At 43.2% G+C, this 1,153,433-nt stretch overlaps 2 protein-coding genes and 1 non-coding gene across 5 annotated transcripts; 2 read left to right on the plus strand and 1 right to left on the minus strand.

Moving 5' to 3' along the window:
* The first annotated feature begins 228,525 nt into the window (after positions 1-228,525).
* Positions 228,526-228,609, plus strand: Trnas-gga (transfer RNA serine (anticodon GGA)). The gene is given in 2 exon segments: positions 228,526-228,565; positions 228,575-228,609. It is a non-coding gene; the product is annotated as a tRNA-Ser (tRNA).
* A 111,543-nt stretch (positions 228,610-340,152) lies between these two features.
* Positions 340,153-877,679, plus strand: LOC126456466 (uncharacterized). The gene is made up of 10 exons (XM_050092217.1): positions 340,153-340,268; positions 575,840-575,942; positions 706,571-706,857; positions 736,396-736,702; positions 780,899-781,165; positions 808,596-808,760; positions 862,898-863,210; positions 863,256-863,670; positions 872,177-872,543; positions 872,589-877,679. The coding sequence occupies exons 2-10, from the start codon at positions 575,862-575,864 to the stop codon at positions 873,009-873,011; spliced, it is 2,625 nt and encodes an 874-aa protein (XP_049948174.1). The 5' UTR covers positions 340,153-340,268; positions 575,840-575,861; the 3' UTR covers positions 873,012-877,679.
* A 49,905-nt stretch (positions 877,680-927,584) lies between these two features.
* Positions 927,585-1,069,877, minus strand: LOC126458158 (sodium-independent sulfate anion transporter-like). Of its 3 annotated transcripts, none has more exons than XM_050095022.1 (12): positions 1,069,746-1,069,877; positions 983,115-983,335; positions 980,022-980,217; positions 975,121-975,341; positions 967,050-967,200; positions 962,254-962,418; positions 961,908-962,069; positions 957,444-957,584; positions 951,428-951,573; positions 946,440-946,613; positions 940,933-941,086; positions 927,585-930,337 (listed from the first exon to the last, which is right to left on the minus strand). In XM_050095022.1, the coding sequence occupies exons 2-12, from the start codon at positions 983,292-983,294 to the stop codon at positions 930,150-930,152; spliced, it is 1,878 nt and encodes a 625-aa protein (XP_049950979.1). In that variant the 5' UTR covers positions 983,295-983,335; positions 1,069,746-1,069,877; the 3' UTR covers positions 927,585-930,149. The 3 variants fall into 3 exon arrangements, with proteins under 3 accessions (XP_049950979.1, XP_049950978.1, XP_049950980.1); XM_050095021.1 differs by lacking the exon at positions 1,069,746-1,069,877 and adding an exon at positions 997,346-997,364; XM_050095023.1 differs by lacking the exon at positions 1,069,746-1,069,877 and adding an exon at positions 992,385-992,402.
* Positions 1,069,878-1,153,433: the final 83,556 nt, after the last annotated feature.

A 1,153,433-nucleotide genomic window follows, 5' to 3' on the forward strand; every position in this document is an offset into this window, starting at 1 on the left:
CTTGTTTTTGAGAGAAAAGTGCTTCGGTAGATGTTCGGTCCGGTTCTGGATGCAGATACAGGGGAATGGAGGATCAGATACAACCAAGAGCTTGAGGAACTATACCAGCATCCCAACATGGCAGGAACTGTCAAAGCCAAATGCAGTGGGCCGTGCATGTGACCCGAATGGAGGATCACTGACGGCCTCGGAAGCTCCTGGATTTCACACCTACATGAAAGAGACATCCAGGGAGATCCAAGAAGCGTTGGAGGGATGGACTCCATGAAGATTTAAACCAAGTGTCAATAGATGTGAACGGATGGCGGATAGCGGCAATGGACAGAATACAGTGGAGGAGGAAACTTGTAGATGCGTGCGGTCCACTGGGCCTGATCACGTAGTAGTAGTAGTAGTAGTAGTAGTAGTAGTTCCCTCCAACACTGCGGCACTATTGCTTGCTCGCTGCGGCACTGCAAAATATTAGGCAGCTGTACCAGTTTCTTTCGCTCTTCAGTGTATATAATTGTTTTAATTTATGTAAACCACACAAGTGGGACTTACTAGTCCCATCAGGACATATTCATCGTAGCTGGTAGGGTTATTTATTTATTGCGGTACCAGTTTACATCTACTAAAATAATACAAAACCTCGAAACATTCAAAATAATGTGCTTTCACGTCAGCGCGGTCCATACTTCCTTGTGCTAAAACGAACAACACAATCTGATTTTGCCTTCTGTCCTCCGTGAGCGAAGGTATTGAACTCTCACAGCCAGAGGGTTTCCTGTGTTGCAGCAGAGCTGCCAGTGTACGTATTCAACTCCATATTGTTTTATGACTAGAAAGCGAAGGGACTTAAGTCCCGTTGGGCGGAAACGGATAAACGAGAGCCAAAGAAAATACGTTTTCTCTCTTTAGCGTTGCTGCACACAACGACGAAGCCTGGCATTGCAGCCCTACTTAGTGATGTTTACGCCACAGTAGCCGCTTTCGACCACTTTGCGTTTCAGCTGTAGCACGCTCTTAGGAAAAGACTGAGAAAGTTTCAAAGACAGAAATAACTTGAGTTATGTTATTGAAGTGGCTTTATCAAGCACTTTAGAATGCCATATAAAAGTATTCCCTATAAAGAAAACCATATTTGTTCCAGTATGTCACAAGAGGACCATGAAATTGTTAATCACGGATTTTAATAGGTATGTTGGAGAGTGACCTGTTCTCAGTACCCTTGCAGCTGCTTTTCGTGCGACTTTCTACTTTCCGAGAGAACCGCTGAAGAAATTTTATGCGTAACGTCTATACCGGTAATGTTTGTTAAGTTCAGACCACGCGAGTGTAACGTAGTGGTTAAGGTTAACGACTAGAACGCTGGTGGTACAGGTTAAAATGTTGCCTGTTTACTTTCTTTCCAGTATCATCTTCGAGAATATAATTAAATACACCAAAGAACCAAAGAAACTGGTACATCTGCCTTACATCGTGTAGGGCGTCCGCGTAAGCAGAAGTGCCGCAACACGACGCGGCATGGACTCCACTAATGTCTAAAGTAGTGCTGGAGGGAACTGACATCTTGAATTCTGCAGGGCTGTCCATAAATCCGTAAGAGTAAGAGGGGTTGGAGATCTCTTCTAAACAGCACGTTGCAATACATTCCAGATATGCTCAATAATGTTCATGTCTGGTGATTTTGATGGCCAGCGAAAGTGTTTAATCTCAGAAGTGTGTTCCTGGAGCCACTCTGTAGCAATTTGGACGTTTGGGGAGTCGCACTGTCCTGCTGGAATTCCCGAAGTCTGTCGGTGTGCACAATCGACATGAATAGATGCAGATGATCAGACAGGATGCTTACGTACATGTCACTTGTTACAGTCGTATCTATACGTAGCAATGGTCCCATATCACTCCAGTTGCACACGCCCCATAACACTGCAGAGCTTCCACCAGCTATAAGAGTCCCCTGCTGACATGCGGGGTCCATGGACTCATGAGGTTATCTTTACACCCGTACGCGTCAGTGCGCTAGATACAATTTGAAACGAGACTCGTCCCACCACGCAACATTTTTCCAGTCATCAACAGTCCAATGTCGGTGTTGACTTGCCCTACGGAGGCGTAAAGCCTTGCGTCGTGCAGTCATCAAGGATACACGAGCGAGCCTTCAGCGGCTACGAAAATGCATATCCATGATGTTTCGTTGAATGGTTCGCACGCTGACACTTGCTGCTGGCGGACTAACGATGAGCGTCTGTCTGCCAGCCAGACTGGATGTGGTTTTTAGGAGGTTTCCCACATCCCACTAGTTGAATAGCTAGCTGATACGCAAGTCCCGCAGGCCGCTGTGGCCGAGCGGTTCTAGGCGTTTCAGTCCGGAACTGCGCTGCTGCTACGGTCGCAGGTTCGAATCCTGCCTCGGGCATGGATGCGTGTAATTTCATTAGGTCAGTTAGGTCTAAGTAGTTCTAAGTCTAGGGGACTGATGACCGCAGATGTTAAGTACTATGTGCTTAGAGCCATTTGAACCCAAGTCCCGTCTCAGTTACGTGATTCACAAACATTGATAAAACCTTCTCTCACTTACATGTTAATAACATTACATGCACACATTTTGGGCACACTTATTCGTCCTGAGGAATTGCGACAGAAAGGGCATCCCGCCAACACAGAGACTAACACGCCAAATTTGGTAATAATCATGCCGACGCTGTGCCGATGCAGGACAAAGGCACAAGAAAAAGAAAAAGACATCACTGTTCGAAGGCACCTCTCCCCATTTTCCCCAATCCTGCACATTTTCCATCAGTCCACATTTCGCATTTCATGCATCTGATTATTTCGTTCATCCGATCTTCCTCGCGTAACACGCAATACCAATCCTTGTTTTACGAATGAGTTTCTGTGGTGGCTTCCCGTCCCTATCACCCCCACCCTCCCCTCCCCCCCACAACCCACCCCACCCCCGTGATTCCAAAACAGTTATTTTGACAGGTGGAGCTATGGTTCCAGATTTATTCCGTTTTCTTTCTCTTTGTCTTTTTTTCGGCGACATTTGTTGGATGGATACCTTGAGCCAACTTTTCTGCCTGCCATGGCTTCTTCTGTATTGAAATTATGGGACGATACGTATCGTTTTGAACTATAGAAGTTTCTTACGTCCGCTATGCTTAACTCTAACATTCGCTCTTCAGATTGGTGAACATATGCTTCCAATGCGTTTTGAACTGCGTTGGAAAACACTTTCCAGCGGCCAAAAGTTTTATATACAGCTTTTGATTTTTGACATTCATTTAATTCATTACCCCTCCATTTTGTTACAACTAAAAGCAGTTCATCTGTGTTCCACTTTCCATTACACCATTTTGTCGTCATAATGAAACAAGAATTGACGTAATTAATAAATTACTATAAATAACGCATTAGTACTTTAACCACGTCATTTCTAAAGATTATGTGGCGTTAATAATGCTAAATGCATATTTTAAAAGTCGTACGACAAGAAAGTTTCTTAAATTGTACCGGTACAATAACGGAACATTATAGCCAACGTCACCATTTACTCTTTCTCAGTTTCCTCCAAACGAACCACAACGGATATAGATTCATGACCGTATGAGAACTAAAACTATTTCGTGTACATTCACTCGTAAATAAAACGTTATGTTGCCCCTTACCTTTTAATAGTAATTCTCTTCGCCATATACACAGCAAGTTAGATGAAATGTACAGCAGAATCAACGCTGCGTTTCTTAAGACAAAGAAATCATAGGCGACAGTATGGTTCCTAGAGGCATGTAAGTCACTCTTACCCACTGAATGTCTCATAGTACAAGAGCTACGAATTTTATAGTATTGGTACAAATTTGGAGCCGGTACAATACAGGCAACTCTCACCTACGACTGAAGAACGGTGATGGTTACATGGGTAGATTGTTGTATTGTACGTGAAACACTCTGTATTGTTTACAGAGCAGCATGGACGATAAACAATACAGGCAAGAACGGAAAAGAAACTCTTGAGAAGGTACGACTGGAGGACATTGAAGGTTATATTTGTTGATCAGATAACTATTGAAGAAGTATTGAATCGAAGTAGGAATACAAAATTGTATGGAATGACCAAAAGAAGGAATAAGTTGATAGGACACATCCTGAAACCTCAAGTTAATCTGGCAATGGAGGGACTGGAGGGATGTACTGTGGTACAAAAAATGGAGACTAGAATTTGAGTGCAGTGAGAAAATTCAAATATACGATGGGCGCAGTAATTTAGAAGATATGAAGAGATTTCTCGAGGATAAGAAAGCATGGTGAACTGCATCAAACTGGTGAACCTAACATGAACAACAATAGTATAGGATATACAGATTATTAATCTGACTGGGGTGATTAACCACCCCCTTCTTGAAATTAACTATACAGGGTGGTGCAAATGGCTGCACACAAATTGAAGGAGCTGACAGAGGAGTGGAAATACAACAATTTTGGAATAGGAACTTACGGTCTCAGAAGTAATGCTGAGGCAGTGGAAGCTAATCGAATGTCAGGAACTACAACAACATTCAGTGCACACCCACCTCAAGTTCACCAGTGATAACGTACCGTTTCTGTGAACATAAATTTGGTGCTAAGAGATGTTTTCTATACAAGTACCTGTAATGTTACGCATATTTAGACGAGCTAATAGGTCACCTAGAACTGCTACGAGGTAAGGTGTATCTGATGTGCGGCTGAGCGCTAGTGGGCCTGGGGCACAGGGCGGGCCAGCCCAGGACAAAGACGATCAGTGTAGCCGAATGTGGGTAAATCCATAAAGAGGGAACTGGACACTGATCGCTTGCTTAGCACGATGACCAGCAATGGTAGACTTTGAGACAAGCTAAAAGATGGTGTATTACATCTATAATAGCTTAAAGTCAAATATTAATGCAAATCTGAATCATCGGCGATTCCAGAAAGCTGATATGTATCCAGTGGCACAGCAGTAATTTCAGTATCTTTAAAACTACAGACGTTAATATTTCACAGCAAATAAACATTTTAACAATGACGCCTGAATTAACAACTTTTAAACGCTTCATGCAATCAGATTAAGGTATCTTAGATGATAGCATTGCATTATAGCTGTCATATCTGAAAGCTATGTATCTATATCTTTCTTATTTCTTGATTTATTAAGTCTTTTATGTATTTTTTACTACACAAAACACAGCATCAATGCCTCATAATTTTTCATACTTGTGATGTCATTTAATAAACAGTTCACTTTATTCAAATGTGGATTGCAAGTGCTGTTTAAAAAAACGGTGATAATTCGAAAGTGGTCAGTTGCATTTGTTGGGAACACCAAAACTGGAAACATAACCAAAAGACGTTTCTGATAAACAGGCCTAAATAATTGTTTAAGCCATATTTAACGACAATCCGTAGTCATTTGTCACGAGCACAATTGCGCAAAAAGAATAGCTTATTTATTGATAGACACACATTTGTTTACAGTTGCTGTAAACGATTGGAGTGTGATCATATGTTTATAATATTCCTTTATTTAAATGTTGATGGAATACCTGTAACAGTGTAGTCCGCAGCTCGTGGTCTTGCGGTAGCGTTCTCGCTTCCCACGCACGGGGTCTCGGGTTCGATTCCCGGCTGCGTCAGGGATTTTCCCTGCCTCGAGATGACAGGGTGTTGTTGTGTCGTCTTCATCACCATCAGTCATCCCCATTACGGTCGGAGGAAGGCAGTGGCAAACCACCTCCGCTAGAACCTTGTCCAGTCGGCGATGCGGGTCTCCCGCATCGTCCCCCTACGCTCCCCGGATTATGGATTTCATCATCTCTTGTATATTAGTATAGTCTGGGAAGCAGTCAGGAAAAGTCAAATCATGTCTGTAGCACATAAGAACGATGTATTTTTGGTACGGATGGCCTTCAGCCAATGTAAAAGCAGTCAGTAGCGGAACACTACAGGAGGCAAGCAGAGACTGAGATCAAGGGAGCGATTCTGGACACTTTGTGTCGAGTGGTGGAAGATGGCATCCTGCCTGTGGTAATATGTGTGATTCAATAGTGTAGGTGATAGATTCTGGGCAGGGAACAGCCGCTACAATTCTCTAATTTTGAAGGGTCACTAATTCACCAGAGATCAGAATGGGTCCCACAGTAGGACTTTTCTCGCTTGTATTTCGGAACTGGGGATAGACAGAGTATGTGTTGCTATTCTCTACATCATGTGTGTCAATTTGTGAATCATCATGTTGAATTCTGAAACTGTCTGGGCTGGTGAATATATCGTGTATTGTCATAACGAAATGGGCTTAGTTTTTACAAATCTTGGATGACTATTTGGTTTGGGGATTTTGCTACCATTCTTGTAACGCTATCAACATAATTTTACTGCATTTGATAAGGGTATTTTCTGTCTGTGTTTTGATTGAATATCGTAGTACCGCTTCCTGTTTATTTGAGATGCCCTCGCTTGGATAACTTTATTCAACATAACTATCTGTCGTCTATATCAATTACAGGCGTTAGAATAGAGCTCTTGTTACTAAATTATTCATATAATTTTTGTTTTGTATTTCTGTGTATTTTCTTAAGTCCCAATTCTAGTCAATGCATAGACTATTTGAGTGCAGGATCACAACTGCAAGTTATGTTTGCAGCGAATTAGTTACGGGGTATGAGAGCAGGCACGTGCGGCTGAACCCTATGACTATATCGAACTATTCTTTTTAAACAGAGTCATGCCTAGTCCAAGTACCTAAAGTATGAGCAACCACCGGTAACGACGCAACTGGTTAGCTGATATGAGTTGCTGTTAGAGAAACAGCAACACCAGAAGTAACAGTTACCGATACATACGTGTCGTACTCAGTACGACCTATCCCAGGCGTTGAGTCAGAAGAGGAGGTCCAGTTGCATGGCCGCCTCGTTCCCTTGATCTGATCTCTTTTGATGTTCTTTTGTGGGACCATACCAAATGCCTCGTGTACGTGACCAGTGTCTGATGAGGTTCGTGCGTGCGTGGTGTACTTGGTTGAGTGAGTCAGAATTTTCTACAAAGATTTTATTCCTATGCTGAATGTGGTGGTAGCCATTTCGAACGCTTCCTGCAACGTGCAACATTGTTTACTAAAGCAGTTTATTATCTTTGCTAAGTTTAAGGAAAGTCTGCATGCATTGTCCTTGTTGTTCCTTGCATTCTAAACATTTCACTGGCTCAGAATTAGTTCCAAGACTATAATTTCCTATTCCAAACTTACATTGCGTAACGTAAGTGCGACCACAGTGGAGGGGTATCTGTTGAGAGGCCTGATAAACGCGTACTTCCTGAAGAGGGGCAGCAGGCTTTTCAATAGTTGCAGAAGCAATAGTCTGGTTGACTGATTGATCTGGCGTTGTAACATCAATCAAAACTGCCCTGCTGTGCTGGTGCTGCGAACGGCTGAAAAAGCAAGGCGATACTACAGCTGTAATTTCTCCCGAGCACATGCTGCTCTTCTGTGTGGTTAAATGATTGTGGTATCCTCTTGTTCTCTTGCGTAAAATATTACGGAGAGGAAAGAGTCCTCCATTCAGCTCTCCGGGCGGGACTACCCACGAGCATGTCGTCATCAGGAGAAACAAAACTGACATTCTACCGATAGAAGAGGGGAAAGTTAGATCCATTAATCATTCAGGTAGGTTAGAAAATTTAAAAAGGGAAAGGAATAGACTGCATTAAGATGTAATCGGAATTGGCGAAGTTCGTGGAGGGAGGAAGAGGAAATCTGTCCAGCTGATACAGGGTTACAAATATAATATCAAATTCAGGTAATGCAGGAATAGGTTTAACAAAATAGGGAAATAGGAGAATAGGAATACAGTTAAGCTACTATGAACGGCATAGTGAACCAATTATCGTAACCAAGATAGACACGAAGCCCACTCCCACGACATTCCGGCGTATCGACAAGCACCGGCACGAACATGAAGATCGCAAGAGCAGAGAAGGATGTAGGACGACGTGAGCCAATAGGACGCTGACTAGGACCGCATCACAACAGGAGCGGCCTCTACAAGAAGAGAATATAAGAGCCCTTCCGCCAGCCTCCGCCGGACAGTGCTAGACCGGCACTAGGAGAGCACTAAGATAGCAGTTATTAGTGATCCATATCCATTGCTTGTATGGACTTAGTATACAGAGAAAGACACTGTTTTCCTGTCGCCCATCGCTTGCGACAAGTTCTTGTAATACAAAGTTAAGCATTGTCTATCATCTTTCAAAAATGTTCAAATGTGTGTGAAATCTTATGAGACTTAACTGCTAAGGTCATCAGTCCCTAAGCTTATACACTACTTAAACTAAATTATCCTAAGGACAAACACTCACACCCATGCCCGAGGGAGGACTCGAACCTCCGCAGGGACCAGCCGCACAGTCCATGACTGCAGCACCCGAGACCGCTCGGCTAACCCGGCGCGGCTATCATCTTTATTGTAATAAAAACTATTAATGTGATTGGCTTGAATTGTTGTATAGCATTCCGAATACACAGCATTCTTTAGGCACCCTATACGAGACGAGTGGGTAGAACCTCACACATCACAGTAGTATAAGGCTCTATCCCAACTAGCTCTTCAGGTGATGAAGAGACTGAAGGAATGTATGATGACGTAAAAGAAATTACTCAGATAGTTAAGGAAGACGAAAATTTAATTGTCATAGGCGACTGCAGCTCGATAGTAGGAAAAGGAAGAGAAGGAAAATTTGCAGGTGAATGTAGACTGGGGAAAGGAATGAAAGAGGAAACTGCTGGTAGAACTTTGCACAGAGCGTAATTTAATCATCGCTAAACTTGGTTTCAGAATCATGAAGGAAACTTCTATACGTAGAAGAGACCTGGAGACACTGGAAGATTTCAGATTGAGTATACAATACTAAGACAGATTTCGGGGCCATATTTCAAATTGCAAGACATTTCCAGGGGCAGATGAGGACTTCGATCACAACTGGTTTCTTATCAACTGTATACTAAAACTGAAGAAACTGCAAAAAGGTGGGAGGTTATGGATACGGGACCTGGATAAAAACAAAGAACCAGAGGTCGCTGAGACTTTCAGAGGGAACAGGGGAAATCAGTACAGCAGAAGACGAATAGGTAGCTTTCAGAGACGAAATACTGAATGCAGCAGATGATCAAGTGGGTAAAAAGACAAAGCCTAGTAGAAATCCTTGGATAACATATGAATTACTTAATATAAATGATGAATGGAAAAATATAAAAATGCAGCAAATGAAGCGAATGAAGGGAATAGAAAGGTCGAAAGTATGAGATTGATACGAATTGCAAAATGGCTAAGTAGGAACGGCTAAAGGACAGATTTAAGTATTCAGAAGCATATATAATTAGGGAAAAGATAGATACCGCCTACAGAAAATTAAGGAGTTCTTAGGAGAAAAGAGAAGTAGCTGTATGAATATGAAGAGCTCAGATAGTAAATCACTCCTAAGCAAAGAAGGAAAGTAGAAAGGTAGAAGGAGTACATAGAGGGTCTATACAAGGTAGATGGACTTGAAAGCAATATTACAAGAAGGGAAATGGACTTAGATGAAAACTAGATGGGAGATACGATACTGCAAGAAGAATTTGACAAAGCTCTGAGAGATCTAAGTCGATACAAAGCCCCGGGAGTAACGATACTCCGTCAGAACTACTTATAGTCTTGGGAGAGCCAACCAGAACAAAACCCTTCCATCTGGTATGCAAGATGTATGATACAGGCGAAATACCCTCAGACTTCAAGAAGAATGCAGTAGCTCCAGTTTCAAAGAAAGCACTTGCTGACAGGTGTGAATATTGCCGAACTTTGAAAATGTTGACTGGAATACTCTCTTTGAAATTCTGAAGTTAGCAGGGGTAAAATACAGGAAGCGAAAGGCTATTTACAAGTTTTACAGAAATCAGGACGGCAGTTATATGAGTCGAGGGGCGTGAAAAGTAATCACTGATTGAGAAGGGAGTGAGATAAGCTTGTAGCCTCTCCGACGTTATTCAATCTGTACACTGAACAAGCAGTAAAGGACACGAAAGAAAAATTTGGAGTAGGAACTAAAGTCCAGGGAGAAGAAATAAAAACTTTGAGGTTTGCCGACGACATTGTAATTCTGTCAGAGGCAGCAAAGGATATGGAAGAGCAGTTGAATGGAATGCATAACTTGTTGAAAGGAGGACTTAAGATGAAAATTAAAAAGCAAAGCAAGGATAATGGGATGTAGTATAATTGAATTGGATGATGCTAAGGGGATTGCACTACTAAATGAATTCAGTTATTTGGGCAGCAATATAACTGATGATGGCCGACGAAGGCTGAATATAAAAAGGAGTCTGGCAATGACAAAAAAAAATGATTCAAATGGCTCTGAGCACTATGGGACTTAACTTCTGAGGTCATCAGCCCCTAGAACTTAAAACAACTTAAACCTAACTAACCCAAGGACATCACACACATCCATGCCCGAAGCAGAATTCGAACCTGCGACCGTAGCGGTCGCGCAGTTCCAGGCAATGACAAGAAAAGCGTTTTTGAAGAACAAAATTTGTTAACATTGAATATAGTTTTAAGTGTTAGAAAGTATTTTCTGAAGGTATTTGTCTGGCGTGTGGAAGTGAAACATGAACGATAAACAGTTTAGACAAGAAGATAAGAGAAGCTTTTGAAATGTGGAGCTACAGAAGAATACTGAAAAATAGGCGTGTAGATCACGTAAGTAATGAGGTGGTAGTGAATAGAATTGTGGAAGAAAGAAATCTGTGGCACAACCTGACTAGAAGAAAGCATCGGTTGCTACGATACATTCTGAGACATCAAGAGATCGCCAGTTTAATATTAGAGGGAAGTGTAGAGGTGAAAATCGTAGAAGGAGACCAAGAAATGAATACAGCAAGCAGATTTAGAAGGATTTAGGTTGCAGTGGTTACTCGGAGATGAAGAGGCTCGTACAACATACAGTACATAGAGAGCTGCATCAGACCAGTTTTAGGACTGAAGAGCTCAACGACAACAGTAATACAAAGGGATATTTTCTCATCCCATATCCTTATTTGCGTCTGAAAGTACAGGACTTATACCAATCAGTAGTGACGCAAAGCATAGAACATACAGGGAGACAATTATTGAACCATCTGAAATAAAAACCGAGCGAGGTGGCGCAGTGGTTAGCACACTGGACTCGCATTCGGGAGGACGACGGTTCAATCCCGTCTCCGGCCATCCTGATTTAGGTTTTCCGTGATTTCCCTAAATCGTTTCAGGCAAATTCCGGGATGGTTCCTTTGAAAGGGCACGGCCGATTTCCTTCCCAATCCTTCCCTAACCCGAGCTTGCGCTCCGTCTCTAATGACCTCGTTGTCGACGGGACGTTAAACACTAACCACCACCACCACCACATCTGAAATAAAATCGTCATAACGTCTGAACGGTTTGCGGTTATTACGTTCAAACTGTGCTGCTGGCCGCGGTGCATGATGGAAATTCGTATGCACATTTGGGTTGGTTTAATGACGATGTCCACTTTCGTTTGGATGGGTTCGTCAATTAGCAAAATTGGCGCATTTGGGGGACGGATAATCCGCATTTCGCGATCGAGAAGCCTCTTCACCCTCAACGGATGACTGTGCGGTGTGCAAAGTCCAGTCACAGAATAATCGGTGCGGTATTCCTTGATGGCACGGTGACTACCGAACGGTACGAGAAGGCTTTGGGAGATGATTTCATCCCCATTATCCACAGTGAAGCTTATTTCCACAAGCTGTCAAGACGGAGCTCGACCCCATCGAAGCAGGGGAGTGTTTGATGCCCTGGAGGAGCACTTTGGTGACCGCATTCTGGCTTTTGGTTACCCAGAGGCCACTGGCATGGGCCTCGATTGGCCTTCATATTCTCCGGAACTGAACACGTGCGACTCCTTTTTGTGGGGTTATATTGAGGACAAGATGTACAAATATAACTGCAAAACCATTGCTGGGCTGAAAATAGTCATTCAGAAGTCCATCGATGGCGTCGATATTTCGACACTTCAGCAAGTCATGCAGAATTTCGCTATTCGTGTGCGCCACGTCATCGCCAAAGAGGCAGACAAATAGAACATGTCATAAGCTAAATCGGAATATCTGTATCGACGTTCACATGTTGAATAAAGTGTGTGCAGATCGTAGTTTGTAACTAATTTATATTTTTTTTCATATAGTTCAATAATTGACACCCTGTATATCTTTCCTTTAGGAAGGTCACAGAGCCAGGAACATAGTTGCTCTGTTTCTTTCTGTTGATAATCGAGGCGATCTTACGACGAACATAACATTTGCTCCGTTATCTGTCTCATGTTACTGACAAAGTATGTAATACATAGGCCAGGTAACGTCAAAGATATTTCTTTAACTTCGAAAAGATCTTCGATATTTTTCTCATTTATTAGTTCGTCATACTCTTCGGAATGTTTCATGCGTCAGAAACTTTTAGTGCGTTGTCTTTATTCTGCATTTGCTGCTGACCTTCAACAGATTTACTGCTATATCAGACCAAAGTGATTGCTCTGCTATCGTCTAGTAGAAACTGAACTTTTCTCTCAGTGTCCTTCAGATCATCGGATTGCCAAGTCAGATGATATAAATAGCTACCGCGTCCGTTGTTTAACTCAGTCGTCGTCGCAGTTCACGGTGGGAAAGCTCTGGAATTCATCAGATTTATATTTGGTGTAGGCGATAAACTCCTCGTCATTCCAGCCTTTCCACGTAGTTGACAGAGAATAATCGCCACCGAGCTACTCTTGCCCTCCAGGCTGCGACGCTGACTCAGTAGCGAATTCTGCGAACAGCAACAGTGTACAACGTGGCTATAGCTCGTTCTACTGCTGCCTTCTTGGAACTCACATATTAGCTGTTCTGTACCCGCGGCTTGGTCTTCCGCTCTTATTTCTGGGAAAGTTCTCGAGCAGCGTCTGTTTTCCGTTGTTCCCGATATCTTGTATCTATATGGCGCTACTCTACACGGTACGTGTTTAGGTTCACCATTGCTGCATTACCGCTATAAATATTTTACAGTTTCTTTCTTCTCATGCTACACAAATCTCTCATTTCACCACCTTAACAAATATGTGCATTTTTCGTACTCAGATTACAGTGAAACTTTACGATAAAGGATGAATTTCAACAGTTGCTGTTGCAGCCATGTTTAAAATCTTGATACAGTGAAACTATTAAGCCCAACTTCTTTTTTTTTTGCACTCCGTGTCGACCAACTGCGATCACAATTTAATTTCTCTTCTTTATTCCTGTATATTGTTTCGTATCTTGCGGTGCTGCTGCTCCTACTCTCCAGATGTCTTTCCTTTCTTCTATTCATATTGTCTGTTTTTTTTTTTTTTTTACCTCAAGAGCTATCTGAATTTAGTATTTTGCTGTTGAAGTAGTTTTTTGTGATTTCCGATGATTCCATGTTTCTTTTTAGTTATCTTCTTACCTCTGTAATCTATGTCACTTCGTTTTCCAGAAATATTGAATATTTGTTCTGTTACTCTGTTCCCATTTTTTCAGTAGACATGTCCATAGAATATTCTAACCATCGATTTTCCATTACTTTTGAAAATTTCTCCGTATTCGGGCAGATCTTATTTTCCAAACCTCTGTTGATCGTATTGCACCTTTTTTTCCAAATAATCCATCTTAAGCATTCACATACAGGATGTCCATAACTAAAGTCGGAGTTTCAAAACGATGTAGAAAAAGAATTACTGGTCATGATGACGTCAAATTTGAACAGCTTATCATTGACGCCGGTGGAAACGTCATGGAACAAAAAAACAATGTAACGAAATTTTGATCAATGTATGACGCTGTAATCGTCAGAATAGAAGGCGACACACAGCTGTTCCTCAGTTTGCGTCCGAGAAGCGCAACATGACACACTCCATGAAGTATCGCGCGCTGCTGGTAAAGATATTACAAGAACCGTGAGTGAGCGCCAGTAGCCCTGCAGGTCTTCCAGACACTCATGGGTATGAAAACAGGCATTCATCCGAAGTCAGATATGATTCTGGAGAAAATGATTATGTTATTAGGAAAGACAGGTTCATTTGAAGTGCAGCGTGACAGAGAGGGGAGGGGAGGGGCTGAGCAGTTGGTCCGACGTCTGTCGAAGATGTGGCTACAGCATTGCAGAAGGGATCGATCGGTGGTGTGAAAACGTACATAACACGGGTAACTGCCCCAACGTTGGAAATGCCTGCGAACACGGTGCATAAAATCTCAAGAAATATCCACCATTGCTAACCATTTTCAGCAGTTGCTTCATGTTGACCTGCCAGCAAGACAAAAGTTCCCTGTGGAAATTCTTGTTCGCAAGGAAGTGGACAACGAATGGTCATAGAACATTCAGTGCACAGACGAAGCCGATTTCCATCTCCAGGGACATGTCAATACGCAGAACTGTAGAATATGGGCCACGGGGAATCCGCAAGCACATCAACCGATACCACTTCTTTCTGCAAAGTTGGCTCTGCGGTGCTAGTAGACGGCATTCTTTACCATAGGCCCATATTTTTTCGAGGAGTTGAGTACTGTGGATCCTTTCACCTCTACCTTCACTGATAAATGCTACGAGATCTCTTGCGTACCAACGTCACTCCATTCGTTCCAACAGCATGGGTTGGATCGTTTTTGTGCAAGATGGTGCTCTTCTGCACGTTGCATAGCCAGTGAAGCGACTGCTCCAGAGGCATTTAGGAAAAGCTAGAATTGCCAGTCGTCATTTATCTACGGCCAGGTCGTCCAGATAATCCGATCTTAATCCGTATGACTTCTGGCTGTGGGGTTATATGAGAGATGTGTTCAGTGCTACAATTATGAACGTAGCTGAACTGAAGGCACGTATTCCGCCACGCATTCTGAACGTGACCCCCAAGACCCTCCAAAATGTTGTGGATTACACTGTTTCTCGATTTCAACTTTTGGCAGAAAACTTGGACAGCATATGGAACATGTCTTGTGCCAGTGTCACGAGAATTAGAAACCGATGTCTGTCAGAAACCTATGTCATTTTCGTTTTTATGCGGTTTTTGGCCTCAGGACAATTGAAAGCCGATTTTTCCCATCCGATGTGGTACGACCTTGTCGTGGTGGATGGACTTATCTAACTACAGTGAAAGAACAGCTGACTACTGAACTTGTGCAGTCATCTTTGAACAGAACGGATGGTGTAATGTGTAACTCAAACCATAGTCGTCATATTGTGATTCATCTGTCACTTGTAGCCGACCCCATTTAGGTGAAAACGCTTACAGTGCCACCTATTGTTAAAATTTTCGTTAATTTTTTTTCATTGACGTTTCCCACTGCATGAGTAATATGCTGTTCAAATTTGACGTTATTTTGAGAAGTGGTTCTTGTAAAAACTGGAAGTTTAATTATGTCCACCCTGTAGATATAAACATTCCGGTCTTACCACTGTACTATTGTCTTTTATCGCTGTTGACAAGAAATTCTGCGACAGTCTTCACCACGGAATGGAAGTATCCTAATCTTGGTGACAAAATTGATTTTTATTAACGTCTCATCATTACGCGTTTCAGCGTATGCCCATCACATCTGTGTATTGTTGTTGACAAACCTGATAATGGGGCTATTCCGAAGCGCGCAATCATGAGATGTTAATAAAAATTAGTTTGGTGGCCAAGAATAGCATATTTCCATTCCGAATAGTATTTTAGTTTTATATTTCTAGAAGTGTATTTCTTCGTATTACAGTAATATTTTTTATTCGTTACTCGTGAAATTGCAAATAAACTGGGTATAAAAGAGGTAACTGGCTGTAAAGGGGCATTGCGCTGTGTGGCGCAGGCATTAAGGCACTCGTCTCGCACTGGAAAGACGTCTGGTTCAGATCCCCGCATGCCCTTCCAAATTTAGGTTTCCCGTCGTTTTCCTAAATTAGAGCAAATTTGGGTATTGTCACTTAGAAATTACTTTTTCCCAACAATTAGACGGAAATCCAATCTGCATTTTGATCGCGCCTCCTTGACTCATGTGCAGAAAAGGGTGCAATATTTTGCTGCATCCATTTTCAATAATTAGAATAACAATTGAAAAAAAAAATCTTAGCAGTAATCCACGCACTTATAAGAATAAACTGATGAACTGCCTCATTGGCTCAAATGGTTCAAATGGCCTGAGCACTATGGGACTCAACATCTGTGGTCATTAGTCCCCTAGAACTTAGAACTACTTAAACCTAACTAACCTAAGGACACCACACACATCCATGCCCGAGGCAGGATTCGAACCTGCGACCGTAGCAGTCGCGCGGTTCCGGACTGAGCGTCTAGAACCGCTAGACCACCGCGGCCGGCGAACTGCCTCATTGCTGAGTCCCTCCATTCCTTGGGGAGTCCCTGGAAGAAATCAGGCAACTTCCTGCGGTATGTTGTTGATTAGCGTATACTCAGCAGTTTGTCGCCTGCACAGGATTGGTTTAAATCTGATTTTACCTGTTATTAATTTTTCTGGTGTTAACCTCATGTACTGATTCGCTCCATGGCCATGCAGATTTGCTGTTCAGTTTGGTTCTACGAAGCTTAAACAAGTAAATATTAACACGTTCGATTTGGTATCATGTCCGTACGCAATCTTATGCTGCATCTCTAACGACTACGTCGTCGATGGGAGGTGTAACTATAACTTCCATTGTTTACAAGCCTGTGATTATCCCTCTTTGCTTTTGTTTAATGCCGTATAATGATCAAAAGCATAAAAACTGCCACAGATGGATAATAAAAATGTCATTGACGACTGTTTGTTAGACTGCGGTCACATGTCACGAAATGCGGGGACTCCTGCTTTGCTCACTGGCGATCCTATAGCTGACATGTAACATGTCAAGACATGAAATAAGCTCTGAGTTGAAGATTCTGGATAAGACACCTGTTATTCACAAACATTTCCGAAAAATACAAATGAAGTGTGTCTAGCACTGTCAGATTATTTTTTATTTTTTTGAGTGTGTAATTGTAACTAACATGTGAAGGTGAACATGCTGAATCTATTATGATCTGTACCACAACAATAAAAAATTCTTTAAGAGATGAAAAATGATTGTTGTCACTGAGGTGTCAGACTATAATAAATACAAACGATTCCCTTTTGAACAAAACGAAGGAAAATTCAGTTACCCTAAAAGGATATGTTTATTGATGGCAATATGAGACTAATGTGATGATGTAGAAAAACGTAAGCCTTCTTCTGGAAATGTCATCCTCCTGATGATGGTAATTTAATCGAAACGTGCGCTAAATGAAGTAAAAACTTTGATGACTTACGCAAAATTACATATTTTTCAACAGTCACAATCCTCACAAAATAATCCAGTATGAACAGTTTTTGTTTGGTGACATAGGTACTGTACGTGTTTAACACCATTTTACTGACAAAATTTCAGAGGTTGTTAAGGGATATTTCGAGTACTTTGGTAGAGAAGGGACCCATGGTATCCGGCAGCTTGTTACAGAGATTGCATTTAGTTTGATTGCTTACAGCTTATGTATCTTTGTATCTATGTCGCACTGAAAATATCTGAACAATAGTTCAAATGTCGACGGAAAGGGCTGTGTCTTTCGTTTGGAAACAAACTCGTTCGATTCACTCAATGCTCTTGCTGTTGACAACAGTAATGGCCACTCCACTCTTCGCTCTCAAACTTTCTTTGGTGCTGTATATAGACGATGACATGTTTACAAGAGATGGCATGTTCAATAATATGAATAAACATGTGTGGGACGACGAAGAACCACACACACTGATGTGTCGAAACCATGAACGCAAGTTTGGTGTCCGCCACGACTTCCTCTACTGTGACAATCTCTTCATCTCAGAGTAGCAGTTTCACCCAACGTTTTCATTTATCTACTGTATATATTCCAATCTCTGTCTTTTCCTACAGTTTTTACCCAGTACAGCTCTTTCTAGTGCCACGAAGGTTATTCCCTGACGACTTAAAACATGTTCTATCATCGTGTCCTTTCTTCTTGTCAGTGTTTTCCATATATTCCTTTCTTCCTCGATTCTGTGGTGAACTTCCTCGTTCCTTATCTTAGCAGTTCACCTATTTATGAACATTCTCCTGTAGTGTCTCATCTCCAGTGCTTTGATTCCTTTCGTGTCCCGTCTTGCCACTGTCCAAGATTCACTTCCATGCCATACTGTGCTGCAAACCTACATTCTCACAAATGTCTTCCGCAAATTAACGGCGTTGTTCGGTAGTAGCAGACATCTTTTGGCAAGGAATGTTCCCTTCGTCTCTGCTAGCCTGCTTTTAATATCCTCTTGTATTGGAGATAAATGAAAAACGGAAGACAGTGTCAGTCCATTCTATCATTCCCTTTGGAGGAGAAGTATAATAGCGGACGAAGAAAACTGAAGCCTTTGGTTAGAGTCCGGTCAACGACAGGGTTTTAGAAGTGGATCAGAAGCTCATACTGAGGAATATTAGGTATGAGAATTAGCCTTACTCTTTTAAAACGAAGTAATACAGCTTTCTCAAGAGGTTTATGAATTCCATGAAAAAGCAAAGCTGATGGCCAGACGGGGAATTGAACGCTGATCCTCCCACATGAGATCTATTGTGTTAACATTTTGCCAGCTCGCTCAGTAACAGCGAACGAGCACGGCATGAATGTACCGTATTGCTCTTACAGTAGTTCCTAACTGCAACGTTCTTCTTAAGAGTCCACGTTTTGATGAACCGAACGAGGTGGCAATTCCAACTTCCACTGGGCATTCCTGTTTTAGATTTACTGCGGTTTCCTCAAATCGTTTGGCACAATTGGTGGGAATGTTCATTTTCAAGAGCTAAGCCGACTTCCGCCCCCAGACTTCCCCAACACGAGTTTCTGTTCCATCTTTAATAACCTTGTGGTAGACGTGAAGTTAACCGCTTCGTGCGTTTTTCTTAACTGAGCTGTATGTTCAACCGTAAGGATAAGCCCTTCAAGTGTGAAAATGTTGCATCCGGAATAGTAATCAAATATATGTCGGTATGCACTGACTGGGAATAGTAATCAATTCATTACGTTTCTCTATGTCCACCATCAATTATGGAGTGCTAATCATTGATAGCAAAGAATCAGGAGCACAAAATCTGTGCCGAAAAATTGTGCAAAAATCTGTAGGAAATTAACAGTGTTGGCAAGCATATGCCCTTACGAATAAGACATTTCCCAAAGGCTTGGGGTTCATAACAAACTTAACACCATGCATACATTAGGTTTCTGCATAAGTTCGAAGCGTTTTTCCCGAAGTTTAATAGGCACAACAGATAAACATAAATAGAGACTTAAGTCAGCAGTAATATATTCACCTTCGCTATTTACAACAGTCTTCCAACCCTGGGTAACTTTTCAGTTCCGCTACTGTAGAAATCACGTGAGCTTGAGGTGAAGAACTCGTCGAGCATTTTCACCCTGAAAGGAAGTTCCTTGAAGGCTATTCGACAGAGAGCGGAAAAGGTGAAAATCTGAGGGCCCAAGATCAGATGAATGACGCGGGTGCGGAATGACTCTCCAACACGACTCTCGTATAGTGTTTCTTCTTCTTTTTTTTTTTCATTCAAGCAGAGTTCAAGCGGGCGTTATCATGGAGTAGCATCACTTCACTCAGTTTTCCTGGTCGTTGTTCTTGGGTTGCGTCTGCAAGACGTCTCACTTTTTGACAATAGATGTCAGCAGTGATGGTTACACTTCGGGGAAGCAATTCCTAGTACACCACACCGTCGCTGTTCCATCAGACACATAACATTATGTTTTGTGGGTTTGCACAGACCTTTGTACGGGGAGTTGCTGTTTTGTTTGGGCTGAGCCATTCCTTTATTTTCCTTACGTTAACACAAAGACACCATTTCACCACACCAGTAACGCTGTAGGATAGGAATGGTCTGTTTGTCCATGAGCCAATTAATGGCAAAAAAGCAGAGATGCTCATGGGGGTACCCACTTACAGCATGCGGTACCCGTACACCTGGTTCTTGAACCTTCCTCTTCGCATGCAAATGTCGTACGATGGTGGAATCATCACAGTTCATCGAATTTGCGAGTTCTCGAGTACACTGACGTGGATCATTGTGCATAAAGCGTTCAAACAGTCTTCATCAAAGTCGAATGTTTTCCTGAACGTAGAGAGCCACTAATGTCAAAAAGATCCTAATTAAAGCTAGAAAACCATTTTATAGCCGTGCTACACTATATGCAGTTCGGCGTCTGAAAGAGATTTCCTTCCACCATAGGTATAACATATGAAGACATACAGATCGAAGACGTTGACAGACTTAAATTCTTGGAATTACAACTCGACAATAAATTTAGCTGGGAAGGGCATACCATACAATTGCTGAAGTGCCTAAACAAGTCTGTATTTGCAGTGAGAATGACGTTATTGCAGGAAATATAAATGTAAAATCTTGCATACTTTGCTTACTTTCATTCTATTACGTCATACGGGATCATATTCTGGGGTAGCTCATCAAACCCACCAAAAGTTTTTAGCGTGCAAAAGCGGGCAATAAGAAAAATTTGTGGTGTAAATTCAAGACCATCATGTAGAAACCTGTTCAAGGAACTTTATATTCTAGCCAAAGCTTCTTACTATATTTATTCCTTAATGAAATTTTATGCTAGTAATTAATCTCTATTTCCAACCAATAGATCAATACTATGAATAGGAACAATTTACTTACAGCTCTAAAATCACTTACCTTGGTCCAGAAAGGGGTCCAATATTCAGGAACATACATTTTCAATAAGTTTTCAGCAACCATTAAAAACCTGGTTTCAGAGAAAGCGCAGTTTAAATAGAGTTTGAAAGGCTTTTTGGTAGACATCTCCTTCTACTCTATAGATGAATATCTTAACAGGGACTATTAAACCAGCTTAAGGAAAAATGGCTGTTAGATTCAGTGTTGATAGCACTTGGTCACAACAGCCAAGATTAAGTATTCTGTGTATGATAAATTATTTAAAAGTGCATAACTATGTTTCATTCTGAGAATGTATTGATTCTATAAATATTAGCAGTTCCAGTTTACCGTAATGTATTCACGTATTTTGACAATCTGTGAGTATTATATTCAAATGTTTTACGTTTTTTATGTTACAAGTTCTGATATGTTCCACACCCATGAGAATCATATCATTTTTGAGCCTATGGAACTAAAACTGAATCTAATCTAATCTAATGTGTGTCCAGTGGCATTATCCCCATACACGGCATAAATGTTTTTGACTGTCTCTGCTACTGTCACCCCTCTATTGAACTCAAACAGAAGAATATGTTGAAAATGATCCGAGCTGTCCTCTTGTCCCTCCATATTCTAGCGTCCACAACCCTATTCACTACCTCAAAATAACAAAATGACTATATGTAAACTCAAATAGCAACAGTGAACTACAAAGTAAAAAATGACAGTCGATAAATAAACTCGTAGCAACCGGAATACCAATATGCAAACCAGGTGCTACGAAGCTATGCACCAACCTAATAAATCCACATTTTCAGCCACTACAATATCAGAGTAAGTTTAACGACTTTCTTCAAGCACAGGCAAACTGTCTACCTAACCGCTGGGTCTGTACTAGACGTTTCACCCATCGGTCCACTTGACACTGTATTACATAGACTACCATGTCACTGCAGGAGTGTTTAAAAATGTAGAATAGGAGCTACATCATCTGCTTCTGAGTATCCTCCAAATTCTGAATCTTCTGTAACTTCTTCCCAACAAATCATTAAATTATCAGCCAGAGATTCATCTACTATGGAACTACGCCACCTCCGCGAAGTCATTCTCATAGACAGAGCCAGAAAGATGAAGACGCTCTTTGGTAGATAATATATTTGGGACAAAATGCTACACCGTTGCAATTTTGCGCGGTAGCGTAGTCCATTGTTTCCTCAACAGATCTTGGCGCGCGTTTTTCAGCAGATGACAGTGCACCAAAGAATGAAGTAAGATTGTCATTTGAACAACCCAAGGCTGTACTTAAGTTATATCGGAAGTACGAAAACATGATGGAGGTACAACGGCAATGGCGTAATGTGTGTGAAACCACGCCACCAACACTTACAACCATTCTCAGAATTCGGAATAAATTTGAAGCCGGCGGTCCTGTTCAGGATATGCATAAGGAAAGGTCTACAAGTCCAGCTTCCAGCGATGTTGTGTTTCAACATATCATTAAGTCACCTCAAAAATCTGTGAATCAGGGTGCACGTGAAAGTGAGAAAGCCGATGAAGCGTAGGACGAATTTTGAAGGCTGCAGAAGTGGGAAGTGTACATTCCACGATCGCTGCACGCTATGAACGAGGACGGCCCGGATCGAAGGATGGAGTACTACGAGTTATTTGAAGGCATGCTTCAAGAGGATGACTGGTTTGAGGGGATGGCTATCTAGTGTGACTAAGTGCAATTCAAACTAAACGGTACTGGGCTCCTGAAAAATCTACCGGATGTTAATTAGTGGTGTGGTCTGTCATCGCGCGGTTTCGTTGGTCATTCTTCTTTGAAGGTACCATAACTGATGAATTGTATCTTCACACGCTGCAAACATTGATTTTACCTGCCATCCGAGAGCTGTTCGGAAATGTAAGATTTTAACAACAAGATGACATTCCGTCTCACTACCACAGAGATGTCAGAGTCTACTCTGGAACTTTACCTGGACGATGGATATGTCCAAGAGGAGCTGTTGAGTACCCACCACGGTCTCCAGTCCTTACACCTCTTGACTTCTACCTATGAGGCACCTATAAAAATGAAGTTTATCTATACAAACCAGCTACACTGAACGAGCTACGAGAAACCATCAAGGCGTCCTGTGAGGCTATCACACCGCCAACACTGAGAGCCGTGGTTCAGTCAACAGTTCAGTGGTATCGACGTTGTTTGGCTGCTAATTCCCGTCCAAGAATTGTAACGGTATGTCGTTTTGTTCCATTATCATTGTATAAATTGAAGACATTAAATCTTAAAATGAGCCCGTGATCATTCGGATTGACTATCAAAGACTGCCTAAATTTTTCTGGACCCCTCTGTAATCTAAAAGAAACACTCACAAATGTCAGTGTAATTCCTCTAACTGTAGAAACTAATCAAAAACGAGTTAATAATACGGCTATTACACTTAAGCGTGTGCTTAAACAGTTTTCGTCATGCATATTTCCATTATTCATCTTTCAGGTGCATTATCAGTGGAAATAATTTGCATTACTTCAGTGGCTAACAGTTTTGAGACAAATTCTGAAGCAATATTATCTGCAATGTTCATTCTTCATTAGAAGAAGCATTGCAGTGCATGTAATCAGTAAAATTGTATGTAACTAAGAACTGCATTCACGATAATCTATATGTTTCCATGTACGGCACGCAAGAAAACTACATGTAAATATTCTTACAAACAACTCCCGCATTGATTTTATACTTTATACTGTAGTAAATTTTACTGTTGATGGAACTTTACGTCGTTTATATTATACAATGTGAGAAACGTACATCTACGTTTGACAAATACTACCTGAACACAGAACCAGCTCTGAAGATGACTGCCTCAAAGGCCAACCGTAAATATTCATACCATTACCCACTTGATCGGTGATTTCTCATGCCTTCCGACTTAGAAACATAAGGAGGAACTGTTGTGAATGAAGTAATAACGATAAAATCGATTATTTGTAGTAAACATGGTCATAAACAACATTTAAGACTGGTGGTATATATGTTTACTGCTGTCATTTAAAGGATTAACTACATAATATGTAGTAATTTCAAACAAGTTAATACGCCAACCACTCAGTCTCTCTCACTAACTGCCTCCTGTCCTCCACACACTTCGTGTGAGATTTATTTTTAATTGGCTTTCGGGACATGCCTGTAGAGCCATTTCAACAATGAAAAGTTAATTATGACGATACGAGAGTAAGGACAACACAGATCCCCTTCGTGCGGTTGGTTACCAAGCAGTATTGCATTGTCAGGCAGGAGTCCCATTTGAATCCAGGAATACAGTACCTACACAAGATACGGAAAGAGGATGTTCTGCGTAGAACTGGCGAAGAAAGGAGTTAATGGGAAACACAGAGAACAAGAAGAAGGGACAGGATAGTAGGACATATGTTAGGGTATGAGAAATTAACCTCTACGTTACGAGAGAGAACTACAGAGGGGAAAAACTATAGAGGAAGAAACCGATTGTAATAAATCCAGCAAAGAATTGAAGGCAGAGTGCAAGTACTGCCGGCAATGAAGAGGTTGGCGCAGGAGACGAATTCGTGGCGGACCGCATCAAAACACTCAGAAGACTGATGGAGGGAAAAAAAGAAACACACTAGTAGTCTAAACTCTACACTGTAGGTAATAGCGATCGATTTTCCAGTTCATCCATCACCAAGAGACTTGCCAGAACTCCATCTACGACAACTTATTAAATTCTCCCGCGTAACGATAAATATTGGTTTTTTGAGGCTGTCTTTTGTCACCGTATTTAGCGTAAGGGAAACTAGAAAGAGTGCACTATATACTGGTTTGCTGTTCCAGAATTAATATAAGCAATTTTGGCGAGTAGCCAGTATTTTCTGTCGAGGGTTTGTGAGAAACTGGCTGCTGTCAGAAAACTGATTGTCACCAAATCACACTATAACTAGAAAGGGCCTCGCTGGTCATTCGCAGACAGCACTAACTCTGTCTTGTGCTGATTGTCCTCACGCTGTGCTGTTGAGCCCGAATTTATTCATTTAGCCACCTCGTGTTTGGTCATTAGATACGCCTAATGAATCTTGTATTGACATCTTCAACTTTTGTGGTCCTGTCCTCCTCAGTTGCGCGTAATACTACGGTATATTGATAAATTTCACTTATGGACCGTCTGACAGCAACTGAATAAAACACAATTTTAGTGCCATACGCGTTTCGCCTTTATTTTCTGCAAGGCATCATCAGTGGCCTGGAATATGTACATATGTTAGCTATTTTATTTACATTTTTGTCACTGTGCCTATAGGTTATAAACAGTTCTGGTGGTTGGTATTTCCTATTAAGTAGTAATGTTTTGAACTGTACTTACAGGTTGCGTAGAGAGTTTCTTACATATTACACTCCTGTTGCATTTTTGGTGTTGTTCTTCTTCCAATGAGCGCCAATTTGCTGTTTTTCACATTCCACAGCACTATGCACTGAACGTTTGTTTTTATGCAATGTTTTGGTTTCTGTTGCCGACTGTCAAATGTTTTTGCCAAAGATCGAATATTACTGCCAAACTTATGAGTGTAACTATTGAAGTATCTGTGGTCTGTTCGTGTATGCATTTGTGTGTGTGTTTGTGTGTGGTATTAATTTAATTTAATTTTATTTTATTGTATTTATTTATTTATTTTTGTTTTTGTCCTGTGTATGTGTGTGTGTGTGTGTGTGTTTTGGTGTGATATATACTTTTTTGAGCTGTGTGTGTGTGTCTGTCTGTATTTTGGTTTTTGGTGTTACGTTTTTTTTTTTGGGGGGTGGGGGCGGGGTCTGTGTGTGTGTGTCTGTATATATGTGTATATATATATATATATATATATATATATATATATATATATATAAGTTATCATTTCCTTTATTAAGTGTAGTAGGGAGCCTGTGCTGATGTGTGTTTGTTCATTTATCACATGTTTGTTTTCTGCTATGGCTTTCTGGATGTGGAAGTTTTCTTGCATTTGTATAAGTTTGTCATGGTTGCTTATTCTCATTATTTTCATTTCTTGTTCCATGTTTGTAGGATGATGGTTGTAGTGTTTTAAATGCTCTGCAAATGTGGAATGGTTTGTTTCATACTTCCAACATCTGATATGTTCTTTGTATCTTGTTTCAAAATTTCTGCATGCCATGCCTATGTATACTGCATCACAACTTTGACATTCAAGTTTATATATTCCTGATTGTTGGAATTTGTCGCTCTTTGTAGCTGGCTGGCTTAGGTGTGATTGAAGGGTTTGCCCAGGCTTATATGCTATTTTGAAGTCCTGTCTCTTTAGGATGTTTGCAACTCTGTGTGTTAGTTTATGTGTGTAGGTCATGGTGTACCATCTGGTTCTTTTCTGTGTGATGTTGTCATTGTGTGTGTTTATTGAGTGTGTTTGTAAGTTTTCAGCTTGTGAGTTCTTTTGTATTGTGGAAATGTTGTGTTTGTTTTTTATTTGTGTTTTTATTTTTTGATTGAGCCTGTTGCATTTTTGGTGTTGTTCTTCTTCCTATGAGCGCCAATTTGCTGTTTTTCACATTCCACAGCACTATGCACTGTACGTTTGTTTTTATGCAATGTTTTGGTTTCTGTTGCCGACTGTCAAATGTTTTTGCCAAAGATCGAATATTACTGCCAAACTTATGAGTGTAACTATTGAAGTATCTGCAGAAGTATCAGCAGACACACAATAAGAACAACCAAACAGAAGCAGCTACTATGAAAAGGTTAAAACAAAAGTTAACAAACAACAACATATTAATAACAAGAGCAGACAAGGAAAATGTAACAGTACTCATGGATAAAGAGCAATACATCACAAAAACCAAGGAATACATAAACACCAGCGCAATACAAAAACTGAAGTCAGATCCAACTACACGATTCCAGGCAAATGTGAAACGAACACTGAAAAACATTGAACACACACTCACAGACAAACAGAAATACTACTTAACACAGAAAAACCCACAATCACCAACACTCCGCAGTCAACCAGAAGTACATAAAGACGGAATGCCAATGAGACCTGTTACCAACTTCAAGAAAGCCCTAACATACCGCATAGCCAAACACCTCCAAAAGTTAGTTACAAAACACTATAAAGTAGAAAACAACAGAACAGTGATAAACACAGGAAACCTAATAGAAAACATACAGAACATACAGGTACCACACACAGCATCACTGATTTCATTCAATATAGAAAATATGTATACCTCCATCCCTATCACAGAAACAATAGAAATCATAGAACAAAATCTCTCATCCCACAGCAACCTTACCACAGACGCAATAAAAGAAATAACAGATATGCTCAGACTGACAACTGAACAAAACTACTTTCAGTTTGAGGAAGAATATTATCTACAAACTGATGGACTGCCCATGGGATCCCCAATATCAGGAACACTAGCAAACATTTTCATCAGTCACCTTGAAAATCAGATATTTGATAAGATAACCATAAATGAAAGTTTCAAAATCATATATTGGTACAGATACGTGGATGACATTATTTGTCTGGTAGACGAACCAAGTGAAAAAATAGATGAACTCCATTCAGAATTAAACAAAGCTCATAAGAACATAAAATTCACACTTGAAAAAGATAAAGAAAATCAAATAAATTTTCTTGACATTACAATTAAAAAAGAAAATGGAAAACATACATTTAACATCTTTAGAAAACCAACAGCCACGGACACAATAATACATTCCACATCCAACCACCCCCAAAGCCAGAAACTTGCAGCACTAAGACACATGTTACATAGATTAAACAGAATCCCACTCAGCAAGAGAAACTATGAACAAGAAATGAACACGATCATACAAATAGCTAGGAACAACAGGTATGACACATATGTGGTACACAGGCTCAATCAAAAAATAAAAACACAAATAAAAAACAAACACAACATTTCCACAATACAAAAGAACTCACAAGCTGAAAACTTACAAACACACTCAATAAACACACACAATGACAACATCACACAGAAAAGAACCAGATGGTACACCATGACCTACACACATAAACTAACACACAGAGTTGCAAACATCCTAAAGAGACAGGGCTTCAAAATAGCATATAAGCCTGGGCAAACCCTTCAATCACACCTAAGCCAGCCAGCTACAAAGAGCGACAAATTCCAACAATCAGGAATATATAAACTTGAATGTCAAAGTTGTGATGCAGTATACATAGGCATGACATGCAGGAATTTTGAAACAAGATACAAAGAACATATCAGATGTTGGAAGTATGAAACAAACCATTCCACATTTGCAGAGCATTTAAAACACTACAACCATCATCCTACAAACATGGAACAAGAAATGAAAATAATGAGAATAAGCAACCATGACAAACATCTTATACAAATGCAAGAAAACTTCCACATCCAGAAAGCCATAGCAGAAAACAAACATGTGATAAATGAACAAACACACATCAGCACAGGCTCCCTACTACACTTAATAAAGGAAATGATAACTTAAAATATATATATATATATATACATATATATATATATATATATATATGTATATATACATATATACAGACACACACACACACACACACACACACACACACAGACCCCGCCCCCACCCCCCAAAAAAAAAAAAAAAACGTAACACCAAAAACCAAAATACAGACAGACACACACACACAGCACAAAAAAGTATATATCACACCAAAACACACACACATACACAGGACAAAAACAAAAATAAATAAATAAATACAATAAAATTAAATTAAATTAAATTAATACCACACACAAACACACACACAAATGCATACACGAACAGACCACAGATACTTTAATAGTTACACTCATAAGTTTGGCAGTAATATTCGATCTTTGGCAAAAACATTTGACAGTCGGCAACAGAAACCAAAACATTGCATAAAAACAAACGTTCAGTGCATAGTGCTGTGGAATGTGAAAAACAGCAAATTGGCGCTCATAGGAAGAAGAACAACACCAAAAATGCAACAGGAGTGTAATATGTAAGAAACTCTCTACGCAACCTGTAAGTACAGTTCAAAACATTACTACTTAATAGGAAATACCAACCACCAGAACTGTTTATAACCTATAGGCACAGTGACAAAAATGTAAATAAAATAGCTAACATATGTACATATTCCAGGCCACTGATGATGCCTTGCAGAAAATAAAGGCGAAACGCGTATGGCACTAAAATTGTGTTTTATTCAGTTGCTGTCAGACGGTCCATAAGTGAAATTTATCAATATACCGTAATCTTGTATTGCTTCAATTACTGCTCTCACCTTTCCTGTTACGCCTCCTAACCGATCCACGAACTCACCTCTCGTCTTCTTTGCTGTACAATGTCGTTACATTAATTTATGCAGCTCCTTGTTAAGTATTCTGTAGACCTGCTTTCTCCTACACGGCTCCTTCAGCTTGTTCGATATTTTCTATTACGAAATCATCAAATTTCCTCTCTCCTCGTCACTTTTTATTCAAGTCTCTGAAGCATACATGCATTGTTACTGAGCAAAATCGTACCATCGATTTGAGCACTGTATAATGAAAAGTAAGATCTCCCGCTAATATGTTTTGGAAAGACTGGAAGATAAGGTAGTGTTGTTTCAGAGCTTCAACTAAACATTGACCTAAACTCAATAGCAATCTCAATCAACATGCTGACCAACTCTGTTCCTCTCAAACGCAATTCCACTATCGTATCATTGCGATTCGTAGTTCTCTGTGACTCTGATGCTCGGATTTATGTAGCAAGCAAATGAAACGTTGACTGTCATTACACTTCCCATAGGTATTGGGGAGACCACAGAACGTAGTAGTAGGTTTCTTGCTTTTGATCATGATGAAGTAGGACAACGGAGTATTAAGCACACGAACTTATCCCGTTCTGTTTTCCTGCTCACTGAGAAACGGGTCAGATGCTGCGAGAGGAACTGCCGTTTATGGCTGGGATATACGACCAGTAGCGACATAAAACGGACGGAGAAGGGTCTGGGTTCCTGGGGAGAGAGACGTCCTCGTAACCCAACAGCTGAGCTCTCTCTGATAGCTCGAACGAAATGTGTGTAGAGAAATGACCAGGATAACCTGTTCGTCCTTCCATGAAGTACGTGATGAGAAGAATACAACAGAATTCAGGTCGAACATAAATTAACAAAAATCTCATTCGCTTCCAAAAAAGCGCAGTATGACATAGAGCTTACATCAGCTGAAGATATGAGATGCTTAAAACGCAGTACTTCCATACGCCATCATCAAACATAAAGTTGGTGAAAGTTTTTTAATCAGAAAAATTCATTATATAACAGAGAAGGTATTTGACGTTAAGAAATAACTTCGCACGTATAACATAACGGTGAGTAGAGACATTTGGGCTCAACAGTTAATAAAGTACATAATACAACAGGCTTCGGCAACAAACATTCTTATATTGTCAATAAAATTATATGTTGTTTTTAAGTGCATATTCATGCTCAGGCAACTTTTGGATTTCAAAGAACATATTTAGTGAAAGACATTATTCGTTTGACTTCTTAGATTTGATGTGAGTCTATATCAGTCATGTTGCAATGATACGACAGTTCCTACATTGAGCAAAGTCCTTGAAAAGCGTAAAAAGTTTTTTATGTAAAAAACCGTTTTCTCCCTCAGAACATAATTTTGCTGTTTAAATATACGCAAGTACTTTACTGATTCCATCAGTATATTTAGTACTTCTTATCAGATAGATCAGAAGTATCCGGGCATCTATTATTGAACATTAATATGGGGTGTGTCCATGCTTCGCCGTAAACTCCGCTGAAGAGACTTTCAATGAAGTGTCCGAATGAGTGTGGAGGAGTGGCACCTCGTTCCTCCTCAAGAGCTGAAACCAGACGGGGTAGCGATGTTGGACCCTGTGGTCTGAAACCGAGGTTCTAACTCATACATTCGGGAGGACGACGGTTCAATCCCGCGTCCGGCCATCCTGATTTAGGTTTTCCGTGATTTCCCTAAATCGCTCCAGGCAAATGCCGGGATGGTCCCTTTCAAAGGGCACGGCCGACTTCCTTCCCCGTCCTTCACTAATCCGATGAGGCCGATGACCTCTCTGTCTGGTCTCCTTCCTCAAACCAACCAACTCTCTAACTCATACCAACGGCGTTCCATTGGGTTCAGGTCGGGAATTTGGGCAAGCCAGTCATTTCAGCAGTATTCACAAACCACTGCCTCGCAGGTGCCGCTTTATCGCAAGGTGCATTGTCATGCTCATACAATCATCGTCTCCAAACTGTTCTTCTATTGTATGCATTCTTCCGCATTTAGCGTTTCTTTAAGAGCGATATGGGGTGTGGTATCGATAGCTACGATGCCACAACGTAGGTGCCCTCTGCTAGGTTGGCACTACGACACCGACACCGACGACAGCGCCCTCTAGCCGGCGCTGTGCAGCTCTACGAGCGTCCGGATTCTGCCCATTTGATTCCGAGTAGACGACCTAGCAACATTGTTTCTATTTCCTAGGGGGCAAGCCACTAATAAGTCCACAGGGAACACTGCACCTACTCCCAGCACGGCCGTAGAAGATTGTAGCGGCGCATAAACGTTGACTGCGAACGCTGACGACGTGTCAGGATAATGTTATATAGTGCTTCGAGCAATTCTCGATAGTGTATGGTCTTACAGAGGACGAGGGAAGTGTTACCGTACTCACAGTACACTAGAACGTGCTGCTGAAGAGAAGTGCCGTAATCCGGTTTCCCAGAAACTTTGCTCAATGGAAGAGAGGTCAAAATAGGCGAACGCGTGTCTCGGCTTACCCGTGGTTACTCGACCGTTTCTCAAAAAAAAAAAAAAAAAAAAAAAAAAAAAAAAAAAAAAAAAAAAAAAAAAAAAACGACGTACAAAGCATTCGAGTTATTTTATGTGCCTTTTATCAGGTGAGATGTTTATATGTTGTGGCTCAATGGTTAATGTCGCTGCTTATTAATTTTGCACCCCGTGTTCGAAACCCGATTATTACTTTCATTTTCATTTTTAATATATATACGTACATCTGTAGCACACTGGGACATGAATGTTTTTCAGTATATATTGATAGGACATTGCCTTTCTTCGTCTACTAACTGTATGTCAGATGAAAGAATTTAAAAAAGAAAATGAATGAGAAAATTATTTGAAATTGTTTTCGGTGAAATTTCTGTAGTGTATCTTAATTCAAAATCGATTTCAAGCACCAGTTTTTGGAAAAGTGATCCGTAATGCATGGTTTGTCGCAAAATAAGCTCAAAATCTTCAGTAAAGTTAACGACGTTTCTTTTCCGCGAGAGATTAGTACAAAGAAATTCCACTGTGGCAAACCTTCCTTCGCGGGATAATCGTGGTGTTCGGAATATCTGCGTTTCGAATGTTTCTACAATCGGTATCATGCAAGGGAATGCACAAAATTTTCCTGAAGAATAAATATATGAATAAAACACGTGAATACAAGAATCGATATGAGAATGAAATATCAGAATATCAGAATTTAAAGAGATTATAACCCCAGAACATACCAGACACACACATATTACGTAATAAATGTGTGATAATTATTGTGAATACCAGTTGTAATTTTACATTTAATATAAGAGCCTTGTTCCCATCAATTTGATAAGAAACATTCCTGTAGTAATCTTCAACGGACATGGGTAGATCAATGAAAACAATAAAAATAAAGTAAAATAGATAAAAACAATAATCGAGTTTTGAACACGGGGTGCAAAATTAAGAAGCCGCTACGCTAGCTATTGAGTCTCACTTACGTATGAGGACACTGCACAGTAAAAGACACATAAAGTAACCCGAAAATACTTCCAAAAATTGACCGTTGTTTTTTCAGAACCCGTCAAGAATCTGTGGATAAGTCAAGAACGCATTCACTTAATTTGATTCCTCTTCCATTGAGCGAAGTTCCTAGGAAATTAGGAAATCGGGTTGCAGTACTCGCGATGTTTTCCTTGTGAGTACCTGTTTTCGGAGTCACCTTCTAGACGGCCATCATAATCATTGTAAGAACACCGCAAAATGTGTTCACGTAGAATCTTTCGGGAATAGCATAGTTTCGCTAAAGTGGAGAGATACGTTACGGTATTCAGCCTTGCTGTCTGACATGCCTTCATTATCATTAAAAAAATCCCATCATTACAGACCCACACTCGTTGCCGAGACACTAAAATGTCAGGTCATAGTTCGAATACGATGGGTTACGTATTCTGCAAATCAGAATCCTTAGCGAAGTGGTTTGAGACTAAGATAGTATTCTGCAAGCACGGATCTCGAATCCTCACCAAGCTATCCTCACTTTAGTTTATTGTTATCGCTTAGAATTGGTAAAGGAGAATGGCGAGATGGTTTCTTAAAGAATAGCATGGCTTACTTCCTCAGCAGTCCTTGTCTAATTTCTGATGGTACTTCGTTCTAAAAGCCCTCGACGTTGACAGCTGTTTGAAAGCAGACCTACGTTGTTTTCTTCCTTCCAGCTTCCCTTCCTTTCTTTCTTTCCCGCAGATTATATATGAGACACCGGGAAAAGTGTTGTGCTGCAGCTATCATCAAGACATTTCGCGATGCTCAAATCTTAACGAGGAAGGAGCAGGTTTCTAAGTAGCGTCGTAAAGGGTGATCCTGTCGAGAACAATCCCAGATCGCGCATTAATATGAGCGGTGACGATGACTTGTTGATCTGTAAGCTCATAGTGTGACGTTTTATGATCTTTCTTTTGTTTGGAGTGAGGTTTTTTTCCACGTTCAGTAAAATTTTTGGTAGACAATTTACAAGAGATTAATTCATAGTTAATCGCTTAATCTACAATAAGTTCATTAGAAGGTGTGTCAAATTGGCACAGTAATGGTAAAGCTTTGGCTGTTGCAAGATGTAAACTTTCATGGCCCGAAATGTTACAATTAATAATATATTCCGGGCTGTTATGCTGTGGTCGGATGGATTTCACATTAAAACCCAACGTTTCGGCCCCATCTGAGGAGCACATTCTCAAGGGGGATTGTAGGTTCTCTGAGTTTCCTATTGACACCCTGGCTCGCCACTGACTGCAGCAAAATTCCGTTTACTAGTGCTCCCGAGCAGTGGGGTGACGTCACATGTTTCGAATACGCGAGGGCAATTCACCGTTTTCTCTTGTCGTCGTCCGCTGTTGCTGTCACCCCATGGTGAAAGACTTGTACGCATGTTCTTCGCACCGGTATCCAAATGGTTCAAATGGCTCTGAGCACTATGGGACTCAACATCTTAGGTCATAAGTCCCCTAGAACTTAGAACTACTTAAACCTAACTAACCTAAGGACATCACACACACCCATGCCCGAGGCAGGATTCGAACCTGCGACCGTAGCAGTCCCGCGGTTCCGGACTGCAGCGCCAGAACCGCTAGACCACCGCGGCCGGCTCCGGTATCCAGATGTCATTCAGTTTCACTCCTTTCTCCTTCCTACTGAAGTTCCTGGGTTGTTTAACAGTCTCTATGGCCTCTCTGTATAGCCTTTTGTGATATGCGCTTGAGACTGACATTACTTGAGTCATACCAAAATGCATGTTCCGCAACGGCTGATCTGTCAGTCTCTCCCATTCCACAGTTGCCTTCGTGGTCTTCTAGTTGTTTGCTCTGGATACTTCGAAGAAACCGTGTGGGCATTAGTCTAAGAAGTGTTGCTACGGGTAACATAAATTGAAATGGTCGAACAGGCATTAGAGTCCTCCGCCACGTACATCATTCAATATTTTACTTGAAATTTTTTTCACAGGTGTTTAGTTTAAGCGTTTTGTCGCTTTTTTTAGTTAAACAAGGATCTTTAAAAGAGTTTCTTTAAAATTTATTTCCGTTTGTTTCTAATAACTCCTCGAACTTATCATTGGCTGTATTTTGTAACCATGAATAACAAACATTACTGCATCGTTAGATAGTTGGTAGAGGAAAATATGTTGACCAAAACGTAACCCATGTAGCTTCTTATGGTGGTAGCAAAATACACCACAAGCCCTCTGTAAGACTTCAAGTTCATCATCTACTGTACAATAGCGTATAACAAAGCATGGAGCTAAAGGTAGACAGAAGATGAATAAACTGCATTTGACTGTCAAGAGAACCCTTAATAACCACCATAGCAGAATTTTGTGAAATGATCTTCCACAAAACCTAAAGAAATTCTGGTCGTATCTAAAGGCTGCTAGTAGTACCAAAGTTAGTGTCTGGTCACTCGCGGACGAGACAGCAACTGAAATTGTGAGTAGAAAGCAGAAGAAAAACTGCTTAGCCCTGTTTCTAATTGTTCCTTAACAAAGGAAAACCAAGGACAACTGTCCCAATTTAATCCTCGTACCACTGAAAAGATCAGTGAAATAAATGTTAGTGCCAGTGGTGTTGAGAAACGGTTAAAATTATTAAAACTGACGAAAGTTCCAGGACACGATGGAATCCCAATCAGATTCTGTCCTGAATTTGCAGCTGAGTTAGCCCCTCTCTTAATTATAATGTATCTTAGATTCCTCGAACAAGAAACAGTGCCCAGCAGTTGGAAGAAATCACAGGTCACAACCATTTACAAGAAGGGTGTTAGAAGTGACCCACAAAACTACCGTCCGATATCCTTGACACTGATTTATTGCGGAGTCTCATAAGATATTCTGAGCTCCAATATAACGAGGTATCTCGAACAGAAGGACCTACTCTATGCCAACCAGTACGGATTCCGGAAACATCGATCATGTGAAAACCAACTCGCACTTTTCTCACATGACGTAGTGAAAGCTTTGGATGAAGGTAATTGAGTAGATGCAGTAATTCTTGATTTCCGAAAAGCATTTGGCTCAGAACCAAGTCTACGCTTATTATCAAAAGTACGATCGTATAGGGTAACTAGGGAAATTTGTGACTGGACTGAGGACTTTTTGGTAGGGAGGACACAGCACGCTATCTTGGATTCTTGGATGGAGTCATCGATAGATGAAAAAGTTACTTTGGGTGTGCCCCAAGGAAATGTGTTGGAAATCTTTCTGTTCATATTACATCTTAACGACCTTGCGGACAATGTTAATAGTAACCCCAGACTTTTCGTAAATGATGCAGTTATCTGTAATGGACCACTGTCTGAAAGAACCTGCGTAACTTTTTAGTCAGTTCTAGATATCATTTCAAAGTGGCGCTAAGACTGGCAACTTCCTTTAAATGATCACAAATGTAAAATTGTGCACTTCACAAAACGAAAAATCGTAATATTCCTATAATGAGTCGCAGAAATAATAAATCAATTCATACAAATACCTGAGTGTAGCGCTTTGTAGGGATATGAAACGGAATGATCGCAAAGGCTCAGTTGTCATTGAAGCAGGTCGGAGACTTTAGTTTATTGGTGGGTTACTGGGGAAATACAGTCCCTCTACAAAGGACATTGCTTGCAGATCACTCGTGCTACCAGTCCTCGGATATTGCTCGAGTATGGAGGATCCGTAGGACTAATATTGAACGTATACAGAGAAGGGTGGCACGAATGGTCACCTATTTCTTTGATCCATAGGGAAGTGTCACATAGATGCTGAAGAAACTGAAATGGCAGGCTGCTGTAGATACACGTAAACTATCCCGAGAAAGCCTACTTACAAAGTTCCAAGGACTGGCTTTAAATGAAGACTCCAGGAATATACTACAACGCTTTACGTATTGCTTCCGTTGGAATCGCGATGATAAGATTAGATTAACCACAGCACGCATGGGAGCACTTAAACAATCATTCTTCCCGCGCTCCATACATCGATGGGACGGAAAAAAATACTAATAACAGGAACAGAGGGGCGTACCCTCTGCCATACAAAGTGTAGATGTAGATTGCCGACTTAAGGGGCCCCAATTACATATAACCTAGCATCTTTAGAAATTCCCTTGACAATTAATATTGCAATATCCATCGAAAATGAGTAACTAATAGCAATAATAACAGTAATAAAATAATGATCGTGATAATAAATTGGTATAGGAGTTAACAAAACCTGTATTGTAATGTCACCTCTTAACATTTCGATGAGCAAATTTTTCATAATCCCCATTCCTGTCAAATAAGAGAAATGATGTATTAACAAAAAGGTTTGACATTAGTGAATACAGAATTAAATCTGACGAATAAGTTAAAATATGGTCCATGGTACAGTGACAAGCTATAAGTATATTTTAGTAGGAGAGATAATGAAAGAAAATGGGATGGAGATACAAGCAAATAGAAGGGGGCACGATAGAGAGAGGGGGGGAGGGGGGGAAGAGGTATTCGTATGAGGAAATCGGTCGGGTGATTGGGTGTCACTTGTGTCATACATCTGTATGCGAGATTTCTACGCTCCTAAACATCCCTAGCTGCCTGTTTGCGATGTGATAAGGAAGTGGAAACGTGAAGGGACACCTACAGCACAAAAGCGTACAGGCCGACCTCGTTTGTTGACTGACAGACAGTTGAAGACAGTCGTAATGTGTAATAGGCAGACATCTATCCAGACCATGACACAGGAATTCCAAACTGCATCAGGATCCACTGCAAGTACTATGACAGTTAGGCGGGAAGTGAGAAAACTTGGATTTCATGGTCGAGCGGCTACTCATAAGCCACACATCACGCCGGTAAATACCTAACGACGCCTCGCTTCGTGTAAACAGTGCAAACATTGGACGATTGAACCGTGGAAAAACATTGTGTGGATTGACGAATCACGGTACACAATCTGGCGATCCGATGGCAGGGTGTGGGTACGGCGGATGCCCGGTGAACGTCATCTGCCAGCGTGTGTAGGCCAACAGTAAAATTCGGAGGCGCTAGTGTTATGGTGTGCTCATGGTTTTCACGGAGGGGCTTTGCACCCCTTGTTGTTTTCTTGGAACTATGACAGCACAGGCCTACATTCATGTTTTGAGCAACTTCTTGCTTTCCATTACTGAAGAGCAATTCGAGGACGGCGATTGCATCTTTCAACACGATCGAGCACCTGTTCATAATGCACGACCAGTGGCGGAGTGGTTACCCGACAATAACATCCCTGTAATGGATTGGTATGCACAGAGTCCTGACCTGAATCCTATAGACACGTTTGGGATGTTTTGGAACGCCGACTTCGTGCCACGCCTCACCGACCGACATCGATACCTCTCCTCAGTGCAGCACTCCGTGAAGAATGGACTGCCATTCCCCATTTATTTTATTTATTTAGCTTGTGGCATATAACACATCATATAGGAAAGACATAAAAATCATAAGACGCAGAAATAAAGAGTAGTCACAGTGTGTAACATATAGTTGTAGATATAAAAGTATTTAAAAATAGTGTATATAACAAACAAAAGTTCACAAACAAACATCCAGATTTGTGACGTAGTCTATTGCACTTTCAGTCGCGGTCAGAAACTCATTGGGGTCTCCTGCAAAACGTCTCAGAGGGCAATCTTCCACGATGTGACGAATCGTCTGCCGGTCCGCACCGCAGTCACATCTCGGGGTGGTGATTTTACCCCACCTGTGGAGGCTGTCTGCACATCTGCCGTTGTTTGTCCGAATTCGATTCAGGGTCGTCCAAGTTTTCCTTGGCAAGTTGAATCCTGGTGGTTGGACATTGATGCATGGCATATTCTGCAGGTTTTGGGGCACAGATTCTCTCCACCGCATTTTCCAGAGGTTGCCATAATCCGGGTTGAGAGGATGCGTATTTTTTGCCTTTTTTAAAGATGGGTGTCTTGAGCGCAATCTGTTCATCTCCAGGGCAGGAACATCCTTATGGATTGGCAGTTTCTCGTTGTTCAGCACTTTTCCATACTCGCGTAAGAGAGCGTTCTCTCTGCGCAGGTCCGGTGGGGGAATGTTGCTCAGTATAGGTAGCCAGTGTAAAGGCGTTGGCTTTATTGTTCCTGATATCATCCTCATTGTGTAGTTTAGTTGAGCATCGATCAAGCCTGTGTGTTTACTGTTTAGCCATACCGGTGCGGCATATTCTGCTGTTGTGTAGACAAGTCCCAGAGCCGAAGATCTCAATACAGTCGCGGAAGAGCCCCACGTGGTACCACATAGCTTCTGTATGATATTATTTCGAGTTTTAAGTTTTGCGGCTGTATTACGTAGGTGTTCCTTGAATGTTAGGTTTCTGTCAAAGGTGACGCCTAGATATCTGGGGTAATTATTATGGTTTAGCTGCCTGTTTTCGAAATGAACGTTGAGCTTTCTTTTTGCTTGGGCATTGTCGAGGTGAAAGCATGTCACCTCCGTTTATGTCGCGTTTGGCCGTAATCTCCACCTTCGGAAGTAATCTCCCAGCTTTGTTAGATCCGCAGTTAATGCGTTTTCCGTTGCCTCCATTGATCTGCCTCTTGCAGCTATTGCCCAGTCGACGGCATATCCGAATTTTTGAGAAGTGGTTTCAGGTAAGTCAGATATGTAGAGGTTAAACATCAATGGCGCCAGAACGAAGCCTTGTGGTAAACCATTGTTGAGCTTCATTTGGTCACTTTTTAAGTCGCCCATTATGACTCTGAAACTTCTATCTGTGAGCATGTTATCAATGAGGTTGGCCAGCTTATTACATGGTATGACCCGCAGCAACTTAAATATCAGGCCTTGTCGCCAAACGGTATCATAAGCGGCTGATAGGTCAATAAAGGCTACTGATGTTTTGAGTTTTTTCTGAAAGCTCGCCTCTATATGAGTTGCTAGGGAGAGGATCTGGTCGGTGCAACTGCGGTTGGGTCGAAAACCTGCCTGTTCAATCGGTACCACTTCAAGAATTTTTCCGCTTATTCTGTTGTAGATGATACGTTCCAACAGCTTATAGACACAGTTCAGCAGAGCGATAGGGCGGTAGTTTTGGGGCATGTCACTAGGTTTGCCTGGCTTTAGTATCGCTATGATCTTTGCTCGTTTAAGCTGGTGTGGGATATTACCCAATTCTAAAATATCTGTTAAGAAGTTTGCGAGCCATGTTCTAGTATATTTTCCACAGTGAAGTAGGAATTCCGGGTGGATGCCATCGAAGCCGGGAGCCTTGCCACTTTTGATTTTTGACAAGGCTGCTGCAACTTCTTCCGCTGTGATAGGCTGTGAAAATTCGGAGGTAGGCGATGCCCTTTGTTTTAAGGATCTTAATCCACGTTTGACGGTCGTGGTGTGTGTTCTGTCCCTTGGTGCTCTTGAGGTTCTGACTATGTGTGCGGCCACATTGTTAGGGGTTATCGGGTGGGTGTCTTTTATTTTACGTTTACTGCCTCCCACATTACGGAGTAGGGTCCATGCTTGCCTACTGGATTTAGTGAAATCTAGGTTCTCCACGGTGTCCATCCATTTTTCCCGTCGAGCTGCGTCTAAGCTGTGCAACAGTTCGTCCGCGATTTCTTGGTTGTTGGTTTCGGTAAATTCCTGGTACAGGTCTTCGCATCTCTCATTCCAGCCAGGGATGTACTCTTTCCGGTAGCCTCTGGGTACATTCCTCTTAGCCGTGGCGATGACTGCTCCCACAAATCTGTCATAGTTGTCCCTAGTCGGGGGTATCCAACCTAGACACTTGTCAAGGTTTTCTGCAAAGGTGGCCCAGTCTGCCTTCTGGAAATTCCATCGTGGGCGAGGAAAGGATTTTATGATTGGGATGTTAATTCCGACTTTTAAGATAACAGGGCGATGCTGGCTATGTGGGAAATCAGACAGGACTTCACGAGTTGCGGCTAGCGGTTGGTTGTTTTTGTTTTTAGTGACAAAACATAAATCAGGGTTATAATCTCGTCTCCATGCTGCTGATCGAAATGTTCCGCGGTCCTTGGCGTCGAAAATCTCCTCACTCCAGCTCATCAGGGATTCACCGTTCTGGTCGTTTCGTGCGTACTTCCAGTTCTCATGGTGACTATTAAAGTCTCCTACGTAGATAGCAGGGTGGGGATATTCTTGGAGTACTTCTGGAGGCCATGGACAGCCGGGAGGCTTATAGATGTTAACTATAGTGGTCTCGCCAATTTTGACAGCAACTTCATGTATGTTGTTGTCTGTAGATATCTTACACAGGGAAGCATTTTCTATCTTATTTCGTATGTAGGTTGCCACGCTGTAATTACGGTGATAGGTGGCTCCCAGTACCTCGAATCCAGGGATTTTTCCTCTAGAGGCCAGCTGATCTATGTTTTCCGCATGAGTCTCTTGTATCGCGACTACGTCGATTTTGTTCTGAGTGAGAACTCTCTGGAGAAATTCACATTTGCTCCTACTTATGCCTTCAATGTTTAGGTGGCAGACTCGGAGGCACGGTCCGAGTGCTCTAGTCAATTCTTCATCGTTCATTTGGTCGGTATCACTCATGATGTGTTTACCAGGAGATCCAGCACAGGATTATCTGGATTATCTGGTTGCCTTTAGTGCTTGTTCATTTAGCGTTACCCAGGGTGCACGTGTAGTATTCTACTACGGACGCGAACTAGCCTTACACCCCTACCATTCCCCAATAAACCTTCGAGCATCTGACAACGTATTCCTGCGAGAGTGGAAGCTGTCATCAAGGCTAAGGGTGGGCCAACACCATATTAAATTGCAGCATTACGGATAGAGGGCGCCACGAACTTGTAAGTCAATTTCATGCACCTGTCCGCATACTTTTGATCACATAGTGTATATTACCGTCCGTAGTGATCACACACCCTACTGACAAGGAAACCTGATCGAACCCCCCTCACATTTACTGGTAACATGGCCTAGTGGATGGCCTGTCAAAAACTGAACACAGATCAAGCATGAAAACAGGAAGAAGGCATACTGAACTATGAAATAAAAGGAAAATAGAAACAGTGAACAGCCCAAGTGTAACAAGTGCAACATTGAGGGAAGATTAAAGGCCGTGAAGTTGACGTTAAGTGGTTATGATGCTGGACTGCGAAGCAGGGGAATCGAGCTTTAAACCCCATCGGGCTATTTATTTTTACTTTTTTTCACAACGTTATGAACTGTCCGTCCGCCCATTGAGATGTTTGTTCTCTTTCTATAGTCTTGTCAGTTGTCATACTATACATTGGTTACAGAAAGTAAGTCATGTGGTAAGAGTACGTTACTGTCCCATGTAAATGTAATGAATAGTGAGAGCAGACGTGATACCACACAGACGTCTCACAGAAATGAAAACAACAAATAAACGGAGGTGAACTGCGCAAAAACAAAGGAATTCAGGAGTCGAAAGTTCTCAAACGGAACGCAACTTCAAAAACGTTAAAAACATATCTTTTGACAGAGCAGGGAGAAACTGTGTGATTGTGAAACCATTTTGTTCATTTGCTCCAACTTATATGACAAACCACTACGTTTTCATCATTTCCTAGGGAGTGATCATATTCACATTCATATGAATACCTAAATCGGATAAGGAGGCATATCTCACTCCCTCACCATGCGGACAACTTAGGTGCGTCAATAAGAGATTCCAGTCACATGACACATGAACTGTCACTAACGCCGTCTATGAGACACCAGGCGTGTTTTCCAGTGGAGGTTTTGATTGACTTGTCGCCTTGTCATCAAAGGTTTGCTGTTCCCATGCGAAAGCCACATCCTTTCTGCTGCTAATAGAGTAGTTGTGCAGAATCAACTTACATTACAGAGCCCTTCCTTACACCACGAAAACGGACGTTACATCACGACACAGACACTAATTTGATTACAGAGAACAGTGAAAGAAATGAAATTAAAAGAAGGGAGCACGAGGGATCTTTGAACACGGCTCGCCTGCTTTAAAATCCAGCACCATGACCACTACACCACAACGATGCCCTTTCTCTTCGTCCCTCAATGTTGCCCTTCTGCGCTTGGACCGTTCACTGTTTCTATTTTGCTTTTTCCACAGTTTCAGTACACCTTCTTCCTGTATTGATGCTTGACCTGTGTTCAGTTTTTGACGGGCTGTCAATAGGGGCCTCTTTCCACTAAATGTGAGGGGAGGGGGAGGGGGGGGGGTGCGATGGGAAGTTTTCCTTGTAAGAACCATGTCCCGTCTATTATAATGTCGAGAGAACCATCATGAATCGCTGGAACCTCAATGTATTTGTTGTCTTTGAATGAAAGTGTCATTGCTGTTCGTCTCATTGCGTATTTATTTCAGTTACCTTCTGTACTGTAATGTAGCAGTTCTTCCCAGGTACGGCCCAAGTTTCAGCGAGCTGTGTTACTCGGCAGCGTTACATAATAGGAAAGTTACTTTCATCCTTATGTTTTGCCCACAAGAGTGTATTACAATTAAGTTTAACCCTAAGAAAAATTATCTCAATGGGCTTATACTGAAATCATGGTATCTATTTGCTGTTACATATACCATCTCTTAGTTTTTGATCAAAGGAAATGGTCCATGCAAGAGCTACGAAAAATTTCACTATATTATGTACATTGTTAGTCGTTTAACGTCCGCGAAGCAGTGCATAATACTCCGCGTCACAGGACTCTCGACCTTACAACACTCTTCCGACGCTTGAGGAATGACACGAGCCCCCCGAACGGGTCAACGTGCGAGCTCGGGCGCCGTCGCCGGCGGGTCTTCCGGTGTTTTTGTGTGTGTGTGTGTGTGTGTGTGTGTGTGTGTGTGTGTGTCAGCCACAGCTACCTGCAGGACCAAGACCGCTCGCCGACCTGGATACCCGCCTAACTGTACACGCGATGTTTTGCACCCGCCGCCTTTAATACCCGACGAGACGTATTTATTAATGCGTTAAACTGGAATCCTGTAGCAAAGTGCCCTGCCGTGTCGCCCCAGCGCGCGGAAAAGTACTCAGCTACAGAACGTTTAAAGTGTAATCTCCTCGCCGGTCTGCGTCCCGGACCGCTTTACATAAACATTTAAACCTTGATTGGTGAAGAGGAAAGGTGCGGCGTCCCTACACTGAGGATGCAGTTCTGCGAGAGAGCCATCCATTACCCGCCTGAGCTGTATCGACGTGACGACGAAGGGCTCTCATCCATATTTACATGTCCGATCTAAAACACTGTCGTGTAACAGATTCTCTAATCAATCATAAATACGTTTTTGCCTGATTTCCTACCGTTTCTCTCTACCTTTTATTTTGAATTATTTTTTTCGTGCTTTACCGTCTTCTCAAGTCTGTTGCTGATTCCCCTCGTAATTATCTAATCCCCTATCCTGTCCTGTATTTATAGGTATCGTAGCTGAAAAACTCGTCATTGCCTTGGTATCCATTTCGCAAATTATCTATTGGGAATGAAACCTTGTTTATACTCCTGCAGCAGAATCGGTGTGAGCTCATCCTGGACAGTTTTCGTATACTGGGTGCAGCTGTTTCGTGTGTCTACAACGCGATTTTATAAAAATATGTATGGCAACGCCTCTTCACAAGTCTATAGCCGGCTTTTATTGTCGTTTGTATCCATTGCGCTTCGCAGTTGAAACCTGTCAAAATGGTTCAATTGTCTCTAAGCACTATGGGACTTAACAGCTGATGTCATCAGTCCTCTAGACGTAGAACTACTTAAACCTAACTAACCTAAGTTCATAACATACATCCATGCCCGAGGTAGGATTCGATCCTGCGACCGTAGCAGCAGCGTGGTTCCGGACTGAAGCGCCTAGAACCGCTCGGCCACACATTTGTTTACAATTATTGTAAACGATTGGAGTGTGATATTTTACTTAAATATTGTTTTTATACCTGTATATTATCATAGTCTGGGAAGCAGTCAGGAAGAGTCAAATCATGTCTGTAGCACATAAGAAAGAATGTATTTTGGGGCGGATGGCCTTCAGCCAATGGAAAAACAGTCATTAGCGGAACACTAAAGGAGTCAAGCGGAGACTGGGATTTTTGAATGAAGAGCTCAAGGGAGCCTTTGTGCCGATTAGTGGAAGAAGGCATCCCGCCTGTGCTAATATGTGTGATTCACTCGTGTAGGTGAGAGATTCTGGGCAAGGAACGGCCGCTACAATTCTCTAATTTTGAAGGGTCACTAACTTTCGAGAGATCAGAATGTGCCCCATAGTAGGACTCTTTAACTGTTTTCGCTTGTATTACGGAACTGGGGATAGACAGAGTATGTTTATCAGTAAACTCTTCCGGGCTAAGTTGCCGTGGTCGATCTGTAGAACTTCTTCTCCCTGACGTTTCGTTCTCAACTACGGAGAACATCTTCCGAGGTGAGTCGACGACTGGCTGCTAGGAGCTGGGGCCGCCGGTTATATAGAGATCGTAGGGGGCGCCACCACACGTCACGTGGCGTCGATGTGCAGCTATCTCTGGCTATCGTCTGTTCTCTCGATTGCAGGCAATCGATTGTCACGTGATTGATGCAACGTCGACCGCCATATCTTATCCAATTTTAATCCTTCTTCTTTACGATTAAAATTGTATTGATGTTTGTGGATTTCAATTGCCTCTCTATACATACGTGTATAATAGTGCGACGTCCTCGCTAGCACGCTTGTTTCACCAAATTTTATTTCGTGATCTTCATCCTTAAAAACATGTTCCGCTACTGCCGATTTGTCGATATGTCCCAAGCGACAGTTTCTTTTGTGCTCCGTCAACCGTGTATTGATGCTTCTTTTTGTAGTTCCTATGTAAACCCTGCCACAACTACACGGAATTTTATATACCCCGGGGGTGGCTAGGGGGTGACGAGCATCTTTTGTTGATCTTAGGCATTCACTAATTTTCTTAGTAGGTCTAAAAATGGTCTCTACCTGAAACTTGGCCGGCCGAAGTGGCCGTGCGGTTAAAGGCGCTGCAGTCTGGAACCGCAAGACCGCTACGGTCGCAGGTTCGAATCCTGCCTCGGGCATGGATGTTTGTGATGTCCTTAGGTTAGTTAGGTTTAACTAGTTCTAAGTTCTAGGGGACTAATGACCTCAGCAGTTGAGTCCCATAGTGCTCAGAGCCATTTTGAACCTGAAGCTTGGCTAGTACTTTTCCAATGCGATCCGTGATATTATGGATGAACGGAAGAAATACTTTTCCAGCTGATGGTTGTTGCTGTCTCCTATTTGGGTGAAGTGCTCGGTTAATCTCGTTTTTCGTATAACCATTTTTCGCAAATGCCATTCGTAAATGATTTAGTTCTTCTTGTAAGTAGCCTGGTTCACAAATATTATTGGCCCTATCCACTAGTGTTTTTATGACCCCCCTCTTTTGCCTAGGGTGGTGGTTTGAGTTCTTACGGAGGTAGCGATCAGTATGTGTACCTTTCCTGTAGACCTTATGGCCTAAGGTCCCATCCGCCCGTTTGATAACTGATACATCCAAGAAGTTAAGTTGTCCATTCTTCTCCTTCTCCATAGTAAATTTAACCTTTGGGTTGATACTATTGAAGTGGAAAGGTACACATACTGATCGCTACCTCCATAAGAACTCAAACCACCACCCTAGGCAAAAGAGGGGGGTCATAAAAACACTAGTGGATAGGGCCAATAATATTTGTGAACCAGGCTACTTACAAGAAGAACTAAATCATTTACGAATGGCATTTGCGAAAAATGGTTATACGAAAAACGAGATTAACCGAGCACTTCACCCAAATAGAAAAATGCCTAAAAATAGGAGACAGCAACAACCATCAGCTGGAAAAGTATTTCTTCCGTTCATCCATAATATCACGGATCGCACTGGAAAAGTACTAGCCAAGTTTCAGGTAGAGACCATTTTTAGACCTACTAAGAAAATCAGTGAATGCCTAAGATCAACAAAAGATGCTCGTCACCCCCTAGCCACCCCCGGGGTATATAAAATTCCGTGTAGTTGTGGCAGGGTTTACATAGGAACTACAAAAAGAAGCATCAATACACGGTTGACGGAGCACAAAAGAAACTGTCGCTTGGGACATATTGACAAATCGGCAGTAGCGGAACATGTTTTTAAGGATGGAAATCACGAAATAAAATTTGGTGAAACAAGAGTGCTAGCGAGGACGTCGCACTATTATACACGTATGTATAGAGAGGCAATTGAAATCCACAAACATCAATACAATTTTAATCGTAAAGAAGAAGGATTAAAATTGGATAAGATATGGCGGTCGACGTTGCATCAATCACGTGACAATCGATTGCCTGCAATCGAGAGAACAGACGATAGCCAGAGATAGCTGCACATCGACGCCACGTGACGTGTGGTGGCGCCCCCTACGATCTCTATATAAGCGGCGGCCCCAGTTCCTAGCAGCCAGTCGTCGACTCATCTCGGAAGATGTTCTCCGTAGTTGAGAACGAAACGTCAGGGAGAAGAAGTTCTTCAGATCGACCACGGCAACTTAGCCCGGAAGAGTTTACTGATAAAGACGCCGGCCGTGAAAGCCTACATGGAATGAGACAGAGTATGTGTTGCTATTCTCTGCATCACGTGTGTCAGTTAGTTAATCATCATGTTGAATTCTGAAACTGTCTGGGCTGGTCAATATATCGTGTATTGTCGTTACGAAATGGACTTAGTTTTCACAAATTTTGGATGACTATTTAGTTTGGCGATTTTGCTAGCATTCTTGTAACGCTATCAACATAACTATAATGCATTTGATAAGGGTATTTTCTGTCTGTGTTTTGATTGAATATCGTAGGATCGCTTACTGTTTATTTCAGATGCCCTTGCTTAGATAACTTTATTCAACATAAGTCTCTGTCGTCTATATCAATTGCAGGCGTTAGAATATAACTTTTGTTATTAAATAATTCATTTAATTTTTATTTTGTCTTCCTATGTGTTGTATTAACTCGCAATTCTAGTCAATGCGCAGACTATTTGGGTGCAGGAAAAAGCTGCAGGTCATGTTTGCAGCGAATTAGCTGCGTGGTATGAGAGCAGACAGGTGCAACTCAAAATGGTTCAAATGGCTCTAAACTCTGTGGGACTTAACATCTGAGGTCATCAGTCTCCTAGACTTAGAACTACTTAAACCTAACTAACCTAAGGACAATACACACATCCATGCCCGAGGCAGGATTCGAACCTGCGACCGTAGCAACAGCGCGGTTCCGGATTGAAGCGCCTAGAACCGCTTGGCCACAGCAGCCGGCTGAAAAATGTCAAAAGCGCTGCCAAATGTCAAGGACTTCCGTAAGCTGATTCGACTGTAAGAGTGTCTCAGCAGTAAAGGTTAAATGTATTAAAATGTCATGCATGATGCGGCATTTTTTCAGGCATTTCAGTGTTTATGGCGTGAATCATGTTATGTAGGTGGTTATTCGCCCGCCCAGCGATTGTTAACTTTATATCAGTGCAAAGCTTGGTTTAGGAGGAGATGTGGAAAACACACACATTGTTATAATATGTTGGATTCAACTGTCCTCATTCTATCGTAACTTAATATTTCCTTCTTCGAAACATGCAACGCTGTCTCGAAAATCATTTACGTGGTTCGTCTGCAACGGTATGGAGGAAATAAAGGTTGTTTAAGTCAAACAGCGTAACAGGTTAAATCAACCCACCTGTAAGAATGGGACCGAGGGAAGGGGGACCCGACGGTTAGCACTGTTAGTGACCACAACCATTACAAGCACTGGCCATGACTGGTGAGCACATGGCAGCTCGTATCACGTGTCCGATACACAATACTTTGCTAACAGTTTGCTATATTTCATGTTCTTGTGAACGCGGTATTGCGTCACCGTGTTTATTCTCTTTTTCTCTTACTCCGAGGGAGGATGCGTAATGTTGAGATGCTGGAGGATCCTCGTCCAGCCACTAGGATTTAGGTTTTCTTAAATCGACTATGGCAAATGAAGAGGTGATTCTTTTGATTAGGTTACTTCTAATTTTTCTTCTCCGTGCTTCCCAAGCTCGACCTTGCGCTTTGTCTTCAGTGGCATCATCGACGTGATGGTCAGCTCTGTTCTTCCTTTTTTGCGTTCGAGTGTTCGTAAATTTACCACCAGCTGCCATAGACATTCGTAGAAGTACCTGTCAGCAAGTGCTGGTAACTACTAAATCTAAAGGACTCGGAAGGCCAAATGCTACCGTCCGACCGCCGTGTCATCCTCAGCAAGAGATGTCGCTGGATGCAGATATGGAGGGGCATGTGGTCAGCACAACGCTCCCCCAGCCATTCTCAGTTTTCGTGACCAGAGCCGCTACTTTTCAGTCAAGTATCTCCTCAGCTGGCCTCACAAGAACTAAGTCCTCTCCGCTTCCCAACAGCGTTCGGCAGTCTCGGACGGTCACCAATCCAAATGCTAGCCAAGCCTGGCAGTGCTTAACTACTTAATCTGAAGGGAACCTGTGTTACCACTGCGGCAAGGTCGTTGCCCCACGGGTAATTACCACTCATTCATATATTCTCTGAGCCAGGTACACTGTTCTAAGTGCGCTGTTTATGTTCAAAGAACTTAGGGGAATGCAACACGATGTCGACTTCGACAAACACCAGTATTTCGATAGATTCATACCCCCTCAGTTTCAAGGCGTAAATGAGGAGTTGACACGCCAAGGAGTACATGTCCATAATTTAAAAAAAAAGATGACGTACAGAATGGAACGGTATATATAGGGTAATCATAATCTAAGTATATCACGAACTGAAATCGAGTATATGCCATGCGATAAGCCTGTCAAAATACATGGTTCAAAGCAAATATCAACCTGTTCACATATACTTTTCCGGTAAAGAAAACCGGTCCAATAGGAGACACTGATCCCAGTCTCGTGGTTTCCATTCTAGTCGCGGACAGACGTTCCCACGCAGAACAGTTGTTGGCATCAGTTTCTGCTTCTGTGTTTCCTCGTAATAATATTGCATAGTACTCATGACAGCTATTATTACGGTGATACAGTTACTTACCTGCTGACCACATTTTCGATAGAGTAGAGAGATTTGTACGACGATTGTACCAAAAAAGGAATATATTGATTTCTGCCACTCAATGGGCGAAGTAAGAATCCTAACTGAAGACTGGAGAGTGACAGATATCAAATCCCTATTTAAAATCCTACAAAATTTAGATTACATAGGTGAAATGAAAAAAGAATCAGATACAAGTACGAAGATATGAGAAACACTCATACTAATATGGAGGTCCCTGTATTCTAGATGATCCAGCAAGATGTATAAGGGCATAAGTCTTATTGTAAATGCTGATGGACCATTACGAAACTCTTTCCTTAAGAGCGAGCTGAAGTATTTCTCAGCCATACAAAAAAAAAAATGGCTCTGAGCACTATAGGACTTAACATCTATGGTCATCAGGCCCCTAGAACTTATAACTACTTAAACGTAACTAACCTAAGGACATCACACAACACCCAGTCATCACGAGGCAGAGAAAATTCCTGACCCCGCCGGGAATCGAACCCGGGAACCCGGGCGTGTCAGCCACACAATCGCAGATGACAAGAAGAAAGATGTTGATGGTTTACTATAGAATATTTACGGAGAATAGCAAAATCATGAGGACTTAAAATGGTATACAACAATCAATGACTATATACCGATGTTGTCCAGCACAGAGGCAGGAAAAATTGCTTGTGATTGTTTAAAAGATGATTCTGGTTTATATGCTTAAGTGAGCAGTTACCTCAAAGAACCGTTTTAATAATAGATAATGCCATTGTAACATCATTGTAACTATTATGGCTATTTGAATAATTTAAATAATTGTGAAGCAAAATGGTAATTTTCGGAAAAATACTGATACGTAATATCAAAGTTACAGTTGCCGATTTACGATTTTTTTCCCAGTCACATATTCAATTGTTACATCTACGTCTATATCTGCATCATTACTCTGCAGTTCACAAATAAGTGCCTGGCAGAGGGTTCATAGAACCACTTTCAAATTTTTTCCCTAACGTGCCATTCTCGAAGAGCGCGCGGAAAAAAAATGGCTCTGAGCACTATGGGACTTAACTTCTGAGGTCATCAGTCCCCTGGAACTTAGAACTACTTAAACCTAACTAACCTAAGGCCATCACACACATCCATGCCCGAGGCAGGATTCGAACCTGCGACCGTAGCGGCAGCGCGGTGCCAGACTGTTGCGCCTAGAACCGCACGGCAACACCGGCCGGCGCGCGGAAAAAATCAACACATATATCTGTCCGTGCGAGCTCTTGAAAAACTGCATTTAGTGGACATGTTCGTCTCTGAATAGCACCTCCTCAAACGTAACGAGAGAGTGATGTGCTGGGGCTACGCCGACCAGCCGACCAGGAGCCACAATGTGGGGTGTGCGCACACACACACACACACACACACACACATACACACATACACACACACAAAATCATGAACCGGCAACACAGTTCCATCTGTCTGAATAACGGCCCTGTCAGAGCACGCATATTTGTAAAACCACTTATCAGGTTTCAACTCTATTTCCTAACCTACCCTTTATGAATCTGAGCAGATGTAGATAATCTTACCTACAAAAATCATAAATACATTTAGCATTCGCAACCGGCAGTAGAATCGATGTTCAAAGATATTATCGTTCGTTCAAACTGCAGCTGTCTGAACGTGCCGGCCAAGGTGTTCGAATTCCGTTTCTTGCCTAATAACTTGTGGCTGAAACGAATTGTTACGAGGACACAAAATGTAAATACTTTTCGATTCTGCTCCCAGGTGAGACTATTAAATCGCATATTGACAGCTCAGTAGGTATTTCAGTTGAGGAAGGGATGGACATCTCTAAAAAGAACGATCGCAGAAGTTATAAAAAAAAACATAAATAACTGGTGTCCAAAATTAAAGGAACAGTCGGAAATTTCGCAAGGTTGTGTTTATTTTGTCACAAAATAGTATAAAGGGGTGGTAAAAAAGTAGAAACAATGTAAATAATACAGAACGTAAGCAACTGCAACATACTTAACAGTAGACTAACATGTTCTTCGTTTTTTTTTCCAACTTAACAGATTCACACACACATTGTGACAACTAGTTAATGTGCTCACTATGGGGTGTGACCATCTGGTAGCAATACAGGCCTGACGACGACGGAGCATACTGTGAATAACGTCATCAAAGTCATGTTGAGGCAATAACGCCCTTTTTTCCTGTGGTGCAGCTCGCAAATCTTCGAGAGTGGTTGGTCGACGCTGACGTTAGTGGATGTTGACGTGATGCTACCTGTCCTCCTACTGCATCTCACACATACACTGTTGTTGTTGTTGTTGTGGTCTTCAGTCCTGAGACTGGTTTGATGCAGCTCTCCATGCAACTCTATCCTGTGCAAGCTTCTTCATCTCCCAGCACCTACTGCAACCTACATCCTTCCGAATCTGCTTAGTATATTCATCTCTTGGTCTCCCTTTACGATTTTTACCCTCCACGCTGTCCTCCAGTACTAAATTTGTGATCCCTTCATGCCTCAGAACATGTCCTACCAACCGATCCCTTCTTCTAGTCAAGTTGTGCCACAAATTTCCCTTCTCCCCAGTTCTATTCGGTACCTCCTCATTAGTTATGTGATCTACCCATCTAATCTCCAGCATTCTTCTGTAGCACCACATCTCGTAAACTTTTATTCTCTTTTTGTCTAAACTATATATCATCTATGTTGCACTTCCATACACGGCTACACTCAATAGAAATACTTTCAGAAACGACTACCTGACGCTTAAATCTGTACTCGATGTTAACAAATTTCTCTTCTTTCCTTGCCATTGCCAGTCTGCATTTTGTATCCTCTCTACTTCGACCATCATCAGTTATTTTGCTCCCCAAATAGCAAAATTCATCTACTACTTTAAGTATCTCATTTCCTAACCTAATTCTCTCAGCATCACTCGATTTAATTCGACTACATTCCACTATACTCGTTTTGGTTTTGTTGATGTTCATGTTATATTCTCCTTTCAAGACACTGGCCATTCCGTTTAGCTGCTCTTCCAGGTCCTTTGCTGTCTCTGACAGAATTACAATGTCATCGGCTAACCTCAAAGTTTTTATTTCTCCTCCATCGATTTTAATTCATACTCCTAACTTTTCTTTTGTTTCCTTCACTGCTTGCTCAGTATACAGATTGAATAACATCAGGGATAGGCTACAACCCTGTCTTACTCCCTTCCCAACCACTGCTTCCCTTTCATGCCCCTCGACTCTTATAACCGCCATCTGGTTTCTGTACAAATTGTAAATAGCCTTTCGTTCCCTATACTTAACCCCTGCCACCTTCAGCATTTGAAAGAGTGTATTCCAGTCAACATTGTCAAAAGCTTTCTCTATGTCTACAAATGCTAGAAACGTAGGTTTGCCTTTCCTTAATCTATCTTCTAAGATAAGTCGTAGGGTCAGTATTGCCTCACCTGTTCCAACGTTTCTACAGAATCCAAACTGATCTTCCCCGAGGTCGGATTTACCAGTTTTTCCATTCGTTTGTAAAGAATTCGCGTAAGTATTTTGCATCTGTGACTTATTAAACTGGTAGTTCGGTAATTTTCACATCTGTCAACACCTTCATTCTTTGGGATTGGAATTACTACATTCTTCTTGAAGTCTGAGGGTATTTCACCTGTCTCATACATATTACCCACTAGATGGTAGAGTTTTGTCAGGGCTGGCTCGCCCAAGGCTATCAGTAGTTCTAATGGAATGTTGTCTGCTCCCGAGGCTTTGTTTCGACTTAGGTCTTTCAGTGCTCTGTCACACTCTTCACGCAGTATCATATCTCCCATTTCATCTTCATTTGCGTCCTGTTCCATTTCCATAATATTGTCCTCAAGTACGTCGCCTTGTATAGACCCTCTATATACTCCTTCCACCTTTCTGCTTTCCCTTCTTTGCTTAGAACTGGGTTTCCATCAAAGCTCTTGATATTCATACAAGTGGTTCTCTTATCTCCAAAGGTCTCTTTAATTTTCCTGTAGGCAGTATCTATTTTACCCCTAGTGTTATATGTCTCTACATCGTTACATTTGTCCTCTTGCCATTCCTGCTTAGCCATTTTGCACTTCCTGTCGATCTCATTTTTGAGACATTTGTATTCCTTTTTGCCTGCTTTATTTACTATGTTTTTATATTTTCTCCTTTCATCAATTAAATTCAATATTTCTTCTTTTACCCAAGGATTTTTACTAGCCCTCGTCTTCGCACAGCACCTTGCTACAACCGTACGTGAGGTCCCGGGACCTCGTCACGATACCACAATGTTCGAGTCTCTAAGTCGCGTTCCACATTCCCTTCAAAACCGAATCTGTCTAGAATCACTGTCCAGATCAAACTGGTGCTCATATGTTGAAAGAAGATTGGCCCGTTCGTCGACAGTCCAGGTTACATGTTGACGACTCCACTCTAGACGTTCCCTTCCGTGAAGACGCGTCAGAGGGACACGTACAGCAGATCTCCGATACTAAAGGCCACTCTGTCGATGCGTTCTGTACACCATTTGCACTCGATACAACACGTCCAGTGGATACTGCGAGCTCAGATGCCACTTGCCGAGCAGTATTAAGGCGGTACCGTCGTGCCTTTACAGCTAAATAACGGTCCTCTCTTTCTAACATCACACGTGGTCGGCCCTGCCTTGGTATTTGGGATTCAGTTTCGGTCTCTATAAGTTGTCACCACATCCGAGAAACAACGGAACCATTCGCGTTGATCCATCGGGCCACTTGAGTTTGTGACTGTCCTGCTTCCATTCTCCCTATGGCCCTCCACTGCCGATTGTATGGTAGGCTTCTTTTCTGTGTCATCCTGCACCGTCTGTGAGTGTGCACAGAGTGATCGTGGATGTGGGACTACCCAATAAACACTACGCCGTCCCCTGACGTCATCGTTGGAGCGGTTTTCCGCTGAGCGAAATCCCATATTCCGTGCAGAACACGATCGTACGGACATCTGTTGACAGTCTGTATGATTGTATCGTGAATGAGACACAGGGCGAGGAAACAGCGGTTTGTTGCTTCAATATTGGGCACCAGCGTACAAGTAAGGTAACTGTAAAACACCATGGGTAGCAGGAGAAATACTTCAGTTGATCGATGGAAGAAGAAATGACAAAAACGTTAAGGGACATTCAGAAATAAAAGTCATTTAGAAATAAAATAAATAGGAAGTGCAGGGAAATTAAGGCGAAATGGCTGCATGAAAAACGTGAGGAAATCTGAAACAAAATACTGTGGGAAGCACTGACTTAGTGTACAGCAAAGTCAAACCAAGTTTAAAAGCAAGGGCGGAAACATTAGGAGCGCAATTGGAATTACACTGTTAAATGCAGAGGAGAGAGCTGATAGGTGGGAAGAGTACATTGAATGCTTCTATGAGGGGGAGGACTTGTATGATAACGTGATAGAAGAAGAACCAGAGTCTATAGGGAATAGACAGGTGATTCAGTGTTAGAAACAGAATTTAAAAGAGCTTTGGCGACTAAAGATCAAATAAAACAGAAGGGATAGATAACCTTACGTCGCAGTTTCTGCAATCATTGTTGGGTAGTGGTTACAAAACTACTAGTCACGTTTGTGTGTAGAATGTAAGAGGTTGGCGATATACCACCTGCCGTTTGAAAAAACATCACCTACACAATTCCAAATACGGCAAGTGCCGACAAGTGCGAGAATTATCGCTTAATTAGGTTAACAACTAATGCATTCAAGTTGTTGATGAGAATAAAATACAGAGGAATGGAAAAGAAAACTGAGGATCTGTTAGACGACGATAAGTTTGCTTTTAGGAAAGGTAAAGGCACCAGAAGGCAGTTCTGACGCGATTGATAATGGAAGTAAGACTGAAGAATTCATAGGGTTTGTCTACCCAGAAAAAGCAGAAGACAATACAAAATGGTGCAAGATATTCGAAATTCTGAGAAAAATAGGGGTAAAGTATCGGGAAAGATGAGTAATAGACAATATGTACAAGAACCAAAAGGAAGTAATAAGACTGGAAGACCAAGAACGAAGTACTCGGACTGAAAATGGTGTAAAGGATGTAGTCTTTCGTCCCTACTGTTCAATTTACACATCGAAGAAGCAATGGCGGAAATAAAAGAAAAGCTCAAGAATGGGACTGAACTTTAAGGTGAAAGGATGTCGATGATAAGATTTGCTGACGACATTCATTGCTGACCTCAGTGAAAGTGAAGAAGAATAACAAGAGATGTTAAATGTAATTAACAGCCTAATGAGTACGGTAAGTGGATTAAAAGCAAATCGTAGAAACACGAAAGTAATCAGAAATAGCAGTAATGAGAACCGCGAGAAACATAACATCAAAATTGTGGATCACGAAGTAGAAGTAGTTTTCTGCTGCCTAGGCAGCAAAATAATCCATGATGGTCAGAGGAAGGAGCACATAAAAAGCAGACTAGCATTGGCAAAGAAGACATTTCTGGCCAAGATAAGTCTACTGGAATCAAATATATCTCTTAATTTGAGGAAGAAATTTCTGAGGATGTAAGTTTGGAGCACAGCATTGTATGATACTGAAACATGGACTGTGAGAAAACCAAAACAGAAGACAATCGAAGCTTTTGAAGTATGGTGCTGCACATGAATGTTTATAATTAGTTGGACTGATAAAGTAAGAAATGAGGAGGATCGCCGCAGAACCCGTGAGGAAAGGAATATACAGGGTGAGTCACCTAACACTACCGCTGGATATATTTCGTAAACCACATCAAATACTGACGAATCGATTCCACAGACCGAACGTGAGGAGAGGGGCTAGTGTAACTGGTTAATACGGAAGTATGTTTTTTAACACAAACCTAGGTTTTTTTAAATGGAACCCCGTTAGTTTTGTTGGCACATCTGAACATATAAACAAATACATAATCAGTGCCGTTTGTTGCATTGTAAAATGTTAATTACATCCGGAGATATTGTAACCTAAAGTTGACGCTTGAGTACCACTCCTTCGCTGTTCGATCGTGTGTATCGGAGAGCACCGAATTACGTAGGGATCCAAAGGGAACGGTGATGGACCTTAGGTACAGAAGAGACTGGAACAGCACATTACGTCCACATGCTAACACCTTTTTATTGGTCTTTTTCACTAACGCACATGTACATTACCATGAGGGGTGAGGTACACGTACACACGTGGTTTCCGTTTTCAATTACGGACTGGAGTAGTGTGTGTCCCGACATGTCAGGCCAACAGATGTTCAATGTGGTGGTCATCATTTGCTGTACACAATTGTAAACTCTGGCGTAATGAATGTCGTACACGCCGCAGTACATCTGGTGTATTATCGCCGCAGGCTGCCACAATACGTTGTTTCATATCCTCTGGGGTTGTAGGCACATCACGGTACACATTCTCCTTTAACGTACCCCACAGAAAGAAGTCCAGAGGTGTAAGATCAGGAGAACGGGCTGGCCAATTTATGCGTCCTCCACGTTCTATGAAACGCCCGTCGAACATCCTGTCAAGGGTCAGCCTAGTGTTAATTGCAGAATGTGCAGGTGCACCATCATGCTGATACCACATACGTCGACGCGTTTCCAGTGGGACATTTTCGAGCAACGTTGGCAGATCATTCTGTAGAAACGCGATGTATGTTGCAGCTGTTTGGGCCCCTGCAATGAAGTGAGGACCAATGAGCTGGTCGCCAATGATTCCGCACCATACATTTACAGTCCACGGTCGCTGTCGCTCTACCTGTCTAAGCCAGCGAGGATTGTCCACGGACCAGTAACGCATGTTCCGTAGATTCACTGCCCCGTGGTTTGTGAAACCCCCTTCATCGGTAAACAGGTAGAACTGCAACGCATTCTCTGTTAATGCCCATTGACAGAATTGCACTCGATGATTAAAGTCATCATCATGTAATTGCTGATGTAGCGACACATGAAACGGGTGAAAGCGGTGACGATGCAGTATGCGCATGACACTACTTTGACTCAGTCCACCGGCTCTCGCAATGTCCCGTGTACTCATGTGTGGGTTCATGGCAACAGCAGCTAACACACCAACTGCACCCGATTCTCCTGTGACGGGCCTGTTACGGACCCGTTTGCGTGCTACGACCATACCTGTTGCATACAGTTGGCGGTAGATGTTTTGCAATGTGCGGCACGTTGGATGCTCTCTGTCCGGGTACCGTTCTGCATACACCCTGCATGCTTCAGCTGCATTTCGTCGACACTCGCCATAGATGAGTCACAGTTCCTACAGCACTACACTATCACAGACGTCTGGTAACACGGTGTACTACAGTTGGTCTGCGTGCGGAGACGAATGCAGAATAACAATAGCAACAAGCGCTACATGCGGACACTGTGACAGCTAGACCAAACCACAACAGTGCACTACAGCCACACTCGTAAACACGGTCGTCATCGTAAACATGTCCCTGCAGATGCTGCTCGCCGACCGTGGCCCGTGTTTGTTACAACACGCAACTGAACGTCGGAGGTTTCAAGCGTCAACTTTAGGTTACAATATCTCCGGATGTAATTAACATTTTACAATGCAACAAACGGCACTGATTACGTATTTGTTTATATGTTCAGATGTGCCAACAAAACTAACGTGGTTCCATTTAAAAACGTAGGTTTGTGTTAAAAAACGTACTTCCGTGCATTTTTGTATGGTTTGTATTAAACAATTACACTAGCCCCTCTCCTCACGTTTGGTCTGTGGAATCGGTTCGTCAGTATTTGCTGTGGTTTACGAAATATATCCAGCGGTAACGTTACGTGACTCACCCTGTATAGAAAAAACTGACAAGAGAAGGGATAGGACGATAGGATATTTGTTAAACTATCAGGTAGTAACCTACATGGTACTAGAGGGAGCTGTAGAGGGTAAAACCTGTAGAGGAAGACAGAGAGTGGAATACATCCAGCAAATAATTGATGGCATAGGTTGCAAGTGCTGCTCTGAGTTGGAAAGGTTGGCACAAGAGAGAAATTCGTGGTAGGCCGCATCAGTCCAGTTAGAAAACTAATGACTCAAAAAGGAAAAATTGATATAGAATTCGAAGCCAGAAATAACTAACTATTTTTTTACGTACAGGACGGGGGATGTTTTTCCTAGCTACAATACGGTGGATTATGCAGATGAGAATAATCTGCACGCCGAAGTTCCATTTTCTGAGATCAGATATCTGCATCCAGGTAGTACAGAGCTCACTGGCTTTTAACCTAGAGTCGAAAAAGTACTAAAACAAAACAACGATTCTGTTTCTTAGTAAACAATTAATAGATAGTACCACATTCCTTCAACTTCATTCTGAGCCACCAACGTATTTAAAATAAAAACAAAGATTTGTGTTCCGCAGTATGGAAGATGAACAAGCGGTCATAGGCCTTAATGTATGCATTTTACAGCCCATGTTTAGTAGATCTTTCCCTGTATCGGTGTAAGTGCTGAACCCGTAATGTGAGAATTGTAACATTTAAACGATACTTTGCGTAAAAAATTGTTATATGAAGTGTTAAAATGTTGCGTGCTTCCGCTTGCAAAATGTCAACTTCTAAATAAAGCTCTGTTCATTTGAAAGGTACCATTGTTTTTCTCGCGTAATTCTGTATCAGTTTGATATGGCACACGTCTCCTTTCCATTTGAAGACTATGAGTTCCATCCAAGATGTTGGGGCTTAAAATGTCGCCATGTTGGTGACGTAGCCGTACAGGTTTCCCCATGTCCCACCTCACGTTACTTGTCTGTAAATTTATCCAGCTGCTATTCTTTTATGGACTATCCTGAATAATCTCTGCCGGCCGAAGCGGCCGTGTGGTTAAAGGCGCTGCAGTCTGGAACCGCAAGACCGCTACGGTCGCAGGTTCGAATCCTGCCTCGGGCATGGATGTTTGTGATGTCCTTAGGTTAGTTAGGTTTAACTAGTTCTAAGTTCTAGGAGACTAATGACCTTAGCAGTTGAGTCCCATAGTGCTCAGAGCCATTTGATCCATTTTTTCTTAATAATCTCTGTATATAAGAGGAAATGTCCTCACTGACTGACTCATCATCGGCTAGCCTAAACCGATAAGGATAGGAGTTTGAAATGTTGGGAGGGTGTTGATCTTACACTGTAGGCATCGCTCAGTAAGGGATTTTTCGAAGCACCACACCTAAAATGGTAGAAGAAGGGATGAAAGATTTTTGAAAATATGTAGCTACTAAGGCAATTTTGAATTTTGAACTTCAGAAACTAGTATTTTGGTTTTTCGGTGAGAAATAAAATAATAAGTACTTCAGCATTTTTGAAAATTTAGTGCGAAATGGGGTGACATAGTGGGTGAAAGATTTTTTAAATACACCATTATTAAGGAACTATTAAAATACGTTTAAAGTTACATCTACGAAAATTGGTATTTAACTTTTCGGTTGCAAATGAAAAAAAAAAAAAAACGCGTTTCAGTGCTTTTAGAAATTCAGTCCCTAAGGGGGTGAAATAGGGGATGGAAAATTTTTATAAAAATGTTTCGTTACATTAAAACGTTTTTAAAGCTAAATCGATATATTTCTTCTTGGTTAGAAATAAAGTAATATGTGTTAAGTATGAAAGTTTTTGTGTACGTTTACACCTGAGCAGTAGGCATAACAGCACATAAATTCGATTGCAGAAACCGAATAAAAGTCGTGCAGAATGTACAATCTACCGAAGCAGCGGGCAAAACATGGTTTAAATGGCTCTAAGCACTATAGGACTTAATATCTGAGGTCATCAGTCCCCTCGACTTAGAACTACTTAAACCTAAGGACATCACACACATCCATGCCCGAGGCAGGATTCGAACCTGCGACCGTCGCAGCAGCGCGGTTTCGGACTGAAGCACCTAGAACCGCTCGGCCACAACGGCCGGCAAGCAGTGGGCACTAAACTAGTATTTTATGTTCGTCACTCCGAGAATCCCTCAGAAATATCAAGTCAAGCAGGTTAACTTGTGCACCAGCTCGCTCATTGTGTCATCTTAGAAGTCAGATCGGTGACGAGGCAGCGTAAGCCGGACTGATGGAGCCGTCTCAGTGCAGGGCGTGTCTGGCTGGGCCGTTACTCGTTCGGCCAACGGGCAGGCACAGAGGCGCCGGGTCGTGCGGCCGATGCAGGCGCTGCCTCTGAAGCCGCCACTGTACCACCGAAAACCTTCACACCGTCCATCAGTTTCCTCTCCACAGTAAAAGAATAGTGCTGGGTGCACGGTTTCTGGTAGTCCAACTATTGGCCCAAAGTCTTCGAAGCCACTGTCAGTGCAAGCGAGTACCTTCAAATATCCTAGAACTCCTGCTTTCAGTTAATGGAAAGCGAAAAGCAGCACTGATTTTTTCGGCAAGATGGTGCTGCGTCCAACGCGTCCCGTTAGTCCCAGTGTCGTACGCATGAAGCCTTCACAGGAGGACACATATGCGAAATGAGTTTCAATCTGAGACGACGACATTTTAAGCGTATGCTGCAGTTTGTAACAGTATTTTGAAACTGCAGATAGACTGATGTTTTTTTACGACTGATTTTGCTTATTACTGACACAGCGCCGCTTATATCGTGGATATAATGTATTTAACTGATTTAAAAACCTCTGAAATCATGTCATTTATCACGGAAGAGAAATTCAAAAAATTACAGTAGAGAATCGATTATCTGAATATCGACGAACCAAACCTTCGTATAACCGAAAGCGTGAAAAAGGGGGAAATGATTCTCAAGGATAGATGTATACTTGAGTTGACCCATTGTACCTTCTAGAATGACGAGATCACCAGGGAATGCCATGAAAACATTCCCCAATCGATAACACTTCCTCCTGGTTGCGGGTATTTGTTTTCAAGCGTTTCACCCCATACACGTCAACCGCCAGTTGTCCGCTGCAGCATAAAACGTGATTCATCTGAGAGGACCACCTGTCGCCACTTGGTGGACGTACAGTCGCGGTATGGGCCTGCAAATTCCAGTCTTCGTCACCAACGAACAGCAGTCAGTGTGAGGGATCATAACCAGGGGCCGGCTGCGGAGGCCCACACACACCAAGTTTCGCTGAACGGTCGTCGAGGAGACACTGTTGGTAGCCACTTGGTCCATCTGGGTGACAGTGGCTAAACAGTTGCACGTCTACTCGCTCGAACGCGTCTCCGCAGCTGTCTTCCAGTGCTCTTTTAAATTTTGACTCTAATACTGAATCCCCTAAGTCGTCCCTACCGACTGCAATTTCTTCTTATAACACGTCATCAGACAAGTCCTCCCTCCTCACAGAGGCCTTCAGTGCACTCTTTCCACCTATTTGCTCTCTTCTGCGTTTAACAGTAGAATGCCCATTGCACCCTTGATGTTACTACTCTTGTGCGCTCTTTCCACCTATTTGCTCTCTTCTGCGTTTAACAATAGAACGCTCATTGCACTCTTGATGTTACCACTCTTGTGTTTAATTCACCGAAAGTTGTTTCGTATATGCTGAGCCAGTCTTGCCAAAGATCATTTTTTATCGACTTCTTTTTATCTTTCCTGCTGCTACTTGGCCTTGGATACCCTGTATTTGCTATCTGTTTCATTCCTAAGGGATTTATATTGCTGTTTTCCCGTCTTTCTCTAAACATTTTACTGCTCGGTTCTTTCGTCGATCAGTTGAATTTCGTGTGTTACGCAAGGTTTCGTCGCAGTTACCTCCACTGTACCTATGTTTGATTGTCCAACACCTATGGTAGCCGTTTTTAATTGAGCTTCCTATTCTGGTGTCACTTATCGCAGTAGTTAGTTCTATGGATCATTTGAACGATTCTGTTACGATGTGGCACAAGTAAGTTTAGAGGATATGTATAATGATTAGTGTTATAATTAATGAAAACATTATTCTTAGGCCACCCATTTATTATTATTATTATTATTATTATTACTGTACTGGCTACTACTCTTTAAGTAGAAATTCGTCAGTGTAATAGAAGAAGTTGTCCACGAGAAACGATTTTAAACTAGATTTAAGCTTGCTTCGCTACTTGTCAACATTTTATGTTATTGAGCAGATGATCAGAATTTTTTGCTGCTGGATATTGAACTCCTTTCTGAGCCACAATGGGTAATTAAGGTCATTTTTCCCTGTAGTGTTGTAGATATGGACATCAGCGTTCTTATAAAATTGTGATGGATTTCATTAGCGAATGTATGTAATTTGAAGGCGCTGTTAAAATACATAGCTTCTTGAAGAGGTACCTGATGGCGTCCATAGGTTAAAACAACGTATTATTCTTACTGTTCGCTTTTGTGGAATCAGTACTTTCTAAGTGATTAGTTACACCAGAAAATTATTCCTTAAGGCATTATGGAGGGCAACTATGCAAATGCCTCAGAATGTTGATACGTCTGTTTCCAAGATTAGCAATTATACGATGAGAAAAAGTGTCTGAAATTAACTTTTTGAGAAGCAGAGTAATACACTCCTTCCAGTGCAAGTTTTCATCAATATGTACACCCAAAAATTTGGAGCCTTCTGTACACATCTATTGGCATGCAGCTGAAAACTTGCTCCATTAAAACATGTTATTGCTCATGCAACCAAGTTGCTGACAAGAATAATATACAGAAGGACGGAAAAGAAAATTGAGGGTGTGTTATATGACGATCAGTTTGCCTTTCGGAAAGGTAAAGGCAGCAGAGATGAATTCTGAAGTTGGGGTTGATAATCGAAGAAAGACTAAAGAAAAATCAATACACGTTCTTAGGATTTGTCGACCTGGAAAAAGCATTCGATAATGTAAAATGGTTCAAGATGTTCGAAATTCTGAGAAAAATAGCAGTAAGTCATAGGCAGAGACGGGTAGTATACAATATGTACAAGAGCCAAGAGGGAATAATAAGAGTGGACAACCAAGAACGAAGTGCTCGAATTACAAATGGTGTAAGACAGGAATGCAGTCTTTCACCACTACTGTTTAATCTGTACATCGAGGAATCAATGACTGAAATAAAAGAAAGGTTCAGGAATGGAATTAAAATTCAAGGTGCAAGAATATCTATGATACGATTCGCTGATGACATTGTTATCCTAAGTGAAAGTGAAGAAATCTTAAATGATCTGCTGAATGGAATGAACATTTTAGTGAGTACAGAATATGGACTGAGAGTAAATCGAAGAAAGACGAAAGTAATGAGAAGTAGCAGAAATGAGAAGAGCGAGAAAATTAACATCAGGATTAATGGTCACGAGGTAGATAAAGTTAAAGAACTGTAATACCTAGACAGCAAAATAACTAATGATGGCGGAGTAAGAAGGACCTCAAAAGAAGACAAGCACTGGCAAAAAGGTCGTTCCTAGCCACGAGAAGTCTACTAGTGTCAAACAAAGGCCTTAATTTGAGGAAGAAATTTCTGACAATGTACATTTGGAGCACAGAATTCTTTGGTAGTGAAACATGGACCGTGGGAAAACCGGAACAGAAGAGAATCGAAGCATTTGAGAAGTGGTGCTACGGATGAATGTTGAAAATTAGGTGGACTGATAAGGTGAGGGATGAAGAGGTTCTGCACAGAATCGGAGAGAAAGGGAATATGTGGGAAACACTGACAAGGAGGAGGAATAGGATGATAGGACATTTGTTAAGACATCAAGGAATGACTTAGGTTGCAAGTGCTACTTTGAGATGAAGAGGTTGGCAGAGCAGAAGAATTCTTGACAGGACGCATCAAACCAGTATGAAGACTGATGACCCAAAAAAAGTTAGAAGGAAGGTCAGCGATGGCCGTAATATTGATGGTGTACTGATAGCAAAATCGATTTTCAATCACATAGTGATCATATATTCAGTGCTGTGGTGTACAAGTTAAACTCATAGGCACTGGTATCAAGTTATTATCAGTAACCAAAGCTAAGAATCGATCACAATTGAGTTATTGGGAGTTATTGTGATCGTTTCTTAGCTTTGGTTACTGATAATAACTTGATACCAGTGCCTATGAGTTTAATTTGTACACCACAGCACTGAAGATGATCACTACGTGATTTCACGTATATGGTCGTTGTGCACACAGCATTCCATGCAGTCGCCAATCAACCAAAAAATTTGATGATTTGTGTTCTCTTTATGTGTCGTAGTGTCCATGAAAATACATTAAAGGGATAAATAAACTGGTATAGGCACGCGTATTCATATAAAGAAATATGTAAACAGGAATAATACGTAGCAGCGGTCGGAAACGCCTAAATATGGACAACAAGTGTCTGGAGTAATTGTTAGATTGGTTACTGCTGCTACAATGGCAGCTTATCAAGATTTAAGTGAGTTTGAACGTGATGTTATAGTCGGTGCACGAGCGATGGGACACAGCATCTCCGAGGTAGCGATGAAGTGGGGATTTTCCCGTAGGAGCATCTCACGAGTGTACCGTGAATATCAGGAATCCCGTAAAGCATCAAACCTCCGACATTGCTACGGCCGGAAAAATATCGTGGAAGACGGGACGAACGAAGACTGAAGAGAATCGTTCAACGTGACAGACGTGCAACCATACTGCAAATTGCTGCAGATTTCAGTGCTGGATCATCAACATGTGCCATCGTGCGAACCATTCAACGAAACATCATCGACATGGACTTTCGGAGCCAAAGGTATTGATGACTGCACGACACAAATTTTACGCCTCGCCTGGACCCGTCAACACCGACGTTCGACTGTTGATGACTGGAAACAGTTTGCCTGGTCGAGCGGATGGACGTGTACGGGTATGGAGACAACCTCAAGAATCCATGGCTCGTGCATTTCATCAGGGGACTGATCAAGGGTGGAGGCTCTATAATGGTGTGGGTATTTGCAGTTTGTAATGGTTCTTTATTTACGTGACCATTACGGCACTCCAACTCCAGTTCTCGATACCAGTAATATCGTACTACTTTTCTGCGAAGCAACAGACATATTTTTGTAGCCGGCCGAAGTGGCCATGCGGTTAAAGGCGCTGCAGTCTGGAACCGCAAGATCGCTACGGTCGCAGGTTCGAATCCTGCCTCGGGCATGGGTGTTTGTGATGTCCTTAGGTTAGTTAGGTTTAGCTAGTTCTAAGTTCTAGGGGACTAATGACCTCCGCAGTTGAGTCCCATAGTGCTCAGAGCCATTTGAACCACCAACCAACCATATTTTTGTGACAATATTCACATTTGGTTTTATTAATGTATAGGTACTCCGATGTATCGACATATTACAGTGATATGGTTCTTGTGTGTATTCATTTCTGTGAGACTGTTATAATCTTTGACTTACTTGTAACCGTTTTGGCGCGAATGCGCACAAAGCAGTCTTTGTTTCACTTTGCAGAAGTTAAGTCGTTATTTCGCTTTGTAAAAGAACAGTCAAGTCTTATGTTTGGTTAAAGTAGAAATTAAATATATGAAGATTGATACAAAACTGTTTTCTTGATGATGTGACAATTAAGAAGAAATATATGGGAATTTACAAGACGTTTAATGAAAATGTGGATCGTGAACACCAAGTCAAAAATTATTTCTACCATACCACTGTTCTGATCTGGGATTGTTTGATCATTAAGAATTTCCTGACAAACGCATTTGTTAGATCTTCAAATATTGCTAAAATACAGATCTAGACCGTGTAGCACTCAACGAGGAATCACCCTAGAATCAACAAGATGAACCATTACAACTTCGACGGAATCTACGTGGGAATCCATTCAAGACAAGTGCCAAAATGAATTACTTTTTTATAGCGACTTCATTATTTCCATTCTGACAATACCATCCACAGTCAATAACTTTGTTGTTGCCCGATAAAGCGAACATATGCTGCGTGAGCAACATTATTAATCTGATTTCTAACCTACTTTGGAAGTGGTGGTATTGTTAGAAGTTGGAATGATATAGGACCCCTGATATGTCTAGATACGTCTCAGGTGAAAGTGACACGTAGGTACGCATTCTCTCTGATCACCTGTATACATTCATGTCCATTCTGCATTCCGACGGACTTGGCCAATTCCAGCAGGACAATGCGACACCCCACAATACAGAATAGCTACAGAGTGGCTCCAGGAACCCTATTCTGAGTTTAAACACTTCCGCTGGCCAACAGACTCTCCAGACATGAACATTATTGATATCTGGGATGCCTTGTAACGTGTTGTTCAGAAGACAGCTCCACCTCCTCGTACTCATACGGTTTTATGGACAGCCGTGCAGCATTCATGGTGTCAGTTCCTCCCAGCACTACTTCAGACATTAGTCGAGTCAATGTCACATAGTGTTGCGGAACTTCTGCGTGCTCCCGGGCCCTAAATGATATTATCCAGTTGTACCAGTTTCTTTAGCTCTTCAGTGTGAATGTGTGGCAGTAGTTTCGAAATGGCTCTCGTAAAAGTTTGTCAGGCTGCTGGAATTCCGAGAGCCGAGTTTACGGCTCTCCAGCCCTCTCCATTCACTCGTTAGTCGGGCGACGGTAGAGCAGGATGTCGTTACGGGCCGGCCGTGCGGAAGATGCCCGCTGGCGAGTGCAGTCGGCGCTCGCACGTAACTCGGTCCACCGCATTCCTCGCGCTGCTCTCGTGTCCCTCCTCTCCTGCCAGGGCTGCGTGCTGCCTCGCCTATTACTCCGCCGCTCAAAACACGGGTTCCGTTCTGCAGTAATAACTGTCCGCTACCGCGCCGCGGGCCCCACAGACGAGCCTATTGGCAGCAGTTGCGTGCTGTCGATTTTTCCTCTTCCTTCGGCCGTAGTGACCGACATTTGGGCGGTGGACCTCGTGTGACGTAATCTCCCATACCTAATACGACAGCGGCTAATTGGGCAGCACCAAAGGGTCAGTACAAGCACGATTCTGAACTATAAACACCCACGCTGCCAACGACCAGCGTTTTCCAAGCGCAGTAAACATCGCAGACATGTGGACGAGTTTCGTGCCAGGAAGACTCCCGATATCTTGTCTCGTTCGTAGGATATTCGCCTGCTGTCAGCAGAGGATAGGCACTTGGTGCAGGGAGTAGCAACTGACTCTTAACATAGACAAATGTAATGTATTGCGAATACATAGAAAGAATGATCCTTTATTTTATGACTATATGATAGCGGAACAAACACTGGTAGCAGTTACTTCCGTAAAATATCTGGGAGTATCCGTACGAGACGGCCGGTGTGGCCGTGCGGTTCTAGGCGCTTCAGTCTGGAACCGCATGCCCGCTTCGGTCCCAGGTTCGAATCCTGCCTCGGGCATGGATGTATGTGATGTCCTTAGGTTAGTTAGGTTTAAGTAGTTCTAAGTTCTAGGTGACTGATAACCACAGCTGTTAAGTCCCATAGTGCTCAGAGCCATTTGAACCAGTATGCGTACGGAACGATTTGAAGTCGAATGATCATATAAAATTAATTGTTGATAAGGCGTGTGCCAGGTTGAGATTCATTGGGAGAGTCCTTAGAAAATGTAGTCCATCAACAAAGGAGGTGGCTTACTCGTTCGACCTGTACTTGAGTATTGCTCGTCAGTGTGGGATCCGTACCAGGTCGAGTTGACAGAGGAGATAGAGAAGATCCAAAGAAGAGCGGCGCGTTTCGTCACACGGTTATTTGGTAAGCGTGATAGCGTTAAGGAGATGTTTAGCAAACTCAAGTGGCAGACTCTGCAAGAGAGGCGCTCTGCATCGCGGTGTAGCTTGCTGTCCAGGTTTCGAGAGGGTGCGTTTCTGGATGAGGCATCGAATATATTGGTTCCCCCTACTTATACCTCCCGAGAGATTCGAGCGCGCTCAGAGGGTTTCCGGCAGTCGTTCTTCCCGCGAATCATACGCGACTGGAACAGGAAAGGGAGGTGATGACGGTGGCACGTAAAGTGCCCTCCGCCACACACCGTTGGGTGGCTTGCATAGTATAAATGTAGATGTAGAACATTCCGCGGAAATTTACCAGCTTCTATCCATCCATTGGTTCGTACCGTCACATATTCCGACAACTTGAAAAGTCTCTCATCGGAGTTGCCACGGTTTAGCGCCAACTCTCACTCGTAACCGTAAACGAAATTCACAGGACATTTGTTAGGAATGAGAGGTACGTGAAACAAGTCATGTGAACCATTGCACGGCATAATCGCAATCAAATGACTATGACTAAACCCTGATCTATTAGGCTGTGCAGCAAATTTTCATTGAAAATTTGTAAATTACTTAAACCTGGGAATGTTTCATCATCAGTCTTCTGATAGGTCTCATGCTCCTCGCCACGAATTCCTCTCCCTCTCTAACCTCTCAGAGTGGCACTTCGAACTTTTGTCCTCAATTATACCTCGTACCTCGGTTATTTGCAGGATGTATTCCTATCTCTGTCTGCCTCTACATTTTTTACCCTCTTCAGCTCCCTCTGTTACTATGGACGTTATCCTTTCTGATGTCTATCACCGTCTCTCTTCTTCTTGTCAATGCTTTCCGTGGAATCTTTCCTTTGCCGATTCTGTGGAGAAACTGCTCGTTCCTTACTTTATCGATGCATTAAGAATTGCTTCCTTTATCCAGTTTATGGAAAGCTTTAATATCAATAGGAATAAATCCAAGAATAATTAAAGCAATTCAAAATTTATATAAAAATTCTATTTCAAAAATAAAAATTGGTAAATATCTATCACATGGATTCCAAGTCACAAAAGGATTACGTCAAGGATGTAGCATCTCACCTACATTGTATAAAATATATACAGAAGTAACTTTACAGAATTGGAAGAAAAAATGTCACGCTATGGGAATACCAATAAATGATAGAACAATATACTCGTTACAATTTGCAGATGACCAACTGATTATAGCCGAAGACTATGAGGACATAGAGTATATGACCAGAAAATTGATTCAAGAATATAAAAAATCAGGTCTAAATGTAAACATGAATAAAACAAAGTACATGGTAATTGGTGGAGTGAATGGAGACTTAATATTAGAAGAAGGGATGGGAACAATAACAGCTACTGAGGAATATAAATATTTAGGTGTGAAAATTACAAATGATGGGAAACAGGACAAGGAAATTAGATGAAGAATAAATTCTGGAAAGACGACAACTCTTTATTGAATGGAATTCTCTGGGACAAACACATAACAACTGATAACAAAATAAGGATTTTTAAAACAATAGTTAGGAGCATTATTACATATGGTTCAGAAGTGTGGACAGCAAAATGGCAACTGAAATCAAAATTATTAGCCACAGAAATGGATTTCTGGAGACGTTCAGCAAGAATATCAAGACGAGAAAGAATAAGAAATGAAGTAATCAGAGACAAGATGAAATGTAAAAATTCAATTATTGATTTCATCGAGCACAAACAACTTAAATGGTATGGACACATCAGACGAATGGAACAGGAAAGGATACCAAAATGCATAATCGACTGGATACCAATTGGAAGAAGAAAAAGGGGACGACCACCTGATACATGGATACAGGGAGTTCAGTCAGCAATGAGGAAGAACAACATTCCTGAAGATTTATGGACAAATAGAGAAGAGTGGAGAACAATAATTAGTGACTTTCTGTAATCTAGAATAGGTGCTGGAAAAATGTACTCACATTGTAAATCCAGAATAATAAATAATAAAGAATTGCTTCCTCTTTCCACAAATAAAGAAATGAGTGACAGAAGTTCCTTTTCGTTCTAAACTTTGGTTAGGTGCGAATCCTGATGGCAGCAGGGGATGGAGTCAGTAACTAATATCTGACTATACTCAGAGGTAATGGTCTCAGAAAGGTTGGGCACCACTGCTCGAAAAGTACACTTACAGTATACTTCAAAACATATCCCGACACTTCAAAACATATCCAGACAAAATTGTCCGACAACACTGCAGCAACATGATTTGAGCCACATGTACGATAACATTATCACCTATTGTTTCCTGTCACTGTTTACGACATTTCTGGGCCAAAAATGTTGTCACGGGGCCACACTATTGCCACAAAATGGCCGAACGTGAGATAGTGGATTTGAGAGTGGCTTTATTGCTTTTACTTCACACAGAGAATAAAGTTACAAATAGGGGTTTGAGGATGCGTTCTTCTTTAAATAAACGGAATACCTGAGAAAATTTTATTTGTGAACTAATGCTGGATGAGTACTTCTACCAACATTTTACGAGAATATCCAAACACTGATCATAGTATGAAGGCTTTCACGACCGGATGACATATCTTCTGGTAAACCTTCCGGGATGTAAGGTCGTGGTCCATGAAACTCTTCAGCTCCTAACGTTTCGTCCAGAGCTGCGCTGGACATCTTCAGAGGGGTGTTTCTCCTCCGATATCCAAACACTGTTTAGAATATCTCATACAAGCAAATGGTACGAGAATTTGCTATAACCAGCACCAATATGAGAGGGTATAGTCCAGTTTCAACCTGATTGGCAGTCACTCTTTGGGTTTTAGTTACGGGTGAGTCATACACAAGTTCCATGTACCTCTTTAATTGCACTATGCATCAATAAGTCTCTTCGCAAAAGAAGATGCAGTTCTGTTGAGTGAGGATTCAAGGATTTCGTTAAGATAAAGTTGAAATAAGAACTAAAAAAATTATTTATACTTTATTTTTGTTCTCCAGCACACAGCACTGTTTATACTATCAATTACTACTTCAGGCACATCTCGAGATACGCTTCTATGAAACTCAGGCGTCAAAGGCAAACCATGTGGACGAAGCGCTACCCGCATTTCCACTCCTTTTATCCAACTTTTGAAATGATAGGAAGTCTGGATCTGTTAGTGGTAAGGCACTGGGCATTCAAGACTTAAACATTTCATACTCTTAATTTTTTTAAATTTTCAATTTTTAACAAATGTGATTTCTCAAATGTGGCAAACATTTAAGAAATTACGCCAGAGGTACACAAAACTATTAACAATGATTTTAGAAATATTTGTTCTTTTAAATGACGCTGTAATACCAGAAACATTTAAGAAAATATACATTTAAAACACAAACACACCAAAGACCCAAAATCAGACTCATTTTCTTACAATTTCAAAAGACAATTTACAAGGAGCCTTTAATGCGGGCGTTACAATAACGTCCACTCAAATTTAAAGAAAAATCTTTTGATTCCAAAAAAATCTGAACTCAGGCATAACTTCAGACGCACTAAGAAAACAAAAATTGTCAATGTACGAAAAATTTTAAACAGATTAAATTACCACAGAGCAAAAACAAACGCCTTGATTAAGAGGTTCATAGTATAACTAAAAATGAGTTGAAATTTAATGTATTAACCTGTAACTCAGATCACACATAAAGCGGTTGTTTCGTTCAGCTTAGACCCTAAAAAAACATACCTAGGACACCAATTAAAATTATATAATAAACACAAATCAAAGATGGCAGTTGGTGCTTGCCCTCAGAACAAGAGAAACTGTGGCCATTTAGCCCACAGAAGCAAATAGACAACTGAATATACAAATATTTTAAAACAGTTTGAATACCTGATCGTTCAGAATGAAAGGATTTTAGTGAGTGAACACACAAGTGCTTTAACTACAAAAGATAGTACAAGGTTCAAAACCCTGAGCATTCAAAATAACGCACAGCTAAGGATTTTAAAGAAGCAATCTCTGTACTTGCGAGCCTTCCGATTATAATGGAACTAGAGCCAGCCAAAATGTGACCCCTTTTATAACTGCTATAAACGGGAATCAAACAAACGTCTTAGTTAATAGGGTTCAGTAAAGTACAGGGACTTACGCAAATTGCATCCAATACTCCATCACACGTAAACGAGTTGCTCACTATTTATTTCTACACTGTATACCAGAGCCACAAAGAATGGTGACAGGATCACATCCCTCAAACATGGATCCAGAAATGGGAAGTGGTCTACTGAGTCGCAACGGACGTCCGCAAGGCACAGGGGAACAATGATTCTTCAAATGGCTTCAGCACACTTTCTACGGTAAACAGCTGCCAACCACAATAAGATGACCCACCTGCTTCTTCGGTGAGAGAGCCCTCTTAACGTACGAAATAGCCAGCAAGACATGCGGCGCCTAGCCTCCGGAGAGAGCCGCGTGTGCCATTAAAATCCCATCATGCCACAGGCTTGTCCTTTAGCGGGACACCAGGAAGGCTGTTGCTAGGTAACGAAACGAGAGACGTGCAACCACTGGCTGTAATCGATATGAGCACACACGTGGCTCATCTTTTTTGCCTCGCAACTAGCATAGATTCGAATTTTTTTGTACATTTCATCAAGCGTGATTCCGAGATCATCTACAACAGCTTGCCAACTGTCATTTTTCGCATTGTGAGCTACATACACATTACTTTCGACATCCCACATGTCCGGTCGTAGATGCATCGGATACCTGAAGTTCATAGTTCTCTCATTTGCCTACTTCTCCATTCTGAACATAACAAATTTACAATAAGAAACTAACACGATAGGTGGCTATAAGCATGAACTTGAGAATTAAAAGCGAAACGATAGTTTTTTTCGCTTAGGCACATGGCTGCAACGCTGTCAGCGAGAGAGATAGGAAACAAAAGTGAGACTGAAAGGGAAGCGTTTACAGACTAGGGCAGAGATAGATATTGCCCTTCAATACGAAATATACTCCACTGTTGGTGGACAACACTGGCAACACTTCGGCAACTTCCTGCTACAGCCTGCAACATCAGCAATATTGCCGGATGACACCGCAAAATTGACGTGTATTGCACGAATGTTCACAGATAAACTATTAGAATGAAACGTTGCCATAAAATAACGGCATGTGTAAATGCACCTTAAGATGTGCACTTGTCCAAAAGATTCAAAGCAGTTTCTTAGAACTCTACGCTCTTGCAAGAGAAACACACTTGCAGTTTCTTATACTTTTCCATGCGGGAAGAAATAATTTGTTAATAATTGTGTATCACTAACTTCCTAACTAGGAATTTAGTTGTATTATCGAAACAGTACCATGCCAAAATGGACCTACGAGGTCTGCATCCTGCAGGGCTGCCAACTAACTCCTAGATTTTCGTGAGCTACCAACAACTCCTAAATTTCAAACTCAAGTCATTCACGCCTTTTTCCAGCTAAAGGCATTCCTTTGGGAAGTGCTACTTCCTGGCAAACTCTTCACAAGTTGATTTCCAACTTAAGCATCGCTAGAAGAAAACTGATTTCATGGGAAAGTCACTTATCCTGAAGCCATATTAGGAGCTTCTGATCACAACACTAAGGTGGCGTTGTGAATCTCCCTAAAGCTCACTTTATGTATATTAGTAGCAAACTAACACATCATCTCTAATGTGCACAAAATCTAAGTCCACCAGAGAGCAGAAGCCCGACGTTACGTCCCTAAGAATCAAGGAAGTGTCCCAATACAGCGGCCATCTTCGGATGGCGGAATTTATGTAATACCCTATCTACTGAATCTCCCACGATTATCGTTTGGTTTAAGATCAAGAGCATAAGATGAATTGATACATCAATGGGAAAAGTACAGGCAACATCTAAAAACCTTATAAAACGCATTTTATGCATCTTGACACCAAACGCTGCAGAACAGGAAAAAAACGAGCTCATGGTGGACAGTCAGCTGGAACACCTACTCAATGGAAATTTACCCCAGTCGGGATTGACTGAAGCAATAGCCTGCAACAAGCGTATGGCCCCAGGACAGGATAACATTCATTATTCTATGCTTCACCACCTGCTGGAGAAGGGACTAACTCCTCTACTGAACATCTTAAATAAAAATTTGGAACAACCAAATCCTTACCACAGAAATGAAGACTGCTCCGGTCGTATCAGTGTAGAAACTGGAAAGGCACCTGAGTGCACCTCATCATACAGGTCCTTACTCTTCTATCGTGTATTTATAAGACTTTGGAACGGACGATTAAACACAAATTATAATGCTGAGTTGAGAACTGAAGAGCTCTGCCCTTGGAGACACCTGTTTTTAAATGGGCAAAGACACAGCTGAAACGCTGGTACCGTTAAGACAGTGATATACAACTTAGGTTCATGAGAATCAATTCTTGCTAGCAGTTTATACTGATAGCACATAGGCTTGTGATAGCGTTCTTACGTCCCATACGCTAAATAAGTTGAAGAAACATGACATCCCGCAGTCATTCAGTCCCCAAGCTACACTGATTGTTGTCCGCTAGAAACCTATTACAAGAAACAATGAAACAATGGGGCCAAGGAGAACAACCAGATGGTTACCACAGAGCTCGGGGTTGTCGCCATTGCTGTTCATTATAGAACTGAAGGACATAGATACTTCTAGAGATAGTTTTATTGAGTGTCAGCAGCAGATGGATAACGCTATGATGTTGTTCAATGAATGGCTGAATGAGAACTGCCTCGAAGTATCACGTCATAAATCAGCTGTTTGCGTATATACAAGACTTAGGCTTACGAAACAAGGTATATAAGATTAAGAACCTTTATATTCCCGGTCAAAAGCGTGGTCAAGTACTTAGGCCTTTGTGTCGATCATAAACTAACACGGTCACAGCACATTAATCATGTTGTTCCAAAAATGTGAAGCTGCCAAAAATATCCTTAAAGTTGTGACAGGCTTTTCTCGGGAAGCAGACCCAAGAACCTGCGTTAACATATATCGGGTGCTAACAAGACCTTCCATAAATTACGGATGTTTTTAGCAATGCAAAATAGAGTAGAGAAACTCGGTAAGCGCCATTATAACGCTATCGGAATCTCCATTGGAGCATTCAAATCGACTCCAATCAAAGTTTTTCTGGTGGAAGTAAAAGAAATACCATTAAAACTACGCAAGAAATACATACAGTCAAATTCCTGTTGAAACGTTTTCACTTCTTAAATGACAATTTATTGGCAAAAATTAGAGATCTCGCTACAAAGTACTATGCAAGAAGGCGCTGTGTTAAGAACGAACTACCATCCTTAGCAGAATTTTACGTTGATACTTCGACTTTTCGTGAAGACGTTGCCACATCCCAAAATATAACCTGCTTCAGTACACCCTATACCTTAACCCGCCATGGTAGCCGAGAGCGATAGTGTCCTGCTTCCTGGACTCGGGTAGGCGCGCCGGCCCCGGTTCGAATCCACCCGGAGGATTAACAATGAGGGCTGGTATGCCGGCCAGCCTGGATGTGGTTTTTAGGCGGTTTTCCACATCCCACAAGGTGAATACCGGGCTGGTCCCCAAGTTCCGCCTCAGTTACACGACTCACAGACATTTGAAATCGTTCGCTCTATTTCATGACTTACACTAGAAGCAGACAGCGGGGGTGCACTACTTCTGTCACGGGGGGTTCGGGGTGGCGTCAGGAAGGGCTTCCGGCCACCCTCTGCCACTAACACTGCCAAATCCGTAATAACGAAGCCGACCCCGTGTGGAGCGGGACAAAGCCCCCGAGAAAGAGATAAAGTACGCCCTATACCTTAGTGGAGCTGAACATCAAGACGCGCCTTCCATTCGGCGAAGGTTCACAGAATGACAAAAGTTAAGCTGACATCGTAGCAGCATGGCCATTGTCAAGACAGATCTACACAGACAGGTATAATGGAAAAGGCTGGGCACACAGAGTGTTCACAGATGACAAGACTATTGCGTCCTTACTCATTGCAGAACTCATAGCGATTTTAGAGGGACTCGAATACGCAAAAGAAGTGCAAGAAGAAGCAGTCATAATTTTGTTAGACTCGCCTCCGCCCCCTAAGCTAAGTGATGAGCCCGTCTGCCTGCGATGCAGGTAGTCCGGATTTGATTCCAGCTTGGGGATTGTTGTTTTGTCCTCATCATCTCGTCATCATCGACACTCAAGTCGCCTGATGAGGCGTCAACTGAAAAGACTTGAAACTCGGCGGCCGAACTTCCCCTGATGGGGACTCGGTCATCAGTACCATATACGATCTTTTCATTTCATTAGACTCACGTTCAGCATTGTTGTTGTCAAAATGGTACGACCTCAACAGTGCCAAAAGTTACCTAGCATATCAAATCACAGAAGCAGTGCAGGATCTTTCTTGCGTAAATAAAACGACCATCATGTTATGGATGAAAGCGCACAGTGGAATAAAAGGAAATGAGAAAGTACATATTCTGGCCAAGGAAGCTGCATGCACTGCTTCAGTAATATATGATAAAGTACCAACCGACGATATTCTTCACGACATAAGGACCATCATCAGGACTACAACTTCGGATACGACAGAAAATTTATACTGATAATAGCACGATTTCGCTTCAATCTCGGGAGATTCCGTCCGAATCTCGTGGTCTCGCGGTCTCGTTCTCGCTTCCCGAGCACGGCGTCCCGGGTACGATTCATGGCGAGGTCAGGGATTGTCACGTACCTCGACATGACTCAATGTTTGTGTTGTCCTCATCATTTCATCATCATTCATGAAAGTGGCGACTTTGGACTGAGCAAAGGTTGGGAATTTGTACGGGCGCTGATACCGCGCAGTTGAGTGCCCCACAAACCGAACACCAGACATCTTCATCGGGAGATTCCGGCAACATCTCTACCGCCTCAACATGGTCATATCTTCTGCATGTTAACGCAGCAGTGACGAAGATGTTAATTACATTTTATTTCAAGAAACCACGACACTATTATACACTACTGGCCATTAAAATTGCTGCACCAAGATGATAAACGGGTGTTCATTGGACAAATATATTATACTAGAACTGACATGTGATAACATTTTCACGCAATTTGGGTGCATATATCCTGAGAAATCAGACCCAGAACAACCACATCTGGACGTAATAATGGCCTTGATACGCCTGGGCATTGAGTCAAACAGAGCTTGAATGGCGTGTACAGGTACAGCTGCCCATGAAGCTTCAGCATGATACCACAGTTTCATCGAGAGTAGTGACGCGTATTGTGACGAACCAGTTGCTCGGCCGCGATTGACCAGACGTTTTCAATTTGTGAGAGATATGGAGAATGTGCTGGCCAGGGCAGCAGTCGAACATTTTCTGTATCCAGAAAGGCCCGTACAGGACCTGCAACATGCGATCGTGCATTATCCTGCTGAAATGTAGAGTTTTTCAGGGATCGAATGAAGAGTAGAGCCGCGGGTCGAAACACATCTGAAAGTATCGTCCACTGTTCAAAATGCCGTCAATGCGAACAGGAGGTGACCGAGACGTGGAACCAAGGGCACTCCATACCATCACGCAGGGTGATACGCCAGTACAGCTATGACGAATACACGCTTCCTATGTGCGTTCACCGCGATGTCGTCAAACACGGATGCGACCATCATGATGCTGTAAACAGAACCTGGATTCATCCGAAGAAATGACGTTTTGCCATTCGTGCACCCAGGTTCGTCGTTGAGTACACTATCGTAGGCGCCCCTGTCTGTGATGCAGCGTCGAGGGTAATCGCAGTCATGGTCTCCGAGATGATAGTCCACGCTGCTGCAAACGTCGTCGAACTGTTCGTACAGATGGTTGTTGTCTTGGAAACGTTCCCATCTGTTGACTCGGGGATCGAGACGTGGCTGCACGATCCGTTACAGCCATGCGGATAAGATGCCTGTCATCTCGACTGCTAGTGATACGAGGCCGTTGGGGTCCAGAACGGCGTTTCGTATTACCCTCCTGAACTCACCGATTCCATATTCTGCTAACAGTCATTGGATCTCGACCAACGCGAGCAGCAATGTCGCGATACGATAAACCGCAATCGCGATAGGGTACAATCCGACCTTTATCAAACTTGGAAACGTGATGGTACGCATTTCTCCTCCTTAGACATGTCATCACAACAACGTTTCACCAGGCAACGCCGGTTAACTGCTGTTTGTGTATGAGAAATCGGTTGGAAACTTTCCTCATGTCAGCACGTTGTAGGTGTTGCCACCGGCGCCAACCTTGTGTGAATGCTCTGAAAAGCTAATCATTTGCGTATCACAGCATGCTCTCCCTATCCGTTAAATTTCGCGTCTGTAGGACGTCATCTTCGTGGTGTAGCCATTTTAATGGTCAGTAGTGTAGCATCTGATGGCCTCTGTAAGTGCCTTGCCTACAATCATTAAAACCTTTCAGCAGCAGAAGGCAGGAAAGTTTATAAGGTCCTGTACGATTTTACAACAGAGGATCAAGTAAGAATATAGAAAGAGACAATTTTTCTTACATTATAATATATGAAATATGTTAATTCACATAGATAGGTTACTTAAGTTCCGTTTAAATAGAAGTCACAGATAATTGTTGTTTTTTATGGGCAGAGGCTGGCTATGTGGGCGATGCCCAAAAGCTGTTAATAAATTTTTAAAAATGCATTGACTTTGACTTAAAAGGCATAAAGCACTGTCCAAATTTGAATTGACGCCATATTCCATCTTACCAACGTCACAACAGACCTGTGAATAATATATTTCAAATTAAAGCCAAAGGGAAATTTTGAACGGCCCACTAGCAAAGAAACAAACAGCTTAATGAGAATCAGTCATTTATGGGCTCTGTACTATCCAAAGCCTCCTCTTGTTACACAGATCACAAATCATGATACTGGACGAGAAGGTCAACTTTATGATGCAAATTTATGCGATTATCTTTCGTTTTTCTTTTTTTTCCGGGGAAGGGGTCGTTTTTCATCCTCATATAAATCTTTTTAAAAGACGTCATTGTCGCCTTCACCTTTTACAATTATTTACTTATAAAGACTACGACTGAAATTTAGGTCTTTCGTCAGTTTACATGTGGAACAGAGCGAAAATCTCTTTCTTGAGCAAATATCAAAACTTAAAAAGTCTCGGACAGTGTGTACTTATCACCATCACATGATCCATCTGCAATATCTGTATATCTGTCTACATCTAGATCAGTACTCCGGAAGCTATCTGACGGTGTTTGGCGGAGGACACTTCTGGAACCACTAACTGATAGCCCTAGGTTGTTCCACTCACGACCTTAAAACACTAATCATCATCATCCACTCACGAATGGCGGATGGGAAAAACGATTGTCGATAAGCCTCTGTATTAGCTTTAATTTCTTGAATTTTCTCATCGTGGTCATTTCAGGCCACGAATGTGGGAGAGAGTAATATATTGTCCGATCCTTCCCGGAAAGTACTCTCTTGAAATTTCTGTAGTAAACCTCTCCGTACAGCACAGGGCCTCTCCGCTGCTGGAGTTTGTTGATCATTTCGGTAAGGCTCTCGCGCCGACTAGACGAACCCACGACGAAACGCGCCGCTCTTCACTGGAGTCCTTTAGCGCCGGTCAGAATTTAAAAATATTGGACAACTGGTGGTGGATAGTGTAACGGGGACATGTACACATTTTCTAATATTTTTAAATTCTGTTGTGTACTAAAGCATGAAGTTAACGTAGTGTTCCACTTCAAAATGGTGAAAGGCGGAAATTACAAACGTGGAATTTCTAAATAAATATTTTTTACAATCCAAGGCGACAATGAAATCTTGTACGAAAAAGCATTTAGAAACCGTATCCTTCTACGATATCTTGACTGATTTAATTATTTGGACCAATATGGATGAAGATAATCCCAACTAATATTATAAACTAAATGAGGTGACATTTAGACCAAGACCCAGCGATGCTAGTAAATTTTGTTGACGATATCGACTAGTTATTGCTACAGAATACCATATCAACGTCACGACCGACATTTCCTTCCACCACACTGTTAAAAGGTGACTCACCCCACTAACTAGCGCTTGCTGCGGTGTCGGGACAGTTCACGCAGGAATAGACAGAGACGGATGAAAAAGAAATCCCATCAGTGGAGAGTATTTGCTACCGTCGTAAAGGACGGCGAAGCGGCACTGGCTGTTTTACGGCATATTCATCTGAAACCAGACAGAGAATAGCTCGCACGGTGTCCCCGCCTAAAATGTCAAGTCTGTCACGTCAACCACACCGCGGGATTGGAAAGCCCGTACGCGTAACACTCGCTGAGGACCGATGCGTTACGTCACAGGCAAATGCCGACGCACCTGCGCGTGTTGCTGCATCTCTCGCGTTGTTTATGTTGGAAAAGGCCACAGGCACACTTTGAGTGCGGCCAAATCTCTTCAGGCGTCCGCCTCGGCAGCTGTAGGGTCAGCGCGGCAGATTGCTAACCGAAAGGGCCGTGATCGTTTCGCGGCGGGGTAGGAAATTTTCCTCCGCTCGGGGTCTGGGTGTTGTGTGGTCCTGACATTCGTATCGTCGCAACTGACATGAAAGTCGCCTAAAACACGCTGTCGGATCGACTTTCCGCTACTGAGATGGCCTCATGCGTACAAACCGAAAGCCAATAAATTAAAGAAGAAAGATCTCTTCAGAAATACACGACAGATCTTCCAGCAAATACACAAGCATAACCAAACGTAGCCATAGTTCGAAGTCGCAGAAGACTTTGTCGCAGTCCTAGTACATCCCCTGGGCTCACAACTACTATATTGGTTTTGTTTCCTTTGGCACCAGAAAAGCTACGAGGCGCCTTTTTGAGACTTAAACGCACAGAAACGTCATCTGAGTTTGGCCTTTGGACATCAGGGCATCTTAAATGTATCTGCAATGAGAGGAACTCTGTTTTGTGTTTCCCCTCACACAGCAACGCATCACGTTTGCATTTTGGAACTGGAATACACTGGAATGTCATCTCAAATTGGGCTTTGTATTTTCAAAGTTGGTCTCTAATGTGTCTCAAATGTAAGGAAACTATCTCGCATCTGCAGAGCATATCGAGACCTCACGTGTAGAAGCGGTTAAGTGTGTTTTACAGATTTTTTTCAGTGGAGCAATTTTAAAGTTTGAAACCTTACAGTTTCAACGTTTATTGAATTATACTTGTACGATTTATAAGGTGCATTGAATGACCGTTCCTTAGTGTTCCTTAATTGTATTAACAAATATTTTTAAAAACTTGACCGTATGTGTCTACTTGCCTTAATGTCTATTTTTTTAGTTTCTTAGTATATTTCTGAAATCATATTATTAAATTCACAATTTAATGTTATATTGAGATAATATTTCCCTTTATAACCTCCATGCAACTCCCACGGCAAAGTTCTATTCCTCTGTGAGTCTAGTCATCTATCACATTGGTGTTACTGACTAATTGGGCTTTAGAACTAATATTGTCTACCATTTTTTTGTTATTATTTTGAATTAACTTGAGTAAATTATAATGATTAATAAGTCAGTCTGATAATTTAGTGTCTCAACTTTTGTATCCTTACTAAATCACGTTGAGTAGTACTTCCAGTAACCTTTCAGTCTGTGGTTATAGTAAAAATATAGTTAATGGAACATAAGTTCGGTTATTAAGAATAAATCACGATTTTTATATACCACAGTGTTCTTGTTTTACCTTTTAGTATAGAAAACACTTAATACAAAATGTGATTGATAAAGCAATAAATTCATTGCTAGAAAGGGAAGTTTGTAAATTATTTTTGGACTCCTCTGTCACAAAACATCATTTCCTGCAGATCACGATACTTTTTTTCGGCAATGGCTTGCAGTCCTGAAACAATGGATACGGGAGCACCTGATATCATGGTATCCCAGTGGGTTTATTATTATACGAGGGCAGTTCAATAAGTAATGCAACACATTTTTTTTCTGAAACAGGGGTTGTTTTATTCAGCATTGAAATACACCAGGTTATTCCCCAATCTTTCAGCTACACAACACTATTTTTCAACGTAATCTCCATTCGATGCTACGGCCTTACGCCACCTTGAAATGAGGACCTGTATGCCTGCACGGTACCATTCCACTGGTCGATGTCGGAGCCAACGTCGTACTGCATCAATAACTTCTTCATCATCCGTGTAGTGCCTCCCACGGATTGCGTCCTTTATTGGGCCAACATATGGAAATCCGACGGTGCGAGATCGGGGCTGTAGGGTGCATGAGGAAGAACAGTCCACTGAAGTTTTGTGAGCTCCTATCGGGTGCGAAGACTTGTGTGAGGTCTTGCGTTGTCATGAAGAAGGAGAAGTTCGTTCAGATTTTTGTGCCTACGAACACGCTGAAGTCGTTTCTTCAATTTCTGAAGAGTAGCACAATACACTTCAGAGTTGATCGTTTGACCATGGGGAAGGACATCGAACAGAATAACCCCTTCAGCGTCCCAGAAGACTGTAACCATGACTTTACCGGCTGAGGGTATGGCTTTAAAATTTTTCTTGGTAGGGGAGTGGGTGTGGCGCCACTCCATTGATTGCCGTTTTGTTTCAGGTTCGAAGTGATGAACCCATGTTTCATCGCCTGTAACAGTCTTTGACAAGAAATTGTCACCCTCAGCCACATGACGAGCAACCAATTCCGCACAGATGGTTCTCCTTTGTTCTTTATGGTGTTCGGTTAGACAACGAGGGACCCAGCGAGAACAAACCTTTGAATATCCCAACTGGTGAACAATTGTGACAGCACTACCAACAGAGATGTCAAGTTGAGCACTGAGTTGTTTGATGGTGATCCGTCGATCATCTCGAACGAGTGTGTTCGCACGCTCCGCCATTGCAGGAGTCACAGCTGTACACGGCCGGCCCGCACGCGGGAGATCAGACACTCTTGCTTGACCTTGCGGCGATGATGACACACGCTTTGCCCAACGACTCACCGTGCTTTTGTCCACTGCCAGATCACCGTAGACATTCTGCGAGCGCCTATGAATATCTGAGATGCCCTGGTTTTCTGCCAAAAGAAACTCGATCACTGCCCGTTGTTTGCAACGCACATCCGTTACAAACGCCATTTTAACAGCTCCGTACAGCGCTGCCACCTGTTGGAAGTCAATGAAACTATACGAGATGAAGCGGGAATGTTTGAAAATATTCCACAAGAAATTTCCGGTTTTTTCAACCAAAATTGGCCGAGAAAAAAAATATGTTGCATTACTTATTGAACTGCCCTCGTATATCAAGAACTGCTGTTTCAGACAATGATATGACCTAGTTTATTTAAATTATTTGTGACCAAATTCTTTAATGACTTACCTTCGCCGGCCGAAGTGGCCGTGCGGTTAAAGGCGCTGCAGTCTGGAACCGCAAGACCGCTACGGTGGCAGGTTCGAAACCTGCCTCGGGCATGGGTGTTTGTGATGTCCTTAGGTTAGTTAGGTTTAACTAATTCTAAGTTCTAGGGGACTAATGACCTCAGCAGTTGAGTCCCATAGTGCTCAGAGCCATTTGAACCATTGAACTTACCTTCATAACAGTATGATGGGTGCAAAAGCTCTCCATCTGCAAATTCTGGTTCCTGTACCATTCGTTCAGCAGGAATAGTGATAACTGATGCTATCCATGGTCCACTGTAAGTTTCACGATGTGTGATAAGACTTCGATGATGGCGCTCTACTTTCACCTCTTTTATAATTCGAGATGGAAATAGGCATTTTGGTCGGTATTTTGGATGCAATAAATCATTTCACTCACGTATAATTGAGCCATCAACTTCAACAGAGTTAAAAGGAGTGGGTTTTGCACGCGCGTCTTTAGTTATATCTATCCAGTCCTTCAGAAGCTCAGCTTTTGTTTTACGTGCGATGAGGCATATGTCTTTGTCGCATTCAAGAGGTTAATATCCTCTGACTGGGTATGTCATACGAATAGATTCGAAATGCTTTGCATGGTGTACAAGGTAGTAGATGAAGAGCGTGTAGTTTTTGTTGACTCACATTGGCGTCACAGTAGATTTCCAAATTTTTGCCTTGAAGATCCAGATTCGTAGTGACTTAATGATGTAGCAAAGGAACTACTTCATTTGAATCTTGCTTCCATGATCTTTCAGGATGAACATAAAACATTGCATTACTGACTGTGAACAGAGAAAGCTGTTGCTTATAATAGGCAACATTGATGCTCCTATCTGGACACGGAAGATTCCTTTGGAAATCCATGTATATCGATTTAGAGATTCTAAACTTCCTGCTTCTCTGTCGAGATTGAATGCATCAGCTTTTTGACGGTGTAGTTCACATTCATTCTTGTCTCTCTTATTTTGAACGTCTGAGCCTTCCTTTCTACCCGCTGAATGTGTGAGTTGTCCTCTTGAGCTCTGAAAGTTACAGAAAACTTTTCGCAAGTACAGAATGTATCACCTTGAGGGAAACCGAACGAAATATTAAATTTTGTATTAAACATTTTACGACAGGTTTCATATGATGCTAAATAGGTAGCACGTTTCTCTTGAAACATCTTAAATGTCTTCTTGATAGTTCTTCAGACGACTACAGTTTCTATGTTTTATTTATGCTAAATGATGGGATCTGCCTATAACTGCTTGATGCGAATGCAGAGGCTTTTCTCTGTTCCTGCTGAAAGTTTCTGAACTTTGTTTCTGTATTTCCACCGTTTGTCAATTGGAGACATGCCTCCATTTTTAAGGCGTTCGTAATACACTCCTGGAAATTGAAATAAGAACACCGTGAATTCTTTGTCCCAGGAAGGGGAAACTTTATTGACACATTCCTGGGGTCAGATACATCACATGATCACACTGACAGAACCACAGGCACATAGACACAGGCAACAGAGCATGCACAATGTCGGCACTACTACAGTGTATATCCACCTTTCGCAGCAATGCAGGCTGCTATTCTCCCATGGAGACGATCGTAGAGATGCTGGATGTAGTCCTGTGGAACGGCTTGCCATGCCATTTCCACCTGGCGCCTCAGTTGGACCAGCGTTCGTGCTGGACGTGCAGACCGCGTGAGACGACGCTTCATCCAGTCCCAAACATGCTCAATGGGGGACAGATCCGGAGATCTTGCTGGCCAGGGTAGTTGACTTACACCTTCTAGAGCACGTTGGGTGGCACGGGATACATGCGGACGTGCATTGTCCTGTTGGAACAGCAAGTTCCCTTGCCGGTCTAGGAATGGTAGAACGATGGGTTCGATGACGGTTTGGATGTACCGTGCACTATTCAGTGTCCCCTCGACGATCACCAGTGGTGTACGGCCAGTGTAGGAGATCGCTCCCCACACCATGATGCCGGGTGTTGGCCCTGTGTGCCTCGGTCGTATGCAGTCCTGATTGTGGCGCTCACCTGCACGGCGCCAAACACGCATACGACCATCATTGGCACCAAGGCAGAAGCGACTCTCATCGCTGAAGACGACACGTCTCCATTCGTCCCTCCATTCACGCCTGTCGCGACACCACTGGAGGCGGGCTGCACGATGTTGGGGCGTGAGCGGAAGACGGCCTAACGGTGTGCGGGACTGTAGCCCAGCTTCATGGAGACGGTTGCGAATGGTCCTCGCCGATACCCCAGGAGCAACAGTGTCCCTAATTTGCTGGGAAGTGGCGGTGCGGTCCCCTACGGCACTGCGTAGGATCCTACGGTCTTGGCGTGCATCCGTGCGTCGCTGCGGTCCGGTCCCAGGTCGACGGGCACGTGCACCTTCCGCCGACCACTGGCGACAACATCGATGTACTGTGGAGACCTCACGCCCCACGTGTTGAGCAATTCGGCGGTACGTCCACCCGGCCTCCCGCATGCCCACTATACGGCAAGTCCGTCAACTGCACATACGGTTCACGTCCACGCTGTCGCGGCATGCTACCAGTGTTAAAGACTGCGATGGAGCTCCGTATGCCACGGCAAACTGGCTGACACTGACGGCGGCGGTGCACAAATGCTGCGCAGCTAGCGCCATTCGACGGCCAACACCGCGGTTCCTGGTGTGTCCGCTGTGCCGTGCGTGTGATCATCGCTTGTACAGCCCTCTCGCAGTGTCCGGAGCAAGTATGGTGGGTCTGACACACCGGTGTCAATGTGTTCTTTTTTCCATTTCCAGGAGTGTAGTTTCTAATCTTTTCTTTGAAATCCCGTGCAGTGATATAAACGCCTTCTGACAAACAGACAATTCTGTCACAGCACTATCTCTCATTACTCTTTCCCTATAACGAAACGTATAATCACGCAAAGTACCTTCTCTCTTATGTCTGAGAGGTGTTCGGAGTTGTTACCAGTATAGATGAGTCCTGTCAGGTGAAAACTTCTCTCCGTTAGGTTGAAATTAGATATGAGTTTAGGCTTTTATGCATCAGTTAGCATATCAGTACAATTTTTCTTCCAGTTACAACTGTCTCCCACTTCGAGTCACATAGTTCTTGGTTTTTTAGATACTTCAGATTGTCTACCTAAACTGTGATTTTTTCTAGACTTACCACTGCTGCTTGATTCTGAGATTTCGGTTATAAATTAAAACACTGACCGCAACTGGCTGTTACACGAAAACCAACCCCACCACACCACAATGCAAAGAAGCTAATCTCAGGTCTGCTCTATGTTAGTAGAAATCATGAACTTCGGCAGTACCAAAGAAAAATCAACAGTTATCTTTGCTTCCACAATGTCAACAACGAAACTTTCATAAAATCAGACCAAAAACATCAACAAAACTCGGAAATCCACACGATGCAGGATTTAACTCTTTCTATCCGTGTTTTGGATGCACTTGACCCGTTTTCACAGTGTGCATCATACTTCTATCTGGCTATAACTATGAGACCAAACCTATTAAATTCAGATGACTTCACACAACTTAAAGTATGTCTGATGAACTGCACAATGACGCCAGTAACTCATTTTTATCAAATTTGGGCATATCTTGAAGTGTAGTCTTCATATCTGATCGTCTTTCCTATGTTACACGTAAGCCACACCATCCGAATGCTACATTGTTGGACACGCATCACGTAAAAAAATCTATGAAATTTTAGCATCGCAAATGTAATTCATCCATGTTACCAATTTTGTGAACTACCACTCCGTTCGAAACTCTACACGAGTCTTCATACAAAGTTATAAACATAATTTATGGCCGTAAAAATACCCACGGACAGTAAATATGACCCAATGATAAATTAACCTGACTCTCAACTAGAAACTGGCAATAGCTAACTGCACAAAGCACAACGAAAACTAGGGGAAGTTAGTCTGCAATAACACAACTGAATACTGAACACATATAGGAACTGTAAAACACATATTATACAATGTCAAAATGTGTTAAGTCGCTTCTTTAGGTATTATCTGTCAAAGAAAAATGTTTTGTCGTCTGTTACCTATATTACCTAACAGCTTGATAACATTGACCTTGTGTGGTCAATACGATGAATTTTTGCAATGACGTCTCAGTAGCACGATGCATCGGAGAACTGCATCGTCGTCAGCGTATGTGGACTTCTGAAAATCATTTACAAGGCCATAAATATTAATGGGGCAAGTTTGTGCTATGTAACCCCTGATCAAATGCAATCCAAGTGTAAGAAACACATTAAATTTAAGGATTACACCATGAAGGCAAATATGGGTGACGGAAAATGGAATGTATGAGTCAATGAATTCACAAAATCGATATTTACCAGAGAAGCAATGCCATTTTCAGGTAGTTTTGCCATGATGGCTATAAATAAACATCTAATCGAGCTGTTCTCCGAACATTTCAAAACGAGAAGGGAAATAAATTATAAATTGCTTGAAAACACCGTCGTAAGTGGGGTAAACTGCTTGTAACTCACTTGAATTTAGACAGCGAATTCTTTCGATGTGCCTCGTAGTATGTTGTGAGGTCTGAATGAATAAGGCAAAGATTCACAACCTAAATTAGTGGTTCAAATGGCTCGAAGCACTATGGGACTTAACATCTGAGGACATCAGTCCCCTAGAGTTAGAACTACTTAAACCTAACTAACCTAACGACATCAGACACAACCATGCCCGAGGCAGGATTCGAACCTGCGACCGCCGCAGCAGCGCGGTTCCGGACTGAAGCCCCTAGAACTGCTCTTCCACAGCGGCCGGCCCTAAATTAGTGGCAACTCTGTTCGGAGAGCCCCACTCACATTGCTCAATATGAATGCCGCAAGTAATGAGTATAGTAGTCAGGGCCACTACAAATGTAGTATGTGGACAGTAAGTTGGAAATGTGGATATCATGGAGAGCGTGCCAGACGTAAGTCCCTGCAGTCGCACTATCCTGTGTCCTCGAATGCTCGCAGTACCACTTCGAACGCCGAGCGGTGTATGTTATTGTTGTTGTTGTTGTTGTTGTTGTGGTCTTCAGTCCTGAGACTGGTTTGATTTAGCTTTCCATGCTACTCTATCCTGTGCAAGCTTCTTCATCTCCCAGTACCTACTGCAACCTACATCCTTCTGAATCTGCTTAGTGTATTCATCTCTTGGTCTCCCCCAACGATTTTTACACTCCACGCTGCCCTCCAATGCTAAATTGGTGATCTTTTGATGCCTCAGAACATGTCCTAGCAACCGGTCCCTTCTTCTTGTCAAGTTGTGCCACAAACTCCTCTTCTCCCCAATTCTATTATTACCTCCTCATTAGTTATGTGATCTACCCATCTAATCTTCACCATTCTTCTGTAGCACCACATTTCCAAAGCTTCTATTCTCTTCTTGTCCAAACTATTTATCGTCGATGTTTCAATTCCATACATGGCTACACTCCATACAAATACTTTCAGAAACGACTTCCTGACACTTAAATCTATACTCGATGTTTACAAATTTCTCTTCTTCAGAAACGCATTCCTTGCCATTGCCAATCTACATTTTATATCCTCTATACTTCGACCATCATCAGTTATTTTGCTCCCCAAATAGCAAAACTCCTTTACTACTTTAAGTGTCTCATTTCCTAATCTAATTCCCACAGCATCACCCGATTTAATTCGACTACATTCCATTATCCTCGTCTTGCTTTTGTTGATGTTCATCTTATATCCTCCTTTCAATACACTGTCCATTCAGTTCAACTGCTCTTCCAAGTCCTTTGCTTTCTCTGAGAGAATTACAATGTCATCGGCGAACCTCAAAGTTTTTATTTCTTCTACGTGGATTTTAGTACCTACTCCTAATTTTTTTTTGTTTCCTTTACTGCTTGCTCAATATACAGATTGAATAACATCGGGGAGAGGCTACAACCCTGTCTCACTCCCTTCCCAACCGTTGCTTCCCTTTCATGCCCCTCGACTCTTATAACTTCCATCTGGTTTTTGTACAATTTGTAAATAGCCTTTCACTTCCTGTATTTTACCGCTGCCACCTTTAGAATTTGAAAGAGGGTATTCCAGTCAACAATGTCAAAAGCTTTCTCTAAAATGCTAGAAACGTAGGTTTGCCTTTCCTTAATCTATTTTCTAAGATAAGTCGTAGGGTCAGTATTGCCTCACGTGATCCAACATTTCTACGAATCCAAACTGATCTTCCCCTAGGTCGGCTTCTACAAGTTTTCCATTAGTCTGTAAAGAATTCGCGTTAATGGATCGTTAATGGTGAAGGTCTTTGACTGAGGTGCGGCCAATTATTAATCCCGAGAGTAGTATAAACTCCCTGTGAGAACTGGACGTTCCGTGATAGGGACGCATCTGTCTTGAATTAGTAACCAAACATGTATATTTGAGGGCTCTGTTTGAAGCGATTAAAGAGATCGGACGCGTTTTATGTTGGAGATTTTGCTGTTGTTGTGCGACGCTATTAAGCTCGATTGTGTATGTTTAGTTAGTCGATGGCACTGTAAAGAAATTCAACAAATAATACGCATCCAAGGTGTGTATTTATCAATTTATAAAAGAATTGACAAACAGTCTTCATATATCACGTGACGTAGATCCGTCGGAGGTGCTGTGTGGAATGATAGTGTGAGCTTGCATCTTTTCATGGTCAATATTCTTCGAGAGAATATCTCAGAAGCAATAAACTTTTCGTTGATAAAAATGTTAGATACCAATCCATACGCATCATACGACATAGCTCATCGTTGTGCCGACCGATCTTCGTAGCGAAATAAACATTTTAGAGATTTCAGGTGGAGCAGTATCAGCGAGATCGACGCTGCGGGACATATATCTAGCTCTCCTGCGTTATTTGAAACAAAAGACTTATATTCTTTAGCTTTTAAAATACTGAAGCTAAAACCTAAATAAAACCGCTGGAAATCTTAACTAAAAAGGCAAAAAATAAATAAGAAGCAGAGAATTTTCTTCAACAAAATTTCTTAAATAAATAAATAAATTAATTAAAATATAATAGCGGGAAGGTTCTTGTTTATTTCACTTGCATCAGCGTCGCTTGTGTGAAGTTTTCCTCGTTAGTGTTGTTCTGTCAGCCGAGTTAGTCGTAGCGCCTTCGCTCCGCTCTTACTAAATGGCTCTGAGCACTACGGGACTTAACATCTGAGGTCATCAGTCCCCTAGAACTTAGAACAACTTAAACCTAACTAACCTAAGGACATCAGACACATCCATGCCCGATGCAGGATTCGAACCTGCGACCGTAGCGGTCCCGCGGTTCCAGAGTGTAGCGCCTAGAACCGCACGGTCACTCCGGCCGGCCTGCTCTTACTGTCTTTCTGTGTTCGTCTACTTGCAGCGGCGTCGGCCGCTCCGCTGTGACTACCATGCTTTCCACGTGTATCCCACGAAAAGGTACTGAGAGCTTCACTTTCAATAAACCAACGCAACATACGCAGCCTGGGTCTCTAGAAATCTACGACTGGCTTGTCGATACAATTCGTGTGAACTCTGATCAAGTGGACACCGCTTATTTTGACGCATACGAGTACGTGTTGTACGTGAAATTTATGCGCTCCTTCACGTTGAAAGGTTATTGTCGCGACATGGTTCTCAAGCCCTGTTCAAGCATCGCGATAATTCCGTTAGGACGGTGTCACTCGCAAGTGCTGAAATTCAACCTCCCGCCGTAGATTGATGACAACTTTCTAAAGGACATATTCATTCCTTATGGTAACGTGAAAAACGTCCGTCGTGAACGTTGGTCTACTCAATACAGATTACAGTGTTATAGTGGAATTCGTTCCGTGGAAATCCATGTCAAACGCAACATTCCATCACATATACTGGTGTGTTGTTATCGCGTTCGTCTCATGTATACTGGTAAAGAGTAAACCTTGCCTTTATGTAATGAAAGTGGGCACTTTCGGTCTAATTTCCCGCAGAGGGTTTTTGCATTAAAGCCGTCATTAATGCAGCGTCGCAAATTGACGGTTGCTGATCTTGTTCCTCCCACTCCCGACGTCGGACCTGCTTCTGCTTCAGCTCATAATGAACAAAAATTAAGTTTTGATAATCGTGTAACTGAAGTTCCTCCTTTACCTCCGCGACAGGTTCAGAATCCTATTGCCCCCAGGGTAGAACCTGTAACAGTGACAAACAAGCGACGTCACACTCAAGACGGTGAGGATTTGACTGTGCCCAAACCTCCTCCACATCGACTGTGTCCCCTGCTCCTCTCGATACTACGATACCTCCCTCCCATCCGTGGTACGGTGAGTGGCGAAGAAGTAATCTCCAACATCCCTCCTGCTCGCGAAGTGGCACCTCCAGAGCTGCCTGTGTGTGGAGAGGGAGCGGAGTCTCCCCGCCCCCCCCTCCCCTCGTCCATGTGTCCTCCGTTACAGTCTGAGACAACGCAATGTCCTTCTGCTCCTTCGTCTTCAGACACCGACTATTTCCCGAATTTGCCGCCTCCAACAACTCCTGACGAGAGTAAAATTAGCGACCAAGTATTACCCGTTGTATTGCCAGTTCCACAGAATGCTTCTGCCTTAGTGACTGGACGTGCAGTACATGACCCTTGTTCTGAGGGTGCCTACAACCCCTCCCACACCTCCGTTTGCAGAGGCCGCCATGCTACGCAGCCGAAAGAACCAGCGTATACAACCTGATCGTGCTGTGGCACGTGAGAAACCTAAGAAAAAACGTTGTGATGATGAGGGTTCTGGTCCCCCGATGTCTGATTCATCTGTGAACTCCGCAATGGACCTTGGCGCTCAGCTTTCTACCTAATTCTGCTCAATAGATTCCGTATATCCGTGTATAGCTGTGATCAGTGACCCAAACCTACACGTTCCTTTCTTTATATGTTAGTTGCGTGGAATTAGAATTGCGAATGGCTTCGCTGCGTCAGTTCATTTATGATCCATGTGCGGCCATAGTCTTCTTTCAGGAGGTGCTATTTAGTAATTTCTCCTTGTCCGGTTTTCGTATGATCTACAGGGTGTTACAAAAAGGTACGGCCAAACTTTCAGGAAACATTCCTCACAACACAAATAAAGAAACGATATTATGTGGACATGTGTCCGGAAACGCTTAATTTCCATGTTAGAGCTCATTTTAGTTTCGTCCACCTACGCTCAATGGAGCACGTTATCATGATTTCATACGGGATACTCTACCTGTGCTGCTAGAACATGTGCCTTTACAAGTACGACACAACATGTGGTCCATGCGCGATGGAGCTCCTGCACATTTCAGTCGAAGTGTTCGTACGCTTCTCAACAACAGATTCGGTGACCGATGGATTGGTAGAGGCGGACCAATTCCATGGCCTCCACGCTCTCCTGACCTCAACCCTCTTGACTTTCATTTATGGGGGCATTAGAAAGCTCTTGTCTACGCAACCCCGGAACCAAATGTAGAGACTCTTCGTGCTCGTATTGTGGACGGTTGTCATACAATACGCCATTCTACAGGGCTGCATGAGCGCATCAGGGATTCCATGCGACGGAGGGTGGATGCATGTATCCTCGCTAATGGAGGACATTTCGAACATTTTCTGTAACAAAGTGGTTGAAATAACGTTGGTATGTTCTGTTGCTGTGTGTTTCCATTCCATGATTAATGTGATTTGAAGAGAAGTAATAAAATGAGCGCTAACATGGAAAGTAAGCGTATCCGGACACATGTCCACATAACATATTTTCTTTCTTTGTGTGTGAGGAATGTTTCCTGAAAGTTTGGCCATACCTTTTTGTAACACCCTGTATACTGTAGCACCCCAATATTCTACGGGGACCGCCTTATTCTTTCGCGAAGGCTTTCCTATTGCTGAGGTGAAAATGTTGTATTCTGGCAGGGGCCTAGGTTGTCAACTTTTTAATCCTGCCTTGGTTCTTTTATATGCCCCTTCTGGCAGTGGTCGCGCAGTGGATTGTTCGCATTTTTATGAAGAGGACATTGTTTATCTTTTCCGTAAGAAAAAAATGGCTCTGAGCACTATGGGACTCAACTGCTGAGATCATTAGTCCCCTAGAACTTAGAACTAGTTAAACCTAACTAACCTAAGGACATCACAAACATCCATGCCCGAGGCAGGATTCGAACCTGCGACCGTAGCGGTCTTGCGGTTCCAGACTGCAGCGCCTTTAACCGCACGGCCACTTCGGCCGGCTTTTGCGTAAGAGTCCTCCGGCTATTCTGTTGGGTGGTGGTTTTAAATGTGTATTGCGTCCTGCAAATCAGTCTCCAAATTTTAATTCCTCTGCTGAATTACATGAATTGGTCCGCTCCTTACTCCTGAAAGACGTCTGGATATGTAAATAACCGACCTTAGTTAAATTTACCCATTTTACTGCGACTTCTTGTAGCAGGTTAGATAGGTTTTACTTATCAGACTGCCTGAGCGATAGTATTCTTAATGTTGGAGTCATCCCAGCTTCCTTCACGGATCACTGTGCTGTGGCCACAACTCTCAGTGTTGCACGGCAACCAGTCAAACTGTTTCGCCCTCCGTGGATGTTAAACGTCGCTCACCTAACTGACCCCTCTTTTGATGACGTGATGCAAGTCGTGTGGGAGCGTACACTACAGTCCACTGGGAAATACTCTTCCATCGTTAGTTGGTGGAAACAGCTAAAATAACCGAGGCTCAGGCAAACTTTGATACTTTTCTGTGCTGCCAAGGCGCGGGGCTTTCGGAGAACTTACGAATATTACTATTCCATCCTGCGTGAACTTTGTGCTGCTTCGGAGCACGCCCCTCAGCGAATTGCGGATGTTAGGCGTGTAAATGCGAAATTGTTGACCTTGAAGAGAATACAAATGGAAGGGTTGAAAATCCGATCGAAGCCGGATCCGTTGGTGACGGAAGAACTGACTTCCTTATATCATTTGCTTCGGTACCAGACCCGTTGCCGACGTGCTTGTATTCATTCTCTCACGACAAATGATGGACGTATCGTAATGGCGCAAGCCGATATAGTGCGTATCTTACACCAGTACTATGTAGACATCTAAGACATCAATGAGTCCACTGAAAGCTTTTACGACCCACTCGTCAGCATCTTGGATACAACAATTACACCTGAACATAACGCAACGCTCTTAGCTGCCTTTCAGCCTGAGGAAGTTTACAGACTTATTGTGGGACCGCCTTATCCAAAGTCCTCGGGACTAGATAGACTTACCAAGGAATTTTAGGTGCGCTTTTGGCCGTTGTTGGGTGCTACCTTTAGCTCCCTTTTGAATGAAGTGTTGCAGGGTAGAGTAGGGCCGACATCGTTCAAAATGGGAAAAATTGTATTAATCCCGAAATGCACTGGATCGGATGTCCCTGATAGTTTTCGCCCACTTACTTTATTAAACTTTGATTGCAAGACGGTGACTAGGGCAGTTGATAGTAGGATATCGGCTGTGATGGAGACGATTGTTGCAAAACATCAAAGCTGCGTACTTGGTCGTAGCATTCTTACCCCTAAAGTCGAATATCGTGACGTGGTTTCTGTTGTTGCTGTAACATCCATCCCTTGTGCACTCGCTTTTCTAGACTTCGATAAGGCATTTGATCGTGTTAATCACGACTTTCTGCTTTGGATTCTGGAGGCAGTTGGTTTCACTGATGACACACGGCAAGTGCTCTCAAATCTATTTACAGGTATTTCGACTTCGGTGGTTGTTAATGGCCAACTGACGCCCCCCAATAATTATCCGTAGGGGGGTGCCTCAAGGAAGTCCGCTGTCAATGACTTTGTTTGTCTCTGGAGCCCCTGCCTCGGGTTCTAGAATCCCTGCTGACAGGGTGGACGCTTTCCGGCGGAACTATAGCTGTTCGTGCATACGCGGATGACGTGATGGTTCTTCTTCGCAAGCTGAGATACCTCGGCTGAAGGCTGTAATCGGTGATTTTTGTCGGAGTTCAGGTGGAAAACTTAATGAAGGTAAATGCAAGCTTCTTCCCTTGCGAGGTTTTGATGACGCGGTTGTACCATGGAATACTGTGGTGCATCGGCATACATCTCTCGGTATCATCATTGATCGTTGTCTACTCAAAATGGCGACGCTCATCTGGAAGTCTGTTACGGACACAATTCATGGAGTGATACTAGAGCATGAAAGGCCTTTTCTTACTCTGCTCCAGAAAGTCCGAATACTGGATACATATGTCTTATGCAAAGCTTATTACGTGGCCCAAATTTATCCGCTTTCCTCGATGATGGTGAAGAAACTACAACAATTGCCTGGTCGTTTCTTATGGAAAAGACATATGTTTCGCCTATGGTATGAGGTGATCATGAAGCCTGGTTCCTTTGGGGGGCTGGACCTGACTGATATACGAAGGAAGACTAAAATACTGTATGTGTGTCGCACTGTCTTGACAATGAGTCAAGCAACTCACACATTCACGTCTCATTTATTCCTCTGTGTCCGTCCTGATAGTCCTGAACTCCCTATTGATGTTGGTCGCATAAAGTTAAAACACATTCGTTACTTCTATCTTGCGGTGAGCTATTTAGGGGCTGACATCTTATGGGGACCTGCCGTCACCATGAAATTCCTAAAGACTCGTTGGGGAGCAGTTCCTTGCCCGAACCTCGTTGAAAGTGAATCTGCCGCAAACAACCTGGACGACAGTTTGGTTCAATATCGTTCTTCCGATTTTGTCGATGAGCGTAGAGTCCTCGTGGTATAAGGCAGTAAATAACTTGATTCCAACGAACTAGCGACTTTTCCGTATTGGGCGTAGTGACACGGATTTATGTAGTCGTTATACGTCTCCAGATATGATACATCGCTTTACTTGTGGAGGTCATATGGCAAACTGGTCTTGTATCAGGACACAATTGACATTCCTTACGCAATCTTCTGAAACTGCATACACTACGGACATCATATTGCGCCCGGATTCTTCTCTTCTTCCACGGTCAAAAACCCATACTGTTATGTGGTTGCTGGGACACTTCGTTCATTATGTTGTAGAAGGCAAGGGGGAAGTTCACATGAACTTCATGCAGTAAACGATCATTGCCTATTGGAAATGCTTGCGAATGCCTTGATATCGAGACCTCTTCGCCAACTTGTAGAATCTTGTTTTCCGTCGGCACGATGGTGATTAATTTAATCTTTCTGTAATAAGTGTTTTTCTTTGTTATGTATGTTCTCATCTGATTGCTTCGGCTTGTCCTTTCCTGGTTTCCCTGTTCGTTTTGTTTTGTGTTTTGACTCAGCGTCGCTCCAGTTCTATTGCAAAATGTGTATAGATACACATGAGCGTACACGATCCTTGCAATCAAATTGGGATTTCTCTTAGTTTGCTATTTCGAATGTAATCTGGTTTCGTTTTCCTTCTACTTTTAGATTCTATTACAAACTATAAAAATATACAAAAAATACAAAATAATAAACAAATTAAAAAGTTACTAAAACATATAAAAGTAGTAGTTGATACATATCATGAGAGCTTGATGGTGGTTTTTTGGCTACGTTCTCGGTTTTTTCCCTTCCTCCTTTTATTTATTATTCTGTTATTATAATTAATATTTTCTCCTATTTGCAGCTTATATTACATGATAATTTGACCATGGTTTACTGAATTGTCATGATAGTACCAAGTCATTCTGATAAAAAAAGTGGTTCAGTTGGATAGAGCGTCTGCCATGTAAGCAAGAGATCCCGCGTTCGAGTCTCGGTCGGGGCACACATTTTCAACTGTCCCCGTTGATATTTATCAACGCCTGTAAGCAGCTAATGGTCTGGATTTCATAGTAATTTCATATTTCTGATGAGTTCCTGTGCAACCAATGCTGAATTTTTTTATGGCGAGGGCCATTTGAAATTGGCCTTCCATGAGGCTCTTTCTTGTAAATGAGAATCATCGGTCATCTACGTATTGTATCATTTTGACTTTTCGTTTCACACGTGAACGTCGATCCTCAATAGACAGGTTAAATAATAATAGCGACGACAAGGTCACGTTGCCGATAAATATATTTAGCAAGTCAAAGTCCTCGAACTGTAACGCTAAACGTGGGAACAGAACGAGCAAACAGATATTGCTATAAGTGAAATCTGAAAGTTGTAACTAAAGCGATGAGGTATCAGACGTTCCTCTACCTTTTCCAAAACCGTATTGCCTGTTCTGGAAAATATTTTGATTTTCTGCTTACAATTTCAGTTTGTGTTAGTCATGCATTCTAAGATTTCCTAAAATTATGAGAATAAAGTTATCGATCTCCTTGGGGTGAAAAGTCATGAATATTCTGGAGAAATCACGGTTTCCACACGCAGCTGTATTGTTATTTTATTACACAACCAGTTTCAGTCGTAACAGACCATCTTCAGGTATCTATATAGAAGACCAAAATAGAGAACAATGAGTAATTACAAATACAGTCGTAATATAGTACTCGCCATTCATAACCTAAACTGTGTCGTCATAATTAGCTGTCTGACAAGCCATAATCACTATCAAGTATCATGTCACAAACCAACATATCAAACTGAACTTTAAATGTGGGGCACATAAAGTATACAATAAATCTGTGGTGAACACATAGCAAGACTGAAGTAGACAAGTGATCAGTCATGAAAATATGGTCAAACCGGTTATAAAAGATATTTTGTCCTATGTCTATCTTTTCTTACCAGTCTTCGTCACATCATGTTTTCATGACTGATCACATACTTACTTCAGTCTTGCAGTGCGCTTCACCACAGATCTTATTGTATGCTATGTGTACTCCAGGTTTAAAGTTCAATTTGACATTTTGGTTCGTAGCATGATGCTTGATAGTTGTTACGGTTGTCAAACAGCTGATTATGATGTCACAATGTACACAGTCAGTAGATTATGTATGGCTATTACTATATTACGTCTATATTTGTAATTGCTCATTGTGCTATGTTTTGGTCTTTTCTTTGTATGTAGATACCTGGAGATGTTCTGTTTGTGACTGAAACTGGTTGTGTAATAAAGTGAGAACATAGCTGCTAGCAAACTACAACTTTTTTAAAAATTTCTAGAAGAAGTAAATCACCGCCTCCATTAAAATAATGTCACTAACTTTTCCCCTTGTTCAAACATTGTTTCCAGAAACGTCCCCCAGGCTGTGGCTAAGCCATGTCTCCGCAATATCCTTTCTTTCAGGAGTGCTAGTTCTGCAAGGTTCGCAGGAGAGCTTCTGTAAAGTTTGGAAGGTAGGAGACGAGATACTGGCAGAAGTAAAGCTGTGAGTACCGGGCGTGAGTCGTGCTTCGGTAGCTCAGATGGTAGAGCACTTGCCCGCGAAAGGCAAAGGTCCCAAGTTCGAGTCTCGGTCGGGCACACAGTTTTAATCTGCCAGGAAGTTTCATATCAGCGCACACTCCGCTGCAGAGTGAAAATCTCATTCTCTTTACAGAAATTATTTTTTGTAACTAATATTACTCAGCCATGAAAATGACTATTGAATTGTTAAAGGAGTGTAAATGCATAACATCAGAGTGCAAACCATGTAAACTGATAACTTCATTTAATCACGTCCAGACAGTGACACTGACTAACTGAAACCAATAAAGAAAAATTCAATCAAAATCTTCCTGTATTCAAATACATCATAATTACGCGCATGCAAGCAGTGCTGCAACAACTGTACCTGGTAATCTTCACTTCTGAAATTAATCCTTACCAAATCATGTTTCAAAATTCATCCTCCTCTGTGTCTTTCTCTCTGCGTTCCGCGTACTATTTCAGACCGCTCGGTGTTACAGCCAAGACCCGATTCACGCACTAGCTTCTTTGAGAACTCTGCTGGAACGACAGTACTACTACGAACCAAAGATCATAGGGTCTGTACACAGAACCTCTGTGGCGTAATATGTCGACTACTGAAAATTACTGGAAAATATTTAGTATACAAATATACGACACATCCAACGAAAGTATAAAGCTCACATCATTTTCGTTGAATACCAAAGATAAATTAGAAACCAAAGTTACCACTTGTCCAAATGCTCAGTACCAGTTAAAATTTGTCTTTTTCGGAAATGATAAATTTAAGCTAGTTGAGGAAAAGCTACGTTTGTTCGGTTTCAAGATACCAAACGAATAATAAGTCTGGCGATACAACCTGGCAGATTACATGAATCTGTTCGCGACGACGTGATTGGCTAACTTCACTGCTAAATAACTCTGAAACGGCGTAACGCATCCAATTTCTTTCTGAACACCTATCTCTCAGCACAACATCCTTAGAAACTGTTCGGACTATTTCTGACTACCCTGCACACACGCATCGCAGTCGCGTTACGTTGCATGTGCACCATTTGATCAAAAGTATCCGTACACCCCAAAAAATATACGTTTTTCATATTAGGTGCATTGTGCTGCCACCTACTACCAGGTACTCCATATCAGCGAACTCATAGTCATTAGACATCGTGAGAGAGCAGAATGGGGCGCTCTTCGGAACTCAAGGGCTTCGAACGTGGTCAGGTGATTGGGTGTCGCTCGTGTCACACGTCTGTACGCGAGATTTCCACACTCCTAAACATCCCTAGGTCCACTGTTTCCGATGTGATATTGAAGTGAAAACGTGAAGGGACACGTACAGCACAAAAAGGTACAGGCCGAGCTCGTCTGTTGACTGACAGAGACCGCCGACAGTTGAAGGGGGTAGTAATGTGTATTAGGCAGATATCAATCCAGACCATCACACATAAATTCCATACTGCATCAGGATCCACAGCAAGCACTATGACAGTTAGGCGGGAGGTGAGAAAACTTGGATTTCATAGTCGAGCAGCTGCTCATAAGCCACACATCACGCTGGTAAATGCCAAACGACGCCTCGCTTGGTGTAAGAAGTGTGAACATTGGACAATTGAACAGTGGAAAAACGTTTTGTGGAGTGACGAATCACGGTACACAGTGTGGCGATCTGATGGCAGGGTGAGGGTATGGCGAATGCCCAGTGAACGTCATTTGCCAGCGTGTGTAGTGCCAAAAGTAAAATTCGGAGGTGGTGGTGTTATGGTGTGGTCATGTTTTTCATGAAGGGGGTTGAACCACTTGTTGTTTTGCGTGGCACTATCACAGCACAGGCCTACATTGATGTTTTAAGCACCTTCTTGCTTCACACTGTTGAAAAGCGCCGGCCCCGGTGACCGAGCGGTTCTAGGCGCTTCAGTCTGGAATCGCGCGATTGTTACGGTCGCAGGTTCGAATCCTGCTTTGGGCATGGATGTGTGTGATGTCCTTAGGTTAGATAGGTTTAAGTAGTTCTAAGTTCTAGGGGACTGATGACCTCAGATGTTAAGTCCTATAGTGGTCAGAGCCATTTGGACCATTTGTTGAAGAGCAATTCGGGGATGGCGATTGCACCTTTTAACACGATCGAGGACCTGTTCATAATGCACGGACTGTGGTGGAGTGGTTACACGACAATAACTTCACTGTAATGGAATAATCCGCTCAGAGCTCTGACCTGAATCCTATAGGACACCTTTGTGATGTTTTGGAACGTCGACTTCGTGCCAGGCCTTTCCTCAGTGCAGCACACCGTGAAGAATGGGCTGTCATTCCGCAAGAAACCTTCCAGCACCTGACTGAACGTACAATATGCCTGCGAGAGTGGAAGCCGTCATGAAGGCTAAGGGTGGGCCAACACCGTATTCAATTCCAGCGTTACCGATGAAGGGCGCCACAAACTTGTAAGTCATTTTCAGCCATGTGTCCGGATACTTTTGATCGAATAGTGTATGTTACTGTAACGCCCTAAAACTGATACTTTTTGATCGCCCATTATAGATAGGGACTGAATGGAAAAGTTTACTTTTCAAAAACGTATGTACTAATTAGAGTAATATTTCATATTGAAATCAGCGGCGACTCAGAATCACTCTTTCACAAATATCTCTTAAACTAGTCGTTTGTGAATGTTATTAATAGGAAGACTTTTGGTTCTATTATAGTGTAATTTCACTCACTTCAGTCCTCGCTATTAATTATGTTATTTATTTGTAGATGTAGATGTCCGTCGGCTACACTGAGCAATTCCAACATTCCGCCCTTGCGTATTTGGCGTAGGTGTACCATTTACGAGGTACAGTAACTGGTCAGAAATATCAGAATATTTCCATATAATGCCGATTTGACTGCTGGGTGTCACCACAGGGGGATCTGCCAGTATACATGAACGCAGAGTGTGTTGTGTTATGAGCAGAGAAGCGGTAACAGTAGAATCAGTCGGAGACTGCGGAAGTGGACTAATGATTGGATGTCACATAAGCAACAAATCCTTCAGGAACAATTCAACCCTTGTAAAGCTGCCCAAGTCGAGTTTTTCAGATGTCATTGAGAAGGGGGAACGCGAATAACAACCACAGTGACACCAAGACCAGGAAGACCTCACGTGCAGCAACCGTAAAGATGTGCGAACGGTGGTTCTAAAAAATCGCATGAAATCAGCGGAAGAAATCACTCGTGAATTCCGAAGTGCGATCAGTAGCTCACACAGCACAATGACTGTGCGTAGAGTGTTTGAAAGAAAGGGATACAATGTTCGAGAAACTAGTAGGAAACCACGCATTTCTGCCGTCAACGCTAAGCGCCGCTTGAGGCGGTGTAAAGGGCGATGCCAGTGGACATTGGATTACTGCAGACGAGGGATTTTGAGTGATGAATCACGCAGTACACTATGATAATCCGCTGGAAGGATTTGCGTTCGGCGAATGCCTAGAGAAAGTTAGCTACTATCATGATTAGTGCCAACACCGAAGAATAGAGGAAGTGGTTTTACTGCATGAGGAAGGCCGTTTCGTGGTTAGGGTGTGGTCCTCTTATCGTCCTTAAGAAAACGCTAAATCCCCGAGGATATGAAAACATTTTCATCATTCTGTACAGCGAACAATAGAGGAACATTTCGGAGACGATTCACGGTATCATAAACCAACATCTGCGATGCACTACTCTGGGGACAGTAGCACTCCTGAAATGGACTGTCATGTCCAATCCCGACCTGAACCCATTGGACCACCTCTGGGATGCATTAGATCGCCTAATTTGCTCCAGACCCCAACATCCACAAATATCCTGTGTGGTTTAGACTCTTGAGGAAGGATGAGTGCCATTCCTACAAAGACATTCATACACCTCATTGAGATTTCTGAGCAGAGATAAAGACACAATAAAAGGTTATTTATTTGTCACACGACCGGTTTCGGGCTTGCGTCCATCTTCGGGTATTTATACAATCATGTACATGTTTATATGCTGGAGATCACTGTATAAATACAAAGAATTATTTGCTGGTGACTAAATAGATACAAGTGGGACAATTGTAAGTGGCAAGGCAGCATTTGTCGAAAATATATCTGTTCTTACATAAAGCTGAAGCATCATTATTATAGTTACTCTGTGGTGACCGTTTTCCCACTTAGTTATACACTTATTATCATTTTCAAGTCCACATTTCAGTTTTAGAAAGTTTATAGTATGTTTCACTATTACGATGTGCACTCGTGAAATACACTGTGTTTACGTACAAACATGTGGGCTGTGGTCAAAGAACTTGTATGTAGCAGGTGTAAATATGTTGCTCGTACAGAAATGTGTAGGTTATCGTCAAAGAACTTAGCCACAGGAAGTGCAAGGGCGTTTCACATATAGAAACTTGAGAAACTATTATGGACTGCGAAGTTTTTTGATATATATAGCTTTTGAAGTTTCTATATGTGAAACACCCTTGCGCTTCCTGTGGCTAGGTTTTTTGACCATAACCTACACGTTTCTGTATGAGCAACATCTTTACACCTGCTAGGTGCAAGTTCTTTGACCACAGCCCACATGATTGTACGCAAACACAGTATGTTTCACGAGTGTACATCGTAATAGTGAAACATGCAGGTAAGCTTTATAAAACTGAAATATAGACGTGCAAAAATGTGTAACTAAGTGGTAAAACGGTCACCACAGCATAACTATAATAATGATGCTTCAGCTTTATATAAGTACAGATGTATTTTCGACAAATGCTGCCTTGCCACTTACAATTGTCCCACTTGTATCTGTTTAGTCACCAGGAAATATTTTTTTTTATTTGTACAGTGATCTCAAGCATATAAACGTGTACATGATTGTGACTGTAGGATGCCAGTACATTTCACATGCGCGAGATTCGGCATAAATACCGCGACTGCACCTGGGCTCTTCAGTAGTTGTGTACTCACCTGATGATGGCCGGACGTCTCTGGGCCGAAATATCGTGGCAGAATGTCGACGGGATCCGGCTGCATACCCGGAAATTATTAGAAGATGTACATGATTATATAAGCACCAGAAGATGGGCGCAAGCCCGAAACCGGTCGTGTGATTAATAATTAACATTTTATTGCGACTGGTGGCGGAAATTATTCTACACCCTATACAGGAACAGTCACGGATTTCAACAGCATCCACTATGGATAAAATTCATTTAGAGACAAAGACGTCATAAAAGCGAAGAGTGGATGCACCCCTATACTGAAGTCAGCTAATTGGTGTTCGAATACTTTTATCAAATAGTGAACGTGACCATAGTTCGGCCGGCCGGTGTGGCCGAGCGGTTCTAGGCGCTTCAGACTGGAACCGCGCTTCCGCTACGGTCGCAGGTTCGAATCCTGCCTCGGGCATGGATGTCTGTGTTGTCCTTAGGTCAGTTAGCTTTAAGTAGTTCTAAGTTCTAGTGGACTGATGACCTCAGATGTTAAGTCCCAAAGAGCTCAGAGCCATTTGAACCATTTTGACTATAGCTCGATTCATGTTGGATAATTGGGATGTATGGTTCCAAAAGTCAACATCTGCTTCCTAAGTCATTCTTAGAAAAAAATTGATTCCAATGTTAACAGTGATCAAATAAATTGAAACTATGTTCTGTTGCCATACAAAACTCTAAGTGTAAAACTCAGAAGCACGAATAAAATAAAGTACCTATTTTATGAGTTATAAGGTCCTTAAATATGGAAATGTCACGTTTTGGAACTAATTATATAGTATGTCTCCTTTTGGAACCAACAGTATTGAAAATGTCAGGCTTTGGAATTTATGATAAAGCCATAGTCCCATTTTAGTTAAGAATGTTTACTTTATTCAAAATTTTGTACATAAAAACATTTTATAAGATATGTCAGTCTCCTCATTTTAAACTGGTTTTTATGTTTCCATTAGTTATTAATAAGCTGCAAAATACGTATATGCTCAGATTATATTCATCTTCTTATGGTTCACAAATTCTGGTTCTGGATGCACATTTTTCTCCGCCGCCGCCTACTCCTCTTACTGTTCATAAACACGACCTATTACATTTTATAATACACCAAGGATTTCATCTGTTTCCAGCTATCTTCAAAATATTTCCCAAGTAATCGCTCAACATAACGCAGCTTTTCTTTCTTGATGATGGAAGCATCTATAGGAAGATCCGTTTTTCCCTTGTTAGAAATTGTTTCCCCGTTGTAGTATTCCTGTGAATACATTCAGTTCACTTTTGTAATAACACTGCTCACGTTTACCTACAACTGCATTTCTCGATCTTTTTATCACATTCTCTTGCAAAATTTTATTTTGAAATGCCAGGCACTTGGTGGTTTGGAAACACTTTGTTTGCTTGTTTTACAATTCTTAACTGGACAGCCCACACCTAACTTGTTTTGGGAACCATGAATATATTGTGATGTTCTTCCGGTTTAATAATGGTGTAGATTTTCTTTATCCCCTTCTCAATTCTTGCAAATACTCGGTCATGCAGGATAAAAGAGTGGCAAACAACTGGAAAGACCAACTTAGCTTCGTCGATATTCTGCAGTGCTTCATTTCTCATTCAGTAGGAAACTATGCCAATAATAGTTCTGTTTTTGTTTTGTCCTGCGCAGCTGTCGGCAATTAGCTTAATATTTTTTATGGCAGAGAGATTAAGCTTGTATAATCTATCATGAAGTATCGACGCGATTTCGTTGGATCCTTTGGGGCGACATGATTCTAGTCAAACATACATGAAAGTATTGTCCTTGTTTTGGGGATCATGAGATGAACGAAAACAAACAGTGAAATTGTACAATTGACTAGAGTAATAAGCTGCCTGATCACGAATTTTCAGCAGTACCAAATTTTTTTGACAGTCATAACTAAGAACGAGATCATCCGTCTCTTTCTTTCGGAAAATGCCACTTACGTACTTTTAGAGTAGTCATCCCTACTAATTTGTCTTGGGGTGTTCCAGAGTGCTTTACTTTTTCTTTCAGCATCAGACAGGAGGAACAAACTTCAGTTGATAGACTTCCGAAGTCTATATTGTAATCGTACAAAATTAATATCGGAAATGAGCCTTGTTTAATATCGCGAGCAACGGATTCATTGAATATTTTCCAAAGTTTGGTAATATTCAGATTACTTTGCAGGTACTGGCGGCCTTTAAGCTGACCTCTGCAGTAACAGAGTTCACTTATGTTACCTAATTGTTTGATGAAATTTTTCATAGCTACCTTTTTGGTCTCATATTTCTTGCTACATTTATTACCTCCACCTCCTTCTACTAGTTGTAGCCTACTTTCTAAATGCCGCTAGCAGACAAACCCTGCCCGATCCTAAGAGACATGCAGGGTTCTTAAGAAAGTTTGCCGACACACAGGGACAACAAGTGATTTCATCCCTGGATGTCTCACCGCTCTTTTTAGAAAATACTTAATGGAGACGGTATTTTGCTTCTTTACCTGTAGTGTTTTTTTTCTGTCTTCTTGGATGATCAGCTGCTGTGTATTTCAGATTGAATGCATCCTGAACCATCTTTTTAGAAACAGTCCACCTGCTTACCTGAGTTGCAACGTGCTTGCCTACCATGCAGCGTTCCCCCGTTCGATTCCCCGCTGGGTTGCGTGTTGTGTGGTCGCCTCATCATCACCGACGCGCAAGATTCCCAGTGTGGCGTCACCTGAAATAAGCCTTGCACCTGGTGGTCGAACTTCCCCTGACGGGGCCTCCCGGCCAACAATTCTGCACGATCATTTCATTTTGTTTTTGGGAACACTATAAAACAGTTCATGAAAATGCTTTATATCATGTAGAGATAAGAGACTGCATTGGAAAGCTCCTGACTTGTCGTTACAAATTGGAGCTCTGGGACTGCTTTTCGCTGAGTGAGTAAAATAATGAATAAAAACACAATTAGAACATAAACAAACAGGCAGTGTAGTAGTCATACGTAAACAGGTCAAAAATTACAACAGCACAAAATACCTGGCATTTATCTTTCTGTTTGTTTTCTGCATTTTGTCCATTTAGTGGTATCAAGGACCCTCTCCCTTCCACGTCCTGGTGGCAATTCTTGTACATGAGATACCATTTTATAAGCTGAGGATAGCAACCAAGTCACTTTGAGAAACGTTAGACAGGTGTGGATGTGACAATAATGCAGCATAATACTGACTTTGAGCTAATGCTGCATTGTTAACGTTCCCTCCAGTGAAATGCTCAAAATAAAGATGTAGTGTTACAAATTTGTGTAAAATAAATATCACTTATCTTAAAACAACACACATCGTGTGAAGAGACGTCGGGTTGTGGAACAGTATGTGCTATCGTGCTACACAATGTAAATGCAGATGCCTGACTTTGGAACTAACTTCATATGTCGAGTTTTGGAAAGTTATCTTACGAGAACATGTCGATCTCGTTTTCGAGCCAAAATGTCAGATGTCGCTTCTCGGAACTACTGAGACAAGAAGTTTAAGATAAAACACATGGGGCTCGCAATGACGGAAAATACCGTGGAAGTTGATGACGAATGTTGAACATATGACTTCGCCAGATGACGATCATTGCTGCACGTGGAGCAGTTGAGTTTACCGGTCTGTCTCATCTGATCATCCCAACCTAAGTCAAGTCAGTGTGGCTCCGCGCCTACGTGGGCGACCTTATCACGTGTGGCTGAGGGTTCGAGTTATGCGTCTAGCAGGCAGTATTTTTTTGATTGCGTGAGACAGTATGTGTTTACATTGAGGTATCAGTTTATGATTCATTAACCGGTCTCGCGATCTCAGTTGGTTTATTACAAAGCACAGACAACGAAGACCTACTGTATTGCGTCACAAGTAAATGAGTATAAACTTCAGAATTGAGTCATAACCAGTAAATGACCCACCTTTTCCTTGCTACATAATGTCTGTAAACAGAAAAAGAAGGGCAAGAAGCAAAGAAATAAGAACAGCTTTTGCTCGGTTACAGCGAGGACAATAATTCTGTAACTTCTACATATACGCCGGCAGCTGTGGACGAGCTGTTCTAGGCGCTTCAGTACGGAACCGCGCTGCTGCTACGGTCGCAGGTTCAAATCCTGCCTCGGGCATGGATGTGTGTGATGCTCTTAGGTTAGTTAGGTTTACGTAGTTCTAAGTCTAGGAGACTAATGACCTCAGATGTTAAGTCCTATAGTACTTAGAGCCATTTGATCTACATAGACAACAGGTCACATCTACAAAAGGTTTCAAAATTTGCACCGTAGCTTGAATAAAAATATTGCATCGCGGTATATCGTCCCTTCACGCACGCACTCGAAATACCCTCCGTATTTTTTGTGTGGCGTCTTATGTTCTACATCTGTTATCCACTTCCGGGATTTTTCCCGACTTTAGTGGCTCCATGTGTCTTGTATCAAATTACTTGTCTCAGCGTTATCTACGTCGCTACGGGTTTTTTAAAACGGTAAGAAGTCAACGTATTGTGCTTTGGAAGCAGAATAGCTGACAGCCGTGGACGGTTAGTTGAGAGCAATGCGTAGCGCTCCCGCAGTGACAGGGCAGCTTGCAGTCTGCCGCCGGCGGCGCTGTATGTATGCGCCTCTCCAGCCGTACGGTGGCTCGGGTCTCTCTCCCGCAATTAGGCCCACGTTGGCGGACGCGCCGCCTCTCACCTCACCTCGGCTCACCTCTGCACAACCGGACCTGTCGCGTCATCAGGTGCGAGCCGGTGCAGCTCTCGCTGCAAAGGGTGGTGCGGAGCGTTGACTCTCAGGGAGTGCACCTCTACCTGTGCGTCGCACAACAGAGAGATGAAATGGGTGGGTGTGTTGTGCTTGGTGTAAGTTAGTTGAAGTTAGATTAAGTAGTGTGTAGGCTAAGGGACCGATGACCTCAGCAGTTTGGTCCCATAAGATCTTACCACAAATTTCCAATTTTCTAGAGAGATGAACATCTCCTTGAAACGGCGGCAGCCAAATCACGGACGCCATAAACGGGATGAACTACAACCTCACAAATATCTGGGATCGCTAAGTTGCGTAGAGCACGCGCAAGACGGGGTCAACGTTTATTCCGAATATGTACATCCAGGAAATGTTAGCTCTCAAGTTTCCTCAGAGTGACTAATTAGCCGTGTGCTTCCGAATTTCCAACAGAGCGTCTGAAACGTGGGACTTAGCGAAAGCAGGAAGAAGTGTGAACGGGGCCTAATCAGTTACCGGTGGTTGCATTGTAATCATATACACTCTATTTCAGGAAATATATTTTAAAACAATCATTTATTTAAAAAAATGACTGCAACAAAAGCTACACTGACGGATGAAGGCCTTATTAAGAGAGAATTCAAAATTATTTGTCAGCTGAAGGCCACGAGCGATACTTCAGAACATTAACGGCTGAAGGTCTGAATCACAAATGAGGAAGGCAATTACACGTTAAAAATACCAAAATAGTTTTTTAAACAATCTTTTTTAAAACATTGACTGTAACACAAGCTGCACTGACGGCTGAAGGCCTTATTAAGAAAGAATTGAAAATTATTTGTCGGCTGAAGGCCACAAGCAATACTTCAGAACAATTAGCGGCTGAAGGCCTGAATTACAAGTGAGAAAGACAACTACATGTTAAAATACCAAAATAATTTTTAAAATAATCTTTAAAAACCGACTGTAACACAAGGTACACTAACGGCTGAAGGCCTTATTTAGAACAATTCAAATTATTTGTCGGCTGAATGCCACAAGCAATAGGAATAATTTAGACAAAATGTTATTTTTAAACAACTGACACAACCAGACCAAATAAAAAAGAGGGAGTGATCCACAGACAGTGCTCCAAGGATCGACCTGAGAAAAGTCCCTATAGCTGCGTAAGCAGTGAGACAGGCAGCCAAGAGTTATGCTCACCTAACAAGATGGCAACTCAAACCAGGGACAGTTTAAACGCCGATCAATCCTCTTACCAGATCCACCTAACGTGTGATAACCAGTACAACGATGGAATAATTCAAGCAAGGGCGAAGTGACAGACAGCACTGTGTCTTCAGAATCAGGTGTTTAAATCCTCGAAAGGCAGATGGAACCACTACAACCGAGGTAGACAAAAGAAACCACAATACACACCGCAATCAAGGAGGCTGTCGGACTTCACGTCATGCAAGACAGCATAGGCAAGACGAGGAAAAGCACACTGCCGCAAACATACGCTAACTTCCAGGGTAGGTAACTGGGGCGCTGCCGGACCTCTCTCCTGCTCCATCCCAACCGAACTACCGACACACCCGACCCGGAAATCACTTCACGTCCTTCCAAAGATAGTACTCGTACTACATACCGATAAACGCTGCTGCTGCCACTCGCAGACGGACAAAGGTTAGTGGCGCCAGTAAACAGAAGAAGAAAACGAGACGCCACTATCCCTATTACACGATCCCAATCTACCAGCGGCACCAACGCGAGCCGCACACGGCACAGCGTCCATTCAAATTTTTGATAACTATATTTCAATCACCAACTGAGTCACCTTCTTCACATACTGCGAGTTGTGTGACGATGAACGGATGCTTCGCAGGCTCATAGTGAGTATAGGAAGACCACGCACACCATCTTCACGCCTCAAACTTTCACCATCCATCACAAAGATATTCAATGGGTAGTGCTCGAACGCTAAGTGCAAAGACTGACAAACTGTGCGGGCGTTGCAGTCAAAATCAACAGTGTCGAAGGATCAGGCGGAGACTGAAAAAGAAAATCGAAGGATCGCTTCTCTGCCTTATATTATACCTGTTTCCAGAAAATTTCACTTCATCCATCCTTTCTAGGAGGGACGATACACACACAAACATACACACACACACACACACACACACACACACACACACACATATATATATATATATATATATATATATATATATATATATATATATATATATATATATATATTACAAAAGATAGAAACAGAATTCCGAAGTTCCTAGAAAGAGAAAAGTTCCAAATTTTTATGCCTTCATTGTGAGCACCATCTGTTACAAATATCAAAACGGCGGTTCCTTTCTTGCCACACACGAAGCAGCTGGTACCTCATTATCTATTTCACAGCTTCAACAATGCGATATCGCTGACGTTCAAGAGTGTCGGACACATGCCGGATAAAAACGACATCTTTTACGTAACCCCACAGATAAGTCACAAGGTGTGCGGTCTGGAGACCTAGGAGGCACCCGGCGACGAAGTTCATCCGCTGCTCCTCCTCTTCCAATCTGACGGCCTGGAATGGTGTCATTCAGTAACGTCGGACGTGCTGACACTCTTGAAAGTCTGCGGCAAAGCGTATATAAACCAGCAATACATAAACCAACATCTCTGATTTATTCCAGAGGCAACTGGTTTCGGCATTCCATTATGACGTCTTAAGGCCCTCTATGGTAACATAAGTGTAAAAGCGAACCAGTATCCTCACATTCCGAGTTGCTTGGTTGCGTGATTTTAACTTCTTCGACAGTGTTTCAATCCCTTCTCTGGATTGTCCCTCAGGAGTCACTGATATTGTGAAGCTATCGCGTAATACATGTAAGACTCTCAAAGATGATCGTTCCTTATTGTTACAGTGCCATCAGCGTGTATTAGAGTCAGAAGTGCCGGGGGTCGAGGGGCTCATAACAAAATCCAGAAACCAAAGATTTATACCGAGGTACCTTCTCGCAGAGGTTTATGTTTCCCGCACGACGCGCCTGACCAGCTGCTGTCTAGATGCCTCAATAGTGCCAGACGTGTATTATCTCATAAAGTTTCTTCTTTAGTGAAGTGCAAGAGAATGTCCTTTCACACAGGAACGCGACACAGTCACGAAACACATGCATTACCTGAGGATCAAAGGGACCCACCCGTTTTGTGTTGAAGACGGAAAACTGGCACAGCTAAATAACTCAGAAGATTTTACTTCAACATTAAATTTGTCCGTGCAGTAAAGAACCATAAATATGTATTCGTTAATCTTAAATGTAGGGTTTTCCCAAGCAGCTCACTAACTGCATTTGCTCCATGTACTGCCGGGACTTCACTATGAGTATGTGTGCAATTTAGACGTTTTGCCCACAAGAATCGTACTATCCTGCTTACTTCGACCTCGGAGTCACTTTTTTAGATTTTATTTATTTGTGAAATTTTGTGTTTCCAGAACCGGTTTATACCAAAGTTCGTCATCACATAAAGTGCATTCACGTTTTGATGAAAAGATTAGCATTAAGGGGAGACGAAATGCAATTTTTATCCCTATTCTGCACTGCTATTTTAACCTTTGAATAGGTACACTTTTCAAAAGAACTGCAAGTGATAAAAATGAGATTTTTACTGCATATATATAACATATATGCCTCAATTTACAAGTAAAGTGAACATAATACCTCTTATGGTTTTGAAGAAAAAAATTATTCTTTCATTAGTAAAATTTAACTTTTTTGTACATTATCATAAAACAGTTTCTGATTGTTTGATGGTTCTCAATTTACTTGTAATAACTTATTACCATCTGCAGCAGAAATTGACCAAATTTCACGTTTCTAGCCCCATTAGTTTATCAAATAATGGCACCTGAAAGTAAAAAAAATGTAGTTTTGAGAAAAATCCATCTAAAGTTTAATATTGCAGTTCTAGTATAGTTATTTATGAGAATTACTTACCACTAATTTTTTCTTTCTCCACACTGAGCATCATCTGAATCATACTGATCTTCTTTGCTTCTCTTGGTCCCTTTTCTTTTCTATCTGGTTTCTTTTGTGCATTTTAAATTAGCAATATCTGCTTTGCAGATTCTCCCTTTATCTATTTGCACCAAGGATTTTGCAGTATTTCCACTAGATTTTATGCCCAATATGTACAAAAGATCCAGTTTTCTAATTACACCATCATTGAAGCGTAAAATAGCATCATAAACACCAAAATTGAGGATTGTAAGATGAACAAATACAGTTTTCGGTAACCGGTTCCAAATGACAGAATTCACACATTCATTTAAATTTTGGGTTTTCCCATGAAGACATTTCTTGAACAAGGTATCTTTGCAAAGGTTCTAAATATGGGTTTAATTTCATTCATTACTGATGCAGGTAAAGAATGTTCGTGGTCATATCTGGCACTTCTCCTGTACTTGCACCAAGTGTCAGGATCATTCGGGCAAAGACCGTGTACTGGATTTTCATATGTGGAAAGCTTATGGAAAAAGATAGCCCATACAGCTTTTTTTTCATATTTTCTAAATTCCCTACTTTCTTCTTATGGGAAAGCCATAATAATTCTGTAATCTATCTATTCCAACATTTGTTAAGCGACCTTTACCACCTATCTTCTTACCATCTTCCAATATTATTTTTTACTTTTCTTTCCATAATCTTCTCAACTTGGACCCCATTGTCTTCTGGACATACCGAGTGCACTCTAATTTAGAAATTGTGATATTAGGATCATCGAGTTGTTTCTGCACATACCCGGTCATAAGCCTCGCTGTCACCGTCTCCAGATTGCACAGAGCGTCAGGAAAGCCATCATATCTCACGAAAAAATTGTCGTATTTATATAAAACAAAAACTGTTTCACGCAGGAAAGACCAGGCATTTCAAATATTCTAGAATCAAAAAATCTAATTTTTGGAGCCCACTTGCTTTTCGTCTCCCCTTAAGTCCCAAAATAAATGGTTTCTATTTTCTTCCATGTCTTTGGTAGTTACCCGTAGTTAAGCGCCTCCCAAACGTCCTGAGACGTTTAAACCTAAACGACAACAGATATGAATCAATATCCAAACAACGATTTGACCCTCACTAAAAATTAGATGTAAAATATAAACACTGTATTTTTTCAATAACAATAGATAATTAATAAAAAAAAAAAAAAAAAAATACAGTGTTTATATTTTACATCTGGTTCCTGAAGAGGGGCAGCAGCCTTTTCAGTAGTTGCAAGGGCAACAGTCTGGATGATTGACTGATCTGGCCTTGTAACAATAACCAAAACGGCCTTGCTGTGCTGGTACTGCGAACGGCTGAAAGCAAGGGGAAACTACAGCCGTAATTTTTCCCGAGGGCATGCAGCTTTACTGTATGATTACATGATGATGGCGTCCTCTTGGGTAAAATATTCCGGAGGTAATATAGTCCCTCATTCGGATCTCCGGGCGGGGACTACTCAAGAGGATGTCATTATCAGGAGAAAGAAAACTGGCGTTCTACGGATCGGAGCGTGGAATGTCAGATCCCTTAATCGGGCAGGTAGGTTAGAAAATTTAAAAAGGGAAATGGATAGGTTGAAGTTAGATATAGTGGGAATTAGTGAAGTTCGGTGGCAGGAGGAACAAGACTTCTGGTCAGGTGACTACAGGGTTATAAACACAAAATCAAATAGGGGTAATGCAGGAGTAGGTTTAATAATGAATAGGAAAATAGGAATGCGGGTAAGCTACTACAAACAGCATAGTGAACGCATTATTGTGGCCAAGATAGAAACGAAGCCCACGCCTACTACAGTAGTACAAGTTTATATGCCAACTAGCTCTGCAGATGACGAAGAAATTGAAGAAATGTATGATGAAATAAAAGAAATTATTCAGATTGTGAAGGGAGACGAAAATTTAATAGTCATGGGTGACTGGAATTCGAGTGTAGGAAAAGGGAGAGAAGGAAACATAGTAGGTGAATATGGATTGGGGGACAGAAATGAAAGAGGAAGCCGCCTGGTCGAATTTTGCACAGAGCACAACATAATCATAACTAACACTTGGTTTAAGAATCATGAAAGAAGGTTGTATACATGGAAGAACCCTGGAGATACTAAAAGGTATCAGATAGATTATATAATGGTAAGACAGAGATTTAGGAACCAGGTTTTAAATTGTAAGACATTTCCAGGGGCAGATGTGGACTCTGACCACAATCTATTGGTTATGACCTGTAGATTCAAACTGAAGAAACTGCAAAAAGGTGGGAATTTAAGGAGATGGGACCTGGATAAACTAAAAGAACCAGAGGTTGTACAGAGATTCAGGGAGAGCATAAGGGAGCAATTGACAGGAATGGGGGAAAGAAATACAGTAGAAGAAGAATGGGTAGCTTTGAGGGATGAAGTAGTGAAGGCAGCAGAGGATCAAGTAGGTAAAAAGACGAGGGCTAGTAGAAATCCTTGGGTAACAGAAGAAATATTGAATTTAATTGATGAAAGGAGAAAATATAAAAATGCAGTAAGTGAAACAGGCAAAAAGGAATACAAACGTCTCAAAAATGAGGTCGACAGGAAGTGCAAAATGGCTAAGCAGGGATGGCTAGAGGACAAATGTAAGGATGTAGAGGCCTATCTCACTAGGGGTAAGATAGATACCGCCTACAGGAAAATTGAAGAGACCTTTGGAGATAAGAGAACGACTTGTATGAATATCAAGAGCTCAGATGGAAACCCAGTTCTAAGCAAAGAAGGGAAAGCAGAAAGGTGGAAGGAGTATATAGAGGGTCTATACAAGGGCGAAGTACTTGAGGACAATATTATGGAAATGGAAGAGGATGTAGATGAAGATGAAATGGGAGATATGATACTGCGTGAAGAGTTTGACAGAGCACTGAAAGACCTGAGTCGAAACAAGGCCCCCGGAGTAGACAATATTCCATTAGAACTACTGACGGCCGTGGGAGAGCCAGTCCTGACAAAACTCTACCATCTGGTGAGCAAGATGTATGAAACAGGCGAAATACCCTCAGACTTCAAGAAGAATATAATAATTCCAATCCCAAAGAAAGCAGGTGTTGACAGATGTGAAAATTACCGAACTATCAGCTTAATAAGTCACAGCTGCAAAATACTAACACGAATTCTTTACAGACGAATGGAAAAACTAGTAGAAGCCAACCTCGGGGAAGATCAGTTTGGATTCCGTAGAAACACTGGAACACGTGAGGCAATACTGACCTTACGACTTATCTTAGAAGAAAGATTAAGGAAAGGCAAACCTACGTTTCTAGCATTTGTAGACCTAGAGAAAGCTTTTGACAATGTTGACTGGAATACTCTCTTTCAAATTCTAAAGGTGGCAGGGGTAAAATACAGGGAGCGAAAGGCTATTTACAATTTGTACAGAAACCAGATGGCAGTTATAAGAGTCGAGGGACATGAAAGGGAAGCAGTGGTTGGGAAGGGAGTAAGACAGGGTTGTAGCCTCTCCCCGATGTTGTTCAATCTGTATATTGAGCAAGCAGTAAAGGAAACAAAAGAAAAATTCGGAGTAGGTATTAAAATTCATGGAGAAGAAATAAAAACTTTGAGGTTCGCCGATGACATTGTAATTCTGTCAGAGACAGCAAAGGACTTGGAAGAGCAGTTGAATGGAATGGACAGTGTCTTGAAAGGAGGATATAAGATGAACATCAACAAAAGCAAAACAAGGATAATGGAATGTAGTCTAATTAAGTCGGGTGATGCTGAGGGAATTAGATTAGGAAATGAGGCACTTAAAGTAGTAAAGGAGTTTTGCTATTTGGGGAGCAAAATAACTGATGATGGTCGAAGTAGAGAGGATATAAAATGTAGGCTGGCAATGGCAAGGAAAGCGTTTCTGAAGAAGAGAAATTTGTTAACATCCAGTATAGATTTAAGTGTCAGGAAGTCATTTCTGAAAGTATTTGTATGGAGTGTAGCCATGTATGGAAGTGAAACATGGACGATAAATAGTTTGGACAAGAAGAGAATAGAAGCTTTCGAAATGTGGTGCTACAGAAGAATGCTGAAGATTAGATGGGTAGATCACATAACTAATGAAGAAGTATTGAATAGGATTGGGGAGAAGAGAAGTTTGTGGCACAACTTGACCAGAAGAAGGGATCGGTTGGTAGGACATGTTCTGAGGCATCAAGGGATCACCAATTTAGTATTGGAGGGCAGCGTGGAGGGTAAAAATCGTAGAGGGAGACCAAGAGATGAATACACTAAGCAGATTCAGAAGGATGTAGGTTGCAGTAGGTACTGGGAGATGAAAAAGCTTGCACAGGATAGAGTAGCATGGAGAGCTGCATCAAACCAGTCTCAGGACTGAAGACCACAACAACAACAACAGATAATTAATACCTTGATAAATACGCAGGGGCTTCAGGAAGTAAGTTATACATGTCGTCCAAGCCTAAGACCACTGCGTAACCGAAGCGCACCGATTACAGAAGCTTTCCTGCAAAGACAGTTCTGCTGCCGTATCTGTAACACGTGCATCCCAAGGTGTGAGTGAAATGATGCTCCAAATGGAAACTTACTCTGCAGTCGGAATGCGAAGGACAGAATGGTTCTTCTGGATGAAACGCCTAAATTGCCCACAGATTCGCCGTGACGTTCCGGCTGTAAACAGAGCAAATTAAATGTCACGCCCAGTCGTAGTGAGATAGTGCCAGCAATTTGACCAAGTTCGAAGACGTCAGTGATTCTGATCACGAAGTACAGATGTTAGACCACGCAGTTTCGATATTCTCTGCAAACTGGAAGAACGTATGGAGAGAAAGAGATTTTTCAACGATGAGGACGTTGCACAGAGCGGTTCTCGAATGTCTGCTGTGACCCTATAGCAGATTTTTACCGTACAAGAATTTATGGATTGATAGAACGTTCCGACCGTTGTTTACTGAAACTTAGCGACTTGGCGTCGAAACATAGTCATGTATATGTGCCACTTTGAAGTGTAGAGCAGGGCTTAATAAAAGTTACCTGGTGTGCCATAAAATGTGTAACACACTTTTTGAAGTGTCCTCGTAAAATTTGACAGGTCTCGCAGTAGTATTCTTAAACCAATAAATAGGTCGATGATGCGGTTCGTCCTACAATATTCAATAAGGTTGGTTTTATCCATGATTGCAATACGCCATATTATTCCCCATTCTTTTAGCTACAAAGCCTTAATTTTCAGCACAATCTCCTTTCAGTGCGACCGTCTTATGTCATCTTACTGGGAAGACCTGTATGCCCACATGGTACCACTCTAATGGTCGACGTCGGAGCCAACGTTTTCTGCATCAATAACCACCCCGTCATCCACGTTCTGCTTTCCGCGGAGGGCATCCTTCGTTGGGCCAACTAGACGAATGTCGGAAGGTGCGAGATGCGGGCTGTAGGGTGGAAGAGAAAGAGAGTCCAATGAAGCTTTGTGAGCTGTTGTCGGGAGCGCAGCGTTGTGTGGGGCCTTGCATTGTCGTGCAGAAGAAGTTCGTTTGCATTTTTGTGACTATGAACAAGCAGAAGTTGTTCCTTCAGTTCCTGATGGTAGTACAATACGGTTCAGAGTTGATCGTTCCACCATGCTGAGGGTTCATCTTTTTCAACTTCTTCTTAACAGTTGGCGCGGCGCCACTCCATGAATTGACGTTTTGTTTCCGGGTCGAAGTAATGAACCCATTTTTTATCACCTGTGACGATGTTCGACAAAAAAATTGTCTCCATCAGCCTTGTAACGCTCAAGCATTTCCTCACAGATGATCCATCGTTGCTCTTTATGTTCTTCTGTTACTCGGCAACGAACCCAGCACACAACTTTGAGTACTCCAACTGGTAGACCAATGGGTCAGAACTACCAACAGGGACGACCAGTTGTGCAGCGAAGGTGTTTAATTGTGATCCATCGATCACTTCTAATGACAGTGTCCGCGCGTTTCAACATTGCATTAGTCACAGCTGTGTGCGGCCGGCCGCCACGTGGGAGGTCGGTCAGGTATGCGTGACATTGTTGCGATTATGACATACGCCTCGCCCAGCGACTCACCATGCTTTTGTTCACTGGCAACATTCTGCAAGCACCTACGAATATCTGCGATGCTCTGGTCTCCCTGCCTAGATAGCACTACCGTTACAGACGCCATTTTCAAGGCTACTTACAGCGCCGCCACCAATCGGAACTTCGTGAACCTATAGCGACTGAAGTAGGAATATTTAACGATATCTCACAACAAATTCAGCACTTTTTCAAGCGAAATTGGCCGAGAAAAAAAAATTTGTTGCATTACTTAGTGAACGCCCCTCGCATTTCAAACAATATATTTTGTAATACATCCGACTTGACGTTGACTTGACTTGACTGCCATTTCTGTCTCATCAAAATCTGATTTCAGTGGGTAGTCTTTTCTGAGTCTTACAAATTCTGCTTTGACTCGAATTTTGCAGTCTTAACATGTTCTTTCTTTTATGTCTCCAGTGTCCGTAACTGCTGCACAGTTATTCAAGGTATTTCAAATCCACTATGCAGCTACTGCGAAATCCACATAATTTGGCAACACTACATACAATCAAAGATACGGCTGCCAATGAGGAGATAAAGAAATATTACTTGTGAATTACTTTGTCGTGTTTTACCTAAGTCAAGAAATGTGCAGTGGCGCACGCGAAAGTGAAATTTGGTCGAAAACATCAATGCCAGACACAGCAATATATGGAAAAAATGAAAGAGGAAATTAGATAAACATGGAATAAATAGAAGTCGTCCTTCAATATTTTAAAGGAAGTATTTTTAGGTCGAGTAGCAAACCAAAGTTGTACACATATTTTATTCCAGACCACTGATAATGTTTCAACTGAATAAAACGAAACGCCTGTAGTAAAATATACACACACTTTTTAGCAGTTGCAAATACGTATTTGAAATACCTTAAAAATTAAATATATTCCTTCAGTATCTGAAAATATTCATCAAAATTAATGCACTTATTTATGAATTTTACAAATGAAGCAAACAGATGCCAAGAATATTCATTGCTGTTGACAAGCACTGGCTATAGCCAGTGTATGAAACAAATTGAAAAGTGAAAATGGCCTGAATTTCTTTTGATAAAGTGAATATGTTTGTCAGAATCTCAGAGAAATGTCGCAGAAAGTCAAAGTTTCATCAGGGTGCTTATCGACTTACGGCAGTGAGACTTGGAGCTCGAAGTAATAGACACTGCTTGAAGCATACTCAGATTTACTCAAAAATGAAACACACTACAACAAGACGAATAGATCGTGACCCACTCGTGCGGCGTCAGAATCCACTAGAGTCAATATGCAGAGACTCGGTGTAACGAGAAAATCCGGGTATCGACACACAAATTGAAGTACGCGATTAATAAAATCTACTAGCGTAGCAATCCCGTTGAATAGAAGTCCAATAGCACGGAAAGTTTTGCCGGGAAGTCCATAGATGTCACAAGGTAGCTCCTCCCGAATAGGCCATGAAGGCCCAACGTTATCGACCGGCCGCCGTGTCATCGTCAGCCCATGGGCGTCACTGGATGCGGATATGGAGGGGCATGTGGTCAGCACACCGCTCTCCCGGCCGTATGTCAGTTTCCGAGACCGGAGCCGCTACTTCTCAATCAAGTAGCTCCTCAGTTTGCCACACAAGGGCTGAGTGCACCCCACTTGCCAACAGCGCTCGCTAGACCGGATGGTCACCCATCAAGTTCTAGCTCAGTCCGAGAGCGCTTAACTTCGGTGATCTGACGGGAACTGGTTCACAAGGTAGCTAGACGATGCGCAATGGGACAGCCATTGCACTCGGTAAACACAGGCCACGCGCCATAACTGATAGCACCTCCGAGCGTGTAGCGAGCGTCCCCTAGTGCAGGTCTTGTGAGCGCCTCCTAGCGCCGGTCGCGGCGCAGCTCAGCGGCTGTGCAGTTACTTGATTAGTTACCCTACAGATAAGATTCACGATAAGAGTTGTGATATAGAACTTTTCAACAGGTTATAGAACCCTTATACACAACTCGCCAACGGCCTTGCCGAAGTGGTAACACCGATTCTCGTCAGGTAATGGGTGTTGAGCGCTATCGGACTTGGCTAACACTTGGATGGGTCACCGTAAGAGGCTGCCGAGCGGTGTTGACACGCTGGGTGCACTCAGCCCTTGTGAGGCCAATTGAGGAGCTACTCATTGCAGAAGTAGCGGCTCCAGTCACGAAAACTCATGTCCAAAGGAACTTTGCATCGTATTCCAGAATAACGCAGGCACTGCAATGTCGTACTTACCCGCCGACACCGGGCAAATGATTTTCAACTAAAAATGTACAGGAATATACGTAGTGGATGTACGAGTACAGATTGTAGACGCATGGTTGACGACATATGGAAGCTGGGGGTCTGGCCGTGAGCCGTGCGTGGATAGCCAAGTGGTAAGGCGACCGCCCGCCATAAGCGTGAAACCGAGTTCGCGTCCTTGTCCATTACAAATTTTCATTGTCGTTATCCTATTCTACAGCCGATGGTTGTCCATATTTACAGTTTTGAATACATTTAATGTAAAACTGACAACGGGCGGGAGAGTGATGTGCTGACTACAATCCCATCCATGTTCGCATCTAGTGACGCCTATCGGTTGAGGATGACACGGCGGCCGGTCGGTCCCGTTGGGCCTTCCGAGGCCTATTTCGACGGAGTCATACACAGCTTATCTCTACTCAAGAATTCCCAAATGGTATAGGAGTTGAAGGAGAAAGATCTTTAACCTACATTGTAAATACTTTTGCTATGTATCAGAAATTTTATTTCCATGGGTAGTTGTCAAAGAATTTTATAGCTGCATGTTTCACTCAATTTTGTTCCAAACACAGATTCATTGAAGGTAATGAAGATCATTATTTCTTCTAGTGTTGTGAATACCTCTGTTACTCTCAAACTTAGATGGATTGTTGATAACGAATTTCATAAGTGAATACATATACAGTGAGGCTGTAGCTAATATTCCCAGCTGCTTAAGGGGATAACTAGAAGACGTACGTCTGTGAACTCCACACATAATTATCATTTCTTTCTTCTGCGCTGTGAATATTTCGTGTCTAAGCCAGGAGTTACCTCAGACGTTTATTCCGGAAGTCACCAATGAATGAAAATGCTCACAATACGTCAACTTACCCATTCCGTATATCAAAAGTAGATAATTATTCTTATAGCAAAAGTAGCCCAACCTAAACGTTTTGGTAGAGCTACCACGTGGTTTTTCCAGTTTAAGTTTTCACCTATACGCTCACTTAATGTCAAACAGTTTTCTACCCGTATTATTATTATTATCATTATTATTTTGTGCTATGTTAATAGAGGGTGGGATATTTTCGACAACACAAAACTGGATCAACTTCGTTTTTCAAAGATTGAACCTAGTCCCTTCGTGCAAAACCATTCAGAAACTTTTACAAAAACATCATTTATTATTTTCTGTGTTGATGCTTCTTTGCTCGTGGTCACAACAATGTTTGCATCATCTGAAAAGAAGATTAATTACGCCCTGATTCAAATAAAATGATAAATTGTTAAAATATCAAAGACAGAAGCGGGCCAATGAACCAACCATGTTAGACTCCAATTGTAATTTCCCACCGTGCAAATGGTGTAGCGTCACTCTTTATGTTAGTCGAACAGCCTTGAACAGTGGCCTTCATATCGATATCGGACTCGGAGGCTGGGTCGCCGTTAAGCTGGGATATACGTGTCATTCGGTGTGGTTCAAAATGGTTCAAATGGCTCTGAGCTCTATGGGACTTAACATCTTAGGTCATCAATCCCCTAGAACTTAGAAATACTTAAACCTAACTAACCTAAGAACATCACACACATCCATGTCCGAAGCAGGATTAGAACCTGCTACCGTAGCAGTCCCGAGGTTCCGGACTGAAGCACCGAGAACCGCAAGGCCACCGCGGCCGGCCATTCGGTGTGAAAACCATTAAAAAACTGAGTGCTGCTCAGATAACAATTGACCGATTCTTATTGGGAGACACTAGGACAGAGAGGAAAATAAACAAACGGCACGTGGAACAGACTGAAGAGGAAGACGTACCTATGAATGCAGTGAAATTGAAACGGATGTAAAAGCATGCGTAGTTCCAAGAAAATAAAACAAAAACACAGACACACAATCGACGTAGATGATACTAGAAAACATGCTAGAGTAACATGCATGTGGCTGATGATTATATCCCACGAAAAAGTTTGTGGTTTTTGTGGTGTGCATACTTCGTGCGCCATTTTCTGACGAGAGGGCAGCCGTAGTTTTAAATGGGGTACTGTCCTCTATTTTAGCTAATGACGAGACGGATGTGATTCACGTTTTGAAGTATTGCGAATCGTCCTGACTCGATTCTGAATTTGTAAGTTGGAGGTTTTAATGTGGTTTAGAGTAGCTGTCTCTACCTTCATTAGTGCAGTGATCATCAGAGTACACTGATCAATGATCCAGTTAAAAGCACGTTCAGAGTAGGAAAATCCAGCTTCTCATACAATGCTTCGGTAATAACTTATTACAGCAGGCTAATGCCGTGACTGATCTTTTTCTATTCTAGTCTAAACACTGCATTGCATCAAATACAGGGTGACACAGAAAAACGGGGCCATTTCCACAATACAATACAATAAAACTAGAAGTGATGAAGAAAAGGATTGCATCCATAGTAATTGAAACCTCACAACTTTGCCATTTACGATACATTGATGGCATTTAACATTTTTTAAATCGTCCTTTACATGGCGTCCTCCTGTACGAATACATTCGTGAAATCTGAAATCTGCTTTTGAGTTTCCTCATTGAGCGCTGCAACATCTCAGCTAGGATACTGTTAACTACATCCCGAATTCTGTTTTAACTAATTCCACGGTTCTTGGTCGAGTCGTGTAGACTTTGCTCTTGAGGCAGACTCACAAGAAAAAACTACAAATGAATAAATGTGGCGATCCAGGGGGCAGGGAATGTCACCGAATCGTGAGATAACACGGTTGCCAAAAAATTCTCGCACATATGCCGTTGATTGCCGTGCTGTGTGTGATGTCGCTCCGTCCCGTTGAAACCAAGATTCTTGAACGTTTGGAAAGTTGTTCAATGCAGATGTAACGAAAATTCCTAACATCGCTATGTAACGATTGGCATTGACATTTATTGTGTTTCCCTGTTCATTTGCGAAAAAATACGCTCCGATAATCCCATGTGATGAAACATCACACGATACTGTCGCTTTACTAGCGTGTAAAGGGCGCTCATGAACGTCATTAGGAATTGTGTTTGCCCAGTAACCGTAGTTCTGTTAATTCACATAACCTTTGAGATGAAAATGTGCCTCATCTGACATCCGCAACTTGTTAAGAAATTCATCGTCATTGTTTATTTTTCTTATCATTTGTTGACAGAATCCTAATCGTAACAGGTAATCGTTATCCTTCAATTGTTGCACCGTCTGTAGTTTGTACAGATGAAATTTTAAATCAAGATGAATTCTGCGAGCACTCTGTGAGTTAACGAGCATTTTGCTCTCATTTAAGTATATGGCCGAAAGAGTCAGCCTTCGGGAATTGTGAAACGAACCCTGTCGTTCAGGACCGTGTGCTACAAAGAGAGCCGATTTGCCATGAGATGGGGAAATTCTCAGGCGTCTATAGTACTGAACGAGACCTAAGCGCTGTAGCGTGCGAGTGAAACAGACGAGAGCCTACTTCATAGGGAAACCCCGTAGAAGCTGTTTGTGGACAGGAAGACGTAGCAGTGTTAAATATGGCGGACCTAAGATCGGCCATAAAAGGAAACATTTATGAAAATTATTTAATACTGTAGTAATTCAGGGAATGAAGCCACGGTAATATCAATCTACAATTATTCATATATTTCCATGGTGATCCCAATAAAACTTGAATACTGCTTGTATCTGTAATAGTTTAGAATTTTCTGTTAAAGTGAAATTCGCAAGTTTTGTAACAAAGACCTGAATGCTAAAATCTGAAGGCTTTGGCCGATCTTAACGATCGACATTTCATATAGAAGAGCATCATTAAAATGGCAAATGTTGTAAATATCAACTCTGTAACTTTATTTGTTCAAAAGATATAGTAAATTTCAATTATCAGTATTTTCAGTTAAGCATCAGATCGTCATTTACTCCACACAGAACACATTGAACGATGACAGCAAGACACCTTATTGAAACATTAGGTAACAGAATATTTGTTGTGAAGTTTAGTGCATAATAGTTACTTTTGTTCTTTATTTATTTATCAGAAAACACACTGATACAAGCCTACTGGCCGTGACATTCAAAGTTAAGAAGGAAATTGTATTGGTTTTATGTAAAATAATTTAACGTTTATTAAGTAATGGATATTATTGTTACTTTATTTAGAACGTGTAAGTGGTCAATCTTGATTATTTAAACATGTTAAAATCTAAAATAATGTAGAATAAGCTGTAGCCAATCAGATGGACGGCTTCAGAAAAGGGAACTACACTAGTCAGTTGAGCGAGGTTGTTCGGCGAGACGCGAAAGCGGACGGTCGGTCTTTAGGTAGCTAGGAAGTGAAACGACTTAGAAAACTTCGCGTTGTGTGGTATCGCGGGACTTAGTTTCTGAGCGGTCAGCAGCCGTGTGCCTGGTGTGAACTCTAACTTTTCGCGTAGTTAACGAGATAGAGTATTGGACTTGTAATTCCCGATGAGATTGTGAATGATCGAACTGTCTCAAATGGATATGCGCTCGAGTGTAATAATAATTCTAAATACGACCACTAACGCTATTAGTTTGCTTTCTGAATAAATATTATTCAAACCAAATGGCAACTGTGTGGCCTACATCATTTATCTGTCGTTAATTTAGCTCCCGACATTATTATTACTGTTGTTATATATTACCTTAACGTTGTATGTTTCATACAGTTTCACAAACTTGCCATCAGCCAGACAATTTAACCAAACGGTCACAAGTGTGTAATTTAGGGCTTGTAATGCGACACGTGCCCTTCAACCCCTAGACGAGTTTGAGCCAAGATATTTCGACGAAGAGGAACCGCATGTGAGCCCGAACATCTCCCGGGACATCCCAACCACTGCTGCTTGCTTACGAATAGAACGCCATGGACTCCGTAAGACAGACTCGCGCACAACGCCAATGTTCGCTGGAGAATGCAGACATCTTGATCGCCCTGTTGGTCTCTTTTTGAGAGCAGATCCAGTCTCTTCAAGGTTATTAATCCAACATTTCATCGCGTGTTTCGACGGAACGGCATCACGACGTCCTAAACTATAAAAACGTCGAAAATCCCTCTGCGCTGCTACCAAACTATCTTTGTTTTTATAAAATATTTTTATGGCTAATGCACAGTGTTGTCCGTCCCAATGATCCATTATTACTGAAACGGAGGTCTGTTTACTCGCTGTCACGAACCCGCAGTGCTGCCACCTTCCCATGGCTGCCACTACTCACATCAAAAATCCCCTTTATTCTGCGTCACCTTATACATATTCATGAGGAATAGAAACAGAGAAACCTCCCTTTAAGTGTATAACACCCCCTTTCGCCGTAATAACACATCGTTGCATGGACGTCATGCACAAAAAGTGTTGCGAACCCATCTTTAACTTTGACCGCCCTCATCTCACGGAGATTCCAAAACACGCATATCTCGCTCGATGACTTGTTTCAAGTATTCAGTGGTGTTGTACGTGTATCCATGTTAATCGCTGCTGTGTCCCGTAATGAACAGTGAGTATGTCCCTGCTGACACAGTACCTTATGCAGACCACAGCGAGGAGAAGAGGAGAAGTTTCTGAACGGTACGGTTGCACACCCGTTGTTGTTGTCGTCGTCATTGTTCTACAGACTGCATTGCCGATCGATTTTCTGCACTACGATCTGTCTATCCGCAGTTACGATGTTGACGACGGCGATCCCTGTCATCACAGTGTGGGTGCGATCGTCGCCTCCGGCAGCGGCGTATTTCCTCAAATCTAAATACGGCACACCCTTCACATGGTTACACATGAACTGCCCACTCCTGGGGGATGGAGTGCTTCATTCAGGCTTTCTTTCGTTGTTGATTTTGGTACCTTAGTAGAGTATGTCCCATGACTTTCTGGTTAACACTTTCAAACATATCTTGTTCACAGTCGTTCTCTGGTCATTGAATTTCTAAATTTCTGTAATATCGAGTTTAAGTCGCTTCTAAATTCCCAACGGTTCATACTGCTATATCGATGGAGCCTAGTGCGTAGTAAAGTAAACCATTCACTGATTAGGCCTGTTCCTATTGCAATTGGCTGACAGGTACCTACTAGGCAGTATGGAAAGCTATCTACGATCGTGAGACATTAGATTAGCATACTGTGAATCCCTACAGCCGTTATTGCCTGTAGATAAATCCTGACGATATGATGATACTTCTGGTTCTTTACTTAAGCAGCTCCTAATTTAGCCTCACGAGGCTGAATGGTAACCGATGCGGATCTCTCTGCCTCAGGAAGAACCTGAGAATGTTCCGGGATTCGAACCGTGGTCATCCCACACCGAAGGCAGAGACTCTAACATTTCGGCTACGGCGGCATGGATAGGATGTATAGTAACCAGGTAAATCCTAATCATGCCTATCTTAACATATGAAGTACTTAGACATAACGCACAACCCGAAGAAACAGCATATACACAATGTGATCAAAAGTATCCGGACACCTGGATGAAAATGACTTACAAGATCGTGGCGCCCTCCATCGGTAATTCTGGAATTCAATAATGTCTTGGCCCACCATTAGCCTTGATGACAGCTTTCACTCACGCAGGCATACGTTCAATCAGATGCTGGAAGATTTCTTGGGGAGTGCTGCACTGAGGAGAGATGTTAGTGGTTGAGTCTGGCATGAAGTCGGAGTTCCAAAACATCCCAGAGGTGTCCTATAGGATTCAGGTCAGGGCTCTGTGCCGGCCAGTCCATTACAGGGATCTTATTGTCGTGTAACCACTCCGCCACAGGCCGTGCATTACGAACAGGTGTTCGATCGTGTTGAAAGATGCATCCCCGAATTGCTCTTCAACAGTGGGAAGCAAGAAGGGGCTTAAAACATCAGTGTAGGCCTGTGCTATGATTGTGCCACGAAAAACGACAGGGAGTTCAAGCCCCCTCCATGAAAAACACGACCACACCATTACACCAGAAAGATGCAGTAGCCATCCTCGAATTGCTCTTCAACAGTGGGAAGCAAGAAGGTGCTTAAAACATCAGTGTAGGCCTGTGCTGTGATAGTGCCACGAAAAACGACAGGGGGTGCAAGCCCCCTCCATGAAAAACACGACCACAACATAACACCACCGCCTCTGAATTTGACTGTTGGCACTACACACTCTGGCAGATGACGTTCGACGGACATTCGCCATACCCACACCCTGCCATCGGATCGCTACATTGTGTACCGTGATTCGTCACTCCACGCAACGGTTTTCCACTGTTCAGTCGTCCAATGTTTACGCTCCTTACACCAAGCGAGGCGTCGTTTGGCATTTACCGGCGTGATGTGTGGCTTATGAGCAGCTGCTCGACCATGAAGTCGAAGTTTTCTCACCTCCCGCTTAACTGTCATAGTACTTGCAGTGGATCCTGATGCAGTTTGGAATTCGTGAGTGATGGTCTGGATAGATGACCGCCTGTCACGTGTTACGACCCTCTTCAACTATTGGCGGTCTCTGTCAGTCAACAGACGAGGTCAGCCTGTACGCTTTTGTGCTGTACGTGTCACTTCACGCTTCCACTTCACAGTCACATCGGAAACAGTGTACCTAGGGATGTTTAGGAGTGTGGAAATCTCGCGTACAGATTTATGACACAAGTGACACCTAACCACCTGACCACGGCAGTGCTCCATTCTGCTCTCTCACGATGTCTAATGACTACTAAGGTCACTGATATGGAGTACCTGGCAGTAGGTGGCAACACAATGGATGGATGCATGACATATTTCTTTTCTTTTCTTTTCTTTTTTTTATATTTCGTCTGGTTTGGTGCTGCCCACAACGACTTCCTTTACTGTGGAAGCCTCTTCATGCCGCAGTACATCAAACATCATCAATATTTGAAACTCTGCATCCCTCTGTAGTTTTTGTCCTCTACAGCTCTCTCTGATAACGTGCAAGGTACTATGTTATGTTCTAAATGTAGAGTTCCTTACATACCATGTTTCACTTTCATAGAATCCTGTACTCCAGATGAGTATTCTCTGAAATTTCTTCCTCAAATTAAGATCTATATTTGATATTAGTAGACTTTTTTTTAGCGAGAAATACTCTCTTCGCCCCTTTTACTCTGTCTCTTACATTCTCCTTGATTCGTCGATCAACCATTGCTTTACACTCATTTGGTCTACTACGAGGTTCCAAGTTTTGATGCTAAGCTTATGCTAATCTCATTTCTGTTACTCCCCATTACTTTCCTCTTTCATTGCTTTACTCTCATTCCGTATTCTGTGCTCAGTAGGCTATTCAGTCAGTTCACCAGGTCCTGTAATTCTTCCTCACCTTCATTGAGGATAGCAATGTTGTCAGTATACCTTATCATTTACATCCTTCCACTCTCATTTTTTTACCTTTTTTCCTGGAGCTTTCTTTTACAGCAGTCATTGCTTCTTCGCTGTGCAAGTTGAACAGTAGGGAAGAGAGTCTGCATTCGTGTATTACGCCGTTTCTAATTTTTAGCACTTCTCTCTTTGTCTCCAATTCTCTAGCCCTGTTGGTTGATGAATGTTCATGTATGTTACCTGTCTATGTTTATAGCTTACATATGTTTCGTGAGATTTTCAAACATCTTGCACCATTGTAACTTGTTGAATGCTTTCTCTAGATCGATAAATCCTATGAACGTGTGTTGATATTTCTTTGTTTCTACTATCAAGCGCAATGTCAGACCTAATTCTCTGGAGCCATCACCTTTCGTAAAGCCAAGCTGTCCTCGCCAAACGGATCCTGTTTTCCTTTCTTCCTTCTTTGTTCTTGTCAGCAGTTTGTATACATGCGCTAAAAAATATCTTGAGCGATCGTCTGATTACCATTTCTCACAACGATTTTAGAAAATCCGCAAAAAATTTTATCTATTCCCTCATGCCTTATTTGACCACAAGTGTTCATAACCACTTAAACTGCAATTCTGATACTGGGCCTCCTACGTCAGCCAAACGGCATACATTTCTTCTCCTACCACGTACGCATACGCATACAGTCCCTCGAAGATACCCTCAGCATATTCCTTCGACCTATCCTCTCCCTCCCCCTCGTTCGCGTTTAACAGTGGAATTTCATTGCACTCTTAATGTTGACGCGTTTGCCTATTATTCCACGGAAAATTATTTTTACTTTTCTTTTTGCTGAATTTGTCCATCTGACAACCACTTCCTTTTAGATATTTTCTCTTTTTTTCTGCAGCCATTTCGAATTACGTACTCTGAACTTCCTATTTCATGCCTATGTGACTTATATTGTGGTAGTCCTTTCTTGTACCAAACTTTCGTGACTGATCTTTTAAAGAAGTCGATCCCCCATCTACTGAATTGCCTTGTGCAGTGTTCATTATCGTAGTGCCTGCAGCCAGCTAGCTTCAAATGCACAGAATCATTCTTCAGCACTTCAGTATCCCAATTATTTATACACCGATTCTTTCTGACCATTTTCTTAAGCGCCGCGTAGCTCAGCATTGAAATCTGTAGCAATTTGAAGCCACGTGGAGTGGCATCGCGGTTTTAGGCGCCATGTCAACGGACTGCGCGGCCCCTCCCGTCGGAGGTTCGAGTCCTCCCTCGGGCATGGGTGTGTGTGTTGTTCTTAGTATAAGTTAGTTTAAGTAGTGCGTAAGTCTAGGGACCGAGGACCTCAGCAGTTTGGTCCCTTAGGAATTCACGCACACTTGAACTTAAGCGTCAGCCTGCTCTTTAGCGTTACTAAATTGTGGCTGACGACTCGAACACTGCAAGTGCGATAACATGATTTCCCAGAAACTTCGCTCAGGCGCCAAATAAGCGAACACATGCTTCAGTTTATTCGTAGGTACCCGACCTCTGCAAAGAAAAGGATGGTCAAAGTTCTGAAGATATTTTATGTGCGTTTTACAGAGTAAGTAGTTCAAATGGTTCTGAGCACTATGACACTTAACTTCTGAGGTCATCAGTCCCCAAGAACTTAGAACTACGTAAACCAAACTAACCTAACGACATCACACACATCCATGCCCGAGGCAGGATTCGAATCTGCGACCGTAGCGATCGCGCGGTTCCGAACTGAAGCGCCTAGAACCGCTCGGCCACTCCGGCCGGCAGTAAGTAGTTCATCTGAAGCAGTTGCACTGTGGGTAGTGTCGTGGTTTCACACATTCCCATCCCGTGTTCGAAACCCGATTATTTGTTTTATCTTTGTTTTTCATCTGTCTACCCACGTCCTTAGAAGGTTTATTACATGAATGTTTTCCGCTGTGTACTGAAATAACGTTATTCTTATTCGTCTACCAATCGTGTGTCTGATGAATGAAAAAAATGAGAAAGTTATTTGATATTGTGTTCGTTGAAATTCCTGTAGTGCATCTTGATTCATAATCAAGTGCAAGCGCCAGTTTTCGTTACAGTGATGCCTTATGAGTGGTTCGCGGCGAAATCATTGCCAACACATGAAGTATATTAACGACGTTTCTTTCTCTAGTGACATTCGTAAGAAGAAAGGTCACTGTGGTAAACCTGGCTTCGTTCGATGTTCGTGGCGTACGGAATTTCTACGATTATGTCTAGAATGTTTCTACGGTTGCTATCATGAAAGGGAATCCACCAAATCTTCCTGAAACATAAACATAAAAATAAAATCAAAGAATTAGTATAAGAATTGACATATAGATGAAATTTACGAAGACTGAAAATTACACACACACACACACACACACACACACACACACACACACACACACACACACACACACATTCATTTATTGAGAAATTGAGTTGTAATTTTGCAATTAGTATAGTGCCCTTGTATCCCCTATCATAGCAAGAATCACGCGTGTAGTAACCTTCTACGAACATGAATAAACAAATGAAAGAAAAAATAAAAACAATAATTGCGTTTCGAATAAGGGGCCTCTAAAGTGAGAGGTCGTGAAGCTAGCCACTGTGCTACGATCTACGCCGAGGTTATAGCGCGCTGAAAGACATGAAAACTACATCGATAATTGTGACCGTCGTTTTTTCAAAAGTGATCGAGTACCAAGGGATAATCCGAGACTCGTGTTTGCTTATTTTGATTCCTCTTCCACTGAGAGAACTTTCTGGCAAATCGGGTTATGGCACTTGCCGTGTTCTTCATGTGAGTCTATAGCTGAACCTGAGTACACCTTGCATTCCAGCATCTGATTCTGGAATCTTTGTCTCAACATGATATAATCCAACTGGTACCTTCCCGTGTGTCCAGGTCTCTTGTAAATACATGGTGGTCCATTGATCGTGACCGGCGCAAATATCTCATGAAGTAAGCGTCAAACGAAAAAACTACAAAGAAAGAAACTTGTCTAGCTTGAAGGGGAAAACCAGATGGCAATCTGTTTGGCCCGCTAGATGGTGCTGCCATAGGTTAAACGGATATCAACTGCGTTTTTTTAAAATAGGAACCCCCATTTTTTATTACACATTCGTGTAGTACGTAAAGAAATATGAATGTTTTAGTTGCATGACTTTTTTCGCTTTGTGACAGATGGCGCTGTAATAGTCACAAACATGTGGCTCACAATTTTACACGAACAGTTGGTAACAGATAGGTTTTTCAAATTAAAATACAGAACGTAGGTACGTTTGAACATTTTATTTCGGTTGTTCCAATGTGATACATGTAACTTTGTGAAATTATCATTTCTGAGAACGCATGCTGTTACAGCGTGATTACCTGTAAACACAACATTAATGCAACAAATGCTCAAAATGATGTCCGTCAACCTCAGTGCATTTGGCAATACGTGTAACGACATTCCTCTCAACAGCGAGTAGTTCCCCTTCCATAATGTTCGCACATGCACTGACAATGCGCTGACGCATGTTGTCAGGCGTTGTCGGTGGATCACGATAGCTAATATCCTTCAACTTTCCCCACAGAAAGAAGTCCGGGGACGTCAGAACCGGTGAACGTGCGGGCCGTGGTATGGTGCTTCGACGACCAATCCACCTGTCATGAAATATGTTATTCAATACCGCTTCAACCGCACGCGAGCTATGTGCCGGACATCCATCATGTTGGAAGTACATCGCCATTCTGTCATGCAGTGAAACATGTTGTAGTAAAATCGGTAGAACAGTACGTAGGAAATCAGCATATATTGCACCATTTAGATTGCCATCGATAAAATGGGGGCCTTTCTCCCATAATGCCGCACCATACATTAACCCGCCAAGGTCGCTGATGTTCCACTTGTCGCAGCCATCGTGGATTCTCCGTTGCCCAATAATGCATATTATGGCGGTTTACATTACTGCTGTTGGTAAATGACGCTTCGTCGCTAAATAGAACGCGTGCAAAAAATCTCTCATCGTCCTGTAATTTCTTCTGTGCCCAGTGGCATAACTGTACACGACGTTCAAAGTCGTCGCCATGCAATTCCTGGTGCATAGAAATATGGTACGGGTGCAATCGATGTTGATGTAACGTTCTCAACACCGACGTTTTTGAGATTCCCGATTCTCGCGCAATTTGTCTGCTACTGATGTGTGGATTAGCCGCGACACCAGATAAAACACCTACTTGAGCATCATCATTTGTTGCAGGTCGTGGTTGACCTTTGAGATGTGGCTGAACACTTCCTCCTTCCTTAAATAACGTAACTATCCGGCGAACGGTCCGGACAATTGGATGATGTCGTCCAGGATACCGAGCAGCATACATAGCTCACGCCCGTTGGGCATTTTGATCACAATAACCATACCTCAATAAGACATCGACCTTCTCCGCAAGTGGTAAACGGTCCATTTTAACACGGGTAATGTATCACGAAGCAAATACCGTCCACACTGGCGGAATGTTACGTGATACCACGTACTTATACGTTTGTGACTGTTACAGCGCCATCTATCACAAAGGAAAAAAGTGGTCCAACTAAAACATTCATATTTCTTTACGTACTATATGAGTATGTAATAAAATATGGGGGTTCCTATTTAAAAAATAATGCAGTTAATATCCGTTTGACCTATGGCAGCGCTATCTAGCTGGCCAACCATAGCGCCATCTGGTTTCCCCCTTCAAACTAGACGAGTTTCGTTCTTTGTAGTTTTTCCGTTTAATGCTTATTTCGTGAGATATTTGGCCCGGTCACGATCAATGGACCACCCTGTATACCTCTTCCTCTTGTGGGAGCGCATCATCAGTGACTTGTTGAGCAACCTCATACACTCTGATCTTAATGCAGCATATTCTAGTCAACAGCGACTACTGTAATAGTAAACAGGCGTCCACTAGCTATTCGCATAAATCAAGATTTTAAACATGGCTGCAGCAGCAACTGTTAAAATTCTTCACAATAAAGGATGGCAGCCAAAAACATTCGCATAAACCTTGGTGAGGTACGTGACTAGAGTGTTCAACTTTATTTAACTTGAAGTAATGGATTTCCTTTGCAATGTTATCGCTACGAGATCTTGAAGTATTTTCCAGATAATCGCAAACAGGGGTTACAAATAAGCGCCTAGGTCCTCTGGAATCCAGTGCTTCATTAGCCGTGCTTCGTTTTACGGCTGCAGAGGGGAGTGTTACGATGCTGGGTGAGATAACAGGGTAACAGCGGTGAGGTGGAACAGGAAACCCGGAGGCAGCTTGCAGCGCTGCCCTCAGTTGGGAGTCGCAGATCGCCGTCCCGTTTCTCGCCCACGCCTCGCTCCTAGTTTGGCGGCTGCAGGGCCTGCTGTCGGCGCCTCATATGGTAGCTAAAGAGGAAGCAATTATCTGACCATCGTTAGCGAGAGAAAGCGACAGATTTGTAGCTTAGACAAAAATACCTTACCTTTTTCTCCGTGAAGAATGTGACAAGTCATTTGCTCTGTTCTGCTATTGCCGAATACTACACTGAACGAAGCTTTTATCATTACCGACGTTGCAGACGTTTTCTCCTGGTTACTTTTCATTTGTCAACCTACGTCAAATCATGTGAAATCGGAGTTCTTTTGTTTTCTGATAACATCGATCGCGTTACTTTGCACGATACTCTCTATAACGAATGAAGGAACGACGTGATTGTTGTGAATATATTGGTAGCAATCTGTCAGTTTCGAAATAGATGACAGACGAATAGAAAAACAATTAAAATCGATCAAAAGAGGAAATGCCGCTGGACCTGATGGGATACCAGTTCGATTTAACACAGAGTACGCGAAGGAACTTGCCCCCTTATTGCAGCGGAGTACCGTAGCTCTCTAGAAGAGCATAGAGTTCCAAAAGATTGGAAAAGCGCTCAGGTCATCCCCGTTTTCGAGAAGGGACGTCGAACAGATGTGCAGAGCCGTAGACCTATATCTCTAACGTCGATCAATAGTAGAATTTTGGAACACGTATTATGTTCGAGTATAATGACTTTTCTGGAGACGAGAAATCTACTCTGTAGGAATCAGCATGGTTTTCGAAAAAGACGAACGTGTGAAACCCAGCCCGCGCTATTCGTCCACGAGACTCAGAGGGCCATACACACGGGTTCCCAAGTAGATGCCGCGTTTCTTGACTTCCGCAAGACGTTTGATACAATTCCCCTCAGTCGTTTATTGAACAAAGTAAGAACATATGGACTATCACACCATTTGTCTGATTGGATTGAAGAGTTCCTAGATAACAGGACGCAGCATGTCATTCTCAATGGAGAGAAGTCTTCCGAAGTAAGAGTGATTTCAGGTGTGCCTCAGGGGAGTGTCGTAGGACCGTTGCTGTTAACAATATATATAAATGACCTTGTGGATAACATCGGAATTCACAGATGCTTTTTGCGGATGATGCTGTAGTACATCGAGAGGTTGTAACAATGGAAAATTGTACTGAAATGCAGGAGGATCTGCAACGAATTGACGCATAGTTCAGGGAATGGCAATTGAATCTCAATGTAGGCAAGTGTAATGTGCTGCGAATACACAGAAAGAAACATCCTGTATCATTTAGTTACATTATAGCAGGTCAGCAACTGGAAGCATTTAATTCCATAAATTATCTGGGAGTAGGCATTAGGAGTGATTTAAAATGGAATGACCATATAAAATTAATCGTCGGTAAAGCAGATGCCAGACTGAGATTCACTGGAAGAATACCCAGGAAATGGAATCAAAAAACAAAGGAAGTAGGTTACAGTACACTTGTTCGCCCACTGCTTGAATACTACTCACCGGTGTGCGATCCGTACCAGATAGGGTTGATAGAAGAAATAGAGAAGATCCAACGGAGAGCAGCGCGCTTCGTTATAGAATCATTTAGTAATCGCGAAAGCGGTACGGAGATGATAGATAAACTCCAGTGGAAGACTCTGCAGGAGAGACGCTCAGTAGCTGGGTACGGGCTTTTGTTGAAGTTTCGAGAACATACCTTCACCGAGGAGTCAAGCAGTATATCGCTCCCTCCTACGTATATCTCGCGAAGAGACCATGAGGATAAAATCAGAGAGATTAGAGCCCACACAGAGGCATACCGACAATCTTTCTTTCCACGAACAATACGAGACTGGAATAGAAGGGTGAACCGACAGAGGTACTTAAAGTACCCTCCGCCACACACCGTCAGGTGACTTGCAGAGTATGGATGTAGATTTAGATGTACTTACGTTTTCTAATTAATTCCACTTCACAGTGCTTGGTATTGAAATTGAACCGCAATGGAGACGACAAGCAACAAATCTCAAATTTGTATCTGTTGTCCTTGAATACACAAAGGGTCAGCATTTTGTGCGACCACACAAAGTACAGGGGTTGGACAAAAATATTGAAACATCGCTTGAAATGCAAACTTGAACATAAATATAGACACTAGCCAACACTGCAGGTTGCACTGTTGTATTTTACCATAAAGGGAATCTGTGAAATGTCCTCAATACCTTGCAAGCGTCAGTCGTGGTCAGAACAGTGTTCTGTGTAGTTAAGAGTGCACTATGTTGGATGTCAGTGAGCTCTAACATGGGTAAATTGTTGGTGCTCGTATGACGGGTGTTTCTGTAACAAATGGAACAGCAATGGTTGATGTTTCAAGAAGGACCTCGTCGAAGACTTGTAGCGCATACGGGGAAATCAGAGAAGTTTCATCCATTAAGCCACTATGTGGACGAAAGTGTGTGTCGAGTGGTCATGACAGATAGTCGTTGAAGAGGACAGTGACGTTACATAAAGAGGAGGATGGCTGCAAAAGTCACTACAAAAGTATATATCCCACTTGCGAACCCTGTCAGCAGCAAAGCAACACGAAGGAAATTTCATAAGTAGGGAATTCGATGGCGAGCTGGAATTCCAAAATCACACCTCAGTTATGCAAATGACCGGAACTGGAAAACGTGATGACGAAGCTATAAAGCCTGGTCTATGGGCAATGGAAGAAAGTCATTTGGTTGAATGAGTCTTGCTACACGCTGTTTCCAACTTCTGGTAGAATTTATGTCTCAAGTGTGACACCTGGCGGGGGTTTAGTGATGATTCGGGCAGACATCTCGTGGTATTTCATGAGACTCACAGGAGGAAGGGTATCTGATTCCCTTGTAAATCATACGTGACCTATATTTACCCATTTTCAGACAACATAAGGTGTTTGGAATGACAAACTATTAGGAATGATAATGCGTTGTATTTTTAGTTTTTCCATATTTTTCTCCCACCCCTATACATAGGAGTCACGGTATCTACAAAGGGCTTTCAATAAAAAAGGCAACACATATTTTTCTAAAAGCAGGTGGTTTCTAATCAGGATTGGAATACACCATATTATTCCTCATTCTTATGGTTACAAAACCCTATTTCTTAATATAATTTCCGTTCAGTGCGACGGCCTTAAGTCATCTTTCTGGGAGGACCTGTATGCCCGCATTGTACCACTCTAACAGTCGATGTCAGAGACAACGACTTGCTGTCTCAATAACCTCCCCGATTATCCACCCTCTGTTTCCCATAGGGTGCATCCTTCGACGGGCCAACTAGATGAACGTCGGAAGGTGCGAAATCTGGGCTATAGGGTAGAAGAGAAAGAGAGTCCAATGAGCCACATCACGTCTCTCCAGTCAGGCTGTGGGCTTGTTCCCAGCAAGACAAGTATCCACACGGACGGGGCGACTGCATATGGAGCACCACGGACCGTCAGTTACGGCAAGCATTTTTGCCCGTTCCTTTGATGCGGCAACAGAGAGAGGTGCGTCGATATTGGTGCACACGACGATGCCAATATATGCACGAGTAGCACAACGTCGTCTTTTCAGAAGAGCCCAGCTTCTGCGTGCAGCACGACGATGCATGTATCCATGTGTCGAGGCTCCGAGGAAACAGAATGTTGCGAAACTGCGTAAGTCGTCGTCACATAGGCGCAGCCCCTGGCGTGATAGAATGGGGTGCCATTGGCTATGCAACACACTCATCTCTGGTCCGCATATCCGGCAATTTTGGCAGCAGCTGTTAAGTCTCTGACGTATTAAAGGTATCAGTTGTGGCCTATCTTCACATCTTCGTGACGTTGTCTTTCCAACAAAACAAGGCAAGACCGCATGATTTTCGCTTGCCGTCGTGACCTGCCTTGATATAGAAAGTTGCAATGGCCATTGCATTCTTGATATCTGTCACCTACTGCAGGCATTGGTCAGGGGTTACCGAAAGAATGGTATGCCATCAATCGCCAGCCACTATGACTGATGAACTGTGGTAGAGAGTTAAAGCAGCATGTAATGATGTGCCAGAAACCGTAATCCAAGCTCAGTTCTACTTTAGCAGCAACCTGATTAGAGCATTTCTTGCTACTGAATTTTGCTCTGTGTACACCCTCAAAATTACCTACAGAACAGTGTAGGCACAAGGAGTAAAATTTCGTTATTTGCTGTTCTTCCCGATGCTGAGATTTTAATGGTAAGCCTTGAAACTCCTCAGTAATGACAGCACGCTCTTTCTTTTGTGCGGTGTCACCGCCAGACACCACACTTGCTAAGTGGTAGCCTTTAAATCGGCCGCGGTCCATTAGTATACGCCGGACCCGCGTGTCGCCACTGTCAGTAATCGCAGACCGAGCGCCACCACACGGCAGGTCTAGAGAGACGTACTAGCACTCGCCCCAGTTGTACAGCCGACGTTCATAGCAATGGTTCACTGACAAATACGCTCTCATTTGCCGAGACGATAGTTAGCATAGCCTTCAGCTACAATTGCTACGACCTAGCAAGGCGCCATAATCCTTTGCTATATATATTGTGGTTATAACATGTATCATCAAGAGCGATGCTCTACAAATGTGGATTAAAGTTAAGTATTCCAGAAGCTACGTACTTTTCTTTATAGCATTCATTACGTATCCTGTTTCAGACCTCACGCCAGCCTGCGTGAGTTTAAGCGCGTGCCTTTCGGCTTCCTCTCATTGTGTCTAGGCTGTCTTGCCTAGAGACAACATTTTGTTTTAAGGTCCTCTTGGCATTTTTTCTTGGCAACCGTCCACCCTCGAAGAATGTGGTCCAGCATACTTGTTTCAGAGTCTGCAACGTCTGCAGTGGCTGAAAACTCCCACCCGAGAGTGACAGTCCCTATTGCAGTTTGGGCACGAAAAACGTGGGGGACTTCGAACAGAAGCCGCTCTCCCTTTCCGTCTTGCGGTCTTTACGATTTTTCTTGTGTCTATTAGACACACTGTGTATAGCGTATTTTAAATACGACAGTATGCCATCTTAGGCACTGTATAACATTAAAACACTTGTTAATGGCACTTTAAAGCCGAAATCATGATCGTGTAAATGTAACACTGCAAATAAAAAACAGTCTAATGGCGGTACTGACTTTAAAGAAATATATTACGATTGTTGCTCCACATTATGAAAAAAATTATTTAATTCGTACATATTTTCTTGTGTATTCTCATCGAACATCATGATGACACTTTCAATTTTTTACTTGTTGTCAGGTGAAGGCTAGAATTTACTTTCACTGCTTGCCTCGCCTCTTCTCGAACTTGCGTGAGGTGTTCGTTCAAATGGTTCAAATGGCTCTGAGCACTATGGGACTCAAAATCTTAGGTCATAAGTCCCCTAGAACTTAGAACTACTTAAACCTAACTAACCTAAGGACATCACACACACCCATGCCCGAGGCAGGATTCGAACCTGCGACCGTAGCAGTCCCGCGGTTCCGGACTGCAGCGCCAGAAGCGCTATACCACCGCGGCCGGCAAGGTGTTCGTCATTATTATCACTAGCCTTATCTTTATGTATTAGTGTTACAACAGTATCCATTTCTAAACAATATTTCAGCACTTTAACTGATACCACAAATCACGCAAATGATTCATCTTCTATACCAGCAACATCTTCACGAATAAGAGTTCGTCATAACTTCATCTCAACTGGTCTCAGTACGTTAGCTGGGTTGATTACCAATCGCCGACCCTTCTGACCCATCACTAGACAAGTTACTTCACAAAATGCAACTTCGCATACACACTGCGCCGGCTGTACTGGTCTCGACTGGCGTAGCTGCAGGCAAAAGTCGACTTCAGTATGGAATACCCAGCGGTCTCTAATGGACGACTGCAGAGGTTTGCAGATAAACAAATTTCAACGGTACAGTATTGGGACCTTTAAATGAACCCTCAGGGGATTGTGATGTTTGTTCGAGCCCAGATAATTCCCTTATAAGTTTCGCGTTTGTAAGGGGTTAATGGAATCGTTGCGTCTACAATACTCTCCAGTCATGTAGGTACTTCAAAATTAAATTTGGATAGCACGGATGGAGACTGACAAGAGTCTAAAGTATACTGAGAGTTCATGCTGATAACTCTTGTTGTTATACAGCTTGCCATGACGGTAGATCTAGCCAGCATAGCTTACAGAAAGTCTACATAAATGTTTATACAGGTTGCTCTAAAATTTCTTTTGCATATTTCTAGGACTTATATAGGGGACTGAGTAGATAATATTCTGAATTGGAACCCAGGTTCGTAAACGTACCGTTTCCGTGCTACAGCATTTAGAAAACACTTTGGAAATGCGACAGCTTATAGAAGAAATTTATTAGGCGTGACCTGGTACATCATTTGTTTTACATCCATTGCACGCGCTATTGTTCGTGTACTCAGTGGAAGTTCTCTTTAATGTGATGCAATACGGACTCCTCCAATTCGGGTGTGCAGCGTCTCCTTGGAATACCAGTCACGCCTGCTGACGGTGAACGTACCCCTTTCTCGAAGCCATTGCGTAACTGTAGTGTAAAGGGTATGCGATGGAGCCGGACATTCTGGATAACGATCTTAATAAAGGTGACGAGCAGTCCTCTCATCACCATGAGCTTCGCCATACAGGAGGATCATGTCAGTGTATTCTGAAAGCGTATACTGAACCACATCGCTGTAACCCTCACAGACAAGTGGATGACGCTCGAACAAGGTCTCAAAAGTAGGAAAGACATCAAATGACATTAGCCGATCCGACGTAAGCATCTCTACAATAACTACTCTGTTGCATACCTACCTAGAAAAAACGTTTTAAAATAGATTAAGCACGAAAACCGAACATTTCCAGACATGGGTTCCAATTCAAACTATTGTCTACTAAGTCCCCTCTACAAGTCCTAGAAATCTGTAAGAGGAATTATAGAATATACCGTATAATGTATATGAACTTCCAGCAAGCTGGAATAGTTGTAGATCAGCAAACTCTGTTAATAAGTAAAACGAAAAACCAGCCAAAGTTGCAACTTTTTCGTTGTACTGTCTAATGTGTTGTCTGCAGCGGCATCGGTCTGTAACCGCTATGGTAGGCTGTGAAGCTGGCTATAATAGGTCGGGATGTTTGTAGTTCACCACCCTGGGCGTGGCTGCAGTGGTGTTTTTGGCAGGTGTCAACCGGCGATCAGTCATGGAAACAGTACTTGTTGAATAATCCGTTTATTTCATAACTAGACACAGCAGCCTTCGCGGGAAGGCGGGCAGTGCTGTCCGTGATGTACGCTGGACTCGGCTGGTGAAGCGTGCTGCTGTCAGCAGCGGACAGCATGTGGCGCCAGGCCTCGGGTGATAACAGCTGCCAGCATTAGTGATGCCGTCAGCTCTGCGCTGAAGCGCTGGTTCAGGGACGGGGCTGGTGTGCATCGGAGAGTGAAGGGCGCCCGCTGCAGTTGTTCTGCCCCCACTGCTCAGCACGAAGTGCACCGTGTCAGGCTGCATCCAACCATGGCCCCAGCATGAGTAATGGAGGTGGCGTGTCTACACATGGAGCAATGGCATCCAGTGACAGCGCATGCCTACACAGGGAAATGTAGAGTGGCAGTATTTGCCCTCTCAGATGGCGACGATAGGTACACTACTGGCCATTAAAATTGCTACACCAAGAAGAAATGCAGGTGATAAACGGGTATTCATTGGACAAATATATCATACTAGAACTGACATGTGATTACATTTTCACGCAATTTGGGTGCATAGATCCTGAGAAGTCAGTGCCCAGAACAACCATCTCTGGCCGTAACAATGGCCTTGATATACCTGGGCATTGAGTCAAACAGAGCTTGGATGTCGTGTACAGGTACAGCTGCCCATGCAGCTTCAACACGATACCACAGTTCATCAAGAGTAGTGACTGGCGTATTGTGACGAGCGAATTGCTCGGCCACCATTGACCAGACGGTATCAGTTGATGAGAAATCTGGAGAATTTGTTGGCCAGGGCAGCAGTCGAACATTTTCTGTATCCAGAAACATTCGGTCGTGCAAAATCCTGCTGAAATGTAGGGTTTCGCAGGCATCGAATGAAGTGTAGAGCCGGCCGAAGTGGCCGCGCGGTTCTGGCGCTGCAGTCTGGAACCGCGAGACCGCTACGGTCGCAGGTTCGAATCCTGCCTCGGGCATGGATGTATGTGATGTCCTTAGGTTAGTTCGGTTTAACTAGTTCTAAGTTCTAGGGGACTGATGACCTCAGCTGTTGAGTCCCATAGTGCTCAGAGCCATTTTTTTGAAGTGTAGAGCCACGGGTCGTAACACATCTGAAATGTAAGGTTCACTGTTCAAAGTGCCGTCAATGCGAACAAGACGTGACCGAGACGTGTAACCAATGGCACCCCATACCATCACACCAGTTGATACGCCAGTATGGCGATGACGAATACACGCTTCCAATGTGCGTTCACCGCGATGTCGCCAAACACGAATGCGACCACCATGATGCTGTAAACAGAACCTGGATTCATCCGAAAAAATGACGTGTTGCCATTCGTGCACCCAGGAGGTTCGTCGTGGAGTATACCATTGCAGGCGCTCCTGTCTGTGGTGCAGCGTCAAGGGTAACCGCAGCCATGGTCTCCGAGCTGACAGTCCATGCTGCTGCAAACGTCGTCGAACTGTTCGTGCAGATGGTTGTTGTCTTGCAAACGTCCCCATCTGTTGACTCAGGGATCGAGACGTGGCTGCACGATCCGTTACAGCCATGCCGATAAGATGCCTGTCATCTCTACTCCTAGTGATACGAGGCTTTTGTGACCCAGCACATCGTTCCGTATTACCCTCCTGAACCCACCGATTCCATATTCTGCTAACAGTCATTGGATCTCGACCAACGCGAGTAGCAACGTCGCGATACGATAAACCACAATCGCGATAGGCTACAATCTGACCTTTATCAAAGTCGGAAACGTGATGGTACGCATTTCTCCTCCTTACACGAGGCATCACAACGTTTCACCAGGCAACGCCGCTCAACTGCTGTTTGTGTATGAGAAATCTGTTGGAAACTTTCCTCATGTCAGCCTGTTGTAGGTGTCGCCACCGGCGCCAACCTTGTCTGAATGTTCTGAAAAGCTAATAATTTGCATATCACAGCATCTTCTTCCTGTCGGTTACATTTCGCGTCTGCAGCACATCTTCGTGGTGTAGCAATTTTAAAGGCCAGTAGTGTAGCTAGATGGCCCATGCTCGAACCCTGATCCATCAGAGTAGGTGACCAATAGCGGGTGAGAGTCACCCAGCAGGTGGCCTGTAGTTGGAAAGGCCCCACGCCGGCAGCAGCCAGACTTAACACTGGCAGCAGTCTGTTGCTAGTGAAGATGGCAGCTGGCGGTGGCAGCTTCCTGACATATTTTGTCTCGAGAATGGTGTAATCCTACCCTCGCGAGTTGCGACTGGTGATGACTACGTAATGCGTGTGTGAATTGTGCGGTACACACTGACGGGGAAAATATCGCAACACCAAAAACTGGCTAATGTACAGTAATGAAATTTCTGGAATACATTTGCCTAGGTAACGTATTTGAGTAATTAACATTGCAAGATCACAGGTTAATCTAAGCGCGAGATAAACCATTGCAAATTTATAATTCTGGTACATAAATAACCGATGTGACGACCGGAATGTTAAATGCAAGCGTGAATGCAATGTGTTGTACAGGTGCCGGATGTCAGTTTCTGGGACAGAGTTCCATTTCTGTTACACTTGGTCGGTCATTACTTTTAATGCTGATCGTGGATGAAGCTGGACTTGTCGTCCGATGATGTCCCATATATTCTCTACTGGAGACAGAGCTGAAGATCTAGCAACCCAGGATGACATGTCGATTCTCTGTAGAGTATGCTGCGCTACAACAGCGATACGTGGGCGAGCGTTATCCTATTAGAAAAATCCCCTGGAAAGCAGTTCATAAATGGCAGCGCTATAGGTCAACTCACTTCACTAACGTACAAATGTAAAGTTAGGGTTCGTGGGATGACCATGAGAGTGCTCCTGTTGTCAAACAAAATCACAAAAAAAAAAAAAAAAAAAAAATGGTTCAAATGGCTCTGAGCACTATGGGACTTAACATCTGAGGTCATCAGTCCCCTAGAACTTAGAACTACTTAAACCTAGCTAACCTACGGACATCACACACATCCATGCCCGAGGCAGGATTCGAACCTGCGACCGTAGCGGTCGCGCGGTTCCCGACTGTAGCGCCTAGAACTGCTCTGCTACAAAATCACACCCCAGACCAAAACTCCAGGTAAAGCTCCAGTGTGTCTAACACGCAGACTGGTTGGTTGCAGGCCCTCAAAAATGGTTCAAATGGCTCTGAGCACTATGGGACTCAACTGCTGAGGTCATAAGTCCCCTAGAACTTAGAACTACTTAAACCTAACTAACCTAAGGACAACACACACATCCATGCCCGAGGCAGGATTCGAACCTGCGACCGTAGCGGTCGCGCGGTTCCAGACTGTAGCGCCAGAACCGCTCGGCCACAGCGGCCGGCTGCAGGCGCTCAACTAGCCTCCTTATAATCTATACACGGCCATCTGTGGAACCGAGGCAGAATTAGCTTTCATCATAAAATGCAACAGACCTCCACCTTGCCCTCCATTGAGCTCTCGCTTGACATCACTGAACTCGCAAACGGCGGTGGTTTGGGGACGGTGGAATGCACGCTTCAAGGCGTCTGGCTCGGAGCTGTCCTTGAAGTATCCGATTTGTAACGGTTCGTTGTGTCACTCTGATGCTAACTAAGGCTGAAATTGCTGCTGCAGGTGCAGTACGATGCGCCAGAGCCATAAGCCGAACACAATGGCTTTCCCTCTCGGTAGTGACACGTGACTGTCCGGACACTCTTCTTATGATTGTACACTCATGTGACAATCGCTGCCAGCAGTCGTGTACACTTACTACATTCCTGCCCAATCTTTCTGCAACATCACAGAAGGAACATCCTGCCTCACGTAGCCCTTTACAGGACCTCGTTCAAACTCAGTGAGGTGTAGATGATGGCGTCTTTGTCGCCTTAAAGGCACTCTTGACTAACATCAACTCACCACATCCAATCTCAAAGGTATCTGACTCTCACGACCGTTGCAGCGTGTATTTAAAGCAAATCTCAGTTGAATCCTCATATAGGCGTCACTAGCGCCATTCTTATGCCACTGGTGATAGGCAACATCTTTCAGATGTACAAAAACGCCTACCAACTTTCTTTTATGTTGATAGGCGACTCCATAATGAGCTGTGTGCACAACGACCATATGATAAATAAAATTAGAAGAAAGCTCAGCATTGGCTTTTAAAAATTTTTCAAATGGCTATGAGCACTATGGGACTTATCATCTGAGGTCATCAGTCCCCTAGAACTTAGAACTACTTAAACCTAACTAACCTAAGGAAATCACACACACATCCATGCCCGAGGCAGGATTGGAACCCGCGACCGTAGCAATCGCGCGGTTCCGGACTGAAGCGCCTAGAACCGCTCGGCAACCGCGGCCTGCAGCATTGGCCCTAATTTCGACGATTTATTAGCGGCAAAATCGATATTCGGTCACATAATGATCATCTTCAGTGCTTTAGCTGGCGTCTAGTTATTAGCAGTAACAGGAGCTATGAAACGATGACAACAACTCGTTGTTGCGCCTTCCGCATTCAACGCAGGAACAACGCACTCACTGATACAACGTGGACCGTGTGTGCGTCTGACAAGCACTCATTTCTCTCCATGCGACGCTGCTATCGCCTGGACGGGTTTCTGTCGATAGTAGGTCGGTGGTCTTAATGTTCTGGCTGATAAGTATATGACTATGGGTAACACTGTCCCTGATTACCTTGTGTTACGTCTTGTTTTCATTTTCGATTGTGGCACATATTCACCCGTAACAGAATGTAGTCAAATTAAACCAGATAATTAACCTCCCGAAAACTCTCAGAACCGTGAGACGGGAACTACTTTCAACTCCTGTTCTCATTTTCGATGGTGGTACATACCTGTTCTTAACAGAATATAGTCAGATTAAAGTAGGTGATGCTGAGAGAACTAAGACAGAAAATGAGACGCAAAAACTTGTAAATGAGTTATTTGGACAGCAGACCAACTGATGATGGCAGGAGTAAAGAGGATATAAAATGCAAGCTGACACTAGCAAGAATAGCATTTCTTAAAAGCTATATTTCTGAAAATCTAATATAAGTTGTGTTGGGTTATTTGGGTGAAGAGACCAGACAGCGAGGTCATGGGTCTCATCGGATTAGGGAAGGATGGGGAAGGAAGTCGGCCGTGCCCTTTCAAAGGAACCATCCCGGCATTTGCCTGGAGCGAGTTAGGGAAATCACGGAAAACCTAAATCAGGATGGCCGGACGCGGGATTGAACCGTCGTCTAAGATAAGTCTTTAAGGTATTTTTGCCTTGAGTGTAGCCTTGTACAGAAGTGAAACGTGGATGATGAACAGTTCACATTAAAAGAGAAATTTTTGAAATGTGGTGCTATACACGAAGGTTGAAGGTTAAATGAATAGATCGAGCAGTTAACGAGAAGATATTGAATTAAGGTGGGGGAAAAAAGAATTTTATGACACAACTCGACATATTCAGGGGCGGCAAACTGTTAGTGGAGGGAAGCCTATAGTGTAAAAGTTGAAGAGGGAGACCAAGGCTTGAGAACAGAAATCAGATTCAAATGGAACCGGGCAGCAGCTGTAAAGAAAAGATATAGAGGTTTGCACAGGACTGACAACAGAGGATAGCTGGATAAAATCAGTCTTAGAATTAAAAGTGACAACAGCAGCACATCAACAAATTACACGTGTTAGAATATGCACTATCTGCCAATAGTTTTTAAGAATATTCTGGCACTGAAACATTAATGGGCAGTAATTTAACAGTCGGTAAGTGTACCTTCAATATGAAGTTGAACTGTACAGGAATATACACTCTAAGAAAAGAAAGAAAAAACAAACAAACGACGCACGACAAAGGAATTATCCGAATAGAAAGGAGATCGGTAGATGTTATTTACATGTGCAGACAAACAAATGATTACAATTTCAGAAAAAAATTCTGTGATTTGTTCTAGAGGAGACAGTAGAACCTCTGGCCGTGTGCGGGCGGGAATTACATTGTTTAAACGTAAGCTAACGATGGCTTGCCTCGAAGACCATCAAAACGAGACGTAAAATATCGTCTACGTACCAGTATGCTGTAAGGGTGCCGTGGGTGACAAGCAAAGGGGCCCTGCTATGAAATGAAATGGCATCCCAGACCATCACTCCTGGCTATTGGCCCATATGGTGGACGACAGACAGATTGATATCCCACCTCTGTCCGGTGCGTTTCCAGACACTTCTTCGCTGGTCACGGGGGCTCAGTTCGATGCGGGGTTCATCGCTGAAGACAATTATACTCCAGTCATTGACATTCCAGATGTGTCTGAAGACTCCCGGACAGTGGTGGGATACCAACATGTTTGATGTCTGCCGTGTGGCCCAACAGCCAAGAGTAAAGGTCTGGTGGGGGGGGGGGGGGGGGGGGAGCATTTCATTTAGTAGCAATACACTTTTGTTTGTCATCCGCGGCGCCCATACAGCACAGCGGTGCGTAGACGACATTTTACGCCTCGTTTTGATGCCTTTCGTGGAAAGGCATCCTGGTCTTACCTTTCAGCAAAATGATGCCCGAAGGCACACGGTGAGAGTTACTATTGCTTCTCCTGGTGCTTGCCAAACCCTACTTTGGACAGAAAGGTCGCCGGACTTCTCCACAGTTGGGAATCTTTGGAGCATTATGGGCAGGGCACTCCGATCAGCTCGGTATTTACACGATGCAATGCGCCAGTTGATCAGAATTTGACGCGATATTCCTCAGGAGGACATCCAACAAGGCTAAGTCAATGTCTAACCCAGTAACTGACTGCATAAGGGCCAGATGTGGACCAACGCTCAATTGCTCGATGTGTGAAGCTCTTTCTCTTGAATAAATCATCCTATTTTTCAGAAATTGTAATCATTTGTATGTACCTGTGCATCACATTCAGATAATCCCTTCGTAGTGCCTTGTTTCTTTTTTCTTAGAGTGCATGTAAGAGATGCAGCTGATACTCAGACTGTATGACCTCATCTTCGTTTATTCTAGAGTTTTAAAACGTTGTTTCCGCTTTAGCGCCTTTCTTAATGGAGATGGATATTTTATGACGTTATACAGTTGGTGCCGACGCATCAGCTCTAAATAGAAGTAGCCCTTATGAGCAGCTCTTGTTGGTAAGTGGCTAGTGAAATTTCAAACTAGGATAAAAGCTGAAGTATCATATACTTGAACCAAGATTAACGCCAAGAAGCTTAAAGTGACAAACATGAAGAACTGAAACAGCGGAAGAGTTTTCTAAAAGAACTGGAAGTTTGTTGACCGGTTCTGCTGCTTAGAAAACGTCACACCAGAGAAGGAGGCTACTACAGGAAACATAAAGAGAAAAATTAATGAGACTAGCTTTGGGTCAGCAACACTCCTAACGATCTGGTGATGTGGAAACTTTAAGCAGTCAGATAATAGCTCCTGTCTAACAGCAACGTAAAGGCGGCCCACGAGGATGACTGCAACACGTTGAAATCCAATAGATTACAGTCTAGGCGTCTGCAGGATTTCATGAGGACGTGCCAGAGGAATCTTCTGAGTACGTATTAGGAACAAGTTATATCCCAAGAATAGCCCCGGATCAGTGCAAAGTCGATAGATAACGACAGCAGAACGCGTCACAGCGGGTCGGTCCCGGAAGAAACACGTACCGTCTTACGGAACAAGCAGTGGAATGGGGACGTCAAGAAAATACACCGACGGCAATAGAATCGCAGCATCAAGAAGGAGTTGGGCGACGTAAATCTACGTTGGTAGGAGCGTTTCTACATCTGACAGGTGACCTCTATTCAAATTTCGAAGCAGTAGCGTGAGTTGGCGCTAGTAGCCACTATGTGGATGCAAATCAGGTTTGCTGCAAATATACGCTGACCGTTAGTTACCTTTGAGATTGGACGTCAGGTGGCCGAGCGGTTCTAGGCGCTACAGTCGCAGGTTCGAATCCTGTCTCGGGCATGGATGTGTGTGATGTCCTTAGGTTAGTTAGGTTTAAGAAGTTCAAAGTTCTAGGGGACTGATGACCTGAGAAGTTAAGTCCCATAGTGCTCAGAGCCATTTGAACCATTGGACGTGAGGAGTTGACGTTAGTCAAGAATTCCTTTAAGGTGATAAAGACGCTGCTATCAACACCTCACTGAGTTTGAAAATGGTCGTGTAAGAGGGCTATGATGAGCTGGATGACCCCTCTGCGATACCGCAGAAACACTTGGCAGGAATGTAGCCACTGTACATGATTGCTGGCAGCGGTGTTCTCGGGAATGTACGGTCGCAAGAAGATCGGGCTCCGAAAGGTCAATTGTCACTACCGAGAGGGAAGACCATAGTGTATGACTCTGGCGCATCTACTGCATCTGCAGTGGCAATTTGAGCCTTAGTTGGCGCCACAGCGACACAACGAACTGTTACAAATCGATTACTTCAAGGACATCTCCGAGCCACACGTCCACTGACCCCAAACCACCGCAATTTGCGACTTCAGTCTTGTCAAGGGAGAGATCACTGGAGGGCAGGGTGGAAGTCTGTTGTGTTTTCTGACGAAAGCTGGTTGTCCCTCTGTGCCAGTGATTTCCGTGTGTTGGTTAGGAGGAAGCCAGCCGAGGGACTGCAACCAACCTGTGTGCGTGTTAGACACGCTGTACCTCTGTATCTGCTGTTATGGTCTGAGATGCGATTTCGTATAACAGGAGGAGCACTCTCGTGGTTATCCCACGCATCTTGACTGCACATTTGTATGTGATTCGACTTGCAATGCTGTCATTCGTGAACAGCACTCCAGAGGGTGTTTTCCAACACAATACTGCTCGTCCACATACCGCTGTTGTAATCCAACATGCTCTACAGAGTGTCGACATTTTGCCGTGACCTGCTCGCTCAACAGATCTATACCCAGTCGAGCACTTATGGGACATCACCGGAGGACAACTCCTGTGTCATCCACAGGCGGCATTAACCGTCTCTATATTGACCGACCAAGTGCAACAGGTATGAAACTCCTTGCCACAAACTGACATCTAGCACCGGTACAACACAATGCATGCAAATCTGCATACTTTCATTCAACATTCTGGCGGTCACACTGGTTATTAATGTACCAGCATTTTACATTTGCAATGTTTTACCTAGCGCACACACTATCTGGTCAAAAGTACACGGACACCGGTTAGCGGACTTCAACATGGCGTGTGTTCGCCCTCCGCCTTCATAACTGCTTTAACTCTGCTGAGGACACGTCCAGTGAGATGTGTGAATATCTGTGGAGGAATGACAGCCCATTCTTCCTCAAGAGCCGAAACCAGAGAAGGAGTCGGGAGTCTGAAGCGAAGTCGAAGTTCTAACACAACCCAAAGGTGTTGGTTTCAGTTCAGGACTCTGAGCAGCCCAGTCTATTTCAGGAATATTGTTGTCCACAAACCGTTGCCTCACGCATGCAGCATTGACAGGGGCTATTACCATGCTGGTACAAACAATGGTCGTCTCCGAAATGTTCCTCTACTGTGCGCAATGCACAACGCATAAAAATGTGTTCATATCATTCCGCATTCACCGTTTTCTTGAGCGCAATATGGGGGCCACACTCTAAGCACGAAAAAATCTCCAATACCGTATCACTGCCACCTCTGTACTTATCTGCTGGCGCTACACAACATTCCCCCGGCATTCGACAAACCCAAAGTCATCCATCGGATTGCTGTAAGGTATAGCGTGATACGAGGTGCGACAATAAGGTAATGAGACTGATTTTCTTTGCAAGATGTGGCAACCCTGCAGGCATGCATACACTCCGTATCCATGACTTTGGTCTATAAGCTGCTTCTAGTCCAAGCGGCACATCGATGCAACTGCTCGGTCATGCTGTAATAAGTTAACACCTGTTTGTCTCTCGTCATGGAAATGTAACCGCATAATATTTCGCAACGGTATGCCATTTCTTTTTGCGTTAAATTGGGTGAAAACGCGACGACAACTTACGGTAAGCTTCAGAAGGCTTTTGGAGAGGAGGTTATGTCAAGAGCTCAAGTTTTTCGTTGGCATAAAATGTTTAGTGAAGGCAGAACGAATGTTGAAGATGAAGACCGCAGTGGACGACCATTAACCTCACGGACGGATGTCAATTTGACCAGGGTGTGTGAACTCATACGATCTGATCGAAGGCTATCGGTGAAAATGATTGCAGAAGAACTGAACATCAATCGAGAAACGGTTCGTTTAGAAATAACCAAAGATCTTGGTATGAGAAAGATTTGTGCAAAAATGGTCCCCAAAAATCTCACACCACAACAGCGAGAAACACGGAAAAATGTGGCAGCCAATCTGTTAGAGCAAACGGGAATCAATCCAGAATTGTTGAGCCGTGTTATCACTGGTGATAAAAGTTGCTTTTTTTCAGTACGATCCAGAGACGAAACCCCAAAGTTCGCAATGGTGCTCAAAGGGCTCATCCGACGTCGACTAGTAGAGTGGTACCATGCGAGCATACATTCCAGTATGATGGCTTAAGGTCGTCGCTTTGGACGGAGATTATGTGAAAAATAGGGTTTTGTAGCCAAAATAATGGGGAACAATATGATGTATTGTAATCCGGAATGAAACAAACCTGCTTTCAGAAAACGTATGTATTGTATTGCTTATTGAAGACAAGACAGGTCTTGTTGTTTTTGAGGTCATATACGTGGTCCGCTAAGTAGCGTCTAAATGTCTCGAAACGTTAGTTATTGCTCCAGCCGTGAACGGAGCTGCTGACATGGCGTAAGTGTTGAGCTTGAGGGTGTCAACAAGCATTCGGATTTCGGCATCGGACCCCATCTTGCGTCCGCGCCAGTGCACAGTAGTAATCCAGAAGATCATGGTACAAGGCGATCAGTATCCACAGCTCCGTAAGACGTGCTAACGTCCTATACCACTAGAGGCCGTTAAATGCGCAAGTAATGTCTATCGTTATGGTTATTACATATTGACGATCTGTGTTGGCTACTATGCGGGGAGCTTGATTTATAGTCTCGTCAATTGACTTGTTTTTCCGAAAGCAACATTGATGTGGGCTAAGTATCATTAGCTCCCAGTGTGACTGTAGTCCGTTGTACGGGGGGGGGGGGGGGGGGGGAGGGTTTGTTGGGGGAGGAACTAGACAGCGAGGTCATCGGTCTCATCGGAGTAGGGAAAGATGGGGAAGGAAGTGGGTAGTGCCCTTTCAAAGGAACCATGCCAGTATTTGCCTAGAGCGATTTAGGGAAATCACGGAAAACCTAAATCAAGATGGCCGGACGCGGGATTGAACCGTCGTCCTCCGGAATGCGAGTCCAGTGTGTTAGCCACTGCGCCACCTCGCTCGGTGGTCTGTCATACGGAAGGCGTTCCTGGACCTTAGCAACTGTGTCCAATAAGCAAATTTGGTCTCATGGTTTTGGATCGGTTGAATTTTTATCCTCGTCTTTCCTGAGGATTACAGTGTTTGCTGCAGTGTTTGCTACATTGTTGGCTATTTTCTACGCTGCGGGTAATCTTCTCAGGAGCAGGTCCTTGTTTAAGGTCTAAGTTAGGAAGGAGTGACGAGCGACGTGGTCTGTTGCAGGACTTCGGCGTGCATGCCATCGGGTCAGGAGCTTTTTACGGTTCTGTACCTCAATCGGTTAAAACAAAACAGTTATAGGTCCACTTTGTTACCTGTCTGTCTGTCCGATCGACTGCTAAAATGCCTCTCAGGAACGGGTGTGCATATCAAGTTGATATTTCTGCCACATACTAAGGTCTACGGTTCCTTGTCAGTGTAAAAAATTGAAGTTGTATGCAATGCAATCAAAAGATACGGCCGTTCATGTCACGTATTTTCGTACCCGCAGACTCACTCGTAAAATATTGTTCTGAAATATCAGATACGCCAAGATCGTTTGTAAATATTTTTATTCAATACCTGTTTCGACATATCTGTGCTGTCATCATCGGATCTTGTAACACATTGACAAGATCAGATTGGTTGATTTGGGAGACGGGACCAAGTAGCGAGGTCATCGGGCCCATCGGATTAGGGAAGGATGGGGAAGGAATTCGGTCTTGCCCTTTCAAAGGAACCATCACGGCATTTGCCTAGAGCGATTTGGGGATATCACGGAAAACCTACATCAGGATGGCCGTACGCGGTTTTGAACCGCCGTCGTTCCGCATGCGATCCCATTGTGCTAACCACTGCGCCACCTCACTCGGTCAGAAAGCAAGGTTTCACAGTAAAAGTAAGGGAAAAACTTAGGAAACTGTTAATTTATAATTACTTCACAGGAAAAAAATTGTCGTTTGTTGTCCGACTGTCTGTTTTGTCTGTCCGTCTGTTTTGAGGTTTTTTTTTTTTTTTTCTCACTAACGGGTAGACGTATCAAGTTGAAGTTTATATCACATACTGCGGTCTATAGTCCCTTTGTGGTGTAGTAAATGTAAGTGCCGGCCGGAGTGGCCGAGCGGTTCTAGGCGCTACAGCCTGGAACCGCGCAACCGCTACGTTCGCAGGTTCGAATCCTGCCTCGGGCATGGATGTGTGTGATGTCCTTAGGTTAGTTAGGGTTAAGTAGCTCAAAGTTCTAGGGGACTGATGACCTCAGAAGTTAAGTCCCATAGTGCTCAGAACCATTTGAAATGTAAGTTTCCAAGTGAATGCAATAGATACGGACATTTATCAACATTACCAAAACCTAGAGGTACTTCCTATTGCCGGCTGGTGTGGCCGAGCGGTTCTAGGCGCTTCAATCTGGAACCGCGCGACCGCTACGGTAGCAGGTTTGAATCCTGCCTCTGGCATGGATGTGTGTGACGTCCTTAGGTTAGTTAGGTTTAAGTAGTTCTAAGTTATAGGGGACTGATGACCTCAGATGTTAAGTCCCATAGTGCTGAGAGCCATTCGAACCATTTATTTGAATACTTCCTGTTGACCTAGATCATGTAATTTTGGAGGAAGCAAGCTTTCACGGTAAAAGGAAAAGAAAAGTCTGAAAACTGTTAAGTCGTAATTATATCACATGAAAAAGCATATATTCTATATCATATGGTACCCGAATGTTTCTCTATCTGTTTTGTTAAGAACCCTTTTTTCTCAGGAACAGAGTGGCGTATCGAGTTGAAATTTATGTTCCTCGGCGGTGTAATAAAGTTAAGCTTCTAAGTCAGTGCAATCAAAATATACGGCCACTTACGTCACATGTTTTGATGTTGGCAAACTCACGCATCATAACCCATAGGGGGCTTCCCGTTGACCTGGAATCATGAAATTTGGCAGAAAGCACAGTTTCACAGAACAAGTAAAGGAAAAATCGTAAGTTGTTAATATGCAATTACGTTGCACAAAAAATTCTTTTGTCGTGTTATCGGACTTATAAGTTAAAACTGAAACGTTTTGCAAAGTCTTGGAAGTACCGGGACCGATATATTCGCAGTATGTGTGTGTTGTCAAGAAATTTCAAAATTCTCGATTATCGCAATGGATGAACTATATTCGTACATATTTAAACTCGTATTGAACCCTCGGTGCGTGAGTCCTACTCATATGGCGGTTTCTGTCCTGTAGTGAATTTGTACTTCCGTTCGCACTGCAGTGCCTCTCCATCTATGCGATCGCGTGCCGATCATCTAGTCGTAGCGTTGACAACACCGAGTGGGGTTTTGATTTTTTTCTGTTAAAATTGTGTAAGGTAATCGCCATATGTTTTACTGTGTAATGGTGACCCAATGTCGTTCCTTAATCTGAAAAACAGTTGTTCTGTGTCTATCTTTCATCTTTCTGTATATTTGTAGTCTTGCTTGTCCGCCTCTGGCGTTGTTTGCTCTTTGATAGTTTTTGCCAGTTTGTCTTGTTTGTTTCCTAGGGTTTGTGAGCCCGTGTGACTATGGATTTTTTTAGTGTTCAGGTTTGCTTGTGCGTGCTATTGCTGTCTTTTGTACCGTCTAACATACACTCTGTCGTTGTTATGGCATATGCTTCCTTCTACGGTTTGCAGAGAATAATCTATGATTTCTCGCAGTGTTTCCCAGTCTGCTTTAAACTCGTCAGATACGTAATCTAATACATTGCAGGTCTAGATTTTTATTGTGATTACCTTTATGTCACATTGTGTGCAGCCTTCTTGAACGATCCAGTCTCCTATTTGTGTCAAGGCTTTGATGTTTACGATGAAGACATCTCTGTTGCCTTGCCGTCCTGTGTTTCCTTGAAAGGTTGATGGCTCTCCCCCTCTGTTAATAATGTGTATATTATGTTCATGTAGTGTATCGCTTACTATGCTCCTTTTATCGTCAGTTGCGTTGGAGTGCCGTAAAGGTTATTTTGCGTTAATCCCTGTGCATTCTAAAAGGCCTACGCATACTGCATATTGTGCAACGTTCCTAATGTAAAGTACGTATGTTTCTATATTAACGGAGTACTGTACACAGGGAGAGGCTTCGACCCAGCTGGTATGTCCCCACGTAAATTCTATTGTTATGTGCTTCCCACAATGTTGACTTTTTTGGTTACTACAACGTTTTTATTCAGTACTATTATGACAGCCACTGGCATTTGGTCACCAGTAATTGTTATTGTTCCTGGAGGTAGGCATGTGAGTCGACCATCTTCGAAGAACGGTCCTTGGAGACAAATTACGTCCGCAACTTTCGTTAATTCCACGCTTACTAATTTAATTCTTCCGGAATCAAGCTGCTTTATTTTCATATGGAAATTTTCTAAAACCTTAGTAATGCGGCGTTGTCTTGGTGTGGCCGAACAGAGCTTTTCATATTTAGTTCCTCAGAGCGATGCGTACATGGCTGCAATAGTAGGGCACATAGTTTTCGCGTATGTGTTTGTAGGTTTATTGCCCGCAGTTACATTCTTTCTGCTTGCCCAATTGTAGGGTACCAATTTTGTCAACCCATGAATGTATTAATCGTATCACTAATCTCTGGACAGCCTGGAAGTTGTCTTTTTTCTATTTTTTTCTTTTTCTAATCTCAAAAGTAGTTTCTTTTAACCTGTCATAGTCTGTAGTGGTCCGGTTCTAGTGGTTCTGAGTCCTTAGTTGTGTCTTGTGACACTAAGCTTGATGTTGCTGTGCTGGGGTCAGTACACACTAATTCTGGAGTTAGCAGTATCTACGTGCGGGTAGATTCGTCGCTTGTCTTTGCGTCATCTGTCTTAGTGAAATATCCTGCCGCATATTTAACAGACGTCATGTATTTTCTGCATTTGTAGACTGGCACTCTATATTAGATGATACTGTGTTAGTGGGACTTTTCTCAATTCTGTTTTTATGTTGAGCTACTATCACGCTGCTGTCTGCCCGTTTAGCTGACTGGTAACGTGTGTTTGCCTACCATGCAGCGGTCCCGGGTTGGATTCTCGGCCGGCTTGGAGATTTTTCTCCGTTCGTTCACCGATACGTATGTCGCCCAGTGTGGCGTCGCCTGAAATAAGGCTTGCAATCCGGCGGCCGAACTTCCCCGAACGGGGTCTCCCGGCCATCAATGCCACATGATCATTTCATTTTTATTACATTGATGCTGAACACTGTGGTTCACACGATGAATTTATATTTTTACACGTATATTCGATGTTCAGCTGTTCCTTATCAACTCTTAATCCATACGAAACTGCCATAGAAATGCTCGAAGAATTGAAATGGGAATTCATGGAAACAAGATGACATAGGAGACAATCTAAGTAGCCGTCTTAGATGTCATTTACCGTCTTGTAAAGTCAGCAGATGATCAAAACGACTTGCAAAATGATTTACATTAGATATCTGTATGTTGCGAAAAGTGGCAGTTCACCCTGAAGAAGGAAAAGTGTGAAGTCATTCACATGAGTCCTAAAAGAAATCAGCTAAATTTCGATTACGCGATGAGTCACACAAATCTGAAGGTTGTAAATTCAGTTAAATACTTAGGGATTACAGTCACAAATAACCTAAATTGGAACGATCACATAGATAATATTGTGGGTACAGCAAACCAAAGACTGCGACTCATTGGCAGTACACTTAGAAGGTGCAACAGGTCTATTAAAGAGACTGCTTACACCACGCTTGTCCGCCCTATTCTGGAGTATTGCTGTGCAGTGTGGGTCCGCATCAGGTGGGACTGACGGATGACATCGACAAAGTACAATGAAGGGCAGCACGTTTTGTATTATCGTGAAATAGGGGAGATAGTGCCACAGACATGATACGTGAATTGGAGTGGCAATCATTAAAACAAAGGCGTTTTTCGCTGCGACGGGATCTTCTCGTGAAATTTCAGTCACCAGTTTCCTCCTCAGATTGCGATAACATTCTGTTGGCGCCCACCTACGTAGGGAGAAATGATCATCACGATAAAATAAGAGAAATCAGGGCTCACATAGAAAAATTTAAGTGTTCGTTTTTCCCGCGTGCCGTTCGAGAGTGGAACGGTAGAGAGACAGCTTGAAGGTGGTTCATTTAACCCTTTGCCAGGCACTTTATTGTGAATAGCAGAGTAATCACATAGACGTAGATGTGTAAATGTAGTTCTGATGGTAACGTGTTGAGCCACATCAGTGAACCTTTATTCGAAGAAAACTATGCGACAGCTCTGCTGTCACCATCTCATACGAGTGCTAAGAATAAAATAGATTAGAGCGTGTATACAAGCAAATAGTTGTTTTTGCTTCAATATTCTAATGCAGTTGGACAGAAAACTGAGATAATACTGGTGTGAAGTTACCGTCGCCAAGCACTTGTCAACAGCTAGCGGAGTACGCGGGGTTCAAATGGCGCACGGCCACTCCGGGCGGCAGTACATAGGGTGACTCAGGTGCCCTTACCGATGCCGTTTTGTGCAATCTGCAGTGTTATATTTGGCCTTCAAAAACCACACACTAAATTTTCATATTCTCTCACTCGCCACGCGCAAGCTATTATTCCTGCATGAAAAATGCAGAAGACCTTTTTTTGTAGCAACTTTAATCTAGTTACATTTTGTGCTGGGATACAGTTTCGCTAGAGACTGTAATTTTCGAGTTAGTGAAGAAAAACGTACAGAAACGACCTTCAAATGCACCCACGCTTTCTCACTCAGCCGCGACAGGTTAGGATTTATAGTTTGCTGTTCGTGGCACTCCCCAATACCACAGCACAAAAATTGGTGATTGCATGAATTATTCCTCACATTTGGCCTTTATTGGCATAGTCGTTTTGTAAAAATTTATCCAACTATGTTCTGAATCTTAACAGCATAAAATAAGCAGTTTCATTGTTGCATCCGTGAGGCCTTCTGACTAGGGAACTACTGTGCTTGTAAGGGTTAAGTTTTAGCGTAACATTCACAAAAATCATTTTTCATTCATTACCCTCACAGTCGACTATGCTGACAGCGTTAGAGGCCAGTCAGTAGCAACTAAAATACTTCGAATTCAGTAGTTCCTCTAGATGGAAATTTTTGTACAGTGCTAGGAGGGAATGCCGCAAGCAACATATTGGAAAACCTGGGCGGTGAGGGGTGAGTCTGCGTTTGAAGGTCACTTTTGTAGGTTTTCATGAACAACTCGAAAACTTCGGCCTCTAGTGGACACTTATCCCAGGACTAATGGTTTGCCCGCAGCAAACGAGAGCATATAAAAATCTAGCGCGCCTTTTTAAAGGCGATATTCAACGAAAAAATTTGTGTTTGTTACTATATGTGGCTTTACTATATTCTCTCTTCAAAATAAAACTGCCATCTAACATTTGAAACGTCCCCTTAGAAAACTTATACATGACTGTGCTTAAACTCACACACAATATTTCTAGCGCAAAGCAATCTGACTTTCAATAATCCCTACAAAAGAATGGCCCTGACTAACATTAACCTATACCTTTCACAAATCACTTACCTCACAGAAAGCTTCGTTACTCGAACTACTGGCAAATGAAAGATTTTGATAGAGAACAAACAATGTATTTACCTTAACAGTGTTCAAAAGTCATAATATATATCAGTTCATGACATCCAGTCTTACAAACGTACTGTCTCTGATGGACACACCGCCTCAAAACTCCGCCATTTCTCTCCCCACATCCACCACTACTGGCGGCTTACTTCCAATTGCACAATGCTGCACGCTGTTAACATCCAGCTGCCCAACACTACAATAGCCAACAACAATGCAAACCAGCCACAGACTGCACACAGCACAGCCAGTGATTTTCATACAGAGCGCTACGTGGCGTTACCAACATAAAAACCTAAACAGCCTACTTACATAGCCCCCATGCTCCCCACAAAAAATTTTACTAATTGTTTTGAGCAGTGGCCAATACAGATTTGAAAAATTTTTTCATAATTACAATAACAAAGAAATCAAATGCACACACTTATTGATACACTGTTGGTCAAAAGCAAAAACTGTTCTCATAAAGACAGTCCTGATCATTTATCACAATAGGAATTACAGTTTTTTTCACAAAGTCTCTTCAGTAAAAGAAATTGCACACTGAAGTAGTGGATTTCCATGCAGTCTTGAAGAAGTAGTGTGGTCCTTCCAACGGAAAGACAGTGCTGACTCTTGACATGCAGACAAGTAATGGGCCACAACAGAGCAAACCCACAGCAGAGTCAGTAGAAGTTGAAGAATATTGGTTGGTAGGTCATCACAGAGCAGACATCTGTAGTCTTGTTAGAGATTACGGTATTGGTGGGCCATCAAAGATGCAGACCCACTGCAGTCCTTGTAGAAATAATGGTACTGGTGGGCCATCAAACCATGCAGACCCACTGTAGTCCTTGTAGAGATGGCCAGCAGCCATCTGTTGCTACTGTGCAGGTGCACAATCACCATCAAAGAGTCTTGCGGACAATATAGCAAGTCCATGAACCACCACTTGTGCACTCACAAAAATTTTTTTTTAAGTGTCCTTAGAACCAGCAATGCTGTTAACCAGTCCCTTGCTGAATTATTAACACACGTGCAAATGCTAACAGTCCCCTTTTTTCTCGCATATTCTGCATGTACTATGACCAACAAAAACGTGTGCAGTGTAATGAAACTTAATTTAAAGAACTGGTGTCTATACAATCATAAATTTACAACATAAGAATACAATTACAAAGGTACAAAATACATCATTAAAGAACATAATAATGCAGATAACATTTGTAGTAATATGGGCTTTACAAAAGAATCGAAATAACATATACATCAGTGTTACAGGAATTATGACATGAGTAAATATATAAAATAATGAGAATAGCTTTCGAAACATTAATTTCACACATGAGCATTGAAACAGAACAGAATTAACAATGTCTAAACATCTTTACAAAGTAAATAACATATTATTAATGCAAATTATATTTGAGGATAACAGTGTTCCTCATCATAGTGGTCCGCCGCTCGTGGTCTCGCGGTAGCGTTCTCGCTTCCCGAGCACAGGGTCCCGGGTTCGATTCCCGGCGGGGTCAGGGATTTTCACCTGCCTCGAGATGACTGGGTGTTTGTGTTGTCCTCATCATTTCATCATCATCCAGGAAAGTGGCGAAATTGGACTGAGCAAAGATTGGATAATTGTACGGGCGCTGATAACCACGCCGTTGAGCGCCCCACATCCCCAACATCATCATCTCATCATCATCATCATAGTGAATGTAGCTTAGTACTAGAAAAATTCCACAACATAAATCTTATTAGCTAAACACATAAAGACAGGAAAAACACAAATACACAAGAGTACAAAAAAACATAGCAGAATAACACAGGAGGAAAGGACAGGGTTTGTTTGCAGTGTAACATTTGGTACTGCAGTCCAACACAAAACTTCATTCCATGGATCTTTCGTCTTATTTCAACTTTTGTTTCCACCAAAAAAAACTATCAAAGCATGCTTTCTGTAGTTATATGTTCACATATTTCTTACCTCATTATTTATGTTCCATTATCTTACCTCATCATTTGTTTCCAAGAAAATCCTACCTAACCCTGTTGTCCCTAAACCCTACTTTTTGTTCATATCCTCTTTCAAAATACTTTTTTGGCCAAACCATTTTCTTATAGCTTCTCAATGCATTTCTTCCAATTCATCACAACTCGTTCTCTTATATAGCCTACCCCATCTTAAGCTAATTTAAATCTACTGAGCTCAGATGCTAAACGAAGGGACGAGGCAATGCAGCAGCAAAAAACAATTAACACAAACAGCAATGACAAAAAAATGGAAATTGGCAAAGCAAGCAGCAGTATATCTAAATTAGCAAAGCAAATGCAACATTACAACTAACATAAGGCAATGTACAGCAAATAAGAAAAATAAATCAGTAGTAAAACTTGCTAAACAGAGTAATACAAAGTGAAATTTAGTAGCACTATGCCTGGCAAACAGCAGCAGTAAATGTAATAACTTATATCTAAACATGACAAACCCACAAGGAGAAAAAATAGTACACTGAAGACAACAATGCAGATAAGGGAAATGTATATTCACATCTTAATGTCTATCTAATTAAAGTGGTGCACCACAACTTATTCTACAAAAAATATTAACAAGTACTTGAAAAGAAAATTATGTATGCAGTTACTGTTATTAGTCCCTTCTTATTGTTCTTTCCTTTCCAAGTGCTCCTTTTTCGAAGAATGTGGATCATAAAATTATTATTTAATAGATCAGTTGACAGAAAGTGTTCCCATTAGCAAATGCATTTAATTTTATTTTATAAAACCAATGCTGCAACACAGCTGGAAATCAGATATCAAATGAAATAAGAAACTATGTACAAAGTAAAGCATAAAAATATCATTCAATAGTCATATGGCATTTCATAAGTTAGTAGAAATTCTCTCAACTCTCGTAGAAAGACGCTTGTCATAATCAGGTGTGCAGATGTAAGTATCTTTCCAAGTAATGAGCGTGTCGTATTTGCAATGCTTTCTAGAAAGGAATCTCAATAGCGAGGTTAATGGCCTCTCCTTTTTTTTTGTTGTGCCTCTGAAAGGCACAGCCAATTCCAGGCGACTGTCGCATAGCTTGGCGCCTACAGCACATTACGTCCAGGTCACTTAGCTTTCTTACCGAAATATTTAAGACACCAGTTTGCACTACAGTGACAGTCTCATATAAAAATTTCACAAGTTGTGAATTTGCGTTGCAAATGTGTAGAAACAAAATCCTATAAATATAACTGTCCAAAAAATATTCGTCGACATTGTGATACATTCACGCATTTACACACATTTCATAACTCTTAAAGTACGATTCTTGGTTTCCAATATCCTTTTCATTAATCAGAGTCCCTAACCACTACTCCTTATTCCTTACCTTATTACACATATACATATTCGTTGACACTTCTTCAATATTTCATCATAATAAATATGTAGCATAAACAAATTCCTTATATAGCATCAGCTTATTGATCATAAACATACCTCAAAAGCATAATACACATCGTCGTCGTAATAATAACATCATAACACCTCAGTCAAATCTGAAAAACGTCGTAGCTTTCTTCAATAATTTCAAAACCTGAAAAAAATTCTCTGCTCATTTCAATAGTGTCATCTACCTCAAACATACTTTAAAAATCATGATCCCATACCAAATACAACATTCAAAGCTCTCATAGTATCACAATGGTTCCGAAAAAATATGAACAGTTCACAAAGTACAGACAAAATACAATTTCATAAGTGTGAAGTTATTCAACTGTGTAATTGTGTAAACATCTGTCACTGACGTGGTAAAAAATCATGTTTGTCTCTCTCAGTTAAATGATCAGATAGCTGTGTAATTTATGTGTTAGAGAAATATGGTACCGATGTGTAAAGTTGTATAAGCAAATACCATATTAGCTAGAGCTCCTTGTGCTTGCCAAACACATGGTACACAGAGTAAGCGTGTACCCCCCCTGAGGATTAATGTATTTATAACCTCAGGTGTTACAGATTACAGCAATGGAATGAAATGTTCCACGGAAAACCTTTGTATCATTGTAATTCAAAAATCTTTAAAAATAAATGTTTTAAGTACAAAATTAATCACTCAAATACGTGTCCTGTAGCGTTAAATGTGCGCCTTGCTGTAAGATAATTCTGTTGAACTGTCGTAGTTAACGTCCTCTGTAAGCAAAGTTCTGCTGAAGTCAATGTACTCACCTCCTCATAAACAAAAGTGAAATGCTTTGCTTATAGATATCTTAGTTATTAGGCTTATTGCCGTGATAAAGAAAGTACTGTGCTGTAACATATTGTTGTGCTACGGAAAAGGATGTCTCATTCTAGCTATACCACAAAAGTTACTACTAAAATATGTTTTACTTTCCAAAAGAATTCAGAAAAACTGTGCAGATATAAAACAGATGAACAGCGCAAAAGCAATAATATAAATTGTGTCACTCATTAGTAGCGTCGTGATATAATCGTGTAGCTGTCAAATAAACTAACCACTGTGTCATCTGGTATCTCTCAGAAAGTACTTTAAATCCAGAATGTATTTTCAAGTAAACCAAAATGTTGCATTAAAATCTCATTAGCAGTACCAGTACATGATCTAAGTATGTGAGCCTTACAGTCGCTACGTAATCGTGCAACTAACAAGCCAGAATGTACACACACAATAACACTGTGTCGTCGGTTCACTATAACAATGCACTCGTAAATACTGTCTAAGTATGTTCCCTAGATTCTACACTGAATAGTTAACTTCAAAACATTGTTGCATGTTAACAGTTTCTCAGTGTGACAAATTCTAGTAGTGTGAAGTGAAAAATTTTATGGCAAAGACCAAGTTAAAAAGCAAATCACCTCTCAATAAACAGTTTTACATGTGAAATGTGGTGCAATCCTTTACTCTTCCTAGTACGCAGAGTTTCAATTTCAACGCAATTATCATGTGTTATACGTCGGATTCTGTAAGGTCCATTGTAAATCAGAAAGAATTTGTGACTCAAGTGTTTCTTCTTATGTGACAATGAATGAGCTTTAATGAGAACTTTCTGATCAATATGTAATTCCTTTGCATTTGCTTTGCAGTGTAGTTTCCTCCTTTTGTCTGCTGCAGATTTGTCGAAGTTTACGTGTATTCGGGAAAGGTACAAGCTCTCTGATTCTGTTCGGTGGTTCTTCATTCTTCAGTACAGGAGTAGGTGGTAAAGCAGTGGAGTCATGAGGCATTTCATTCAGCACGTTTTGAAATAAGTACAAATATCTGTCCCAATGCTGATGCTTTCTGTGACAATAAAGTCTGCAAAGCTTGTTGATTTCTTTCATAATTCGTTCAGACGGGTTACAATGTGGTGAGTACAATGAAATAAAAACAGGTTTGATTTTATGATTCCGAAGCATGCGTGACCAAACAGCAGACCTAAATTGCGGTCCGTTAGCTGAAATGACTTTATTGACGTGTCCAACTTCACGTAAGAAATTTTTCATAAAGCCATTGGATACAGACCGCCCAGTGGCTTTACGTAACGGTGTGAAAGAAACAAATTTTGAAGTAAGTTCAACAGCGACTAGAACGTACGAAAATCCGTTCGATGTTCTGACAAGGGGTCCCAAGAGATCAACAGCAGCAAATTCTTTTAATTTAGAAGGAATGGTAGGAAACAACGGAGCACGATGTGAGACAGTAGATGGTCTAGCCTTTTGACAAATGTTACAAATAGACAAGACTCTTCGAATTCTCTTTCCCATATTGTTAAAATAACAAGTCGTCCGAAGAATATGATAACATTTTCGTGGACCAAAATGTGTGTAGCTGAAATGATTGTACCAAATGAGCTTATTAACAAAATCGTCTGAAATGCAGAGTACCCATAGTTTGTCATCAACAGTGCAGCGTTTGAACAGTATGTTGTTTCTAACCAGATAATTATGCCGAATCTGAGTGTGTGTCTTTTCATGCCATTTACTTTTGATATTTTTCCAAATCGGATCTTTATCTTGTTCATGAGTAATGTCCTTTAAAGATGTGGTGACGAAGTTTTCAAAGGCGACTTTCTGAATGTAAAGAATACTGAAATTTTTCTCGAGGTTGCCTTCTGTGTTACTTTTCTCAAGCCCAGCCGGTGCGCGTGACAGTGCGTCCGCAATAATGTTCTCCTTGCCGGGATGTAGAGTATTGTGAAGTGGAATTCTTGCAGAGACAATGCCCACCGTTTTAACCTGTCATGATTTAATTTTGAAGACATAAGAAATTGTAATGCACGATGATCACTGTATACTTTTACGTGCTTACCAGAAAGAAAGAAACGGAATTTGTTAAATGCCAAACGACAGCTAAAGCTTCTAATTCAGTAACTGAATAATTTTCTTCAGATTTTGTTAGCACTCGGCTAGCAAAAGCAATGGTTTTCTGAACAGTAGTGTCGTTTTCCATGGCTTCTTGAAATAAATAGGCACCAAGACCTACTTTAGAGGAATCCGTGCGAAGGCAGAAATCTTGTGACAGATCTGGATGAGGTAGTTTTGGCGCGTTAAGTAGCGATTCTTTCAAAGAACTGAATTCCAACTGTGCTTGTTCGTCCCAGTTCCAAATAGTATTTTTTCCAGTGAGAGAACAAAGGTTTGGTGTAACTAGAATTTGCATATTCAAAAAACGACGGTAAAAATTTTCGAGACCTAGAAAACTGCAGACTTGTCATTTTGTGGATGGAACTGGAATGGCTCTGATTGCTTCTAACTTTTCAGGATCTGGCTAAATGCCTTCAGAAGAAATAATATGTCCCAAAAACCTCACCTTTGCGCTATCGAATTCAGACTTTTCCAAGTTAACTGTAATTCCAGATTCTTCAAAAATACGTAACAAAACTGTTGAGGATGCGAATATGTTGTTCCCATGAGGCTTCTGCTATTAGAATATCATCCACATATAAGGTGACGTGACGTTTTAAGAAATCAGGTAATATGGAATTTAGCCCGCGAATGAATGCTGCCGAAGAAATGTTCAAAGCAAAAGGAAGTTTCCGAAACTGATAACAAACGCCGAAACAAAGAAAAGCTGTGCATTTTGTACATTCTCGATGAAGTTCAATCTGACTAAAAGCTGGATCTGAGATCAATAGAAGACAACACTTTTACACCATTAAAATTTTGAAGAAGGTCTTCCATCGTTTGCGGCCTGTCGGTTTCAGGAATGATGATAGTATTGATTTGTCTCGAATCTAAGACAACTCTGATCGATCCATTTTTCTTCTCAACAACATGTAATGGATTGTTGTATGAGCTAACTGCAGGCTCAATAATGCCCTCGTCAACCATAGATTGTATTTCTGTTCTAACACAGTCCCTATAATGTGCCGGAATTACGTATGGTCTAACACAAAATTTAGTATGCTCACGAACACGAAATTGGTATTGAAATCCCTTAATTATTCCTGCTTTGTGAGTAAAAACTGTGGAATGTGCTTGTAAAATCTCAAAAAGGTCCTGCCTATCAGTGTCATTACAGTTCTCAATTGTTTGATTTTTATTCTGAATTAACTCATTAGTATCAAATATGCCGTCGATATCATCCCTGTCAGTACTTGCAGAGTGATTGTTAGTGTCTAGTTCCGTCGAAAATTCCGAACTGTTGTCTGACAGGAGGTAAAGCCGATTAATTTCTTCGTCATGGTTTGAGAGCCAATCTTCAAATTTCAAAGCTACTGACTTACCTTCTTTCTCTAAACTTATTTCAGCATCGTGAAAGTTTAAGATTGCTTTGTATTCATTCAGAAAGTCTACTCCCAATATAATTTCCGTCGACAATAATGGAACAATAAGAAAGTTCATAGAGAAGCTGTGGCTTTGACAAAAGAATTCTAAGTTGGTTTGTTGGCGTACATCTACACTTTTTCCAACGGTTGCACCTTTTAATTTAATCCTACATAACGGAAGTGTGGGGAAATCGTTCGATTTGTTGCATTTGCTAAAGGCTGTTTCACTAATTACTGAAATGGGACTGCCAGAGTCAAGTACTACCGTAAATTTTACGTCATTTACTGTAATGTGAATCACAGGATATGCAATGTTGTTATGTTTTACGTCGTGTTCCTGGAGTAAGATGTCCCTAAAGTCTTCCATCTTTATGTAATTACTAGCCACGGCAGCTACGTTGTCAGCCTCATAAGTATGTTTTGTGGCTGCCAGTGGTGTGAGTCATTGCCTATTGTCTCTTTGTTGGCGTGTGTCAGTATTGGGATTTGGAGATCTAACTTCTACAAATTCACCTTGTCGATAGGGCCCTGCCCTGTTTGAATCCCGCCAGTTCTGATGAAATTCGGGTCTGTCGTTTTGTCAAAAAATGGCTCTGAGCACTATGGGACTCAACTGCTGTGGTCATAAGTCCCCTAGAACTTAGAACTACTTAAACCTAACTAACCTAAGGACATCACACACATCCATGCCCGAGGCAGGATTCGAACCTGCGACCGTCGCGGTCGTGCGGTTCCAGACTGTAGCGCCTTTAACCGCTCGGCCACTTCGGCCAGCTTCGTTTTGTCGGTAGTTTAAATAGTTTATCCGAACCGGTAGATGCAACTGAGTCAATTTTAGCTTGCAAGGTGTCGTGGTTTTCATGAACAATAGTTTGCGGTTCATTTATGGCTGCTTCGTGATTCTGTAATGCATTTTCATGACGTGAAAAAATAGGTTGAAAATTTCACAAATTTGTGTTTTTACGTCATTACAAACTTTTTGACATTTCGATTCGATTTTAAGTAACTCAGCAGTTAAACCTTCACGTGTTTGTTCAGGCGTTTGTTCCAATGAGTCTAAGTTTTGAAGCTGTTGCTGTGTTTGTCTCTGATTTTGTTCCATCGTGTCTAACTTTTGAAGATTTTGTTCCATTTGTTTCTGATTTTGTTCAAGCGTTGTGTCTAACTTTTGTAGCCTTTGTCCCATTTGTTGCATTAACTGTAATAACAATGCACTGGTGTCTGAAACATGTTCCTCGGTGCTTTTCGGCAGTGCATTTGAACCGGAAATATTCGCATTTTGAAAAGCAGAAAATATGTCTTGACTTATTTGAGAAAACGGTGAGGACGCAAAATCTGAATCTACAGTATTTGCAAGATCGTATCCTGTCATTTCGGATTCCTGAGGCGAGCTGTTGCCGACCGATCGATCGATAATGCTTCCCTGTTCACTAATTGTTTCACTGTCTACACCATTATTTGCAGCCCACTCCATTTCCCTATGCACAATTACCAAATTACTACTTTGAGCAATAGTTAATTCATTACACAGTGGCGCTAACACACTGCTTTCCTCTTCACTGTCATTTCTTAGTTTACTTTGGAGCCTAGTATTACGTTTTTCACACCCCATTATTGTCACAATATTTCACACGATAACACAGAAAAGCACAATTTGAAGAGTAAAATAAGAAAAAACATTAGCATAGCACTGAAAATAATATCTAGTTAATTGCAAGCGCAGCTGCGAAATACTTGGTGCAAATCTGCATGCATGCCACAACTGTTTTACTGTACAACAATGAAAAACTACAACTACAACGAAGATTCTCTCTATGATTACGCGCTAGCAATAAACAATAGCTACGCGAATTACACAAACTACAAGAAAAAATCAGAAGATTCCAGTGAGGTATCCACGGCTAAGGGTCGACATATGAAACGTCTCCTTAGAAAACTTATTGAATTTCTGTGCTTAAACTGACACACAATATTTCTAGCGCAACGCAATCTGACTTTCAATAATCCCTACAAAAGAATGGCCCTGACTAACATTAACCTATACTTTTCACAAATCACTTACCTCACAAAAAGCTTCGTTACTCGAACTACTGCGATACAGCGAGCGCCACTACTGCCAGCTAAATAAAAGGTTCAAACTACTGAAGGCACTAACTACTGATAGGCATAGTTAGCAAATGAAAGATTTTGATAGAGAACAAACAATGTATTTACCTTAACAGTGTTCAAAAGTCATAATATATATCAATTCATGACATCCAGTCTTACAAATTTACTGTCTCTGATGGACACACTGTCTCAAAATTCCGCCATTTTTCTCCCCACATCCACCACTGCTGGCGGCTCACCTCCAACTGCGCAACGCTGCGCGCTGTTAACATCCCGCTGCCCAACACTACAATAGCCAACAACAATGCAAACCAGCCACAGACTGCACACAGCACAGCCAGTGATTTTCGTACAGAGCGCTACGTGGCGTTACCAACATAAAAACCTAAACAGTCTACTTACACATTGTCACTCGTGCTGTCGTAATGTCAAACAAATCATCAAACGAACGTCGCTCGAAGAAGCCGAGACAGAATCCAACAGGCAGTTTGTCAACAAGCGGCCACAAAAGCCTTAACAAATTTGTAGCCACAGCAACGTTCTCATTTTGCTCGTCGGTTTCCGGCACGGATTGAAATTAGTGACATGTTGTTGGCAAATATTCTTTGGAGTGACGAAGCATATTTTGCGCAAAAGCGTGCAACATACACGGAACTGCCGAATTTGGCGGACTGTTTAACCGCGTGTTGTGCACGAAGAGGCACTGCAATCGGCGTGTATAACTGTGTGATGCGGATTCAGAAGCGACTTTATCCTCGGTCCGTTCTTTGAAGAGAATACGTTCAGAGGGGGCCTGTCAGGTGTACCGTGACGTCTCTACGTTATCGGGACCTCCTTGTACAGCATGTGATTCCTGCTTTGGAAGAGCACAGCTGTGAGGAAACCACTGTTTTGACTCAAGATGAGGCAACACTTCATGTCGCTCGTCCAGTGAAAGTTCTGCTTAATGCAACCGACCACAAACGTGTTATCTCCAAAGGTTTTGCCAGATGCGTTGCCTGTTAAGAGTTTCTGGACAGACTGTTCGGCACATGCTTCGGTGTCGATTGCGCCCAGTCTCCTGTACAGAAGATGATCTTCAACAAGCAACAGAAAATGCACTGGAAGTGGACAAGTTTTGCTCAAAAGTAATTTAATCACAACTGTGTAAAATGTATATACATGTATCTGTATGTTTCTGACACCAGAATAATAATAATAATAATAATAATAATAATAACCTGAACTAAACCCATGTGACTTTTGGCTCTGGGGATATCTAATAGAACGCGTTTACAGCGGACGCGTTCAGTCTCTACCCGATCTGAAAGCCGGTAAACATTAACCCGTTGCTCACATTAACAAATCGTTTACGTGGCAGTTAATAAGAAAAATATGCCCTTCTCACTTTTTTGACGTTTTCTGTCCACGTCCCTTTCCTAATCCATTACATATGGAAACATTTTCGTATGTCTTTCATGCATTTACGGCGCCAGATTTGCACTTGGTGGCCAGTATTGGAATTAATATTTTTCCAGCGTAAATCGGTTCCGCAGCAACGCACTAAAATATCTACCAAGTTTCTCTTCCATACAATTGCTACGGCCCACACTGGACCTCTGTAAGTAGCTGCACTTTAATTATAACCAACCAGTACTTGTACCGAGAAGTTACTGGCTGCTCTAAGATTCCATGTCACCGCTGAATCGAAGTCCGTCCAAAAACTATCGTTACGTGAACATCCTCACTGCCAGCACCACTCGTCAATACTGTGAACGCTGAGTGTTTTTTTTTTTTTTAACTTCCAGCCCTGTTGTTCAAATGGTTCAAATGGCTCTGAGCACTATGGGACTTAACATCTGAGGTCATCAGTCACCTAGACTTACTTAAACCTAACTTAAACCTAACTTAAACCTTAACTTAAACCTAACTAACCTAAGGACACCACACACATCCATGCCCGAGGCAGGATTCGAACCTGCGACCGTAGCAGCAGCGCGGTTCCTGACTGAAGCGCTTAGAAGCGCTCGGCCACAGCGGCCGACCCAGCGCTGTTGTCTGTGACTTGTGTTTAATGCTGTATCACGTATCGTCCTGTTGTGATAATCTTTATTATTGATGTCGAAAAGACATAACTTCAGTTCTTATTGTTCGATTAAAACAGGTGTTCCTTGCACTATGCCTTCTTTGTTCCCGAAATGACTTTGTCAAAGTGCCGCGACTGCTGTGCAGCGCAGAGTCGCAGATGTGTTCACCGTTTGAAAGCACACGTTCGTCTAATATCGCATGCGATTTCACGCATGGGTATCGAATTACCTTCGGTACAGCGCAGCACGCAGCAGCAAGGTGGGCGCAGAGAGTTTAAGCAGCCTTCGCAACTCCGCGGACTCTATATAATGTGCTAAAAGCAACGTGTAAAACAACACCGGGCACCGCGCGGGCAACACATCACAACAATGGCTAACTCCTCATTTGACAATACCATCCGATATAAATTTAAATAAAAGCAGTCATCAAGGGAGGACTTCATCTTTGTCCTTCTCACATCTGCCATACAGTCTTAAGACAACCTAGTACAACGTTTTATCAATGGATGATGGACATGTATGTAAGGGCTGAAGTGTTACTGGTCCAACAGAAAATATACAACCGTAGTAACATATGTTACAATAATGGCCAAAACGTTGATCAATACCACAATACCGCACCTGAAGACGAGAGCATATACACCCTAAGAAAAAAGAAAAAGAAGAAACTTTGAAACATCCCCTTGGAAAAATTAATGAATTACTGTGCTGATATACCTCTTACGTTATTTGATTTTCAAACAGCTAAGCAAAACGTACTCAGACATTTCTCTCTTACTTATTCTGATCAACACTAAACTGACACAAAATGTTTTTAGCGCAACGAAATCTGTCTTCAATAATCCCTACAAAAGGATGGCCCTGACTGACAATAACCTATACCTTTCATGAGTCACTTACCTCACAAAACTACTGCAATACAGCGAGCGCCAATACTGCTAGCTAAATAAAAGATTCTAACTACTGAAGGTACTAACTACTGATAGGCATAGTTAGCAAATGAAAGATTTTTATGGAGAACAAACAGTGTATTTACCTTAATAATGTTCAAAAGTCATCATATATATATATCAGTTCGTGATATCCAGTATTACAAATTTACTCTTTGTGATGTACACACGTCCAGATCGTCCGCTCTCAAAATTCTGCCATCTCTCTCCCCACATCGACCACTGCTGGCGGCTCACCTCCAACTGCGCAACGCTATGGGCTGTTCACATCCAAATGCCCAACAGTACAATAGCGAATATTTCAACAATGCCAACCAGCCACAGACTGCACACAGCACAGCCAGTGATTTTCATACAGAGCGCTACGTGACTTTACCAACCTAAAAACCTAAACAGCCTACTTACAACTTAGCACCACGAAAGAATGGAACGGAAATCGGTGTATGTGATGTACATGTACAGACAAATAAGTGATTACGATTTCAGAAAAATTGAATGATTTATTCAAGAGAAAGAGCTTCACAGATTGAGGAAATCAGTAACACGTTGGTCCATCTCTGGCCATTATGAAAGGGCTTTGATTGATGTTGGACGTCCTCCTGAGAATATCGTACCAAATTCCGTCCAATTGATGTGTCAGATTGTAAAATCTAGAGATGGTTGAAGGGCATTGCCCATAATGCTCCAAACGTTCTCAGTTTGAGGAGAGACACGACCGACCTTGCTGGCCAATTTAGAGTTTGCCAAGCACGAAGACAAGCAGTAGAGACACTCTCCGTGTAGGAACGGACGTTACGTTCCTGCAGTGTAAGCCTCAGACCGTCCCTCCTGGTTGCTCGTCCGTATGGCAGGCGACAGTGAGGTTGATATCCTACCGCTGTCCGGAGTGTCTCCAGACACGTCTTCTCGCCGGAAATCTCGTTGACTGTAACATGTCTTCAGTGTTGAGCCCCCCTTTGAAATGAGCCCCGATGACCAGCGAAGAATTGTTTGTAGACGCCTCGATCAGCGATCGAATTTTTCTGAAATTTTAATCAATTTTTTGTCTGGTGATCAAGTCTTCGTTTTGTAAGAAACACATACTTCCTTTGAGAGTGGGGTGACCTTGCAGCTGATACATCACCTAACCGCCCGCATACAGAACTGAAGAGCGCCAGCTTTAACTGTAAACTTAGCAATTTCTTGCTAGAGTTACGAAACAGCTATACCGTATCGCTTAATTTGTCACACTAATAAGTGCTAATCTGGTGCCAATAAATAAATCTGCCAGGAATTTTCATATCAGTGCATACGCCGCTAAAGAGTGAAAATTTCGTTCTAATGTTAATGTGACTTCCTGACAGATTACGGAAAAACGCTTCGTTATTTTAGGATTCCCTTGGTCGTCTTACTTCGTCAAAAATTATTTGCCAGGCAGGTGATAGACCTCAGATACTGTGTGGATGATATAACGACAGGCATAAGAGTCAGTTACAATGCCATCGTGACGCTTCAGATAGGCACTTTACAAACGGCTTCCATGTATGATACGTGTTGTACAACAACCTTCAAGATTACCCGTGTAGTGTCGATGGAGAGCAGTTTGCGGTGGACACCGCTACGCCAATTAGAAACAGGCAATCCTTCTGCAACCGCAACGGTAGGAGCCCGAAGCTCGGTACAACTCTGGAGCGCCAAAGAAACTGGTATAGACTTGCGTATTCAAATACAGAGATATGTAAACAGACAGAATACGGCGCTGCGATCGGCAACACCTATATAAGACAAGTATCTGGCGCAGTTGTTTGATATGTTACTGCTGCTTCAGTGGCAGATTATTAATATTTAAGTGAGTTTGAAAGTGGCGTTATAGTCGACGCATGAGCGATTGGACACAGCATTTCCGAGGTAGCGATGAAGTGGGGTATTCCCGTACTACGGTTCACGAGTATACCGTGAAAATCGGGAATCCGGTAACACATCAAATCTCCGACATTACTGCGGCCGGAAAAAGATCCTGCAAGAGCGGGACCAACGACGACTGAAGAGAATCTTTCAGCGTGACAGAAGTATAGCCCTTCCGAATACTGCTGCAAATTTCAATTCTGGGCCGTGAGGAAGTGTCAGCGAGGGAACATTTAACGAAACATCATCGGTATGGGCTTTCAGAGCCGAAGGCTCACTCGTGTACCCTTGATGACTGCACGACACAGAGCTATACGCCTTGGCTGGGCCCGTTAACACCGACATTCGACTGTTTATGACTGGAAACGTGTTGCCTGGTCGGAAGAGTTTCGTTTCAAATTGTATCGTGCGGATGGAAGTCTACGGGTATGGAGACAACTTCATGAATCCATGGACCCTACATGTCAGCAGGGGACTGTTCAAGCTGCTGGAGGCTCTGTAATGGTGTGGGGCGTGTGCAGTTGGAGTGATATGGGACCCTTGACACATCTAGATAGGACTCTGACAGGTGAAGCGTACGCAACCTGTGTCTGATTGCCTGCATACATTCATGTCCATTGTGCATCCCAACGGACTTCGGCAATTCCAGCAGACAATGAGACACCACACATGTCCAGAATTGCCACAAAGTGACTCCAGGAACACTCTTTTGGATTTAAACACTCCCACTAGGCACCAACTCCCCAGACGTGAACATTATTGAACATATCTGGGATGCCTCGCAACATGCTTTTCATAAGAGATCTCCATCCCCTCGTACTCTTACGGATTTATGGACAGCCCTGCAGCGTTCATGGTGTCACTTCCCTCCAGCACTACTTCAGACATTAGTCGAGTCCATGCCAAGTCGTGTTGTGGCACTTCTGCGTGCTCGCGGGGGCCTTACATGATAGTATGCAGGTGTACATGTTTCTTTCGCTTTTCTGAGTAATACCACGTGCCGGCCGTAGTTGCCGAGCGGTTGTAGGCGCTTCAGTCTGGAACCACCCTGCTGCTACGGTCGCATATTCGAATCCTGCCTCGGGCACGGATGTGTGTGCTGTCCTTAGGTTAGTTAGGTTTAAGTAGTTCTAAGTCTAGGGGACTGATAACCTCAGATGTTAAGTCCCATAATGCTTCGAGCCATTTGAACCATCTGAATTTGTAATACCACGTGCCCTGCTCTAGAGCATCATTCACAGATCCTTCAAGCTGGCCTTCCACAAGAAAGTTGTAAGCTCCCAACAGAAAAATATAATTATATTATAATATTCACATTTAGTGTAACCTCCCAACAAAAAAATCTCGTTTAAGTTCCCAATAGAAAAATTTCTTTCCAATAATAAAATTTCAAGATTTAATGTGACCTTCCATTAAAGACTGACTGCATATCGAAATTAATAAGTTTTGACGTCAGCAGCGCTGCGTCATGGCCCTGAATAAACCGAAAAGTTCTTACCTCATAACGATGTCGCCGGATAACGCTATCTTTATATCTGCTCCTATAAGAAATTTTTGGCGCAGCCTAGTGCAGTGCTGACCACTAGATTTTCACTTGTAGGAAAACAACTGATTTTCTTTTGCTTAATCAACATGAGTATGCACAGGAAAAATACGTAAAATCTTTAAATTCAGATAAATTACTGGCAAAAATTTTCTTCAGAACATAAGTTATTATTGAAACATTTCTGCAAGGAATTTACATGGGACTTTAACATTACAATTGTGGTTAAATCAGGTGTGGCAATTAACATATGCGCGCGGCAACAAATAACAATTATATACTACATCGCTCAGGTACTGCCATCGTTCTACACGACCGGCCCAACACAAGTCAAACGCTGGACTGTCCTGTCCGAACTTCAGAACTCAAGAGCTCTGTGTGAGCTACAAAACACGACTGCTCTCTGCAAGCTACTAAACTCTACTTACTGCCAACACAGCTCTGACCTGCGACTCTATTGTAGCATAGATATTCCATATCGCAGGCAGCGCGTGAGCAATCCATCTAAATTACGTCTGCCCAAGTGCGCTAGCGAATAGTAATGAACCCCTTACAAAGTCTTCGCAGTAAACATTGTCCTGGCCTATCGTCTGCTATTACCTTCAACATTATCATCATCATCCATTTAAACCTTCGGCTGGTTAAAGGCAATCTCTAGTCTTTTTCTTCCTTTACGATTGTGAGTGACACGTACCCATGTTGCTGTTGCAAGTTTTCTAATGTGATTCAACTACAAACCATTATATTTTCGTCACGTCCTTGTCTTATGTCTTCGAACTGAACGACGAACTTCCTTGATCGATCTGCGAGGGGCGCTCCATAAGTAATGTAATACAATTCTTTTCTCTGGCATTTTCGGCCGGCCGGTGTGGCCGAGCGGTTCTAGGCGCTGCAGTCTGGAACCGCGCGACCGCTACGGTCGCAGGTTCGAATCCTGCCTCGGGCATGGATGTGTGTGATGTCCTTAGGTTAGTTAGGTTTAAGTAGTTCTAAGTTCTAGGGGACTTATGACCTCAGCAGTTGAGTCCCATAGTGCTCAGAGCCCTTCTGGCATTTTCTACATGTGCGGAATTTCTTGTGGGACACAGGGGAATATTCCTGCTTCAGACGCTGCAGTTTCATGAAGTTCCGATACATGGCGGCGATATATGAGCCTTCAAAATGGCGTCTGTAACGGATGTGCGTTCCAAGCACAGAACTGTCATCGAGTTTATTTCGACAGGAAACCAGAACATCGCAGATATTCATAAGCACTTGCAGAATATCTACGGAGACCTGACAGTGAACACAAGTACGGTGAGTCGTTGGGCGAGGCTTCTGTCATCAACGCTACAAGGTCACGTAAACCTGTCCTACCTTCCGCGAGCCGGCCGGCCGCTCACAGCTTTGACTGCTGCCAGGGTGAAACGTGCGGACACTCTCTTTCGAGATGATCAATGGATAACAATCAAACACCTCGCTGCTCAACTAGACCTCTCTGTTGGTAGTGCTCGGACACTCGTCCATCAGTTGGAGTACCCAAAAGTGCGTGCCCACTGATTTACTCGCCGCCTAACACAACACCATTAACAACAACGAAGGAACACTCGTGCACAGCTGCTAGTGTGTTACAAGGCTGACAGTGAAATTTTTTTGTCTAACATCGTCTCGGGCGAAGAAACGTAGGTTCATCAGTTCGAAAGGGAAACAAAACGGCAATCCATGGAGAAGTTCCACACCACCTCTCCTGCGAAGAAAAAGCTCAAAGCCGAACACTCAGCCAGAAACGTCACGGTGACGGTCTTCTGGGACTCTGAAGAAGTTATTCTGTTTGACGTCCTCCCTCAGGGTGTAACGATCAACTACGAAGTGTATTGTGCTATCCTAAGGAAAATGAAGAAACGAATTCAGTGAGTTCGTCTCAACAAAAATGCAAACGAACGTCTTTCCCACGACAACGCAAGGCTTCACACAAGTCTGTGAACCGATAGGAGCTCACAAAACTTCATTGGACAATTCGTCCTCATCAACCCTACAGTCCGAGTCTCGCATCTTCCGACTTCCATCTGTTTGACCCAATGAAGGATGCACTGCGGAGGAAGCAGTACGTGGATTGTGGGGAGGTTGTTTATACAGCCAGTCATCTGGTCCGATGTCGACCAGTAGAGTGGTATCACACGGGCGTACAGGCCCTCCCAAATGGTTGAAATGGCTCTGAGCGCTATGGGACTTAACATCTTAGGTCATTAGTCTCCTAGAACGTGGAACTAATTAAACCTAACTAAGCTAAAGACATCACACACATCCATGCCCAAGGCAGGATTCGAACCTGCGACCGTAGCAGTCTCGCGGTTCCGGACTGAAACGCCTAGAACCGCTCGGCAACAGCGGCCGGCCAGGCCCTACCAGTAAGATGGGGTACGGCCGTCGTATTGAATTGAGATTATGTTGAAAAACAGGGTTTTGTAGCCAAAGGAACGGGAAATAATATCTTTTATTGGAATCCTTAATAAAACCAACCTGCTTTTCCAAAAAAATTTCTGCATTACTTACTAAACACTCCTCGTCCAGTCCATTGTTTTTGTCTAACTGCAACTCAGTTTCGGCCTTACAAGCAAAGTGCTACTGCCATACAAATAAAAGTCTACTAACTTTAAAACTGGGATTAACTAGGGGACCTCTTTCTTAGTACAGCTTGAAGTGGATCTCAAAAACTTCACCAACACTTCAGTATAGATGATGGAAGAATCAATATGTGGTATTTTGAAGTTTTTCCCTACCATCTACATACGGCACATACTTTGTTTACTATTAATCAAATTTATTATTATTATACTTCCGCACATTTTTAATTACAAGTATCTGTATAGTGTGACTATACCATGTTGTGATCCATTACGTCTGCACCCCGAGACTCCTTGCGGAAGCCTTGATTAGCAGTTCCCTATCGACAAAACCGTCTGATGCACGTCTCAACGGAAGTATAATCTGTTCATGCCTCTTCATCTCTGCACAACTACTGTAGCCTACATCTACTCGAGTCTGTTTACTCTGGTCTAGCGTTCTGCCCAGTATCTTTGCCGTTGCTGCACTCGCTTTCTCGTCTTCAGCCTCTCTTTACTTTCATGTTGCAAGTTAAGCAACAACTTTCCTAACGCATGTGTGGCGTTCCAGTGAAGTTCATCACGCTGCAGATGTTACGGAAAGATCCCAGATATTTCAAGTATATACTGCTTATTTCTCCTTCACTACGCTGGACGAAACATTTATTTTTCCTAAGAAATGTCCGTCTGCCACTCATTCAAATTCTTACATGTACATAGATTACAGAACAAGAAACAAAATAATCAACCCGCTACTACGAATGATGTAAGAAAAATTGCCTACTGTCAGTATCTGACAACATGCTTTGGATTAGGAATGCCCAAGACGTTTGAAAACACATTGAATGAAATTTTTTTTCCATTTGTGCACCACAATCGAATCGTAAGTAATCGAAGAAAACCAATTTTAATAATTTTTAAACTGCTGCCAAAGTTCCTTAATTTGAAAAAAAATTCAGTTTTGAATTCACAACTATTGGTGTTTGTAATCTTACCCTCCCACACAGCAATGTTAAATTTTCTTAGTGTCTTCATTAGTTTTAAAAGCTTCGAGAGGCGTAAGATTTACAAAGGAAAAATTTTTACTTTTCTTCGTCTTCTCTTCTTGTTGTTGACTGCAGTTCTCCCGTCTAGGGGTACATTCTCTAGGTTGAGGTTCCTGTTGATCTGAATAATGAAGATTTGACAGTTTTACTCCTGAATTTTATTTTTTAAAATTTTTCAATATCACATCGACTTTACAAATTCCACTTCAGAACACAAATTCACAATGTTCAAATTATTAATAAGTCTGTTTCCATCAGAGGTATGCCCATCAGTACTCCTACATTCTGCGGTACTCACAGTAATCCAAAGAGTCTACAAAGCAAAAGAGTTTACAAACTTTATTGACAAAAGTAGAATCTTTACCACATTATATCATTATCTCATAAACGAATCCAAAAATAGATTCAATAATTCGCTTTAGATTCCGCAAGTAATAATATGAATTTTAGGTATGCCAGATATTTCATAATTTCAAATATTTCTAAAAGAATAATAATTTTAACCTTAAGTACAGAGTGTAACGAATTAATTTCTTTTTTATACATTTTGGCCTGAAATATAATGCATCGTATACAAAATCAAATGAAATTCTTTCAGTGAAACAGCCGAGAATGTTCACCTGTACCAGATTCGGGATTAATCCTGATGCCGACTACTTCTATCAAAAAAAGGTGATCTTAGAGGAGGGTGTCCCATTACACGTTGAACTTTATTTTAAAAGGAGTTTTGAGCTCTGCTCATTATCAAGTGACGCATGATTTTCATGTTAAAGAATAACATTCTTCACATCGTTACGAAAAAGTAGACAAAGTTATGACGCCATGATGAGAAGAATAGAAATAAAACACGAAAGTTGAAATGGCCCGTAATTCAGTAAGCTAAATAGCTCTCAAATCTAAGCTTTCGATGTATGTGAAACGAAAGGTATATAATCAGTGTAAATTATCATTTTTGGCTTATGGCAGTGAGATACGGACTTCTACTATGAAAATCATTCAAAAACCTGGGTTTCTTCTTTCAATAAGTTAGGGATCTATGTTGTAAATCGTAAGGAGAGTGATAGCAAAACAAACAAATGGTTGAGGGAGCAGACAGGGGTGCAAGACATAATTATGAATTCAATGAAAGAGATATGGCACTAAGCTGGGCATGATGCCACTAATTGGATATTAGACTGACCAACGAAGTTTTTTGATTTAGTCCCGTGATAAAAAGGATGAAGATTATAACTAACCGAAAGTGGCAATATAAACAGGAGCAAAAGATGTGCCTACAGCTGAAGGTTATATTGCGTTTAAGGTCTGGAGAACGACTTTATCCAGCAGTATATGTCAGACGGCCATTGATAAATATGAGGATGATCAGGGTGGTAGTTCTTCGCGATATTGCAATTATTACAGCACACTTGTGAGATTCAGATACGAATAATAGTGCACTGATGCAGAGGTCAGGAGTGTATACGGTGAAATCTGATATAATTTCATCTACAAACGCCTCCCTTATTGTGCCTCGAAATTACCACATTACCATGTTCATTATATTGGCAGCTCATTCAGACTGAAGTTTGGATGATAAATTCAGAATTCCCCCACACGCCTTTGCCGTTGAAACAGTTCACCCAGAAAAAAGCATAATTGTTTCCACTGAAGAAATGAAGGAAAACAGTTTCGTGAAAGCACATTCCTCGAAACTGCGATAATTCGAGGCTGGAGTGGTTTCTTTTACGATGGTTAATAGAGCTAATTTTTATTTTTTATTCTGGATAAAGTAATCCAGTGTGAAGTCCCACATTATTTCAGAAGAGAAAAGTTTTTTCGTAGTTTACCGAACTCAAGTTATACCTAGTGCTCCTCGTAAGTCTGTTGAAATGCATGAAGACCACAATGATGCCTTGTATACCAATTTATTCACCACCGGTTTTTGTCATAATTCCATTTCCATAGTGCTGTACACATAAAATGAAATCAACTGAAAATAGTGAAACATCGAAACACAATCCGCACAGAAATCGTAATCGATGATTTTAAATACTTACGAAAAATCTTATTTGAAAAGGACAGCATCATACGGCATTCATACGTTTATATCACATGAAGAGCATTGAATGACAATGACAAAATAAAGAACGTAAGTACTTTGCTTTGCAGTACAGGTTCGTACAACACCAAATAGAGTGCTGGTAGTCCAGGTTAGAAGTGCTATCTAAGAGATCACAGAGTTGCAACAAAGATTACTTGGCCAAAAGCAAACTGAGAATATAAAGTGAAGCAAAAGATAATATTATCACAGAGATTTATACAGTCAGGGGAAAAATGACCTATTAATAGAACAAGATAATAAAAAAATGGTTCAAATGGCTCTGAGCACTATGGGACTTAACATCTGTGGTCATCAGTCCCCTAGAACTTAGAACTACTTAAACCTAACTAACCTAAGGACATCACACACATCCATGCCCGAGGCAGGATTCGAACCTGCGACCCTAGCGGTCACGCGGTTCCAGACTGAAGCGCCTAGAACCGCACGGCCACACCGGCCGACAGCAAGATAATAATCATGTACAGTTTTTACATACATCATTTTCATACTTTTTTTATACAAATCAAAGTAAGTATAATAAAAATGATGTGGTGGAAATAAAAATGTCATGTCATACCGACATTATGACTTATTCACGTAAAACTTAGTATCAGCCATCATCTAAAATTTGGTTCCAATTCCACAGCTATATATAGGTGTACTAAAAAGAAAAATATTGGACATGTAAGCCAACCTCATATCACATCATACTGAACTCATTAACAAAAAAGTAAAAACACTCATTTATGTAGTCTAAAATCAAACTGATGAAGTGCATATTCTATTTTGCCTCTGTATGAAACAATTAGACTACAAAGAAAATATCATGAAGAATATATAACAAAAATTTCTCAGATGTCAAGTCTGAATTCTAAATGAAATTCTGAATTCTAAATGAAGAATCTGATGTACCAGTAGAATTAAGATTTTAATCATGTTTGAAGGTGTCATCCAAACCTTTATTTGTCTTGTATCATGTAAAACATGGTGTAATGAGAACTATGCAAAGAGACAAAGAGCATCTGAACATGGACGATAATAACATTGTCTGCCACACTAGGCCATATGTGACCAACATGTCCAAAAATAGCAATATATACACTCCTGGAAATTGAAATAAGAACACCGTGAATTCATTGTCCCAGGAAGGGGAAACTTTATTGACACATTCCTGGGGTCAGATACATCACATGATCACACTGACAGAACCACAGGCGCATAGACACAGGCAACAGAGCATGCACAATGTCGGCACTAGTACAGTGTATATCCACCTTTCGCAGCAATGCAGGCTGCTATTCTCCCATGGAGACGATCGTAGAGATGCTGGATGTAGTCCTGTGGAACGGCTTGCCATGCCATTTCCACCTGGCGCCTCAGTTGGACCAGCGTTCGTGCTGGACGTGCAGACCGCGTGAGACGACGCTTCATCCAGTCCCAAACATGCTCAATGGTGGACAGATCCGGAGATCTTGCTGGCCAGGGTAATTGACTTACACCTTCTAGAACACGTTGGGTGGCACGGGATACATGCCGACGTGCATTGTCCTGTTGGAACAGCAAGTTCCCTTGCCGGTCTAGGAATGGTAGAACGATGGGTTCGATGACGGTTTGGATGTACCGTGCATGCACTATTCAGTGTCCCCTCGACGATCACCAGTGGTGTACGGCCAGTGTAGGAGATCGCTCCCCACACCATGATGCCGGGTGTTGGCCCTGTGTGCCTCGGTCGTATGCAGTCCTGATTGTGGCGCTCACCTGCACGGCGCCAAACACGCATACGACCATCATTGGCACCAAGGCAGAAGCGATTCTCATCGCTGAAGACGACACGTCTCCATTCGTCCCTCCATTCACGCCTGTCGCGACACCACTGGAGGCGGGCTGCACGATGTTGGGGCGTGAGCGGAAGACGGCCTAACGGTGTGCGGGACCGTAGCCCAGCTTCATGGAGACGGTTGCGAATGGTCCTCGCCGATACCCCAGGAGCAACAGTGTCCCTAATTTGCTGGGAAGTGGCGGTGCGGTCCCCTACGGCACTGCGTAGGATCCTACGTTCTTGGCGTGCATCCGTGCGTCGCTGCGGTCCGGTCCCAGGTCGACGGGCACGTGCACCTTCCGCCGACCACTGGCGACAACATCGATGTACTGTGGAGACCTCACGCCCCATGTGTTGAGCAATTCGGCGGTACGTCCACCCGGCCTCCCGCATGCCCACTATACGCCCTCGCTCAAAGTCCGTCAACTGCACATACGGTTCACGTCCACGCTGTCGCGGCATGCTACCAGTGTTAAAGACTGCGATGGAGCTCCGTATGCCACGGCAAACTGGCTGACACTGACGGCGGCGGTGCACAAATGCTGCGCAGCTAGCGCCATTAGACGGCCAACACCGCGGTTCCAGGTGTGTCCGCTGTGCCGTGCGTGTGATCATTGCTTGTACAGCCCTCTCGCAGTGTCCGGAGCAAGTATGGTGGGTCTGACACACCGGTGTCAATGTGTTCTTTTTTACATTTCCAGGAGTGTAAAATGACAAACACAGTACGTATATGCCAGGGCTCCATCACTAACTTCATTCTTCTAAACTGTCAGTCATCCAACAATACCATATGCATAATAGTTTAAAAGAGCTCAGAATAAGCGCCGTCAGGCGCGTTTTCTCTGTTTTTTCGGCAGATATTTGAAATTTTGCTTTCGCAGCTTGTAGCTAGAGTCAGCCCAAATAAAGTAGTGCTCGTCACGTATTTCAAGTGATGCAAAGTGTCGACGGAAAGTGTAACTTTGTTTCCCCTCTCAAACAAATTTATTTTTAAAGCTGAATTTTATGCGCCCTGTCCATAGGGCGTTCCCGGATCAGTCTAGTGCCATGTTTGTATTATTGATACGTATTAACAGGAACAGCAAAACACGAAGTAGACTAACCAGCACTCTACTGGCGACTAAGTAGCGCTGCTGCATGCAGGGCGGCAGCGGCCAATGTGGGCAACTGCGGCACGCGAGTCGCTGCCGTAGTACTGGTTGTCGTTCTTCGTGTTTTACTGTCCATGTTAATACGTATTGATAAAATTAATAACTTTAGAGACTAATTTTGGGCCGCTCTATCGAATGGGCAAATATAATACTGCCTTAAAAATCATTTTGTTTGCATGTAGAGTATATACAATGTTCTTTATCTAAAAAAAAAAAATTCGGGTACTCTCACACTAGATATAATGCAGCGACAATTACTGAAGCTTTCAGTGTAGATTATTATTTATTTAAATTTAAAACTGCATTGTAATTAACATTACCTATCATTATAACAGTTTCCAGCTTCACACCAGTTCGTGGCTGCTGTAATATCTATGCCTTCTTAAGTCACTCCTGGTATTAGCGGGAAGATGTCTGCTTTTCATAAACCTAGAGCGCACATGAACCGTAGGTTGCTATCGCACACTTGCTCGTTCACTGTATTTTCACATGTGGGTTCAGCGTTCAGGTTTACATTTTCGCTTTTATAACCCACCGACAACATCGAAACTCCTGCTTTTCCCAAATGTATCATTGAAAAGTTTCAGCTTTGCAGATGCAGGAGAAAAAGCAAAATACTTCGTTATTTTGCTGATCATCTTGCCTTAATCTCTATGCTAACTTGCAGTGAAAGGAAAGACACGTCGTAAATCATGCATACAACCAACAAGAAGCGAGTAGTAAATGAATAATCAAGCAAGCCGTGTCCGGCGTATCGGCTCACTCACACAACAAGATAGTGGACTCGCTGACTGACTGCCAGTGGTCCAGTTATCGAGAACGGGTCCCTGCTGCTTCGAAACAGTTAAATGTACCGCTTTTGCCATCACAGACTGCATTAGCATCTTTCATACGGCGGTTACCAACACGAGAAAATGAAATATATCGGATTTACGCTCGTGAAATAAGACGTTGGCAAATTTTTTGTTCTCTATCGTCGTAAAGAAGTTACTTTACGGGCAGAAAAGTGTAGGGTTACGCCTCCTCCGGCGTTCTCACAGGAAAAAAGCACTGTGCATATATGACACTGGGGTTTATATCGTTCGGAAGGAAATTTAGGGTTTAAGGTATCGTCTACAGCGGGACCACTGGTGACAGAGCAGAAGCTCGAGTTGGGTTACGACATACGCAGTGGCCATTTACCTTAAGCGTTGTAAGGAAATTACGATAAACGAAAAACCTAAATTTGAATGGCAGGACGGGTATTCGAACCACCGTCTTCCGATCACGAGACCAGTGTCTTATACGACTACGTCAAGTCGATCCGTCAGATCCATATTACTACTTCAGTCCTACCTCCTTCCGAACATATTCCAGTTCATCATCTCGCAGCTTCTCAAAGTCACATTATATTCGTCTTGCACTATACAGCCGAGGAAAAACAGTTGCAGCGTCCACGGTCAACTGTTATTTCTCGAATGTCTTATCAGTACAAATTATGTAGATGCAACGACTATTTGTAAACTTTCTCAGCTTACTTCAATCCTGTATTTCCTGCAAGAGAAAGAGATGGTTGTGCATTACCTCCGAACCAGGTACGAATCAGTCGAAGCAAATAAATCAACAAAAATATAAAGGCAGCACGTTGCACAAAAGCACGCACACGTCGATTACATGTAGCGGCTTCATTGTTGCCTTCGCTGGACTAGGGATGGGAAAAACCGGTACCGGTATTTTCGTTCTGAATAACCGGTATTTTCGGTGCTTCTTTTGTTTCGGTAGTAAGAGGTGGCTTTTGGCCAATAATCGGGTAAAAAATCGAAGTATGAATCAGCAACAGCAGCAGTGCTAAAATCGTTTGTTGTTAAAAAAACGTTTTTCAAAAACGAGAGATTTTTACTCTTAAAATTTCCCTTGGTTTGAAATATTGTAGTGTTATTATAGAAAATAGAAAAAGTGGTCAGTGCAACTTTAATCACGATTCCGACAGACAAGCGCAACAAACACACGTCACGAGAAGCGGCACAGCATTGCTGAGACAATAATGAACATGTTACCATGTGGCACGACCTATTAGATGGCACGTGTGCACAGTGTGTAAGACTTGTCCCATCTCATATGTACGGTACTTTCTCACTGTACTCGTCGGATATCAGTTGCCTTACAAGTAACATCCCTAGTCAGGAAGTATTTTACGCAATGCAGTATCAGCAAAATAAAATGCTCCGCTTGCTTTAACAAATTAAAGACGGGAGGTGTCACAACAAACGTGCAACATCATATAAGGAGAAAACTTAAAATTTATTAGTTCTTCCATAGTTTTAAATGAAATAGGAAGCCTCTGATCTAGTGCCTGTTTCTACCTAGTACGCCATTATCTGTTTGTAGCACTTGAAAACGGGCAACTTGATACTAAAAGTAGAGTTCTGCAACCTCAGTTTTCACCCTTTAGCATTTACTGTTCGTAATGCCTAAATAGTGGTACGATCTTCGATTACAACCTGATTTTTGAGCAGACTTTCAAAAAATACAATCAGCAGAAGAATTGTTGACTTTATGTAGCATTCAACCACGTGTCACTTTTCGAGAGAAGCTGCGAACGGTGGGTGGACTTCCTTTTATTTGCATATCAATTTAATATTTTGATTCTGAGTCTCCTGAAACTGAAGGGCTCAAAATTTTTCAGTCTTTGTTCCGGGCTCAAAACGTTTCAGTCTTTGTACGATTTTTACCTTTATTACATGAAATAACAGGAATAAAAAACCGAAAATCATTTATTTCAGGAACGGGTTACTTTGAGAGGTTTTAAGACTCGAGTTAAACTGGCATGGAAAAAAAACGATATAATCTAAAAAAAGGTTATTTCAAAGATATCCGGCATCCCTACGCTGAACGCGAGATGTAAACAGCAGAGGCGGTTAACAGCACTCGGGCGATACCGGGCCCTGCTGACAGTAACAGCACGATATCAGACACTTCGGAAAAACTGTGCTCGAAAATCACGTAAGACCACTTGAAAGCAAACGACGATGTAAAGATACGCACTCAATATAAGATCCTCACAAACAATACCCGCACTGGCGTGCAAACTGTGTAATTCGGAGCTACAACCTGAGGTGCAGAAAGCAAAGCCAAGAGCTCGCCGGGTCTTATCCGTTTATTACGACTGCCCGTGCCGAATCTGAATTGCCGCGCGCGGCCATTCTTTCCTCGCGTAATCACAAAGCTGTCCGCACACGGGCTGTCGGCCAGTCGGCGGCACGGAGCCGCCGGCGTGTAATTGCGAGCTGGTTATTGTTTCCCAGCACACTGACCTGCTCTTACCGTGTCGGCGAATATTGATAGAGACTTGATTACACGCTGTAGCTTAGCACAGAAACTCTCGCGCAGTGTAACACACATCCATTGATGCAGCAACGACCCAATATATTACACTGAATCAATAAGTGTTTTCGCAATCCTTCGCCCGTCACCTGGCAAACGTGAATGAAATTATCGCTGTCTAAGCGATACTACGAACAAAGTAATGTACCACACAAGCAAAAGGGCAGCACTACGAAGAATTTGTCGTGAACATTCCACTATGGGCAAGATGTCACTGGTTTTCATCACAGGTTCTTTCTAGTGACAAAATTCCGCCTCTGCTTTCAGAAGGCTGACAATGGAAGGCAGCCTAATCAAACATATGTTGTTGTTGTTGTTGTTGTGGTCTTCAGTCCTGAGACTGGTTTGATAGAGCTCTCCGTGCTACTCTATGCTGTGCAAGCTTCTTCATCTCCCAGTACCTACTGCAACCTACATCCTTCTGAATCTGCTTAGTGTATTCATCTCTTGGTCTCCCTCTACGATTTTTACCCTCCACGCTTCCCTTCAATACTAAACTGGTGATCCCTTGATGCCTCAGAACATGTCCTACAAACCGATCCCTTCTTCTAGTCAAGTTGTGCCACAAACTCCTCTTCTCCCCAATCCTATTCAATACCTACTCATTAGCTATATGATCTACCCATCTAATCTTCAGCATTCTTCTGTAGCACCATATTTCGAAAGCTTCTATTCTCCTCTTGTCCAAACTATTTATTGTCCATGTTTCACTTCCATACGTGGTTACGCTCCATACAAATATTTCAGAAACGACCTCCTGGCATTTACATCTATACTCGATGTTAACAAATTTATCTTCTTCAGAAACGCTTTCCTTGCCATTGCCAGTCTACATTTTATATCCTCTCTAATTCGACCATCATCAGTTATTTTGCTCCCCAAATAGCAAAACTCTTTTACTACTTTAAGTGTCTCATTTCTTAATCTAATTCCCTCAGCATCACCCGACTTAACTCGACTACACTCCATTATCCTCGTTTTGCTTTTGTTGATGTTCATCTTATATCCTCCTTTCAAGACACTATCCATTCCGTTCAACTGCTCTTCCAAGTCCTTTGCTGTCTCTGACAGAATTACAATGTCATCGGCGAACCTCAAAGTTTTTATTTCTTCTCCATGGATTTTAATACCTACTCCGAATTTTTCTTTTGCTTCCTTCGCTGCTTGCTCAATATACAGATTGAATAACATCGGAGAGAAGCTACAACCCTGTCTCACTCCCTTCCCAACCACTGATTCCCTTTCATGTCCCTCAACTCTTGTACCTGCCATCTGGTTTCTGTACAAATTGTAAATAGCCTTTCGCTCCCTGTATTTTACCACTGCCACCTTCAGAATTTAAAAGAGAGAATTCCAGTCAACATTGTCAAAAGCTGTCTCTAAGTCTACAAATGCTAGAAACGTAGGTTTGCCTTTCCGTAATCTAGCTTCTAAGATAAGTCGTAGGGTCAGCATTGCCTCACGTTTTCCAATATTTCTACGCAATCCCAACTGATCTTCCCCGAGGTCGGCTCCTACCAGATTTTCCATTCGTCTGTAAAGAATTCGAGTTAGTATTTTGCATCCGTGACTTATTAAACTGATTGTTCGGTAATTTTCATATCTGTCAACACCTGCTTTCTTTGGGATTGGAATTATTATATTCATCTTGTAGTCTGAGGGTATTTCGCCTGTCTCATACAACTTGCTCACCAGATGGTAGAGTTTTGTCAGGACTGGCTCTCCCAAGGCCATCAGTAGTTCTAATGGAATGTTGTCTGCTCCCGGGTCCTTGTTTCGACTCAGGTCTTTCAGTGCTCTGTAAAACTCTTCACGCACTATCGTATCTCCCATTTCAACTTCATCTACATCCTGTTCCATTCCATAGTATTGTCCTCAAGTGATTCCGGGGTTTAGGGGTAGCATCTTTGATTCATAATCAAAAACGTCTTCGGTCCCGGCTTCGATCCCCGCCACTGCCTAAATTTTGACAAATAATCAGCATCAGCGGCCGAAGACTTCCGGCATAAGAAGTCAGCCTCATTCTGCCAACGGCCTTGTCAAAGAGGGCAGAGGGGCGGATAGAGGTTCAGGGCACTCTCTTGTCCTAGGGGTGGGAAGTTGCCCCTAAAGGCGGAAGAATCAGCAATGATCAACGACATGAGGATGCAGAAGGCAATGGAAACCACTGCATTAAAGACACGTAACGTGTATCCACAGGACATGTGGCCTGTAATTGAAGAAGTGTCATGATGATCTCTCCATTGGCAAAAGATTCCGGAATAGTCCCCCATTCGGATCTCCGGGAGGGGACTGCCAAGGGGGAGGTTACCATGAGAAAAAGATTGAATAATCAACGAAAGGCTAACGTTCTAAGAATCGGGGCGTGGAATGTCAGAAGCTTGAACGTGGTAGGGAAACTATAAAATCTGAAAAGGCTCAATCTAGATGTAGTAGGGGTCAGTGAAGTGAAGTGGAAGGAAGACAAGGATTTCTGGTCAGATGAGTATCGGGTAACATCAACAGCAGCAGAAAATGGTATAACAGGTGTAGGATTCGTTATGAATAGGAAGGTAGGGCAGAGGGTGTGTTACTGTGAACAGTTCAGTGACCATGCTGTTCTAATCAGAATCGACAGCAGACCAACACCGACAACGATAGTTCAGGTATACATGCCGATGTCGCAAGCTGAAGATGAACAGATAGAGAAAGTGTATGAGAATTTTGAAAGGGTAATGCAGTATGTAAAGGGGGACGAAAATCTAATAGTCATGGGCGACTGGAATGCAGTTGTAGGGGAAGGAGTAGAAGAAAAAGTTACAGGAGAATATGGCCTTGGGACAAGGAATGAAAGAGGAGAAAGACTAACTGAGTTCTGTAACAAGTTTCAGCTAGTAATAGCGAATACCCTGTTCAAGGATCACAAGAGGAGGAGGTATACTTGGAAAAGGCCGGGAGATACGGGAAGATTTCAATTAGATTACATCATGGTCAGACAGAGATTCCGAAATCAGATACTGGATTGTAAGGCGTACCCAGGAGCAGATATAGACTCAGATCACAATATAGTAGTGATGAAGAGTAGGCTGAAGTTCAAGACATTAGTCAAGAAGAATCAATACGCAAAGAAGTGGGATACGGAAGTACTAAGGAATGACGAGATACGTTTGAAGTTCTCTAACGCTATAGATACAGCAATAAGGAATAGCGCAGTAGGCAGTACAGTTGAAGAGGAATGGACATCTCTAAAAATGGCCATCACAGAAGTTGGGAAGAAACACATAGGTACAAAGAAGGTAGCTGCGAAGAAACCATGGGTAACAGAAGAAATACTTCCGTTGATTGATGAAAGGAGGTGCCGGCCGCGGTGGCCGTGCGGTTCTAGGCGCTCCAGTCCGGAGCCGCGCTGCTGCTACGGTCGCAGGTTCGAATCCTGCCTTGTGCTTTGGTGTGTGTGATGTCCTTATGTTAGTTAGGTTTAAGTAGTTCTAAGTTCTAGGGGACTAATGACCACAGCAGTTGAGTCCCATAGTGCTCAGAGCCATTTGAACCATTTTTGATGAAAGGAGGAAGTACAAACATGTTCCGGGAAAATCAGGAATACAGAAATACAAGTCGCTGAGGAATGAAATAAATAGGAAGTGTAAGGAAGCAAAGACGAAATGGCTGCAGAAAAAATGTGAAGACATCGAAAAAGATATGATTGTCGGAAGAACAGACTCAGCATACAGGAAAGTCAGAACAACCTTTGGTAACATTAAAAGCAACGGTGGTAACATTAAGAGTGCAACGGAAATTCCACTGTTAAATGCAGAGGAGAGAGCAGATAGGTGGAAAGAATACATTGAAAGCCTCTATGAGGGTGAAGATTTGTCTGATGTGATAGAAGAAGAAACAAGAGTCGATTTAGAAGAGATAGGGGATCCAGTATTAGAATCGGAATTTAAAAGAGCTTTGGAGGACTTACGGTCAAATAAGGCAGAAGGGATAAATAACATTCCATCAGAATTTCTAAAATCATTGGGGGAAGTGGCAACAAAACGACTATTCACGTTGGTGTGTAGAATATATGAGTCTGGCGACATACCATCTGACTTTCGGAAAAGCATCATCCACACAATTCCGAAGACGGCAAGAGCTGGCAAGTGCGAGAATTATCGTACAATCAGCTTAACAGCTCATGCATCGAAGCTGCTTACAAGAATAATATACAGAAGAATGGAAAAGAAAATTGAGAATGCGATAGGTGACGATCAGTTTGGCTGTAGGAAAAGTAAAGGGACGAGAGAGGCAATTCTGACGTTACGGCTAATAATGGAAGCAAAGCTAAAGAAAAATCAAGACACTTTCATAGGATTTGTCGACCTGGAAAAAGCGTTCGACAATATAAAATGGCGCAAGCTGTTCGTGATTCTGAAAAAAGTAGGGGTAAGCTATAGGGAGAGACGGGTCATATACAATATGAACAACAACCAAGAGGGAATAATAAGAGTGGACGATCAAGAACGAAGTGCTCGTATTAAGAAGGGTGTAAGACAAGGCTGTAGCCTTTCGCCCCTACTCTTCAATCTGTACATCGAGGAAGCAATGATGGAAATAAAAGAAAGGTTCAGGAGTGGAATACAAGGTGAAAGGATATCAATGATACGATTCGCTGATGACGTTGCTATCCTGAGTGAAAGTGAAGAAGAATTAAATGATCTGCTGAACGGAATGAACGGTCTAATGAGTACACAGTATGGTTTGAGAGTAAATCGGAGAAAGACGAAGGTAATGAGAAGTAGTAGAAATGAGAACAGCGAGAAACTTAACATCAGGATTGATGGTCACGAAGTCAATGAAGTTAAGGAATTCTGCTACCTAGGTAGTAAAATAACCAATGACGGACGGAGCAAGGAGGACATCAAAAGCAGACTCGCTATGGCAAAAAAGGCATTTCTGGCCAAGAGAAGTCTACTAATATCAAATATCGGCCTTAATTTGAGGAAGAAATTTCTGAGGATGTACGTCTGCAGTACAGCATTGTATGGTAGTGAAACATGGACTGTGGGAAAACCGGAACAGAAGAGAATTGAAGCATTTGAGGTGTGGTGCTATAGACGAATGTTGAAAATTAGGTGGACTGATAAGGTAAGGAATGAGGAAGTTCTACGCAGAATCGGAGAGGAAAAGAATATGTGGAAAACACTGATAAGGAGAAGGGACAGGATGATAGGACATCTGCTAAGACATAAGGGAATGACTTCCATGGTACTAGAGGGAGCTGTAGAGGGTAAAAACTGTAGAGGAAGGCAGAGATTGGAATACGTCAAGCAAATAATTGAGGACGTAGGTTGCAAGTGCTACTCTGAGATGAAAAGGTTAGCACAGGAAAGGAATTCGTGGCGGGCCGCATCAAACCAGTCAGTAGACTGATGACAAAAAAAAAAAAAAATACTCCTTCCACCTTTCTGCTTTCCCTTCTTTGCTTAGAACTGGGTTTCCATCTGAGCTCTTGATATTCATACAAGTGGTTCTCTTTTCTTCAAAGGTCTCTTTAATTTTCCTGTAGGCAGTATCTGTCTTACCCCTAGTGAGATAAGCCTCTACATCAAACATATAGTGGTGTAATAAATTAATTCACTGTAGCAAAGGCTGAGCATTCCTTCGATCACTGCCCCACATACAATGTCTAAAGGTGTTTCTCTGAAACTATTTGTACTACCTCTATTGAGATCCACGAAAATTACGATCTACAGGACTGGCATACAACTCGTCGTCCTACCTAGAGTATTGCGCTTGGATTCTGGCCCAAAAGATAGAAAAAAAAACGTGACATCTGCAGTGCTGTTCTGAGATAGACTTTTGGGCCAGCGGCGGGGCAGAGAAGACTGGCGCCAAGGAAAACTCCGAGAACTATAGGAGTTGTACAAATCGCTGAAAGTTATGGCAGTGATTCAAGAGAGGGGATTGAAGTGCTATGGCCACATAATACATCGAGAAGGCCAGATCACAAAATAGGCGGTGAGAGAAGACATCAGTGGTAACAGACTAAGAGGAAGAGATCTGCTTGGATGGACAGTCGGAATCAGAGAGGATACGAGTACGATGGAATTAGACAGAGAGGAATAGATGGACCGAAGATGATGGTGGAGTCAGATTCGCGAGGCCAAAGACTGACAGCCATTTGTACGGCCAACCTAGTAAGTAAGTATTTGCACAACAGCGTTATGTGGAAGTGAAGCGGACGATAAAGACAAAAGCAGAAAAGGAGAAAAATCTTTAGAAATGTGGAGCTTTAGAAAAATGCTGAAGGTTAGACGGGGAATCCGTGTAAATAATGAGGAGGAACTGTATCGAATTAGTAAGGAAAGAGCTATGGCCCAATTTGACGAAAAGACGGAAATGTTAATATCATACATCAAGAGGCTTATTCCGAAGTCTTCGCCACACCCCATTTTTAAGATGGATAAATTCATGGAATACTTTCTGCAGTGGCAAGGATCATCATGGTGTAATCAGAGTTTGCGAATCATTCTCTGTGTTTGCTATCATCGCCTAGTCATCAGAAAATGAAAAAGAAAATGTACCAATTCCTACTGTCTAAGACCGATATCACCCGATACTTTTGTGTGAGAGCCGCATCAGGTGGGACTGACGGATGACATAGAAAAAGTACAAAGAAGGGCAGCTCGTTTTATACTATCGCGAAATAGGGGAGATAGTGCCACAGACATGATACGTGAATTGGAGTGGCAATCATTAAAACAAAGGCGTTTTTCGTTGCGACGGGATCTTCTCACGAAATTTCAATCACCAGTTTTCCCCTCCGATTGCAAAAACATTCTGTTGGCACCCACCTACGTAGGGACAAGTGAACATCACGATAAAATAAGAGAAACCAGGGCTCACACAGGAAAATTTAAGTGCTTTTTTTTCCGGCGCGCCTTTCGAAAGGGGAACGGTAGAGAGACAACTTGAAGATGGTTCATTGAACCCTCTGCCAGGCACTTTATTGTGATTAGCAGGGTAATCACGTACACGTAGATGTAGATTCGAATTTTTCTTCCTTAAATTTGACGTTTTGATAATCTGTGACTTGATGATGCTCGCTTGACCGAAATTAATACATAGTCTATGCATCGCAATAGCTTTTGCTATTTCCTTGATGCCATTGTTTAAATATATTTAAGGTGCATAGCGCTTTGTACACACTCTTTGCTGAAGGTACCAGAGATAAAATACAGGAAGTAAAATGTTCTTTGCAATGCAGTCATAACACCTGAAGCAAATAAAAGAGGAGATTAGTTGAGAATGGAATGAGACAGGATTGTATCCTATCCCCGATGTTATTTAATCTCTAAGTCCAACAAGCTGTGAAAGAAACCAAACACAAACGTGGAAAAGAAATTAAAGTTCTAGGAAAAGGAATAAAAACTTTGTTTGCCAGTGGCATTGTAATTTTGTAACAGGCGGCAAAGAACTTGAAAAAAAAAAAAACCAACTGTACGGCAGAGATAGTGTCTTGAAAACAGATTATAAGATGAACGTCAAGAAAAGTAAAACAAGAGTAATTGAATTTATGCCGAGCGAACTAGATTTGGGAATGAGAAACTAAAAGTAGTAGATGCGTTTTGCTATTTAAGCTGTGTAAAAACTAACGTTGGGCGAGATGATATAAAATGGAAAGTGGCAATATCAAGAAAAGAATTTCTCAAAAAGAGAAATTTGTTAACATCTAACAAGAACTGAAATATTACGAAGTTTTTTCTGAAGATATTTTTCTGTATTATAGCCTTGTACGGAAGAGAAACGGGGAGGACGTATTGTTCAGATGGGAAGACAACAGTAGCTTTCGGAATACGGTGCTGCAGAAGAATATTGAAGAATGACATACGAGGAGCTGCTGGGTCGATTTGCGGAAAAAATAAATTTATGACCCATTTCGACTAAAATAAGCGACTGTGGCAGAAAGGAATTGTAAGTTTTGTAATGGAATTAAATATGGAGGATGAATATTGTAGAGGGAGATGAAGACTTGAGTAGGATAAGCAAGTTAAAATGGGTACAAACGGTGGTAGTTACGCAGAGATGAAGATGATGATGATGATGTTTGGTTTGTTCAAATGGTTCAAATGGCTCTGAGCACTATGGGACTTATCTACTGAGGTCATCAGTCCCCTAGAACTTAGAACTACTCAAACCTAACTAACCTAAGGACATCACACACATCCATGCCCGAGGCAGGATTCGAACCCGCGACGGTATCGGTCGCGCGGTTCCAGACTGTAGCGCCTAGAACCGCTCGGCCACACCGGCCGGCCGTTTGGTTTGTGGGACGCTTAATTGCGCGGTTCTCAACGTTCGTACAAATTCCCAACCTTTTCTCAGTCCAAACACGCAGCTTTCATGAATGATGATGAAATGATGAGGACAACACAAACACCCAGTCATCTCGAGGTAGGTGAAAATCCCTGACCCTGTCGGAAATCGAACCCGAGACCTCGTGCTCGGGAAGCGAGAACGCGACCGCGAGACCACGAGCTGCGGACAGAGATGAAGAGACGTTCACGGGACAGAGCAGCATGTAGCGCTGGACCAAGCCAGTCTTCTGACTGAAGATCACAACAACAACAGCACTTTCCACAAAAGATACTTTTGCTTTCAGTGCTATAACTATATTGTTGAAGAACCCTAGAATTTTGCTTACGCTTGGTGCAGTACGGCGCTATGGAAAAAAAATTGTAAATACGATGTCGTGGTGAAAAGTACTGCCTCTGACTTTTTAATGAGAAAAGTCCTTAAGGTTTTTAAATCAAACAAACGTTATTAAGAGTCTACAGCTTTATTCTTCGTGTCTGTTTCTCCAGACGTAGTAACCCTGGCGACGAACACATTTCTCCCAACGGGAAAGCAGTTTCATGATACCGTCACTGTAGTATGTTTGACTTGGTTGACGGAGCGATAACCCCAGCTTTGCTTGCCACCCCTTCATCACTGCCAAAGTGAAGTCTTCGAAGATGTTCTTTAAGTTTTGGAAAGATGAAAATCGGATGGTCCCAAGTCTGGACTGCGTGGAGAGTATACGATAAATCGCACAAACCTAAGGGCTGTCAAGTCGACTAAATACCTAGGAATTACTATTACGAGTTTTTTAAAATGGCTCTGAGCACAATGGGACTTAACATCTGTGGTCATCAGTCCCCTGGAACTTAGAACTACTTAAACCTAACTAACCTAAGGACATCACACACATCCATGCCCGAGGCAGGATTCGAACCTGCGACCGTAGCAGTCGCGCGGTTCCGGACTGAGTGCCCAGAACCGCTAGACCACCGAGGCCGGCACGAGTTTTTTAAATTGGAAAGACCACTTAGATAATATTATGGGGAAGGCGAAACAAAGACTAGCTTTGTTGGTAGAACACTTAGAAGATGCGACAAACCCACTAAAGAGACAGACTACATTACACTTATCCGTCCCCTGCTGGAATATTGCTGCGCGGTGTGGGATCCTTGCCAGGTAGGATTGACGGAGGACATCGAAAAAGTGCAAAGAAGGGCAGCTCGTTTCGTGTTATCGCGAAATAGGGGCGAGAGTGTCACTGATACGATACGGGAGTTGGGGTGGCAGTCACTGAAATAGAGGCGGTTTTCTTTGCGGCGTGATCTATTTACGAAATTTCAATCACCAACTTCCTCTTCCGAATGCGAAAATATTTTGTTGACACCCACCTACGTAGGGAGAAATGATCATCATAATAACATAAGAGAAATCAGAACTCTCCATTCGAGAGTGGAGTGGTAGAGAAGTAGTATGGAAATGGTTCGATGAACCCTCTGCCAGGCACTTAAGTGTGAATTGCAGAGCTACCGTGTAGATGTAGATGTAGAGGATGATCGCTGACAGTGAACACAAGGTGTCGGATTGTTGCAGACGTCGAAGCGCTCGTGTGTGGTCTGGCGTTGTCAAGATGGAGGAGAGGGTGCTCCATGTGTGGACGAGCTCTTCGAATTCGAAACTCTGTAGCAGAACACTGTTTTTCATGCACTGGCGTAGTTACGTTACACACCGCCATGTTACACGGAACAATTCGAAACCCTCTAGCGGCGGAGGGATGCGATTTGCGTCAAGGAAGCGATAAAGTCGACAGAATAATATGCATGACATGCAATACGTCAACTGATGTTGCAAACGGAAAAAAAGTTCGGAGTCATTATTTTTCAGTGGGCCTTGCATTCTCCACGTTGTGGAACAGATGCAGCGCGCTGCCCTTAATGACCCGCGGACACTTTTGAGTAACGGCGCTCCTGAGCGAGGTACGCTGTGTAGGCTCCCTGGGACGCCGGCCGACGCTGTTCGCCGTGCCGAAAAACACAAACAACCCACCGCTACGCTGCGCTGCGACTCCCTAAATGACGGCGGTGGCGGCGGTGAGCGCTCGGCATGGTTACGGCCTATGGCGCGCCGCCGCAAAAACTACGGCGCCGAGAGGCGCGGAAAAACCGGACGAAGGACAGGCGCTGCGGACTAGCCTGCGTCCCCGATGTCCGCTCGCACAGAACTCAAACGCGCCCTTTGTCTCCCTCGACTTCATCTGCATCTACGAGCGCTGCCCATAAAGTGTTAATTATCACCTCGAAAAGTAAAATCAAGTTGCATAGCTATGTACATTGACGGAAAAAAGTCGCAACACCAAGAAGCAATTGGGCAACATAAACGAAAGTTGGTAGGTGTGTTCGTACATCCGAAAGATAACGTCTGTTTAAATTTAGTAGCAGTCGCATAAGAGTGGCGCTGGTAGCGGCACTATGAGATTGCAAATCAGGTTTGCACTGAATACGTGATGTTACGGTCGTGAGCGTTGGTTACCTTTGAGACTGGACATCGTGAGCTGATGTTAGTCAAGAATGGCTTTAAGGCGACAGGGACGCCATTATCACTGCCTTACTGAGTTTGAAAGAGGTCATGTGATAGGCGCTTCAGTCCAGAACCGCGCTGCTGCTACGGTCGCAGGTTCGAATCCTGCCTCGGGCATGGATGTGTGTGATGACCTTAGGTTAGTTAGATTTAAATAGATGAAGATGAAATGGGAGATACGATACTGCGTGAAGACTTTTACAGAGCACTGAAAGACCTGAGTCGAAACAAGGCCCCCGGAGTAGACAACATTCCATTGGAACTACTGACGGCCTTGGGAGAGCCAGTCCTGACAAAACTCTACCATCTGGTGAGCAAGATGTATGAAACAGGCGAAATACCTTCAGACGTCAAGAAGAATATAATAATTCCAATCCCAAAGAAAGCAGGTGTTAACAGATGTGAAAATTACCGAACAATCAGTTTAATAAGCCACAGCTGCAAAATACTAACACATATTCTTTACAGACGAATGGAAAAACTAGTAGAAGCCGACCTCGGGGAAGATCAGTTTGGATTCCGTAGAAATACTGGAACACGTGAGGCAATACAGACCTTACGACTTATCTTAGAAGAAAGATTAAGGAAAGGCAAACCTACCTTTCTAGCATTTGTAGACTTAGAGAAAGCTTTTGACAATGTTGACTGGAATACTCTCTTTCAAATTCTAAAGGTGGCAGGGGTAAACTACAGGGAGCGAAAGGATATTTACAATTTGTACAGAAACCAGATGGCAGTTATAAGAGTCGAGGGACATGAAGGGGAAGCAGTGGTTGGGAAGGGAGTGAGACAGGGTTGTAGCTTCTCCCCGATGTTATTCAATCTGTATATTGAGCAAGCAGTAAAGGAAACAAAAGAAAAATTCGGAGTAGGTATTAAAATCCATGGAGAAGAAATAAAAACTTTGGGGTTCGCCGATGACATTGTAATTCTGTCAGGGACAGCAAAGGACTTGGAAGAGCAGTTGAACGGAATGGACAGTGTCTTCAAGACAGTGTATAAGATGAACATCAACAAAAGCAAAACGAGGATAATGGAATGTAGTCGAATTAAGTCGGGTGATGCTGAGGGAATTATATTATGAAATGAGACACAGAGTAGTAAAGGAGTTTTGCTATCTGGGGAGCAAAATAACTGATGATGGTCGAAGTAGAGAGGATATAAAATGTAGACTGGCAATGGCAAGGAAAGCGTTTCTGAAGAAGAGTAAATTGTTAACATCAAGTATAGATTTAAGTGTCAGGAAGTCATTTCTGAAAGTATTTGTATGGAGTGTAGCCATGTATGGAAGTGAAACATGGACGATAAATAGTTTGGACAAGAAGTGAATAGAAGCTTTCGAAATGTGGACTACAGAAGAATGCTGAAGATTAGATGGGTAGATCACATAACTAACGAGGAAGTATTGAATAGGATTGGGGAGAAGAGAAGTTTGTGGCACAACTTGACTAGAAGAAGGGATCGGTTGGTAGGACATGTTCTGAGGCATCAAGGGATCATCAATTTAGTATTGGAGGGCAGCGTGGAGGGTAAAAATCGTAGAGGGAGACCAAGAGATGAATACACTAAGTAGATTCAGAAGGATGTAGGTTGCAGTAGGTACTGGGAGATGAAGAAGCTTGCACAGGATAGAGTAGCATGGAGAGCTGCATCAAACCAGTCTCAGGACTGAAGACCACAACAACAAGTCTATGCGACTGATGACCTCAGATGTTAAGTCCCATAGTGCCCAGAGCCATCTGAACCATTTCGTGTGATAGGGCTATGAGAAGCTGGATGTTTCTTCTGCGATACTGCAGAAAGACTTGACAGGAACGTAGCCGACTGCTGGCAGTGGTGGTCACAGGAATGTACGGTCGCCAGAAGGCTGGGCTCCGGACGGCCAAGTGGCACTAACGAGAGCGAGGACCATCGTGTTTAGCGTATGGCTCTGACGCATCGTAGTACATCTGCAGCAGCAGTTGCAGCAGAATTTTGAATCACAGTGACACAACGAACTGTTATAAATCGTTTACTTCAAAGACAGATCCGAGCCAAAGCCCTGTAGCTTACATTCCACCATCCTCAAACCACCTCCATTTGCGATTTCATTTGTGTCAAGGGAGTGTTCAGTGAACGGCATGGTGGAGTTCTGTCGGTTTTCTCACGAAAGCTCGTTCTGCCTCGGTGCCAGAGAAGGTCGTGTATTGGTTAGACGCAGGCTAACTGAGATCCATCAACCAACCTGTCGGCATGCTACGCACATGACCTACAACTGGAGTTATGGTCTGCGGTGTAATTTTGAGTGGTTGCACCCAGACTGCAAAATTATATATTAGTCTGGTGATTTAACCTGTTGTGCTGCCATTCAGGACCAGCATTCCTGGTGGTGTTTTCCAAGAGGATAACGCTCGCTTCCACACCGCTGCTGTAACCCACATGCTCTACAGACTGTCGACGTGTTACTTTGGCCTCCTCAATCACCAAATCTGTCTCCAGTCGAGCACATGTCGGACATCATCGGACGGAAACTCCAGCGCCATCTACAAACAACGTTTAACTCTCCCTGTACTGACCAATCAAGTGCAACAGACCTGGAATTCCATGTCACAAAATGACGTCCGGCACCTGTACAACATAATGCATGCACATCTTCACTCTTACATTCAACATTCTAGCTGTTACATCAGTCATTAATGTACCAGCGTTTCACATTTGCAGTGGCTTATCTTGCACTTACATTACCCTGTGATCTTGCAACGTTAATCACTTAAAAATGTTACCTAGACAAACATATTCCCGAAAATGCATTGCATTACTCTACCTTTCTTCTTCCGTCTGTGCATTTGTTGTTTTGCTGGTACATTCGTGCGTACAGCTCACCATCCCACAGTACCATAGGACGCCGCTAAAAGCAGCCAAAACAAAGCAGCACACTTCGTTGTTAAAGGTGGAGTACTATGCGGTAATTCGTTTTCGGCAACAGTGGAAATGTTGCGGCTGCGTCAGAACAAACCAGATGGTGGCGTGATGTCACATGTTTTGAATACGCGAGCGCAATTAGTCGTTGCACTGTGCGGAAACGGAATTTTGCTGTATTCAGTAGCGAACCAAGATGTGAATCGGACGTCGGACATCGATCCCCCTTGATAACGTCCTCCGCAGATGGGGACGAAACGTCGAGTTTTAAAGTAAAACTCATTCGACCACGGCATAATAGCCCGGAATATTTTATCAGTTGCGAAATCCAACAACTTTCCGCACCCTATGGCCACGGGCACGGCAAAACACGATTTCCCCTTTCTGTTCCTGCCACTTTGTCACGCCCTTATATGTAACCACGTTTACGAACAGTGTACTCTTTCAGCATAAATGTCACTGATAGTTGCTCCCCTACGCAGTGCACACATTTTAAAATAATAAATACTGGTGCCTCGGAATCGACTTGTATCTTTTCCTCGGCAGAGTTTCTCCTGATCTGATGTATTGTAAAGATAGTGTCATTTCATTATGTAATACTTGACTGAAATTGCTATTTTATGAGTATTTACATTAATCGTGTATTATTTGATACACACCTTGTCATAATATGATTTTTAAATGCCATTTCAGCAAATTACTCGGAACAACTCTACTATATCGGCCGTCTTAGTGAGATTATGAAACTGATCGTCCGCCATTGTCGCAGCTTTACATGCAAGGTCACCGCTCGAACCTATCCTCATTCAGAAGTTTATCACGAAGTCCGATTCCTTTTTAAAAGTGTCATTTTATTACAAGTTCAAAACCGAGGCAAAATTTCTTATTATATTTTCGCGGTCGGGATTCACTGTATTAAAGATGGGACGACATTACAGGCTTCCCCGATTTTGATTGCTCCCGCAATAACCAAACTTTCGCTCTTTCGCTTATCTTATTCCTTACAACTAAAATTTAAAAAAATTAACCTGCTGAGAAAGGGCGTTTACAAATCCCATGTAAGAAGTTAAAATGTGAGTCCATAAAAGTGGAACAACAGAATTTAAATTAGGTTAAAATAGAGCACTTCTGATACATGGCATAAAACAGGAGACCCTCTCAGTTTCTAGGACCGCCGGGAAGTCACCCGGTGAGCAGAATCTACATTAATAGACAAGAAGCCTCCAAATGAAAAGAGCGGAACCACCGAAAACAATATCACGTCCGTAAGCACAGACCTTTGAACGTTTTGCAGTGGGAAGTACGGAATGTTGGGTCGAACAATAATTTATATATTGATTACAGTGATTTCGCCTTTTTTCCCATTTGGCGAGCTATGTCCTTTTATGTAACCCCTGCTCTGCCATTGTCTTCCCGGTAGGCCTAGGAAAGGAAAGGGTCTCCTGTTTTATGCAATGTACCGGGACGCACTAATTTAACCTATGTTATTCGACTTCTATGGGCTCCCATTTTACGTATACACATGGAATTTTTTCTTAAGAATTTTAGTGTAAGTTCTGTTTAGTTTCCTTAATGCTAACAATTTGGATAGGTGTCATTACTTATTTATAACTTTGCCGATGCATACGAAGTGGGACACATGTCCCGAAACCGTGTTGTCCTTTCTTTTTGGGGAAAAAAGAAAATTCCAGTGATCAAAACGACGCGTTTTGGAATGGTCCTTAACGAGGTGTATCATTGAAATTACATATTGAAACCACACATATTTTTATAAGTATAAACATGAAAGCCATCAAAAACGGATTTTTTAAAATTTTATTTCCTTTATAGACGTGCCCTTATAACCATTTCAATAATGGAGTGCCGATTACTACGATACGAACGGCAAGGACAACTCAACACTAGTCCCCGAGCGGAGAAAATCTCTGACTTGGCCGGGAATCGAACCCCAATCTCTTCGATTAGCTATCCGTCGCGCTGACTGCTCAGCTGCCGAGGCGTGAAAATACGGCATCTTAGCTTCAAAGATGGTGGCTTCTTAACGACGCCAGTGGCTGGTGGGAGAAGAAAAGTGCCATCACAAAATTAAAAAGTTTTCAACTTCTACATCTATCTATGTCTACATCTATACTCTGCAATCCACCCTGAGGTACAGGACATAGGTACGTCCTATTGTACAAGTTATTGTGGTTTCTCCTATTCCGTTCATCTATGGAGTGCGGGAAGGATGATTGTTTGAATGCCTCCGAAGATGCAGTAGTTATTCTGAACTTATCCTCACGACCCCTATGTGAGCGATAGTAGAGGGTTGTAGTATATTCATAGAGTAATCATTTAAAGACGGTTCTTGAAACTTTGTTTATAGACATTCTCGGGATAGTTTACGTCTATCTTCAAGAGTCTTCCAGTTCAGTTCCTCCAGTATCTCTGTGACACTCTCCCGCGGATTAAACAAACCTGTATACCTTCGTACACCCATATTTAAATTGGATGAAGGTGGGACACAGCTGGTATAATTTTTGCTAAAAATGAAACTCCTCAAGATGTACTTAAGATTTTATATTTATTTGGCTACTAGTTTCGACTTTGCGTCAACGCCATCTTCAGGCCCTATATAACAACACCATACATAAAACAAACAATGTGAAACATCAGTAGTCTGTGAGCTAGTGTACAAAATAAATATATTATAAACATATTATATATAGGATGAATTCATTAAAAGAAGTTACATTTCGTTCGTTTTCACTAAGATGCAATTTACCTCGATATTAACAATTTTTATTGTACAGACAAGTACAAATGATATTAAATATACACCGTTTTTCCGTTATAAATCAACACCAGACATTAGAATAAAAATGGGGGTATATATAAGTCCAGGTGACATGCCATTACTCTTAGAGAGTTCGTTTTTAACACAATTTTAGTACTGATTTATGCCTGTATTATGTTATACAGGGTGTTACAAAAAGGTACGGTCAAACCTTCAAGAAACATTCCTCACACACAAAGAAAGAAAATATGTTATGTGGACATGTGTCCGGAAACGATTACTTTCCATGTTAGAGCTCATTTTATTATTTCTCTTCAAATCGCATGATTCATGGAATGGAAACACTCAGCAACAGAACGTACCAGCGTGACTTCAAACAATTTGTTACAGGAAATGTTCAAAATGTCCTCCGTTATCGAGGATACATGCATCCACCCTCCGTCGCATGGAATCCCTGATGCGCTGATGCAGCCCTGTAGAATGGCGTATTGTATCACAGCCGTCTACAATATGAGCACGAAGAGTCTCTACATTTGGTACCGGGGTTGCGTAGACAAGAGCTTTCAAATGCCCCCATAAATGAAAGTCAAGAGGGTTGAGCGTGGAGGCCATGGAATTGGTCCGCCTCTACCAATCCATCGGTCACCGAATCCGTTGTTAAGAAGCGTACGAACACTTCGACTGAAATGTGCAGGAGCTCCATCGTGCATGAACCACATGTTGTGTCGTACTTGTAGAGACACATGTTCTAGCAGCACAGGTAGAGTATCCCCTATGAAATCATGATGTGCTCCATTGAGCATAGGTGGAAGAACATGGGGCCCAATCACGACATCACCAACAATGCCTGCCCAAACGTTCACAGAAAATCTGTGTTGATGACGTGATTGCACAATTGCGTGAGAATTCTCGTCAGCCCACGTATGTTGATTGTGAAAATTTACAATTTGATCACGTTGGAATGAAGCCTCATCCGTAAAGAGAACATTTGCACTGAAATGAGGATTGACACATTGTTGGATGAACCATTCGCAGAAGTGTACCCGTGGAGGCCAATCAGCTGCTGATAATGCCTGCATACGCTGTACATTGTACGGAAACAACTGGTTCTCCCGTAGCACTCTCCATACAGTGACGTGGTCAACGTTACCTTGTACAGCAGCAACTTCTCTGACGCTGACATTAGGGTTATCGTCAACTGCACGAAGAATTGCCTCGTCCATTGCAGGTGTCCTCGTCGTTCTAGGTCTTCCCCAGTCGCGAGTCATAGGCTGGAATGTTCCGTGCTCCGTAAGACGCTGATCAATTGCTTCGAACGTCTTCCTGTCGGGACACCTTCGTTCTGGAAATCTGTCTCGATAAAAACGTACCGCGCCACGGCTATTGCCCCGTGCTAGTCCATACATCAAATGGGCATCTGCCAACTCCGCATTTGTAAACATTGCACCGACTGCAAAACCACGTTCGTGATGAACACTAACCTGTTAATGCTACGTACTGATGTGCTTGATGCTAGTACTGTAGAGCAATGAGTCGCATGTCAACACAAGCACCGAAGTCACCATTACCTTCCTTCCATTGGGCCAACTGGCGGTGAATCGATTAAGTACAGTACATACTGACGAAACTAAAATGAGCTCTAACATGGAAATTAAGCGTTTCCGGACACGTGTTCACATAACATCTTTTCTTTATTTGTGTGTGATGAATGTTTCCTGAAAGTGTGGCCGTACCTTTTTGTAACACCCTATATATAGGGCCTGAGGATAGCGTTGACGCAACGTCGAAACTAGTAGCCAAATAAATATAAACCTTAAGTACAGCTGGAGGAGTTTCATTTTTAACAAACACCTGTATACGTTCAATATACCTTTGTAGTCCTATCTGATACTGGTACCACACACTCGAGCAATATGCTAGAACCGGTCACACGAGTGATTTGTAAGCAATCTCCTCTTCAGACTGATTGCACTTCCCCGGTATTCTGCTGTTCTGACGTGTCTATAAGTAGCGTTGCTCGAATGGCGTCTCGGGAATATGGGTGCTTCCGTACGCAACTTCGGTAATGCCACTCGAGTGGTGGCCAAGTGGCGTTTTTTAGTGTTGCATGTGGAGATCCGACCTTAGTGGCTTAGTTGTGAATTTTTGTCTACTCCATCCAGGCAGAGCACAGGGCTATTACCGTGATGTAGCGGCTCTTGTCACAGAGAGCAGTGTTGCAGGTGAGCAAAGTTCTGCTACGGTGACGCACAGTGGCGGTGACGTCGCTCTGTTCGCAGGCGCCGGCCGCAGTGGCCGAGCGATTCTAGGCGCTTCGGTCTGGAACTGCGCCACCGCTCCGGTCGCAGGTTCGGAGCCTGCCTCGGTCGTGGATGTGTGTGATGTCCTTAGGTTAGTTAGGTTTAAGTAGTTCTAAGCTCTAGGGGACTGATGACCTCAGCTGTTAGTCCCATAGTGCTCAGAGCCATATGAACCATTTTATTTGTTCGCCAGGCGGCGGCGGCTCGGCGGCGCGCGCAGCGGCCCACCACGTGGGAGCGGCCGTCGCGCTTCGGCGTGTCGCGGCTCGCGAGCTGTGCGCAGCAGCGCCGCCAGCGGTCCGCCAGCTTCTCCGACTGTGGCGGCAGCTGCTGCGAGGACGTCATCTCCGTCACCTCCTTCTGGTGAGTACAGGCTTACCACCTTCTGAAACCTCGAAATGACACCCTCAATTTGTTTTTTTGTTTTTTTTTAATTTATTTTGTCTTCGGCAGCAGTGACCATACAGCCAGTAGCAGTCACAAGAGTGACAAGTCAACAGAACTGTAAATTTCACAATAGGACAATGATGAAAGTTTCAACTACAAGCATAAGTTCTCAGTCTAAAATACGAGGGGCATTCAATAAGTAAAGCAATATGATGTGTTGGTAAATGTGCCAACACCTTGTAGATAGAGGAGGCCGAAATCTAACGCAGACGGGCGTGAATTCTGGAACAGGATAAGTATTGAATTCTAACAAGAAAAGTATGCAGCTCCTCGAATACTTAACTTTATTCTATCCTTGTGGTACATCGCTCTTGATAATACAAATAAGACTATCTTCAGATACGGTTAATGGCGCCTTGCTAGGTCGTAGCCATGGACTTAGCTGAAGGCTATTCTAACTGTCTCTCGGCAAATGAGAGAAAGGCTTCGTCAGTGTAGTCGCTAGCAAAGTCGTCGTACAACTGGGGCGAGTGCTCGTCCGTATCTCGAGACCTGCCTTGTGGTGGCGCTCGGTCTGCGATCATACAGTGGCGACACGTGGGTCCGACATGTACTAGTGGACTGCGGCCGATTTAAGCTACCACCTAGCAAGTGTGGTGTCTGGCGGTGACACCACACAATACATTTCTTTACTCGGCCAGTTTCTGTTGAAAAAAATGCGGAATTTGGTGAGGGACATTTTGGAATGTTTTCACTTCAGCCCCTATAGTTTCATGAAGTTCCGACTGGTGGCGGGACTGCAAGCATCCTTAAAAATGGCGTCGGTAGTAGACGTGCGTTCCAAGGAGAGAGCTGTCACTGAATTTCTTTTGGCGGAAAACCAGAGCATCGCAGGTGTTCACGCGCTTGCAAAATGTCTACGGAGACCTGGCAGTGGACACAAAAGCACGATGAGTCGCCGGTCGAAGCGTCTCTCACCATCGCAACAAGGCCAGGCAAACCTATCGCATCTCCCGCGTGCCGGCCAGCCGAACACAGCTGTGACTCCTGCAGTGTTGAAACGTGCGGACACTCTCATTCGAGGTGATCGACGATACACAATCAAGCACCTCGCTACACAATTGGACGTCTCTGTTGGTAGTGATGGCACACTCGTCGACCAGTTGGGGTACTCTAAGCTGTGTGTGTGTGTGTGTGTGTGTGTGTGTGTGTGTGTGTGTTCGCTGGGTTCCTTACTGCCTGACGGAAGACCATAAACAGCAGCGAAGGACCAAAAAAATGGTTACAATGGATCTGAGCACTACGGGACATAACATCTGAGGTCATCAGTCCCCTAGAACTTAGAACTACTTAAACCTAACTAACCTAAGGACATCACACACATCCATGACCGAGGCAGGCTCCGAACCCTCGACCGTAGCGGTCGCGCGGTTCCAGACTGAAACGCCTAGAACGAACGACCATCTGTGCGGAATTGCTTACACGTTATGGGTCTCATCGTGACAATTTTTTGTCGAACATTATCACAAGAAATGAAATATGGGCTCATCACTTCGAACGGGAAACAAAACGGCAATCCGTGGAGTATCGGCATACCACATATCCAATGAAGGATACACTCCGCGCGGGAACGAGACGTGAATTTTTGGGAGCGTATTGATGCAGCAAGGTACTGGCTCCGACGCCTATCACCACGGCAGGGATACAGGCCCTCCCAGTAAGGCGGCATAAGGCTGTCGCATTGAACAGAGATTGTGATGAAAACTAGGGCATTGTAATCAAAAGAGAGGGGAATAATAGTGTACTGCAAGACCCGAATACGACCAACCTGCTTTCATTACTTATTGATCGCACAACCCCCCCCCCCCCCTCCCCTCCCCATAAAAACAGAGAAGCACGACGCAGTTTTCGAACAGGGCTGGTTCCATGAAAGGACGGTATCCACAGAACCTGATACAGTAGTTAAAAGCTGGTCGTCGGTGTCAATTAAAAATATGAGTTTTTAATATAAAACAAAGTACGCCCCCGGCAGCTGAGTGGTTGCCGGCACTGTAGCTCAGCGTGTTCGGTCAGAAGGTTAGCTGCCCTCTCTAATAAAAAAAAAACTGAGTTAATCGATCAACAACGAACTTAAACGGGTGTCTTACGACGTCCGCCCCGAGCAGATGCAACGAAAAAAAAAACGAACAATATGACATTAAAAAGAAAAAAAAGTGGTTAGCGCGATAGAAGGTCAATCCTAAGGGCCTGGGTCCGATTCCCGGAAGGGACTCGGTGTTTTGTTGTCCTAATCATCGTCATTTCATCTCCATTGACACGCAAGTCGCCGAAGTGGCGTCAAATCGAAACACTTGCACCCGGTGAACGGTCTACCCGACGGGAGGCCCTATTCACATAACATTTACATTTTTTATGTAAAACAAAAACACACGATTACCATTTATAGCCGGGCTGGTTCCATGTGAAGGCAAGATATACACCAACGTGTAGTTTAAACCTGAATACCAGCATCTTTTAAACAGGCCGCGAGCATATTGTACTTGGATGTGTGTGTCGTCCTTAGGTTAGTTAGGTTTAAGTAGTTCTAAGTTCTAGTGGACTGATGACCTCAGATGTTAATTCCCATAGTGCTCAGAGCCATTTGAACCATTTTGAACCATATTGTACTTGCATGCATCAAACCAATAAAGCAAAGCAGTGAGACTTGTAGGGGGGGGGGGGGGGAGGTTAGCCCCTCTCAACCAATTTCCTAAGCTAGTGCGGCCGTGGTCTGCCTGCGTACTTAAGTGGTCAGCACGTCTGACTTCTATACAAGAGGACCGGGTTCGATTCCTGCCAGGTAGGAAATTTTTCTTCGCTCGGGGTTTGGGTGTTACTTTGTAATCATCATTGAAACGAAGTCGCCGACGTGATGTTACATAAAATGATTTGCGCCAGGCGGCCGAACTACCCGAGATACAGTGTCCCGGACAATAATTCCATACCCAGAATTTCATTTCGTTTTTGAGCCGCCGTGTACTTGGTATACGCTAATATGACGTTCAGATCCACCATTGCTGTTGCGCCCTTATCGTAGCGTCCAGAAGGTGGGCGGGGTAACTAACACCTGTATACCAGCATCATGCGTATGTTTGTTGTCACATGACGTCTACTGAGCTTCACTGAAGCCAAGTAGTATAAACGCCAGGTGGCTGCCCTTCCTCAACGCGATTGGTCATCTCGCTTTTAGAACGGTTGTAGTCTGCACCTCGATAGGAGCGTGGACGTAAATGTGCATTTCCTCTTCGGCGTAATGAGAATTATCAAATTATTTTATACAAAAGTGAAATGAAGAATGATCAAAACACATTCTTCAGCTGTAAAAAAATCTTAACTTAAAAGACAGAAAACAGGAGAAGAAGATTTGGTTTTATGAACAAATCCAGAAATTGTTGACTGCTTCCGCAACAAAAACACCAACTAAACTTCAATAGAACGAAAAACCAGTCCAAGATGCAAATATTTTATTTTTCATTCGATGATTTTCAAATCAACCTACATGGCAGAAAACCAAATTTGCAGTCATGCAAAATACAGTTATTACCAAATTCTTAAGCATATGCCAAATACACAGAACATATCGTTTTTAACTTACATAACAAAGTCGAAAATGGCATTTCCGAAGATGTAAAAAAATGCGTAATATACGTTTACGGTGCACACAGACAACCGGCAGTTTACTCCCTCCTCTGTCGCAAGGAAATCTCGGGAAGGGGGCGCCCTATCAGGATGTACGGAACCTTTCTGTTTATTAAAATGTTCTCTTACCATCAAGAAAACAACAATTCATCCAATAACAGTAGAAGTCCTCAATAAAAATAAAATTAAAATATTTACCAAACAGAGTCAAATAATTAAAATCACTGACCAGTAGTACATAGCAGCACCACATACAGCGCGTATTACAATATTGTATGCCATGTAGGCACGTAAAAATCATTAAATGTAAACAGCAACAACAGTATTAGAAAACAAAACAATAGGAGAATTTTTCAAATCTTTACCAAGGAGAGTCAAATACGTTAAATCACTGACCAATAAAACACAGCAACGCCACATACGGCGCGTATTACAAAATTGTATGCCATGTTGACATGTAAATGTCATTAAGTGTGAAACCCAGCAGATTAACAATAAAATTATTAGTTTTTAAATCCATTACCAAAAATTGTCAACTATTTAAAACCACTGACAGTAAAACAAAACAACACTACGGTGTGTATTACAAAGTTGTATGCCATGTAGGTATGTAAAAATCTCCAAAAATGAACAGCAACATCCGTATTACAAGAAAACAATAGGAGATCAAAAATCCTTATCACGTCCGACCATTTAAAATCATAAAAAATTTTTATCGCACCAAACATTACAAATTCCGAGCAGATTTTCGTAATATGTTCCACATAAAAACAAACATTAAAGCACAAGTTGTCTTTTTTCGAGGCACCAAAAACATACTTGCCACACAGAGGAAGTTGTAGTATAACCGAACCTATAGGCGTGTAGTGTGGGAGTGTAGTTGAAGGGGGAAGGGGGGGGGGTGAAAGGGAGAGGGTGAGGATGAGGAAGGAGGTGGAAGCATGCAGGAAATTTGTTTAATGAAACGGAGAAGGCTTTAAGATACCTCCAAATCAAAGAAAATATGCTCATAGATAAAACTGCAAAAAGAGGGAGAGAGGGGGGGGGGGGGGGCTCCAGGTCAAAAACAAAAACAAATTAACGATCTAAAGCTCTGAAGAAGGAAAAAAAGCAGCCTCCGAAAGAATGAAACAGTATGGGGGTAACAGAAAGGCACAGAATATTAAAAATTGGTTGACTTAACGTACCCCAAAGTCCGGTGAAACGAAAAAAGAAGAAAACAATGCTCCTGTGTCTTACACTATTTTTTGAAAATCATGAAACTGATGATTCAGCTTACCTAATAATGTGATTTACTGGGTGACAAATATATAATTTAAAGAAGATGCACGACGATAAACGCACTAGTCGCTACAAAATAGAGTATCGCACGAAAAGCTCTTGATTAGAAACTGGAAGGAAGGTGAACAATCACATCCAAGGAACGTAGACATCACAGCTACCTCTCAGCTGAAAAGACCGAAACATCGATTGTAACCAATATGAATCGATATTTTCAGTTTCACTAGCACAACAGATCAGTTTCAAGTAAATAACGTATCATGTAATTCAATAACTATATTTAAAAGTATGTAAATTGGTCGCGATTCGAGAGCAAAACGAAAATCATAAGATGTTAATTTATAAAACTAAAAAAGCTGACCTAAGCTACTCTCTCCTCTTGAACCCAAGACAAATTCTCTGCACCCGGCACAAATAACTGAATTCTGAATCAGTTACACGCAGTAGGAAAGCTTCGGGGAAGTCAACCACCAGGTACGTAGAATGAGAAGTTATGTACGTGCGTGCGTGCGTGTGTGTGTGTGTGTGTGTGTGTGTGTGCATGCATGTGGAGAGGAGGGAGGGAGGAAAGGGCTCTCGCTACGCCTGTAAGAATATCTGCACAGTTCCGCGTGGTAGAACATGTACATCTGCATCTCCTTGATTACTCTTCGGTCCGCAATTACGCGCTTGGAAGAAGGTTCATCAAACCACCTTTAAGCTATTTCTTTATCGTTCCACTCTAGAACAGCGCACGAGAAAAACGAGCACTTAAATCTTTCCATTCGAGCTCCGATTTCTCTCACTGTATTATGATGCTCATTGCTCTCTGTGTAGATGGGAGCCAACAAAATATTTTCATATTCTGATTAGAAAGTTGACGATTAAAGTTTCATGAGAAGATTCTGCTACAACGAAATACGCCTTTGTTGTAATTATTGCCACCCCAATTCTCATATCATATCCGTGGCAATATCTCCCTTATTTCGTTATAAGATAAAACGATATGACCTTCTTTGAACGTTTTCGATGTCCTCCGTCAATCATATCTGAAGCAAATCGCACACCGCGCAGTAGTATACCAGAAGAGGAGAAACAAGCTTAGTGTAGTATACTTGTTACATTTCCTAAGTGTTCTGCCAATAAATAATATTCTTTTGTTCACTATCCCCAAACATTATCTATGTGGTCATTGTATGTTAAGTTATTCGTAATTACAATCCCTACGCATTAGTTGAATTAGTACCAGCGGCGTACGCCAAAGAAGAAACGATTACTGTACAGAGTGTCTATAATTTCGGCACTATTAGAGATAAAGCATGGTGGTTTGTAATACAATGTTTGGCATCTCTCGATTTTATTTGATTTGTTTTTTTTGTTTTTTTTTTTTTTTTTTTTTTTTTTTTTTTTTTTTTTTTGCCAGAATTCAAACGTGTGCTCCACTGTTCGGTCATAAAATGGCAAGCCGATATTCAAGTTATACCCTTGCATGAGTCAGCATTGCAACATCAACAGTTCTCATTGCTTCACTGGCCCATACACGGAGGTTAGCAATTCCATAGACTGATGCTATGTACACGTGATCCTTGACGTTTGCCCACAAAAAAAAAGAGTCTAATAGCGTGACAGAAAGAAGATAAACCTATTTTACACAAATGAAGGTCGCGAATAAGTCCCTGTGACAAATAAGTCCAGTTTTGATAAACAGTTTTAGTTACTCGTAAATTAATAAAATGTAAAGCTACGCCGAAGAATTCCCAAGTTATTTTGAAATAAAAATATCGATTGACGGACAGAAAATAAGCATATTTTGTAACTAAAACTGTTGGTAGATAAACAAATCCACACAGAACTCAATATGATTTTATGTAATTGTCTGATAAGAAAAAGCAACTTTAGGAATAGGAAATTTTGTGGAGGAATACTGCACTCATCGGCACAATCTAAGAAGTCAGGTGCTGCAACAAGTGAAAAGCGTACCATGCGGTGCCAGGAAGGGGCGCAGAGCAGCGTCACTGGTGTCGGAAGAGAACTGAGAGGCGAGGGTGTTAAATAAAAGAGCGACGACGACAAAGTGTCTGGGAGTGCTGGAGATATGTTTCGATAGTCAACGATCTTAGGCATAAGACTGAGGCTACAAGATAGGTGTGAATATTCACTAAGAAAATTATCGACAATTTTTTTTAAAATTCATTGAAGAAAACACTGAAATAATATGGTGCAATACAGTTTAAGGTTGTACGATGGTAGTTGGTGTCAAAAACATATCGGAAATCGAAAGTGATAACACCAAAGTTATGCCTATTATTTCGCTTAATCGCTTACCTACAAACCAACTTTAAGAAAATGTTGGAATCCTCAATCTGAGCTCACCATCATCTTAAAGATAACACATACTAGGCTATACAAATGTGTTTGAAAGTAAATCTTCGAAGATAAGAGCTTAGGAATTTCAGTCATCCAAATTAAAAGTTTGGACGCAGCAGATTCTTTCAATAATATTGAATCATAATCACATTACATTACACGAACAAAAAGTGTATAAATCTGTTATGCAAAGGAACATTTAAAAATTATCAAGTTCATAAGCAGTTTAGTGAAGTAATGTCGGATTATATATGACATCACATGACAGAATTTTAACAGACAGAAACAGCATAAACAGTTTATAATGAAAGAGCACACTATGTCCGGCCTCCCACGCAAGAATAACAAAACGTCATATTGGTAAGTGGAATTTATGCTTTGAAGGGTGTTCTTTTGTGCATTTGATCTACAGTAAATCATTTTAGACTGTTTTATTTCACCTCGGCTATTCACGAATTTTAAGCTAAGGCCAGGACTAAGTGTGGCAGTCAGAGGAGCGTGTTTCATTATCAGGTCGAACGGTCAGCACAATGTACAAGTGACGTGTGATTTCTCTCTGTTAACACATTGAAACGCAAATTTCCGATAAAGAAAGTTAAAATAAGACAAAAGAATAACAACCAAAATTGGGCTAAGACTTGAGAAGAGGGGTATTGGCCATTGACTCATGCTGTAGGGCACTATGCATAGACCTCTGATACCGAGAATATGTCATCCCCCCCCCCCCCCCCCACATTCACTCGTCTCGGACTCGGAAAGACATACATTAGAAGTATATGCAACCTAAACACGTTGTCATAGTGTTTAATGAAACTGGCGGATAAAATTTAGTCACAGTCTTTCAAAATTAAAAAAGGATTCAAGCAGGCGTGCTGCCTCTGTTCCACATACAGAAACCCTTATACTTGTGGAGAAGGAAATGTGCGGCAGTGGCTTGTCAGCTAACAAAGTTCTTAAGGTACGCATTTTAGAACCCATGTTTACTCGATATTTTTTCCTTGTTTTGTTCCATATTGCCACCTGTGGCAGTTGCCTACCCTACAGTCTTAGACAATCGTGTTCTACTGTCGGAGGTAGCATAAGGAATTTCGTTCTTAATTTTCCTCTGTCATACATGAAAGTTCCCTTATTGATTGAGCACAGTACTTTCCTTTTACCCTTATAACAGGGAATACTGTATAATGCTAACGACAGGTAGGTAAAGAAGGCTTGATTTACCATACTCATGAGAAGAACACGGCAAATACCATAACGCGATTTCTCAGAAATTTCGCACAATGGAAGAGGGATCTCCGCTCATCCGTAGATACAAGACCGTTCCCGAGAAAAGACAGTTGCAGTTTTCGAGGTTATGTGCTTTTTAACGAGGGAAAAAGTTCTGCTGAAGCGGTGGCACAATGGCTAGCATCGCCACTTCACCTGGTCTTGGAAACCCGATTATTATTTTTGTTTTTGTTTTTCATTTATCTACCAATGCATTGGAGGGCAGCGTAGAGGGAGACCAACACATGAATATACTAAGCAGATTCAGAAGGATGTAGGTTGCAGTAAGTACTGGGAGATGAAGAGGCTTGTACAGGATAGAGTAGCATGGGGAGCTGCATAAAACCAGTCTCATGACTCAAGACCACAACAACAACAACAACAACAACAACCTATGTCCGTAGAAGATTAGTACACGAATTTTTTTCCAGTTTACATTGAAATAACGTTGTCGTCAATCATCTATTAATTGTATGTCTGATGAATGAATTTCAAAAAATAAATCAATGAGAAAATTATTTGAAATTGTTTTCTCTGAAATTCCTGTAACATATCTTCATTCGTAGTCAACTGCAGGCGCCAGTTTTCGGTAAAGTGATCCGTTATGTGTGGATTGTCGTGAAATTATTGCCAAGGCGTGAAATCATCAGCAATGTTAATAACATTTCTTTCTCGCGTGAGATTCGTATGAAGAAATGTCGCTGTGCAAACATGCCTTAGGACGATGCTCGTCGTGTTCGGAACTTCTGCGTTTCAAATGTTTCCATGGTCGGTGTCATCCACGGCAAAGCACCAAATCTTTCTGTAGAATAAACGTCAGAATAAAATGTAAGAATTAACGTAACAATCGATGTAAGGAATATAGATACACAGGAGTATAAGAATTTGGAAAGGTGTAATCCCTGAAAATACCACACACACACACGTATATTCAATAACCATCTAATACATGTACGACACTTATCATGAAACCCAGTTGTAATTTTACAATAAATATTACGCCCTTGTATCCCTTAACTTGATAACATTCGTTTAGTAACCTTCTACGGACGTGGGTAGGTAAATGAAGCAAGAAAATAAAGTAAAATAAAAAATAATCGGCTTTTGAAGATGGGACGCAAAAATGAGGGACGGTGATGGGAGCTACTGTGCCACCATTTCGGTTGAGACTGTCGCACGCTAATAGGCATATAAATTGCATCGAAAACATCGACCGTCGTTTTCTCCGAAAAGGTCGATATCTACATCTAAATCTGCATCTACATGGATACTCTCCAAATCACATTTAAGTGCCTGGCAGAGGGTTCATCGAACCGCCTTCACAATTGTCTACTATTCCAATCTCGTATAGCGTGCGGAAAGAACGAACACCTATCTTTCCGTACGAGCTCTGATCTCACCTATTTTATCGTGGTAATGGTTTCTTCCTTTGTAGGTTGGTGTCAACAAAATATTTTCAACTCCGGAGGAGAAAGTTGGTGATTGGATTTCGTGAGAAGATTCCGTCGCAACGAAAAACGCCTTTCTTTTAATTATGTCCTGCCCAAATCCTGTATCATTTCTGTGACACTCCCCCCCATGTTTTCGCGATAGTACAAAACGTGCTGCCCTTCTTTGAACTTTTCGATGTACTCCGTCAGTCCTATCTGCTAAGGATCCAACACCGCGTAGCGTTATTGTAAAAGAGGACCGACAAGCCTAGTGTAGGCAGTCTCCTTAGTAGATCTGTTGCATTTTCTGAATGTCCTTCCAATAAAATGCAGTCTTTGGTTAGCCTTCCCACAACATTTTCTATGTGTTACTTCCCATTTAATTTGTTCGTAATTGTAATACCTAGGTATTTAGTTGAATTTACGGCTTTTAGTTTAGACTGATTTATCGTGTAACAGAAGTTTAACGAATTCCTTTTAGCATTTACGTGGATGACCTCACACTTTTCGTTATTTAGGGTCAGCTGCTAATTTTCGCATCATTCAGATATCTTTTCTAAATCGCTTTGCAATTTGTTTTGATTTTCTTATGACTTTATTAGTCGATAAACAACCTAAGACGGCTGCTCAGATTGTCTCCCAAATCGTTTGTATAGATAAGGAACAGCAAAGGGCCTATAACACTGCCTTGGGGAACGCCAGAAATCACTTTTGTTTTATTGGATGACTTTCCGTCAGTTACTACGAACTGTGACCTCTCTGACAGGAAATCACAAATCCAGTCACATAACTGAGACGATATTCCATAAGCACGCAATTTCACTACAAGCCGCTTGTGTGGTACAGTGTCAAAAGCCTTCCGCAATTCCAGAAATACGGAATCGATCTGGAATCCCTTGCCAACAGCACTCAACACTTAATGTGAAAAGCAGCTAGTTGTGTTTCACAGGAACGATGTTTTCTAGACCCATGTTGACTGTCTGTCAACAGACAGTTTTCTTCGAGGTAATTCATAATGTTTGAACACAATAAATGTTCCAAAATCCTGCTCCATATCGACGTTAACGATATGGGCCTATAATTTAGTGGATTACTCCTACTACCTTTCTTGAATATTGGTGTTGGCTCTGAGCACTATGGAACTTAACATCTGAGGTCATCAGTCCCCTAGAACTTAGAACTACTTAAACCTAACTAACCTAAGGACATCACACACATCCATGCCCTAGGAAGGATTCGAACCTGCAACCGTAGCGGTCGCGTGGTTACAGACTGAAGCACCTAGAACCGCTAGGCCACTGCGGCCGGCGGAATATTGGTGTGACCCGTGCAACTATCCAGTCTTTGGGTACGGATCTTTCGTAGAGCGAACGGTTGTATATGATTGTTAAGTATGGAGCTAATGCATCAGCATAATTTGAAAGGAAGAACCTGGTATACAGTCTGGACGACAAGATTTGCTGTAGACTTGCTTTTATAAAGTTAGGATAAGCTGAAGAAGCGTTCGTATATTTTGACTCCTCTTTCACTGAGTGAAGCTTCTGGGAACTCGAGTAGTGGCACTTGCCGTGTTCTCCTCGTCAGGGGAAAAACGGAAGAAGAAGACAGAAGGTTGCATGCTTAGATGGAGTAAAGGGGGGCCATGAAAAAGAGAGATGTAGAAGACCGGGAAGCGTGAGAATATAGAAATCAATGGCGACGAGTATGTGGGACGCGGCAACAGCTGTAGGGACTTCACAGGTTAGTGATTAAAACGTTGTGACTAGCCTTGGTACAGCACTTGGGGCGTGCTGGGGGCAGCGGCTAGCGAGCAGGTGCCACCCAGCTCCCAACTCGCAGCCGAGGTTGGGTCCTCCCTCGCCGGCCGGCTCAGCCACTGCCTTGCCTTCCTGTTGGCGGGGTCCGACGTTTCGCAACGCGCTGCCGAATCCAGCCACCCGTATTATGACACGCAGCTTGTCCCTACACACCTTACGTCACCTGGCGTTGCGCAACACCCGGCCGAGTGAATGCCCTGTGCCGCCAAGTCGCTACACGTGTTGTTATCGTGTACTCGTATGCAGGTACCTCTGCGAATTAACATTTAACCTCGCAAAGGTCGCCAGCTGCCTTTAAACACACCGCCGTTCGCTGTAGGCGGAATGAGTAAGCCAGAAGATATTTCTGTTCAGGATTACTGTGGAACTAAAAGGGCACGCATACTATCTATTGAGGGATAAGTCCACCGGGCAAAGTGTCGGCCCACGGGCGGGCACTCGAACGTTGAGCATTGAGCGTGCCTATTTTCTGCCGTCATAGCGTGGAAAACGCGCGTTCGGGAGTCTTTCCGAATGTGCAGAGCAATGTCTAGCGTGTCAGATAGTCAACGTGAGTTTCAACGTAGACCAGTGAGGTGGAAGAATGCCACTTACGTTTCTTCAATACAGAGTCGCGAAACACCATATTGGCTTTCAGTTGAGATTCCATCAAAAATGCATTGTTCTTGGTACAATTTATTAGAATTACACGTAACTTAATAAGATATCTACGATTAAATCTTTCAAAATGCTGTAATATGCGAAATATGGACGTCATTCGAGTTCATTCATAGTCGGAGAGGCCTAAGAGTTAGAGATGCATAATTGTTCAAAAAATGGTTTAAATGGCTCTGAGCACTATGGGACTTAACTTCTGAGGTCATCAGTCCCCTAGAAGTTAGAACTACTTAAACCTAACTAACCTAAGGACATCACACACATCCATGCCCGAGGCAGGATTCGAACCTGCGACCGTAGCGGTCCCGCGGTTCCAGACTGTAGCACCTAGAACCGCTCGGCCACCTCGGCCGGGTGCATTATTGTAAAGTAGCACGTTGTGTGTTACTGATTCGCTTCTTACTGGACATAAACATTTTTTCACTATCATTTAGCGTTTTCTAATAGGCTCTGATACTTTCCTATTAGTTGAATAGAAGTACATTCTACAATATTATTTAAATATAAGTGCGATCTTTTTGAGGAGTGAGTTTGTTCTATTGGATGTATGTACAAGCAGCCTGAAGAACTTGCAGTAAGATATTTCGCACTTACTTATTTGCCGTCCGCTGTGACCGAGCGGTTCTAGGTGCTTCAGTCCGGAACTGCGCTGCTGATACGGTCGCAAGTTCGTATCCTGCCTCGTGCATGGATGTGTGTGCTGTCCTTAGGTTGGTTAGGTTTAAGTAGTTCTAAATCTAGGGGACTGATGACCTCAGATGTTAAGTCCCATAGTGTTTAGAGCCATTTGAACCATTTACTTATTTCGTATCTTATATTTTACATATTGCAGAAATTCCGCTACTGAATAGAAGTAGTGATAAAGTAAGAATGACATTAGCGTTTTACCAAAAATTTGGTATGATGAAATAATTTTTATCTTATGTGGAGAACTAGTGTAAATTTGAGTCGCGCTATTTGTAATTGAACTTTTATACGCTAGTTTCCTTATTGATTGGGCACAGCACTTTCCTTTTACCCTTATAACACGTTCACGCATGTTGAAGTTTTTATTTATGTATACTGGAGACAGAACAACATAACTAGCACATGGACGAGAGAGAAAATACACCGTTTAATAGAGCTAACGTTGAATTTTACGCCAGCCCATTTTGTAAACAGTGCTATCTGCGCGTCAGATACAGCCGCCGTTGAGGGTCGCATCGTTTCTGAGCTTTCAGCAGCACGTTCAAGTTGAAACACTCGATGTTGCTGTTCGAAAGAGCGGTCGTTGTGCCGTGAGCCTTCGTCAACCCCTTGAAAGAACACGCTGGTCTGTTTAGGCAGCTGCAATGGTACTGAACTGGTGCCAAGAGGTCATCTAATTTTCCACCGCTGACGTCGTGACATTGAAGTTCCGTTTATATAAAACCTGCGCAGTACTGTGGGTCGTCGTGAATACCTGACAGAATGACAGAAAGGAGCAACAGTGCTTAAACCTTACTAAGACCACACTGCGACTACAACGAATGATGAACCACTCACATCCATGCAACATGCGTTAACTGCACTGGGCATAAAAAGATCTAACCATCAGGGACCGGAGGAGAGTTTCACGCCTTGTCAGTGACAGTCGGTTTCAAAGACGGCAGGAATTTCTACCGTCAGTGTGCTAGTGCACAAAATAACCGCGAGGCAGACGAAGCAGTTTTAAGTTCTGTACAATGTCTGGCTATAAACTAACGGGACTGATGCTGTCACAATGTACGCATGCGCCAAAGGTTAGAGCATGAAGCCTTCTCAGTTGAATGCGGCATCTCTGGTGCCTGTACACAAATCAGTGTGGCAGTAGCCTTCGTTTGTGTAATAGCTGTTACTTTGTTTTGTCGGAAAAATGATCTGGCATTTATATGGAATCTGTGCAGTATTGTGGGTCGTCGTGGGGACCTCACAGAATGGCAGAAAGGACCTGTAGTGCATAAACCTCCCTAGGACTACACTGCATCTACAACGAATAGTATATCACCCGCATCCATGGAAAACGCATTAACAGCTCTGGGCGTTCGTGAGTTTCATATGAAACTTGAATAAACTGCTATAGAAACCTATTTTTTACTAAAAAGTGTGTGGCGAAGACTTTTTATCACATATATTAGTTTCTGAGTGGTTCAAGCGTTTCCAAGTGGGCCGAGAAGACGTTGAACGTGACTCATATCCGGGACGCCCTTCAGTATCAAAAATGGAAAAAGTAGGTAATGTGATTCTATGTGAACGTTGATTGAGTATTCGATCGATTGTGAAACTGTAGATATTGATAAAGAATACGTAAGGCAAATTTTACATAACCAGTTTAACACGAGAAAAGTGTGTGCGAAACTGGTGCCGAAGATTCTCGTGAAAATGTTCGTAGTCACACTTTGAACACCATTGAAAATTATGCTAATTTCTTGGAAAGAGCGATAACACGTGAAAAATCACGGTCTTCCAAGTACGATCCAGAAACTAAGCGCCAGTCCACGTACTGGAAGAACCCAAAGTCACAGACAGCGAAAAAAACTCGAATGAGTAAATCAAAATTCGAAGCGGTAATGAGTGTTTCTTCAATATTCATGGAATTGTGTATCTTCACTGGGTTCCTCAAGGTCAGACTATTAATCATCATTACTACCTTTAGGCTCTTGCTCAACTCCGTAAGAAAATAAAGGGAAAAAAGACTCGAATTGTTGAAGAACTAGTCTTGGGTTCTGCATCAAGACAACGCACCAGCTCATACAGCATTGTCTGTTGAGAGGAAGCTAGTGAAGTGCACCATTCCACTGTTAGACCACTCACCTCATTAGCCTGACCTAGCATCATGTGGCTTTTATGTATTCACCACGGTCAAATCCGCATTAAAGGAACAAGCAGTGAAAGAAAAAGCGGCACGCGTCATCAAGGGGCTCACAGAGAAAGAGTTCCAGCACTGTTTCCACCAATGGAAAATTGACACGGAACGTTGTAGGTACGGAGAAGGTGAATATAGAGAGGGTGACAGTAATTCAATATATATGTTTTTGAAATAAAATATTTTACGGCAGTAGACCCGTTATTTTATAGCCACACCCCGTATATTTAAACTTGATCGCATAGACATTGATTCAAACTCTGCGCCCAAAATAAATTAAGAGGGTTTTCTGTTTAACGTAATATGACAGAATGTTAAGGTCTTAGTTTTGAGAGCTGCAGCTGCGGCTTTATAGTGAGGTAGGCTGCAAGTTGTAGATCACAGAACTATATGTCCCAGTTCATTGAAAATACGTTGTTGCACTTTCCTTGTTATTCATTACAAGTTACTACATACATATAAAAGAGCGTGTGGATGTGTCTAATCAAAATCATCCAGCTAACACACTCTCTGGCTTCTCTTATCACACAAGAAAAATATTACGCCAACAGCTACAATGTGACAATGTGTATTACTTTAGTGTAATGGCTTTACAGTTTATCTGCTGAATATGTATCGTGCTACGCTTATTCCGAGAATAAAGTCGTAAGCGGTCCCACGTGTCTGTAACGTGGTCCGATTCTCAAGTAGCTCACTTACTTCACCAACAAAACTCTGTTGTACTAATTTTCTTAAATTTGGAGGCTGTAGTTCAATTTTTGCAAAGAAGAAACAGTTTGCAATCTGAGTAATGAGGGGAAACAAATGCTTACTTAAATTATATTTTAACATAGCAGTTAAGTAGCGTACGCTCGTTACTTACTTTCTCACGAAAATTTTTCAGTGCTCAGGGCTCTTTCCTCCTTAAAGGGTCACAACAACAATTCCTCCTGTGTCGATAAGCTCACAGATCATTTTCATTTTTACTCTAAAGGGAGACAGGACATTTCGTCTCTCCATCTAAGAAGAAAGAACATTCTTTAAAATAATTAATTAATACTTTGTCATGGTTTTTGTAATTATATCTACGCCAGTCGTTAAAAATAAAGTCGCTGGCGCTGTTAAGGTTTTCTCATTCCCTCACAGATGTTACTCTCGTTGATAGTTTATGTTCTCTCTATCGAGTGTTCCATAATGCCAACAGACGACAATACTCTTGTCATTCACAGATCGTCTCTATCCCTCTTTCTCTCCCTCCTCTTTCTCTGTCCCCATTTTAACTACTACTACATCTTTATCTACATAGTTTAAGACGTTTTACTTAAATTATATTTGATTTGTCTTCTGCGAGACATTATCTTCATTTCATGGGGTACAAAAAACACGATGTCTCTGAACGAAATTCGCGTGACAGTATTTACGCGAAAAAAATGTTACTGTCCAAGTGAGTTCACGTCCATCTCAACCAGTTTCCGAGCGAAAATGGCGATGGGAACTGCTTGTAATCTTGGGTCAACCATGTGCGACACAGGAACTTGTGAAAATGCGATATAAGAAGATTTGTGAAAATGAGAAGAGGAAACGGATAGTGTTAGGTCGAATGGCTATGAAGCACCTCACCAAGATGTGGCAGAACACAATGATAATCAACAGTACAGAGATCTGGCTTGTTGAAACTCTCGTGTTTTCTGTCTTCTTTTGCGACTGTGAAACAAGGATCCTCAATCTCAGAGACAATCAACCTTTTGAGGTATTTGCGTTTTGGTACTGGTGCAAGACGCTGCACACACATCAAATAGACCAAACTTCCTGGCAGATTAAAACTGTGTGCCCGACCGAGACTCGAACTCGGGACCTTTGCCTTTCGCGGGCAAGTGCTCTACCAACTGAGCTACCGAAGCACGACTCACGCCCGGTCCTCACAGCTTTACTTCTGCCAGTATCTCGTCTCCTACCTTCCAAACTTTACAGAAGCTCTCCTGCGAAACTTGCAGAACTAGCACTCCTGAAAGAAAGGATACTGCGGAGACATGGCTTAGCCACAGCCTGAGGGATGTTTCCAGAATGAGATTTTCACTCTGCAGCGGAGTGTGCGCTGATATGAAACTTCCTGGCAGATTAAAACTGTGTGCCCGACCGAGCTTCTGTAAAGTTTGGAAGGTAGGAGGCAAGGTACTGCAGAAGTAAAGCTGTGAGGACCGGGCGTGAGTCGTGCTTCGGTAGCTCAGATGGAAAGCACTTGCCCGTGAATGGCAAAGGTCCCGAGTTCGAGTCTCGGTCGGGCACACAGTTTTAATCTGCCAGGAAGTTTCATATCAGCGCACACTCCGCTGCAGAGTGAAAATCTCATTCTATGTGTCAACTGTTAAGTAAGTTATTAAGCAGGCGCCTTTCTTTTCGTGTCAACCAACAGTCTCCAGTTCTTTGGCCATGTCGTCAGTAGAGATGAAGAAAATCTGAAAAAAGAGATCATGGAAGGAAAGGTCGAGGAGACGTGACCGAGAGGGACAGCAATGAGCAGGTGGGTAATAGATCAAATCAAGAAGATCCCTGATCAACCTCTTCAGCAGTCTCTAAGAGAAGCTGGCAACCATCCGGGATGGCGACACTTTGTTCATTGGTAACGACGCTCAGCAATGAGCACAGATACTTGTGACGGTGATGTGCTTATGACCTCGCTAAAGGGCACGGCTCAGGGCAAAATACAAACACTTCTTCAAGGATCAAAACACAGAAACTGCAAAGTAGCTGACTGGGGTCGTGCACTGTGGTGGAACTAGCCACGAGTTTGCCTGTTTTCAAATGATTCACTGTGTCAAGTGCACTGTAGACCAAAATGAGGAGTTCAGCCCACACTGCGTGGACGATGTAGTTCAGGCTGGAGGAGGTCCTATGATGTTTTAGGGGATGTTTTCCGTACCACGGCTTGAGCTCACTAGTTTAGGCTACCCTAAACATCAACTAGGACGTTTAGTACATCACTATCGGCGTCTAAATATTGCCATTTCTTCTAAATCTTTCGTTTGACTAACACTGCGACGTCCTGTCGCACCTGGACTGATTCACCAAACACCCCGATTTTAATCTCATAAAAAATTCTAGCACTAACTAGAACAACAGGTGAAACATATTCAACATCCCCGCTATAAGGGATGTAATCATCAATGAGTGGATTCAGTTGGATGTGGCATAACTGAAGAAACTTGTGAAATCTTCCTCGTCGAATTGAGACCATTGTCAATGCCATAAACGGTGTTACTTGGTATTAGCGTGATGTATCCCGGGAGTGACTAAGCTTCTGTGTGGTTTCCTTACATGTAACAACTGCTGAGATGTTTTTAGTGATTATTTATTACCGACTTGCGTATATGTTACTTTTAACGGCCGGCCGGAGTGGCCGTGCGGTTCTAGGCGCTACAGTCTGGAACCGAGCGACCGCTCCGGTCGCAGGTTCGAATCCTGCCTCGGGCATGTATGTGTGTGATGTCCTTAGGTTAGTTAGGTTTAATTGGTTCTAAGTTCTAGGCGACTGATGACCTCAGAAGTTAAGCCGCATAGTGCTCAGAGCCATTTGAACCGTTTTTACTTTTAACGTATAGGCAGGCACATTAAGCGCAGACGTGGTACGTTACACTGTAGCCAAGCAGAGAACTGAAGGTGTCCCATAAAGACTGAAACGCTGTGGCCGAGCGGTTCTAGGCGCTTCAGTCCGGAACCGCGCTGCCGCTACGGTCACAGGTTCGAATCCTGCCTCGGGCATGGATGTGTGTGATGACCTTACGTAAATTAGGTTCAAGTAGTTCTGGGTGACTGATTACCTCAGATGTTAAGTCCCATAGTGCTTGGAGCCAATGACCGAAACGGGTAATCGCCAAAATTGTGTCGCAATTGTGACTGTAATAAATAATCATTTATTATTCTGTAGAGTTCTTTCTTTACGTGTCGCTCAGATGCTAGGAATACTGCTTGAGACCCTGAGACAAAGGTGACCTGCGAAAATAATTGCTTGCTCTACCATAACAGTCCTAGTTACATGGCGTTCAGCAGTTGGCAGTCCAGGATTCGGTTCTGGAGGGGTCACAGTTTTGCACTGTCTGCTCCTCCACCCCCTTACCCCGAACATAGCTTACAGTCATCCCCACTTTCAACGTGCCACACGTGGCTATACGAGTGTAGAAATGTTGGGACGCTGTTTCTTTCAATCGGTTGTCCCTATGTTCCAAAAAGACACATGCTTCATATTCTTTTTTTCCTTTATTTAAAAATATTGGAGGGATTTTCTATTTATGTCTTGCCTTACTTACAAGAGGTGGTTAAAAATACCGAAAAGGCCACAAAAAACACATCACTACGTCCAGTACGATGCGGGAGAAACGCTGGCATTCAAAATATCTTCCAGTTGTCTCGGAAAGGGAAATACAGGTCCTGCATAAATAACGCACAGGTTCAGGTTACGATGATGGAGGTGGATTGCAATCAGGCACCCTTTTCCCCAAAGTAGATCACAAAGACTCGATAATATTGAGATCTGGTGACTGTGGTGCCAGTTAGATGGGACACTTCATCCTCGTGCTAACAAAAGTCCTGGATGATGCGAGCTAAATGAGCAGGTTCCCAATCGTGTTCGAACACAGTATCACCATTGGGCATCAAAGACTGTACTATCGGATGAGCCTGATCAACGAAAGTGGTCACATAATTACTGGCAGTAATGCAGCCTTACAGAGTATCCATCGTCCCCATGGAATATCGCAATACCGGCGCCCAGATGATCACTGCACCCGCACCATGTGTCACTCTTGGCAGCAATCAGTCTGCATCGTAGGCCTGGGACGGCTTACGGCTGACGAAACTTAACTGGAAGTAGCAAACAGTATGAAACAAGACTCAACCGACCAAACGACTTTTTTGCTTTGCTCCATAGCCCAGGTTTCATGGCTTCAGCATCGCCTTTTCCTGTTACGGGCTTTTGCATCGCTAATGTGTGATTTCAGAATTTCAGCCCAACCCGCAATTCCCAGCTTCTGGAGCCCCCTTCCCGTTGTTTTTTGTTAACAGTGTTCGCGAGTAGGCCATTCAATTCTGCAGTGACTATTGCACCCGTCGTCCTCTAATTTTTCGTCACAATCCTCTTCAATGTCACAATGCGTTGCCATGATGTTTTTCCGCTTTCCACGTATGGCGTAAAGTGTATGCGATATGTCTTCGACACGGTATTCCATGAAACTCCAAACACTTCGGCTACCTTCGTTACGGAAACACCCACCATACGAGTACCGACGATTTACCAATGTTCGAATTCACTTATCTCCTGCATAATGCGCTCACTCCTACACAGAAAAATGTTCTGATCATGACTGACACTTGCAACGTATTGAGGACATTGTGCTGGTATCTTTGGTGGTCAAATACAACACCGTAACCTGCAGGCTTGGCAAGCATATGCGTTTATATTCCAGCACGCCTTTCAAGCAATGTTTCTATATTTTTGTCCAACCTCCATACCTTCCGAAGGTACTACGTGTCGACCCACGAACCGTATCGGGTTTGTTGTTGGCAACAAGCACGGTCGTACTGAGTATGGTAGCCTTAGCCGACTGGAATGTTTCTGCAGCCATTCCGGCCATAAGGCCACCTATCTTGCCAAGGCCTTAAGCAAACAACAGAAATGTATTGTTTGTTAGACACAGCCTGAAATTTTACAGCTTTTCTTGCCATTTTCATAATTTAATTTTCACGGTGCTTTATCCTTCGTAAGTTAGCTGAAAATATGAAAAATTGATACATGTAAAATTACAAACACTTTTAGTAAAATGTTTCTGGGAGAAGGGAGTGACTTTCACCCCCCCCCCCTCCCCAACTTCCACCCACTCTTTTCCTTAGATCCTCATATGACGTTCAGTATCTGTGGTGTGCGTACTGTAAGATCTTCGGTACACACACCATCAGAAAATTTGACTTGTCGCTCTAACGAAGTACGCGAGTGTCAGCAATATGTCTCGTGGTCTTATCGTGGCGTGTTTATCTTCTGCCGTTAGGTCAGACGATATAAATGCCACTTGCACGCTTAGAGTAGCAGATTCACGGTGACCAGCCGGCCTGAGTGGCCGAGCGGTTCTAGGCGCTACAGTCTGGAACCGCGAGACCGCTGCGGTCGCAGGTTCGAATCCTGCCTCGGGCATGGATGTATGTGATGTCCCTAGGTTAGTTAGGTTTAAGTAGTTCTAAGTTCTAGGGGACTGATGACCTCAGAAGTTGAGTCCCATAGTGCTCAGAGGCATTTGAACCATTTGACGGTGACCAACTTCAAACAGAACTTGATTAATTTTCACACACATTTATTAAAATAATAAAAATCATAGACATTACGTAACTTGATTCAGGATGCTGTTTACAATTGACAATGTGAAGTTCCTTTGGTCTCAGTACGTTAATCTTATTCTCACATATCTCTGATACTTGACAAAGTGTCTATTCATTTATCTTCATGGCTATGTACAGGAATATGGTAATCTTATTAGGCGCAGACTGAAACTTGACTATAGACTGGTACAGACTGGTGCAGACAAATGCAGACTAATGCAGACTCATTAATCCGAGGTCTGTACACTCGTTATAATACCTCGCGCGTTCAGGTACCACTGCGCGAGCGTGATCCGCAAGGAGAAAAGGTTCTACATTAGCAGCAATCTCATTGGCTGCGTTACATATTAATACGCGTATCGGCGGAAGCAGAATTTGGTCCGTCTCTAAGACAGCGCCATCTCGTAGTGCGGAGACGGACAAGCGCTGCGCCTGCGCTGTTGTGCTCAGCGGGGCGCGCTCTATTGGGAAAGTTGTGTACGCGCTGACTACGCGGAACTATGTACACACCAGTATCTGAAAAGAGGTTTGGTAAAATCAAAATTGCTAATGTTTTCAGCCGCGCTCTACTCACTAGCTTTAGTCCAAAACGGATTTTCTTCCTCCTATAATGGGACCTAAAACGAGAGTATTTCAGTACTTAGAAGAGATGCGATGAAAGTCGCCGATCACTTGAAGATGTTTACGAAAACAAGTATTCCAAGTTAGTGCAGGCTTCCCCACGGATTGAAATCAGTGTGTAGCACTGGCAGCTAGCAATAGAACCCGTCACTATCGGCGCCCGTATCCCAGGAAGGAGTTATAATTTTTGGGTCCCCTCTAATACATAATTTAAAAAATCGGCAAAGAATGTGGAAGGACATCGCCCTTCTTCTGTTCAAAGGTAACAACCCGCTATCGGCCAGTAATGATATAATAAAACGACAGAAAACCTAAATCAAGGTAGGCGAGCAGGAATCTGAATCGCATCCCTTGCAAAACAGAGTGCAGCTCCTTAGTTACTGTGCCACCTCAGCTGGTATCTGTTTTCATCAAGAAATGATTGGCTTTTCTGCCCATGCAGTGATGTTATACGTCGAACGCTGTCCCTCCTCCAAATCCTGAACTTAAGTAATACTTTCCCCATTTTCATGTACTAACGTGTGATCGTCCAGGATGCAATATTACAACCCCAAGCGTAACCCCTCTACATCCTATGAACTGCTTCATGAGAACTGAAATTTCCAATCTTGAAGAGGTTATTTCATCTCTGATGTTGCTTGCTTTTCACGTCCAACATAGCATCTCTCCTTTATCTTAAATTATGGATACGTTTCCTGCGTCTTGGTCCTTCGTACTTCAGTTCGTAGTCCCTTCTCGTTCTTGAATTTATCATCCAGTTTCTGAAAAGCAAAATGACTTCTGGTTGTCTGATTTCTGGGATATATTTATATCGCACTGACATTTCTCCGATTAAACTGCTTTGTGATATCACTGGCTGCCTGCAACCACTGAGGTGGCGTCCGATGTGTCCAAGCAGTCTCTCTACACGGCCGAAGCCGCAATGAACATCCTTTATTACTTAACCCGCCTCGCATTGTTACTGATATTGAAGCTGTTCTTACGCGTCTTTCAAAACAGGAAAAAGATATGACACAACTTTGTCCTGTGAACTGTCATTAAAATCGTAGACATTTGTGACACATTACAATTGGGGGTGACGTCAGCATTTATTTGCGATGGAAGGACCTTAACTTCGGACATTGAGCGTGTACAGGACAAGATTAATTATTTAACTAAAATAAGTATTAAATGTAACGTACTTTATATCGGACTAAGAAGAATAAATCCCTACAGATAGGTCTGAAAATTTGTGATTATGAATTTGTAATATCTATAAAAATACTCGTAAGACAAGACGGAGAACGGGGGGCATGTGTAATAGGTAATAGTTATGAGGTGAACGGCTTATGAATTGGTTATGTACTGTATGCGCCGCATACCTTTCGTTTTAAATTTTAGAAATATTTTCATAGCTATTAAAAATTCAACATCTCAGATTTTCAGTACCATCTGTATGAGGTTAGGGGTCTGTATGCGGCTAGGAGAAATTATTTCATACCTTTCAGTCCGATATAAAAATGTGTCATACTAAAAATTTATTTTAATTTCAATGATTACTTTCTGCTTTTTCGTCTTGTGTGTGTGAAATTTTTTAACTGATTTCAAACATCTTGATGAGAATACATGAGAGACATGTGGTAAATGTCAGGTTTATTTCAGTTTCTCTTCGCCTAAGTCAGGCAATATGTTGCTACCCTGCCACGTTTATCTCGCGGTAAGACCTTGAAGGAAAAAGTTAGAGAAACTAGAGCTCACATAGAGTCTTACCAGTAACCGTTTTCCAGACGAACCATTCGCGGCTGGAACAGGAGACGGGGGAAATCCAAGTGGTATACAAAGTATACTCCGCAATACGCCAGACAAGAAAACGAGTTATTATTGCATTGTCATCCAGTTCTGAGCTATGTTGAAAGTTTCAAATCCATAGCGCATCTGGAAGTTGGTTTAATATCAGCTGCAAAATTTATACAGAAAAGACATAAAAACACGAAAGCGACCTAATAACAACGTATTAAAAACAAGTACAGTGAAGCGTGGAATACGTAGAACAATGTATTTGTAATACAGAGAGCAAAATTTCTAATTTTGATTGTCTTGATTTGTTTTGCGACGAGAAATGAATACTACTTATCCGAGCAGCCAGTAACCATCACTTCGGAGCAGGAGGTGTAAAAGTTGTACTGGACAAATTCAGATGTGTTGTAGTGCACAGTCGAGGTAACTGTAATGCGGTGTAGCGATAGATAGAAATAACGGACATGGTTTAGTAGGAAATTTAATAAGTTGATAAGTAAGTACAGGGAACTTCAACGCATAAGCCGAAATGTTGCTAACAAAATCAAAACGAATGTTAATTTAGATTTCCTTAAGACTCCACAACTTTCATATATTTCAGTAATAATGTTTGTAACTCATTAATAGCTGCTCGTTGACCATAACATTGTATTCTGCTGCTAGTTTCGTTAGGTATGCCAACATACGACAGAGCTGCACATGCAATCGATACTATATCTCAAAGCATATTTGAGCATGGGCTGCAAGGTATGTCGTTACACGCAAAAATGCTTACAGACAGCAACGATATAAACGATCCTATTGCGTCATGTATACTTATGTACATAAAACCTTTTATTGGGGTGTGTAGTTCCAAGTTCATAAATTTAAAATAGGTCATGAGCTTCCATGTGACGTACACATAAAACACTGACAGAGGTTGTTATATACACACATCAGAAAAGTTTTGCATCACCCCGGTCCCCTGATAGACGGTGGCTGTGGATACTATATTACAGACACAGTTCCTTTGACTGTTCAGAGATGTCACTAAACCCGCCCAAGGATGTAAACAACCATGCATGAGCAGCGCCTACTAGACGGAGGGGGTCCGACAGCCGATCAGTTCCAATCATTCCTCCAGGAAGGAGGTACACGGCTTGTGTTGTCTGTAGTTCAACCATGCCTAGACGGTCAATAGCGCGGTTCGATCGCGTCCCCATTGTTACTTTGTGCCAGGAAGGGCTCTCAACAAGAGAAGTGTCCAGGCGTCTCGGAGTGAACCAAAGCGATATTATTCGGACATGGAGGAGATATAGAGAGACAGGAGCTGTCGATTACATGCCTCGCTCAGGCCTCCCAAGGGCTACTACTGTAGTGGATGACCGGTACCTACTGAATATTGCTCTGAGGAACGCTGATATCAACGCCACCATGTTGAATAATGCTTTTCGTGCAGCCACAGGACGTCGTGTTACGTGGCTGCATGATGCGAAACTTCACTCCCGACGTCAATGACGAGGTCCATTCTTGCAACCACGACACCATGGAGCGCGGTACAGATGGACCCACCAACATGCCGAATGGACCGCTAAGGATTGGCATCACGTTCTCTTCACCGATGAGTGTCGCATATGCCTTCAACAAGACAATCGTCGGAGACATGTTTGGAGGCAACCCGGTCAGGCTGAACGCCTTAGACACACTGTCCAGCAGTGCAGCAAGGTGGAGGTTCCTTGCTGTTTTGGGGTGGCATTATGTGGGGCAGACGTACGCCGCTGGTGGTCATGGAAAGCGCCGTAACGGCTGGAAGATAAGAGAATGCCATCCTCCGATCGATGGTGCAACCATATCGGCAGCATATTGGCGGGGCATTCTTCTTCATGTACGACAGTTCGCGCCCCCATCGTGCAAATCTTGTGAATGTCTTCCTTCAGCATAACGACATCGCTCGGCTAGAGTGGCCAGCATGTTCTCCAGACATGAACCCTACCGAACATGCCTGGGATAGATCGAAAAGGGCTGTCTATGGACGACGTGACCCACCAACCATTCTGAGGGATCGACGCCGAATCGCATTGAGGAGTGGGACAATCTGGACCAACAGTGCCTTGATGAACTTGGGGATAGTATGCCACGACGAAGACAGGCAATGCAAGAGGACGTGCTACTGGGTATTAGAGGTAATGATGTGTACAGTGATCTGGACCACCACCTCTGAAGGTCCTGCTTTGTGGTGGTACAACATGAAATGTGTGGTTTTCATGAGCAATAAACAGGACGGAAATGATATTTATGTTGATCTCTATGCCTATTTTCTGTACAGGTTCCGGAGCTCACGAAACCAAGGTGATGCAAAACTTTTTTTTTTGGTGTGTGTATATAGCTTTAAAAGTGACTTTAGACTTACCCGTAACACCTAAATACACTGAATGTATCATAATTAATAGCCAGAACTGGCACGATTCAAAGCATATGATGGTAGGAGCTTAAACGTTCCAGTAAATATTGTTCCGCAAATGAGCAGTATGCGATGTAATTGTGAACGTGACTTTAGGATGAAATATTATCCTAAAGAGGCCGTACGAACTCCCCCCTCACCGATTTGATTATTATTGACGGGATGTGTAGGGCATGTAGGTCTTCAACATACATTAGCAGGAAAACCCAACTCTCAACCGTTTACGGGAAAGTCGAGTTTGAAAAATTTAAGCGTATTTACATAATCTGTATGACGCTAGTATTTAATGAGCCCGCAGCTGAGCTAGTAAGCCCTTAGATTCATAAGCGAGAGGGCTCTGCTGGTGCTTTTTTTATGAGCTGGTAATACAGGGTGTGGGAAAACCGGAACAGAAGAGAATCGAAGCATTTGAGATGTGGTGCTATAGACGAATGTTGAAAATTAGGTGGACTGATAAGGTAAGGAATGAGGAGGTTCTACGCAGAATCGGAGAGAAAAGGAATATGTGGAAAACAGTGATAATGAGAAGGGACAGGATGATAGGACATCTGCTAAGACATGAGGGAATGACTTCCATGGTACTAGAGGCAGCTGTAGAGGGCAAAAACTGTAGAGGAAGACAGAGATTGGAATACGTCAAGCAAATAATTGAGGACGTAGGTTGCAAGTGCTACTCTGAGATGAAGAGGTTAGCACAGGATAGGAATTCGTGGCGGGCCGCATCAAACCAGTCAGTAGACTGATGACAAAAAAAAAACCGGGAATATTTCCAAAATCCAATAAAACTTGAAGTGATGAAGGAAAGAAACTGCGTTCTTAGTAACAGATATCTTACAACTTTGCCATTTACGAAACATTCATGGCATTTATCATTTTTTTAAAAATTACGTCCTTTAGATGGCTTCCTCTTGTACGAATACATCCGTGAAATCTGCTATTGAGATTCCTCATTGACCGCTGCAACATCTCAGCTGGGATACTATGAATTTCATCCCGAATTCTCTGTTTTAACTCATCCAGGGTTCTTGGTCGATTCGTATAGTCTTTGCTCTTGAGATAACCCCACAATAAAAAATCACAAACGGATAAATCTGGCGATCTAGGGGGCCAGGGAATGTTACCGAATCGTAAGATCACATGGATGCCAAAAAATTCTCTCACATATGCCATTGATTACCGTGCAGTGTGTGATGTCTCTCTGTCCTCTTGAAACCAGGCTTCTTGAACGTGTGGATTGTTGTTCAATGCATGTGTAACGAAAGTTCGTAACATCTCCACGTAACGATCGGCATTGACAGTTATTACGTTTCCCTGTTCATTTGCGAAAAATTACGGTCCGATAATCCTATGTCATTAAACACCACAGCATACTGTCACTTTGCTAGCATGTAAAGGACGCACATTAACGTCATTAGGATTTGAGTTTGCCCAGTAACGGTAGTTCTGTTTATTCACATAACCTGTGAGATGAAAATGTTCCTCATCTGACATCCACAACTTGTTTAGAAATTCATTGTCATTGTTTATTGTTGTTATCATTTGTTGTCAGAATCCTAATCGTAACCGACAATAGTTGTCCTTCAATTGTTGCGCCATCTGTAGTTTGTACGGATTAAATTTTAAATCAAGATGAAGAATTCTGCGAACCCTCTCCCAGGACATGCCAACCACTGCTGCTTGCTTACGAGTTGAACGCCGTGGGCTCTGTAAGACGACTCGAGTAGAACATCAATGTTCGCTGGAGAACGCATACTTTTTGGTCGTACTGTTGGTTTCTTCTTCAAGGCAGATGCAGTCTCTTTAAAGTTATTAACCCAAAATTATAAAAACGCCGAAACTTCCTCTGCGCCGCTATCAAACTACCTTTGTTTATATACAACATTTTCGCACGCTGTTGTGCGTTCCACTGATCCATGATTACTGAAATGGCGGACTGTTTACTCGCTAACTGTCACGAACCCGCAGTGCTGCCACCTGCCCATGGTTGCCACCACTCGTTTCAAACATTCCCGTTATTCTGTGTCACCCTGTACTAATAAGGTGAAACTTTTGTACACAGTGCAACACTGTCACCCTATACGGAAAGTTACTGCCAACTGTCTTCGTCTGCTTGCAAGAGCACTGGCTCATTTGGACGAAGGGTGAAAACATACTTGAGGAGTACGCACACAAATACAAAAATGTTACGATAACATCTTTAAAGTCTGCCAAACTCAAAACAGTATTATACAATAGTTCTCTAACGCACATCTTGAACCCAACGTGAGAGAAGAACAATTTCTTTCGCTCCTCGAGTCATGGCGAGGGCATACGAACTCGGGTTCTAAGGAGGAATCTTTTAAAGATGATGACGGTCTGCCAACGTTCAGTATTGAAGTAACTCCTCCAAAGTGTACCCCGCTGCAGCCTTGCGACGTTTACTTTTACAGGCAAGTGAAGAAACTTATAAAAAGACAACAAAATTGTGTGCGCATCATCGAACAGAATGGAGAGATAGCTTCTAAAGGAGATTGCATAAACATTCAATCAGTAGTACAACCACTAGTTATCTCCAACAATATTCGGTGGTATGTGTCGATATGCGTAGTACGCTGCGAAACTGTGTAATAACCGAGAACCGTTTATGAATCTAAACTAAGTTTGTTTTGCAACAGACACACTGAAAAAGCCCTGCACGCGCAAAAATTCGGGTTCATTACGCCTGTTGTATGTCGCAGTCATTATTGTTTTCCATTTTCTTACATTCAGTATCAATGTGATTCGTGCATTGCTCCTTAGGTTACACATTACACTTTTCGGAGACGTAGGTACAACAGTATAAATAAAAAATGACAATATTTACTTGAGTGAAACTTCTCGTGCTTCTTTTTTTATTTTCAGTCTCCATACAATTTGTTTTCCTTTTTTTCACGATAAAGGTTATTAAAGCAATAAGTGAATCATTAAATATTGATACCTTCCACAGTCAAGATAAATCTGTTGTTAGAATTACGTGGGAATGAAAAGAAAGTACCGGCACCGAGATTTGATCCAGAGACTGTGGGTTTATGTAGCTAAGCGCTTACTGGCTTAGCTACAGACTCCTTTAAGACTAGCGACCATACAAAGTACATAAGCACGCGTAAAATTTTCAATCTCGATTTTCCCGAAGACATTGAGAGTCGCGTCTCCCTACTCATACATATTGAAATAATAATCGTGTGCTATACATCCGGATTAAGGAAAGGCAAACCTACGTTTCTAGCATTTGTAGACTTAGAGAAAGCTTTTGACAATGTTGACTGGAATACTCTCTTTCAAATTCTAAAGGTGGCAGGGGTAAAATACAGGGAGCGAAAGGCTATTTACAATTTGTACAGAAACCAGATGGCAGTTATAAGAGTCGAGGGACATGAAAGGGAAGCAGTGGTTGGGAAGGGAGTAAGACAGGGTTGTAGCCTCTCCCCGATGTTGTTCAATCTGTATAGTGAGCAAGCAGTAAAGGAAACAAAAGAAAAATTCGGAGTAGGTATTAAAATTCATGGAGAAGAAATAAAAACTTTGAGGTTCGCCGATGACATTGTAATTCTGTCAGAGACAGCAAAGGACTTGGAAGAGCAGTTGAATGGAATGGACAGTGTCTTGAAAGGAGGATATAAGATGAACATCAACAAAAGCAAAACAAGGATAATGGAATGTAGTCTAATTAAGTCGGGTGATGCTGAGGGAATTAGATTAGGAAATGAGGCACTTAAAGTAGTAAAGGAGTTTTGCTATTTGGGGAGCAAAATAACTGATGATGGTCGAAGTAGAGAGGATATAAAATTTAGGCTGGCAATGGCAAGGAAAGCGTTTCTGAAGAAGAGAAATTTGTTAACATCCAGTATTGATTTAAGTGTCAGGAAGTCATTTCTGAAAGTATTCGTATGGAGTGTAGCCATGCATGGAAGTGAAACATGGACGATAAATAGTTTGGACAAGAAGAGAATAGAAGCTTTCGAAATGTGGTGCTACAGAATAATGCTGAAGATTAGATGGGTAGATCACATAACTAATGAGGAAGTATTGAATAGGATTGGGGAGAAGAGAAGTTTGTGGCACAACTTGACCAGAAGAAGGGATCGGTTGGTAGGACATGTTCTGAGGCATCAAGGGATCACCAATTTAGTATTTGAGGGCAGCGTGGAGGGTAAAAATCGTAGAGGGAGACCAAGAGATGAATACACTAAGCAGATTCAGAAGGATGTAGGTTGCAGTAGGTACTGGGAGATGAAAAAGCTTGCACAGGATAGAGTAGCATGGAGAGCTGCATCAAACCAGTCTCAGGACTGAAGACCACAACAACAACAACATACATCCGGGTCAATATGAATCAAATAGCCGAGGGGAAGTTCGAATACATCACTTGTTAGTACGAAATTATTTGAAATACGAACGTTTTCGATTATATCTTCATGTAATTGGGCTTGACGGAAATACTTTCTCACACTTTGGCACTAATGGTTTACCTTGGCTATAGATGAAAGCCGCCGGTTCATGTGGTTGCCGTGTAAAGTTCTACCTGGTGCAGATAACTAGTTCTCTCGCTTATTTCTGTTTGCATTGATTCAATATTGCGATAACATAGCAAAAAAAACCTTACAACAACCAAATACTATTGAGCACTAAAGGGACTCGCAAAAGGTTCATGGGTTCTGCACCATTTCCCGAGAAAATATTTAAGTCACGTTCTTTTTGCGAAAAAAAAGGCTGCAGGAACCACGTTCTTGAATAAGTTGTAGGGCTGGCTTTTTCCGTTGTTACGAGAACACGACGAAAATTTCATTTTTCAAGAGGACGGGGCATCATCGTACTGGCACATACATGTATGACCGTTTTGATACAAGAACTGCCTCAGTGCGGATCAGCTGCAAGGTGCTTGCTTACAGATCTCGCATTGCATCTCGAAGTCGCCTATCTCATGGTGTATGATTTGTGTGTGTGTGTATGATTTGTGTGTGTGTGTGTGTGTGTGTGTGTGTGTGTGTGTGGGTGGGTGGGTGGGTGGGTGGGTGGGTGGGTGGGTCTGGAGGGCCTACTGTCTGCCTCCCCTTCTAACAATTTGGGATGAACTTCGATATAGCATAGCAACAGCATTAACTCCAGATATATTCGCAAAATATGGGAATACTTTGATTATCGTCAAATGTTTTTCGTGCGTTTAGTGGACAGACCAATGAAAATTTTTGACAGAAAAATGTAATTTTTAATCCTAAATGTAACAGTAAATTGCACCCTTCCAAAATCATATGATTCACTTGAAAATAAAAACTCTTTAGTCCTAAATGTAAGTTAAAATTTGCTCCACGTTTTGTGTTCGTCAATGTAGTCTGGGTAAGTTTTTCTAAAGGACCTTGTATATAAACAACCTAGTTGATATCTTGAGAAGCTCCCTGAGGCTTTTAGCGGATGATGCCGTTGTTTGTGACTAGTTACAACGCAAGAAATGAATTGCAAAATTCAGGAAGACCTGCAGAGAATTTATGCTTATATTGACAGTGGGCCCTCAACATAAACAGATGTGATTTATTGTGTATAAATAGCTAATTTCTTGAATAACGGCTGCAAATAGTTAAAACAATTAAATATTTGGGATACGCGTACTGAACGATTAAAGGGGAACGACCACATAAAACTAATCCTACGAAGGGGGGCTGCTAATTCATTTCAAGATTCACTGGTAAACAAAAGCAAACACAAAACTCTTTGAAGAGTTAACATATATTTGACGTTAAGCTCAAAAAAGGCTCTGAGCACTATGGGACTTAACTTCTGGGGTCATCAGTCCCATAGACTTAGAACTACTTAAACCTAACTAATCTAAGGACATCAGACACATCCATGCCCGAGGCAGGATTCAAACCTGTGACCGTAGCGGTCGCGCGGTTCCAGACTGAAGTGCCTAGCACCGCTCAGCCACACCGGCCGGCTGATGTTAAGCTTGTAAGCGAGAAAAAGTTCAGAAAATGTTTGAAATTCTGCTTGAAGTTTGTTGGAAGTTGCTAAACGCTTGCGTCACGAAACATTGGGTGAATGTAGTCTGAGTAATTTGTGCTCCATTTTCAGCAAAACGAAATTTTTCACACATAAATATGTATCCCGTCGTATCTCCTGAACTATGTGTCGTGTAACGAAATAATTTTGCAGGTAAATTCAGTGGTATTGTAAGTAGGCTGTTTATGTTTTCTCTATGTAAGTAGGCTGTTTAGGTTTTTTTATGGTAACGCCACCTCTGTATGAAAATCACTGGCTGTGCTGTGTGCAGTCTGTGGCTGCTTTGCATTGTTGTAATACTCGCCATTGTAGTGTTAGGCAGCTGGCTGTGAACAGCGCGTAGCGTTGCGCAGTTGGAGGTGAGCCGCCAGCAGTGGTGGATGTGGGGAGAGAGATGGCGGAGTTTTGTAATTTTTCATGAACTGATATATTTATATATGATGATATCAAGGTAAATACATTGTTTGTTCTCTATTAATATCTTTCATTTGCTGACTATCCCTACCAGTAGTTAGTGCCTTTAGTAGTTTGAATCTTTTATTTGGCTGGCAGTAGTGGCGCTTGCTGTATTGCAGTAGTGGGAGAAACGAAGATTATTGTGAGGTGGGTGATTTGTGAGAGGTATGGTTTGATGTTAGTCAGGGCCATTCTTTAGTAGGAAATTTTGAAAGTCAGATTGCGTTGCGCTAAAAATATTGTGTGTCAGTTTAAGCACAGTCTTGTATAATTGTTCAAAGGGGACGTTTCAGTGTATGTGGATACTGTCTGCCAACTGTGTTGCGAATAGAGTCGGTAGTAAATTAAAATGTGCATGTCTGATGCTGAAGTTTTACTGTACGAACAGCGAAAATGTAGTAAAAATTAACTTGCTTCCTTTCATCATTTTTTTAGTGGTGTCGACGAGAAAAAATATCGTAAAAATTTGAAATTATCTGTATTTGCGCTCCGTGAGTTCGGTTGCGCGAGACATACACACAGTTTCTAACTGCAATACTTGCCTTATTGCGCTAAACTTGTAACATAGGATTATACCTCTTAATGAGTAGAGTATGATGGCATTTTAAATTTTTAAATTCGATCAGTATTTACGCTGAATATTAGAAATGTTCTTTTGTTGCTCCTGGATGTCATTTGATAGGCAGCCAGCAACTGGTATCGGGTTCAGGATTCCGGCATAGTCTTTTAGTTATACAGGGTGGTCCATTGATAGTGACAGGGCTAAATATCTCACGAAATAAGCACTAAACGAAAAAACTACAAGGAACGAAACTCGTCTAGCTTGAAGGGGGAAACCAGATGGCGCTATGGTTGGCCCGCTAGATGGCGCTGTCATAGGTCAAACGGATTTAACTGAGTTTTTTAAAATAGGTGCCCCCATTTTTTATTACATATTCGTGTAGTACCTAAAGAAATATGAATGTTTTAGTTTGGCCACTTTTTTCGCTTTGTGATAGATGACGCTGTAATAGTCACAAACGTATAAGTACGTTGTATCACGTAACAATCCGCCAGTGCGGACGGTATTTGCTTCGTGATACATTACCCGTGTTAAAGTGGACCTTTTACCATTTGCGGAAAAAGTCGATATTGTGTTGATGTATGGCTACTGTGACCAAAATGCCCAACGGGCGTGTGCTATGTATGCTGCTCGGTATCCTGGACGACATCATCCTAGTGTCCAGACCGTTCGCCGGATGGTTACGTTATTTAAGGAAGGACGAAGTGTTCAGCCACATGTGAAACGTCAACCACGACCTGCAACAAATGTTGACGCCCAAGTAGATGTTTCAGTTGCTGTCGCGGCTAATCCGCACATCAGCAGCAGACAAATTGCGCGAGAATCGGGAATCTCAAAAACGTCGGTGTTGAGAGTGCTACATAAACATCGATTGCACCTGTACCATATTTCTATGCACCAGTAATTGCATGGCGACGACTTCGAACGTCGTGTACAGTTCTGCCACTGGGCACAAGAAAAATTACGGGATGATGACAGATTTTTGCACGCGTTCTATTTATGTTTCACTGCATGACAGAATGGCGATGTACATCCAACATGATGGATGTCCGGTACATAGCTCGCGTGCGGTTGAAGCGGTATTGAATAGCATATTTCATGACAGGGGGATTGGTCGTCGATTTCTTTCTGTGGGGAAAGTTGAAGGATATTTGCTATCATGACCTACCGACAACGCCTAAGAACATGCGTTACCGCATTTTCGATGTATGTGCGAACATTACAGAAGGTGAACTACTCGCTGTTGAGAGGAATGTCGTTACACGTATTGCCAAACGCATTTAGGTTGACGGACATCATTTTGAGCATTTATTCCATTAATGTGATAGTTACAGGTAATCACTCTTTGTTCTCACAAATGATAAGTTCACAAAGGTACATGTATCACATTGGAACAATCGAAATAAAATGCTGAAAAGTACCTACGTTCTGTATTTTAATTTAAAAACCTACTTGTTACCAACTGTTTGTCTAAAATTGTGAGCCACATGTTTGTGACTATTACAGCGCCATCTGTCACAAAGCGAAAAAAGTGGTCCAACTAAAACATTCATATTTCTTTACATACTACACGAATATGTAATAAAAAATGGGGTTCCTATTTTTAAAAAAACGCAGTTGATATCCGTTTGACTTATGGCAGCGCCATCTACCGGGCAGACCATAGCGTCATCTGGTTTCTCCTTTCAAGCTAGACGAGTTTCGTTCTTTGTAGTTTTTTCGTTTGACGCTTATTTCGTTAGATATTTGGCCCGGTCACGATCTATGGACCACCCTGTATAGTTAGTGCACCCACTAAGGAAGTAGCTTATACAACACTCTTCTCAGTAATTCTTGGATATTACTTCTTAGTATGGAACCCTTACCAGGTCATAACGATAGAAGAAATTGAGGAAATACAAAGAAGGGCAGCAGATATCTTCATAGATTCGTTAAGAAAACGAGGTCAGACGTTACAGGTTGTACGTTGAGCATGACTTGTGATTTACTGTTAATATTCCGAGAATGAACTTCTTAGAAGAGCCAACCAACGACATATTGCGTTTTGTTTTATAAATATCGCGAAGAAATCAAAATGGCAAAATTAGATATATCCGAGCGTAGCAACAATTGTTCTTCGAGCGCAGCGTTCGAGACTGGGAAGGGAGATGGGGAAAGTGATACATTTATACCGAATATCTCCGACCACACACCGTAACGGGAGGTGGCTTACTCAAGTGCCCAATGAATCAGTTGCATATTAATTCTTTGTATAACGCTTTTATCGATAAGTTCGTTATACGTGATTTTTGCTACTTTATTTCAAATTCGATATATTATTTTCTTTCACTAGCGTCAATCAATACAGTGTCATCAGCAAAACGAAGATTGTTCAGATAAATTTCATTTATAGGTCTTCTTTCTTGGTTTTCCCAGTTTAAGGATATGAAGACGTCCTCTACGTCTGCTCAGAACAGTTTCAGTACTATGGAGTCTCCTTGCCTGGCTGTATTTTCTGTTCCAATATTCTCACGCTCCTGCTGAAGAGTAATGGAAATGTAGCATCGCATACGTATACTTCATCACACTAATAAACGGTGTATCGCTTTCTCTAGCTTTCATCTACACCATTATCTGGCTACCTTTAAAGCTTTGTATTCCTTGTATACTGTCAACCTCGATCTTTGAGTAACCTTTTCTACTTAATCTGTTCTGTCGCTGTGTCTGCGTATCCAGCTCAGTTGTCAGATCAGAAATGAAAACAAGTCTATTTAATTTTGAAATTTGCATATGCAATATGGATTTGGTTCTGTAATCCTTCCTCTTCATGTAAAGCTCGTTTTCCCATTAATGGACCACCTTTTTTAGTATACAGCTGATAACAATTGGTTACAATTCATCAACTTGTCTGATGATATTTTCATTTAAAATTTTCATTCACTTTTTCCAAGAATTCCATCTTACAACGAGGACAATTAAAATGAGTTCAGTTACCGTCACTATCAATAGCAGGAAGCAGACATGACTGGCTACTCTACCAATCTTATTGTGAAGTTGCATTATGCATAACAATAACAGTATTATACTACTCCTAATTTAATGTATTAACGTGATATTATTTGTTATGTTTGTGGTTTGTGCACTAATTTATAAACAGGTACGGAACTGAGTGCTTATTACCCTCTCTATCTCATTAACTGGCAATATGCTCATTTGGATGTTAATATCTACGACCATTAATAAATGGTTCTCCATATCAAAACGAAAGTGACATGAATGCTGCATGGTACAGTGCTATCAGCGTAAACGCTTAAATCGCAACAAACTTTGCAAATGTGTTAATTACATATTTTATAACAGAGAGGTGAAGGTATCGAAGAATATACACCACCAAAATATTCTCTTACATACTTAGGGTTTGTGCATGGTTCATTTAAAAAGGTGTAGTTGGTAAAAAAAAAAAAAAAAGCGCTCGCTTTCTTCGGAGATATGCTTAATAATGGAAAGCGGGTGAGGAGAATAACAAGTGAGCTCTACAGAAAACTGAACACTTGGAGTTTGATAATGAGATAACATACGTTCTTTCTCTACTAGAACTCTAATTTTATTTAGTCAGTAGGAACAAAAGTGTCTTTCAATACACTGCGGCTTATTCAAGAAAATTTCGTAATTTATGCAAAGAAGGTAGTATGATCAAAGTCAAACTGCAAGAGAAGAAAAACAACCAACAAAATACTCTCTCGGATATTTCGTGTAATTGAAGCGCCCGTACCCTAGCGCGGACGGCGGTGTTGTTGGGAACTAAGTTCGACTCTCTACGTTCAAGGCGCCGCCGCTAGATGGCAGCGGCGTGACCAGAGCGCCGGTTCCGTGTCTGCTGCATTACAGTTGCCTGAATTCAACAAACAGCTAAAAGGAAAGTGAGAATAAAAATTAGGGTTTAACATTCAATCGTAGATGTCATTAAGGACCGAGCACAAGCTCGGACAGGGGAAAATTTGGCAGGAAATCAGCGGTGCCGTTTCAAAAGAACGACCGCAGTATTTGCCATATTGTTTCTAGGGAAATTACGGAAGGTAAAGTGAGATAATCGTCCATCTTCAATCAGTACACAACTACAGGCACCTCCTTCTTAAAGTTTGTATCAGATCATTTACTGCTTAGTTACCTACAATGCGATTACTGCTTTTCACTGAAAATAGAAACAAATAGAAAGCGTGTTTGCCAGCAAATTCAACTCTCGATTTCACCCCGCTTCCTTTCTTATTCTTACATCCCCCCCCCCCCCAAAAAAAAAAAAAAAAAAAAAAAAACCGGCGCTTTTGAAGAACGGTGTACCGATATTTTCTGCTAACAATACTCATTTGGCTTACTTAAAGGGCACTCATGGTCAAGTGAAGTCTACTAGTACGAAACAAAGACCAGAATTCTGAGGATGTACGTTTGGAGCACAGCATTGTATGCTAGTGAAATATGGACTCTGGGAAAACGGGAACAGAAGAGAATCGAAGCTTTTAAGATATGGTGCTACAGAGGTTAAGCTTTTAAGATGTGGTATTACAGAGGAATATTGAAAATACGTTAGGCTAACAAGGAGGAGGTTCTTCGCAGAGACTGGAATATATCCAGCATGTAGTTGCGGACGTTGGATGAACTGCCACTTAGAGATTAAAAGTTTGACAAAGGTGAGGAATTCGTGGCGGGCCGCATCAAACCAGTCAGAAGACTGATGGATTAAAAAAAAAAATGCTTTCGAGAAGGCTCAGTTAACATTACTCTGTTATATTGATCTCTAACCTTTTGGCTATACGGCAGAAAATGTGCAGTTTATATTTCACTGAAAAACGTCGAGTGACCACATCGCCTTGCGGAGAGCTGTCTGTTCCGTATAGGCCAGTGATTCCCAACTTTTATAAGACCATTACCCCTGAGTGCAATCAGATATTAGCTGGTACCCTCACTCTTAGCCCACCATCACCTACATTAGTGTCTAAGTAAACTTAGGAATGGAAAGAATTGTTTTTTGAACACTTATTTTTCAATTGATAAAAGATAAATGGTATTTAGTATTTATAGGCCTTTTATTAAACCAGAACTAATGAGTAAGTGAGGCAGTTGATACGCGTATTTCAAACAATCTTTATTTGCAGAATGATTAAGCAATTCTAAGTACTTTGCCAGTGCTGCCTACAACTCCTTCTCAGAAAAGAAAGCTGACTATCCATACTGAGATTAGATACTTGCTACGCCTCTCCTTAACAGCACTTGCTTCATCTACACCATGTACCCACATTGAGGCGCTTCAGTCCGGAACCACGCGGCTGCTACGGTCGCAGGTTCGAATCCTGCCTTGGGCATGGATGTGTGTGATGTCCTTAGGTTAGTTAGGTTTAAGTAGTTCTAAGTCTAGGGGACTGATGACCTCAGATGTTAAGTCCCATAGTGCTTAGAGCCATTTGAACCATTGTTACCCACATTCGGTGTCAACAAATTAAAATGTGTGCACTATAGTTGCTGTTCTTGAATCACGTGAGTACCCGACTCCCAAATTCTCAACTGTCAGAAATCTGAAGACTACAACTGCTAATAATAATAATAATAATAATAATAAATAACAATAATAATAACGTGTAAGTTCTACAGAAATGTAGTAACCATTATATGGTCGTTTACCTGTTACGAACTGAATAAGGAAGCAATATCTGGTTCATTACGGGAATTACCTACAACGTGAAGAAGGCATTTTATTGAGATATTGAAAGATATGTGACGTACGTGCCTTAACTTTACTATCAGATGGACCCACTATCAACGTACAAAATACGCTGAAGTGACAAAAGTCATGCGATACCTTCTAAAATCGTGACGGACCTCCTTTTGCCCGGCGTAATGCAGCGCCTCAACAAGTCTTTGGAATTCCCCTGCAGAAATAGTGAGTCATGCTATCGCTATAGTCGTCCAAAACAGCGAAAATGTTGCCGGTGCAGGATATTGTGCGCGAACTGACCTATCGACTATGCCTCATAAACGTTCGATGGGATTCATGTCGAGCGATCTAGAGGGCCAAATCATTCGCTAGAATGGTCCAGAATGTTCTTCGAAACAGTCACGAAGAATTGAGGTCCGGTGACGCGACACATTGTCATCCATAAAAATAATTTCGTTGTTTGGGAACACGAAGGCCATGAATGGCTGCAAATGGTCTCCAAGTTGCCGAAAATAACCATTTCCACTCAATGATCGGTTCACTTGGACCAGAGGACCCAGTACATTTCATTTAAACACAGCCGATACAACTATGGAGCCACCGCAAACTTGCACAGCGCTTTGTTGACAACTTGGGTCTATGGCTCGTGGGCTCTACGCCGCTCTCGAACACTACCAACAGCACCTACCAACTGAAACAGGGACTCATCTAACCAGGCCACGGTCTTCCAGTCTTCGAGGGTCCAACCGATATGGTCACGAGCCCAGTAGAGGCACTGCAGACCATGTCGTGCTGTTAGCAAAGACGCTCGAGTCGAACGACTGCTGTCATAGCCCATAAACGCCAGATTTCGCCGCGCTGTCCTGTAGGCTACGTTTATCGTACGTCCCCCATCGATTTCTGCGGTTACTTCACGTAGAGTTGCTTGTCTCTTAGCACTGGCAACTCTACCCAAAAATGCCATTGCTCTCGATCGTTATGTGAAGGCCACCGGCCACTGCATTGTCTGTGGTGGGAGGTTGTGTCCTAAATTTCGTTTCTCGACACACTCTTCACTCTGTAGATCTCGGACTGTTGAATTCTCTGACGATTTCTTAAGTGGAATGTACCACGCGTCTAGCTCCAACTACTATTTTACGTTAACGGCTATAATCACGTCGAAAACTTTTTCACATGAATCGCGAGTATTAATGTCAGCTCCGCCAATGCATTGCCCTTTTGTACCTTGTGTACCCGATACTGTCGTCATATGTAAATGAGCATATCGCTATACCGTGTCAATTATCATATTAGTGTACGCGTATAGTGGGTGTATTAAGTGTGGAATACAGTGTTCATACATTCGATTCACAAACTGTAACCTCCATCATACTGTGTCACGCATTAATGGCAAATACTGGAAAAAATGTAATTATTGGTTAGTTATGTAAGGAAATAATGATTGCAGTAATGATCTTTTATAAATGTTTCGTGACCGAAAGACAGTCGAAGATTTTCTTTTTACTCCTCAGAAAATTTCATTTTACCCCTCAGGAGTTAATTATCTGTATGTTTGGAACCACTGGTGGTAGACGAAATAGGCCGTCCCAAAGAGTTACTTCATATTAGTTTCGGGTACGCTAGCTATCAGTCTCAGCCACCTTCAGTTACATGAGACACACGTTGCTGTTATGTGTGCACGTTGCCGATGTCTAATACACTACTCAAAATCAAACGGATTAAGGTCGGATAAATGGGAAATCACGTCCTTTCAAAGGAAATTTCCCGGTATTAGCTTTAAGGGAACTAAGGAAATCATTGAAACCCTAAATCTGGATGGCCGTAAGTGGATTTGGCTCTTTTCCCTATAGAAAACAGTTCTGATGTCTGAGCACTGCGAACAAAGGAAAATGAAAGTTGGTAGTACCTACTACGCTTGCAGAAAAATGTACGTCTCGAAACATCTGTCGATGAATATCAAACTAAGACAATATAAATAGTAGTGCAACAGAGTGACTATCTATAACCAAGAAGACTGCAATAAGAATTCTCAAATTACAAGAATGGAAATTCCTGTGAAAGACAATGGAATCAAGAGTGGAAGTGGAGGACAATGGCACAAGTGTAATCGAGAACTCTGCCAACACCAAGAAAACCTCATCAACGCCATCAGAAGAAAACGACTAGCTTTCTCTGGTCAGCTGTGCAGAATCGATCCCCATACGCTGAACTACGAATTCTTCAAAGAAGCCAATAAGGACGAAACCGTCTGTAGCTCGTGGTCTAGTGGCTAGCGTTGCTGCCTCTGGATCATGCGGTCCCTGGTTCGATACCCGGCCGGATCGAGGATTTTCTCCACCCAGGGACTGGGTGCTTGCGCTGTTCTAATCATCTCATCATCATTCGGGTAGTGGCAAAACTGGAAATGGAAATATTGGAACTTGTACAGGCGCTGATGAACACGATGTTGAGCGCCTCGCAGACCAACATCAATAAGGACGAAGCCACTGGATCCCTGTGGATCAAGCAAAAAGAGAAAGACCTGGCACAGCTTCATGATAGGCAAGTCATAGTAACCAAGGGTGGCTACCATTTAGTATTGAAAACAGATCCTTCCTAACATATCTTATGGAAGGACAACAAGCAGACCAGGAAATGGTCCGAGGAACCCAAGACAGAGCTGAAGAGGAATGTGGAGGAACACTGGGGCAAATAGAAAAGTTCAGGGTACTAACAAGAGAACATCAACTGCATTTCATCAGGAAGACCAGAAGTGGCAGACAAAAACAAAACAAGCACCGTGGTTGACAGAAGACCGAAACAAATTTTAAAAAAGAATTAGTGTAAATAAGGACCGCCATCCTCGCTTTGGCGCGCGAAACACGGTTATACTTCATACTCAGAAGCCAATAATGGAAAGTCCTGTAGCTGTCTCACTGATTTCAGGGAAGATTCAGAGGGATGTGACCACTGGACCGCTGACGCTTCAGAATACCACCTTCAACTGCTCGCCAGTAATTGCCGTCACCATAACAACAAAACAGAAACACCATTCAAAATTACCAAGGCAGTGTTCCCGGCTTCACTTCCTGCCACACACAAAACAGTTGATTGGTTCAGTTCAGAATCAAACATGGACAAGTTAAACATATACGAAATAAAGATCGTATGCGGGCGCTTCCCCTCAGAACAAGAAAATGTTTCCCGTCTAGCCCACAAAACCAAATATACAATTGACCAAAGAAATATTTTACAACTATTTGAACAGCTGTCCGTTCAGAATGAGATGCAGATATGACTCCAAAAAAGTCACGCACGAGTCCTTTAAGTACAAAAGAAACTGCAATTTTTGAACAACTGAGAGTTCAAAATCAGGTGCAGGAAGGGATTTCAAAGAAAAAATGTCTGTACTTAATGAGGCAGTAATTGAACTAAAGCTGGCCAAAATGTAACCCCCTTTACTAGGGCTATGTTTTGAACACGAAGCGAACTGTTCGAACAGTCTATGTCACAGTTCAGGAAATTTCGGATTCTGTTCGATCTTTTGATCAGCCTGCGATCTAGTGACTTTTGTTTTCATTATGACAACGACCTGTCTTAGTGTTTCTAATGCACAATGGATTTTAATATTAAAAACAACTGTGAAAAACAGACTGAAATATCTTCTAGGGTGCAGGTCATGCTTAACAGCGGCCTGTCCAATACTCGAGGTTTCGTTCGCCCCTCGGTCTACTGACGTCTGATGGTTCTATCTCCAAAATGAGTCTTGCTGCCGTAATTCATTCACACGATAAAAAATAGTTTCGTTTGTTCGACATTTTATTTTGATAAATGGACTTGATTGTTTAATCTGAATATTGGTGTCTTGTTTTCAAACTAATTAAAATCTGTTAACGTTTTTACTTGTTATTCTAGTACGTAAACAGGGACTGAATTGCTCATTTGCAAGTTACTTGGTAAATCATTACCGCCTCTCATAAGAAAATACAGTATTATACTGGGTTAACTTAAGTAGTATTTTTTGGAGGACAGCATTTTCATCTCTGTCTGTTACATCTACTTAAAAATCAGCATAAATATTTGTATATTCATATGTAGCAGCACGCTATGAGAATTCCTATCGTAAATTTGTTCAAACACAATAGGAGTTTGTGCAGAGGTAGGATTTAATACTGTTTCCTCCACTGTTTCACCAAAATTGTCAAATTATAAGCAGAACCGTAGCTTATTCCTTCAGCTAGTTTGTGGTTTCTTCCGGTTTCTTCCGTATCCCACGAAACGCGCTGTGCGATCCAGATTTCACGCGATTGTTCGAACACATTTGATAGTTTATCGAACGCTGGTGCGTTTCGGGAAATCTCGAGCCTGTTCGAGCGACAGTATCGTTTATCCAGATCTACCCTATACAGCGTCCTTAAATATATCGCGCCCATGTTCCAATTAAGAAGGATGCAGATCTGGTTTCAAAACCCACGCTAAGCAACGTCCAATAGCGAGGGTCACACATGCTGTAGGTGTGAATCCAGCACAAGTCTCAATTAGCAGGCTCAGCAAAGAACAGCGGTTCCCGCAGACCGCATCCGGCACTTAATCGCTCGCTCAAAATTCAAATGGCTCTGAGCATTATGGGACTTCATTCCCCTAGAACTTAGAACTACTTAAGCCTAACTAACCTAAGGACATCACACACATCCATGCCCGAGGCAGGATTCGAACCTGCGACCGAAGCGGTCGCGCGGTTCCAGACTGTAGCGCCTAGAACCGCTCGGCCACATCGGACGGCTCGCTCGATCACCATTTGTTTCTATGGTGGAGTCCGAGGACACAAGGAATGGTGGCAGGCCATCAACAAAGGCACCAGAAATGGGAACTGGCGACTCAGTAGATGCCGCCTGCGTCCACGAAGACAGAGGGAAGCAATGACTCTTCAGATGGTGCCGGCACGATGTCCACAGTAAACACCCGACAAACCGCGATCACCTCTCCGTGTCGCCCAGACAGCCCCCGTAGTGTGCGGAAGAGCCAGCCAGACACGATACGAGAGCCGTGGGTGTCGTTAACATTCCTTGAAGCACCCGCAAGGCTGCCGCCTAACGAGTCGGCAGAAAGGCCGTCGCTGGGGAACGAAACCAGGGAGATGGAATCACTTGCCAGAATCAGCGGCCAGAATCAATATGTGCGCGCACACGGCTGAAACTTCACGCTCATTAATCCACACCACACGTAGAGGAAAACTAGAAAGTGCCTAAATAGAATTCGACGTACACACACGGGAACGCACTTTCGAATAATTTGTAGGATTTCCGTACAGAAAAAGTAGCTTCGTTAACCGAGATGATTCACTAAACCCAGACCTCCGAAATGATAACCATTTATGAAACACCAACTTGCCCCAGAGGATTCACAGCTTCTCACCTCAGCCTCACGATATCTCCCAGCCGATCTCGATTTCAGATGAACCAAACCAATTAGCTTAAAGTTTGTAGAAAGTCGCTAAATGTTCTCATTATGGAACATTGGACGAATATCGTTGACGGACATCTGTTGTAGAATTATGGAACATGTTTTATGCTCGATAATTATGACTCTTCAAAAATCAGTATGGTTTCCGCAAAGAGAGAGCTTGCGAAACTCAGATCGCTCTGTTCCTCCATGAGATCCACAGCGCTGTAGACAACGGCGATCACGTCGTTGCCGTATTCCTCCAAGACGGCATTTGACATAGTTCCATACTACCGTTTAGTGACAAAAATACGAATTTTCCGAGCATCAGACCAGATCTGCCACTGGATTCAAGGTTTCCTACAACTCAACATGCCACTCTTATCGGAACAAAATCGACAGGTACTTTTCGGAATACCCCAAGGAAGTGTGATAAATCTGTTACTGTTTACAGTGTACATAAACGATCTAGCAGAAAGCGTGAGGAGCTCTTTAAGGCTGTTTGCAAATGATGTGGTTGTCTATAACAAAGTATCAAAGGCTGAAGACAGTTTCGATTTGAAAATGATCTACAGATGAATGGTGCAGGCTCTGGCAGTTGACTCCGAACGTAAATAAACGTAAGACATTCCGAATACGTAGAAAAAGAAATTCACTACTGCACAACTACATTACTGATGACAAATTTCCGAAAACAGTATCTAACGTAACGGCACAGAGTGATCTTAAGTGAAATGACCACATAAAACAACTAGTGGGAAAAATGGATGCCAGACTGATCTTCATAGGAAGGCTTTTAAGTAAGTGTAGCCCAACCACGAAAGAACTGGCTTAGAAGGTGTTTGTTCGACCGATTCTTCAGTGTTGTTCATCTATCTGGGATCTTTTCCAGGTAATGTTGATAGAAGGCATAGAGGAGATCCAACGAAGAGCAGCGCGTTTCGTCACGGGATAGCTCTATCGACGCGAGAGTTTTTGTTTCCCTTGGAAGGCATTAGATAAGCAACCTGCAACTTGGATTGTGAACTATGACTCATAAACCCTGAACCATAAACCATCAGCCTTGAACCGTGAACTGTGTCGGTTTGTTAGGAGCATATAAGAGACAGTGAGATGAAAACGAGACAGATGGTAAAAAAGAAAGTGAACTGTTCATTATTTCAAAAGTAATCGCCATTACTGTTAATACATTTACCCCACTATGAGATAAGGCGGTCAGTGCATTGTGAGGCCACATGTTGCAAAGGTTTCTCGACTACACTGCACAAGTTTCGCTGGGAAACCTTTACATGTAGTCCCGACCTCTCCCCACGTGTTTTCCATATTTTTGGTGCTCTGAAGAAAAACGTTCGTGGGCGTCAATTTGCTTCGGAGGAAGAGTTGCACGCCTGGAAACAGTCTTGGTTCTGCAGGCAACCACAAACGTTTCTCCATGAAGACACTGACCATCTCACAGCAGGATGAATGTGTTAAAAGTTACGGCGATTACTTTTGAAATAATTACCAATCTGCTTACATTTTTCCCTGTGTCTTGTTTTCATTTGACTGCCGTTACTGATAATCTATAACGCCAATACTTTTTCTGTTAATTTGTGTTTTAAAAAGGATTAACTGCAATCTCTGTTCCTGATACGTAATCAGGTGCGTGCAAGTTGTCGTCTGGTGAATATGAGTAAGTGTTGTTGAGAGCAGCCTGAAGAACGTGAAGACGCAGTGGACTATGTCACAACTTGCACGCCTAGAGAGCTCGCAACACTTAACGCGCTCCAATAAACAGCGGCATGGATGAACGACGCAGCTCCTGTTTAGCCCGAACCCACGATTCTCTTCATGACGTCATGCGGTATCTAGAGTCCTTATCATCAACCTCATGTTGTTAGCAAAAACATAATGGCGCAATATACAGCTTCCCGTAATAGAAATCAAAATTTCGATCCCGGTTCGAGATGCTTTGTTACGAGGAATATCAGGTAACGTATCCACAACGGTGAGTGGTCACGTCTTTTCCAGGTCCATTTAACAGCTATCTGCTAGCGCAGCCATTATCGAATAGAACAGGAACGCTGAAAAATCTCATCTGAAAGACAGTCGAAGGAAGAAGCCGAGCATATCACATGGATCTGTATAAGAAGTTGCAACAACTGCCTTTCACCGCAAACATTATGAATATTCTTTAGACATTTACGTACCTATACTGAAGACATCGTTCAGGTAAAATTAGCCTAACAACGGTTCACATAGATATCTACAGGCAGTCCTTCTTGCAACTCCTCAGCTCTTCAATTCTCTTCTTGCAACTCCTCATCTCTTCAGTTCTCTTCAGAATTATTTTTATGAGATTTTTTGATGCATGTGATATTAGGCTTAAAGCATGACGCAGGAAAATGTAACCTCCGCCACGCACTTCAAAGTGATTCATAGAGTATAGACGTAGATGTAGATGCAACTGTACATATAGATGTACCAACCATCAGTCAATGTCACTCACACGGCAAAGATTGGAAGGAAGATCAATTTTCATTTGAATCCCATAAGGAATATGCTTGGAGAAAATAACATTGCGATTATGATCTTAATTTAATAAATAGATTTGGAGTAACAAAGCTTTGTTAAATTGTAAATATTGTCATGTTATCTTTTTTAAGCGTAATTACCATATGTATACAGACTAAAGCGGCGAGTGCAAATTTGCACCTAGGCCGGTAATGAAACTCTCGTCTCCTGCTTACTAGGCAAATGCGTTAGCCACTAAGCCACCTCGGCAGAGCAGTTCCAACAAATGCACAGATTACCCTGGCACGCCTCCCTGCTCGATCCAAATTCTCACTGCCGCCCCTGTGTATTTCTAAATTCCCTCTTACACACGAACAGAATTGCCGAGGAGACGCGGATTCGATTCCAGGTCTTGGTACAAATTTTCATTCGTCGCTTCAGTCTGTATACATAAAATCATATCTGAGTGAAACCAGTAAAGTCTCTGAAATTATGTCATTCCACCTGCATAGTTATCTTAACATCATGAACCACCCATTCAAAAAGAAAATAAATCAAATATGTGCATGCAGCATCTGTAGCGTATCGACACGTTCAACTCTGAAAATCGTCTCAAACGAATCTTTCCAAAAATGTCTGGAACACTAACATCAAAAACCAAAGGACTTTGTTAAAAGCAACGAGCGTTTTACTAGAATTAACTTGAAAGTGAGTTATGATACACTCTGCCTTAATACAGTCTCAATAGGAAAGGAAATAATAATAAAAATTTCACACAAGTAACGTAATCGTTCACGAATCCTCAAATGATACATAAACTGAGATATACCTGCTGGTCTGTACTGGAATGAGAAAATTTCAGGTCTATAAGGCCTCCTTTCTATGAATTATGTTTTGTATGTGTGTAAAAACTTGATGTATCGATTAACCGTCAGAGATTTCACGTGCAAATACTCGTGTAATAAAAGAAGGCACAGCCTTCAAATTTTTTAGAGAGCGTCTAGGAGAGGCCTGGCTGTTCGCACATGTCTGTCTTGTTCTAGCCGTCAGAATGTGAGCGTAGTGGGCTGTAGTTATTAATGGCCGGCCGGAGTGGCCGAGCGGTTCTAGGCGCTACAGTCAAGATCCCCGCGACCGCTGCGATCGCAGGTTCGCATCCTGCCTCGGGCATGGATGTGTGTGATGTCCTTAGGTTAGTTAGGTTTAAGTAGTTCTGAGTTATAGGGGACTGATGACCTCAGAAGTTAAGTCCCATAGTGCTCAGAGCCATTTGAACCATTTGTAGTTATTAATGATTTCTGTTACTATAAGGAACTGACTTTGCGTTACCAACGTGTTGTATCTTTATTCATCCAACAGATCACAAGTTTAGTATTTTTACAAGTTCTGTTTCTCAGCTTTTCTCTAGGGAAAGACGCAACCCTTCAATATGGCATCCCCATTGGCGTGAAGTTATTACTAATTACAATGTTCATTTTTGCTTGCAGAACGACCAGAGGCAGCAGTAATTTGCAGAAGTAGCCCGAGATTACTTTAATGAATCATACAGCATAGAGTGGTTATCAAATCTCTATATGCAATCTGCGTTTTCTAAAGTTCCATCGGTTCACATCCTTTGTTGCTCCGCTCCAAACTCCAGTGTGGGAATCTTACGAACTTCCATTCCGGAAAGTTTTCTTGAAATAATAAGGAGACCGGAAATGGAAGACAACTCACAGATCTCAGTACAGAGTTTGGATTTCTAGAACACTGCAAAAGCTGTAAAGCATTTACTTCCAATGAGACGAAGTTCATGAACTGCGAAGGCTATTCAAAAATGGAAACGACAGTGAAGAACAGATTAAGCTTCGCATAGACGTGTTGCCCAGTGTTTCTAGTACGCCTGTCGATCGCTTCGCTTCGCTCTTTTAAGTTCTGAGCACACAGTGAGCACATGAAGACGCCTAGACCAATATGGAGTCTCTCGCCAAGTATGGTTGCCTACCGTGAGATTTCACCTGATTTCATGCAGCCCACAAAACGTAACTGTAATGCATTTTCTTCTTCATGACAATTCTCGCGAGCGCACTGCAGGGGCAATGAAGACTCTTGTCTTTTTTTTTTTTTTTTTTTTCGATGGGAAGTCTTTGATCGCCCACCATACAGCCCAGACGTGCTTCCTACTGGTTTTCATCTCTGCTCACATGAACCGTTGGCTATGAAGACAACACTTTGGCGCAGTTGACGACTACAGACCAGCGTAGAGAATTGGCGGAAAGCACAAGCGGCTGCCTTCTGCGGAGAATGTACTAGAAAGTTGGTACAAGGCTACGACTAATGTCTAATTCGGAGAGACGACTACTCGGTATGTTGAGAAGTAGCTGGAAGGTGTGCCTAACCGTTGCAAATAACACATTCTTTTTACTTTCACAGTGTTTTCCATTTCGTGCTGGTCGGACCTTACTTTCCGAACAGCTCTCGTACAACTCATAATAGCTTTTTTTATTATTTATTTTTTCCTTTTTTTTCCTTTTACCACTTGTGAAGTCTACAATAACAATAAATATTGTATCAGTACAGAAAGATGGACAGTTACCTACCACTTCTAACTGCCTATTGCAATAATACACAAAGCAAAAATACACTCCTGGAAATGGAAAAAAGAACACATTGACACCGGTGTGTCAGACCCACCATACTTGCTTCGGACACTGCGAGAGGGCTGTACAAGCAATGATCACACGCACGGCACAGCGGACACACCAGGAACCGCGGTGTTGGCCGTCGAATGGCGCTAGCTGCGCAGCATTTGTGCACCGCCGCCGTCAGTGTCAGCCAGTTTGCCGTGGCATACGGAGCTCCATCGCAGTCTTTAACACTGGTAGCATGCCGCGACAGCGTGGACGTGAACCGTATGTGCAGTTGACGGACTTTGAGCGAGGGCGTATAGTGGGCATGCGGGAGGCCGGGTGGACGTACCGCCGAATTGCTCAACACGTGGGGCGGGAGGTCTCCACAGTACACCGATGTTGTCGCCAGTGGTCGGCGGAAGGTGCACGTGCCCGTCGACCTGGGACCGGACCGCAGCGACGCACGGATGCACGCCAAGACCGTAGGATCCTACGCAGTGCCGTAGGGGACCGCACCGCCACTTCCCAGCAAATTAGGAACACTGTTGCTCCTGGGGTATCGGCGAGGACCATTCGCAACCGTCTCCATGAAGCTGGGCTACGGTCCCGCACACCGTTAGGCCGTCTTCCGCTCACGCCCCAACATCGTGCAGCCCGCCTCCAGTGGTGTCGCGACAGGCGTGAATGGAGGGACGAATGGAGACGTGTCGTCTTCAGCGATGAGAGTCGCTTCTGCCTTGGTGCCAATGATGGTCGTATGCGTGTTTGGCGCCGTGCAGGTGAGCGCCACAATCAGGACTGCATACGACCGAGGCACACAGGGCCAACACCCGGCATCATGGTGTGGGGAGCGATCTCCTACACTGGCCGTACACCACTGGTGATCGTCGAGGGGACACTGAATAGTCCACGGTACATCCAAACCGTCATCGAACCCATCGTTCTACCATTCCTAGACCGGCAAGGGAACTTGCTGTTCCAACAGGACAATGCACGTCCGCATGTATCCCGTGCCACCCAACGTGCTCTAGAAGGTGTAAGTCAACTACCCTGGCCAGCAAGATCTCCGGATCTGTCCCCCATTGAGCATGTTTGGGACTGGATGAAGCGTCGTCTCACGCGGTCTGCACGTCCAGCACGAACGCTGGTCCAACTGAGGCGCCAGGTGGAAATGGCATGGCAAGCCGTTCCACAGGACTACATCCAGCATCTCTACGATCGTCTCCATGGGAGAATAGCAGCCTGCATTGCTGCGAAAGGTGGATATACACTGTACTAGTGCCGACATTGTGCATGCTCTGTTGCCTGTGTCTATGTGCCTGTGGTTCTGTCAGTGTGATCATGTGATGTATCTGACCTCAGGAATGTGTCAATAAAGTTTCCCCTTCCTGGGACAATGAATTCACGGTGTTCTTATTTCAATTTCCAGGAGTGTAGCTATTAGGAACACTTTTGTAGAGAAAACCAAATAAGTAAAAAATATGCCTATATTAAGAGATACATTAAGATAAACAGGATTATTGTCGGCATAATAGGGCTATCGAAAGAGACAGTAATACGATAAACATATGACTGAGGTAACTTGAACTGTACCTTACGATTCAGTTACTTTCTTCCCTTTTGCCTCAGAAATTCCAAGTGGCAGCTTTGATAAGCGTTGTTATAATAGATGTCCATTAATGAATACTATACAGGATGGTCAGAAACAGTCGAAAAAGCTTCTAAGGGTGTTGGATGGTAGGCTGTGGAGAGGAACAATTGTTAGGAAAAAAATTCCGTACTTTGCACCGTTTCCGAGTTATTTAGCATTTAAGTTAGCTAATAAAGCCGTTGCATACCAAGGATTTTACTTGGTTTTGCTTCTCCATTCAAATCTTGCAGTGCGTCTTTGATGATTTCTTTCGAGAGTGCATCCAGGACAGCTACACTTCATCTTTCCATATTTAGGATGTTAACCCTACAATCACGTTCAACGAGAGTCGGTGACTAAATTCTGCATGTCCAAGCGTGCCTATTTATACGATCAAATTCTACAGATACGTGACACAAAGACATACTCTGGAGTAAAACGTCCACATAAGACAGTTGGCATCAGTGCCAGTCGTAGATAAAAATTATATGCCTACGATAAAAATGTAGCAAGCACTGAGTCAGGAAATCCGCAGGCTTGCAAAACATGTGGGTAATTGCATTAAATGGGAGGCAAGTGTTCGAATACCGGCTAGTCAGATGATTGTAGCGTTCTAGCGTATAAATTGGCACGCTTAGACACGCCAAATTCAATCCCAAACATTCCAGATATTTGGCTGAAAAGAATAATTTTTTGCTCCACAGCTGCCCTCCAGACTTTCATGAGTCGGGAATAGAAGACGTGAAAAATAAAATGGACGCCAGCCTTCACGATGATTGCATGGGTAACGCCAAGTATTGGAAGCTGAAGAATCCGTGTCCCGGGTACGAATCCGAAAGATGATGGAATATTCTTTTTGAGTCAACAGTCTTTTGAATGGTCTGATGTTGCCCGCCACGAATTCATGTTCTGTGCCAACTTCTTCATCTCATAATAGTACTTGTGAACTACGTCCTCAGTAATTTCAAAACTGGTTCAAATGGCTCTGAGCTCTATGGGACTTAACATCTAAGGTCATCAGTCCCCTAGAACTTAGAACTATTTAAACCTAACTAACCTAAGGACATCACACTCATCCATGCCCGAGGCTGAATTCGAACCTGCGACCGTAGCGATCACGCGGTTCCAGACTGAAGCGCCTTTAACCACACGGCCACACCGGCCGGCCTCAGTTATTTGCTAGACTCATTTCAGTCTCTGTCTTCCTCTACAATTTTTACCCTCTGCAGCTCCCTCTAGTAACACGGTAGTTATTCACTGATATCCTGACACAAGTCCTATCATCTTGTCCCTTCTTCTTGTTAGTATGTTTCAAATACAGGGTGATTCAAAAAGAATACCACAACTTTAGGAATTTAAAACTCTGCAACGACAAAAGGCAGAGCTAAGCACTATCTGTCGGCGAATTAAGGGAGCTATAAAGTTTCGTTTAGTTGTACATTTGTTCGCCATTTCAGCCAATAAAGTTTTTGGTCCCTTTTTCTTCGAAGGTGCTACTGTAACTGGACTACAGTATCTGGAGATGTTAGAGAATTGGCTGTTCCCTCAGCTCGAACAAGAAGCACAACAATTCATATTTCAGCAGGATGGAGCGCCACCACATTGGCACTTATCTGTCCGTAACTACCTGAACGTCAACTACCCGAGGCGATGGATCGGCCGCCAGGCAGCCCGTGACAGAGCACTTCATCACTGGCCTCCAAGAAGCCCTGATCTTACCCCCTGCGATTTTTTCTTATGGGGGTATGTTAAGGATATGGTGTTTCGGCCACCTCTCCCAGCCACCATTGATGATTTGAAACGAGAAATAACAGCAGCTATCCAAACTGTTACGCCTGATATGCTACAGAGAGTGTGGAACGAGTTGGAGTATCGGGTTGATATTGCTCGTGTGTCTGGAATGGGCCATATTGAACATCTCTGAACTTGTTTTTGAGTGAAAAAAAACCTTTTTAAATACTCTTTGTAATGATGTATAACAGAAGGTTATATTATGTTTCTGTCATTAAATACGCATTTTTAAAGTTGTGGTATTCTTTTTGAATCACCCTGTATATTTCTTTCCTCGCCGATTCTGCAGACAACTTCCTCAATCCTTACATTATCAGTCCACCTAATTTTCAACATTCCTCTGCAGCAGCACATCTCAAATGCTTCGATTCCCTTATGTCCCCTCCCCCCCCCCCCCCCCAATTCATGTTTCAGTACCTTATAATGCAGTGCTCTAATGGTACATTCTCAGAAATCCCTTCATCAAAATGAGGCCTATGTTCCATACTATTCTCTTGGCCAGGAATGCCCTTTTTCCCAGTGCTACTTCGCTTTTTATGTCTTTCTTGCTCCGCCTGTCATGGGTTTGCTGCCTAGGTAGCAGAATTTCTCAACTTCTTCTACTTCATGACTATCAATACAGATGTTAAGTTTCTAGCTGTTCTCATTTCTGCTACTTCTCACTACTTTCTTCTTTCTTCGATTTACTCTTAAACTGTATACTGAACGTATTAGACTGTTCATTCCATTCAGCAGATCCTGTAATTCTTCTTCACTTTCATAGAGGATAGCAATGTTATCAGCGAACCTTATCACCGATATTTTTTCACCTTGAATTTTAATTCCACTCTCGGACCTTTCTTTCATTTCCGTCATAGCTTCTTCGACATGTCGATTGAACAATAGGGGCGAAAGACTAAATACCTGTCTTACACGCTTTTTAATAAGAGCATTTAGTATTTCCAGTCTTACTGTTCCCTCTTGTCTCTTGTACATACTGTATATTACATGTCTTTCCGTACAGCTTACGCCAATCTTTCTCAGAAATTTGAACACCTTAGAGCATTTTACATTGTCAACGCTTTTTTCAGGTCGGCGAATTCTATGAACATGTATTTATTCTTTCTTCAGTATTCCTCCATTATTAACCGCAACGTCAAAACTGCCTCTCCGGTGCCTTTACCTTTCCTGAAGCCAATACTGTATCAGCGAGGAAAACCTGAAAAATGACAGTGTACCAAATTTTCTGCTACATAATCAGCGCAACAGCCTCCAACGTTTTTGAACGCGACATGGATGACTAAAACTACGATGAGGATAGTAGGTGAGCATTCGAAATTGGGGAGACCAGATCTGATTTGTGCCAACGGCCTTGCCGCAATGGTTCCCATCAGATCACCGAAGCTAAGCGCTGTCAGGCTGGGCTAGCACTTGGATGGGTGACCATCCGGTCTGCCTAGCGCTGTTGACAAGCGGGGTGCACTCAGCCCTTGTGAGGCAAACTAAGGACCTACTTGATTGAAGAGTGGCGGCTCCGGCCTCGGAAACTGACATACGGACGGGAGAGCGGTGTGCTGACCACATGCCCCTCCATATCCGAATCCAGTGACGCCTCTAGGCTGAGGATGACACGGCTGCCGGTCAGTACTGTTGGGCCTTCATGGCCTGTCCAGACGGAGTTTTTAGATTTGACTTGTACTCGGATGCTCACGCTGACAGGAGTAGTCCCTCACCACTGCAACTCTATGGGCGCTTAACAGGGCCACCAGTTGTGGAACTTTTCTAAAACAGAAAGCGGATCTCGCACATAACGGATGCACGCCGGCAAAAAGATGTCGGGGAGGGCGTCGCCAGCCGTGAAGCTGGCAACGGTGACGAGCGCCAGCGGGCCGCGCAGTGCGCTCTGCGCTCTTCCGCGCTCTGTATGTCCCGTGCGGCCAGCAGACCGGAAAACGTCTCCAGTCCTGCCGCTACCCTGTACAACCGTATAGTACAGTGGGGGAGAGTCTTGCAGCATCGGCCGGCTTACAGTACCGCCCACTACTGTGATTTCCCTCTCCACCTGCAACTTACAGAAGAGTATACTAAGCAGAAAAAAGCTTGCGTGCGTATGTGCACTAGAGTCCGATATCTTCTTCCTCTCTTCAGTGTTTTGCCTGCCCTGCGTGCTTGATGGTGTTGCTGTAACTCCTAGAGCACGGAAGATATTTTGAGGTCTATGGTACCCGTTTTAAAAGAGAGTGATTAATTTCTTTGCTATAGTTTGGTTATACGTGTTATGTAAGGAATAATATCTAGCAAACGTTCCCTGATAATTTCTATAAAAGGGCGTACAGTATGACTAGATCTCAGTGCGTGTTTTTCGCGCAGTACCGGCCACCCGATTGCTTGTCACAAATAATTTCAATTTTTAAATTATACTTTCCTCTTCTTACTTCTTTTTCAGACTGAAATAGTGGAAAATGACAAAAAAGCAAGTGGAAAATGGAATGAAGAGTGCACGAAAATGGCTGTTAGCAGGATTATGTCCAACAAAATGATCGCGAAGGAGGCAGCTGAGGCGTTTTCAACAATTATAAAAGAAAATGGTCCCCACCGACCGAAGACAACAGATTAAAGGCAGAAAAAGTAAAGTCTGAAAGAGGGGAAAGCTGAAATTGAATAGGGTGCTCCCAAATAAAACAAACATGCGAAGGGTGGTCATGGAAAGTTAATTACGAAGCGGCGAAGAAACCTGGAATTTATCTGGAAATGGGTCGATAGAAGAGACTAGAATGTGAATTATGTGTTTGGAGTCATTTGACGACGACAGGGTGTAGTTTGCCAAATTTACAGGCTGGGCACTTGTTGGAAGTGTGTACGGGGAGAATATTTTGTGCCGGCCGGAGTGGCCGAGCTGTTCTAGGCGCTGCAGTCTGGAGCCGCGCGACCGCTACGGTCGCAGGTTCGAATCCGGCCTCGGGCATGGATGTGTGTGATGTCCTTAGGTTAGTTAGGTTTAAGTAGTTCTGAGTTCTAGGGGACTGATGACCTTAGCAGTTAAGTCCCATAGTGCTCAGAGCCATTTGAAGAATATTTTGTATTTCATTTGCGACGTTTGTAAAACAATGAGCTATACAGTGACTAACTGACATGAAATAATAAGTGCCCATGCTTATGTGTTATATTATTATTACTCAGTAAGTATCATAGAAGTGTATAATTAACAAGCGATATTGTCGCAGAATGTACAGTGGCCGATACTGCAAGACACATTCTACAAGTCTCGTAATTGCAGCTCTTTTACTTTCGATGTAATTAAGAACTTTATAAAGAAATAAAAATCATTGCAGTATGCTTTTTATAGAACATGTCTTGAGGTAAGAGAATAGTATATTAATATTACTATTAAATACCACAGTCACCGAGTAAAGTCAAAAAACTTAACCCGGCTGATACTGCACGACTCTCTCCTATTGCCGCTGGACTGCCGGTGAGGATCGCCTCGCCGAGACAAGCAAAAATTACTTTCGTATATGCTGGGATTAGACTCTGTGCAGATCGTCACTATAAATTTTGGAACATGTTTTATGCTCCCGTATTATGACTTTTCTGGAGACCGAAATTCTCCTCTGTAGAAACCAACATGGGTTTCACAAGCACGATCGCCCAGTTCGCTCTGTTCGTCCGCGAGACCGACAAAGCAACAGATACAGGTGCCCAGGTAGATGCCGCGTTCCTTGGCTTTCGGAAGGCATTCGGTGCGTCTCTGCACAGCCACATTACGAACAAAATACGAGCGAACGGAATTCCAGACGAACTGTGTCTGGACTGAAGGATTTAGAGCAAACAGGGCACAGCACGTCATTCTGGTCGGAGATAAGTCTTTAGACGTATTACTCCGATTACTCCGGGTGTGCCCCAGGGAAAGTTAAAGGACAATCACACTGTTGGAAAAAAATTAGTACACGTGGAAAGACGACTACTGTTTTGATCCGATGACGGCATATGGCATCTGGGAGGTAGTAGATGTATTGACAATACGAGGTGTGTTTTTTAAGTAAGTACCGTTTTGAAATTAATAAAAAGACGTGCTAAGATATCTCAATATTAGTCGAGGTTCTGGGCGTCCACGTAGTGCAGATGCCCTGCTGGATCGTCACATTGCAAAGGCAACCGGGCAGAACGTACTGCTACTACAGCACAAATGAGAGAGGTTGGACATTCGAAACTGTGGAGACCAGACCTGATTTGTACTCGGATGCTAACGCTGAGGGGAGCAGTGCCTTACCGCCGAAGTTCTATGGGCGCTTAACAGGGCCGCCAGTTGTGGAACGTCTCTAAAACAGAAAGCGATGTTGCACCAACTGCGACATGGTAGCGTATACAAACAGTGATCCAATACTGTCAAATGTTATTTATTCCAGTCTTTGATCACAATATGAATTCTTTAGACGATGACCGGTTTCAGTCCGTAATGACCATCCTCAGATCTTTTTTACACCATGTCCTAAAGTGATAAGGCCATAATGGCATTGTCAAAACATATAACCACCATACCTATTCTACACCTTATTTTAGATCTATATGACGATGCTATGCTGATTATATTTATATGTTTTGACGATTCCATTATGGCCTTATCACTTTAGGACATGGTGTAAAAAAGATCTGAAGATGGTCATTACGGACTGAAACCGGTCATCGTCTAAAGAATTCATATTGTGATCAAAGACTGGAATAAAAAACATTAGAAAGCGATGTGTCAACACGAACTGTTGTGAACCGGTTACGATGAACACGCACAATTCTAGCCCTTCTTACCCTCATGAAACAGCAACAACGTGTACGCCACGACTGGTGCCATTAGAGGATCATTTGTAAGATGGAATGGCGCGCCGTAGTCTCTCACTGATTCTGTCTGCAAGCAAGTGATGGTCGTTTGCTCGTACGACATAGACCTGGTGAGTGCTGTCCCGTAGAATTGCATTCCTCCAAGATACACTGACGCCATCTCAGGCTTTATGACCCGATGTGCGATGAGCTACAATTCTAGTTCGCCTTTAGCTTTTCTGGAGGAGACGCTAACAGCGTTCGGTAAGTGCAGAATGTTCTGAGACCCGTTCTTTTGCCATTCTTGCGACAGGAAAGTGATGTGTTATTCCAACAAGATAAGGCTCGCCTGCACACTGCCCGTGAAACTCAACGTGCTCTACACGATGTGCACCAATTTCCCTGGCCAATACGATCCCTGAAATTGTCTCCAGTCGAGTACGTGTGGGATATGGTGGAACGAGAAGTGACTCGTGCGACTCGACAACCAACAACTCTTACGCAACTACGTAAACGGGTCGAGCAGTCGTGGCATAATGTTTCCCAGGACAGTATTCGCCTTCTGTACGATCTACTGGATGCCGGGGTCAGTGCCTGCATTACCGCCTGTAGAGCGGTACAATACACGTACAAATATGGGTGTTTCAGCGTAGATCGATACGTGGTACCTCAGAAACGCTTGTGTTGTCGATCTGTAAATGCAGTCATTTCATGTACTCTATCTGTACTGTTATAACAATATACACTACTGGCCATTAAAATTGCTACACCACGAAGATTACGTGCTACAGATGCGAAATTTAGCCGACAGAAAGAAGATGCTGTGATATGCAAATGATTAGCTATCAGAGCATTCACACAAGGCTGGCGCCGGTGGCGACACCTACAACGTGCTAACATGAGGAAAGTTTCCAACCGATTTCTCATACACAAACAGCAGTTGACCGGCGTTGCCTGGTGAAACGTTATTGTGATGCCTCGTGTAAGTGGGAGAAATGCGTACCATCACGTTTCCGACTTTGATAAAGGTCGGATTGTAGTCTATCGCGATTGCGATTTATCGTATCGCGATATTGCTGTTCGCGTTGATCGAGATCCAATGACTGTTAGCAGAATATGGAATCAGTGGGTTCAGGAGGGTAATACGGAACGCCGTGCTGGATCCAAGCAGCCTCGTATTACTAGCAGTCGAGATGACAGGCACCTTATCCGCATGGCTGTAACGGATCGTGCAGCCACGTCTCGATCCCTGAGTCAACAGATGGGAACGTTTGCAAGACGACAACCATCCGCACGAACAGTTCGACGACGCTTGCAGCAGCATGGACTATCAGCTCGGAAAACGTGGCTGCGGTTACCCTTGACGCTGCATCACAGACAGAAACGCCTGCGGTGGTGTACTCGACGACGAACCTGGGTGCACGAATGGCAAAACGTCATGTTTTCGGATGAATCCAGGTTCCGTTTACAATATCATGATGGTCGCATCCGTGTTTGGTGACATAGCGGTGAATGCACATTGGAAGCGCGTACTCGTCATTTTTGGCAGTGTACTTTTTACAATACATATAAAGAACCTAGTAGATAACGTCGGAAGTTACATTATGCTTTTCGCGATTGATGCTGTTATATGCAGAGTTGTCGTGACACTAGAAAATTGCAGCGAAATGCAGGGAGACCTGTATAGGATCGACGCTTCGTCAAGGGAGTGACAGTTGATTCTCAACATAAAGAAATGCAACGCATTGCGAATACATAGACAGCGACATCATTTATTGTATGATTACACTATTGCAGGACAATCACTGCAAGCGGTTACTTCCATGAAATACCTCAGAATATGCTTACGGGACGATTTGAAATGGACTGAACACATAATATTCATCGCTAGTATGGCAGATGCCAGATTGAGATTTATTGGAAGAATGAACAAAGGAAGTAGTTTAGAGAACATTCGTTCGACCAATACTTGAATATTGCTCGTCAGTATGGAATAAGTACCATATAGAACTTATAGGGGAAACAGAGAAGATCCAAAGAAGAGCAGCACGTTCGTTACGGGTTCATTTAGTAAGCGCGAAAGCGTCATAGAGGTGCTTAGTCACCTCCAGCGGCAGACATTGCAAGAGAGACGTTCTGCATCACGATACGGTCTACTGTTGAAGTTCCGAGAGCTCACTTTCCTAGAAGAGTCAGCCAACACTTTGGTTCCTCCCACCTACAGCTCGGAAAAGACCATCAAGATAAAATTAGAGAGGTTCGAGTCCACACGGAGGCTTATCAGCAACCGTTCTTCCCGGGAGCCATATGCGACTTCAACAGAAAAAGGGGTAAGAAACACTGGTACGCAAAGTACCCTCCGCCACACGCCCAAGGTGGCTTGCAGAGTATAAATGTAGATATAGACATATAAATGTAAAAAAAAAATTTGATAAAAACATGTTGAAATACGCTTCTTACCGTGAAAAAAGTTCTTCATACGTCTTTTTAGTTCAAAAATGGTTCAAATGGCTCTGAGCACTATGGGACTCAACTGCTGAGGTTATTAGTCCCCTAGAACTTAGAACTAGTTAAACCTAACTAACCTAAGGACATCACAAACATCCATGCCCGAGGCAGGATTCGAACCTGCGACCGTAGTGGTCTTGGGGTTCCAGACTGCAGCGCCTTTAACCGCACGGCCACTTCGGCCGGCCGGTCTTTTTAGTGATAAGTGTCTTATGGGCATTAGGCCGTAGTCGAAGGTATATTTCTGCGTCCAACGCTTCATCTTCCAGAGCTGGAGACATCATCAGAAGTTACAACAACTCAGAAAGCAGTTACAATCTCCAACAAGCTCAGTAAACCGAACTGTTTATATGTTTTCAGGCAACCGTCGTTTCGTGACGTCTTCAGAACGCTGTGTAAGATCGCGGAGTCGCACCGATGTTGTGTTATGTGGCTTTATTTCATACTAAGGTCACAACTCGTCTAATTTCAAATCTTATTTCTTCTTGTTAATTCTGTTCTTTTTTTTAATTTTCTATGTCCCCTCTGTAAATCCTTGCATAGTAGTGATTCGATCTTGACAGAACCATAGTATCATAGAAACGAATTTGGTGATTACCTTGTCTTAGTGTATTAACAGTTCTGCTTGCTGGGCTTGTCTGAGATTATAACAAGCTTCCCGAGCCGTTGTAGTCTTTGATATTGTCTCCACCATTGGCAGGCAAAACTTTAGGCAGAGAAGTATACCTTGACCATGGTCTAATGCCCATAAAACGGTTATCAGTAAAAGAATTATTTCTGGAAAAGAAGATAAAATAGGCCTCGAGTGTGAATTACTATTAGTCGTGCTATCGGGCAGTTGTAGGGTTCTGTTATGTGAAATTCCGACGCCCAAAAGGAATGTTCAAATGACAGCAAATCAAGAGGTATGATTACTCCTTACGAGATTGTTCTGTCACCACAGAAGATCGTCATTGCATCCACTTTCAGGCAAAGCAGTATTTCGTTTTGTACATATTACAGTGTACCAGGGTTTACTGAAGTGTTCTAATTATAAGCAATTAAAATTAAAATTAACTTTGTGTCTCCAACCTTGATTTATCCAAAGTCACTCACCTTGATGGAGCCTATTCCTGTATTCCTGATGCAACAATGTCCCAAGGTTTCCTTTTAAACAAGATGGAAGTGATGTACTGAATAATTGTAATAATTGAAATAAGTGTTAATTTTCGTGGAGTAATAGCTTTTGGTTTAGTAAACAGTTTTTCGAGTGAACTGCTCTAAGTGATAATTAAAGATCACAAGTTCAACACTTAGTAAAAGGATACTTAATTAAACTTTATATAAAAAGAATTAAGTTTCAAGTATCATTAAAATCATTTCTCTGAAACTGAAATTAACTAGAAAGCAGTGATTACCGAGTCAGTACTAGACCATAACAGTTTAAAGGTCTACAACAGCTCTACTTATGTAACGGGTTAAAAACAGTGGTTTTCATGTTTAATTCTTTCATGTGTATATTTTGCTATTGCTTAATGTTGAAAGTATCAGTCAAGAAGTGCGTTGCCAGACAGAACAGTTTTAAGAGTCCCCCCCCCCCCCCCCCCAATGCTGTAGTCACTACACCAGTAAAGTAGCAGTGATATTTCATACAAAGCCTAGTAGTCACTACTGAAATATTAATGCTCTTAAAATTATGAGTTGTAGCAATTTTCCTTTATTACAACAGATTCAGTGTCCCCCCTCAGAAATCATGATCTTTGCAATGCAAAGGCTCACAACCAGTCAACGAATACAACTGGCGTTTGTGTTAGTTGAAATTATAGATAAGTAACTACCGTAAAACTACTGTTTATCAGTAGTGAAGTTTCAAGGCCAGTCCATGTCAAACAGATTAGTCATTTTTCTCTGTTACGCATTATTTACTCATCAAAGCTATTGGTTTTCTTTAGAGTGAAACAGTTTATTGCACTAAGATAACTACACTACCGGGCATTAAAATTGCTACACAATAAGAAATGCAGATGATAAACGGGTATTCATTGGACAAATGTAATAACGGCCTTGATACGCCTGGGCATTGAGTCAAACAGAGCTTGGATGGCGTGTACAGGTACAGCTGCTCATGCAGCTTCAACACGATACGACAGTTCATCAAGAGTAGTGACTGGCGTATTGTGACGAGCCAGTTGCTCGGCCACCATTGACCAGACGTTTTCAATTGGTGAGAGATCTGGAGAATGTGCTGGCCAGGACAGCAGTCGAACATTTTCTGTATCCAGAAAGACCCGTACAGGACCTGCAACATGCGGTCGTGCATTATCCTGCTGAAATGTACGGTTTCGCAGGGATCGAATGAAGAGTAGAGCCACGGGTCGTAACACATCTGAAATGTAGCATCCACTGTTCAAAGTGCCGTCAATGCGAACAAGAGGTGACCCCATACCATCACACCGGGTGATATGCCAGTATGGCGATGACGAATACACGCTTCCAATGTGCGTTCACCGCGATCTCGCCAAACACGGCTTCGACCATCATGATGGTGTAAACATAACCAGGATTCAACCGAAAAAATGACGTTTTGCCATTCGTGCACCCAGGGTCGTCGTTGAGTACACAATCTCAGGCGCTCCTGAGTGTGATGCAGCGTCAAGGGTAACTGCAGCCATGGTCTCCGAGCTGATAGTCCATGCTGCTGCAAACGTCGTCGAACTGTTCGTGCAGTTGACTCAGGGATCGAGACGTGGCTGCACGATCCGTTACAGCCATGCGGATAAGATGCCTGTCATCTCGACTGCTAGTGATACGAGGCCGTTGGGATCCAGCACGGCGTTCCGTATTACCCTGCTGTACACACTGATTCCATATTCTTCTAACAGTCATCGGATCTCGACCAACGCGAGCAGCAGTGTCGCGATACGATAAACCGCAATCGTGATAGGCTACAATCCGACCTTTATCAAAGTCGGAAACGTGATGGTACGCATTTCTCCTCCTTACAAGAGGCATCACAACAACGTTCACCAGTCAACGCCGGTCAACTGCTGTTTGTGTATGAGAAATCGGTTGGAAAGGTTCGTCATGTCAGCACGTTGTATGTGTCACCACCGGCGCCAACCTTGTGTGAATGCTCTGAAAAGCTAATCATTTGCATATCACAGCATCTTCTTCCTGTCGGTTGTATTTCGCGTCTGTATCACGTCATCTTCGTGGTGTAGCAATTTTAACGACCAGGAGTGTATATTATTACATAAATCGTTTCCGGATGGAATACAGCACGTTAAATATTAGCTGGACTTATTTAGGAATGGCGCTGCATTTAGTGCCTACAGCAGTCGTCCGTGGTTTCTTGAAGACACCTTGTCTTAAATTTCCTCATAAAAACTCAGAGATAGTAAGTGAGATGAGCGCTCAATCTGTTCTGTATTTGCGGAATGATCGATTCAGCGATCTCAAAATGTTCTGTTAAAAAGGTCGGCCATATTGATACCACAAGGACTAGTTACCTGCGCCTATTTAGATTTCTATCAACAAAAGAAAGGCGAGTGGTGCGTTGGAGAAAGCTCGACAACATGCGGACAGACCAAGGTCGTTGTTCACTCGCCTCTCGCAGACAGTGTGTATTTTCAGCTGACGTATTGAACTGTGGAGCAGGGAGCGCGAGGAGTAATCCCTAAAATACACTCCTGGAAATTGAAATAAGAACATCGTGAATTCATTGTCCCAGGAAGGGGAAACTTTATTGACACATTCCTGGGGTCAGATACATCACATGATCACACTGACAGAACCACAGGCACATAGGCACAGGCAACAGAGCATGCACAATGTCGGCACTAGTATAGTGTATATGCACCTTTCGCAGCAATGCAGGCTGCTATTCTCCCATGGAGACGATCGTAGAGATGCTGGATGTAGTCCTGTGGAACGGCTTGCCATGCCATTTCCACCTGGCGCCTCAGTTGGACCAGCGTTCGTGCTGGACGTGCAGAGCGCGTGAGACGACGCTTCATCCAGTCCCAAACATGCTCAATGGGGGACAGATTCGGAGATCTTGCTGGCCAGGGTAGTTGACTTACACCTTCTAGAGCACGTTGGGTGGCACGGGATACATGCGGACGTGCATTGTCCTGTTGGAACAGCAAGTTCCCTTGCCGGTCTAGGAATGGTAGAACGATGGATTCGATGACGGTTTGGATGTACCGTGCACTATTCAGTGTCCCCTCGACGATCACCAGTGGTGTACGGCCAGTGTAGGAGATCGCTCCCCACACCATGATGCCGGGTGTTGGCCCTGTGTGCCTCGGTCGTATGCAGTCCTGATTGTGGCGCTCACCTGCACGGCGCCAAACACGCATACGACCATCATTGGCACCAAGGCAGAAGCGACTCTCATCGCTGAAGACGACACGTCTCCATTCGTCCCTCCATTCACACATGTCGCGACACCACTGGAGGCGGGCTGCGCGATGTTGGGGCGTGAGCGGAAGACGGCCTAACGGTGTGCGGGACCGTAGCCCAGCTTCATGGAGACGGTTGCGAATGGTCCTCGCCGATATCCCAGGAGCAACAGTGTCCCTAATTTGCTGGGAAGTGGCGGTGCGGTCCCCTACGGCACTGCGTAGGATCCTACGGTCTTGGCGTGCATCCGTGCGTCGCTGCGGTCCGGTCCCAGGTCGACGGGCACGTGCACCTTCCGCCGACCACTGGCGACAACATCGATGTACTGTGGAGACCTCATGCCCCATGTGTTGAGCAATTCGGCGGTACGTCCACCCGGCCTCCCGCATGCCCACTATACGCCCTCGCTCAAAGTCCGTCAACTGCACATACGGTTCACGTCCACGCTGTCGCGGCATGATACCAGTGTTAAAGACTGCGATGGAGCTCCGTATGCCACGGCAAACTGGCTGACACTGACGGCGGCGGTGCACAAATGCTGCGCAGCTAGCGCCATTCGACGGCCAACACCGCGGTTCCTGGTGTGTCCGCTGTGCCGTGCGTGTGATCATTGCTTGTACAGCCCTCTCGCAGTGTCCGGAGCAAGTATGGTGGGTCTGACACACCGGTGTCAATGTGTTCTTTTTTCCATTTCCAGGAGTGTATAAAATTATGTCACATTTTTCTTTTATTCCCAGAGTATGAATAAAGGTAATGTGACACATTTCAGAAAACAATCATTCATATTGAAAGGTATATACACAGGATAAAATTTTGTAAGGAAATTTTATATTGAACCAGAGATGGTCAAATGAAGTATCGATCGTGCAGTAGCGTCGCTGCTCAACAGCGATCGCTGATTCAAGATATTATGGGTACCGTAATGTGTTAGAGTAACTTTAGATAGAGAGATGTATGGAGGACTCTCAAGAGTAAAGTCGTGTTGTATCCGATGTGTGCTGGATATATACTTACTCGGTAAGGGCGGTAATGACTTTTTTTATTTTCAAGATACCATACTGTAAATAATTAAGGTAAAGAAAGATGTTTCGTTTCCAGTGCAATGCGGGAATTCATAAGTGATGATTGAGACAATGTGTAGCACTCAAACCTAATCATTTTCTAAAGCTAATTGTTAATGTATAATCATTTTATTGTGTGTTAATTGTGAGCTTTAGTAATTTTCAAGAGTTAAAACACAGATTTTAAAGTTAGTGTCCTATTGTTACTTACCACAAGTCAATACCAGTCCCCAGATCCTTGTCGTTTTTGATTAACTATTTTGCTCAAGAAGTTATTGTCTCAGTCATATTCGATTTAATTGAAATGTGTGCTAACCAATAGCCTCGCACTAAAGATGTATGCTAATTTAAAGTACTAATAGGGAGCAATGCGAGGAGTGTTACCATCGCGAAGATATGGGTAAGAATTTTTTTTTTTTTTTTTTCGGGGACCGGTACGGTGGTCGCAGTTTCGAATCCTGCCTCGGGCATGGATGTGTATGATGTCCTTAGGTTAGTTAGGTTTAATTAGTTCTAGGTTACTGATGACCTCAGAAGTTAAGTCGCATGGTGCTCAGAGCCATTTTGTTTCAGGGATAGCATTCATTGAGCACAGCGACCATTATTTTCAAATTGATCAAGTTTTGTTTTATTACCAGGGCCAATTTCAAATCAATAGTGCTGCATCAGATTCAGTTTTGTGTTACATAAATTTATGCAGTTTTAGTTTGATTTAAAGTTATTGACAGTTTACGTTCTCGCAGTCAGAAAAGTTCAGTATAAGGCAAAGCGCATAAGCGACGAGATAAAACACTTGTTCGCGTGTCATTCCCATTCTAACAGATGTGTTGCAGGCTACTGACAGTTACGTTACTTCAAACGTACATGTTTCAATATATGTTTAAAAGAACAACGAAATCGTTTCTCAAATTACATCTTTACAATTTTCAAAATTAAGGAGTAGAAAGAAAACTTCAGAAAAGTCTGTTCTGTTACATGATAGCTCATTCAAAGTTGGCTTCTAATAGTCCAATTACGAAAAGCCACAGTAGCAGCCCAATTGGCCCCGTTAGTTCTGTGTTACTTCCACTAAGCCCGGCCACTCCTGACGGCAGGGGAGTGCAGCGGCGTGCGGCGCTGTTATCTTGTTACTGTCTGATCGAGGTGCACATGTGTTATGTCGTCGAGGTCCTCATCCAAGCCTTTTTCAATGTCACAGAAGAAAAAAAAAACATAGTTCCATTTAAAAAAAGACATAATCGTAAAATAAATTATTACTTATGTATGTCAAAAATGCGCCAAAAAACGTAGTGGAAAACTCACATCGATATATTTAGTCATTAAGGCCTCTTTTGGCTTGCTCATCCTGCGTACTCGGCCTACTCTCGCCTACTCTCCCGCATTTCCGTAGCCGCGGACGCTGCTGTCCTGGAACAAGCGGTGCTTAAGTCCAACACCCCGCTCCGTTCCAGCCTGGCTACAACAATAGCTTTCTATGTCACTTCCGTTTCTTCCTCCTTTTGCCGTTTGCAATTTACTGTCCATCTCTACGGGTTCTCAAGCTTACTTCTCTCGTGATTCTTACGGACTGTTTTTGTTGGTATTAGTATCTCGCGGTCCTTTCATTTTTAAAGCGAGTGGTACGCAGGTTGTGTGAAAAGTGGTCTTTATTCTTACACAAGACAGTAATGGACAAAACTACAAAAAGATGTGCTCTAAACGTGAATACAAAAAGAGATACTTGTTGAGATATGGGCCTTTTTATTTCCGTCAGTAACGCATAAGTATTCCGTGGAGCTGACTGCGTTCTTGTTGACACTTATTGTTCATTCTTGTTGGTTGTGTTTATTTATGTATTTAGTCCTCCGCTATGCTGTTGCAGTACAAACCAATTACAAATGTCTTAAAGAAGTCGTTAATGTGTATTGTATTGTGCTTACGCTGGATCAGTTGAGGAGATCTGTCAAGAGTGAACAATGTAAACATTGTAACGCAGCCTCTCTATTCCCCATCAACACAAGGGCCTAAACCGACACATACATGCCAGGTACGCCGAACGACTTTGTCAACCTAACAGGCCAGCAGACAAAGTTCCGGCGACTGAGCCACAACAGATCATTCGCAACTAGGACGAAGCGTCTCGGTAGAACAAGTACAGTTCTCAAGCCTGATATGGAGGAGCGGGCGAGACGATAAGTAGAAGATGATCCATAAACAAGAGTGCGAAGAATTTGGGCATACACTTCACCGGACAAATTTATATACATTGTTTGATATAACTTCCAGTGTGACAAATTACCGGCGCTACTGGAGACGTTACCTTTGCGGAAAGACAACGGGTGTGCTTCATGCACACTGGGGACCGCTACATCTCAGTATGCCAAATCACGACACGTATGATCATTACTCGAGGGGGTGTGACCATTACATTTTGGGTATGGGGACTTTTAATCCACTGATACACAGAGTATTTATGATTAAAGTTTCACTACTTGAGCCAATCTAGACTGGAAGCTGTTTACCGTATTGGTACCAAATTTAATAGGAATGATGTTGAAACTGTACGCTGCAGGATTTGCGTTGATAGTAGAGCCAGTGTCATGGCTTGCCGCTGGGCGCCGTACAGTTGCAGACAGTTGACATGGGTCTGGAGAGAGTGAGCAGGGGTTTACTCGTAAAGCTGTTTTATCGAAACATCAGCAATAGTGCTGCTGCCCTTCGTGAGTATCGACGCATTAAAAAAAAAATACGAAGAGGTTTTCTTTCCGCAACGGGGTTGAAGAACATGTTTCGCAAATTCGAATTAACTGGAGATTTGAGAATTGTTCCTAGGAGAGGCCAATTACGACATGAACTGTTGAAGTTATTGTTGTAACAGCTGAGAATGCTGGACCCAATGTTCGATCTTCGATCAGTGCACGAACTCTGTCAGGACAGCTGAACATGACCTAGTGGTTCTAGGGGCTTCAGTCTGGAGCCGCGCTGCTACCTACGGTCGCAGGTTCGAATCCTGCCTCGGGCATGGATGTGTGTGATGTCCTTAGGTTAATTAGGTTTAAGTAGTTCTAAGTCTAGGGGAATGATGACCTCAGATGTTAGGTCCCGTAGTGCTTAGAGCCATTTCAACCATTTTTGAACAGCTGAACATTCCATCGTCCAACTTTCGAAAAGTGCTGCGAACAACTGTGAAATGGTATCTCTAGTGAGCTTCCAGATTGTCGCGGATGCAGATGGTCGTCACACTGATCAACATTTGTAACGTGTAACGTACGAATGGTACGCAATTAAAAACAAAATCTAACCTTCTCATCTCGAAATTAATATGTCCTTTCAATAGTTTATTCGTTATGTCTCTTCCGCATGTCTTTACAAATGTTTCTACAAAGTTTTTTGTCATGTAATCACTCGTTTTTCATGGTGGCCCTCTCAAATTTCAATTTGAACCACCCCATGTTTCACACCCCTTAAAAACGTGCGTACGTGCCATGAACGCATGTCCCTTGCTTGTTACCAGATACGTTGAGACCCAGCTGTGTTTGCTCGAATTGGTGATTGATAAGGAGGGCATGAAGGGGTGTGAGAACGGGTGATAAGCAGATTGAGCGCCTTCAGCACTGTCAGGCTGTGCTGGGGAACGACGGTGAAGACAGACCAGTGTAGTCGGATAGTCGGATAGTCGGCGGGGATTCGAATCCCCTTCTTCCAGAGTGCGCGCCAATTACTTACTTCGTTAGTTAGTTACATATTCCGCACATCAACCGAACGATCATACTTTTTTTTATCAAAATGATGTGGAATGAGTCTCTTTACAGAATATGAGTACGTGACCAGTATCAACATTATTAGTTTTAAGATTATTGAACATATTAGTTTTCAGTATTATTCATGGAGTTACACTAAAACTAGATTCTCTTTTTTAACAGCCTACCAGTTTTTAGCATCGATTAGAGGTATAAGTTCCATGAAGTCTCTTTTCGGAGTACATGTATGGAGTGTAGCCATGTACGGAGGTGAAACGTAGACGATGAACAGGTTAGACAAGAAGAGAATAGAAGATTTTGAAATGTGGTGCTACAGAAGATTGCTGCAGATTAGATGGGTAAATTTGACTAGGCACAATTTGACTAGGCGAAGAAATCGTGTGATAGACACATTGAGACATCGAGAGATGACCGATTTAGTACTGCAGGAAGTGTGGGGGGTAAAAATTGTAGAGGGAGACCAAGAGGTGAATACGGTAAGCAGATTCAGAAAGATGTAAGTTGCAGTAGTTATAGGGAGATGAAGAAGCTCGCACAGGAAAGAACAGCATGGAGAGATGCATCTAACCATTCTTCGGACTGAAGACCACAACAACAACCAGTTTTTAGGTAAAAATTCGTCTGTGGAATATTCTTGAGATTTTAGGCTAGATTAAAAATTTGCATTGGCACATGTCATGCATTTTATGTTGTTGGATAATTGCTTCAATTTTTTTTATGCATGCCGATCTCCTTCCTGAGTCAGTGACAGCTTTAATAACGGGAAATGAATAGTTTTTTCTTCTAATGTTGGAGGTGTGGACATTACCATTCTTTTCAAATTGTGATCATGTCTTACCACGGTACTACCTCACCCGACAATAACAATAATTGTAGTAATAATAACAACAATTTGCTCTACTTAACAAAAGTTTGGAATACTATCGTAAAATTTAGTCTACAATAGTAGAGGTCTCATTGACCTAGGCACTTCATGCATTATCCTGTTAGAGCCCGTATATTGAACGGTGCTTACTACTGGTCGTTTCCCAGTCATGTAACCATACCGCTGCCGCAGCGGCACACCACAAGTAGTCAAGTGTCAATAACAGCTTCATTTAGTTTGCGTTCAGCACTGCAGTAACATGCCACGCATGGGCATACAACACTTTGATGGAGTCAGGATAGTGGCTTTAATTTCAGGAGGTCATACACAGAAATATGTTTCCGATCGGTTTCACGTCACTCAAAGTGGTGTGTCTGAGGTGTAGAGAAAGTACAGAGAGACGGGAAATGTGAACGGTAGACCTCGCAGTGGTCGTCCTCATGCGACAACACCAATGCAGGGTCGTTTCCTCCAACTGTCGGCACGCAGGTGCACAATATCTGCTGCCAGAAATATTGAAAATGACTTCTCCTGGCAACATGGATTCGTACCTCAGACGAAACAGTGCGTAGAAGATTGAATAAGCGTGGTTTTCATTCCAGAAGACCAATGAGGGGTTTTCCTCTGAACCAACGGAACCAGCGCAATCGAAGGACCTGAACTCTTGCCCATCAACATTGGATCATTATAGAATGGAGTAATGTCATGTTTGCTTATGAGAGCAGGATTGGTTTGCGTCTAGACACTGGACGAGTTAGGGTTTGAGCAAGCACTAGACGACACCAGGAACACCTTTAAGTTCAGCAAGTCCATCAGTTTGCAGGTGGAAGTGTAATGTTCTGGGCGGCAATAATGATGAGACGGCGGAGCCCTCTAATCCCATCTGTAGCATGACTGTTTCCCGATGCCTCCAAGATATCCTGCAAGCGATTGTAAGGCCCTACTAAAGTGAACTCCTTGACAACTTCATCCTAGTCGAAGACAATGCAAGAACGCACCGTGCTCTAGCAGTGTCCCGGTATCTTCAAAGATGCATTGGCCAGCACAGTCTCCAGACATGAATGCAACTGAGCATGCATGGGACCTGTTGAAGGAGGTCACTGCACAGCATCCGAATCCACCTGCCAATCACGGGACCTCGCCGAAACTTCCATTGGGGAGTGGGACCTCATACCCAAAGATAAACGTGATGGTCTCAACCAGTGCATGGCCCCGCAGAGTGGAAGAACTCATCCGTGTGCGGGCAAGACATATATTCACTAGTAAAAACTGATAATCGTCATCATGAGATAAAGATTTTTCACGGTGTTTGTTTTCAAGATTCACACTTAGGAGAGAGCCTCGTTTTTTTTTTGTAATGATTTTTGTAACCGACCAAAATCGTTCTTGTTTTCAGAAGAAATTATGTTAATTTTGTTAATAAGGTATTGTACATCCCTCAATGGGTGTACTGTAGGAAGTCATTGTAGTAAACTCTATGATATTTCAAACTTCTGTTAAGGTGTTTATAACAGCTAAAGTGCGCTGATAGGGTTTATCGATGAAGAATAAGCTTTTGGTGATCTAAAGTAAATGCCTCTAACGGATTAAACGCTAAACCTGTTCCGATTGGCCGTCTGCTGCCTGCAAGGCTGTACAAGGAGCGATCTATGATCGTGGAACATGAGGGATGAGCACGCAGCCGTTATTGCCAGTAGATGAATACTGAGAATGCCGCTGCTTTTTTATTCAAAGAGCTCCTCATTTGACCTCACAAGGGCATAGTAGACCACGTACCAGACCAAGTGGTGCAAGATATTTGAATTCGCCATAAGAGTACCTGTACGTTACAGCAATAGTAATACAATTATCGAGAACCCGGGGAGAAAATAGGAATGGGGAACTGAGACAGAAATGATCGGATTGAAAAAGTGTGCTCTCTTACTCCCTTACCGTCGTACCTCTAAACCTGCAAATTAGCGAAGCATTAAAAGAAATAAATAATAAAATACAGGGGTAAAGGATGTCGCCAGCATACACAAATACAGGATTTTTCGATAATTCTTATTACACGCTTCTACAGATTGTAGAGGGAACTTGGTAGACAAAATTTTGGTAAGGAATCCATGTCCAGAAATTGTCGTTTGGATATAAACTATGAAGCTTGAAGATCGGATCACTTTCAAATCTTCCGCTTTACGGTAGGCGTGTTTCGGTTGTTTCGGTGATAGTGAGCTCTGACGTGTGTGCTCCGCAGGAGCAATGTTTCGAGTACTCAGCGTCGAGTTTTCTTCTACGAGGCGAAGGTCGTCCGCTTCGAAGTCAAGACAGCGGAGCGCCGCTGGGGCGCCTGTGAACATACCAGTTCCTCGCAGCTGTTCTCGTGGCCGCACGAAAATGGAGCTCTGATAACCTCGACGTTGAGCGCCCGTAAGCTCCAAACTGGTGTGTGATGTAATTAGAGCAACGACTGATGACAGCGCCCTCTTCATAGTTTGTGAACATACTGGTAAACAGGAGATTTTTCAAACTTACCTTGCATCCAAAAGCTACATTTCAGGATATGGGCTCCTTGCCAAAACTTTGTATACCAATTCCCCTCCAGAATCCCTGGAAGCCTGTAACAGCAATTTAAAACACCCTGTATACACCTTAATCCACTGAACAGTGCTAGCCGGAGTTGATGCTGTAGAATTTTGAAACACGTATTATGTTCGAGTATAATGACTTTTCTGGAGACTAGAAATCTACTCTGTAGGAATCAGCATGTGTTTCGAAAAACACGATCGTGTGAAACCCAGATCGCGCTATTCGTCCACGAGACTCAGAGGGCCATAGACACGGGTTCCCAGGTAGATGCCGTGTTTCTTGACTTCCACAAGACCTTTGATACAGTTCCCCACAGTCGTTTAATGAACGAAGTAAGAGCATATGGACTATCAGACCAATTGTGTGAATGGATTGAAGAGTTCCTAGATAACAGAACGCAGCATGTCATTCTCAATGAAGAGAAGTCTTCCAAGTAAGAGTGATTTCAGGTGTGCCGCAGGGGAGTGTCGTAGGACCGTTGCTGTTCACAATATATATATATATATATATATATATATATATATATATATATATATATATATATATATATATATATATAAATGACCTTGTGGATAACATCGGAAGTTCACTGAGGCTTTCTGCGGATGATGCTGTGGTATACCTAGAGGTTGTAACAATGGAAAATTGTACTGAAATGCAGGAGGATCTGCAACGAATTGACGCATGGTGCAGGGAATGGCAATTGAATCTCAATGTAGACAAGTGTAATTTGCTGCGAATACATAGAAAGATACATCCCTTATCATTTAGCTACAAAATAGCAGGTCAGTAACTGGAAGCAGTTAATTCCATAAATTATCTGGAACTAGGCATTAGGAGTGATTTAAAATGGAATGACCATATAAAATTAATCGTCGGTAAAGCAGATGCCAGACTGAGATCCATTAGAAGAATCCTAAGGAAATGCAATCTGAAAACAAAGGAAGTAGGTTACAGTACACTTGTTCGGCCACTACTTGAATACCACTCACCGGTGTGGGATCCAAACCAGATAGGGTTGATAGAAGAAATAGAGAAGATCCAACGGAGAGCAGCGCGCTTCGTTACAGATCATTTAGTAATCGCGAAAGCGTTACGGAGATGATAGATAAAATGCAGTGGAAGACTCGGCAAGAGAGACGCTCAGTAGCTCGGTACGGGCTTTTGTTGAAGTTTCGAAAACATACCTTCACCGAGGAGTCAAGCATTATATTGCTCCCTCCTACGTATATCTCGCGAAGAGACCATGAGGATAGAATCAGAGAGATTAGAGCCCACACAGAGGCATACCGACAATCTTTCCCCCCACGAGACTGGAATAGAAGGGAGAACTGATAGAGGTACTCAAGGTACCCTCCGCCAGACACCGTCACGTGGCTTGCGGAGTATGGATCTAGATGTAGATGTAGACATTGCTACCACCTGTGAAAGTGAGGAAGAATCACAGGAACCGCTGAATGGAATCAACATTCTACTGAGGACAGAATATGGAATGAGAGTAAACGAGTCGGCCTAGCAACCAGTCGCCGACTCAACTCAGAAGATGTTGCCCGCAGTAGGCAACGAAACGTCAGGAAGGAGAAGAAGATTTATATACTGACCATGGTAATTCAGCCAGGAAGTTTTAATTAATGGGAACAATAACGATGTTAATAGTTTGGTGTTGATTGTAGGGAAGGGTAGGATAATTTGTGGCAACGGGTAATTGTAAGCAATCAATGTTTGAAGCACGCGGTAAACTTGACAATTTCCGACTACTGCTCTCTTCTTCTGATTCCTGTCAGAAAGAGAAAGGAACAAGGAAAGCGTCGTGAGACAAACTAAACAGGCCGGTTTCTTGTTATTTTCAGCAAAGGGAAAAGAAAACAAAGTAAGTTTACAGTTAAAGGGGATCTACTATTATGTGAATATATTATTGAAATCTGCAATTTATTGTATCATTGCGTGGTTTTGCTTTCTGAACATAACAGTTTAACATACAGAATCTGTTAGCGTTAGTGTGTAACGACAGACTGCAGTAAAGGTGAAACAGGACACGTGCGCACCGTCTGGAAAAAAGAAGCTGCAGGAGGCTGGAAAGAAGAATAAAGTGAGGAATGAAACAACGGACTTGGCTGCATGAGATGAATGGGAAAGTTGTACGTGGGTGCTTTACTGGACAGCCAGAAAAAGAAGGAAAAGTAAAACAGAAGTAAGGAGTAGGCATAAGCGTAATTGGAACTATCGGATGTTTACAACATTTTTCATGATGATGCTAACGACAATTATGATAACCAGTTCACTGGTGCATTGAAATGACTATGTGCACGTAGTAAGGAAGACAATGAATTCCATATCTGTAGAAAACGGTAAAGACAATAATTTTGGTACAGGCATCATCTGTGCTCCGCTTGTAATCACGTCGAATGTACCGTAGAAAACATCCCGAGACTGTTTGTTATGAGTGTTTTTCCAAGAAACGAACATCCTAAAAATTGTTGAAATGTGGAAATAAAAGTTATTACATATTCCATGTTAATACTGAAATACGTTTCAATACCTTAATTTTCTAAAGATATTGGTAAAATAGTTTAAGTAACACGAAACTTTCTGGCAGATTAAAACTGTGTGCCGGACTGAGACTCGAACTCGGGCTCTTTGCCTTTCGCGCACAAGTGCTCTACCATCTGAGCTACCCAAGCACGACTCACAACCCGCCCTCACAGCTTCAATTCTACCAGTACCTTGTCTCCTACCTTCCAAACTTCGCAGCAGCTCTTATGCGAAACTTGCAAAACTAGCACTCCTGAAAGAAAGGATACTGCGGAGACATGGCTTAGCCACAGCCTCGCCGGGTGTTGCCAGAATGAGATTTTCACTCTGCAGCGGAGTGTGCGCTGAAATGAGAATTCCTGGCAGATTAAAACTGTGTGCCGGACCGAGACTCGAACTAGGGACCTTTGCATTTCGCGGGCAAGTGCTCTACCATCTGAGCTACCCAAACACGACTCACGCCCCGTCCTCACAGCTTTACTTCTGCCAGTACCTCGTCTCCTACCTTCCAAACTTTACAGAAGCTCTCCTGCTGGCGGAAGTAAAGCTGTGAGGACGGGGCGTGAGTCGTGCTTTGGTAGCTCAGATGGTAGAGCACTTGCCCGCGAATGGCAAAGGTCCCTAGTTCGAGTTTCGGTCCGGCACACAGTTTTAATCTGCCAGGAAGTTTCATATCAGCGCACACTCCGCTGCAGAGTTAAAACTCATTCTGGAGTTTAAGTGACGATTATTCACACTCATGTATATTTAATACAAGCTTCCCTTCTCAAGCGCACAATTTCCCAAACTCTGCCTACTCCCAAACCTCCCAGACTCTCCCTAAGACGCGGAGAATCGTGCTCAAGTCCATCTTTGTCATAGTTGCAGCTGCACTTCATCATACTCTGTTTTCCTTCTTTTTTTCTTTTTCCTTTTTATTTCAACTGATTTAGTATAGTAGAAGTACAATAACGACAGCAGTCTTACATACAGTTGGTTTTTAGTTATTTACACCGCCCGTCCAAAAAGTTCCCGAACTGGTTTTATTCCTGATATATAAGAGCACCTGTGACAACTGTAAACAACAGACGTGCCTTCCGGCAGTCAGTTGTGGGCAGGCAGTGTTAAGTAGTGGACGTTCGGCTGTAGTGAGTCAACACTGTTGTATCTGGAGCGACATCTCTAAATCAAGTATTCCAGACATTCTCCAGAATGGTTTGAAGAAGACAAAAGTGTGAGCGAAGTTTGTCCCGCGCAAAAACAACGACGCATGGACGGCTGCCGCTATTTGGTTGAAACGCAAAACGTAGAAAATTATTTTCTGGAAATCATCAGGGTTGACGAGTGTTGGTACTGTCACTACGAACCTACCACAAATTGACAACGTGAGGAAATTCACATGAAACGTCATTGCTTTGATGATACAATCGATGTTCAAGTCAATGCGACGCGCGAAGTGAACATCATCTCAAAACAGGACTTTTCTGACATGACATGGCTGTGTGAACGTTATGTACGGTGTACTAAATTGGGGATAGACTTAGAACACCTGAACCATGGAAACCACCATCTTGACTTGTATCTATTTTTTATTATTCCAGTCTTGAAATTTTTTGGACCGGCGAGTGATTATGAATGTGTCGAAATAACAAAAAAAAAAAAAAAAAATGGTTCAGGTGGCTCTGAGCACTATGGGACTTAACTTATAAGGTCATCGGTTTCCTGGAACTTAGAACTACTTAAACGTAACTAACCTAAGGACATTACACACATCCATGCCCGAGGCAGGATTCGAACCTGCGACCGTAGCGGTCGCGCCGATCCAGACTGTAGCGCCTAGAACCGCTGGGCCACTCCGGCCGGCTCGAAATAACAATTTCTGTTTATGTGTACACTAGTACCCCATTTTCCATTACATAAAATATCTTTTATAAAAGCCGTGGAGCACAATTTAAGGAAGACCAAGGCATAACGTTGATCATACTAGAGGATAAAATGAAAACTGGAATATATGCCTCAAATAATTGGGGATCTAGGGTGTTCTTACCACTTTGAAATGAAGATCCAGAGGAAGGAAATCGGGACAGTTAGATGACTAAAGACCGAAAAAGAAAGAAATTACACAAATACAGAAGAACACTCCATAAACGTCCATATATTTAAAGCAATGAACGGTTGTAGTGATATTAATACCAGGAGGAAAATCACACGGACACACATGATAAAGCTCGCGATATTCGGGTTCGAACGAATGATAATAAAAACACCTGTTTCCCAATTTGTCTGTCTTCAGAGCTGAGGCTGAGCACTTATCATGATCCACTCCTTGTCTGATAACATGCTAATGATCTTGACACCAAGTTACACTGAGGTGACAGAAGTCATGGGATACCTCCTAACATCGCGTAGGGTCTTATGTTCGGCGTAGTGCGACAACTCGACGTGACATGGATTCATCAACTCGTCGGTAGTCCCCTGCCGACATATTAAGCCGTGCTGGCTCTATTTCCGTGCATATTTGCGAAAGCGTTGCAGGTGCAGGATTTTGTGTACGAACTGATCTCTCGAGTACGTCCCATAACTGTTCGATGGGATTCAGGTCGGACGATTTGCGTGAAAAAATCAGTCGCTCAAATTGTCCAGAATGATCTTCATGCCAATCGCTAACGATTGTGGCTAGGTGACATCGCTCATTGTCAGCCACAAAAATTCCATCCTTGTTTGGAAACGTGAAGTCCACGATGGCTGAAAATGGTCTGCAAGTAGCCAAACATACCATTCTGAGTCAGTGATCAGTTCAGTTGGACCAGAGATCCCAGTCCATTCCATGTAAACACAGTCCACACCATTATGGAGCCACCGTCAGCTTGTGGGGTCTGCGTCACATTCTATTCCTACCATCAGCTCGAACTTTACCAACTGAAATCGGAACTCATCTGACCAGACTATGGTTTTCCAGCTATCTAGGGTCCAACCGATATGACCACGAGCCCAGGACAGGCGCTGCAGGCGATGTCGTGTTGTTAGCAAAGGCACTCACGTCGGTCGTCTGCTGCCATAGCCAATTAACGCCAGATTTCGCCACACTGTCCTAAAGGATACCTTCTTCGTACGTCTCACCTGAAATATGGTATTCTCGGCAGACTTTGGACACTGTGGATCTCGAAATATTGAATTCCCTAGCGATTTCCGGAATAGAATATCCTGTGCATCTAGCTGCAACTTGTATTCCGCATTCAAAATCTGTGAGGCCACAATCACGTCGGAAACCTTTTCGCATGAATCACCTGATTACAAATGACATATTTGGCAATGCACTGCCGTTATATACCTCGTGTAGGTGATATTATCGCCATCTGTATATATGTGCATATCACTGGCACATGACTTTTATAATGAAGAAGAGAAAGCTCATCTTCAGCGGTACTATGGACACAGTTTCGCGAGGGTGATGCTTACACTCCTAAATCCTTGGCACTTGCCGAGAGACAGAGGACACGATCAAAGCGTACAACCGGGCGCTCCTGGTGACCCTGCGGTAATGGCCGGCTCCACGCCTCTGCAACCAGCCGCGACCCTGGCGGCAGGCGAAACAATAGTCCGCCCAGCAGCAGCGGGCCCGGCCTCTTGTGAGACAAGCGTGCGTTTGTCTCTTCCGGCTGACAAGTGGGTCGAGGTCGGCAGTGCGTGTGCGACAATCGTGTGCAGCGCCTCTCCGCGCCCTCTGTTACTTTTCACTTCACAGGACACACCACAGAAGAAAAAAAAAAAACAACTTAAAACTACAGGAAACCTGTGTTTATAAACCATTTAAACTAATACTTCCACTTTATAATACGTATGTGCTAACTGTAACATACGATAGTGACAATAGTACAGTTTGTATGGATTTATGCATATTACAAAGGTAATTCAATAAAGCCAGCTTTGGTGGCCGAGCGGTTCTAGGCGCTACAGTCTAGAATCGCGCGACCGCTACGGTCGCAGGTTCGAATCCTGCCTCGGGCATGGATGTGTGTGATGTCCTTAGGTTAGTTAGGTTTAAGTGGTTCTAAGTTCTAGGGGACTGATGACCTCAGATGTTAAGTCCCATAGTGCTCAGATCCATTTTTAATTCAATAAAAAAAACCGGAATTTATTTTATTAATATATTAAGAGAATGGAATAGAACATTATTCATTTTTCAACGTTATCCCCCCTCAAGTTCAATTTCTATACTGTTATACCAGCGTTGGCGACGCTTCTCAGTTCCACGTGCAAATAATTCTTCAGGGCGTGAGTATCCGTGAATGGTCCATAACTGAAACCGGTTGACATTTGGGTTTAAAATAAAAGTATCTGATGGTCAAACATGCATTTTATAAATAACAAAGAAGCACAAACTCTGTCGAAGGTTTATATTTTTTATATGACATTTCCGGTCATTTATTGAATGGACCTTCTATTTTACTATGAGGTACGCACTGTTCGTATGTACGTGAATACTTCCTGTATTCACATTTTAAGTAGTTTTGAACATTTGGCGACAACACGAATAAAAATATAGAGGGAATTTAAGAGGCAACGCTACTGGAAGCTTTTAGAACCAAGAACCATGTTTTCAGTTGCAAGGAAATAATGGTGCACGGTGAAATGGTTTTAAGATATCATGATAAAAGGCTTAGGGCTAAATAATAGTTAATGCTTCGCTATTCAGCCCGAAGACTGATTTTAGCGTAACTCTACACTATAATCTGTTGCGATTACATTGAAGTTACTTAATGTATAAACCCCGCCGACCCCCCCCACCCCACCCCCCGTCTCCTCGCCGACACACACACGCGCACACACACACACACACACACACACACACACACACACACACACACACACCCCTACATTACCGATTTTACGATTCCTTCTTTATGCCTCAAGATGGGTCCTATCAAACGTTCCCTTCTTTTAGACACCAAGCATGATGATGTGCGAGTGGTCCACAGTAATATTCACGTAGTCCACAGCTGTCATGGCGCTTTCAGTTTTTACCAAAGCTCCCGTGGAAACCCAGGTGAATGTCTCCAAAGCATAATACTGTCTCACCGTCCTGTGTCAGCCACATGTGGCATGTTTCAAGCAAGCAGTCGTTCGCTTTAGCGACTGCGTATTCCGCCGGCCACTGTAGCCGAGCGGTTGTAGGTGCTTCAGTCTGGAACCGCGCGACCGCTACGGTCGCAGGTTCGAATCCTGCCTCGGGCATGGATGTGTGTGATGTCCATAGGTTAGTTAGGTTTCTAAGTTCTAGGGGACTGATGACCTCAGATGTTAAGTCCCGTAATGCTCAGAGCCATTTGAACCATTTTTGAACTGCGTATTCCGACAACCTTCGACCTAGTGTAGTACGAAACTTGATTCGTCAGGCTAGGCATCGTGTTTCCATTGATTCACGCTCGAATCCATTTACTTTTGCCCACTAAAAAGGTAAAAAATGTCGTTGGGTCAACAAATAGCCCCATCTTCAGCAATGTATGCGACCGGTATGCTGTGAAACATTTGTACCTGCACCAGCATTGTACTCTGTTCTCAGATCTGACACAGACCGCAATCCGTCCTGCCCTGCAGAGTGGGCAAGCTTCCGACCACGACGCTCTGTGGTGAGCCGTGGACGTCCAGCACCTTGTCGCCTACCCATGGTTTCGCAGTTATTCTGCCACTTTCCATAGACGTTGACGACTATAACACGTGAACAGCCGACCAGCTTTCTATTTTCCGAGATGCTCGTTCCCAGATGCTGGGCCACAACAAATCGCCCTTTGTCAAAGTCACTTACGATTGTGCATTATCTCGTTTGTCGTCTATGTCATCACTAGAGTAATTCTCAACGTCTCTGCTCAGCTTATATACTTTCCTTGGCAAGTCATGTGTCAGCAGATGGCCTTCAATACGCGGGTGGCAGAGCTCATAACTTTCTGGTTCATCAATATACATCTACACAAATTATATTAGGGTATGTATGTTCCACAACTCCTCCTAAATCACTTGATCAATTCCAACTTAACTTCGTACACATGTCACGTATTGTCTGGAAGGATCATGTAGGGTGAGAAAGAAGCATAGCTTGTTATTCGCAAATAGCCACGGTACATTTATCCAGTATTTGAGAATGAAAGTGACATGCAACCAACTTTAAACATAGTTTCAAACTTTTACGAGACTCTTTTTTGCTCGCAACTCCCAAAAAATGTTGAAAGAAAAAAAGTTTATTGCATACTACATTTTCGTTATTCGTGCAGTAAACGGCTTTAAGCACTATGGGACTTAACATCTGAAGTCATCAGTCCCCTAGAACTTAGAAATACTTAAACCTAACTAACCTAAGGACATCACACAAATCCATGCCCGAGGCAGGATTAGAGCCTGCGACCGTAGCTGCAGCGCGGTTCCGGACTGAAGTGCCTATAACCGCTCGGCCACAGCGGCTGCCTCGTGCAGTAAAACTACCACTTAATGTATGATGTTTTAATTTATTACTTCTTTACTATTAACTCTATTTCCAACACATTTCGCAGACAGTATACAAATACTCCGTTGAATGTACCAGCAAAATTACGTCATTTTATGACGTCATAAACAAAGAGCAGGACGAAAACGATATTGCAGAGCGAAATTCCCTAGAAATATAGATGAGAAAGGTGTACAAATATGACTGAAATATGTTAAATATATCTGAAATATATGTGACATGTTCTTGAGGGTATTCTTGTTCTGTCGTTACAACTACAAAAAATGCGTGACGGTTTTCACCAGACGAGTTTCGCTTTATGGAAGTAAAACATCATCAGTGGCCTGTAATTAAGTTATTTACATTTTGATTTGCTTTTAGATCGAAAAAAAAGTTCGTTAAGAATAAGTGGATTTGTGCTTACGGTGATTTTCGGTTGCTTTCTCGCCTTCAATCGGGAAATGCCGTCTGTATCAAATCGTTGATTTTCTGCGTTACACACTGATAATTTTGTTCTAATTTTTAGTTATTCTACAGCACTATGCATTTCTTATGTTCTTATGTGTGGTGAAAACCATAAGAAATGCATAGTGCTGCATGCATTTGAAATAGATGTAGCTATTTCAGTCATACTTGCTTCATATCTATCAGTTACCATTTGCAAAAATATGCCGGCCGGTGTGGCCGTGCGGTCTAGGCGCTTCAGTCTGGAACCGCGTGACCGCTCCGGTCGCAGGTTCGAATCCTGCCTTGGGCATGGATGTGTGTGATGTCCTTAGGTTAGTTAGGTTTAAGTAGTTCTACGTTCTAGGGGACTGATGACCACAGCTGTTAAGTCCCATAGTGCTCAGAACCATTTGAACCATTTTTTTTGCAAAAATATACTGTTGGGGTAGGACAACCGAAGCATTCTCATGTGTAGAGTGTCGATGTAAAGCTGGGTGACAAAAGGTGACCGGAAACGAACAATACTAGTGTCGTATCCACGACCTACATAGTAGCTAGGTTGTTTTTCTAATAAATTTGTACGTAAGGGTAGGCATGGCAGATGGAGGAGTGACAAAGCATTGAGATAAACGCTTAATCTGGCAACGCCGTGGAGTCAGCTGATTGGTAATATATTGAATACATCTTTAAGAATGAATTATTCCCATTTATTGCCTGTTGGTCTACAAAAGTTATTTTCGATTAACTATTCTGCTAGTGCCGTCATTTACGTACAACATGTATCGTGGCGTTGTTTAGTGCTATACCTCCCCGCGCTGGATTCTGTTTGACAACGTGTCGGATACACAAGGCTTAACTTTACTGAATTTACTTATAGAAATACAAATGAGAAGTAGTTAAAGATAAAAAAAATCCCAACAAATCTGATAGGAAAGCGAGTCTTGCAAAAGTCAGTTACGTAGGAGATTTGTTAGATGAGTGACTAACAAAATATGCTACCATAATGGACGTAACGTGAGACCTTGATCAGTGTGGGTGGTAGTAACAGAGTTCCTACCTTTATAGTGATTAAAGTGACGTCGAGTTACAGGGCTGGGTAGCAGCTCCCGACGCACCCCGTCCCCCCGCTACAGCACATCCCATTAAAAAATTTATCTTCGGAAACCGAACTTGCATCCTACCTCGCTCCACAGTAAGACGCATCAGGTGGGTATCAGTTTGAAGTGATCACAACGCTTAATGGGGCAGTTTTACTGGACTGCACTCTTTCTAATTCAGAAAGTAGATGGGATAACAGACACAGAGCGAAATGTTGTTTACAACTTGTGCAGAAACCAGGCTGCAGCTTTAAGAGTCTAATAAGGAGGAAGGGAAAACTAGTTGAGAAGGGAGTGAGACGAGGTTGTAACCTATCCGAGGTTGTAACCTATCCTCGATGTCATTAAAACTGTACATTGAGCAAGCAGTAAGCGAAACGAAGGAGAAATTTTGGAAAGGTGGTACATTCGGGAAGAAGAAATAAAACCTTTAAATTTTTCGTAATTATTTTGTAATTATGTCAAATACGGGAAAGGGCTTTGAAGAGCAGTTTAGCGGAATCTATAGCTTCTTGAAAAGACGTTATAAGATGAACATCAACAGACGTTAAACAAGGATAATGGAATGTAATCGAAGTACCTCACTGGACTCGCGTTCGGAAGGACGACAGTTCAAATCCGCCTCCGGCCATACAGATTTAGGTTTTTCGTGATCTTCCTAAATCGCTCCCTGCAAATGCTAATATGATTCCTTTCAAAGGGTCGATTTCCTTACCTATCCTTCAAACAATCCGAGGTTGTGCTCCAAGTCTAACGATTTTGATGTCGACGAGACGTTAAACTTAAATCTTCCTTTTCGAATTACATCTGGCGATGCTGAGGGAGTTAGGTTAGCGAAAGTGGCACTGTTATTCGGGCAACGAAATAACTGATAATGGCCCTAGCGGAGAGCCTATAAAACGCAGACTGGCAATAGAAAGAAAAGCTTTTCTGAAAATGAGAAATTTGTTAATATCGAATATTAAAGTAAATGTTTGGAAGCATTTTCTGAAGGTATTTTTCTGACATGTAGTCTTGTCCGGAAATGAAGAGTGGAGAATAAGAGAATAGCATTTGAAATATGGTGATGTGGCAGAATGCGGAAGATTAGACTGATAGATCGAACAGAAAATGAGGGAATAGTAGGCTGGATCTGGAAAAAAGAGCAGGATAACTCTACAAAACACTAGTGCGACTTAGTCTACAGTTTTGTTCACCTAGCGAGGTGGCGCAGTGGTTAGCACACTGGACTCGCATTCGGGAGGACGACGGTTTAATCCCGCGTCTGGCCATCCTGATTTAGGTTTTCCGTGATTTCCCTAAATAGCTCCAGGCAAATGCCGGGATGGTTCCTTTGAAAGGGCACGGCCGACTTCCTTCTCCGCCCTTCCCTAATCTGATGAGACCAGTGACCTCGCTTTCTGGTCTCCTCCCCCAAAGCAACTCAACCCCAACTCTACAGTTTTGTTCAGTATGAGACCCATATCAAGTACGTCTCAGAGAGCATGTTGAACGTACAGAGAGAAGGCAGCACGTATGCTCACAGGTTTGACTAGTGGGAGGGAGTCAAGGAAATGCTGACGGCTCTGATATGCCACGACAACCAGTATTAAGTGGAGAATCTAGGAATTCTATAGCCCCCTACTTCTCACTCCCCTCAGTAAAGATAAGACGATTACAGCACGCATATAGGCATTTAAGCAGTCATTCTTGTGGCTGTCCATTCATAAATGGAATAGGTACAAACCATAATATGAGGCATACTTTGAAGTACACTTTGCTGTGCATTTCACAAAGATTTGCAGAGTGCGGAGGTAGATATAGACGTATGATAAAACTCACTTTTTATTTTTATCCAGCGCACAGACAGTTCGCCTTCAACGTGTTATCAACATCCCATTGTCCCGTGATTTTTAATTTAATGCTATCTATTTAATTCGTTGAATACATATTTTTAACCGGAATCGATTGAAGTGAACACATTACAAAAGGCGAAGTGACATAACAAGCCGTGTAAGAAAAGTAATTGAGATTGACAAGACTGGGAGCGATCTCGTATCGCTGTGTCCTTCTGTTTGAGTAGGTGGATGTGTTCATCCCTTCCAGATGCTCTGTCCGTGTTTCAGCTCCTTACAGCCATCACGCAATTTTTTAGAGGGCCATCAGTAAACTTGTGCTTTTGTTGTGTTTTACGAAAATGGAATAACGGAATTAAGAGCAACGTTAAGCAATCAACTTTTATGTTAAACTTGGGAATCTGCGAGTGCGACCTTTGAAAAGATGAAACAGGCCAACGGGGAACATTCCTTGTCGAGAGCACATGTTTTTCGTTGGCACAAATCATTTTTGGAAGCCCGTGAACACGTTGAAGGTGAACGTTACTCAGTGAGACCTTCAACTTCCGACGAAAACGGCGAACGTCTGCGTGCTCTTGTTAGATCAGACCGATGTTTTAACAATAACTATGATGGATAACCTGCTAAACACTTCCAACGTACAGCAAATTTTGGCCGAAGATTTGCACATGCGAAAGGATTGTGCAAAATGGTGCCGAAAAACCTCACAACTAGGCAGAAGGACGATCGCAGAAACGTATGCTTTGGTCTTCTTGATTGCCAATGACAACGAATAGTTCAGACGTGTGATCAAAGGTGATGAATTCTGGATTTTTTAGTACGATCCTGAGACAAAGCGGTAAAGTGAGGAGTGTACACTCAGACGTCTCCTCGCCCGAAAAAAAGCTCGAGCGAGTAAATAAAAGATAAAAACAACATTTGCTTTTAAGACTGTGAAGGGGTATCGTGCACAAAGAATTTGTTGACCCAACAAAGTATCAGCCAAGTGTTTTACAAAGATGTCCTTTGAAAACACAGGGAAAGGGTGAATCAAGTGAGACCGGAATTGGAGGCAATTGGGTGCTGCATCACAACAGTGCCCCATATTACACGGCCACTTTCATCACGGAATTTTTTACCCCAAAAGGCAGTCCTGTTATTCCACAGCCCGCTATTCAACTGATCTGAGTCCCTGTCACTTTTTTGTTTTTCCAAAATCGAAAAATGTCTTAATGTCCTAACAGTTGAACGCTTTCAGTGCTCCTATCAAGACTGGGAAGAACGACTCTGCCGAAGAGAATTACTTTGAAGGGACAATATCGTTGACTGAAAAAAATGAAAACTTTGATAGATAAGAGATCAGTTTCATTTCTTTTATTACACACATCGTATGTGTGGTTGTTCGAACTGACGTTTTAAAGTGAAAATATCTTCAGCAGTCCCCGACGGTTACCAGCACGAACGATAAATTTTAATGTGTACTGCCATGCAGCTATAAAATGCTGAGTAAATAAGTGAAAGCGTCAAAGTTCTTCTTTCTTCCCCTTTCCCGTGACTACATGCACATTGAATCTGCTCTTCCTTTTATCAAAGCAATCAGCGTATAGTTTTTATTATGCGTTCACGAAGCGCAATTCTCTTATAACGTCCCTGCAAATGCTTTCAGCGATAGAGGAAAAATAACCCTTCGCTACACGCAAACGTGTGTGCAGTTCGTTTGCGACACGCTAGGAATACCACTGCTAATTGCAGAACCATATCTGTAAAACGCTGCATCGTAAATGCCGCAAGGCGGAATGCAGCCTTGACAGGCTGAATAGTAAATGAGGTCTGTGGGCAGCCGTTAAGGCAATTCGAGGAAAGCAAATATCCTAGCAGAAAAAGAAATGCTGTTTTTTTTACAGCACATAGGAACGTCTGGATCCTAGCTCCGCGCCTAGGAGCCAACACCAAAAAAATTTGAAACAGAAAAAATAGTTTCACAGTGTAGTGCGAGGCCTATTATGATCGTAAAAAAGGTAGATGTAAATATTTTATATAAATGATTCGACTGAATTTTTGAGTGGGCAGAAGATACGAATTAAGTCATATTTCATGTCTCAAATCCTTCGCATCCTAGTGTCAAATTACCACTGGCATCCATTCAAACGCATGCCACATCGACTGATAAAATCACTTGTCCTGAAACAATGGTTAACTTAACCTCAGCAGTTGGAAGTGAATTCGTTATCGTAGAACGCCCATTTTTTGCATACCTTATTGCATCCAGACATGAACCTGTAATTTTTCTTTTTTTTTTTTACTTCCTGCCGCCGGACGCGGATTTTGGAGGTACTGAAGCTGGGGAAAACCATTTTCAGGTAATTTCATTCCTTGTGGAGATATTGTGGTAAATGTACAAGATGTCGTAACACCTATAGTACCTGACACATTCATTAGTGACTCCTGATCTCATGGCGAGGTGAAGCGACCACCATGAGATATTACAAGTAACTTTTGTGACAGCACGGCCACATACAGCTTCGGGTAATAAGTGACTTTCGTAGCTGTACTTTTTTAACTTTTCTGGAGGGAGATTAGGATTCTTGAATTACTCTTCCCTGATGCAGTCGTTAGCAGGTGTTTTGCGAGAACTCTAGGACAGTCTAGTAACTTTGAATACGGGACGGCTTAGAATTTCCCTACTGGGTTGCTGGTTCGCAGAACTCCTCGGCCGAAAACTAGGTAGGTTTTGTTGTCCACGAGTCGGCAAGAGCCTCAGACGTTAGAGCATAGCTACCGTACGTTCCGTAGTATTGTTGGCGTGACGAATTTGCACATCATCGTCCAAACACGTGGAACAGCCATTTTACCGTCTCCAGTGTGGGAGGATTTCGTAATTTCACGTTCTAGATGTTGTCGCCTAGTCAGTATGGGCACTGTGGAGCGAATGCCTGAATCAATGAGTGGCGACACAGAAAATACAGTGTACCAACCTCTAATTAGTTAATTGATATACAAAGGTCGATGGTGGAGAAGTTGTTTTGGTGTATTCAGGACACTCTTGCTTGTCTCTGTGGTGAAAATCGTGAAACCCCCACCCCCTCCAAGTCACGGGTTTTTGGGAGTGGAGAGGAACGTAGAAAAGACGGGAGACGGGATGGAGCCACTTTGTCGTGTGGTCACATCGAAAGAGAGGCGCCCGGTCGCAGCCTGACGCACTTTTGAGGAGTCATTTGAGTAGATGTAGCTTTCTAGAGTCAGCGCTGCCTTTGATCTGAGCAGCTCATAATTTCCGAGGTCTATTCCACAGCTCTCGTTTTGCTTCTTCTGTGATTTCATTTATTTGGGTCTTCGATACGTTTTCAACGTGCGTTTAAGAGCTGCACAGATTTGGAAAGCCAGTCGTAATTCGATAGCAATCTTCCATATCGTCTGAGGTATCTACTTTTCCTCACATCAACGTGTATTCCGTTGTGGAATTGAAATTGTTAAATTCATTTTGAGGTCATATAACTTGCTTTATGCTTCAAGAAAGAAGTCATTTGTGATATAAACATGTGAATAGATATTCACTTTTTGTTCAGACAGCTAATCGCCAATCATCTAATTGTGATACCAATTAACTAACAGATTAAAGGCTTAGCATTATATTCCTATTTTTGTACTACCCTCATTAAAATATAAACATGATCGATTTCTTTTGCGTAACTGAATTGTGCTTTCACTGTAGTGGCGTTCCATTGTAGAGGAAACACCCATACTTGGAACGTTTTTATATATTTGGTAGGAAGTTTCCTTCACTTGCATTACAAATTATTAATCAGGATTACTCCTATTTGTATTTAACCCTGTTTTGAGAACACAGGGAATTTCAATTACTGTAACTAGCAATCAGTTGGTTTAATGTTACACAAGGCATGCACTAGCTTGTACGACATCTCTGTGTCGAGTACATAAGTGTGGTATGCAGTTTGCACATTCCACTGCTCAGTCCCAACACGTCAACCTCACACAAAAACAATAGTGCAAATATTTCACTTCGTTAGTAGAAATGTAGATGCAAACCAGTGAGCCACTAAGATTATTAGAAACTTTCATTTTAAGTCTGATTGTTTGGAAAAGTATTGTATTTTAACTAAATCAAAGTAAAATTTGCTTGTCTGTTAGATTGTTTTGCCTAAAAATCATATTGCTTGTAGTTAAAAGTGAAATGCAAATTTTTGTATGGACATGAATCATAACTCTTTGTTCTTTTTTTAATGTAGCTGTTCATAGCGGTGTTATGAATTTTGATGAATACCTCAGTTATGTTAATTTTTTTACCTTCTTAATGTATTACAGTATAAATCGAGTGGATAATTTCATGCAAATAAATAATAAACTATAGCTGTCGCTTTATTGCCTTTCAACTCGGAAATAGCTAAAAGATGCTATATATACGAATTAGGTACCACAAGATTTTTCCTGGTAGGGTTCTACTTCTGACATTCATCCTCAGCTCTTTAAAGCCTGGAACTGCCATATATAAAACAGCTCCATTTTATGAAAGCAAATTTTTCACGCATCTCAATGTTTGTGACGCCATATCTCTTGGATATGCGTCGTGCAATGATGTGCTTTTGCTGGTACATTCACTGTAACAAATGTAAACGTCATGTATGATGCGACAGTTTTTCACACATCTCAGAGTTTATAACATATCTCCTGGACGATGTGTCGCATAAAGATATGATTTTTTTGGTACATTCAGTGGTATATGTGAAAACTGTCTGCAAAATGGCCGTGAACATAGTTAGTACTAAGCAAGTAATAAATTAAAATGTCACGCTCCATAAGGCAGTTTTACTGCATGAACAGCGAAAATGTAGTATCCGATTCAGTTTTTTTCCTGTCATTTCTTTGTGGGAGTTGTCAGCGAGAAAAAAGTTTCTAAAAGGTTTGAAATTATGTGAAAAGTATTTTGCAAGTCATTAAGTGCTTTCATTATCTAATACTGGATAAATAAAATATAGAAATTCACGCTACGTGGGCTACACTGATTTTTCTACCCCACTCCCACCCCTAGGATATGTAGGTGGTTTTTACTCCCGATTATTTTCAGACTTTTGTGACGCAGACCTCGTTAATAGCAGCAGGAAAACATTTTTGCGTATAAAGGGTACAAGGACCAACTATGCTATGGGCAAGGCATTCATCATAGATCAGTTTCTGCACTGTTATCCGATGTTTCGACAGGAAGACAGTTGACCTTCATCCTTACTGGATTCCGCGTCTTTTTCTGCAGGAAGTTTCACTGCAAACGCTATCAAGCACCGTGCCACTGTACTCCAGGAACTAGGCGATCACATAGTTTCCCTTAATGTATTGCGTAATGAATGTATTCGCATTTCAGTCGCTCTTCATTTCTGTTAATAAAAGTAAATAGATCTATTAAAAACACATTTACTTCAATAAACTGGTAGATGAAGATATTAGAAGTAGTAACTGGACGGCATAATTCTTGCAGATTCGCGCTTATCAGTTGTCGGAAAACTTGCTCCAATATCAGTAACCAAGTACAAATTGTGTCAACGTTCCATCGACACGTAGTATATTGTTCTTATCTCAGCTGACGAGGAAAGATCTTCTCACAGGTCGTGAGCCAGTTTCCTCTCAGCAAACTACGGGGTTCAGTTCGCAACGTAAAGACATCGAGGGCAATAGCTATAGGCTGCACCAGAATTACAGTCGTCGTCCCCGTCAATAAATGTACTGCAATTGAAGAAACAGCTATACTTCACCTTAACTGCAGCCTCCAGGCACTGAACAGCTCAGCGATTTACGACGACCAAGACAGCGGCACATCCCGTGTGCAATGAGCGATCCGAGAACGTGGTCTTGTGTGCGAAATCCTGTTTACATCAGTTGTAGCTCTAACTCCCGTTAATGTTCAGAATTTGATAAAAACTTTAAGTAGACAGCTTTTTTGATCTGCTATATTTCACACAGCCATTTTTGTCCCTATACGACCCGCAATAATGTTATTATTGCTGGTGGAAGCTCTAACAGGATTGTAAAGTTTATAACGTAATTACAACTGCGGCGTGGTTGGGGAGGCCATAAGGGAAGAATCGGAAACTCTGTTGCCCACGATGATTTCGGTTTTATATGGTTTCTCTAATTCTTTCTAGGTTATTGTTAGCATCCTTGTCCAAGTCATCAGCTTCCAGAATTCAGCGAGCACAATCAACTAAGGTGTGTGTGCTTTTTCGGTAGTTCTGCCCCACCTAGTCACGCATGTTTCCCAGTTGCCATTCCGTGAAAGAACAGAAAAACGTGGAAACAAATGGATCGAATATTACACAGTGTACCCTTCATATTAGGTTACTGTGATGTTCTTGCTATGTAGAGCACTAGATAAAAAATAATCCTTACTGCCAGTTGCTGACCTCGAAGAACGAGGTGCAACAGCAAATAAGATTTTTACGACTTATTTCTTTGTTTTCATACCTTACCTCAGTATTTCTGTGGGAGCCTAGCTGAGTTCGCAGCCTTTTAGAGAATGGTTCTCTCTGGATCATACATCTAAACAAAAGAGAAAGATACTAAGAAATTGCTCTCAGAATATCAGTTCCTTACATTAACAGATCGACGCTTTGGTTTTCGTTAACAACTGAGCCATTAAGATTTGACCTTAATAAGGTATTATTTTTCTACTTTTAGTAGCTTTCTAGTTATAAACCTTAGTAAAAGAGTTTATAACACAAAGAAATTGACTGTAAGTCCCAGAAAAGTCCAATCACACGCAAGCTATATTTACATTGTATTTGTAAGTCTCCCTAAAAAGGTTAACAGGCACGACGTATTGATGCGATCTTTTTGTTTTTTGGGTCATCAATCTTCTGACTGGTTTGATTCGGCTCTCCACGAATTCCTCTTCTGTGCCAACCTCTTCATCTCAGAGTAGCACTTCCAACCTACGTCCTCATTTATTTGGTGGATGTATTCCAATCTCTGTCTTCCTCCACAGTTTTTGCCCTCTACAGCTCCCTCTAGTACCATGGAAGTCATTCCTTCATGCCTTAACAGATGTCCTATCATCCTATCCTTTCTCCTTATCAGTGTTTCCTACATATTCCTTTCCTCTCCGATTCTGCGCATAACCTCTTCATTCCTTACGTTATCAGTCCTCCTAAATTTCAACATTCGTCTGTGGCGCCACATCTCAAATGCTTCGATTCTCTTCTGTTCCGGTTTTCCTACAGTCTATCTCTCACTACCATACAATGCTCTACCAAATAATGCTGCGCTCCAGACGTACGTTTTTAGAAATTTCTTTCTCAAAATAAGGCCTACGTTTGCTACTAGTAGACTTCTATTGGCCAGGAATGCCCTTTTGACCATTAGTAGTCTGCTTTTGATGTCGTCCTTGCTCCGTTCGGCATTGGTTATTTTACTGCCAAGGTAGCAGAATTCCTTATCTCCATCTACTTCGTGACCATCAGTCATGATGTTAAGTTTCTCCCTCTTCTCATTTCTGCTGCATCTCATTACTTTCGCCTTTCTTCGATTTATTCTCAGTCCATATCCTGTACTCAGTAGATTGTTCATTCCGTACAGCAGAACATGTAATTCTTCTTCACTTTCACTCAGGATAGCAATGTCATCGGTGAATTGTATCATTAATATTCTTTCACCTTGAATATTAACTCCACTCCTCAACCTTTCTTTTATGTCCATCATTGCTTCTTTGATATACAGATTGAACAGTAGGGAGGAAGACTACATACCTGTCTTATTCCTTTTTCAATCCGAGCACTTGCTTCCTAGTCGTCCACTCTTATTATTCCCTCTTGGCTCTTGTACATATTGTGTATTACCCATCTCTCCCTACAGCTTTTTATCAGAATTTCAAACATCTTGCACCATTTTACATTGCCAAAGGCTTTTTCCAGGTCGATGTGTCTTGATTTTTCTTTAGTCTTGTATTGTATTGTATTGTATGTTAACGGGGGGCCTAGAAACGATGGAGACGATCCATCCCCGCCGCAGCCGTAGTGGTCCACAACCCCACGATGACTACCGTAGTCCACTTCACCCCTCCGCCGCCCCACACCAAACCCAGGCTTATTGTGTGGTTTGGCCCCCGGTGGACCCAACAGGGGACATCTCACACCAGACGAGTGTCACCCCTATGTTTGCATGGTAGAGTAATGGTGGTGTACGCGTACATGGAGAACTTGTTCAGCAATTGCCAACATAGTGTAGCTGAGGTGGAATAAGGGGAACCAGCCCGCATTCGCCGTGGCAGATGGAAAACCGCCTAGAAACCATCCACAGACTGGCCGGCTCACCAGACCTCGACACTAGTCTGCAGGGCAGATTCGTGCCGGGGACCAGGCGCTCCTTCCCGCCCAGAAATCCGTGCATTAGACCGCATGGCTAACTGGGTGGGCTTCTTTAGTCTTGCTTCCATTATCAACCGCAACGTCAGAATTGCCTCTCTCGTGTCATTATCTTTTCTAAACCCAAACTGATGGTCATCTTGCACATTCTCAATTTTCTTTCCATTCTTCTGTGTGTTACTCCTGTCAGAAACTTGAGCATGAGCTGTTAAGATGATTGTGCGATATTTCTCGCACTTGTCAGCTCTTGCAGTCCTCAGAATTGTGTGGATGATATTTTTCCAAAAGTCAGATGGTATGTTGCCAGACTCATACATTCTACACTGCCTCCTTTTGCTCGAAGTAGTGCAGCAGCTCGACGTGGCATAGACTCAACAAGGCATTAGAAGTCCCCTAGAAAAAATGTTGAGCCATGCTGCCTCTATAGCTGTCCATAATTCCGAATGTGCAGAATGCTGTGCACGATCTGACCTCTCTATTATGTCCCATAAATTTTCGATGGGATTCATGTTGGGCAATTTGGGTGGCCAAATCAGTTACTCGAGTCATCGAGAATGTTCTTTGAAGCAGTCACGAACAATTGTTGATTCAGTGACATGGTGCATTGTCATCCATATTAACTCCTTTTTGGGAAAAAAAACTGTGAATGGCTGCAAGTGGTCTCGAAGTAGCCAAACATAACCATTTTCAGTCAATGATCGGTTCAGTGGACCAGAGGACACAGTAGATTCCATGCAAATAGCACCCACATCGTTATGGAACCACCACCAGCTTATGTAGTGCCTTGTTCACACTTTGCTCCATGGCTCTGTGATGTCTGCACCACACTCGAATCCTACCATCAGCTCGTGTCAACTGAAATCAGGATTCATCTGGCTATGCCAAAGTTTTTCAGTCGTCTCCAGTCGTCTATGGCCCAACCGACTTTGTCACTAGTCCATGAGAGGCGCTGTGGGGGATGTCATGTTGTTAGCAAAGGCACTCGCGTCGGTCATCTGCTGCCATAGCCGCTAAACGCAAAATTTCGGAGCACTGTCCCAGTGGAGCCACTCGGTGTATGCCCCACATTTATTACTGCAGTTATTTCACGCAGTGTTGCTTGTCTCATAGCACTGACAACATCATGCAAACACCATTGCTCTTGGTTGTTAAGTGAAAGCCATTGGCCACTGCATTGTATGTGTCCTAAAATTTGGTATTCTGGGCACACTCTTGACCCCATGGATCTCGGTATATTGAATTACCTACAGATTTGTGTCCCATGATTCTAGCTCTATCTACCATTCTGCATTCAGAGTTTGTTAGTTCACGTCGTGCGGCCATCATCGCGTCAAACACCTTTTGTAGACTCCTGACACCAAATGTAGATGGGGTGTTGGATGAAGATGGAAACTGTCAGGATGCGCCGTATTAAAACTCGTCCGAGTTTCCCAAGTGATTTAATATTTCCAGCTACAGTGCCCCCGTTCCTCTCGGTCTGCGTCACCGGGTCCCACAATGCCGAGGACACCACTTTGCTGTCTGCGAAACATCTTGGTGTGGAATGGCTGCCTCAGTGACCCATGCAACGCCCTGCAGTGTGTCGGCGTTGTACGGCCACAAAGCTGTGACGACATCAGGCAGCATCGGCAGTTGACTCAGCAGTCTCTGTCCCTGTTGTCTCAGCCCCACTCGCAGGGTGGCCTCTTGCGTGCTTCTTCACCAGCATGGCTAAGATCCGGCATCCGAATCTGCGGCCCTCGCCTCAGGATGTCTCCAGTGTGTGTTGGGAGACAACAAGACTGCCTTCGTAGCGAGCCATGGCATGGCCTGCCACTGGCTGGCTGCGGACCCCGCATTGGCCTCAGAGGGCCGAACCAGCGACTCACTGTGGACTGGAACACTGGCGCCCCACCTGCCGTTGCCTGTAGCCAGTGGTGTGACACGCCCAGCCGTCCAGGAGAGATGTCACACAAGAATGTCTTGTTAGTGAACCGGCACCTATTTATGCACAGCTGTACGCCTGTTTTGCTAACACGCCGCTCCGAGTCATGTACTCATAGCACCTAGGGTGGGCAAGAAGGCCCTTCTGCCTATAACCTGCACAATCCAAACCGCTGTGTTTACTCTTTTCAGCGGGTCTACGGCCCCGTGGCCTCCATTCTCCTTCGCAACCACTGGTAGTATAACTTACTGTCAGCAGGCCCGCACGAGACTGTAACCTTTGCGCTCAGAAATATTGCACCGAAGCTAACCTTTTCCCGTCTTAAACGGCGGTGCCACTACACTTTTCACTTGAATGACCTGAGTACAAATGACAGCTCCGCCAGTGCACCGCCATTTTAAACCTTGTGTATGCGGTACTACCAACATGGTACTACCACCATCGGTATGTGCGTATCACTATCCCATGACTTTGGCCACCTCACTGTATGTGTATCTTTAGAATCGTTATTTCTTTTGACTTTACAGCAGGTCGTTTACTGCCACGTTGGCGTCGATCTGAACGCCACAGACAGAAACGAGACTCACAGCTGAACATCGGATAATGGCTCTCAGTATCCAAGCTGACACTGGGTGCACAATGTGCGAGTCGCTGTTATCTGTGGAATGATGGCAGCGGTAAACAACGAATGGCGATCGAGTACTCAGTCCAGCATCCACCAAAAATTTTCCGACGGTTCGTGCTGACGCTCGGACAGTAATCTATATCCGGTTTTCGGCTACTGTTATCCGGCTTCTGGATGCAGCCAGTCGAACAATCAGATGATCTCCTCGCGATGTAGTCCTTTTGGAAGGACGATGGCTCATCTCCTTGTCAGACTGTTCTTCTGTCACCACTCGTTCAGTTGCCATTTCGCTACAGTCAACAGTCTGTGTGATCTGCCTGTATTGTTACTCTTATGCCTTTCATGCCAATGAGCCAACCATTCTCAAAGTCCGAAAGATGCACCATTCATCATTCCTCTGCAAATCGACACTGTCTTCTGGTGTTGCTACTTTCTTATAGACAACCCTATCATCTGAGAACAATCTTACAGAGTTTTCGATGCTTTCTACTAGATCATCTATATAAGTATAATGCAGACAGTAACGGTTCTATTACACCCCGGAAATTACGTTTACAGCTGTCGATTTTGTTCCGTTAAGAGCGACGTGTTGAGTTTTATCAACAAGGAGGTCTGGAATCCAGCCGTAAATCTGGACCGATACTCGGTTAGTTCGTACTTTTTTCACCAAGCGGCAGTGCTCAAAGGTGTCAAATGCCCGCCTGAAGTCAAGCAACACAGCATTACCCTGAACGCCATTGTCTACGGCGCTGTGAATCACATGGAGAAACAAAGCGAACTGAGTTTCGCATTATCTCTGCGTGCGGAATACACGCTGGTTTTTGTAGAGGAGATTTTCGTTCTACAAAAACGTTCATAACTCTTGAGCATAAAACATGTTCCATAATTCTACAACAGATTGACGTCAGCGATATAGGTCTATAATTAAGTACATGTGTCCTACGGCCGTTCTTGAAAACAGGAATGACCTACTCTTTTCCCCTGTCACTAGGTTCACTTTGTTGCTCCAATGAACTGCGATAAACTGCTGCTAGAGCAAGTTCTTTCGCATAATCTTTGTAGAATCTTACAGCTGTCTCATCTGCTCCTGATGCCTTTACACTACTACGTGATTGTAGCTGATTTTCTATTCCGCGATCGGTTATCTCAATACGTGCCATTTCTGCGTTCGTACGATGACTGAAAGGAGGTACTCTGTTACGATCTTCGTCTGTGAAACAATTTCGGAAGGCCGAATTCAGTATTTCGGCCTTTTCTTTGTCATCTTTCGTTTCGGAGTCAGTGTAGCCACTGAGTGACTGAATAGATGATTTCTAACCGCTTACTGATTTTACGTAAGACCAAAACCTGATAGGATTTTTTTTGTCAGATCGCGTACGGACGATGAAGACACATGCAGGTAGTCGTTTTTCCCAAGCTCTGTTTTTCGAATGAAACAAAAAAGGAAGTAACTAGTAGTTGTACAAGGTACCCTCCGGCACACACCACGCGGTGTCTTGAGGAGTATGCATGTAGATGTGTATGAAGCACTCCAAAGATTACGCAGCAGATCACTTGCTGTATGTGACGTTTACAGTCGAGGCCAGTATAAATAATTCCTTAACACTTACTGTTAGTACCGGAATATGCGGCAACCAGTGGCCAGTAGAAAGCAGCTGAGGCGCAGTGACGTCCCAGCATTTAGGCTCAAGCCGGGGTCACTAGACACGCCCATGCTTTCTGTGGGAGTGCGTGGGTCGCGGCAGCCGCCTGTTCGATGCTATTGCCCGTTCACTGCGACGGGTTACTTGAATCTTCATCAGCTTCAAACACCAGCCTGATACTGGGCACGACAGGAATATTAGGATGTACGCATCACCACAGTCGAATAACTATCAGCCTCCTCGTAACAAGAAATATTTTGCAGTGTATTTATCTTCTGAATCTGCAGCTCTTGTCCTTTCTTTCCGCATTTGCAGTTAAATTATAGGATATGGGTTCCGCCTTTTTGCAAACACACTCTTTTTTCTTTTTACTGGAACGTGTTTCAGCACCTCTGTGCCATCATCAGTGAATTTTTGTTGATTGAAAACGTGATTTTACATTATATGGTTTTGCAGGACCAACTGTATGGTGTCCTACACTGATAGCTTGGCATGTTTTGTTGTGACTGATCCTTCTTCTTTTAGATTCCGAGGACACTACACACGTATATTAATGTACTTTGTGTAGTTTCTTTCTTTATAAGTGCCTTTTTAGTTTGCAAACCTCGGTGAGCGCTATGTTCTTGTGACAACAGCGTTGTGCTCACCGCGTCTTACAAGTAAAAAGCTGTTTATAAAGAAAGAAACTACACAAAGTACATTAATATGTGTGTGCATTGTCCTTAGAACCTAAAAGAAGAAGAATCAGTCACAAGAAAACACGACAAGCTATCAGTGCAGGACACCATACAGTTGCTTCTGCAAAATTATATAATGTAAAATCACGTTTTCAATCAACAAAACCCCACCGATGATGGCACAGAGGTGCTGAAACATGTTTGGGCATATAGAAAAAAAGAGTATGTTAGCAAAAAGTAGAAACCCATATCCTATATTTGGCAGTAATTTGTAATCCCACAGACGTTTACAATGAATCTTAGAATAATCACGACACTTTACTTTATCCCTTGTCATTGTCGTACAACTTAACGTTGCAGGACCGAAGACTGCTTAAGTTTTCATATTCTGAAGTACAATTACAGTGCGCCTTTGTTAGGTTCTTGGTTATCTCCTGCCGAGCAAAGTGGAGCAGTGACATTCCTAACACTCTCGACTCGCATTGGAGGAGACTGGCGTTCAGTTCTACCACAGGCATTTCCGTTACTTACTGGTATCCTTAAACTACTTCATGTGAATGGTATAGTTCATTGTAGTAGACCAGGGCAATTTACTTCCTCATACTTCACCAAGTGAGCTAGCGCTCTTTCCCTACTAGCCTCACCATCCAAGTAGCCTTAAACTACACTGTGCCACACAATTAAACGATCACTTTTTGGAAACCCTATAATTGTCTTAAGTTTGATATATGGCTCAAAGGTACCTACAACCTTCCAATGTAATGGCGCAAAAGTGTGGCGCCCTGCGACCCCACCAAAGGGCTGGACGACGCTTGAAACAGCAAGGTGTCGACACAGGCGAAATATGGCCACAGCTCAGAAGCTCGTGTGAGCTTTAAGGTGCGTTAATGATGTTACATTGGAACAATCACAGTGCGCCTTTTTTGGGTCCTTGGTAAGCTCCTGCCGAGCTAAGTGGAGCAGTGACAAGCCAGACAGCGTTTACTTAAACTTCTGGACTGACTTTCTTTCAGGTTCGTGAACATTTATTTTTATCTGTTATTACTTTTATGTTGCAAGTTCATGTACTGACATGTTCCATAACCTTGGAGATTTGCTCCTCAATTTGGTCCTACGGAACTTGACGTGTAAATAAAATAAAAAAATAAATAAACTTCACCAAAATTCTGCCCAGCGTCACCGTGGACGTGTCAAACGATGGGTAGGTCGCCACGCCCTGTCATATCCACATTTCACCCCTTCTGACGCCCCTCTGCGATGGAGGACACCCAGCGTTGAAATAATGGGTGACCGAAGGACACAGTTCAGGCATACTGCCGCTCAGAATAGACAGGGAAAGGCCATAGGGGTGGCAAAAACGGGCTCAATGAAGCCACCCCTACGCTCGGGACGTTGATTCTCACACATTTCGCCGTCGAAAGTGACAATTCTCAGTACTATGACCAACAGGACGATGTTCTTGATAATGTTCGACACTGCTGCTATCCCCTGGGTTTTTCAACCGTACTCTAAGCATATCGTGGGGCTGCAATCCCGCCGCACGCCATCTGATCCCTTTGATATGCAATGCGACCGCAGTTTTTGCTCTGGTATGCAGAACCAAAACGGGCCGTTCAGAACCATTCAAGGAACTTGAACGTGATCTGAGGCAGAAAAGGGGTTTTATGCTTTTTCAGTGCTTCTTTTTACGGTCTCCGATGCCATGATCACAAAGCGTCGCTGAGCCCGTGGGTAACGTTCCGGGGCACCACGCCTTTGCGCCATTACAGCGGAATACGATACTGCAGTGCCTGTGTTTTCTGATGGTGCTCTGCGGCGACCACAGCCGTTACTACACACATCAGATGAATTCGCAACTGCGAATAGTGACTACCATCAGCTACAGAATGGAATGACGACAGTGAAAATTTGTGCCTAACCGGGAATCGAACCCGGATTTCCCGCTTATCGCGAGCAGTCGCCTTACCATATGGCTATCCGTGCCTTACTCACTGCTAGGCTCAAACTTCCATATGTCGTCAACCATGTCAACGATCTGTACTCGCACATCCATTATGTGTATTCTCGTGCAGATCAGACGTTGTCGCGATAAGCAGGAAATCCCTGGCACAAATTTTCATTGTCGTCATTCCATTCTACAGCTGGTGGTAGTCATTATTCGCAGTTGCGAGTTCAGCTGATGTACTACAGGGGAAGGTTGTAAACACCTTTGAGCTAAATTTTAAACTTATGCGTCGGGATAGGAGACAATTACAGGGTTTCGAAAAATTGATCCTTTGATTTTGTTGCGTATTGTAAAATCAACATATTGTTGTTTTGGTCTTTAGTCTGAAGACTGGTCTGATGCAGCTTTCCACGATAGTCTATCCTGTGCGGTTCTGTTTATCTCTGAATAGCTACCAAAACCTACTTCTATCTGAACCTGCTTACTGTATTTATTTCTTGTTCGTTCTGTACAGTACTCTCCACTCTTCCCTCCATTAATAAACTGACGATTTCTTCTTGCCTCAGTATGTGTCCTATCGACCGATCTCTTTTGTTAGACAAGTTATACCATAAGCTCCTTTTCTCCCCAGTGTCATTCAGCACCTGTTCATTAGTTTCTCGATCTACACGTCTAATTTTCAGCATTATTCTGTAGCACCATGTTTCAAAATCTTGTATTGTTTTCTTGTCCGAGCTGCTTATTATCTACGTTCCACTCGCTTACAAAGCTACAATCCAGACAGATGCTTTCAGAAAAGACTTTCTAACACTGCGATTTGTGTTGAATGTCAACAAATTCCTCTTTTTCCGGGAGATTTTCTTTTGCTACAGCCAGTTTGCGTTTTGTTCTTCTCTCCTTCTGCTATCATCAGTTTCTTTGCTGTACAAATAGTAAGACCCATCTACTACCTTTAGTGTCTTATTTCCTGATCTAATTCTCTCAGAATACCTGGATTAACTCGACTGCTTTCCATTAACCTCGTTTTACTTTTTCTGATATTCATGTCATAACCACTTTTCACGACTACATTCAGCTGTTCTTCCAAGTCCTCTTCTTTGAATTTAAATTCCCTTTTCACATTTTTCCTCTGTTTCCTTCATTGCTTGCTGAATTTACAGATCGAATTACATCGGAGACAGGTTACAACACTGCCTCACTCCGTATACCAATCTGAGCACCTGTTCTCGAGGACCATTTGCTGGCGGTCACCAACTAATGCCACAAAGTTTATGGCGAATGTAGTTTCTGCAGACGTCGTATCAAGTGCTCCTTAAAAGGAAGTGTCCTGTCTAACGTGATTCCGAGGTATTCTCGACGCATTTTGTGATGGAGTGTGTCTCCTTCAGAATTGCCATCAAGGGCTATGTGTGCTAATCTGTTTGACGGGTGAAATATTTGAGTTTTTCTGCAAGCTGCATTTATGGAAATATTGGTTTAAGATGTGTTGATCAGAAGTTAGGATATTTCCACTTGTCTCAAAGGTTTCGTGTTGGATAGCTGTTGCCCCTTCGTCTGCACAGCCACCTTTCTGGATATATATATATATATAATAAGAGACGAGCAAGGACAGATGCCTGTGGTAAGCAGTTAATTAGTACTTCTGAACAGCGAGTACCTTTACCTGTAGTTACAGTAAATGTCCTTCCAAATGACATGTTGTCAATTAGTTTTGTTGTCCGTCTGCATGGGACAAGTTTTAATAATTTATAAAGCAGTCCAAACCTCCAAACCGCGTCATCTGCTGCACTTAGGTTAACGAAAGTAACTGATGCTTTCTGCTTGATTTGGTACCCTGCTTCAGTAGATGTTATAAGATTTGATCAGCGCAGCTTCGTCCTGAATGGAATCCAGTCTGCTCAGAAGGGAGGTTCTGGATCACTGGACTAATTCTTTCAAGGAAATTGTAAACAGTGCTCAATAGTGCGACTGAGCCGTAGTTCTTTAGCTGGTCTGATGTCTTGCCGGGCTTCAGAATTTCTATGAGTTTTGATTGCTTCATTTCTTGTGGGATTGAACCAGATATCACAATGTCAGAGAAGAAGTCCCCCAGCTCTCTTTCACCTAGTACCCACTACGCATAAGATTTTCTGGATGTATTCAGTGATTTCCCTGTATCTTTCCGCGTTGAGAACGTACTTAGTTCTGTTTTATACTGTGCTCAATGTTCCGTATGTTTATTCACCAGACAGAAGTGTGGATCCGTACCGAATACGCTCCACAAACCAACTAATTCAGCATCAAACTTGTGTCGCACGACCACTGTATGCGAAATCCATGTCGATTCCTTTAGACGAGATGTTGACAGCAAACTAATTCCAGCGCCGTCAAATTTATCCTTCCAGCCTCTTTCAGAATGTCTGTGTAGAATTATTAAGGAAAACGTTCTGTGCAAGTGTTCTGTCCAGAATGAGCATGGTGAAAATTATTTCGTCCTCGGAGCCACTTGTTAGACACGGTCTGTAAATGCTGGGATCTTGGACAAGAGATCATGAAACTCACCATCTACAGAAGACTGCAAATTACATACAAGCAACGGGTAATCATCACTGGAGCTTGTAGAATTTGGCTTTTGCTGTGGTAAATATTATTTGCGATAAGCATCCAGCACATAGCACTCGTTACATGACTCTCAATGCCTACTCACGCATAAAGAAAGCAAGGCATCGCCAATTTCCGAACCTCGCGTCGCTGTTTCTGTGATTCAGGGGCAACAGGGTCAGGAACAAGTGCCGTGGGCCAGATTACGCGTTCTAAATAACACTCCACGGGGTCGTTAATTATCCGGGACCACGAAACGCTGTTCTCGTATGCAAACTGCCGCTGAGATCAAACACGGCGTTCGATTCTGGCTCCAGTGTCGTTCGGTGGGTGGCTGGCACTGCCGTAATGGTTCTTAATTTCGGTGAGTTTCAGTTTCTTTTTTCGATGGGTGCTGATTCTGTTTGCTGTGGCGAATAAAATTCAGCTCCAATGTTTGCATCCCACGCGACACGAACGGAGTAACAACGGGTTTCCTGGAAGGCTCACCTTCAAAACCCGCCCAGTTTTCATACTGCAGAGGTGTAAAGGCTTTTTCCTAGTACTGCCACATAAACAACATTACTAGACTATCGTGATGTGAACCTGTCAATACGAGAGAGAGTAAATAAAAAGAAATTAGCACGTTCGGTGATCACATTTGCTGATAGCTGACCACACCCTCCATGTAAGCAGCGCCCGTAACGCCTTTACTGAGCGTACAGGCCAAGCAAGGAGCGACTTGACTTTTATTGGTTAGGGAACTGTCACATGGAACAAAAAACTGTTACTGATATCGTGATGTTAGTTCCACGACGGAGCCCCCCGTGTAATCGAGTGCTGTTTATTCAGCGTGCGTTCGGCGAAACGTCGGCACAAATAAATCGTCATCTTTTAACGAGACGGGATTAATAAGGAAACTTCCTACAGTATGAAACAAGATAATAAATAAATGTGACTTTCATGAACATGTTAACCCTGCTAGAACCACTGCTGCGGTCAATATGACCCCACAGCCACAAAACAAGTATTTTCAAAATACATGACTCCTCCCTTCGAGTCAATATTGTATTAAGTGTCGTTTTGTTAACTTTTTTATTTACAAAACATTATAATTAATTCATAAGTTTTGCACTGAAGACTACTGGTGAATATGGCCCCGATTTAAATTTTTCTTTCTTTGAATGTGACAGTTACGAAAATAGAATGACGACTGCTACTTCGAACACCTGTTATACAAAACACATTCAACAATGAACCTTTGATCCCGCTTATGTTTGCGCGCACTATTGCGGTTTCTTGTCTCAGTTATTGTCCTACTCTTCCTAGTCCAACTAATGTTAATATGAACTCATAAGCACATTGGAAATATATGTCTTCTTTTTTCATAGCTATTATCTACATCTACATCCATACTCCGCAAGCCACCTGACGGTGTGTGGCGGAGGGTACCTTGAGTACCTCTATCGGTTCTCCCTTCTATTCCAGTCTCGTACTGTTCGTGGTTATGATTGTCGGTATGCTTCTGTGTGGGCTCTAATCTCTCTGATTTTATCCTCATGGTCTCTTCGCGAGATATACGTAGGAGGGAGCAATATACTGTTTGACTCTTCGGTGAAGGTATGTTCTCGAAACTTTAACAAAATCCCGTACCGAGCTACTGAACGTCTCTTCTACAGAGTCTTCCACTGGAGTTTATCTATCATATATTATGATCATAATACATGAATTTCTCCCTCTGTGTCAATGGTTTGCAATGATTTTTTTGTTAATTTTAGGGTGCAGTAGCTCATTTGGTAGAAACAGAACTCTTGTATGATCATTTTATAATTTGTCTGTCTGTCTGTCCATCCAATTGTTTTTCTCAGGAACAGCTATAGGTATCAAGTTGACATGCGTGTTAAATACTAAGTTGTACGGTCCCTTGGCTGTGTGAAAATTTTAAGCTTTAAGTTAATGCAATAAAAAGACAGAGCCATTTACGTCACATATTTCGATACTCGCAAACTCACCGGCCATTAGTTATAGGGTACTTCCCATTGATCTAGAATCAGGTTTCACAGTACAAGTAAAGGGAAAAATCCGAAAGTGTTTAATTACGAACTACATCACATAAAAATATTTATTTGCCATTTGTCATTCTTCTGTCTGTCTGTGTGTTAAGACCCCATTTCCCCACGAACGAGTAGAGATATCAAATCAGAATTTATGTCAAATACTAAGGTCTACGACGCCATGGCGGTATAAATAATGCCTGAAGACCGAGACGTAATGGGATCGAATATCGGTCCGACCACAGGTTTTTCCAGTCTTCACTTTGACCCAGCCTCTCTCAACGACGTGAGGAGACGACAAAAAAAACACCACATTACACTGTAGGTCCCCTTTCCCCAGATGGATAACTGGGGTAGGTTAGGGACTTAGGGACATGGAAGTCTTGTAAGTGACACCAACTACTGCGCAAAATGATTATTGTTAACAGCATTTATAATTAGGTTTGTACGGAACCCTCAGAACACGAGTCCTACTTGCTCTTGTCTTTCTTTTATTTTTACATTTACAACACATTTAAATTTATCCGTGGTTTTTGGGATGACCACCACTGGTGTCAGTATGATTCCGATTTAAATTGTTTGTTTGTTCTTTGAATGTACACTACTGGCCATCAAAATTGCTACACCACGAAGTTGATGTGCTACAGACACGAAATTTAACCGATAAGAAGAAGATGCTGTGATATGCAAATGATTAGCTTGTCAGAGCACTCACACAAGGTTGACGCCGGTGGCGACACCTACAACGTGCTGACGTGAGGAAAGTTTCCAACCGATTTCTCATACACAAACAGCAGTTGACCGCCATTACCTGGTGAAACGTTGTTGTGATGCCTCGTGTAAGGAGGAGAAATGCGTACCATCACGTTTCCGACTTTGATAAAGGTCGTATTGTAGCCTGTCGCGATTGTCGTTTATCGTATCGTGACATTGCTGCTCACGTTGGTCGAGATACAATGACTGTTAGCAGAATATGGAATCGGTGGGTACATGAGGGTAATACGGAACACCGTGCTGGATCCCAACGGCCTCGTATCACTAGCAGTCGAGATGACAGGCATATTATCCGCATGGCTGTAACGTATCGTGCAGTCACGTCTCGATCCCTGAGTCAACAGATGGGGACGTTTGCAAGACAACAACCATCTGCAAGAACAGTTCGGCGACGTTTGCAGCAGTATGGACTATCAGCTCGGAGACCAAGGCTGCAGTTACCCTTGACGCTGCATCACAGACAGGAGTGCCTGCGATGGTCTATTCAACGACGAACCTGGTTGCACAAATGCCAAAACGTCATTTTTTCGGATGAATCCAGGTTCTGTTTACAGCATCTTGATGGTCGCATCCGCGTTTGGCAACATCGCGGTGAACGCACATTGGAAGCGTGTATTCGTCATCGCCATACTGGCGTATCACCCGGCGTGATGGTATGGGGTGCCATTGGTTACACGTCTCGGTCACATCTTGTTCGCACTGACGGCACGTTGAACAGTGGACGTTACATTTCAGATGTCTTACGACCCGTGGCTCTACCATTCATTCAATCCCTGCGAAACCCTACATTTCAGCAGGATAATGCACGACCGCATGTTGCAGGTCCTGTGTGGACCGTTCTGGATTCAGAAAATGTTCGACTGCTGCCCTGGCCAACACATTCTCCAGATCTCTCACCAATTGAAAACGTCTGGTCAATGGTAGCCGAGTAACTGGCTCGTCACAATATGCTAGTCACTACTTTTGATGAACTGTGGTATAGTGATCAAGCTGCATGGACAGCTGAACCTGTACACGCCATCCAAGCTCTGTTTGACTCAATTCCCAGGCGTATCAAGGCCGTTATTACGGCCAGAGGTGGTTGTTCTGGGTACTGATTTCTCAGGATCTATGCACCCAAATTGCGTGAAAATGTATTCACGTGTCAGTTCTAGTATAATATATTTGTCTAATGAAAACCCGTTTATCATCTGCATTTCTCATTGGTGTAGTAATTTTAATGGTCAGTAGTGTACCTTTACGAAAACAGAATGATGACTATTATTGAACACCTGTTAAACGACACACCTGCAACAATGAAAGCATTATTTCTACTTATTTTTTGCCCATTGTTGTGTTTCTTGCCTCGGCTATTGTTGCGCTCTTCTTAGGACCACTGGAGTTGATATGGCCACACAACCACATTGGAAATATGTATATCTTCCTTGTTTTCAAGGCTGTTATTTCAAAATGAATGATTTTCTCCCTTGCACTCCATGTTGTATCCAATGTTGCTTTGTTCAGTTTTATATTTACAAGATACTAAAATTTATTGAGTAATTAACTCTATTTTTTTTTTTTTTCTTGAATGTAATTTTTATGAGAGTAGAATGATGACCGTGATCTTGAATAGCTGTAATGAATGTTTGTTATTTCATTAAAATACAGCCAATATATCTCGTGTACTCTGTGAAACAGGATGCTGGTAGTAGGAGGTTGGAGGGTTAATGGATACATGTAATAGTTACTGGCATTAACTGTGAGCATATACCTAGATGTAATCGAAAAACTGTTATCACCTAGCTTTTAACAGCTGTAAATGGGTTCGGAAAGGTTCCATTTCCAGATTAGGAAGAAAGAAAAACTGACTCAGATATTTGACTGCTGAACTAACGCTGTATTTTATTCGAAGTTCTCTGGTTCTTTGCAGTCTACATCTACATCTACATTTACATTTATACTCTGCAAGCCACCCAACGGTGTGTGGCAGAGGGCACTTTACGTGCTACTGTCATTACCTCCCTTTCCCGTTTCAGTCGCGTGTGGTTCGCGGGAAGAACGACTGTCTGAAAGCCTCCGTGCGCACTCCAATCTCTCTAATTTTACATTCGTGATCTCCTCGGGAGGTATAAGTAGAGGGAAGCAATATATTCGATACCTCATCCAGAAACGCACCCTCTCGAAACCTGGCGAGCAAGCTACACCGCGATGCAGAGCGCCAGCCACCAAACATTTGTGAAGAAATATCTACAAAGCAGCACATTTTTCAGTTCTCGCCCGAGACCGCCACGACGCTATAGTCGGAGAAAGGATTGCTAGTTAAAAGTTGGGCGAGATACTTAGCCCCCAAGGGCCTCAGATTTGAGTCTCTCGTATTTCTTCGAGTATGGACACGCACTGAATCAAATTTACGAGTCTTCCGTACAGTCAGAGGCAGACCTACCTGCATGAGTTGTGAAGGAAAGAACGAAGGAATCAACAAAGGAAGAATGGAGTTAAAAATCATTACGACGACATGGTTGTCAGAGACGAGAACAGCTCGAATTAAAAGAAGAATAAGGAAGAATGTTGATCGCGTCAAAGAAATCATCCTGGCAGTTTCATAAGTGAATTAAGAAAACCACGGAAAACTCAAACCTGGCTAGCAGGACCAGAATTTGAACGTCCGAACCACAGCTCCACTCTGCTCTATGTAAAACATAAATGCTGTTTCATTCATAAATTACGACTCGGATAAAATATGTGTAAATTTTCACGTCTTTTATAAATGGGATGGTGACGGTTCTTTGGCAGCCAGAGAATAAACCATAAAAAATAAGACCAATCTGCGACCCACTGCAGTGTTCCATTTGTTCAGTTTATATCTAGTTTCCACTATTCATATAAGGCTGAATCTAGTCCGTTCGTCGATGAAATAACGTGAAACTCTTTTTCTTCTTTTCAGTTTTGCCTCATCATGGTTCTCTACAGTGTCAGTGATATTACACAGGTGTCCCAAAAATGTTGCGACAAACTAGGAGGGTTTGTGCAGGGCGTCTTGAGGAACAAATCTAGGATAAGAACCTGTGTCTAGAAGCATCCAACGTCACTACAGAGCGTCGAACTTACAGGCACTAGTGTCTGCCACAAGGCCACCACTTTGGCAGCAAAAGTGACTTTGTACGCTGACGGACCGTAGGCGGAAATCATCACAATGTTGTTTCCACTCAGTGATCGTGACTGACTGCCACGATCGCCAGTGGAGAAGATGCAGATAACTGCCGTGTAGACAGGCCTTGTCTCATATGAATGCGATGCCCTGTTGCCTTAGTGTATGTCGGTTTTACACAGGGATATCCATAGGCAATTTGTTTTTCTCCTGCATACCAAAGAACAGTGGAGATTTTAAAGAGGTTCCGGGAGAAAAATAAACTGTAGATGAAACAGAGCATCACATTCGTAGGAGACAAGGCATGTCTACGCAGCAGCTAGCACCATCTTCTACACTGGTGATCGTGGCAATAAGTCGCAATCACTGAATAACAGACAACGTTGCGAGACTTTCCGCCTACGGTCCATCAGTGTATATACGTAGTCATGTGTGCTACTGAGTGGCAGTAGCTTAGACGTTCTGTAGCGTCGTTGGTTAACATTTCTGGACACGGGTTCCTGTGCTCGATTCACTCCTCAAGACACTCTCTACAGTTCCTCGAAGTTTGTTGCAGCATTTCTGGGAGACTCTGAGTATCGGTTTTAGCTGTGTTAGTGGCATTTGCTGGCTGGATGACCTTCATGATACCACCACTCCATCTCTCCCCACCTCAGGAATGAATCTGTGTAGCTCATCTATCTGTGCGAATGTGGATCTCAAGGTCAAGTATGATGACGATTACTGTTTACATAGAGTGTTTCAGAGGCGAGGAGCGTGTACCAGCCCGCTATTTACACTACTGGCCATTAAAATTGCTACACCACGAAGAAATGCTGATGATAAACGTGAATTCGTTGGACAGCTGTATTATACTAGAACTGACGTGCGATTACATTTTCACGCAATTTGGGTGCATAGATCCTGAGAAAACAGTACCCAGAACAACCACCTCTGGCCGTAATAACGGCCTTGATACGCCTGGGCAATGAGTCAAACGGAGCTTGGAGGGCGTGTACAGGTAAAGCTGCCCATGCACCTTCAACACGATACCACAGTTCATCAAGAGCAGTGACTGGCGTATTGTGACGAGTCAGTTGCTCGGCCACCATTGACCAGACGTTTTCAATTGGTGAGAGATCTGGAGAATGTTCTGGCCAGGGCAGCAGTAGAACATTTTCTGTACCCAGAAAAGCCCGTACAGGACCTGCAACATGCGGTCGTGCATTATCCTGCTGAAATGTAGGGTTTCGCAGGGAGCTATTGAAGGGTAGAATCGTAATACATCTGAAATGTAACGTTCACCGTTCAAAGCGCCGTCAATGCGAACAAGAGGTGACCGAGACGTGTAACCAATGGCACCCCATACCATCACGCCACTATGGCGATGACGAATATACGCTTCCAATGTGCGTTCCCCGCGATGTTGCCAAACACGGATGCGACCATCAAGATGCTGTAAACAGAACCTGGATTCATCCGAAAAAATGGCGTTTTGGCATTCGTGCAACGTCGTTGAATACACCATCGCAGGCGCTCCTGTCTGTGATGCAGCGTCAAGGGTAACCGCAGCCATGGTCTCCGAACTGCTGCAAACGTCGTCGATCTGTTCGTGCAGATGGTTGTTGTCCTGCAAACGTCCCCATCTGTTGACTCAGGGATCGAGACGTGGCTGCACGATCCGTTACAGACATGCGGGTGAGATGCCTGTCATCTCGACTGCTAGTGATACCAGGCCGTTGAGACCCAGCACGGCGTTACGTATTGCCCTCCTGAACCCACCGATTCCATATTCTGCTAACATTCATTGGATCTCGACCAACCCGAGCAGCAATGTCGCGATACGATAAAGCGCAGTCGCGATAGGCTACAATCCGACCTTTATCAAAGTCGGAAACGTGATGGTACGTATTTCTCCTCCTTACACGAGGCATCACAACAACGTTTCACCAGGCGACGCCGGTCAACTGCTGTTTGTGTATGAGAAATCGGTTGGAAACTTTCGTCACGTCAGCACTTTGTAGGTGTCGCCACCGGCGGCAACCTTATGTGAATGCTCTGAAAAGCTAATCATTTGCATATCACAGCATCTTCTTCCTGTCGGTTAAATTTCGCGTCTGTAACACATCATCTTCGTGGTGTAGCAATTTTAAAGGCCAGTAGTGTACCTAATTATATGTGGAAAACCGCCAATAAATGATATCTAGGCTGGTCGCCTCACCAGTGTTTGTCATTTATGTGCTAGGCATATTCGATTCGAGGCTGGTTCAGATTCCCATGTCTCGGAAGTGGGCGCCTTAGTGCTCTCGGGTATCCAGGTAGATTAGATGAAATGACTGGTTCAACATCTAACAGTAAAAGGTGGAGGAACACCAACGGTCTTGACATAGTGGTAACATCGGTTCCCATCTGACCATCGAAGTTAAGCACTTTAGGGCTTGGATAGCAGTTCGTGAGTGACCGTCGGGGTCTGCCAAGTTCAAATGGTTCAAATGGCTCTGAGCACTATACGACTCAACTGCTGAGGTCATCAGTCGCCTAGAACTTAGAACTAATTAAACCTAACTAACCTAAGGACAGCACACAACACCCAGCCATCACGAGGCAGAGAAAATCCCTGACCCCGCCGGGAATCGAACCCGGGAACCCGGGCGTGGGAAGCGAGAACGCTACCGCACGACCACGAGATGCGGGCGGTCTGCCAAGTGCCGTTGGCAAGTGGGGTACACTCAGCCCTTCAGAGGCCAATTGAGGGGTACTTGATTGAGGGATAGCGGCTCCATTCTTAAAAACTGACAAATTGCCAGGATAGTGGCGTGCCGACCATACGTTCCTTGTATCAGTATCCAGTGATGCCTCACGGCTGAGCATGACACGGCGGTCGGTCAGTACAGTCGAAACTTCTGCAGCCTGTTTGGACAGAGTTTAGCTTTTAGTTTTTTAAAAGCTTCATAAAAATAGACTATCCATACTCAAGGAAGCCAATATTAATCACTCGACGAAGTGAACTTTAGACTCAGTCGGTGGGGGACCAATCATGGTCAATTGACTAGGTGCCAGTGCAGTAAACAGCGCTCATTGCTACCTCGTAGTGCAAGTATGGAACGTAATCGTGAGAAATGCCTTTGTGGGTAGCGGGGTAGCGATGGTGCCCTGCTGTTAACATCATATATTTGCTGACAACAAGAAGGGGTAAGGAAAAAGGGGACACAACGTGAAAGTAAAATGTTACAGTTGAGCAAATGGATGTGAACAAATTAGAGCTTGAGGGATAGGATGGTGGAAACCCTGACGCATTATGCATACAATAAATATTCGACTGATGTTATGATTAAATATGTAATTACCCAGCAATTTGTGTGAGATTGTAAACAATACAAGTAAATACCAACTACGTCAATTTTCACACTTTTGTACGGTAACTGGAGTTGAAGGCCAGCAATGAATCTCACAAAAACTGTTTTATCTATGGGATACCATTTTAAAAGGTTTTGGAATGAACGAGTTACGTAGGGAAGAGGTGAAATACAGTGGTGAAGAAAATTTATGGACGGTAGTAACTTTCACATGATGTGTTACTGTAAGTAGGCTGTTTAGGTTTTTTTATTGGTAACGCCACCTCTGTATGAAAATCACTGGCTGTGCTGTGTGCAGTCTGTGGCTAGTTTGCATTGTTGTCTGCCATTGTAGTGTTAGGCAGCTGGCTGTGAACAGCGCGTAGCGTTGCGCAGTTGGAGGTGAGCCGCCAGCAGTGGTGGATGTGGGGAGAGAGATGGCGGAGTTTTGAAATTTGTCATGAACTGCTATATTTATACATGATGATATCAAGGTAAATAGATTGTTTGTTCTCTATTAATATCTTTCATTTGCTAACTATCCCTATCAGTAGTTAGTGCCTTCAGTAGTTTGAATCTTTTATTTAGCTGGCAGTAGTGGCGCTCGCTGTATTGCAGTAGCTTGAGCAGCGAAGATTTTTGTGAGGTAAGTGATTTGTGAAAGGTATAGTTTAATGTTAGTCATGGCCATTCTTTTGTAGGGAATTTTGAAAGTCAGATTGCGTTGCGCTAACAAAATATTGTGTGTCAGGTTAAGCACAGTCATGTATAATTGTTCAAAGGGGAAGTTTCATATGTCGACCCTTAGCCGAGGATACCTCACTGGAATCTTCTGATTTTTCTTGTAGTTTGTGTAATTAGTGTAGATTTTGTTTATTGCTAGCGCGTAATTATAGAGAGAATTTCCTTTGTAGTTGCAGTCTTTCATTGTTGTATAGTAAAACAGTTGTGGCATGCATGTAGATTTGCACCAAGTATTTCGCAGCTGCAATTAACTAGATATTATTGTCAGTGCTATTTTAATGTGTTCTCTTATTTTCGATCTTCAAATTGTGCTTTTCTTTGTTATCGTGTGAAATACTGTGACAATAATGGCGTGTGAAAAACGTAATACTAGGCTCCAAAGTAAACTGAGAAATGACAGTGAAAATGAAAGCAGTGTGTTAGCGCCACCGAGTAATGAATTAACTGATGTTCAAAGTAGTAATTTGGTAATCGTGCATAGGGAAATGGAGCGGGCGGCAAACAATGGCACGGACAGTGAAACAATTAGTGAAGAGGGAAGCATTATCGATCGATCGGTCGGCAACAGCTCGCCTCAGGAATCCGAAATGACAGGACACAATTTTGCAAATACTGTAGATTCATGTTTTGCGTCCTCACCGTTTTCTCAAATGAGTCAAGACACATTTTCCGCTTGTCAAAATGTGAATGTTGCCGGTGCAACTTCACTCCCGAAAAGCACTGAGGAACATGTTTCAGACACCAGTGCATTGTTATTACAATTAATGCAACAAATGGGACAAAAGCTTGAAAAGTTAGACACAATGGAACAAAATCTTCAAAAGTTAGACACAATGGAACAACACCAGAGACAAACACAGCAACAGTTAGATGCAATGGGACAAAATCTTCAAAAGTTAGACACTACACTTGAACAAACACGTGAAGATTTAACCACTGAGTTACATAACATCGAATCGAAATGTCAAAAGGTCTGTAATGACGTAAAAACTCAAATTTGTGAGCATTTTCAACCTATTTTTTCGCGGCATGAAAATGCATTACGGAATCACGAAGCAGCCATAAAAGAACTGCAAACTATTGTTCATGAAAATCATGAGACCTTGCAAGCTAAATTTGACTCAGTTGCATCTACCGATTCTGTTACGCAACTTGCAAAAACTCAGGAAAACTTAAAGGACACAGTAGATACTCTGAAACTTGGTTCAGAAAAACACACTGAGGAAATGTGTTCACTATCGGAGAAAGTAGCCGAACTTTCGGATCAGGTCACTAACTTATCTACAAAGGTAGATGATGATCTGAATGACACAAGACCTGTAGCCTTCACTGACACAGAAGAGTATGAACAAATTAGAAAATTCAAACAGAATCAAAATCAAATCAATACACAGTACAAAAGAGAAATCCGGGAAGTACAAGATCAGCTGACACAGGTAATTCAAGAATTACGTATTTCAGAGGATACTCGCGCCCCAATACGGGAAGAGGGACTTAGAAATACGGAAAAGACGCAAAATAATAACACAGGGCATTTCGGAAGTTATGAAAGAAACTGGCAATGTGCACCGAATTTCGAGATGGAACGGCCGACACGACCTAACAATGACCGATATGCGACTCGCCGACATGATGATTTTGACTATAAGCTGTTCATTACTACACGTAAATTCAAAACGTTTAAGAATTCTGCCAACGACATTCATCCACAAGCGTGGCTCCATCAATACTCTCATTGTTTTCCTCCCAACTGGTCGTTGGAACACAGATTAGAATTTATGTGTGGCTATTTAGAGAATGAACCAGCTGTAAGAATGCGATCGGTCATTCACGATTGTCACAGTGAAGGAGAATTTTATCATGCCTTCCTCTCAGCATATTGGTCTCAAGCCACACAAGACCGCGTAAAACATGGCATCATAATGATGAAACATTTCGAACAATCTGAATTCTCCAGTCTTGTGAAATATTTTGAAGACATGTTGCACAAGAATCAATATCTTTCAAACCCATACAGCCCCTCAGAACTCATCCGCATTTGCTTACTCAAATTGCCTGAACATTTACGACATATTATTTTAGCAGGACGTTGCAAAGATGACATTGAAGCATTTCAGGGTCTGTTACAAGAATTGGAAATTGACACTGACAATCGGGGAACGCGGAAACAGGAGCACAACAATTACAGGTCACATCTGTCACAATTCCACGATGAAAGAAGTAATAACTGGACACGACAAGGCTATTCTCACAACACAAATCGTGACCAAAACAGACACCACCCTTATGACAACCACTGGCAGAGTAATAATAGTTACAGAGAAAGATCGCATTTCCGTAGTAATGAATATGACAGAGATAACCATAGAAACAGACAATATGGTAATCAGAACTATTATTATCAAGGGAGACAGAATAATTTCAGACGCAACAGTTCAGCGCGCAGTTACGATTCAGGGAGAAATTCTCCACCACGTGACCGACACGAAAGAAACTGTGTAAACTACCGACAAAACGACAGACCTGAATTCTATCAGAACTGGCGAGCTTTAAACAGAGCTGGGCCCTCTCGGCAAGGCGAATTTGTGGAAGTTAGGCCTCCTAATCCCAGTAACGACGCGCGGCAACAAAGAGACAGACAATGACTCGCACCGCAGGCATACACGTGCGCCGGCTGGCTCCGAGAAAAATAACATTATATCTGGTACTGCTAATGAGATTTTAATGCAACATTTTGGTTTACTTGAAAATACATTCTGGGTCTAAAGTACTTTCTGTGAGATACCAGAGGACATAGTGGTTAGTTTATGTGACAGCTACACGATGTTATCACGACGCTACTAATGAGTGACAATTTACATTGTTGCTTTTGTGCTGTATCTGCTTTATATCTGCACAGTTTTTTTGAATTCTTCTGCAAAGTAAAATATGTTTTAGTAGTAACTTTTGTGGTATAGCTACATGAGACTGCCTTTTCCGTAGCACAACATTACGTTACAGCACAGTACTTTCTTCATCATGGCAATAAGCATAATAACTACGATATCTATACGCAAAGCATTTCACTTTTGTTTATCATGTGGTAAGTACATTGACTTCTGTAGAACTTAGCTTTCGGAGGACGATAACTACGACACTTCCACAGAGATTATGTTGCGACAAGATGCACAGTTTAGCGCTACAGTACACGCATTTGAGTGATCAATCTTATACTTAAAACACTTATTTTTAAATATTTTTTTTAATTACAAAGAAAGTTTTCCGTGATACATTTCATTCCATTGCTGTAATTTGTAACACCTGGGAGTATAATTACATTTATCCTCAGGGGGGTACACGCTTACTTTGTGTACCATGTGTTTGGCAAGCACAAGGAGCCCTAGCTAATATGGTATTTGCTTATACAACTTTACACATCGGTACCTTATTTCTCTAACACACAAATTACACAGCTATCTGATCATTTAACTGAGACAGACAAACGTTTTTACTACATCAGTGACAGATGTTTACGTAATTACACAGTTGGATAACTTCACACTTACGAAATTGTATTTTGTCTGTACTTTGAGAAATGCTCACATTTTTCGGAACCATTGTGATACTATGAGAGCTTTGAATGATATATTTGGTAAGGGAGCATGATTTTAAAGTACGTTTGAGGCAGATGACACTTTTGACATGAGCAGAGAATTTTTTTAATTATTGGAGGAAGTTACGACGATTTTGAGATTTGACTGAAGTTTTATGATATTATTACGACGACGATGTGTACTATGCTGTTGAGGTATGTTTATGATAAATAAGCTGATGCTATATGAGGAATCTGATTATGCTATGTAGCTATTATGATGAAATATTGAAGACGTGTTGATGAATATGAATATGTATATGTGTAATAAGGTAAGGAATAATGAGTAGTGTTTAGGGACTCTGATTTATGAAAAGGATGTTGGAAACCAAGAAACGTACTTTAAGAGTTATGAAATGTGTGTGTATATGCATGAATGTATTACAATGCAGACGAAAATTTTTTGGACACTGTTATATTCATAGGATTTTGTTTCTACAGATTTGCAACGCTAATTCTTGACCTGTGAAATGTTTTTATGTGAGACTGTCACTGTAGCGGAAACTGCTGTCGTAAATATTTCCGTAAGAAAGTTAAGTGACCACCTGCACGTAATGCGTCTAATGCGTCGCGGGCACCCACCTGGGCGACAGCCGCCCGAAAAAAAGCCATTAGCCTTCAGCGGCACAGGTAGAAAAAAAAAAAAAAAAGGGGGAGGCCATTATAATGACAAGTGTCTTTCTACGAGAGTTGAGAGCTACTAACTTATGAAATGTCACATGACTACTGAATGATATTTTTATGCTTTGCTTTTCATAGTTGCTTATTTCATTTGATATCTGTTTTCCAGCTGTGTTACAGCATTAGTTTTATAAAATAAACTTAGATGCATTTGCTAATGTGAACACTTTCTGTCAACAGATCTATTAAATAATAATTTTGTGATCTACATTCTTCAAAAAAGGAGCACTCGGAAAGGAAAGAACAATAAGAAGGGACTAGTAACAGTAACTGCATCTATAATTTTCTTTTCAAGTACTTGGTAATTTCTTTTGTAGAATAATTTGTGGTGCACCACTTTAATTACATAGACATTAAGATGTGAATATACACTTCCCTTATCTGCATTGTTGTTTTTACTGTAATATCTTTTCTGCTTGCGCTATGTCATGTTTAGGTATAAGTTGCTGCTGTTTGCCAGGCATAGTGTTATTGAATTTGACTTTTGCTCATTTATGCTGCTAGCTTTGCCAATTTGCATTTTTTGCATTGCTGTTTGTGTTGATTTGTTATGTGCTGCTGCATTGCCTCGTCCCTTAGTTTAGCATCTGAGCTCAGTAGATTTAAGTTAGCTTAAGAGGGGGTAGCCTCTAAGAGAATGAGTTGCGAGGAATTGGAAGAAATGCATTGAGAAAACAGGTTTAGGTAGGATTTTCTTGGAAATAAATGATGAGGTAAGATAATGGAAAATAAAAATGAGGTAAGAAATGTGTGAACATATAAACACAGAAAGCATGCTTAGTTAGAATTTTTTTTGGTGGAAACAAAGGATGAAATAAGAGGAAAGATATATGAAGTTTTGGGTTGGACTGCAGTACCAAATGTTACACTGAAAACGAACCCTGTCCTTTCCTATTGGTGTTATCCCACTATGTGTGTGTGTACCCTTGTGTATTTGTTTTCTTCCTGTCTCTGTGTAGTTTCATAGAATTTTTCTTCTTTTAATATTAAGCTACATTCACTATGATGAGGAATACTGTTATCCTCGAATATAATTGGCATTAATAATATGTTATTTACTTTGTAAAGATGTTAGACATTATTAATTCCGTTCTGTTTAATGCTCATGTGTGAAGTTGATGTTTCGAAAGTTATTGTGATCCTTTATGTATGTACTCATGTCATAATTCCACTGATGTATATGTTTATTTCTATTCTTTTGTAACGCCTGTGTTACTACAAGTGTTATCTGTATTGTTATGTTCTTTAATGATGTATTTTGTACCTTTGTAATTGTATTCTTATGTTATAAAATTGTAATTGTCACCAGTTCATGATATTATTAACTTGTTAGTTACATTTCACTGCACACGTTTCTGTTGGTCATAGTATATGGACAATATGTGAGAAGTAGGGACTGTTAGTGTTTGCACGTGTGTTACTAATTCAGCAAGGGACTGGATAACAGCATTGCTGGTTCTAAGGACAATTCCAAAAACTTTGTGAGTGCACAAGTGGTGGTTTATGGACTTGCTATATTCTCTGCAAGACTCTTTGATGGTGAATGTGCACCTGCACAATCGCAACAGATGGCTGCTGGCCATCTCTACAAGGACTACAGTGGGTCTGCATCTTTGATGGCCCACCATTACCATTATCTCTACAAGGACTACAGTGGGTCTGCATCTTTGATGGCCCACCATTGCCATTATCTCTACAAGGACTACAGTGGGTCTACACCTCTGGTGGCCCACCAATACCATACTCTCTACCAGGACTACAGTGGGTCTGCTCTGTGATGACCTACCTACCAATATTCTTCCAAACTTCGAATGACTCTGCTGTGGGTTTGCTCCATTGTGGCCCATTACCTGTCAGCATGTCAAGAGTCAGCACTGTCTTTCCGTTGGAAGGACAACACTACTTCTTCAAGACTGCATGGAAATCCACTACTTCTGTGTGCAATTTCTTTTACTAATGAGACTTTGTGAAAAAAAACCTGTGATTACCGTAATGAATGATCAGGACTGTCTTTATGGACTGTGAGAAAATTTTAGCTTTTGACCAACATTGTATCAATAAGTGTGTGCATTTGATTTCTTTGTTATTGTAATTATGAAAAATTTTATCAAATCATTATTGGCCACTGCCCAAAAAAAATTTGTAAAATTTTTGTGGGGAGCATGGGGGCTATGTAAGTAGGCTGTTTAGGTTTTTTTATTGGTAACGCCACCTCTGTATGAAAATCACTGGCTGTGCTGTGTGCAGTCTGTGGCTAGTTTGCATTGTTGTCTGCCATTGTAGTGTTAGGCAGCTGGCTGTGAACAGCGCGTAGCATTGTGCAGTTGGAGGTGAGCCGCCAGCAGTGGTGGATGTGGGGAGAGAGATGGCGGAGTTTTGAAATTTGTCATGAACTGCTATATTTATACATGATGATATCAAGGTAAATACATTGTTTGTTCTCTATTAATATCTTTCATTTGCTAACTATCCCTATCAGTAGTTAGTGCCTTCAGTAGTTTGAATCTTTTATTTAGCTGGCAGTAGTGGCGCTCGCTGTATTGCAGTAGCTTGAGCAGCGAAGATTTTTGTGAGGTAAGTGATTTGTGAAAGGTATAGTTTAATGTTAGTCAGGGCCATTCTTTTGTAGGGAATTTTGAAAGTCAGATTGCGTTGCGCTAACAAAATATTGTGTGTCAGGTTAAGCACAGTCGTGTATAAATTGTTCAAAGGGGACGTTTCATTACTGCCAAGAAACGTAGCTCGAAGAAACTTGGATGACTGAAAGAACTATTACAGTGTAGTACACAAGGTAACTGAAAAAAATACACAATGAGAGAAATGGATATGACAGTTCTATTCGAAGACAATAAATACATTGAAGTTACTGTGATGTATGATGGTCTCCTGGACATTACAGAAGGCGGGACACGATTCTTAATAGGTTGTGCGATCACTACGGAGGTCAGTGCATGCTCTGTAACGTGCTCCAATGCTGACCACAGAGTTGATACGGAAGTTTGTGGTAGGGCGTTCCAGTCCGCCATCAGTGCGGTTTACAGCTGCTGGATGACACAGCTTGAACTGCTCCGAGCGAAACAAACAGTAACGACCCTGCACCTCTTTTTGGTCACTTCACAGGAAGCCGAAAAAGTGGGGGAGGGTCTCGTTGGAAATAAAAACTGGTTGGTCCGAAATGCCATGGTCGGGAACGCTATGGTAGGGAAGTAAACGGAGCAAGGCCTAGCTATCAATGCGTCTGCTCCGCTTGCGTTCCAGTCATGTGAGATCCTGGCCGTCCGATATTCGGCGAATCCATATCTGACTATCGTGAGACCCCGACCAACGTGAACAGCAATATGGCGGAACGATAAATCGCAGTCTCCTTTCACCACGATCCTACCGCTGTCGCATTCTGTAACGCAATAGTGGACGTTTCATATTCTTGTACGAGACGTAATACGTTGTTTTCTCAAATATATAGCATTCATATGGTGTTTCTGAAAGAGAAACCCTCGTCAAAATTTTTCATTGCATATACGAGACGTGATCAAAAAGTAACGGCAATTTTTTAGTTTCACTGGCTTTATGCAATGGATTTTCAAATTTCTTATCCTGTTGGTACACATGTTCCTGATGTATGTTTTCATTTTCAGCTGTTTTGAATATTTAGCTAAATAAAAATGTAAATGTCGTGTGACGAGGGCCTCCCGTCGGGTAGACGGTTCGCGGGGTGCAAGTCTTTCGATTTGACGCCACTTCGGCGACTTGCGCGTTGATGGGGATGAAATGATGATGATGATTAGAACAACACAACACCCAGTCTCTGAGCGGAGAAAATCTCCGACCCAGCCGGGAATCGAAGTCGGGCCCTTATGTTTGACATTCTGTCGCGCTGACCACTCAGCTACCAGGGTCAGACAATATTTAGCTTATTGTTGACAATCGAAAAGATTGTACCTGTTTTCGAGTGCTCGGCGAATTTTTACTTTCTAAAAAATCAAAGACTCTGCATTACACTTTGTTTGAAAAATGGAATAAACTGCAGAACCACATTAGAAATGTTTACCATGGTTTTTGGCGAACTCGCTTTGAGTAGGATAGGAGTTTTCAGCTGGTATAAACGTTTCAAAGAGGGTTGAGAAAATGTAGAATACGACCACCCTGGACGCCATAGGACGTCAATTACTGACGACAATGTGGAACAAGTAAAAAATAATGGTTCTGGAAAATCGTCGAATCACCACCAGAGAGATTGCTGATGATGAAGGCATATTCTTCGACTCATGCCAAGCAATTTTTTCTGATTTTTTAGGCGTGAAACGTATAGCAGCGAAGTTTGTTCCGAAATTGTTGAATTTCGACCAGAAACGTCGTCGCGGGACAGCGTTCAGCGATTGCTGAATGAAGTCTACAACGATGCAGAACTTCTGAAGAAGGTTATAACAGGTCACAATATACGAGTATTGAGGGTATAACGTCGAAACTAAGGCCCAATCGTCCCAATGGAAACCGCCTGAAGAGCCGAGGCAGAAAAACATTCGACAAATTCCATCACACGTGAAGATTCTTCTCAGTGTTTTCGTCAATTATAATGGGAGAGTGCATCATGAGTTCCTGCCTTACGGTCGTACTGTTAATAAGAAATACTACCTGGAAGTTACGCGTCGTTTGCGTGAAGCAATCCGAGAAAACAGCCAGTGTTGTGGCAAAACCACTAGTGGAAATTACATTGCAATAATCCTCCCGCTCACACCTTAATCGTTGTTCGTGAGTTTTTGGTAAAAAAGGAAACCATCATATCGCCTCAACCACTGTATTCGCCGGACATGGCCCCCTGTGACTTCTTTCTATTCCCGAGACTGAAGAGAACCATGAAAGGACGACGTTTGCCACCTCTGATGAGATAAAAACTGAATTGCCGAAGGTGCTGAACACTATAACGAAAAGTGAGTTCCAGAAGTGCTTCCAAAATTGGAAAAAGTGCTGGCACAAATGTGTAATACCTCAGTAGGATTATTCTGAAATGGACAGAGTTGATTTTGATGAATAAATAAAGATTCTTTAAGAAAAACAAAAGATGCCGGTCACTTTTTGATCACACGTCGTGGGATGCAAACAGCAGTAGAGTCCACAGAGAATGCTATGGCCGATAGATGCGCGGACGGCAGGGCATCAGTGAGAAGCGTGGTAGTGGTGGGGGTCAGGTGCAGGCGTTGTGGGGAAAATGTGGAGTGCTGGGCGGGAAGTGCTATTCTAAACTGAAGCCTGTGCCCACTTTTTTGTATATATTTAGTGGGGCTCCTCCATACCCACGATTGCATGGTGACTACTGAAATGATCTGTTACCTCTGCTTTCGTTAGTATCTAAAAAGAATTCGGTTAAAAATGCAGCGATTCATTTACGCCTGACTTCTTAAAGCATTTGTAAGTTTCAGAGAAGCGTCGTGAGTGGTGAACTTTGAGTAAAACTTACACCTATCTCTGGTAGCCATGTTAAAATTTTTTTCCTTTGTCAAAACACAGCGTTTCACCTTATTGAGGCATCTTCAGGTTATCTACATAGAAAACAGAGAACAAATACATCTATTTAAGAATCGCGATCGCGTTGTGCAGACTTGGATAACCCATAAGCATGCATAAACAGATCACCTATTAAAAGAGCAAATACCTTAATTTGTCATTTCTTAGAAGAATCCTTTAGCCAGTGTAGCCAAAGGGCATCGTCAAATATATCAGGCCAACTTCGCCTTCGTTAAGCTCAGTAAAAACTAGAAATATAAAATAGTAAAATCATTACCTTTTCTAGATGGACGCGAGAGGAACCAAGATGTGCATAACGCGTTACCGTTAACAGGGGCGAGTAACAGTAAGATGGGGGCTCAGGTAGTAAGCATAATGCGCCACAGCGTCGATTGCCAGTACTGAAGCCTAATACAGAATCACCTCAAGAGGTGGCGCTGCGACGCAGCAGTGATAAAAATGAGAGATCGTAAACTGGACAATACATACTCATTAGAACTTTATAAATGTAATGTACATAAAACAGTGATAAGATGGAATTAGTAGGGGCAATACCTGTGCATAACTTATCCTAAAATTTTGACGAAGTAAAATATAAATGAAGGCGGTAAATTTAAAATGAGAAAACAAGTTGTATAATACATCACACAGATGAAGTACATAAACAGATTTTTCGTATCATATACCACTAGAACGAGAACATTAAATAACACAGGACTGTAATTTCAGATAAAGAGGCCGCCGATATAACACTCAATACTGCGTCATTCGGATCTAGAACTTCTAGCAAGGCAGAATTACGAGAACTCCAGGATTACATTAATAACACCGATTTCATAACTTCTAAAAAGGCCTGATTGGCGCCAAATATTTGGCCGTTATCCTCAGTACAAAAAAACTTGAAACGTCTTCACTTATGTTGCTCCAAGACCCATAGCATTTCTTGTTTCACCAGTTATCGATGGCCCTAAAAACTTACATTCTTTCATCGAAAACGTCTGCAGTTAGTGGAATAACGCGGTAGATAATGAAGTTTAGCACAATAACGACATGGCGAAATACTCTCCTTTTTGTATGCTATCATTTGCCAGAATCTCATTTCGATATCTGAAACCGTTTGTGAAATATGAGGGATGTGGATATTTCACACTTGCCTTATCACTGGCTTGGTGCGATCACAAATGAGTGTGCTACGATAGATCAATTTTCTAGAGATTGGTGACAGACAGACACTTCTAACCAAGTCTGAAGAAAAATTCTATATGTTAGCTAAATTTCATACACAGCAACATATGTGATACGAAGCCAACGCAGAATCATAGCGACCTCTATTTTTCATTGCAAACTTTTCCGAATTTCGCGCAGTGTCTTACTGCCACGTAAATACCACAGTAATTATGACTATTAACGAAATGGTGGGCACATCATCATGAACCTGTCGTATAAAACTATAAGCAAAGTAAAAATGAATTTTTTTTTCTAAATTTTTTGAGAAAGATTACAGGGCGTCCGCTTCGATTCTGTCATCGCGGACCGGCCGAAAGGTGGAAAACAGTTGGCTGCCTCCCCTTTCGAACAAACGAATGAACTCGCCCAGCGCTTTGTACGAAAATTGGTCACTGCGCATTGACAACTGTATCCTGCGCGGAGTCCTACCGACTCAGTACCGTTGCGCCGAATCATTTGCATATCCAGACGTGTGGTACACATAATGTCAGTTAGACGTTTGCTGCATGCACCTTCATGGTGACGCTATTGTAATGTCAACAGGAGAGGAGACCATGAGCGAATACTGAACATTTGTGAAAAATTCCGTACCCGTTCATATGTGAAGTTCATTACATGCTGCTAAGTTTTCACACCCTACATATTCATCTTACCGCAGTCTATTACTGTTGCATGTTATTTCTGATACAATAAGCTATGGTGACATAAAGTTGTTCTAGATTTGCGATTTACTGAGTTTTTGTGTCAAACATGTTTTGTATTGTAATATGTGCAAATATGAAATTTATGTTAAATATTTGTGATGAAAGAAAAACCCGCCAGGATAGCCAATAGCACTAATTCGCTGCTTCCTGGACTCGGGCAGGCGAGCCAGCCAAGGATCGAAGCCGCCCGACGATGGCCAGTACGCTGGCCAGCCTGGATGTGGTTTTTAGGCGGTTTTCCACATCGCGCTAGGTGAATACTGGGCTGGTCCCCACGTTCCAACTCAGTTACTCGACTCAGAGACATTTGAAAACGTTTGCACTTACACTAGACGCAGACAGCGGGAGTACATTAATTCCGTCCCTGGGGGTTCAGGGTTGCGACACGAAGGGCATCCGGCCATCCCGTGCAACTATCACTGCCAAATACACGGTCGACCCCGTGTTGAAGTGGGACAAAGGCCCAAAGGAAATGATGATTTGAGATGAAAGAAAACTAAATTGCTTTTCATGGCTAAAACAAAGTGGTGTCCTTTTAAAACCCTCAGCACGAGTTTTGATACAAAGAAGTTGCAACTATGTCTGAACTTAAAATTCTAAGATTCTGATTTAAACATCGAGCTTTAAATTCTCAGTCGGTACCTCATTTGTTGTAGATAATTTCGATCATTATTCAAAGATGCCTCAAATGTTTCTCTAATCTGTTTTTTTCCTCACTTTTGTACAAATGATTCCATAAAACATTTGACCACATTCTTTCAATTGGCATTTCTTTTTTTCCATTTTCAGGTTTAGTTTGGAAAGCGCGAAATGTAACATATTCAAGTATCAGTCGGTGTTTCATTACCATTAGTAATGTACAGATTAAGAGAAAGCAGAGAACTTTCACTTTAAGCTGTGATTCGACATTTAGTGTCACTTCATTTGCGTAGCTAGCAGCATTCTTCGTGAAATATTTCAGTTTTCTCTTAAATCAATAATCGTTTCTTAATTACTCAATTGCTTTCAAATCATTAATTTTATTTTTGAAAACTGGACTTCACACTGATGAGTTTGATACCCCATTTGTTCATGTCCACCTTCTCATTTGATTGCAAAGAATTGGACCAAAATTTTTCCTAAATCACTAATTATGTTTTTCGTATTTACTCTGATTACTGTCAGGCAATTAAATCTTTCTTCGCAAAACTAGACCTCACGCTGGTCAGTTTCACACCCCGTTTGTCCATTTCCCTCTCTCCTTTCAACGCTGCTACCTCAAGGTCAGAAGGTTACCCTTGCAGTAGCCGCCCAGATCGGAGATCTTATCCGGTGGGGTCTGGGTGTTATGTTGTTCTCCTCATCATCGACGAGCGAGTCGCCGAAGTGGCGTCAAATAAAAAGACTTGCACTAGTCGGCCTTACATCGCCAGACACTGTCTCCCCCCTTAATGCCATACGATCCATTTCTCTGTTTGGCTATGAAAGTTCGAACAAAGATTCATTGTATGGTTTTTAGTGCGTGTTGTTTTCGTTCCGTTCAAACATCTGACCTGTAATGCAAAGAGCTGATAACTAGAGCCACGTGTAAAACAGCTCTATTGCTCAGGACCGAAGATAGCATCCTCCAAATCTTTCTTTCCACTTTCCTCCAGTCTAAACAGAGTAAAATGTAGAGTTGCGCTGTACCAAAACTACGGTTCGGTGCTCCTGGGTACACTACATAAATAATGTAGTAAGTGGTAGGATTACTGGTAGGGAAAGAAACGTAAATGAATGTGTAAGAGAGAAAGTAGGAGCAAACTACTCCTCTTTAGTTTTTTTCTGTTTGGCTGGTTGTTTGTTTTACAAATAATTAGAATCGCATTTCATCAGCGTTCGTTTGCAGAATATAAACTGCATTTTATAAGTAAGAAAAATCAGCTGATCGCGCAACTTCTGTTCTTTTATGTAACCAAAGCTATTACTTTTGAGGCAAGTACCGTTTATACGCACAAACACAAAAAATATATAATTAATATTGTTATTTTGACAAAGCTGTGCCATAAAAGAACCCAAGAGAGATGCGACTACGGTGAATGATTTGCGTAATTTGCAGTTTGCTGGATTGGTCGCAAACTAGAATCCAGTATTCCATCATTTATTAATCCAATTTTACGCGTTTTGGCGTCAAACATCATCACAATCGTGGTTCAGATAAAAACCAGAGAATTACGTAGTTACATTTTGACTTGCAACGAACATGAGCAGACTGAAGTTGCTGTTTTCTACTCAACAGAATGTTCTTCATCAAGATCAAAGGCAAGAGTTTCCTGTTGTTATTGGTAAATGCAAAAGTTGGCTATTGATACAAAAGTTGGCTATTAATAACAGGAACATGATTTGTATGTGTTCGACAAAGCATTGAAGCGACGTTTGATATTTTTTTACTTCTTTTTTAAATTTTGCCTGTGTTGTTGAGAAAATTCCGTTTTCTAGTGCTGTAGGATAAATCGATATTGTTTTCTTTATAACATCTTTCTGTTTCACATCACAAATCAACAATTTTCGAATAAAACCTAAATTCAACACTGACAGTTGCAGTTTTTCTTTAAATACTGTTTATCCATAAGTAACAGGCAGGATGATAATTATGAAGAACAAAATGTTCCGTAGGTTACCCTGCTCTTTATATATCCTCCGTTTCTAGACTGTTCACCAGAGATGAGTGGCAACTTGTTAGAAGACTGAGAGGGAGAAAAATCCCGAAACACCAGATGGTGACTGGGAACGGAGTTACAGATCTCCCAACAGAAGAAGCACAAGCCTTTGCTAAGACTTTTGCAGCATAAAATCGACTAATACAGTAAGATCTGGTCATCTGGGAAAGAGAGTACGAAATAACAACCAGCCAAACGGCGCAACGGATAGCTATACAAGAGACCAGGAATGCACCTCGGCTAACAACACCCACCGAAATGAGGATCAAGTTAAAGAATCTTAAGAACAACAATATACCTGGCTCAGTTGCAATAGCAAATGAATAACTCAAGAGACTACCGAGGAAGCTACTCGCGACTGCTACGATCGCAGGTTCGAATCCTGCCTCGGGCATGGATGTGTGTGATGTCCTTAGGTTAGTTAGGTTTAAGTAGTTCTAAGTTCTAGGGGACTGATGACCACAGATGTTAAGTCCCATAGTGCTCAGAGCCATTTGAACCATTTTTGAGGAAGCTACTCGTCCTATAGACTAGAATTTACAACAACATCATTCCTATTCCAAAAGCAAGGAAAGACTTAACCTGCAAATCAAAAACCGATCAGTTTACTGAGCAGTCCTGGAAAAACTTTCGAAAGTATCATTAAGGAAATACTAACCACATTTTAACTGAAGCTGAAATGATCCGACTAGAGCAATATAGTTTCCAAAAGAAGTTTCGGAGGAGGAGCTCCAGGTGCTGAGAACAACGGAGCATGTCACGAAGAATTTCAGTACGACAACCATGACAGCTGCTGTTTTTCTAGACGTGGAACAGGCCTGTGATAAGGTCTGGTGCGCGAATTTGTTACGGAAGATGAGAGAACAAACAATGATCCGAGTCAACTATACTAGAGTTATAGCGAGCAATCTCTTCATCAAAAAAAGGAGAGTAAAACTTGAAGGCATGAGATCGGAGATCACGCTCGTTGACGCCGGAATTCCGCAAGGTTCGGTCTTGTCACCTATCTTGTTTACAATCTACGCTAACGATGATTGCAGACGTGCACCTGACACAGTTCAATGATGACACTGCGTCCTTTCCGCGTGGACGCCAACCACAAAGCCAACGAGAGACCGACCGGTTTGGCCGAGCGGTTCTAGGCGCTACTGTCTGGAACTGCGCGACCGCTACGGTCGCAGGTTAGAATCCTGCCTCGGGCATGGATGTGTGTGATGTCCTTAGGTTAGTTAGGTTTAAATAGTTCCAAGTTCTAGGGGACTGATGACCTCAGACGTCAAGACCCATATTGCTCAGAGCCATTTGAGTCAGCGACAGAAGACTACAGACACAACTGAACCTCACTACAGAGTAGTGCAGACATAACAATATTAAAATTAACCCGGTCAAAACAACGACAATATACGAGGTGCATTCAAGTTCTAAGGCCTCAGATTTTTTTTTTCTAATTAACTACTCACCAGAAATCGATGAAACTGGCGTTACTTCTCGACGTAATCGCCCTGCAGACGTATACATTTTTCACAACGTTGACGCCATGATTCCATGGCAGCGGCGAAGGCTTCTTTAGGAGTCTGTTTTGACCACTGGAAAATCGCTGAGGCAATAGCAGCACGGCTGGTGAATGTGCGGCCACGGAGAGTGTCTTTCATTGTTGGAAAAAGCCAAAAGTCACTAGGAGCCAGGTCAGGTGAGTAGGGAGCATGAGGAATCACTTCAAAGTTGTTATCACGAAGAAACTGTTGCGTAACGTTAGTTCGATGTGCGGGTGCGTTGTCTTGGTGAAACAGCACATGCGCAGCCCTTCCCGGACGTTTTTGTTGCAGTGCAGGAAGGAATTTTTCTTCAAAACATTTTCGTAGGATGCACCTGTTACCGTAGTGCCCTTTGGAACGCAATGGGTAAGGATTACGCCCTCGCTGTCCCAGAACATGGACACCATCATTTTTTCAGCACTGGCGGTTATCCGAAATTTTTTTGGTGGCGGTGAATCTGTGTGCTTCCATTGAGCTGACTGGCGCTTTGTTTCTGGATTGAAAAATGGCATCCACGTCTCATCCATTGTCACAACCGACAACAAGAAAGTCCCATTCATGCTGTCGTTGCGCGTCAACATTGCTTGGCAACATGCCACACGGGCAGCCATGTGGTCGTCCGTCAGCATTCGTGGCACCCACCTGGATGACACTTTTCGCATTTTCAGGTCGTCATGCAGGATTGAGTGCACAGAACCCACAGAAATGCCAACTCTGGAGGCGATCTGTTCAACAGTCATTCGGCGATCCCCCAAAACAATTCTCTCCACTTTCTCGATCATGTCGTCAGGCGAGCCCGAGGTTGTTTCGGTTTGTTGTCACACGATGTTCTGCATTCATTAAACTGTCGCACCCACGAACGCACTTTCGACACATCCATAACTCCATCACCACATGTCTCCTTCAACTGTCGATGAATTTCAGTTGGTTTCACACCACGCAAATTCAGAAAACGAATGACTGCACGCTGTTCAAATAAGGAAAACGTCGCCATTTTAAGTATTTAAAACAGTTCTCATTCTCTCCGCTGGCGGTAAAATTCCATCTGCCGTACGGTGCTGCCATCTCTAGGACGTATTGACAATGAACGTGGCCTCATTTTAAAACAATGTGCATGTTTCTATCTCTTTCCAGTTCGGAGAAAAAAAATCGGAGGCCTTAGAACTTGAATGCACCTCGTACTTTAGCGATAAACGTTCACAACTAAATAGAAACCTTACCACCAAGGGCGCCGACCGGAGTGGCCGAGTGGTTCTAGGCGCAACAGTTTGGAACCGGGCGACCGCCACGGTCGGAGATTCGAATCCTGCTCGGGCATGGATGTGTGTGATGTCTTTAGGTTAAGTAGGTTTAAGTAGTTCTAAGTTCTAGGGGACTGATGACCTCAGAAGTTAAGTCCCATAGTGCTCAGAGCCATTTGAACCACCAAGAGCAAGAGGTACCACGGAGCTCGACCATCAGGGAGATTTTCGTAGACGCGTGGAAGACCTAAAGCTTAAAGCCTCTGTCATGGCGAGGGAACTGATGCCACTATTCTGCGGTAGAGAACTCAACATCTCAACAAAATTTAGACTCTACAAAGTAACTGTGCTATCAAAAATCGTTTATGGGGGCACGTCTTACGGTCTTGCTATCAAGGTCCAAATACTGCACATCCAGATATTACAACACAACGAAAAGAGCCGAGAAATTAGAGCAAATACGGAGACTTACAAGCAGTCGTTCTTCCCACGCACAATTCGTGAATGGAACAGGGAAGGGGGGATCAGATAGTGGTACAATAAGTACCCTCCGCCACACACCGTAAGGTGGCTCGCGGAGTATAGATGTAGATGTAGGTGGATTCTTAGAGCTTCACGATACACGCGCATCCAGACACAGCATCAGGAGCTCAATATAGAACCTACTGTAGAAATGATCCAACTCAGGTGTACAAAAATTCATGAGAAATTAGACCATCTCAGACATGTCATAGTCATATTCGAGACGTGGTACCACCAGTGCAGAAACTTGGCTTTGGTACAGGTTGCCCAAGGCATTAGTTGAATAGGACATCAGAAGTGAGACAAAACAAATTATCCAAGACATTTGATGAAGAGGACATTAGAAATGAGACAATAAGAATAAAGAACAGAACCCTCGAACTTACGGACATGTATCCCTTACAAGACCGCCCCAAGTGCAATAAATAAAGTTGTGAAAATTTTGCCTTACCCTGTCACAAGCAGAGAGAGCTGAAGAAGCGATGGAATTCACCGCTTGCTGTTTTTTGGGGACACTAGTAAGAGAGCGATCCCATACGCGAAGAAAGCGTTCGTAATGAGGTAACGCCCGATAGGTATGCAACGTACAGGTAACGAGGGTGCGACTTTAGCCAACACCGACTCAAAGGAAGGCCTCGGCGCTTCTTCGTGACGCCACGTCAGCTAGGCACGGCGAACACCAGGTCTGTTCCAGGCATACTCATAATGGTGGTGTCTCCCTCTCTGACACAGGAAAATGTGAAACTATTGGCGGTGGTTGACCAACACACATTGTTCTGAGAAATTTCTGAAATCAATTAATCGTGCAATTCATTACACTTCTTAACAAATAGTGTACTCCTGAACTTAAATTTCACCTGTTTTAAGGACTGACAAACAAAAACAACTTCATGGTCCAGCGGCAACAGAATTCGTGCTTCTTTACCTTATTTGTAACTCTGAGAAGTTACGTTTGTACTCGGTTGCTTTTACAAGACACTGTGAACATATTGGTGCTCTTCTTTAGGTATCTTGGTTGACTATGGGGTTAGGAGCACTGAATGTTAATGAAATATCTTGCGATTTTACACGTTGGGGGAGGGAGTGGGAGACAGCAGAAGAAGCAAAAGAGAGATACTTGTTTTATCAAATAATTTTTATTTTATTTTATAAAGATTCTCCTTTCAGTAGCAAGAGGGGTATATTTACCTTTTCTAATGTGTATGTTTAAAAAAGTTTAAGATCAGCAGTATTTTCGATGTATGAAGCTATTTTGTTTCCTGTTTAGAATTCCTTTCCTTGAAAACGACTGTAATCTAATGACTGGCAACAGTTGGACATTTACACATGTAAATTAGTTCACATTTCCAGTGACGATGTCAAAAGAAAATAAATAAATAAATAATAGAAAAGAGTTAAATGTAAGGGTGTTGGGGTAAGTTTCGATAACAAAATGGATCAAGTAAATATAGTTACTTGAATGTAAAATTTCCGAAGCTTGCAATGGGGCAAAGCATCTTCTCATATTGATCTACGTTTGTTTCGACAGGATTCAGTAATACAGAACTATGATCTTCATTTGTAGCTTTACGATAGTAAGAAAATCTTTCATCTAAATAAAACTGCAGAATCCAAAACAATACCAAACATTTTGTCCAAAAAGAAGAGATTTATAGTGATGAGCACGCCCAGGCGTTTCTGCCTGCAACAGACCTGGCGTTCGCCGTGCCTAGCTGACGTGACGTCACCAGCAAGCGCCGAGGCCTTCCTTTGAGTCGGTGTTGCTTTAGCTGACCACTGCTACTGGGAAAACAACCATAGTCTACGCTTACTTACAGTAGGCTCCGGTGGCCTACGGTAGTTCTACAATTCTAGGAAAGAGTGAACTACCGTGGGCATTAACTACCTCCTGCACGTCCGCAGCGAAAGGAAACAGTAAAAAAGAAGTAGCGATCAGGAGAGATGAGACTCGCCGCGCCGGCGGAGGGCTTTGACACGGCCGGCGGCGCGCCGCCGCGGGCTGTTGGCATACGGCCGCCGACACCCAGGCACGCGCTGCAGCTTCGGCCCCCGGCCGCCAGAGCGCGCGCGCGCCGCCCGCCCTTTCCCACTGTGGGAGCCGGCGTCGCGTCCAGTCGCTGCGCGTCCTCCTCCACGGCAACCGCCAAGTGGCGTCTCCACGACCGACCGCTCGCCTGGCGCGCGCTGCTCCGCCACCGTTCGACGCCCCTCCGGCGTCGCAGGACATGTGACCCTATTCACAAGGTACGTCGCGACGCGTGCCGTCCCCTCGTCGTGGGGTCACTTTGCTCGTGATTCCAGTGTCCGTCGAAATTGTGAAACTTGTGCATCCTCTTAAACTCATTGCGTGTTTACAGTCCCCGTCGCGGTGTTATATCCTTCCAAAGTTTCAGACGACCCGTGTCAAAGTGTTTTCCGCACAGAATCTGAAACAGTGAGCAGTATACCACTTCGCTTCTGGATACTTTACATGAAGCGTATCGATGATTTTGTTGTCTCTGAGAGACTATCTTCTAATTGCTGTGATTTCCGTTGCTTAACTTCTCTTATTGCCGTAAAGAAAAAAAAAACATAAAAAATAGTGAACGCAAATTGGCCAGTGCCGATTGTCAAAGACGTAAATATAAAAAGAAAGAGTACGAGATAGAGAGCTTGATAGGTGTCTTCCCAGCCTCAAGTGGCAGGGAATATATCGTGCTTCCGAGTATTCCCTTGAACTAAGTTAGGAAAACCTCGAAAAGCTATATTTCAGCATCTCCACAGGTATTTGAACACTGCTCCATTTGAATACGAGTAATCTCAAAGACAGCACTGTATCTCCCGGTCAGTCACTGTTTAAGTCTGCAGAACAATTTCACGTGTAATTTGCAACAGCGGATGAGACCAAACTTCTTAATGTTTTATCTTCTGGCAATCTCTCTTCACATCAAACTCCTCTCCTCTTTGCTGCCTTCACCACGTCCCTCTTCCTAAATTTCCATCTGCTGTACCTTGCCTTCGAGTATTAAGGTGCATGAATGTGCTTATACGTTTGTTTATATCTGTGAGGGTTTGTTTGTTTGTGTGTGTGTGTGTGTGTGTGTGTGTGTGTGTGTGTGTGTGTGTATGAGAGAGAGAGAGAGAGAGAGAGAGAGAGAGAGAGAGAGAGTGCGAGAGAGGGGGGGGGGGGGGGGGTGAGAAAAGAGTGATTTAAAGAAAGAGAAACTGATAGCAATAGAAAAACACTCACTAGAGGCTTTCTTTTCTTACGACAAAAGCAGCCTTACTACATCTTTAGTTATCAAATCACCTTTCAGTGTTTTAAAAACACTGTGATTTAGTCTCTTTCCTGTTCCAAGTGCGAAAGGCATGCGGAAAGAACAACCAGCAGTAAGTCTGCGTTGAAAGTTTCTGATTTTCCCATCATTCATACTTCATTTTATCACTCCAAACCAACGTGTGATCGTCTGAAATGCATTGTATGTAGATGTACTCTATTAATTGTGATTATTTGTTACCGAATGAATCATTCTAACTAAATATTTATCGTAACCGTCGTTTTACCTTATCATATTATATTTTCAGTATCGGAATGTTGTTGTTAATTCCCTAAAGAAAACTGTATTCATTGATACTGCAAAATGATTATATATGCCATCGAGTAGTGCTTGACCGAAAGTTGAACCGTTAAAATAAACCTTTACTAGAATATCGCCAGTAACATTATTGTATGAGCGCATCTTCCTCGATGACGACTATGAAACGGCGTTTTATCTAATTCAGCTGCAGCTCGCGGTGTAATGGTGCCGGAATGGTAGTTCAGTGCGTGCGGTCAGAGGGCTGGGGGTGTTCTTTGCAGAAAAAGGAGGGAAAAAACCTGAGTGAAGTATTCAGCAATGAATTGAAGGGGTGTCACGTGACGTCCGTCCAGACCAAATGACGACAACGAACAAAATGAGAATAAAAAATGGTTAGCGTCGCTGCCGTTAGACCACGGTGTTAATCCTAGTGTCTTCCCACGTCCGGGAAGATCTGACCAAGAAAGCATCCACGGCTAGGTCTCAGTTGACACCTTCCACGGTAACTCAGTGTGATTGAAATATGGTGCAATCTTAATTTCTGCTCTTCTTCGAATTAACAAAGGTGTTCCGCGGTGACTGGCTCATCAGCCTGTGACCAACCCCGCATATCTGCTACATCCATTGTGTTTTTTCCTAGACAGTTGCCCCTACCGTTATTAATAGCGTATTCTCGCGTAATGTAAACATACATATCAGCGTATCCACAAATGGCTTTTCTGCAAAGTTTGTGTGATGTATACTTTCCAGAGCAAAGTGACGCAATGCTTAAAGTCCTGGACTCGCATTCCAGAGAAACGGGTATCGAATCCGCATCCATCTATCCAGAATTAGGTTTACCGTGGTTTCCTTGAACTGTATGAGGCAAATTGGGGATGACTTCTTTATAAAGAATACCGCTGACTTGCACTGCCATCCTCGTCCAATTTTAGCTTGTGTACCATCTCTAATAACCTAGCTGTCGGTGGGAGCTTTTCCCCTTTAATTATTTGAAATGCAGTCATCTTGCATTATTGCCATGTCGACGATGATGGCCAGATGTGTGCGTTCCTACATCACTGATCTAACAGCTCAGGTACTGGAGTATAAATCACCAGGCATCTATAACAAGAAACACAGATCACTTGAGGCAACGTAGACTTTTCATGGCTTGTTCATCCAAATTGTTGATACTCTAATCATTTTCCATAATCGTATTAACGTTTTTCTGTCACTATGGACCGGGCGGAGTGGCCGAGCGGTTCTAGGCGCTACACTTTGGAACTGCGCGACCGCTACGGTCGCAGGTTCGAATCCTGCCTTGGGCATGGATGTGTGTGATGTCCTTAGGTTAGTTAGGTTTAAGTAGTTCTAAGTTCTAGGGGACTGATGACCTCAGCAGTTAAGTCCCATAGTGCTCAGTGCCATTTGAACCATTTGTTACTATGTTATTTATTCATTCCAAACCAATGCATAATTTTCCTGCTGATTCTTGATACAGAAATTTTGTTTCTCGCTTCATGGAGTACTTCCAGTTGCTTGTCACAGTCCCTCGTGCCGATACTTTACGAGCATAAAATAGTCCCTGACATGACCAAAAGAGAGGAAAAAAACCGAACCTGAAGTGAGTTCTTGTTTCAGTTCTTCTTCTCCTTTTTCTTCTTCTTCCCCCTCCCCCCTCCTACTCTTTCTTCTTCTTCTCTCCTTTTCTTTTTCACTGTTACACAAGCACACACATTCTTTATTTTACTCTTCTTTTCAAGATCGTAGCTCTAACCCTATTCCCACTGACAACGGATTACACTGTGACCACTACGCTAAAAACGCTCGTCCTAGAGTTGCTGTCAACCTTAGGGTAAAGATTTTTTTTTTACCAAGGAGACACCTAATTTTCAAGACCGTTCAACTCATAGTAAATGATAAACACTAGCGGTCATCCTGGAAAGTATCAGTTAGCGCCCGTGCCTCAAGCGTGTAACCTCCCCACAAAAAAATATAAATATTATTTGGTTAATGATTCTAATTTTAGTGTAACCTCAGAACAAAATTGGTTCCCATTTAATGTACCAACAAAATTCTTTTCTCATTTAATGTAAGCTCGAAACAGAAAAATCCCTAAACCTCGTAATAAAAAATAAATTCAGTAACCTGGTAAATTTTGGACGACAGCAGTGCTGCGTCATGGCCCTGTAAGATCATTCTGAATAAAAAAGCAAAAATTCTTACCTCAATAAAGTCGCCAACTATCTGCTCTTACAATAGCTTTTTCCGGCACAGCTCTGTGCAATGCTGGCCGATAGATTTGTCATTTATGAAAGGAAGCAACTGATTTTTCTTTTGCAACAATCGGAATGATCATGGATTGGAGAAATTAGTAAATTCTTTAAATTGAAATGAATGTTTGTTAGAAATTACTTTATATGACAAAGATTATTATTAGGACATTTTTAAAAGATTTACATGGGAGTTCACGTAACATTACTAGATATGCGCGAGGCTGCTTTTTACCTTACACAATAATACTCAGGCTCCGGCATCGCTGCACCGCGACCGGCCCAGCCAACACGATACACTATACCAGACCAGAGCACACTTCAGACAAGCGCAGACTAGCGACTAGCAACAACTTACTGCTACAGCTACACAGTTCCTACTGCAGTCAACACTGCTCTCTTATACTTTGCATATCGCAGGCAGCGCATGAGCAATACATCGAAATTACATCTGCTCGGACCTCTTACATAAAATTACATCTGCTCGGACCTTTTACAAGCGATACCCCTACTTATGGATCCCTCCCTCTTCCCCTTCCACCAAGCTTCTAGATTCCCACCCCCCTCCCCCTTCCATTACTAGCCCTTCCCCCTTCCTCCGCATCCAGCTCCTCCACAACCTCACTCTCTCTCTTTCTTGAACTGAGACGTTCCGATGCACGGAGAAATTATTTCGCATTCGGCAGAAGAATAGAATTCATAATACGGATCACAATTACTAGCCACTTTCAAAAATCGTCAGTATTTTATTTAAAGTACAAATCATCGCAGCTGTATCCAGCGCCTGAAGTAAGGCGGATGTCAGTATGTGTCACTGCAGATATATCAAAATGACTTACTACATCAAACTTTCCCTATCTCTCTACACACTTGCAGTTAACACAGAAGTTGATTCTTATGCGTAAATACATCATTATTTGCACACTGACGGTCTTATTTTGTGGACGGTACCAATTAAGAGCGCAAGTAAAGGCTGCATTCAGTTCGCCCTGAAAAGACAGTGCGAAGGGGGTGGCGGTCGTTCTAATTCTGATCTCCCTTCTTCTGCAGACACTCTTCTTTGTGACTCTGCGATCAAATGGTGGAATAGCGTCAAAATTGAAAATGGCGGGGTTCGTTCGCCTGTCGAGACTGTGACACATTCCTAACCGTACCAACATGGTCTCCACAATTTCAGTGGAAAAAATTGAGGATTATTTTTTTAAGCAACAACTATCGATGAACGTTAGCCAACTGCACTGTGGCTATAGTAACATTTTGGTTACTTCTTTTTCAAGTAAAACTGGGCGCCTGATACAGAAACGGATTATGAATTTCTTGGTGTATGACAGTCTTGGTTGCCAATTTTTTTTTTTTTTTTTTTGTCAATTTATTAGCAATGAGGCGTTTCGCCCATGTGGAATATCTTCAGCATAACATAAGAAGTAAAGGACTGAAGTTGGCTCATCACGTTACTTGTCACGTAAATCTGAAGATATCCCACAAGGGCGAAACGCGTCGTTGTCAATAAATATAAAAAAAGTTGGCAACCAAGACTGTCTTATTTCGAGAAGCCGAAAGATAGGGAAGGGAAGGATTCAGCACGTTTTCATATGCGAGGGACATGATACACTGTTGTTAGCTATGCTTCTCAGGTTTAGCATTTCCTGCTAGCAACCGTGGACAAATGTGTAAACCTCTCTCGCATTTCCTGTCACCCACGCTAGACATGTGATTCTGTACCAAAGTAAAGCTAAGTCTACGAAAAGATATCCACATCTGAATATGTAGGTTCCCGTTGTAGATATGTTTCTTACAGTCATTCCAGTACTTCGTAACAGACTACCGGTGGGAAATGTCATTGAATTAAATATTGAACAGAAATATGTAATGGTGTGTAGCAGAAAAAAGAAGGAAAAAGTGAGTAGATGAAGAAGTAATAGGAGAAAGCGTAAAGATAACTTAATGACTTATACGTTGTCCTTAGCTGGCCTGTAACGAGATAATAAGTGGAGAAACAAAAATGTGAAAAATTTAAGAAACAACACATGAACTTAACAAGTGCGATGCAATTAAAATTGAAAACAAAGATATGAGCTGAATATGTATATAGTGACAAAAGACCAGACAGAAATAAACAATTAGTTGTTCGTTCACCACAATTCCATCGCTCGCACTAACGGATTTCCCACAATACTTTTAAAAATTACGAGCTTTATTCATATTTCTGCCGCGTTGGGTAGCCGAGCGGTCTTAGTTGCCTTGTCACGGTTCGTGCGGGTGCGCCCGTAGGAGGTTCGAGTCCTCCCTCGGGCATGGGTTTGTGTGTTGTTCTTAGCATAAGTTAGTTTAAGTAGTGTGTAAGTACAGTGACCGATGACCTAAGCAGTTTGGTCCCTGAGGAATTCACACGCAATAGAACATTTTGAACTACTGAAAAAAATGTATCGCAATCACGAATAAATTATCTTTGGACATCTTCTTTTTGTGTTTGTAAAAGCAAAAAAGAATCGTCTGACAGTTATCCGATGATGTTTGTACTGTTATGAACGACTGAATGCTTTGTGAAGGTTTGGGTCCCCTGTTTTTTTTTTTAACTCGTTTTCAGCCTCTAATCAGTACTGCCTATTTAAAACAATGTGTAGTTTTTTACATGTATAGAACAACGTGTCTAGGAAGACTTTATTTACTGACTAAATTGATCAATAGTACAGATCAAAGAAGTTCTATAAGAAGAAACGTAAAAGTTTAACGTCCCACCGATTCGAGATCGTTGGGCAAGGAGCAGAAGATTTCATTAGAACAAGAAAGACGAGGATGGAGTTGAACCGCCGTATGTGACCTTGTTTGAAGAACAGTTCTGACTGGCATGGCCATACCGATTGCTCTCTCTCTCTCTCTCTCTCTCTCTCTCTTTTATTTTTAAAGGGAAAGGTGTCACCATTAATTATTGTTCATGAAATCATGTCGGTTGGCAGTGCTGAAATACTACGACGTTCCGACGAGTGTCATACTCATTATCTTTTGGGGTTGTGGGGTAGTATGCAAACATGGAGGGTATACCACTACGTACACGTATGGAACGCTACCTATCCTTCCCATCGGTATAGATGCGCGGGTGTCCAGAGTGCGCAGGTGTTGCTTGGGAAGTATGGAGTTAGAGCTATGACAGTGTCGCACACTCTGCACATAGCTATTACTTTTCTTTCATAGTGAAATAATGCCAATTTACCGACTTAGATCATGGAGCTAGGCCGAGGTAAACAGATAAATTGGCCGTACGGGATTAGCCGAGCGGTCTTTAGGCGCTGCAGTCATGGACTGTGCGGCTGATCCCGGCGGAGGTTCGAGTCCTCCCTCGGGCATGGGTGTGTGTGTTTGTCCTTAGGATAATTTAGGTTAAGTATTGTGCAAGCTTAGGGACTGATGACCTTAGCAGCTAAGTCCCATAAGATTTCACACACATTTGAACATTTTTGAACAGATAAATTGGGTGATAAAATCATTCGCTTCACATATTTATATAAAGCTTTTCACCTTGACAAAGCTGAGTGTTAATTTAACTGCTTATTCAGAAATGTTCAAGCAGCTTCTCACTTGTCCTCTCAGCATTTAGTGATCCCCGCACCCAATCTCAGGAAAATCTGATGTTTTATGCAGGAGACGAATAGAGGACCTACACAGTTTTACCCCGTAATGTTAAGCACGAGGACACAATAGCAGTTTCTGCGGAGTAGCTGTCAAATATCCAGCCACGGGAAAAAGAGTTTGCACAACATTAGAATAGAGATTACAACAGATAATGAATAATAAAATAACGGCCGTTAAGCGTCTGTACTAAGACGAATGTTTTGTGTAACATCTGTACGAACTGTTAATTCTTTTTAAGACATTTTCTAAAACAAGAATGAAATGTTCGCAAAAATCAACAGGTGTTTCACTTGGCACGGTTGTGTTGGTGTTGGAATACTCCTTGATATCTTCCGACTTAATATGGTTCAAATGGCTCTGAGCACTATGGGACTAAACTTCTAAGGTCATCAGTCCCTTAGAACTTAGAACTACTTAAACCTAACTAACCTAAGGACATCACACACATCCATGCCCGAGGCAGGATTCCAACCTGCGACCGTAGCGGTCTCGCGGTTCCAGACTGTAGCGCCCAGAACCGCTCGGCCACTTCGGCCGGCCTCCGACTTAATAGTTAACTGATCTCGACAAAAAATGGAGGGGGAGGGGGATTGGAAAGGTGGGCTAAAATACAACGTGGAACAGGAACCACGGACAACTTTCGTATTTTGTGTACATCAAGCGCTGATGGGACATCGGATCCCAGTGGGAGACATTGGATATACAGGGATCGAATTCAGGGTCTCAGAATTTTTAGTCATAGACACACCTTCTCATCCTTAACGTTCTTATGGCAGAAACACCCGTTGACATAAGAGCAAAATCCTTTCCATTCCACTCCATCGTTCAGCCACTTTCTCGAGGTCCTTCTCAGTAGCAAGAACCCGACTCTGAAATCACATTCCGCATTATATAAGAGAACTAAATAACATCCCCGGCTGTAGAGGACAGTAAATGACACATCTACTGAAGGAACAATAAGGATTACCTTTGTCCCTGTAAGTACTCGTTACCCTTGTACATCCTTCTTTCCAACCAGATCTCCCTCTTTTCCCAACATTCTTAGCTGGTGTAGTCTCCTTAAATTTCCTTTCCCCCAGAATCCGCTAGATCAGGAAACATTTATCTTGTACATCGATAAATTCTTTTTATACATGCCACTATCATTTTTGTTATTATTATCATTACTACTGTTATTCTTCTTATTCTTATTCTAATTATTATTATTATTATTATTATTACTATTATCATCATTAGTGGCAGCACCTGCAGTAGTACAGGTACTGTCAGTATTAACTTCACTAGTACATAGTCAATACTACAATACTGGCCATTAAAATTGCTACACCACGAAGATGACGTGCTACAGACGCGAAATTTAACCGACAGGAAGAAGATGTTGTAATATGCAAATGATTAGCTTTTCAGAGCATTCACACAAGGTTGCCGCCGGAGGCGACACCTATTACGTGCTCACATGAGGAAAGTTTCCAACCGATTTCTCATACACAAACAGCAGTTGACCGGCGTTGCCTGGTGAAACGTTGTTGTGATGAAAAATGCTTACCATCACGTTTCTGACTTTGATAAAGGTGGGATTGTAGCCTATCGCTATTGCGGTTTATCGTATCGCGACATTGGAGCTCGCGTTGGTCGAGATCCAATGCCTGTTAGCAGAATATGGAATCAGTGGGTTCAGGAAGGTAATACGGAACGCCATTCTACATCCCAACGGCCTCGTATCACTAGCAGTCGAGATGACAGGCATCTTATCCGCATGGCTGTAACGGATCGTGCAGCCACGTCTCGATCCCTGAATCACCAGATGGGAACGTTTGCAAGACAACAACCATCTGCACGAACAGTTCGACGACGTTTCAGCGGCATGGACTATCAGCTCGGAGACCATGACTGCGGTTGCCCTTGACACTGAATCATACACAGGAGCGCCTGCGATGGTGTACTCAACGACGAACCTGGGTGCACGAATGCCAAAACATCATTTTTTCGGATTAATCCAGGTTCTGTATAAGGCATCATGATGGTCGCATCCGTGTTTGGCGACATCGCGGTGAACGCATATTGGAAGCGTGTACTGTCGTATCACCCGGCGTGATGGTATCGGGTGCCATTGGTTACACGTCTCGGTCACCTCTTGTTCGCATTGACGGCACTTTGAGCAGTGGACGTTACATTTCAGATGTGTTGCGACCCGTGGCTCTGCCCTTCATTCGATCCCTGCGAAACCGTACATTTCAGCAGGATAATGCACGACCGCATGTTGTAGGTCCTGTACAGGCCTTTCTGGATACAGAAAATGTTCGACTGCTGCCCTGGCCAGCACATTCTCCAGATATTTCACCAACTGAAAACGTCTGGTCAATGGTGGCCGAGTAACTGGCTCATCACAATACGCCAGTAACTACTCTTGATGAACTGTGGTATCGTGTTGAAGCTGCACGGGCAGCTGTGCCTGTACACGCCATCCAAGCTCTGTTTGACTCAATGCCCAGGTGTATCAAGGCCGTTATTACGGCCAGAGGTGGTTGTTCTGGGTACTGATTTCTCAGGATCTATGCACCCAAACTGCGTGAAAATGTAATCACATGTCAGTTCTAGTATAATATATTTGTCCAATGTATACCCGTTTATCATCTGCATTTCTTCTTGGCGTAGCAATTTTAATGGCCAGTACTGTATTTACTCACATTGTCACTTCAGACACTCGAATCATTTTATACAATTTGTCTTACTAAAATTGCTAATTCTTAGGAAACTATGATGTAAAATAGGTACTGTATGTCTGAAATCCTGGGCCAATGCAAGAGAGCGCCTGCTGCCCCTATGCAAGTCAGATTATGTAAATAAATGAATACAAACATCCACACCCCCACCAAGCGGCACAAAAAGACGGTTCTGCTGCAGATGGGGAGTGTATGTAAATGCGGCGCAAAAACATCTGCGAGAGATGTCGTTCAGTTGGGGCTTGAAGTGCAGAGAGAGCGTGTCGAATTTGTAATGGCGACTTGCACTGCATTTAGATCAGATGGAAGTACAAAAAAATGTGGTGCAACAAAAGGCGGCTGCGCTTCCTGGTGTGGATGACGCCGGAGCTGTTGGAGGAGGTCGTCGACGTTGCCTGGTAACGGCGTCTCTGGCGGTTCCCTCCCTCCCACTCCTGCACACATTGTTCGCCGAGACAGACGGCGGGCGGTCCTGTGGTGCTGTGGGAATTCGCCGCCCGGCTGCTAGAGGACACTGCTGAGACGGCGCGTTGTTACTGATCAGGTATACAGCGGCCTTGGTAAACCCTTCTTACCCATGAAATTATTCAGCCTTTCGAGACCTTCGTCTGAACTGTTATCCTTAAGATCGCTTTATAAGGGCATGCTTGTTATTTAAATTGTCCAATTCTTTGATGGGGCTACTACCCAACACGGTTAAAGCGTAATGAGTCTCCGGGACCCAACTGTTGTTATTGCCGTGGACGGACGTTTTATTATATTATATATCGTTTAATTCTACATGTCCACTATGAATAAGTTAATATTAATCTTCGAATTTACACTCCTCGCCATCGAAATAGCAACACCACGAATTCATACTCGTTCTACGCAACGACCAAGGAGTGGCTAGCGAACGCTGGCCTGCTGGTCTTTCGATCGAATGTTTCCCGTGATTGAGAGATCAGGCCAGAGCGACAGTCGCACACATTCTGTATCGAGATACGTCAAGAGAGCATGGATAACATGTGGTCCTTCGTTATCCTGTCTTATTGCAAACAAGTCCGTTTCCTGACCTAACTCCGCCGCCGAGCGAACAATAAATTTATCCTCCTGGGAATTCGACGCTTGGGGCCATTGAAATCGTTCGTGTAACTGAGAACTGCATTCCTGGACCAATCGATTCCATGTTCAACACACTCCAGAATTCGCTTTTAGACCTACTGGAAAGTGTCAGGAAACGCATCTTGTAAAATTGCTCGAGGTACCGCGGTCACGCATTCTTGGATATCCGCAACGTCACAAGAGATAAGACTTGGTGCTACCGATACAATCCGGAGACCAATCGACACCCAGTGGCATCCTGTCCGTCTTCCCCGCCTTTCTCGATTAGAAAGTTATGGCGGATCAAGCATTCGTTGTCGAAAAAGACGATCAACAACGTCTTAATCTTGCATTTCGTCAGCCGACCTTTTTTAGGACTATGGGACGATGAATTCCATGCCACAGTTTTTCGCTTGCTATCCAGTTGGTACTGGTAGCACCACGTTTCATCTCCTGTTACGATACGGATAGCCAATGATGCGTAACCACGGTGCTTCGAGAGAGTCCACACAAAGTTAATGAACGAGAAACCCGCTGTGTAGTCTTTCCTTGCGTATAGCATGTACGAGTGTGCTGAAATGCTAATCATTTGCATATCCAAGCATGTGGTACACTTCGTACCAGTATGACGTTTGTTGCATGTCGTCTTCATAATGATGCAATTGTAACGGCCAGCAGTGTATTTATGTAAAGTGCGATCAAAAACTTTCCGTTCGAAGGCCGTTCAGTCCGGAATCGGTGTGTCAATCAGGCAAAAATCGCCGTGAGGATTCAAACAACCATCCCACCCACGCACCAGGATGGAGATACACGTTTGGTATAACACCGTGTTCTGCTGCGCGAAGAAGTCTTTAACTGCCTGCTCCACATCCTCATCCGACAGGAATCGTCGACCCTTCAAGGCGTGGTAATCGCATGGCGAGAGGCCTGGACTACAGGGCTAGTGCTCGAATGTCCCCCACTTGAGCTGGCGTAACATCTGCTTTACGGCTTTTGCGATATGGGGACGTGAGTTGTCATGAAGCAGGAGCACCCCCTGTCGAGTTTTCCATAAGGGTGGTTTCCGCCAAAAAAAAAGGGTTCAAATGGCTCTAAGCACTGTGGGACTTAACATCTGAGGTCATCAGTCCCCTAGACTTATAACTACTTAAACCTAACTAACCTAAGGACATCACACACATCCATGCCCGAGGCAGGATCCGAACCTGCGACCGTAGCAGCAGCGCAGTCTGGGCTGTAGTGCCTACAACCGCTCGGCCACAGCGGCCGGCGGTTTTCGACAGACACATTGCCCATACACGTTCTTCTTCATTCTCCTGTAGGTGTCCACCGATGTTCGTCATTCAGCAGCCAAGAAAAGAATAACAGACCTCAGGTACTGTTTCAACGCATTTGATAATAACGTCACCATAGTTCACGTTTCTGTATTTACCGTACGCACGTCGGAAAGACAAGAATGGCAACTAATTCCTTGCTCACATGTCAGTGCTTTATACAGTGTGGTGAGAAACAGCGTGAAAAGCTTGTAATGCCGTTGCAGGGGAGGCTGTCCTGAGAAACAATTATTAAGGAAAAAATTCGTTACACTTGCGCCGTTTCTGCGTTATTTAGCTTTGAAGTTATCCCCTCAGGAAGCTGCGCGTGCAAATTCAAGCAAGCTGCCACGCACAGTGGCCCAAATGTGTTCATCGTTTGATTTCTTCGGACCGAACAAACGTAGCTTTTGTTCCCCTAGCTTAAATTTAACACTTACGAAAGAGGCACGTTTTAGCTGGTAATGAGCATTTCAACAAGTGGTAACCCACAGACGCACAGATGTATCTGCATTACTGCCTTTTAACACGTACAAGTCCTTGAATTCGTCTGTGCAATGACCTGATTGGCTAACTTTAATGGTAATTAACTCGGAAACGGAGCAACATATCGAATTTTCTTCTTAATAATTATTTCCAGCACAACCTCACCTGTAACAAGCTTACAAGATATTCAAACAGTTTACCACCACCCATAAACCCGCATAAGATTCGCACTACGTTGCATATACGCTGCAGCAATGTCCTCAAACACAAACTTTTAAACGTCCCTTTGTAAGGTTTCCTATCCTTATTATGTACCCTAAGCTCAAAAAAAATAATATTACAGCTCAAATGGTCAGGATGAGCAGGGCACTGAAATACAAAATTGCTCTTTTCGGACTTGGTTTACTACAAATCCAAAAAGTGCTTTTCCAGTATTAGTGCACAAAAAGAAAAGAAACCGCGGAACAAAATAAATGGCGACAGATGATGTTGATGGTTGGCAAAGCTATTAAAGGGGAAGGGGGTGGAGCTAGAACGATGCCTCCATCACCATAGTAGCAACAACGCTTTCTGGCTGTATGTGAGGTACTGACCGAGATTGTGGACCTCTAGCTGAACGGCAATACAATGTGCATTCTTTGAAATGCAGGACTGCAGGTCAGATGGACTCGCTGTAGTGATTCCTAATTCCTCAGACAAAGATTTCTAATAGGCCTGAGCTGACGGTTTGCTCAACGCTGAACTGCCCAATGAGTGATGTGCACACTGGCTGTAGGTGCGCAACTGCAAAGGCCGCGACAAGCGTACCCTCGCCCCGAGCTGTACAGAGAATCACGACTGGCGTGCCGAAAACGCCAAGGCTCTGTATCTGCTCTCCGACAATTTGCTGAGCATACAGCGTACAACGGCCGAACTGCCCAGACTGTTCTCTACGGTGGACATCTACCGAATACCTCGACAATCTCTCCTCTCCTCTCTCCTCCACATAAAATCAACGCAGAGACGCCAAAAATTGACCCCACTAATTTTCAAACTGGCAGCGCAAATTGCACCTATGGAGTACTTATGACACCGCGCCAGATAGCCCATCTAGACACGGCATAGTGGTATTCCTATAATGAGAAAGTTTCCACGCCCGAATCTATGCTCTCCCCGGCTAAACTTGGCGCCAGAGAAACGCGCGAGCGTTCCACTGCTGCAAAGGACAAAGCTCTCCTTCCCAAAGCAAATAATAATCCACGGCGCCCATCTGTCGGTCGCACACGCGAGGTGCAAAATACGTTTCCAGAATGCAGGTCGCTGGCCATTGTCCTGCTGAAGACCGGGCCGCCCTCGTGGGCTGACTTTATGGCAAGATGCCACCACCTGCGCTCACAAGCAAAGCTGTCATACTTTTTGTAAAAGCCCTTGTGCTTTCCTGGAAGAGCTTACGGCTTTTCTTTGACTGCTGCCACCCTGGCCACGCCTCCTCGCCGTCCTCACTGACACAGACAAGAATCTAGTGCCACAACCATTACTGCTAGCGGTTCACCAACTTAAACCTTAGTTGTTGTGTTTATGTGTGCTTAACATCACATGAAGGAAATTTCCAGTGGAAGCTAAGTGTAGTTACTCTACTCATTTATTTACATTCTTCTGGTACAGCTGTTTTTACGCTGTGACTTTTAGTTGCTTTCTTGATAAAATTGTCATGGTATTTGTCGTCTATTTCAGGAGTGAGGTGTATCACAAACGAATAGCGTGATCGGTAACGTTTGATGACTATACGGTCATGTAAGAGTTACAAGAAAGGAAAGAAGATTGGGGATTACTACCCATCAACGGCTTGATTGTTAGAGACGCATCAAAAGCTCGGATTGGGGAAGGATAGGGAAGGATGTGGGTCTTGCTCGTATCAGCATCCACTTCAGTCGATTTAGGCAAAGAATATGCACCTCCCAGCCTAAATTGCAATTTTTGCTTTAGAATCCAGGAATAAGTGGATCTTTCAGGTCGTCAGACCATTGCGACATGCAACTCTGAGTGATCTTTTAGATGAGATGTGTGGTGTCACCGCCAGACACCACACTTGCTAGGTGATAGCCTTTAAATCGGCCGCGGTCCATTAGTATATGTCGGACCCGCGTGTCGCCACTGTCAGTAATAGAAGACCGAGCGCCACCACACGGCAGGTCTAGAGAGACGTACTAGCACTCGTCCCAGTTGTACAGCCCACTTTGCTAGCGATGCTACACTGACGAAGACTCTCTCATTTGCCGAGAAGATAGTTAGCATAGCCTTCAGCTAAGTCAATTGCTACGACCTAGCAAGGCGCCGTATTCAATTGATATTTATTATATGAAGCATGTATCATCAAGAGCGATGTTCTACAATTGTGGATTAAAGTTAAGTATTCCAGAAGCTACGTACTTTCTTTATAGCATTCATTACGTATCCTGTTTCAGACCTCACGCCGGCCTGCGTGAGTTTAAGCGCGTGCCTTTCGGCTTCCTCTCATTGTGTCTAGGCTGTCTTGTCTAGACACAGCAAGATGCATGTTTGCTTAGGAGTTAAAGACAACCAAGAAAGAAGAATTGTTATGTGAATATCGTAATACGGGGTGACTTCACTACTGGCCATTAAAATTGTTACACCAAGAAGAAATGCACATGATAAACGGGTATTCATTGGACAAATATATTATACTAGAACTGACATGTAATTACATTTTCACGCAATTTCGGTGCATAGATCCTGAGAAATAGTACCCAGAACAGCCACATCTGGCCGTAATAACGGCCATGATACGCCTGGGAATTGAGTCAAACAGAGCTTGGATGTCGTGTACAAATGCAGCTGCCCATGCAGCTTCAACACGATATCACAGTTCGCCAAGAGTACTGACTGGCGTATTGTGACGAGCCAGTTGCTCGGCCACCATTGACCAGACATTTTCAATTGGTGAGAGATCTGGAGAATGTGCTGGCCAGGGCAGCAGTCGAACATTTTCTGTATCCAGAAAGGCCCGTACAGGACGTGCAACATGCGGTCGTGCATTATCCTGCTGAAATGTAGGGTTTGGCAGGGGCCGAATGAAGGGTAGAGCCACGGGTCGTAACACATCTGAAATGTAACGTCCACTGTTCAAAGTGCCGTCAATGCGAACAAGAGGTGACCGAGACGTGTAACCAATGGCACCCCATAGCATCACGCCGGGTGATACGCCAGTATGGCGATGACGAATACACATTTCCAATGTGCGTTCACCGCGATGTCGTCAAACACGGATGCGACCATAATGATGCTGTAAACAGAACCTGGATTCATCCGAAAAAATGACGTTTTGCCATTCGTGCACCCAGGTTCGTCGTTGAATACACCATCACAGGCGCCCCTGCCTGTGATGCAGCGTCAAGGGTAACCGCAGCCATGGTCTCCGAGCTGATAGTCCATGCTGCTGCAAACGTAGTCGAACTGCTCGTGCAGATGGTTGTTGTCTTGCAGACGTCCCTATCTGTTGACTCAGGGATCGAGACGTGGCTTCACGATACGTTACAGCCATGCGGATAATATGCCTGTCATTTCGACTGCTAGTGATACGAGGCCGTTTGGATCCAGCACGGCGTTCCGTATTACCCTCCTGAACCCACCGATTCCATATTCTGCTAACAGTCATTGGATCTCGACCAACGCGAGCAGCAATGTCGCGATACGATAAACCGCAATCGCGATAGGCTACAATCCGACCTTTATCAAAATCGGAAACGCGATGGTAAGCATTTCTCCTCCGTACACGAGGCATCACAATAACGTTTCACCAGGCAACGCCGGTCAACTGCTGTTTGTGTATGAGAAATCGGTTGGAAACTTTCCTCATGTCAGCACGTTTTAGGTGTCGCCACCGACGCCAACCTTATGTGAATGCTCTGAAAAGCTAATCATTTGCATATCACAGCATCTTCTTCCTGTCGGTTGTATTTCTTGTCTGTATCACGTCATCTTCGTGGTGTAGCAATTTTAATGGCCAGTAGTGTAAAATGGAACTTTCCCTACTTAAAGCCAGTGTAGACAAAAAACGATTTTCTCAACATTGTAGGAATGCTATTCAGACAGTGTGCTGCAGGGTTTGCGCTGTTAGTCGTGTTAGTGTCATGATTTGCCGTTAGGCGACGGTACCGATACGGCGACGCAAGGCTGAAGTATAAGCATCAGTACGCATACAGTTGGAGACAGTAAACAAGGGTCTGGTCAAGATGAGCAGGGCGTTACTCATAAATCTCTTTTATCAAAAGCCGGCCGGAGTGGCCTAGCGGTTCTAGGCGCTACAGTCTGGAACCGCGCGTCCGCCACGGTCGTATGTTCGAATCCTGCCTCGGGCATGGATGTGTGTGATGTCCTTAGGTTAGTTAGTTTAAATAGTTCTAAGTTCTAGGGGACTGATGACCTCAGAAGTTAAGTCCCATAGTGCTCAGAGCCATTTGAACCATTTATTTTTTATCAAAACACAGCAATAGTTCTGCTGTTCTTGGCAGTATCGATGCATTAAACGGATACGGAGAGGTCCTCTTCCCACACCGAGGTTGAAAAACATTATGGAGAAGTTCGAATTAACTTGCGATTTGGGAATTGCTCGTGGGAGAAGCCGACGGTCAATTGTTAAAGAAGTTATCACCGTGGTTGAGAATGCTGGCCGTAATGAATTTTCAAGGTGTGCACGAGCTGTGTCCTGACGGCTAAACTTTCCATGGTCCACCGTACGAAAAATGCTGCGAACAACTGTACGGTTCCAGGCAGTCGTGGGTGCAGATGAGTGGCATATTGAGCAACCCTTGTAACCTGGAACGTAAGCATTGTACACAATTAACAAACGTAGTCCTCTCATGTAGAAATTAAAATGTGTTTCTTTCAGTAGTTTGTCCGTTATTTCTCCTCCGCATGTCGCATGTCCTTACGAAGGGTTTCACAAAATTCCATTGACCTACGCTCACTCGTTTTTCATGGCAGTCCTCTCTGTTAGCGAAAGTTTAGTTATGACCACCCTGTACACCTTAAGTCACGGTCACGATACCGTTCATTACAGATTTATACACAAAATTGTCTGTCTTTGTCTCACTTTATTATTTCTAGTTACGCGATATGGCACTCAGCCTCAGATCCGTCGTATGACAAAACGTATGAACGTGAGGTACGTGTACTACAAGAAGTAAGATGAGCTCACACACTGATGGAAGACAATTGCAGTATGTAAATATGCAAAACACAAACCAAAAACTTTAAGAATCAGTACAAGGTGTTACGTCAGATGGTACAAGGTCATACCAAGCATGACGGCGTGAGTTATTCACATTATGTTTCCACTTCACAATCAAATCACCAACAGTCGTCTTGGGCAGCTTTAGAAGGGTTGAGATGTTGCTGTTGAATTTGTTACTCTGGTGGCATCAGATGACCAATCCACGTTCGAAGTCACTGAGCCCTCTTGATAGATCCATTCTCCTCTCACTATTTGTCCACTGAGAACACAGTACTTCCGTCCTCCTTTTACAATGGCGGGTCCGCCTCTTGTGAAATCTGTATTACATAAGGGTGTCCAGCTAATTTTGTTCGGATGTGTATTAAGGAAATAAATTCTTAGTTAACTGAAGGGCAAATGATACTCCATTCCAGTGACAAATGTTACAGAAAAATTCGCTTAGCTTGCGTAATTTCTGTATTACTTGCGAAACATTCATATTCAGCTGCAGCTTTTAGCGTGATACGTTTAGGACTGTTAATTTAAAAACGTTTCAAGTTTAAAGTACCGATCTTCCTATGTAGGATATGTGCAACGCTTGATTCAGGAAGGCTCGTTAATTTAAGAATTTACTTTCTATATAATGTGTTTTAGGCCGTTTCGTAGCAGATGGTGATTGTCTTTTATTATTTCTTTCATCCCTTACACTAACCAAACAGCGTAAGCGGAAACGAAGCAGGTTTCGTGGATGTATAAAATCGAAGGGCAGCATAAAAACATACGAATAACGATAATTTAAGAAACGAACACTTAAATGTGCCGGTGAGGCAGTATGCTGGGAAATGTTAAATTAACTGCGCAAGAGTTTGTCATAGGCAACAGGCTTTGGGCTACTATCTTCTGATTATCCTAGATCAGGATTTGTCTGTTTGTCTAACATTTACAAATACCTGCTCGCATAACACACTTCATTGCTAAACAGAGCCGCTCGCAAAACGCGAATCAAACAGGCGCGGCGGTTTAACTATGTTGAGTTGCGACGAGGTTTCGGTTTTAGAAGGTTTCTTTAGCCGGCAAGAAAGATACTATACTGTTTGTCCACCTTCTCCTTAGGAACATATGAGTGGTTAAAATAGAAAAACGGACAGAGCAGAATTTACGCAACTGGTAGAGAAATCGTGAAGAAGAGATTCCACTGAATATTTCCGACCGAACTCTGATCCACCAGAGGTGAATCCTGGAATGCGAGTTACACAAGAGAGAACAATGAGCTAGAGTTTGCAAAGTCTCTCCAGTCATATGGAAGTATGGCCCTTTGAACGATCTCGTGGTCCATTATCGCTATGCATCTTGCTTAATTTGGGAAATTCCCCTCCCCTACTGCTCTCGATATCGCCAGAGTATCAGGTCCATGAGAAAATATAACTATAATGTGTTCATTAACTACGAATTCTGACACCATAATGTGCGTAAAGAAATTAGTATGTTGTACAGTGAATCTACCGGCTTGATGCTCTATTTAATATTTTAATCTGAAAGGAAGTCCACCGTTCCAGTTTCACCTTTGACTCTTCAGCCTTAAAACCACATCGACGGCCGATTTCCGCGCTCCATTTCCGATGGACCGTTTCTCACGGTGGAGTTCACGCCTCATCAGCCTCCAGAAACGTAGAAAGCATATTTATCAGGTCCTCTTCGTGCCACGTTTGCATACGCTTTCACTAAAATTGATGTACACTCACTGAGGTTAGTTACGTTATTTATGAATGGATGTGTGAACGTGAATCTACTTCAGGATGAAAGCAACGTTTTAACGAATCACACTCGGCATCTGTCTACTCAGAAATTACGAACTTTAGTTCACAGGTCCGGTTTTCTGTTTGTGTAGTTTGGTAGCTAAAATGGTAACTTTCAAGACTGGTACCAGTAATAATAATAATATGTTTTCGATACTGATCTATGTGTATTACGGATAACACGGGATTCATATTCGATAGGAGCATGTTTCACACCCTAATCTGGCCCTCCAGGTGCTCCGTTGTTCTTCTAAATCTCTGAAGGCAAATGTAGGGGTGGATCGCTTTTAAAGGATACAGCTAATTTCTTCTTTATCCTTGTCGTGTTCGAGCATTTCTTTCCTTTCTAAAGACTTTCTCGTTGGCGCGTCGCTAAACACTAATCTTCCTTCCTTTCTTCTGGTAGAGAGGGAAGGGTGTAAGTGTTCGACAACTATATTTTCTAGAATTAGGTTTTTTAATACTACTTAATGACTTCCAGACTCTTTGTGTATGCGAAATATTTCAACACTTGTTATGGTTCGGATTCACTCGCTGTCTTTAATTTTCCCCCAGCAAGCACCAGTGCCTAGACCGTAGGACGCCTTCAGTAGCGTGATACGTAAAAAGAAATTGGTGTTACACCAAACTTCTAGCGGGTCCACGTGTTGCCAAGGTCGTTTCAGCTACACTGCAGAAATTTCGCTGGGAAGCCCTCACCCATCCTCCATGCACTCCTGATCTCTCCTCATGAAATTTCCATATTTTTCGAGGCCCAAAGAAAGACATTTTTCGATGAAAGCATTGACTGTCTTATCTCAGAGGGGAACAAATGTATTAACAGTTATGGCGACTGCTTCTGAAATAATGTACACTGCTTTTCCCGTCTGTCTAGTTCTCATATGACTGCCCCTCTCAAGTTCTATAACGTCCATTAAGGGTAACTGCAACAAAGATACTGAGACCAAAGTAACGATGAGTAATCCATGAACGAAGCCCCTACATAGTGTGATTTGGAACAATAATGTTAGTCAATAGACGAAAAGAAGGCTACTCATTAGTATTATTGAAAACGTAGTTACTTAAGGGGCAATAATACGGCCACTTACGAATAAAAGAAGGGACATCGGGACAATGGAACTAGATTTTATGAGGGTGTGCCTGTACGTTGAAACTTTTACGCTTAAGCTTGGTTATTGGAAGCTGTATGTGCCCAAACAACTCGTCAGCGATGTTAAAATAAGTACTGAACACATGACTGATAATCCGACCTGGATATCAAAACACAGATATTGTTAAGCACAATGTAATCTTCCTCTACAATAATTGCTCAGCTAGCGCTCGCAGCGAATAAAAACTCAATGCATATTTCCTTTTTCCACAAGTGTCGCATGTCAACAAAACCATTTCAAACATTCATCAAATGGTTCAAATGGCTCTGAGCACTATGGGACTTATCATCTATGGTCATCAGTCCCCTAGAACTTAGAACTACTTAAACCTAACCAACCTAAGGACGTTACACAACACCCAGTCATCACGAGGCAAACATTCATCCTCTATATTCAGTCCCACCAGGGAGCACCTCAAAATTCATTGTCTATAGGACACGTCCGCTACCAAAATCCCTCAATCAGCGGTGACTCAACACTCACTCTCTCTGCAACCGACGCACTCGCTTGCTAGTGTTCTACTAAAAATACAACCTCTGTTAGCCAAAGAATACGTATCAGTCATCTGTTCAGACACGCAAAGACGCTCATAGTGGCAAACATTTCAAACAAACTGCCATTTCCCATTATATGCAGGCCTTTCATCTTAACCCGTGGAGACAAGATTAAAACATACAAAATATTGGAAGAAATTGGAGTGACAGATACCGTAACGGGCAGACAAGAGAACAAACGTCTTCAGTGACTGGAGTATGTTAAAAGAATGCGCAATAAAAGGTAGCTCAAGAAGGTGTTGACGAGGACCCCGAGAAAATCTCATTGTCATGGAAATTATATATTGATCGAACATTGGATGAGATGGTGTTAACAGCTTTCTGTTGGAGTAACCGAGACTACAGGAAGGAGCAAACGACTAATGTCTAATGAGAGAAGTCAAAGAAGAAGAAAACAGAACTGCCTACTGGAGATATTCGTCCTTTGGTAGTGTCTTTAGTGATGCCACTTGCAATACCGTACTTCTATACTTCATTGTTCATGTGAAAGTACCACTGAAAATGTTGACTGCCTTAGCGATTTCATATGTGTGACACATAGAGGAAGACACACGACTCTAGTCTCCCGAGAGAGGGCAGTGGGTAATATTAATTTGCGTTGATGACTACGTACAAATACGAGTAGCCAGAACGCAGCGTAATGTCTCCCGTGGCTATCGCTTTAGATGAAAGTGTCAGTCTTTAGTGAATACATGGTTAAGTGCGCCCACTCTCTCTCACGTGAAAGGAAGATTTTTTTTCCTCTTCTTCTGCGAATAATGGGTCTACTAGTTGCTAGTGTATAAGAAAACTTAGCGGTGTGTAATTCTCTTTTTACATCAGTTCTTCGTCGCCCTGCAGGCAGAATTTTTACATTGGGCTAGAATAAAAAATGAAAGAGATGTTACGGCGAGCAGCGATTAGTAAAGTTATTTCTTTTTTGTACTGTCCGACTTTTACCTGAGTGATGTAAACTCCTGAAGGCTTTGCGCTAGCCGGTTCTCGAAAATTTGTAAGTTGGCTTTCTCTCAATAGTTTGCGTCTGTCTTCAGCTGTGTGCCAATTTAGTTTAGTCAGCATCTTTGTGACACACTCTCATGGGTCAAACAAACTTGTGACCATTCGTGATGCTCTTCTTTGTATACTTTTAGCATCCTCTCCTAGTCCTATTTGAAGTGGGTCCCACACTCTCGGATGGATCGAACCAGTGACTTGTAAGTTATTTCCTTTGCGGATTGGTTCCATTGCTTCAGTATTCTACCAGTGAATCGTAATTTGCCACCAGCTTCACTTACGACTAAGCAAATATGATCATTGTATTTCACATCTCTCAGGTATTTATAAGAGCTGATCGATTCCAACTACGAATCATGTTGAGGACCATAGCTGGCACTAATCTTAATGGAAGCCACCTAAGGTGTATTAGCATATTACGTTTTCGCGTTTTTTGGAGGGCAAAATATAACACTGAGGAGCTGCTCCACCGAATAGTAGCGGCTTCTGTCAAGAATACCATCATAACGACCGGGAGAAGGTGTGCTGACACCACACCCCTCCTATCCGTATCCGCCACTGAGATTGACACGGCGGTCGGATGGCCCCGGTAGGCCACTCGTGGCCTGGAAACGGAGTGCTTTTTTTTTAATACAATATTTCTGAGCATTTAAAGCCGGTAGCCAACCTATGCGCCACTTCTAAATCTTATCAAGATCTGACTGAGTGTTTACGCAGCTTTTTTCAGCCAGTATTTCATTATAGACAACTGTATCACCTATTAATGCTGTCTGTAAGATCATTAGTATACAATATGAACATTAAGGGTTCCAGCACACTTCCATGGTGTAGGCCAGAAGCTACTTCTGTGTCGATGACTCTCTATCGAAGATAACATGCTGCACTGCCAAGAAATGCTCAATCCAGTCACAAATTTCGCCTGATAACCCGTATCGTTGTACTTTTGGTAACAAGCCCAGGTTCGGTACTGAGTCTAAGCAATCAAGGAGTACTGTATCTGACTGTCTTGATCCTTTGATTTCAGAATGTCATGTAAGAAAAGTGGTAGTTATGTTTCACATGATAGGTGTTTGTAAATACATGTCGGTTGGCATGGAGGATGTCATTCTGTTAGACTGACGTTCAGTACTTTGCTTGCACCTTTACCTTCTACTAGTTGTCAACAAATTTAATGACGTTAACAGCAATCGTCCGTATCCTTAGCCAAGTCGTCACCACGTCTGACTCTCATAAGGACGTCTCGGGTACAATTCCCGACACCATCAGTGATTTTCACGGTTCCGTACCACAATCGGTAAAACGAAAGACATGCGATCGAAACGTTGGCCACTTGTCTGTCTGTCTATCTATCTGCCTAGCACCGTGCCGAAAACCCTTTTTCTCAAGAAAGGGATAGACGTATAAAGTTGAAATTTGTCACATATTGAGGTCTACAGTCCCATGGCGATGTTAAACAATGGAGCTTCTAAGACAATGCAGTCAAAGGATATAGCCATTTATGTCACATATTTTGATACACGCAAACTCACTAATCAAAACCTACATGGTATTTCCCATTGACCTAGAATCACGAAATTCGCCAAGAAGCAAGGTTTCACACTACCATCAAAGTAAAAAAAAAAAAAAAAAAAATTAAAAAGAAAAAAAAACAGAAAGCTGTTAAATTTGTAATTTCGCCACACGAAATGAAAATCTTGTTGTCAGTTGTTATCAGACTTCAAACTTGAAATTAAAACATTCTCGAAAATCCTGGAATCCCTTGCCAGTATCAGTGTCGATAATAGGCAAAATTATTGGAGATTCTGATTCCGGGAATGGATGAACTGCTCTTCTTATGATAGGCGTTTTTGCTGATACACAATAATTTCGTGTAGAATCTAATTGTTCTCACATTCTAATAATTCACTCGATTTTCCAATATGTGAATATTTGTCTGAATGTAATTATTATTATTATTATTATTATTATTATTATTACTTTCAAAAGACGGCTTCGTTGAAGATTCTTGCCGTTTATGGCTCAGAGGCAGCAACAATTTCAGAATTGGCTTCTTCAGTGTTGAAGAACAGTGTTATTGCTTGTGACGTTTTATTATCGCGTCTGCGTTGGTTCTTTCTTCAGCTACAGTTGTGGTGACTAATTTGATACGTTAAATAAACTAGGTATTTCATTCCACAAAATTTTCCTACATTACATTTGAATGATTTGGTTGGAAGTGCAGCGCATTAAATATCACGCTGTTGGATAGATATATGACGTCTTTCTGCAAAAGGCCTTCAACTGTTTTCTGGCCCCTCTTTGTTTTTGAAGAAAAACAAGATTCTTCAGTAAACATCCGTACGTCAAAAGAGAATCGTAAGTAAACTGCTCCCTCATGTATCTTTTATATGTCCCAGGGTCCTTAGGAAACTAAAGAAAGACAACTGTGGTGGAATCTTTTAGTTATTGCCGATTTTTAGAGCAATATATACGCTCACTTTCTATAAACTATCTTACAAATCACTGTAAAATATTATTTACACTCATCCAGTATTGTATTCAGATGTGTAGCTTACTGTCCACTGCAGCACAGGTGTCATAGTGTGTAACAAATATTGGCCAACTGCGAGGACTCGCATTCTGAGGGTTCCGTACTAACCTAAGCATGTGTGTTATCCATACCGGAAATCGAGAATCTCCACGATTCTGGCAAAATATCGGTTCCGGAAACTCCAGGACTTTCGAGAACGTTTCAATTTTAAGGTTAAATTTTTTGTGAAATTTAGCATTTGCTATAGTACGCCACAGGCCATTAAAATTGCTACACCACGAAGATGACGTGCTACAGACGCGAAGTTTAACCGACAGGAAGAAGAGGCTGTGATATGCAAATGATTAGCTTTTCAGATCATTCACACAAGGTTGGCGCCGGTGGCGACACCTAAAACGTGCTGACATGAGGAAAGTTTCCAACCGATTTCTCATACACAAACAGCAGTTGACCGGCGTTGCCTGGTAAAACGTTGTTGTGATGCCTCGTGTAAGGAGGAGAAATGCGTACCATCACGTTTCCGACTTTGATAAAGGTAGGATTGTAGCCTATCGCGACTGCGGTTTATCATATCGCGACATTGCTGCTCGCGTTGGTCGAGATCCAATGACTGTTAGCAGAATATGGAATCGATGGGTTCAGGAGGGTAATACGGAACGCCGTGCTGGATCCCAACGGCCTCGTATCACTAGCAGTCGAGATGACAGGCATCTTATCGCATGGCTCTAACGGATCGCGCAGCCACGTCTCGATCCCTGAGTCAACAGACGGGGACGTTTGCAAGACAACAACCATCTGCACGAACAGTTTGACGACGTTTGCAGCAGCAGCAGTAGCAGCATGGACTATCAGCTCTGAGACCATGGCTGCTGTTACCCTTGATGGTGCATCACAAACAGGAGCGCCTGCGATGGTGTACTCAAAGACGATCCTGGGTTCACGAGTGGCAAAACTTCATTATTTCGGATGAATCCAGGTTTTGTTTACAGCATCATGATGGTCGCATCCGTGTTCGGCGCCATCACGGTGAACGCACATTGGAAGCGTGTATTCGTCATCGCCATACTGGCGTATCACCCGGCGTGTTGGTATGGGGTGCCATTGGTTACACGTCTCGGTCACCTCTTGTTCGCACTGACGGCACTTTGAACAGTGAACGTTACATTTCAGATGTGTTACGACCCGTGGCTCTACCCTTCATTCGATCCCAGCGAAACCCTACATTTCAGCAGGATAATGCACGTCCGCATGTTGCAGGTCCTGTACGGGCCTTTCTGGGTACAGAAAATGTTCGACTGCTGCCCTGGCAGGCACATTCTCCAGATCTCTCACCAATTGAATACGTCTGGTCAGTGGTGGCCGAGCAACTGGCTCGTCACAATACGCCAGTCACTACTCTTGATTAACTGTGGTATCATGTTGAAGCTATATGGGCAGCTGTACCTGTACACGACGTCCAAGCTCTGTTTCACTCAATGTCCAGGCGTATCAAGGCCGTTATTACGGCCAGAGGTGGTTGTTCTGGGTACTGATTTCTCAGAATCTATGCACCCAAATTGCGTGAAAATGGAATCACATGTCACTTCTAGTATAATATATTTGTCCAATGAATACCCGTTTATCACCTGCATTTCTTCTTGGTGTAGCAATTTTAATGGCCAGTAGTGTAATTTCTGAGAAAAGGGGTCGTAACAGACGTACGGAGGACAGACAGACTCACACACGGATAAAAAAATAACAAAAACAAAAATTTTTCATGTAATATGATTACAAATACACTAAGCATATTCAGAGGGGTGTGGGTTGCAATGTGTACTGGGAGATGAAGAGGCTTACACAGGATAGAGTAGCAAGGAGAGCTGCATCAAACAAGTCTCAGGACTGAAGACCAACAACAACAGCATGATTAAAGTTAAAAGTTTTCGTATTTTTTCCTTACTTGTACTGTGAAACCTTGCTTGTTGCCGAATTTCATGCTTCTAGGTCAACAGGTTTTGGGAGTATCAAAGTATGTGACATAAAAACTCGTATCTTTTGATGCCACTGACTTAAAAGCTTAAATGTTTTACATCGCCAACGGACCCTATACCATAGTATGTGACGTATATGTCAACTTTATACGTCTACCTGTTCGTGGGATAAAGGATTCTGAACAGTTGGACGGACATACAGACAGACGGACGGACGGATAGACAACAAAATGATCCTACAACTGTTTCGTTTCTGCCGCCTGGGCTACGGTACCCTAAAAATGAACAGGACTGATGTGACGTCGTACACGAGCTGAAGCATTCGCACGCTTGAAGGGTTGCACAAGTAACCGTAATCGAAATTCTATCGAGCATCAAGCTGCTTGCGCAGTCCTAATGACGAGGGCTGTTCAATAAGTAGTGCAACACATCTTTTTTCTCAGCAAATTTCGATTGAAAAAATGCAAAATTTGTTTTGGGGCATCGTGGAGTATTCCCGCTTTAGTCCCTATACTTTAATGAAGCTACGATAGGTGGTGGCGGTACACATAGCCTGCAAAATGGCGTCTGTAGCGGAGGTGCGTTCCAAGCAGAGAGCTGTCAGTGAGTTCATTTTGGGGGATAACCAGAGCGTTGCAGATATTCAGAGGCGTTTGCAGAATGTCTGTTCCTGGAAGTGAACAAAAGCATGATGAGCCGTTGGACGAGGCGCTTGTCTTCATCGCAACAAGGTCGCGGGAAGTTGTCCGACCTCCCACGTGCCGGCCAACCGCACACAGCTGCGACTACTGCAATACTGGAACGTGCGGACACTCTCATTCGAGGTGGTCCACGATACACAATCAAACACCTTGCTGCACAACTGGACGTCTCTGTTTCTTGTACTGACATACTCGCCCACCAGTTAGAGGGCTTACAGGTGCGTGCCCGCTGAATTTCTCACCGTCTAACATAGGATCTTAAAGAGCAACGCAGGATCATCTGTGCGTAACTGCTTGCGCGTCACGAGGCAATTTCTTGCTGATTGTCGTCATAGGCAATGACACATTGGTTCACCGCTTCGAGCTTGAGAAAAAGACAGCATTCCATCGAGTTGCGCCACACCACCTCTCCTTCGAAGAAAAAGTACAAAGCCGCACTCCCAGTCGATAAAGTCATTGCGACGGTCTCTTGGGATTCTGAAGGCGTTATTCTGTTTGATATCCTCCCTCAGGGTGTAGCGATCGACTTTGTATATTGTGCTACCCCTAAGGAAACAGAAGAAATGACTTCCTCGTGCTTGTCGCCACAAAAATGCAAACGATCTTCCTCATTCTCTATGGCAACTCAAGGCCTCACACAAGTTTACACATCCTAGAAGAGCTCACAAAACTACATTAGACTGTTCTTCCTCATCCACCCTACAGCCCAGATCTCACACCTTCCTTGGCGCAGTGAAGGATGATGAGATTGTCCCTATGTCCACCAGTAGAGCAGTATCATGTAGGCATTAAGCTCCTACGAGTAACATAGCGTAAAGCGTTCGCTTTGAATTCTACACAGAGTACGCAAGAGAACTTGCCCCCATTCTAACAGCCGTGTACCGCAAGTCTCTAGAGGAACGGAAGGTTCCAAATGATTGGAAAAGAGCACAGATAGTTCCAGTTTTCAAGAAGGGTCGTCGAGCAGATGCGCAAAACTATCGGCCTATCGATCTGTTGTAGAAATTTAGAACATGCTTTTTGCTCGCGCATCATGTCATTTCTGGAAATGCAGAATCTACTCTGTAGGAATCAACATGGGTTCCGGAAACAGCGATCGTGTGAGACCCAACTCGCTTTATTTGTTCATGAGACCCAGAAAATATTAGATTCAGGTTCCCAGGTAGATGCCATTTTCCTTGACTTCCGGAAGGCGATCGATACAGCTCCGCACTGTTGCCTGATAAACAAAGTAAGAGCCTACGGAATATCAGACCAGTTGTGTGGCTGGATTGTTGAGTTTTTAGCAAACAGAACACAGTATGTTGTTGTCAATGGAGAGACGTCTACAGACGTTAAAGTAACCTCTGGCGTGCCACAGGGGAGTGTTATGGGACCATTGCTTTTCACAATATATACAAATGAGCTAGTAGATAGTGTCGGAAGTTCCATGCGGCATTTCGCGGATGATGCTGTAGTACACAGAGAAGTTGCAGCATTAGAAAATTGCAGCGAAATGCAGGAAGATCTGCAGCGGATAGGCACTTGGTGCAGGGAGTGGCAACTGACGCTTAACATAGACAAATGTAATGTATTGCGAATACGTAGAAAGAATGATCATTTATTGTATGATTGTATGATAGCGGAACAAACACTGGTAGCAGTTACTTCTATAAAATATCTGGGAGTATGCGTACGGAACGATTTGAAGTGGAATGATCATATAACATTAATTGTTGGTAAGGCAGGTGCCAGGTTGAGATTCATTGGAAGAGTCCTTAGAAAATGTAGTCCATCAACAAAGGAGGTGGCTTACGAAACACTCGTTCGATCTATACTTGAGTATTGCTCATCAGTGTGGGATCCGTGCCAGGTCGGGTTGACAGAGGAGATAGAGAAGATCCAAAGAAGAGCGGCGCGTTTCGTCGCAGGGTTATTTGGTAAGCGTGATAACGTTACGGAGATGTTTAGCAAACTCAAGTGGCAGACTCTGCAAGAGAGGCGCTCTGCATCGCGGTGTAGCTTGCTCGCCAGGTTTCGAGAGGGTGCGTTCCTGGATGAGGTATTGAATATATTGCTTCCCCCTACTTATACCTCCCTAGGAGATCACGAATGTAAAATTAGAGAGATTCGAGCGCGCACGGAGGCTTTCCGGCAGTCGTTCTTGCCGCGAACCGTATGCGACTGGAACAGGAAAGGGAGGTAACGACAATGGCACGTAAAGTGCCCTTCGCCACGCACCGTTGGGTGGCTTGCGGAGTATAAATGTAGATGTAGATCGGTCATCATGTTGAAAAATATAGTTTTGTAGGTAAAAGAGTGGAGAACAATATGGTGTATTTGAATCTCGAATAAACCCAACCTATCTCCAGAAAAAAAGAAGTGTTGCTTTGTTTTTTGAAAGGCCGTCGTACGTACGGTGAGGTGGAAACAGAGGGCTCTGAGAGCCGCGAGTGTCACGGAGCGCTCGGCGCGCCGGCATTGCGCTGAGGTCAGTGACAGCGGGCGGGAGGAGGCGCAACACACGCTGCCGCTGCCGCAGACTCACGGCGCAGCGCCGGACAGAGGCGCGCGCGATGCGTTACGACTGCGACTGCGACCACGGCTGTGGCGGCGGCTGCGCGGATCAGGTTCCCGGCCGCCTTGACCTTGCCGCGGCACGGCACGGCACACTCCTGGAAATCGTTTTGCCGCTCCGGCGCCGGCGGTCGCTGGCTCGCTCACACCTGGCCGCGCCCGGTAGCCGCGCCGCGCCGCGCCGTCGCCTCGCTACCTGCTCTACGCCAGGCCGACGCCGGGTACGGCTCCTCTCCCTACACCTGCGACAATACCGCCAGTGGCCGCATTCTCGCTGCCACTGCTACCGTCGACCGTAACCGGGTGGAGGATCAATTTTTCAGTAGTCACTTTACCCTTAAAAGCCGTCGGCACACGTTGAGGGTACCGACTTTCTGACGTGATAGCGTGGAATAGCGCATTCAGGAATCTTTGCTTAAGCCGTCGGTACACGGACCGTGCTGTCGAACGTCAACGTTGAGCGTGCTAAGTTCAACGTGCAGCTGAACGCTCAGGAACGATGCGGTTTGTGCACACGGTACGTGGGTCCCAACGTGGTATACGCGATCGCAACGCACTCCAGTGGCAGTTGCGGGATGTTTCTAGTTCGTAAATCACACTGTTTACTAAACTGGAGCGCGTAAAATACCAGCGTTAGCTCTATTAAAATGCACATTTCCTCCATCGTCCACGAAAAGGAAAGATGTCCAATTAGTAAGGACACAGGCTTATAAAAGTTACATTACAAACAGTGCGATACAAATTTGAAATACTTCTCCACATAAGATAAACATTATTTCATCATTCCCACATTTTAGTAAAACCCCACGGTCAGTGTTACTTGATCACTGTTCCTAACCAGTAGCACAATCTTTGCAACATGTGAATTACGAAGCGTAAAAGATAAAGGAGCAAAATATCTTTATACAAGTAGCGCCAGCTGTCCTGTAGATTAAGCCAATCAAACAACTCACCCCTCGAAAAAAAAAAAGTGAACTTATATTTACATAACACCAAATATTATAGTATATACTTATATTAAACTAAACATATAGTATCAGAACCTAATAAAAACGCAAATGTTAGGAAAATAAAATTTGGGAGTTCCGAGACGCAAACCACCCTCCTTGATTTAATCGTGATGTGTGTCTGTGACGCTACGTACTACGCTTGTTTTTCTTTCTTTTTTTAATTCTTTGTTGATCTCATTTTGCTCTATTTTCTTCGTTGTGTATGTTCGGGGCGGACGTCTCATGACACCCGTTCGTTTATCCGTTCACTCAGTTTTTTTTACTACAGAGGGTAGCTAACCCTCTGACCGAACACCCTAAATTTAAGCGGTGGCGGCTTTTGAACCTGGAACCGAGGACGTTGTGATTACTAATCAAAGGCGCATCCCCTAGACCATCCCCTAGACCACAGGTGCACCGCGCTAAACCTGCAAGACGCTATAGCCAATAAATTATAGATTATTACCGCTTGCTGAAAACTTTAATCGTAGATATGTTACTCATTGAAATTTAACTATAACAATTTGTACCAAGAACAATGGGTTTCGGGTGGCTCTTCAGTGTGTCGCTGCCTTCAAATAGCATACTCTCATAATACGCAAGTTTCAATGATTCTTCTGCCAAGAATATGGTATTTCTCATTATTTTATTGAAACAAATCGCACAGTTAACAACAGGTTTTCCAGTGATTCTCAATTTGCTGGTACTCAGAAACGGCAAATACACGTATAGGCTTGAAATGAATGCCAATATGGCGCCTCACAACTCTGTGCTGAAGGGACATGGCGTGCAAGTGACGTAGGTGACGTTGTGCCATCTCATTGGTCAACGCTCAGACGCACGCTCAGAATATCTGACATGCTAGATATTGCTCTGCACGTTCGGACAGACTCCCAAACGTGCTATTCCACGCTATGACGGCAAAAACTCGGCAAGCTCAACGCTCAACGTTCTGAAGCACGGTCCGTGTGCCGACGGCTTTACGTCCAGATCAATATCTTGCAAGCTAGATATTTTGAGTGCGTTTGAACGTAGACCGGTGAGATGGAAGTACGTCACATACACACCATCCAGTACAGATTCGCCAAGCGTCATATTGTCTTTCAACTGAAGCCCATATACACTGAAGAGCCAAAGAAACTGATACGCCTGCGTAATATCGTGTAGGGTCAAGCGAGCATGCAGAAGTGCCGCAACACGACGTGGCACGGACTCGGCTAATGTCTGAAGTAGTGATGGGGGGAACTGACACCATGAATCCTGCAGGGCTGTTCATAAATGCGTCAAAGTACGAGAGGGTGGAGATCTTTTCTGAGCAGCACGTTGCAAGGCAACCCATATATGCTCAATACTGTTCATGTCTGAGGCGTTTAGTGGCTAGCGGAAGTGTTTGAACTCAGAAGAGGGTTCCTGGTGCCACTCTGTAGCAATTCTAAACGTGTGACGTGTCGCATTGTCCTACTGGAATTGCCCACGTCCGTCGGAATGTACTATGGAAATGAATGGATGCAGGTGATCAGACAGGATGCTTACGTACGTGTCATCTGTCAGACTCGTATCTAGACGAATCAGAGGTCCCATATCACTCCAAATGAAAACGCCCCACACCATTACAAACCCTCCACCAGCTTGAAAAGTCCCCTGCTGACATGCAGGGTCGATGGATTCATGAGGTTGTCTCCATACCCGCGCACGTCCATCCTCTCGATACAATTTGAAACGAGACTCGTCCGACCAGGCAACATGTTTCCAGTCATCAACAGTCCAATGTCGTGTTGACACGCCCAGGCGACGCGTAAACCTTTGTATCGTCCAGTCATCAAGGGTACCCGAGTGGGTGTTCGGCTCCGAAAGTTCTTATCGATGATATTTCGTTGAATGGTTCGCACGCTGACACTTTTTGATGGCTTAGCATTGAAATCTGCAGCAATTTGCGGGTGTGTTGTACTTCTGTCACGTTGAACGATTCTCTTGTCGTCGTTGGTCCCGCTTTGGCAGGATCTTTTTCCGACTGAAGCGATGTCGGAGATTTGATGTTTTAGCGGATTCCTGATATTCGCGATACAATCGTGAAATGGTCGTACTGGAAAATCCCCACTTCATCGCTACCTCGGAGATGCTGTGTCTCATCGCTCGTGCGCCGATTATAAGACGACGTTCAAACTCAGTTAAATTTTGGTAACATGCCATTGTAGCAGCAGTAACCGATCTAACAACTGCGCCAGACTCTTGTTGTATACTGGCGTTGCTGACCCCAGCGCCGTATTCTGCCTGTTTACATACTCTATCTCTGCAGTTGAATACGAATGCCTATACTAGTTTCTTTGGCGCTTCAATGTATAAATCGATAAAACGAATAACGCACTAGACTAAGCTGGGACCGCTCTATCGAAAGGGCAATTAAAATTCCGATTTAAATACTATTTTGTGTGTAAGTGGAAACAAACCGACGCCTTCCGTTGATACTGTGCTTTGTACGAAACAAGTGATGAGCAGGATTTGTTTCGATTGACTGCAGCTACGAGCTGCAAAAACTAAATTGCAGATATCTGCCGAAACACCAGGAAAACTGCGCCTGACGATCCACAGGAGAGAAACCCGATATGTAGGGTGTTTCCGTAAGAGCGAGCAAAAATTTAACGGGACGTGCAGGATGCTCCGCTGAACAATCTGAGGTAGGGAACCTGGTATCGGAGAAGCCAGCTTAAGGACATAATAGGAATAAAATTATATTAATGTGTACTTTTTTATTTACATTAGTTACAGTTAACAGCAAATACCATCACTGACAAATCAAATGGCTCTGAGCGCTATGGGACTTAACATCTGAGGTCATCCGTCCCCTAGAACTTAGAACTACTTAAACCTTACTAACCTAAGGACATCACACACATCCATGCCCGAGGCAGAATTCGAACCTGCAACCGTAGCGGTCGCGCAGTTCCAAATTGAAGCGCCTAGAACCGCTCGGCCACGCCGGCCGGCCCACCACTGACACAGTGAACGTACCATTTGTACTGTATCTTACTAAAGTGCTGGAAGTGACGGCCATCAACGTCAATGTTAGCATGACATCGGCAAACAAGATTCTGAAGCACCCTGAGAAATATCCCTGATGTGTTTCGAATCACATAACAGGCAGTTACAATTCTGGCAACTAGGTCAATTTCCGTATCCACTGGCGTCTCATACACAAGTGACTTTAGATATCCCCACGGGAAATAATTAAGTGGAATCCGGTCAGGTGATCTCGCAGGCCATGGAAGAAGATATCCCTATCCAATCCAGCGACTAGGAAGTTCTGTACCGGTACTGCTCCATGGTATTGTACTGTACGTCTCTGAATAGCACCAAGAAATGAATGGATCTGTCGTTGATTGATAGCACATTCTGTCGTGAGATAATGTAAATACTATACAACAGAGCCACCTTATAGAGAAGTAAAGTAACGAAAAGCTGGTAATCAGGTTCGTCGTCCTTGTTTCCTTGGAGGAAATAAGGAATGTACATGTAAATAAACAGCACAGTACGTGTAAACTTGTATACATGTTAGATGTAAATAAGCTAGGAAACAGATATGCTAGACAAAGTGACTTCCATATCTCCTTAAGCTGTGTCTCGTCCGAACGAGACACAGCCACAGCAAAAGCACTACAGGCGCAAAGACGGGAGCTGGTGCCAGTGCCATAGAGACTCGCCAGTTGCGCGAGTTCCACCAGCGCCACGGGCGGCGCAGAGGCTGAAGATACCGACTTCGTCTCGGACACTTGCCGGTCGAGCACAATCCATCAATGACCAGATGACAACGGACGGAAGCCTACTCTGAAGATAGAAGAGCAGCTCTCGTCCACTTGGTTATAGACCATCGTCCAGGGGTGACTTAGACAGGGAACGACTGTTAGTGAACTCTTAGAAGTGAACAGACAGCTTTTGTAAATTGCATTTGCTATGGACTGTGAAATTTACCTACGATTATTTGCAAAAAATGGTTCAAATAGCTCTGAGCACTATGGCACTTAACTTTTGAGGTTATCAGTCTCCTAGAACTTAGAACTACTTAAACCCAACTAACTTAAGGACAGCACACACATCCATGCGCGAGGCAGGATACGAACCTGCGACCGTAGCGGTCGTGCGGTTCCAGACTGTAGCGCCTAGAACCGCTCGACCACCCCGACCGGCGATTATTTGCACTTAACCATTGAGGGCCTCTTTGGTGTCATTACATACATCACTGCAGACTCCCTTATTCAGTGAGTCACAAAGATAAGTGAACCTTTCTAACTCATTTGTGTGACTTCGTCACTAATTTGTTGGTGTGTTGTAGAACCTTCGTTATCCTATCTTCTTACCTGGCCCTGTAGCAGAGCTATATAATAGTGGCAGGGAGAAATTGTCTTAGCGGTGTGTTGCACCAGAAGTCGTTTCTCGAACTCACAAACTCGGCCTACCATAACAACTGTGGCAACTTGGCCTCCACAGCTGTAGCGAGGGGGGTTTACAAAACTGCGACCCCAGGTTTCCTATCCCAAACTGTCCAATGGAGCATTCTCTGTGTCCTGTAACATTTTTGCACGCTCTTACGGAAACACCCTGCATATACTGTTAACTGCCAGCCGGAGTGGCCGAGCGGCTCTAGGCGCTACAGTCTGTAACCGCGCGACCGCTACGGTCGCAGGTACGAATCCCACCTCGGGCATGTGTGTGATGTCCTTAGGTTAGTTAGGTTTAAGTAGTTCTATGTTCTAGGGGACTGATGACCTCAGAAGTTAAGTCCCATAGTGCTCAGAGCCATTTGAACCATATACTGTTAACTGTCGCCTGAACAAATGTGCTGGACACCCAAAAACTTTGCGAAGCAGTGGTGCAGGAGCCACGTGCTGCCCACTGAACTCGCTTTGGAACTAACGCGAACTCCGTACTATAACTTATAACTCCGTACTATAACTTTCTCATAAAATGGATGTTTTTGGACGAAACTACGTACATTCAAGTTTTTGGTAAATCAAGACTTCGTGCATTCGAACTGAATTGCTCCACGCCCAGAGCTGAGCGAAATGTCCTCTTCACCCAACCAAATTTACCAGCAGACATCCAATCCTTAAACCTAAAGAAGCCACTATAGGAACTGCTGTCAGCGCTGTGTGTAAGAGTTTCAGCTACAAGGGAAGTTGGCTACTACGAGCGAGCGCAACGGCTAAGAGCTTCGTGTCCTCGCACACCCGTACTTGTAAATGAAGTTGGGTGGAAGTGGCCTTAAGGAAGCGACAGCGACAGGTTGTGTGGCGGTTGGCACGGCAGGTGCGGCTCCCCTTCCGCCCTTTGTTATGCTGCTGTCGCGCCTCAACGGCTGCACCCACCCTACTGTGGAAATGAGGCTGCGCCAGCACCGGGGTTTGTTTGTAAATAGCACAGCACTCCGCCTTCTTGGCCAGCGAGACTGCCTCGTAAACTGCAAACCGGAACCCTTTTTGTCGTCACTCTCTTATAAGCTAACATGACGGACATACGCCCGCATCTCGTGGTCGTGCGGTAGCGTCCTCGCTTCCCACGCCCGGGTTCCCGGGTTCGATTCCCGGCGGGGTCAGGGATTTTCTCTGCCTCGTGATGGTTGGGTGTTGTGTGATGTCCTTAGGTTAGTTAGGTTTAAGTAGTTCTAAGTTCTAGGGGACTGATGATCATAGATGTTAAGTCCCATAGTGCTCAGAGCCATTTGAACCATTTTTGACGGACATACTGTTCGCTTTGGAGTGCAAGGCGTGGTGTTGAACAGATACGAGGCGGTTGTGTGACTCTTCTCTGCTGACGTAAATAGTGACAGCGGAGTTGTGTGTATGAAGAAGCACAGTACAGGTGGGCCAAACGCTTGAGTGGTGTGTATGAAACAGTACGGTAAAGGTGGGCCAAACAGTTATTTGGATGCATCAGTTATCGCGGGTGCGGTTATTTTTCAAAACAGCGTATTGAGCGACCAAGTGCAACAGTCGTGGGAATCCATCCCACAGACTGACATCCGGCTTCTGCACAGTAAATGCATGCACGTTTGCATGCTTGCATTCAACATTCTGGCGGTTATGCCGGTTATTAATGAATCACTATTTCATATCTCCAGTGGCTTATCTCGCATTTGCATTAACCTGTGATGTTGCAATGTTAATTGTGGTATCAACGTTCGATACCACACTTGTTAGGGGCTGCAGTTATCGACCGCGGTCAGTATTAGTATCGTTGGACCCGCGAGTCGCGACCAGCACCGCTAGCGCAACTCTGATGCTTGTTGCAAGTTTCTAGGAGCTCTGGTCCACTTTGCCAACGTCCTTGCCGCAGTGGTAACACCAGTTCCCATCAGATCACCAATGTTAAGCGCTGTCGGGCTGGGCTAGCACTTGGAAGGGTGACCATCTGGTCTGCCGGGCGCTGTTGGCAAGCGTGGTGCACTCAGCTCTTGTGAGGCAAACTGAGAAGCTACTTGATTGAGAAATAGCGGCTCCGGTCTCGTAAACTGACGTACGTCCGGGAGAGGGGTGTGCTGACAACATGCCCCTCCATATCAGCATCCAGTGACGCCTATCGGCTGAGGATGACACGGCGGCCGGTCGGTACCGTTGGGCCTTCATGGCCTGTTCGGGAGGAGTTTAGTTTTGTTTTTAGTTCTCGTCCACTCCTGCTCGGGACATCAAGTAGTAAAGTAGCAAAGCCTTCAGCTGATAGGAAGCAACCTCTAACAAGGCGCTTAGTAACGTATGGCCTAAGTGAGGCCTTAATAGCTATCTGTTTATAATTATATGTATGCAGCCAAGAAGAATCCTGTACAACCAGTTAAGTACAATACATTTTATTTTTTACCAACGACTTCTAATTATTTTAGTCGTTGCAGATCCAGACCATGCAGCCAGCATCTTATCGACGTTAATGACAGACCTGCTGTGATTTATATGTTTCTATTTAGCATTGGCCACGAGTCAACATTGGCGACGACTCGTTCGTCGTCATCATGACATCAGTCTCTTAAATATGTTACCTAGACAAATTTATCCCAAATTTCATTACTCTACTGTAATTATTATTTGGTATTGTGGTTTTTTCCGTCAATATACATGCGGCATGTGTCAATAGCACCAGGAGCGCGGATGTTGGATACAAAGTTGCAATCTATTAATGAAAATGAATTCATGACGTGACCTACACTGCTTCTTGAAGATATTAGTGACACTAATAACAACATTATATTTCTTGCAGATGGCGGAGGACACTTTATTAACTGTCTTTCACTCGTTTGGACGGGATTAGAGTGTAGCAGCATGTATACTATGCAATTGAAAACGTGCACGCGCAGATAATTAAATAAAAAGGTAGAAAGGTTGCTTATGGACAGCGATAGTGTAAATGAATTGGGCTCTCCTTCTTCTTGGGAGGAGGATACTGTGCCTTCTGTCGATCCTTCCCTTTCAGAATCTCATGGCTGATTAAATCGTTCTTCATAGTTCCGCACTCGGCTTCCAAGAGTGAAACTGAAGACGATGATGAAGAAGAAGATGACGACAGCTATGACCACGACGACAGCACGCTACTGACACCAGCTCCGCGGCGAAAGGGTTGAAGAGCCGTTTGGGGTTGTTCATCCGGGTTAACGACTCCTTTCTTCCGCATAACGGTTTTGCGGCTGTAATCATGTTCGCCGTGCGAACTCCGTTCAGTATGACACATCGCTCTCAGAGCTCGGCGTTGTATTGATGACTTTCCGTATGGCCATTTTCTTCCCGACCCTAACTGCTGTGCTTCGTAATTTGTCTGTTTGTCGAGGTTCTCAGACTATGACGGATCAGATGGCTTGCGGACTCTAATTAACTACCTGGCCAACCTTTGCTAAAATGGAATGATCACAGAGTAAGTAGCTTTACTTTTATGAGGTGCTCTTTTCATCCTACTGGAGTACAAATGATGTCAAGGATGCTACACCAAACCACTGGTTGCGATACAGGCATTTCAATAACTTTATGTTCTTTGCCTTGTAACTATTCTTACAAAAGTTAGGTGATCAGCTGTTTCATGATTTATCTGTGACTTTTTGCGCCACAGAGACAAGAAGAAAGGTTAAATAGAAAGCAGTTTGTACAGTATTTCCTATGCAGAGTAAATCCGTCATGATTACAATGCCATGTTCCAAACTGTCCACGAACGAGCTTCATAAAGTAGTGTTCTCGCGTTTCTTTTACTTTGACAGTTCGGCATTCGCTTACTCATTTTGACGAAGGGCAGTCTTCGTACTCCCACTGACTGGATTTACTATTATTTAAAAGGTGAAGCGTGTTTCTCAAGAATCCTGCATCGAAACATCCACCAGCATTGTCTGTTGAAACGGCAACGTTTGTTCCCGGAGGTCGCCTGCCAGTCTAGTTACCCTTAAATGGCTCTTATCTGCAATATCTCATAAGCTATACACAAAGAAATTATTTTACACAATAACAGTGGTAATAGTTTATACAGACTAGACTACAATTTTATTTACAATAAATCTACTAGATAAAAAGAAGTTCCCTTTGACAGTAAGCGAAGAACCTCAAAAAGACTTTCGGGCACCTTCGACAACACTGAGCGCTATCAAGAACGGAGAGAAAGCAGTCAAAATGTCTGCTGCCACAGAGAAGGCTATTTGCGTGCTCTGATTGTGGGAAACAGTATGTGCTGTTACTGCTCAGTGCCAACGCAAGGCAGAATTTTACAAAGGCGCGCACTGCCGACTTGTGGCAGTCTCCTGTTCTGTACAGAGCTTCCTCATAACAGTTGAGAACTTTTGTCTCTTATGTAATATTTATTCGTATACTCTCTCACAATTGTTTTGTGGTTAACTAATTCTTTTGTCTGTAAAATTTCTAATAAGCTTTGGGTAAAATGTCTACTAACTCTTTCCACGACCAGGTAGCTTTCACTCACAAGATGAGCTGACAGACAAACAAAGATGATTTTCTTCAAAGCGATAATTTTGACAGTGCAGTAGCTGATTCTGTATATTATAATGTGAGTGCACACAAGCGACGGTTCCTAGAATTGTCTCGTTGTTTGATAAAGTGTGAGGCACAGCCTCAAGCTAAAAGTTTTACATTTAACACGTACCTGGAACCTCCTTATCTGCTAAGAATACCCTGACACCATATAATAATCTGAACATTCCTGAACTGTGTGCTATCCCCCAATCGCAAGCAACGCAACCAAATGTCTTCTGCACTTGGACAGAACTTCTCCGCACTGCTGACAGAATGTTCAAATGGTTCTGAGCACTATGGGACTTAACATCTGTGGTCATCAGTCCCCTAGAACTTAGAACTACTTAAACCTAACTAACCTAAGGACATCACACACATCCATGCCAGAGGCAGGATTCGAACCTGCGACCGTAGCAGTCGCGCGGTTCCGGACTGCGCGCCTAGAACCGCGAGACCACCGCGGCCGGCGACAGAATGTTACTGTTTCTTAACGTGTTTTATTTTAATAAAACAGGTATTCGGTATGGTGTCATTCCACTGCACCAAAGACATTGCTTACACTAACAAAATTAAAAATTTACGTAGTATTACAGTGGGTATTAGAGATGACAGTAGTCTCATTCACAGTGGTCGTGACCTAGGGCACTTTGAGTGAATTTGATAAAGATCTGCAGTTTTGAAAGCTCTAGAAGTTTCCATTTATATCCTTACCGAAAAAATATCATGAAATCACCAACATACGATGAAACATTTTGAATCAATTTATGACATAGCACAGTACATGACTGTTCCTTATGCTGAAAACTTATTTATATGTTTTGCACGTGTGGCCATAGCGTAATTTAACATTAATATCTCAGCCACTACCGTATGTGGTCATCCTTATGGGGATCATGACAGTGTGTAGACCCCTATTATATGTCACCTTGAAGCTGACATGTAAAAGTGTCTGAAAAATTGAACATTTTACGCCATGACATAATCACAGTTTCGAATGTTTTTACTAAAACTCTGTAGCCCAAAGGCAAACAGCGATTCTGTATAGAAAGAAGGAAAGAGAGAGAACACTGTTAGAAAGGAGACGCGACAAAAGGAAACGAGACTAGAGGAAAGAGGTGACAACCGAAAGAAGAAGGGAAGAGTAGAATTTAACATCTCATGTACGACGAGATCATTAGAGACGGAGCACAAACTCAGATAGAGTAACTGCGAAAGAATTTCGGCCTTGTCCATTTTAAATGAATCATCCCAACTTTTTCCCTAAATGACTAAGGCAAACGGCCGCCTTTCTGAATGGAAGTACAATGTATTGCCACCGCATCGCTTTGATCGTTGTGACAGCTGTAGATGATCAGACAAGAGGAGAGAGGGAGAAGACAAAATTAGAGGAAAGATAAGATAAAATACGGGACGAGAGAAAATGAATCCAGAGAGGAGACATGTGACGAAAAGCGAGGGGGAGGAGATAAAACCAAAGATGTGATGAGAGACGACGAGAGTAAAGATGAGAAGAGAGGAGGTAAAGAGACGAAAGAAACAAAAGAGACGAGAGAAGCAAAAAACACGAGAGAAGCAAAAGAGATGAGAAGAACAAAAGAGATGATATGTGCAATAGGGACTAGATAATGGAAAGAGACGAGAGAAGGGATGAGACGGGAGGGAGGGCGGAACGATAGTGAAGAAAAGAGGATATATTTGGGACCAGAGGAATGATAAAACAATAGGAAAAAGGAAATGAAGGGAGGGAGGGGACGAGAACAAAGAATACATGAGGGTGGGAAGAGGTGATAAGAGAGGAGCAGTGAGGCAGGAGGAGATCGTATGAATACAATGGCAGCCAGCACGTGTACCTACTCTGAGCCAGATTCGGAAGTTCCCACGTTGCCACAACTTTTTCGCTGACAAATTGACACAGTCATTTATAACCCACTAACCACACCGAAAAATATCTATTTTTAATGCCTGATACAGCGAGAATACCCTCTCAATGCGACGTCTTCTGTTTAACATGCATGTGGGTATAAGAGTCAAGACACGAAGAAGGTGTGTCTATTTCGTTATCAATCTGCCACACTCAGCACTGCTATAGCACATTAAATCCGTTTACGGACAGACTTTGAGCTTTTGCGTGGATAGTTTGCCGTTCCACAAAATCTAACGAAGCGACGCGGAGAGTGTTCCACATCGGTTTATCCTTAATTCCCTGCTTTTTAATAACAGTTACATTCCACTGACAGCGAACGGAAGTTCCATGTAATGATACTGCCCGTGAGAATCGTAGCGATTTCCCCGCCGCAGTGGCATCTTATTTTGAAATGCGCGGCCATTTGTGCCGTCTTATTACCCGCTTAATGTCTCTCCCAACGTCCGTAGGGAAAAACGAATGAAGGCTTGAGGCGGGCTAACAGGCCATCGCGCCGAAGCTCATCACACAAATTGGCAGTGCGTGGGAGATTTCACGCGCACACGAGAGAACTGGTGCCGTTTTCATTAGCTTAATAATTGTAAGCACGCGAGGAGCACGTCAGGGCCATCTCTCCTGCGCAACGCACATCTTAAGGAGAGCTCGTTTCGACTGCCAGGCAGAAAAACCTACAGCTGCCGTGGTGCTTTTACCGATGCCACGGACGAAACGGGGATTATTATTAAGTGCCGGCTTCAAAGGAGAAGGAGTACACTCTAAATGTGACAGGGACGCTGACAAATCAGACGTGATATGTTTATATGCATACGAACGATGCCTGTCACCATAAAAGGAAGACATGGAAAGCACGACAAAAAGTAAAACAGTAGTGGGCTCATATTGCACACGTCCACCTCTGTAGGTGAACAGTCAGGGTAGGCGTTTGTCATATGGAGGACCCGTTTTCGTTTCCCGGTACCTGCTAAGAATTTTTCCCCCGTGGAAGAACTGGAACGGAGTGTACCCAGCCTGGTCATGCCAAGTGAAGAGCTGTATGACCAAGTGGTGGCGGCTCCGGTTCACGAAAACCGACAACGGCCGGGAGAGCGGTGTGTGACCACAAGCCTCTCCGTACAGCATCCAATGGCATCATTGGTAGAGGGTGACATGGCGGATTCCCCCCCCCCCCCCCCCCCCCGGACTTGTAGAACCGAGCTCCTACTGCATACGCTGTTATTAACAGCAAGTATAAGCTCGAAGCTAATTAGAGTACAGTAGTAATGATAATATAAATTAATGTAAGTCACTTTTTAAACATATTTCCAGGAAATGATTCCACACAGCTAGTAGATATTTGAAAAATTTCAAGATTACCGGCTTCAGTTGCTGATAAAGTCATTATTTAATCAACCAGTTTCGGTCGACTGGCCATGATCAGGACTTTAGAAGCATCGTATTGAGAGAATATGTCATTAATGTCAGATAATGAAATCATGAATTATTCACTATTGACACATCGTAATGTAAATTACGTCGTCAATATATAAACTGTGCTAGGGACAAATTCAAGGTTTTATTATCTAACGTAAATGATTTTATACACACGTAATATTACGCTGTAAATGCCTTTACGAACGTGATGATGGTCAGTCGACCAAAACTAATTGTTTAAATAAAGATTTTGTCAGCTGCTGTAGGCGGTAATCATGACATTTTATGATTTTTTATGTAAATGTGATGGGAGTTAGAGCAACGGAGTTGTGTAAGAGACTGTTCAGTGAACCGTCGATTGTCACCAATACGCCTGAAAAAAGTGGCGAAATTTGTAGCGTAGGATCTACTAAGCGCGATCGTAGCGTACAAACCATTTTGGGAGTAAACGGGAAATACACTACGTGATCAAAAGTATCCGGACACCTGGCTCAAAATGACTTACAACTTCGTGGCGCCCTCTATCGGTAATGCTAGAATTCAATATGGTGTTGGCCCACCCTTAGCCCTGATGACAGCTTCCACTCTTGCAGGCAAACGTTGAGCCAGGCGCTGGAAGGTTTCTTGGAGAATGGCAACCCATTCTTCACTGAGTGCTGCACTGAGGAGAGGTATCAATGTCAGTCGGTGAGGCCTGCCACGAAGCCGGCGTTCCAAAACATCCCAAAGGTGTTCTGTAGGATTCAGGTCAGGACTCTGTGCAGGCTCGTCTATTACAGGGATTTTATTGTCGTGGAACCACTCAGCCACTGGTCGTGCATTGTGAAAGGTGGTCGATCGTGTTGAAAGATGCAATCGCCATCCCCGAGTTTCTGTTCAACAATGGGAAGTAAGAAGGTGCTTAAAACGTTAGTGTAGGCATGTGCTGTGATAGTGCAACGAAAAAGAACAAGGGGTGCAACCCCTCTCCATGAAACACACGTCCACACTCTAACAACACCGCCTCTCGACTTTACTGTTGGCACTACACATGCTGGCTGATGACGTTCATATCCTGCCATCGGATCGCCGCATTGTGTACCGTGATTCGTCAGTCCACACAACGTTTTTCCACGGTTCAATTGTCCAATGTTTATGCTCCTTACATCACGCGAGGCGTCGTTTGGCATTTACCGACGTGATGTGTGGCTTATTAGCAGCCGGTAGACCATGAAATGTAAGTTTTCTCACCTCCTGCCTGACTGTCACAGTACTTGAAGTGTATCCTGATGCAGTTTGGAATTCCTGTGTGACGGTCTGGATAGATGTCTGCCTATTACACTTTACGACCCTCTTCAACAGTCGGCGGTCTCTGACAGTCAACAGATGAAGTCGGCCTGTACGCTTTTGTGCTGTACGTGTCGCTTCACGTTTCCACTTCACTATCACATCGGAAACAGTGGACCTAGGGATGGAAATCTCGCGTACAGAAGTATGACACAAGTGACACCCAATCGCTTGACCACGTTCAAAGCCCGTGAGTTCCACGGAGCACTCCATTCTGCTCTCTCACGAAGTCTAATGACTAATGAGGTCACTGATATAGAGTACCTGGCAGTAGGTGGCAGAACAATGCACCTAATATGAAAAACGTATGTTTTTGGGGGTGTCAGGATACTTTTGATCACATAGTGTAATTCGAGTAGCAGTTGACAATAGGAAACCAACAACAGTGGATCATACACATTAAACCTGCGACATAATAAAGGCCGCAAGCAGCATTCATCATATTGGCACGAAATGTTCTACCTTCTTGGATTTAGAAATGATCAGGATTTCAGCACTGCTTCTCAATGTATGCAGAAGTAACACCGCGCCCATCTTGTATAAAGGGTAGACTGCACTGCGAGTTCTTCCAGAAATCGCATCTGAATGTTGTTTGTCAGAAGACCATGTTATGCCTCGAGCAAGAAGAAGTAGTATTAAGGAGAGCGGATGGATCACAGCTTAAGGAGACCGCAGTTTATCGTTTCACGGCACTGCTATTCGCGTTGGTCAGGACTGCATTACTGCCATGTGAATATGGATTCGATGAGTTCATGTTAGCCGTAATCAACGCCATGTAGGATCTTAGCGGCCCCCCACGACTAGCGACCGAGAGGACGTTTATACTTATCTCGCTCGACGGTGCAGGATCGTACAGTCACGCAACATACCTTAAATCGGGAAATGGGTATGTTTGCAACAAGACACAGATACTGTAGTGACATCTGGAGGACCAAGGATTGTCAACAAGGCGATCATTGATGTAGCTTCTCTTGATGCAGCAGGAAAGAAAGGCGCCCAACAGAGGTGGGCCAAACGATAAGACGTGGAAGAGGAGTGGCACAAGGCAACGTGTTAAGAATGTGAAACCTTCCAAACTTCATGTGAGCACACACTCCCGTAGAGAGTGAAATATTAGGCGTTTAAAACAATGCCATCCTTTAGCAATACGTCTCGCCAAAGACGCCGGTGGAAGAGGCAGAGTCGTCGAATCACTTGAATCACATTCGAGTGGAGGGGACTTTCCGGCCGTCCATAAATCACTCAAGCCACTGTCGAGGTGCTTTTTGTGAAAAATGTCACACCCGAGTTGCTGCTCCATTCTTTAGCGAATCATCTCTAACTACCGCGCTGACGACGGGACACTGAACCCTTAATTTCCTCTGCGTTTTCTTCTGAAATTACAGTGATTAAAGAACGAAAAGCGTCGCTCAGAGTGACCAGTAAGCTATGTCTAGAGCTCACGCGTGCAGATTTCCATGTCTGCGAGAGTGGGCTGCGTGGCAGCGCCTCGGAGAGCGGCCCACCGCGCCACGTTGGGCGCTTCGGTGTAATTATCGCCTTTCCCTGGACGCACAGCCTCAGGGGACGGGCCGCCAGTGGACAGGCGTGGCGGAATTTACCGCCGGCACGTCAGCTTTCGGAACTGGCCACCGGGAACCAGCAAGTTGACGTCAGTCACTGCGTCTGTTCTATCTATTTTTAATAATATTTATTGTCTACCTCCAGAAGCAGTGTGGGCTGTTCCAGCTCCGGCCTAAGGTAGAGTCAGGGAATTTTCAGCCAAACACTAGGCACCTGCTAGTGATGCAGAGGCCGTCCCGATTTGAAAAACAGTGCGTGACTAAAAAAGTTAAGCATCCTGAAGACAAAGATTAAAGGAAACGATGCTTCACAACTTCACGTGCTAAGAGAATATGTCATGTTATTTTACTAATTACAAAATACAGTCAAATCTACAAAGAACTTTGTAGTATGAGCCCCCACTTAACAGTATGATGTTGCACAGTCTCTAGCCTGGGCGCATGCACTGTTTGGGAAGTGTTTCATAAAGCCGTCGTATTCTCTCCACGACTGCTGTAACTGGACCTTGATATCCTCGGTTCTGGGAATGGTACATACATGTTGTATCGGTAATAGTTCTGGGGATCTTAGCGGACACGGGACCACCTCTGCATCACGCCGTGTATGAACGAGAACTGAGCTGTTGAAAAATAGTACCACGACAGTGTCGCAAGAGAGGTAACACATGAGGGTGTAGGATATCCGTGACTTACAATTGAGGGGTGTGATGGACTATGGGCGTAATTGGATTTACGCCCTTTTTCCATCAAAGTGCTAAATTGGTACCTCCATATTTAAATTACCCACCATGAAAATTTAAGCTCGATATTTTTTGTGTAGGCCAAGCAATCATCTTAAAAAGGCTGTGGATGACAGGCAGTTGTCATCTTGTTTACTGCGTGTACGTTATTGTATCGACTCTGAGCTGCGTTGCGTGTTAACTTGTGTGATATAATGAGTGAAGTGCGTGGTCATGTGTCAGAAAATGAATTTACAGACAAAAAGAAGTCAGTGTGAACGGAATTTCGGCATTTATGGACGAAAGTTGAAGAAGAGGGAAACTGCAAATTCGAAAGAAGAGTATGTCATATTCCTTAAACAATGCAGGGAGAAGCCAGAACCATTTCAAGTCACTGACGGAAGTGAGCTTATTAAAGATTGGAAGAAAAGTCTGATGGGCTTCTTGTCATCAAAGCCACAGGGGAAATTTCCTTTCCAGTTGCAGTCATATGTGAGGATGCACTTTGTCAGTGATGGCACAATCGTTGGTTCAAAATCATATTGGAAGGTCTTTATACCTTTTAAGTTCATTAAGAAATCAACAAGGCTACCTGAAGATATTTCATTTTTGTCATTAATAGAGAAACCAACTGTAGCAGCAGCAAAGTTGAAGAGCATTCAAGACCTGTTGCGCTTTCTTCCTGATACAGTAAAAGGGTGGTATGAAGAACTTCTAGACAGAGTAAACAGTGAAGAAGCTACTGATCCTGAACAGTAACATAAACTATAATGCCCATGAACGTATATTTTTTTGTTACTGTACAGTTTAACTGGATAATAAAATGATAAAAGCAATTTTGAACTCAATTTTCATGATGGTTTGTTGAGGTATCATGGTTTAATGGAAAAAGAGCGTAAACCATTCATCATATTTTGGATAATATATCACAAATAAAAGAAATATCTTCAGTTGTAAGGAATGATTCTGCATGTCGAACGTATGGTCTAAAACAGAACTGTTACGTCATTGAAATATAACTACTTTTCAATAAGATATAAACATACAAATCTTCAAGTCACTTTTAGTGGAAAAGCACTATAAGATTTTACGCCCATTGCCCATCAAACTCCTCAATTGTTCCCTCAATCATTACCCGCCGTGACCTGAGGTCACACTCGATGGCTGCCCACACTCTGACGTCGGAACTAATACTGTTGTCCCTCTCCAAAACACTGGAATAATGGGACTTCTCCCCACGTCACTGCCACACTCGATGAAGATGGTCACGCGGGGCAGTACAGAAACGCGATTGATCGCTGAACACGGTGCGACGTCATGCAACAGCAGTCCACGCTTCCCCATCACGGCACCCTCTACAAACGCTCCCGTTTGTGATGCTGTGTCACAAGTACCCTACGCATGGGCGGTAATTCCGTTGTCCAGCTGCTGCTGGTCTCTGACCAATGGTGTGGGATTACACAGAATTTTTCAGAGAATTCATAACTTGTTCTCGGATAGCAGTCGAAGAACGCGATCCTCCCTTGGTATGCACAAACGTGGTTGACCGGAACCTTCAAGAGGATTATGCCTGCCCTCAGTTTCCCATGATGTCCAACCACGAGTCACAGTCACATGCGAATGTCCCACAAATTGCATACTGCACGATTCGACAACCTAACCGAACGGAGAGGCCCCTTTCAAACTCTGTTAGGTGCTGATAACGCTGTCTCATACGAGTAAGCGGCGCCTCCGTGTCCCTGACAGTGGCCGGCCGGAGTGGCCGAGCGCTTCTAGGCGCTACAGTCTGGAACCGCACGAGCGATACGGTCGCAGGTTCGAATCCTGCCTCGGGCATGGATGTGTGTGGTGTCCTTAAGTTAGTTAGGTTTAAGTAGTTCTAAGTTCTAGGGGACTGATGACCTTACAAGTTCAGTCCCGTAGTGCTCAGAGCCATTTGAACCACTCGCCACAGACAATTGCAGCTGTAATCATTAATCCACATATGCCGGTGATGTGTACGTGTACGAAGTTACAATAACATCCGGCTATGTCTTCAGGGTGCTTAACTTTATTTACCAGGCAGTGTGTTTAGGAAGAGATTTCCAGTTTTATTTTTACACGTTTTATTCCCCACCTTTGAAAGGATGGCGGGCTGTTGTAGAACTTTCCTTCCGCGAAGTATCGCAGTAACCTGGAAATGAGACAGAACATTTCTCAGTTAGAAATGTGTGTGTGTGTTGTTTGTCTTTACGGTATGCTGCAAGAGGAAATGGCTGCGGGTGGCAAGATAGTTGAGGTCGAATGTTCAGGTCTTGAAAGTACTGAACTGAGCGTGGCAACTGTCGAAGTGGAATTCTTTTTTTACTTATTCTATTTAATTGGTCTCGGGTAATAACCCGTAGAACCACATGCGAAATTAATATAGCATATGTTCAATTTAAATTCAAGTTACTTTATCTGTGGGATACACAGTATACTGAAACCTTTAATCTTAAAAACTGTACTCTTTCTTAACGCGTGCATAAATAAATTAAATACCGTGTTATTCAGAGTTAAGCATTACAGTATAATTCCGTTATTCGTTATTCAAGAACTCAGAACTAAATAGATCAAGGAGTAAACTCACCTTTGAAAATTCCGTGCAGTGCTTTTACGTTTTTACTTGTTGGAAATTGGTATTTTATGGTAAGTTCCTGCGGGACCGAATTGCTGAGGTCATCGGTACCTAGGCTTACACACTACTTAATCCAACTTAAACTAACTTACGCTAAGGACAACACACACGCCCATGCCAGAGGGAGGACCCGAACCTCCGACGGGGGACCCGGGAGAACCGTGGCACGGCGCCACAGACAGCGCGGTTATCCCGTGCGGCCTTTGCTTGTTGTGCCTTACGCATTTGACTCAAAAACTCAATGTAGTACACTTTACAGCTACATGGGAAACGCAATTCAAAGCCATTATTGTATTTCAAAGCCATGTTTTGTTGATAAGCTATTGATGGTGACAGGCTCCTTCAAAATGATATCACAACTAAGGAACTATGCCATGCGCTGTTGTATAGAGCCTTACCAAGGTCCTTTGACATTAATGTCCTCATTATGTACCGTTGGCCCTTCTGCCTTTGCCTCGGTGACTCGTTGCTACCATACACAGTATGGGTCTTATCGTTTGGAATTTTTTTTTTCATTTAGATAAATGAATTCCTCAGGACAAATTAGCATGCTTTGTCTGCCTTTTGAGCAAATGCTGTAGCCACTGATATCTCAGTACACTACTACCACACTGCTACACTGAGAGCCTTGAGGAAGATGACCGTTGTGTCGTGCCTCATCTAAGAAATCGTCTGCTCTGTAAGTCACAAAAGGTTGGCTTCTCTGTCGGAGCTCACTAATATTGTTGCAGGCACAATTGTTACGTAGCATCATGAATTCGTGCAGACTGTACTTTGCAAGAGTCATTTACTTGTTTCGTAGTTCCAGTTTCCAGTGACATGACTCATTGCAGTTGCATTAGATACAGAAATATCGTTGATTGGAGAGCGGGATCGTAGAAAAAGGTTATCCCATTAAACGAATCACACTTACTGCTAAATTATGACAATGACCAATTCAGGATACGAGCTGTTCCGTGAAAATAACTGGTTCAAATGGCTCTGAGCACTATGGGACTTAACTACTGTGGTCATCAGTCCCCTAGAACTGAGAACTACTTAAACCTAACTAACCTAAGGACATCACACACATCCATGCCCGAGGCAGGATTCGAACCTGCGACCGTAGCAGTCGCGCGGTTCCGGACTGCGCGCCCAGAACCGCTAGACCACGGCGGCCGGCGTGTGAAAATAACTGTATGATATATTAGTCACAGGAGGTATATTGACCATTGGCCGCAGTATCATGCTGTGGGGCACATTCACCTGTGCACTGCTGACTGTGTGATTATTGCAAAGGTACCATGAAAAGTGTGGTCTCCATATAGAAAATTCCTCGAACAGGACATTGTGCTCGGTGATTAGGAGAAAGCACACGTACCATCTGCGTACGAGAAGGGTAGCAGAAGTGAAGCACAAAACTATCGTACCGCATTGACCTCCATCTGTTGTATAATCTAAGAATATATTCCTTATATTTAAGAGCTCTTACTAATCGGTACGGATTTCGTAAACATCGGTCTTGCCGTGCCCAGCTGGCACTTTTCTCACAGGACATCATGAAGGCCACTGATCAAGGCAGTGTGGTCGATGCATTATTGTTGAGTTCCGAAAGACATCTGACTCAGTACTACGCCAATACTTAATAAAATACATTCATTTGAGAATCAAACAAAATATTTGGTAGATGGACGATCTCGTGGTAGGGAGGGTCACAAGACTTTATCTTGGCTATAGAGTCATCGACCACATAGAAGTAACTACACGTGTAATACAGGGAAATCTCTTTAGACTCTTGTTCTACCCTCTGCTACGCACCTGACAGTGGTTTCCAAAGTATGGATGTAGGTAGAGGTATAACATTCGACTCAGTCGTTTCCGTTGCCAAGTTTCCTATCTCAAATCGATGTGGAGACCCTGCTCTATCATTCCTGAAAGAATACATGACCATGGACATTTCTTATAGGATTCTCGTCGAACCGAAAAGTTAGTATAAGGACGCAACAGCAGTTAGGCAGATGACTGTAATTCTCTGACAGACCAGTTTGCGCTAGTCAAAGCAGCCTTAACGCTGGAAGCACTACAGTTATGAAATGGCATTTCAAGTTAGCCACATAGTAAACGCAAAATTAGGCATACTCTGCTCAGGCGATTTCTTGCCAAGAGAAACGCTCGCGATGTAAAACAGAACAGGCTCGCTTTATTCGTAAGAGCACAAAGGCAATCGTCGCGAGAAGCGCTGTGCGCCAAGCATTCGGTCCTTGTTTGTCCTCAATGACAGCATTTGAATGCGGACTTTATCGACTCGTTGACTCAAGCGTCAAGTACTGAGCTCTTGCACCTCATTCTATTGTGGTAGTTACGCGAGTGCAACGTAATAACATTACCCGATAGTCCCATTTAATACCCCTCTACACTGATAGCGTCTCACCTCATTTACATATCGTTATTAGCGTCATCATTCAAGATTGTCACGGGCACTTTCGGACCTACTTGGTGGTCAACATCAGTTGCTGCAGACAGTGTAAATTTCTCGTACAGGTACTACGCTTCTCAAAAGTCAAAAACTCAGCGATCCGCCAGGAATACTTCAATTCGGATAAAAACCGCTGCCTGCAGGCCCGATTTCCGGAACCATCAAAAATATTAATGAGAGGTGTTTCCGTCAGCTAGTTATTCAAATCGTCACTTCGCATAAAGGCAGCACAAGACAGCTACAGTAAAAGACGCGGGCACTCACCATCTTATAGTCTCCCCGCGACAGGACAGAGAAGCCACCACCCTGTACGAATATCCGTGACAGCTGTTCGTCACAACGCGCAAGGACATGAGAACTACGATGCTTAACGCTCAAAGCAGGTGAAGCAGTCGCTTGGAGAGTAGAAGTGCAGAACGTGATTGCACAGGGCGATAACTGGCATTCCACGAGTGTGTAGAAAGGTACCTAAGGCGACGAATTCACTTGTTAGTGGGGTGCCGTCTGGCTGGCAGTACTCTAATGTTACGAATGTCCATTGCAATCCGTGGTACGACTGGTACCATTCCCCACAATAAAAGGAGTAGTTCATTTCCACCAGTCTGGTCGCCTACAGTACCTAAATGAGACCTGTATCTTCAGTAGCTGTTTTTCCTCTGGTGAGTGTGGTTCTCAGAAACACATATTTTTCTTCTGGCATCTCTCAGTGCTACGACGAGCAATTTTTTGAAACTCCCATGTTGGCCAGATAATCCCGTATCGAATTTTGTAGCTCTTCTTTCAACCTTTCTTACCTTCTCTTCCGTTAATCCAACTCGGTAATGATGGCAGACTGACAAACAATAATGAAGTACAGGTCAAAGAAGAGTTTCGTTAGCGACCTCTTACCCACTTTACATTACATGAAATTACGTTAATTTACTCGTATATTAAGGGGCAGCTGTCAGATTTTGTGCCAGGTGCTACCCCTCTGCATGTCTTTACAATTCCTAGGAAGTTTCTGTCGATATACTTAACATCGGTTTGCTAAAGAGTTCTTGAACACATTCTGAGTTCAAGTACAGTAAATTTCCTAGAGACATAAAAAAATTTAGAAAATATCATTCTTGCGAAACTGTTTGCCCTTTTCTCACATGATATCCTGTGAACCATGGACCAACATGAAGTTTCCATATTCCTAGATTACGGAAAAGCGTTTGACTACGTGCATCACTGCAGACCGTTGAAGTAAGTCCGAGCATACGGATCAGGTTCCCAGATAATTGCTTGTTTCGAAGACTTATTAAGTAACAGAAGATATTGCGTTGTCCTTGACGACCAGTTTCCATCAGAAATAAGGGAATCGTCACGAGAACCCCAGAAAGTTTTATAAGGCCGTTCGTGTTCTCTATATACGTAAATGATCTCACGGACCTGATCAGCAGCGATCAGCGGCTTCTTGCTGATGATGCTGCGGGTTGGTCGTCGAATGACTGTTGGAGGATATAAGATGACTGAGACAAAATTTGTAGTTGGTTTGATGAAAGGCAGCTTGCTCTAAATTTGGAAGAATGGTAAGTTAGTGCAGATGAGGAGGAAAAATAAATCCGTAATGTTCTAATACATCATTAGTAGTACGTTGTTTGACATAGTCAGCTCGATTACATATTTAGGCGTAACGTTCCAGTGACATGAAATGGAACGATCCGTAAGAACAGTAGTAAGGAAAGCTAATGATCGACTTGTGTTTATTGGGAGATCTTTAGGAAAGTTTAGTTCATATTTAAAGGAGATCGAGCGTATAGCCCTAGTCGGACACATTCTTCGGTACTGCTCGAATGTTAGGAATCCCCGAGGTCGGATTAAAGGAAGACATGAAAGCAATTCAGAAGTGGACAGCCATATTTGATACCGGTAGGTTCGACCGACACACCAATATTATGAAACTGCTTCGCGAACTCAAATGGGAATCTTTGGAAGGAAGACGACGTTCTTTCGCCTAACACTACAGGGATATTACAAATGGTTGAAGCGATTTCACAGCTCTACAATAACTTTATTATTTGAGGTATTTTCACAATGCTTTGCACACACATACAAAAACTCAAGAAGTTTCTTTAGGTATTCACAAATGTCCGATATGTGCCCCTTTAGTGATTCGGCAGACATCAAGCCGATAATCAAGTTCCTCCCACACTCGGCGCAGCATGTCCCCATCAATGAGTTCGAAAGCATTGTTGATGCGAGCTCGCAGTTCTGGCACGTTTCTTGGTAGAGGAGGTTTAAACACTGAATCTTTCACATCACTCTGCGTGAAACTTGCCCGCACGCGTTCAACCGTTTCTTCGCTCACTGCAGGCCGACCCGTTGATTTCCCCTTACAGAGGCATCCAGAAGCTTTAAACTGCGCATACCATCGCCGAATGGAGTTAGCAGTTGGTGGATCTTTGTTGAACTTCGTCCTGAAGTGTCGTTGCACTGTTATGACTGACTGATGTGAGTGCATTTCAAGCACGACATACGCTTTCTCGGCTCCTGTCGCCATTTTGTCTCACTGCGCTCTCGAGCGCTCTGGCGGCAGAAACCTGAAGTGCGGCTTCAGCCGAACAAAACTTTATGAGTTTTCCTACGTATCTGTAGTGTGTCGTGGCCATATGTCAATGAATGGAGCTACAGTAAATTTATGAAATCGCTTCAATCATTTGCAATAGCCCTGTATTGAGCAAATTTATAGAAGCGGCGTTTAAAGCTAACTGCAGAAAGATTCTACAGTTGCCAACATACATTGCGCGTAATGACCATGAAGATAAAAGAAATTAGGGGTCCTAAGGAAGTATTCGTTTTCTCCCAAGTCTGTTTGCGATTGGAACAGGAAAGGAAATGACTAATAGTGCTACAAGGTAACCTCCGCAGTCACGCACCCGCAGGGATGAATGTGCGGTTGCGTTATCGTGATGCAAGAGTCATGAACTGTCTCGCAACACGTCCCGATAGTACCATCGATTAACAGTTTGTCCCCGTGTCACAAATTCATGATAAACTAATTCTTCAAAGTCAAAGAAAACTATCAACGTGGCTTTGACATTTGACCTGACGTGACGTGCTTTGCTTGGAGAACCTTACCCGACCCATTGTGAAGATTCAACCTTGGTCTCAACATCATAACCGTAGACCCACGTCTCATCACCAGCTGTGAACCTCTTAAGGAACATCTCGTTATTTGCGCGATCCAAAAGCTCTTCAAAGATTGTGCGGTGGAGGTCTTTCTGGCCTTGACTCATGAGCTGTGGGCTGAACTTGGCGGCAACACGATGCATTCCAAGATTCTGTGTCGGGATTTCATGACATGATCCAATTGAAATGTTACATTCTTCCGCAGTCCCTCGGACAGTCTTCGGTTGGCAAACACAATTTCGTTGACGTTCGTGACACGAGCGTCGTCGGTAGACGTCGAAGGGCGTCCTCAACGAGAATCATCTATAATTCTATAATATCCGTCCGGCCATTTTTAAACGGTCTGAACCTTTCATAACATCGAGTACGGCTTAATCACTCATCACCCTAGGCTTCGTACGTCATTTAGTGTGTCTCTTTAAAGGTTTTTTTAAGTTTCACTCAAAATTTAGTGCAGACCCGTTGTCTCTCTAACTCTGCCATTTCGTAATTCGCAAACTGTGCGACTCCACGTTCTACTCAATACAGCACTGAACAATAACTAACAGACATACAACAATGAAATTTCCGGCGGTTATACATTAAACACAGGCGTGCGCAGGAATGCCAGCCGCATTACGTTCCAACCCGCCATTGGCGCGAAACTACGGATGTTCCAGAATTTTTTGACCGGACCTCGTATGTTTGATTCATGAAGATCCCCCACAGTTTGTTCCCTTGACAACGTTTGTCTTCCGTGATATCTAACGGGGTTTAAGGCTTCCGCGGCGGATTAACATCGCTTCTTTATGAAAACTGTCGCCAGTAGCGAGTTTCAGTAGATCGTTTAGGTTCAAATCGCTGCTTTCTTTTTCGTTTTAAGCGGTCTGATATACCTTTCATGTGCCGCGAAAGGAAAGACGAACATTCTCAATTAACTAACAGTCCGAAGCTCAGATCCGGTCTATGATTAACGAGTCGTTTCTCCCGGGGCGGAGTGAGGAAAAACATAAAAATATGCGGAAACCGGCTATTAAGGAGGGCCGCAGGCGAGGCACCCCTCCCGGTCTTACAGCCGACCCGCCGATGGCCGGCAGCGGCCCCTTACTGGCCAGTGTAGGCCGCCCCGCCTCACAAGACGCTTTGCACAGCTCTAGAGCCGCGGAGGTTCGTTTGCGTTCGAGCGGCGATAAACGACAAGAGCGACGATACAGGCGTAGCGGCAAAAAGTGTAAATACAATTCTCATGGCAGTGTTTACATTGGGGTATCAATCGGAGCCAGCATAGAAGCTGTGCAGCGATAATACCTTCGATTATCCCACATGACTTTAATCTGTTTGTATCGATTACGGCTGTCGGAAGCGTTATCGGTAAAAAATCTACATCTACATCTACATACATACTCCGCAATCCACCATACGGAGCGTGGCGGAGGGTACCTCGTACCACAACTAGCATCTTCTCTCCCTGTTCCACTCCCAAACAGAACGAGGTAAAAATGACTGCCTATATGCCTCTGTACGAGCCCTAATCTCTCTTTATCTTATCTTTGTGGTCTTCCCGCGAAATATAAGTTGGCGGCAGTAAAATTATACTGCAGTCAGCCTCAAATGCTGGTTCTCTAAATTTCCTCAGTAGCGATTCACGAAAAGAACGCCTCCTTTCCTCCAGAGACTCCCACCCGAGTTCCTGAAGCATTTCCGTAACACTCGCGTGATGATCAAACATAGTGATTCTAATTAAACTGTCGCTACCTGAGTCAGTATAAACGAAGAACTATTTACCGTATGGGCACCCAGCTTCCTTACATTTCAGTGATGAAGTGATCCATTTGTAAGGTATGTAACCACTCACACTTGGCATGTAGTAATTGCACAGAAACGTCTTGATCGCTAAAAACTTTATTTATGACGGGTTTGGAGCAATCATAATCAGATAACTGTGGCACGGCGAGCACCAAAACACGACAGTGTAACTGGATTAAATTGGAAGGACCTGCAAAGGGTCACATAAGACGGAGAAAGGAAAGATCGAAAGGGGTTCGGCGGAGGAGGGGGCGGAAGGGGGGGCGGTAGCGCACCAAGGGGTAGGATACGGGAAGTTCGGGATGGGAGCATCCCAGTAGTTAGTGCAAGGACTGGGAAGAAATGAGTGATAAGGACAAGGGAAAGTGGGTAGGAGGGAGGAGGGATGAAACAGCATGGGGGAGGGGGGGGGGGAGAGGGAGCCCAAGGAATGAGGGGAGGGGAAGAGGAGGGTCAGTGTTGGAAATAAGGATACATATCAGGGCGAAGTACATCATCTGGGACGGGGAGACGTTGGAAGTCTCTTTGCAAGAGGAGGTGGAGGATGTGGAGGTGGAGGGACACATCGGTAAAGGCGCTGCAGCAGGCGGGGAGTAGAGACACCAGGGGGTGAGGCGGATCGAGGCGGCGGTTGGTGTAGACGATACGGATGTGTTCGAGGAAAAGGATGAGATGATAGCACACTAGGCACGATATCCAAATATTCCATCGAGAGAGAGAGAGAGAGAGAGAGAGAGAGAGAGAGAGAGAGAGAGAGCAATGGAAAAGCCATCATTATAAAGTAAGACATTCTCTCGATGGAATATTTGTACAGTATGCCTAGTGTGCTGTACAATCTTTGTATATGTTCCATGACAGGTTTTGACTCATTACGTATTCTGTTTTGTTTTTCATTGACGGTATGACGCTTATTACAATACCTTGTTTTGTATATTATAAGAGCTATGTCCCGGTTTGTTTCGATCTCTGACATCAACGCCGTCTGGTGCCAAGTTCACATAATTCGGTCCTCGAGTCTGCTGCCTTCAGTCTTGTCGCGACTTCTTTTTTGTGTAGATTTTGCCACAGTTATTTGTTGGTGGCTACTCGAAAGGAGCCATAAATAAAGTTTTTAGCGATCAAGACGTTTCCATGCAATTACTACATGTCAGATGCCCAAATTTATAGGAATGATATTCGGACTGTGTATTGCAGAATTTGCGTTGTTTACAATGTTCGTATCGTAACTTTCCATTAGGTGCCGGTACTAGTACGGTGACGTATGGCTGAAACGCAAGCCCAAGTCTGCTGTACAGTAACAGACAGTCAACACGGGTCTGGACAAGGTGAGCAGTGCTTTAGTCGCAAAGCTGCTTTATCAAAACAACAGCAGTACTGCTGTTTGTCGTAGGGGTATCGAAGCATGAAGGATTATGGAGAGGCCATCTTTCCGCACCGAGGTTGAAGAACATGATATGGAAGTTGGAATTAACTTGCGATTTGGGAATTGCTCCTGGGAAATACCGATGCTCATTTACGCCACAAATTGTTGAAGGCGTCATTGTTGCCATGGGCAAAAATGGTGGACGCCATTTGCGATCTCCAAGCAGTGCACGTGCTGTGTCACGACAGCTGACCATTACACGTATCGTCACAGTGAGCAACGTTTGTAACCTGAAACGTAAACGTCGTACACAATTAACAACTGTTACCCTCTCATGTGGAAATTAAAATATCTTTCTTTCAACGCTTTATTCATCATTTCTCTTCCGCAAGTCCTTGAAAATGTTTCCACAAAGTATCATCGTCCTACGATCACGCATTTTTCATGGAGACCTTCTCAAGTAGCTAAAGTTTAATTATAAGCATCCTGTACCTTACGGGCAAGCGTGCCCAGGCCAGAAGAGACAAAACTACTATTATTATGTATGTCTGGATAAATTATGGAATGAAATGATAGGAAAATTGATAACAATACATGCGATTTTTGGAACTTTAATAGCGGCAGTTATTTACAACTTACACAAAAATAGTTGTATGTTTCACAGTTTTACTGTCCTTCAACGTAAACACCAGCATTGTGTATAAAGCGCTGCCAGTGATGCGGAAGTCGTAGGACACCCTTAACAGTACCATTTGTGCTGGTAGTTCTAGCGGAACGGTCTACTTCCCGACGGATCTCTTGTAACAGTTCTGAAGCGAATCGCTTTTAATGCTTCATTCAATTTAAGAGTCAAGTCGAAGTCATAGTTAGTTTTACCAACATGTTAAGGAGGTGTTCTTGATGATCAATTAGGAAAAACGGTTTTTTGAAGGACATCATCTTCTCGCCAGTGACTGTTATAAGGTTTCATTACACTATTGCAATTTCGGTCTGGTCTTACGCCATTATCAGGTGCTGATATTATGGCTTTCAGCCATGTCAACGTAATGTAAGCTGACTCATTTGTTTGTCGTTGTCAATACTGCCAGCAGCTGTGGCCTAATGCTTTTGTGACTAGTGATGGGTTAACGAACATGTGCAATTACAGATTATGTTGTTTTACGATGTTTGAATACGTGTGCACACACTGTGTAACAACGGCACGAATGTGTTTAACAGTATTGACGACATACAAATGTGTCAGCTTACATTACGTTGATATGGCTTAAAGCCACAATATCAGCACTTGATAATGGCCTAAGGTAGAAACTGCAATAGTGCAATGGAAACTTATAACAGTCACTGGCGTGAAGATGATGTCCTTCAAAAAAAAATTTATAACTGTGAATCCCAGCTACAACAAGTTTAGAAAAAAACAGTCTTGATCGCAGAGTACCTCATATGTTAAAATTACCAATTTCGGCTCTTTTAAACGGCGGTCCTCACATTATGAGCACTGTAGAGATATGAAAGTGCTTGTTAGTTACGGAAGTCAGTCTTTTTATAAAAAGGTTGACTTCTCTAATTAACAGGTACCACGTGACTGTCATCTGATGGTTAATCTCGAAGGAGAGATGGTCCTTGTCCGAAACAGTCCTGGCTCTGTGTATTAGGATGTTCAACGCAGTTCTGTTCTGAGTTGGATGGTGAAAGCTACTCCTAATGAGATATAGGTCTGTATGCGTCGGTTTTCTGTTCACAGAATGGCCAAGCCGTCATTCTGATTTCCGTTCGACCAGCACGTCCAAGAAAGCTTATAGCGTTTTGCCTGATCAGTGTGTCTCCCCTAACACTGTGTCTCACACAATGAAATACCGTATCTCACTCATTCTGCTATGGATGTTTTACATGGTGTATATACTTTCATGGTTTCTGATTCTTTCTTATTTGCAACATGTGAATTTCAATACTGCAGTGAAGTACACATTTTTGAATGTCATTCTATATTTACAAAGTATGCCTGTACGCTGTTACGTTGATTGTCCTTGCAAGAATAGAACTTAGGTCTTTACTACAGGCGTAAGACAAATGAATTATATATGCAATCCGCAACATGTATGATGCAAGTACGGTGCCCCAAAGTTGTTCAAAAAGAGAAACGGTACATTATTTTTCATCTGCGGACTTGGAAACACGATAGAAACGTCTCAATTAAAATAGAACTGGCAACTTGGGCACTGAGACACTTATTCCTCTGTCCTCCCATTCATTCTGGCCGTCAATATTGCCTGTGGGTGAAATGAACATGAGCAAGGAAATACTGCCACTGTCAATCTCGTAGAATGGAATGAAAGCGTAACGAAACGCCAATTGGAAAACTTTCTCCTTCGTTAATACGGATCGGGAGATGTGGTGCAGCTTTGCGACTGGACAGAATAAACTTTCTCCGCTTTTGATCACATAGACAGAGAGAGACAACATTCAGGGATACGAGGCGGTAGCGCTAACAGTAGAGTTGACCAATCAAGATAGAACACGACCAGCGCGAGACCTCACTCCTCGTTAACTTCCTTTACAAATGAGGTGATTAATGGCTACGATAAACACGAACGAAAATACTGGCAATGCGGTGTAAAGAAATTATAATGAAGTTTGCGGTGTTACTTGTTCCTGTTCCCAGTCCACGCACTGTGTAAAAGACCGTTGGTCTAATAAGCTGAGAATATAGCTTTTTTTCGTAGTTTTCCAATTTAATGGCAGAAAGACATCAAGAGCAAAGAGGTTTATAGCAAGGAGGAAGATTGGGCTAGAATCGAATTTCAGAAAGGGTGGGTAAGACACATAGGTGCGCCCACTAGTCGAAAACAATTGTACGTACATAAAATGTGTTGTAAAAAATGACTCCGAGCACTATGGGTCTTAACACCTGTGGTCATCAGTCCCCTAGAACTCAGAACTACTTAAACCTAACTAACATAAGGACATCACACACATTCATGCCCAAGGCAGGATTCGAACCTGCGACCGTAGAAGTCGCGCGGTTCTGGACTGCGCGCCTAGAACCGCTAGACCACCGCGGCCGGCTAAAATGTGTTCTATCTCGAAAAATATTCCGAATAGAACCTGTGTGCACATGAAGTTTTTTGCTTCAAATGATCATTTCTGTCATATCCCTGAACACTAACCTTTGCTTCTCGAGACCCTATATTACTTATGAGAAGTTTCGTCAACGAATACTTATAGTGAGGAGCCTCAGTTAGTACTTCTTTGACCCGTGAAATACACCAAAATCGTTCTCAACGCAGTTTTGATGCCAGTAATAATATTAAAAAGAACGCAGAAGAAGTCGATCACCCAAGTTCACTACAGACCTATACTTGAACTTGGCCAGAAGACGGAAAAGGTGGAGTTCATAAAAAGCCTCCAAGAAAACGATATGACAAAATATTTTAAAAAGTGAAAAGTACAAATACAAAAGTTTTTGGACTGAAATTAGTACTTATTTAAAGATCCTACTACTTACACAATTTCTTTTATTACCACCCAAACATACAGCATCAATTTCCTTTAAATTCTGCTCTTGTGTGGCCACATTGGTCATAGTAGCTCTACAATTTTTAAATGTACTGAAGATCTGTGTTTGTAACTTCTAAAAATTCGTATTTACATCACTATGTTGGTTTCATTATTTTGATTTAAAACGTCAGTAATCTGGAACGACACACATTTACAATTTTGATCGCTTTCCGAATCTAATACAGTTCGCTACAACAGATACGGTCACGAGATATTTAAGCACATCATATGTTTTTCCTGATTTCCGTTTGCATCTGAAAGCGTTGTGTGCTGGCACGATCCCCGGGTATTCCTGATTTTAGCTGTCATGATTTTCGCTTAATTTCATGTTGGTTTGCAGCTTAACGTATTTCCTGACCTGGAGTAAAACGAAATACACTCTGTGACAAAGAAAATGACACACCACGACGGAATCATCTGAATGGGACAGAAACCGGTAGAAGTGGTATACTTGTACAAACAAATGATTACAATTTCAGAAAATTTGGATGATTTATTCAAGACAAAAAAAACTTCTCAAATTGATCGAGTCAATAATCCGTTGGTCCACCTCTGGTCTTTATGCAAGCAGTTATTCGGCTTGGCGTTGATTGATAGTTGTCGGATGTCCTCCTCAGGGATATCGCGCCAAATTCTGTCGAATAGGCGCGTTATATCGTCAAAGGAAGTGTGTTAGCACCATTGTTATATGATATTTATAACAATGACCAACAAATTGAACTGACACAAGATCTTTCATCTACGCAGATTATACAGCAGTTGCTGCCCAAGGAAGAACCTTTGAGGAGGTGGAAGAAACACTAACTACAGGTCTTCAAACACTCTCTGCCCATTATGATCACAATTACCTGAAACCAAATCCCTCTAAAACAAAAGTGTGTGCTTTCCATTTACGGAATAGAGAGGCTAGAAGGAACCTAAACATAACCTGGAGAGGACAACAACTGACCAACTGCGATACCCCAAAATATCTGGAAGTAAAGCTAGACCGTTCCCTCACCTTCAAAGTCCATTGCACTGACACAAAAATGAAAGTGTCTGTTGTCAGGTACAGCATCATTCGGAAACTGACAGGTGACAATTGGGGCGCACAACCAGATGTTCTTCGCACATCTGCACTGTCCTTATGTTTCTCCGCTGCTGAATATGCAACACCCGTGTGGCAGAACTCCAACCATGACAAACAAGTGGACATTGCCCTTAATGAAACAGGACGCATTGTCACTGGCTGCTTGCGGGAAACTCCTATTAATAAAATATATCATCTCATGGGCGTAGCACCTCCACATATCAGAAGAAGAACAGCAGCAGAAAAAGAGAAGCGTAAACAGGAGACAGATCCAAGACACCCCTTGTTCGGATGTGAATACCAACATCCAAGATTAAGATCAAGAAAGAGTTCCCTCCGTTCAACAGAACCACTTTTAACGCCACCTGCAAATCGTCGAATATAGCTATGGCGTAACTCACCATCAGAGAGGTACTGGAACAAGCCTAAAGACGTCACCTCAACAGGCTGAGAACTGGTGTATCCCGATGCAAGGTAAATTTGAAGAAATGGGGTCTCTCTCTAGGAGATGAACTATGCGAATGTGGCGAACAGCAAGGTCATCAACACCTGCTCAACTGTAGAAACCTCCCAGCCCCATGCCCGATGGACGAACTGTTTATTGCCAATGATACAGCAGTTCAAACGGCGGAATTTTGGATGTCATATGGAATTTGATCGTGTACTTATACTATTTGTAAATTGATGTCATATGGAATTTAATCACGTACTGATATTGTTTGTAAATTGCTGTTTATCGGCTATATATGTATGTCATGTTCTGTACAAGAGTAGATAAATAAATAGAAAATCGTCAAAATCCCGAGCTAGTTGGAAGGCGCTGCCCACAATGCTTCAAACGTTCTAATTGAGGAGAGTGACCTTTCTGGCGAAAGTGTGATTTGGCAAGCATAAGGAAAAGCAGCAGAAACTCACCGTATACAGGTGGGCCTTATCAGAATGGCTCTGAGCAGTATGGGACTCAACATCTGAGGTCATCAGTCCCCTAGAACTTAGAACTACTTAAATCTAACTAACCTAAGGACATCACACACATTCATACCTGAGGCAGGATTCGAACCTGAGACCGTAGCAGTCTCGCGGTTCCAGACTGAAGCGCCTAGAACCGCTCGGCCACCACGGCCGGCTGGGTATTATCTTGCTGTAGTATAAGCCCGGCATGACATGCCATGAAGAGCAACAAAACGGGGCGCAGAACATCGGCGGCGTTCCGCTGTGCTGTAAGGGTGCCACGTATGACAACCAAAGGGATCCTGCTATGAAAAGAAATATGACCTCGGACCATCACTCCTCGTTGTCGGTCCATATGGCCGGCGACAGGCTGGTATTCCACCACGGCCTGGGGCGTCTCCACACAAGTCTTCGTTGGACATCGGGGTTCAGTTCGAAGCGGGATTCGCCACTGAAGACAGTTCTCCTCCGGTCAGTGAGATTCCAGGCCGAAGGCTTGTCTGGAGACGCCCCATGCAGCGATGGGATATCAACCTGACTCAGCCACATACGTCGCGACAACCATAGTGATGGTCTGGGGTCCCGTTTGTTTTCATAGTAGGGCCCCTTTGGTTATCCGTGGCGCCTCACAGCACAGCGGTACGTCGACGATATTCTACGCCCCGATTTATTGCCCTTCATGGCAAGCTATCCCGGGCTTACATTTCAGCAAGATAATGCCCACCCGTACACATTGAGAGTTTCTGTTGGCTGCCTGCGTGCTTGCCAAGCCCTACCTTGGCAAATAAGGTCGCCGGATTTCTCCACAGCTGAGAACCTTTGGAACATTATGAGCAGGGCTCTAGAACAGGCTCGGGATTTCGACGATCTAACAGGCCTGTTCGACAGTCTGGCACATCCCTCAGGAGGACATCCAACAACTCTGTCAATCAATGCCATGCCGAATAACTTGCCCACGTAAGGGCCAGAGGTGGACCAACGAGTTACTGATTGTGAAGCTCTTTCTCTTGAATAAATCGTCCAAATTTTCTGAAATTATAATCATTTCTTTGTCTGTGCATCTGCATCCCATCTACCGATTCCCCTCCCATTTGGATAATTCGTTCGTGGTGCGCCATTTTTATTTATTTATTTTTTCTTAGATTGTATAACTCCATCAATGTTCGTTTACCTGGATCCGCAGCTCGTGGTCTTGCGGTAGCGTTCTCGCATCCCGCATACGGGATCCCGGGTTCGATTCCCGGCGGGGTCAGGGATTTTCTCTGCCTCGAGATAACTGGGTGTTGTGTGTACTTTATCATCATTGACTCGCAAGTCAATACGGGCTTGCAATACGGCGGACGGACTCCGCCGCATGGGACTTCCCGCATGCCATACGATCATTCATGAAGAATACACGCTTCCAATGTGCGTTCACCGCGATGTCGCCAAACACGGATGCGACCATCATGATGCTGTAAACAAAACCTGGATTCATCCGAAAAAATGACGTTTTGCTATTCGTGCACCCAGGTTCGTCGTTGAGTACACCATCGCAGGAGCCCCTGCCTGTGATGCAGCGTCAAGGGTAACCGCAGCCATGGTCTCCGAGCTGATAGTCCATGCTGCTGCAACAGACGTTGTCGAACTGTTCGTGCAGATGACTGTTGTCTTGCAAACGTCCCCATCTTTTAACTCGGGGATCGAGACGTGGCTGCACGATCCGTTACAGCCATGCGGATAAGATGCCTGTCATCTCGACTGCTAGTGATACGAGGCCGTTGGGATCCAGCACGGCGTTCCGTATTAGCCTCCTGAACCCACCGATTCAATATTCTGCTAAAGTCATCGGATCTCGACCAACGCAAGGAGCATTGTCGCGATACGATAAACCGCAATCGCGATAGGCTGCAATCCTACCTTTATCAAAATCGGAAACGTGATGGTACGCATTTTTCCTCCTTACACGAGGCATCACAACAACATTTCACCAGGCAACGCCGGTCAACTGCTGTTTGTGTATGAGATATCGGTTGGAAACTTTCCCCATGTCAGCACGTTGTAGGTGTCGCCACCGGCGCCAACCTTGTGTGAATGCTCTGAAAAGCTAATCATTTGCATATCACAGCATCTTCTTCCTGTCGGTTAAATTTCGTGTCTGTAGCACGTCATCTTCGTGGTGTAGCAATTTTAATGGCCAGTAGTGTATATTATGTGGTTTTATTCATGTTTATGTTTATTTGCTTAATATGGAAGTCTGATGGAGTAGTTTGATAGGTGAAGAGCTAAATAAAAAGTGTAATACACATACGGCAAACCACACATAAAAAGGACATTTTATGGTAAAGCGAAAAGCAAAATCACCACCTAAGTTGGCAACTCTACACACAGTAAACACACAGTCCCACGTGAAAAAATGCTACAGTTCTATTTCGATGTATTTCACGCCAAGAAATGCGTTGTTCTGCAGAAAAAAAAATCAAGGCTAAAGTCATCGGTAGTGGCCATCACAGGAACAGAAAACATTTCCAGATGTAAAAGGAAATAAGGAAACAATGGCAGATGTAAAATTCACACGTCAGCACCTTTGGAACGAATTACTGTAGATCCAGAAAGAAAATCAGAACAGTAAATTGTTTCACTCCAGACCGATGCTGATGTTTCAGATCAATAAGGAACATGTTCAAGAGAACAGCACGATGAGCACGGATGAAATTGTCACCAAAATGTTAGCCGAGCGTGTAGCCGCCTTGTCACGGCCCGTGCGGGTGCCCACGTCGGAGTTTCGAGTCCTCCCTCAGGCATGAGTGTGCGCGTTGCCCATAGCTCAAGTTACTTTAAGTTAGATTAAGTCGCGGGTAGGCTTAGGGACCGATGACCTCAGCAGTTTGGTCCCATAAGACCTTATCACAAATTTCCAATTTTCACCAAAATCTTGGTGATGTCGTCACACGATTGGTGTTAGAACTTTGGTCTTCTAGCGCAGTTAAGTGAGACTGCGCTTAACAGCCACGAGAGGTGTACGGTGGGCCCATTGGAAATCAACCGGGGGAGCGTCACTCCATCACCACACGTTGTTGCACTTATGGGACACAGTGCTGGAGATTTCCGGGTTGTCTCCAAAAACATTTTCTGCGATTACCAGGATACAAACAGATCCAAGTTTCGTCCATAGACAACACACGACACGAAGCCTGAGGCGTCAATTCTGCATGATTTCTTGCCCATCTCTAACGGAGTCCATCGTGTTGCAGTTTAGGAACTCGTGCTTGCCGCGATTGTCAAGAACAAAGATTTGCACTGTGGCAGTCGTCTCCTAACAATTTGATGCGATACATGACAACGTATAGGCTCTTCGAACGCCGAATTCAGTTCAGGAGCACTCAACCCGTACTTCCTGTGACTCAAAAACCATAGACACCGGTCTTCCTGTGCACCTGTCGAACGTTGACAGCCTCTGCGGCGTACTTCCTCCAATTACCTGTCAGCAGAAACAGATCTCATGTCCGCACCACATCATTTGGACTCTACTGCACATGTCGAGCAACTTCCTTGTCGACAAGCCATCTGGGTGTAACGCGATGATGCGGACTCGTTCACTGATGGCGATTAACCTTCGTAGCATAATGGATGTTCACTCTACACTGAGGTGACAAAAGTCATGGAATAGCTCCGAACACCGCTACGGTCGCCGGCCAGTGTGGCCGAGCCGTTCTAAGCGCTTCAGTATGGAACCGCGCGACCGCTACGGTCGCAGGTTCGAATCCTGCCTCGGGCATGGATGTGTGTGATGTCCTTAGGTTAGTTAGGTTTAAGTTCTAGGAGACTGATGACCTCAGATGTTAAGTACCATAGCGCTCAGAGCCATTTGAACCATTTTTGAACCGTTTCGGTCCTCCTTTTGCCTTGCGTAGTGCAGCAACTGGACGTGGCAAGGATTAAACAAGTCGTTGGAAGTGGCCGGCAGACATATTCAGCCATGCTGTCTCTACATCTTCCCATAAATGCGAAAGTGTTGGCGGTGCAGGATTTTGTGCGCGAATTGGCCTCTCCATTACGTCCCATAAATGTTCTATGGGATTCATGTCGGGCGATCTGGGTGGCCAAGTCATTCGCTCGAACTGCCCAGAATTTTCTTCAAACTATTCGCGAGCGATTGTTGCCTGGTGATATGGCGCATTCTCATCACAAAAATGAAGTCTATGAATGGCTGCCCGCATCTCGTGGTCGTGCGGTAGCGTTCTCGCTTCCCACGCCCGGGTTCACGGGTTCGATTCCCGGCGGGGTCAGGGATTTTCTCTGCCTCGTGATGGCTGGGTGTTGTGTGATGTCCTTAGGTTAGTTAGGTTTAAGTAGTTCTAAGTTCTAGGGGACTGATGACCTAAGATGTTAAGTCCCATAGTGCTCAGAGCCATTTGAACTATTTTTGAATGGCTGCAAATGGTCTACAGGTAGCCGAACATAACCATTTCCAGTCAGTGATCCGTTCAGTTGGACCAAAGTACCCAGTCCATTCCATGTGAACGGAGCCCACACGATTATGAAGCCGACATCAGCTTGCACAGTACCTTACTGACAACCTGGGTCCATGGCTTCGTGGGGCCTGTGCCACGTTCGATACCTGCCATCAGCTCTTGCAAATTGAAATTGGGACTATTTTGAACAGGCCACAGTTTTCCAGCCGTCTAGGGTCCAGCCGATATGGTTACGAGCCCAGTAAAGATGCTGCAGGCGATATCGTGCTGTTAGCAAAGGCTCTCACGTCAGTCGTCTGCTGCCATAGCTCATTCACGCCAAATTTCCCCGCACTGTCCTAACGGATACATTCGTCGTACGACTCAGACTGATATCTGCGGTGATTTTATGTGATATTGCTTGTCTGTTAGCACTCACAACTCTACACAAACGCCGCTGCTCTCTGTCGTCACATGAAGGCGGTCGACCGCTACGTTCTCCATGGTGAGATGTAAGACCTGAAATTTGGAATTCTCGGCACACTCTTCACACTGTGGATCTCGGAATATTGTATTCCCTAACGATTTCCGAGCATGGAATGTCCCAAGCATTTAGCTCCAACTATCATTCCGCGTTCAACGTCTGTTAATTCCCGTCGTGAGGCTACAGTCACGTCGGAGACCTTTTCACATGAATCACCTGAGTGCAAAATGACGGCTCCGCCAATGCACTGCCCTTTCATACATGGTGTACGCAATACTACCGCCATCTCTATATGTGGTTATCGCTATCCCATTGCTTTTCTCACATCAGTGTAGTATTCCACATGCGTCTCTACAGCATTCCTACAGGTGATTTACTTTCAACTGAAAAGTTGCAGTGTATTAGATAGCGGCGTTCTCTCCATATGGTGATTGTGTGTATGTTTACAAACAACTTCAGGGGTGATCTTCCGATCGGTACAGCAATAATAGCAACACACCTCCGCGATATATTGGCGTGGTATAAAACCTTTGTTCATTTGTGTATTTTGCAACAGCGACAATGGTCGTTAAGTTGTAAGTCTACAGGGAAAATTTAACATTGTGTGCCTACCCTTAGTTTGTGTGGCCTTGGATTCCGTTAGCACAATCAGATGAAAAGACGTAACAATTCAGCCTCAGCGTTACAAAGCAGTTCCGAGTAAAAGAGGAGTACGCAGAGCGTGTAATGAAGGGTTCTTTGAGCGCCCGGAGCGACGTATTGCTAACGGGAGCGAAAGGCGAATAATGGAAAAGCAGACGTAGTCCGTATCATTCTGTATAACGTAACGTAAAATACAGAAGCATCACCCATTTGATAGATTCCTGCGGTTAACGGTCGGTTTGTCGGGGATATGCGGGGCCGTGGTCGCCATTATACTGATCCAATGAAGCGAGCCACGCTCTATTGGCTGGAGATAGGAGCTCGTAAACTGAGCCGGCGAGTTTTGTGCTCTATGAACGGCCCATAAAAACATGGCGGGCCGCGGAGCACCGTATCTCAGATGAGTGGTCAGCCATGGCAGAAGGGTCAATGGCCAGAGGGGAGGGGACGCTGACTCAGCGGCTCTTCGGCGAATTCCTCGACGCGGGAACCCCGCGACTATCTCGCATTTCACAGCCATTTAAACGAGTTCAAGGAGTGATAGTCAGTGCTTATTCACCTTGTATGTGTCGCACCTTCAGTTGTACCAGGTTTAAAAAGTAAGTCAACTAAGTATTGCATACAGGGTTGCCGGAAACCTCTAGACTCGAATTTATACCTACGGCACAGAATATTACACAGGGTATTTTGAGATACAGAATCAATTATCGGAAGTGAATATAAAGTGATACGAGGCGGGGCCGTATGTTGGAGCAATAGGTTCAAAAATAGCTCTGAGTACTATGGGACTTAACATCTGAGGTCATCAGTCCCCTAGACTTAGAACTACTTAAACCTAACTAACCTAAGGACATCACACACATCCATGCCCTAGGCAGGATTCGAAACTGCGACCGTAGCAGCAGCAGCGCGGTTCATGACTGAAGCGCCTAGAACCGCTCGGTCACACTAGCCGGCGGAGCAATAGGCCCATGCAGTCAACCTGTGGTGGCGGTGTCACCAGGAGACATTTTGTTTTAATTAATTAGCGAAAATAGTATTTTAGAATAGTTTTCGAATTAACGCAGCGTCTGAGTTTTCATACGGTGACTTTCTTCTTAACATAACTTCCTACATATCACGAAATGGAAACAACAGTGAAAATAAATAAAAAAGATATTTATTTGTAACATTTAGCTACACTTCCGTGCTCCTTCTCTACATAGTCGCCACTCCGACTTAGACATATGCCATAGCGTGGTACTAACTTTCCAATATCTTCGTCATAGAAGGCAGCAGCCTGTGATTTCCGCCAAGACTAGTGTGTAGCACGATGGCCATGCAACAATGCTGTCATAGCGAGCAGTTCATGTGAGCGAAGAGATGAAATGTCCGGGTTTGTATGGTGAATGATCAAACACTTATCACAGAAAACGCTTCAAGGACGTCTTCGTTGCACTTGCAGTATATGGCTGAGAATAATACTACCATAAGAAGGAAACGCATGACAGTTATGTTATCTGGGATGCATGAAAAAATGGTTCAAACGGCTCTGAGCACTATGGGACTTAACTGCTGAGGTCATTAGTCCCCTAGAACTTAGAACTAGTTAAACCTAACTAAGGACATCACAAACATCCATGCCCGAGGCAGGATTCGAACCTGCGACCGTAGCGATCTCGCGGTTCCAGACTGCAGCGTCTTTAACCGCACGGCCACTTCGGCCGGCGGATGCATGAAATCAGGCGAGACACCTCAGGGGTTCACTGTGCATTCAGAACTGAAACGTGAGACATAATGCTGTAGACAGGCGTACTAGAGACACTGTACAACACATCTGCACAAATCTTCACAGATTTTCACTGTGATTTTAATTTCGTGACCCATCGGACGCTGAAAAAAAAGAGCCCTCGTATTTTGACCTATAAAATTTTATTATGCAATATGATACTTAATGAAATGATACTAAAAATTTGAAAAGTATTGTCCTATCTCTCATTCGGTTTTAAATTCGTCTTTCTTTTTACTGCGACTAGTTCATATCAGTATAAACCCCCCCCCCCCTCACCACCACTACCACTACCACCACACACATAGTTCTTTAACGAGTAAAACTACCATACACGAAAAAGCTTCAAACGCTTTAACAAATAACTTAATGTGTTAAACATTGGACGGGAAGCATCTAAAACCTCTTACGGCGGGAGTCATCCGCAGGTGCTATAAAGATGTAATTCGATAATTTTGAAACGTTAACTTCTAGATCTAATGTGTTTATAACCAGTATCGCTCAGAATGCAATTAGCGGCCATGAGAGCTTCTGTTCTGTGGGAAGAAAAAGGATCTCTGCTGCGCCCTCAAGTGGGGTTTACCAGTGTTCACAGATAATGACAGATTGTAGCAGTTGGAGTATTATTCACAACAAGAACTACCTGAACTGCATTTAATGTACGGAGCAGCAGAATACAGTGTCCGGAAAGCCGAAACAATATATATAAGAAAAGCGCCATCCCATTTGAAGGAAATTTACTACTATACACTACTATAACCTACCAGAAACCGCACCGTTCAGGTCAGAGAGAATAAGGAACTGATGTTGGATCGTGTACGAGTAGGTTATTTAATGAGCGCATGCCAAACTTGCCTACGAAATACACGCTGTGAAGAATACATGTGGAGAGCACTGGTGGAGTTTCTGTCATAAGCAACGTTTCGGCATCTCTGTGCCATCACGAGAGGGTTTTGTTTTATTGAAACGTGAGTTTACGTTACATTTGTTTGCAGGACCATCTGTATGGTGTCCTGCACTGATAGCTTGTCAAGTTTTGTTGTTACTGATGAACGCCAACGGGGTTAGGACAGATGACAACATACTGCTCACTCGTTTCGCGAAGTAAAAAGGCGTATGTAAATCCAAAATTACACTAAGTGCATTAACATGTGTGTGTAGTGCCCTCAGAACGCAAAAGAAGAAGGATCACTCACAACAGAACGTGAAAAATAACAAATATATACGCAAAACATTTAGACACGCCAAAATCACGTTCTCTGAAAATGATGGAATGTGTTAACTCGCCGATGAAATTCGTATTTACAGCGTTAGGTTTTCAGATGCCAAGCTACAAGTGCAGGACGCCATGGTCCTGCAAAATCATGTAATGTAAAATTACGGTAATACGAAATGTTTGAAAACTTTTTGTAGCCCTCATTTTGTTAGATCAGTTACAAACTAAAATATGTGAACTTTTTATAGTTTTCAATAAACAAAACCCACTGATGACGGCACAGGGGTACCGAAACATATTTGGATAGAAAGAAAAAACAGTGTGTTTGCAAAAAGGCCGAACCTATACCCTATAGTTTAACTGCAAACACGGAAAGAAATACATGAGCTGTAGATCCAGTAGATGAAAATTTAAATGAATTGTCAATAAAAATGTGATCGAAGGAGCCGGCCGCTGTGGCCGAGCGGTTCTAGGCGCTTCAGTCCGGAACCGCGCTGCTGCTATGGTCGCAGGTTCGAATTCTGCTCCGGGCATGAATGTGTGTGATGTCCTTAGGTTAGTTAAGTTTAAGTAGATCCAAGTCTAGGGGACTGATGACCTCAGATGTTAAGTGCTTAGAGCCATTTGAACCATTTTAACATCGAAGGTTTCCAAAGATATAGTACCTTACTTAGCTCTGTCAACAGGTTACTATGATTAGAAAGTACCATTGCAAATTATGCCAGATTGGATTATTACTCTGAATAAATGAAAAGTGCATAAGTGATTGCTATCAGAATTAATATTTTACTTTAATAAAAAGCTAAATATTCATTTCCAACCGCATTTGTTCTTTATCTCAGTTTAGGATTTCTTACCACTTGCGTAACTTCGATGCTAAAGGTTTGGGACACCCTGAATAAATTCACTCCTTGTGACTTTGTGCGAATCAGGATGGCTTAATGAGAGCTTCTCTCCTTTCCAAGATGTAAGGAGTGACTGAGAATACGACCTGGTGGAAGATCAGCAGAAGTCATCTGAAAACATGCAGCAGCATGGGTGCATATGGACGTCCAATAGCACAAGATAATGAATCAGACGTATAAATTTAGGAACAGGGGCGGGGGAGTGTATCAGTAGAGCTCAGGTGGTAGATCACTGCTCAGAAAGACAATTTCATTACCAGACACACAGTTTTAATTCTGAAAGGTCAATGACAGCAAACACTATATTGATGCGGATGAGTTTGTGTGACTGAGGATAAGCCCTCTGTTACGTCATACTGCTCAAAATTATTTTTTAAGAAAAAACAGTACCTTCCCAGAGGATCGTATGGTGCCGACCGGCCGCCGTGTCATCCTCTACGCTGTGGCGTCATGCAAATGCGGTATGAAGGCTATGGGGTCATCAGAACGGTCTCCCCAACGTTGCCGTCTTTCCAAACCTCAGAGTCGGTACTAGTTGGTCAAGCAGCTCCTCAGCTAGCATCACGAGGCTGGATGAACCCCTATCCATTCCTCCCAGCAATAAAAATTCCTGGCAGTATCGGGAAGTGAAACCGGGTTCTCCCCATGGCAGCCAAACACGCTGACCCCCCAGCTACGGAGGTGGACTATTCACGAAGAAAATGAGAGAAAATTTTGTATCAAAGTTTGATACCTCGCTTGACGGCAAAAGAGCATGCGACATCAGACCACTTGCAGTAGCAGACAAAGCAAGTAAAGAAAGGATCCCCGACGAACAAACACGCATCAGACGTCTTCAGAAGGTCCAATGCAGGTGCTGCTGTGAGAGGGCTGACTGAAGGTTTGTTGTTGTCCTATAGGCCTACTGCAGAACGTAATATCACAATGGAGACTTTTCGAGGAACCTGAAAACTGACGACTCAGCAGAACACAGAGTTTTGTAGATATCGGAGATACTAAACAGTGCCCAATATTAAGAAGAAGGTCTTCTTGGTGAACGTTCGCCTTCTTTGTGCAGGGAAAGAGGGTTTCATGAGATGGCGACAAGAGTTGCTAACAAATATATTCGATTAGTGAGAAGAAGAATTCTTGCAGGCCAATCAGAGGAATGGGCACAGCAACAACAGCAGATCTTGCACAGCGCTACGGGCGAGGTAGTACGAGCGTTGGACGACCCACTGTCAGGCTTCACGAGACACACTTCACTGATATACATGATATGAGGAGCTGCAACTCTTGCTGGGTGGGCGCACAGGACTTGGCTTGTGTGTAACCGACGACCTTCATTGAGTCACAGCCGGTAGCTGCATGGCCAGTTATACACGGCCACCATCGCTTTCATTATACCGGCCGCGTCTGCCACACGGGAGATGCTGTCATACGAGTCCTGCAAGTCAACTCATTGCAATGCAGCGTCTGCTAATTACGTGGACTGTAACGCTACGGTAGAAGTCCGTCAGTCAATGTTACGCATGCCTCAAAGTAATATTGAAAACCTGGGAAAAAGACCGTGAAATTCCTTTAATACAATCGATATATAATAGCTTTATTTTCCAGATCACAGTGTTGTGGAAAACTACACTACTGGCCATTAAAACTGCTACACCAAGAACAAATGCAGATGATAAACGGGTATTCATTGGACAAATATATTATACTAGAACTGATATGTGATTACATTTTCACGCAATTTGGGTGCATAGATCCTGAGAAATCAGTACCCAGAACAACCACCTCTGGCCGTAATAACGGCCTTGATACGCCTGGGCATTAGGTCAAACAGAGCTTGGATGGCGTGTACAAGTACAGCTACCCATGCAGCTTCAACACGATACCACAGTTCATCAAGAGTAGTGATTGGTGTATTGTGGCGAGCCAGTTGCTCGGGCACCATTGACCAGACGTTTTCAATTGGTGAGAGATCTGGAGAATGTACTGGCCATGGCAGCAATCGAACATTTTCTGTATCCAGAAAGGCCCGTATAGGACCTGCAACATGCGGTCGCGCATTATCCTCCTGAAATGGAGGGTTTCGCAGGGATCGAATGAAGGGTAGAGTCACGGGTCGCAACACATCTGAAATGTAACGTCCACTATTCAAAATTGCCGTCAATGTGAACAAGAGGTGACCGAGACGTGTAACCAATGGCACCCCATACCATCACGCCGGGTGATACGCTTCCAAGGTGCGTTCACCGCGATGTCGCCAAACGCGTATGCGACCATCATGATGCTGTAAACAGAACCTGGATTCATCCGAAAAAATGACGTTTTGCCATTTGTGCGCCCTGGTTCGTCGTTGAGTACACCATCGCAGGCGCTGCTGTCTGTGATGCAGCGTCAAGGGTAACCGCCGCCATGGTCTCCGAGCTGATAGTCTGTGCTGCTCCAAACGTCGTCGAACTGTTCGTGCAGATGGTTGTTGTCGTGCAAACGTCCACATCTGTTGACTCAGGGATCGAGACGTGGTTGCACGGTCCCTTACAACCATGCGGATAAGATGGCTGTCATCTCGACTGCTAGTGATACGAGGCCGTTGGGATCCAGCACGGCGTTCCGTATTCGGCTAACACTCCTTGGATCTCGACCAACACGAGCAGCAATGTCGCGATACGATAAACCGCAATCACGATAGGCTATAACCCGACCTTTATCAAAGTCGGAAACGTGATGGTACGCATTTCTCCTTCTTACACGAGGCATCACAGCAACGTTTCACCAGGCAACGCCGGTCAACGGCTGTTTGTGTATGAGAAATCGGTTGTAAACATTCCTCATGTCAGCACGTTGTAGGTGTCGCCACCGGCGCCAACCTTGTGTGAATTCTCTGAAAAGCTAATCATTTGCATATCACAGCACCTTCTTCCTGTCGGTTAAATTTCGCGTCTGTAGCACGTCATCTTCGTGGTGTAGCGATGTTAATGGCCAGTAGTGTAATTCTTGTATGTAGTCCAGTTTCTGTCTTCCTCTACAGTTTTTGTTGTGTATAACTTCATACACAATGCGAAGGTGATATGAGCTACAGAGCGGTTCGTCAACTGTCGTCGTAGGAAAGCTGGACAGGAGCGTAAATGATTAGTGAGCAACTAACACAGCAAATAGAAGATTTACTTAACTTGTATTTCTCCAAACGTATGAAAACTATTACCAATGATGCAAAAATAAATAGAGTCACAAGGAAGAAGTCCAACAGAAGATGTATAGTGGCTCCAAGCGTTAGTGGGAGTGAGTGACTGCTGCCGCCGATCTTATATTGCAGTGGCAGAGGGCGTTCGTGGTGTGGAGGTGCTGGAGGTGTGGCACTGGTAGCACGCACCATTGGGTCCTCACGATCCTGCCTATCTGCTATCGGCGTCGATCAGAAACTTGCATTTGCATTGCTATGGCACCCGTGGGGTGATATCGATACGTGATACCACAGATTTACTCTCTACAGGTCCCTGTAGTACAATGGAAGTTATTCCCTAATGTCTTAACACATGTCCGTTCAGCCAGTCCGCTCTTCTTATCAATGTTTTCCACATGTTCCTTTCCTAGCGCTGTAGGTAGGACACTAGACTCGCATCGGGTAGGACGACGGTTCAGACCTGCGTGCCGCCATTCTGATTTAGATTTTCCGTGATTTCCCTAAATCGCTTGAGACAAATGCAGGGATGGTTCTTCCGCAATGGCACCTCGCTTTCCTTCTCTACCCTTCCCTAGTCCGACCTTGTGCTCCGTCTCTATTAATTTTGTTGTCGACGGGACGTTTAACACTAACCTCCTCCCTCTCCAACTTGCTCATCCCTAACCTCATCAGCCCACCTATTTTTCAACATTCTGTAGCTTTACATCTCAAATACTTCGATTCTCTCCTGTTCCGGTTTTACCACTGTCCTTAATTCACTACCATAGAATGCTGTGCCCCAAACGTACAGTCTCAGAATTATCTTCCTCAAATTAAGGACTATATTTGACACCACTAGACTTCTCTTGTCCAGCAATGCCTTCTTTGCTTGCGATAGTCTGGTTTCCTTTATTCTCTTTTTATTTCCTCTTCGCTTCGTCTGTCATGGTTACTTTGCTTCCAAGGTAGCAGAACTCCTTAGCTTTGTCTACTGCGTGATCACCAGTTTTCATGTTAAATTTCTCGCTTTTCCCATTTCCGTAACTTCTCATCACTTTCATCTTTTACCGGTCTACACTGTAACCAGACTCTTTACTGCTTAGACTGTATATTCCATTGAATAGTTCCTGTAATTTTTCTTCACGTTCACAAAGGATAAGAATGTCGTTAGCGTATCTAATTGTGGATATCCTGCCAACTCTTGAAACATAGTTTTACTTCCGTCATGTATAGTTTGAACAACAGGTGTCAAATAGTGTATCCCTGTCATATACCCTTTTTAATCTGATCACTTTCTTCGTGGTCTTCCACTGTTACTATTCACCCTTTATTCTGGTACATATTGTATATTACCCATATTTCCCCGTAGCTTACTCCCATTATTCTCAGAATTTTAACATCTTGCATCATTTTATACTGTCGACCGGTTTTTCCAAATCTACAGATCCTGTGAACGTGTCTTGATTTTTCCTCAACATTGCTTCCATTGACAAGGGCAACGTAAGAACTGCCTCTCTCTTGTCGTTAGTTGCCCTTAAACCAAACTGATCGTCACCTAACTAATCCTCAGCTTCCTTTACCATTATTCTTTGTATATAATTCTTGTCAGCAAATTGGATGAATGAGCGGTTAAGCTGACTGCGCGGCAGTTCTAGCACTTACCAGACCTTGCTATCTTGGTAATTGTGTGCATGATATTTTTCCGAAGCCGACCCTAGTGGCCGAGCGGTTCTAGGCGCTTCAGTCCGGAACCACGCTGCTGCTACGCTCGCAGGTTCGAATTCTGCCCCGGACATGGATGTGTGTGATGTCCTTAGGTTAGTCAGGTTTAAGTAGTTCTACGTCTAGGGGACTGATGACCTCAGATGTTAAGTCCCATAGTGCTTAGAGGTATTTGAATTTTTATTTTTCCGAAAGTCCGATGGTATGTCACCAGTCTGACAGATTCCACACACCAACTTGAATAGCCCTTTAGTTGCCACTTCCCCCAATGATTTTAGAAATTCGGATGAAGTGTTATCTGTATCTTCTGACCTTAAGTCGTCCAAAACTCTTTTAATTTCTGATCCTAATACTGCATCTCCTATCTCTTCCCTTATCGACTCCAGTTTTTCTTTTACCATCACACAAATCCTCTCTGTCACAGAAGCTTCAATGTATTTCCACCAATGCGCTCTCTCTCTCCTCTGTCTTTAACAGCGGAATTCCCGTTGCACTCTTAATGTTGCCGCCCTTACTTTGTTACAATTTCAAGTACCGCTCTCAGCTGTAATGATTTTTAATATACCGGGTGATCAAAAAGTCAGTATAAATTTGAAAACTTAATAAACTACGAAATAATGTAGATAGACAGGTAAAAATTGACACACATGCTTCGAATGACATGGGGTTTTATTATAACCACCCCATATTGCTAGCCGGCCGTTGTGGCCAAGCGGTTCTAGGCGCTGCAGTTTGGAACCGCGAGACCGCTACGGTCGCAGGTAAGAATCCTGCCTCGGGCATGGATGTGTGTGATGTCCTTAGGTTAGTTAGGTTTAAGTAGCTCTAAGTCTAGGGGACTGATGACCTCAGATGTTAAGTCCCATACTTCTCAGAGCCATTTGAACCATATTGCTAGACGCGTGAAAGATCTCTTGCGCGCGTCGTTTGGTGATGATCGTGTGCTCAGCCGCCACTTTCGTCATGCTTGGCATCCCAGGTCCCTGCGATTATTGGCTTTTGGCTTACCTGAAGTCGCAAGTGTATCGTGATCGACCGACATCTCTAGGGATGCTGAAAGACGACATCCGACGCCAATGCCTCACCATAACTCCAGACATGCTTTACAGTGCTGTTCACAACATTATTCCTCGACTACAGCTGTTGTTGAGGAATGATACAGGACATACTGATCATTTCCTGTAAAGAACTCATCTTTGCTTTGTCTTACTTTGTTATGCTAATTATTGCTATTCTGATCAGATGAAGCGCCATCTGTCGGATATTTTTTGAACTTTTTTTTTTTTTTTTGGTTCTAATAAAACACCATGTCATTCCAAGCATGTGTGTCAATTTGTACCGCTCTATCTACATTATTCCGTAATTTATTCAGTTTTATACTGACTTTTTGATCACCCGGTATAATGAACATTATTTATCTTCCCAAACTGGGGCTAGCAAAAATTACCACTACAGTATTGGCGCCCAACGCGAGAACCAACAAAACCACTGGCTAGTGATGATTCAACGGTTGTCAGAAAATATGAAACGGAACTCAGAGCGCTGGTATGCCTGTATACAGAGATTCACGTGCCGAGTCGCACGTGCTCCTGACCGCTCTCGCCGAATGATCGGTAAGGAGCGGGACGCCTCGCCCCTGCTACTGTGCTGTTCGCCCGCCGTCTGTGGCCCGTGGCCACAGCTCGGCTGTCGGTGGAGAGGAACGGCACTCCGGTAGCCGATATTTCTTGGCGCGCCAGCACTTCATTACGACTATCCCCGCGGCGTCGGCCGCTGCGGCTAACAAATTAACGGCACCGCAGCAGATCTGCTTTTACGTCGCTCGCTGAGCGATACTTCTCAGATAAGCGGTATGCACGTCCCATAAATACTACTGGCCCGCTCAGGTCACTGCGTTCGCCGTTTGTTTCTTGTGCCTGTCCTGCGCTCAATACCAGGAGCGGCACGTAATGCGTACAGCATTTTCGCAGTTAGTACCTTCGGCAGCACTCAACGAGCTGTTGTAACTAGCAGACCACTTCTAAATCACCATTCTCCGCCTATGAATGCGGGTAGGATCTAAGTAACCTCTTGATTATTTGTAATCGTCTACGAGGGTAATCCCAAAAGTAAGGTGTCAAAATGGCTCAAATGGCTCTGAGAACTATTGGACTTAACATCGAGGTCATCAGTCCCCTAGAACGTAGAACTAGTTAAACCTAACCAACCTAAGGACATCACACACACCCATGTCCGAGGCAGGATTCGAACCTGCGACCATAGCGGTCACGCGGTTCCAGACTGAAGCGCTTAGAACCGCTTGGCCACAAAGGCCGGCAAGTAAGGTCTCCTATTTTTTTACAAGTACGTAGACCTGATTATTTCTACAATGGTTTACATCAGTTTAGAGCGTGAACATTTAGCAATTTTTCGGCATAATGTCATTTCTGTCGATGCATTGTTGTAGACGCTGTGGCAGTTTTTGTATGCCCACGTCATACCAGCTCGCCGCCATGCTGTTCAGAAAGTTACGAACCTCTTCTTTCACCTCATCATCGGAGCTGAATCGCTGGGATCACAATTAACGCTGACAGGTACTGTGAGACTCTGAAAAAACTCAAACGGGCAATTCAGAACCGGAGAGGAGGAATGTTGAGCAAGGGCGTACACATTCTCCATGATAACGCTCGCCCACACATCGCTCGGCAAACCGTTGCTCTCCTGCAACAGTTTCAGTGGAACATGATCACCCACTCACCCTATAGTCCTGACGTGGCCCTTAGTGACTATCATCTGTTCCCTAGGTTAAAAGAAGATTTGGCCGGAAAGCGATTCAGCTCCGACGACGAGGTGAAAGAAGAGGTTCATAACTTTCTGAACAGCATGGCAACGAGGTGGTATGACACGGGCATACAAAAACTGCCACAGCGTCTACAAAAATGCATCAACAGAAATGCTGATTATGTCGAAAAATAGCTAAATGTTCAAGCTCTACACTGATGTAAATCATTGTAGAAATAAGCAGGTCTATGTACTTATAAAAAAATAGGAGACCTTACGTTTGGGGTTACTCTCGTAAAATCATAACCATTCCTATCAAATAGCAATTTGTCTCTCGAAACGTTTTCCATCCAAGATCAAGTTTCTTCAGCATCTGCTGCAAAGCGTACAAAAGAGCAAATACTCGGTTAATTTTCCATTATAATCTCTTATTTATTATGATTCGAAGTCATAAAATTGCAATAAACAAAACCTCTAAATAAAAATCAAATGTTCAAATGTGTGTGAAATCTTATGGGACTTAACTGCTAAGGTCATCAGTCCCTAAGCTTACACACTACTTAACCTAAATTATCCTAAGGACAAACATACACACCCATGCCCCAGGGAGGACTCGAACCTCCGCCGGGACCAGCCGCATAGTCCATGACTGCAGCGCCTCAGACCGCTCGGCTAATCCCGCGTGGCCTCTTAAATACACTCATCTGTGTACGCCTGAGATAGAGCGGTGCTAATAGTGGCAGTTAATCTTCCGTTCCTGCTTTAAATACAAGTGTAAAGGTCGTGATCGTTAGTTACCATATAAAATGGAGGTGGTGAGTTAATATCAGGCAAGAATGCCTTTAGGGCGACAAAGACACCATTATCAACCCCTCACTGAGTTCCAACAGATAGTGTGTAGGGCTACGAAAAGCTGGATGTTCCTATTGCAGAAAGACTTGGCAGGAATGTAGCCTCTGTACTTGACTGCTGGCAACGGTGGCCACGAGAAAGTACTGTCCCAAGTAGACCGGGCTCCGGATGGCGACATGACATTACCGAGAGAGAAGACCATCGTGTTCGGCGTATGGCTCTGTCCGTCATGCTGCATCTGCAACAGTAATTTGAGCAGCACTTGGCACTACGGTGACACAACGAACTGTTACAAATCGGTTACTTCAAGGACAACTCCGAGTGAGACGCCCTGTAGCATGCATTCCAGTGATCCCAAACCACCGCCATTTGTGACTTCATTGCTGTCAAACGAGAGCTCATTGGAGGGGGAGGTGTTTCCTGATGAAAGCTGATTATGCTTCAGTACCAGTGATGGCTGCATGTTGGTTAGAATGAGGCCAGTTGAGGACTTCCAGCCACCCTCTCTGCATGCCAGACGTACTGGACCTACACCTTGAGTGCGAATTCGTATGACAGCAGGAATACTCTCGTGGTCATCCCACGTGCTCTGATAGGAAAACTGGCCGTCAGTCTGGTGATTCGACCTGTTGTGCTGCCATTCATGAACAAAATCCCAGGGGGTGTTTTCCGACAGAAAAATGCTCTCGCGCATAGCGCCGTTGTAACCCGATATGCTCTACAGAATGACGAGATGTTGCCTTGGCCTGCTGGATCACCAGATCTGTCTCCAATCAAGTACATATTGGACATCGTAGGAAGATAGCTCCAGCGTCATCCACAAAAAGCATTAACCGCCCGCGTATAGACCGACCAAGTGCAACAGGCAAGGAACTGCAGCCCACAAACTGACATCCGGCACCTGAACAACACAATTCATGCACGTTTGCATGCTTGCATTCAACTTTCTGCCGGCTACACCGGTCATTAATGTACTAACATTTCACATTTGCACTGGCTTATCACGCGCTTACATTAACATGGGGTCTTGCAATGTTAATCAGTCAAATACGTCACCTAGACAAATGCATTCTCGAAATTTCATTTCTGCATCTGCATTGATACTCTGTAAATCACATTTAAGTGCCACCTTCACAATTCTCTATTATTCCAATCTCGTATAGCGCGCGGGAAGAATGAACACCTATATCTTTCCGTACGAGCTCTGATTTCCCTTATTTTACCTTTGTGATCGTTCCTCCCTATGTAAATCAGTATAAACAAAATATTTTCGCGTTCGGAGGAGAAAGTTGGTGATTGGGATTTCGTAAGAAGATTCCGTCGCAACGAAAAACGCCTTTCTTTTAATGATGTCCATCCCAAATCCTGTATCATTTCTGTGATACTCTCTCCCACATTTCGCGATAATACAAAACGTGCTGCCTTTCTTTGAACTTTTTCGATGCACTCAGTCAGTCCTATCTGGTAAGGATCCCACACCGCGCAACAGTATTCTAAAAGAGGACGGACAAGCGTAGTGTAGGCAGTCTCCTTAATAGGTCTGTTAAATTTTCTAAGTGTCCTGCCAATGAAACACAGTCTTTGGTTATCCTTCCCCACAACATTTTCTGTGTTCCTTCCAATTAAAATTGTTTGTAATTGTAATACCTAGGTATTTAGCTGAATTTACGGCTTTTAGATTAGACTGACTTATCGTGTAACCGAAGTTTAACGAGTTCCTTTTAGCACTCATGTGGATGACCTCACACTTTTCGTTATTTAGGGTCAACTGCCACTTTTCGCACCATTCAGATATTTCTTCTAAATCGTTTTACAGTTTGTTTTGATCTTCTCATGACTTTATTATTCGATAAACGACAGTGTCATTTGCAAACAACCTAAGACGACTGCTCAAATTGTCTCCCAAATCGTTTATATAGATAAGGAACAGCATAGGGCCTATAACACTACCTTGGGGAACGCAGAAATCATTTGTATTTTACTCGATGACTTTCCGTCAATTACAACGAACTGTGACCTCTCTGACAGGAAATCACAGATCCAGTCACATAACTGAGACGATATTCCATAAGCACGCAATTTCAGTACGAGCCGCTTGTGTGGTACAGTGTCAAAAGCGTTCCGGAAATCCAGAAATACGGAATCGATCTGAAATCCCTTGTCGTTAGGACTCAGCACTTCATGTGACTAAAGAGCTAGTTGTGTTTCACAAGAACGATGTTTTCTAAACCCATGTTGACTGTGTGTCAATAGACCGTTTTCTTCGAGGTAATTCATTACGTTCGAACACAATATATGTTCTAAAATCTTGCTGCATATCGACGTTAACGATTTGGGCCTGTAATTTAGTGAATTACTCCTACTGCGTTTGTTGAATATTGGTGTGACCTGTGCAACTTTCCAGCCTTTGGGTACGGATCTTTCGTCGAGCAAACGGTTGTATATGATTGTTAAGTATGGAGCTAATGCGTCAGCATACTCTGAAAGGAACCTAATTCGTATACAGTCTGGACCAGAAGACTTGCTTTTATTAAATGATTTCTCTAAAGTAATTATTTTTTGTTGTAGCGATATTATTCCCTCAATGAATTTTAGTCTCAGAACTTTTATTTAAACCTTAGTTATGACGCCAATGCAGTGAACTTGGAAGTTATAATTTTTAGCCAAAGTGTTCTGATTATTGAGCGTGCTCAAGTGCGCCAGGTATCATTTAACTTCTTCGTGTCCAAGACGTCAACTCATAATTTCTGTCGTACGAGACGAATTAGTTTTATTTGTCAAGTAAGATACTTTTAAGACTATACGGCAGCAATGCTGCGTTGCGACTTGCCAAGTACAAGTCGCATTGTCAACAGAGTCGCAGCGAGCTGCCTGTCCGCTTCTTGCAGGCGTGGCCGTAAATCACGGAGCTGTCGTCAACAACAGAAGACGCGAACCTGCTGCCAGCGCGGCGGCACGCCAGAGAGAGCAGAATTACTCGAACTCAGCTCTGGGAGGCGGGGGACCCTCTCACTCGAAATCGGAACGCGCTCCGCCACGGGCGGCCGGCCACTGAAACTCATTTAATGTCCGACTCTAACCGCAGACTGGGCCGCGTTAATAGTTCAAGCGTGCGGTGCTCCGGTCCGCCAACTAGCGCTGCCACTCACCCATTAAAAAGAGACAGTAATCTCTCGCGCTAACTCCTCCTGTCTTCGCAGCAAACCTTCCTAATTATAATTCAACGCGGCCTCTGTCGTTGTATGTGTTCCTCCGAGTTTTCTAGGAGCTATTTGGCAGACATCGAAGCTATTTGGCAGACTTAACGAAGGTTCTGTTGTATCACATATCGATACCATCCCAATGGCGTCCCAAAGCTGGTAACGGCAATGCAAGTTTCCAACGGAAGCCAATAGCAGTCGTGTGGAATCCGGAGGACCCAGTGGTGCACGGCCGCTGAGGCTCGCCTTCAGTAGCTCTGTACCACGAGCGTCCTTTGCTGCCGCAGTATATGATGGCCGGGGGCAGTTGCACAGTCCACTCACATTCGGAGCCTCCTCGGTACTTGAAGCTACACAGACGCCACGTAGTCACTATTCTGACTCCATATGGCTCAAATGGCTCTGAGCACTATGGGACTTAACATCTGAGGTCATCAGTCCCCTAGAACTTACAACTACTTAAACCTAACTAACCTAAGGACAGCACACATATCCATTCCCGAGGCGGAACTCGAACCTGCGACCGTAGCGATCGTGCGGTTCCAGACTGAAGCGCCTAGAACCGCTCGGCCACTACGGCCGGCTGACTCCATAATTTGGGCTTTAGTTCAGACAGTCTCATCCTTGTGTCTGTTGTATTAGAGCCGGCCGGTGTGGCCGAGGCGCTCCAGTATGGAACCGCGCGACCGCTACGGTCGCAGGTTCGAATCCTGCTTCGGGCATGGATGTGCGTGATGTTCTTAGGTTAGTTAGGTTTAAGTAGTGCTAAGTTCTAGGGGACTGATGACCTCAGATGTTGACTCTCATAGTGTTCAGAGCCATTTGAACCATTAGTTGTATTAGCTGGACTCTGTTTTTTGCTCATTATTTGTAATGAGCCTTCGTACACTTGGAGAGATACAAATTACGTAAATCTTCTGCTTACTGTGTTAACTTGTTCGTTAACCATTTCTGCTTCTGTACAGCTTTCCTACGATGAAAGTTGCAGCACCACTCTGTGTCCTGCGTCTCCTTACTGTTTCATATCAAGTTATACAAAACTGGTACGACCATATGGAAAGATATGTGAGTGGCTCGAGGACTTCTAAGGTAATAGAATCCAGTACTTTGTACTCGACTGCGAGTGTTTATCAGAGACAAGGGTATCGCCAGGAGTGCCTCAGGGATGTGTGATAGGACCATTATTATTTTCTGTACAGGGTGCGACGTTTAAATCCGGGCAAATGAAATGTTCTTTAAAAGCAAATTTATTAAAACAAAATACAAATTATAATTAAAATCCTTTAACATACACGTAGTGGTATCTTTCAAGAGTAACATTACTTGATGTAACCCCCTTCAGCCGCAATGATCGCCACCAATCTTGTCCTGAAGCGATAGCAAGCACTTTTTAAAACAGCGCTGTCCATATTCGCGAATACTGCCTCGATAGCTATGCATTGAAATTAGGGTCCCTTTCCTTATCGGTAACTCTTTCGACTACGTTCCAAACATAGTAGCAATTGAAGGAAATTACATCAAGCGAAAGTTCTGTTATACTATAAGCAGTTTTCATGCGTAAAGTGACACTTTCACATCACTACTTATTTATACATTGAAGCGCCAAAGAGACCGGTATAGCCATGAGTATTCAAATACAGAGATATGTAAACAGGCCGGCCGGAGTGACTGTGCGGATCTAGGCGCTACAGTCTGGAACCGCGAGACCGCTACGGTCGTAGGTTCGAATCCTGCCTCGGGCATGGATGTGTGTGATGTCCTTAGGTTAGTTAGGTTCAAGTAGTTCTAAGTTCTAGGATACTGATGACCTCAGAAGTTGAGTCCCATAGTGCTCAGAGCCATTTGAACCATTTTTTGTAAGCAGGCACAATATGGCGCTGCGGTGAGCAACGCCTTTGTAAGACAACAAGTGTCTGGTGCAGAAGTTAGATCGGTTACTGCAGCTATAATGACAGGTTATCAAGATTTAAGTGAGTTTGAAAGTTGTGTTATAGTCGGCGAACGAGCAATGGGACACAGCATCTCCGAGGTAGCAATGAAGTGAGTATTTTCCCGTACGACCATTTCACGAGTGTACCGTGAACATCAGGAATCCAGTAAAACATCAAGTCTCCGACATCGCTGGGGTCGGAAAAAGATTCTGCAAGGACGGGACCAACGACGCCTGAAGAGAATCGTTCTACGTAACAGAAGTGCAACCCTTCTGCAAATTGCTGCAGATTCGAGTGCTGGGCCATCAACAAATGTCACCTTGCGAATCATTCAACGAAACATCACCGATGTGGGTCTTCGGAGACGAAGGCCCTCTCGTGTACTCTTGATGACTGCACGGTACAAAGTTTTACGGCTCGCTTGGGCCTATCAGCACCGATATTGGACTACTGATTACGGGAGACATGTTCCCTGGTCAGACGAGTCTCGTTTCAAGTTGTATCGAGCGGATGGACGTGTGCGGGTATGGAGACAACCTCATGATTCCATGGACTCTACATGTCAAAAATGTGTGAGTGTCAATTCCTAAGGGACCAACTGCTGAGGTCATCTGCCCCTAGACTTGCACATTACTTAAACTAACTTATGCTAAGAACAACACACTCACCTATGCCCGAGGGAGGACTCGAACCTCCGACGGAAGCGGCCGCGCAATCTGTGACATGGCACCTCTAACCGCGCGGCTCTACATGTCAGCAGGGGACTGTTCAAGCTGGTGGAGACTCTGTAATGGTGTGGGGCGCGTGCAGTTAGTGATATGGGACCCCTGATACGTCTAGATACGATTCTGACTGGTGACACGTACGTAAGCATTCTGTCTGATCACCTACATCCATTCATGTCCATTGTGCAATCCGACGGACTTGGTCAATTCCAGCAGGACACTGCGACGCCCCACACGTCCAGAATTGCTACAAACTGGCTCTAGGAACACTCCTCTGAGTTTAAACACTTCCGCTCGCCACCAAACTCCCCAGACATGAACATTATTGAGCATGTCTGAGATGCTTTGCAACGTGCTGTTCAGAAGAGATCTCCGCCCCCTCGTACTCTTACGGATTTATGGACAGCCCTGCAGGTTTCATGGTGTCAGTTCCCTCCAGCACTACTTCAGACATTAGTCGAGTCCAATCACGTCACGTTGCAAAATTTCTGCGTGCTCGCGGGGGCCCATCACGATATTAGATGGATGCACCAGTTTCTTTGGCTCTTCAGTGTATATGTGATGTCTGTTGTTTTCGGACATGTCCGAAAGAACAGATACCATTTTTAACTACTATGAACGAAGACACAAACGAATTACAGAAGAAAAATGTGTGTGAAATCTTATGGGACTTAACTGCTAAGGTCATCAATCCCTAAGCTTACACACTACTTAACCTAAACTACCCTAAGGACAAACACACACTCCCATGCCCGAGGGAGGACTCGAACCTCCGCCGGGACCAGCCGCACAGTCCATGACTGCAGCGCCTTAAACCGCTCGGCTAATCCGGAGATACAGACATTGGCTGCAAGCGGACTTGAAGTCAATGGGGAAAGTTGAAAATTTATGCCGGACCGGGTTTCGATCCCGGGTCTCCTATTTACCAGGCAGAAGCACTGACCAATGAGCCATACGGACACAAATTTTCAGCTTTCCCCATCGATTTCAAACAACGCCCGCTTGCAGCCAGTTTGTGTGTTACTTTATTTTCCTTGAAATTAAAACACATTCCGTATCAAGAAGAAGGAAATAGTTCGACGAAATTACTTGCAACTTTGGTGACATGAAAGAGCTTATTTCTTGAAATAGCTAATAAAAACACTGAAGATTTACCGTCTCTGCTGCGAAATTATGACAGGAGCGTACCAACGGAGGTACTGCGATGACTTCATTCTTCCGACCCTGGAGCAGCCGTGCCTGTGTTTTGCGAGCGAAATGCTGACACAGCGAAACCGCGAATTACTTGCTGTCATCTCGGTAATAACACTGATCGCTTTCTCGGGCTGCGTTAGCCGAGCTGGCGGCGACCGCCCGATTTGTTTTCGTTTTCTCAGCGCGGCCGTGCCTCCCTAGAGGTGCAGAGCTGTCGTTTTGCTCAGCAGAAGAAAGTCTGTTATGAATCACGGTTGCAACCAGCTGGCAGCATCGCCGCACCCTGGGCGAAACGCAGAGTGAACGGTCGCCGACGTGCCGCCCCGTGTAATTGCAGAAAGTCATGTGAGACATTTTTATCGCCAGAAGAAAGTGGAAAACTGTCTGTACAGTTATCTAGCACGAACCGATGATTTTCAGTCTTCTTCTCACTGTATCCAAACCGGTGGTCGTCAAACTACAGCCCGCAGTCCGCATGCGACGTGAATCAAGTGTTCGGGCGGTCCGCTGTTCTCATCCATGTTCTATAATAAGATGCTTCTAGCACAGTGATTCCCAACTTTTCTTAGACCATTACTCCTGAGTGCAATTAAAGATTTGCTAGTACCCAGCCCTTCCCCTCCCCCCCCCCCCCCACCCCTCCTGTACTGTGTCTGTTGCCTCCCGTCCCTCCCTCACATTTTCACCAGCTTTAACACCCAACTAAACTGTAGAATGAATGACTTTTTTTGGAACACTTTTATTTTTAAAGTGATGAAAGATGAATGATGTGTAGTATGTACATATATAATGTGTGTGTGTATGTGTGTGTGTGTATGTGAGCGCGTGCTTGTGTTAGAATGAATGACGAAGGAAGTCGTGGTGCATCGCAAGTGCTACTCACAATCCTTGTAATATTAGAAGGCTAACTATCCACACTGAGCGTGGATACTTGTTACAAAACATACTTCCCCTCGATTTCTCCTCTCCATTGCGGCACTTGCTTAAGGTGCACACTGTAAATCCATTTAAAACCAACCAAGCTAAAATGTGTGCGCTGTACTTACTGCATGTAAATCACTTGATTGGTGCACTCCTTACTTCTGAACTGGCAGAAAACGGAAGACTTCAAGCTGATAATTCTTTGTGTGTTACCACAGCCAGTAACAGTAATAGTAATAGTAATAATACTGCGTACAGCACTATAGGAGCCCTTATGTAGTTCCTGCTGTGTCGTGCTGTCAATTAACTCATTTTTCTGTTTCGAATCGAGTAATGAAGCAATTTCTAGATTGCTGCAGGTACTGTCTGCAACTTGGGGAAGACATTTTCTTGAGATATTTAGTATTTGTTACGTATATGTCTCACTTTTATTATTAGCGACGTACGGGACAGAGTACAATACACGTGTGTAGTGGGTGGACTATAAGAGGAACTTAGAACCTCCATCGCATTATTAATACTACTAATTGGGAAAAAGTAATTATTGAATACTTACATAATCAATAGTAGAGTCTTACGAAATTGTGATAATATTAATAATCTTCTGAAAACAGTTTCATGACTGAAACAGAATCGTATGCTTTAGTTTCGTGACTGAAACAGAATCGTATCGTTTAGTTTTTGTTCCTCAGAAAATTTCATTCTACACCTCATAGGGTAATTACCGCCAAGTTGGGAACCACTGTTCTAGCAGCTGATTGCGTAATCCAAAAACAAAAGCTAACGTTAAAATAAAAATGCTTACAGAGACAGTAATATTTTAAGATACTTGATTCATTTAGTGCCTCATCCCCGTTAATCTTACAGACATAACGGCACACCTTTATTGCTGTTTGTTTCACGCAATCGGAAAATTAACCGTTACTCAAAATTCCATTATGGTAGCCTTTAACGTTCTACTCACTACACAAACACTTGTCACCACTCACAAATAGATCACAACAAAATGTCAGCAGGGCATACAGGGAAATCAACAACAATTACAACTTATTTTGTGCAGTGGCTGTGTAAAATCACAGTGATTCAAGGGGCTGCCGTAATTCTTGAACCGAACCGACTTTTCGAATGATTGTGAATAACAGAGACGGTACTCCTTACGGCAAGGTTGTGGCTAGCCTCGCTGCCACTATATCAAAATAGATGACAGCGAAATAGCATCAAGTAGGTGAACCAGCCTTACTGCCACTATATTAAACTAGATGACAGAGAAATAACTTCAGAGCAGAGAAAGTCCGAAAGAAATATTGTGGGAGTAACTGATCCTGCTACGTTTTTTGTACGTATGAGCTTTCTTTTCCGCTAACGATTAGCGTTGAAAGCTCGGCACTTTGCTGATCTTCTGCGGTCCACAAACAGGCGTTAAGTGAAAGGCTTCCAGCCGCTTTTTTTTTTGTCCGTTGACGCTGCCCAGGTTTAGAACTGAATGTGGAGGCAATTAAGACGCGCTTAGTGGTGCGTAACATAACTTAGTGAACTCGTTACACATGAAACGCGTTTTCATACACGATCTTTTTACGTCGCTATATTGCAGTGTTTGTATTATTATAAATTACGATGCATGCATGACCGAAGTGTAACACAGGCATTGCAATATCGCATTTATACGGCGACGCAGAGCTATCGACTTTCAAGTAAATTGTGGATAGATGGTTGACGACAAATGGAAGTTTGGGCCTGGCCGTGAATCATACTCAGATCACTGAATGGCTCGCGATAACCGGGAAATCCGGGTTCGAGTCCCGATCAGGCTCAAATTTTCATTGCCGTCATTCCATTATACAGCTGACGGTTCTCCATATTCTCAACTGCGCATGGTTCACATGGCTCTGAGCACTATAGGACTTAACATCTATGGTCATCAGTCCCCTAGAACTTAGAACTACTTAAACCTAACTAACCTAAGGACATCACACAACACCCAGCCATCACGAGGCAGAGAAAATCCCTGACCCCGCCGGGAATCGAACCCGGGAACCCGGGCGTGGGAAGCGAGAACGCTACCGCACGACCACGAGATGCGGGCATATTCTCAACTGCAAATACATTTCATGAATAGTAAATAGCTAATCGTGTTGTCGTCAGACTGAACACCTTGGTCCTTAAAGATTCATGCTTTTTCCATCTTAGATGTATTATCAAACATGCATTTACGTATGCACGATAAGTCGATTTAGATTTTAAGCAAGTCTCACGTACACCAAACTCATCAGTTACACGAACATGGCCAACGGCCATACACCTAGAATTTTCTAAAACATTGGGTTACTTACGCCTACGTATACTAAATCGTACGCTAAGCGCCATTATCACGTGCTTTCATGGTTCATTAACACTAATCTGCACAACTAGCTTTTTTTTATTTTTTTTTTCTCTTTTTATTCTCCCGAGCAATAGCGTGAATGGGGAGCGCTGACTGTAGAACGTAACTGCTCCTCAGCTGTGAAGTTCTTATTTTTGGTTTAATGCAAGCGATGGCTAGGAATGACTAGAGATCAGAATACGCATTTGATATTCGTGTAACTTCATAAGGCTTATGAAATGGTCCCCGTAACCAAGTTGCAGGAGAGGATGCTGAAAAATAGTGTATGTAACACTTAGGTGTTAGCCGTGAAAGAGTTTTATACGGGGTGCACCAATTGTGCGAAGATGGGTAAACAGGTATTCGATAAATGTTGAATCAGAAAAGGAGCTCCTCCTCTGTTCAAAATCTGTTTGCAGGGAGCTTTATAAGAATGAAAACGTAAATGTTGTGGCGGGGGAATTCCAGTTGGAAGAGAAACGATGTATACATTACTTTTTGCGGGCGGCTAAGTGATCATTTTAACAGATACTGAAGATGTGGACTACATGTTTCGGAAACACAGAGGACAATATGACCAATAAGATCTTTCAATGAATATGGGTAAAAGTGTACTACTTGCAGTGGGAGTTAATAATGCTGTGGATCAGGAAACTGAAGTTGAAAGGATAAAAGGAAGTAAAGCTTTTAAATATCTTGGCGTAACATTGTCTGTTAGTGGAAAGAGCACAGAATAAATCAAAAATAAAGTTGGACAAAGCGTGAAAGCAACACAATAGTTAAATTTGGCCTTAAGGAATAAAAAACTAACAATGAAAACGAAGAAAATAATTACCATACAGTTGTGAAATGGATCGCAACGTATGGATCATAAACCTAGGAAATTAATGAAAGGTATAAACCCAGGCTTCTTGCATTGGATCACGTAATAAATGAGGAAATCCGAAGGGAATATGCAAGTTGAAAAGACTGTTACAGACAAAACTGAAACAAATAGGGCTACTGTGGTAGGGGATTCTTGAAATAACGGATGATGCAAGATGGTCAAAACGAGTATGGCAGTGGATATCTAATAGCAAATAGAAAGAATGTAGTGTGTAGTGGACATTTCAGTTTATTAATGGCAGATTTTGGACGGCGAGCATTTATTTACAGTCATTAGAATAACTTTATTTGCCAATAAATTAACTGTAAGTTAAGTAACAAAGAGCACATAATGCCACCATATTTTCTTTGTTTAATTTTTTCATTTATTCCCTCCGCTCAGTGCAATTTATGTTTGATAAATAACTTATTAATGGTTTGTCCAGAAATATGCCTTTGTCCCTCAGTGGCTTAATTTCCATACTACGAAAGTAAAGGCTTAGGATTCGATCCTCGGTTGGTTCTATGACTTCTCTGTCACTTATTGCCTTTTCCATCTATAACAACGCCAATAATGCCAAGTACAGTGGCACTGTATTACGAAGTACATGTTCCCCCTCTAACTGGCTGTATTAAGTCCGTTCAGAGCTGGGAGGAAGTCAAGGGCACACCACTATGCCTAATAAAGCACGGATGTGCTGAAACTATCTTTCAGGTCCACTTGATTTACAATGCAGCAAATTAAACATAAAAAGCTTGTAAGTGGATGACCGTAGTATTTGAGCTACAACACACTATGCAGCAGCACGATGAGCAGCAGATTTAGTCAGCCAAGTGATGGTCAGTCGTGACCGATCAGCCCAAGCAGATAGATGTGGAATGTGCTATGCCTTCCTTTCATAACAAACGCACATTACTATAATTATAAAAATTACTTTTCCATCGTTTTACTTTCTTTATGCACTGCGGATTGTAAGTTTACTGACAATGATGTTGCAATGTACAGAAAATTTAGTGGCTCATCTGTTTTTATGTGATCAATTTTGCATGAAAATCTCATTAGTTAAAGTATATGAATATGACAAAAATCCTTGTATAACAAGAGAGTACCGATGCCGTGCATAATTGCCGGAGATGAGGCATTTGGCATATCTGAAAATTTAATGTGTCCTGATGGAGCAAAGACTTTAACAACCAATAGCGGAACTTTTCAAAACCGACTCTGTTGTACTAAACGGTTTATAGATTGCGCATTTAGCACTCCGAGAAAGCAGATGAAGAACGGTAAATTTTCATCACCCAATCAATGTTCAAGAAGAATTTACAATTGCCATAAGAAATGGATGCTGTGTTTTAAAAAATAGCATGTCAGAAGGTGATGGCTATAAATTTGAAGACATATTGTATGTCCCTGCAGAACTATAAATTCTCCTAGGTCCTCAAAGCTATCGAAAGTCACCATTGAATTTGTTCCAGGATGCAAGTAAGGTCAGCGTGTTTCGACAGGTGCGCGGAGACTGAAGACAGCCACATGCGTTCTCTATGAGACCAACAGGCAGGGCGGAGCCACGAAATCGCAGCGAGCCACACGTCATTGTTTTACTGGCTGCCGCAGAGGGCCTGCCAAGTGCTTTACAGCCTTTACGCTATCGACTCTTTCCCTTTCAACTGTCTCTGCATCTGACAGTACGTCTCACCCTCTCACTGCTAATGTGGCGCAAGAACTCTACGTAAACAGCTAATGATGAGAATGCAGCTGACAAAAATTCTCAGTCTTCAATGCCGTTCTTAGATTGCTAACACTATCGGACATGAGTGTCTCCTTCATATAATTACGCAATTCGTGGTTGTAGTACTACAAAATGAGTGAACCAAGCACGAACTCAGTGATTGTTAACGATTAACATTACCAAACTTTTAATCTAACGTCTCCTAAAACATTCATGGAAAGCTGCTGGACATCCAAAGTTATCCAGAGTGTTTAAGGATTAAATCTGATTAACGTAGCTGTTAGAATATGGACTAATTTCTGTATTCGACATTCGTCAACGCAAGTATGTAAAGCTCTGAGATACAAAAATTCGGGGAGAGGCACTGCGTTCCAGAATATAGAAAAGTTCGTAATATTTCAGCACACTTGCAAGTTCTGTAACCCCGAAAGTGTCAAAGACGAATGGAAGACATTTTTTCGCTTTTCTGTAACAACACCAAAGACTTACCCGATATTTAAAAACTTGAAGTTCACATTTATTGCTGTCCATGACCAAGGAAGGCTTAAAACAAACTTTATACAACTAATAGCCAAATAGCCCGCCCGGTTGGCAGTGCTGTCTAACGCACGGCTTTCCGGGCGGGAAGGAGCGCCTGGTCCCCGGCACGAATCCGCCCGGCGCATTTGTGTGGAGGTCCGGTGAACCGGCCAGTCTGTGGATCGTTTTTAGGCGGTTTTCCACCTGCCTCGGCGAATGCGGGCTGGTTCCCCTCATTCGGCCTCAGTTACACTATGTCGGCGATTGCTGCGCAAACAAGTTCTCCACGTACGCGTACACCACCATTACTCTACCACGCAAACATACGGGTTACAATCGTCTGGTGTGCGATGTTCAAAAAAATGGTTCAATTGGCTCTGAGCACTATGGGACTCAACTGCTGAGGTCATAAGTCCCCTAGAACTTAGAACTACTTAAACCTAACCAACCCAAGGACAACACACACATCCATGCCCGAGGCAGGATTCGAACCCGCGACCGTAGCGGTCGCGCAGTTCCAGACCGTAGCGCCAGAACCGCTCGGCCACCAGCGGCCGGCGTGCGATGTTCCCTGGGGGTTCCACCGGGGGCCGAACCGCACAATAACCCTGGGTTCGGTGTGGGGCGACGGAGGGGTGAAGTGGACTGCGGCAGTCGTCGTGGGGTTGTGGACCACTGCGGCTGCGGCGGGGACGGAGCCTCTCCGTCGTTTGTAGGTGCCCGGTTAACATACAATACAATACAATAGCCACATAAATGTCGAAGAAATCGGATCACGATTATGACGTAAAAAGAAGATTTTATCTGCAGTGTGATTTGAAAAGTGAAGTTTGAATGGAATCACATCGAATTATTTGCCAAAAGCTACAGCTCCGCGCTGCCAGTTGTGAGCAGGCTGTCTCATGGAGAACGCATGTGGCTGCCTCCAGTCTCCGTTAGCTGATAGTCATACGTCGAATTTATGATTAAAGCCGAATTCAGGAGAGATGTGTAGAATGTATTTTCTTTAGTGCCGCAACGATAAATTTCCGTAAATCAAATAAAGCTTCTGATGAGACGTTTAAAAAAAAAAAGAAAAGTTGTTCTGTACACTAATGTAAAACAAACAAAAAAATACATTCGTTTAATACATGGCAAAGAATTGGAGCAATAAATGCAATTGGATTTCAGATTCGTCTATTATTGGTAACATTTTTTCTTCGAGGATGAATAAGGATTTTTATTCATGTATGGGATTGTTTCGAATAATATTACTTATTCTCAAATAAGGAATAGTAACTTATTTCTGTGTTCGCTATTCGCATAAATTTTGCCCAGGCCTGGTGCTAAGCGAAGCGTATTGCGCATGCGGCTGTCATTAGCATCGGTAGTCTTCGGCAACTTCCGTCCACGTTCGTCAACCGTATTCGCACTCTCACTCACACACCACAGGTGCGTGCGAGCCATGCGGATAGGCCACGCGGTAGGGCTTTACGAGTGTAATCCTTCTGGCGACAACACAGACTTGCATTCTCTCGTGCAAACGATCAAAAACGTGCTGAATTTCATCCTACAATAAACTGTCTCAAGCAGATTGAAGCAGATTGCGCCTTTTGTTGCAGTAAGGCAGAGTCGCTGGAGAACAACAAAGTTCCCGCATCATGTCCCTTACGAGTTTCAGTCGGCGAGAGATGTGGTGATTTATTGGCCAGGGCAGTTGTTGTACACCTCGAAGAGCACGTTGCGCCGTAACAGCCTATGTGGATATGCACTGTCCTGCTGAAAAAGCATATCCCTTCCTCTCGAAGAAATGGCAGTAGCATTGGCACAACAGCCTGTGCAACGGGGTGGGTACTGGTTTCTTTACGCTGTAGAAATACCAGATATGATCGGGAGTTGTAATTGATTAATTGATGCCCCCCTCGCCCCCCCCCCCCCACACACACACCATGCAGCCTGGGATGGGACCTACATGCCGTGAGCGAATGAACTCTGGGATAGGCAGCTCATCAGGTCTATACTAGGGTACGAATGTGTCCGTCACTTGCACACAGACTTGTTCTCCCTACTGAACACAACAGAGCACCAGTCCACTATCTAGTCGACTCTCAAACGACACCAGAGTACCTGTACTTGGCGGTGCCGTGGTGTCGGTGATAGCCTGGCCAGAAACGCAAGTGATCTTAATGCTGCTGCAAGCGGATCGTGCCTATTGGTCCCTGATAACGCAGCAAGAGCAACATGAGACCGGATTTCGTCTATGGATGATGACTGGTCGGCCACCACGGACTACACACTGCATCTGTGCTACACGGACATCCAGAAGCTGGTCTAAAGATGTGGTAATGTTCCACAGACTACAAGTAGCGATGCCACACCGATACCTTCTGCCCAGCACGTGCATCAATCCGCCTTCCCGCAGGCCCTCAATGCGACTCTCTTCAAATGGCTAAAGCTGTTCAATAGGTGAATGTACTCCTCGGTTTGGCATGCTTGTACGCTAGAACGAAAGTTGCAGATACTTTTCACCTCTAAAATCAGCACAGTTGCAGCCTACAGAGTCAAAACAGAGGGTGTACAGACAGGCGTCGTGAGCGTCATCAGGTCGCCGATGACCGTGACCAATCAGAAACACTACAACCCGTCAGGTAGCGCATATTATGAGACAGTGCGACTGAACGCAGTCCTTGAGTCTGTCGCATTTGTTCCCGGCTGTGAATAAATGAAATCTAGGAGCAAAAATTTAATTCCGAACAGTGCTCCAACAAGACATATGTATTCATGAAGCAGATATTACCCTTGTTAGTCCTATGCATAAGATAAAATTCCCAAGTTTATGTATTGTTCATCAAGAATACATGGTCTTGTGTAATCAGATGAAGGTTTTTGAAACACCCCTTCTCAATAGCTGTTGGCAGTTACACTGAAGAGCCAAACAAACTGGTACACCTGCCTAATGTCGTGTACGGCCTCGCGAGCTCAGTGAACTGCTGCAACACGACTTGGCATGGACTCGACTAATGTCTGAAGTAGTGCTGGAGGGAACTGACACTATGAATCCTGCAGGCTTTTCCATAAATCTGTAAGACTACTGGAGTAGTGGAGATCTCTTCTGAACAGCACGTTACAAGGCATCCCAGATATGCTCAATACTGTTCATGTCTGTGAAGTTTGGTGGCCAGCTTAAGTGTTTAAACTCAGAAGAGTGTCCCTGCAGCCACTCTGTAGCAATTCTGAACGCGTATGGTGTCGCGTTGTTCTGCTGGAATTGTCGGAATGCACAATGGACATGAATGCATATAAGCAGTCAGACAGGATGCTTACGCAAGTGTCACCTGTCAGGGTCGTGTCTAGACGCATCAGGGTCCCATGTCACTATCTAGACGTATTAGGATCCCATGTCACACCAACTGCACACCCCCGACACCCTACAGAGCCTCCACCAGCTTGAACAGTCCCTTGCTGACATGCAGGGTCCATGGATTCATGAGGTTCTCTCCATACCCGTGCACGTCCATCCGCTCTATACAATTTGAAACGAGACCCGTCCGACCAGGCAACGTGTTTCCAGTCATCAACAATCCAATATCGGTGTTGACGGCTCCAGGCGATGCGTGAAGCTTTGTGTCGTGCAGTCACCGAGGGTACACGAGTGTCCCTTTGGCTCCGAAAGCCCATATCGATGATGTGACGTTGAATGGTTCGCACGCTGGCACTTGTTGATGGCCCAGCATATAAGTGTGCAACAGTTTGCGGAAGGGTTGCACTTTTGTCACGATGAACGATTCTCTTCAGTCGTCTTTGGTCCAGTTGTTGCACGATATTTTTCCGGCCGGAGTGATGTCGGAGATTTGATGTTTTACCGGTTTCCTGATACTCACGGTACACTCGTGAAATGGTCGTACAGGAAAATACCCACTTCATCGCTACCTCGGAGATGCTGTGTCCCATCGCTCGTCAGCCGACAATAACACCACGTTCAAACTCACTTAAATCTTGATATCCTGCCGTTGTAGCAGCAGTAACCAATCTAACAACTGCGCCAGACACTTGGTGTCTTATTCAGGCGTTGCGACCGCAGCGCCGTATTCTGTCTGTTTACATATCTCTGTATTTGAATACGCATATCTATATCTGTTTCTTTGGCGCTTCAGTGTAGTTACGAGTGAAGAGAAGAGTGGGGAGCCGTGACAGTATGGTCCATCGCCGGAGGCCTTCCCCAGTCGGCGGCACCGCGGGTCTTTTGAGTATCGGCGGACGCGGTCTGTATGGCTCGCGGCGACAAGAAGGCAAGCGGAGCTCCATGGAGCGTGACGCAGCTGCTGGAACTAATGCCCGGCCGGCAGCCGCCGCCCGGCACGCCCCCACACACCTGCCGCGTGACGTAGAAGACGTCCTCCCTCCCCACTACCACAGCACTGCCGCACTTTTCGGAGCATCGGCGAAAGCTACGCGTAGCCACGGTTCTGCCAGGGACAAAAAGCTTGGGAAAAATAAGGCAAATGACTCATTACTGACCGTCCATTAATACGTAAATAGCACTGGTGTGTAAAACATTAGGCCGAAAGTAACTTTCACGTGTCATTGCCAAGTATCACAGCTCCATGAAACATACCCATACACGGAAAGAGTACAGTACACTACAGGACGTAACACAAAGAAATACGCAATGAGATGAACCGAAATGACACTTTTATTTAAAGACATTAATCGCCGTGAAGTCACCGCCATTCATCAAGGTCCTCCGGAATTTCAAAAGACAGGATATGTTTCTTAATTGGATGTAAGTTCACTAACCTGCAGTATTCTATAGATGTCTGCCGCGCAGGAAACGGTATGCAAATCTTAGATCCGTTGTGTTGAGACTGTAATAAACTGTTAGCAAGGAACTGATGCTACTTTCTTTCACTTTGCCATCGTATTTATTGTAGCAGAACACGGGAAACTACGAATTAAAATTTTTATCCATCGTGTAACAATTCACAGGCCGTTACTAATTTCACAAGTTCTCTCTCCAAATACCGGTAACTGATCACAAATTTACTGATGTTTTTGACCATTCTAGATTTGCCATTTCTTTATAGCAATGAAACACAACCGATCGCACCAGATCTTACCTGAGCCACCCGAGCACGACACACGATCGGTTGTCACAGAAAATCCCCCCAGGCTTCAGAAGTGCTGTTCCCGCAAGTTACGCAGGACCACTTCGGTGAAATTTGGAAATTAGGAGATGAGGTAATGAGGTACTGGCGGAAGTAAAGCTGTGAGGAGAGATCGTGACCTGTGATCTGGTAGCTCAGTTGGCAGAGCACTTGCGCACCAAAGGCAGAGGTCTCAGTTCCGAATCCCACTTTCTGATTTATTAGTTAAACTTCACAACACTTAAAGAAGTTGACTAACTTAATAACAGGTTGTTATCAAGTTAAGTAAACTTTATAGCAGAAATCTTCACCACGTAGCAAAAACTGTAAACTGGGGTGCTCAATCAACTTCAAGGTAGTCAAATGGTTCAAATGGCTCTGAGCACTATGCGACTTAACTTCTGAGGTCATCAGTCGCCTAGAACTTAGAACTAATTAAACCTAACTAACCTATGGACATCACACACATCCATGCCCGAGGCAGGATTCGAACCTGCGAACGTAGCGGTCGCTCGGTTCCAGACTGTAGCGCCTAGAACTGCACGGCCTCTCCGGCCGGCTCCAGATAGTCCTGAGAACTCAGTATGTAAGGATCTGGTGGTTTTTTTCTTTTTCTTTTTTTTTTAAAATTGCTATCTTCAGAAAATCTTCGATTCGACAGTCGTAAATTTTCTCAAACAACATAGTTACACAGACTTTCCGTCATACAGCAACAACTACAAAAACATTACCTGAATTTTTTTGGATTAACGTGCATTACTGCTTATATAGTTGCTTGGTAATACATGCACTTTTGATCTCATTGTTTAAAAAATAGATTTATTGAACTACAATTCGAAATTTGCACTAGAAAATATTCTGTCAATACAATTATGAAGTAAACAAATGTCGTTTACAATTAATATAGTTTCAAGTATTCGCTTTTAGTTTCAAAAATGGTTCAAATGGCTCTGAGCACTATGGACTTAACGGCTATGGTCATCAGTCCCCTAGAACTTAGAACTACTTAAACCTAACTAACCTAAGGGCAGCACACAACACCCAGCCATCACGAGGCAGAGAAAATCCCTGACCCCGCCGGGAATCGAACCCGGGAACCCGGGCGTGGGAAGCGAGAGCGCCACCGCACGACCACGGGATGCGGGCTCGCTTTTAGGTTTTGAGACGAAAATGAAGTGACGAATTGCGGTTAACAATACTGGACACATAAATTAGAGATCTTTACAGTCTGTAAAATAAGACTAAAAGCTTCACATTTTATACAAAGACTTTGTTTTTCCAGAATATCAAAAGTTCATTTATTTGTATCTGAAATTTCTAGAAGGTGCAAATACAAAATTAATTACAGGGATCCTGAGGATGGCATCTTTAATAACGTGATTCCCTAAGATCCTACATGAGTTTAATTACACCTGACGTCGTGAAATATTTGAAACTGTTAATTTGGCTTTACATGAAATAATCGAATTTTAGTCATTAATTTGCTACTTAGTAACAAGCTGATATTTGATGCTAACATTGTCATGACATTCTCACTTACTGTTTTCCACAGCTATGTAATTAGATTTCCTTTAACCGTTATCAAATTACTGATTTAGAAATAATGCTTTACTGGAAATTACAGATACTAGCTAATTACTTTTACCTTGCAGGCGGATAAGCTAATTGGTTATACTATATCGTGTACATAATGCATACATTAGCATCTGATCGTAAATTGTGAAGCAGAAGATGTTTCATTACATACTGTGTTCTGTGCAATGTTGATCGGATGGTCTACTGAAAGTTATCTTGGGCAGTATCCAATTGTTCATATATTATCTCTCACTAAGTTGTATTACACCGGAAAGTGATAAGTAATAGTTCATCCTGCCAGTGAGTTCAAATTACGAAGCATCCACCTCTAATTCGACTCCTCAGTGAATGCTACTTCCCGCAAAACAAGTGTTTCCGTTATTGACGTGTTCGCCCGTACTGCCCAACAGTGTGGTGTACAGCCGGTGTGGCGCCGGAAGCTACGCATTTGCTACAGAGTTGTACGTTACACTTCTGTCGCGGGGTTCCCGGACGCACTTTCGCCCGGCGCCGCCCCCGGCGCTGACAACAGCTGCGCAGCGTCCGCCGCCTCCAGGCTGGCTTTCGACGCGCCGCTCATCTCGGCCACGTTACACTTACCGCCCTGCCGCTGTCCGAAGTGCCTGCTTCCCGCACAAAGCTCTTCTCCTAACTCGGTGCATCTCTTTTCGCCAGCCAAACCTCCTGCTCCAAACGCATATCACACCCTTTTTCCTTCGTGTTGTGTACACGGTGATATCTGAAGATATTGTACTGTTTGGACAACAGAGCTTTGCACAGACTTATGGGTAGAGTTCAGTGTAAAAGCTGTACGGCCGTTAAGAATCACCTTATACAATGATGTGACAAAAGTCATGGATTATCTCCTAATACTCTACTGGCCATTAAAATTGCTACACCAGAAGATGACGTGCTACAGACGCGAAATTTAACCGACAGGAAGAAGATGCTGTGATGTGCAAATGATTAGCTTTTCAGAGCATTCACACAAGGTTGGCGCCGCTGGCGACACCTACAACGTGCTGACACGAGGAAAGTTTCCAACCGATTTCTCGTACACAAACAGCAGTTGACCGGCGTTACCTGGTGAAACGTTGTTGTGATGCCTCGTATAAGGAGGAGAAATGCAATCACGTTTCCGACTTTGATAAAGGTCGGATTGTAGCCTATCACGATTGCGGTTTATCAGATCGCGATATTGCTGCTCGCGTTGGTCGAGATCCAATGACTGTTAGCAGAATATGGAATCGGTGGGTTCAGGAGGGTAATACGGAAAGCCGTGCTGGATCCCAACGGCCTAGTATCACTAGCAGTCGAGCTGACAGGCATCTTACCCGCATGGCTGTAACGGAACGTGTAGCCACGTCTCGATCCCTGAGTCAACAGATGGGGACGTTTACAAGACAACAATCAGTTCGACGACGTTTGCAGCAGCATGGACTATCAGCTCGGAGACCATGGCTGCGGTTATCCTTGACGCTACATCACAGACAAAAGCGCCTGTGATGGAGTACTCAACGACGAACCTGAGTGCACGAATGGCAAAACGTCATTTTTTCGGATGATTCCAGGTTCTGTTTACAGCATCGTGATGCTCGCATCCGTGTTTGGCGACATCGCGGTGAACGCATATTGGAAGCGTGTATTCGTCACCGGCATACTGGCGTATTGGCGTATCACTTGGCGTGATGGTATGGGGTGCCATTGGTTACACGTCTCGGTCACCTCTTGTTCGCATTGACGGCACTTTGAGCAGTGGACGTTGCATTCCAGATGTGTTACGTGGCTCCACCCTTCATTCGATCCCTGCGAAACCCTACATTTCAGCAGGATAATGCACGACCGCATGTTGCAGGTCCCTTACGGGCCATTCTGGATACAGAAAATGTTCGACTGCTGCCCTGGCCAGCACATTCTCCAGATCTCTCACCAATTGAAAACGTCTGGTCAATGGCAGCCGAGCAATTGGCTCGTCATAATACGGCAGTCACTACTCTTGATGAACTGTGGTATCGTGTTGAAGCTGCACGGGCAGCTGTACCTGTGCACGCCATCGGAGCTCTGGTTGACTAAATGCCCAGGAGTATCAAGGCCGTTATTACGGCCAGAGGTGGTTGTTCTGGGTACTGATTTCTCAGGATCTATTCTCTCAAATTGCGTGAAAATGTAATCACATGTCAGTTCTAGTATAATATATTTGTCCAATAAATACCCGTTTATCATCTGCATTTGTTCTTAGTGAAGAAATTTTAATGGCCAGTAGTGTATCTTGTCGGACCTCCTTTTGCCCGGCGTAGTGCAGCACCTCGACATGGAATGGACTCAACAAGTCGTTGGTAGTCCCGTGCAGAAATATTGAGCCATGTCGCGACTGTAGCCGTCCATAACTGCAAAATTATTGCCAATGCAGGATGCTCTGAACGTACTGACCTTTCGATGACAACCCATAAATGTTTGAGGGGATTCATTTAGGACGATATGGGTGGCCAAATAAATCGCTCGAATTGTCAAGAACGTTTTTCAAACCAGTCACTAACAGTTGAGGCCAAGTGGCATGGCGCACGGTCATCCATAACAATTGCCTCATTGTTTGGCTGCAAATGATCTTCAAGTAGCCGACCATAACCATTTAGAGTCAATTATCGGTTTAGATGGACCAGAGGACCCAGTCCATTGCATGCAAACACAGCCCACACCATTAAGGAGCCACCACCAACTTGCGCAGTACCTTGTTGAAGACTTGGGTCCGTGGCTTCGTGGTGTTTGCGCCACACTCGAACCCTACCATCAGCTCTTACCAACTGAAATCGGGACTCATATGACCAGGCCGCGCTTTACCAGTCGTCTGGGGTCCATCTGATACGGTTACCAGCCCAATACAGGCGCTGTAGGCGATATCGTATAGTTAGGATTTTCGCTGCACTGTCCTAGCGGATACGTTCGCCGTCCTACCCAGATTTCTGGGGCTATTTCACGCAGTGCTGCTTGTCTCTTAGCTCGGAAAAGCCGGCCGGTGTGGCCGTGCGGTTCTAGGCGCTTCAGTCTGGAACCGCGTGACCGCTACGGTCGCAGGTTCGAATCCTGCCTCGGGCATGGATGTGTGTGATGTCCTTAGGTTAGATAGGTTTAAGTACTTCTAAGTTCTAGGGGACTGATGACCACAGATGTTAAGTCCCATAGTGCTCAGAGCCATTTGAACCATTTTGAGGAGCTCTGAAAATTCTACACAAACGCCGCTTCTCTCGCTCGTTAAATGATGGTCGTCGACCACTGCGTTGTCCGTGGTGAGAGGTAACGCATATAATTTACTATTCACGGCACACTTTTGACACTGTTGAACTCGGAATATTGAATTTCCTAACGATTTACGAAATGGAACGTGCCATGCGTCTAGCTCCAATTACTATTCTGCGTTCAGAATCTGTTAATTCCCGTCGTGCGGCCATAATCCCATCGGAAACCTTTTCACATGCACCATCTGAGTACAAATGACAGCTCTTTGAATGCACTGCCATTTTATACCTTGTGTACGCGGTACCATCGGTATCTGTATTGTGAATATCGCTGTCGACTGACTTTTGTCACCTCAGTGTATGTTGTTGTTGTGGTCTTCAGTCCAGAGACTGGTTTGATGCAGCTCTCCATGCCACTCTATCCTGTGCAAGCTTCTTCATCTCCCAGTACCTACTGCAACCTACATCCTTCTGAATCTGTTTAGTGTACTCGTCCCTTGGTCTCCCTCTACGATTTTTACCCTCCACGCTGCCCTCCAATACTAAATTGGTGATCCCTTCATGCCTCAGAATATGCCCTACCTACCGATCCCTTCTTCTAGTCAAGTTGTGCCACAAATTTCTCTTCTCTCCAATTCTATTCAATACCTCCTCATTTGTTATGTGATCTACCCATCTAATCTTCAGCATTCTTCTGTAGCACCAGATTTCGATTCAGTGTATATGTAATGTATAACTAAGTGTTCCATGTCTTACAGGAGACGTTGTTGTTGTTATCTTCAATCAAAATGGCTCTAAGCACAATAGGATTTAACATCTGATGTCATCAGTCCCCTAGACTTAGAATTACCTAAACCTAACTATCCTAAGGAGATAACACGCATCCATGCCAGAGGCAGGATTCGAACCGGCGATCGCAGCAGCAGCACGGTTCCGGACTGAAATGCCTAGAACTGATCGGCCACAGCGGCCGGCTAGCTTCAGTCCTGAGACTGACTTGATGCACCTTTCTACGTTAGTCTATCCTGTGCACATCTTTTCGTCTCTGCCGTAACCTACATCTATTTGAACTTCCATAATCTAAGTTGTGATTCCTTGACGCCTAACTGCATGTCCTGTCAACTGCTCCATTCTTGAAGTTAAGTTATACTATATATTTCTTTTTCCCCATTTCGATTCAGTACCTCTTCATCAGCTACCCGATCTACCACCTAACCTACAGCATTCTTCTTTAACACCACGTTTCGAAAGCTTCTGTTCTCTTTTTGTCTGAACTGCTTATCGCCCAAGTCTCACTTCCTCGCAATTAGCTTTAGAAAAAGCTTCCAAAATCTTAAATTAATTTGACGTGCAAACAGATCCTCTTTTTCAGAAATACTTTTCTTTCTGTTGCCTGTCTACATTTTATACCCCCTCTGCTTCGCCCATCATGAGCTATTTTACTATCCAAATAGCGAAACTCGTCTACTATTTTTAGTTTCTTATTTCCTAATCTAATCCTCCCAGCGTCATCTGATTTAATTTACTTAAATTCGACTACTCACATTTCACTTTTCTTGTCGCTCATCTTATACTCTTTTGGAAAGACACTGCACATTCCGTTCAATTGTTATTCCAAATCCTTTAACGTCTCTAGCAGAATTACAGTGTGATAGACAAACCTTAAAGTTTTTATTTATTCTATGTGAATTGTGATTCACTTCCAGAATTTCTCCTTGCTTCGTTTATTTTTTGCTCAGTGTGTAGATTTCATAGCATCACGGACAGGTACAAAAGTGTCTCAGTGCCTGCTCAGCTACGGTTTCCCTTTCGCATCTTTCAACGCTTGTATGTGCAGACTGTTTATTGTACAAGTCGTGGTGCCTGTAGTTTATCTTTGTTAGCTACAGAATTTGAGAGTATAGTCTTGTCAACATTGTTAAAAACTTTCTCCAAATTTAGGGGTGCTATAATCATAGGTTTGTCTTTCTTCACTCTATCTTATAGGATGAGTCTTAGGACCAGTATTGACTCACGTTCTACAACATTTCTCTGGAACTCAAAATGATGTTACCCGTGGTCGGCTTCTACTAATTTTTCCATTCTTCTGTAAATAATACTGATAAGAATTTTAAAAAAACTGTGCAATTAACGTCTGTTCGATGACGAATACTTGTTGAGATATGAGCCATTGTGTCAGAAGACAGACATCTATTCTAATACTATAAAACGTGCTGAGTATGGTTAGCACCCATTCTTACAAATCCTTCAGCCATCCTTTTCAAATAATAACAAACTCTTCTGAACACCGTAGGCTGCCGTCAGATTTGGCCACGTTCGTGGGACACACATTCCTGTAACACGTGCAAATTGTCTACGGCAGTGGAACTTATCAGTGAATTTAAATGTCTGTATAGCCAAAATTCTTAGTCATTAAGCTTAGATCGACTTAGAGGCCATGATAGTGGACCTCGTCGACCAAAGCAACGCTCGTTTAACATTTGTGCTGAATACGACCGTATGAGGAAAAGAAAATGTTGTAATGTCCCGTCATGTACAGATCACGTCCGCAAGGTAACGTTTTCCAATAGCACGGGTGACTAGTGAAGAAGTAGTTGATAAGCATCGACCATTAATTTGTACTGAAAAGCGTATGGTCCTGTTGGTCCGTCGGCCACAGTTACTGCGCACATACTCATAATAAAGCTGACCTAATGCCTTGAGTCCATGATTGCTGAACCGCGTGGTCTCAGGCGCCTTGCCACGGTTCACGCAGTTCCCCCCGTCGGAGGTTCGAGTCCTCCTTCAGGCATCGGTGTGTGTGTGTTGTCTTAGCGTAAGTTAGTTTAAGTCAGATTAAGTAGTGTGTGAGCCTATGGACCAACGACCTCAGCAGTATGGTCGCATAGGAACTTACCACCATGATCGCTGAAGCATTTTCATCTTCACACACGATGTTATTACGGTAACTTGGTATCCCATTCTCTGTAAATCCTGCCGCATAGGTAAACAAAATGCAAATTGCGACTTACGAGTTTTCAGCAGTGTTCCGTCATGGAATGGAGAGGCAAAACTGTCATCGAACGTGATGGTACTGTGACCTGACTGTTCGTACATGCTCTAAGGGCTACGGGAAAAGTAACGGTAAGAAGTGGTCAAGCAGAGCACTGCACACAGAATAATAAATTTTGCTGTCGACTGAATAAAGCATTTCACTATTATTGGCAGCGACACAAGTTCGTTGTTATTTTATTCGACTCAGTGGTAAGGAATATTCACCTTTTGGATATGTAGCCCTTGTTTTTCTTTCGGCGTTTGCAATTAAAATTATTGGATATAGGTTCCGCCTTTAATGCAAATACACTGTTACTTCCCGTTACCCAAGCATCTCAGGCCATTCTCGAAGCTAGAGGAGGTCTTACACGGCATTGACGTCGATGCCTCCGGAGGGTGACTGGTTTCTTCTCCGGTGTGGGTATTGTACACAAGTTGGCACGTGCAAACACAGCGTAATTTCTCTTCGCAGGACATCCACAAGTATTATTCATTGTCAATGATAAAATCCGCTACAAATGTAAGAATTACTTATTTCTAAAACCGAAAGCACTACCTGGTTTCGGAACATATGTCCCATCTTCAAGTGTATATTAAAATGTGAGTCCACAAAGGATGCATAACTAAGCTTAAAATATGTTAAAATATTGCATCCCGACATATGACAAGCAAGAGAATATCACGTTCGATCCTAGGTCTGCCAGAAAGTCTCTCGCATAGGAGGACTCACATTTTAATGTGCACCTTGTAAAGGTACATCCTCCTCTGGCATTACTTTCCCTCAGCAGTAGTAGTCGATACCAGTAATATTTATCCAATTTTGGACAGGTTAGTATTATCTCAGCTGTTTATCCGAAAAAATTCAAATAATTTTATAAACAATACGTTATTTTTCAAGCCAACATTTATGAAAAGGAACTACTTTATTTTCTTTGTTACAATCGATATGTACTAGCTCGGAATGCACAGTCAAAAAAAATTTTTTTTTGAAACATTTGAAAATTACGAATTATTTGACACGCTTAAAATTTCTATTATTAATTATGCAATCTAGTACTGTTTATTATGTTTATCTCTGGATTCATTTATAATACACTCCTGGAAATGGAAAAAAGAACACATTGACACCGGTGTGTCAGACCCACCATACTTGCTCCGGACACTGCGAGAGGGCTGTACAAGCAATGATCACACGCACGGCACAGCGGACACACCAGGAACCGCGGTGTTGGCCGTCGAATGGCGCTAGCTGCGCAGCATTTGTGCACCTCCGCCGTCAGTGTCAGCCAGTTTGCCGTGGCATACGGAGCTCCATCGCAGTCTTTAACACTGGTAGCATGCCGCGACAGCGTGGACGTGAACCGTATGTGCAGTTCACGGACTTTGAGCGAGGGCGTATAGTGGGCATGCGGGAGGCCGGGTGGACGTACCGTCGAATTGCTCAACACGTGGGGCGTGAGGTCTCCACAGTACATCGATGTTGTCGCCAGTGGTCGGCGGAAGGTGCACGTGCCCGTCGACCTGGGACCGGACAGCAGCGACGCACGGATGCACGCCAAGACCGTAGGATCCTACGCAGTGCCGTAGGGGACCGCACCGCCACTTACCAGCAAATTAGGGACACTGTTGCTCCTGGGGTATCGGCGAGGACCATTCGCAACCGTCTCCATGAAGCTGGGCTACGGTCCCGCACACCGTTAGGCCGTCTTCCGCTCACGCCCCAACATCGTGCAGCTCGCCTCCAGTGGTGTCGCGACAGGCGTGAATGGAGGGACGAATGGAGACGTGTCGTCTTCAGCGATGAGAGTCGCTTCTGCCTTGGTGCCAATGATGGTCGTATGCGTGTTTGGCGCCGTGCAGGTGAGCGCCACAATCAGGACTGCATACGACCGAGGCACACAGGGCCAACACCCGGCATCATGGTGTGGGGAGCGATCTCCTACACTGGCCGTACACCACTGGTGATCGTCGAGGGGACACTGAATAGTGCACGGTACATCCAAACCGTCATCGAACCCATCGGTCTACCATTCCTAGACCGGCAAGGGAACTTGCTGTTCCAACAGGACAATGCACGTCCGCATGTATCCCGTGTCACCCAACGTGCTCTAGAAGGTGTAAGTCAACTACCCTGGCCAGCAAGATCTCCGGATCTGTCCCCCGTTGAGCATGTTTGGGACTGGATGAAGCGGCGTCTCACGCGGTCTGCACGTCCAGCACGAACGCTGGCCCAACTGAGGTGCCAGGTGGAAATGGCATGGCAAGCCGTTCCACAGGACTACATCCAGCATCTCTACGATCGTCTCCATGGGAGAATAGCAGCCTGCATTGCTGCGAAAGGTGGATATACACTGTACAAGTGCCGACATTGTGCATGCTCTGTTGCCTGTGTCTATGTGCCTGTGGTTCTGTCAGTGTGATCATGTGATGTATCTGACCCCAGGAATGTGTCAATAAAGTTTCCCCTTCCTGGGACAATGAATTCACGGTGTTCTTATTTCAATTTCCAGGAGTGTACAACGATCTAAACTACTAGAAATTCATTTGTCAAGAAGAACTGTAACCCTTTGGAATACTGTTGTTACCGCAGAGTGAAGCAGTAGTAAGCATGCATCTGATGTGATCGGACGTATTTTTATATTTTGGACGAACAATGGTTCAAGTGGCTCTGAGCACTATGGGACTTAACATCTGAGGTCATCACTCCCCTAGAACTTAGAACTACGTAAACCTAACTAACCGAAGGACAGCACACACATCCAAGCCCGAGGCCGGATTCGAATCTGCGACCGTAGCGGTCGCGCGGTTCCACACTGAAGCGCCTAGAACCGCTCGGTCACAATGGCCGGCTGGACGAGCAATGTAATTTCGGCTTTTTTAATGTAAAAATTCAGAGACAGTGTGATATAGTAAAATGTGCCACAATAAATTAACGTAAAAACAGAAATTTTACGACGACATTCTTCAAAGTTGTTTAGATTAATTGAACCGTGAGAACCTAAAATGTGAGGATTTCGGCTTCAAGAATCAGACCCCTAGACATGAAGAACTGCAGTCAACTGTGCAAGGAAAGATAAGGAAAAAGTTTATTGTAAATCTTACTCATCTCGAATCTTCAGAAAAGACTTTATCATAGTGGACAGTAGCAACAAAAAAGAAGGAGGGGGTAGGTTACAACCTGAAACACGGTAGTGGTTTCCATTTTAGAAATAACTTTTACAACTGTAGCGGATTTGATCATTGACGACAGCATAATTTCCATTTCCCTATTTTCCCTTGTTACGCTAAATAAGGAAACCTTAAAAATTAACAAAAGTGCAAATACTTTGAAATACTATCGGAACCGATACTTCTGTTCCAATATCGATGAGGAATGAGTATTGGTTTATCTGTTGCTATTGATGCCGAATATCGTGCAGAACCTCGTAATGGGATTGCAGCTCCCGGTCTTCAGGCTCCCCGGCGCCTGTGACGTTGGCGGGTCAGCAGTCCGTGGAGGGACACGGAGGACGCCGCGTGCGGTCCGCGGTCTCCATTACGGCCTAAGCGCCGCTCGCGTCCCGTCTCATCGCATAATTATACCCACCGCTCGAATTACGCCGGCGCTTCGGTTAATTTGCCGCTCGGCAGTACTGTAATCTTCCGGTTTCGCAATGAACTAAGTGATTACGGTTCGAGATACTGCCGAGAGCGTAATACAGATAGGACAAGCTCTCCTGAAGACCTGGGACGCACAAGCTGACCGTCCATATTATTAAGGACATTTAGCTGGTATCTTGTTGCAACATCTACGGATGTCACAACTGCACTGATTCGGCGCTGTAACAGTGTATCTGGTTGGCGGGAAGTGTGTGTAGTCTGTTGTTGGGGCAGCCATATTTTACTGGCTATATCGACAAGACGGGTCTGAACAGCGCACGCGAAAAAAGAGAATTATACGTGATGATGGCAGTTTAACGACGAAGCTCGTATTCTCGGTATAGCTGATAAACCGTAATGAAGACTGCTTTCCCAGGCATCACTGTCGGCTTCCACGAGACTACTCAATTTTACTGATTGAGGAGGAACTAATTCTGTGAAGTGACGTAATTATAGCTTGATGAAGATCAATTTATTGCCATCAGAACTGAAACAAAATTAATGAAAGATACTGTAGCAATATTAATTCCCTGTCAAGTTTCCGGGAAGAGTACCAAGTATGAGTTCGAAGTCCGCTGAACTGCTGAACGGAACCGACGTAGTCTAAAAAGTGAAACTGAGTGGATTACGTACGCACAAACAGTTACAATATCACGAGTTCCATGCTTCATATTATGTAAAAAGGCAAAAACTAAAATATTTTCTCTTTATTTCAGGTAAGTCGCAGTACGATGATTCTACAGCTGACTGAAAAAAATCACCATACAGATCATCCAGATTCTTCCAGTGTGGGTATGTTCTTTTCCACATGTGTCCGACATGAGCAAGTATAGATATTTTTGTTTCGTTACTTATGGTATCAGTATGTACACCAAGTATTCGACAATTTCACGGCACCGTAAGAAACATCAGCGTATCGGTACTGGATGGTGTGGGGGAGGAAAAATAATAGCCCTCAAGTACGTTGTTAATGAGAATTAAAATGAATAGCGCTCCTCTGTAATGCACAGGAAACATGATTCCAGTAGTAAAAAATATACACCATGAGCAACCTATAATCAACATTTCGGATTTCAGAAACACTTAATGGTAATATTAAATACGTACCCACTACATTGAAAGAACTATTCCATTATTAAAATGTATATTATGTAAATGTAGTTTAAGGAAAGCATTACAATAATTTAATAGAATTATATTTTCACGATCCTTTTCCAGTTTGCGCTAGTGAAGGACAGGTAATCTGGCGACGTTGTTTCTTTGTACGGCAGCTCTAGGAAAATGCTTTCTTCGTCGGTGATGAAGAATGAGACGACATGAAAACCGATTTCCCTGGATAAGAAACAGCAAGAATGTATTGTCTCAACATCTGAATGTCTTTTCTCGAGAAACTGAGCCAAAATCATGCGACCGAGAAATCCACTTTCTGGCAAAGACTTGCAACAGTTAATATTTTTGTTAGTGTGTTAACCAAAGAATGCCTCAAAGTAGACATTTCTTTCTACTACGGAACTAGAACTTTGTATATAATCCTGGGACGTGTGCGTAGCATGAAATTGTCGTCAGGCCCATTATTTTTGTTTGCTTTCGGAATATTTAGCATTACTAGTTACATTTCCGTTTGATTTCATACTTCAGTTGGTTCACACGAACATAGTATTATATCTGTACTACTTCATTTATTTTAAATATGTACTGCAGTATTAATAAGTCATGTAAAAAATTACTATCAATACCTTACGAAAGTGAAACTTCCTGGCAGATTAAAACTGGAGGTACTTGGAAGGTAGGAGGCAGGGTACTGGCAGAAGTGAGGCTGTGCGGACGGGGCGTGCGTCGTGCTTGGGTAGCTCAGTTGGTAGAACACTTGCCCGCGAAAGGCAAAGGTCCCGAGATCGAGTCTCGGTCCGGCACATAGTTTTAATCTGGCAGGAAGTTTCATATCAGCGCACACTCCGCTGCAGAGTGAAAATCTCATTCTGGACCTTACGAAAGTGTTATTACCGTCGTCCTTGTATCGATATTATCGATGTATCGACTAACATTCGTAATGGTATCGGTACCAAATATTGTATCGAATTTTAGATTGGAATATCTATCGAAACATCTCTTTCGCGGTGATGGCGACAGCGACACATTGTGGCTATACTCTCCGGGACGCCAAAACTATTGCACAACGATTGCTATCAACTGGTCCATATTAGAAACGTACATCAAGCTCGATGGCGTCCTGTTTAAGCGCAGTAGGACTGAGGACAGATAATGTATGGGGCCAAAAATACATTCGAATGTCTGTTGAGGCAATCGGCGTGTAAAGTGTTTCACTGGAGCCCCAAGTGGCCTGTTAGAACAGAAGGGCTCTAAGTATCCGAATGCCTCAGTATAATGTGGAATTGACCACTAGCTTTCACAAGAGTTGGAACCTCCGTTGTAAAAGGACGCGGATCACTATTGTGTTGTTAGTAAACATGCAATAACAGCGGAATGGGTTGGACAGGACAGCTCAGTGACCTCGAACGTGAAGTGGTCATTACATGTCACCTGAGTAAAAAGTCCATCATGGACATTTCAATACTTTCAATACTTTCAAGGCTGCCCAAGTCGACTGTTGATGATGTGATTGTGTGTTGCAAACTCGAAGGAGCAAACGCAGCTAAACCGAGACAAGTCACACCTCATGTTCTGACAGACAAGAGGGGTCGAGCGTTGTGAAGATTGGTTGTAAGAAATCGCTTGAAATCATTGAAAGCAATCACTCGTGAGTTCCAATGTACTACCAACAACAGTCCAGTTAGTACAACAACTGTGCCTACGGAGTTAAAAAGAGTAGCGTATAATGATCGATCAGCTCCCCGTAAGACACGCTTTTCCGTAACCAGTGCTAAGCGACACTTGATGTGGTGCAAAGAGCGACGCCACTGGACAGTGGATGGCTGGAAACGAGTGACTGGTTGATGAATCACGCTGTACCCTGTGGCAGTCCAATGGAAGGATTTGCATTTGGTGAATGCCTGGAGAGCGTTATCTGGCATCATGTGTAGCACCAAAATGAATTACAGATGAAATGATGATACAGTATGGGGTGTTTCTCGTGGTTAGGATGTGGTCTCCTAATTGTGCTTAAGGAAACATTAAATGCGGAAGAATATGATCATATTGTATAGCATTGTAGACTGTGTACAGTAGAGGAAAAGTTCTGAGGCAATGGCTGTCTGTATCAACACCACAGTGCCTCAAGTCACAAAGCAGCATTTGTGAGGCAATGGTTTGTGAACAGTAGCGTTTATGAAATGGACTGGACTCCCCAGAGTCTCAACGTGACCAAAAAAAAAACGTCTTGGATGACAGAGTGTCGACTTCGCTCCAAAGCCCAGAGTGCAATATCGCTACCTCCTCTCGTTTCAGACCTTGAGGAAGTCTGGGCCGCCATCAAAAAGGCGGCAGTTGAGCACACCCCATATTAATGTCTATTAATAGGTGTCCGGGTACTTTTGATCAGTTATTGTACGCAAACGTACAAGGGTTTCTTTCTATCGCACATAAAAATATGCCATACGGGAATATCTGTTGCTTCCGTTTGAATGAGGCAGTGTTTGAAGGTATCATGTCCCCCCACTATCAGCATTTGCCAACGCATGTTGTGATTCACTATTTCACAGATGTTTCACCATCCCTCAAGCGCCCGTTTTAGATATTCCTGAAACAATTTCAGCCTCAGTGTGCTGTGACGTGCGGTGAGCAAACGTTCATGTATGGGCTAGAGGCTTCTGTACCTCACAGCAAGGCGATGAATGATACTGCATGGTACGACTGCTGTCCAGTTCTTGTCCAGCACTGAAACGGCGAGCGATTTTCTGCACCGTAGCCATGCTTATCCGCTGTCACGATCAGCACTCGTCGATGGCAGCACTCGTCGATGGCGAACCCCTGTCATTAACACGTTGTTACGCAAGGCAGTCGACTGTGGCCGTGGCTGATTTGTCTGAATTTAGGTACCCACGGAACAGCCACACGCAATCGCTCGTGAAATTAACTGTGCCTGAACGACTTCAGAGCACACGTATGCGCGCCGCGAAGAACTACGTTAACACCACATGTCTCGTTCATACTCTCGACAGTCGCACCCACTGCGATCATGATGATGATGACGACGTTTGGTTTGTGGGGCGTTCAACTGCGCGGTAATCAGCGGCCGTACAAAGTCCCAGTCTTTGCACAGTCCAATCTAGCCACTTTTACGAATGATGATGAAATGACGAGGACAACACAAACACCCAGTCCCCGGGCAGAGAAAACCCACTGCGAGCGAAAGATTTGACGACACCTCACGGCGTTGCATACCGAACTGTTCCACAAGCCATGGCGAAAGGAGCACAATACCTACTTCAATTGTTCGTGTCTTTGCTTATCTTTTGTTGTATCTTTTCGTTCTTCACAGCGTCTAGCAGACTTGCCTGAGAAAACTGGTATGAATTCAACACCACAATACTGATTTCATAGAACGTGTTTAACAATGAGACGTCACAGATGACAGTCATTGATAGGAAACACGTCAAACACATCTCTGAGAACTGAAAAATGCGCAGCCTTCCCGCATCCATATTTCTTATCGTTCTCTCTTTCTCTCGCTCCCTCTCTCTGAGAGAGAGAGAGAGAGAGAGAGAGAGAGAGAGAGAGAGAGGTTAAAATGAGGTGCAAGAATCGTCATAAGAACAAGTGAACAACAACGGGAACGTAGCGCACAGTAACAACACTCTGTTTCGTGTAATTCGAAGCATTAACTTGCGAATGAAGTACGTATGTTAGAATCATCTGCCGTTTTCTGCGTAGCATTCTACAGCACACAAGGAAACACACAACGAACACGAAAATAACTGTAAGTAATCGCGAAACATAATCGCGATATATTTTCGCGCTTTATCTAAAGCGATTTGTTAATTCGCGAACCAACCACGAAATAACATAATTTTGTTGCAGACGGCAAGATATAGAATAAAGTAGAATTTACCGTTGTAGAGAGTAAGATAATCATAATAGATATTGAGTTTTTAGGTCCAACTCTCTTTCCAGTTATTATTAGTTAAAACGTGTTTGCACTTTACAGACCTGTATAAACCTGTCCACTGACTACAGCACAAATGAGCCGAAGCATTTCTGGCCATTAAAAATAATAGTTGTATGCTAGGTAGGCTCATCTGAATTCCCATAAATTTAATTTGCGAACAAGACTGCTATTGGATGGCTCTGAGCACTATGGGACTTAACTGCTGAGGTCATCAGTCCCCTAGAACTTAGAACTACATAAACCTAACTAACCTAAGGATGTCACACACATCCATGCCCGAGGCAGGATTCGAACCTGCGACCGTAGCGGTCGCGTGGTTCCAGACTGTAGCGCCTAGAACCGCTCGGCCACCCCGGCTGGCGACTGCTATTGGAGTTTCAAAAGAAACGGAGACGACTTAATTTTCATCCTTCAAGCCATGGACATTGGTACATTTTGCATTGATTGCAAGCCGTACGTAGGTATCTTTGAGCCAATTCTGAAACAAATGATTTCATTTATCACCGGGATTCGACCCAGTACTCCTCGCATAGAGCATAGCTTCGATACCTCCATTTAGCGATCAGGACGACGGAGTCTCTTATTAAAATTCCACTTAACTGACGAGGCGTACAGCAAGACCGATGAGTGCGACCACGCCCCGTGTAATTAACATACAGTCGGCGGCTCAGGGACGATGTCATAAGTAGCCGTTCATTCATCGGAGCGTTACAATAGCGGCTTGACAATGAAAGGCGGCCCAGAATTTCATTGAGTCATTGATGAAAGGAAAACAAACGCAGAGACAAAAAGTGAGGGTCGGTCGCTTCCCACTCGCGACCGCCCGTGCTCTTCATCACGGTCTGTTGATGGCGCGCCGCCGCAACTGGACAACACCTCGGAAAAGTGGCGCTATGACTTCTGGCATCGACATATACACGGTGAAAGTCATGGGATAACGATATGCACATATACAGATGCCGAAGTATCACGTACACAAGGTGTAAAAGGGCAGTGCGTTGGCCGAACTATTAAATGGTTCAAATGGCTCTGAGCACTATGGGACTTAACATCTGAGGTCATCAGTCCCCTAGACTTAGGACTACTTAAACCTAACTAACCTAAGGACATCACACACATCCATGCCCGAAGCAGGACTCGAACCTGCGACCGTAGCAGCAGCGCCGTTCCGAACTGAAGCGCCTAGAATCGCTCGGCCACAGCAGCCGGCGCCGAACTATCATTTGTATTTTAACGCGGAATGGTAATTGGAGCTAGACACATGTGACGTTCCATTTTGGAAATCGTTAGATATCCGTGATCCGCTGTGTCAAGAGTGTGCCGAGAATGGCAAATTGTAGACATTATCTCTCACCACAGACAAAGCAGTGGCCGACGGCCTTCACTTTACGATCGAGACCAGTGGCGTTTTGCGTAGAGTTGCCAGTGCTAGCAGACAAGCAACACTGCGTGAATCAATGTGAGACGCACAACGAACGTAACCATTAAGACAGTGAGGCGAAATTAGGTGTTAATGGGCTATGCCGGCAGGCGCCCGTCGCGAGTGCCTTTGCTAACAGCACATCACCTGCAGCGCCTCTCCTGGGATCGTGAGCAAATCGGTTGGACCGTGGACGACTGAAAAACCGTGGCCTGGAAAGAAGAGTCCCGATTTCAATTGATAAGTGCTGTTACTAGGGTTCGAGTACAGCGCAGACGCCACGAAACGTTGGTCCCAAGTTGTGAAGACCACACTGTGCAAGCTGGTAGTGGCTCCATAACGGTGTGAGCTGTGTTTACATAGAATGGGCTGGTTCCTCTGGTCAAACTGAACTGATCATTGACTGGAAGTGTCTGCGTTCGGCTACGTGAAGACCATTTACAGCCACTCGGAACTTCATGTTACCAAACAACGATGCTATTGTCACCAAGCCGCAATTGTTCGCGACTGATTTCAGGAACATTTTTGACAGTTCGAGTGAATGATTTGGCCACCCAGATAGTCTGACATGAATCATATAGAACATTTATTGGATGTAATCGAGAGGATAGTTCCTGCACAAATTCCTGCATCGGCAAGACTTTGGCAATTGTGGACAGCTGTAGAGGCAGCACGGTTCAATATTTCTGCAAGGCACTTCCAACGACTTGTTGAGTCTATGACATGACAGGCCAGGCAATTCCAGTAAATTACGGGCAACTGGTTTGTGAGTAAGGAGCTGGTGCACGATAGTGTCCCAGGTGTGTACCACAGGACTCAAATGAGACGAAATTAGTGGCCAAGACATCAACGTGAATTTTATTATGATGCTTCTCAAATCACTGTAGCACGATATTAGTCTTGTGAAACGGACAGTTATCCTGCTGGAAGATACCATCTCTGTTGGAGGTCTGTCGGGAAAGAAATCAAGCGTAATCAAGCACGTGAAAGTGAACTGGAAAGAAATCAAGCGCGATCAAGCAGATGAATATCGGCCTTGTAATAACACTGTCACCACCAGCCGGCGACCGTGGCGCGCTGCGTACAGGGTGATTATAATTAAAGTTAAACATTCAAACCGCTGTAGAAATAACACACTGGTCAGAATGACGTCAAATTTGCAATGGAATGTTATCTGAGAAGGGGAAAAACGTATGACAGAAGAAAAATAAATAGTTGCAAAATGTAGCAACAGATGGCGCTGTAAGCATCATAATTTAATAGTGGTCGACTAAAAATGATAAATGAATCATACAACAATGCCTAAGGTGCACGTTCGACGTTAAACAAACTGTACTACTCGTTGTGCATGGGTGTATAATACGTACAGTTACGTAAGCCCATCTACCACGGCAAGGTCATATCACATGGGAAGGGAAAATCGGTTTTTAATTGTCCTGAGGCCAAAAACCGCATTAAAAGCAACACTTACATCGGTTTTTAATTGTCCTGAGTCCAAAAACCGCATAAAGAGCATTAATCACATCGGTCTTTAATTCTCATGAGGCCAAAAACCGCGTAAAAAGCATCACTCACATCGGTTTTTAATTGTCCTGAGGCCAGAAACCGCATAAAGAACATTAATCACATCGGTTTTTAACTGTCGTGAGGCCAAAAACCACATAAAAAGCATCAATCAAAATCAAATCGGATTATTAATTTCTATGTGACTGGCGCAAAACACGTTCAATATGCTGTCCACCGTTTTCTGCAACAATTTGGAATCGAGAAACAGCATGTTCCACAAGTGGTCGAAGTGTTTCCGGGGTCACGTTCAGAATGTGTTGCGCAGTGCCTGCCTTCAGTGCAGCTAAGTTTGCAATCGGAACACTGAACACAACATCTTTCAGATAGCCCCAGAGCCAGAAGTCACACGGGTTAAGATCAGGTGATCGAGATGGCCAGGCTGTAGGAAAATGGCGACTGATAACTCTAACATTTCCGAAATGGCGCTTCAGCAGCTGCTTAACTGGATTTGCAATGAGCGGAGGTGCGCCATCTTGCATAAAAATGACCCCACCCACACATCCACTCTGTTGGAGAGCTGGAATGATGTCCTCTCGGAAAAGACACTCATAACGCTTACCAGTGACGGTACGGATAATAGGACCGGAAGCACCTTTCTCTTCGAAAAAATATGGCCCTGTGATAAATGATGCCGTAAACCTGCCCTTTTCAGGATGAAGTGGTACTGGTTGATTTACGTGTGGATTTTCCGTTGCCCATACTCGACAATTCTGTGTACTGACATATCCTGTCAGATGGAAGTGGGCTTCGTCTGTCCACAAAATCTGCCACGACCAATCATTGTCCACTTCCATGCGAGCAAGAAATTGCAAAGAAAAGCTCTCTCTTGCTGGCAGGTCAACTGGAAGCAACTCGTGTACATGGGTAATTTTGAATGAATAGCAAACAAGGATGTTTCGTAGGATTTTACACATCGTGCTCATGGGCATGTCCAATGTTCTGGAAATTTTCCGTGCACTACACGTTTGCACGTCTCCTCCTGCATTGCTGTGGCCACTGCTTCCACTGACGTCGAATCAATTCGTTTCCTCCCTCTACCAGGTTGCTCACCAAAACAACCCGTCTTTTCGGATTTCCGAATCATTTTCTCCAGACCTACGGCAGTCTTCGGGCCAACGCCTTTTTTCAAACCCTTCAGTGTCCGGAACTTCTGCAGAGCGACGTGTGCACAGTCATCATTCTTGTAATATAGCTTTACAAGCAGAGCGCGATGCTACATTGGGACAGTCATGGCGAACGTTGCAGACCCGAAAGAAAGGAAAGCCGTGTACCCGGCGTGTTTATACCAACTTCAGTGGGTCGTGTGGATGACAGGTGTTTTCATTTACGTACTCTGACACGTACAGAGCCATGTATTGATGGATTTTCATACTATTTTTTTTCTCCTGCCACACGTTTTGCCATTTCCTCTATAATATTCCGTTGAAATTTGACGTCATTCTGACCAGTGGTATTGTTTCTATAGTGTTTCGAAAGTTTAACTTTAATTATAATCACCCTGTATTTGAGTAGCCGTTCGCCTGGGTGATGGTGTATCCTGACGCGACCGTCGACCTGTGAGGAAGAATGTGAATAATCCGACGAGGAGAGACTTTTGCATTGATCCAAGGTCAGCTATCGATGATTCCGTGACCACTACAAGCATAATTGATGATGTCGGTGAGTCCGCATGGGAACGCTTGGTCGTCGTCTGCAGTGATGCTCCGTCTTCAACTATGCGCCCTGAACAGAGTGCCCCGAAACACTTGTGCCTGCGAATTTGGGAGTTCTCGGCCTGGAAAATTTATGAGATTGTGGGGCTGGATTTCGTCTGGGTGATTTCGTAGATTAATGGTAGTCCTAAATGTTTCCCAGAGTGAGTGTTCAGAATAAAATGAGGCGTGTTTGTTATAACCCAGAACACTTCGTTCCGAAGAGATTCCAGTCGTTTCAGGTCTTGGAGGTGCTATTGTTCCAAGTATTATGTAACTGGTAACCACTATCCCGATTCATCAAATTTTCCGCTATGGTTATTTCCACTGATTATTTAATAATGCAGTCCCAAGGAGATGTTGTTATGGCCAAATAGAGTATGATAAAACAATATTTTTTGCCACGGCAATGTTTTTTTTTTTTTTTTTTAGGCTCCGTTACTAAAGAGTGTCTGGACAAACGCATAGTGGGAAATCTGACGAACTTGTTAACGGCTACAAAATGCGTGGAACCTATCAACTACCCAATTTGCTCTGTCGAAGATGACAGATACTCCGATGGCCACAGAGAGCAGCAAGCCAGAGGACGGATGAGTGACGCAATTCTATCAGCGAGGGTGCGCGGTCATTCTGTCATCACGATCTTGCCGTATGCGCAGAGTACTCATAGCGCGCTAATAAACTGCAGAGTGGGGACGTCTTCCTTAGTCTTCAATGAGTTACCTAATAATTACTGGTAGCCGCCTAATCGAAACGTCATGGATCGTAGTTAACGAATACCGGCTCCACGCTTGACAGATGTTTTTTACACCCAGTCTCTGCGCGACGAGTTAGTCGCACTACTAGAGAAACTTATTCTTGGGAAAGAAACGGATGAGGTTTATGCGCGACTTGGCACCACGCTATTTTCTAAGACATGTACTGCAGTACCTAACACGAACGCTTAATGATCAATGAATTGATGGAAGAGGTCCAATAGCACGCCCTCTGCGTTCATCTGACTCTAATCTCTTAGGTTTCTGGCTACCTTAAAGTTTTGTGTATTAAACACCTATCAATGACGTGCGTGCCTTACTACAGAAACATGTCTCGTGTATGTGACAAAATCTTATAGTAGCTATGTGTATCCGCACGAGTTCGTGATTGTTTGAAAATGAAGGATGAAAAATATCTTTAAATGACCTATGAACAGTTTGAGTACCTTCTGTAGTGTCACCAGAAAGACAGCTATCTTCACCCACAATGGTCCATATCGCAACAGGTATTTCCGGATGTATGAGTGTAGGATTATTTCCCTTTTTTTAAAAAACTATGTATAGCGTATGCTGATGCGGTAGTCGGTTCAGACAAGTGTTTTTCCTTTGAAAGAGAACTGAAATGGTCTTGTTTGGTCAACTGAGAATATGTTTCATGGAGAGGCAGTGTCTTTGGTTTCGAGCGCTAACATCAAGGATTAGAGGAGCTGTGTGCTGATCACGTGCGACTTCATACTGTATGCCGTCCAGTGAGCCCTCAGGCAGAGATGCAACGGCGGCTTTTTGATACTCGCGCGGTCCTCTGACATACGCCGTTAGTTATCTATCTCTCTCGCCAGAATCGTGTAAGTAATAAATGTAAATATTTCTAAAGTTAACCTTCTATTCTGACAAACTTTTTCTACTGCCATTACTGCATAAATCCTGGCATCATTTAAAGAGCTATCTTTCAGAGGCCACGACATGACGGAACAAATTGAGAGGTACTGAGTGACAGAAGTTGATAACTCAGTGACTTTGCGTGGTCAGGTCTCAGAGGCGGGCAGTGTCCTTACGGAGAACACAGGCACTGTGCAGACGACGCCGGCCGACAGCTGTCAGAGCGCGCCACTCGTCGCGGAGCGCTGGCTTGACCCGCAACTGTACTCGCCGCTTATCGCAGTCCCCACATCTCGGTACAGTTACTCGTCTACCCGCAGCAGGCTGCAGGTTCACCCATTTCCCGTGTCACCCGCGGGTCGCCCTGTAGATATTCTGCACCGCTAGTGTCACTGACATTCCCCAAGTTCAACTACCGCAAGTGACCAGTGTTGGCACGTACACACTGGACTCGTATTCGAGAAGAGCGTTTGGGCCATCCACACGTAGATTTATCGTGGTTTCCGTATATCCTTTTGGAGCAATCAAAGGATGGCTTCCAACAAAGCCACGGCCCATTTTCTCTATCACCACTATGCAGATGTTGAGTAATCCGTATCCAAAGACTATTTAACTGGAACCCCCCTTCTTTATTCCTTATCTTTCTCTTCGCAATATGTCATTTACAAATATATACGCTATCTCATTAAAAGTATCCCGACACATGTTAGTGGACATTAATATATCATGTGTCCATCCTTAGCCTTTGCTGACTTTAATTTCGATAGGGACATTCTCAGAGAGGTGTATGAATGACTGTAGAGGAATGGCAAACCATTCTTCCTCAAGAGCTGTAACCAGGGAAGATAGTGATTTTGGACGCTGAGATATGGAAGTTGACTTTCTGACTCACGCCAAAGGTGTTCCATTAGGTTAAAATCGGGACTCTGGACATGTCAGCCCATTCCAGGAATGTTATTGTCCACAAACGATTGCCTACGGACGCTGCTTCTTGAGTTGGTGCATTGTCATGCGTAATTAGTGATCGTTTCCGAAGTGTTCCTCTACTGTATGTAGCATACAACGCCGTAAAATGTGTCCTCATTCTTCGGCATTTGGTGTTTCCTTAAGCGCAATGAGGGGACGACACCTAATCACGAGGAACACCCGATACCGTGTCAACATCTCCTCTGTGCTTCATTGCTACCACTACACTTGACGAAAGGTAACCTTCTCCAGGCATTCATCAAACATAAACCCTTCCATTGGACTGCCACGATGTATAGCATGTTCATCGCTCCAAGCCACTTGTTTCCAGTCATTCACTGACCAGTGGCGTCACTCTTCGTACCATCTCAAGCGTCGCTTAGCACTGACAAGAGAAATGCGTGGCTTATGAGGAGCTGCTCCACGCTTGCTCGCAGGCACGGTTCCTGTGCTAGTTGGACTGCTGGTGGCCCTACGTAACTCAAGAATGTGATTCCTTGCGCTGATTTCGTGCGATTTTTAAAATCACCCACCGTAATGCTCGACATGCCTCTGTCCACTTGCTACTAAGATGATAAAAATGGTTCAAATGGCTCTAAGCACTACGGGACTTAACATCTGAGGTCTTCAGTCCACTAGACTTAGAACTACTTAAACCTAACTAACCTAAGGACATCACACATATCCAAGCCCGAGGCAGGATTCGAACCTGCGACCGTAGCAGCAGTGCCGTTCCGGACTGAAGCGACTAGAACCACTCGGCCACAGCGGCCGGCTACTAAGATGATATCCAATGACTAGTCCACATTCAAAGTCACTGAATTCTCCTGACGGACCCATTCCGCTATTGATGCTTATTTACTGACGGCATAATAGTCCTCCGCGTCCTTTTACAATGGCGGGTACAGCTCTCATGACATCTCGTGGTGAATTCCGATTTAAAGTGGTGTCCGTGTCTGCCAGTCTATGTAAGTGTCATAAGAATCATTGCAATGCCGAATTTTGGAGCATAGAAACCTGTACGAACAAGGAAAATCAAAAGAAGTGAGCAGAGGCCGTTAACAGAGATTACTAAAATTGAATGACGATTCACCTTTGTCGTAACCTATCAATCCGCTCGAAGCGTTGGTGCGTGACCGTTAGGTAGTTGGTGTCAGTCCTGAGAATTTGGTGATGAAATGTTAAGACGCACAGGTCGTGATCACCAGGCAATGCACCAACGAACATGTGATGGTGGTAACTTCCTTTGAGAGCAAACTGCTGAGGTAATCAGTCCCTAGGCTTACACACTACTTAATATAACTTAAACCAACTTACGCTAAGGACAACACACAAATACACACACACACACACACACACACACACACACACACACACACACACACACACATGCCCTAGGGAGGACTCGAACATCCGACGGGGGTAGCCGCGCGAACCGTGGCAAGGCGCCCCAGAGCGCGCAGCTACACCGCGCAGTCAACGAACATGTCTTACATTCTAACTGCGTCTTTTACGTGATATTTATTTAACGGGTACGTGAATGTAAATTATCATTCTGACATGTTGCAAACGAGGGTAATATCTCGGCTCGAATACTAGGGACTCGTGGATCATGTATGGTTCAAATGGCTCTAAGCACTATGGGACCTAACATCTGAGGTCATCAGTCCCCTAGAACTTAGAACTACTTAAACCTAACGAACCTGTGGACATCACATACATCCATACCGGAGGCAGGATTCGAACCTGCGACCGTAGCAGCAGCGCGGTTCCGGGCTGAAGCGCCTAGAACCGCTCGGCCACATCGGCCGGCGATTATGTGTAGTTATAGCGAGACGGAGCTCCAGCACCCTTTGAAATTTATATGTGTGAGTGATTTGATGAACAGTTTCGAGGACACTGGGTTGAGCGTGACTCAGAAATGTATCCAGCCCCTCTCGAACGGCCACCGCGAAGTTAGAACCTTACCGCATCAGACAACGAATCATTAAGATTGTATTGTATTGTATTGTACTGAACTGGGGACCTAGAAACTACGTAGAGGTTTCGTCCCCGCCGTAGCCTCAGTGGTTCACAACCCCAAAACAGGCTACAGCGGTCCACTCACCCTACCGCCGCCCCATACTGAACCCAGGGTTATTGTGCGGTCCGCCCCACAGTGGACCCCCCGGGAACGTCTCACACCAGACGAGTGTAACCCAAATGTTTGCGTCTTAATTATAGTGTACGCGTACGCGGAGACAGTGTTTGCGCAGCAATCGCCGACATAGTGCAACTGAGGCGGAATAAGGGGAACCAGCCCGCATTCGCCGAGGCAGATGGAAAACCACCTTCAAAACCATCCACAGACTGGCCGGCACACAGGACCTCGACACTGATCTTCCGGGCGGATTCGTGCCGGGGACCGGCACGCCTTCCCGCCCGGAAAGCAGTGCGTTAGACCGCACGGCTAACCGGCCGGGCATCATTAAGGTTAATCAAGCCCCATGGCGCTCTATATTGGTACAAGCCTAAAGAAGAATCACGATAAAGTGTTGAGGAAATCTTTCTATACATAATTTCTGATACGTTCCATAAGATGTCAAGGAGGACATGAAGACACATAGTTCACCGTAAGATACGATGGTGAACATACAAATACGCTAGATGTGTAGTTTCTATGCAAGTACTCCAATATACAAAGTACTGTTCTAACATAAGCGTACGGTGACTTCTCGTACACACTGTACATTGCATTTTACGACGTAAGTAGCAGTCATATGACTGACGCATTGAAAAGGTTCTTCCGCCCGTGTCTCGGAGCTACCGTAGACAAAAGTTCCAATTGCTGCTGCCGTCAGAAGTTACGCACTCTTAGGAGCGAGCTGCACGCAAGACAAACCACAGGACATACTGCTCCACGGACGTAATAGGGAACGTCTGTTGGCGGACCCAGATTAATTCTCTACAGTGCTACACTTGTAACATCAGTCTATACAACTCCGTCACGCACGAGACATACTTGAACTTCTCAGTACACCGAAGTTAGTTGGGTTGGGTTGATTTGGGTTGGGTTGATTTGGGGGAGGAGACCAAACTGCGATGTCATCGGTCTCATCGTATTCGGGAAGTATGGGGAAGGAAGTCGGCCGTGCCCTTTCAAAGGAACCATCCCGACATTTACCTGAAACGATTTAAGGAAATCACGGAAAGCCTAAATCAAGATGGCCGGACGCGGGATTGAACCGTCGTCCTCCCGAATGCGAGTCCAGTGTGCTAACCATTGCGCCACCTGGCTCGGTTTGAAGTTAGTAGTTGAGAGTGATATACAGGGGATGGACAGAAATAGGGAAATAACATACATACAATATTTTATCATGCCTAATACAGTGTATGAAAACTGCTGACATTCAAAACAACTTCCTCTCGTCACGGAAGGGATAAATACAGGTCCTGTATTACACAATTACTCCTGAAAAATAGTAGCAAGTTCAGCTGACGATGATGGAGGCAGATAGCGATCACGTACCCTTCTCTTAAAAGTACGCCACAAAGGTTCAATAACATTGAGATATCGAGACTGTAGTGGTTAGAGGAGGTGGGACAATTCATCCTCGTACTCACAAAACCAGTCCTACGTCTTGCAACACAACGTCACCACTGGCGAACAAACCTTGTACTGATGAGCCCAAACGGTCACATAATCCTTGGTATTAATGCGACCTCGCAGGGTAGCCAGGGGCCATGTTTCACTCTTGGGACGTAAAGTCGACCAGAAGTTGTAAACAGCATGAAACAAGACTCATCCGACCAAAAGACATTCTTCCATTTCGCGGTAGACCAGGTTTTATGGCTTCAGCACCACGTTTTCCTATTATGGGCACTTGCATCATTGAATCAGTGGATTTGGATTTCCTGCAAGCCATGTAATTCCCTGTTGGAGCTCCCTTCGCCTTGATTTGGTGCTGTCAGGATTCGAGAATTCGACGTTCGGTCATACAGTGACTTTTGCAACAATGGTCTTCCTCTTTTTCGTCGCAATCCTCTTCAACGACCGTCTTTCACGACCACTCAACACAATATCGTCCGTGTTGTGACGTAACGGATGATATTTTTCCGCTTTACGGCTTTCCCTGCGTGCGGAATAAACTTTCTACACGTTGCCTCTTGAAACACCAAGCACTTCAGCTACCTTAGTTGCGGAAGTACCCACCACACGATCACTAACAATTTGCCCAAGTTCGACTTCACTTATCTCCGACATAAGGCGTTCACAAGGACAGAGGACATTGCTATGACCACGGCTGGTCGTTCATGGTCCACTACACCAGCGCAACTTGCATTCTTGGCAACCATTGTTTTTATTTTCAAGTATGCATTTCTCGCGGTGTTTACATATTTTTGCCCGACCCCTGCAGCTATCTAGGTGCTCTGCGGAAGATTCCGAGATCCTATATCTCGACTGTATGTACGCCGCTAACAGCTGATACATCGCGTCGAACAGACTCCTGTCAACTGCTGGTGATAATTTTCACAACAGCAAAACAGGAATACAGCTAAAAGTCTACAGACTTGAGAAACGACGTTAACACGATCTCTGCCGCAAGAGACACACGACTTCCACATCCATACATTCGTTACAGAGCTTGAGGGGAAATTATAGAACCTTAAGTTACTCCAGTCTGTCATAATCAGTAGCAGAAAGTAGGCATTTCGTTGGCCATTTTTTGCTCCAGGTAACAGAATTTCTGTAAGGTGCTTACTTAACTTCTAAAGATGTACGTTAGGAGCCAACACTGTATTGTAGTGAACTATAAGAAAAGCGGAACAGAAGAGAATAGAAGCATTTGAGATGTGGTGCAACAGACGAATGTTGAAAATTAGGTGGACTCATAAGATCAGGAATGAGGAAGTTCTGCGCAGTGTCAGCGAGGAAAGCACCATACAGGAAACATTGACAAGATGAAGGGACAGTATGACAGGACATATGTTAGAGATCAGGGAATAGCCTCCACGGTATTAGTGAGAGCTGTAGGGGGGAAAAACTGTAGAGGAAGACAGGGACTGGAATACATCCAGCAAATGATTGACTAAATATGTTGCAAGTGCTACTCTGATATGAAGACGTTGGCACGGAAGTGGAATGCGTAGTGTGTTGCATCTAACCAGTCACAAGACCGATGACAAAAAAGGAAAAAAATGCTGCTTTCTCGCAAGACTTTTCAAATCTCTCTTGGAAAATAGCGGCAAACATCGCGAAATCATTCGACTCTGAGACGGCCCAGACTGCTGTCTATTTGGAAGGACTAGGAAAAGACCAACCCATCAACTCTTTGACAAAGAAAGATCCCCCCCCCTCCACCACCTTTCTCGCCAAACCCCACAGAAACCGACCTATTCGCAAGCAACAGCCACAGTAAGAGCTTACAGGCGTGGTCAGGAAATAATGTTATCGGTACAGCTCGTTCGGTGTCCGGAAGAGAGAACCAAAAAACAGTAAATTGCTGTGTTTGCTGCGTCTAGTGAGTGATAAGCCTCGGCGAGAATGAAAGTCACGAATACTTTTTCTCTTTTACTTGGACGTTATTACATGACTGCCAAGTATTCGGACGTGTAAGATATCGGATAACACTCTGCAGGTAGCACTGCTCTAAGAACAGTGATTCACCCACACTGTTCGTTTCTCCATTGTTTCTGGGCAATGTGCTACAAGAGGTGTTCCCGTAGAAAACCGACAGGGCACTAGTCGCTACCACCACCACTTCCTCGCCGCCAGCAGCTCCGCAAAACCGTTTACGCTCGAGTATCGCCAGACCATCACGTGCCTGCGCTGGCGTTTCGCTGACGGGAAAAATAGACATCGAGAAACACGTACAACTAATTTACAGGAGGAAAAAGCTTAGGACTGCAAGGGAGAGAGAGAAAGAGAGGTATAGAAAAAAAATTACTTTAGTACCTTCGAACTGGCTGTTACGAGCTGCCACACCCAAAACTGGTTTCCAACCCGTGTCCCTCGACGAACGAAATTGGTTCGTAACGATCGGAGCGCGGAGGAGAGTTTCTCTCCGACGTCGGCGGCGCTGGCTGCAGAATTATAGGTTAACGAGTGACCCGCCAACACGTCGCCGCAAGTGTATCATCTCCGCGGCGGACGGCGGACTTTCGCCCGTGACGGCCGGCGTGGCGCGCGGAAGACAGCAGCCAGTGCCGGCGCGAAGCACGGACAGGCGAGCGGGCCTCGGGCGGAAGGGAAACGGCGCACGCCTGACGCCACACCTCACACCTTGACAGCCCCCCTGTCCGTGCGTCTGCTGGCGCCATGCTGCCGAAGAGCTGTCACTGATAACACTGGAGGGAGCTAATGGCCTGGCAACCCTAGACTTTTACTGATATTTACAACATTTGAAGTTCAGTGCCTGGAAATACACTACTGGCCATTAAAATTGCTACACCAAGAAGAAATGCAGATGATAAAGAGGTCTTCATTGGACAAATATATTGTACTAGAACTCACATGTGATTACAGTTTCACGCAATTTGGGTGCATAGATCCTGAGAAATCAGTACCCAGAACAACCACCTCTGGCCGTAATAACAGCCTTGATACGCCTGGGCATTGAGTCAAACTGGACTCGCATTCGGGAGGACGACGGTTCAATCCCGCGTCCGGCCATCCTGATTTAGGTTTTCCGTGATTTCCCTAAATCGCTCCAGGCAAATGCAGGGATGGTTCCTTTGAAAGGGCATGGCCGACTTCCTTCCCCGTCCCTCCCTAATCCGATGAGACCGATGACCTCGCTGTCTCGTGATGACAGGGTGTTGTGTGATGTCCTTAGGTTAGTTAGGTTTAAGTAGTTCTAAGTTCTAGGGGACTGATGACCATAGATGTTAAGTCTCATAGTGCTCAGAGCCACCTCGCTGTCTGGTCTCCTTCCCCAAAAAAACAACAACATTGAGTCAAACAGAGCTTCGATGGCGTGTTCAGGTACAGCTTTCCATGCAGCTTCAACACGATACCACAGTTCATCAAGAGTAGTGACTGGCGTATTGTGACGAGCCAGTTGCTCGGCCACCATTGACCAGACGTTTCCAGTTGGTGACAGATCTGGAGAATGTGCTGGCCAGGGCAGCAGTCCAACTTTTTTGTATCCAGAAAGGCCCGTACAGGACCTGAAACAAGCGGTTGCGCATTATCCTGCTGAAATGTAGGGTTTCGCAGGGATCGAATGAAGGGCAGAGCCACGGGTCGTAACACATCTGAAATACAACGTCCACTGTTCAAAGTGCTGTCAATGCGAACAAGAGGTGACCGAGACGTGTAACCAATGGCACCCCATACCATCACGCCGGGTGACATGCCAGAATGGCTGTGACGAATACACGCTTCCAATGTGCGTTCACCGCGATGTCGCCAAACACAGGTGCGACCATCATGATGCTGTAAACAGAACCTGTATTCATCCGAAAAAATGACGTTTTGCAATTCTTGCACCCAGGTTCGTCGTTGAGTACACCACCGCAGGCGCTCCTGTCTGTGATGCAGCGTCAAGGCTAACCGCAGCCATGGTCTCCGAGCTGATAGTCCATGCTGCTGCAAACGTCGTCGAACTGTTCGTGCAGATGGTTGTTGTGTTGCAAACGTTCCCATCTGTTGACTCAGGCATCGACACGTGGCTGCACGATCCGTTACCGCCATGCGGATAAGATGCCTGTCATCTCGACTGCTAGTGATACGATGCCGTTGGGAAGGATGTGGAAGGAAGTCTGCCGTGCCCTTGGAAAAGAAATCATCCGGTCATTTGCCTGAAGCGATTTAGGAAAATGACGGGAAATCTAAATCAGGATGGCTGGACCATCGCCCTCCCGAATTCGAGTCCAGTGTGCTAATCACTGCGCCATTTCGCTCGGTCCAAGTGTACGGAGTATGTTTTGAAAACGAGTACATATTTTTGTATAAAGCTTGCATCTAAAAGCCGGCCGCGGTGGTTGAGCGGCTCTAGGCGCTTCAGTCTGGAACCGCGCGACTGCTACGGTCGCAGGTTCGAATCCTGCCTCTGGTATGGATGTGTGTGATGTCCTTAGGTTAGTTAGGTTTAAGTAGTTCTAAGTTCTAGGGGACTGATGACCTTAGATGTAACGTCCCGTAGTGCTCAGAGCCATTTGAACCATTTTTTGCATCTAAAATCATTTTAAAAAGTCTCCTAAGAGCATCACCACATAAATAAAAATTTTCGTTTCTCCAGAAAAAAATTCATGTCTGAAAGGGTTAATAAAAGACAGAATATTCACACAAATTAATGTATGTAATATATTATAATATTCTTTCCCAAATTACCTTTTTTTACCACATAGGATTTCACAGTCTGCATGATGCTGACATCTTTCTGCCACAGCCGTTACTGCTTGATACTAACAGGTTTGCTCGAAGGTAGACGTCCGTCTGCCGTTCTGGATCCATGAACCATCGCCCGTATGTAGCTATCTCGTTTGACCTGTAGACCCTATACAATAGGCTACACCTCCAAGATGCCCACCCACCATAAATGTCGCGAGCCCCAAAAGAGCTCCACGAAATCGTTACAACATCCATATTTTCTCCAGTTAAAAAAAAAATCCAGTCATTTTCATTGGTGATTTCTTGCTCCCGCTAACAGTATTCCTTCGCAGATTGCTGCGCAGCTTCAACAGGTGCTGGAACAGGCCTGCCATCCTGGAAAAAAAAATCACTCGCCCATGAACTAGTCTGGCAGGTCCCAACCGCGTCACATTTATAAAGCATGCAGAAAGAGCAAACCGTCGTGTCCAGACTGTAATACGGGCTCATCCTTCAGGTACTGGAAACCAGCACTAGTTTCCTCATTAGCGAACCGGTCAAACTACAAGCTCGGCGAGAAAAGACATGTGACAAACGATCTGAACGTTTCGTGGAAGACGCGCAGTTGTTACTTGTGTCTGCGAGTTCTACAAATGCACCGGCCTTGTACGTAATCCAGCTGATACGCAAGGAAGGCGTGGAGTGACTCACAGCCCTGCTCGCAGGATGCGGCGATGTCAGGAAGCCACCAGCAGTGCAGAGGGCACGTGTGGCGGAGGCAGTCACACGTGCCCGACAGCAGTGCACGTACGCCGCCTAATGGCCGATCCGTGTTGTGGGAGGAAGTGGGCGGGGCCTGAGAGCTAGGAATAAGTGCCGGTGAGGCGGCAGGTGCGCTACGGAGACCAGTTCTCTGACCGCAGCGCACACTTGCTCACTCTTCTCCGCCCAATTAGGGGTCGCTGAAATCTGAGCAGGTGAGCCTCTCTGTCATCCCTACGAACACCTCCGTTGCCAGTCGCCAATGCATGAAAAATTAGCCCATTCACAGCCAATTAGTGTATCGCCATCTCCCTAAAGCTCTACGAACACCTTGGCAGCGAGTCACCAACGCGTAAGAAATTCGCCCATCCACAGCCAATTAAAGTATCAGTGTCATCCTTAAATTCAACACCACCTCAGTGGTCAACCGTCAAGGCGCGGAAATTTCGCCCATCTATCGCCAATTAATGTGTCACTTGTAAATGAGCTTATAAACGTTTCTCATTCCTCTCGAATGCTTGAAAATCTTCTCGGGTTTCCCTCGCATTAATACGCAGTGAGTCCCTGACGTTTCTGAAACCGTACACTGTCCTTCCATCTTTTGGCGTAGAGTTCCAGTGTCTCCAACTCATATATATATGCCGGAAACTGTTGGCACATGAATCCTCGGTACGGGTGCTCCGCCACAGTTCTTCTCCATAACGTGGTCGGAAAATATATGACGAAATGTAGCGAACTCATTCCGAACCGACGCGACAAGAAACCTGAAAAGATTCTGTTACACTGACTCCCCGCGAAAACATTCATTTGTTTCATTAGCTTCGTTCTACAGAGACCGGATACTTTTCGGTACTGGAAAACTTTGACTAGTACTAGGTAACAGATTCGATTGATATTTTTCTGTTAATACGCTGTGTTTCTAAATTTTAATTTATTCATTTGATTACTCAGTTGTGAATTTATACCATACGTGATTATCTTTTTACTCCAAAATTTCAAGTATGATAGTTATCTCACAAGGCTTCGAATATATGAACTATTATTGGTACTGAAGAATTCCTTATGGCGTGATTTGAAAAAATAATGAATTCGATCATATTTTTCCTAAATGTTCTACATTTGAGTTTGAAATTTCTCTGTACTTGTGAACAACTAATCACTAATCGCCTAGTGCATAGTGTCGTACCGTGTTCAGTCAGGTGTAATTTTTATACACTGCGGTACGAAACTCGCCACACATTTCCTTGTCTTGGGATACAATTTTTAAATGATTGGCAAGTATTGGGTGAGTGTTATTTGTGTTGCGGTGGTCGAGTGCTGTCACAGCACAGGTAGTGAGGAATGGGAGCTCAGAGATGATTGGAAGAGGAAAAATGAGCTTTGTGGATTTATTTTGTGTGTGCATGTGTGTGTGTGTGTGTGTGTGTGTGTTTGTGTGTCAGAAAGAGAGAGAGAGAAACTGGTTCAATGACCAGATAAATATTAGCATTCCTAAAAAAAGGTTTCAACCATTGGAAAATCAACGCTTTCACGCACACGCACACACACACACACACACAGACACACACACACGCACACACACACACACACACACACACACACACACACACACACACACACACACAAATATTATTATTCTTTAACTCTCATCCTTTCCATGTAATCTGGTTCTAATGGCCCCCACTACACAGTATTGACACCATTCAGACAACATGACACAACCTAAAATTTGCAAAATTTGGAAACTCTGAGAATAAGCTTCAGGTAGTGGAGTCCGCAGTCACTTTACCATCACCCTGATGTACCTAGATCGATACGGGCGAAAGTCGTAATGCTTTCTTAAACAGCCTACATCCAATTTCTTCCCTGACATAGCCTCAACTTAGCTATTGTTCCACCTCTAATGACGTAGATTTCTGAAAGACTTTCAAATCTAACCTCCCCTCTTTCTAGGCACGCTATAGTTAGTCCAGTTTTGTTCCCACGGTAATTGTAGGAAATGTACGAAGGGATCTGTAGTTTATTCCTAGATCCCTTACTTATTACGGGTTCTCTCAGCTTCGTAAGTAGGCTTTCGAATAGTTGACAATTATCTTCACTCGTCTGCCAATTCAGGTTCATCGGCGATTCCACGGCGCTCTCCCGTGATCTATACAAACCTGTGACCATTCGTGCTGCCCTTCTCTGTGTATGTTCAATATCCCGTGTTATTCCGACTTGGCATGAGTCTCCCACGATTGAGTAGTATTGTAAAATGTCTCGCTTGTATGTATTGTAAGCAATCTAATTGCATTTTCCCATTCTCCTGTCACGCGGGGTAGCCGCGCGGTCTTAGGCACCTTGTCACGGCCCGCGCAGCTCCCACCGTCGGAGGTTCGAGTCCTCCCTTGGGGATGGACGTGTGTGTTGCCCTTAGCGAAAGTTCGTTTAAGTTAGCTTAAGTAGTGCGTAAGCTTAGGGACCGATGACCTCAACAGTTTGGTCCCATAAGACCTTACCATAAATTTCAAATTTTCCCATTCTCCTACCAACGAACCCATATCGGCCAACTGGCTTACGTAAGACTGAGCCTATGTGTTCCCTACATTCTGTGCCCCCACAAATTGTTACAACCAAGTACTCGTATGATTTAAATGATTGCATTTGTGACTCACTGATATTGTACTGGTAGGATACTACTTTTTTTGCGTTTTCTGAAGTGTTCACTTTTACATTCTGTACATTTAAAACAATCTGCCAGTCCTTGCATCATTTTGAATTGTCATTAAGATCTGACTGGATTTTTTTAGAAGTTTTTCTTTCACTTAATACTTCATTGTAGATTAGAACATTATGTTCAAGAAGTCTCAGTGTACCATCAACATTGACCTCCGAGGTCATAAAAAAAAAACGTGAACCGTAAAGGCCTCTACTTCACAAGCAAGCTCTTACTTTACTTTTACATGTGTTGAAGGCTTTCCATCCGTCCTCCAAACCAAGATATCCTCAATTCAGTCAGAAATTATGTTAGACACGCCATATTCTCTTCTAATACAGTTACTAAGCATTGGTGTGGCACTGAGAAATCCTTTTCGGAAGTCACGAAATGCTGTACCGACGTGATTGACTTGATCCATAGCTTTCAGAATGCCAAGAGATGAATGTAACTTGGGCTTCTCATGGCCGAAGTTTTCGAAATCTATGGTACTTAGCAAGGAGGAGGTACTTCTGTTGCCTCATCATTATGGTTTCAATACAAAGACTTCATGTTGATCGGTTGTTTTCAGAGGCAGAGTAGGTAATGTTTTTACAAACGCGTTTTGGAAGAGATAAAGTATCTCCAAAAGAAACTGCAAGATTGCTAGAGTGAGTTCAGCGTTTAAAAGAGGAGATAAAGTCTATGCAGTACGTACAAAAAAATGAGCTAATTGGACTCAACATACAAGATTTGAAACCCAATACTTAAAAACATAACGGAAGTAGTACTGCGCGAGGAATAGATGGGTTTTGGGAGAGGACGATCCATTATAGATGCAATTTTTATTTTGCAGTAGCAAATACAGAAACGCAGACAATATAACAAAGTTACACACATTGCTTATATTAATTTTTAAAAAGCTTTTGACAGTGTCAATAGACTTTGGAAGATAATGACGAATTGAGGATATCCGTAACGTCTAAAACATGCGGTAAAAATTTTATAGCAGAATACGACGATCACTGTAGATATCAACGGAAAAATGCCTAATGAGATACCAACTAACAAACGAGTACGACAAGGCTGCTGTATAGCCCCAACTTTGTCAAACTTTTACGTACATGAAGTAATGCGCATTGGGAAACAGAATTTCTGAAAGGTATAGACCTAGGCAGAAGAACTCTTTTAAATAACTTACTATACGCTAATGCTGCAGTGAACCTATCAGATAATGAAGAGGACCTTCAGAAAGGAATTTACTTACTGAAACAAATAAGTGCGAAATTTCACATGGAAATCAACAGAAAAAACCTAGACAGTGGCCTTCGTGGGAAAAGAACACATTAGAATCAAAATAGCGATAGATGAGAAGATTTTACGACAAGCAAAACATTTCAGTTATCTAGAACGTGATATGACATGTGGCAAAGACGTAGAAATTAAGCTTAGCAAATTCTGCCGGATAAGTGGAACAATTGACGGAAATATATTTTCATATTAGAAAAATGTCATATTACCGCATTGAGCTGCGGGTAAAATACTTTATTTACGCAAGCAGTTTCAGTCATATGGCCATCGTCAGGTTCATAAAATTATTCACAGCGTCATGTTAGGCGAAATATAAAACCGTTATCTTAAGTTGATAAAACCATGAATGATACACTGTAGCATATCGTAATATAAATTACGTCGTCTATCTGTAAAGACTGCAGGGAGCGTATCCAGTCATGTTAAAACTATAATCGACGTCGCCTAACATGATGATGTGAATACTTTTGTGAACCTGATGACGGTCAGACGACTGAAACTGATTGTGTAAATAATGTATTTTATCAGCAGTTCAAGGCCGTAATGCGACATTTTTCAAATTAACTGAAACCTTGAAAACAAAGATACTCAGACTAAATTCTGCAAAACTGTTGCTGTCATTACACTGTTCTATGGAAGCGAGACCTGGGTGATTACGTGTAAACAAGAACGCCGTATCCAGGAACAAGAAATTAAATTCCTTGAAGAGTGGCTGTACAATAGAGGACAGACCAAGGAATCAAAGAATGTTAGTCTAAATGATAAAGTTCTAGATTGTAGAAGAAAATGGAACGAAAACATTGAAAAAATGGAGAGTGAAAGACTCCTCTTAAAGGCTAGAAATTAGAAGTGCCAAGGAGGAGGAAACAGAGAAAGACTCGACCAAAGATGGATACCGTAACGTGTAAATTTGCCCAGTATCTGAAAAAAACAAGAAGAAAAAGATGTTGTTGCTTCACACTTCGTATTTTCCGTAAGTCCGACGGAATTTTCTTATTTTACCTCCTTTTTAAATATTTTTGTGGCCTTCACTATTCAGCTACATCTCTAGAGGTAACCGTATCTTTTATTACTGCAGTCCCTAAGCTTCCTGGCTTTGTTCAGCGGCCGAATTCGATATCCGAATGTGAGCAGTGATGGTACTACCGCCACGGCAGTGATGTTGTTTAGAACGATCAATAGTTTTTGCGTCTTAATTGAGCAATGAAATAAGATTACGCTCCCGATTTCTCTAGGGCGAACCGGTCACTGTGGGGATTTAATGGCCGTGAAAGCGGAAGCGGGCTCTGCTTGCAGCTAGGCAGTAACGGCGGCCCACTCAGACAGCTGCCCAGACCACGGTTCCTTGTCGCACGTACAAGTTTTCCTGTCCTGATACCCTAAAATTGCAGCCTACAACACGTCGAAACAAAATACTGCTGATGTGTCGCAACGTGTACTGTTCTAAAGACTTACGTAGCTACGTGCACCGTGTTCAACAAGGCTCTGTATCTTTTGATACATGTCAGTCTGTGCCTTTTCATGTACGCCAGTCTCTCAAATGCGCTGGATACTGGAAAAAATTTCCACAGTTTGACATATTTTGTGAAGACGTTTCCAATGCGTTCAACGATAAATGCGTTCGGTAACACCGCCATGAAACACGCGGTGATTATGATTAAACCTTCACAGTTTTCGAGGAGCCCCCAAGATAAACGAGTGATCGTAGGACAATGAAACTTTGAGGAAACACTCGTGGAAGAGAAATAACGAATAAAACATAGAAAGAAAAACATTTTAATATCCACATGAGAAGGTAACATTCGTTGATTGCGTACCTTGGTCAAGTTCTAGTCTACAAACACTGCTCAGTGTGAGACTACCTGCATCAACGATAGCCTGGAACGACACGAGAGACATCATTTCACAATCGTTCGCAGCACTTTTCGAACGGTGGACCACGCAATTTTCAGCTGTCGTGACTCAGTTCGTGCACTGTTTCAAGATCGCACATTGCGTCCAGCATTCTCAGCTACGGCAACCGTAACTTCTTCGACAATTCGTGGCCCAGAAGCAATATCCAAATCGCCAGTTAATTCGAAATTAGCCGGCTTCAGTGGCCGAACGGCTCTAGGCGCATCAGTTTGGAACCGCGCTGCTGCTTCGGTCGCAGGTTCGAATCCTGCCTCGGGCATGGATGTGTGTGATGTCCATAGGTTAGTTACACTACTGGCAATTAAAATTGCTACACCACGAAGATGAAGTGCTACAGACGCGAAATTTACCCGACAGGAAGAAGATGCTGTGATATGCAAATGATTAGCTTCTCAGAGCATTCACACAAGGTTGGCGCCGGTGATGACACCTACAACGTGCTGACATGAGGAAAGTTTCCAACCGATTTCTCATACACAAACAGTAGTTGACCGGCGTTGTCTGGTGAAACGTTGTTGTGATGCCTCGTGTGAGGTGAAGAAATACGTACCATCACGTTTCCGACTTTGATAAAGGTCGGATTGTAGCCTATCGCAGTTGCGGTTTATCGTATCGCGACATTGTTGCTCGCGTTGGTCGAGATTACAGCCTTCTTATCCGCATGGCTGTAACGGATCGTGCAGCCACGTCTTGATCCCTGAGTCAACAGAGTGGGACGTTTGAAAGACAACAACCATCTGCACGAACAGTTCGAGGACGTTTGCAGCAGCATGGACTATCAGCTCGGAAACCATGGCTGCGGTTACCCTTGACGCTGCATCACAGACAGGAGCGCCTGCGATGGTGTACTCAACGACGAACATGGGTGCACGAATGGCAAAACGTCACTTTTTCGGATGAATCCAAGTTCTGTTTACAGCATCATGACGGTCGCATCCGTGTTTGGCGACATCGCGGTGAACGCACATTAGAAGAGTCTATTCGTCATCGTCATACTGGCGTATCACCTGGCGTGATGATATGAGTGCCATTGGTTACACGTCTCGGTTACCTCTCGTTCGCATTGGCGGCACTTTCAACAGCGGACATTACATTTCAGATGTGTGACGACCCGTGGCTCTACCCTTCATTCGATCCCAGCGAAACCCTACATTTCAGCAGGATAATGTACGACCGCATGTTGCAGGTCCTGTACGCGCCTTTCTTTATACAGAAAATGTTCGACTGCTGCCCTGACCAGCACATTCTCCAGATCTCTCACCAATTGAAAACGTCTGGTCAATGGTGGCCGAGCAACTGGCTCGTCACAATACGCCAATTACTACTCTTGATGAACTGTGGTATCGTGTTGATGCTGCATGGGCAGCTGTACCTGTACACGCCATCCAAGCTCTTTTTGACTCAATGCCCAGGCGTATCGAGGTCGTTATTATGCCCAGAGGTGGTGATTCTGGGCACTGATTTCGCAGGATCTATGCACCCAAATTGCGTGAAAATGTAATCACATGTCAGTTCTAGTATAATATATTTGTCCAATGAATACCCGTTTATCATCTGCGTTTCTTCTTGGTGCAGCAATTTTAATGGCCCGTAGTGTAGGTTTAAGTAGTTCTAAGTCTAGGGTACTGATGTCCCATAGTGCTCGGAGTCATTTGAACCATTTTTGAATTCGAAATTCCGAATCATGTTCTTCAACCACTGTCCGGAAAGAGGATTTCTACGTATTCCTTTAAGGCGTCGATACTCGCGAAGAGTGTTGCCGTTACTATGATAAGCTTTACGTGTAAAGCCCTGCTCCCCTTGTCCCAAAGTTGATTACCTGCAGCTGTAATGCACACTGATGCTTGTATTTCAACCGTACCTCGCCGTACCACTACCGGCGCCAAACAGAAAATCATAACACTAACACTGCTAATAACATAAATCTTGCAGCGCACATTCTGAACATCATTCCTGCAAAGTTTGGTGCCCTTACGGCAAATAGGCTTCCGTCAATACTGTCTCAAGCAGCGAAGTAGCGAAAGTTTAATTACAACCACCCCTGCACGTAGTTTAGATACTTTTTCAGTGTCTGAACCTTGAAATTTTATCCATACCTATTATTTATCTACTTTCTTCTCGAGAAACCAGCACGGCCAGATTAAAAATGGACGGTGTTTGAAGCCAAACACCCCGACAGACAGGTCGCCAGTTTGAGCCCCAAACTGGGCATGCATTTTTATCTCGCTTGCCTTGTTGTTAGGTCACAAATAAGGATTGCAAGCGATTGTCAAAATGTGTAGCAAAAAACATTCCATTTGCAAACATAATCTCCGAACTCTCCTTCCGAACAAGCCTCGGAAGACCGAACGTTACCGACCGACCGCCATGTCATCCTCAGATGATAAGCGTCTCTGGATGCAGATATGGATGGGCATGTGGTCAGTTCACCGCTCTCCCGGCCGTTGTCAGTTTTCGTGATTGGAGACGCTACTTCCCAATCAAGTAGGTCCTCAATTGGTCTCTTCAAGAGCCAAGTGCACCCCACTTGCGCACAGCGCTCGGCAGACCCGGGACGGTAGTCACCCACCCAAATGCTAGCCAAGCCCGACACCGCTGAACTCCACTGTCCTGAAGGGAAACGGTGTTACCACTGTGGCAAGGCCATTGGAATTTGAAAACATAATTAATTCAAAATCTTCTCTCTTTCCACTAGTGTCACAAATCTTGCATTCAATTGTGTGTCCGAAAATGGGTCACATGGAAACTTAAGATTATCACAAGATTTTAATTTAATTCATGAGCAAGCAATCAGCATACGATAAATTATTCACATTTTATTTTGACTATCAGTCATACTGTGATGATTACCCGACAAAAATAATGTTACATTATTTGAATGATCAGCGGCAAATACAAGATGTTTACATACCATCCACCTAGCGACAGTCTATTTTCTTTGCATTTGCGCGTGTATTTGCCAAAAGAGATACGAAAAAGAATACATTTTCGTTTCTGAATCTCTCAACACTTTCTCAGTTATTCAACACGTTACCTCTTGCAGCGAACATTGTCTGCTATAGCCAGGCAGGAGGAGACATTTTAACCCTTGATGAACATCAGTTGTCAAAATATGTACGTCGTCGGATGGCATTTTTTTATCGCGTTTGTACCAACTGTCATGCAGGTGAATTCGGAAACATGTTGTCCCATGGTCCATGAAATGAAACGACTATTAGAATTTAGCATCGTGGCGACATCCGATTTATTAGAAGCAATGACCGTTACGGAGGAAGTATACCATCATTGGCCTGCAGTGATTTAGGTAAATAGCGGAAAGTGTAAACTAATATGCTAGGAAGTGAATTTGAGCCAGCCTATACACGGGAACAGCAAGGCACATTTTAGGAACGCCTATAGAATACGTGACAGTAACTTTCACTGCACTAGCGGTCCTCAAACAACTCTTGAATGTTCGTTATTCGGGATTTCACATTTCCAGCAATTTTTATTTTGGCTGAGGGAGGGTGTTGTGACGGATCCCAAATGCAGTTTTGCAGGCACTCCATTCCGTAACCATTCGCTTATTCTGTTCGGCTTCGAGGAAATTTAATTGCCTTAAATTACTCTTTCAGTGGCTTAGCTATTCCACTTTGCTTCATTTATAGATGGTTAAAAATCACCAAATTCAATGTCATTAAATAGGAAAAAGGAACCTGTTAATATATACAAACAAAATAAACTTCGATAGTATTTTTCATTTTACCGAAGGTTTGAGACAGTACTGAAATGCTACTTTTTAATAAGTATTAGTTGGAAAAAAAAGAAAACAAAACTGAGTCTACTGCGATTAAATTCATTGTGGCAATTACTGTTGTCAGTACGCTCAAAACTTTAATAAAAATGACACCACTCTTAGGAGTGAGGTAAACACCACTGCCCTACAGGTCCTTTGCGATCGCTTTTATATATTTATATGCTGACTATACCCAAATTATAAAAGGCCTCATGACTGTGCGTCAAATATTCTAATATCAGATTGTCAAAAGTGCTGATAAACGTTGAAACTTTAACACAGAAAAGAGGTTTTAGTTCTTATATGGTCAAACAGGCTTTTTCTGCGAAAATAAAGAGAGAATTACATAAACATTGGTTGAAATATGCCTTACCACGGACAATAAATTCACTAAAGGCTGCAGAGTGCCATACGTTGCTAATACAATAATTAACCTCACAAATAACGTTCTACGTTCGACATAACTCACGTTATTTACTGTGATAAATGTAATTGATAGAGCGCAAAAGCACATTAGTGCGCACTTATTACTTTTTATTTTCACCTACGGAAGAAAAGTAAAAGAGGCAGTTGTGCGTTGTTAAATCTCATGCTGTGTTACTTTATTCTCGTTCTTCATCTGTCATTTAACGATATTCTCCAGTTCTTTCCAGGCGTTTACCAAAAAGCATGAACCAGACTGATCAGCTGCGACAAAGTGAAAGAGCGCATCATATTCGATCCCAGACACATTTCGAAGCCAAGTAGACTGAGAATTTCACTACTTGTCACTCGTTCATCTCGCAAAGCGTAGTAAGATGAGAAAGTTGGAAAGTCACACCTCACGAAAGGTAAATACCCGGATTGGAGTCCCAGTCCGGCAGACACTTAGAACTTAGCACGTAAGGTCAGTTTTATTAACATCTGTTTGCGAAAAGGTTGTAATAGACTCAACTACGATCGTTGCATTAAAAAAATAAATAAATAAAATCTGGTAGAGGGAACAGGCGCTGCATTAATGAGCTAAAGATACTGATGAAAAATTTTCGTAATGTTTTTTCGTGCGGTTCTAGTTACTGCCCTAATCAGATGCCGCGTGTAAGACGTGCCTTGCTCTCACGCGGTTAGCCGCGTATAATTACCGCTCTTCAGACCCAACGTCTACGTGTGAACGTTGATTTACTCGTTTATCGTTGCATTGATTTTCACGTATGTCGTCATTCTGGCAAACCTGCTTCTCCTCCATTTTTTCACGGGGAAAAACTAATGATCGCGTGACTAAAGTACGAGCACGAATCCGTGCATAATATCATGTTCGAGATAGTAAATTCATTACACACCGAAATAACCAAGAAATGGGTGAGCGGAATTGCTTAACTGTGCGTACCTTGCATATCTACGTCGTGATTAAAGCAAGCGCAATTAAATATTAATGACAGCCCATTATTAATTGTAATTTACCCTGAAATATCGCGAGTCCCTCTAACGACTTAGCGGTCCGCTCGCCTCCAGTTTTTCGCTCTGAGATCAACCTCAAGAACAAGCGCCATTACAGTTTGACGTTCCATGTATCTTGCTTTTCTTGGGAACTTGCACTGAGTTCTGACGTAATTCTCGTCAGTGCTTTAGTGTGTAGCAGTTCCTGTGACGCATGTAAGACATCCAGATGTAAACAAACTAATTTGAGAGGCATAATACGTGTCATAAGAAAGAGGTGGACCACCTAAAGTACCTCTGTCACTTTAAATACAGGGTTTTTACAAATGATTGAAGCGATATCACAAATTCACTGTAGCTCCATTCATTGACATATGGTCACGACACACTACAGATACGTAGAAAAACTCATAAAGTTTTGTTCGGCTGAAGCCGCACTTCAGGTTTCTGCCGCCAGAGCGCTCGAGAGCGCAGTGAGACAAAATGGCGACAGGAGCCGAGAAAGCGTATGTCGTGCTTGAAATGCACTCACATCAGTCAGTCATAATAGTGCAACGACACTTCAGGACGAAGTTCAACAAAGATTCACCAACTGCTAACTCCATTCGGCGATGGTATGCGCAGTTTAAAGCTTCTGGATGCCTCTGTAAGGGGAAATCAACGGGTCGGCCTGCAGTGAGCGAAGAAACGGTTGAACGCGTGCGGGCAAGTTTCATGCGTAGCCCGCGGAAGTCGACGAATAAAGCAAGCAGGGAGCTAAACGTACCACAGCCGATGGTTTGGAAAATCTTACGGAAATGGCTAAAGCAGAAGCATTTCTTAAACAGGAGATTGGAAAACCGATGGATCGGTCGTGGTGGAGATCATGATCAACAATTCATGTCATGGCCTCCACGCTCTCCCGACTTAACCCCATGCGATTTCTTTCTGTGGGGTTATGTGAAAGATTCAGTGTTTAAACCTCCTCTACCAAGAAACGTGCCAGTACTGCGAGCTCGCATCAACGATGCTTTCGAACTCATTGATGGGGACATGCTGCGCCGAGTGTGGGAGGAACTTGATTAGGGGCTTGATGTCTGCCGAATCACTAAAGGGGCACATATCGAACATTTGTGAATGCCTAAAAAAACTTTTTGAGTTTTTGTATGTGTGTGCAACGCATTGTGAAAATATCTCAAATAATAAAGTTATTGTAGAGCTGTGAAATCGCTTCAATCATTTGTAATAACCCTGTACAGCTTAAGACACACAAAAAAGGACGTGCCACGATGGAGTTATCCAAACTGGATGGAAATCGGTAGGTGCGATTCATATGTACAGACAAACAAACGATTACAGTTTCAGAAAAATTAGATGATTTATTCAAGAGAACAAACTTCACAAATTGAGCAAGTCAAAAACACGTTCATCCACCATTGGCTTGTACGCAAGCAGTTATTGACAGAGCTGTTTGCCTGCCGAGGTGGCCGAGCGGTTCTAGGCGCTACAGTCTGGAACCGCGCGACCGCTACGTCGCGGGTTCGAATCCTGCCTCGGGCATGGATGTGTGCGATGTCCTTAGGTTAGTTAGGTTTAAGTAGTTCTAAGTTCTAGGGGACTGATGACCTCAAAAGTTAAGTCTCATAGTGCTCAGAGCCATTTGAACAGAGCAGTTGGATGTCGTCCTGGAGGACGTAGTGCCAAATTCTGTCCAAATGTCGCGGCAGATCGTCAAAATCCCGAGGTGGTTGTTGGGCCATATGGGGGGCGACAGTCAGGTTGTTATCACACCGCTGTCCGAGGCGTCTCCGTACACGTCTTCGATCGCCACTGGGGCTCAGTTCGAAGTGGGACTCATCTCTGAGGATAATTCTACTGTATTCAATGAGATTCCAGCCCTAATGTGCCCGTCACGACTGCAAACGGGCTTGTTCCTGTACAGAGATCAATGGTAGACGACGCAAGGAGCACCGTAAACACAGCCCTCTTAGTCTGAGCCGCCTATTAATGGACCCTGTGGTTGCACCTCGGATCGATGATAATGATGAATCTACTGTTCTGAGTGCTTCCTCCTTGACACTGTATTAGGCCATGGTTCTCCCACTCCTGCCTCCATCGTCGAATAGCAGCATCGCCTGTATTTAAATGTCGAGCGATTCGCCGAGTACACCATCAGGCTTCTTTGAACACAACTTCTCGTCATCTCTCAATTATTGACACCTGTATGTACTGTTAATGCGCCTGTCTGGGAGTCATGGTTACCGTTTAGCTGAGTACACGGAATGAAATTCGCATAGACTTCATGCCCTGGTATCGACATGTCCCCTGTTTACTATCCTTGCTACCTGCGTGGAGAAATTGCGCCCATAATGTGATAGGCCTTATATTCACCAGATCGGACAGGATGCCTGAAGAGTCATCTACTGAAAGAGAAGTTTCTTACACACCCATCAGATTACGGAACTCTAATAAAAAGAAGCGCACAATAATTGTTCCTGGTGACTGTGAGTAGTAATTGGTAACCCGATCATAAACATGCCCCTAAGTGATGTACCATCTCCTTTGGTCTTATGTCAAAGCGGTAGGTGGATCAAAACAAAATGTCCAGACACTCTGTGACCAAAATGGTACTGAAACAGAGGATGACAGACTAAAGGCCGAAATACTAAATGTCTTTTTCCAAAGTTGTTTCACAGAGGAAGATTGCACTGTAGTTCCTTCTCTAGATTGTCGCACAGATGACAAAATGGTAGATATCGAAATAGACGACAGAGGGATAGAGAAACAATTAAAATCGCTCAAAGGAGGAAAGGCCTCTGGACCTGATGGGATACCAGTTCAATTTTACACAGAGTACGCGAAGGAACTTGCCCCTCTTCTTGTAGCGGTGTACCGTAGGTCTCTAGAAGAGCGTAGCGTTCCAAAGGATTGGAAAAGGGCACAGGTCATCCCCGTTTTCAAGAAGGGACGTCGAGCAGATGTGCAGAACTATAGACCTATATCTCTAACGTCAATCAGTTGTAGAATTTTGGAACACGTATTGTGTTCGAGTATAATGACTTTTCTGGAGACTAGAAATCTACTCTGTAGGAATCAGCATGGGTTTCGAAAAAGACGGTCATGTGAAACCCAGCTAGCGCTATTCGTCCACGAGACTCAGAGGGCCATAGATACGGGTTCACAGGTAGATGCCGTGTTTCTTGACTTCCGCAAGGCGTTCGATACAGTTCCTCACAGTCGTTTAATGAACAAAGTAAGAGCAATTGTGTGATTGGATTGAGGAGTTCCTAGATAACAGGACGCAGCATGTCATTCTCAATGGAGAGAAGTCTTCCGAAGTAAGAGTGATTTCAGGTGTGCCGCAGGGGAGTGTCATAGGACCGTTGCTATTCACAATATACATAAATGACCTTGTGGATGACATCGGAAGTTCACTGAGGCTTTTTGCGGATGATGCTGTGGTGTATCGAGAGGTTGTAACAATGGAAAATTGTACTGAAATGCAGGAGGATCCGCAGCGAATTGACGCATGGTGCAGGGAATGGCAATTGAATCTCAATGTAGACAAGTGTAATGTGCTGCGAATACACAGAAAGATAGATCCTTTATCATTTAGCTACAAAATAGCCGTTCAGCAACTGGAAGCAGTTAATACCATAAATTATCTGGGAGTACGCATTAGGAGTGATTTAAAATGGAATGATCATATAATGTTGAGCGTCGGTAAAGCAGATGCCAGACTGAGATTTATTGGAAGAATCCTAAGGAAATGCAATCCGAAAACAAAGGAAGTAGGTTACAGTACGCTTGTTCGCCCACTGCTTGAATACTGCTCAGCAGTGTGGGATCCGTACCAGGTAGGGTTGATAGAAGATATAGAGAAGATCCGACGGAGAGCAGCACGCTTCGTTACAGGATCATTTAGTAATCGCGAAAGCGTTACGGAGATGATAGATAAACTCCAGTGGAAGACTCTGCAGGAGAGACGCTCAGTAGCTCGGTACGGGCTTTTGTCAAAGTTTCGAGAACATACCTTCACCGAAGAGTCAAGCAGTATATTGCTGCCTCCTACGTATATCTCGCGAAGAGACCATGAGGATAAAATCAGAGAGATTAGAGCCCACACAGAGGCGTACCGACAATCCTTCTTTCCACGAACAATACGAGAATGGAATAGATGGGAGAACCGATAGAGGTACTCAAGGTACCCTCCGCCACACACCGTCAGGTGGCTTGCGGAGTATGGATGTAGATGTAGATGTAGATGTAGACGACGGCGAGGCTGACTTGTAGCTTGGACTCCACAGCTCGTTGAAACGTAGGAGAATCTTTCTCACTCATGGTTGCTCAATAACGTCTTAAGACTCAGCAGAGATTGATTGGACAACGAACGCACACCCTGCTTGAAAGCATCGAAGATTTTTTCAATAAAAGATCAGGCAATCTACGACACAGAGCGAAAAAGCTCGCACATCACAATGAAGGGGTCACCGAGACAGTGTCATAATTCTGCAGTCATGTAAGGTAGAACTGAGTTGCTGAACTATTTCGGCCTCCAGCGATGTGTCGCATGTGGACAAAATCTCAGCATCTTAAGGTCACTCTGTCGTGAATAAGTACAGAAGCCACATTTTATTTTACATGCTTACAGAAGACCTCAACACCGTCCTGAAATGTAACGAATCGTCAGGATAAATTCATTGCTTCATGTGCTCTTCGAACCATTTGTTCTTCATGCACCGTGGCATGTTATTTCAGATGGGCTTACTCTGTAGAGTCACTATAGTTCTTGGTTCCGACTACATCCTGTGGCCTCGCATGAAACTCTGACTTTTGTAATCTGTGTATATCTCAGTGGGATGATCTTTCACGGGTGACCATTTCCTGCCACTGAATATGAAGAATAAACTACAGTTTGCCCCTTGTCAGCTAAGTTTTATAGATGGCGCACTTAATTGTCGGCTAGCTCGCCTGCCGAAGCTGTCACATTGTTTGAAGTCTGCGGCAAGCTGGTTGCTGGTAAAATGGTCTGTTTCAACTACAGATGTTTTTGTGATAAAAAGAGAGTTTTATCAGCAAATAAGCACGACACTGCCTTACACGCATGACATAAAGCAGTAAAGTAATACTGCTTTCTCTCCTGCACTGTTGAGCCATATGCGGCAGGTAAAATGCAGAGTCAGATTAACTTCCGACCGAGCAGCATTAGAACGTGTCCCCAGCTTGCGGGATGTGACGTCATAGATCAACAGGATTCTTTACTAACCAGTGCAGGTAGCATTCAACAAATTTTACGAAGACAGTAGCAGCGGATCTACCACCAGAAAAGATATGAAGTTTTCGAAAGACAAACAACTTACCAGTAAACGGCGCGAGCAAATAGGTGAACTTAACAGCAAATTTTAATCCGTGTGACACAGGTTAAGAATCCGTCTTACTAAGAGACTATCGCGAGTCACGGAAACACCACCCAGTTGCAGGTTTCCTACCAAGCGGCTTGCAGGGGCAACAGAAATTAGGTTTTCGTTATTTCGCGTATTTATTGACAGAAGCTAAAATGTATTCAATAAGAGGTATAATCTTATGTGTAAGTCAAGTATTATGTGTAAGTCAGGCATTACAGCTATAAAGTGTGTGTATGATAAATCATCTCCAGGCAGATACCAGCATACATATACAGGGTGTTACAAAAAGGTACGGCCAAACTTTCAGGAAACATTCCTCACACACAAAGAAAGAAAATATGTTATGTGGACATATGTCCGGAAACGCTTACTTTCCATGTTAGAGCTCATTTTATTACTTCTCTTCAAATCACATTAATCATGGAATGGAAACACACAGCAACAGAACGTACCAGCGTGACTTCAAACACTTTGTTACAGGAAATGTTCAAAATGTCCTCCGTTAGCGAGGATACATGCATCCACCGTCCGTCGTATGGAATCCCTGATGCGCTGATGCAGCCCTGGAGAATGGCGTATTGTATCACAGCCGTCCACAATACGAGCACGAAGAGTCTCTACATTTGGTACCGGGGTTGCGTAGACAAGAGCTTTCAAATGCCCCCATAAATGAAAGTCAAGAGGGTTGAGGTCAGGAGAGCATGGAGGCCATGGAATTGGTCCGCGTCTACCAATCCATCGGTCACCGAATCTGTTGTTGAGAAGCGTACGAACACTTCGACTGAAATGTGCAGGAGCTCCATCGTGCATGAACCACAAGTTGTGTCGCAATTGTAAACGCACATGTTCTAGCAGCACAGGTAGAGTATCCCGTATGAAATCATGATAACGTGCTCCATTGAGCGTAGGTGGAAGAACAAACTAAAATGAGCTCTAACATGGAAAATAAGCGTTTCCGGACACATGCCCACATAACATCTTTTCTTTATTTGTGTGTGAGGAATGTTTCCTGGAAGTTTGGCCGTACCTTTTTGTAACACCCTGTATAACGTAGCAAATGCACAAAACAAATACTGACTTAAATGCAGTTTATTTACCGACCAATTTCAGTCCAGGGCCACGTTGATGGGAGTTTCGAAAAAGTATGATATGTAATGTTAGCTTTATAATTGCGTATTTGACTACAGTGAACATGGTCCTGGACTGAAAGAGGTGGGTAAACATGAGCCGCGGGGGGGGGGGGGGGGGGGTGGGTGAGAGAGAATAAGTAATGCAACATATCTTTCAGGTTGGTTTTATTGAGGAATGCAAAACACCATATTAGTCCCCATTTTTTTGGCTGCGAAACCATAATTTTCAACGTAATCTTAGTTCAAGGCGACGACCTTACTCCGCCTTACTTGGGAGGGCCTTTATGCCCGCATGGTACTACTCCACTGGTCGACGTCGGATCCAGGAGTGCATCCTTCAATGGGCCAAACAGATGGGAGTTGGAAGGTGCGGGACATTGGTTGTGGGGTGGATGTGGAAGAACAGGCCAATGAAGGTTTTTTAGGTCGTCTCAGGTGCGAAGACATGTGTGAGGCCGAGCAACTCAGACGCCCGGCTCAGCAGGGATGTGTTTGTGATCCGTCGAACACCTTGAATAATAGTGTCCGCACGTTCCACCATTGCAGGAGTCGCACCTATGTGCGGCCGGAGGTCGAACAGGTTTCGGCGACCTTTTTGTGATGATGGCAGACGCTTCGCCGAGCGACTCACCGTTTGTTCACTGCCAGGTATCCGTAGACATTCTGTATGTGCATATGAATATCTGCGATGCTCTGGTTTTCCGCCATAAGAAACTCAACGACAGCTTTCTGCTTGGAACTCAACTCCGTTACCGATGTCATTTAGAAGGCTGCGTATATCGTAGGCTCCTATCCAAACTTCATGAAACTATATGGGCTGAAGCGGGAATATTCCACGATATCCCACAACAAATTCCGCATTTTTCAACTGAAATTGGCTAAGGAAAAAGTGGTACATTACTTTTTGATCGCCCTCGTAGAGCCTATTAAGGTCAGCATGTGTGTTACGAATTTCCTGCATTATATGTGTTGAAGCAGCATAACTCATCTCGCACAAATAACCAGAGTTTATTCGTCCAGTATTTGACAATGAGGGCACGTAGTGACTTGCAACACACTTTGACACAATTTCAAATTTTAAGAGACTTTTTCGCACTGACACAAGCCACAAAATACGAAAGGAAAAAGAGTTTGTCGCTTAAATACATTTTCGCTTTTTATGCTGTGAAACTGGCGCATGGGGCATGACGCTTGAATTTATCTCTTTTTTATTACTAACCGTATTCGCGACACATTTTGCAGACAGTGTCCACATATAGCACTGACTGTACCTGCAAATCTATATCATTGTGCGACACATGGTTCATGACATTTGACGTCATAAACGTTGAGCTTCGTGAAAAACTAGCTTTTGCTCAAAACGAAGCGCATATTACCTATAATATACTCATCCAGTGGTCGATAATGGGAGCACTTAGAGACTTCCAACAAGCTTTAAACATAATTTCTAACCTTTTCTAAACTTTTTCTCGCTTACATGCTTAAAGTCAAATATTTAACACATTTGTAAAGTAAGCAGAAGATTAAAACTGTTTTGTAAACGGGAGTTTGATTCCTTAATGACTTGTGGGTTTACTGACCCTCTTGCCATCCCCCGTTGCTGATCACAGCAATTTATGAGGGCAGAAGGGATAGAATACTCATGCAACAATTAGTACTGAACTTTCTACGACATGAGCCTGAAGTTTGCTTTGATGTCGTACATTACATGCCTCTCAGTAATTAGATGGCATGGGAACTAAATCTGCTATTCTGAAACGCCGTAAGGCAAAAGCACGCGTCTCACTTTTTACTTATTTCACATAGCGGTTTTGCATACAATCTGCAGTCATGATTACGTAGTGACGATTAACAGCCGACTTGCAGCAAAATTAGGTGCGGCTCACGTTTGCGACATTCAGAACGACCACAGAGACCGCACTTGCTCTTACCCTAACAGACATTCTAATTACTCTTCTCAGAATGCAAGGCACGAAGTGTCGAATTATCAAGCACGAGCAAGACGGTCTTTTTGTCGTGGCGTGAAATGCGACGTCACTGTATTCCCTGAGACAACTTCCTTGTTAATGGCACCTTAACAGGAACCATTGTCTGTTGTGTCAGTCAATGCTTTCTGTCCTTCGCCTAAAGCCGTTTCTTTGAAACTTCGCGCAGTTAAACTGCCATAAAAGACTAAAAGGAAACAATACATTCCAGTGAAATTATGGTGACGAGATCCAATGGGAACACCACTGTCCTGATCAATAGTAGAATTGTATGTTGAAAAACCCTAAGAATATTTTCCCATTAATATTACAAAACAAGAATCAAATCAACATGTTTCATCCCTACAATATCCTCCCTCCAGATCAGTATCAACAGCCATACCCTGAAGACATCTGTGAAGTACGTGGCAAAGAGCAATTCCTATTGTACTGTATTATATTTTTTCCCTTTTCTTTCTCGTATGGAGAGCGGAAAGCATGACAGTTTAAACACCTCTGCGCGTTCTATAATTGTTCTAATATTGTTTTAGCTGTTGCTATGGGAATGACAATAACGGAGGCTACACATCTCACTTTATAAGCAGGCTTTCGTCGAACAGTTGGCGTCAATCTTAAAGTGTACTCCAGTCAAGTTTTCCAGCATTTGCGTGATGCTAATCGGTGCTTCAACCTCTCCATATCCGTTCTACCGTTGTTTGCTGTTGAGTATGGGTCCCACACACTTAACTAGATTCTAGAATGGGTCGCACGACTGTTTTGTAAGCAGTCTCCTTTGCAGACAGTACTTTTTCTGTATCACACAATGAACTGAAGTCTACTACCTGCGTTATCTACGATTAAGCCTATCTGATCAGTTCATTTCATACCCCCATAATTTGTTACTTCCAAGCATTTGGATGACTTGAATGACTGAAATTGTGTCACTGTAATGTTGTAGTCGTGGGATAATACGTTTTTGCGTTTTGTGAAGTGCACAGTTTTACGTTCCTGAGCATTTAAAACAAGTTGCCAATTTTTGTACCAATTTGAAAATCTGTCGATTCCTGACTGAATATTTGTGTAGCTCTTTTCGCGTGCAACTTTATTACAGATAACTGCATCATCTGTAAAAACCATGTGAAGTTACTAGTAGCTTTGACTGCCAGGTCATTAACACACAGCATGAACCGCAAGGGTCCCAACACACTTCCCTGTAGCAGTTATTTTACATCTGTCGACGACTTTCCATCTAAGGTAACATCGTCCGTCGTACTTAAAAATATGGCCTTAATCCGGTCATAAAACTCTTTTGATATCTCACAAATTACACTTCTGTTAATAAGTTTTTCGTACCGAGTTCCTACCCCACCCTGCATCCCTAAAAAAATCATTCACGGATTACACATGCACACTCTGAATAAACAAACAAAACCGAACTGCGGTTAGCCACTGCAAGACGAACAACAGATGAGAAGAGATTACACTGGGGTAGTTGGCAACACTACAGGAACAAAACACGGGCTTATAGACGTACTAGCGAAATTTTTAATTCGCGTGCAAGTGACGTGCTAGGTCATATTGAACTGCATAGGATTACCATTAGGAGTTCCTTTAGATGTTAAGAAGAGTTCGCATCAAGTCGAAAGTGAAACGAGTAGGGGTGATAAATTCGAATTACACGTGGAGGAGAAGAGTTGTTTCTAAACCGATTATCGGACATTATAGGACGTAAACAATAATCACCGGTCTGGAGAATTGTTTGAATTATGTTGTCACGTACCTGTAACACATCTGAGTTATAAAAACATGCGCTACAAGCCACCGATGATACATCATAAATAAATAAACTAAACACATTTGGCAGACAAGAAGTAAACTTTTATTTCGCCATACAAACAGTCGACATATGCAGAAGAAAATAAAAATCTAGTGAATAGTTTTAAAAAGAACTAACTTAACCTGTACCAATAAAATAAAATCAGGTTTGAAGAAATTCGTTGTGATGTACAGTTTTTGCAGGATGGTTTTCATTTTGTTTGATACCAAACTAACAACGTTGTCATCTAGGCTGTTATAAATAATTTTACGACGCCTGAAGATGATCAGAAGTATGAAACTTGTAGTAGGTAATAAATTATTTATCAGTTGCTGTCCGTTGTTTTGAAATTTGACTTTCCCATTACTGTGTGGTTAAGGGCAAAGACTTAATGATAGTTACAAACATTCATAGGGTATGTTGTATTCTAGCTGAGAAATCTGGCGTTGCCTCGGCGTTTATTTTCAGCTGTGTCCAAGACTTCATTTGCATGGAATTTATTCTTGATATGAAACTTCCTGTTACATTAAAACTGTGTGACGGACCGAGACTCGAACTCGGGACCTTTGCCTTTAGCGGGCAAGCGCTCTATGGACTGAGCTACCCGGTAGAGCACTTGCTCGCTAAAGGTCCCGAGTTCGAGTCTCGGTCCGACACACAGTTTTAATGTAACAGGAAGTTTCGTATCAGCGCACACTCCGCTGCAGAGTGAAAATCTCATTCTGGAAACATCCCCCAGGCCGTGGCCGTGGCCATGTCTCCGCAATATCCTTTCTTCCAGGAGCGCTAGTTCTGCAAGGTTCGGAGGAGAGATTCTGTAAGATTTGGAAGGTAGGAGACGAGGAACTGGCAGAATTGAAGCTGTGGGACGGGGTGTGAGTCGTGCTTGGGTAGCTCACTCTGTGGAATACCTACCCGCGAAAGGCAAAGGTCCCGAGTTGGAGTCTCGGTCCGGCACACAGTTTTAATCTGCCAGAAGTTTCATATTAGTGCACAGTCCGCAGTAGACAAATCTTATGACTGGAGACGCGAATGAAGAACTCATTTGCTTCACTAACACGGGAGATACCACTCAGAGCTGGCCGTGCAAAGAGCCACTGACACTAAGGTCGACATATGGAACAAGCAGCGTCTGGCATTGTGTTTTGTTTATGGCCGTGGCATAACCTAACCCCACAGGGAATTCTCCATGTTTAAAGCGAGATGGTAATTTGTTAGGAAAAAGCGGAATTTGGGGTATAAAAATTCGCTCACCTACGCCACTTCCATCAAAATTCCTGGTTCTGTCATGTTGCGTTGGAGAGGATTAACTTTAAGCCCCTATGAATGAAGGGCTCTGACGAGAGAGATAGTACATGGCGCTCTCAATCAGAGTTACGTCGCACCTCGCTTTTGGAAGGGGTTTCCAAAGAGCCAATTAAAGCCTGATGCTATTTAACCAGAGCAAGTCTCGCCTAATGATCTTGATTAGGTTCTTGAGTCCATATAGTACTAAGTCTTTTGGCTCAGATTAGAGCATTTTCTAGGCATTTTTATTCGTGGACAAAACGAAATCTTAATTTAATGAATAGGCATCCAAATCACAAACAAACTTTATAAATTCGTTATTCCTAGCAAGGAATATAAGTAAAACCTATCGAAAGTATCAAATCGTTGTCGTTAAGCTTTTGATGCACAAAACGAAATGAGTAAATCTGTACTTCCTAGCCAAGTGAATTCGCTGTTAGTTTGCATTCCTAAAAATGAGATCGCGGCGCTTAATTCTGTCACTGACGCCAATTTCCGAAAGATCATACTAACAGCGTCATCTATTGGTTTTTTGGGCTACTACGAAACTAACATTGCCGTCTGTTGGTTCTATAGTGTGCTACACTGTGATGATTAAAACGCCGAAACTACTAAGCTGAGCAGACGATTCTGGATAAAACTTTAAATAGCGATATTTTTTGTTACTGTGGTCCGATTTTGATGAAATACAGCCTATATGTTGCCCCAAGCCACACTCAAGCTCTCTGTGACTACCAGTAATAACTCATATAGTTGTTTTCGGAGATTAGGTCGTTCAAACAGACAGACAGACAAGATGGTTTTATCGTTTGTTTATTTGTGTAAATGAGTGAGAAGAATGAAGATTATTTCTTCGTTTATGTTCAAATATGTTATGAAACTGGATACGATGTACATATTCCTTTTTTGTGTAGATTGTCATTACCTCCAATATACTTGTAGCAGTTTCTCATTCGCATTCAAGAACCGCGTTACGTGAACAACAGGTTTCTATATGCCGGTATCTTCTATGTTTACTTACCTCCTCCATCGCGCTACACTTTCGACAGCCAAATCCATATCGTTGTGATTCATCATAAAAGCTTGACACATATCTGGAATTTTCATTACGTAAGCAAGCAGCAGTATTAGCTGCTAATCCTTGCAATTCGTTTCATTTGCTAGCGCGTTGTAATTACTGTTGCGCGGGATTGCAGTTCCACTCGCAGCGAGCCGCGTAAAGGGGACTCGCCCCCATTTATTGCGGCGAGGGAAAAAGCGATCCAGATTCCTGCAATGTAGGAGGTGTTTAGGGCCGGGCAGTCGGTCCGTGCTTGGCCAGGGTGGTGATTAGGTCCGCCGCACGCAAGGCGAAGCGGGCTGTGTCACGCGAACAGTAGCTCAGGGCTTTACCGGCTGGCGCTCCGGCTTCTCGCTCTGCTACGCTAGATCGGCCCGCAAATTACAATTTAACTCTGAAAACGTGACATTTCTAATGGAATCTAGGCCTGCCTGTGAGAGCGACGATTGCTTATCGTTAATCACAGGCCAGCACGTTATTGGTTGTAAACGAACTTGGCTCGGTAACTATTGACCGTTCGAACGCACTTTGGTCGTAAATACACTGCCGTGTATTGCGTGTGTTGTATCCCATTTAGTCTCCCGTAATGCAAGGGGAAGCGTGCTCCATTTACTATGTTGGAGTGGATAAAATTCTTACCCTTAGGAAATACGAGGTGTGTTCAAAAAGAAACCGAACTTTTGAAATAGCGCGCCAACCAACAGATGGAGCGAGCTGCAGTTACTGAGCGCACCTAGCGGCAGGTTTAGACAACAAACTTCCATTGCCTCGTATTGCTCGGACAATTAGCAAACGAAGCACAACCGCTGAAGTAAGCAAATGTACAGCCTGTTCGTCGGATTAGTGCAATGAAGGAGCTTGAAGAACAACGTGTGAGATGTGTGTGTGTGTGTGTGTGTGTGTGTGTGTAAAATTCTGCCACAAACGAGGCAAAACTTTCACAGAGACATTTCAAATGCCGGCTTAAGCAAGCGGGAAACATTGAAAACACGAAACCACGCAAGAGCAGTATTACTCAGGCACAACAAATCCAGTAGGTTAACACAAAATTCTTGATCAAAGAAGCTACATGCCGAAGTCAAAGAACAAACTCCAAAATATGTGTACCCTGTAGTACAGTCACAGAAGGATACAAAAAAAATGGTTCAAATGGCTCTAAGCACTAAGGGACTTAGCATCTGAGGTAATCAGTCCCCTATGCGTAGAACTACTTAAACCTAACTAACCTAAGGACATCACACACATCCATGCCCGAGGCAGGATTCGAACCTGCAACCGTAGCAGCAGCGCTGTTCCGGACTGAAGCGCCTAGAACCGCTCGGCCACAGCGGCCGGCCTAAAGGATACAAATGCATTACAATTACAATAAAATAAATACAGTAAAACAGATACAAGTGTATAAAAATATTTCTTTATTCTAGTTTTCTTTTTAACTTCATTTCAGTACATTATTATGTAATACAGTAGCCACATGATACTAACTATTTGATGAAAACAACAAGATAAAAATATACACAAACATGTACAATAATATGCAATAAAACAGTCACATGATGCTATTGCAATGTCACATGATAAAAGCTAACAAACAATTTAGTAAGACCTACATAATATGAAACTGTACACAGGTATGCCGTGGCTTCTTCTCTGGTTAAATAGCATGTAAGGGAAGTGCAGTTGTCACAATATTTTTTGTAAGTACACTTAATTTTTCCGACTTATAATTCCCATGAAAATGGAATTTGTGTTGATATTCACAGTTTTCACTTGTTTTCCATTTTTGTGCCAGCACTGTGAAAGTGATCAGTGATCGAAACTGCTTGTGAATAAAAACATTGTATGAGAGCGAAGTGTTTATCACACATTTCCCCAAGTATATCGATGCTATTGACAATCGCCCGAAAAAAGTTTTTGCAAATAATAATTCCGTGTGGCTCGTTGGCATAGTGCAGGTCTTTCAAATGTATGTTACTCCGTGGACTGCATGTCCCTAACTTACCCAAGTTACCTAACCGCGGAAAAGGGACCTACAGTTCCACGTTTAATCTGAACAACTTGTCGATTCTAGCAAATCTACACATCTTTGATAGATGATTGCTTGGTTAAAGGCAGACCGAAAAATCTGTGGTCCGGTCGGGATTCAGTCCCGCGACACTAGACCACCAGGCCCGACACGAGATATGGACAGTTTGTAGATATCATTACTCTGGGCAGCCGGTAGTCCTGTCGTTTCAGTGGCCGCAGGTTACGATCCGAGTCGCATTAACATCATATACGCTTCCTCTAAATTGCTAGAAATTGTGTATGTGTTTCTACTACCGATTCATTACGTTGCCATGCGGCAGGCATACGGTAAAATTTTTACCCCTAAATTTAAAATGTGCTAGTTATAATAATGTGTTTTGTTCCTTGGGTGAGAAAAAGTAGAAATTTGTGCCGCCAGTGCTTGAATTCCAAAATATATAGAAGATATACAACTGAAAAAGTATGAAAAATATTTATTACAAAACGGATGAAGAATCTGCGTGATCTAAGACAAAGTGTGTTCGAATTTAAAGTTTTATCCAACGATTTCAACGAGTTTTAAGCTAGCCCATTTGCTAATATACGTGACCAACTAAGAGTAGAAGAAGAGATTCTCCAATGTATGTAAAATGTCGTTGTCAGGTGGATCACATCATGCTGGATAATGAACATATATACATTTAAGTGTGATGACACAAACGGAACTGACCGCACCAAACATATCCTAAATACAAATAAGTGACTTGTGAAAATGGATATAGCCCTAAACCAACTAGCCAGTAAATAAACAGCAGCTTTGGTGTTAACATTCAAAAACGTCTTTTCTTCAAGAGTTAAGAGATCAACGTTGTAGAAAAATCCTGCTTTTATATAAATTGTATTTGAATTTAACGTAAGGAAAGTAAATTGCGTCCTGCGTAGGGCAAATATGGAAAATCCGACCCATTTATCTAGTGGTGGTACATTGTGAACTAACTACACAGCCAGTAGACTATACAATTATGATGGATGATCGTAAGCTTATGAAATTAATACTGAAGATACTACGTTGCTAAACTGTTTTTCCCTGAATTGCTGTATCATCTGCTAATTATACAGATCCAAACTTTGCAAAGTGACTATTCATGAACAAAAGGAAACCAATACTGTTCAGTAGAGTAATTTAGACTTTTTATTCTGCATACAACGGCCTCCAATCATAATTCAAAACATGTGACTATCTTCTCACAGAAAGTTACTGGCCTTTCTGTCTATATCCATATTTACTAACATGAAAGCACACTTCATTTAAAATTTCTAGAAAACAAGAAAAACAGTAATTGTAGTAATGCCAATTTCAGCTGTCAAAAACGGAATCGCATACTTTATAATACACATGGAAGAAATCTGAAGACATCAAAGGTTTCAGATGAATTACATAATGGTGAGACACATATTTCAAAACCATATTGTAAAGTAAGACATTTACAGCGGCAGGTGTGGGTTGCGACCATAGTTTGTTGGTTACAAACTTTAGATTAAAACTGAAGAAATTGCAAAAAGGTACGAAATTGAGGAGATGAGACATGGACAAGTTGAAAGAAACAGAAGTTTTTGAGAGTTTTAGAGGGAGTATTAGGCAGCAATTGACTGAAGTAGGGGAAATAAACACAGCGGAAGACGAATGGGCAGTGCGGCTGGTCACGGCGGAGGTTCGAGTCCTCCCTCGGGCATGGGTGTGTGTGTTTGTCCTTAGGATAATTTAGGTTAAGAAGTGTGTAAGCTTAGGGACTGATGACCTTAGCAGTTAAGTCCCATAAGATTTCACACTCATTTAAACATTTTTAAACGAATGGGGAGCTTTGACAGATGAAATAGTGAAGGCAGCAGGAGATCAAATTGATAACAATGACAGGGCGTAATAGAAGTAGTTGAATATGACAGGAGATACTGAGCTGATGAGAGAAACAAAAATAAAAACGCAGGAAAAGCTAGTTCGATGGGCAATGTGAAATGGGTAAGCAAGAACGGCTAGAGGAGACGCGTAAGAATACAGAACCATAAGAAAACGGTAGGCACCAGCTATAGGAAAGTTAGAGATGTCTGGAGAAAAGAAATGTAGTTGGATGCATATCAAGAGCTCAGATTGAAAAATAGTACTAAGAAGGGAACCTGGAAGGCAGAACGAGTACAGGAGAGATATACAAGGGAATTGTGCTTGAGGTGATATTATAGAGAATGAAAAGGAACAAATATGAAGATAAGATAGGAGGTATTCGAATTAAATCAAGCGATGATTAGGAAATGAGGCAGTAAAAGCATTAAATGAGTCTTGCTATTTAGGTAGTAAAATGACGGCCGAAGTAGAGAGGATATAGAAATGTAGACAAGCAATGGCAAGGAAAGCGTTACCGAAGAAGAGGCATTTGTTAACACCGAATATAGATTAAAGTATTGGGCAGTCTTTTCTGAAGGTACTTGCCTGGAATATAGCCTTGTGTGGAAGTGAATCTGGATGATAAACAATTCAGACAAGAAGTGAATGGAAGCTACAGAAGAATGCTGAAGGTGATATGGGTAGATAACGAAACGAATGTGGAGGTAGTGAACAGAATTGGGAAGAAAAGGAATTTGTGGCGTAGCTTGACTAAAAGAATCGATAGATTGATCGGATACGTTCCGAGACACGAAAGGTTCAGAGACATGAATGGTTCACCAATTTAGCACTGGAGGCAAGTGTTGGTAGTAAAAATTGCAAGGAGAGACAAGAGACGAATATACCGTAAGATGGTTGAAATTGATGTTGGTTGCAGTAGTTAATCGGATATGAAGAGGCTTGTACAGGATAGATTAGCTTGGACAGCTGCATCAGACCAGTCTCCGGAATGAACATCACATCCATAAAATGAATATGTAAAAATATGTACGCCAATACTGAATCACTTATCGAGATACTGCGTGAGATACCGCGAACACAGGGCAGGCACGACGCCGAAAATAAAAACCATGCACCAATTGCCTCGCTTTCAGAACAACTGCGGGATGAATTATGGCGGCTAATAGTAAAGCGCAGAATAGCGTGGCACAGCCACTCTGTGCATTCTGTGTCCTTTACCTGAGCGTGCGGCGTGGGTCAGAGACAGAACGCCATGGAGACGTCGCAAAGTATTCCTCGTCTGTCTCTACGCAGAACGCACTCACCTTTTTTATTGGCTCACCACTGTGGCTAATGTTGACTGGGTCCGCTGCGCTAAGAAGGGTATCTGTACCGACTGAAGGCTCTGAGCTCCTATGCGTAGAGGCACTACTCTGCTTAGCATGAGAGCAATATTCTTACTGTTGAGATTCACTTTTTGTCCAAATAAATGAAGAGGGACAGGGAGGAAGATCTTACGAACAGAATTAAACATCACGTGCGGCATCAGAGCTGCCACATACCTAGCACAAGAGTGCAGTGCGAAATCTACATGGCAGAAAGTTGCAGAGTCACCTCATCAGAGCAGGCTGTTGCGCGGAGTGACACGGCCTGGCCGTATCAGGTCGGCTTAGCAACATACCTCACTTCTCCACTTACGCAACGCCGGGACCAGCCGGCTGTGGCGTGCTAACCCGCAGCGGCTCTCAGCCGCCAAGGTCCCGCCTGTTGTGTAAACACGGCGCTGCCACGAGTCCCCTCTGCGGCGCCCGGGCGCCTTCCCACGGTCCGGCGGGTAGCTAGCAGCCTGCCAGACGCTCCGCAACATCTTAAACACAACCACCCAGTAATTCCAAGGCCTGAAGACGAAGCGCTGCCTCGTCGTCCTGGTCTCCATGGTTTCTTTAAAGTTTTTATTTACTTCTAGTTTTTGTCTTTATTTACCCTTGTGTACGGTTCTGGGCTCAGGGGTCTTAGAACCTACTCTGAGGGTAGTTACTTTATTTTATTTCAGGTTTATTGAGCGTGTTTCACAATGCCAGGGGGTACGTTGACTTGTTGCCAGCTTTCCGGTGACACAGAGCCTGCATATTCCAAGTGCCCAGAAGTTGGCTATAGCTCTTCAACGTCGTCGTTTCCTAGTCGACACCTGAATTCAAACAACTTTCTGGGTAGAGACACAATAAATAAAATAAAAAAAAAACAATCAACACTCAATAGCCATTAACAAAAATACACGCATCAAAAAAGTTTTGGATCACCGTGGTTCCCAGAACTTCTGAAGATAGACGTTGACTGGATATTGTATCACAGACAGCCGGCCGCGGTGGCCGTGCGGTTCTGGCGCTGCAGTCCGGAACCGCGGGACTGCTACGGTCGCAGGTTCGAATCCTGCCTCGGGCATGGGTGTATGTGATGTCCTTAGGTTAGTTAGGTTTAAGTAGTTCTAAGTCCTAGGGGACTTATGACCTAAGATGTTGAGTCCCATAGTGCTCAGAGCCATTTGAACCATTTGTATCACAAACAGCCCCTTTGACCACACATATCACTAAACCCGCCCAAAGATGTAAACAACCATGCATGAGCAGAGCCTACTAGACGGAGGGGTCCCGACAGCTGATCAATTACAGTCATTCCACCAGGAGGGAGGTACACGGATCGTGTTGTCTGTAGTTCAACCATGCCTAGACGGTCAACACCGCGGTTCGATCGCGTCCGCATTGCTACTTTGTACCAGGAAGGGCTCTCAACAAGAGAAGTGTCCGCTTGTCCACGTGTCTCGGAGTGAACCAAAGCGATGTTGTTCGGACATGGGTGAGATACAGAGAGACAGGAACTGTCGATGACATGCCACGCTCAGGCCGCCCAAGGGCTACTATAGGACCACCACCTCTTAAAGTTCCCGCTGTATGGTGGTACAACATGCAATGTGTGGTTTTCATGAGCAATAAAAAGGACGGAAATGATGTTTATGTTGATCTCTATCCCAAAAAATAGCTCTGAGCACTATGGGACTTAACATCTGAGGTCATCATTCCCCTAGACTTAGAACTACTTAAACCTAACTAACCTAAGGACATCACACACATCCATGCCCGAGGCAAGATTCGAACCTGCGACCGTAGCAGTCGCGCGGTTCCGGACTGAAGCGCCTAGAACCGCTCAGCCACCGCGGCCGGCGATCTCTATTCCAATTTTCTGTACAGGTTCCGGAACTCTCGGAACAGAGGTGATGCAAACCTTTTTTTTATGTGTGTATAAAACAATTAAAAAATTCGGTAGAGACAAGGGTATCGTCAGCAGTGCTCCAAGGAAGTGTTATTCTCTACATACATAAATGATTTGGCGAACAGGCTGGGAAGCAATCCGAGTCTGTGGTGTACGGTAAGACGTCGAAATTCAGTGACTGTAGGAGCTTGCAAGATGATTAAGTCAGAATTTCTGGTTGGTGTCATGAACGGCAGGTAGGTGTACATGTAGAAGAATGTAAGTTGATAAGGATGAAACAAAACCGTAATTTTCGAATACAGCATGAGTAGTGCCCTGCTTGACACAGTCGCGTCTTTTAAATATCTGGGCGTAACGTTGCAAAGCGATGTGGAATGGAACGAGCGTGTGAGAACGTGGTAGGAAAGACGAATGGTCGATTTCGGTTTATTGGGAGAATTCGAGGAAAGTGTGGTTTATTTGAAAAGGTGATCGCATGTAGGACGCTAATGTGACCTATTCTTGAGTACCGGTCGAGTGTTTGGGATCCGCACCAGGCCGAATTAAGGGAAGACATCGGATCAGTTCAGAAGAGGGCTCCTAGATTTGTAACTGGTAGGTTCAACAACACTCATGTGTTAGAGATGCTTCGGTAATTCAATTGCGAGTCGCTGGAGCGAAGGTCACATTCTTTTCGAGAAACACTATTCAGAAAATGTAGAGGGCCGACATTTGAAGCTGACTGCAGAACGATTCTGTTGCCTCCAGCCTACATTGCATGTAAGGACCAGGAAGATAAGATGTGAGAAATTAGGGCTTACACGGAGGCATGAAGACAGTCGTACTAGCCTAGATTTGTTTGCAAGTGGAACAGTGAACTAGTAGTGGCGCGGGGCACCGTCCGGCATGCTGCTGAGCGTCGATGTAAATGTAGATATAGGTGTTTCCAAAAGCCGCATAACTGTACGAAGGTGCTTTATTCGCAACTACGGGTTTCAAGTCAGCGACGACTTATCTTCAGTTTTATAATGGATGTATTTTAATAATGCGGATGGACGGTTACGGAGTCCCAGCGTTCGGGAAGTTATTGACGTTGAGAGTCAAACAACATTGATGTGATGTTAGTGTTCTGAGCGTTCAAGGTCACGCATTTACCTTGGCAGTCTATATTCCGTAGTGAACAGACTGTTAGTAGACTTTAATTTTTCTACATTTTCCCGGAAGACAGCTCTATAATCACCGATTCTTATCATTGATTTCCTTTCATCTGAATTTTAATCCCACTCCTGAATCTTTCTTTTATTTCTGTTATTGCTTCGTATTTGTTTCCGTCTCTAAAAGTGTTGAATAAGACATTCACTCCAAACATTCCTGTGTTTTAAATGCAGCTAGGGAGTAGGTGGTATAATGGCTTAAACGTAGTGATGCATTCAAACACTGATGTTTTATTCCTTCGTCGCCTGCTGCTCCAAGTACACGAAATCCGATTCTCAGCGTGGGACGAGAGGTGGGATGTCTGAAGGTGACAAAAATGGGCTTGGCGCAAGATCGGAATGAGGCTAACCAGATAGTCTAAGGACACCGAACCCTGTCTAATTGAGTGGAAACGACGTACCGTAATAATTAAGACGGCCAGGAAGCAACGTGTGCAGGTACCTGATACGAGGGCAGCCGTGGGCGCGATGATCGTGGGCCGTGAACAGGTGGGTTGGCGCGCGGACGCTGCGGGCAGTTTCTGCACAGCGTCCCGTTCGACAGCCGGTTAACGCCGACGTACTGTATCTGCAACATCTCTCCCGTGATGCCTCCCAGCTGATGCGGTCCAGAACCGGGAGACGCTCGCTGAAGTTCCTGTTGTGCTACGTCACGAGATCCGACTTAGAAGAAACGGCCGACTAATTTACGGATTGTTCAACTGGCTCTAAGCACTATGGGACTTACATCTGAGGTCATCATTCCCCTAGACTTAGAACTACTTAAACCTAACTAACCTAAGGACATCACACGCATCCGTCCCCGAGACAGGATTCGAACCTGCGACCGTAGCAGCAGCGTGGTTCCGGACTGAAGCGCCTTGAACCTCTCGGCCACAGCGGCCAACTAATTTACTGACTTGCAACTCTTTAATAATGTTAACTTCCTATTTTCATGAGTGTTAGATAACAGATCCTAAGGTCTGAGATTCTATTCCCAGTTGGTCCTAAGATCTCTTTTTTATGGCAATACTTTATGCACGTTAATAAAACACGTTGTACAGTACTTCAGATTCTACTCTGAAACGTGGATCCTCTGTAACACTGGGACTAGCGGTTTGCAGAAAAAGTAAGGGGAAGTGTAAGTCACATGCTGTAAGTAAGTTAAGTATTGCAGTGTCCAAACCAACGTTCAGGTTGTTACAAGTTACACGTGTTACTCATTATGTGTGAGAGTGTAATCGTTAATGTAACCACCGCGTATGTTCGACGTCAACGTGCAGTAACCACTCACATACGGCAGGTGGCAGCACTAGCAGTGGAGGGTATATAGAGCGTGTCGGGATATCACAGGTAACAGTGCAGCCGTCGTCATAATGCGCAAACGGAGCGATTTATCTGACGTCCAAAACAGCCCGATCATTGCTCACGGGCCAAGGATGGAAATATTTCTGAAACGGCTAAGTTTGTAAACTGTCCACGTACTGACGCTGTTAAAGAATACTGTGCATGGAAAAATGGCGCTGTACAAAACCGGCACTGAGGGAACTGTAGTACACCACGGTCCACTGATGACAGGGGTGAACGACGGTTTGCTGAGGTGTGTACTGCGAATAGACGTCCAACTGTTCAGAAACTGACCGCTTAGATGACCCGAGGGGCTACCAACAGTCTTCTCAATGACCGTTCAGCGAGCGTTGCTGCCTGTGGGCCCCCGCAGCAGGCGCGTGGTTTATTCACCCATGCTGACTGCCGTTCATCAGCGGCGAAGTCCGGAATTTGCACACCAATACCGCATCTGAAAGTCCACTGAGTGGTAGCAGCCGGCCTTCTCAAATGAATCACGTTTTATGCTCCATCGGCGTGAAACACAAACACCCCGGCAACAATCGTCGAAAAGGTCCAAGCCGGAGGGCCGGAGGAGCAAGCATTCCCTGGTTAATCTCGTCATTCTGGAAAACACATTGGATCAACATAGGCATACATCTATCCCTGGGGACCACGTCCACCCCTATATTGTTATTCCTCGGCACGATGGCATTTACCACGAGGACAACGCAGACTGTCACAGCTGCAAGCGTATGTGCGTGGTTCGAAGAGCACCAGAATGAATTTACCGTACTCCCCTGGCCACCAAACTCCCAGAATTTAATGCAAATCGAGAATCTGCGGGTCCACCTCTTCGGGCTGTGTGCTCCATAGATCCTCAACCGAGAAACCTAGCGCAGCTGACCTCGTCACTGAAGTATACATGGCTCCAAAGACCTGTCTGCACCTCCCAGAAGTTCGTAGACACTCTTCCCGCACGTCTCGCGGTGGTACGCGCTACAAAAAGTTGTTTATTCAGACTTTTTACAGGACGTCGTATTAATGTGACTGGACAGTACAGAAGTGTTATTGAGTGGTACCAGTAAACCCCTGCCCCCCATACTTTAAAAACTAAACTCCTCCCGAACAGGCCATGAAGGCCCAACGGTACCGACCGGCCGCCGTGTCAACCTCAGCCCACAGGCGTCACTGGATGCGGCTATGGAGGGGCATGTGGTCTGCACACCGTCCTCCCGGACGTATGTCAGTCTTCGAGACCTGAGCCACTACTTTTATGTCAAGTAGCTTCTCAGTTTGCCTCACAAGGGCTGAGTGCACCCCGCTTGACAACAGCACTCGGCAGACTGGATGGTCACCCGTCCAAGTGCTAGCCCAGAGCGCTTAACTTCGGTGATCTGACAGGAACGGTGTTATCAGTGTGGCAAGACCGTTGCCTCCCCCCCCCCCCCCCCCCGCCGTACTTTAAAGAAGTATAAAACATATCTTATCTCCCTCACTCTGTGGCGTTCTGTGGTACAATTATGCAGTTACATTCCGTGGACTATATGGGTATTGCCTGCATAATAGGTTGCGAAGAGAATACTAGTAAAGAAGTTGCAACTTAAAACGTCACGTCGGATGGTGAAGGATATCATTTGGTGGACGGTATCAGCAAGAAAAACTGTCGTTAATTTTCTTGGAAGTCGCTAAGTATTCTGACTCTCAAACTCTTGGCGTGTAAAGTCATGATAATTTGCCTGCCATGAGCTACGCTGCCTCAAAACGTATACACAGTTTGTAACTGTAATAAGTGATATTGTGTTAAACCTTCAACATAAGCTTATAGCTCTTCATGAGTAGATTCTAACAGCATTTAAAATTTTTAAAATCGGTCAGCACTGTATGAAATATTGGAAATCAAATTTTTATAGCCCCTGGGGCCATTAGATAGGCCACCGGCAACTGGGATTGGGCGACCCAACCCAGGTTTAGCTGGTTACTAATATAAAAAGCCTGTCTTCAGATGGGATGCTCGTACACCACATTAATCCAGCTGAGCTGAATCCAGCGACTCTTCATCTCGTGCACTGGTCTCTCGGCCTGAGACTTTTCGTGAATATCCACATCCTTTTAAACAAATAACTCTTCCGCGTCAGATATCCCAACGCCTGTTAAGAAATGCCAATAGACATTAGGATGAAACAAGGATAGATCGCCATGATATTGTCAAATGCCAGTATCAAGCCCTAATACACAAAATACACTTGCAAAATTTACAAATATCGCTTTTCATACCGGCCAGGGTGACCGAGCGATTCTAGGCGCTACAGTCTGGAACCGCGCTACCGCTACGGTCGCAGGTTCGAATTCTGCCTCGGGCATGAATGTGTGTGACGTCCTTAGGTTAATTAGGTTTAAGTAGTTCTACGTTCTAAGGGACTGATGACCTCAGAAGTTAAGTCCCATAGTGCTCAGATCCATTTGAACCATTTGCTTTTCATATTCATAAAAAACAAAATAATACCACGTTCACGAAGTTAGACTGAATTTCAGACTAACTACGATTTTTGAATTCTGTAACACTTGGCCATGTCACCTCTATATCAGGGATAGATGGCCACGCATGTAAGGGATATATGGCCAGCTGGCAAAACACTTTAAAAACAAAGAGGAAACCGTATTAATAGTGTCCTACGATCTTAACATTTCATTTTATTGAACTATTTGTTACGCCTAAGTTTTGTACAGTGAATTATAGGAAATTACACAAGTCGTTCCTCATTTGCTGAACCCGAACAGGAACCTGGATCCATCCCCCTTTGGCCACGCGGGGTAGCCGAGCGGTCTAGGGCGCTTTGTCACGGTCCGCGCGGCTGCCCCCGTAAGAAGTTCGAGTCGTCCCTTGGGCATGGGTGTATGTGTTGTCCGTGGCGTAAGTTAGTTTAGGTTAGGTTAAGTAATGTGTAAGCTTAGCGACCGATGATCTCAGCAGTTTGGTCCCATAAGACCTTACCACAAATTTCCTATTTCCATCCCACTTTTTGAATCACAACTGGTTTTTATTTTCCCCTCCAGGGCTTTCCTTGGAATATGAAACTCTATAGAACCTTTTCTGACAGGAAAACGATCATTTTTATTTTACCAATGGCAATTTGAAGTCTTGTTCTCTTCATCTTTCTTTAGCAGAAGCAATCTTGGCAACGTACGTCATTGGCATCAGTGAAAGAAAAGAATTCCCGCTAAACTAGAAAAAAAAGAAGTTATATCCTAAAGATGGTACGGACATGCCTCCCAATCGCAGCGAGAGATGACCAAAGCGCGTCATCAAACAAAGTGGATGAGAACGCGAAGAGAAACGAGATAACGGTATGCAGCTAGACCTTTATAGTCCTGAGATGTAAGTCTCCGTAACTACTCACAATCTAATGTAAGGAAAAGTGCCGTATAATATTAAGGTGTATTAAAGACCAACATCATGAAAAATACTTATTTTTTGTGGAAATAAAGAATCAAGGGATGCATTAACGTGTCACTCGCGACAAAGACTCCCTGTCAACTAACCAGCAGCGCTGTAATGCGGGTATGCGGAGAACCGTTGGCCATATTCCCCATATGGGTATCTAGCCGTATTTTATCTTGCACGATTCAAAAATATACAGGTTATTATATAATTTTTCTTGTCTTCTAACCCCCCCCCCCTCCCCTCCTACCACAGTTACATATTAGGGTACGGTGTTAGTAAAGACACTCACCTCACAAAATATTTAGAAAACTTCGACATGTTTAATTTTTATATTCGTCATTGATTACCCTGTTGGGTCTCCACATCGCTAGCGAGTTAGTGTCTGTAAATCTCATCTGTATATCCTTCTTTTGGTTCCGAAACTAAACTGCCTGATGTTCTTTGAACATTGTTAACTTTGCTATATGTACAGCAAAATAACTGAGGACCCCGAAGTAGAGAGCATACAAAATGTATACTCAATGGCAAGAAAAGCGTTTTTGAAGGAGAGAAATCTGTTAAAATCAAATGTTGATGAAAGTGTTAGGAAGTTTTTTCTGAAGAGGTTTGGCTGTAGTGCAACTTTGTAAGAAAGTGAAACGTGACGATAAACAGTTCAGACGAGTAAAGAAAAGACATTTCTGAAATGTGCTACTACAGAAGATTTGCTGAAGCTTACATGGATGGATCGCGTAATTAATGGGGAGGTGCTGAATATAATTGGCACAACTTGACTAAAAGAATAAATCGGCTTATAGAACACATTCTGAGACATAAAGGGATCACAATTTACTACTGGTGCGAAGAGTGTGTGTGTGGGGGGGGGGGGGGGAGGAGATAAAAATTGTAGAGGGAGACCAGGAGACGAATACAGTAAGAAAATTCGAACGGATGTATGTTGCAGCAGTTATTCGGAGATAAAGCAGCTTGCACAGAATAGAGTAGCGTGGAGAGCTGCGTGAAACCAGTCTTCGGACTGTGGACCACAACAATAGCGTGGGTTAGCGAAGTAAGAGTGGCTGTTAGTCGGCCACAATACTACTGTACTTGGGAGTGAGCGTGCATCAGTCGACTTATCGTGAGTTTCAGTCATGATATTTCACACCTTACTGAGGCTAGGCGCAACTTGCGTATCGTCCACAGACACACTCATCGCCTATCTACTGAGACGGATTCGTCCGTTTACAAGGAGTTAAACTATATTTTTCACATCCTTACTCTCCGCCAAAATCGGTGATTCCAGCGGCATCAGATTTTGAAATCGAGAGCTTAGAACAGAGGACAGAAATAAAAGATTCTAAAACATAATACGTTAAGAGATGACGGGATCAGATAAAAACCGAGGCCCGTAGAAATGTCTGCGAGATCTTTCAGAGCAGTTCAGAGGCAATGCTCCACAGTTAGACAGATCAGTTCTGCGCGTAAACGAAGAGAGCTCAGTGAAAAGTGAAAGTTCAGTGATAAACCATCTGAGATGAGAGAAACAAATTTCTTGCTCTTATTTCGTATGGATCGAGCGTAAGTCCACACTAGAAGAGTTATAGCAGAACTGTGGACCAGGACTACTAACACACGACAACGGAAAGCTTTTTGACGATTCTTCTACACTATGTTACACACATTTCGGCTTTTATACAGAGTGAGTCAGGAGGAATGGTACGTGTTTTGACGGGTGATAGCAGTACTGATTCTGAATAAAAAACTTGACGTGGACATATACCCTATTCCGAATGGTTTCCGGGATAGAACAATTTTAATGTACATTTCTATTCATTTTCTGTATTATTCATTGTCATTGTTTACAACGTACCACGGTAATATAGAGGAAGTTGAGACGAACATTTTGATACAGACGCTTGTGGTCTATCAAGTCGGAAAACTACCTCAAACTGGCCTTCAAAAAGTACCTAAGCTACAGCGCACACGAGTCGCACGAGATTTTCAACATTTCGGCGATCTCTCCGCCCAAACTGTCAGTCCTAGACAAAAAATAAATAGGATCTGTTTCTGCAGTAAATTTAATTTAGTTTAATTGCGCACTGAGACACGGTTTCGGTTCAATCCCGCGTCCGGCCATCCCGATTTAGGTTTTCCGTGATTTCCCTAAATCACTCCAGGCAAATTCTGGGATGGTTTCTTTCAAAGGGCACGGCCAACTTCCTTCCCCATCCTTCCCTACTCCGATGAGACCGATGACCTCGCTGTCTGGTCTCCTTCCCCAAAAACAACCCAACAACCCAACACGTTTTCGTTGCAGTGTGCGGTTTTCGAGTTATTAAAGAAAAACGTACAAAAGTACTATTAAACATGTTCTATCTCGTAAGCCATTCGCAATAGGGCTTATGTCCATATGAAGTTTTTGTTCAGAATCATGAATACTACCACGTCTCAAAGCATGTACCTTTTCTCCTGACTCACCCTGTATAAGCGGAGTGAAGTAGCGAAACATGTAACACATACTCCATGGAAAGTTTTCGAGTGACACAATCTCCAACAGATGCCCCCCCCCCCCCCCCCCAAAAAAAAAATCGGTAATTAGCGAAGAAGGTGTCACCACTAGCTATGCCTAGTGCTACTTAAGCCAAAATCTTAAGGAGGACAGTGTACGCAATTATCTCTCAAGTATTCCAACTTTTCTATTCAGTGGTTTCTTCAAATAACTCTCAAAGAGTAGCAGAAAGATTTCTTATACCAGACGATGCCGTTCTTGAAAACTTTGACAAAATTCTCAGTACCTAATGCTTTGGCCATCAGCGTAAACTACAAGACTGATACCTAGAATTACAAAAATTGTTGTTTCTGTTGGTATTGTCTCCAGAGACAAGATTGATTCGATGCAGCTATCCACGCTACTCTATCCTGTGGCAGTCTGTTCACCTTCGAACAAGGACTGTAACCTTCATCCATTGAATTCTACTTACTGTACTCAAGCCTCTGTGTGTGTGTGTGTGTGTGTGTGTGTGTGTGTGTGTGTGTGTGAATTCCTAAAGGACCAAACTGCTTAGGTCATCGGTCCCTAGACTTACATACTACTTAAACTAACTTATGCTAAGAACAACACACACACACACACCCATACCCAAAGGAGGACTCGAACCTCCGGCGGAAGGGGCCGCGCAGTGCGTGACATGACGCCTGAAACCGAGCGGCCACTCGGCACGGCTTCAAGCATCTGTGATTTTCCCCCACCCAACCTGACGATTCCTTCACACGCTTCAGGATGTCGGTAACGTTGCAGGGCCTGATCAGTCAGTCATCCTGACCCCCCATCCATCCCCCCTCCCCCCCGCCCCTCTGCAATTACTGAAAAGGCTGTTGTCCATGCTCAGGGTCCATACGAATTTCTTATCTCTTCACAAAGACCCCTGTTATGGCTGCACCAGCGGTAAAATTACCTGACCTATCAACCGATCCTTCCTTTCAGTCAAGCTGTGCCATTAATTTCTTTCTTCTCCATTTCGATTCAATAGCTCCTCATTAATTACACGATCTACCCATCAAATCTTCATCATTCAACAGCAGCACCACATTTCATGAGCTTCAATTTTCGTGTCTGAAACGCTTACCGTCCACGTTTCACTTTCGAACAAGACTACAATCAAGGCAAATATCTTCATGAAAGATTTCCTAACACCTACATTTATATTAGGTATTAATAAATTCCTTTTTTTCAAAACTGTTTCTCGTACTATAGCCAGTCTGCGTACTCTCTGTTTCGGCCACCATCAGCACGCGATCTACCCCACATATGAAAGATCCATGGTTTATGGCCGGGTAAGGATGGGATAAAAAATTACAGAGCTGATAACTTTCTACTGCTTGAGTTAATTATGAGGAGACGAAATACGGTGAATCCGCCACCGGTACTTGAATATTAATGGTCCCTGCGACGAAGACACTTTCACGCGCACAGATAGAGCGACTTAGAAAAAGATACGCAGTAAACTACTTTTTAGTGCAGCTCGAATGTGAAAGTATACACGGTGTCAAGCATTAAACGCTTCGGAAGTACTAGGAACGTCACGAACGGTGTTGAATGTCTTTCAAGCGAAGCACCCGCTGAAAGCGAAGTACTACAACAGTTCGTTCCAATTACTCCCCGTATGCTGCGCTGCAATCGGCAGGAATTACTGAGCAGCGAGACGTGCGAAACCAGCTCCGGAGTCCTTTCCGGTTCAGGAAAAACGAAACGGCAACTGTCTCAAGAGAAGTAAAACTAGATTGCAACACACATTTCATTTAGTTAGTGCTGACGCTGAAAATTAACGGTGCAGTACACGGCAGGTTGCCGGGATTATATATACATGGTTGTTCATTGATCGTGACCGGGCCAAATATCTCACGAAATAAGCGTCAAACGAAAAAACTACAAACAACGAAACTTGTCTAGCTTGAAGAGGGAAACCAGATGGCGCTATGGTTGACTCGCTAGATGGCGCTGCCATAGATCAAACGGATATCAACTGCGTTTTTCTAAAATAGGAACCCCCATTTTTTATTACATATTCGTGTAGTACGTAAAGAAATATGAATGTTTTAGTTGGACCACTTTTTTCGCTTTGTGACAGATGGCGCTCTAATAGTCACAAACATATGGCTCACGATTTTAGACGAACAGTTGGTAACGGGTAGGTTTTTTAAATTAAAATACAGAACTTAGGTACGTTTGAACATTTTATTTCGGTTGTTCCAATGTGATACATGTACCTTTGTGAACTTATCATTTCTGAGAACGCATGCTGTTACAGCGTGATTACCTGTAAATACCACAATAATGCAATAAATGCTCAAAATGATGTCTGTCAACCTCAATGCATTTGGCAATACGTGTAACGACATTCCTCTCAACTGTGAGTAGTACGCTTCCGTAATGTTCGCACATGCATTTACAATGCTCTGACGCCTGTTGTCAGGCGTTGTCGGTGGATCACGATAGCGAATATCCTTCAACTTTTCCCACAGAAAGAAATCCGGGAACGTCAGATCCGGTGAACGTGCAAGTCAAGGTATGTTGCTTCGACGACCAATCCACCTGTCATGAAATACGCTATTCAATACCGCTTCAACTGCACGCGAGCTATGTGCCGGACATCCATCATGTTGGAAGTACATCGCCATTCTCTCATGCAGTCAAACGTAGTAACATCGGTAGAACATTATGTAGGAAATCAGCATACATTGCACCATTTAGATTGCCATCGATAAAATGGGGGCCAATTATCCTTCCTCCCATAATGCCTTACCATACATTAACCCGCCAAGGTCGCTGATTATCCAGTTGTCGCAGCCATCGTGGATTTTCCGTTGCCAAATAGTGCATATTATGCCGGTTTACGTTACTGCTGTTGGTCAATGACGCTTCGTCGCTAAATAGAACGCATGCAAAAAATCTGTCATCGTCCCGTAATTTCTCTTGTGCCCAGTGGCAGAACTGTACACGACGTTCAAAGTCGTCGCCATGCAATTCCTGCTGCATACGTGCGGTTCTAGGCGCTTCAGTCCGCAACCGCGCGACTGCTATGGTCGCAGGTTCCAATCCTGCCTCGGGAATGGATGTGTGTGATGTCCTTAGGTTAGTTAGGTTTAAGTAGTTCTAAGTTCTAGGGGACTGATGACCTCAGATGTTAAGTCCCATAGTGCTCAGAGCCATTTTTGAACCTGGTGCATAGGAATATGGCACGGGTGCAATCGATGTTGATGTAGCATTCTCAACACCGGCGTTTTCTAGATTCCCGGATCTCGCGCAATTTGTCTGCTACCGATGTGCGGATTAGCCGCGACAGCAGCTAAAACACCTACTTGGGCATCATCATTTGTTGCAGGTCGTGGTTGACGTTTCACTTGTGGCTGAACACTTCCTGTTCCCTTAAATAACGTAACTATCCGGCGAACGGTCCGGACACTTGGATGATGTCGTCCAGGATACCGAGCAGCATACATAGCACACGCCCGTTGGGCATTTTGATCACAATAGCCATACATCAACACGATATCGACCTTTTCCGCAATTGGTAAACGGTCCATTTTAACGGGGGTAATGTATCACGAAGCAAATACCGTCCGCACTGGCGGAATGTTACGTGATACCACGTATTTATGCGTTTGTGACTATTACAGCGCCATCTATCACAAAGCGAAAAAAGTAGTCCAACTAAAACATTCATATTTCTTTACGTACTACACGAATATGTAATAAAAAAATGGGGGTTCCTATTTAAAAAAACGCAGTTGATATCCGTTTGACTTATGGCAGCGCCATCTAGCGGGTCAACCATAGCGCCATCTGGTTTCCCACTTCAAGCTAGACGAGTTTCGTTCTTTGTAGTATTTTTGATGCTTATTTCGTGAGATATTTGGCCCCGTCAATATCAATGGACGTCCCTGTCCATACTATTTCAACCACGGTGATACCCCTGTTGTGTTAGCTGTGTCAGATTAAGTATGTCTAATGATTAGTTCAGAGCTAGCCGCGGTGTCCTGTTTCCGTGGATCACCGGCTTAACAGCCTCCATTTGTACTACAGCTTCAATCGCGAGTAATCTCATGGAGCTCCTCTTAATCACATCAGATATAGATCCATGGAGCGGGGAAAGTAAGGTACAAATTTTTTATGTAGGAAGACTTTTTCACTAGGTACTTCTGTCCTCAGGGAGTCACACCTAGTGATACGTGGCTGGCGACCACGGGGCCCCGAGCTGAGTCCTGGCATTGCTTCCACTTACTTATGCCAGGCTCCTGACTTTTATCTTTCGTATCTGGCCACCCTCGGCCAGCTCTTGTTCTTTTCCGACCCTGAAGCTATTAGGTTTCGAGGGCTAGGGGTCTTTCATTTTCCAACATATACTTCTCATGCAGCGTCTGACCCGGAGCGGGCGGCTGCAAAAGGCGTCTGTATCCCATGTTAGGGGCGGCCTCCAGAGCTGCGGAAGGCAACGGAATACCACCGCAGATTATCTTCCCTGCATAATGCAGTCTCCATTTTATGCAAAAAAAAATGGCTTCCTCTCATGTTAAATCAGTGTCCGGAGGTAAAATAGTCCCCCATTCGGATCTCCGAGGGGGGGGGGGGGGGGGGGGGGATGGGGGGACAACTTGAAAGGAGGCAAAAAATCAAAACGAGAATTGAATTGGTACCTGGAATGTCAGAACTCTGCTACAAGCAGGAAAACTAGAAAAGCTTAAAAGAGAGATGGAAAAGAATCATATGGACCTCGTAGGAGTTGCTGAGGTAAGATGGAATGGACATGGAGAGTTGCAGTCAGATGAATATGTATTCTACTACTCAGGAGGAGAAGTAAAAGGAATTAATGGAGTAGGAATGATTATGACAAAGGAATTGGCTAAATGTGTGGAATATGTAGACTATGCAAATGACCGGGTTATTGATGTAAGGCTGAAAGGAGCACAAAAAGATTTACTGATTGTCCAGGTGTATATGCCAACTTCAGACATGATGACCAAATTGTAAAGGAAACGTACAATGTAATAGAGAGAATAATGGACGAAAATAAAAAATGCTGCAAAATAGTAATGGGAGACTGGAACGCCATTGTGGGAGAAGGGAAAGAGGGAAACATAGTAGGCAGTCATGGTCTTGGAAAGAGAAATGACAGAGGTGAATGGTTAATTGACTTCTGCAGGGAAAGGCAGCTGATAGCGGCAAACACATGGTTCAAGAACCATAAGAGGAGGCTCTACACTTGGAAATCACCAGGGGATATATATAGAAACCAAATCGATTTTATACTGGTAGAAGAAAGATACAGGAATGGAATCAAGAAGATGCACGCATTACCAGGTGCAGATATTAATAGTGACCACAACTTACTTATGGCAGAAATAGAAATAAGAATGAAAAAACTGAAAAAGGCGACAATGGTGAAGAAGTGGGATCTAGAGAAGATAAGGTCCAACAAAGAACAAATTACAGAAATGCTGTCTCGGGACTTTCTGAACACATTACGAGACAAAGAAGCACCTGATAATGCCAACGAGTACTGGAATATGCTGAAAGAAGGAATCATTAAAGCAGGACAGCAAAATATAGGATATGTAAAAGGGAAAAGGTCAAAAAAACCATGGGTCACACAAGAAATGATTTCCAAGAGGGAGGAGAGAAGAAAATTGAAAAACAAGAACACTGAAGATGCAAGAAAGATATACCGAAGGTTAAATAACGAACTGCGTAGAGAAACAGAGCAGGCTAGGAAAAAATGGCTAAAAGAGGAATGTGATGAAATTGAAGAACTGGACAGGAAGGGAAGATACGACTTACTATACAACAGAGTAAAGACTATGACATGGGAACAAAACTGAGCAGGAAGTGCTACTATGGAAATTTTGAGTAAAGACGAAGAGGTAGTGTACAAAGATCGTGACGATGTCCTCCAGAGATGGGAAGAATATATAAAAGAGCTATATGACACAAATAGCAAACCAGAAACTCTGGAACTTGAATCACACAACAGTGTAAGTGATGAAGAGAAAGGACCGACCACCATAATGGAAGAAGTAAAGTCTGCCATTGCTGCAATGAAAAATGGCAAAGCAGTAGGTACAGATACAATACCGGGAGAAATACTAAAATGCTTGAACCACAATGGAATAAGAGAAATATTGAGGTTATGTAATAAAATATATGACAGTGGTGAATGGCCTGAGGACTTTTTGACAACAGTAATGATTCCATTACCGAAAAAACAAGGAATCAAGAAATGCAGCGAGCACAGGACAATCAGCCTCATTTTACATGCAGCCAAAGTGATGTTAAGAATAATTAATAAAAGACTTGAAAAAGTAATAGAGGAGAATCTCGGCGAGGAGCAGTTTGTCTTTAGACGGAATACGGGAACCAGAGATGCAATAGGACTCCTACGAATCTTGGGAGAAAGGTTTATTGAAAAAGGAAGAGACCTATATATGTGCTTCATCGATTTAGAAAATGCATTTAACAATGTGGTTTGGGACAAGCTGGTGACTATTATGAGGGAAAAGAGAGTGGACTGGAAAACCAGAAGACTTATAAACTCATTGTACCTTAATCAAAAAGTTTCAGTTAAAGTGAGAGGAGAAAGTACAAACTGGATCAGACTAGAGACAAGGATGCTGTTTATCACCTACTCTTTTCAACCTGTACTTGGAAAATATGATTGACCAATGCTCATTAGATGACAAAGGAGTAGAAATTGGAGGAAGAAGAGTAGGGTGCTTGAGATTTGCCGATGACATGGTCCTTCTAGCCACAGGGGAAAAAGAATTACAGGATTTGGTGGACACCATTGCAACTAACGGAAAAAAATATGGAATGAAAATTAACACAAATAAAACAAAAGTATTGGCAATAGGAGGAAATAAGGAAATAAAAATTGTGCTGAATGGAGAAACACTAGAACAGGTGCAAAATTTTAAGTATCTTGGAAGCAGGATAGACACCGACTGGAAGTGCACCACAGAAATTAAAACAGGGATAGCAATGGCAAAAGAGGCGTTTTATAAGAAAAGGAGAATCTTCTGCAGCGATCTGGACAGAGAACTCAGAAAGAGACTCATAAAATGTCTTGTATGGAGTGTTCTTCTATATGGCGCTGAAACATGGACTATGAGGAAAAAAGACAGAGAAAGGCTGGAGGCTTTTGAGATCTGGACATGGCGGAAGATGGAAAGAATAAGTTGGATGGACAGAGTAAAAAATGAAGAAGTACTGAGAAGAGTGGGAGAGAAAAGGCAGTTACTAGATGTAATAAAGAGAAGAAAAAGAAATTGGATTGGGCATATATTAAGAAAGAATGACGGACTGATAAAAACAGTTTTAGAAGGTTATGTAGAAGGGAAAAGGAAGCGAGGAAGGAAGAGATTCCAGATACTGGATGACATGATGGACGGTACAACATACAGCAGCCTTAAGAAGGAAGCAATGGATCGCAGAAAATGGAGAGGCAAAGGACCTGCTAATATAGCAGATAACTGATGGTGATGACTTCTGTAGATAGATATGAGAATCCACAGGGAAAAAGGGAAATACCGCAACAATTAATGACTCTTCTATGGAGTAATTGACTGTCCATGTGTTGGTTTGCAATCTTAAATTTCGAGATTGTAATTACTTTTTATTTATTTATTTTGGATGTAATTGTTTAATATACGGTTACAGACTCTAGTGGTAATTTAATGTTTTGGTGAACAGGATAGTTGATCCAATGTGACTGTGTATAAGGTAACAAGAACTTTAGTTGGTTCAATAAATCGAAAAATCAAATTTCACTGCAGCTCTCCTCTTCAGTTAACGGTCTCTTACCCAGAGAATATCGTCAGTCGAACTGACTGCTCGGCACTGCAGCTGTAGAATAGGCATATAAATTTACTCTTATTTGCCCTTAATATAGTTTCACGACTGTACGCATGTATGTCAGTATTTTTGTTTACTCCTAAGGGTCTTGTAGTTCCGACGATACAACTAGCAGAAAACGCGTGCTTTTCTCAACAGACGCGTTTCGCTTTATTGAGGTAAAACATCATCGATGGTCTGCAATAAAGATATTTTCAATCTGAATTGTTTTTAAGACAGAAAAACTATGCGTTAACAATTTGTTTGTTTTCAGTTACGGTAATTTCTGCTTGATTTCTCGCCTACATCAGGCAATGCCGTCTACTAGCCCGTCTTGGATTTCTTTCTTCATTAGACACTGATACTTGTAGTTTAATTTTTCGCTGATTTGCAGAAGTAATCATTTCCCACGTTTCACGCACCACACTTTCTCGTACACTACTGTTTACTGTTTATTTGTATACTTCTCAGTGTGTATTGTGTTTTGTAGTGTTGCCAACATTGCCACTGGTTTTTCTTTGGCCCAAACCGTTTTTTGTAGTTAATTATATGTGTGTTATTCTATTTAATTACGTTGCTTTGTCTCTGTGTACTGTGTAACAGTAATGGAATGACTGACACGACATTTGACACTAGATATAAAGAACACGTCAGAGCACTGAAATACGGTACAAACCATTCAACACATGCGCATCATCTAAAACAGGATTACCACAGACAAAGCAATATTGAAAAACATATGAACATCACAAGAATCGGTAAAGACAGACACCTCCTCCCTTTCCAAGAAAATTTCCACGTGCACAAAACATTAACACAAAATAAGCAGGCGCTTACTGACCAAATAAATATTGGAAACGAGATATTGTTCAAAACAACTGAAAAAAAGACATGAAAAAGAAGATAGCCTTTACCACCCTTCACCCTCTCCCACCCAAACCCTGGATTCCTCCCATCCACCTCCCCAATCTCATTTCATTTCTTGCTCCTTATTGACTCTCCGTCACACTACTATCTCCTTACCCCACTCAACAAGGCTTCTCCTCTCCCCTGCCCCCCTCAACTGCCCCATCTATCCGCCACATAAAAAATACTTCATCACTATTCCTACATTACTCTTACAGAGTATATAAACAACATAATTAAACAGAACAACACACATACATCTAACTACAAAAAAGTATAGGTGAAAGAGAAACTAGTGGCAATGCTGTCGACATTACAAAACGCAATACGCACTTAGAAATTTGCAAATAAACAGTGAACAATGGTGCACGAAAATGTGTGATGCGATGTAGACGAGAAACCAAACAGAAACTACCGTAAGTAAAAACGAGCAAATTATTAACGAACTGTATTTGGATATTAAAAACAAATAAAATTGCAAATATATTTTATTTATGCCGCTAATGATTCTTTGTCTCAATAAAGCGAAATGCGTCTGGTGAGAAAAACACGCATTTTCTTGTAGTTGTAACGACAGGACAAAAATTCCCTCAGGAATTGCAAAGCAAGTACGGACAATATAGCCACACAAATGAAGAATTTTTGTCGATGTCCATGCCGATGATTTGACAAGGAGGAAGATGTAGCTATTTTTAGTTTTATCAGATACTACGTAGGTTATAATGTTGCGTTGTCCAGTCGTAGACATAATTACTGCGTTTACGTGACTCCCACATCCGGTTTTCTTATACCATTTTTCCAATATCGGTTCTGACTGGTCACGTAAACACATCAACATCGATTTTGGAAACGGGGTTCTGGTTGCCAGATTTCATTTTCTCCAACCGGTGTTTCTTTGCATGGAAACATTAAACCGACTTTAGAAAGAGTATGGGTTGTCAGGTTCCGAATTATTTTTTAAAAAAAAGTCGCTTAGCCAGGAGAGAATAACGCTTTTTTCTGCGAAAGAGAGGAAGGAAATATTAACATGAGCAGGAATTTATCGACCTCTAATATTTAACTGAATAGAAACAGCTATGGTACTGCCTAAATCGGTAACTAAAGCAGAGCTGTGAAACAATTGCAGCTTGGAAAACCTATATTTGAGTGAGATGGCAAATACGATTCGCTTTAGTATATGGAATCGTCAGTGAAAATCGTTTTTCGACGTGAGGTTTTTGTTTCGAAAGTTGTGAAGCAAGTACTCGTGATGACATCTCGCTGGTATTCCAAACGGTGCCAAACGGTCACCAAGGTGTTTTCACGAATCACAGAGCAGCCCATAAAACTGTTTGTTTTGCTTCATCGCAGGAACTATAAAGTACAGGTTTTTAAGATCTGTCGTGTCTTTCCGGAACGGTGCTTTTATGTGCTGTCCCATCCAAACTGCTTCCTGTAACTTCCCCGGGCAGTGCTTCTAGGAAGATGTGTGCAGCACAACGCTTTCTGAAGCACCTGTAGCAAAGAATGTAGTGATAGATGGAACTGTTAAAACTCGACATGATGCTAGTCTGTGCCAATGACATATCAACTAACAGGTAAAGGAAGATGATCTTTTCAATCAGACATAAAGCAGCAATAAATCTTCCCAAATTCCCGCTTAAGGCTGTTTCAGCGATGTAACACAATGTCAAGGCACTTGTAAGGGATCTACGAAACCTAGCGTTACTAATTGTGTGTTCGCACATGCCACGTGTGCGAATGAATATCGACCAGCGGAAAAAATGCTTCTCTCGGAGTATAAAAAAATGCGAATATATTCCTGTTTATTTAAAAGACTCTGACTGAAAATTGGGTAGCTACCAGCTGTCTCGTTCTGCCTTTCTCAGCACCTCTAAAAATTTTCCCAAAGATTTTGGGATGCGAATATATTCGCGCTTTTTTTAACATGTAACTCATCTCAGATTATCACAGGCTCCCCTAACTGTAGCTCACTAACACGCGCTAGTTCATCGCTTAAGTCGCTCATACCCATTCATTCCCTGTTACCCTTCCTCACTCACTCACTCAGCCCAACTCATTGTCATTATCTCTTTGTGTCTCTCTGTCATTGTCTCTAGTGCCACAGTCACAGTTCCCTTCTTTCCGTCCGTACTACTACAATCGTCTTCTCTCACTGATAGTGTCTCCCTCTTGCTCTCTCATACTGCTAATATCTCATTCCTTCCTCGCTCTTGCTGTTGTGTCTTGTCACTGTCACTATCTCTCTCTCCTCGTTGTCATTGTCATATATTCTGTCTCTCATTATCACTGGCTCTCACTCACTTCCACTTTACCTTTCTGTTTATTCCGTTCCCTCTAGCACTGTCTCATTCACTCGTTTTCTAGCACTGTTCTGTCACTATCGGCCACATTCCACTACCACTAAGTTTCTCTCTTTCTCTCACACTGCTATTGTCTCCTTCGCTCTTTCTATAACACAAACACTGCCTACTACCTTCCTCTATTTATTACTTTTCCGTCTCTTTGCCACTGCTACTGTCTTTTTCTATCTCAGCGAAAAAAAGCGGGAATATGTTAGCATGCCAAAATTTTTGGGAACATTTTTAAAGGCGCTGAGGAAGGTAGAATGAGGCAACTGGCACCCAACTTATCAGTCAGAATAGTTTAAATAAAAGGAACGAATTCGCAATTTTTGTGGTCCGATAGGAGCATTTTTCTGTTGGTTCCCTTTTTTTACCTACCGCAGCAGGGCACGTAACTCATATCAAGTGAAATGTGTTGGTAAGTAAAATGTAGGTATTTTACTTACGTGTAATTGAAATAACACACAACTTATTTTATACCTCAGACTGAATTTTAAGGGCAAAAATCGTTTGTACGTGCTTCACTTCTATAAAATGTGGTTTGCAAATGACAGCGGAGACACTTTGCAGCTTATTTCTCAGTGCTACATCTGTTCATAAACTACGTCTTCGCATTACATGATGAAAAATTTCGAAATTGTTCGACATCGGGATCTTACGAATACATCGTAAAAGTTATAGCCATTTGCTGCGCATAGCCGTCTCGGAATCCTCGGATGGATTTTGGTCCACTAGTGGTTCAAATGGCTCTGAGCACTATGGGACTCAACTGCTGAGGTCATTAGTCCCCTAGAACTTAGAACTAGTTAAACCTAACTAACCTAAGGACATCACACACATCCATGCCCGAGGCAGGATTCGAACCTGCGACCGTAGCGGTCTTGCGGTTCCAGACTGCAGCGCCTTTAACCGCACGGCCACTTCGGCCGGCTTGGTTCACTAGTGACGGCGAAAAAAAAATGAGTAAATAAAAATAAACTTTTTTCGTGCTTTCCAAGGAACAGTTCATGGATTAATGGTGCTTGCGTAACTCCTATTAGGCCGACCGCAGATCAATCCAATGCAAAAGGAACCACCCGATTTGCTGCACTTGCCTAAGCAATAGGAAGTGTGTAATATTCATATTTTGACCGTGTACTGTAGGATAGCGACACTAAAACAATCCTTCATTTGGCCACACAAATGGTCCCTACCCCAAGCACTATCCAAAACAGTTGACCCTACATTTTTATCACGAATAGAACCCGAGGTATGGGCACCGGAAAATCCCGTTTTTATCAGCAGCGTTTTGGAACATTTTAGGTACCGGTACGCATGCCGTCGCATGCATGCCGATTACCTTCATCGAAGCGCCGAGAGCGTTGAGTCAGTGATATTAGTTGCTCAGCTGTAGAAGTCACGGAACAGAGGTCAGTGGTGATGATATCGTAGTAGCGTAAATGACAGGCCTATGGCAGTATTCGCATCTACCGCGCCGGTCATTGTTGGACTGCAGTGTTAGTTAGCTAACAGTACTGAATATGCATGTAGCATAAAGAGTGGCGTATGACAATCAATATTTCAATTTTGGCCGAATAGATCAACTGTTGTTAGTCTGGAAAACGAAGGGTGATTGTCTCACATTTTGTGTCCAAAAGGAATACATTTGCCTTAATTGCGGACTCAACGATGACTTTAACTACAATGAAAGCTCTTTCCAAGACGCCATCCATTCCCCGTCTCCGACAGAATTACAATGTCATCGGCAAACTTCATAGTTTTCATTTGATTTGTCTGAACTTCAGTCCACTTTCCATATTTCTCCTTCTTTCCTTTTACTGCTTCTTCAATGTCCTTCGGCTCTTATAACTGCCTTCTCGTTTTTGTACAAGTTTTAGATAACCGTTCGCTACCTGTGTTTTCAGTATTTCTAACAGTGTATTGCAGCAAACATCTTCAGAAGCTTTCTCTAAATCTACAAAAGCTATAAACGAAGGTTTGTTTTATTTGCAACTATCTTTTAAGATACGTCGCAAAGTCAGCATTGCAATGAATGTTCATACATTTCTCAAGAATCCCAACAGATTTTCTTTGAAGTCGTCCGTCTTCTACGAGTTTTTTACATTTTTCTGTGAATAGTTCGTGCCAATATATTGCAAAATGGTTCAAATGGCTCTAACCACTATGGGATTTAACATCTGACGTCATCAGTCTCCTAGACTTATAACTACTGAAACCTAACTAACCCAAGGCCATCACACACATCCATGCCCGAGGCAGGATTCGAACCTGCGACCGTAGGAGCAGCGCGGTTCCGGACTGAAGCGCCTAGAACCGCTCGCCCACAGTGGCCGGCCAATATATTGCAACCATGGCTTGTTAGACTGGTAGTCCGGTAACATTCACATCTGTCAGCACCTACCTTCTTTGAAATTAGTATTATTACGTCCATTTTCCGCAGTTAACCAGCGGACGTGTGGCAGACGGCACTTCGTGTACTGCTGTTTCTTCGTCCTCTTTCCTGTTCCAGTCACGGGGCAACGATTGTTGGTAAACATCGACGTGAGCTCTAATCTCTCTAATTTTAACTTGATGGGCTGCCCGCTATATACGTCTAGGAGGAAGCAATATATTGGTAGGTTCTCCTAGAAAAGTCCTTCTCTTGAAAGCTAAGGATATTTTGCCAGTCTCATACATCTAACATACAGGTCGAATAACCTGAACATGGTATCTCAATAATTCTGAGGGACTGTCGACTGCTCCTGTCCTTGTTTCGACTTATGTCTCTCACTGCTCTGTCAAATTCGTCTCGATGACATCTCTAACGTCAGCTTAAGGTAGTTCCATTTATAATATTGTCTTCAGGTTCATTTTCGTTGTATAGCCCTTGTATTTATTCCTTCCACCTTCTAGTTTTCCCTTCTTTACTAAGTACTGGTTTGCCATCTGTGCTCTTGATATACATACAAATCATTCTCTTTTCCCCAGAGGCCTCTGTAATTTTTTTTGTAGGTGGCAGCTATCTTTCCCATACTCATGCATGGTTTTCTACAGTCTTTCTATTTTCACACAAATAACTTACAAGTGCAATTAAGAAAGACACTGCGTGGCAGCTGTTTTGCAGTGTATCGAACATACTATTTTTTTATCCTCTTCGTCTCACAACAGAACTTCCGCCCTGTAACCTCAATTATTTTTTGGATTTATTCCAGTCTTTATCTTCCCCTACAGTTTCTACCCACTACACATCCCTCTAGTACCATGGAAGTCTTCGCCGATGCCTTAATCCATGTCCTATAGGCCTGTCCCTTTTCTTGTCAGTGTTTCCCATGTGTTCCTTTCAGCGTAGAACCTTCTTATTCCTTATCTCATCAGTCGACTTAATTTTCAAGATCCTTCTATAGCACCATTCACTATCGCTTCGAGTCTCTTCTTTTCCAGTTTTCCCACAGCCCACCATCCACTAACATACAAAGCTGTGCTATTGACGTACAGTCTCAGAAATTCCTTCCTTATATTGAGACCGATGTTTGATACTAGCAGACTTATTTTGCCAGGATTGCTGTCTTTGCCTGTCCTGCGTTATTTTCTCTACCTATACTTCAATCAAAATAACGCAGTGGCTGGCAGCGTAGCGTGGGAGGGGAGACGTCATCGTTTCAAGTTGGTCTGCGCGCATAATAGTGCTGCAGCAGTAACAGCAGGGCTGCCCTGGTCACGTCCACATCGGGCCTGTTAACGTGAAGCTCTGGGTTTGATTAGCGCGATGGTAGTAGTGTTATAACTTTTCAGCGGATTTTAACGACTAGTTTAGGATATTCTGTCGCGTAAAATAAATTTGCCACACAGAGAAACTTTGCAGGCAAGAAAGTTAATCACGATTGTTGCATTAACGGTTGCAAGAGTCGTCAGAAACTGTCTATGGGTATTGGATTGATGTGACGTCGGCAAACAGAACAGATGGTGTGACCAAGCTCATCCTCCGATCAGTTGTCGCTATGGTACGGGGTGGTTATAATTAAAGTGCAGCTACTCACAGAGGTCTAGTGTGGGCTGTAATTATCGTACGGCAGCAAAACTTGGTAGATACGGTATTGCGTTAATGCGGAACCGATTTATTCTAGAAAAAATTAGTTCTAATTTTAGTCACCAGGTGCAAATCTGGCTCTATGAAAACAAGAAAGGCACATACAAATGTTTCCATTTGTAATGGATTAGGAATGGGATATGGGCAGAAAAGGTCAAAAAAGTGAGCAAGGCGTAATGTTGATGTTGTTATCGATTATTATTAATCGCCGCTTTCACAGTTTCTTTCATAGGAGCAGCACAGACGTAGACGAGATGCATTCGTAAAACGACGTAATCAACGGTTGCTCGCAGCAGGTCCTGTGGAATCTGAGCAACGTGTTTCTGGTGAACACGTTCTGTTAGATATCCCCAGAGTCAAAAGTCACATGGATTCAGATCACGTGGTCTTGCAGACCATGCACCTGGAAACCCTTTTTTGATAACACGTTCGTGGAAGGTAGCATTAAGCAGATCTTTCACTGGGCGAGCGACATGAGGTGTTGCTACGTCTTGCCTGAAGGCAATGGCTTCCACGCAGTTGCGCTCTTCCGCAGCTGTTATAACATGCTGTACTAGCAGTTCTCGATAACATGCGGACATCACGGCACGCCTGACTGTATTCTCTTCAAAGAAGAACGCTCCGATAATGAAGGTGCTTGTGAATCCACACCACACATACATAGAAAGAAGGATCCTTTATTGTATGATTATATGATAGCGGAACAAACACTGGTAGCAGTTACTTCTGTAAAATATCTGGGAGTATGCGTGCGGAACGATTTGAAGTGGAATGATCATATAAAATTAATTGTTGGTAAGGCGGGTATTAGGTTGAGATTCATTGGGAGAGTGCTTAGAAAATGTAGTCCATCAACAAAGGAGGTGGCTTACAAAACACTCGTTCGACCTATACTTGAGTATTGCTCATCAGTGTGGGATCCGTACCAGATCGGTCTGACGGAGGAGATAGAGAAGATCCAAAGAAGAGCGGCGCGTTTCGTCACAGGGTTATTTGGTAACCGTGATAACGTTACGGAGATGTTTAATAAACTCAAGTGGCAGACTCTGCAAGAGAGGCGCTCTGCATCGCGGTGTAGCTTGCTCGCCGGGTTTCGAGAGGGTGCGTTTCTGGATGAGGTATCGAATATATTGCTACCCCCTACTTATACCTCCCGAGGAGATCACGAATGTAAAATTAGAGAGATTAGAGCGCGCACGGAGGCTTTCAGACAGTCGTTCTTCCCGCGAACCATACGCGACTGGAACAGGAAAGGGAGGTAATGACAGTGGCACGTAAAGTGCCCTCCGCCACACACCGTTGGGTGGCTTGCGAAGTATAAATGTAGATGTAGATGAACGTTGCTGCGGATGATGAAGTTTGAGTTGCTGCACCGTCTGGATCTTGTACGGGTACCATTGTAAAATAGACCGCAGAACTTTCCATAATGTTGACCATTAGCCGGACAATTCTCGTGACGCTGCACTAGCACTAGCATGTGCTGCATGACCAGTTACAGCAACAGCAGTCTCGTCAGTAACATCCACCGCAATAGGACGCCTTCCTGTTGTAGGTGCCACACCAAGCTCACCGGGTTTCTGAATTTCGTTATCTTTTTCTTTAAACCATTTAATAACATCGGTCCTCTCCTCAGACCTTGCAGTCTGCAATGCTCTCTCAGTGCAACACTGTAATTGCTGCCGTTCCCATAAAACAATTTCACGTAAAGCGCACGCTCTCTCTTCTCAGTAGCCATATTGTTCACTCACATTATGGCTTGCAAATGACAGCGTGGATGTCATACCGTCAAACAAACAGCGCACAGCGCCAGATTTGCACCTGGTGGCCAAAATTGAAACTAATTTTTTTCCAGCGTGAATTCGTTCCCCATTAAGGGGAGTTGGAACGCCCTATCCCGACAATGTTAAATTTAGTGACTTGGCTTCCTTGTATTTCAGGAACCACTGTAGCCATTGACATGAAACTTTTACAGGACGTTAAACTGTATGTTTAGAGTCTACTGAACTACAATAACTGCATTTAAGCCACTGCTTTCGGAAATACAGTTTTTAATAACGTAGTTAAAATTTTGTGTACTTTTTTTGTACGTTATTCTAATTTTAATTGTACATAACATTATGTTCTTCTTTTAGTTCAGTAGACTCAGGATATGTATGTTATTACTCCCTGAAAATTTGAATACTCTACTCGAAGTAGTTTCTGAGAAGTAGGGAAAAATGCAACAGAAAATGTACATTTTCAGGAACGGCTTCTAAAGTTTCAAAAGACTGTAACTCGCTTAATACATGCTTAATTTTTTATTTTTACTCACTCAGAAGCACCCTGCACCATACTGTATATAATCCTCTTGATCTTTTTCCAAGTTTTTTCTTCTTTTCTTCTTTCTGGACTCGTTAGTTGCCAACAGTCCTCGGCTCGTGGTCTTGCGGTAGCGTTCTCTCCTCCCGCGCACGGGGTCCCGGGTTCGATTCCCGGCGGGGTCAGGGATTTCTCTGCCTCGAGATGACTGAGTGTTGTGTGTCGTTCATCATCCTTTCATCAACATTGACTCGCAAGTCGTCGCAGAGGCGTCAGCTAAAAAGGACTTGCAATTTCGGCGGCCGAACACCCCGCTTGGGGTCCCCCCGGCCAACAATGCCGTACGATCATTTCATTTCAGTGGCCAACTGTGCTGCATACTCTACTTTATCAATGCGAACCTTGCCCATCTGTTCAAGTTCTCTGATGCAGTTAGCTCCATAATTAATTCCCATTTGCTGTAGCACTTTCACCCTACCAATGTTGCCATCATTAAAAGCAATAACAGCATCACTTCATTCCAAGAAAAACATTTTTTGGTAAGCGAATCCGTATAAGATTATTGAACGACTCATTGGGATTTTCAGCCTGACCATGAAGTCACTTCTTCAGTAATTCAGGATTTGCCAGTTTTATGATATCCATGACTGCTGCTGGGATGGAATGTTTATGGCTGTATGAACTTTTTGAGTACTGGGTGGTGGTGGTGGTGGTTAGTGTTTAACGTCCCGTCGACATCGAGGTCATTAGAGACGGAGCGCAAGCTCGGGTTAGGGAAGGATTGGGAAGGAAATCGGCCGTGCCCTTTCAAAGGAACCATCTCGGCATTCGCCTGAAACGATTTAGGGAAATCACGGAAAACCTAAATCAGGATGGCCGGAGACGGGATTGAACCGTCGTCCTCCCGAATGCGAGTCCAGTGTGCTAACCACTGCGCCACCTCGCTCGGTGAGTACTGGGCATTGTGGTAATTGCACCATGTACCAGGTCCAGGAGGGCAAACGTGGTGTGCTGGTTTTTCATCAGTTGACAGTCTGTGGAAGAAGGTAGCCCATACTGCCAGCTTCATTTTCAACAATTCCTCAGTATTATTTCTAATGACCATTCCATAATACTGTTGTAGTTCATCAATCATTTTGTCTGTCAGCCTGCCTATGTTAGTTGTTAGCACTTCGACATACAACGCTTGTTGATACTATGAAACGATACGATACTGTTTTTGACAATGCTACCAATACAAACATGTAATTTATCCTTTATAACACGGCAATCCACAGTCTTCCATATAAAAAATTACCGATTTCATTAGATCTTGAAGTAATGCACGTAAAAATTTTAACATTTTCAACCGGTGTAGATTATATTTAAAAAAATAAAATAAAATATTTCCCATGTGAGTTTATTTTATTCGGAAAATTGCCAATTTTATAATGAGATAAAAATCCCAAAATGTGAAAAAAAGTTTTACGTTCTAACTCCCCTTAACGCGTTAGCATATCTACCATGTTTCTCTGCCACACGATAATTACAGGCTACAATGGACCTTCGTAAGTAACTGCAGTTTAATTATATCCACCCTGTAGCTGTGCTGTAAACAACTAGGTGCCAGTCACCTTGTTGTGCTGATCCAAGTACGGTATTCAGTTGGCGGCGAAAGAGAGACAGAGTGGAATAAAGTGCCGCCAGCAGAGTTTGGCGGGTGGAGCATCAGGTGTTTGGCGCCCGTGGCGGCAGATGGCACGCACACCGGCAGCCAGCGGCCAGCAGCCACGCTAACGGTACGTCCCTACCTGCTGTCGCTGAACCCAGAACGTCGCCTCGGCTCGCCGCAGCGTCTTCTTGTTGCCGACACCAGCGCCGCAGCAATGGGCGTCCCGCTGCTAGGAATTTAATCGGCGCCGCTAGTCTCTCGTGCTAGGAACTCGTTACGGCCCAAGCAGTTTCGCTGACGTCACACCGTCACGCATTAAAAGGCCAAAGGAGTCCTAAACATGGTTAGGTGGGATCGTTATTCTCCATTAGCACGCCGTTACATCGAAGCGAATGGCAGGAATTCTTACCAGCGCGAAACATGCAAAGCGAGAGGAAAATAGAAGAGACGGCACGGAAACGTTTACCATTTACGTACCTTTGAGTACCCGAGTGCTAGGAGGGATTTGCGTCACTCCAGCGAACTCGCATTCTCTTGCTGTTTCGTTAACGCAGAGGTGTAGTAAATAATCATGACAATCTCAAACTATATTCTATCCGTGTCAAAAATAAACTTCCTGAGTCAGTGCTTTGCAATCGACATTCGAAGCAGCAAACCGTGTGTGATACAGTGATTAAGGCGTTTGGGGAACGAATGCCTCGGCCGCCTTTGCGCTATGTAAAGATACGCAAATGTCATGCGCATCCATCATTCATATGAGGCTGGGACATGGACGATACTCTACACATTTGCGTAAAATTCTAGTTTCTTGAATTTGTGATCAGGATCGAACTGCGTGAGCTATCTGAATAACAATAGTGGCATGTGCAAAATACAAGGAAGCACAGGAATTACTTTACAGGAAATTGTTTGAAATGGGTTTTCCCCTACCTACAAGTGTTACCTCATTAGTGATAAATAAGAATATTTGCAGCCAAGATCGAGTGTTGAAATATTTTTATTTTCTCACTGACCAGTTTCGACAGGTCTTAGCTGTCGTCTTCGGATCACCTGGAAATAATATTACTGTCTTTCCTGATGGACCGTAGCTACAACGGCTCCACGGACGAACTCGCCGCCAGTCCAGGGCTCTTTGTTGGTGCTACGTACTTTTCAATTACTCTGTCTTTTGTATTTGACAAGTGAAAGAGACACTTGTGTTTTGTAACTGGAACATACCCTCGTTACAGTCGTACGATTCATGCACACTAATAATATTTCCAGGAGATCCGAAAATGAGAGTTGGACTTATCGAAACCGGTCGCTGAGGAAATAAAAATATTTCAACACGCAATCTTGGCTGCAAATATTCGTATTTATCACTAAACCATCAGCTGTAAAGTGGAATGACAACAATGAAAATGGTAATTTCAGGTTGTTGAATAAATGACGAGCTGCCATTCACTTAAAGTTAAAAGAATGATCGTATTTTGTCGTATGCTTGTCTTAACATTGCTGGACACGTACTGAAGGAAGAATGAGAAAACGTATCAGTACGTAAAATGTGGGTGAACATCGTAACAACGACCCGAATATTGAGCGCATACCGAATTTCACCATCATCTTTCAAGTCCTACATTGGACTGAGCGACCAGTTTCACAGGTAGGTGGCAGATGAGAATATAGAACATTTTCTTTGCTTCAGCGTGATGTTCACATCGACCAAAGATTGTCTGCATAAGGTCAATAGCATGCGCTCTGTGATTGGGTGCAAAGATGGAGAGGCTGGACGCGCGCAAACGAAAATACGATTAAACGAAAAATATCACTATGGTATTCAAGTTAACGTTATGATGATTGAAGGAAAGGTAATTAGTGTTCAACGGCCAGTCGCCAATGAGTTTATTATAGATGGAGCACAAGCTGAGATTCTGGAAGAACATGGTAGGAAACGGTCAGTATCCTTTCCAAAGGAGCCATCCCGGCAGTTGCCTTAAGTGATAGGTCTGTAGGGAATCCATGGAAAGTCTAAAACTGGACGACCAAGTTAGGAAATGAAACCTGGGCCTCCCGAATTCGCCCTGAATAACTCGGTGGAAGTTACCTTGATTTGCACCCATATGGTCGAGTAAGCCAGGAGAACACAGTGCCAACGCAGAATACGCAGAGCTCTTGGTATGGAATGAGTTTACATAATAGAATCCTTGATACGTGCTTTCTGCTGAAGGTGCACAATATCTGCTTGTATAAAGGTCACGAGTGTTCATTACTTCCATTACTGCTACTTTCTTTATTTCTTCAGATTCCCTAAACAAGAGTTCTACTGCAAGATAAGATTTCGAGGAAAAACCGACGCTCTGTGTAAGGTGCGTTAATTGAAGCAGAGTAGAACACCGACTACGATTTCGAGGATCGTAGAGCGCGGAAGAGGACTGGAGTTGGAAGTGACGTCTCCCACCGACACAGAGATCATTTGAGACAGACGTTTGACGTCTAGGATCTATTCCAAGCATCTATCTTTGTTGGTTCTCTACACCTGTAGCACAATATGCCCACAGAGAGCCGGTTGTTGCTTATTCCGCATAAAAACATTACTTCAGTTTCTTGTTTTCATTTCACAGGAAAATGACCCAGACCTTGTTTATCCCACAGTCTCTTCTACATCGCACTTTGTGGTCCGTATTCGAGGCGTGTAATGTAGAAGAGAGAATAATAAGTCTTTTATGTAGTTGACGGTAACGAGAGTGTTACGGGTGTTTTCGATAATCACTGCAAACAGATAGGTGTCAGGTTTTATAAAGAGAGCTACTCTTAAAATACTGAAAAAGTATCTTCTGTAACAAGGCTGTAAAGACTTGTTGTTCCATCTAAGTCTTGTACAAATGTAGCGACGAGAAAATGAGAGCGATTAGCTCACAGACAGATCCATAGAACCATTACTTCTTCGACGCATGTTCGTCAACGAATCAGACAAGACAAACATGGAACGGTAGAGAAACTGGAGAAATAATCGTCCTGCCATTCGCTGGAATGATTAACGAAATTTGTGTTTATGTTGGTGACGTACGCAAGCAGTCGCTTTTTGAATCTGGTAAGATTATTTGTACCATTAACTAGTTTTTCAGTCGTCGCGGGGTCATCTGTTACAGGAACAGTATTTTCTGTACCATGTGCAGTTAGACGCTTAGGACGTTGTGCTGGCAGGCAATAAAACAAATTTGCAATGAGTTGACGAAATGTTTACGAAACGGAAAGATTTTTATGTTATAGTACACCACGAGGCAATGCAATGTAAGTACCTTAAAACGTAAGGACCTTTTTAATTCGTAAACGTTTCGTTAACTTACTCGTAATTTTCCGTTGTTTTCGACAGCACCACAATCTTAGAAAATAATATTCCTCTAACACCTCGATCTGATGATGAGCCAACAGCGGTTCGAAAACTAGTTAACGGTGCAACAAATCTTATCGAATTCAAAAATCGATTGGTTGCATACTTTACCCACACAAACTGTCATTTTAAATCACAGTGTCCTGTTTTCATTTGATTTTATTTATTTTTAATTTATTTTGTTCATTCTTCTACCCAAGTCCACAGAATGTTTCTACGTGAATGTTCCTTATCAAGTTAGGGGATACAAGGACGTTATATTAATCGTAAAATTATAAGTGGGTTTCCCAAAAAGCGTCATACATTTGTTGTGTAATATGTATATGTATGTACGGTATTTGCAGGGAGTACAATCTTTTTAAATTCTCATTTTCTTATATCTCATTTTTACATCAATTCTTAAGTCTTACATAATATTTTATGTTTATTCTTCAGAAAAATTTGGTGCATTCTCTTGGATGATAGCGATCATAGAAACATTCGAAACATGGAAATTCCAAACGCCACAAAAATCGCGTGAAGACAGTCTTGCCTCAGCGATATATCTTCGCACAAATCTCCTCGTAAAAGAAACTTGGTTAGCATTGCTGAAGATGTCGCGCGTTGGCAATGATTTCGCGCCAAAGCAAGCATAACGGATCACTTTTCCGATAACTGGCGCTTGCGGTTGATTGTGAATCAAGATACACTAAATGAATTTCAACGAGAAACAGTTTGAAATAATTTTCTTATTCATTCATTTATTTATTTTTAAAATTAATTCACCAGACATACAGTTGGTAAGGGTACATAAATGAAAAACAAAAATAAAATAATAATCGGGCTTCGAACACGACGGGAAAAAATGGCACTTGTGCCTCGAAAACTGACCGTCGTTTTCTCAGAAAGGCTCGAACATTTGCGGATAAGAAGAAACAAGTTCTCGCTTATTTTGACCCATCTTCCACTGAGCGAAGTTTCTCGGAAATTGGATTATGGCATTTACCGTATTCTCCTCGTTACTAATACCCAATGACTAGTTCACGTCACTGAGCTATCCTTACCGACCCACTCTGCTCTTACTACTACTCTACTGACAACCACTTCTCTACTGACAACACAATAAACCGCGGCTCGTTTTGCACTGGCCTGTCCGCCTCCCGTGGTCATTTGCGCCTTACCCAAATGAGTTCGGATAGTTTTGACCAGATAGTGTACACTGATCACCGAGAACGCTACGGCAACCGACCTTCCATCGATGTAAACGCGTCCAGGCGATAGCAGCGTCACATGGCGAGGAATGATTGCTAGTCAGGCACATACACGGTTCTTGTAGTATCAGTGAGCATGCTGTCCGTGTGTGGAATGAGGAAGGCGCGCGATCTATCTGAGTTTGACTTAAGGAAGTTTTGATGGCCCAGAGGCTCGACACGAGCGTTTCGAATGTGCGCGACTTGGTGTGTGTTGGAGGAGTGCTGTGGTGAGTGTCGTCAACACGTGGCGAAACCAAGGTGAAACCACGTCAAGCCGTCTTGGGGTTGGGCGACCACTCCACATTGTAGATCCCGGACGTCGTAGGCTTTGTAGATTGGTAAAACAGGACAGACATCGAACCGTGGAGGAAGTAACGTCACACCTTAATGCTAGGCAGAGTACAAGTGTTTCTGAACACACAGTACACCAAACACTACTAACGATGGGCAGCCGACGACCCATGCATAGGCCAACGTTAACATCATAACATCGGCAACTACGCCTTGAATGGGCCCATGATCATCGGCACTGCACGTAGGAGCAGTGGCAGCGTGTTGCATGGTCTGATAAATCCAAATATCCTCTTCATCATGCCTATGGGAGGCCGCGAATCCGTCGTCTTCCAAGAGAACAACTCCTTGACACCTGTACTGTGGGACTGAAGACAAGCTGGCGGCGGCTCCATTGTGCTCAGGGGAAGATTCACGAGGGCATCCATGGGTCCAGTGGAGCTCGTGCGGGACACCATGACTGCCAAGGATTATCGTACACTGGTTGCAGGCCACGTACACCCATTCATGACGATCAAGTTTCCCGACGACAGTGTATTTTTTAACAAGATACTGCGCCGTGTCACAAGGTCAGGATATGATTGAGTGGTTCGAAGAACACAGTGGACTATTCCAATAGATGTTCTGTCCCCACAACTCGCCAGATCTGAACCCGATCGAAAACATGTGGGATGTAAATTTTAATTATACAACAGCCTCAGTTGCGCCGTTTACCTAGAATGTACCTAGGTTTCAGTCGGGGTAACCCAACCTTCTTCAGAATAACAGTTCCCACTGTTTGTTTTCAGAATAACAGTATCTACTGTTTGTCCAGAAGGTTGGGTTATCCCGACTGAAACCTAGGTAAATTCTAGGTAAACGGCGCAACTGAGTCAGTTGTATAATTAAAATTAATATTTATACAGTTGCTGACAGGGCCGTGAAATGTTAAAGATATTTAACATCTGGGATGTGACTGAAACGTGGCTTTTCACTTGACGTGACACCATTGGAAAACTCAGTAACGTAATTCAACGGCTGCTTCGTTTCTAGTGCCAGAAAGGTTGTCTTTTCTGTTCTCTTTTCACTCTCAATAGCATGGTCATAAAGACAAATTCGCTTAATATCACAGCAACTGAGGCCAACAGAATTAGCGAAACTTATACTACAGAAACACGTTTTAGAACACATAATTAGAATATTGGTGTGAGGAGAACACTCTGACGAAACATTAGTGTTGTATTGGCTCTGACAAGGACAAAAATTAAGACGTTTGCGGCGTGAGAGTTATTCATGACCTAAGGAAAAGATCAGGTATGTATTTGCTTTACGCAAGCACACAGTGTAAAGTTGTCCGCTTGACTGACAGTTACGTTATTAAGTTGCCTTGAGATATATATAGTGGTAGACAGGTGTAACATCTCGAAATTAAGTAGTTCTAAATGTTTCCCCTTGAGTGTTTCGTAACATTTTTAAGCACGAGGGTATTATGATCGTGTCAGCCGAAGGAGGTCAGGAACAGCACGCTACCTTAGAAGACGTGATGCGCTTGATTTTCCGTCGATTATAGGGGAAAACTAGTCTCCGTAGCAGAGGTCACTTATCGCACGATAGCGTGATGGTTTTCGATCCACGACTAGTCGTTTGCACTCCTGTGGTAGTGGTTGTTCTCACAAACACTATTTCAGCGAGTCTAGAGCAATAAAAGCACAGTATAAAACCTCTGTCTCCCACTGTGAGCCACTGACATAAAATTAAATCAGGTTATCTTCCATTAGGAAAGTGGGTGCACTTAGCGACTGTTATGTAATTTATAAATGACAGAGCGCAGCAATCTGTCGTCCTTTTTTATTATTATTATTATTATTATTATTTGCAGGTTTTGTTACGCAAATCCAGATTTCGGCTAGTGCCTAGCCATTATCAATACACTATTTTTTTAATCTCGGTGCATGTTAGTTCCCTGTTGTTCGGGCGGTTCAAAGAACTGTGACTGACGCCCGAACAACAGGGAACTTACAAGCATCGAGAGTAAAAAGTAGTGCATTGATAATGGCTAGGCACTAGCCGAAATCTGGATTTGCGTAATAAAACCTGCAAACAAAAGGACGACTGATTGCTGCGGTCTATCATTTATAAATATAACATTAAATTCAAAATATCAAGAGCGGTTCATGAACCGATGGAATGTGATACTGTTGCTGACCATCCATTCATCGGATGGAGTGGTTTATTTTATGATACGGTACAGCATTTCAACTTCTAATTATCTTTCTAATGATTCATCATCTTCATTGTCATCATCATCATCATCATCAACAACACTCACACGACAGTTCCCCCCCACCCACACTTTATAGCGGTCTGCAGTCTGCAATTAACCGTTTACACATAGGCCACAACACTCACACTTTACAAGGGCCAATGTTTACGAGGAAAGAAAAACTTTTCTAATCGAACGACTGGCTAACTCTTCAGAGCCTCACACTTTGTGCCATATGAAGTGAGTTAGCAGCAAAATAAGATATTTCAAAACATAAAATATCACAGTTCTGTTAGCTGTACAGTCGTGAAGGTAAGACATGGAAACAATACTACAACAGAAATAGCAAAATCTGATTTTGCATGACATTAATAAACTTCACATCTCTTATTCTCTTATGGAAACTACTGTGCCGTATAACATCGTATCGATATTCGTAGAGAGCGACTGCGACTCGGATATAAGACGATGAGTTTTAACTAGGTCTTGTCTCTTCTTCCTGAGAGAAGGAACAACACCTTCATCTTTTACTGACAAGGAAATTTCGTTTCGGAACGGCTCAAAGATAATAATACTATATAAGCTTAAAATATAATATCATTACATATTTTTATTATGTTAGATTTTTTATTCTGTTTGTGCGAGCATATAATTACTCATGAGGCCATATTACGCATCTAGGACACTAAATCTTGCACTTCAGTGTGAAGAGCAAAGAGTTCAAATGCCGGCCGTTGTGGCCGAGCGGTTCTAGGAGCTTCAGTCCGGAACTGCGCGCCTGCTACGGTCTCAGGTTCGAATCCTGCCTCGGGCATGGATGTGTGTGGTGTCCTTAGGTTAGCTAGGTTTAAGTAGTTCTAAGTCTAGGGGACTGATGACCTCAGATGTTAAGCCACATATTGCTCAGAGCCATTTGATGTTTCAGTACATGTTCATCCGTGTAAGCTATATGAATTCCACACAATCAACAATGCAGAGTTGCCTGCGAAAGCGTTTTCCAATCCATCCAACTGTAATATTCGAGTTTCTTATCAATGAACCGAATACACATAATTATTTCATCCAAGAGTAAACCCAGGAGTTCCACACTTACATGATGCAATTTTCTATGATCAAGGCGGTTCATTGATGATAGTCTCTTTTTTGCAGCTGAGGCGCTTCCACAGGGACACTGATGGGAAAATAAATAATACTACCGACATTCATACGTTCACAGTAACATCATTTTTTCTGGAAACTGTCTGCTTAACTCACTATGTGACATAGTACAATCTTCATCCAACGTGTCTGACGTAATTAAATCTACCACTTGAGTGTTACGTGTATAGGCGTGTGTATCCTGCGAAGCTGTGCAAAGTAACAAGAATCTGAATTACATTTATGGTGTTATGCCCATCTGGTCAGTCTACCTCAAAGTGTGATGACTCCGGCTGGTACAATTACAAATGGGGAGTTACGACGTGTCAAGCGAGTTGTTGTACTTGTGTGTAAATGCAGGAATGTTGCCAGAACCAAGATGCTAACTGAATTTTGTCGTCATTTACATCACAGTGAGGGCCACTTTATGGATCGATAAGTTACCTAATCACAATAACGTTCCGCGCATAATGGTGTACAATTGCAAGTCGCGTGAGTCAATGTTCATCTAATTAATCGAGCTGTTATCCACATAATTGTATTAAAGAAACTATCGTACGAAGTGTGGGTGTTGTACAATGACAATTTGGAGCAGAATATTTAAATACCGTAAAATTAAGTCGAAAACTATGCACATTTTTGCTAAATATAATTTTGTTAATGCTACACTCTCTGCTCGGAATTTACCGGTTGATTTTGAGGTCAGCATTATTTTGTTTATTCGTGTATTTTATGAGGCAGCAAGACTAGGCAGATTAACATGGAAACCGTACACCGTACAAGCGACTGTTATCAGCTACATTTTCCGAACTGAGAGTAATTATTAGCTGGCTTTCCACAACTGTTACATATGTGTTCAAACAAAATGTAGGTTGTACGTCTTTTTCTGCCTCAGATTTACAGTAAACAATGAATCTGGGAAGGAACACAGGACTATGCTTGCACGACCCAGCTCATAGTATGTGGGGATGTGGTGTCGTCACGCAGAGACCTGCTTAGAAATAAATACCAAACTCGAGGTTAGTCCACAACATGTCATCCTAGGAAGTGCGGGAATAGAATGAGGAAAACAAAAAAGTTGCAATTTACTTCCAACAGCAACCTACTTTCGAGAAGAAGAAATCCAACACGCGCAACATTATCCACGTACAATTACGGATAAAAATCTGTGCGAGACAAACTATGCAGTGTGTTATGAGATCTACAGGCCATTAAAATGTGGATACATTCTCTGGCATAATTGGTAACACTGATGGTAACAGCAGTAAGCTTGAACCTAAACAACCTTCAGACATTTTCACATTATGATTAAACAATAAAGCATGAGCATGAAGTTAACAGTATGGGATAAATGGCGTTAATTGTTACGGGTCTGGTATTTGAAACACTTTTTTGCGTCAGCATTATACGTTATTTTCTTCACATCATAGTTCATAAAACTTGCAGGCTGCCGCCCATTAATATACGATATTACAGTACTGCACCATCAAGTTACGTAAAATAAAACTCTTTTAAAAACAGTGGAGTCTTTCGACTTTACAATTTCTGACGCTGCAAATTCTGTTATTATAGTTTTATAGCTTAGAAAGGAACACTCTTTGGCTGAAAGTGTCCGTTATTCTGTTTACTGCACATTGCATAAATCAGTTTCACAGCAAGTATACGTCTGATTTCTCTAACACTCGAGCTCTTTGCTTAAGGCTTACGACAAGATTACATTGAAAGCAAAGCACAGTTTAAGCACACTGAATTAAAGACGATGTTACAAAAAGCTGTTAAACGATTTGCAGCTCTATTTCTTTTATGGATGGAATCAGTTATTGTAACGCGTTACATATTACATAACAGGAAGAGAGCACCGAATCATAGAACAAGAACATATAACACGCGATACGTAGTACACAACAGTAAAAGAGCGCCAAAGTACAAATACAAGTAGATAAGGCACCGAACCAGTCTTGCTGCGTTACAGACACACTATTGGAGAACGCCGTTCACGCCGCACGGATTGTCCGTAACGGGTTCCTTGTGACCCAGGAACATAACTGGTCGTGTGGGACACCTCAGCCAGTAAGGCGTTCATTACTACTGGCCTGCTCCACGCATACATCTCGTCATAAAAGCCTCATCGGAACGGGCCGCAGCTGGGAGTTTTGTGAGGCTGTAACGACAAGCTGCGTCATCTAATTACGACGAGGCCTGCACAGTTAGTCTGCTTTGCTGCGCTGCCCGATCTTGCTACTGCGCAGCGTCCCAACACGGCGAAACCGCAAGACCGCTACGGTCGCAGGTTCGAATCCTGCCTCGGGCATGGATGTTTGTGATGTCCTTAGGTTAGTTAGGTTTAACTAGTTCTAAGTTCTAGGGGACTAATGACCTCAGCAGTTGAGTCCCATAGTGCTCAGAGCCATTTGAATCATTTTCCAACACGGCGAGTAGTGTGTAGTGGCACATACACTATCTCACCAAAACAATACGGACAACCCTAAGTAAGGTACAACTGACCACTAAACGTTGTGAGAGGCAGAGCAACCAGAATACGCTGATCAGCCAGAACACTGTGTCAGCCTGTATGTCCACCTTAGGCATGGATAACAGCGGCGTGTCGTGGCATGGAAGCAATACGACCTTGATGGGTCGCTGGAAGGAGTTGGCACCACACCTGCACACACAGGTCACCTAACTGCTGTAAATTCCGGAGAGGGGGGGCGATAAAGTTCTGACGTCACGTTCAGTCACATCCCAGACGTGTTCGATCGGGTTCATATCTGGCGAGATGTGGGGGCCAGCACATAAAATGGAAGTCACCACTGCGTTCCTAAAACCACTCCAATACACTTTTGCTCGTGTGACTTGGCGCAGTATCTTGTTGAAAAATACCAGAGCTTAATGGAGACGCCACCAGCTTGTCTCCGTCTCGCAGTGCAGGTGTCAAGGAGCTGTTCCCCTGGAAGATGACGGATTGGCACGATGAAGAAGGTGTCGGGATTCATCAGACCATGCAACGCTCTGCTACTGCGCCAATTGCCGACGTCGTGGTGTTAACATTGGCACATGCATGGGTCGTGGGTTGCGGAGGTCCATCTTTAGGACTGTTTGGTGCATTGTGTGTTCACACTTGTACTATGCCCGTCATTAAAGTCTGATTTTACTTCCACCACAGTTCTCCACCTGTCCGGTTTCACAAGTCTGACCAGCCCATGACGTCCGACAAATGTAATGAGGGTTGGCCACCCAACCCCACGACGTCTGGACGTGGTTTCACCTTGGTTTCGTCACATGTTGAAGACACTCACCACAGCATTCCTCGAAAACCCGACAAGTCGTGCATATTCCGCAGGACATCCCAATCTGCTCTCGGTCAGACTAAGATAGATCGCGCGCCTTCCTCATTCTACACACGGACAGCACGCTCACTGATACTACATGCATCGTGCGTGTGTCTGATCAGCAGTCATTCCTGGGCAGGTGACGCTGCTGTCGCCTGGACGGGTTTATAGCGATTGTAGGTCGGTGGTCATAATGTTCTGGCTGATCAAAGCCATAAGGTGTCGTTTAACTCCGTTCGGCGGCAAGTACTTGCGATAGCGCAAGGAAGAAGGCAGCTGAAATACGTGCCAAATCTCCTTTCTTGGGAGAAGGAAAATTGCCTTCGCGCACATTAACAGCCTGCGATGAAAGCGACGAACAAGAATACCACCCGGCAATCGGACTTTTGTGATCCATAGTACGTGAAGTTCAAAACTGAAATACCTATCTGCTAAGCACCTCGTTGCAACTCTACAGAATTCTCGAGAAAATTGACTTTAGAGATTTCCGAGGAACTTTAATTAACTAAAATTGAGGCGATTTTGACGAGAGGCCACGTGGTTATCTTGGTTGCGTCAGAGAATGGTAATCTGTTAATCAACGGAGCGCTGGTGAGAATCTTGCTGTAAGTTTTTTGTTTTCGTTTCCTTTTTTAATTCAATTCGAATACCTAAATCATTTAAATGTATAATCCATCACGTACGTAACCTTCATCTTTTATGAGAAATGCTTCTAATTACATACCGCACGCAAAATTCCATTTATCAATGCTAATATAATTTCTTACTCAGCCAACCAGGAGTATGCGGTGGGGGGAGGGGGGGGGGGGGGAAGGCTACAGTTTAATGTGAATTCTTAATCACGGCGCAATTTGCCATTTTTCACATCAAGAGGTGAAAGAACTGACAAGTGACAGATAAAAATCCTACAACTGACCGAAGATCGAACCCGAGACATTTGGATGCGCAGTGTGGGACTGTACTACTTTGTTTTTACCATTGCGTCACCGAGCGACTAATACAGCTGAGCTATAGGGAAAGCTACGGCACCGAAGGCAATTAGCGCGTTAATTTCAAAAGCGTAACTCTGAATACTCAACGAATATACACAGGACCGAACACACTCCAACATCGTTCGTTTTCTGGAAACAACAGTTCTGAACTAAACTCTAAAACTGTCAGTGGTGATGTGAAAAGCCTCTGAAGTACATATGAATTAAAAAATAACTATTTTAAAATTAAGGAGAGAGGCGTGATATGACAGTCCGTGCAGTTCTGCAAAGCCACTGTACCGGGGGTGGCGGGAGTGGGGGAGGGGACGGGGTATGGGGGATGGACGTAGTTGTTAGCGCATCTCCCTAGTGAGGAGGAGATCTGGGTTCCAATCCCGGGCTTGGTGGAAATTTCATTCGTCACTTCAGTCTCCATATATACACTATGTGATCGAAAGTATCCGGACACCCCCAAAAGCATACGATTTTCCTATTAGGTGCATTGTGCTGCCACCTACTGCCACGTACTCCATATCAGACACCTCAGTAGTCATTAGACAAAGTGAGAGAGCAGAATAGGGCGTTCCACGGAACTCACGGACTTCGAGCGTGGTCAGGTGATTGGGTGTCACTTGTGTCATACGCCTCTGTGTGAGATTTCCACACTCCTGAACATCCATAGGTCCACTGTTTCCGATGTGATAGTGAAGTGGAAACGTGAAAGGACACGTACAGCACAAATGCGTACAGGCCAACCTCGTCTGTTGACGGACAGAGACCACCGACAGTTGAGAGGCTCGCAATGCGTAAGAGGCAGACATCTATCCAGACCGTCACACAGGAATTCAAGACTGCATTAGGATCCACTGCAAGTACTATGACAGTTAGGCGGGAGGTGAGAAAACTTGGATTTCATGGTCGAGCGGCTGCTCATAAGCCACACATCACGCCAATAAATGCCAAGCGACGCCTCGCTTGGTGTAAGGAGCGTAAACATTGGACGATTGAGTAGCATAAAAACGTTGTTTGGAGTGACAAATCACGGTACACAATGTGGCGATCCGATGGCACGGTGTGGGTATGCGAACGCCTGGTAAACGTCATCTGCCAGCTTGTGTAGTGCCAACAGTAAAATTCGGAGGCGGTGGTGTTATGGTGTGGTCGTTTTTTTCATGGAGGGGGCTTCCATCCGTTGTTGTTTTGCGTAGCACTATCACAGCACAGGCCTCCATTAATGGTTTAAGCACCTTCTTGCCTCCCACGGTTGAAGACCAATTCGGGGATGGCGATTGCATCTTTCAATACGATCGAGCACCTATTCATAATGTACGGCTTGTGACGGAGTGGTTACAGGCACATCCCTGCACAGATTCCTGACCTGAATCCTATAGAACATCTTTTGTATGTTTTGGAACGCCGACTTCTTGCCAGGCCTCACCGACCGACATCCATACCTCTCCTCAGTGCAGCACTTCGTGAAGAATGGGCTCCCATTCCCCAATAAACCTTGCACCACATGATTGAACGTATCCCTGCGAGAGTGGAAGCTGTCATCAAGGCTAAGGGTGAGCCAACACCATACTCAGTTACTGCATTACCGATGGATGGCGCCACGAACTTGTAAGTCATTTTCATTGAGTTGTCCGGATACTTTTGATCACATAGTGTACATCATAGATGTCTGAGACGTTGGAAGATCTCCGGGACCATACGGTTTATTTTAAAAAATTAAGTTTAGAGGCTGTTTACGTTATGTTTCTTTATCTATACGTTAAAAATTGTCGCGAAAGCGAAAACGTGTTTATTTGTATATATTAAGTCATTGTTGATAAAAGAAACTAGATATTGACAAATAAATGATGATCAGTTTTGTGTCTTAAAGTGAGAGTCAGCTGTAAGGCCCTTTAGAATCAAATTAAACTATGCTGCAGAACAAGGTAAGTGCATTATGTCTGAAGTTCAAATAGAACATATAGTTAAGATACATGGAGCAATTTAAGTATTTGCTGTCCTTTATTCGAGGATAAATCTAACTACGGAGATATAACGATAGTAAATTTGAAAGCTGGAAGTATTTTTTTTGTGTAAGAACCACGAACAGCAAATATAAGCAGTTAACGCTACATTCCTGGGACGGTCATCGCTGTTTGCCCTTGAGTCTATGCTCTTCTCCGCTGTCAGTGTGCCAGACCGTGAGAATGAATAAGGACCGCTGTGGTGGGACATGGAGGAAAGTTCCCCGCCTCGCCGAGGAATCTGTCCAGCAGTCTCCGTCCTCCGCTTGTGGGCGCTGAATTCGTGGCGCTGCAAGTTCCCACGCTGGCGCGCCAAGGCCATTTGTTTCTGTACGCAGACTTCTCACACACGCCTTCCGCTCACAGCCGTCTTAATACACGTGAGATGGCATCTTTCTGTTCTTAAGAGGCAGCTCAGAGAGGAAATGATATATCATACCAGATGGCAGGCTTGCTTTGCTCTCCCACGGTTCACACACACACACACACACACACACACACACACACACACAGAAGCAGGCTCGCGTGGGGGAGAGGGAGAGGGAGAGAGAGAGAGAGAGAGAGAGAGAGAGAGTAAGAAAGAGAGGGAGGGGGGCGGGGGAACCAGAAGGATGTGGTGTTTTGTTATAATCGTAAGCTCCCGTTCTACAGTGTGTCCCAAAAGTCCGTTAACATCAAAAATTCTCCTTCACCGAATAACGTAGGTGGAGAGGCAAAAATTGACAAGGAATTGCTTCCACCCTTGGCCCGAAAGCCAATGATCATGCCCTTTCGAAATAGCTACATTTCGCGTAACGACAGCGACTGCATTGTTTTCCGCGTGTCCCCGACACGCTTTACATATATCCTGCATTGCTAGTACAGTGTGTTAACTGTAAGACGGCAGAGCTGTGAGGAGAGTGCGAGGAGAGGAGGAAGCAAGCAGTGGCTGGCGAGGGGAGGGAAGAAGAGCCGTTGGGGGGGATAAGGCACGCCTTCCAGTTGCAGTGCTGGCACTACAAATTGCGCGTCATGCTTACACGAAAACAGGCGAAAGGCTTGAAAGTAAAACTCGCTTCAAATGTTGTTCTTAAACGAAACTGAAATCGTCATGTACGTTAAAATCTATAAATGAATGTATGTATGTTTGTCTATTATGCGCTGACAAACCATTAATCCGATTGCAATGAAACTTCGGTGAGTTGTTCTCCGAACGCCCGAGAAGAGTAATAGACAATGTTTCAACGTCTACGTCATTGTAGCATGCGTAACGCAATTGGTTGGATAAATGCTTGTCATGCATCGGACCCGGGTTCGATTCCCCCTGCTCGAAATTTTTTTTTTCATTTCCCGCTCTTCTCAGCGAGACAATACTCCGCTTCCAGCCTATTTTGTCGTGCAAAACTGGAAGCAGTGTTCGCAGGCTCAGCACAATCTTCCGCACTGAATAAAATTCCGCTATCGTGTCGCGAATGACACTCTGGTTGAAATCATCGATCATTACTTCGATTTCTCCACTTCTTTTCCTAAGTTAAAAAAGAGAGTAAGATTTGTAAGAAAATGCCTTCTGCACTGCATGTATTTTTTTGAATTGGGAAATGTACTGTAATATGAATGTGTTTCGAAATAATACAGTAACCAGTGGTGTTTCCATACAAAGCAATACGGTAGCAAGGAAAAATGAAATATAAGGTAATTCGGACGAAATAGGGGGCTCCTTCAAAGTGATCGCGAACAAACTATCTGAAATGGAAACTCACCTTTTCTTGACAGGCGTTTGCGGTGATGCGCCAAGATGATTCTTGGAAAACTGTTTGAATCTTCCAATGCTACGCATGCTTTGTCCTGTGTATGTAGCAGCTCTCACTGAAGATTTGTAAATGGGGTGAAGCAATTTTTTCTGCTCCCTTTCCCTTTCGCAGCATTCAATCACAAGCAATATAATTTTACGAGCATCGCTACGTAAAACTGGTTTCCTTCTAACCGTAGGCCTACCGGTAGGGGTTGTTGGCGACTCCCGAGATGGGCCAGCAACTGCCTCTTCACTCATTTGATAATGATAAGCACAACTGCACAATAAAAACACGCAGAATAGTACAGCGCAAAACAATAACGAAGCAGAGGACAACGGCTACCTTGTACAACACAGTCAGCTACGTAATGTTGGCAGCAGTCGAAACTGCGTGCCTACCGAAGCCTCCAGACGTTTACCGACTTCTACCGATTCAGGACTAGGGAGAGGTCTGCCATCTAAAAGTTTACACACTGTACTGCTACCTGCCATCTGTGAGTGGTTTTCGCACGCTGACACGTCGCACGCAGGCGGTGATCACATTAATGTGTCTGGAACGTTTATTTTTGTATATTACTGGCTGTTCATTTCTATATACAGCCCTTCTACTGTGATCAATTTTTGCTACCATGTTTTTCTTGGATTTTTCCCGAGATATCAAAATTTACCCACCTGTTATTCAAGTTAAACCCTCTGCCATCCATCATAGCCACATATTACCGTAGTTCTTTTTTTTTATCATGTGCATGTTACGGCCGTGGGTTCGCACACATTCGATTTCACATATCACCCGAGTCGGATCCTGCTCATTTTCAGCGGTCACTGCCGTTTCATAAGCGAACAATATCAAGCTGATTTTCTGTCCGTGACAAACAATTCCGGCATCGAGACAGCCCTTTATTTTCCTGTTTGCTTCTTCAAATTACAAATTAAATATCAGTGTTGAAAAAGTAATCCTACACATTCCTTCTCTGATTTTTAACTGTCCGCAGCTCGTGGTCGTGCGGTAGCGTTCCCGCGCCCCGGTTCCCGGGTTCGATTCCCGGCGGGGTCAGTGATTTTCTTTGCCTCGTGATGACTGGGTGTTGTGTGATGTCCTTAGGTTAGTTAGGTTTAAGTAGTTCTAAGTTCTAAGGGACTGATGACCATAGATGTTAAGTCCCATAGAGCCATTTGAACCATTTGATTTTAATTTGTGATATTACTGTCACATATCACTAAGCGATATTGTTTCATTTTCTGCAACTATTTGGTTGTTATTGTATTGCGACTAGTAACTAACGACATTTTATAGCAACATCATAGCGTAACTAAGGTCCAGGGCCACTCCCCATGCAAACAGCATAAACTTTCAGATCTCTTGTTCTATTCAGTCAGTGTTAACTACTCCAATCTGCGTGACATAAAGAAAATGAAACTCTGCACTCGATACAAAATCGTTGTCACGATTGTTCGGTGTAAAGCTCAGCTTGAATTTGTTCTGTGGAGGTAAGTACTGTGTGCAGACGTGAACGTATTGGTTGTTCGCAGAAGTGCAATGAGCTTTGAAATTCTCAATGCCCATTTGATTGCTAAAAAAATTGACTCTGAGGGTTTCCTACGATCTTAATTATGTATATTTTCATTTATTCCATTCCGGAAATCTGGAATCTTGACGATTTTTGCCTGTTATCGACACTAACACCGGCAAGATATCAGTCTCAGGAATTCCAAGACAATAGAGAATGATTTATTTCTTAGTTTGAAGCTGGATAACAAATGAAAAAAATAATATATTTTTTGTGATATAATTCCAGATTATCTATTTTTCTCATTTTTCTCCTGTAATCGTACTGTGAAAACTTGCTTCTTACCAATTCCCTATCGACTTTGATAAGTGAGCTTGCGAGTTTCAAAATATGTGACCTAAATGGCCGTATATTTGATTTCATAAACTTAGATGCTTACATTTAGTACATTACGGAGAGACGTTAGACTCCATTATGCGACATAAAGTTCAACTCGATATGTGTACATGCTCCTGAGAAAATGAGTTTTTAGCAGTCGGACAGACAGGCAGACAAACAACAAAGTCATCCTACAAGGATCCCATTTTTACCAATTGAGGTACGGAACCGTAACAATCACTTTACAATCTTCAGAGGATTCAATAAAGCGCCAAAAAGAACTGGTATAGGCATGCCTATTCAAATACAGACACATGTAAACAGGCAGAGTACGGCGCAGCAGTCGCCAACCCATTTATGAGACAATAAGTGTCTGGCGCAGTTGTTAGATCGACTACTGCTGCTACAATTGCAGGTTGTCAAAATTTAATTGAATTTGAACGTGGTGTTATAGTCGGTGCACGAGCGATGGGACACAGCATCTCCGAGGTATCGACAAAGTGGGGATTTTGCCGTACGACCATTTCACGAGTGTACCGTGAATCCGATAATCGCTGCGACCGGAAAAAGATCCTGCAAGAACGGGACCAATGACGACTGAAGAGAATCGTTCAACGTGACCGAAGTGCAACCCTTCCGCAAATTGCTGTATATTTCAATGCTGGGCCGTCAACAAGCGTCAGCGTTCGAACCATTCAACTAAACATCATCGATATGGGCTTTCGGAGCTGAAGGCCCACTCGTGCACTCTTGATGACTGCAAGACACAATGCTTTCCGACGGACTTGTTCAATTCCAGCAGGACAATGCGACACCACACACGTCCCTAATTGCTACAGAGTGGTTCCGGGAACACTCTTCTGAATCTAAACGCTTCCACTGGCCGCCAGACTCCCGGACATGAACTGGGATGCCTTGAAAAATACTGTTCAGAAGAGATCTCCAGCTCCTTGCACTCTTACGGATTTATGGACAGCCGTGCAGGATTCATGGCGTCAGTTCCCTCCAGCACTACTGCAGACATTAGTCGAGTCCGTGCCACGTCGTGTTGTGGCACTTTTGCGTGCTCGCGAGGGCCCTACAAGATATTAAGCAGGTGTATCAGTTTCCTTCGCTCTTCAGTGTATGTAAACTTCGTTGCAGTGCCCAAAATATTTTATCATCTTCGATCATCATTTTCTGTACCCAGTGTGTCAGCAGTTTCTAAAAACCCTATAATTTTTATCAAAACCAGGAATGACTTCGCGATTCATTTGCATGAAATTTTACCATTCTACGTGCAGATAACGAGTCACAACTCTTGTTTAGCACTTGATGTATTCTTTTCTGCATCGCTCGGAACTCATGAAACAGTCACAAAACACTAACGCTTACAGCTTGTAAGGCTCCTGCCGTGTTGCTTGATAATTATCCTTCTCATTGTCGATGAAGAATTTTTTTCATCGCTAGTATTATTTAATGATCGATAGGGTGAAATTCAGTAAGCATAACGGTTTGAAATGTCCCTATTGGTTTATTACATCCTGTGTCGAAACGTATTATTGAATTATAGCGCCGAAATCATCCCACGAACTTCGAAAAAACTTGAGCTTTAATGAATGGTTGAATCTTGGGCGATATTCTCTATTTGCGAATCAGTGTTCAATTTTCTCCTGACTGTAAAATTCAGTACCCACTTGGCTTTCTCTCACCGGCAGTTCACGGCCGATCACAATGGTTAGCTCGTCAGCGAGTCATTCAAAATGAACGCTTTACTCCTGTAGGTGTGAATTAACTGCTCAATTTCAATGAACTGGTATTTCAAACACTTCACAGTTCTTGCGCTTTATAAGATTGACAACTCTTCCAATTCGGCTGTGGCAAGCTACGCTCTGTCTCTCTTTTCCTCCCCCTCTACATCGGCGCTCTTCTACTTATTCTCCCTTCTGTTCACAATCTCATCATACCTATCATTTGTGGTCCTACACCATTACAGATATAAACGAACGCACTGAGATGTGAGCACAGCCAGTATGCAAGTAAAATGCTTACCTCGTGAGTGCGGAAGTGAACCATGCGCTGAATCCACGGCCGACATTCAGGTTAGTATCCCACCTCCGTGCAGGGTGCTCCAGATTTGTCTTCCCTGGTCATCGGTGCTCAGTTCGAAGCGGAACTCATCACTGAAGACAATTCTACCTCAGTTGATGAGTTTCCAGAAGGCCAAACTGGAGACGCCCCGAACAGCGCAGGGTACCAACCTGACTGTCACCCGCCATATGGCCCGAAAACCAGCAGTATGGTATGCTGTGGCATTTCATTTCATAGCAGGACCCCTGTGGTTTGTAACCTCCCCCTTACTAATCGGCCTATCCTGCTTGCGATATAAAATATGACCGTAGATCGCGTGTATACCTAATGGGATTTTTCTAATTGGATAAGGCTATCTTTCCCGAAGAAGTAATACCGATAAGTAGGGGGAAAGTGTACAACCGATCTTTCTGATAGAAAAGTCTACTGAAACTAAAAAAGTAATTAAAACGAACAAGGCTTCAATTTGGAAAAATGGAAGTTATTTTGTGCATTCACTCACGAACAACACTGGACAGAAAAGGGGTAGCACTGATCATGAATCCAAAAGTTACACTAATGAACGAAAAGGAAATAATTACGGTCGCCAGCCCACTAGGGCGATTTACATACAAAATTCTGTACAAGATCATGGGAAAGAAAAATATTTATTTTTAAACACTGACATGCCAACTGAAGGTCACGTTTTTTGACACTAATTTTACGTGAGTATGTAATGATAAAGAAAACTGAGAAGTCACTTTCACGTTAAATTTGTCATCAAATTTTATTAAAGGCAATCGAGTAATGATTTGAGAATATCCACTTAAACTGTATGTGAATATTGAACTTCGTTACGTGAACAATGACTTTCAGAGACCTCAACATAACGTCATCAAAGAAATTTAGAGGAAGGCAAGCACTTTTTACTTTGCAGTTACTTAATTTTCAAATTTGATTTCATATTATTGTTTGAACAACTGAGCCTTTTTTATTGACTTGAACAGAATTAAATACTAGAATACGTACCAAACCAAACAGCCATGTGCTCCAAGCTGTATGTAAAATAAATAAAACTTCCGCACTCTTACTTTGTGCATTTTCTTTAGATTTGGATTTTTTCCAGTGATAGATTCTCAAACTTCTTTTAGCATATAAGGAAAAAAGGGAACAAGGACCCTGCTTGGTAACAATGTCTGGGGGCAATGAGGACACAATCGCCCTGAATTTAACTGATTATTATTTAAATAAAGTTCATTAATCAAATCACATTCAGTTGTGCTACTGGGTTAGCCATTAATACTTTCTACCAATGAACAGTCTTACTTCAGTGCTGTGCGTGCGACGAAACTCGGAGCCGACGACGAATCTGTGTTGCTGGAACTGCTGCTGTTGTTGTTGAAGACGGTAGCATCTTGTGGGGCCACAGCTAATTACAGGAACGGGCAATCGTAATTAATACACCCTCTTCCGCCCGTCCACTGTCCTTCCTCCTGCTACTAGTCATCTGGCCGGCGCGCGTACATGATGCCACCGAAATGGTACTCTCTACTGCGAGAGCGTTAACGCCACACTTCCGCACACTAAAAGCGCTGGAACCCGTCTACCGCTCTCTCCGCGCGCTCTGCGCAACAACCCCCAACCCAAAGATTTTACAACGCACAAGCACTGCTATTATCGTTGCTAGTCGATGCAAATAACAATTCCTTTGGCTTTTTCCCAGAGCTTATAAGTTTTACAGTAAAACACCGATAAATGTAATGAAACGTCAACAGACTTCTACCTACATGTACACATACAATGAAGCAATGTCCTTACTTATTAAATGAAAGCATTTAAATTACAGATACTTACATGCAATTAAAAAAAATTATATATCTGTAGCAGGTGCCATGCATCCTGCATTTTCGGTGTTACAGGTTGTCAACCGCGGCATCTTTACAGCACAGCGGTACGTCGACGATATTCTATGCCCCCCATCTTGTTGCCCTTTATGATAAGCCATCCTGGGCTTAACATTTCAACAAGATAATGTCCGCCAGCACACGGTAAGAGTTTCTACTACTTCTCTCGTGTTCAAAATGGTTCAAATGGCTCTGAGCACTATGGGACTTAACTTCTGAGTTCATCAGTCCCCTAGAACTTAGAACTACTTAAACCTAACTAACCGAAGGACGTTACACAAATCCATGCCCGAGGCAGGATTCGAACCTGCGACCGTAGCGGTCGCGCGGTTCCAGACTGTAGCGCCCAGAACCGCTCGGCCACTTCGGCCGGCTGTCTCGCGTTCACCAAATCCTAACTTAGGAAGGTCGCCAGATCTCTCCCCGATCGAGAACGTTTGAAGCATTATGGGTAGGGCTCCTAACGAGCTCGGAATTTTGACAATCTAATGCGCCAAATGTACAGAAATTGGCACGATATCCCTCGGGAGGACATCCAACAACTTTCTCAATCAATGTCAAGCCGAATAACTGGTTGCGTATGCGCCAGAGGTGTACCAAGGCGTTATTGACATGTTCAGTTTGTGAAGCTTTTCTCTTGAATAAATCATCCAATTTATCTGGAATAGTAATCATTTGAATCATTGAAATAGTAATCATAGTAATCATTTGTTTGCCTGTATATGCACATCACATCTAGAGATCCGTCCCATTCGTATAAGTCCTTCCTGGTGCGTCGTTTTATTTGTCTTAGTGTATTAGTCTGTTTCCACTATTGCAGCAGCTCTCGGTCGTGAATTACTCTGCAGTCTGGAAACCATCTCATAAAATTCAGCCCACAGACAAGAAATATATTCCGTAATTGGAACTGGGATTTTTTCAGTAGCAGTGGATGCATCCGTCATGTATTTCGCACAATGTCTGATCGGATTTCATCTCATTTTCTCATTACAATTTTTATCAGAAAATCCATATAATTTGAACCGATCCAACAAAGTCGCATCGATGTAAATTTAGATTTCCTCTATAGCGCGAAATCGTCTGTTTAGCTCTTCCACTAACTTCTCAGCCATTCGCTGCACATCACCATCTTTTCAGCGACCAAATGAGGAATGTAACTTTCGACTTAGTGACCACCCTTTGGCTGCTCATTTCGTCAGTACAATCTTAAAACTTCCAACAGTTGTTATACTTACAATATGTTGTACTTACAATGTCGTCTTTGGTCTAATTTGGAAGATCCAGATAACTGACGGCTATAAGTGATATCAGGGAATTCTTGACATCAGCTATTCTTTGCAGCATATCAAAGGTTGAATTACACCTTTTAATTGTATCCTGTTTCATTGTCAGGAATCGCTCTTTCAACTGCTCCTGCCTCTTTTTGAGTTTCGTGCTACTCTGCGAACTTCTTTTAAAAATCAACATTTTTTTTCACTTTATTCAAGATGAGTCGATCTGATGAAAGTAACTATGAACGATTAAATTCCGGCTGTATGCAAAACAGGGGATGTGTTGCGTGGTCGCAATCACCCTAGTATAACAACGAACAGTTACAAAAGCTGCCTTCTGAATAGAAAAAAAAGATACTATACCGATGGCTCAAAGGATTTGAAGGATTAATACTGTCGACAAAAATAAAATCGATAGGAAAATTAATGAAAAATTGAGGTAGCTATATAGATTTTATGACAGTAGTAAACATATTCATTCTATTTGGGATTAAATTTTAAAAACAACGTGACATTATAATGCATGCCGTTGCTAAACCTGGAGTTTTCTGCAGAGAGTACAAGAAACAAGGCATGTTGTAGCAGGCAAAGATTTCGTGTGGCACATCTTTCGAAAATGACGAACAAGATTGAACTTATATCTTTCTTTGCTTATCTCTTCCTTGTCGCCTTCAGCCACGATCCGTTTAAATTTCATGAGATGCTGTAAGTTAGATGTCCATAATTACATAGTTCTGCCATCTGTTGGTAATATTAATAAGTATTGCCAAGCTTCGTTGAGTGAGTTAGGCTTAGTGATTTCTAGTTAAACGATGTCGCTGATAAAAACCTCAGCAGCTCCGTCAGGCTTCAGTACTTCATGAACGCACTATTTCATTTGACAGCTTCGAGTTAAAGAGTGTGAATGAGAGAAGTAGTTCACACGACTGACCTGGTTCGATCCATCACTATCACCACACCTGATGGACCCATATTAGCAGCTGCCGCGGCTGCATACGCTCGTAAACAAGCCACCGTTTAACTCCTTGTTGAGTTAAAAGAATATTAACCGGCAAGTTGTCGCTCTTTACAGAGTTTGTATTTTTTTCTCTTAACGATGTAGCTGCGTCAACGGCGACCTCACGAGTTGCAGCCTCTCAGATGTTCAGTAAACAGGAACAAAGATGTTTACTCTAGTGCGACAGCCACTTGTATTACAGTCATAACAGAAACACAGACATATTATACGGCGATTGTCTCCAATAGCTTCGTCTGTTCACAGAGGCAGAAGGAAACTGAGCGAGCCCCGATCTACTAACTTCTCCACCACTGTAGATCTTGGCCGCAGTAGGTTTTCCACCGGCTGAAACAGCAGCTACGCAACCCGGTCCGCGATAAATCTTGAGCCGCGATGTTATCGCGCGCCGAAACAGCGTTCAGCACGCCGAGTCGTAATAGCTCCGCCATTGTTCCAGTACGAGTCTCACGCGGATACTGGCGCAATGGCCGAAGGACGGAAGCGATTGTCACTTAAGTGCGGGGCTGCATCCACAACGGAGACTCGGCCCATTCAGCTGTGGGAGCCACCGCCAGCGAACGCTGGCAGCGGTTGCGTAAGCCACGCCGTGACTTCCTTCTTCGTGCTTAAGCGCCGCAAACAGTCAATTTCCTGCTTCGTTTCCCTCGAGCAAAATCCATTTGTCCCTCTTCCCTATCAGCTTCGATTTCATTAGGCTGGGTAACACTAAAAGCCGCAGAAACAACCTAAGGTATTACCGGCACACCGATAGAGCTTTCCGAAATTCCTTCTCCATTCTCGCCAAACTTAGCAGGTGCTCTGTGCATGAGCGTTCCCGCTAGTATCAGATCAGCTGAGGGGCAAATTGGGGCGGGGGGCAATAAATTCATTATTTACATCTAAAAAACGACACTTTCGTGCAAAATAAAACTAAAATTATTTGCGAATACTGTATTTATCAAGATTTCAATGCTACGGTATTATAACATGTACTTAATACTTACAGACCCCGTTACTGGCAAATTGTAGCTCGCATGGGATCTACAGATAGTTTACTAATACGAGGGTCACTCCAAAAGAAATGCACACTATTTTTGTAAAAATACGCTTATCATTCTGCATGTGTGAATCTTTTACAATGTATAGATACATTCTTGCCGCTTGTTTTCAAACTTAGTTCAACCTGTTACCGCGAGTGGCGCCGGCACAGCATGTCTTCAAGATGGTTGCTACACTTGACGTTCATCAGAAGCAACGTGCTGTTATAGAATTCCTGTGCTGTGAAAACGAGACAGTGGGAAACATCCACAACAGGCTTCGTACTGCACACACTCCAGACAATGTGCCGAGAATTAACGAATTGGTGACTGCTGAGAGACGCGTCACAGTGAACTAATTGTCACGCTACGATGGGTTAGGGGAAGGAAGTGTTTGCAGAATACTGAAAGTGTTGGCGCTAAAAAAGGTTTCTACCAGATGGGTTCCCAGGATGTTGACAGGGGCTCACAAAGAAACAACAATACGAGAATAGTGGAGATGAATTTCTTGGAAGAATTGTGACAGGTGATGAAACATGGCTCCATCATTTTTCACCATAGACGAAGAGGCAATCAATGGAGTGGCATCATGCAAATTCACCCAAGAAAAAAAATTCAAAACCACACATTCTGCTGGAAAGGTTATGGCTTCAGTGTTTTTCGATTCCGAAGGACTCTTGCTTGTGGACATCATGCCAAATGAAACCACAATAAATTCTGATGCATACGTGACGACACTGAAGAAACTTCAAACTCGATTGAGTCCTGTTCGGCCACATCGGCAAAAGCAGGATGTTTTGCTATTGCACGACAATGCACGGCCACATGTCAGTCAAAAAACCATGGAAGCGATCACAAAATTCGGATCGACAACACTGAAACACCCGCCTTGCAGTCCTCACCTGGCTCCATGTGACTATCATGTCTTTGGGAAACTGAAAGACTCTCTTCGTGGAACAAGTTTCGAAGATGATGACTCCCTTGTGCACGCTGCCAAACAGTGGCTCCAACAGGTTGGTCCACAATTTTACCAGACGCTGGTTCCAAGACGGCGTAAGGCAGTTGAGACGGATGGAAATTATGTGGAGAAGTGAAAATATTGTTCCTAAAGGATGTATCTACACACTGTAAAACTTTCAAACATGTAAAATAAAAGATGGATTTAAAAATAAATAGTGTGCATTTCTTTTGGGGTGACCCTCGTATTATTCTGCTGTCCGGTAGGTAATGTTGAGGTACAAGCGAATAACTTCTGTATTCACATTTTTGTATACTTTAGTATTACGTTGTAACACTGGGGCACTATGTCACTAATTGAAGGTACAACGCTACTGGAAGGGTTTAGAATCCAGAGCTATCTAGCATTATCAGTTGCAAGGTGAGTAGCAATGAATGGCGACATGGTTTTGAGACTCCTGATACACTTGTTGGATGTCAGTCTGCCTTACATCGTCTGACTGGTGCTGAAGTAGAGTTGTAACACTACTGTGTCCTACGGCAGCCTATTTTTCCTAATAGTTTTGGTCAGTTAAGATCGTAGCCGCATTACCTTTGCGTTAGATGTGTTGCATACCTTTTGGGAGTTACCTCGTTTCGACTGCTTTGTTAGCGTATGGGATCAGTGTCTCACTAGATTCCCCTAGAAACTGGCAACGGTGAATTGTCTAAAAATGCCTGAGGATATATAGAGGGCCACTTAACGGTGAGGACATTTTTGTTCTACGTATTTATCCTCCTCTCTGTGATTTAAAAATAAATATTATTTGTAGAAAAACTGAAGTTGTCAGTGTTTAATTCAGCTTTTATTTAAAAATGTTGATTTGTAATGTTAAACAGAGGGATTTTATAGAAAAAATAAAAAAAATACGGATTTACAATATAGCTCTAGAAAACACAATTTCCTCAAAAAAAAGGTAAAATTAAAAAAAAAATAGAATATATCAAACATCGCTTCAGAACATTGCTGAGCTTATGTAACGTGTGTTTCTGTTATTCATAAACAACTTTTGCACTTACCAATAATAACAGAAAAGCCTTAAACATTTTTCTCTTTTTCATAAACAACTTTTGCGCTTATCAGTAATAACAGAAAACTCTTGCCTATGATCATGTTGAATTATGTTCTATTGAATCCAAAATATCAATGATAAATACATATATTTATTTATGTTTGTGAATGTAAACTACACTTACATCAAAAGTAATTGCCCTGGTTTCATAAAAGCCCAGAAGTTACTGATCAAGTGATTTTTATTACTTATTTTGTAAGCATGTAAAATACACAATGGAGTAACACTGAACGGCGTGTGGTTCTAATTCTGTCCAAGACAAGCAAACAAAAACAAAGAGATATCCTCGGTTCCCAGTTTCTGTCACGCATTCATTCATGTTTCTCTCACTACTAATGCTGCCAATACTACCGGTAATGTTAACAATTTACTACGTTATTTATGTACTGTACTAAAACTACCGAACCGTAGTTGTCGTCTACAAATACGTTTACATTCCAAAAACCATTTTTGTACACTTCACGGAAGATTGTTTTTGTAAATATAGTTTTCTTTTCTTGTTTCATTTTGGTATAGAAGAAATGATGGTTTCTATGCTCTAAATGCTTGTATCTTGCCGTTACGAACTGCACGCGAGAGATATGAAAAAGACGGCAAGGTAATGTTATGGTTCAGCCACAACTTTTGACGGTATTGTTTTGCAGCAGGCGACTCCAGTAATATATAGTCAGGCGTGACACTTGTTGTCCATAGGTAATTCTTACCTTTGTGAAGGTATGCGGGATACTTGGGTGTCACTTACTGATCAAATATGCGGATGTATTGCTTCTCTCACTTCAGAGTTCTGGAATTGGTTATCAGTGTTGTTTTTGCCATTTTTCAAGGGAGTTTGTACTGTTTTTGATGATTTTCGATGGGAAAATTATGTTGACCAAGCGCGTATACGCATCTTATACAGCTCCAACAGACTTTTTGTGTTGAATATGAAACTATAGTGCTTTGAAACCGGTGTGGAAATAAATATATTTAGTAGCTGCATGGTAGAATTTCAGTTTAATTTTTAATTTTAATTCATTACGTTTCTTGGACCATGAGAGCCAAAGTCAATTGCTCATGTAACAAGGCGTTTCACAACTCGCACAAAGCAGATATTACAACTTAACAAAACAAAAAATACTACAAACATGTGAAACGCTCGGAAATCTTCAGTAGCGTGTACAATAAAGAATACCTTACATTTATTTTTTCCTTACACATTGAAGTCGTTAGTTAAGCTTGTAACCATTCGGACTGTCTGATTTTAATGAAGAGTTCCAAAATGTCCTTCATTAAAGGAAATCAATATGATTCAGGAACGCGCAATTTCGGAAGCCATTCTCAACCATCCAAGAGAATTACTTTACTTTAGCGATCAAAGATGTTTAATTGATGATGTCGCTCCTCATAATAACAGTCAATTATTTACGTGAAAGTAAATCAGCCTTGTCATTTGCTGGCCTACATTGTGGCAGCGTAAGTGAAAGGGACCCAGCTGTTTAGAGGAAGAAAGGGAGATGTCCGATTTTCCTCTCAAATATTTGCTAGACTCATGCTGCCTCGAACTAAAAGCATTAAGTCTGACACCCGTCATTTCAGAAGGTGACAGCTTGGGGGCAGCAGCATATCGATTCTTCATTAACAAGAGACAATACTTGTGCCCCGCGCCCAGCGGCTGTCTTTTGTGATTCGTTCTTATCACGGGTCGCAATCTAAATCGACATTGCACGACGCTGCGAACCCCGCTGTGTCTTTCAGTTGTAGCGAATTAATTACCTATGTGCCAGCATCTCAATCGGTCATGTGGTTCCTTTCGCATTACGTCACAGGTTGTGTATAAATTTCCGTGACAACTTGCTTGAATAAAGGATGCAAAACCAACGAAATTAAGCGCTGGGTAATAAAAGTGACTGTATTCAGGATAGCCTAGGATTTAAATTTCCGTCGTGTTTAATTTAACTTAGATTTCGCTACAATATTTGAAGGGAATCCCGAGATGTTTTCTTACGACAAGAACATGTCCGGTTGCTATTCACGTGTTGTCTATTTTTGCAGGATGTTTAATAGTAAGCTACATTCCTTTTACATTATGCAGTTGAAACAAAGGCGTACAATGAATTCTGTATCAGCTTTCTTACTAGAAGTCGATAGTTTATAACGTGAAATGTAGGTGAAATGAAGCTACACGCTGTGACTGTATGAAATTCGGTGAGTCATTTCAGATATCTGTTTGTATAGTTTTGTGGTTACTGCCGGCTCATAGCAACGATCGTGAACAGATCTTTCTTCGTGCTGTTTAATGTCGTACTGCTTTTATAGTGGTTTCATGTTCACATGTGTCTGTTGTTGTGTATGGTGATTGACATATAAGCTTTCACTTTCTATGAGTAGCTACGAGATTGAAGCATTCCCTGACTTTTCACTACTTTTTTTAATGTTAGTACAAATTAAGTCAGGAATTTATTTTTATTGCTTAATTTCGTTTCTTGTGCATTACGATACCAACTATCAATTTTTATCACACTCCACCGTGTGCTATTCGTCGTTTCCGGTTCCAAAGACGCAGCAGTCTCTTACAAGGGCGCGCATACGATAGTTTGTAGAGGGGAAGGCGGCTAGACCTGGGGCTTTGGTATGTTTTTAAGATTTTGGAAGACAAATGGCGACTTGTAAGTAGCCATAAAAATGTTCCAGTTTCGACGCTGTGTGATACTGACTTTTAAACAGTTTTCTTGAAAGAAAAGCACTTAACTGTATTTTTTTCCTTTCCCTGAGAACTAGTGGCGGGGGGGATAGGGAACCTGGGTTGTTGTCCCGCCCCCCCCCCCCCCTTCCCCATGGGTATGGGTGTCCTTGCTCCCTGACCTCGTGATGACCAGTCTGGTGTAGCTGCTGTTTGTATCTCAACGCCTCACTCGCTGGTATTGCTAATGTACCGTGACGACGTTCTGTACTACATTAATATACATCAAATTAGCATCATAGCTGGTATGTGCAGGAATATTCAGCAAGAGTAGTGTTTTTAGTTTTGCCAACAAAATGCTGAATTTTTCGATTTAATGAGCACGCCTCCCACCCCACCTCAACCTCCCCTTCCGTCTCCCGTCCCCCTTGAAAACTGAATCAGGAAACAGACTGACCGGAAATGTAGCGCACGACCTAGGTTCAGTTCGAAGGTGACAATCTGGTTGCGAGTTAGAGAAGCCAACGAATATGAATACAGAAAAAGGGTAAGGTAACACACTGAAATGTAGCTTAGCCTGATGTCCAAGTTAGCAAGCAAAGTTTAACACACTTCACAGTATTTAACGAACTTTTCTTTATAAACACTGAAACTGCAAGGAAAATCCAGAAAAGGTGTATTAGATAATCTAGCTCCGATAAGTATTTTGAAACATATGATGAACATACACTATTGGGTTGGCAGAAGAGCCAACACCGTGTTACTAGTGGAGGCCGAAATGCACGCGTTTTAGCTCACGCAGGCTGGCGTCAGGAGGGAAGGACTATACTGACGTGAGGTCTGGAACATGACAAGGAATTAGAATTCAGAAAGCGGACGTAATTAGTTTGATACTTAACTTTAATCCATTAATGATGAACGTCGCTCTAGAAGGTACGTGATTCATAACATTATCTGTTCAGAATAGTAACTGAATATGGCGCCTTGCTAGGTCGTAGCAAATGACGTAGCTGAAGGCTATGCTAAACTGTCGTCTCTGCAAGTGAGAACGTTTGTAGACAGTGAACCATCGCTAGCAAAGTCAGCTGTACAATTGGGGCGAGTGCTAGGGAGTCTCTCTAGACCTGCCGTGTGGCGGCGCTCGGTCTGCAATCACTGATAGTGGCGACACGCTGGTCCGACGTATACTAACGGACCGCGGCCGATTTAAAGGCTACCACCTACCAAGTGTGGTGTCTGGCGGTGACACCACATACACTACCAAACGAACACATTATTACCACCGCCCACCGCGAAGTTGAGTGCTGCCTGGTGGCGTTGTGGGACCTGATGCGATAGAGAAAATATATAACGATGGTAGGTAACGAAAACCTCGTAATTCCACTTTGTTAAATTTTGCAGAATAAACAAAAAAACAGCTTCATAAAAAACAATATAAAGTGATACAGAAAGTTGCTGCATGTGTGACTGTACAGTAGAAGCCTAGTTACTGATACATTGGAGAAATCGATGCACTTTCAAATCTCTGATTATGGCATTACTGGGGTACTGATCTTACGAGGTTTTCACAAACAGATGGAGTTAAGAGTTTTTCATTGCCTACTGTCTACAAGCAGTGCAGAGACTAATGGGGTATCAGTCTAGCGACGATATAGTAAGAAGATGGGCAAATCTACTAAAGTAACAGCCCGGGTGCCTGTGAACGACCAACTCGGAAACGGCTATACTGGTCAGCTGTTTGCTTGCTACTGTCGTTAGCGTCTATGAAAAGTGGCTGACGGTCTGTGAAACAAGTGAGCGTCAAGGAGTTTGTCGTCAGCGACTCGTCACACAACGTGGAAGTCGAAGACATACACGATCTGTATATCAGAATAGGCGCCGATCCGCGGGCCGACCTGACGACAGAGTACAGTTCTAGTGCAGTGCATATTGTTCAACACGAAGTTTCGCAACAGACGAAAGCTATGTGTTAGACTTAGCTATATGTAAGTCAGCATTTTTGTATAATCTGTTTTCTATAAGCTCAATAATATCTGCTGTAATCCATTTCCTCTTGTTTTTGGGTTCAGTTCTTCCAACTATCTTTTCTGCTCCTTTGTATGTACCAGATTTAATTTGATCCCAGTCTTCATTTACTCCACCATGTTGTTCAAATGGTTCAAATGGCTCTGAGTACTACGGGACTTAACTTCTGAGGTCATCAGTCCCCTAGAACTAAGAACTACTTAAACCTAACTAACCTAAGGACATCACACACATCCATGCCCGAGGCAGGATTCGAACCTGCGACCGTACCGGTTGCGCGGTTCCAGACTGTAGCGCCTAGAACCGCTCGGCCACCCCGGCCGGCCCACCATGTTGTAAATTCTTAGCAAGGTTGTCTGTTTCATGAGCATAGCACTTTGTCAGTCCCTCAGTTTTGAGTTTTTCTAGTTCCCATTTAAATTTTACTGGCTTCCTTTTCAAACGTTTGTTTTATGTAAGTTAGACAAATTATTAAAGCGGTGTTTGATGCATTTTTGTTTTACAGTTCTTTTAAACTTTTACCTTTTCTTTGAGGAAATTTTATAGTGCTATTTCATAAACCTGTATTGTTTTCTTTATTTTTACTAGAACATCTCTCTGTTTCGTGTTGCAAATCAACAATTTTAGAAAAAAAAACAGAATTAAACATTGACAGTTTTAGTTTTGCTATAAATACTCTTTATTCTTAATTAACAGGCATGTGAATAAATAAGTAGAACGAAAATTTTCCTAGGTTACCTAGACCTTTATATATTCTCACTCAGCTTCTAGATAGTTCACCGCCCCAGTTTTTAGGGGAATCTAGTAAAGATCTGATCGCATACGTAAAGAAAGCGATCGTTAGGAGGTAACGCGACACACCTAGCGTGCAGGTAACGCGGGTTCGACATTAACTGACCAAAGCTACTAGGAAAACTGCAGCAGTCTGCGATTACTTTTGGTAGTCTACGGTAGTTTTACAACTCTAGACGCAGGTAAGACGTAATGATTTTAACTAACGTATTTGGTGACATTTTGGATACACCTCGCAAAAGCAACTTGTAATGGTACTTGAATTACGTAACCATTGCGGCACCTCACCTCAATCCCTCGATACCAGCAATATTCTACTGCGTTTCTGTACAGTAGTTAACAAATTTCTGAGACAACATTCCGATTTGATTTCATTAATGTAGAGGTACTTGGATACATCGATATGATTATATTGCATTGATATTATTCTTATGTGTATTCTTTCTTTTGTCACTATGATCTTTGACGTGCTTGTAACTCTGATTTTCGGGCACGTAAGCGGTTAGTAGAGAGTCAAGTCTTGGTCGTCATGTTGAAAAGACGCAAATTGTAGTCAGTTTATGAAATGTGAACTTCAACAGTGAGGAAGATTTTTCAGGTATGTTTTATTTTGTGAAGTGATGTTTCAACAAAAGTAATAAATAAGAAGTGTAACTTAAATGCGGAGTGCTGATTACTATTTTACATCACCATTGTCCTAACTTGCAAAAGTTTAATCTTCAAGAATGGTTTATGAAACACATCTATAAAACATTTGAATATCGCAGAATAACACCTAGGCCTCTTTGCATCCGAGCTTGGAATCATCACTACCTAGATTTTCGACGATTGAGCCATGAGTTCACAACGAGACCAGCATGGGAAACACGACAAGATGAGTGCCTAGTTTATCTATTATTTCATGAAATAACTTTATTAACTGTGCTCTAATGACATCTGCCACACAATACAACTTTGTTGTTGCCCGAAAATGGAGTATTTAGCAGCGTGAGTAACACTACAAGCTCTGGTCGTACAGTAAAATATGAAATCGTCAAAGACTTTTATGTTCCTTTTCAAGTGTTTCAGAAGACGACGTGGATAAAAATAGACGCCCGGCGGCAGGTGTATTTTTGGCATGCTGAGAGAGGCGCTTTCCGATGTATGTCCGGCGAGAATCCCGTCGAGAGAGGAATATGCAACGAGTGCGTGCAGCGGACGTGGGTGTGCCTGGGATGTGTTGGAAGAGGGGGAGGGGGCAACACGTAATCCTGCCTGGCGGGGGAGGGGGTGGGGGCGGTGAGCGGGGAGCTAGGCCGATAAGCTGTGTCGGCGCGTCACACGCTCTGCCGCGGACATTCGAGACACGCGCGCGGGCGGCGCTTCCCTCCGAAGGCGTGCATTCCTGCAGGTAGCGCCCCGGCACACGTGACGTGTGTGTGCGTGTGTGTGTGTGTGTGTGCGCGTGCACCGGCCGCCGCTGGACAGCTCTGCTTCCCACCAGCAGGCGATGCACTGGGCGGACGCACCGCACTGCAGTGGCCCAGCCTACAGCCACAGAAAAACACGCAGAGTTTCTGTCTGCTCGTGTGGTTCACGGCTTGGTGCAAGCCATCATCGCGGTAAGCGTATCGGTTTCGCTGCTTGTTTCACACGATCAACTTCTCATTTTGCCTGACGAAGCAGACTTTTTCCACCAGAAAAGCCTGAGGCTCTCGCCGGGAACAGAAATCACGGATCCGCGTTACTAGTAGTAGACGTACAGCGCTGCATCGTTTTCTTGTGCCAACTCTTCATGCTGTTACTGGTTTTTTAAAGCTCCCTCGAGGAATAAGGAGAATTCTGTGATTTTTAGAAAGAAAATTCATTCTGGAAACAAGAATTGTATGAACAGCCACCAGGCTGAGATTTTCACTCTGCAGCGGAGTGTGTGCCAATATGAAACTTCCTGGCAGATTAAAACTGTGTGCCGGACCGAGACTCGAACTCGGGACCTAGTAGATAGTGTCGGAAGTTCCATGCGGCTTTTCGCGGATGATGCTGTAGTATACAGAGAACTTGCAGCATTAGAAAATTGTAGCGAAATGCAGGAAGATCTGCAGAGGATAGGCACTTGGTGCAGGGAGTGGCAACTGACCCTTAACATAGACAAATGTAATGTATTGCGAATACATAGAAAGAAGGATCCTTTATTGTATGATTATATGATAGCGGAACAAACACTGGTAGCAGTTACGTCTGTAAAATATCTGGGAGTATGCGTGCGGAACGATTTGAAGTGGAATGATCATATAAAATTAATTGTTGGTAAGGCGGGTACCAGGTTGAGATTCATTGGGACAGTGCTTAGAAAATGTAGTCCATCAACAAAGGAGGTGGCTTACAAAACACTCGTTCGACCTATACTTGAGTACTGCTCATCAGTGTGGGATCCGTACCAGATCGGTCTGACGGAGGAGATAGAGAAGATCCAAAGAAGAGCGGCGCGTTTCGTCACAGGGTTATTTGGTAACCGTGATAGCGTTACGGAGATGTTTAATAAACTCAAGTGGCAGACTCTGCAAGAGAGGCGCTCTGCATCGCGGTGTAGCTTGCTCGCCAGGTTTCGAGAGGGTGCGTTTCTGGATGAGGTATCGAATATATTGCTTCCCCCTACTTATACCTCCCGAGGAGATCACGAATGTAAAATTAGAGAGATTAGAGCGCGCACGGAGGCTTTCAGACAGTCGTTCTTCCCGCGAACCATACGCGACTGGAACAGGAAAGGGAGGTAACGACAGTGGCACGTAAAGTGCCCTCCGCCACACACCGTTGGGTGGCTTGCGAAGTATAAATGTAGATGTAGATGTAGATGTAGACCTTTGCCTTTCGCGGGCATGTGCTCTACCAACTGAGCTACCCAAGCACATGCCCGCGAAAGGCAAAGGTCCCGAGTTCGAGTCTCGGTCCGGCACACAGTTTCAATCTGCCAGGAAGTTTCATATTGGCACACACTCCGCTGCAGAATGAAGATCTCATTCTGGAAACATCCCCCAGGCTGTGGCTAAGCCATGTCTCCACAACATCCTTTCTTCCAGGAGTACTAGTTCTGTAAGGTTCGCTGGAGAGCTTCTGTGAAGTTTGGAAAGTAGGAGACGAGGTACTGGCGGAAGTAAAGCTGTGAGGACGGCGCGTGAGTCGTGCTTGGGTAGCTCAGTTGGTAGAGCACTTGCCCGCGAAAGGCAAAGTTCCAGAGTTCGAGTCTCGGTCCAGCACACAGTTTTAATCTGCCAAGAAGTTTCAGCCATCAGGCTAACTGTGCCCAGGGCAAACATCGAATTTGTGCCCCTTCCCCCAACCGATGTCTCCCCATTTCTGTTCATTCGTTTTTCGAGTTTACAATAAAGTTAAATGTACTAAAACTCCTTGTCCTGGCTCAGACGCGCCAATCGGGACCGATCGACCTCCGTGTCATCCTTTGTCAATGGCGTCATAAGGATGCGTCAGGGAGTCAGCACACAGCTCTCTCGGCCTTTGTCGGCATTTCAGACCTTGGAGCTGCTAACTCTCATTGGCTTACAGACGCTAAGTGCACCCCATCCCTATTCTCCAACAAGGAAAAATCTGAAATTGAACCAGGGTCCTCCTCATGAGAGTCGACCGCTCTGATCACATCGTTTCATTTTCCTCTCTATCTGTTTTTCTCCCATTTTCCTCACTAGTTCTGTGCAGAAACTGCATGACCTCTTGAATTTCATTGCTGAAAACTTCACCCAGTTTACTTACTGCACCGAGCTACAGTGCTGGCAACCATTCGCATACGGAGGCGGACTAAGAAAACTCTGCACATTCCATTAATTCTTTTTTGTACGATTCAGATCAAACCATACAAAACAAGCAATTCATTTTCGCATTTTTCGCAACTATAGCGCAATTACTTTCCCATTGTTTCTTTGTCGATCCATGTAAAACTGTAACAGCCAAAATAACAGACGCAAAATATATACTCTTTACAAAAAAAATGGCTCTGAGCACTATGGGACTTAACTTCTGAGGTCATCAGTCCCCTAGAACTTAGAACTACTTAAACCTAACTAACCTAAGGACATCACACACATCCATCCCCGAGGCAGGATTCGAACCTACGACCGTAGCGGTCTCGCGGTTCCAGACTGTAGTGCCTAGAACCCCTCGGCCACTATACTCTTTACAGTTTCGTTGCGTTGGCTCACTTCACAGGATGACAGTAGCTCCATCTGTAGTCGAGACGGTCTAAGAAGATCCGTGACCTCTCGTAGCACTGTTGCCAGCTTTCCACTGTGGAGCATTAACGGCTGCAAGCAAAAGCAGTAGCCGTCTACAGAGCTGTGGCAACGCTGAGGCGTTGCCATGGAGATGTTTACAAAATCGCGTTACTCTATTGGTTGAGGTAGGCCCGAGAAGCTACCGCGCCCCGACTCTCTGCTACTGTGAGGAATCAACTTACGCAGACTTAACTCTAGTTACCGAAAAGAAAACACAAACGTCTCTGCCCATCCCAGTTTAGCGCCCCCCTCCCCCCCCCCCCCCCCAACGTTGTTTCCCTCCTTCTTACCCTCCTTCTTTGCCATTCCTCTTCCTTTTTTGCTTCGCTCTTTCACTTTTTCTTCTGCTTCTGTGATGAAAATACGGCCACACGGAAAAGACGCCCACGGTAAGTGCCCTGGCCGCCACACCCTAGTTCTGACAATGCCATTGATAATAAATTTACTCACTGGTGTGTCTGTAGCTCGCGGGCAAGTCTGACTCAATTGTGGCTTTGAAATTTAACACCCTAGTGCTCAGTCTGTGGATGTTACGGTTAATTCTCGCTTTTCTTACTTTTCCGTGCACGTACACGCAATGTATCCCTCAAACTCCACACAGGAATATTTAATGAGCGAAGCCCAACAGCAGAAGATATTCGCCTTGTGAAATATGCGAGATATACGAGTGTTTCAGGGTTTCGGCAAATGTTCTGTTCAAAGTGCGAGAACATTGACGATGAAGAAGCGAAGTGTGCAACTATAAGTAGTGACATAAGTCGGTGGAAAAAGTCGAAGAAAAAAAACAAGCAATGGTTGCGTCTAACATCGCGCAGACACAGAGTGAATTAGAAACAAAGCACAGGTTTTGATCAGCCAAACACGAGGAAGGAATTGATTATGCTCTTACTGGAGTAGCTATGGAGAAATCCGCTTGGACTAATTTGAACTTTGCACTCCTTAATGTAGTTACATGGGCCATGATTTGAACCTCAACCATCTCGAATAAGAGTCCACTGCCCGAAACACTACGTTGACTCGTAGTAATCTATGAATACAATGTCAGTGAGTCACAATTGGACTCAGTCAAATCATAACTACCTGGATGTGACTCTTCGTATGCATAGGTAAAGCAGGTAGCTGACTTCGGATCAATGACAAGATAGTGAGAAAATGAATTCGGTCCACAAATTCTCTTGAGTCTCATCTTAGAATATTGCTCGAGTGTACAGGATACCAACAAAGCAGAAGTGGCTGAGAATACTGTGCCGGCCGAAGTGGCCGTGCGGTTCTAGGCGCTGCAGTCTGGAACCGCGAGACCGCTACGGTCGCAGGTTCGAATCCTGCCTCGGGCATGGATGTGTGTGATGTCCTTAGGTTAGTTAGGTTTAACTAGTTCTAAGTTCTAGGGGACTGATGACCACAGCAGTTGAGTCCCATAGTGCTCAGAGCCATTTGAACCAATACTGTAACTTAAAAAAAAAAATGGTTCAGATGGCTCTGTGCACTATGGGACTTAACATCTGAGGTCATCAGTCCCCTAGAACTTAGAACTACTTAAACCTAACTAACCTAAGGACATCACACACATACATTCCCGAGGCAGGATTCGAACCTGCGACCGTAGAGGTCTCGCGGTTCCAGACTGAGGCGCCTAGAAGCACTCGGCCACTCCGGCCGGCAATTTTTGAAAAGGTCAGCAAGAATGGTCATGGGTTTGTGTGACCCACAGGAGAGTGTCGCAGAAATACTGGAAAAAAACTTAATTGGCAGACGCTTGAATGTAGCATGTACAGCATTTCTCACCAATCTCGCAAATGCCTATTAACAAATTTCACGAATCCATATTAGCCGAATAATCTAGAAATTCTCTCGATTTCTCCTTCCCCTCGCCCTTAAAGTATCGCTCCCGTACAGATAGCGTGAAGTTAAGACTGATTACAGAGCATACAACCTCATTGAAGCATACATTCTTCCCGCGCTCTGCACACAGTTCGAACGGGGAGATGCCCTAAAATATGGTACATTACCAAGTACACTCTGCCATGAACTTCGCAGTAATTTGCTGAGTATGTACGAAGATGTAGACGTACTTAATGCGGTGAACACAGTTGGTTTCACGACTAAAGAGAACATTTGTTTCATTATGACTCTATTTCCTCTTCCAAGCCGAAGACGAACTGAAATCTACGCACGACATCTGTTAATTAGAGATGCCAAATTTATACTAAGAACATACACAAAATCTAATCTTAATCAGCGTCACCCTCAAAGACGTTATACGGAAAAGTTGTAATTATAGGTATTTAATGTGTATACCTCTCCAATCCCCAGAGGCCGAGTACAGAGCCTTGGTTGTAAAGATCAGTAAAGAGATCAGTAAAAAAACGTGCAGTGGTATAATTCTTTCTTCTTCTTTCTGCATGTCTTAGGCATTTGCCTGTAACGCCGTCTTGGTTCAAATTATTGATCTTTCCACCTTTCGCTTGGTTACGCTGAAGACCTTCCGCCCGCTGGGTACTGATTCATCATATCTTTGATATTATGTCGCCTTCCATTCTTGTGGTATGGTCCTTCCTGTTCTTCCTGTATTCCTTAATCTTGAAAGTTATCTCAATAAATAAAAAAGATAATGACGATTATAAGAATGTGCAGCTGTTTCCTTTACTTCTGGATTACGTCTTTCTGAATATTTAGTCTTTTTATGAATTTAAGCTGTAGCATCCCAAAATATTCCATTCATAGAAAAGAAATACGTGTATAAGCTAACCTCACGTTTACAGTTAAGAACTAAATCCGTCTATGAGAATCAGAAGCAAATCTGATTGCGTAAAATATTTCCTGTCTGACCAACACTCTCTGCTACAAAACAACTAACTTTGAACTTTAATGAGAATAATTTAACTTAACACTGTTAATTGAACCTGTGAAATTGAAAACTCATATGTCCTGTATTCGACTTGCCTGTGTAGCAATGGAAAACGCCATGCAATTGCTCTCGCAGAGAAAGGAGAAAGGCGCATCTCAGTTTATGAGCTGCTACCAACTCCAGAGAATCGCAGTAGTGCAGTTCGATCTCTTAAATACATGCAATGCAAACTTGGTTCTCATAAAATACATCTCTCATAAAAAAAAAAGGATGTTCATCTGGTAATGGCAGCTGGACAATGGCGTGGGATAGTCTGAGTTAGTGTCTAGATAGAAACTATTCTCAAGAAACTGTATTTAAAAAATTCATCTAAAGAAATATCTTGACACCACCCCATTTACAAAATTTCACCATTGAATGCTTAGCAAACAATAAGAAAATATTTCCTTCCATACAAATTTGTTATGTCTATGAATAACACAATAAATATATCACCGTTCTACGGTTTATTGACATAACACTGAAACAAATTCTGTTACGAAGCGCCAAGTTGTAGAGGAACACTTCAGGCAAAATTATATAAATTGATGGTTGTTATGCCAGTGTCAAGGAAGTGCATATGAAATGCAGAATTCCGGCGTATATACTAAACGTAGTGAACGTTGAAGTCCAAGTCCAGTAAAGCGTTCCGATTCGAAGTCCAGAGCGCAGTCGAATCAACATCGAACAGCAGGTGCACCGTAAAACAGCACTTCCGAGTTGAGGAGTAGGAACACAGCACTATGAGAACTGGCTTGTAGGCGTCAGGAGCGGCGTAAGTAAGGCTCCATAGTTAATGCAGCCGGCGGCTGGAGTCGCTGTATATTCTGGGCGACCGATACGTGAGTGTTACGGAAGGCCAACTGCTGTGTTTGAAGCGCTCGCACACGAAGGCGGTCTGCGGTGTGCGATGTTAGCAGCGGGCCGGGCACGGACAAGTGCATCCAGCGTTGTATTTATTGGCCGAGCGTAATGGAGCGCGCCGCTGCTCGGTGCGAAGATTTAATATCGGTAGATGCCACAAAATTGCAATTACATAGGATCAACACTAGAGAAATACAAAAATGTAACTCAACGTGAAAGTTTATTCTAACTCAAAAGTCTTCATACTAATCATTAAATTCTTTTCGTCCTTTCAAATTCAGTAACATTGACAGACAGAAAACTTCACAAAAATAGCAAGAAATTCCAAATTAGTAAGTCTGCCTTGAACCAAGAACGCCTAACCAGATGCTGCCGCAGTAAAGTAAAATATGTCCATTCGTTACCCTAAATCCCAATCTTCTCAAAATAGTATGTATCTTAGTCAGGCCATCTCATTCAGCGCCTAATGATAATATTACTTTTTTTATTATAACATCGTCCATCAGATCAACGAATAATTTCGGAGAGCACCATGTTCTGCGTCCTTCCTGTTCAGTCTCAAAGCCACGACACCCCTCTACAGCTCCGTAAGTCCTCTGCTCGCGATCAACACTCAACACCCGCGCACCATTGCAGAACTAAGATGACCTAACCAGTCTCCGGCGAGCGCAGCGTCTCTGACGAGATTGCGGGCACATAACAACATGGTACAAATTTTCCATGTCCGTCCTAAGACATCCAAATCAAGAAAATTACGTATAAAATTATATATACGCACATCCCAAACTGCTCCTTTGAGCTTTGCGGTCCCAGCTCTTCTCTGATGACAGCATTCTTCCTCCGTCGGATAGTGTGTACTCAGTCACTCTTCTTAGTAATCACATCTCCGATGTTTGTATTTTTTATTCATTTATGTTTGTTATAGTCCATGGCTCACTCCCATGTGTCACAGTTGCTACCACGTTATTTTGTAATACCTTAGAGGTTCCTTTCTTATTTCAATTCTGAGGGTTCTATAAATTAATGTAATTAAATGTTTCTACTCTCTTTTGTATATCCATTTCTATCACCAATGAGGTAGTTTTTGCTAAGAAATTGAACGAGTTTACTCTTTCTACTTTGTGTTGCTTTATCATTACTTTGCTGGGAATTGCCTCCTGGCCTCTGAAAGCAATAATATAATATACATATTATAAAAATGAACTGAACCGAGTTAAACCAAAATTGCCACAGATATCCATTGCTGTCAGCCAAGAATCGCTGTGAAATGCGTGAAATTTGCCTCATGCATGACGTTTAAATTTATTACTTCTTTGCTATTAACTCTGTTCGCAACGTATTTCGCAGCTAAATGCACACACGCAAATATATCAGTGAAAGACATGTAGAGAGATGACGTCATAAACACTGAGTTGCATGAAAAAATGACGCATCATGCATAAAGTTTTAATAAATTTATTCTGTACTCCTAAGACACTTCTACAGCTTAGTCTACTTAAGGAAATCCCTGACACCTGGCAGCGCTTTTGATAGCTTTCAACTGCGATGCGCGAACGGCTGTAGGCGAAAACAAAAGCCGTCTACAGAGATATGAAGAGGCGTTGCCATAGAGACGTTTACAAAATCAAAGTGTAGACACGCGAAGCAGTTGCGCCCAGCGTACAGAAACTGTGCAAGATGCTGTTCTTGTATATTTGTACGTTATGCATGTTTCTTTGTACGACTGTTCCATAATTTCTAAGGTGTTTTCACTAATACATGCAAATGAAATTTTTTCGATATTACACAGCTAACACAGTTAATTTTTTGTTTTCGTTTCTGATAGAAATTTGGAGAAATGAATATCCGGGTAGAGGCGCGTTTCTCAGCTAGTAGATTATATAACTTATCCGTTATGGATAAAATATGAGCAGCTCTTTTGGATGTGTTGCTAGCGACAATCATGACTTGATCATCAGCAAAGGGTGATGTTATAGAATAATTATTTTCGTTGTAATAATAAATGTAAAAGCTTAACCCACTTATTCATTGCCTCACCACGTCGCCAGCGTAAGTATTGAAAAGTATTTGAGATAAACTGTTTTACTCCCGGATGTATCCTGATCTTATATATTCCACTTACTGCAGTGGCAATTTCTGATCCTTGGCACATGCTCTCTGCCACCTTTATTATGTGCAGAGGTACTCCTCTTTTGTTCATATCTCCCATAGCATTTCTCTATTTTCTTCATCAAAAGCTTTCACATAATCTGTAAATAGTGAATTTGTGTCTCTATTGAACTCTATTTCTCAATTATTTGTCTAAAAGCGAACAAATTGTCTGTGCATGATCACCCTTTCCTAAAGTTGGTTTGTTGTAGACTATTTTCAACAATTACTGCTAGTCTCTGTGTTACTATTGTAGAATATATTTTATAGCCCCAGTTTAGAAGATTAGAAGAGGGACGCCCCTGGTAGTTTTCGCAATAGTTTTAAGACACATATCGTCGCAAACTTGGATATTAACAGAGCGTTTTCACTGTTGCAGCGACCTGTCGCCGAGGTCAGAGATGGCGCCAAACTCTGAGGAGGATGGCTCGCGACTTTCCACTGTTCAAGATGCCGGCTGGAGCCTCGAGGAAGCCAACAAGGTGAGTTGAAATGCCGCCCCCTCTTTGGCAGAGACAGTCATCAAAAATCAGTGCATTCGTAGCAAATTAAAAGCGATCACATTCCCAGATTCGCCTCTTAACCTTGGAATGTGCCCATAGCATCAGGCACGCTTCCTTAAAAGGCGCTATGATTTTGATATTGGTGAATCACTAGAGCTGCTCTCGACGAATATGCGAAAACCCTTAAAGCTTGTTTAGTTTTAAGAGGACTCTTTGCAAAGTAATGTCCGATGGGTCGTGAAAAGGAAACCACTATGAAAATCAAAAAGTTTTATTTGAAACAGTTGGCTACACATTTAGCTACTTCTCTACACAGTCGCAGCTCCGACTTAGACATTCGTCGTAGCGTTCTACCAGCTTTCCAGTATCCTCGTTGTAGCAGGCAACCGCCTGTGCTTTTCGCCAATTCTCTACACTAGTCTACACGAAGTAGTCAGTGCCAGAATGTTGTTTACATAGCCAGTGGTTCGTGTGGGCAGAGATGACTGTGAAAGGGAGCCAATTATGGGCTGTATTGTGGGTGATCAAACACTTCCCTTCGAAAACGCTCCAGGAGCGTCTTCATTGTCCCTGCAGGGTGCGGCCGACAATTGTCATGAAGAAGGAAACGCATGGCAGTAATGTTATGGTGGAATGCATGACCTCAGGCGAAATCACTCAACAGGCCCTCAAACTCGGCGGGAGACTCTATTGTTCTAGTCGTTTTTACATGGTCACTGTGCGGTCAGAACTGAAAAGAGCGACGTGGCGCGATCGACGGGCATACTACGGACACTGCTCAACACTTCTGTGTAAAGTTTCATCTGATTTTCATTGTGGGTTCCATTTCGCGTCCGATCGGACCTTACTTTCCGAATATTCATCGGCAAATATCAATGTTATGTTAGTAGTTCAAAAGTCTCCATTAATTAGCATCAGTCCGCAGCTCGTGGTCGTGCGGTAGCGTTCTCGCTTCCCATGCCCGGGTTCCCGGGTTCGATTCCCGGCGGGGTCAGGGATTTTCTCTGCCTCGTGATGACTGGGTGTTGTGTGCTGTCCTTAGGTTAGTTAGGTTTAAGTAGTTCTAAGTTCTAGGGGACTGATGACCGTAGATGTTAAGTCCCATAGTGCTCAGAGCCAATTAGCATCAATAACATCACTGTAGTCATGCAATCAAAAAATGGCTCTGAGCACGATGGGACTTAACATCTATGGTCATCAGTCCCCTAGAACTTAGAACTACTTAAACCTAACTAACCTAAGAACATTACACACATTGTCGCGTCCCAAGCGTGGGTATTGCGAGGGATTGAGCGACACGGTTCGTGGATGGGATTTTAGCCGGTTGACCGTAATGAGAGGGAGACTTTTGATCTGGCTAAGATGTAAAAATCCCTGGTTTTCACAACGCTAGGAAGGTGATAGAAATTAAAGTCGTGATAACTTTAATTAATTGCAGTTTATTCTAAGTGAATACAAATCGCCCTATCTGACGGTGGTTGCACTCACAGGAAGGCCAAGTCTAATACAGAGACGGTGACTGACTCCACCGTTCCGACTGCCTACTAGAAGGTCTGCAATGTTTCCTAACACCCTACGTTAGAGTCCCGCGGCTACGCCCTGACGCTCTCCAGCGACTATCTCCGGCTGCCTGCCTACAGCCCGTTCCCCAGCCCAAGTCGGCTGCTGCTATCTAACTCTTCGCCCTCACCAGACAAGACCCGACACGACAAGCCCTCAGAGCGGCTTGCTCTCGGGTTTTGTTAGCGTTTCCCCTTCGACCCCGCCAGCGCTTGGCATGACGTAGCGTCGAAGGCAACGTGTCCTTATTTGGTATCGTTAAAACATTGTTGTTGCTATTGTTCTTCAGAGGCTGAGTGGAGGGGCAGAGGCGCCTGTCCCTATATGGTCACGCACTGCGTCCTGAGCCCTTCATTGGCTCCTCATGACGTAGTGCGGTCCCCACCAAGGGCCCTCTTTCTTTCTCTCTCCACTCCCAGACCTCCCTCTCTAGCCAGGAATGCTTTCTGTTGATATTCTTAATTGAATGCTTATCATGAGTCCCTGCACAGACCTTCGTTTGTATCTACTGGCTGTTTACTTTCTTATCAAAGCACCCAGCTGCCCAGCAGTTTGAGTGCCGCCTCGGCTAACCCTTCAGCCACGCCTGGCGTCCAGCGCTACAGTTTTAACTTCGTCCTACGTACTATTCTTAAGGTACTGCAATTAGACTTGGCTTGTTCCTGCGGTTACAACAACATCCATGCCCGAGGCAGGATTCGAACCCGCGACTGTAGCGGTCACGCGGTTCCAGACTGAAGCGCCTAGAACCGCTCGGTCACACCGGCCGGCAGTCATGCAAGCAGTCTCGAAATTATCACAGCACGCGCCTCTGCTTTGTCTAAATCAAACTACTATTAGGAGATTTAAACAAAAGGAGACATTACTACTGAAAGTTGTCGGTGACAAAGTTATATGTGAAACTTCCTGGCAGATTAAAACTGTGTGCCGGACCGAGACTCGAACTCGGGACATTTGCCTTTCGCGGGCAAGTGCTCTACCATCTGAGCACGACTCACGCCCCGTCCTCACAGCTTTACTACTGCCAGTACCTCGTCTCCTACCTTCCAAACTTTACAGAAGCTCTCCTGCGCAGGAGAGCTTCTGTAAAGTTTGGAAGGTAGGAGGCGAGGTACTGGCAGAAGTAAAGCTGCGAGGTACTGGCAGAAGTAAAGCTGTGAGGACGGAGCGTGAGTCGTGCTTGGGTAGCTGAGTTGGTAGAGCACTTGCCCGCGAACGGCAAATGTCCCGAGTTCGAGTCTCGGTCCGGCACACAGTTTTAATCTGCCAGGAAGTTTCATATCAACGCACACTCCGCTGCAGAGTGAAAATCTCATTCTGGAAAGTTATATATATTTAAACCGTAGTGGCTGTCCACGAGATTATCGGAGTTGAATTCGCTGTCAGTGCCATTCGTAATGTCGAGTTTATAGGAAGAGATGGAATCCAGCATTACGTTTTTAAAAGGATTTTTTTATGTAGTCTCGAAGAGGAGATTCTATTCCCTCGTGGCACCGAGGTTGCATGAAAATGAAGTAATCCTACGATTGTGAAGTTAAGATACGTTTTTGTGGTGTGAGGAAGAATTTGGTAGAAATGTGAAAGCTAACACCATTTCATAGTAAAATTCGTATCCAGCTGCGTACTTCAAGGGAATCTGAGGGGGGAGAGCCAGAAAATCTAGCAAGTTTTTTGCAGTGAATGTCTGATATAAGTTTGTGAAATGTAAAACTCTGCACTTTAGAAAATTAAAAAATGGTTTTTTGACTACAATATCAAAGAGCCTCTATCAGAATCAATTAACTCATATAAATAGTTAGGTGTATTTACTTGTAGAAATATGAACCGGAATGATCACGTAGTCTCAAGCTTAGGTAAAGCCGGTGACAGATTTCAGTTCATTGGTAGGCTGCTGGAAAAATGCAGTCAGTCTGGAAAGGAGATTGGTTACAAAACACTGTTACTAACTATTGACGTAGCGACACCTACCCATCAGCCTTTTACTCGAAGTCCTTGATTCCCGTTAGAGATAGAGCATTGTGTGCATCCGCATTGAAAGACAGTATCGTTGATCGTCGTCACCTTATATATACACTGAAGACCCAAAGAAATTGGTACACCTGCCTAATATCGTGTACGGCCCCCGCGAGCACGCAGAAATGCCACTACACGACGTGGCATGGACTCGACTAATGTCTGAAGGGAACTGACGGCGTGAATCCTGCAGGCTGTAGCAATTCTGGACGTGTGGGGTTTCGTATTGTCCTCCTGGAATTGCGCAAGTGATCAGAAGGATGCTCACGTACGTGTCACCTGTCAGAGTCGTATCTAGACGTATCATGGGTCCCATAGCACTCCAACTGCACACGCCCCACACCATCACAGAGCCTCCACCAGCTTAAACAGACCCCTGCTGACATGCGGGGTGCCGGCCGAAGTGGCCGTGCGGTTAAAGGCGCTGCAGTCTGGAACCGCAAGACCGCTACGGTCGCAGGTTCGAATCCTGCCTCGGGCATGGATGTGTGTGATGCCCTTAGGTTAGTTAGGATTAACTAGTTCTAAGTTCTAGGGGACTAATGACCTCAGCAGTTGAGTCCCATAGTGCTCAGAGCCATTTGAACCATTTCAGCCACATGCGGGGTCCATGGATTCACAAGATTGTCACCATAGCCCTACACGTGCATCCGCTCGATACAATTTGAAACGAGACTCATCCGACCAGCCAACATGTTTCTAGCCATCGACAGTCCAATGTCTACTTCGACGGATCCAGGCAAGGCGTAAAGTTTTGTGTCGTGCAATCACCAAGGGTACACGAGTGGGCCCTCGGCTCCGGAAGCCCATATTGATGATGTTTCGTTGAATGGTTCGCACGCTGACACTTGTTGATGGCCCAGCACTGAGATCTGCAGCAATTTGCGGAAGGGTTGCATTTCTGTCAAACTATTCTCTTCGGTCGTCGTTGGTCCCGTTCTTGCATTAACTTTTTCTGGCGCAGCGATGCTAGAGTTACCGGATTCCTGATATTCACGGTACACTCGTGAAATGATTGTACGGTAAAATCCCCACTTCATCGCTACCTCAGAGATGCTGAGTCCCATCGCTCATGCGCCGACTATAACACCACAATCAAACTTAAATCTTGATAACCTGACACTGTAACAGTAGTAATCGATCTTACGACTGCGCCGGAAACTTGAAGTCTTATATAGGCGTTGCCGACCACAGCGCCGTATTCTGCCTGTTTATGTCTCTCTGTATTTGAATACGCGTGCCTGTACCAGTTTCTTTGACGATACAATGTATTATCAAAACGGGGATTTCATATAATATTCAAAAGTAGACTCCTGTTTTAAGCACAAATCCGTATTTGTGATAGGTGATCGAAAACTTTTGACCGATAATGTAGATGTAGAAACGCATCACTGTCTATTACATCCGTTAGATCTTCTGGTAGATTATCTAACAGATCAGATCGAAGCAAGAAAACGCCACGAGCGATTAAGTGAGGATGTTGACCTTCGATTACAAAATGGCCCAGCTGCTGGAGAGTGACTGCGAACAAAGCATCTCCACACGAGGTTCAGACCGTTCGCGTGCGACGCCTCAGTCGCCGGCTGACAGCCTGTTCTCTCTGGACAGCGGCCTGCGGCGTGGACAGGTGGAGTCTCGGCAAGACCGCTCAGACGTCTGCACGCAATCCTCCAAAGCACGGGCACGCACGGCCCTGAGGCGACGGCCGCTGAGACCCAAGTCTACGCCTGTCCTTGAGCTGAGTGGCCCCAGGCACCAGTTCCCCAGGCCTCGTCAAACGCGAGCATCGTTTCTCCTTCGTTTTCGTTTCTCTGAGAGTCCAGTCTCTTGCACCGTCTGGTGGCAACTGTTTGATCCTCATGCCAGTCGAATTTTCTCGACAACAATTTTTCTAGTACACAGGAAGTAACAGAATTACTTAGAAATCCTCGACAGCTGTGCAGTACCTATCTACATCTGCATCTACATGGATACTCTGCAAATCACATTTAAGTGCCTGGCAGAGGGTTCATCGAACCACCTTTACAATTCTCTGATATGCCAATCTCGTATAGCGCGCGGAAAGATTGAACACCTGTATCTTTCCGTACAAGCTCTGATTTCCCTCATTTTGTCGTGGTGATCGTTCCTCCCTATGTAGGTCAGAGTAAACAAAATATTTTCGCATTCAGAGGAGAAAGTTGGTGGATGGAATTTCGTGAGAAGATTCCGTCGCAACGAAAAACGCCTTTCTTTTAAAGATGTCCAGCCCAAATCCTGTATCATTTCTGTGACACTCTCTTCCATATTTCTCGATAATACAAAACGTACTGCCTTTCTTTAAACTTTTTCGATGTACCCTGTCAGTCCTATTTGGTAAGGATTCCACACCGCGCAACAGTATTCTAAAAGAGGACGGACAAGCGTAGTGTAGGCAGTCTCCTTAGTAGGTCCGTTACATTTTATAAGTGTCCTGCCAATAAAAGGCAGTCTTTGGTTAGCGCTCCTCACAACATTTTCTGTGTGTTCCTTCCAATTTAAGTTGTTCATAATTGTAATTCCTAGGTATTTAGTTGAATTTACGGCTTTTAGATTAGACTGATTTATCGTGTAACCAAAGTTTGACGAGTTCCTTTTAGCGCTCATGTGGATGACCTCACACTTTTCGTTATTTAGGGTCAACTGTCACTTTTCGCACCATTCAGATATCTTTTCTAAATCGTTTTGCGCTTTGTTCTGACCTTCTGATGACTTTATTAGTCGATAAACGACAACGTTATCTGCAAACAACCGAAGACGGCTGCTCAGATTGTCTCCCAAATCGTTTGTATAGATACGGAACAGCAAAGGGCCTATAACACTACCTTAGGGAACGCCAGAAATCACTTCTGTTTTACTCAATGACTTTCCGTCAATTACTACGAACTGTGAGCTCTCTGACAGGAAATCACAAATCCAGTCACACAACCGAAATTATATTCCATAAGCGCGCAATTTCAGTACGAGCCGCTTGTGTGGTACGGTGTCAAAAGCCTTCCGGAAATTCAGAAATACGGAATCGATCTGAAATACATTGTCAATAGCATTCATGCGAATAAAGAGCTAGTTGTGTTTCACGGGAACGATGTTTTCTAAACCCATCGTTTTCTTAGAGGTAATTCATAATGTTCGAACACAATATGTTCCAAACTTCTGATGCATATCGACGTTAACGATATGGGCCTGTAATTTAGTGGATTACTCCTACTACCTTTTTTGAATATTGGTGTGACATGTGACCTATTATCAACATTCTCCGTTTATGCCTGTTTTTTTAAAAGTATATACATATGGTGGGGTGGAGAAAATAAAATACCCATCACAAGCTCGCTCGGGGTACCGTTTATGATTTAACATACCTAAAAGAACCTGTACTGTTGGTAACTGTCGAACTGTCGAGCAGAATCTGCCAGTTAATGAGTGGACGGCGATTTCGAAGTTGATAACGGGGGGGGGGGGGGGGGGGGGGGAGGAGGAGGGTGTGTCTGGGGGTCTTATAACCCACCGGGCGGCCACGTCAAGGATGTAAAAGGCCACGTCTATAATAAATGGAAATTGTACCTCCTGAAACGGATCAGTAGTGTGAGGGACAGTCAAATGAAGACCAAACACCCGGCGTAATGGGACCATGAAATGGTTCCATTAAAAAGTAATTACCACACCTGCTGAGACATTTATACCACTGGGAGACCATATGATCAATTCTTTTTCCGCAGAAGGCGGTCGGCTGCTGACGTATCCACAATTGCTTCCGCTCTTGCACTTCCTCGTTCGACTGAAACTGACGTCCATGCATGTCTTTCTTCAGGTCACCGAAGCTGTGAAAGTCACACAGTTAAAGATCCAGACTCCACGGAAGATGTCGCAGATTTTCCCAACCAGATCGCTGAATCGTATTGTTCATTGATTTGCAGTAAGCAGCAGGATAATTCCGTTCAACAGCATTCCTGGGCGGTTTTTGCAGTTACTGCACAGTGTCTTCATAGCGCTGCGCATTGATTACTGTTCCACGCTCGGCTAACTTGACCGACGGAGGGCTGCTGCAGTCTCAGAAGAATTTCGCCATAACCTTACCGGGACTTGCGTGAACATCTTTGGATTTCTTTGGCGAGTGAGACGTGTATGTTTTCCCTGCTGAATTTGCAGTTTCACCGCGGGCTGTCAGCTGGAATCCCCCCGTGTCACGATAACGCGCTCTCTCCCACTGCCAATCAGACGGAGGCTATGCTTCATCAACTTGGTTCTGAAACACTGATACATACTCCTTAGAGCCAGGATCTTTCATCTTGTGATTTTCACACATTCGTCGATCTGAAGAAAGACTTTCGTGGACCTCCGTTTTAGTCGGACGAGGAAGTGGAGGAGTGGTTGCGGTTGTGGATGTGTCAGCAGCAGACCGCGTTCTACGAAACAGGAACTGATCGTCTCGTTCCCAGTAGGATAAATGCTTTCACATATGTGATGATTCTTTTGAATGGAACCATTCCATGGTCCTGTTGTGACGGGTGTTCGGTTTTCATCCAATTCCCCGTACTATAATCGCAGGTGCGACGCTCTTAAATTCGTTGAAATTTACCGGCGGAGAGCACAAGAAAACGTTCTGTCACTAGTGGTACAATTAGTGGATCTTTCAAAGGTATTTTATCAGTAGACTAAAAGTAGTAGGATAGAAAGGCACGTCAGAGGTTGACCACAAAGTGTGATTAGACTGCATCAGGAACATCAAAGTATTCCAGCCATTTCTAAAGGAATGGAAGCAACAAACTGGTGATGTAGTAATCGATGTTTTTTTAATAGCAGCACATAGCAAAACATAATTGTGAAACTCAGATGAATTATTATTACAATTAAAAGCCTTATCACGCCGTATATAATTCAGTCGCCTGTTTTAGATATCAAGGTAAGGGGCTGGCTATAGTTGAGAAATAATTGTTTGAAAGTTGAACTCAGTAAACAATGAGACCTCCAGAACTCATTAAGAGTTCGAAGACAGAACTGCCTACGAGGCATTTCCATCACCGGTCACCACACGAACCAGAATTGTCGATGAAATTTGTTTATTGCACGCAGAATTATCAGATTTCAGTTGATTGCTTATAGTTTAGCACAGTGGGCTCGCATTCTCCGCCCAACCACACAGATTTCGATTTTTTGTGGTTTTCGTAAATCTATTACGGTAAATCCCGACATGGTTCGTCTGAGAGGACAGCGTCTGTTTTCTTCCTCGTCCTTCCCTTATCTGAGTTTGTGCTTCTCCTCTAATGATGTCGTTAAGGATGAGATGTTAAACGCTAATCGTCCATCCTTCTCGTTTATCCAACCTCCTGTAATCGCAGTCCACAAATTGGAATACAGCAGATATTTCCTAACGAATAAATCTCGACAGAGTGGTTCACCGTGCAACACGAATCGCTTTTCATTACCCCCCCCCCCCCCCCCCCCCCCAGTGATACAGCGCTGCGAAGCATGTGGAAACATACCCTGCTGAGCGAAAATGTTATTACTCCCTGCTTAATAGCGAGTTGGTCCACCTCTGGAACGCAGCAGAGCAGTGATTCTGCTTGGCATGGTAGGTTTCAGGAGGTTTGTGGAAACAGATGTCTACGCATAGGTCACGCACTTTCCATAAACCACGGACCGGTTGTTTGTCATGCCGAGCTAGCGTCCAGCAGTATTCCATAGAGTTCAGATTAGGTGAATTTGGTGGTAAAGAAGGGAAGTGCCATCGCATGAAGGGCTGAAGGTGGTGTGTAATAATGTTCGAATAGTCCACGGCCGAATGATGCCATCGATTACTACCTCAGGTCCCATGGATGCTCAGATGTGTGTATCACAAAGCTTAAAACTGCTCCCAGCGGCCTGAATCCGTGGTGTTGTGCTTATTCGAGTAGCCCTTGGCCTAAATGACAGCCCATCTAGGCGTGACTGACTGTGGACCTGGTGTAGCAGGAAACGTGTTTTATCCCACCAGGCGGCACGATTCCGTTATTCCACAGTCCAATCTCTATCCACATCTGCATGAGTACTCTCCTATTCGCATTTAAGTTTTTCTGACATTTCGCTCTCGAATAGGGCGTGGAGAAAACGAACTCCTAAATCTTTCTGCACGAGCCCTGATTTATCTTATTTTATTACGGTGATCATTTATCCCTATGTAGGTGGGCTTTTACAAAATTCAGGGCGAGTCAGGAGGAAAGGTATGTGCTTTGAGGGGTTGACAGTATGTATTAATGATTCTGAACAAAGAACTTCATATGGACATTTGCACTATTCCAGATGGCCACAAGTGACCTGTATGAAATTATTCGTCTCAATTTCCTCTACGCTACTATGGCACGTTGTAAACAATAACAGTGCTTGAATAATACAGAAAATAAATAACGATATAAATTAAATGGGTTCTATCTCGGAAACCATTTGACGTTTGTTGCTCAGAATCAGTAATCCTATCGTTCCCCAAAGCATGTACCTTTCCACCTGACTCACACTGAGTTTTCGCATTCGGATGAGTAAGTTGGCGATTGAAATTTTGTGAAAAGATCACGCCGCAATGAAGAACGCCTTTGGTTTAACGATTGGCATCCCAACTCGCGTATTATATCCGTGACACTCTCTCCACGATTTCGCGATAACACGAAACAAGCTGCCCTTCTTTGGAGTTTTTCGATATCCTCCGTCAGCTCAATCTGGGAAGGATGCCACACCGCGCAGCAATGTTCTAGCAGAGGACTGTCGAGCGCAGTGCAAGCAGTCTCTTTAGTGCATTTATTGCGTGTTCTTTGCGTTCTGCTAATAAAATACAGTCTTTGGTTCGCCTTCCCCACATGTGGTCGTTCCAAATTAAGTTTCTCGTAATTGTAGTCCCTAGGTATTTAGCTGAACTGACAACTTCGAAATTTGTCTGATTTATCATGTAAACAAAATTTAACGGATTTCTGTGCTCAAGTGGATGACCTCACATTTTTCGTTATCCATTGTCACTTTTCTCACGATGCGGATGTCTAAAGCCCTTTGCAGTTGGCTTCGATCATCTAAAGATTTTACAAGACGGCAAATGACAGCAGCATCTACTGCTCAGACAGTCTGCTAGAAAATTTGTTCAGATCAGGAACAGCAGAGAGCCTACCTTGGGGAACGCCAGATATCACTTCTGTTTTACTAGATGGCTCGAAGGATAGAAAAGGAGATCGAGATAAACCACCCCATCAGTTCACCCAGTCATCTCGTTACGAGCGGAGTACATGTAAGAAGCAACGAAGATAAGGGATGAACCTGCGCTCAATGACGAGGTCACTACACACCGGGCACTATCTACGAGTGCACAGTGATTGAGAGGGAAACTTCCCGTGCTCTTTCCGAAGCAACCGTCGTAGTATTGGCCTTGATCAATTTAGGGAATCCACGGGAAGTCTGAACCCGTATGGCGGCACTGAGCTTTGAACCCCGCTCTCCTGGAACACGAGTCCAGCGCCTAAACTACTGCACTATCTCGTTCGGTCTCAGCAGTTGACCCACATCCGCCGATGCCGACAGCATGGACCACGCAGCGGGACGCACGATGGTGACTCCCTCTCCCTCCCCCTCCTCCTCCCCACTCCTCTTCCACCTGAACCGTGAGGAATGCGGACTTCCGTTAAGAGCAGTCCGTGCGTACGGTCTGGTACAGTGCAGGCTACAGAGTAATGGAAAGCTCCGCTGGACAAGTGCAGGGCGTGGGGGACTGCACCAAGTCCTTGCCTTGTAGCTAACAAGAGACTGGCGATCCTCAAGACTACACTAAAGAGCTGGTAGGTTCGATTATGTGCGAATCTTAAAGCACTCCGCAATATGCGTGTCGATTCGCCACCTACATCTACAGTCGCATCTATAGCCCACAGGCCACTTTCCGACGTGTAGCAGAGGGTACTTTTATGCCACCGTCACTTCTCTTTTTGTTCTGGTCCCGTGGCGAATGATTCACGGAAAGAACAATTACTGGTAAGCCTACGTGTGAGCTAGAATTTCTCTCACAAGACAATTTGTTTATCTATAAATGTAAGAAAATAAATAAAATTATTTGCAACAATTTCTGTATAATATCTGGAACTGCGAAACATTTTTCATTCTCTAATGTCCTTGTCATTGTACGAAAGTACAATGTTCTGAAAGTAAGGTCCGATTGGTCGTGAAATGAAAACCACAATGAAAATAAAAAAAAATTTATTCGCAACAGTTAACCAGCTGCCTCTCTAAATAGTCGCCGCTCCGACTGGGCGTTGTACAAACTTTCCAGTACCCTCGTCACAGAAAGGAGCTGCCTGTGCTTTCGGCCAGTTCTCTACGCTGGTCAGCCTTTCGTTGTTTGTGCCAAAATGTTGTCTTCGTAGCTGCGGTTCATGTGAGCAGAGATGAACAACCGAGGAAGCCACTTAAGGGCTGTTTTGTAGGTGATTAAACACTTCCCATCGAAAACACTGCAGGACCATCTTCATTGCTCCTGCAGAATGCCGCTGAAAATTGAAGAAAGAAACAGATGACATTTATGTTATGTGGGCTGCATAGCTTCAGGCGAAATCTCTCACCAGATTCACATACTTGGTGGGAGACAGTGTTGTTTTAGGCATTTCCACGTGATACTTTGCACTCTGAACTGAAAAGAGTCACGTGAAGCGATCAGTAGGTACACTAAAGACACTGCCCAACACATTGTGCCAAGTTCCAACGGATGTTCACAGTGGTTTCCAATTCGCATCTAATCGGACCTTACTTTCCGAGTACACCTCTTAAAAACTAAACTACACCCTTGCCCTTTAGCTCAGTATTGACGATATGTTCAACATTGTGACTACTGAGTGAAATCACTAGCATATTTATGAAATCATAGTTGGGAAATCCCATGTCAGTAGTAGCAACGAAGAGTCAGTGGTGGCAATGAAGAGTCAAAAGTCTTCAGCTTCACACATGCAACACACGTATGGACAAAAGTGCTAAAATTAGATTAATTTCAAAATATCCATACGGATGTAGTAGCCAGTCTTCGCCCACCCTGTTCCTGAATAGTACGCAGCAACACAAAGCAGTATGGTTAAGAGAAAAATTACTTGCACGGTACGGTGGTAAGTGGAGAATATTCCGTCGCAGCCGGGAGCGTCACCCCACTCCAGAATCCAAGCACTTAACTTGTTTGGCGACCCCGGAGTGTCCCCTGGATAAACATTCGCGACGGAGGTACGGCCAAGCGTCGCAGCTGCTGCTCTTGATGTTTAGCCAGTGGGTGTTGTCACAACATCTAACAAGAATTTCCCATTAGACAGATATTCCTTTTAAATCGTAATTTACTGCTGCAGGAGCCTGCCCTCTTGCATTCTGATCACTTTTCGATTTTTGTTTTTCAATTGCAGGTGTGTCAAGCCAATCCGTATGGCTAAAGAAATCATCTGGTTACCCCTCGTACAGACAACAGCATCGTCCGCGAGCAGCCTCTTAGACATCCAGACGTCACACAGTAGATAATTTACATGAATCGTTGACTTGTGACGGTCATATAACACTCCCGGAGGGTACCCCCGAAATTAATTTTACATCTGTCGATTTTGTTCCGTTGAGAACGATATGTTGAGAAATAGCTGTTAGGAAGCCCCCAATTCAGTAGCCCCGAATTCAGTCACAAATCTGGTCCAAAACTGGGGTAGTTCGTATTTCGTTCATTAATTGACGACGCGAAATTATATCAAATGCGATCTCTCAGCTTTCCTCGGAGTGACTGATGACTAACATATTTCCTTTAATGTGGGAAAGGGGGGTAAGATAGGGTAGGTAATGCGCCAAGGCCCTTTGGAGCTGTACTATTTAACCTAGATATTGTCAGAGTTAATAAAAACAATAATTCTTTGATAGGGTAGGATACATTAGTCCCAGGAACTCATAGCTTCAGTACTTTTTTAATGAAAGGTTCTTTTATAGAAAAAGTCAAATCACCCAGTCTTATCCCCCTAGTGAGATAAAAGTGGGTACAAATAATAATTTTAATGGAATACAGAAAAACAGAATTGTCAGTGGAAAAGCACCAGAACTCTGTTTTGGAATATGATTTCGACAACAATATTGTTTGCCCAATAACAATTCCCATCATCTGCTCACTGTAGCTTTCGTGGGCCCAGCAAAGACATTTTCCGCATTAAATCCAACCGTCTTCTTTTGAGTTTGAAAATATGTCGTCACAATACAAGCAGTTGATATCTCAATTGTTCTTATCACCCTCATCTACAGAATCGTTGTCGAAAGACTGACCTGGTATGGCCTGGTCTTGGCCCCACTCAATGCACCCGGTCTTAGCTAGAGTACAGAGGTTACATAAATGAAACAAAACCATGCCATTGTTGAGCTGATCCCCTATTGTTTACTGTAGTGTAAATACTTAATAATTATGTAATTCCTAACGAAATAGCTTTTTTATAAGTGTAACGACAGTGAAATAATCACAGTTTAAAAACAAAAAAAAAACATTACTCAATTTATACCACAAAAGAAACTCTTGCCTTCACAGACATGGTGAACTGAACAGAAACAACACGCCAACGTGGTCACTCTTCCTTCTTGACTAGTGGAGTGTATTCTGTGTCTCTCCCCCGGAGGGCATAAATAGTGACCTAGGAAACACAGTGCCCAGTTTCACCCAACCAATCAGTCTAACCACACTTTCCACTATAGCTGTTGGGGGGGGGGGGGGGGGGGAGTTCCACTCGGGGCCGAAGTGCACAATAACCTTGGGTTCGGTGTGTGGCGGTGGTGGGATGGGTGGACTGCTGTAACCTGTTGTGGGGTTGTGTAGTACTGAGGGCTACGTCGTTTCTAGGTCCACAGTTCCGTACAATACAATACAAACTACCGTCAATCCGCGAATTGCGCATAGGCAGCGATAACTCGCGCATGCGCAGAAGGATGTAGCACAGTGCTTTCTGCTTGTTGTTTGCTTATTGTTAGGCGTCTAGTGGCTAATTTCAGATTTTAGTGTTGGGGATTGTCCGCATTTTTTTCAGTAAAAAGGTTTCATAAATGCAGAAAAACGTTTTTGCAGCAGTCTCTTTTATGCTAGCTGCTTGTGAAAGCATTTTTTCTACTGATTGTTTCATATTCTAGAAATGAAATGGAACAAAGAGGCATTAAGCGTCTTAATTCAGGCATACAGCGAGGAAAGGTATATGTATGACCAGCACGATCCGCTGTATCATAATAAGGTACGTCGGCAATCGTTTTTTCTGAGTAATGTACATATAACGTTACACGGTGATTTTCGATTTGTATCGTAATGTCTTAGACTTACGAAAGTATGTGTTTGATTTGACTGGATCTCTTGCTTTATTTCAGCACAGCAGAAAAGAGAAATTGGCAGTGATAGGCGAGAAAGTTCGTGCAATTTAGCCCAGTGCGACAGATGAGGACTGCAAAACTCTGAGTCGCACATGTATATTTCAAACTCGGAAAAATAACACAGAAGCACCTTTAAGTATTGCTCCTTTAAAGTGTTGAAAATTGCTGTGTCCACACCCACAGCAACTTTTGAAATGGTGGGCTGTGCTATTCTGTGGCTAAACGTCAGACTCTTATTAAGTTACCCCATTCGCCAGCAAACGTAATGTTACAACCAACCTACAACATAACAGCTCATGTACTGGTATTGTATCAGTTATCTTGGCTGGTATGGTCACAAAACGTATGAACATATTATTTAATTCTTACTTTCGAGAAGGTGCGAAGCCTCCCACACGACTGCGTCACTTCCTCACGAAGCTCCGAAATTCATGCGGATCTTTGAGCCTCAGTTCTTTCATAAGCAGTGAATATAATCCCCTGCTTCTTTTCAGCCAGGGTCGAACTCAACAACGTCTGTTTTTTTGTTTCTATCGTCGTTCTGCCCTAATCCGAAGATTTTCTGTCACTGCCATGGCAATAGCTCCAAAAGCAGGTGGGTCCTGCATGTGTAAAATGCTCTATATATACTTATAACTCTGTAACCAAGTGTCGTAATATATAACTAACTATTTAACATGTAATTCAGAACAGTAGTAACCTACATAAGAGAATAACAATTACTTAATAAATAATGATAAAAAACAATTTCTTATTAGATAGGAACCTTGAGTCACGTAAATAATTTGAAAGAATGACATTCCAATATGTCACACGGTCCCACTTGTGTTTCGCGCGGTAGAACGATCTACTTTAAAAGAGATCAGACAGTTCTGTTTGCGTTGCACGCGTTATCACTGTCTACTGCCCATGAGCACCAGATATATCTACATCTACATCTACATACATACTCCGCAATCCACCATACGGCGCGTGGCGGAGGGTACCTCGTACAACAACTAGCATCTTCTCTCCCTGTTCCACTCCCAAACAGAACGAGAGAAAAATGACTGCCTATATGCCTCTGTACGAGCCCTAATCTCTCTTATCTTTGTGGTCTTTCCGCGAAATGTAAGTTGGCGGCAGTAAAATTGTACTGCAGTCAGCCTCAAATGCTGGTTCTCTAAATTTCCTCAGTAGCGATTCACGAAAAGAACGCCTCCTTTCCTCTAGAGACTCCCACCCGAGTTCCTGAAGGATTTCCGTAACACTCGCGTGATGATCAAACCTACCAGTAACAAATCCAGCAGCCCGCCTCTGAATTGCTTCTATGTCCTCCCTCAATCCGACCTGATAGGGATCCCAAACGCTCGAGCAGTACTCAAGAACAGGTCGTTTTAGTGTTTTATAAGCGGTATCCTTTACAGATGAACCACATCTTCCCAAAATTCTACCAATGAACCGAAAACGACTCTCTGCCTTCCCCACAACTGCCATTACATGCTTGTCCCACTTCATATCGCTCTGCAATGTTACGCCCAGATATTTAATCGACGTGACTGTGTCAAGCGCTACACTGCTAATGGAGTACCTAAACATTACAGGATTCTTTTTCCTATTCATCTGCATTAATTTACATTTATCTATATTTAGTGTTAACTGCCATTCTTTACATTAATCACAAATCCTGTCCAAGTCATCTTGTATTCTCCTACGGTCACTCAACGACGACACCTTCCCGTACACCACAGCATCATCAGCAAACAGCCGCACATTGCTATCCACCCTATCCAAAAGATCATTTATGTAGATAGAAAACAACAGCGGACCTACCACACTTCCCTGGGGCACTCCAGATGATACCCTCACCTCCGATGAACACTCACCATCGAGGACAACGTACTGGGTTCTATTACTTAAGAAGTCTTCGAGCCACTCACATATTTGGGAACTAATCCCATATGCTCGTACCTTAGTTAGGAGTCTGCAGTGGGGCACCGAGTCAAACGCTTTCCGGAAGTCAAGGAATATGGCATCCGTCTGATACCCTTCATCCATGGTTCGCAAGATATCATGTGAAAAAAAGGCGAGTTGCGTTTCGCAGGAGCGATGCTTTTTAAAGCCGTGCTGATGCATGGACAGCAACTTCTGTCTCAAGGAAATTCATTATATTCCAACTGAGAATATGTTCGAGAATCCTGCAACTAACCGATGTTAAGGATATTGGTGTGTAATTTTGAGGATCCGTCCTTCTACCCTTCTTATATACAGGCGTCACCTGCGCTTTTTTCCAGTCGCTCGGGACTTTATGTTGGCAACAGATTCGTGATAAATGCAAGCTAAGTAAGGAGTCAATGCAGTAAAGTACTCTCTGTAAAACCGAATTGGAATCCCATGAGGACCTGGCGATTTATTTATTTTCAACCCATTCAGCTGCTTCACAACCCCAGGGATGTCTATCACTATGTCTTCCATACGGGAATCTGTACGAGACTCAAACGGCGGTATATTTGTTCGATCCTCCAGCGTGAAAGATTTCTCAAATGCTAAATTTAAAATTTCAGCTTTCGTTTTGTTGTCTTCCGTTGCCAGGCCAGACTGATCAGTGAGTGACTGGATGGAAGCCTTTGACCCGCTTACCGATTTTACGTAAGACGAGAATTTCCTTGGGTTTTCAGCAAGATCTTTCGCTAAGGTATGACGGTGGTAGTGGTTGAATGCTTCGCGCATCGCTCTTTTTACAGCTGCACGAATCTCTACTAACTTTTGCGTGTTCTCATTCTCCCCATCTTTCTTGTACCGCGAGTGCAACTGCCTTTGCTTCCTGAGCATTCTCCGCGTGGATGGTGTAATAGGTCTACGTGAACCAGCCTGTAGTTACAGGTATGCACGCTTGGGGCGTAAGAGCATCGTGTAATAGGGGCTTCAGATGGACTGCTGGTAGATCTTACGAAATCATGAGTGATTCTTTCCGTTTATCCCGTGCTATTTTTTGCAGCCACCCTCTGCAATTCTAAATGGTCACTGCACATCAGTTCATGAGGTCTTCTTGGTCTTGGATTACCTGTGGTTGTTCCTTCGAGTTTCCACTTCATAGTCACATCACCAAAAGTCGACTTAGGCATATTTAGAATGTTTTAAATGTCCCTGATGGATCTGTTACTCAGGTGAGATGCGGTGACTAAACAAATGGTTCAAATGGCTCTGAGCACTATGGGACTTAACATTTGTGGTCATCAGTCCCCTAGAACTTAGAACTACTAAAACCTGACTAACCTGAGGACATCACACACATCCATTCCCGAGGCAGGATTCGAATCTGCGACCGTAGCGGTGACGCGGTTCCAGACTGAAGCGCCTAGAACCGCACGGCCACACCGGCCGGCCCGACTAAACAAAGTTGGAAGTTACTGACTTCTCCTGACCGATCCGTTCTGCCGTTACTGCTTGTGTATTAACAATGCCACACACTCCGCCTCTTTTTATGCTGGTCAACTGCACATTACATAGTGCTGCCGTAAGCATCAGTAGTGTTGATGCAGATATAGAAAGTGCGCTTCCGATACTTGCGGCTCCTTGCAACAAATGTCTGATAATGCGTGGTTGTCGGACTTGCAGTCACGTGTGTAGCCGGCAGCAGAGACGTGGCGGGGTGTATGGCCGCTACTGGGTCTGTGGCACAGTGGCTGAGGCGAGACTAGCGGTCCTGTCGCCCCATGCGGCCGCTAGAGCGAGACTTGTTATTACCGACGTCTCTAACTGTCGCCGAGCCGTTACAACTCGCCCGCGGCGCACGCGCGGCGCCTGGACCAACCAACCACTTGTGCTTCACCGGCCGGGGTGGCCGAATGGTTCTAGGCGCTACAGTCTGGAACCGCGCGACTGCTACGGTCGCAGGTTCGAATCCTGCCTCGGTCTTGGCTGTGTGTGATGTCCTTAGGTTAGATAGGTTTAAATAGTTCTAAGTTCTAGGGGACTGATGACCTCAGAAGTTAAGTCCCATAGTGCTCAGAGCCATTTGAACCATTTTTGAACTTGTGCTTAGTGTCCGTGGAATAGAGCTAGAATCGTCTGACAAATCTCGAGCCGCTAGTTGCACAACTTCTTCATTTGCATCTGCGTGACCAGTCTGGAATTCACACGTAGTGTTCGTAGAGCTCATCTTCAGATCATTTCTCTACCGTCCCACTGCCGTACACGGCGCGAGAAAAACGAACGCTTTAACCTTTCAAAAATGGTTCAAATGGCTCTAAGCACTATAGGACTTAACATCTGAGGTCATCAGTCCCCTAGACTTAGAACTACTTAAACCTAACTAACCTAAGGACATCACACACATCCATGCCCGAGACAGGATTCGAACCTGCGACCGTAGCAGCAGCGCGGTTTCGGACTGAAGCGCCTAGAACCGCACGGCCGCTTAAACCTTTCCGCACAAACTCTGATTTCTGTTATATTATTACAATGATCATTTCTCCGAATGTACGTGGGCGTCAACGAAATACTTTCGCTTTCGGCGAAGGAAGTTCCTGATTGAAATGTGAAAAGATCCCACCGCCACGAAAGACGCCTTTGTTCAAAAATTACCACCCCAACTCTCTTATATTATCCGCGACACTCACTCCCCTATTCCGTAATAGTAATGGAAATGTATCAGAACCAGATGAGATACGAATAAGATTCTGCGAACATTATGCGAAAGTACTTGGTCCCCTTCTAGCAGCAATTTTTCGTACCTCGCTGAAGCAACTACGAGTAGGACTACCTAGCGACTGGAAAAGCGGAGGTTATTCCAATTTCGTCTCAGGAAAGACGCACTTAAATCTAGGCCTATATCGTTGACATCAATCTGTTTTATGGTCAAGAATAATGACGTTTTTGGGCAACGAAAGTCTCCTCCATAAAAATTAACAAGGATTCCTCAAACAGACATCCTGTTAAACTCAGCTGGCTCTGTTCCTCCCAGAGACCCATAACGCTGTAGACATAAGCCCTCAGTTGATCCCGCTATCCTTGAATTCAGGAAGGCATCTGACAACGTCCCGCACTGCCGTCTAGTGGTGGTTAGTGTTTAACGTCCTGTCGACAACGAGGTCATTAGAGACGGAGCGCAAGCTCGGGTTAGGGAAGGATTGGGAAGGAAATCGGCCGTGCCCTTTCAAAGGAACCATCCCGGCATTTGCCTGAAACGATTTAGGGAAATCACGGAAAACCTAAATCAGGATGGCCGGAGACGGGATTGAACCGTCGTCCTCCCGAATGCGAGTCCAGTGTGATAACCACTGCGCCACCTCGCTCGGTGCCGTTTAGTGAAACAATACGAGATTACCTAGTATCAGACCAGATTTGAGACTGGATTCAAGGCTTACTTACAGGTAGAACACAAGTAACAAAATCGACGGATGTAAAGGTAATTTCCAGAGTACCCCACGGAAGTGTGACAGTACCGTTCCATTTTGCTATGTATATAAGTGGTCCTGTAGAAAGCGCCAGAAGCTTGCTAAGACAGTTCGCGGACGATGCGGTTGTTTGTAAGAAAGTAGCAACGCCAGAGGACAGTATCGATTTGGAGAATGACCTGCAGAATATTGATGAATGGTGCAGGCTCTGGTAGTTGATCCTGAACACAAATAAATGCAACATATTGCATACACATAGGAAAAGAGTCCACTACAATTACACAATTAATGACAAATTGTGGAAACAGTATCTACCGTAAAATATGTGGAAGTAAGTTACCCAGAGCGACCTTAAGTGGGATGACCACGTGAAACAAGTAGTACTGAAAGCAGTTGCCAGAGATATTCATAGGAAAAATCGTAAGGAAATGTAACTCACCCACAAAGGTAGTGGCTTATTAGGCGCTTGTTCGACCGATTCTTGAGTATTTTTCTTCAATCTGGGGTCTTAAAAAGGTACGGCTGGTGCACTGTGATGCTGATACGGGATGTTCAAAAAGTCTCTCCGCAGTGCCGTATGATTGTCAGCCGCGCGTGCCGTATGATCGTTTGCCTGCCTGGGTTGCTTCGCTTCAAGTGGACTATCCCAACATTCCATTGTTTCGTTCATCTCAGCCAGCGTCAGTAGTATCGTTGGTGTGTGTCGTTACGTGTTAACGTGAACGTTTAAGTTTAGTTCCTTTGTTCGTTTGTTTCGTTTTTGTCACTGTTAAAATGCTAATCATTGAAGAACGTGTGTTTTTAGTCGAACAAGTGTTCATAGCTGGCGATAAATACACAGTTTCAGTTCGTCAAACATTTAATTCAGCTTTCCCGGAGACAACACTCCCACATCGCGATACTGTGCGAGATTTGATTAACTAATTTCGAAGTACAGGTTCAGTGACAGATGCACCGAGAAGTGGTCGTCCTAGCGTTTCCGATAAAATGTCCATGAGTCCGAACAAGTCAGTAAGAAGACTCGCCCAGGAAATCGATTTTGGTGTCTGAACGGCCCACACAGCTGCAAGGAAAAAAATTAGAACTTTCCCCATACACAGTGACAGTCGTGCAAGAACTGAAAACTACTGATCATGACAAGAGACTGCATTATTGTCAATGGTTCAAAAATTTCGTTCAATAAAATGGAAGGGATATTCTTAATGAAACGTTTTGCACTGATGAGGCGTGTTTTCATTTATCCGGGTACATGAACTCGCAAAATTCTCGTATGTGGAGTACTGCAAATCCATTGTGTATTCATGAGGAACCACTTCATTCTGTGAAAATAGGAGTTTGGATTGCAATTTCTAGACGCCGGATTGTGGGTCTCATATTTTTCAACGAAACAATAAACGCACAACGATACTGCAGTGATATGCTCTACCCATTCATAGGAGCACTTGTGTTAAGTGAAATACTGAACGGTTATTTTCAACAAGATGGCGCAGCCGCGCATACAGCTCGCGTTCCAATGTCACTGCTTGCTGATGTTTTTGATGATCGCATAATTTCACAGGAAGTTTGGCCTCTACGATCGCCTGACTTAACACCACCTGACTTTCTTCTGGGAGGCAGCGAAAGCAACTGTCTATAAAAACCGTCCAAACTCCATCGATGAATTGAAAATTGCAATATCCACTTTCACTGCTTCTGTTACAGAAGAAATGTTACAGCTCGTGTTTGGAAACATGATTAGACGAATTGAATTGTGTATTCGACAACAGGAGAGACACTTTCAACATTTAATGTGAAAATTTGGAAGTAAAAATGAATATTGAATAAATTAATAACTTGTATTTCACTGAGTTTCATTTCGGTATACGGCACACACGGCTAACAATCATACGGCACTACGGAGAGACTTTTTGAACACCCCGTACAATCATTGTTTCCCAGCTATTCCCCTGCTGTTTGCAGTACACATTGCTGTAAAATGTGTTCGTATCCGTCCACGTTTAGCGTCTTCTTAAGCGCAATAAGGGGACCACGAAAAACACCTCCATACCGTTTCACCACCTCCTCCGTGCTTCAGTGTTGGCACTACGCATAATGGCAGGTAATGTTTTCCAAGAAGTCACCAAACCCGAAACCTTCCATCGGATTGCCACTGGGTACAGCGTTACTCATTATTGTAAATCAGTCGTATTCAGCCATCCACTGTCCAGTGATGTCGCTCTTTACACCATCTGAAGCGTCGCCTAGCGCTGACTACGGAAATGAGTGACATATGAAGAGCTTCTCGTCCATTGTACCCAGTACACTGCACAGTCATCGTTCTAGCTGGGCTGCTGGTAGCACTTTGGAACTCACGAGTGATTCCTTCCGATAATTTCATGTGATCTGGTGTTGATCCTTCGCGTTTCCACTCCACATTCGCATCACCAACAGTCGACTTGGGCAGCTGTAGAAACGTTGAAATGTCCGTGATTGTTTTGCTACTCAGGCGACATCCAGTGACTGGTCCACGTTGCAAGTCACTCAGCTGTCTGCGCCGACCGAGTCTGCTGGTGTTACTTCTCTACCGACAACAAAATACTCTCCTCATGAGTTTTACTCTGGCAGGTCCGCCTCTGGTGACATCTAGTGCTCGATTCCGCGTTACATAGATTGTCCACATACTTTCGATAAAATAGTGCATATCGAGGTAATTAGGCCAGTATTACACTATGATATTTCTTTCTCAAATATTTGATCTAAGATTTGATCAAATATTCGTTAAATTTATTTGACAAAGATCTTTGACGTGGCGCTAAAAAGGGGCATTACACTGTCATCATATTTTTCACAAATTTCAAGATGTCTGACAACAACAATTTGTTATTAACCGCAGCAGTTGCATGTACCACAATTGCACTTTGTGCACATGCGGAAGAGAAGCGGGGGCAAAAAAAGGAAACGTACCTGGGTGAAGCCTTGGGTTTTGCGACGACACGATAAAAGCATTCAGCAAAACTTGTTACGTGTGCTTATAGTGTAGGACGTCAAGTCGTACATCAATTACTTAAGAATGGATGAGCATACATTTCAGTATGTGCTCAGTAAAGTGTATCCTCATGCCACAAAGCACAATACTCACTTATATCTGCAGAAGACAGCCTCACTGCAACACTCCGATTCCTTTCTACAGGAGAGAGTTAGGTTAGGTCAGGTCAGGTCTCCAATCTTCTTAATCTATTTTTGTTTTCAGGGTGCCTCACGTTGTAAAGCGCCTCATCAGCTTCATACATCTCCATTAATTATGTAGTTGTCGGTACACACCAATTGTATTTACCGGCAATGTTTATAAACACACTACAGAAGACAGAACACTGCAGCGATGCTAGCGCTCCACGTGGTAACATGTCACATTGCAGTGAACAGAAGACAACCGACTTCTTTGATCAAATTTATTTGACGACGAACGAGATTTGACAAAGTTCCCTATTACACCATCAAATTTCTTTGACAAAGATATTTGACAAAGAAATTTGATAGTGTAATACCAGTCTTAGCAATGGAGTCCAACTCTGATGCGCAAGTATTGAAGTATTCTGTCACATTGTTGGTGGAACCTTCCCGACATTGGTCTGAAATGATTTAAAAAAAAAAATGGGAACTTTACACCACGATGTTCGAACACATGTTTAAATCTCGATACAAAACCAGTGTGTTTTAATCAGTGTGCTGTCTGAATCGTTCCTGACAAACAGTTCAGACTTCTCCAATGTGTGTGCCTCACAACAAGACTCTTAGCATTCTGGTACGTCAGGGCCGTTTTCACAGTCCGCACGTCGCTGGACCCACACGCACGTGTCGCTGGCGACTTCAGATGCGCCGCCATACGGTGCGCCGCGTTCTCTTTGTAAACGTCTGTCCGCGTACTCGGGTCACGCACCTGGACTGTCGACTGCATACTGTTTGCTGGCGGCTAGCTTTCACTATTACTCACTCACTACCTTGTCTTTGATGATCGTCCGCTTCATCAACCACACTTCACCAGTGCTGTAAAAACGAGCTTAGTGTATAAATTTAGCATTTTTTGTAGGCGATTGCTAAAAGCTATTAAGTACCAGGGCGAGTCAAATGAAAACCTTAAATTTTTTTAATATTATTTATTGTGTAGAAGTGGCACAAAGCTGTATCACTTTTCAACATAATCTCCCCCACGCTCAATGCAAGTCCTCCAGCGCTTACAAACTGCATAAATTCCTTTAGAAAAAAAATTCTTTGGGTAGTCCGCACAACCACTCGTGTACCGCGTGGCGCACCTCTTCAACAGCACGGAACTTCTTTCCTCCCATTGCGTCTCTAAGTGGTCCAAATATATGGAAATCATTTGGGGCAAGGTCTGGTGAGTATGGTGGATGAGGAAGACACTCAAAATGCAGGTCTGTGTTGTTGCAACTGTTGTACGGGCAGTGTGGGGCCTTGCATTGTCATGTTGCAAAAGGACACCTGCTGACAGCAATCCACGTCGCTTTGATTTGACTGCAGGCCGCAGATGATTTTTTAGGAGATCTGGGTATGATTCACTGGTGACAGTGGTCCCTCTAGGTACGTAATGCTCCAAAATGACGCCTTTTTCGTCCCAAAAGAGAGTCAGCATAACCTTCCCTGCTGATGGTTCTGTTCGCAACTTCTTTGGTTTTGGTGATGAGGAATGGCGCCATTCCTTGCTCGCTCTCTTCGTTTCCGGTTGGTAGAAGTTAACCCAGGTTTCGTCCCCAGTAGCGATTCTTGCAAGGAAGCCACCACCTTCTCGTTCAAAGCGCCGAAGAAGTTCTTCACAAGCATCAACACGTCGTTCTCTCATTTCAGGAGTCAGCTGCCGTGGCACCCATCTTGCAGACACTTTGTGAAACTGGAGCACATCATGCACAATGTGGGGTGCTGACCCATGACTAATCTGTAAACATGCTGCAATGTCATTTAGTGTCACTCGGTGGTTTTCCTTCAATATGGCTTCAACTGCTGCAATGTTCTGTGGAGTCATAACGCGTTGTGCCTGACCTGGACGAGGAGCATCTTCCACTGAAGTCATACTATTTGCGAACTTCCTACTCCATTCGTAGACATGCTGCTGTGAAAAAACATGCATCACTGTGCTGAACCTTAATTCGCCGATGAATTTCAATAGGTTTCACACCTTCACTACGCAAAAACTGAATAACAGAACGCTGTTCTTCCCTGGTGCAAGTCGCAAGTGTGGCGGCCATCTTTATACTGATACTGCGACGGTATGTGTGCAGCTGCACTGTGCTGCCACCTACAGTCCATTCTGCACGCTGTTTGTAGCACGCTTACGAAATTGCAGGATAACGGTGCGAAATTTCGTTTTGTTATTACAAATTTAAGGTTTTCTTTTGACTCACTCTCGTATATTAAGACACACAGCTGTCTATATGGTGTTACAAAGTCTACGTATACAAAATTTAGCGCAGATACGAGAGACGTTTATTAGGTATTGCTACACATTTTTCCCCACACTTTTGGCTACAAAAGCCTGTTTTGCATCTCCTTTCAGTGCCACGGCCTTACACCATCGTACTGGGAGGGCCTGTATGGCCGCATGGTACCACTCTGCTGCATGAACATCCTCACCATCATCCACTTACTGCTTCCCGCGGAGTGCATCCTTCATTGGGCCAACAAGGTGGAAGTCGGGAGCTGCGAGATCTGCGCTGTTGGGTGGATGAGGGAGAACAGTCCAATTAAGTTTTATGAGCTCCTCTCGTGTGCCCAGACTTGTATGAGGTCTTGCGTTCTTATGGATATAAGTTCGTTTGCGTTTTTGTGGCGACGAACACGCTGCAGTCGTTTCTTCAGTTTCCTAACTGTAGCACGATACACTCCAGAGTTGATCATTGCACTATGAGGGAGGATATCAAACAGAATAACCGCTTCAGAGTCCTACGAGACTGTCGCCGTGACTTTACCGGCTGAGTGTGAGGCCTTGAATTCTTTTCTTGTAGGAGAGTTGATATGGCACCATTCCATGAACTACTGTTTGTTTCCGGCTCGAAGTGGTGAACCCTTATTTCATCGCCTGTGACAATGTTCTAAAAACAATTGTTACTATCAGCCTCGTAACGCTCAAGCAATTCTGCACAGATGGTCCTTCGCTGATGTTTATGCTCTTCTTCTAGGCGGCTGGGAATCTTTGAGTACTCCAACTGGTTGACGAATGTGTCAGCACTATCAACAGAGACGTCCAGTTGTGCAGCGAGGTGTTTTGCTTTGATCCGTCCATTACCTCGAATGAGAGTCTTTGTATGTCCATCCTTGTCGTTGGAGGTCTGGGGGACTTGGGCCGTTTACTTATGTAACAAAATGAAACATCCATAACAGTTCTTATGATGGCATTTATTGTATGGCTACTAGTCGGTTGGAGAGATAACATTGTGGTTACAGGTAATCTGCGAAAACCTGAAGTAGATGTTGGCCACTGATCCATCGTGTATACGGATGGTGTTAACCCTCTTGGCATCAGCTAAGGCCTGAAGATGGTGCACTGAAGCACCAAAAATGGTAGCCATCCAATAAATTACTTCATAAGGACGGCTGTAGATGTTCCATTTTCTTACTTCGAATGAGAGTATCCGCACGTTCCAACATTGTAGGAGTCACAAGTGTGTCTGGTCGGCCGGCACGTGAGAGATCGGACACGTTTGCGCGACGTTGTTGCGATGGTGACAGACACTTCGCCCTAAGACTCACGGTGATTTTTCTTACTGCCGAGTCCTCGTAGACATTCTGCAAGCGCCTATGAATATCTGCAATGCTCTGGTTTCCCGCCGAAAGAACTTCAACGAGTGGTCTCTGCTTGGAAAGCCCTCAGTTGATGCCGCGATCCTTGAATTCAGGAAGGCATTTAACAGGGTCCGGCTCTGCCGTTTAGTGAAACAATACGATATTACCTAGTATCGGACCAGATTTAAGGGCGACCGCTACGGTCGCAGGTTCGAATCCTGCTTCTGGCATGGATGTGTGTGATGTCCTTAGGTTAGTTAGGTTTAAGTAGTTCTAAGTCTAGGGGACTGATGACCTCAGATGTTAAGTCCAATAGTGCTCAGAGCCACTTGAACTATTTGATAAAGAGGAATGAGTGTCATACACTTCAACGAAAACCTCTGACCTCTTGTTCCTTTATCTTAAAATAGTCAGTTTAGGATCCTCAGCCGTCTGTATAATTTTGACATTAAAGGTTTGAGACGTACTGTGCATGAGAGTAGCGAATATACACCGAAGAAGAAAATAAACTGGTACACCTGCCTAATATCGTGTAGAGCCCCCGCGAGCACGCAGAAATGCCATTACACGACGTGGCATAGACTCGACTAATGTCTGAAGTAGTGATGCAGGGAACTGACACCATGAATCCTGCAGGGCTGTCCATAAATCCGTAAAAGTACGAGGACTTGGAGATCTCTTCTGAACAGCACGTTGCAAGGCATCCCAGATATGCTCAATAACGTTCATGTCTGGGGCGTTTAGTGGCTATCGGAAGTGTCTGAACTCAGAAGTGTGTTCCTGGAGCCACTCTGTAGCATGAACGTGTGGGGTTTCGCGTTGTCCTACTGGAATTGCCCATGACCGTCGGAATGTACTATGGACATGAATGGATGCACGTGATCAGACAGGATGCTTACGTACGTGTCACCTGTCAGAGTCGTATCTATACGTATCAGGGGTCCCATAGCACTCCAACTGCACATGCCCCACACCATTGCGGAACCTCCACCAGCTTGAACAGTTACCTGCTGGCATGCAGGGGCCATGAATACATGAGATTGTTTCCATACCCGTGCACGTCCATCAGCTCGATACAATTTGAAACGAGACTCGTCCGACCACGCAACATGTCATCGACAGTCTTATGTCGGTGTTGACGGATCCAGGCAAGGCGTAAAGATTTGTGTCGTGCAGTCATCAAGGGTAAACGAGTGGGCCATCGGCTCCGAAAGCCCATATGTATGATGTTTCGTTGAATGGTTCGCACGCTGACACTTGTTGATGGCCCAGCATTGAAATCTGCAGCAACTTGCGGAAGGGTTCGAAATTCTGTCACGTTGAACGATTGTCTTGAGTCGTCATTGGTCTCGTTCTTGCAGGATCTTTTACCAACCGCAGCAATGTCGGAGATGTGATGTTTTACCGGATTCCAGATATTCACGGTACATTCGCGAAATTGTCTTACGGGAAAATCCCCACTTCATCGCTACCTCGGAGATGCTGTGTCCCATCGCTCGTGCGTCAACTATAACCCCACGTTCAAACTCACTTAAATCTTGATAACCTGGCATTGTACCAGCAGTAACCGATCTAACAACTGCGGTAGGCACAATTTGAAACGAGACTCGTCCGACCAGGCAACATGTTTCCAGTCATCAACAGTCCAGTGTCGGTGTTGACCGCAGCGCCGTATGCTATCTGTTCACATATTTCTGTATTTGAATACGGATCCCTATAGTAGTTTCTCTGGCGTTTCAGTGTACAACGCCGCAGGAATCAGACGACGACAGGTATGACTACGTAAGGCATTCCTTCCGGGGGTTTGTTTATCAACAGGCAGCGTAGTTCATCGGGAAAGACAGCTGCGTTCAGCGAAGTCGTCGCCGTGGGCAGTTCCGGGGAGAGAGCTGCGTCGCGCCGCTAATTGTGGTCGGCCCATTGTCATATTCGCTGGCGGCACACGTCTCGCGGACCGCTAAGACCGCTTTCTTATCTTTGCAAGAAATTATGTCCGTGCTCTCTAGTACCAGTGAAAAGAGCGAAGGACCAAACCTAGCGGCTTTCTTTTGTGGTTAGCAGCGGCCGAGATGCATATCCCGATGACCGCGTCCCTAGTAATGAGATGCGGTGCCATCTGCAGTCATATAGAAAGTAAGTGGTGAGCGCCTGAGTTTCCCTGTTAGACGAGCAGCCGTGACGAAACCTGTAGTGGCTCAGTTAACCATGCATCAGTAAAAACAGGTCACGCCAGTAGAGAACTCTTGAAAAATGTGTTGATAACTGCAGACACGTACCTCAGATCCTTCATGCTGACCCTTAAAATAAGCAAAAAGGTAGGTAATGTTCCTAATATTGTTTGACTGGATCGTCGTTGATAAATCAGTAGTACCAGTCACAAATGTTAAGTACCTAAGGATATTCATCCACAAAGATTTACGGTGAACGACTGCAAAATATATACCTGTCAGATTGAAACTCGTTGGAGGAATTCTAAAGTAGTATTATTTCATGATGAAAGATACCGCAAACGAGCATGGGAGCCTGGCGAAATCGGATTACCGTAAGAGAGAGAGGAAAGCAGCGCGGGTCGACACGGTTTTGTTTAGTAATCGCGATGGCGTCACAGAAATACTCAACAAATTACAGAGGGAGACACCACAGCAAAGATGTTGTGACTCAGCATTCTGAAAGTGGACAAGTATATGTTAGTCGAAAAGGGTGTATTACTTCCTTCCAGACAGAGATCACTTATTGACCATTAGACAGATTCAAGTTTGTAAGGGAAAGTATCGACAGATGTTCTGTTCTTTCTTAACACCATTCCTGAATGGAATATCTAAAGGGGGCAGGAGAATGATGTCGATGTTGTATTTGCCATCAGTGATAGTTCGTACAATGGCCTGCAGAATACAGATATACAAGGTGATGCCGTGATGATATTACGAACATCCAAGGATGATGGAAAACGATGAATGTATCAATTTGAGGCAAGGGACCCTAGTCCGGAAACGGCCGAATCGAGGCTTACAACCGAAAATCGTTCTGACACCTCTGAAAGTGGAACACATGTACCAGTACTGTATGGCTAAGATTGTGGGGTAGGAAACTTTAATAGGTGTTACTATGGACCAAGACAAGGAAAACTGTTAATTAAATATGGGTTCTATAATGCGTACCGTAAGGGCCATGAGCACTTGCTCATCTTTGCTACTGTAAAACAAATTTCTTCTACTGAACAACTGCCAATTGCTCTTAAGGTATGCATTTTTGAGTCCATGTTTACTAGACATTTTTTCGTGTTTTTTTTCCTTATCATCACCTCTGAAAGTGGACTACCCTGCAGTCTTAGCAACAACAGCACCGGTACACGTGTTCCACTGTCGGAGGTACCAGAACGATTTTCGCTTATAACTTCTGACTCGGTCGTTTGCGAACCAAGGGTGCTTACCTCAAATTGATACATTTACCCTCCTCCATCGTCCCTCTAGGTTTGTAACATCATCACGGAATCACCCTGTAAATGTGCAGACAGATGTCTCTGAAGCCGACATTATTCACAGTAGATTTTAAGCTTCATTTGATTCAGTTACAGTATTTCAGGAGATATCGAGAACTGTTCGTGTTTTTTCCCTATGGTTTAACTCCCATTCGAAGCGAAGTCGAAATGAATCCGTAAGTTGTCTCTGTTGAAAGTGTTGGTAAAACCACCATGCTCCGAGACTTGAACATTGCTCATCGGCCACCACAATCACATTGGACTGAGAGAGGAATTACAGAAGACTCTGTCCAAACGAACATTTCATCGTAATTCGCAATATCAAAGATACCGCAACATCGTATTTATCTGCTGACAACGGATAAGCAACTTTCAAGTAAAATGTCTCCCCTGTACAGGAATATACTCTGTTAATGTACGAGTACAGGTTGTAGATACATGATTGACGACATATTGAAGAATAAATCTGGTCGTGAGTCGTGCTCAGATAGCAGGGCGACCTCTAGCGATAAGCGGGAAACATTTTTTTGGGTGTGGTCCACCTTTAGCAACCTGTCCCGGACAGGTTTCACTGCAGTTGCAGCATCTTCAGTGGGTGTTTTGTTACTATGGCTGTTTAACATAAGGAATGTTCTTTACTGTTTAAATACATGAAAAGATTAGTTTCTAAATCGTAATTACAGATTTTTGAAGAGCACATACAATTATGTATTCATACCTTCTTACCAAATGGTGTGGTTTGTAGACTGCAACTATATACAACTTGATGTGGGCAAAATATTTAAGCAAAAATTACGATTCCTAAACTGTTAATGGCTATGCCTAAAACTAATAATTTGTGTGAATGGTTGTGTGTGTGTGTGTGTGTGTGTGTGTGTGTGTGTGTGTGTGTGTCTATTTACATAATGTTTCACTTACGTTTTCTTTTTTCGTCATCTTCTCCACTGTCAAGTTCTGCGTATTGAGTTGTCTCTGTCACTGTCACCGTCACTGTTTACCAGCTGTAAAAACAAAATGGCGGACAGTGGAAAGTCGAAGGTGTGAAAACAAGATAGCATACAGTGGAACAGTTGAAGGTGTCATTGGCAGCTGTTCTGAATCTCTCAGATGTGTGTGTGTGTGTGTGTGTGTGTGTATGTATGTGACAGAGTAGGTTTGAGTATTTATCATATTATTATAATTATATTTATTTATTTTTAGTTTTATGTGTCTGTGTGTGTGGGGGAATGGGCAGGGACGGGGAGTTCTGTAGTTTGGTGTTATCTAATAATTCTTTGAGGGCAGAGTACAGAGATCCATTGCAGAGCTGTGTATTCATTTATTACTTGCTTTCCTTCAACTATGGCTTTTTGTATTTGATAATTTTCTTCAATTATTAGTTTTGTGGGGGGGGGGGGGGGGGGCTGCTGCTGCATTTGAGAATTTCTAGTCATTGTTGACATCTGTTGAGCTATGTTGAATGTCCATAAGGTGTTCAGCGAATGTAAAATGACAGCTGTTACTTTTTAATGCTCTTCTGTGTTCTGTGTACCTGGTATTAAAGTGTCTGCTTGTCTGTCATTTACTACATAGCCCAACAGATGTCAACACTGATTTGAAAATTCTCAAATGCAGCAACAGCCCACCACAAAAACTAATAACTGAAGAAAATTATCAAATACAAAAAGCCATAGTTGAAGGAAAGCAAGTAATAAATGAGTACAAAGCTCTCTGCAATGGAACTCTGTTCTCTGCCCTCAAAGAATTATTAGATAACACCAACCTATAGAACTCCCCCTCCCCCCTCACACACACAGACACACACACACACACACACACACAAAACTATAAATAAATAAATATAATTATAATAATAATAATAAATAATAATAATAAAAGAAATAGAGAAACAAGAAAGGAAAATTCTCAGGAAAATTTTCAGCCCGATACAAGAGCAAGGAATCTGGATGAAGAGACCAACATCAGAATTATACAAATACACAGACAAGATTACGGGTACAATAAGGAAAAGAAGAATGCAGTTCTACGGACATATCCACAGGATGAATGAAAACAGAATTTCAAAGCGAATTCTTAAAGTCATCAACTCAGGCAGGGGAAAAACGAAATGGATAAAAGAAGTTGAAGACGACCTCAGACAAGCACACATAACACTAAACGATGCAGAAAATAGAATTGAATTCAGGAACATCATCAAAAAACATAAATTTGACACCACAACACAAAAAAGACCAGGATGCAAATAGACAGCGGAGCGAAAGAAACAACACAGTGAACACATGAAGAAAATTTGGGCTCAGAAAAAACATAAACAATCATCATAAAGGAATTCAAGTTCAAACTCTCTCTTAAATGGGAATAATCGAAAATAATAATAATGATAATAATAATGATAAATCCTCAAACCTACTCTCTCTCTCTCTCTCTCTCTCTCTCTCTCACACACACACACACACACACACACACACACACACACACACACACACACCTCTGAGAGATACAGAAGAACCGCCAATGACATCTTCAACTGTTCCACTGTACGCAATGTTGTTTACACACCTTCGACTGTTCCACTGTCCGCCCTCTTGTTTTTACTGCTGGTAAACAGTGACAGTGACAGAGACAAATCAGTAAACAGAACTTCAGAACTTGACAGTGGAGAAGACGATGAAAAAAGAAAACATAAGTGAAACATAATGTAAATACACACACACACACACACACACACACACACACTCACACAACCTTTCACATAAATTATTAGTTTCAGGCGTAGCTATTAACAGTTCAGAAATCGTAATTTCTGCTTAAATATTTTGCCTACATCAAGTTGTATATAGTTGCAGATGACAAATTGTAAAGAAAAACTGACACTTTAAAAACGTAACACAGCAGGAAAACCACACCATTTGGTAAGAAGTTACGAGTACATAATTTTATGTGCTCTTCAAAAATCTGTAATTACTATTTACAAACTAATATTTACACTTATTTAAACAGTAAAAACCATTCCTTATGTTTAACAGTCATAAAAATAAGAAAACCACTGATGACGCTGTAACTGCAGTGAAACGTGTCTGGGACAACAAACAAAATTGTGTTTTGCTGAAGGTGGATCACACCCACAAACATATGTCATTGTTAAAGCAAACACAGACAAAAGAGCTTCAACCTCAAGATGATTCATTGTCATCATTCTGTTACACAGCTGATGTATGTGCATATTCGCAACTGCAAATATATTTCATGTATAAATTGATAGGTTGTTTCACAATTCCTATTACAAGCTTCTACAGCTTGCAGAGGGGACTTAGCAGACAAAGTTTTGACAAGGAAGCTATATAAGGAAATGTACTGTCTGGATATAAAATAAGTTTGAAGATGGGATCACTTCCAAATCTCCTGAATCACGATACGCACTCCAGTTCAGAAGAGGACACTGTAGGCAGTCCGTGTTGCAGTTACGACATATTTTCGTCCGACATTAACAATGGCTGCCAGAAACCAGTACGTTTGCCCCTATACACGGGTTTACTGTGCTGCTACACACTCTGGACTTCGTCACGTGCTTCGCCACGTAGAAGAGGACCCGGCGACGAGTACTCGAAACAGTGACCATGCAGTTCCAGTAGAACACACACGTCAGAGCTCATTGTCTCCGCTGTATGCATTCCGTGATGCGGGAGATCTGAAAATGATCCGACCTCCAAACTTACTTTACACTGAAACGGTTCATTTGCGGACACAGGTTCCTTACCACATCTTCATCTACTTAGTCCCCTCTGTAAGCCCTAAAAGACTGTAATAGGACGCAAACGGTTCAGTAACGTTAATGTAACCACAGGCTATGTTCGGCGTCAACGTACAATAACCACTCACAGACGGCGTGTGGCAGCACTAGCAGTGATGGGTATATACAGGGTGTCGGGGGTTGAAGGAGGGGGGGGGGGGGGGAGCGGGAAACAGTGCAGCTGGTGTCGTAATGAAGAAACGGAGCGGTTTATCTGATGTCCAAAAGAGTATGATCATTGGATTCCGGGCCAAGGGTGGAACCATTTCCGAAACGGGCAAGTTTGTAACCGTTCTCGTGCCGTCGTGGTTAAAGTATACCGTGCGTGGCAAAATGTCGCTATCCAAAACCGGCGCCGAAGCAGCTGTGGTACACCACGGGCCATAGATGACATGGTTGAGCGACGGACATCCGGAGATGTCCACGTGCGAATGGACGTGCACCTGCCGAGCAGCTGACCACCCAGACGAACCAAGGGAATACAAAATGTTTCTCCTCAACGACCGTCCGCCCCGATACCTGACTGGTCAGCGTGACGGACTGCCGTCCTAAGGGGTCCGGGTTCGATTCCCGGCTGGGTCGGGGATTTTCTCTTCTCAGGGATTGGGTGTTGTCTTCATCATCATTTCTACATCTACATCTATACTCCGCAAGCCACCCAACGGTGTGTGGCGGAGGGCACTCTACGTGCCACTGTCATTACCTCCCTTTCCTGTTCCAGTCGCGTATGGTTCGCGGGAAGAACGACTGTCTGAAAGCCTCCGTACGCGCTCTAATCTCTCTAATTTTACATTCGTGATCTCCTCGGGAGGTATAAGTAGGGGGAAGCAATATATCCTCATCCGGCGCGCAGGTTGCCCAACGTGGCGTCGAATGTAATAAGACCTACACCAAGGCGGCCGGACATGCCCCGTAATGGGCCTCCCAGCCAATGACGCCAAACGCTCATTTCCATTTTTCCTCGACGACCGTTCATTTAACATTGCTGCATATGGGCGTCCACAACAGCCCCTGGTTCATGCACCCATGCTGACTGCTATTCATTGGTGACGAAGGCTGGAATTTGCACGACAGTGCCGCAACTGGACGTCAACTGAATGACTACTGGTGACTTTTTCAGATAAATCACGTTTAATGCTGCTTAGGAGTGAAGGCAAACAATCTGCAACAATCGTTCTAAGGGTCCAGGCCAGAGGAGGGTGCGTTATTGTCTGTGGAATGTTTTCGTGGAATTCCCTGACTGATCTCGACATTCTGTAAGGGATATTGGATCAACAGAGGTATGCATTTATGCTTGGGGATCATGTCCACCCCTACAGGTAGTTTCTTCTCCTTGGCACAGTGGCATCTCCCAGCAGGACGATGGAACGTGTCACACAACTGACACTGTATGTGTTCGGTTCGAAGAGCACCAGGATGAGTGTATCGTACTCCAATGGCCACGAAATTCGCCGGATTTAAATCCAATCGTGAATCTGTGGGACCACCTCGATCGGGCTGTTCGCGCCGCGGATCCTCAACCGAGGAACCTGCGACAGCTGGTCGTAGAACTGGAGGCGGCATGGCTCCACACCGCTGTCAGTACCTTCCGGAATCTCAATGGCTCCTTCCCTTCACGTCCGTGCTGGAAAAGCTGATTATTCAGGATTTTGCCAAGTTGTTACATAAATTTAACTGAAGTGTGCATGAAACATCCAGGCTGTTTTGAGCATGTTGCTTCCCCCTACGTGAATATCGCGGGAAAAAAAAACCGAAACTAAAATTAGAGATGTTGAAACTAAAAGGATTAAGAAAAATCGCCCTTCCGACGCACATTTCTCGACAGCAATAATCGGAAAGAGGAGAGGTGGAATTGACAGCGGTACATGAATTACTGACCCCCCCCCCCCCCATAAGGTGTCTCCCGGAAGATCTATACGTTGATAAAATTGATCAGCGACAAAAAAGAAAAGTCAGGGGCAGCGTTCTTAATCGGTCAGGCGGCACCCCTCATCCTCCGGCTCCCTGCTGGCGGCTGCAGATGCACCGCAGGCTGCGGTCGACCGACCTTCCGTCCTTCCGGAGAGCCCGCGAGCCTTGACCGCGATACGTCGCCACCGCCGCTTTGTCACTTACAGACAGGTTTCTTGCACGATTTCTCTCCTCCGCGCATCAGCTGCATCTGCGGTGGATGAAGCCCTAAGTACAGACTGACCGCTAACGGCTTCTCCACTATAGACCGTTTATCCGCTGCGCATCGCGCTCAGAAAATATTACACTTCTCCTGCAGCCTAGAGAGTTGATCACCTCTATGAGGCCAGCCTGAGGAGCAGCCTTCTGCCTCCACCAACTTTCGCTCATATCGTCACGTTTTTAGGTTAGAGACGACAAACACGATCGATGCGCGAAACTCGCGACATTCACTTAATAGTAACCCTTTAGCGTGGAGACATATCGTTTCACGGACCAATGAAAGCGCCCGCTGACTATGACAGAAACAGAAGTTTTACGCTATTCAGTACCATAAAACTTAAGTTATGAGCTATAATCCAGCAGATAAGTATTTCGGTTGCATCCTTATTTTACTTCTCCATTTTATTACGCTGTGTTTATATAAATACACCTTTACTGAAATGATCAAATCCGGTTATATATCTGTTAATTTTTGTTCCACCTCAGGACTGTATATTGATAGCATTATGAAATAATAAATTCAGGGGCACCGTCTATACCGAGCGGTTCTAAGCGCTTCAGTCTGGAACCGCGCGACCGCTACGGTCGCAGGTTCGAATCCTGCCTCTGGCATGGATGTGTGTGATGTCCTTAGGTTGGTTAGGTTTAAGTAGTTCTAAGTTCTAGGGGACGGATGACCTCAGATGTTAAGTCCCATAGTGATCAGAGCCATTTGAAGCATTTGAACACCGTCTATAGTACAACAGCGTAATTACATAGACGGGATTATTCATAAGTAACTCCGAGGCTTCAGAAGACAACTGCGCGAAACATAAGAGACTGCTTCTTCTTCTTCCTCTTCACCTCGTGTGCTAGACAAATTGCCTGTTACGGTCCTCCATATCTTGTGTGGTCTTCCTACATTTCTTCTTGCAGTCTACTTGTAGTTAAGAGCCTATACCGCGAACGTTCGTCCTCCCCCACTGCACAGATTCCTGTTGTATTTGAACAAATTTGCGATAAGACTTCGCATACAGTACCGATATGTATGGATAATAAAACCATTAATGCTGATTTTTAAGCAATATAAAGGGCAAAGACGAAAATGTTGTCCTCCAAAAATATTGCCTTACTGGACACAGTACAATTTATTTGTTTATGAGAGATTGTAATGATTTATCACGTGGCTTGGAAATTAGTGTTTCATTGCCTATTAACATACTGGAATAACAGGTAAGAGCATTATCAGATTTAATCAGTTTCAAAACAAGATGGCAGCATTCAGATGAAACAAGAAAGGAAAGTAATTGAGAATTAGTGAACGAAAGATATCGTGGAAACTGACTAACTGGTATCGTGAGACTGTACTACAGCACAAGACACGACCTGGAGATAGTATCATCAGGCCTCAGCAGATCGCGAGAGAGCGAAAGCTGTCTTCTATTTATTTATTAGTTGTTATATATGAGCCCCACCCTAGAAGATATTTTAGTCCGTGTTTCACAGTTATTTCTGTTAGTAAAATCGATAGTGCAATAAAAACGCTGAGATAGCTCGAGGAGAAAGCACAATAAAAATCACTTGGTTGAAGGTCCATCTAAAATCGAGTGGAACTCGAAATTGCTCGATCTATAATGCAAACTCCTCGCGCATTCCGAGTCGTTCTCAAGAACAGCCTTACTTTATATTGTTAACGTTAAAATAATTGTCGTCCCCATGTTGACACTCTTTGGTTTATAGATCCACTTTGCCTATCGAATTTCGTTGGTGACAAATGAAATGCAACGTCTTCTTGTTTCTAATTACATACTGGACGCGAAATTCCTGTTTACATTTCAAATACAAATTCTTAAGTTGTTTAAATTAAGAAAACATAACAAGACAATTTTTAAGGCAAAAATTAAAAACCAAATCCTCTTTATTTGGACTATGTCCATCGTTTTATACCGCAGAACTAGATAAGTATCGTAGAAACATGAAAAACAATCATTTTCACAGCATCGAGCACATAATATAAGTGCTGCGTGTTTACGTTTGCTACTGTACCATTACATTATGAACCCAACAGAACTGATCTGGGGCCAAGCTGAGGGATTAGGCCCTAGAAGTAACAAGACTGTTAAGCTGCCAGTCGTACTGGAACTAACGCACACAGCTTTTTCAGACGTCACTGCCGAACGCTGGCGGGACATAGAACGGCTCGTCATAAAATTAGAAGAGAAAATGCTGCGCCTTGTTGGCTTCGTGGATTCTGTTGTTGATGGGCTCGTTATCAAGGTAGCACGTAACACTTCCAGAACTGAAATGTATTTCTCGGATTCGGATGAGGAAGGAGCTAAGAGTCCAAGTGGCTCTGAGCACTATGGGACTTAACATCTATGGTTATCAGTCCCCTAGAACTTAGAACTACTTAAACCTAACTAACCTAAGGACATCACACAACACCCAGTCATCACGAGGTAGAGAAAATCCCTGACCCCGCCGGGAGAAGGAGCTAAGAGATTACGAGACGACTGAGTGTAAGTAATACTTACAGTGCCAAAATGAGATTTTCACTCTGCAGCGGAGTGTGCGCTGATATGAAACTTCCTGGCAGATTAAAACTGTGTGCCGGACCGAGACTCGAACTCGGGACCTTTGCCTTTCGCGGGCAAGTGCTCTACCATCTGAGCTACCAAAGCACGACTCACGCCCAATCCTCACAGCTTTAGTTCTGCCAGTATCTCGTCTCCTACCTTTCAAACTTTACAGAAGCTCTCCTGCGAACCTTGCAGAACTAGCACTCCTGAAAGAAAGGATATTGCGGAGACATGGCTTAGCCACAGACTGGGGGATGTTTCCAGAATGAGAATTTCACTCTGCAGCGGAGTGTGCGCTGATATGAAACTTCCTGGCAGATTAAAACTGTGTGCCGGACCGAGACTCGAACTCGGGACTTTTGTCTCCCCAATATCCTTTCTTTCAGGAGTGCTAGTTCTGCAAGGTTCGCAGGAGAGTTTGGAAGGTAGGAGACGAGATATTGGCAGAAGTAAAGCTGTGAGGAGGGGGCGTGAGTCGTGCTTGGGTAGCTCAGTTGGTAGAGCACTTGCCCGCGAAAGGCGAAGGTCCCGAGTTCGAGTGTCTGTCCGGCACACAGTTTTAATCTGCCAGGAAGTTTCAATACTTACAGTGGCTTCAATATTTAACCATTTAATGAAATCCTTCAATACTCGCTTTCGTTACACATAGCTTTTGTAGAAAATTACCCTGTGGTTAAGTCAGGAATTTTCATCATTCTGCCCGTGAAATTCAACTTGCTTTGGAAGATATGCACCAATTTCCCTGACCAGCACGATCCCTGGAGTTGTCTCCAACCGAGCACGTGTGGGATATGATGGGGCGAGAGTGACTAGTGCGACTCGTGAATCAACAACTCTTACAGAACTACTTGAAAGGTCGAGCGTGATTGGCTTAACGTATGCCAGGACAGCATTCACCATCTGTACGATCGACTAGATGCCAGAGTCAGCGCCTGCACTGCCGCCCGTAAAGGCTACACGGCGAACTAATGCGGGTATTTCTGCATGGGTACATCAGAAGTGCTTGTGCAATTGATTTGTAAACGTAATGATTTCTTGACTTCATATGCACTGTTGCATCAATAAACCCTGAGTGAACTGGAAACCACTAAAAGGATGTACCAATTTTCTCCGGCAGTGTATTTAGAAAAAATTTGAAGAATCTGTAAATTTAAATTTATCAAGTTTTGCTAGTAACTATCGATCAGCTAAAGTCTTTGCGTACAGTGTAAACCTCTTTGCTTTAAATACTATCTTTGTACTTCTTCTTTGTGAATGTTTGATGGAAGTAATGGGAAAGTAGTGTGTATGATGCGGTCGAATGCAGATATTGTAATTGGAATGGTACCACATGGAAGCGGATGAATGATAAATTTTATTATTACGATGTTTTAAGAGGTAAAATACAGATATTCAAAGTGTAGGTATTTTTTTCATTTCTTAGAGGGTGATTCTCCAGACTTCCAGAATCCTAGCCTCAGCGGGTGTTCTTTGTACAAAGCAGACGTTCGGCATTAATACTCCTATAAAAGGGCAACGAAGTCAACTTCACTACCTTCAGCTAAGAAGAAATTATATTTCAATAAAGTGAATATACCCTTCAATTTGACTCACCCCGTAATAATGACAAACGTTCGTTCTACGGACAAGTCAATGAATGTACAGTATTGAGAGTCGGTGTATTAGAGGCTAAGCCTTTTAATTCTATGACCGAAGAATTAAATGACGATTACTACAAGCACTTATTTTTTACACGAAATATTGTAAGGTGCGGGATTAACTGTCTTGGTTTTTTATTTTCACAACCGTGTCAGCTTAGATTCTCTCAAGCGCCCCAATATTATTCGCACTAGCAAATCGAACTTCGTAAATTAAAAAAGCAGACAGGTTTTGAAGAATTACTACAATTTGTAGCGATCTCACAGAGACAGCCGTAATGGTGGCCACAGAGACATCGAGCAAGCCGGTTATTCGCCATCATACAATCAAAGTCATCAGCACTTCCACGGTAAAAACTTTCAGTGAGATACCAGGGTACTAGTTGTGCACAATAAAATAACATGACACAAGGTTTAAGCAAAAATGAGCATTATTCTCAGTTAAAGAAACTCACATTGTATGTGCGTCTTTATGAAGACGTAAGGTGAAGAGGGAAGTAACAAGAGATGTATGTCAGACAAAAGATGGATATTGTTTTATAACAGTAACATTTTCCAAACCGATTACTCCAGAATTTACGCATTATGACTGCATGTCTCATGTGTCTTTTCTTTATTACAAGTAACACGTTTATAGTAGGACTATTATACTGCACCTGCTCTAAAATAAAATAGTTTTATTAAAACAAGAAAAAAGGGAGGAAATTACTAATATGCTGCTACGCTCTGCAGTCTAGGACGTTCCAGTACAAGACTCGAGATGATATGGTCGCTCGTCAGCACTGGTACTAAGGCACACTATTTTTCCAGACGCAGGTCCAGGAGAGAAACAGAGGTTCGCGTGCCGCCCCGAAATGCTGGTGGCACCGAGGAGAGCAGAGCAGTTACAGACACGTCAGGGGACCATAATTATCAGAACCTGTTCCTCCGAAATCCCGGCACCCAGCCGGAGAACGAGCTGGCAGCGGTTCCTCCAGTTTCCTTCCTCATACTGTATGAAGCGGCTGTAATTGCCGACCCCAACAGGGCCTCGATTTGTTACTCGTTTTACTTCGAACCTGTTTGTCAGACATCAACAACTGTTGAATTACTGCATGTAAACGGGAGACCGACCTGACTGCAAAAGTACCCGATACCGAACTGGAATGACTAGTTATATACAGCGATAAATGTCGCCACATGTAGATGATGTAAATCGAAGTGTAGCTCATGTACACAATTGTTTTGATTCGCCTCTGTTAGCACTTTATCAACTACGACGACAATTTTAACCGGTAGGACACAACATACTGCTTGAGGTATTTACGTCATCAGCAGAACCGAAAGAAGGAATTTAAGGTCGATATCAAAGTGCTTGGTGGCCTATCTCTGGGACCGGTACTAGATAGTACCGACAAAGCGTATAGATACGATCCAAAAATAAACAAGTTGGTTTGCTAAGGGCGAAAGCGTCACTGACGTACTCAGTCAGCTCCAATGGAAGACGCTACTAGAGAGGCGTTGTGAATTTCTGTATAAGTAGATAGCGTCGGAATAGAGAGCAAACTAAATCACTTAATAAAAGAAAGTCATCCGGTCCAGACTGTATACCAATTAGGTTCCTTTCAGAGTGTGCTGCAGCAATAATTTGATACTTAACAGACATGTACAACCGTTCGACCGACGAAAGACCCGCACACAAAGACTGGAAAGTTGCACAGGCCACACCAATATTCAAGAAACGTAGTAGGGGTAATCCTCCAAATTAAGGGCATATATCTTTAACGTCAGAGAAATAGCAGTATTTTGGAACATTTATTTTGTTCCAACATTATGGATTACTTCGAAGAGAACGCGTTATGAACACACAGTCAACACGGATTTAGAAAACATCGTTCTTGTGAAATAAAAAACTACCTCCTTACTCACGCGACAAGCGGCTTGCAATCATATTGCGTGTTTAAGGAATATCGTCTCAGTTATGTGACTGGATTTGTGATTTCCTGTCAAAGAGGCCGCTGTTCGTAGTAACTGACGGAAACTCATACAGTAAAACATAAGTGATTTCTGGTGTTCCCCAAGGTAGTGTTATAGCCCCTTTGCTGTTCCTTGTCTATATAAACGATTTTGGAGACAATGTGAGCAGCCGTCTTAGGTTGTTTTCAGATAACGCTGTCGTTTATCGACCTGTAAAGTCTCAGAAGGTCAAAACAAATTACAAAACGATTTAGAAGATATGTCTGTATGGTGCGAAAACTGGCAATTGACCCTAAATAACGAAAAGTGTGAGGTCATCCATATGAGTGCTAAAAGGAATCCGTTAAACTTCGGTTACACGAAAAGCAGTCAAATCTAAAAGCCGTAAATTCAACTAAATACCTAGGAATTACAATTACGAGTAACTTAAATTGGAAGCAACACACAAAAAATGTTGTGGGGAAGGCTAATCAAAGAGTGCGTTTTATTGGCAGGACAATTTGAAAATGTAACAGATCTACTTAAGAGAATGCCTGCATTACGCTTGTCCGTCCTCTTTTAGTATACTGCTGCACGGTATGGGATCCTTACCAGGTAGGATTGACGGAGTATATTGAAAAAGTTCAAAGAAGAGCAGCACGTTTTGTATTATGGCGAAATAGGGGAGAGAGTGTCACTGAAATGATACAGGATTTGGGGTGGACATCATTAAGAAAAGGCGTTTTTCATTGCTGCGGATTCTTCTCACGAAATTTCAATCACCAGCTTTCTCCTCCAGAGGGGGAAGTATTTCGTTGACACCGACCTACGTACGTAGAAACGATCACCATAATAAAATACGAGATTGGAATAACAGAGAATTTTGAAGGTGGTTCGATGAATCCTCTGCCAGGCACTTGCATGTGTTTTTCAGAGTATCCGTGTAGATGTAGAGGTGAAGTTTGGTGTTAAAATGCCGACAGGATACTTTCTTAGAAGGGTCAACCAAGAAATTACTATCTCTTACCTGCAGTTCGTAGGAAGATCATCAAAGTAATATCAGAGAGATTCGAACTCACAAGAAGACATAACAGCAATATTTCTTAGCGATTGGAACAACAAAGACGGGAAATGACATTACTACACAAAGTGCCCTCCGCCGCACGTCATAAATAGGGCTGCAGACAGTAGCTGTAGTTGCACTTCTAGCTTACGCTGGAAAGGATAGGTCGAGAAAATTCTGAAGAAACTGTAACGGTATTCCTGTCAACTAGTTCGCGGAAATCACAAAAAAAGGAAGACGATGGCTGCGACAAGAATTTGGTAACAGAATTAAAATTATTTTGATTATCAAAATCATGGATAGGCGATTGCTGAAGAGAAATAAGACAATGAATTAAATGTTGTATTATGTTTGAGAACACTTATCCACAAAGAGATTTCGTACTTAAAACACACAAAGAAGTGCAGGCTTCCGGTTATTAAAGACATTTGTGTCACTATTAAATGAGGTTCTCAAGTCAACTAATAACATGGATCTTGGCTGGAGATATGCAGAAGACGTACATAATCTTACACCTGTTTTTAGATAACCTACGAAGGCGTGCCGGAAAGTGACGCCTCCAAATTTTTATAAGCAGACTCTTAAAGCTTTTAAAATAAAACAAACGTTTAACATTGTACATCTTTATACTTCATGTCTACATATCTGCAGCCTTCTGCCGCTAGAGGATCCCCGATTGTAGCGTATAACATGGCGGCGTGTAACGTAACTGTGTCGGTGCGAGAGAAACAGCGTGCTGCAATAGAGTTTCGAATTCGAAGAGTTCGTCCACACATGGAGTGTCCTCTACTGTCAGACGAGCGCTGCAGCATCTGCAACAATCAGACGCCTTGGATTCACTGTCATCGATCATCCTCTATACAGTCCCGACTCGGCCGCATCCGATTTTCATCTGTCTCCAGAAAGAACACATTCGAGAACTTCATTTTGATAGGTTGAAGTGGTTAAAGCAAAGTTGAGGTTGTGGCTCCGTCAACAAAGTTAAATGTTCTACAGTGACGGGATCGACAAACAGATATCTCATTGATAGAAATGTGTTTGTCGCCAGGATAACTATGTAGAGGAGTAATATGTAGACATTTAAAAAATTCAGAAGCATTACCTTTCACACGCCTTCATATAATCCAGAGTTAATAGTGAGGCGTACGCAATCACATGAGAAATTTATAGCAAGTTTGAAACCGTTCATTGGGTTCCATTGCGTTACCAGTTTCCAGCACAGTAGCGCTGATCTTAAGAAACTTTGCTAATGCCAGTAAAATAAACTTCAGCTCCATTTCAGACAAAAATCAGTCAGCGATTTACAACGTTAGAACAAACAAAATAACAAAAAATTGCAATAATTTATTATTTCAGTGAATGAAGCAGTAAGTTTGTTAAGGGAATATATTGCAAGAAATCGGTGAAATTTCGTTCCAACGTGATAGGCCCTGAAGAAATTTCCCTGGGCTCTATTATCGCAATAGGTATTATCACCGTATTCGTCGTGCCTAGGTATTTCATGTCAGAAAAATGTAACATTACAGAACCATTCAGTCGGTTTCCATGCAGCGTATTGCCGGGCCATTCCTTAATTTCAGACTCATTTAATCAGGTGTAAGGATCAGGCAAAACGGCTCACGGCCTACGAAATGCCAACATGGCTCTAAGACGTAAAATTATTTTAATCCATTTAAATGAACTGAAAGAAATACATGACACATAATTCGCCACAGAATGGTCTTGATGTCGGTAGACAGCCTCAAAAAGAAACAGGTGGCATTGACACTTGTTTGCTTTTCGGGAGAAGCAGGTCTCAAATAACGTCCCAGGCATATTGATTTAGGTTTATCGTCGTTTCTCGACTTTAAAAAAAAGAAAAAGGAAAAAACAAACACGGTAAAGTTCCGTCAAGGGGCCTTTGACCAGCTGAGTTTGTCTCCAGTCTAGGATCACCCTGATGTCAACGAAAACTAAAGCTCTATGCTCACTTTGTCCGTTTCAAGTAGATAGTTAAAGGGATAACTTACACAATAGCGAATATCTTTAATATTTCGGTGCAGCACAAATCTTGACGCAACTATAGATTTAGTTTGCTTCATTGCTATTATTAAAACTAAACTCCGCCCAACGGTACCGACCGGCCACTGTGTCACACTCAGCCCACAGGCGTCACTGGATGCGGGTATGGAGGGGCATGTGTTCAACATACCGCTATCCCGGTCGTGTGTCAGTTTATGAGACCGGAGCCGCTGCTTCTGAATCAAGTAGCTCCTCAGTTTGCCTTACAAGGGCTGAGTGCACCCCGCGTGCCAACAGCGCTCGGCAGAACGAATGGTCACCCATCCCAGTGCTAACCCAGCCCGACAGCGCTTTAACTTTGGTGATCCGACGGGAACCGGTGTTACTACTGCGGCAAGACCGTTGGCATTGCTATTATTACTGGGTTTCTAATACTGTAATACAGACAGATTCACTGAGTGGAAACTTTGAATAACACAGCCGCTTATCTACGCCGGCGACTCGGAAGACGCGATGAGTCTCGTGTCTCTTTCCTCTGTTTATGCATAAACTACGGGTTTTAACACGGTCGATGAAAACGTAAGTGGTGACATAGCATCTTCCTGAGGCTGCAAAGAAGAAACAGTCTAGCGAGGGTAAAGTATCGAGTCAATTTTTCAACGTACTGGACACATTTTTGGCGACTTGAGTATCTATGGTGTCAGATATGCATCTGGACGGCGTCGGCGGTTCTTATGAGATCGCGGAGGATGACTTTTATTGTTAGTATTGATCACTGGGATTTTTATGATCACGAAGATAGAATCGTCTTAACACCCCTGTGTTGGCGCATGTGTTCCTCGTACTCTTCACGAATGGTGTCAAGTTTGCCATCTAGGCTGAAGTCTCCATCTGACGGGCAGATGACCTTCAATCGAGTCTGATGCCTTCATTCTATAGCATATCGCCGAGAGGTCTGGGTTTTAACGCAGTATACTGGCACATTGTTTAATGTTCAGAACCATTATATTATAAACTCTCTATTCTTGCCTGCCCCCTTTAAAATGTCGTAACCACCAATATACCTCCGATTCGAATCCAAATGCAGTTATGGTTTAGTGAATTCGACTACGGAGCTGTCCACCCTCGGTAGCTGAGTGGTCAGCGCGACAGAATGTCAAACCTGAGGACCCGGGTTCGATTCCCGGCTGAGTTGGAGATTTTCTCCACTCAGGGACTGGATGTTGTGTTGTCCTAATCATCATCATTCCATCCCCATCGACGCGCAAGTCGCCGAAGTGGCATCAAATCAAAACGGTCTACCCGACGAGAGGCCCTAGTCACACGGCCGACCAGGGTGGCCGAGCTGTTCTAGGCTCTACAGTCTGGAACCGCGCGACCGCTACGGTCGCAGGTTCGAATCCTGCCTCGGGCATGGATGTATGTGATGTCCTTAGGTAAGTTAGGTTTAAGTAGTTCTAAGTTCTAGGGGACTGATGACCTCAGAATTTAAGTCCCATAGTGCTCAGAGCCATTTGAACCTAGTCACACGACATTTACGTTTTGGCTAAGGAACTTAGTATTACAGCTCGTTGTTATAACTGATTGTTGTCTCTAAGAGAGACGCTGACATTCGTTGTGTACTCGTATGAATATCTTTTTTAGAGCTCTCGGTTCGCTTGCGTTCCTAGGTTCACTACACGTCACACTTTCACCTACTAAACGCAGGAAGATCTATTTTAATATACTTTTTGTTGACTGTGTTCCATAGCTGATATAAAATGTAGAAATAGCATCATGTAACACCGTAATTTACTGTTTGATGTATTTTTTAATATGTGACGGGTTTCGCTCAAAGGTCATTATCCAGCATAGGTTTCTCTTAACAGCAATAATTACAAATATACGTAAAAATTATCAAAAAATAAAACATTAATTGACATTTCCGTCAGTGCTTGACGGAACAGGATTACAATATTGAACAAGAAACACTTCCCGATATTCTACAAAATTATATTTATTTCGTCACGATCCGGCTTTCGGCTTGTTAGGCCATGTTCAGATGACAACTGAACGTCGCAAGCACAGATACAATGACATCTTCTCTTCCGATTTCTTTCACTATCCCTTTTTATTACTGCACAAGCCGCGATCCCAATAATGTTGTTGTTGTTGTCTTCAGTCCTGAGACTGGTTTGATGCAGCTCTCCATGCTTCTCTATCCTGTGCAAGCTTCTTCATCTCCCAGTACCTACTGCAGCCAATATCCTTCTGAATCTGCTTAGTGTATTCATCCCTTGGTCTCCTCTACTATTTTTACCCTCCACACTGCCCTCCAGTACTAAATTGGTGATCCCTTGATGCCTCAGAACATGTCCTACCAACTGATCCCTTCTTCTAGTCAAGTTGTGCCACAAACTCCTCTTCTCCTCAATTCTGTTCAATACCTCCTCATTAGTTATGTGATCTACCCATCTAATCTTCAGCATTCTTCTGTAGTGCCACATTTCGAAAGCTTCTATTCTCTTCTTGTCTAAACTATTTATCGTCCATGTTTCTTCTCTTCCGATTACTTTCACTATCCCTTTTTATTACTGCACGAGCCGCGATCCAACAAGGTCAGCCATATTCGGCAAATATCAAGGGAAAAAGCATAAAGTGTGTATAGTATCTGCATACATTGTCTGGCTACTTGTCTGTAAACAATCGCTCAACTTTGTATACATGTGTGTACTTACCTTTTAAGCCGAAAACCGGTTCGTGACCAAATGAATATAGCTTTGCAGAACACCAGGAAGTGTTTCATATTTAATGTTAGTAAAATATGTATAAATAATGTTTAGTCATGCAGGGGTGGATGCGTAAGTGTTAATTGCAGGCAAACATCCATGTTCTACCTTTGCGTGACTTAACATTATGGACATTATGTTCTCTGTCAGATATATGTAGCTCATGCTGTTAATAACAAAATTCTGTACTAGGTAATTATTTTGACCGAAACCTGTCGCATATGAAAATATATGTCCAACAGTGGCTTTTAGCTTTACATGATGCCATTTCTACAACCTATTTTATTAATACACTCAGGAGCACCAGCTCATAAAACCCAACTCTTCACGCAGCTTATAATAGTAAATATACGGTAGTCAATAAATTGTTATTTGAACTTTTTTGAAAGGAAGTAAACCCAGATTTACGCTAACGGTACGAAAGTTACCGCAGTTTTGATGTAAACGGATCATATCTGTCTAAGCGGGCTATCATGAAACAGTCGTAAAGAGTGCCTCCATATTTCACTAGTGGAAAACGAAAAACGAGCAACAGTCCCAAATGAAAATAGTAGTATTCACATATTACAGTGGGTAACCACTCAATATGTTTTTAGTAGCAGGCTTACACAACTATTGAAGGATTATTTCGGACAACTTCATTTTCTGGAATAATCTTCACAGATCGCGCACTGGTGTAAAGATTAGTTTCTGACTACAGCACAATTGCTTATTATAATAACCACGTTTAACTGTCGACCCACCACACCAGGATAATTTACTGTTATAAGAACAATGGAACAAATTCGTCAGTGACTTCCAAAACATTTCCCGTTACTGGGTGAACTTACTGTGCCGACGAGATAAAAATGTGCAGCTGTTGATCTAAGTACTTCAAGGTCGGTCAGCCTGTTAAGATCACAAGACATGTTTGACACCTCGCACGTGACACCAAATCCTCAGATTTATATTGTTGGGGATGTAGCTTGTTACTAATCTGCATAGCCTAGTCTTGGTTACAGAGCAGTCCTGCAGCCATGCGTAAGGATGATAATGTTTAGTTGTTTTGTAGGGCGTGGCATGTCTTGTATATCTTGCTGGGCTTTATTATTCAGACTATGCTGTGGTGACTGTAAGTGCATTTCTATAAATGTTATAGCGGGCAATTCCTACGTTCACTGATTCCTGCGAGGCCTAGCATTGTTGCCTGAGGTATCAAGACAACAAGACTCTGATTAAGGAAAAATATGTAGGGCGAAACGGTGGATCCGTCCTATATGCGGTTTACTGAATATTTCTTAATGGGTCCGTAGGTGTGTTAACTTGTCCAAGAAGTGGATCCGCTGTGCAGTGACTGTACTATCTTCAGCCTTGGAGTTCCCTGTGTACGATTTCATAACAAATCATTGACTTTACGGCAAAGTTCACGCGAGGCTGAATATTCCAGACAAATTAAAACTTTATATCAGCTCGGGAATTAAAAGCGGATCCCGGCGTTTCGCGGACAGTTGGAATTTGCACCAGTTGGTGTTAATATTGGTGTTAAAATCCAGGGGTTGCTGTGATCTATTTGTCATAAAATGATGGCTACAACTGATTCTAAATACAGTTTCCCCGCATGTCATCTCTAACACATCGTTTGTCTGATAATAAGCAACACGCTCAGTCCTAAGTCCACAAAATATAATACAGATGCTTGTCAAATATTCCTTACGGTCACAAGATGATCGGCCTTACGCCGTACTCAAGTGTACGGTTTGGCATTTTTACCTAGTCGGTACTGTAAGTTTACCAAGTAATGGCAAACTGTCAGTGCAAGTATGTGTGAGACGTAACGGCACCTAAATGCCTGGCAAATTGCTGACGAATTGCTGGATTGTCTGCAGACCGTACATTACCCTGGCGCGATGGGTCGACGGTTAAACGCAGCTATTCTAACGAGCATTTTAACATGCACTTGTACGATAGCCAGAAAACAATGTATACTCTTGTCAGATCTGTGAAGAATGTGCATATATCTTTGTTGCTATTTCCTTCTTACGTGGATGACATCTACAGAAGGCTTGCTGTGTATGGCTGGTCACAGTTTTTTGTTATTTGCTTGCTTCCTTACTGGATAATAATTACAGCTGACTTACTACGAAACGTTGCTCACAGTTGTCACAATTGAGCTTTCATATTCTCAGGAAATAGTTGTAACTTCCCTAAAGCAGAGTAGTAGTTTGTGCATTACTAGATTCATATCATCTTATATCTTTAAAGGCACTTAACCAGAGTTATTCTTTTGTTGGGTCACTTATTGAGCCCCCCAAAAAAATCAAGAAGCTTTTCTCTCGCATTATTAAATCAAACGTATGCTTATGAGAACATCAGAAACCACATGAAAAGCACACCAATCCGTTTACCAGATGCGCAATATGGATGTAAGTACTCGTTAAGACAGAAACGAGTTACAGACGTAGAATATTGATTGATAAATCCCAAAGACAGCAGAGACAAATTAGTGCGAAAACTACCGCACAATTAGCTTAACATCTCAGGCACCCAAGTTACTACTAAGAATAGTATGCAAAGGAATGTAAAAGGAAATTGAGGATCTGTTAGATAACTACTAGTTTTACTTTCGGAAGAGTAAAGACACCAGACAGGCAGTTCTGAGTTTGTGGTTGATAATGTAGGCAACACTTTATAAGTATCTGGGCACGTTCATAGGATTCATTGGTCTGGAGCAACAGTTCGACAATGTAAAGTGGTGCAAGATGTTTGGAATTCTGAGAAAAATAGGGGTAATCTATAGCGAAAGACGGGTAAAATGTAATGAGTAAAAGATCTAAGAGGGAACAATAAGAATGGAAGACCAAGAACGAAGTACTCGTATTAGAAATGGTGTGAGACAGTCATGCAACCTGACGCTACTGCTACTCAATCTCTTCATCGAAGAAACACTGACGGGAATAAAAGAATAGTTCAAGATTGGGATTAAAATTCAAGGTGAAAGGATTATAACATCGCTATTCTCAGTGGAGGAGCAGAAGAATTACAGGATCTGTTTAATGAAATGAGAAGTCCAATTAGTACAGAATTAATTAGTGACACAGCTTTACCTCGGACAGTATCTCACCGCCTACGGTCCAAACTTCGCAGAAGTTATCCTGTAACCTTGCTGGAGTAGCACTACCGGAAGAAAGATGTTGCGGAGACTTGGTTAACCCTCATCTCCTACCTTCCTGACTTCACAGAAGTTATCCAGCAACTTTTTCGGGGCAAGGGCTCATGGAAGGAAGGATACTGCGGAAACATGGCTTATCCATAGCCTGGGGGATTGTTTTCCGAATAAATTTTCGCTCTGCAACAGAGTATGCACTGATCTCATAATTCCTGCAAAATTAGAACTTTGCTCCAGACGGGGTATTAAACCTGTAACCTTTGCCTTTGTGTACTGGCGGACGTACAGATGTGAGGGCGGTTTATGATTCGTGCTAGGACATCTCAGTCTATGAGACACTTACCCGCGAATGGCGAAAGTCCCAGCTTCGACTCCTACTCCGGGACATAATTCTGATCTGTCAGGAAGTTTCATATCAGCATACACTCGGCTGCTGGGAGAAAATTCGTTCCGGAAATAGGAGTTGCCTTTAACTGAATCACGGTTTTGAAATTGTGACAGAGCATCTACTCTGAGGTGACAAGTCATGGTACAGAGATATGAACATATACTGTTACGTACGAGGCGGAACTATGGGGCTCATGGAAAAAGGGTGACCCGGGTGAGTCACGCAATTTGACTCTTAGTCTGATCACAAGGGGTGGCCATGATTGCACGCGTTGATCACGTAGGCTGACGTGAGGATCAATGAACTATACGAGACGGGATGTGTCTGGAACATCTTAGGTGATTAGAAGTTAGTAGACAGGAATACAATTAAATACTTAGCTTTAATCCAGCATCGGCGGTGAAGGTCGATCTTGACTTTGTACAGTAATATTTGCAAGTACAGTTATAGACTGAACTACGAATACGGATTTACAATTTTGATTGCTTCACACATATAGATCAATTAGCAATGCATAAACTGTATGTGGTGCTTGGCTAGGTCGTAGCTACTGACTTAGCTGAAGGCTGTGCTAACTAGCGTCTCTGCAAATGAGATCTCTGAAGCTATAACAAGTGAACCATTCCTATTAAAGTCCGCTGTAGAACTGGGCAGTGCGCTAGCTTGTCTCGTAAGACCAGCCGAGTGGCGGTGCTCGGTCTGTTAGCGTCAACAGTGGCGGCTCGCGGGTCCGATGTGTACTGACGGACCGCGGCCGATTTGAAGCCTGCAGCCTAGCCAGTGTGGTGCCTTGCGGTGACACCACATATACAGATGGCGGTAGTATCACGTACACAAGGTCTGAAAGGGTAGTACTTTGGCGGAGCTGTCATTTGTACTCAGGTGACTCATGTGAAAAAGTGTTCGACGTGATTATGGCCGCCCGGTGGGAATTAACAGGCTTTGAACGCAGAATGGTAGTTGGGGCTAGACGCATGGGGCATTCCGTTTCGGAAATTGTTAGGCAATTCAGTGTTCCGAGATAAACAGTGTCTACAGTGTGCTGAGAATTACCTTTCACAACGGACAATGCAGTGGCCGACGGCCTTCACTAAACGACCGAGAGCAGCAGCGTTTACAAAGAGTTGCCATTGCTAATAGACAAGCGACATTGCATGAAATAACAGCAGAAGTCAATGTGAGACGTATGAGGAACGTATGCGTTAAGTCAGTCCGGCGACATTTGGCGTCAATAGTCTATGGTAGCTGCAAACTGACGCCAGTGCCTCTGCTAACAGCACGACATCGCCTGCTGCGCCTCTCCTGCATTCCTGACAATATCGGTTCGACCACAGACAAGTGCACAAACGTGGCCTGGTCAGATGAGTTATGATTTCAGTCAGTAAGAGTTGACGGTAGGGCTCCAGTGTGGCGGACAAACTAGGAAGCCATGGGCAGAAGTTGTCAACAAGGCAATGTACAAGCTGGTGGTGCGTCCATAATTGTGTGGAGTGTGTTGACAAGGAATGGACTGAGTCATATGGTCCAACTGAACCGATGATTGACTGGAAACGGTTCAGTTTGGCTACTTGGAGACCATTTGCAGCTGTTCATGGACTTCATGTTCCCAAACAACGATGGAATTGTGAAATTTAAAATTTCCCGGCGAACTAAATATTTAAAAAGATTTCGGGCTTGCAGCCGGTCGTCCTTAGCTTCCATCCACGATATTTCGACTCGACAACTGCCAGCCATCCTCAGGTGAGCCATCGAAGACTGACGAAGACGCCCTCCGTTCCGCAATATATAGAGTGCAGCGAATATTCCGCTCATGCATCAAAATCATATTGACAGACGAACCACACCGGCCGCCGGCAGCGCCCTCGCTGGTGGAACTGCAGAACTCCTAGTCACTTGCCGCGGCCATCGGAGTACTCTGACGTCTTCGTCTGGAGCATATCTTAGAGATGATGGGGTTCCACGCATTATCTAGCTGGTAGCCACTGTTACGGTTCATAAGACTGTCTGTCATGCGAATTTCCAGTGATTCTTTAGAAAACTCCGAAAAGGATGCTTCTGTGGCCAAAATTGTTGTCTTGTCATATTCCATTGAGTGTCCAGTGGAAATGCAATGCTCAGCAATTGCAGACTTGCTAGGTTGCAAAAGGCGAGTAGAGCGTTGATGTTCAGTGCAACGTTCTTCCACTGTTCTCAATGTTTGTCCGATATATGACATGCCACACTGACAAGGTATTTTATAAATTCCCGCCTTCCGCAATACCAGATCGTCTTTCACTGATCCCAGCAGGTCTGAAATCTTCGATGGTGGACGGAAAATCACTTTCACTTCGAAACCGTGGAGGATTCTTGCAATTTTGAAGGAAATGTTGCCAACAAAGGGAAGAAAAGCTAAAGATTTAGTAGGCGTGCTCTCTTCTTTCTCCACTCCCTGATTCTTTGGCTTAATTGCAAGTGCCTTGCTAATTTGCCGGGTAGAATATCCATTCTCTTTGAAAACCCTCTGCAGATGGTTGATGGCAGCTGGACGAAATTAAATACAAATCAGTATGTGTGGGCTTGTGATAAACTGAATACCCCAGAGAGCCATCACTCTTCCGTCTAACTAGCACATCCAAGAAAGGGAGGCAAGCATTTTTCTCTAATTTCATGGTAAATTCATGTTCTCATGAATGGAATTGTTATGGATGACAATACGCTGTGCCACCGGGCCAGAACTATTGGCGATTAGTGTGGAGAACATCCTGGACCAATCGAGCGAATGATTTGGCGATCCAGACTGACCGACATGAATCCCATCGAATATTAATGGGACATAATCGAGGGCCCAATTGGTGCACAAAATGCTGCACCAGCAACGTTTTCGCAAATACGGACGACAATAGAGGCAGCATGGCTTAAGCACGTCTCACACGGAGCAAGGTTCGCCGCAAGTTTGCGAGATGGCGTCCGTGCATGCCTGCCGGCTTGCAGGGAAAGGAGCCGGCTATCTTCCATACCGAAACTCTCCCACGGTGCAAGATCGGCAGCTAGTTGTATTGTGTTTGGCTGCATGTTGTGTCGAACGAAGATGGCTGCTTCAGAGCGAACTGGCATTATTAGCTGTTTTGGTGCTAAACGAAGCACAAATGCATGTTAATGACAGAAGAAGAAAGAAAGAATAGACGAAAAACTGGATTAAGAGGAGAAACGGTGGAAAAGGTGTGCTGTCCATGTTTCATAAAGAGTTGAGGTTAGTTCGCATAACACTTACTTTAATTTGAAAAGTATCATCATTTCATTACTTTTTGACTTTATAAATATACCAATAATGACTGTTATATACGATTTTATTTTATAGGATAGAAGATCGTACATCCTTTGGAAATTTTATACGAATGGATGAATATGGGCCGCGCGGGATTAACCGAGCGTTCTAGGGCGCTGCAGTCATGGACTGTGCGGCTGGTCCCGGCGGAGGTTCGAGTCCTCCCTCGGGCATGGGTGTGTGTGTTTGTCCTTAGGATAATTTAGGTTAAGTAGTGTGTAAGCTTAGGGACTGATGACCTTAGCAGTGAAGTCCCATAAGATTTCACACATACTTGAACATTTGAACATTTTTGATGAATATGGTCGAACAAGACACACGGCACTTGCAACCCTTTCGAGTGCTTCTTATTATAATAGTTTGCGCTTTTCACGACGTACAAACTCTGTTCTTCCCTATAAGTACATATCAATGCTTCAATCGCTTCTTTGGACCACTGCGGTGCCATTATTTAATAATTATAAGAATTTCCTACCGCACCTAACAACAGCAGAAAAGTGACTATCAACAAAGGCTTCCCGCCAAGCTTTGCACGTATGACGTCACAAACGAAACGTCTCATGATTGGCCAACTCAGGTAGCACGCAGGGAACCTTACAAGAAAAATAGCACCGGACCTATCTCGGAAATGTTGCAAGGTTCCCAGCAAGATAGCCCGCTAGCAGACGACGGAGCCCGCAAGGCAGCCGTCGCGCGAGCCAGCAAGGAAACTTACAGCGAATCTTGCTCCGCGTGAGACGGGCTTTAGTGTCTCTGCAGGTTTTTTCTTTTTTTTTTTTTTTTTTACTTTATTGTTATTTTAAAACCTGTACAAATCAGGTAGGCTGGCAGCGGCACACTACGCCGCTCTTCAGCCATAGCGTTTACAATAGTATAAGAACGGAGAATGATAGTGAACAAAGTGACGGATAAAAGAGAGAGGTCACAGAGACACAAAAAACACGGAGTCGTTCACACGTGGCGATAACAACACTGAAAACACGTTGGCACAGCGCACAGAACACTGATGAATCCGACGTCACAAGTGAACGTAGTAGTGGGACGGCGGACACCAAAAAACACTAAACGACATCACACACACGAGACACAGAAGGCGATGATCTCCGGCGCGCGAATGTTCACCATGCGTGTGCGAGTCCCGGGACCTGCCAAGAGAGGAGGAGGAGGAAGGGGAGTGGGAGAGCGAGAGGGGAGAGCAGAGATGCCACGGGCAGGGGAGAGAGGGAGGAGGGAGGAAGGGGGAGAGGAAGCCCGGAGGAAGAGGGGGGAGGGAGGGGACGGGGAAAAGGAAAAAAAAGGGAAGAGAAGGGACGGAGGGTGCCGAAAGGAAAGGACACCGGAAGTGGGGGGCGGGGCAGGGTCAAAGTTGATAGGAGGGGTAGATGGAGGGGACGAGGACATCATCAGGGAGAGGGAGCTGGCGGAAGCCACCTTGGGAGAGGGTAAGGAGGGTGGAGAGATGGAGACCGGGCGGGACGTGGGAATACAGGCGCGGCAGCAGGCGGGGACGGGAGAGGATCGGGGATACGAGCGGGTGAGGAGGATCAAGTTTACGGGAGGTGTACAGGATCCGTATCCTTTCAAGGAAAAGGAGGAGGTGGGGGAAGGGGATGAGATCATACAGGATCCGCGTGGGGGAGGGGAGACGGATACGATAGGCGAGGCAGAGAGCATGGCGTTCAAGGATTTGGAGGGACTTATAAAAGGTAGGGGGAGCGGAGATCCATGCTGGATGGGTGTAACAAAGGATAGGGCGGATGAGGGATTGATAAGTGTGGAGGATGGTGGAGGGGTCCAGACCCCATGTACGGCCGGAAAGGAGCTTGAGGAGACGGAGTCGGGAACGTGCCTTGGCTTGGATTGTCTGGAGATGGGGAGTCCAGGAGAGGCGACGGTCGAGGGTGACGCCAAGGTACTTAAGGGTGGGAGTGAGGGCGATGGGACGGCCATAGACGGTGAGATAGAAATCAAGGAGGCGGAAGGAAGGGGTGGTCTTGCCTACAATGATCGCCTGGGTTGTGGAAGGATTCTCTGCAGGGGACTGCCAACGATTTGTTGAGTCCGTGCCTCGTCGAGTTGCTGCCACAACGCCGGGCAAAAGAGGTCCTACACGATATTAGGAGACATCCGATGACTCGGGACACCGCAGCGTGTTCAGTGTGTGAGGTGGACGGCGCTTTTTGGCGGGCGAGCGGTCGCAGCTGACGGGCGGGCGTGCGCGCCGCGCTACGTGTCCGGTCTTTGACCCTGGCGCCGCGGACGGCCGGCCGCTGCCCCGCGCCGTCCGTAATGGACCGCGCAGCGCCGAGAGGAGCCTCTCGGCCCGGGGCCGGCGCGGAATCCCGGCGCGCGGCCGGCGGACCACCTCTGCGAATTGCTCGCCCGCGCTCTCACGCCGCCCGCCGCCTTGTGTGCACACGACCGAGGCCCTCCGAAACAACAGCGCTCCCAATGGCCAGGTCACGGCGCAACTTCCCGTCGGCGACGTCTATATTCTACAAATCGCCCGAGTACGTCACAGAGCGTACTTGTTATTGTACTGCACAGGGAGCGTGCGAACTGCAAATGCTACACTCTAGCGCAGTGATTTCCAGCTTGGGGGTAACTATCCCCTGAGGGGTAAAATGAAATTTTCTGAGGGGCATGAACTAAACGATTCGATTCTGTTTCTGTCTCGAAACTAAACTATTTTCAAAAGATCATTCAGGAGTGTTGTGTACATAGTTCCGCGTAGTCAGCGCGTACACAACTTTCCCAATAGAGCGCGCCCCGCCAAGCACAACAGCGCAGGCGCAGCGCTCGTCCGTCTCCGCACTACGAGATGGCGCTGTTTTAGAGACGGACCAAATTCTGCTTCTGCGTATTAATATCTAACACAGCCAAAGAGATTGCTGCTAAAGTAGAACCTTTTCTCCTCGCGGATCACACTCGCGCAGTGAAACCTGAACGCGCGAGGTATTATAACGAGTGTACAGACCTCCGATTAGTCAGTCTGCATCAATCTCCATTAGTCTGTAGTCAAGTTTCAGTCTGCGCCTAATAAGATTATCATATTCCTGTACATTACCATGAAGAGAAATGAATAGACACTTTGTCAAGTATCAGAGATATGTGAGAATAAGATTAACGTACCAAGACCAAAGGAACTTCAGATTGCCAATTTTAAATAGCATCCCGAATCAAGTTAAGTAAGGTTTATTATTTTAATAAATGTGTGTGAAAATTAATCAAGTTCCGTTTAAAGTTGGTCACCGTCAATCTGCTACTCTATGCGTGCAAGTGGCATTTCCATCGTCTGACCTAACGGCAGAAGATAAACACGCCATGATAAGACCACGAGACATATTGCTGACACTCGCCTACTTCGTTAGAGCGACAAGTCAAATAATCTGATGGTGTGTGTACCGAAGGTCTTACAGTACGCACACCACAAGGAGTGTGTAAGATGAACACAAAAATGTTCAAATGTGTGTGAAATCTTATGGGACTTAACTGCTAAGTTCATCGGTCCCTAAGCTTACACACTACTTAACCTAAATTATCCTAAGGACAAACACACACACCCATGCCCGAGGGAGGACTCGAACCTCCGCCGGGATCAATCGCACAGTGCATCACTGCCGCGCCTTAGACCGCGCGGCTAAGATGAACACATGAGGCAATACTGACCCTACGACTTATCTTAGAAGACAGTTTAACGAAAGACAAACCTACGTTTCTAGCATTTGCAGACTTAGAGAAAGCTTTTGACAATGTTGACTGGAATACTCTCTTACAAATTCTGAATGTGGCAGGGGTCAAATGCAGGAAGCCAAAGGCTATTTACAATTTGTACAGAAACCAGATGGCAGTTGTAAGAGTCGAGGGGCATGAAAGGGAAGCAGTGGTTGGGAAGGGAGTGAGACAGGGCTGTAGCCTATCCCCGATGTTATTCAATCTATATATTGAACAAGCAGTAAAGGAAACAAAAGGAAACTTCGGAGTAGGAATTAAAATTCATGGAGAACAAATAAAAACTTTGAGGTTTGCCGATGAAATTGTAATTCTGTCAGAGACAGCAAAGGACCTGGGAGAGCAGTTGAACGTAATGGACAGTGTCTTGAAAGGAGGATATAAAATGAACATCAACAAAACCAAAACGAGGATGACGAAATGTTGACGAATTAGATCAGGTGATGCTGAGGAATAAGATCAGGAAATGAGACACTTGTAAAATAGTAAATAAGTTTTGCTATTTGGTGAGCAAAATAACTGATGATGGTCGAAGTAGAGAGGATATAAAACGTAGATTGGCAATGGCAAGGAAAGCGTTTCTGAAGAAGAGAAATTTGTTAACATCGACTATAGAATTAAGTGCTGGATGCTGGAAAAGTCTCGCTGACGGAGTGTAAATTAATATAGTTTGTGCGGAAGTGTGTGTAGTGATATAACAACTGGATATCAAAATGGGGGCAGACACGCGGACACTAACGGTAAAAACCGCCTATACTGTCGCAGCAAGTAAAAAACTAAATTTGCATCCATATCAGGAGATAAGCTATAGTCATGGCGATACATTAAAGTCAGTTCCATCTTTTTGTCATAGAGCCAGCACCCAGCATTATGCTAGCAATAATGATGTAACTTCCTGAAACCATCTGAAGATGACCCTGGAAAGGTTCGAAAACCGGTTCATGGGATAAAACATAATTATTCACAAAAGTGACTGGCTGAAGCTTTGTACAACTTATTTACATTAAGTGCTAGATATCTCAAGAAAATGTGTAGTCCAGAAATTGCTTCTTCACTCTCTTCGAAACAGATATATGAATAAATGGCTCTGAGCACTATGGGACTTAACAGCTGTGGTCATCAGTCCCCTAGAACTTAGAACTACTTAAACCTAACTAACCTAAGGACATCACACACATCCATGCCCGAGACAGGATTCGAACCTGCGACCGTAGCAGTTACGCGGTTCCGGACTGCGCGCCTAGAACCGCGAGACCACCGCGGCCGGCATATATGAATAAATCAATGAAAGACAGAGCAGTTCCTACATAAGATCTACTATAGTGTTGTACACATTATTATTATTATCATTATTAGTATTAGTATTGTTATTATTATTGACAATCTGCCTGTTGGCTTCTGTCCCGGGCTCTTCGGCCGACGTTCGTCTAATGATTTTTCTGACATTTCGCCAGCACGAGAGGCTGGCAGTGTCGAAGTTTCTCCCTCATTGCTGAAACTTTGACAATGTCAGCCACTCGTGCTGGCGAAACGTCAGAAAAATCACCAGACGAACGTCGGCCGAAGAACCCGAGACAAAAACCAACAGGCTGTTTGTCAAAAAGTGGCCACGAAAGCCTTAACAATTTTGTGTCATTATTATTATCTCTCACACACACACACACACACACACACACACACACAAGTCCGCAGCTCGTGGTCGTGCGGTAGCGTTCTCGCTTCCCACGCCCGGGTTCCCGGCGGGGTCAGGGATTTTCTCTGCCTCGTGATGACTGGGTGTTGTGTGATGTCCTTAGGTTAGTTAGGTTTAAGTAGTTCTAAGTTCTACGGGACTGATGACCATAGGTGTTAAGTCCCATAGTGCTCAGAGTCATTTGAACCATTTTTTGAGGTAGTAATCGATGGCATCATTCGGCCGTGGACTATTCGAACATTATTACAAACCACCTTCAACCCTTCATGCGATGGCACTTCCCTTCTTTACCACCAAATTCACCTAATCTGAACTCTATGGAATACTGCTGGACGCTAGCTCGGCATGACAAACAACCGGTCCGTGGTTTATGGAAAGTGCGTGATCTATGCGTAGACATCTGTTTCCACAAACCTCCTGAAACATACCATGCCAAGCAGAATCACTGCTCTACTGCGTTCCAGAGGTGGACCAACTCGACATTAAGCAGGGGGTAATAACATTTTGGCTCAGCAGCGTATGTCTCCACATGCTTCGCAGCGCTGTATCACTGGGGGGGGGGGGGGGTAATGAAAAGCGATTCGTGTTGCACGGTGAACTACTCTGTCGAGATTTATTCGTTAGGAAATATCTGCTGTATTCCAACTTGTGGACTGCGATTACACGAGGTTGGATAAACAAGAAGGATGGACTATTAGCGTGTAACATCTCATCCTTAACGACATCATTAGAGGAGAAGCACAAACTCAGATAAGGGAAGGACGAGGAAGAAAACAGACGCTGTCCTCTCAGACGAACCATGTCGGGATTTACCGTAATACACTCCTGGAAATGGAAAAAAGAACACATTGACACCGGTGTGTCAGACCCACCATACTTGCTCCGGACACTGCGGGAGGGCTGTACAAGCAATGATCACACGCACGGCACAGCGGACACACCAGGAACCGCGGTGTTGGCCGTCGAATGGCGCTAGCTGCGCAGCATTTGTGCACCGCCGCCGTCAGTGTCAGCCAGTTTGCCGTGGCATACGGAGCTCCATCGCAGTCTTTAACACTGGTAGCATGCCGCGACAGCGTGGACGTGAACCGTATGTGCAGTTGACGGACTTTGAGCGAGGGCGTATAGTGGGCATGCGGGAGGCCGGGTGGACATACCTCCGAATTGCTCAACACGTGGGGCGTGAGGTCTCCACAGTACATCGATGTTGTCGCCAGTGGTCGGCGGAAGGTGCACGTGCCCGTCGACCTGGGACCGGACCACAGCGACGCACGGATGCACGCCAAGACCATAGGATGCTACGCAGTGCCGTAGGGGACCGCACCGCCACTTCCCAGCAAATTAGGGACACTGTTGCTCCTGGGGTATTGGCGAGGACCATTCGCAACTGTCTCCATGAAGCCGGGCTACGGTCCCGCACACCGTTAGGCCGTCTTCCGCTCACGCCCCAACATCGTGCAGCCCGCCTCCAGTGGTGTCGCGACAGGCGTGAATGGAGGGACGAATGGAGACGTGTCGTCTTCAGCGATGAGAGTCGCTTCTGCCTTGGTGCCAATGATGGTCGTATGCGTGTTTGGCGCCGTGCAGGTGAGCGCCACAATCAGGACTGCATACGACCGAGGCACACAGGGCCAACACCCGGCATCATAGTGTGGGGAGCGATCTCCTACACTGGCCGTACACCACTGGTGATCGTCGAGGGGACACTGAATAGTGAACGGTACATCCAAACCGTCATCGAACCCATCGTGTCCCTTCCTGGGACAATGAATTCACGGTGTTCTTATTTCAATTTCCAGGAGTGTAGATTTACGAAAACCACAAAAAATCGAAATCTGTGTGGTCGGGCGGAGAATGCGAGCCCATTGTGCTAAACTATAAGCAATCAACTGAAATCTGATAATTCTGCGTGCAATAAATAAATTTCATCGACAATTTTGGTTCGTGTGGTGACCGGTGATGGAAATGCCGCGTAGGCAGTTCTTTCTTCGAACTCTTAATGAGTTCTGGAGGTCTCATTGTTTACTGAGTTCAACTTTCAAACAATTATTTCTCAACTGTAGCCAGCCCCTTACCTTGATATCTAAAACAGGCGACTGAATTATATACGGCGTGATAAGGCTTTTATTTGTAATAATAATTCATCTGGGTTTCACAATTATGTTTTGCTATGTGCTGCTATTAAAAAAACATCGACTACTACATCACCAGTTTGTTGCTTCCATTCCTTTAGAAATGGCTGTAATACTTTGATGTTCCTGATGCAGTCTAATCACACTTTGTGGTCAACCTCTGACGTGCCTTTCTATCCTACTACTTTTAGTCTACTGATAAAATACCTTTGAAAGATCCACTAATTGTATCACTAGTGGCAGAACGTTTTCTTGTGCTCTCCGCCGGTAAATTTCAACGAATTTAAGAGCGTTCCCGGGTTCGATTCCCGGCGGGGTCAGGGATTTTCTCTGCCGCGTGATGACTGGGTGTTGTGGGATGTCCTTAGGTTAGTTAGGTTTAAGTAGTTCTAAGTTCTAGGGGACTGATGACCATAGATGTTAAGTCCCATAGTGCTCAGAGCCATTTGAACCACACACACAAACACACACAAACTAAATATCATTCATCTTTCATCATTTTAAAAATAAAAGTATTCCAAAAATGGTTCAAATGGCTCTGAGCACTATGGGACTCAACTGCTGTGGTCATAAGTCCCCTAGAACTTAGAACTACTTAAACCTAACTAACCTAAGGACATCACACACATCCATGCCCGAGGCAGGATTCGAACCTGCGACCGTAGCGGTCGTGCGGTTCCCGACTGTAGCGCCTTTAACCGCTCTGCCACTCCGGCCGGCTAAGTATTCCAAGAACAGTCTTTCATTCTGCAGTTACTTAAAAGGGAACCTCCCCATCGCACCCCCCTCAGATTTAGTTATACGTTGGCACAGTGGATAGGCCTTGAAACACTGAACACAGATCACTCGAGAAAATAGGAAGAAGTTGTATGGAACTATGAAAAAAATAAGCAAAGTATACAAACTGACTAGTCCATCTGCAAGATAGGCAACATAAAGGATACTGTACGCTCAGGATCGTCGTGGTCCCGTGGATAGCGTGTGCACCTCCGGAACAAAAGGTTCTTGGTTCAAGTCTTCCCTCGAGCGAAAATTTTACTTTCTTTATTTTCGCAAAGTTATGATCTGTCCGTTCGTTCATTGACGTCTCTGTCCACTTAATAAGTTTAGTGTTTGTGTTTTGCGACCGCACCGCAAAACTGTGCGATCAGTAGACGAAAGGACGTGCCCCTCCAATGGGAACCGAAAACATTTGATCGCAAGGTCATAGGTCAACCGATTCCTCCACAGGAAAACACGTCTGATATATTCTATACGACACTGGTGGCGGCATGTGCGTCACATTACAGGAATAGGTTGCGACCCACCTAACTTGTACACTTGGCGAATGGGTAAAAAGATTCTTCTACCTTGCCCGATTTAGGTTTTCTTGTGGTTGTGATAATCAGTCCCAAAAAAAGTGATGAAAACATAAGAGTTTGTCACATAAACTTCAACAAATGAATGCAACAGTTTCACAGTCGCTCAGTTTTCCCTGTGCACTGTCAAAACATGTTTTTAACGTTTTCAAATTTTTCCGTGTGTAGACCGTCAAATCCTGCATATGTTCAAGCAAATCTGAACATGTCCTGGAATTTTGGAGATCGAAGTTGATTTTGTGTGAGTGCCTGAACTTTGATAATTGTCTGAAAATAAAAAATTAAAATTTTCACTCAAGGCAAGACTTGAACCAAGGTCCTCTCGTTCCGCAGCTGCTCACGCTAACCACAAGACCACGGTGCTCCTGAGCACACAGTCTCCTTAATTCTGCATATCTTACACATGGACTACTCAGTTTGTATATTATGCCTATTTTTTTCCTAGTTCCACACAACTTCTTCCTGTTTTCTCCATTGATCTGTGTTCAGTTTTTCAAGGCCTATCCACTGTGCCAACTTATAACTAAATCTGAGGGGGGTGCGATGGGGAGGTTCCCTTGTTAGGTGCTGAAATTTGTGATGATGTGTGATGATGTGGAGGAGGTGGCGGCATCAGACGGTGAGGTGGTGGGAGGAATAATGATCCAAGAAAGGTTGGTAACCAATTCTGTAGCGGATATCCTAGCAGCAGTCTTGAAGGAGTAAATTGTTACGCATACACTGAGATGACAAAACTTAGATACTGCACATGACACTTAGTATAACAGTCTCATATCGCAGCGTTACAAAAAAAATATTTACTCAACTTACTATGATTTTAATCACGTTAAGTTGCTAATTAACACTAGTTTCTCTTCAACACTCACTTAATCCCCCAATATTTCCGTAACTTCAAAAACATGGTTCTGTTTGGAAGGTCTATACCTCTCTTTACAGTGGAAGATGTAAAATACGATGGGGGCTGAATTTATATTCCGGAAGCCAATGTAAATTAGGCTTTTCCCAATGCGCAACACGCGCATCGGAATACGGCTGACATCTCGGTGTCTCATTCATAAATTTCCCCACTCGTGCTGCAACAGACGATCGCAGTCACAAATGCTGCAGTCGTACGAATCTTATACACAGAAATGGACTGTTTGGCATCGTGGACAGTTTCCTCGAACGCTACCAAAGTTATATTCAGGCCTGTGCGGGCAGTGAAGTATCTGGCGTTACGTCCGGGAAACTGTTTTGGACCCCACAAAGCTGCATCTATCTATTTTATTCTATTCTGTCCTATAAAAATAATGTAACTGCAAAACCGTCATGTCTGTCTGTTTCCCTATTTGTACGCGCTAATTTCCAAAACTACTAGACGAATTTTCAAGGCGTTATCACAGGTAATTTCAGCCTAGCTTTGGCAACGTATTTGCTTTATTTATTCGCATTCAATATACGAAAAAAATCTACAAATTTTATCTAAAGCCCTCTGATGAATTTAGTAGTTCGGAAGTTTAGACATTACGGCGTAGTACAGCAAAGAACCGATAGAAGGCGCTAATAGTTTCCATTTTTTTAAAAAAAACTCAGTGACTGATATATTTTCTGGAGATTACGTGAGTGACAGAATTAAGTGCCGCAATCTTATCTTTACGTACAGAAACTTACTTCGGATTTTCTTGCCTAATATGTACGGATTTACTGATTTCGCTTTGTCTGTTACAGTCTCTGTCTTCCTGTACAGTTTTTGCCCTCTACAGATCCCTCTAGAACCGCTGAGGTTATTCCATGATGTCTTAACACATATCCTATAACTTCTATCACCCTGTCCCTTCTTCTTGTCAGTGTTTTCATATGTCCGCACGTCACAGATTCTGCAAAGAACCCCCTCATTCCTTATCTTATCAGGCCACCTAATCTTCAACATTCGTGTCTAGTACCACATCTCAAACGCTTCAGTTCTTTTCTGTTCCGGTTTTCTTAGAGTCCACGTTTCCCTGTTGTACAATGCTGTGCTCCTAACGTACATTCTCAGAAATTTCTCCCTGAAATTAAGGCCAGTGGTCTTCTCTTCGCCAGGAATGCCCTCTTTTTTTGTGCTGGTTTGCTTTTTATCTCCTTGTTTCGTCCGCCCTCGGTCATTTTGCTTCCGCGATAGCATAATTACCAATTTTGATGTTAAGTTTCTCGCTACTCTCATTTCTGCTGCTTCTCATTGATCTTTCTCTAGTTTACAGCACTCTAGTAGTTTCCAAATGGACGTCGTAGCCCTCATAGCTGTTGCCGCTGTGGAGAACGAAAATACAGAGCATATTTTCGAGCGATTGCTAGAAGAGATGATTGAGTGACACAGTACTTGTATTCAAGCAAACGGTGCAAATTTCGAACACCTTTTGTAAATGCTATCTGTTGTAAACATAGAAGACACAGAATTGTTGTCCTCGCGATAGCCATGCAAAAGGTGTTCTTGTTTTGTACACACATCAAAAAAAGTTTTGCATCACCTCAGTTCGTAGAGTTCCGTAACCTGTACAGAAAATTGGAATAGAGATCAACATAAACATCATTTCCGCCCGTCTTATTGCTCATGAAAACCATACATTGCATGTTGTACCACCCTACAGCGAGACCTTCAGAGATGGTGGTAGAGATTTCGGTACACACCGGTACCTCCAATACCCAGTAGCACGTCCTCTTGGATTGATGCATGCCTGTATTCGTCGTGGCATACTATCTACAAGTTCATCAAGTTACTGTTGGTCCTGGTTGCCCCACGCCTCAACGGCGATTCGGCGCAGATCCCTCAGAGTGGTTGGTGGGTGACGTCGTCCATAAACAGCCATTTTCAATCTATCCCAGGTATGTTCGATAGGGTTCATTTCTGTAGAACATGCTGGCCACTCTAGTCGAGCGATGTCGTTATCCTGAAGGAAGTCATTCACAAAACGTTCACGATGGGGGCGCAAATTATCGTCCATGGAGTAGAATGCCTCGCCAATATGCTGCCAATATGGTTGCGCTATTGGTCGGAGGATGGCATTCACGTATCGTACAGCCGTTACGGCGCCTTCCATGACCACCAGAGGCGTACGTCGGCCCCACATAATGCCACCCCAAAACATCAGGGAACCTCCAGCTTGCTGCATTCGCTGGACAGTGTGTCTAAGGCGTTCAGTCTGACCGGGTTGCCTCCAAACGCGTCTCCAACGATTGTCTGGTTGTAGCCATATGCGACACTCATCGGTGATGCCAATCCTGAGCGGTCCATTTGGCATGTTGTTGGTCCCATCTGTACCGTGCTGCATGGTGTCGTGGTTGCAAAGATGAACCTCGCCATGGACGTTGGAAGTGAAGTTGCACATCATGCAGCCTATTGCGCACAGTTTAAGTCGTAACACGACGTCCTGTGGCTGCACGAAAAGCATTAATGAACATGGTGGCGGTGCTGTCAGGGTTCCTCCGAGGCGTAATCCTTGTGTAGCGGTTATCCAATGCAGTAGTAGCACTTGGGCGGGCTGGGCGAAGCATGTCACTGACAGTTCCTGTCTCTCTGTATCTCCCCATGTCCGAAAAACATCGTTTTGGTTCACTCAGAGACGCCTGGACTCTTCCCTTGTCGAGAGCCCTTCCTGTCACAAAGTAACAATGAGGACGTGAGCGAATCGCGGTATTGACAGTCTAGGCATGATTGAAGTACAGACAACACGAGCCGTGTACCTCCTTCCTGGTGGAATGACGGGAACTGATCGGCTGTCGGACCCCCTCCGTCGAGTAGGCGCTGCTCATGCATGGTTGTTTACATCTTTAGGCGGGTTTAGTGACATCTCTGAACAGTCAAAGGGACTGTGTCTATGATACAATATCCACAGTCAACGTCTATCTTCAGAAGTTCTGGGAACTGTGGTGATGCAAATTTTTTATTTATTTTTTGATGTGTGTATTTCTTTCCTTTTGTCCCTTCTCTTTTTTCAGGCGTTATTTAGTGAAGAAAACATAGGCCATTTACTGGTCACGACGTAATTCGGAATCTTATACTCATTTACTTCTGACGCAATACGGTATGTTTTCGTTGTATTGTGCTTTGCGATAAATCAGCGGAGAGGGTGAGACCGATAATAAATCTTACTTAACTACCTAATACAATGAAAAAAAAAAACCATGCGTGCTAGACGCGTGACTCGAATCCTGACGCCCACGAGCTGAAATCGTGCACATGGTCGCGGAGCCACACTGATGTGAACTGACAGATGCTTCAGATCGATAGAGTCAACCGCTACACGGGCAGCGAGGTGGCGTCGTCTGGTGACGTCATATGTTCAACACCTGTCATTCACTTTTGGGGTATCTCTCGACTTTAGCGGGCACACGTGTCTTGTATTAAATTACTTGTCTCAGCGTCATCTACGTCGTTTCGGTGGTTTTTAAAAGTTAATAAGAATCATCCTGTGCAGGGGAGCAAAACTTAAGAAAAATCAAAACACTTTCATGGGATTTGGCGACCTATAATAAGCGTTCGACATTGTAAAATGGTGCAATATGTCAGAAATTTTAAGAAAAACAGGATCAAATTGTAGAGAAAGGTGGGTAATATACTCGTACAGTATGTACAAGAATGAAGAGGAAACCACGTATCAGGGGCCTCATATCATTCCAACTGTACATGCCCCACATCATTACAGGGCCTCCACCAGCTTGAACAATCTCCTGCTGTCATGCAGGGTCGATGGATTCATGTGGTTGTCTCCACACGCGTACACGTCCATCCGCTTGATATAATTTGAAACAAGACTCGTCCGATCAGGCAACATGTTTACAGTCAACAATACATAGCCCAATGTCGCTGTTGACAGACACAGGCAAGGCATAAAGCTTTGTGTCGTGCAGTCACCAAGGGTACACGAGTGGGTCTTCGGCTTGGAAAGCCCATATAGATGATGTTTCGTTGATGATTCGCACGCTGAAACTTGTTGATGGCCCAGCATTGAAATCTGCAGCATTCTGCCGAAGGGCTGCTCTTCTTCCACGTTGAAAGATTCCCTTCAGTCGTCATTGGTCCCGTTCTTGCAGTATCTTTTTCCGGCTGTAGCGATGTCGGAAAATGGATGTTTTGCCGGATTCCTGACATTCACGGTACACTCGTGAAGTGATCGTACGGGAAAATCTCCACTTCATACTAAATACTGCCAAGAAGAAGAAGGGACAGGACGATAGGCATCGTCACATGTTAAGACATCAGGGAATATCTGCAGTGGTACTAAAGGTAACAGTAAAGGGTAAAAATTGTAGGCGCAGACAGAGATTTGAATATATCCAACAAATAACTGAAGACATTGGGCGCAAGTGCTACACTGAGACGAGCACAGGGGAGGCAGTCAAGATGAGCCGTAACGAACTAGTCAGAAGATAGATGGAATCAACGGTTTAGTCATCCTGAAGAGGATCGTTGCAAATGCCGTCGAAACATCGCGTCTGTAGCTATTTTAGTGTTTCATAATGATTTGGCTTGACGTACATAAGGATTTTATTCGTATTAGGGCAGTGTATCACCCCAGGCCTGCGTCATTCAGTATAGATGGACTAATGAGGCTAATACTTTGCGTTCTGGAACCTGTTCTGAGACGCGGTGCCTAGTCGGTGGCTATTGCTCTGACTTAAAAATATGCTGATTAACTAGTAACGTATCTTACAAGTTAACAATTCATCATAATGAATAAGAATTCTAATTAAAATTAAAGCAGTAGACATTATATATTCACGAGCAGCGAAGAACGACCGCTGTCGCGTGCCACGCTTCGCCGGTTACTGCTTTACGTGCAGATTACTTCACCTTTTTTTTTCTGCCCGCGTGCAGAAGTTCAGGGTACTCGTAATTAGTGGTATATCTGTAGCGCTCCTTTTTAAGATGCTTGATCAGAGATAAGCTCTACTGAACCTCTAACACAGGCGCCATGAATTGACCCCAGGCCGCCGAGAAATGGCGCCGTCTGACCCCACCGGTACCTGTTCGTGATGTTAGGGACCCCGCAGCCACTTCACGAACAAAACGCTCCCGGAAGTCCAATTACGTCTTGTTATTTCTTATATACGAACTTGACTGTAGCGTTTCAAAATATAACACACCAAATGGCAGGATTAAATGGTAGCATGAAGAATGCTTGTAGACGTATAGCTGCTTCCCTCACGTAAAGGGTGCGCGATTGTACGAGGGCAGTTCAATAAGTAATGCCACATTTTTTTTCTCGGCCAATTTTGGTTGAAAAAACCGGAAATTTCTTGTGGAATATTTTCAAACATTCCTGCTTCGTCTCGTATAGTTTCATTGACTTCCGACAGGTGGCAGCGCTGTACGGAGCTGTTAAAATGGCGTCTGTAACGGATGTGCGTTGCAAACAACAGGCAGTGATCGAGTTTCTTTTGGCGGAAAACCAGGGCATCTCAGATATTCATAGGCGCTTGCAGAATGTCTACGGTGATCTGGCAGTGGACAAAAGCACGGTGAGTCGTTGGGCAAAGCGTGTGTCATCATCGCCGCAAGGTCAAGCAAGACTGTCTGATCTCCCGCGTGCGAGCAGGCCGTGCACAGCTGTGACTCCTGCAATGGCGGAGCGTGCGAACACACTCGTTCGAGATGATCGACGGATCACCATCAAACAACTCAGTGCTCAACTTGACATCTCTGTTGGTAGTGCTGTCACAATTGTTCACCAGTTGGGATATTCAAAGGTTTGTTCCCGCTGGGTCCCTCGTTGTCTAACCGAACACCATAAAGAGCAAAGGAGAACCATCTGTGCGGAATTGCTTGCTCGTCATGTGGCTGAGGGTGACAATTTCTTGTCAAAGATTGTTACAGGCGATGAAACATGGGTTCATCACTTCGAACCTGAAACAAAACGGCAATCAATGGAGTGGCGCCACACCCACTCTCCTACCAAGAAAATTTTAAAGCCATACCCTCAGCCGGTAAAGTCATGGTTACAGTCTTCTGGGACGCTGAAGGGGTTATTCTGTTCGATGTCCTTCCCCATGGTCAAACGATCAACTCTGAAGTGTATTGTGCTACTCTTCAGAAATTGAAGAAACGACTTCAGCGTGTTCGTAGGCACAAAAATCTGAACGAACTTCTCCTTCTTCATGACAACGCAAGACCTCACACAAGTCTTCGCACCCGAGAGGAGATCACAAAACTTCAGTGGACTGTTCTTCCTCATGCACCCTACAGCCACGATCTCGCACCGTTTGGCCCAATGAAGGACGCAATCCGTGGGAGGCACTACGCGGATGATGAAGAAGTTATTGATGCAGTACGACATTGGCTCCGACATCGACCAGTGGAATGGTACCGTGCAGGCATACAGGCCCTCATTTCAAGGTGGCGTAAGGCCGTAGCACTGAATGGAGATTACGTTGAAAAATAGTGTTGTCTAGCTGAAAGATTGGGGAATAACCTGGTGTATTTCAATGCTGAATAAAACAACCCCTGTTTCAGAAAAAAAATGTGTTGCATTACTTATTGAACTGCCATCGTACATTATCGAGTCGCAACAAAACCGTTCTGTCTTCTCAACCATTCTTCTCGAGTTGCGGCCGCAAAGAGTCTGAATCGTTAGTGGTAAATGTCAGCTGTCACCTTATACAGCTACGCTCCTGGGAAGCACCTCGTAGTACTTAACTCCTACTCTGTAGCGCTAAACGCACAAACATGTCTCTGTGCGCTCGAACAGAAACTTTAACACTGTGTCTTACTTCTCTAATATGGTTAGGTCATATCGTATCTTTTTACTGTTGCCATAAAGGCATCACTTTCGCCACCAGTGCCAGTCCTGAATAGGACGAGCTTGTGACAAGCTAGAGGAGGTGCACGAATGCTGACGTCAGCTGTTTCCACTTTAAACTAGGGGTACACACACACACACACACACACACACACACACGCACACACACACACACACACACACACACACACACACACACACACACACAGAGAGTTTTCTAACATCCTTCGTTGAATGCAGACAGTCGTTGACAGATCAACTTTTTTCACATCCATCAATTTTCTTAAGTCACGTAGAATATGTGGTCAGAAAATATTCGTGGCATTCTGGTATGTTGCATGAACTTGGCGCATTGCTCCCGACAATCTGTCTTTGAAACAATAGACTCATTTACTCCCTTACTTCATCCAATGGCATTCTCTTCACACATGATTTAAATATTTTGTGCCGTCCTTCAGATCTTTGTTGCCCTTGGGACTAAAAAGTTTGAATATTGCAAGCTTCTTTTTTACTGTATTTCTACATCTTATTTAGCCCCCACACACCCTGCACATTTTTTAAACCGTCTCGTTTAGCGTACGACACTCGAGATAACGAAACATAAATGATAATACGCGTCCAGAAGAGGAGCGCTGCAAAACAGTCTAAACGTCGCGTGTATACCTATTGCAGTGTTCTCTAATGATTTAGCGGTACATACCTACGTACAAACGTTACGGACCTGTGCGTCAAACTAATATTATATGCTCTCCAAACTCCTACTGGAACAAGTTTCTCGGAAACATCAAAGTAATTTTCACCACCAGGCAGGAAAAGTTCTTGGTCATATCTCGCATCTAAATTTATAAAGTTTCTACGGAACGCTCTTCTGCTGACCATACCAGCTTGTAACAGTAGTTTACGTGTACAGAAATAGGACTCCTCAAAGCAATTTGTCCTTCATTGTACTCGTACTGAGAAGGGCCGCAAATCCCGCAAAGCCATCAAGTGGACATAACACAAACACTGACACAGAAATATTTGTATGGCGTGCTGCAGACATGTACTCGCACAAATACTTGGTGGCATATTTCGATTCAAGTAAACAGGTGAAAAATACAAACATAATACAGTATTGCTTAATGAAGATCATAATGAGATAGACCCTAGTGGTATCTGTTTGTTTAGGCAGTAATGCTGGCGAAGACGCTGGGGAAATAGTTGAGGAGGAGTGAAGTTCCAATGGCCGTCCGTCACTGCTCATTTATTGTACCCAAAACTTACCTAAATCACTTCACGCAAACGCCGTGGTGCTTCCTTCAATGAGATGACACCCGATTCTCTTCTTACTGTTCAATACTCTGACATGTCTACGTAGACTTAACGTTGAACACCTTTCGTACTTTCATGTAGTTCAACTACGCCTTTGTATGGCGACTTCTTTTTCAATTTTCGAGCGGTCGCATGAAGCATAGTAAAAATGTCTTATTTGCAACATTTAGCTATACTTTCGAAATACTTTCCTACATAGTCACCGCTCCGATTGAGACATTTGTCGTAGCGTTGTACCAGCTTTCCAATACTCTCGTCCTGTGTTTGTCGCCAGTCCTCTGTGATGTTCTGCAGCTCGTATCTATGCCAAACTCTATCCTCACAGCCACCCCTTCGTGTTAGAAAGAATATGAAAATCAGAGGGATCCAGGTCCGAGCTGTATGGTAGGTGAACAACACTTTCCATCCGAAATGCTGCAAGAGCGTCTTTGTTGCAGCCTGATGAAAACATTCCTCTCTGCTCGTTCTCGGTTGCCCTCTGTAGACGATTTTCTCAATCACCTGATCGACTGGCTCAACAAAATCATCGGCGGACACTCTCTTCTTTCCCTGGCCACCTGTATTTTTTAATGAACATCTTTACCTTCTGCTTGGAAGTTCCAGCACCACTGCCGCACTTTACTGTCACGCATGATATTTACGTTATGCTGGCAGCATGGAAATCAGGCGTAAACCCTCAGCACGAAGAAATCGAACGACAGCAGGCACTTCACATTTGGTAGGAGAATAGTGTTCTGGGAGTCTTTTACGTGCTTACTGTGCAGACAGGGCTGTAAAGTGCGTCGTGATGCGGTTGGTGGGCGCACTAGAGACACTGTGCAACACATACGCGCATAGTTACATCAGATTTCTAGTGTTGTAATTTCGCGACTGTCGGATCTTGGAAAAGATACTCCGCAAGCCACTGTACAGTGCTTGGTAGAGGGTACTTGCTGCACATGGAGCGAGGAAAAATTGACTCTACGCACCCTAATCTCCATCATCTTCTTCTCCATTCCTACGCGTGGCATACGATGGTGATAACAAAAAATGGTTCAAAAGGCTCTGAGCACTATGGGACTCAACTGCTGAGGTCATTAGTCCCCTAGAACTTAGAACTATTTAAACCTAACTAACCTAAGGACATCACAAACATCCATGCCCGAGGCAGGATTCGAACCTGCGACCGTAGCGGTCTTGCGGTTCCAGACTGCAGCGCCTTTAACCGCACGGCCACTTCGGCCGGCGATGGTGATAATAGAACGGTTGCAGTGTTCCTCGGACACACGTGATACAAAGATTTTTTTTTTGTTTGAGTCATCGGTCTTCTGAGTTATTTGATGGAGCGTGCAACAAATCTCTCTCCTGCGACGACCTTTTCATATTGCAGTAGCACTTACAGCCGGCCTGGGTGGTCGAGCGGTTCTAGCCGTTACAGTCCGGAACCGCGCGACCGCTAGGGTCGCAGGTTCGAATCCTGCCTCGAGCATGGATGTGTGTGATATCCTTAGGCTAGTTAGGTTTAAGTATTTCTAAGTTCTAGGGGACTGATGACCTCAGAAGTTAAGTCCCATAGTGCTCAGAGCCATTTGAATCAAGCACCTACAGCTACATCCTCGGTCATTTGCTGGGTGTATTCAAATCTCTGTCTTTCACTACAGTTTTTACTCTCTACAGCTCCCTCTAATACTATGGAAGTTGTTCCCTGATATCATAAAAGATATCTTACCATTCTGTCCCTTTTTCTCCTCAGTATTTTCCATACATTCCTTTCTGTGTCGATTCTGCGGAGAACCTCCTTTCCATGTCAGTCCATCCAACTTGCAACGTCCTTCTGTAGCACCACATCTCAAATTCTTCGATTCTCTTCTGTTCTGATTTTCCCATCATCACCATACAATTCCGTGTTCCAAATGAGCCTTCTCAGAAATTTCTTCCTCAAATTTAGGTTTAATTGCGATACTAGTAGATTTTACTTCGTCAGGAACTCCCATTTTGGCAGTGCTAGTCTACTTTTTATGTCATTCTTTTTACAACCGAGATTGGTTATTTTACTGCCTCGATAGGAGAATTCCTGAACTTCATCTACTTAGTGATAACCGATACTGATGTTAAGTTCCTCGCTATTGTCATCTCTGCTCCTTCTGGTTACTTTCGTCTTTCTTCGATTTACTCCCAATCCATAGTCTAACTTACTCGACAGCATTCCGTGAACGCTACGTCGGCTTTCTTTCAAAGATTCCTACTTACGTTCCGCACATCAGTGTTTTTTGTCATTCCTATTTCATAACGACTCTTTTAGTTGTAATACCTTTACACAGTAAATCGTTATAAACTGTGAATGTGAGACATAGCTATATGTAAAGCACCAACTGGACATTAAACATCGAAGAAAATACGAAAACAAGCTTGCTAAATAAAATATTGGGTGATCAAGGAAAAGGACCACAGCTATTTTACTCCAAGATTATTGACATATGATGTCGTTGTCAATGAGACATTGGATCTCAGCCAAATCAGAAGCCGGCCGGAGTGGCCGAGCGGTTCTAGGCGCTACAGTCTGGAACCGCGCGACCGCTACGGTCGCAGGTTTGAATCCTGCCTCGGTCATGGATGTGTGTGGTGTCCTTAGGTTAGTTACGTTTAAGTAGTTCTAAGTTCTAGGGGACTGATGACCACAGCAGTTATGTCCCATAGTGCTCAGAGCCATTTGAACCATTTTTTGAAGCAAATCAGAAAACCGAAGCTTGCTTACACTTGACAGTAACTGTCTGATGAACGCTCGTTAAATTTTCTTGAGGCAGCTCGACCGACGTGTACTTGTCGCACCAGCAAGTATTTCGGCGTAATTCGGTGCTCTGTCGATGCGACCGCGTCACGAATGGGGCGTTTTCCGTTAGCGGGCACTTGTCATTTCGTAATCGCCTCTCGTCCGGACACGCGAAGCCGTTCGGTGCAGTCGGGCGGCTTCCTACGTCCGCGCCGCCATCGGATCCTGTTATAAGCGGCCGGAAAAGCAGCCTTTGCGAATTCGTTTTCCAGGTCGCACGCTGGAGAGCGGTTCTGCAACGACAGAGCGCCGGGTGTCGTCGAGTACAGGTTCTCAGTGATGCAACCAAACCGCACAAGGGTGCTGGGTAACTTCTTGATTATAAAGAGAAGGCGTGCCTTCGCCGTTAGTCTTGGACTATTGTATTTACACTTCTTGCGAAATTTATAAACAGTTTTTTATTCTCTTTACTTAGCGTTCATCAGTCGTAAATGATCCGCTGTTTTCATAGTTTGGTAACACCCTTTTAGAGGTTCCAACTCACTCAAGATTTATTGTTGCAACAGTGCTTGTGGAGTACATGAAATGATCTCATTTTCAGAACAATAGCATGAGCGGTATTGAGACACCACGTATCGACCAATGCTGAAACACCCATAGTACGTGGTGTGGCCTCCACGGGTGGCAATGCAGGTGCTCACCATGGCATCCAGTCGATCATGCAGATAACGAATACTGTCCTGTGATATGTTATTCCACGCCTGCTCGACCTGTTCACGTAGTTCTGTAAGAGTTGTTGGTTGATTAGCCCCGTGAGTCACTTCTCATTCCATCATATCCCACATGTGCTCGTTTGGAGACAAGTCCGGAGGTTGTGCTGGCCGGGAAGTTGCTGCACGTACAATAAATTACCAAAAGAGATTAAAGAAATTGCAAAAGTACACTTATTTAAAAAAGCAGCGAAAAAGTACCTGTTATGCAATACATTTTATATAGTGAAGGATTACTTAGATAAAACAGAGTAGGGGTTTGATAAAAAATGTAATACAAATAAATAATAATGATTATAAAATATTCAACATTCCACATAACACATTCACTTTGTTTTGTTCCTTCTTTCTTGCTTTCTAGAAACACTTACCCCCAAGCTATGCATAGCACTATCCTACCACCTCTTCCTCATTCTGAGCTCAACATCTCACTCATTATGGAGGGATGCTGACTCAGTTTTTCAGGACAGCAAATGGGAAGTTGCGGTACAGAAAATGGCCCAGAGATCACCAGTGTGTGCGTGTGCGTGTACGTGTGCGCGTGCGCATGCATGCGTGCGTGCGCGCGCGTGTGTGTGTGTGTGTGTGCGTGTGCGTGTGCGTGTGCGTGTGCGTGTGGGTGTGGGTGTGGGTGTGGGTGTGTGTGTGTGTGTGTGTGTGTGTGTGTGTGTGTGTGTGTGTGTAGTGAGTGAAGTGTTACGAAACAATGTGTGTATAGTGTGTGCAGTGACTGATTGTGAGATATGAGTGAACAGTGTGGCATTACATTATTTAATAAGTTATTTGTAAGAAAAGTATTGTATACCAGGAGTAAAGCTAATGATTGTCTCTAACTAGAAGTCTCTAAATGTATGTGTATACGAATTAGCTTGTTTTAAATTGGTCTAAACTTGTAAATACTTTGACATGCCCTATATCCTTGTAAAAAGAGATCCAAGGATGAATAAAGCTACTACTACTACTACTACTACTACTACTTGGCATTTCCATGCAGTGTGTGGGCGAACATTATCGTGTTGGAACAACATATCACCTTCCTGTTGCAAGAATGGCAAAAGAACGGATCTAACAACATTCTGCGCGTACCGAGCACTGGTTAGCGTCTCCTCTAGAAACAGAAAAGGTGAACGAGAATTGTAGCTTATCGCGCACCAGACCACCTGGGGTGGGGCCAGTGTGGCTTGGACGAATGCACTCTACGAGACAGCGCTCACCAGCTATACGTCGTACGCGCAAACGATCACAACCTGCGTGCAGGCAGAATCAACTTTCATCGCTGAAGACCACTGCGCCCCATTTCATCTTTCAAGTGATCCTCTAACGGCACCTATCGAGTTCTGCACTCGATGCCGTGACCGGCCGCGGTGGCCGAGCGGTTCTAGGCGCTTCAGTCCGGAACCGCGCGACTGCTACCGTCGCAAGTTCGACTCCTGCCTCGGTCATGGATGTGTGTGATGTCCTTAGGTTAGTTAGGTTTGCGTAGTTCTAAGTCTTAGGGGACTGATGACCTCAGATGTTAAGTCCCATAGTGCTCAGTGCCATTTGAACCATTGTGAACTCGATGGTGTGGAATGAGTGGAAGACAGGGTAAAGGTATGTATGCCCGTAGTCACACTGTTAATAACCGGTTCGCAACAGTTCATGTTGTCACGTCTGGGCTCACAATCCCTCTTAACTGTCTTGTGGTGGCTGTACGATCTGCCACTGCTGCAATTACAATACAATGATGCTAGCGGGCGTCTGTACTGCGTGGACGTCCACAACCTGGTCTATGGGTGTGAGAATTTGCATGTGATCACTGATGCTAGAATCGTTGCACAGGTGACGCAGCACGGCCAATTTGTGTGGCAATTCCCCTAGAGGACCATCCCGTCGCTCGGAAGGCCACAATTCGATCCCTTTCAATCTCACTCAGTTGTCAGTGAGAAGCGTGTCTCCGTCGCACAGTTGTCTGCTTGGTTCACACTTTTGTACCACACTGAGTTTTCTGGCTGTAAGACTTCCCTATTAAAGGGAATACACATATGGCACTGTGGTAGCTGGCCGGCCGGGGTGGCCAAGTGGTTCAGGCGCTACAGTCTGGAACCGCGCGACCGCTACGGTCGCAGGTTCGAATCCTGCTTCGGACATGGATGTGTGTGAAGTCCTTAGGTTAGTTAGGTTTAAGTAGTTCTAAGTTCTAGGGGACTGATGACTTCAGAAGTTAAGTCCCATAGTGCTGAGAGCCATTTGAGCCATTTGAACTCTGCTAGCTATGCCACTACACTGCCTATTGGAGGTCGACGATGAAACCATTATCAATACATTTACTACAACTCAGTGACATATGCCTCAAAACAATGGTTCCAATGGCTCTGAGCACTGTGGGACTTAACTTCTGAGTTCATCAGTCCCCCAGAACTTAGAACTACTTAAACCTAACTATCCTAAGGACATCACACACATCCATGCCCGAGGCAGGATTCGCACCTGCGACCGTAGCGGTCGCGCGGTTCGCATGTGCCGCCATCGGTTCAAAATCGACGTCATCTCGCCATGTGTACTAAGTGTATTTTCACATTGTGGTCGGTTGCCCTTCTTGTCATCACAGATTTCGGTTAACCTAGGATGGCAGTCGTGCGAGAGAGCTGAATGTTAATCGTATAAATTTTTTTATTTTATTTTATTATTTTTTTTATCTCCACTGCATTTAATGAGGCGGAGGTTGGGGAATGGCGCAGTATTTGCCTAAATCACCGTGGATGACCTTGTAAAAATCACACTCAGGTGGCAGTGTACTAGACGCACATTCGTTATTCCGCCGGGCGGATTCGATCCAGATCTGGCTCACACCCCTGTCTTGCAAGTTAGCACACTGGGCAGATCTGTAATAGGCATGTTTTATTAATATTTTATGTATGGTGAATCTTATTGGATCACGTTGCAGTTGTTTGATTAAAGATTGTCAGCGGAGGCCACAACCAGCCATAAGTATTTAAGAATAGATTTATTCCATTATCGGTCACTGGTTACGGGCTATTATGCCCATCTTCAGATAACTGGAGCTGTTTTATTACATTGTCAATATCGTCCACAACATGTAGCCTGATCCTGTACTGCATGAGAATTTCTATGCAGATGGCGCCACTTAAGTAATTGGATTAGGAATGGGACGTTGGCAGCAGAGTTCGAACATCTGAGAAAGGCATAATGTTGATTTTATTACTAAGCGCCGCTTACACAGTTTATTCGTTATGAGCTCAGGAGACGTCGACGAGATGCTGTATAGCGGCAATTTTACCCATGGAACTAATTTTTTTCCAGTGTAAATCGGTTCCACATTTATGCATTAGCATATCTACAAAGTTTCGATGCCATACGATACTTACAGCTCACTTTCGAACCTCCGTGAGTAGCTGCACTTCAATTATAACGATGAAAGGCTTTCACGGCCGTTATTTACATTCTTCGTGATTTCAGTTGTTTGGATATTAGGCCGTGGTCTATGCGTGTTATTGTGCCTAATGTCTCGTCCCATGGTGCTAGAGACATCGCCAGAGTTTGTTACTTATCGAATCTAGTCATTCCGTTATGGCTGTCAGAAGTTTGTTTGCTGGTGAGACGGTTCGCTTTCGAAAGGTTTCTAACGAAGTCTTTATGGCCTGTGATGAAGTCTGCAGTATTGGTAGACGAAACGTTTCGCGCAGAAGCATGCCAAATACCATGGCGCAATACCCGTACATCTGAATCACCAAGAATACTCAGTACATCTTACACAGAGACTACAGCGCAGGAAGCGGCGCTCTCACAAAATACTGATGCCTAGTAAGCGGGCTGCATGCAGTTATAATAAGGTGACCATGTTTTCTAGACTCAAATTCGGGAGATTAACATATTTCCTAGGCCCAAATCCGGGACACATTAAAAATTTTGCAAAATAGGCTATATTTATTTATTTATTTATTATATGAGAAGAAGTTTTCAATTAAATGTAATAAATACAAAATATAAATTAAATTTGTTACGTAGAAAAGCACATTTACGTTTTATTAATACCTTCTAAGATGAATGAGTGTGATCAGGGCAACTGTATTAATCAGTGCTGTGAATTTTCTTTATCAAGTCTGTATTTTACAACAACATATGAAAAAACTCGACACAGGTTTCATCATAATTAATTCTACTCACTAACATTGCTTTCATGGTTTCTACAGCCAACGTAGTATACCATAGCCGGCCGGTGTGGCCGAGCGGTTAAAGGCGCTTCAGTCTGGAACCGCGTGACCGCTACGGTCGCAGGTTCGAATCCTGCCTCGGGCATGGATGTGTGTGATGTCCTTAGGTTTAATTAGTTCTAAGTTCTAGGCGACTGATGACCTCACAAGTTACGTCGCATAGTGCTCAGAGCCATTTTTAGCATACCATAACACGACGTAACACAAAATTCAATCTGATATAATATGTTGCACACAGACGATAAATGGTAGTATTCTAGAGAGCAGCATACACTGCGTTGACGATGCCAAAGTCAACGAGAGCGTATATTAGTGTTCGTCTGTTCGAGTTACTTTGTATTTCGTCTGCATGTTTGCCATAAAACCTCCTCTGCCTCTTCCATGGCTATCAGAAAATATGCAGATTTCTTCCTTCTTCTGTTCGAGTTACGGTTAGAACCGTTTCGACCGCGCGAGTGCGTTCGAGTGCGACTTTTTCCCAGTTGCCGGCCGGAGTGGCCGTGCTGTTCTAGGCGCTACAGTCTGGAGCCGAGCGACCGCTACGGTCGCAGGTTCGAATCCTGCCTCGGGCATGGATGTGTGTGATGTCCTTAGGTTAGTTAGGTTTAATTAGTTCTAAGTTCTAGGCGACTGATGACCTCAGAAGTTAAGTCGCATAGTGCTCAGAGCCATTTGAACATTTTTTTTTCCCCAGTTGCCGTGGTCTCTGACTGCCCCTTAGCTGTTCGAGCTGCGGCCAACACGTGTTTGCACAGTAGAAACAGTTTGATATCGGTTTCGACCCTCTTGCCAATTTCCGATACAATGAAGGCTTTCACGACCGGATGGTACTGTTGTTGATCATTCTTCCCGGTTATGTGGCCGTGGTCCATAGAATCCTTCTATTCCTAACGTTTCGTCCAATACTACGTTGGACATCCTCAGAGGTATGGTTGGTCCTGTTGAGTCCTGCCGACTCAGGACTCAACAGGAGCAACCGTACCTCTGAGGATGTCCAACGTATTATTGGACGAAACGTTATGAATAGAAGGATTCCATGGACCACGGCCACATAACCCGGAAGAATTTTAAACGACGAACAAAATAAAAATTTAAATGGCTCTGAGCACTATGGGACTTAACAGCTATGGTCATCAGTCCCCTAGAACTTAGAACTACTTAAACCTAACTAACCTAAGGACAGCACACAACACCCAGCCATCACGAGGCAGAGAAAATCTCTGACCCCGCCGGGAATCGAACCCGGGAACCCGGACGTGGGAAGCGAGAACGCTACCGCACCACCACGAGATGCGGGCAAACGACGAACAATTTCCCACCATAACTAAAACTAATAACAAAATATACCGATACAGGTGAAATGAATGTCTAATTAGGGACAAATTGGGTCATGAATGTTAATTTCGGGACAAACAGGTGTCCCGAATTACCTTTGAAAAAATTCGGAGCAGACACACAAAAATCGGGACTGTCCCGAAAAAAAAACCGGGACGGATGGTCACCTTAGTTATAACCATGCAGCCCTATGAGAATAAGTAGTGTTAAATGAATCCTCTGCTTTTCCGATGACTCCCTGGCGGAGACGCTCGCTTCACAAACACGGGTGTAATTGTCGCGCAGCAGACGGCAGCTGCGCCCGCCTCCGCGGCGTCAGTTGTGGGTGCATCGACTGCGCGAGCCCTTTGCAGAGGCGGGGTGCCGCTCACCCGTCCCCAGACGCGACCAGCATGACAACAGGTGGCGGACGGCCAGCGGGGGAGACTCACAAGCAGCGGGCAGCGCGGCACCTGCGATGCGATTACGCAGCACGCCCCGCGGAATGCGGAAATACGGCCGCTCAGCAGTGTGCCTGCCGCCTAAACATAAGCCGCACTGCACTTCACCTGGCCGGTGTTTACGTCGCAGCAGCGGTAAACCGGCAACAAGGTGTCAACGAAGCGGGACTCGTCGTCAGATGCAGCGCTTGGATCGTTACCGTTTTGATCTGGCAGTACGCAAAATCGTGACACACAATTTCTTTGTCTATTGAGACGAAGGTTCGATGGAGTAGTTATTCGATCTGATTTACGTTCAAATGGCTGAAATGGCTCTGAGCGCTAAGGGACTTAACATCTGAGGTCATCAGTCCCCTAGACTTAGAACTACTTAAACCTAACTAACCTAAGGACATCACACACATCCATGCCCGAGGCAGGATTCGAACCTGCGACCGTAGCAGCAGCGCGGTTCCGGACTGAAGCGCCTAGAACCGCTCGGCCACAACGGCCGGTGATTTATGTTCGTTTGAGCCTGACGAATACAATCGCACTGGCAATTTTGTCATATGATGACATGATGGAGACCGCGGCTGTTGTTTGAAGACAAATGTTGATGGTGTGAGGACAGCAACCAGCCACAAATTTACTTTCAGTTCCTTTATTCAACGGGTACCGTTACCGGTTTCGAATCGTTGTGATTCATCCTCAGACGGTTTACACACTTACTTTATGACATGTGGTGTGTTTTGTACAAATTAATTGTGCTAAAATATAAATAATACATAATTATAAACACGCCACACACAGATGGATGCGTTATAGATTTTCGTTGCATGTGACTTACGTGAAACGTCGGTTTGGAGTGTTTGTTTCCATAACATTCGTCCAACAGGTGTAAATGTATACCCACTGTATTCTTATTGTTGCACACGTAAATTGTTCTCACTGAACACTTTAGATTTGTCACTGAGAAGATTTCTACCATGCACCACATGTTTTGGTACATACAAAGAGCTTACAAACATGTATGTATCAAAACATGTGGTGCATGGTAGAATCTAAAGTGTTCAGTGAGAACAATTTACGTGTGCAACAATAAGAATGGAGTGGGTATGCATTTACATCTGTTGGACGAATGTTATGGAAACAAACACTCCAAACCGACGTTTCACGTAAGTCACATGCAACGAAAATCTGTAACGCAACCATCTGTGTGTGGCGTGTTTAGAATTATGTATTATTTATATTTTAGCACAATTAATCTGTAAAAAACACACCATATGTCATAAAGAAAGCGAGTAAACCGTCTGAAGATGAGTCACAACGATTCGAAACAGGTAACGGTACCCTTTGAATAAAGGAACTGAAAGTAAATTTGTGGCTGGTTGCTGTCCTAACACCATCAACAATCGCACCTTGCGTACATCTTCACTGCCAGCTATGTAAGAACCGGCATCCGTCGGCATTTTCACAACAGACGTTTCTAGGTCCCGTGAATTATTGTAACCCGATTTTGTTGTCTATCGGCAGCTGTTTCCCTCCTACCCGTGTAAAGTGTAATGTAGAGGAATACACAATACATGCCTAATGGTGTGATCGGAACATACACAACTTTTTTGAGACATCAGTCTTCTGACTGGTTTGATGCGGCCCGCCACGAATTCCTCTCCTGCGGCAACCTCTTCATCTCAGAGCAACACTTAGACCCTACGTCCTCAATTATTTGCTGGATGTATTCAAATCTCTGTCTTTCCCTGCAGTTTTTAATTTCCTATCATTCCAAAGTATGTTCCATTATTCCACTGTGCCGCCAGATTTCAAACACTTGGATTCTCCCCTGTTCTCACTAACTTGCAGCCATTGAAGTAGGATTCACGCAGTGCATTTCAAATGACAGCTTTCAAAGGGCCCTTCAAAGCAATTGAGCGGGACGGGACGTCTTCGTCAAACATTCTCCGGAAGCAAAATTTTTAAGCTTATTTAAATACACATCTTTCTCATACGAGGGTAATCCCAAAAGAAAGGTCTCCTATTTTTTTAAGTACCTAGACCTGTTTATTTTTACAATGGTTTACATCAGTTTACAGCTCGACCATTTAGCTATTTTTCGACATAATCACCATTTCTGTCGATGCATTTTTGTAGACGCTGTGCCAGTTTTTGAATGCCCACGTTATACCAGCTCACCGCCATGCCGTTCAGAAATTATGAACCCGTTGTTTCATCTCGTCGTCGGAGGTGAATCGCTTTCCGGCCAAATGTTCTTTTAACCTAAGGAACAGGTCACAGTCACTGGGCGCCAAGTCAGGACTATAGGGTGGGTGGGTGATTATGTTCCACTGAAATTGTTACAGGAGAGCAATGGTTTGCCGAGCGATGTGTGGGCGAGAGTTGTCATGTAGAATTTCTGCGTCCTTGCTCAACATTCCTCTTCTCCGGTTCCGAATTGCCCGTTTGAGTTTTTTCACAGTCTCACAGTAGATGTCAGCGTTAATTGTGGTCCCAGCGATTCAGCTCCGACGACGAGGTCAAAGAAGAGGTTCATATCTTTCTGAACAGCATGCCGGCGAGCTGGTATGACATGGGCATACAAAAACTGTCACAGCGTCTACAAAAATGCAACGACAGAAATGGTGATCATGTCGAAAAATAGCTAAATGTTCAAGCTGTAAACTGATGTAATCCATTGTAGAAATAAACAGGTCTAGGTATTTATAAAACAATAGGACACCTCACTTTTGCGATTACCCTCGTATTTAACATCTACAGATTTAGAGTGGGTAACGAAGGGAAAAGTATAAAAATGAAATGTAAAGCATAATTGTTACCTAAGACAGGCATTCTGTTACTGGCTGCAAATGTAACTGAAATTTTAAGTTAAATATAAAAGTAATTCTGCGAAATATGACACCTTTCACTGTATGCAAACCCTTGTATGCACTGTATGCAATATTGTCGTAATACCTGCGTACTGCGTTGCGAGGAAACACTGTGAATAACGTATTTCATCTGTGTCAGTTTCTCCTTGATGAACGAGAGACTATGCCTTTAAACAGGTACACAAAAAATATTCTTCTGTAACACTAGCATCTAAAATTCCACAACTTATCTTATCCGGTCTCCCGACTGAAGTGTGAACACAGAAAGACGACTGCAGCAAGAGAGACGAAGAACAGAATACACACAGACGTCACATATGTGTCACTGTTTTGTTTATGAAAAATGTTTCTGATGTTTAAAAGTGTACAGCAAGTGTGTGTGAGAATCTGAACAAATGGACCATAAGGAAACTTATGAAGCAGAATCTCAACATCGACAACATCACATAGTAATGACATAACAAACACAAAAAACGCATTTGAAAATGGGAATCATTTCCCGAAACGCGTCGCGCGAAAAATAAAATAAAGAAAATCATGACTGGTAGCAGATGAGTTATTTATAAACAAACCTATTGTTTTTCCCATGTTTGCTGCAAATCTGAGGATGGTCAATCCTGACCGAAACCGGTAGTCTGAGGACCTAACAAGTTTGTGATCATCGACGTGAAATAAGGAAATTTATTATAGCAGTTACTCGTTTCTTGGCTTATACAACTGGGGTAATCAAACTTACATGTCTTCCCAGTGATCTGAAGGGCTAGCTCACACTGGCCACAGGGTGCCAAATAATGGCTCATTCTATAGCTTCGGTCATCAAGAGCGTCCAAACGTTTGGGTAAATAATAAAAATTTAACACATCATTACTTGCATCATTCGAAACGATACCTGCTATAAAGTACTGACACGAATAAAAGTATTATTTGATATGTATCGACTAAAAAGTATCGGTGTCAAGATGAACGTAGTCGATACCAACAAGTACTGAAGCATTTTCCGTGTCCCTAGCGCCGAGTCCTTTAGTTTAGCGACCTTGACGGGACGCTTCTCACCGTGGCGACAGGGAAGACGCTGCACCGCAAGGTTTCCCACCCTTGCAGAAGGTCGCAGTTATTCCAGCGAAGGCGCCGTTCCTTCGCCGTAGGTGTGACTCAGAGGTCATCGGGAAACGGCAGTACGAATTCGGGTCTCGCCCGCAGCTGAGTACCGAGGCGCGCCGGACATGGTGAATGCGGACCCACGGGCGATTCGCGGCTGCAGCGCGTGCGACGGGGCCCGCTGCCAAACGGGTGCGCCTCGGCTGTCCAGTGCGAGCAGTCACGCCTGAGGGCACCGCTCGACACGGGTGTGTTACCTGCTCTGCCCTCCAACCACGTGACTGCACCTGCCACGCCCACCTGGGAACAAGCTATCGAACGGAGCATTCAGTAAGTAATACAACACATTTATTTCTCGGTCATTTTCGGTTGGGAAAACACAGACTTTGTTGTGGGACGTCGTGGAATACTCCCGCTCCATCCCCTATAGTTTCACGAAGTTAGGGTAAGTGGAGGCGCTGTAGTAGCCTTCAAAATGGCGTCTGTAACGTAGGTGCGTTCCAGACACAGAGCTGTCATTGAGTCTCTTTTGGCGAAAGCCAGAGCGTCGCATATCTTCATAGGCGCTTGCAGATTGTATACTGAGGCCTGGAACCGAACAAAAGCACGGTGAGTCGTTGAACGAGGCGTCTGTCATCATGGCAACAAGGTCGCGAAAACCTGTCCGATCTCCCGCTTGGCGGCCGGCCGTACGTAGCTGTGACTCCTCAGTGTTAGAACGAGCGAACACTCTCATTTGAAGCAATCGACGGATGACAACTGGATGCCTCTGTTAGTAGTGCTGACACGCTCGTGTACCAGTTAGGGTATTCAGAGGTGTGTGACTGTTGGATTCTTCGCGCCTAACCGAAGAACCATAAAGAGCAATCAAGGACCATCTGTGTGGAATTTCTTGCGCGTTACGAAGCTGATCGTGACAATTTCTTATCGAACATCGTCACAGGCGATGAAACATGGGCATCAGTTCAACCGGAAACAACAGGGCAATGCATGGAGAGACGCCACTCTACATCTACATCTACATTTATACTCCGCAAGCCACCCAATGGTGTGTGGCGGAGGGCACTTTACGTGCCACTGTCATAACCTCCCTTTCCTGTTCCAGTCGCGTATGGTTCGCGGGAAGAACGACTGCCGGAAAGCCTCCGTGCGCGCTCGAATCTCGCTAATTTTACATTCGTGATCTCCTCGGGAGGTATAAGTAGGGGGAAGCAATATATTCGATACCTCATCCAGAAACGCACCCTCTCGAAACCTGGACAGCAAGCTACACCGCGAAGCAGAGCGCCTCTCTTGCAGAGTCTGCCACTTGAGTTTGCTAAACATCTCCGTAACGCTATCACGCTTACCAAATAACCCTGTGACGAAACGCGCCGCTCTTCTTTGGATCTTCTCTATCTCCTCCGTCAACCCGATCTGGTACGGATCCCACACTGATGAGCAATACTCAAGTACAGGTGGAACGAGTGTTTTGTGGGTCACCTCCTTTGTTGATGAACTACATTTTCTAAGGACTCTCCCCATGAATCTCAACCTGGTACCCGCCTCTTCTCCGAAGAAAAAGTTCAAAAACCGCGTCCTCAGCTGGTAAAGTCGCGGTGGCTGACTTCTGGGACTCTGAAGGGGTTAATCGGTTTGATCTCGTTCCTCGTGGTGCAGCAGTAAACTAGGAAGCGTATTGTGCTACTCTCAGGAAATTGAAGAAACCACGTCACCGCCTTCGTCGCCTCGAAAATTCAAACGAACGTCTCCTTGTCCATGACAACGCAAGGCCTCACACAAGTCTGCGTAACCGAGAGGACCTCACAGAATTTCATTGGACTGTCTTTCCTGATCCATCCTAGTGCCCAAATCTCGGGCCTTCCGATTTCCAGCAGATTGTCACCATGAGGACAGACAGGCCCTCGCAGTAAGGTGGCGTAAAGCCGGCACACTGTACGGAGATTATGTTGAAAAATAGGGTTTTGTAGCCGAAAGAGAAGGTAATAATGTGGCGTAGTAGTATCGTGAGTAAAACCAATTTGCTTTCAGAAAAAATTGGTCTTCATACAAGATACTTTCCATCGACACAAATGTCCCCATTCTGTTTTTAAAATCTATCTGTAAGAGAGAGAGAGACAGAAACAGAGACAGAATGTGTGTGTAAGAGAGAGAGAGAGAGAGAGTGAGGGAGAAATAGAGAGAGAGAAAGAGAGAGAGAGAAAGAGAGAGAGAGAGAGAGAGAGAGAGAGAGAGAGAGAATGTGCGTAGGAGAGAGAGGCTGTTTGACAACTTACATTTCATTGACAGTTTTGGGACTCAGAACGCTAGATGCACACCATTCCATTTCACCAAACCAATTGCAAAATGACTTAGACACGCTATCTGAATGGTGCGAAAAGTGGCTGTTGTCTCTCAGTGAGGAAAAGTGTGATATCATTCACATGAGTACAAAAAGAAATCAAATTTCGATTACACGATCAATCAAGCAAATATAAAGGCTGTCATCTCTACTAAAGACCTAGGAAATGCTGTTACGAACAACTTAAGTTGGGACTGTCACATAGATACGTTTTATTTGTAGAACAGTTAGAAAATGTAACAGGTCTACCAAAAAGACTGTCTACACCACGCTTGTTCCTTCTCTGCTAGAGTACTGCTGTGCCCTCAGGGGTCCTTACCAGACAGAATTGACGGAGAACATCGAAACACTTTAAAGAAGGACAGCTCATTTTGTATTATGACGAAGTAGGGGAGAGAGTGTCAAGGATATGATAAGCGAGTTGGGGTGGCACTCATAAAAACAAAGGCGTTTTTCCTTGCGGCGAGATCTTTTGACGAAATTTCAAACGGTTGAAATGGCTCTGAGCACTATGGGACTTAATATCTGAGGTCATCAGTCCCCTAGAACTTAGAACTACTTAAACCTAACTAACCTAAAGACATCAAACACATCTATGCCCTAGGCAGGATTCAAACCTGCGACCGTAGCAGTCGCGCGGTTCCAGACTGAAGCGCCTAGAATCGCTCGGCCACACCGGCCGGCGACGAAATTTAGATCACTAACTTTCTCCTCTGCATTTGGAAATATTATACTGTCGCCAGCCTACATAGGGAGAAATGAAATGCTCATCTTAATAAAATAAGAAAAATCAGAGTCGTATAGCTGTTTATTTTTCCCAGGCCCTTTTCGAGAGTGGATCGGTAGAGAAATAGCCTGAGCGTGGTTCAAAGAACTTTTTGCCAGGCACTTAAGTGTGAACTGCAGAGTGTCCTGTAGATGTAGATGCAGATGTAGGTGTAGTTAGATATAGACTATCAGTGACCGAAATCGGGGCGAAGAGAACACCCGTATGACTTAGACGCGTAACTTTGCAGACTCTCACTTTTTGGAAGTTCCGGGACCTCGAATGATGTAGGAGACTGGCTGGTTGTTGCGGGGGTGTATTGTAGCCTGTTGTTTGGATGCCTCCGCTGCAGAAGCGAGGAGGCGGTCCCGCGCGTTGGGGCAGATGATCTCATTCGCTATTCCTCCTCTGTAGGAGGGAGGGAGGGAAGAAGGTATCGGAACGGCCCCGAGGCAGCACTCTCGGACGAGGCGGCGGCAAATTTATTGTAATTGCTCTGGCAGGCGTCCGGTCGTGTAATTACTGCAGCCTTGCTGCATATATCAGCCGGCGAAACCTGCCACCTGTTCCACTATTTCAGCAGGTGGATTCCCGTTCCGTCTCATCGCCGCACAAAATAACGACCACTGTTCACGTCGGTGGTCGGAGTAAACACCTCTGTCTTGTAAGTCAAGAGCACACAAGTCTTCTTCTATTAAATTTCTTCTTTTAAATTTCTTCATCGATTACGCGATAATGCTAAATTAAGACAACTGTTTTTATGTTGAGAGCAGTGATTTTGAAGTCCTCTGCACGTTCGAAAATCTATTGCTCTTCCAAACATTTTTAACGTAAATTGTGGTTATAATGAAAGTGCAACTCCTCAGAGTGGTCCAGTGCGGGCTGTAATTATCGTATGGCAGCGAAACGCGGTAGATATTCTAATGCATTAACGTGGAACCGATTTACGCTGAAAACAAAAGTACTTACCATTTTGACCACCAGACGCAAATCTGGAATTGTGACTGCAAGGAAGAAATATAGAAAATTTTCCATATGTAATGTATTAGGAACAAGACGTGAGCAGGAACCATCAATCAAGTGAGAAAGACGTAATGTTGATTTTATTACGAGGACGGATCAAACATAAACGGGATTTTTGTTCCTGAACATCACCAGTTGGTAGCACCGGTACCGCGCTTCTGCTATGCTTAGGCTGGACTGTTAGAAGCGAGGAAAGCGTGCTGTTAGATTTTTCCCGCCGTTTCGTATTAACCGTCGCTTACACAATTTGTTCAATATGAGTGACGGGAGAAGTCTTGCAAATGCTTTACAGCGCCAGATTTGCACCTTGTGGCCAAAACTGAAACTACGGTACTTTTCTTTTAGAGTAAATCGGTTCGTTATTAACGCATTAGCATATGCACCAAGTTTCGCTGCCATACGATAATCACAACCCACAATGGACATCCGTGAATAGCTGTACTTTAATTATAGCCGCCTGGTACTTTGTGCTTCAGTTCAGACAGACAGTCGCGCAAGAGAACTGACTTTTTTCGTTAATTACTCGTATATTTGTAAGTTGTATGTTACTGGTAATACAATACAACTCCATCAATATTCCGCAAAACACTGTACAGTGAATGGTGGCGGAGAGGGGATGGAGGTTGGGGGAGGGGGTATATCGTACCAACTATCAGTTTCATTTCCTGTTCCATTCGCGTATTGAGGGAGTGAATAAATACTCACTAAAATGTCCGTTTGCGTGTCCCATTTTTTCTCATATTTTCTCGTAATCTCTACGTGAAATCTACGTGGTTGTAGAATAATGGGCGTACAATCTTTTTTCGAATATACGTTCTGTAAATTTACCGAACAGGGTTTCGTGACAACTATGTCGCCTTTTTTCTAAGGATCCCCTCTTTATGTTCTCCGAGCATTTCTTATACACTTCTGAGTGGGCTGTGCCTACCTGTTCAGATGCTAGCAGTGGGCCTTACAATTCGTTCAAAGTTTGTCGTCAAGTCTACTCAACAAGGAGTCGTACCACTGAAACAATATTCTAGAACTGATATCACTGCCGTCTTTTATACAGTTTCTTTTACAGATGTACCGCACTTTCCCAGACCTCATTTCTCCCTAATAGTTAGAACGATTTTAGTAACACTTCATCAACGTAAGCGTGCTTATGCGCTCACTCCCCGCCCCCCCATCCCCCCTCTCTAACTCTCACTCTGGTCAACCCTCATTATTCAACACATCTGGGAGGTACCGAGTAAGATTCATTTCGTTTAGACTTTGAATTAAACTTATTATTATTTCAATAACTTACCCGCCCGGGTAGCCGTGCATGTTAAATCGCCACTTCCGGGATGTGGAAATGCGCCGATCCCAGATGTCAGTCGGCCGCTGGAATAACGACAAAGTTCGGTGTGCCAGCCAGCTTGTATGTGGTTTTTAGGCGGCTTTCCATATCCACTAAGTGAACAACGGCTGGACCCAAGACCCGCGTCAGTTACACAATTGGAAAACGTTTATAAATCTTTTGCCGGCTTTCACATGAAGAAACCGCACGCCGGTACACAATACTGTCCCCTTCCTCCGAGGGGGGAGGTGGGCGGGGGTAACGGGATGGCAACAGGAAGGACATCAGCCCTACCCTTCGTCTAACACGCCAAATGCGACACTAACCATGCCGATCCTTCCCCGACGTGGGACAATGCCGCAAGAAAACGAAGATAATTTCAATAACATGTTTTACAACCCATTCTGTTATGATGTGAAGCTTACGTGTCTGTAGTCTACAACATACTACAAATCGCACTTTTCTAATTGCATAATTACATTTTCAGTATCACGTGACTTTCTGTGTGTTTTCTGTTAACTGTGTGTCTTACCAAGACCTCTGAGCTTCTGGTTCTCAGGAAGCTTAATATACATTCTAAGAAAATATGATTAGAAAAAAAATGTATTAAAGAGAAACAAAATCAAATCTATCACTATGAAAGACCACCACCGCCTCCATGTTCCGTTATAAAACGAAATTAAAGGTATTTTCCAGTCTTCTTTGTTGCAATTGCTCGCTACCATGATGGTGTGTTTTTCTCCAGCACACGGAAAGTGGTATCCAGGTTACAGATAGAGCCATGACCGGCCTGGACCCAGCTACGACCAGTATGCCTGAGTTAGAGGTGGCAGTTGAGCGGTGTTGGATAAGGACGGACTTACAGTGTTTTCAGCGTCTCGTAGATTACACGCCATGCCACGACATTTTCAGGCGAGAAGGGTGGGGTGCGAGGGCTACACGATGATGTGTCCCTAATTTAGTTGTTCGAGTGTGGGATTATCTGTGATACCCAGTTGGAAAGATTGCAAGGGTACCGTCTATTCTTTCCTCAATCTTCATGGAACTGAGCTAGTCTTGCGTCTCAAATGGCCACGAGGTCGATGAGGCGCCAAAGGCTCACCTCCCTTTTTTGGCATCACATGTACACTGCCGGAAAAAAAAATTCCAACACCAAAAAGTAATTAATGTAGACTAATGAAATTTCAGAAATATATTTGTCTAGATAACATACGTAAGTGACTAACGTGGTAAATTCACAGGTAAACGTAAGTTCGAGAAAAACCGTTGCAAATTTGAAATACTAGTGTATTAATAACCGACGTAACAGCCAAAATTATGAATGGAAGCGTGCAAACGTCCATGCATTGTGACGTACAGGTGCCGGATACCAGTTATGGAAGGTAGTTCCATGCCCTTTGCACTTGGTCGGTCAATACGGTATGGTTAATGCTGACTGTAGATAACATTGGAGTTGTCGTCAGATAATGTCCATATGCGAAACGGATCTGGTAATCGAGCCGGCTAAGCCGACACGTCGACACTCCGTCGAGCATATTGGGTTACAACAGCGGTATCTGGGAGAGCGATATCCTGTTGGAGATCTGTTCATGAATGGCAGCACAAGACGTCGAATCACCAGACTGACGTACATAGTTGCAGTCAAGGTGCGTGGGATGACCTCGAGTGTGCTCCTGCTGTTATAATAAGTCGCACCCCAGACCGTGACTCCAAGTGTAGGTCCAGTAGCCGCAGACAGGGTGGCTCCAGGCCACAACTGGCCTCCCATCATTTGCACCGTGGTAGAACCAGCTTTCATCAGCAAACCCAACAGACTCCCACTCTGCCCTGCAATGAACTCTCACTTCACACCACCGAAGTCGCAAACGATGGTCGTTTGGAGTCAATGGAATGCGCACAACAGGGCGTCTGGCTCGGAGCTGTCCTTGAAGTAACCGATTTGTAACAGTTCGGAAGTCGCAAACGATGGTCGTTTGGAGTCAATGGAATGCGCACTACAGGGCGTCTGGCTCGGAGCTGTCCTTGAAGTAACCGATCTGTAACAGTTCGTTGTGTCACTGTGGTGCCAACTGCTGCTCAAACTGCTGCTGCAGATGCAGTAGGATGCGCCACAGCCATACGCTGAACACGATGGTGTTCGCACTCGGTAGTGCCACGTGGCAGCCCACAGCCCCCTCTTCTTGTGACCGACCTTCCCGTGAGCACTGCTGCCAGCAACAATGTAGAATGGCTGCATTCCTGGCAAGTCTTTTTACAGTATCGCAGAAGGAACATTCAACTTCTCGTAGGCCAATTACACGACACAGTTCAAATTTAGTGAGATATTATACTGGCGACTTCCTCATCTTAAAGGCACTCTTGACTAACATCAGCCGTGTACCGCAAGTCTATAGAGAAACGAAAGGTTCCAAATGATTGGAAAAGAGCACAGGTAGTCCCAGTTTTCAAGAAGGGTCGTCGAGCAGACGCGCAAAACTATAGGCCTATATCTCTGTCATCGATCTGTTGTAGAATTTTAGAACATGTTTTTTGCTCGCGTATCATGTCATTTCTGGAAACCCAGAATCTACTCTGTAGGAACCGACATGGATTCCGGAAACAGCGATCATGTGAGACCCAACTCGCTTTATTTGTTCTTGAGACCCAGAAAATATTAGATACTGGCTCCCACGTAGATGCAATTTTCCTTGACTTCCGGAAGGCGTTCGATACAGTTTCGCACTGTCGCCTGATAAACAAAGTAAGAGCCTACGGAATATCAGACCAGCTGTGTAGCTGGATTGAGTAGTTTTTAGCAAACAGAACACAGCATGTTGTTCTCAATGGAGAGACGTCTACAGACGTTAAAGTAATCTCTGGCGTGCCGCAGGGGAGTGTTATGGGACCATTGCTTTTCACAATGTATATAAATGACCTAGGAAAATGGTTCAAATGGCTCTGAGCACTATGGGACTTAACATCTGGGGTCATCAGTCCCCTAGAGCTTAGAACTACTTAAACCTAACTAACCTAAGGACATCACACACATCCATGCCCGACGCAGGATTCGAACCTGCGAGCGTAGCAGTCGCGCAGTTCCGGACTGAAGCGCCTAGAACCGCTCGGCCACCACGGCCGCCAAATGACCTAGTAGATAGTGCCGGAAGTTCCATGCGGCTTTTCGCGGATGATGCTGTAGTATACAGAGAACTTGCAGCATTAGAAAATTGCAGCTAATGCAGGAAGATCTGCAGCGGATAGGCACTTGGTGCACGGAGTGGCAACTGACCCTTAACATAGACACATGTAATGTATTGCGAATACATAGAAAGAAGGATCCTTTATTGTATGATTATATGATAGCGGAACAAACACTGGTAGCAGTTACTTTTGTAAAATATCTGGGAGTATGCGTACGGAACGATCTGAAGTGGAATAATCATATAAAATTAATTGTTGGTAAGGCGAGTGCCAGGTTCAGATTCATTCGGAGAGTCCTTAGAAATTGTAGTCCATCAACAGGGAAGGTGGCTTACAAAACACTCGTTCGACCTATACTTGAGTATAGCTCAACAGTGTGCGATCCGTACCAGGTCGGGTTGACAGAGGAGATAGAGAAGATCCGAAGAAGAGCGGCGCGTTTCGTCACAGGGTCATTTGGTAACCGTGATAGCCTTACGGAGATGTTTGGCAAACTCAAGTAGCAGACTCTGCAAGAAAGATTGCTTCCCCCTACTTATACCTCCCGAGGAGATCACGAATGTAAAATTAGAGAGATTCGAGCGCGCACGGAGGCTTTCCGGTTAGTCGTTCTTCCCGCGAACCATACGCGACTGGAACAGGAAAGGGAGGTAATGACAGTGGCACGTAAAGTGCCCTCCGCCACACACCGTTGCGTGGCTTGCGGAGTATAAATCTAGATGCAGATGTAGCTTACTAAGTCCAGTCTCAAAGTAACTAACGTTCACTAACGTTACAGTGTGTATTTAAAGCAAACCCGATTTGCATCCTCATAGTGGTGCTGCTAGCGCCACTCTTATGCGCTGGCACGAAATCTGAATAGAAGTCACCTTTCACATGTATAAACACGCCTACCAACTTTCGTTTATCTCGCATGAAACCTTCGGGATGCTGTGCTTTTTTTCTTTTTTTTTTCGTTAGTATAGATAGAAAGTCCAGAGACTTGTGTGTCCGAGAATCGTTAGACTTTAAAATATCTCCCTGTTTTTCCTTTTATTGTCAAGATAGAACCCTGAAGATAATATCTTTTGGCCACTGAGAGTCCCGTCAGGTGGCGGGACAAGGCGGTGGTCACCGCAGCAACCGCAGGCGCCGCGACGGCGAATGGCGCTTCCAGGTTTCACGCAGCACCAGCTGTGGGCTGGGCGGGGTAATTCATGGACCCAAAAAGCTCCGGAGCTGTGGCGCTTTCTAGCCCCCGGCCACTCGCGGGTTCGAACCCTGCCTCGGGCATGGATGTGTGTGATGTCCTTAGGTTAGTTAGGTTTAAGTAGTACTAAGTTCTAGGAGACCGATGACTTCAAATGTTAAGTCCCATAGAGCTCAGACACTTTTTTTAAAATATAAAACTGGATGTATGTATGTATTCTCCACATCACCGATCTGTACCAAACTTGATAAATATACCACTTACTGTTGGGAAATTGTCATTGTGGGAGTAAGAACCATCTACCTATCAAAGAGGCGGGGGTGACAAAGCAGTGTAGACCACGACACGCGAAAACGCATAATTTAGCCATCCAGAATTTGAGAATGAGAACACTTAGAGATTTGCAACAAACTTTACATATAATTTCAAACCTTTAGAAAAAATTTTCTCGCTGACGACTCCCACAAAATGATGAAAGGAAAAAACTTCATCGCTTACTACATTTTGCTGTGCATGCAATAAAACTGCCACATGAAGCACTACGTTTTAATTTATTACTTATTTACCAGTAACTGTATTCGTGACACACTTCGCAGACAGTATTCACAGTTACCACTGAGTGTACCGGAAAAATTATATCACTGTACAAGACATGGTTCAGAGGATATGACGTCATAGACACTGAGATGCATGAAAAAATGCCGCATCACGCAGGCCTTTTTAATTTATTATTTATTTACTTCTAACTCTATTCGCAACACATTACGCAGATAGTATCTACATATAACGCTGAATGTACCTAGAAAAGTATATGATTCTACGACGATGTCATCAACACTAGATGCGTGAAAAACTGCCACATCACATTTTAATTAATTATTTCTTTATTACTGATTCTATTCACAACACATTTTGCAGACAGTAGCCACATAAATCACTGAATGTACCTGCAAAATATATTGGACAGCACATAGTTCACGACACACGCCATAAAAATTGAGCTGAGCAGGGCGAAATTTGCTAGAGATACGGGTGAAATACATATACAAATGCTTGTGAAATATGATAAATGTATTTGACATGTGCGTGCGTGGGTAAAGCCACGGGAGAAATCTCATCCTAAGCCCCTGAAACGATTTCAACCACATTTGGTACACATATTAGTTACAATCTGGAAACAAGTACTGACGGGATAAGAACCACCAGGCTCTTATTGGGGTGAGCGTCTTAACATGGAGAGAGAAGGGGAGAGAAGGAGATGGACAGAGAAAGGAAAGAGGAGTAGACAGACAGAGACAGGGGGAGGAAGAATAGGCAAAGAGAGGAGGAATAAAGAAACAGTGAAAGGAAAGAGGAAGAGATAGACAGGGAAAGAGTAGCTGAGGAGATGAACAGAGAAAGGAAACAGCAGGAGAGGAACAGGGATAGGAGGGGGGAGGAGAGAAGGAGATGAACAAAGAGTGGGGGCGGGAAGATATGGGCAGAGGGAGGGGAGGAGAAGATTGATAAAAGAGTGGAGGGTGGAGGAGATTGAATTAGAGGGGAAGGAGGAGATAGACAGAGAGAGGGGTGGAGGGGATAGACAGAGAGGAGCTGAAGGAGGAGGTAGACAGAGGGGGGAGGAGGAAATGTACTAATTGAAAATGAGACTAGTACTGATATAAAACTCCTAAGATTTCCCAAAAATCACGTCAACCAATACCACAAGATTTCGTTTCATTAAGCCCAATTTTTCGCCCCATCCTTTCATAGCATAGGTATATATCTACATCTACGTGATTACCCCTGCAATTTACATTTAAGTATTTGACAAAAGGTTGATGCAACATTAATTTTCCTAATCTCTTGACACTCGGTTCATAAGCAGTTCTTCTGTTTCTATATATGGTTCCACCTGTTCCTATTTATTCTTGTCGTATGAGTCTTCATTTATAAGTTTAGTTTTTCTCTACAGGATATTGAAACTTTAATTCGATTAGAGCTCTTCAGATTTACTACCAGCTAATAGTGCTGTTGTTACACAAAATTTTGACCACATGTCCACTCTGCACTTGCCTAAAGGTTCTGTAATGTCAATTCACTTGCTAGCCTGAAGTCGCGTTTTACAAGTACTAAAAAAATTAACAAATAAATAAAACTTAAACACAAAATAAGTTTAGCCTTATGAAAACCGTCGTGAGTATATGTTGATTGCATCTGGTTTGCTCGGTCCAAGTGTATATAACACAAGTGTGACTAAGCAAAGCATTCTTTAATTTCTGTAATGAATGTTTGTATTCTTAAGTCCATTTGAGAGGAACAGTCTTACGCTTGAGAAAATACAATGTTATCGTAATTTGAACTGCGTTTGTGGTAAATCTTACATAATAATTAATCTTCTGAAGAGCTGCTTATAATTTCTGAACACAGGAGAATGCAATTTCCGGAAGGCCACTAAGTGTTTGGTAATTTGCCCTGCGCCATGAGTGTCAATTATATGCCCTAAAGTTTCAGTTCTTGTATTAAAGAATGAACATTTTTGCAGATTGCATTTCAGTACTGCGTCTGTCAAGATCTTAAAAAGTTATTCCGAATTACTGTGATGTTCTTCCAGTGTTTTTCCAAACACACTTACGTGGTCCAAGTAATTAGAACATAGGACCTTCACTGTCACTTGTTCTAAAAAACGTTGGAAAAAAGCAAGACCTAAGATGCTCCCGAAGGAAGGTGCTGATACTGATATAAACATTCATGCGTATTAATTATCATGAATTTCTTTGTTTTGTTGTCAAGAGGTAGTTGCAGGTAAGCGTCTGCTAAATATAATTTCCAGAAAAATCTTCCTCTTGTTAATTTTGCCATTATTTCCTCGGTAGGTGGAAGTGGGAATTTACTGTTTGAGCACTTACAGTTACTCTGAAATCTCTGTAGATAATATGTCTCCCGTTTGTTTCTGTAGTGACTACCAGAAGAGCTGCCCATTGACTTGCAGAAACGGGTTGCAGAGCGCCAGTGTGTTCCAGTGGTTTCCACTAAGTAGCGCCTTCATTTCCAATAGCATGTGGTACATGACGTACTCTGCGGAATTTAAGTTTAGCATAATCTTGAAGCGTCATTTGCACTTCTAAATCCTTTGGAGGGACCAGGGGGCAATTAAACAAAAGGTGATATTCCTCACATAATTGTTTACCGCTCTTGCGTAACAGCTTTATATTTACTGCGTATCCATTACCTTGAATTCCCAGATCGAACGCGGCGAATGCATCTATTCCAAATATGTAAACGGAAGGTGGAGATGGGAAGAAACGAAAAGAAAAGGGAGGGATCACCGCTGTTAGCTGCATTGGGACATTACGCAGAGTCGGCAGCGACAAGCGAAAATGTGTACCGGACTGGGATTAGAACCTGGAACCTCTTGCTTGCTAGGCAGATGGGGTATCCACTGCGCCGTCCGGGACACAGCATTGTCACAACTGCACGGATTATCTCGGCTCGGCTCGCCTCACGGCCGATACACACTCCCATCGAGCGCCACGTATCCACAGTCCCTGTCCATTTTACTCCATATTCGCTCTTCCGAGATTCCCACAGCAGCTCGGACGTATTTGTGCACCCGCACTGAAGAAGGTGGATTCATTGCCCAGCTAGGCCGCCTATCAAATACGAGGCCTGTTCAGAAAGTAAGCTCCGATTGATTGCCAAATTGAAACCACAGTGAACATCAGAAATGTTTTACTTGTAACAATTAGCAACACCTTTCAGCTACTTCTCAACGTAGTCGCCGTTCTGACTTAGACTTTTGTCATAGCGTTGTACCAACTTTTCAATAGCCTCATCATAGAAGGCAGCCGCCAGTGCTTTCCGCCAATTCTCCACGCTGGCCTACACCTCGTTGTCTGTGTCAAAATGTTGTCTTCAAAGACAGCGGTTCATGTGACCAGAGATGAAACTCAGGGGGAGACAATTGCGGACTGTATTGTGGGTAATCTCACATTTCCATTTGAAAACGATGCAGGAGCATCTTCATTGCCCCTGCAGAATGCGGCTGAGAATTGTCGTGAAGACGAAACAGCACGACAGTTATGTAATGTTAGCTGCATAGCTTCAGGCGAAATTTCTCACCAGGCCCTCGTACTTGGCGGCAGACACTATTTTCTAGACATCTTTACGCACTCACTGCGAGCTCAGAAATGAGAAGAGCGACGTGATGCTAACTGTGGTTATACTAGAGACACTACCCAACACATCTGTGCAAAGCTTTATCGGATTTTCATAGTCGTTTCCATTTCGCGACCGATCGGAGCTTACTTTCTGAACGCCCCTCGTATGTATATATATATATATATATTGGTTGACATCGGAGCCAACTTCTTGCTGCATCAATAACCTCCCCATCATCCACATACAACTTCCCACAGAGTGCATCCTTTATTGGACCAAAGAGGTGGAATCTGGAAGGTGCGATATCCTGGCTGTAAGGTGAATGAGGAAGAACAGCCAAATGAAGTTTTGTGAGTTCCTCTCTGGTGTGCAGACTTGTGTGAGGCTTTGAGTAGTCATGTAGAGCGAGAAGTTCATTGCATATATGTGGCGACGAACGCGCTCAAGTTGTTTCCTCAATTTCCTGAAGGTAGTGGATTATAGTTCAGAACTGATCTCTTCATTGTGAGGGAGGACATCAGATAAAATAACCCTTCAGAATTTCAGAAGACAGGCTCCATGATTTTACCGCCAGAGGGTTCTCCTTTGAATATTTTCTTCGGAGGAGAGGTGGTTTGGCGGGACTCCAAGGATTGCCGTTTTGGTAGCGGTTCGAAATGAAGAGCTCATGTTTCACAGTCTATGACGATGTTCCAGAAAAAATTATCACTATCAGCCTCATAAGGTGCATGCAGTACCGCACAAATGGTCCTTCGTTGCTCTTTGCGGTTTTTTGATAGGCGACTAGGAAACCAGCGGGCACACAGCTTTGGGTACATTAACTGGTGGACGAATGTGTCAGCACTACCAGCAGAGACGTGCAGTTGAACAGCGAGGTGTTTGCGATCCTTCGATTACCTTAAATAAGATTGTTCGCACGTTCCAACACTGCGGGAGTCACATCTGTGTGCGGCCGGTCGGTACATAAGAGGTCGGACATGTTTACGCGACTTTGTTGTAATGATGTCAGACACGCCCAACGACTCGGTGTGCTTTTGTTCACTGCCAGTTCTCCGTAGACATTGTGCGAGCGCTTATGAATATCTGCGATGCTTTGGTTTTCCTTCAGAAGAACCTCAATGACTGCTCTCAGCTTGGAACGCGCCTACGTTACAGAAGCCATTTCGGAGTTACGTATAGCTTCGCCACCTATCGGAACTTCATGAAACTATAGGGGCTTAAGCGAGAATATTCCTCGACGACCCACAACAAATTCGGGCTTTTTTTTTTTTCAACCGAAACTGGCGGCAAAAATTTTGTTTGAATACATATTGAACGCCCTTCGTAAATATGAGCTGTAGTCATAACGACGAACAATGTACCGGCAGAGGCCTACGTTGGGCGCGGGACGCGGCTGTCCAGTTCGTTAACCCTTCCCCCGCAGCGGCGTCAGCTCTCGCGCACGCCTCGTCCGTCTTCGCCGCGACTCGTCGTCCACCGCGCTGTGGGAAGGCCGTGCCGCGCCGGGGCCTTGAACCCGCGACCCCCAGCTACCGCTGCTGACGCCGCTGCCGTTCCCACCAGCCGGCCACTGCCCCGACATCGGCGCCGCCCTCTAATTTTCCCGCGCCGCTTCACATGAGCATACGCGTATTTCACGTGCATTGACCACTGGAGCAGATCAGAACTCTTTGACTATCGACTGATAGTATTACGAGAAACACAAGTGGCGTTCAATAAGTAATGCTACACATTTTTTCTCAGGGAATTTTGTTGAATAATTGCGGAATTTGTTGTGGAACTTCGTGGAATATTCGTACCTCAGTCCCTGGAGTGTCCTGAAGTTCCGAAAGGTAGCGAAGCCATAAGTAGCCTTCAAAATAGCGTATGTAACAGAGGTGCGTTCCAGGCAAAGAGTTTCTGTTGTTGGAAAACTAGAACATCGCAGATACTCATATGCGCTTGCACGATATCTATCAAACCAAATGTTCAAATGTGTGTGAAATCGTATGGGACTTAACTGCTAAGGTCATCAGTCCCTACGTTTACACACTACTTAACCTAAATTATCCTAAGGACAAATACACACACCCATGCCAGAGGGAGGACTCGAACCTCCGCCGGGATCAGCCACACAGTCCAGGACTGCAGCGCCCTAGACCGCCTCGGCTAATCCCGCGCGGCAGATATCTATCAAGACATGACAATAACACGGGGTCTGTCGTCATCGCAACAAGGTCGCGCAAACCTGTCCGAAATCCTATGTGCCGGGCGGCTGCACACGGCTGTGACTTCTGCACTGCTGGAGCGTGCGGACACTCTCATTCGAGGCGCCAGACGGATCACACTCGAACAACTCGCTGCGCAACTGGACGTCTCTATTGGTAGCGCTGACACACTCGTCCAACAGTCGGGGTACTCAAAGGTATCTGGCCATTGGGTTCCTCGCTGCCTAAGAAAACACCGTTAAGTGCAATCTGTGTGGAATCGCTTCCATGTTACTAGTGCGATAGTGACAATTTTTTGTCGAATATCATCACAGTTGATGAAACATGGGTTCCTCACTTCGAACCAGAAACTAAACGGCAATCCACGAAGTGGCGCCACTCCACCTCTCTTCCAAAGAAAAGTTCAAAGTCGCACCCTTTGCCGGTAAAGTCATACTGATGGTCGTCTGGGACTCTGAAGGGGTTGTTTTGTTTCATGTCCTCCCCCATGGTGCAACAATCAACTCTGAACTGTTGTTGTGCAACGCTCAGGAATATGAAGAAATGACTTCAGGGTGTTCGTCATCACAAAAATACAAAAGAATTCTCCTACTCCATGAAACGAATTCTCCTACTCCATGACAACGCAAGGCCTGACAAAAGTCCACACTCCCGAGAGGACCTCACAAAACTTCATTGGGCTGTTCTTCCTCATCCACCCTACCACCCGGATCGAGCACCTTTCGACTTGCATCTCTTCGGCCCAATGAAGGATGCACTTCGAGGGAAGCAGTACATAGATGATTGGGGGGGGGGGGGGGGGGGTTATTGATACAGCAACACATTGACTCCGACGTCGAGTGGTAACATCCCGGCAGAGAGGCGCTCCCATTAAGATGGCGTAAGGCTGTCGCATTGACGGAAATCATGTTGAAATATATGGTTTTGTAGCCAAATGAGTGGGGAATAATCTGGTTTATAGGAATCCTGAATATAACCAACCTGACTTCCGAAATAAATATGTTGCATTACTTATTGGCTCTGAGCACTATGCGACTTAACTTCTGAGGTCATCAGTCGCCTAGAACTTAGAACTAATTAAACCTAACTAACCTAAGGACATCACATACATCCATGCCCGAGGCAGGATTCGAACCTGCGACCGTAGCGGTCACGCGGTTCCAGACTGAAGCGCCTTTAACCGCACGGCCACACCGGCCGGCTGCAGTACTTATTAAATGCCCCTCGTACGCTGTTGGCCTAACCATTTCAGTTGCACAATGTTTTATCCAGCATAACAGTCATATGAATGACAAAAGGAAGGTCAGCCTACGTTGTAACATCATTTGTCTGTTTTTTATTGCAGATGTAGATTTCAGCTAACAATGCGCCTATGATGAGTTGTAGGTAGTCATGTGGACTCAATGTAATTGTAACAAAACATATTCCAGCCTGACTTAGGCATGTACAAGCATTAGTCTAATGCTAATGGAATATGTGCTGTTATAATTACGTTGAGTCTACAAGACTATCTATAATGGACTCATGATAACTACACTCGTAACTGAAATCTAGGCCTGCAACAAGAATTAACAGATGATATTATGACGGAAGTTGACCTTCCCTCTGTCCTGAATTATATCACGGTCGTGGGACAAAATCATTCTCTTGGAATCGAACCATGATGAATCATATAATGTCAAACAATGCTAAATCAGGGGTGGAATGTGTATGATACGTTTTTGGAATAGCGATCAATAATTCCGTTCAATTTATTATGTATTTCTAATTCCACCATGAGTTATAAGGTGGTAAATATTCATATCAATTAATCGGGAGTGCAAAATTATGTATGGTAGTTTCACTGGTGTTATCAATTTCACTCAGCAAACAAACGCTCTCAGCAGAAATCATTTCACAAAGTACTGGGGTTCTCAACCAACTTTAGACCATGCATATAAATCGACATTTCCAGCCACTTCAGTATCAAAGGCCATTTCACGACTTTCGTAAAATGCTTCTTCAAGCACAGGCAAACTGTCTACCCTACCAGCTGTATCTGTACTAGACGTTTCATCCTCTAGTCCACTTGACTCAGGCTAACATTACTTACTGTAGTATGAAACTGTAGAAATAGTAGCTGCTTCATCTGCATCATCGTCCTGTCCAACTTCTGAATCTTGTGTATGCTCTTCTGTAACCTCTCTCCTGAAGCTCAGTACACAAACAGCCAAAACTTCGTCTGGCCTTTAACTATGTCATGCCCGCATCTCGTGGTCGTGCGGTAGCGTTCTCGCTTCCCACGCCCGGGTTCCCGGGTTCGATTCCCGGCGGGGTCAGGGATTTTCTCTGCGTCGTGATGGCTGGGTGTTGTGTGATGTCCTTAGGTTAGTTAGGTTTAAGTAGTTCTAAGTTCTAGGGGACTGATGACCTAAGATGTTAAGTCCCATAGTGCTCAGAGCCATTTTTGAACTATGTCATCTCCATTAAGTCATTGTTATGGGTCTAAAAGAAACGTTCACGAGGATCAGTGTGATCCCTCTAGCTCCAAAAACCAATCAAAACTGAGTAAATAATACGCCTGTTATATCCAAGTGTGTGCGTAAACTGTTTTCGTCATGTTGCGTACTTTCAGCAATCGTCCACATGTGCACTGCTAGCGGAAATAATATAAATTATCTTAGCGGCTACTATTTTCAAAAATTTTTTATCAAACAGTGTTATCATCAACGTTCATTTTTCATCGGAAGAAGTGTTGCCTAGCATATAAAGTGGAATATAACTTGGAACTGAACTCACGACAATCCGTTTGCATTCTTCTGTAGCACCACATTTCAAAAGCTTCTATACTCTTCTTGCCTGACTTGCACATCGTCCACATTTCACTTCCCTACAAGATTTACACATCAGGATAGCTTCAGAAAAGACTTTAAAAGATTTAAATGGATATTAGGTATTAAAACAATTCTCTTTTTCAGAACTGCTTCGCATTGTATTGCCTCACTTCCTTTTACGTCCTCTATACATCGGTCGACATCAGTTATGTTACTGCCCAAATAGGAAAACTCATCTACTACTTTCAGTTTCACATTTCCTAATTTAATTCCCTTGGCATCGCCTGATTTAATTCGCTTACACGCAATTACCCTGTATTACTTTCGGTGATGTTCCTTATAATCTCTTTTCAAGGTATTATCCTATCCGTTCAACTGTTCTTTTCAAACCTATAAGTAAATTTAGTGCCAATGTGACGCTTATTCTATTCATTCTTCGTGGGGTTGCAGTTTTAATGGTCAGTAACGTATCATCCTAAATCCATTCTAGTGCCGATCTCTGAAGAGGTGTCTCTTGAGTATTGTTAATTGTATCTATATGAAGCATAACATCAATTAATGTGGGCCAGTTAAAAGCCGGCCGGAATGGCCGTGCGGTTCTAGGCGCTACAGTCTGGAGCCGAGTGACTTCTACGGTCGCAAGTTGGAATCCTGCCTCGGGCATGGATGTGTGATGTCCTTAGGTTAGTTAGGTTCAAGTACTTATAAGTTCTATGGGACTGATGACCTCAGCTGTTAAGTCCCATAGTGCTCAGAGCCATTTGAACCATTTTTGAACCGATAAAAAGTTAATATTTGGGGTTTATTTGCTAGCTTTGTAACTGCAAAGAGTATCGGTATACACCTGCTCTAGCTTACTTCCATTTCATTTGTCCGATCGAAGTCGTAGGTTTTGTCAGCTACACAAAATGTCCTGTTGTGAACGCACCCACTCCATCGTTCGATAACAGTTTCTTCTAACCAAAAATTTTTTTTTCGGAGTTAATTGATAATGTTGAGTAGTTTCCTTGACATTTTTGCTGTTACGTTTTGTTCCCGGATGTGTTCTCCAGCTGCAGGAGTAGAAGCCTTCGAGCAGTTCGTGACCGCCACAGCGCCAACAGTGGACGCGTCTCAGGCGCGCAGGAATCCCAAAGTGGCGCCAATTGAGCCATTGGATACGCCGGACGCCCGTGAAAGGGAGCGGTGCTCCACAAAGGCCGCGAGGAGTCTGGACGGCTCCCTAGCCGCGCCGCGTTCAGGGAGGCGGGGGTGGCGGTGGAGGCGGCATCGCACGGTGCGATCAGGTTGCACCTGGCCGGTCACGCGCGGCCCAGGTAGCTGCAGCGGCAACGGCAGCCGCTGGCGGAGATCGAGGAAACTCGAGCTGATGCCTCTATTAGCGCTACGCTCACCTACAACTCCTGCTGTTCCCCTTCCAAGGGACGAGAACTTCCCCCAGTTAGCTGTGTGTCATAGATGGGGCAGTGAAATGAAAACCGAACACTTGCCACAACGGGACCATGGAATGGTTCCAGTTAAAAGTAATCGCCGCAAGCGTTAAGGCATTGGTCCCACTGGGAGACGAGACGATCAGTTCCTATTTCGAAGAATACGGACGGCCGCTGACGGATCCGCTGCCTCACCACCTTTTTAACTTCCTCGTCCGACTGATACCAACGCCCAAGCACGTTCCTATTAAGGTCGCCAAAGTTGTGAAAATCACGAGATGAAAGATCCGGGCTGCCCGGAGAATGTTGCAATTGTGCAACAGGATGCTTCCTCGGCTCGTCGAGTTCCTCTAGCGTGTAACCACAATCAATGCGCAGAGCTATGAAGACACTTTGCAGAAATTGCGACGCGCCTTAAAATTCAACACACCCAGGAGAGCTGTCCTGTTGTACGATAACGCCCGCCCACACACGGCCAAATTGACGAAGTTTACGCTTCAGCAATTTGATTGGGACGCACTGCAGGATCCTCTCCATAGCCTGGATCTTTCATAGCGTTATTTTCATATCTTTGGTGACCGGAAGAAAGACATGAGTGGACATCAGTTTCAGTCGGACGAGGAAATGCGAGAGTACGTTTTACGTACCAGGAATTGAGCGTCTCCTCTCCCAATGGTATAAATGTCTTAATGCGTGTGGTGATTACTTTTGAATGGAACCATTCCATGGTCCCGTTGTTGTGTTCGTTTCTCGTTTGACGGCACCTCATACGTCGAACCTTCATTGGACAGCGCGATACCTACTACCTCTTGCACTTAGAAGCTGGCCTTCCAGACTATTCCTGCAGGAAGAATGGTATCCAAATCGCCGACCGGTTACCCATATTAAATCCTTTCTGTAGTTTCTCTAAATTTCTCAAGGCGAATGTCGGAATTGTTACTTTGAAAAGATGACTTCCATCCTTGTCTCCCACGAGCTAGTGATGAAAAAGATGATGATGTTGATAATGATGGTGAAGAAGTAGATGACGATAATGATGATGTATGTTTGGACGTACGACGTCTGGATTTTTAATGCTGAGATGAAAATGTTTAAGAAACGGAAGTGGTTAAAAGAAATCGAAGTGAAATTAAACCCAAAAATCAAGGTAACCATCACACACAAACTAAAATTAATCCCATCGTCAATGCTAAAACTGTACAATTTTGCGAGTTGTTTACGCAACCTCGTTCAAAAATGGCTCTGAGCACTATGGGACTTAACTTCTGAGGTCATCAGTCCCCTAGAACTTAGAAGTATTTAAACCTAACTAACCTAAGGACATCACACACATCCATGCCCGCGGCAGGATTCGAACCTGTGACTGTAGCGGTCTCGCGGTGCCAGAATGTAGCGCCTAGAACTGCTCGGCCACCCCTGCCGGCCGCAACCTCGTATTCAAGCACCTAGATCCTTGTAAAAATCGTCTTTCAAAATTTCCCCGTTGCATATCTTCCACTTGATTTTTCCATTCAGTACAGGGTCTTCCTCTTTATCTTTTGCGGCCATGGTTTATCCCTAAACTCATCAGTCGCCCGTACCAGTTTAAACAGTTTTCCCAGCTCTTCAAGGATGTTCGTAGGAGCTTTCATTCGCTTGCGGATTTCTTTATGTGGGATCTTCTCGTGTCTGGAAACACTATAACTTCTTCCCAGAAAATCCATTAGCACGGCTTCTTCTTGTATCTCGTTTTGTCATTTCACAGGATTCCGCTCCATATAAAGAAATGCTTTGTATTATTGATCCAATACCAAAATGCTTCAAATGGCTCTAAGCACTATGGGACTTAACATCTGAGGTTATCAGTCCCCTAGACATAGAACTACTTAAACCTAACTAACGTAAGGACATCACACACATCCATCCCCGAAGCAGGATTCGAACCTGCGACCGTATCAGCCGCATGGTTCCGGACTGAAGCGCCCAGAACCGCTCGTTCACAACCGCCGGCGATGCAATACCTTTTTTAATCTTTTTCTTAATTTTTTTATGACAGAGGATTTTACTCGTCTTATTGATTGCTTACTTAGCTTGTCTTGTTCTCTGTGTTACAGTTTGGACATGCCTCAGTGTCATATTGTTTACATCCTATAGAGACATCAAATGTGTGTTAAATCTTAGAGTACTTAACTACTAAGGTCGTCAGTCCCTAAGGGTACACACTACTTAACCTAAATTATCCTAAGAACAAACACACACACCAATGCCCGAGGGAGGACTCGAACCTTCGCCGGGACCAGCCACACAGTCCATGACTGCAACGCCCTAGACCGCTCGGCTAATCCCGCGCGGCTATAGAGACATATTTTGTTTTAGAAAAAATTATTCTTAGTCCGGCCTAATTGTATGTTTTTACGATTTACTTCATCACGTACTCTATAACATACGCATCTATAGCCAATATTATCTGATCGTCATCAAATACTAGACTCGATGGATCCATCTATGTCTAGGACCATTATACGACACGTTTTCTGTAAGACCTGAGTGTGCGTAATAGACCAGAGTCGTATATCCCCTCCCACTCCCTTCTCTCGTGGCAAGACCGCTGGTTTCCTACTGTGCCAGTCCGAATTTCTGTAATTCTGGAGTCTCGGTCTTTACGCAACAGGATAGCTCTCCCCATAAGGTGGCAGCTAATCCGCTTATTCATGAGCGTTATTATTCATGTCTCTTGCCTCTGATGAAGTTTCGCTTCTCTGTCTCTTGTGCGTTCAGTTTCTTCCTATCCTACTCAAATATAGAAAACTATAGCTACCGAAGTAAGGAACTCTTCTTTCAAATCATGTATAGTTTTACAATAGTAAGTAAAATACATATGAACTCGTTAATAACTTGCAGCAGCCCAGTTATTTCACAGTCCGAAGGCATTAGTGTAACTGAGAACCACTCTCGTTCTTTCATCTCAGAAACTGACGTGTGGTATGTTGCCCTCACTGCGCGCATTAAATTATCTTCAGAGTTTCATGTCGACCGCATTTCTCTTCGGCCTTCCTCTTCGCCTTATTTTCAATAGCAATCTTTAGTGAGACTGGCAATGAGCAAAAGGAGTACTGGCGGACATGTGTGTTCTCAGCGGGGTGCGAGAGTGCCCTGGCTCCATGGCACAGGGCCAGAATTCCAGAGACCACACGGGCAGCTGGCGTGCACAAAGTAAAACTTTCCTAACGGGAAACGGAGACCACCCACTGGCAGCGGGCAGTGGGATGGAGCAGGAATAACACACATTTGTTTTAATTATTTGCTTGTCCACAGAACAGCAGTGGGGTCTCTGAAAAACGGATGAGCGTCAAAGGGCGTGTACCAGGCTTCGGAAGTCTAACCCGGCTATAAACAGCTGCGCGACATTTACCATAATGCACAGCGTGGTGGGAATCCAGGGAGCAAGTATGCAGAACAATAAATCTCACTGCGCCTAAAAAAAGACGACCTAGTCAGTCATTGAAAGATTGGGCATAAAAATGGAATCAACAATGCAGCTGAGCAGACCGAAAGCACACAGAGAAAATATCACAGATCACAGTCCTTGAGGTGGTAAATAAGTGCGTTGCGTTTGCGCCTGTTCTGCAAAGTGCTCCGTTCTGTGACACTCGAGAGGAAGTAAAAGGGTCGCAGTGAACCATCTGCGCTTCCACTGATGTGCGAGAGAGCTATGGCCTTCTATCAGGCAGTCATGAAGCGCAGACCATCTGCTCCGTGCGTTTCTGAAAGTTAACTGCTCGCATCGGTGAAAGGCCACGCCTCTACCTATTGGCCACCTGTATCATGTGCTGTGTTACTGCGTCATCACTACTTAGAAGCTGAACCGTTCCTGTTTTTTCAGGTTTGATTCTATGCGAAAGCAGTGTACTTTAATTTTTGCCTTAATGATGGACATGCGGATAAATATCAAGTGTACGTGACTTTGCAGCTGCTGATATCAGATATATTTAAACATATTATATACTTTTTATGGAATATTCCGTCGATTTTTGGAGGAACATAGACATATTAATAACTTGAATAACGCGTATTGATGTTCCACAATAATATTTATTACTTCGTTATGAATTGGCTTTCGACTTCTTAGATCTAAGAAGCCGAGAGCCGGTTCATAACGAACTAATAAATATTATTGTGGAACATTAATACATTGTATTCAAGTTATTAATATTATATACTGATGAACCAGATCGTTATGCCCTTGTGCTTCATACCGTGCTGGTCCAAAGTTTTTAATTGATTCCCATTTCTCATATACACAAGAATGCAAAAAAATAATGTTTCCCATTTCTGTAGTTTCATAACACACGTAATTACGGGCATTTGCATTTATAGGAAAACGTTATGTCATCAAAAACAATAGTAACACAATAGAATCGAGAAAATCATAACAATGTATAAGTATTTTACTTATAAAACTAGAAAACAATGCTTGAATATGATTTAAAAAACGAAAATAAAGAAAAAACTCTTGGGGTCTCCTGTGTAAATTTTGAAAACACATGATAAATGAATGTAGTAGGTAAGCATAAGTGTAGTACATTTATGTGCTGTTTATTAATCGGTCTTGCTGAAAAGAAAGCAACATGTAAAATTTGTACTCTACCTGACGTGCGTATTCTGTCGTGACACAGTGGAAAACGCTTGTGACTATGCATAAAGCAACCGCACACACCACATACACTGAGAGCACAGCTGGTCAGCACGAGAACTCGTTGGCTGGACGTGGGGAGACTCCGCTGGCTTCTCCACCTCCCGGCATTCCACTCAGTTGTACACCTGGTCAACAACCCCATCAACTGTCTTTTATTTTACTTCTGGAACTTTTATTATGTACAGGGTGTTAGGGGTATAGGTTCAGACATTATCATCATTTCTACCTTAATATGTACTCACTTCAGGGTGCTAGATGATTTCCTCTGCGTCTAACAGTCTTTCCGCAAACAGCTCATATTATTTATTACCTGATATTTTCCGCACGGTCGTAGCTGTTCCACGACGTGGACAATGCCTGTCGTTATCCGCTTGCCTGTGCCGTACTTATTTGGAGGTACTAACCAACCTAAAAACATACTGCTCGTGATAGCTACAATAATTAGTCTGCAAATGAAGTAAATACTGATATTACGCTGTTTGGTACACCGTTCCTTAGCCGTCAGTAGAGATATCTTCACTTACACCCCTAACTCACAGTATACACACATCAAAAAAGTTTTGCATCACCTCGGTGCCGAGAGTTCCCGAACCTGTACAGAAAACTGATATAGAGATCAACATAAACATCATGTCCTCCCTTTCTATTGCCCATGAAAACCACACATTGCGTGTTGTACCACCATAGAGCGAGACCTTCAGAGATAGTGGTCCAGATTGTCGTACACACCGGTACCTCTAATACCCAGCAGCACGTCATCTTGCATTGAGGCATGCCTGTATTCGTCGTGGCATACTATACACAAGCTCATCAAGGCACTGTTGATCCAGATTGTTCGACTCTTCAACGGCGATTCAGCGTGGATCCCTCTGAGTGGTTGGTGGGTCACGTCGTCCATAAACAGGCCTTTTCAATCTATCCTAGGTATGTGCGATAGGGTTCATGTCTGGAGAACATGCTGACCCCTCTAGTCGAGCGATGTCTTTATCCTGATGTGCACGATGGGGGCGCGAATTGTAGTCCTCGAAGACGAATGCCTCGCCAATATGCTGTCGATATGGTTGCAATATCGGTCGGAGGATGGCATTCACGTATTGTACAGCCGTTACGGCGACTTCCATGACCAGCAGCGGCGTACGTCGGCCCCACATAGTGCCACCCCAAAACAGCAGGAAACCTCCACCTTGCTGCACTCGCTGGACAGTGTGTCTAAGGTGTTCAGCCTGACTGGGTTGCCTCCAAATACGTCTCCGACGATTGTCTGGTTGAAGGCATATGCGACACTCGTCAGTGAAGAGAAAGTGATGCCAATCCTGAGCGGTCAATTCGGCATGTTGTTGGACCCATCTGTACCGCGCTGCATGGTGTCGTGGTTGCAAAGATGAACCTCGCCATGGACGTCGGGAGTGAAGCTATTACGCACAGTTTGATTCGAAACACGACATCCTGTGGCTGCAAGAAAAGCATTATTCAAGATGGTGGCGTTACTGTCAGGGATCCTCTGAGCCATAATCCGCAGGTAGCTGTCATCCACTGCAGTAGTAGCCCTTGGACGGCCTGAGCGGGGCGTGTCATCGACAGTTCCTCAGTTCCTGTCTCTCTGTATCTCCTCCACGTCCGGACCACATCGCTTTGGTTCACTCCGAGACGCCTGGACACCTGTTGTTGAAGAACGCTTCCTGGCACAAAGAACTACAGATAACACGAGCTGTGTACCTCCTTCCTGGTGGAATGACTGGAAATGATCGGTTATCGGACGCCCTCCGTGTAATAGGCGCTGCTCATGTATGATTATTTAGACCTTTGGGCGGGTTTTGTGGCCTCTCTGAACAGTCAAAGGGACTGTGTCTGTGATACAATATCCACAGTCTATCTTCAGGAATTCTGGGAACTGGGGTGATGCAAAACTTTTTTGATGTGTGTATTTACACACATGTAGTGTGAGTGCATATCTTGTATACACTTGTCGTCTAAATTTGCTGCCTATTATAATAACCCGGTGGTGATAGCGTCTTTATCTTCATCATCGTTGCAGGAACGAAATTGTCATTATCTAGGAACACCTGTGCCCTCCAATCATCACTAAAGCTTTTCGATATCGTTGGGACGTATGTCCCACGACATGTTGTCATAGAATTCTTGGAAATCTACTTCACGTTATTGCTACGTATCAAGGTCCCATTGGTGAAGGGAAGCCTGCTAATGCTTTGCAGAATTCTTATAATTACAGTGGTTCTTCTGTCTTCAAGTTTCATTGTTAACCCACTCCTCTGCTCCGTTCCATATTGTCGCCCTGAATTACATCACGCCTGCAGGTAGGAAACTCAGTGAACAGCTTCGCAAAGCGGACTGCTGTCAGTTTTCCCGGACAATTCCTGGCTATGAATTGGTCGCGTATATTGACGTTTGCCGCGACACAAATGGTGCTCATATTGAGCACCATTAATGTGAGGTAAGAACTTGGGGAGAAGCTCTGTGCACTGGCGTGTCTGTTTTATGTACGTCTTGTAGTTCTGGTGCAGTCGTCTTCTGAAGTCCTGGAGGTAACTATGGGTAACGTTGTATCTCCCACCTCTCCTCGCACTGGGAAATAAAACGGCGGGAATTTCTTTCTTATTCTTACTTTTGACTACGACATTAATGAAAACAATCGTACATTAAGATCTTTCGCTACGGAAAAAATGGTGTTGAAAGGATTAAACAGTTTCCACTAACTTGACTATCATTTTCCATGCTCGGCCACTTCACTCTTTATTGCGCACATTCTCAAGAAATGACATGATCATTCCCTTACTTATGAGTCATTGACACTACAACGACACCATAAACCTTACAGATTTGAAGGTAACCAACAACACTTGTCACGTCTCAGGCATTCAAAACGCGAATCGCTCTAAAAAGAATGAATATGTGGTAGCACTTTGCCCATCTGTTGACACTGAGTAAAGTGAGACAGTAGTTAACGAACAGGATGCCAATTCGAGTGAAGTAAAGTACAAAGCTCTTCCGGGTGTTCAGGTTCAGGCTTCGCGTGGTTCCCCTTGGTCTCCTAAGAAGAATATGGGACGATTGCTTTGAAGATTTGAAAGGATACGGCTGGCTTCCTTCCTCATTCTTGACGATTTGGGACTTGGACTTAGACTCTAATGATCGCGTCGTCAACGGATGATACGCCCTTTCCTTCCTTTCAACAGTTAAAGAACTATCTACCCCTCATACACAAATCATACTAAATGTAAATGACGTACATTGTTTCACTGCAATGCAGGAAGCTTGGTGCAATGTTACCGAGATTCATCAACAGGAATATCTTAACTGATGACCTGTCGTAAAAATAATCATCATAGTGAGAATCACTACATAAATGAACACTGCATGCTAATTAAGCTCCGTAGACAAAAAATTCACCTCAGTGTGATTATATAGTATTACGTGCTTTGTGGTGAACAGGACACAGAGATATTTAGAATTGACGCAAATAAAACACAGTATGTAGAAAATACGGCGTGTATAGCAATGTCACTAATATTTTTGCAGTATTTTTGAACTATTCAGTGCTTTTGATTGCTGCTAATGAAGCCACCGTAGATCGCTCCAATGACCAGTCCCCAGAAATGGAAACAGCAGTCGTCACCTCCTTTCGTCTGGAAAAAGGCTACCGCAGTTAGGGGAAGTGAAAAGATTTTAGAAATGAAATGAATTAAATGCGCAGAAAATTTTATTAATTCATTTAATATGCATCCCTTATGGCAGTGTAAGGTACTGGTACCCAACGACCCCTGTGGTGGCACAACGTCAGGTAGCATTATTCGGAAATAATAGGTGGAAACAGCAGTGACAGTGAATGTTTGAGTCAGCCGTGGAAGCGTGCTGAGATAAATGGAAACGATCTGATTAAATTCAGTCATGGGAACATATATGTCTTGGAAAAAGCAAAAGCACAGCACAAATGTAACCCCACCTTCGATCTGCGATAATAAGCATTTAGTGGGAAGTGTAGGCCATACACGTCCGACTGCGTAGCTGAGTGCTCAACGCGGCTGACTGCCTTGAGGGGGACGCGGGTTCGAGTCCCCCGGTACTGCCAGGACCTTTTCCTTGTTGGGAGGTCAACTCAGGAGCTACTCGAGCTATTAGTACCGGTTCCAAGGTTAATAAACCCGCCAACGACCAGGAGATCGGTGTACTGACCACATGCCCCTCCAATGCCGCAACCGATGACGCCGTAGGCAGACGATGAAACTCGAATGCGGAGCTGTATATACCGAGCGTAACGGGACAAAGTGCAGATGTTTCGACTGGTGACTGAGGACGGAGTACTGAACAACACTGCATCAGTTTTATGTTATTCGCTGACTAATAATTATAGTTAATAAATTCGTTTGCTTTTTAGGTTCGTTCGCACCTGCAAATATATGCAGCAAGAGTAACCCATTGCTGTATATCTTCCCCTGGGCAGCAGGCCAGGTGTTGAAGCGTGGACTTGTGGGCGCAGAATGTATAGCCTGTGCCAACAGACGTAGCCCACTTAGTGGTGTAGTTACGACCATGCAGAAAACATCAGGTTTTGAAGTTTGTAACGTATTTGTGGAGCGATTGTTTGACACTGGGGAAAAACAACCAACAAAAAAAATGGTTCAAATGGCTCTGAGCACTATGGGACTTAACTTCTGAGGTCATCAGTCCCTAGAACTTAGAATACTTAAACCTAACTAAGGATGTTGGGAATTGAGACAAAATTCATCAACCGACCACGGCATAACAGCCCGGATAATTATAATGGACATAACCTAAGGACATCACACACACCCATGCCCGAGGCAGGATTCGAACCTGCAACCGTAGCGGTGGCGCGGTTCCAGACTTTAGCACCTAGAACCGCTCGGCCACACCGGCCGGCTAACCAACACAACGATGTGTGTACGTGGTGAGACACCATACAAAACTATATGCAGTCAGACCCGTTACACCATGTATACAGGGTGTTACAAAAAGGTACGGCCAAACTTTCAGGAAACATTCCTCACACACAAATAAAGAGAAGCTGTTATATGGACATGTGTCCGGAAACGCTTAGTTTCCGTGTTAGAGCTCATTTTAGTTTCTTCCACCTACGCTCAGTGGAGCACGTTATCATGATTTCATACGGGATACTCTACCTGTGCTGCTAGAACATGTGCCTTTACAAGTACGACACAACATGTGGTTCATGCACGATGGAGCTCCTACACATTTCAGTCGAAGTGTTCGTACGCTTCGCAACAACAGATTCGGTGACCGATGGACTGGTAGAGGCGGACCAATTCCATGGCCTCCACGCTCTCCTGACCTCAACCCTCTCGACTTTCATTTATGGGGCATTTGAAAGCTCTTGTCTACGCAACCCCGGTACCAAATGTAGAGACTATTCGTGCTCGTATTGTGGACGGCTGTGATACAATACGCCATTCTCCAGGGCTGCATCAGCGTATCAGGGATTCCATGCGACGGAGGGTGGATGCATGTATCCTCTCTAACGGAGGACATTTTGAACATTTCCTGTAACAAAGTGTTTGAAGTCACGCTGGTACGTTCTGTTGCTGTGTGTTTCCATTCCACGATTAATGTGATTTGAAGAGAAGTAATAAAATGAGCTCTAACATGGAAAGTAAGCGTTTCCGGACACATGTCCACATAACATATTTTCTTTCTTTGTGTGTGAGGAATGTTTCCTGAAAGTTTGGACGTACCTTTTTGTAACACCCTGTATAGCCCATACATTTTTATCCAACCAAATCTTCACCGTTTGGAAGTGCATCAGTCACTGACCCGCAGCGACGAACGACTCAAGAAGCACAGCTCGTGCATTTCTAGGATAGCTCCAGTGCACTAGTGAAAATTCTTGGAACTGTAACAAAGAACAGCTCTTTAAACGTTCTAAAAAATCGAAGCTTTTCAAGTAAGACAAACGTTATGAACATTTTCCGCCTTTATTCTTCATGTGTACATATTTGCAGCCCTTTGCTGCTAGAGGGCTCCTGATTGTAGCTTTTAACATGACGGAGTGTAACATAAGTATGTCGGTGCGTGAGAAATAGCGTGCTGTAATCGAGATCCGAATATGAAGAGTTCGTCCACATAGGGAGCATCCCGTCCTTCAGCATGAAAATACCAGGCCATACGCGAGCGCTTCGATATTTGTAACAATCTGATGCACTACGTTCACTGTCGCTGATCATTTCCGTTACAGTACCGACTTGGCCCCAACCGATTTTTAGCTTTCCCAGAACTTGAAGAACATCTTCGAGGATTTAGTTTTGACAGTGATAAAGCGGTGCAAACAGAGGTGAGGTTGCGGCTCCGTCAACAAAGTCCAAAATTCTACTGTGACGGTATCAACAAAATGGTCTTCGTTGGGAGAAATGTGTTCGTCGTCAGGGTGATTGTGTTGAAAAATAAATATGTGGAGATGAAACATAAAGATATAGAATGTTAATAACGTTCATTTTATTTGAAAAGTTTTCACATAAAAATATCAGAGACATTACTTTTCAGCACCCCTCATAACTTCCTGAGATTCTTCACTTCGGATTTAACTTCTTTGTCAATATCGCTGTCAGAATATGGATTCCATGTAAACTGATAGAGAGACTGCCGCATTCGTTGAGTGAGTAGACATGTATTCAGGACCATTCTGCCAAAGATTGTCGTTTGCCCATTCAGATGCAGACCTCTCTGGTGTTGCAAATCGTGTCAAGCGAATTATCGAATTCTGAAACGATTCTTTGAGCACTATTATATTCGGTTTTCTGCGTTATTCTTGTGTCGACCGGACTATTATTACTTCTAAATGGCCTAGATGTCGATGTGCTGTTTAGTTTTTTTAATGCCATATTGTAAAGATCAACGTACAGAACGTAGTCCTGTTGTTCATCCACACTGTGAACTGTCGTATTCCACCCCAAAAGGTGTGGGAATCAGAGCCCCAAGGAAAGGGTTGGTTTCAGTGGCACCCTTTTGTGCTATCCCGAAGGCTTTTCGTGACGATTCTGAGCGACGGTGTTCCTGAAATGTTTTCCTCGGCCAGCAATACGAAGACAGCGTGATTTCAACGTTGGGCATCGCGTTTCTGACCTCCATGGCAGGGGTGCCAAAGAAGGGGTGAAATATGGAAAAGAGCGAATGTGACTTCCTCTGCCATGGTGCGACACGTCCACGGTGGAGCTGGGCAGAATTGTGGTGAAATTTTGTGCTAATGTGACGTCATGAACCCACCAAACACCTCACACGAACTTCTGGGCTGTGGCCTTTTTTCCAATAAGTTGGCACCTTGCTGCTTGAGCGTCGCCGTGCTCGGGCGTTATGTTGCAGACCGCCCCGCTTTTGGACCTTTACAGAGGAAGGTTGTAGGTTTCTTCCAGCCAAATTTCAAAATTCTACGTCGCAATACGACGTTTCGAAAAAGTAATCATTTAATTGTGTTACGCTGTATATAAATGATAGTAATCTGTGTTGTATGTAATACAAAGTGATCGATTATTCACAGTCCAGTGTGTGGAGGTGTTATTGCAAATAAGATATTCTGTGATAGATCTTGATTTATAAAAATGAAAAGAGGAGAAGCAAAGCAACGGCATTTTCTTTTCAGTATTGACAAGCTACACTTGGCAATATCTGTAAATAAAGCGCTGTTGATTATTCATTTTAATGTGTTAAATTTACGAGAGAAGAAAATGCTTTTGAAAGCCATGTGATCGCTGATTAGAAAAATGTGTTTCGAAAGACTACTTTTTCAAGAGCAGTATGTGCTGTCATGAATATTTGTGACGAGTTAAAACTTCATGCCTCGTGGTGTAGCCGCGCGTTCTAGGGCGTCTTGTCACGGTTCGTGCGCCTACTCCCATCGGGGGAGTCCTCCCTCGGGCATGGGTGTGTGTGAGACCTTACCACAAATTGCAAAAAATAAAAATAAAATAAAAACTTTGTAATAAAGCTCATTACAACGAGCTCTTTTCTGGGACGTCTTGATAGTAGCTTTTCTACAGTGTTCTTGTTTATTATTTATGAAATGTGTTCTATATAGTGATCGTAAGTAACGCAAACGAGCATACCATGCCATTCTGAACGGAGAGAAGGAACTTCCGGGTTGCCCCAAGGAAATATTATAGGAGCATTACTTTCGATAATATGCATAAATGACCTAATAGATAACGTCGGAAGTTTCATTTGTCTTTTCCCGAATGATGCTGTTGTATACCCGTCACAAAGCCAGAAGATTAAAGCGAAATGCAGGAAGAGCTGCAGCGGACCGGCGTTTGGTGCATGGAGTGGCAATTGATACACAACATAAACAAAAGTAGCGGATTGTGACTATATAGAGAGAAAAACTTTATACTGTACGGTTACACGATTTCAGAAGAATCCACAGAAGCAGCTACTTCCACAAACTATCTATGAGTATGCGTACGGAGTGATTTGAAGTGAAACGACCACATAGAACCAATCGCGGGCAATTCAGATGCCGGAATGACCTTCATTGGAAGAATCCTTAGTAATTGTAACCTATCAACAAAGGAATTAGCTTACAAATCACTCGTCCGAGCAATACTTCGACATTGCACGTCGGTATGGGATCCGTACCACACAAATGATAGAGGAAATAGGGAAGAACCGCACGTTTCGTTACAGGCTATTTAGTAACCGCGAAAGCACCACGAAGATGCTGAGCCGATTTCAGTATCAGATGTGCCTAAGAGAGGTGTTCTGCGTCAAGGTGTGGTTTACTGTAAAAGTTTAGAGAGCGTACGTTCGTAGAAGGGTCAACCAGTATGTTGCTGCCTCCTATGTACACCTCGCGAAAAGATCATGAAGGCTGAATCAGAGAAAATCGAGTTCATGCAGAGGCTTACCAGCAATCATTCTTCCCGTCAACCAAACGCAGCTGGAACAGGAAAAGATGGAAGTGACCGTGGTGCAGAAAGTACCCTCCGCCACACACCCTAATGTTGGTTGCGGTGGATGGATATAGACGTAGATGTAGAAACTAAGTTAGTTATAGAAAAATAGTTAAGAATGAAATATGGCTAGATGGAGAGAAAGACAGTCTAATGCAATACACTGATCGACCTGATGATGAGGCAGTAAGTCCATCGAAACGCTTCGTGGTGCAAAAAGTACCCTCCGCCACACACCCTAAAGTGGCTTGCGGATCATGGATGTAGATGTAGAAACTAAGCTATTTATAGAAAAATAGTTAAGAATGAGAACTGGGTAGATGGAGATAAAGACAGTCTAATACAATACACGATCCACCTGATGATGAGGCAGTAGTCCATCGAAACGCTTCGTGGAAGGAAACGCATAATTATTTTCATTTATACCGTAAGGAGTTGATGTACCCTAATCTATGTCTAAGACGGATGAGAGAAGGAGAAGAACAAGATGATGATGATCTTTAGAATTGTGTTAGCAAGGAGTTCAAGAAAATGTGATGATCGTCAGTGACATGGAAGCGGTAAAGGAAGCGGACCGACAGTCCACGTGTTTGGTAGAACGCTCGTTCCACGCGTCACTACAGCCTCGGAGATAACTATCGCACGCTTCCTGGAAGCAGCGGAGGAAGGGGGCGGGGTGGCAGGAGAACTCCCAAACAGTCGGGGCAGTGGCCGCCGGAGCGACCGCACTTCCTCCGTCGCACAGACTTCTTTTTGCCGGAGCCGGCTGTTCTGTTCCGCGCCGAGCTGTGCTGTGGGAACGGCGCAGGTCCGCCCCCGTCCACTTATCGCGCCGGGTGGGCCTCCAATTAGGCACATCCTGCAGCCCGACAAATCCGCTGGGGAACGACGCCTGGACTCACTGGTCCGCCGCCTCCTATTGTGCGTCCTCTGTCTGCTGCGCGTCTCTTATGGTAATCAGGCGGGCCACGATTACGTCACTGATGGCGAGCGGCGCTACTGGATGGACTCGTTCCTCCGTCAATGAAGCTGTATGACTAGTCCCGCCAGTGATCTCTCAGGATTTCTCGGCGTGGTCGACTAATGGTGTGCTTTCGGGTGTTCAGCAGAGATGTAGATTCCATTTACCTTGCAAGCTTTGTCAACGACGAATAAAATGTTCTCGAGCTTCCAGTGGTTAAAAGTGGTCAAAATGCAACGAGGTTCACCCAAGTAATCTTTGGCCATTATCAAACTGAATCACTATTGGTACGCCCTTACCTTCGCTACTTGCCAGCTGGTGGCGACAGTGGTGCCTGAGCTGTCTGTGTACTTTGGACCTGACCATTGGACATTACGAGAGATGGTCCAGACAGTATAAAAGGCGGCGGGAGTATTATCAATAGAGAACCAGCAACAGCAGAATGAATCCGTCAGAAGGGTTCAGTGACTTAGAACCTGGACTTGTCACTGGATGTCACTTGATAAACAAATCCATCAGCGACATTTTGACCCTTCTAAAGTTGGCAAAAGTCGACTGCTGGTGATGTGGAAACGCGAAGGAACGACCACAGCGACACCAAGACCAGGAAAATTTCGTCAGTTCCAAAGCGCTACCAGCAGTCGAACTAACATAGTGACTGTGCTTAGGGAGTTAAAAAGAACGGTATACGATGGTTGAGCCATTCCTCATAAACCACACATTTCTGGAGCCTATGCTAAGCGTTATTTGAGACGTTGTAAAGAGCGAAGCCACAGGGCAGCGGATCACTGGAAACGAGTGATCTGGAGTGCTGAATCACGCCATACCTTGTGGCAATGTTATGGAAGGGGTGGGTCTGGATTTGCCGAATTCCTGGAAAACTTTACCTGCTATAAAGCATAGTACAAACATTGAAGTATAGAGGGGGTAGTGTTAGGGCATGGGGATCGTTTTCGTAGTTAATGTGTTGTCCCCTTACTGACGAAAACGCTGAATGCGTAAGGATATGAACGCCTTTTACGGTAGTGTTCAAATGGTTCAAATGACTCTAAGCACTATGGGACTCAACATCTGAGGTTATTAAGCCCCTAGACTTAGAACTACGTAAACCTAACTAACCTAAGGACATCACACACATCTATGCCGGAGGCAGGATTCGAACCTGCGACCGTAGCACCAGCGTGGTTCCGGACTGAAGCGCCTAGAACCGCTCGGCCACAACGGCTGGTTACGGTAGTGTATACTGCGTACTGTGAACGAACAGTTCAGAGTGGATTGTTTACATCACCATGACAAAGCACCCTGTCGTAAATCAGCATCTTTGGAGCAATGGTTTCCGGACAATAACGTTTCTGAAATGGACTAGCCTGCCCAAGGTTGCGACCTTATCCTAATGGAACATCTTGGAGATGAGTCAGAAAATTCATTTAGCTCATGATCCTGCTGCCTAAAATCACGACCGCCTCTGGTTTTGGCTTTTGAGGAAGAATGGGCTGCTGTTCCTCCGGAGAGATTCAGATACCTCATTGAGTGTATACCCACCAGAGTACAAGCCGCCATAAATGCGAAAGGTGGACTCATCTCACTAATTCGTGTGCGGGTATTTTTGGTTATGTATTGTTAATGGACGTACGTTAGATTTCAGTTTGATGCGCCCTCTTGAGCCTCGCCACCGCTAGCTGCCACATTCCCCAAATTGTAGACCGCAGTCTCTTATTTAGGACATGGTCTGATCTTTATTTCAATGGTTTCTTTAGTCCCACTATCACGAGAGCCATTAGTGCGACCCGCGAGGAGCGTTTACAAAATACCATCGAGTGGGACCAGTCTTCCATCGGACAAACTAGTGAGTACTGTAGAACAATGTAAGAATCAGCATGAGAGGTTATATGAACCACGCTATCAAAAAAAAGCTGCTTTAGCTGAGGCTTCCCTGGGAACGATCACAGAATCTAATTTGACAACACCTCTGTCGCAGCTCTCTTATAATGAGTCTTTCATTTCACGTACCAGTCTGTTCACATCCTGTATGAATCATAGTTTAAAGAAACCACAGAAAAAAATTCTCATCTATTTTTCAGTCTCTGTTGCACAGTTTTAATTTCGTGACATGTTTCGATCACTCTGGCTCATCATCAGATGTAAGTAGTTGCATCAGTACTCCGATATGAGGTTCTGTCGCTACTACTTGGATCTGAGGATGAGCCAGAGTGACCGTACTCTAATATGAAGTGCTGAACAGATAAGATGGGATACTGACGCAACCACTTACATCTGAAGGTGATCCAGAGTGATCGAAACACGTCATGAAATTAAAAATGTGCAACTAAGAGAGAAAAATATATTGCTTTAAATATCAACACAGCTGCTTTGACGAATACGTCGGCTAAAGTGAACCACAGAAAACGTAATTCAGAATTCCTTAGCCAGCCGTTGTGGCCGAGCGGTTCTAGGCGCTTCAGTCTGGAACCGCGCGACCTCTACGATCGTAGGTTCGAATCAGATGGTTCAAATGGCTCTGAGCACTATGGGACTTAACATCTGAGGTTATCAGTCCCCTAGAACTTAGAACTACCTAAACCTAACTAACCTAAGGACATCACACACATCCATGCCCATTCGAAACTGCGACCGTAGCGGTCGCGCGGCTCCAGACTGTAGCGCCTAGAACCGCTCGCCAGGTTTAAGTAGTTCTAAGTTCTAGGGGACTGATGACCTCAGATGTTAAGTCCCATAGTGCTCAGACCCATTTTTCAGAATTCCTCTTCGGGAGCGTGAAGCCCACTGCGACAGTAAGCGATTGAAACGCCTTACTGCGGCACCCCGTTCGGCATCGGTGTTACGTGTGAGAGTGGAACGCCGGTCGTCCATTTTTGTGCTCGCATGTCCGCGCTTTTGAAGAACCCGGCCTCGAGTGCTTTGCTGGAGGGCACCGCGCCGCAGAGTTAACGACCAGCGAGGCACGAAGTCGCTGGCCGGCTGGCTGTGTCTGGGAACCGCAGTGACGGCGGAAGCCGATAGCATCTCGCGGCGCGGCCTCAGGTGCTGCCAGATGCGGGGAACCGATACTGAGATAGGGCACCGGGAGGCGGCGCTCCGATCCCGCCAACAACAGCCGTAAAACACTGGACTCGCCACCAGAGCCGGGGCATCGCCAGTAACCGGAGCACCGTCCGCCATACACAAAAAGAGGACTGTCAATTTATCTGCGCTCGAATCTTACGTCGGCCGGCATTAGGCCTGTCCACCCGAGCGGACATCGTTTTGCTCCAAGCTCGCCTAATAAAAGTCGAGGCGGCAACTTTATTGCAAGCTCATCCGGACCTTTTACCCTTTCATTGCTAGCTATAATCAAATCTTACCGCACTAACTTGTATTTATGACGCAATTGGCGCTGGCGTCACGCTATCCTATTACCTTGAATCCTGAGAATTATTATTGTCGGTCGTCACTTCTCTGACCCTTTGCAATTACATAACTTTTCTTTATGTTCGTAGTGAGGCAGTGTGTGACTCTGTGTTTAGTGTCAAGCCCACAAATGCGAAGCTTCGAGAAAGTATGAAACATTAGGGTTGAACGTCCTTTCGACAACGACGGAGCACTAACTCAGACTGAGGAACGATGGAAGAGGAAATCGGCCGTGTCCTTTTCAAAGGAATTGTAAGCGTCGCGTGGGAATTACTGGCCTGGGATGAAGCAGCTTGTTACAAAAACTACAACCTAGCCAGAGGTCCTCGCACGCTACCTGCAGGATGCGGCGAAAGAGTAACTGTCTTTCTGTAGTTCTTTCGCTGGCTGCTTCTTCTTCGTTTCACTGCCGGAATTTATACGGAAACGGAAGTTGCACTCGTATCACAGTTTTGGTGAATATTGCCTGTATTCTGGTATCACTCAAACAGATTTGTTCGACACTTTTCACAGTCTGGAATATCCTTTAATTTGCAGCGAAATAATACATCATAACTGTACCATAGCCAGAATTCTTGTGTCAAGCCAATAATGTAATCAGGTACCCGTTGACGTTCGCTAAACACAGTACTGTCGCCTATATGTGAGGGCTAATCTCATGAATCACAGTATGATATTTGATACGGTTTCCACAAATAGACTGATTCATGAGGACATTTTGTCTACGTAATTCATTATCTCTAAAACCAGACGCGTCACCAGGCCGTACATACAGTATATCATAACTGTACCATAGCCAGAATTCTTGTGTCAAGCCAATAATGTAATCAGGAACCCGTTGACGTTCGGCAAACACAGTACTGTCAAATAAACTTTAATTTCATCACGTAATATACAGCCGCAAGCCGCTTTTTATCGCCCATATGTGAGGACTAATCTCATGAATTACTGTATGATATTTGATACGGTTTCCACTAATAGACTGATTCATGAGGACATTTTGTCTACATAATTCATTATCTCTAAAGCGAGACGCGTCACCAGGCCGTACATATTCAGCGCTAGGGCGGGTTGCAAGTGGCGAATAAATGGATAAATTAACTTCACAGGCTTCCTATATTTTTCTGAGAGTTTTAATTCCAAAGTCGTTTATCACTCTTCACGATTCACGTACGAGCTAACTCCGCAAGCCTACTTTTGGTGTGTGGCGTGCTGCCCATACCCCTTTCTAATCGTAGGAAAGCTATTAAAGTAATCCATAATTACATGAATGCATGGTGTCAATTCTTTCGGACACGTCCGACTTAATAATATAATAAATATAACCTACAACTGACTTTATTCCTATAAAATTTATCAACTTCGGTAGCTTATTCATAAGTGTTGAATCTTAAGCTGTACCACATATCTCTCACACATTAATATTTATAGTATAATAATATTCTTTTTTATGGGTAGATCACGTAACTAATGAGGAGGTACTGAATAGAATAGGTTATAAGATGAATTTTTCGCACAACTTGACTAGAAGAAGCGAGCGTTTGGTAGGATACATTCTGAGGCATCAAGAGACCACCAATTTAGTATTGGAGGGAAGCCTGGAGGGTAAAAATCGTAGAGGGAGACCAAGAGATGGATACATTCAGCAGGTTCAGTAGGATGTAGGTTAGGCTTGCACAGGCCAGATTAGCATGGAGAGCTGCATCAAACCAGTCTCTGGACTGAAGACCACAACAACAACATTCTCTTTCTATGAGTCATAATTACTTTCCTTGGTAGTCGTTTTGGATGACCTCGACGGAAAGAGGAAAACGAGAGATGGGCATCTAAGAGTTACTTTTCTTCTGCAGTGTGTGGCCAGTATGTGAGTCAAGTGACTCATCGCTTTCACACTGTGGGCGTGAAACTGGAGGCAGCTAAGTCACCTTAGACATACAGGCAGCAAAGTGTTTGTCTCTTACTCCATGCTACCATCTATCAATCTTCAAAATTCGTCCTGGACATATCCTAAATGATGGTGCATTCTTGTTAGTCGTTAGGCAACGTCGCATTCCTCTTCAGACTTCTTCGGCAGTCGACGTTTCACCCCCCTTGGCTGGGATTTTCTTCAAGATTCCTGAATGCCTCAACGCTGTAGAAAGACAGTGTCGCACTCCTTATAAAACGCTTTTCTCCCTGCACATTTCAGACAAGCGGAGTTGTCAGGTAAAATCATCGGGCTGTCATTTGTGAGCTGTCGACAATGGGTAAATACCGGAAGCAGGTATTGAAAGATAGAGGAATCCAATATGTTATTGTTGTTGTGCCGCCTCGGTGGTTTCCTGGTAGTTGTTGAGCTCGCTGTGGTTGGATGTTCACGTGTAGATCTGGAAGACAGCAGCTGTTATCCCTACTGAAAGTGCATTCATTCTTCGATATTTCAGCTAGTTCTCGGACGTTCCTTCTGTAATGATTATTTTCTCTGACTAACACTCGCATATTCTTATAAATTCATAAGCTGGTCACATTAGTCTGAGTGCTTCGCCACCGTTGCTTTTATATTTTGTCTTAAACGTATGTGGCGTGCGCGTCCTTTAACGATTTCTTTTTTGTCATTCAGTTTCACCTAAATGTACTTTGCCACAACCACACGCCACTTCATAAATTCTCGCAGTGTGGGGGAGGTCGGGCACGTCCATTACTGGTGGGAGGAAGTCTTTTATCTTGTCTTGACCGAAAAAATTGTCCTTATGCCATCATTCCGAAGAATTCTGCCTGGACGGCCGTGGTGATCGTTCCTCCCTATGTAGGTCGGTGTCAACAAAATATTTTCGCATTCGGAGGAGAAAGTTGGTGATTCAAATTTCGTGAGAAGATTCCGTCGCAACGAAAAATGCCTTTATTTTAATGATTTCTAGCGCAAATCCTGTATTATTTCTGTGACACTCTCCCCCAAATGTCGCGATAATACAAAACGTGCTGCCTTTCTTTGAACTTTTTCGATGTACTCCGTCAGTCCTATCTGGTAAGGATCCCGCAGCAGTATTCTAAAAAGAGGACGGACAAGCGTAGTGTAGGCAGTCTCCTTAGTGGATCTGTTACATTTTCTAAGTGTCCTGCCAATAAATCGCAGTCTTCGGTTAGCCTTCCCCACAACATTGTCCATGTGTTCGTTCCTATTTAAGTTGTTCGTAACTGTAATACCTAGGTATTTAGTTGAATTTACGCTTTTAGATTAGACTGATTTATCGTGTAACAGAAGTTTAACAAGTCCCTTTTAGCACTCATGAGGATGACCTCACTTTTCGTTATTTATGGTCAATTGCCAATTTTCGCATCATTCGGATATCTTTTCTAAATCATTTTGCAGTTTGTTCTGATCTTCTGATGACTTAATTGGTCGAAAAGCGAGAGCGTCATCTGCAAACAACCGAAGACGGCTGCTCGGATTGTCTCCCAAATCGTTTATATAGATAAGAAACAGCAAAGGCCCTATAGCAATACCTTGGGGAACAACAGAAATCACTTCTGTTTTACTCGATGACTTTCCGTCAATGACTACGAACTATGACCTCTCTGACAGGAAATCACAAATCGAGTCACATAACTGAGACGATATTCCATAAGCACGCAATTTCACTACTAGCCGTTTGTGTGGTACAGTGTCAAAAGCCTTCCGGATATCCAGAAATACGAAATCTATCTGAAATCCCTAGTCAATAGCACTCAACACTTCATATGAATAAAGAGCTAGTTGTGTTTCACAGGAACGATGTTTTCCAAACCAATGTTGACTGTGTGTCAATAGATCGTTTTCTTCGAGGTAATTCATAATTGTTGTGCTTGAATACGACAACAATAGATTCGATCAGTGCATCATTGTTATCAGACTTACACTGCTGGCCAATGCTCCTCTTCTAACATTACTGGACTGAACGTTATGGATACGCTGTCCCAGTCATTCTCAGGCGTACCCACGACGACAGAAGATTTGACTAGTGGCTATGTTGTTAGACAGCGCTTGGCAAACCTCCACTTGTAACAGCACCTACATCTACATGCTTACTCTGCAATTCACGTTTAAGTGCTTGGCAGAGGGTTCATCGAACCACAATCATACTATCTCTCTACCATTCCACTCCCGAACAGCGCGCGGGAAAAACGAACACCTAAACCTTTCTGTTCGAGCTCTGATTTCTCTTATTTTATTTTGATGATCATTCCTACCTATGTAGGTTGGGCTCAACAAAATATTTTCGCACTCGGAAGAGAAAGTTGGTGACTAAAATTTCGTAAATAGATCTGGCCGCGACGAAAAACGTCTTTGCTTTAATGACTTCCATCCCAACTCGCGTATCATATCTGCCGCACTCTCTCCCCTATTACGTGATAATACAAAACGAGCTGCCCTTTTTTGCACCCTTTCGATGTCCTCCGCCAATCCCACCTGGTAAGGATCCCACACCGCGCAGCAATATTCTAACAGAGGACGAACGAGTGTAGTGTAAGCTGTCTCTTTAGTGGACTTGTTGCATCTTCTAAGTGTCCTGCCAATGAAACGCAACCTTTGGCTCGCCTTCCCCACAATATTATCTGTGTGGTCTTCCCAACTGAAGTTGTTCGTAATTTTAACACCCAGGTACTTAGTTGAATTGACAGCCTTGAGAATTGTACTATTTATCGAGTAATCAAATTCCAACGGATTTCTTTTGGAACTCATGTGGATCACCTCACACTTTTCGATATTTAGCGTCAACTGCCACACCATACAGCAATCTTTTCTAAATCGCTTTCAACTGATACTGATCTTCGGATGACCTTACTAGACGGTAAACTACAGCATCATCTGCGAACAACCTAAGAGAACTGCTCAGATTGCCACCCAGGTCATTTATATAGATCAGGAACAGCAGAGGTCCCAGGACGCTTCCCTGGGGAACACCTGATATCACTTCAGTTTTACTCGATGATTTGCCGTCTATTACTACGAACTGCGACCTTCCTAACAGGAAATCACGAATCCAGTCGCACAACTGAGACGATACCCCATAGGCCCGCAGCTTGATTAGAAGTCGCTTGTGAGGAACGGTGTCAAAAGCTTTCCGGAAATCTAGAAATACGGAATTGACTTGAGATCCCCTGTCGATAGCGGCCATTACTTCGTGCGAATAAAGAGCTAGCTGCGTTGCATAAGAACGATATTTTCTGAAACCATGCTGATTACATATCCATAGATCGTTCCCTTCGAGGTCATTCATAATGTCTGAATACAGTATATGCTCCAAAACCCTACTGCAAACCGACGTCAATGATATAGGTCTGTAGTTCGATGAATTACTCCTACTACCCTTCTTAAACACTGGTGCGACCTGCGCAATTTTCCAATCTTACTGTACGTGATTGGTGCTGTGTCCTGACCTTGTACTGACACTGCGGACTGCTGACCTCTGGCCGTGATGTTTGCAGGAGCAGCTGCGGCCGCCGGTGTACAACCCGGAGGACTACGCGGCGGCGCTGCGCAAGTGGGGGCGCCGCGGCACGGGGGGCGCAGCGTCCGCCATGCCTGGCGTCGCGGCGCTGGCGGCGGACGGGGGTTCCCCGCGCGACCACCACCGCCGGCACGGCCACGGCCACGCGACCTCGCAGCACCAGCAGCCGCCGCAGCAGCAGCCAGAGATGAGTCTGCGCCAGTTCAGCAGCGCCTCGGAGCTGCTGGCCAAGCTCAGGGCCGACCTCCGGCTCGCTTACCCTAGGTAAGACGTTCGGGCTGACCATTAATGTTCATACAGTTCGGAATTAATACGCTCTTGAAAAATGGAGATCTCTATTGTCATGCGTAATTCTTGCAAGCGGCAAGAACAATGTAGGGACCGCATGTGAGACCTTAACTTTTCCCGGCGAATTGAATGTTCAAATAACTTAGGGGTTTGCTGCCGAGTAACATCGTCGAACACCGCCAATATTTCGACAGGAGCACACCGTGCCATTCTCAAGGCACAAATGCAAGGATGAAGAAATGTGCAAGGAAATTTAATACCTCGGTTCACAGAGGAGAAACAAGGAAGATTCCGCACACAGAACAAGTGTCAACACGAACAAAGATAACCAACATGAGAAATATCGACAGTTACTATTAATCAACAGGTGAGGTAGCACTAATTCTGACCCTCTGTTTTTCATGGCCGGATTCCAAGCAGCATTTAAACAAAATCCACCATCTCTGTTAATAAGGTTGCTTGATAGTTTGATTTCAACAGCTTCCTTAATAACACTACCCAATAGCTGGACGTGCAAGCCAGAATCTCCGTGTTGTTGTATTCCATAGGATGACCGGTGTCAAGGCAATGTTCTGCAATAGCGGATTTGCTCCGCTGTTGTAAGTGTGTGTGACGCTTATGTTCAATACACCGGTCTTCCACAGTCCTGATTGTCTGACCAGTATATGACATGCCACAACTGCAAGGAATACGATAGACCCCAGCCTTACGTATACCAAGATCATCTTTGACGGACGTCAACAGGGCCATAATCTTAGAAGGTGGTCGAAAAACACATTTCACATCATATTTCCGCAAAATACGGCAAATACTGTTGGAAATGCTTCCTGCGTAAAGCAAAAAGGCCGTAGACTTAGGTGCCATTTCGTTGCTATCGTCACTCACCCGTTGCACAGAAGACTGATAGCGCAACGCACGTTTGCTCTGCCTCTCATTATAACCATTCTGACGAAAGGTGACTTCGAGGTGTGATAGCTCAGCTGCCAAACTGTCAGAGTCTGAGATAACGTGGGCCCTGTGAACCAAGCTACGAAGTACTCCTTCATGTTGAGCTGGATGGTGACAACTATCAGATCGCAGATACAAGTCAGTGCGAGTAGGCTTCCTATAAACAGAATGTCCCAACGTACCATCAGTCATCCAACACATCGAGGAAGGGAAGGCATCCATTCTTTTCCACCTCCATAGTGAACTGAATATTCGGGTGGATTGACTTCAGGTGTTCCAAAAACCGGTTTAAATTCTCACTAGCATGAGGCCAAACAACAACAGTATCGTCTACAGATCTGAAAAAAACACGCACGTTTCAATGTCGCTGAGACGCGTGTTTTTGGCCGTATTTTGCGGAAATATGATGTGAAATGTGTTTTTCGACCACCTTCTAAGATTAAGGCCTTGTTGGCGTCCGTAAAACATGATCTTGGTTTACGTAAGGCTGGGGTCTATCGTATTCCTTGCAGTTGTGGCATCTCATATATTGGTCAGTTCGCCCCCGGTAGCTGAGTGGTCAGCGCGACAGACTGTCAATCCTTAGGGGCCCGGGTTCGATTCCCGGCTGGGTCGGAGATTTTCTCCGCTCAGGGACTGGGTGTTGTGTTGTCCTAATCATCATTTCATCCCCATCGACGCGCAAGTCGCCGAAGTGGCGTCAAATCGAAAGACTTGCACCAGTCGAACGGTCTACCCGATGGGAGACCCTAGCCACACGACATTTACATTTATATATTGGTCAAACAATCAGGGCTGTGGAAGACAGGTGTATTGAACAGAAGCGTCACACACACTTACAACAGCGGAGCAAATCCGCTATTGCAGAACATTGCCTTGACACCGGTCATCCTATGGAATACAACAACACGGAGATTCTGGCTTGCACGTCCAGCTATTGGGTAGTGTTATTAAGGAAGCTGTTGAAATCAAACCATCAAGCAACCTTATTAACAGAGATGGTGGATTTTGTTTAAATGCTGCTTGGAATCCGGCTCTGTCCCTCATCAAAAACAGAGGGACAGAATTAGTGCTACCTCACCTGTTGATTAATAGTAACTGTCGATATTTCTCATGTTGGTTATCTTTGTTCGTGTTGACACTTGTTCTGTGCGCGGTATCTTCCATGTTTCACCTCTGTGAACCGATGTATTAAATTTCCTTGCTCATTTCTTCCTCCTTGCATTTGTGCCTTGAGAATGGCAGGGTGTGCTCCTGTCGAAATATCGGCGGTGTTCGACGATGTTACTCGGCAGCAAACCCGTAAGTTATTTGAGGGACCGCATACTTAACATGGATAGCACCAAAAACAATTGAACAGTTTATTACAATGTCCATTATTACTTTTAGACTCTTCAGGTGGATATACACCAACGGGAAAAAAATCGTAACACTAAAAATAATTAATGTAGAGTAATGAAATTTACGAATACATTTGTCCAGGGAACATATTTAAGTGATTAACATTGCAGGATACCACGCTACTGTAGGCACGAGCTAAGCCCTTGCAATTGCGAAATGCTGGTACATTAGTAACTGGTGTAACCACCAGAATGTTCGGTGCAAGCACACACACGTGTATGCATTGTGTTGCACAGGTGCCTGTTGCACTTTATCAGCCAATAAAGGGACGGTTAATGCTGGTTGTTGATGACAATGGAGTTGTCGTCCGATCATATCCATATGTGCTCGATTGAAGACAAATCTGGTGATCGAGCAGGCTAAGGCAACACGTCGACACTCTCTAGAGCATGTTGGGTTGTAGCAGAGGCATGTCGGCGAGAGTTATCCTTTTGAAAACACCCCCTAGAAAGCTGTTCATGAATGGCAGCACAATCTCGTTGCGTGGGATAACCACGAAAGGGCTTGAGACCACGGAAGTCACAAATGGCGGTGGTTTGGGGTCACTGAAATTCGTCGTACATGGCGTCTTGCTCGGAGCTGTCCTTGAAGCAACTGGTCCGTAACAGTTAGTTGTGTCAGTGTTGTGACAACTGCTGCTCATATTGCTGCTGCAGATGCAGTACGGTGCGACAGAGCCATACGCCGAACACGATGGTCCTCCCTCTCGGTACTGTCACGTGATCGTCCGGAGCCCGGTCTTCTTGCGGAGGTACATTCTCGTGACCACCGCTTCCAGCAGCCATGTACAGTGGCTACATTGTTGCCACATCTTTCTGCAGTATCGCAGGTGGTGCATGCAGCTTCTCGTGGCCCTGTCCCACGACCTCGTTAAAACTCAGTGATGTGTTGACAAACGCCTCCTTGTCACCTTAAAGGTATTCTTTACTGACGTCAACTCATCACCTCCAATCTCATACGTAACTAACACTCACGACTTTCACAGCGTGTATTTAAAGCTAACCTAACCTGACTTGCTTGCTCATATTGGCACTACCAGCACCACTCTTACGCGACTGACGCGAAATTTGAATAGAATATCTTTCACATGTAGAAACACACCTACCAAATTTCCCTTATGTCGCACAAATCCTTCTTAGTGAAAACGCGGCAGCAGTCGACATTTATAAAAGGCATAAAAGTTATTTGAGCCTCGATGTCTCTTGTCAGCCTTTGCCCCAAACACCATCGGTATGTGAAGGATAGGATTGTATCCGTCACATTTTTCTGTATGTAACAGAAGCTAACACCAGCCACCGAAGTTCATTTCATTTTTATGGCTTTTATTAATGTCGACTGCTCCCGTGTTTTCAGCGCTTGCCGGCCGGAGTGGCCGAGCGGTTCTAGGCGCTACAGTCTGGAACCGCGCGACCGCTGCGGTCGCAGGTTCGAATCCTGCCTCGGGCATGGGTGTTTGTGATGTCCTTAGGTTAGTTAGGTTTAAGTAGTTCTAAGTTCTAGGGGACTGATGACCACAGCAGTTAAGTCCCATAGTGCTCAGACCCATTTGAACCTTTTTTTTTTTTTCAGCGCTTACAATCACTTGCAAATGACCACAAGATCTAAGTGTAACAACGTATATTGTAATAAATATGCAGTCATGGCAATTTTGAAGTCATTTAAAAAATCCTACGACTATGTCAGCCCACAACAAATAGAAATCTGGAAAACAATTTGTTTAATTACCTGAACTTTAGCGAAGTTTTGTTGTGAGATTATGGGAAACTGCATAACTCCTCCTAAAAGTTGCCCACCGCACTGAAAATGGTCCAAGGAAGGTGAACATGCTCATAATCTTGTTAGGTAGAGCATTTACATTTAGATTCACGTATGGACCGCCACTATCAAGATCAGCATCCTTTCATGATTCTACAAAAAGTGTAATACGAAATAGGAATCACACTGCACGTGGGCATCTAAGATGTGAACGGGAGGTTAGATGAGTCACCTGACCATGGCGTGTGCCGAACCGCACACAAACGGGCCTGTACGTTCAGTCAAAGATCTGTTGTCGTTACCCAACACAAAGGAAAACTGCTCTGACGGCCCCGGCCCTCAGAGCACATAGCTTATCAGACGACGAAAGCCCACACGACGTCTTTCAGAAGACTGGGGATTCCATTCGTCAGACTTGGAGAGCGCTGTGGAGAGGAAAAAGAGTAGAAAAACCCAAGGCACTACGCAGAAGCAATCTCTTCGAACGTCAGCAGAATCGTTAAAATCTTTTAACGTCAATTGTGTGGCATGGCCATTAGTACTCGGAAAGACGACTCTGCCTTATCGCAGACAATTTCATCAGGTGGAAGAAGCGTGGTACCCAGCTCGTAAACAGTTTTCAATAATACAGTACCTCGGCAAAAATTCGGTCCGGTGTAAACCGCTGAATATCTTTAGTAAATTGACTGTCTCTTAAGCGACGGTTTTCCGTTAGTATTTCATTTGAATCCATAAGCCAGACAACCCAATCCTTTCATTATTGATCGTACACCCGCAGCACTCCACAATTACACTCCACCAATCCATTACTTTTCCTTCATTCACCGCCGATGGCCCATAAATTTCAGGCACTTCTCGGTGAGTTTTATTGCGTTAGGTGCTTTTGCATTTACAAAACGAATCACTACCTTAATAGAAAGGCACTTGAGCTATTAACCGTACTAACATTTTAAAGCACCTTCACACAAAGAGAAGTCACTAGATGCTGTGGACATTTGAAATTTCGCTGCTCGCTCAAGGAGGATCTGTATGTGTTACAGCGCAAGAAGACAAGCTTCGTACACCACCTGGTGTATTTCAGAGCAGATTCTCACACTGAAATACAAAATGATTGAGTGCAGTCACGTAGGAATGGAAGTATCTCGAAACATGAGAGGTTTCTAACTTACGATATTGTGTGTCTGGTTACAGACAACCCCAATTCAGCCAAATTCCTGTTTCTTTGTTCTTATGAAGTGGTAATGTTCGGTTCATTCTACTTCGCAACCCGTCACAATTATATCGCTCCCCTTCGTGAGCAATTTAATTAAACACACGAATCTAATAATATGCAGCAGGCCCGTTCCCGCTGGTGACGGCTGCGACACTTCATGGCATGCGCTATAGGAGGCAACGTAAGTGTTGTAGCTGGTGCAATAAGTGGAAAAAAAGGTAACTGGAAAAGTGCGAATAGGAATCGTGCTCTCTGAGGGTTTTGTAAGATCTTAATTATGTATACAGACACTTCTCCTAATCCAGGAATTAAGAATCTTGACGATATTTAGTCCGCAGCTCGTGGTCTAGTGGCTAGCGTTGCTGCTTCTGGATCGCGGGGACCCGGGTTCGATTCCCGGCCGTGTTGGGGATTTTCTCTGCCCAGAGACTGGGTGTTTGTGTTGTCATCATTATTTCATAATCATCATCATCATCGCCATTCGTAACAGTGCCTAGATTGGTCTGTGTAACAATTGGAACTTTGTACGGGCGCTGATGACCGCGGAGTGTTCATAAGCCCATGCTAATCTCTATTCCTTGTTATGTGCGGTAAGAAATGGTAAATCTCTGGGGGCAGTCGCATCTCCACGACATAGCGAGGACGTGATTCTTTACGGCGTACCCCCTCACCGACTATTGCTATGCAGCAATGAAACATTCCCTGTATAAGCTTTCGCGAGATATGTCAGCCGACGGTGACCTTACCATCAACACACTGTTGCCCACGGAAACTAGCAAGGATGATTTCCCCAGAACCGAAGTACTAATTATAGACCCGTGGTTCGTGAAAAGCCGAGTTGCAGCTCGACTTCGGAATCTTCCACATGTTGGTCACCCAAGATTCGTTCCTGACCGAATTCCCTGATTTGAGGCATCTTTCCTATTTCCCATTCGACTGTTACGCCTACAAGTTGCTGCGACAGCGCACGACTTCCCCTTTCCCAGTGGCGAGCGGAACATTCTTTGTCAAACACGTCACTAATCTCTAACGTAGTTGATGAGGGACATAAAACGAATCAGAATACTCTACGCATTAAATACGAAGGAGTGCTGGAAAGTAATACCGCAGAATTTTTTTGTGAAAACTCTTAATCTTTTTAAATAAAGTGAACTTCATTAACATTCTATATGTTTATTCTTCATGTCTACATATTTGCAGCGGTCCGTCGCTAAAGGCTCCGAAATCCAGTGTGTAACGTGGCTGTGTGTAACTTAATTATGTCCATGCGTGGGAAACTGCGCCCTGTAACCGAGTTTCGAATTCTAAGAGTTCGTCCACACATGGAGCACCCTCTCCTTCAGCATGAAAATGCCAGACGACACACGAGCGTTGCGACATTGCAAAAATTCGATGTCTTGGGTTTACTGCCACCAATCATCCTCGTACTGTCTCGACTTGGCGCTATCTCATTTTCATCTGTCTTCCAAAACTTAAAAAACACCATAAAGGGCTTCAGTTCGATAGTGGTGAAGTGGTGCAAGCAGAGGTGAGGTTGCGGCTCCGTCAAGAAAGTCAAACATTCTACAGTGACGGTATCAATAAACTGGCCTCTCGTTGGGAGAAATATGGTCGTCGCCAGGGCAACAAAACGTTGCCGCAGATGACAACCAAAGGAGTCTTGCTATGAAATGCAATGGCACCCCGGACAGTCAGTCCTGGTTGTCGACCATACGGCTGGCGACAGTCAAGTTGATATCCCATCGCTACATGGAGTGTCTCCAGACACGTCTGCGCCCGCCATCTGGTCTCAGATCGAAGCGGGACTCTATCACTGAAGACAATTCTACTCCAGTCAGTGAGATTCCAGGCCGAAGACATGTCTGGGAACGACCCGGACAGCGGTGGGTTACCATACGGCCCCACAACCAGGAGTGACGGCTTGTGGTACCATTCCCCTTTCATAGCATTTCCGCGGCACAGCGGTACGTCGGCGATGTTCTACGCACCGTTTTGTTGCCCCTCGTGGCAAGCAATTCTGGGCTCATATTTCAGCAAGATTATTCCGGCCGTACACGGCGAGGTTTTCTACTGCTTGTTTTCGTGCTTGCCAAAGCCTACCTTGGCCAGCAAGGTGGCCGGATCTCCCCTCAATTGAGAACGTTTGGAGCGTTATGGGCAGGGCCCTCCAGCCAGACTGAGATCCTGACGTTTTAACTTGCCAATTGGACCTCGAACAACTGTATCAATCAATGGCAAGCCGAAAACTGCTTGCGTAAGTGCAAATGTGTTACTGACCTTCTCAGTTTAAGAAGCTCTATCTCTTGAATAAATAATCCAGTTCTTTCTGAAATTGTAATCATATGTTTGTCTGTACATGTACATCACCTATATCTATTTCCATCCCATTCGGACAATTCCTCGAGTTGAATCTTTTTTTTTTCTTATAGGGTAACTGTGTAGACATGAGGAATAAAAATGTAGAACGTTAATAACGTTCGTTTTATGTAAAAAGCTTCAAGAGTTTTCACGTAAAAATTCAGAGACATTACTTTCCAGCACGCCCTCGTACTACACTGCGAAATTTTGCAGCGATACGGAATGTACAGTGTCTTCAAAATAGGTGTGAAGATAAATATCAGGAAAATTAAAACAAAATGTAGTGGAATGCTGCGGGAATTAGAGCAGGAGGTGAAGTGAGACATTGCAAGTAGTAGATGAGCTTCGCTATTTGGGCAGCAAAGTAAATGACGTTGGCTGAGGTACAGGTGGTATAATGTACAGACTGGCAATAGTAAGCAAAGCGTTTGTAAAAAGATTGCTAACATCAAATGGAAATTTCAGTGTTAGGAAGTTTTTCCCGAAAGTATTTATCTGGGGCGTAGCCTTCTATGGAGGTGAAACGTGGATGGTAAACAGTTCAGGCAAGAATAGAAAATTTTGAAATATGGAATAACAGAAGAATGTTGGAGATTGGATGGACGGATGATGTAAGTAATGAGGAGATGATGATTCAGTTCGAGGAGAAAAAAATGATGACACAATTTGACTAGAGGAAGCGATCGTGAGGTATCTAGAAAACGTTACTTCGGAAATGGAGGAAAATATGGGTCCTGATGAAGGGAGGGAAGAGTGGAGGGGGGAGGGAGGGGAATAAATTGTAGAGGAATAGAAGGCTTGCTGCAGTTAGCAAGTTCAGATGAATATAGTTTGCACAGGTTGTGAAGAGAATGAAGAGGCTTGCAAAGGGTAGACGAGCGTGGAGAGCCGCGTCAGACGAGTCTTCGGACTGGAGACCCATAACAATAAAGAAAAAGATGTTTCACACAGTGCACTTCTGTTACAAAATTTTTACATAAATTAAAGTGATTCTTTGTATAAGCAATCGTTCAATATTAATAGAGTTACTTATTTAGTTGTTAGATCAAAGAGATGTTTGATTCGTAGCACATGAGACTACACGGTCCCGTCAAATTAATATGACCACAGCGTATGTTTGACGTCAACGTGCAATAACCACTCACAGACGGCAGGTGGCAGCAGTAGCAATGAAGGGTATATAAAGCGTGCCGGGGGACGAGGGAAACAGTGCAGTCTTTGTCGTAATTACGAAACGGAGCGATGTATCTGACGTCCGGAAGAGCGTGATCATTGGCTTTCGGGCCAAGGGTGGAAATATTTCCGGAATGTCTAAATTCGTAAACTGTTCGCGTGCCGCCAAGCAGCTGTGGTGCACCACGGGCCATAGATGACACAGGTGAAAGACGGCTGCAGAGACGTAGACGAGCGAATAGACGTGCATCTGTTGAGCGACTGACCGGCCAGGTAAAGCATGACATGTCCATTATAATTATCCGGGGTGTTATGCCGTGGTCGGTTGATGAATTCCGTGGTGATTCCCAACGTTTCGTCTCCGGCTGCGGGAGACATCTTCAAGGGGGTCCGTAGCTTGATGGACGGTCCAACACACACACTGGCTCGCTACTGACTGCCGCTAAATTCCGTGTCCACGCGCCCCCGCGCCGCGGCGTGACATCAGGTGTTTTGAAAACGTCAGTGCAATTGGCCGCTGTCCGTCGCCGTCGATCGCCGTTGCCATCACCCAGTAGTGGACCAGTGGTACACATCTTCTTTGACACCGGCATATATATAGCGTTTAATTTGACGCCCTCCTCCTTTCGGTTGAAATTATTTGGGTGTTTAGCGATTTCGATTGCCTCCCTGTAGAGCCTTTCGTAGTATCCGCTCGTGGCCGCTAGTACTTGCGTCTCCTCGAAACGAATATTGTGGTTCCCTGGCTGGAAAGCATGCTCCGCAACAGCTGATCGTTCCGTTTCTCCTCTTCTACAATTTCCCTTGTGCTCTTCCAAACGTTTAGAAACAGTTCTTTTGGTGATACCCACATAAACATCACCACAGCTGCATGGGATCCTATACACTCCAGATTTTTCCAATGGTTTGCGAGCGTCCTTGGCAGGCCTTAAGTATTCCTGTATCTTCCTGGTGGGCTTGTAAATTACGGTAATATTCCGTTTCGTCAAGATCCTCCCTATTCTTTCCGTTACATTTTTAACAAACGGCAGGAAAACCTTAGATTTTGCAGTAGCCTGTACGTCAGTATGATTTCTGCGTGGCTGCCTCAACGCACGTTTTATTTCGGTGGACGAATATCCGTTCTTCGTTACTGCATTGTGGAGATGTTCCATCTCAGCGTCGAGCAACTCAGGTTCACAAATATTCTAGCTCTGTCCGCTAACGTTTTGATAACACCCCGCTTCTGTTGGGGGTGGTGGTTCGAATCCCGGTGCAAATAACGGTCCGTGTGCGTGGGTTTGCGGTACACTGAGTGGCCCAAACTACCATTTTCATTTCTAAACACAAGCACATCGAGGAAATGTAGTTTGCGTTGAGGCAGCCACGCAGAAATCATACTGACGTACAGGCTACTGCAAAATCTAAGGTTTTCCTGCCGTTTGTTAAAAATGTAACGGAAAGAATAGGGAGGATCTTGACGAAACGGAATATTACCGTAATTTACAAGCCCACCAGGAAGATACTGGAATACCTTAGGCCTGCCAAGGACGCTCGCAAACCATTGGAAAAATCTGGAGTGTATAGGATCCCATGCAGCTGTGGTGATGTTTATGTGGGTATCACCAAAAGAACTGTTTCTAAACGTTTGGAAGAGCACAAGGGAAATTGTAGAAGAGGAGAAACGGAACGATCAGCTGTTGCGGAGCATGCTTTCCAGCCAGGGAACCACAATATTCGTTTCGAGGAGACGCAAGTACTAGCGGCCACGAGCGGATACTACGAAAGGCTCTACAGGGAGGCAATCGAAATAGCTAAACACCCAAATAATTTCAACCGAAAGGAGGAGGGCGTCAAATTAAACGGTATATGGATGCCGGTGTTAAAGAAGATGTGTACCACTCGTCCACTACTGGGTGATGGCAACGGCGATCGACGGCGACGGACAGCGGCCAGTTGCACTGACGTTTTCAAAACACCTGATGTCACGCCGCGGCGCGGGGGCGCGCGGACACGGAATTTAGCGGCAGTCAGTAGCGAGCCAGTGTGTGTGTTGGACCTTCCATCAAGCTACGGACCCCCTTGAAGATGTCTCCCGCAGTCGGAGACGAAACGTTGGGAATCACCACGGAATTCATCAACCGACCACGGCATAACAGCCCGGATAATTACACTCCTGGAAATTGAAATAAGAACACCGTGAATTCATTGCCCCAAGAAGGGGAAACTTTATTGACACATTCCTGGGGTCAGATACATCACATGATCACACTGACAGAACCACAGGCACATAGACACAGGCAACAGAGCATGCACAATGTCGGCACTAGTACAGTGTATATCCACCTTTCGCAGCAATGCAGGCTGCTATTCTCCCATGGAGACGATCGTAGAGATGCTGGATGTAGTCCTGTGGAACGGCTTGCCATGCCATTTCCACCTGGCGCCTCAGTTGGACCAGCGTTCGTGCTGGACGTGCAGACCGCGTGAGACGACACTTCATCCAGTCCCAAACATGCTCAATGGGGGACAGATCCGGAGATCTTGCTGGCCAGGGTAGTTGACGTACACCTTCTAGAGCACGTTGGGTGGCACGGGATACATGCGGACGTGCATTGTCCTGTTGGAACAGTAAGTTCCCTTGCCGGTCTAGGAATGGTAGAACGATGGTTCGATGACGGTTTGGATGTACCGTGCACTATTCAGTGTCCCCTCGACGATCACCAGTGGTGTACGGCCAGTGTAGGAGATCGCTCCCCACACCATGATGCCGGGTGTTGGCCCTGTGTGCCTTGGTCGTATGCAGTCCTGATTGTGGCGCTCACCTGCACGGCGCCAAACACGCATACGACCATCATTGGCACCAAGGCAGAAGCGACTCTCATCGCTGAAGACGACACGTCTCCATTCGTCCCTCCATTCACGCCTGTCGCGACACCACTGGAGGCGGGCTGCACGATGTTGGGGCGTGAGCGGAAGACGGCCTAACGGTGTGCGGGACCGTAGCCCAGCTTCATGGAGATGGTTGCGAATGGTCCTCACCGATACCCCAGGAGCAACAGTGTCCCTAATTTGCTGGGAAGTGGCGGTGCGGTCCCCTAGGGCACTGCGTAGGATCCTACGGTCTTGGCGTGCATCCGTGCGTCGCTGCGGTCCGGTCCCAGGTCGACGGGCACGTGCACCTTCCGCCGACCACTGGCGACAACATCGATGTACTCTGGAGACCTCATGCCCCACATGTTGAGCAATTCGGCGGTACGTCCACCCGGCCTCCCGCATGCCCACTATACGCCCTCGCTCAAAGTCCGTCAACTGCACATACGGTTCACGTCCACGCTGTCGCGGCATGCTACCAGTGTTAAAGACTGCGATGGAGCTCCGTATGCCACGGCAAACTGGCTGACACTGACGGCGGCGGTGCACAAATGCTGCGCAGCTAGCGCCATTCGACGGCCAACACCGCGGTTCCTGGTGTGTCCGCTGTGCCGTGCGTGTGATCATTGCTTGTACAGCCCTCTCGCAGTGTCCGGAGCAAGTATGGTGGGTCTGACACACCGGTGTCAATGTGTTCTTTTTTCCATTTCCAGGAGTGTATAATGGACATGATATTTCCAGCCGAGAAAGTTTACATTTTAGTATCAAAGCAAGACATACCAACAGCGTCTAGTCAACGACCATTCAGCGAACGTTGCCACGTATGGGCCTTCTCAGCAGGCGCCTGGTTCGTATACCCTTGCTGACTGCTGTTCATTCTCGACGAAGGCTGCAATTTTCAAGCCTGCACCTTAACTGAACGTCCGCTGAGCGGTTACAGGTGACCTTTCCAGATGAATCACGTTTCATGCTCCATCATACAGATGGCGGTTGGCGTGTACGATTTGAAATCTCTGAAAGCAAACACCCTGCAATGAGCGACGGAGCGTTATAGTTCGTGGAACGTTTTCGTTACCTTCGCCGGGCGATCTCGCCTTTATGGAACGCACAGTGCGTCAGTACAAGTCAACATCTGTCCTTGGGGACGATGTCCATCCATCAGCAGGACAATGCAATGTTCTACACAGCTCGCAGTGTAAGTGCTTGGTTCGAAGAGCACCAGGACGAGTTTGCTGTGCCTCCCTGGCCACCAGACTCCCCTAATTTAAAGACAATAGAGAATCTGTGGAACCACTCGATCGGGCTTTTCGCGCCATGGATCCTCGACCGAGAAATCCTAACGCAGCTGGCCACGGTACTGCAGTCAACATCACGGCTCCACATCCCTGAGGTATCTTCCAGAACCTGGATTCGCATTCGGGAGGACGACGGTTCAATCCCGCGTCCGGCCATCCTGATTTAGGTTTTCCGTGATTTCCCTAAATCGCTCCAGGAAAATGCCGGAATGGTTCCTTTGAAAGGGCACGGCCGACTTGCTTCCTCTTCCTTCCTTAATCCGATGAGACCGATGACCTCGCTGTCTGGTCTCTTCCCCCGAAAACAACCCAACCCCTTCCAGAACATCGCTGACCCTCATCTTGCACATCTCGCACCTGTATGCGATGCAAATGGTGATTAATCGCGTCTTTGACAGGTGGTCACGACAGCCTGAGTGGACAATGTATATTTCACGTAAACGCAACTGCACTGTCGTTGCAACAGCCAAAATGTGGTTGCCAATACGTCCATCTTTCTGCGCCCTCCACACCACTCTAGTAGTATTTGGGTGGCAGACGGTTCACAATAGCTATAGAGTTCACCAGGGCATGATATTGTGCATAGAGGGCGTAACCCAGGTTATTGTCGGCACCGATGTATAGTCCAAATTTAGATCAACATATTGATAGTTTTGTAGAAGAATGACGAACAGTTCCACAGTATAGTATGATACTATAACGTGTTATGAAAGAAAGTTCTATGTATGTGAGCCTGTAATATTTTTTCTGAGTCATCCTAGAATTGCTAAGAAATCAAAAAAATAATACTAGTGTTGTCGGTGTACGAAGAGGTTCAAGAACAATCTATAAAATTAGCTTCAGAGAAATTTGTGTGTTGGGTGGAATAAATACCGTAACCTAGTAAATTTATCTCAGTCACTCGTCAACAGTTTGTTGAGGCGGTTTTGTTTCTTGCCTCAAAACGAGTGAGTTTGATCTAAGGAACGTAATCTTAAAATGAAAGTTTCAAACGTAACGCCACACTGAAGTAAATTGGAAGCGTAGCGTTAAAGATTGAAATGCTGGCGGTATTTTTTGCCACTTGCCTCACTATCAATTGAAAGTTTCTGACGTTGAAAGTTTCATGAGCTGTTACTTCTTATTGCTCGTGATGCAACTCACTCAACGTGTTCTCGGAAACAGGAATGCAGCTCTTGCTAGCCCTGTGTTCCTAGCCGCATGCCCGTCAGGTAGCCGACTTACAGGTTCCCATTTTTTCTTCTGAGTCTCCCTACTCGAACGCCATAAACGTTCATTAAGAAAGAAGTCTCTACGTCTTTTTTTGCAAGTGCGTGGTCTCGGTACCGTAATGAAAGGAACGTGGTTGGAGTATCATTTGTCCCAACTACGTGATCGCTGTATGGTACTGTCTGTTTGTCGGCTTGTAAATGCCCTCTATCATTCTTGACACTTCTGTGGTACCTGACATATATTATTACCTCTCTGTCGCCTCTTTTTGTGTCTCATCGTGTGCGTATTTCGCCCACTCTTATCTTCTTAACTAGTCAGTTTTATTGCTGAAACAGAACTTCTTTGCATAACAAATCTCCTTTGGTATTCTTATCTTATACACTGAAGGGCCAAAGAAACCGGTATAGGCATGCGTATTCCAATAAAAACATATGTAAACAGGCAGTATACGGCGCTGCGGTCGGCAACGCCTGTATAAGACAACAAGTGTCTGGCGCAGTTGTTAGATCGGTTACTGCTGCTACAATGGCAGGTTATCAAGATTTAAGTGACTCTGAACGTACTGTTACAGTCGGAGCACGAGCGATTGGACACAGCATCTCCGAGGTAGCGATGAAGTGGGAATTTTCCCGTACGACTAATTCACGAGTGTACCGTGAATATCAGGTATCCGGTAAAACATCAATTCTCCGACATCGCTACCGCCGGGAAAAGATCTTGCAAGAAAGGAAACAACGACGATTGAAGACAATTGTTCCACGGGACAGAAGTGCTTGCCGTCTGCGAATTGCCGTAGATTTCAGTGCCGGGCCATAGCGTGCAAACCATTCAACGAAACATCATCGATATGGGCTTTTGGAGCCGAAGGCCCACTCGCATATCCTTGATGACTACACGACACAAAGCTTTATGCTTCGCCTGGGCGCGTCAATACCGACATTGGACTGTTGATGATTGGAAACATGTTGCCTGGTCGGACGAGTCTCGTTTCAAATTGTGTCGAGCGGATAGATGTGTATTGGTATGGAGACAACCTCATGAATATATGGTCCCTGCATGTCAGCAGGGGACTGCTCAAGCTGGTGGAGGCTCTGTAATGGTGTCGGGCGCATGCAGTTGGAGTGATGTGAGACCCCTTATACGCCTAGATACGACTCTGACAGGTGAGTGTCTCGTATGTCAGCATCCTGTCTGATCGCCTGCATCCATTCAAGTCTATTGCGCATTCTGACGGACTTGGGCATTCCAGCAGGACAATGCGACACCCCACACGCACGGAACTGGTACAGACTGGCTCCAGGAACACTCTTCTGAGTTTAAACACTTGCGCTGGCCACCAAACTCCCCAGACATGAACATTATTGAGCATTTCTGGGATGCCTTGCAACATGCTCTTCAGAAGAGATCTCCACCCCCTCGTACTCTTACGGACTTCTGGACAGCCCTGCAGGATTAATGGTGTCAATTCCCTCCAGCACTACTTCAAACATTATACTAGTCTATGCCACGTCGTGTTGCGGCACTTCTGCGTGTTCGCGGGAGCTGTACACGATATTTTCTTTGGCTCTTAAGTGTATATTTCAAGTTTGTGGATGCTTTAAAGGCTAACTCTTTACTCCTGTAACTAATAATGTTTTCTGGTATGTGTATGGACCTATGGTGCCATTTCTCTCCAACTATGTACAATATCCAGTAAAACACATAGTAAAACAAAAGATGCCGAATCCAGCATATGCTATGTACAGCGGCGAAGTGAAGATAAGAGTTTAATTCACTTGATCTGGGACATCAGTTTACTGTTGTAGACGTCAACTTACTATAGATTTGGGTCTGTAATGACCCATTTTCAGATCTGTTTTGTGATGGGAAAATATAAATACTACTAAATGAGCAAACTAAGTAAGATAACATTGTACCAGAGACTGCTGCCGTATCTGCATAGGCATTTAACACATGAAACATGTATATAAACAAAAACCATAATATGACATCATCCATTTTGAGACTACATGCAGAAACTAGCGACTGGTGTGACTGCTAACGTCGTACTGCCGTTCAGTCACGCACGCACTATTCAGAAAACTGTAACTGACCCGTACCAGTGCTTGGGATCGATAGTGTATGCAAGAGTATCCTTTCTTAACAGACAGCTCCCGCATGCACACGGGGCAGTCGGCTGAATGCCGACATAAGCGGTTCACTCGAGCTCTCCGTGGCAGTCGTGTCCTGGAGTGACACGGTGCTGCCGCAGGTGATGCGTCGGTTGTGGTACATTGCCACGTGTCTGTGCTGTGGCCGGGTGAGCTATTTCGTTTTGGTGCCTTACTGCTCCTGGTGCTTTCGTGCAGTCTAGCCCTGACTGCTAACTTAGTGCTTTGCCTTGGAAGTTAGTCTGAACGCATTGAGATTGAGCCACGACACTGAAGGGTATCACTCCGTTACTCCAGGACGATCACAGAACAATAATTATTTGGTGAGAACGTTATGTTAAACTTGCTTCTGATCTAACACGAAAAACACTGAATATATACCTTCTGCCTGTCATGATTAACAAGCTCTAAGGCAAAAAAAATGAAGAAATTATCTGAATGGAACAGAAATCTTTAGATATGACGTACATGTACAGACAAACAAACGATTGCAGTTTCAGAAAAATTGAATGATTTATTCAATAGTAAGAACTTGACAAACTGAGCAAGTTAATAAGGCGTTGGTTCACCTATGGCCCTTATGCAAGCACTTATTCTGCTCGACATTGATTGATACATTTGTTGAATGTCATCCTGAGGGGTATCGTGACAAATTCTGTCCAACTGGCGCGTTCGATCTTCAAAATTCCGAGATAGCTGGACGGCCTTGCTCATAATGATCCAAACGCGCCGGCCAGACTGGCCGAGCGGTTCTAGGTGCTTCAGTCTGGAACAGCGCGACCGCTACGATCGCGGGTTCGAATCCTGCCTCGGGCATGGATGTGTGTGATGTCCTTAGGTTAGTTAGGTTTAAGTAGTTCCAAATTCTAGGGGACTGATGACCTCAGAAGTCCCATAGTGCTCAGAGCCATTTGGACCATTTTTTTTATCCAAACGCTCTCAACTGTGGAGAGATCCGGCGATCTTGCTGACCCACGTAGGGTTTGGCAAGCATGAAGACAAACAGTAGAAGGTCTAGCTGTATGTGGGCGGGCATTATCATGCTGAAATGTAACTCCAGTATGGCTTACCATGAAGCGCAATAAAAAGGTGCGTGGAATATCGTCAACGTGCCGTTATTGCTGTAAGTGTGCCGCGGATGATAACCAAAGAGGTCCTGTTATAAAAGAAATGGCACGCCAGACGAACACTACTAGTTGTCGGGCTGTATGGAATGCGACTGTCAGGTTGGTACCACAGCGCTGTCTAGGGGCGTCTCCAGACACGTCTTCGGCCTGGAATCTTATTGACTGGAGTGGAACTGCCTTCAGTACTGAGTCCCACTCGAAATAAGCTCCATGACCAGCGAAGACAATTCAGTACCAAGCCGAATAACTGCTTTCATAAGGACCAGAGGTGGACCAACGGGTTACTGAATTGTTCAATGAAGCTCTTTCTCGTCACATTCGGATAACTCCTTCGTTGTGATTCGTTTATTTGTCATAGAATGAATTTTACTTGTGTGTTCACATTCGTCTGTGTCGGCTGCTAACTGGTGAGGGGGAATAGTGTTTAACATTTTAATTTACCACGTCAACTGGAAACATAGCCTAGTCAACTCGTGGTTTCCCCGTAACAGAATTGCGGAAGTGTATTTCTCAGCGGTTGCATCTGTTTTCTGGGGCATTAAATCCGAATGCCATGCTCGCTGCCTTGCAGGCGGTCGGCGTCATATCGAACAACACGAAGAGTCTCAATATTAGCACTTCTTTTCAGTTTTTCGCGTATATCTCGAAAAGTATCCCTTTTCCGAAATTTACCATTCTATGCAAAAGTGAAGTAGACAAAATTTCCTGCAAAACATTCTAGTCGAGTTTGATTTTCTGATAAACTATACTGGCGCTACAGCGCGCTGAAAAGCAGCTTTTTTCTGGCACTTGGGTGAAAACATGAAAAATGTCCACTCCCACCGCTTACAACTCGAAAAATTAACATGTCATCAGCGAAACCCTGCACACCAGGTAAAAGTACATTACCTTTCCTGCAAGAGACGTATGTAACATTTAATTTCTTCATATGGGGAAGGCTGCAAAGCGAGAATTACGAATAATGCCTTCTACCCCGTACCGCCAAACGTCTCCTCACTCCTGTCTGTCTCTCATCGGACCTATCCTTTCCGTGCATTGCGCTTAAAAGAGATTGTTTTGAATGGATTGATGGGAAAGTGTGTTTGGTGAAAATATTAACAAATTATACACACATCAAAAAAAGTTTTGCATCACCTCGGTTCCGAGAGTTCCGCAACCTACACAGAAAATTGGAATAGAGATCAACATAAACATCATTTCCGCCCTTTTTATTGCTCATGAAAAACACACCTTGCATGTTGTACCACCATAAGTGAGACCTTGAGAGGTGGTGGTCCAGATTGCTGTATACACCACCGGTACCTCTAATACCCAGTAGCACGTCCTCTGGCACTGATGCATGCTTGTATTCTTCGTGGCATACTATCCACCAGTTCACCAAGGCACTGTTGGTCTAGATTGTCCCACTCCTCAACGGCGATTCGGCATAGATCCGTCAGAGTGGTTGGTGGGTCAAGTCGTCCATAAACAGCCCTTTTCAGCCTATCACAGGCATGTTGATAGGGTTCATGTCTGGAGAACATGCTGGCCGCTTTAGTCGAGCGATGTCGTTATCCTGCAGGCACATGTGCACGATGGGGAAGCGAATTGCCGTCCATGAAGACGAATGCCTCGCCAATATGCTGCCCATATGGCTGCACTATCGGTCGGAGTATCGCATTCACGTATCATACAGCCGTTACTGCGCCTTCCATGACCACCAGCGGCGTACGTCGGCCACACTTAATGCCACCCCAAAACATCAGGGAACCTCAACCTTGCTGCACTCGCTGGACAGTGTGTCTAAGGCATTCAGTCTGACCGGATTGCCTCCAAACACGTCTCCAACGATTGTCTGGTTGAAGGCATATGCGAGACTCATCGGTGAAGAGAACGTGATGCCAATCCTGAGCGGTCCATTCGGTATGTTGTTGGGCCCAACTGTACCGTGCTGCATGGTGTCGTGGTTGAAAAATGGACCTCGACATGCACGTCGGGAGTGAAGTTGCGCGTCATGCAACCTATTGCGCTCAGTTTGAGTCGTAACACGACGTCCTGTGGCTGCTCGAAAAGCATTATTCAACATGGTGGCGTTGCTGTCAGGGTACCTCCGAGCCATCATCCGTAGGTAGCAATCATCCACTGCGGTAGTAGCCCTTGGGCGGCCTGAGCGAGGCATGTCATCAACAGTTCCTGTCTCTCCGTATCTCCTCCATGTTCGAACAACATCGCTTTGGTTCACTCAGAGACGCCTGGACACTTCCCTTGTTGAGATCCCTTCCTGGCACAAAGTAACAATGCGGACGCGATCGAACCGCGGTATTGACGTCTAGCCATGGTTGAACTACAGACAACACGATCCGCGTATCTCCTTTCTGATGGAATGACTGCAACTGACGGCAGTCGGACCCCCTCCGTCAAATAGGCGGTGTTCAATCATGGTTGTTTACATTGGGCGGGTTTAGTGACATCTCTGAACAGTCAAAGGGACTGTGTCTGTGATACAATATCCACAGTCAACGTCTGTCTTCAGAAATTCCGGGAACTAGGGTGATGCAAAACTTTTTTATGTGTGTATTTACAGCATATTAGGTAGATGACTCAGAATAGGAAGCTGGATATGAAATCTGTATGTAGTAACGTACGTGTGTCATGAAATAGATATACGTCGAGCCCAGGACTGGATCATCACTGAATTACTTTCTCCATGTGGAAAAGAAAGAAAGCATTTAGAGACAGAACATGGATACAAAAGACAAGTCAGTTGTACAGTGAACTATCGGCGTTTGACTAAATACCTGCACTAGTCACCGTTTGGCTGCTGGTGACCCAGGCAATGTTTCTTGAGCCCTAGAAGGTCGCGATGAAAGGTTCTGGCCAATGGAAGATCCTGTCAAAGCTTCAGCGGCTGTGAACGATCCAAGCTGAACAGTGAGTTGGTGCTGTTCTTCAACTGAAAAACTGTAATCCAGTGAATCATGCTATGATAGCCAAAAATTGATTGGTAAATATGCGTAATTCTGCAAAATTTTACGTGAATGAATACCTTCTCAGCTGCCTCATACAGTGGTACTGCAAGTGACTCGTCCAGGTGGTCTTCGTCTTCTCTATCAAAATTGTCGTTGATGTTGGAACACGATCCTTCACATTCCTGGCACAGTTTCGTGGAGAACCGTCTTGCTCGCCTACACCCACACTGACTTTCAAGTCAGAAACGTAACGACTTCTGTTCAAATCGCTATGTTTGTGAACCATTAGTAATCGTGTTCTGTAACCAGTGACACCACGTAACATCAGTATCGTGCTAGGACCGTATGATAAGAACGAATGACATCTGGCAACGTTCGTTTTCCTCGGAGACTGCGCAAATGAATACATCCCATCGTGATGCTGCACGCGTAACCGGGGTCCATCCGAAACGTTACTTCCACTTACTTCGCGTAGGTGGTTGAAATTCTAATCATTTGCGTATCCAATCAAATAGTACACTTAATGCCACTTTGACGTTTGTTGGAAAGCTCCTTCAAAGTGTTGCAGTTTTAATAGCCAAGCGTTTGGGAGCAAGGTACAGGAGGCATTCTAGGATCTATCGAACAGGAAATGATATTATTTCTAACTGTATTGCATCTCTGTTAACCCTAAGGTGATTTTTCTGGGTGTAGCCTTTCTAGCCTCAGTTCCGCAGTTTCTCCGCAGAGCGCTAGTTGGGTAGCTGCTCCCTGCTCTGTGCCTGTCGGTCTGAATACAAAAAGTCGTTGCAGACGTCGTTAACTCTAATGACGGATTTCTGAAAACATGGTGAGCGCGGTCTGCGTCGAAGAGAGTGCTGTTTTTGGCGGCTGGACTTGCGGCTGGACAACTTTCCAGGAGACCGCAACTTGACTAACGAGGCCCTAGTTTGTCCTTGGCTCTCGCAAACGGTAGGAATACCTTCCCAAGGTCGATGTGTTCACACAGAAAGAGTGAGTAAACTGCGTCTAATAATGCGGCGTCAAGACTATAATCAAGAAGGAAATGTTTGTGGCGTAACAGCATACAGTGAGCATATCGAAAGCAGAGACGAAGCAAACATGGATGATTCAGGAAACGGTCAAGATTTGGATGGAAGTAGGGAAAAAAATGTTCAAATGTCTGTGTAAAATCTTATGGGACTTAGCTTCTAAGGTCATCAGTCCCTAAGCTTACACACTACTTAACCTAAATTATCCTAAGGACAAACACACACACCCATGCCCGAGGGAGGACTCGAACATCCGCCGGGACCAGCCGCACAGTCCATGACTGCAGCGCCTTAGATCGCTCGGCTAACCCCGCGCGGCGAAGTAGGAAACATACATATCATAAGAATGAGATAGAAAGACGGCAGCATAGACAGTTTACAAATCAAATTGATAGGAAATGCAGACGGAATCAGAATTGATTGGGAAAACATGTAAAGATATTGAGAAACTTGTCATTGTAGGAAAAACGTGCACTGTGTATGAGCGGATTAAATTTTCGGAGAAGTAAAATGTAAACTTGTGAGGAGCAGGTGGAAAACCTCCACTAAATGTGGAATAAAGGGCAGACACATGGCAGTGATACTTGGAAGGAATGTGCAATGGACGGTAATCTGAGACCAACAAAATTCTGATTAAATTTCGATGAGTAATCTAAAATCCCATTGAAAAAATAATTATCAAAACAGTTAGAGAAGAATTTAAATTGAAAAGTTGTCACTCGACGAAAATTATGTAATCAATTATTAAATTAGAAATATCGAGAATAAAATTGAAATTCGAGACGAAAATGAAAGGAAAAAGTCAGAGAACAAAAAGGAAATTAATACTCAGTCTATCATTGAACTCAAAAAAGAATAATGTTAGTTAAAATACTTAAGCCCATAATTGATCAAAGGGATATTCAAAATTGAAACAAAGAATGTTGAAATGTAACAAATTTAAAAATAAAAGATTTCATCAAAATACAGGAAGGCATAAGACTAACAGAATTCTAACTAAATTTCGATGACTAATCTAAAGTCCCACTGGAAAAAAATAAATATCAGAGCAATGAGTTAACCATTTAAATTAAAAAGTTGTCACTCAACAAAAAAATATGTCATGAATTATTAAATACGTAATACACTGGGAAGGGGAGGGGGGAGAATTACTTCTTCCTCTCTCTCCGGATAAAGAAAGCATTGCGTGTCAGCAGTGGTCACTTAGGCAATAGCATCAAAAGTCTGACAGATAGCCTTATAGCATTTAAAAGGAAATTATAAGAATTTCTTAATGGCAACTCCTTCTACTCATTAGATGAATTTTTGGATATAGTAAGTGGGTAATTTCCCCACCCCCACAAAAAACATTAAAAAAATTTAGTGACATGTAATATTTTGTGTAATGTAATATCTTGTATAGACACCTTTTATTAACCTGACACGTTCCACATCATTACGGAGTGTCGCATTCATGACCTATGGAACAAGTACTAATCTAATCTACAGGATGTCGACAAGGTGATTTTCGACCTGTAACAGTTTCTGAACAGTCAAAATGAAGAGTTCTGCAACTAAGGTCTCCGCCACGACATCCATCCTTTGGAAAAATACATCGCATTGAAGGGCGAATCTGAAGATAAGAATCATGGTCACAGCTTGATTTTTTCGAGAGGAAAGTTAAAACTGTGTGACCACCCCCAAATGAGGAAACTTCTCCCTGCTACAGTCTGTGACAGAATTCATAGCCAACTTTCAATTGAGCGAACGTGAGTGAAAATTTCTTCTACGATTTTTCCATGTAGTCGGAACTGTTTTTCTAACTTGTCACATTTCTGAGTCTTCAGCTTTCAGGAAGCAATTATAGTTAGTTGAAACCTGTGGACCACAAAAAAGAAACACCAGACAAGAAATAACACCACAAACTTCCTGATTGCGCCGAGCAAATCAGTGATATTGATACAATGCAAAGGATCGTGTAACCGTAGCCGATTTCCTTTTCTTTAGCACCGATGATCGAGTGACGTAACCGTGGTTTGTTACGGCGGTAAATGCTACCGACGCCGGCCCGTGGCATTGCGCAAACAAGGCGCGCGCCGGCAGGTGGCAGTAAAGATGGGGGCCCGGTAGAGAGCCTGTATACGTATGCAGACACTCTAGAGGCCAGAGAACCCACCTGGGCGCATGCGCGGACAGGCCCAGAAGATAGCATCGCCGCTCAAGGAGCCAGCTGCCAGCCCCTGCTGAGCTAGCCAGTAGCCACTTCCGGGCTGCCCGAGCACACACGGACGCTGCTACACGGCGCTGTTCAATAGCGCGTAAAAGTGAACAGCGTGTTACTTTCGTGGCGCATACGCTAAAAACTTATTACTCCATTGAGGTCTATCTACACTACTGGCCATTAAAATTGCTACACCAAGAAGAAATGCAGATGATACACGGGTATTCATTGGACACATATATTATTCCAAAACGGACATGTGATTACATTTTCACGCAATTTGGGTGCTAGATCCTGAGAAATCAGTACCCAGAACAACCACCTCTGGCCGTAATAGCGGCCTTGATACGCCCGGGCATTGAGTCAAACAGAGCTTGGATGGCGTGTACAGGTACAGCTGCCCATGCAGCTTCAACACGATACCACAGTTCATCAAGAGTAGTGACTGGCGTATTGCGACGAGCCAGTTGCTCGGCCACCATTGACCAGAAGTTTTCAATTGGTAAGAGATCTGTAGAATGTGCTGGCCAGGGCAGCAGTCGAACATTTTCTGTATCCAAAAGGCCCGTACAAGACCTGCAACATGCGGTCGTGCATTATCCTGCTGCAATATAGGGTTTCGCAGGCATCGAATGAAGGGTAGAGCCACGGGTCGTAACACATCTGAAATATGACGTCCACTGTTCAAAGTGCCGTCAATGCGAACAAGAGCTGACCGAGACGTGTAACCAATGCCACCCCATACCATCACGCTGGGTGATTAGCCAGTATGGCGATGACGAATACACGCTTTTAATGTGTGTTCACCACGATGTCGCCAAACACGGATGTAACCATCATGATGCTGTAAACAGAACCTGGATTCATCCGAAAAAAATGACTTTTTGCCATTCGTGCACCCAGGTTCGTCGTTGAGTACTCCATCACAGGCGCTTTTGTCTGTGATGTAGCGTCAAGGATAACCGCAGCCATGGTCTCCGAGCTGATAGTCCATGCTGCTGCAAACGTCGTCAAACTGTTCGTGCAGGTGGTTGTTGTCTTGCAAACGACCCCACCTGTTGAGTCAGGGATCGAGACGTGGCCGCACGATCCGTTACAGCCATGCGGATATGATGCCTGTCATCTCGAATGCTAGTGATACGAGACCGTTGGGATCCAGCACGGCGTTCCGTATTACCCTCCTGAACCCACAGATTCCATATTCTGCTAACAGTCATATGATCTCGACCAACGCGAGCAGCAATGTCGCGATACGATAAACCGCAATCGCGATAGGCTGCAATCCGACCTTTATAAAAGTCGAAAACGTGATGGTACGCATATCTCCTCCTTACACGATGCATCACAACAACGTTTCACCAGGCTACGCCGGTCAACTGCTGTTTGTGTATGAGAAATCGGTTGGAAACTTTCCTCGTGTCAGCAGGTTGTAGGTGTCGCCACCGGCGCCAGCTTTGTGTGAATGCTGTGGAAAGCTAATCATTTGCATATTACAGCATCTGCTTCCTGTCGGTTAAATTTCACGTTTGTAGCACATCGTCTTCGTGGTGTAGCAATTTTAATGGCCAGTAGTGTAATACATTGGTGTGAAAAACTTAGCGAGGAAAGTAACTTTCGCATGATGCGTCACTGCCTAGTAAAATACCTCGACAAAACTTGGACCATACATATGGGGGTCATTCTCTAACTTACGCAACACTTTTTTTCCTAAAAGAGGGCTTGTTTTATTCAGGCTTGCAGTACACCATGTTATTCTCCACTCTTTTGGTTATAAAACCCTATTTTTCAACATAATCTTCGTTCAGTGAACAGTCTTTTGCCATCTCACTGGGAGGGCTTGAATGCCCGCATAGTTCCACTCTACTCGTCGACGTTGGAGCCAACGTCTTGTTGAGTCAATAGCCTCCCCACCATCCCTGTACTGCTTCCTGCAGAGTGCATCCTTCTTTGGGCCAAATAGTTGGGAATCGGAAGGCACGAGATCCGGACTGTGTGGTGGATGAGGAAGAACAGTCCAGTGAAATTTTGTGAGGTCCTTTCGGATGCGCAGACGTCGTGTGTGGAGCCTTGCGTTTTCATGGAGAAGGAGAAGAAGTTCATTTGCATTTTTGTGGCGACGGAGACACACAAGTCATTTCTTCAGCGTCCTTAGGGCAGCACAATACACTTCAGGTATATGTATGTGCAGTCTTGTGATCGATAGTTCGTGGGACTTCAGCTGCCCACGTACGTAATAAAATGAAAGACCTACGGCCGTCGTTTTGACGTTATTTTATTGTATGGGAACCAATTTCGTTGACTCTGTACATCACTTCAGGCTTTGGCTCATATTGAGGGAGTGAACTCCGACTGTACACACGATTCCATCGGTGGCCAACATCTATGAACTGGTTTCCGTAGAGTACTGTGACAATGATGTTGTAGTGTGTCTGCAACCAACTGGTTGGTAGTTGATTGCTGCAGACATATCAGTTTTCGGATCTTTTTCCTTTCTGTGCACCCTGAAACCTTGCTTTTGCTGAATTTCTTGATTCTAGGTCCAAGGGGAGTAACCTGTAGGTTTTGATGATTGAGGTTGCGAGTATCAATGTGTGTGACATAAATGGCAGTATCCTTTGATTACACTGACTTAGAAGCTTAAATTTTTGCGCTACCAAAAGACTGTAGACCTTATTATGCGACATAAATTTTAACTCGATATATCTACCCTGTCCTGAGTAAAAGGGTTCTTAACAGCCGGACAGACACACCGACAGACAGACTGACGAACGGATAACAAAACCATCCTACAAAGATTCGGTTTTGACCGACTGAGATACGCAACCATAAAAATGAATTCCCACGTACAAGGAAACTAACCGTCCTGCACACAAAAGACTCTCAATAAGGCAATGGAACGGGACCATGCATGCACCTGCAGCTAAACATTAGTCACCAACTGGAAATGTTTAGGGAGACGAAACTAGGATCAGAGACCGAATTAGGGACCCCAATCTTACTCTGCTCTTCTCTGAATTGTGATAACGTCAGCAAAGGCTGCTCTCGGTTCTATTATCATAATGTATCTCAGTGTTAATCTGTAACCTGTTTATGAATTAGAGTTGTAACCCTTACCCACTTTCCTCAGTCTCCTAATTTATCAGGGCCTATCTACAAGTAGTTAGGAAGCCGTTGCTGGTTCAAATGCCTCTGAGCACTATGGGACTTAACTTCTGAGGTCATCAGTCCCCTAGAACTTAGAACTACTTAAACCTAACTAACCTATGGACATCACACAAATCCATGCCCGAGGCAGGATTCGATCCTGCGATCGTAACGGTCGCGCGGTTCCAGACTGAAGCGCCTACAACCGCTCAGCCACTGTGGCCGGCTGAAGCCGATGCTTTCCACGGCTGAGTCTGAGCAGGGATTTAATGTACAAGAGGTGGTCAAAAACTTTCCGTTGAAGGCGTTACAGTCCAGTGTGACAATCAGGTAAAATCGCCCTCTTCATTGAGACAATAGTCCCACCGACGCACCAGGTTCAAGACCCCGTTCGGTAAAATACCCTACCCTGCTGCGTAAAGAAGTCCGTAACTGCCTGCTGCACATCCTCGTCCGACAGGAATCGTCGGCCCTTCAAGGTCTTTTTTTAAGGAACCGAAGGCGTGATAGTTACATGTGGAGAAATCAGGACTATAGGGCGGGTTCTCGAGCGTCTGCCACTTGAGAGGGCGTAGCTTCCGCTTTATGACATTCGCAGATGGGGACGTGCTTTATCATGAAGCAGCAGCCTCCGCTGTCGCAGTTTTCTCGGACGTTTCGCCTTAATTTCGCGCTGTATTTTGCAGAGTACCGTTCCCCAGTGTGGAAACACCAGGAGCCTTGAAATCAATAAGCAATGGGCCCCAGTAACCAAGGAACAGTGTAACATCACGTTTCCAGCAGATGGCACGGAACTTGGCACACTCTTCCAAAACGGTGGTCTTCTGCCCCATAGACGTTCTTCACTCTCTAAAGGATGTGTACCAGTGTTTGTCCTTAGGCAGCCAAGAAAAGAATAACAACACGTTGGTCCTGTTTGGACGCGCATGGTAATAAGTCGCCGTTGTTCACGTTAGGAATGGCGGTTATCGGTGAAACAATCGGTTTGCGGTTATATCGCTTTTCCCACGCCACTTTAATCTGACTGTTACAACCGAATTTTTTGAAACTCTGCTGAAAAATCATGTTGTAATCGGGCGTCAGACGGTTATTTGGGCGGTAAGAATAGTCTGTGTTAAGGAAGCAAAAGTGAAGTTGAATAACTCTGTTTTTTGTGTTAATTTGTTCGCTTCTAGGCAACAAACAGAGAAAGACGTACTGTGTAGAGACACACAGTAAATGAGCTACTTTCCATTTTTATTGTACCGGGTGATCAGAAGTCAGTATAAATTTGAAAACTGAATAAACCACGGAATAATGTAGATAGAGAGGTAAAAATTGGCACACATGCTTCGAATGACATGGGGTTTTATTACAACAAAAAAAACAAAGTTCACAAAATGTCCGACAGATCTCCTGCGCGCATCGTTTGGTGATGATCGTGTGCTCAGCCGCCACTTTCGTCATGCTTGGCCTCCCAGGTCTCCAGACCTCAGTCCGTGCCATTATTGGCTTTGGGGTTACCTGAAGTCGCAAGTGCATCGTGATCGACCGGCATCTCTAGGGATGCTGAAAGACAACATCCGACGCCAATGCCTCACCATAACTCCTGACATGCTTTACAGTGCTTTTTAAAACATTATTCCTCGACTACAGCTATTGTTGAGGAATGATGGTGGGCATATTGAGCATTTCCTGTAAAGAACATCATCTTTGTTTGTCTTACTTTGTTATGCTAATGATTGCTATTATGATCAAATGAAGCACCATCTGTCGGACATTTTTTGAACTTTTGTATTTTTTTGATTCTAATAAAACCCCATGCCATTCCAAGCATGTGTGTCGATTTGTACCTCTCTATCTACATTATTCCGTGATCTATTCAGTTTTCAAATTTATACTGACTTTTTGATCACCCGGTATACTGTGAATAAACCGTTGTTATGTTTTTAATTTATTACTGTCACTATAATTTGCTTACTGTTTTATTAATTCATAGAAATGGCACACATATCTTTAATCTTCTGAAGCAAACGAAGCATTGTGCTTCATTGCTGCGTCACTTCGAAAACTATATCCAGACTGAGGTTGATGCCATTCTGCAATACAACGGACGACAGCGAGTACGACACGCGGCAAGAGGGATGTTATTGATCAGCAACGCTGTACCTATTATTATGCCATTTGTTTGTTGCTCGTTTCTGCCGACATTGTTGTTAAAGTAGCACTGACCGCTTTTCCCGTTTCGTATAATGATGCAGTAATTGGAAACAACGCAAATTTCAAATATAAATTATTATTTTTTCAAAAAAATATTTACTTAAAAACGAAAAAATTTAACGCTGCCACTACGGCTAATTGATATTTACGTTTTTTACTCGGTTATTATATTATAAAAAAGACATGTTATAACCGCGACCAAACAAATACCGAAAAATACCGGTTATTTGGAACTAAAATACTGGTATCAGTTTTAACCGGTAGGTTTCCCCATGCCTAGTTTGCGCATTTACCGTATCCACGTTGGAAAGACACGAATGCTACTCTGATCCTACATGTCTGTGCTTATGTTCCCGCACGATTACGTTACAGCTACGACCTTAAACAGAAACGGTTTGATCGCCCGCTTTAAGTCCCAGCTGAAGTGTCCCATGTTTGTTTACATTTGATGTCGATCCTTGTGGTAGATGCTCCAGTAGTACAGCTGTCGTGTTGTCCTGCCCGCAGCTTCGTGCAGGAGTTCATCGGAGACCCGCTGGACGGCGTGACGCTGCTGCTGGAGCTGCTGCGCGCCGTGCAGCAGCCGGCGCCTGGGCAGGGCGGCGGCGCGGGGGCGGGCGCCGGGGGCGGCGGGGGCGGCGCCGGGGGCGGGCGGCGCGCGCTGCTGGACGAGCTGGCGTGCCTGCAGTGCCTGCACGCGTGCCTGCGGCTGCCCGACGCCGCGCGCCGCCTCGCCAGGTCGCCCGCCGGCCTCTACACGCTCGCCGTCTGCGTCATGAGCAACGCCACCAAGTCCAGGGTCATCGCGCTGCAGGTAGCCTACCCCGCCGTACACAGCCCACTAACCTCTGCTGCGGCGCCCGCGGTGCGCGACGAGCGAACGACTAAACTACAGCACAGGCCACGTCAGGGTACTACCTGCATGTGACATGCAAATAACGAAACACCCGCGCGATTTTGCGAAGGATCGCACCGCGCCCTTTGGCCAGTTACAATGTATATGTGTACGTTTTTTACAACCGAATGAATGATAACACGCAACTCTGCCAAGTCAGGAAAATATTTTCTCGCTATTTTCAGTAGGACTAAAAGATGCACAGCTGCCTCGAAGATTTAAAAAAAATAATAATGCGCTCACAGCTAATGGGCTATTTGCCGAGAGGTATTAGCGCTCGACTATTGTTGCACTTGAACAGCATCTAACAAGTTTCATCCAACTCCATCAACTTGTAGTCTTACGCTCTGAATTTGGTGTCAGTTCCAAATGAGGTTTAAATGCAACTGCAGTGGATGCAAAACCTCATCACATGTTCACTAAGTTAATTCAGAGTGCGCGCTACAGATTTCTTTCTGCAAGGTTCTTCTTATAGTCTCGTAGAAGTAAGGCAGTCAGTGGAAAAAACTGCTTCTGCTCCAAAGATATTTCACAGATCATGTAGTGCGGCCGACTTGTATAAATTTTATGATTGATTATCAACTTACCTTGTGAACATTCGCTTCCTGTCTTTGATTAAAATTACTGTCAGTGTTACAAAATTGTTTCACTCATCACTTCAGTTAACGTGAAAATATTTATCCAGAGATATTTACTAATATTCTTTTTTCTAATGAACTTTTAACGTTTCGCAACAAATTTTACATTCACATATAATAAAAAGAGTTCTTCACAATCATCTCTATTGTATGCTTCACAATTAATCACATATAGTTTGTAACAAAACTTCCTGTTGTAATTAAGCGTAGAAGTCTGAAATCTGAGAATAGCTTGGCAAATAAAACTTTACAGTTCGGTTGATGGATATTTAGATTTATGTAGTAGTGGTGGTCTGGGGGTAATATCGTTGACTGGTAATCGAAATGTCGCCGATCCCTTGTTCGAACTCCTACTAGGTTAGTGGACGTATCTTAACGATCAACACTGTGCACTTGTTCGCAACACCAGATACACGCAGTTCTTTTCCAATTTTCTAAGGTACGCCTTTCATGACCCGCCTTCCAGCTGGAACTTCCAAGCCATGAGATGCTGATGTTTTTTTGACGACAAGATGTTCTGAACACACTACAAACGGAATCTCCATTAAAATTTCGAGAAGACATGTTCGGATATTCTGCCAATCGGAAGGTGTTAGTGACTACTGGAATTCTGGTACATAGACTAATTTAATAAAAAATTAAAAATTAAAAAAATTAAGAAAGAAACAAAAGAAAAATATACGTACAAAAAGGCAAAAAATAAAAAATGCAATAAAATAAATTAAAAAACAAAAGCCCTTAAAAAACCGCCACAGCTTACATTTTGAATAATAAGCATTCGCGTTGGCGGGCGAAGACTTCCGGCATGAGAAGCCACCCTCATTCTGCCAACGGCCTAGTCAAAGTGGTCCTGTCAAATAGGGCAGGGCAGCGGACAGAGGTTCAGGGCAGCATCTTGCCCTTGGGGTAGGAAACTGTCAATAAAGGCGGAAGAATCAGCGGTAATCAACGGCTTGACTATGCAGAAAACAATGGAAGCCACAGCATTAAAGACATTGAATCTGTACTTACAGGACATGTAGCCTGTAACTGAAAAACTTTCATGATGATCTCTCCATTGGCAAAAGATTCCGGAATAGTCGTCCATTCGGATCTCCGGGAGTGGACTGCCAAGGGGAAGGTGACTAAGGGAAAAAAAATTGAATAACAAATGAAAGGATAACGTTCTACGAGTCGGAGCGTGGAATGTCAGAAGTCTGAACGTAGTAGGGAACCTAGAAAATCTGAAAAGGGAAATGCTAACAATAAGTCAAGATATAATGGGAGTCAGTGAAGTGAAATGGAGAGAAGACAAGGATGTCTGGTCATATGAACATAGGGTAATATCAAACGCAACAAAGCTCACAAAACCACCCCTGGACGATGTGAGATGTGTCAATAGGAGCGCTATCTTCTTGAAACACAGCATAACCATTCTGGAACAAACACTGTACCACAGGATGAACCTGTACAGCCAAAATGGTCACATAATCGTTTGTTGTTATTCGATGTTGCAGAGTAACCATGGGGCCCATGCAATACCAAGATATTGCTGCCCCAATCATCATTGAACAACCGCCATGTTTCACTCACGGCTGCAAGCAGCTTGCATCGCAGGCTTAGGGTATATGCCAGACGTAAAGTCGGCCAGAAGTTGGAACAAATGACTTTCTCCCATTGCTCCGTAGAGCAGGTTTTATGGCTTCGGCATCACGTTTCTTTGTTTTACGAGCATTACATCACTGATGTGTGGATTCGGAATACCAGCTCGCTCTTCAGTTCCCTGCTTATGGCGGTCACTTCTTGTTGTCTTCGTGCTAATATAGAGTTCTGCCGTGACTTTTTCAGCTGTCGTCCTCTTATTTTTCGCTACAATCCTGTTCTATAACCGTCTCTAACGGTGACGCAACACATATTTTCGTTCGCGTTGTAACTTCGTAGCCGGGCGTTGTGGCCGAGCGGTTCTAGGCGCTTCAGTCGGGAACCATGCGACCGCTACGGTCGCAGGTTCGGATCCTGCCTCGGGCATGCATGTGTGTGCTGTCCTTAGGTTAGTTAGGTTTAAGTAGTTCCCAGTTCTAGGGGACTGATGACCTCAGCATAGTGCTCAGAGTCATTTGAACCATTTATAACTTCGTGGATGAAGTTCTTCCGTTTGAAACACCAAAGACTTAGGCTCCGTTGGTTACAGAAGCCCCCACCATATAGGTACCAACTATTCTCTCACGTTCTATTTCACTTAGCCCCTGCATAATGCTCTCATAACTACATAGAGCACCATTCTGACCAGGACTGATCCTTGCAACGCATTGAGGACGGTGCGCAGTTGCCGTTCGTGGTCAGATACAACAGCGCAAACTACAGGCTCGGCTACGATCTGGATTTACGTTCTAGTAAGCATTTCTCGCGGTTTTTCCACATTTTTGTCCAACCCCTGTATCGCTATCGTCGGGAGCGCGTGATTTTGAGATCACTGTCGCGAATGTCAACTCGCGCAACGCTACGCAAGCTCCAAGTACGGACACCGTTTCAAAACTACAAGTCTGCTGTTTTACTTAATCGTGGTTCCACAAAATTTAGCTTTAAGAACTCAAACAACTATTTTTGGGAAGACGATTCGGCCAGTTGTACTTCACACTCGACATATAGACAGTTAACGCTAAACTTCTTGGTGCAATGCACAAGAATACTGGGGGCTGGTAAATTATTCTTTGTCATGTGGCTGCGCTGTCCGCATTCATTAAAGTAGAGGAATAATCCTATAAAACTGGAAACACCTTTAATAAAGGAGTTGGTGAGAAAGGTGGAATCTTATTCAGTGCATTTAGTTAATACTATGGACTCATCACAACGCGGATAAGCCTACTTGCTTAGTAATGAGAGCAGTCTCGTTTCGTTCGTTTTGCGGTATTACTGCAAGTCTAGGAGGTAGAGGAGTGCGGGAGGTACTTAATGGCGTACAACATTTGCAAAGCGCTGGAGTTATTACCGCTTACTTGCGATATGTGTCAAAGACGTAGTCACGGCAGAATATTAGCGTCCGCGCACTGGAGCGCTAAATCCCTAGACTCTGCCGCAGACAAGCAAAAGGAAGGAGACGCAGCGACGCACTTAAGTGCTGCCGTACACGGAGCGCTATTTACAGCTTTTTACGCCCGGCGGTCCTCCGTCGAGAGCCTGGAGGCCAGTGGCTGGTTTCCAGTCGCTGGACGGCCGGTAACAAAGCGGATAGGAAGTCGTAAGAGCCGCAGCTAGCCACTGGCGCGTCATTAGCGACACGGTGGGAAAGCTGTGCCTCCGCACCCTCCGTGAATGGCATACGGCGCTATCTGGCGCTTCCAGTAGCTGCTGTCGTTAACCACGCGTGGCCTGAAGAGGGCGTTCACTCTATCGTGGGAAACGCCCGCGGCGCAAGAGTATGGTCCGAGCCCACAGGAAGTCATTTCACTTGCTGGCTGCGCATAATCACTTCCGTCGCGATATTTTGCCATACCAGACGCTGTGCAAGAGGCTTGCTGATACCCAGCAACATGTACATCTACACTACTGGCCATTAAAATTGCTACGCCACGAAGATGACGTGCTACAGACGCGAAAATTAACCGACAAGAAGAAGATGATGTGATATGCAAATGATTAGCTTTTCAGAGCATTCACACAAGGTTGGCGCCGGTGGCGACACCTACAACGTCCTCACATGAGGAACGTTTCCAACCGAATATTCATACACAAACAGTAGTTGCCTGGTGAAACGTTGTTGTGATGCCTCGTGTAAGGAGGAGAAATGCGTACCATCACGTTTCCGAATTTGATAAAGGTCGGATTGTAGCCTATCGCGATTGCGGTTTATCGTATCGCGACATTGCTGCTCGCGTTGATCGAGATCCAATGACTGTTAGCAGAATATGGAATCGGTGGGTTCAGGAGGGTAATACGGAACGCCGTGCTGGATCTCAACGGCCTCGTATCACTAGCAGTCGAGATGACAGGCAGCTTATCCGCATGGCTGCAGCGGATCGTGCAGAAACGTCTCGATCCCTGAGTCGACAAATGGGGACGTTTTCAAGACAACAACCATCTGCACGAACAGTTCGACGACGTTTGCTGCACCATGGACTATCAGCTCAAAGACCATCGCTGCAGTTACCCATGACGCTGCATCATAGACAGGAGCGCCTGCGATGGTGTACTTAACGACGAACCTGGGTGCACGAATGGCAAAACGTCATTTTTTCGGATGAATTCAGGTTCTGTTTACAGCGTCATGATGGTCGCATCCGTGTTTGGCGACATCGCGGTGAACGCACATTGGAAGCGTGTATTCGTCATCGCCATACTGGCGTATCACCCGGCGTGATGGTATGGGGTGCCATTAGTTACACGTCTCGGTCACATCTTTTCGCATTGACGGCACTTTGAACAGTGGACATTAAATTTCAGATGTGTTACGATCCGTGGCTCTACCCTTCATTCGATGACTGCGAAACCTTACATTTCAGCAGGGTAATGCACAACCGCATGTTGCAGATCCTGTACGGGCCTTTCTGGATACAGAAAATGTTCGACTGCTGCCCTGGCCACCACATTCTCCAGATCTCTCACCAATTGAAAACTTCTGGTCAATGGTGGCCGAGCAACTGGCTCGTCACAATGCGCCAGTCGCTACTCTCGATGAACTGTGGTATCGTGTTGAAGCTGCATGGGCAGCTGTACCTGTACACGCCATCCAAGCTCTGTTTGACTCAATGCCCAGCCGTATCAAGGCCGTTATTACGGCCAGAGGTGGTTGTTCTGGGTACTGATTCCTCAGGATCTATGCACCCAAATTGTGTGAAAATGTGATCACATGTCAGTTCTAGTATACTATATTTGTCCACTGAATGTCCGTTTATCATCTGCATTTCTTCTTGGTGTAGCAATTTTAATGGCCAGCAGTGTACATACGTACTCTGTAAGCTACCATACGGTACGTAGCGGAGGGTATACTGAACCTCATCTATCCCGTTCCGCTAGTCAAGGCAGCGACAGAGAAACTACTGTGCAGAGCAGTGGTTCCCAGTCGTTCTGAGACCGTTACGCCTAACCGTAATCAGATACTGGCTGCACTATCCCCCGCCTCTTCCCCGCGCGTCTCCCCCACCACGAACATTAGGGCTTTACCAAAAGTTAGAACCAAAAAGAATTTGCTTTGAACGGTTTTGTTTTTAAAATCACGCAAGACAAATAACTATTTAGCTTTTGTAGGCGTGTTACTAACGAGCCAATCAGACAGCTTGGGCTCCTTATTTTTAACTTCTTCTTACAGAATGATGAGGCAATTATCACTGTAACTCAAGGGCTACCTAAAACTCTTTCTGAGAAATGAAAACTATCTACACTGACGGAAAAAATCGCAACACCAACCAAAAACTAATGTGACGTAATGAAATTCCCGGATTACATTTCTCTAGGTAACATATTTGACTCATTAACATTGCGAGGTTACAGGTTAATATATGTGCGAAATATGCCACTGCAAATGTGAAATACTGGTACATTAATGATCGGTGTAACAGCAAGAGTCATGAACGCAAGCATGCAAACTTGCATGCGTTGTGTTGTACGGGTGCCAGCTGTCAGTTTGTAGGATGGAGTTCTAATCCTGTTGCACTTGGTCGATCAATACAGGGACAGTTAATGCTCTTCGTGGATGACGCTGGAGTTGGCGTCCGATGATGCTCCACTGGAGAAAGATTTGAAGGTCGAGCCAGCGAAGACAACATGTCAAGGCTCTGTGGAGTTTTTTGTGTTACAACAGTGGTACGTGGGCGAGCGTTATCCTGTTGGAAAACACCCGCAGGAATGCTATTTATGAATGGCAGCACAACAGGTCAAATCACCAGATTGACGTACAGTTTTGCAATCACGGTGCGTGGGATAACCACGGAAGTGTTCCTGTTGTCATACAAAATCGCACACCATACTATAACTACAGGTGTAGGTCCACTGTGACTTGCGCAGAGACAGGTTGGTTGCAGGCGCGCACCTGGCCTCCTAACCAACACACGGCCATCACTGACACGGAGACAGAACCAGCTTTCATCAGAAAACGTAACAGACCTCCACCCTGCCCTCCAGTGAGCTGTCGCTACATTCTTAAAGGGCAGTGGTTTGGGGTCAGTGTAATGCACGCTACAGGGCGTCTGGTTCGCTGCAGCCTTTGAAGTAACCAATTTGTAACAGTTCGTTGTGTCACTGTAGTGCCAGCTGCTGCTCAAATGGCTACTGCAGATACAGTACGATGAGCCAGAGCCGTACACTGAACACCAGTCTTTCCTCTCGGTAGTGGCACGTCGCCGCCCGTGGCTCGGTCTTCTAGTGACTGTTCATCATCGTGAACACCGCTACCAGCAGTCATGTACAGTGGCAATATTTCTATCAAGTCTTTCTGCGATATCGCAGAAAGGACATCCAGCTTCTCGCAGCTCTAGACACTACCTCGATCAAACTCAGTGAGGTGCTAATAACAGCGTCTTTGTCGCCTTAAATGCTTTCCTGGCTAATATCAACTCACCACGCCTAGTTTCAAAGATAACTAAGGCTCACGACCGTACTAGCGTCTATTTAAAGCAAATCTAATTTGCAGTCTCATAGTGGCGCTAGTAGCGCCACTCTTATGCGACTGGCGCGACACTACGTAGAAACACTCCTACTAGCTTTCCTTTATGTCGCACAACTCCTCCTTGTTGATGCGATTTTTTTTCGTCATTGTATGCTGAGACTGAACACTGCTTATAAAACATGCTTCCTCTACACCTCCCCTCTTGCTAATGACACTCGGGTCACCCCTACCTTGCACACTCATTTAAAAGCGAGGAAGTTAAAATGTATGCACTACAGTTCTTGTTTCAATATCGCTTGATTACTGGACTCCATCCATCTGAACAGACAGAAACTGTAAGACTTCAAGCTGTCAATGCTTTGTGTCTGACCACTGCAACTAACAATAACATAGCGAGGGCCCTACAGTAATTACACAGCAAATTACATAGTTAATCTGTTGCGAAGTGAATAATGACGCAATTTCTGGTCGTTTGTGGGAACTACACTGTTCAGCCAGAACATTATGACCACCGACCTACTATCGATATAAACCCGTCCAGGCGACAACAGCGTCACCTAGCGAAGAATGACTGCTAGTCAGATACACGCATGATGCTTGTGAACGTGCTGTCCGTGTGTAGAATGGGGAAGGCACGCGATCTATCTGAGTTTGACCGAGGGCAGATAATGATGGACCGGTGGTTCCGCACGAGCATTTCGGAAACTGTACTACTTTTCGCGTTTTTCCAGGAGTGGTGTGATGAGTGTCTTTGACACGTAGCGAAACCAAGGAGAAACCACGTCCAGACGTCATGGGGTTGGATGGCCAACCCTCATTACAGATGTCGGACGCCGTAGGCTGGGCAGACTGCTAAAAGAATACAGACGGTGATCTGTGGCGGAATAAACATCAGATTTTAATACTGGGCTGAGTCTGAACACACAGTACGCCGAACACTCCTAACGATATGCCCTCGCAGCCGACGACCCACCTATGTGTCAATGTTAACACTACGAAATCGGCAACTACGAATGAAATTAACCCGTGACCATCGGCACTGGAGGCTGGCGCAGTGGCAGAGCGTTCCATGGTCTGATGAAACCCGACATCTTCTTCTTCATCATAGCGATGGGAGGGCGCGAATCCGTCGTCTTCCAGGAGAACAGCTTCTTGACACCTGTACTGCGGGACGGAGACAAGCTGCTGGTGGCTCCATTATGCTCTGGGGGACATTCATGTAGGTATCCATGGAACCAGTGGAGCTCGTGCGAGGCACCATGACGGTCAAGGAGTATCGTACACTGGCAGCAGACCACGTACGCCCCTTCATGACGATGATGTTTTCCGGTGGCAGTGGAATTTTTCAACGAGATAATGCGCCTTGTCACAAGGCTATGAGTGATGGGGTAGCTCGAGGAACACAGTGGCGGTTTCTAACTAATTTGCTGCCACCCCTCCCCCCCCCCCCCCACTCGTCCCTCCAAACTCGCCAGATCTGAACCCAATATAACGCATCTGGGATGTAACTGACGTGGCGTCAGAGCTCAACCGCAGTCAGCGGAATTTACGGGAATTGTGTGCAGATGTGGTGCCAACTGCCTACGGCGACTTATCAAGGCCTCATTGCTTCCATGCTACGATGCGTCGCCGCTGTTATCCTCGCCAAAGGTGGACATACGGTCTATTAGGTAGGTGGTCATAATGTTATGGTTGATCAGTGTAGCTACAACTCAAAGAACGCATTTTAGTGAGACATTTAAGTATATGTAAGATATATGTCTGAATTTTTTGTCATAGGTACATGGTACAAAGTAGAAAGTGTGTGGTGGATGGACTGTGTGAGAAAGATGTTCATACAATCATTTCACAAGGTATAACCCCTCCATACGGTGTCATTTAAATATTTGAAAAAATGTAATTATTGGTAATTTCCTTTATCAGTATTTACTGTCTTATGGAACAGTATTAAAAGTAACAATCTTTTAAAGACAATTTAGTTTTGTGAACCAAAGACAACCAAACTTTTTTTCCCTGAAAAATTTCATTTTAGCCACAGGTGGTAATTATACCTAGGTTGGCAACTATTGTTCTAGACAGCGCTACAAAAAGTATTCCATGTTTTACCAGGTCTAGTATAACTAAAAAAAGACAAAAATTTTCTGTAAAAATTGGCTCTAAAATGTGTACCTTAAGAGCTACATTCATTTCTTCATTTTATTTAATGTGAAACGTATTAATTCGACTGCATGCTCTTTGCTACTACGATATCCTACAGAATCTATGGATACAGCATGCAGTAAATATTTGTTAGTGTCGTTATTGTAAATCATATTCATAGTGCTGCACATACGTTAATTCTAATGGAAGCGGTTCATGTTTTGACAAGTTTATGTGATGCTTTTAGACTGTAGCTTTACCTTTGAACTTACCAGCATAAAGGAAACCAATTATTGCATACGAAACATGGCAGATGTGATCTTTGCATCATTTTGTAGACCATTCCTAGTAGCAAGGAGTTTGCAGTAGAAGACACGTATTTCACATTATCGAAGATGGACAAGTACTCATAGTTCTTAAGGTACACATTTTAGAGCGTATGTACACCGGGTATTTTTTCCTTGTTTTGGTCCATACCACCACCTCTCAAAATATGAAATACTTCTTCTTAAATGCCCTGTACAAGTATATGTTTCGTTACAAGACTTGATTTCTTCACGGTCATTACATGAAATACACTTTGATGACAGTGGGCTCATTCTGCATTCTGCCACAAATGCCGCTGCTGTAAACTATCTCAAGTACTATTTCGCGAGAAGTCGTGTTCCCTCCGCTGCCTTTCATTTGCGTTCAAGTGGAATTTCCTTAATATTCGCGCGCTGATGGAACCTGCTGGGAACAGATCTAGCAACACGGCTCTGAATTGCTTCGATGTCTTCTTTTAATCCATATGTTGAGTAAAAAGTCTTCGGCAAAGGCTGTAATTGTCTCTTCAGGCTTTCCCGGCGATCTAATGACATCTTGGGTTGTCGGGTGTTCTGCCGGATATCAGCGTCGTACTTGCACGATATTTCGGTCACGTAGCTCGAGACCTTCATCAAGAGAGAGGATTCGAGATATGCGCCACAGGTTAGATGTTGTGGCCAGGGAGCTGTTACACATTCATCTGTACATGGCAGCCTCCTTAACAAGAGAAGATTGGGATTGGGTAGACCGTGCCTCCTGGTCTTTAGCTGAGTGTGCCAGAAGGAATGCCTCATCTTGCCAATCTGCAAAGTTTGACCGCATGAGCAAGAAAGCACAGCAGATGGAAGAGACACGCACGGTGACGAATCTGAGTGGCATACAGTTTGATGATACAACCTTAAAGGTACTCAGCAAGGGTCTCAACTTTGCTACGACCCCTAGAAACGTACCCATTTCAGGTTTCGTCAGTGCAGTAGAGCAAGTTGCAGCCACACTTCCACCTAATGTGGCAGAGGAAGTCCGCCGAGAGACCTGCAGGGCCCTCACCAAGGCCAGGCCGCCGAAATCGAACATCACAACCGAGGAGAGGCTTGCACTCAAGAAACTACGGGAAGACAACAGCATTGTGGTACTGCCAGCAGACAAAGGGAACTCCACTGTCATCTTGCAGCGGGTGGATTATGATGAGAAAGTACACCAACTTCTGGAGGACCCTGCATACAGAATTCTGGAGTGTGACCCCACGGACAAGGTGGCCAAGAAGACTAGTGCTCTCTTGAAGGAAACAGGGATGCCTGATAAGATCATCAGACAACTACGGGAAAAAGCGCCAGTGCCACCTAGACTGTATGGTCTGCCTAAAATACACAAGGAGGGCGTGCCCCTACGTCCTATTGTCAGTAATATTGGGGCACCTACGTACACAACAGCCAAGTACTTGAAAGGTCTCCTGGCTCCATATGTGGGGAAATGTATTCACCACATCCGCAACTCAGGAGATTTCCTGCAACGCCTCAAGCAACTGCACATCACGGATTCGGACATCATGGTTAGTTTTGATGTGGTATCGCTGTTCACCAGGGTCCCACTGAAGGACTCACTAGAACTGATTGCAGAGAAATTTGATGGTGCTCTGTTGGACCTGTTCAGTCATACACTGACATCCACGTATTTCCTGTACAGAAACCAATATTACGAGCAAACTGAAGGTGTAGCTATGGGCAGCCCACTGTCCCCTGTGGTTGCCAACATGTTTATGGAGAGTTTTGAGGAGAGGGCATTGGAGACAGCCACATTCAAACCCACATGCTTCTTTAGGTATGTGGATGACACCTTCGTGATCTGGCCACATGGGATGGACAGGCTCAATGAGTTTCTTGAACATCTTAACTCATGCCACCCTAATATCAAGTTCACCATGGAACTGGAGAAGAATGGCCAGCTGCCATTTCTGGATGTACTAGTCCAGAGGAAAGCAGATGGATCAATTGGCCACAGTGTGTACCGAAAACCAACACACACTGATTTATATCTGCAGGCCAGCAGTTGTCACCACCCTGCACAGAAGAATGGGGTTCTGAAGACTTTGGTCCACAGAGCATGTGCCCTATCAGACCAAGAGAATCTACCCACAGAGATAGAACGTCTCAAAACAGTTTTCTCCAAGAATGGATACACGGACAGACAAATTGAGAGGGCACTCCGACCAGCCACTATACCACAGGTTCCTGAAGAAGACCAAGATGAAGCAAAGAAGGTGGCATATCTGCCCTATGCTGGCTCTATTTCTGCCAGAATCAGTAGGATCCTGCGTAAACACAATATCAAGTGTGTTTTCTGTCCATCCAACAAGATCGGGGGACTGCTGGGGAGTGTCAAAGACGACCTGGGGTTACGAAAACCAGGGATTTACAATATACCTTGTCAATGTGGCATGTCCTACATTGGCCAGACAACAAGAACTGTGGAGATCAGGTGCAAAGAACATCAGAGGCACACTAGATTAAGACAGGTGACTAAGTCAGCCATTGCTGAACACTGTCTAGAACTAGATCATACCATGAAGTATGAGGATACCAAGATTCTAGCACAAACACCCAGATTTTGGGACAGCGTTATAAGAGAATCGATTGAGATTAAAATGGCTGACGATCTTGTGAATCGTGACACAGGGTACCAGCTAAGCAGAGCCTGGGATCCGGCTCTGGAATTGTTAAAGGAGCAACGGGGCCAGCTGCAACACTACACAAACAGAAGAACCAGAGACATGGAGATGGTAAACGAGCCCCTGACGGACTGCCAGGAGCACCAGACCGAAGATGGAACACCCAGAACTGGGACTGGTGGGCGCGGACCGCAGAGGGAACATCCAGAGCCGCAGCGGACAAAAAACGGAGCGGCAACGCTCCAACAGGTCGTGGAGAGCGGGCGCGGACCGCAGGGGGAACGCCTGGTACCCCAGACCGTAGATGAAACGCCCAGGAGCGGGTTTGGTGGGCGCGGACCGCAGAGGGAACACCTAGAACCGCAGCGGACGGAAAACGGAGCAGCAACGCTCCAGCAGGTCGCAGGGAATGGGCGCGGACCACAGAGGAAGCGCCTGCAGCCGTTGGTGGAGGGGGAAGGCCATAGGCATAAATACTGGACCAGGTCCACTCGAGGAGCATTTTCGAGCCGTGGCAGCCGGAGCGTGCAGGTCGTCGTAGCAGAGCGCTGAGGGGGCCACCAGCTACCGCTACCCTCCACCACAGGACAAAGGCAGCAGCGGCAAGCGGACGAGCCGAAGCGTCCAAACATCGTAGATAGGCCGGGAACCAACGATAGCTGTTGCCGCAAAACGGTAACCTCCAGAAAAGCAATTGTCGTTTACCTCCAGAAAAGCAATTGTCGTTTAAATCAAAAAAGCAAAAGTGTCGAATACCGTTTCGTCATGGCAGCGAAACGAATCTAAGGCGATAAAGCCACAGTTCCAATCACTACATAGCGCCGCACTGCAGAGCAACTCTGCCCCCCCTCTATAGGGACAAAACCGTGCCAGGGCCGGCAGCACTGCTCCGTAACCCGCGCACGAGTAGATAGGGCTGACCACTCCCGTGGATACCTTCAGGCGTCAAAGCAAGGTGCCAACCAAGCGGGAACTCAGCGCCCCAGGTGCGGCCACACACATGCCCAAGTACTTGGACTACCGAACTGACAGCACGCCAGTGCAACATCAAAATCCAAACCGATCCGAGATGACTGGAAGACCGACTGGTGACCCCCCCAACCCCGCTACCATCAGCCCAGCATCCCCAGACGACATACCATGTGCCCAGCGGGACCAGAGGAGCCGGTCCCCATCATCGAGAGGTACCTCACCGAGCTCTTACTGCAGCACGCCGCCACGAAGACCTAGAGTGTCCACCTATGAAATATTCAGCTTACCACGAGAAACCACACAGAACACCATCGCAACCACTTTCAAACAATTCGCTAGCACAAATATGAAAGCAAACATTATAAATATCAACGTCAGGAGAGGCCTCTCCACAATAATAAAATACGCGTCCGAGGAAGCTGCGCCAACCCTGCAAACCTTCTTCCGCAACCACCTCTCCCCAGCAGTTAAAGTGCAACTGCTCCCACCCAGGGAACCACTACAACGAAGGCAATTGAACAAACCCTCCCTTAGCGCAGTAATCAAGGGTGTAGAGCAAGAGGTGGATGAGGAAGAAGTAAAACAACAGCTTATCGAGCAGGGATTGAAGGTCCACAAAACCTGGAGAATTACCTCCCGCGAAACTGGTGGGCCAACGATGAAGTTTCGAGTACTGACTCACGATCCTGACACCATCGACAGAATGTTAAACGATGGTGTTAGGATTGACTACAAGGTACGAGCGGTAGAACCATCGAACCTACTGCCCCCCCAGCCAGCGCAATGCGGTCGATGTTTGTCATTCGACCACAAAACGCACGGCTGCGTGGCCAAGCCAAAATGCCCACAGTGCAGCGGCGAACACACGCTCTCAAGGTGTAACGCGCCTCCACACAACACAAAATGCGCGAACTGCGGAGAGAGCCACTCGGCACTATCACTGAAATGCCAGAGCCGACCAAAAGAAGCAGTCAACACCTATGCACAAGCCGTCATAAAAACGATTGACGAACCTGCCCCACGCCCCCAAACAACAGCAGAACTGAAAGAAGAGGCGGTCATGAAGGAAGACTTCATCCGCACACTCACTACCGTCCTGCTCAATGTCTTCCAAGACAGAAAACACGAGATTAAGACTGTCTTGCGACAGACCATCAGACAACTTCTAAACAAAGATCTGGAAGTGACACAAAGCAACAACAGGGTCCACGTCACAATTACAGATATTACAGATACGACGTAAACAACTCCCCCCCCCCCCCCCCCAGCTACAACGGCAAAAGCGCGATGGCGGGACTGACAGAGAATGACAGCGCAAACATCATGTTTGTGAATGTCCAAGGGCTGCGCAATAGGAAACATGCACTTATGCACAGCATGCATCAACATAAAATACACATCCTTGGCGTGGCCGAAACATGGCTACGCCCACAACAACACTGCAAACTAAGCAGATACACCTGCCATTCCAAAAACAGACCCGACGGCAGGGGGGGCGTAGCAATATACACAGATAGCAACATCCCAGTTAAAGAGATGCCCCTCCCGCAACAATTACAGGATACAGAAGCTGTCGTGGTGCAAATCAGGACACAACAAAGATGCAAGCTGACAGTCGCATGTTTGTACAACCCACCCGGACACCCCATCCCACTAGACTTCTTGCAGTACTTGATGACGACCTACAACAAATTCATCCTGCTGACCGACCTGAATGCACGCCACACACAGCTAGGCTGCACAGCAACGAACGACAATGGACGAGCACTCTTTGACATACTAACAACCGACCCGATATCCAGACTTGCACTCGACCAACCAACATTCATCGGACATCGCGGCTCCTCCACCCCAGACCATATCCTCCATAGCCCGATCCTAACCAATAACCTATCTAATCCCTTCCTAGGTGACCCCATAACCAGCGACCATCTCCCTATCATATTCGCCACAACTGCTATAAACCCACCACCGCCTCACCCCACACAACGCAACATCCGCCTATACGCAAAAGCCGACTGGAGGAAATTCCAAACCATTATACAAGACGAACTAGCACTGCCAACTACCCTGACAGACAACGCCGACCTGGAACACCTAAACGAACGACTAGAAACCACCTTCGCAACAGCAATAGACGAGGCAATCCCACAAAAGACAATAGAGAACTGGAGGCCCACCATTCCGGCGGAGGCGCTAGCGATCCTAAGGCGGAAAAGGCAACTACAGCGCGAAATTAGACGCACGAATAACCCAGACCTAAGACGACAGTGGAACCGACTAAACGCGCAAGCGAAACGCATAATCTCCCAGCACAAACAAAAAGAGTGGGACGACACCTGCCGCCAACTCAACTACAAAGAAGGCAGAAAATTCTGGAACAAATTCAAGACGCTGACTGGACAAAAGAAACCCCCCAACCAGACACTAATAGTAGACGACGAACCAATCACAGACCCTAAAACACAAGCAGACACATTCCAGAACGCCCTCCAAACCATCCACTCCTTCCCAACAGACGCCAAGTTCGACAACGACTTCTACCGACACGTAGAGAACCAACTCCCCGACCTACTAACAAGTCCTACAGCAGAAACAGAAGACACCTCCGAACTAACCAAACCTATAACAGACGCTGAAATCACCAACGCAATACGGACCGGACGAAACTCAGCCCCAGGACAAAACAACATCAAACGTATCCACCTGCAGAACGCCCCCCTCCCTGCCTTAATCCCAATCCTCTCACTGATGTTCAACTACTGCCTAACGACAGAAACAATCCCGACTGCATGGAAGACAAGTAAGACCATAATGATCCCCAAACCCGACAAGCCACGAACGGACCCCCTCTCCTACCGACCTATCTCACTACTGGACGTTATAGGAAAAACTTATGAACGTATACTGACCGACAGACTAAGAAAATATGTGGACAACAAACAACTACTCCCCCTACTCCAAGCCGGCTTCCGCCCCAACCACTCCACCACAGACCCACTTCTGAAACTGACATGCGACATCACCCAGGGCTTCAACAGATCGCACTGTACGCTAGCCATATTTCTCGACATCGAGCGCGCCTTCGACCGTCTATGGCACAATGGGCTCCTGTTCAAACTGCTCAAACTCGGCATCCCACCGAAATTCGTACGCCTAGTAAAAACTCAAATAACCGGACGACACAGCAGAGTACATGTGCAAGACGCCACCTCTGAACCATTCACCCCAGAGGCGGGAGTCCCACAAGGTGCAATATCATCCCCACTACTGTACGCGCTATACACACACGACATACCGACCCCAACAGACCAACACGAAAAGATCGCCCTATATGCAGATGACACTGCATATTGGTGCACAGGACTCAGGACAGACGTAATACAAAAAAAAGCAGCAAAATACCTGACCAAACTAGAGACATGGATGACTAAATGGAGAATCCGACCCAACCCGACTAAAACACAACTAGTCCTATTCCAACACCGCAACCTGACAAAAAAACGACAGCAAAAACAAGAAGACATAACACTCTGACTATGGAACGAACCCCTACAACTGACTGACAAGGCGAGATACCTCGGTGTCTACCTAGACAAACACCTCAACTACCAAGCCCACCTGCAATACCTGCTCAACAAAACGAGGAAACGACAACAGTTAATCCGACAAGTACAAGGACGACTGTATGGCTGCTCCACCAGGACAGCTATACACACATACAAGACATACATACGACCAATATACGAATACGCCGCTGCACCACTAGGCGGAATACCAAAGACAGTAGCAAACAGACTGTACTCGACAGAACGCCGACTACTACGCAGCATAGCAAAGCTACCATGCCGCACCCCTAGCGACGAAGTATACGAGGCGACAGAAATAACCCCTCTACAAACAAGACTGACAAAACTCAGAGCAAGATACGGCTCACACATCCTACACAAACGACCCGACATGGAAGACATTCTGACGACCAAGCCACGCACAGCTAGACGCCCAAAAAAGAAATACATTTACCCGGCGCGTACAGTAGCACAAAATACAACAACTGAGTTCCCCGACTTAGCACCCACAATGACACAACTGACAGAAGGCGAAACCACCCCACTCCACCTAGACAAAAGACAATAGCACAGCGACAATGACCTAGTGCACCACGACAGCCCCTCACACTCAACACATAACACACCCCATAGAATAAAACACAATAACATTAAGGAAACCATAGACAAGATAAGAACTATTGTTAACAAAAAAAAAACAGCTCCAAGTACCACCAAAGGGAAAGGAGAATATGTAAAACTAGAATAAGGCAAAAAACATTGTAGCAACCAGCTCCAAGTACTACAAAACAGGAAAGGAGAACATGTAAACATTAGTATTAAGAATAGTCTAAGCTAGAATATAACATCTAAAACAACATACTCCATCACAAAGAAGTATCACACAGGGAAAAACAATGTAAACGCTGTTAAAAATAAATCCCCCATTAGAATAATGTGTCACTTCCAGTTATAAACTAATCCAGTTATAAACTAAATTAAATTAAGCAGACAATTAGTTTTATTAAGTTAGTCATATTGCTAAACATGTTCAGTTAATACATAACCAAATCAATCTATATTCTCTCATTTTATATACACAAAAAAAAAAACGTAAAATTAAGGATTCTCAATATAAGAAAATAGCATGTAATCAGATATACAAGAAAAATGGAAATAAATAGAATAAAAATGTACCCTATGGCTGATAAAGGGCAAACAGACAAGCCCTAAAACAGCCCGCCTTCTCCCCTTAGGAGAAGGAATGAAAAGTGCTAAAAAAAAAAAAAAAAAAAAAAAAAAAAAAAAAAAAAAAAAAAACACTCGAGGAGCAGTCTCAGGTCGCACCTGATGAAGGTCTCGAGCTACGTGACCGAAATATCGTGCAAGTACGACGCTGATATCCGGCAGAACACCCGACAACCCAAGATGTCGCTGTAATTGTCCTTTATTGAATGAACGCGACCGGTTTCTCATTCTAAAAATGCACCATCAGACGATCTGTATATTGGAGGAATAACATCTTTCCTCCTCTAGATAATCAATTTTAAAAATAATTGATCATAATCATCTGATTCCGCTAAGAATAGCACAATTCCATTTTTTTCAATCATTGTAGTATATAAGTAAAAACACTTACAGCCGAGTCCTATCGTTCATCGTCTAAGCAATAGAAATGAGTAACTCGCTGTAACGCAGTGGCCCGACTTAACGTGACTGGTCCCGAAAAACAACGTATGACATAAGGCCATACCTCAGTAACTACGGAAGACGGAAGAGATCGGAAAAACCGCAGGTGCCGTAAGAACATCCGACTAACAAAGTCAAATAAACGTATCCTGACTTTAAGTAGGAATCAGAGAGAAAGAAGCCAGACTGAACAGTCATGTTATCCGCAGACTGCTCCAGGGAGGTAACACGGCATGAAACTGCGCTAAACTGGCAGAACGTTATTCTGAGACCGCGTGGGAAACGGTGCATGCGCAAATTTACAGAAGGCCCGGGTCGTATGTACCGACAACAAGGATACAATGTCGCTTCGTAGTTTTACTAAACTAATCTCCCAATAATCATGGGGAGAAATATACTGACATGTACCGGCAATGCGGAAAGAATATGGTTCTGGGAACAAATAAACCACTAATTTAAAAAATCAGAATTAACCAAAATGTTTCTATGGCGTAAATCAGTCTGTGCATTAAGTGCTTCATAAGGAAATATTTTCAATGAGCGATAAATTTCCAGTTATTCCAAAATATTAAGTATATTGCTCTTGGTTTCTCGATGTACTGTCTGAAGATTAGAGGGGAGATCAGTAACTGAATACCTAGTTTCCCCGTAGGTGGGTACTTAAGGCTGATTTGTAGCCTGTATTGTCCTTATAATGCATGCCAGCGTTGGAGGATTTGTTTGGTAATACTGTACAACCACTTTCCATCCCTTCCGTAGGTACACACGGCCCGCCCCATCTGTAAATTTGCGATTGCGCAATTTCCTGCGCGGTCTCATAACAACGTTCTGCCAGTTTAGCTCATTGTCAGAGTAGCCCACAGGTAAAGTGTGTACACAGTCTGGCTTATTTCACTCTCGTTCCTGCTCGAAGAAAGGCTACGTTTATTTGACTTTTGTTATTCGTATGTTCTTACTCCAGCTACGGTTTTTCCAACTTCTTCCGCTTTTCATAGTTAATGAGATATGTCCTTATTCCATAAGTTGCTTTTCGGGGCCACAGCAAGTTACTTATTCTTATTGTTCAGACGCTGAGCAGTTGGACTCGGCTATAACTGTTTTTCCATGTGTGCTACAATGTTTTGTAAAATAATGTAAGTATACTATTCTTAGCAGCCTTATGCGATTATGATCACTTATTTTTAAAATTGGATTTGCCCAGGAGTAAATACTTTTTTCCTCCAATGTGCAAATCACCTGATGATTTATTTTAAGAATTCGAAACCGGTTGCGGGCTTACAATAATAGCCTGAGCGGAAGAATCTAATTCAACGTGAAGAATTTCGGCTGTGGTTGCCCTCATTTCAAAGTTACGAGTTCTTTTAATCCTACCCGTCCGTGATCCCGAACACTCTAAGAAAACTCAAGAACGAGTCGTACAAATGTTCTGTATGTGATCTCTCTTGTAGATGTGCTACACTTCCCTATGGTTTTTTTCCAAATGAACTGAAGTCGATCGCTCGCCTTCTCTAAAACTGAACTGGCGTGCTCGTTACGCCCAGATATTTAGTCCAAGTGATCGTGTCAAACATCACACCACTAATACTGCATTCGAACATTATAGGATTGTTTTCCTGCTCATCTGAATTAACTTACTCTTTTCCATAGTTAGAGCAAGCCGCCATTCATCACACTAAATACAAATTGTCCAAGTCATCCCGTATCCCCCTACAATCACTTAAAACTGACATTATCCGTTAAGAGTTCAGCGTCATCAGCAAAAAAGTCGCAGATCGCTGTTCACCCTATTCGTGCTAGTGGAAGCGTATGCGATGAGGTAAGCAACCAGTTCGTGATTAATTAATGAGCCTTGATGTAGAACACCATTTTGCCACAGCAGAGTTTTAATCTGTATTCCACATTTTATTAGGTGAGTACCAGAATGAATCCTGTCTTCTACTCAGAAACCCAATGCCCGAAAAGTTAATCTCGAAAATAAACGGGTCACAAATCTGTCTCACTACACATCGTAATGCTCAGATGACTTTCTGTACTGTATGTTATTTTAGAGAAAGATGACTTTAACTACGTGTCGAAAGCCAAATATAAAGAAGATGAGATCAGATATGCTTTTCGTTCCACAGATTCATAGTGACGATATCCTCAAGAATTCTGTAGCTACACTAGTCCATCCTTCAAATCTGGATATTGATCTAGAGGTTCTGCCTTCAGGAACCGATGAGGACATTTTTGCCAATAGTTGCAGACTGCCTAGATGCATGGGGAAAGGGGGTCACTTTGCACTTAAAGGGGATATTGAACCTACCGATACGACTGACGTCTAGTGCACCTTGTGACACTCCACCTCCTTCCCCCTCCTTTCGTCCACTCTTTCTTCTACCCCTGCCCACTCCTCACCATCCATCTCAGCGTAGTATTTTAATCCCGCAATTGGCTGCGTTACCAGAGATGGCGTTTCACTGATCTCATTTGTACTAAGATTGCAGTAAACGCGAGGTGCCTAGTTGCCTCCAACGCCCTGAGTGGAAGACAAAGTTCTTAATAACGTTCACCAACCTGCAGTCTTCTGTAATTGTTGCCCCCTGCACAGAAAACAGCACGTAGGCCGTGAGTCCGTTACCTTGAAGCCGTAATAAACTGTTAGCAAGGAACTAGTATTCCACAAATAATTAAATTTTGAACTAATTAGTTTAAACGGGATGCCACTCGCTTTTTATTAGCAGAATAGGAGAAACTGCACAATTATAATCCACTGTATGAATCACAAGTAACATCCATTATTCTCACTTTCATAGAAAATAAACAAAGTAATGAAATGTGTATTAGCATAATTACTTCCGCGCGGGATTAGCCGAGCGGTCTTAGGCGCTGCAGTCATGGACTGTGCGGCTGGTCCCGGCGGAGGTTCGAGTCCTCCCTCGGGCATTGGTGTGTGTGTTTGTCCTTAGGATAATTTAGGTTAAGTAGTGTGTAAGCTTAGGGACTGATGACCTGAGTTAAGTCCCATAGGATTTCACACACATTTGAACATTTTTGCATAATTACTAACAACCTGTCGTCAGTTACATGTCCAAATAATCAGAGATGGCTAATTAAGTTCTTAACCAATACCGACCAAGGCAGACAACATGACCGTCCACCGAGAGTGCCAAACCAGCTCTATCTTACAGCCGAAACTCTTCGCCTGCCACTCTAGTTAGGCGCGACCCGAAGATCCCCGAAGTGCTTCATCTGCCTTTTCGTTTAGCAACTGTTTATTAATCTGCCGGTAATTAACATTTTTGAAATAACAGAATGATAGCCTACTACTGAGAGATGCTTAAAATGAAATGCAAGTTGACTCACTGTTCACTTTTTCTAATATTAGTAACAGAAGTTTATTATTTTGGCGCGCTACTTCCGAACGCAGCAGCCAATCACGGAGGACCACTATTTAGGTGGTCTTTCTCCAGACACCCGTACCAAACAAACCATCTGTCACCGGTGCCTCGCATCACATTACGTCATCTTCCCTCTGCTACCTTCTAACCTGCTTTGAGAAAAGCATCTTGTAGCTTAATATGATGGCTGTAAAACCAGAAATATTACAACACACACGCACACACACACACACACACACACACACACACACACACACACACACACACACACACACACCGCATTAACGTACCAACTCCCTCTCCTCTCACTAGCCACCATTAGAATGAAACAGCCAGTTACAATGTAGCCCATCTGGGCTTTGCTCAAAATTATCCGAACGACTTGAGTATTTATCAAAAAATACGTCACGCACTTCAAAAAGTATCCGAATCGCGTAAAATGACAAAAACGTTTTCAGTCGTATTTTCATTACTGACTTCAAAAAATCGTTTATTGACCGGCTCAGCAGGCGAATTGCTAAATTTTATTGAAAGCTACGTATCAGTCGCCATGAAGTATTAGAACAAGAGTATAACATACCCTACATAAATAGCTGAAACCAGCATATGCTTATCCAAAGTAATTAACGAATTAGTAATACGTAATTTTCAGGCATGAGTTTTACTCTAAATACTATTCCACAAAACTTCCAAAATGTGAAATAAAATCAACTTCTGCCTTTATACTCCTGTCGCTTGTCTTCGTCACCAGGTGGGTGCACTGGTATAACACTGAAAGTGTGGTTAGTGTACCATAGTATAAGACACAACAGAACCTCAAATTAATTATTTGCCGTGTCTGTCGTGCTTGTAAATGTCGCAGTATTCTTTCCGAGTCTGCAAAAAATCATCAGCAACGCAAAATTTGCAATTTAACTGGATTCGGAAACATGACCTCTATCTCTAAAGGAAGTACCCTATTTTCATGTCTAAGCAGGTGTGACTTGCAGAACAGCATAACAGCATAACAGCAGAACAGCATAAAATATATTCTCCATAAATAGTTAAAAACCAGCATTTGCTCACGTCATGTAATCAATTAATTACTAATATGTAGGCGTCAGAGATGAGTTTTACTTTGTATACTATTCTACAAACCATAATAAACGCGAAAAAAGTCAACTGCTGGTTGAAGCTCCTATAGCTAGTCATCACCAACGGAGTGCGTCATTCAAATTTCAATCTGAGTACCAAGCATAGTTAAAGATAACTGACCCGCAAACTATTTTCCATATCTACGACGCTTTTCCATTTTCAAAAGGTTCTTTCCAAGTCTAAAACGTCTGCAAAAATACATTAGCAAAGCAAAAGGTGCGATGTTTACATCAAGTATCGCAATTTTATTTTCAATATAAAAACGTATCTGTCTAATCTGTGCTTAAAACATGACTGTGAACTTTAATGTAAGGTCTCCAATGCTATTCCTATACCTAAATAGTTAAAGTGACGTGATAAACTAACAGTTGGCATTATAGTTTAGTTCTTAAAGATCTATGTCGTAAAACTAACCTAACCAGGCTTAAAACTGCAGAAAAAACATGTTAGGTGAAATACTGCACTAAGCAGACAAGCACACAAACAAAGAGGCAGTTACATTTACTGGAAGAGTGTTATTAATTATAACTAAGTCACAATACGCCCTCAAATTAAATATTTCCACATCTACATTATTTACAAGAACCATTTTAGACAGGACAAAGATAGTGCATATTGTTACACACTAGAAAAATACAATCAGTGACACTGATTGACACTTATTGCTTTTATTGCAAATGATTCAGACCTACTAGAGGTTATGTACAATAATAACTTTCGACGGAGATTCAATATTTACCAATCGGAACATGCTGACAAATCTCTCTAAACGTTTATAGACTGTATTTCGCATAATGAGCTATTAAATAACGCCAATAAAAAGACATGAGGATGGAAGGAGAAGGTGTTGACAGTTTAATTGTGCTGTGAGACTTAAACTGAATTTTGTTTCGTAATTCAAACGAGAACTTCTCTAATATTTAGATACGTGTCACAGCCAAAGACGATGACAGAGTTGAATCATCTTCAGAGAACATGGTGCAACAAGACAGATGCGATATATCGAAAGTAAAGCCTTTGATAAAATTATTTACCAAGTAAAAAAACACACACACACACACACACACACACGCGCGCACGCAGCTTGCATGCTCATCGTAATATCCAAGTGAAATCGCAGACCTCTCTACAAAATTTAGAGCAAAAGAAACTGTTCTATTTCACGTAATTTTGCGCACTTTGCAAGCTCCATGGACTTCAGATTAAACATTTCCACATTAAAATATGTCTGCGTTACCCATTAAAATAAATGCAGCTCACTTATTGACACTACGTAAATAAATTACTGTTTAGTTGGCGACTATACATCGATCTTTGTGCGACACAGTAAATTCACCTAAATACGTAAAAATTTGTTGCATAAACTTGCACACGATCATCACTACACATCTAAATTACAGCCTGAAATGCACCAGGAATTACCATTGTTACTCTAACGTGTAAAACGCCTCTCTAAAACCGAAAGATCCCTATTTATACCACACTTAGCAAGCTGAACTTTCAAATTATTTTGCACATTATCACTCCCTGCTGTATTACTCCCTGCTGAATCACCTTCAGAGTCAGTGCACCTAAAGTAAATAAACTGGGCTTCTTACACTCACTTCCCAGTGCATTTGCTCCTTCATGGATTTTGTTTGCTGATAATAAAAATCCGTTACAGCTGAATTGTGACACAAAAAGTCACAATACAAGACATAAAAAGTATTTTCATGTAGATTTTTCCTCCTTGTCCAGGGTTGAGAGTGGAAGAACTCTGGTGGGAAGACATTCAACAAGCTCCTACCCAGATTAACGCAATAAATTGGTAATCCCTGCCTGTTGAAAAGAAAATTAAAATTTTACCTCATTAACCACTCTATCTATAAACTGTCTGGATGATTCAGGAATTGAAAAGCTACATGGCAAGTGGCAGTGTACATTACAAAGGCGTATGAAAAACATTAATGTATTGTAAATAGGACTCATTATTTACAGATACAGGGACATGTTCGCTTTGAAAAATACTGTTGTAATAAAGTAAATGTTTTATTGCTAGCCGAGCGGGCTGGCTGCGCGGTTTGAGGCGCCTTCTCACGGACTGCGCGGCCCCTCCCGTAGGAGGTTCGAGTCCTCCCTCGGGCATGGCTGTGTGTGTTGTTCTTAGCATTAGTTAGTTTACCTTAGTTTAAGTAGTGTGTAAGTCTAGGGACCGATGACCTCAGCAGTTTGGTCCCTTGAGAATTCACACACATTTTTTTATTTTTTTATGTAGTATCCAGATTAAGTTTTTACTGTAAGATGTCCCTGTCTTATGTTAATGTATATCTTGACTCGATTCACAACCCTGAACGGCATAATTCTCGATGGAATCTACGGAACATGATGAATGGTGTAAAACTGTAATGTGTGAAGACTGCACAAATGTCAATTTTGTCAGACTAAATAACTGAAAAATAACTTGAATATGCACAGAAAAATTTAGTACTAGCGTGATTTTCAATTTATGCTGACATGAATGCATAACATTGTAACCCATCAGGATATTTCAAAAAATTGACTCCAGTTACCTGTTTGTCCTTCTCACGTGCACACTATAGACAAGTAGACAGAAGGTCTTTTAAATCTGAGAAAAAAGAACAGGAAAAAGTGAAACATTAGACTGTGACCACCAGAGATGCTTTTAAGTAACTTGGAAAGCTATGATGAATTTAATGTTCATCATAATGCAAAAAAAAATGTTTATCGTGAAAAAAATTATATATAATTTAGCTGTCGTGCAAATAAGTTTCTTCAACAGTTAGTACACAATGAATACCGCAGTATACTGATTAGGATCGAGAAAAGTGAGAGTGGAGATGCAGACCAAGCTCCCAAATAATTTTAGTATTTGTAAAGAATGCACACATTATTTACCTCGTTGACGCAATACGTTTACACAATGAAAACACTGTTGCCCGATCCTTGCTACCTCTTCATTTCTACTTACTCTCAATAAGAGACAGTGGATTTTAAAGACAGAACGTAACAGTACGAAAGTGATGCAGTGCAGCCTGCAGATTAGTCAAGAATTTGAGCTAAATCTCGACACTGAATGTGATTTCTGGCGAAAGAGAAAGTTCACCTCTACAGTTCCATTCGTTAGGTACTTTTGCAGCATACTACAAAAAATATACAAACTAACTTCAAAACACATACCCCTATCCACCAGTAATATCTCAGGTTGTGGTTTCACTCTGCAAGAAATGGGTCGCGAGAGATGCCTCGAAACGGAACGTTCTGTCCCTTCACTTCGTCATCATCAGTCAAGCCGAGCGTGGGAAATACACTCGAAATAAATGAGCGGTTTCTTTCAGACTGGATGGGAAATGATTTCGCTTACTGGGAACGGATGGACACTTCCGTCGTCTTAATTCAGCAAAACTACTCGCTCGTCATTTGCAAGAAACTTAAAATGAAAGCCAACGTGAGGCAGAGAACGCCACGCAGCTCGCTTTTATTTGCAAGTGGCATTCGTCCAACTTCCCTGTCACTTTTCTGCTTTTCGGTAACTTCAGATTTCGAACACAGAACACAGACACAACGGGCCGTAACAGCAGCGTTAGGAACAGCACACAGACCCCTTCCTGTTAAAGGACTTTCAGAGGTTTACTTCCAACAGCGATTCTAAACCACTGTTCGTCATAGGAAATCACAAGCCCTTATACCAGTGAAGTCGACTCCTGCCACAACCCATTTAGGAGTCTTATGGGAAAACTGGATGGCTTTCATATTCAAGCTGGAGAAAACCTCCTTCCCTCGTATACTGGAAGAATAGCCACAGGTAGAGCACATTTGCAAAGCCAGACTGATAGAGAAAGAAGAAGAAAAAGGGAAAACAGATACATTTTACAGCGAAGAGTGTCTTATCTGTTTGTCAGGAATACAGTTGGCCATAATTAATCACATACGAAGGTTTTCTTTTATTTTATGTAGGTGCATGTACAATAACTGCACAAGTGACTTACAAGTTTACAGGTAATATCAAGTTTCACCCACATCTCCACGAACATTTCACGGGCGTCGTTAGAGGATGTAAAATGGATAGTACAGACGTCTCAAAAAATGTTCAAATGTGTGTGAAATCTTATGGGACTTAACTGCTAAGGTCATCAGTCCCTAAGCTTACACACTACTTAACCTAAATTATCCTAAGGACAATCACACACACCCATGCACACACGATTGAAGGCAGCGTCATAAAACAAAATTTCATTTGCTTATTATCGTGTCGCAGAAGATCGCAGTACGTCTGACAGGTGTGTTGATCAGGATAAAGAAACTATATAGTGACTTTTAGTCTTATTTTAAGTCATAGTTATTTCAACAAAACGGCAGAATGATGGCAAAAATATTTCTTTGAGGATACAGTGAAAATCAAAAATGGTTAAGAAATAAAAAGAAAATAAGAGTTGCACAAGAATTTTAAATTATAATTTATTATAACTCCAAGAACACTGAAAACATGATACATGTCTCCATAAGCGTCCTCACTCGAAATTATTGCAGGAGCAATCATTTATTCCCATATTTACCGCTCTTCTGAGACATGCCGTTTATTAGTATTAGCATATTCAATATAAAAGAGAACTGTGAGCTGCAATGCCGACACTGTGATAAAAACAATAATGATTAAGCTACTACCAGTTTCTGATATAACTACTTCTTCTTCGTCTTTATTACACACCACACGTCTTTAAGTAAAGTAATTAGCTGTTTTGGGTCTCATTGCAAAAAAAAAGTTATTTAAAGTATACGTTTACGTGCCCAGTCGGCACACAGATTTTAGATTACGTTGATGACAGCAAAATACATAGAATTACGCATTGAATGAGTATAGCTGCATCATGCTAAAGTTGGACTTGTGAAGCACTGCAAGAATGACACAGATGACTATTAGCTGTCATCGTCAGTAAAATCCTCGAACTGAATATCGAACCAGCCCAATCTGAGGTTCTATAGATTGGATGCAAGAAATTATACATTTTATTTTTAATATGAACCAGTCGACATATTCGTTCGACGATGGGTGTCACATGTCATACCCGATGAATAATTGCCTACACATATCAGAACCGAAATTGAAAATGCTTTTGAAACACCGCACGTCAGCTAGAAAGGCCACTTATTATATTACTGTTAACGTTGAAACACTAAACACGTCACGATTTTGAATTTATTTATTACGCTATACGCTTGGGGACCGGCTTCCTATCATCAAGCGCCTACAAACATAGATATAAGAATCTGCTGTAGACCATCATATTAGGTCTTCTGCGCAGTTTCCTGGTGACTGTTTTTGTAACACGTAGAGAAATATGTTGTGTAGTCGGCTCAGCTGTGTTGTCAGTGTATGGTGTGAGTATTCTTTGGTATTTAACAGCCTGTGATCCTCATAGCAATGTGATTTATTTTATTTATTGATTGATTTGCTTATGCTGACAAGTTTAGAGCCATAAAGTCATTTAATATGTAAATTCCCCGTTCTTTATTTGGTACAAATTTATTGTGACATACGTTATGACCTGACATCTAGTATCGAATCCGAGACTTAAAAATCGTTATGACATAATGAACAAGCAGTAGCTTCAGTAGAGACAAAACCACACTTTATAAATTTTCGATGAAGAACACTCGCATCTCCAACCGGGCAGCAATGTGGAGATAACGCGACATTTCGACGAGTCTCATACCATCACTGTTGATTCAACTTCAAAACATTTCCACCCAAAATGGACGTATATATCTACTTCTGTCAATAGGCGAAGCAAATGCTCACTTCATCTTTCAGTTATACTTCTTTCTATTTTCGTTCTTCAATGAGACACTCAACTTTTTTCTCGTCTATTCATTACTTGTCATTGTAGTGATAAATTTTTCGAAGTTTCTAAGCTCTTTGGTCTCCATCTGGGCGGCAGCATGAAGATACGGTGATGTTCTGACTAGTGTCATTGTACTGTGAGACGCGAGAGCTTTCCATCAGTATTATACGCTGGTAGAGTCTGCATTCACGTACACTGTAAATTTGTTTGTGTAAAGTATAGTAATAAAGATAAATAGCAGACAGAAAATTTAAACTGAAGACTATGACAGCAACGGATATCATACAAAACAGAAAGAGAAACGTTTTTGAACAGAAGTAATGAGGTGAAGAGGAAAATAAATGACTTGGCTGACTGAAAAGTGAAAAGATAAAGAAGTGTAACTGGAGGATTTGCTTCACTTTCTGATAGCAAAGGTTATGTTTGCAGGGAAATGCTATGAAGTTGCCAAAATAAGGTACTTCGATACTAAACAGTGCCTAGTGCAGATTTGCCTGTACCAGGGACAGAAACACCGATGAAGCAGGAGTTTCAAATTGTTTTTCATTCATGGATGGACGCAGCTACGTTTCTAGACAAATGAGACCTTTTGTCCCGACAATCTCGTAATCATCCTCACTGAGCGTATGAATACTCTCCGAAGATTCTGGGACTGACTGAGGTGTTGCTGTCATGCTGCTGCTGTGGTCTTCAGTCCAGAGACTGGTTTGATGCAGCTCTCCATACTACTCTATCTGTGCAAGCTGCTTCACCTCCGAGTACCTACTCCAACCTACATCCTTCTGAATCTGTTTAGTGTATTCATCTCTTGGTCTCCCTCTACGATTTTTACTGTCCACGCTGCCCTCCAGTACTAAATTGGTGATCCCTTGATGTCTCAGAACATGTCCTACCAACCGATCCCTTCTTCTAGTCAAGTTGTGCCACAAACTTCTCTTCTCCCCAATCCTATTCAATACCTCCTCATTAGTTATGTGATCTACCAATCTAATCTTCAGCATTCTTCTGTAGCACCACATTTCGAAAACTTCTATTCTCTTCTTGTCCAAACTATTTATCGTCCACATTTCACTTCCATATATGGCTACACTCCATACAAATACTTTCAGAGACTTCCTGACACTGAAATCTATACTCGACGTTAACAAATTTCTCTTCTTCATAAACGCTTTCCTTGTCATTGCCAGTCTATATTTTATATCCTCTCTACTTCGACCATGATCAGTTAATTTGCTCCCAAACAGCAAAACTCATTTATTACTTTAAGCGTCTCATTCCCTAATCTAATACCATCAGCATCACCCAATTTAATTCGACTACATCCCATTATCTTCGTTTTGCTTTTGTTGATGTTCATCTTATATCCTTCTTTCAAGTCACTGTCCATTCCGTTCAGCTGGTCTTCCGGGTCCTTTGCTGTCTCTATTATAAGACATTGGATTCGTAACCCCCGTTGCGCCACCCGGATTAGCTTTCCTGTGATTTCCCTAAATCCCATAAGGTGAATTCCGGGATGGCTCCTTTAATAGAGCACAGCGTATGTTCCCTTCCTTATTCTCAGCCAACAAAAGCTCTTGCTGCGTCTCTAAAGACGTCTTCGCCGACGGAGCGTTATACCCTAATCTTTCTTCTTTAGAAATTTCAGGAGGGCAGAGAGACAAATACCAAATCTTCCTGCGCGTGGCAACGGTATTTTCTGACCTGTTGAGGTGCTCGTACAAAGCAACAGCCGAGTTCTTTAACGTGACCTGATACGGTTTTGGAATACAAAATAATGAAAACACGAAAAACATAACATGTTTCCTTGGCTAATACGTTGTAAACTTTGTAGAAAATCCGTTGGCATTCGAAATAGCTTCCAGTCGACTCGGGATACATAAGTACAGGTCCTGTAGGTCCTGTATGGTTTTCAAGGGAATCTGATACCATTCTTCCTGAAAGACAGTGGCATGTTGAGGTAACGATGATGCAGGTGGAGAGCGATCTCGATGTCTTCTCGCCAAAACAGACCACTGAGGCTCGATAATATTGAGATCTGGTGACTGTGGTGACCAGGAAAGATGCAGCAGACCCTCCTCGTGCTCATAAACCACTCTTGGACGTCGCGAGCTGTGCGAACAGTGGCCTTGTCGTCTTGGACCACATCAATACTACTGAATTCACTTAGCCGGCCGCTGTGGCCGAGCGGTTTTAGGGGCATCAGTCCGGAACCGCGCTGCTGCTAGGTCGCAGGTTCGAATCCTGCCTCGGGTATGGATGTGTGTGATGTCCTTAGGTTCGTTAGGTTTAAGTAGTTCTCGGTCTAGGTGACTGATGACCTCAGATGTTAAGTTCCATAGTGCTTAGAGCCATTTGAACCATTTTTGAATTCACTTAGCTACTACACAATGCACTCACAATTACACAGAACACTATTCTCACCACGATTTACTATTGAGAAAAGTGACCATTTTTGTGATCAAATACAACAGCGTTATTTTTAGGCTTTGCTAGCGCTTGCATTTATGTTCGAGCATACATTTCTCACGGTGTCTGCATATTTTTGTCCAACCCCTTTACAGCGTCTACCGTGAGTTCAATACTCGCCTGCTTACCTGCTGTAAGAGACTCCAGTAGCCAGCCAATAAGGTCAATGGTTGACCCGCTTCTGGAGGCACGGTTTAGGCGACACGGCAGCCGGCAGGTGGGTGATTAGGAGGCGTCCTGTCACGTCACGACTCGCTCCAGCGAACGGTGCGTGAGAGGGGGCCCGCTCTCACACTCAGGGAAAGATGGAGATCAGAAACTGCAGGCCGCCACACGCCTGCTACCCACAAAGATAAGCGTCAACAAACAGTCCCTGCCGCACACCACTCAGGGAGAAAGCCGATGTTTTCCCGTGGCGGCCGAAACACACTCCTGTTCTAAACGGGTGAACATCGGTGCAACGTGTTGCCTTGTCTTTAAAAGAAAAAACACTAATACGTCAGGTGACGAAAAGGAGACGTTGTCAAAAGTAATCGACTTGTTATCAGTTCTCAGATTCAGAAGTACAAACAAAGTCGAGCCTAACAACTTGGAAGCTAACAGTGTTCTAGACAGTGAAACAAATGTACAAGCCACAGTCAAGCTTTTCGTGATACTTCAAGGCAAACATGCAAGCTGGGAATACTCGTCGATATAGAAAGCAAGAGTAAATGGATGTGAAAAATACCGCACTGTCAGTCTAGCAAGTATCAGAAGCAACCCAAATGCAATATATTAAGATATTGAAAATATCTTAATAGAGGTACAATTTAGCTTTAGGAGAAGCCAGGGCACTCACGAAGCAGTTTTATCACTGCAGTTAACAACATATTGGAGAGTTAGGGAAAAAGGGAAATATACATTGTATTTATAGATATGGAGAGAGCTTCAGATGATGAGTAATGGAGTCAAATCTTTCCCACTCTTGGGCAACTTGGTATCAATTACAGGGATTGAAGGGTAAACCAATCACTTTGTGCAAAGCGGGCTGTAGTAATCAGTACTGAGTTAGGAATGGTTTCGCAATTTAACGACAGATATTTAACGTGTATAATGAAGATGTAATGAAGCAAATGTCTACCTTGATTAGGGAATTCTGAGACATAGACAACCCGTCAGGTTGATAAGGTTCACTGATGACTGAGCAGTAGTGAACGAACGTGAACAGGGACTGAGTCGGATACCTAATGAAATGGAACCTGCGGTCCTACATGATTGCAGGATGCACATAAACAAAAAAAATTAAGGCAAAGTAGTGTGTTGCTGCACAGCAACTGCATATGTTGGATGGCTCAGTGTTAAACTTGAAGAAATGGACGAATTTTGCTTACTCGGAAGTACGTGAGATAAAGACAGACACGAGAAAAGGGAGGAAGGTTAGGGTTTAACGCCCCGTCGACAGTGAAATCGTGAGAGAGACGGTGCAGAAGCTGGTATTATGAAAGGACGGTGAAGGACATCGAGCGTGCCCTTTTCAAAGGAGCCAACCTAGCATTTGCCTGGAGCTATTTAGAGAAATCACGGAAAACCTAAATCTGGATGGCCGGACGCGGATTTGAATCGTTGCCCACTGAATACGAGTCCAGTGCGCTCGACAAGATCGACACAGGAAAGGTATTGAAGCAAAGATTGAGCAAAGTACGTGGGCTTTCCATAGAAAGAACCAGCTGCTAATATCAAAAAATATAAACCTTAAGACCAGCCAAAGACATAAAAAGCTATGTTTTCATGACTGTGCTCTGAAGGTGCGAAACATGGACTATGTGGAAGACGGAAATAAAACTATTCGGCTTTTATTATACCAGCAGTAGACATTCACGGGTTAGATGGTGCGTCTACACAGTAGAGGTAAACCCCTTACCAGTAGCACTCTTAGCTTCTGTATTTTCTAAACAGCACATGTCAAGGTAACTGCAAAGGAAGATTTACCTACGACTGCCTACCACAGAAATTTTCCGATGGATATGGAGAAGTCTGTGATACATAAAGTGTTTTGGAAAGTATTTACGTGTGGCACAATTACTTTACAATTTCACAACATTTCATCAGTTTGGACCAATCATACGCTACACTTGGAGCCTACTACACAAAATTGACACACTACTTACCTTACTTGCACTTTGTCATCCATTTTTTTAAACATAACAATTGTCTAACTTAACCTAATACGAGTATATTTTGTGGGTTTTTCTATGGAATCATTTCAATCAGTAAGAGCTGTACTGCAGATACTATCTCGTTTTAGTAGAAAAAGTTGAGCTGCTATTGTTGCAACTTACCTTGACTCGTATTTCTCCATCAAGTACCTAGGATGCCCAAGATCTCTTTTCCCTGAGCAGCCTGCGCACGGTAAGCGGAACTAGCCCTCAGTTATTCCACTCTTGGAATGCCCTCTTTGTGACGCCTTATCAGATAACTACCCTCTATTATCCTACGAAAATGCAGGAAATGTTGAGTTGGCTACCGAATCACATGACCATTGATATTCTGAAAGAACGGTAGCAAGAAATGTACACAAGCAGTTGTTGCCCATTGATCATTCATTGTAAGCGTTGGGCATATAAGAGTCATGGAACTTCTATTAATGTAGTGATGTTAAGGAAAAATAAGGAGATGTACATTAAATTAACAAGAAGACGTCGCGAGTGTAAGGCCAGAAGACGATGGGGTCTCTTCTAGAGAGTGACAAGTACATCTGACTTTCGTTTCAGGCTACAGGATGCTTTTGAAAAGTGAACATGCGGGCTTGCTTAATACACAAGATTCATTTCGACATGCCAAGGACCGGGATAGTAATTAATACTCACAGCATGGTAGGCGCTGAAAAGGTCACAGGCCGATTGTTTAGCTAAGTGTCTTGCGACAAGAACCCGGCAGCAGTTGCAGTAAGAAACCACTTCAAGAGAATCGACCTATCGTGCTGGAGATTGTTTTAATTAGGGTATATGGGAGATATGTGAGAGGGCAGCTTTTCACTCGGCGTGGCTGGAGAAAGGGAGGAGATGCTCGGCTGACTCTTTCCCCTTCCAGACGAGGAGATGAAATACAGTTCAGTTTCTTCTGTTTCTGTCAGTTTATTGTTGTTATGTTTACACAATTTCTATTCCTCTTGTCTCTGTTCCTTAAGGCTCTATACATTTTTTCCTTCTTTTGTAGGTATTAAAAAAATGATTGTCCTCAAAAAGGAGCTTGGGGGGGGGGGGGGGGCCTGTACCAATAGAACAGATTTGAGAAGCAGTGTCACGAGATACGCATTTTTCAAACATTTATTTTGCAAGGAGAGCTACATCAAACCAGTCTCAGGACTGAAGACCACAATAACAACAACAACAACATTGAAACCTGCTCCATTTTTGGCTGCAGCCTAACGTATAGTACAAGTTTCTATTTTCGTAATATGAAAATTAGAGCACATTAACAATTTTTATGATATGAAGTCGCAGTACACCATTTTAATTTCCTTCTACACGGCATTATTGAATTTTCTACTCTGTGCATGACTTCCTGTGGTTTCGTGGGACTCGGAAAAATTAATTTGCGTATTCAATATAAATAAACTTTACAAACTACATACTCTTGGAACTGCCTTCAACTGCAGCAGATGAAGAAACAAACATCAAGACATGCACGTTTATGAACATGACAGTTACCTAGCAACTGAATTTCTTCACGGTAACAATAAATAAAATGACAATTCCAGTTACAAAAATTGAAACAACAAATAAAAGGAAAAATGAATGAACAGTCAGACATGCGCGCTCAAAATGTTCATGTAGGAATTGTGTTGAACATGAAGCTCCAGTATCACGAATACAGTATATACACTACCTGGTGAAAAGTATCCGGACGCATCATTGTAATGCGAATTAACAAGTAGGTCGGCTGGTCCCGGCGGAGGTTCGAGTCCTCCCTCGGGCATGGGCGTGTGTGTTCGTCCTTAGGATAATTTAGGTTAAGTAGTGTGTAAGCTTATGGACTGATGACCTTAGCAGTTAGGATCAAATGGCTCTAAGCACTATGGGACTTAACATCTGTGGTCATCAGTCCCCTAGGACTTAGAACTACTTAAACCTAACTAACCTAAGGACATCACACACATCCATGCCCGAGGTAGGATTCGAACCTGCGACCGTAGCATTCGCGAGGTTCTGGACTGAGCGCCTAGAACCGCTCGGCCACCGCAGTCGGCAGCAGTTAAGTCCCTTAAGATTTCACACACACTTGATTTTTTTTTTAAGAAGTTGGTGCCACAATACTCGGCAGTATAGAAGGAGGCGGGGAGCACAGTGGTGTCAGTAGAAAAGCGGTAACAACAGAATGGGCCGTCAGAGATCAATGACTTCTAATGTGGACGCCATTGGATGTCACTTGGGTAACAGATCCATCAGGGACATTCTGGTGAGGCGACTTTAAAGTGGAAACGCGAAGGAACACTACAGCTATACCAAAACCAGACAGACCTCATGCATTGATGGGTGGGGCTGTCGAGTATTACGGAGCGTGGCTGTAAAAAACCGCATGGAAATCAACGGAAGGATTTACTAGTGAGTTCCAAAGTGTTACCAGCGGTACAGCAAGCATCGTAACTGTGTGTAGGGGGCTAAAAGAATGGGGTATAGTGGTCGAGCAGCTACTCATAAGCCAAGCCTCTTAAGTCAATGCCATGTGACATGTGACGCCTGAGGTGTGTATAAACAGCAACACTACTACGCAGTGGATGACAAGAAATGAGTAATTTGGAGTAATGAATCATGCTACACCCTGTGACAATACCATGGGAGAGTTTAGGTTTGGCGAACGCCTGAAGAACTTTTCTTCTGATATGTTGTTGTTGTGGTCTTCAGTCCTGAGACTGGTTTGATGCAGCTCTCCATGCTACTCTATCCTGTGCAAGCTTTTTCATCTCCCAGTACCTACTGCAACCTACATCCTTCTGAATCTGCTTAGTGTATTCATCTCTTGGTCTCCCTCTACGATTTTTACCCTCCACGCTGCCCTCCAATACTAAATTGGTGATCCCTTGATGCCTCAGAACATGTCCTACCAACCGATCCCTTCTTCTGGTCAAGTTGTGCCACAAACTTCTCTTCTCCCCAATCCTATTCAATACTTCCTCATTAGTTATGTGCTCTACCCATCTAATCTTCAGCATTCTTCTGTAGCACCACATTTCAAAAGCTTCTATTCTCTTCTTGTCCAAACTATTTATCGTCCATGTTTCACTTCCATACATGGCTACACTCCATACGAATACTTTCAGAAAAGACTTCCTGACACTTAAATCAATACTGGATGTTAACAAATTTCTCTTCTTTAGAAACGCTTTCCTTCCCATTGCCAGCCTACATTTTATATCCTCTCTACTTCGACCATCATCAGTTATTTTGCTCCCCAAATAGCAAAACTCCTTTACTACTTTAAGTGCCTCATTTCCTAATCTAATTCCCTCAGCATCACCCGACTTAAATAGACTACATTCCATTATCCTTGTTTTGCTTTTGTTAATGTTCATCTTATATCCTCCTTTCAAGACACTGTCCATTCCATTCAACTGCTCTTCCAAGTCCTTTGCTGTCTCTGACAGAATTACAATGTCATCGGCGAACCTCAAAGTTTTTATTTCTTCTCCATGAATTTTAATACCTACTCCGAATTTTTCTTTTGTTTCCTTTACTGCTTGCTCAATATACAGATTGAACAACATCGGGGAGAGGCTACAACCCTGTCTTACTCCCTTCCCAACCACTTCTTCCCTTTCATGTCCCTCGACTCTTATAACTGCCATCTGGTTTCTGTACAAATTGTAAATAGCCTTTCGCTCCCTGTATTTTACCCCTGCCACCTTTAGAATTTGAAAGAGAGTATTCCAGTCAACATTGTCAAAAGCTTTCTCTAAGTCTACAAATGCTAGAAACGTAGGTTTGCCTTTCCTTAATCTTTCTTCTAAGATAAGTCGTAAGGTCAGTATTGCCTCACGTGTTCCAGTGTTTCTACGGAATCCAAACTGATCTTCCCCGAGGTTGGCTTCTACTAGTTTTTCCATTCGTCTGTAAAGAATTCGTGTTAGTATTTTGCAGCTGTGACTTATTACACTGATAGTTCGGTAATTTTCACATCTGTCAACACCTGCTTTCTTTGGGATTGGAATTATTATATTCTTCTTGAAGTCTGAGGGTATTTCGCCTGTTTCATACATCTTGCTCACCAGATGGTAGAGTTTTGTCAGGACTGGCTCTCCCACGGCCGTCAGTAGTTCCAATGGAATATTGTCTACTCCGGGGGCCTTGTTTCGACTCAGGTCTTTCAGTGCTCTGTCAAACACTTCACGCAGTATCATATCTCCCATTTCATCTTCATCTACATCCTCTTCCATTTCCATAATATTGTCCTCAAGTACATCGCCCTTGTATAGACCCTCTATATACTCCTTCCACCTTTCTGCTTTCCCTTCTTTGCTTAGAACTGGGTTTCCATCTGAGCTCTTGATATTCATACAAGTGGTTCTCTTATCTCCAAAGGTCTCTTTAATTTTCCTGTAGGCGGTATCTATCTTACCCCTAGTGAGATAGGCCTCTACATCCTTACATTTGTCCTCTAGCCATCCCTGCTTAGCCATTTTGCACTTCCTGTCGATCTCATTTTTGAGACGTTTGTATTCCTTTTTGCCTGTTTCACTTACTGCATTTTTATATTTTCTCCTTTCATCAATTAAATTCAATATTTCTTCTGTTACCCAAGGATTTCTACTAGCCCTCGTCTTTTTACCTACTTGATCCTCTGCTGCCTTAACTACTTCATCCCTCAAAGCTACCCATTCTTCTTCTACTGTATTTATTTCCCCCATTCCTGTCAATTGCTCCCTTATGCTCTCCCTGAATCTCTGTACAACCTCTGGTTCTTTTAGTTTATCCAGGTCCCATCTCCTTAAATTCCCACCTTTTTGCAGTTTCTTCAGTTTTAATCTACAGGTCATAACCAATAGATTGTGGTCAGAGTCCACGTCTGCCCCTGGAAATGTCTTACAATTTAAAACCTGGTTCCTAAATCTCTGTCTTACCATTATATAATCTATCTGATACCTTTTAGTATCTCCAGGGTTCTTCCATGTATACAACCTTCTTTCATGATTCTTAAACCAAGTGTTAGTTATGATTATGTTGTGCTCTGTGCAAAATTCGACCAGGCGGCTTCCTCTTTCATTTCTGTCCCCCAATCCATATGCACCTACTATGTTTCCTTCTCTCCCTTTTCCTACACTCGAATTCCAGTCACCCATGACTATTAAATTTTCGTCTCCCTTCACAACCTGAATAATTTCTTTTATTTCATCATACATTTCTTCAATTTCTTCGTCATCTGCAGAGCTAGTTGGCATATAAACTTGTACTACTGTAGTAGGCGTGGGCTTCGTATCTATCTTGGCCACAATAATGCGTTCACTATGCTGTTTGTAGTAGCTTACCCGCATTCCTATTTTCCTATTCATTATTAAACCTACTCCTGCATTACCCCTATTTGATTTTGTGTTTATAACCCTGTAGTCACCTGACCAGAAGTCTTGTTCCTCCTGCCACCGAACTTCACTAATTCCCACTATATCTAACTTCAACCTATCCATTTCCCTTTTTAAATTTTCTAACCTACCTGCCCGATTAAGGGATCTGACATTCCACTCTCCGATCCGTAGAACGCCAGTTTTCTTTCTCCTGATAACGATGTCCTCTTGAGTAGTCCCCGCCCGGAGATCCGAATGGGGGACTATTTTACCTCCGGAATATTTTACCCAAGAGGACGCCATCATCATGTAATCATACAGTAAAGCTGCATGCCCTCGGGAAAAATTACGGCTGTAGTTTCCCCTTGCTTTCAGCCGTTCGCAGCACCAGCACAGCAAGGCCGTTTTGGTTATTGTTACAAGGCCGGATCAGTCAATCATCCAGACTGTTGCCCTTGCAACTACTGAAAAGGCTGCTGCCCCTCTTCAGGAACCACACGTTTGTCTGGCCTCTCAACAGATACCCCTCCGTTGTGGTTGCACCTACGGTACGGCTATCTGTATCGCTGAGGCACGCAAGCCTCCCCACCAACGGCAAGGTCCATGGTTCATGGGGGGGGGTCTTCTGATATAGGGGTAGTTATCGCGGGTAGCGTGTGGTCCCATTATTGTGCTTATGAAAACGTTAAACGCAGAGGGACACGAACACATTTCACAACACTGCGTACTGCGTACAGTAGAGGAACAGTTCGGAGACGATGACTGTATCAGCATGACAATGCACCCTGTCTGAATGCAGCATCTGTGAGGCAATGGTTTGTGGACAGTAACAACCTGGAAATGGACTATTCTGGCCAAAGTCCCGATCTAACCCAGTGGAACACCTTTTGGATGAGTTAGAAACTCGACTTCACTCCAGACCCTGCGTCCATCACCACTACCTTCTGTTTTGTTTTCGGCTTCTAGGAATAACGGGCTGTCATTCATCGACAGACATTCATAAAGGTGAATAAATAAACAGTGATGCTCACAGAGAGAGTTTATCACAGTCATAGCAGGTAAGGCTCAACTTTCACGTATGTCAATTCAATACGTAAAATGGTCAAAGTGCAACCATTCTACAGGTTTTGTCACTGTATCAAAATACATAACACATAAAAATAAGTTAGCTAACTACTGAAGGGGAGGCGTACATTGTGTGGTCAATGTTATTTTGCTTCTTTTCAGCGATGCAAGGTGTCGAGAGCTCCCACGCTCAATGAGGTGTTTATCCACACCATATGGTGGGTGAGGTTCAGGTCGGATGTGTGACGTTTTGGAAGGTGTCTTTCGTAACATGACTTGAGCCCAGTCAACCAGGCTGTTCAGTATAACACTCTCGGAGACCAAATGTTGCCGTTTCTTGTATACCATCAAGATGAGTAAGTTGAGGATACTTCTGTCTTCCAACATCCATCTGATCAGTGTTGCACACACACATGTGTTCCTGGATTGATGAACACTCAGACACTCCATCGCGCCTTGACCAGTTCGCTAAATCTCCCCATCTTAATTCTACAGAAAATGTCTGGGACAGTTTGGAACAACAGGTGAAATATAGCCATAAGCATCTTCACAGTATGGCAGTTATATGGGATCAAATCATCAACAGGTGGATTCAGCTGGATATGGCATAATGGAGGAAATTTTTGTGCCCCCTTCCTCAAGGAACTGAGGCCATTCTCAACGCTAGAGACTGTGATAGTCTGGAAGCACAAATAAGGCTGCTAGTCTGCTGAACTCCACAGGGCCATCAGGTGCACACAGAGAATGTTGATTAACCAGCCACATGGTGCAGCAGCACCAGCACCAGCAGTGTGTTGCGCGCATGCTGCCTGCTTCGTCGAACTGTTTTACAGAAAGTATTAGATAAAAAATGATCATTTCGTTACTTATAGCCTCATGTGTTACCTTTGTGATTAACTGTCTATTGGATATTGAACGGTAATATTCATTGTGGTATTTCCTAATGAAGTAACCCAGTGCGCGTGATTCATATACTTTGCAATGAAAACAAGGATTCACTATGAGCTTACATTTGTTGTGCATTAGGTAATACATTGCTTATGAAATGTAGCTAACATATTGACTTCTTTTTTAGATTTGCGAGGGGGTTTCTGTCTATCTCTGATCTGGAGAAGAAGACAGATCCTTAAGACCTTGCTCGGAACATACGAGCGTCACTCCAAAAGAAATGCACACTATTTTTGTGAAAATACAGTTTTCATTCTGCATGTGTGAAAGTTTTACAGTGTGTAGATACATCTTAACCACTTTTTTTCAAACTTATTTCAACCAGTTCCCGTGAGAGGCGCCGTCATAGCATGTCTTCAAGATGGCTGCTACACTTGACATGCTATCATAGAATTCCTGTGCTCTGAAAACGAGACAGTGGGAAACATCCACAAGAGGTGGAAAAAGGTGTATGGAGATGCTGCTGTCGATCGCAGTATAGTTAGTCGGTGGGCAAGCAGGTTACGTGATGAAAGCGGGCACGGCAATATTGAGGATTGTCCTCGCAGCGGCAGGCTTCGTACTGCACACACTCCAGACAATGTGCAGAGAGTTAACGAATTGGTGACAGCTGACAGACGCATCACAGTGGACGAATTGTCACGCTACGTTGGGATAGGGGAAGGAATTGTTTGCAGAATACTGAAAGTGTTGGCGTTAAAAAAGGTTTGTGTCAGATGGGTACCCAGGATGTTGACAGTGGCTCACAAAGAAACAAGAAAAACGGTATGCAGCCAACTTTTGGAACAGTACGAAAGGGCGGAGATGAATTTCTTGGAATAACTGTGACAGGTGATGAAACATGGCTCCATAATTTTTCACCAGAGACGAAGAGGCAATCAATGGAGTGACATCATGCAAATTCACCCAGGGAAAAAAAATTCAAAACTACACCTTCTGCTGGAAAAGTTATGGCTACCGTGTTTTTCGATTCCGAAGGAATCTTGCTTGTGGACGTCATGCCAAGTGGAACCACCATAAATTCTGATGCATATGTGACGACACAAGAAACTTCAAGCTCGACTGAGTCGTGTTCGACCACATCGGCAAAAGCAGGATGTTTTGCTGTTGCACGACAATGCACGGCTACATGTCAGTCAAAAAACCATGGAAGCGATCACAAAACTCGGATGGACAACACTGAAACACCCACCTTACAATCCTGACCTGGCTCCATGTAACTATTATCTCTTTGGGAAACTGAAAGACTCTCTTCGTGGAACAAGGTTTGAAGATGTTGACTCCCTTGTGCACGCTGCAAAACAGTGGCTCCAACAGGTTGGTCCAGAATTTTACCGTGTGGGTATACAAGCGCTGGTTCCAAGATGGCGTAAGGCAGTTGAGAGGAATGGAAATTATGTGGAGAAATGAAAATATTGTTCCTAAAGGACGTATCTACACACTGTAAAACTTTCAAACATGTAGAATAAAAGATGGATTTTAAGGGGGGTAGGACGTCAAACGGGCCGACTTGGAGCAGGAGAGGCATCACAGGACATTTTAATTTACAAATAAATTCATAAAACTTTGTCAGCATCACCAGGAAGGATTGAGGATTCACACTCATTGCAGTATAAGTTCGAAAACATAACTTTTTTTTTGTACGTGCGAAATTTCATCAGTTTTTTCACTTACTAATGGCTGCATTTGTTGCTATAGGTACACTTTTCTTCATAAGTTACAGAGACTCTTCGATGAATTTTACACAGCATACATACCATACTTACAGGTGTATGAAACTGTAGAATTTATTCAATTGATGAAAAAACGAATGATCTGTAGTATTTTAAACTTCATGTTTAGAAAAAAAAAACAAATTTTGTAGTTAATTACCTCAACTTTTACCACAGTTTTCAATACATTTGGAAAATTCTAGAGTTTCATACACCTTTAAGTATGGTTTGTATGCTGTGCAAAATTCATCGAAGGATCTCTCTTACTTATTGTGGTGTGCGTACTGTAAGACATTCGGTACACGCACCGTCAGATTATTTGACTTGTCGCTCTAACGAGGAAGGCGAGTGTCAGCAATATGTCTCGTGGTCTTATCGCAGTGTGTTTATCTTCTGCCGTTAGGTCAGACGATAGAAATGCCACTTGCACGCTTAGAGTAGCAGATTGACGGTGACCAACTTTAAACAGAACTTGATTAATTTTCAAACACATTTATTAAAATAATAACAAGCATAAAAATAACTTAACTTGGTTCTGGATGCTATTTACAATTGACAATCTGAAGTTCCTTTGGTCTTGGTACGTTAATATTATTCTCGCATATCTCTGATACTTGACAAGGTGTCTATACATTTCTCTTCGTGGCTATGTACAGGAATATGATAATCTTATTAGGCGCAGACTGAAGCTTGACTACAGACTAATGCAGACTGGTACAGATAAATGCAGACTAATGCAGACTGACTAATCGGAGGTCTGTACACTCGTTATAATACCTCGCGCGTTCATGTATGACTGTGCGAGTGTGATCCGCGAGGAGAAAAGGTTCTACGTTAGCAGCAATCTCATTGGCTGCGTTACATATTAATACCCGGATCGGCGGAAGGAGAATTTGGTCCGTCTCTATGGCAGCACCATCTCGTAGTGCGGAGACGGACGAGCGCTGCGCCTGCGCTGTTGTGCTTAGCGGGGCGCGCTCTATTGGAAAAGTGCTGACTACGCGGAACTATGTACACAATACTTATGAAGAAAAGTGTACCTATAGCAACAAATGCTGCCATTAATAAGTGAAAAAAGATGATGAAATTTCGCATGTAAAAAAAAATTATTTCGTTATTATTTTCGAAGTTCCACTGCTAAGAGTGTGAATACTGAATCCTTCCTGGTCATGCTGACAAAGTTTTACGAATTTATTTGTAAAAGTATAGTCAGTGGAAATTAAAATGTCCTGTGGTGCCTCTACTGCTGCAGGTCAGCCCGTTTGACGTCCTACCCCCCCCCCCCCCCCCCCCTAAAAAATCGTGTGCATTTCTTTTGAAGTGACCCTCTTATTTGTCTTTGGCAGCGACTCTAGTTGAGTGCCCCAAATGCTCCAGTAAGCGTGCAGTTCCACCCGTCTGCGCCGCGTTTGTACTGTACAGTGTTTGTGTGCTGTTTTAAGACGCAGTAGTGCGGAGTGGAGTGACGCGACTGAGTAGAGCGGTGTGCGTGCCGGCAGCTGCTGACGCGCGCCTGCGAGCCGCCGGGCTGCGGCCACGCGGCCGTGTCCGAGGCGCTGTCGACGCTGCGGCTACGGCTGGCGGAGCCGGTGCGCTTCCGCCTACTGGCGGGGATGCTGGGCAGCGCCGGCGGCTGCCCCGACCTGCCCGCCGCCGGCCTGCGCTTCCTCAACACCCTGCTGGAGACGGCGCCCGGCGAGCAGGCGCGCCTCTACCTGCTCGCGGAGCTCCGCCAGGCCGGCTTCCAGCCACACGCGCTCGCCCAGGTACGTCTCTAACTACCGTTACTGTTTCTAACACCGACCACAGGTACTCCGCGTAGATATCCGCAGTAATAATTACCTTCTGATAAATGCCACGACAAGCGGATGCCCGCAACTATACAGGGTGATTCAACGGCCCCTACCGCTGTGTTTTATTCCACCCGCGAAGCCTTCACAAACCACGCACGATATTTTCACACACTCTCGCTTGCTATGTGAACATTGTTAGTCCAGTGGTTCCCAACATGGAGATACACAACTGGCCATTAAAATTGCTACACCCAAGTGGCTATGAGGGACTCGGCGATGGATATAGTGAAAACTCAAAGTCTGGAAACAATTCATATAGGTACAAAACGAAGGTTGACTTGCCTTCAACTACCTAGTTTCAACTACTTTTCAAGGTCATTCAACTACCCACTTCTTTGCAAAAACGTCTTCCCACGCCAAATATCCATTAATAGTCTTCTGTTTATCCGTTAATAGTCTTCTGTTACCTCTTTTGCATGGTCCAGTGCAGTACAGTGGTTAGCTTGATGACCTTGAAAAGTATTTGAAACTAGGTAGTTGAAGGCAGCGCAACCCTCTTTTCGTACCAATATGAATCTAAATCATTACCTTTAAAGCTACACACAAAACCCATGCGGTTAACGGTCATCTAACCTGACACAAGGTGTAGTGACATGACTCACGAAGATCTCTCTCGGTCTAAGCACATCAACTTACTTGTGATGACATTACAAGTCGGAGTGATATGTAGGTGCTGGGACGGAGTAAAAATAAGTAGCAATACAATCCCTATAACTCAAGACAAAACCGCTCCATTACTACTCTGTAAAAAGCCACAGGCCTCATGAGGATACAAGTTCCTTATACCAAAACACTCTTATAGGTACGAAACGAGGGTTGCCTTGCCTTCAACTACCTAGTTCTATTTTTCAAGGTCATCCAACTACCCACATCCGAAATACATGCACACAGACCATCTTAAATTCTTTGGATTTTTATTTGGTTAGGGAATAAGACAAGCAAATATTCTCGTAAAAAAACTTTATTAATCTCTACATACACATTTACGCACAGAAAGCAACTCTTTCTTAGTTTTCGGTTGGTTTGTTTCTAATAACATCTACCTTAATTTTTATCTTATAATTTAACTATACATTGCACTCTTCTAATTCTTTCTCCGACCAGTAATTTGACAAGTACAAAGAAGGTATGTTCTCGAATTCCAAAACATATCTAATTTTTTTTCCTGTAAAATGTCATTTATGGCTTTAACAATTTGCTCTGTTCCTTACAGCAGTTGTTCTAGACTAGAGCACTGGATGATTTTAATCTTGCCTCTTGTTTCTTGCATAGTAATGTTGTTACAACACTCCATATCTTCCTGGATGTACGCTACCAGCTCTTCTGCGCACATTCTTGTGGAATTTCTGTATAGAACGTTACGTTTACAACTTTTGCAAACGAGTGGTCATTAAATGTTGTTATGCAGTTGGCTGTTGTTCTGTTGATTTGCGCATAACATACAGTCGACCACGCTTGGATACCATGTAACCATCCTTTTTAAGCAGGTCCAGTTGGGAATGGAGCTTTATAAACAGGTTTGTCGCGTGTATTTTAACGCAGTAAATGTGCTCCAATCCATCCTTTTCAGCCAGCCAGAACTCGTTGGCCACTTACCACTGCTATTAACAGTACAGGTAGATATTTTATATTCTCCAGTGATAGCCAGATTTGGACACACACTGTGTTTAAAGCAATATGTAAGCCTTATCTGCACATATGCAATAGTCTCTTCTTTTTCCAACAACAGTTTATATTCTTTCTTTACGCGCTACTCCGCTTTTCGTTTTTTGGCTTTGATCTCTTCATTTCCAGTTTTCTTTTTCGTACACACAACACATTAACTGCACTTAAGGGCGCAATTTCGTTATTCGGGAATGGCTTAAGTGTGTGACTTACATGCTTTTTCGTAGGATTTGGGGAATAAGACCGTTTGTTGGTACCGGTCCTAATTCGGCGATATCTGTATCTGACAGCATTGTAGAGAACAATGTCCTGGATTGAGAGAAATATGTTTCTCTTGCTTTAATATAGCACTTTTGTGCAATACTTATATTGTCTTTGTTGGAGTCAGTGTTAAGAATCTCCACGTATGAAACTTCCTGGCAGATTAAAACTGTGTGCCCGACCGAGACTCGAACTCGGGACCTTTGCCTTTCGCGGGCAAGTGCTCTACCATCTGAGCTACCGAAGCACGACTCACGCCCGGCCCTCACAGCTTTACTTCTGCCAGTATTTCGTCTCCTACCTTCCAAACTTTACAGAAGCTCTCCTGCGAACCTTGCAGAACTAGCACTCCTGAAAGAAAGGATACTGCGGAGACATGGCTTAGCCACAGCCTGGGGGATGTTTTCAGAATGAGATTTTCACTCTGCAGCGGAGTGTGCGCTGATATGAAACTTCCTGGCAGATTAAAACTGTGTGCCCGACCGAGACTCGAACTCGGGACCTTTGCCTTTCGCGGGCAAGTGCTCTACCATCTGAGCTACCGAAGCACGACTCACGCCCGGCCCTCACAGCTTTACTTCTGCCAGTATTTCGTCTCCTACCTTCCAAACTTTACAGAAGCTCTCCTGCGAACCTTGCAGAACTAGCACTCCTGAAAGAAAGGATACTGCGGAGACATGGCTTAGCCACAGCCTGGGGGATGTTTTCAGAATGAGATTTTCACTCTGCAGCGGAGTGTGCGCTGATATGAAACTTCCTGGCAGATTAAAACTGTGTGCCCGACCGAGACTCGAACTCGGGACCTTTGCCTTTCGCGGGCAAGTGCTCTACCATCTGAGCTACCGAAGCACGACTCACGCCCGGCCCTCACAGCTTTACTTCTGCCAGTATTTCGTCTCCTACCTTTCCAAACTTTATGTGACATCACAATCGTCTCTTGGTGATTGGGCAGACGATATGGAGGCAGATGATGCACAGCAAACATCGATATCTCCACCAGAGCCCATGGCTGACAATGAGCCCGGAGGGCTCTGCCAGTCAGGGACTTCTACGGCACAGTAATGCACAGCATGCAGGTGGATGGCTGTGTGGTGTGTGGTGTGTGAACTCACTGTGGGATTGCACCGACACACTGCCTCCGCCACTTGATATGTCTCAGTCATACCGTGTGGGAACAGTCAACGTAAATGGTGTCCACTCCACTGTCAAGACCCGCATGTTACACGACATGACCAGAGCGGCAGACTTGGACATTGCCCTTCTCCAGGAGGTTCGTCCCGAGCTGTGTTTAGACCTATATGGCTACACCAAGTACAGCCTACCCGTAGGTGATGGCGCAGGAGGAACGGCCATCCTTCTCCGAGATGGCATAGACGCGACGGACGCGACGTACTTGCCGAACGGGCGAGGCATCGCACTCACACTTGGCGCAGTGCGCCTCATTAACGTCTACGCTCCCTCCGGTAATTCGCACCGCGGTGACAGGCATGTCTTCTATTCGGAGGAGTTGGCCCCACTTTTGCAAGGAAATATGGACCATTACATAGTGGGCGGCGATTTTAACAGTGTTCTGCGGCCCGAGGACCAGATACAGCATTACGTCCCATGCCCGGCTCTACAAGCATTGATACGTGACCTCGCGCTCCACGACACATGGCTCTTACATCATGGGATCCAGAGTGGATATACGCACTTTACCAGCCATTCTGCCAGTCGTCTGGACCGGATATACGTCTCGCGTGCCCTCCGCACAGCAACCCGTGATGCAGAACTCTGGCCGACGGCCTTCACGGACCATCTCGCGTACATCTGCACTGTCACCTTGCCCCGACAACTCACAAGACGCAGCAGGGGCCCGTGGACGCTGAACGTCTCCCTCCTTCGCGAGGAAGCGTGTCGGCGAGCAGTCACTGACACGTGGCGTCGATGTATCAGGCGCCTGCCTATGTATGCTTCCACGTTGCTGTGGTGGCTGGGATGTGTCAAACCTGCCCTCCGAAAGACCTTGATGGCCTACGGGTGTGACAGATCGAACTGGCAAAGGGCGACATCGGAATTTTACTATACAGCGTTACGTCAGCTGGCGACGCAACCGCCGTCTCCCGAACGTCAGATGTCCGTACAACGCATCAAAGCTCGTCTACTTCGCATCAGGACAGAGCAGCTAGACGGTGTCCGCATCCGTGCGCGAGTGCAAGACTGTATCCCCAACGAAACAGCGTCAGTGTATCACATTGTGCGCGAAAGGCGCCACCGCAAACGTCAGCTCATTACGGCGGTAAACACGGAGGACGGCGGGCGCGCAGTGACACAAACGGACATCGCGCACACGTTCGCCAGACACTATGGGACCTTGTACATGGAAGATCCGGGAAATGTACGTGATTATGACGGGCTGTTGCACGATTTTCCCGCACCTCGGGACGTGGCACCCGATGATAGTCTGCTGTTGCCCATTACACCCGACGAGCTGACATCGGCCATGGCACGCGGAGCACCGAACAAGTCGCCTGGACCGGACGGTTTACCCCTGGAATTCTACCGCACTTTTTACCACCTTATGGGTGACAAGTGGCTCCAAATGTTTCAAGACCTGATCCGCCCTGATTTCACTGTCCCCACAGAATTCACAGAAGGCATCTTGCTCCCAGTTCCGAAACCGAATGGTGGTTGTAGGTGGCAGGATTTTCGCCCACTCACACTCCTCAACAACGACTACAAGATCTTTGCCCGTATCCTCCGCGCGCGTCTCCACACCGCTATCGGGAAAGCCATCCACACCGATCAGACATGTTTAGGTGGTGTCAGCAACATTCATACGGCGTTAGGAGCATACCGCGACGTAATTGCTTTGACGGCGGCCTGCAAAATACGAGGCGCCCTTGTCGCCGTAGATTTTGACCACGCATTCGACCGCGTCGATCACGGCTTCTTACGCGCAGTTTTGCATCGCATGGGCCTCTCTCCGGAGTCTGCACATGTGGTCCTTCGACTGGTCCACGGAGCGCGCTCCCGCATGATGGTCAACGGTTATCAGTCTGGTCACATTGTTGTTGGACGGTCAGTGCGACAAGGGTGCCCCCTGTCGGGCATATTATTTGCTGCAGCACTTGAACCAGCTTTACATGGTCTACGGCAGCGATTAACTGGTATCTCCTTGCGGGACGTGACCTTTTGTTGTGGTGCATTCGCCGATGACGTGGTGTTCCTGGCCAGATCAGAGGATGAAATGCATATGGCACTACAGTGGCTACGCCAGTACGGGGCGGTCGCTGGGAGCGTCATCAACGTGAAGAAGACAAAATACATGGATGTCGGAGGGGGGATTTCCCACACAACGGCGGTGCCCTTTGACAAGGTGCCCGTACTCAAGTGTTTAGGAGTGCAATTCTATAGCAATGTCCGCCGCACGGCGGCGGCTACGTACCGCCGGCTCCTACACCAGACACGTGCTCTGCTGCAGGACAACAAACTGCGTCGCTTGGATATGCTCCTCAGAACACGTTATGTCAACACCTATCTTGTCTCAAAACTGAACTATTTTGCGCATATCCTTCCCTTGACAGCTACGATGGCCGACAGATTTCAAGCAGCATATGGACATTTCGTAAGCACCGGTCTGGTTTTTAAAGTCCGATACGCCACCCTGACACTGCCGCAGCGGGCGGGCGGTATCGGTTTAATTCACGTATATAACCGTGCGCGATCGCTTTATCTCAACACTATGCGTCGCACGTGGACCTCTGCCCACGCCACTCTGACGGGCACCCTGATAGCGGAAGTGGCACCACACTCTCTGCATCCCCCGGTTTCTGTAGGACACATTTCACCGGCACTCACCCACATCAGAGACTTCTTTATTGACTTCAGCTACTTACGTTCAGAACTTCCGACGACACGGAAGCCCAGCACAAAAGACTATTATCGCCTCTATCAGCTGCGGCAACCTGTAAATACGGTCACCCACAGACACCCTGACGTTGCCTGGAACACGGTGTGGCGAGCGGTACACACGACTTTTCTACCTACGACGGTGCGTTCATTGTGGTACGTAGTTGTAAATGGGAAGTTCGCTACTCGTCAGAGGTTACATTCCATACATCTGACGGACGACCCCTTGTGTCCGACATGCTCAGTCGCTGACTCGGATGCACACCGGCTGACGTGTGCCGCGACCAGCGAGTGCTGGCTACTGACGCAGCGCATGCTGGCATTACTCTTGCGGCGATTGCCGGAGTCTATCTCCCCTGATGACGTATTGCGCCCCGACGTCGTATACTTTCCATCAACCAGAACGAACGCCGTTAACTGGCTAAAAGGCATGGCCGTTTACTACATATTTTGCGATGCTCCCAAAGGCACACTCGACTTTTGGTCCCTATTGATGACGACACATGCAGCTTTCAGCCGCCACCCGAAGTACAGAACTCGTTTCGCAAATTATTTAGGTTCATTATTTGCGGATCCTCCTGCTCACTGGGGCGTTCCGGGTATGAGACGCTGAAAATGAAGAAGAATCCTGGAGCATATTGATCCTCTACGGACGGAATAGGGGGGAACCCCTCCCAACAGACGAGAAGACGACTCGGACGCTCGGCTACGGCAGTTGTAGGATCTTTCTTTGTAATGAAACAAAAATAAATCTATAATACAAAAAAAAAAAAAGATGTTATAAAAATTAAAGAAATAAATAAATAAAACGAACAACATCAACAAACCCACTCCATCCTCTTCCTGATCCTTCGATCCTCGAACTCGAACACGTTGCTTGGGCGTGGCGGCGGGATGGCCAGGCTTCGGATGTCGACCCCTGCCCTACCCGTCGGCCTGCTCCGGCAACGGTTCATTAAAAAAAAAAAAAAAAAAAAAAAAAGAGAGATGGTAGAGCACTTGCCCGCGAAAGGCAAAGGTCCCGAGTTCGAGTCTCGGTCGGGCACACAGTTTTAATCTGCCAGGAAGTTTCATATCAGCGCACACTCCGCTGCAGAGTGAAAATCTCATTCTGAAAACATCCCCCAGGCTGTGGCTAAGCCATGTCTCCGCAGTATCCTTTCTTTCAGGAGTGCTAGTTCTGCAAGGTTCGCAGGAGAGCTTCTGTAAAGTTTGGAAGGTAGGAGACGAAATACTGGCAGAAGTAAAGCTGTGAGGGCCGGGCGTGAGTCGTGCTTCGGTAGCTCAGATGGTAGAGCACTTGCCCGCGAAAGGCAAAGGTCCCGAGTTCGAGTCTCGGTCGGGCACACAGTTTTAATCTGCCAGGAAGTTTCATATCAGCGCACACTCCGCTGCAGAGTGAAAATCTCATTCTGAAAACATCCCCCAGGCTGTGGCTAAGCCATGTCTCCGCAGTATCCTTTCTTTCAGGAGTGCTAGTTCTGCAAGGTTCGCAGGAGAGCTTCTGTAAAGTTTGGAAGGTAGGAGACGAAATACTGGCAGAAGTAAAGCTGTGAGGGCCGGGCGTGAGTCGTGCTTCGGTAGCTCAGATGGTAGAGCACTTGCCCGCGAAAGGCAAAGGTCCCGAGTTCGAGTCTCGGTCGGGCACACAGTTTTAATCTGCCAGGAAGTTTCATATCAGCGCACACTCCGCTGCAGAGTAAAAATCTCATTCTGAAATCTCCACGTAGTTTACAGGTAGATAATTAAAACTATATGCAGACAGTGCATAACTTACAAGCTCTGGCAGACTTACCTGCAAACGAGTCAATTTTCGGGAATTCTTATTGTCCCTGTAGACAAACTACAGAAGGCTGTTAAACACCACACAGCTGCTGTTCTGTAAGTTATTAGTTAGCTGACACCACATGGATGTGACTGACACAGCATACAGTGGATCACATTGTAAATTCTGTTTGTTTAAGTCAAATACACTTGAACAGTCTTGTACAGGGTCGAACTCACGATTTTTTCTGTAGTTGTATATTGCAGCCTACTGCCTGGTAATATCATACTGTTTTGCCAAGGAGGACATAAAAGGAAACTTTTATGTCATCCTCTAATATCTGGACACTTTTTAAGATCTATAAGGTGGTTAGCGACAAATTTGTTCATATAGGTACGAAATGAGAGTTGTCTTGCCTTTAACTACCAAGTTGCAGCTACTTTTCAAGGTCAACCATCATCCCACTGCTTTTCACTATAATGATGCGAAAGACATATACGAATTATCACAAACAGAAGACTATTCATGGATTTTTGGCAGGGGAAAGTGTTCTTGCTTAGCAGTAGGTAGTTGGATGACCTTGAAAAGTAGTTGAAACTGTTCAGTCAAAGGCAAGGCAACCTTCATTTCATACCTATATGACACTGATTTGAGTTTAGTGTAGTGAGATCCTTTCTCTCCAGTAAAACTTAGTCTTTTTCTCCACCATTTCCAGATGGAGGAGGGGAGGGGGGAATGGTGGAGGGCTGGGGGATTTCCCATAGGGGATATGGTAATTAATTGAACAATTTAATTAATTAGTCAATTAATTTGATATCAAAAGTGTGCTCATATCACTGAGGGGGAGGGGGTGTTCCTCATCTCCCAGAGTGATGGGGAAGGGGGATGAGGGTTTCTCAGAAAGACAGATTATCCCCAGGGGATCATAAATCAACCCCCAGGAGTCATAAATCAATTAGCAACATAACAATAGGTTAAAGGATTCTGTATAATTTTTCCATAAATACGATACCTGCCCTGAATGTGTGCAACCCACACAAACAAAATGGCTCAGGATTTGCTTTACCCCAATACTGACAGTTTGTTCCTCAGGTAAAAATTCATGATTCATTAAACACTTGCCGTCGAAAAAGGCGATCAGCATCGTTTTAATCTTGGATTTCGTTGGCCGACTTCTTTTGGAAGCCGGGAAAGTGTATGAAAAACGTGCCATTGTCTGTAGCGTCGTCTCCGGATCGTACTGGTAGCGTCAGGTCTCATCTCTTGCAATGATGGTTTCCAAAAACTGCGATTCCGACCAGAAATGTTGATGAAATCTCCAGAAATTTCCATCCGAGTCTGCTTCTGATGTTCTGTCAGCATGTGCGGTACAAACCGAACACAAACCTTCCGCCTTTGAAAACGCTCGTGAGCAATAACGCTTACACTGTCTTCACTTGTCTTCAACTCTTACGCTATCATTCTCAAAGACAGTCGCCGATCATCCGCCAGCACCGGTCGCAGTCTTTCGATGTTGTATGGGATTATGCTTGTTGACAATCAACTGGACCATGGTTCATCCTCGCCATCTTCCTTTCTGTCTCTAAAGCATTTAAACCACTCACACACACTCTTTACTCGCTGCTGCAACACCGCAAATTTGCACTGACGTTCCGTAAGTCTCTGTCGCCATTTTCCGTCATTTGAAGCAGGAGTTGATGTTAACACGTTGTTCCACTTTGCCGTCCATTTAGCAATGATACGAGTTCCCTCACTGACTCCGTTTGCATGGTCGCAGTGTGCACCACAGCTTCAAAAATGGCTCCGAGCACTATGGGACTTAACATCTTAGGTCATCAGTTCCCTAGAACTTAGAACTACTTAAACCTAACTAACCTAAGGACATCACACACATCCATGCCCGAGGCAGGATTCGAACCTGCGACCGTAGCGGTCGCGCGGTTCCAGACTGTAGCGCCTTGAACCACAGCTTCACTTCGGTGATTTGCACCATAGAGGGCACTTGTTGCCATACGTCTCAATGCGTACGTGCAGGCGCCTCGTCCTAACCAGTGCAATTTTTAAGATATGGGACCATTCAGCGAACTTTTCAGACACACCTTGCATTTACGTACGATGGACAGCAATATACGGCTGCTCACGGTAATATAAAGTAATAAAATTTTCTCAGGCTTCCGGTTGTGTCAGGTAGTTAAATATCACAACGAGCTTTCGGGCAAGAGCTCCTTGGCCACTGTCAAGTTGTTAATCATCATTTTAAAACGGCTACGTAGAATTCATCCGAAAGCTCGTGGGTATTTAATAATTTGATGCGGATGGAAGTCCGAAATACGTTTCATTAGAACGATAGTAATTGTAGTTATTGTTACTATTATCACCCATTCAGGTGGAAGTGCCACTTTGTTAGCTGGAATGTACTGTGTCCTGAAGATGGGAGATGTATTGTTGCCATATGTAAGGGATAAAGATGGCGACGTACACTTTTTGTGCTTTTTTCTACACAATCACATGTAAATCATAAATATGTCATGGATTCATCAGACTGCGATGATCCTCTATCGTCACAGGTCAAATTATTTGTCATTTTGTGTAACATTCGATCGTAACTTTATCGATCTGCTTGATCGCAGCGAGTATATTGAAGCCACCTCTGGTTTTGTCTAGGTAGAAATCCAAAGTAATCGCTGCCCGCTGACAATGGCTTGAATAATGTTTGACAGGTGGTGCTGGGCGACAGCGCTTTGTTTTGCAGTTGAACGGAGAGAGTAGACAGTAGAGTCCGAAATGCACAGCCGAGTCGAGCGTAGAGACGGGAAAAACCGACCGGTTAAAACCTATACCGGTATTCTCGTTCTGAGTAACCGGTGTTCTTCGATATTTGTTTGGTCTCGGTTGCAACAGGTGCTTTTTTATTTTTTACTAATAACAGGGTAAAAAGAAAACGAAATATCAATTAGCCATAGCAGCAGTGCTAAAATGTTCCATTTTTAGATAAAAATTTATTAGAAAAGAAGTAATTTTTACACGTAAAATTTGCGTTATTTTGAAATATTGTGTTGTTACAGAAAACGAGGAAGGCGATCAGTGCTATTCTAATAACAGTGCCGACAGAAATGAGCAACAGATACATGGCATAAGAATTGGTACAGCTGAGACAATAATGTCCTATTGTGTATGTCGTAGTTTAAGGTACGCGTGTACGTGCAGTCTGCAAGACTTGTCCCGACCTGGTCTGTACGGTAGTTTCTCGCTGTCGTTGCCAGGATGGCACCAACTCTAGTCTAAAAATATGTTTACGTAGTGACATAACAATTAAGTACAATGCTTTATTTGCTTTGAAAGATTAATGATTTGTCTGCCATCTCTATGAATTAATAAAATAAGATTGGGATTATGGTGAGAGAAACAAATTAAAAACTTAACAATTTAATTACTAGTCATTCATAATGCACAATAAAAATAGAAAGTAGCTGATTTGCTGTCGGTGTCTACATAATATGCCTCTGTCTGCTTGTAGTCTTTGAAAAGGGACAAATTAGCTTGAAGGAAAAAAAAGAGAAAAAGAAAAACAGACCTATTCAACCTCAGCTATTCGTAATGCCCAAATACTGGTGTGATCCCGGATCACAACATGATTTTTCAGCAGAGTTTCAAAAACGTAGAATCAGTACGAGACTATTGGTAATCTTTTCTAGCATTCATCCACTGAAGACTTTTTGAGAATAGCAGCGAAAGGTGCAAGGACGAAGTTTTGCTTTATTTGCCTATTTAATTTAATATTTTGTTTCTATGTATCTTGAAACTGAGAGAATCAAAATTTTTCAACTTCTTTCGACTTCTACGTTTATTATAGGATATAATAAGTACAAAAAAACCGAAAACCGGTTATTTCAGAAACCAGTTATTTTCAGCGGTTTTAACAGTCAGGTTAAACTGACTTGGAAAGGAACGGATATAACCGAAATCGGTTGTTTCAGCGATAACCGCCATCCGTAGTCGAGCGGAGCTCTCACGATGTGCTTGCCAGCATTGTTTGGATGAAATTGCTAGTTCACTTTTGGGATACTAACACGCGGCACGATTTTTTTCGCTTCAGAGTTTCAGTGTTGCTTGATCAATGTCGTGTGGTGGTGCGGGGAATATTGCTAAAATGTGCATATTTAGAACTAGTGGGAACGAGTTATATTTTAAGTAATAAATCGTACTGTTGGTACTCTGCTAACAATAACTGTTCTGAATTGAACCTGTCATTAGGTTGGTTGGTTGGTTGTTTTGGGGAAGGAGACCAGACAGCGAGGTCATCGGTCTAATCGGATTAGGGAAGAACGGGGAAGGAAGTCGGCCGTGCCCTTTGAAAGGAACCATCCCGGCATTTGCCTGGAGCGATTTAGGGAAATCACGGAAAACCTAAATCAGGATGGCCGGACGCGGGATTGAACCGCCGTCCTCCCGAATGCGAGTCCAGTGTCTAACCACTGCGCCACCTCGCTCGGTAACCTGTCATTAATCGCTTTCCTTAAACTACCAGTAACTTAAATAGACGCCATTAAATTCATTGAGGTAAGAGAGTTAGAATCGCCGAAATATGGTACACCGTACCGTCGTGCTATAAGCCTTGTGCCTGAATCGCCACTGTTTAGTTGGATTAATAGCCGTCTCTTACGCCGTTACTGAAAACTGACATAAAATGACGTGATAGTTATTCTAGGAGGGGGTTTCCAGGTTCGGCATTCGCCTTATATCCAACAGAAACACCATGAAAACTTTATTCGAATCAGCGGATACGACCTATTTCTAATTTAAGTCTGGGAACATATGTCATAGACGAAGAAGGAAATCCTAGTGCTTGTAAGAGTATACTTCTTTATGAGTAAGCAAAGTGAAGCTGATGTCTTGCCCGACACAAGCTGTATATCTTTGCCATCATCTTTCTTTTAGTTCTCATATTCCGTTCCAAGGAGTAAGCCTGGGGCTGCTCTAGACCCGGCCTATTATAAAGTCAAGGATGTTTTGAGCCAATACCATAATAGATGGTAGACGGACATAAGAGGTTATCAAAAGGGAATAAGTGGGAATGGCATACCAGTTTTGTAACTAAGCTTTTATATACATTTATTTAGTTTATCCTACGAGAGAGTTCACATCACTAAAGAGTCTCGTCAAATTAAAGGAAGCAGCCTTCCTAATTTAATGCTAATTCAAAAGTTTAAGTGAACTGCTGGATTTATTCTTAGTTGGTACATTCTATGCTTTATTTCATTCACCTTCTTCTTTGTTGATACTGCTTTCACGACAACCAGAAATATGAATTCGAGGTCTATTCCCACCTGACGACCTATGTAGGTGGCAAAGAATGATACGATCCGTGGTCGCGATGTCACTGCTTCCGCGCCGCTGTGTTCACTGTCACAAATCTTCGGTTTGAATTTATGCAAATCGCCCGTTAAAATTATTATTGTTACCAAGGTCTAATTTACCAACAGTATCAGAAAACGCAACAACGTACGCACAACTCTGTGCCTGTTTCGACGGAGATTTTACAATCCTATGCACTGTCCTTCAGGTGATAGCACCGTATGTACTTTTTGTCCAGTCTTTACTGGCTACCTTATACAGTTCATCGTATAACCGGAAGAGTACATAACAATTGCATTCCAGAACAAATTAGTGTATTTGTACTATTCCGTACCTTTTTTCCTCAATAATGTAAAATACTTGTGTTGGAGACAAGTTACCACGATGTGCTTTGTCTGTCCTTGCGCAAGTTTTTCATGATATGATGTACAGCTTAGGTAATAAAATTCTGGCTGTATGGTAGTGTAACAATTAACAGAAATGACCTCACCGCACACTCTGCTGCAACGATAACGTCGAAACTGTATCAGGATTTGTCGATTTGTGCCACTAACCGCTTCATCTGGTGTACAGTTGCTAGTTGCTTGTCGTGCTAAAGGTGCCTCGCTGAGCAAGTAGTGCAAATGCAAAGGAATATTCAGAGCTAATGGCTTGTATAAGAGTGTAAGCAGAGACTAATAAAAGTGCAGGATCTGATAATGTAATGTTCACGTCACGCATGTGTGGCTTGAGCAGTAGAGAGCGATAACGGTAGACAGGTTCGATCGACTTCGGAGCAGGATGCTGTCCAGTCAAACACGTGCAAACGAGTTGTCAGCTTTCTCAATATAGAGTGAGCAAGTTCTCACACTGTACATATTGATTATAAACGAAAGTTATTGTGGACGATTGCAGTTAATTACTTAATCAGTTTCTCGTTATCTACAATCACGCCAGCGCAGGCAATGTTGAAACGCAAATTTCATCTCGTTTATATAATTGAGACAGTATGAAAAGTTTTCTTCATTCATTTATAGTTTGCATTTTCCCTGTTGTTGTCGTACTGGCGCCGGCCAAGCTGCTACGGTTCAATCATTCCAGAAGAGAATTTACATTCATACATCATTATTTCTGTGATTAAATAGTGATGATGATATGGCGACTCTATATTCGATAGTAACAGTTGTGGTGAGTGCTATGGTAATCTGAAGGTTGGGGTTTGTTGGTGGCGTAATTAAAATAAATATTACGTACGCTATCCAATCAAGAGTATCCGGACACCCTTACGTAATACAGAAGTGACCACTAGGTGTCACGTGATGCGGACCCACCAGCGTAAAAAGAGTAGCGGGGAGTATTGTGTTGTCAGTAGAGAAACACTAACACCAGAATGGGTCGTCCAGGGGAGTTCAGTGACCTCGAACGTACACTACTCATTGGATGTCATTTGAGTAACAGATCCATCAGGGAGATTTCAACACTTCTCAAGTTGCCGATGTCCACTGTCGGACATTGTGAAGAGGAAAAGCGAAAAACAACTACAGCTAAATCAAGACCATCTATACCTGATACAATGACGGACAGGGAACACCGAGTATTGTGGAAGGTAGAATCACAGCAGAGTGAATCACTTGTGAGTTCCAAAGTGTTACCAGCAGTCCAACTAGCATAACGGCTGTGCATGTGGAGTTAAAAAGAATGGGGTACAACGGACGAGCAACCCCCTATAAGCCACATATTTCTGTAGTAATTGCCACTCGACTCTTTACGTGGTGTAAAGAGCGACGTTATTGGATGCTGGATGACTGTAAACTAATGATTTGGAGCAATGCGTGGAGAATATTACTTGCCATCACGTATAGCCCCAACAGTAAAGTATGGGAGAGGTGATTTAGGGTAAGGGTGTGTTTTTCCGGATTAGGATGTGGTCCCCTTATTGCGCTTAAGAAAGCGCTAAAGACGGAAGGATATAAACATGTTTTACATAACTGTGTACTGCGTACAGTGGAGGAACGGGTCGAAGACTGTGATTGATCGTATCAGTATGACAATGCACCCTGTCGTAAAGTAGCATCTGTGAGGCATTGGTTTCTGGATAACGTTCCTGAAGTGGACTGGTATGGCCAGAGTCCCGACCTGAACCCAATGTAACACCTGTCATGAGTTAGTACGTTGAATTCGCTCCAGACCAAGGCGTCCGTCACCTTCTCTGGTTTAGGCTCTTGCAGAAGAAACTGCCGTTCCTCTATAGACGTTCAGAAGCCTCACTGAGTGTGTCCCCAGCAGAGATCAAGCCGTCATAAAGGCAAAGAGTGAACACATCCCAAAATAATATCCACTAATAGGTATTCGGGTACTTTTGATCAGATAATGTATGTTATAGTGTCTGTGGATGGGTTTTGCTCTTGGTTATCTGTCGATGCCTAGCAATGACTGACGAGAATTTGTAATTCAACTATTACCGCAATCCGCGTTAGTCAACAGCAAATTCCCGATCAACACGGTTTTGACCACGGTTTAACACCCTGGCGAAAGCAGTTTTCTCCAATTCGAGGTTCCCTCGGATCACTCTTAACATGGCGGCACATAAAAAGCCCAGAGCCTGCATGACTTCGACGACACGGGTAGTCCCATAAGTTTGGTGCCCACGTTCATCCCTTGATGAAGTGCTCTTATCTACATCTACATCCATACTCCGCAAGCCACCTGACGTTGTGTGGCGGAGGGTACCTTGAGTACCTCTATCGGTTCCCCGTTCTATTCCAGTCTCTTATATTACGTGCCTTGCCGATCCTGTTATCTATATAAAAAATGAAACAAGAAGCACCCAAAGAATTACAGGGGGATTAGTGTTATGGCATCTGTCAGTAGAAGTTTTAGCGCTGTACTGTAACACATGTTGGAGAACGAGATTTGGGGAAAGTTGCGAGCGGACCAGGCAGGCTTTACGATTGGATGATCTTGTATGGGTCATATTTTTAGCCTTACAAAAAAAAGTGACAAGGCATATTCTAAGGGTCACGGAGTATAACCAATATTTGCGGGTTTACAAAAATCGTATGATTCTGTACTCATCAATGCTTCATGGGAAGCGATGGAGTGTATAGGTGTAGAAGCATAATAAATATCTCTAATTCGGAGAACATGCCAGCAATCGTATGCAGTACTTAAAATGGGGAGGTACCTGAGTGAGTCATTCCAAACATGGAAAGGACTTAGACAGGGCTCCAGTGTGCTGCCAACCCTGTTTAAAATACGTATGAAGTATGTATTGGAGCGGTGGAATCAGTCGTGCTGAGGTTTGGGAATTCCTTTCCAGTGTGGAGCTATCTACTCATTATTATTTGCCGATGATGAAGTATTAATAGCACAAAGTAGGGAGGATGTCGAGTTTGAGATAAAGAGGTTAACAGAAGCATTTGAACGAGACGAGCTTGGAATAAATATCAACTGAACAGAAATCTACTGGTGGTAGGAGATGGAAGTGATATAGTACTGCTGCAAGGAACTTTTAAAACAGCGAAGCAGTTTCAATAGTTGTTGTTGGCGGTGGTGATGGTGATGGTGGTGGTGGTGGTGGTGGTGGTGGTGGTGGTGGTAGTCAAGGTATTGGTAGTGGTGGTCTTCAGTCCGAAGACCGGTTTGGTGAGGCTCTCAATGCTCCTCTATCTTGTGCAAGCCGCTTCATCTTAAATAACTACTGCAACCTACGTCCTTCCGAATCTGCTTACTGTATTCGTCTCTTGATTTCCCTCTACGATTTTTATCCCCCACGCTTTCCTTCAGTACTAAATTGGCGATCTCTTGATGTCTCAGAATGTGCCCTACCAACCGATCCCTTCTTTTATTCAAGCTGTGCCACAAATTTCTTGTCTCCCCAATTCTACTCAGTCCTCCTCATTAGTTACGCAATCTACCCACCTAACCTTCAGCATTATTAGAAACACTTCATTTCAAAAGGCTCTATTCTCTTCTTGTCTAAAGTGTTTGTCGTCCTCGTTTCACTTCCATTTTTCAGTTCTTAGGTTCGATTATCCATAACCTGAGAAGGTATGAGGCAGATGTGGAAGGTAGGATCCATCACATGAGGAATTAAGATGCTAAATAGATATCATTGGAAAGGGGAAATATCAAAAGAAACAAAGAAAAGTTAGAAGTATGCTAACATATTGTGTACAAGGGTAGAATTTGGGTGAGCAGTGGAGAAGTAGAGCACACGCAGAAGAAATGGATGGAACAAGAGGACAGCCAGGAAATCAAGAACGGAGTGGAGGAGAAAGGAAGAAATTAGGGAGACAATCGATATGGAACGACCAGTCGTGCAAAAAACTGAGAAAAGAGTCTTTAAGTGGTATGGCCATGTGTAGCGAATGGAGCAACTTCAGTGGCCAAAAGCAGTGTTTATATCCTGGAATGGTTGCCGCCTGGAAGGAGGAAGCGCGGACGGCCGAGAATAACGTGGAGAGTGGGAGTAATTGGAGTGATGAGGAGGACAGGTCTGAAAGAGGAAGGCTGCGATAAGCGTGAATGATGGCGAATGGAAATACAGGGCAACTGGTGAATAGTGAAGAAAGCCTTAAGAAACTAAAAGTAAGTAAGCCGATCCTGCGATCGACTGTCAAGGCGACGGCCAAAAACTAGTTCTCACGACATCCTTGCTAGGTGATACGCACTTGCATTCCCCGTGTCACATGGCAACAAGAGATCTCTCTCTGTGTCTCTCGTGTCTCTCCCTCCCCACCATCGCAGCTCTCTCTGTTTCAGTCACAGACAAGCTATAGAGCGATGTGTGGTGTGGGCTGTTTGGAAATCGTAGTGTAGGTTTTCAAGGATTTTCTAGGGTAGCATTGAGACACGCTTTGCATCCCTCAACTTCCTTTGAACGCGGCGAATTGCAGTATAAAATCTAACTATACAGTGACGTCGTCAACACTGGGCGCCAAGGCTCTTCCTGAACGGCATCTGGTAGTGGAGTGGTCCGTTCTGGTGTACAGTGCGTAGTACTTTTCAGGTCACTTGAAGCCAAAGGGTTGCAAAGCCCAGTTCCCACCTCAGCGGCCTCTAAAGCTCTGTCGGGCCCCGCGTCCAGAATGAGATTCTCCATTTTGGTCGTATCGATATCCTTAGATCGAACATCTCTCCGTCTTCGTCGTTGTCGGATGATGATACCATAATACCGTCTAAATTATTGCAACTACACAGTTGTGCAAAACTTAAGTACGAAAGATAACTTGTATTATGTCAGTGCCAAGTAACACAGTTCTATGAAACTTGGACCATACACAAAAAGAACAGCTGCAGTATAGTACAGAAGATAACCGAAAGAAATACGCAATGCGACAGTGAGAAACGACATTTTTATCCAAAGACAGTAATTACAGTGAAGTCACCGCGATTTATGATGTTCACCTGGACATTAAATGGGCAGGCATGGTTCATAAAAGGGCGCGTGATCACCACAAACGGTAACGTGTGCTCTGCGACATCCTTCCATGCTGGCCACAAGGTTGGTAAGGAGTTCTTGTGATAGGCCGTTCCTCGGTAAGCGCGTTGACAGTTGCTGGATGGTCTTTGATGGATGTAGACGTGTTACTAAACGTCTCCCTAACGAGTTAAACAAGTGATCGACGGGATGTGAGTAGGGGTGATGGAACGCGGGAGGGGGGGGGCCTGGGGAGGGGGAAACGTGTCAGTTCATTCGTAGGATATCCTCTTCTTGCAAGAACTACTCCACCAGCGCAGTCTGATACTGTCGCGCATTGTCACCCGTAAATATAAAATCACGATCGAATGCAACCGAGATAAGACGCACTTGGGAAAAGAGTACAGTGTCACAATAACTCTAACGTGAGTGTACTGCGTTCAGTGATTTGCAGATCAGCATGCCCATTCAAGATATTGCCTCCCCACACCACAACAACAAAAAATGGTTCAAATGGCTCTGAGCACTATGGGACTTAACATCTAGAACTTAGAACTACTTAAACCTAACTAATCTAAGGATAACACACACATCCATGCCTGAGGCAGGATTCGAACCTGCGACCGTAGCAGTCGCGCGGTTCCAGACTGAAGCGCCTAGAACCACTCGGCCACACTGGCCGGCACACCACAACACCTGGGACCCCAAGCCGACCATGTTCGACAATGTTCACCTGTACGTTACGTGTACTCACCTCTCGCCATATGAGAGTACATCCAGAATCCCTACTCAGACATCAGACTGAATCTGTTCTCATCCGATAAGAACACGCGACACCACTCCTCGTTGATCCATTCCCTATTCTCTTGGCGTCATCGGACACGGCGCTGCAGATGAGCTGTGGGCCACAACATAATGGTCGTCGGGCAAAGATACCAGCCCAACGCGGTCACCGCGCCATTGTGATGTGTGAGTTTGCGTGTCTTGCAGTCCTGTTAAATGTGGCTGCAACTGCACCCACTGTTTGGCGTGTGACCCAACTTGCCTGTTGCACAATTTAGCAGTCGTCTGCTGCTATGGCTGATCGTAACCCACCACCCCAGACAGCAGTGCCTGTGGTTCGGAACGCTCCACATGCGCGTGAAACAGTGCTGTGAGGAGTACCAAACTCCTTATTTATCCATTAGTTTAACTGCGTCGTGTTCCGCGGCCAGACCCATTTGTCACTATACTCACGCTAACTTGACGCCATGTGACGCCCAAGTTTCTGTGCACGATTGGGAGACCTCTGGCACTCTCTCCCGCACTTTCATTTCTTTCCACCAAGTAGTTAACATGTTATGTTACTTGATCTATATCCTCCTTATGCTTTGCAGAGCATTAAACACTGAGGTGACAAAAGTCATTGGCAGTCTGGAATCGCGCGACCGCTACGTTCGCAGGTTCGCATCCTGCCTCGGGTATGGATGTGTGTGATATCCTTAGGTTAGTTAGGTTTAAGTAGTTCTAAGTTCTAGGGGACTGATGACCTCAGATGTTAAGTCCCATAGTGCTCAGAGCCATTGGAACCAAAAGTCATGAGTTAGCGATAAGTACACATACAGATGGCCGTAGCATCGAGTACATGAGGTATAAAAGGACAGTGCATTTGCGGAGCTGCCATTTGCACTCAGGTGATTCGTGTGAAAAGGTTTCCGACGTGATTATGGCCGCACGACGGGAATTAACAGACTTTGAACGCCGAATGGTAGTTGGTGCTAGAAGCATGAAACATTCCATTTCGGAAATCATTAGGGAATTCCACACTCCGAGATACACAGTGTCAACAGTGTGCTGAGAATATCACATTTCAGGCATTACTTCTCACCACGGACAACGCAGTGGCCGAAGGCCTTCACTTAACGACCGAGAGCAGCGGTGTTTGCGTGGAGTTTTCGTTGCTAACAGACATGCAATCTCGGTTAGGACAGTGCGGCGAACTTAGGACAGTGCGACGAAATTTGGCATTAATGGACTTCGGCAGCACGATATCGTCTGCAGCCCATCTCCTGGCTCCGTGACCATATTGGCGGGAACCTAGGCGACCGAAAAACCGTGGCTTGATCAAAAAATGGCTCTGGGCACTATGGGACTTAACATCTGAGGTCATCAGTCCCCTAGACTTAGAACTACTTAAACCTAAGGACATCACACACATTCATATCCGAAGCAGGATTCGAACCAGCGACCGTAGCAGCAGCGCGGTTCCAAACTGAAGCGCCTAGAACCGCTCGGCCACAACGGCCGCGTGGCCTGGTCAGATGAGTCCCGATTTCAGTTGATAACAGCTCATTGCAGGGTTCGAGTGTGGCGCAGACCCCATGAAGTCATGGACCCAGGTTGTCAACAAGGCACTGTGCAGGCTGGTGACGGCTCCATTACCGTGTGGGCCGTGTTCACATGGAATCGAATGGGTCCTCTGGGCCACCTGAACCGATCGTTGACTGGAAATGGTTATCTTCACCTACTTGGATACCATTTGCAATCATTCATGGACTTCATGTTCACAAACAACGATGGAAATTTTTACGGATCAAAGTGCACCGTATCACTAGCCCACGAACAATTGACAACCGAAATCGCCCGACATAAATTCTATGGAACGTTTGTAATCGAGAGATCAATTAGTGCACAAAATCCTGAACCGGCAACACTTTCGCAATTGTGGGCGGCTATAGAGCCAGCGTCGCTCAGTATTCCTGCGGAATACTTCCAGCGACTTATTGAGTCGATGCCACATAGAGCTGCTGCAACACGCCAGGCAAAAGGAGGTTCGACACGATATTAGGAGGTTCAAATGGTTCAAATGGCTCTGAGCTCTATGGGACTTAACATCTGAGGTCATCAGTCCCCTGAGACTTAGAACTACTTAAACCTAACTAACCTAAGGACATCACGCACATCCATGGCCGAGGCAGGATTCGAACCTGCGACCGTAGCAGCAGCGCGGTTCCGGACTGAAGTTCCAAGAACCGCTCGGCTACAGCGGGCGGCTATTAGGAGGTACTTCGTGATTTTTGTCACCTCAGTGTATATTGCTACAGCAAAATAAAAGTGGTTGTTTCAGATTACGCGCGACGTATTATTCCAGTTACGCAAGCAGAAGCAGCGTGTGCAGTTCTGAGCGGTCTCGTGGGAGCACCGCTGCGGTTCATTATCCTCCGGTTCGCGGCGCAGCAGGTGTATGAATGACCGGCTCTTCCTGTTACGCTGGCTTCGCCTTTCTGGGAACTCAGCGGTCAGGCGCCTGGCAGTACTGCAAGTGCGGCTGCCAGCACTGTGTATTTTCCTCTCTGAATCCTTCACGTGTTTTTTATTGCCTCTCTCCCATAACTTCTGCTCATCATCTTGCCCTCTGTAGCATCTGCTTGTCATCACCGTCGGTATGCGAGGATGACATCATCCGGGGAATATCCTTGAAGCAGTTTGAGAGAGGCCATGAGGTTCATTCGCAGGCCGTACGCGCCAAATAAGTCACGAGTCTCATCAGGATAATGGTTCAAAACGGAGGACACAAGGTTCTCCGTGGTAGAATGTCGTTGCACGTTTTGTGTGATCGTAATCGACTGTTACATTATGTGCTAGACACAACCACAGGATTCCTCAGGGACACTTTGTGTTTTCCTCTCTGAATCCTTCACGTGCTTTTTATTGCCTCTCTCCCATAACTTCTGCTGGTCATCTTGCCCTGCCCGGTCCAACCTTAGAACCGATAGAGGTACTCAATGTACCCTCCGCCACACACTTTCAGGTGGCTTGTGGAGTATGGATGCCGATGTAGATGTAGACATCTACAAGATGAGGCAGTTGAAAACCATCACCGCAAAAAATTCTAGAACGAATATCAAGGTGCGGTATTCTTTAAGAGTCGTGGACAATATGACAGGCTTTCAGAAAAACGCAAGGAATTTTTATCGTTTACAGCTCCCAGATTAGGAGGCAGATTTTTTTTATAGTAACTACATACTTCTTCTGCACCGTTGCAAACAGACTTCGAAGATTATTCCAACGACGTAACATGTGTGGAACTTGACCAAATAGTAACATGATAATAGCGCCCCAAATCGCTGCTCCGCCTTCAGGAGTATTAGTCCCATTAAAAGCTAAAAGCTTACAAACAAACGCGTAACTCAGCTACATTTCTTATCTTCATCTTTACCAGTGCTTATCAAATACGCAGGAAATTTTACATATAGCATAGTTACATAGCATAAAGCGATTCCATAAGGACGATACTGCTCGCTGAATTTCACCTGCACTTACCGCAGCACAGGCTTGTATCACAAGGCATTTCATGTCTTCGGGAGTCGTCGTTGTTTCGTTGTAGACCTCTTGTTTTAATTTTCCCCACAGATAAAAGTCCAGGCGTTTTACACCTAATGAACTTGCAGACCTTTCTTTGTTTATCTAATGACCAATCCAACGCTTTCCAAATATTCTGTTGCAAAGTTCCCTAATTATATCTGCAGAATGAGGAGAACATCCGTCAGCTTGGTACTTAATGAACTACGTTCAGTGAGATGTACTCCAAGAATTGCAGCAGGTTATCTGTTAGTAACTTGGGGTAGAGTCCCATCAACAAAACAGAGACTTCTTATGTTGTTAGTAAAAAATCTGTACCACACGTTGACAGACCAAGGACGTTCTGTATCAGATTATCTCAGCCAGCGTCGATTTTCGTCTGACCTATAATGTCTAACGCGAAGATTCATTTGCTCATGGTGTTGTGCCGCAGGAAGCTAATAGTAGAAATAAGTGACTGGGAGTTGTTTTGGCGTAAATCTTAAGCAAATATGATTCAGTTTATTAATAGATATAAACAATCCCGAGTGCATACAGAAAAACAATGACTGTGGAATTCAGCGCTCAGAATACAAAAACAAATTATTAACAAGAACGAAGAATCCAGAGCGCATGCACAATGACCAACGACCAAAGAACTCAGAACCCAGGAAAAAAAATCTGTCAGTTCAGAGAAGACGTATTTCGTGGCCAAGACATCACCTTGAATTCACCATCATGCTCCACAAACCACTGCCGTAAAACTCTGTGTTTGGGAAATGGCTCTTATCCTTATGACATCGCTGTCGGGGAGGACATCAGACATGAAGGGATACAGATGGTCTGCAATAACGGTCACGTAGTGCACAGATGTCAAATTGCCTTCGATTACGAACGCAGGCCCCAAGGAGGCCTAAGTGAATGCCCCTCATAGCATGACGCTGCCCACCAATGGCCTGCATCCGTGAAGCGGTCGCCTGAGCCATTTCTATTGATCTATTGCCATTTCTGTTGACCCACGGCCCAACCTCGATCATCTCGTGTCCAGTGTAATGGTAACTGACGTTTTCGTTGCACTTACAAAGGAACGTGGAGGCTTCGTGTGCTGCGTAGTCGTATATTCATAGAGTTGTAAAACAACTGTGGGCAACCATAAATAATGGAAGACTACGGTAGTTTTTCTAGTAGCTCTGGTTAGTTAATAATGTATCCACGTTACTAGTGTGTTAGATGTGTTGCATACCTATCGGGCGTTACCTCATAACTATCGCTTTCTTTACGTATACAATCAGTGTTTTACTAGATTCTCCTAAAAGCTGGAAGCGGTGAACCATATAGAAACGGAGTGAGGATGGTTTTAAGGAACAGGTAACCTACGAAACATTATTGTTCTACATAGTTATCATAATGTCTGTTACTTATGAATAATCAGTATTCATGGCAAAACTTAAATTGTCAATGTTTAACTCAGGTATTATTCGAAAATGGTTTACTTGTATCGGTAAACAGAGGGATGTTGTAGTCAAAAGAAGGAAAACAATACACATTTATCACATAGCGCTTGGAAACGCAATTTCCTCAACTAAAACGTGAAATAAGAAAAACTACAAACCAAAAGTACACCAAACATCTCATCAATAGTTCGTCGAACATAAATAAAGCAAGTTTCTGTTATTCATAAACAACTCTCGCAGTAAGAGGTAACTTGCCTTTGATCACGATGAAGAACGTTCTACTGAGCGCAAAATAACAAGACGAAGCGCATTCTGGTCGTACAATCGAGATCATCACAAAGGACACCATTGACAAAATCCATGACATGGTAATGCAAGATCGCCGAATAAAAGTTCATGAGATTGGTGAGACTGTATGCACCTCAACTCAACGAGTGCATAATATTCTATACGGAGCAATGGCTATGAAGAAGCTGTGTGCGAGATGAGTACCACGATTGCTCACAGAAGACCTAAAGCGCATCCGGCACAACATTTCAACACAAAATCTGGCGATGTTTAATCGCAATCTGCAAGATTTTTGTGCCTATTTATAGATGTTGATGAAACCTGGATCCGTCATTACACACCAGAGTCAAAACGGCGGTCAGAACAATGTAACAAGACGTCCAGCTAGTAAGGTGATGGCGTCTGTTTTACGGAATTCTCAAGGAATAATCTTCATGGACCACTTGGAAAAAGACAGAACCGTAACTGGACCCTATTGTGCTTCATTGTTGGCTCGTTTGAAACTTGCGTTGGTTGAGAAAAAGACCAATGTTGGCACGCAAAAAAGTGCTCTTTCACCAGGATAATGCACCGTACCGCATATTAGCAATAACAATGGTAAAAGTGCATGAATTGGGCTTTGAATTGGTTCCTCATACACCCTATACACCAGACTTAGCCCCCAAGTGATTTCTTCCTGTTCCGTAAATTGAAACTTTAGCTTGCTTGGAAGAAATTTTCATCAAATAAGGAACAGATATTTGCAGCTACCGAGTATTTTGCAGAATCTCATAGAACCTATTTTTACAATGGGGCGAAGAAGCTGGAAGATCGCTGGGCCAAGTGTACATCCCTCAAAGGAGACTACGTCGAGCAGTAAGGTGTTTACGAAAAAAACATTTTTTTCTACTTTTTTATCAGACTTATCAAACTACCCCGTAGTCTCACACCGACGACATATATCGTGAATTACATGTTTCATAACTCATTTGTTTCTCAAAGCTCTGCTACTACTACTGTTCAGATGCTCAACGGGATATTTAATGCGACTCATAAATTATATGTGAAACAATTGGCGACACAGTCCGTGAGCCACCCTATATTTCTCAGTACAACGTATCCTGCGACGTCCTTACAAGCTTTTCAGATTGTTTTTGCCCACACTGTATAAGAGCCTCATAATTGTGTGAGTCATTTGTGTACCGACAGTGCTTTATGTGATTGCTCTCCGAATAACTTGCATGCATATAGACAGCTGTAAGTTAGGGATGGCGGTTATGTCTGAAGCATCTGGTTTTCAATCAACCGTTTTTTTTTCATCTTTAGCTTAACCTCATCTTTAAAACTGCTCAAAATAACCAGTTCCTGAAACATCCGATTTTCGCTTTTTTACTTCTATTTGCACTAATAAAAGTAGACATCGGAAAGACGGAAAATTTCTAAGATGTTCTCATACTTTTTGCATTATACAGTAAGATTGAAGGCATGTAAAATCAAAATATCAAATACAAAAGACAAATAAAGCCTATGCAGTCCACCGCACGATGATTTTCTCGAAAAGTGTTAAGGGGTTGAATCCTACAAAAAAAATTGCTTGTATTCTCCTATTGATAGTACGAATATTTTGAAACTCTGCTCAAAAGCCATGTTGTAATCGAGCATCATACCATCGTTTGGGAATTACGAATAGTCTGTGCTACAGGATTAAAACTGAGATTAGAGAACTCTACTTTCCGTGTTAAGTTGTTCTTTTCCTTCGGTTAGAAGCAGATAATGGCATATTATATAGACAGAGGCAGCAGATCGGCTACTTTCTATTTTTATTACAACAGTGAATGAATTGTTAAATTTTTCATTTAGTACTGTAAACGTAAGTCGCTTTCTCTTTCATTATTTTATAGAAATTGCAGGCAAATCTGTAATCTTTGCAAGCAAATTGAGCATTGAACTTCATTGCTATTACACTTCGTAAAACACTTCCAGAATACAGTCAATGCCGGTGACGACGGTAAAAAACTATCACATAGACGAGGTGTGTGCATGATTTGCCCACTGCACGAAGACATGTACCATCTAAGAGGCGACGCCACTCGACAACAGGTGCATTACTGTCTCAGCAATGCTGTACCGATTCTTATTTCATGTCACGTGTTTATTGTTCGTTTCTATCGGCGTCGTTACTAAAGTAGCACTGATTGCTTTACTCATCTTCTATAATAGCCCAATATTTCAACGCTATAAAAATTGGACAAATGAATAGAATTCATATTTTTTAAAAAAGCTTCACTCAAAAACAAAGTTTTATCACTTCAGCTACGGCAAATTGTACCGATCTTGACCTGGTTATTTGTTAAAAAATAGGAAATAATTGTTGTAATTGAGACCAAACATAAATTCCGACAAATTCCGATAATTTAAAACTGAAATATCGTTATCGGTTTTAATCGGTCGATTTTCCCCATCCCTACTGTTGTATCACGTATCGATACCATCCCAATGGCATTCCACAGTTGGTGACGAAATTGAAACTTCCCCTCCAACGCCTATAGCGGTCGTGCGGGACCTGGCAGACCCAACAAAGCACATCCTCAGAGCCACACCTCCAGCGCCTCTGCCGGCGCGATATAGAAAGGCTGCCGACACCGGCGCGGCCCACTCACTCTCGGAGCCTCTCCGGTGCGACCCTTCGTTCGTTCTTAGGACAGTGAGTCTCATCCTAGTTGCTACAGTATGAACCGGATTCTGTTTCTTGTGCATAATTTGTAATGAGTATACATACACTTGAAGAAATACAAGTTAAATAAATCATCTGTTTTTTGTGTTTACTTGTTCGCTAATCGTTTCTGCACCAGTCCAGCTTTCCTACAACGATAGTTGCCGCACCATTATGTAGCCCACCTCTCCCTACCGTACGTGGCTGAGCTCGGACTGGTGCGCCTGAGAGATCGGCTTCCCTTGCTGCAGGTGCTGCCCGCGGGCTCGGCGGCGGCGCAGCAGCTGCAGGCGGAGCTGTCGCGCTGGCAGCGCAACCAGGTGGACGTGGCGCAGCTGCGCGCCCGGGCCGCCGCCGCCGAGGCAGAGACGCGCGCGCTGCGCGAGCAGGTCGCCATCCTCGAGCAGCGGGTACAGGTCAGTACTGCGCACTCCAGTCGCCTCTCCAGAGGTTACATTGTCATCCACGCTGGACATTGTCCGTCGGGATACCAACGTGCACGTAACTGTGTTCTCAACTTGTTCCTTCTGCATATTCCGTAAAGAAGTAGCACATCTAGTTTCTCTTCGTTTGTTGAAGACCTTTTTTTCTTTTTTTTCGGACTAACCTGTGCTCCGACTCAACGTGAACGACACTGACAGAATGAAAACTACATTTGTTCTTTGCAAGTTTTATGCAGGTTTTGCTGTGGTGCAACACACTTCCCTCCTCACTCTCAACAAGCTGGATTTCCTTGTATGTGCATAAAATCACAAACTTCTGCATAAGATAATAATTAGTTTAATGCTTAAAGTAGACAAATCCAAAGTTCTAAATATTGTAATTTTTCTTCTAATTGGATTTTGAACAGTGAAACGCTGTTGAATTTGTCGCTTTTCGAGCTGAGATTCTAGTTTCTGAAATTACGAGGGGCGTTCGATAAGTAATATAACATTTTTTTCTCAAACAATTTTAGAATGAAATTTTCACTCTACAGAGGAGTGTGCGCTGATATGAAACTTCCTGGCAGATTAAAACTCTGTGCCGGACCGAGACTCGAACTAGGACCTTTGCCTTTCGCGGGCAGCGCACACTCCGCTGTAGAGTGAAAATTTCATTCTAGAAACATCCCCCAGGCTGTGGCTAAGCGATGTCTCCGCCATATCCTTTCTTCCAGGAGTGCTAGTTCTGAAGGTTCGCAGGAGAGCTTCTGTGAAGTTTGGAAGGTAGGAGACGAGGTACTGGCGGAATTAAACCTGTGAGGACGGGGCGTGAGTCGGTAGAGCACTTGCCCGCGAAAGGCAAAGGTCCCGAGTTCGAGTCTCGGTCCAGCACACAGTTTTAATCTGCCAGGAAGTTTCATATCAGACAATTTTGTTTGAAAAAATGGGGGATCCACTGTGGGACGTCGTGGAATATTCTCGCTTCAGCCCTATAGGTTCATGGAGTTCCGCTAACTGACGGCTCTATACGTAACCTTCCAAATGGCGTCCGTAACGGAGGTGCGTTCCAAGCAGAGAGCTGTCATTGAGTTTCTTTTGGCGGAAAACCAGAGCTTCTCAGATATTCACAGGCGTTTGCAGAATGTCTATGGAGATCTTGCAGTGAACAAAAGCACATCGAGTCGTTGGGCGAGGCGGTTGTCATCATCACAACAAGGTCACGCAAACCTGTCCGATCTCCCGCGTGCCGACTGGCCGCAATCAACTGTGACTCCTGCAATGATGGAACGTGCGGACACTCTCATTCGATGTGATCTACGAATCACAGACACCTCGCTGCTCAACTGGACTCTTTACTGGTAGTGCTGACACTCGTCCACCAGTTGCGGTACTCAATGGTATGTGCCTTCTGGGTTCCTCGCCGCCTAACGGAAGACCATAAAGGGCAACGAAGATCTGTCTGTACGGAATTGCTTGCGCGTTGCAAGGTTGATTGTGACAATTTTCTGTCGAACATCGTCACAGGCGATGAGACGTTGGTTCATCATTTCTAACCAGAAACAAAAAGGCAATCCATTAAGTGGCGCCACACCACCAAAGAACAAGCTCAAAGCTGCACCCTTAGCTGGTAAAGTCATGGCGACTGTCTACAGGGACCTTGAATAGGTTATTCTGTTTGATGAGCTCACTCATGGTGCAACGATTAACTCAAAAGTGTACTGTGCTACCCTCAGAAAACTGAAGAAACTTCTTCCGCATGTTCGTCGCCACAAAAATGCAAACTACACTGAAGAAACAAAGAAACTGGCACACCTGCCTAATATCGGGTAGGGCTCCCGCGAGCAAGCAAAAGTGCACCAACACGACGTGGCATGGACTCGACTACTATCTGAAGTAGTGCTGGAGGAAACTGATACCATGAATCCTGCAGGGCTGTCCATAAATCCGTAAGAGTACGACCGGGTGGAGACCTCTTCTGATCAGCGCGTTGCAAGGCATCCCATATATGCTAAATAATGTTCATGTCGGGGGAGTTTGTTGGCCACTGGAAGTCTTTTAACCCAGAGGAGTATTCCTGGAGCCACTCTGTAGCAATTCTGGACGTGTGCGGTGTGGCATTGCCCTGCTGGAATTGTCCAAGTCCGTCGGAATGTACAATAAACATGAATGGATGCAAGTGGACAGGATGCTTACGTACGTGTCACCTGTCAGAGACGTATCTGGGTCGAATATCACTTCAACTGCACACGCCCCACACCATTACAGAGCCTCCACCAGCTTGAACAGTTCCCTTCTCACATGCAGGGTCCATGGATTCATGAGGTTGTCTCCATACCCACACACGGCCATCCACTCGATACAATACGAAAAGGGACTCGTCCGATCAGGCAACATGTTTCCAGTAGTCAACATGCAATGTCGTGTCGACAGGTCCAGGCGAGGCGTAAAGCTTTGTGTCTTGCAATCATCAAGGGTACACGAGTTGGCCTTCGGCTCCGAAAGGCCACATCGATGATGTTTCGTTGAATGGTTCGCACACAGACACTTGTTGATGACCCAGCATTGAAATCTGGACCAATTTACGGAAGGGCTGCACTTCCCTCACGTTCAATGATTCTCTTCACTCGCCGTTGGTCCCGTTCTTGCAGGATCTATTTCCGGCCGCTGCGGTATCGGAGATTTGATGTTTTACTGGTTTCCTGAATCCCCAGTTCATCGGTACCTCGGGGATGCTGTGTCCAATCGCTCGTGCAACGACTATAACATGACGTTCAAACTCACTTAAATCTTGATAACCTGTCATTGTAGCAGCAGTAACAGATCTAACAACTGCGCTAGACACTTGTTGTCTTACATAGGCGTTGCCTACAGCGGCGCCGTATTCAGCCTGTTTACATATCTCCGTATTTGAATACGCATATCGGTATCAGTTTCTTTGGCGCTTCAGTGTAACTTCTCCTTCTCCATGACAATGCAAGGCCTCACACAAGTCTGCGCATCCGAGAGACCTTACAAAGCTTCAATGGGTGTTCTTCCTCATCCACCCTACAGCCCCCATCTCGCGCTTTCCAACTTTCAACAGTTTGGCACATGAAGGATGAACTGCGCGGGAAGCAGTACGTGGATGATGTGAAGGTTAGTAACGCAGAAACACGCTGGCGCCAACGTCGACTAGTAGTGTGGTACCATGCAAGCATACATCCGCTCCCAGTAAGGTAGCGTAAAGCTGTCGCATTTAACTGAGATTATGTTAAAAATAGGTTTTTTAGCCAAAAGAGTGGTGAATAATACAGAGTATTGGGATGCTGAATGAAGCCAACTTGTTTTCAGAAAAAAATGGGCTGCATTGGGTATTGAACTACCCCGTCCTTAAGTTCCATTGGTAAAAGCGGAGTTGATACCGTGCAATGTGCAATTAATATATCCATGAAAAGAAACTATATGTCGCTTAGTGAGGAGTTACAGATCATTTGGATGAAAACAGATTTGTGCTACCCTAAACAGTTCTCGAAATATTTGAAGTGGACAGTTCAGTTGCATCACCCATTATATCATTACAATCTCTAAAATGCATTGTTTTACATATTGAAAGCTAATCTGTAAATATGGTGGGTGATACAGCAATTTAGTTATCGTATTAGGTTTAGCATGACTATAAAACCACGGCGATTAACCACTTTAACTAAAAATCTTTTTTTTTTTTTTTTGTATTGACATATGTTCGTTACTGCCTGCTGCGGGGATGGGGGCATCATTAGGGATCTGCGTTGTTGAGATAATGCCTTTCAATATGCACTGCGTAGCAAAATATGTGAAGTATTCAGAAGACATGGTCGGATGTCAGTGTAGCTTCGTAAACGTATACACCCTCGACGAATATACACACGATTAGAACTGCAGTTCTGCATGACAGGAAAAACAATCACCAGAGCTCATTAGTGGTATTCGTGTTGAGCTTTGTTATCAGGCCTTAATAGCGTTGGAAATGAGTGATCTCTGTGAAGGATACGGAAATGTGGGCACTTGTGTGAGACAGCGTTATCAAGATCTGACAGATTTTGGAGGAGCGTCAAAGTCGGTCTCCATTTGGTCGGCTAATGACCGGCTAATGGGCTTGTGCAATATCCAGATTTGTGGGGCATTTTCATGTGACAGTGTCCAGATGTTAGATGTCAAGGGAACATAAGGGCACACATACTCAACGTCAAGAGTCCGGTCCACCATGACTGGCCACCACAAGGGTGGACCGGCGTTTTGTGCACCAAGAACTTTTCATCTCCACCTGCGATCCGAGTACAAGTAATGCACTCACTGCAACGTCCTGTGTAATCCTGCATCTTTGGTCGGAGACAAGCAGCAGCCGGACTAGGGAATTATCGTCCCTGGACTAGGCTGCCGTTAACACCACGACACAAATGGCTGCGCCTGGAATGGTGCCGTGACTGGAAAGCATGAACTGATGATGAATAGTGTAGTATTGTTTTCAGCAACTGCGGTTCTGGACTAACCCGGATGACTATAGTGGCGCAACGACTCCAGATTCCATTGTTCCAAAGTTTTGGAGAGAGACAGTGGTGTTACTCCCGGCATCATGGGTTGGGTGAGACTGCAGATCACAGCTGATAGCACTAAGGGAACTCTGCCGGCACAACGGTACGCCACAGACATCCTGCGTCTTCGTGTGTTACCTTTCTTGTGGCAGTATCGCGGCGCCATTTTTCAACAGGACAATGATCTTCTCCACATGGAACGTGTCTGTATGAATGCTAAGTTACTACCGTGGCCAGCGAGATCCCCAGATGTGTGTCTGACAGACCATGTGTGGGACCAGGTCGGGTGTCAACTCCACCCCATTGTTAGTATCCAGTATATCAAGGATCAGTTACAATATATTGACGACATGCTATCTGTTAGAAGAGCGACCAGTACCCTTTAGAAATAATTATATTTTTAAATTTGCCTGCTGGCTACTGGTTTCGGTACACAGTACTATGTACAGAAACCGGTAGCCAGTAGGCAAAAACAAGAAATTGCGACTATAGACTGAAACATATTTAATTTCTCAGTTACAGCAAGTGTGGATCAGCTTGCATCAGGAGACGCTACAAGAGCTGTATGACACGCTTGCCAACCGAATCGTTGCGTGCACCTAGTGTATCCTCATACAGATACGTGGGTTTATAGTGCCAAGTTTTTTTGTAAATTTGGCTTTATTTTGTAATCACTGAAACATCGCATACTCTCTCAAGCCTTGAAGTTTCATTTCGTTTCTTCCTCCATTTCTGCGTACGTTACTTTCTTGGCAGGCAGACTATTTTGTGCAAGTTGCGGACCGCAGCTCGTAACTACTTAAACAAAGTCATTTATACGTGACATGAAGAGATGCTGACGAAAAAAAATCTTATCTTCTGCCAGTTCCGATTGTCAACATGCAACCGTCTGTCCAAGAAAGCCGCGAGGGTGAGTTTATTCCTGTCGCATAACCTACGGCAGCGCAGTAAATACTGCAGCAGCTTGATGTAACAGCCATAAACAACGTATGTGCATTCGACCAGTTAGTTATCAGAAACAGTGGTAAGTAGCGGATGTGCTGCCGTAGTGTTGTTGTATCACGAATTTGCATGGAACAACTTCCCTAAATCAGACGTTCAACAAATAGTCTGGAATAAAAACAACGACGCGTGGATGTCTCCTGCAACTTATTGGAAATGCAAAACGCGGACAGTTTTCTGAAAAAAAAAAAAAACACCATGGATGACAAGACTTTTTGCTATCAATACGAAGCTACCAAAAACCGACACGTTCAGAAATCCACATTAAGGGTCAACGCTTTGTTTGACATAACCACATTCAAGCCAAAGTGACGCGGGAGTTCAAATGGAATGGGGGGGGGGGGGGTAGGAGGTCTATGTAGAACATATGAAGCGTTAAATCTACTATTTTACCTTTCCTTTTTTTACTAAGCCAGTCTCGAAACTGTGTCGACTGACGGGCTTTGTAACATCACTCCAATGTGGAGTCAATGAATAAATAAAGTGTAAATGAACAAATTATTATAATTTTAGTCGTGTTACTGAGGAAGCAGTAGCAGTGACGTCATGTAGGCTACTAACGAGGCCTACGAGAAAGACGCCGCGGCGCGCACGTCACGAAGGTAAGCCTGCCCTTGCGCGCCCGCTCAACTCAGCAGACAAACTACGTTTCTACAGCTGTTAGCTCGTAACTAGGTGTATATGTACAAACGATAATTGCATCTTCTACAGCAACCGTTATTATGAAGTCTTACTCTTATTAGTCCTACAATGATCGGAAACCCTTAGGCCTAGTTATAATTTGTTATGGATGTACTGGGGTACAATAAAATTAAAATCATACCGAAGTGATTATCAGTTGCATAAGGCACCACTTCTTGTATGCAACGAGGGCTGTTAAGCAGAAGAGACTAAATGCTATAAACAAGCTGTTATACCATTTACATTGAGTATTGATCTTAAATTAAGTTTTGTTGTTGCACTGTTAATCAGTAAGACTTCATAATAGCAGGTTACAGTAGAAGAGGCTATTCTCGTTTGTGCGTACACGCCCAGCGGCGAGTTAACAGGTTTATAAATGCATTTTTTTCTGCTGAGCTGAGCGAGTTCAGTCTTACCTTCGTGACTTACGCGCAGCGGCCTGTCTTTCACGTGGGCCTCGGGCTACTACAGTAATTTTATGTTGCCTAATGGTCGCTTCGATCGAATATTAGAGTAGTGGCAAACAAGGTTTGTTTTACTAGCGCATCCTGATGTCACGGAAATAGTGCCTTCTGTTTGGAAGGCCTGTGTTTCGAAATCGTCATGATCGTCGATCATACTATGATGGCCCCCACGTATCTGCTGCTATGGTAAAATTCATGCAAAGTATTTTGAACTTAAACTTATGTCTCACGCTATGAAAAGCCGGCGGGGAATAATGGTGACTACATAGCAAATCTTCAGTGTAACTGCGTGGCGTGTGATCCGCTCGACGTGTTGTTGTATGACCAACACTGCGGCCACTGTTTCACCACGCTGGTGAAGCCTTCTTAAAATAGCGGCCAAACCATGGTCTTCACAATAGTACAACGCGGTCACTGATCCGGAACAGTTTTACTGAACATGACAGCAACAGCGATAACATAAAGACGTATGTATATCTACATCTACATTTTACATCTACGTGGATACTCTGTATGTCACACTTTAAGGGCCTGGCAGCAGTTCATCGAACCACCTTCACAATAATTCTCTATTACCCCACTCTCGAACAACGCGCGGAAAAAACGAACACCTATATCTTTCCGTGCGAGCTATGATTTCCCTTATTTTAATATGATGATCTTTTCCCTATGTAGGTCTGCGTCACCGAAATATTTTCGCATTCGGAGGAGAAAGTTAGCGATTAAAATTTCGTTAGAAGATCCCGTCGCAACAAAAAACGCCTTTGTTTTAGTGATGTCCATCCCAAATCCTGTATCATGTCCATGACATTCTCTCCCCTATTTCTTGATAATACAAAACGTGCTGCTCTTCTTTGAACTTTCTCGATGTACTCCGTTAATTCTATCTGGTAAGGATCCCACACCGCGCAGAAGTTCTCCAGAAGGCAGGCTCTTTAGTAGATTTGTTGCATATTCAAAGCATTCTGCCAATGAAACGCAGTCTTTGGTTCGCCTTCCCCGCAACATTTTCTGTGTGTTCTTTCCAGTTTAAGTTGTTCGTAGTTGTAATACTTAGGTATTTAGTTGAATTTACGGCCTGTAGATTTGATTGATTTATCGTGTAGCCGAAATTTAACGTATTACATTCACGACTCATGTGGATGACGTCACACTTTTGAATATTTAGGGTCATTTGCCAATTTTTGCACCCTATAGATATCTCTTCTAAATCGTTTTGCAATTGGTTTTCATCTTCTGATGACTTTACTAGACGGTAAAACACAGCATCATCTGCAAGACAGCTGCTCGAATTGTCTATTAAATCTTTTATATAGATAAGGAACAGCAAAGGACCTATCACACTACTCTGGGGAACGCCAGAAATTACTTCTGTCTTACTCTATGACTTTCCGTCAGTTGCTACGAACTGTGACTCCTCTGACAGGAAATCATGAATCCAGTATCATAACTGAGACGACATTCCATAAGTACGCAATTTGACTAGGAGACGCTTGTGAGGTACTGTGTCAAATCCAGAAATACGGAATCAATTTGTAATCCTTTGTCGATAGCACTCAACAGTTCGTGTGACTAAAGAGGTAGTTGTGTTTCACAAGAACGATGTTTTCTAAATCCGCGTTGACTGTGTGTCAGTAAACCTTTCTCTTCGAGATAATTCATAATGTCGAATACAACATATGTTCCAAAATCCTACTGCATATCGACGTTAATGATATGAGTCTGTCATTTACTGGATTATTCCTACAGCCTTTCTTGAATATTGGTGTGGCCTGTGCAACTACGCAGTCTTCGGGTACGAACGAGCGGTTGTATACATTTGTTAAATATGGAGCTATTGCATTAGCATACTCTGAGAGGAACCTAATTGGTATACAGTCTGGACTGGAAGACTTGCTTTTATTAAGTGATTTAAGTTGTCTCACTACTCCGATGATGTCTACTTCTAAGTTACTGGCGTTGGCAGCTGTTCTTGTGTAGGAAGCGTCTGCGTATGGGTTTTATAATGCATTCTTTATTTACCTCTTTTGTGATGTAAATGCCAGCCATCAGAGACTAACAGCCTGCGCAAGCAACTTAATAAGCTAGCGCTACTAACAACGAACTGCGAAGGCGCGTCCTGTGTCCTGCGTGATGAAAACAATAATCTACGTTCGTCGATGACTGCCAGCTGTGGGGCAGCATCAAAACCATGATTGCCATTCTTGAACTTTCGTTTTTGACTGAATTGTTCAGAAATTAAATAACAAATAGTTCCCTCCCCCGAAGACAATGACTGAAAGTGGAAATTACCTCCCAAATATTACCAATTGAGTAAGCCTCTATCACCCCTACAGGTAGTCTGGTATTTATTTGAAAAGACTCTGTACAGTAGGCCATTACTCGAATAGTTGCCCCAGCTAGAGAATCAGAAGTATACAAAAAATACTCCACGTGACAAAAAAATTATGCACCCAGAACGGGAGGAGGAAAAGGAATCAAACTTTAGCAGTTCGGAAGATACCTGATGTTATGTTAGTGATTTCAAAACCTAGTCAATTTTACAAAGAATTTAACAGTCTGAGCCCATTCATTAATATTATGTTGCACACCTTCTGGCATGGACGCTTGCAGGATTTGTTTGGAAAACGTGTCATAAAGCAGCTGTATCATCTCCCAAGGAAAACTCGTCAACATCTGTTGTAATTGGTCCTTGATATCCATGATACTGACACTAGGATACAGTTGACATTCCACATTTTCCCACATGTATCCTATCAGGGCAAATCTGGGTACCTTGGTAGCCCTGGGTTTGGTGTCGTCCGAAGAGTAGGGTGCCAAAGCAGACCCTCAGAAGAGTATAATGCTGCATCACATATCGACAAATGAGCAATGTCCGGGTACCCATGCCGCCTAGAGCTTCGCTACGCTGCCGTAATCGATGGTCTACTTACGGCTCAGCAGAGAAATCCTCGGCCTAGTTCGCACTCAGCGATCACGTCGACAACAGAGTATTAAATAGAACATCAGTGTCTTAGATGTCTTAGGCAGACTTAATACGAGCATTATGTCCGTTATGCTTCACTTTTATTTTATTTTTATTTACACGTCAAGTTTCGTATGACCAGACTGAGGAGCAAATCTCCAAGGTTATGGAACGTGTCAGCACATGAAATTACAACATAAAAGTAATAACAGATAAAAATAAATATTTATGAACCCGAAAAAGTCAGTCCATAAGTTTGAGTAAATGCAATCAATAATACAATAAGAATCAGCTTAATTTTTCAAGGAACTCCTCGACAGAGTAGAAGGAGTGACCCATGAGGAAACTCTTCAGTTTCGATTTGAAAGCGCGTGGATTACTGCGAAGATTTTTTAATTCGAGTGGTAGCTTATTGAAAATAGATGCAACAGTATACTGCACACCTTTTTGCACAAGAGTTAAGGAAGTGCTATCCACATGCAGGTTCGATTTCTGCCAAGTATTAACCGAGTGAAAGCTGCTTATTCTTGTGAATAAGCTAATATTGTTAACAAGAAATGACAATAAGGAATATATATATATATATATATATATATATATACATATACATATATTGAGAGGCCAATGTGAAAACACCCAGATTGGTGAACAAGGGTCGACAAGAGGTTCGTGAACTTACACCACTTATTGCCCGAACCGCCGATTTCTGAGCCAAAAATATCCTTTTAGAATGGGAAGAGTTATCCTAAAATATAATACCAAACGACATAAGCGAATGAAAATAAGCAACCGAGACTAAGTGAACTGTCTTGCAAATTTGTCTTCTGTCACTTGATATACTTTAATATACTGTAAATACTCAGAAGGTTTCTGTGAAGATATATTTTACAAAGTAAAGAAAATCTTCATCTCTTTGTTGTAATTAAGAGAATTAATGTTGTACATGTTATACACTCCTGGAAATTGAAATAAGAACACCGTGAATTCATTGTCCCAGGAAGGGGAAACTTTATTGACACATTCCTGGGGTCAGATACATCACATGATCACACTGACAGAACCACAGGCACATAGACACAGGCAACAGAGTATGCACAATGTCGGCACTAGTACAGTGTATATCCACCTTTCGCAGCAATGCAGGCTGCTATTCTCCCATGGAGACGATCGTAGAGATGCTGGATGTAGTCCTGTGGAACGGCTTGCCATGCCATTTCCACCTGGCGCCTCAGTTGGACCAGCGTTCGTGCTGGACGTGCAGACCGCGTGAGACGACGCTTCATCCAGTCCCAAACATGCTCAATGGGGGACAGATCCGGAGATGTTGCTGGCCAGGGTAGTTGACTTACACCTTCTAGAGCACGTTGGGTGGCACGGGATACATGCGGACGTGCATTGTCCTGTTGGAACAGCTAGTTCCCTTGCCGGTCTAGGAATGGTAGAACGATGGGTTCGATGACGGTTTGGATGTACCGTGCACTATTCAGTGTCCCCTCGACGATCACCAGTGGTGTACGGCCAGTGTAGGAGATCGCTCCCCACACCATGATGCCGGGTGTTGGCCCTGTGTGCCTCGGTCGTATGCAGTCCTGATTGTGGCGCTCACCTGCACGGCGCCAAACACGCATACGACCATCATTGGCACCAAGGCAGAAGCGACTCTCATCGCTGAAGACGACACGTCTCCATTCGTCCCTCCATTCACGCCTGTCGCGACACCACTGGAGGCGGGCTGCACGATGTTGGGGCGTGAGCGGAAGACGGCCTAACGGTGTGCGGGACCGTAGCCCAGCTTCATGGAGACGGTTGCGAATGGTCCTCGCCGATACCCCAGGAGCAACAGTGTCCCTAATTTGCTGGGAAGTGGTGGTGCGGTCCCCTACGGCACTGCGTAGGATCCTACGGTCTTGGCGTGCATCCGTGCGTCGCTGCGGTCCGGTCCCAGGTCGACGGGCACGTGCACCTTCCGCTGACCACTGGCGACAACATCGATGTACTGTGGAGACCTCACGCCCCACGTGTTGAGCAATTCGGCGGTACGTCCACCCGGCCTCCCGCATGCCCACTATACGCCCTCGCTCAAAGTCCGTCAACTGCACATACGGTTCACGTCCACGCTGTCGCGGCATGCTACCAGTGTTAAAGACTGCGATGGAGCTCCGTATGCCACGGCAAACTGGCTGACACTGACGGCGGCGGTGCACAAATGCTGCGCAGCTAGCGCCATTCGACGGCCAACACCGCGGTTCCTGGTGTGTCCGCTGTGCCGTGCGTGTGATCATTGCTTGTACAGCCCTCTCGCAGTGTCCGGAGCAAGTATGGTGGGTCTGACACACCGGTGTCAATGTGTTCTTTTTTCCATTTCCAGGAGTGTAGTTCCAATCAGTCTCCTCCCTGAGCAAACCAAAGAACCCACCGTCGTTTCCGTGAGTGTATTTTCGTACGGCACAACAATGGGAATACCTGAACATCATGGAGACAGATTATAGAGACATCTAGACAGGCATTGTCCTGCTAAAAAATGGCACCATGACATTGTCACACTAGTGGCAAAACAAGAGGACGCAGGATGCCCACGGTGTGCCTTTGTGTTCCCTCAATCACTGTAAGCCGTGACCTGAAGTCACACACGATGGTCCCCACACCGTGACGCCACGAGCAAAACCGCCGTGCGCCGCCAAAACATCGGAAGAACAGACCTCTCCCCAGGTCGTCCGGGGTAGTGCAGAACCGGAAATCACCACTGAACACAGTGCATTGCATCCATCATCAGTAGACATTTCTCTGCCACGGCACCACTCCAAACGCAGCCACCCGTGTTGTGGTGTTAACGCAGCCTACGCAGTGGAAGGTAATTCCTTACTCCGGCTGTTGGTATCTACCGACCAACGATGCGGTGTGACACGGAATGTTGCAGGGAGTCCATTATATGTTATCGGGAGGTAGGCGTAGTTGGTAAGAGATTACAATGTGACTGTTGCACAATGCGAGCTTGCCTGCCCTCATGTTCCCACGCACTCCAGCATGGGGTCACCGTCATATCTGAGTGCTCCACATATCTGCATATTCCACGATTCGACCATTTGGCCAAATGGAGACTCACAACGAGACACCTTTCAAACTCTGTCAGGTGGTGATAACGGCGTATCATATGAGTACGCGACATCTCCGTGTTCTTCAGAACGATCGCCTCAACATCATCTGACACGTTCACACCCTTACATAATCTACTAGGCCTGGTAACAACATTCAACACAAACAACACTAATGCACTCTGTCATCACAGAGAACTGCAGCTCTAACCATTTACATACCTGGGGATGCAGTGTGCGTGTACGAAGTTACGCTGACATCTGACCATGTCTTCTGGACACCAGTAGACCGGCAGGAAGGAGACTGGGGCCGTGGCCGAAACGTCGATACAATTTTTTGCTCTTTTTTGTTTTCTTTTTTTGCGCCATGATGCGCCTCTACACCTAGAAAACTTGCTTTAGATTGTCCCCCAACGTTTAACAAGCGTTTCGTAGAGCTAGTTCCGAGGACAGTGCATAACTGCCAACTAATACGGATTGTCCGTAATTCTTACAGATTTATTACCTTAATTACGGAGTTACGGGAAGTTACTAAAATACGTAATTTTACAATTTGATGTTCGAAATAAATCGAAAAACATACTATTTACATTTCGCTAATCATATGCTATTAAATTTTTTTGTAGATTGTGATGATTTCGTTCCTGAGTACACAGTTAATCTCTCTGAATGATTTCATCACCACGGCTTACTAAAGGCCATTTACACTTTGTTGGAAACATGTTCTGCAACATTGTTGGCGGTAGTACTTGACTACCGATGTTCGCAACATGTTGTTATCATCTTGGCAAGACAAAACGTGTGTTCCACGGCAGTGTCTGTACAGATCAAAGGAACGTAGTTTCTGGCCCGTTACCACTAAATACCGGCACGCAACGCTAGTGTTTGCTTTTTCTCTGTCTTTAGTGGCGCGTGTATTCTTTAAGTGCGTTCCTTCACGGAATGGAGTGGACAAAAAGCAAAACTGACGAACTTGTAACACACCACGAAGCAGAGAAGTACCTCTGCAATGTTCGAAGTCGTAGTTATAAAAATATTAAGCAGACACCTGACTCCATACGAAAAAATGCTGCGTTGCATGGCATCAGCTCCAGTGGACGCAGATAAAAAAGAAGTCCCTCATTTCTCAACACCGCAGCAACGACAACAAAGCCAACAGGATTTGTTATCAGACTTCGGAAAAGATTGTCGTCAACAGGTTATGTGAGCTGCCGCCTTACGATAGTCCTGTGACAAGAAAAGAAATTTACGACAGTTTCTATGAGACGGAAATAAATGTATGTAGTAGGCAGCAGTCAGTAGTAAACGTAGAAGTGGCAGGGGCATTATCAACCGCAGGTTCCTCCGTCACATCCGTTGAAAATGTGAATGTTACTGAGGCTGAAAGAGTTTTCTTCATTGAATATGATACTTTGGATTAATTTTAATGCGAAAATAAAACTGACGCAAAAGAAATGGTAACACCAAGAAGTAGTTGTGCGACATAAACAGAAGCTGTTATGCGTGATTCTGCATATGAAAGATGATGTCTATTCAAATTTCACGCCAGTCGCATAAGAGCGGCCCTATAGCGCCATCATAAGGATGCAAACCATGTTTGCCTTAAATATAAACTGTAATGGTCGTGAGCATTAGTTACCTTTGAGATTGGAGGTGGTGAGTTGATGTTAGTCAAGCGTGCCTTTAAGGTGACAGACACCATTATCGACATATCACTGAGTCCAGATGGCTCTGAGCACTATGGGGCTGAACATCTGAGGTCATCAGTCCCCTAGAACTTAGAACTACTTGAACCTAACTAACCTAAGGACATCACAGACATCGATGCTCGAGGCAGAATTCGAACCTGCGACCGTAGCGGTCGTGCGGTTCCAGACTGAACCGCCTAGAACCGCTCGGCCGGCCCTCACTGAGTTTGAACGAGGTCGTGTAATAGAGCTACGAGAAGCTGGGTGTTCCTTCTGCGATATTCCAGAAAGAGTTGGCAGGAAGGCAGCCACTGTACGCGACTCATGACAGTGGTAATCGCGGGAATGTACAGTCGCAAGAAGAACAGGCTCCGGACGGCCACGTGGCACTACCGAGAGGGAAGACTTCGTGTTCGGCATATGTCTCTGACGCATCGTACTGCTTCTGCAGCAGCAATTTTAGCAGCAGTTGGCAGCACAGTGACACAGTGAACTGTTACAAGTCGGTTACTTCAAGGACAGCGCCGACCCAGATGCCCTGTACCGTGCATACCACTGACCCCGAACCACCACCATTTGCGACTTCTCTGGAGTCAAGCGAGAGCTCATTGGAGAGGAGGGTGGAGGTCTGTTGTGTTTTCTGATGAAAGCCGGTTCTGCCTCTGTGCCAGTAATGGCCGCCTGTTTGTTAGGAGGAGGCCAGTTGAGGGCTTTCGACCAACGTGTACGCATGCTAGGCATATTGCACCTACACCTTGTGTTATGATCTGGGATGCGATTTCGTATGACAGCAGGAGCACTCTCGTGGTTATCTCATGTACCCTGACTGTAAATCTGTACGGCAATCCAGTGATTGCACGTGTTGTACTGCCATTCACGAACAGCATTCCAGACAGTGTTTTTCAACAGGATAACGCCCACCCACATACCGTTGTTGTAACCCAACATGCTTTACGGAGTGTCGACATGTTTCCTTGGCCTGCTCAATCACCAGATCTGTCTCCAGTCGAACATGTATGGGATATCATTGGACGACAACTGCAGTGTCATCCTCGACCAGCATTAACCGTGCCTGTATTGACCGACCAAGTGCAGCGGACATGGAACTCCCTCCCACAAACTGACATCCGGCAAAATTCATGCACGTTTGTATACTTTCAGTGAACATTCTGGCGGGTACACCGGTTGTTAACGTATCAGCATTTCACATTTGCGATGGTTTACCTTGTGCTTAGGTTAACCAAGGATCTTGCAATGTTAATCACTTAAATATGTTACCCAGATAAATGCAGTCCCGAAATTTCATAACTCTATACTAATTATTTTTTGCTGTTGCGTTTTTTTTTCATCAGTGCATATGATCAGTTACATATCTTCTTCTTCTTGTGTAGTGGTCAATCCAAGGATTGGTTTGCAACAGCTACAATGGCAACTTGTCTCCATTCTGTGCGTCTTTCAGCTTTTCTCTTCATTTCTTTATGGGTGTTACATCCCACATCTTTCACGGCTCTGAGCACTATGGGACTCAACTGCTGTGGTCATCAGTCCCCTAGAACTTAGAACTACTTAAACCTAACTAACCTAAGGACATCACACACAGCCATGCCCGAGGCAGGATTCGAACCTGCGACCGTAGCAGTCGCACGGTTCCGGACTGCGCGCCTAGAACCGCGAGACCACATCTTTCACGATTTGATCCATGTACCTCAGTCGTCGTCTTCGTCTTGGTCTTTTTCCCTCGACATACTCCTCTATGATTGTGTTCAAGAGTCCTTTACGTCTTAATAGATGGCCTGTAATTTGCACTCTTCTTTTAACAATGAAACTCCAGAAGCTTCCCTTCTCACCTGCTCTTTCCAGAACCACTTCGTTTGTCACCTTGCCGATACATTTTATTTTGAGCATGCGTCTATAGCACCACATTTCAAAAGAATTTAGCTTCTTGTCTTCCTCTGTCCCGAGAGTCCATGTTTCACACCCATAGCATTACACACTCCACACATATTATTTCAAAAATCTTTTCCTGATTTCAAGGCTGATGCTCTTAGATGTTAAGATGTTTTTCTTCTTGTTAAAAGCAGCCTTTGCTTGAGCAATTCTACTTCTCACTCCTGCCTTGCTCCTTCCATCCTACTGAATAGAATGGATAATGTTATGGGGGAAGAATATAATATGAGAATTAATAAAGCAAAAACAAAAGTAATGGTATGCGACAAAAAAGATCAAGTGAAATTCCAAGTTCATGTAGGCAATGAACTGCTTGAACAAGTTGATAAATTTACTTATCTGGGCAGTTACATATATCTTCCTCATTTTTTTTATTTGAGTCATCAGTCTTTTGACTGGTTTGATGCTGCCCGCCACGAGTTCCTCTTCCTCATTTATGGTCGTAAAATGTATTAAATACAGCGTTTAAGGGCCTAAATCAGGCTTCTAGTTCCTAAAGTTTTCTGGAGGGAGGGGGAGGGGGGGACTGACCACCATCCATATTTGCCACGTGATTACTGACAGCAGCTATGACATCGATATTCACAGGAAAGCGTCTAGCTGATGTGGGGAACGTCGCCCAGCCCGGACCCCCGCCGTCCCCAGACACTTGTCGGCACCACGCCTCACGAGCTACACGGCAGGCCTCGCCGCTCCGCCCTCGGGCTCGCTTTCACGGCCAGCCGCCGACGTGCCGCGCTCGGCAGCGCGTAATGAGGCGAGCCAATTAGCTGAGTTTCCCCGCCTGGACAGGTCGCCCGCGCCGTTCACTTCCCTCCGACGTCGCCTCCGTGCCACCCAATTTGATCGCCATTACCCGGAAGATATGCATGCGGCCGAAATAATCCAGTTTCTCTTGATCCTAATGCTTCAGCTATGTCCTAGCCAGACTGCAGTTAAAGGGTGAAAGCAGTTCAGTGTGTCACGCTACTACTTCGTAAACCGACACTCTTCTGTGGCATCTCGGACTGTGCTTACGCCATCCTGACTCGTTCCACAACACTTATTCTAGATAAGCTTCGGAGGAAGGCGGATTGCGACTAAAGCTGTCGACTGGAATTTGGGAGGCCCTAATAAATGTGTAAGTCTGTAGTGTCTCGTGGCCGTTGTCAATGAATATAAAATCTTCTGGGTTGTCAGGTCACGGCATTTCCTCTTCAATATTTCTTCTGCACAGGTATCACAGTTAACGCAACCAGCCACAATTTGTTGTAACCTAGCTTAGTTAGGGTTCTGTACCTCAATCGGTAAAAACAAAACCTTTAAAGGATCGTGACTATGACACGTTATTCCAAGTCGACATATCCGTCCCCACTAAATTAAAATTTGCATGCCATGCTTTAAGTCACCAGCTTCCTTTTAGGTGTTTTACTACATTCCTGTACTGCCTCTTTCAATATGTTCCTTTACCACTCATAACACATTCAGATGTGAAATTTACCGAACTATCAGTTTAATAAGCCACAGCTGCAAAATACTAAGCGAATTCTTTACAGACGAATGTAAAAACTAGTAGAAGCCGACCTCGGGGAAGATCAGTTTGGATTCCGTAGAAATATTGGAACACGTGAGGCAATACTGACCCTACGACTTATCTTAGAAGCTAGATTAAGGAAAGGGAAACCTACGTTTCTAGTATTTGTAGACTTAGAGAAAGCTTTTGTTAATGTTGACTGGAATACTCTATTTCAAATTCTGAAGGTGGCAGGGGTAAAATACAGGGACCGAAAAGGTATTTACAATTTGTACAGAAACCAGATGGCAGTTATACGAGTCGAGGGACATCAAAGGGAAGTTGTGGTTGGGAAGGGAATGAGACAAGGTTGTAGCCTCTCCCCGATGTTATTCAATCTGTATACTGAGCAAGCAGTGAAGGCAACAAAAGAAAAATTCGTAGTAGTATTAAAATCCATGGAGAAGAAATAAAAACTTTGAGGTTCGCCGATGACATTGTAATTCTGTCAGAGACAGCAAAGGACCTGGAAGAGCAGTTGAACGGAATGGACAGTGTCTTGAAAGGAGGATATAAGATGAACATCAACAAAAGCAAAACGAGGATAATAGAATGTAGTCGAATTAAGTCCGGTGATGCTGAGGGAGTTAGATTAGGGAATGAGACGCTTAAAGTAGTAAATGAGTTTTGCTATTTGGGGAGCAAAATAACTGATGATGGTCGAAGTAGAGAGGATATAAAATGTAGACTGGCAACGGCAAGGAAAGCTTTTCTGAAGAAGAGAAATTTGTTAACATCGAGTATAGATTTAAGTGTCAGGAAGTCGTTTCTGAAAGTATTTGTTTGGAGTGTAGCCATGTATGGAAGTGAAACATGGACGATAAATACTTTGGACAAGAAGAGAATAAAAGCTTTCGAAATGTGGTGCTACAGAAGAATGCTGAAGACTAGATGGGTATATCACATAACTAATGAGGAGGTATTGAATAGGATTGGGGAGAAGAGAAGTTTGTGGCACAACTTGACTAGAAGAAGGGATCGGTTGGTAGGACATGTTCTGAGGCATCAAGGGATCACCAGTTTAGTATTGGAGGGCAGCATGGAGGGTAAAAATCGTAGAGGGAGACCAAGAGATGAATACACCAAGCAGATTCAGAAGGGTGTAGGTTGCAGTAGGTACTGGGAGATGAAGAAGCTTGCACAGGATAGAGTAGCATGGAGAGCTGCATCAGACCAGTCTCAGGACTGAAGACAACAACAACAACAACAACAACATTTCTTCTGCACTATCGAAGTTTCGACACCTCTGCTGGAGTCTTGTCAACGATCTTCTGGTGGTCACGGTTAGCTAAACACTGACAAATACCAGTGTCATGTTCACTTGTAAAAAGGAGTTTCCCCATACGTGCGGGAAACCTCCTTTTTATAACCGAACGCAACACTGGTCCTTGACAGTGTTTAGGTAACCATGAACACAAAAATATCTAGACGAAATTCCCCGCAAGAGGCTTGAAGCGCCGTAGTCAAAAAGAACTGAACATCAGGCGGCCTAACAACCTAGAAGATGTTACCCTCAGTAATAAACATGCATCACAGTCCACGCAACCAGCCACAATTTGTTGTAACCTAGCTTAGTTAGGGTTCTGTACCTCAATCGGTAAAAACAGAACCCTTAAGCCAGCCGGAGAGGCCGTGCGGTTCTAGGCGCTACAGTCTTGAACCGAGCGACCGCTACCGTCGCAGGTTCGAATCCTGCCTCGGGCATGGATGTGTGTGATGTCCTTAGGTTGGTTAGGTTTAATTGGTTCTAAGTTCTAGGCGACTGATGACCTCAGAAGTTAAGTCGCATAGTGCTCAGAGCCATTTGAACCAAGAACCCTTAAAGGATCGTGACTATGACACGTTATCCAAGTCTACATATCCGTCCCCACTAAATTAAAATTTGTATGCCACACTTTAAGCCACCAGCTTCCGTTTAGGTGTTTTACTACATTCCTGTACTGCCTCTTTCAATATGTTCCTTTACCACTCATAACGCACTCATAAGGCTATTCATGCAACCTTTTTGTAATATTTTCTCCTCTTACACTTTCTCCTCTTGCGTATAAATCACTACAGTAATTCAAACTGTGAATGGGCGGGCTAGTTGGCCCTGCGTTATTCTTCTTGTCAACAGATGGCAGTACTTCGTGTACGCATCTACGCGCTCTGCGTTCGTTGGTGGTACACCGCGTCCTGTATTCTCCATCGCGGCCCTCGGGATCACAGCACAAAATGCAAGTGTGAAATGTGTGTGAATTCTCATGGGACTTAACCGCTAAGGTCATCAGTCCCTAAGCTTACACACTACTTAACCTAAATTATCCTAAGGACAAACATAAACACCCATGCCCGAGAGAGGACTCGAACCTCCGCCGGCACCAGCCGCACAGTCCATGACTGCAGCGCCTTAGACCGTTCGGCTAATCCTGCACGGCAAAATGCAAGTGTCCTGGCGTTCATTTCATACTTCTTTATCCTGGCAGTCATCCGTTATATTGTCTGGTGTCGCTTTGGCATTGACTTATGTTCTACCGCACCTAGCTCGGCCGCCGTTTTCTAAAACTGTTACATGGTACTTCTTTTTTTCCTTTTCTCATCTGTACTACTACATGTAAAAATTATTATTAGCTCCGGTCCCTTGTTTGTTTTCAGTATCAAACCTGATGATGGGCATGTAATAGCATGAAACCGGTCGTGATATAAGCAGTGCAAAATTTAAAAAAAAAACTCACAACTGAAGCGGTACTTTCAATCCTTGCTACAGTGTCCAGTTGCGGATATTCCTCCAGTAGGATGGTTTGCTCACTGCATCACTTTTTTATCAGTCTGTCAGTCCGTCTGTTCTCGGCAACGGGTAGAGATAACGCTTTGAAATTTATGACACATTCTAAGGTCTACGGTCTTTTGGCAACGTTAAAAATTTAAGCTTCTACTTCAACACAATCAAAAGATACCGCCATCGCTTTAACATATTTTGATATCTTGCCAGTATCGATATCAATAACAGGCAAAAATCGTCGACATTCTCAGTTCCCGGGATGGATGAATTATTTACACTACTGGCCAGTAAAATTGCTACACCAAGAAGAAATGTAGATGATAAACGGGTATTCATTGGACAAATATATTACACTAGAACTGACATATGATTACATTTTCACTCAATTTGGGTGCACAGATCCTGAGAAGTCAGTACCCAGAGCAACCACCTCTGGCCGTAATAACGGCCTTGATACGCCTGGGCATTGAGTCAAACAGAGCTTGGATGGCGTGTACAGGTACAGCTGCCCATGCAGGTTCAACAAGATACCACAGTTCATCAAGAGTAGTGACTGGCGTATTGTGACGAACCAGTTGCTCGGCCACCATTGACCAGACGTTTTCAGTTGGTGAGAGATCTGGAGAATGTGCTGGCTAGGGCAGCAGTCGAACATTTTCTGTATCCAGAAAGGCCCGTACAGGACCTGCAACATGCGGTCGTGCATTGTCTTGCTGAAATGTAGGGTTTCACAGGGATCGAATGAATGGTAGAGCCATGGGTCGTAATACATCTGAAATGTAACGTCCACTGTTCAAAGTGCCGTCAGTGTGAACAAGAGGTGACCGAGACGTGGCACCCCATACCATCACGCCGGGTGAAACGCCAGCGATGTTGCCAAACACGGATGCGACCATAATGATGCAGCAAACAGAACCTGGATTCATCCGAAAAAATGGCGTTTTGCCATTCGCGCACCCAAGTTCGTCGTTGAGCACACCATCGCAGGCGCTCCTGTCTGTGATGCAGAGTCATGGGTAACTGCAGCCATGGTCTGCGAGCTGATAGTCCATGCTGCTGCAAACGTCTTCGAACTGTTCGTGTAGATGGTTGTTGTCTTGCAAACGTCCCCATCTGTTGACTCAGGGATCGAGACGTGGCAGCACGATCCGTTACAGCCATACGGATAAAATGCCTGTCATCTCGACTGCTAGTGATGCGAGGCCGCTGGGATCCATCACGGCGTTCCGTAATACCCTCTTGAACCCACCGACTCCATATTCTGCTAACAGTCATTGGATCTCGACCAACGCGAGCAGCAACGTCGCGATACGATAAACCGCAATCGCGATAGGCTACAATCCGACCTTTTTCAAAGTCGGAAACGTGATGATAAGCATTTTTCTTCCTTACACGAGGCATCACAACAACGATTCACCAGGCAGCGCCGGTCAACTGCTGTTTGTGTATGAGAAATCGGTTTGAAACTTACCTCATGTCAGCACGTTGTAGGTGTCGCTACCGGGGCCAACCTTGTGTGAATGCTCTGAAAATCTATTTATTTGCATATCATAGCATCTTCTTCCTGTCGGTTAAATTTCGCGTCTGTAGCACGTCATCTTCGCAGTGTAGCAATTTTAATGGCCAGTAGTGTATATGCATAATTAAATTTGTGCGGAACCCTCAGTGCTCGAGTCCTGGTCACACGTATCCGGACATTTTTTATCAGTGTCACGTGTTATCAGGTGTACTCTCATAATCCAGCATTCAGTTAACGGCCACAGAAAAATATACAATGGTGTGCAAAGCTTAAGGACGAGAGCAACTTCAGCATGATGTGCCACTGCTAAATAGCACAGCTCGATCAAACTAGGAAGAACTGCTACAATATAGTACGGAAGGTAAATGAAAGAAGCACACAACGAGCAGAACAGATATGACGCTTTTATTCAAAGACAATAATTACACTGAAGTCACCGCGGTTCAAGATGGTCCCCTCGACATTACAAAAGACGGGACATGCTTCTGAATAGGGTATGTGATAACCACAACGATTATCGATGGTCTGCTGCGTGCTTCCATGCTGGCCACATGGTTGATACGGAGTTCATCTGTTAGGGCTTTGTTCTAATGACTGCCGCCTCAATTCGTGTATCATATCCGTGTCACTCTCTCCCCTACCTCGCGATAATACAAAACGAGCTACCCTTCTTTTAACTTTTTCGATGTCCTTCTTCGAGCCTATATGATGCAGATCCACACCGCACAACAGTACTCCTGAAGTGGGCGGACAATCGTAGTGTAAGTAGTCTCTGTAGTAGACCTGTTACATTTTCTAAGCGTTCTTCCAGTAAACCACAGCATTTGGTTTGATTTCCCCACAACATTATCTGTGTGATCGTTCCAACTAAAGTTATTCGTAATTGTAATCCCTAAGTATTTAGTTCAGTTTACACCCTCCGCATTTGTGTGATTTATCGTGTAACTGAAATTTAACGGATTCTTTTTAGTGCTCGTGTGGACGACTTCATACTTTACATGATTTGAAGTCAACTGCTACTTTTTGCACCATACAGACATCTTTTCTAAATTACTGTGCAGTTCGTTTTGATTATCTGAAGACTTTACATGACGGTATTCCACAGCATCAGCTGCAGACAATCTAAGAAGATTGCTCATATTGTCTCCTATATCGTTTATGTAGATCAGGAACAACATAGGGCCTACAACACTTCCTTGAGTAATGCCACATATTACTTCTATTTTACTTGATGGCCGCCCGTCAGTTATTATGAATAGTGACCTTTCTGACGGGATACGGATCCTGTACTATACTGTAGCATTTATTTGATGGCCGCCCGTCAGTTATTACGAATAGTGACCTTTCTGACGGGATACGGATCCTGTACTATAGCATTTATTTCTGTGTGTGGTCCAAGTTTCATCGAGGTATGTTACTTGGCAGAGGCACATCTTGCGGATGTTACGAACGTCCTTAACTTTTGTACACCAGTGTATATGACTTAGCCTGTACTGAGAAACGCCTGATCTGGGCAACGTGACTGAGACGCTGCAACTTACCGCCAGGCAGAGGAAACTGACGAACATCAAGTGAAAACATAAAAATCAAACTTTATACTAATAAATCCATTCAGTATCGGCCCTCACTGTACAAACATTTAATTAGTTACTCATTGCGCCAACCAGTATAGGACGCCTTCTTCTCGTATACGCCGTTTCTTCCGTCACTGTAAATTATAGCGAGGTGACGCAGTGTGTAAACGTACGACTCACCTCAGCCAGTAGCGGTGTAGCTTTTCTTCTCTCTCTGAACTGCAGCACGGCTAGTGTGGTCGATAGGCTTTTATTAAGTTAACTATCTGTGGCTGGAGAATGGACGCTTGTGGTCGCGTTAAAGTGCATGTAAAACAGCAAGTGACAACAGAAAAACGAAGTGATATCGCGACTGATGTACGTAGAATGTATCTCACGTTGATTATCTCATGTGTCTCGAAGAATTATCGTTCGTAATGGACTTACGTCTATGCACACAATTATGATTTCAGCAGCGTACACGTAAAAGACAGGAATCGTAATGACTAAAATTTAATAACAAATTCCATAATGGTCGTAATGTTTCCAGACACTAACAGTACATACTCATAGTAATAACTAGATGTGATCGTGTTGGTTGGAGCACACAGTCATTGTTGGTTGCCGTATTACTAGACTGATAGCCATAGATCATGTGAATATGTATCACATACTGCAACTTATTTATTTCGGTATATAAGGAAATGTTCCGGAGAAAAAATCTGAGGTGTGAGATCATCTACTATATAAGCAGTCCTTTTGGCAAAAATTAGTTAAATTGTGATGGTTTACTAGTAGGGAGCTCGCAAGTGGTAAGACTCGCATTACAGAGGACAGTGGTTCAGATCCCACTTCGGCCAACGTGATTTTGAATTTCTGTGGTTTCTCTAGTTGCTGGAAGAGTTCGTTGAAAAAGAACACGGTCGATATCCTTCCCAAATTTTCCCTAATCCGAGCTGGTGCTTCGTCTCCAATGACCTTGTTGGTGACAGGACTCTAAGCCGTAATTTTCCTTCCTATCTGCCTGTATGCGACTTCAATTCGGCGATCACTAAGACATGTGTTTTTGTATTGTCATAATATCGTGGTCACCTCGAAACACATAGCAGTAAAGGGAAAGGTCTAAGCAAACTATCACAAAAATTGTGAATTGTGAGTAGAGCCGGAGTCACTTAGGACTACAGTAAAAGCTTGAAATTTCGCTAAAATTCCTCCAAGTATGCTGCTGCATCATCATATAAAATATTGAAAATGCTAAAACAACCCACGTTTCACCTAGTTGCTGAGGCCTTCCTCAGGGTGTACCTAAGGAAGGTTGTTGTCACACGACCGAAATATCGGTAATTTTCGTGTACGAAACATTTAGTATGATGATATGGCTATACACAGAATGATTTTAATGAAACTGACAGGGGAAACCTACGTATTTAAAGACATAAAATGTTTTGTACTTCTATGGTACTTTATATGTCATCGTCGATATCATCTTGTTGGCTTTATACAGATTCTTTGATAAGTGATTTCATTTATTGTAATTTATTTATAATTTGACTGACTGTAGTGAGACCAAGATGTAGAGCACCCAGTACGTCGAGGTTTTGTTTCGTTGGTCTTTTCTGTCCGTGCATGCCGACTAAGATAAGGGCGCATGAAAGAAGATGCAAGATAGCGAGGCACCGTATCAAGTTGTGGAGCGTGTCAGAATGAACTCATGCAACACCAGATTCCAAAACAATAAAATAAGTACCATTTTAAGCTGTGTACAGAGCTGCCGACGAACGGAACCAAGAATGTCAGCGTTGTTGTAGACAAAAGCAGTAGTTATTACGGGCCTAGTGCGAATTGGAATAACTGTTTTGAAAAATATCGAGGAAGGCGCTACGTAAAACCCTTTCTTCACCTTCGAAACAATGAATGGCGGCAGTTCTCTGGTTAAGTGTTTTAAGGTCATATGTGGCCAGTGATTTCTCAGTGGAACAATGCTTTACCACTGTTGCTAATACAGTTTAGTGCTTTTTTTTCTATAATGATTCAGGAGTGGCTATATGATTGGTTGCCGTATTACGAGACTGACAGCCATAGATCATGTGAAAATGTATCACACACAGCGACTTATTTGTTTCGGTACAGAAAGAGGTGTTCCGGAGAAAAAAATCTGGAACCTTACTCCAATATCATCATAAAATTTTCGATCAGCTCAACAATATTTCAAATAACACCTTTGAATTCCTTTAAAGAACTAGAGATGAAGTATAAATCTAATTGATTCAAATAACACTCCAAGTTATCGAGTGTTTAATCCTTTAGTTGCAAAAAATGCAATAAAGCAGAGTGGGCAGACGAGGGAGGAGGGGGGGGGGGTTGCGACTAACGAATACACAGGGTTTCTAGGTTACTTCACAAGACTAGAAAATGACAACACTATCGTATCAAGCTTAGGAGAAAGTACATAGAGCTATACATGGTGATTCTGGACGTCAGTGACAATCTCTAAGATGGTTCAGATGGCTCTGAGCACTATGGGACTTAACTACTGAGGTCATCAGTCCCCTAGAACTTAGAACTACTTAAACCTTACTAGCCTAAGGACATCACACACATCCATGCCCGAGGCAGGATTCGAACCTGCGACCGTAGCGGTCACGCGGTTCCAAACTGACGCACTTAGAACCGCACGGCCACACCGGCCGGCCAATCTCTAAAAGTTATTTCTTTCTCAAGCTGTCATTATATTCCGGTTCTGCTGTTACGTATATTTGAGTATCGTGCAGCATAACTAATGCCAGAGATGCAGAAAATCTCTGCGAGTGCATTTCCATTCCGCTCGCTCATACACTCCAAAACAAACAAAAACGCCGAACCACGAATAAATTATCCTAATGGAACGGAAATCGGTAGATGTTATGTACATGTACAGACCAACAGAGATTACAGTTTCAGAAAAATTGAATGAATTGTTTAAGAGAAAGAGATTCACGAGTTGAGCAAGTCCATAACGCGTTGGTTCAGCTGTGGCCCTCATGCAAGCAGTTACTCGGATTAACATTGATTGATGTCCTCCTGACGGACATCGCGCCAAATTCTGTCCGATTGGCTCGTTAGATCCTCAAAATACCGACGTGATTCGAGGGCCCTGCACATAATTCTCTGAACGTTATTATTTGGGGAAAGATCCGGCGACCTTGGTGGTCAAGGTAGGGTATGGCAAACACTAAGACAGGCGGTAGAAACTCTCGCCATGTTGACAGGGTGTCATCATGGTGAAACGTAAGCCAAGGATGGCTTGCCGTGGACAACAAAATGGGGCGTAGAATATCAACCACATCGGTATTTTGAGCCGGCCGGTGTGGCCGAGCGGTTCTAGGCGCTTCAGTCTGGAACCGCGCGACCGCTACGGTTGCAAGTTCGAATCCTGCCGCGGGCATGGATGTGTGTAATGTCCTTAGGTTAGTTAGGTTTACGTAGTTCTAAGTTCTAGGGGACTGATGACCTCAGATGTTAAGTCCCATAGTGCTCAGAGCCATTTGAGCCATCGGTATTTTAAGGATCTAACGCGCCAATTGAATAGAATTTGGCACGATGTTCGTTAGGAGGACGTCCAACAACACTGTCAATAAAAACCATGCCCAATAATTGCTTGCATAAGGTCCAGATATGGACCAGTGCATTACTGACTTGTCTAAAATTTGTAAATCTCTTTCTTTTGAATAAGCCATCCAACTTTTCGGAAATTATAATCATTTGTTTGTCTGTACACGTATAAGTAAATCACATCTAAGTCCTTCGTGGTGCGTCGCTTTTCCTGTCTTAGATTGTATGTTCATTTGGAATATCTTAAGCAAGTGCTAACTGTTGTCAGGCACACATTGACTTACGGATATTTCATAAGGCAGTCCACGTCGTAGAGAAAAATTTTCTCTGAATTTGATTCAAATGTTTCTGATCTTTAAGCAGTCGCCTCGCATGAGACGCTGTGGAGAGATGTGGAATTTGTTTCAGGACATTTGCGAAACGTCTGGTGATTAAGAACTCTACACAACCCCTTGCTGGCCAACTACAGGTGAAGCCTCATTAGCAAAGAAGTTAGAGAAAAACAAGTTCTGGAACACTTCACTGCAAGGACCTCTGAATAAACTGAATACGGCGTACAAAGTTGTTTGGCCTCAGAGCCTACACTTTCGGTGGGCGGGTTGCCTGCAGAATGTGTCCCGGAACACTCGGGGTACTGATGTTTGACTTGCGGTTATAGCACGGACAACGGCGTTCGTACAAGTTGAGGGCTCGTCCACGAGTCTCTCGAGCACCTCCTCGACAAACTCAGCCTGCACACATAGCGTCGTCATCTGACAACGTGCCGAGGACGGTGAGATCCCGTTTCTCGAATGCGTTGACAAACTCAAGCAAATACTGCATGGTGCGGTTGATGCCAGCCTGCGGACTGCTTAGGTAAATACGGAAAGTTTATCTTCCGTTTCCTCTAGCCTACCCGTAACACACTATTGCGTCGCTGAGTTCAGGCAAATTCAGAATGTACTAAAGCAGTGAAGTTTGGTGTCGGCTACTTATGAAACTACCTACGCACCTTGAGTAAGAGAGTGAGTCCTCATCTCTTGCTTTTGTTATTACGAACGTGACTAGAAACACGAAGCTGTCTTATGTAAAGTTAAAGAGAAAAACAGGGAATCACCCGGAAGGGGATGAGGAAACGAAATGAAACTTGACGGGGTGACAGAGTAAGTGAAGTATTCCAGTGATTGCAAAGTTGAGTCAGATTTATACATAACTTGGCAGCTTGAGCCCTCTTATCAGTATGACGTTGCACCCCTTCTGGCACGGATGCATGCACTGATTTTAATGGGGAGGATGTCATAAAGCCGTTGTATCCTCTTCAGAGGCAAGCTGGTACACAACAGTTGTAACTGGTCCTTGATAACCCAGATACTGGCACTAAGACAGTGTTGGCGTCAGAGCTGGCCACTCACATGTTCTCTCGGAGACAGATCTGGAGATCTTGTTGGCCACGAGAGTACCTCAGGTAGTTCATAGAAACAAGTGCCATGTGTGGGTGAGCATTGTTCTGTTGAAAAATGGCACCATTTTACTGTCGCATGACAGGTAACACATGAGGACACAGGATGTCCCTGACGTATCTTTGTGCCATCAGAGTTCTCCCGTCCACTACCGGCCGTGACATAGTCAGACCCAATGGCTCCCCACACCATGACGTCAGCTGAGCCTCTCCAAATCATTGGAAGAATGGGACCTTTCCCCACATCGCCGCCATACTCATCAACGGTAGACTTCCGGGATAGTGTAGAACCCTGGCTCAATGTTGAATACTTTGCTGAATACTGTGCGATGCCATTCAGCAGCAGTCCATGCCTCCTAGAGGCGGCATCATTCCAAATGCAGCCATTTGTGTTGTTGGGTTAATGGCAGCCGACGCATGAGATAGTAATACCCTAGACTGGCTGCTGCTACCCTCCAAGCTATCGAACGGGCTGACACAGAATATTTAAGGGAGTCCATTACGTTTCTCGGGTGTCAGGCGCAGATGTGGAGCTTCTGTGTGCTTGGCGGGCGCGCAATGTGATAATGATTCCTTGTGGTGATCCGTAGTCGACGAGGACACTGACGAACGGTATGCCTTCTCACACGTTCCCATGCAGTGCAACATCGGCCATTGTCATGTTCAAATGCCCCTCAAATCTGGGTACTGTACGATTCAACCAGCCGGCGAAATGGAGACCCACAATAAAGCCCGTTTCGAAGTTTGTGAGGAGGTGATAACATCGTCTGACAAGATTACGCGGCATATCTGCGTCTTTCACATTCATAGCTCAACAGCTGGCGCATTGACGCCCACTATATAGCTTGTCAGACTTAGTAACAACAGTAACACGGACAACACTAACGCCCTGTGGTAGCCGTAGTCCCTGTCACAGAAAATTGCAGCTGTAATCACTTATACACCCATCCATGGTTTCTATGTGTACGAAGCTACATTGGCATCTGCTCATGTCTTTTAGGTTCTTAACTTTTTTTACTAGGCCCACCCTGTATATGTGTAGGTCAACGATAAAACGACAAATATCCACGGACTCACATCATTACCAAAAGATTTAGCAGTAGCGCATTATATCGACCACATGCGTTCCGATATATGCCTCTTAAAAGACGAAGTACAGACTGGTCACGTATCGTTTATGGTGTACACATGGTTTTTCCTCACATCAGACTTTGCGTACCTAGGATAATGTTTGTGGACACGTAAGGAATATCTGAAGTCGTGCTGTTAACATCTACGGGCTATTCCACGAGTCCGTATCTCGTTATAGTAGCCCTTCATATGAGCAAATGTGACTCGTCCTATTCGCAGTAGTGCAGTGGATATCAATACTATCTTCACGTGTGTTCCTCACAGTAAATAGAGTGCGATCAGTAAATGGTAATTTTTACAGTGGAAAAACCACCCAGAACAACATTCTAGAAATTCCCAGATCTCGGCCACATTTATACGACGGCATCATGTTCCCGGCGGTGAGTTGTATAACCTCTCATGATGATACCGACTTACAGTCGACTCTCGCTAATTCTAACCTCGATTCTCGGCAAGACAACATAATGCTCGGTCCCTTGAAGTTTTCGTACATTTTGGTGACCAAGTCCTGACTAACGTCGTAATTTTAGCTATTCCGAGTGACAATAACGAAGACAATGAGGAATCAGGAGGAGAATGAGGAAGAGGAGGAGGAGGAGAAGAAAGATTGGGAAAGCCCTCAAAAGTGGAAATGTTATTTTTGGAAACAATGTCTCTTTACATCCCTAGAATGGAAATAGACGACGCTGTACTCTCGGCTTTCATCGGAATAGAAAATGTGCCGGACCGAGCAAGCTAGTTCACTGAAAGTGAAAAAGATTACTGATTTCTTTGTAAAATAAAGCTGAAGTTCTTTTTAAGTATTTTCGGGAATTTCTGCGTGTCTGTCTCCTCAAATGTTAAAATAAATGAAAATTGATAAAACCTGTAAAACACTGGCTTTTGAGTTCTAATTGTTGCTCTATAAATAAATTCGAAATTTTAATGAAACTACGATATTATATTCCAGTTTTATTTTGGAGGAGATACCCTTAATTTGATTATTTCTTGATCGTTCCTCCATTATCAGTCAAACTTGCGTTAAAACGAACTTTCAATTATTCGAACTTTTTCTGTAGTCTCTTGAGCTTCGCATTACCGTGAGTCTGTATGTCACCAAAGTCTGTGTATACACTACTGGCCATTAAAATTGCTACACCAAGAAGATGACGTGCTACAGACGCGAAATTTAACCGACAGGAAGAAAATGCTGTGATATGCAAATGATTAGCTTTTCAAAGTATTCCCATAAGGTCGCTGCCGGCGGCGACACCTACCACGTGCTGACATGAGGAAAGTTTCCAATCGATTTCTCACACACAAACAGCAGTTGAGCGGCGTTGCCTGGTGAAACGTCGTTGTGATGCCTCGTGTAAGGAGGAGAAATGCGTACCATCACGTTTCCGACTTTGATAAAGGTCGTATTGTAGTCTATCGCGACTGCGGTTTATCGTATCGCGACATTGCTGCTCGCGTTGGTCGAGATCCAGTGACTGTTAGCAGAATATGGAATCGGTGGGTTCAGGAGGGTTATACGGAACGCCGTGCTGCATCCCAACGGCCTCGTATCACTAGCAGTCGAGATGACAGCCATCTTATCCGCATGGCTGTAACGGATCGTGCAACCACGTCTCGATCACTGAGTCAACAGATGGGGACGTTTGCAAGACAACAACCATCTGCACGAACAGTTCGGCGACGTTTGCAGCAGCATGGACTATAAGCTCGGAGACCATGACTGCGGTTACCCTTGACTCTGCATCACAGACAGGAGCGCCTGCGATGGTGTACTCAACGACGAACCTGGGTGCACGAATGGCAAAACGTCATTTTTTCGGATGAATCCAGGTTCTATTTACAGCATTGTGATGGTCGCATCCGTGTTTGCCGCCATCGCGGTGAACGCACATTGAAAGAGTGTGTTTGTCATCGCCATACTGGCGTATCACCCGGCGTGATGGTATGGGGTGCAATTGATTACACGTCTCGGTCACCTCTTGTTCGCACTGACGGCACTTTGAACAGTGGACGTTACATTTCAGATGTATTACGACCCATCGCTCTACCCTTCATTCGATCCCTGCGAAACCCTACATTTCAGCAGGATAACGCACGACTGCATGTTGCAGGTCCTGTACGGGCCTTTCTGGATACAGAAAATGTTCGACTGCCGCTCTGGCCAGCACATTCTCCAGATCTCTCACAAATTGAAAACGTCTGGTCAATAGTGGCCGAGCAACTGGCTCGTCACCATACGTCAGTCACTACTCTTGATGAACTGTTATATCGTGTTGATGCTGCACGGACAGCTGTACCTGTACACGCCATCCAAGCTGTGTTTGACTCAATGCCCAGGCGTATCGAGGCCGTTATTACGGCCAGAGGTGGTTGTTCTGGGTACTGATTTCTCAGGATGTATGTACCCAAATTGCGTGAAAATGTAATCACATGTCAGTTCGAGTATAATATATTTGTCCAATGAATACCCATTTATCATCTGCATTTCTTCTTGGTGTAGCAACTTTAATGGCCAGTAGTGTATTAATTCGGACTGAAATCGCTCGGTAAACGGGAGGATTTATTTCCCCTAAATTACTGTGGTATAGAATCCAGGAAAACGTACGGCTTTCATTGAGTCCAGAAGCAGATAATCGGTTGTAGACGCGTGCATGCCCCTGAACGCTCTCTGAGGGTTAGTGAACTCCACGGCTACATTATCGTGCAAAATGCGTCATACTCCAGGCAAAACGGGTGTCCTGTCTTTTATAAGTCGGGTATTCTGCACTGCCGGCAGAACTGGTGGCTACTGGAAGGAGGAGGAGGATGATTAATGTCGCACGGGTGCTGTGTTGTGGAGCTAATGCAGGCAGCAGGCAGCGGGCACAGTGGTCGTAACTCGTGGCCGCGCGCTGCGCTGCGGTGGCCGGGAGCGGCTAACGGTGCTCTCCTCGGCGGTTAGCAGCGGCCGGTAGCCGCCGCCTGTTTATATAAGACCGACACATCCATCAGCGGGCCCGCTCTGTGGGCTGCACTTCGCGCTCAGGAAGCTCTCCGACTGACGATGTGCCTGAAGTCAATCAGAGGTGAATGTCAAAAAGACACGCTAGCAATACCGAAGAGACAGGCTGAGGCTCGTTCCTCGAACTTAAGTTAGTGGAGACGGATGTGGCAAAAGTCGGGGTTAGCGGTATGCACATACACAGATGGCTTTGGTATCGCATAGACATGCTATAAAAGAGCAGTGCATGAACAGGGCAGTCATTTGTGCTCAGGTGATGCATGCGAAAAAGTTTCCGACGTGATTATGGCCGCACGACGGAAATTAACAGTCTTTGAACGCGGAATGGTAGTTGGACCTAGACGCATTTTGGAAATCGTTCGGGAATTTAATATTCCGAGGTCCATAGCGTCAAGAGTGTACCGAGAGTACTAAATTTCTCGCATTACCTCGCATCACAGTCAGTGCAGTGGACGACAGCTCTCACTTAACGATCGAGATCAGCGGCGCTTGCATAGAGTTGTCAGTGCTTACAGACAAGCAACCCTGCTTGAAGTAATGGCTATCGGAATACTGAATTACCTAACCATTCGCCAAATGGAAATGAGCGTACGGCATTGTGGGCCGGGAGTGCCCAGTTCGGGGAAGTTCGGCCACCGAGGGCAAGTACTTATTGCATTCGACGCAACATTGGGCGACTTGCGCGTCGGAGTTGGGGATGAAATGATGATGAGGACATCACAACATCCAGACCCGGAGGGGAGAAAATTTCCTGCCCCAGCAGGGAATCGAACCCTGGCCCCTTGGCGTGGCATTCTGAAGCACTGACCACTCAGCTAATGGGGGCGGACACGATTTCCGAAATGGAATGAATCTCGCTGCTGTGTAGACAGGCCTTGTCTTCTATTAATGTGATGCTCTGTTGCTTCAGTCGATGACAGTTTCATAAAAATGGCTCTGAGCACTATGGGACTTAACATCTAAGGTCATCAGTCCCCTAGGACTTAGAACTACTTAAACCTAATTAACCAAAGGACACCACATATATCCATGCACGAGGCAGGATTCGAATCTGCGACCATAGCAGTCGCGTGCTTCCAGACTGAAGTGCCTAGAACCGCTTGGCCACAGCGGCCGGCATGACAGTTTCAGACAAGGGTTTCTATCTGCAGTTCATTTTTCTCCTGGAACCCTCTAAATCTCCAGTGTTTTTCTGTATACAGGAGAAAAATAAACTGCAGATGGAACCCGTGTCTGAAACAGTCATCCACCGAGACAACAGAACATAGCATTCATAGAAGACTTTTCTACGCAGCAGCTAGCTCCATCTTCATCACTGACGATCATGGGAATCAGTCACGATCACTGAATAGCAAACGGCATTGCAAGACGCACCATGTACGGTCCGTCAGTGGACAAAGTCACGTTTCCCGCAGAAGGGGTGGCCTGGTAGCAGGCGATGGCGCCTATAACTTTGACGCTCTGTAGCGTCGTTGGATGAGTTTTCCGATCCCGGGTTCCTGTCCTCGATATGTTCCTTAAGACACGCTCTACAACCCCTCGAAGTTTGTTGCAACATTTCTGGGACACGCTGTATAACTAACTGGTTCTGTATCGTGTGAACATAATACACAAGCCATTTGGCTTATGGAAGACACGTGCACGTAACTTGCATGTAGCATCAATCACATAAATCCAATTCCGTGAACGGCTTCCAAAAAAACAGACAGGAAACTAAGTTGAAGGGGAAAGTGACTGCATTGACTGCCAGTCTTTAGTATGAAACAACAAGAATATGATTGTGTAACCAGCTTGAAGCCTACCGAATTCTTAAAGACAGGAAACTTTCGATACACCACGCACATGGATATCGGACCACTTCCACAATTCATATCAAGTTTAGCACACGACATTAATCAAATATTGATCCATAAAACACGAGCACCATACGAACGATTTAATAGAAAGCATTGCTTACGAGCAGCCTTTTGGAATAACGGCGCATACTAAGTGCCCGCGAAGAAGCGTGTATTTCGAAGCCATTCGCAAACACGGTCTCCCAGCCACCTGCACGTTGAATTGCTCATCGCAGGGAAACTCGTGACCGAACGTTTCTGCTCAACATCTCAAAGAAACAACTCGTAAGTCTGTACCATCCACATCGATACTGGTTACAGTAGTATCTTTGCAAAGTATCAGCAAAGACAAGCTCGCTAGCTAACGAAAGTAGATCATCGAAAAATTGGAGTGGTCGTGTAACAGGAAAGTTTCAATGTATGTTATTTTAATACAACGGGATGTCGACAAAATTTGGATCTTACGCTAGGGACCACCTTGACTAAGAGCGCAGCGACAAAATAATCGTGGTTGCACTCTTCCATTTAAGGTTTGCTTAGCAGTTTTTAGGTAATTTAAAATCCAAATTTATTGCAGTATGATCGATATAAAAAATTGTGCATAACAGAGCTGCTTCTACTGCTGTGAGATGGTGTAAATATAAGCGAATGTCGGAGGTCTTCATAGGGAAATAAAGAGCTACTGAAAATTTGAGTTCTGGTCTGCTGCAGCAGCTTGTTATAAACTACAAGGTGTGAAGTACCAAAAAAATAAGACATTAGACAGCGATGCGCCGAGATGAAAAACACGCCTGACTGTTGTTATCCTACGGTAACATTTTTAACTGTCTTACCGAGCGACTAGTGATTAACACTTCAGACTCTTATTCGAGGAAAGTGGGTTCAGATTCCGGTCCGAACATTCATATTTACTTATTCCGTGGTTTCCCTAAATTGCTTGAGGCAAATTGTTGGACGTTTGCATCAAGAGGGACGGCAGATTTTCTTCCCTATCCTCGCCTGGTAATGCTCCGTCTCTAATAATGGCGCCATCAACAGGATGTTGAATCCTGGTTTTCGTTTCTAAATACGGAGCTGCACTAAGGATACCGAAGACAAAGCAGCTATGTTTTTCTGATCATTCGGGACAATAAGAAAGTCTTCGTACGGATAAATTGACAATTAAATTCAGGTTATATTATAGTGGCTATACTCAAGTTTTGTATCGTAAGGAAATTGGCATAATAAAACTCTAGGACAAGAGTAAATTAAAAGACTCAAATCAAATTTCTTAGGTGGATTAAAGGATGAATAATATCCAAAGACGATAATAATTTAAGATCATTACCGTCAATGGTAATACTGTCGATGGCAAATACCGATAACGTCAACACATTTTTCCACTCGAAGCCAGTCACTTGATAAAGTTAACATTCATATAACTGCCAGAGCCAAGAAGTATCTCGAGAAGAGCAAGAAGGAAGTGGAGTAATTTACTGTACCATAAGTATAAGAGCCGAAGGACAGGAAAGGGAAGCAGCAGTTGAGATGGGAGTGACACAGGTTTGCAACCTCAGTTTGTACATTGAGCAAGCTTTGAAGGAAGTCAGAGTAATTTGGAAAGAGTTTTAAAGTTCGAGTGGAAGAAATAAGAACTTCAGGGAGAAGAAATAAAAGCACTGTCATTTTCTGATGGCACTGTAATTGTTACAGAGGGCAAAGGACTGGGAAGATGAGCTGCACGGAAAGGACGTCATCTTGAAATGAGATTATAGATGAACACCAACAAAAGTAAAACAAGGGTAATGCAAAGAAGTCGAATTAAAACAAGCTATGCTGAGGGAATTGGATTAGTAAATGAGACACGCCTTCGCTGGTCATCGGGGCTCACTTATTAGTGGGACTCATCACTGAACACAGTTCTAGTCCAGTCAGTGACATTCCAGACCGAAGACTTGTTTAGGGGCCCCCCGATCAGCAGTGGGCTACCAACCTGACTGCAGCCGCCATACGGCCCGACAATCGGGAGTGACAGTCTATGGTGCCACCAGGACCTCTTTGGTTGTCACCGGCGGCACCATTACAGCACAGCACAGCGGTACGTCGACGATATTCTACGCCCCGTTTTGTTGCACTTCGTTGCAAGCCATTCTGGGCTTACATTTCAGCAAGATAATGCCCGCCCGCACATAGCGAGAGTTTAGACTGCCTGCCTTCGTGGTTGCTAAACTCTGTCTTGGACAACAAGATCGCTGGATCTCTCCCCAACTGAGAACGTTTGGACATTATGTGCAGGGCCTTCCAACCATCCCGGGATTTTGACGATATAACGCGCCAATTGGCCAAAATTTGGCACGATACCCTCAGGAGAACATCCAACAACTGTAGCAATCAGTGCCAAGCCGAATAACTGCTTACATTGGGGTCAGGGGTTTACTGGCTTGCTCTGTTTGTGAAACTCCTTCTCTTGAATAAACCGTCAAATTTTTCTGAAATGTTGTTTGCTGTGCACCTACATTAAATCTACGTATTTCCGTCCCATTCGGCTAAATCCTTCGTAGTACATCATTTTTTTGCCACAAAATGTATTAGGAATTCTTTTTCTGAAGGCATTTGTTTGTATTGTAGGCTTGTGCAGAAGTGAAAGATGGAATATAAACAGTCGGATAAAAGAGAGTAAAACCCTTTCATATGTGGTGCTATAGGAGAAAACTGAAGATTAGATGGGTAAATCACATAACCAATGAGGAAGTACTGAATCGAATTGGAAAGAAAAGCTATTTATGGCAGAACTTGATTAAAAGAAGGGACTGGTTGATAGGGAATATCAAGAGGCATAAATGAATCGTCATTTTGGTATCTAATAGAAGTGTGGAGGGTAAAAATTGACTACAGTCAGCGGATTCAAATGGATGTATGTTGAAATATCTTCGCAGAGATGAAGAGGCTTGCACAGGACAGACTTAGCGTGGAGAGCTGCAAAAAACTGGTCTTCGGAGTAAAGAAACGACGACAACAATGTACATGAACAGTCAGCATGAGTAGTAACCAGTCGATGATGGTGGTAATGACGATGATGATGATGATGATGATGAGCCAGCCGGAGTGGCCGAGCGGTTCTAGGCGCTACAGTCTGGAACCGCGCGACCGCTACGGTCGTAGGTTCGAATCCTGCCTCTGGCATGGATGTGTGTGGTGTCCTTAGGTTAGTTAGGTTTAAATAGTTCTAAGTTCTGGGGGACTGATGACCTCAGAAGTTAAGTCTCATAGTGCTCAGAGCCATTTTTTGATGATGATGGTGGTGGTGGTGGTGGTGGTGGTGGTAGTGGCGGTGGTGGTGGTGGTGGCTGTAGTAGTACGGATGGTTGTATTCCATGCGTGACTTCAGACTGCCAGTACAGTGTGGTTCCGCGATGATGTTACAAACTTCTAGGAATGATGGAGAAGGATGACGTTGGTCCGGAAACGACTGCGTCGAAAGTTATGAGCGAAAATCGTACTGACACCTCTGACAGCGGAATACGTACATATTCCGGTTCTGTTGTTGGTAAGATTGTAGGGTAGGGAACCTTCAGAGCTGGTAGTATGGACCAAAACAAGGAGTTACTGGTAGACATGGGCTCTAAAATGCATACCTTAAGAGCTATCAGCAGTTGTTCACCTTCGTTACTGTGAAACATATCTCTCATCTCTTCCGCTAAACAAGTGTCCATAGCTCTTAAGGTACGTATATTATAGGCTGTATATACCGAACATTTTTTTTCTTGTTTTGATCCACATTACCATCTCTGAAAATCGCCTACCCTACAATCTTACCAACAACAGAATCCATAGATGCATTCCATTGTCAGAGTTGTTAGAACTATTTTGGCTTATAACTTTCGACTCCGTCGTTTCCGAACCGGGGTCCCTAGCATTAAATTGATACATTCAGTCTTCCCCATTATCCCTGACAGTTTGTAACATTATCAAGGAATCGCCTTGTATATCTGATACTGTAACGGCGAAGTGCTATCGGTCGAGGCGACAGAGTGGTTTTCAAATCTAATGTGTCAGCAGCGTTTAATTGAATTGCTTTCCAGTACGTATTTGTCACGCCAGTGCTACCACGTGGCGTGTGTTATGGCCGACAGCAACCGTCGTTACTGGTCATAAAAATGTTGCTTGACGGGGCAGTTAATTCGCAGAAGCCAGCTGCAGCTCTCGCGACAGTCGTCGCACGCAAGCCCCTGTCACAGCGGCGGTTCTCAGTAACCGCCGCCATCACGTCTGGGTGTGCCCGCGAGACGGCGGCAATGCGAGCGGGGCCACGGTGGTCCATCCACGGCCGAGGCGACCGATGAGCCGTGACGGCGCTGCCGACGGGCCAATTACGTCGTCCGCCGTACACAAATAACAGTGGTTGCGGGTCGCGAGTAATGGAAAATGTTAGCCTGCGACGGGGGTAGCATTACGGGTAATGGCAGCCGCGGGGGCGGACGGCGGTGGCCCCAGATTGCGGGGGAGAGGCGCGAGGCGGCGCCCCGCGGTAGTCCGCCCGCTGCCGGCCCCCGCCGTGACGTCACGCCGACATCTCGCTCCCGCCTCTCAGTCCTCCCTTGTGCCTCCCTCCTCCCGCTTCTCACGAGCTTCACTTTCTGACGAAGGCCACTCCATCGACCATACGTTAACGGCAAAATTATACCACTTCCGTTTAGGGCGGGTGTTCAACAGAGACAAGGGTATCGTCAGGAGTGGCGCAGGCCAAGGTGAGGAGCAATCTGCGGTTGTATGAAACATCCTGGCACATTAAAACTGTGTACCGGACGGAGACTCGAACTCGGGACCTTTGCCTTTCGCGGGCAAGTGCTCTGCCAACTGAGCTCCCCAACCACGACTCACGCCCCGTCCTCACAGCTTTACTTCTGCCAGTATCTCGTCTCCTACCTTCCAAACTTTACAGAAGCTCTCCTGCGAACCATGCAGAACTAGCACTCCTGAAAGAAAGGATATTGCGGAGACATGGCTTAGCCACGGTCTTGGGGATGTTTCCAGCATGAGATTTTCACTCTGCAGCGGAGAGTCTCAAGGCTGTGGCTAAGCCATGTCTCCGCAATATCCTTTCTTTCAGGAGTGCTAGTTCTGCAAGGTTCGTAGGAGAGCTTCTGTAAAGTTTGGAAGGTAGGAGACGAGATACTGGCAGAAGTAAAGCTGTGAGGACGGGCCGTGAGTCGTGCTTATGTAGCTCAGTTGGCAGAGCACTTGCTCGCGAAAGGCAAAGGTCCCGAGTTCGGGTCTCAGTCCGGCACACAGTTTTAATCTGCCAGGAATTTTCATATCAGCGCACACTCCGCTGCAGAGTGAAAATCTCATTCTGGAATCTGCGGTTGTTTGCTGATGATGCCGTGATGTACGATAAGGTGTCGAAGTTGAGTGACTGTAGGAAGATACAAAACGACCAAGAAATAACTTCCAGTTGGTGTGATGAACGGCAGCTAGCCCTAAATGGGGAAAAAATGTAAGTTAATGCGGATGAGTAACAATATCAAACCTGTAATGTTCATGTACAGTATTATTAGTGTCTTGATTGACACAGTCAAGTCGTTTAAATATCTGAGCATAATGTTGCAAAGCGATATGGGGTGGAACGAGCATGTGAGACCTGTGGTGGGGATGGGGAATGGTCGACTTCAGTTTATTGGGAGAATTTTAGGAAAGGGTGGTTCACCTGTGAAGGAGACCGCATATAGGATGCTGGTACGACCTATTCTTGAGTGCTGCTCAAGTGTTTGGGAACCGTACCAGGTCGGATTGAGGGAAGACATCGAAGAAATTCAGAGCCGCAGTGCTAGATTTGTTACCGGTAGGTTCGAACAACACGCAAGTGTTACGGATATGCTTCGGGAACTCAAACGCGAATCCCTGGAGGGCGACGTTCTTTTCGAGAAACACTATTAAGAAATTCATAGAACCGGCATTTGAAGCTGACGGCCGAACGATTCTACTGCCTCCAACATACACTACGCATAAGAGCCACGAAGATAAGATACGACAAATTAGGAGTCATACGGGGGTACATAGAACGTCATTTTTCCCTCACTCTATTTGCGAGTGTCCGCAGCTCGTGGTCGTGCGGTAGCGTTCTCGCTTCCCGCGCCCGGGTTCGTTTCCCGGCGGGGTCAGGGATTTTCTCTGCGTCGTGATGACTGGGTGTTGCGTGATGTCCTTAGGTTAGTTAGGTTTAAGTAGTTCTAAGTTCTAGGGGACTGATGACCATAGATGTTAAGTCCCATAGTGCTCAGAGCCAAATTCTATTTGCGAGTAGAACAAGAAAGGAAATGACAAGTAGTGGTACAGGCTACCCTCCGCCACGCACCATACTGTGGCTTGCGGAATGCCTATGTAGGAGTAGGTATTATACCGTACCGATATTATCTTCGACTCAATGCGGAAGACGCGATATTGATTTTTGCTTATTTAGCTATTTTGTGTTATAACTTACAGTACGCCGTTTCAAGGCAATGGCTCATTGAAGAATTATCACAAACATGCCAGCCTTCTAATCACACAGATCAAAAAAAAGTCTTGTATCACCTCGGTTCCGAGAGTTCCGGAACCTGTGCAGAAAATTGGAATAGAGATCAACATAAACATCATTTCCGCCCTTTTTATTGCTCATGAAAACCGCACATTGCATGTTGTACCACCATACAGCAAGACCTTCAGAGGTGGTGGTCCAGATTACTGTACTCACCGGCAACTCTAATAACCAGTGGCACGTTCTCTTGCATTGATGCATGCCTGTATTTACGTGGCATACTATCCACAAGTTCATCAAGTCACTGTTGGTCCAGATTGTCCCACTCCCAATGGCGATTCGGCGTAGATCCCCCAGAGTGGTTAGTGGGTCACGTCGTCCATAAACAGTCCTTTTCAATCGATCCCAGGCATGTTCGATAGGGTTCATCGCTGGAGAACATGCTGGCCATCTAGACGAGCGAAGTCGTTATCCTGAAGGAAGTCATTCACATGAAGTGCACGATGGGGGCGCGAATTGTCGTCCATGAAGACAAATGACTGGCCAATATGCTACCGATATGGCTGAACTATCAGTTAGGGGATGGCATTCACGTATCGTACAGCTCCGTTACGGCGCCTTCCATGACCACCAGCGGCGTACGTCGGTCCCACGTAATGCCACCCCTCCACCTTTCTGCACTCGCTGGACAGTGCGTCTAAGGCGTTCAGCATGACTGGGCTGCCTCCAAACATGTCTCCTGTCTGTATATTTAGCTATTTTGGCTGGTTGAAGGCATATGCGACACTCATCGGTGAAGAGAACGTGGTGCCAATCCTGAGCGGTCCATTCGGAATGTTGTTGGGCCCACCTGTACCGTGCTTCATGATGCCGTGGTTGCAAAGATGGACCTCGCCATGGACGTCAGGAGTTAAGGTGCGCATCATGCAGCCTATTGCGCACAGTTTGAGTCGTAACACGACGTCCTGCAGCTCCACGAAAAGCATTATTCAACATTGTGGCGTTGCTGTCAGGGATCCTCCGAGCCATAATCCGTAGGTAGAGGTCATCCACTGCAGTAGTAGCTCTTGAGCGGCCTCAGCAAGGCATGGTTCAAATGGCTCTGAGCACTATGGGACTTAACTTCTGTGGTCATCAGTCCCCTAGAACTTAGAACTACTTAAACCTAACTAACCTAAAAACATCACACACATCCATGCCCGAGGCAGGATTCGAACCTGCGACCGTAGCAGTCCCGCGGTTCCAGACTGCGCGCCTAGAACCACTAGACCACCGCGGCCGGCCAGCAAGGCATGTCATCGACAGTTCCTGTCTCTCAGTATCTCCTCCAAGTCCGAACAACATCGCTTTGGTTCACTCCGAGACGCCTGGACACTTCCCTTGTTGAGAGCCCTTCCTGGCACAAAGTAACAATGCGGACCTGATCGAACCGCGGTATTGACCATCTAGGCATGGTTGAACTACAGACAACACGATTGCTGTACCTCCTTCCTGGTGGAATGACTGGAACTGATCGGCTGTCGGACCCTCTGCATCTAACAGGCGCTGCTCATGCGTGGTTGTCTACATCTTTGAGCGGGTTTACTGACATCTCTGAACAGTCAAAGGGGCTGTGTCTGTGATACAATATCCACGGTCAACGTCTATCTTCAGGAGTTCTGAGAACTGGAGTGATGCAAAACTTTTTTTGATGTGTGTAAATGTCAGTTATTGGTACATAACCTTATAAGCCTCCAAGAGAGAGCCGACACAAAAAATCGAATGTCTTCAGCATACAGTAGTGATAAGTACGTCGATTACAGAGTCAAAGAGAGTAGGATATTAAGTGGTTGTAGAATATTCTTAGATTCCTTACTTTGTACTGTTTCCTGAAACTGTAAGTATCCCACGGATATAAAACTTTTGAAAACATTATCAGCGATCTATTAGAATTAAAATTTAAAGATTAAAATAGTCTTGATCGCAACTTTTTATTTTTATTGGAGTGACCGGTTTCGATTCTATTTAAGAACGATCTTCAGACTCCAGAACAGTGGGTGGACATCGTGGAGCAAGTTGCGCCGACCAGTTATTCCAGGGTCAAGGGTCGGTGCAACTTGCTCCACGGTGTCCACCCACTGTTCTGGAGTTTGAAGATGGTTCTTAAATAGATTCGAAACCGGTCACTCCAATAAAAGTAAAAAGTTGCGATCAAGACTATTTTAATCTTTAAAATTTTATCCCACGGATAGTTGTCGTTTACTTTCAATCATCTGTCATTCCAGGTCCTTGAGTGTTTCTCTTCCGTGGACCAAACAAGGTTGTGACCAGTCGTATTACTCTTCTTTAGTATCCCCTGTTAGTTCTATTTAGTGTAGGCCCCACACAATAAACAATAGTCTAGGATGGGTCGCACGAGTTTTATGTAAGCAATTTCCTTCGCAGACTCACTGCATTTTCCCAGTGTCCTGAAAATGATTTGAAGTCTGCCAAATTGTTACATCCATGTATTTGTATTAGTTTATTTTCGATCACCGCACGGTCACGAAAATGATATACGGAAATGAGTGAGGTTGGAAATTAAAAAATGGAGAAGACACTCGATCGAGGAAAGCTCGTTGAAGCTGTCGGGGTAATTGTTGGATTACGTGTGGAATATGAGGAAGAACAACGATTAATCGTAAGTCGAATGGTCCATCCTGATTGGAAAAAGTCATTCCGGTCTTTTAAATGCTTGCAGGGCAGTTGCACAGAAGTTCAAGCCTATCTCACGAACATCCCTTTGCTGGCGAACTGTGGGAAACAACCCGGATTATGTGTGCACCGACTGTATGAAACTCAGCTTCAACTAACAACTCCAGAACCCAGTAGAGAGCGAAGCCCAGTTTGAAGACTCATACCATGTTTTCCTGACTTCCGGAATTCTTTTCATACAGTTCCTTGTCGTCGATAAGTAAAGAAAATATGTACACAGAGCAATTTATAGCATAACGATCTCCATGATTCATCCGTGGGGAAGACAGCTGCAGCCGGAAGAACTCCAAGGAAGTGTTATTCATCCATGAAGTACGTCATTCCGACAGTTCTTTAATATTTTTCATGGGTCGTTTTCTCTACAGGAGTCATTATGTATAAGTTCACAATATGATTTAGAGTTATTCTTGAGATGGAAGTGGATGAATTAGATACGTACCTGAATGGTCTGACCAGTATTTGAATATCGCTCGTCAAGACGTAGAAGAAACAGAGAAAATCCAAAGAAGAGCAACGCGTTTCGTTACAGGCTCATTTAGTAAGCGCTAAAGCATCACGGAGAGCTCAGCCAGTTCCATTGGTAGAAGTTGAAAGAGAGGCGTTCTGCATCATCAATCGTCCTTCACCCTCCACCACACATCAGCTGGCTTACGGAGCATAGATGCAGATGTAGATGCATTGCCTTTCTCGTAGATGAATGTTACTTGCGCTCATTTCTAAACACTGTGAACAGTTCTTTGCACAAAAGATTCTGCAACACTATGTATTGTAATTTATAATACGTAGTGATGGAAAATCCCCGTCACATTTTTCTGTATGTATGTGGAGGCTAATCTCAGAACTACTGTAGCCATTTGAACGCAGTTTTCACTAATAGCCAGACTGATTCACAAGGAAGGTTTGTGTATATACTACACCCCTGCGCCAGGTAAGACGTCCGGGAGTACATACTTATTGTTAGTCCTACCCTTGTGAAGCCGGGCGATTCGTTAGTGAATTATGTTTAAGAATGGAGCTGAACAATCTTACAGTCATCTGACTTTCACCGCCGTTTGCAGTGCTGTTTGCGGAATTTATATTTGGCGAAACTAGGTGCAACATCTGTTTCCTGACACGTTTTATCCACACTAACTGATACACAGACGCTTTTGGACGAAGCACAAAGTTGTTTACGTTTTAGTGGATTCGTTTAGTGCGAAATGAACGTAGTTATTCGTAGTAAGAGTAACTTCATGTACTGTGTGTACAAAACTGCTTCGCTTCAGTGTTTTAACAGACAGATCTGGTGGCGATGAAGTTACGGGGTCTGACATTCGAGAGGAGTGGGGTCAAAATCTCCTTCGGGCGTCCTGAGTTACAAGGGGTAAAGTATTATCACCTCGAAAAAATGAAGGCGAAAAAATTAGAGGAATCTTAGGGCTTTTCAAGGTAAATACCAAATACTGTCGAAAATGGTAATTAACAAGGTAATAACTGAACAGAAGATACATTTTAAATATCTGGACTGCGACACGAGTTACGGCGTTGTTTATAATAATAAGGGAGAATGTATTTGAAAATGTGAAGCAATATGTGAGAAGACGACTTAATGGAAGGTCTGTCCACGATTTCGGAAAACACGCAGGAGCAACACACTGCAAAAATCTGAAGCGGCCCGCAATATAAGGAAAAGTCGAGAGGAAGCTTTTACCCAGCGGTATGTAGATTTCAAATCACCCATGATGGTGATCAAACAGACATTAGTTCTGAGCTGAGCCATACATGGGATATTATAAATAAAAATTACGAGTAAAATTTCAGGGGTCCAGTTATTTTACAACTGGCATCCTAAAGCATTGTATTAGACTTTCACCATTCCTGTAGCCTTCATCCTTTTGGGTGGTCTGATGATGATCCCATTTCTTTGTATTAGGTGCCTCTCTTCACCAAGCTATTGCAGCAAAGGTTAATGCTACCAGCATCTCTCCAGTATTGGTTGCCCGTTACAGTTTCTCCCCACTCGTTAGAATTCAGAACGTCAGAAAGTCTGAATACAAAATGAACACAAACAACCTAGAACAAGACCTTGGTACAGCGGTGATTACGCTTTCGTGCAGCAGATAGTGATTTAGAATAACAGCGTTTAGCTATGAATACAATGAGGCGCGCGAACTCCCTGTGCACTGGAGTACTGTTGTGCGGCTAGCTGCCGATAGACCACGCGGAGCCCCGAGGTCGCTGTTGTATCTGCAGCGCATCTCTCGCCCCGCCCTCGTGCAATCTGCTGCGGCGTAACGCAATCGCTGCTAAGTGCGGCGAGCTATTATTCGTTATGCGATCTCCGCCGCAGGCCAACATTTCCATTACTCGCGACCCTTAACGTCTGTTAGGCTATTTCATTTAGCTCGTGAGTTATTCTGATGGGCTTTTCACTCTTGAGACATCATTTGCTAGACGTCTTAACCTCCCTTTCTCTTCCTGGAATCGTCACAGACAGTAATGAAGGTTGTTTGTTACTGCTATGATTCTTAAGTCAGCCTGAACGATCGCCAGTATCTACACTGCCTGACGAAAAGAGTGAAGCACGCAGCAGACATGGTCCGATGTCAGAGTAACTTCGTACATGTACACACCTTCTGGGGGCATTTGAATGATTAGAGCTGCAATTTCCTGCGACAGGTGGATCGGCCACCAGAGTGCATTAGTGTTGATCGCGTTTAGTGTTGTTACGAGGCTTGGCAGGGTCTGTAAGTGACGTGAAAAGCGTCAGGTGTTCAGTGAAAGACACTTGTGTGAGATAACATTATGAGCGTGTGACAGAGCGTGAGAGGGGCCTCATCGTGGAACTCCACTTGGACGGTTGGATGAATCGTGTAATATGCTGATTTGAGGGGCATTCGGATGAGACAGTAGTTCGATGTTGGACTGCATACGAACATGAAGGCCGGCACATTCCACTTCAAGGTTCCAGTTACGGCTGTTGATAAAATATCGATTTTTTTTCCTAATAAATATCGACATACATCGGCGCTATCGTTTTCACCGATATGTCAATAACGGAATGGCAATATCCGGTGTTGGTATTTTTATTTTATAGTTTTTCGCAATTTTCGATAAATATTTGATGTTGATCTTTTCAAATTGTTGTAGAATGCAATTTTAATTTGTGTGAAGGAGTCTTACTACTTTTTGAGCTTTCATCACGTCCAGTCTTTTTCTTTGACTATGCCAAGCAAGTATAGGTGGCATAAAGAATCAGTCCGGTTGCACTAGAGGATGGCTGTGTGAATGGAATAACAAGATATCTGATTTGAAGAACTAGCACACCATCTGCGTCAAAAAACAATTTTTGACGCAACTATTGTGCCATTTTTTCACATCGGCAGTCTTCAAAAACAGTTGCTAAAACTGATGAACAAAAATCTAAATGACAAGACTGGTCTTTGCGGTGGGCAGAGACGTGTGATGGGAAATTATGACATAATCAGCGCTAGGTACTACCAACAGAAACTGCAACGTTTAACTTCCCCCACGCAGTTTTGACACTACGACTACTAGGTCGATTGTGTTTTCAGAAATGAAGAAAGAGGGTAGTCGATATGAAGTGTTCCAGACAAATCCGATATGTGGCAAAACCGAACGGCGGATCCGCCAGACACCTTTTATTGTGCCACTTAGCTGCAATTACCATTGTTAGCAAAGTGGTTATCGCAAAACGTGAACGTAAATCGCTTTCCTTTCAATTTTGGCTCTAATGGGGATAAGCAGGCTGCTAGCTTTTTGATGTACAGAATACCTTATAATAAATCAGTACTTAATATATAGCTCTACAACTGACCCGTGACTTAGACATAATTTCTAGTTGGTGTGAATACAAACAGCGAGCAATGAAATCTACGCTCTGTACTCGACGATGACTGTTGGAGAAGCTGTCGAAATCTCGCGTACAGAGAAAATGACAACGCACTGAAAACCCAAAACTAGTACACCACTTGCTAAGGTTGTTGCAGTTCTGACTACAAATAAGTTGTTACGTAATAACTGACAAACACTGACCCTCCGACACCATATTATTATTATTATTAAAACAAATTTTTATTGGAGACCACATTTACCTGATCTTGATATAGTTGTCATGGCTCACAGCTAAAAACAATAGAAATGGAAGGAAAATGAAAGAAAAAAATATGTTTCATATGTCACTTTTCGTTTTACCACTAGAAAGTGAACGTTTACTTCTGTATTGCTCAACGGCTTATTTGTCTGCAACTTGTAGATAAATCATTTCAATTGTTGTAGCCATCACGCCCAAATCCTCTGCATTCCTTCTTGTATATTCTTCAGCGAAGAGGAGAATAATAGTTCTGTTGCAATTGTTAACTTTTATGGCATTGGGGTCAAGACTACACGTATCCACCGGCAGAAAACAATAGGATACAGTTTATCATTTGCATAAATAAAAGATTCAGCGTGTTCTGATATGATGAAAAGCAATAATTAAAATTCCATAATGAAGGACAATTATCTACACGTACAGATAGAATCTGACGTCAGTTACTTTCTAGACAACAGAAAATCATTTCCTTTCTTTAGAATAGATTATCTGACCGTATTCCTGTCTTCTTCAGATACGCAATATACAAAACAGTTTCCGTGAATTATCAGCGGCTAGGCCGAGCAAAATAAATGACAACACTTTACCAGCGATGCAGATTTCTGAATGCAGCAAGTGGTACTATTCAATGAGTTCAAATTCACTGCCCTTGAATACGTATCTTGTAGGGGATCATATTAAATAGTGGAATATTAACGTAACGACTCACCAAACCTAGCGTCGCTCTTTCATATTTCGTTTGCGTGAAAACCATGCAGCTTCTACTGCTTTCTGTGCGTGATCTGATTGAATTCTATGCCATAAAAGCTGGGCGCATTGTTTCTTTGCGCTATGAAGCAGATTGTACAGAGAATGTAGAATGCAGACCAACAAAATCAACAGAAGCTTTTTTGAAAAAGAGGAATATTTCGATATCTAATATAAATGTAAACGCTAAGAAGTCTTTTCTGGTAATATTTGTCTAGAATGTAGCCTTGTAAGAAAAATAAACGTGAACGATAATCGGTACAGACAAGAAGTGAATACAGCTTTTGAAATAAGATTTGAAACGGCCTAAAATGCATATCTTTAAATCAACGCATACAGTTAATTACTTTAATTATTTCCTCCCCTATTACCTTTTCCGCCTGTGATAACTATTATCGTAAAACGCTTCAAACATACATATAAAGTAGAAACACTCGCTCCTGCCAAGAAATAAAGATTTTATTTTGTACCGGGTGATCAAAAAGTCAGTATGAATTTGAAAACTTAATAAACCACGGAATAATGTAGGTAGAAAGGTAGAAATTCACACATGCTTGGAATGACATGGGGTTTTATTAGAACAAAAAAAAAAAAAAAAAAAAAAACCGTACTGCTAGACGCGCGAAAGATCTCTTGCGCGCTTCGTTTGGTGATGATCGTGTGCTCAGCCGCCACTTTCGTCATGCTTGGCCTCCCAGGTCCCCAGACCTCAGTCTGTGCGATTATTGGCTTTGGGGTTACCTGAAGTCGCAAGTGTATCGCGAAAGACAACATCCGACGCCAATGCCTCATCATAGCTCCGGACATGCTTTACAGTGCTGTTCACAACATTATTCCTCGACTGCAGCTATTGTTGAGGAATGATGGTGGTCATATTGAGCATTTCCTGTAAAGAACATCATGTTTGCTTTGTCTTACATTGTTATGCTAATTATTGCTATTCTGATCAGATGAAGCGCCATCTGTCCGACATTTTTTGAACGTTTGTATTTTTTTTTTTTTTTTTTGATCTAATAAAACCCCATGTCATTCCAAGCATGTGTGTCAATTTGTACCTCTCTATCTACATTATTCTGTGATTTATTCAGTTTTCAAATATATACTGACTTTTTGATCACCCGGTATATCATCCAACTTGTGAAAAAACAACCTACTAAAGCACCGTTGGTCATTCAGTTTTGATCAACGTTTATAGCTAATATTGGAACATGTTTGCCTACGAGTTCTTGAAACTGGATATATTTGTATATTCAAGCCAGAACAAGCTGGTTTTAGGAAGCAAAATGATTACACACTGAAGCCTGTGCTCCAATACCAGAAAGAGTTCCTTCCAGCTTGAATACAAAAACCTCCAGGAGGTCTTACAGACAACCATTCTCCGCAGCGACAGTTGTGATTCTCACATGTAAATCCCCCAAAACATGAACTGTATTAGTTTCATTTTCTGGAGTTGAAGCGAACAGTTCCTTTCACAAACTCACCGTTTCTCCAAAGAGAGTTCATAGTTTACAAGTGGTCAAGTAGTTCAAGCAGATGTGGATGCATGGTCTTTACATAGCACTCTTGACGTAATATACAATAATTATACTTCAATAAGCATAGGAAATTCCAAAATTAAAAAAAAAATTTAAAATAGACAAGCCAAGAGTAGCGTTTGTATCACCTCGATATATCGCGCAGGCGCGTTTCTGTTGTGACTGTACCTCTACCGATGGGAAAGTCGTCCCTAACGTTGATAGTAAACATACACAAAGTTAGAATGAGCGTTACCGATGGCAGAATGTAGCACTCGAATAGATTGCAGCATTTCACTTGAAATTAAAGTAGCAATAGGAACGCCGGCCGGAGTGACCGAGCGGTTCTAGGCGCTACAGTCTCGAGCCGCGCGACCGCTACGGTCGCAGGTTCGAATCCTGCATCGGGCATGGATGTGTGTGATGCCCTTATGTTAGTTAGGTTTAAGTAGTTCGAAGTTCTAGGGGACTGATGACCTCAGAAGTTTAGTCCCATAGTGCTCAGAGCCATTTGAGCAATAGGGATGCATTGGAGACGTCAGTGGAACAGTAGAGCGAACATCCATAATGCCACGAAGGACAGTCGCGACGAGTGATCGGGTCGGTATCATCACTTTAAGCGAAGAAGGCTTGTCAATCAGGAAAGTTGCTCGATGTGTGCAGTAGAGTCAAAGTAATGCGGTACGAACATAGAATCGGTTCCAACTGACAGATAAGATTGAAGACTTCCGCCGCACAGGACGTTCCACGCTCGACAGGTTCACAAAATTGTCGATATCTACGACTTTTAAGTCAAAAGAACTGTTGGCTGTGCTCTCCAGAAACGAATGCGGTGTTCTAAGGGGTTACAGGACGTTATGTATCGCATCAAAAGTGTTAGAAGACGATTGCATGATGCAAACCTCCATTCCAGACGACCACGACGAGCACTACGTCATACACCACTGCATCGTGGATTCCGTTACAGATGGGCAAGAAATCATGCAGAATGGACGTGCAGAACTGGCTTCGGCTGTTATTTACGTACGAAACATGGATCTGTTTGTAATCGCAGACTACGTATTTGGAGACAGCCCGGTAATATCGAACGCCTTCAACACTCTGCCACAGATGTGGAACAGGGTTGTGGTGGAGTGGTGTTCTGCAATGACGTTACGTGGGGCCACCGTACACCTGTCGCCGTCGTTCAGGGCAATCTCACTGCTCTATGTTACAGGAACATGCCTATGCAACTAATAGTGGGACCGTATCGCCAACATTTTGGTAAAAATTTCATCTTGATTTATGATGATTAGCATCCTCATCGCGCTGTTCTCTATTGAAATGTGCTAGTTTCGGACGTCGATTACGACCACATAGTGTGCGCGACTTACGCAGAATCGCAATTGAAGAGTGGGTAATTGGAACCTGGGCTAGCTCGATGATCTCAGGGATGGTTAGCCACGACAGATTCACGTACTGACGTTGCTCAAGATTGCCGAAAAAAACACGTGGGAAACAGATGACTTTCTCGTTACATAAATGACTTTTTATTTGGTAGTCTGGGCGCATTGCAAATGAATATATGCGCACGTCTCAGAGCCAATTTTTGTTTCTGTGTCACGAATTTCAAAATAAATGGATGACGCAAACCTTTTGTTGATGTGTATATTTTTAACAAACGATTGCTTTCAGTAATACTGCTGTGACTACGCATCTACATCTAAGGTCACAATTAAGTGCCTGGCAGAGGTATCATTGAACTCCAAGTTATTTCTCTGCTGATCCACTCTCGAACTCCATACGACGAAAAGGAACATTCAAATGATTCAGTGCGAGTTCCGATTTCTCTTACTTTATTATGATGATCATTTTTCTCTCTCATAGGTGGGCCGCAACAAAATATTTTCACACTCTGCGGAGAAAGGTGGTGACTGAAATATCATGAGAAGGTCCTGCCGCAGCGGAAAACGCCTATGTTTTAGTGACTGCCTCCCCAATTCGTGTATCATATCCATTGCACTCTCTCCCCTACTTCGCGATAGTACACAACGAGCTACCCTTCTTCGAACTTTTTCCAGTCCTCCGTCAATCCTACTTGCTAAGGATTTCACACAGCACAGGAGCACTACAGAAGAACATGTTTTCAGTGTTCTGCCAATAGTTCGCAGTCTTTGGTTTGTTGTTGAACACAACATTACCTAGATCATCAATCCTTTTTCTGTTATACGGAGTTGTAGTCCCTAAGTATTTATTGAACTGCACAGGACGAATGTTACGATTGCTAGCATACACGTTTGAGCTGCGTTGTTGTTGTTGTTGTTGTTGTTGTTGTTGTTCTGCTGAGACCTTGCAAGGCGAAGGAAATTCACATTTATTGGATTCGCATTAGCTTTGCCGTACTCGAAACCCATTGGCTTTGCCTTATTCGAAACCAAGACTCTTTTATTCCCCATAAGTTGCTCGCGTATCATCTCATTTCTGGAAACCCAGAATCTACTCTGTAGGAATCAACATGGATCCCGGAAACAGCGATCGTGTGAGACCCAATTCGCTTTATTTGTTGATGGGATCCAGAAAATATTAGATACAGGCTCCCACGTAGATGCCATTTTCCTTGACTTCCGGAAAGCGTTCGATAGAGTTCCTCACTGTCGCCTGATAAACAAAGTAAGAGCCTACAGAATATCAGACCAGCTGTGTGGCTGCATTGAAGAGTTTTTAGCAAACAGAACACAGCATGTTGTTCTCAATGGAGAGACGTCTACAGATGTTAAAGTTAACCTCTGGCGTGCCACAGGGGAGTGTTATGGGACCATTGCTTTTCACAATATATATAAATGACCTAGTAGATAGTGTCGCAAGTTCCATGCGGCTTACCGCGGAAGATGCTGTAGTATACAGAGAAGTTGCAGCATTAGAAAATTGCAGCGAAATTCAGGAAGATCTGCAGCGGATAGGCGCTTGGTGCAGGGAATGGTAACTGACCCTTAACGTTATTCAGGAAGATCTGCAGCGGATAGGCGCTTGGTGCAGGGAATGATAACTGACCCTTAACGTAGACAAATGTAATGTATTGCGAATACATAGAAAGAAGGATCCTTTATTGTATGATTATATGATAGCGGAACAAACACTGCTAGCAGTTACTTCTGTAAAATATCTGGGAGTATGCGTACGGAACGATCTGAAGTAAATTAATTGCTGGTAAGGCGGGTGCCATGTTGAGTTTCATTGGGAGAGTCCTTAGAAAATGTAGTCCTTCAACAAAGGAAGTGGCTTCCAGAACACTCGTTCGACCTGTACTTGAGTATTGCTCATCAGTGTGGGATCCGTACCAGGTCGGGTTGACGGAAGAGATAGAGAAGATCCAAAGAAGAGCGGCGCGTTTCGTCACAGGGTTATTTGGTAAGCGTGATAGTGTTACGGAGATGTTTAGCAAACTCAAGTGGCAGACTCTGCAAGACAGGCGCTTTGCATCGCGGTGTAACAGCTGTCCAGGTTTCGAGAGGGTGCGTTTCTGGATGAGGTATCGAATATATTGCTTCCCCCCTACTTATACCTCCCGAGGAGATCACGAATGTAAAATTAAAGAGATTCGAGCGCACACGGAGGCTTTCCGGCAGTCGTTCTTCCCTCGAACCATACGCGACTGGAACAAGAAAGGGAGGTAATGACAGTGGCACGTAAAGTGCCCTCCGCCACACACCGTTGGGTGGCTTGCGGAGTATAAATGTAGATGAAGATGAAAGCCGAAGCGTTTTACCAAACGGAAACTATTTACGTTCCTTATGTTTTACAGATTCTGCAAGAGGAGAAAGGGGTGCTCGTGTCACTGGAGAGGTGCCTGAAAGACCGCTGTTCGGAACTGGAGGCGACAGTTAAGAGGCAGCAGCAGCAACAACATCAACAACAGCGCCAACAGCAGAAACAGACGGACGCGGGGGGCGGCGGCTCGACTCCCGCCGAGGACGAGGGCATCAGCTCCTCCGACCAGGAGCACTCGCTGGAGGAGCGCGAGCCCATGGTGTACGAGCTCTTCCACGTGCACAACGACACCATCCTCATGCAGGAGACCAGCGTCGACGACGGCCCCGAGCCCAGCGAAGCCGAGGGCTGCGTCGTCGGTGGCGGCGCTGGCGGCGGCGGCGTAGTCGGAGGCGGAGCCGCGGCCGACGAGGACGAAGAGACGACCATCGACGAGGTGATCGAGGAGCTGCGCAACATCATCAACGACGCGGAGACGGAGGCGTACGCGGCCGAGGCGGCGGCGGTAGCGAAGGCGGGCAAGCGCAAGGAGGAGCCGCTGCTGATCGCGGAGGAGAGGCCGCCCGCCGTGGGCTTCACGGTGCGCATCCAGGCGCTGGAGCGCGAGGCGGAGATCGTGCCGGCCAGACTGCTGCCGCAGCCGCCGCGCCGCGCCCGCAGCCTGGTGCAGCTGGCGCCGCGCGCGCACGCGCACTACGTCTCCTCCAGCGCCGCCAAGAGCGCCTCCTTCTTCGACGACGACGAGGAGTCGCCCGTGCACTCCAGCGAGGAGGAGGACTCCGACTCCCTGCTCAGCAGCGCCGCCAGGTGAGACCACGCCGTCAGCACTTCTGAAGGCGTAGCACAGATTAGATTAGATTAGTTTTTCGTTCCATAGATCCGTGCTGAGGAGATCCTCGTGGATGTGGAACATGTCAACTTTTTTTTTTTTTAAAGCTGAAGTAACAATACTAATAGTATGAATATATAGAGTACATCATTTGTTTCCATTAAAAAATTCGTCAGTGGCGTACAAGGAGTTGGCCACTATTAAGTCTTTCAGGCTCCTTTTAAACTGATCTTTATTTGTAACTAAATTGTTTATGTTCGCTGGCAAATTACTGAAGATGAGTGTTCCTGAGTCGTGGACCCCTTTTTGAACTAAAGTAAGTGCTTTTAAGTCTTTGTGCAGATCATTTTTGTTCCTGGTATTGTATGTATGAACTGAGCTGTTTGTTGGAAAAAGAGATACGTTATTTAGGACAAATTTCATTAAGGAGTAAATATACTGAGAGGCAGTAGTTAGTATACCCAGTTCTTTGAAGAGGTTTCTACAGGACGTCCGTGATTTTACTCCACAAATAATCCGTATTATACGCTGTTGGACTCTGAAAACTTTTGTTTGGCTTGAAGAGTTACCACAAAATATTATACCATATGACATTATGGAATGAAAGTTGTCAAAGTATGCAAGCTTTTTCATTTTCATGTCGCCTATGTCTGCTAACACTCGAATTGCAAATACTGATTTGTTAAGGCGTTTTCTGCAGTTCTGTGGTGTGCTCCTCCCAACTGAATTTATTATCAAGTTGTAATCCCAGAAATTTAAGACAGTCAGTCTCTTCTATCTGCTCTTCTTCATACTTTATGCATATGCCGGGTGAAAACCTCTTACAGGTTCTGAATTGCATATAGTGAGTCTTTTCGAAGTTTAATGTCAGTGAGTTGGCTTTAAACCATTTATTAATATCCATGAAAATATCATTAGCAGATCTTTCTAGAACTACACTCGACATACTATTTATTGCAATACTTGTGTCACCTGCAAACAAAACGAACTCTTAATGTACACATGAAAAAGCAATGGCCCTAAAATTGATCCTTGTGGGACACCACATGTAATTTCTTCCCATTCTGATGATGACTGATGACTTACTTCACTAGTCCCTTGCACTGACACCCTTTGTTCCCTGTTAGCGAGGTATGACTTGAGCCATTTTGCAGCACTGCCTGTGACACCATAGAATTCTAATTTATTTAAAAGGATTAGAATTCTATGGTGTCACGGGCAGTGCTGCAAAATGGTTCAAGGTTTTATTGTTAATGATTGTTGACTCCATGACACATGGAAGTTTGCGTCGGTCCTTGAGGCGCGCTCAGACAGCCGCAGTCGTTAGTGCGACCGCTCGCGATAAGCGGGAAATACGGGTCCGATTCCAGGTCTGGCACAAATTGTCATGTGTCACAAACAGCTGAAGTCAAAATGCGAATCCATTTCGCAAAAGTACGAGGGTCACTCCAAAAGAAACGCACACTATTTTTGTAAAATACAGTTTTAATTCTGCATGTGTGAACGTTTTACAGTGTGTAGATACATCCTTACCGCTTGTTTTCAAACTTGGTTCAACCTGTTCCCGTGAGTGGCGCCACCGCAGCATGTCTTCTAGATGGCTGCTACACTTGACGTTTGTTAGAAGCAACGTGCTGTCATAGAATTCCTGTGCTGTGAAAACGAGACAGTGGGAAACATCCACAAGAGATTGAAAAAGGTATATGGTGATGCTGCTGTCGGTCGCAGTACACTTAGTCGGTGGGCAAGCAGGTTACGTGATGAAAGCGGGCACGGCAATATCGAGAATTGTACTCGCAGCGGCAGGCCTCGTACTGTACACACTCCCGACAATGTGCAGAGAGTTAACGAATTGGTGACTGCTGACAGATGCATCACAGTGAACGAATTCTCACGCTACGTTGGTATAGGGGAAGGAAGTGTTTGCAGAATACTGAAAGTGTTGGCGTTAAAAAAGGTTTGTGCCAGCTGGGTTCCCAGAATGTTGACAGTGGCTCACAAAGAAACAAGAAAACGGTATGCAGGGAAATTTTGGAACAGTACGAGAATAGTGGAGTTGAATTTCTTGGAAGAATTGTGACAGGTGATGAAACATGGCTCCGTCATTTTTCACCATAAATTCTGATGCATATGTGACGACACTGAAGAAACTTCAAGCTCGACTGAGTCGTGTTCGACCACATCGGTAAAAGCAGGATGTTTTGCTGTTGCGCGACAATGCACGGCCACATGTCAACCATGGAAGCGATCACAGAACTCGGATGGACAACACTGAAACATCCGCCTTACATCCTGACCTGGCTCCCTATGACTATCATCTCTTTGGGAAACTGTAAGACTATCTTCGTGGAACAAGGTTTGAAGATGATGACTCCCTTGTGCACGCTGCCAAACAGTGGCTCCAACAGGTTGGTCCATAATTTTACCGTGCAGGTATACAGGCGCTGGTTCCAAGGTGGCGTAAGGCAGATGAGAGGGATGGAAATTATACGGAGAAATGAAAATATTGTTCCTAAAGAATGTATCTACACACTGTAAAACTTTCAAGCATGTAGAATAAAAGATGGATTTTAAAAAAATAGTGGCATTTCTTTTGGAGTGACCCTCGTATTTAATGAGGTACACAAATATTTCGTCTCCGGTGTCAGTCTTCTCTACTCAGAGTAGAGCTAACCCTGTCCATCCTGAATTATTTTACGTATGCATTCCAACCTTATACTTTTTGTTCTCTACAGCTCCCTGTAGTTCCTTGTAAGTTATTCCCTGATGTCTTAATACACACTCTGTCAACTTCTCTTTTCCTCTCGGGACATAGACTTCAAATACACTCTTTTCCTCCCCGGTTCTCCACAAAATTCGTTATTTCTTGTCTCAGTCTACAATGCTGTTCAAAACTGAAGGATGAAAGTAACTTTCCCAAGTTGTGCCACTGCCAACTAACAATGTTCGATGATATTTGGACCATAAACAGAAAGAACTTCGCAGTACAGTACAGAGGTACACAGAAATGCGCAATGATACGAACAGAAACGACACTTTCAATCAAAGATAATAATTACAATGAATGGCAGTGCATGAATGCGTACTCCGCAACGTGCTGCCGTGTTGGCCACAACATTGATAAGGAGTTACTGTGGTAGGGCGTTCCATTCCTCCACCGCCGCAGCTGACGACTGCTTGACGTTCCTTGGTGCATGTGAACGAGCTGCAGTTGGTCTCCCCAACGTATCCCACGCATGCTGGGTGGGAGGAACAGGAAGGCCAATCCATTCCCCCTACATCCTCTCCTTCCTAGAGTTCCTTCACCTGTGATGTTCGATGCATTCGAGCAGAGTCATCCATAAAAATGAAGTGAGGGTCGAAAGCACCCCTGAAAGGACGCACATGGGGAAGGAGTCCAGAGTCACAATAACATTGCCTGGTGAGCGCACCATTTTCAAAGATTCGGAAGCGAGTACACCAATGCAGTATTATGCGTCGCTACACCGCAACACCTGGACCACCAAAACGATCATGTTTCGCATTGTTCCTGAGTGTATTACGAGTTCCCACCTCTTGCCATGTGAGGGTACGTCCGGTATTGTCGAAAATGATCGTTTTGGTGGCCCACGTGTCATGGTGTGGGAAGCCATTATGTTGAACTGACCTCCAGATCATTGAACACGGTACACTCACAGTCAGCGTTATTGTGCAACTGTTCTCCTTCTCCATGTGCCTCTTTTCAGAGGTACACTCGGCCCTGGCTTCATTTTTATACATGGTAATGCGCGACCGCGTCTAATTGCGCAGGCAGACGAGCTCTTGGAATGAGAGGACATTCGTTGAATGGACTGGCTTGTCCATTCCCCCAACTTAAATCCAGCTGAGCGCTTGTGGAAAGCATGGGAGAGACTGGCCAAGGTAGGGTTTCGTAAGCACGAACACAAGCAGTAAGAACTCTCGCCATGTGCAGTTGACCATTATCTTGCTGTAACGTAAGCCCAGGATGGCATGCCGTGAAGGGCCACTAAATGGGCCATAGAATATCATTGATGTATTGCTGTGGCGTAATGGTGCCACAGCCCACCCGGTTAGCCGAGTGGTCCAATGCACAGCTTTCTGGAGTGGGAAGGAGCACTTGGTCCCTAGCACGATTCCGCCCAGTGGACTTGTGTCGAGGTCCGGTGAGCCAGCCTGTCTGTGGATGGTTTTTAGGAGGTTTTCCATCTGCCTCGGCAAATGCGGGCTGGTTCCCCTTATTCCGCCTCAACTACACTATATCAGCAATTGCTGCGCAAACAAGTTCTCCATGTACGCGTACACCACCATTACTCTACGATGCAAACATAGGGGTTACACTCATCTGGTGTCAAACGTTCCCTGGGGGGGGGGGGGGGGATGGGGGGAGGTCCACCGGGGCCAAACCACACAATAACCCTGGGTTCAGTGTGGGGCGGTGGAGAGGTGAAGTGGACTGCGGTAGTCGTTGTAGGGTTGTGGACCACTGCGGCTGCGTCGGGGACAGATCCTCTCCGTCGTTTCTAGGTCCCCGGTTAACATACAACATACAATGGTGCCGCAGATGAAAACCGAAGGTGTCTGCTATGAAAATAAATGGCACCCCAGACCATCAGTCTAGTCAGGCTGGTATCCCTCTGCTGTCTGGGGCGTCTCCAAACACGTCTTCACTGGTCACTGAGGTTCAGTTCAAAGCAGGACTTACAGCACCACTGAAAACAATTCTACACTAGTCAATGAGATTCCTGGCTGAAGATGGGCTGGAGACGCCCAGGGCGGAGATGGGATACTAACTTCACTGTCACACACCATATGGCCCACCAACCAGGAGTGATAGTCCACGGTGCCGTGTCCTTACGTAATAGGACGTCTTTGGTTGTCATGCGCAGCGCCCTTACAGCATAGTGACACGACAATGATATTCTATGTCCCAGTTTGTTGCTCTTAATGGCAAACGAACCTGGGCTTACACTTCAGCAAGGTGATGTCCGATCACAAACGGAGAGAGTTTCTACAGCGTAACGAGACAATTAGCCATCACAGATTGATTCAAAATGACCACCAGCAGCGGCAACACGCTTCCAGTCTGCTACGGAACGAGTGCTGCACACTTGCTAGCGTTTCAGTAAAGGTGTCCAGGCAGGCTGCAGTAATACATCATTGTATATCATCAGGTGTAGTTGATATGGCCTTTTAGAAAGCGTCTTTCAGCTTTCCCTGCAGAAAAAAGTCTATAGTTGCCAAATCCAGGGAATGGGCCGGCCAAGGTACAGGTTCTCTGCGTCCAATCCAATGATTTCGAAATAATTCGTGAAGACATGCTGTAGAAGTTCGTGCACTATAGGCTGGACAGCCACCATGTTTGTATCACAGGTTCCTCCACCTAGTCTGCTGAGGAACGCCTTCCAGCATCCATGGAAGGTGGTCTGGTAGGAGTTTGTGATACTTGTGTGCATTCATTGTTCTGTGGATGAAAAACGAGGCTGTCAGCTGATGATCACTATCCCACACCACACGTTTACACTCCACGGTCACAGACGCTTCACCTGGCGAAGGCAACGTGGATTGTCAACAAACCAATAGTGCATGTTCGACATGTTAACTGACTATGATTAATAAATGTGGCTTTATCACTAAACAAGATACACAATACATCTGGGGTATTCTGTTTTGATGCTCATCTACATAAGTTAACACGATTCTCATAATCATTTTCACGCCGTTCTTGGTATAGAGAGATGTAGCATATGTCGATGGAGGATGCACAGTGCACTTGCAGGAAGAACATTATTTCCCCCTCTTTTGTCGTCACTTGTTTCCTTCTGTTATGTTGTCTAGGTATTAAACCACTAAATTTATGTAACTGGTTTAAGAGGTTGATAAATAATTCCCCAGATGGCTGACATCTATTGGGATATCTTGCCGCATACACCACACAAGAAATAACTGCGTTCTTCCTTCACTCTCTATACATCATGACGATCTCGGCTTTTTCTGCATTGGTATATCCCATCGTCCACTCACGACCTACTGCTTGGACTGTCTCACGCTGACTGACTTGCAGTGCACTCAAGAAACGCACAAGCAAACTGTAAGCAAACATAACAACATAGTACGTAGCAACTGCGACGGTTGAATGGCACAAACTAGTGTCAGTTTGCAAACTTTTTAAAATACGATATCTCTTAAACGATTCGCACTGTAATGCTGCAACAGACACCACTGATATTCTAATTTACCCTACTTTCATTCAGTTAATGTCAACAGGCATTGTTCTACAGTGAAGAGCCAAAGAAACTCATACACCTGCCTAATATCGTGTAGGGCCTGCGCGAGCACGCAGAAGTGCGGCAACGCGATGTGGCATGGACTCGACTAATGTCTGAAGTAGTGCTGGAGGGAACTGACAACATGAATCCTGCAGGGCTGTCCATAAATCCGTAAGAGTCCTAGGGGTTAGAGATCACTTCTGAACAGCACTTTGCAAGGCATCCTAGATATTCTCAATAATGTTCATGTCTGGGGAGTTCGGTAGCCAGTGGAAGTGTTTAAATTCAGAAGTGTGTTCCTGGAGCCACTCTGTAGAAATTCTGGACGTGTGGGGCGTCGCATTGTCGTGGTGTAATTGTCCAAGTTCGTCGGAATGCACAATGTACATGAATGGATGCAGGTGAACAGACACGATGGTTACGTACATGTCACCTGTCAGAGTCGTATCTAGGCCTATCAGGAGTCCCATATCACTCCAACTGCACACGCCGCACACCATTACAGAGCCTCCACCATCTTGAACAGTCACCTGCTGACATGCAGGGTCGATGGATTCATGAGGTTGTCTCCATACCGGTTCACGTCCATCCGCGCGATACAATTTGAATCGAGACTAGTCCGACCAGGCAACATGTTTCCAGTCGTCAACAGTCCAATGTCGGTGTTGAAGGGCCCAGGCGAGGCATAAAGCTTTGTGTAATGCAGTCATCAACGGTACACGAGTGGGCCTTCGGCTCCTAAAGACCATGTCAATGATGTTTTGTTGAATGGTTCGCACGTTGACACATGTTGATTGCCCAGCATTGCTACTGCAGCAGGGTTGCACATCTGTCACGTTGAACGATTCTCTTCACTCATCGCTGGTCCCGTTCTTGCAGGATATTTTTCCGGCCGCAGCAATGTCGGAGATTTGATGTCTTACCGGATTCCTGAAATTAACGGTGATGATGATGATGATGATGACCCGTACTCCGTGACAGAGCGTAGGGGAACGATGCGGGAGACCCGCACCGCCGCAGTAGGCAAGGTCCTAGTGGAGGTGGTTTGCCATTGCCTTCCTCCGACCGTAATGGACATGAATGATGATGATGAAGACGACACAACAACAGCCAGTCATGTCGAGGCATGGGAAATCCCTGACCCCGCCGGGAATCGAACCCGGGACTCAGTGCTCGGGAAGCGAGAACGCTACCGCGAGACCACGAGCAGCGGACATTAACGGTACAGTCGTGATATTGTTGCACGGGAAGTTCCTCATTTAGTCTCTTCCTCGTAGATGCTGTGTCCCATCGCTCGTGCACCGACTATAACACCAGGTTCAAACTCAGGTAAATCTTGATAACCTGCAAGTGTAGCAACAGTAACTGATATAACAACTGCACCGGACACTTGTCTTATATAGGCACTGCCGACCACGGCGCCGTATTCTGCCTGTTTACATATCTCTGAATTTTGAGTGTGCATGCATATACCAGTTTCTGTTTCGCCTCAGTGTATTTAAAAAAGAGTATGTCTGCACAAAAAATACACATTCTAAGTATTATTGCAACTTAAGAACTTTCAGCATTGCAGCGCGTCAGCAATCGTAAGTAACGAAATAATTATAAAAATCCGCCTCGATTGCACAAAGTACCTGGTGTGTACCTAGGTTTCAGCGTGGGTAAGCACGCCTTCTTCGGAACAATTTTGTAAAACAGCTTCCCTAAATGAGCATAGTCAAAAGCTAAAATAAACACCTACAGGGGCAAGACCCCATAAATTTTTTTTACAAATACACGGTACATATGTACCAAGTCAATAATATTACTTATCTCTGTGTGTGCTGCCTTGCCCCAGCCAACGTACGATGGTCACAGGCTCTCCATTTTTATGGGGTCTTGTCCCTGTAGGTGTTTATTTTAGCCTTTGACTACGCCCATTTAGGCAAGCTGTTTTATAAAATTGTTCTGAAGAAGGCGTGGTTACCCAAGCTGAAACCTAAGGTAAACACCAGGTACTTTGTGCAATCGAGGCGGATTTTTATAATTATTTATTTATTAAATTATTGCAACTTGTTGATCGGTTAACAATAGGAGCCCCTGACTACCGATCCATTCTGTGAAAACTGCATATCACCCGGACTTTCTATTTCCGCAAGTTTGAGGCGATCAACCCTGTGTATGATAGTATGCATGAAATGTACGGAGCGCAGCTAGTGTAGATGTGCGCCTTCTTCAGGGACCACTGCGGCACAAAGAAGTGGACAGTGAGGGAGGCGAAGTCCACGGCGGCGCTGAGGCTGAAGCTGGCGGGCGCGGCGGCAGGCGAGCGGGGTGGCGGTCGGCCGGTGCGGCGCAGCGAGTCCTTCCACCAGGTGCTGGCCGGCGACCCCGAGCGCCGGCAGCGGCTGCAGGGCCGCTGCGGCAGCTTCGACGGCCTCTTCTGCGTCACCGACTCGCCGCGCAGCCGGCCGCGGTCGCCGCCCTCTACCGCCGTGGTGCCCACGCTGGCGCGCAACCGCCACCACTCCAAGAGCCTCGACTGCATCGACGAGGGCCTGCACGCGCTCGTCGACGTGGTCGTCGCGTCGACGGCCGCCACCGCCGCCACCAGCGTGTCCGTGTCTGCGGCGGCGGCGGCCGCGGCGCAGGACCGGCGCAGCAGCGGCCGCGGCTCCACCACCGACGAGTGGAGTCTCGAGTGGGACAAGAACTACCTGGCGGCGGCCGGCGCCGGCTCGCCCTCGCTGGCCGCGTCACCGCCCCCGCCGCCCATCGCCATCGTGCCCGTGTCGCGCTTCCCGGCCGCCGCAAAGCGCTACCCGCCCGACGGCGCCAGCAAGCCGCCCGTCTACCTGCCCGCCGCCACGCGCAAGAACTCCTTCGACGCGCCCTTCCTGGTGCGCGGCGGGCACGGCAACGCGGGCCTCTACTCGGGCCGGCAGGCGCTCTCCAGGGAAGCCATCGCCAAGCACAGCGCCAGGGCCCGGAGCGCCTCTTCCGCCGGGGCCACGCCGGGCCGGAAAGTGTCCGTCAGCGTCAAGGTCACCGACCTGCCCTCCGGACTCTACTAGGGCACCTTTCCCCAGCATACGAAAACACAGACTTCAGCACCACCTGTGCGTCATTTGTTTCTACACAACACACCATCATTTGTTTCTGCATCTCGAATTTTGATTTTCTACCAGAGTGTTGCTGTTTTCCACCTGCCGCGGAGAATATGTCTTTTCCCACATAAATCGTGCCCGAGATAGTCGCCAGCAGGGACAATCTATAAGGATAAGTCAAAAAGTATCAGTGTTTATTTATGCCATCCACGATTGTCTTTTATTTATTTCTAGTACGACGCGTTTCGGCAAATGATTCTAATTTTCGAGTGCATTCTTTCGCATTTATACGTAACATTTTCGATGTGTGGCATGCTGCATTATTCTGTTGTAATTAGTGATGGATATTTATATACAGTTAATGACTAATTTGCAAAAGGAATTTTTTTACTTGCAGTTTGCTTGTAGTTATTTCATAAACAAACCTATTGTTTTTACAGTCACAGACTTTACAACCATTTGCAGTAGAAAAAACAAAACAAAATTTATCTCCACAACATTTTTAGTTTATTACAACAACATTACAAAATTAGCAATGGCACAATTTTCCAACGTAGTCACCCTGCCCTCAGTCCTCTCTTCCACAAACTAACTCCTTCAGAAGTTTTTTTCATTGAGGACGGCTTCCTTTAACTCTTCATCAGAAGTGGGTCTGCAGCCTCTTAAACCATCTTTAAGTTGGCCACAAAATGTAAATAGGGCAGGACGAAATTAGGCCTGCGTGCAGGATGCTCCAAGCTTCAAAATGCATACTCTGAAGAGTTAGTACGAGCAGCGATATGTGAACATGCATCATCGTGCAAAACAATAACAGTATTTGACAATAAATCTTTGCATTTGGATCAAATTGCAGGCCTCAACTCATTGCAGACCACGTGACTGTAACATTCACTGTTTACTGTCGATTCCTTTTCTAGGTACTGTTCCAATGGACCCATTCGTGTGTCAAAAAACTATGAACATAACTTTTCTAGCAGAAAGTTTACTCCTGAATTTCTTTTCGGTTGGAGATCCATTCCATCTTCCTGCATTTGCTGTCGGGTTCAGAGTGTTTACTGCCAGTGGAGATTAATTTCAAAAGCATTTCCATTTCGTTAGCATGATGGTCTAGTAACTGCTGGAACATTCTTAAAAGGCTGCACTTGGGTTCTTTATTGATTTGTTTTTGGATCTATTTTGCACAGACTTTATGCAAATTGACCCTGTTATGAATGATGTCTCGTACAGAACTGTAACTAATGTGCAGTTGGTTTTCCACTTCACCGACAGTCATATGTAGGTTATTCAAAAGCAGGTCACAGACTTGCTCAATATTGACATTAGTAGTTGATGTGAAGGGACATCCTGCACTTTACTTGTTCTTCATCCTCACATGGCCACTTCTGAATTGTTGAATTCACTTGTAATCACTTTGCCAAGCCTGTCCTGAAACTGTTCTAGGTTTTTAAGCTCCTGGTATACTTTCAGAAAAAAAAATATTGTGGGACCTTGGCCCTAACTGATGCAAATGGAGAGTAGTGCAGCCATGTTTATTTTGCAACAGAGCAAAGAAAACTGATGTGACAATGCACAAGTAAAGTGAATGGTGCCATCTAGTGGCTGGCAACTGCACTAAGCTGTACCACTAACCAAAAGACAAATACAAAGAACGTGCAGATACTTAATGACATATTCATGTATTATCAGACACTGCTAATTCAAAGCCTGTACAGATAATAAGCTGTACCTGAACAAATTGGAACACTGAAAATATGAACCAACAACTACTCAGAATTAGTTTAAAAGAAAATGTCTAAAGTGTTGCACTGAAAACAAAATCAACTTTTGTGTAAATCATTTATTTCCCAAAATGAAAAAACAGAAAATATCATTTTCACCTGCAGAAGGAATATGTTTCAACAGGAACTCAGATATAGATTTTTAAGTTAGTATTTAGTGATTTGTGCAATATATTTATATACAGCTGTTTGATGTCTGTAGGACCAGCAAACAGATGCATTTATTGGCAAACAACTGCTTATCATCTTCATTGCAAGTGTGTTAATATTGAATTGTCATGCCTATGTTATTTCCCATGTACAAATTTCGTTATGCCCCTCTGTTCTCTTATTCTTCTGAGTAAACAACTGAAAATCACCATGCACTGAAATCTATGCTTTCTGTTGCTATGTAGCTCCTTCCACAACTTTTGCATCCTAGGTACTCTATCACTGTACTTGACTTATAGTCCAAACTGTTTGCCTGTTTGTATTTTGAACATGTGTTCCTGGAAAACTTGCCAATTTTGCATGTATTATTATTGCTGCAGTATCTATTTGTCAGTTACTGTACTGATTAATGTCATGTCAATTTTGTGCTCTATCCTGTAACAGACTAAAGTGATTCACAGCCAATAAGTAATGATGTGAAGATCACATAATGCTTAAACTTTCTGCCTGGTATGCCTTTTGAATTTCCTCTTCCTAGCTTGGTTCACATATGTGACTAAGACACCCATGTTTTTCTCCTAATGCAGTATGAATGTTAAAATTATTCTTGATGATAAATAGAGATTTTATGGAGCTACAATAATAACAGCCACATTTGCACTATGGAAGAATAAGCAATGTGTAGTCATTGTCGTAGATAGGAGAGTTTACATTTTTTTGAATGAAGAAGCAATGTAGACCTACTGCAGTTAAAGCAGAAGAAGAAACCATTGTTTATATATTTGATCTGATGATTTACAGAAAGAATCTTCTCTTTCAGAAGAAGAAATACTGATTTCCTAACATTTTACAAAGTGAATCGTGCAATATATTTATACATTACATATATAGTGTTTATAGTGAACTGGTGGAATTTTGTATAATTACCACACTTTTTAATCACTTTTTTGGGGAATTATGTTATTTTGATGAGAACCTGACCATGAAGTACATTAGGCATCTTTTCAAAGAACCTTCACTCACGACATTACCACAAATAAAAAGAATCTGTACCTGCTTCTGTCAAGATATTTCCATGACATTACATTTTCTGAGCAAAAAATCAGAAATTTCTGAAATAAGGAAAAAATATTTTTTTGCATCTTAAATAAATGAAACCATGTATAAGTACCTGTTGCGTGTAGACTCATAGCATCTTTTAAAACACATGAGACCATTTTAAGACTATTCTTATTTTATACTTTTTCAGTGATTTTCTGTGAATTTTCTGCCCTACCAAGTTAATTATCCCTTGATGATTTTCAGCTTATTTTCTTATCCTGTCATGTGTTCTATATTACTTTACATATTTTCTCTATTTCATTTGTTCTCTAAATTTGTTCTTTAATATTTCATTACTACCTAAGTAGTCCATCTTGTACATCAGTTGCAAATTACTCTTTCTCATAATTATGATATGATGACTGACCTGACACCTACAACACGTTGTTAACATGGAAATAGTTTTGTCTTCCTTTCTCTCCGGAGAGAGCCGAATGGAGTTCCAAAAAAACTGTGAGCAAATAGTACTCATGAAACTGACACTGCAAAGTCCTGCACAATGAAATGAATAACTATTGGAAATTGTAAAAATTGGAAGCACAAGAATCTAAATAAAAATTTAATTATATAAGAAAGTCTCTTCACAAATATTCAGTGCACAGTAAAAATAAAGGAGTGTGTAGGAACAGTTTGTCCATATGTATGTGTCAGAAAATCGCAGTTGCTTCATCATATAATACTGAATGGGTGCTTTTTTCCCCTGTTTTCCAGAGATGACATATTTAGACTGCACTCTCTTCCCTCCTGTTACAAATTTCTAAGCACAGAAAAAAATGTTCATTTCATGAGTACTTGATTATTTTCACAAGTGAAATATTTAAATAATTCTTCTAACATATGAATAAAATGTATTTCTGTTTCTCCTTAATTTTATGTGTGACAGCCATTCTAATAATTTGCATTTATGAACTACCCATGTTTCATTCTATTAAGAAAGCATTGTTATTGAAAAAAGATGCCAATTTTATTAATATCTTTTATATTTTGTACTGTGTACAAGCCTTACAACAAGTTGAAAATTTTATATATTTCCTTTATTTGATGTGAGACATTTTTTTCCTTTGTTAATATTTGTATGGCAGTTTTTTGGCAGTCATCCATTACAGAGTAATTCTGGCCCAGGAAAGAATTTTAGTTAATATGCCAACCTATTATAAGATACTAAAATGTAAGCAGGTAATTATAACTATACAAGTATCAGTTTAATGGCTTTTGTAAATTTTTGAAGAGATGCCAACATGGTCAGCTGTCTGGGATCTTCTTTATCATTCCATACTTGATGCAATTATATTAAGAAATAACTTAATGTTCATACACTGGCACTGCATGTTTTGCTTCACAACAGAAGCAAAATTACTGGCATCTGCTGTTTGAAATCAATGAAATATTACCACAGCTGATATGGTTCTGCATGTTATCAGAATCATACACAGTCAAATTTAGAGTTTAGTAACACATTTGCTTTACTGGTGCAAATTTATCTTTCAGACACTGTAATTAGTAATTTTTATTTGTACATAGTCTATGAAACAGTGTGATCTCAGATTACATTTTAACATGATTTAGATCTTTTGTAATGTGTCACATTTTCAAGAAAAATAAAGGAAAATTGGAAGTAAGAAACTGTTATTGTTTATTCAGTTAGTTCAAGTACATGCAACTAATAAGCTTTTTACACATGTGCTGCACCTTTCCACAGCCCTTCATTGTCATCATAACTTCATACTGCAGCAGTGTTGTGTATCAATACAATAACATTGTTGATAAAATTACAACATGTACCAATACATGAGCATTGAAATGACTGATACGCTGCTTGTATATGAGTAGCCTAATAGCAAACCGGGAAATCTGTCTTCCCCATCAAAATTTAGTTAGCGATTGAGTCCGATAAAAAATTTTCTGCTCTTATTATTGTTGAAGTCCATTTGTTTCCTAAATGGAGCTAAATATGAAAAATCACATGTTGATATTCACTATTCACTTCAAAAGGAAGCACCACACAAGATCATGATGTCAGATTCGGACATTTGCTGAATAAATTAAATGCGAACCAATGTACACTGTATATTCACATAACTTCCAAAATCTGACAGGTTTCAAAACATTTATTTCAGTATTTGGTAGCAATAATTAACTTTTAAGTGGGTGAAATGGAATAAAAAGTTTCACCAATTACAGGACCAAAAGCTAGATAAAGAAGGAACAAAGTAAGGATAGCTTGTAACTGATATTGCTCCATTTTTTTTGCATTCCAGGTAATTATCAATTGTTGGAGAGAATTTTGATGTCAGAAAAATGTAAGAATATATAGGTAAGAATCTGATGAGAGTTAACTGGCCTTTTCTAAGAATTTCTGAGATACAAGGCCATGAAATGTAGAAATGGGCCATATTACCAAGATATGGGCAAATTCTTAATCATCACTGACTGCCTCTACTATCCTGGTAATAAAATCTGTAGCCTTGGGTTGGATTGTTGGCTAAAGGGGCTTGGGGGAAGGGGTGAAGATTCAATGTTTAAATAATCAAACTAAAATAGACTAAAAATAAATATTAAAATGCACCACTTGGATCAACAATGGAAACCTGTTTCCAAGCTCAGTGCTGTCAGTATAACATTATAGTTAATATATTAACAGAGAAGCATAGATGTTTACTGTTATTTGTTTATGGTTCTGTCTCCATTTTTCTACAATACACAATAATAATAGTGGTTTCATTGGTTGGAAAATCCAAGAAATTCCACTAACAGGATCCCTGAGGATTCGACGTGTAACCACAGAGTTAGTTGCCAGTGTTCATCACTAGTGATGTCTGACATTAAATACTTCCATGACAAGGGCGCCCATACCCAGGGGCAAGTGGAGGCCAAAGCCCCCCTGCCCCCCCCCCCCCCCCCAAGCTCTCAAGGAAAGGAAAAAAAAGTAGTGCAGTCAGGCATTTTCTTCAAAAAAAAATTATGTAAAAGTCGGTATTATGCAGATGTTTAACATATTTGGAAACAGAAATTTTTTACAGCTACTTAAAACTTTCAATTTGTCTTACAAAATATTAAAAATACTCCATAGCCCCAGTTCTAGATACCCCCCTACAAATTATCATATGGGAACCCTTGTTACAATGATGCATTTTACTCCATCCCTGAAAAGATTAAGCAAGATGCATTCATTCTCAAATATTTTATGCTGAAACACCCAACCCCTAAGAGGAAAAAGAAACAAGTGCTCCACTATCAAATAACGATTGATTAATTGAGGAATTTATGGGACTAAACAGCGAGGTCATCAGTCCCGCAATTCCAAGGTTACACATGGAAGAGAGACAGTCCACTACAAGTGGAGAGGAGACAAACTACAAAATGAAGTTAAAACACACCAGTAGAAGGTATAAAAAGGTAGATTGAATCTAAGAACTGAGAAAACAGAGGGATAAAATACCTATCTTTGCAAAGGGGGGTGGTCATGGGACACAGATCGAGAAAACATGCAGAAATGCCCCAATCACAACTACCCTGCCTCTGCTCTAGGAGTAAAGCAAACCCGTATATCTGAAAATAAAAAGCACTTTCAGTTCAATCATCCATGAATCGTGCGCTAATATAAAATTTAAGGAATCTGGTAGACTATACTTAGTATGAAGGGCAAAAAGAAGAAAACATTCCACGAATATATGTGATAGCATCAGTCTGGACCCACAACTGCATTGTGGGGGTGGTTCGTTACACAAGAGAAAACAATTAGTGAGCCTGGTATGACCAATGCATAGATGACATAAGACATTGGACTCCTATGAAGAGGAGCAGAAGAAAGAGTGGCAAACTGCAGTAGACTCCTTGACGGTGCGCCGTTTATTACTGAGAGTAGTAGTGCACCAGATTTCATTCCACTTTTGGGGAAAGAGAGATTTGATGCAGATCAGCACATCTGCAGCTGTAATCATGAAAGGGAATGAGGGGTAAGTATCTGCTTCTCTAGCCAAGTGGTCAGCCAGTCCATTCCCTGGGATGTCCACATGACTTGGGAGCCAGAGAAAGACAACTGAGCAGGGGGCACAGCCAAGAGCAGAGAGAAGGGCACAGATAGCAGAGACCAAAGGGTGATGAGAGTAGCATCGGACAATAGTCTGCAGGCTGCTCATTGCATCAGTACATATTAAAAACAACTGTGCATGGAGGCCTTAGAAACAAAATGGAAGGCTCTAAGAATGGCTAGGAGCTCTGCTGTGAACACACTACATGATCCCAGCAAAAAATAGTGTTCTAAGCCAGCAGGAGACATGAAAGTGTATTCCACTTCATCTATCATCATAGAACCATCAGTGTAGAAGATTGTGGCACCCTGGAACTTTGCAAGGATGGAATGTACAACTCACTGGAAAACCATGGGGGTGACAGAAAACTTAGGACCCTGACACAGATCAGTCTTAATCCGTGGTCTAAGTGCCATCCAATGGGGTGGGGGATACCCAAGTGGATTCCAGTGAGTAGAGACAGAGATCCTGACAGAGGGCAGTGACATGCATTCCAACTGGCAACGCACCTGTGTGCAGTTATCAAGTTTCAAGTTCCAAGAAACGGAATGTGCTACAACATCAAGGAGCATGTTGCCTAAATAAAATTCTGGATCGGGGTGTACTATGGGTTGATGACAAAAACACATAACCCGCGTTTTTGAGGGAGAAAACTGGAAGCCATGGGAGATGACCCATTCAGAGACCCGTCGGAAGGCGCCTTGGGGCCAGCACTCAGCAGATGCTACCAAACAGGAACTACAACAGATGCAAAAATCGTCAACATAGAATACTGGGATAACCACAGGCCCAACAGAGGTTACAAACCCATTGATGGCTATGAGGAAGAGTGTGACACTTAACACAGAACCCTGTGGGATAACGTTATCCTGAATCCGAGAGGCACTGAGTGAAGTGCCAACTCGACCCCAGAAGAACCAGTAGGATAGAAACTTACGGTTAAAAATCGGAAGCGGGCCGTGAAAGCCCCAGTCATGGAGGGTAACTAAAATGTGCTGGCGCCAAGACATGCCATATGACTAATGTAGGCAAAAGAAGACCATGACAAGGTGTCAGCAGTTAGTAAAAGCCTGTCGGATTGCTGTTTCCAATCTAAGTAAATGGTCTGTTAGAGACCGTTTTTCCCAGAAGCCACACTGATATGGACACAAAAATCCCCGAGATTCAAGTATCCAGCATAATCAGAAGCTAACCATCATCTCTAGCAGTTCACAAAGTACGTTCATGAGGCTAATCAGGTGGTAGCTGTCGAGAGACGTTGGGTTCTTCCAGGGGGATTAAGAATGGGGATACCTTTACTGTCTCGCCATTGCAATAAGGACAGCACCCATCAGCCAAGTGTGGTTGAAGATCCTGAATAGATGTTGCCCCTGGTTGTGGATGGAAACCGGGCCTGGGGCCCTGTCATGTGAAGAGGTAAGAGCCTGCAAGAATTCCCATCCAGTGAAGAGTTCATTGTAGGATTCAGCGTCGTACAGGTTGAAACACAGGGGAGTCTGTTCAACTCAGTGTTTCTGCCAGAGAAAGGTAGCGTGATAGGAAGAGGACACTAATGTCGCAAAGTGTGTCATGAGGTGTTCTGCAATTACCAATGGATCAGCGCACAGAGCACCTTGGAGGTTAAGATCCCAGACAGTTGACTTCCACTGGCAACCCACAAGGCAACAGAGCTTGGACTAAACCTGTGATGAAGAGGCATACATCCCTGGGAAGGAAACATAGCGATCCCAGCATTGCTTTTAACTCTGCTTAATAAGGTGACAAGCCTTAACATGAAGGCACTTAAAAGTGAGGAGGTTGGTCTGTGAAGGATGTCGTTTTAAATCGCTACAGAGCCTGTCAGTGGTCCGGGACAGCGACTGCTACGTTCTTGGTCCACCACAGCACCAGTCGACGACGAGGCGGACCTATGGATAGGGGTACAGCAGTGTCAGCAGGATGAAGGATAGTGGCGAAGACGCCCTACACGACCGCCTCAATGCAAGGCACAGCAGATGTATATAAAGGCCAAATGGCCCTGTGGAATGCCCAACGTCGGGGCCTGTCTGCCTGGCTATGACAGGGGAATGATAGAATCACCAGAAAGTTATCACAAAGCTCATCATGGGGTGACCAATATAGGGAAGCCTTGAGAGTAGGGGAGGAGATCATGATATCAATAGCAGTAAAGGTGCCATGAGTGGCAATGAAGTGGATAGGGGAACCATCATTGAGAAGACACAAATCCAAGCTTGTAATAAGTTGGTCAATTAGGAGATCCCTACCCATCAAAGTGGCACTCCCCCACAGGGGGTGATGGGCATCGAAATCGCTGAGGAGGAGAAACAGGAGCAGGAGTTTCTGTTTTAAGGTAGACCGTTCAGCTTAAAAGATAAGGAAGTGGCCTATCTGGAGGGAGGTAGACATTGCAAACGGCGATTGCCAGAGTCATTTGCACTCCAACCACTATTTTTTCCAGGTTAGAACAAAGGGGGATCCAGTCACTAATGACATTGGAGAAAACCAAGGGGAGAGCCCTCCAGATTCTACCCTGGGGCCAGTATGGTTCCGACAGAATACCTGATAACCATGAAACGTTTAGAGAGTGGTCATCACGGAAGTGCATTTCTTGAAGAACAAGACAGAACGCTGAATAGGAGAAAACAAGACCTTGTATTTCCTGTAGGTGACGATAGTATCCCTTGCAATTCCATTGGATTATCGAGTGGCGAGAGTCCAGGTTAGACATAAAGAAGCTGAGAGGAGGTCATGTAACTCGGCCAGTGGTCAACATTGATGAGGATGGGATAATATGCATAAATAGGATGCCAGGTTGTGAGGGTAGAGATGGCACTTCCAGGGGAACTGTAGGGGGGCCTTGTCTTGGGATTTAAGTTTCATCTTCTTCTCTTTCGGAGGTTGAAGAGGACAGGGCACAGAGGGAGTACAGTCGTCTGCAAGATGGGCAACCCTGGGGTGCACAGATGGTGCGTCTCGTGGTCGAGTTGTAGTAGTAGCTGGGGTGAGGGGTCCCACAAGGGAACCCCATCACCAGGTGCCAGGGAGGGGAGCATCTCCCAGAAGAGTGGATGTGGGAGGGGAGGGGAAGAGGAAAGGGAGATAGGGCTTGGGTAAGGAAGAGGTAAAAGGGGGAAAAGATGTAAAAGAGGCAAAATCTGAAGAAAGTGACACTGGATAGAGTCTCTCATATTTTCGGCGAGTCCCAGCATAGGATAGATGATCCAGGGACTTGTACTCTTGGATATTCCTTTCTCTCTTGTAAGCTAGGCAATCTGGCGAGCGAGGGTAGTGGCAGTCGTGACAATTGATACACTTTCAGGTGGAACTCAGGGACTTCACTCATGGAGTGGGTGTCTACAGTCACCACATAAAGGGTCTGCCCTAGAGCAGAAAGAGATATCCCCAAAATGTGAGCACTGAAAGCACGTCATGGGTGGTGGGATGTATGGCTACACATCACATCTGTAGCATGTAACATTGACCTTCTCTGTGAGGATATCCCCCTCGAAAGCGAGAATGAAGGCGCCAGTATCGGTGCAGTTGTCTTTGCGACCCTTCTGTACATGTCAAACAAAATGAATGCCACGTCATTCCAGATTAGCCCAGAATTCCTTATCAGTTTGCAGGATGAGGTCCCTATGAAAAATCGCTCCCTGGACCATTCTCAGAGATTTGTGAGGAGTAATAGACACTGGGACATTGCCAAGACGATCATGAGCACAAAGAGGTGCAGGTTGGGCGGCAGAAGAAGCTTTGATCAACAGGAAGCCCGACAGTGTCTTACTGAAAAATTCCATTTCACCAAATTTGCCCTCTATATTCTCTACAAAAATAATGGATTTGTGTCAGTGAATGTGTCCCCATCTGTCCTAGTACAGAAGATATAGTGGGGAAAGTGTTTCATCCCAAGACAGCAAGCCTGGCCCTCCTCCCACAGTGTAGCAGGGAAGGAAAGGCTGCTGGGTAATATGAAGTAGCATTCAATAATCCTTTACCATTCAATGAGACAGCCATTTCAGAACGGCCAAATGGTTGCAGCTTGATACGGTTCATGCAGAAAGCATAAGCCCCAATACCACCAACTCCACACTTGGGCTTTCCCTAAGGGCGCCACCAGCCACAGGAAGGGCAGCCTGGCACAATGGCCATTGCTGGGACTTCCAATGCTCCAAGAAGACAAGCAACCATTTCTTGGCAAACATGGGGAGGGAAAGGCGCAGGTATCAGTAGTGTGATCCCTGTGTTGTCAAGGGGCTCAATCAGATGGGTACATAACAGCCTCATCACACAGACTAGCTACACGTGCTGGTGACCTAGAAGGATGGAGAGGGGCTATGGCGGGGAAGGAAGAGAGGAAGTAAGGGGGGAGAGGAACCCACATCGTATACGCTAGTGAGGGAGTGTTTCCCGAAATGGCTCACACGAAAAACAGAAAAATTTAGAAGTGAAGGTCAAACCTCAAGGCAGGGTCCTAAACGCCAAAAAGAATGAAAGAGAACAGGCAGGAGGAACAAAATTGCAAGCAATACAGCGAACGAGGTGGATAGCCAGGTCGACATAAATCAGAACATCGAGAGAGGGGAAGGAGGAAGCAGCAGGGAAGTAGCGAGGATAAGGAGGGAGGGGCAGAGTGAAGGAAAAGCAGTCAGGGAAGGAAGAATGGGCTGCAATTGCTAAGGGTCCCATGTGCACCACGCATAAACTCATGAAAGAACCATGAGCCCCGTAGGGTACCACTTTCATACAGAGTATTGACAAATGATGAGGTAACAATCTGGATGAAACTTCCTGGCAGATTAAAACTGTGTGCCCGACCGAGACTCGAACTCGGGACCTTTGCCTTTCGCGGGCAAGTGCTCTACCATCTGAGCTACCGAAGCACGACTCACGCCCGGTACTCACAGATTTACTTCTGCCAGTATCTCATCTCCTACCTTCAAAACTTTACAGAAGCTCTCCTGCGAACCTTGCAGAACTAGCACTCCTGAAAGAAAGGATACTTTCAGGAGTGCTAGTTCTGCAAGGTTCACAGGAGAGCTTCTGTAAAGTTTGGAAGGTAGGAGACGAGATACTGGCAGAAGTAAATCTGTGAGTACCGGGCGTGAGTCGTGCTTCGGTAGTTCAGATGGTAGAGCACTTGCCCGCGAAAGGCAAAGGTCCCGAGTTCGAGTCTCGGTCGGGCACACAGTTTTAATCTGCCAGGAAGTTTCATATCAGCGCACACTCCGCTGTAGAGTGAAAATCTCATTCTGGAACAATCCGGATGTCTGTCATCAAACATTCCTCAAGGTGTTGACACCAATAACCAAACACAGGATCATAGGGGTGTTCAAAAACTTGAAGCAAGGCAACTCCCATGTCCCAGTAGAAACCCGAGGTGGAAATCACAAGGAGATCAAATTTGGCCTACTTAGAGAAGCCGTGAAGACCTTTATTTTCCGTCTAAATGCCTGTGAATTGCACTATTCAAGAGATAAACACATTCTGTGTTTATCTGCCAACATATCTCAGCATCAGTAAACTATGGAGAAAATTCAATGCAGAAAGAGACTATATAAAAAAAAAGTTACTCAAGCCTTCTTTCAGAGAAGTGGTCTATACACAGTTTAACACAGGATTTTCTTACTGAAGTGTAGATTAGTGTATCATAATTATTGAACTGGAAATAGAATCGCAATGGAACAAAATCAGGCAGTGAAGTCAGGACTGAAGATTAAATTGGAGCTACATGAGCAACAAGCAAAAGCTTTTTCCAGCACTTGCCTAGAAAACGAACAAGCCTTTTCCTTTTGAGCTTTTGACTGTCAAAAGAATCTTGTTCTACTTAAGGTAACAGAACAAATTTCCTGCTACTCCAGACAGCTTTATTATACAACCTTTCAGTTGTTCAAGGCTTGTCAAGTGATTAAAGTTATTACCTAAACTCTGCTAATGTATTAATATACAGCTTAATGAAGGTGACGGCACTAAATCCTCAAATGATGTGGCTTCCGGTGTATTCAGTTGGTTGCAAGCTGTTTATCTCTCAGGCTGACACATCTGCCTGGTGGTGTATGGATGTGCAGCGCAAAACAGGAACAGCAATATGTTGTTGGACAATTCCCTGGCCAGTTGTGCACCAGCAAACATAGTGAATATTGAAATAGGCTTCCCATTTACTGGCTACTCTTTCCTACCTTTAGGTACTGTGCTCAGCGTAATAAAAACAGAACTTAGAATAAAAGATACCATCATTACTAAAGCTGAATATCACAAAGTTCTGAGAAGTATGGAACTCTAAAACTGATTGGAAAAGATTGGGTATGTTATAGAAAGGACAAACACAGTGTATGTAACACAGTATTCTATAGAGCAACACGTAAGATACACTTGTGTGTAGCACTGCACACACTGACTGGACAACAGTAACACAGCGTAAAGAATAGGCTGAGTACTCGTTAGCAGTCAGTTAAATAAAGCTGTTTCTTTGGCGGCTCTCCAGAGAGTGGCAGGGCCGACCCAGATGGCTTCCATAAGCTGGCCTGTGAATTGTATGGACATGTGCTCTCTGAAATAGCGCATGTGATGAGTGGAGGTACATCACTCCCCCCTTGTACACCTACATACACATATATAAACACTAGGCACAGAAAAATGCATGGTATCAGGAAAGCACTGGTACTGTGAAAAAAAAAATGATCTCACAAGGCACTGAGATTACGAGTCATGGGAAACACTAATGACAGCACTGACATCCATTTCATCGCCCAACAACGGTTGCTGCTGCTGCTTGTGGCAGGCAGACACTGGCTAAGGGACGGAAGTGTTGAGGGGCCAGGTTGGTGTGCCATTTCCCCATTCGTGAGAGGCTGTAGGGCAGGACTGGGAATGGCGTCTCCATAGGGACATACTCTTCGAGATCAGGGGTCAGCAGGGGCATAAGAGATGACGGCCTCACAGGACCCAGCAACGGAGGCAACGGCGATGGCGGCTGCAGTGTCAGCTGCAGCGGGAGCCGCACTGGGACAACAGTCAAGGAGGGCAGGCGGAATCAGGAAGCCCACAGAACAATCTGCCAGGCAGCGACCCCCTGTGCGGCATGAACTGGACAGTCTGTGACACAGGAAGTGGTGCCAATGGTGGCAGGGCGGGAGAGAGGGAGTGGGCCCCTCTGAAACAGGTCCCACCGTGCGCAGCTGCAGCTAGTCAAAGTGAGGGGACAAGACCAATCAGGAGTGCAGATTATGCAAAGGTGCCACCTCCGGAGACATTCTTATGACTGCAGGAACCCAGTTTGGCCGATGGCAGAAACCACGAGTCCAGACAGGCGCACCCAGATAGAACCATTGCGGAGCCAGTGATGCCAGCAGATGCAGTATCGGATGCAGCAGGTGAAGGGAGTGTCTGTTGTTGGCATCCATGTAGCAGCTCTGCTGGGCTCTTGTCTCCCACGCGAGTGAAATGGTATGAATTCATAAAACTCTCTAAAGCAGCTTCGGGGGACCTGCCAGTCACATACTTCCGCATCCGAGTTTTAAACTTCCAAACCATGCATTAGGCCTAACCATTGTAAGATGTCCATGATTAAGGAAGTTATTGCGAGCGCACTTGAGCAGATGTAATTTCGATGGATTGGTCACGCGCTGCCTGCGAAATGTAAGCTATAAGAAAATCTCAGACCAGAGAGCAGTGTTGGCTGCAGTAAGAGCAGTGTCAGTAGCAGTAGGTGAAGTAGTAGCCAGCAGTCTGGTGTATCGAGTTGGCTGGGCCGGTCGTGGGGAGCGATAGCGGTCCTGAGCGTTGTAGTATAAGGTAAAAGCAGCCTCGCGCATATATGCTATTGTTATATCAAGTCCCACGTAAATGTTTTTAAAAATCTCTTAATAATAATCTTTCTTATAAAAATTAATTTTTGACAATCATTCATCTCAATTTAAAGATTTTACTAATTTCTCCAGTCCATGGTCATCCCGATTATTGTAAAGAAAAATCAGTTGTTTCTTTTTATACATGACAAATCTATCGGCCAGCATTGCCCTCAGCTGTGCCAGAAAAATTTCTTATAGGAGCAGATATATATGCGTTATCCGGCGACCTTATTGAGGTAAGAATTTTCAATTTATTCAGGATGATCTTTCAGGGCCATGACGCAGCACTGCTGACGTCCAAATTTACCAGTTTGGATTCACAGTCAGTTAATTATTGACAGGTTATAAGTGAACCACAATTTTTATTGGGAGGTTAGTCACGTTATTATTGCGAGGATACGGAATAATAAACTGTTGCGAGGTTACACTGAATGTGAATGAATGCTATAATTAATTTTTTTTTATCTGTTGGGAGGTTACACCATTACATCGAGGATGAAATGGGGGAGCTGTGAGATGGTGAACAGCACTAGCTTGACAAAAAGATGCAAATTCTCCAGAAACAAACTGGGGGCCGTTATTGGTAATAGTGTACGTAGTCCCTCCATTGCAAAAATCTTAGACAGGCCTAAAATAGTAGCCACTGCAGAAGTGGACGGACAATGCACCATGTAGGGAAACTCGGAATAGATGTCTACTACAATGAGCAACTACTGATTTAGGAAGGGCTCCGCAAAATCAACATAAAACACAGAAAGGCGGTGCTGGAGGGAGAAGTAATTACACGAGGGATCTGAGGCACAGTCCGTTGATTTTTCCAACCAATGGTGCTGCATAAAAGAGAGCACCCGACTAAGTATAGGATCTGTGGCACTGGCCGATGCTATCATGGCACTAATGATGGGAAAACCATTGACCATTCTGGTTCTCAATATCTAAATAGTAACAAAGCAACTCGTCCTGATTGAAAACCGGGTCCGCCCTGGTCAGAAAGCGAGATAAAGCATCAGTGTTGGCATGTTGCAACGTTGGCCACTAATGGTTCTGATAAAGATAACATGAGAGGAAGAGAGCCCACCGCTGCAAATGATGCGCTGCCTTGTATGGCACGGAAGCTGAAGGGTTAAAAAGATCAACCAGTGGCTTATGATTCGTGATTAAATGGAAGTCAGAACCATAGACGAAGACGTGAAATTTCTTGACGGTGGACGCAATCCCTAGAGCCTCCTTTTCAATCTGAGAATACCGCTGCTGGGCGGAAGTTAAATCTTAGAAGTGTAAGCAATGGGTCGTTCAGACCTGTCCACATATTTGTGCACTGACACCACGCGAAGACTGTACTGAGAGGCATCTGTAGCCAACATGAGATGCTGACCCAGCTGAAAAGTGGCCAGGCACATAGCAGATTCAAGCAAAGCGAATGCTCGGTAACAAGCTAGGGACCAGAAAAAAGGCACATTTTTGGGCAAAAGCACACGCAATGGCTGAGCAACAGTGAATGTGTCCTTTAAAAACTTATGGTAGCATGCAGCTTTATCTAGAAACACCTTAAGTTCTTTAACAGAGGCCAGCCACAGCAAAGTCACAATTGCGTCAACGTGGTGACGCAACGGCTTGACCCCGTGCGAGAAATCTCAAAACCTAGGTACTCAATGGACAGCTGAAAAAATTGATATTTGGCAAGATTGCCCTTGAGACCCACAGACTGCAAAACAGAAAACAACGATCAGAGGTTGCTGGTGCTGTCTTCGGTGGAAGAACCCGAAACAACGATATCATCGAGGCAATTGATGCTGCCAGGTACAGAGGCCGTCAGCTGTTGTAAAAAACGCTGAAAAATTGCGGGCGCACTAGCGACGCCAAAAGGCAAGCGTTCACATCGGTATAGGCCGAAAGGCGTTTCGACAACGAGAAAGCGCCTAAGAGTATGTATCTATCGTGGACTGTGCATTAATCGTGACACTGAAGTCGCTACAGAGGCGAAGCTTACCTGTCGGCTTCTTAACGATGACCAGTGGTCTAGCACATTCATTGGAAGAAATAGGCCAAATGACATCGCGTGATGTCGAACGGTTTAATTCGCCCTTGACAGAGTCGCGCAATGCACAGGTATCTACCGCGCCCGAAAAAAAAAAAAACAGGACTGGCATACTCTTTTATGGTAACGTGAACCTGGAAAACTGTAGCACAAGGGGAAACAGGGGGAAACAGCGACGAAAACTCAGAGCAGAGGGACCGCAGCTGCCGATACAAAACTTGATCTTACACTAAATTTACCTCATCAGTGTAGTGTGCGTACTGTAAGACCTTCAGTACACACACCACCAGATTATTTGACTTGTCGCTCTAACGAAGTAGGCGAGTGTCAGCAACATGTCTCGTGGTCTTATCGTGGCGTGTTTATCTCCTGCCGTTAGGTCAGACGATAGAAATGCAACTTGCATGCTTAGAGTAGCAGATTGACGTTGACCAATGGAACTTGATTAATTTTCACACACATTTATTAAAATAATAACAAGCATAAAAATTACTGAACTTGGTTTTGAACACTATTTACTATTGACAATCTGAAGTCCTTTGGTACTGGTACGTTAATCTGATTCTCATATATATCTCTGATACTTGACAAAAGTGTCTATACATTTATCTTCATGGCTATGTACAGGAATATGGTAATCTTATTAGGCGCAGACTGAAACTTGACTATAGACTGGTACAGACAAATGTGTTACTCGTACAGACTAATGCAGACTAGTATAGACTGGTGCAGACAAATGCAAACTGGTTAATCGGAGGCCTGTAGACTTGTTATAATACCTCGCGCGTTCATGTATCACTGCGTGAGTGTGATCCGCGAGGATAAAAGGTTCTATGTAAGCAGCAATCGCATTGGCTGCGTTACATATTAATACGCAGATGGGCGGAAGCAGAATTTGGTCCGTCTCTATGGCAGCGCCACCTCGTAGTGCGGAGACGTCCGAGCGCTGCGCCTGCGCTGTTGTGCTTAGCAGGGCGTGCCCTAGTGGGAAAGTTGCGTACACGCTGACTATGCGGAACTATGTACACAACAATCGGCAATGGAGAAACAGAGATCATTAAACGCATCTAACCCAAACAGGTCTGCGGTATGGGACTGACCCACAACAAGGAAGATGAGTGGGCAAACAACAGATTTGTAACATACCAGAGCGGAGAACTGACCCAGTAAAGGAATCTACTGTTTATTGTAGCCAATCAACTTCCTGAAACCTGTGTGAGGGAAGGGGAGGCCAAGTCCACATACGTTTGTGCATTTACTAAGTCCCTGCAGCTCCCATGCCCACTTGCATTTTTAGTGGTTTATTAAACACACACCAGGTCATTAATAATTTGTTCGGGGGATTGGAGTTGGGTTGTTTTGGGGGAAGAGACCTAACAGTGAGGTCACTGGTCTCATTGGTTAAGGGAGGACGGGGAAGGAAGTCAGCCGTTGTATAAGTACATGATGAAGGCCCCCAGGATGACATAAAATTAAGATTTATTAAAAAAGAAAAAATTGAAACACCGAGTAACCAGAGGGTTGGCAAAGACATTAGTTATGAATGCGCGGTAAGACGCAGACAAACGAAAACATTTTCTGATTCAATTTGTTGTACAGTTTTTTGCTTTATACAGACTCTTTCAGACTCTCTCGCATGTCAAAGGACGATGAGGAGGTGCGATTTTGAAGTATTGCGATCTCGATGTATTGTACGTGTGAGTGAATTATATAATGTTAAGAAACCGTATCAACCATATTATTTATTGATCTGAGGAGGATTTTCGTGATCACGACACGCGCCGGTGTCCCCAGAAGCCTTCAGCTTCAACTACGTCAGCAAAGTCTGACCGCCAAGAAAAATAAGATAAGCACAAACATTTTAACAAAGCAACCATATTCCTATTCATTTTTTTAAACATATATATATATATATATATATATATATATATATATATATATATATATATATTACCCGTGGCCTTTCAAAGGAACCATCCCGGCATTTGCCTGGAGTGGTTTAGGGAAATCACGGAAAATCTAAGTCAGGATGGCCGGACGCAGGATTGAACCGCCATCCTCCAAAATGTGAGTTCTGTGCTATCCACTGCGCCACATCTCACGCTATTTTTTCGGGAAAACAGTCATTGTAGAGATGCAATTTATGTCCATTGGAACTATTGTGTCTGCCACGTTTGAAGACACACCGGTGCAATGTGGCCTTTCTTTCAACATTCGTTGCATGCCGCCCAAAGCTTAGGGCACAAAGCACGTCCGTATTTGACGAAGCAGTACGAGCAAGACGGAAGGGGGGCACGCGGCCGCTGTTTTGACGCGGCCTGTTGCTGCTGTGGCCGTAATCGACGCTGCCCAATGTGACGCTGAGTTGAAGGTTGCACTACTGCTGCTGCGACAGCTTAACAGTCATCCTGAACACTTGCAGCGTGCCTCACAGAGATTGACTGAGCAACTTCCGATGCATCCCCCCGTGCAGCAATCTCATCGCTTTTGGCACCTGACACTTCAAAGGTCTGTGCTATATTGAGCACACCGTAAGCATCGGATTCTCACATTGAAGTGCTTTTTCGCGGACTTCCCTACCCGGGGGCAGAAGAATAATAACAAAATCACGCACCATAACATCAGCGTAGGACTCGTGATGGGTACTAGTGACAAATTTACAACGACGGGTCAACTAAGATTGGTTTGGGCGTTCCTGACAGTGGTAAAATTCTACACGCGTCGCAGTGGCATGTGTTCTGTCACAGTAATAGGTTGAGGGAAGCTTGCACATTTCATCAAATAATAAACTGGCCGGTTCTTGCAAAGGCACAACAACTGATACACGCGCGACGAAAGCCAGGAAAGAAAGAAAAGCCTACATAGGTTTGTGTTGCCCAATTCATCATATGCCAGAAAGAGCCATGGTTGCACTGACGGGATAGTTACCTGCCACGGACACGCAAACGCCACTTGACTGAGAGGCGACAGCTGTTGTTCCGCGAAAGCTTGGTGCTGGGTAGTGATTTCTGTGAATGCTACTTTTCAGTATCTGTTATTCTTAACTGTGATTTGTCACAGTTAAGAGTCGCAGTTAAGGAACCTACGTCGTGTATCCCTACGCGACTTCCGCGATTTCTGCGACTTACCACCGTATGAAAAAGTTACATCTGTCCACACAGAAAATTGCATCTCAACAAACCTGTCATTGGTAAGTATGTTTTACGTTTGTTCTTCCGTTGGCTTTAATTTTGTATTCAAGAAACAACTGTGAAAATATTAATAGTGTAATTAATATGTAAGTAGCCATACAGTAGCATAATAGTTCGTGTTTATAAAATGAATTCTAACATATTGTTATGTTTACAGGTACGCGAACTACATTTTAGTCACTCAGTAAAGTGATAACTCAAAATATCATTGTCAACAGATTTGGAGAAATTGCCACTACGTCTTTAGACCGTTTTCGTCAGACGAGAGGTTAGTTTCTAAGTGTTTCGATGGGGTTAATTACTTCAGTGAGATCGTTCTTGCAAATGTGAAATATACCCCATTGAGTGGCTTTCATTAGAGCAAATTTTAGCAATCTACTCTGTCAATTATATTACTTGTAATTAGTGACAGCAAAAATTGTTTACTAATCCTTGTGATTTTGCAGACACAGTTCTGACTCTGATTACTGGTTGCTGTACGTATCTATCCACATCAAGGCTGTTGAGAGAGACTCGTGAATATTCAAGACAGCTCTTAGAAGATTTTGCAGTTTAAAAGTGACATTATTGTGAAATAAGTGTGCAGATGAGTGATTAAACTGTGTTTTATTGAAGTTGTTGTGCGATTTTAAAGGAATAATAAATGTTAAATACAGTGAGTGAATAATGAAAATCTCATTTTCCACATGTTTAAGCCGTCCTATACCCGTAATTTTCCGCCACTTATTTACTGGTAAACACTAGTTGGAGAGTGACATGCCGCCCCCCTCCCTCCCTGTCTCCCCGGTCTTGGTGTGACACTGACCTGTAACATATCCCAAAGTCTACAATATGCATTTTGAGGCTGTTGATATGAAAGTGGGAAGTACAGATCTTCCATTTAAATCAGGAATAGCTTCCATTTAAATCAGGAATAGCTTAAGTGCATTACTTGAAAGTAACACAGGAAAAGCTTACTTATGTAGATGGTAGTAGTGTCGGCAAAAAGTTCTTGTGTGTGAAGTTGCCATGTAGAACACCAGGTGTAAAACTTTTATCCCAAGTCTAGAACTGTGTCGGAACAAAAGTGAGGCATTCATATGACCCAATAATACTGTTTTCATTTCACTACACTTATACAGATGTCTGAGTTCCTCTGTGTTAACATTGCAAAGTCCTGTAGGCATGTGGAGTATTAAGCAAAACTGTCATATTGGAAGCAGAATCAAACACATTTGTTACGTTACTTGATATTTTCAGGAGAAAAAGGCAATGTTGCTTCTTATTAATATAATACTTTCAGAGTCACAGCTGTGTTTGACCAACCATAACTGATGCTGAATGTGCATGTCGTCATATAATGTGAAGGGCTTATTTCAATAGTGGTACAAGTCCATTACCTCCACTTTTCTGTCTATAATGCTTCTGAAATTAATGATCCAAACAAACATAAATAAAGGTTCATCTCTAGCAAGAAGCCATATGCTTGAATATTTCTGGTATCTCAACTGCAGATTTTTCAGCGCTCATTTAACTTTACGACTCTATCTCAAAATGAACAAAAATGGACTTGTACCACTAATGAAATAAGTCCTTCATATGCACACACAGCACACCGATCTCGTGAGGCACAAGGTTCTCAAACGAAGTACGTACGTCGGTCAACAGATGGCACTAGGAAAAGAATGTTAACTGCGCTTTTTAGTTGCTACTTGCGACTCTTAGTTGCGATTTGTCACAGAAATAGCAGTTTCTCGGTAGCGAATAGCGTAGTATGAACTTTGCTCAACAGATGGCACTGCTAACAGCGCTTTTTAGTTGCTACTTGCGACTCTTAGTTGCGACTTGTCACGGAAATCGCAGTTAGACTCGATATCGTATCGCAGAGATGGACGTAGTACGAACTTTCACCAACAGATGGCACTGTTAACTGCGCTTTTTAGTTGCTACTTGCGACTCTTAGTTGCGACTTGTCACGGAAATCGCAGTTGGACTCGACTGCGAATCGCAGAGACGAGCGTAGTACAAACTTTGGCCAACAGATGCCACTGTTAACCGCGCTTTTTAGTTGCTACTTGCGACTCGTAGTTGCGACTTGTCACTGAAATCGCAGAAAGCAGTGCTAAATTCGACCAATAGATGGCTCACGTCTTTGAATGTGAAATACTACTTGCGACTGCCAACTGTGACTGAAATCGCAGTTAGATTCTGTAAAGTTGTTATTGTGATATCTGCGACTTCTCAGTCACTGTGATTTCTAACAGATACGCGATTTCCTGCCCACCACTAGTGCTGGGCAATGAGACGGAGTGTTTCTTCCATCGACATGTTTGTCGGGTGACTTAGCGCTGAGACTAACGTGCGGAGAAAATGTAACCCTCACTCGTCGCCAAGTTTGTTATAGCAAGAACAAACATGGTGTATGGAACATAGTACTTTACAGAGCAACACGTTAAGATACATGTTGTACATAGCACTGAACGCAGTGACTAGACGACAAGTAGTACAGCGTAAGGAATAGGCCAAGCACTTGTTTGCGGTCGCTTCGGGCGATATTACGCTGTCATATTTATGTGTCAAAGATGAGATATGCCAACTGTTTATGCCAAAGAAATTTGATGGTATAATAGGGAACTTTGTCAAATCTCGCCTGTCGTCAAATAAATATTATGAAATCTAGGGCCTCGCCGTAGATTTGATCATAAAAGTCGTTCGTCTTCTGTTCAATGGAATGTGAAATGTAACCGCTTGGACCGCTAGAGTCGCTAGAACTGTTTGACGTCTCTGTAATGTGTTTATAAATCTGGCTTCAAAGATGGTGTGTTCCTTCGACTCAGACTTGATTCGACTAGGGTGGAGGGGTGAACAAGGGGCACAGTGCATGCCATTAATTGTATGTTGATGGGCAGGTGGAATATGCTGCAGGCGACATATGTCCACAATCACAGCTACAGCCAACCTCTACATCTGGAAACATCCAGTCAGCTTTTCAGCAGGCCAGAGTAGAGGATGTGGTCACACTCAAAAATAAAAAAATTATTTCTTAGCTTTCCATTCTACTTGTGTCTATTCTTAAAATCTGGAAGCCACAAGTTAAAAAGCGCTTCATCTATTTCGTACTTTTTATTAATTTTGTAGATGTTGGAACACTAATCCGATTAATTAAATTATTCAAAAATAAAGATAGTTCTTATTGCCCATATAGTATACTAAACATTTATTTACCTTTACATATTCCCGCATCAGCGCTTTATAAGTCGTTTCACACATGTCTGGAATTGTTTTGGTTAATGTTCAATGAGATAATCGAGTGCTGTGTTGAAAACTAGGGTATCTCTCTCCCGTATCAAGAAATCTCAGCGTCACGCTTTGTCTGTCTTCTGCAGGTAAAACATCTCTCAAGAGAGTATTCTGTTTCGTTATATGAGAAGCCACTTTACTGAGCAAATACTGAAATTCATTCTCATGCATTCGTGAGTAATTTATATATAAAAGTTGTTGTCCTCCACTTGAAGCTCTCGTATCAGATTTTACTGAATGCTTTTACTACCTCGACATAATACCTACGGCTTCATCCAAATAGTTTTCCTTTTTTACCACCGCTTTTCTTCCAGATACACACACAATGCAATTTTGGTACTATATAGTAACTGCAGCGCATAATAACAAGTTGTTATCCGCCATCTTGAAATTTTACGGAAAATATTAAGACAGTGTAATACCCCTTTTTATCACCAAGTCAAAGATCTTTGTCAAAGAAATATGATAGTGTAATACCGACCTTAAATAATGCTGTTCCTTTGGCGGCCCACCAGAGAAAGCCAAGGGGGTCGACCCTCTATAGGCAGGCCTGTGAACTAACTGTATGGACGCGAGCTCTCAAATCGCGCGCGTCATGGGTGAAGGTACATCAGGGTATCGCAATATTAGAAAGTACAAGCCTAGCAGCATATAAAACCATGACAGCTCCATTTGAAACTTTCTGCTTGCAAGAGTATAATATTTAGGAAAACAAAGTCAAAGTGATAATCAAAGGAGAACTTGCTTGCGACATAGATATGGAATCAGAGCGACCAATTTCTAAAGTCAGCAACAAACTGGAAGGGATAAACTCTCAGAACATTCTCATTAATGTACCACTCAAGACAAAAAGAAACTTTGCGATGTTGATACGTTACGAGGCAAACATTTGGTGGAAACTCGAAGAATTTTCCCACTCTTAAGTGGTACAAAAATGTACTACGGAGATCAACTTGTGACTCAGATATGGCTGATGAGCAATGTGAATGTGAAACAGAGCGGAATAATTGTGGCATTGATCTCATTTTAATGTCTATTTGAGATCAATTCACCAATCTTTGGATTTAGATTTCCATACATAAATTAAAATTTCAGGTTCCTCTGGCAATATCGTCATAATCGAATAATTTTAAAATACAAATCAGTTTCGTTACTACTAAAATCCTGTAAAGGAGCAGAACAAGTAAAACATCACTAAAAGCTCTCAAAGAATACTATGATTATTGTAGTTTTTTTTTACTTTTTTAATAATATAAAAGAGTTTGAAACTTAATCTCATCCACATTATGTCAAATTCCTGCAATTTCACAGCTGATGCTCTTGTAAAAGATTCATAGCAATCTAGCAAAAACTGACACCTGCTAGCAAGTTCACATCAAAAGTGGACATGTACGCATTTTGGTTTCAAAGGCGGATATCTGTATTTTCAAAGATAATTCCTGTAGTTCAGTTGGTGTTAGGCACTTGCAGGACCAATTCTGCAATATTAAAGTTGATGCCTAAAGCAGCATGGAAGTATATAAGCTTCACAATCTGTAATAAAAAAATATGTTGATCTGAATTTTTTGCAAATGACAGAAGCCCATCTTTGATAATAAGTTACTTATACAGCAACAGCAGAGCTGAACAAAGATTTCTGAACAAAATGGTTCAGTTGACGATCGTAACAACTGAAAAAAGTATAGATGAGACCAAAAAGTTACAAGTAGGTGCCGAATTTTCTGCCTGGAGTACTTCCCCGTCTGTAGTGTCTTCTTAAAGCAGAGTGTGTTTTCTACCCTTGTTACATCTTGATTTGAATTGTGGGGTATTAAATAACTTATTGTACATACGATAAGTCTTCAGAATATAGTATCAGTTATTCTGCATTTCTCTCCAGTATTAGATGTCAAAAACAAATGCCAATGACCTCACACTTGGTTCAAGCTGTGGCCTCTGAGGAAGATGTGTTGACATGCTTCAAGAGGGATCATCCATCAGCATTAGCCATATGGTGTAACCATGTAGTCTTCCAACAACAGCTACACTCACACCATCTGCAGATTGTTCAGGACTACCCATTACGAGTACAGTTTGTAATAATAAAGTAGTGCTTACCCCAGCCACAATTCATAACTTTGGTGCTATTCATTGTTGAAAGCACAAATTTCTCAAGATGGCATTGGGAACACACAAACACTGAAATTTGGGGTCTAGTGAAGCAGGGGATACAACCCGTCGGCTTTGAACAATGACGTCTTTCCTTAGTCATAGATAGTAATGTCTTCACTTCGAGGCATAGATAATAAAGGAGTTCTGTGTTCTAATAAGCGCTATCATTAAAATAATTGAATGTGAATCTAAAAGCGATCGTTTATCTATATTTCACTATTTTGCCATTTTTCACTTTCTTATTCCACCAATATGCTTCAGTAGCTGATAAGTGTTTTTTGCTTTTAAAAAAAAAATCTCACGAGATAGAATAAACTGATCCTACTTCATTAAGCAATCAATAAAAAAACTAAACTAAAACATAACAGCAAAAGCGAAAATGGTAAACTGAAAATAGATTACGAAGACTTCGTTTCAGTTTCGTTTTTTTACCGATTGCTTAATAAAGTAGGATCTGTTTATTCTATCTCGTGAGATTTTTTTTTAAAGCCAAAAAACACTTATCAGCTACTGAAGGGAGCTACAACACTAAGAAGAATCGCTTCTCGGCTTTTGACAAGATCAATGTGTAGTTCCCTTTCAACAAGTGTAACACAAAGATTAAATAAACAATCAAAACATATAAAATGAAACAGGTTGCAAATGTAACGTACGTGTATTTCCACCTATTCGTTACCAGTGTACATATATCGAGGTCAATGGAAGTCTAGTATACATATATTACATACGTAGGTCCTTCTGTCATCAGTAATACTGATATGTACGCAAGAAAAGACTGTTAGTAATAGACGAAATAAACAGCACATCTACAATTTGTATCCCGTGTTCCACTTAGGGTTTACTGAAGCGGAGGATACATCGTTCAGGTAAAGAACAGGACAGTAATGCTAGTGAAAATAAAGAAATCGCCTTACGACAAACTCGTATTCCGGACTGTACTTAAGCAACACACTTCGAATGAGCTTTTAATTTGTATCGGGTGTTTCATTTGCGGTTTAGTGAAGCAGGCGATACATAGTTCAAGTGAAGAACAGGACAGCAATGCTAGTTAAAACTAAGATATCGACGTACGCTAAACTTGTATCCCATACTGCTCTTAAGAAATGCAGTTCGAAAGAGTTTCGAGATACAACTGACATACATGTGTCGTGATGTATTCTTTGCTAGTAATATATTTCATTTATTTCTTTCCATTTTATTTTGCGGAGAAATACTAAGATACAAACACGCGATATCGTTAACGTGAAAATACTACTGGCCCTTACATATGTGAAATAAAGTTTACCTCTCTCGCATTCCTTTGTTTCTCAACATTCTCCTCAGCTCTTTCATCTTTGTAATACATGCTCTCTGGCGACTTGTGACGTCATTGTTCAAAGCCGACGGGTTGTATCCCCTGCTACACTAGACCCGAAATTTGGACAGACAAAAATATGCATGTATAAGTAATCAGCACACAGTTCAGTGAATGTACGGGCTAGTATAACTTGTAGTCAGATCGTCAGTCTGTATCTAGTGCCGATTACTAGACTAACAGGATTGATTTACCTCAACTTTTGTAGAGATGTTTGTATCGTCCTCCTTTACATAACTGGCTTTTGCAAAAATATGTTTGATCGTGTTTGCCTGTGCCTAACAGAAAGTAACATTTAGCAAGGCTATCGTTTTCCAAAGGAAAATTTAACACCGATTAGTGAGGGGGAGGTTTACAGCAAGTTATCTCTCATGACAACTTATTCTGCCTACTCCATTTTCAGTTAAGTTCAGTTCAATTATTTTAAAAAAATCATTCATGTATTGTTCCAACAAAAAGGGGTACCAGTGTACTCGGGACACAAAACGATAAACTTAACTAACGCTTTTGGAATAAAAGAAAAACGGTCACGAGGCCAATTCGGCACTGTCTGTTCACTAACAAGGGAACCTCCCCATCGCACCAACACCGACTCAAAGGAAGGCCTCGGCGCTTGTTGGTGACGTCACGTCAGCTAGGCACGGCCAACGCCAGGTCTGTTGCAGGCATACTCATAATGGTGGTGTCTCCTTCTCTGACACACGAAAATGTTTAACTATTGGCGGTAGTTGACCAACACACATTGTTCTCAGAGATTTCAGCCATCAACTAATTGTGCAGTTCATTACACTTCTTAACAAATAGTGTACTCCTGAACTTATATTTCCACCTGTTTTAAGGATTGACACACAAAAACAACTTCATGGTCCAGCAGCAACAGAATTCGTGCTTCTTTACCTTATTTGTAAATCTGAGGAAGTTACGTTTGTACTGGGTTGCTTTTACGAGAAACTGTGAACGTATTGGTGCTCTTCTTTGGGTATCTTGGTTGACTATGCGGTGAGGAGCACTGAATGTTAATGAAATATCTTGCGATTGTACACGTTGGGGGAGGGGATGGAGGACAGAAAAAGAGGCAAAAGAGAGTTACTTGTTTTAGCAAATAAATTTTTTTATCTTATAAAGTTTCTCCTTTTAGTTGCAAAAGGGGAATATTTATCTTTTCTAATGTGCATGTTTAAAAAAGTTTAAGCTCGGCAGTATTTTAGATATATGAAGCTATTTTGTTTCCTGTTTAGAATTCCTTTCGTTGAAAAGAACTGTAATCTAATGACTGGCAACAGTTGGACATTTACACATGTAAATTAGTTCACATTTCCAGTGACGATGTCAAACGAAAATAAATAAATAAATAAAAGAAACGAGTTCATTGTAAGGGGGTTGGGGTAAGTTTCGATAACAAAATGGATCAAGTAAATATAGTTATTTGAATGTAAAATTTCCGAAGCTTGCAATGGGGCAAAGCATCTTCTCATAAGGATCTACATTTGTTTCGACAGGATTCAGTAATACCGAACTATGATCTTCATTTGTAGCTTTACGATAGTAAGAAAATCTTTCATCTAAATAAAACTGCAGAATCCAAAACAATACCAAAAATTTTGTCCAAAAATAAGAGATTTATAGTGATAAGCACGCTCAGGCGTTTCTGCCTGCAACCGAGCTGGCGTTCGCCGTGCCTAGCTGACGTGACGTCACCAACAAGCGCCGAGGCCTTCCTTTGAGTCGGTGTTGATCGCACCCCCCTCAGATTTAGTTATAAGTTGGCACAGTGGATAGGCCTTGAAAAACTGAACACATATCAATCGAGAAAATAGGAAGAAGTTGTGTGGAACAATGAAAAAAATTAGTAAAATATACAAACTGAGTAGTCCATGCACAAGATAGCAACATCAAGGAAAATGTGAGCTCAGGAGCGCCGTGGTCCCGTGGTTAGCGTGAGTAGCTACAGAACGAGAGGTCCTTGGTTCAAGTTTTCCCTCGACTGAAAATTTTACTTTCTTTATTTTTCCAACGTTATGATCTGTTCGTTCGTTCACTGACGTCTCTGTTCACTGCAATAAGTTTAGTGTCTGTGTTTTGCGACCGCACCGCAAAACCGTGCGATTAGTAGACGAAAGGACGTGCCTCTCCAATGGGAACCGAAAACATTTGATCGCAAGGTCATAGGTCAACCGATTCTTCCACGGGAAAACACGTCTGATATATTCTATACGACACTTGTGACGGCATGTGCGTCACATGACAGGAATATGTTGTCGACCCACCTAACTTGTACACTTGGCGAATGGGTAAAAAGATTCTTCTACCTTGCCCAATTTAGGTTCTCTTGTGGATGTGATAATCACTCCCAAAAAAGTGATGAAAACATAAGAGTTTGTCACATAAACTGAAAATAAAAAATTAAAACTTTCACTCGAGGGAAGACTTTAACCTAGGACCTCTCGTTCCGTTGCTACTCTTGCTAACCACGGGACCACGGTGCTCCTTGAGTCCCAGTGTCCTTGATGTTGCTTATCTTGGCATGGACTACTCAGTTTGTATATTTTACTAATTTTCTTCATAGTTCCACACAACTTCTTCCTGTTTTCTCGATTGATCGGTGTTCAGTTTTTCAAGGCCTATCCACTGTGCCAACTTATAACTAAATCTGAGGGGGGTGCGATGGGGAGGTTCCCATGTAAGTACTTAAAACTGCGAACAGCAATGAGTAAGGAATAATTTGAATAAGTGCGGCAACAGAAGGCTACACACACGTTTGCAGTAAGAAAACATGTCACGGAATAATAATGAGAGAATATTTTAGTTATTATTAAACTACTTATTAAGCAAAACGAATTGAATTTCGAATAAATAAATCTCACAACACTGGCTAACTGCCTACTGTTATGCTAAATTGTTGCTTAACCTCACAGTAGCGTTTATTCACCTTTGCTAACTTGGGAGTTCGCAGTGAAACATGAGCCGGCCGCGGTGGTCTCGCGGTTCTAGGCGCGCAGTCCGGAACCGCGCGACTGCTACGGTCGCAGGTTCGAATCCTGCCTCGGGCATGGATGTGTGTGATGTCCTTAGGTTAGTTAGGTTTAAGTAGTTCTGAGTTCTAGGGGACTGATGACCACAGCTGTTAAGTCCCATAGTGCTCAGAGCCATTTGAACCATTTGAATGAAACATGAAAGAAAACTTCAGTTGATTTTAGAACTATTTAAGAACTACCACTGAAATCAGCACAATTGCAACGCCGAAATACGGACCAGGCCAACACACAAAACAGCGTCACAAGTTTGCGTAAAATTACCAAATGTGAATAATTGTTTTCTCTCAAATAAAATCTTTACTTTGAAATACAAGGAATTAATATACTTTCAGACAATTGGTACTGAAATTAATTTTGATATATTTTTTCCTTTTCAAATTAATGACACTCATTGTTTTAATAACAGGAATTGACATGGGACCTACTTGATAATAATGACTTGGGATACCGTAACTGTTAGGTTGAAGTTTCTAAGTTCTTGCAGTAATTATTATTAAAACTAAAAGTTCACCAGTATAACTGGATATTACCGTTACATCTCTAAAAAACGTGAAATTAGTGGAACAGTCTTACAGTCGACCGTTGTTGAAGAGATGAAGCCGTAGCTGTCATCAACAAATGCTGCAGTGGCTCCCCAAAAATTTGCGAGCACATAATTTAGCAATGATCACTGGCGGAGCAGGATCTTGAATCGAGCTGCCTGGTCATCTACCACGCTCGTCAATTGCTATCGTGGCGCTAATTAAGCTTCTCCTCACGTTGACTTACAACGCAACTCGCGGCTGATCACAACACAGTCCGCAGTCAACTGCTCTTTCTCACGTCACATCACTCGCGTCCAGAGACGCTGCTACACAGTGCTTTTTTACTCTTTGATACACATCTCTAGCATTTCGCTAACCACCACTGACCAGAATAAATTACAGTTATTTACATTATTATTTTCACAGATCAATAAACATTCTATGCGCATACAAATATCATTTAAGATTTACAAGAAAATCTTTTCAGTGGTACGAGGATTAAATTATGGCTATTCTCGCGAGGTTTCCTTTGTAAAGGAACAGTTGAAAACGGAGTTTAGCATTTCAGCTTTTGCTTTGCTACCCTCAGTTTCAGTTCCTATCTCGTTCGCTAGGGACTGGGCAGTAACTTTGGTGCCACTAACAGCCTTTACAAACGACCAAAATTTCTTTGGTTTCTCTGAAAGATCGCTTGACAATATTCCGCTGTAGTACCGGTAGTCAATGAAGGCATCAGGCATTGCCCTCGTAACAGCCAAACACGTTTCACTCAGAACACCTATTATGCAATAATCTATGTTTCTTCAGAAGTTTCTTATCACTGACTGTAGCCATAGAGGTTCCTTCTCATTATCAACTGTTCTACTGGATACATATCTATCCAGTGCATGGTCAATTACTCTTTTAAACTTGAGCCAGAGTTCCTTTACATGCTCCTGACCTGCGCTGAAAGTTTCACTGAGATATGACACTGATGATTTTTTTCTCTACTTTAGTGAAAATATATCTCTTTCTGCCTATGTCAGTTGTCCTTTGTAATTTGGTAATCATTTATGTCACAACCGCATCACGGTCATAAATACCAGTTTCGATGAGGACATCATCAAAGAGGTCGGGTCTGTTTGTTGCCATAGATCCAATGTATTTCCATCATGAGTGGGGTTCCTAACTATCTGTTCTAGGTAGTTTTCAGAGAACCCATTTACCAAAGTTTTGCTGGATGTCTTATCTCGCCCACCAATAACAAATATGTAATTCTCCCAATTGATTGTTGGATGATTACAGTCTCCACAGATGATTACAATATGATTGGGGAACTTACATAGAAGTGTACTGAGGTTTTCTCTGAAGTTCTCGGTTACATCAGGAGATGAGTCTGGTTTGCAATAAAAGTATCCAATTATCAATTTGTGCCCACTCCTGATACTGAGTCTTGCCCAAACAATTTCTGTCTCGGCGATACTGATTTTCTTGTGTACTGCAACAAATACACCACCTCCATTTCCCATTTGCCTATCCTTTCGATGTACACTTAAATTTTCCCAAAAAAATCTCACTGCTTTCAATGTCAGGTTTCAACCAGCTTTCTGTACCTGGTATTGTGTGAGCTTCACTGCTTTTCTATGAAATTGATTAGCCTTTCATAATAGATTTTTCAATTAGTTGAAAAACCATATAGTAGTGAAATAGGCCTATAGTTAGATACTTCTATTTTTATCCCTTTCTTGAACAGTGGTTTTATTTTAGATATCTTCAATTTTCCTGGGAACACAACTTCTGATAAAGATTAGTTATAGATATTGACAAGTGGTCTGGCTATGAGGGCAGCACATTTCTTCAAGATGTAGTTAGGGAAATTGACAGTACCAACAAAGGATTTGGTGTTCAGTTATTTGATTACAGCAACTATTTCCTTTTCATTAGTGAGGTATAGAAAAATACATTTATTATTTATAGTAAATCCGGATTGACTTCTGGGAGTAAACTGTAAATTTTGATTTATAAGATGTTCAGCTATTTGTGTAAAGCATTAATTAAATTTATTTGCGGTTTTTGTAGGTGCAGTTATCACAGTTGACTTCTCCACTAGGCAGTTACCATTATGGAAATCTGTCTGCTCTGCTGCAGTTTCCTTTCTTACAATATTCCATATGGCTTTCATCTTATTGGTGAAATTTTTTATATATGTGTCATTTGCCATTATTTTTGCCTGTTTGACAACATTTTTGAACATCTTTTTATAGGTTTTGTAATTGAGGATAACAGTATCCCTGAAGTCATCCATTTATGTTTTGTTTTCCTTGTGTATATCTTCCTCTGTGTCAGAGGGATGCACAATATAAAATAGTAGGAAAAATTATAATAAAGCTGTTAAATTTTCCATCTTTGTGTTTGCAGTTATAAATCTCTTTCCAGTTTTCTTTGCTCAAGTAATGGAGAAAGGGATTTATATTTTCATTACTGCAGTTTCTACTAGTGGTTGGTAGGCAGTGTTTAAGGTAACTTGCCAGTGAACGGCTGGAAAAACAGTAAGAATTTTCATAAATTTTATGAGGTTCGAACCTTATAATGTGAACTCTGAATACAAAAAAATTTTAGGACAACGAAAGTGTTTCAAGGATGAAGATTTTTGTATGTGAATAATCAGAATAGTTTCGATATAAACTTTATTACATACACATTTATGTCGGTCAGTAATTTAAAATTTTTCTTGCCAGTCTCTGTTTGAAGTCTATGGACTTATCAACTACTTTTCTTAGATGCTTAAAACTTTGGAAACACATTTATGACATTGTTATCTAAAATGTAGACTAGAATCAAATGATTTCAATCAATAGTTTTAATACTATAAATACATAAATTAGACAACCAAAATTAAGGTAATTTTTTATAATTAATAAGGGTACATTTATCCTCCTGGTGATAGTAATCTTGTGTCTGTAGTCTACTTTTCTCCAAAGGGTAGCCTGAAATATCACAAAAAATTTCAGACCTCTAGCTTAAATAATTTTTTGCATAAAATGAACATGTCAGAAAATTTGATTATTGGGAAATTCAGTTTGAAGGTACATTTCATCTGTTACACACCTCTGTGTTCAGAAAACCCTCCAGTTGCATAATATTCTTCGTTTGTGTGTTCCTCATCTTCTCTCTTCCTTTTCTTGCTCCTCTTTGCTATTCTGGCCACTTTATTTGCCACAAGAACCAATTTTTCACCTTTGGCCACTTTCAAGGAATGAATTTTTAAATGCCAGGGAGTGATGGTATGCATGTCTCACCATTTTCTATAGTTCTTTGCATCCATACCATGTGTCTACACCACAGTCACAGAGAGCATGCTGTGAATGGTCATCCGTAGAAGCTTTATTGAAAAGGGCAGCCCGTACTGCTTCCTTCATGGTTTCAATAGTGTCTCAATTCCTTCTAATGGCTAAACCATAATAGGGCTGCAGTTTGTCCACCTCTTCCTTAGCAAGACGACCCCATCCATCAATTGGTTTGCCATCACTAAGCTTTTCCCCCTTCATATCTTTTATTAGCTTATGTAAACGTGTGCCCATCCTCTTTTGGATGTGACTGACACACTAACTTTTCAATTTTTACAGTTCTTCCATACGGCATATTTTCCAACACATTTGCAAACCCTTTGGAGTCTCCGTCTCCATGGTACTTCACATACCGTACACCGTAATTCTCTTCTGACCTTTGAAATATTCTGAGAACTCCCACTGATTCCATTCCAGCACTGAACACAAAAAATTCTGAATACAAACATGATCCTGGTTATTTCCTTTGGAACCATAGCAGTACTTTGTCATACATTCTATGTCAATCATCTTTCCATTTTCTAGGGATGTTGCAGTGACAACACCATTTAATGATAGGTGACCACACTTCTGCCATTTCCCATCAAAGGCTACAGCTATATCAGTGGCACCGTCATTGCATAACACAGTTTTTTCTACTGCTTTCTTCATTGACACAGCACTCACCTGACCCAGACTTTCAAGAAGTAACTGTGTGTACTCCCCAAATCTTGTAGGTGGGGGCAAATTCATGATGCCACAAAATGTCTGAGCTGCCTTTCTATCCTTCCCAATACACCTCATTCCATATACAAGTCTGATATTTGTGTTATAAACTCTTCCTTTGCACAATCCAAAAGAATACTCAGTTTTAGGTACCCCACAGAAATCACAAAACACTTGTAACTTACTAGCCACACCTTTACTGCCTTCATAATCTTCGCCTTAGGCACTGATGTGTGTGATGTCCTTAGGTTAGTTAGGTTTAAGTAGTTCTAAGTCTAGGGGACTGATGACCTCAGATGTTAAGTCCCATAGTGCTTAGAACCATTTGAACCATTTTGAAAGATGCTCCCGATGTCTGAATCGATTCATTTAACTACCATTTTGTTCATAAAAACTCTAAATATTAATTTAAGATGGAAAAAAATTCGAATTTTTTGAACCAGATACACTAGCAAGTGACCTTAAATTGTAGCTCAGCTTCCATACTCAGAGTTTTTGGGGTGAGTGGTCCCCAAAGTCCGTGTTAATTGTTCCTGTTTTATAGTTCATTTCTGCATTTACAAATATCTGATCATTGGTGGTAGATGAAATCACTATAGAAACTGCAACTCATAGTTGCAGCTTCTATAGTTGATTTCATGTTAAAAGTTTGCAAGAGATTCAGTAATTCATTCTTTTCTTTGGCGTCCATTGTAAAGTCAATATTAAAATCACCACATACAATAATTCTTCTGTTTCTTTGTGTTAGCCTGTTCAGTGAATATTGCAAACTTTTTTGGAAATTATTTATGTCACCAGTTGGAGATCTGTACAAACAAATAATTGCTAGTTTAGTGTTCACCATCTCACCTCCAGACAGTACCACATCTTTTTTCTTAATTATTTCAAGAGGAAATTTTATATTTACAATGTTTATATTATTTCTTATGAATGTACAATTGCCACCATGTTTAAGAATTTTTCTACATAAATAACCACCTACCTAAAGTTAGAAAGGGACACAACATGTAACCAGCCCTCATGAAGCCAATGTTCTGCGACACACAATAATGAGATACTTTGTAATTAATTTTCTAAGATGATTTGAAATTCACTTATTTTACTAATTAGTGATTGCACATTTTGATGAAAAAGAACCAAGTACATATTTTTGTATTTACCTGTGAGTTCTTGTGCCCTCACAGAAAATCCTGGCTGTGAATGGAGGTCTGCATTCTCTTGATATTTCCCTTGTCGACTTGTTGTTGTCTGAAGCCGTGGTCTCCACTGTGATGGGCTGTAATGGGCCGGTGTCCTTTTGTGAGCTTGCTATTTCTGCAGGTGCTGCTACTGTTGTTAATGCTGTTGTTCCTGCTAATGTTGATGAAAGTACTGCTACTGTTATCATTTTCTCAACCACTGTTTTTGTTCCTCCTCCTCCTCCTCCTCCTCCTCCTCCTCCTGTTGCTGCTGCTATTGTATCTGCTGTCCCTGTTGGCTCTTCTGTTGCTGTGGCTTTTGCTGATTCTACTGTTGCTTCTGTGTCAGGCACAACTGCTGCTGCTGTTTCTGCTTCTGTTTGTAATTGAATTTCTGCTGCTGCAGGTTCTGAGGATGATCCTCCTTGCAGTAGAGGAATTGGTCCCATAGTCGCACTACTTGCAGTTTTCAGAAAATCCTTGATTTTTTTTTTTTTTTTTTGGCCGAAATATATTTTATTCTTTTTGTTTAGGTGCATCCCATGTTTTGTGAAATGAACTCTTTATAAGTCATCTGTGGTGAGAAATAAAGCACTTATGGTCAATCTGCAAATTTTTTATATATCCTGTTTCCTTTCTGTATTTCTTTGTTTATACAGGATGAAACAATTAGGTCATGCCTGTGTGGAATGCCTACAGATTGATTCCATATTTGATTTAGAATAAGACTCAAACTGCAAGTTGCTTCTATACACATCATTTGCACCACCGAGGATTACAATGCATTGGTTTTGAGTTGGGCTATTTTTGTTTATAGGTCTACAGTTTTTTATGATTTCTTGCATACGTGCACCTAGTTTTATGAAACCTATAGCTTTCAGCTCATACTGGTTGTGTAAGGTTTCAGTTAATTCCCCTGCTGTGGCTGTCTGCATATAACACAATTTCTGTTTCTTTACAATTCATGACCGCCTGCTTTGTTTAGTTTATGGTATTATTTTTCCGCACAGTTGTTTGAACAGAAATTTTGCTTGCATTCCCGCTTGTATTTGATGCGGGATTACAGTTTATGGCGTGTAAGAGATCACTAAACGTATTACTTTTTTATGCATCCTGTTGTACAGCATCTATAGATTCATTGTCTATAAACTCTTGCACCTGTATCTGTTTACAGGTTAGCAAATACTGATTCACTGGAAGATCAGGGCAAGAATGTTTTTTCCACCTTATGCACTGGTAATTGTTCCTACATTTTGATTCTGAATCATGTTCTGATAAACACCATGTCATGTGTTCCAACTTGCTGATATACACCCTTACTGCTGTGATGTCCTGTTCCAGTACTTCTAACATGTTTTCTTCAGGTCCTTAACAGCACATTTCCATTGCTGCTTCACAATCGTTACAGTTAGGTTCACAGTTAGGTTCAAAGTTACATATTTTACTTTCTAAAAGCACCTGGGCTAAACGCTGTGTATGATACCACCTGCGCGCTTTCGAGCTTAATCTAACACCTTTTAGCACATGTTCACCACATGATATACACTTAATTGATTCTAAATAGCCACAGTTTATGGAGCACTTGACTAGGACTTTATATATGTTCTGCCATGTTGTATCAGTAAGTATAAAATGCAAGTTCCATCAAAACAAATAATGCCTCATGAATAAAATGGAGGGCATTTTAACACCAACACAAGAACATGAAAGGGCAAGTGGATCATTAGCAGATGTGTTATGTGGATCACAGCATCACTCAGAAATCACTAAAAATTTAACTGATACACCTGTATAGATACAGTCTAATGTCATACAATTATTAAATCACTACAAGAAAAGGATGTGTGGCTATATATACAAGTCAAATGGCCTTAAGTCCCAGATCCTAAAGGTCAGTAAATATTTTTATGTGTTGCAATAATGGATATGTAGACACATGAAGGCCTAAGCAGGAAATATGAGCAGTTTGACAGTTAATAAAGCTATGCAGATTTAGCTGGGGACTCACTGTTTGTGAGAACTATAAAGATGATTTTCTGTGGGACTACTCTGATTCTGGACACCGAGATTGTTTTATTCCAGTTTTGAATTATTTCCCATGCTAATGTTCCCAATGGGAATTACAGGTAAAAATTAACAGCTATTGACAGCTTGCTTTTAGACCCAATTACCTGCAGGATTGTAGGTGTACAATCAATATTAAATGGTTATATGATACTAATAGTCAAATCTAGCAGTAAAACATGTTGACTAACTAAGGTTAGATCTTACAACAACAAAAAATACTGTATAACAGAAACATAAACAACATTGAGTAATATGTCTCATAACAATTTACATTCTTTATCAACCAATATTGAGGATCATGAAATTGAGTTCCTAGATAACAGCTGTTAGAAAAAAAACCTTCACCCAATTACAGAGGTGTTACAGTATTTTCCTGGCTATTGTGGTATTAAAATCTTATGCTGACTTAAATGGCTCACTCATAAGTTATCTTTGAAACCACTTAATGACTTGAGATATATTTCCTAACATACTTAAGTATTCTTGTCAATAAAAATGGAGACAGGAAATTACCTCTAATTACTACCCAGTTTCACTACATACAGTATCTTTAGAAAGTCATTGAGAAAGTGAATTATGAAATAATTTTAAAACATTTTGGTATATCAATGTCAACTTCTAAGCAGCCATAAAAATTTCCAGTTCTAACCTTGTAAATACCTATGTAATACTGAGATATAACTCATTTTCTTAAAAAAAGACCACACTATATTTTTTTGTTTCTTTTAGAGCTAGAGGGTGAGGGGAGGGGGAACAGCACATGCCCTGGGTATGGGCACACTTGGTTGATAGTGAACTATGACAGATGTGGATCTTAAATTCAGTAGCCCATTAGTGCTATTCAAATGAAATAGGGAGTCAGCTTCAACCAGGTTTCACTATGTCCTTTCTCTCTCACTACAACTTAATGACCATCAACACTGCAAATGTCACTCTAAATTTCAGTTGTCTATACTCATCCAACAAATGTAAGCCAGCTCTCTCATTTCACCACAGGTGCCACTCATGAAGACAGAAAGCTGAATTCCTTCTTATTCATATTTTCTAATTCTATTATAACAATGTTGGCAGGGCCAGTTTGAGAATACTTTTTCCGCGCAAGTGACTTTATCAGCTGTGGCCCTACCCCTCATCTCTTTTCCCTTTTATACTACCAACTGTGTCAGTTTTCTCTACTAATACACTCCTGGAAATTGAAATAAGAACACCGTGAATTCATTGACCCAGGAAGGGGACACTTTATTGACACATTCCTGGGGTCAGATACATCACATGATCACACTGACAGAACCACAGGCACATAGACACAGGCAACAGAGCATGCACAATGTCGGCACTAGTACAGTGTATATCCACCTTTCGCAGCAATGCAGGCTGCTATTCTCCCATGGAGACGATCGTAGAGATGCTGGATGTAGTCCTGTGGAACGGCTTGCCATGCCATTTCCACCTGGCGCCTCAGTTGGACCAGCGTTCGTGTTGGACGTGCAGACCGCGTGAGACGACGCTTCATCCAGTCCCAAACATGCTCAATGGAGGACAGATCCGGAGATCATGCTAGCCAGGGTAGTTGACTTACACCTTCTAGAGCACGTTGGGTGGCACGGGATACATGCGGACGTGCATTAACCTGTTGGAACAGCAAGTTCCCTTGCCGGTCTAGGAATGGTAGAAAGATGGGTTCGATGACGGTTTGGATGTACCGTGCACTATTCAGTGTCCCGTCGACGATCACCAGTGGTGTACGGCCAGTGTAGGAGATCGCTCCCCACACCATGATGCCGGGTGTTGGCCCTGTGTGCCTCGGTCGTATGCAGTCCTGATTGTGGCGCTCACCTGCACGGCGCCAAACACGCATACGACCATCATTGGCACCAAGGCAGAAGCGACTCTCATCACTGAAGACGACACGTCTCCATTCGTCCCTCCATTCACGCCTGTCGCGACAACACTGGAGGCGGGCTGCTCGATGTTGGGGCGTGAGCGGAAGACGGCCTAACGGTGTGCGGGACCGTAGCCCAGCTTCATGGAGACGGTTGCGAATGGTCCTCGCCGATACCCCAGGAGCAACAGTGTCCCTAATTTGCTGGGAAGTGGCGGTGCGGTCCCCTACGGCACTGCGTAGGATCCTACGGTCTTGGCGTGCATCCGTGCGTCGCTGCGGTCCGGTCCCAGGTCGACGGGCACGTGCACCTTCCGCCGACCACTGGCGACAACATCGATGTACTGTGGAGACCTCACGCCCCACGTGTTGAGCAATTCGGCGGTACGTCCACCCGGCCTCCCGCATGCCCACTATACGCCCTCGCTCAAAGTCCGTCAACTGCACATACGGTTCACGTCCACGCTGTCGCGGCATGCTACCAGTGTTAAAGACTGCGATGGAGCTCCGTATGCCACGGCAAACTGGCTGACACTGACGGCGGTGGTGCACAAATGCTGCGCAGCTAGCGCCATTCGACGGCCAACACCGCGGTTCCAGGTGTGTCCGCTGTGCCGTGCGTGTGATCATTGCTTGTACAGCCCTCTCGCAGTGTCCGGAGCAAGTATGGTGGGTCTGACACACCGGTGTCAATGTGTTCTTTTTTCCATTTCCAGGAGTGTAATTGTGATATGCACTCTGTATAGAAATATCAACAGTTGTAGTGTGTCTGACATCCCTTTCAGCTTGGAACCCCAAGTGGCAGCTTGTGTAGCTTGGGCATTAAACTGGCCCTTATGTTGGGACCCCCTTTCCTCTCAGAAACTGGTATCAGAATATGGTTATTCATGCATAAACATTAGCCAGTAATTTTACACACTTGTTTTTCCTAGAATTTCCTGTATATACAGTAATGTGGAAATAACTCACTTTATATGTCTGGGTGCCTTACCACACTCTGTGTAATTCTCCTTGAAGCATGCCAAAAGCTTGAATAAAATGCCTTATACCACCTAAAGAAGCTGTCCAGTCGGTCGATCAAATAACTCAAAAATTTCATCCTCCCCCCCCCCCCCCCTCCCTGCCAACCCTCTTAACTCCTCAATCCCATCAATTCATCCCTCCCCCAGAGTACAACCATAACCATAACCTAATCAAATACCCCACAACCCTAGTTCCCATTCAGTCCTAAACTTCTCATCCAGATCCCGCTCTGATCCCAAGACATCTCTTCTTTTCAAAGGCCTAGCCCTTACACTCAATTCCACCACACTGCCCTGGTCAAAGCTCTCTCATTCACCCATACCCTTAACTAGAAATATCACTTCATCACCCAATCTCAACATACATCCGACAGAGTGAACATAAAACTTTGCTCAGAACTGATTAAAGGGCATCCCTAGCCTGTCTGACGAAAAGATTTCAGTCACTGACTGTGTATGATGAACATCCTGAGCCACATGCAGCTGCTTGCTCTGTTTCAGGGCATACCATGAAGAGCTTATGATGCTGACAACTGCAGGTGGTGGCTCATGTCTGTATCAATGGTGTGTGTCACTTTGAATCAGAAGAGATTCTTTCTGGGTTTGGGTGGCTAGCTGAAGATTACCAGTCTTGCTTGCAAGGTAACAGTGGAGCTTACCATCTGTAGCATCATCGGCAAGATTGACTGTGGACCTTTGGCACAGAGCCAAATGGAGGGTCTTAGTCAGTTCCGTGATCATGTGCCTGCAGATTTCTCACAATCGGGTGGTGGATTTTCAGGTTCTGTTTAGTAGTTCACAGATCCATTACAGACAGGAAGCGGCTACATGGATATTGGGTGCTGCAGGGGAATGAGCAGTTTTTAGATTAGAGGGTCACATGAAATTAAGGAAAGGACAACAGTCTAAAAGAGTGTAAGACAAACATGGGAAGGTAGACCCAACAACAATCAGTATTGTATTTGTAAAGTGTCATACATGTGTTGGGACAGAAACACAGCTCCTAGTGCTAATAGGAAGCACTGAAGCTCAAATCGTTATAGGTATGGAATGATGACTAAGGCTGGATTAAGTTCAGTAGAAATTTTTGCAGAGGACCTACTGTTATTCAGAAAGGACAGATCATATACAGTTGGTGGTGGAGTGTTTATTACTGTTTACCTTGACCTGGAACTGAAGGAGACAGCTCCTATAGTTAGTATGGACAGAAGCTATACTTGACAATTGGAATGAATTATTAACTGATTTCTTTTACTGATCCCCCAGCTGAGATGATACAGCTACTGAACAGTTCGATGATACCTTCTGTCTCATTACAAATAAGTGCCAATTCAAAAAATTACAGTTGGTGGTGATTTCAGTCACCGACGACATGTTGGTGAAAAGTCAGCAGTAGGCATAAAAGCCATCCAAAATCGTACTGACTGCTTTCTCAGAAAACCATTTTGAACCATTAGTTCAGGAGCCCACTCAAAGTGTAAATGGTTGCAAAATAATACTTTACCTGTTGGCAACAAATAACTCGATCAAACAGAGAGTGTAATGATGGATACAGGCATTAGTGACCACAGGTCATTGTAGCATGACTGAATACTGTAACATCCAAATCCACAATAAATACATGCAAAATATGTCTATTTAAAAAATTTGCTTGACACCTGCCTATGAGACAGTCTTCAATCCTTTCAATCTGGCTGTGTAAGTGTAGATTAGATGTGGTTTAAACTCAGAGAAATGGTATTCATGGCAACTGAGAGAGAGATGTACATTCACGGCAACTGAGAGAGAGATGTACCAAATTAATAAGAGATGGTGCTGATGCAGAACGATACAGAAAACAAGCAAGAACACTGTGTCAGAAGCAATGGGAAAAGCACACCAAATGCAAAAGAACATAAAATCTGCAAGATTGGCAAAGTTTTACAGAAGCTCAAAATTTAGGGTGATCTTTAATGCAAGATGCTTTTAAAAGTTTCCACAATGAAACACTGTCTCAAAACCTGGCAGAAAACCCACAGACATTCTGGTTGTATGTAAAGTATGACAGTGACAAGACACAATCAATACCTTCCCTGCGTGATAGCAATGGTAATGTTTTTGATGACAGTGCCACTAAATGCTAAAAGAAAATAAAGTAAATATTCCAGAATTCAAATCAAGATGAACTTTCAGCATGAGTAACTTAGAATTAGGTACGCTTGGTTCAGTAAACTGTCTTAAATCACGTAAAGGCAAGACCTCTGGTCCAAATTGTATACCAGTTAGGTTCCTTTCAGGATATACAGATACAATTGGTCCATACTTAACAATCATATACAAACATTCACTCATCAAAAGGTTAATACCTGAAGACTGGAAAGTTGCACAGGTCACACCAGTACCCAAGAAACTAAATAGGAATAATACACTGAATTACAGTCCCATATCACTAATGTCAATGTGCAGTAGGGTGTTGGAATATGTATTGTGTTCAGACATTATGTACCACCTTGAAGTAAAGGATTTATTGACAAATAGCCAGCAGAGATTTAGAAAATATCATTCTTGTGAAACACAACTAGCTCTTTATTCTCACTAAGTAATAAGAGCTATTGACAGGGGATGTTAGAATGATTCCATGTTTTTAGATTTTGAGAAGGTTTCTGACACTGTTCCTTGCAAGTGGCTTCTAATCAAATTGCATGCCTAGGACTCAAGTACTGGTAGCCACAACTGGATACCATGAAAGGCTACACAGAGAGGCTACAGACACTGTTAAACACCCCAGCAATTTCAATAAGATGGTGGAGAATGTGAAATTTAATGACATCTGGATCCTAGTGCTGAAGGTGTATACAAGTCTTCCACTATCGGGTAACAGCAACAGTGGAGGACAGCAACTGACAATGGCCAACTGCCTCTGGGTATTCACAGCATGTGGCATCACACCACTGTGAAGGAGCACACGTAAATTGAACTTTGCCGCAGTCAGTAGCAAGCCACGGTGTGAATCTTACATTCAAAGAAGCTACAATCGCCCTTGAAAATGTCCTACACAGATGGAGATAAAATGATGGGTTTTAATAGAAAATCCATCCTACCAAGGCATAACAGGCCAGAATATTTTATTAATTGTGACATTTCTGGCCATGAACGTTTACATTTTACAAATGTTCTACCGTTGGCCGCTCTGTGTTCCCAATTTATAAAACTCTTCCTAACAACTCCATTCCTTCCATTCAGATTGAGCTGCAGACATTCTTTAAAACCTTATGACCTTTACAAGAACTCCTAACTGCTTCAATAAAAATGCATTGCTTTTTGTGATCTACACACCACAACCCCTGTCCCACATCCTACTTAAATAAAAGCACCAGTCACTTCCCTGAGCATCTCAAATCCATAGCCAGACCTCTTGCACCTAGAATCCTTAATCATACGCATGGCCTTTTCAACCTAAAGCACTACCTTTTCCATCAACCACCTGAAACCTATGCTCACTTTTTCATGGGCAGCAGGGAAGTGGCATTCCTCAAGTCCCAGGAGGCTTGGTACAGATTCATCGTGACATCTTTGTGGTCTGGGCTTATGATAAAGGAGAACTAAACCATTTCCTGCAACAGCATACCTACATTTCCCAACTCTGATTCTCCTGACCCTCTTTCAAGACCAAAGCTACCGTCCTTGATTGTAACCTCCACCTCACTGAAGCTCACACCTAAACCTCAGCCCATATAAAACCAACAAATAAGCAACAATACAAACAATTTAACATTAAAACACACAATAATTACAGACACTGGCTGAGGGTGGGCACTGATCTAAATCAGCAGTTACCAATCTGGGGGTTCTTACCTTCTGAGGGGTAAAATGAAATTTTCCGAGGGGTACTAAATATCTCAAGAAAATGTCTTCTTCAAGTTCTAGATAGTAACAGCAGTAATCCAGAAATTGATTCATTACTTGCTTTGAGACAGATGAATGAATTAATTGACAGCATTACATTGCGGTAACTATTTAAGGGCTTCTGTAGTGCTGTACACAGTGTTGTTATTTTTATCGTTATTATTATTAGAGTGGTTAGACACAAAGTATTAACAGCCGGAAGTCATCCAATTTCTGTAAATTAAGATGTAAGTGATTTACAAAAAGTAAGTATGGTGCACACACTTGAATCTGTTTGATTTTAATTTGGGTTGCAGTATGTAGGTCAAACAAGTGTCACAATGGAGAGGAATAATGCAGGATAAGTATCAATATCATTCATCTTTCATCATTTTAAAAGTAAAGGTGTTCCAAGAAAAGTCTTTTCAGTCTACTGTTTAGTTAGATGCTAAAGTTAGTGATAATGTGTGTGTGGGGGGGAGGAGTACTAGCTAATGTCTGACTGCAGTCCAGGGGTAATGGTCTAATAAAGATTGGGAACCACAGATTTAAATCAATGTGGAAAGTTGAAAATCTGTACTTCAGACATGTCCAAAAGAACAGACACCACATATATATACAATTAAAGTTAAGACAGCTATGATATCTTCAGCGTAGTTGCACACCAGGTTTGAACCCTTAAAGGAATCAGCAAAATGAGGATAATTGGCAAGGAACACTACATTAGTAGCATGTGGGTAAGCTCACTACATTAGTAGCATGTGGGTAAGCTGAGAATTTGGGTCTGTCACAAATTTTCAACTTTCTCTATTGATTTATATCAGTCCTCACTTGTAGCCAATATCTGTAAACCCTTTTTATCTTAATTAATAGTGGCCGTTGGGTCAAACTGGTGCCTGTTCTTTTTGATAGGTCTGAAAGAACAGATGCCACTTTTATATACATTCTGATGGCTTCTTCCCCTTCCACAGCAAACACTCCTTTCCCTATACCTTAGGTAACCACAAGAAATGTAGTTGTTCCATGACAGAATCCCTAAACACCTACATCAACAACCTCTCCCAGGTCTTCCTCTCCCACAACTACCACACAAACCTTAATTACAAACAAATCTCCTGGGAAGAATCCTCTTCTCATCCTCTGACTGATACAGCTCCCACTTTCTAAAAGCTCAGCATCACTTCCCACCCTTATTACCCAGTACCACTGAGACCTTGAATGCCTTGACACATTACTGCACCAAGGCTATGGCTTTCTCAAGTTATAGCCTCGAAATGAGAACCTGTATCCTGATATCCTCCCCACACCACCAACTTCCTTCTAACCTCCATAACATCCTACTCAAACTGTATGACATTCCCAAATGATTATCCTTACCCCAAGTTTCCTAACCCTGCAATCATTCCTGCAATAGAACCTGCCCCATGCATCCTTACTACCTACCACCTACTTCAGATCCACCACTGAAAATCCTACAATATTAATGGCAGAGCAACTTCTCATGTTGTTTATTAACTGACTGGTGTCCACTACAGTGTTTTTTTAATAGGAATGCCAATCACTTAATTCTCTGAGCTCATGAATAAGCACAGAAGAACTGTCCACTTTGGGGACACCCAGTAGCCAATTGCTAAACATACTCAAAAGCATGATTTAAAGAGACTTGAGTGTCTGCTACACCGTACTGGGTATTTGGATCCTCTCATCCGATACTATTTTCACTGAACACTAGTGATAAAAACATGCTCTCATTATCATTTCTTCTTATTATATATGTATATATTTTACCAGAGTCAACATAATTGTCTTGAGAGAATCAGCAACTGTATAGGTAGTTAAATTAATTCTCATTTATTGTTCATCTCGGTTGCCCATTTTTTAATTAAATTACATTTTTTGATTACTCTGCATCATCTTCAGATCTAATTACAGTTGAACTTTCTTATGATGACATTGTAAACAATGGCAACTTGGCTTAATGCCATGATTTCTATGGTCATATTCGTGATAAGGAACATACTTCTCATCCTTGCTTCATACAACAAATTTATCTCCGAGTACCTCTTATATGAATGGGTGAAAATCATAATGGCATAAGTAGCATAGAGTTTATTGTGAGAAAAACGACAGACATTTCAGTGTTTGTATAAAGTCACACGTTGTACAAAATGAATCAAAAGATTTGTACAAAGTTTTACACTTGAAGAACATATATATGATAAGTACCTGAAGGTTGTTGGTGTAAGTTGTTACGGTTTAAAATATCCATAAAGTTCACTTGTTTCATTATGGTTTCAAAATGTCTTCATAAAATGTCACTTGTATCACGATGCCTTTAAAGAATAAATTTTTTCGTATTACTCACTTTCATTCACTTCATCACTATCACAGTTGTCAAGGTAGCATTCTTCATCATCTGGCTGTGCAGTGTACTGTAGAAAATGTGAAATATGATGCTGACCTCTGCCATGATGACGAGGATGACCACAAGGGCTACCACGATGTCCTGGTTGGTTTTCTGGTGAGCTCTGAATCAGTGTTAGACTCTTATACAAGTTGTGATGCACTGGAGGAATAAACTGTAACAATGAAATCAAGCCATCAGTTTTTGCTTGCTTTAAACGTAATGGTCCATGTCAAAGTAGTAGAAGTTGTTCAGGTATTGTTCCAGACATACACGGACATGCAAGATTTACTTTTCAAAATTGTATGTCTTCATTCAATGTCTCTTTGATGAAGAAAGCTTTTCGTTCAGATTTCCTGTATTGCATCCATCTCAGTATCAACCAGTTAACCATTTGCTTCTCAGTGTCTATTTTTCTGTAAATGAGAAGTTTTGCAATTGGTTCTGTAGATAGGAAATCATCTTGCTTTATTTCTTTCACATGAACTGTCACCCTGACCTTTTCTACAAGCTTCATCCAATCCTGTGGCACAAATATAAACTGGGTTTGCTCTTTCTTCCTCTCAATGTGAGAAAAATCAGCGTCATTTTCAAGGTAACTATGTCCAGGCATGAGGAACTTATGATCAACAATTTCAATGGAAGTGTGAGCAACAATATACAGCTGAAATCAGGCGATTCTTTAGTTTCTGTTTTTCCCACTGCAACTATCACTGTAGGCAATAACAAGTTTAATATCAGATGGCAATGATTTTACATACTTCAGCAAGCAAGAACCAATTTCTAAAGATCCAAGTGAGGCAGTATTTTCAGACCACATATACATGAAAGCATGATCTGTTCTACAGTCATGTATTCCAAGATTAAATGTCCAAAACTGTCTCTTGTAGTAAATAACATTGGTTATTAGCATTGGAGTTGGCAAGTTCGAAAGTAAGTACATGTGTTGAGCCTTCTTTTGACTTCTGTGTATCTCCTTTCTTAGCAGCTCATGCTTGCTTAACTTTTCTTAGTTGAAGCTCTTTCTCTAGCTTTAGATTGTTAATTTCACTGGTATCTATCTCTACTTTGAGTAAATTTTCTAATCAGTCACAAGTACAGCAGGTGTCATTCCTTAGCTTATAAAATGATAGATTAAATTCTAAATTGAACACTTTATGGTAAATGCAGGCCTTCACTAGCAAAATGTTTACTTCCTCACACTTCTTAGTATAACGCATATACATTTTTGAGACAGGTAACTCTGGTGGCAGGTATTTCCTGTGACGATTATGTTTACAAGAATAGTTACTTGTGTAATGAGGAAAGCTTTCTATGTGGTTCCTTACGGTAGTGAGGCAATCTTTATTTCCAGGAGCACGTTTACCACTTTGCGCAGCTGGTGATAGGCCCTCCACTCTCGGTTTGTATAATGCAGCTGTGGTAAACCAACGATTGCTTATGGTTATGTCTTCAGGAAAGAACTCCTTACACATTTGATTATCATCCATGATAATGACAGCACTTTGTGTTTTTTACTTCTTAAGTTTTGTTTTGGACATCTTGGTTTGGCAGTGAAATAAATGTCATGTGACTAGGGCCTCCCATTGGGTAGACCGTTCGCCGGGTGCAAGTCTTTTGATTTCACGCCACTTCGGCAACTTGCGTGTCGATGGGGATGAAATGATGATGATTAGGACAACACAACAACCAGTCCCTAAGCGGAGAAAATCTCTGACCCAGCCGGGAATCGAACCCGGGCCCTTAGTATTGACATTCTGGCGCGCTGACCACTCAGCTACCAGGGCGGACGTTCGGCAGTTGAAACATTTTACTATAAAGGACATTTGTTGTTGCCAAGAACGAGTTTTCTAAAACTCTTCATGGATAGTTCTTAGACTGGCAAAGTTTTGCAGAAGTTCAAAACATAGTGCGTACTTCAATGTGAGATGCTTTTAATAATTTCCACAATGAAGTTCTGTCTCAGAATCTGGCAGAAAACCCAACGAGATTCTGATCATACATAAAGCAAACCAGTGGCAAGATGCAATCAGTACCTTCACTGCGCAATAACAATGGTGAAGTCACTGATGACAGTGCCACTAAAGCAGAATTATTTAACATGGTTTTCCGAAACTTCTTCACAAAAGAAGATGAAGTAAATATTCCTGAATTCCAATCAAGAACTGCCAAGATGCGAACCATAGAACTAGATAACCTCTGTGTAACAAAACGGCTTAAATCACTTAATAAAGCCAAGGCCTCCAGTCCAGATAGTATACCAGTCAGGTTCCTCTCAGAGTTGTTGTTGTTGTTGTTGTTGTTGTTGTTGTTGTGGTCTTCAGTCCTGAGACTGGTTTGATGCAGCTCTCCATGCTAATCTATCCTGTGCAAGTTCCTTCATCTCCCAGTACCTACTGCAACCTACATCCTTCTAAATCTGCTTAGTGTATTCATCTCTTGGTCTCCCTCTACGATTTTTACCCTCCACGCTGCCCTCCAATGCTAAATTTGTGATCCCTTGATGCCTCAGGACATGTCCTACCAACCAATCCCTTCTTCTAGTCAAGTTGGGCCACAGACTTCTCTTCTCCCCAATTCTATTCAATACCTCCTCATTAGTTACGTGATCTTCAACATTCTTCTGTAGCACCACATTTCGAAAGCTTCTATTCTCTTCTTGTCCAAACTATTATTCGTCCATGTTTCACTTCCATACATGGCTACACTCCATACAAATACTTTCAGAAACAACTTCCTGACACTTAAATCTATACTCCATGTTAACAAATTTCTCTTCTTCAGAAACGCTTTCATTGCCAGCCTACATTTTATATCCTCTCTATTTCGACCATCATCAGTTATTTTGCTCCCCAAATAGCAAAACTCCTTTACTACTTTAAGTGTCTCATTTCCGAATCTAATTCTCTCAGCATCACCCAACTTAATTCGACTACATTCCATTATCCTTGTTTTACTTTTGTTGATGTTCATCTTATATCCTCCTTTCAAGACACTGTCCATTCCGTTCAACTGCTCTTTCAAGCCCTTTGCCACCTCTGACAGAATTACAATGTCATCGGCGAACCTCAAAGTTTTTATTTCTTCTCCATGGATTTTAATACCTACGCCAAATTTTTCTTTTGTTTCCTTTACTGCTTGCTCAATATACAGATTGAATAACATCGGGGAGAGGCTACAACCCTGTCTTACTCCCTTCCCAACAACTGCTTCCGTTTCATGTCCCTCGACTCTTATAACTGCCATCTGGTTTCTGTACAAATTGTAAATAGCCTGTCGCTCCCTGTATTTTACCCCTGCCATCTTTAGAATTTGAAAGAGAGTATTCCAGTCAACATTGTCAAAAGCTTTCTCTAAGTCTACAAATGCTAGAAATGTAGGATTGCCTTTCCTTAATCTTTCTTCTAAGATAAGTCTTAAGGTCAGTATTGCCTCACGTGTTAAAACATTTCTACGGAATCCAAACTGATTGTCCCCGAGGTCGGCTTCTACCAGTTTTTCCATTCGTCTGTAAATAATTCGCGTTAGTATTTTGCAGCTGTGGCTTATTAAACTGATAGTTCGGTAATTTTCACATCTGTCAACACCTGCTTTCTTTGGGATTGGAATTATTATATTCTTCTTGAAGTCTGAGGGTATTTCGCCTGTCTCGTACATCTTGCTCACCAGATGGTAGAGTTTTGTCAGGACTGGCTCTCTCAAGGCCGTCAGTAGTTCTAATGGAATGTTGTCTACTCCCAGGGCCTTGTATTGACTCAGGTCTTTCAGTGTTTTGTCAAACTCTTCACGCAGTATCGTATCTCCCATTTCATCTTCATCTATATCCTCTTCCATTTCCATAATATTGTCCTCGAGTTCATCGCCCTTGTATAGACCCTCTATATACTCCTTCCACCTTTCTGCTTTCCCTTCTTTGCTTAGAGCTGGGTTTCCATCTGAGCTCTTGATATTCATACAAGGGGCTCTCTTTTCTCCAAAGGTCTCTCTAATTTTCCTGTAGGCAGTATCTATCTTACCCCTACTGAGATAAGCCTTTACATCCTTACATTTGTCCTCTAGCCATCCCTGCTTAGCCATTTTGCACTTCCTGTCGATCTCATTTTTGAGACGTTTGTATTCCTTTTTGCCTGCTTCATTTACTGCATTTTTATATTTTCTCCTTTCATCAATTAAATTCAATATTTCTTCTGTTACCCAAGGATTTCTACTAGCCCTCGTCTTTTTACCTACTTGATCCTCTGCTGCCTTCGCTACTTCATCCCTCAAAGCTACCCATTCTTCTTCTACTGTATTTCTTTCCCCCATTCCTGTCAATTGTTCCCTTATGCTCTCCCTGAAACTCTGTACAACCTCTGGTTCTTTCAGTTTATCCAGGTCCCATCTCCTTAAGTTCCCACGTTTTTGCAATTTCTTCAGTTTTAATCTACAGTTCATAACCAATAGGTTGTGGTCAGAGTCCACATCTGCCCCTGGAAATGTCCTACAATTTAAAACCTGGTTCCTGAATCTCTGTCTTACCATTATATAATCTATCTTATACCTTTTAGTATCTCCAGGATTCTTCCATGTATACAACCTTCTTTTATGATTCTTGAACCAAGTGTTAGCTATGATAAAGTTATGCTCAGAGTATGCTGATACAATAGCTCCATATTTAGCAATTATATACAACCACTCGCTCACAGAAAGATCTGTAGCTAATGACTGGAAAATTGCTCAAGTCACACCAATACCCAAAAAGGGAAGTAGCAGTAATCTACTGAATTACAGGCCCATATCACTAACGTCGATTTGAAGTACGGTTTTGGAACATATACTGTTTTCAAATATTATGAAGTACCACGAAGAAAACGACTTATTGACACACAGTCAGCATGGATTCAGAAAATATTGTTGTTGCGAAACACAACTAGCTCTTTATACTCATGAAGTAATGAGTGCTATTGTCAAACTGATTCCATATTTTTAGATTTCCAGAAGGCTTCCAACACTGTTCCTCACAAGTGCCTTCTAATCAAGCTACATGCCTATGGAATATCGCCTCAGTTGTGCGTTCTGGATTCATGATTTCCTATCAGAAAGGTCACAGTTCACAGTAATAGACGTAAAGTCTTCGAGTAAAACAGAAGTAATATCTGGTGTTCCCCAAGGAAGTGTTATAGGCCCTCTATTGTTCCTAATATATATTAATGACATAGGAGACAATCTGTGTAGCTGTCGTAAACTGTTTGCACATGATGCTGTCGTTTTCCATCTTGTAAAGTGATCAGATGACCAAAACAAATTGCAAAATGATTTACGTAAGATACCTGTATGGTGCACAAAGTGGCAACTGACCCCAAAAAAAGAAAAGTGTGAAGTTATTCACATGAGCACTAAAAGAAATCTGCTAAATTTTGATTATGCAGTAAGTCACACAAATCTGAAGGCTGTAAATTCAGCTAAATACTTAGGGATTACAATTACAAATAACCTAAATTGGAACGATCACATAGATAAAGTTGTGGGCAGAGCAAACCAAAGACTGCGATTCACTGGCAGAACACTTAGAAGGTGTAAAAGGTCTACTAAAGAGACTGCTTACACCACGCTTGTCCACCCTGTTCTGGAGTATTGCTGTGTGGTGTGGGATCCGCATCAGGTAGGACTGACGGATGACATAGAAAAAGTACAAAGAAGGGCAGCTTGTTTTGTATTATTGTGAAATAGCGGAGACAGTGCCACAGACATGATACACGAATTGGAGTGGCAATCATTAAAACAAAGGTGTTTTTCATTGCGACAGGATCTTCTCATGAAATTTCAATCGCCAGCAAAGCGAGAGGTGAAGTCAACAGCACAAATACTGAACCAATCCAACAATGGCTCACTACCAGTGGGCTACAATTCATGAAGGATATGCAGACTGTGACATCTTTAATGCAGATGAGACTGGTATTTTCTTTAAATTGACACCTGACAAAACTCTGAAATTTAAGGTGAAAAACATGTTGATGGAAAGTTATCTAAAGAATGGATACTGTTTCAGTCATGCAGGAATAACAACTGAAGGACTAAATGCTACCAAAACTGAAGACACATTTGGTGACACGATCTGCTGCTTTCTGGATTGCTGCCAGAAATCAATTGTGATATTCTCAATCAGTGTGACTATGAAATGTATGCAACAAGAGATGATGACTCTGTTACAATTGAAGTGCAAACTGAAGATGAAATTGCAAATGGAGTGAAGAATCAAGGACACAGTGACCATAAAGTGAGCATGGGAGATGAAGAAGAAGAGGAAGAAGAAAGAAATAAGTGCCTAGCCCAACAGTGAGTGATGCTTTAGAAGTCACTGGAAGTGTGAATACATCCTATGAAGCTAGCAGAGTGAGTGGAGAAATTACAAATGAAATAATGAATATAGAACGTAATTTAGAAAATATGTATTGGGCAAACAGACAGCAATGAAATGACTGATTACTTCACTCCTAAGTAAAGAAGTTTGGTGAGTACTCAATGTACTGCTGTATGTACTGTATTCACGTAAGTGTAAAAGTGAATACTGTATCTAAAATGAAACATCACTACATTAAATTTGTTCCCACCACAACAGACTGAAAATACAAATCTTGTTTACATTGATACTCATTTATAACAACATAATTTTCAAATTCCTTCGAATGTTATTACAGCCAGGTTTCACTGTAGTTGTGTCAGCAACCCATCTTGACTACTCTGATATGTGGCTGAGAGTAGAAAAGATGGGTGCTGATGCAACTGCTTAGATCTGAAGATGATCCAGAGTGATCTAATAAAAAGAAGTGCAACTGAGACAGAACGATAAATGAGAATTATCTTAAGTACATATCTTATGTCTCACTTATTTTTATTTTAATCAAACAATACAAAATCCAGGATGGAATGTAACAATATTAGGGAAAGGGAAGTTGCTACTCACCATATAGTGGAGATTCTGAGTCGCAGATAGGCACAACAAAAAGACTGTCACAAATAAAGCTTTCAGCCAGTAAGGCCTTCATCAAAAATGGATGACACACACACATACGCGCACGCACGCACGCACGCACACGCACGCACACACGCGCACCCACACGCACGCACGCGCACGCACACACGCGCACGCGGATGAGCCTGCTCTTTACCCCCACCCAGTCATCACTTCCATTCAGTTGCCTGAGACTGCAGTCATGTGCAAGTTGCATTTGCACGCACACATTGTGTGTGTGTGTGACTAAATCTGTATTTATGACTGACAAAAATGTTTATAGTATCAAATTCATTAACATATTAATAGCTCCAACTGTTTGCCCAGGATTAACAGAGTATCTCAATGTGGTACTGAATGATTCGGTTCAGTTAATTGTGAACAACAACATCATATATCCATTCCTACATGACTCTAAACAGGCTTCACCCCCTCTGTCACAAGAATGTTGTTAATCTTTCGGAACAGTTGATGATGACATTATGGAGTTTCCACTGATGCAGTATAAATAAAAGATTTCAGTGTATTAAAATAAACAAAGACTGTGGAAAGTGGGTGAACAGTATTTAAATAATAAATTTCATTGAAGACTATAGGAAATACAAGTGGTTTCATGGCAATACTATAATGATATAATTTTTTGTCAGTGAAAAAGTATTTTATTGCACACTTGAAAATTGTTTACAATTTGCACAGCAAGACATCTCACAAAAATTAACAATCAAACTTGTGTATAAAAAACAGATGATAAAATGTAAGGCAGTGAAAGTAACAAAAATATGAAACAACAAATATTTGTAAATGAAATTCTCTCTCTCTCTCTCTCTCTCTCTCTCTCTCTCTCTCTCTCTCTCTCTCTCCCCCTCTCCCATTTTTGGTACTTCTCATATTATTGTACTGAAAATTATATAGAGCACATTATAAAACATAACCAAACTTTCAATTTCCATACAACAATCAATGCATACATAAAGCTTCTAAGCTTCTCATACATGAATAACAAGAAACATACAATAAACTAACTAACAGAAACAACAATGATACTGATACTCCTCCTACACACACACACACACACACACACACACACACACACACACGCACACATATTCACATTCACATTTCATACTACTATTCATACTACTATAATCTAGCAGGTTACAAACCTTATACCAACTTTGGTAAGTCTTTCAGAGTATGAAATTCATAGATTTCATTATTAAACTAAATAATCTTAGATTTACATTAATACAAAGCAACAAAACAAGTATGTCTGTTTAGACACATTTTCATTTGAAGCTTAGCGTTAAGAAAAAATAAATAATTTCAAGAATTTTTAAGACAGAGCCACAAAAGCTTCATATATCCAAACAAATCTACTCATTTCATTCCTTTGAATACAATCACAAATAAGACAAATTAAAAAAACCCCTCATGTTTTCGTTCAACCATTATTAGTTGACATCAATATTCACTCATCAGTCCAACTTTTTCTGAATGGGACAAAGTCTAGAGAGCTTTGTAACTGCTATTAAGAGTAAAAGGAGTGAACACACATCAATAACAGAAAGCTACACAATAATGGATAATGCAGCCTGAAGCAAGTACTGCAACAATAAAATCTACACCATAATAGTCGCAAAAAACACACACACTTACTTTTATTTTAAGCATACTTATATCTCACTTCAGGTAGCTACAGAAAATGTAGCTGAATATTGGACCCTTTTGTAAGATTCACCTATGCTTCAAAATTCCAACAAGCACTCTACTGGCACCCTCTTATACTTTCAACTGCTTGCAGTACTTCATAATTTAGTACTTGCCACAGTACATGGGGCAGACAATGGTACATTATTTTCATACAAGCTCATAAATGGCTGCAACAAAATATCGGCAGAACCAGAGGTACAATCATGCTGCTGGTGGTTTACCACAATTTGAATGTGCCATACAGATTCAGCACCTCTATGTGGAATGAATACAAAAGAAATCAGCAAAAGTTGTTGCTATACTGGCAGCAGTGGCAGTAGTGATGGTGTAACTCCTGCTGCAGCAGAAACTGTTAAGGACAGACCTTTTGTTGGAGAATGAAGTGATTTTACAGTGGCATATGCTAAATCAAGTAGGGCCTTTGTCAAGTTTGAGATACCAAGATTGGGCAGTGTTAAGTCAGAAATTAAAAAAATGTATGCTGAAAGGGGATTTAGTGATGAAGAAAAATGGCATGACATTGAATATTTTGTTATGAGTAAGGACTGAGTTCTGATTATGGAAGAACAATGGATGGTTATTTCCAAAGATCCCGAAGTTGCAAAAAAAGAAGATGAAGACACAAGCAGCAGAAAAAACAGATGGGCCCAGTGAAGCAAGTGAAATCAGGAAGGAGGAATTAAAATATCAATATAAAATAGTGTTTTGGAATAAAGACCAATTCAGGAATGAGTTGAAGAAGCCACAGGATAGACTATTGAAATAAAATGAGCAGAATGTCCACAAAAATTTTTAAGCACTTGCCAATTCTGTAGTCAGCAGGTGGATAAATGTGGTGGTAAATGTTATTTCTGTAATAAGATGGCCTGTGGTTTCTATAGCATTAACTGCATTGAATGCAGATATATATATTGCCACAAATGGTCATCACCATGTCAGCAGTGCTGAAAAGAGCCACATCTGTATTGACTGTGCAATGATGTGACAGAATGTTTTCAGTTAACTTAAAAGAGTTCACCTCAGTTCATGAGAGGAGTCAGCTGAACATTTATGAGATTTTCTGAGCAACACTGATATGAGTTCTGAGAATGATATCCACTTCATATGTTCTTCCAAATGTAACATTCTAACTGTAAGAAATATAAATGAAACAAAAGAAACATTTTCAAATGTTTTCACTTCAGTGAGTGAGTTCCACACAAGTTTTATGAGTTTTGTAGAAGCTGAAAGATAAAGTTGCTTTCAAGTAAAAGTAATGTCGAAGATCAGCACTGATTCCCTTTAAGTGAAATGGGACATTTTTCTCTCAAAATTATGCCATGGTGTTAACATTATAGTATTGAACAATGTTTCAGATGAAAATAAGGAGATAAACCACCTTTCCAAAGCAAAGTATTAGTCACTGCAATTACAGACTGCGTCTACGCCATGTTTGAGAGACAGCTTTAGTGAAGTAGTTTTACTAGGCATTCCAGTCTCATGTTGTATAAAACTGTCTGTTTTGTTCTGTCAGCAGTGGTACACTGTTGCTGAAGCGTCTTCGGCCATCTACAGCATCTGTTCGGGGTACTGGCAAGTAAGTATTCCCATCCTGCGTTATGGACACCTCTTTAAGATCAAATACATTCATTTTCACTTCTTCTCCTGTGAATTCTTCATTGTTTACTAGAAAAGAAAATCAATAAGAAGGATTAAACATTTTATCAACTACTGTTTAGCAATTTAATGGAAGTAAATGGGAAACCATATCCAAGGTAAATTCCAGTTCTATAGTTGGCATATGTAACATGTTAATTTTATTCTCCTATTAAGAGGGTATTTTCTGTATTTAATTTTCATTGGATTAGGGGATTTGCAAGAATTTAATCGAAGTGTTAATTACATTACAACACAGTAGTGTTCGCTGTTCTACAGCATGCAGCATGATTACACATATCTTCTGAACATTATGTCTTGTATAGAAAAAATATGTTCTAAATGATTTATTTGATTTTGCAGTACCCATAGCAAACCAAACAGAGATGTATATTTCTGAATATGAAGGGCACCTTGAAGTGTAGAGTTCTAAGCAAAACAGAAACATACAATGCCCTGCAGTGGTATTAAAAATGAAAACCTAAGTTTAAATACTCACAATGGATTATACAGAATAAGCCCACACTGCACCTTTTTGAACATCCTGATACAGAAGAAAATGAACGTCTGTCTGTCTGTCCAGAACGTATGATCTCAAAAAGTAATGGCCCGATGTATGCTCATCTTTTTGCAAAATGATCAGTATTGTCTGGAGACAGTTTGTAGCTGTGTAGCTTTTACAGCAACAGTGTACTGGTCTTCCATTAAAACTGACAGTGAGAAAGACAATAATGCAAGTCTCATCTTTTGTTTCCCATATGGTGAGATTCTTGCAAGCTCTCACATGATGGTAGTCCAGTGTAACAGTTTAACAAATATGAGTAGCCTACACATGTAAGCAAAATACTTTAGTTCAGACCAAGCTGAAACTTTGCACAGTTGCTGCTACTCTCGCTGTGAAAATGATCATGCCTCCTAAACATGCATCAATTGGTAGGGCTACAAGGCAGGAAAAAAAGAGAAAGCAATTATGTACTTCTCGAGGAAACTAGGACTGGCAAGCAAGTAACAAACCAGATCGTTTACGGGTTGCTCAGTCACATACACCAGGACTGTGCTCCGCAAATGGCAAAGTTAAACTTCTGACTTTCTGCATACCACCTGAACCTCTGTTATCATTGCTTTCAGGTGATTCCACTGATTTTGTGCACATTCTACAACACATTCACAAATATAGTTTCCTTTCAAGCCGACAAATTATTCAATATACAACAACATTCAAAATTCAATGGCAAATATATCATCATGTAGGATCACTTGTTCCAGTTCCTGGCGCCGAACATAAATTTCTACATATGTTCTTCATGGGTGACAGTGACGTGCAAGTTGTTCAGTGACGTCATATATTATATACTTCACAAACTTTTTGCACAAAAATAGCACCCTGATAAAATTGTTAAAAACAGCAACTAAACACATGCCAGCAGATAATTATGCAGTCCACATAAGAGCCAATAAAATATCAACTATACAGCATGCCAGATGCTGCAACACACCTACCACCAATAAAGTAGTGATTGCTTTACATGGAGAAGAATGTGATAGGGGTGATATCATTCTACACCAACATAATAAAACAATTGTATGTGTGACTGAAAAACATTGATGTTCTGATACATTGCAGTATACCATAATTTTTTGGGACAGGGTGGACAGATATCATTTCAATATTATGCAAACTATCCTCAACTGCCTTCCCCCATGAACCATGGACCTTGCTGTTGGTGGGGAGGCTTGCGTGCCTCAGTGATACAGATAGCCGTACCGTAGGTGCAACCACAACGGAGGGGTATCTGTTGAGAGGCCGGACAAACGTGTAGTTCCTGAAGAGGGGCAGCAGCCTTTTCAGTAGTTGCAAGAGCAACAGTCTGGATGATTGACTGATCTGGCCTTGTAACACTAACCAAAACGGCCTTGCTGTGCTGGTACTGCGAACGGCTGAAAGCAAGGGGAAACTACGGTCGTAATTTTTCCCGAGGGCATGTAGCTTTACTGTATGATTAAATGATGATGGCGTCCTCTTGGGTAAAATATTCCGGAGGTAAAATAGTCCCCCATTCGGATCTCCGGGCGGGGACTACTCAAGAGGATGTCGTTATCACGAGAAAGAAAACTGGTGTTCTACGGATCGGAGCATGGAATGTCAGATCACTTAATCGGGCAGGTAGGTTAGAAAATTTAAAACGGGAAATGGATAGGTTAAAGTTAGAGATAGTGGGAATTAATGAAGTTCGGTGGCAGGAGGAACAAGACTTTTGGTCAGGCGAATACAGGGTTATAAATACAAAATCAAATAGTGGCAATGCAGGAGTAGGTTTAATAATGAATAAAAAAAAATAGGAGTCCGGGTAAGCTGCTACAAACAGCATAGTGCACGCATTATTGTGGCCAAGATAGACATGAAGCCCACGGCTACTACAGTAGTACAAGTTTATATGCCAACTAGCTCTGCGGATGACGAAGAAATTGAAGAAATGTATGATGAAATAAAAGAAATTATCCAGATAGTGAAGGGAGACAAAAATTTAATAGTCATGGGTGACTGGAATTCGGCAGTAGGAAAAGGGAGAGAAGGAAACGTAGTAGGTGAATATGGATTGGGGGTAAGAAATGAAAGAGGAAGCCGCCTGGTAGAATTTTGCACAGAGCACAACTTAATCATAGCTAACACTTGGTTCAAGAATCATAAAAGAAGGTTGTATACATTGAAGATGCCTGGAGATACTGACGGATTTCAGATAGATTATATAATGGTAAGACAGAGATTTAGGAACCAGGTTTTAAATTGTAAGACATTTCCAGGGGCAGATGTGGACTCTGACCACAATCTATTGGTTATGACCTGTAGATTAAAACTGAAGAAATTGCAAAAACGTGGGAACTTAAGGAGATGGGACCTGGATAAACTGAAAGAACCAGAGGTTGTACAGAGTTTCAGGGAGAGCATAAGGGAACAATTGACAGGAATGGGGGAAAGAAATACAGTAGAAGAAGAATGGGTAGCTTTGAGGGATGAAGTAGCAAAGGCAGCAGAGGATCAAGTAGGTAAAAAGACGAGGGCTAGTAGAAATCCTTGGGTAACAGAAGAAATATTGAATTTAACTGATGAAAGGAGAAAATATAAAAATGCAGTAAATGAAGCAGGCGAAAAGGAATACAAACGTCTCAAAAATGAGATCGACAGGAAGTGCAAAATGGCTAAGCAGGGATGGCAGAGGACAAATGTAAGGATGTAGAGGCTTATCTCACTAGGGGTAAGATAGATACTGCCTACAGGAAAATTAAAGAGACCTTTGGAGATAAGAGAACCACTTGTATGAACATCAAGAGCTCAGATGGAAACCCAGTTCTAAGCAAAGAAGGGAAAGCAGAAAGGTGGAAGGAGTATATAGAGGGTCTATACAAGGGCGATGTACTTGAGGACAATATTATGGAAATGGAAGAAGATGTAGATGAAGATGAAATGGGAGATACGATACTGCGTGAAGAGTTTGACAAAGCACTGAAAGACCGGAGTCGAAACAAGGCTCCCGGAGTAAACAACATTCCATTGGAACTACTGACGGCCTTGGGAGAGCCAGTCCTGACAAAACTCTACCATCTGGTGAGCAAGATGTACGAGACAGGCGAAATGCCCTCAGACTTCAAGAAGAATATAATAATTCCAATCCCAAAGAAAGCAGGTGTTGACAGATGTGAAAATTACTGAACAGTCAGTTTAATAAGCCACAGCTGCAAAATACTAACACGAATTCTTTACAGACGAATGGAAAAACTAGTAGAAGCCAATCTTGGGGAAGATCAGTTTGGATTCCGTAGAAATGTTGGAACACATGAGGCAATACTGACCTTATGACTTATATTAGAAGAAAGATTAAGGAAAGGCAAACCTACGTTTCTAGCATTTGTAGACTTAGAGAAAGCTTTTGACAATGTTGACTGGAATACTCTCTTTCAAATTCTGAAGGTGGCAGGGGTAAAATACAGGGTGTGAAAGGCTATTTACAATTTGTACAGAAACCAGAAGGCAGTTATAAGAGTCGAGGGACATGAAAGGGAAGCAGTTGTTGGGAAGGGAGTAAGACAGGGTTGTAGCCTCTCCCCGATGTTATTCAATCTGTATATTGAGCAAGCGGTAAAGGAAACAAAAGAAAAGTTTAGCGTAGGTATTAAAATCCATGGAGAAGAAATAAAAACTTTGAGGTTCGCCGATGACATTGTAATTCTGTCAGAGATGGCAAAGGACTTCGAAGAGCAGTTGAACGGAATGGACAGTGTCTTGAAAGGAGGATATAAGATGAACATCAACAAAAGTAAAACAAGGATAATGGAATGTAGTCGAATTAAGTTGGGTGATGCTGAGGGAATTAGATTCGGAAATGAGACAATTAAGGTAGTAAAGGAGTTTTGCTATTTGGGGAGCAAAATAACTGATGATGGTATGGAAGTGAAACATGGACAATAAATAGTTTGGACAAGAAAAGAATAGAAGCTTTCGAAATGTGGTGCTACAGAAGAATGTTGAAGATTAGGTGGGTAGATCACGTAACTAATGAGGAGGTATTGAATAGGATTGGGGAGAAGAGAAGTTTGTGGCACAACTTGACCAGAAGAAGGGATTGCTTGGTAGGACATGTCCTGAGGCATCAAGGGATCACAAATTTAGCATTGGAAGGCAGCATGGAGGGTAAAAATCGTAGAGGGAGACCAAGAGATGAATACACTAAGCAGATTCAGAAGGATGTAGGCTGCAGTAGGTACTGGGAGATGGAGAAGCTTGCACAGGATAGAGTAGCATGGAGAGCTGCATCAAACCTGTCTCAGGACTGAAGACCGCAACAACAACAACAACATCCTCAATTGCAGGTAAGTGAAGTCATTGTCACTTGCACATGTCATTTAAAAGAAAAAACTATTCCTTCTCATTTTTGCATATCTGATTTGCACTTTTCTAATTGCTTCTTTCCTCTTATTCCTATTTACATGTGATGAGCTTAATTAAAAAAAGTATCATTAATGACTTATTATTCCAGGGTGTATACACGGACAAGGAAAAAATTCCTGGATTTCCTAGTTAAAAATATACTTTCTCCCAGGTGAAAATATACTTTTTCCTTGTTAACTGACAGTATATTTTCACTCAGAACTGTATAACTTATCAGTCCTTTGAATGATTATGGTTTTATACACAAGCGTAGAAGTTCCCAGCACTATCAAAACCTAAACACAGGGAAAAAACGCGTTCTGGAAATATCTGATGTGCAGCAATATGTATGCGGCATATTTTCATATTACAAAAGAATAAATTTGAATTCCACCAAACACTCCATGTTACTTTCCAAAGCATTGAAATTGAGATTGTGATGCGCTTTTTTAAGCCAGTCATAGATAATGTCCCACGATCTCACCAGCCGATGACAGTGGTTATTCAGAGCTTAGCACACGTGATGTAGTCAACCAATGGCAACATAACTTTTAAGTAGCGCAAACACACAAACAGAAAAAGTTAATGGCTTAAATTAATATACATAGTGTTGCTACACGAAACGCTAAGCTTTCACATGTAATATTGGTCTATAAGATTAATACGCTTCAAGAGAAGCTAAGCTTTCACATACAATGTTGGTCTTTTACGCGCGTATGACAATTTAAGATATATCACACAAATGTGCCAGTAAAATTCTTAATAACGACATAAATTTCTGATCTTCTGGGCTCAAAATTCATCTAAATGGCTCACAATCACAGAGTTGATTTTTAAATGAGAGTGAAACATTCTGCGACTTAAGAAATTCATCGTACATAGTTCTGGTGTAACTGCCAGAATGGTACTTTGATGGTAACGCTTTTCAAAACCACCATTCAGAATATTTTCCCGCAACCTGTTAGAAATAGGTTCGTTTCTGCAGTTGCCAGAGAGTGCCAGATGACAGGCATCACCGCGATTGTGCAGCTATGATGTCGTAGGGAGCCCGTGTGTTCGTACGTGTAAAACATTAAAAGATCTTACATTATGTCATAAAAGAAACAAGACATCAGAGGATACTCCAATAGCATCGGAATTTCACAACCCATACTAAAATGTGCACATTTTGAGTGCACATTCGTATGTCCAGATTCCTAGTGAAGTAGGCCATGACCTGATATCAAGTTTTCAATGTGGTTTTCGGGATGTAAATTTTCTTGGAATACCAGTACTCTTATCTCATGTTTGGTTCTTTATTATGGCATAATGCCATAAGTGCTAGAAGTTGAAAATGTGCACTTGAAATGCAGTGAACAGTGTGTGGAATTAAACACTTCATTTCAAATATATTGTCTGCCTCAGCGGAAAAAATTAATAAAAGAAAATTTCTTTAGCAAACCGACAAAAATGTTATGCAAGGCAATTAATGATTGACTGTCACAAAGGTGGAAATAAAATAAAATCTGCAACTAGTAACACATTTTAGCCTTCCAAAGTCATGTGAATGTATTTTAATTCACTTGATAGTACCCGGCCACAGAAATCTGTTTTGTTTTCATTTGACGTGAGAGCAGTAAACGAAGAGGAAACAGCAAAATCACTAAATGTAAACACGGGTCACGTGGAGACTGCCCAATTCCCCACTGTAACTCAGACTGCTCTGCGCATCAGCCCTGGATCTATGATATTTCCGAACCGGGGCAATACCTCGCCACTCACTAGAGCGTTTGAGATAGGACGTCAAAAATTAAAAATTTAAAAATTTCAAAAATATGATCATTTTGTAGCACACATCTTTCTGAAGAGTTTGATGGATAAAACATGTGTTTGAGGAAATGTAACACATGTTATTTGGTCGTAAATGTGCCAAAGTGCAGTGCCTCGCCTACTCACACAGCATTCTTCTATCGCATGTCACTGTGCTTCGCTCTGTGGAATTGAAATGTGTATATTTTGTAATAGATCCCATCAAACCTTACTCAGGACAGTGGAAATTAAAATGTCCTGTGGTGCCTCTCCTGCTTACAGTCGCCCGGTTTGACATCCTGTCCCTCTTTGTTTTAAAAAAGCTGGGTTTCATAAAATCAATGTCTACAAAATTAATTTCTTGTTGCACTCAGATAATTCAGTAATATCATGATAATGAAGCACTTAATGATTGGAAGTAAGGTATCACAAGTCCATTGTTCAGGAAAGGTATACAAAAGACATTTCCTCATGGAATGCTCTAATACATTACACAGTTGGTATATTTTTAGGAATTTTGGGGTATAACATTACTTTATATTCTACATTTTGTTATTACAACCATGTGAGAACTCTCATCAGCTACTCAATCATCTTATAAATCTCAAATAGGCTAAACACTTATGAAGGGTAGTAGCCAAATTATTAAAAAATGGAGTACCAAATTAAGCAAATTTGTCTACTGCAAGTTCATCATTTGATTATTGACAGAGTATGTTGAAGATAAGGCATTCTAAAAACAGTAGATTTAAATTAACGAAACAACAGTTTCAAAATGAATGATATTAATAAACTCTAGGTAGTTATTATAATCCACAAACTAGAGGCTATTTACTTACTACATGTGGGACCATAAAACTAAAACTCTGTTGCACTTTGGTTCTGGAATGAATCAAACTCTACAGCAGATTACATAAAGTAATACAGTAAAACTTCTGGTCAGATTAAAACTGTGTACTTGTCATATAAACAACAAGTATACTCCAGAATCAGATTTTTCACTCTGCCCCATGTTGTGGCTTAGCCATGTCTCTGCAGTATCTCTTCTTCCAGGAGTGCTAGTTCTGCAAGGTTCACAGAAGAGATTCTGTGATGTTTGGAAGGTAGGAGACAAGGCACAGCAGAATAGAAGCTGTGACGACGGGTCGCAAGTCGTGCTTGGATAGCTCAGTCGGTAGAGTACTTGCACAATAAAGGCAAAGATCCCGAGTTCGAGTCTCGGTATGGCACACAGTTTTAATCTACCAGGAACTTCCAACAAGTTCACTGTTATCTACAATGTAGGAAAAGACAGATTGCTACTTACCGTAAAGAAGACACCACACACACACACACACACACACACACACACACACACACACACACACACACACACACACACCAATTTCAGCATCTCAGGCTGTGCTGGAGTTGGTGGTCGCATGTGCTTGTGTGTGTGTGTGTGTGTGTGTGTGTGTGTGTGTGTGTTTCCTACATTGTTGATATTCCTACCTGAAGTTTCCATTGTCTGAAGTTTAATGTTATCTGTTATTTATTTCCACGAGATATTTCAGAAATGGAAAAAATAAATTGTGGCTCGAAACAGCAAATCTGTTCTTTCATTTGAAATCAAAAATGATCACAGTAAAGCCCACCCAATAGTGTCTGCATTGAAATGGTATTCTCAATAAGAATTTAAACATTGGTAGCGATAGGATTCAACAAATGTTTTACTTGAGGCCCTTGCCAGGGAGTTTCGCTACAACAATTCTCCACAGAGGACTAGAACTTTCATCCTAGAAACAATTTCTAAGCTATGATAAATCATGTCCCATCATATTGTTTCTCAAGGAATGCCACTTGAAATAGTATGGGGATCTATAGAGTTTGGAAGATTAGGAAAAATATAGCAGCAGAATGAAGCTTTGAGTTTGGTAAAGATCATATGCAGATACAATGGTCCATAAACATCTGCTCTAGGATGTTTGTTGTCTGGATGAGTGATTTTATTTGTTAGTTCTGACATTTAGTTCATTATGAAAAATTATCAAATTTTCTGTGCGTTCGAACATCACATTTATTATGTTAAGAAGAAAAGCACAAACATCACATACAACATTTTAATATTTTTTTTTATTTTTATGGGGACAGCTCTCAATTTCTCGTAACTGTCTAAAATGATTCTACATGTACAGGTTGTCCATAATTAAAATTGCAGTTTCAATACACTGTAGAAAGTGAACCATTGCTCAGAACGACAATGAATTTGAACAACAAATTATTAACGCAGGGGGAAACATAATGGGGGAAAAAATATTTACCAATAGACGGTGCTGTAAGCATTTTGACACATGCAAATTACAAATGAATCACAATACAATGACTAGATTTGGGTTGAACATCACACCATTTGTACTGTTCAGTTTGCATGACTGCACAAGTTTGGCAGTCAACAGTTATGGCGCTGTTGGTTAGATAAGCCCATCCACTATGGCAAAGGAATGCCACATCAGATGGCAAAAATTGGTTTTTTATTGTCATGAGGCCAAAAACCGCATGAAAAGCAAAACAACGTCAGTTTCTAATTGTCGTGAGAGTGGCACAAGACATGTTCAATATGCTGTCCATATTTTCTACCATAAATTGAAATCAACAAACAGCATGTTCCACAGCAGACTGCAGTGTCTCAGGCATTGTGTTATGCATGCTACATTCACAATTTTAACACTGAACACAACATCTCTCAGATAACCCCACAACCACAAGTTACACATATTCAGCCAGGCTGCAGCGAATGACAACTGATTATTCTAGCATTTCTTAAATGCCTCTGCAGCAGCCACTTCACTGACTGTACAATGTATGCTGGAGCACTAGCTTGCATAAAAATGATCCTAACCACACATCCATACTGTTGAAGCATTGGATAGATCGTGTGCAAAAGACTCTCATAGCATTTACCAGTGATGATACAGACAACAGGACCCCCTGGATTCATATCCTTGAAAAAATACAGCCCGATGGTAAACGATATTGTCAACCTATACCACACAGTTACTCTTGCAGAACGAAGTGGTATGGGTTGACACGTGTGTGGATTTTCCTTTGCCAATATTCTGCATTCTGACATGTCCTTGGAGATGGAGACAGACCTCGTCTGTTCACAGAATTTCCCATGGCGATTCATTGTCCATTTCCATGCGAGCACAAAAGTTCAGTGCGATAGTTTGTCTTGTTGGCAGGACAACTGGAACCAACCCATGAACAAGGATGATTTTGTATGTATAGCACTGCATGATGCTTGGTAGGATGTTATGCGTCATGCTGATAGGCATGTAGAACAGTATGGCAGTTCGCGTGCACTGCATGTTTGCATACCACCACTACACCTCCTGCAGTTCTATGGCCACATCTTCACCAGACGTCGGATCAACTGCTTTCCTACCTCTGCCACACTGCACTTTTCGAATTTTGTAATCTTTTCTCTAGACCCCTAGCAGACCTTTTTTCACACCTTTGAGCATCTGGAATGCCTGCAGGGCTACTTTTGAACAGTCACCATTATTGAGAAAGAGTTTTACCAGTAGCAGTGACCCTTCACACCCTGGGTGTGTCTGACACAAACTGAGGAACAGCCGTCTGACACAGTGCCATCTATTGGTCAAACTATGGTTATATTTTTTTCCCCCTGCATCAATAATATGCTGTTCAAATTTGATATTATGCTGAGCAGCGGCTCTCTTTCTACAACATTTTGAAACTAGAACTTGAACTACGGATACCTTGTATGTACCAAAAATAAAACATGTAATATAAAATTCATTTTAATATTGAATTACTCAGATGAATAAAAAGCCACAAGCATAAAACAGTGTCCATGAAATTACGTTACTAACAGTTACGATTGGAAATGCTGAAATACATGCATTCTTACCTTTCAAGTTCTGTTCAAGCTCTTCTGCACTGCAAATGTGAACAAATTCTTCCAGACTTGCTCCCTTAAAAACTGATACAACATCAGGGTGTGGATTTAGAAAATATATTGGTTGTTTTCTTTTGTTGAAATCATCTATGAGTGCTGCTATTCCCTAAAAAATTAAAGACATCCCACTTTAAGATAGTCTATCTGTGTCAATGACTTTAATCATAATGGCTCACAATGACTTGAGAAATTCATACAGTAAAACAGAAGTTACAACCAACAAAGAGGAATCTTAATCCAAGCAAACAAATTTACAATCAGAAAAAAATCTCAAAATTCTCTATTAAGCATGATTCTAACTGTTATGTTTATGTAATGGCATACTACTTTAACACAAAATTACAAATGGATATTTCAACATTAGTACTGCAGAGCTTCTGAAGACATAGCCGAATAGTTCTGATTACAAAATCAGAGAGGTCTGAAAGAGGAAACAATCCACAAATGATGCAAATACAGGATTCACTTTGATAGAAGTGTCCCTCTTGTTGTTGATTGTCACTATTCCACTTCCTACATGTGCAAGAAAATGGAAAGAATGTTGTTCAATCAATAAATTGGCTATTACTAATGTTGGCTGTATGATTATATTCTGTCACAATTTGACAACTGACTGATGTGTTAACCTCTTACATCCATGTTCATGTGTTCCAAATCTTTAAATTTCAGTAAATGTTTTTGAGACACACAGAAATCAGTGGCAAGTGCTGTAAGACTACATACCAAAAGATTTCTACAATATCCAGTATGAAACAAATCAAAAAGGTGTTCTGAAACATAGCTACATTTTTTATTTTTTTTATTCATTTATTTACGTCCTGAAACTTTGAGGAACATATACCATACCTTAGATGTTGGACAAAATGGCGTTACATTAATATACTGTTACATTGATTGTCTACATTACATTTATAAATTGTTACGTTGTTATATTGCTATATTGTTACATTACATTTTTATATTGTTACGACCGAAATTAACTTAATTTTCAAGATACTGTGTTACTGAGTAAAAACAGTTTTCCAAGAGATATGAAGTTACAGATTTTTTAAAGCTATGGATTTTGTTTATGGCCTTTAAGTTACTTGGCAGCTTATTAAACAAATGTGAACCTGAGTGATATACACCTTTCTTGCACAGTGTGGTATAACAACGATGTCTGTGTATGTCACTATTTGCCCTTGTATGGTGTTCATGTACAGATTTATTTTGAGTAAATACATTTCCATTTTTTAGCATGCTTTTTTTTAGGTACATGACAACTTCTAGTATATACAGGGTGTTACAAAAAGGTACGGCCAAACTTTCAGGAAACATTCCTGACACACAAATAAAGAAAATATGTTATGTGGACATGTGTCCGGAAATGCTTAATTTCCACGTTAGAGCTCAATTTAGTTTCGTCCACCTATGCTCAATGGAGCAAGTTATCATTATTTCATACGGGATACTCTACCTGTGCTGCTAGAACATGTGCCTTTACAAGTACGACACAACATATGGTTCATGCACGATGGAGCTCCTGCACGTCTCAGTCTAAGTGTTCGTACGCTTCTCAACAACAGATTCGGTGACCGATGGATTGGTAGAGGCGAACCAATTCCATGACCTCCACACTCTCCTGACCTCAGCCCTCTTGACTTTCATTTATGGGGACATTTGAAAGCTCTTGTCTACGCAACCCAGGTACCAATAGTAGAGACTCTTCGTGCTTGTATTGTGGACGGCTGTGATACAATATGCCATTCTCCAGGGCTGCATCAGCGCATCAGGGATTCCATGCGACAAAGGGTGGATGCATGTATCCTCGCTAACGGAGGACATTTTGAACATTTCCTGTAGCAAAGTGTTTGAAGTCACGCTGGTACGTTCTGTTGCTGTGTGTTTCCATTCCATGATTAATGTGATTTGAAGAGAAGTAATAAAATGAGCTCTAACGTGGAAAGTAAGTGTTTCCGGACACATGTCTGCATAACATATTTTCTTTCTTCGTGTGTGAGGAATGTTTCCTGAAAGTTTGGCCATACCTTTTTGTAACACCCTGTAGATACATGATAGGGGTAGAATCCCCAGTTCTTTAAAGAATGGTTTGCATGATTTTCGGCTGTTAGCATTTTTCATTACCCTCACAATCTTTTTTTGTTTCCTGAATGTTTTTATGCTATGAGGAGAATTTCCCCAGAATATGATGTCATATCTCAATAGGGAGTGTATGCAAGCGTAATACACTGCTCTAACTGGGAAAATTCCACTTGCTCTGATAACACTCCTAGCATAAAATACTATCTCTTTCTTCTTTCTTTTATTTATTTAATCAATATTACACTTTTTTCAGGCCAAAGACTGATTTGCTCCAATTCTTAACACTGATCTATCTTGTGCAGGCCCTTGCTGCAACATACACTGATTTGAATCTCTTTACTGCAACAAAGCCTTGGTCTGTCTTTACACTTTTTAAACCTCACATTTCCCACATTACCAAATTTTGATACCTTTATGCCTTAGGATGTGCCTATCAACCAGTACCTTCTTTGACTGAAGCTGTGCCATAAAATTATTCATTCCCTGGTTTGAGTCAATGCCTCTTCATTAGTCATATGATCTACCCACCTAATCTTCAGCATTCTTCAATACCACATTTCAAAAGGTTCAATTCACTTTTTGTTGGTTTGGTTCATGTTCCATGAATCACTTGCATGATAAGTCGTAATGATGTGGAACAAGCCACATCACTAATTACTTTGTACACATGGATACATGCTGGACATTTATAAAGCTTCTTTTATTATTATTATTATCATTATTATTACTATTATTAAGTACACATATGTGAGTTAGTAACTCCTAACCACCACCTTTTCACACAGAAATTCTTCTTTGGGATAGAAGAGTTTTCAAGTAGAAACTTTTTCAGTTTGTTTTCCAATTTTACTTTGGTGTGTAAGACTGGGTTTGTTATCAAAAATTTTAGTTGCAGGATTGTGCACCCATTTTTGTGCTAAAGATAACCTTAATTGAGAGTAATGAATGCCATTTTTCCTTTTGGTATTGTAATTATGTGCACCATTGTTCCTTTTTGAACTGCAGTGATTGTCTATGATCAACTTAATGAGGGAATAAATGTACTGTAAGCAGTAATCAGAATGCCCAACTCCTGAAACAGATGTCTACAAGATGACCCTGAGTGAGCACCACATATTATTCTTGCAGCAAATTTCTGAGGATGGAAGACTTTCTTTCTGAAAGATAAGTTACCTATTGAATGAAAATATGCAACATATGCCCACTTACTGACTTATGATTCCCAAGATTTGCAATTATTCTAAGTGAAAATGTGGCTGAACTAAGCTGTGTTAGGAGTTCCAAGCTGTGCTTTTTCTGTTTAAATTCTCATCAATATGAACACATAAAAACTCTGAGTTTCCACCCTATTTATTATTTCCTCACCATCTGTTATGCTTATCATTGGAGTTGTACCTCTAGATGTGCAGTACTGACTATGTTGCATCTTTTTAAAGCTAAGAGTGAGACCATTTGAAGGAAACCACTCAATGACACTGTTAAGAAAATTGTTTGTCATTTCTTCTGTTGCTGTTTGTATGCTTGGATCAACTACAATGCTAGTGTTATCTGCAAAAAGAACTAATTCTGCTTGTTGCATATTAGACAAAGATCATCTACATGTATGAGTAACAACAGTGGAGCTTAGATTGAGCCTTGTGGAATCCCATATGAGATTTATCCCCATACTACATTGGTTGAATCACTAAGTACAACTTCCTTTTGGTTAGATATGACCAGTGGCGGCTCACATATAGGTGGTAGAACTGCAGAACCCACTGTTTCCATTTCACATTATCAACAAAATTTAACATTTTTTCTTTAATTCTGTTTTTGTGCTTCTACAACATACAATCCTGAAGCTTAATGTCAGTAGCCAATTCCCATTTTATGAAAAAGATGCAAAAATCTTTTTACTGAGCTATGTGCTTCATGGTTCCAGCAACAAGGTGTTTGGCTGTTGTGAGCATGCACAGACATGAAGCTGACACGATGCTGTTAGGGAGTCAGCACTGTCACTCCGGTAGTGCAAGCCTTGGCAGGTGTGCTGGGAAGAAGGCCATTTCGGTTTCTACTCCGTGTGTGTTGTGCTTACAAATCATTATCATACCTTGAATGTGATGACATGTAGAATTATATTATTACCCCACTTTTAGCTATTCTATTTGATTCATCTTTATTTCAGTTCTTTTAATTTACAGAAATCTTTAACAATGATCTTCCAACAATGAAGAAACAAGTTCTGTGACAGATTATGTTTTCACAACTGACTCTCGATGATACAGTTACAGTAGAGGAAAGACATCGTTCAACAACTGATACTGTAACATCTCAGCCAGGCATAAGCAACAACAAGACATAAATTCGTAGGTTTAATTATGAATGGTACCGAAAGAGAAGTTGGCTTTGTGGCTGTGAAGCAAAAAATGCACTGTTATGCTTTCTATGCTTGCTGTTTGGAGGTTATGTAATGTGGACAAAAGTTGGTTTTCAATACAGAAGTAAAAGCTTTAATGGCGAACACTGCCACATACAATTTTATTTTTTATGACCAGTTTAAGCAAGTCTAAGTTCCCATCATCAGATCTGTAATGAATTTAGATCGCAACCAACTTGTGAAGAAGTGAATCTAATAACTGTTATATTTTTGTGTCCCCTTTACTTGAATAACATAACTCACAATTTGAGAATTATCACCTGTTTCTATATATTCATTATAAGCTACATGATGTAGTGATCTAGATATAAAATAAGTGGTACTTGAATAAGACTGCTAAGATTTGTGTACTCCTGATAAATATAATTGTGTGCTGCTTCTTCTGTGCCGTCTCCTCCTCCTCCTCATTTGTGCCATCAGTGGATTAGGCCAATTCAGGTCAGCTTTATTTCTTCTGGTTGTTATCCTTGTACAACATTCTTTCATACTTTGCAACCATCTTCACTCATCTCTACATGATGATTTCGCTCTGTGTATAATTCTTTCCTGCAAACCTGTACCAGTCAAGCTTTTTTTTCTATTTGAAAGTCTTCCTGTTCTAAATCTCTGTTTCCTGTATTCCAGTTTCTACCAGGGCCCTTTGTACCTCTTGGATCCAGTATATATTGGTTCTCTTGCTTGCAAGAAACTGTATTATCTGATGTGTGAACCTCACCTGGTCCATTATAAGGATGTGTCTGAAGAACATGTTCCTTTTCCTGATGGCATCTGATTTTCTGTTTTGGTATACTGTTCTTGAATTTACAGTTTTTTTAATTATATTTTAGAAGGATTTTTGTCTACACTTTTACTCATATTATGGTACATCTGTTTCCATATAATTTCAAATGACAGCTGGAATCTTGTCACCTTTTGCTTTAATAATTCTCTATATTTCAAACAACAGCATCACTGTACCTACCTTTGCTGCAGTGAAGTCTGCACCCAATACATAACGACAGTCCACAATGACTGGTAGATGACTTGACCCTTCTTGTACAGCAACACGTCCTACACTTGTGCGAATGAAGTCTACTGCAGGGAAGTATAGACTGTTCCCTGGTATCACCAACAAGTATTCCTGTCCTGCCTTAGTCTGCAAAAACAAGTGGAACATCATTATAAACACCCACCAGATTCCCAAAGAGATTTCCAGAAAGCAAACACTATAGTCACTCACTTCATTCTGCAGTGTAACAGCAAAAATCACAATAGGCAAAAACAATGAAGTCCACAGTTTGACAACATACAAGCTCAATTTTTGTTGTTATCTCAAGAAAATAACAAATGAGGATGATCTGTCCTTAGCAATAACCATTATTCACTGCCTGAAATTACAATATCCACCACAACTAATCATACTGATTTACACTGCAGTACTGAAGTAGCATGGACAGATACAGATACTATATTTTCCTCATAAGAGACTAGCTGTTCAGTTCATTGGAAATACCATATAGCAATAATATTACTAACTGGAAAATGGAAAAGGAGGTACCATTACAGGTTCCAACATTTTCCAGAATACCGTGCTTCAAACAAGTTTACAACAGTAACTAAAAAACCACACATACACCATAATAATTGCAGAAATTATATATTTTTGTATGTATATATTTGCTATATTGTATATCAGCTGGTTGCAGTGTGGTCTGTGACTAGGCCCACTCATCAATGAATAAGGATAGCTACGGTCTCACAACTGATTTCAAGCTCAATTATATATCTCCAATGTATGTGGCAGTCCTGTGATTACCATTACAGCGCTGACCCTTATACGACATTCATTTATTATTAGAAATACACATTTCTGAAGACAATGTAAAGCATAATTAACAAGAAGGATACACAGTTTTTAACAAACTACAAATATATTTGGTCAAAAACTAATAATGGACACTTCAGGGTGAAATAATAAATAATGAATGATAATGAGGATCCGGTAGTGAATAATGGTTATCTTAAAAAAGGAAATAAAACAAGAAAAGTAGATTAATATGTCTAATATCCCAGCTGGAATAAGAGAAAATTAACATGGAACTCTAACCATAGTTAAGTGACTACAACAGTGAGAGCACTGCAGACTGTTTAGTACCACCAATGAAATACGAAGTTTGAACCAGTCCGCTATCATTTAGCGAAGACTGCTTCAGGCAGTGTTACCTCGGTGCGTCACTAGGAGACACAGCAGTGATGATAAACAAAGGACACGTTCCAGCTCAGGTAAGAGCTTACGCAGTGAGAGTCAGTGAGTGACTTGTGGACAAGAGCTAATCTAGCTAGCCCTGCTCTGGGTAGAGAGTGCTTGCTTGTTGACTACTTTGGAGGCAAAAGCTAGTGTGGAGCTGTATGACTTAGCTCTGTTTCATGGACTAGCAGTTGCCATACCAGATTGTCCATGCATCTTGTAAAAAGCCAGCCGTAGTGTATGATAGTGAATATGGCATGGTGATACTGATATTATTTGGGTGGCCAACTGGAGCAACTGACAGAGTTCACAGGCCCTGATCAACTAGTTGCCTAAGGTGGATGCTTCTGATACATGGCTGATGGAGTTTGATGTCAAAAATTGATCAAAACTTCAGTGCTTGGAATGGTGACCACATTGTCCATTTGTAGAGAGATTTAAATTTTGTTGATGAAGTGCTGCACTCATTTGACAAACTGAGACTCTAATAGATAAACCTACCTATAGGTTTTCTTGGTTTTGCACGCTGGAGGAGATCGGCTGTTTAGTAAACTGGTCTAGAGATTTACCTGCTTGTTCAGTGTAATATTTTAGGTTATTTATGCGTTGGTTCACATCCTTGGTTAACAGGAACTTACTTGGTAACAGCTAAATTGTTCTGATTGGTTTCCATTCAGAATTTGGGGTAATAAGCCAAGGACGAGAGTCATTATGTCTTTTTTTATGTATATAACAAACGTTCTTTAAGATTTTTGGGTAGGAAGCTTCCTTAGAATTTTTCTCTATAACCGTTTTAAACTTCCTTAAATATGGACTCTTTCAGCTGCAGTGAGGTTTATATGGCTCTGTTAGTCTTTGCTAAGTTCAGTTACTTGAAGTTTTTTAATCACGTTAATATTCACCGAGCAATTTATTTCCTAAAAATTTTGCTATGTAAACATCTTAAATTTCTTTAAAAGGATGGGACTCTTCTAATGATTATGCTTTGAAGTTCCTTTTTATGGCAATACTCACCGAGAAAGGCTGATTTTTACTAACTGTTATTTCTTTTTAATAGTGGAGTGTGAATGATGGGTATCTTTGTTAGCACCATGTGTGTAATTACTTTAATATGTATGTTTTAGATTTTTCCTAAGCATTTTTTGTCAATGTATTCATAAAGGCAGTGACAAGGAGGCCATAAAGCGCCAGTCAGTTGTTAAGTCACAGCATCAACTGTATGAGGTACATCGATGTAATATGAATTTGTTTTTTAGTAATCCAGGATTTACTGTATGTTGCTACAACAACTGGATTATTGTAATTACTGTTTGAATAAATATGTGTTATTTACTGCACTGTCTCTGAGTTTGTGACCACGATCCTTCCACATCCGAACTGAGTGTAGGTAGCTTGGTTATTTGTTGTTTACAAGTTAGACAGCTCAATGTCAACATGGAGTTATTACCATAGCTGGATGGCCATAACACTGAATGGATGGCAGAGCCTGTAGATACTCAGGCTGTATTGTGGCTGTACATTCTGTGGTATAACATGTCATGGGCAGAGCCTATTGCTTGTAGCTGCATATAACCTGTTATGTAACAGAAACACATCACTTCATATTTGAATATCACTGCCTCTATTACTCAATGGATTATGTATAATTACCCTCACATGCACTTTGTACTTGATGTGCATGAGACTTCGTAGTTTGTTGGTGTGTTTCCTGGCCTTGGCATTCCTAGTTACTCACAGAACCCCCTTCAGATTGCCTCAACCCCTACTTACAAAGATTGGCTATGTATAGGACTAAGAAGTGGACACTGACACAATCTTTTATTATTACTCCACACTTACCGTATTTTAGAGACTATAAGACACACTTTTTACTTTGAAAAATTGCCTCCAAAATTCAGGTGTCTCTTATACTTTTAGTAATATAAAAATGTCCAGTGTGAGATTTAAAATCCTCACAAGTCTTAAAAATGGCATATATCTGATGCCATGGGGAATCTCTCTCTACCTGGCAGCATTGCATTCAACTGAAGCAGCAGTGCCCCAGAGTGGCGAACATGAGTTGTGGGGATTCACATGCTTGCTTACACTGTCTCCTTCCCGTCCCACGATCTCAAACCCAGAACACTGTCTATCCTATGATGCGTCCTTGCAGTCTGTAGTGCCAGTGAACTTGAATTTAAAGTGATTTGCTTTATCGTAACAGTACATTATTTCTGTTAGTAGCTAATTTTGTAATGGTAAAAAAATAAAAAAAAATGACATGGGCTATAAATTGAAAATAAAAGCATATGCAGAAGAACATGGAAACAGAACAGCTGAGCTGCATTTTGGCCCTCCACCTACAGAAAACACCATTTGCGATTGGTGGGGTAGTAAAGAACTGAAATAAATGAGGAAGATTAAACTATGCAAATAGAGGGCTGAATTCAAAATGGCTAAAACTGGAATATGATGTACTGAAATGGATTCAATGACATTGTCAAACTGGCATTGGAATTAATACAAAAATGATTCAAATACATGGTTGTAAGCTACTGCTACAGTGGAACTTAACAGACTTTAATAGTGAAGTTGGGTGGTGCTAAAGGTTTATGAAGCACCATGGACTTAGCACGCAAAGCAAAACCAAAATATCTCAGAAAATGCCACAAGTGTGCCCAGCGAAAATACTATCTTTCTGTTACTTTATTATTCAATTCTGAAAGAAAACCAGTGTGGAACTAAGCCAAATGCAAATATGGATGAAATTCCTCCAACATTTGATGAGCCAAGTAACAGAACTGTGTCATGAAAGGTGCTAAAACTGTAACTATAAAAACAAGTGGACATAAAAAAAATGCAATGCACTGTTGTCCTTTCATGATGTGCTGAAAATACTGAACTTAATTCAATGATCAATTCTCAAGTGCAAAATAATGCCAAAACCTTCCGAAATATTGTCAGTCATTGTTGTTAACAAACATGACAAGAATTGGATGGATGGGGCAGGTATATTATGGATTAACAGAGTGTGGAACCGAAGGAAAGGTGCTCTACTGAAGAAGAGTTCTCTTCTTTTGCTAGATCAGTTTAGTAGTCATTTGAAAAATTCTGTGAAAGAGAAATTGAGACAGGGAACTACAGAGCTTGCTGTTATTCTGATATGACTTACTTCACAATTGCAACCTCTTGATGTTTCGAAAAATAAACCATTTAAAGTGTGTATGAGAGAGAAATGGAACAAATGGACGATGGATGAAGCCAAACACAAATTCAAGCCGAAGGGAGCTTTAAAATGATCTACTATCGAACAAGTGTATCAGTTGATAAAACAGTCATGGACTAGAGTGAGAGAAGACATTATTGTTAAATCTTCCAAGAACTGCGGCATAAGTAATGATCTTGATGGCAGTGAAGACCATGAACAATGACTGACAAACAGGAAGAGGAAGACGAAGAGCAAGAGCAAGAAGAAGAAGAAGAAAGTTCAGGTCATGATTTTTCAGGTATTTCAGAGGTCAGTTTGATTCTATAAACTAAAATTTTTTCTTTAGTCTGGCATTGAAGTCTAATAATAAAAATGGTAAAAATGTTTTTTTTTTCAATTTTTAAAAAATTAAGGTGTGTCTTATGGTTTGTGGTGCCTTATAGTCTACAAAATATGAAATCAACAAATATGTTAATTCAGCTAGAAAGATATGCACAAATGTAACAAAAATATAGTTAATAAAGAAGTGATTTACCATTGCTCGTTCCACTGTAATGCTTGGCCTGGCTGATGGGTACAACAGGAACAATATATTTATGGCAACTCCTATCAGTATACCAAGTTCCACACCAATCACCAGGCATGCCACAAAAGTAACAAATGTTGGTACTAAATCTTTCCCTGTAACAGGAGATTTTACTTCATTAAGCACACTCAAAAATGTTGTTCTGCTAAGTTCTACATACACATCACAGCATCTTATTTTAATAATAATTTATCCAAATACCAGAAAGAAAGACATCATAAACACAAAATTTCATTTCACACAGACAGCACATTATACCAGGTGACTCAGCTCACATACCGAAGTCATTTTATGCATACCCAAAAATTTTGTACCTGCCTTCAAAAAGATTTTCCCATTATCTCATTAGCTTCATGCAAACTATTAGCCCAATAGAAAAAAGGAACACAACCTTTTGGTATCAAATCTAATGTAGTTACATTTTGCAGTGGGATGTGTTTCCACTGTAGACCACTGTTTTTGAGTTTTTCAGGAAAAATGTACAAAAGTGACCTTCAAATACACCTCCACTCCCACACTCATCCCTCACCAGTCAGGATGTCTAGCATGTTGCTTGGGGCACTGTCTCTGCTGCCACTGTACAAAAACTTCCACCAACACTAACTATTCTTGATATTCGACCTTTAGGTCTCTATTGGTTGGGCTATCACACCAACAGCATAGTCGGCTATTTCATCAACAATATTAATTTAAATGTACCCATGAGGGTATTTAAAGAAAAATAACTTTTGTAAACATTATGCTAAAACTAATTAGATTAAGCACATTACTTTTGTAATAAGTTGGCCTTACAAATACAACAATGTACGGTAATTGTTTATTTTATGCCATTAATATTCCCAAAATGTTCAGTTGCATTTGAAGGTAACTTTTGTATGTTTTCCTTGAATAACTTGAAAACTATGGCCTCTACTGAAAACTTCATCCATAGTTATCGGTATATTACGCTTAATCATCATTATTTAACTGAAGACTTATCTATCAGTCTTGAACTTGTTGCTGAAGTTGCTTTAATTTCTATGTTTGATGACATATCCACAAGACATTTATGATTCACTGGTGAACAGTCAAGTTCTATGCAACACATACCAGTCCATTCATAACAATAGTGCAATGTTGGAACAATATAAAAAATAAGGGAGAGGCAACTACTAACCTATAGCGGACTGATGTGTGTTGCATAGAAAAATGTTGCAGGAAACAGTACCTACACTAGCTGTCGAGCTCTTTCTGTTTTTGATAATAAAAGCACATACATTCACAAACACAGCTCCACAGACACACCCATGGCCATGGCAAGACTGACTATTGATGACTGATTATTGAAAATAGCTGCATAGGCTGATGGAGGTGGGGAAGTGTAGGGAAGGATGTAAGGAGGGGATAGTGAGAACAATGTCTTATTGTCTGCATAGCAAGATGAATGGAGTAAATAGAATAGAGCAAAAAAGAGATACAGAAAGGGGTAGAGGGGGTGGGAAGGGAGGGTGGAGGATGGAAGGAAAGGATGGTGAGGATGACGAGGGAAAAAGTGAGAGGGGAGGGAAAGGAATAGAGAGAGAGAGAGAGAGAGAGAGAGAGAGAGAGAGAGAGCCCACATTTAGGAAAGGAAGAGTGGACGGAGAAGGCAGTACGCGATCTGGATGGGGAAGGAGTGGGGTGGACAGACGAGAGAAGGGAAAATATAAGGCGAGGAAGTGGGATAAAGGTTAATATGCTAGACAGACCATTCCTATCTGTGTAGTTCAGAGAAACTTGTGTTGTACGGGAGTATCCAAATGGACAGTATAGTGAAGCAGCTGTTGAAGTCACCAGTACTGTAGTGTGCAACATGTTCAGCAACTCTATGGTCAGTTCTCTGGTTTGCTGCAGTTGGGCAGTGGACACTCATGGAATTAAACAGTTGTTTACTTGTCATGCCCACATACAATTCTGTACAGTAATTGCAGCATGACTGATAAATAACATGGCTGTTTTCACATATGGCCCTGCCTTTTATTGGGTAAGAAATACTTGTGACTGGACTGCAGTAGGAGGTGGTGAGTGTGTGCACAGGACAGGTCTTGCACCTGAATCTATCAAGTGGGACTGATACATGGTACAGGACTGGAACAGGGATCAACAAGGATATTCTACAGGCTGGGTGAGCAGCAAAGCACTACTTTGTGTGAGATGTGTAGGATTTTGGGTAGGACATCCTTTATCTCAGGGTACAATGAGAAATAGTTTAAGACCTGGTGAAAGATCTGATTGAGCTTTCCAAGGCTAAGGTGATACTGGGTGATCAAAGGAATCCTTGTCTGAGGTTGCTTGATGTGTTTACTGGTGTCAGAGAGACTTCTTTATGGATGGACTGAAAGTGTGGCAACTGTCTAAGTGAAGTTACTGTTGGTGGTTGGTGCGCTTGATGCAGAGAGACATCTTTATAGAACTATCTGAGAGGTGGAGATCAACATATAGGAAGGTGGCTTTCAAGAGGACTAGGTGTAGCAGATTTTGAGTAGTTTAAGAGGTTGTGGAAGAAAGAGTAAAGACCGTACTTGCTGGGAGTCCAGATCACAAAAATGTCATCAACGAATCCATACCAGACAAAGGGTTTTAGGTGTTGAATGGATAGGAAGGATTCCTCCAGATTGGAGGGGGGGGGGGGGGAGGTTTATGGGTGAGTTTATCAGGGGATTCCGCCAGATGACTCATAAATTTGTTGTTGATATAGGACGATGCCATGGATTTGTTTATAGATTTGGTCTTAAAAAGTGAAATAATTGTGGGTCAGAATGTGGTTGGTTAGGAGGATTAGGAAAGAGGTGGTGGGTTTGGTATCAGGAGGACATTAGGAAAGGTAGTGTTCCCCAGCCGCGTGGCTTAGGCATGGAGGATGTTGATGTACAAGGGTGTCACATCCACAGTGACCAATTAAGAGTCTGCTGGTAATGGAACAGAACTGTGGAGAAGCAGCAAAGGAAGTGAGGAGCGTCTTGAATGCAGGATAGAACGTTATGGACACTATTTTTGGAGATGTTTGTCAGCCAAGGTTCAAATGGCTCTGAGCACTATGGGACTTAACTACTGAGGTCATCAGTCCCCTAGAACTTAGAACTACTTAAATCTAACTAACCTAAGGACATCACACACATCCATGCCCGAGGCAGGATTTGAACCTGCGACCGTAGCGGTCACGCGGTTCCAAACTGAAGCACTTAGAACAGCACGACCACACCAGCCAGCTGTCAGCCAAGGCAGAGAGGTTCATTCTGATGGAGCATTATACCCAGCCACATTGGAACAAATCAGTAGGGAGACATCTGGGATTGAGTTTGTGTAGTAGGTAAAAGGAAAACATACACAGGCTGCTGGTGCGAGGAGGAAGATGGATTCTATACTGATATTTAACAGAGTGTATAATTTAGTTTACATGGTTTGCTTGTTCTCTTTTCTTAACTCATTCCACATCCCTGAAGGCCTCCCTTCACATTATCCATGGTATACGATGGGTAGATGAATGAATGAACCCTCAGCGATGTGCAATGAATCAAGATAATAATTAATAAAGTCAAGTAACTGTTAGAAGTATTGGAGAACTGCTATAAACTGTATATATTTAAACGAAGCTTAATGGCGATATTACTAAGAAATTTGATAAATGGGAGAAAGAAAACAGAAGACGAAGGTGAAGAAAAAGAAGGAGAAAATATGAAGATGGTGGTGGTGGTGAAAGAAGAAGGAAAATGCTACTCATTCCTCAGTCATCTGGTTTTCAAATTTTTCTCTCTTTTCTTTCTTCTTAGCTCAATATCCGCACAACCATAATGGTAATTATCAATAAAATGAAGATCTATGTGTTGAAAAAAACAAAAACTTATTTTACCTGCAGATAAAAGGAATCTTTAATGTGAATAATAAGATAATCTGTAGAATGAATGGGTAATAAGATATATTTATAATTTTCTTTCAAAATTGTAGAGCTCCTGCTCAATTACTTGCTTCATGTGCAATGGGAGCCTGCTGAAGAGCTTCACACCGTAATACAGGAACCTGTATCTTGTCTTATGGTTGTGTGCATCACAAACAAGATGCTGATTTTAACTTCTAGTAACGAAATCATAAGAATTTAAAAATCTTCTAAGAGGTATCTAAAAGGTGTGGAGATATTTACTTTACACAACATTCTCACTGCCCGTGCCTGATTAAAAACTATTTTACTTCCTTTAACTGCATAACACCAGGAAAAAAATTCTGTAAGGGTATTGTAAGACTGCACATCTGATTAATATCATACAAATTGTGGATGTCAGCTGTTAAATACTGAATCATGAAGAATAAATACTATTTTCATAGCTATTCGAAGCTTTCTTTATGTAATAATTGCCCGAAAGATTCTCAGGCACTGCATTGGCTGATACTGTCTAAACTGCATGGTATTTCTATGAGCCACCTGTTTATCATCTTCATGTGTAACTGAGCAGCTGCCTCATAGAAATATTGTACACTTTTGACAGTACCATACTATGCAACACCTGAGAATGTTTCAAGCTATTCTCCTACTAGTCACCACTCAGCTGAGATATTTGAATGGTATTTATTTTATTTAATCATGTCAGAAACACACACTATAACTTACAAGTTATGCAAAATATTCCAAAACACGGTACTATAAGCATTACAATTACAATTAAATGTGGCGTGACCAGCATGCAGCAACTTCGCACACTTCCTTAGTGGCATCGATGACATTCTGTGGCGTGCATGATGTTGGTCATAGGCTGCAGACAAGAAGATGACTCATTGTCTGTTCTTCGCCACATTCACATGCTGCAAATACCCACTTTTTCAAGTTGGTCTTCATTCTTCCAACTCCAGAACGCAGCCTGTTGAGAGTCTTCCATATTGACCAGCTTTCTTCGTGACCTGATGGGAGGCTTTCAGTTGGGGTCATCCACCCTGTAAGGTGACTGTGTCTGGAACGTCATGAGTTGACTCTGAAGTTTGAAGGTGGTTCGTGAGGCTTTCAGTTGAATGGAGCAAGCTTTTCCTTGACTTGAGCCTTGGTACTGTTGGCTGATACCCGTGTAGTGCGTGGGTCTTCAGATTCGATACCTTACACTTTTCCGGTCTAGATGCACGTTGACAACGGATATCTAGAGGTGGGATGCCCGCTAGACAATAAACTTTATCAAGTGGTGTAGATCTCAAACATCCCGTAATGAGTCTGCAGGTTTCATTCAACGTGATATACACTTGTTTAGCAGGACTAGATCTGCACCACACAGGGCAAGCATATTCTGCAGCTGAATAACAAAGAGCTACAGCAGAAGTTCTTCAGATGCGAGGATGCGTCCCCCAGGTTGTACCCGATAATTTCTGGAGAATGTTGTTCCTTGCAAATACCTTCTGTTTTGTGTTCGAGCAATGTATTCTGTAGGTAAGTGCTCAATTAAGAGTTACTCCAAGATATTTGGGGGTGAAGTAGTGTTCTAATTGCTTACCTTCCCAGAACATCTGCAATTTCCTCGCTGCATGTCTATTTCTAAGATGGAACTCACAAATCTCTGTTTTTGCTGGATTTGGCTTCAGCTGATTGTCTTGGTAATAGCCACTTAGAATTTGATTTTCATGCTCTAGTTACCACACAAGATGATGCTGGAGTACATCACCCAAATGTGCTATATCACAGTGATCTTAGGACTGTAGTGCCTGGAGATGAATCTGATGTTCCTTCAAAATAAAAACTACAAGTCATCCAAGTGGAGACTAGAGAATGAGAACAGTCTTTATCCTCCTTAATCAGATAACAACATGTGGATTACATCCACAGGATGATGTGAGGTAAAATAAGATCACTCATTAAAAGGCAGATAGTAGGTCTACAAGTTATACTCTTAAGTGTTAGTATCTGTTGGGGAATAATGTATAGAGGTTCTGTGGATAATTAAAGTTGGAATACAAACTAGTCACAAATACTCACTACTTGATTTCCACATTGGTTTCACCACTTCATACTCTATCATGAAGATCACAGCACATATGATAACAGCTGCCAGGGATGCCTTAGGAATGTAATAGAAGTAAGGTGTTAGCAGACTAAGTGCCAATAAAATCAGGGCACCTGTAAAAAATAGCATAATACAATTACTGATAGAGATCTCACAGATTGAACTAGCTATGCAAACTGCATGCACAAAAATTAACTCAGTAATACCCACAAAGCTCGACAGAAAAAAATCGTAACATTCAATGTTTGAGACTTAAGACATTTTCATTAATATAATGCTATCTCTCTATTTCACATTTATTGCATCTTAACAATTCCAATTTTCACACCCTCCCTTTATTCATAAATTTTGTTTAGCAATGTATGTCATGGCTACTGAATAGTCACAATTTCTGTCATCAGTTTTGCACAATTTCACCACAATACTTTACAACAAACAGATTAACAGCTTTTATCCAAATGTCACGTGCTGTGGAATGAATACTTTAGTATTAATTATGAAATTTGCCAAAAATTATTTCATTTTGTTTTAACGAATGTGGGAGTCTGCGTTGTTGTTGTTGTTGTTGTTATTGTTGTCATCTTCAGTCCTGAGACTGGTTTGAAGCAGATCTTCATGCTACTCTATCCTGTGCAAGCTTCTTCATCTCCCAGTACCTACTGCAACCTACATCCTTCTGAATCTGCTTAGTGTATTCATCTCTTGGTCTCCCTCTATGATTTTTACCCTCCACGCTGCCCTCCAATGCTAAATTTGTGATCCCTTGATGCCTCAGAACATGTCCTACCAACCGGTCCCTTCTTCTTGTCAAGTTGTGCCACAAACTCCTCTTCTCCCCAATTCTATTCAATACCTCCTCATTAGTTATGTGATCTACCCATCTAATTTTCAGCATTTTTCTGTTGCACCACATTATGAAAGCTTCTATTCTCTTCTTGTCCAAACTATTTATCGTCCATGTTTCACTTCCATACATGGCTACACTCCATACAAATACTTTCGGAAACAACTTACTGACACATAAATCTATACTCCATGTTAACAAATTTCTCTTCTTCAGAAACACTTTCCTTGCCATTGCCAGTCTACATTTTATATCCTCTCTACTTCGACCATCATCGGTTATTTTGCTCCCCAAATAAGAAAACAACTTCACTACTTTAAGTGTCTCATTTCCTAATCTAATTCCCTCAGCCTCACGCAACTTAATTCGACTACATTCCAGTATCCTCGTTTTGCTTTTGTTGATATTCATCTTACATCCTCCTTTCAAGACACTGTCCATTCCGTTCAACAGCTCTTCCAAGTCCTTTGCTGTCTCTGACAGAATTACAATGCCATCGGCGAAACTCAGACTGTTTATTTCTTCTCCATGGATTTTAATACTTACTCCGAATTTTTCTTTTGTTTCCTTTACTGCTTGCTGAATATACAGATGGAATAACATCGGGGAGAGGCTACAACCCTGTCTCACTCCCTTCACAACCGCTGCTTCCCTTTCATGACCCTCGACTCTTATAACTGCCATCTGGTTTCTGTACAAATTGTAAATAGCCTTTCACTCCCTGTATTTTACCCCTGCCACCTTTAGAATTTGCATTACAAGCCAAATTTTTGATGATTTCATCATCAAAATAAGCAGTTGCACATAGAGCATATGTTTCTGAACTTAAGCCTTTGAGAATATATCATTTAAAGGAGGCATGATTGGCAGACAGGCACAATGACCATGTCTGTCTGCCACTCAACACCTCCTCCATGCGGTGAGTAGCAACTTATCCCTCATATTGCTGCTATTCCATCCCGGATTTCAAATTCAAGTTCTGATCAATATGTGTATCCTGGAATTTTGAACATTATATGTTACATATGTCTTTAACTTTGTGCTTTACTATTATTGGTGAAGACATCTTGCCATGGACAGACCTGAATGAACTGTGTTTTTTCCAAGTTAAGTGGCATGCAGTCTATTAATAACCAATCCATATTTTGTGAGAACATAAATGAAATGTCCATTATTGCACCTCTATTGGGCTATGAAGTATGTCTCATCAGCAAAGAGAAGTATTCCTGCTTCATCAGCATTAAAAAGTTACGGTGATTTATATAATACTCAAAATAAGAGGTGAAAGTGTGTCTTAGATTCAAGGGGAGCAGAGACTGAAAGAAATAGCTTTATGAAACTAAACAGTGTAAAAGAACAAAATTTGATTAATTACAGCTTGCACAAAGAGATTTAAACAATCATTCTACCTGTGCTCTATGTGTTAATAGAATGGGAGAAAAGCCCTAATGACTGATACAATGGGATGTGCTCTCTGCTAAGTACTTCACAGATGATTGTGGAGTATGAACGTAGATCTAGTAGCAGAGCAGAAAGTGCACTTGCTATCCACAAGGTTGAGACAATGCTCCTCAAGCCTGTCCCTTTCTTTGATGGTGATCTTTCTAAGAGTTTTCTATTGATAACAGTTGCAAGTTTCAACAGGTCCCAAGGTGGATTCATGTCAGCAGCTACAACAGACACTTCCGTTGAGTTCATTCGTGCCAACTGGAGCAATAATGTTCTTGACTTAGGGGCAGTATGATCAAGCACTCTCATCTTTAAAAATGAACCCATCACCAATTTGTTGACTGTATGATTGTATAATGTGTTGGACGATATTTCTCATCCCTCAAATTATTGCCAATATCAATGTAAACTGAACGACATCTTAATATGATACCAGCCAAAAACATGAGTGACTCATACCCCTGCTACAGTCATGGGACTGCATGCCTCAGATGGAATGGTACCATTCCATGACCATCAGACAAGTATTGCACTCTTCACAAGTATTGCACTCTTCGGTGAAGAGAAGCCAACATAACTGACCCAGATTCCATTTCAAGTGTTCCCTTAACTACCTTCCTTGTGCACCATAGTGCTGAGATGTTTGTACTGGTGTTCATAATTGTTACCTAGAGGCCAAATTGACAATGTGGAGATAGTTGTGAACTGAGCCAACACATCCCTCCTTCTCGGCTTTCTCAAAAAAGGCTCCATGCAATTATGTGGTAGTCTACTCAGGATACCTGCGAGCCGTAATTTGTAGGTAGTGATTGTTAGCTGCAGTTGATGACCATGGGTGACAACTACGGCAGACCTTGTATGTTTTGTGTTTTTCAAAAGTTGATGAATGTTCAAATGATGGTCCAGTGGTGTATGGGTCAATTTGGTAGGTACTGACAACCTTTCTTGCCATAATGTGACTACCAACCAGTTGTCCACTAAGTTGAATGGCTATCACTAAACTGTGGCCAAGAGCAAAGTGGACCACCCTGTGGCACACCATGCAGCAGTGGCTGCTTCACAACAAGGGCCATCTGGATTGTCCCCCTCCACCACCAGTTTTTCTGAACTGTGCAGATGAGATTTCACCCCACAACACACTTCTGCTCCCAAAATCATTCCAGTCTTGACCTATCGTAACCTACTGTCAACACACCCTCCATCCATCAGTTTTTGTCCTCTCTGTCCTATTGCCTCATCCCAATTCATGTCCTCTCTGGTCATTGTGCACTGTTCTGCCAAAGAACACACCAGTGTTTTCCCTTTCTCTGTTCCTCTCCTTTTCCATCCTACACCCACCCTTCCCTGCAATCTCCCAACACTCCACCTGGTAGCCTTGTCCTGCCACCTAGTCCCTGCAAGCTCTGCCAGGCTGTGCCAACTCCTTTTCCCCTACACCTGTATCATGCTATCCCTACCCCTTTCCCTACCCCCTACAGATTGCTGCTTCCATTTGGGTTCCATTCTGGTCAGAGTAACTTGAGATGGCAGTCATGTGTGAGTGAGGTATCAATAGCAAGTTGTTTCCAAATCAGTGATGAGAGCTACAAACTAGAAGAAAAATTCATAGTTCAGCAGGAAATGAAACATGGGTTAAATTAAAAGACAGGACAGAAACTAAAGTAAGTACAGAAAAAGTAAGGAAGAAAAAAAATCTGCCATATTCATTTCTTTCTAGTATTAAGTGTAACACACGTCCCTTATCTTGGCACCTGGACTCAAGTTTTGAATAAGTAGGAATCTAAAGACTTCAGATTGGCACTATTTTGTGTTGTTGCTACCAACCTTATGCATCAAACAATACAGTGTGTAGTGGTACTGAAGTAGCAACTATTGAATGATGCACTTCATTTCTTTTCCTCCTAGCCAGTTTGCTCATCTCCTACACAACTGCTATATCCTCCCCCCAAACCACTATTTCCAGATTCATTTACAGTATATTACTTAGCTATTAAATTTTCTTTACTAGATTAGAGTTGATTTTAACATGGTCCCACAACAAGAGAAAACATGTGGAACTGATATAATTGTAACTTTTCTGACTACAGACCTATAACTAGTGTAGGTATAATTAAAACACAAAGAAAAGAAATTATACACTGACCAGTATAAATGCCTCCCAACTGTGTCTTAACACCACTTGCATGGTTCACAGCACTACGTGAAAAAGATCCACTCACAGGGAAAGATGATGCCATTGAACCAAAGATGTTGCACAGTCCAAGGGCCAACATTTCCTGTGTTGCATCAACAGATTCTCCACTAGCTGCAAGTAAAAGCAAATGAAACTGTCACACTTAAAAAATAAAATATTAGATATGTGAATTATATAGCAAGCATTTTTTTTCTTATCCAATGCAGCTGAAAATTCAAATCCAATTCATAAACAAATGTTCAGCTGACAATAAATACTGACTTTTAAGCAGCAAACATTAATATGGGATACTTACCAAAAGCTTTTGCAATGGCAACATTTCCTAAGACACCAATAACAGGCACAAGAAAGATAGATGAGCCAAGCTGTCCACACATCTCACCAAATGAATATGTTGTATTTCCAATAGTCGTGCTGAAAGGAGGAAATCCGAAGTTTGGCAGACCAGATCTCACAGTTCCTATAACACAGTAAAAATACAAATGCAAATAAAGCAGAAAAAGTTTTAAATGGTGTAAGTAGATAAACTGTTAATACAAGTGATAAAAATAACAGCTAACATACAAGTGTTATCTCAAAGAACGTAACACTAATAATGCAAAATTGTGATGCTTTATATCAATATGTGTGCTCATATCCTGAACAGCAAACAGATATGATATGACTGTATAGCCAAATTTTTTGATATGATATTTGTGGACAAAAACATTTTTTTTTCATTATTTTCTTCTTCTTTTCTTCTTGTGGGAAATTTGCAAGTAATCTTGCAAAGGACTATCAACTGGGCTCCAGCTCAATGTGGTGACACCAATCTCACATCTGGTGATAACACTTTCTAAATAATGTCATCTCCACTCTTACACTGGAGGAGAAAGAGGAGGAGTACACAACAGGTTTCTGTTATGTCAACACCTCTGGGAGCTTCCAACTTGAGCAAGATGATTCAAAGAAATAAGGTACAACGCAGATACTGCTTTCACTGAATTCCATTTCCAGACCCTTAAAAGCCCAATCTGATGAAAATTTTCCACTAAAACCCAAGAGATATCCAATTGCCAAATCAAAATACATGCATAAAACTGACAAAGTAAAGAGATATTACACTGCTACACTAGCTAAAATAAAATGCACTGTCTAACTAGTAAAGAAGCTAAAAAATATTAGCATTAAGGATAGACAATACTGCAATTATTTACAGCTCAAAAGGATTTACAGAAAAGAAGTAGAGAAAGCAAAGAAGTAAAACAATGCCATGTTTAATGAAGGAGCGCAGAGTCCTTGAAAAGCAGCAAGGGAGCAGCTGGTTAATGAACAAGCAAAAGCCCACTTCTTTTTCTAATTCTTGCAGTCCAGATGAATTAAATGAATATTTTATAAAAATAGTGCTAAGCAGAGTAGGTGAAATTCCTGACTTTGGTGCAGATCCTGCTGTTGTTGTGAAATTTGGAAATGAATGCACCATGGTAATGTGGAAGAGATTGCATATAAAAGACATAATAAAATTAGTAAAAAACAAACACTTAGGGAGCCAGTATTTACAGCGTCTCCTGTAATATGTTAAAAAATATAATCTATCAAACTGCTCAAACACTGGCAGTCGTAGTAAATAAGTGCCTTTATGCTGATACTTTCCAGTCACACTGAAAGCAGAACACACAGTACCAGTTTACAAAAATAGTAATTGACATCAAGTGTCAAGCTACAGGTTCATGTCTATAATACCACTGCTATCTAAAGGAACAAAGTCCATAATAAAAGATCAGCAAGATCAGCTATTAACTTATTTTTAAGGAAATAATCTCTGTTATTCCTAATTTTTGTTAATGACATAGGCTCCAGTGAGCACACCCAGCAGTTCGCAGATAATAAACTTTGTTCTCAGAAGTGGAGACTGTAGTTCAGCCTGTTCAACAAACACAAGTCCTAATTGATGAGGCCAAGACTTGATCTATCATGAACAAGATGAAAATTAATGAAGACAAACACAGAGGATATTATGCAGCCTCACTGATACTGAAGCACCGGATGACACAGCAACTGTTAAGCTTCTGGGCTTTATCATTGATACCAAGTTAATCTGACGGCAGCACACTAAAATGTATCTTCACAATAAAGGATGGCAGCCAAAAACAGTTGCAGGGTAGAATTTTTTTATTAAAATTCTTGACCAAGGTTTCGGTACATATAAATATACCTTCATCAGAAGTACGTTTCTAAAATTACATCATGCACTGGAGAATAATGAAACAATTATGCCAAAAGGCATCGTCAGTAATTAAAATATCATCTCCATTTGTACAACATGTGTAATGGGTACAGGATCAAAGCGAACAGTTTAACAATGTTACTTCGCCTATGAACTGTTGAGACACGAGTGTGAAGGCACTAAGGTAGATTGTTTCGCCGAGAGAGGGCACTTGCACAATCTACCTTAGTGCCTTCACACTCGTGTCTCAACAGTTCATAGGCGAAGTAACATTGTTAAACTGTTCGCTTTGATCCTGTACCCATTACACATGTTGTACAAATGGAGATGATATTTTAATTACTGACGACGCCTTTTGGCATAATTGTTTCATTATTCTCCAGTGCATGATGTAATTTTAGAAACGTACTTCTGATGAAGGTATATTTATATGTACCGAAACCTTGGTCAAGAATTTTAATAAAAAAATTCTACCCTGCAACTGTTTTTGGCTGCCATCCTTTATTGTGAAGAATTTTAACAGTTGCTGCTGCAGCCATGTTTAAAATCTTGAACTAAAATGTATGTTCCAGTCTTTCATGGGTTCTGTATCTCTTGAGGAAACCAAAAAGCACAATATCAGAAATGTATCTACTAACACTGTGTAAGATAACTGTCGACAGTGTCACATAATAACACAGATATCACAACTACATCACTGTCACCTGCTGAATATGTATATTGTGTGGAGTTTTGTTGAGAATTTTCCAACAAGACGAAACTGATTTGGAAATATAATCATAAATGCCTATACAATACCTTGCCAAAGCTCTTAAAATCACTACTGTGAATGTATGAGACATCATATTACTTATCTAAAACTCAGTTTCATCCCTAAACATCTATGAGATAATAACTCCTTTTATACTGAAAACAAGACTTTTTCATGAAAAATTATTTCGATCACCCACATAGTACACGAAATAAAGACAATATATGAAATTACATTCTTCAGTAGCCTAAGAGAATAACAATCTGAACATGAAGCTAAATATATTGAAAAAGAATTTACACAATATTCTGACACTCAGTGATAGCTAATGGAGAATGAGCTGATAATTTAAGCAGTATATCACTGATCATCAGCCTTATTACGTAAATCTAACAGTTCATTCTCAGGATTAAAAAAAAAAATTAAATACTGCTTCAGTACATTAAGTACAGTTCTGCATAAGTGTATCATGTTACCAGTTTTTGGCATGTCTGCTCTACCCTAATCTAATTATTATTAAGTGTATATTACAAGACAAATAAATCAAGTGGATGCTGTGATGGCTGGTCTGTCATGGCCTTGAGTGACTCATCTGCAGTATTGTCCAATAAGAGTTAGTGCTCCACATTTAATGACTTAAGTGTCATTTAAAATTCATTTCCTATTCTTCCCTCAGCTACAGCACTGAGAAGATGTTCTTACTGACTTGCCATCGAAGAGACATTATTCCATGTCAAATTGCTTTGTAGTTTGCTAAATGTACCCATTACTGTGTAGTGGTAATGACTTGTGGTATGATACTGCACTTCAACTGACAGCATTTTATTTGTGGAGGAATTCCAGTATCACTTATGGCCTCTAAGGTCTGGCAAACATTTTGTCATGATCTACCTAAACTAGTTATGTATTTTAATAACCAGCATGCTCTCAGTCATCTCATGAGTTACGAGTTTATCCTCACTGCTAAAATGTGGTTTCGTATCAAGTGCCACTGGACATGACAGATTTTGTGACAAGTATCTACTAAATGTAATATTGCCTTTTGTTGCTGTTATAAAATACTGAATCAGTGTTTCATCTCATGCCCTCAACAAACATAATTCTTATTACACTATTTCCCATTTCAAAAAATTCTATGAAAAGTGTTATGATTCAAAATGCACTATTTTTGCACATTTGATGATTTGAAGTTTTTGCCAAGTGACAGAACTGCTATTAAAAATGACAAAGAAGGATTAGACTGTTCTGTTGTATATCCAAAGGACATTTCCTTGTGTCATGTTTTCTGTGATTCAACTGCAGTTTTAATTTTACATGTAACATACTTGACTCTGATATAATTTACAGAAAACAATTCTGTCTTCCAAAAATACTATCCCTGTAAGCTGAGTCGCCCCCCCCCCCCCCTCTCCAAAAAAAGCCAAAACTAACCAATGAATAGAAATATGCAGAATAAACTAGTTTTCTTATTTTTAAATCATCTCTACCAGTGATCAATTTTCTCATTTTTAAATCATTTCTGGCAGTGACCATATGCACTGCAAATATAAATGAAATATTTCAGTTCAGTAATTCTAGGATGTGGGTTTTTAAATTAAGGTTGTAAGCTACCATACCTGTACTCCCAAAATGCTAACACTGTCTGCTTCTTGTATTTCATTCTTCAAACACAGTCTCTGTACAGTTTGTGGATTTAAATGTGAAAGATAAATATAATAAATATACTGTTTGCTACTTTTATAGTAACAAGATTATTACTATTTCCCACCCATATGCTTGCATTATCTGTAATAAGGACAACATTTGTATCTTGTGACAATTCAAGTGGAAGATCATTTATGTATACCAGAAATAATGAAGGACTCAGAGCAGAATCCTGTCATACACCTTGCCTGGTTGCTTCAAATTCTGAGTGCTTATTTCTGTCAGACTGATGTGGAACTAACACACACAGTTTTAATTTTACATGTAACATACTTGACTCTGATATAATTTACAGAAAACAATTCACTCCTTCCACTAGTCCATATTATTTTACCTTTTGAATGAGGGTATCACAGTCCACACAATTAAAAGGCTATAGCATGTTATATGTAAAGTACTTTAAATTGTTGCATAACAAAATAAGACTTACCTGTCAGCAGAAAAGGTGCAGTTCCATCATCAGAAACCAACATGTAAGCTAGTGCTGAACACAGTAGAACTACTAAAGCATTGCGAGCAGTAGACAAAAGCCACATAGATCGATTTGCCCATGCTGGCCCTGGTTTCACATCTTTTAGTTTCTGAAATTTTATATAACTTTCATGAGATTCTTTCTACTTAACATACTTAAACTAATATAAAACATAAACTGCAATATGATAAAATTAACACAACTGAGATAAGTCAATCGTCTAGCTGGAGCTCTACACACATTGTTCAGTCTTCATTTGATGTTCCCTAGGATAATTCTTGTTTGTTTCACTCCTTCCACTTACTAACATGCTTGCATTCAACGGGCAGTCTCAATGGAAAAGAATAGTAGCTCATCCAAAAATTACTAGAATTTTCTGTTCAGTGTGTTTACTAGCTAAGAAACCCAGCATTGCAGAGGTATTTATTTATAGCTGTGACCAAGACTGTGTGTGTGTAGAATTCCAGAAAGATGTGTACCTCTGCTTTATTGACTACGCCAAAGCCTTTGACTGCGTCGATCACAACAAATTATGGAACGTACTGAAAAACATGGGTGTACCAGATCACCTCATTCATCTGATACGGAGTTTATACCTTGACCAAGAAGCCACGGTGAGAACTATGTATGGAGCAACGAAATGGATAAAGATTCAGAAAGGGGTCCGGCAAGGCTGCATACTGTCACCGTACTTATTCAATCTGTATGCAGAACATGTCATGAGGAATGCAAGGCTAGATGAAGGAGAAACAGGAATTAAAATAGCTGGAATAAATGTAAACAACCTCAGGTACGCGGATGATACGATCCTATTGGCAGAAAGTGAAGAAGATTTGAGAACACTCTTACTGAAGGTGAAAGACGAAAGTGAAAAGGCTGGTCTTATGCTGAATGTGAAGAAAACGAAAATTATGGCAACTACACCTACCAATTCGTGGGATATAGCAGGAGAAACCATGGAAGTAGTGACCACATTCAGTTATCTCGGTTCCCAGATCTCTGCTGACGGTGACTGCAGCCATGAAATCCGGAGACGCCTGTTGCTCGGTAGACAGGCGATGTCAAACCTTGACAAGGTTATAAGGTCCAGAGATATAACACTAGCAACAAAGATCCGGATTGTGAGGGCTATGGTCTTTCCAGTTGTGATGTATGGATGTGAGACCTGGACCATTAGAAAGGCTGAACGGCGAAGAATTGACTCCTTCGAATTGTGGTGTTGGAGGAAACTTCTTAGAGTTCCATGGAGTGCAAAGAGAACCAACAGATCAATTTTGGAGCAAATTAAACCAGATTTCTCCCTGGAAGGTCTAATCTTAAAACAAAAGCTGACCTACTTTGGACACACAATGCGAAGGCATGCCTCGCTGGAAAAAACATTAATGCTGGGGAAGATTGAAGGAACTAGAAGAAGAGGACGTCAGAGGATGAGATGGATCGATGGCATCACAGAAGCAATGTGTTCCAACCTGGAAGGTCTACGGGAGAAAGTGCAAGACAGGAAAAAGTGGCGTGATTTGGTTCATGGGGTCACGAAGTGTCGGAACCGACTAAACGAATAGAGAGAGAGAGAGAGAGAGAATTTGTTTTTGACTTATAAAGCTTCTTTGCATACAGTGTTTGAAGTAGTGTAGTTAGAGACATAAACCAAGAACATATTTACTTCACAGCATGGAAGACACAGTGAAGCAGCTGTGTAACATGCTGAAAAATGCAGTGGTTTCCTCTGTGAGCGATGGGTTCTGAGGAATGAGATAATACACGACACTGTTAATCTGATTTATGTTGCACCTCATGTTTGGTAGGAGTTTCCAATGAGTGAGTTAAAGCCTGGTGTTCTCGAGGCACAGCAATTCTTGCGTGATGATCTCAACTGGATTCTGCAGACCTCATAGCCCTAGACGCTTTTAGCCATTGTGGTGTATTCAGAATGACTCCACCATTTTCTAGGCATTTTTATTCATAAACAAAACAAAATCAAAATGTAATGAATTGGCACCCAGATCGCAAATCACACTCAATAAATTCATATTTCATAGCGAAGAATACAAATAAATAAAATTCTCCAACATTTCAGCCACTTTATGAACTTGCAGCACGGTGCAGGTGAAAAACAGGTGCACAGCTTGTCTCATAATTGAAATAAATGGTTGTAGCTCCATCATAAGTTGCACTGAGATGTATCTTTTTCTTTCTTTTTTTTAATTTCTTGGTGGTGACTAGTTTCAGACACATGTGTCCATTTTCAAACCAGCTGTATCGTAAAGTGTAAAAATACATGCAACAGCCTCTGTGCACAAACTGCCCTGCAGTGGTGATCAAAGCAGCACAATCACTGACTCAACAATGGTAAATACACAACATATGATGGATATTAGAGTACAGAGCTACAACCACTAATTGCAGTTTCAGCCACTGTTTGCAAATGACCTTCCTCACGCTGTAACCAATATAGATAACACCTATTGAAAAAACCAGAGTCATTAAGTTCTTTAATACACAAAGCAAAATTAGTAAATCTGTATATCCTAACCAAATAAATGTTAATTTGTTTTTCTAAAGATAAGACTGCTGAATTTAATTATGTCACTTCACCAGAGATAATAATTAAAAGTCCTGTAGATATCTAACCACTCTCAGGAAGAGTCCAAGATCCAATTGCTGCACTGGAATGTGTTCTTTAGTGGCTGTTTAAGACACTACCTCCAACTCGTCGTAACTGCCATCTGCTTCACATCTCCTGTGCAGCAAGCTACGTAAATTCAAGTATTAACTGTGTTTTTCTTACTTGTCACTTCTTTTTCCATGTGTTTTTGCTTTTAGAAAGCTTTAATTTTCAAGTACTAGTAATAGTGTTCCATAGATTTCGTGTTTGTTTGGAATACAGTCCAGAGACAGTTAGTGCTTATTTTCATTGTTTCTAACAAGAAGTGTCTAGTAACCACAGTTTAGTCAGCTATCAGCTGCCTTTAGTGAATTAGCAGTCTAGTTAAAAGTTGATTACTTAACTCTCTACAGTAAATTGTTGGTTTCTTAGGATGGATAGGATGTGTGACTGCTGTGTATGGACACAGGAGGAGCTGGCCACTGTTCGCGAACAGCTGAAAGTGCTGATGGCCGCAGTCAGCTGTCTTCAGGTTGCTGCCTCTGAGTGTAATGGCAGTGGGGAGTGTGGTGTGTCACATGGTACACATCACATGTTACACGCTTCACCCACGGTCCCTGCTGTCGAGACATCTTCGCGGGTAGCGGGCACGGTTGGGCCACCCTCTCACCAAGGGGAGTGGTGGGTTCAACGGCATTCACGTCGCATGAGGCGGAGGGTCAATGTAGAGGCTGGCTGTGCGGCATTGCCCACTCTGCCTGTGAGTGGACATGTGGCCGCTCCTTCAGCAAGGTCCGAGCAGGCACATGGGGGGAGGGATTTATTAGTGATTGGGAGCTCCAATGCTAGGCGGGTGATGGAGCCCCTTAGGGAAATAGTGGAAAGGTCGGGGAAGAAAGCCAGTGTTCACTCTGTCTTCTTGCCGGGGGTTTCATCCAAGATGTGGAGGAGGCCCTGCCGGCAGTAACAGAGAGCACTGGGTGCACCCGACTGCAAACTGTTGCTCATGTCGGTACCAATGACTCCTGCCGTCTGAGTTCAGAAGTCATCCTCAGTTCATACAGGCCGTTGGCGGAGTTGGTGAAGGCAGAAAGCCTCGCTTGCAGGGTGGAATCTGAGCTACCTATTTGTAGTGTCGTTCCCAGAACCGATCATGAGTCTTCTGGTTTGGAGCTGAGTGGAAGGTTTAAATCAAAGACTCAGATGATTCTGCGGAGATCTGGGGTGCAAATTTCTCAACCTCTCCTATCGGGTGGGGAAATGTAGGGTCCCCCTAAATAGGTCAGGCGTGCACTACACGCAGGAAGCAGCTACAATGGTAGCAGAGTATGTGTGGAGTGCACATGTGGGTGTTTTAGGTTAGAGAATTCCCTCCCTAGGCCCAACAAGACGCCTCCAGAGACGCACAAGGTAGCAACAGGCAAAATGCAACAGGGAATGACAGTATTAATGTGGTAATAGTAAACTGCAGGAGCGTCTATAGAAAAGTCCCAGAACTGCTCTCATTAATAAACGGTCACAACGCCCATATAGTACTAGGGACAGAAAGTTGGCTGAAACCAGACATAAACAGTAATGAAATCCTAAACTCAGATTGGAATGTGTACCACAGAGACAGGCTGGACAGTGAAGGGGGAGGCGTGTTTACAGCGATAAAGAGTGCAATAGTATCGAAGGAAATTGATGGAGATCCGAAATGTGAAATAATTTGGGTGAAGGTCACAGTTAAAGCAGGCTCAAACATGATAATTGGATGTCTCTATAGGCCGCCTGGCTCAGCAGTAGTTGTGGCATAACACCTGAAGGAAAAATTGGAAAATATTTCCAGTAGATTTCCCAACCATGTTATACTTTTGGGTGGAGATTTTAATTTACCAGATATAGACTGGGAGAGTCAGAAGTTTATAACGGGTGAATGGGACAAAGAATACAGTGAAATTTTTTAAGTGCATTATCTGAAAACTACCTTCAGCAGTTAAACAGAGAAGTGACTAGTGGCGATAACATATTAGACCATCTGGTGACAAACAGACCCGAACTATTTGAAACAGTTAACGCAGAACAAGGAATCAGTGATCATAAAAGGTTACAGCATTGGTCATTTAAACCATAAATAGAAATATTAAAAAAAGGTCGGAAGATTTTTCTGTTTAGCAAAAGTGACAAAAAGCAGATTTCAGAGTACTTGACGGCTCAACACAAAAGTTTTATCTGAAGTACAGATAGTGTTGCAGATCAGTGGACAAATTTCAAAGCCATCATACAATATGCATTAGATGAGCATGTGCCAAGCAAGATCGTAAGAGATGGAAAAGAGCCACCATGGTACAACAACCGAGTTAGGAAACTGCTACGGAAGCAAAGGGAACTTCACAGCAAACATAAACATAGCCAAAGTCTTGCAGACAAACAAAAATTACACAAAGCAAACTGAAGTGTGAGGAGGGCTATGCGAGAGGCATTCAGTCAATTTGAAAGTAAAGTTTTATGTACAGATTTGGCAGAAAATCCTAAGAAATTTTGGTCTTGTGTCAAAGAGGTAGGTGGATCAAAACATAATGCCCAGACACACTGTGACTAAAATGGTACTGAAACAGAGGATGACAGACTAAAGGCCAAAATACTAAATGTCTTTTTCCAAAGCTATTTCACAGAGGAAGACTGCACTGTATTTCCTTCTCTAGACTGTCGCACAGATAACAAAATGGTATATATTGAAATAGATGACAGAGGGATAGAAAAACAATTAGAATCACTCAAAAGAGGAAAGGCCGCTGGACCTGATGGGATACCGGTTTGATTTTACACAGAGTATGTGAAGGAACTTGCCCCCCTTCTCACAGCGGTGTACCATAGGTCTCTAGAAGAGTGTAGTGTTCCAAAATGTTGGAAAAGGGCACAGGTCATCCCCGTTTTCAAGAAGGGACATCAGACAGATGTGCAGAACTATAGACCTATATCTACAACGTCGATCAGTTGTAGAATTTTGGAACACCTATAATGTTAGAGTATAATGACTTTTCTGGAGACTAGAAATCTACTCTATAGGAATCAGCATGGGTTTCGAAAAAGACGATTGTGTGAAACCCAGCTCGTGCTATTCGTCCATGAGACTCGGAGGGCCATAGACATGGGTTCCCAGGTAGATGCCGTGTTTCTTGATTTCCGCAAGGTGTTTGATACAGTTCCCCAAAGTTGTTTAATGAACAAAGTAAGAGCACATGGACTATCAGACCAATTGTGTGATTGGATTGAAGGGTTCCCACTAGATAACAGAACACAGCGTGTCATTCTCAATGGAGAGAAGTCTTCCGAAGTACGAGTGATTTCAGGTGTGCCACAGGGGAGTGTCGTAGGACTGTTGCTATTCACAATACATATAAATGACCTTGTGGATAACATCAGAAGTTCACTGAGGCTTTTTGTGGATGATGCTGTAGTATATCGAGAGGTTGTAAGAATGGAAAATTGTACTGAAATGCAGGAGGATCTGCAACGAATTGACAGATGATGCAGGGAATGGCAACTGAATCTCAATGTAGACAAGTGTAATGTGCTGTGAATACATAGAAAGAAAGATCCTTTATCATTTAGCTACAATATAGTAGGTCAGCAACTGGAAGCAGTTAATTCCAAAAATTATCTGGGACTAGGTATTAGGAGTGATTTAAAATGGAATAACCATATAAAATTAATCGTCAGTAAAGCAAATGCCAGATTCAGATTCATTGCAAGAATCCTAAGGAAATGCAGTCCAAAAACAAAGGAAGAAGGTTACAGCACATTTGTTCGGCCACTGCTTGAATACTGCTCACCGGTGTGGGTCCGTACCAGATAGGGTTGATAGAAGAGAGAGAGAAGATCCAACAGAGAGCAGAACGCTGCATTACAGTATCATTTAGTAATCATGAAAGCGTTACAAAGATGATAGGTAAACTACAGTGGAAGACTCTGCGAGAGAGACGCTCAGTAGCTCAATACGGGCTTTTGTTGAAGTTTCGAGAACATACTTTCACCGAGGAATCAAGCAGTAAACCGGTATTGCTCCCTCCTACGTGTATCTCGCGAAGAGACCATGAGGATAAAATCAGAGAGATTAGAGCGCACACAGAGGCATACCGACAATCTTTCTTTCCATGAACAATACGAGACTGGAATAGAAGAGAGAACCGATAGAGGTACTCAAGGTAGCCACACACCGTCAGGTGGCTTGCGGAGTATGGATGTAGATGTAGATGTAGAGAACTCGATTCTAGCAATTTCCATTGACGAACTTCATGACAACAAAACAGCACACTTTAAAGTCAACAGAGAAAACATCGAACACAAACACCACAATCAAATTTGCACAGAAGTAAGTGAGATTTGTTGGTTTCAGTGAAGACCTTGCCACGTCTATCTCATTCACTTGTCCCGCTAGCTACTGGGCTGCACAAACTAATTTGAGATTTCTGGCTGCTTAATGTCTGCACATTCACTCACAAAACAGGAATGAGTCAACCCAGAATCCATGCCTGTCCACACTGGAATAAATAACTCAGTTGAGTACACAGAATCAGCTTCCCAAACTTTTGAAATACACTACAAAAATGCCACATCCACCTGAGAGGTCACTTGGCTTCTGCACCCCAAGAGGACTGCTGGCCAACTCCTCGGTTTCACGAGGTCCAAACTGCTCCACAAAATTATTCAACATTTAGGCCTTTCAGCTAGTCAGAACCAGGAGCATGATATAGGCATTTTCACTCGCTATTTTTTGTTCCACTAAAAGTGCTTCCATAAGGTGCAACTTCCAGTGATGACTTTTAGAAGTCACTCTCAATGGGTGTTGGAAAACACCAGCCATCATTAGGAAATCACTCAACCTGGAGCCTCCTCATAAGCTCCGATCACCACCCATCACCCATCACCCAGCCAATGATTAATAAATTAGTGAAATGAAAATAACTTAAATGAAAATAACTGAAGTCACATTGTGAACCATCTACAATGTCATCAGATATGTTGAAACTCAACCCTTCAAGCTAGCATTGCATAAAGCTACTTTCATACCCAAATTATTCTGCAGGGCATAGTTTCTGCAAGTCTGGCACATTTTGCTATAAATGCACCAATTCAGCAGCACTTTAACAAATATTTACATGTTCTGAAACTCGTGCTCCAAGCACTTCCCTTTTGCACCAATGGTAGCCACAACTTCAGTAGTTATCCGACATTATTAACATGTGTCCAGCTTCATGCCAAAAGACATGATCAGGCAATACTGGATTGAAGTTTAATTTCTTACTTCTTTTTAATAAACTATTAACTTGACAAAAATGGAGAAAACATAAGGAGGAGACCAATAACTGTTATGAGTAAGAAGTTTGTTGATGTATGCTCTTTTATTCAAAATATTACAATTTACTGACCAGTTATACTCACTCTCATTCCTAACAAGATGACTATACATGTGAAACCAAGCACAGTGTCCCACAGCCTTGTCTCATGTATGTGCATTGCTACTGCTTTCATAGTGGGAATGAAACCTGATGCTTTGAACTTCAGACCAAGTAGACCTTTCAACTGTGAGCATGCAATGATTACTGAAGTTGCAGATGTAAATCCAACTGTTACAGGGATTGAAATGAAGTCTATCAGCACACCTGTTAAACAAAAGAGGTAATTAATTTTACTTAAAACAAGAATAATGATGATATACTTAAGAGTAGGTCCATTAATTACATGAGCTAAAAATGGGGAGGGGGTCCAGCAAAATCTTGGGGGGCAAGGGACAATGAATATCTCATGTTAGCATTTTAATTCAAAGAATATACATTATTATAACCAATAACATTTTGTTTAATGAAATTGATCCTGTGCATAGACAGTATTGAAGTGCCCATTAATCTTTATTGCAGAACTGAACTGAACGTTTTACACTTGTACATGCTGGAGTTTCCCCAATTTGAAACAAGTGCCACACAAGTGAGAGATTTCATTCGGATAGTTCACTGCCATACTGACTGAAATCACTGTGTGTGTCAGTCAGTCAGTCAGTCATGATATTCTTTAAAACGTATACAGCCCAATGTTATTGTGTTCAACATGAATGTGTGTCGTAACTTTTACAATGCACATTTTAAGTGGCATGCCAATGAATTAAAACAAACACACAAGCAAGAAGTGGAAGGAAGCTAAGCTGAAGGTTACTGTCAAGAATTCTCTTAGTGATCATTAAAATAAAGAGATTGAAAAGCTACGTAATCCTATAGTTCACAAAATGTTGTCTTTCATCTGCAAAGTAAATAAAGGTTCAGTGACACGTAAAGTATAAAATACATAAATAAAAGGTCAACTTTTTAGGGAACTATCAAAATTATTAATACTACTTTCATGGAGTCTTTTTGTCTGTCTGTCTGTTCAGCTGAATACTACTCTGGGGTGCTGTGTTTAAAATATTTTTTTTAATCACATGCTAAAAATACTGTTTAATACTTTTTCTAAATCTACAAATTATATTCATTCTGTGAAATTAAATGTGAAAATGATAACCACATTAAAATACATTATAACAAGTTAAATTGAGTAAACTATCTTGAAAGCCACCAAAGGGCAGTAAATATTCATTATCATAACAGATAACATTTTGTTTTATACAATTAATTCCAAGCAAACTAATAAGTATTTTTAGTGGTATGAATCAAAAACATGAATATATGAAATAAATTATTTAAAAATTATAGGGTAAACCTCGGGTAAGGGGGGGAGGGGGCGGGTCCCACCACATCTTGTCAAATCTCAGAAAGGGGAAGCGGGGTTCTAAGTTTTAAGGAAAAAAACCTCACTTAATTAATGGACATAGCCTAATCTGTATAGTGTGAGGAAGTTTTGCATGAAGCAGCCAGGAAAACCAGATATCCAGATTTGTTAAGAAAACATCCAAGTACAGAAATTTTCAAATTATAGTTAAAGGGTAGACAAATTAGTTTAGGGAATTTCAGTACATTATTTCTGGCAGAGACTGCACAACTAGTTCCTCAAGGGAAAAATGCAGCAACTAGAGGCACTGTTCTAAATGTGGCCATCATTATTTGTGAAAATATTGGATACTTTCTGCAATGAGATCGCAGTGTGAGATCGATCTAGCATTCCTGTACTGCTAACATGTTCCCAATCACCTAACGTCATAAACCGATATTTTGGACACCAAGGATAACAGATTACTTGTCTCAAAGTTTGATGCCAAACATGTATACTCCTATGACTATCCATGAACTAGTGCAAACACATCAGACAGTCAGATTAAATGACATTCATCCAGTGTTCAGCCATCCACTTTGCACATCTGTTGTTTGAAGTATGTTTTCTTCTTTCACTGATGAAATCATGTGAAGCTTTGGAGTAAAGCAGAAATAACACACAGATGTACATGTGTTAAATGTGGTACTGAAAACTGCAGTATTATGTGGTTAGCTGCTATGAGACAGTATGTGGTAGGGACGAAACAATCAAAGACATGCCATTTGCTTCCCCTTAATAGTGCTCCACAACTGTACTGACAATTGGGTGTTAAAATTGGTAAATGAGAATTACTATATGATTTATTTGACAATTATAGGGACCAGCTCACCCAGCTCTCACAACCTGTCATTTATTGAACCCAAAGCATAAGCAGGGAAGAAGTCAAACACGCGATGAAGAAAATGAAGTGTGAAGGCCCTAAGGGCAGGCCAAATCCCAATATAAGCATAGTACAGTCTGGGAGAACAGGGAACTGAAATTCTCTGGGATCTAATGCAGAAGATCTGGGAAGGAGAAAGAATGCTGCATGTGTGGAGAAGCAGTATACTGGTTCCCATATATAACGGGCAAGGGGATATCCAAAACTGTGGCAGTTGTAGAGGGATAAAACTGATGTCCCACACAATGAAGATCTGGGAAAGGATTATTGAGAAGAGGTTGCATCTAGAACTGAAGTACGTGAAGAACAGTTTGGATTTATGCTGGGAAGAGGAACAACTGATGCAATATTTTCACTAAGGCAACTGATGGAGAGGCACAGAGAAGTACAAGCCAAACTGCATATGGCCTTTATCGATCTTGAGAAGGCATATAACCGAGTGCCGAGGCAAGAGATATGGAGATGTCTGAGAAGTAAATGCCTGCCAGAAAAATATATCAGGGTGGTAGAAGACATGTATGAAGGTGCAATGACAGAAGTCGGGAGCAGTGCAGGTGCAACAAAGGCATTTCCAGTTAGAGTAGGACTACACCAGGGATCTGCTCTCAGCCCATATCTTCTTGACCTTGTCATTGATGTATTAGTCAAAGATGTGAAAAAAGAGGCTCCTTGGAGCATGATGTTTGCCAATGATGTTGTAATCTGTGAACCCGCCCAGGAGGCACTTCAAGACAAACTTGAACAGTGGAGAAGAGCTCTAGAGGAAAGGGAATGAGAATTAGCAGGGTGAAAACAGAGCATGTGTGTACAAATGATGCCAAAGATCTATATATTAACCTGCCAGGAGAACAACTGACACTGGTCAAGAAATTTAAATACCTAGGCTCTCACATGCGAAGTGATGGAGAACTGGAGGCTGAAATACAGCACACGATAAATAGTGGATGGATGAACTGGAGGAAACTGAGCAGAGTACTGTGTGATAAGAAGGTTAGCTGCAGAATGAAAGGAAAGCTTTACAAGTCTGTGGTGAGATCTGCAATGCTGTATATCACAGAAACTTAGTCAATTACAAAAGCCCAAGACAAAAAGATGGAAGTGGCAGAAATGAGAATATTAAGGTGGATGAATGGGGTGACACGAAAGTATATACTAAGGAATGAGTACATCAGAGGAATAGGGAAAGTGGGGCCCATAGGGAAGAAGATCCAAGAAAGTAGACTAAGATGGTATGGACATGTGCAGAGAAGAGAGGAGTATTACGTGGGGAGAAGAATTGAAGACCTAGAAATCGAAGGGTGAAGGAGAAGAGGAAGACCGAAACTGAGACGGAAAGATAAGATAGCAGTGGACCTAAGGGAGAAAGGATGGCTCAGAGAAGAACCACTGGATAGGCATTTATGGAAGAGAAGGATCCGCAAACCAACGCTGACTCCACATGATGTGGGAAAAGGCTGAGGAGATGATGATGATGATGATGAACAGCAATATTATGAAAAATGAAAGACTGCTACTCACCGTATAGTGGAAATGTTAAGTGGCAGTGAGGCACAACAAAAAGACTGTTATATGTTTGATCTTTCAGCCAAATGGCCTTTTCTTAAGTAGGAATGGTCATGTGTGTGTGGGTTGTGCTTATGTGAATGTGTGTGTGTTTCCTACTTGCGAAGAAGGACATTTGGCTGGTCTTTTTGTTGTGCCTGTTTGCAACTCAGCATCTCTTCTTTATGGCGAGTAGAAATCTGTCCTTTCCATACACTGGCTGGTAACAGCAATACTTATTCTCAAGATGAAATAACCTTGTATGGACACAACTGCAGAGTGTCCCACAACCACTGTGGAATGGGTAAATTGAAACTTGACATTTATAAACTTATGCATAATGCCAAGGCCCATATCAACTGATTGACACTATTTCCAATGATACACACAAATGTGATTTCATGATTTTTAGTTATGAGTATCTCACAGCCACATAGTTCAGTCTACAGCAGATAGGATGGTCACAATTAAATGATTTCAATTCAGGAACATACAGTAAAATGCCAATTTTGTTCACATTGCATATTCAACAGCAACTGGCTACGCTATCTGTATACGACATACAACAGAATTTGACAGGAATACGGGGAGGAACATCAGAGGAAAGATATTAGTGAAGCTTGGAAAGGATGCAGCAAAGAATTAGCCATGGGGCTACTATTCTTGCATTTTCCTATAGAGAGTTAGGTCACAAAATATCTAAATCATGACAATAAGATGGCAGGTTAGGCACTATGCAGTATATAGGAGAATGATTAGTGCAAGAAAAAGCATGATGGTTTCTAAGAGTTGATACTCATACCCAGTATCACACCATACACTACTGTGAATTTGTTATTTCAGAATATTACAATTTAGTCCTCTACATATAATGGAAAATAGTTTATAAAAAATTCTCCTCTTTATCACTCATGAGATAAAGATACAGAATTTTCTTAATATGTATTTCATTACATAAGTTCTCCACATTCAACATATCATCTTTCTTAGATATGTGATAATGTAAATCTTATTTACTGATAATTAGACAATATTTTCTTTACATTAAAAATTATTAATCTAAAATGAACAAGAAAAACAGTAATTTCTTATTTTTTTCAAGCAAATGAAATAGTCTTACCTAAGTGCAGTAAACTCATAAGCATCTGCACACAACCAGTAAAGAAACATAAGAGGATGGCAAAATCAACATTCAGGTCTGATGTCTGCTGATAGGTCATCAGTGCCATCAGAGCAGTAGGCCCAATAGTGATGTCCTTTACACTTCCAAATACAGCATATACAAAACAGCCTACAAATGCTGAGTACAAACCATACTGTAAAGTATAACAACAAATTTAATGTTACCACTTTTACAGGATAACATCTTTATTGAAATTTCAATTACCATAAACAAAGATAATAATAGGTGAATTGGAATGGTTAATTCCATCTTCTACAAAGGAGATTATTTTTATACATATCTTTAATCACTGTCTAACAATGAAAAATCTCTATTCTTACAAAAATTCAGAGGCACCCTGAAAACAGACAAAATTTGGAAACCCTGTTCTTTCAGTAATACACTGCTTGAAAACTGCTAAGAAAACTGACACTTGTTAAAGAACAACTGCCAACTGCTACAGAAGAACCAACTGTTACGGAGGGGGGACGTGTTAACTGCAGCAAAGCCTGTGCATAAGCATCCTGTGTGCATTCAACAGATCATGTGAGCGTTTACAATCATAGATGAGCAGTTGATCAATCAAAGAGTCAAAGTGTCACTACTGTGGCCACACTAGTGGGTGTGTCAAAAAGTGTCATCTTGCAATAAAAAGATCACAGAAGGTGAAATGCTACACAAAAACACACCAGTGTTCGCAGACAGGTTGATACTTGACCCTAGTGGCAAAAAGCAACAGACATCTCACTCCGAGACATATCACTGCAGACCTTGCAACCATTACTGGTATACATGTCTTTGCCAGAACCATATCATGGCAAATAAATCATGCTGGTATGTGAACTCTGAAGCCTGTTAAATACACCCCACTTCAACCACACCATTGCCGATGAGGAATTCATTGCTGTAGGAAGTGTGTTGCTTGAGGTCAACAACAGTGGTCCAGGGGGACATCCTCTGACAAATCCCACTTCACAGAGGCAAGTGATTCTGGCCTCAATTAATGTGGAGCGGGGGGGCACATCTTTGTGCAAAGTACCACTACAGCAAAGCAGTATTGCAGGAAAATTATTCTGGATCACATCCATCTGTTTAGGGGTGCTGTAGGTTCCGACTTGCCGTTTATGGGCAACAATTCCTGATCACATGCGACTGATGAGGAGTTGGACACAATGGAAACTGAAGATATTGGACATATAGAATGGGATACTCTTGGACCTTCTTGAACCACACAAGAACTGAAAACCCCTTGGAGAGTGAGACAATAGCCTCCAATAACTTGTCATCAGAAAGGAACCAGCATGAATAACAGATGCAAAATGTGTAGCAGAATCTGAGGAGGGCATATTCCTTACTGAGACTGCAATATTGATCTTTATGTGTGGAACATGAACATTATTTATTTCTGTTATCCCACTTTCCCTTGAGGTGACACCTGTGCCATTTTTCCGCCATACATATACCACTTCACCTCTATTACATTTGATCTGCATTTCATTCTATACATCACTGTCTGCAATTACTCCTGTCCAAAACTGTCTTTGCTCTTTAGCAATTGTCAAGCAGTATATAATCTAGTTTAGTGGTGGTTTTGTTAGTGATCATTAAGTTTATTAAATAATTGCTTTCTGTATAAAAGCCCAGGAAGTAAATTAACAATACATTTGAATCTGTGGTTAGAGACTGCTCATAAGAGGGTTATAAGATGACTCAGAAAATGGAACATTAGTGGTTTTAAAATTGTGGAGAAACTGCAAAATCAGAGACAGGTGAAGAGACTGAAGTTATATTTATTATAGATTAGTAACAGGCAACAGCAATAGAACACCTGGTCAGAGTGGTATAAAGTACTTTATAATAGTAACATCAGTAACTGATGTTCCCAGAAATCACACATGACCAATGCCAACTACCTTACAAGAATATACATGTAATGTCATTGCAGTATTTTTATTTTATATTTCAGAACCTAAGAGAACAAATGGGGAAACTGAGGTGTTCATAATGTGTGTTAAAGGAAATGGACATTTTACCAACTTTGGAGACAGTACTGACATATTTGGGGCAAGTGAATGAGAAGAATATTTCTATGGGAGATTAAACACGGTTTTAATCAACACCCTCTTCAGCAAAATGTATAATCTGGAAATACCAGGCAACACAGGTAAGTTAACGATTTAGAAACCAAACACATGACTTTAAAGAATACTCAGGTAGAGATTTGGATCCAGATTGTGGTATGTTAACAGTCCATAGTTGGGTAACATCCATAAAAACAAACAAGAAGACGCATTACAGTAGGACGTGTGGGACTCAAAGTTTAGAAAGCAAAGGGTAAGATGTTGGTGACTGCAAACAGAGAAAATGGAATGCATATATAAAATAGTGATAGATTTGATAAAGGAGAGGTCCTCTTCAACACTGTGAATATTGAAATAAAAATGTCTTGAAAAGCTATGGCTAGCACAGACTATCACTCTCCAATAAGATAACAGACTGGATGATAAGTATATATATTCATTGTTGCTTTTAAATGTTTACCTTTGTCCACCTAATGACTTTATTGCATGTATATACCTGGGCTGAGTTACTGACCATTAATGCCATGGCCCAGTAGTGTATATGCAATCATAAATTTAAAGGTACTGCCCAGAAGGATAAGAAAAAGTGTTCAGTAACAAAAGTTACATCATTACTGTTTGCTGCTTCATTTATCATATAGCTCTTTGTTTTAAAAGTAAGCAGTGTTCTGCCTTTGCAGCTATGTTTGCACTCTGAGACTTTCTATTGTCAAATTATGGAGAAACAGAATGGTTAACCAGTACTTGCCTTCAAGAGAGAAAATTCCAAGCACCACCTATACAAACACTTAAAAACTTGTCCTACTTCAAAGCATTTCTATTAACAGCACTTGGAATTTTGCCTCCTAAGTAACTACTGACCAATCCTTTTATCCTTTTGTATTTCAATAGTTTTCTCAATTGAATTTTCTTTTGGTGCAGTTAATTGACTCAAAATTCATAAATATTTAGATTCCATATTCATTCATACCTGTGGTTCTAGGCCAGCCAGTGTAGCATAAGCCAAACTCTGAGGCATCACAGTTAATCCTACAGTTACTCCAGCAATAATATCACTAATAAATTTCTCGGAATTGTACTGTGGCAGCCATGATGTTATTGGCATACGTTGATGAAGTAATCGTTTCATTAAATGCATTTTATTTGGCATTCTTGTTCAAGAATAAGAAACTGGAATGGAGACAAAATCACCTGAAATTAAAAAAATACATTTTTTTAGAATTTCCCCTTCATCAACATGGCCTTGATTTGTAGTGAGTGAAAAAGTGTAAAAGTAACATTTCATAACAACAGAACATCAGTTATTAAATAAAGGCCAAGGTTACATGCAAAAGGACATGAAACTAAGGTACCAGAGACAATATGGATGTAGAACAAAAATGAAAACACACAGAGGAAGATAAAAAATGTGAAAAAACAAATAACAACAAAGAGAGACATGGAATTTTGTGTCTTGGTAAATTAAGATCCACAAAAAATATTCTTTCCTTAAGAAGTCATTTTTCAGCTGATATCAAACTGAAGGTTGAGCTGTCCACAACAGTGGTTAAACATGGCCTGTTAGGTGGGTTACATTCTTCTTTTCTTGATCTGTGAATTGCCTCCTCCTCATATGCTCATGGAGCGTAACACCAAGTCTGGTATGGACACAACCCTCATTTTTCTTCCTGCACAACCCAGTGACAGAGATGATCGCACACACTATCACAAAAAGATAGAAGGTTCACCAGGTTTGAATCCACCATCAAAGTTAGTGCCTAACATTTACTCAGAAAGCTACCAGATCGTGGTCACAGGGTCAACTCCAAGATTTGACCAGAGCAGAGTTAAATTCATAGACTTCATCAGGAAGCAAATTTCCTGACACATTACATCAAACTACACCTCATCAATGAAATAAAAAATTAAAAAAAAAAGTTTTCAAAAACGTTTAAGCATTTTTCTCTGTGAGACAGTTAAATGTAAACAGGTAAGACCTATGTATTTTAATCCAACAAGTTTTCCTCCCAACACCCTTAGATAATACTATACAAAGAGGAACAAAAGCCAGCAAAAAAAAGCACAATAGCGCACAACCTACAAATAAGTATAAACATTCACATTTTGTCAATATATTCACAACATGATACTTATTTATAATTTCAGAAATTAAGGTAATTTGTAGATTAGTAGTTCACATTAGTTTAGTTTCAAACCTACATAGCTTGTCTGCCAGTATTCACATCTATTGACAGGTTGTTATAGATGCTTTACATAGCAACAAAAACTAAATGGCAGTAAGCTGCATATCTGTTCCCAGTAGGGACTCTTTGAGTACAAAGATTATACAGGGTGGGATATAAGTGCAGATGTTGTGATCAATGTTACCCACTTCAATGTTACAGTTGTATTTTCTCTGCATCTAACAGTCTTCCCAAAAACACATCACATAATTTACTACCAGCTGTTTTCTGCACAGTCTTGACTGCTCCACTAATTGGATGATGCCTGTCAGTATAGACCAGACTGTGTTCAGCAGAGCACTGGCATTCCACAGGAAGTGAATAAGTGCTCCATGAAGAACTATCAATAACAAAGTGTTTTCTTTTTTTCTTTTTCTTTTTTTTTGACTTTTATTGATACTAACTATTTTTAAAATTTTATTATCATTTCCATGTTATTACTTATGACTTAAAATTAATGTAATCACTGAATAGAACAATTTTATTCATTTTATAAAATATTATTAACCTTCAAAATAAACAATGTGTTCCATCAAAGTATCAGGATTCTCAAAATGCTCCATTAGAGGAAACGTTTCGGAGCCCCTGGAATAAACTAACTGTTTTGTGCCCATATGTCCACACTTCAAAACCTGTCCTGCTGCCCAGGGGAACATAAGCATTAATGACTTGCTCTTGCCAGCTATACTTGGAGGTACTAGCCAATGTAAAAAAATACTACTCCTAACAGCTATAATTAGTAGTCTGCAAATTAAGTAAATACTGGTGTAATGTTATTCAGTACATTGTCCTCAGTCAGCAATAAAAATATGGGCACTTTACCCCTAAACCCTACATATGAAAGCCCACTGACTCCAATATATACCAATATATCATATAAAACAATCCTATTTTGTTTCTCATACTTACTTTACTTCATACAGTTATTTCTAGATACATATTCCTATATTTTTATCTAGCATCTTCATTTGCAGCTTTTCTTTTTGTAACCACTATCCATTACTGCCAAAATTGATACATGACTTTGGATTTTATAAACAAGTAGCTCGCTGTGAAAGTATGTAACACATTGTGTGTTTTTTGGATTGGTATACAATGTACACTGTATGGATCACGTCAAATTTGTATAAAACTATGAAAAACAATATTACGCCTAATAACTTGCTACTAGGAAACTAAAAGTATATATCTTATATCCTTGGCCTATGACATATTCATAGGCATCCACAGAAGAGGATGAGGGCATTCTGTCCTGGAATCTTTATTCATAACAGAATTCTGGTACAATTCTAAAAGTGAATGGATAACCAACAGTTCTCTGGGTTATAGTAAGTATTTTTGTGACATCTATAAAATTTGATCCTTCTGGTATGAGACACCTTGAAAGTGACCAACTGTCCGCCTCGACAGTTGAGTGGTCAGCACGACAGAATGCCAGGCCCGGGTTGGATTCCTGGCTGGGTCATAGATTTTCTGCGCTCAGGCACTGGGTGTTGTGATGTCTTCATCATCATCTTATCCCCACCAACACGCAAGTCGCCAAAGTGGCTTTACCTAAAAAGACTTGCATCAGGTGACCAGTCTACCCGATGGGAGGCCCTAGCCACACGACATTTCATTTCAGTGACCAACTTTTCGGAGTCTTGCCTCCTCCACCGCCCCCAAGACAAATTTTTAAGGATGATCTAACCGTAATAAACTTTTTTTCCAAATGCTTTGGGAGGATTTTTTGAGTTCTAAGTACTTTGTAGACAAGATCATAAACGGATACCACCTGCATGTAAGGATAAAGCGAGCCGTTTTGTTGCTAAATAACAGAAATGAAACCTTGAAAGCATTTTATCGTTTGTCTATTTGTTAAATAAGTATGACAGGAAATTTTCGTAGCACACGGACTGGCCTACGCCTTGATTGTAAGCAGCAGCATCGCCAGTGACCTCTTAAAAAGGCAAGGTCAGCTTGTTATTGGCTCAACTCGCGGCTTCAACCTGAACGCTAAGGGGACAGTGATTACTGCGGTTTTTGATCCCTCGTAAGAGAATCCCGAAGGAGATATTAAGTTCTGGGTCGTACCAACGTCTTCAGCACGCCCGCACACGGAGCGACCGAAAAGGAACGTAACGTGCAGGCTATCTACAGCGGCGACTGGTTGCCAACGCTGGTTTGTATATGGGCCAACACTGAATGACAAACTGCTGTTGCCGTGTAAGACTGTCGAGGAAGGTGGACACTGTTTGTCGCACCAGAGCATCTTATTGTTACACGCGACATGGGGAGCACAAACTCAAGCTCAGAGGAAGATATGGTTCTCTATTACTATTACGCACTAATAAGCAAACGAAGAAAATTCTGGATTCACCCGTACATTCACACAAACAGAAACTGTAGGGATGTATGTAGCAGCGCAGGAGTTAATAACAGACAGATCCGAAACTCCTAGCTTTCTACAGAACGAGTAAACAGCGCCAAATTGATTTAGCGCAGTTGGTTCCTTCCGTCATAACACAACGTTATTTTATTTTGAAAACCGAAACATCTTGGGATTTATATATACTGAAATGTATGATGATGGGTTGCGCTCGTTAAATCATTTGTATGTGATTACCACTGTATTTACACATGTAGGAGATCTGTGGCTTTTCACTGCTCTTTCCCATTTGACGATGTAATTTTTCAGAATGACAAAGACTGCTAGTCACACTAAAGAACACTGTTGGTATGTTCACAATATTTTGTACATTTGCTTCAATTGATTTTATTTCAAACAATAGATGTCAGCAAAAGACATATAATATTAAGTCATTTCCACACTTCACATCCCGCTGTCTTAGTCAAATCTCTCCTTCAGTGATCTGGGAGCTTGTCTAAAATAGGATGTTTTTCGACTCCCCGTACAAAGCTGATGTTGACAATACTGCTCGTTCATCTTCAGACTAAACTTGTACACAGCTGTGTATGAGGACACGACGCTACTCAGATCCCTTGGCAACGAGGGAGCCCTATTTCACTACACAGGAAGTGATTCGCTGCCGACCCGTTAGCAATTTCCATCGGCAACGAATTGCTTTTGAGTCGTTTCGTGTGTGGAGAGCCTTAGATATGCAACGTGTAGTGTTCTTGTACGGCAGCTCTGTTAGATATATGTGTGGGTGGATTCTTGGTGTCTTCTTTGTTGGCTTGTATATAGCATAACAAACAAACACGTTGTGTAAGTTTACTGCACCATAAAAGAGAAGCAGCCTCTAGTTCCTTAAGTCCGGTCCGCAACTATTCATTTGGAAACTAAACCTGGCTTGTGCTGTGTGTTACGGTCTGTCCATTCTATCCCCTTGATAGTCCTATAAAACATCAAGTTATCCAGCGTTACCAAAACACGAATAAAGCTGTCATTTGAAACTAGGATTGCTATATTAAGCTACAAAAATTACCGAACACTGCCTGGGAAAGGATTTGCTGAGTTGAGGGTGAACACAATAAAACACTTAGTATACATTAAGAACTATATTATTTTTTGTTATCATTAATCTTTTTGTAAAGCTGGTTGCAAGTTGCAAACTTCAAATTACAACGAATGTATAATCCTGCTTTTACCATAACGAGACTCGATTTTTTTTAGCATCAGACGATAAATGATTCATGTGACTGAAAACTGCAGGGAACCGCCATTATCCTTTCGATAATTTAGTGCTATAAATGGAATTCTAAAAACATCAAACCACTAATACTACGAACACCTAGCAACCCAGTTTGAAACATACTGTCAGCAGTGTGATACAGTTTTCGCAGAAATGCACAAGAAAAGCTAAGATTTTTTCAACAATGAATTTTACAACACACACACACGCGCGCGCGCGCGCGCGCGCGCGCGCGCCCACGAAATGAGGACGGGCTGTAGTTGCCGAATCGATTCATAACCATCCTGTAGGCCAAATGTAACTACTTCGGAAATTAAGTTAACAATTGACAAAGTCTTATAATTAGATTTTTTGGGAAATATCTGTGGAATCTACAATCGTACAACTGGCAACACTTTTAGAATTATTAATTTTGCACTTTTTCAATAGGTGCTTTAGGATTATCCTTCAACACGCCTACCGGAATACGTTATCACAAATCCTTAGTGTTTCTAGTGTTAACTCTGCTGCCTTAAAATGTGTCGACATTATGAAAGTTGCTCTACACATACACATTTCTAGCGTCTCTCCTGTTAATAACAATAAACGTTTTTAAGTATATCAGTATATTCACAGAGCAGATAACAACCACGTGATTTTCCGATTAGGCAGTGGTTTTTACATGACTTCATCTACTTACTTAAAACGATTTAATAAATTCAGAGTTACCAAATGGATATTACAACACGAATGATGTAGCAAACAAGCAGCTCCCAAGCAGAATTAATCAGAATGGTGCAAACCTATGACAAACTGGTCGAGAAAACAGGGTTACGAGTTAATGGAAGGAATACAGAAAATCTGGTCATATTTTAAAAAAATCCGAAATAATGTAACATGAATAGTAGACAGATTCACATTCAAGTCAGTTTACGACTTCAAGTGCTTACAGTTTTTTATTTTTTTTTTCCTTCATAAAGACAATAGAGATGTTCACCTGGCAGCAGTTAACAGAGCGCACCAGTTTTACCAATATCTGAAGGAAAAAATACTTAGTACTAACTTCAGTTCGCCTATATGGATTTTATTTATTTACTTAGCATCCTTGTATCTCATCATTATAAAAATGATATAGGATTTGTCATACATTGTCTTACATAGAAAATAGGACATGAAAAGATTTACCATTATATGTTCATAAATAAAATATTATTACATATAACATGAAACCGCATAACAACATTCATAATATGCTAAATTAGAATAATAAATGAATACAATTTAGTTTTCAATGAGCATTTTGGGTCATTATGATAAAGGAAATAAGCTACTGTATATTGAATGCTGCTGATTTAAGTATTCTTTGACCCTATAAAAACTCTTGCTAATTAACATTTTTTAAAGTTTTTTTTGAATATGTGGAATTTTGGTATACTTTTAATTTGCTTTGGTAGTGTACTAAATAAAATTTTTAGCTGATAAAGAACACTTTTTTGATACATAGCTTTTGTGTGACTTTCTCTATGAAAGTCATCTCTTGTAGTTATGAACTTGACTATTTAACAAAGAATGTTCCTGGTGTGCCTTCATAAAACATATACTTTCACAAATATAGATACTTGGTAGAGTCATGATTTGTAGTTCCTTGAAAACTTTTCACATGATTCTCTGTGTGTCATACCTCTTAACTTCCAAGAAATAAAAATGAAGAGAAACTATTAACATTCGAGTCGAAACTACTAAGAAAACATTTTGAACCTGTCATCCATGAAAATAACGTGGAATGGAGGATGAGAAGAAATAGAGGACTATGGGAGTCGTACTAGCACCGTAACGTCGTCGAAGTGCTACAGCAGAGATGGGCAAGAAGTCGAAGAATGGACTACCGGTACCTACAATAGCACTTCCTATGAAAGCAGTTGGAACGAGAGGAAAAGGAAGGCCCAGAGTGAGTTAGTCAGGATTCACACAGCTACGATGAACATGACCTCAAAATGGACAACCAAAACACTCGACTGAAAGAAACCGAAGGGGCTCGTAGAGCAGGCGTGTGGTCGATAAGGGCCTTGCCACATGTAAGGTATTTTCAGATATTCCATCTCTATTTCTGCTCATGTCTGAATATTAAGCGCGAACTATCGATTTTTCTTTTGTTCCTTGATCTGAATCGATCAAAATCTGAAGAATCCGTCGAGATACAGCATATACATCTCTGCCGACTTTTTCAATCAAACAACATTAACGAGCCAAAATAGCTGGTGTGAAACGGCACTATTCGCTAGCTTATGTTATTTAAAGTATTTAGCTTGAAATTGAGTGATAAAGATGTTCGACCACAGCATAATCACCAATGAAACATCTTAAGCACTAATTTAAAGTTCAATCACACGAGACATTTAACTGTTTAATTCTCCAAGTAAAATTCCACGATGCCAAACGAAGAGAAAAACATAGCCGCTATTGACATTGTTGGCTGAACTAAAAGGGCGAGATGTGGCAATGCACTCAAATCATTAATACTTCCTTTTCCGTATTACCATTTTCTTTATTATTCTAAACCTATTGATGCTACTACCCCTATAGCAGAATTGGTTGTACAGTGTGTCTTACAACGCTTCGTTCCAACCTGTCCATTTTACTCATGAAAAAGCGTCTCTTTATTGATGCTTATATTTCACCGATAGCACATCTTTCTTTTGTCCGTCAGCTTGACTCGTAGCATCTTTCTGTAATACCAGTTTTAAATGCAGCTGTTTTCCTACTCTCAGCTTGTTCTTTGACTGCTTGAAAAGTTTTGAGCACAAAAAGTGACGTATTAATGCACTCTACTATGAACAGGTATTGAAGGAGATACTAGTGACTTAGCTGTCGTCTGAGATTAAAACGACTGCGGCGAAACAAAGATATAAATCTGGAATTCAGTACCATAGAAATGTTTAAACAGACGCCTGAACAAAGGTAAACATTTTCTTTCCGCTACGGTCGTAAACTGATCAGTGTGAGCCGGCCAGAGTGGCCAAGCGGTTCTAGGCGCTTCAGTCTGGAACCGCGCGACCGCTACGGTCGCAGGTTCGAATCCTGCCTCGGGCATGGATGTCTGTGACGTCCTTAGGTTAGTTAGGTTTAAGTAGTTCTCTAAGTTCCAGGGGATTGATGACCATAGATGTTAAGTCCCATAGTGCTCAGAGCCATTTTTTTTATCAGTGCGAAATGTTAGGCAATCTAACACACAAAACAATCGACAACTGATCTTCACATTCCCTACTCCTAATTAAGCTGTCAACGTTCATTTTAGGCGTCATTTTTCTATGAACAGAAAGAAAACTAAAACTAACATGAACTGCCTGCCGTCATTACATAATATTAAGGAAACTTTAATATGAGCTATACTTTACTACCCCTGAAATTCCGAAATCTGCTTTTGCCTCTCAGCTCAGTTGTCTTCAATCGGTATTATTCTGAAGACTTCGAACAAGTGGCATGTCGAATTCGAATTCAGTAGCCACCAACACAGAGGTCAGCTACTAAAGGTCTCCGACATAAATAAACTTCTCTACTTTTGATTTTATGCCTATTTCTGTGAGAACTGACATCTGTATTTATATACATATAAGTACCTAAAGCTGTCCTCACATGAAGTTGGTTTGAATATCGAGGCATGGTCCTCCTGGAGGTGCCTTCCTAACATCTTTGAACTGACTTAGCCAGCCAGTTACAGAGGGAGCTATAGTTTTATATGCACTCTCAATCACGACGCAACTTCACATTTTTCACCTTAGGTAGAAGGCGATCTTAGATACGAGATGACAGAAACGTTGCAACAGAAAAAAATCCTGTAACCGACTGAAGACTGAAACTGAACCTTCGAATTAAATATATCAATCAATTTACATTGCTATTTCGATTTCCATTACATGAAGCATTCGACTATTCAGTAACTTTGTATGCTAGTCGTGATTTGTAATTGTGCTCTGCGTGAAAAGACATTTCGCTCTACACCGGGTCAAAGAAATTGTCAAGTCTTCGATGTGTCTCTAAAAAGATTTATAAGTTTAATCACTAACCATGGAAATGTGCTGTCAACAATATCGTGTGTTAAAAATATATAGCTGAGGGCGGACTGATTTTTGAGTTCTGCACCCAATAGTATGATGGACAGTTCGATACAAATTTAAAATGCTGCCCTTCCCGCCAAATCTTTCATCACAACAGTGTATCTGTGTAGCTAACCCGTGGACCAAAAGTTACAATAGTTCGTCGGAGGTAGCAGTATAACTTATTCAATTATTTATGCAGAATTCATGATAGTATAAATGTGAAATTTAAATGAAAAACTTACTGAACGATAGAAACTACGAAGAAACATTTAACATATATCCAACGGAATTGCGAAAATATACCCACCAGTCTTATTCCTTGCAGCTTCTTGATCTTGACTAGTCACTCGCTCAATATAAATCTGTTTATAGCGACGATGACCACCGCATGACTATCTTAGAAATGGAGCGAGAAGAACAACATGTTCGGATCAAAGCATATGCGTTCGAGTTTAAAGTGATAAGGTCAGAATTTTTATACAAAACAGAACGAATGAAGGTCACGTAACGCGCGCGCGATTACCAGTACAGACTGTATTGAACTGGTTGTAGTTACCGTAGCATATTACGATAGCCATTACGACCTGTTATTTTTTAACTAGGGGCAGATTTTCCTAGTACGCTGCATCATACCGCTTGAATACTCAATGCCACTCAGCGTACCATACGATAATCTCTACGAGGCATCTAACAAATTCAATGGCGGAGAAAAATTGCTGTGTCGCAATGTATTATTCAGAAAAGCTCAGAACGTATGTCGCATACCCCTAATCTCCCGATAAGCACATGCCGTCGAATTCAGATTTGGTGACACCTTGATAAGGTGTGAACAACCTTCGTTACATCAAGTCCCAAATTAGAGAAGCGTTTGGGTAGTTTCTAAGGGTATTATCCACCAATACTAGTTGATTGATTATTAATGGTTTCTGGTGTAAAGTAGTGGTTCAGGGAGGTATCGGCCTTCCCGTTTTTAACTAGAAATATCATGAGATAGGACAGGGAAGATGTCTGTGAGGTATTATGAGGAAGGTTTGCACACCCTTGTTTCGTATGTAATGGATTGTGATATTTACTGAATATGAGTCCCACGACTGTGCTGAAGGAGTGATGCGAATTTGTATTCTGCCACTTCAAGAACTCAGTCTGTAGTAATCTACACATGGTGTAGCATAATGTGTGGTGAAAACTGACAGGTCATAGAAGTAACAACTCTCTAGTAAACATAGGTCGTCTGTCTGTGAGATATCTCTGAATGTTTGGTTACGAACTGCCACAGACTTCAGTGTGAAATTTTGCTCTAGGAACTACAAATGTGTTTGAAATTGCAATTCTTCATCTAAAGCCCCACTTAAATGAGCTCAAATTTCAGCCGTGGCCTATCTTAACATGAAATGCAACATTCCTTAAGCACTGATACATACTATAGTTTACTGTACTCTCGTACCTGTTAAAGGTGGCGTTGCAAGTTACTTGGGTTCAATGTTGCACTCGTCTCTGCAATGACTTATAAATTCTTTCAGATACCTCGGATTATTTCAAAAAGTTGGACAAAACTGCACAACTCCCTGCTTCGATTCTTTAGATGTATAAACTGAAGTTCTGTACACTTTGCTTTTGAGATGACCCCACAAAGAAAAATTCAAGGGATTGAGGTCAGCTGACCTTTGAGGCCAATGTAAATATCTTGTTCAACCAATTGGTATTGAACCATATTGGCGCGCTAGATGTCGTCGTCTATCAGAAGTAAAATGTGGCGGTACCCATCGTGCATCTACCACAGCGCATGGTTGAAATTCGAGGCTAATTAGAAGGGACTTAATTGGAAAGTTTGCCGAGTACGGCAAATTTTCACACTTAAGTCAGTGACCGCTCATCAACACACATTCGCAATTATCTGGCAAACGGCTTGTTTGCGGAGCCACGATACTGGAAATTTTTTGCTTCTATTGTTGCATATTTTTACTATTGTTGCATATTTTTACTCGAGTCAGTTTTCGCTTTTATGATACCCCCGTGTAACTTTAAATGCTTACATTTAGTTTAGTCTTTACCTTGACTTAGAGGTGTCGATTGCAGCTACAAGTTTACTGTTTCAGGAACACTTTTCGTTACGGTAACAGTACACTTGTACGGTGGTGGTTTGATAATTCTGGTAAACTTCCATGAAAGAATGGAACATTTTTGTTGCGGCTCGATCATTGGTAAGCTTGATTATTCCAAGGATAGTATAAAGAATTTTAGCAATGTACAGCGTGCAGTTCATTATTGACAGCCGTCTGAATTGGTCAGTGTGCCGTCTGCGACTGAAAATGGAGAAAAAACAGTTTCGCGCTCTTACTGAACTATGGACGAAGTTCTCGCGGACTCTGAACTATCAGTGCAGACCATTTACTTTTTAATTAATGAATTTAAACGAGGTCGGACAAGCAACGAGGATGACCGTCCAACTGAGGTCACCACAAAGGAGCCGGCCAAAGTGGCCGTGCGGTTAAAGGCGCTGCAGTCTGGAACCGCAAGACCGCTACGGTCGCAGGTTCGAATCCTGCCTCGGGCATGGATGTTTGTGATGTCCTTAGTTAGGTTTAACTAGTTCTAAGTTCTAGGGGACTAATGACCTCAGCAGTTGAGTCCCATAGTGCTCAGAGCCATTTGAACCATTTGAACAAAGGAAACCATAGACGAAATCCATTATTATGGTAGTGCAAAACCGTCCAAGAAAAATTCGTGACTGTATTGAGACCGTGAGCGAGTGCATAATATCCTGCACGGAGAATTGGCAGAAGAAGCTGTCTGCGGGGTGGGTGCCATGATTGCTCACAGTCGATCGAAAGTGCATCCGGCACATTTCAGCACAATGTGTAGCGATGTTCAATCGCAATCAGCAAGACGCTTTGCAGCGATTTGTGAATGCTGATGAAACCTGATCCATTATTACATATTGGAGTTGAAACGGCACTCAAGACAATGCACAATGGCTGGTGAAAGTGCCATAGACGACAAAGGCCATTTTACGAGCTGGTACGGTGATGACCACTGTTGTTTGGGACTCCCAAGGAATAATCCTCATATATTTCTTGGAAAAAGGCAGAACCGTAACTGGACCCTATTACGCTTAATTGTTGGACGGTTTGAAAATTTCAGTGGCTGAAAAATGACCAAGACGACACGCAAAAAGAAAGAGCTCTTTATCAGGATAAAGCACTATCACGCACATCAGCGATAACAATGCGAAAATGCAAGAATTAGACTTTGACTTGGTTCCTCATCCACTCTATTTACCAGAATTTGCCCCAAGTGACTTCTTCCCGTTCCCGAACTTGAACCTTTGGCTTGCTGCAAAGAAATTTTTATCAAATGAGGAAATGACTGTTTCAGTCAACGAGTATTTTGCATAGTTTAATAGAACTTATTTTTCCAGTGGGATGAAAACTGGAGGATCGCAAGACTAAGTGTGTACCTCTCAAAGAAAACTATGTCGAGAAGTAAGGCGAATTAATTACGAAAAAAACATTTTTCTTGTTTTTTTACCAGCCTTATAAAACCACCCTCGTAGTTCCAATCGTCCTTACGGGTACGGGTGCGAAAAATTGCTATTCCAATGCCATTTCATCTTTACAGGGAAACGTGGTGCAAATCAAGTGACAGTCCATGTTCATTATTCAGTATGATTATGAAGCTGATAAAGCGTTGGTATCCGCGAGTTATAAGTCTCAATCTTGTCTAAATTACATTATTTTTGGAACGGCTGGCACAAAGTGTTTAACAATGATTTGAAAATACGAGCCATCTCTTGCAGCAGCTGCGTTCTACGATGAGGGAGATGGCCAAGGTTGTTCCTCCTCCCTTTCCATACAAACGTCCGTCCTAACGACTAAGTCGTTTGCAGCTACAAACAATATTATACGTAACAGATCTACAAGTCGACAGAGATCTAGACATGTACTGGTTCCGGTACCGATTCCATGAGCGAGCGCTCTTTTGTCCCTTTCAAGAGCAGCTTCGGGAAAAATTGCAAACTATCTACCGCAGGACATCCTAAGACATCTTACGAGATCGAGAATTCTCCGTAACTGTGTCAGTTTCAGCGGATAACGGCCACACCGCCACAAGGGGGTAACAGCTGAGCAGCTTGCCAAGAACGTCCACTCTAATGTCCTTCTTGCACAGTGATTACTATCGATGGATTGCATTTAATATAATGGAGGATGGTCGAAGCTGTGTAATGAGGACAACAACATCACAAGAATCGGTACTGGACTATCTAGTAGTAATTATTTAATACCTTCTTAATTTTTATCTTAAGCAGAAGAAGACTTATCACTGACCGACAATTGGGAAACATGGCTACCAAGAAAAGGAAATGCCTGTTAAAGTTAATATCTTCTCCGTATGCCGATTACTGTAACGCTGAAGATTACATACGGCATTTTTTTTAATGTGAAATATTTTTAAAATGGTGAAAACACTAATCGAAGAACCCAAAATTGTTGAATACTTGTGTGTCCGAATAATGCTACCTTCTCTCAGCCTATCAAGCCTATTAATGTTTTCAGAAGTCCATGAGATTTTGTAAAAAGGGTCTTTAATGTTAACTTTGTATCCCCTGTGTGATTCTTTGATTTCGTTAGTTTATCATATAGCTTTGTTTATGGGATAACTTTAACGAGAATGTTCAATGTCCTTATATTTATGATACTAATTTTAAAAATGTTATTGCGTTATTCCCAACATGTATAAATAATTTCAATTTTATCTCGTCTCATGTTTCTGAATTTTGTATTAGGCGGTACGGGCCTGTGCCCGAAGGCATTTGAAATGAAGTAAGCTCAACAATCATTTGCGTAAAGCTGAGAGTGTATTTGTTTCAACGGCAGCTGTAGTTTGCTGGCAAAATTGTTATATTGGTTTCGGTCAATTCACGCAACCGTATCATGTTTATAAGATCCCACTGTAATAAGCTATTCTGAATACGTTATTCAAAAGCATCAAGGACATTCAAATCGAGCAAACACGCGCGCAGAGTCTGAGGCACTTGTCTTCCTGTCTAACTGTAATAAATTTCATGGTTCTCAAGAAGAGCAACGTGCTTACTCTACAGTTACGTGTCTTAAGAGCCATAAATTTCAGCATGTCGTCTGACGCTACGTCGGAGACAAACAAGTAGACTATACACCAGCAAAACAGTTTTCTTTAACGGGTGACACAGCTTAAGCACACAGATAAGGGGGATACCCCCACAGCACACACTGAACCTGTTTTCTTACTCACCATACCAGCGCGTTACATCGTCTACGCACACTTCTCAGCTATTTGAAACTGTTCGCCTACGCTCAAAGATTCCGTATTAAAGAGTTTCGCTAGGGAGTAGCGGCATTCGACCATGAAATAATGTTAAGGACGCTATTCCGGAGAACGTTCGGGGAAGTCGCCGTCAACGCAGATTTCACTTTCCGCAGAGCATGTCATAATGAGAATACGAAAGGTCGTAGAAAAGCGGGAAAACTCACGCGACCGTGTCCCGTCAGAACCAGTGGCAACACAGCCATGTAACTGACTCAGTACAGCCCAGCCAAGGACAATTTGTTTTTTGCCCGTCCACTTGAGGGAATGCGTTCGTTTCTTATTGGCAAGCAGGCGCGACGCCCGAGCAAAACACTGTGGCGCCGGGTAATCACGTTTTCTCATTTCAAAACATGGATGCAGTGAAGCCAGGCGGTACCACAGCGTGTCGAATTTATCTTATCCAGCTTGAAGGTCGTCGAGGGGGAACCAGCGGAGAAGTAACAACAAATTTTGAATGTAAGTCATCTTTTACGCGCGTGGGAGCATGTCTCAAAAGCTATATCATGTGACACGGTCAGAGACACCTCCAGCATTGGGAAAGAGCCTATTCTGGCTCTTGATTTCTCACTCTTAAAAGAAATACGACGTACTTGTCTCACTAATGAGTGATGGAAAAAAGTAAAATGGTTTAACGTTTTGTAAAACTATGGCAGGGCCGACAGATAACAAATAAAATAATTGCTACCACTGTCGTTTATTATAATTCCTTGAAGTTTCTTGTCAGAGACCTGGAAAAAAGAGGTAGATAGACAGACAGACAGACAGACAGACAGAGAGAGAGAGAGAGAGAGAGAGAGAGCGCATCGGATGAGAAAAGTGCGCGTACGACTTGCGCTCTGAGGGTGCCTGCAAACAATTTACATAAATAAAAATGAATGTTTCTTTGTATGTTTGTTCTCTGTGCGTTCCTAAACCATTCATTCGACTGTCATGAAATTTTGGTGATTTGATCTCCGTATTCCTGTAAGTGTTCCTAGCCTAAAAAAAAAGAGTACAACACATAGTTGTGAAGATATTACGTCATAAACAACGAGATGTCACCAGGCGAAAATACCCAGGTTTATGCATCTACTATTTGAGAATGAGATCTTTTGGCGACTGGCAACAAGTTTCACATAATTTATAATTTCAAACCCTTACCAGAATTTTTCTCGCTGACTCCCCCCCCCCCCTTCCCCCCCCCCCCCCCCCACACACACACACACACAAAATGATGAAAGGAAAAGGTCTATAGCTTACTAAATTTTCTCTGTACATACAGTGAAACTGTCTCATCAGGCGTGGCGTATACATTACTTCGTTACTATCAACTCTATTCACAACATATTTTGCATGTGGTACCCACATATATCACAAAATGTACCGACAAATTCATATCGCAGTACGACACACAGTTCAGAAGAATGATCTCAAATAGTGAGATGCGTGAAAAACTGCCGCAGCACGCGTTATGTTACTTTATTACTTTTTCTATACCAACTCTATTCATAATACATTTCGCAGACAGTAGGTACATATATCGCTGGACGTATCTGTACATCACTGTACAGCACATAGTTCAGGATATACGACGTCAAAAACATTGAGCTGCGTGAAAATGAAAGTGCAGGGCGAAATTCGCTAGACACAGAAGTGAAATATGCGTACAAATACGCTTCAAGTATGTTAAGCAAGTAAGAAATATATTTGACATTTGTGTCCGCACATAAAAGCTCATCCTAAACACCTGCGACCATTTCAACCAAATCTGATATACATGTTATATTTACAGTCTGGAGAGAAGTACTGTAGGGGTAAGAGTCACCAGCCTTGTACTGGGGTAAGTGTGATAATGTGGAGAGAGAAGAGAGGACGAGGAGATGGACAGACAGCAGTGGAGAAGGAGGACATATAGGCACCGATAGGAAGAAGAGGAGATGGATAGAACAAGGAGAGGAGGAGACTGATAAAGAGAGGGGGAGGAGCAGATCGACGGACAGAGCAGGGGGGAGGGGGGCAGGAGGAGATGGACAGAGGGGGGAGTAGGAGACGTGCAGGGAATGGGGGGTGGAGGAGATGGGCAGAGAGAGAAAGTGGAGGAGGTGGACAGAGAGAGAAGGAAATGAACTGACGAGTATCAAAATATATGACAAATAGATAATTTGCATGAAAACCTCGTAACTCCATCTGTCTGTGAAAACAGTTAACGCCAGCAACCATTAACTCCATTATCAAAGAGAGATTTTACAGTGCCTGGATCTCTCTAACCTGTTAGTAACTGGGCTTCTAGTGTATAATTCACGTGTAGCGACTTTATCTGTATCATTTTATATACAGGGTGATCAAAAAGTCAGTATAAATTTGAAAACTGAATAAATCACGGAATAATTTAGATAGAGAGGTACAAATTGACACACATGCTTGGAATGACGTGGGGTTTTATTAGAACCCAAAAAAATACAAAATTTCAAAAAATGTTCGACAGATGGTGCTTCATCTGATCAGAATAGCAATAATTAGCATAACAAAGTAAGACAAAGCAAACATGATGTTCTTTACAGGAAATGCTCAATATGTCCACCATCATTCCTCAACAATAGCTGTAGTCGAGGAATAATGTAGTGAACAGCACTGTAAAGGATGTCCGGAGTTATGGTGAGGCATTGGCGTCGGATGTTGTCTTTCAGCATCCCTAGAGATGGCGGTCGATCACGATACACTTGCGACTCCAGGTAACCCCAAAGCCAATAATCGCACGGACTGAGGTCTGGGGAACTGGGAGGCCAACCATGACGAAAGTGGCGGCTGAGCACATGATCATCACCAAACGACGCGCGCAAGGGATCTTTCAAGCGTCTAGCAATATGGGGTGGAGCGCCATCCTGCATAAACATCGTACGTTCCAGCAGGTGTTTATCAGCCAGGCTGGGGATGATGCGATTCTGTAACATATCGGCGTACCTCTCACCCGTCACCGTAGCAGTACTGAAGTTTTGCTGTCCAGCGCCATCTGTCAGACAATTTGTGAACTTGGTTCTAAAAAAAACCCTACGTCATTCCAAGCATGTGTGTCAATTTTTACCTCTCTATCTGCATTATTCCGTGGTTAATTAAGTTTTCAAATTTATACTGACTTTTTGATCACCTGGTATTTTTTTAATAAACTGTTAATGCTTCTCCCGTAAAATTTAGCGGAAAGGAGTTACGAGGTTGTCACTGCCTACCATAGATATTTGGTCGTATCTTTTGATTGCATTGACTTAAAAAAGTTAATTATTCACAGTACCAAGGGATCACAGACCTCAGTATTTGACACAAATTTCAACTCGATACCTCTACCCCGTCCTCCCCCCATGAACCATGGACCTTGCCGTTGGTGGGGAGGCTTGCGTGCCTCAACGATACAGATAGCGGTACCGTAAGTACAACCACAACGGAGGGGTCTCTGTTGAGAGGCCAGACAAACGTGTAGTTCCTGAAGAGGGGCAGCAGACTTTTCAGTAGTTGCAGGGGCAACAGTCTGGATGATTGACTGATCTGGCCTTGTAACACTAACCAAAACGGCCTTGCTGTTGTGGTACTGCGAACGGCTGAAAGCAAGAGGAAACTACAGCCGTAATTTTTCCCGAGGGCATGCAGCTTTACTGTATGGTTAAATGATGATGGCGTCCTCTTGGGTAAAAATATTCCGGAAGTAAAATAGTCCCCCATTCGGATCTCCGGGCAGGAACTACTCAAGAGGACGTCGTTATCAAGAGAAAGAAAACTGGCATTCTACGGATCGGAGCGTGGAATGTCAGATCCGTTAATCGGGCAGGTAGGTTAGAAAATTTAAAACGGGAAATGGATAGGTTAAAGTTAGAGATAGTGGGAATTAATGAAGTTCGGTGGCAGGAGGAACAAGACTTCTGATCAGGTGAATACAGGGTTATAAATACAAAATCAAATAGGGGTAATGAAGGAGTAGGTTTAATAATGAATAGGAAAATAGGAATGCGGGTAAGCTACTACAAACAGCATAGTGAACGTATTATAGCGGCGAAGATAGACACGAAGCCCATGCCTACTACACTAGTACAAGTTTATATGCCAACTAGCTCTGCAAATGACGAAGAAATTGAAGAAATGTATGATGAGATAAAAGAAATTATTCAGGTATTGAAGGGAGGTGAAAATTTAATAGTCATGGGTGACTGGAATTCGACAGTAGGAAAAGGGAGAGAAGGAAACATAGTAGGTGAATATGGACTCGGGCTAAGAAATGAAAGAGGAAGCCGTCTGGTAGAATTTTGCACAGAGCACAACTTAATCATAGCTAACACTTGGTTCAAGAATCATAAACGAAGGTGGTATACATGGAAGAATCCTGGAGATACTAAAAGGTATCAGATAGATTATATAATGGCAAGACAGAGATTTAGGAACCAGGTTTTAAATTGTAAGACATTTCCAGGTGCAGACGTGGACTCTGACCACAATCTATTGGTTAGGAACTGTAGATTAAAACTGAAGAAATTGCAAAAAGGTGGGGATTTAAGGAGATGGGATCTGGATAAACTGACTAAACCAGAGGTTGTACAGAGTTTCAGGGAGAGCATAAGGGAACAATTGACAGGAATGGGGGAAAGAAATACAGTAGAAGAAGAATGGGTAGCTATGAGGGATGAAGTAGTGAAGGCAGCAGAGGATCAAGTAGGAAAAAAGACGAGGGCTAGTAGAAATCCTTGGGTAACAGAAGAAATACTGAATTTATATGATGAAAGGAGGAAATATAAAAATGCAGTAAATGAAGCAGGCAAAAAGGAATACAAACGTCTCAAAAATTATATCGACAGGAAGTGCAAAATGGCTAAGCAGGCATGGCTAGAAGACAAACGTAAGGATGTAGAGGCTTATCTCACTAGGGGTAAGATAGATACAGCCTACAGGAAAATTAAAGAGATCTTTGGAGAAACGAGAGCCACTTGTATGAATATCAAGAGCTCAGATGGAAACCCAGTTCTAAGCAAAGAAGGGAAAGCAGAAAGGTGGAAGGAGTATATAGAGGGTCTATACAAGGGCGATGTACTTGTGGACAATATTATGGAAATGGAAGAGGATGTAGATGAAGATAAAATGGGAGATACGATACTGCGTGAAGAGTTTGACGAAGCACTGAAAGACCTGAGTCGATACAAGGCCCCGGGAGTACACAACATTCCATTAGAACTACTGGGGAGACCCAGTCCTGACAAAACTCTACCATCTGGTGAGCAAGATGTACGAGACAGGCGAAATACCCTCAGACTTCAAGAAGAATATAATAATTCCGATCCCAAAGAAAGCAGGTGCTGGCAGATGTGAAAATTACCGAAAGGCTATTTACAATTTCTACAGAAACCAGATGGCAGTTATAAGAGTCGACGGGCATGAAAGGGAAGCAGTGGTTGGGAAGGGAGTGAGACAGGGTTGTAGCCTCTCCCCGATGTTATTCAATCTGTATATTGAGCCAGCAGTAAAGGAAACAAAAAAATTTGGAGTAGGTCTTAAAATCTATGGAGAAGAAATAAAAACTTTGAGGTTCGCCGATGATATTGTAATTCTGTCAGAGACAGCAAAGGACTTGGAAAAGCAGTTGAACGGAATGGACAGTGTCTTGAAAGGAGGATATAAGATGAACATCAACAAAAGTAAAACGAGGATAATGGAATGTAGTCGAATTAAGTCGGGTGATGCTGAGGGAATTAGATTAGGAAATGAGACACTTAAAGCAGTAAAGGAGTTTTGCTATTTGGGGAGCAAAATAACTGATGATGGTCGAAGTAGAGAGGATATAAAATGTAGACTGGCAATGGCAAGGAAAGCGTTTCTGAAGAAGAGAAATTTGTTAACATCGAGTATAGATTTAAGTGTCAGGAAGTCGTTTTTGAAAGTATTTGTATGGAGTGTAACCGTGTATGGAAGTGAAAAATGGACAATAAATAGTTTGGACAAGAAGAGAATAGAAGCTTTCGAAATGTGGTGCTACAGAAGAATGTTGAAGATTAGGTGGGTAGATCACGTAACGAATGAGGAGGTATTGAATAGGATTGGGGAGAAGAGAACTTTGCGGCACAACTTGACTAGAAGAAGGGATCGGTTGGTAGAACATGTCCTGAGGCATCAAGGGATCACAAATTTAGCATTGGAGGGCAGCGTGGAGGGTAAAAATCATAGAGGGAGACCAAGAGATGAATACACTAAGCAGATTCAGAAGGATGTAGGTTGCAGTAGGTACTGGGAGATGAAGGAGCTTGCACAGGATAGATTAGCATGGAGAGCTGCATCAAAGAAGTCTCAGGACTGAAAACAACAACAACAACAACAACAACCTCTACCCGTTCCTGGTCAAAAGTGGACTAACAGTCGCCCGGAAAAATAGTGGGACGAACAGAGTAATCCTATAAGCATACGGACTCCGTTTTTACTCACTGAAGTACATAACCCTAAAACCGCCATGAACACTAATATAAACTGAAATCCTGTCCTCCATATTCAGATTCTACATAAAAGTAAAAGTCGAGCTACTAGGGTACTTGTAGTGTTAACAGATGTGTCGAGTATCGCGGAATGTCCCGTTTTGGAATGTCATGATTCGCTTAAGCGCAACGCCAAACATCACGACTTTTGGGTACTGCCAACTATTCGAAATGCGTATTCACTTGAAAAACAGTCGAGTACATGAAAGTTCCGAAATGAGCTTCCTCGATGGCAGTAACGAATAACGAATACGGTGCACAAGGAGGACAAGATTAGCCGATGTACTAAGTGGACGCCACAGCGTACGCTCGAACTGTGCGTTTCGAACCAACTCAGCCGCGTGGCTTTAACTGTTGTATTATTATCGTCACACCGCTGTTTCTGAACATTGTTCAACTTCTCTCCCTTCTCGCTCATTGGCTGCAACCAGCGACAGTTCGAGAAACGTTTCCCTCACAACAAGCGACTTTGCCGCTGCCATCCCCCGCTCTCCCTCACAGCTTTACCTTTTACACTTTCATCCGTATCAGTTTTCACAAATACAAATCTTGTACTTGGGCGTCCCAAGCGGCCGCTGTTAATTGAGATACGTCCTTTATAGAAATCTTACAGTTGTGGCGCTTCTGGCGCCGCTCTTAGCTTTGCGCCGCAAGAGGTGGTTTGTGCTCCATGTGTCTTACAGCGGCGCTGGCCGTGACTTTCTTCGTTGCTTCAGTTCCGCGGCGATGACTGCTACTCGCGCCCACCAACTTGATCGTCCCATACTTTCGTACGGGAGGTAGGTGACTTTTAGGTATGTACAACGCCCGTGGCCTTTTGAAGTAACTTGTGTTTCTTCATATTTAACCATTATTGCGCTTTTTTTATATTATGGGATTTTTGTAGACGAGCAGAACACTACTCCTCCTCCCACACGGTGTATTGGAGAGACACCAAAGGGAGAACGAATTACCCTGTCATTAAACACAAGCTTGCACACTGAAAACACACACACAACCCCAAACCCACATCTTCACGATATTCCCTAGCGCATTCTGAAGTCTGACGGGCACAGACCAGTGGTACTTCATAAAGAGCATAAACAACCATAGCCTTCGTCGACCCTGTCGCATGGCACGCAGGAGGAACGGTATGGAGGTAATGAGATAAACCATAAGCGACAAAGAGAATTTGTGTCGACCTGGAGACTTTTTTTTTTTTATACTCAGATAGCGTAATGGTTAACTCGACTGCTTGTAAAAAGCAGAAAATCAACACTCGAGCCAAGGTCTCGGAAAAATTTTTGTCACGACATTCATTGCATTGCAGGATAATAATTTCTGAACGGTTTTAATAAGTATCATTTACACTAATCTAATTCGCTTCAGGTGAGTGCTCGTTGCAACACCTACTGATGGCAGTTCGTTCCCTGTAGACATAGGTAGACAACAAACGGAAATTTAACTGCTACAAAACAAACAGTATGAGTGTTTGTATGGCCATATTCCGCAGCAGCTGTTATATCGCAAATTATTATTATTTTTGCCTGTCTTAAGCTTATTGTAATTCAAGAGTGTTTTCACCAGCTGCGTATCACTTTTATTTAAAACTATATTGTACTGGCGGTACTCCCATCCTAAACTAAAACCAAATGAACTCATACAAGGTGTACAACTTTGCTTCCGCTGTTTTTTCCCCCACGGAACCGCGCGACTACTACGGTCGCAGGTTCGAATCCTGCCTCGGGCATGGATGTGTGTGATGTGCTTAGGTTAGTTAGGTTTAAGTAGTTCTAAGTTCTAGGGGACTGATGACCTCAGATGTTAAGTCCCATAGTGCTCAGAGCCATTTGAACCATTTTTTTCCCCCAGCTTTTGAGGCTTCAATGAAACAAACTGGTTACACATGTACGATTCAAAGTATTTTCCATCGCCGGACACTACTTTCTCCCATCTTTCGTGCAGTGTACGAATCCCGCGTCGAAAAAATTGGTCATCTTCTGCAGTTATCCAGGAATCGATCCAATTTGTGACTTCTTCATGAGATCGGTAGTGTTGGTCAGCCATGCCATGCGCCATTGATCTGAACAGGTGATAGAGGGAGCAATGTCTGGAGAATACGGCGGGTGGGGTAGGTCTTCCTATTTTAAAGTTAACAAGTACGTTTTGACCTCTTTTGCAACTTGGGGTTGAGCGTTGTCGTGCTGAAAAATCACTATCATGCCTCTCGCTGTATTGCGGCCGTTTGTCTTTTAATGCTCTGCTTAGTTTTAACACCTTATAGTACACAATGTCGAGCTGGTCCCACCAAAATAGTGAACCCATTCTTCGTCCCCGGTCACAATGCGATGCAGAAAACCCTTCCGTTTTTGCCTCTGAGGCAACTGTTCACCAACACACAAACGCCGTTCAACGTTTCTTGGTTTCAGCTCACATGGGACCCTAGTTCCTTCTTTCTAAATCATGTCCATAGCCTTGAGACGTTTTGAAATGGCTTGCTGTGTCACTCCCACTAATCGTGCCAATTCTTCTTGAGTTTGACGCGAGTCTTCACTCGGCAATGTCGCAAATTCTGCATCTTCGCCGGCCGTGGTGGCCGAGTGGTTCTAGGCGCTACAGTCTGGAACCGCGAGACCGCTACGGTCGCAGGTTCGAATGCTGCCTCGGGCATGGATGTATGTGATGTGCTTAGGTTAGTTAGGTTTAAGTAGTTCTAAGTTCTAGGGGACTGATGTCGTCAGATGTTAAAACCCATAGTGCTCAGAGCCGTTTTTTCTGCATCTTCGAAAACATTCTCTCTTCCACCACCATGCCGGTCTACGACGTTAAAATCACCGTTCTTGAAGCGTTGAAACCGCCCACGACACGTTCTTTCACTAATAGCGTCCTTACCATACGTACTTGAGAGTATTCGATGAGACTCAGCTGCTGTTTTCTTCATTTTGATCCAAAACGGTAACACTTTCCGCAAATGACGAGAATTAGGCTCGTAAACTGACATTTTCAATCAAGAACAACTTTATGATGCGGACACAAATAGACTAATGTCTGAATGTGGTTATGTTGACCGAGGTCCAAGCTAACTGCCTGACATCTGTTATCTGTTTCTTTCGACCGCTACTTACCGTTGTCGCCACCTATCGGCAAACGGCGTATGCAAAGTTGTACACCTTGTAAAAACACTGGTGAAACTACACAGTTGAAACTACAGCAGTATTTGTATGAACTTTTATGAAGTTTTACGAAAGTGAAGTGAGAAAAGCACACGTGCACCAAAACAAAAAGCGGGTACGCAAAGCTGAAAAAATCTCTAAAGGTTAATGCGCAAACAATATATTTTTTTCTTTTTTCAGCCTCCGCTAAAATGAAGGAAAAATCGGTGGGCTTCAAAACACGTAAAAGAGACCAACATCACCGTAAGTAAACTGTACACCAAATTTATAAAGAAAACTGTTTTTAATCTATGAACAGCAAAATGAAGAAACATACTATGTTGCCGTGTTTACAGAATGACCACAGCAAATAAAAGCGAAACGCGTCTGGCGAAGAACACTCTTAAATCGCAAGAAGCTTAAGACAGCAGAAAACAGCAAGGATCTGAATATTTCTCGAATAAAAAACTATTAAGTGGTAAATATAGAATGCAGTGGGGGAAAGGAGCACAGGCTCGGATTGCGCAAGGACAGGGGAAGGAAGCTGTCCCTGTCCATATCGAAGAAAACATCTTGGCATTCGACTTCAGTTCAGACAAACTACGGAAAATCAAAATATAGATGGCCCGACAGAGATGTGAATCCGCCTTCTTCGGAATGCAAGTCTAGTGCTGTGACGACTGCGCCCCTCTCTCTCAGTGATGCGATGTGGCGCTTGATCACAGCGCAGGCACTTTGAGCAGCGCTTGTGAAAGACATACTCGTCATATTAGTTTGGCCGACAAAGCACAGAAACATCTGAATAACCGACCAGGTCTCGCAGCTGCGAACAATAGTTGCCGTGCACGACAGCAAACGCAGAGAGTGAGTTCGTCTGCGAAAGCATGTTTGTTGGCCCGAATGGGCCACAGCTGCTACATAGAGCTGCTCTCATCCCCCCCCCCTCCCCCCCGTCGCCCTCACCAGCCTCCTCCGTCTGTCCTTCGTCTCGCAAACAAGTTACAGTCATCACATGTGTATGGTGCACATAAACGTCTCACCGAAATCCAATACGCTTAAAATACAAGAATTATAGTCATTCTCACGAAAGTTTTGTTGGCTTCACCCTTACTACCGAGCGAGATGGTGCAGTCGATAGTACAATGGACTCTCATTCTCCAGACCGACGGTTCAAATAACCGTCCGGCAATCCATATTTAGGTTTTCTGTTATTTCCCTAAAACTTAACGATAAATTCGGGGATGGTTCCTTTGAAAGGGCACCGGCGGTTTCCTTCCCCATGCTTCCTAATTCCGATCTTGTACTTCGTCTGTAATAACTTCGTTGTCGATTGATGTTAAATTCTAATATTCCTTCTTTCCTTCCGAGCCTGCCTACAACCCTGACCAACTTTCTTTCTCACTGATGTTTCCACCTATGATTTCTATGTAGTAATTCTTGGGGCTCCCCCGTTTGATATGTGAGAACAGCACCACAGCTGGTACGGATTTGGTTAAGAACTGTTCCTTATCCTACCAAAGAGATTAGCAATGAAAGTCAGTTGGATCTGGGCGCGTGATCAGACCGCCTCTTGATCACTGCTACCGCTCACGACGAGCAGGAAATGCGGGTTCGAGTCATGCTCTATTTTCAATTGTCATCATATATTCGATTCAGTATTAGATGCTTGTACAACATGCTTATCACTTGAATCATGTATACTGACACTAATAATAAAACTGCCTAGGTGTCAGAAGAAATTTTTTTTGTGTGTGAATTCCTAAGGGACCAAACTGCTTTGGTCACCGGTCCCTAAACTTACACACTACGTAAACTAACTTATGCTAACAACAAAACATACACACCCATGCCCGAGGGAGGACTCGAACCTCCGGCGGGAGGGGAAGGGGAATGTTTTTATGCTTTGCAGGACAAAGCAGCATGCTTGACATCACACTGTAGCACGTAGTGACCTGGTGCGTTGTCACTGCAGGGCAAGTTGCCTAACAGAATTGATTTTGAACGTTTCGCCATGTGCATTCCCCATGACTGGATAGGCGAACACCAGAGTAGCTATGTGTAATGCTTCAGATTTTGATACAAAGCATCGCCTTATTTTTCCGCTTGAGCGACGTCAGGCAACCCAGAAATCACCGCCCTATTTTTCTGCTTGAGCTATTTCAGGCAACCCAGAAATATTAACTGTTAGATAGCATGTTGTGCCTCGAATAATAGTATAACAATTTTTGTTTTGTTTATGTTGGACGAACAAGTTCCTGAAAGGAGGTGAAGTGACAGTGCGAGTAAAAAAAAGAGTAAAGCCGGAAGTTAGCGCCAGGAAGACTCGCAGGGCTGCATGTTTTGTATTGCGCACGTCTCCTGAGTAGATGTACCTCACCGACATAATCAGGTTCGTTAAAGCAGCTGCCAGCGGGCTCATGTGCATGCGCTGAGCTGAAATCGCGTGTAAGCCGCGCCTTCTCCCGTCTCTGGCTGTTTGCTGTAAAAACAGTGAGAGCAAGCAGCCCGACTACCCAGTAAATTTTTTCTGCGCACAGTCGTCCGAGTTCGTGTGGCGGTAGACTTCACGTGACGTTTTGTTAGTGACGGGTTCTTCAATCTGTTGGAAACTGTTGCAGTTCCCGTGTTAGATTATTTCATGTTTAAGTTTCACCGCTAAATGTAAGGTAAGCATTTTAAATATTCATGTAATATCGTCTTTGCCTGTAGAAGTGCAAAAGAATAGCAATTGGCTGAAAATGAAACTTAACTGCCTTTTATTCCAGATTTCCAGCGAGTCGGCATCGGATTTTCTGTCGAGTGACGGGGAGTTGGAAGTGTTACATCGTACCAAATGACAAACAACGAAAATTATATCGAGAATGTGGTACCGCAGTATAGCGACAGTGAATTTATGGAACGTTTGCGTGTGCGGCGTCTTGTGGCAGAAGAGTTAGGTGAAAAATTCAAGAACTCGAGCCATTATAAGTATCAGGCAGGGGGAAATGGGAAGCTGCTTTCACTACAGCACAATCTGATCTTTTCGTGGTTTGCTGGCCGCGAAGCGACAAGTTTAAGTATCGTGGCAGACAGATGTAACATTTGCATTGGTTCTTTGCACCATGTCATAGAAAGAGTGACTTGCTTTGTTAGTGGTTTAGAAGTTGACGTTATAAAGTGACCATCTGCCCAGATGTGCCTGAATACCTTCCAACACCTCTTCCCCATGGCACGCAATTGCTGCTGCTGCTGCTGTTGCTACGCATATCAGCTGTTGATTTATCACAGCCGGCCGTAGTGGCCGAGCGGTTCTAGGCGCTACAGTCTGGAACCGCGCGACCGCTACGGTCGCAGGTTCGAGTCCTGCCTCGGGCATGGATGAGTGTGATGTCCTTAGGTTAGTTAGGTTTAAGTTCTAAGTTCTAGGGGACTGATGACCTCAGATGTTAAGTCCCATAGTGGTCAGAGCCATTTGAACCATTTTTTGATTTATCACTGCGCGAGGGAATCCAACCAGAAATGGGACGAGAAGCGTTTTACGTCATGGTAGCTGCGCATGCGCTGTAATGCCCGTTTTTTAGAGTTTGAAAGTTACTCTGTGGTAGCTGCTTGAACGAACCTATCTATTATTAAGGAAAATATTATTCATTTTACGTAAATTCTATAAATAGTAGACAAGCTTGCAAGCAGTTCATTTAAAAAATACCAACTACAAGGAGGGTGTTGGTTTGAATCACGAGTTTTAAAGCTATTTGAGTTGAGAAGTTATTCACAAAACACCTACGTGAATATTAAGAATATTGATGAAGAACAGCCCCTCTGAAGCGTCAGTCAAAAGTAATTCAGTGTTAGAAATCTCTTTGAAGATGGTTACAGAAAGGAAAATTACAGAGAGAGACTGCAATACTTTGATAAAAAGCGATCTTAATAGATTTATCAGGTTACAGCTTCCAGATAAATTTATACGGAATTAATTCATACAGCCAAATTGCATCTGTGAATTATCGATCTTAGCGACGACACGTTGTTTTTCACAAATGAGCATTTTCGAACTTTAGTGTTAACAGACAGTGATCTGAACAATTTCCGATCTCTTTTCTTTCGATAAAAGGTTACACATCGTACTTCGATTTAAATAACCAAATTACGACGCGTGGACGCAATAAGAAGATTAGTACGCGGTAAGACACTATTACGCACAGTCAATTAATCACTTCAAGAGAATATTTTGTATCTATTGTAGAGAGACTATGAACTCACAATGATAAAAATTTATACCGATTCAAGTCTATATAAAGCTGAGACTCTTTCAGCCATCGAGATGTTACCAAACAGTGGAATCTGGTATTGAGTTGTTTGTAAAAGCTAATTTTCCCAGCTTAATTAATTGAAGTAATCCAGTCGACTCACCGCAAATGGTAGACATGTGGGCAGGCAGGCAAAGGTAGCGCAACCCCGTGACCGGACTATCAGTCTGACGGCAGAGGGAGGCCACGGCATTAGGAGGGGAGGGGAGGGGAGGGGAGGGGAGGAGTGGTGGACCCACGATAAAAAATACCCCGTCCTCCAGGATTGAACCTGGGACCTCTAAGGCTCTACCCATTAGGCCTATTGATAAAATATCGATAAATCGATACTTTTTCCAAAAAAAAATCGGCTTTTATAAGCGATAATTTTATTCCCGACATACCGACAATGAAATGGCAGTATCGAGTGCCGATATTTTTATATTATATTATACTTCTTTTGCAGTTTTCGGTATATATCTGAATTTTTCTTTTGAAATTGTAGTAGCACATCTTTAACTGTGTGAAGAAGTCTTACTACATTTTTGAGCTTTCATCACGTCCATTCTGTCTCTTCGAGTGTGAAGCAAGTATAGGTGGCACAAAGAAGTAGTCCAATTGCAATGGAGGGTGGCGGTGTGAATGGACTAGCAAAATCTCAAATGGCTCTGAGCACTATGGGACTCAACTGCTGAGGTCATTAGTCCCCTAGAACTTAGAACTAGTTAAACCTAACTAACCTAAGGACATCACAAACATCCATGCCCGAGGCAGGATTCGAACCTGCGACCGTAGCAGTCTTGCGGTTCCTGACTGCAGCGCCGTTAACCGCACGGCCACTTCGGTCGGCAGCAAAATCTCCGAAGTGAAGAAATAGCACCTACTTAAAACAATTTTTAACGCAACTAGTGTGCTATTTTTTCACATCGGCAATCTTCAAAAACAGTTGTAGAAAAAGGTGAAAAAAATCTAAATGACAAGACTGATTGATCTTTGTGGTGGACGGAGACGTATGAGGGGAAATGCTGACGTAATCCAATAGAAACTGCAACATTTAACTTCACCACGCTATTTTGACAACTGCTGGGTCGCTGGCGTTCGAAGAAATGAAAAAAAAAATACAGGGAAGCAGACAAAGTGTTGCGGACAAATCCGATATGTAACGAAACTGAAGGACGAACCCATTGGAAATTTTTTATCGTGCCACTGTTATTAAATTGGTTATCGTCAAGCTTGAATGTGGATTGTTTTCCTTTCAATTCTTGCTCTAAGGGAGGATAAGCAAGCTGCTAGATTATTAATGTACAGAATATCTGAAACTTCCTCGCAGATTAAAACTGTGTGCTGGACCGAGACTCGAATTCGGGACCTTTGCCTTACGCGGGCAAGTGCTCTACAGAATATCTAATAATAAATCAATACTTGAATATACAGCTCTAAAACCGGCAGCATATTTACAATATGCAGCCGATATTTTATGGACCGATACCTCATCGGACTCCAGATATTTAAAAAATATCAACAGTCCTACTACCCACTACACGACTACAGCCCCTCCATATGGACAGGAACCGTAAAAAGTGTACAGCATTCTTTGCCTCAAAATTCGTGTTCTTTTCACTTTGGGTAGGTAGGAGTCTTCGGAAGAACCTAAAGTCGTGATTGTCTGTTCATTTCAGGACTGAACTGGTGTGTTCATGTTTAATTAACGGTTATTATACAAATATTACTTCATCAATTACTTTTTTACGTTTACATCATACTCCGCGAGCCACCTTATGGTGGGTGGCGGAGGGTAATTTTGATACCACTAACTGATCCTCCCTATCATGTTCCACTCGCAAACAGTGCGTGGAAATAATGTCGGTAAGCCTTTGTATTGGCTCTAATTTCTCGAACTTTCTCGTCGTGGTCATTGCGCGAGGTGATTGTGGGAGAAGTAGTATGTTGTCCGACTCTTTCCCGAAAAGCGCTCTCGCGAAATTTCAATAGTAAACTTCTCCGTGATGCACAACGCTTCTCTTGTGACGTCTACCGCTGGAGATTGTTGAGCATTTCGGTAACGATCTCGCGCCGACTGAACGATCCCGTGACGAAACCCGCATCTGTTCACTGGATCTTCTCTATGTCCTCTATCAGTCCTACCTGACAAGAATCCCATACTGATGAACAGTACTCAAGAATCGGTGGAACAATCGCCTTATAATCCACTTCCTTCGTGGATGAGCTACATTTCCTCAGAATTCTTCCTATCAGTCTAGCGTCTGCTTATGCTACTATTTGTTTTACATAGTCAGACTATTTAGGGTCTTTCTGGATAGTTACTCCTAGATATGTTACGGCAGGTATTGTTTCCCGCAGTTTCTCAGAAACAGCGTAGTTTTAAAGTAGCCGCTTTCTTTTCCTATGTGTACGAAATATGCAAGATTTATTTACGTTCTGGTTCAACTGCCGAACTCTGCGCAGTTCATCACTTTTTTGCACGTCACAAACGCTTCCCTGAAATCAAGGAACACGGCATCAACCTGAGCGCCGTCGTCTACAGCTCTCGCACGGAGGAACAGAGCGAGCGGAGTTCTGCAAGACTTCTGTTTGCGGATCCCATGTTAATTTTTATACAGGAGATTTTCGTTCTCTTGATTGCCCAGAATCAAAATTTGATAGTATTTGCGGACAAAGATGAAAAGTAAATGCCAGACAAATTCACTGGAAGAATCTTCATGAAGTTAGTCCCCCTAAAAAGGTAGTACCTTCCATAACACTTGTTCGACGAATACTTGAATATTACTTGTCAGACTGGGATCCGTACCAGAGAGGGTTTATACGAAAATTGAGAAGATCCAAAGAAGAGCAGAGCGTTTCGTTACAGGTGCACTTAGTAAGCGCGAAAGTGTCGCGGAGTTGCCCTGCCAACTCCAGTGGCAGACACTGCAAGAGAGGCGTGCTGCGACACTTGTGCTTTACTGTCAAAATTTCGAGAGCGTACTTTCGTAGATCATGAACGTTAAGGTTAGAGAGATTCGAGCTCACACGGAGGGTTACCAACAATCCTCTTCCCTGCGACTCATTCGCAACCGGAACAGGAAAAGGCGCAAGTGACAATGGTACACAATACACTCTCCACCACACACCGAAGCTGGTTTGCGGAGTATAGCTGTAGATGTATGCAGGTGTGGTGTTCAACGCACTGAATAGTTCTGCACCGGGGTTAGAGCTTCTCAACTTTAAGCACAAATAAAAAGCAACATGAGTCGAGGTAGTATTATGATATCTCGAACTTCCGGGGAAGTATTGCTCTTCTAGGGCGGTTCTCTCAATCCACTGCACTCGACAGAATGATATTCCCCAATGGGAGGCAGCAGCGTGCCAGCCGTTATGTAACGAAATGACGAGATTTGGCAGACGTGGAAGTCCATCCGTACAGGGCAAGGCTACCGCAGGCCACCAATGCTGCTATTGCCTCAGTCAGGATGCATTGCTGCAGTAATGTCATACTTCGCAAACGTCACTCCTCGTATCAGAAGCTCTCCACTAAACTCACATGAGAACTTGTTTACCGAGCGAGGTGGCACAGTGGTTAGCACAATGGACTCGCATTCGGGAGGACGACGGTTCAAACCCGCGTCCGGCCATCCTAATTTAGGTTTTCCCTAAATCTCTTCACGCAAATACCAGGATAGGTCCTTAGAAAGGGTACGGCCGACTTCTTTCGCCATCCCTCCCTAAACTATGGGACTGATGACCTTGCTGTTTGGTCCCCTCCCGCCAAATCAACCGAACAATCAACTCCTTGTCCAGACAAAATTATGTAGCCGTACTTCCCCAGATACTAGTAGGTATCAGATAGATTATATAATGGTAACACAGAGATTTAGAAACCAGGTTTTAAATTGTAAGATATTTCCAGGGGCAGATGTGGACTCTGACCACAATCTATAGCTTATGAACTGTAGATTAAAACTGAAGAAATTGCAAAAAGGTGGGAATTTAAGGAGATGGGACCTGGATAAACTGAAAGAACCAGAGGTTGTACAGAGTTTCAGGGAGAGCATAAAGGAGCAATTGACAGGAATGGGAGAAAGAAATACTGTAGAAGAAGAATTGGTAGCACTGAGGGATGAAGTAGTGAAGGCAGCAGAGGATCAAGTAGGTAAAAAGACGAGGGCTAGTAGAAATCCTTGGGTAACAGAATAAATATTGAATTTAATTGATGGAAGGAGAAAATATAAAAATGCAGCAAATGAAACAGGCAAAAAGAAATAAAAACGTATCAAAAATGAGATCGACAGGAAGTGCAAAATGGCTAAGCAGGAATGGCTAGAGGACAAATGTAAGGATGTAGAGGCTTATCTCACTAGTGGTAAGATAGATACTGCCTACAGGAAAATTAAAGAGACCTTTGGAGAAACGAAACTTGTATGAATATCAAGAGCTCAGATGGAAACCCAGTTCTAAGCAAAGAAGGGAAAGCAGAAAGGTGGGAGGAGTATATAGAGGGTCTATACAAGGGCGACGTACTTGAGGACAATATTATAGAAATGGATGTAGATGAAAATGAAATGGGAGATACGATACTGCGTGAAGAGTTTGACAGAGCTCTGAAAAACCTGAGTCGAAACAAGAACCCGAGAGTAGACAACATTCCATTAGAACTACTGATGGCCTTGGGAGAGCCAGTCCTGACAAAACTCTACCATCTGGTGAGCAAGATGTATAAGACAGGCGAAATACCCTCGGACTTCAAGAAGAATACAATAATTCCAATCCCAAAGAAAGCAGGTGTTGACAGATGTGAAAATTACCGAACTATCAGTTTAATAAGTCACAGCTGCAAAATACTAACACGAATTCTTTACGGACGAATGGAAAAAGTGGTAGAAGCTGACCTCGGGGAAGATCAGTTTGGATTCCGCAGAAATATTGGAACACGTGAGGCAATACTGACTTACCTTAGAACAAAGATTAAGGAAAGACAAACCTACGTTTCTAGCATTTGTAGACTTAGAGAAAGCTTTTGACAATGTTGACTGGAATACTCTCTTTCACATTCTAAAGGTGGCAGGGGTAAAATACAGGGAGCGAAAGGCTATTTACAATTTGTACAGAAACCAGATGGCAGTTGTAAGAGTCGAGGGGCATGAAAGGGAAGCAGTGGTTGGGAAGGGAGTGAGACAGGGTTGTAGCCTCTCCCCAATGTTGTTCAATCTGTATATTGTGCAAGCAGTAGAGGAAACAATAGAAAAATTTGGAGTAGGTATTATCCATGGAGAAGAAATAAAAACTTTAAGGTTTGCCGATGACATTGTAATTCTGTCAGAGACAGCAAAGGACTTGGAAGAGCAGTTGAACGGAATGGACAGAGTCTTGAAAGGAGGATATAAGATGAACATCAACAAAAGCAAAACGAGGATAATGGAATGTAGTCGAATTAAGTAGGGCGATGCTGAGGGAATTAGATTAGGAAATGAGACACTTAAAGTAGTAAAGGAGTTTTGCTATTTGGGGAGCAAAATAACTGATGGCTCTGAGCACTATGGGACTTAACATCTATGGTCATCAGTCCCCTAGAACTTAGAACTACTTAAACCTAACTAACCGAAGGACATCACACAACACCCAGCCATCACGAGGCAGAGAAAATCCCTGACCCCGCCGGGAATCGAACCCGGGAACCCGGGCGTGGGAAGCGAGAACGCTACCGCACGACCACGAGATGCGGGCAAAATAACTGATGATGGTCGAAGTAGAGAGGATATAAAATGTAGACTAGCAATGGCAAGGAAAGCGTTTCTGAAGAAGAGAAATTTGTTAACATCGAGTATAGATTTAAGTGTCGGGAAGTCATTTCTGAAAGTATTTGCATGGAGTGCAGCCGTGTGTGGAAGTGAAACATGGACGATAAATAGTTTGGACAAGAAGAGAATAGAAGCTTTCTAAATGTGGTGCTACAGAAGGATGCTGAAGATTAGATGGGTAGATCACATAACTAATGAGGAGGTATTGAATAGAATTGGGGAGAAGAGGAGTTTGTGGCACAACTTGACTAGAAGAAGGGACCAGTTGGTAGGACATGTTCTGAGGCATCAGGGGATCACAAATTTAGCATTGGGGGGGGCAGTGTGGAGAGTAAAAATCGTAGATGGAGACCAAGAAATGAATACACGAAGCAGATTCAGAAGGATGTAGGTTGCAGTAAGTACTGGGAGACGAAGAAGCTTACACAGGATAGAGTAGCATGGAGAGCTGAGTCAAACCAGTCTCAGGACTGAAGACCACAACAACAACACTTCCCTAGGAGGCAAAATCCCAGCAGGCGTGTTTCAGGAATAGATTTTTTCGCCGATGGTTACTATTTAATTCCCTACAAAAGGGCCACAATCACGACATATGCACAAAAAATTTGTATTACCGCACCACGTCAGAATTCACAATGCTTCATAACTATAGATGGAATTTCTTGAACTTTATGTCAGTTGGAGGATAAAAATTCCTGAAAGCTCGCCATGACACAATGCTAACGCGTCGTTATCTGCCGCATGCTTCTTCTGGGCTTCTCCGCTAATAACACTGTTTCTGCTATACGAATCACGTTGTCCCTGTCTGTTTTCTAATTCACTAAGTCTTTGAATCCACCCGGCAAATATCTTCCTTGATCCATACATTCGCTTTACACATATCCTGTCGAATTCCATTTCATTTTCATAATTACTAATTCTACGTCATTCTGTTCCCTAATCCATTTGTTTATATTCCTTTGCCTCCTATTACGAATAATGCGTCTTTCCATAGCGCATTGTGGAATCCTTAGACTTTGAATGGTTTTCACGTTGATAATCTGTCTCGTTACCAGACGTCGAAAATAATTAGTTCGATATAATTTTACAGTCGCTTATCCATCGTTAAACCGAAGTCGATCACGACCAATAGCAACAGGCACTTTGACCCCAACCAAAATTGATATTACGTAAATGCTATTTCTTTTATACGTAAGTAATGTTTATAACAACGGCTTACTGACTCCACGAATACCAAAAAATTTAGGATTCATTTAAGAAGCCCATATTTCGAATGTTGAAACCAGGTAAAGTCTCACCCCATATTTCGCTACCACGACGTGAGACTCTATAACGACTAAAGATCATAATAGGGTAATAGTTTTCATGGGAGGCCTATTTATTTATCTAATTCCGAAATTGTGCCTACTATAAACGAAAGAATTTTTGATGCAATACTGAAATTCAGTTAAACGACTGTGTTCAACTGATTCCAGAGTACAAAAGTACGTGTTTCACACATACAACTGTAACTCATATGCATCTGGTAAATTAATACTAACAAAAGTATTGGCCATAATATTAAATTCTCCGTACCTCCGGAAATATTATATACTTACAAAATCTAACACCAGTTTTAGAGCCGGTACAGAATTTCCTTTAAGACGAGACGTTTTAAACGTCATTTTAGAGTTGTTTTCAATTTCGTAGAAACAGTTTTATTTTGATAAGGGCCGGCCGGTGTGGTCGAGCCGGTCTAGCCGCTTCAGTCTGGAACCACGTGACCGCTACGGTCGCAGATTCTAATCCTGCCTCGAGCATGGATGTGTGTGCTGTCCTTAGAATAGTTAGGTTTAAGTAGTTCTAAGTTCTAGGGGACTGATGACCTCAGGTGGAAGTTCCATAGTGCTCAGAGCCATTTGAACCATTTTTTGAACCATTTTCATAAGACTGTAAAATGAAGGGCTCAAACACTGTTAATACCACACTCATACACATTACAATTAATTTAACGAACAAAGAACACAATCTTAACTGAAAACTAACACAAATAAAAGTATTGCTGCCTATCAAGCAGCTTACTTCCACTGTTGTTGTTGCTGTGGTCTTCAATACAGAGACTGGTTTGATGCAGCTCTCCATGCTACTCTATTCTCTGCAAGACTCTTCATCTCCGAATAACTACTGCAACCTATATCCTTCTGAATCTGCTTTGTGTATTCATCTCTTGGTCTCCCTCTACAATTTTTAACGCTTCACTCCAATACTAAATTGGTGATCCCTTGATGCCTCGGAACGTGTCCTACCAGCCGATCCCTTCTTCTGGTCAAGTTGTGCCACAATTCTATTCAGTGCCTCGTCATTAGTTACGTGATCTACCCATCAAATCTTCAGCATTCTTCTGTAGCACTACATTTCGAGAGCTTCTATTCTCTTCTTGTCTAAACTAGTTATCGTCCTTGTTTCACTTCCATACATGGCTACCTCCATACAAATACTTTCAGAAAAGACTTCCTGACACTTCAGTCTGTACTCGATGTTAACAAATATCTCTTCTTCAGAAACGCTTTCCTTGCCATAGACGTCTACATTTTATATCCTCTCTACTTCAACAATCATCAGTTATTTTGCTTCCCAAATAGCGAAACTCATTTACTATTTTAAGTGTCTCATTTCCTGATTTCCTCAGCATCACGTGATTTAATTCGACTACACTCCATTATCCTCGTTTTACTTGTTGATGTTCTTGTTGATGTTCATCTTACACCCTCCTTTCAAGACACTGTCCGTTCCGTTCAGTTGCTCTTCCAGGTCCTTTGCTGACAGAATTACAATGTCGTCGGCAAACCTCATAGTTTTTATTTTTTCTCCATGGATTTTAATTCCTACTCCTAATTTTTCTTTTGTTTCCTTTACTACTTGCTCAATATACAGATTGAATAAACACTGGAGATAGGTTACAACACTGTCTCACTCCCTTCTCAACCAATTCTTCTGTATAAATTGTAAATGGCCTTTCACTCCCTGTATTTCACCCCTGCCATCTTCAGAGTTTGAAAGAGAGTATTCCCGTCAACATTGTCAAACGCTTTCTCTATCTCTACAAATGCTAGAAACGTAAGTCTACCTTTCTTTAACCTATCTTCTAAGATAAGTGGTAGGGTCAACATTGCCTCGCGTGTTCCAACATTTCTACGGAATCCAAATTGATCTTCCCCGAGATCGGCTTCATCCTGTTTTTCCATTCATCTGTAAACAATTCGCGTTAGTATTTTGCAACCGTGACTTATTACACTGATAGTTCTAGTTTTCACACCTGCCAGCACCTAATTTCTTTGGGACTGTAATTATTATGTTCTTCTTGAAGTCAGAGTATTACGGCTGTCTCATACATCTTGCTCACCAGACGGCTATCAGTAGTTTTAATGGAATTTTGTCTACTCCCAGGGCCTTATTTCGAAAAAAAAATGGCTCTGAGCACTATGGGACTTAACATCTATGGTCATCAGTCCCCTAGAACTTAGAACTACTTAAACCTAACTAACCTAAGGACAGCACACAACACCCAACCATCACGAGGCAGAGAAAATCCCTGACCCCGCCGGGAATCGAACCCGGGAACCTGGGCGTGGGAAGCGAGAACGCTACCGCACGACCACGAGATGCGGGCGGCCTTATTTCGACTTAGGTCTTTCAGTGCTCTGTCAAATTCTTCACGCAGTATCATATCTCCCACATCACCTTCATCTACGTCTTCTTCCATTTCCATAATATTCCCCCAAGTTCATCGCCCTTGTATTAGACGCTCTGTATACTCTTTCCACCTTTCTGCTTTCCGTTCTTTCCTTAGGACTGGTTTTCCATCTGAGTTCTTGATATTCATATAGGTGGTTCTCTTTTCTGCAAAGGTCTCTTTAATTTTCGTGTAGGCAGTATCTATCTTACCCCTAGTGATACATGCATCTACATTCTTACATTTGTCGTCCAGCCATCCCTGCTAAGTCTTTCTGCACTTCCGGTCGATCTCATTTTTTGAGACATTTGTATTCGCTTTTGCCTGCTTCACTTACTGGGTTTTTATATTTTCTCTTTTCATCAATTAGTATTCGTTTTTGCCTGCTTCACTTACTGGGTTTTTAAATTTTCTCGTTTCATCAATTAAATTCAGTATCTCTTGTGTTACCCATGGATTTCTGCTAGCCCTCATCTTACCTCTACTACGAAGTACATATTTACATTTCATTTATGTGACCTCACATACCTTAAACTGATGGGTTGAGGCGTGCTTTTAAATAAAAGATGCCAAAGGCAGTTCAGTGTGTGTTACTGTTAACGAAGGTCGCTGTGAACGACAAAATCTGTCGTCAGGCAATCGGGTGGTGGCCAGACGGTGGACACGGGTGTCCAGGGAAAGGATTAATGGATTGGGAGAGTGGCGGGTTTGATGGTAGAAGGGCTGACGAAGACGGTTTTTTATTTTTTTTTTTTTAATTCTCCATCGGGGCGGGCTGGCAGCAGCATATGCGCTGCTCTTCAGCCGAAAGACATGGAACAAAAATAGAAGACCTTTAAAAATAACAAAGGAGAGAATATGGCGAACATAGATATAGAAAAAGGGGGAACATCATGGAAGGCAATAGACAAAAAACGGGGTGACTGTAAAATGGAGATAAAAAACTGTTTAAAAGTAGCACACACAAAAAGCCACACACTGCGACAATTAAAAGAACACAAGGCACAGTATGACTGGAGCATAAAAGGTATCAATGGATGGCGTAGCACATAACAAACACGGACGGCGAACCTCAAGGCAGTACACAATTAAAATCACACCTTTTGACGCACAGGAGAAACAGCACTAAACACAACACTGATGTGGCACACTGACGATGATCAAAACAGAGGATCTGCCAGGCGCAAGGAGATGAGGGAGACCAGAAGAAGGGAGGGAGCGGAAGAGATGGGGGAGAAGAGTGGGGGGGGCGCGCTGAAGAGGGCCAGGTAGGGGGGGATGTGGGAAGGAAAGAGGCAAGTGTGGGGTGCACGGGGGGGGGGGGGGGGGGGAAGGAGGAAATCCGCTCTGGGAGAAGGAGGGAAGAGGAAAAAGGGAGGCCCTGGGGAGGGGGGGGGGAACAAGGCCAGGTTATAGTTGGAAGGAAGGGTAGATGTCACGGCGAAGTTCGTCATCCGGGAGGGGGAGACGTTGGAAATTGCCCTGATGAAGGAGATGGAGGGTGTGGAGGTGGAGAGAGGGAGGGATACAGCGATAGAGGTGCGGCAATGGGCGGGGGGTGGAGAGGAAGGAGGAAACCAGAGGGTGGGGGGGGATCAAGTCTGCGGACAATGTAAAGGATGCGGAGATGTTGGAGGAACAGGTGGAGGTGGGGGAAGGGGATCAGTTCATACAGGAGCCGTGTGGGGGAAGGAAGGCGGATACGGAAGGCAAGGCAGAGCGCATGGCGTTCAAGGGTTTGGAGGGCCTTGTAAAAGCGGGTGGGGGCGGAGATCCAGGCAACGCTGGCATTACAGAGGATAGGATGGATGAGGGATTTGTAGGTGTGGAGGATGGTAGAAGGATGCAAACCCCATGTCCAGCCAGACAGGAGTTTCAGAAGGCGGAGGCGGGAATGGGCTTTCTGCTGGACGGTCTGGAGATGAGGGGTCCAGGTGAGGTGTCGGTCGAGGGTGAGGCCAAGGTATTTCAGGGTGGGGGTGAGCTGGATCGGACGACCATAAAGGGTGAGGTAGAAATCATGGAGGCGAAAGGAGCGAGTGGTGCGGCCTATGATGATTGCCTGGGTTTTGGAGGGGTTGAGTCGGAGGAACCACTGGTTACACCAAGTGGTGAACTGGTTAAGGTGGGTTTGGAGGGTACGTTGAGACTGTTGAAGGGTAGGACAGAGAGCCAGGAAGGCGGTGTCATCAGCATACTGGAGTAGGTGGACTGGTGGGGATGGCTTGGGCATATCAGCTGTATACAAGAGATAAAGGAGAGGGGAGAGGACAGAACCCTGGGGAACACCAGCCGTGGGATAAAAGATACGGGAGTTGGTGTTGTGAAGGGTGACATAGGAAGGACGGTGCGAGAGGAAGGAAGCGACCAGATGGACAAAATTGATAGGCAGGGCGTAGGTTTGGAGTTTAAAGAGGAGACCGGGATGCCATACACGGTCATAGGCATTTTGGAGGTCAAGGGAAACAAAAATGGCGGAGTGACGGGAGTTGAGCTGGAGGGACAGACAGTGAACAAGGTTGAGGAGTTGGTCCTCAGCAGAGAAGGAGGGCTGGAAGCCACACTGGGTAAGGAGGAGGAGGTGGTGTTGAGCAAGGTGCTGATGGATATGGCGGGAGAGGATGGATTCAAAGACCTTACTGAAGACGGAGGTGAGGCAGATGGGGCGATAGGAAGAGGCGGCAGAAGGGGGTTTGTTGGGTTTGAGGAATAAGAGGATGCGGGAGGTCTTCCACAGGTCAGGGTAGAAGCCAGTAGAGAGGATGACATTATAGAGATGGGCGAGGACAGTCAGGAAGGAATAGGGGCTTTCTCGAAGGTGACGGTAGGTGACACAGTCATGACCAGGGGCCGTGTTGCGTTTGGACTGGAGGATAAGTTTAATGTCTTGTGCTGTGATGGGATGTTTATGTCGGAGGGGGGCAACTGCCCCAAGTACTGGAGGCTAGGAGCAAGTGGAGCGACCGAGGTATCGGCACGTTCCATGACGGTGGGGAAAAGAGAATAATCAAAGTGGGGATCATCGGTGATAGAGAAATCCTCGGAAAGGTGGGAAGCGAAGTGGTTGGCCTTACTGAGGTTGTCAGGAAGGGGGTGATCGTTAAGGAGGAGGGGACGAAGACGTTCTCCGCTCCGTCATATATAGTGCGCTGATAGTACTGCCGCGCATGCGTTGCAGTCGCGAAGACAGAAGGACCACACCGCCGAGCGACAGCGCCCTCGCTGGTGGAACTGTAATACTCAGCTGCTGTCGATATTGTCACTGGCCGCAGCTATCGAAGTCTTCTGGCGTCTTCGTCTAGAGCAAATTTCGGAGATGACGGGATTCCATGCGTTATTCAACTGGTAACCACTGTCACGGTTCATTAGATTTCCCGCAATGCGTATTTCAACGGATTCTTTGATAATGGAGTCCCAAAAAGTTGTTGCTGTGGCCAAAATCGAAGTTTTGTCGTACTCCATTGAATGTCCGTTATAAATACAATGTTCCTCAACTGCAGACTTACTGGGTTGCAGCAGACGAGTGCACCGTTGATGTTCTGTACAACGCTCTTCCACTGTACGCGTTGTCTGTCCTATATAGGCAATACCACATCGACACGGTATTTTGTAAATTCCGCCTTCCGCAGTAACAAATCATCCTTCACCGACCCCAACAAATACGAAATCTTAGAAGGCGGACGGCGGACGAAAAACCACTTTCACATGAAAATTATTAAGAATCCTCGCTATCTTGAAGGAGATATTTGCAACGAAGGGAAGAAAAACTAGGAACTTGGTTGGCGCGTTCTCCTTTTATCCACTTCCTGGGTCCTGGGTCTAGTTGAGAAGGCCCTGTTAATTTGCCGCGTCGAGTACTCATTGCCTCTGAACACCGTCCTCAAATGTGCAAGTTCATTAGGCAAAGTCTCTGCATCCGAACCGTATGTGCCCTGTGCACAAGGGCTTTAAGTACACTCATGGTCTGGAATGGGTGATGGCTAAAATGAATTTGTCACAAGTTGGATTTGAAAACTACTGAGCATTGTTTTGTTGACATAGAGTCTCCCTCTCTGCCTCCTCCTCTAATTGTGAATGTTCTACTATCCTGACGAAGTCCAACGGAATGTCTAAGACTGATGTATATAATATTTAGTATACTAACATAGGTTGAGTCTACGTCATTTTTATCAAGCAATGTTAACGCAGATTTGTCAATATAGAGGCATTAGGTTTTCTCAAAATTTATGTATATCAGGCAAAATGATAACTCACAAAACCAGGCAGAAAGTACCCATGTACTTCCAAAGGGCCAATGAATGAGTACAAAACTGCAATTACGAAATACGGTATAACGAACAGAAGCCCGCTGCAGTAGTCGTAAAGTTAGAGACTACAGGCCACACCTGCTTTTATGAGCCGCGTTGTACTCTAGTTCCATAACTATCCACCAGCGCAGTCGAGAAACTAACGAACGCATGTCAGAGATTTAACTGTTGTGTGATTAACAGCCTAACTGACACAGCGACGCGTGCTCACGTCAACGCAGACGCTACTGTGCAGAATAAAAGTGCGTTGTTTCCGCAGTGAAACATTCACCTATAGTGGAGTTTAGGCTGCAATGAAACTCCTTGGTATTTTAAACCTATCGTTGTTCAGTTGTTGCATGTGGAAAAATTCAGCCTACTGAAATTTTCTCACAAATTAAGTAAGCCTCTGGTGACGAAAAGTCATCGACCATTAAACAGTGAACTACATTTAAGGTGCGACGAATAAGTGAGCAATGTGAAGTACTATCTGGCCGTCGTTTCTCATTACAATATTCTTTATTTACTCGTGTTTTACTCGTGTGGCTGAGTTCACTGTTTAAGCTTTTGAAGTTGACGCCACCTGGGTGGCTTGCGTGTCAGGTGTCTTTAACAGTAACCGTCTCGTTCAGGTGACGTGAATGCGTGTGTGTTACAGTTTCGTGTTTGTGTTGCTGACGGCAGAGGAACGTTCATATCAAGAATCTACAAAACAGACGTCGCTCAGATAATGTACACTGTTTTTTTCTTAAAATTGTATGGCTAAAAATGGCTATAGTTACGCGCTCTACCCTTCTAAATATACAAACTAAAATAAGAGAAAAGGGGGGGGGGGGAGTCAATTTTGCACATGAGTACCTCTGTTACCATCACAGAACTGAAAGAAATCATCCACTGCGATGTAACTCTGCTGAATTCCCCATTCTGTTTATCAACCGACTAGCGACAGTAAACACACTACGAAATACAGCATATGGCTCCCGACTGAAGGCGCTTTCTTTCCTTTTACCTGAATTTTCGCGTATTAAAAGTTGGTTCTAATTTAAGGACACTTTCGACCATAACAAAAAACTGCTTGAAATTATACGTCCTTTTTTTTATACCGATCATTTAACTTATATTATTTGACTTATGTTACTTATACCAAAGTCATCGCATGACTCAAGTTCTCGTTTTCCGTTTCAGATTTAGAAATTATGCATAACTTTATTAACATTCATTGAAGACCAGAACCATTTCTTATTAGCAGTCAACATGATCGGTTGAGTCATTGACAGCATCGACAAGTTAATCCCACCAACCCTGAAGAAAAGCACTGCTATACGTTTTCTTACTTAAAAAAAGAACCACCATTCGATATTAACTGAGCTATCTCAGCCGAAGCAGAAGGTCAAAACATCTGGATTCAAACAACTAATTTCAGATAAACGACAGGATAGGAGTACACCAACAACATTCAAACCACATTCGTTTGATAAAGTCTGATTCCTGATTCTAACTCATCAAATCAAATGCTTTCGTTTTACACGTATAATGAAAACATTTTACGCAATTTTTATCTTCCAAAAGAATTACACTGAACCGCCAAAGAAACTGGTATGGGCATGCGTATTAAAATACAGGCAAAATTCGGCGCTGCAGTCGGCAATGCCTAAATAAGACAAGGGTTTGGTGCTGTTGTTGATCGGTTACTACTGTTACCATGGCAGTTTATCAAAATTTAAGTGAGTTTGCACGTCGTGTTGTGGTCGGTGCGGCTCGTGGAACATTCTTCCGAGTTTAAACACTTCCGCTGGCCAGCACACTGCCCAGACATGAACATTATCGAGCATATATGGGATGCCTTCCAACCTGCTGTTCAGAAGAGATCGCCACCCCCTCGTCCTCTTACGGATTTATGGACAGCCCTGCAGGATTCATGGTGTCAGTTTCCTCCAGCACTACTTCAGACATTATCTAGTCCATGTTGCGGCACTTTCGCGTACTCGCGGGGGTCCTACACGATATTAGGCAGGTGTACCACTTTCTTTGGCTCTTCAATGTATGTTCCAGGCCACCATTTCCGAAGAGGCTGCTCTTTCTGAAACTGAGGAGTGTCTAGCTGACGGCATTATGGGGAGACTGATAGAAACTTTACCACTCGTGCTGAGACAGTATTTTCGTCTGCAACCATTTTAACATGACAAACTGATGCCAACCATTTGGTATTCGAACCATTGATGGTGTTTTCGTCATTTGTTTTTACTGGAGCTGTAAGTAAAAAAATTACAAACATTACATGTAGCATTTTTAGTCATTCAATAGCTGCGCAACGGTAATATAATATATCAAAAGAAGTTTAGGCCAGCACCACTTGACAAATAGGACGATGTCAAAAACTTAAGTATATCCAGAGAAGTTGGCGATTTGGAAACTTACAAAATTGTATTCATAGGGGGCTCGTTTGCATCTTCAAAGGTAGATTCAAATATTCATTTGGTGTTTTGTATTCGTTATCATAAAAACTGTTGCAACTTCTGGGTCATAACGTCACAATGAGCAGATGACTCCCCTCAGAAAGTACCAACGCCAAATCTAATCCAGGAAAGAACAAGTATTCAACGAAACTGAAAAAGGAGGCACCCTGTCACTTTTCTCTTTCGTAAGGCTTGGCGTGGCATTTAAAGAATGTTCTCACGATGGACGTTATTCCTTAGAGACAGAATCTGTCAGGTGTATACTGTCAGACTTCATTGTTTTGACTGAAAAAAAAGCAGTTTCCTTGCGGTCAAACAGTTGCGACAAGTTTTTGTAATTAATGGAAAGACTACAGGTGCCAGTTAATCTCTTTATTCTTTTAATAATAAAACTTTCTTTGTTAACTGGCTGCCATCAGTAACTGGCCATTTGTTACACGGAAATCTAAACAGATACAAAAATTAGACTCTATAGGTAGCAAGAAGTTCCGAAACAGGTAAAAAATGTAGCATTGTCTTTACTTGTCGAGCAGCAGCTGCAAGATATTACAAAATATGACAGATAAAATTTAGTTTCACAATCTGCGTTCGTGTAAGTAATTTCGAAAGCACCGTTATCTCTTGCTTTTCTGTGTTGCGGGCTGAAGTGTGCCTTTGTTGCTTGGCCACTGACCCACAATGTTTCGCATCGCTAGACTTACGATTGTTTCCTTTTTGCGCTGGCATTCCCACTCGCTTTAATGGTATCACAGAGTCGATTAAGTGGCCATTAGAGACTAAGTAAGCTGTATGGCAAGTAATTAGCATTCGTGGATCCGAAGATAAACAGCATTACAGAGACTGGGTGTTACTGACAAGGAAGGAATATTAAGAATTAACATCCCGTCGATGAGTTCATTAGAGACAGAACATAAGCTCCATTGTGGAAGGTTGTGGAAGAAATGAGCCGTGTCCTTTCAAAGAAACCATCCGGTATTCGCGCTTCAACGATTTACGAAAATCAGGAAAAGTTAAATCTGAATGGATAGACGGGGATTTGAACCGGCGCCATCCTGAATATGATTACAGTGTCTCACCACTTCGCTCGAGTACAAAAGAAGGAAAGGTAAAACGCAACTAGCGCTTCACTCAGCACGATGCCGTCAGTCGCATAAAACCTCATATGGTTTGGCCCAAATGTTGCCGTCTATTAGACTATACACGTACAATGATGTGACAGAAGTCACGGGATACCTCCCAACATCGTGTCGGACCTCCTTTTGCCCAGCGTAGTGCAGCAACTCGACGTGGCATGGACTCAACGCTTCGTGGAAGACCGCACCAGAAATACTGAGCCAGGCGGCGTCCATAGCCGTCCATAACTGCGAAAGTGTTGCCGGTGCAGGATATCGTCCATGAGCTGACCTATCGATTATTTCCCATAAATTTTCGATGGGATTCATTTCGCGTCTGGGTGGTTAAATCATTCACTCGAACTGTTCAGAACGTTCTTCAAACCAGTCGTGAACAATTGTGGCCCGGTGACATGACACTGTTATTTGGGAACATGAAGTCCATCAATGGCTGCAAATGGTCTTCAAGCAGCCGAACTTAACCGTTTCCAATGATCGTTCAGCCCGACCCTAGGACCCAGTCCACTCCATGTAAACACACTCCACACCATTAGGAAGCAACCACTAACTTCCACAGTGCCTTGTTAATAACTAGGGTCCATGGGGTCGTCGAGTCTGCTCCACACTCTAACCCTACCATCAGCTCTTACCAACTCCAATTGTGCCTCATCTGACCAGGCCATGGTTTTCCTCACCTAGGGTCCAACCGATATGGTCACGAGCACAGGAGAGGCTCGCGTTTTTTCAACAATTGTTGACAAATTTGATAATCCAGATCTGAAATTATCTGCATCAACAATGTTTTCAGACTTTAAAGAAAGCATTGTGAAAGCTGTATCGAGTCTGGACTAGAAGTAAGACTTGAAAGATGTAAATTTCCTCCAGCGCAGAGCTGATGACGAAAGATACGAACGTACAGACTTGCACAGGACTACTAATCAAGAAATGAAATCATCATGTTTCTGTCTTACAAAATTTTGTACATGTCTGCGCTTTCAGAGACCGTGAATAGTTACAATCGAAAGAGAAACAGCCCTCGGCCACTATTTTTAACAAACTAACCTGGTTTCAACACTGCTAGGAGTGTCTTCTTCAGAATTTAAAACAAAGAATGGTCTATATTCTATAACATGGTCACAGAATAATGACTAAAAACGTATGATAGGGTATAAGTACGGAATCATCGTAAAAGACTGACAGTACTTATATGTCATTTATAAAATAATAAATATGCCAAAAGGGCATTAGTCAAAAAGATATTTAAAATAGTGGCTCGCCATCACAGTTTTCTTTATCTTAAATATCTTTGTGACTAATGCCCTTTTGGCATATTTATTATTTTATAAATGACATAAGTACTGTCAGTCTTTTACGATGATTCCGTACTTATACCCTTTCATACCTTTTTAGTCATTATTCTGTGACCATGTTATAGAATATAGACCATTCTTTGTTTTCTGCATTCTGATATGGTTGGTGACTGTTTTGTTGAGGGCTTAGCGATGTCTGTGTCTGTAAAACTACAAACTTTTCATGACTACATAGACGAAAACGCAATTCTTCCACCATCCATGAGGGCATAACTAAGATGTAATAGACAGCATCACCATTGTTTTCCTATGGGTCTTTAGGCACATTTCCTCTGGTATTTCTGCAGATATTAGCAATTTAGTTTTTATAATGTGTACCTGGAGTCAGTCCAAACAATTACTGCTCATCACATTTTACAAACGACGCCCAATGTCGACGGAAGCGTCGGTTTGTTTCCCATTACAAACAAACTAATTTTTAAATCGGGATTTTACGTGCCCGTTTGGCTGATAGGTCCCAATTTAATGTAGTGCAATATTCGTTTTATCGACAGGTATTAACAGGAACAGTAAAACACGAAGAATAACCAGTATCCAGATGTTTCAAATGGCCCTGAGCGCTATGGGACTTAACATCTGAGGTCATCAGTTCCCTAGACTTAGAACTACTTAAACCTGACTAACCTAAGGACATCACACACAACCATGCCCGAGGCAGAATTCAAACCTTCGACCGGAGCAGCAGCGCGGTTCCAGGCTGAAGCGCCTAGAACCGCTCGGCCACATCGACTTGCTATACCAGTAATCCATCAGCGACAGCATCGACTGATTGCTAACGCCTCGCAGCAGAGCTGCTCAATCGTTGCTAGAGTACTGTTTATTCTCCATGTTTTACTGTCCCTGTTAATACTTGAAGATAAAACAAGTATCTAACTATACTAATTTGGGACCGCTCTGTTGAATGGGCACTAAAATCCCGATTTAAGAATAATTTTCTTTGTAACGGGAAACAAACTGACGCTGTCCGTCGAAACTGAGCGCTGCATTTGTTGGGGCTTACTCCAGCTACAAATTCCAAAACCGAACTTGCAAATATCTGTTTAAACAATAGAGAAAATGCGCCCGGCGGCCCATAGGAGAGACACACAGCGTGTATGTAGCTTTTATGAGGTAGTATTCACTACGATACTAAGTTTGCAACCATTACTCAGAAATGAAGAAAAAGGAAATGTCTTGTCAGACTTCAAAATTCGCGAAGCAGCAAGTGGCGACCTTTAACTCTGGGAAAATTACAATTATGCAATATGTGAAATTAGTTTCCGATAAAATAAAACCTGCAAGTACAAACTAAAATGAAAAAGTCATTTTTAAAGATGGCCATACATAGTAGGCTAATGGGAGAATTTTATTTAAATATATTCCATAATACAAAAAAAAAAAAATGTAAAATTGAAACGACTTTGGCGTGAGAGTCAGTTCGCCTCCAACTGGTGCACCCTGGGTAACGCTGAGCAAACAGGTACAAAAATCATTACTTCACATTTAAGCATCAGAGACTCACGTTCCTTCGACCTCGACAAGATAATCACGGCCTTTTACCTTGTTACTTACGAAAAATGCTAAAAACGTTTTACAGCTTCGGCTAGAAGTACGTATGTGGCCACCTGACTTGAACGGGAGGACTGGGTCCCATCCCTGATCTAGGGAGGCGCGTGTCCTACACCCGTAGACACAGAGGCTTAAGAAAGGTTTTCAGAATTTCCGGAGTATGTCCTCGGAATGACACCGGTCTCTGGCAGCTAGGCAGTGGGATGTAGCTGCAAGCTTAGTGTCTGAACTGGTTCCAGCTCACCTTGCGCCAGCCCCAGGGACCAGTTCCAGGCTTGTTGACTGTCTTTTCAGCCAGTTCCGTGGCGCTCCACCACTCTTTACAACGTAGCTAACCACGCTGCCAAGCGACTTCCTTCATACTGTCTTTCCCAGTCCATCTCTGAGCCGGAAGTGGTCATTGGTTTGCTGGATCCTGCCTACTGAAAGTGTCGATGAATTTGAACTGATCAAGGACTGGGACACTAAAAACGCACAGTGCAGTAACGACCGACCTTCCTACGAAAAGAAAACAGTGAATTGAGATACAGGGAGTGGACAAAAATGTGGGAGCACTGTGTTGGAACATAAATGCAGGTGCTAGTTAAGCCTGCAGGTGGCGCTGTTGTATCTGACTTCGAACGGCACCTATACAATGGCCTCAGCACCATGCAAGTGTCAGTTATGGTCAGAACAGTGTTCTGTGTAGCTGTGAGTGCATTATGTCGCTACTAAGTAAATTCGAACGTGGGCAGTAAACAAGGTAGCCTAGTGTTTCGTGTTACAAGAGCTACCGTATCGAAGATTTATATCACATGCAGTGGAAGCGGTGTAATATTGTCCGCTAAGGCACAACGCTGACGAAAGCGTGTTGAGTGGTCGTGACGGACAGTCACTGAAGAGGATTGTGATTTTTTTTTAAAAAAAAGGGTATTTAAAAAAAAGGGTATAACACTAGCCTCTCGTTACAAGTCACTCTTCCCTAACAACCGAACCTGCTATTCCTGTCCTGGGAAAAGTCACGTATAACGCTAACTTGCCGTGAAACAAGCTACTGTTACCCTCTGAGAGGATTTTGAAATTTTGACCGCGCTTGTGTCTAATGGATAAAGGTAGCGGACTATAATTTTGAATATGGTGAAATTAACGGAAAAACTAAACAGACTTCAACCTTCGGAGTTAATGAAAGTGGTAAAATTCATATCTTAATGAAAAAATGAACGGTCGCCAGCCCAGTTGGGCACATTAATTTGGAAATACATGTTTATGAAAACTGAATATTGGTTGTTGAAGTTACTTCCATTGATATTTCCCTCTGAATAGCACACAGGATACAAACTGACACAGGGCACTCTGAGCTGTGTGTAGCAGCAGTTACCAATAATGCCCAGTAATCATAGAAACCAAACTTGCACCAAGCTCATACTAATCACAGCTACACTCAAGATCATTACTTAAACCAGTACTGAAATGTTACTGCATGAAGTGCAGAACTGAATGTCGACATGAGGGGCTTCTATATTAACTGACATATAAAACACAAATAAAGATAAATAATATCATCATTACACTGTTTATATTCCTATATATATATATCAGATTTCCTTAGCAGTAATATTAGTCCAATTATCTTTCTAATAAGTGAAGAACATGATGGGGACCCATAAACTAGTATAGTGTCAAAATCTATGATTATTTCAGCAGAAAAGACTAATTCAAACAAAGCTAATCCTCAACTTCACTTGGAATAGTTTATATTTTACTTTTCGCGACAAAATATTCAACACTGAGCTCAATTAACTAAAAAACTAATTTGCCTTTTCTATCAGCTGTGAGGCAGGTATTTTAGGATTGGATTGTTTGAGGGAAGAGACCAAATAGCGAGGTCATCGGTCTCATCGGATTCGGGAAGGACGGGGAAGGAAGTCGGCCGTGCCCTTTCAAAGGAACCATCCCGGCATTTGGCTGGAGTGATTTAGGGAAATCACGGAAAACCTAAATCAGGATGGCCGGACGCGGGATTGAACCGTCGTCCTCCCGAATGCGAGTCCAGTGTGCTAAAGGTATTTTAGAAAATAACATTTACACAATCTGGCACTGTATTCTTGCAAAACTATGCTTTGCAATAAACTGAGAGTACTTACGCAAAATCCTATCTGACTTCACTTTTGTGGTTTTAGTTTTAACTTCTGCTACTTCCTTCACATTTGACAAAAAGAAACCACTTTAAAAACACTTGAAAGCAAAAATAGTTCATTTAAAACAGGATAGTCGGTTTTAGTAACACTTAGGAGAGTACCCTGTATAGGTTCGTGATCAGGATAGAAGATATGGTTCCGAGCACAGATTTATAGCATTTGGATTATTATTAAAATCACTCACACAAATTAACTGGTCCATGCCCTTATACATATCTGGATGTACAAAGTTAATGAAGCCGTGGCGAAGTTTATGGTGCCAAGCGACATGGCGGCTAACTGTACTCACGGCTCTTGACGTTCGAATGCTCTATAAAATCTCTTCTTGGCGTCGAATTTTCAATATATTAGAGCCATTCCTTTTTGCCGAGAATACCAAACAATAGCCAGAGTCACATCCGAGACAAAAATCCCTTGCAAAGCATCTTCCAATCGCCTCTCTTGGCACCGTCGAAGTCCACTGTGCTAAGACTGGCCACTTACTACGTATCGTTCCCACCAAGGAGCCGCCCAGTCCGACCGCCAAAACCACCTTTTACATCGCGCCATGCCACTTTCGTTGCGGAGGGGCTTCACTACACTACACCACTGGACTTCTTGAGGATCGAAAACATTCGAGCAATACTCAGGAAAGTACGAATAACTTATGTAAGCACTCGCCTTTATAAATGAGTTACACTTTCGTAGAATTCTCCCAATAAACGGAAGTTGACCTTTCGCATTCCCTGCAGCTGACCTTAGTGTTAGTTTCTTTTCATATCGCTTTGCAACGATGCGCCTAGATGCTTAATCGACGTGACTGTGTCAAGCACCACATTCGAATACTACGGAATTGTTTTCCTACTCATCTACATTAGCCTACATTTTTCTACGTTTAGGGCAAGCTGCCACTCATCACACAGACTAAAAATTTTGTCTAAGTCAGCCTGTATGCTCCTACTGTCAGTCAACGACGGCACCTTCCCATACACCAAGGGCTGCCACAGCTACCTGGCACCTTGTCGGGACACTCTGAGATGGGTGTAGAAATGAAGTAAAAAGTTTATTTAATGTAATTATTTTTTATTTAGAACGCAATTACATGGAACTTGTTGCAGAAGAAGTAGTTGGTACATCATATTTTTTCGGAAGATTTCCCTTTTTTCAGCAAGTATTTTTATCCTATTACGTATTTAGAAAATGTCATGTAAGTCAGCTTGTAGTTAAACTCCACTGTAAGATTGATTCCACAGTCCGTGGTAGCAGAAAATTTATTTCATCAATCCACTGCGCCGACATCAGCGAAAATACTCTTTCCACAGTGGCGTTATGTGCATGGAAAACATACACGTATAATTTTAGCAGTTGGCATTTTCGTTCAGGATTTTCTGTTCCCTTAAGAAAATAAATCCACCATACTTCCACGGAGTGTTTAGACTTCCATTCTTCGAAGTAACGCTTGGTTTCTAAAAAGCTCTTCACGTACTTCTGAAACTATTATTGCCTGACGTTTTCACAACATTTTAGTCAGTTTATAATAGTGTCTTCAATCATCACCCAATCTGGTGTTTCAGATAGCGTCATCCAATCAAATACTTGACATTTATTAAAAGAAATGCTACTTTGGTGAAAAACATTTTGCCGGCCGCGTCGATGAAGCGCTCCGAAGTTGGTGTTGGTATTGTCTCCACAGAAAGCGATTAATTGTTTAATGGAATTTGCTGTTGTCTGAAAACATCTACACAAAACTTTGCAATTGTCTCCGATGTTTCGTTACTCAGCGAACGAAAATTCAACAACTTATGTTGGATTCCGTCAGTTTCAGTAAAGTATTGAACAACTAAAGGCCTATATCTCTGACATCGATCTGTTGTAGAATTTTAGAACTTGTTTTTTGTTCGCGTATCATGTCCTTTCTGGAAACCCTGAACCTACTCTGTAGGAATCAACATGGATTCCGGAAACAGCGATCGTGTGAGACCTAACTCGCTTTATTTGTTCATGAGACCCAGAAAATATTAGACAGAGACTCCCAGGTAGATGCCATTTTCCATGACTTCCGAAGGCGTTCGATACGGTTCCGCACTGTCGCCTGATAAACAAAGTAAAAGCCTACGGAATATCAGACCAGCTGTGTGGCTGGATTGAAGAGTTTTTAGTAAACAGAACAACATCATGTTGTTCTCAATAGAGAGACGTCTATAGACATTAAAGTAACCTCTGCCGTGCCACAGGGGAGTGTTATGGAACCATTGCTTTTCACAATAAATATAAATGACCTAGTATATAGTTCGGAAGTTCCGTGCGGCTTTTCGCGGATGATGCTGTAGTATACAGAGAAGTTGCAGCATTAGAAAATTGTAGCGAAATGCAGGAAGATCTGCAGCGGATAGGCACTTGGTGCAGGGAGTGGCAACTGACCCTTAACATAGACAAAAGTAATGTATTGCGAATAGATATAGAAGGATCCTTTAACGGAACAAACACTGGTAGCAGTTACTTCTGTAAAATATCTGGGAGAATGTGTACGAAACGATATGAAGTGGAATGATCATATAAATTAATTGTTGGTAAGGCGAGTGCCAGGTTGAGATTCATTCGGAGAGTCCTTAGAAAATGTAGTCCATCAACAAAGGAGGTGGCTTACAAAACACTCGTTCGACCTATACTTGAGTGTTGCTCATCAGCGTGGGATCCGTAACCAGGTCGGATTGACAGAAGAGATAGAGAAGATCCAAAGAAGAGCGGCGCGTTTCGTCATAGGATTATTTCGTACGCGTGACAGCGTTACGGAGAAGTTTAGCAAACTCAAGTGGCAGACTCTGCAAGAGAGGCGCTCTGCATCGCGGTGTAGCTTGCTGTGCAGGTTTCGAGAGGGTGCGTTTCTGGATGAGGTATCGAATATATTGCTTCCCCCTACTAATATCTCCCGAGGAGATCACGAATGTAAAATTAGACATTCGGGCGCGCACGGAGGCTTTCCGGCAGTCGTTCTTCCCGTGAACCATACGCGACTGGAGCAGGAAAAGGGAGGTAATGACAGTGGCACGTTAAGCGCCCTCCGCCACACACCGTAGGGTGGCTTGCGGAGTAGAAATGTAGATGTAGGAAACATCTTTTCAGCCTTGTGGTTCGGTGCATCGGCGCCTATGCCGTAAAATGAAACTTCTTGCAATTGTTTTATGCATTCGGAGATAGAGTGTGGTGCGAGAATATTTTTAACGATCGCTGTAGCTTTGGTCCTGGCTGTAGGCTGCTTTGCGGCGACTTCAGAGTTAGGACACACTGTGGCACTCAGTTTTACGGAACAATAAAGAGAACTGAAGGACTGATGATGCTTAACTTTATTAAGCTGTTGTTATTTGCCGGCCGTTGTGGCCGAGCGGTTCAGCCGGCACGGTAGCTCAGCGTGTTCGGTCAGAGGGTTAGCTGCCCTCTGTAATAAAAAAAAAAAAACTGAGAGACTGGATCAACAACGAACTTCAATGGGCGTCAGGGGACGTCCGCCACGAACAATTGCAACGAACTATAACGAACAAAGCGGTTCTAGGCGCTTCAGTCCGGAACCGCGCTGCTGCTGCGGTCGCAGGTTCGAATCCTGCATCGGGCGTGGATGTGTGTGATGTCCTTAGGTGAGTTAGGTTTAAATAGTTCTAAGTTCTAGGGAACTGATGACCTCAGATGTTAAGTCCCATAGTGCTCAGAGCCATTTGAGCCATTTGTTGTTATTTCTGCAACAGCTACGAGCATTTCTTCCTGGGTATCTTCTTTTATCATGAATGTGGAAATAGGCTTTGATGTCTATGCTACCGCGAATTTATTTGTGAGATTCTTCGGACAAATGTGATGCCTCACATCTGCCTGACCTCTTTGAGTTACTGAGATGAAACAGCTACAGATCTCACACAATGCTTCCTGATGCATACCCTCGTAGCGATCGCAATGACAAAACTAACTACAGCATTCACAGAGACTTTATTTCTGTACTGCTTATGGCAATGCAACGGAACGGGCATAATAAGAAAACCCTCTCTCCTGCTCCCAAATCTCTCTCATATTCTCTGCTTACATGACATTTGTGGGTCCGCATCTCCCAATCCCACCTCTTTTGCCACCTACACGTTCGAGAAATAAATGCTGGACAAAAAGAAGCATAGCACCCAAATGACGTTGTCGGATGTCAGTATAGCTTTGTACATGCACACACCTTCGTTGAGTATGTAAATGATAAGAGTTGACATTATTTATGACGGGCGTTTAGCGTTGTTGCCGACCTGGAATGGTATACAAGAGGCGTGAAGAGTGTCAGTAATCGAGTTATCACTGTGAATGACACGGAGATGCCTCATGCTGGTACGGGAGACCGTTATCAACATGTGACAGAGTTTTAAACGGGTCCCTTGGTCTGTCTCCCTTTAGCCAGTTGGTCGAATCGTGTGGCCATTCGAACCGACAGTGGCCCGATGGTGGACTGCAAGGGTAAGGAGGGCAAGTATACTCGTCGTCAAGGTTCCGATCGAACACATCTGACCACAGCAAGGGAAGATCGCCGTATTGTGCACCACGCACATCGTTACTTCTTCACATCTGCGCCTGCCGATACAGGAACAAGTAATGGGACTCCCTGCGACAATCTGTGTGTCGGAGGCTAGCAGCAGCCGGACAACGGAATTACTGTCCCACGGTTAGACTGCCGTTGCTGCTAAGTTTGGAGTGATACCGTAACCAGGAGGCACGAACTCCTCATGGCGTCGCAGTGTGTTCAGCGATGAAGCGCGGTTCTGTACTACTCTGTACTACATCGTGAGCGAGTATGGCGGCGACCTAGAAGGAACACCCATATTTTGGAGAAGCACAGCGATGTTACTTATGCCGGCATGTTGCGTGGAGCCATCGGGTATGACATCATGCCACGGCTGGTAGTGATAGGGGTAAACTGACGGCACAACGGTACGTCAAGGACGTCGTACGTTCTCATGAGTTACATCTCATGCGACAGTATCGTGGTGCGATTTTTCCACAGGACAGCGCTCATTCACGCGCGGCACATGTCTCCATGTACTGTCTGTGTGCTGTTAAGGTACTCCCGCGACCAGTAAGATCGCCAGATATGTCCCCGATAGAATACGTGTGAGATTAGCTGGAACGTTAACTCCGTCCCAGTTCCAGTATCCGGAATATCGTCCGCAGCTCGTGGTCTAGTGGCTAGCGTTGCTAGCTCTGCATCACGGGGTACTGGGTTCGATTCCCGGCCGGGTTGGGGATTTTCTCTGCCAGGGGACTGGGTGTTTGTGTTTTCCTCCATTTCATCATCTTCCTCATCATTAGTGACAGCGTCTAGATTGGACCATGAAAAAATTGGAATGTGAAAAAATTGAGACTTCGTATGGGCGCAGATGACCGCGCCGTTGTGCGCCCCTCAAACCAAACATCGTCATCGTCATCATCATCATCATCATCATCATCATCATCATCATCATCATCATTATCCGTAATATCAAGTACCAGTTACAGCGGCTCTGCGCCGGCTTGCCTCAGGAGAGGACAGCTTTCCTAACCGAATCAGTGCCTGCATCCGGGCCAGAGTGGTGCATCGTATATTGATAAGTGGGCTCATAATACCATGTGCTTTTTTAATTGGACTTAATTTTGTAATAACTCACATAACGTTACATGCCCTGTCAAGCCATGAAGTTTAATGTCGTTTCCTTCTCCCCTTCCAGGAGCTTCTCTACTTGTCGGGCATTGTATAGAAGACCAGAACGAGTGAGTATGCTCTTTTGGAATACGGGATTTTTGTATAGGAGAGAATTCAGTATGAAACTTGCTAGCAGATTAAAACTGTGTCCCGAGTTCGAGTCTCGGCCCAGCACACAGTTTTAATCTTCCAGCAAGCTTCATACCAGCGCACACTCCGCTGCAGAGTGAAAATCTCACTCTGGAAACATCCCCCAGGCTGTGTCTAAGCCATGTCTCCGCAATATCCTTTCTTTCAGGAGTGCTTGTTATGCAAGGTTCGCAGGAGAGCTTCTGTTAAGTGTGGAAGGTTGGAGACGAGGAAATGGCAGAAGTGAAGCTGTGAGGACGGGGCGTGAGCCGTACTTGGGTAGCTCTGATGGTAGAGAACTTGTCCGCGAAAGGCAAAGATCCCGAGTTCGAGTCTCGGCCCAGCACACAGTTTTAATCTGCCAGGAAGTTTCATATCAGCGCACACTTCGCTACAGAGTGAAAATCTCATTTTGAGAATTCTGTATGTTCCTCAGTTTAAAGAAGTCTTGTTTATTGACGCAAATATTAGGAATACCTTAATGTCTAGCTAGGAATGTTCCAGTTATGGTAGAACCAGAAAATAATCTAGCTTGTCCTGTCGACGAGAAATCCGAAAACCGGAAAGTTCTGTATTTAAAACGTGTTGTATATGATGAATGTCGAGTATTCGAACATCACTATCGTTAATAACACTTCGTTTCCCATTTCTGATCGGCAGAAGGAGAATCGTCGGCGGTACTAATGGTACTCCAATGTGTTTTTTCATTTCCTCTTGCTTCCCGCAGACTCATCTTGTAAAGGTTTCGGGTATGCATTCGCTTTCGAAAACAGAAAATTACACTGAAAGACTTACTTTAAAAAATGTCATTGCACCATGCGTACTTTATATGAATCTGGCTACACTGTTCAAGTAACATAAAAAAAACTCTTAAAATTTCAAGACAATAAATGAATGTCAAAATCAAATGATAATGAACGACTTTACTTACTTAATTTTCTATGTATTTTAAAGGTATCGAAAATTCTTTAACTATATTGTAACAAACAATCAAACTTTTCTTTGGGGCTCGCAGTGCAAAATAGTTTTTATTTTAGATATCACACACGATGAGCCGATATGAGCTCAAATAAAACTGCAACAAATTCCAGACAAAAACATAATTAGAACCAAACCTACAAAAATAATAAAAAACAACCGAATTTCCAGACATCACCTATTTATAATGGTAACATGTTATATCGCCGATCCACTATCATCCAAGCTGTCAATAGAAAAAGGGCATAAATCAAAACCGACTAAAGCCAGATAGGCGTCTCCTGGTACATCTAAGAAGAAACTAATAATTCTACAAAAATACACGACTTGGCACCAACGATATTACATGTAAGGTAAAAACATCAAACGAATGCATTATAACTTTTCTGATCATAATTGCAGATCTTTATATTAAGACCATCACTTACTTATGTACACGTATTTACAGAGCACCTCATGATGGTAGTACGCCGAAATCCACTGACCGTGAGTGGTTTATAAAATAACAGCCGTTTAAAGAGCAGTATAGCAGGCTGGTATTTATAAGAATATATTCAAACGATTAAGTTCACTAAAAATTAACGTGGTAAAAATTTTAAATTCGAAATTAATAATAACAGGGGCTTATGCTTTATGTGCAAATCTAGGGGCAGACAGGGGGCTATGTGTGTTGCCGCTATGTTAGAAGACGTGATTTTTAGGGAAAAAGTCAGCTAGACGCCTGCTGCCTGTGACACGGTGCATACAAACTTGGCTGTGACGCACAGCAAGCATGCAAAAGTGATTCGTTTCATGTGGTCCACATTTACGTCGGCACGGGCATTGTTTCGAAATGTGCGACATTTGATAGGCCATGTGCACCGGTAGTAAGTATATAATTGCCGATATTTCATGTTTGAAAGAGAATGGGCCACCTTTATAGCCCAATACCATTCATCGCTACTGGATGAAACTGTAAGTACTAACCGGCCAAGAAAAGCGGTTCAAAATTACTATCGTTAGATGTCTTGCTGGCGCTCTGTAAGTGTTAAGCGTTGAGAACAACTAGCCAATTAAATAAAAAAATATGTGATTATTTTTTGACACACACTTTTATAGTAAAATCCTGTCTCGCAATTTTGCAGAAACTTTTTGGGAGTGTTATAAGAAAACTTTCGATTTTTTCGGATAACTACGGTGCATTAAATTATAAACTGATCCAAAACGATGTTTGCAATTTTTAACAGGTTTCTTTACAAATTAAACTATTTTCTATTTATGAGACGATTTACTTTGCAGACTGATACCTGTAAAAAATATATTGCTCCTAATGTAAGAAGTACCATCAGGGTCGCCGACAGTTTGTAGTCGTAAATGTTTTCAGATGTGTATATATGATTAGTTTGGGTTCTCCAGAACAGTTTTCTGAAACCCTCCGCCGTCTCATTTCTGCTCATCACAGCGCTACGTCCTCTCCTGCTGTTCCCATATTAAAAAAAGAACAATTCAAAAACTCACGAACAGTAACGGCTTTTACTGCATATAGATTTCTGTCTACTTAACGACTAACCCGGTTCATGGTGTACAATTATAGTTGTAGGATGCCTATCGAACGGTTTCCAGATGGAATTAAAACTTTGGCAAATACAAATGTGGAGGCTTGGGAAATGAAGATAGGCACTTAGCTTTCGCGAAAAATACTTTCAAACATTTAGCTATCCATTCGCGAAAAATACTTTCAAACACTTGGCTATCCAGGCATACCACTCAAAGAGCATGAAAGATTCAGTTCGCCAGTACAACTCTTCCATTTTCCTGACAGAGGAACTCTTGGATATCTCGCTCTGGTAAAAAGAATATGACGTGGAAAGAACAGCCTTAACCACGGCCCATGTTATTGGATCGAAAAGGAATATTCCATTTTGCAGCACACAGCGCTCTGTTATGAAACTTCCTGATACGTTATTCATTTGAAACTTTGCTGCCTAGGCTAACGAGCTGCTCTGCTGGGCTTTAAATACTGAAATACTCCTCCAGTGTTCTCTTCACGATGTGCTGTCAAATTTACCTGTTACGTCCTTTACTTTATACATTTTTGAAATTTCTATGAGTTGAATCCAATATGATCAACCGTTGCTAGTGTGTAAAGTTAACTCCTAGTATCATCAGACAGCGCTGTCAGTTTCATAGATTAATTTAAGCACGCTGTTACAGAAATAACTCTTACATTCGGAAGGAAAACTGCCAGAATTTGAAAGGCAAGCAAAACAACGGCAAACAGAGTTCTTTTTGTAGTACCATTTTCAAATAGGGAAAAGTGCCCTACTATCGGGTGCCGTTTTTAAATTGAAGATTACCACTAAGCCTGTAGTCTTTAAACTACGGTAAATGTGCTATACTATTACTTGGGAATATTTATATACTAAGCTCGCAAAAATCTTCCGAATATTTTCTCATTCTGTAATAGCAGCACAAAGAATTGAAACGTATAATTTTGACCTCCGGGAAATATGGTTTCTAATTTCGGGTTTCCTAATTACGGGTTGTAAATAAACACCAAAATTCAACGAAAAATCAGTCCAAGTTGCAAAGTAAAAATGTGCAACTTGGACTGGTAATTTAATGAATTTATAGAATAGCCCTTATTCGCAGCAAATGTTTATTTGAAGAAAAAAGATTACTCCATAATTGTCGGTTACTAAGCAGACGCTTCTGTCACAAGAAGAAAAACGGTCAATTGTTGTGCTTTTTGATACAGAGATCACATTTAAAATCTGTCCAAGTATAATCGTCGACACCTGCACAAAGCTAATGACACCAGTGAAAGCAACCGGTGCACTTAAACCAGGTCTCTTTAGAGGTATCAGATGATCACACTTGGTCGCAGTCTATTCACTCCCGCCCTGTTCATATTCAGATGATGAGTCTTCCAATACGGTTTCATCTACGCTTGAATCGGAGTCTTCGTCACCATGATCCTGCTGCTTCGTGGCTCTCTGGCTCTTTCTCGCGTACAGCTTCCTTTTGGTAGCCTAAGATATTGAACGTCTATCAGATGCATCGAATGAAGCTCCTGGATTAGGTTTTGTTGAAGATGGTGTATTTCCTGTAGTTTTGGTACTTGCTTTCTTGCCCTCTTTAGCAAGAAACTGCTCCAAAATCCTTTTTGAAAGTAGATGACGTCAATACTGCTGCTCCATCTGCTCTTTGTGTTGGGCTTGATGGTGGAAATAGAGGAGGCAAGCTTATTCGAAAGCAGAAACGAGTGTTTCTCCCATTCCGTTAACTGTGGTCGACAATAGCCCTGCCGTTGCTTCTGACGCTCTATCAGCATTTGCTGCAGATTGCTGAGGAGGAAAATCCATATGGGAGAAAACCATGGGATCACAAGGTCAGGTCCCACATTTTTAGGGTTTTTTATGCCTCAGTCGGTAAAAGCAGAATCCTTATAGGTTCGCTTTCTTGTCCGCCCGTCCGTCTGTCGGCCTGTCCGACAGTTAAAAACCCTTTTTCTCAGGAGCGGTTAGACGTATCAAGTTGAAATTTTCGTCATATACTGAGGTCTATGGTTTCTTCGTGGCGTAAAGCATTGAAGCTTCCAAGTCAATGCAGTCCAAAAATATGGCGATTTATGTAAAAATTTTAATACTCGCAAACTCACTCGTCAAAAGCTATAGGGCACTTCCCCTTATCATAGAATCATGAAATTTGGCAAGAAGCAAGGTTTCACCATCAGTAGTTCTGCATTCAGGCTGAGTGGGTCGCAATGGTGAAGTCAAACATCAGCCAAGAAATGACTTTACTGTTCATATGGCGCGTTTCGGATTTAATCCATCATCCGATATCCAGGAGCGATTACTGTGCGTAGATATCGCGTTTCACATACAACTGCAAGCGCCATAGCTACGTGCAGTAATAGCTCCTGGATATCTAATGATGCATGAATTGGAAATTTGTGGTAAGGTCTTATGGGACCAAACTGCTGTGGTCATCGGTCCCTAAGCCTACACACTACTTAATCTAACTTACCCTATGGACAACACACACACTCATGCTCGAGGGAGGACTCGAACCTCCGACGGGGGGAACCGCACGGACCGTGACAAGGCGCCCTAAACCGCGCGGCTACCCCGCGCGGCGATGCATGAATTCCGAAACGTGTCATATGAGCAATGAAGTCATTCCTTGCCTGATGCTTGACTTTTACCATTGCGACCCAATCAGTCTGAATGGTGAACTACTGATCATTATAATAATGGTCGCGTGCCTACTGCATGTCTTTATGTCCCATTCACATTATCGAAATTAAAACGCTCTCGAAAATCTTGGAATCCCTCGGGCCGATATCTTGCCAGTATCGATGTCCACAACAGGCAACAATGGCCGAAATTCTCGATTCCCGGAATGGATGAACTATCTATATACATAATTAAGTTCGTACGGAAACCTCATTGCGCGAGTCCTCCTCGCACGTGGCCAAATTTTGAAACCATTTTCAGCCACTCCAAATGTTGCGGCTGCACAATATGCCCTACCCATGAATGGCCCAACGTCTTTGTTTGTCCAACACCGGAAAGGAGCCATCTGGAATAAAATTCAGGACATCTGTTTCTACACCTACACCCATATTCCGCAAGGCCAATTTTCGGATACCCAAAATAGAGCAGTGTATTACTACACTGTATTAGGGACCACCCCTTACTACTATTTAGATGCAACTTAACCTTTACGTTAACGGTGGACAACACAATGTCACATGAAATACCGGTATTTGGAAAGTACGTCTTATCTGGCTTGAGGGATCACTTCCAACTGAACTCCGTCGCTACAATGCAAAAACAGCTGTTGAGAACGAAACGTTGATAGCACCACCGCCAAACTCTCAATGGAGTATCAAAATGACCTCCGCTAGTAGGTTGTCGGAGCAGCTACAGATTGCAACACCAAGCACGCGATTATATTCAGCTATTCGAAATTAGGCACCTACCCGAAATATGGGCACATTACCCATTATTTTAGAGAAAGAAATACACAATTATCACTGAATTTCACTTTTGTAGCAGTTAAATAATGCATTTCGCGATCCAGAACACATCGACATCATCTGATTCTCTGTAGGTGTTACAAAACACTTCCGCCGGTTCTAGTTTCGGGAATGTCTTCTAGAAATTCTAAGAAGTCTTTCAAACATTCTAAACAATTTGCAATGCCCTGTAATCGGAAATGTGACGCTATAGAACGATCTCGAATGTTCCTGAATAGCCTCCACTGTTCTTGAACTGGAAATTCCTGAGGCTATGTTGTCAAGGAAGACAAGCTGAGTGCAAAATTTGTATACAGGGTATACCACGAATTGCAGTGAAAACTGAAACGGGCTAAAGTATACGAGGGCGGGTTCAAAATGGTTCAAATGGCTCTGAGCACTATGGGACTCAACTGCTGAGGTCATTAGTCCCCTAGAACTTAGAACTAGTTAAACCTAACTAACCTAAGGACATCACAAACATCCATGCCCGAGGCAGGATTCGAACCTGCGACCGTAGCGGTCTTGCGGTTCCAGACTGCAGCGCCTTTAACCGCACGGCCACTTCGGCCGGCTCGAGGGCGGGAGAGGGGCTTGTGAGCAAAAATGTTCTTGAATGTTAAAGAAGTTTTCGCCCTCAATATATGTAAGTCGAAGCTCGGATCGATTACGTTAATAATAAGCGAAAACTCAAAGTAAATATCAAGCAAGAAACTCAGGAATTTTTTAAAGGGCATCACTTTCGCTTACGGCCATTGTGAACTGGTACTGCAAAAGATTTTGTTTCAACCCATGTCATTCTTAAAAATCCGTAAGGGCGAAATTGGCACTGTGAAATAAATAATTTCTGCAGTCAATGGCGAATGTGACGCCCTTTTACAAATTCTACATGATTGCGAACCCCAACCACGAGAAGCTAATAAATATCAGTAATATTTAGTGAATCAGTGATTTTCAGTGTTCAGTACCTAAACGTACAGTATTTGCGCAACACAGAGAAAGCACGGAGAAATGAAACAAAAGGTGAAAACGACAAAGAAAATCTGATTCACAGCGCGAACATTTTTAACGAATCAAAGCAGTTCTCGATTACCGGCAGAAAATGTGTCTATAAAAAATAAAAAAATTAAAATCTATCTGCACTCAAATCTAGCGAATGACCAGCTTCCCATGACACAAAAAGTTGAGCAAGATTAGAGAAAAAAATGACTGCGCAGAGCGGGCCAATACCAACGAGTGGTTCAGCAGTTCCTGGACGACGTAGGCCCATCAGAATTTTTCAGATATCGACACAGAAAGTGAGATAGGTGGGCTGTGGCCCGCCCAAATGAGACAACCCCTTCTCCAAGTCATCCCAGGTCGATTACCAGGCAGTAGTGTTGCATGCCTCAGTGGCTACCTGACGATACAGTAACTGCCACGTTTTCTACCTCGGGAAAGTAGGAACTGTACACGTTGCGTCACATCAGGCTGAAGCATTTCACACTATCAAGCAAGTTCTACCTAACAACTGTCGAAGCATTATCTACTGACAATCCTCTAACAAGGTTTTACTGCCACAGATATGAAAATGTGTCTAGCAGTTTTAAGATATCGATAGGTGCGGTAGAGTTTTCTATTGAACTGCAACAGTTATATAAAAACAGTAACAGCTAAAAGCAAACATGGCTTCATTAAAAAAAATTATAGATGTTGTAGACCCATATTACAAGAAAGTAACCTTTTCGTTCGGTCACAAATTTACCAATATATAATTAAAAGTGACTTAAGAAAGAGCAATTCGCCTTCCTCTTACAAAAATCAAATGACTTAGATTCGTTTGTATTGCCTTCAAAATGTGAAAATCAGTTTTTTGGCACCTCAAACTATGTGTACAATGTTTAGGCAAGATGTGTGATATTTACGATGACCGCTAGCGCTATGTTGTTCACATCTGGGAAGGCAGAAAATCTCCTTTGACTGCATACAGAATGACAGAGCCGCCTTGACCTGAATTTCGCTGATAATCTCCCACTTCTTTGTAATCACTACGCCTATGTGTCACGCCCCTCACTACAGACCATTTTAATAATTCACTGTCGAAACTTAACCTTCGATATGACACTAAGAATTCGTGGACTGGAAACGTTTTCATGTAAATTCAAGTTCCTCCATTATACGCACTGTCGCTCTCGTCAAACATTGTAATGTTTTACCTTTTTTAAATCCCTTTTTACTTAAATCCTTCCTAATCCTCGACATACGAGGTGCATTCAAGTTCTAAGGCCTCCGATTCATTTTCTAATTAACTACTCACCCGAAATCGATGAAACTGGCGTTACTTCTCGGCGTAATCGCCCTGCAGACGTACACATTTTTCACAACGCTGACGCCATGATTCCATGGCAGCGTCGAAGGCTTCTTTAGGAGTCTGTTTTGACCACTGGAAAATCGCTGAGGCAATAGCAGCACGGCTGGTGAATGTACGGCCACGGAGAGTGTCTTTCATTGTTGGAAAAAGCCAAAAGTCACTAGGAGCCAGGCCAGGTGAGTAGGGAGCATGAGGAATAACTTCAAAGTTGTTATCACGAAGAAACTGTTGCGTAACGTTAGCTCGATGTGCGGGTGCGTTGTCTTGGTGAAACAGCACACGCGCAGCCCTTCCCGGACGTTTTTGTTGCAGTGCAGGAAGGAATTTGTTCTTCAAAACATTTTCGCAGGATGCACCTGTTACCGTAGTGCCCTTTGGAACGCAATGGTAAGGATTACGCCCTCGCTGTCCCAGAACATGGACACCATCATTTTTCAGCACTGGCGGTTACCCGAAATTTTTTGGTGGCGGTGAATCTGTGTGCTTCCATTGAGCTGACTGGCGCTTTGTTTCTGGATTGATAAATGGCATCCACGTCTCATCCATTGTCACAACCGACGAAAAGAAAGTCCCATTCATGCCGTCGTTGCCCGTCAACATTGCTTGGCAACATGCCACACGGGCAGCCATGTGGTCGCCCGTCAGCATTCGTGGCACCCACCTGGATGACACTTTTCGCATTTTCAGGTCGTCATGCAGGATTGTGTGCACAGAACCCACAGAAATTCCAACTCTGGATGCGATCTGTTCAACAGTCATTCGGCGATCCCCCAAAACAATTCTCTCCACTTTCTCGATCATGTCGTCAGACCGGCTTGTGCGAGCCCGAGGTTGTTTCAGTTTGTTGTCACACGATGTTCTGCCTTCATTAAACTGTCGCACCCACGAATGCACTTTCGACACATCCATAACTCCAACACCACATGTCTCCTTCAACTGTCGATGAATTTCAATTGATTTCACACCACGCAAATTCAGAAGACGAATGATTGCACGCTGTTCAAGTAAGGAAAACGTCGCCATTTTAAGTAATTAAAACAATTCTCATTCTCGCCGCTGGCGGTAAAATTCCATCTGCCGTACGGTGCTGCCATCTCTGGGACGTATTGACAATGAACGCGGCCTCATTTTAAAACAATGCTCATGTTTGTATCTCTTTCCAGTCTGGAGAAAAGAAATCGGAGACCTTAGAACTTGAATGCACCTCGTATTTCCGATACTAGCCGGATGTGTTTAGGTGCTACACTAAAATTAAAACGTCGCAGTCTATGTACGCGCAGTAATCCTTCTTACAAATTTTACTAAGTGGATCGCTGAACATGTGGTTCACTCAATGCAGTGTTAAAATAATAGTAGTGGTGACACTTTTATTGTATATGGGTGTACATACGGTAACTACTTCTCTACGTTAATTGTATTTTCATCGCCGGCCGGGGTGGCCGAGCGGTTCTAGGCGCTACAGTTTGGAACCGCGCGAACGCTACAGTCGCAGGTTCGAATCCTGCCTCGGGCATGGATGTTTGTGATTTCCTTAGGTTAGTTAGGTTTAAGTAGTTCTAAGTTCTAGGGGACTGACGACCTCAGAAGTTAAGTCCCATAGTGCTCAGAGCCATTTGAACCATTTTTTGTATTTTCATCGTAGCGGTTCCCGTTTTTCATATAAATTCCTTTCACTTCACGGAAGTATAGTTTTTATCGTGAATGGCATTCAAAACTTATCAACCAGTTGCTCTGTTACAGTGGCCGCCTGCCTCCTCCTTCAGGTGGGTTTTTCACGGTCAGCTGCGAATCAGTGAACAAGTGAACCCCACAGATTAGACGGGTATGGTGTTGGGCTGAAAATTTCACGCATTCTGAAAACTAATTTCTAACCGAACCTCAAACGTGGCGCGAGCTTAAGTTTTATCCGTCATTATAAGCAAAGAGCTCTCGAATAAATACAAATGGCGTTCAGATGAGAGAGAGAACGCAGCGATGACAGAATTTATCAACGAAACCTATTTTCCAGAACACACATCACTGAAACCAAAATTTCGCACAAGCTGTTAAGTGAATGAGGTACATAATAAAGTCATCATTTAAATAATACATAGTTATTACCTACTAGGGGAAAGTTGCTTTGATTTCCAGTGTAACTAGAACATTATCTTTTGTTTTTCAATGTAGTAGACACAGAAGTTATAATATTTTATATTAATGAAATATTTGAAAAATAAAAACATAAGTCATCGACCCAATGAAGACGACTAGTTCACTTCATCGGGACAGACAGTTCCCATGTGTTGCATATTGCGTAACAGCTGTTACTATACACGTCTAAGTAAATGTCAACAAACTTTGTATTTTTTTCAATTTTTAAGTGTTTTTGTTGGCATCTGAAACTGTATAACAGGATTCGAAACCAAAGACGCTAAAAGAAGCAATGTTGCCTTCGAAGGTAAAAAAAAAATCGAAAAAATAGATTTTACTGATTATCAAAACTCAAAATATTAGGAAAAATATAATTAAAACCAATACTTAAATTTAGTCCACAGTGGCCTATTTAGGCCTAAGATAAGACAACAGCCGGAAGTTACTCATTCAAGGCAACTTGCACGGCATCACTTACCACCACCCAGATTCCATGCACGGCACGTAACTTTATATTCTTAACATGAAAAAAAGGGACAAATTGTTCATACTTTTCAATGGTGGCTGCAGAAATTTAATAGATATTACAATGATTAATACTAGTCAATCACAACAACACAGTGCAAGTCTCCTTCTTTCACTGTTGCTTTGCGTCTTCGCGGAACAACTCACCACTAAGATGGCTAAGATATGGCAACTACACTTAAGGACTTAAAAGAATGCGCTTATTGTCAGTATTCACAGAGAAATCGAACCAGCCAATCGATAGCAATCTTAGCCTACTACTAATTAGACTGACAAAGGATTTTAAATATCAGTGACGATGAAATACTGAAAACTACTGAAGTCATGTATGCAACATGTTCAGCGTGACACGCAAGGAGAGTAGTAACAGCCAGACTTCACTCCGGATGCATATAGATTCTATAAACTTAGACACGCTGTTTCCAGCATAAGGCAATACCAAAAGCTTTAATGAAGCTGTAGTTGAATATTTTTCTTGTTATTAACTTTTTAAGGCCAAACCGTACACCGGCGCCGGCCGTTGTGGCCGAGCGGTTCTAGGCCCTTCAGTCCGGAACCGCGCTGCTGCTACAGTTGCAGGTTCGAATCCTGCCTCGGGCATGGATGTGTGTGATGTCCTTAGGTTAGTTAGGTTTAAGTAGTCCTAAGTTCTAGGGGACTGATGACCTCAGATGTTAAGTCCCATAGTGCTCAGAGCCATTTGAACCGTACGCCGGCCGAACGTGCAGGACGAGTCTCGGCTTAACTTGGTCCTTATCGGAAAGCACCCAGTACAGTGCACATGTCGTTTAGTACTGCGGTGTGGCATTTTTCGGTCGGCACAAGTCTATTCAGGATGGCAGAATTTTGGTGTCAGCGTTGTTTACCATTCATTCAGTATTTGTTCGTGGTACGAAGTCCGTGCACAGGTCCAGTGGCTGTTTCCACAAGAAGAGGCAATCTAGCGATCTAGAATCACAAGCCTTTAAAACTGAATGGGATTCACAAAAGAGAGGGGATGAGAATTCTCAATATCTATTACGTAGTCACATAATCGACGTGTAGTGCAAATTTGCCATCGAACGACATTACAACACCATGCAGAAAGAATTTAGATTTAGTTGAAAATGAAACAGCAAAACATTACAATAATCGAAAGACAGAATTCATTGTTCTATACAGCAGGAAGCACTCTGTGCTAAATATGCAGTCATGGAGCACGTGGAGAAATTGGTGGTAAAATTTAGGAAGTAGCACGCACTATTCTACTGATAGTTGCAACAGGTTTCGATGGAACTGACCGAAGAGTATGAAGACATTATATAATATATTATTAGCAAGTACGTTGAGGCGTACCTGGAACGATTTCTCGATTTGAAGCCTGCTATTGAATTTATGCTGAAGAAAGGAGAGCAGGAACGAAATTTAGAGCACCTGGAATGGGTTGCAGATCTCGCATTTTAAGTGTGCTTGGCTGCACGCTGCCCACAACAAGGCAATGCAAAGCGTGAACCAGTTATTTCTGATTCGATTCGACTGCATTTAAAAACAAAATCGCATTGTAGAAGGGACAAATTCTGAAAAACACAGTCTAGTATCCTTAGCTCACTGACGTTAAGGAAAACGCGATTTTTGACGAATACATTGTGGAACTATAAGGATAATTTTCTAAACGTTTTGTGGACACCGCCAATTTTACATCTCTAATCGAGCTGTTTTCGAGCCCATTTTACCGTTTCAGCTGAAAGCGTACTTGTATATGTGCAGATGCAACTGACTGATCTACAGTGTAGTTCCAGTTTTACGGACAAACCCTTTTACGCAAAAACTGTCCGTGACGTCTACATTGTTTTCCTCAGGTAACGCCCCATAATGAGATTTGAAAAATACTACTCTATTTCGATGTATGTATGTGTGTGTGTAAAAGACGTTTTTTCTATTTTGCAATTAAATAAGACAATCACGTGGCAACCTGAATGGGAAAAACTGTGAAATTGTCTGCATCTATCCTTATGCAGACAATTTGGACCAGACAATATAATTTGTATGTCTTCAAAGCATCAAAAATAACTAAATAATACTGGCAGTTTGTTTTGTGATCTGTGTTGTTGAGAAATGTAAAATATAAAACAAAGTCGTATGAACTGATGCAGCATTGCCATTTAAATGCGGCGTTTTCGCAGGTTCCAATTCCTCGTGCTCAGGCAGCGTGCTGTGGCCGTGAGGAAGGTGTACCACTATGTGGAGCGCTATGACATTCGTGCCAGGGTATGGCTCACGAGCTTTATTCTTGGCCGGTCCTGTTTTAAGGGATTCAAGAGAACCAGTAATAACAGAAAGCTATTGCATACTTCTATGGCCAAACTAATTCCGATAAAACCGGAAATCGGAGACCACTTAGAAGCTGAAGTGAAGGAATTCTGTTACCTTCATCCGACTGACAAAGCAAGGATGATATAAGATGCAGACTAGCACAAGCAAGGAGAGTATATGTCGTTAAAATAGGTCTACCAATATCAGACATAGGCCTCAATTTCAGGGAGAATGTACATACATTTTGAGCACAGAGCTGTATGGAAGTGTATCGTGGACGGCGTGAGAACCGGGATAGAGAACGAAAGTGTTTAAGACGTTATGTTACAGAAAGGTACTTCAAATCCGGTGGAATGACAAGGAATGAGGAGGTTCTCCAAAGATTCGGTGAAGAAAAGAAGATGTGGTAAACATTGACGAGAAGGGCTAGGCTGATGGGAGATGTGCCAAGACCTCGGGCGGAAAATCCATCAAATAATCGAGTAAGTTTAACTGTAACCGTTGCTCTGGCACTAAGAGTTCGGCACAGTAGTCCTCGCGAACTGCATCAATACTATCAGAAGACTGATGGATTGGAATATGACTTCAGGACAACACTCTGTCCACTTTTTATCCTTAATAAGGTATTTGTTGTCACTTAACTTGACGTGGTGTTATGATGTTCCTATACAACCATTTTAATCATCAGGTGTACCTATTGTATACTAATAATGAAGCAATAAAACCGTCGTGTCTGTTTGAATACATTAATCTCGAAAACTACTAGACGAATTTTCATGGGGTTTTCACAGGTAACTTGAGCGTAGCTTGCGGCAACATTTATGAACCAGGTGGACGATTACCGATCACCCTTGTGGCGAGTAAGTGATCTTTGCTCGATCGTTGGCATGTTCGGCGGTTGTCTTGCCACCAGGGGAGCAGACGGAAGATGCGCAGACACACGAGGCGCGCATGCGCGGCTAAAGCTCTCCGGCGACAGCCTCTTATGCTGGTATTATAGTATTTCTTTGACAAAGAAATATGATCAAATATTCGTCAAATTTCTTTGACGAAGATCACTGAAGTGGCGCTAAAAAGGGGTATTACGTTATCATATTTTTCGTCAAAGTTCAAGATGGCGGACAACAACTTATTTATGCTGCAGTCGCTTGTACCACAATTGCACTGTGTGTGCATTTGGAAGAGAAGCGACGGAAAAAAAGGAAACTACTACGGCGAAACCGGGGTTTTCCGTCGAGACGGTAAAAGTATTCAACAAAATTTGTTACGAGAGCTGCAAGCGGAAGGCGTCACGTTTAACATAAATTACTTACGAATGGAAGAAAGGATTTCAGTATTTGCTCAATAAAGTAATGCTATATGTGCAGAAGACAGGTTCACCATGACATATTATTGCTACACGACAGAGGTATACTCAAATACCACAAAGCACATTAACCAAAATAATTCCAGAAACGCATGAAATTATTTATAAAGCAATGAAGGAGGAATATCCGAAGATAAATGAATGTTTAGTGCTCTATATGGGCACTAAACTCTATTTTTATTTTTGAATAATTTAATTAACTGAATTAGTGTTCCAACAACTACAAAATTAATAAAAAGTGCGAAACAGATTAAGCACTTTTACCCTGTGGAGTCCAGAGTTCAAAAATTGACAAACTAGAATGGAGAGCTAAGAAAAAAAATATATTTTAGAGTGTGTCGTCATATATTCCGGCTTGCTGAAAAGCTGCCTAGACGTTTTTAGATATAGAAGGGGTAGCTGTTGCTATAATCGGGGATTTGAAATCGCCCGCAGCATATCCCACCTGCACATCAACACACGATTAATAACATGGAGTCTGCCCCTAACTTACCCCCCCCCCCACCCCCCCACCACCACCCGTCGAAGCAAGGTCATTATAACAAAGAGTCGAAGGAACACAGAAACCCAGCTTTGCAACCCTGTTTGAAAACACACTACAGACGTCAAATAGCTGTAGCGAAGCCAGTGATCCAAACGGTTACATTTCACATTGCAGTGAACAGAAGACGAACGACTTTTATGATCAAATCTACTGCGAGGCTCTAAATTTGATCATATTTATTTGACGAAAGGCGAGATTTGACAAAGTTCTCTATTACACTATCAAATTTCTTTGACATAAACATTTGACATATAAACTTTGACAAAGAAATATGATAATGTAATACCGTCCTTAGAGCGGTGGTAGTATGGGTATGCAAGCAGGGAGAACGCAGTGTTTTCGGCAAGAGCTGTCAGCTGTCTTTCCGGGTTTGGCCTAATGCAGGAGAGGGCAGTACAGTATACAGTGCAGTTGACACTCGACAGTAAGCAACAGGGCTCAGTCTCCTGTCAACAGGTGTCAATTCTTCGGCAGCGTACGCTGGCCACGGGAAGAGCGGGCGAATTTACCTCTACAGTGGTGTGCCTTGGCAGGAGTCGCTGCGAGAACAGCACGGCAGTTGGGCCGCCGTGTATTCAAACTTGCACTCCTGTCACGCCGTGGCTCCTGCTACGGTATTCGACCAGCTTACTTCGAACGGACTGGGTCTGTTTTACAATGGTGAGTATCTGCCTTTACTGAGTTCTTTCAAGCGCTTCGTATTGGAAGCTTACCAGTCTGTATCAGCCGGATTTCCAATCTGCCACGTGGTGTTCACTGAGAGTGCACTGCACTCTAACCTGTATTTAGAATATTGTGTAACATCAAGTAATATGTGATCCGCTGACTTTCACGCACGGAAATGCTGCCATTTACCAATGGTTGCTATGTAGCTCTGACCTGGGTGATGGCCGAGTGTTATTACGATTAAGTTATAGTATATTAATTAAGTTACAGTATATTAGTTAGTACTACTTTGTTTCTGGCCCGTAAATTTCCGGAGCTGTTGGAACATTATTTTCAGCGCAATACTTTAAAGTTGGTGGCTTATTTAGCTGTAGCCGTTGTGTAATAACTTAAAGATTGTCTTCAAGTTTTAAGTACTTTATACAGTTGAAGTTAGGACGGGTTGTTTTATTGTATGCATGAGTTAACTGTTTGTGCTACACGTTTGCGTTTTACGTCCCTACACAGAGCCTGTAACAGCTGTAACTTGTACCGCTTCATAACCGTTCGACATCTCAATGCACGCCGAAACGTTGTTGTAGGCAGTTGTAGCGCCCGACTGGCACGACGGGTTGATTTTTCTAGGACTACGTTGGGAAGCGGTTTGTATTCCTGCAGCGTTTTCATCGAATACACGAAGGCGGCGAGGACTCTTTCCTTTAGATACACATCCCGCCGCTACAAACCGTGGATACCATCTGTGAATGTTCCATCCATTCGGAGGATCAGTTTGGTACCTCAACCTGGAACATCTTTCTAGTGTAAGCACGGAATTACACTCCGCAAAATCGAGAAGACGAAATGACTTCTGCTGCGGAGTAGCATTCTCGCAGCATGTGATGATAAACAAGCAAACAGAAGACAACGAACATCGAGCGGCAATGAATACAAACTAGACAATGTATTCCTTCCTCCAACAACCACGCCGCAGCGCAGCGATTTATAGTTTTGAGAACATAATATTTTTAATACGTATATTCTTTTTGAAAAAATTCTTCAGAGCAAAGTTTGCGGGCCGATAAATTCTCGTTCGACTATTGCGAGTCGGACGAAATATATTCCGAAAAAGACGGCTTCCAGGAGCCTTGGAATTGCAGAATGTATTACGAAAACAACGTAATGTCTTCTTTCTCTCTGTGTATATCCAAATATTAACTGTCACTGCCACTGGAAAATAAAACTTTTTACGGAAGTGGGAACCTCAGTTTCATGCAAGCTGGCTGTACACGAAGCAGCACTGACTGCGTGGCAGAGATCTTGACAGCGATCGTATGCTTACGTGCACTCTTGAAGACAGGTGGCAACGAAACCTTGACGACTGAAGTTCGCGTAGAATGATAAGATTCGATGTTGCCAAGGTCGGTCTGCGGCGCACTATAAGCCGTCACGCGCTACAGGTTTAGTTTCCATAATTTAGACATTATTCATCTCTGAACACGGAACATTTGTCTTTTCGATTGTTCAACTGATTTGTGGAGTCTCATATCTCTGTCTACCTCATACAAGTATACTCACCGCTACGTAAGTTACTTACTACACCAAACGCCCTCGGTTAACCAGTCTGTAATTTTCTTACTTTCGTCTGTCCTACAATATTTTGTCTTCTACTGCTCCTGCTAATGTCTAGTTAAATATTCCTGGACATCACACTTCCCACTGATCTGCCTCTTCTTGTATTTATCATTTTCGTGGAAAACTTTACCAGACCGTTCTTCCTAGTGCCCGTTCATTCCATACTTTAAACGTCACGTAATTTTTAACCTCCTCCAGCAACACTACATGTCAAATGGTTGCAGCTTCTTCGCACGCTATTTATTATTTCGGTCCCCATTAAAGCGAGCACTATCATCTATCGTTCATTTACCGACCGATATTTATTGACCGCCCCACATAGATGAAAACGTTATCTCATTGGTACAGACCGTAGATGCAACAGTTACACAAATAACTGCCGGAATTTGAGACAATCTGTAATGACAAATGATGGAAAATGAAACAGAGCGCTATTAAACATGATGGTTCTGCCTCTCTACTGTTAATCTGATGTTGACACGAACAATAAAAGGTTGTGGCGTCGTGTAAAGATCTTATAGAGCTGACTAAATATTTTCTTGTCGCCTTGAAACGTAGAAATATCTTAGACCTGAGATAAGTAAACTTCTCAGAAAGGATGAAAACTCAGCATTAAGAAGGAATAATGTTCCGACGACGACGACACAGTCATTATGGACCGTTAGGCCGTTAGATAAATGTAAATAATTTCATGAATATCTCTACAATATCTTACGAGGCGACGTTGGAAGACTCACAAAGCGGAGCATCGACCGTCTTACCGATGCTTACCGGTCCACGTCAATGTAACTCGAACGCTACGCGAATGAAGTTATACCAAGAAGCACCAGTCCGACATTTATCAACCTTAGAGCGGATGTTGACCACACAAAAGGTATTAAATGACTGAACTTTCATTTTATTCGAAAGTCATGTTCATCATCAACATTAGTAGCCTACAAACTGTGACTTTGGAAAGTGCAACTCATCTATAAAGGAGACAGTTTATAGAACACTAGTGCAGCCCTGTCTTAAGTACTGCTCGAGAGTTTGCGATCCCACGTGGTTGGGTTAAGCAATGAGATCAGAGCAATTGAGAGGTGTGCTACCAGATTTGTTACAGATCAACACACAAGTATTACGGAGATGGTTGGTGGACCCAAATTTGGAGTCACTGGATGAAAGATGACGTTCTCTTCGCGGAACATTATTGAGAAAAGTTAGAGAACCAGTATTTGCAGATGACTGCAGAACGATTATACTGTCGACAATGTATATTTCGTGTACGGGCCTTTTTCCCCTCGCTCCATTTGGGAGTGGAACAAGTACGAAAATCATTAGTAGTGGTACAAGGTATCCTTCACCATGCACCATACGCTGACTTTCGTAGTATGTACGTAGATGCAGACTCCCCACAGGCAGGAACACACTGCTGTGTGGCATGGAAATGACAGCTTCTGAATGTCATCTCGAGGAATTTGATGTCTTACCTGAGGCATACACTGTCCAGGCACATTAATATGACCACTTGTGGGAAGACTGAATAACCACCTCTTGCAGCGCAGACGACTGCGAGACGTGAAGGAAGAGAGTCAATGAACTTCTGAAAGGTAGCGATTGGGATGTGAAGCTACGCCGACTCGTGTCGTGGCCAGCTTCACTAGGTTTCTCGGCTGAGGATCCCCGCCACGTACTGGCCGGTATAAGTGATCCCACTGAGTCTCGATTGGCTTCAAATCCGGGGAGCTGGTAGCTACGGGAGTACGATAAATTCATCCTGGTGCTATCAGAACCACACGTGTTCACTGCCATGTGACACATTTCATTGTCTTGCTGGTAGATGCCATTGTACCGAGGGTCGCACAGAACCCACAAGGATAGACGCATGATTATATTGATCCATTCGACCTTTCTGAATGACGAGATAACCCAGGGAATATCACAAACATTCCCACACCATACGCTCCCTCCTTCGGCCTGACTCTTTCAGCAACCGTTGCAGGGCGGTACACAGCAACGACCATGTGTCCCGTGGAGCATAAAACTTGATTCATCTGAAAAGGCCAGCTGCTGTCATTCAGTGGGCATTCAGCTGCGGTATTAATGAGCAAACTCGTCTTCGTAGCCGATAAATTGTACCCAGCATGAGTGCGCGAACCAGGGGTCTGCTGCGGAGGCCCAGATGCAGCAACATTTGTTGTTGAAGAGACAGCTGGTAGGGCCAAGACTCATCCGTGTTGTTCCCCGAACACATCTCCGAGTCATCGTTAACCCGTGTCATTTAAGGCCCGTGATGCTCCACAGTAGCCTCGGCGCCAGTTTACAAATTTAGCCATTTCGGAAATGCATCCACCCTTTTACCTATACCCAATGATCAAGCACTTTTGGACGTCAGATAAACCGCTCTGTTTCCTCCCTATGACAACGACGGCACTGTTTTGCGCGTCCCTCTGACATGCTTTCTTACCTTCCACTGTTAGTGCTGCCACCTGCTGTCTTTTACTGGTCATTGCAGCCTGAACATAGGTAGTGGTCACGTTAATGTGAGTAGACTACGTTTAACGTCACAGTTGATGAAAATTGCTGGAAGGAGGCAGGTGTGAAAGTATGCACCTACCCACTGTATCCCGAACATACTGTATGAGGCCGGCCGAGGTGGCCGAACGGTTCTAGGCGCTTCAGTCTGGGACCGCGCGACCGCTACAGTCGCAGGTTCGAATCCTGCCTCGGGCGTGGATGTGTGTGATGTCCTTAGGTTAGTTAGGTTTCAGTAGTTCTAAGTTCTAGGGGACTGATGACCTCTGATGTTAAGTCCCATAGTGCTCAGAGCCATTTGAACCATTTTTTACTCTATGAGTGACAAATTTGGGGACCAGACAGGCTGGTCAAGGATCCGTATATCCCTCAGAACATTTGTGGCGTGGGCTGGAGTGAAGGGTCTTTGCCGTCCGTTGTGGCCGAGCGGTTCTAGGCGCTTCAGTACGGAACCGCGCTGCTGCTACAGTCGCAGGTCCGAATCCTGCCTCGGGCATGGATGCGAGTAATGTCCTTAGGTTAGTTCGGTTTAAGTAGTTCTAAGTCTAGTCTCTATTCCAATTTTCTGTACAGGTTCCGAAACTCACGGAAACGAGGTGTTGCAAAACTTGTTTTGATGTGTGTTTTAAAATTTGCTGTTATGTGGACCAAATCAACTCAAAGATCTGAAGCTGCCAGCAATGTTCCCTTGGAGAACAAATTAAATATGCAAAATATACAGTGTCCGTGCATCTTCTTTGTGTAGCAGTTTAGCGTCGCTCTCGCAGCTTGTTCTGAACATCTTAAAACAGAGATATTACATACAATATGAGCAGCTGCCTAAACTTGTCACATTTGGTACATAGTTTATTGGATCCCACCTGCTGGCAATAAATAAGTCACCGCCGCATCTAGAAGAAAATAGTTTGCAGTATTAGAAACGTAAAAACTGAAAGTAAAAGAAATAAGAGAACATAAGTTTCCAAGTTGGGATTTGACCCCACGGCACTCGGATTACCGTTCTATACTCCTTTCGCCGCGCCAAGTGCTACCTGGACACTGTGCTACAATAAATGGCTAATGTCTCGTCGGACCTGCGTCGAAAATGCCTTTTTTTTCGCAAACGCTTGGCGATCAGGAGCTCCGACTTCTGTCACTTTAATTTCAGGCCAAGCCCCCGTATACAACACATATGCACGAAGTCTGTGATGAGGAATAGGTGCAGTCTCCTTACCTTATTAGAGTATTTAAATCCCTTGCGTAATTAGAATCGAGTCTGGAATGTCTTCAGTTACGTGTAACAAGTCCAAGCTTCCTCAGAGAAATACTCCTCTTTTTGTCGACGACTTGCCGTTACCTGTCGAAGCCAAGAGCACACTACACTGACCTTTCATTCAGATTGTGCGACAGATAATTTAACGTAGTCAAGTGGCTGAACAGATATGCAGAGATTGTGCTTCTTACACTGCTTCTTACATGACGTAACAGATCAGAACTAGTGACCCTGACTTAGCTCAAGGGCTTCCATTTAAGAATGCCACGTGCCTTGTCAATCGCATGGCCATTTTTTCCTACTAAAAGATCTAGGATCATCAACATTCTAAGCCACGGAAAAGAATGATGCGTAGTTGCGTACGCTAAGATGAAGAGCTAATAAGAACACAATAATACAGAATTGCCGCAAAGTAGCGAAGGGACAAAGACGGCGTTGCATTGCTGCTAGAACGCTCTATGTTATTAATAACAATGTTAGTAGCAGCATGGGTGGGAACAAGAGCTTCCAAAGCCGTGTCACGCTGAAGACGGGCAAGAGCGCTTTGACTGTTTCATTATTAAAGGCTCACTAGTAGGTCACAATTTATCGTGTGGAGTGTAGCATTTGAATATTCGTATAGCACGATAGCAACAATTGCCTTCCCTACCACGCGCACAGATTATGGATAGATGTAACACCCAGTGTCTCAACACTAACCGATTTTTTTCTGATTTCACCGTATGATATACAGGGAATGAACAAAAATATGGGGAAACCGGGAGAAATGCATGCTTGACCATTAATACAGATGCCCCAAGCCTGCAGTTTGCGCTGTTGTATTTGACCACGAATGGCATCTGAGGAATGTGCTCAATAAGTTGCGAGTGTCAGTGGTGGTCATTTCTTGCAGTCGTGGTGCAATATTCTGAATTGTGAGTGCATTACGTCAGATCGAAGTGAACACTGCAGTACACAAAGTTTTGGTGCTCGTGTGATGGGTGATTCCGTAATCAAGGGAGCCGAAGAGGCTTGTGTTTCAAGAGACATCGCATACAGGGAAAGCATAGAAACATCGTCCGCTAAGTTACAACGCGGACGAAAACGTGTTCTGATTGATCGTCACAGACAATCATTGAAGAGGGCTGTGACAAGTTATTGCAAAACAGTGTCACATTCGCGAACCCTGTCAGCAGCAAAACAACAAGAGAGCTCCAAAGGCTGCTAACTGCAGGGCGAGCTGGAATCCCAAAACCACTCAACAGTGCTTCAAGCGCCCGTAATAGAAAACGTGGTAGCAAAGCTATAAAACCTGGACTTTGGGGCATGGAACAACGTCATGTGTAGGATGAGTCTTGTTGCCCACTGATTCCAGTTTCTGCCAAAGTTTAAGCCCTAACAGTGAAACATGGTGGGGGAACGATGATAATTTGGCAGCTGCATCGTGATATTCCTTCAGCCCCATGGTTACTCTGCAAGATCGCATTATTGCCAAGGGTATGTGACCATTTTGGCTGATCAGAAGCATCCTACGGTACAGAGTTTGTTCACCATTGATGATTCCGTGCTCCAAGGCGATACAGCCTCAGTTTACACAACACCAGGACGAACTCTTGCATCTTCTCTGGCCACCACAGTCATCAGATATCAATACTGTTGAATCTTTGTGGTTTACTTTGGAAAGAAAGGTACGTGATCGCCTTCCTCCTCCATCATCGCATGATGTGTCACTGCCAAGTAACATAGCTCGATGAAACTTCGACCATGCTTATAAAGTACTACTACAGTGTAATACAGAATGCAGCTGAAAAAAAATATGCAACGAGACGGACAAATATAACACTTTTATTCAAGGATAATAATTACACTGAAGTCACCAGGAATTATGATGGTCCCACAGACATTACATAAGGCAGAACATGGTTCTTAGTAGGGTGTCTACTCCACAATGTGCTCGTATACTAGCCACAAGGTTGGTAAGGAGTTCTTGCGGTAGGGCGTTCCAGTCCTCCTGCAGCGCAGTTGACAACTGCTGGATGGTTGGTTGGTAAGTGGAAATAGTGCAATACATCTCCCCAAAGCATCACAGACGTACTCGATGGGATTTACGTCGGGTGAACGAGCTTCCAGTCGCCGAATATCCTCTCGTTCAAAGAGCTCCTCCAATACGCAGTTCGATGCGGTCGCGCATTGTCATCCATAAATCTGACGTCAGGGCCGAATGTCCCCATAAAGAGCTGCGCATTGGGAAATAATGCGTGGGTGTGCTGTGTTCAAAGATTTGTAGATCTGTATGCCCATGAAACATTGTGTCTCCGCACACCATAACACCAGGACCACCAAAATGATCATGTTCGAGAATGCTGGACGAAAATTTATATGTGGAAAAGTGGGAACGCGTAATGCACCTAAGAACACTGTCGAATATAGTCCATTTGGAGGTTCAGGTCTCTTGGTGTGGGGAGGCGTAATGTTGCGTAGTCGTTTTTTTTTTTTTTGGTCATCAGTCTACTGACTGGTTTGATGCAGCCTGCCACGAATTCCTTTCCTGTGCTAACCTCTTCATCTCAGAGTAGCACTTGCAACCTACGTCCTCAATTATTTGCTTGACGTATTCCAATCTCTGTCTTCCTCTACAGTTTTTGCCCTCTACAGCTCCCTCTAGTACCATGGAAGTCATTCCCTCGTGTCTTAGCAGATGTCTTATCATCCTGTCCCTTCTCCTTATCAGTGTTTTCCACATATTCCTTTCCTCTCCGATTCTGCGTAGAACCTCCTCATTCCTTACCTTATCAGTCCACCTAATTTTCAACATTCGTCTATAGCACCACATCTCAAATGCTTCGATTCTCTTCTGTTCCGGTTTTCCCACAGTCCATGTTTCACTACCATACAATGCTGTAATCCAGACGTACATCCTCAGAAATTTCTTCCTCAAATTAAGGCCGGTATTTGATATTATTAGACTTCTCTTGGTCAGAAATGTCTTTTTTGCCATAGTGAGTCTGCTTTTGATGTCCTCCTTGCTCCGTCCGTCATTGATTATTTTACTGCCTAGGTAGCAGAATTCCTTAACTTCATTGACTTCGTGACCATCAATCCTGATGTTAAGTTTCTCGCTGTTCTCATTTCTACTACTTCTCATTACCTTCGTCTTTCTCCGATTTACTCTCAAACCATACTGTGTACTCATTAGACTGTTCATTCCGTTCAGCAGATCATTTAATTCTTCTTCACTTTCACTCAGGATAGCAATGTCATCAGCGAATCGTATCATTGATATCCTTTCACCTTGTATTTTAATTCCACTCCTGAACCTTTCTTTTATTTTCATCATTGCTTCCTCGATGTACAGATTGAAGAGTAGGGGCGAAAGGCTACAGCCTTGTCTTACACCCTTCTTAATACGAGCACTTCGTTCTTGATCGTCCACTCTTATTATTCCCTCTTGGTTGTTGTACATATTGTATATGATCCGTCTCTCCCTATAGCTTACCCCTACTTTTTTTAGAATCTCGAACAGCTTGCACCATTTTATATTGTCGAACGCTTTTTCCAGGTCGACAAGCCCTATCAAAGTGTCTTGATTTTTCTTTAGCCTTGCTTCCATTATTAGCCGTAACGTCAGAATTGCCTCTCTCGTCCCTTTACTTTTCCTAAATCCAAACTGATCGTCACCTAGCGCATTCTCAATTTTCTTTTCCATTCTTCTGTATATTATTCTTGTAAGCAGCTTCGATGCATGAGCTGTTAAGCTGATTGTGCGATAATTCTCGCACTTGTCAGCTCTTGCCGTCTTCGGAATTGTGTGGCTGATGCTTTTCCGAAAGTCAGATGGTATATCGCCAGACTCATACATTCTACACACCAACGTGTAGTCGCATAGACCTCCAATTTTAGAACACTGTACACTCACCGCTTAAAGTTATTGTGATACTGTACTCCTCCCCATAAACGTCTTTTTCGGTGGTGCATTCGGCCCTGACTCCAATTTTATGGATGACAATGCGTGACCGCATCGAACTGTGCAGGTATAGGAGCTCTTGGAATGAGAGGATATTCGGTGAAAGGAATGGCCTGTCCGATCCCCCGACTTAAATCCCATCGAGTACGTGGGGAACGCGTTGGGGAGACGTATTACAGAACGACCACATGTACTAACGACCATTCAGTAGTTGTCAACCGAGCTGGTGATCAAATGGAATGCACTACCACAAGAACTTCAAAAAATGGCTCTGAGCACTATGGGACTTAACATCTGAGGTCATCAGTCCCCTAGAACTTAGAACTACTTAAACCTAGCTAACCTAAGGAAACAACACACATCCATGCCCGAGGCAGGATTCGAACCTGCGACCGTAGCGGTCGCGCGGTTCCAGACTGAAGCGCCTACAACCGCTCGGCCACTCTGGCCGGCCACCACAAGAACTCCTTATCTACGTCGTGGCCAGTAGGTTTCAGGGCATGCATTGTCATTCGTGGTGATCTTACACTCGAGTAAGAACAATGCCCCACATTTCGTAATGTGCAGGTGACCATCACAAATCGCGACGACTTCAGTGTTAATGTTGTCTTTGAATAAACATGTCATTTCTGTTTGCCTCATTGCGTATTTCTTTCGGTCACCTTCTGTATTATATTGTTGCAGTTCTTTCTGTGTAAGCTCCAACCTTCATCGAAGTATGTTACTTGGAGTGAAACATCATGCGAAAGCTACTTTCGTCCTCAAGTTTTGCACACTTATCGTATCTTAACTGGTTATGTATCGTATTTTCTGAGGCGTAGATCGAGGATCAACCCAGCATTCGCGTAAACTAGCGTGGAAAGATGCCTAAAAATCACATCCAAGCTGACCGGCGTACCAGACCAATGGTCGTCAATCCGTCGCACGGATTCGTTCCGGGTCTGGGTCACATCTGTCTCGCCAGCTACCGCATTGCATTTTAAGCTATACGAGCAGGTCAGCGGAGCGTCTTCGGAACCCATTCGTTAATCGGATAACAAAATTTACAGACGTTTTTTTCTTTATTTTTTTTTTAATTTTTGCAAGAGCTTATTATCGCTAGAAGTGTTTGAACTACTGCGCTACTTCCCTCGGTCATTATCAAAATAGTCACTTTTCAGTATTTGGAAATGGACTTCCGCTGCAGGCAACAAGTTTCCACTGTGTGACCATCGATTATTTCCTTCGAGTGAAGCTAAGGCCCTCGCTTTCTACATCGAAGGCCGCGAAAGTGTCTACCGTCGAGCGGGACAGAAGAGAGAACTGTTTTCGAGGCCAGCTTAAGTAAATTACTTGGAACGTACTAGAGGCCCAGATAAGCAATGAACTGTTAAAGTTATCGCCAGTTGCTTACTATATTCGCTCTAAAGACCGTGCATCCCCTAGTAGCCACAAACAAAATATTCCAGAGCGCATGAAACCAATTTCTAGCACTGTAAAAATAATTACAAATGGTACGCTAATAATTACTGTTATAACCAATGAAGACTATGGAGATAGTACTGATAGTCTTAGCGTCCGTATCAGACCATTAAAAAAGAAGTCTGGGACGATACTGATACAGAAACAACCAAGAGCTGTTTTTGACAGTCAGTTCAACAGAATTTTAATACGCTGGCGACTATCGATCCGGACATGTACAAACAACTCTCTGATATTCGAAAAAGAACTCCGACATGCTACAGCTTTCTGTTTCTTTTTTCTAACCACTTCAAACGTCAGACAGCGGAAAAGAAAGGAAAACAAGAGCATGACTTAATGTCCGTCGAAGAAGTTGTCGTTAGAGTCGGAGCACACAGTCGGAGGATTGGGAAACCAGGGAGCAGAAAATTAGGCATTGAATCCCGCTCCTCCAGAATACTAGCCCATTGAGTTATTCATTCACTCACGTTGTTCCGTACTTCGGGGAAAATCGAGAAAAGATTGCCCGTGGTCCTGTTCAAGAAATTATCTTGACAGTCTCTGAACTAACTTCGATTGGCATGGCAGCCCTAAGATACATAAATCCGGTTCTTCTAGATTAGAACAGGGGTGTTACACAGGGAAGATGGTTACGGGAAGGGGACTAAGGAAGTGAAAATTAAGAGTATAGCTTTCAGACAGTAGCGAAATCACTCTACGGATGGGACACTGAAGTGCTTTTGAAGATTGGAGAGGGATTTGAGCCCGACCATTCCTGAATACTGCTAGGGTAATGTTACTCAAATACGTTTTCGATACGCGGTGCTCCACAGCTGTTAAATATTCAAAAGAAGTCATCTTGAAAACACTGACTTTTACCGAGATGAATCATTATTTTGCTACCAGTTTCGATCATAAGCCATCATCACCGGGAACAGAAATCCTCACTCACTAAGTGCAAGTAACCATGACTCAAATGTGACATGAGAAAGACTTCTCTACAGCGTTACAAATACACTACATAATAATATTCAAAAATAATGACAGAAATATCCTCATAATAGCAATTCCTCACGATCTGACGATGAACATACGGTAATTCCTTACAATGCATTTAGGCCTATTTAAGAATAACAGAAACACGTTACGAATGATGATTGATTATGAATATGTCGAGAAAAATTCATATTACATTCATTTAGGGACGAGAACTTCCCTTTTGTACGCACAGTAAAATGTCCATTCTAGGACAAGACAGCGTAAGAAATGCAATTTTCTGTTTAAAATGCAACTTGGAACCTTAAATACCTGCAAGGGATTGTGCGACTGTTAACAAACTGGACATTGACACACAAAGGGTGAAATCCGTTCAGGCAAAAAAGTTGCAAGCGGCAATGGAAGGAAGTACTCACTCTCGTCAGGTAAACTAGAGCCTAACAAAATGTTTCGTCTCCAGTACATTTTTCGACTTCCTGCTTTCTGCGCCAGAAGTTCTGAGCACAGCTAACTGTTTGTCAGTGTACTCGCACGCAGAAGGAACGAGACTCATATCCTACTGTTACTATCTTGGCTTAGGAATTCCATTTTTGTTACCTAACAGTGGACATCAACTGCATATGAATTGTTCTTACTACTTTATTATGCTAAACCGTTGTCGGAAGACCTGTCTATCTTCACCGGCAATAGCATCATTATAGATATATGCAACAAACAGTCGTACGTAAGTGCGTGGTATTACATGCATCGTATTAAAAACGAACGGTATGCATAGGTTGTTTGTAGTATATATATCAATGGCTGTCATTAACGATAATATAACGGGTGTGTAGTCGAAGAAAGGTACATAGCACGACACCGTCCGGGTAATGAAATTTTAAGAGCAAGTCGTTAACAGTCGATAATTTAGTAATAAAAAAATACATTTCGAAATTTTGCGTGGACTGCAGAGGACCATGGGCCTACAAAGAATATTCTGACTGGGTTTCAGCCATTTCCTCCCGTAGGATTTTGGTGAAATTGCGTTGCTCTTTATTGTTAAGGGAGGCGTGCCCCGCAAAACTTACTCAGGTCGTGCAAAACGACTTGTGCCTAAACTGCTGTACGGTCTCATTCTGCCCTGTACAGCTTGAACATTTTGTTTTGTGCACCAATAAAGGTGCGCGGGTGGATGAGCTAATCGAAGTCCTGCATTGTTGATTCTCTGCAAGAATATTTTCAGCATTAACTCTGAATCCACGGATACATGATGCAACGCCCGTTACACACCGGCGTCAAAACTTCGGACGGATCGTCCGCTGCCTGGTATCTCTTCCTAGTGCGATAACTCTGCGTGCTGTCTTGAAGGTCGGATGAATTACGAGATCCAAAGAGCAGCTTCATTTCCGGTTTTTGTGACCTCACTCGTGATCCCTAACTATCATCTCAATCACATAACCGAAATACATATAGCATATCTTAGGAACTGTGCCCTGGAACACATATAAATAATGAAATGCGAATAAGTAATGGAAAATTCTGGCGAAGCAACTTTGGCAGAATGTACGAAATCGATTCTTATTTATCCTGCTGGAGTGAAACGATACGGAATAACTGCACTCGTTTTTGTGAAAGAGTACCACACCATTATTTTATGTGTGCACTCCTAATTTGTAAGTAACACGTACATAAGTTTAACTTCCAAAGTAATGAAAAATTTTGGTATCGATACAACTGAAATGTTGATATTCGAAGAGGGCTGTTCCATAACGTTGTAAAAATGGGAGAAATGTGGTAAAAGTTTCCTACTGAATGATGTAATAAATGGCACCTTCGCCTACAATTTAAGGGTTACGTTTTAATAAATCCTTTTAGATTTTTCACAGTATTAATAACATTTCTAGTGATCCTTACGGCTCTGAACCTTATATCGTTTGTTTACGGTGTCTGTGATTACATACAACTTCTCTATAAAAATTTTTTGGCTGCATCCTATGCCAAATGGGTGCTTTATGAGAAAATACAGAATAAGCCACAGCAAATATACTACGCATTCAACTAACACTACAGTTAGTGGAGTTACGCGCTTTCGTAATAACGCTGCTATCGTATGGTAGCTACAACTGGAACCGACTTTAAATGATTTACACAAACTTTGTATACACACTTAAGCATGAGAAATCAATCGAACAAACGAAGTGTAAAGCATTCCCACAACATCAGTGCATAACACATAGATAGAATTCATATTCATCTACTCGAATTACTGAAAAGTTTTATAGAAGTTGTGGACATTGATGTGAGTCTTTATGTGCAGTGTTTTCGTCGTCGCTGCGAGGTCATAAATATTAAGTTTCAAATACACACACTGCTTCGTTGGCACTAAACTTTTTGGGACCTGTACATTGTATGAGACTTCCTAAAAAGCTTAATTCATTATTCCTGTGAAGAGGCAGCTGTCAGATACAAATAGCAACTGAAATATAAGCGATGGGCTCTTACTAGTGCATCACAATAAGCGGATATACGTTCTTGAAAAAAACAATTTTTGGTGGATACTGTACTCACGAACACACGTCCTCTGAAGTACTCATGTTACTTACCACAGTTACTTCCACTTCAAACACTTCCACCTTACGTTGTCGCCGACAACACTCACAGCACTGAAGTTATGTCCGCGTAAACACATCCTCATATATGATCCGCAGATGCAACTTGTCAGTGACCTGCAGACGACAACAAACCAAAGATAATGGCTGACCAGCAGCATGATATCGATATGTATGTTAACACCATCTGGTGGCAGTTACGTGAACTAAGAGGCGCGCGCGCTCTTCGATATGCGCTTCTTAGTACCGGTCGTTCAGTGACGAATTTACCACACGGCTGATTACCTTGGCTACAGTTGGACACCTCGTCTACATTTTAGTTGCACAAATGTATGATCTGAGTTTCCAAAATCGGGAAAAACGAGACACTGTTATTTTTTGGTTATTCGAAGGTTAATGTATCCGATAAAGCTAATTAAATGGTCTTAGTGAATTTTAATACCAATTTTCTATGCATAGGCGTATTGTTGTTTCATAACAGTCTGTCTATAATATCTATCAACGTTACATTGGAGAACAGGTTACTACTAAAATATACACATGAAATTGCCATAAAAGCTTCTGTAGAGCAAGACTTGTGACTGGTGACCTCTTTTTCCCTTTTCTTCCTCGTAACTACCGTCATAAATTGCGAATAAACACATGACACATATGTTTTGGGTTTCTGGAATGATAATTTCGGCTTCTTCTATCCAAGTAATTTAAAGCAGAGCCCCACAAGGACACCGTAGTTCCTAATGAACCTAAAATGTTACTACTTCAGTTTATTAATGGGAAATTTCACCAAAAAAAATACCGTAACCTACATACTGAAGGCTTAACAGTACAATTATATACATTTCAGAAATTCTGACGAAGGTCTTCACGAGGATTTCTTCTTTTGTAATGCAAGTACGTGAGCTGTACATCCTGTAGCACATTTTCCTAACAGGAATCTCTTTTTTTTTCTCGATATCGCATCGCCGGGATCTAGGAGAATAAAATAATCGAGAGTTCTACAGCAGACCGTCCAGTTCACTTCTAGTAGGCAATTAAACTTGGAACTTGGAGAACGAAGCCATGAACTGTCGATGATTTGAAGTGACCATGCTTATGACAAACATGCGGATCATAAGAGAGAGCGCATAAGTTACAGTAGAACAGGCAAGGGAAAGGAGATGCACCGTGTTCTTTTGAATGCAGGCGTCGGGGCACTGACCTTTAGTTTTTTCGGGCAACTTCAGAAACATATTGCCGGCCGTTGTGACCGATTGGTTATAGCCGCTTCAGTCCGGACACGCGCTGCTGCTACAGTCGCAGGTTCGAGTCCTGCCTCGGGTACGAATGTGTGTGATGTCTTTAGTTTAGTTAGGTTTAAGTAGTCCCACTTCTAGGGGGCTGATGACCTCAGATGTTAGGTCCATAGTGCTCAGAGCCGTTTGAACCATTTCAGAAACATATAAAATGTGCATGGCAGCGATTTGTACCCATGTTCCCCCTGAATTCGAGTGTGCCACTTTGCTCAACGTGTGAAGCAAACTTCATGGATTAACCAAATCTTTTATATAATTAGATCCAATAAAGGGAATTATAATCTAAAACATCTTGCTGATGCAACTGGTTAGAAACGTGGACGAGACTTTTTATCAATACAGATTAGCAATGCTATGTATGTTTACAACAGCATGTCAGCACTATACAGTCTGAACTCAATTGAAAATACGCGGCAACTTGGTAGGATTTACGATGGATGCAGAGTGCATGACGTATTTTCAAACACTGGAGGATGAGAGAACAGGAGAAATGGAAGCCGGAGCGGAAGTCTCAGAACAATTACGTGTGTAGCATCCTGACTTTAACTGGGAATACAGAGTGCCTGATAACAACTTATCAGTATTCCAGGAGGTGAAAGAAGTAATTTAATGCAAAAAGTATGTGGCGTCCATAGACCACTAGGACACTATCGTTCATCCTTGATGTTACGATCTTTGACTTTGCTCTCTTTTTGTTTGTGTCTGCTCGTCACTTCGAGGTGTTCAACGCTATTGTGCTTCTATGTTTTGTTAAAGTTTTTGATAACGAATCGCCTTTTGGTGATTTCCATCATATACCATATCGAGCGATCTATCCGACGTGAGGCCCTCGTCACACGCCATTTTTACTATCGTTAGGACTGGAATTATTGCACTGGTGAGTGCAACGTCGGACTCACCTACATACTGTCGAAGGTTATTCTGATGTTTGTTTACTTCTGCATGTGGGCCTTACCAGCTATGAATCGCAACAACGTACGTGTCTAATTCTGCACTACCCCGTCAAACTGTGCTCTTAGAACGTGAATCTTAAATTGTTGTCCTCCACATCTAGGGTTGCCAGATTTCAGAATGCCAAAAAGAGGACATTTTCCATATTTTAGGAAGAAAAAAGAGAACACTTTCTATTTCTTAAATTTATTAGACAAGAAACAAAAACTAAAAATATTACACACATCTTACGCACCTTCAACACTGTTGAACTCATATATTTTTCATCTGAATGAATCTTTTTTAAAAGTTCCTTTTCTTGACACAAATATTTAAACACATTGTTGCAATCCAAATTTCTAAATGTAAATTTCACCACTGAAATCCCTTTCACAGTGTCAATAGTGATTCTGTTCCTCTCATTTGCCCACTGTGCCTGTGTCAAGGAGAACAACCTCTCAACACAAGCATTATGGACTGGCAACGTGAAGAACTACTGTGCAGTTTTAATCAGCTCGCTAAACTGTTTAAACTTTTCCTCGCTGCTACATGACTCAACATACTTGCACCATTTCTTACGGTATGGTTCTGATTCTCCCTTATATGCGACTAGGAATTTGTTTAAACTTGAAAACTGATGAAAGCATATTGCATCGTCAGTTTTAATATTTTTATTCAACAAAAATTTGATTGATTCTTCCAAGGAAGTCCACAATATATCTGAAAAATCAAGCCACTTAAAATAAGAACGTTCACAAAATGGTTCCAACCACATACTCAGGTACTCCAAACACCCTTCATAAAGGATAACAACATGGCACGTAAAATCCCTCACTTTCGAAGCATGACCATCATTTTCCGTTTGAAATAATCTTTCTTTCACGCTCATATAAAATTTTCATCTTTTCTGTTTTGAAGAGCACCAAGAAGGGACCAGTATATTCATGAAATCTATGAGGGAGCTTTCTTCCTTTTCGAAGTTACCAGTATAATTACGAAAAATGTTACCTAAAGATATGCCATAGATATCTCATTGATAGGATCCATACAGAATTCTTAACAACTGTTGGAGGATTATTTTGTGACAGAAAGAAGGCTTTCAGGGCGGGAAACATCTCTGGAAGAACTGAATAGCCGGAAATAGTGACAGCCATCGAGTCTTGCTATGGCTGAGAAATTGTTGGTGCTCTGTTTCGACATAATCAGAAAATTTCTTTAGAGACTCAGCACAGACAATATACATTGAATAACGCTTACATATTTTCATTACTAACCTTTGTAAATTAATTTCAAGGAGGACAGTTCCGTGCTGAATGCAGTTATTAAGGACATGAGCTGAGGATCCCACTCTAACCAATACCTTGTTAAGTGTCCTCTAACTATAATGGGGATCATTTTAATATTCCCATTGTTGCTAGCATCTGTCGAGACACCAGCAAAAGGAATGCACTCCAGATCTATCACGATGCATTCTACTGAATGATGTGCTAGGACTGAATTCACTATTGCTTCAGTTTTAGTACATCCACACAAGATTTTTGATGATGTGGATGAGTCATGGAAAACTCCTCTCAACAGTCCATAGATTTTTAACTGCTGTTGTGAAAAACAGAATGGTAAGCAAGTGTTCCTTCAGCAGCACTTACCTTTGTGTCCAGTTCAGAACGGGGTATTTTTAAAAAAGAATTAATCGCTTTACCTGACGAACCTGCATCACTAACATACTTCATATGTTTTGCTGTTTTCGTGTCCACTTCCAGTTCGCTGGCGCCATGATTTTCTGTAGATACATGGGTCCCTGGGCAATAAACAATACATTCTGCTTCCCATTGAACTCTTCCAAGACGAAAAGCTCGGATACTTTTCTTGGCGTTTATCCGTAAGTGCCCCCCATGAACCATGGACCTTGCCGTTGGTGAGGAGGCTTGCGTGCCTCAGCGATACAGATGGCCGTCCCGTAGGTGCAACCACAACGGAGGGGTATCTGTTGAGAGGCCAGACAAACATGTGGTTCCTGAAGAGGGGCAGCAGCCTTATCAGTAGTTGCAGGGGCAACAGTCTGGATGATTGACTGATCTGGCCTTGTAACATTAACCAAAACGGCCTTGCTGTTCTGGTACTGCGAACGGCTGAAAGCAAAGGGAAACTACAGCCGTAATTTTTCCCGAGGACATGCAGCTTTACTGTATGATTAAATGATGATGGCGTCCTCTTGGGTAAAATATTCCGGAGGTAAAATAGTCCCCCATTCGGACGTCGTTATCAGGAGAAAGAAAACTGGTGTTCTACGGATCGGAGCGTGGAATGTCAGATCCCTTAATCGGGCAGGTAGGTTAGAAAATTTAAAAAGGGAAATGGATAGGTTAAAGTTAGATATAGTCGGAATTAGTGAAGTTCGGTGGCAGGAGGAACAAGACTTTTGGTCAGGTGATTACAGGGTTATAAATACAAAATCAAATAGGGGTAATGCAGGAGTAGGTTTAATAATGAATAAAAAAATAGGAGTGCGGATTAGCTACTACAAACAGCATAGTGAACGCATTATTGTGGCCAAGGTAGACACAAAGCCCATGCCTACTACAGTAGTACAAGTTTATATGCCAACTAGCTCTGCAGATGATGAAGAAATTGATGAAATGTATGACGAGATAAAATAAATTATTCAGGTAGTGAAGGGAGACGAAAATTTAATAGTCATGGGTGACTGGAATTCGTCAGTAGGAAAAGGGAGAGAAGGAATCATAGTAGGTGAATATGGATTGGGGGGAAGGAATGAAAGAGGAAGCCGCCTTGTAGAATTTTGCACAGAGCATAACTTAATCATAGCTAACACTTGGTTCAAGAATCATAAAAGAAGGTTGTATACCTGGAAGAATCCTGGAGATACTAAAAGGTATCAGATAGATTATATAATGGTAAGACAGAGATTTAGGAACCAGATTTTAAATTGTAAGACATTTCCTGGGGCAGATGTGGATTCTGACCACAATCTATTGGTTATGAACTACAGATTGAAACTGAAGAAACTGCAAAAAAGTGAGAATTTAAGGAGATGGGACCTGGATAAACTGAAAGAACCAGAGGTTGTAGAGAGTTTCAGGGAGAGCATAAGGGAACAATTGACAGGAATGTGGGAAAGAAATACAGTAGAAGAAGAATGGGTAGCTCTGAGGGATGAAATAGTGAAGGCAGCAGACGATCAAGTAGGTAAAAAGACAAGGGCTAATAGAAAACCTTGGGTAATAGAAGAAATATTGAATTTAATTGATGAAAGGAGAAAATATAAAAATGCAGTAAATGAAGTAGGCAAAAAGGAATATAAACGTCTCAAAAATGATATCGACAGGAAGTGCAAAATGACTAAGCAGGGATGGCTAGAGGACAAATGTAAGGATGTAAGGCTTGTCTCACTAGGGGTAAGATAGATACTGCCTACAGGAAAATTAAAGAGACCTTTGGAGAGAAGAGAACCACTTTTATGAATATCAAGAGCTCAGATGGCAACCCAGTTCTAAGCAAAGAAGGGAAGGCAGAAAGGTGGAAGGAGTATATAGAGGGTTTATACAAGGGCGATGTACTTGAGGACAATATTATGGAAATGGAAGAGGATGTAGATGAAGACGAAATGGGAGATAAGATACTGCGTGAAGAGTTTGACAGAGCACTGAAAGACCTGAGTCGAAACAAGGCCCCGGGAGTAGACAACATTCCATTAGAACTACTGATGGCCTCGGGAGAGCCAGTCATGACAAAACTCTACCATCTGGTGAGCACGATGTATGAGACAGGCGAAATACCCTCAGACTTCAAGAAGAATATAATAATTCCAATCCCAAAGAAAGCAGGTGTTGACAGATGTAAAAATTACCGAACAATCAGTTTAATAAGTCACAGCTGCAAAATACTAACGCGAATTATTTACAGACGAATGGAAAAACTGGTAGAAGCGGACCTCGGGGAAGATCAGTTTGGATTCCGTAGAAATGTTGGAACACGTGAGGCAATACTAACCTTACGACTTATCTTAGAAGAAAGATTAAGAAAAGGCAAACCTACGTTTCTAGCATTTGTAGACTTAGAGAAAGCTTTTGACAATGTTGACTGGAATACTCTCTTTCAAATTCTGAAGGTGGCAGGGGTAAAATACAGGGAGCGAAAGACTATTTACAATTTGTACAGAAACCAGATGGCAGTTATACGAGTCGAGGGACAAGAAAGGGAAGCAGTGGTTGGGAAGGGAGTAAGACAGGGTTGTAGCCTCTCCCCGATGTTATTCAACCTGTATATTGGGCAAGCAGTGAAGGAAACAAATGAAAAATTCGGAGTAGGTATTAAAATTCATGAGGAAGAAGTAGAAACTTTGAGGTTCGCCGATGACATTGTAATTCTGTCAGAGACAGCAAAGGACTTCGACGAGCAGTTGAACGGAATGGACAGTGTCTTGAAAGGAGGATATAAGATGAACATCAACAAAAGCAAAACGAGGATAATGGAATGTAGTCGAATTAAGTCGGGTGATGCTGAGGGAATTAGATTAGGAAATAAGACACTTAATGTAGTAAAGGAGTTTTGCTATTTGAGGAGCAATATAACTTATGATGGTCGAAGTAGAGACGATATAAAATGTAGACTGGCAATGGCAAGGAAAGCGTTTCTGAAGAAGAGAAATTTGTTAACGTCGAGTATAGATTTAAGCGTCAGGAAGTCGTTTCTGAAAGTATTTGTATGGAGTGTAGCCATGTATGGAAGTGAAACATGGACGATAACTAGTTTGGACAAGAAGAGAATAGAAGCTTTCGAAATGTGGTGCTACAGAAGAATGCTGAAGATAAGGTGGGTAGGTCACGTAACTAATGAGGAGGTATTGAATAGGATTGGGGAGAAGAGAAGTTTGTGGCACAACTTGACTAGAAGAAGGGATCGGTTGGTAGGACATGTTTTGAGGCTTCAAGGGATCACAAATTTAGCATTGGAGGGCACTGTGGAGGGTAAAAATCGTAGAGGGAGACCAAGAGATGAATACACTAAGCAGATTCAGAAGGATGTAGGTTGCAGTAGGTACTGGGAGATGAAGAAGCATGCACAGTATAGAGTAGCATGGAGAGCTGCATCAAACCAGTCTCAGGACTGAAGACCACAACAACAACATCCGTAAGTGCACATTCCTTTGGCATGATGTGAAATTATCTTAAACAAATTTGAAACAAAGAACGATCAAAAATCATTGCTGAGCTAACGCATGAAAAAGTCTTCACTTACAAAATTAAACTATATATCTACATCTACATCCATACTCCGCAAGCCACCAGACGGTGTGTGGCGGAGGGTACCTTGAGTACTTCTATCGGTTCTCCCTTCTATTCCAGTCTCGTATTGTTCGTGGAAAGAAAGATTATTGGTATGCCTCTGTGTGCGCTCTAATCTCTCTGATTTTATCCTCATGGTCTCCTCGCGATATATACGTGGGAGGGAGCAATATACTGCTTGACTCCTCGGTGAAGGTATGTTCTTGAAACTTCAACAAAAGCCTGTACCGAGCTACTGAGCGTCTCTCTTGCAGAGTCTTCCACTGGAGTTTATCTATTATCTCCGCAACGCTTTCGCGATTACTAAATGATGCTGCAAAGAAGCGCGCTGCTCTCCGTTGGATCTTCTCTATCTCTTATGTCAACTCTATTGGTACGGATCGCACACCGGTGAGCAGTATTCAAGCAGTGCGCGAACAAGTGTACTGTAACCTACTTCCTTTGTTTTCGGACTGCATTTCCTTAGGATTCTTCCAATGAATATCAGTCTGGTATCTGCTTTACTGACGATTAATTTTGTATGTTCATTCCATTTTAAATCACTCCTAATGCCCACTTCCAGTTGCTGACCTGCTATATTGTAGCTAAATGGTAAAGGATCTTTCTTTCTATGTATTCGCAGCACATTACACTTGTCTACATTGAGATTCAATTGCCATTCCCTGCACCATGCGTCAATTCATTGCAGATCCTTCTGCATTTCAGTACAATTGTCCATTGTTACAACCTCTCGATACCCTACAGCATCATCCGCAAAAAGCCTCAGTGAACTTCCGATGTTATCCAAAAGGTCATTTATATATATAGTGAACAGCAACGGTCCTACGACAGTCCCCTGCGACACTTCTGAAATCACTCTTACTTCGGAAGACTTCTCTCCATTGACATGCTGCGTTCTGTTATCTGGGAAGTCTTCAATCCAATCACACAAATGGTCTGATAGTGCATATACTCTTACTTTGTTCATTAAACGACTGTGGGGAAATGTATAAAACGCCTTGCGGAAGTCAAGAAACACGGCATCTACCAGGAAACCCGTGTCTATGGTCCTCTGAGTCTCGTGGACGAATAGTGCGAGCTGGGTTTCACACGATCGTCTTTTTAGAAACCCGTGCTGATTCCTACAGAGTAGATTTCTAGTCTCCAGAAAAGTCATTACACTCGAACATAATACGTGTTCAAAAATTCTACAACTGATCGACGTTAGAGATATAAGTCTATAGTTCTGCACATCTGTTCGACGGCCCTTCTTGAAAATGGGGATGATCTGTGCCCTTTCCCAATCTTTTGGAAAGCTGCGCTCTTATAGAGACCTACGGTACACCGCTGCAAGAAGGGGGACGAGTTCCTTCGCGTTTCTGTGTAAAATCGAACTGGTACCCCATCAGGTCCAGCGGCCTTTCCTCTTTTGAACGATTTTAATTGTTTTTCTATCCCTCTGTCATCTATTTCGATATCTACCATTTTGCCATCTGCGCGACAATCTAGAGAAGGAACTACAGCGCAGTCTTCCTGTGTGAAACAGCTTTGGAAAAAGACATTTAGTATTTCGGCCTTTAGTCTGTCATCCTCTGTTTCAGTACCATTTTGGTCACAGAGTGTCTGGACATTTTGTTTTGATCCACCTACCGCTTTAACATGAGACCAAAATTTCTTAGGATTTCCTGCCGAGTCAGTACATAGAACTTTACTTCCGAATTCGTTAAACGCCTCTCGCATAGCCCTCCTCACACTACATTTCGCTTCGCGTAATTTTTGTTTGTCTGCAAGGCTTTGGCTATGTTTATGTTTGCTGTGAAGTTCCCTTTGCTTCCGCAGCAGTTTTCTAACTCGGTTGTTGTACCACGGTGGCTCTTTTCCATCTCTTACGATCTTGCTTGGCACATACTCATCTAATACATATTGTACGACGGTTTTGAACTTTGTCCGCTGATCCTCAACACTATCTGTACTTGAGATAAAACTTTTGTGTTGAGCCGTCAAGTACTCTGAAATATGCTTTTTGTCACTTTTGCTAAACAGAAAAATCTTCCTACCTTTTTTAATATTTCTATTTACAGCTGAAATCATCGATGCCGTAACCGCTTTATGATCGCTGATTCCCTGTTCTGCGTTAACTGTTACCAGTAGTTCGGGTCTGTTTGTCACCAGAAGGTCTAATATGTTATCGCCACGAGTCGGGTCTCTGTTTAACTGCTCAAGGTAGTTTTCATATAGTGCACTTAAAAAACTTTCACTGGATCCTTTGTTCCTGCCACCCGTTATAAACGTTTGAGTCTCCCAGTCTATATCGGGTAAATTAAAATCTGCATCCAAATCTATAACATGGTCGGGAAATCTACTCGAAATATGTCCCAAATTTTCCTACAGGTGTTCTGCCACAACAGCTGCCGAGCCAGGGGGCCTATAGAGACATCCAATTACCATTATTTTAGCCTGCTTTAACCGTGACCTTCACCCAAATTATTTCACATTTCGGATCTCCGTCAATTTCCTTCGATACTATTGCACTTTTTATCGCTATAAACACGCCTCCCCTTTGCTGTCCAGCCTGTGTCTGCGGTATACATTCCAATTTGAGTTTAGAATTTCATTACTGTTTACATCTGGTTTCAGCCAACTTTCCGTCCCTAGTACTAATTGGAATTGTGACCGCTTGCCAAAAGCAATATTCTGAAAATCACGTACCTTACCCAGTAAGATGAGTACGGAAAGTGAAGATGTATGATCAACAATATCGCTAAAAAAACGTCCATTACACAAAAACAAAGAGCACGTAGATATCACAGCTATCCTTTGACCGTAGAGACTACCTATTGTCGAAGCAGCTACCTTGAAGCTAAAATGATAGAAACATAATTTGTGCGCAATGTAAATCGGACCGGCCGGGGTGGCCGAGCGGTTCTAGGCGCTACAGTTGGAAATGCGCTACCGCTACGGTCGCAGGTTCGAATCCTGCCTCGGGCATGGATGTGTGTGATGTCCATAGGTTAGTTAGGTTTAAGTAGTTCTGAGTTCTAGGGGACTGATGACCTCAGAAGTTAAGTCCCACAGTGCTCAGGGCCATTTTTTATAAATCGAAATTTTCTCCTCCTGTGACGCTAAATCACGGTTCTGCGCCTCTTGTGTCGCAAATCCTCAGCTTCTGATCGACTGGAATATAAGCATCCTGTAGCACAGACACATCTTGCTAGCCCAAACAGTCATTTGGATGTTAATTTTGACACTACAGGCACCCCCCCCCCCCTCCCCCTTCCCCACTCCACTTCACTCAGCTGGCAGAGACTGTGTGAGAGTGCGAACAGCTGTCCTCCAGTTCACCCTCATTGTGGCCATATTTACGTTTACCATCCCAGTCTGTCTCCAAATGAATTTGTTTCCTTTTCTGGCCGAGAAATTCCCAATATGCATGTTCATGTTGTTCGCTGAGAAACCCTCACTTTTCCACTGATTTCCGCATTAAAAGTAGTGGGTAGGTCGTGTAAAGTCGCCACTCCAAGGGAAATTGAATTACCAACACACCATGGTTATTCATAAAACCTTGCCGCTCACACATTTTGAATCTACACATTACAAAGTATCACACTAAATATTTAAGTTAATAAGAAAATACTATATAACAACTACATACATCTTTTTGAAGGCTTACATTGTGGCCACTTTTACATACCAACACTATGTGATCAAAAGTATCCGGACACCTGGCTGAAAATGACTTAAAAGTACGTGGCGCTCTCCATCGGCAATGCTGGAATGGTGTTGGCCCACCTTTAGCCTTGATGACAGCTTCCACTCTCGCAGGCATACATTCAATCATGTGCTGGAAGGTTTCTTGGGGAATGGCACCCCATTCTTCACGGAGTGCTGCACTGAGGAGAGGTATCGATGTCGGTCGGTGAGGCCTGGCACGAAGTCGGCGTTCCAAATCATCCCAAAGGTGCGCTATAGGATTCAGGTCAGGACTCTGTGCAGACCAGTCCACTACAGGGATATTATTTTCGTGTAACTACTCCACCACAGGCTGTGCATTATGAACAGCTGCTCGATCGTGTTGAAAGATGCAATCGCCATACCCGAATTGCTCTTCAACAGTGGGAAGCAAAAAGGTGCTCGAAACATCAGTGTAGGCCTGTGTTGTGATAGTGCCACGCAAAACAAGGGGTGCAAGCCCCTTCCATGAAAAACACGACCACACCATAACACCACCGCCTCCGAATTTTACTGTTGCCACTACACACGCTGGCAGGTGACGTTCACGGGGCATTCGCCATACTCACATCCTGCCATCGGATCGCCACATTGTGTACCGTGAATCGTCGCTCCACTCAACGTTTTTCCACCGTTCAATCGTCCAATGTCTACGCTCCTTACACCAAGCGAGGCGTCGTTTGGCATTTACCGGCGTGATGTGTGGCTTATGAGTAACCGCTCGACCATGAAATCCATGTTTTCTCACCTCCCGCCTACCTGTCATACTACTTTCAGTGGATCCTGATGCAGTTTGAAATTCCTGTGTGATAGTCTGGATAGATGTCTGCCTATTACACATTACGACCCTCTTCAACTTTCGTCGGTCTCTGTCAGTCAACAGACGAGGTCGGCCTGTACACTTTTGTGCTGCACGTGTCCCTTCACGTTTCCACTTCACTATCACATCGGAAACAGTGGACCTAGTGGTGTTTAGGAGTGTGGAAATCTCGCAGACAGACGTATGACACAAGTGTCACCCAATCACCTGACCACGTTCGAAGTCCCTGACTTCCGCGGAGCGCCCCGTTCTGCTCTCTCACCATGTCTAATGACTACTGAGGTCGCTGATATAGAGTACCTGGCAGTAGGTGGCACCACAATGCACCTAATATGATAAACGTATGTTTTCAGGGGTGTCCGAATATTTTTGATCACATGGAGTATGGTGGTAATGTGGCTAGTGCCATCGCAACAGCATTCCATTTTAGATGTTCTGACTTTCGGACATATTTTCTAGGCGCCTACAAGGTGGGCAAGAAGCCCCGTACCCCAAGTATCAAATGCTGAATTATTTGATTTGTCTGAGCACAAATACTTACTTACATATTAAGTGTCCAACATATAGATATGATACCCATTATGCTGGAACCACATTTCTGTACGCCACCGTATTCTTATTGACATATTTTTGAGTATGTCGGGTGTTATAGTGCGAAATGCATCCTCAACAGCATTGCGCAGTTCTTTGTAGCACAACGACGTGCAGATACATACGCCATAACGACTCCCCATAACGAGTCGTTTGGTGTTGTGCGGTCAGGACTTCTTGGTCGCCATATCGAGTCCTGGAAAGTGTTCATTTGCGAACTCGCACACTGCAAGAGCTTAGTGAGGAGGCGCTCCTTCTTTCTGCAAGCATATGCGTTCTATGAGACCCAGGTCTTCAAACTGAGGTATTAACCATGTTTGTAAATGTGCGAATAATTACTACCATTCTCAGACCCTTCAAAAAACTCGGTCCAAGCAGATGTTGCGATGTCATCTCTGCCCACACCATTACATGAAGAGCGTTTCTGTCTAACCCGATTGTGTAATGAGGATTCTCTTTGGCCCAAATGATAATATTTCTAGCACGTGAGCTGCGATAAATGGCATATTCATTTGAATACACAACCTTGGCACGGTTCACTGCATTTGGAAACTTGAGTTAACAAAGCACGGCATGCTAAAACGCTTTCATTCCGGTCTGTATCCGATAACTCGTTTACGGATGTCGGTCTGAATAGTCTGACCTTAAGGTCTTTTTTCATGTGATCTCGCACTGTTGTCCTCAGTATACGAGTTTCAAATGGTTCAAATGGCTCTGAGCACTAACCGACTTAACTTCTAAGGTCGTCAGTCGCCTAGAACTTAGAGCTAATTAAACCTAACTAACCTAAGGACATCACACACATCCATGCCCGAGGCAGGATTCGAACCTGCGACCGTAGCGGTCGCTCGGTTCCAGACTGTTGCGCCTAGAACCGCACGGCCACTCCGGCCGGCCAGTATACGAGTTACGAAGCACGTTTATGTGTAGACTTTATAGGAGATTGTTCAATCGAAGCAGAGATTCCGGCACATCTTTCTCCTCGTGTCTTCTTCCTTACACTCTGCGGCCTGTCTTTAACATTGCCGAAAGCAAAAGCACGTCTTTCCCAATTCAGAAGAGCTACTTTTTGCGATGGAGCCTTATTCAGTCTTTCCTGGAATGCTCCCATAATCTGTCTCATTGTCTGCCCTTTGTGTTCACGTTCTTTGTACCTACACACTTGTCACTACGTTCTCCTCAGTAGTGCAACAAGGCCGCTCACATCTGCCATGGATACATATTAAAACTCAACTGCGGCAAGATGTAAACGCTAACTGTAACAACCGATTCCAACAACACATGTGAAGTAATATAGCTGTCAACCTGCATAATAACATGGAACTACAGTAAACAGGGGTTACAGTGGTACAGGGACTTATCGCACACCCTGTAGGTACCTGAAACAACTAAGCGGCTGGAGCAGACCGTTTCGATCGGATTTTTGTATTTAGCCGACTGTAACAGAACAGAGACGGTTTTATGTACCGTATTTTACGGACTAAAAGACGCACTTTTTTCCTTCGAAAAATTGCCTCCAAAATTTATGTGCATGTTATACTCGAAATTAATATGAAAACGTCCAGGTTTGATTTAAAATTACAGCGTCTTAAAATGGCCTTATATTCGGTGCAGCGAGAAACCTATCTCTATCTGGCATGTGGCAGCAGCAGTGCACCGATGTGGCGAACATGAGTTGCGGGGATTCACAAGCTTGCTAAAACTGCCTTCCACTCGCCCTGCCCTAACAAACCAAGAACACGTCTAGCCTATGACGCGTCATTGCAGTCTAGGGTGCCAGTGAACGTGAATTGAAAGTGATTTTTGCTATCGGTAACGGTACAATATTTTTGTTAGTAGCTAGTTTCTTAAAAGAAAAAAGTAAAAGGTATCCATGCATGCGGGCAATAAATTGAAAGTAATAACATATGCAGAAGAACATGGAAACACAGCAACTGAGTGGCGTTTCGGCCCTCCACCAACAGAGAAAACCATTCGCGATTGGCCGGATAGTGAAGAAGAACTGAAAAAAATGAGGAAGACTTAATGTGCAAGTAGAGAACTGAATGCAAAACGGCCCAAACAAGATGTTTGCAAATTGGCACTGGAATTAATACAAAAATGATTGAAATACACGATCGTAAGTTTAAAAAAATGGTACAAATGGCTCTGAGCACTATGGGACTTAACATCTGAGGTCATCAGTCCCCTAGAACTTAGAACTACATAAACCTAACTAACCTAAGGACATCACACATATCCATGCCCGCGGCAGGATTCGAACCTGCGATCGTAGCGGTCGCGCGGTGCCAGACTGAAACGCCTAGAACCGCCCGGCCACAACGGCCGGCGATCGTAAGTTAGCGCTAAAGTGGAATTTAACAGACCTTACGGGTGGAGTTGGTGGGTGCTACAGGATTATATAATTTGAAGCGTCATGGACTTAACATGCGAACTAAAACTAAAATATCTCAAAAAATGCCCTAAGAGGATGAATAGAAAATATTATATTTCCAATGCTTTATTATTCAACAACGAAAGAAAACCGGTGTGGAACTAAACCAAATAGCGAACATGGACGAAACTCCTCTTACATTTGATATGACGAGTAACAGAACTGTTGCCATGAAAGGTACTAAAAATGTAGCTACAAAAACAAGTGGACATGAAAAAATGAACTACACTATTGTCCTTTCATCTTATACTGACGGTACTAAACTTAACTCAATGATAATTTTCAAGCCCAAAACAATGCCAAAAAGTTTTGAAATACCACCAGGTGTCGTTGTTCATGTACATGACAATAGTTGGATGGACGTGGGCGGTATGAAATTACAGATTAACAGAGTGTGGGAGAGAAGGAAAGGTATTTTATTGAAGAAGAGTTCTGTTGTTATGTTACATCAGTTTAGTAGTCATTTGAAAAATTATGTGAAAGAAAAACTGAGACAGGGAAATACAGTACTTGCTGTTACTGCGGGAGGACTCGCTTCACAAATGCAAATTCTTGATGTCTTAAACGATTTAAAGCGTGTATGAGAGAGGAATGAAACAAACGGATGATGTATGAACTGCAACATGAATTCACGCCGAAGGGAGCTTAAAAAAAAAACCTACAATCAAACAGGTGTGTCAGTGGGTAAAGCAGTCGTGATCTAGAGTGAGGGAAGACATTATTGTCAAATCTTTCATGAAGTGCGCTCTTGATGGCAGTGAAAACTATTTTATATATGAAGAGGACAACGATGACGACTAAGAGGAAGAAGAAGAAGAAAACGAAGAAGAAAGTTCAGACGACGATTTGCGGGGATTGTAAAGGTCAGTTCTGTTTTATAAACCAAGAATTTTTCTTTTTAGTCTGGCTTTGCAGACTAATAATAAAAATGGTAAAAACATAATTTTTTAAAAAGTTACTTTAACATTAAAGAGCGTCTTGAAGTCCGTATCATTTTATAGTCCGTGTCATAGGGTAATATAAATCAATTAATTCAGTATCTTCACAGAGAGAGGGAATTACGGAAGATAGCCTTGTATATAAAAGACTTAGAAGTCAATCTGATCTGTAATACTATATACGGAAGTAACTAACTCTTATTGGCGAATACACCTTGACCACCTTTCCCGTCGAGTAATCTGACCCCTTTTCGCAGTCGGACACCATTACGGCAATGCTAGATCGCAAGCGCTGGTGTATTTTTCACACCAGACTCATCTTTTGTCCTCTACCGGAAAAAATGCGAAGGCTTTTAGCCATATAACTGTTGAAACCTTCGTAGTCATTGTTTAGCTTACGTTTAGTTGTTGAAGCCTCTACAAAAATGGTTCAGATGGCTCTAAACACTATGGGACTTAACATCTGAGGTCATCAGTCCCCTTGACTTAGAAATACTTAAACCCAACTAACCTAAGGACATCACACACATCCATGCCGAGTCAGGATTCAAACGTACGACCGTAGCAGCAGTGCGGTTCCGGACTGAAGCACCTAGAACCGCTATTTTTTTTAATCTCATTTTGTTCTATATTGTTCGTTGAATTTGTTCGGGGCATTTAGGTTCTCCGTTGATCTGTTCACTCATTTTTTTTTGTTACAGAGGGTAGGTAACCCTCTGACCGAAGACGCTGAGCTACCGTGCCGGCTAGGCCACAGCGGCCGGCGCAGCCTCAACAGGTTTTATTCTCGAATCAGAAACACACAAATTTACAGTAGCCATACACATCAACAAATATGCACACACACACACACACACACACACACACACACACACACACATATATATATATATATATATATATATATATATAGACAAATTGTATTTATATTACATTTGCCCAGTACTTTGCGACCTCCAAGGCGCTTGGAGTGGCTTGCAGGAGATCAATCTTCGTGCAGGATGTAGGGCAAAAAAGGCACTGGAGCATGTGGCTTGTGGTTTGTTCTTGTCCACAATCACAGGACGTATCTTCTGTTACGAAGCCCCATCTCTTCAGGTTGTGTCTGGATCGTCCAACTCCTGATCGTAGTCTAAAGATTTCCACACCGCAAGCTCTCGCTGTGTCCAGGTGGTAGTTCTTCAGCTTCTGGCGACTGCAGGTGAGGCGTCGACTTCTTTCGTAACTCCAGCCTTACCTTCTCTGGTGAAATGGTGAGCTTCTCGGATGTTCTCAGTAAGCTCTTTTGCGATCTCAGCCATTGCTGTGGTGGATAATGTCCATGCAGTGGATGGGCACTGTCCTGTTCCACTTTCAGTCTCTCCTTGTTGGCAGCCACTGTTCTGCGTATCCATGGTGGCGCTATTCCAGCCAGGCAGTAGAGCTTATCTGTTGGGGTAGGTCTTAAGCAACCTGTGATCAACCTGCAGGTTTCGCTGAGAGCAATGCCTACTTGTCTGGCATGAGATGACTTGTACCAGACTGGAGAAGCATATTCAGCAGTAGAAAAGCACAGTGCCATTGCAGAACAGCGAATAGTTTATGGATGTGATCCCCACTGTGTCCCCGCTAGTTTGCGAATTAGGTTGTTTCGAGCGGAGATTTTCATTTTGGTGTTCTTGCAGTGAGTTTTGAATGTCAGAGTTCTATCGAGAGTGACTCCCAAGTATTTAGGTGCGTGATGATGCTGGAGTTGGATACCTGACCATCCAATATGTAGCTCACGAATAGCTTCCCTGTTCCTTAAATGAAAGGTACACACTTGTGTCTTCGAAGGGTTTGGTCTGAGTTGGTTCCGATTGTAGTAGCTTGACAGTGTTCTGAGTGCTGTTGTCAGGTTTCTTTCCACTCTTTCAAAGCATGATCTCTGCGTAGCAAGGGCTAGGTCATCTGCATATAAGAATCTCCTTGTACCTGGGGTCAATGGCTGGTCGTTGGTATAGATGTGGAAGAGAAGTGGAGCCAAGACGCTTCCCTGAGATACACCATTTTTCTGCGCTCTCCAGCGACTGCGTTGTCCTTGAAATTTAACAAAAAACCTGCGGTTTTGGAGGAGGGTGCTGAGTAGTCTAACGAGGTGGGCGTTGTTGATCATATTGTATAGTTTTGCATGGAGTAACCGATGATGGACAGTATCATACGCTGCTGTGAGATCCACGAAGACCACGCCCGTTACGGTTTCAAAATCATCCTCTATAAACTGAGTGAGATTCAAAAGTTGCCCTGTGCAGCTACTGTTTGGTCGAAATCCTGCTTGTTCGGGTATGAGAAGAGGGTCTATTACTGGTAGGAGCCTATTCAGAATCATACGTTCGAAAGTTTATAAAGGTGACTCAAAAGCTAACTGGTCTGAAATTCTTGGGATGATTTGCTTCCTTTCCAGGTTTCAGAAGAACTATCACCCTGCCTCGACAGGTAATGGGCAACGATTAGTTTTTCCTGGAACTGCAGCAGCAGAGTCCTGTATACACCAGGCTCCTGTTCTTGCAAGTTCTATTTCAAATGGACAACTTTATGTGTTGTAAGTTTACACGAATCGGTGTGCTAAAAAGCGATAAATTTCAGAGACATCCATTATTATACTTCATTGCCTGCTAATAATAATTCGTGTTTCTGATTTTAGGGCCTAAAAAGGAGGAATTAGAGCGGACTCTTTTAGAGGTGTCTAGGGAAGACGACGACCAAGGAGACAATGATGATTTGCTTTCTGATGTAGAGGATGAAGTAATATTACCGAGTGATCATGATAGTGACTCAGAAATTCATGTGATGAGAGATTACTTTCCTTTGATTATGAAGGCGATATATTCATTAGTAGGGACAAACAAACAAAATGGTTGAAAACTGATGTAGATAAAAAGACTTCACTTGTACCAGCAAAAAATATCGTCAATATCTTCCCAGGCCCTAAAATGGTAACACAAGGTATTGTAGAGCAAGTTGAATCGTTCCATAAAATCACCAGTGTTGATATGATAGATGAAATTGTGCTTATTACAAATGTATACATTCATGGAAAGAGGCAAGAAGAAAATTAGTCTAGAGACAGGGATGCTTAGTTTACAGATCATAATGTAGTTTGTGCAGTATTAGGCATTCTTTGTTTGACTGACCTCAAAGGTGGAATCCACACCAATGTACTGGAACTTTGTTCAAATGACGGAACAGGAATGACTGCTTTGAGATTTTTCGCGAGCTACAAAAGATTTTTATTGTTTCTTAGGTTATTAGATTTGATGATAAAGGAAAGCGCATTGTGACAAACAGCCAGGAGGATGGTTTTGTCTTTCTAAAATGCCATTTGCTATTTTGTGTAGACTACCCGAGCCGATAAAAGTCATAAATAGATATGCGACATCAGATAACTGGCACACTAGCTATCCATTGGTTCTCTCTCTCCCCCTCTGCTGCAAAACAAAATTGCTTGCATAGGAACCCTAAGAAAGTATAAAAAAGAAATACCACCTGAGTTTCTGCCAACAAGAAAAGAAAAAAACGGGTTGGCAGTTTCTGGATACCAAAAGACGTTATTATGGTATCATGTGGACCTAAACGTAACAAATCTGCTGTACTCATTTCCACAATGCACAACGAATGAAAAGTAGAGGAGACCACTAAAAAACCTCAAATTATACTAGGTTATAACAAAACCAAGGTTGGGGTTGATTCTGTTGACGAAATGTGCAATAAATATTCAGTAACGCGAATGACAAAGTGATGGACAACGCCTGTATAGTAAGCATTGTTGAACGGGCTGGTATCAATGTACAGGTATTATTTCAAGCAAATGAAAAGAACGAGGAACATCAGCGTCGAATTTTTCTAAAGAACCTTTCTTTTCAACTCCTGAAAACACATCTTATCGAAAGATCTGTGATACCAAGTTTACCACCTGATGTTAGAATGTATCTGTGCCGTTGCAAAGTTCAAGAGATGCGCATACAAGAGCAACAAATGAAGAAAAAAGGTAGATGTGGAATTTATGGTAGGGCAAAATACAGCTCCACAACAATAAAATGCAGCTCTTGTAATGATTTTTATCTGCAAAAGTCATTCTCAAACAACAATTCTCTGCGAAAAATGTAATGATGTTAACTCAAAGCTGAAGATAATTAATTTGCAAGTAAATTACTCCATTGTAACAAATTAGGATCCACATGTATTAGAACTATTGTTAAGCATAAGCTTAAATGTCCGCGCCTGCTCCTCTAACATGAAAGAGCACGCCTGCTGTAGAGATTTGGTTCACAGTGAAGACGGAAATTAAAGGAACTAGGCCAAAAGACGTTGTTTAAACCTTAATATGGTATAAAAGTATTATTCTGTGTATAAAAAGTGAGATAACAAGAATAATATAAAAGACTTACCTTAAGCGCCGGCCGCTGGTGGCCGAGTGGTTCTAGGCGCTTCAGTCTGGAACAGCGTGGCCGCTACGACCGCAGGTTCGAATCCTGCCTCGGGCATGGATGTGAGTGATGTCATTAGGTTAGTTAGGTTTAAGTAATTTTGAGTTATAGGGGACTGGTGATCTGAGATGTTAAGTCCCATAGTGCTCATAGCCATTTGAACTTACCTTAAGCCAGACGACTGAAAATCACAAAAAGTTTTTACTAAAAAATAACGGAGCAAGCTTGTTCTGTCAAACTCGCTGACAACTTGAAACGTCCCCTTAGAAAAATTATGAATAACTGTGCTAGTAAACTTCTACGTTATTTGATACAAAGACAGTTGAGTAAAACTGAACGTACTCAGACAGTTCTCTCTTTACTTATTCCGATCATCACTAAACTGACAAAAAATATTTTTTGGCGCAACGCAATCTGACTTTCAATAATCCCTACAAAAGAATGGCCATTACTAACAATAACCTATACCTTTCATGAATTACTTACCTCACAAAAATCTTCGTTACTCGAACACTGCAATACAGCGAGCGCCTATACTGCCAGCTAAATAAAGGATTCTAACTACTGAAGGCACTAACTACTGATAGGCATAGTTAGCAAATGAAAGATTTTGATAGAGAACAAACAATGTATTGCATAAAAAGTTCTCGGTTTACTTGCCGCGTCAAATTTGGATAAAATCCCAAGCTTTCAATGACTACCTCCGTCATCTTCGTCAGGGGTAAAACTGACTGTCGTGGACCGTTTTTTTTACTTTATTGTTATTTTGACACCTGAACAACCAGGTAGTCTGGCAGCAGCACAATACGCCGCTCTTCAGCCGAAGAGTGTACATGGAGATAAACAAAGAAGAGACATCACTTAGAAAAACGGCGGGAAAAAACAGGAGACACAAGAACATAAAAGCACAAGAAGCCGTTCACACGTGATGACAAGCCACACTACGAACTGTAGACCCGACGCACAAACACTGAGGAGACGATGGCACTGGTGAACAATGGAGCGTGACGGCGAAACTGAACACTAAACACGACGGCACACACGATACACTGATGGCGGTGATCTCCGGCGCGCGAATGTCCACTAAGCGTGTGCGAGTCCGGGGACCTGCCAAGAGGGGAACAGGGGTGAGGAGGGGGAGAGGGGAGGAAAAGAGGATGCCACGGCTTAGGAGACGGGGACAGGAGGATAGGGACAGGGGAGGGGAGGCCCGGGGGACGAGGGGGGAGAAAAGGAGGAGGGAGGGAAAAGGGAGAGAAGGGAGGGAGGGTGCCCAGAGGAGTAAGTACAGGAGGAGGGCGGGAGGATCAAAGTTGGTAGGAGGGGTAGATGGAGGGGAGGAGGGCATCATCAGGGAGAGGGAGCTGGCGGAAGCCACCTTGGGAGAGGGTAAGGAGGGTGGAGAGATGGAGACCGGGCGGGACGTGGGAATACAGGCACGGCAGCGGGCGGGGGTGGGAGAGGAGCGGGGAGACGAGCGGGTGAGGAGGATCAAGTTTACGGGAGGTGTACAGGATCCGTATCCTTTCAAGGAAAAGGAGGAGGTGGGGGAAGGGGATGAGATCATACAGGATCCGTGTGGGGGAGGGGAGACGGATGCGATAGGCGAGGCGGAGAGCATGGTGTTCCAGGATTTGGAGGGATTTATAAAAGGTAGGGGGAGTGGAGATCCATGCTGGATGGGCATAACAAAGGATAGGGCGGATGAGGGATTTATAGGTGTGGAGGATGGTGGAGGGGTCCAGACCCCACGTGCGGCCGGAAAGGAGCTTGAGGAGACGGAGGCGGGAACGTGCCTTGGCTTGGATTGTCTGGAGATGGGGAGTCCAGGAGAGGCGACGGTCGAGGGTGACGCCAAGGTACTTAAGGGTGGGAGTGAGGGCGATGGGACGGCCATAGACGGTGAGATAGAAATCAAGGAGGCGGAAGGAAGGGGTGGTTTTGCCTACAATGATCACCTGGGTTTTGGAAGGATTGACCTTGAGCAACCACTGGTTGCACCAAGCGGTGAACCGGTCAAGATGGGATTGGAGAAGGCGTTGGGAGCATTGCAGGGTGGGGGCAAGGGCAAGGAAGGCGGTGTCATCGGCAAATTGGAGAAGGTGGATGGGGGGTGACGGCGGTGGCATGTCCGCCGTGTACAACAGGTACAGAAGGGGGGAGAGGACGGAGCCTTGGGGCACACCGGCGGAGGGGAAAAAGGTGTAGGAATCGGTGTTATGGATGGTGACATAGGAAGGACGGCGGGAGAGAAAGGAACCGATCAGACGGACGTAGTTAATGGGAAGGGCGAAGGTTTGGAGCTTGAAGAGGATACCGGAATGCCATACGCGGTCATAAGCGCGTTCGAGGTCAAGAGAGAGGAAGATTGCGGAGCGTGTCGTGGACCGGTGAGGCTTCCGCTTTTATAAGCTGCGGACGGCTTCTCATTGGCTGGATGACGTCACGGTGAAACCGATGCGTACTGAGGTGGCGGCCTCTATATCCATAGATTTTGTTTGCGCGCTTTATCCAGCGTTGCTTGCGGCGCCGTCCATCGCAACAGGCGGAGAACTGCGAGGAATGTAAGAAGTCTCCCTCCGCGCTCTTTCTATATCAATTGCGTGCTTCCAGGCTCAGAGATTAACCATCTGACGACGGTATTCATAAAAATGGTTATTCTGATCGTGATATCAGATCTACTCTGGCGAAGAAACCAAGAAAGGACGCTGTTCGAACAGATCAAGAGGACCAACACATCGCGCGGCTACCATTCTGCGGTGCAACGACCAGCAAGATCGGCAGAGTCCTGAGCCGGCAAGGAATCAGACCAGTCTTCCGGCCACCCAGGAAGATTAAGGAAATGCTGCGACCCATGAAAGATAATCTTGGCCTGAGAGTACCGGGAATTTACAGCATTCCTTGCGAGTGTGGCAAAAGATATGTGTGCCAGTCTATAAGAACTGTCGCCGATCGCAGTGTGGAACATCAGCGTCACCTGAAATACAGGTATCTAGAAAAATCTGCGGTGGCTGAGCACAGTTTGTTAAATAAACATAAGATTTTATTCGATGAAACAAGACTACTTGCTCACGCTTCAAACTATTGGGACTTTGTCATCAGGGAAGCAGTTGAAATTAGACTCTGTGAAAATAATTTCAACAGAGATTCCGGTTATGCACTCAGCAATGCATGGGAGCGCGCAATTGATATAGAAAGAGCGCAGAGGGAGACTTCTTACATTCCTCGCAGTTCTCCGCCGGTTGCGATGGATGGCGCTGCAAGCAACGCTGGATAAAGCGCGCAAACAAAATCTATGGATATAGAGGCCGCCACCTCAGTACGCATCGGTTTCACCGTGACGTCATCCAGCCAATGAGAAGCCGTCCACTGCTTATAAAAGCGGAAGCCTCACCGGTCCACGAGGGTCTGGACCCCTCCACAATCCTCCACACCTATAAATCCCTCATCCGCCCTATCCTTTGTTACGCCCATCCAGCCTGGATCTCCGCCCCCCCCTCCCTTCTATAAATCCCTCCAAATCCTTGAATGCCATGCTCTCCGCCTTGCCTATCGCATCCGTCTCCCCTCCCCCACGCGGATCCTGTATGATCTCATCCCCTTCCCCCACCTCCTCCTTTTCCTTGAAAGGATACGTATCCTGTACACCTCACATAAACTTGATCCTCCTCACCCGCTCGTTTCCCCGATCCTCTCCCACCCCCGCCCGTTGCCGCGCCTGTATTCCCACGTCCCACCCGGTCTCCATCTCTCCACCCTCCTTACCCTCTCCCAAGGTGGCTTCCGCCAGCTCCCCCTCCCTGATGATGTCCTCATCCCCTCCATCTACCCCTCTTATCAACTTTGGTCCTCCCCCCCACCTCCTATGTCCTCTCCTTTAGGCACCCTCCCTCCCTCCCTTCCCTTCCCTCCTCTTTCCTTTCCCCCTCCCTCCTCCCCTCTCCTCCGGGCTTCCCCTCCCCCTTCCTCCCTCCCCCTCTCTCCTTTGCCCATGGCATCTCTGCTCCCCCCTCTCCCATTCCCCTTCCCATTCCTCCTCCTCCACCTCCTCTCTTGGCAGGTCCCCGGACTCGTACCCGCTCAGTGAACATTCGCGCGCCGGAGATCATCGCCGTCAGTGTTTCGTGTGTGTGTCTTCGTTTGTGTGTAGTGTTGTTCGCCGTCACGCCCCCACCGTTCACGTGCCGTCGCCATCATCCATGTTCTGTGCATCGTGTCGCCCAGTGTTAGTGATGTTTCTCGTCCAGCGTGAACGGCTACGTGTTTTTTCGATTTTTAGTGTCTACATTTTTTTTTTTTTTTTTGCCCACCGTTATTACTGTCTACTCTGTGCCACCTTTATGTACTACTTGTTGTAACACTCAAGGCTGAAGAGCGGCGTATTGTGCTGCTGCCAGCCCGCCTTTGTATAAGGTGTTAAAATCACAATAAAGAAAAAAAAAAAAAAAAAAAAAAAAACGGTCCACGACAGTCAGTTTTACCCCTGACGAAGATGACGGAGGTAGTCATCGAAAGCTTGGGATTTTATCCAAATTTGACGCGGCAAGTAAACCGAGAACTTTTTATGCAAGGACTCTGTCGCGAAAGACTTCGTAGTCAAACAATGTATTTACCTTAATAATGTTCAAAAGTCATCATACATATATCTATTAATTCATGACATCCATCTTTACAAACTTCCTTTTTCTGGCGGACACGCGTCCAGATCGTCCGCTTATAGTAACCTCTCAAACCTCTGGCATCTCTCTTTCCTCATCCACCACTGCTGGCGGCTCACCTCCAACTGCCCAACGCTACGTGCTATTCACATCCAACTGCCCAACATTACACAAGCGAATATTCCAACAATGAGTCCAACCAGCCACATACTGCATACAACACAGTTAGTGATTTTCATACAGAGCTCTACGTGGTGTTGCCAACATAAAAACCTAAACAGCCTACTTACAAACTTTGATAGCGTACATTAGAACTAGTCTGACTATTTGACGGCAGGAGCAGCACTGTTCAGGGCCGAACACCAGACAACTGTCACTGCTCCCGCTCTGGCTGGTTTACGCCTCTTTTTCCCTACATGCCACACTTTCATGACTCAAAACTAGTCATACATAATGTGCGTCAACTTCTTTTTCCGGATACGTCGGAAGCTTGATTTTGAGCACTCTGCTTAGTTGGACACCAACGGCCGTGCCGCACTGGTATCACAGGTTCCTGTCAGATCACCCAAGTTAAGCACTGCCGGTCTTGGCTAGTAACTGAATAGGTGAGTGACCGGGTCTGTCGAGCACTGTTGGTAAGCAGCGTGCACACAGCCCTCGTGAGGTCAATTGAGGAGCTACTTGACTGGTAACTGGCGGTCCGGTCACGGAAACTGACAACGGCCGGGAGAGCGGTGTGCTTACTACATGCTCCTCTATATCCGCATCCAGTGACGCCTAACGGCTGAGGATGACACGGCGGTCGGATGGTACCGTTGGCTCTTCCGAGACCCGTTCGGACGGAGTGTAGTTTCAGTTCAGTTGGGCAAAGACACTCCAGTTCATTTTTTACTTTGCTACTATTTCTTTTTGTTTCTTTAAATGCAGTCGATGATCACAAATTTTTTGTGACCAACGACTGGAGTTAAAGAAACACAGTCTGTGTAATATTGTGTAAGTTGGATGTAAAGCACAGCGCCATTGACAATCACCTAATATCCAAATTAATATGCTGAACCAAAGTGTCGTATGATTAGATAATTATACCAATGTTATTGGCAAATGTCCTTGTCATGTGCTAAGAAAGCAGTATGCAGCATAGCGCTGATGATGGGCATGTGTGCCCAATACTAGAGCCTTAATAAATAATCGCTATTTGACAGTTTACGTCAATAAATAAATATGTTCGAGAACGATAAATGACCAACTACTATCTTCCGGTCAAGAGGTTATTAAGCTTTACAATTACAGGAAAATTGTTAAGCACATTTACTTTAATAATAAAGAATTGAGCGTTGCTTCTAATTACTGCGATTGCGTTTCGTAATTGATGTTACAAGCAATGGCTAAGAAAAAAAAATCTCGTGACTGAAAGCGTTCGTAACTACTCCTACGTAAAGTATCTATTTTAGCATCACAAAATAAATTATGTCACTGTAAATGACTATAATTATAAATATTTCTCACTGTAATAGTTTAACAGAGCATAGTCACACACCTTTTGTTTATAACATGACTTGAAATTACGTCTTTGTTGGTTCGTAGCCAGGCCAGCTGAAACATCAATCATTTATTGTACACCTGAAATATCAATCATTTATTGTACACCTACTCGTTCGATACAAATAAAATCTCCTCTAGGTCCGCAGTCTCCTGAGAAATGGAAATGTTATACTAGCTGCGAGCAGTTGCGCAACTGTAAACAAAAGTATTAAAATTCAAATTTTCCACGTGATGTCGGCTATCTTGTAGTTCCTACGATGCTACGTAGTCCCGACTGCCCAGCGTGCTAGAACTGCTGTAAACGCTTCGTTATTTAACACAGGGCGACAACAATCACGAAATGAAAGCATTAAATAACAGTTTAAGTTAAAAATCGATTTCACAATGAATAACATGTTATACAGTCGTACGGACTTGGGAGACGTAGAGCGATCTTATAACAATGGCAGAGACAGAGAAAGGGCGTCATAGAGAGAAGGTCAAGGAGACAGACCCATCGCAGTCACAGATATAAATATACTGTTTCGCAGCACATTATGGCAAGTCTCTATTGTCACTAGTTTTCTCCAAAGTAACATATCGTAGAATTAACAATCTTATATTCCATCATTGATTTTCATTTTCACTAGTTATTACATTATACAGAGTTTCTTTTATTAATGTCACTCAGTTCATTAATTCGTAAAAAATATAAAAATGTTCGTGACAAATGCATATGGGGACGCCATACAGCTCATGGCGATCGGACGGTATCGATGGGCTTTCTGAGGCCTGTTCGGACAGAGTGTCGTTTTAGTTCAGTTGGACAAAGGCACTCCAGTTTACTTTTTACTTTGCTGCTATCACAATTTTTTTTTGTGAACACCGACTGGAGATGACGAAACACATTCTGTGTAATATTGTGTAAGTTGGATGTAAAGCACAACGCTATTGACAATCACGCAATATCCCACTTAATATACTGATCAAAAGTGTCATATAATTAGATAATTATACCGATGTTACCGGGAAACGTCCTTGGCATGTGCTAAGAATCCAATACGTAGCATGCCGCTGATGAAGGGCTTGTGCGTCCAATACTTGTGGCGCATTAAATAAATAAAGTTATCATTGTTGGATAGTTTACACCAATAAATAAATTACATGTTCCAGAGCAATAAAAGACCAACTACTATCTTCCGGCGAAAGGGGTAATTCAGTCTCATTTTTCCGCTCTGTAGTTTCATTTCCTGCTTTTAAGTACCGTTGGTCTATTGTGCTACATCCATTTTTAAAGGTAACTTTTTCTCTCAGCCGGCCGCGCGCCAGCCGGCCGCTACCAGCGCTCCGCAGCCAGTCGCCCGGCAGCGCCCGGGGAGTGCGCATCAGCCGCTCCCGGCGCAGCCGCCCAGCGGCAACCGGCCGAGTGCCGAAGGGTTGAGCCTGCTCCCCTTCGACGCAAAGCCGCGCAACCAGTCGCGGACTGCCGCGAAAGAGCTTCGGCTCGCAGCTCCCGGTAGCCTCTGGTTACCCGACGCCCCCAACGTGACTCTCACGTTCTTTTAGGGACTCTGAGGCAGTACCAGGGCTCCTTCACGGGACCAAGCCCGCGTGCTGCAGGCCATTCTTCTTCCGCACCTCCTTTAGGTGCCGCGCTTGCACGAACAGCGCATGTTAGCGTTAGTAGGGACCACCCACTTCCATAGGGAACAAGTTACACTTCTCTCGCCTTTCGAGAAAAGTAAAATTGTCGTTTCCCCCTTCCCACCCAATAAACAATCCTAAGTGCGAGATGGCGGACGCTACCAGCACTTCCCCTGCTATCACCCGCAGCAAGACTGCAACACAAGAGGCGCGAGGATCGACTGAACCCGCCGAAACCCGCGCCCCGCCCGCTACCGAAGGCAAGGGAGCGGCTGGCGACGCTCGACAGCTTGGCGCGAAAGCGCAAAAGCAGCTCGAGTCGCGTCGGCTAATCACCGAACTTTTCGGGGCGGACGTCTCTCCCACCAAGACAACTACACTAAACATTACCTTACACTCCCCTGTCACTGGACAGTCATGCACCATTCTCCCACCGGCGTCGCAGCCTCAAGAAACCGAGGCAGCGGCGGCGGATGAGGATACAGAAAACCACTACACAGAGCCCTGGCAGGTGGAGGGCCCAAAACGCAGACCCAAAAAAACACCAGCACAAACAAGCGAGCAACCAAACTCGCTAGGCAACCGAAAGGCGCTGTTGCCTACACCCACTAGCTCATCTCAGGCTAGCAACATTAACACAAAACAAAACGCAAACACAGCTGTGGCGAACAACAACAAAGCACACAAAGCCACAGCAGTGCCCACACAACACAAGACTGGTTTCCCCCCGGTTGTTATACAAAACTACGGGAACCTTAGTGCCCTTAACACTGCATTCGCGGAGAGGCACACAAACAGCACATTACTAGCAAAGTACTCGGGGGATAGGGCATCACTGTACGTTGCCACAGACAAAGAATATAAAGATCTTCTGACCTTCCTCAAAGATCGGAAGATTGAACATTACACGTACAGAACGCTGGACGAGAGAACCCAGCAGTACGTGATCAAGGGAGTGGACCCCAGCACCCCCAACGAGACAGTACATGCGGCCCTTTGTTATCTGGGATTCGACTGCAAAAGTGCCTCCCGGATGACTGGGTTCCGTACACACGCACCGTTACCACACTACATGGTTGAGTTAGCCGACACGGCTGATTCCCGCGCCATCCTGCAGATAAAGAGCTTTCTGCGGATGGACGTACGTGTAGAACACTATGAACCACCCAACGTCCCCCAACAATGCAACAACTGCCAGCGGTTCGGCCACTCGGCCCTCCGCTGCGGCCTGGCAACTCGCTGCCGCGGATGCGCTGGCAATCACAGATCCAACACATGCACACAAATACAACCAAACCAGCGACGCTGTGCCAACTGCGGTGGGCCCCATGCGGCAAACTTCAGACAGTGCAACTCATACAAACAGGCGCTGAAGCGAAAGCAAGACATAAGTAGGGTACTGTACGACATACCACGTCCAAGGCCAGCGCCGAACCCAGTAAGGAACGGCGTAACGTTTGCCACGGTTGCACGCCCTGGCGGGACGGCACAGGCTGCGGAACCTCAGCGCCCTACACACACGCGTGAAACAACCGCTGCAACAGCCACACAACAACCACAGGCAACACCTGAAACCCAGCAAGCATCGGTACCAACACCTATGCCCCCAAACAACACGACCCCACTTCCGGAAATCACGCGCTGCGAAGAAACGCATCTTATACAGGAAAACACACCCACACAACAACCCCCCGAACCCCAAGCCCAGAGGAGGAATAGACGCACACGCAAACACAGCGTGGGGAACACGAAACCACCACAACAGGCCACACAGCAACAACGGAACAGCAACACACAGGAAAACAGTCAACAAGACGCCGAGACTGTAACTCACACTACCATCCCCCTCACCACAGAAGTAACACAGGCGCCAGAACCTCTGCCACAAAGCACAAATGCCGCTCCTAACAACACACCAATACCCGCACAAGCGGCCGCTAACTCCACAACAGCACCTCAGGCTGCCACACCCAACACCAGCACACCACCTGGGGGAATACTGGAAACACTATTCCCCCGACACACGACCGTTCAAATCCTTACCAAGGTGCTGATGGCCGTCACTACACTCATCACCCAGCTCATGAGCGCCGAACCCGGGCAATACTGGGCTGTCATACACACTGCCATCACAACACTCTTTCACACTCTTACATGAATAATACACCACACCCGGCCCATAACGCAGACCCGCATACACTATCACGGATCCTGTTCTGGAATGCAGACTCGATCCACAACAAAAGGGCAGAATTTGCCGCGTTCATGGAGCGCAAGGGAATCCTTGTCGCGCTACTGAACGAGACTAAACTTAAACCGCACAAACAATTAAACTTTCCTGGCTATTGTGTCTATCGTACCGACCGACCGGGCGACGCCGTGGCAGCTGGAACTGCAATCGTCATACACAAAGACATTGAGCACACAAACATAGAGCTCCCCGAACTGGAAAAAATCGAGGCTACGGCCGTCAGAGTCAAGTTCAACGGAGCCTACACCACGCTGATATCGGTATACAACAGCCCTGTAGGCATCTCAACACGCGATATCAGCACATTACTCAACATTTCACCGCGAGTAATAGTCGCTGGAGATCTGAACGCGAAACACCCAGAATGGAATTCACGCATACGAAATCCCAACGGCAAAAAACTGTACGAACATTCGCTAGGTAGAAACTACATTACACTAGCGCCGGCTGAACCGACGCACATTCCCTATCAGAGGGGACACAGGCCAGACGTGATAGACATGGCCCTCATCAAGGGCATTACAGCGACACTCAACGTTGCCGTTGAAAACGATCTGCCCTCAAACCACCAACCTGTAATACTATACATCGAGGAAACACTGCAGCACACAGAACAACGCAAGATGTTGGACTACGGGCGTGCGAATTGGACATTGTTCAAGCAAACGCTTGATAGCCACATCCCACCTATACACGAAATTAACGAAACAGGACAAATTGACGAGGCAGTGGAAACCCTCACTAACGCCGTCCGGGACGCAATGGCAGGCACCATACCTGATCGCACCTCACAACAACACAGTGCGGCCCTGCCCCAGGAAATCCTGGGCCTAATCTCAATGAGGAATCGCCTCAGGAGACAATGGCAGCGCACCAGGCGTCCGTACTTCAAACGGCACATTAACAGACTACAGGGCATCATACACGATAATACAAACACATAGAACACAACAGTGGAATCAAAAACTCGAAGGGCTGGACACCGCACGACCTGGCGTGTGGCAGCTAGCCCGACATTTCACCAGGGAGAAAATATACACCCCAACGCTTCAAGGGCCTGACGGACCTGCATACTCAGCGGAAGAGAAAGCAGAACTAATGGCTCGAACACTCGCAGCGTCATTCACACCGAACCTGGTACCATCAGATCCAGTGTTCACACTTGCTACTGACCAAGAGGTTACACGCATTCTAGCCCAACCATCGCGCGACGACATTCGACATGCTAGCACAGCCGAAGTCTCCTGGGCTATAATGCATTCCGCTGCTAGGAAAGCCCCTGGTCATGATGGCATTCAAAACCGTGTCCTCCAGGAGTTCACGGATAAAGCAACTGAGTACCTAACACACATAACGAATGCCATACTAAAACACCAACACTTCCCCGCCTTTTGGAAGACGGCCAAGGTCCTGATGTTCAGGAAGCCGGGGAAAGACCACAGCCTCCCACAAAATTACCGACCCATCAGCCTTCTGAGTTCGCTCAGTAAGATTGTTGAGAAGGTGATTCTCAAACGCATCACTAGGCACTGCATAACAAATGACATCCTGAGACCGGAGCAATTCGGCTTCAGGAATCACCACTCCACAACACAACTCCTACGGGTCGTTGAACATATAACACATGGCTTCAACATAAACAAAGCTACAGGGGCAGTGTTCCTGGACATCGAAAAGGCTTTCGACCGTCTATGGCACAACGGCCTCATCCGCAAACTCAGCGACGCGGGATTCCCTGACGGGCTGCTGCGTCTAATACACTCATACCTCACAGACAGGAGTTTCAACACTGACGTGCAGGGAAAACAATCAACACAACACGGTATACATGCGGGAGTACCCCAGGGAAGCATCCTAGGGCCCCTGCTGTTTAACCTCTACATAAACGATCTCCCAACCACACACAACACAATGATGGCAATCTACGCGGATGACACAGCCATCCTTGCGCAAGATTGGAAACCATCAAACATTACGTCACGCCTACAGACTGCACTCAGAGTGGCCGAGCCTTGGTTGGAGAAATGGCGTGTTAGAGTAAACGTCGACAAGTGCGAAGCCGTTCTGTTCACTAGAAGACCGAAGCAACTGCGCAAACACCGCTACTGCAGACCAATAACTCTACATGCACGCCCAATACGTTTCCGTGAGAAAGTCAAATACCTCGGTGTCTGGCTGGACCGGAAATTACTCTGGGGGGACCACATACAACACATGACCAACCGAGCTAGCGCGAGGCTCAAACAGCTCTATCCTATGCTCAACAGGCGTAGCAAACTGAACAGAAGGGTGTCGAGGTCCATGTACATGACACTTATCCGACCCCTGATGACGTACGCAGCTCCTGTCTGGGGATACGCTGCGCCTACACGTCTGCGCCGTCTGCAGCTCATACAAAACAAAGTACTCAAAATCATAAGCAATGCTCCACGATACACACGCATCGCGGACCTTCACCGGGAATACCGACTTGAGACTCTCACGGAGGTAATCCACAAACTCACCACAAGACTATACAGAAACTCCAGACATTCGCAGAACCCGTTTATTCTGAATCTGGGGAACTACGACCACAACCATAGATGGAAACATAAAAGACCAAAAGACATACTTCTAAGGACATAACATCTATGGCCAAGCATACGCAAACATAACGGCACAGGCGAGCCCCTGTTAATCAGACCCATTAGTGGATATCCAGCTGGATTGGAGTACACTGCCGAATAACTGGCACCACACAGGGAAGCCGTACCGTACACTGCATGCAAACAAGCTCCACACATCCCCCACACAGTGAGATGATCTATGGCCGATCTCCCACTACTGTATAACGATCTTGATTGTTCCAGGAATGCAGCAGCAGCAACAACTGGGACACATCGCCATCGCTTGTCATGGTAATGATGCATGATACCTATACTAACAAATCCAACCTTGCATGAACTATCGCAGCTAGTAAGCCACTACTGCTCTTACTACCCATCCCACTGTCGCAGAGGTTTTTTTCCCACGGCACGAGCCATGGCACTTTTTTTCCTCTGCTCTTCAAATCGCTACCCTCACTCGCGTTTCGTCCACTATCTATCACCTGATGGACCGTGTTAATGCGTAGCCTTACCCAGACGCACGGACAACATCACAGCCCAGCATCCTGTGATCCACATACTAGACAACTAACATGTTTACGGAGGTGACAGTAGAACTTTTGGTTTGGTCACCACGTTGGTGCGGGCGTGGAGGGGCCCCATCTCTATTCTTGTTTGATTAATGTACTATATTTCTTCTTTGCGGTTTAGTGGTAATTTCAGTATATACCTTGTGCACCCACAAGGGCATGGTGGTAAGGTATTGGTCTCACATTCACGAGGAAGGCGGTTCAAATCCCCGTCCAGCTATCCATATTTAGGTTTTATCCTTTCCGTAAACGGATTAAGGCAAATGCCTCAACGGTTACTTAGAAAAGGACACGGCCGATCTCCTCCGCTAACCTGGTGCTATCTGAGTCTGCGCTCTATCTTTGTTCAAATGTGTGAGAATTTCTAAGGGACCAAACTGCTGAGATCATCGGTTGCTAGTCTTACACACTACTTAAACTAACTTACGCTAAGAACAACACACACACCGATGCCCGAGGGAGGACTCGAACCTCCGGCGGGAGGCGCAATGCGCAATGCGTGACATAGCGCCTCAAACAGCGCGGCCACTCTGCGGGGCGCTCTGTCTTTAATGACGTCGCCGTCGACAGGACGTTAAACCGTAATCTTTCTTGTACACGATGGGAAGTTATTAATATTACATCCATAAACAACAAATTCAAGGACGTACGCATCTCACTTCGTGGGTAAGCTTAAATGTTCAGTGTTGGTGCTTCTCTCCCTCAATAAAGTATCTTCACAAAAGCTGCTGTGGGGACGCTTCTCGGTTTAGCTTGGGGATTTCAAGTCCAGTATTGCCGAGTGAGAGATCAGTGCGATAAACGCTGCGCCACCTAGCTCATTTAAAAAAAAGAGTTTTTGAGAACTGAGAGATAAGGCTCTTTGCAGATAGTATTCCTCCTGATATCATATGCACTACGTGAAAGTCTCTTATCGAATATAATGGCCTTGAAACTGATAGATATGTTTCTCAGCGTTCAATTCTGAATTTTTAATTGCCCATGAAATGCTAACTCGTTGGAAAAACTTGGTGAACGTTGGAGATAATTACAGTATATGGACAGGATAATGGCTTGCATGATAATGGCTGCCGTAATATTGGGTACTGCCACGACATTTCGAACTTTTGTCTAGTAACTCCTCAATCAACCACTATGCAACCATATCTCCGTAAAATGGGAACATCGCACATATGCCACTCGTCTCTCTTCCTTGGTGTTTCCTATAATGAAGTAACATTTAGTGTCTTTTATCGAATATGACAGTTATCCCTTCACCTTTGGGCTTTTTAAACGAATGGCACCCAAAAACAGAAAACAAAAAACAGATATCAGTATTTGCAATCCAGTTGGCAACTTATTTATTATTTTCCGTGTCTGGAACACCATAGATTAAAATCTAGTATAAGTCAATTGTAATAAAATCTGAAGTTTAAATATGTTTTGCCCAATAACTAGCTACACAGACTGCCTTATCATTAGTTAGCTGTAAATCTAGAGGGTAGAGGTTGTGCTAAGATGTGGGCACGTCAGTAGGTAGTCTCCGGTTTGGACATTCCCACAGTCTACAGTGCTTCCCCAGCGAAGTAGCCCCATCGGGCAAGGTTTTGATTACAATTTGAGACCCTATTCCTCAAGCTGCTGAGAACCTTCCAGGTTGTGAAGGATTTGTTGCTGCCTGCCACAAGTTCTTCCTTCAGCTCCAGGTCGGGATTTGGTGCTGCCTCCTTTCATAGCTGAAGTCTCCTCTCTTCGATGCTGACGTAGATTGGCTCTGACGTCCAAAGGAAGCTCTTTCTTGAGCGAAGCCACCTGGGTTGTTGTTGGCCGTGTGGAGGGCGACGATTATCTGTCATCTGTTTCTTCCTCTCCACATCGGCAGCTACTTACCGCTGTATACTGCGGCGAGCTATCCCTATGAGACGGTGCATCTTTTCTGTCGGCGTGGATCTCAAACGTCCTGATACGATACGGTATGGCTCGTTTGCGGCCGCATCAATGTGTTTAACATGGGCCGAATTATTCCACAAAGGAGCGGCATATTCAGGGGTCGACAAACAGAGTGCAATGGCTTTTGTTCTAAGCACTTCTGAGTCAGCAAGCAAGTTCGTGTTGGTCAGTTTACGAGTGATATTATTCCTAGCCCTGACGTTTTGCTTAGTGTCCAAACAGTGCTGTTTAAATGACCGAGTTCTGTCCAACTTCACACCCAAGTATTTGGGAGTGTAGCAGTGCTCTAGCTCTTGCCCTTTCCAACTCAAATGGAATTTTCTTTTGGCTTCCTTATTCCTCAGGTGGAAACTGCAGACTTGACTCTTTTCTGAGTTTGACTCCAAGTGGTTTCGGCGATACTAATCCCTCAGTATTTCTCCTCCACTTCCTCGAAGGTGCTCCCTTGGGCAGCCACGGCGGTATCAGCAGCATATACGAGCGTTGGCCAGAAAGTAATGCACCGCATTTTTTCCCTCAACAAGTCTTTAGTGAACAGAATGAGAATTACACACACGGAAGAATGGTGTTTTATCTACACACACTATTTTTCCAAGTAATCTCCATGCCGTTCTATGGCCTTCCTCCAGCGCGAAACAAGGGCGTGTATGCCCTGTCGGTACCAATCCTTGTTCTGGTGGCGGAGCCAGTACTTCACTGTGTGAATCATCTCCTCATCGTCCTCAAAATGTCTTCCACGAATGGCATCCTTTAATGGTCCAAACAAGTGGAAGTCCGTGGGGCTAGGTCAGGTGTGACAGCCGTGGATGGTCTCCGCCATCACTGTAAATCGTGGAGCTCCGCCGAACCGCCTTCTCATGAGCTCACCGTCCGTGCCCAACGACTAACTGCATTTCTATCGACAGCAGATCCTCCATAGACTTTGCATAAGCGTTTGTGAATATTCCCCACAGTTTCTTTCTCTGCAGTGAGAAATTCAAGACGGTACGTTGCTTGTAACGTACATCACTTACAGACGCCATTTTGAAACTGTCCTACAGCTACTGTCTGTCGGAAACTTGGCGCCCTCTGTCAGGAGACTTCGAATAATAAAAACGCGAAGTTTCGCAAGATTTGTGTTTCTTTCAGTTAGTAATAATTCCGTGTGTCTCACTGGCCGGATGCAAGTCTTCCGATTGGAGCCACTTCGGCGACTTCTGTGTCCTTAACCAATCCTAGTTCTCCGACCAGGGAAAGGTGACCCACAGTTTAACGTGGAATACGTACCGTGTGTCATTCGTGGCGAATCCTCACATCTTTCAGAGGTGAAGGCTATATCAAACGCAGACTGAAAACTTCCATGTCCCTACCGGGATTCGATCCCATCTTCCGTCGGTTCCGAAGCACGCTTTTCACTGCTAGATCACAAGGGCCGATTCTTTAATTTTAACCCTAAACTCAAGAGGTGACTTTTCTGTAACGTGTAATAACGAGGCAGTCTCCGGGACACCGTGTTTAAACCGAGATTTAAGGCACAAATCATTTGGAATTTTTAATTTATGCTATATAAGATTTATTTTTACAATTACACGATTGTTGTTTAAATGCTCCTTGTTTGTTTTATTGTATTAAATAAAACCTGTAGCATTTTACTATCTGTCACACAAAATCACATACTTTTGTGTGCTTTTTTAAGTAGTCGAATATTAGAGAACTGAATTTTACGTTCTGAAAAATTGTGCTATCTCTGTAACAAGTAAATTTCCACATAAAACTAATCTTCAGGGTTTAAATTTGCGCTTAAAAATTCCACTCGATAGGTACGAAAACAAGGTCTGCAAACTGACATTTATTGCTGAAATCTACAGTTTTTTTATCACCACTCAGAATACTTAAGTATTTTATTGAAGATCCCCATCGCAATGGTCCTGAAGTTCTTCCTCTGAGTGATGCTCTTGTTCGACAGCAGAACTGTGATCACTCGCTATTGTAAAATTGTCGAATTTGTCGTCTGTTTCTTGCTCTGCATCACAGACATGTTCCTCCGTCCGTCGACTAACAATTTCATCGAATTCGGTAAAGTTAAAACTGATACTTCCCTGCGAACACATTTTGTTCTACTGTATATTGTAGCGTACTGGAGAAAACAGGTACGTAGTTCACGAAGTGCGATCTAGGAAATCCTTACACTTCTCACTAACAAGTGCCAACAACAAACAAAAAAAAGGCGATAACGCAACCGACAACAAAACCTTGCAGGTTTAGTGATTTCAGAAGGGTAGGGGAAGTACATAAGCATTCCGCCATGCGTTCTGAGACACAGCACCTCATGAGTTAAGGGTTAAACGAAACCGTTCTCTTCCCATCGTACTTAGTTTTGTCAATGTTCCACAATGAACAGTTACGAATGACAAATGAGGGTTGTTTTCCTTTCTTCGAAGCTGTAGAATTAGTAGTTTCTTTGAGAAATCCGTCCAACGCTTTTGATACTGTTGGCTACACGGTACAATTGTCGACTATTCATCAAGGTACGATCTTTACAGTATTTCTATGGAGTGAGAAAAAGAACTCAGTAACTTGTACTTGATGATGAATGTTACACAAAAGCGGAAGTGACATCGTGTGTGACCCAAAAAAGCGTAATAGAACCTTTAACGGTCTCAATATACGTAACTGATTTATCAGATGTGATCAATAACACTAAAAGAGTTTTCGCTGACGATGAGGGTATGTGGAGAAAGTACAGTCGTTGGGCGACAATAAGAACCTGCAGAAAGACTTTGTAGCGTGTGTTGTTCGGCGAATAGCTGTAGTTGTGGCTGGGGTCTTTGTCACCTCGCCACGTATGGTTCTGAATTAATACAGATTATCGAAATATGGAAGAAATGGCCTCCGGAGATGAACCAACTATCGTTGTTCCCTAGCAGATCATTCCCCTCCTGATCGTCTGTCCCAGGCGCCGGACTTCGATTCTTACAGCACGTGTTTCGTCGCTTAGTAATGAACTGATTAACAAGGAGGGACCGCACGGAAGCTACAAAGCAATGAAAGTATGTATAGTCTGTCGATGCATCTGTTTAGAAACGGGCACGTAAATGAGAGGTAGCCCTATCACAAATTTCCTAACGCAACACTCACAACAAAGCAGCCGCTGGGTGAGCAGTGGACTTGCTGTAGGACAAGTAAAAATATATATAAGATCACACAAACAATAACGTCTTCAGAATAAAGACCAGTCCCTAGAGAGAGGGCAAAATGAATCGATATATCGATATGAATCACTATAGCATATGAAGCTAGCTATGGGTCAAAAAAGGGGTCACGGTTAAAAGGGATCGGACACCACGCTACATTTCGATTTACAGCGCCGCTATCTCGTCTTGCAAACGTAGCGACAGCATAGACGCTACCATCCTAATAGCGACGTGCTTCGTAATTAACACCACGAGCAGCTAGCGGATGGCTAATACAAGGCTGTTCCCAAGGTAAGGGAATACGACACTTGCCACAAAATGCGGTAACTACTGCACGAGACACGTCGTGATGTTGGCACCTTCACAAATTGCCACGAAATGGACTAGAGAGCTGCTCTCCGTGCTATTTGAAGACTCTGTCGACGAACTGCAGTGCATCTCCACGGCGTACAAAAAGGTCCTTGTAGCCAACATAACAGAGGTTGGAAGTGTAAACGTTCCTGCTGTTTTGGCCGACTGCTTGCCTTCAAATTGGGTGGTCCGATCTGGCGCTGATTCCCAGAACGCGGGAGACTTCGTGTATCTCCTCCAAAGCGTGGCTTCAACGACGATTGACAATAACAGGCAGAAAACAATCTAGATCTCGTCGTCTTGGGGACGGGGAATGCCAAAATTATCGTACGCCCTCCAACAGATGATCCATAATATAGATAATACCTTGGCAATGTCTGCAGACCTGGGAAAATTAGTTTAGTAGTACTAATTAAAATTGACGACTTGTCAATTAATTAAGCTAACGGTTTGAGTACTATATCAGTTTACTCGGAATTTTATTGGGAGCTCGAATCTGTGATCACAATTAAAGGATTAATTTCATTACTCTCTCTTCCTTTATGGTGGGGACTGGTCTGAACAGTCAATGTGGCCTCACCACGTGCGTTATGTGCTTGACAAACTCACTTTGTATTATGAATGGGACTCCCGTTGAACGTGGAAAATGTAAGATAATACCTCCAACAAAGAGAAAGAAGCAGACTGTATCTGATTACAAGATTAGTGATGAACATCTTGCGCACATCAAATGATATTTAGGGATAAAAAGGAAACTAAGAAGCAACATTGTAATCACCAGAAAAACAGAAAGCAAATGTAACTCTTTAGAAAGTTTACAGCTGTTTGATATGCAATAAAGTTACACTGAACAAAAAAATGCCATTACTTAAAGTCTAAAGAGTGAAAAATGACATGTGCTCATTTTCGACGTTTGATGTATCGCCCGCATACATTTCTGCGGTTTCTACGAATATCCTCATTTTTGAGTTTTGGGAATGAAGGCCGGCCGGTGTGGCGGAGCGGTTCTAGGCGCTTCAGTGCGGAACCAAGCGACTGATATGGTCGCACGTTCGAATCCTGCCACGGGCATGGATGTGTGATGTCCTTAGGTTAGTTAGGTTTAAGTAGTTCTAAGTTCTAGGGGACTGACGACCTCAGATGTTAAGACCCATAGTGCACAGAGCCATTTGAACCATTTTTTTAAATTATGGTACTTATTTATTCCACGTTTTAATAGTTAGTACTCTTCCGATATGCGCAAAAAGCTGAAGATTCGTGGACACCATGATCCAAAATTGAATAAAAGCAGTGCAATTACTGTATCTCATACGAGTTAATTACACACGAAACATTTCTTTGGCCAGTGCCTACTTAAAATTACGTTAATGTGATAAAAAACTAAAAACCCGCTCGATTGCGAAAAAAGCACCTAGTGTTAAGTGTTAACCCAGGTTTCGGCGTAGATAACTACACCTTCTTCAGAACAACAATAAAACCCACAAGTGCCTAAAAAGACCGTTGTCAATGATTAAAAGAACACCATAGCTATACATTAATAAACGAAAAAGAAAAGGAAACACAAACAGTACATACGTACCAAGTCAAAACCACTACGCTCCACCTGGTACGCTGGTGTGAGGTGGAGCGTACACCATTAAGTTAAGTAGTGGCTTTGACTTGGTACATATGTACTGTTTGTGTTTCCTTATCTTTTTCGTTTATAAATGTATAGCTGTTCTTTTGATCATTGACAACGGTCTTTTTAGGCACTTGTGGGTTTTATTGTTGTTCTGAAGAAGGTGTAGTTATCTACGCCGAAACCTGGGTTAACACTTAACACTAGGTGCTTTTTTCGCAATCGAGGCGGGTTTTAGTTTTTTGACATATTAACCAACGATTGCTAACGCGCTGCGATGTTGAAGGTTCTTACTTAAAATTACTGTTGCGGGTAATGTTGACGCGACTCTGGTTTACGAGGGAATATAAAAGGCAAAGAAATGAAAATAAAATAGCCTAAATATGAGACACACTGTGGTCGGGGCAGTGTGGAGTTTGACAGTATTCTGAATAAAAGGTGCTCCCAGAAATAAGATGCGTTTATCGTACCACTACTTTGCTTATAATGGATATAACAACGACCATCTGTCAGATATCGTATAGATGTGGGGATGCTGGCCATTTAAATAACCACCAATTATTCGGAATGGAACGGCATAATACGGACCCGAGACGGCACGGACAATCAAAAACAAGGACAATCCAAAATACACATCTTTTTATCGGACACTGCTGTTTATGTTACTCACAAAATATGCTGCATGCCGCATCAGAAAACCCATCGGATTACTTACGCATTACTCGCCGAAAATAATGGGCTTGCGAATTAGCTCCTATGGAAAGAGCTAAACAAACGGACAGGAAAGGTGCCGCAAACATGTTACAAGGCCAGAGTCCTCGCATTTATCTGAAGATGAAGTGGGAAACAACGAAAACACTACAAGGATCTCTGATGGTGGAAGTGAGGCTCCAGTCGGCTTCTGGCGGTAAAACGTGAATCACGTGTATAATAGCGTACTCTAAACGAAAATATTCGTCGTAATTACAACAGAGAACTTCAGGTTTCGTTTTTTCATTCATTCAGAGATCGCCGAATTATATAGAGACAGTCGGGAACTTGCTGTATTACTTTGCAGTCACGTAACGATTCTTACGAGCTGTCATTTTATGTTTATAGACCTATTTGGAATAACTGACTTTGGTTTTTGCTGATATCTTAGAATTTTACGTTGCTCCGTAATCCGTTCTTTGCGTTCTGCGGTGATTATATAAACAGTTTGATGTGGTTAAGTATTTAGGCTCCAGTTTTTTATCTATTAAACTCACAATACACTCTATGACGAAAAAAAGAGGAATCAGAAGGACTTATGCGAATGGGACGGAAATATTTAGATGTGATGTACCCGTAAAGGCAAATAAATTATTTCTGCTGTGTCGTCCGAACAAGACACAGAGAGGGCAAAAGCACCACAGGCGCAAAGATGTGATCTGGTGCCAGTGCCATAGAGACTCGCCACTTGGGCGAGTTCCACCAGCGCCACAGGCGGCGCTGCGCAAGAAGATATCGACTTTGCCTCGGCAAATTGCCGGCCGAGTACAGTCCACCAATGGCCGGACAACGGACAGAAGCCTACTCGGAAGACAAAAGAACAGCTCTCGCCCACTTGGTTATGGATCATCGTCTAGGGTTTACTTAAACAGGAAACGTCGTTTAGTGAACTCCTAGAAGTGAACAGACAGTTGTCGTAAATTGCATTTGCTATATACTGAGAAGCTTACCTACAATACTTGAACTCAGCCACTGAGGACCTTTTTTGTGTTGTATTACATGGCGTATTGCAGACTTAATCATTCAACAAGCCACAAAGATAAGCTCAAATGGCTTTGAGCACTATGGGACTTAACATCTGAGGTCATCAGTCCCCTAGAACTTAGAACTACTTAAAGCTAACTAACCTAAGGACATCACACACATCCATGCCCGAGGCAGGATTCGAACCTGCAACCGTAGCGGTCGCGCGGTTCCAGACTGAAGCGCCTAGAACCGCTGGGCCACACCGGCAGGCACAAAGATCAGTAAACCTTTTTCACTCATTTGTGTGACTTTGTTACTAATTTGTTGGAATGCTGTAGAACCTTCGTTTCCCTATCTTGTTACCTGACCGTGGCGCATAGCTGTGTAATAGAGGCAGGGAGAAATTGTCTTAGCGGTGCACTGCACCAGAAGCCGTTTCACTAACTCACAAACTCGGCCTACCGTAACAGTGGCAACTCAACTCGCTGCTGTGGAAGCAGTAGCGACGACTCCTTCACAAAACTGGTAACGAGGGTCTTCAAAAATTACCATTTCAGAAAAATGATATGATTTATTCAAGAGAAAGAGCTTCACAAACTGAGCAAGTCAAAAACGGGTTGACCCACCTGTGCCTCTTATGGAAGCAGTTATTCGGCTTAGCATTGACTGATAGAGTTTTTCGATGTCTTTCTGAGTGATGTCGTGCCAAATTCAGTCCAATTTGCGCGTTAGATTGTCAAAATCCTGAGATGCTTGGAGGGCTCTGCTCATTATGCTCCAAACTTTCTCGATTGAGGAGAGATCCGGTGGTCTTTCTGGCTAAGGTATGGTTTGCCAAGCCTGAAGACAAGCGGTAGAAATTCTCGCCGGGTGCGGCCGGGCATTATTTTGCTGAAATGTAAGCCCAGGATGGCTTGTCATGAAGGGCAACAAAACGGGGAGTGGGATATTGTCGAATTACCGCTGTGCTGTAAGGGCGCCGCGGTTAACAAGCAAAGGGGTGCTGCTATGAAAAGAAATGGCACCCCTGACCATGACTCCTGTCTCTCTGGCCGTACGGCGAACAGCAACAGTCAGGTTGGTATCCCACTGCTGTCCAGGGCGTCTCCAGACACGCATTCGCTGGTCATCGGGGCTCAGTTCGAAGCTGAACTCATCACTGTAGACAATTTTACTCCAGTCGACGGGATTCCAGGCCGTAGACGTGTCTGGAGACGTCCCAAACAGTGGTGGGATACCATCCTGACTGTTGCCCGCCATGCGGCCCAACAACTGGGAGTGATGGTCTGAGATGGCTTTTCTTTTCATAGCACGAACAGTTTGGTTGTGGCTGGTGCGTCGTTATTTTTTTTTTTTTTTTTTGTGTCTTAGAGCGTATGTAAATTACTGTAGAATTATTGTAACCTTAAGTTATTCATAATAATTACACTCGAAAATGTTTACTTATTTTTTACTTCTTTCACTGAAAGCAGTTCTGAAATTATCGATCCCTACACGTCCGCCTTTTGTTCCTATAGGCACAGGAATGTATTCATATTTCAACCAGAAAGTTAGCAAATACACTCCTGGAAATGGAAAAAAGAACACATTGACACCGGTGTGTCAGACCCACCATACTTGCTCCGGACACTGCGAGAGGGCTGTACAAGCAATGATCACACGCACGGCACAGCGGACACACCAGGAACCGCGGTGTTGGCCGTCGAATGGCGCTAGCTGCGCAGCATTTGTGCACCGCCGCCGTCAGTGTCAGCCAGTTTGCCGTGGCATACGGAGCTCCATTGCAGTCTTTAACGCTGGTAGCATGCCGCGACAGCGTGGACGTGAACCGTATGTGCAGTTGACGGACTTTGAGCGAGGGTGTATAGTGGGCATGCGGGAGGCCGGGTGGACGTACTGCCGAATTGCTCAACACGTGGGGCGTGAGGTCTCCACAGTACATCGATGTTGTGGTCGGCGGAAGGTGCACGTGCCCGTCGACCTGGGACCGGACCGCAGCGACGCACGGATGCACGCCAAGACCGTAGGATCCTACGCAGTGCCGTAGGGGACCGCACCGCCACTTCCCAGCAAATTAGGGACACTGTTGCTCCTGGGGTATCGGCGAGGACCATTCGCAACCGTCTCCGGCTACGGTCCCGCACACCGTTAGGCCGTCTTCCGCTCACGCCCCAACATCGTGCAGCCCGCCTCCAGTGGTGTCGCGACAGGCGTGAATGGAGGGACGAATGGAGACGTGTCGTCTTCAGCGATGAGAGTCGCTTCTGCCTTGGTGCCAATGATGGTCGTATGCGTGTTTGGCGCCGTGCAGGTGAGCGCCACAATCAGGACTGCATACGACCGAAGCACACAGGGCCAACACCCGGCATCATGGTGTGGGGAGCGATCTCCTACACTGGGCGTACACCACTGGTGATCGTCGAGGGGACACTGAATAGTGCACGGTACATCCAAACCGTCATCGAACCCATCGCTCTACCATTCCTAGACCGGCAAGGGAACTTGCTGTTCCAACAGGACAATGCACGTCAGCATGTATCCCGTGCCACCCAACGTGCTCTAGGAGGTGTAAGTCAACTACCTTGGCCAGCAAGATCTCCGGATCTGTCCCCCATTGAGCATGTTTGGGACTGGATGAAGCGTCGTCTCACGCGGTCTGCACGTCCAGCACGAACGCTGGTCCAACTGAGGCGCCAGGTGGAAATGGCATGGCAAGCCGTTCCACAGGACTACATCCAGCATCTCTACGATCGTCTCCATGGGAGAATAGCAGCCTGCATTGCTGCGAAAGGTGGATATACACTGTACTAGTGCCGACATTGTGCATGCTCTGTTGTCTGTGTCTATGTGCCTGTGGTTCTGTCAGTGTGATCATGTGATGTATCTGACCCCAGTAATGTGTCAATAAAGTTTCCCCTTCCTGGGACAATGAATTCACGGTGTTCTTATTTCAATTTCCAGGAGTGTAATAACTTGTTACTTTACGGGCTCTAATCTCTCATCACATAAAGTACACCTGACCTAATTTCACAACGTCCGGCTCCTGGCCTTATGTTATCAGTTATTTCCGTTTATCTTCCGTACTGACGATTGCGTAGCAGCCAATATTACCTTGAGGCCTCGCTACTGACCTGACTGTTTTCTTCGACTGCGACCTTCACCTGATTTTGATCTACATGTATCTGTACCATTATTGTTTTCCTTGATCAAAACCAATGGGATTACAGCTAAATCAACAAACTTGGGTTTTTCTAGAACTCTGCTACCAATACATATGCATCGTGTTCTTTCCAAATTACTCTACCAATACCAAGCGAGGTGGCGTAGTGCTTTAACAAATTGACCTCGTGTTCGAAAGGACTTCAAGCTACCGTACGATCATTTAAGCCTATGTTTCCTGTGCTATCCCCACATCTATTAAGTCAGTGCCTAAATGGTTCCTTTGAACAAGCCACACCCTATTTCCTTCGACATCCTTGTCAAAACCATGGTTGTTACATCTCTAACGACAATCTCGTGCCGGCCGCTGTGGCCGAGTGGTTCTAGGCTCTTCAGTCCGAGACCGCGCTGCTTCTACGGTCGCAGGTTCGAATCCTGCCTCGGGCATGGATGTGTCTGATGTCCTAAAGTTAGTTAGGTTTGAGTAATTCTAAGTCTAGGGGACTGATGACCTCAGATGTTAAGTCCCATAGTGTTCAGAGCCATTTGAACCATTTGACAGTTTCGTCAACAGATCAATAAATTCTTAACACTCGCAATGCGGTACCAAGGGGGTGAGGGATGCGGGGGGGGGGGGGGGGTTATTTTAAGCTCACCTTTTGAAAATACTGTTATCATATATATATTCGTGGTGGTCATAAAAGTAGCTCCCGCATGATAGTACGCGTTACGGGAAATGCATCGCTACTGCTAAGGTTAACATTCCATCCTTTACTCAGTCAGGCGTATTTCTGCCATTCTGCCCTGTCTTCACATAATCACTGCTGCCTGGGAGGATGTATCAGTTGAACTGCTTTTTCAGTTTCTTGCACTTTGTTCCATAACCCTTGACCTACTGGAGCCATTTCGTGGACCAGTGTTCGAACCTGAAATAGCTCTCTCGTCCGACATGCTGCTCTGAATATACGCAGTAGAATTTATATGAAAAGCGTAAGATTTTAACTGGCAACACTAGGAGAATGGTATCACAGTGGTCCGAATCAGCATTATTAAAGGCAGGAACCATTTAAACAGAAAAATGACGTTCTGTTAGTGCTTAAATTATTTTTACCTGCCACATTGTATGCATGTTGGGCGACCGATGAGTAATGCAACATTTTTTTCTCGGTCATTTTCGGTTGAAAAAATGCGATATCTGCTGTGGGACATCGTGGAATATTTCCGATTCAGCCCTTGTACTTTCACGAAGTTCCGATAGTTGTCCGGCGCTATACGTAGCCTTCAAAACGGCGTCTATAACGGAGGTGCGTTCCAAACAGAAAGGTGTCGTTGAGTTTCTTTTGGTGGAAAACCAGAAGCATCGCAGATATTCATAGGCGTTTTCAGAATGTCTACAGAAACCTCGCAGTGAACAAAAGCACGACGAGTCGTTGGGCGAGGCGTCTGTCATCGTCGCAACAAGATCGCTCGAACCTGTAGTATTTCCCTCGTGAGCTGTGAATCCTGCAATTTTGGAACGTGGGCACTCTCTCATGCTAGGTGACAAATGGCTCAAAAAATGGTTCAAATGGCTCTGAGCACTATGGGACTTAACATCTGTGGTCATCAGTCCCCTAGAACTTAGAACTACTTAAACCTAACTAACCTAAGGACATCACAAACATCCATGCCTGAGGCAGGATTCGAACCTACGACCGTAGCAGTCGCGCGGTTCCGGACTGAGCGCCTAGAACCGCTAGACCACCGCGGCCGGCGACAAATGGATCACAAACACCTCGCTGATTAATTGGACGTCTCTTTTGGCAGTGCTGACATACTCGTCCACCACTTGGGGTGTGTGCGTGTATCGTGTATTGAACTGGGGACCTAGAAACGACGGAGAGGCTTCGTCCCTGCCGTAGCCCTCAGTGGTTCCGAACCCCACAACAGGCTACTGCAGTCCACTCACCTCACCGCCGCCACACACCGAACCCAGTGTTATTGTGCGGTTCAGCCTCTAGTGCACCCCTCTCCCCCTCCCCCCCCGGGAACGTCTCATACCAGACGAGTGTAACCCCAAATGTTTGTGTGGTCGAGTAATTATGGTGTACGCGTACGTGCAGACAGTGTTTCCGCAGCAATCGACGACATAGTGTAACTGAGGCGGAATAATAGGAACCAGCCCGCATTCGCCGAGGCAGATGGAAAACCGCCCTAAAAACCATCCACAGGCTGGCCGGCACACCGGACCTCACACTAATCGGTCGGGCGGGTTTGTGCTGTTGACCGGCACGCCTTCCCGCTCGGGAAGTAGCGCGCTAGACCGCACGGCTAGCCGCGCGGGCCCACTTGGGGTACTGTATGTGCCCGCTGGGTTTCTCGCCCCCTAACAGAAGACCACAAAGAGCAGTGAAGGACCATTTTTGCGGAACTGCATGAGCGTTACGAGGCTGATCATGACAAGTTTTTGTTGAATCGTCGTCGCAGCCGATGAAGCAAAGGTTCATCATTTCGAACCAGAAACAAAACAGCAATCCAAGGAGTGGCGCCAAACCACATCTCCTCCGAATAAAACGTTCTAAACAGCTCCCACAGCCGGTAAAGCCATGACGACGGTTTCTGGGTCCCTGAAGGGTTATTCTGTTTGATGTTCTTCTTCAGGATCAACTCAATAGTGTAATGCGCTACCCATAGGAAACCGAAGAAACGACTTCAGCGTGTTCGTCGCCACAAAAATGCAAAGGAGCTTGTCCATCTCCATGACAACGCAAAGGCCTCACAAGAGTCTGTGGACCTGAGAGGAGCTCGCAAAAACCTCAACGGACTGGTTTTCCTCATCCATCCTAGAGCCCTGACCTCCCACCATTCGGCATCCATCTGTTTGCCCCAATGATGGATGTACTCCGCGGAAGCAGTACGTGAATGCTGGGGAGGCTATCGACGACGCACGGCACTGGCTTCGATGCCGACCAGTAGAGTGGTACCGTGTGGGGATACAGGCCTCCCAATAACATGAAGTAAGGCACTCCCATTGAACGGAGATAATGTTGAAAAACAGGGCTTTGTAGCCAAAAGAATGGGGATTAATATGGTGCATTGAAATCCTGAATAAATCCAACCTGTTGTAAAAAAAAAAAAAGTGTTGTATTGCTTACTGAACGCCTCTCGCATAATACACACTGCCCTTTCACCACTTGCGCATATACAGGGCTATTACAAATGATTGAAGCGATTTCATAAATTCACTGTTGCTCCATTCATTGACATATGGCCACGACACACTACAGATACGTAGTAAAACTCATAAAGTTTTGTTCGACTGCGAACTGGAGCCTCACTTCAGGTTTCTGCGCTCGAGAGCGCAGTGAGACAAAATGGCGACAGGAGCCGAGAAAGCGTATGTCGTGCTTGAAATGCACTCACATCAGTTAGTCATAACAGTGCAACGACACTTCAGGACGAAGTTCAACAAAGATCCACCAATGCTAACTCCATTCGGCGATGGTATGCGCAGTTTAAAGCTTCTGGATGCCTCTGTAGGGGGAAATCAACGGGTCGGCCTGCAGTGAGCGAAGAAACGGTCGAACGCGTGGGGGCAAGTTTCACGCGTAGCCCGCGGAAGTCGACGAATAAAGCAAGCAGGCAGCTAAACGTACCACAGCTGACGGTTTGGAAAATCTTACGGAAAAGGCTAAAGCAGAAGCCTTACCGTTTACAATTGCTACAAGCCCTGACACCCGATGACAAAGTCAAACGTTTTGAATTTTCGGCGCGGTTGCAACAACTCATGGAAGAGGATGCGTTCAGTGCGAAACTTGTTTTCAGTGATGAAGCAACATTTTTTCTTAATGGTGAAGTGAACAGACACAATGTTCGAATCTGGGCGGTAGAGAATCCTCACGCATTCGTGCAGCAAATTCGCAATTCACCAAAAGTTAACGTGTTTTGTGCAATCTCACGGTTTAAAGTTTACGGCCCCTTTTTCTTCTGCGAAAAAAACGTTACAGGACACGTGTATCTGGACATGCTGGAAAATTGGCTCATGCCACAACTGGAGGCCGACAGCGCCGACTTCATCTTTCAACAGGATGGTGCTCCACCGCACTTCCATCATGAAGTTCGGCATTTCTTAAACAGGAGATTGGAAAACCGATGGATCGGTCGTGGTGGAGATCATGATCAGCAATTCATGTCATGGCCTCCACGCTCTCCCGACTTAACCCCATGCGATTTCTTTCTGTGGGGTTATGTGAAAGATTCAGTGTTTAAACCTCCTCTACCAAGAAACGTACCAGAACTGCGAGCTCGCATCAACGATGCTTTCGAACTCATTGATGGGGACATGCTGCGCCGAGTGTGGGAGGAACTTGATTATCGGCTTGATGTCTGCCGAATCACTAAAGGGGCACATATCGAACATTTGTGAATACCTAAAAAAACTTTTTGAGTTTTTGTATGTGTGTGCAAAGCATTGTGAAAATATCTCAAATAATAAAGTTATTGTAGAGCTGTGAAATCGCTTCAATCATTTGTAATAACCCTGTAGTATCTGAATATGGACATTACGGCCAGAAAGTGATCTTGGTAATAAAATATACCGTTTTTTAAAAGTATTTGTAGCTTGTTATGGTCTCCCTCAACTACCTTTAAGAGATAACATACTAGGCTGAAACGCATAGAAGAACAATTCAGTTTTAGTCTCTTACAGTACAAGGTACAAAACAAACTTTTTGCTTTCCAGGCGTAACTTGAGATTATGTTTTAAGACATCCCAGTATGTGAGAACGATAGTAAACAGGGGTTGGACAAAAATATGGAAAGACCACGAGAAATGCATGCTTGAACATAAATCCAGACAATAGCCAAGCCTGCATATGGCTGTGTTGTATTTGACAACTAACGACTCGTGTGCAATGCCCTCAGTATGTTGGAAGTGTTAGTCGTGGTCAGAATAATGTTCTGCGTAGTTCTGATGCCATTATGTCGCAGCTAAGTGAGATCGAAAGTGTTTGTATGGTGAGTGCTCCTGCACCCAAGGTAGCCGAAGTGTTTTGTGTTTCCAGAGGCACCCTATGGAAGATTTATGCCTTACACAGGGAAAACGGAACACCCGCTACGACACGCGGACGGAAGTGTGTGTTGAGTGATCGTGGCAGATTGTGACGATGAATAAAGGGACGACAGCTGCAAAAGTCACAGCAGAACGGAATGTCGCTCTCGCGAACCCTGTCAGCATCAAAACGACACGAACAGACCTCCATAAGCAAGGAATTGGAGAGCGAACTGGAATTCCAAAACTTCACATCACTGATGCGAATGCCTGTATCAGGAAAACGTGGTGCAGAAGGCATAACACCTGGTCTATGAAGCAAAGAATGGAAGTCATTTGATCAGATCTCTTGTTTGACACTGTTTTCAATTTCTATCTGAGTTTGCGTCTGGCGTTCCCTTTCCCAAGCATTCGAGGGGCGTGGGAAAAGTCCGTGAATAGTCCGAGAGATGGCACCACCTGAGCGTATCGAGGTCATGTTTAGTTAGTAGCATCTTTGGAAAGAAGGCACACCAAGTTTCAGCCATATTGGTCTATTTCTTTGTGTTTGGCATTTGTGTGAATCAAGGAAGTCGAATGATATCCATGATATGGTGATGGATGACAGAAGAGTTAAGGTGCGTGAGACTGCTATTGCTGTGGGCATCTCGAATGAACGGGTACATAATATGTTGTATAAACATTTGGACATGAGAAAGATATCTGCAACATGGGTTCTGCGATTGCTCACGCTTGACCAAAAACGGAATCGTGTGAAGTGTTGCGAGGATGGTTTGCAGCTGTTCAGGAAGAATCCGCAGGACTTTAAGCTTCGTTTCCTCACTGTGGATGACACATGGATATATCACTATACTCCTGGGACCAAACAATAATGTAAACAATGGGTTACCAAGGGGAATCTGCACCAAAAAAGGCAAAGACCATTCCTTCGGCCTGAAAGGTTATGGTGACTATCTTTTGGGATCCGCATGGGATAACCCTCATCGACCATCTGGAATAAGGTAAAATTATTACAGGTGCATATTATTCATCGTTACTGGACCGTTTGAAAACCGAGCTACAAGAAAAACGCCGGCGATTAGACCGCGGAAAAGTCCTTTTCCATCACGACAATGCACCAGCACACACCTCCGCAGTTGTGGTCGGCAAAATTAATGGAAATATGATTCCAACTCGTTTCACATCCCCCCTATTCTCCAGACTTGGCTCCCTCGCACTACCATTTGTTCCCTAATTTGAAGAAATGGCTGGTGGGACAAAGATTTTCTTCAAACGAGGAGGTGACTGCAGCAACTAATAGCTATTTTGCAGACTCAGACAATTCCTATTATTAGGAAGGGATCAACAGATTAGAACAGCGTTGGAAGAAGTGTATAAGTCTAAAAGGAGACTATGTCGGAAAATAAAAAAGGTTTACCCCAAACACGTAAGTAATTTTTATTTTTGCATCGACTTTTCAAACGCCCCTCGTACAATGCAGACTGCGTGGCGCCAAGAGTGAAACATAGCTGCGATCCGGTGATGATTTGCGCTGCTGTTTCGTGGTATTCCATGGGCCCTGTGATTACTCAGCAAGATCGTATTACTGCCAAAGATTATGTGATCATTTTGACTCATCAGGTCCACCACATGGTAAAATATATCTTAACCGATGATGATGCTTTGTTCCAAGACGACAGGGGTCCCTGCTCGCAAAGCTAGCGTCGTCGAGGACTGGTTTTGTGATTACAAGGATGTATTTTCATATCTCACCTGGCCACCACAGCCACCAGATCTCAATATTATTGTGCCTTGTTGTCTACTTCGGAAAGAACGGTGCATGATCGCTATCCATCTCCATCATCATTACCTGAGCTTGCCACTATTTTGCGGGAAGAGTGGTATAAGATTACCTTGGTAACCATTCGGAGACGACTGGAAGCTCTTTTGAATGGCGATGGGTTTCCTACACCGTATGAGGCATGGTAATGTTTTGTGTTTCTGGAGTTTTCATATATTTTTCCACCCCTTGAATATCCTGCTACAGGGGCTGCCGCATTGTGACTTGCATGTCTTACGCGGCTCATGCTTCAGTACAGTGGGTCTCTCGTCGGCTTGACAATGCTGTACCCATGGCCGATCTATGGCCCAAGCTTCACAAACGGTCGCTGGGTGCGCAAAGCTCAGAACGGAGTCACAGGTGTCCACGTGCAGTCACAAACATTTGTTTTCGAGATAACTGCGAACGTATGGTTGCGATCTGTCACTGAGTTCAGTATCAAACATTTTCCAAGTTACTATAAATGTATTTGAAATGTAAGCTCTTCGATTAGCTAAAGTGCCCATCTAACTGAGCTTAAATTTCATGCAAAGCCTACCTTAGCAAGAAATACAGTCTTAATACAGCTCGTTACTGATAGTAAAGGAGTTTCTCAAAACTGAAGTTGATAAACTTATTTATTTATTTTATTTATTTATTTATTGTTCCGTGGGACCACATTTAGGAGAAGTCTCCATGGTCATGGAACGAGTCAATACATGAAATTATAACACGATTGTAGAAACAGATAAAATGAAATATAAGAAACATATTCAGGCGACAAGTCGTTAGTTTAAATAAAGAAAATCAAGAATGTAACACTGGAATTTGCTTAATTTTTTATCTCTCCCAGGAGCTCCTCGACAGAATAGAAGGAGTGAGCCATGAGGAAACTCTTCAGTTTAGACTTAAAAGTGTTTGGGCTACTGCTAAGATTTTTGAGTTCTTGTGGTAGCTTATTGAAAATGGATGCAGCAGAATACTGCACTCCTTTCTGCACAAGAGTCAAGGAAGTGCATTCCACATGCAGATTTGATTTCTGCCTAGTATTAACTGAGTGAAAGCTGCTAACTCTTGGGAATAAGCTAATATTGCTAACAACAAACGACATTAAAGAAAATACATACTGTGAGGGCAATGTCAAAATTCCCAGACTATTGAATAGGGGTCGACAAGAGGTTTTCGAACTTACACCATACATAGCTCGAACAGCCCGTTTTTTGAGCCAAAAATACCCTTTTTGAATCAGAAGAATTACCCCAAAAAATAATACCATATGACATAAGCGTATGAAAATATGCGAAGTATACTACTTTTCGTGTTGAAATGTCACTTATTTCAGATACTGTTCTAATGGTAAATAAAGCGGCATTTAGTTTCTGAACAAGATACTGAACATGGGCTTTCCACAACAGCTTACTATCTATCCGTACGCCTAGGAACTTGAACTGTTCCGTCTCGCTTATAACATGCCCATTCTGTCTGATTAAAATGTCAGTTCTTGTTGAATTGTGGGTTAGAAACTGTAAAAACTGAGTCTTACTGTGATTTAGCATCAAATTATTTTCCACAAGCCACGAACTTATATCATGAACTATATTATTTGATAATGTTTCAATATTACACACAAGATCCTTCACTACCAAGGTGGTGTCATCAGCAAACAGAAATATTTTTGAATCACCTGTAATACTAGAAGGCATATCATTTACATAAATAAGGAACAGCAGTGGCCCCAGCACCGACCCTTGGGGAACGCCCCATTTAACAGTGCCCCATTGGGACTGAACATCATTACCACTCTCAATATTGCGGAGGATTACCTTCTGCTTTCTGTTCTTAAAGTAGGAGGCGAACCAATTGTAAGCTACTCCCCTTACTCCATAATGTTCCAACTTCTGCAGTAATATTTTGTGGTCAACACAGTCAAAAGCCTTCGTTAAATCAAAGAAAACACCTAACGTTCGCAACCTTTTATTTAATCCATCCAAAACCTCACAGAGAAAAGAGACTATAGCATTTTCAGTTGTTAAGCCATTTCTAAAACCAAACTGTACATTTGACAGCAAATTATGTGAATTTAAATGCTGCAGTAACCTTGTATATACAACCCTCTCGATAACTTTAGCAAACACCGATGGCGTAGAAATAGGTCTATAATTGTCAACATTATCCTTGTCTCCCTTTTTATAAAGTGGCTTCACTACCGAGTACTTTAATCGGTCAGGAAACCGACCACTCCTAAAGGAAAAGTTACAGATATGGCTAAGTACTGAGCTAACATACGTGGAACAATACTTCAGTATTCTGCTAGATACCCCGTCATATCCATGAGAGTTCTTGGTCTTTAGTGATTTAATTATTAACTCAATCTCCCTCTTGTCAGTATCATGGAGGAGCATTTCAGGTAACAGTCTCGGAACACTTTTTTCTAAGAGCGCTATATGATTCCCTGTTGGGACTAGGTTTCTATTTAGTTCACCTGCTATATTCAGAAAGTGATTATTAAGTACTGTACATATATGCGACTTATCAGTAACACGGACATCCCCACTACGCACTGATTCTATATTCTCGACCTGTCTCTGCAGACCAGCCACTTCCTTTACGACTGACCATATGGTTTTAATTTTATCCTGAGACTTAGCTATTCTATCTGCATACCACATACTTTTTGCCTTCCTAATAACTTTTTTAAGCACCTTACAATACTGTTTGTAATGGGCTGCTGCATTTAGATTTTGACTGTTTCTAACGTTTTGATATAATTGCCACTTTGTTCTACAAGATATTCTTATCCCTGTAGTCAGCCACCCAGGCTGCCTGTTTGTGCTAGTACCCTGTTTTGAACTTTCTAACGGAAAGCAACTTTCAAAGAGCACGAGAAAAGTCTTGAGGAAAGCATTATATTTATCGTCTACTGTATCAGCACTATAAACATCTTGCCACTCTTGTTCCTTGATAAGGTTTACAATAGTCTGTACAGCAACTGGATCAGCTTTCCTAAAAAGTTGGTAACTATATTTAACATGTGTTGCAGCACAAAAATCTTTTAGACTTAAAATTTGTGCATCATGATCTGAAAGGCCATTCACCTTTTTGCTAACAGAATGCCCTTCTAATAATGACGAATGAACAAAAATATTGTCTATGGTTGTTCTACTGTTCCCTTGCACTCTCGTTGGAAAGAATACGGTTTGCATAAGATTATATGAATTAAGGAGGTCTACCAGCATCAACACTTCCAAAAGAACTAATGTGTGGACTATCAGACTGAGCCACTGAAACAGATACCTTGAAGTCAATAGACTCATATTATTTTTGAAAAGTTTTGCCAAAAAGAAAGTTAGAAATATTTCAGTTTAATTCTTTTATCCGAGGAAAAAAGTTTCGGTATGTATATTGATCAACTGAAGGAATTACACACGATTTTATTAATAGAATATTCCTCTTTTTAACACACACAAATTTACGTTTTCTTTAGAATTGCATGCAGAAAAATTGTGATTATGTATATAAATTTTTTTCTAATTTCATGGCAAATTTTATAAAATTTTGCTGCTTACTAGTGACGTTTCTTTGAATGTAACGCGCAAATTAATGCAGTTAAACAGTGCCATATGTTCAGCAAGTCAATATAAATTTAGATGATTTTTTGTTGTTGTTCTATTCCACTTTTTTCAATTTGTAAAATGATGTAATTTATAAATAATGGAATTAAACAGGTCTATTAATAAATTTAAACCAGCAGAAAGTTCGTATTTTCATTCTTTCCATTCACTTTCATAGACAGAACATTTTAATTGAGGCTAGAACAAAATGATAGGTCTACTTCTTTCTGCTTTTACCTAATGCTTCTAAAGATGTCAAACGTTACTGCCAATGGTAATTAATTGCATCTTCTTTTATTATTTAGCACTGGAATAAGATTCAGAAATTTATTTCTGTTACAGAGGAACGTCTATGCGGCACTTCTTTTTAAAAGAAAGTGGAATGTAGCAAGAGTCAAAGGAAAGGCTATGATATGTTGCTTGTATGGAAAACATAATCAATCGGTCGTGGTATAACCTTCTTGTCGCCGTAATAACGGGGCGCACTGCAGTTTTTTTTTTTTTTTTTTTTTTAATGCAGTGCTATTTCGCCAGACACTTTCGAAGCGAGTGAAGTGATGATTGTTCCACTTTCAGTAACATTGTTTAAGTAAAATTGTGAATATTGCTGGTGTCGTTACAGTTACGATGTTTTCCAAGAAGTGTCACTATGAAGAAGGCAATTGAGTGTGAAGGGCTAGGTAATAAAACTCTAACACTGATTAAGGCAACGTTACCCGACACTGGCTCTAAAATTAAACTCATGGTAGACATTTCTGAACACATGACATAAAGACTAGTGTTAGGCAGGGAGATGGACTCTCCACGTCACTGTTTAACTGTGTTTTGGAAAAATTAATTACAGAATGGCGAGAGCAAAAGTCGAGTCAAAATGTAGATCAATCAATCAAGTTAGGTAGAAGTAATATTAGAGTAGATCGGTTCGCCTTTGCAGATTATCTGGCAATTTTTACTAGAGATATTACCACAACACAAAAAAAGATTGAAATTCTTAAAGAAGTTACGGAAAAAGTAGGACTACAAATATCATTCGAAAAAACGGAATAGAAGGTGCGTTCCATAAGTAATGCGACCAAATTTTAAAAAAATCATTTATTGAATATATTCATACAAATAATAAAATATTTTCAAAATAGCACCCATTTACGTCGATACATTTCTGGAGGCGGTGTTTCCATGCCTGGAATGCCTTTTCCGGAATGTCCTTTAAACCTGATGTAACATGCGCCTGGATGCTTTCAATTGTGTCCCAATGTTTTCCTTTCATGACTCCTTTTAACCGAGGAAACAAGAAAAAGTCAGCGGTAGCTTGGTCAGAACTGTAGGGAGGCTGGGGAACCAATAGGGTCTTGGTCCTGGCCAGGAAGTCTTTGATAATGAAGCCGCTGTGACTCGGCTCGTTGTCGTGGTGAACTTTCCACGTGTCCTTGATGTCGCTTCGGCAGCGTGAGACCTTCCTTTTCAGTCTTTTGAGCACTTCCAAGTAGAAATCTGATTTCACTATAGTCCCGGTAGATACGAATTCGTGGTGGACAATGCCTCTGAAATCAAAGAAGACAGCGAGCATGGTTTTGATCGTGGACTTGCTCATGCATGTCTTCTTCGGACATGGCGACGATGGGGTGTGCCACTCTGAACTCTGCCTTTTTGTCTCAGGGTCGTACTCAAAAATCCACGACTCATCACCAGTGATAACTGAATTTAAAAAATGAGGATCATTTTCACACATTTCCAACATTTCTCGGCACCGAAGCACTCGCATGTGCTTGTGTTAGTCGGTCATCACTTTTGGGACGAGTTTGGCACACACCTTTCTCATGTTCATATCTTCGGTCACAATGCGGAAAACGGTTGTTTTTGACATTTTTAGAGTTTGTGCTATCAATTGAAGGCTCAGCCGTCTGTCAGGGTTCAAACAGTTGCGCACACGCGTCACATTTCCGTCGACTCGTGCGGTTGATGCCGTCCACTGCGAGGTTCGTCGGTAATATCCTCTCGGCATTCCATGAACGACTTGTGCCATCGGAAAACTTGTGATTTGGACAAGCACTCATTCCCAAAGTCATGCTGAAGTAATGGAAACGTTTCGGTGGCGGACTTCCCAAGTTTAACGCAAAATTTGATAGCGTACCGTTGCTCTACAGAATGATCCATTGTGCCGTGTTACATAAACTCAAAACGGGTTTAACGGAAACGCACATCCTGACTCTCCGGCAGCTCGTAGCCGAATGAGACAAAGAGCGTTTTGAAGCTAACACCCCCCTCCACTTAGTCCAGCCGGTTACAACCCGCTGTGGTGTGCCGTTACCTCAGAAAAAAATTGGTCGCATTACTTATGGAACGCACTCTGTATATGACATGTAACAAACAAGCACTGGAGTTTTTGAACACGAAATATGCAAAAATTAAAAAGGATTCCTCAATTTAAATACTTGGGGGAAATCATAGAAGAAAACGGTCTGGAAAATGCTGCAAATGAAGTTCGCTGTCAAAAAATGGCAACTGCATTCAGATTAATGCGAAATTTGTATAACAAAAAATCACTTTCTAAATTCTGTAAACTTAGACATTACAGCACTACAATCAAACCTGAATGTCTTTATGGAGCAAAAATTTTAATTTAAATGGAAAGAGGGATATTGAAGGAAATCAAAAGAAAGAAAGAAAAATTGTTAGGAAAATATTAGGCCCCAAAATTGCTGATGGAGAAACTTATAGGCTGAGAAATAATAAGGAAATAGAATACACAGACATATGTGGTGAAATGAGAAAACGAGGACTTACAAAAAAAATGGCTCTGAGCACTATGGGACTTAACAGCTATGGTCATCAGTCCCCTAGAACTTAGAACTACTTAAACCTAACTAACCTAAGGACAGCACACAACACCCAGCCATCACGAGGCAGAGAAAATCGAGGACTTACATTTTATAGGCACACTAAAAGAATGGCACCCACTAGGTTGACAAGACAAATAGTAGAATTCTACGTAAACAGAAGTAAGGCAAAAACTGAGCAAATTAAACGGATCGCTACAATTAAGGATGATCTGAAAGTAGTGGTAAAGTCAGGCAGACGTTACAGATAGAAAAACATTGAGACAGAAGATATTTGAGTGGAAAGTTGGTCAGCAGGAAATTAGAAAACGGACTGAAACACCGTGATCTGATGAAAGAAAGAGGCTTCATTCTGAAAGGATGAAAAAAAAATTTGGACACAAAAGAAGGCCAAGCATCAAAAGCGAAATTGATTGATTGTACCTCGCGTGGTCCTATTGGGCCGATACGTGAACAATAATAATAATAATAATAAAGAGTGAGTAGAGAAATTCTTTTTCTATGGAGAGACGCGGGAAAGCTACGTTTCTTTGCTGAAAAATGACGCTGTCACAGGTCAAAGCCAGTAATCGGGAACGCCATCAAGACACTAACCACATAGTGGTTTCAGTACTTCCTTGTTTGCTCTCAGTAGGACTGCCATACGTTCAGGTTTCCCATGATTTGACTTAGTTCTGAGAGCGTCCGTGGACGTCCTATGGGACGGATGGGGAAGGATTGGGATTACTCAACTGTCCGGGATAAACCCGGGCCACTTTTTGTACCTCGAGAAGTTTGATTAATGAGAAATGAGTAGATTTTAACAAATCTTAGTTAAAATTCGTTAAATGATGACTGTCTCGTAAGTAGTTTTGTTCGTTTTATATTTCAAAAACCAGCGTCAAGCACGCTTAGACGCTCTCTTCTACGATTATTTTCCATACTTCGTTTTTCAGAACAGTGAAAGCTGCCGACAATTGACGATCGCATGAACCACACCGCCGACCCGCTCGCCGGACAGTTGTGGGCAGGTAAGCCAATTGTGCACATGTTTACGTTTCGCTCGAGATGTCCGTGCCGCCAGCATAAAATCTCGACACTGCGCTACACCGACTTACTTAAGTTTGTGTCATTCATATTCGTTAAGATCTTTTATTTCGTCACGTTTTTATTCGCACTGGACAACTTATCGTCAACACAGTATGTGTCTGGAAAAATACTCAAATTTGACGCAAATGTCCGGGGTTCGGCAATATAAATGATGGCAGGCCTAGAACTCAGTTAAGAAAAACTAAACCGACATCAATGGCTCCGCCCGTGCCAACCTTTAAAACGTGTTTTTTTGTCCCCCCCCCCCCCCCCCCCATACTGATTTTGTATCCCATTTCGGTAACACCAATCCATCAACAGAGTAAAACTTTACGATAGTGCCTGAAAACTTTTCCAGATATCTGTCGTATCTCTGAGACGAAAATCTATAGAAAAATCCAGCATATTTTTGGATATTTTTTCGCCTGATAATCTCCGATCTCCTGGAAGGTTGCAAGATTCCCTCGGGCGGCATTCTCCTTGAACTTAGAAATCTGTTCAACGTAGTGAGACGATAAACATCTAAAACTGATATCGTTTATCAGAGCTTCGCAAGCGGTCGTTGTCAGCCAGAAGGACAAGTGCGGTTCTTGTCGTCGTCTATGGTACTGACTGAAGTATCTACGTGGCATTTCTAAAGAGATTCTTCGAACGAGAGAAAGATTCGTCTGTAAATGTCATCTATTACATCCTCATCTGATGTAAAATCTCAAAACAGTCGAGGCCTCCGTTATCTCACTGTAAATTTAGAAGCTGTCACCAATTAGGAGGAAGTATATTCACTAAAACCAGAACCTTTAGAGGATCACTTTGCTGCCTCTCTGTCCGTTAAGAATCCTTTTCCTAAGGAACAGTTAGACGTACCATGTCAAGTTGAAATGAGTGTCACATACTAAGTCCTGCAGTCTCTTGGCGGTGAAAATAAATTTAAGCTTCTAAGCCAGTGCAGTCAATGGATATGGCCATTTATATCACATACTTCGATACCCGCAAATTCACTCATCAAAATTAAGTGGTACATCCTGTTGACCTAGAATCATGAAATTTGGCAAGAAGCAAAGTTATACAGTACACTTAAAGGAGAAACTAATTGGTGTTGCTAATTAGCATGACATGTTAACGTTGTTGTTGTTGTTTTGGTCTTCAGTCCTGAGACTGGTTTGATGCAGCTCTCCATGCTACTCTATCCTGTGCAAGCTTCTTCATCTCCCAGTACCTACTGCAACCTACATCCTTCTGAATCTGTTTAGTGTATTCATCTCTAGGTCTCCCTCTACGATTTTTACCCTCCACGCAGCCCTCCAGTGCTAAATTGGTAATCCCTCGATGTCTCAGAACATGTCCTACCAACCTATCCCTTCTTCTAGTCAAGTTGTGCCACAAACTTCTCTTCTCCCCAATCCTATTCAATACCTCCTTATTAGTTATGTGATCTACCCATCTTATCTTCAGCATTCTTCTGTAGCACCACATTTCGAAAGCTTCTATCTCTTCTTGTCCAAACTAGTTATCGTCCATGTTTCACTTCCATGCCGTGCGGTTAAAGGCGCTGCAGTCTGGTACCGCAAGACCGCTACGGTCGCAGGTTCGAATCCTGCCTCGGGCATGGATGTTTGTGATGTCCTTAGATTAGTTAGGTTTACCTAGTTCTAAGTTCTAGGGGACTAATGACCTCAGCAGTTGAGTCCCATAGTGCTCAGAGCCATTTGAATTTGAACTTCCCTAAATGGCTATACTCCATACAAATACTTTCAGAAACGGCTTCCTGACCCTTAAATCAATACTCGATGTTAACAAATTTCTCGTCTTCAGAAACGCTTTCCTTGCCATTGGCTGTCTACATTTTATATCCTCTCTACTTCCACCATCATCAGTTATTTTGCTCCCCAAATAGCAAAACTCCTTTACTACTCTAAGTGTCTCATTTCCTAATCTAATTCCCTCAGCATCACCCGACTTAATTCGACTACATTCCATTGTCCTTATTTTGCTTTTATTGATGTTCATCTTATATCCTCCTTTCAAGACACTGTCCATTCCGTTCAACTGCTCTTCCAAGTCCTTTGCTGTCTCTGACAGAATTACAATGTCATCGGCGAACCTCAAAGTTTTTATTTCTTCTCCATGGATTTTAATACCCACTCCGAATTTTTCTTTTGTTTCCTTCACTGCTTGCTCAGTATACAGATTGAATAACATCGGGGATAGGCTATAAACCTGTCTCACTCCCTTTCGAACCACTGCTTCCCTTTCGTGCCCCTCGACTCTTATAACTGCCATCTGGTTTCTGTACAAATTGTAAATAGCCACTCGCTCCCTGTATTTTACCCCTGCCACCTTCAGAATTTGAAAGAGAGTATTCCAGTCAACATTGTCAAAAGCTTTCTCTAAGTCTACAAATGCTAGAAACGTAGGTTTGCCTTTCCTTAATCTAGCTTCTAAGATAAGTCGTAGAGTCAGTATTGCCTCACGTGTTCCAATATTTCTACGGAATCCAAACTGATCTTCCCCAAGGTCAGCTTCTACCAGTTTTTCCATTCGTCTGTAGAGAATACGCGTTAGTGTTTTGCATCCGTGATTTATTAAACTGATTGTTCGGTAATTTTCACATCTGTCAGCACCTGCTTTCTTTGGGATTGGAATTATTATAGTCTTCTTGAAGTCTGAGGGTATTTCGCCTGTCTCATACATCTTGCTCACTAGATGGTAGAGTTTTGTCAGGACTGGCTCTCCCAAGGCCGTCAGTAGTTCTAATGGAATGTCTACTCCCGGTGCCTTGTTTCGACTCAGGTCTTTCAGTGCTCTGTCGAACTCTTCACGCAGTATCGTATCTCCATTTCATCTTCATCTACATCCTCTTCCATTTCCATAATATTGTCCTCAAGTACATTGCCCTTGTATAGGCCCTCTATATACTCCCTCCACCTTTCTGCTTTCCCTTCTTTGCTTAGAACTGGGTTTCCATCTGAGCTCTTGATATTCATACAAGTGGTTCTCTTTTCCCCAAAGGTCTCTTTAATTTTCCTGTAGGCAGTATCTATCTTACCCCTATTGAGATAAGCCTCTACATCCTTAAATTTGTCCTCTAGCCATCCCTGCTTAGCCATTTTGCACTTCCTGTCGATCTCGTTTTTGAGACGTTTGTATTCCTTTTTGCCTACTTCATTTACTGCATTTTTATATTTTCTCCTTTGATCAATTAACTTCAGTATTTCTTCTGTTACTCAAGGATTTCTACTAGCCCTCGTCTTTTTACCTACTAGGTCCTCTGCTGCCTTCACTATTTCATCTCACAAAGCTACTCATTCTTCTTCTACTGTATTTCTTTCCCCCATTCCTGTCAATTGTTCCCTTATGCTCTCCCTGAAACTCGGTACAACCTCTGGTTTAGTCAGTTTATCCAGGTCCCATCTCCTTAAATTCCCAACTTTTTGCAGTTTCTTCAGTTTTAATCTACAGTTCATAACCAATAGATTGTGGTCAGAGTCCACATCTGCCCCTGGAAATGTCTTACAATTTAAAACCTGGTTCCTAAATCTCTGTCTTACCATTATGTAATCTATCTGAAACCTGTCAGTATCTCCAGGCTTCTTCCATGTATACAACCTTCTTTTATGATTCTTGAACCAAGTGTTAGCTATGATTAAGTTGTGCTCTGTGCAAAATTCTATCAGGCGGCTTCCTCTTTCATTTCTTAGCCCCAATCCATATTCACCTACTACGTTTCCTTCTCTCCCTTTTCCTACTACCGAATTCCAGTCACCCATAACTATTAAATTTTCGTCTCCCTTCACTATCTGAATAATTTCTTTTATTTCATTATACATTTCTTCAATTTCTTCATCATCTGCAGAGCTAGTTGGCATATAAACTTGTACTACTGTAGTAGGCGTGGGCTTCGTGCCTATCTTGGCCACAATAATGCTGTTTGTAGTAGCTTACCCGCACTCCTATTTTTTTTATTCAGTATTAAACCGACTCCTGCATTACCCCTATTTGATTTTGTATTTATAACCCTGTACTCACCTGACCAAAAGTCTTGTTCCTGCTGCCACCGAACTTCACTAATTCCCACTATATCTAACTTTAACCTATCCATTTCCCTTTTTAGATTTTCTAGCCTACCTGCCCGATTAAGGGATCTGACATTCCACGCTCCGATCCGTAGAACGCCAGTTTTCTTTCTCCTGATAACATGTTAACGTAACTCCAGAAATAATGAAAGAAATGAAAAGATACGATGGCAAATGCAAGATTACACCGATAATTTAAACTTGAAACTTTAAACATTAGCGAAAGTACTGGAATTCGTGGATTTTACTAGAACCATGGCTATTTGAGCAAGGAGGCTAATGGTTGTCTTGCCCTAACAACTGCCGTAAACAACACAAACTAACGACAAACGCTAAACCGTGGCTCACGCTATATATGGGCGACGACAGAGATCAGTCCAAGAACTAAAAACATTATATGAACTCAGGGACTCCTATGCCCGAAGGCAGTGGGAAGCCGCCCCCCTCCTCCCCCGCTCCAAGCTCTCAGGGAAACGAAAAAAATATAGTGTAGTTCAGGTGTTTTTCTCTCAAGAAAATTATTTAAAATTTGTTACTACGTTGGCTTTTCCAGGGTCGTAACTGGAATTTTTTATAGCTACTTAATAGTCGCCACGCGTCTTCCAAAATATTACAAATACTCTATACCCCCAGTCTAGGCACCCCTACAAACTATCATAAGAGGGCCCTTGCAAAAGCGATAATAATCTGGTGCGGCGTTGAACGTAGGCAGATCTGAAGAATACATCTTAAGGAGACCTTAGGGACCTTTGTATTGCTGGACTGAAATTTGCATTTGTGGTTACCCTTTTCCTTTTTCCTTACACTTGGACGATTTGTTGTCGCCTACTGTAGGTATAACCGCATGATTCAATCTGCGTAGCTGCCGTCCACTAGCCAGTTCGTAAATACTGCACATCTTGGCAACACTGAATACTGCATGACGAAACAGTAGTAAGCATCACGTAAGTCGCATTTGAAAACTTGAGGAAGAAGAGAAAGTTTTGTTTCATGCGCACATTATCTACTATAAGATATAACAACACATTGAAAAGAAGGCTACAGGCGTCATTGATATTGTGGCTGTTGACGATAGCAGTTTGTACGTTAAAATCGAAGTTTCATGTATCAAAAACGTGTCAGAAACGTATAAATCCGTTTTCTTGGTGACAGTGTAATCATAAACTTTAGACGAATACTACTCAGGCTTCCATAGACATTGTAGCCCAAAATCTGCTTTAATAAAGGTAAGAGATGGCCTGAAGCTTGTCGTGGATGCACATGAGGAAACTAATATGTGTTTCTGAGACTTCAGCGAAGCCTTTGATATCGTTGACTACGACATTTCACTTGCAAAGCCTAGCAGCCCAAATTTCTCGCCAAGTGCAGTGCAATGGTTTTGTTCATACTTGACATCTCGCTAGCAGTGCGTCATGTCTGACAACATAAAGTCACAATGGAGGCAGGTAGCATCAGGCGTCCCCCAGGGTTCGGTATTAGGTCCCATGCTCTTTTCATTGTATGTCAATGATATGTAATCAGTTTTGTCCTACTACAAATACCACATGTATGTTGATGACCTCCAGCTGTACCTAAGTGCAAAATCAATCAACCTGAAGACATCTATCGAGAATCACAATAACGAGTTTGTCTACACTATTAAACTGAGTGCTGAATGTAGGATTAAAGCCCAACCCGTCCAAAACCCAAGCGGTACTGGTTGGTCATTGGTCATTCTAGGCTCAGTAGATCGAAATATCGGTAATCCCTACCATATTTAACCCTAACTGGGACAAATATCAGCTTCTCTCCTTCAGCAAACAGTCTAGGAGTGATAATAGATGAAAATCTCAATTGAACTGAGCACATAATTGCAATGTACAAGAAGGCATCCTCACCCCTCCATGTCATACAAAAATATAAAAAGCTGTTTTCTCTTGATCTGGCACCCAAACCTCCAGATGTCACTCAGATCGGAACCAAATGTTGTATGTCGATACAGCAGCAACCAAAACTCTGATCTAGTTAGTGCTGTGTGCTGTCGTCCAGTAGAGCGGGTGTAAACGTTAATTAAAAGCTACTCCAGAAATGCGGGGCACAGGAAAAGCATAACTGTAAGTAACTGACGCAAATGGCTTCTGTGAGGAAGTTGGTAGCGCATTAGATCGTAGTGCCAAGAGTCCTGGGTTCGTACCCCAGTGATGACTTTTTTTATTTTACAGTATTGTGCGTGAAAGCCGGCCGGTGTGGCCGAGCGGCTCTAGTCGCTTCAGTCTGGAACCGCGCGACCGCTACGGTCGCAGGTTCGAATTCTGCCTCGGGCATGGATGTGTGGGACGTCCTTACGTTAGTTAGGTTTAAGTAGTTCTAGGTTCTAGGGGACTCATGATCTCAGATGTTAAGTCCCATAGTGCTCAGAGCCATTTGGACCATTGTGCATGAAAGTGTGGGACTATTAATATTTCCGCAGGTTTTGATACAATTGTTTCTTTGTTCTACTGTTCATGTTTATTCCATGAAACTACAAATGCACTAGCTGCTTCATCAGGAGTGCCGTCTGTTCTGTCGCACATGTCCGACAGAACACCACACCTACAAATGTACTGTATGGATTTACTTTCTACTAACGAAGCGAAAGCAGACTGCCAAAAGAACATTGCCAGAAACTCCGAAAAGCTCTTTTATATGTCAGGAATACGTTCTCCCATAAGACAGTTTCACGCTTTAAGCAGGTAAAAGAAATTGCCATCAATGGGTTTGAACATGGGACCTTTGGAACGACGACCTCACGGTCTCGAGGTCACCTACGCGATATCTATAAAATTCTGAACCACAGATACGCCTTTCTTGTGCACCAGATGTAGTTCTGGTGTTACCTACAATTGCCGTTTACGCATGTTCCACTGGACGACAGCACATAGCACGAACTAAATCGGTATTTTGCTTGATACTCTATCCACAAACAACGTTTGATACCGATCTGAGTGTCTGACATCGGAGCTTTGTGTTGTGTCTTGCACAAACACTTGTACTTCCATTATTGATTACAACAATATTACCCTGCTGGGCCTTCCGCAGGAAAGTTCAAGGCGCTTGGAACTGATTATGAATGCTTGTGTTCGTAATATCCGTGATGTTCGACTCTTTCATCACATTCCATCATCACATGCACAGCCAGCCTGGCAGCTTGTAGACGAGCACAGAGATTACCATAACCTCTGTCTTATCAGTGAACACTGTCCCTTGTATCTCTCCGCGACCTTAACGCTCATGTCTGAAAATCAAGGCAGGAGCACACTGTTCCAATCAGAGCAAAATCCTTTCTATTCTACCAGTTGTTTAGTCACCTTGTCGAAGTCCTTCTCGGTTGCAGGAACCTGACTCTGGTACAGCTTCCCGCATTGTATTAGAGCAGTGGTTCCCAACAGGTGGTCCGTGGACCCCCAGGGGTCCGCGAGCTGTGCCAGAGGGGTCCGCTAGATGCTATTAGAATAAAAAATATATTAAATATATTTCGTATGATAACAGATTATTTGTTTTGGCCGCTTCCTGCATGAGCAGAGCTTTAGCGAACGCTAACTTCTGCGTCTAGCATTTTCCTAGAGCCAACTGACACTAACACACTCTAGAGCAAAACTAGAATTAGATAGAGGCAAATAGTTCTGCTGTATGCCGTTAGACGACGCGTGTTGCCTCTTTGCAGCTGGCAACTGACAGTCACTTTACACAGAAACTCGCATTTCAGGCGACAATTTGCCATTGTTAATTTATTGCCAGTGCTTTCACAGACCGTGTTGTTTACATATTCAATATTCTGTTTTAATTTTTTCCTGTAATTTTCAGTTCATACTCAATTTTTATTTTTTTAAGGACTTAGTTATACTAAACACCAAGATTTGAAGACAAATATTTTGAGCAATAATCAAAAATTTAACAATAACAATGATGGCTAAATTGAAAAAGTTTTAAGCTCAATATTTTTTTCAATAATGAATATGTCAATGTTTTTTCTAAGTACCAAAAATAGAAAACTTATAAAAGGACTCTTAACTTGGCTTTTTAGGTACTTGGTACTGTGATATGACAAGGTGCCAATCATGTTCGATGAGGGGGTTCCTGAGAAAATTTTGTTGGGAACCCCTGTATTAGAGAACTAAATAACATCTCCATCTCTCGCTTTAGAAAGCAGCTAGTGACATGTCTAACAATAATAAGGATTACCATGTCCCTGTACGCACTCGTTACCTTTGTACACCCCTCTTTCCAGCTTGACCTTTCTCATTTCCAAGTATTCTTTGCCGATGCAGCCTCCTTAAATTTCCTTTTCCCAGAACTCGCTATTTCAGAATACATCTGTTTCGTACGTCTATAAAATCTTTTTATATCTGCCAGTATCATTATTGTTATTAATGTCATTATGATTATTACTATTATCATATTAGTGTCAGCAGCTGCAGTAGCACAAATACTGGCAGTATTAACTTCATTAATTCACAGAAAGTATAGTTTACTCACGCTGCCACTTCATACACTAAGATCATTTTAATACTAATAGTTGTATAAAATTGTTATTTCTTAGGTAACTGTGTTGTAATAGATAATGTACAAGTGACACTCTGATGTAAGAGACGGCCTCATGATCCTAATCAGATGAGGTTAAACAAATAAACAAATTAATTAATTAATTAATTAATACGACAGAAATTCCACGAGTGTCAGATTTCCGAATTATTCAAACATATATAAATGAGTTCCTTACAACAGGACTGTAGGAATACAGGACTTTTGGACATCGTAATCTTGCAGTCACAAACATTCGATGTTTAGCGTGAAGTATTCTTGCATCGTATGGTGGTTTGTCCTGAGTTACAATGGTGCAATGAACCCCTACGCATATCTATTTGTGAAAGAACATTTTAGAAATCCCCTTGATATTAACTATTTGGCCTATTAATCGAATTTGGTTTCGGCCCAAGCAGTATGTTAGAATACGAATGTTTTGTTAACTTCAATGAGATTATTAGTTCATCGCAGAAAACTACGAGGCTAAACAGCATAGTAAGTAGGAGCATCCCTCCAGTTTTCAACACGAGATAGAACTGAAAATCAAGAACTGCGCGAACTACACGCGGAAACAGAATCACTTAGTTCACTAGCAGATGGATTAGAGGTAACAGTCTTGTGACGTGCAGTATTCCCTTTCGCTTGATGGAGGCTGAGACACATCATTGCGTCCACTCCGCGAGACACCAAAAATGGTGAGGCTCCTATTGCACTATGACGCCATAGCTGTTTTGCTGTTAGTGCTCCCGTTTGCCGGTACGTCTGCCAGCGCAGCCGCCATGGGAATGAATGTCTTCCGTCTGCGCTCAGTAGTATCTAAATGGACGCGGAGCTATTAGTATCTGTAGTTTGCTCGTGACGTTGAAATGAAAAGAAAATACAGAAAAAGAAGCAGCTCTGGGCACATCCCTTCACCGCTGATCGTGAATTAACGAGTTATTTCACACAGTAATGATTTAAGAACTTACAGCGAAAAATTTTTCAGTTTTGTGAAAACGTCATCAAGATGCGCCGAGATGAACAGAATGAAGACAGTATTTTGAGGAGAACAATTTCGCTGGAGGAAAAGATTTTCGTGACATTAAGGTATCACTAGCTAATAGTGTGTTGTTTACAGTGAAAATTACAATTTTGTATGTAACTGTATAGAAGCGATATTTCAGTATTTATTTGAAAAGTGCTTTATTATAATTATTCTAATTCAGTATTATAAATAAATATATCGGACAAAAATTAGAAAACGAGCTTCTTTTATGTATATTATTTGATTCAACTGTGTCTGACGGCTCGGATCCATTAGCATCACTTGCTGTCGCAGGAGATGTAGCTGTGCTTTTTCGGTCTGGAAGTAGGTTTGGAGGAAATCTTTCACACCCTGGATAGTAATGCGTTTTGTCTGTCATGTGAAGTTCTTGTCTCTGGCACGTCTGCCTCTGTATCTTACCGGCAAACGATAAAGGGAATCTATCGTCCAGTGATGACTTTTGGGCGGTACCGCACCAGAACGTCAGTAGAGCTGCCAAGCGCTACCTACCTCTCATTCGTATGTAGTTTTCTTTGCCCACACACCGAATCTTCTATCAACGGGATTCAGATGAGATCATCAATGTGAGATACTTCATCTCAGGGCTGTTCAAACTGCGAACTGAAAAAAAAAAGAAACGTATTGGGGACAATGAGCATCACAAATGAAGCTGACTTCGAAGAATACACCCCTCCACATCATAAATCACGTACAAACTACACTGACGAAAAAAAAATCCCAATACCAAAACATAACTAATGTACAGTAATGAAATTTCGGGAATACATTTGTCTAGGTAACATATTTAGCGACCGACATTGCAACATCAGGTTAATGTAAGCGCGAGATAAGCCATTGTAAATGTGAAATGCTGATACATTAACTACCTGTGTCACCGCGAGAATGTTGAATGCAGACATGCAAACGCGAATGCGTTGTGTTGTACAGCTGCCGAATGTCGATGCCTGTTGCACTTGGTTGGTCAATCAAGGGACGGCTAATGTTGTTCGTGGATGTCACTGGAGTTGTCCGATGATGTCCCACATGTGCTCGATTGGAGGCAGATCTGGTGATCAGGCAGGCCAAGGCGACGTGTTGACGTACTGTATTGCATGCTGGGTTACAACAGCAGTTATGTGGGCGAGCGTTATCCTGTTGGCAAACAGTCCCGGGAATGCTGTTCATGAATGGCAGCGCAACAGGTCAACACTCCAGATTGATTCACAGATTTGCAGTCAGGGAGAGTGGGATGACCACGATGATGGTCCTCTGTCATACGAAATCATACCCCAGACCATAACCCTGTGTGTCTGCCACACAGTCAGGTTAATTCCAGACCCTCACTTACCCTTCTTCTGACCACGCCTTCCTAACCAACAAATGGGCATCACTCGCACTGATGCAGAACCAGCTTCCATCAGAATAGATAACAGCGCTCCACACTGCCCTTCAATTAGCTTTTGCTTGACAACACTGAAGCCGCAAATGGCGGTGGTGTGGGGTCAGGGGAATGCATGCTACAGGGCGTCTGGTTCCTGGAGCTGTCCTTGAAATAACAGTACCTTGTGTCACTGTGGTGCCAACTGCTGCTGCAGATGCAGTACTATGTGCTAGAGCTAGACATCGAACACGATGTCTTCCCTCTCAATAATGCCACGTGACCGTCTAGAGCCCGGTCATCTTACGACTGTACATTCTCGTGACCACCGTTGCCAGAAATCATGTACAGTGGCTACATTTCTGCCAAGTCTGTCTGCAGTTTCGCAGAAGCAACATCCAACTTCTCGTAACCCTACTACACGAACTCGTTCAAACTCGGTGAGGAGCTGATACTGGCGTCCTTGTCGCCTTACGTATTCTTGACTAACATCTCGAAGGTAGCTGACGCTCACGACCGTTGCAGCGTGTATTTAAAGCAAACCTGATCTGCATCCTCATTGTTATGCGACAGGTGCGAAGTTTGATTAGACATCATCTTTGTGATGTAGAAACACGCCTGTCAACTTTCGTTTATATCGCAAAACACCTTGAATTTTTTTCGTCTGAGTAGGCCTACTTATAATAAAGTGCTTTCCCGGCAGGGGCTGATTTGAGAATTTGGAAAGTATCGATCCTCAATTTGTTCACAGCTTTTTTCTGATGCTCCACTCCAATCACAAGAGCCTTACATGACAGACAAAGCACATTACTGCCCAGAGATTACATCGCTTGTAAAACATCTCCATACAATATCACCATAGCTTGCTTGAACAGTGACCTGCTGGCAAACAAGGCACATACGTATTCATAGCCCGACAATGGCGTTTACCTCAACTTTGTGCAGATGAGCTATTGCCATGTTCAAGCGTCCAACGGCGATTATGCTGCATCTTTGATAATCTCAGTGTCTTGTGATGTGTGGTAAACAGGGGGAAGCGTCTTTGGTAATGGCTTTAGTGTCAGAAAGATGTGTGTGGTACAACTTCTCAGCCATTGTTGTTGTTCAGTACTGTATACAGGACTATTAAAAATGATTGAAGCGGTTTCATAAATTCACTGTAGCTCCATTCATTGACATATGGCCACGACACACTACAGATACGTAGGAAAACTCATAAAGTTTTGTTCGGCTGAAGCCGCACTTCAGGTTTCTGCCGCCAGAGCGCTCGAGAGCGCAGTGAGACAAAATGGCGACAGGAGGCGAGAAAGCGTATGTCGTGCTTGAAATGCACTCACATCAGTCAGTCATAACAGTGCAACGACACTTCAGGACGAAGTTCAACAAAGATCCACCAACTGCTAACTCCATTCGGCGATGGTATGCGCAGTTTAAAGCTTCTGGATGCCTCTGTAAGGGGAAATCAACGGGTTGGCCTGCAGTGAGCGAAGAAATGGTTGAACGCGTGCGGGCAAGTTTCATGCGTAGCCCGCGGAAGTCGACGAATAAAGCAAGCAGGGAGCTAAACGTACCACAGCCGACGGTTTGGAAAATCTTACGGAAAAGGCTAAAGCAGAAGCCTTACCGTTTACAATTGCTACAAGGCCTGACACCCGATGACAAAGTCAAACACTTTGAATTTTCGGCGCGGTTGCAACAGTTCATGGACGAGGATGCGTTCAGTGCGAAACTTGTTTTCAGTGACGAAGCAACATTTTTTCTTAATGGTGAAGTGAACAGACACAATGTGCGAATCTGGGCGGCAGAGAATCCTCACGCATTCGTGCAGCAAATTCGCAATTCACCAAAAGTTAACGTGTTTTGTGCAATCTCACGGTTTAAAGTTTACGGCCCCTTTTTCTTCTGTGAAAAAACGTTACAGGACACGTGTATCTGGACATGCTGGAAAATTGGCTCATACCACAACTGGAGACCGACAGCGCCGACTTCATCTTTCAACAGGATGGTGCTCCACCTCACTTCCATCATGATGTTCACCATTTCTTAAACAGGAGATTGGAAAACCGATGGATCGGTCGTGGTGGAGATCATGATCAGCAATTCATGTCATGGACTCCACGCTCTCCCGACTTAACCCCATGCGATTTCTTTCTGTGGGGTTATGTGAAAGATTCAGTGTTTAAACCTCCTCTACCAAGAAACGTGCCAGAACTGCGAGCTCGCATCAACGATGCTTTCGAACTCATTGATGGGGACATGCTGCGCCGAGTGTGGGAGGAACTTGATTATCGGCTTGATGTCTGCAGAATCACTAAAGGGGCACATATCGAACATTTGTGAATGCCTAAAACAACTTTTTGAGTTTTTGTATGTGTGTGCAAAGCACTGTGAAAATATCTCAAATAATAAAGTTATTGTAGAGCTGTGAAATCGCTTCAATCATTTGTAATAACCCTGTATATGAGTGAATTCCCACACGGTGGCCAGTATATCCACAGTTACAATCTGCTATAGCCAACGGCGACGGTTATCGACTCCTTTGTGCCCACAAAAAAATGGTTCAAATGGCTCTGAGCACTATGTGACGTAACTTCTGAGGTCATCAGTCGCCTAGAACTTAGAACTAATTAAACCTAACAACCTAAGGACATCACACACATCCATGCCCGAGGCAGGATTCGAACCTGCGACCGTAGCGGTCGCTCGGCTCCGGACTGTAGCGCCTAGAACCGCACGGCCACTCCGGCCGGCTTTTGTGCCCACACCTCTTGATTCTGGTGACGACAGTTTCTCCGAATTCATGACTTTATTGTACACCTTTGATTCGGTGGCAAGTAGAAAGCGTCGCACGGCTTGGTCACGGTCAGACGTGCCGATGCCGCATGTCTTACCTATCCCGCGGCTGCACACACTCTTACAGCCGTCACAAATATCTGACAACATAGCAAATCAGATGACACTCGGAACTGTTCCACTCGCCGCTGTGGCAAGAAAGCTCTTATTCTAACACAGCAGCCATCTCCAATTCAGCCGCTCATGACTGAATACAAAACATGTAGAAAAAACTAAACTGTCATCTCAACAAACTCAGGATTACTCAAGGAAGGAGACTCTGGCTGAACTGTTCACCTAGTACTTTCTCTCAACGCATCACAAAACACAACGCGAAACTGTCGACCCATTAACTACGCAAGAAAGTCAAGAACACATGTAAAATGTATAATACAAGAAGTTCTGACAGCATTTTGCCCATTCAGAGTGCTGCCGAATTCTGCAAAGACAAACACATAGGGAAGTTAAATATTGAAAACAGTTGCTGCGAAAGTATAGTCCTGTTTATGTTAGGTGGCATTTGACTGCGAGGGGTCTGGACTGTTTCCACCACCAATACACCACTGGCAGCTGTACCGTCATTGTCAGCTACCGCTGTATTCTCACTTCACTGTGCAAATATCTGTGCCTGGTTATTCTCAAGAAAGAAACTTTCCCAGAAGCGTAAAATTTCCCTATTTTAAGAAAAGAAAACATAGCTCCAAACCTACTTAATATTAAGAAATTTTTTTCGATATGCTTAGAAACACTATAGAGATGTATATCGTATGTCAATTTTAGGTTTTTACATCATTTTCGTAGAATCTAAAGATAGATATCCGCGAACTGTGGTGGCTACCTGCAGGCATGTCCCAAAAACATCGCAAATTTAGATCATAAATGTCAAACACTAAATTATATTAGAATTCAATAACATGTGACACAGTTTTCGCTTAGTCTGGTAGCACAATGCGCTCATTTCCTGAGCACGTTGTTACTGAAACAAACATCTTACGAAATACATCTCTTCTTGGAGTGTAGTAAGCTGAGACAGGAGGAAAGATTTCGCAAATCTCTAAGGCAGTGGTTGTCAAACTTTGCTCAAGAGCCAATACTGATATTGTAGGGGGAGGGGAGGGGGGGAGGGGACGACCTTGGGCCGCATATGTACCTGTGTTATTATTAATTGGCAATCCCCATAAATTAGAGAGTTATGAGCCCCCAATACACTAGCTATGGTAAGGCCGCAATAAGTTCACCGTTGGATCCCCAGGTACCGACTGTTAACAGTCCGTTAGTTCCGGAACCTGTACAGAAAATTGAAATAGAGATCAACATATTATTGCTCACGAAAACCACACATTGCATGTTGTACCTCCATACAGCGAGACCTTCAGAGATGGTGGTCCAGATTGCTGTACACACCAGTACCTCTAATACCCAGTAGCACGTCCTCTTGCTAAGATGCATGCCTGTATTTGTTGTGGCATATTATCCACAAGTTCACCAAGGCACTGTTGTTCCAGATTGTCCTGCTCCTCAACGGCGATTCGGCGTGGATCCCTCAGAGTGGTTGGTGGGCCACGTCATCCATAAACAACCCTTTTCAATCTATCCCAGGCATGTTTGATAGGGTTCATGTCTGGAGAACATGCTGGCCACTCTAGTTGAGCCATGTTGTTATCCTGAAGGAAGTCATTCACAAGATATGCACGACGGGGGCGCGAATTGTCGTCCATGAGGACGAATGCTTCGCCAATATGTTGCCGATATGTTTGCACTATCAGCCGTTATGGCACCTTCCATGACCACCAGTGGCATACGTCGGTCCCACATAATACCACCCCAAAACAACAGGGAACCTCCATCTTGCTGCACTATCTGGACAGTGTGTGTAAGTCGTTCAGCCTGACCGGGTTGCCTCAAAACACATCTCCGACAGTTGTCTGGTTGAATGCATATGCAACACTCATCGGTTAAGAGAACGTGATGCCAATCCTGAGCAATCCATTTGGCATGTTGATGGGCCCATCTGTATTGTTCTGCATGGTGTCATGGTTGCAAAGATGGACCTCGCCATGGACGTCAGGAGTGAAGTTGCGCATCATGCAGCCTATTATGCACAGTTTGAGTCGTAACACGACACCCTGTGACTGCACAAAAAGCATTGTTCAACATGGTGGTGTTGCTGTGAGGTTTTCTCCGAACCATAATCCGTAGGTAGCAGTCGTCCACTGCAGTAGTAGCCCCTGGGCAGCCTGAGCGAGCCATGTCATCTATAGTTCCTGTCTCCCTGTATCTCCTCCATGTCCTCACAACATCACTTTGGTTTACTCCAAGACACCTGGTCACTTCCCCTGTGTTCTTCCTGGCACAAAGTAAAAATGCAGTGATGGAACCGCGGTATTTTTTAATTTTCAATAGTAATATGAAAACTACAGGGTTATTACAAATGATTGAAGCGATTTCACAGCTCTACAATAACTTTATTATTTGAGATATTTTCACAATGCTTTGCACACACATACAAAAACTCAAAAAGTTTTTTTAGGCATTCACAAATGTTCGATATGTGCCCCATTAGTGATTCGGCAGACATCAAGCCAATAGTCAAGTTCCTCCCACACTTGGCGCAGCATGTCCCCATCAATGAGTTCGAAAGCATTGTTGATGCGAGCTCGCAGTTCTGGCACGTTTCTTGGTAGAGGAGGTTTAAACACTGAATCTTTCACATAACCCCACAGAAAGAAATCGCATGGGGTTAAGTCGGGAGAGCGTGGAGGCCATGACATGAATTGTTGATCATGATCTCCACCACGACCGATCCATCGGTTTTCAATCTCCTGTTTAAGAAATGCTTCTGCTTTAGCCTTTTCCGTAAGATTTTCCAAACCGTCGGCTGTGGTACATTTAGCTCCCTTCTTGCTTTATTCGTCGATTTCCGCGGGCTACGCATGAAACTTGCCTGCACGCGTTCAACTGTTTCTTCGCTCACTGCAGGCCGACCCGTTGATTTCCCCTTACAGAGGCATCCAGAAGCTTTAAACTGCGCATACCATCGACGAATGGAGTTAGCAGTTGGTGAATCTTTGTTGAACTTTGTCCTGAAGTGTCGTTGCACTGTTATGACTGACTGATGTGAGTGCATTTCAAGCACGACATACGCTTTCTTGGCTCCTGTCGCCATTTTGTCTCACTGCGCTCTCGAGCGCTCTGGTGGCAGAAACCTGAAGTGCGGCTTCAGCCGAACAAAACTTTATGAGTTTTTCTACATATCTGTAGTTTATCGTGACCATATATCAATGAATGGAGCTACAGTGAATTTATGAAATCGCTTCAATCATTTGTAATAGCCCTGTATATATCTTTTTCAAATTGAGATAAAATTCAGTCTTTATGGTTGACTTCTTGTCAGCTCTTAATTTAGATTAATTTGGAGGAATACTACATGTAACATAGTCAGAACCACTTGTCTTGCTGAACAATATTCTCTCTCCAGCTTTCATGTTTCATGGGCCTTATCCCCCACTGGTGAGGGGTGGGAAAGGGAGGGTGAGGGGTAGGAGCTTACAGCAGCTACTCATCCGATATTCAGCTGTATAGTTATTGAGTACAATAAAGTTGAATACAAAAGGATGGTGAAACAATTTGAATTTCAACAATTTATGATCTTAATACGGTGATGGTCATCTACCATGGTGATGAAGTTGATACTGTAATGCTGTTTATGGTGTTGGTGAAGCTGCTGTAGTTCAATTGTAGGTTGTCTTCAGTGGCCAATTATTAGCTCTTGTTGGATTCGATAAAGTGAATTTTGAAATTCCCTGTGTATTGTGGGGGTTAGGTGTTATACAATAGAAACTGTCTAGTGTTATTATGAGGAGTACGTACAGGAGGAAACAAATTCTGAGCAGTATGAGATGAGATTGGAATTAGACAAGGTATCTAGAAGGGAGTAAGTAAAATGGGAGTGGTTCTGTGAGTATATGACGTGGCATTATGTAAAATATGGAACGGCAGCTAGTGTAATTTGTTGGATGAAGTGGAGTTGCTTAAAGGGATGGAATTTTCAGAGAACTCTCGGCACAAAAACAAACTATGTTTGTACTGGCCCGCAGCCGCCAGCCAGTGTGTGTGTGTGTGTGTTTGTGTGTGTGTGTGTGTGTGTGTGTGAGAAAGAGAGAAAGAGAGAGAGAGTGTGTGAGTGTCAAATTTTCGTACATGCGTCAGTAGTTCCATGCATGTTACCATTGCACTGGATTTATTCACGCAAAGTGTGGATAATTTATTCCTTGTTTTAGCAACTTCTTAGCTCAACAGATTCAAAGATAATCAGCAGACTTAAAGTTATCTGTTCACTGTTTTGCAGTACATTGCAGCAGACAAAATGCAGCCAAACACGGGATGAGTTGGCTGAGGTTCATAAGCAGCTGGAAATTGCCATGACTATTGTCAAATGTTTGCAGCTGCTGCAAATTGGGGTGTTGGAAGAGCTCTCAAGAGTTGTGTAACTGTGATACCAGTACCAGAGATACCTCAAGCACTATACTCTCCTGTCGACCCCCCTAAATGGCTCAGGCATTCACTTCACATCAGAGGCTGCTACTCAGATAGCTGTCTGTATGTGGGTGCATGAAAGGTTTTTTTTAGATTAGGTTACTCTACAGGATCTCTCATTACTCGTCCACATGACTGCAATTGGCATGTCAGTGGTACATCATGGCGTCCTGTACAGGGTGGACAGGGACCAGGGAGGATTCAGAGTGTTGTACTGATCCCCCTAAACAACAAGTTTGAAGTGCTGACTTTCACTGAAACTGAAACTGAACCATTACAACTCACGTAATCTGTTTTGGACACAACTGTCTTGTCTGGTGTCAAGAGGAGGCAGGCGCTAAGGGGTACAGGCTACTAATCGTTGGCAGTTCAAACATATGGCGAATGATGTACCCCTTAGGGAAATGACAGCAAGGGACAGGAAAGGACACCGGGTGCACTCAGTGTGTATGCCTGGGAGCTTCATTCATGTTGAAGAGGCTGTTCCAGCAACCATCAAGGGAACAGGGCGCAACCGGCTGCAGATTGTGGTGCGTGTTTGAACAAATGATACCTGTCATCTGGGCCCCAAGGTCATACTTGGATCATTCCAGCGACTTGCAGAGAGGGTTCAGAAGACCAGCCTTGTGCACTGAGTTTCAACAAAGCTCACTACTTGGAGTACTCCCTCTAGAACTGATCATGGCCCTTCAGTTCTGAGTAGAATGGATGGACTGAACCAGACACTTTGAAGATTCTGAGACAACCTAGGCTGCGACTTCCTGGACTTGTGCCATAGTGTTGAGAGCTGTACGGTCCCCCTAAATGGGTCAGGTGTGCACTAGACATCAGAGGCTGCTACTCAGGTAGCTGACCGTATGTGGGCGCACACAAGGGTTTTTTAGATTAAACGACTCTACATCTTGTCAAGATAACAATAGCTGTAGAAAACACAGATATATCAGCGTAAGATTGAAAGAAATGAATCTCTAAGTGATCCTGAAAAACAGTGAAGCTCGCCTAATATTAGATACTGAAAAACATGAAATTGATAGCAGTGAGATTATTGGGAAAATTTAAATGTACATCGAAAGGACAAGCAAATGTGAAATGGAAGTGGTGTATTTTCCACACTAAGCAAGAAACTCAAATACACCAAGATAGAAATTGAAACTGCATGTGAGATTGTTTGGGCAAGACTCAGTATCAAGGATGGGGATAAAATGATAACTAGATCCTTCTATGGACCACAAGTCTCATCTCCTGATATAACCAAAAACTTTAAGAGGAAACCTCAGTTCACTTGTACATAAATTCCCCAGTGGTACTGTAAATATTGAGAGAGATTTTTATCATCCACAATTAATTGGGAAAATTACAGTTTTGTTGGTGGTGGAAGTGATAAGACATCCTATGAAACATTACCAAATGCTTTATCTGAAAACGTCCTAGAACAGATAGTTAGGAATCCCACTCGTGATGAAAATATATGTTGGATCTAATGGCAATAAATAGACCTGACCTCTTTGAGGATGTTCACATGGATTCTGGTCTCAGTTATGGCAACAATGATTACCAAAGTACAAAGGACAACTAAAACAAGCAGAAAGACTCCAACTAGCACGAATTGCGAAAATATCGATCATGTGAAACACTACTTGCACTTTTCTCACATGACATTGAAAGATTTGGATCAAGGCAGTCAGGTAAATACATTGTTTCTTGATTTCTGAAAAGCATTTGCCTCAATACAACACCTTTGTTTATTGTCAAAAGTAGTTATATGGGGTATCAAGTGAAATTTGTGACAGGATTCAGGACTTTTTGGTAGGGAGGATCTAGCATGTTATCTTGGATGGAAAGTCATTGTAATGTGTAGAAGTAACATCATGTGTGCCCCAGGGAAGTGTGTTGGGACCCTTGCTGTTGATGTTTTATGTTAATGACCTTGCAGACAATATTAATAGTAACCGCAGACTTTCTGCAAATGATGCAGTTATCTATAATGAAGTACTGTCTGAAAAAAGCTGCATAAATATTCAGTCAGATCTTGATAAGATTTCAAAGTGATACAAAGCTTGGCAACTTGCTTTAAACGTTCAGAAATGTAAAACTGTACACTTCACAAAATGAAAAAAAAAACCATAGTATCCTATGACTATAATATCAATGAGTCACTGTTGAAATTGGCCAGCTCATACATACAACTGGATGTAACACTTTGTAGGTGTATGAAATGGAATGATCACATATGCTGAATGGTGGATAAATCAGGTGGTAGACTTAGTTTATTGGTAGTGTACTGAGGAAGTTCAATCACTTTATAAACTATTTCACTCTGCAACGCATTCTGGAATATTGCTCGAAAGTGTGTGACCTGTACCAAATAGGACTAATAGGGGATATTGAACCTATGCGGAGAACAGCAGCATGAATGGTCACAGATTTGTTTGATCCATGGGAGAGTGTCACAGAGATACTGAATGAACTGAACTGGAAGACTCTTGAAGATAGATGGAAACTATCCCAAGAAAGTCTACTAATGAAGTTTCAAGAACTGGTTTTAAATGATGGCTCTGGAAATATACTACAACATCCTACATATTGCTCACATAGGGATCATGAGGATAAGATTTGAAAATAACTGCACACACAGAGGCATTCAGACCATCATTCTTCTTGCACTCCATATATGAACGGAATGGAAAGAAACCCAAATAACTGACACAATGGGATGCAACCTCTGCCATGCACTTCACAGTGGTTTGCAGAGTGTAGCTGTAGATGTAGATATTGATAGGGAAGATGGGAACTTGTAATTCAGATTTGATAGGAGGAGGCTTAACTTTGCACCTATAGGGGTAGGTTAGCTGTGATGGATTGCAGTTGTTGAATAGGGTGTGGGAATTACAGATTCAGTTATTATTTCAGGAGTTGATTGGCTTTATAGTGAGGACAAGTGGGAGGATTTTTATACTCTTGGGTGAGTTGGTCATTGTATGTTAGGTATTTGTTGCATCATTATGCTTGGACTTTGGATCTGGAATGTTCAATATTGTGCAGATGAGGGCATAATTAATAATGAGGTGATTGATGGACGATGGGATTTCAAAAATTTGCAGTCAAAGAGTGTGAAGCTGGAGTTGTTGCAGATGCAGAGAGCTATTCTAATTGGGTGTCTGGTTTTGAAGTTAGCCTTCATTCAACCTCCTTTGTCATGACCTCTGGTTCAATAGCAGTGAACGATGGGGGGGAGGAGGGAGGGGGGGGGGGGCAACATCAAGTTGTCTGGGACATGAAAATGTGATAGACTATCTGATAATTTTTTGTCTATATTTTTCATAGTTTTGGTCCACTTCTTTGGTGTACTACACACACAGCAGATTCCCAGTTACATGTCACTATTTCTGGAAGTTGATGATAACATGAATACATTGTTATAATCAGTTTCTTTGTTAATACTTAACACACTTGTACAGTATTACGCCACAGTGATGTTATGGCATCAGCCATCTGTTGGAGAAATGACATAAGTCCCCGACTTCAGTTTTTAACAATACAGCAGAGATGCTGAGTTGTGATAGGCACCATAAAAAGACTCACACAATCATAGCTTTCGGCCATTAAGGCCTTTGTCAGCAGTAGACACACATACACACACACGCACACACACACTCACGCAAGCGCAACTTGCACACACGTCTGCAGTCTCAGAGAGCTGAAACTACATATTCCATCCTGGATTTTCCATTGTTTGACTTCAGTTTTTTGCAGATATCACAATTTTCTGTGGATGTATATCTTCAAGACAAGTTACACTACTATCATGATTTCTACACACACTGTATGTTGACACTAGAAAAGTCCATTAACATTATAATATGAGTTTGGAAAAGTTGCTGTCATACATACCTTTGCAATCAATGATTCAGTCTTTGTTCATCGTCACTGAAGTAGAGAAACCACCATAATCGGCAAAGTTCCATGTGAAGCCAGTATCATAGTATTTTATTATCAAGACTTCATGAAAAGCTGATTAGAAAATAAAACAAAACCAGACCTCCTTCAAATTAGGATCAATTACTCAACCTACAGGAAAATGCTTTCCTGCACTCAAAAATACTGCATTGTTTCATAGGCCACATTCTCAAAATGTTTTGAAAATGCAGGAAATATCCAATAAAATGATCATCAAAGTAGGGAATAAAAATAGAAAATATTTTATTCATATAATAATAATGGTACATTGACACTGAACATTAAAAATATGAAAAAGAAGAAAACCATAACAAATTAAATTCTCAGTATTAATGAGTAGTCATACACTGAGGTGACATAAGTCGTAGGATAACAATATGGACATATGTACAAGAAGTATAATCATTGGTGGAACTATCATTTTGCCCAGGTGATTCATGTGGAAAGTTTTCTGACATTATTATGGCTACACAATGGGAATTAATAGACTTGAACACTAGATGCATTGTATACTCAGTTTTGGAAATTGTTCGGGAATTCAATTATGAAATAAAAAAGTGTCAAGAGTGTGCTGAGAACACCAAATTTCAGGCATTACCTCTCGGCACAGACAATGCAGTGGCCCACGGGCTTCACTTAACTGCATGAAATAACTGCAAAAATTAATGTGGAATGTACGATGAATGTATTCATTAGGACAGTGCAGTAGAATTTGTGTTAATGGGTTATAGCAGCAGATGACCGACATGTGTGCCTTTGTTAACAGCATGACATTACCTGTGGCACCTCTGCTGGGCTTATGACCTATTGGGTGGACCCTAGATGACTGGAAAACCATAGCTTCATCAGATGAGTCCTGATTTCAGTTGGTAAGAGCTGATGGTAGGGGTCAAGTGTGGTGTAGACCCCATGAATGCATGGGACCAAATTGTCATCAAGGCACAGCGCAAGCTGTTGGTGGCTTCATAAAGGTGTGGGCTGTGGTGTTTACATGTAGCAGACTATGCCCTCTGGTTCAACTGAACCAACCATTTACTGGAAATGGTTGTGTTTGGCAGTTTGGACACCATTTGCGACCATTCATAGACTCTATGTTCCAAAGCAGTGGTGGAATTTTTATGGATGATAATGCACCATGTCTCTGGGCTACAATTATTTGCAATTAGTTTGAAGAATATTCTTGGCAATTTGAGTGAATGATTTTCTTACCCAGATTGAACACATATGGGATATAATCAAGAGGTTAGTTCATGCACAAAATCCTGCACTGGCAACGCTTTCGCAATTATGGACAGCTGTAGAGGCAGCAAGGCTCAGTATTCCTGCAGGAGCTTCCAA

The sequence above is a fragment of the Schistocerca serialis genome, chromosome 2 (genome assembly GCF_023864345.2).
Source record: "Schistocerca serialis cubense isolate TAMUIC-IGC-003099 chromosome 2, iqSchSeri2.2, whole genome shotgun sequence".
NCBI classification, from domain to species: Eukaryota; Metazoa; Arthropoda; class Insecta; order Orthoptera; family Acrididae; genus Schistocerca; species Schistocerca serialis.

What these genes read in the sequence shown, in the direction of transcription:
- LOC126456466 (XM_050092217.1), top strand. Translation starts at nt 575,862, where the DNA reads ATGGCGCCAAACTCTGAGGAGGATGGCTCGCGACTTTCCACTGTTCAA. An exon ending in CTCCGGCTCGCTTACCCTAG is followed by an intron (nt 706,858 to 736,395) that starts GTAAGACGTTCG and finishes TCCTGCCCGCAG; the next exon opens with CTTCGTGCAGGAGTTCATCG. An exon ending in AGCCACACGCGCTCGCCCAG is followed by an intron (nt 781,166 to 808,595) that starts GTACGTCTCTAA and finishes CCCTTGCTGCAG; the next exon opens with GTGCTGCCCGCGGGCTCGGC.
- LOC126458158 (XM_050095022.1), bottom strand. Translation starts at nt 983,294, where the DNA reads ATGCCAAATAAAATGCATTTAATGAAACGATTACTTCATCAACGTATG. An exon ending in TGGCTGGCCTAGAACCACAG is followed by an intron (nt 980,218 to 983,114) that starts GTATGAATGAAT and finishes TATACTTTACAG; the next exon opens with TATGGTTTGTACTCAGCATT. An exon ending in GTTGGGAGGCATTTATACTG is followed by an intron (nt 957,585 to 961,907) that starts GTCAGTGTATAA and finishes TATTTTTTACAG; the next exon opens with GTGCCCTGATTTTATTGGCA.